The 1114091-nt window shown below is 45.3% G+C and overlaps 6 protein-coding genes across 10 annotated transcripts; 2 read left to right on the top strand and 4 right to left on the bottom strand.

The window, feature by feature from the left end:
- Nucleotides 1-321235: 321235 nt before the first annotated feature.
- On the bottom strand, nucleotides 321236-411893 carry MAP2K4 (mitogen-activated protein kinase kinase 4). 2 transcript variants are annotated; one of them, XM_031467599.2, is made up of 11 exons: nucleotides 411778-411893; nucleotides 382834-382936; nucleotides 362125-362299; nucleotides 349355-349474; nucleotides 341608-341727; nucleotides 339178-339229; nucleotides 336131-336258; nucleotides 331583-331660; nucleotides 328834-328982; nucleotides 324930-324975; nucleotides 321236-323780 (listed from the first exon to the last, which is right to left on the bottom strand). In XM_031467599.2, exons 1-11 carry the CDS (start codon nucleotides 411884-411886, stop codon nucleotides 323667-323669), a joined length of 1194 nt encoding a protein of 397 aa, XP_031323459.2. In that variant the 5' UTR covers nucleotides 411887-411893; the 3' UTR covers nucleotides 321236-323666. The 2 variants fall into 2 exon arrangements, with proteins under 2 accessions (XP_031323459.2, XP_031323461.1); XM_031467601.2 differs by lacking the exon at nucleotides 411778-411893 and adding an exon at nucleotides 371814-372006 and having other exon boundaries at nucleotides 382834-382922.
- Nucleotides 411894-426190: 14297 nt separating this feature from the next.
- Nucleotides 426191-463484, top strand: ZNF18 (zinc finger protein 18). Of its 3 annotated transcripts, none has more exons than XM_064495272.1 (6): nucleotides 426191-430672; nucleotides 431697-431883; nucleotides 432293-432384; nucleotides 437554-437635; nucleotides 438311-438418; nucleotides 463084-463484. In XM_064495272.1, exons 1-6 carry the CDS (start codon nucleotides 430286-430288, stop codon nucleotides 463092-463094), a joined length of 867 nt encoding a protein of 288 aa, XP_064351342.1. In that variant the 5' UTR covers nucleotides 426191-430285; the 3' UTR covers nucleotides 463095-463484. The 3 variants fall into 3 exon arrangements, with proteins under 3 accessions (XP_064351342.1, XP_010986401.1, XP_010986400.1); XM_010988099.3 differs by lacking the exon at nucleotides 463084-463484 and adding an exon at nucleotides 442004-443607 and having other exon boundaries at nucleotides 426199-430672; nucleotides 432296-432384; XM_010988098.3 differs by lacking the exon at nucleotides 463084-463484 and adding an exon at nucleotides 442004-443607 and having other exon boundaries at nucleotides 426199-430672.
- DNAH9 (dynein axonemal heavy chain 9) lies at nucleotides 445040-718554 on the bottom strand. Its single transcript, XM_064495271.1, has 69 exons — nucleotides 718132-718554; nucleotides 712332-712528; nucleotides 710222-710380; nucleotides 709038-709168; nucleotides 704897-705108; nucleotides 703090-703323; nucleotides 689899-690066; nucleotides 688092-688208; nucleotides 685418-685568; nucleotides 682718-682832; nucleotides 679527-679595; nucleotides 677732-677858; nucleotides 676169-676424; nucleotides 675009-675250; nucleotides 669863-669998; nucleotides 666246-666442; nucleotides 665727-666151; nucleotides 654705-654927; nucleotides 653915-654081; nucleotides 646042-646912; nucleotides 643447-643577; nucleotides 642979-643105; nucleotides 638456-638608; nucleotides 637132-637257; nucleotides 634661-634900; nucleotides 634158-634318; nucleotides 621198-621354; nucleotides 614915-615019; nucleotides 605817-605974; nucleotides 603190-603328; nucleotides 600717-601004; nucleotides 592998-593208; nucleotides 588519-588646; nucleotides 587211-587319; nucleotides 586346-586493; nucleotides 582223-582397; nucleotides 579142-579315; nucleotides 578460-578667; nucleotides 569550-569715; nucleotides 567805-567907; nucleotides 567007-567246; nucleotides 561037-561198; nucleotides 557309-557505; nucleotides 551929-552091; nucleotides 549981-550104; nucleotides 538140-538282; nucleotides 537609-537770; nucleotides 537198-537431; nucleotides 528524-528784; nucleotides 518941-519366; nucleotides 512598-512717; nucleotides 510410-510598; nucleotides 499566-499801; nucleotides 497873-497995; nucleotides 496694-496898; nucleotides 494671-494835; nucleotides 493311-493451; nucleotides 491301-491471; nucleotides 489504-489626; nucleotides 482486-482679; nucleotides 480221-480369; nucleotides 468386-468513; nucleotides 465730-465957; nucleotides 461603-461794; nucleotides 460233-460424; nucleotides 458187-458357; nucleotides 453846-454028; nucleotides 447480-447869; nucleotides 445040-445486 (listed from the first exon to the last, which is right to left on the bottom strand). Exons 1-69 carry the CDS (start codon nucleotides 718546-718548, stop codon nucleotides 445259-445261), a joined length of 13461 nt encoding a protein of 4486 aa, XP_064351341.1. The 5' UTR covers nucleotides 718549-718554; the 3' UTR covers nucleotides 445040-445258.
- On the top strand, nucleotides 448834-450858 carry LOC105095887 (voltage-dependent anion-selective channel protein 1-like). The gene has a single exon (XM_064495273.1). The coding sequence runs from the start codon at nucleotides 449430-449432 to the stop codon at nucleotides 450021-450023; it is 594 nt and encodes a 197-aa protein (XP_064351343.1). The 5' UTR covers nucleotides 448834-449429; the 3' UTR covers nucleotides 450024-450858.
- Nucleotides 512820-513205, bottom strand: LOC105095888 (large ribosomal subunit protein eL33-like). The gene has a single exon (XM_064495274.1). The coding sequence runs from the start codon at nucleotides 513203-513205 to the stop codon at nucleotides 512876-512878; it is 330 nt and encodes a 109-aa protein (XP_064351344.1). The 3' UTR covers nucleotides 512820-512875.
- A 19059-nt stretch (nucleotides 718555-737613) lies between the features above and the next one.
- On the bottom strand, nucleotides 737614-969349 carry SHISA6 (shisa family member 6). 2 transcript variants are annotated; one of them, XM_031467604.2, is made up of 6 exons: nucleotides 968709-969349; nucleotides 946978-947138; nucleotides 854793-854888; nucleotides 749006-749062; nucleotides 745038-745190; nucleotides 737614-743330 (listed from the first exon to the last, which is right to left on the bottom strand). In XM_031467604.2, the coding sequence occupies exons 1-6, from the start codon at nucleotides 969347-969349 to the stop codon at nucleotides 742780-742782; spliced, it is 1659 nt and encodes a 552-aa protein (XP_031323464.2). In that variant the 3' UTR covers nucleotides 737614-742779. The 2 variants fall into 2 exon arrangements, with proteins under 2 accessions (XP_031323464.2, XP_064351340.1); XM_064495270.1 differs by lacking the exon at nucleotides 749006-749062.
- Nucleotides 969350-1114091: the final 144742 nt, after the last annotated feature.

The raw sequence follows: 1114091 nt of genomic DNA, 5'->3' as shown, positions 1-1114091 counted from the left end.
GACCGACCTGACTCAGGGTGTCTGAAGATCCAGCCAGGACACAGTGCTCTCCCTCCGAGGGAAGATACAAGAGTTGGAAGCCCTTTGGGGCCCTCAGTAGGGTGGGACTCAAGGAGGGAGGGGTCTCTGGAGCAGAGGGATGTCAGAGCTGGTGTTGGGCTCAGCACGGAAAGGCTTAAAGGCTTTTTCCACGAGTGAGTCCCTTCTTACTTAGAGGAGAATCCATTCTGAAACCAACACCGAGTGACTGCGCATCCGGCAGGTGCCAGGTGTTACGGGCTCATCGACAAATGAAACAGACCTGCTCTCAAGAAGCTTGCTCAATCTTTGGCGGCACAGAAAATTAAAACCAAACTATATAGGTACATTGTGTTGGGCTGAATTTATTTGCAACCATCTATGCACGCGGGCCTCCAGGCATCATCTCTCACATCCATGCCTGCTTAGGTCTGAGAGTGCTAAACCCTTAAAAGATCAGTCTGTGACAGATGAAGACCTGATATGACAATAGCTCATGGGACTAACTTCTAATGCTCTGAGTTCCGGCCTGGCACAAATCCTGCAATCCTTGTGTTCTCTCTGGATCTGACGTGTCATTCATGTAAACGAGGTCTTCCAGGACAGACTGTTTGACTCCTGATGTGTCAGAAGGGAGGCAAAGCAATTCCACCCATGTTCCTCTTGGGGATGGAGTCCTGTCCCTGGATGTCTGTTCACAAGAGGGTGAGATGTACATTATCTCAGTCATTACATAACCTGCTCCTGTAGAAGGCATTTCTCTCCTAGTCCTGCTGGAGTAAATGACCACAACTTCAATGGTTTGGAACAACACAAATGTATCGCCTTGCAGCTCTGGAGGTTGGAGGTCTGAAGTGGGTCTCACTCGGCTAACATCACTGTATTATCAAGGCTGCCTTCCCTTGGGGAGGATTTAGGGGAGGGTGGTTCCTTGCTTCTTGAGGGGGCCCACATTTTTGGTTTCATGGCCCCTTCCTTTCAAAGCCAGCATGACGGGGCAAATTCTTATCATGTGACATAGCTCTGCCCTCTCCCCTCTGTCTCCCTCTCCCACATTTAAGGGCCCTTGTGATGATACTGGGTCCACCTGGATAAACCCTGTTGCAAGGTCAGCTGATTTTCAACATTAATTCCACCTGCATCTTTACCTCCTCTTTGCCATGTAACACACAGATTCCTGGGGTAAAATGTGAATGAACATAGGGAGAAGGGGCATCATGTTACCTGTGACACAGAGGGACCCCTTTTTCTACCAGCATGTTTTTGTCCTCTGCCCAGCCCCAGGCTCCTGACCTTCGATGACAAGAGGTCATGTGAAGGGAGGTTTCGGAATAGAGATGCCCAGGATGCTGGAAGAGCCCAGCCGAGCGTTAAAATGCCTGCGGCAGGGAGGTACTCTTCAGGGAAGAGACTGGTGGGATAAGAAATATTGCTCAATTATCTGAGTAGAGAAAAAATGATTCTGATCCACATTAGCAAAAAAAAGAAAAAAAGAAAGCCAAACAGATTTTTATCCTGAGGGCTGTGGAGCTGAGAAGTGTTACAGGGCAACTTGCCGGAGGATTCTTTCAGTGAAAGTTGTGATGAGAACAGCTGAAGCCAGCATTGACCGTAAGGGTCTGCATGACCCAGATGAGTTGGAAGAGAGTGGATTGTTTTCCCTCTGCGGGCCTGCAAGCTTGTGCGTGTGCGTGTGCATGTGTGTGTGTGTGTGTAGGAGCATAGTTTCCTTTTTGAGTGAGTTTGGGAAATGCTGGTAACCATAAGCCCGCCTCAGTTTTCCCATGGGAGAGTGACTACCCTTGGGGACGTATACCCCCTATGGAGTGGAATATCTATGGATAGAAGTATGCTCCTATAGAAGCTCATCCTTTTCACTCTCTATGCAAGCATTTGTTGTGAAAAAAAAAATTTTTTTGTTGGTGGAATTTGGAGAGGATGTTCCCGAGGGAAACAGATCTCCCAAGCGGCTGTACTTTGGAAGCAGTCTGCTAACGGAGCAACGGCTGGCCACCAGGCTCTGTCCTGCAATTCGATCACGTGGGCAGCACTTCTAGGCCTCCCTACCCTATGACCTTCTCTCCCGAGTCGAGAGTGAGCCCAGGATATGACGTGATGCAGGGGAGAGACATGGGCTTCCAGCATCAGGAAATCTTCCTTTGAATCTAAGCTACCCCTGCGACCGGGAGTGAGTGATTACAGTCCTTGGAGACACTCAGCATCTTCATGTAAAATGGAGTTGGAACTGCTCACTTTCCAGACGTGCTGGAGTGTTTAAGCGAAATAATACACTTGGAGTGCCCAGAAACAAAACAAGTCTTCCTGTGTGTTTTAGGTCCCTCTTTACCCTCCCCCAGCCTCCAGCGATCCTTTTTTTTTTTTTTTTTTTTCGGAAGTATAGTTGATGTACAATGTTGTGTTAGTTTCTGGCGTGTAGCACAGTGAATCAGTTATACATGTATATATTTTCTTTTTCATTGTAGACTATTACAAGGTACTGAATACAGTTCCCTGTGCTCTACAGTAGGACCTTGTTGTTTATCTATTTTATATACATTAGTGTGTATCTGCTAATCCCAAACTCCTGATTTATCCCTCCCCCACCTTCCCCTTTGGTAACCAGAAGTTTGTTTTCTATGTCTGCGATGTTTCTGTTTTGTAAATAAGTTCATTTGTATGATTTTTTAAACTCCACATAGAAGTGATATCATATAATATTTGACCACCCCGTTTTGCAACCTCCCACCATGAAATCTGTGCTCTGACCTCAAGGGGGCTCCATCCCAGGAGGGAGGTGCAACCTGGACCACTCAGTTACCTGTTTAAGGAACGCAGCCTCAACCTATCCAGTGGTTACAATTCCAGAAATATTTATCAAGCACGAATTGTGTTCTAGCACCGTAGGGTTTATAGAGATAAAGCAGATATCCTGGACCTCTAGGGGACAGGAATACAGTGGCAGGGCAGCCACAAACTCCCAATAAACCAGCAATCCAGTGACCCTATTACACTAGTGATGTAATGAAATCTCAGATGGAACGCATGTGAGACACCCTATTAATATAGCCTGTTTTCTTTCATGAAAGCGAGCACGAAAGGACTTTGCCTCACGTAAACAAAGACTTTCAGTTAAACAAATGTAAAGAAAGGCGTTTCAGTTGAAAGGATCTGTCCCAGCTCCTGCTTCCCCTGTTTGCCAGCAGTGCTTTGCACCTGTCTCCTCCTTCTCTCTTTTCCCTCCCTATCCTAGCTCCTGCCCAGGAAAAGGAATCCGATTGGATGATTCAGATGTAGCGCCACTGGGCTGGGCCACGTTTCCTGGGGGACAGGGACACCGTGTTAAGAAGTCAGGCATCTGCACAGTGCCACTTTTTCCTTGCTGCTCTAGCTTTAAGAGGGTGGGGAGGGAGTGTGTTTCCCCCAAAAAGATGAGCAATCTGACAGTGTTTGAATCAATCTACACCAGTCGCCCCAGCTCCATGATAAGTATTGCTTAAGCTGGTTTGCACTGAATTTATGCAATGATGGTGACTTTGGGGCCCAGGGTGTATCCAAGAGCCTGTCACACCGCTGTGACTTGCTTGCCATGGAGAACACGGAGGATGGAGGTGCGTGTCACACACAGCTGGACTCATGGTTGGCACTGAGTATTGGATTGGTGCCGTGTGCAAGGCAAAAATTCTTCAACCCTTCTTTGTTTCTTCTGTTCTGTGAGGGAACGAAGATGACAAATAATTACTTCCTTGTCCAAGAGACACTTGTCAGTGTTTGCCTTCCAGATCCTCTCCAGGGTTGGGCATCGTTAGTCCTTTCTCATATATCCAAACGCCTTCTCCCCTAGGGCTTCCCCAAAGCTCTTCGAAAACAGCAGGTACGAAACCTAACTCACACGTCCTCCCGCTGTTTCCCTACAAACCTACTCCTTTCCCTGCATCTCCTGCTGAGTTAGTGGGAAGGCATCCCCCATGTTTCTGGCATGGGAGATGGCCCACCACCTGCACCCCTGCATTCTCCCACCCCCAGCCTGGCGCCACGCCTTCTCCGTTCTCCTCCTAAACACCTCTTGAGCCTACCCCCTAATCTGCTCGTAATGCCTCTTCCTTATTTCAAGTCCCACCTTGGTTTTTTCCTGGTTTATTACAAGTGTCTCTTGAACGATCTCGCTCCTCCTAGTCTTTCCCTGCCCCAATCCATGTTGCCATTGAAGGGATAGTTCTAAATCAAAGCAGGATCTTTCTGCTTCCTGCCTACAACCTTCTTTGGCTCCCTAGTGCCGAAGGATAAAGTCCACACTCCTAAGTTTGACACAGAAAGCCCTGTGTAGTTCAGTCCCATTTACTCCTACTTTATTCCCTGCTTGTCTTCCCCATTCATTCTCTGTGTGCTAGCAATAACAAAGGGTCTTTAAAAACACTACAGTTTCTCTTTCTTCCTATGCTGGTTCTTTTACCTAGAATGCCTTCTTCCTTTCTCTGTCTAGAGACTTCCTACTTATATGTCAAAGCCCAATTCAGACTTTACCTTCTTCAGAAAACCTTCTTTGACAGCCCCAGGCAGAGTTAATTACACCCTCCTTGCCTTGCTGCTTTCATATCTTGCATAGGCTTCTGTTTTTGCATTGTCAAGGAATATTATCAATTACTTTTTAACGAGAAAGTCCTTCCACTACTTTCTAGGCTACTAGGGGACAGAAATGCCATTTTCATTTATCTGTAACTCAGGATCTATTTTTCCTTTAGTTCTTTTTCACGAATTTCCTTTATTAACTCATCTCATAATAAACTGCCCTTTGGCATAATTTGTATTTGAATTATGGTATACAAAATAGTGGTTCTGGTTTTTGATCTCTTCTGCAAATACATTCTAAATTTCTTGATGACTTTGACTACATCCTATATTCTTTATATCTACCAAGGCATCTTAAATGGTGGTTTTGTAAACAGTGGGTTGGTTGGATGACACCTGGGGTGTAGGGACGATTTTGTTCTGGTTCACTCCATTCAGGGCCCTATACAACTTTATACACTTTCCAGAGATGATGAAACCACTTCTGGTTCATAAAGTGTGATCTGATGTGGGAGTTTGCTTTTTCTTCCAAAACTTTTTTTTTTTTTTTTTTTTTTTTACAACTGGTCACATTCTGTTTCCTAACTCTTCCCTTTGCTTCACTCACTGGCTACCTCCCCCGCTCTCCCCAGAAAACAGAATGGAGGCCCATAAATCCCTGACCTGCCTCAGGTGACCTTACAAATCATGCATGCCTAGTCTCATTAACCCAGGACATCTATTATGACTAAGGAATGGTGGAGCGCCGCCCCAGGAGGGAGGGGTGGGGGAGAGCCAGCAGAGCTACTCTGTGGACCACAATCCAAACCCCATCTTTATCTCTCCCCGAGTTTCCAGGGCTGTGAGTCAGGGAGGACAGCGTTCAGTTCTAGGGCACATGGTCTAGGAAGGCTACACCTCTCCCCTTGGAAACACCATGGCCCACTCAAGGAGTTAGAAGAGATTAACTAAAACTGACATCTGACTATTATGTTGGTACATTCCAAGTGGGAATGTCTGAAAAGGGAAAATTCCAAGTGCTGTTAAAACCAGCTATGATAACAGTAAAGAAAATTCACGGCAGGAGGCTTGTTAACCAACAATAACCTCACCTCGTCTCAGGAATCCAGTTAAAGGAAACTTAAAAAAAAAAATCACTCAATTCAGCAAATAGCCAAGGGACATTCAAATCCATTAAATTCTTCTACAGCAAAATTCCTCTTTGTGAATATGATTTGAACAGATATGCTAGCTTTGTAGAAATGGACTCCTGCAAACTCTCCAACTGAAGCCTACATGATCAGGCAGGGGTTGCAACCCTTAGTCTACCTGTTTTTGTAAGATTTGTTTTTACTAAGACTTCATTTTTTTAAGAGTAGTTTTAGGTTGAGAATCGAGAGGAAGACACAGAGGTTTCCCATACACCCCCTGCCCTCACGCGTGCACAGCCTCCCATATTAGCAGCATCCCACCGGAGTGCTACGTTTGATGAACCTGTACTAACACATCACAATCACCCAAGGTCCACAGTTCACATTACAGCTCACTCTTGGTGTTCTACATTCTATGGGTTTGAAAAAAATGTATCATGACATGGGTCCACCATTACCATATTATACAGAGTAGTCTCATTGCCCTAAAAAAATCCTCCGTGGGCCACCTCCTCACCCCTCCTCTAAGATTTTCTGGCCTTATAATTGCAGTTTTCATGCTGCTTTTCCCCAGCATCACATGCACTTTTAACTTTTTAAAACCCTTGAATGTGTATTCTCCCTTGTAGCAGTTCTGTGTGTTGAGACCCTTTTTGACAGCTGAAGTAATTGACGCAGGAGAGAGGACCCCTGACTCATCGGAAGTTGTCCCTCTAGGTAGAGACAAGACCAGGTCTTGGGTCTCAAGGCTTCTATGGGGCTATTCTTTTCAGGAGCTCAAGCAGCCTCTAATTTGACAGGTGACTCAGAAGCCTGATCCAGTTTCCCTCTCTGGGTATATTTGTGCCCAGCCTCCAACAGGTGTTTTCTTTAGTCCCTGGGTGGTCAGTATTCGTGTCAGGGAAAATTTAAACATCTCTTCGTTGCTTCCTGGCTCATGCAGTGTTTTCTTATGGTGTGTTGCCAATTTCTGTTTTTCTTCTGGAAAATTCTTTATTACGAACTGACCTTGGTACTGACCCATTCCACAAAATAAAAAAAAAAAAAAAACCATAAAACCCAGGATTTTGTTACATTATCGTTGAAAGCTAAACGGTAACTGTGTGTCGAAGCCTTTCAAGACATGAAGCTGGGGTATCTTCCAGTGTGTTTGAAAGAAAAGTTATTAAAAATGACCAAAGAAGAATCCTAGAAAATCCAGTACAATTTTCATGTCTGCAGAGGGTTGGGTTTGGAGTGGTTACTGAGACACGGAGCCGTTGGTGGTGTAACTCCTCCTCCTGTTTTCAGGGGTGTTAGTGGCAGGGGGGCTAGTTATGGCAAAAAATGTGGGTTCTGAAGCCAGATGCCTGAGTGTAATTTTTTGACCCCATCTTTTACTACCTGTGTGACCTTGGGCAAATTCCTTAAGCTCTTTGTTCTCTGTGCCTTGGTTTCCTCATCTCTAAGATGGGGAGATCTAGTCCAAAAAAGTCATGGAGAGGATCCAGTAGGTAAATAGATACATATAAAGCACTCAGGACAGAGCCTGGCACATGAGAAATCCCCCAGAAAGGAGAGCCAGGATGATGGCTATGATGAGGTGGTGATGCTGACAATCACATCGATCCCTGGACCAACCTATTTACAGGCAAAACTAAGTTGCAGAGAAGCACCTCATATGCTTTCAAATGCTCTACAAATGCTACATTTTGGAGTCTGTGAATGATGATCATTTGGGAAGTAACTGTTTTCAATGGTGGAAATAGCCAGAGCCATTCCAAAGCAGGGAGAAAGTTAGCATCCTTTAAACATCCTCCAGGTTCCTCAGGCCAGGCTGTCCCTGCATGAAGTCAGTGCCTCGTGGCTGGATGTGGCCCTACAGGTCACTGGGGACAGGTGGGCCATTGCCAGGGACGCCGCAGTCAGACCTCTGAGTTGCAGGTTTCTATTGGCTGGCATCTGAGGTTTTCCTAAAGATTCCACTGGAAATATAAACATGGAATGATCTATGCTTAAATGAATTATAATAATAAAAACAATATTCAGTTTTGAGGCATTTAGACTGTGGGAGTTTTATTCTTGTTTTATTTGAAAAGATAAAACCCGTGCAAACTAATATCTGCTTGAGTAGAAATCCGTGAAGCTAAAACTAATAATTCTGAAGGTTTCATGTCCTTTTTTGTTGTTGCTGTTGCTCTATCTGGGTTTGCTGATTTGTAATTTGAAGCAAGACCCACCACTACACCTGCCAGAGAACAGAGCCAAGTATTCAATGCCGACAGACATCTGTCATCAAAAATCATTTTGAGTCTGGGCTACAACATACTTATGTGTAAGTACACGCTTATATGTCCATACACACGTATGCAGCATCAGCCAATATGCAGTCAATGCTTATTCTGTGCTAGGGATCCGAATGGCTTCAGTATCTTAATACTCACAATAGCCTTAGGAAGTAGGTACATTTTAATTCCCATCTTACTGATAGGCAAATTGGGGTTCAGTGGGAGTACCATCCTTCAACCAGGGGCTTTACCCCAGATGCCACATCTCAGGGATGTCCCTGTGCTTTGGATTGCCTCCCTTGAAATTTTCTAAGTCTTCCGGAAAGTGTGGAGGCCAGCAGTGCCATCTGGGCTAGGTCCTCTGAACTCAAGTCAGACAGGGTGGGCCCCACTCCCTGTATCTGTTTCTACCCTTTGGAGTATTCTCTAACCCTCTAGCCTGGGGTAGGGTTGACCAGGTGCCTAGTGACCCCAGCATGGCAGCCTAATGGGTTATCCCAGAGCCTGCTGACCAGCACTGGTCCCCGGAGGGCAGCCTGGTGAGCCGACAACGTCCTCTAACTTACGTGTTATTAGGCAGCCGGTATGGTGCTGACATGCTGATTTTGAGTTACTCAAATTGTTTATATAGACAGGAGCCCTGCAAACAATATTTTCCCCAAGGCCCCCACTCTAAGCAGCCTTGCTTAGAGAAGTGAAGTAATTTGACCAAGGTCGCCCAGCTGGTTAGCGGCAGGGCTGTGACTTGACCTCAAGTATGTCTGAAGTGCTCACCTATTTGTTCTTTATTTTTAATGATACTGGGAGTTGTGATCCTTCTACATAAATTTTGCAAAAAAGATGAATTCCCTCAACTATACTAAGTCATTTATTTGCAGAATGATCGGGAAAAAAAAAAAAAACAAAACCTGTCCATAGTTTTCTTTGATCTGTGACCACCTTCCGGGCTAGGCCTACCTTATGAATTTAATAGCCTACCCAGGTTCATTTATGAGACATCAGAACTTCCCAACAGTGAATAATGGTTTGGGATTGATATTATGACACCAGCCTTAAAGCTGCTCATCACTAGTGTACCCTGATCCTTGAAGAGATGTTGATGGGTTTTTAGAAACAGCCTTACAAGTCTTTAGTTGGAAATGACACTACATCTGGGAACACAGCAAAAGCATTTCTGATATCTGACAGAAGTATCACCAAAGAGAGAGAGAGAGAGAGAAAACCCTACAAACATTCATGACTCTGGAATTTAAAAATTACTGACGTTATTTGTTTGGTAAAGATTATAACTCACTTCAGCATCACAGAGAATGGAACCCCTTTAACCGGTTAATAAGCACAGCCTGTTCTTCATGATAATGCCAACGATAAAACTAGCAGACTTTACTGTTTGTTATTTATCGGGCCAACTGGACAAATCATTTTTCTACGTGCCAGGCTGGGAAAATTCTTATTTTCTCTCTCCTTTTCTCTCTCCTTTTTACTTTATAAGTAAAGATAGCGTTGAGCTGACGAATTTATCCCAATGCACGCTGCACGGTGAGAGCAGCCTTAGCTGGCACAGGGGTCCCAGAGTCTGCAGCTCTGAGGGTGGACAGATGTTCTTATTCCCCACTGGGCTTGGAGAGGGTCTCTTAGCTCATGACAAGGGCAGAATGTGCTTTTTAGAATTTTTTCCAGCATATTTCCTAAATCCACTTATTTTTCTTTATTTGCAGCCACCGTGCTAGACCACCCCAACATGCACTTTTTATTTAGATGGTGTAATAACCTCCTAAATATTCTCCTGCCTTCCAGTCTTGGCCCCCAAAAGCCCATTCTCTACGCAGAAGCCAGATGGATCTTTTTAACGTAAATCAGGTTAAAGAATCCCTTTTGCTTAAATCCCCCAGCGGCTTCCCAACACCCTCAGAGTTAAACCACCCACCTACCACGGCCAATCTGGGTATCTTCTGATAGCTATTTCTTTTTATCTCTGGGTCTTCCTCCGTCTCCCTCCATCCTACCCTCCACTCTGGGGTGGGGGCAGTGATGGGGAGGTTGACCAATATGGCCAGCATAAGTAGCCCCCTTTGCCCTCTGACTTCAAGGTGTGTACAGCCAATGGGGAGCTCTGGTGTGGATGAGAGAGTGAGGTCAGGGTGTTTGTTTCCCAGGGTCCCCGGCCCTCTGCAACATCCTTGTGCAGACCGCAGCTCTCACCAGGCAGTCGCATCCACTCAGCTGCCTCCCTGCGGGCTGTGCTGACTTGCCCTCCTCCTCCATCAGCAGTGGGAGTGGCAAGGTGTCCTGCAGTCCCTAGCCCTGGGGGTACTGTACTGCGCATCTGTGATTGCTTTACCTCACCCACATATTTGTAAAGATTCCTTTTATTAAAATCTCCTCAATTGGCCCAATTTTCATGCCTTAAGAGTTTGGATACTTGGAAAAAGCCACACCAGTCCCGGAGAGGAACTGGGGAAAATCAAGACCTGAGAGACCTTGGAGGCAGTCAGCCTGTCGGCACCACACACAGCGATGATAATAGTTATCATACGAATAGTTACTGACAGCTACGCAATTGATAAGCACTCGCTCTGGACCAAACATAGTATAAGGCACTTTACATAGCATCCATATAAGTTCTTATATAATCCTCGTAGCAATCCAACGACCCACGTATCATCTTCTTATTTTAGGGATAGGAGCTGAAGTTCAAGGAGGTTAGGAGACAGCCTAAGGCTACTGGGAGGGCAGCGTCAACGCCAACACAAGTCGTGCTCACCCTAAATCCTGCCCACTACCTCCTCCAAAGCTAATGAGACTCCTGGGAAGTCAGTCCAAGGAGCTGCACGTGCCCCAGCCTTCGAAGAGAGGGGTGAGACAGAAGGAAGGCCTTGATTGGAAGTTCAGCCAGAGCTCGGGAAAATCAGACATGATGGAGGAAGGAGGCCCAAGGAGTGGAGAGCACACGGAGAAGACGTAAGGCTAGGCGCAGAAATTAGATCTCGAGCTCTAAGTTAGAGACTGGAGTCCAAGGCTCATCAGAGAGATGGTGCTTTCTGGGCCTTTGACATTCTGATGACTTTTTTGCCTCTTGAAGGGTATTCTTTGGAAAAGACACGGGGTAAAAAAACCCACTGATGTTCAAAAGGAGGGTCCTTTTTGCTGAGTCAGCAGTAAGATGAGACAGTGGCTGGACTCTCTCTGGGGTGGAGACAAGCTGCCCCTGAAACATGGCGACTAGCTTTGAGGCCTCATAAAGCAGCAACAAGGACAGAGTTAGGGAGAAGTATTCAGAAGTTGGGAGCGTCTGACAAAAAAGGAGGAGGTCTGGCTGAAGGCAGCGTGGCCTTCCACTGCCAAACAGAAGACTTCAGACCGGCAAGTGTTGACTCTTACTTGCAGCCCAAGGTCCAGTATTAAATGTATCTCCTTGGCAGCAGTCACCTGCAAATGCCCACTCTCTACCCGAGAAGAGTTTCTCTCCATTTCAAAACAGGAGTGAATGGACAGAAAGAATGGTGAGGCTGTTCTACCAAAGAGGCCAAAGGGAGTTAGAGGCAGTGTGTTACCATGAACTAGACATCTCTATGCTCCAAGCATGCCAAAGAAATTTCCTAATTTATTACCATGCAAGGGCTGTTGTGCAATTGACACTAACAAAAAATACTTCTGCACTTTCCTAAGTCGACTTTTCAGCTGCCTAATGTTTTCATCCTAATATTTACTTCTGGGTAAATATGCTAAATTCTCCGATTCTGATACAAAACAGAAAGATCAGAGAATGAAAATAAATAGATGACATAGCTGTTTAAAGATAACGTAAAATGTTTTCTAGCAGCATAAATATTTGATTGTAAAACTTTCAATATGTTGTGTCTATTAACTAGTAATGTACAATATTTAAATAATTCAGCCAGCCAAAGTAGGCTGGGGTCACGCAGGAGGACAGAGTGGAAGCCCCAACATGGCAAGATGCCAACTAGCAGTCATAACACAGCCCCAGGACTGGCCCTGGACACTATCCATCCCATCTGGAGCAATCTGGTCAGGACCAAGCCACCGACAAGAGCAGAGGGTTGAATGAAACACTCAGGGACACTGACAATTTCCCTGTCACTTTCCATTGCTAATTCAGTTTGCACAGAAGCTTCTGTGTGTCATTTATATTTGGGGCTTCGAGGGTTCAATTCAGTTAGTACTCTTTGGCATGATCCTTTGATTTTTGTGCTTGGAGGTCCAGGACGGGGGTGATGTTTCTAGAACACCAGAAATACCTCATTGTATGTGCTTCACCCTCTAACACTGAACTAGCACACTGTCAGTCTCTTTACACGTCTGTAGATGGAGTGAGTGAGCACTGTGGGCAGCCGCCGTCGTCCTCTCCTCGCTCAGTTCTGCAAGGAGTGTCCTCAGTCAGAGAGCATGAACTTCCAAGAATGAGGAGCCCCAGCCTATCAAGATTACATGGGCCCTTGGTGTTCTCAAGGGATACATCCTACGATCTTGAGAATCCTCAGATTCCTGAGTAGAGTTGAAGAGGAGAGGACAAAGCTGCTGTGAGATGCTGAGATGCTGGGTGGCTGCCTGCGCTCACTCCTGTCTGGGCAACTCTCTGATGCATATCAACCTCCCAGGTGATTGAATTCCCAGAAAAAAGGCAAAGTTCTAGACATCATGGACTCTAGGGTGGCTCACAAATGGTAAAACCCGGAAATCTCAAATCAACAAATGACAAAGATCTGCTGATTTGTTATTTTAAAGAATTAGGAAGAAAGTAATTTCCTAAAGCAATGTGAATACGGCATCAGTTCTAAATCTCTGTGTCCTTTGCTTCCGTCAGAGAATCCCTGAGTCGGCCTTCGGGCACATCAACATAACAGGACTTCTTTGTCCGTCCCACACACCTCAAAACTTTCCCCCTGACTTATGAAGTCATGTAAAGGCCACATTGAGAGGCCTATAATGCAACTAGTTTAGCAGTATCTTGTGTGTGAATTTAAAACAGACTTTATTATACTGTGCATACTTTTTTATTCATTACCTCACACTAAATATTTAGAGTGCCAACTATGTGCCAAGCCATGTGAAGCACTACCTGCTGGGGAAGTGAAGTACAAGATGTTAATTTCTACCTTTGAAGACCTTACTGTCCTACGGGGGGGGGGGGGGGCAGTAAAAGGCGTGTGTACAACAGAGTCTAAGCTTGAACGTGGGTGTCTGTCGACACCTTCTCTATGTAGCCCTCAGCATTTGGTAGGTAATCAGTAAATATTTATTGAATAAGTGAATGTACCTGTGTATGAATCACCTGCTATATTTTACTGAATCCAAGATGCAAGTTTTTCTCTTTTCCTATCATCAAGAAGTAATGCCTCTTAAAAATCAATTTGTCACACTGTACTTGCAAGTTTTTTCTCTTCTTTAGTAGTACATACAATATTTTATCTTACAATCAACACTTTCAAATTTGATGCTCTAGGGTAAATAATGGTACAAGGGAGGAGTTCTTTAATTATAGAATACAGCACCCAATTCCTTGGACATCATAAGAGGAAAGTTTCTTTGTAGTAGAACTAGACTATATTTAAAGAGGAGAAAGGAAGATATAATTGGGGCTGGGGTAGGACCAGGGCAGGCTGATGAGGAAGATTGCAAGTGTAAACAAAGAAAGACACACAGAGAGAAGTGATTAAAATATGTTTCAGGGCTACGGAGAAGGTAGACATTCCTGGAACAGAGAGTTCATGCAGAGACGTGGGACAGCATAAGCTTGTAAATAAAGGTAGGATCATGGCAGATTTTAAAGGGCTTTGAATAACAAGCTGGAAAGTTTGGATTTTTATCTTGTATATAAATTTTGAGCCAAAGAGTGATATACTAAAAATAGTGTTCTAACAGGATTAATCTGTGCAGGGTGGATTGAAGTTTGTAAAATTGGAGGCAGGGAGAGCAGTTAGGGGATTATCTTTGTAATCCAGCAGAAATGTACAGAGAGACTTGCTAGGGTCATAGAAATGAGAATGGAGAACAAAGGTGAGAGATGAGAGAAACTTCAAAGGAATTGGTCAATGATGTCTCCTAAGGTTTACATAATCATCTTTTATTTAATTCTGTGTGCCAGGCAGCATTGTGCTAAGTACTTTTCAGCATCATCTCACTTAATATGCAACCAGAACATATTACTTTCTCCATTATTTTCTTATTATCACTTACTATTTTCTCTATTTTTATAGCAGAGGAAACTGTAACTGGTGCATAGCTTTGTGTCATGAAATGCTTCTTGCCTTGAATTCTTTGTTTAATGGTAGTATTACTACGTCTGCATTTTTTCTTTTCCTCTGCAATTTACATTCTTCCACATATTTTTATTTTAATTTTTAAATGTCATTTTAGTTTAGGCATTTCTTAATAAAGAAAGCACAATCTGAATTTTCAGTGTGATTCAGTTTCAGAGTCTCTGTCTTTCAATAGGGGAGAGGTTTAATCCATTAACATTTATTGTGAAAAATTATTTATTAACATTACTTCTTTCATCTTGTTTTATGTTTTCTGCTTGCCATGTTTCCATCACAGTTCTTAATTTTCTCTTTCTATTTTTCTTTACTATAGTGATTTTCAAGTTCTATATCTTATTCTTAGTCTCTTATTATTAACTTATCTCTTTAAAAAACATTTGAACGTATGTTTTTCTATGAATGCCCTGTGCTTTTATTTACATGTTCCCTCTGTTAGCAAGCATATTTCCTTTCTTATCACCTAGGCATTCTCCAGACATTAGTTAAGTGGCACTTCATCTGGGAACCCCTCTGATTCTTTCAAACTAGAGTATAATTTAACCACTGTTACTTTCAGTAATAACTCTCAATAAATAATCAACAATATTAAATCTAGAGGAAAACAATCAGACTTCAATAATTTTTTTCATTATACAATATTTTTGGCAAGAATTGGTCTTACTTTTGAATACAGTTTCAAAATCACTTAAACAAAAAAATGTAAAATTTAACTCCAATCTAAATATTACTGTTCTTATTACTTTCCACCATTTATTTGTACTTCTCTGTCTTCAATCTAGCATTATAACATTGGACTTTATTTACTTACTTGTTTTTGTCAAATCACTTTCTCTGATTTATTTTACAGGAGTGGGTGTACTGGTATAGTTTTAAGATGTGCACGTCAAAGAATATTTCCCTTTGTCACAATATTTTCTGAAATCTGTAGGGTGGACTTCAGATTTTTAATGTTGCAAAGGAGAAGCTTTATGCAAAGATACTGACGTCTCCCTTCCCCTCTGCCTTCCTACACTTGCCCCTAGAGTTTCTGTCTACCTAGAGAGTCAGCCAGGGAGTGAACAGAACAGAGAGAAGCATCACATGCAGGTGAGGATGCAATCAAAGGTCAAGGGTGATGGGTTCAAAGATGCTGAAGGACAGAGTTATCTCAACGTAAGAAACAAAGAACTTAAAAATTTTTTTTCTTTCAAAATACACTGTCTTAGAGAACTACGAACTGGTGGACTTAGGACTATTCATAGTTGAAATCCTGAAATTGGCATCTTTAATTCCACTGATGTGCCCAGTTGACTCAGCTCCTTATCTTATTTCCCACTAAATTTGTGTCACTAAGCAAAAAAGACCTTTGGGTGATGCTATTTCAATGTCTCAAAGAATTACAATTCAGGCCTCTTGCTTATATTTAGAAAGTGGGAAAACAATTGAATTTTTAAATGATTGATGAGTTATGATTATATAAAAACATTTGCAGTAAAAGACTCTTTGACATGGCTAAATGAATATTTGTTTCATTAACTTAGATTTGGTTCACTTTGTGATCTCGGGGATTTTCTGGAGTCACATAATGTTTGGGCTGACAAGGCATGGTGATTCCTAACCCTGAACTTCTTCAAATATATGCATAGTAGCATAATATGTAGGAAAGTCGTATTTTCAATAAATCCTTACCAAAGAAGCTCTGTTGTCTGCTAGGCACCAAGGACATAAAGGTGAATGAGATACAGCTTCTGTCCTCAGGTAGTTACAAGGCATATGAACACACCCTCTAAATACAATAGGTTGGAATAGAAGCACTATTCTTACATGCTATGTGTGCTTGGAAAAACCATATAATTTCCCTGAGTCCCAATTTTCTTATCTATAAAACAGGGTTATTGAATCCTGTTTGACCATTCCTGAGTTATTCTTGAGTATCAGCTAAGATCAAGTAAGTGAGAATTAAAGACTGTGTTAATGGTAAACTCCAGGCCTTGTCAGGTCTCATCTTAAAGACAGAAACATGGGTGCCCATTGGTTTGGCTCCTCCAGCCAGAATGGTCCTCCTGTGTGCACTGGACAATTTCAGTTAACCTTGGTCTGCTGGAGCCTATTCTCTCAGAAGTGGATGGTCTAGGGTTGCTTCATTTTCTGTCTCTTACCCTTCCTATGTTCCCTGCCCAGCTATGTCATAACTTCTGCCCTTAACGTCTAACTGTGGGACAGAAGAGCGTGGGTTTTGAGTCCTAAGGGCAGGGAAGATAGATCTTGCTTCCTTTGCACGGTGATTTATTAATTTCTCTTTCATCAACAGATATGCTATCGGAAGAAAGAAAAGAGACCCACCAGTAAATCACAAGATCAATAACTTTAACAATAAACCATCCAACAGAAGCCAGAGTCACCCATAAGGACTACAGCAGGAGGATCCTTCACCCTCAACAAGATCACTCATTGGCTTTAATCAAGTCTTTTCCTTATGCAGGGTGCCCCTGTGTGTTTCTACCATAATTGAACTTTTCACTTAAGGAAAAGCCAAGAGAGGTTCAATAAGATGTTTCAAATCATACGGATCTGCCTGACTCCAAGCTTCAGCTCCATCCACTTGACTCAAATTGCCTCAAATTGCCATAAGCTCCTCATGAATTTTCAGAAATAGAGGAAGCCCAGGTTCTGGATCTAAATAGAACACTGCTCACCCATCATTTTCTGTCCCTCATATTTGGGGTCCATTCTTTGAGTCATATGCAAATATCTCTTTATCTCAATTCCTGGCTATTCCTGACTCTGGAGTCCAAACTTGGAATCAGCCAGGGGAGGGTTACTGTTGAAAAGAGATGACGACTGATTCCAGTTCTCTGCCGACTTGCCTTGGGACCGTGACTAAGATACTTCCTAATCAGATCTTACTTTCCTAAGAAATGTGTCTGTGAAATGAGAAAGGTTGAATTGGGTTTCAAGTTCAGAAGTGGCAGAGACTCAGCCTGAGCCCAGATGACCCACCACCACCCTGTACCCTTTCGCTGACAGCTCTGTATTCTGTACACAGTCCTTCTGCTGGTGGGCAGGAGAAAGGTCAGGCTGGCACACTTCTTAGTTCCCTCCTGCCCGTCAGCTGGCAAATCCTCATAGAATAAAAACGCCTTTTCGTGTAACTCTAATCAAAACACACTTTGAAAGGGGTGTCCATTGCCAAAAATTTATATTTATCCCAAGAAAAGTTAGAAACTATTTTTGGATTATCTGCACATGACTCGCCTGCCTTACTGCAGATAAACAGGAATTACTTGCATGCAAACCCCTGTGCTGCTCAGAACATGTGTCACACTCCTTCCCAGGATTCTGCCCTTGGAAACGGAGTTTCTGGGCTCCTGCTCCTCCCGGGCAGCTCCAAGCTGCAATACAAGGAAGGGTGTGGGGCACACAGACTTAGGTCTGAATTCTGGCCTGGATACTTCCCCACTCTGTAGCTTCGGACAAGTTATTTAACCTTTCTGGGCCTTTAGTTTGCTCATATATAAAATGGGGATCAGTAACACCTACTTTCAAGGTGGTTGTGGGGATTAAATGTAATAAAACCTTGATCTATGGTGGGTACTTAGTAATGATTTTGTCCCTTTGAGTCAGGAGGAAAGGGGACAGGATATAACCATTAAAAGAAAGACACAGCAATTGAGGATAAGACATAAACTGGCTGGAATCAACTCAGCCCAAGATGGCAGAAGACTTGACTTCCAATAGATCCTCATTATACACTGATTGTAATACATTAGCTGCTAAACGACACATCCCCAGGTGCCATGACAGTTCCCAGGCTGACTATAAAAGGCCAAAAGGTGGATGGGGCCCAATTTCTGGAAATTCCCACCCCTTCCCCCCAAATAGAGTATTCCTCCCACTTGTTAGCATATGAAATTACCCAGCCCATAAAAACTAACAACCCTCACACCCCAGGGCCTCTAGCCTTTTGAGAATACCCGCATTCTGCCTATGGAGTGTGTATCTAGAATTCTTTCCTGCATCAAGCCAAGGACCCTCACTTGGCAGGGCGTGTCCCAGGGACTCACCCGAGACCTGGGACACGACCATCCTCTAGTGCCCCATTTTCCTGCAATACCTCCTCTTCCCAGATCTGAATTTAGTCTTGAAAGAAGAGATCTTAACCTACATCTAAGGAGATGGCTGAGAAACTAGGGAAGATACACATTTACCTTAATTCTCCCTGTGTTTTGGCTAGGAAGACCTAACTCTAGAGAGAGAAGCAACTAGGGACAGGCTGCTTCAGAGCAGGAGACAAACTCCTATGGCCTTAGGAGGCAGGCATGTACCATGGATGCAGAGAGCAGAGAGGAAGTGATGGAAAATGCAGCTCAGCCGGGATGCACACGCAAACCACAGGCGTTCAGAATGCACAATTTCACAACGCGACGCCAGCTCTGGAAACACGTGGGTGGGCTGAATGTGGCCCTTTGAGCCCCAGTGTCTGACTCCTACTCCAGAGGAACACGTTGTTCCATTCCTTCAAAATCTGTTGTACAACCACTCCCGCCCCCTCTGAAGCCTGCTCTCCCTTGAATTGTGGCTCTTGGCCTTTTCTAGCACAGCCATGCACTTGTTAGCATTTACTGGGCACCTGTTTTGCACAAAATGTTGTAGAAGAGATCAAAAAAAAAAAAAAACCCACAACAGTGGATACAATCATCCAAATTTAGAGCAAAGCATCTAAAGTGAGAATTGTATTTCACATGCTATTACATGTATGCTACTGTGTAAGTTAACATGCTACGGTAATAGCACTGCAATATGCCATGAAAATAGAGAGTAAAGAAACCACTTCTGTCCTGGGTGGGTGAGGGGACCGGCGCAGGAGAGAGGAACGCTTAATGGTGGAGGTGTCACGTGAACCCTAATGGGTTTTGACAGCATGCAGGGAGGTGGCACTTCCATCATAAGTCCGTGGTCATGGGTTTTGCTTGTCTCCCACGGGCATGTTTATTCCCTCTTCCCTGTTGGAATGTTGGAAGCTCCTTCAAGGAGGGGATTGTATCCCCTATGTGGTTTCCCCAATTTCCTTGAAATCCTATAATCCCTATCTTAGTGTCTTGCTATTGAAGAATCTTACTGAAGAGTCACTGAGAAAAGGAGATGCTGGATTCCTCTATCAGGGAAGCAAACAGCCTGAGGCATCCGGAGGGCACAGATAAAGCTGGCGAGACTGGTGCTGGGTCTGAACGAGCCTCGGATTCCTGAGCCTGGGGCTGACAGACGATGTCTCACCCCTGATAATGACGCATCAGGGCTTCCTCCTCAGCTGAAGGGAGAAGAAAGGCAGGCACACTAGTCCCTAACTGTCCCCACTCACAGACGTTTAGAGACAACCAAGAGGGAAGACCTCCCACATTTCTGATCTGACCCGGAAGCGGTGGGTCGTGCTATCAGCAGCCAAAGGACAGAGTGCTGATTTGGCTGCAGGGGGATGGACCAGGCTGACCCGGCAAAACCAGTGACACAGGGCCTCAGCCCTCTGTCCGAGGCACCCAGTCTTGTGACACACACCACTTCAGCCTCTTTCAGGGCTTCAGGAAGGACGGAGACGAAACAGGGAGGAATAAGAACATCCCCAACACCTGTGTTTCGCTAGACTGCACTCTTTCCCCACGTTAGCTCATCTACCCTTCACAGTGACCCACGATTAAATCAGTGATGGGCTTGTGGTTCTTACTTCACTCTGGAGGAAAACGGAGCTGCAGGGGGGCTTGACTTTCCCAGGATCACGCTTTGAGAGAGTTACGGGGTTGAGCTTCGGTCTCAAGTTTGCCCACCGTGTAAGCTTTCTGTGCTGCCCAGCTGTCCCTGTGTCCTGGGTCAGGATCCCCAGGAAACAGACTCCGACAGCGTTAGGTTTGGGCATAAGAGGCTTACTGGGACTAATTTCTACAGGAGAGTGAGGAAAGCAGGCAGCCTGAGCAAGGGAAAAATTAAAAACTGTGATGGAAGCCTCCATAGGACCCTGTAGAGTGGGGACCAGGGCGAAGCAAGCCTTGCCTTGGGGCAGAATTCAAGGGGTGCTGAGAAACGCAGTAGTCATGATACATAACGTTTTAATTCAACATTAAAAAAATTAAAGTTAAAAAACATCCATCATGAACATAATATCCAAATTTCAAATAAAGTCAAAATCCAACCCTGCTCTTGTGTGACTTACATTACTCTCCTCACCCCTGTTAAGGTCAGTCTTTGTTTAAAAATTGGATATTTCTCCTGTCTTGTTTACTGAGACTTGGGGTGTCCCTCACATTTTGCACCTGAGCTGAGCGCCTCCTCACCCCATCCCCATCCCCATCCCGGCTCTGAATCCCGGGAGCTCTGGGGCTGGGATGGTCATTCAGAGTCTTTCTGTCTGGAGGCAATGAGGCTGGGCTCCCATCCCCATCTCTGTGGACCAGTCATTGGGTGTATGTGCTTCCAGGAAAGGATATAACCTCGGGTAAGAGCAGCTCCCTAAGTGGGATTCAGCAGAGAGCCATCATCCCCCAACACTCCGTGCAGCTGGGGACTCTGGGTATCCCATCACTGTATCCACCACACCCTCAGAGCAACTTATCTCAAATCCAGGGCTTTCCCTACGGTGTTCTCTGAACTAGAGGCAAAGCTTGTGATTAGAACTCATAGGGAAGGAAAGTTATTTGGAGTGCATTGTCTACAAAATAAAATTTTCCAATATAGGATGGTCTTGTCAAAGAAGATGTTCAGGGTTGGAAATATTTACACATCTATTCAAGGAGTTCTTGTGTGCTGCTGTTGCCAACTGCAAAGATCACCACTGCTGAGGCTAGAACACCCCACAGTTTACTGGCTTAACTGAAGCTTCTTCAGCGGTGATGAGATCAGGAGTATCTGACGCTATTTGGCATCCACCTTCAACCCCACCATACACATCCCCACTGATAACTAACCCAGTTTCACTAGATTTTCTCCACATTCTCTCTCAAAGGTAGGTTTCTGTTGGACTCCTGGGTGTTGAACTCAAAGTTCAGACACGCTCATTTTGCTACACCCTTTCTGGGACTCCATCAGCTTAGAACAAACATGTGGAGATAAGCTGGTCAGTAACCGGTCAGGTGTGCTCAGAGCAGGAGGCGTGGTCAGTAGAATGGAGAACTCCTTGGCTGGGTCACAGAGATTGTCTCATCACGGAGTCAGACCCCGTGGGGACAGGACGCAAGGTCACAGAGGTCAGGGGTTTCAGGCAGGGCTCCTGGCTGGGTGAGCGGTGACTGGCTGAGCTGGGCATTCAGAAATGCTTTATCAATAGCCCACGGTGTGAGCAGAGGTGTGGAAAGTACAGATCAGGGACGCGGGCACCTGGACTCTGAACAGAATGTGGGACAGGAGTTGTTGCATGGTGTCTGTTCATGCGCACGGCTGTAACAGGATGCCACAGGCTGGGTGGCTTATAAGCAACAGAAATGTATTTCTCCCAGTTCTGGAGACTGGGAGGTCCAAGAGGAAGTTGCCAGCAGATCTGATGTTTGGCCCTCTTTCTGGTTCATGAACAACTGTCCTCACATGGGGGATGGGGTGAAGGAGCTCCCTGGGGTCTCTTTTATAAGGGCACTAACCCCGTTCCTGAGGGCCCTGTCCTCACAGCCTAATCTCCTCCCCAAGGCCCGGCCTCCAAATAGCATCGCACTGGGGGAGAGGTGTCCACACATGAATTTCAAGGGAACGTAAACAGTCAGCCTATAGCAAGGGGTCAGGAGAGCTCAGCTTCCCAACTCCGCCGCTGCACTTACAGTCACATTGTCCTGCAGGCGCAGACCCTGCCCTCTGACTCCTCTGGTTCAAGTCCCACTTCCTCTACCTTCCAGCTGTGTTGACTGAGCAAGTTCCTCAACCTCTCTGCGCATCGCTTCTGCAGAGAGGATAACAACACGGGCCTTGTGGGTTTACAATGCTTAAGACACTCGCTATGAGTGAGGCAGGTAAAGCAGGACCTGGCACAGAAGAAGTGCTGATTAGTTTTCCCCAGACACCTGTTCTCTCTCCTTCATTCTCACTCCTCTGTTTACCACCTTCCCTTTCTGTCTTTCCTTCCTTCTCTTTCCCTTACCTGATTCTCATGTGAAGCTGACATAAATGTGTTTTGACTTATTATTCAAAACATGGTATTCTTCATGCTCAGTTTAAAATCAGGTAAGGGAAAGATCCCATGTTCTTCTCCTCTCATTGTTTCTTTTTGGTCCTCAGTTGAGATTTTCCCATGGCCATGTGGCTCCAAATAGAAAACCTGTTTGCCACCCTTGACCTCTGTCCTCATTCCCTCATCATTAAGCCTCTATTAGCTTTTCCTGGACCCCAACATTGCTTAGATTAGACTTAGTGTGGCACAGCCAAGTACACATGGAGCCACTCGGGCCATGATAAAGGTTTCTCCGTTTCATGAGAAATCCTGAGTTCATTTTGAGATGACTTCAGGAGGGGACAGAGATGTTCTTTTTATAAAAAGTTATTTTTGCCTATGGGACACACCATTTCCGCAAATAAGGAGCCTCATCGAGACACCACGCTGGACAGGCAGACTCACAGCCTGTGAGACGGTAACTCTTTCCTCTCCCAGTCCTGCACCCTGTCACGGCTTACTGACATGGGAGAGAACGCCCATCAGCTCTTGGGAGTAAGCTTACAGATAAGCACGGCTAAAACATGCAAGCCAGCATCTCAAAGTCTAAAAATGAATAAAACTTCAGGAAGGAGCCAAGCGGGCAGTTTTAAACATCTGGTTACTGTTGAGAGTGGGGATTGGCAATTGACAGAGAGCCGAGTAAGGTCACTGAGGCAAAAATAACGTGTGAAAAATGGTGTTAGGTTCAGATAAGCCTGAGGCTGGAAGTTGTTTTCTTTCTCCAAAAAGGCAGAAGCATGAAACAGCCCCCATCAACGGGAAGACACCATCTTGTTGTTCAGGAACCAAATGAGGCCCATTTACAGAACATAGCGGCAGCTCTAGAATTCGTCCAGAACAAACAGAAATGAATGGATCAAAGTTCGTTTCATCAGGATTGTACATTTGAAAGCCTAAATGTTCAGCAGTGTTAGGCACCACAGTTAGTATTAGCCCTGGGTTAAGGAAATGACGAATCTGTTAGGGAACAGCAGTGGATCTGTGGATAATGCAAAATAGACAGTGAAAGGAGAAGCCCCATCCATCCATCCGTCCATCCGTCCATCTGCCCTCCCATTCATCCAGCCAGCCAGCCACCCACCTACCCAGCCACTAGGAACTCACCGGAACACGCTCGTTGTGGTATTAGCTTATACATACGTGAAAAGTCAATCCAAGCCTCAGAGAATTCACAGACAAGTGAAAGAAAAACAGACAAAAACAATTATAACCAGATATGATGAAGTCAGGTGTCGGCAGCACAACATGGGCAAAGAAAGCCTGCGTCTGCGTAGAGGCCTCAGAAAGTTTCACAGAGAAGACAGGTTTTGTTCTGGAATATCGAGGCTGAGCAAATGCTTGCCAGGCAGCCGATGCGGCTCCCTCTAGCTGGGGCGCCTCTCTCCTTGCCCCCCGCACACTGCAAGGCAGGAGCAGCCTTGTGTGCGTGGCCTTGGGGGGGTCTGCATTGCTGAAGTATAAAATATGCTAAGTGAAGCAAGTCAGGCAGAGAAAGACCTATACTGTATGATACTTCTGATATGTGGAATCTACAAAATACAATAAACTAATGAATATAACAAAATAGAAGCAGATTTACAGATAGAGACAACAGACTAGTGGTTACCAGTGGGAAGGCGGGGGGGGGCACGCAGGGGTAGGGGAGTGAGAGGCACACACACTACTGGGTGTGAGGTAGGCTACAAGGACAGATTGTGCAACACGGGAATATAGCCAATATTTTGTAATGACTGTAAGTGGAGTTACACTATATACATTAAAATATACATTAAATATACATTAAAATTGTATAAAAATTAAAAAAATAAAATTATAATAAAAATAGGACCAGAGACCTCTTTGAGAATCTGATGTGTATCCTGCTCCCAATGCAAATACCCAAATACACGCAACTGGACATGCACTTTTGGGGGTACCTGAGCCTATCTGCGTGTATCAGGCTGTGGGCCTCTAGGCACAGGGGTGAAGAGAAGGCAGAAAGGGCAAGATGGAGACACTTTCCTGTCAATTACATCAATAATTTGCCTACTGAAGTGAGTGTGGTATTTGTGGACCCTAAAAACAAACATAAAACAAAAAACTTGAACTCCGAAACAGAGAATAGAAAAGTGGTTGCCAGGGGCTGGCGGGTGGGGAAACAGGAGAGGCTGGTAAAAAGGAACAAATTTTCAGTTATAAGATGAATAAGGTCTGAGGATCTAATGTATTACATGGTGACTACAGTTGATAGCACTGTACTGTATAATTGAAATTTGCTAGGAGACTAAAACTGCAATGTATTCCACCCTCCACAAAAAAAGATAAATATGTAAGATGAGGGATGTGTTAATTAATTCAGTGCCGGTGAGGGTGGGGGAAGGGGGTGGTTCCGCTCACAATATACACGAATATTAAATTACCACATTGTACACGTTGAGGTGTTTTGTCAGTTACACCTCAACAAAGCTGGGAAACTACCTTTTAAAAATCCCGTGTCATTGGAGTTTGTTGTAGACAATGGTTTCAGTCAATGGTTTCATGACCAACATGTTTTTTTTTCCATCGTGTAAAAATAATGGACACAGTTATTCTCAAATAAGTCCTTAATTTTCGTCATTATGTATTTTGATGTGTAGGAACCCTTGCAAGTATCATGTGTTAAAAAGGAAAGGAATAGTTAAAGCCAAAAGACCCACTGAGTATTTTCAGTCAAGGTCTGAGAACCCAGAGCAGGTATCCAGGGAAGCAGTCCCCATGGAAAGGTGTCTGAATACAACCTGAACATGCCTGCTGTGTAGACATCTGTTGTGTAGGAACACTGAGAAAGCTTCCAACACAGGACTGCCTCCCGTGGCAAAGTTGCCTCATCCTGGGAGTGGGGATGACAAAACTTGCAATTGACAGATTTTGAACAAATTATGGGCATCATGCTTGCTATGGAAATGAACCTTCAAGATGAGTTTTACCACCTCCATGTCCCTCTTAACTGCCACCCTTCTGACTAGAAGGCACCACTTAAGCCCTCCTGAGTAGAATTATGGAGACCCGGGGACCTGGGTGTGAACACTACCAACACGGGAGGGTAGGTTCTCTAGAAGCTAATGGTCTTATCTTCCTTCAAGAGCAAATCTAGGACATCTTTATTAGACTAAACCATGGGCCATCTTTTCATATTCATTTCTGGAGAAAGCCCAGGAGATACTCTTATCTACTATTTAAAGGATTAAACATTTACCATTTATCATAGATCATGGAAAACAGCATTCTTTTCAAATTTCTGGAATATTTTTTATGTCCAATGATAAACCAACATTCATAAAGGCTTTTGTACTCTAAAATGCTGAGTGTAGGCAAGTTGGTGCCTCTGGAAGACATGAAAAGACTCACTGCAGTCTCTGTTTGTGGAAGAGACTTCTGGGTACCGTTCCAAGATAGAAACTCTCAGGTTGCTTTGTGCCTAGTAATCACCATCTGACCAAACTGGCCAATGAGATATAATGGAAGGGTCATGCGGGATTCCTGGGACATCTCCTAAAAGAGGGGCCCGCGCTTTTCCCCCTTTCCTCTCTTCTCCTACTTGGAATGCAGTCAAGATGGATAGGGACTTGGCAGCTATCTGGAACCATGAGGTAACCTGGAGAATAGAAGCCATGTGTTCAAGGTGGCAGAGGAAACAGTAAAGAGCCTGGGACCCTGATGACACTGTGGTCTCACCATATTAGCCCTAAACCTCCTCTACGACTCTTTTTATGATTAGGCTACTATTATGAAGGTTTTTTAGTTTTGGCAGCAAAACCCAATTTTCACCGATATGCCATTCATCTCGCTCTGCCAGCAGAGGTCTGCTTCCACACTGAAGAGAACAATCATCTCAACTCTGTTTTGTTGAAGTAATCATCCACGGCTTATCTGCCTGATTGGCAGCTGCCCAAGCGTATCAAGCATTCCATCAGGCCACAGCATCAGAAGATCGTGGGTCATCAGCCTGATGGAAAGTTACAGTTGGCATAGATCTGTGATGGTTCTGACGCCGTTCCTGTAAGATCTAAGAGAATCTCCAAAGCTCTGCCTTTGATCCACCATTTGTCAAAATCTTCTCTTTCTACCTGGCCTATTGATTAATGGGCCCAGATGGGCTTGACTCCTCCCTCTGTTGTAAATATTCTAGACACGAGAAGAACAACCATTTTTCTTTCAATTATTATCTGACTCATAAGACTATTCAACTTTTCTGCATCAAAAACCAAACACAGAACATTAGAATGAAGCCAGGTCTGCCACAGATGCAAGGAAAGAAAAAATCCTTCTCTTACCCTGAATGTTTTCCTAGTGACTCCTTTTGGAATGTTATTTTGAACTTACAAAGGTTCCTTTAAAAAAAAAAAAAACTTTGTATATTTCTTTTAAGCATCCCTTGAGAAAGTCAGATTTAAACTTAGCCAACGCGTTGGCTTTTTAAAAGCACTTTCTTAAAATAGTCCATGTAAATCTTGGTGGGAAATCTTTAGGTGCCCCAAATGGACGGAAATAGAAATGTTAATGGAAATGCCATTTGTGAAGACACTGGTGACAGCTCCATTCAGATGGACCCAATCAGAACAGACTGGAGTTTTGCGAACTATTCCAGTGTGAGTTGGAGTCTGACTTTTGGAGCCCAGGGAGGGAGTGTGGGGGGGATAGGAAGACAGGGGAAGAAATAAGGGCGGGGGCCGTTATAAAACTGTTTGCACGGGAGGGACTCGACATGGTTATTTTCTAACTCTCTTATGAAGCAATCGCATCTTTCAAAGATTACAAATATTATTAAATGAATCACCTTGGTAGGTCTGCAGGGCTCGCATAACATCAGCTATTTTGCTATAGGTCCAGAGGAGAGTGAAGTCACAGAGGGCCAAGCCAGATGGAAACGGGGGGCAAAGACCTCTGTGCTGGGCTTCACAGATGCGGACCTGAGGTTGGGATGTTTACATTCTACACTGCCTGGAACCTCCTTCCTATTCTAATCCCAGAAGTGCCTTCAGGGTCTCATTTTCTAAAACCTTATGCTCCTCCCTGAGACACACGTTTCCTGTTTTCTGTATTTTTTCTCCTGTCCTGTAGTTTGGGCAATGACTTCTCACATGATACTGGCCCTTCAATATTCAACACATATTTTCTGAGTGTCCCTTCTGTGTGAGGTTTTGTGGCTACTTGGTGAACCAGACAGACACACTCCCACCCTCATGGGGTTTTAATTCAGGGGAGGGGCTGGAGTTGAGCCTGGGTAAATCATCTTTTGGTCCATCCTCATCACCGCTGACAGAGCTGAAGGACCGGACAGGACTAACCTTAAATAAAAAATAACAAGATTTTTTGTTTTGCAACTTTTCCCCCCAAGCTTACTGAGATATAACTGATGAGGAACATTGTGTTAGTTTAAGGTATACAATGTATCAATTTGATAGTTACATGTTGCAAAATGATTACCCATGGAGCATTACCTAACACCTCCCTTGTGTCATGTGGTTGCCATTGCTTTTTTGTGGTGAGAACATTTAAGATCTATTCTCTCAGCAACTTTCAAGTATGTAACACAGAATTATTTACTATATTCATCATGCTGCACATTAGATCCCCAGAACTTACTACTCTTGTAACAGAAGTTTGCACCTTTTATCCAGCATCTCTTTTCCCCATCTTCCTCAGCCCCAGGCAACCACCACTTTACTCTCTGTTTCTACAAGTTTGTTTTTTTTTACCTGATTCTATGTATAAGAGACATCATACAGTATTTGTCTTTTTCAGTCTAACTTATTTTACTTAGCAGAATACTCTCCAGGTCCATCCGTGTTGTTGCAAATGGCAGGATTTCCTTCTTCTTATGGCTGAATAATATTTCACTGTGTGTAGTGTACCACTTTTTCTTTATCCGCTTATCCATTAATAGACACTTAGGTTGTTTCCATGTCTTGGCTATTGTGAATAACATTGCAATAAACATGGGACTGCAGATATCTCTTTGAGATAGTGACTTTATCTCCTTTGGATATATGCCCAGAGGTGGGATTGGGGATCATATCTCATTTGGTTTTGATTTTCAGTTCCCTGATGATTAGTGGCATTGAGCATGTTTTCACTGGTTTTCAACTTTTAATTAATGCTAATTGTTAAAGACAATTTTGATAAAAGAAAAAAAAAAAGCTTTCAACCAATCACCCTAACAAAATCTGTTTGGTATCTTGAACCCTTCCATCTTTCCAGTTCATTTCAGCAATACTGTGCATACACTTAAATATTTTGCTTTTTGCACAGGGAAAGCAAAGTGTGCACAGAGAAAAAAATGTGGTCCCCAACTTCTCTCCTACATTCCATGTGCTCCCTGCCCTGGAGCTCAGGGGCCACTTGAGAGGTCTTTCAGCTCTTGGTTTTTTGGTTCCTCTAGACTTTTTGTCCCTGGTTGAGATTATTCAGCAGCTTACACACCTCTGTCTAACTTGCCAGAGAAAAAGCAAAGATAAGGAGAGCTTTAATCCATTCGCTGCGATCTGAGTGGACTGTGGATAGTGCTGTTTGGAAACCTACTTCTGATATCGCTGTCAAAGGTGTCAGCTGTCCAGAAAACTGCCGAGAGAAAATAACACTGAGATTAGCTAAATGCAGGCGGCCGCCATGAACCCTTCTCAAGGACAGAGGTGAGCTGAGAGCAAGCAGCCCCTCGTTGCCAGGTGTGATCCAGAAATATTGTTCTTTGAATTTCTCTCTCGTTTTGCACTCCACAAAGCCAGAGGGAGACATCTGACTCAGTCCTGAGACCAGACCCAGAGCCTCAAACACCTTTCACTTCTTTCTCATGATGCAGGCGAAGCTCATGTTTTGTTCTAATGAACAGCAGAAAGGGGGAAGCAATGCGTATGTGAGGCACTTTGTGCTCTCAACCCCAAAGAGATATTGTACCATGACAGCATCCTTAGAACAAGTAGATAGACTCCCAAGGTCATGTCTTTGGAGGTTATACTTGCATTCGGATTTACAATCTCATTTTCAATTTCAATTTTTACTCGTCTCTTCCTGGAATGCTGTTCTCTCTCATCTTGGCAGACTCCATCTCTCCTTCCGTTCATCTCTCTGCTCGAGTGTCATCTCCGCACAAGATCTTCCTGATTTCTTTGTCTGAAATGGCCCCCACGTCCACCCCATAACTCCTTCTGCTTTCCTGTCTCACGTGTTAGTCACCAGCCACACATGGCCACTGAGCACTTGGTATGCGGCTAGTGAAACTGAATTCTGATTTGTCTTGAACTTACTTCTAAAAACTGATGGAGTGTGAAAGACTTTTCTGTTAAACTACTTTATTGTTTGATAGGACTAATTTCACTTTAACCATTGGAATTTTAGGATCCAAACTGACACGTGCTGAAAGAGAAGCATATACTTGAGTTCTGAAGACTTTTTAAGATGGATTTTAGAGATTTAGTATAAAAAACAATAATGTAAAATATCTCAGTGTTTATTACCTGCGGACCATATTTTGGGTATATTTGGTTTTATAAAATATATTATTAAAATTAACTTCACCACTTTCTTTTTACTTTTTAAGGGTGGCTAGTAGAGATGAAAAACTTCTGTTGGACAGCACTGCTTTGTATCTTTACCTTTTTAATACCTGACATTATATATTTTAATAAATTTAATAAAATTAATCAACAATAACAACTCTATTATATAACATGTATTAGGCATTATTTGTTTACTGTCTGTTTTCTTTCCTAGAAGCCTTACTAGGGTCTTATATCTTCTTAAGTACCAACATTGGAATGCCTTCCTGAGACGATGTAGGAGAAAGACAGTGCTTCTTAGAAGCCCAAGTGGGTAACACTGGATTTGGTCCCAAGTAGTGAACAAACGATGACGGGAATTGGGCATCAGTGTGGGTGAGTGATAGGTAATAAGAAGTTTAGAAGGAACCAGAAAATTCCGTGAACGTTTTGTCCAAATCTTTCATTTTATGTAGGGCGATCTGAGGTCAAGTATTTGACTTTCTTCAGAACCCAACCCTTGGGAGGATGTTTCTTTCCCAAATTAAAATTACAGAAGCACAGTGAAATTCCTGGTAGGTTGTAACAGAGAGGAATTGCTCCTAAAAGAAATGGCAGTGGCCCTGCAGTTACCCAAAGTCAAGTGCAGCTGTGTGTGTGCAAACCTGACCTTGTATTTCATAGGAAATGGTCTGGTCTTGTTTTATCTCTAGACTGACACATATCATGTTTTAAAAATATTTGGAATGATCACTTAGCTAAAAGTGAGAGCAAAGATACCATAATCTATCAATGGAGGCTGTTCTGAAGACTGGCTGGAGAGAGGCTGTGCGGTCCACTTGCTCAGTGCTCACCATGATATACTGCACCCTGGGAACGGCCAGTGTCTTGGGTATGAGCACAGTTACAGGACGCACAAAAATCAGTGCCACACTTTCATCCCACCCATTTGTTTAGTAGTTGTATTCTGAGTGCCTTCCATCACAAGGCAGTGTTCCATCCACTGGGAATACTACAGTGACAAAGCAAGAGCGTCATCCACTGACCCCCCACCCCCACCCCGTGACTACAAGCCAAAGACAGACACCGAGGGAGAGTAGGTGACAGCCATCCTTTTAGCATCAGAGCCCTGGATTTTGGTCCTTCCAGAGACAGACTCTGCCCAGAAGTCTTTGCACCTGGCTTCCACGAGCCTCGGTGGATTAGGGTCTGAGTGTCTGTTACTTGCCTATAAAAGAGTGTTGACAAATACATGAGGAAGGATCACCTATCTTACAAGTTTATGGAAAGGATTAAATAAAAGAATGAATTTGAAGCAACTAGCACAAGGACATCCCAACAAAGGCTCTCCAGAAATGGTAATGCGCACGATGGCTCAAACATCTCTCTGGATTCTCCAAATCTTTCTCAGTCTAAAGACCCTAAAACACACAGCTCTGTGCAAAAATATATGGCTGGTGCTAAGCACCTCAGAGGAACCCATGTTGATTTGGGCTGCAAAAGAGCCTGGTTTCTCTAAGAAAACAGAATGAAACATTCTGAAGAAGTGTGAGTCTCCCACCTGAAGGTAGCCAGGTTCATAAGAACAACAACCGTCAGGTCTGTCCATCAGGCCCGTCCATCAGGCCCGCCTGTGCCTGCATCATAAAATGTGTCCCAGAAGCTTGGTTTGTTCAGTTTTTTTTCCTAAGAAGCAGATTTTTTTTTTTTTTAACCATTGCAAAATCTTTGGCAAAACCTCAGTTGTAAAGCAGATAAAAGAGGTGTGGCTCCATGCTGTGGGGTCTTTCGGTTTTCCCTGCCCCTCCCATTCCTGGGAAGTCTCAGAGGAGCTCTAGGACCACTCAGGATGCTTTTGGAGACCTCTGACAGGAGAGACTGACACAGAGGCTTTAGCTTGGCCACAGTGACATGAATTAGCATCAGAGGGCTGGAGGGCAGGCGGAGGCATCGCGGTGGAGACTGGTGGGGACGCAGTAGGACATTAGCCCCTGCACTTGACCTGCTCTGAACTCTCAGAGACTAAGCTGGGGTGGAGGGGGTAGAGCCCTTCCAAGCTAGTTTATTAATGGGATAAACAAGAGCGAAGGTTAGACACTGAGCTTTATTATACTGAAACGGCAGAACGTAGTCTTGTATTTAGATGTCTCTTGTCTTCCCCTTTTCACTTCCTAAAATGACGTGGAAGTTTCTAGATTACCTTACAATTTATAAAGCCCACACTCACTCACTACCTTTCGCTTTTGCAGATTTGTATATATTAACTTTACTTGGCCCTGGATCATTTATACTTAACGTGAAATTCAATTCATTCTACTTCTAAATAATTATATTTCTTTATGTAATACACTCAATGATTTTTTAATGCCCAGAGAAAAGCTACACTTGGGTCTCTGCTTTGCTATCCTCTCTCTTGCTCTTTCTTTTAAAAATAAAACCTTTTGGTTATGGGAAATTTCAAATATATACAAAAGCTGAGAGCATACTGCAATGAACCCTAATATTCCCATCACACACCTTCTGCAAGTTACTCACGGCCAACCCGTTTCATTTAAATTCCTACTTCCAGTCCTCTAGATGGTTTGGGGGCAAATTTCAGACACACATCACTTCATCTGTGTTGACAGCTGATTCTTGTTATTCATGCTAGGGATGGTCTTTAAAGTCTCATGAACACTGAAATAGCAAATACTGAAACATCACCCTTGGAAATCTACAGGGTTAGGTTCCCGAGAGCCTCTGGTCACAAATTTTTGTCAACCAGTTAATACATACCCTTGTTTTATGTGTATGTGTGTTTAAAGACACCTTTTTAATATATATTGTGGATTCATTAACATTGAACTCATGGCCAACAGTGCTGTAACTCATGCCTGAACGAAGTTGTCTAACATACACTGCACCTAGGCTGGGGCAGGGACAATGGACCACTTTTCTTGGAGTGACACTCTGGTCTCACCAGTGGGGTGCTGGGTAGAGGAGGTACCCTTTGGTCTTACCAGCTTGTCTCTTCCTGCATGGAAACTCTACCCTATAAGTGAGCTGGGCAAGAAAATTGGTGCCCATGGATTCTTGGATGGTCATACTCAGCACAGAAATTCTGCCTAGTCGGGGACTGCATGGGGAAAGAGGTCCCCATGCCTCTCAACTCCACCATCTTGGAATTTAGTCTTTGATACATGAAACAGCACTTTTTTTTTTTTTTTTCTGTAAGGCACATCATAGACTCCCTGTGCTTCGGAGCATCAGCATATGCTTGGGGACCCCTTTTAAACAATAAAGTCACCAGCAAAAGGCATGCAAATGCAAAACCTGTGGCACTATATGAACTGCGAAAAGGACACCTGTTTGCAGTATGAGCTGAGACAAAAGGACAGGGTGTCCGTTGCCTTGTTGACCTCAGGTGGGAACATGCGTGTTGAGTGACTCAGTTTTCACCCCTCTGCATGTGTCCTTCGATAATAGCAAAAGCACCAAAATACTGATTTAAAGGACACAAATACATTTCAGCCAGCAGGTGAATTTGCAAAGATGGAATCCACAGACCATGTGGATCAACTCTATTTCAGGATGTGTGTGTCTCTGAAAAATATAAACTCTTTCTGAAAAGCAAAGTCCCATTATTATACCTAAATATTTTAACAGGAATTGCTTGAAATCATTCACTATCCAGTCTGTGTTCAAATTTCCCTGACTGTCTCATAATTTTTTTTTTCTCATGGAGAGTGCATTTATTTGAACTGCCTTTTAAAGACACTGTCAGCTTTGTCAACTGGCCTCAACCTACCCACTTATCCCAGCATTTACTGCCCTTCACACACTGGTTCACCGAACCCTTGACCCTGGGTGTGGGTCATCTCAGGGATGCTTTTCCCATTACTGCTCAGGTGGGGGCTGAACTGAAGGTCTGAAATGGTGGGTGGGTCCACTGAACTTCTTCTATCTGCACCACAGAAATCCCCCAGAGTTTTCTTTCCATGCAGATTATGTCCTTTCCTATTTTGCAAAGCAGGTGCAGATTTTTTGCTAATTTTCCTTTGTGGGAGAATGGCTATTCTATGCAGTTCTATGGACAGTTGGAGGGGGGGATTAAAAACACATGCTTAACCAGTTATCCTAACTGAAAATATTTTGTTTTAAAAGACCTACAGTGCTCTTCATTTTACAACCAGTAAATAGGCTCATACATTAAAAACACACAGAAGATGCAGCCACCGTACAGAGGACTGTTCAGTTCCCTCATTTCCCAGATGCAACTGAGAATTCATTCATTAAAAAATTTTTTTTTTCTATAAAGATTTCTTGAGCATCTACCATGTGCCAGGCTCTATGATAGATGCCAGAATTATAAAAAGGAATAGGCATAGTCCCTGTCCTCGGGCTCCTCACTGTCCTCACAGCAGGAGAGCCACACCCATGGCTTGTGAGGGACAGTGAGGTCCAGGCTGGGCCAACCACGGGAGCAGAGCATTCTGGGACCAGAGGAAGGGGATTCTTTCTGCCCGGGGCTCCTGTGTTTGGAAAACCTCACAAACAAGTGTGTATTGAGGGTAAATGAATGGACGGTAGGAAGAAGGTAAATGATGTGCTTGGCCATTAGTGGGTAACCTGGTGCTTCTGGATCATAAAGACATGAGACTGAAAAGTAAGATGGTGAGAGGCAATGAAAGTCTTTAATGTGAAGAGTTTGGGCTTTCTCTCTTAGGCAGCAGAAATCTGTGGATATTCCTTTAAAAAAACTAAAAACAGTAACCATAAGGTCCAGCAATCCTACTCCTGGGCATATATCCAGAGGAAACTCTAATTCAGGAAGATACATGAACCCCAATGTTAACAGCAGCTCTATGTACAATAGCCAAGACATGGAAGCAACCTGAGTGCCCATCGACAGATAAATGCATAAAGAAGATGTGGTGTACACACACACACACTGGAATATTACTCAGCCATAAAAAAGAATGAATTAATGCCGTTTGCTGCAACATGGATGGACCTAGAGATTTTCATACTAAGTGAAGTAAATCAGAGACTGACTTACAAATATCATATGATGTCACTTATATGTGGAATCTAAGGAAAATGATACAAATGAACTTATTTACAAACCAGAAACAGACTCACAGACATAGAGAACAAACTCATGGTTACAAAGGGGAAAGAGGGAAGGGATAAATTGGGAGTTTGGAATTAGCAGATACAAACTACTATATATAAAATAGATAAACAGCAAGGTCCTACTGTACAGCACAGGGAACTATATTTAATATCTTGTAATAGCCTATAACAAAAAAGAGGATGAAAAAGAATATATATATTCACTCTACCCCTGAGTTACACCCTTCCCCCTCTGTACTTTAAATAAGGTCATTATCTGTAAGGTTCATCCATCCTGGGAAGGCGGCCTGGAATTAAAGCCATGCTTAACACAGGAAACAGGGAAAATGGTTGCTCTGTAGCTGATGATTTTGTCCGCAGTTCTAGGAGGAAAGGGTATTGTGGTGTCGCTCCATCTTTGGGGTGTTATAGGAAAAGTCAACTTGCTAATGTGTGGCTTGGGCCAACAGCATCACCTGGAAGTATAAAATCGGGGGCCCACTTCAGACCTTCTGAATCAGAATCTGCATGTTAACAACGCCCTCCCTGCCGACAGCCTGTGTGCACGTTGCAGTTGAGAAGCACAAGCCTGCCGGCTGAAGAGTTGTAGAAGAATCTTGCTATGAACGGGCTTCTGATGGTCAGCCTTGCCCCAGCTCCATAGCTGATTCGTAGGAACTGCATGCAGAATCTTGGTTCGCTCAATAAAGTCTCCTGGCTGCTTTTCAGACAGCTTATCTGCACGTGACAGTGTGGTGAGAAAAGAGAGCAGGTGCATGCTGAGTGTTGCACATCCATCTACGTAGACTGTGTTTTTGAGCATTAATTTTACCTTGTGGATTTTTTGTCTCCCTGTAGACTGGGTAGAGTTGTGCCATCTCTCACATCACCAAAGACTTCTGTGCCTGAGCTAATTTCTCATTTGTGCTGAAACTGTACTGAACACAAACAAAACAGTAAAAGGACTTGAAATGGCCCCTCTGGCTTTATAATCAAATCTGATCAGAGCTGGGAGAAATCACTTCCAACCTCTTCTCCCATTCGAGTCCAGCCTCTCCTTTGGTGTCACCTTCCCTTCACCAGGACATGGTTGGATGACTAATTATGGATTTCCCCCTGCTTCCAGACTGGATTTTACAACTTGCTTAAGGATTGCTGACTTCTTGGTCATGGCTGACTAGTTCCCTTTCCTTCTGCCAAAGGACTAAAGCTTCCTGCTTTCCTATAATCTCTTGCATATGAATTTTTTGCTCTTGATGGAATTACTAAGCTGAACAAACTGTCATCTTAAGTCAAACATCAACATAAATGATTATTTCGTGATACAAGTATTCTTTTCCAAAAAGCAGACAATCTTACCCCAGGTTCCCAGAAGGATTTGAATACATGTTTACTTATCTCTTGTTGCCCAAATGTTTCTGGACCTCACCCGCCTGGGGTTGGGAATACGGTTTCCTTTCTATCTGGGCCCAAATTCTGATACTTTGAGCTTAAGCAAGAACAAAGCTTCCTCTTCTTTGTCCATCAGTTACTTTCAGGTGGTCCCAAAGAGGTCCCACCCCGGCATGTCCAAACCAGGCAGTCAGCTGTGGTTGCCATGTGGCCTCTCTGTCCTAGCCTGTCCTGTTGCAAAGCTTAATTACTGACCCCATCTTCCCTGACAACTAGACAAAAGAATTCAAGCTGATTAATAAATTAAAGAAAGATATTTGGGGAACATGTGGTAGCTAGCACTACTTCAGCTCAGATAATGCCAAATGTAGAGCATCATTCTTGGTGACATTACGGTCAGTACTCGATTTTGTGTGACAGCTGGGGGGAGGGGCAGTGCATCTTTTCCAGATCCACTTGTATTCTTTCTTCCCCTCTTACTTTTTTTTAATTGAAGTATCATCGAGTGACAACGTTGTGTAAGTTTCTGGTGTACAGTGTAGTGATTCAGTTATACATATTTATTGGGGGGGTAGGTAATTAGGGTTATTTATTTATGTATGTTTTTAATGGAGCTACTGGGGATTGAATCGAGGACCTCGTGCATGCTGACCTAAGCATGTGCTCTACCATTGAGCTGTACCCTCCCCCCTCCAGTTATACATATTTATATATATCTATTCTTTTTCAGATTCTTTTCCATTACAGTTTATTACAAGATACTGAATACAGTTCCCTCTGCTGCACAGTAGGACCTTGCTGTCTATCAGTCTTCATGTATTCTTGAAGCGAGTTCAGCCATGCATTCAGCAAAGGCAGCCTCGCTCTTCTGTGCTGTCACTGGAAGGACAAGTCCAGGGGCCCCTGCAACTGGCCAAGCAGCCAGATTGTTCTGAGAATGGGGAGCAATATGACGGAGTCTGCTGACCCCGGAAGCTTAGGCACGCAGTGTTTGCTGAGGGAGTAAGGAAATCCACGCGCGTGCTCTCTGGACCCAGGGCGCCCTGGAGCCTCAAGGAGATGCAGGCAAGGAGGTGAGTGGCTGCGCCTGGAACCGGGGGTGGCAGAAGAGGGGGAGGAAATGAGTGCCACCGCTCCTCTCACTTTGCTGCCTCCTTCCTGTAATGAGCCTCCGACTTAGGAGTTTGGATGATCAAAACCGTGCTTATTTTTACTTCTCTTGGGCTGTTTTCTTTCTTTGCACATCATTCCTTTTGTTCTTTCCAACCACCGTGGTTTAAAAGAGTGGGCTTTCTGTCTGCTGTGAGAGTCCATATCTTCATACGTCTGATTCCCTATTGAAAATCTCCACTTGCACAACCTTCGTTTCATTCCTCAAACTGGAAGCGAAAACAGACTGAACCATCCTCTCCTACCCAGCTCGTCCTCCTCGGTTTCTTATGTTGTTGGCAGCACCCTCTGGTGTCCCCCGCCCCGTTTCCCGAGATGGGAAACAGCTTTATCCTTTTCTTCATCTCTTTCACTAGGGGCATCCAACCAATCTTCAAAAATCACTGAGTCTAGTTTCTAAGTCTGTCTCAAATCTGCCCACTTCTTTCCAATTCCTTTACCTGTTCACTGTCATCCTCCTCGTAGAGGTGTGTGGTTGCGAAGCGTGATCCTACAACCTGTGGACACATGCTGTCAGCTGTTTAAAGGTGCCCCTCCTGGTGGGCTAAGCTCAGCTGGCACCGACGCAGCAGTGCCTCCATTCATCCCTTCCGTCCATCAGTCAGAGTGACTTTTCAGAAACATGGGTCTAAGCATCCCCCTCCGCCCTGCTTAAAACACTTCATCGCCGTGAGTGTGAGTTTCCTTGGCTGTCACAACCAAGCACCACAGAGCAGGGGGCTTCAAAAACAGAAATCCACTTTCTCACAGTTCTGGAGGCTGGAAGTCCAAGGTCAAGGTGTCAGCGGGTTCAGTTTCCCCTGAGAAATCTCTCTTTGGCTGGTGGATGGCTGTCTTCATCTGTGTCTTCACGTGGTCTTCCTGCTGTGTGCCTTCATCTCCTTTTATAAGGATGGTGGACATACTGGATTAGGGTCCACCCTAACAACTTCAATTTAACTTAAGTACCTCTTTAGGGACCCTATCTCTCCTTAGAAACTAAAAACAGACTTATCCTATGATCCATCAATCCCACTTCTGGGCATGGAGGAAACTCTAATTTGAAAAGACATATGCACCCAGTGTTCATAACAGCATTATTTACAACAGCCAAGACATGGAAGCAACCTAAACGTCCATCGACAGATGACTGGTTAAAGAAGATGTAAGATAGATAGATAGATAAATCAATCAATCAATCTATCTATCTATCTATCTATCTGTAATGGAATACTACTCAGCCATAAAAAGAATAAGATAATGCCATTCGCGGCCTCTTAATGGACCTGAAGATTATCATACTAAGTGAATTAAGCCAGAAAGAGAAAGAAAAGACCATATGATATCACTTAAATGTGGAATTTAAAAAAATAATTTACACAAATGAACTTATTTATAAAACAGAAACAGATTCACAGACATAGAAAACAAACTAAGGGTAACTAGGGGGAAAAGGGGTGAGAAGGAGTAAATTGGGAGTCTGAAGTTTGCAGATACTAATTACTATACATAAAATAGATAAATGACAAGGTCCTACTGTAGAGCACAGGGAACTATATTCAATACCTTGTAATAGCCTATAATGAAAAAGAATAGGAAAAGGAATGTGTGTATGTGTGTATATATATATATATATTATATATATATATAAAATATATATATATATATAAAACTGAATCACTATACTGTACCCCAGAAATTAACACATTGTAAACCAACTATACTGCAATAAAAAAAACATAAAAAAGAAATGAAATTAAAACATAACAAAATGGAAAAATAAAAACACCCTGTCTCCAAACACAGCCACAATTTGAGGTACTGGAGATTAGGGCTTCAATATATGAATTTGGGGGAGGCGGGCAGGGACACAGCTCAGCCCCAAACACCCCTGGGATAAAATCCAATCTCTTCAATGTTGTTTTCAAGGCCCCTCATGACAGGACCACTCCTCCCTGGCTGGCCCCAGCTCTCACCCCTCCCTCTAGCCCCCTCTTCTCCGGTGCTCTGTGCCCACCGCCCGCGGGTCCCCGTGCCCTCCCCCATCTCCTGCCTGGCTTGTACAGGTGCAGCTACCTCTGCCGGGGACACTGATCTCCCCATTCCCTGAGAAATAGCTAGTCATCCTTCAAGCCTTAGATGCAGCACTTACGTTGGCAAGCCTCATGTGCCCAGGTATCTAGGTTCCAAGGTGCCGCCTCTTTGACTTCCTGTGAAATCTTGTATTTTCACCAATTACAGCACAGTATGCACTCTTCTATAACTACCAGTTGACTTGTCTGTGAGCAGGCACAAGTCATGGTGTTTGTGAGGAAGGCCCTCAAAAGCCGTAAAATCTCTGAGACTCACAGAAATGAATTTTGAAATACGGCCCATGAGAGTGGGAGGCCCGTGGGGGTAGGGATGTGGGGAGATGGCTCTCCAGGGCTTCTGAACACACTTTCATCTGCTGTTGCTTGATTTCCTTGAGCTTAAAAGCTACTGGGAACTCAATTATCGTGTGGTATTTACATTCTTATAAATCCAAATTACAGCTTGGAAATCATCCAGCAAATTCATTTCTTGGTAAGACAAGCATATGAAGATTGCATTATGCGGATACATGTCCAAAATACTATAATAAATATCAGTCACATTTGCATTCAAATGTGAGGCTATTTATTCCAAATAAGGCAGTGCTGTGATTATGTGATAAACACGAAATAGGCAAAATGGTTATTTACATTTTGTCTTCAGTTTTCCAATAACACTGTTTAAGTTTAGTGACCTTGTTTTTTTTTTCTCTCATTCAGCCGGCTGTCATTTTCTCTGAAAATCAGATAAATAACCAACCCAGCAGGAAATAATGTCTAATGCTGTTAAATTATTCTCTCTCTCCTTTTTTTAACTGAAGTATAGTCAGTTACAATGTGTCAATTTCTGGTATACAGCATAATGTCCCAGTCATGCATATATATATACATACATATATTCATTAAAGGTTATTGCAAGATATTGTATATAGTTCCCTGTGCTATGCAGAAGAAATTTGTTTTTTATTTATTTTTATATATAGTGGTTAACTTTTGCAAATTTCAAACTCCCAAATTTATCCCTTCCTGCCCTCTTTCCCCCAGTTACTATGTCTGCGAGTCAGTTTTGGTTTTGTAGATGAGTTCAATTAATGTCCTCTTTTTTCCTTTTTTTTTTTCCATATATGAGTGATATCATATAGTATTTTTTTTTAATCTTTCTGGCTTACTACACTTAGAATGACTATCTCTGGGTCCATCCACATTGCTGCGAGTGGCGTTATTTTATCCTTTTTATGGCTGAGTAGTATTCCATTGAATAAATATACCACAACTTCTTTACCCAGTCATCTGTTGATGAACGTTTAGGTTGTTTCCACGTCTTGGCCACTGTATATAGTGGTGCAATGAAAACTGGGGTGTGAGTATCTTTTCGAATTAGAGTTCCCCCCCAATTTATGCCAAGGAGTGGGATTGCTGGATCATATGGTAAGTCTATTTTTAATTGTTTGAGGAATCGCCATACTATTTTCCATAATGGCTGCACCAAACTACATTCCTACCAGCAGTGTAGGAAGGTATCCTTTTCTTCACACCCTTTCCAGCATTTATCATTTGTGGACTTTTTAATGATGGTCATTCTAACTGGTGTGACGTGATTCCTCATTATAGTTTTGATTTGCATTTCTCTGATAACTAGTGATATTGAGCATTTTTTCATGTACCTATTGGCTGTTTGTATGTATTCGCTGGAGAATTGCTTGTTTAGGTCTTCTGCCCATTGTTGGACTGGCTTTTGTTTTGTTTTGTTTTGTTTTGTTTTGTTATTAAGTTATATGAGCTGTTTACATATTCTGGAAATTAAGCCTTTGTCAGTTGCATCATTTGCAAATATTTTCTCCCATTCTGTATGTTGTCTTTCTTTTTATTTATATCAAGACTCTCATCTTTACCTTTCTGTCTTGAAGGGACTGACTTAAGCAAAGACAGGATATGTTGGCTCACAATTAGAGTAAAGGAATATATATTTAAATCTATCACAGAAGAAAGGGACAAACTTTCTGTGGCCCCAGAGTTTCAAAGGTGAGGCACAAGACCAGGAAACTCCTGATTCCAACTCATGAGACCAGAGATTTGAGAACTGCTCCTACCCCATGATCACCTTCAAATTCATTGATTTATCTGAAGAATTAAATCTACCTCGCTGATAATAACTATCTAGAGACCAGTCATTGTACTAAAAACTTTTAAATTGCACCCAATTCTAAGGAGTGGGTGCCATTATTGTCTGCCATTTTACAGGTGAGAAATGGAGGCACAGAGAGGTTAAGTACCTTGCTGAATGTCACACAGCTATAAGTGGTGGAGGAAGAATTCCAGCTTCATCACAGCCTATGCTGACAGCCATCACCTTCATCCAAACCTGAAGGTTGATAAGTTCCCATGGTAGCAACGTAGGGTTCCCTGTATGACCTCTGATTCCCAGACTGAGAGATTTTAGTAACTACCAGGGACAACTTCCTGATCATTGCGATTTGTTTCAATTTGGGGGATATGTGTGTGTGTTTTTTTTTTTTTCTTTAGTTTGTGAAATGAAAACTGCAAGGACTCCAAGTCTAAAGTTGGAGTGTGGGCTTAATATTGCATCGCTCAGCCATTTCTTCAATCACACAGAAATAAGTCGATGGAGTTTTATTCTTCTGAAGCTTTATGTCTGCTCTGTTTCCCCAGTGGATTGTACCATGGACCGTGAATAGTGGCAACCAACCCAGAGCCAACGACTCCTCACATCTCTGTTTCTCCAGATCTCTCTGCGTTCCCTCCTGTCCACTCAGAGTGAGAGGTTTAGTGTGATTCATTACCTTTGTGGTTATTCATTTTCAGAAGACATCAGTTATAACAGGATATAGCCATCTTGTGCTCAAAGTGCTTAAGCGGCCTCTTCCGTACACCCCCTGATCTTACAGACTGGGAGACTGAAGTTGCTCAGAGTAACTCATGTGTACAAGGGCCCACAGCTGTTTAGTAGCTGAGTGTGATGGAACCCCCGGATCTCCTGACCCCCAGACTTTACTCTTTGTCCAACAGCTTGCTGCCTTCAGTTGAATGACCAATCTGGCTTTTTGATGGGTTTTTCTTTCTTTTTTTTGCAGTAACTGGATGGTTGACTCAGGTTTCATGTAACCAAACCCAGCTTGAAAGCCCTCTTCCCTGTCGCATACAACAAAGTGCCCGTGGAAGAGTTTATGAGGGAGATACGTCTGCCCGACATTAACCTTCTAATCTTTTCCTAGCATAAAGACATGCAATATATAGTGTCACACACTTGCCACGGAGGGATCAGAGCCTAGAGAGGTTGTTAGTACATCTCCTCACTCCTTTTAATGGTCAGATGTCACAAATGCTCTCTCCAGGGCCTGCAAAACACAGTCCTTGCATTTTTGGTTGTCACTACGTGCAATCAGTGCACTCCACAAAATATGCTTTTAATTTTCTACATAAAAATACTATGTGAAAACTGGTTTACTTGGCACCCACTCCTAGCCCTGTCTTTCTTGCCATCCTTTGCTCTGGAGTCTGGAAAATTGAATGCTTATTGAATACTCGGCTCCCTTTGTTGGCCATGTGAGATGTAAGCAAGTCTGTTCAAGGGGTTTCTGGGAAACAGTTCTGATGAGAAGGAGGCAGAGACACAGATGGTAGGTCCTCTTCCTTCTTCTTTCTATTGGGAGTGTTAGTGTGATGTCCATAGGTACCACTGCCATCTTGTAACTATGAAGCAACAAGCATAAAAATAAAAGCCAAAATGTTAAGGAAGGCAGAGTGAACAGCTAAAAAGGGCTTGCATCTCAGATGACATCACTAAGCATCTCAAAGAAACAGAGATCCCTAACCTACATTTATTATTTTATTTTAAATATAAACGTATGCTTTTAAACCTGTATTTCTATATACCTAATGTTGAAGTGCAGATTTTTTCTTAATATGCCATTTCTCTGAACATTTTTAACCTATTAAAATAGCATTAGCGTCTAAACTGCTTTGTAACCTGCTGTTTTGAGTTTTATTTAGTGGTGAATTATGAGCATTTCCCCATAGTATTAAATATTCTTATACAATATGGTTTGTAATAGCCCCTGGTATTCTAGTCTGTGAAATGCCAGTATTTATTTAACCAATCCTTCATTATTGGGCTCTTTAGTTTTTTAACTACTTTTAGTTTTTTTTTTTAATTTTTAAATTTTGTTTTTGATGGGGGGGTGGGTAGTAATTAGGTTTATTTGTTTGTCTGTCTGTTTTAATGGAGGTACTGGGGATTGAACCCAGGATGTTGTGAATGCTAAGCTCACACTCTACGACTGAGCTATACCTTCCCCCTTTACTACTTTTTTCCATTATTAACATTTACATTATAAGCGCTCTTGTCCATGAATCTTTGTGTTAATCTTCTTTTCCTTAGGATCAATTCCCCAAATTGGAATCATTTGACACCTATAGGGAAAATTTCTGCCAAAATGTGTATTAATGTGGTTCCTACCACAACTATAAGTTAGAACATAGCTCAGAACACACTAACATCTCAAGTTTTGTCACTTTTCTTTTATTTAAAGGGCTAATTACTAGGGTTCCCATTTCTCCACATCCTCTCCAACATTTGTTATTTGTATACTTTTTGATGCTAGCCATTCTGACCAGTGTGAGGTGATGCCTCATTGTGGTTTTGATTTGCATTTCTCTAATAGTTAGCAATGCTGAACATATTTTCATGTGCCTGTTGGTCATCTGTATGTCTTTTTTGGAAAAATGTCTATTCATGTCTTCTGCCCAGTTTTTGACTGGGTTGTTTGTGGTTTTTTTGATATTGTGTTATACTAACTATTTGTGTATTTTGGATATTAGCTCCTTGTTGGTTGCGTCATTTGCAAATATTTTCTCCCATTCAGTAGGCTGTCTTTTTGTTTTGTTGACAGTTTCTTTTGCTGTGCAAAACTTTTAAGTTTAATTCGGTCACATTTGTTTATTTTTACTTTTATTTCTTTTGGCTTAGGCAACTGATCCAAGAAAACTTGCTGCAATTTATATCAAAGAGTATTCCACCTGTGTTCTCTTCAAGGAGTTTTAAGCTTTCAGGTCTTACACTTGTATCATTAATCCATTTGGAGTTTATTTTTATATATGGTGTGAGGGAATGGTCTCATCTCATTGATGTACAAGTAGCTGCCCAGCGTTCCCAGCACCACTTATTGAAGAGACTGTCTTTTCTCCATTGTATGTTCTTGCCTCCTTTGTCATAGATTAATTGACCATAGGTGCCTGCATTTATTTCTAAGCCTTTTATTCTGTTCCATTGATCTGTGTGTCTGTTTTCATGCCAGTATCATTCTGTTTTGATTACTGTAGCTTTGTAGTATAGTATGAAGATGAGGAAGGTTATACCTCCAGTTTTGTTCTCTTTTCTCAGGAGTGCTTTGGCAATTTTGAGTCTTTTGTGGTTCCATATAAATGTTAGGATTATTTGTTCTAGTTCTGTGAAAAATGTAGTTAGTATTTTGATAGGGATTGCATTAAATCTGCAGATTGCTTTGGGTAGTATGGCCATTTTAATAATATTAATTCTTCCAAACCTAGAGAATGGGATATCTGGTGGGAATATAAATTGGTGCAGTCACTATGGAAAACAGTATGGAGGATACTCAAAAAACTAAAAATAGAGCTACTATATGATCCAGCAATCCTACTCCTAGGTATATGTCCAGAAAAAACAAAAGCATTAATTCAAAAAGACACATGCAGCCCATATTCATAGCAGCACTATTTACAATAGCCAAGACATGGAAGCAACTCATCTATCCACCAACAGGTGATTGGATTAAGAAGATGTGGTATATATAGACAATGGAATAATATTCAGCAATAAAAAAGAATGAAATATTGCCATTTGCAGCAATGTGGATGGATCTAGACAATATTATATTTAGCAAAGTAAGTCAGAAAAAGACAAATACTGTATGATATCACTTATATGTGGATCTAAAAAATAATACAAATGAATATATATGCAAAATAGAAAGAGATTCAAGGATATAGAAAACAAACTTTAGGTTCTCAAAGGGGAGAGGGAAGAAGAGAGGGACAAATTAGGGGTATGGGATTAACAGATACAAACTACTATACATAAAAGAGATAAGCAAAAAGGATATACTGTACAGCACAGAGAATTATAGCACTACCTTGTAATAACCTAAAGTAGAATATAATCTACAAAAACACTGAATCACTATGCTCTACACCTGAAACTAACAAAATATTATAAATCAACTATACTTCAATTAAAAAATATTTTAAAAACATACCTAGAGATTTGAAGAGTTTGAATTCCAAATCCTTCTTTGATTTTGGGAATGTTGCCAATAAGAAAAATCAATGATAAAACAAAAAAAAAAAAAGTAAAGGGCTAATTAATAGGCCAAAAAGGAAACAATTCAAACCAAAACCCAAAAGAATGATTTGTCTAATTTTCATTTCCCTTATTACTTGAAGGGAAGCATTTTTTCCTATTTGTTAGCTACTTGTATTCTTTATGCAAATAACCTCCTTGGGTCCTCTCCTATTTATTTTTCACTTATAGTACTCATATTTCTCTTAATGATCTATAATAACTCCTTATATTTTTTAAGACAGCCACCATTTGTGTATAGAATATTACAAGCTTATTCCTATTCTGATTATATATATAACATACTTACTCTCTTTTATATATACATGGTTTTGCTTTTTAAATTAATTAATTAATTATATAATCAATCTATCTGGAGTTAGTCTTGGAGTATTCCACGAGCAGAGGGCTAATTCTGCTTTTTCCAATTAGCTAAGTAATTTCTCAACATTTGTTGAAGAATCCTTGCTGATTTCTTAAGGTGGCTTTTCTTTATTTGACTGTCCGTTCCTATTGCAACATTTAACACTTCACATTTTACACTTTTAAATGGTTAAAGCCTGACATCTGTTTTCCGGAAGATGAAGTTGACATGCATTTTCCTGTTCTTCCTGCTGAGTACAACTAAAAGTCCTGGATATTCTATACAAAAGAAACATAAGAAGATTCTCAAAGATGGACAGAAAGTGGACTGGCTAGTGACCTCAAGGCTCAAAGAAGGACATGGTGGTGAATCCTCTGGGTTTTCTTTTTCCCTCATATATCCCACACTTGGAACTGAAAAAAACCAGTCAGCCAGAAACACCAACAGCTACAGACCAAAAAGACCCCAACAGAAGCCTGTTCTCTCCAGCCAAGGACCAGGAAAGAGGCCATCTTGCAAGGCAGAAAACTTTCAGACCAAAATGGCTCAATCTAGCCAAACACCACAGAAAAAACTGTGGCTACTTCTGGTACTTTCCAGTAAAGACCAAGTAGAGAGGCCAGACTTCCATCATTACCAGGTTATAACAAGATGCCCTGATACCCCTGCCAGGTGGAGTCAGAAGAGGCCTGGTGAAGAGTCAGGACTTTATCACCACTTGGTGGTAACAAGCCACCCACCCCCTCCCACGGCATCAGCCATATGGGGAGCAGTCATGAAGCACTCTAGCCCCTTTTTGCTGGGATAGTGTTGGGAGGTCTAATAAGAGCCTTATCTCCCACCTCCACTGAGAGGTAACAAGAAGTCCCTCCCGTGCCCACCCCTACCAGGTGTCCACAGAGGCTGCGTGGAGAAGCCACTTCTAAGCCCACCATCCGGAAGAAATGAGGTGCCTCCTTCACTCACCAGGATGGTGTCGCAGAAGGGTTTAAGTAAGACCCAGTGGTACAGCCTGATACTCAGAATGTCCTGGTTTCAATTAAAAACTCACTCATCATATCAACAACATAGAAAGTTCCAACAAACAATAGGCTACTTCAGCAAATAAATATAAGATATAAAGGAGAACCAAATGGAAATTTTAGAACTAAAATATGCAACAGCCGAAACAGAAACTAAACAGATGGGCTGGACAGCAGAACTGAGAGGAAAGAAGAAAGAACTGGAGAACCTGAAGAAGAAAATAGAACTTATCCAGTCTGAATAGCGAGAAAATAGACTCTGAAAAAAGACACAGCCTCAGGGACATATAGGACTATAATAATAGATGTAAGTCTCAGGAGGAGAGGACGAAGGTGGAGCTGAAAAGTGTCTGAAGATATAATGGCTGAAAATGTCCCTAATCAGTAAACAAAACAAACAAACAAAAAGAATAAATGTGTAGATGTAAGAAATCTATAAGACAAATCATAGTCAAACTTCTGGAAACTAAAGACAAAGAAAACTTCTTAAAAGCAGCCAGAAAGAAATGACACATTAGCTATAGGGGAAAAACAATTTGGATGACAATAGATTTCTCATCAGAAACCACTGTGGTCAGAAGGAAGTGCCACGTATTTCTGAAGTCTTGAAAGAAAAAGGGAAAAAAACCTGTCAACCCAGAATTCTACATCCAGAAAAAATATCCTTCAGGAATAAACAAACAAACAAACAAAAAATCAAGATATTACGAGATGAAGGAGAACTAAGATTTTTCACCAGCCGATTTATCCTAAAATACTGACTCAAGAAAGTTGTCTAAACAGAAAGGAATAAATAAAAGGACTCTGAGCACATTAGAAAGGAAGAAAGAATACAAGGGCAAGAATAAAGGTAAGGTTCTCCTCTTAAGTCTTCTAAATTATGTTTGACAGTGGAAGCCAAAAGCTATAACACTGTTTAAAGTGGTTCTCCATGTATGTAGAGGAAATATTCAAGATAATTATATTATAAATGGTGGAGAATAAAGGGCGGTAGAGAGAGGTAAGGTTTCCACACTTCACTAGAACTGGTAAAGACAATACAGTAAGCTACATAAGTTATCTATATCTTATTTAATATCCAGAGAAACCACTATAAAAGCAGTATTAAAAGATACATTTAAAAATGCTATAGATAGCACAGGGAAATATATACAAGATCTTATGGTAGCTCACAGAGAAAAAAATGTGACAATGAATATACGTATGTTCAGGTATAACTGAAAAATTGTGCTCTACACTGGAATTTGATACAACATTGTAAAATGATTATAAATCAATAAAAAATGTTAAAAAAATAATAAAGAGAAAAAAATGCTATAGATAAATCAAGATGAAATTCTGAAAAAATTATTCAAGTACCCCATAGGAAAGCAGGAAAAAGAAAACCAAAAAATGAAAAAAACATAAGCAGAAGACAAAATAAAAATAAAATAGGTTTATTTTATTTACTTTATTACTGAAGCCTTAATGTATTTATAATTAAATTTATATTAAATATAAATGATCTAAATACACAATTAAAGGCAGAGCAGATTAGAAACAAAACAAAAACCAAAACAAAAAACACGACCCAACTCTATGCTGTCTACAAGAAATCATTTCAAATCTAGTGATATGTACAGGTTGAAAGTAAAAGGATGGGAAAAGATGCCTCATGCAACATTAATCTTAAAAAGCAAGAGTAGCTTTGTTAATATCAGATGAAGTAGACTTCAGAGCGAGCAAAATTTACAGAAAGGACAGAATTATATAACGATAAAAGGGGCAATCTAGGAAGAAGGTAGAGCAATCCTAAATGTGGAGGCGGCAAACACTAGAAACGGAAAATAAGTGAAGCAAAAACTGAGAAATGAAAGAAGAAAGAAATGAACACACATACACACTTTAATATCTTTCTACCAAAAATTGAACAATAGGCAGAATATCAACAAGGATATGGAAGAACTTAACTACACTATCTACCAGCAGGATCTAGCTAAGTTTACAGAACACTTAACAACAGCAGAAAACACATTCTTTCCAAGTGCCCACAGAACATATAACAAGGCAGCCTATTTCCTGGGCAATAATACAAATCTCAACAAGTTGAAAACTGAAAATTGAAATTATTCAGAATCTCTTCACCAACTACAATGAGTTCAAATTAGAAGCCAATGATAGAAAGAGAACAGGAGAACCTCCAAACCCTTGGAGCCTAACCAACACATTTCTAACTAATCCTTGGGTCAAAGAAGTCATCTCAGGGACAACAAAAAACTGCACTGAACTAAACCAAAATACATTATATCAGAATTGTGGGACACAGCTCACGCAGTGCCAAGAGAGAAACTTACAGCACTAAATGCACAGAAAAGAGGAAAAGTCTCAAATCAGTAACAGACACTTGCATTTAAAGAACCTAGAAAAAGAAAAGCAAAATAAACCCGAGGTTACCAGAAAGAAGAAAATAAAAGAGCGAAAGTCAGTGGTTTTGAAAACAGAAAAACAATAGAGAAACAAAAACTAGTTCTTCGAAAAGATCAATAAAATTGAAAAACTTCTACAAAGACTGAAAAAAGAAAAAAACAGAGAAGACACAAATTACTGGTATCAGGAATGAAAGGGGATATTGCCACAGAGGCAGACGTGAGAAGGATAACCAGGTACCACTATGAACAACTCTGCACACCTAAATGAAATGCACCAATTCCTTGAAAAATACAAGCTACCACAACTCACCCAACATAAAAACAGATAATTTAAAAAGCCCTGTAACTATTAAGGAAATTGAATTTGTAATTTAAAACTTCCTGAAAAATAAATCTCCAGTCAGAAGGCTCAGTTGAAAATTCTACCATTTAAAGAAGAATTAACACAGATTCTACCCAATCTTTTTCAGAGAAGAGAACAGAAGGGAACCCTTCCCAACTCATTATATAAAGTCAGTATTACTGTGATACCAAAACCAAAACCAGTACAAAAAAAAAAATGCACATGAATATCCCTCATAAGTATAGATATAAACGTTCTCAATGAAATAGTAAAAATAGAATTCAGCAATATGTGAAAACAACTGTACACAATGACCAAGTAGAGACTGTCCCATGGATGCAAGGCTGACTCATACTCAAAAACCAGTCAAGGAGACCCACCATATTAATAGTCTGAAGAAGCAATATGACAACATCCATTAATACAGTAAAAACATTTGACAAAATCCAAGCCCATTCATGACAAAAACTCTCAGAAAATTAGTAATATAGAGGAACTTTCTCAATATGAAAATTAATATCAATTTTTAAAAAACCCTATACCTAACATCAAACTTTGTGATTTAAGGCTGAATACCTCCCCCTGAGACTGTGAACAAGACAAGGATGTCTACTCTCACTGCTGCTGCTGAATAGAGCAAAAAATGGAAATTTCTGCCAATCTAACAAGTCAAGAAAATAAAAGACATACAGATTGGAAAGGAATAAAATATGGCTGTACCTATTTTTAGATGTCACAATGATCTATGTAGAAAATTCTAAGAAATTTTAAAAAAAACCTCTTAGAACTAACGAGTTCAACAAGGTTAAATGACAGAAGGCCAACATACTAAATATAGAGTTATTATATATAAATATATAATACATATAAATAATATATATACATAAATAATACATAGATATATAAACATACATTAATAGAAATATATAAACAAAAAATATATATATATATATATAAAATAAAGGCATAGAAACTAAAACTAAAAATACAATTTGTAATAATAAAAACTACTTGGTGGTAAACCTAGTAAAACACACACAGGACTTGTATGCTGAGAACAACAAAATGCTGATAAAATAACTTTTAAAACCTCTAAACCAACGAAGGGATCGTTTGTGTTCACAGATTGGAAGACTCAACATAGCAAAGATGGCAATTTTCCCCAAATTTATATACAGTTCTAATGTAATTCCTATCAAAATCCCAGTAAATATTTGCACAGATAGAGAAAAATATTCTAAAATTTATATGTAAAGGCAAAGGATTTAGAGTGCTAAAATAATTCTGAAAAAGGTTAAACGAGGAGAAGTCACATCAGCCACTTAAATTTTGGAGGCTTTTTCTTTTTTCTTGCATCTTTCAGTAGCTACGCTATACCAATAGTGCTTACACTAAAATTTTAAACTTGCTACTGAAAATCTAGCATCTTTATTCTTCACCTTTTTTACATAATCAGGATTTTCTTACATGTTATTTGAGAACAATCAGATGTTTATTAAAACTGTTTTAATAGCTCATCTTTGTTTATGTTTAGGAACTTAGACCCCACCTTGGCTATTTTCTATTTCTCTTTGAAGGAGTTTCATCTGTATCTTGCAGTTGTATAATTAGAGAGGAGTTTTTGTTTGTTTGTTTGTTTTTTACTCCTCTTGTATGTTAAATAGATTCTTTTTGAATTCTGCAATTCAGGAGCCTGAGGCGGTGTGGAGGGGGCTGTAGGTCAGGAGCCTTGATCTGCCCCATTTCTCATCTGCTGTGTGAGCAGCTGTCATGGTCCTCGCTCACTCCTTCCCGAAACCCTTTCTTCCCTTGGTTTCTGGACTCACACTCCCCTGATTGCCTTCTATCTTCATGCCTATTTTTCTCCATGTTGCTCTTCCTCTATCCAAGTTGTCTTCCTCAAGAATCTCTCGTAGTGTTCCTTTTATTCACATGCTCGCTCTCATCAGGGGACCAGCTGTCACAGTTTGTCCAGACCTGAGGAGGTTCCCACGACATGGGACTTTCGGCGCTAAAATTGAGAATATCCCAATGTGGGATGAGTTGCTGACTCTGCTCTGCAAATCTTGTCTGTTCCTCTAGTTACAGGTACCATCTAGACGTCAATGACATCTCTGGCTGTTTCCTCCTCCTCCAATCAGTATCTTCCATGTTCATAGCTTGGGATGTGTCACCACCATCTACCCGTCACCCTTTCCATTATACAGGATTGATCCCTGATATTTTTCCCTCTCTCTCAGCCCCCACATCCAGTTAACCGACACGTTTTAGTAAATCTAATTTAAAATACATTTTTAACTGCTCATCCATTTGTTGTTGCATCAAGGTTGTTGTTGCATCTTTTTTGTTGTTGTTGAAGTATAGCTGATTTACATTGTTGCATTAGTTTCTGGTGTACAGCGTAGTGATTCAGTTATACATATATATATTCTTTTTCATTACAGGTTATTACAAGCTACTGAATAAAATCCCTGTGCTATACAATAGGACCTTGGCATTTATCTATTTTGTATATAGTAGTTTGTCTCTGCTAATCTCAAACTCCTAATTTATCTTTCCTCCCCACCCCTTTGGTACATAAGTTCATTTTCTATGTCTGTGAGTCTGTTTCCGTCTTGTAAGTAAGTTCATTTGTATCATTTTTCTAGATTCCATGGATAAGTGATGTCATATGATATTGTCTTTCTCTGTCTGACTTACTTCACTAAGTGTGATCATCTCTAGTTCCATCTATGTTGCTGCAAATGGCATCATTTCATTCTTTTTTATGGCCAAGTAATATTCCATTGTGTGTGTGTGTGTGTCCAGTCATCTGTTGATGGACATTTAGGTTGTTTCCATGTCTTGGCTACTGTAAATAGTGCTGCTATGAACTGTTGCATCTTCTTTTTTTAATTTATTTTTTATATTTATATTTTTATATAATTTATTATGTTAATATTTATATTATTTTTTATATTATATTCAGTTTACACTGTATCAATTTCTGGTATAAAGCATAATGTTTCAGTCATCTACATACATTCATATATTCCTTTTCATATACTTTTTCATCAAAGCTGTTTTTATAAAACAATGATCTGTCATCAAAACATGTGTATACACATGCTCATTTATGAGGTTTTCATAAACAGATCTTTGGATGTAAGCTTTCTCTGAAATGCTACAAAATACGCCCCTAAAAACAGACAAGTCTACCTGGCACAGCAATCTGTGTGCCTTATTGATTCTGAATCACATACAAACTAGAATCTTTGTGCATTTTTTTTTTGCCAGAGTTAAAGTTAGTATTATTTATAAACTTACTTCCATCTACTTATATAGCTAAAGACTTAATTTTTAAAAATAAGAAATATGTCATATTCTGTTCAAAGGGCTCTGGTTTCTGGAACACTTTCCCACCAGGAAAAACAAGGATGCCCCCAACCCACCAATTTGAGACTGGAAGCACACAAAGGAGGATCAGGGCAAGCAAAAAGAAGGTGGAGTCATCATCCATAAATTCGATGTCTGATCTGGAGCTGTGATATTTATAATCTACAGGATTAACCTCCTGGAGACTTCTGAAATTCCCAACCTGTCCCTGTGTGGTCAGCATCAATGGCCTTCACCAGACAGAGAGGCCCCATCTCTCCGGCAGGCAGCCAGACAGGGGGAGATGCCGATCATGGCTGGTGATGATGCTGAGGTCCTCATCTTCCTCAACACATCCACAGGCTTCAAGGACCCGGGCCATGTCCGAAGGAGATGGGACAAAGCACAGCCACAGCCACCAGCCTGCCCAGCTCGCAGTCATGGGGCAGCTGCAGGGTCCTGAGGATGAGGAATGTGAGAGCCTTGGGAGAACAGGGCTCTCCGTTTGCTGGTGGAGAGTCTGGGTGCTTGGGTCACTTCCTCCTGGCAGGATATGCCTGTGCTTAAAGCTCTCCTTCTTGCTTTTTCCCCTCTTTCTTCATTTAACTCATTGGTTCTTCCACCAAACCTGGTGCCTGGGCTGCCACATCTGCCCCACTAGTCACCCATTTCTTTGTAGGGGTGCCATCTGCCTCCTGTGTTCTCTGGAGAAGACGATTCCCACTGCGGTGCCTGAAGGGTTCAGTGGAGACCAGTGGGCTGATGGGGTGGCTGCATCTTGGATCCCCAGAGCCTGGGAAGTCCCGGTACCAGATATTAGAACAGGTCCCACGGTGTGGTCCATCCATCCTCCTGTGTCAAAGCAGCCGTGATCAGCACTGAAGAAGGCTTGAAATCCTGACACAGGGAGAGTCCCTGGCTGCCTCTACTTGGGCTCTGAGGTACCCCTGTGCATCTATTTTTGGTGCATCTAATTTTGTAGGGATCTAAGGCAGATTTAGACCTTACACAGGGATGCAAACAGTTCTAAGTTAGGAAGGAGGAAAAGAGGGAAAAGGATCATCACAGGGCTCAGAAGAGAGGAGAGGGAAAGGCAAGAGGGAGAGAGAAGGAGGGAGAGAGAGATACGAAGGAAACGGAAGTGGGTCAGAGTCAGAGGTGGGGAAGAGGGGAGACGGCGGGGGTAGAGGTGAGCATGGGGGGAGCCGTGGAGCAAAGGCAGGAGGGAAAGAACGCAGGGACCGCTCAGTGGTCGGGAGCAGCTGCTCCCGTGTGGTGAAGAAGTTGTCAGGTTTCATCGTGGCTCTGGGAAAGCTATCACCTCCGGAGCCATTTTGAACAATTTTCTGTTTTGAGAAACAGTAAGTGTGCTTTTCCAACCTTGGAGTAGAAATTTTGAAGTGCCAGTTTATTTTCTCAAGAAAGTTCGAAGGTCTGACCATCCAAGGAAGAACAGAGAGGGTTTTTTGTTTTGTTTTGTTTTCTGTTTTTTGGGTTTTGTGGGGGGACCTCAACGTTGACAGTTATTATACAAACTGCAGTCAAAAAAAATTCCCTTGACTCTCAAGAGCTGTCAAGGTGCCTCACATTTATTCTTTGCGAGGGGGGGTCTGACTCATCCTGTAATGCCTGCAGGCTACCTTCATAATTTAGCATTTTATTTTAGGTGTTCAAGCCCTTTAGATACAAATTACATTCAAAATTTGGGAAACAACTAGGTCTCCATTGCATGAAAACATTGGAGGTGGGCAGAGCAGTAAGGAGACTTTGGGGCATAAACCTGTTGATAGCACATGCCCTTAATTCTCAGAAGCCCCCTGAGCGGCGCAGGGGCTACTAGGAGCCCAGAGGTGCCACCTGTCCCACGGGTGGGGGCATGAATTCTCACAGTGAACCACCAAGTCAGCCTTTTCAAATCATGTACAGAATTATCGCTCAGAAAGAAAGAAATCCTAGCACTTGAGAGCACTTTTTCCTCTATGCAAGAAATGCAGGTGCTGGGGTGGAAACTCGTGGAGTTGGGAAAATCTGCTTTGTTTTTCTCTCAGGTTGTAGGGCATCTCCGTGTGCAAAACAGGAATAAATATAGCAGAGAACGCTTTCTGCTAATTCCATTCAACTCTTGGAAGTATCTTGACAACACTGACATTTGTCAAACGTGAGGATAGTTTTTGGTTTTAGAAGCCAATGCTCAGTTTTAATTAAATCTTTCCTTTCTAGATATGCAATGATGTAATTGCCATAAATAACATCATATTTCTTCTCAAATGCAATTGTTGGTTTTGGTTTTTTTATTTGAAGAGAGTCTGCCTGTTTTTAAAAATAAAACAAATGGGGGCTTGGCATCTGTAGCCCAGCCTTGGTAAAGTACAACTGATAACACTGATGTGGGTCAGGTACTAGTTAGCATTTACTGTTTCTATATGTATTGTTAAAACACAACTGTATTCCTAAGGTTGGAAAGAAACATGGAAACAAAGCAAAAGAATCTGCAAGAGCCTGAAATCAAATTGAAAAGACTGGATAAAGCAGTAATTAATGAATTGGTTAATGAATCAATTCTTTTATTTATTCTTCACATGTTTACTGCCAGACCCTGTGTTAAACAAGGCAGATATTAGAAGGAGTCTACTGTCTCAAAGAATTGGCTAATCCTGGGAGCAGCAGTCCATCCAGTTAGCAAGACCCCAGATGTCAAAGCATCAAAACTACAGAAAATAAAAGGAGATGTTTTTGGTTGTTACACCTGGAATACTATTCAGCCATGAAAAGGAATGAAATAATGCCATTGGCAGCAACATGGATGGACCTAGAGATGATCAAACTAAGTGAAGTAAGTCTTAAAAGACAACATGTCTCAACTGAAATTACTCAGGATGGCTAAAAGTAAAGTCAATAGTTGAAAATTTAATCATAACTGACAAAGAAAGATGAGTGCAAATATTTATATTGAAGTAAAATGAAAGATGTAATATTCACACACAAAAAAGGGAATCCATGTATTATGTCATATAATGTTTCAAAAGATACACTCCACCATGACAAACACAACTGAAAACATCACATCAAAGTACACAAAGAATACTAACTAAAAATACCAGGAGAAAGGAACAGAAATAAGATAATATACTTTAATATATGATTCTTGGTTGTTGATAGATATAGGAAGTCACAATTAAGGTTATAATGAATTTAAGTATGAAAGCTAAAAATATAATATACATATGCCAAATCTGAGCCCTGAAAATGGAATCCTCTTTATTTTAAAATGTCCATGACACATTAATCCAAAGCAATCAAATGTTTATTTACAAAGTCAACCTCAATATGTCTATTCTCTAAAGCAGAAATTTTACAACAGCATAATCCGAACATACTATGGTATAAAAAAAAAAGCCCTATAAATTACTAATGCCAGTTTAAATAAAACAAACTCAATCTCACAAAATTAAGATAAAATACTACATAAATAGCTTTTGTACCTTTGAGGGGAAAAACTATAATTCTCAACTACAATCAGAACTACAGTTTACACAGCATATGAACTCCTACTTCATCCCTTGGTATCCATGGGGGACTGGATCCAAGGTCCTCTGTGGATACCAAAATCCACGGATGCTCAGGTCCCCTAATCAGCCCTTGGTATCTGAATCCATTGTTCACAGCCCTGGATTCAGCCAACTGTGGACCATGTAGAACTGCAGTATTTACTGACTGTGTAAGTGGAATCATGCAGCTCACACTTGGGTTTGTTCAAGGGTCAACTGTACTCTGAAAATATTGACGGGGAGGCTGCCAAGGAAGAACTACGAAATGCTGCCCCAGTTACATTCGGGGAACAACTGCACAGTGGAATATTTTCAGTGTTATCAAGAAAAGATGAAAACAAAACAATGAGGCATTCAACAACGTACGTAAAAGGAACAGCTTTAGGAAATAAGCTCTAGGAAAGCAGAAAGGAGAAAACAATGAGGAAAGAAGCAGACGTTCATTAGGAAAGAGGACAAAATTAGAATTTATTTTATTTTTGCAGGGGAGGAAATTAGGTTTATTTATTTATTTAATTAATCAATGGAGGTGCTAGGGATTGAACTCAGGACCTCATGCATGCTGGGCATTCACTCTACCACTGAGCTATACCCTCCCTACTAGAATTTATTTTGAAAGCCTGATATTTAGACCTTATTAGTATTGTAACTGAATGATAATATAAACAAACTCTACGCATCGAATTAAAAAAAAGAGAGAAAACGTGAATGTACAAAATTAGTTACAAAGGAATGATGCTGTGGACAAGAGAGAGTTGAAAAGCATCATAAGAGAATACTATGTAATGCTCTATGCTAATCGGTTTGAAAATCTCAATGAAATGGATGACTTTTCTAGGAAAATACAAATGACCATAGTGGACTGAGGATGAAACAGACAACCTAAATATACAAAATAACGAAGGAAGAAATTAAAAGTGTTGTCAAAGGCTTACCTCCAAAAAAAGGCTCCGACTCAAATGTTTTTATGAACAATTTTTTCCATCTTTTAAGAACAGATAATTCTTGTGCTCTGTAAACTGTTTGAAAGGACAGAAGAAGATCCAAAGATTCCTAATGAGTTTTATAAAGCTATCTTCACCCTGGTTCTAAAACTTGACAACTGCAGCACAAGAGAAGAAAAATAAAAACTAGGTTCCCATTGTACAGAGAGAAAATATTAGGAATTTGAATCTGATATTACATCAAAAACATTATGTTTCGTGGCCAAGTTGCATTTTTTCTAAAGAATGAAAGGATGTGTTAATATTAGGAAAGATACTATTAAAAATATATTACGTAAGTAAGCCAGAGGGGTAAAAACTCATCTGAGCATCTTAAGAAAAAAATGTATTAGATAAAATCAAATACCGATATTAGCAAATAAAAAAAAAGATAACTTTTGACATAAGAGAAAAGGACATATTTTAAGCCAGTGATGATGACATGCAGTGATGAAACACCAGAGGAGTTTTCACTGGAATCTGGAACACATCTACTGTCACCACAATTATACAATATTTTTTTGAAGTTCTATCCAAAGCAATAAAACAAATGACTGAAACAAGAGAGACAGCTAATAGCAGTGAGGCCAAATTGTCACTTTCAGGTGATGAGTGATTTTTCTTCTCAGAAAATCAAGAGAACCTACTAAAAATCTATTCAAATTATTAAGTTCCAAAGAACATCAGCTAAGACAAAATGAATAATTACTGACTACCACTATAGCAAAAGCCCCAACGACTCTTTTGGGCATTTCAAAAAGCCAAAAAGCGTTTAAAATAAAATAGATTTATTCAAACAAATAAAAAAATCAGAGTCTATGTAAAAAAACTGAAAATTTTATCAAGATGTATTAAAAAAAGGAAAAAAGTGAAATAAATGTTATTCCTAGAATGAAAGATATTATTTTATAAATGTAGTTCTTCCCCCAATAATGGGTAAGTTTAAAGTATTTCCAATAAAGGTCACAATGGTATTATTTTGTAACATGAAAAATTAATTCTGAAGATTATCCAAAAACATAAAGGAATGGGGACAATTTTTTTTTAAAGAGGAGCAACACAGAGACATTGCTAACTGTTTATAAAAGTACAATAATCAGAACAACATGGTAATGTCATAGCACAGATAAAGAGAGCTGTGGAAGAGAACAGAACGTAACAAAAGCATGTATGATACATGCGTGACTGGGACATGATGCTACGCACCAGAAATTGACACATTATAACTGACTCTACTTCAATAACAACAACAAAAACAAAGCCCTGTATGATAGAAGTAACTTTTCAAGTAACCGGAGAAATGATGAGTTAACTAGTAAACATTACTGGGAAACGTGGTTATTAGTTTTCAAAATCAGTTATGTCTCTAATAGCAAAATAACGCTAATCAAAAATTCCAGATGGATCAGATATTTGAATAAAAAGTAAAGTCCTAACAGAGATAAAAGCAAATGTGAATATTTAAGACAGAAGCAATTCTTAAGGAAAAATATTGAAAGTAAGGAACAATAAAAAAATTAATTTAGGTATATAAAAATTAAAGACATCCAAACCACTATAAAAGTAAATGGCAACACTACACTGGGAATACAATATTTACAACAGGCAAAGGGTTAATAGTCTTAACATATACATCCCTCCTCTCTCCATATATATATACACACACCCCTCTATATATATATATTCCTGTGGAGGAAGGGAGAGAGAGAGAAATACATACATACACACACATATATGGGTACTTATATATATATATAGGCATATAAGGAGGGAGGGAAAGAGAAAGAAACATATATACACACACATATTTATACACACTTACATACAGCAAACAGTAAAAGACAATCACCCTAAACACAAAAATTATCAGTTCACTAAAGAGAAAAAAGTACATCTTTAATAAATATGGAAAATTTTTATTATGAAAAATTTCAATAAATATGAAAAATATTCAGCCTACATAGCGATCAAAAGTACAAATGAAACAACCTGTCAGTTATCACAATATCAAAGATAAACATGTAACATTTCTCTGTGTCTCCCAACATGAGAGATGAGAATTCCAAAGCTACCAGTGGAAAACTGGTGGAACAGCCGTGAGGAGCAGTTAGACAGCTGGGCTGGAGACTGTCCAGGTTGTCACAAATCCCCTCTCCTTCCCTTTCTAGGTGTGAAGCCTTGCCCTGTAGCTTTTCTGTGCTACAGTGTCCTCCTCTGAAACACGAGGGAAACGACTGCAGTGACCTTTCATACTATGGGGATAAAATATTTAGCACATCTTAAGTGCTTAGAGTAGTTAGGACGTATCATAAGTATTGAATAAACAGAAATACTTTAAAAGATAACTTCTTTATGTGTATAATTTTACTCCAATGCCCTGAGGAAATAATCAGAGACGTGTATATAGGTTTGAATGATGGAATGATTGTAACAGCTTTATTTATAATACCAAAGAAGTAAAAAAAAAAAAAAAAACTTAAATTTTGAACGTTTAGAGATTAAAGTAATACATTATGGCCCATTCAAAGGTTGGTAAATTGGAATTATGCACTCAAAGGATGTTTAAGGACATGAGATAATGCTCACAATAAAATAATTTCATAAAGCTGGATAAAGTATTATATATGAAGTATAATACAGGTTTTATTGTCTCCATATACATACATACTTGTATATGTATATGCTTATCAGAAAAACTATGAGTGTAGAATCAAATACTAAGAGTGGTTGTCTCTGGGTTGTGAGGTTATGAATGAATTCAAACAATATTTTTCAGTATTTTTTTCAATTTTCAAATGCCCATAAACGATTTTTACAATCTGGGGAAAACACCCCATCAGTAATGCTGTCACACTGTCACTTAACCACGGAGTCTATCACGGGCTTCCCCCCACACCTCTGCTCTGACAACTCGCAGATTCCACTTTGCTGCTGTTACTGATTTCTTTCCAACCCGGGAGGCCTCGCTGAGAACAGCCAGGAGCAGCCCCCTTGGGCTGCATTTGCTGCAGATTCTTTGCAGTCTTTTTTTAGCCACCTTTCCCATCAGTTACTTTACTAAAAATGCCACCTATCATTTAATCATTGAACCCAACTCAGTGTATACTGTTCAGGTACTACTGCCCATCTGCTGGGCACGGGGGACCGTGGAGTCACAATTCAGCAAGACACAGCTGCTGCCTCCAGTCATGGAAAACACGTGGGAAGGACTGGCTAAAGTTCTGCTCAACCTTACATCACTGTTTACAAAGCTCACCCATATCATCTACCTCTGAACTGATACCCTCAACGTCCACAGCAACAGGGTGGCCAGATTTAGCAACTGAAAAAAATACCACAGGAGACACATTGTTGCATGGGGGCACACTTAAACAATTATTCACATTTATTTGAAATTCAAGTTGAACTGGGCGTCCTGCATTTTTATCTGGCAACTTGCTCTCTTCTCCTATCTAATCAGCAGAGTCTAAATTCGAACCTAATCTCTTGCTTTCAGTCTAATGGCCCTCAGACACAGCCTCCTATGGGGAAGTCTCCTTTGCTTTTGCATTTGCGTGTGTCTGAATATTTTAACGAGCTTGATGTGGTTGAGTTCTTGTTTTGCTTCTGGAGTGGTGCCAGGTGTCACCTCTGGTTAATGGTCCTCCAGGAACTGGTTGAGTAACAGTAGAGGCTGAGAGCTTTCAGATGTGGATGCAGGTCAGAGGGAGCTCTGCGCAGACTTGGGCCCCAGGTAGACGGAGCCCGCCTTCCTGCTTCTCCTGCAAGAACTCTTCCCCCTCTGTGGCCACACTGTGAGCCCCATGGAATGCTGTGCATCACCTGCAAAGACGCCTTTCAGTCTACGTCCAACTCAACCGTGGGCTGCCTGGAGAGACGCTCGGGGCTGCCACGAGCCGCACCGCCCCACTGTGTGCACACCACCTGCTCCAGAGCTTGTGGGTGGAATGAATAAATAATGCTTCCCACTGAGTCGGTGACTGGTTCCTGCAACAGGAATCCTGCAGCGCTCCTGGTTGGCCTGTGGCAGAGGGGAGACCCTTCTCCCTGTGTTCTAGGACGAACCTCTTTGGGATGGAAGGGCCTGAGATGCCGTGGGGGTACCCATCTTCCAGGAAGCCCCCATCGGAGCTGCATATTCAATTCTAAGGACTGGCAATTCAGGCCTTGGTTGAGTTCACACTGCTTGGTAGATACCAGTCCAGCTTGCCGGGATGCAGAGTAAGACACACACACACAGCTCTGCCCTCACTCAGCCTATGGCCAGCAGGAACGTCATCGAGAACAATTAGATTTAACTGGTCCCAGGGTATTGGCAGAAATTACCCTTCCTTCACATTGTTCAGGGAGCATGAGGTCCCTTACGCAGCAGAAGACCTCAATATTCATAGAGGTCTGGAGATAGTGGAGGAAAAGCCACACCTCTTGCATCACTTTGGCTCTGTGCCTAGAACATGGATACGCAGGGCACTGAGGTGGCGGGAGCCATTTCATCACTCCTTGCGTGTTTCTCATCATCCGTCCTGTACACTGAAATCTGCCAGAGAGGAGATGTCACCTCCTGCCCTACTCTTCTCCACAATCCTGGGGTTGGGCACAGACACACGGATACAGGTGTGTCTGATCCAGGTGGGAGGCGGATGGTCTTTGTTGCACCTTTTCAGGTCCTCTGCCAGTGACAGCCTTGGTATCTGTTTGCCAGCCAGGAAAGCTGCATTTCAGGGTCACCCGAGGGGGCTGTGGGTAGAGGTGGTGGACTGGTGCCAAGCTGGCGTGTGGGTTCAGTGCCTGGCCACCCGCCCTCCAGTCTCCCCGGCCCTGCCCACTCCTTCCTGCAGGGGAGGGCGTGTTCAAGTGTCCACTGCACTTTGGGAGATGGGGGATGGGGTTCTCCAGGCTCTGTTCTGCCTCAGCTGCTGTCATCACCTCTGCATTCAAGTCCTATCAGGCAGGGACTGTGCCTTTGAGACTTGCGTGTTATTTCCAGGGAGCGGGCGCTGGTCCAGGACACCTCTGCTGCTGGAATACAAAGCAAGTGAGGCTCCTGGTCAGCACAGTCCCACCTGTCTGTCTGTCTGTCTGTCTGAGGTAGGCATTGGCGAGCAGCAAGATGAAGGGGTGTCCAGGCTGAGGAGGGCGGTAGATGGAGTCTTGCTAAATTTCATAATATGAGCTTTGAGAGATTCAGAAAACAGCTGAGTACAACCCCTGAATCTGTGGAGCACTCTGTGTTCATTAAAAGAGGGTTGATCTGCTCCTACAAAAACAAACAGCTCCTCCAAGTTGGGGCTCTTTTGGGTTACTGTTAAGCGCCAGGATACCGTGACTCTTTCTGGGAGAAGAATTATTTTAAGACCAGCCCAAGGAGGTGTGGCTGACTTCAGCTGCAGGCATAAATTTAAAATGACAGAGACCTTAGAAGATTTATTGTTTGGCTTTTTACAGTTCTTTCAGCTGCTGCGTGTAACAAGTAATAGGGTCAGATCAGAGGTGTATGTACCTCAAAGCTAAGTTCACTGACCTGACTTGATCTCATAGGAAACAAACAGTAACACCTTTTCATTCGTGTGGCTCAAAAAAAAAAAGTTCATGTCTTGGAGGTTAACACCTATTAAGTCATTGCTCTCACTCTCTCACTCATTCTACGATTTTATGAGCATCTTCCGTGCATTGTATTAGGCACTGGGATACAAAGAGAAAGAACTCATGCTACCCATCAGTCCCAGCGAAGCTTGAGAAGGGAGACTCACAAACTACTGTGAGGAGGGAAGAATTAAAACTCCGAGGCTGAACCACATCTGGGGAACAGTGGCACCTCTCGTGACTTAGTGCTCCAGACAGATATGAAGGCCTTTTAATATAAGCAATAGAATGATGCATAAAATATTTTTTAAATGTTAATACATAGAAAAACTGATAAGAAAGAAAAAGAAAACAAAGAAAAAAATTAAAATCCAAGTGGTAATAGTAACCGGAAATCCCAGGTCCACATGGAGACCTTAGGGGCCAGGGACTGAATGCCCAGCTGGGAAAAGGGGACACAGCTGCCCACACAGAGGCGGCCAGAGAGGCAGAACTGGAGCCCTGAAGGAAGTGCAGAGCCTCTGGGCGCTCCCTGTGGGACAGGTTGTGCTCGCCAGCCCAGGCCGGCGGGGAGTGGGCTTGCCTTCTGTGGGATGCCCTGGTTGGAAAAACTAGTTTCTCCTCTAAGAAACTGGATGCCCTGCCCCACACACTAGTATAGGTGCCATGCTCAAATTTACAAAACGTGTGCAGAAAATAAAAAAGATAAAACCTGCAACCTGAAAACTGAATGCAGAAACTGCTTCAGTACCCGTGAATGACTTAGGAGCTGTTGCCTGAGGAGGGAAATGAGGGCAAAGGGTTAGTAATAAGATGATTTAGTCATTAGGAAGGTTCCTCTGGGTGGAGTGAGAAAGCATGGAGAGAGGAATTAGGGAGACCGTTAAGGAGTCTGAAGTAAAGGCAGGCGATAGCTCAGCTGGACACTTGAAAGGACCAGCACGGTCTCCTGCTCTTGGCTTCCATCTTCTCTTGAGCATCAGACATCCTCACGTCTACTTGCAAACTGCTGCAGTTCAGATAAATATGACTGGGGGATTACACTGCTGCCAGCAATTGAAGCCAGACCCGGGCAGGTACTTTGTGTAGACTCATGTATACATACATGTATATACATGATATGTACTTTGTATATAATGTCTGTGTATCAGTTTCCTGTGGCTGCTATAACAAATTGCCACAAATGTGGTGGCTTAAAACAGAAATTTATTCTCTTCCAGTTCTGGAAGCCCAAAGTCTGAAGTTAGTATCTCTGATCTGAAATGAAGGTGTCAGCCGGGCCACTGTCCCTCCAGAGGCTCCCAAGATGACTGTTCCTTGCCCCTCCTAGAGTCTAGCAGCTGCCGATACTCCTTGGCTTGTGGCTGCATCCTTCCAGCATCTGCCTGTCTTCACATTGCCATCTCATCTGCTGTGGTGTAGACCTCCCTCTGCCCTCCACTCATAGGGACACACGTGAAGACGTGTAGGGTCCAACTAGATAATCCAGGATCCCTTCCCATCTGAAAATCCTTAAGTCAATCACAACTTCAGAGTCCTTTTTTTGCCACATAAGGAAACATTCTCAGATTCCAGGGATTAGGACGTGGAAATCTTTGGCAGGAGCCATTATTCAGCCTACTGCTCCCTATCATGGGAAATATTTCAAGATACTGAAACCAAAGTCCACTTAAACATAGGTAACTTGTCCCAAGTCATACAAACTACTCTTAGCACAATAGGATTCCAAAACCTAACTCCATTTTCTACACACACAAAAGCATCAAGTCACAAGGAAAAACTTAAATAATGGAATAAATGCTGCTGTTGTTTTTATTTTGCCATCACTCTTTATGTTTGTTACAAATATTTCAGTTGCCTTGAAAAATAAATGAAGGGTTTCATGTGAGGCACATTCAGAAATGCCTTCAGCAGCCTGCACACACAGGCCTGGCCCTCTTGTCAAACGAAGTGGCCACTCCCCAGATGAGTTATAGTAAATCTGAATTATCAAAGGAAACATCAAATTGCTGGAAGTACTTACACCATAAAATTTCCCTTTAAGGTTTAATAAATTATGAGATCAATGTCATGCAGACTTAAAAAGATGGGAAGAGGAGGGAAGAATTTCATTTTTCCTGGTAGGAAGGTTTTTAGCATACACTACAATTGTCAAAGTGAAGTACTTTTGTTTCTCTCGTCTTTAAAATTACCAGGTAGGAGTATCAATTTTGTAAGTGATTTCTGCCTCCCACTCGGTGGACACGTGTCTCTGTAGTTGTTAATGAACTGCAGCTACGGGGGTCTTCAGAAGCCTCTACTGGAAACATACAAGCAAACTGTGCTCTGATGATGACGATGATACAGCTTATTTGAATGCTCAGTATGTACCACGGATTGTTCCACGTGTTTTATAACCATTTAACCATGAGTAGCTATCATTATTTCCATTTTGTGATTAAGAAAACCGATGAGAGGTCAAGTAACTCACCCAAGGTCACACAACTGGCAAGTGACAGAGTTGATTTTTCATTCAAGACTGTCTGACTCCAGGGAACTCTCTGTTCACTATACACTGTCGAATGTAGCATACAACACAGCATACTATAAAGCATGATGCGTACATTGTGACAGGTAATTATTAGTCTCATTTGTCCAAGAGTCTGATGGCTACAGCTGTCCATATGCCAGCAGGTCTACACAGGTAGAAAGCTTCCAACTTCTTTGATGAAGTTAGGTGAGGAAAAGGAAATGACACCCGACCACATCTTTACAGATCATGAGCTCTCTTTCACCCCATTTTCCTTTTCTCACTTCCTAAGCCGTGATACTCAGCTGAGCAGTAGATGCGTCACAGCTTACTGGGGTCTCCATTCCTCCGTCAGTGACTCCCTTCAGACAGCTGTGTCTATGTCTTCCCACACTCGTGTAGCTCAAAGCACCCCTCACCCGAGACCTTGGCAGACGTCGGTGGAGAAACTGGCCTCAGAAGGTGGCACAGCTTTATAATAAGAACTATTTTTGTTGGAAGGCCCTTGACTAGTACTCAGACCTCTTGCTTAGATGCTTAATCCAAGTTGTTAGGCATTTTGGCTGGGGTTCCAATCTGACCTTCCGGGCTTTGCCCTCTAGACTGGAAGTCACTTCCAACACCAGCCTCCTCTTGGGGTAACCAGCTTCAGTTTGTCTCCCCCCTCTTCATGAACAACTCTACTGATTGTCCGTGTTCAATATTCGATACTTGTTGATTATAACAATTTTCTCTACAAGGGGAATTCTAACGTGATATAGAATCTAAATCCAAATGCCTTGGTTTCAAGCTGGCGTTTCTCTGTTGGCTACGGATGCTAAACATCTTTTCATGTGCTTATTTCTCTTATTATATCCACTTTGGTGAAGTGTCTATTCAAATATTTTGACCATTTTTTTACTTGGCTTGTAGGTTTTCTTACTACAGAGTACTGAGTGTTCTTTACATAGTGGGACACAAATTTTGTCAGAATATGTTTTAAAATCCCAGCCTATAGTGCATTTTTAAAATTCTTTTCAACAGTTTCTTTCTCAGAGCAAAAGTTTAAATTTTGATATATTTTAATATATATTTTTTGTTTGTTTTATGGATTATGGTTTTGGTGTCACATCTAAGAGCTCTTCGCCTAACCAAAGGTCATAAAGATTTTTAATACATTTTCATCTAAAATTGTAATAGTTTTACATTTAAATTTAGCATACATTTCAGTTAATTTTTTCTAAGGTGTGAATTTAGAAAGGAGTTGATAGTCTTGTATGTGAGTGCCAAATTATTTCAATACCATTTGTTGAAAAGACCATAGATCACCCGAAATCACTCAAAATGTAACAGAAAACTTGAATAGCCTCCTAACTTTTACGGAAATCAAATTTGTATTTAAAAAATTTTTTTCTAAGAAAATTCTCCTGGCCCAGATGATTTCACTGGAAAATTTTATCAAACATGTTTAAAAGGAATAACAGCAATTCTACAATATCTATTCCCAAAGCAGCAGAGGAAGAAGCACTTTCTGACTCAATTTATGAGGCCGTCATTACTGATTCTAACACCAGACAGAAAAAGCACAAAAAGAAAGAAGGAAAAAACTGGAGACTAAAATTCCTCATGAACATAGATGCAAAATTCTAAATACATTTTTTAAAAAGCACATTGTATCCAATAATGTATAAAAAGAAGAATGTATCACAACTGTGTGGAGTTTATCTTGGGAATGCATATGTCTAGTTCAATATTCAAAAATCAATCAGCACAATCCACCAAATTAGCAGTCTACAGTAGCGATCACATCAATTCACGCAGGAAAAACTTCCAACATAACTCAACGTCCATTCATGAGCTACACTCCCAGCAAACCAGGAATAGAAGAAAATTTCCTCAATCTGGTAAAGAGCATGTAAACAAAACCCCTGCAACTACAATCATAATTAATGATGAAACACTGGGTGCTTTCTCCCAGATTTGGAGGAATGCAAGTGATGTCTTTGTCACTGCGATTTAACATCACACTGCAGGTCTCAGCCAGTGCAAGAGAAAACAGCAAACAGGAAACACGGAAGCTTTACATCTCAAATGACAGACATATAATGAAAGTCAAAGTAACTGGCACTTTGGAGGAAATGATTCCAAATGGAAAGGACAAATAACAAGGATTCCTAAGGTATACCAATGTGCTCTGGTTATCTTTTTCTTGTGAAAGGAAACAGTATCCCATATTTAAGAGGATATTGATGGAAATGAAGGAAGTAAATCATTTTCTGAGATTTTCAGAAATGCAACATGGTAAGTTTCCACACGGGAAAAGGAAGTCTGAAGCTCAAAGGGATTAAAAAGTATCACTGGGAAAAAAAGTATCATTGATGAGAATGCGAATACACAGTTCCTGTTTCCAATTAGTGCGAAGTTCAGAAGGGAAGGGTTAAGATCTCTCGTCGTTCAGATGAATGGAAAAGGTGCTCATTTGTATCTAACAACTTGTATTTTTATATCTTTGCTTTAAATCTTTTAAAATGTGATGCCATGGTAACAGTAGTGTCGTGTTTTGCTGTTTAAATAAACTGAAAAGTTCTATTTTTGATAGAAAAAAACAACTATTGAGTACAAAACCATGCGCATCTGCGCTTCTCACTCAAAGACCCTTTGGGGATGTGCAGCTCTTGGCCCCAGAGCTGTTGGCCATGGTGGTTAACACTGTGCTTGTCTTGGTGGGAATTCTGGCTCCAGTCGCAGTTGGGCAAACTTGGCCAAGCTACATAACCTCTTTGTTTCAGTTTCCAAAACTGTAAAATGCAGAAAATAATAATAAGACATGCTGCACAAGTCGTTGGAGGACCTAAGAGGTGACAGTCGTAAGATGCTTAGAGCGGTGCTGGACACGGAGTAAGGAGAGATGTCAGGTGTCACTCACTTCCACCCTTATCTACCACCTGGTGGTAAATTATCTGAATCGAAGACACTCTCCCTGGCGGAGAAACAGTAACAAAATTAAAATTCATACCTTGAAAACCCATCTTTTTCATGTGACAGTAACTATGCCATGGGTAATATATTTTTTTCTGCTTCTAGGAACTGTGCCTGAGGAGCTCAGGGGAGACAGATTTAGAAATAGGGAGAAATTTGGATGAGAATACAGAGTTTGAGGGACACAGGCATTGTCTGCTAGTTGAATTCAGAACTTTCCCTGCCTCATACCCACAACCTCCAAGTTCTGTTTCTCTTCTTCTCAGTTGGAAACCTGAGCTAAGAATGCAGACCCAGGACACTGATGGACCACCTTTCCTGGGAACTAGCAGCCCAGGGCTTTCCTGAAATAGCCTTCTTTGCCCCCACCCACCTTTTCTTCCCACTGTCCTTGGCTGCCTAAAGGGGTTAGACCAGCTAAGCCGCGAGGTTTTGAGGACAGGTGCTTGCTCTCTGTACGGAGACTGACTAGGGGTTTACCTTTTCTCTCTCCTGGGCACACAGCTAGCTGACTTGCTCATAATTAAGGATTGCCCAGTGGCTAGGTATTTGAACGTGGGCCCAAGGGATCTATACTCTTCTTAAAACTAAAAACTGCCCCATGATATCTCTTCTCATCCATCAAGGGGAGAACTCAGGAGCCCTGGAAGAGGGAGAAGCCATCAGATGGGAGAATTCTAGGTCCCTGAGCACCTGTGTGGAGCAAACCAGCCCTCCCCAGTCAACTTACTTCATTTTAACTGTGTTCAGCCACTGAGATAGCAAAGGTCTTTTTAGAGAGTTGCTCTATCCTGTCTAACAGATACTCTTCTTCTCTGCCTTTCTGAGCACGTTAGTGCCACAGAATGTAATTTTCTAGAGTATGAGTCCTGACACCCAGGATTGTGTTCTGGGGACAAGAGGTATGGGAACTGAGGATGGGTAAGCCTTCTAGAAGGTCCAGCTCAACTTCTGGAAACTATACACTGACCCTTTGGGCCAGAGATCCAGCTAAAAACAGTGACTTGGGTTTTCCTTGCCACTCTTACCTACACATCCTTTCCCTCTGAGAGATGCACCTCTGGGATTTAGTTATTTCAAGGACCCCTGGAGTAGGTGCCATCTTAAAGGACTAGGTGCCCTTAGAGCAATTTTATTATTATTATTATTATTGTTGTTGTTGTTGTTGTTGTTATATTATTATTATTAATATTTTAACAATGAGCATGTAGAGAAGTAGACAAGGAATAGTCAAATGACTAGACAGGTATCTTCAAAAGAGAGGACTTTAAATTAAGACACTTTGTAACTAAATACAACTGGTTTATCAATCTTCTCACAGATACATTAGTAAGAAGTGTTTCTATGTTAGACACTGAAGTAGGTACAATGAATGATGTGATTTGATTTCCTTGCCCTAAGGGTTAATTGTAGGGATTGGGAAAAGTCACAAAAATTACACAGGAAACAGGAAATACATAAATCATAAACAGGAAATAATTAAAATATGTGTTACTGACTGTAAGGAGTTTGAGAACCATTAAAATAATCAAACACAGAGAAGAGCTGATGAAAGGCTATGCCGTTGGACGTCCAAGAATGGAAAAATGGTGGTGCGAAGCGTTAGCAGGGCACAAGTCCCTACTGGACAATGAGATTCGTTTCCACTGTCCCTTTAATGTCACAACCCCCTGACTCTTTCCTTCTTTGGGGTGCCCCAGTCAGAACGTGGTGATTAGCATTTTGTAGAAGCTTTCTGGTTTCTCATCCCCAGGGGAATCACAGAAATGACTCACGGGTTAGATTTACAGCCATTGAGTTTATTGAGTGAAATTCAAGTGCTTGTTCTAAGTTAAAGTCTTTCCCACCTAAAAGAGTGTAAAATGGAAATAATGGCTACAAGCTGGGAGTGGTTTGGATTTGGTCACAAGCCTACCAGTCCCACAAACAGTGAGACCATCTCCTTGTCAGATCACAGACCAGACACCTAGCCTCAGCTCTACCACAGAGTCTGCTGACTCGGTCCCCTGACATTATCTTCAAGCAGAATGCTCCGTTGTGTGAATTCATTTTGGACAGCGTAAGTTGCTTCTCCTATGTGAGACATCTCCATATTCTATAAAAGATACGCTTTATAAACTCAAGAAATCGTAACGTTAAAGGTCAGTTAACATTTCTGTTATTTAAGACAGAGATTTTGTTTTTGTTTTTGTTTTTTCAAACATTGAACAGAGCTTGGTGGAAGCCATTCAAGGGCCAACAGGCGAGTTTGGTGGGAAGAAGAAGATACGCAGCTGATCATGGGCCAAAACGGCTTTTTCATCTGTTGACACAGTGGTCCTCTACGTGAGGTCAAATTGGGGAGAAGAGCTTAGGTAATTATTTTTCCAAGTCTTTTTTTTTTTCTAATGTATTTGAACCATTGCTTAAAAGGAAGGAAAATCTTCCAAGATTAAGGACCAGCTGTGTGGCAGCTACTTTATACCCCTTATTTTAGATAACCATTACCACACCCCTTACCAGTGGCAACGACCTGTTCTACAGATGAGGAAACTGAGGCTTGGCGATGAAATATTTTGCCGAACAGAACGCTTTTATCAGGCAGAGCCTGAATCAGAATCCGTGATTTATGTATTCTTGACTCCAAAACCACTGAGGGTTAAGTTTATTAATGCTTTTGTGTATGTTTAATAAAGATAAGCTTGTTTGTTTAAAAGAATTTGCCATGATTATGATGATAAAAATGGTGTAATACAAATAACTACTCTTTGTTGAACTTTTAGTAGTGTTTCCTGAATCTCCCTGGAAGTAAGAAATTCTGTGCTTGGTAAATACATAGATTCTCAGGCACCCATATTGCATGTCCATGCTGTCAAAATTCTCAGGGGATAAATGTGGGGAGTTTGGGAACCAGGGCTATTATTTAGCCCGTCATGCAGATGAGATGCCTAAGACAAGGAGACGTTAAGAGAATTGCTCGTGCTGAGAGCTGGGAACGGGGTTATCTCAGGTGCATCCACTAGAATTCCAGGTCTGGTGTTGTACCCCAAATAGAACGGGCTATCTGGTTTCCGAGGAGGCTGAGATGAAATTCCCCACTGCACAGTGTCTGGTGCAGAAGAGACCACTCCCACTTGGCCCTCTTCCCAGTCCTTCCTGGTTCCTGAAGGATCCCCTCTCAGTCTCTCCTCCCTCGCTAGCATCTCAAGTTGCCCTCTTTCCACTGGCTTCTTCCTCTCCATCTTGAGTTGTAAGGCCAAGACTTCAAAGAGCTCGCCCTTGAGGAGGGGAGAAAGGACTTGTAAATATGGAAGACTGTCATGGGTGGCACGGAACGCTGGGAGAGAGACGTAAGGGTGAGGCCTGCTGTGGAATATTCGAGAAGGGGTGACATGGGCTCATTCCCACAGGCTGGTTGTGGGAGTCTGCTAGGTTTTCCACTGGCAGGGGTTGGGTGAGGTCACCAAGGAAACATTTTGCCCCTTCTCTCTACTCTGAAGACTGGGTTTGTGTAACTTAGACCAAGTAGGGGAAAATAAATCTTTGCCCTAGTGATGGGTTAGCCGTCTATGTCATCTGTTTCAAAATAGGACAGAATTACAACCAGCTGGTGGTGAGTCTCAAATCCTGACCTCTGCAGAAGGGGGTGAAAATTTATCCAAAAGTCCATTGCTTGTCCAGGGCACCAGCCTGCATGTCCCTCTTGGGGGGACGTGGCTGCTATGGGCTTTTTGCCTTTATTTTTAATTTCATTAGTAACCACAAGCCTCATTGTTCCGGTATTTTGAATCCAGCATTTCTAAGTTGAAAATAGAAGGAGAGTACAGAATGTGCAACATTTTCTAGTTCACTGTTCCATGTCCATAAAAAAAACCACTCTAAAAAGGAAGATTCTGTGTTCTCCAAGGTAGCAGCTGTAACAGTACTGTTCTCTCTGATTTGCAATACAGGGTGAAAATTAAGCTTCTTAGGCACCTTGTCTCTGACACACCCCAGGGCAGCCCTGACTGTACTCACCATGGCTAACATTTCACAGTTCTTAGATATGAATGGGCCACCATGTGCTGTCTGCCACCTGTTGTGCAGTGACATGTGTCCCCCCAAAAGATATGTTGAACTCCTAACCCCTGGTACCCAAGAACATGAGCTTCTTTGGAAAGAGGGTCTTTGCAGATCTGATCAAGTGAAGATGAGGTTATTCAAGTAAGCCCTAATCCAACAGGAAAACAGCTGTGTGAAGACCAGGACACAGGAGAATGCCATGTGGAGATGGAGGCAGAGATGAAAGTCATGTATCTACAAGTCAAAGAGAACCAAGGATTACCAGCCATCACCAGAAGCCAGGAGAAAGGCCTGGACCAGATTCTTCCCCAAGACCCCTCAAAAGGAATCAGCGTGGCCAACATTCTAATTTTGGACTACTGGCCCCCAGAACTCTGAGAGAATAAATTTCTATTGTTTAAGCCACCCACCCTAGGGAAGGAACACACCATCTCTATGAGACCCGCCCACAAAAGAACTCTGTGTAATATAACACTTAAAATTTAACAAGAACACTGAATGTGACAACTGTTATCAATAAGAAAAAGATTACCACCTAAAAGGTAGTATGAGATCTTACAGGGTGGGTGGCTCAGCTACCTTGATGGAGAAAATTAAGGTTTATCAGAGAGAAGTTTGGTTCATCTTCAGAAGAAATGTAAGAGACGGTCTCATCCACGGAGAGGATGCTATGGCCCTCGGGCCAAAACCAGCCCACGGCCTATCACTGTACAGAATGGTTTGCATATTTTTAAATCGCTCTGGAATGTGGGCTCATCTCTCTTTCCCTTCCATCCAGAGGAGGCCTCCAGATGGTCGGAAAAGCCACCAGATGGAAGGATTCTTGGTCCCTAAAAGACTTTCTGGTGTAGACTTCCCAACCCCCAACTCACATTTTACTGAGATGTGAGAAATAAATCTTACCTGTGATCAGCCACTGAGATGTTATGGTTAACAGTTCTGTGTCGTGACTGTTACCCCATCGCAACAAATGCTCTTATTCTCCATCTGAGCCTGACCCTAGTTCTAACCCTAACCCTAACTCTAATAAAAGAATATGCAATGGAGGTCACACAGATGGCCTGCAAAGTTTCAGACACTTACTGTCTGGCCCTTTCCAGAAAAAGTCTGCCAACCCTTGGTCTAGTACAGTGATTTATAACATTATTTTTTAGGGTGGATCATTTATATTTATTAAAAAAGAACATAAAACAGATAGAAAAACAAAGATGCTATGGACGAGGCAAGACTGGATTCTCCCACCCCTGAGCTGACAGGCTCCACTCCCCAGGGCTCCAGGGAATAATCCCTGGAGTGCTGGGAGCAACAATTAACCAAATCTTCGCAGCGTTTCAGCAGCACGGAACCTGACATTCCACGTACCCTCTTGAATTTAATCCTCAAAATAATCACAGAAGAAGTGTTCTATTAGTAGCTCCATTTTTATACAGGAGGGAAATGGAGCTTAGAAAGATTAAACAAGTGAACTGCCCTATATTTACATCTAGTAAACAGTGAAGTCGGGGGTTACAGGGATGTCTCTCTGGCTCCAGAACGCACACTTCTAACTATGCCCCATCGTTCTTCCCAAATGAAGCTGCCTTTATTTGCTCTCACCTCCTCATGGGAGGCTGAGGTCCAGGGAGGTGAAGGGGTGTGTCCGAGGCCACAGGCTAACTGGTCATATGATTGGATCTCGAGTCCAGGTCTCCTGACTCCTGATGGGATGTTCTCTCCACCAGCCCTGCAGGCTTCTTGTCCTGCCTGAGTGTGGGTTGACAGCGACCTTGATAAGACTGGCTCTGGGACAGAAGGGGTGGGCAGGTGGAAGGGTCGAGGTCCCCACATTCTCATTGTCACACGCAGCAATGGGATGCGCTGCAGAATGAGATTCGCATAGATGGTGACTGGTGGACCACTGTCTCTCCCTCAGTCTCCCCATCTGGTCCCTGCTCACAGAAGCAGCACCTCCTTCAGCAAAAGCCCATGGGATGTACTGGGTGTGTTGATGGCACTGACACACGATCACCAGTGTCTTTAGAGACAGAAGTTTGTCGTCGTCGTAATAACAATAAGAACGTAATTAAATCACTGAGCACGTTACATACACAGGATCCTGGGAGGCAGGTACTATTATAATCTCCGTTTTGTAGGTGTGGAGACTGAGGCGCAGAAAGGTTCGGTAACTTGTTCACGGACACAGAGCCAGGAAGCCGTAGAGTCAGACACTGAACTTCTGCAGCCTGGCTACCGAGCCTGTGTTCGTAATCACTTCTCCAATCTACCTCCAATCTAGAGATGGTGGTCATCTTTGCTGACTGCCTGCTGTATGCCAGGTCTTCCTCTTGGTGCTTTACAACTAGGGTGGGAAATTACTGGGAGATACTTGCCCACAGGTGGTCCATGGTACTCCCTGCGTTTTCTCCCCATTCGGCAGCTGGGCTGTCTCTCTTTAGTGCTTTGGGAAAGGGAAAACCAGCACCATGGAGGTAACACAGGAGTCATATTTTTCACACTTTTGAGGTTCACATCCCAGGCTCCAGGCATCAACCAAAGATTTGGGAGATTAGATGTAAAGCTGGGAAACTCTTTCTCCAGACCTGATAAGACTATTCACAACTGGGGAGGAGGGGAGCTGGGAAATCCGAGAAAGCTGATCTGATGGCAGCGTTCCTGGGAAGGAGCCCTGAGCACTTCCCACCTGCCCTGCAGCCGCAAGTCCCCCTGGAATGGGGGGGGGGGCAATGATGCAGCCACCAGACGCCTGGAGATGGAAGATCCCTCAGATGCAGAAGAAGGCAGCCTGATCTGACTGAGACTATGTCTCCATAACTAAGAAGTATCAGGGCTCAGAAGAGAAATTAAGCAGATTTGTAGAAAAATAAGGACAACTGCACTTCTTACACAGCCGAACCTGGGTCCACAGGGACCACCGCACATTCATGATCTCGCTCTGCTCAGTGATAATACAGAGTCCCTTTGTATAATCCCCAGAGTAAAGCACTTGTTTCCAGACTAGAAAAGTTACTTCTCGGGAGACACAGCTAACAAACGGAGGAAAAAGTACAGCAGGGGAAAAGCGGAAAACAAACACCGAAGGAAAAAGAAAATCAAAGAAACAGTGAGGGGCAGGTAGAGTCCGCCTAGCAGAGCCCTTGAGTTACAACCCTCCCGGAAATAACACTTCCCTTTCCCCCCCAGTCAAACAGAGCATTTTGTCAAGATACACTTACATTGTATTTGGCGGACTTGCCATTTCCTTGATCCTTTTTCCCCGAAGCTCTAGCTTGGGGCCGGACATTGTGAAAATGCAAGCCAGCCTCCATGAAGGGGTTATTTCAAATGTGTCGTGGCTGGGAAAAAGTTGCATATGGATCAGAGCTCTATCTTGGAAATTATGCTTCATGACAAATACGTTATGAATGACTACTCATAAAGCCGTGCCAGTGTGTATGCTATCACCACGTTCAATTATTTTAACCTGCTGTGAACTCGCCTGTGATAAATCATGGGAAACTAAAGAGAACTATCTTCAGTCACTGCGCTGTTTCACTCGCTCAAGTCATTCACGGCTCTAAAAATACAATTTATATCATCGGATTCCTAAAATTCCTTCAGTGCTTACATTCTGATTTAAGTGGCATTAGAACAAGGGCGATTAAGCTGAGAAGTCCAAGGCTACCCACCAGTGTCCCCTGACTGGGGTATTAGCCGTCTATCGGATTGAGCACAGTGTTTAGCTGACTTGCAGCAAAGCGTGCAGTCAGAGCGTGGCCTCAGGGTTTGGGAAAAGGTTTGGGACTCTCAGCCTGAAAAATGATCTTTCAGTGAAAGCATGGACAGGACTTTGGGGAGACTCATCTAGAATAGGGTGATCAGATCATGTAATGTCTAATTTGGAATATTTTTTAAAGTGATGGGGGGGGTGGCTATTAATATTTAGGCCCAGACTCAGGCATAATCGATGGCTGCTTTCTTCAAACAGGCAAGGATTCTAATAACAACTAATAATGGAGAATGAGGTTGCATCTACACCATGTTTAAGACTCCCTTCTCCACGCATCATCTAGAGAAGTAAGTGGGTCCTTTTTTCCTGTGGTCCTGACACTCCCACCCTGATTCTGTGGCCCCACTGTCCCTTGCAGAATTCTGGGGCACATGTGAGTGCCTGCTGCTGATTTAATTTACAGCACATCTATTTGTGTGTAAGGAAAGAGGGGAGTGGGATAGGTTTGGCAGCATTACTTTCATAAATGAAGGGTTATGAAATGTGGAGCATGAAGTTCAGTACTGCTGTAGTGAGTGAATGCCTTGCTGGAAAAGAACCGCCAAGGTACTGTGAATCCCTTGGTTTGGAGAGTAACCTCTCTGGGCTCAATTTCCTCGACCAGTAAAATTAGGTAGCTGGATTAGATCTGCAGTTCTCAACCCAAACTACATATTAGAATCACCTGGAGAACTTTAAAAGCATATCAATGTCCTTGTCCACCCCAAGATTTTATTTCATTAGTCTGGGGTGGGGGTCCCCAAGAGAGTCTCATGAGCCTGAACTGAGAGCTGTGGTACTAGAACAGGTCTGAGGTCTCCACCAACTTTTACACAGCAGTCTCTGTGATGACCTGAGCTTTGGGGGAAAAGGAACAAGAGTAAATCATGACCCTTGGCACTGGCCTATGACAGTTGGGTTTCTGATACAGTGTTTCCTAGGATGCTTTGTGGACGTTTTCTACCCTCTTGACACATGGCTTGGGGCAAACCTAGTAAAATACATGATTTTGACTCATTCCTTTCTGGGAATGGCTCAGGATAAGGCAGGGGTTGAGTCTTGGGCACTCATCTGCCTAGCTGATGTCCCCAGTGCTGTGATGTGGTTATTTTACACATCTATTTTGTTCTATACATACATACATAGAAAGCGCTTCCTAGGGCTCCACTTTAATGTCCTGCATTGACCATGGCCAGATCGTGAAGTGGGTATGAGCCTTTCTGGGTCAAAAACTCACTCCACTATGGTTCCACATCTCACATGATGCTTTGGGGTACTGTCTGCGGCAGAAGTGTCTTGAGAAACAACTGCGGATATAAAAACACTATTAATGAGAAAAATCCTTCCCACCAGCCATGCTCCAGGGATTTCTGGATTTGATTGCCCACTTTTCAAAGCTTGACAATTTGACTGGTATTTAACGTTTTCTCATTTTTCCTGATAGGGGCCGCTAAGCACGTTACGTTCTTTCTCCCAGTTGGCAACACCACAAAGGCCAGCAATAAAAACCCCCACTTGTGTAATAAACCGTTGTACAACCTACTGCTCATGAGCAAGGTCCCTGAGAGTGTCCAACCTTTCTGCACGTTAAACACAAAACAGATCGAGGGTTCAAAATAACTTTCCTCTTCAGGGGAGGGGAAAGTCGAAGAAGAGAGGGCAATATTCAGAGTCAGAGACCTAAGTTACTAAACCGGAGGCTGAACTCTGTTCCAGGCTGTCAGGGGTAGGTGCATTCTTTCTGTGATGCTACAGACCTCGGGGACCTGCCAGCTGGGGGAGTGGGTGCTCGGGCTCCAGGGAAATGGTGTGTTTGGAGGTGGCGAGGCAAGCAGGCCCACCGGCCACTTGCTAGCTGGGCAACCTAGGCAAGTCACTGATTCTTCAGAGCTTGTTTTATAAACCTCACGGCTAAAGTGATGACCTTGAACCCTATTCCCTAAGCACACCAGAAAATGGAGTAGCTGGAAATAGAAATACTCTTGTTTTGTTGTTATGGCTGTTTTTAATTGGCTTTTATTTGTTGGTTTTGTATGTGTCTCTATACACACAATGATAATAATTAATATACATTTATATGTATTATATGAAATTTGTGAGAGAGAAGTGATGAGTCAAGAACTTATAAATGACTTATGTACATATGCATCATGTTTGTATTAGTCTGTATTCATTTTCCTTTACTCTGCCATGTTTTAGGGGTAAGAGTGGCAGTTTATAATACACAGTTATCACCTACTGCTTCATAGTGTATGATTTTATTTGTGGAAGAGACTGAGATTGGGTTATAAGTAGAGCTGAAACTTCACTTCAGAGTAATAAAATAGCCACCTTCCATTTGTACCCTGCCCCCCCCCCCCGGAGGCAGAAAACACGCTTACCCTGTGGGAAAGTGTGGGGTCCAAATATAAGGCATTTAAAGTGTTTTATAAAATGAACTGAAATTCAAAGGTTTTCCTTAGAAGATAGACTCCTTCGAAGTGCTGATGAGGCATCTTCTAAAGGAATGAGATTTGGGGGAAGAGTGGACTTGCAACCAGTTTTATCGGTCAGGACCCGGCCAGTAAAAGAGAGACCAGGCTAGGAATTGCACGCAGGTGGGACTGAATACAGAAATCGATAACTCAGGTGAAGAGGCAGCCGTGACACCTGAGCTGAGGCAACCACAGGAAAAGAAGCAAAAGGCCGAGGAAAAGATGCTCAGGTCTCTGGGGAAGGGGCACAGCCCAGGCTGACAGACTGTGAAGAGGCAGAGGGTGGTTCTGCCCAAGCCACGCTGACCAGGGAAAGCCGGAAGCTCCCGTCTCTCCTTCTGCAACCTTCCTCTCTCTAGCGCCACCTGTCGGCAGCATCGGCAAGAGGCCCGTTCCCCAGGAAAGTGGATCGAGGGAGGAGCGGTTTGGAGGTTAGTTAGGGATTCCCATGAAAGGTGGGCAAAATCTACGAAAAATGACTGACAGGAGGAAAAAGGAGAGAATTCAGCTCTGTGGCCAGATGCCCCCAGCAGAGAGAAAAGAGCCAGCAAGAAGCCAGACTGAATCCAGAAAATCAGATCATGTCCATTCCCAGGGAGATCTCATTCTCGTCCGATTCTTGACAGTCCTTCAGTAAGTGGGAGAGAATTTTTCTTCTCTGCTGCTCTTAGCTGCCCCACATGGAGCCGTCAGAGTCCCAGAGCCAGCAAGCGGACTTCGTATGTGTATTAAACATGTGCTATTTCCCCCATGAAGTTATCAGTTTTATTTAATCCTCCTGGAACCCAGTGGGGGAAAACCAGACCATTTTTATTTGTTTGTTGATTTATCTTATTGAAGTATAGTTGCTGTGCGATATTCTGTAAGTTGCAGGTGTACAATATAGTGACTCACAATTTTAAAGGTTATGCTCCATTTGTAGTTATGTTTTATAAAATATGGTTCTCTTCCCTGTGTTGTACAACATATCCTTGCAGCTTACTTTATACTTGGTAGTTTGTACCTCTTACTTCCCGACCCCTATATTTCCCTTCCTTCCTTCCTTCCCCAAAGCCCACAATCCCTGTCTAACTGTGGAAAAAGAAAAACCAGACAAGCCCAAGTAGGGGAAGATCTTACAAATTACCTGACCGATACTCCTTAAAACTATCTCGGTCACTGAAAAAAACAAGAAAAGACTAAGAAACTTTCAGAGGCAAGAGGACATCGAGGCGACACCATGACTAAATGAAATGTGGCATCTTAGAGCAGAAAAAGGCATTAATGGAAAATGAATGAAATCTACATAAAGTCTGGAGTTCAGTTCCCAGTAATGTCCCAATATTGGTTTCTTGGTTGTCACAAATGTACACTGGCGATGTAAGATGTTAACAATAAGGAAAACCAGGTGAGGGGTACATGGGAACTCTCTGCATCCTCCTTATGACTTTCCTGTAAATCTAAGACCATCCTGAGTAAAAGAATGTATTAGACTATTTACAAAATATCCCAACACGTAGAATGTCTAGAGATAAATTTAACAAAAGATGCGTTAGATCTCCACCTGGAAAACTATAAAAGATTGCTAAGAGGTTTTAAAAATAATCTAAATAACCAGAAAGATATTATGTGCTTAGATTGAAAGCTTCAATATTGTTAACATGGAAATCTCCCCAAACCTGATTGATAGATCTGAAAAGGCTTTTTTTTTTTTTTGGAGGAGGCTAGAAATTGAGGAGATAATTCTAAAATGTATATGGGCACAGGTAGACCCACAAATATATAGTCAAATAATTTTTTACAAAAATGCTAAAGCAATTCAATGAGAAAAAGAAAGTCTCTTCAACAAATGGGGCTGGAACAACTACAATTTTATAGGGTGAAAAAGAACCTCAATCCCTACCTTACATCACAAATTAACAGGAGATTAATCAGAGATCTAAATGTAAAAACTGAAACTCGAGAGCTTCTAGAAAGAAAAAAAAAACAAGGAAAAACAATCTTCTCAACCTAGAGATAGAAAGATTTCTTAGAGGGAACACAGAAAACACTAACCATTAAAAAAATGATGAATTGGACTTCATCAAAATTTAAAGCTTCAACTCATCAAAGAAACCATTAAGAAAATTAACGAACAAGCCACAGATTGCAAAAAACATATTCACAACACATATATTTCATGAAGGGCCTGTGTCCACAATATATAAAAACTTTTACAACTCAAATAATAAAAGACAAATGACCTAATAAAAATGGGAAAAATATCTGAGCAGATACTGAACAAAAGAAGACATCGCATGGAAAAAAAGTACACGAAAAAGTTCTCTCATTACCTTTAGCGATCTGGAAAAGGCAAATTAAAACCACAGCAAGATAATACTACACACCCACTAGAATGACTAACATGAAAATGATCACACCACACACTGGGGAGGGTGTGGATCAACTGGAATTCTCATACGTTGCTGGTGGGAGAGTAAAATTGTACAATCACTGAAAACCGTTCAGAAGTTTTGTAAAAAACATACCTCCATCTTAGGACCTGGAAATCTCATTTCTAGATATTTACCATAAGAAATGAAAAGATACATCCATGAAAAGGCTTGTACAAGGATATTCAAAGCAACTTTATTCACAGGAGCCCGAGACTAAAGATGCGTCTCCATCATCAGCCAAAGAATGGCTACATCCTTACTCACTAGTTACTCACCAGTTACTCACTAGTTACTCAGCAGTAAGGAACAAACCATTGACAATATGTGTGACAATCTGTATGAATCTTAGAAACATTACGCTGAGTGAAAAGCCAGATAAGTCATTGTTTCCTGGGAAGAATGACTGGGAAGCAGTACTAGGGATTTTCTGGAATAAAATAAACAAACAATACCTTGATAAGAGAAACGGTCACTCAGCTGTATACATTTGTCAAAAGAGATTGAACTTATACGCCCTTTCCTGTATGTGAATTATACTTCATTTTTTAAAAAAATTGACACAAATTATAGGCGCCCTAGAAGAATGCAAGGAGAACATAAATTTGATGACATAACATAAAAGAGGACAGAGTGAAAAAAAAGAATAAAATGAAAAAAGGAATTTCTGGGGATACACTGAGTGCCAAAACAGCACAAATACAAAAACAACACATTCAGTAGAAAGAGCTGAAATTGACACATCCAAATATTTAATCACTAACACAGAGGAAAGGACTGAAATAATGACTATGAAAGCAGAGAGGGGAAAGGCAAAGATAATAAAGCAATTAGCAAGATAATGATATGTATGAATTCACATACCCCAGCAGCCCATAAACTAGACTTTGTCACCAATAACTACAAACCTTCCTTACTCCAATCTGTCTTTTCAGGGCAACTGATATCCTGACCTCTACAATTTTTCAGCCTCACGAGGACCTCCACTTCATGTTTCTCATCCCTTTGATGTTCTGCTTCCTTCTTGCCCAGCTGAAATTCCGTGGTGAATAATTATCATTATCCCTTTGTACACACCTTCCATTCCCTTGCCCTTCTTTATCTACCATTCTCATTTAGCAAAAGCAGAACCTTAGTGAAATTCAGCATTCTCTCCTGCTGCTGCACACCAGCTGAATACAGGTGGGAAGATGGATACCAACACGCTGGCCTCAGTTTAAATTCATGATCATTGCGGACCTCAGTGCTGCCTGCAGTCACATACACCTCCCTAGACGATTCTCGTCTGGCGTCCTGGATGACGTTCACACCTTATCCTCTCTACTCTGGCCTTCAGCACCTCCTGACCCATCCTTATTCTTGGCAAGTTAGAGCCCTTGCTTCATACTTCAGTGAGATCATCAAAGAGATTGAAAGAGAACCCCCGTCGGTCCCCACCACAACTTCTACTCACCTACCAGCGCCTGCACCCACAGGCCCTGCTTTCCCGTCTGGTCCTGCACGACATCCCTGCGCGCTCCCATCTAAAGCCAATGGCTGTACTTAGGCACTCGGGTCACATTCCCTCTTGCCCATCAGGGAACCTCATTCCAGCAGTTCACGCTTCTCTTGTCTTCAGCCCTGTGCTCCACCATTGCTATCAGTGTGTGAATATGCTGCTATTTCTTAAAAAGAAAAAACAAAACCAGAAAAGCATTTTCCCTTGACCCCACTTCACCCATCAGCTGCGGCCCGATTTTCTTGTTCCCACGTGCAGCAAACTCTTAAAAAGCTGTATATTCCCTGGGTCTGCAGTGTGTCTCCTCCTGTTTGCTCCGAACCCATTCTCGTCAGACTTTGCTCCATCAAGGTCACCCAGGAGCTCCCACTGCGAAAACCAACGGTCGATGATCAGCTTTCGTATTTTTGCCATATCAACAATATTTTCAACTATCGGCTGCTCCCTCCTTCTTTGACACATTTTCTTCACTTGGTTGCCAAGACACTACACCAAGTTTTCCTTTCATCTCACTGATCGTTTGTCCTCAGTGTCCCTTGAAGCTCTAACTCTTCTGCCTCCCCTTTAAATTTCAGCACATCCCTGGGCTCAATTCATGCTCCTCTTCTCTACTTGATGACCAGGTCTTGATCTGCAGGCAGATCACTTTCCAGAAGGGCACACTTGCCTATCCAGCTATCTATTCACTGACTTCATGGGAATTCCTGATAAACAGCTCACATCTGATACGTACAAAATTCCTATTCGCTCCACTCTCCTGGTTGCTCAAGCTGAAAGCCTCTCATCATCCTTGACTCTCCTGTTTCTCTCCAATTCTGTGTACAGTCCAGTGCTACCTCTACTTTCAAAATATGTTCAGAAGCTGGCTCACCATATTCCTGGCTGTCATCCTTGTCTGAACACCAGCTTTTGCCTGGAATACTTTAATAGCCTCCTAACAGATTTTTATCTTCAACTTTGGCCTTGTACCCTCCCTTGCCCTCAAATGTATTCAAAAAACAATAGCCAACATGAATTGTCTACAATTAAAGCTCAGATCTGGTTTCTCTTCTGTGCAATCCCAGCAGTGGCTTCCCACTTCAGAGTAAAAGCCAAAGTCTGAAAAAAAGCCTTCAAAGCCCCACATGTTCGGGCCCCTTTCACTTCTCTGATCCCACCTCCTCATGCTCTCTCCCTTCCTCACTCTGGTCCAGCCACTACAGCATCTGTGCTGTTTCTGGAACACACTGGCGCATTCTGCATGAACACCTTGCTCTGTGCCTTCCCTCTGCCTGTGTGTCTCCTGCCTCCACATTCACCTGGCTGCGTCCTGCACGTTTTTAGGGTCTGTGTTCCAGTTCTCTGTTCACTGTGAAGCAGGCGGTGAGTCTGACCTCACCAGAAACGACCACTGCACATGTGCCTACGATCAGGGGAGGAGCCAGGCAAAGGGAGACGAGACCCCAGAAGCATCGGCTACATTCCCAAAACTTTTCATTTGAGGATCTGTAGTTCTTTTAACTTCTATTGCCATCACTCTATTAAAACAAAGGGCATGTAGAAGTCATAATATAATACCATTTACAATTTCATACCAATACATTTTGAAAACTTAGGAGAAACTCAAAATTTTCAAATATAAATGATCAAAATCAGCCCAAGAATGAGTAAAAAAAAAAAAATTAAATAGGCCAAACTCACAGATAAGGAAAAAATATACAAATATAGTAAAAAACAAAATCTATCCTTTAAATAGGTCTTGGGCTTAGGTAATCTTGTAGGGAGGTTTTACCAAAACTTCAAGGGCCAGATAATCCCAATGTTACATAAACCATTCTTGAACAACAACAAAATGTTGAAAAGTGACTTAGCTTATTTTACAAAGCTGACATAACTAAAAGTAGGCATGGAAACTACAAGAAAAACATAGACTAATATCTCTTATGAACATGGTTGTAAAAATCCTAAAGAAATGAGAGCAAGTAGACACCAACAGAATATTGAAAATAATATAGCATGGCCAAGTAATATTCTTCCCCGGAATGCAGGAGCATTCCCACAAGGAAAATCTAGTCATATAACTTAGAATATTAACTGATAAAAGGAGAAAAATCATTTGATTATCTCAAAAGATGCTTAAAAAAAGAATGTGATAAAATTTGACACCAATTCACAGTTTTATAAAAACTCTTAGAAAAATAAAGAAAAAAGAAAATTTTCTTGATTAGATTATGAATTTACTAAAAATCTATAGCAACATATTTCTTATGGTGCAAAATTGAAGCCAAGTTAGAATTCATTAGCTTACACATGTTGTTATTATTTAGAATTTTATTGAAGACCCTAGTTGATGCAATAAGAAAAGAAAAATAAATCAGAACTATAAATATTGGAATGAAAGACACAAGCAGTTTTAATTGGAGATCACTTCCTCCCAAAAGTTGTAATTTCAGAACAAATGAAAGTCTTCAGCAAGTTTACAAGATACAAGATCAACATTCAAAAAGCAACAGGCTTTCTAAACCCTGGGATTAACTCATTAGAAGATGTAATAGAAAGTAAACAAAAATAAAAGTGTGAAAACCATATGCAAAAAGCTCTCACAGTTCCCTAATTAAGCTGTGTGTGAGGGCTCTATTTAGTCATCCTGCTCAAAGTTGAGCTTAATTCTCTGCCCACGAGGGCAAGGTAGCTGGGCTAGTGGACAGTGTGAAGACTTTAGAAAAATTAAAACAAAACAAAACAAAACAGTTTCTAACAGGCTCTATCACAAGTCTAATGTCTGACTTCAGACAATTCATTTATACTCATTTTGTCTGTATTTCTGTATTTTAAAGTGCTAACGAAGAATTTGTTCCCTAACCACAGTGCTTATAGTCTTAAAAATTTGGTGGTAACAGAATTCAGAGTTTTCTTATGGCAAAAAAAAAAAAAAGGGTATCAAGGATTGAAGTGATTCTCTGTAAACCCATATAGATATTTTTTTATACTGATGAACAAACAAATAAAGCAAATGTTAAATAAGAGAATAACTGACATTTCACAGATTTCAAGTTAATGACAATGATGATTATAAACTGAGTTCAGTTCATCCTTTGCTTCATACTACAAAAAATTTCCACCCACACAATTTTAACAAAACCATATGAATAATTTTTCTCCTTTGTTTCAGATGACATAGCTACCTAAAGGCATTTTATTGTCTCCTTCGAGACCTCTATCTAAATGTTCTGTATCTTTGTGGTTTCATGATTCATTAATGGCTCCGTCCTGATTCTCAACCCCATGTTTGTCCCACAGCAAAACAAACTGGCCGCTGTGAAGGTAAATTGTAGGTGACCTCTGTGTACGCACCTCAGCGGGCTACAGCCGAGTATGTTTCTTTCAAAGTATCTCCTTCTCCTGCCCTGTTCCACCTCCGGTTCCACTCCCAGGCTACACAGCTTTAGAGCTGAAGAATTTTAGGGTATGACAAACCTTTTGCAGCTTTAGAAATAGATGAGTGAAAGTTCAAATGATTTGACTCCAAAGTTGTTGCTGCTGCCACGTGTACCAGACCCAGGGTGCGGTCTCAGAGTCCTGTTTCTTTTTCTCCGTCTCCTTCCTCTCCCTCACGGCTACAAATGCGATCCAGCTTTCATATCCGCTTCACCTCCCTGCTCTCTTCCCTGACTCTCTCCCCTTCTTCCTGTATTATCCTCAGCGAATGAGACTTAACATTCAGGTCCACGCGCACCAAGACTGACAGGGTGGGAAGCTAGACGGATGAAAGCAGGGGTTCAGGGGAAGGAGTGACTGTGAGTACAGAGTGATGGGGGCAATGCCAACAGGGGAGATGAGTCTTGGAAGTGAAGTCGAATTTCAAAAGGTCGAGAGAAGGTGGCATTTCAGGAAGAGGAAACGGCTTGAACCCAGGCAGTAGGAACCCAGCAATAAAAAGTACGAGATGTGGGGGGAGGGATAAATTAGGAGGTTGGGATTAACATATACACACTGATGTATATAAAATAAGCAGCTGTAGAGGACAGGGAACTATATTCAATATCCTGTAATAACCTATAATGGAAAAGAATCTGAGAAAGAATATATGTATACGTACAATTGACTCACTTTGCTGCACACCTGAAACTAATGCAACATTGTAAATCAACTATACTTCAACTTAAAAAAAAAAAGGACAAGATGTATTACAGACAAAGCAAGTAGACTGATCCAGCAACCACCGTTGCACTTAGTAATAATAATCCTCCTAATCACGACTGCAACCGATTAAACGCTCGTAGTCCACCTGGCACAGTGTCCAACGTCGCTTTCCACATGGCTCGCCAGCTACTCTCTCTCCTCCTCCCTCCCTTTCTCTCTCTCTCTTTCACTCTGATCTCAGACATCTAGCCTCCAGCACTGGGAGAAATCTCTGTTGTGTCTGTAAGGTACCTGGTCTGGGGTATGCTGTTACAGCAGCCTGAATGGACTGAGACACTTGGACGAGCCATTGCATCTTTCACCTTCAGTGGAGGACGGCTTGCTTGCACATCTCACAGGGTTGTATTGGGTATCAACTGAGATAGTGGCTGTAAACACTCATTAGAACTAGTAAAAGTTCTACTCAAGTATAATTCAACAAATCTCCACAGCCAGTTTACCTTGGCGAATAAACACTCTTCATCCTAGCCTGGTAAAATTTCTTTGCGGCATGCTTGAGTCTTAACAAATGCTTAAGGAGGGAGAGACCATAAATTAATGTATTAACCCCATGTGGAGAAACAGAAAGTGGCATTGCTCTGCCTCTGCCCTGTCACACCAAAAGGGGGTTTAATTTCTTGCTCAATTTCTTCCCTCTTACTAACATACTTTAACAATGCATTAGTTATTGGTTTTTTTTTAATTGAAGTATAGTCAGTTTACAATGTTGTATCAATTTCTAGTGTACAGCACAATATTTCTGTCATACAGGTATGTACATATATTACTTTTCATACTCTTTTTCATTATAGTTACTATAAGATATTGAATATACTTCCCTGTGCTCCAAAGAAGAAACTTGTGGTTTATCTATTTTATCTAGTATTTAGTATCTGCAAATCCTGAACTCCCAATGTATCACTTTCTACCCTCTTTCCCCCCTGGTAACCATAAGTTTGTTTTCTGTGTCTGTGAGTCTGTTTCTGTTCTGTAAATAAGTTTATTTGTTTCTTTCTTTTTTAGATTCCACATATGAGTGATACCATATGATATCTGTCTTTCTCTGTCTGACTTACTTCACTTAGTATGATCATCTCTAAGTTCATCTATGTTGCTGCAAATGGCATTATTTTATTCCTTTTTATGGCTGAGTAGTATTCCATTGTATAAATATACCACAACTTCTTTATCCAGTCATCTGTCAGTGGACATTTAGGTTGCTTTCATGCCTTGACTATTGTAAATAGTGCTGCTGTGAACATTGGGGTGCATGTATCTTTTCAAATTAGAATTCCCTCCAGATATATGCCCAGGAGTAGGACTGGATCATATGGTAAATCTGTTTTTAGTTTTTTGGGGAATCTCTGTAACACTGCATTAGTTTTTCTTTTCTGCAAAGCACATCGCCACTCAGGGGCTTCAAATAACACATGTTTATTTCATGGTGTCTGTGCAGCATGAATCTGGGCACAGTCTCGCTATGCCCTTGGCTCAGGTGCACAAGGCAGTAATCAGAGTGTTGGTTGGGCTAATTCTCATCTCATCTCATCTTGTCTAGCAGCTTAACTAGGGAAGAATCTGTTTCCAAACTCACTGTAGATGTGGCAGATTTCATTTTCTGTGACCATACGACTGAGGACCACGGCTTTTTGCTGGCTGGTGACTGGAGGTGTTACTTTTAGGTTCTCGAGGCTGAATGCAGTTCCTAGAGTCTTACCTACATTTTCCAGCCAAAAAAGGTCTCTCTAATTTGGCCACTGACTTCCTGAAGTCTTCAAGGAGAGGCTTTAGTTTCAACCCGTAAAGACAGAGTTTTCTAGAAAGTAATGCAAATGCAGCGATGGCCACGATGACATCTTAGCACTTTTGTCATCTAATACAACCTAATCATGAGCACGGCATCCCATGACCTTTGTTGTGTTGGTCGGAAGCAAGTCACAGGTCTTGCCTGCACTCAAGGGGAGAGGATTGTATAGGGGTCTGGACACTGAGAGGCAGGGATCAGACGGTTATGCTGAAGTTCCATCCATCACAAGCAGCAACCATATATTTTACAGAAAATCAAGGACTTGATGAGTCAGAGTGAAGGGCTGGACTTCTATGTACTTCATATAAGAATGGTGATTTTCCCAAAAGAAAGGTTTTCCTGGGTCACACTCCCTTCTTCCCATGTATTTATAAAGGTATCTTTTTTCCTATAAGAGTAGCTTTTGAATTAGGCCAGCAAATTGAGGTACTTTAACCTTAAACAAGGTAGAAACGAGAGGTAGCCAATGAACAGTCCTTTACAAATCAAAATGACTATGACCTACTGTCCAGGCATAACCACATCTTTTTTGGGAAGTAAAAATTGGCAAAACAAAACAAAAAAGTCTACTGGATGTTGAGGGGGTGACCACTCATCTTTAAGATCTTTAATACATCTTTAATGTATTAAATGGAATACGTTCCATTTATTGAAAAATCTACATAGCTTTTCTTCTTTATCCATTTCTTCTTATAATCCCCATTTTAAAATTGGGGAAACTGGACCTTAAAAAAAGTAACTGACAGACTTGCAGATGTAGTAAACAATCTTACGGTTATCGGGGGAAAGGGGGTGGGAAGGGATAAATTTGGGAACTCAAGATTTGCAAATATTTACTATATATAAAAATAGATTAAAAAACAAATTTCTTCTGTATACCACAGAGAACTATATTCAATATCTTATTGAATATAGATATTGATATAGATATTTCATATCCTTTAAGGAAAAAGGATACAAAAACGAATATATGTACATATATGTATGACGGGGATATTATGCTGCACACCAGAAATTGACACATTGTAACTGACTATACTTCAATTAAAAAAAATGTAATTGGCCTAAGGTTACATAGGATGGTAAAGCTGGAGTTTGTCTCAAATGATAAATCACCTCCCAGCTTTTTCTACTCCGTGTGTTCCATATATAGTAAGTACTTAACTGAAATGGATTAAATGGTGAAACAAATGTCTCCCCTCTTCCTCAAGACTCCAATCTTTCCTGGGTGTGAAGGAGAGAATTAAGCCACTATCTCTCTTCTTTTCCTCCCAACTACTCTTCCACCTCTACAGACAATAGTGTTAAGGGCCAGAAGATGGAGTGAAAACGTGTCGAGACTCTGGGAAATCCATTAAGAGCAAGTACTTGCTTATTAAGGAGAAGCATTTGCGTAAGACATCCAACGGAATGAGCAAGAGCACGAGCACCACACAACAGGATTTGGGGGAGAAATTTTACACTTATATTAGCATTTTGCAGCTATTTCTCCCCACATGTGCACCTCTGTCCTCTTTTTTTGTTTGTTTATTTGTTTTTCTTCTGATTTAATTACGTGAGCATCTGCCTCAGCCTTAGGTGTAAACAATTCCACTGGGAGAGCCCAGCTACCAGTTAGGATGCCCTGCACTGGGGATAGATGATTAAAAATGATGGGTCTGGTCCCAGAGATATGCAGGTATGCAGACAAGGACCCAACCCCCATCGTTTGTAACTTCCAGGAATCCCCTCCCTTCTTCCGGCAGGGCCCCAGAGCAGGCCAGTGAGCTGTTCTAAGGATTGCACCAAATCCCACGGCTGGAAAGGAAACCACAAATATCAGAGCTGCACTCTTCAAATAGATGCCTCTCCATCACATTTTGATCCCGGGATCCTGACACTGCCGGCCTTCCTGCCAGAGCCCCGGCGTCTGGCCTTAGGAACACTCCCCTCCTCCCCCCGGGGCCTCTGAATGACAACATTTTTGTTACAGTACTTTCATGCTCCAACAAATTCCTTAGTTGCGGTTAGTACCCCAGACTATTTAGACATAGTCCACAAACTGTTTGGACTGCAGGGGGAGGTGCTGGCGTTCGCCTTTTCAACTGGCTTCAGATGGTTTCAGACGGGAGGGGACCTGACGTCCGCAGGAAGATCTGGAAATGGGCTTCACTGATAAAACATCACCCACAAAGGGGACTGCAAAACTGAGACACTCACACTGCACGGACGGCGCTAGTCCACTGGGTGGTTTTCAAGTAAAATTATATTGTCTGATTTTGCCACGGGGTGGGGGTCGGCGCGGTGGACTGACTCGTGGGAGATTTGCTGTGGCAGCAAAGGGATTGAGGAATTGATATGAAAAGTTGCAGGGAATCAGTACACTCTGTTGATCCCAGGCCCTAGGGGGACATCACTGTTCATACATTTGTTTTATTTGGTTAAGAGGATTTTGGAAGATGCTTCAAAGACTGTCCAGGCCTGTATGAGGCTATTCGAGTACTTGAAATGTGGCTGGTAGAGAATGAAGAGTTTAATTTAAAAATTTAATTCAATGTTGATTAATTTAAATGTAAAAAACTATACTCAATTCAGCTCCTGGAAAACTCTTAAGTCTGTTTTGATATAACGTGGGTATGCGCGTCTAGTTTTCCAACTGCGAATTTTGTGAAGTACAAGTCAGTTATTTCTAGTGAAATCTAGCAGTCAGGATGAGATATGTGATAAATGTATGATACACACTGGATTTTGAAGACAGTAGGAAAAATGTCAAATATTTCATCAAAATGTCTCTATATTAACTCCAGGTTGAAATGACAATATTTTGGATAAACTGAGTTGAATGAAATATGTAATTAAAATTGACTCTAATCATCTGTCAATGATTAGATAAAGAAGTTGTGGAATATACATACACACACACACACATACATATACACACAACGGAATACTACTGAGCCATAAAAAAGGATGGAGTAATGCCATTTGCAGCAACATGGATGAACCTGGAGATCATCATACTAAGTGAAGTATGATATTACTTATATGTGGAATCTAAAAGAATGACACAAATGAACTTATTTACAAAACAAAAACAGATTTGCAGACATAGAAAACAAACTTGTGGTTACCAGCTGGGAGAAAGAGGATGGAAGAATAAATTGGGAGTTTGGGATTTGCAGATACTACTATATATAAAACAGATAAACAACAAAGTCCTAAGGTACAGCACAGGGAACTATATTCAATACCTTGTAATAGCCTATAATGAAGAATAATATAAAAAGGAATATATATATATTATATATATAATATATATATATATATTATATATATATAATTGAATCACTATGCTGTACACCAGAAACTAACACAGCATTTTAAACTGACTAGACTTCAATAAAAAATTTTGATTCCATTTCTTTTTCACTTTTAAATGCGGCTACTAGAAAATTTTAAATTCTATATAAGGCTCACATTATATTTTGTCCGACCACACCGAGCTAAACCACATGGCTACTTCCACTGGATTAAAGGGACAGGCAATGTGTACAGCACCATTTCTGGAATCAGATACCTAGAGGTATCTTAGATCCTTTAAGCTGGGTCCTCTCATACTCTTGACAACTTCAGGCCTGCTGTCTAGAGTGATATGAAGGAGCTCATGGCAAACTGAATTAAACTGACATTAACTCTGTTATACTAAAAGTTCAGCCCTGAATCAGGTACTCTAAGGGACTAGAGGTAATTCCCAAGAGTTCACAGTCTTGTAAAGCAAGACATATGGCATACAACGGAGAGTGAGGAATTTAAAGGCAGTGCAATAAGACACCAAAATAAAGTGTGGTGTGGTTACTAGATAAAATACAGGAAGCCCAGTTAAGTGTGAATTTCAGATACATGACAAATAGTGTTTTAGTATAAGTATGCTCTATACAGTAAAAGGGTGTTCTGTGCTTTTATCTGCTAACCCTGGCAATTCTAAGCAGCAACGCTGTAGAGTATCAGAGAGGAGAGAAATACCTTCTCTCGGAAGAATGCAGCGCAGTCCCACAAGAATCTGAGGATGTGCACAGAACTGTCTATTTTCCCCAGTAGATAAACAATACGTGTCTTGCCTTTGTACTGCTGTCTCTACTCCTGGATAAGATCTGAGTTCTGCTCAGTCCCTGTGCAGTTTGGAGATGAAAGGGAATCGAGGAGGCAGTCCAGCTTCTACCTCCGCAATTCTGACTCTCCTCTTAGACCCCAGGCTGTCCTGGATAGATGGCATGTCTCACCAAGCAAATGAGTTTTTAGTAGCGGCCAGTCTGTAGGATCTGGTGGATCATACCCACAGGCAGACCCAAACTCTCAAAGAACCTATTCTGAAATGAGGAGGAAAAGAAATTCACAAGTACTGAAAAATACCCTGCTCCTCTCCTGACCAAGGCCAGCAGATCTGGACCGACCCACCCCCACCCTGTGCTCTGGGCAGCCCTCAACTTCAGTGATGCCTGGGAAGGAGACGGGTGTGAAATCCAGAACTGAGTGATTTATACTGAAAGGGGTTTTTCTGAGAATTGACTAAGTTCTGTTTCCTGCCAGCAAAAGAGATGGAGTATTGAGATGGAAGCTATGTTAAATTACAGAAAAAATTAAGTTGCACATCTCCAGTTGAGTTTCGGGAATGTGCAGTTTTTTCCCAGCTTCAGAAGCAGCTCAGGATGGAAGGGACTTCGCATGTCACCAAGTTCCACTCCACCATCACAAAGACTAGAAATCTAAGGCATGTGGACTCCGCGAGAAGCACTGATGGACCAGTCCAAGGTCACTGCTGTGTTAGGATAAGGACCCTCCTTTGAGAAACACACTCTGGGGTCGTGGTTCTGTAAGTGTGGCTTCAGAACTGTGCTCCTTGAAGACTCAAGCCTTCCCTCCACGTCTTTGTTGACTTTGCCCTGATTTCTGCTCAGGAAATACTTGTTAAGTTTTCCTCCATAATTGTCATTGTGCCTTTCTAATTACTTTTTCAGTTCACAATTTTCATAGCTACTTTCTCATTTTCTTCCCAAAGAAATTTAGGTTCCCCCTAAATCTCATTCCTTTTTTTTTTTTTGAAACTGCATTGAATTTATAGGTTATTGAAGAAAGAACTGATGTCTTCCCACTTTTAGGACCTACTGTCCTCCAAGTGGGATCTGCTTCTCCATGTACTTAAATCTCGTTCTAAACTCTTCCATGAACTTTTATGATTTTTCTTCATCTGCACTTTTATTTTGAGGCCTATTCCCAGGCAGTTTATATTTGCAGACTGTTTTCGTGATTAGGATCTTTTCCCACTGTATTTTCTAAATGCTTCTTGGTGGTAAATTGGGAAAGCTGTTGCCCTTTTTTTTCTGTATTTATTTTATTTCTGTGTTTTGAAACTTGAGATTTTATTTGTGGCTTAATATAAAATACATTTAAAAAGCTCCCTGTACCCTGGAAAAGGGCATACTCTCTGTAGGATTTGGATCTCGAAATGTACCCTTGAAATACAACTTTTTTATTAATATTTTTTCTAAATCATTGCTCATTCTTTAGTAACTTTGAGATAGGCATGTTTCTACGAATTTCTCCTTGTATTTTTAAGAGGGTCAGCTTTACATATATTTCACCAACTGATTTTGGAACATAAAGGTTAATTGGTGCTCTCTCACCTTTTGGCTTTTACAATAAACATGGTGGTCTTTGTCTCACAGTCTCATTTGATACTATCTTAAATTCTAAAGAGCTTGCTATTAATACCACAACTCATTTTGTTCTTTTTGCTTTCATGTGCCTGGTGTACTTTTTATATGGATTAGTTTTAGGTATGTCTTTAGGCAACAGAAACTCACTGGACTTTGCTTCATTACGCATCAGCCTGAGGACATCTTCTTTAGGAAGTGGGCTGATCTCATTTACAGTCACTCTTACAAGCGCTGTACTTGGTCTACATCTACATTCCTCTGTTTTCACTTCGTGAATTCTCCTTTTCCTCTCTTTTCCTCCTAACCAGACCACTCTTTTCTTTTTTCCACTTTGCTTTTCTCTGGTGGATTACCTTTGAGTTTTTCAAATATTTTCTTTAACCTACATTTTGAAATGACTAGAATTGAAAAACATGTAACTTTTCAGTCACTCCAATTTAAAAAAATGTTTAACACATTTGCGTTTCCTTTCCCCTATTCAGATTATGGCCTTTGCTACTGAACATGGCTTGATAGATCTACATTATTCATATCACTTTGCATTAAGATATTTTGTGCAGGGCAATTCTCGTGACACTTTCACCACAGGTTTACAGTTATTCGGGTCCCTCTTAATTTTGTTCCTGTGCACATTCTCAATGTTTTTAAAAATTACTTTCCCAGCTTCAGACATTTAATTTTGACTCTTCATTGGTTGTAACACTTCAAGGAACATTTTCCATGAAGCAGACGTGGCTAGTATTTCCTAAGACCTTCCATTAGAGGATGCATTTGCGTTACCTTCACACATATAAGGCAGTCTGGCAAGGCAGAAAATTCCTAGATCTCAACCTTTTCTCTCAAAATTGCTTTGAGGTCTTCATTGCTGTCTGGCATTTAGGGTTAAAGGAAGTTAGACGCTGATCTAATTCTTCTTTATTCAAGGATTACTTTGTACCTATTATTTCCTTAGACAGAAGCTGGTACATTCTCTTCATCTGTGGAGTTGAAGAGTTTTCTAGACTATGTCTCAATGTGAATTTGAGTGAAATACAGTAAGAGCCTTAGTCTGTACAGACAACTCTTTTTCGGACTTAAGAAATGTCCTTCTATAATAGTTTTAATTTGAACTTTCATACCATTTTCTGTGTCTTTTGGCTGCAGAATAGATAATGACAAACACAAAAAGCAACATCTTTGTTTTCCTGGAGCGAGTTATTAGTCTTGTGAAGAAGGCAGTTATTTCAGGAGGAAACATCTACCAGTCCAGTCCCAGGGCGATGGCCACCTCATGTGTATGGAACACTTACTACCTACTGGGATCTGTGTTAAGCTCTTCAGATTTAATTCTCATATAATTTGCATGACAGCAATGGAAAGAAGATTCTGTTATTAATCAGATTTACAGATGAGGAGACCGAGTCTCTAAGAGGCCCAGTCAATTGCCTGGGATCTGAAGATGGCCAAGTGATGAGTAGGGAAGGATGCTGTCTGGCCAGAAGAAACAGCTGGCTCTGGGAAAGGGAGGAGGTAGGTGGATTTGAGGAAAACCTGTGACCAAAGAAGTGAGGGATGAGTGGTAAAAAGTAGGCATAAAGAGAAAGGTAGGCATCCAAGCATGTCCTTTCTGGGAAATTCACAAACTTGGCTGCCCTGTCCTTGTTTTGCTCTTGACTGCCTTTGAGGCTAATTTTAATTCCACCACTACGTCTTTAATTTCTTGCAGACCTTCTGTATCCCAGCTTCTACATCTTGAAAGCAATTCCATCTTCTCTTTCTTGAATTTCATGGCTCAAACTCAAGTCCCCTTTTATCTCAGCCTCTCCTCTCTTTATGATACTTTGTAGAGATTATGGCATCTTTAAGCAAGTTAAGAAATCCAAACAGTTGTCGGCATTTTTCACATGGATTCTACATGAGCTAATTTTCAGACTTCTCCCCCGAGTCATCCGAACGCTGTCCTTGTATACTGTCCCGGAGTATTTTGTAAATCCACCCTATTTTCAGACTTCTGGAGGAGGTATTTCTCCCTTCATATCCTTGAACGAGATGACACCTGTCCAGACTCAATTCTCACCTGAAGATGAGGGGAGCGTACGGAGCTAGGTCTCCTCTCACTGTGTAATGGGAAACCCACTTCCAAGCCCTGGAGCGTGCAGTGTATTTTGATGCTCTAGTCTCATCCTACTTCCAGAAGTGTTCACCCATTTTTTTTTTCCTGTCCTTCACAAGGGGCGTCTTTTTCCATTCCTGATGGTTCTGGGATTTTTTAAACTGATGCAGGACTTGCAAACAACGGCTCCCCAAAAGTGCAGTCCTTGAGCCTCCTTCTGGTTTCACTCCGACTTGGAACCCTTTCCTTTACAAGATGGCACCTCTCTACAGGCCACAACGTACAGCGTGGATGAACAACACAGCCCTACTGTATAGCACGGGGAACTGTATTCACTATCTTGTAATGACCTATAATGAAAAGGAATATATGCATATGTATAACTGAATCACTGTAAATCAAACAGATTTCAATTAAAATTAAAAAGATGGTACCCAAGTGTTTTGGAGGGTCATGCATAACTTCTAATTCTTTGTATTATTAAAAGGAGAGACGAAGGAAGCAAGCAAGAAAGGAAGGGAGGGAGGGAGGGAGGAGCCTTTACAGTGCAAGTTAAACTCTCATCAGTGCAACCTGGCGTGGCAGCCTGTCTTGACTGTTACCTGGTCAAAGGCAGCATCAACAGAGTATTCTGTCAGCCTAAATTTGTCAATTGGTGGAGAAAATGTAGACATATGATTTCTTAATTTTTACAAATGTGATTTATTCCTCCATTTGTTAGTGCTTATCTTCCTGATTCAAGTAGTCAATTTGGGGTGACCCCCTCACCCTAACTCTCTGTGGCCAGTGGTGATCTCTAATGATGTCTGAATCTCTTATTTTATGTGTAACATTTCATAACATTTTGTAGGTAAACTGCCTTTCCTGTACCTGCAGTTTTCTGCCTTAACTTTCCTTTTTTACCCACCCCACCCTGGCTCCCTGGTGTAGTTGCTTTCTCGATCCTGAACGTCCATTTTGCAACTCCCAACTTTCTCCAAGACTTTTCAGTTGAAATCTGAAAGACTTAAGCAAGTGAGTCAGAAATCACTTCTTGTCAAACAGACTGCCAGAAAATAAGCAGTTTTGTGCTCAGTGGGAAAGCATTTACCCTTTCTTCACTTTTCGCAACTTGAAAGGAAATCCATCTCTCTCTCCTCTTTGAATTTAATTCCCCAATCTCCATTCCAAAACAGAAAAAGATCGGGAAGAACATACAAATGTTGGCCCTCCAACCTCAGCAACATATCATATTTATCACCTTTAATGTCCCTTCATGTCTTGGTGTCTTGTCTTTCTGACTGAGCTATGACTCCACTAGTAAAAATTACATGACTCATGTCCAGTTCCACATTTAGCAAAATTTCTAAAGCTTTGTGAGTGTGCAAAGCAATGAATATGAAATGAGGTCTGCATTCTTTATTTGGATTAAGTTTAAAGCTTTTCAAATAACACCATCCGAAAATGTCATAGCATGACAGAGCCGCCATCCTTTACGGGAGGGAACAAACCCAGGGAGCTCAGGACCGAGGGGAGAGATACACTGTTTACCCAGCTATCCTGGAACCCTTGTCCACCCCCAGGAACATGCATCTGTCCCCTGCACTTTTATATGTGAATAAGGCTAAAAAAATAAAGATCCAGGGGAATTTTCAGGTGGAAAACAATCTAGAAAAGGCTAAAATGTGGTGATAAATGTGAGATAGTGTGGGTCAAGTTCAAGAAACTACTGCCCAAGGGACAAATCTGGCCTCTTTGTGTAAATAAAGTTTTATTGGAACAAAGCCACACCCATTCATTTACATCCTGTCTACGGCTGCCTTCCTATTACAATGGCAGGGTTGAGAAGCCATGTCAGAGACCTTACACCCCAGGGAGTTTCAAGTATTTACTCTCTGTCTCTTTACAGAAAGTTTGCCAACTCCTGAGTAGGTGGTTGTTGGCTTCTACCCAGAATCCATTCCTCTCTTTCTCCTTCCTAACAGGCTTTTGATTTGCCTACATTCCTACCCCTCCCCCCAACAGCTCAGGCATTCCAAGGGATGCTCACTGCCCCCCATCTCTGACCGGTCTAAAGGTGGCCACATCCAGCTCGCCACAACCATGGGTACAGGAGCCCAGGTCTATGCCAGTCAGTACGTGGAACTCCCTAAGCACAGAGATTGTTTCAAAAGCGGGTATAGAATCCAGTTGGAACCACCTGAGGAAAAGTCAGTGTTGTCCTGGATGGTATGTGGTACTGCAGCCATTTTGCCACCAGGAGGAGAGCCAGGAGGAAACAGAGCCAGTACAGAGAAAGGGGGTGGGGGGGCAGCTAAGAGAAATGCAGAGAAATAGAGCTGGCATCCACAGACAGACAGATAATTTTAGAGACTGCCTTATTTCTGGGCTTCCAGTTACTTGAGCCAATTAATTTAATTATTTTTAAGTCAATCTGAGTACTATGTTTTCTGTTATCTGCAACATGGAGACTTCTAACCAGTAGAAATATTCCATTTATCTGTAAAGAGTGTCATAGGATTTCATGCTAATCTTATTTCTTTGCAGGCCTAAAAATGTCTCTCCATCCGGACAGGACCTCCTCCACCTCTTTCTATCAGTATTTCTTGGGAGCTGCCTCTGAGTCACTGCCCAGCAACTTGTTTAAAGAAGACTACCCTGCCCCAGCCCTTCGAACCTCAGGGCCTAAGGTGGTCACACTCTTTGGGACACCCTTGGTATCACAGTTTTTGTCATGACGGCTCCTTGACTAGAGATCAGGAGATCTGTGCGTGAGCTCCACTGGTTTCCTAGTCTTTGCCTCAGAAAAGTCCAATATTCTCAATATGGTTTACAAGTTCCTCTGTGTTCTGTTCTCCGTCCACCTCCCCAGCCTCCCTGAACCATTTCCCGAACCCACTCTACTTTCTAGTCACACTCTTTTTCTGTTACTTCCTCTAAGGAGCCACACTCTTGAGTCTCCAAACATTTCAGTAATACTGTTCTATTTGCTTGAGTTCCTCTTTCCAGTTTTCACCCACACCACTCCTGTTCATCCTTCAAATTTCAGCCCAGTGGTTGCTTCCTTCAAGATGACTTACCTGACCCCATGACCAGTTATAACAGGCTCCCATCCACCTCTTCCTTTTCCATAGCATTTCTCTTACCTGTAGCTACTAACTCAAACCCTACATTCCCAAGGACACCGGAAGCTCCAGGAAGGCTCAGTCCCAGTCTCTTTTGCTCACTCCCAGATCTCTAGTCTACAGCACAGTTTCAGGCACAGAGCTGGCCCTCAATGTGTGTGGCTCATGACTATATTAGTAGTTTCGGCAGTTTTTAAAATTGAAGTTATGGATGCTACCCATGTTTAAATGCAGAGTACATTTTCAATGACTCACATCTAGTGACTTACAGTGAATGCTGTGTAAACACTGCTAAATTCTTATTCTCTGACTCTGTTTTCTAGAAAACAAGCAGAACATCAGCCCAGGACAACCATTTATATCTTATATCAGGCGCCCAACGAGGCCCGCAGCACGCACTGTCTCCAACTTCTCAAGTTCTTCAAAGTGCATTTTATTAATCTCACTCTTAACTTGCTAGATAGGTGTGAGTTGGTCCACCCCCAACAGACTGCCATGTTGATTTTTAAACCTAGAAAACAACTTCCCTTGAGTCGACAAGAGTGAAGAGTCTGTGGTTACCTGGATTACCCTGACTCCAGATCTGGACTCGTGTGTGTGTGTGTGTGTGTGGACTGAATCGTGCCCTTTCACAATTCCTATAGGGAAACCCTGCATCTCAGTGTGATGGCATGTGGAGGTGGGGCTTTGTGAGGTAATAAGGTTTAGATGAGGTCACGAGGATCGGACCCTCATGATAGGATTAATGTCCTTATGAGAAGAAACCAGAGAGCTTGTCTGCCTGCCTGCCTGCCTGTCTCTGTCTGCCGCGTGAGGACACAGGGAGAAAGTAGCCATCTGTAAGCCGGGCAGAGAGCTCTTCCCGGAGCTCTGACCACACTGCCACCCTGATTTTGGAACTTCCGGTCTCCAGAACTATGAGAAGACAAATGCCAGTTCTTGAAGCCACCCAGTCTACGGCACTCTGTGCTGGCAGCTGAACTAAGACACGTGCACACAGGAAGTCTACTTCAAGTCACCAGAATAGCTCTGAAATTTCTTAGGTCTTTCCTCCACTTCCACTGTCACCACTCTTGCCAAGCTTTCGTCACCGGTCTCAGACAACAGCAGATGCCTTCTAACTGACCACTCCCCACCCTCCCTGCCCTTCACCTGTCTCCTCTCCTGTCTCACACAGCAGCTAGAGAGATCATTACAAATTATCAATCTGATATTGTCAACCCCATGCCTAAAACATTTCAAAGACTTCCTACCACTTTCAGGAAAAAAAAAATCCTGAGATCTCACCCAATAAAATGATCAAATATCTATACTAAAATTCTGGAATGAACTTAAATCCTCAAACTTTAAAAAATGGTTCAATGCATTCAGAAAATAGAAAATCATTCACCTTTATGTCAGCATAATTTCATAATATGTTTGAATTGAAAATTCACAGAGTTTAAAAGTTTCATTGATCCAATGGTCCAGCGACTGCCTCAGCTTCAGCCTCAGCTTTATGGACTCCCAAGGTTCACATGTGTTAGAACATTCTCTCATGGGTCAACCAGATGTCAATTTGCCTGAGGAAAAAGAGGAGCCCCTTCAGTGAGGGTTTATTCTAAGGAAAAGAAAATCTAGAGAAATGGGTTCCTTTGAATAAGTCTGGTAAATGTCCAAGTCATTCTTGGAGAAGGACCATTCTGAGTCTGGCAGAATCTCTTATTCTGTCAAACCAAGGGTACCATTAGTCCCATGTCTGAGTCCTTTGTTAAAGAGAAAACAATAAATGAAAACAGAATCAACCAGTCCAATAAAACCTTTTAAGAGAATGGGGCGCACATGGTACTAGGTCGGGTCTTTTCCAGCAGACTACGATACATAGTCTACTTCATTACACACCCTGGGAGGTGCTGGCACCTGGAAGACGGAGAAAGTGTTGCTTGGCAGGAGATGCCTGTGCATGGTGCTAGGGCGGGGACTGGTTGTACTCAGCAGACAGCGACACTCAGCAGATGACAGGCCATAAGATGGTGGAACCCAACAGGAGACAGAAGTACCTGGTAGCCGGGACAGGCAGAGATGGGGCTGGGAAGGAGAATGGGAGGGAAAGGCAAGCTGCAGTGGTGCCTAGCAAGATGGTTGGCTAATTGATGAAAACATGTGAGAGACACCACCGTAACATACTTGGGCTGGGTTTTCTGGGATCTGTAGTCTGTGTGGATAAAAGGATGGCAGTAAGGAAGAGCTGAATAGGAGTTAGCCCTAAAAGTCCATCAGCAGATGAATGGATAAAGATGTGAGATATATATGTAATACATACAACAGAATGCTACTCAGCCATGAAAAAGAATAAAATAATGCCATTTGCAGCAACGTGGATGGACACAGAGGTGATCATACTAAGTGAAGTAAGTCAGACAAAGAAAGACAAACTTCATATGGTATCACTTATATGTGGCATCTAAAAAATGATACAAATGAACTTCTTTATAGAGCAGAGACTCACAGACATAGAAAAAAAAACACTTATGGTTACCACAGAGGAAAGGGGGAGAGATAAATCAGGAGTTAAGGTTTAGCAGATACACACTACTATGTATAAAATAGATAAAAAACACGGTCCTACTGTATAGCAGGGAGCTATATTCAATATCTTGTAACAGCCTATAATGAAAAAGAATGTGAAAAACAGTATTTATCTATATGTACAACTGAATCACTATGCTATACAACAGACACTAACACAACAATATAAATCAACTACAGTTAAAAACAAAAACAAGAGAGGGACTCAAAGAAAGAAAAAGAAAGGTCCTTCCTGCTAGTCAGGACACTGAAGGAGTGGTTGGGGGGAGGGGGGTCATGGGTAGAGGTCCAAAAAAGGTAGAGCCGGAGCACTGGAAAACTTCTTAACTGCCTTTAAATTAGAATACTGCCACCCTTATTGTGCAGTGTCTTAGTAAAATAATTTTAATGATATAATTGATTTTTAAATAAAATAGCTCAGAGAATCCAGGGACTTGGGACTGGTAATTGGAGCAAGGGGAGAGGGAAATCAGTACAGTCAGAAGGATGGACCTGAGGCGATCTCACCACATCCCGAGGGAAGCAGGGAGAATCTGGGTTTCCAGGGAGAAGCCCGGGAGAGCAGCCCACAAACGGAAGTAGAGGGGTGGATGGTGCCTGCTCTGGACTGAAACTCAAGATATCAAATGCAACCAACGTGGAACAGGTCCACCCTCCTTTCGGAGGGTTTCTGAGAAAGGAGTTTTTACAGCGACGTCCAATATTGTCCGGTGGCCTACACAGTCTACGAAGTATTAGTCACGCTGAACTCTGTTCAACATTCCTGGACAATTTTCATTCACATAATAAAAAGACAAGCTGCCACACGGGAGATATGACAACCCAGGGAAGCCCATTGGCTCGGGGAGCCTAGACCTCCTTCGGGCAGAGTATAATCTTTGAAAAATGAGTCAGGGATTTGGTGATGCACAAATTCAACCCAAGTGACAGATTTATGTGGCTTATAATGATTCTGGTTTTGAAACGTAGCATGAAATGCCAGACAGTGAGTGTGCAGAGACCACCAGCATCGGGGAAGCCACTCGACCAGGCGGCCGCCTTATTTATGTTCAGCCCGCTTTGCACACTGAGCCGTTTTAGTTTTCAGAGTGAAGACCAGGGTCCTGGATTCCTCAACAGGGATGCTACGCTGACCTCAGAGACATTTGCTTTCCCGACACACCCGGCCGTCAGTGTTTCTGTGGTTGAATTTGGGCAGGAGACACACCACACACTGTTTGCTTGTAATTGTTTGACTCTGTTTTATTTACAAATCATAAGCACTGTTGGGCCGCTGAGCACATCTCTCACTAAGGCTCTTGCCAGCCCAGAGCAGATGGAGACATAAATCAGGCCCCAATTCTCCCCTCCTCTGCACAGTCACATGAGAGGGTTTTGTGTCCTGTAGAGTGACTCTCTCCCCATCTGTCCACAGGGCCTCCCCAGCATCCTCCGACTTTGGGGCTGGAAACAGTGCAAGTCATGGCCACAAAGGAATTTATGCCAGACGTACCGCAGGTTACCTTCCTCTCAGCTCCTTAACGACTTCCAGAACAGCAGGTCATTTTTGTTTTCGGGTCATTTCCAGTTGTACCCCTTGATATTTGTCCTCACTTTTCTTGGGAGGTTTAAGTATATTTTCCTCTTCGTGGAGATGCCAGGACTTTGAGTTGTTTTAACTACATCATCCAGAATAGAAAATCTTACATGGTGGCTTTTACTTATGTCTTATTTTTTTAACATCTACTCAATCAGGGTGCCATTTACATGCAAGAAAATGTACACATTGATAGTTAACAGTCTGATGAATTTTGACCAATGTATGTACCCATGAGACTGCTACCACAATCAATATAAGGAACATTTCCATCACCCCCAGAAAGTTCCCTTTATCTCTTTGTGGGTAACCACTGGTCTCTTTGTTGTCACTTACAGAGGACATTTATTTTTCTAGAGTGTCTTATAGACAGAATTTACCACGTTTAATCCTTATGTCTAGCTTCTTTCACTGAACATAGTGTTTTTGAGATTATCCCATGTTGGTGTATTTGTGACTAATTCTTTTTTATCACCAAGTAGTATTCCATTGGATAAATACTGCATCATTTGTTTTTTTTAACCAGTGGATGGATGTTCAGATTACTTCCAGTTTTTGATGATTATGGGCAAAGCTGTTAAGGATATCCGTGTGCAAGTTTTTAAATGGACCTTTTCCGTCCTTCAGGTAAACTCCTAGGAGTGGAATTGCTGGGTCATAAGGTGATTGTATATTTAACTTGTAAGAAACTGCCAAGCAGAGCTCCAAAGCGTTCATGTCGTTCTGCACTCCCTCCAGCCAGAGCTCCATGTGCTCACCAACATCTCCTGTTTAGTAGGTTTGAGGCAAGATACTTGGAGATGCCAAAACTAGGATATCAATTAATGCCCCCTCTTTCATGTCTAATTGCCATCCATTTCTACCCCTACATTTGCTCTTAATAAATATTGTGGCTACATTTAAAAACGTAAGTGCCTTGGTAACCGTGTTTGGTACATCCTCAATCTTCTCCTGTTACTGGAAGATCCCTAAAGTACACATGCACACTCGTCTCGGAAACTTCTAGCTGTGGTCTGCTGAGGGCCTTGGAGCAGCCTCACTTGTTCTCTGGTGCAGCCACATGCCTGGGGAACAGTGGCTGGAACGTGGTAGGCTCTCAGTAATATTTTGTTAAATAAGTAAATGACTGAATCTTCTGTAGATTTAGACTTTGAACTGTGTCACACTGTTGTCATGCACAAGAATGATATAACAGTTATCTGAAATGCCCTGTCTGATGAGTTCAACTATTTGGAACATAGCTAAGAACAAGTATAAATAAACAGACAAAAAAAGACCCAGAAATTTTTTAAAAAGTTGAAAACAGCATCAGACACAGGGAGGAGGGGAGGGGGAGGAGGAAGAAGGAAGGGGGGAGGAGGAGAAATGGAAGGAGGGGTTGGGGGAAAAATACATATGTTGACATAAAGGTGATTATAAGATGGTTTAGCCGCTTTGGCAGTTTGTCAGTTCCTTCGAAACTGAAATATAGAACTGCCATATGACCTAGCAACTCCACTCCTAGGTACATGTAGCCCCAAACTAAAAACAGGCCCTCAAAAAAATATATACATATGTACTATTCACAATATCTGAAATGTGGCAACAACTCAAATGTTCAGCAGTGGATGAATGGATACCTTTTGGTGCACAAATAGAAAGGAGTATTATTCACTCATAAAAAAGGAATTAAGTACTGACACCTGGTACAATGTGGAAGAACCCTGAAAACACACTAAGGAAAAGAAGCCAGTCACAAAAAGAAGCCAGCCATTTTATGATACTATTTATAGGAAATATTCAGAATAGCTATATTCATGGAAACAAAAAGCCAGTTAGTGGTGGCTGGAGACTCTGAGGAGGGGGAATTGGGAGAAACTGTTTAATGGATACCAGGTTTGATTTTAAACTTTTCTTAAAAATTGAAGTATAGTTAGTTTACAATGTTGTGTTCCAAGGTTTGATTTTGATGATGTAATGTTTTGGAATAAGAAAGAGGTGGTGGTTGCAAGACACTGGACATGTGCTAAATGTCACTTATTCATTTTTAAATAGTAAATTTTATGTTATGTGAACTTCATCTCAAAAATTTTTTTTAAATCATTGAGATTGCCAACACTGCAGATGGAGGAAAATCTGTCCATAACTATAGCCTGTATCTGCTTTTCTGTGTCCTGTAGTGAAAGACAAAAAAAGCAAAATGCTTCACAGGACACTGAACTGTTCTCCTTCAACTGGAGAGAGGAGGAGAGAGGCAGGGAAAGAGGGAAGGAGGACCAGGGGAGGGAGGGTTGGGCAGGAGGAGGGGGGGAGATGGCTCACGTCAGCAAGTGTTCATTTCAAGGTGGTTAAAGTTACACAGATGGCTCTAATTTAAATAAAATTACACCTTTCTTAATGAGTACTCAGAAACAGGTGTGCGTAACTATGGTGATGTGGTCAAACAGAGCTAGAACTCTTGTCGCTAGAACGCATGTAGTCTGAGATTTTAGCTCAGCATTTCTCCTGCACCACAGGATTTCCCAAACTCAGCCAAAGTGAAGTCTGGAACCTTCATTGAAGTTCCCAGTTACATGACCTGTTCTTTTTCAGATATTTAAAGCACAGAAGTGAAACACTCACTCGTTATTTGACGTCTGTCCCGATCTGCCAAGATACATGGCATCTATTTTTAAAAAGACTGGGCAAGTTTGCTGGGGAGCCCTTGATGGTTTGTGATGGAGAGCCAAAAGATTAAATATTTATCTTCCAAAAGGTTCCGACTTCAGGTATTGGTTAAACAATGAGATTCCTGAACTGGAAAGCTGGTGACGAGGTTTTGCATTATGGAAAATCCATTCACTTCCACCTGGTAAAAGCTGCCAGGCTGGTGGTGGCATCTGTGTGAATAGGTCCAGATACTGGTTTCCAATAAACAGGGACACCGTCCATAGAACACTAGGCACACAGCCATAGCAGAGGGGCTATGAGGGACGGTCTGGGGCTGTGCCTCCCCGCCAGGGGCTTAGAGGAAACTTTCACATAAATTCTGTGTATTGGGTCTATGGGGGATGTTTATTAAAAGAAGCTGCATGTTGTCAACCACTTGGAAAAGTGATTTCTGAAGATGCCATGAGGATGAGGACTGAGACTAATATTTCATAATTTCTCAAGCTTTAAACTGAAATGTGAATAAAACTGTGATTTAACCAGCCTTGTTTCTTGAATCTGAACACACTGTGAAACAGAATTAATGAATTTATTACAGTATCTCTAATCATGGGATTATCAAATTACCAGGGTAATTTCAAATTATTGACACAGAAACCCGGGTTTACTCATAAAGGCAGTTACAGAAAGGACTGTCGCACAGCGCAGGTGTATGCGCCGTGTTGGTGAGAAGCGACGCTCAGATGAGCCTGAACCCCCGCCGACCACACTGACCAGTGAGGATGTTACAGTGCTTGGCTGAGAAGCGCAGTGACTGCCCTGAGCCTTTATTTCATGCTGTGCCCCAAGGAATCCTCACTTGGGACACTTTAGCTGCCTAACCTTTCTGATGTAACTGGGACAGCTTCACACGTAACACAATTCACTGTAAACAGTTTTAGAGAAGCACAGTGCTTCATTTTATTCTCATTTTTCTTCGGTGACCTCTTCTCCATCATTTTTCACAGAATCACCCAAGAGTCCTATTGCTGGATTGCCCAGTAAATGCACGTTAGATTTTTAGAAATGGCGAACTGATTTTCAGATTGGTTGGGCCATGTTGCATTCCTACCAGCAACGTGCTGTTAATGATTGTACTGTGATCGTCAGCGCCACCCGCGATACTCGCTTTACTCCACGTGACACACGGCATAGTCCGCGATACCATTTCCAGGTGGTAGAGCTGCACTTGGCCCTGCTGATCAAGCTGCTGTTTTTCTTCTTTTTAATATTTTTTGTCATGTAAGCATTTTCTGAAAGTTGAATCCACAGATATGTCAAAGCGCGGTTTTGTATTCCTTCTTTCTCAGATACTTAGGTCTTACAGTCAGATTGCAGCAGGACCCACCCTAAGGGCCTCATTTTAACTTAACTACCTATTTAAAGACCCTTCCTCCAATTACAGTCACATTCGGAGGTGCTAGGGGTCAGAGCTTCAATTTTTCAGTTTTGTAGAGGGACACAATTCAACCCAAACAATGCCTTTATCTTATTTTCTAATTCAATTGTTTGTTTTACTGTTGAGTTCTTTATCTATTTGAGGTAAAAGTCCTTTCTTGGCCTGAGTGTGCAAATATCTTCTCCTAGCCTTTCACTTACCTACTCACTTTCTTATCAGGGTCTTTCTCAGAGCAAAAAGTTTTAATTTTGATGAAGTCCAGTTTATCAAATTTTTCCTTTAAGAATTGCGCTTTTGGTGTGATGTCTAAGAACTCTTTGACTTAGGGTTAGCTTTATTATTACATACTTTATTATTCCAAAAACTGCTACAAGAAATAGATATAATTCAGTTATTTTCTATATTTGTTGTTAAAAAAAATCCTGTAGCTGCATTGCCTGCTGTATCACTCAGGATCTCTTATATGAAATCCCAAGTGAAGGATGTCTTTTAGAACAAGGCTCCTCAAATTTTAATGTACACACGAATCGCCTGGGATCTTGTTAGAATGTAAATTCTGCTCTAGTAGGTCCGGAGGTGATTTGATTTTTCTATTTCTAGCAATCTTCCCTTTGACGCTATTGCTGGTGGTCCAAGGATCACATTTTGAGCAACAGAGTTTTAAGATTTAATGTTTTTCTGATATCCAATAATAGAAACTAGGTAACAAATTGTGTTTTTTAAAAAAAGAAACAGGGAAAAGAATACCTAAATTCAAAATGTACCTATAACACATGGGTTAACTTACGTTTGGTATTTTTGTGTCCCTATTTCCATGGTTCTAATTTTCTATTTTTATTTCTCGTCTTTATTTCCGTACATGTATTCTTGTAAATTTTCTCAAAACCTTTCTAGAACAAGGTGAACTATAAATAAAAATAAATGAGTAAATGTTAAAGAGAGATTTTCCTTGCACTGTGTACCCAGGAATGAATTCTGTCCATTTCCCCCCTCTTTTGAAATCAAACGTTCCCTACGATATATGGTAAATGAAGAAATGCAATATTTTGTACAACATTAGGACTTTTGACTACAAATGGTCTCTTTTTCCTAAATTAACTGTGACTTTCATACTGAGAATTACTTTCTCCTTGTTAAAAATTGGGTTCTGTCAACTAGTGGTTACCAGTGGGGGAAAAGGGAAGGGGAGAGGGGCAACATAGGGGTAGCGGGTAAAAAAAAAGGGTTATTATGAGATTATATGAAATCATGTATGTGAAGCTTCTGAAAATTGTAAAGCACTAAAGAATGTAAAGAATCTTGCATTCAATAAAAATAAATAGGTTCTGGGTGCTAGGCTATACTTGGGACAGATTCTGAAATGTGATATTGTTTAATAAAGATTTATTTACTGAATTACTTTTTATGAATTTCATATCCTTATTGTCAGCTACACAGTTCGAAATGTACTAGGTTGGAGCCCTTGTGCACGGTTGCGAGAAATATAAAACGGCACAGCCACTGTGGAAAACATTGTGCAGGTTTCTCAAATAATTAAAAATAGATTCACCATATGACCCAGAAATTCCACTTCTAGATATACACTCAAAAGAACTGAAAGCAGGTTCTCAAAGAGACATTTACACACCCATGTTCACAGCAGCATCATTCATAGTAGCTAAAACATGGAAACCACCCAAGTGTCCATTGACAGATAAATGGATAAACAGATGTGGTTTATACATGCAATGGAGTATTATTCAGCCTCAAAAAGGAAAGACATTCTGACACAGGCTACCACATGGATGAACCCTGCGGACATTATGCTACGTGAAATAAGCCAGCCACAAAAAGAAAAATACTGTATTATTCCACTTGTATACGAAACAGACTGTTCAAATTCATAGAGAACATAGAATGGTGGATCCCCAGAGTTTGGGGAGTGGGGAAGGAATGGAATTACTGTTTAACGGGTTCAGAATTTCAGTTTTGCAAGATGAAAGGCATTCTGGAGCTGGATGGTAGTGATGGCTGCACAAAAATAGAAATCTATTTAATACCACTGAAGTGTACACTTGAAAATGGCTAAGATGGTAAATTTTATGTTCTGCATTCTTTACCACAATAAAAAAAAAGGGAAAAATGTATTAGGTATTCAGCTTTTTGACTAAATACAATGTTCATCAGTTGCGCAGAGGTGCCTCCCTCGTGATGATACTCTGTGCCCATTTTGCAAATTGTGTTTCCATCGCCTTGATCTGGCCACACAATTCGCGGTATATTTCAACAATGATTTTATTGCTCTCTTTATTCTTTTGCCATATGACTTCCCATTAGAAAGCTCAACTTATGTGAATCTCTTCCATTTGATTTTGAGTTGTTTAGGGGCAAAAGCCAATGTTTTCTCGTATGTTAATCCCAGCATTTGGCAGAGTGAGAAGATCTTGGTTGCTGCTTAGTATTTTTTTTAAAGAAGCAAAGGAATGAGGATGCCTTTTAAAACCATAGAATGTAGCTCATTTTGCCCTTCTGTTTGATCTGATTCTTATAAAAAGCATTATACTTTTTTCAGTATTTTTTTAATTATTTATTTTTTATTGTAGTCAGTTCATAATGTTGTGTTAATTTCTGGTGTACAGCACAATGTTTCAGTCATACATATAAATATATATATATTCCTTTTCATAATCTTTTTCATTATGGGTTACTACAGGATATTGAACGTAGTTCCCTGTGCTATACAGTAGGACCTTGTTGTTTATTTATTTTATATATATTAGTTTGTATCTGCAAGTCTCGAACTCCCGATTAACCCCTTCCCATCCTCTTTACTCACTGGTAACCATAAGTTTGTTTTCTATGTCTGTGAGTCGGTTTCTGTTTTGTAAATAAGTTCATTTGTGTCTTTTTAAAAAATGTCCACAAATAAGTGATATCATATGGTATTTTTATTTCTCTTACTGGCTTACTTCATGTGGCCGTAAATTTTTTAATTTATTCTTTTAAATTGAAGTATAGTCTGTTTACAATTTTTTTTCCCAAATAAATTTTATTACAAGTTTATACACACACACATACACAAAAGCCATGAGGATTCCAGCTTTGATATTAATTTCCAATTGGTTGTATTGAGAAAGGCAGATATTTATTTTTTTTTATTGAAGTATAACCAGTTTACAATGTGTCAGTTTCTGGTGTACAGCATAATGCTTCAGTCATACATACACATACGTATATTTGTTTTCAGATTCTTTTTCATTATAGGTTACTACAAGATATTGAATATAGTTCTCTGTGCTATACAGAAGAAACCTGTTGTTTATCTATTTTATATATAGTAGGTAGTATCTGCAAATCTCAACTCCCAATTTATCCCTTCCCACCCCCTTTTCCCACTGGTAACCATAAGTTTGTTTTCTATGTTTATGAGTCTGTTTCTATTTTATAAGTAAGTTCATTTGTCTTTTTTTTTTTTTTAGATTCATATGGTATTCTTTCTCTTTCTGGCTTACTTTACTTACAGTGACGATCTCCAGGTCCATCCATGTTGCTGCAAATAGCATTATTTTATTACTTTTAATGGCTGAGTAGTATTCCATTATATATATATATATATACTACAACTTCTTTATCAAGTCATCTGTCAACGGACATTTAGGTTGTTTCTATATCTTGGCTATTGTAAACAGTGCTGCTGTAAACATTGGGGTGCATATATCTTTTTGAATTAAAGTTCCCTTTGGATATATGCCCAGGAGTGGGATTGCTGGATTATATGGTAAGTCTAAATTTTTAATAGCCCTTTTTTTTTTTAACATTTTTTATTGATTTATAATCATTTTACAATGTTGTGTCAAATTCCAGTGTTCAGCACAATTTTTCAGTCATTCATGGACATATACACACTCATTGGCACATTTTTTTCTCTGTGAGTTATCATAACATTTTGTGTATATTTCCGTGTGCTATACAGTGTAATCTTGTTTATCTATTCTACAATTTTGAAATCCCAGTCTATCCCTTCCCACCCTCCACCCCCCTGGTAACCACAAGTCTGTATTCTCTGTCTGTGAGTCTATTTCTGTCCTATATTTACGCTTTGTTTTTGTTTGTTTGTTTTTGTTTTTGTTTTTTAGATTCCACATATGAGCGATCTCATATGGTATTTTTCTTTCTCTTTCTGGCTTACTTCACTTAGAATGACATTCTCCAGGAGCATCCATGTTGCTGCAAATGGCATTATGTTGTCGGTTTTTATGGCTGAGTAGTATTCCATTGTATAAATATACCACCTCTTCTTTATCCAGTCACCTGTTGATGGACATTTAGGCTGTTTCCATGTTTTGGCTATTGTAAACAGTGCTGCTATGAACACTGGGGTGCAGGTGTCATCCTGAAGTAGATTTCCTTCTGGATACAAGCCCAGGAGTGGGATTCCTGGGTCATATGGTAAGTCTATTCCTAGTCTTTTGAGGAATCTCCACACTGTTTTCCATAGTGGCTGCACCAAACTGCATTCCCACCAGCAGTGTAGGAGGGTTCCCCTTTCCCCACAGCCTCTCCAGCATTTGTCATTTGTGGATTTTTGAATGACGGCCATTCTGACTGGTGTGAGGTGATACCTCATTGTAGTTTTGATTTGCATTTCTCTGATAATTAGTGATATTGAGCATTTTTTCATGTGCTTTTTGATCATTTGTATGTCTTCCTTGGAGAATTGCTTGTTTAGGTCTTCTGCCCATTTTTGGATTGGGTTGTTTATTTTTTTCTTATTGAGTCGTATGAGCTGCTTATATATTCTGGAGATCAAGCCTTTGTTGGTTTCACTTGCAAAAATTTTCTCCCATTCCGTAGGTTTTCTTCTTGTTTTACTTCTGGTTTCCTTTGCTGTGCAGAAGCTTGTAAGTTTCATTAGGTCCCATTTGTTTATTCTTGCTTTTATTTCTTCTAGGAGAAAATTTTTGAAATGTATGTCAGATAATGTTTTGCCTATGTTTTCCTCTAGGAGGTTTATTGTATCTTGTCTTATGTTTAAGTCTTTAATCCATTTTGAGTTGATTTTTGTATATGGTGTAAGGGAGTGTTCTAGCTTCACTGATTTACATGCAGCTGTCCAGTTTTCCCAACACCATTTGCTGAAGAGACTGTCTTTATTCCATTGTATATTCTTGCCTCCTTTGTCAAAGATGAGTTGACCAAAAGTTTGTGGGTTCATTTCTGGGCTCTCTATTCTGTTCCATTGGTTTATATGTCTGTTTTGGTACCAATACCATGCTGTCTTGATGACTGTGGCTCTATAGTATTGTCTGAATTCTGGGAGAGTTATTCCTCCAGCCTCTTTCTTTCTCTTCAGTAATGCTTTGGCAATTCTAGGTCTTTGATGGTTCCATATAAATTTTATTATGATTTGTTCTAGTTCTGTGAAATATGCCCTGGGTAATTGGATAGGGATTGCATTAAATCTGTAGATTGCCTTGGGCAGTGTGACCATTTTAACAATATTGATTCTTCCAATCCAAGAGCATGGAATATCTTTCCATTTTTTAAAGTCTTCTTTAATTTCCTTCATCAGTGGTTTATAGTCTCCTGTGTATAATTCTTTCACCTCCTTGGTTAGATTTATTCCCAGATATTTTATTACTTTGGGTGCTATTTTAAAGGGGATTGTTTCTTTACTTTCTTTTTCTGTTGATTTATCATTAGTGTAAAGAAATGCAACTGATTTTTGAACGTTAATTTTGTAACCTGCTACCTTGCTGAATTCTTCAATCAGCTCTAGTAGCTTTTGTGTGGACCTTTTAGGGTTTTCTATATATAGTAACATGTCATCAGCATATAATGACATATAGTAACATGTCATCAGCATATAATGACACTTCTTCTTTTCCAATTTGGATCCCTTTTATTTCTTTCTCTTGCCTGACTGTTTACAATTTTTTTAACTGAAGTATAGTCAGTTTACAATGCATTATACTTTTAAATGAAATGAATCTTACCATGTATTTTTAAATGTCTTTCGGATTGCAAATATATGCCTGTGACATACTTCTGAGTCTGCTGCAATTATGGTGCTTTCACACGCTGGACGCCTTAAGAGAGAGAGAGATGGGAGCCCACAGGTACCACCCCCGGTACACTGACATGCGGCACGCTGTGCACACTGCCACCCTAAGTTACTGACTCCATGTTTTTACAGAAGCGCTTTTACTTCTTTTTTTATAAGAAAGCTCAGTCTTGAGTGATTTAGAAAGTGGTCTGTGAATAAGCCTTTTGAGATACTGTGAATGTTGGCAAAGACTGCTCTTTGCTTTTACTTAGACTACTTTACAGCTTCTAAATATCCAAGGCCTTTAGTGGCAAGTCACTTCTTCGTATTGGAAGTGTCACCTGTGCACAGATGACCTTTCATTCTTCTACCTTGAGGTTCATCATAACAAGAAACATCTTTCAGGTTCCTTTTAGACATGGCATTGGTTCATTTACCTCCGACTCTGCAGCTGCAACCAAGGGACAGGTGAGTCCTGGAATGTGCCGTTCTTCTTGCCGGCTGAGAGATACGGGCCCCTTCTCACCCTGCCCAGAGGGTTCATACACAGCTCTCTCTCAACAGGAGTCTGATCCACCACAACTGTTCCCTCAGGTACTGGACCAAGGTTCCATTTTTCTGCATGTGACCCAGAGAGCATGCAGTGCTATCTGGCCATCACAGGTCCTGGAGCTGCAGAGAATAGCAAAGTCCTTGATGTATCGCATAGCTTCAAGGACGTGGAGTTCCTTTTCACATGTCCCAAGCCAGCTTCTGTAGATTCGTGCCCTTGCATGAATGCAGGTACATTTCTTTTATTCCAGGTACTTTCACTTTCATAGCAAGTAGGTGGCATCTAACTCTGCCGATCTTCAGTGATTATGACAAAAAGTACTTCCTCACAATAGCTGCCACATTTCCCCAGAGTCCCACTTACCTTGAAGCTCTAAATGGGCAATAGATTTTATGACACTCCCCTCTTCTGATAGCCCTAAACTGAATTAACTGAGGTCTCTTGGTAGCAAAGGGCACTGAGAGTCTCACTGATGACCAAGGGTGTCTCATTCTATTCTAGCATGAAGCTCCTATGGAACCAGACACCTTGGTAATGACATCAGGGCATTGGGAACAAAGACTGGATTGTACACAATAAATTAAAAGAAACTATAACCTTGGGAACTTACACAAGGGGGGGGAAACATTTCAGCTGGCATAGGAATATAAACCAGTAAGCTATCATTCCAAAGGGGACAGAGATCCTTCAAATTATGCAGAACCAGTTTCCAATGTAGTTTCCCTAGTAGGATGAAAAGCAATTATAGACAACAATCGTCAGGAAGTTCTAGAATTCTCTACTCTTCTTGTTTGGGAGCAGAAGTTACTCCTTTGAACAGAGGTTCTCGGACACTTCAAACATAAAGGAGAAGCCTCAAAGGGGATTCTCAGGAATGGGTGAAATTCTTAAGTTCAGGTTGTCATGCATTAATTTTGTCTCAGCACCCTGTTCAAATGGATTACAAAAGACTGAAATTTCAAGCTCCCCCAAAAATGCACTTGTACATATGGATCAAGTTGATGAGTTAATCATACAGGTAATGGTGAATATTGTAAATTTTATATTAAGACAGTTTACAAACAGTGTTCTATAAATAACATTCATGCTAAGTAAGCATCAGTATAATAAGAAAAACCCTCAACGGTTTTCAGTTCCAGGGTAGTTTCTTTGTGAGGAGCTCAGTCCAAGGTCGCGGTACCAGGAAGGTCAAAATCAATGTAGGTGATTCTAGACGGATTCCAACTACCCACACTTATCTCTAAGCACTGACTCAACTGGAAAAAAGAAAAAACTTATGTATGGAAGTAAATTATACTAAAGTGGCAATTCTTGAATACAGGTTGGTAGAGCAGAGGGCAGAGGGCATATGAGAAGTGGCCAAGGGGATTTCTTCCAAAAGAGACACATATTTCAGAATGTTCTGGTATAGTTTTCAGGTAGTTGTAACAGAAACAACTCAAAGCAACCTCAGAAATAAAAACAGATGAAGATAAAGAAAGAGAGAGAAAGATATAGACGGCACAAGTACGGATATAATCTCTTGTGCCTGGGAAGGGATTTCTCATTATTCATAAATCAGAGGAAAGTCTGAGGGACCAGCGACTGGATACTGCAACTCTGGGCTCTAAACAGGCAGAAAAGAGAAGCACTGATAAAGTGTACAGATCCTGGGGCCAGAGTAGCTGGTCCTGTTACTTATTAACTGTGACCTCGGGCAGTGACCTCACCTTCCTGTGCCCAGTTTCCTCACCTTTAAAATGAAGATGAGTAACAAGAGGAGTTACCTCAAGGGCTACTAAGAGAACTAACTGTATGCCCGACATGGAATTGTCATATTATTAACAGCATCTCTGCTTCTCACTTCTGCTTTGTTTTTGCTGCAGGTTGACCTCGTTCTCTCCTGCAGACATGGCTTCTCCACATGGCAGATTCCTGAGGAGCTCCAGTTCAGAATTTCCAAAAGGGAAAGGTCATCTTTCACTCACAGTTAATATGTAGGTCCAAGAGGGCGCGGATTGGCTCTGCTTGAGTCATGTGCTCACCTCTTGAGCCAATCATGGCCACGAGAAGGATGGGATATGGACTAGGTCACATGGCACAGGTCGGGAGAGACTACGATTAGAAGGAAAGCGATGGCAAAGCTTCCTGGACACACAAAGCAATAGCTACCCCACGTCTTTGAAGGTCCCTTCAGGGACGTGCACTCCTCCCCACCCCTAAGTGAGAATGACCACTGTGTGGCCAATTACCCAATGCAATGGGCTATTTACCAGATGCTTACAGCATCACTGGGAAGGAAATAGTCACACTTAACTCATGCAAAAGCCAAAGCATGAAGAGTTTAAAAACTGTATGAGTTTCTATTTAACGGCCCACCTTCCCTATAGAATTTCAGATCTACAGTAAGCAGGGACTTTGTTTTGCACACCTCTGAATCTGCAGCGGCTAGGACAGAGACTCAGATTTAGTTCACACTCAGAAATCCGCTGCAGAGTCAATGAACGGCCAGATGCAGCTGCCCAGGGTCCCAGAGCTGGTGAGGGGTGGAGGCACTGGAGTGGCACCTGCAGTCCTCAGTCCCTGGGTCAGGCCTTAAACCATGATTCAACGTTGGACTGCTCAGGGGAACTGAGATCAATAAATGATTCCGTTTGTTTTCTATGGAAAGTCACTGTTAGCAGACACACCTCCCCAGGACGGTGGCGCCCTGAGAACCTCAACAAGCCACTGTCCTCTCCGCACAGCACAAGCCCATCTCTGAATGAAGATCATCCCAGTGAAGAGACAGGACACAGAACAGAGAGGCTGAGATGGGGAGGTTGGGGGTGGTGTATCAGGGTGGGAAGGGTTCTTAGAAAAGACTGGTAAATTCTTCAACACAGAGAGGAGTCTGCTGAGAGGTCAGGAGAGGGGAGGGAGGACAGGAGGAGGAAGGACCCTGAAAAGCTGGAAGGAAGGGTGAAGGTGGGAAGCGGGGAAAGGCAGGTACCCCCAGCTCAGCGGTCACTCCTCACACAGCCGGGGCCCCAGCACCTCCCTCTCCGCCTGTAACAGTGCTGAAAGGACTAGATGATCTTGTTGGGCGGCACATTTTGAGGGCAGTTTAGCTGGAAGGAGGCATCTGTTTTATGCCAAGTAACACATTCTCTTGGCTTAGAGGAGTCGTTAGTGTCAGGGTGCCTCGGGGGAGGGGTGCGTGCGTCTTCCTGGCAGCTTCTCTGTGGTGGGTTAAGGGTCCTGGGAGGAGGGTGCAGAGACGCAGGCAGATGGTAAGGTAGAAAGCAGGTGGACTGTCCCCCAGAGAACCACCCTAACCTTTCTCACCCATGCAAGAAATATGAATCCTGGAGTCACAACCAAAGTTGTGATGAAGTCGAGCTGGGTTTAAATGAACAGATATATACATTTCCCCTTAATCAGAGGAAAAATGTATATATCTCTCATTATATACAATAAGAATGTATATATTCTTTTTTTTTTAGTTATCAATCTCTACTTTGTTTTATTCACAGAGCCAAAAAAGAAATATTGCCTTTTCTGCACAGTTATTCAGCTTAGAATGGATTAGTCTAAGGGGCGGGAGATCGTATGCCAAAGGGAAGAACTACAGAAGAGGTAAAATTCAAATGATAACTGACTTAGGGCAGTTCACAGGGGTGAATCGTTAGCACGTCGTTCCTGAGTGGTTGACCGTTACCTCTGTATTACTGTGTCCGTGTACACACACACGCACGCTATGTCTACCTGTTCTCCTGCATACACACGTGTTCTCTCTGTATATACACATATGCGTGCATATTAGAATGTACATACCTATTTTCATTATAGATAATGAAAATGTATATATATTCCTCCTACATGAGGTTTCTAATAATAAATAATACATCCCTCATTTATAAATACTGTATCATACTACATAATAGTTCATGATACATTTAATATTTATTATTTATTAAATCAGTGTATCTGTGCATTTATTCTATTATCTAAACACTGTATCTAGACACACAAACACACACGCACACAGATTCATCTCTGGACTCTCTCCGAGTCACTCCCAGGAGACCTTTCTGCCGCTCCTTGAACATTCCAGATGTGTTCTTCCTTCTGCTTTGTGCTGGAGGTTCCCTCTACCTGGAGCCCTTCTTCCCGAGGTCAATCCATGGCTTGTTGCCTTAATTGATGGTGATCTCGATTCTCAGGCCTCCTCAAGAAGATTCCCTTTCTGCTCCATCTAAAACACCCGTGGCCTTCATCCCCCTCACTACGGCTCTCCACTGTCAGACTCTTCTTTCCTTTGCTTTATGGCAGCTGTCACCACCTGACATCTTACTACCAAATGTCATTAGCTCCAAAACATCATTAAATGGGAGGCACCATTAATTTACATACCACTAATAAACATTTTTAAAATCCACAGGCAGTAAAATGATGGCTTTTCCTCTCTCTGTGGGAGTCACGAAGTACATAAGACTCCATTATACCAGCCTCACATTGCCTGTAAATTGTTCATCTGTATTGGAGGATTTGGCAATTTCTCCTGCATTCAGTTGCATTGTTTGGCTTACGACAGACATCCTCTACTTGTGGACGTGTTCTTTCCTTAGTTTCCTTAAGGCCTGACTGTTGTCTTGCAAGAAAAGATGGAATCCATTTCTCCAACAACAAATGTTTGCTTCTCTCATACCAAACTTGTGCCCTGCCACCATGCCTTTGGGTCTATAAAATAATTTTCAGTTTCAAAGCCAGATCATAGTGTAGTCTTTCTAAAGATGTTTTAAAAGATAATTACATTTGACGTGCAGAGCATTGGCAAACACTTACTGATAACTCGTAACTCAACTGAACAGTTGACAGCATAGTAGTTTTGGCCAAGTTGGTGCACATGTAGGCTGTGAGGGCTGCATCGTGACTGCCGCCTGCCTGACAACAGTTATATGATGTCATCTATGGTAAAGTACATTCCAATTTCAGAGATGCTATAAAATGTGAAGATATCTTAGAATGAACAAATACAATAAACACTTATTGCTTATCTGTTGTCTCTTTCCTCCATGTGTGAAAGGCAATGACTTGTATTTTCCCTCTATTTTATATCTGCATCCTGAGCATCTTAATTTACCTAGGCCAGAGGCTGGTGCATAGTAGGTGCTCAATTAAAGCTTGTCCGATGAATGAAGAACGAGTCAGTGAATGAGCATGGGAATCCAAGGAAATTTCAATGCATGCCAGAAACTTGGAGGAAGTGCCATCAGAAGGTTGAGGAGTCTCTCTTGAAACAAAAGCCAATCTGACATATAAACTCCAGCTGCATTTGTGAAGGAAAAGGGGAGAGACCATAGTAGAGCTGCTGAAAGCATCATGTCTCGGAGGGAGTGTGCTGAAGGTGAGGGTACCTGGGGTAAACCAAGGACACATCCAGGATACATCGCCGGGTCCTTGCGGCTGAAGATGGCCCTGAATAGGAATGATGCTACTTGTTCTCTCCTTACTCTTAACCCCACTGACATGCAGGAAAGACAAAGAGGACCCCTGCACCGTCAGGCTCCCCGTGAGAGACTCTGCCTAGCAAAGATGAGGGTCTATCCTTGGTGACCGCTAACGCCCGCAGCAAACACAGCACAGCAACTCCTTGGATGAGAGCTGAAGTTTCCTGGGAAGCTTCCTCCAGCGTCAGCAACCTTCATTTTCTTCTCCGGGTTTCTAGGTCTCTGAATTTGTCAACTCAAATCTATTGTAACCCCAAACTGTCATAAACTTAAACTCTTCCTTTCTTTTTCTAGCTGGACCACAACTGTTTCACCGGAATTCACACCCATCTCTGGAAGGATCCATTTTGAAGTCCAATATGGGATAAACATGCATTCCTTTCCAGCTCTGAGGCTTCAACAGGTGGACAAGAAAGAAATCCACCAGACATAGGAAAAGGATACCAACATCAAATTAAAAGAACAAATCTATCAGAACACATGTCTTCCTATGAGCCACTGTTACAGCCAGACACAGGACACAATGTTGGAAGATGTCTGTACATGTTCCATCTAAGGGTTGAGCTTGTTGAAACTTCCGGTTTCAAAGGTATCTAAGTCACATCCTCCTGTGAGTTATTTATCAGCCTCTTGCATTAAAATTGCAGCAAGACTCAAACAAGAGAAAACTTCACAGTACTACTGACAAATAAAACAACTAGGGAATTTAATGCCAAGATACAGGAAGAACTGGGTTTATTGTAAGACAGATGGAACTAGTTTGAGAAAAACTGGTGCAGGCTGTACTGGATGGTATAGCTTAGCTTTGCTTTAGAAAGTTAAGTCTACTCAAACAGGATATCAGACTCTCGGACATCCCATAAAATATGGCCCCTGACTCAGAGATGGAAGAACTCAACCGGCTAGACAGGAGCGGGGCTAGATTTTCTCGGGACTGGAACTTGTATAATGTTCGGAGCCTCTTTGGGTAAAATAAGACAAAGCCAGATACAAACAGGATTTTGTTTAGAATGAGAAAATAAATCACAAGTTACAAAACTTAAAAACCAAGACACACAATAAACATCACAAAAATCCAAAGTTGGCATGGTATGCTAACAATTAATGGCCTAATGTGATTCTGTAGTACTTGTCTATATTTTCTTTGATCACCTCTCCAAATAATGACAGTTGGAAGTTCCTTTTAGCTTCCTGGGGACATTTGGGAATTTCATGTAAACTGTTAGGTTTATTGTGAATGTGGAAAATCTATGTGTTTTTCCCCCCACATTGTAAGACTTAGAACTACCATAGACCAAGCTTTGGTTCTAAATGTTAAAATCTTCAGGTTCTAGGTGACATGTCGAGGTATGAAGTGATCTCTGGCACTGAGCCCCACTGTCTGAATCAAGGGCAGGTTGGCCCAGGGGCCAACAGGAGTTTCCCTAGAAGCCACTCTGACACCTGGACCCTAGCAGTGACTTAACTCACAGAGAGGCACCCAACACATAAATACACGCTGTGAAGTTAAAATTACATGAACTCCGTTTAGAACTATATTCAGTATCTCATAGGAACCTATAATGACAAAGAACATGAAAAAGAATGTATGTATGTATATGTATGAATGAAACATGCTGTCCACCAGAAAGTGACACACCGCAATTGACTATACTTCAATTAAAAAAAAAAAAAACTCCCTTTAGACAGATCTCCAGAGTCCTGTGGCTACACCTTGTCACCCTACATGAGGTGACGTATGATGGAAAAGTCAGAGTGGAAAGAGATACTGAGTCTTAGCTACTGTCATCAAAATACCATACTCATGCGAATTTTATAAAAACATGTGAGAATGGGAAACATTATTCCAGGGTGGCAGGAAGGGCCCCCACAAGTGAGGGCCTGGGAGCCTAAGCTCCCTAAGGTAAATCTGTCTCTGCGGCTGGAAAACTGGACAGCCTTTCTGCAGCCCCAGGTCAGGAGGCCAGTGAGGCAGGAAGAAGGTTGATCCGTCCACCACCAACATTCCAACCTCCCAGCTCAACAGACAACAAGGAAAACTGGCTTCTACGTAGGGGTCAAGGTCAACAGTCAGAAGGAGAAAATAGAGTGAGGTGAAAATATAAAAACAAGAGACGAGAAACAATATGCATAATTAAAGAGGGGCTGTACAAAAAGCAGATAGAAGAAGAAAAAAAGACACAACCAAGAAGACCAAATTAAAATCCATCCGCTCAACTACACCCTCCCATTTTCAGCTGAGGCCCTGAGCAGGAAACGCAGGAAAGCACGGATGGGTCTAGTGATCAGCGTGTGAGGGGATTTAATCATGACCAGGTCACCCACAGGTATCAAGGAAGCAGGCAAGTCAAAGAAGCATGTCTCATCTCTGAAGCCGTCCAAGTGGCCTTTTCTGTTCCAAGGCTGAGGACAGGCTTGATGTCTCTGATTTGTATTTCTCACTCCCATTCACTGCTTGATATCTGATAGTCAAGACCCCAGGGCCAGACAGCAGGCCCCCTGGGCAGTGGACCTGGGTGGCGGGGAGATGGCCTCGGAGCAGAAACCCCGCCTCCCACGTTCACACCTCACCTTCCTGACTTGGAAAACACCTCCAGTTAATGAGCAAATCTGGCGTCTGTCAGCTTTTTGTAAGCAAGCATTTCACAAGGTTTACAGAAAAGTAAAGTAAACAGAGTTCTGAGTAACAAAAGAGTGGCGTTTATGCATTCTTTGATTCACTTTAAAGGATGGTATAAACTGACTTTTTAACCAAGCATTAGGCAAGACCTGGGCCCAAGCCATTCTATAATAAACAGTGACATGGCTATATTAAAATATTTACTTAGTGTGTTAAAGTGACTTATAGGAAGAGAGGCTACTACATAGAAGTCCTGAGTATTAAGGCGTCAGGTGCCACGGGCGGCATAAATATTCCATGTGCACTTGTTTATAGGAAAACCCCATCTGGATTTGGCTAAAACAGCAGGCACCCTGGTGACCCCAGTTTTGCTATTGGAAAATATAACACAAGTGTTCACTCATCTAGAGTAACTACAGTGCTAAGTGCCAAATGACAGATGGGAGGGGATTGGCTTTTCTCAATAAAATCCAGGCACTCCATTGTGAAGGGCTTCATTGTGAGGGCTCCCCGGCATTTATAGGCTCTCAGAGCAGATAACGTGGCAGCTCGACGAGGCAAGGTGCTGGGTCAGATTGACCACAGCCTGCCTGTCCGGGATCGCGGCGCCTGCGGACATCCGTGCAAGCTGGACGGGCTTCAGAAGACTTGGCCTGGGATAGTCCGTGAGCATCAGTGTCACCACTCCCTGCCCCACTCCCACTCTCCCTTCAACTCAGCCATGTTGAATAGTGCTCAGGCATACTGGGTACCAAGCCTGAGGGGATGAAAAGAACACAGTAAAGAGAGAAAATCTGGATTCGGCCCACTGCTCTTCCACTTACTGGAGAATAATCCTTTGGGCGAAAATGGGGGAGAGAGAATGCAATGCACATTGACAGGTGTCATACTGGATGGTGTCTCTGTCATCTCACTGATGTCCTCATGTTCATACTATGGCGCATGGATTTCTTTCCCATTTTACAGATTCACTTAAAGCTGAGAATGATTTCAGAGGATGAAGGATCTGCCTGGGCCAGGCCTTGGTCATCCCTTCAGATGAACACATCAACCCTTCCCTGAAGGTTGACTCAAGGGTAGTGGGAGTGATAAAAACAGTAAGAGTAGAGCTATCCTCTGGGATGGATAATATGATGGGGGAGAAAATGCCTCTGTCCGACAGTATGCCTGTCCAACAGCACAGAGCTCAAAAATACAACCTCTCAAATGGAAACTAAACTGCTACCTGAAAACTGAACTCTCTACATGACCAGATGAAGCAGCCCCCTTCTCCTGCCCTTCCACGCTACTGCAAGCCTCCCCCAGCTGAGTCTGACTAACAGATTTCTTTCACTTATCTGCTCAGTCAGCAGCCTTGCGATGGGTACCTATCACGCCCAGAGGCCTTTCTACACAGTGAAGACACAGTGACAAGCAAACTCCCTGCTTCTGTGGAGCTGGCCTCCTAGCGGAAGAACAGATAAATGTACGATTGCATAAACATTTAATATAATTTCACGTAGTGATAAGGAAAGAAACATTAAGTAGGACACAGAAATAAGGAATGACCAGGATTGCCATTTTATGTAGGGTGATCAGGTTAACCGAAGGTATTAGTTTAAAAGGTGTAGGAATTGTGGGGGGAAGATCAATCTAATTAACCATCTTTGGCGTCACAGCTCAAAGTTTAAACTATTTAATCACATGTAACGTGTAGGAAACCACACTGAGAATTACTTAAGGCTCTTCCAAGCTTTAACGCTAACTTGTTTTGTAGTCCTAAGAAAGCTGTATCATTTCACAGATAGGGAAACCAAGACCCAGAGAGGTAATATAACACGCTCAAGGCAGCACAGTTGGTGTGAGCCTCTACAGTTCCTTTCACTCCATATTTCGAGAATTGCGCTGTCCAATATGGAAGCCACTAGCCACAGATGAGTATTTACGTTCAAACAAATTCAACTTAACCAACAATTCAAGTTCAGTTCCTCAGCCACACTAGCCAAACTTTGAGTGCTCAGTCACTGCAAGAGGCTGGTGGCTGCCACGCTGGACAGAGCAGACAATAAACCTTTCCTCCACTCTAGAAAGTTCTACTGGGGATCCCTGCCCTGGAGTTCTATGGATTCTGTTAGCTCTTGAGGAGAAAAAAAACAACAACTGTTTGCTTAATACGTTTTCTATTCCTACCAGATGATTTGGCAACTAAGAGACCAATTATGTTGGGTAGTTCTAACCCAAGACTTTGATGCCCAGTCAAGGTGTCTTTTATGCGTGGAAACAAGAAAATGCTTAAGAAACAATACCAGTTATAAAATCTTCTTGGGAAAAAAAGAATCGAAGACATCATCTAACTGCTTAAATGACAAAGACATTAAAGAACCCAAGAGTGGTAAATCATAAATCAGAGTTCAAAAAATTGTATGGCATGCACCAAAAGCAATTAATTCAAAGATTCATCTAAAGAAATGTGATTGCAAATTAAATACAACCTCCTCTAGAAAACTCAAAACATATAAAAATGATTTAACATAGAGTCTGGATTTTAAAATAAAACAAATTAATGAAGGTGTCTGATGGTACTCTAGGTTGACCTTGACAGTGAAGGGATTCCACTAACACAGTCACGGTGAGGGTGGAAATAGGTGCAACTCTTCAATATGTATTAGTAACCTCAAAATTATTAAACTCCTCCCACCTGTTATTTCACTTAAAGGAAGCAACCCTAAGAACCTCATAAATAGTATCACCAAAGAAATATTTGTCTATTAAGATTTTCATTGTGGCATAAATTACAGAACTCAAAACACTGAAAATATATTCAATAAGAGCAGAATAATCAAATGCTACTATATCCATAAAATACAAGTTCATGCAGCCATTAAAATCACGAATGCGAAAAAATGTACTAACATGGACAAGTGTTCATGATGTGAGGGAGACAGCTAATGAGAGCTAGCAGTTATTCAGTGTTTAGTAAGCATCGGGCGCTTCTCTCAAGGTCTTAGGTCTTTGTATCATTTACCCCTCAAAGTACCTAAAAACAGTCAGTGCGAATACTGTCCCCAATGTACTAATGAGAAAACAGAGCCTTATAGCTCATTTGCCCTATGCCCCACCAATCGCGAAGTGACAAGGCCAGGTCGTGACTGCAAGCCCAGCTGACGCAAAGTCTGTGCTCCTGACAGCTTCCTCCCCAAGAGACTCTCCAAGCTGCATGCTCTTAGTGGTGTTAAAAACAAGTATAAGTATATTTAGAAAAAAAATCCTGGCTAGAAATACGCCAAAACCTTAACAGTGATTGCCTCTGAATGATGGGGTTATAGACCACTTTCATTTTCTTCTTCAAATCAGTCTTTATTTTTAAATCACGCTGGCAAGTGAACATTATTCAAGAATCAAGAAGAAAAATTTTAATGAAAAAGAGAGGCCATCTCCCTGCACAGATTTGTACACCCAAGGGAAAAAAATAATAATTCAAGAGGCAAAGCTAAAAATGGAATTCCAAAGTGTTGCCTGGAAATTAGTGGGAGTTCAAAGGAGTTAAATGAAAGATGGAAAATTGGAGAAGGGCCATTGCTAAATCTTTAAGCTCTTCCAAAAGGTTTCTGTTTGCGGTTGTTGGTTTCTATCGCTCAGCCCTCAACTTAACTGATGGGCGTTTACACAGTTCCTGAGAAGTTAGAGCCACTCAGAGGCTCCAGACTTATGAGCCTGCTCGTTGCTGTTGTTAGTTTGTTTTAATGGATTTGTTTATTGGCCTGACTAATTTACTATCAGCAGGCTCTTTTTCCCTCTTTCAGTTTTATTATTATAATTTTTTTTTTAATCAGGCAACACTTTGTTGAGCAAACCTGAACTTGAAGAATGCTTGCTGGCACACTGTCCAAGAAGTCTAGCAGAAGTGGGTATGATTATCTTTATGAGTGAGGACAGTTTAGTCTAGTTCCTTTTTGTGTTGAATAACACCGTCACACACAGTCCCCCAACAAATAGGAGAGTTGGTCTTACCTTTGACTGGGTGTTCACCAGCGCTCACAGTGCAGAGAGGTCACAGACAATAACTTACCACAGCGCAGAAAAGCCACCGTCAAGTTACATGCGTATTTGTCAAGCTCATTATCATACTTCAGGTTTGCCAGTAGTTTCTCCGCAGTATCTGGAGGTCTGTTCCACCACTGTCATCCATGCTTGGCATTCAGTCCCAGGGAGGCAAATTCTAGTATCACAACAGTGCCCTGGCAAGTGAATATTAATTATTCAAATGTTAAGGAATTAATTTCTCTGGGGCCTAAGATCTAAATTTCCATTTCAGGCTCTTCACTTCTTAGACCTGACCCAACAACTCGTGGGGGAGGAGGGATGGGATAACGCAAAAAGTTCAGGAATCAGAGTCACCCAGACTTGGGTTTGAATCCTGCTCCATCATTTAGTAGATAAAACCTTTAACAAGGGTTTAAACGCTTTGAGGCTCATTTTCCTACGAGTTGGAGCACTAGGATTAAGATTCAAGAGCTAACACATATACATATATACACACGCATCCATGCACGTGTGTGTGTGTGTGTGTGTGTGTGTGTGTGTGTGTATAAATGCCTAGTATGATGCCTGCCATAGAACAAGTGCTTAATAAATCTGCTCTCTTCCCATCCTCATTATTCTCAGAAATGCACCTGCCCAACAATGAACTTCTTGGGACCTGAAGCACAGGAAGGGTGGTTTCAGGCCACTCTCTGTTTTTACTTAATCAGGCTTGAGAGAGCCTCTCTGAGATGAAAAACATTCCATTCTAAAGATGGAAGAAAGTAGAACTTCCACTAACCTTTCTTCTCGGCTCGTTCATTTCCGCGCTATGTCATGCCCTCAACAATTAGACTGTCAACCTCACATGGAAATAAGCGTTATCCATATCCTGAGACGGCTCACCACCACTGCCCGGAGACAGTACCCCCAGAGGACGCTGGTCCCACTCCTCTCCCTTTTGCTCCTCATCCTGTGTCAAGAGTGGGAGATGCTGCAGATCCTCAGTCTTCTTGGTCAGGCCAAGATGGGCCACCTTGGGAACTCAGTCTCACTCCCTCCTTTCACAGTATGTGATGTGTTCTGAAGTTATCATCATACCTTTCTGATCTTTGTAGCTGACTGGTTGGTTGGGTTATGCTGCGGTAAGAAACATCCTGAAATTCTCAGTGGCCTAAAGTAACAAAAGTTGACTTCTTGGTCATGTGATGTATCCACTGAACATGAGCCAGAGTCTCTGTTCCAAGATCTTGCTCACTCCAGGACCCAGGCTAATGCAGCACCCACTCTACCAACAATGCCAGCACCTGTAACAAAGAGAAAACAGAATTCAGGTTGGTCCTGGACAGTTATACCTGGAAGGCAACATATTCTATTTTAGTAACTAAAATAAGACATATAGTCATGGTAGAATTTGAGAGGGCAGAAACACCAACCACTACCACATGCCTTAAAGAAGACGACACTTTTCTTTTTTATACCCATCGCACACCTACAAGACACATGGATCAGTAACACTAGCCCCAACTTAAAAAAATAAATATATGTCCCTGAAAGAAAGAATTGGTAAGCTGGACTTCATTAAAATTAAAAATTTCAGCTCTGCAAAAGACACTGTCAAGAGGATGAAAAGACAAACCACAGACTAAGAGATAATATTTGCAAAAGACATCTGTACCACAGTTGTTTATCCATTCACCTACTGAAGGACATCATAGTTGATGTCTATGGGCTGTGACCCAAAATATAAAAAGAACTCTTAAAACTCACCAATAAGAAAACAAACATGATTTAAAAATGGGCCAAAGACCTTCAAAGACATCTCACCAAAGAAGATATACAGATGGCAAAAAAGCATATGAAAAGATGCTCGTCGTCAAGTGTCATTAGGGAAATGCAAGTTAAAGCATGCAATGCCACTGCACACCTATTAGAATGGCCAAAATCCAAAACGCTGACAACACCAAATGCTGATGAGGGTGTGGAGCACAGGAACTCTCATTCCTTGCTACTGGGAACACAAAATGAAACCGCTGCTTTGGAAGACAGTTTCGCAGCTTTTTAAAATAAAACTAAACATACTCTTAATATACAATCCAGCAGTCACACTCCTTGGTGTCTACCCAAATGAGCTGAAAACATGTTGACACAAAAACCTGCACGTGGATGTTTATAGCAGCTTTACTGATATTTTCCAAAACTTGGAAGCAACTATGATGTCCTTCAGTGGGTGAATGGATAAACAAACTGTGGTCCTTCCAGACACTGGAATGTTATTCAGCATTAAAAAGAAATGAACTATCAAGCCATGAAAAGACATGAAGGAACCTTAAGTATCTATTACTAAGTGAAAGAAGTCAGTATGAAAAGGTTCATATTGTACGATTCCAACTATATGACATCCTAGAAAGATAAGACGGAGCATAGAGAATTTTTAGGGCAGTGAAACTATTCTGTGTGACACTATAATGATGGACACATGTCATTATAAATTCTTCCAAAGCCATAGAATGTATAACACGATGAGTGAACCCTAAGGTACACTATAGGCTTTGGGTGATAATGGCGTATCAGTGTCGGTTCATCGACTGTAACAAATACATCACTCTGAAGGGGGACCCTGATAAGGGGGGGGTCTGTGCATGTGTGAGGGCAATGGGTGTATGGAAAATCTCTGTCTTCCACTGATTTTTGCTTTGGAAGATGCTGTGAACCGAAAACTGCTCTAAGAAACCAAGTCTATTTTTAAAAAAGTGAATGCACGTCATAAAGGTTAAGTGGCTTGAGTAAGGTCGTGCAAAAGAGTGCCTCGCACACGGTAGATAATAAATATTTGTTGAACGAGTGAGTGAAGGCATATGTGAACTAATAAAAAAGTAAAATGATGGAAGCCAGGGTGCAGATACGGGTGACCTGGTTCTTGATACACGGTTCTTTCTGTTTACAGCTTACTACCACCCACCTCCTCTCCCACCTCCCGCCCCACTCAGGCCATTGGCAATTAAGTTCCACCTCAGGAAGCTTTCTGGGTTTGACTTTTCTGTGTTTGTATAATAACTGGGATTCCTGAGTTCGAGAATGGCAAATAGTAAACAATGACCATCGTAATAAAACACGAGCATGTGGACATACACTCACAGACACACAAAAACACTCCGCTTATAATTAGAACAGCCAGGGCATAGAATAAAGGAAATATTAATCCACACAATTCAGACTAAAACCTGCTACCCACTAGCAATGTCTGAGTCTACAGACTCATTATTTCTAATTTCGCTCCACTTTGGCAGTGACACCAAGTTTCCAGAGGTGGTACTCTCCTGGAGAGATAACTGTAGTGTCAGGGTTAAACTTAGGAACCTGAAGACTAAAGAAATGAGAAAAGAGACAGAGTATTTAAGTGAAAACGCCTCTAGGACCAGGCGGGACAGAGAGAATAAAAAATTCCTCATCCATGAGAATCAAGAGCTGCACGTGAGCCAAATACATCTGCTGAATGTTGAAAGTGACGAAACGCAGCTCAGAGAGAGAATGTACTGAATCATTAAAAAAAATTCCTAAGAAACTTCATGAGTACATCGAGACACTGCTGAAGTATGCGCTTTGATGGCTCATGGAAATATCCCGGGGAAATGACTCAAACGGTTTGGAAGATGCAGCCTCCTCGCTTGGGTGATTCACGAATCGAGGTGACAAGAGAAAGTCAACGTAACCGTAATTGGGAGTTTCATGGGATCAGGTAGAATCCTGTGAGTGGTGCCTCACAAAGGCATCCAGACATTTAGGAATGGTGTGCAACGGGGATGGATGGAAGAAGAAAAGGTGGATTATTTCCTTCTAGTCTTTTTATTTTGGATAGATAAAACAGTTATGATTCAAACATTCCAGAGTACAAAGCAGGACACAGTGAAAAGTCCCCCCACCCCAACTCCCCTCCCAGCCACTCAATTCTCCTGCTCAGAATCAATGACCATTTCCTAGTATCTTCTTCCACACACATTATTATGCAAATCCAGACAAATCAATGTTCTAAATTGTCCTTTTCATTCAAATACTAACCTATTGTTCAAACTATCAGGCACCTAAAATAGAGCTTAGAGGCAAATCTTAAAGTTAAACACATAGAGAGAGAAAGAAAAAAAAGAAGGAATTCACGAACATATGAACCCAGTATAGTCTGACTCTACACCCTTAGGGAGATGTATTTTAAGAATAAAAGGAATTCTGAAGAAATCTGAATGTTACTTATTTATTTGTTGTTTGGTAGTGATGTAGGGGAGTTATTCTGAAACTATTTTGAGCATATGGTAGAAAAGAGAAAAACAAACAAATTGATGTAATTGGGGAGGGTGGGTTCTCACATGAGAGAGGGAGATAGAAATATGAAAAAAGACCCCTGTGTGGCTAGATTAAAATGATCTCATGAACTGTGTCTCCCCTACCCCCAAAATTATATATTGAAGCCCTGACACTCAATGAGATGGTATTTGGGGATGGGGTCTTTGGGAGGTAACTGGGTTTAAATGAGGTCACGAGAGTGGGGCCTTCATGATGAGGTTAGTGTCCTCATAAGAAGAGGAAGAAAGAACAGAGCTTTCTCTTCCTCCACCCTGTGAAGACGCATGAGAAGATGGAACCCTTGCTGGGGTGCTGGGGAACTGAACGGGCCAGCACCTTGATCTTGGACTTTCCACCCTTCAGAACTGTGCAAAATAAACGTCTGCAGTTTAAGCCAGCAGGCTATGGTATTTTGTTATGGCAGCCTGGGCAGACTCAGACAGATGAGAACTATTAATACCAACTAGTTCCAATCACTGAAAAGGTCTAAAACCGTGGTCATTCCACAAGCAAGGAGTACATCTTGTAAGTGCCCAGATCTCAGTTTCTAAATTCTGTTTCCCATTAGGAAACAAAACAGAACAAAACAAAACCTCAGGGAGTCTTGGGAAGTGGCTCTTTCTGGGTCAAAAGCAAAGAAAATACAAAGTGGCCCTGGAATATTTTACCACTGTGTCAGAAAGTGAGGACTTGCTCAAAGACTGATCCAGACATGTCAACGAACCAGGAGCCGGTGCGAGGGGGCTTCCAATGGTCAGGTTTGGAGTAGTTTGAGCATTAAAAAAAAATAATGATAGTGGATGATAACACTGAATTTAAAAAAATCAGTTAATGTACAATATAGTAAAAAGGAGAAGGAGGAGGGGAAGTGGGGGGAAGAGGAGGGTGAGGGGGGAAGAGGAGGGGAAGTGGGGGGAAGAGGAGGGTGAGGGGGGAAGAGGAGGGTGAGGGGGGAAGAGGAGGGTGAGGGGGGAAGAGGAGGGTGAGGGGGGAAGAGGAGGGACCCTTCTTTTCAAAGAACACAGACAATAAAATAAGATCAGTGGATTCAGAAAATAACTGTTTTGCCACCTCCAATGTACTAATTGGTTCAGACAAGACTCCACAGAGACTGGAGCCAATAAAGTCTAAAGGCTTGTCCAAATCTAAGATTATATAACTCAAGTAAGTTTGACAAGTCTCCGTGAAGGAGTCATCAGACTCCGTGGAGTGAAGTTCTGTCCGCACACCCACGGGATCTCACAGCACCGCCCCTCGGACACTGAACCGGTCTGCTCTGTGGCCGTAACTGGGTACCACAGGCTGGGCGGCTTTAACAACTCAAATGTATTTTCTCATAGTTCCGGGGGCTGGAATTCCATGATCCAGGTGCCAGCAGATTCGGTTTTTCGTGAAGCCTCTCTCCCTGGCTTGCAGATAGCGGCCCCTCCTGCTGCCCCTTCACGTGGGCTCCCCTGTGTGCCCATAGGCCCCCGATGTCTCTGAATGTGTTCAGATTTCCTCTTCTTACCAGGATACCAGTCATGTTGGATTAGAGGTCTCCAGACAACCTCATTTAACTTTAGTCACCTTTTAAAACCCTATCCATAAATACACTCACATTCTCAGGTGCTGGGGTTTGGGGCTTCAGCATACGAATTTGAGGAGAACACAGTTCAGCCCATCTCAGACATGCTGTGGACAACATACCATGTGCGACAGGAGTTACCGTGGAGCAATCAGGCAGCCGCCACCTTCACCCAATGAGCAAACTCCACATCATCAAGAGCATCGCTCTAATATTCTTGGCAAAAATGTTTCGCTCGAACCTCATTGTGAGGAAACAACCAGATAAATCCAGATTATGAAAATTTTTACCAGACAGCTGGCTGGTTTTCTCCAAAAAGATCATCATGAATTACAGAAAGCAGATAGATGAGAGGAACAGAAGCTGGAGAGACCTGACAACCAAATTCTAAACACTATACCTTCAAAAACAAAATCTATAAAATCTTTTTGTGATAACCAAGAAGATGTGAATAGTGTGTTAGATGACACTGTTGTCTCAGTGCTAAATTTCTTAGGAGTGTGGGGGTGTGACTTTGTACTTAGGTATGAATGTTATGGTTTCTACAGTTTATTTTCAAATGGTTTCCCCCAAAATACCTGCAATTAACAATTAGTGAGTTTACCTGAAAATCACATATTTATCCTAATATTCTTACAACTCTTCTATAAAAATTTTCAAGATGTAAAGTTAGAGGGAGTAAGAGATGGACAGATAATATCTACATCTTTTGGAGTTAACTCCCTATCACAGATAAAGAATATACTGGTTCTGTGTCACATCCATATATTTTCCACATGTATCATTATTTAACCAGTTCTCTATTACTGAATATTATCTTTAATATTTTTAAATTAAAAACAATAGTGCAAAAATAATCCTGTGCATACATGTTTTTGGACATGTGCAAGTGTATCTTTAGGATAAACTCCTAGAAGAGGAACTGCTAGCTTCAAGTTTTTTCTTGATGACCATAAGCAGGCACTGAATTTCCAGGCAAACAGTTATTTTGTTCAGGTCGCTGGAGTTCTGAACCAAAGTACAACCAGCCAGTCTCAAAAGCAAGCCTCTTCAATTCATGGTGAAGAACTGATTTCTTTACCTTAATGGTTTAATTTAAGGCTTGAATTATTCAACTTTAAATGCAAAACATCTAACACAGTGTGTTGTACATGGGCATTCATCAAATGTGTTTGAATGAATGAGTGAATGAATGAATGGAAGCTTCTAGACACCAGAAGCATTAACTGTGGAATTATAAAATAAACACGTCCTCCCTCCCCACATTCCAAAGAGGCTGGGAGAATCTTAATGGCATCTCACTGTAACACACTCACAAATTAGATGTCAAGGCACATCTCCTGTGGACGTCATCCAAGTCACCAAAATGACTTCCTTATAATGGCCTCCCAAGACAGAATTACAGTGTAGCCGCTGGGAATTTAAAGTTTATAAAACACTGTGAATTCTCTAGGTCCTTGCGCACTCCCTGCGGCTGCTGTTTTTATCTCTGCTGGTCTGGTTCCTCCATCGCTTTGCTCCATATCAGGGCTATTTAGATCTCACCAGGGCCCAAGCCCATGGAGGAGACAGGATTAAGGGACCTCGAGCCAAGTCACTTTATCCCTCAAGGGTTCTATTTTATCATGTATAAAATAAAGGTGTTGAAGCACTAAGATTTCTTCCCACATTCTACAGTTCTTTGAAGAAATCATGGTTATCAATCCACAACATGAGTGGTAATAATATCAACCACATATGACAAGGGAACAAAATTTGCATTAAAATATCGACCAGCACAGTGTAGCAGGATTATTCTACACATCAGAGGAAGAAGGTTTTCATAAATCGGTTTCCCAAATGAGCTTCTCCTTGGCCAGCTTTATTCATTTGGGTTCTTGGAGGTAAGTAAGTAGCATCAAAGTCTTGAGTATAAACCTGCTTCCACACTCAGAGGTCCAGTATCTATCGCAACATGCCACCAATAGCTTGTACAAATCATTCACTGCTGAGGACATGCTATCTACAGAGTACTCGAAGTGCAGATGCAGACTAGAAAACTTTCTGAGTTCCACCTCCAACCATTAGCACATGATCCTCTCCCAGTGAGCCAGCTATAAAATAAAAGCTAATGATGCTTTGCCCACATGTTCCTCAAAGTTCATTCCCTTCGTAAGAACCATTTACTATCCAGCAACTCGTAGACAGGTATTCCTAACTCTGAAGTTACCCTCTCAGGCCAAGACAGGTTCTCTCAAGGAATCACACGATTGCTTTCCTATTTTAAAAGAAAAGTTACATATGGTTTCTAGCACAGAAGAACCAACATGATAAAGAGGATGGAAAGCCATCTCTTTGCAGGAATATTTCAAGGTAATGGCACCCTCTGGAGAGCAAAATTTCAAGAGGTGGAATTTTCAGAGTGGCAGATCTTGGCTCAGTTTGATGGAGACCTCAAAAAGTAGAGGTATCCAATAATGGAATACATTTTCTGTGACTTTTTGAGTTCTGAAGAATGTGAAGAATTCAAGAAAATGTAATTCTCAGGTATGGCATGGGGTGAGATATAGAAGCCAGTCAATTATAAGGACTGGCCCATACATAAAATCCTATAATACAAGTAATATTACAAGACAAAGCTCTTTCATGAAATAATAATCAGACTTCAGTAATATTTTCCATCTTCACAAAAGGGAGAATAAGAAATAGAATTTATTATAAGATTGTTCAGATTATGAAAAAAGAAAGCAGAAGGCAGTGATCCAAGTAGAGAATTAAAAGTAATAAAATATGACAACAAAATTTATGGCCATACAGAAGCATAAAACTGAAGACAAAGTGGAAGGGTACATCAAAGACTACAAAGATCCAGTGCTTGCAAAAACTATATATAAATCTTGCATGGTCAACTGCAAAATTATGACTCACTGAAAACTGAAGGGTAGTTTTCCATGAATTAGAAGTACAAATTTTACTATAAAAGAATTAAAATGAATGCAAATCACAAAACAACATAAACAAAATTAAAAGGAAAGTATTAATGCAATAAGATAAGGAAATAAGATGTACACAGATTGGAAAGGAAGAAACAAAACTGTCTTTGTTCACTGATAACATAATTTGCTATGCAGAAAATCCAAAAGAACTGACAAAAAGCCTTCTGGAACTAACAAGTAACTATAGCGAAGTTGTAGAATCAAGTTTAATATATAAAAGTCAATCACTTTTCTGTATACCAGCAATAAATACATGGAATTTGAAATTCAAAACACAATACCATTTACATTAGCACCCTCCAAAGTGAAATACTCAGTCATAAATCTAACGATATGTATATAAGATCTGTATGAGGAACACTACAAATCTCAGATGAAAAAAATCAAAGAAGAAATGAACAAATGGACAAATGTCCCATGTTCATGGATAGGACAGTTATGTTAATATGACAGTTCTGCACAACTTGATCTATTGATTCAACACAACCTCAATTAAAACCCAGAAAGTTATTTTGTGGATATCAACAAGCTAATTCTAAAATGTACATGGAGACACAAAAGACCCAGAATAACCAACACAGCATGGAAGGAAAAGAACAAAGTCAGAGGACTAACATCAATCTGATTTCAAGACTTACTATGGAGCAACGTATTGAGGACAGATGAGTACTGGCAAGAGTAGAGACAAATAGATCAATGGAACATAATAGGGAGCCTAGAAATAGACCCATATAAATACAATTGACAGATCTTTGACAAAGAAATAAAGGCAATACAATGATGAAAAGATAATCTTTTCAACAAATTGTGCTGAAACAACTAGACATATACAGGCAAAAATATATGTGTCTAGATACAGACCTTATACCTTTCATAAAAATAAATTCAAAATGGAGCACAGACTTAAATGTAAAATGCAAAACTATAAAACTCCCAGAAGATAACACAGGGCAAAATCTAGATGAGCTTGAGTTTGGTGATGACTTTTTAGATACGACACCAAAGGGACCCATGAGACAAACAATTGATTAGCTGGATTTAATTAAAATTAAAAATTTCTACTCTGTGGCAATGTCAAGAGAATGAAAAGTCAAGTCTCAGACTGGAAGGAAATATTTGCAAAAGACATATCTGAAATAGGACTATTTATACAAAATATACAAACACCTGTTGAATATAAAGCTCAACAATAAGAAAATGAGCAACATGACTAGAAAATGGTGCAAAGAAGATACACAGATGGAAAACTGGTACGTGAAAAAATAGACAGCAATACAGTAATAGTAAAGGGCTTTAATACTCCACTTACATCAACGGATAGATAGATCATCCAGACAGAAAATCAATAAGGAAACACTGGCCCTAAATCACATGTTAGAGCAGATAGACTTAACACTTGTATATAGAACATTCTACCCAAAAGCAACAGAAAGTACATTCTTCTCAAGTGAACATGGAACATTCTCCAAAAAAGATCATATATCAGGCCACAAAACAAGATGCAATAAATTTTAAAAGATTGAAATTATATCCAACATCTTTTCTAACCACAATGGTACGACACTAGAAATAAATTACAGGAAGAAAACTGGAAAAGTCACAAATATGTAGAGATTAAACAACATGCTACTGAACAACCAATGGGTCAAAACACCTTGAGACAAATGAAAATGTTAATATATCACATCAAAAGTTATGGGATGCGGCAAATGCAGTTCTAAGAGAAAAGTTCACAGTTGAGAATGCCTACATCAAGAAACAAAACAAGACAAAATCTCAAATCAGCAATCCAACTTTACACCTCAAGGAACTAGAAAAGGCAGAACAATAGGAGCCCAAAGATAGAAGAAAGGAAATAATAAAGATCAGAGTGGAAATGAATGGGAGACTAAAATGAAAACAACATGGCTAGACCGAGAGAATATTATGCTTAGTGAAATGTCAGACAGAGAAAGTTTCACAAATACTGTATGATATCACTTATATGTGTAATCTAAAAACAACACAAGCAAATGTATGTGCAAAACAGAAACAGACTCACATATATAGAAAACAAACTTGTGGTTATTAAAGTGGAGAAGGGAGGAGGGAATAACAAATTAGGGGTATGGGATTAACAGATACAGACTACTATACATGAAATAGGTAAGCAACAACAATACACTGTATAGCACAGGGAATTAAATAATTCTCTTGTAATAACCTATACTGAAGTATAATCTGCCAAAATACTGAATCACTATGCTGTACATCTGAAACTAACATAACTTTAATTAGAAAAAAATTTTAAATAAGTAAATAAGTAACAATTAAAAATTTTAAGACAATAGAAAAGATCAATGAAACTAAGAGCTGCTTCTTCGAAAAGATTAACAAAATTGATAAACCTCCAGCTAGACTTACCAAGAAAGAAGAGAGGACCCAAATAAATAAAATCAGAAAAGAAAGAGGAAATATTGCAACTAATATCACAGAAATACAAAAAATCATGAGAATATTATAAAACAATTACACACAAAAAAATTGAGCAGCCTAGAAGAAATGGATAAATTTCTAGAAACATATATCCCACCAAGGTTGAATCATGAAGAAACAGAAAATCTGGACAGACAGATTACTAGTAAGGAGATTGAATCTGTAACAACAATTAAAAAAAAAAAAAAAACTCTCAACAAACGAAAGTCCAGGATGAGAGAGCTTCACTGGTGAATTCTACCAAACATTAAAAAAAATTTTTTTTTGAAGTACAGTCAGTTTACAATGTTGTGTCAGTTTCTAGTGTACAGCATAATGTTTCAGTCATACATGAACATACACATGTAACAACTTGCTCTTATTTCCTCTCCCTGGTTATGGGAATGTCCCACGTCCACCAGTGATACCCTTATGTCTGGGAATTTTGCTCCAATTTGGAAATTGCCCTCAAGCCTTCACCTCTGATAGAAAAAGTTCTAACCACATCCTCTCCCAGTCCACCACCTCTTCTCAAAACCAAAGCCACTTCCACTCCCCTGCCAGCTCAATGGCAGAGAATATGGGTGAATTGTTCTGATGCTGACCTGTAACATCAATCAACAGTTTAACTCACAGGAGACTGTATGTCTTTTCCCACATACACCCACTCTTTTTGTGATGCTTGAATTTTCTCTTGTCTTTCCATTCTTGTAACCAAGCAGGACCCTATGGGGTCTTCCCAGGACAGACCCACCCTTCCCCATATCCTCTGCTATAGGCTCCTCTCCGGAGTACTCAGATAATAGTATCTGATGCGCATTTCCTGAGTTGTTCTACAGATGCTAAAACCCCCACCAAAGGCAAGAAATGAACTCCTTGATGATCATGAGCACTTCTGGTGCTAAAATTGATAATGTTAACCCCTGTGACACCTTCCTGTTACCTCATTATCAACCAATCGGAGAATTGTGCATGAGCTGATCACAGACCCTGCAACATCACTCCCTTACCCAGCCTTCAAAAACGCTTTGCTGAAACCCTTCAGAGAGTTTGGAGTTCTAGAGCATAAGCCACCAGTTCTCCGGACATTGGCACCTTTACAGTAAACGTTGCACTTTCTTTCACCACAACCCAGCGTCAGTAGATTGGCTGAACTGTGCGTGGGTGAGCTGACCCAAGTCTGCTTCCATAACATTCTGATAGATTTCAGTTTATTGCTAGAGATCATTAGCTCTTGGGAAATTTGCTTGCTCTGCTCCCATCCAGGTACACACAGCTCAGTAAATTCTAGCAGTTTGATTTCTTTCATCTCTCTTGAGTCACAGTTTAGCCATACTGGTTGGGAAGAACTTCCATTCTGAAGAGACTTCTGTTTTTGCTGTTTTGTGTTAAGTTAACCGAATTATTTTTTTTCACCTAGATCACCTCTTCACTCTTCCTCCTCCACTTCCCTGGTTTTGGGTAGAACAGTGAGATGTTTCTGTAATTTTTTCTATTATTTTCTCTCCTCTGTGTGGCTTCTGCTGTGGTTAAGGTACTTATGTCATGTGTTAATTTCTATAGTAATCCATTTTTCTGTTTCTAGATGACACGTTCCAAGATTATGGATATGAGACTGTATCCATGCTTTGATTTGAATGCTATTGGGATATTTAAAAAAATATTTTCAAAAATTGGGGGTTCAAAATTTGCACCTCTTGGGGAGTGATAGACTTGTTAGGTATCTTCATTGTGGTGGTGGTTTCCTAGGTGTACACACCTATCAAAATCCATTAAATTGTACATCTGAAATATGTGTAGTTTACTGTACAGAAATTACGACACAATAAAGTTGTTTTAAAAATGTACATTTTGCTTTCTGTTGGATTGGAAAAATTTGCAAACACTTTATAAGCAGCCACCTTTTCCAAGTAGTTCTCAGAATTCGTTTAAATAAAGCAGCTTAAAGGACTTTTACCCACTGACTTACATCATTTCCAATAAATAGATGACTTCTTAGAAACTCACTCAATCAGACTAAGTAATGTGATGAATATGTGTTAACTAATTTAATGGTGAAAAAATAGTTTCATGGAGAAGTATTGTGAGACTCAAGGACCATTGAAAAAATTAAACCAGAAGCTTCCAAAGAAAGCCACCCTTGGTGAATCACTGATAGGAAAGAAAATAGTGTTTAAGAGAGCAAAAATGAAGGCCAGGAAAATTTGCTGGCCTCAAAGATGATATGCAAATTAGTACTTCAATGATTCCAACCCTGTGTGATGCTGGGAAAGTCCCTTACCATCACTAAGCCTCAGCTTTCTCATCTAAAGGGTGGAGATTTAAAAAAAAAGCCTGCCTACACCATAGCCTTTTTCAGGGTCGAATGAGACAGTATACGCAGGTTTACCATGGTGCCCGGCACAGACAGAGCCCAACAGAGGTCAGCTAATTAGCACTGTCATTCCAATTACGGTTTTGAAAAATCAAAAGGAAGAGACCAGAGCCACCAACTGTGACACCTCTGTTCTTCTATCCTGCAATATTTGCTCAGGCTCTCCAGTTGTGTACAGTATTCCTGTGTCAATCGGATTTTAAGTTTGTACCTTAACCCTCTGGTTTGGCTAATACACAAAGGACACACCTTGATTTCACCTACTGAGTCAATAAACAAATGGGTTTAGGATCACAAGACACAGAAGAGGAGACATTTATCCAGGACTTAATGGAGAAAACTGATTTGACACCCTGATTTCTGCATTAATTCTGAGACCAGAGAGAAATGACCCTTCCCTTGGGCTCTAAGAGGAGAGAGATTTAGGGCACTTGAAATAGTTCAACAATTTAGATGTGAACAGCAGCCCCGATGTCAGACCTCCCTCGGGGCAAATGGACTGCTGAGACCCACATGCAGAAGTTTACAAACAGTCCCCATAAAATGGGGAGTCCTAATACCATGTCCAGACTTGGCATTCAAGATATACAGACACTAACTACTACATAAATAGGTAAACAATAAGGTCCTCCTGTGTAGCATAGTATCTTATAGTAACCTACAATGAAAAAGAAGATGAAAAGAAATATACACATATATATGTATAACTGAAACATTATGCTGCACACTAGAAATTGACACAACATTGTAAACTGACTATACGTCAATTTTTTAAAACAAACTGAAAAAAATAAGTTAGTCTGGAAGCAGGAAAAAGAAAAAAATGATAAAATACTGTTTCCTTTCCCCATCAACAGGTAATAAGAAACAATATGCAAAAAAAAAATGCTTAAAAGATGGAAAGAAATTATCTTATTCTTTTTGTTCCTAATGATATGAGCTTACCTCATTCACCCTCCACACAGTCAATATAGTATTATGCAGCAAATTAAGATGAGACACAGAAGCTCTGGACCAGGAGCTAAAGGGTAAGAGGCCACAGTGCATAGACCCAGGGTCCCTACAGGAAACAGTGGGGTCCACTGGCAGGATTAAGGGAATGAGAGGGTGAGTTACCCAGTGGTCAGTGACAGAGGGAAGCTGTTAGCCTTTACATTGGCCAAAAAAGGACAGTAGGAGGGAGCTGTGTGGGAGCGCCTGGAGGGAGCTGGAGGCGTGGAAGGGGAGCCGCTCTGGGGATTAGTACCTGACCTCTCTCTCCCCCTGCCCTCCCATCTCCTGCGTTGGCTCCCATTGGCCAAATCCACCTGAGAGTCAAAGGTAAGAGGAGCCCAGGTAACAGAGTCCACTGGGGTCAGTCTTCAAGGGCGCAGAGCAAAGCAGAGTAGGACCGAGAATGAACTGGGGGCAGAGGTGAGGGGTGAGTGGGAAGCAGTCAGCACAGCCTGACACATAGACCCAGAAGACGTGGCTGACGTCCTAAGCCGAGTCTCATTACTCTTCTCAAACCAGGTAAGAACAGCAGCCCAAGGGCTGCACTTGGGTGGCCAATCGGATACCTGAAAAGAACGTGTGGTTTTTTTTTCAATTTTCCAAAGAAATTAAGCTATTTCCATCATCTTCCCCAAGGCTGTGATGTCAGACTGTTTTCGTCTCAGCTAAGCTACTTCAAACACTGTCATGTATTTCTATAAACTTGAGCTATGGGGTTCTGCTTTCACGGTTTCAATATACAATCTAGAGGCAAAGACTCTGTCGCTGTGTCAGGGATGTTCTGGTCACAAGACACATGGCCCCACAGCACGGAAGACAAGCCAACTGGCCCTGCTAGACCCAGCCGACCTCTGTCTGCAATGCTGGCTTGGGGGATTTTATTTTAAAACCTGAGTATTTGTACAGTTTGCATTCTTGGGGAGGTGACAGAGTCTATTAACCTCCAAGCACTCTCATTTGCTTTATCTTTTTGCTAAGAGAAGCCAGGCGGCCTGGCTGAGAGGACCTATCTGCCTTGGCTTAGTTGAGACCTACCTGTTGTTATTAAACACAGAGCAGAATTATTTTTAAGTTCCATTTTTACATTAAACATAATAATTTTGCTGTGTTTGGATTCCCGAGGGCTCTCTGGACACTGTAATTTACTTCATTGTTCTGACGCTGCCCCTTCTCCCACTCCTGTGAATTCCACACTCTACGTGAAGGGAGTGGTGGGGAAGGGGTGAGGGAGGGGACAGGATGAGAAGAAGACATGAGAACAGTCACCAAGACTCCTGGCCCTCCCTGGAGGGGCTGGAGTTGCAGGGGATTGGCCTGACCAGTTTGTAGAATCCAGAGAGTCAGATTCAGGAAAATGAGAGGTTATCCTTCTTTCCAGTCTCCTTCCATGGATAATTCATTGGACATCCAGTAGCTTTGGCATAATTCCTTTCACAGCCTTTTTTCCAGTTTCTGTAGGTGAACCAGAGGTGCTGGAGTTATCCTGACCTGAAGGAGACTTTGAGATTTGACTGGCTGTGTGACCACAGGCAGGTTGCTTACCTCCTCTGACCATCGTGCACACAGCTTCTTGCTCAAAGGAGAGTGCAGAATGAAGAAACCCCTGGTCTTCCCCTGGAGAAAGTCTGAGAACTGAGGGCCAGCAGGGTGAGATCTCCACCTCTCAGACACTGTACAGGATACAAGGCTGCAGAGCCCGGCGTCTGGTAGGGGCTCACGAAATAGCAGTTCCTTCCATTCTTCTGTCCTGAAGAAGACTTACAGGACCTTACAGTCAATACTTGAGACCCACGAACCCTGACCTCGCTCCAAGAGAAAACACAGGGCAGAGTGTTGCCAGAATGCCGTGTTAGAAGACTTTGTTGGGGAGGAAAGATGTGCCTGTGAATCCTTGTCCCCAAACTTAACTGAGAACACAGTGGGGTCCAGAGAAGCAGCTCTCTCACCTCTCCATCCAGGAGGAGCCCCCCCACGGGAGCTACAGACAACATTAGTTTCAAATCAAGCTTCAGTTTATATGACGTGGTCATTTCCAAGGGGCTGAGAATTTTTCCCAACTGACTCCTGGATTCTCACTGTAGGTAGTTCATTCATTCACCTTGAAGAAGCCCTTCCAGGCCGTCTTTAAAAAAGGGACTGCCTAGCAGAGAGGAAACAAGGGCTCAGAGGGGCCACCGAAGCCCTCTTACCACAACAGTGGCCCTCGCATGTATTTTTTTTTTAAGATTTTACTGTTTTAGAGCAATTGTAGGTGCACAGCAAAATTGTGTGGAAGGTACAGAGATATCCTGTAACCCCCAAGCCACACACATACATAGAATCATACAGAGCTTTGGGATTTTCTTACCTTGGGCTCCGACATAGCTCCGTTTCAAGATGTCAGAGCTACAGGCAAATGGCCTATCTAATGCAGCACAAAGTATCCCCCAGATCGTGCCTAACCCTGTGCAGAGAATAAAACATTTAAATCCTATGACAAATCTTCTGGCGAAGGGTAAGCTCGTTTTCTTTTTTAAACATTTTTTTATTGAGTTATAGTCATTTTACTAATGTTGTATCAACTTCCAGTGTAGAGCACAATTTTTCAGTTATACATGAACATACATATATTCTTTGTCACATTTTTTTCTCTGTGAGCTACCACAAGATCTTGTATATATTTCCCTGTGCTATACAGTATAATCTTGTTTATCTAGTCTACATTTTGAAATCTTGAACGTGTTGGGTTCGCTGGTGTATCAGAACTGCCTCACACATACGGCACAGCAAGCATTAAGACAGAAAGGACCTGTCCTGTACAGCACAGGGAACTATATTCAGTACTCTGTAATAGCCTATCATGAAAAAGAATATGAAAAGGAACATACATATATATATATATATATATACACATATATAACTGAATCACTATGCTCTACACCAGAAATTGACACCACATTGTAAATCAGCTCTACTTCAATAAAAAAATAAAAATAGGAAAGTTAGTATTGGACTAAACAATAAGATGATTAAAAAAAAGATATTATAGGGACCATTGTCAAAACCTGAATGGAGGCTGAGGCTTAGATGGTAGTAATGCATCAATTTTAATTTCCTGATTTGGATGGCTGTCCCATGACAATCCAGGAGACACCCCTATGGACAGGAAATACGAAAGCATTTGGAAGTGATCAGACATCAAGTCTGCAACTTCTTCTCAAATGGTTCAGAAAATAAATAGTTCTTTATACAATTAAAAAAAAAAAGACAGAAAGGACCTGGAAATTTTTGGAAAGCTGTAAAGTTCATGAGGCCCTGGCCAGTGTATTTGTTAAAGCTGCTTTCCAATGACTGCTTGTGTACACCACTTCAGAGGGGAATAAATGAGCATGAAATTGAATTATACAGGCACCCGCTTAACCCTCTCAACCAGAATTGTGTCCCTAATCTTTGATTTTGAAGATAAAGTGAAAATCTAAAGCTACCCTCCCGAGCGTGGCATTTTATTCCCTTTGTGACTCAGCCAAGAGAATCCCCTCCAATCTACAGCTCTCGACTTCAAAGTCAGCGTTCCCTGTAGCTGCTGTCCTGCTTTTGAACCTTAATTTATGTTTTCTGTACACAGAGAGAAGTGGGCCCGGGCTAACCCACCCATAGGATCTCGGGGGCACGGCCCCAGGGAGGGATGAGCTGCTGGCAGACGCCAGGCTGAGACTTGCAGAGGGGATGCACCTTGTGCTCTGAGTGGGCATCCACCAGGCTGGGAAGGGCAGTGATCATCTCATGTCCTCGGCTCTGGGAGGCCCTGGCCCTTGGCCTTGACATACGCTAGCCAACGCTGAGCGCTGTGGTTCAGAGCATCCTGGAAAGGCACTGCTCCCAGGACCCTGGGTGGCCTCCTTTCAAAGCCTTCTGTCCCACCGCTGCCACGTGCCATTCTACACACCAAAGTACCTCCATGGGACTCACATTTCACATCACCTGCCCTGCATGGGACCATGTCTCATTTGGTCAGCACCAAGCTTGAGGTCTGGCCCCAGAGCAATGCCGTTAAAGGTTTGCACAGCAAAGCTTCTAGAACAGCACCTGTGCTGTTAGGACTCAGGTTCTGAAGCTTTAAAACACAGTATCTAGGGAAGTGATGTTTGCTCAAAAAAGCCTCTTGTTTGTCCTCCTTTTCCCACCATTTCCCACTGAGATGAGAACCCCGAGAAGCTTCCCTAACCCAAACCCAAACCCAAACCTAGAGCCACCCACGTGCCTAAAGCAGAACCCTTCACTCCTTCCCCAGGATTTCTTAGCATGCTTCAATGAAAACATGATATCAAAAACAGAAGCATCACTGTTTTTCACTCTCATAGTCTTTTTTCAGATGGAAAGATGTATAAAGGATGATGAGAAAAGTTTACAGCGAGCGTCTCTGCTGAATGGCGGGTAAAGCTGGGCTGAAGCTGACAGCTGAGCCTTCAGGTCAGATGTCAGGAACCTCCTGATGGCTGGAGGTCACCCAAGAGCCCCCTCCAGAGAAGTTTATGAGTTCATTCAAAAAAAGGTTAAGTCCAAATGTGGTCTTTCCAGAGCCAAAGGGATGGAGGACCTTCCTTCCTCACCCCATGTGTCCATCTGTCAAAACCCTTCCCACCCTGTGGGGCAGTCTCAGCCGCCCATAGAATGTTATTCTCCCCCGTCTCCACCTTGTGTGGTACATCGGATTCATCAACACTTACTCGCTGACACCTACTTTGTCTAGATACTGTCCCAGGTTTCTGGGAGTGGGAGTGGGGACGGGTAACACAGAAATGGTCTTGAAAGACCAGGTCCCAGCTGTCACAAAGCCCAGATTGCTGGTGGGTGGGAGGAGTATCAGATAATAAACAAGGGTAAGATACACAAAGCACTTTGGACTAGTTTTTGGTGGCACAGAAAAGTAACACCAGTTCAGTAACTGAGAGTCGCTGGGAGTCTTCCTAGAGAGGACTTTCCACAGGGAAGTGGGAGAGGCACCTGGGAGCTGAGAAAGCCAGCAAGTCTAGACGTGGGTGGCCGGGTGACCCTAGGAGTGGGGAAGAGCAGGGGCACCTTTTCCAGAGGCGGACACAAGTCATGCGAGTGGCTCTGAAGTGGAAGGAGGTGCCTGCTGCCAGCGGTCTCTCCCAGGGAACCGTGTGGTTCTCTTCCCCTTGTGTACGGAAGGGTCTTGAGGGACCAGGCTCTCCCCACAGGCTCGTGTTATGGATGAAATGTCTGTGCTCCAAACATCGTATACTGAAACCATAACCCTCACTACGGTAGAATTTGGAGATGGACCTTTGGGAGGTAATTAGGGTTAGATGAGGTCATGAGGGTGGGGCCCTGGCCTGATGGGATCAGTGCCCTTGTAAGAAGAGACACCAGAGGGCTTGCTTGCTCTAACTCTCCCCACCCCACCCCCAACATGCACAAGAGGTCGTGTGAACACACAGTAAGATGACAGCTGCCTACAGACAAGAGAAGAGGTCTCAGGATGAAACCTACTGTGCCGGCACCCGGAGCTTGGACCTCCCAGCCTTCCAAAGTGTGAGAAGTAAATTTGTGACCGTTGTCACAGTATTGTGTGTGGCAGCCTAAGCCAAGACAGGTCCACTGGCATGCATGGCACTCGATGAAGAGTCAGGAAATATCTCTGATCAATGAGTAACGGGGTCATCACCCAGGCCCCCTCAGTCCTCACGCCCGACCCTGCAGAAGAGGGGCCGACAATCCTCTACTCAAGCTTAACCAGGTATTTCAGGAGATCCCAAGGGAGTCTCAGAGCGACCCAAAACATGTCATCACATATCTTCCATCCCAGACTCCCCGCCTGGCCAGTCAAGTCCCTTTCAAAGCTGTGCCTCACCACTGTCCCTGTAGCTAGGACACAGGTGTTCATGCTTAGGGTGACAGTCACTCTCTTTTCCCAAAGCTACAAGCCCCCAAGTACCAATACGAAGAGGCTGTGCTCCCTGCAGCCTCCACTGAGGTGTGGGGCAGGGCCGAGGAACAACACGTGTTCTGTGCCTTTCTCACCCAGGGCCTCATGAACTTCTCTGTGGGCCTCAGTGCTCCCTGAGTCCTCTAGGGAAACAGGTGTTTCAGCTTCTGCCTGCAGCCTGGTCTCCACTGACATCTCCAGACCACATCTGCTGTATCCTCTGGCCCATGGGATGTGTCTCGGGTAAGCAGACATCTGTAGGTAGCTAGTCACCCCAATGCCAACTTCGCATCCATGTTCCGTGTGACCAAGTCCCAAGATCAAACGATAGGTTGAATAAAAGACCCAACAGCCCTGGATTCTTGGACTCTGTTCACATCGAGCATGAACTACAGGCGGCTTTCTGGTATCTGGAAAGAGTAGGCTGAAAGGGAAGAGCTAACCATCTCTTATTGCAGAGTAAGGTGTGTGTGTGCGTATGTGTGCCGTAGCTCTCCAGGACTAGACTCAAGATATACATCCTCATTGTGTTCTTGCCAGTAGACGTTTGACTCGCACCCTATGCATGACATTTGTTTGTTCAAATGTCACACAATTCATGGTCCGAGGGGGAGCGCGGCGGTGCTGTGACACTGAGCAGCTGAGGACTCTCGCGCTTGGCAGCCTCCTGGGCGTGCTGCACTGTGGCCGGCAGCCAGGGCTTGCACAGCCAAGTGCATGGATCTTGTATGTGCATACACACATATGTGCTCTGCACACGTGCAGGTGCACATATGCGCAGGGTGAGAGCACACTGTCCCCTGGGGATGCTTCGTTTCTCTTATGCAGTTTATACCCCCCAAACTGTGCCCTGCAGTCTTGTCCAGGGGACTTGATTTCTTTCATGTGGTTCTCTGTGCTAACAAGATTAAATCAGTTCCAATAGGTACTGGTTTAATGGCGATGATAAACTTTTATTGAACTTGAGCGCATTAAAATGAAATGTAAGCAGTAGGTGATTTTGGCATTCTCCTGGGGTCTCTTCCAATTCGACTGAAGCCAGCATGCTTCTCTGGAAAATAACAGCTCCTAGCCTAGCTCACTTTATATGCTTAATTAAAAAGCTACTTTTTGTGGTATAAAAAGGAGCTAAGCAATGTTATGTCCCTTCTCTTCCGTGCAAGTCTAAAGAAACCATGTTTCCAACGGTGGAAAAAGAGGCGGACGAGACCTTTCTTAAAAACAGCTCTTTATACATTTCACACCAAGAGCAGGTAACGGCACTGTTTTACAGCGGCCTGTCTGCTAATCTGTGATCTGTTTTGTCTGTGAATGGGATTATCGTGGTGGTTTATTGAAAAAGAGCCAAAAACGATGTTAAGTAAACTGTTTACACAAAGCCACCAGGCTGGAAAATCCAAACTCAGACTCATTGTAGGTTTTAACCAAAATAAACTGTATTGTACGTTTCAGCCGGGCAGTTAAAGCTTTCGGGGTCTGTGCTGCACGTGCAGAGCCCGAGAGCCCGGCTCCCCGCAGAAATGATCAAACTGCAAATTGCGTGGTTAACCTCTGAAGGCTGCCTTTCCTTGCGGCGCTCCGCTAGGCTCTCCCTCGGGCTGGGATTTCAGCCGGGCTCCTCAGCCAGGCTCCTGTCATGGTCTCTGCCAGTCCCGTAAGTCAAGAGATGGAGGGCTGGCGCTCCGGCACTGCAGCGGGGAGAGGTGGAGCTGTCAGTAATCCTTAGCCGGACTCCTCACGGGAGACAACTTTATGTCTCGGGGGGGGGGGGGGGGGCTGGCAGAGATACCCCTGGCCTTTTGTGACCCTCGTGGTGGCCCCCCCAGTTCAAAAGGGTCAAAATGATTGTTTTCTTTTTTATTAATGTCCACTCTTGACCTTAGTGCATCTTAAATTCTAATCCAGGGCCAAAACATTTCATGAGACATGCTTTGATCTGCTTGCAAACAGACAAAAGACCCAAAAAGAAGAGAAACATCCCCGAACGAAGCTCAGGTTCAACACGCTGCTGTGTCTCCCCACAGGGTGTGCCACAGGAAGCCAGACTGAGCCCCTGTCCACGGGCACCAGACCCACGGAAGTAACGTGACAGGCCACGTCTCCAGGTCTTTTAGCTTACTGTTCAGGAAACTAGGGCTCACGAGAATGTTCCCAGACCATTATGTATTTTTTGTCCTGAGCCTAAGTTTTTCCCAAAATTGTCTTCCAGAGCCCCCTGGACTACGAAGAGGCTGTGTCCCTTTGACTTCGTGCCAATCAACTCCTAACCTCATTCATTCATTCATTTGAAGGATCCAGTGTTTGCCAGACACTGAGTTAGAAGTGGGTGATACAAAGTAAGATGTGGCCGCTGACCGCAGGAGCTCCCAGGCCCGCTGAGTGACAGGTGGACCTACAGGTCGTTGTGATAAGGAACGGTACACTGTTAAACAAAGGGACTAAGTGTTGCAGGAAGACAGGTGTGGCTTGGTCCCCACCTTGGCTCCTTCTCTTCCCCTGACCTCTAAAGCCCTTCAGAGTCAGTCCCAAGATTTCTTCCCTCTTTATCTACACTCTTGCCCTAGGTGGGCTCATCCAATTTCAGAGCTTTGAGGACATTCCATGTTGATGAATATTTTCTGTCTCCAGCCCTGACCTCTCCCTGGAGCTCTGCATTCTTGCTGTCCTCTGCTGGTTTGACCAGCTTCCCCTGAATGACTGAAGAGGCGTCTGAAGCTTGTGTACAAGGAGCAACCCTTGACCTCTGCCTTCCCTTAACCCTGCCATGGCTTTCCCTGTCTGCAGTTGTTCCCAGAAAAAACTCAGGAGGCAGCCTTGACTCTACCTTTTCCTCTCTGCTCCATATCCAAGTCCTGTGGATCCCACCTCCAAAGGCAGCTGGACCGTTCCCTGTCTCCAGGTTCCCTGCGGAAGTCTAGCTTCACCTGCCATCACACCTTGCCAGCTTTCCCGCCGTAGCTCATCTGCTCTCCCACTTCCCATCTGCATCCCACACTGCAGCCTGTATAACGCTTTTAAACTTCAGCTGATAAAATACCACACCTCTTCTTAAAATCCTTCAAAGGAATTAGACTTCTGGTTCTGGTAGAGATGGAGTAACAGGGACCAGATTTATCCTCCCACGTGAGATAACTAAAAAATAATACAAAATACGTGAAACAAGGGTTTTCAAAACATTAGATGTCAGGCAACAAAGGAGAGTGATTGTTGAGAGACAGGAAGCAAAGTGAAGCCTTCTGACTGCCCCAGTTTACTGCCTGGTGAGAACTTCCAGGTCATGGAGCAAGGACAGGGAAGCAAAAGGCCTGGTGATCTTGCAGGGTTGAGGAGACAGAACTAGGAGGCCAAGAGGCCAAGGAAGGTAGAGTTCTTGGGAGGGCGCTGGAGAACAGAGTTAGAGAGAGAGAGGTGAAGAGGGTCCTCCTTGAGCCGAGTACTGCTCCCTGCGTATCTGTAAGAGAACTAACTCCCCTAAGGCAGGGGAGTCCAAGTGAAAGGATTAGAGAGAACAATTCTCCAGTGGTCACACAAGACTGGGAATAACTTCTCTCCCCAGCAGCCAGAGAGAAGAACACCTGAAGGTGGGTCTCCTGTCACTGACGTAGCCTCCTTAAAAACAACCAACCCCTGCCCTACAAAACAAACCTTAGGAAAAATAAAGTTAAACTAAAAAAAATAGAATAAAGAAATACTAAAATAAGAGCAAAAAGCAATTAACTATAAAATGGAAAACACAGGACAAAAAATGGATGAGTTCAAAAGCTGGTGATTTGGGAACATCAATAAACTTGGTAAACCAGACTCACAGCAGGTGGGGTGATATTAACAACATCAGGGATGAAGGTGAGACATTACTACAGAGTCTACAGATATTAAAAGGATTGTATCTTATGGACAACTTTATGCTGATACATTTGACAACTTGGAAGAAATGAATACATTCCTTAAAAAGCTTAAGACCAACACTTGCTCAAAAAGAAACAGATAACTCTGTATTTTTTTAACTGAAGTAGTTTAAAACCTTCTAACAAAGGAAACTCCAGGTACAGATCCTGGTACGTATCTACTGGTACTACTGGAACAGAATACGCTAGTAAATTCTACCAAACATTAGGAAGAAACAACTCTGACTCTAACAAACTCAAAGAAAGCTGAAGAGAGGCAATACTTCCCAAAGCATTCTCTAAGGCCAGCATTGCTCTAATACCAAATCCAAAAAAAGACATTACAAGAAAAGAAAATTACGTAGGTGCAAATTTCCTAAACACCATCTTAGCAAATGTAATCCAACAATATGCAAAAAGGATAATAAATCATGGTAAAGTAGGGATTATTCCAGGAATGAAACTTTGGCTTAACATGTAAAACAATCAATTAACAGTGCTAAAAAACAAAAAAGATCGTCTCAAAAGATTGAGAATAAACATTTGACAAAATGCAGCACCCAATTCCTGATAAAAACTCTCAGAAAAACTCTCAGTAAAGTAGGAAGAGACTTTCTTAACCTGATAAAAGACACCTGTGAAAACCTACAAGCCACCCACACAGAAGTACATACCTTAGAGCCCCAAGTAATTGATTCTATTTACATAAAATACTAGAAATGCAAACTAATTTATAGTAACAGAAAGGAAATCAGTAGGTTGTCTGAGGTGGTGGTCAGGGAAGGTTCTGAGAGGGGGATTACAAAGGACCATAAGGAAATGTTGGGAGATGATGGATGTGTTTATTGTCTTGAGCATGACAATAATGTTGGGGGGGTATATGTGTGTCAAAACTTATATAATAGTGCACTTCATATATGTTCGGTTTATTGCATGTTACTTGTGCCTCAATGAAGCCATTTTAAAAATCTTTCAACAGTTTTACATTGTTTTTAGAATAAAAGCCAAAGTGACCTCGCAGTTTGACATGATCTGTACCAATCCATCTTTTCAACTTTATCTTTTACCACTTTGACAGAAGTACCCCCCCAAGCAATTTCCAGCCCCAGGACCTTTGCACTTACTTCTCCCGGTGTTTGGAGTGCTCATTCTCTAGCACTTTCCTTATTCAGCTCCGAGTCATAGTTCAAATATCGCCTCCTCATGGAGGCCTTTCCTAATACTCTGTATTTTAAGTAGGCTCCTCCCAGATACTGTCACCTGCTAGTACCTTGTTTATCACTTCTACAGTGCTTACCACACTGTTTAATTGTGTATTATCCATCTCCCCATGAGAATGTCAGCTCCTTGAGGGCAAGAATATGTTCATCTTATTCCTGCCCCTGGACCTCTCATAGGGACTGGCAGAAAGTACATTCTCAATAAATACTCATAAATAAAAATGCACATGAATAAGGGAATGAGAGCAATGAACTATGAAAATAGTCAAAGATTTCATGAAAAAGTGACATGTGAGCTCAGCTATGGAGAACTGATTCTTATTACATGATTTCAGACAAGATTATTTAAACCATCTATCTTCTTATATATAAAATAAGGTTGCAAATAAGTATTTTAAGGACTATTGAGAGATATGAATGATACACACACACACACATGCATGCACGCAAGCAAGCACACACACACACAGGCATTTAGCATAGTGCCCAGAAGACAGCAGCAGCTCAACAAATGAGTTCCTTTCCCCTTCCTAATTCCAGCCATGGGAAGGGAACTGCATGGAGGAAAAATATGTTCCCATGAAGGGAAATAGCATATCTGGGAGATGATGACAAAATGGAAAATTTTAGGAGCATCATAGGGAGAAATGAAAGTCCAAACTGGAAATGACTTTGGCAACAGGCTGTACAGGAACTTAGTGATACACCCATTGTGGACTTCCATCTGTGAGTAACAGGGAGCTGCAAAGGCACTAGGGGTGGGTGGGGGAAATCAGGCTGGGGACATTTGGAATTGACAAGAGTGACTCCAGTAACTGTGTGAACAGAGAAGTAAAAGAAGGTAAAGTCTAGGGAAGATGGGAAGCAGAGAGAAGGATTAGAATTCTTTTTCAATTGTGTAGATTTCAGAAGAAGAGAGTTATAAATTCTAACTAATATCCCAGATCTTCACCTCCAAATATGTGTTCTGTCTCCACCATCACCACCTATCTCTCTTATGAGATCCTCAGAAAAAACTCACAGCATCAAAGCTGAAGACCATGAATTAGAACAAAGGGAGCTCTTTACCATTGGCTGAAGACAAAATCCTAGTAGGAGATCAGAAAGACATTTGAATGGTCATGAACTTTTGACATCATTTTTCAAACCAGAGGTTACTGACGAGAACCATGGAGAACTTCAATTCTTTGATTAAGGAGAAAGAGAAAGGGGTGAAATGTTTAAAATCCCCAAGGCTACCAAGACACAAAACAAGAGAATTGGCAGCAGAGACCCAAGAAGTCAAGCCTAGTAAAGAACAAGTGGATAAACTGAGTAATAAGGGACTTAGCGTTGGAACAGTGAAACTGTGGGGTTGAAGGTTATGACTCAGGCTTTCCTAGCAACACTGGGACGTTCCATAACAACAGACTCAACAGCGAGCCAACTGGTAAACCTGGAGGTGGTTTCCCTCTTTGGGAGCAGAAAAAACTAACGTAAGAGAAACTCTCGTGAAAAATAAATAAAAATAACATTTTGCTGGGATTTATTCCCAATGGAACTGCAGGGGAGATGATGCTTTCTAAGTTTGAATTTACAAGATGTGCACACCAAGGGCTGTTTACATCCTTGGAGGTAGCACTGGCGTCTCTGGCTACTACCAGGAGCCCTGGGAACCTAGTTACGCAAGAGAATTGCGGGTGAAGCTTGATAAAAATGCTGATGGCCTGCAGACTCTGACTTAGTACATCTGGCATAGATCCTGACGTTGGAATTTTAAATAAGACCCTCAGGTTATACTGACGTGCCACCGGGTTTGAGAATCACTAATCTGGGTCACAGTCTCATCCAGAGAGACTTTGCACAGGCGTCGCAAACTCAATGTTAGGAAGTGTAGCCTGCGTTTCCTTTACAACACGTTGGTAAGAAGAAACAATACCCATCTAGTCTGCATACATAATTCTAAATTTATATAGTAATGTAATTTAAAGGAAGATCATTAAAATTATACGTAAATTAAAAGCATTGAGGAATTCTCACTTTTCTCTGTGATGTGAGAATGGAAGTTTCGATTACGAGATTTGGAGGGATAAAGGGTTCAGAGGAAAGTTTGAGGGAGAGCCTTCCCAAAGCTCCGTTCCAGAGAGAAGGGAGAAGGTTTCCAGGGAGAGAGAGGCTACTGGGTTGAATTCCACTGCCCACTCATGGGGCAGGGGTAGGTGGTGCTTCTCTTAAATCCAAGCCTGGAGAGAGGGACTGAAATGAGCCCATTCAGGGCACTGGAGATGCGTTCCCCACAGTTGGGAAGAACAATGTGGACAGGTAAGCAGCCCGTACGTCTGGGAAGCGCCTGTGCTCCTCTCCAATGGAAGGGGATCAGATAAAAGTCTTAAAAAGGAATGGTGTCTTCAAGCTACTCTAAATCATGCCCAAAAGGACGGCTTGAAAGTGCAATGGAATCCAAACGAGAAAGTTCTGTGCAGACATCTTGGGGCCGAGAGTGGAGAAACAGCCAAAAGAGAGGCCCAGGATCTGAAGTCAGAGGGCCCGCAGCAGCAGGGACTCTGGGGAGCTCACAGAGCACCTTCTGGGGGAAGAGACAGCTTTCATCTTTGTCAAGTACAAAAAGAGCAAAGCCATCCTGCGACGACATCAGTCAAAGGAGAAATGGAGTATTCATTTTCTCCTTCTCTCTTCCTGTGCTCCAGCCCAGCAAGGTATGTCTGCTGAAGGTAGTCAGATGAGGGTTGAGATGAACCAGAAATAAAGAAACAAGCTGACTGCACCTCTCTCTCCTGGGCAGCAGGCAGCTTGTCCTAGCAGGGGGAGCAAAAAAGATACAACACTAAGTCACGGCTGGAATGTGGGCTACCGCACGGAATGGGTCCTTTCACTAACAGTGCTCAGACTGACATGAGTTCAAGTGCCCAACCTTGGGTCTTGCCACTCTTATCCAATGGTAAGGACAATTTTAAAGGGACTGAGGGAGATAAAACAAAGATGCTTTTTATCTTATCTCACAGGTTGAGCATTTGAGGGACGTCAGGGCATCAGCAGAAGATAAAAAGGTATGGTCAGTACAACTGAAAACAACGTATAACAGCAGCAACTACTGCGACAAGTCAAGGAAGCTGAGTCCCACAAAACAGGCACTGATTTTCCAGCCGAGCAGCCGCTGTGAAGACTCTTAGGAAGCGGTGTGGGCAGGGCGGTCAGGGCAAAGGGACAAAGGAGAGAGCTGTCAGTCAAGAAACAGCCTCAGCTAGTGCAGTGTGCTCTGCACACACAGACACAGAAAGGAAAGCAAGCAAGCAGCAGGGCTGCAGTAAGATGGGAGATAAGAGAAAAGCTAGCGTGTTTTGTTAATTTGTTTTTGTTTTAGTGGACAGGAGATATAAATATGCTTGTAGGCAGGAGAGGAGAAACCAGGACGGAAAGAGACAGCTCCAGGAGGCTGGCCTGAATTTCTGAGGGACTTGCACCAGCCTTGATTTCTAACAGTGTGGAAGTGGACATCGGGGCTGCCGGTGAGAGATGTGCTCACCCACCCCCACGCTGCTGTCAGCTGTGCGAGTGGAGACTGGAGTCAGCTGGCCCGGAGGCCAGGCAGTGACACTGCATAAAGCACAGCAGGCTTCCTCGAGGGCTCTTATCAGGGGACTGTCCTCCTCGTCAGTGTCTGGTCTCCTACATTCCGGGTACAGAAGACGCAATAGATTAGACGAAAGAGCTAGATGTTCCTCTGATGTGGGAAGGGTGCCTTGGTGCCTTGATCCATTTGTTCCATGTTGAGAGTCTGTTTATGGAGGTCAAGCCTTTAGAAACCACACAAAAATCCATCAGCCTTTGTGTAGAGGAATGATGGCATACTGGCAAGACCACACTGGTTTCATTAGGGGAGACTTCTTCAAGAATACCAGCTCTAACAGCCTGACATCTCAGGTGGCAGGGCCTAACATTTGTCCTCGTAGCCACCTCGTGATTGATACGTACACCCTGCCTCCCCACCAGAGTATTTCCACTCTAGTATACCTTGTTACGAAAATATAAAATCACCACTCAACAGATAGAGTAATTCATCAGTTACAGGTGAAGTGAAGTGTTACCTGCTTGTTCAATCACCCATCCTATAAAGATCACTGTCTCCCTTTCATCAAGAAACCACACCAACCTGGCAGAGAAAGATAGTAAGAAATTTTCTTTTGAATATGGGTTTTTTATGGACGGGGGCAAGAAATAGCAACTTTACTCAGAAAGCCAGAAACAGAAGATGGTGAACTAGTGTCCCAAAGAACCATCTTCTGAATGTTTTTAAAATTCACTGATCCATCTCCAGTAGTATGTGACTTAAGTCTCTGTGAGCATGCCAACTCCAGGACCTCTAGAGGAGAAGTCTGTGATGCAGAGTTCTGTGTGATTTGTAAGAAGGACTGGAACACAGATGAACGTGAGGGTAAACTTGGGATTCAGGTACTGACGGAACTGGACGGGGAAATCAGGCCAGAGACACCCTCCCTGGGGGGCTTCCTGAGAGACAGGGAAGTGTGGGAAGCAATGTGGCAAATGGGCTTTATGAGCTTAACTTCTAAGGCTGAGTTCCCCACCACCCCCGGCTGGGGCATGCCTCTGGGGCTGGCGTACCCGGAGTGGGAGAGGAGAGGATGGCCGGAGGGGGCCCAGACAGCCCGCAGAGGGGTTTCTCTATTTGCCACTAGTAACTGGTGACAGCCTGGCCTCATGTCCCATTAGCCCCCTGCCTGTCTGGCATGTGGGGGACAAGAATGCAGAGAGAGAGAGGCCCACACTTACTGCCTACTGCTTACTGCTGCAGCTGCCTGGGAGGAGGAAGTAACACACACACACACACGCCTACACACACATGGATGGAAACACACATACCCATGCACACACACACATATGCGTATGCACACACAAACACAGGTGCACATGTACGCACACCGTCACCTGCAAATGGAGCCTTTTCACACACGGCTCACCAGTCAACGTGGCCCCTAACACCTGCACCCTGACATAGCCGGCTTCAGACCGCCCTCCCCTCGGAGGAGCCAGAAGGAAGGAGTGTTTCCCTCCTTCACTCCATCAGAACCGGGACCACAAGCCAGAACCTCTGACTCAGATCCTGGACTTTTTCCCCAAGGAAGACAAAAACAAGTACAAGGCAGGACCTCTGCCATCATCTTAATGATCCAGAGAGGAAACAATCCAATCCAAAGGGAGCCTGGCAGAAGAGGTGTAACACAAACACATGGTTTAGGCGGAGGAACGTGCACGGGGGCTGGGTCTCGGCAGGAGGCCCCCCTGGAAGAGGTGGGGCTCAGCTCAGCCTCAAACCCTTGGTTTCCACTGACCTGTAAGGACCCCATCTTCATCAAGAGCGGGAGCGGCCGCCAAGGCTGGGGTCACGTTCTGCCCATTGCCTCCTGGCCAGAGCCTTTCTCAGGGAGCCCGAGTGTGCACAGCAAGAAAATCTGAAGCTGGAAGGAACTCTCCTCCTGGCGAACACTAACCATGACAGAGTCTGGCACAGAGAAGGGCTGGCGCTCCAGACAGCCACTGCCCGCATCATCGGCAGGCTTTTCGGGAGCCGGTCCTGGGCCCTGGACGGGTCTCAGGAAATAAACAGGGAGAGAATCGCTCTCCGCCCCCGGGCCCCCTCAGCTGCCTTCAATCTGCCCTGACTGATCGTATTAGTGGGTGTTGGGTCAGGGTCAGCAAGGGGGCTGACTCAGGTCACTTAACTTGCTTTGCTTACACTGCTAATTTTATCACTGCTTGGAAGGCTAATGGTATTATTTATACTTTAAATATGAGAAATGTCCAGTTACAGCAGGGTTGGGGCAAGTGAAAAACCAAGGCAACAAGTCCAGAACTTCTTAATACAGGAAATATGAATATTTCTGAGCTCCCTGAGCTTCCCGGAATCTTGTACTGGAGGTAGGGAAGTGGTGCTTCAAGCCCAGTGCTCTTCATGGCCCTTCTGTTGCCAAACGCAGGTTCATGTGCTGACGCACAGAGAGGCCAACCAAACCGAAACGACTGAGTTCAGAGCAGAGAAAGGTTTACTGCTGGGCTGAGCAAGAAGAACGGGTGGCTGATGCCCAAAAAGCCCCCCAAACTCCTTGAAGTGTTTCAGCTGAGCCTTTTAAAGGCCAGCTGAGGGAGGGACACCCCAGGGTCTGTGATAAGCTGTGCACAGTTCTCTGATGGGTTAATGGTGAGCAATCCTAGGCACCAAAGGTCCAGGGGCTATGTGCTCATGATCATCAAGTCGTTCATTTCTTCCATTTGAAGGTGGTTTTTAGCATCTGAGAAACTCAGGGCATATGCATGAGGTACTCTTACCTGGGTGCTACCGCAGAGGATACGGGAAAGATGGCCTAGAGGGTCCAGCTGGGTTACACCTCCACCTGTTTCCTCCCCAGCTTGCTTCCGCTGGCCCTCAGGGACCATTCCCTTTGTCATCCATGGCCTCACCCAGCCCTTGGCCAATCCTGCTTTTCTTGGATATTGTTTGTAAAGCAGGATGGCACAACAAAGACTGCAAACCCCTCAGGAACAGAAACCACATCTTAAGAGTTTTGTACTATCAGCTCCTAGTCCCGTTGAGTAAATTGGGCAGTAATGAAGAAGGCGTCGCTGAAGGATCTGGAGAACTATCTCCAGCACTCTAACAATGAGTGTGGTGTCACATGAACTGAGAAAAGACAAAGAACAAAAATCCACCTCTGAAACAGGAGAAGATGAATCAAAGTGGGAGGAGACGATGTAGTGGTGGAGGGGGTGCGTGAAATTCACCGGAGCCTGTTCCTAAGGGTGCATTGCCCTCTGCACCCACACTCACATGGATTGGCAGGTACTGCTCTGGCCTTGGGGTAGTTATACTAAAAATTCCACCCTTCTTTCTGGACTAACGAGCTCTGGAACCCCTGGTACAGGACCAAACTCTGGGGTAGAATAGTGTTTCCAGTTTCCGCTAGAGGAGGAAGAAGTGGCCGAATGAGGATTCCCAGGAAGCAGCTGCCATCTGGCAGTGGCTCATGTCACGGGTTTTTTTAGAACACAGATCCCTCGGAACTGACATCCATCCCAGGCTTTCTCGGAGATGTGTTGTGTCTAATTGCATGTCCTTCTGCTGCTGCCCTGAATGCCAGACTAGTGGTGGAGAAGGCTGTTTGCTCTGGCCTCTTGGGAGGTCCCTCATGCCTCCTTGGTGACCTAATCACGAGAATCCTCACGGACTTAATTTATATGAGTCACCATTTGGGCAGAAGAAGAGGTCTCTCCAAAATATAGAAGCAAACCCACTAACAATACAAATTAAACATGGCAAACGGATTTGTTCATTCGTGTTCAGTAGGAAACGAAATGCATTACAAACAAGAGAACTCTTTGAGAGCAGATACTCCCCTTGGTTGAAAATCATGGGAAATATTTTGAGCAAGTTCTTTTGTAGAACTCAAAGTGCAGAAGTAAATCCCACAGAAAAATTATAAAGGCAGCATCGGACTGCCACATCCTTCATATCTACCATAATCAGATTATGCCAACCCTACTCTAATCTGAAATCTCCATCTTTCTATTTATTCAAGTATTTTTTTCTGTCCCTCAGGACATCAGGGCACCTTGTAACCCTTTTGCTTTTTGGTGACTCGTGTGAATGAGATCTTTTATCCCTGTTACATTTTTCAAATATGACTGTTAATAATGGTGCTGCAATTTAATATTTTTATTTTATCATCAACCATATTACTACAGTTTCTTATCAAGTATAGTTTTTTTCTAAGTGTATCTATGATTCCTTACATTTTTATAGTCAGGTATATTTACTGTTATTACTTTAATTTTATTTCAAATTGAGGTTCAGAGAGATTATTTTTCCAATATACAACTAGAAAGTGACAGATTGTGGAACAGATTCTACATTATGAGGTTATCTGTCCCTTGGAAGTTTGCAAGAATTCACCTGTAAAAGTGCCTGGAACTGACACATTTATTGTTGGTAATATCTTGACTTTTAAAAATTTCTCTCTTGATTAAATATTTATTTCAGATTTCTACTTCAGTAAACTTTTCTAATTTATACATTTCTAAAGTTTCCAAGTTCATTAGCTTTGGACTATTAGTATTTACTCTCATAGTATTTTATCTACTTGATGTCTGGTTATGTATATTTTCTCATGCTTAAAGTTATGTTTTGGATTGTCTCTTACTTGTTATTAGACAAACTGAATTTTTTGACCATTTATTGTATTGTGTATAAATTCTAACTCACTGATTTGTTTCTATGTTATATATTTTAATTTTCCGTTTCATTTTCCCTATATTTCCTGTTTATTTTTTCTCCTTTCTGTTTCTTGTTTATTTCTCTTTTCCTAAGCCCTAATGAGTAGTTCATTCTGTTTTCATTTCAGGAACTAACGTATTTATGATTATGAATTTTTATTTGAACAGCGATCTGCTGGCCATTTCCCGTAAGTTTTAATTTGAAGTGTTCACATTGTCACTGCTTTCTAAATATACTTTAACTGAAGACTGACGTTTTCCCCTTTCTTCCAAGAGCTACTTAGGGAAGTGTCTTAAAATAATCTCAGTCATCTGGAAATTTTATTATTGTGCTTTGGTTATTTATTTCTGGTTTTATAGATTCATAATCATAATGCATGGTCCATACAATTTCTGTTGACTAGATAGCATGCCTATTAAAACCACCTTTTTAATTGTATTGTTTAAATTCTCTCTCCATTTCTCCTATTTGATTTAACAATGACCAAAAGAGGTATGCTGATGCCCTAAAAGTTGCTGCGTTTCTGACAGTGGTTCTACAACTTAAAATGGTCTTTACGTATCTATTTTAATGGTGTTTGGGAGGCACAAATATTCATGATTTTATATTTTCCTGGTGGACTGTGAGCTTCAATAAAAAAAAAAATTTGTCCCATATGATAATTTTTTTCCTTAAATTCTACTTTTATATTAACACCATGATGCTTTTACTTGGCTTCTATTTGCATGATTTATTTTACTGTCTTGTTCATTTTTAGAGGCTTAAACAAAATATTCTATTCCAATAATTTAAAAAGTCAAATGGTGCTAAAAGGGGGAGGAGCGTATAGCTCAGTTGGTAGAGTGCGTGCTTAGCATGCACGAGGTCCTGAGTTCAATTCCCAGTACCTCCATTACAATAAATAAATAAATAAGCCTAGTTACCTCCCCAACCCCCGCCAAAATAGTGCTAAAAGGCTTACAGCCAAAAAAAAAAAAAAAAAAAAGCAGATACGGAAGAACTGCATACCCAGAGGGCTAAGTTATACACAGATTTCATTGTATACCTGCAATTTCTCTAATCTTACATACATCAACTATACTTCAATTAAAAAAGAGGTTATACTCAGATTTCCAACTGCATGGAGGGTTGGCACCCCTCACCCCCGCATTGGTCAAGGGTCAGCTGTGCATATGTGTGTGTGTATGCATATATACATACATACACACACACACACACACACATACTGTGTGTGTGTGTGTGTGTGTATGTAAAAGTAGAGAGTTGTGGACTGGATATGCAGCAAATTCCTGACAATGTTCCTCTGAGGAAGAAGGAAAGATGAACATTGCTATTTAGTAATTCAGGCATGACGAGGGCCACTAATTAGCCTGAGCAGGAATAAACAGGTGTATATATGTGTATGGACTATTTGGAAGGACTCATAGGACATGATCATGCTTCATACAAGAAATAAAAAAAGCAGCATTTCTAGCCCAGAGATTGAGAGAGGTTATCACGATGCCTTTTACTGATACGAGAAATTTGGGAACGGGACCCAATTTTAGGAAAATGATCAAATGTTTAAATTTGAATTACACAACTCAGTCCATCAACAAGTCTTCACTGAGCACTAATGTATACTCAGGGCATAGCACAGTGCCATGCCCACATAAACTTTTCAGAAATTATTAACTAATGGTCAAGGGTACAAGGTCCTGGGCTGGTGGCAGAGTGAAGAGAAGTGAACCAGGCAGTGTGGGGCTGTCCTCACAGAACTTTGGAGACAGAGGATAAAACTACATAGTTTTTAAAATAATGGATCTTCAAGGTTGCTGTAGAGGCCAGTAACAGGGGGAGGTGACCTAGCCTGGAGAGGTGCAAGGAAGGCTTCGGTTTGGAAGAATCCTTTAAGGAGGGGTGAAGGAGACAGTCCTCCCCACCTCGGGCAGAGGCTCTGTGGGAGAGATTGAGATCACAGAGCAGCTGAAGCAGGTGGAGAAATGGCCACCAGATAGAAGGAACACCTCCAGGGAGACCCTGAGGCCAAGACAGCAGGCGGCTTCTGGGACCTGAGAAGTGAGGGTAGGGCTGGAATAGACAAGAGGCTGAGCACGGGGACAGAACGAGCTTTCTCTTCCTTCTTGACCAAGGCTTTGCCCCGCATGCACCAGACGGGGCTGAGCGGAGGGTCCTCGCCAAATGCAGCAGCACTTGAACGTCTGGGTGATGATATATGGGGGAGAACTCTGCCTCCTGAGGTCAGAGTCCCCGTGAGTAACACACTGTTTGTCCCGCTGTGCGAACACCGCCCTTGACGTGTTCTGATGCTGTCAGCACCTCGTCAAGAAGATGGGAGACGGAGGGGCCGAGGAGGAGAAACAGCTGGGTTCAGTTACACTTAAGATACATATAGTTTAGAAATAAATTATCTGTCAAAGCCTGTTTTGTTTCTTGCTTATTCCAACATGTTTGAAAAGGTTTGAATTGTTTGGTTGAGGCCAGAATTCTCTAAGGATCAGGCTTCCCCTTTGCGTTGTGGGCCTCTTAACCCTTAGGGTCCTTTTCTGCTTAGCCTCACATTATCTGAATCAAATAAAGTGACTAACCTAACAGGTAACTTGATGAAGCCCTACATCTCCAAGATAAACTGTCACAAAACTGTCATGTATCCAACAGCAAATACTGGCGGCTCTACCTTCAGAGATAATCCGGAATCCTACACTTTCACATCGCTTTCCTGCTACCAGTAGGGTCCAGGCCACACCATTAACTCTTGTTTGGGTTATTACAACATCTTCCTAAGTTGTCTTCTTGCTCTCGCCTTTGACCCTTCTGTGGTCTAAACTCAGTACAGCAACCAGAGATTTATTTAAAGAGTGAATCAGACTTATCCTTTCTCTGTTTCTTCTCCTATATTAGGGTTCTTTGGAGAAACTGAACCAATAGGGCATGCACAGAAAGAAAGATTTAAGGGACTGGCCCATGAGTTTACAGAGGCTGACAAGGCCAAAATCTGCAGGGTGGGCCAGCAGGCTAGAGACTCGGGGAGAGAGAGGGTTGCAGTTAAAAGTCCAAAAGTCATCTGCCAACAGAATCCCCTCTTGCTTCAGAGAGAGATCAGTTTTTTGGTCTTTGCAGGCCTTCAACTGATTGGGCCAGGCCCACCAACATTATGGAGAGCAATCTGCTTTACTCAAAGTCCACCCATTTAAATGTAAACCTCACTCCCCCAAAACATTCACAGAAACATCCAGAACAATGTGCAGCCACATATCTGGGCACTGTGGTCCAGCCAAGCAGACAGGCATAATTAACCATCACATCTCCAAACAATGAATGGTCCACAGGCTCCTCATTGCTGGTGCTCAGCCATGGCTGCACAATGAAATCACCTGGAGGACTTTAGAAACCACTGACCATGGGGTCTCAACCCCAAAGAATCAGATCTGGAGCATGAGCTGGGCATTATGATTTTTAAAAAGCTCTCAGGTGGCTTTAATGTACAGCAGAGTTTGAGAACAACTGCCCTACATAACTGGTCCCTCCCACCACTATGACCTCCCACTCTCTTCCTCATTGGATGCTCTGTAGCCAGGCCGGGCATTCTTCCAACCTTCAAAATACACACATCCATACGAACACCTACCACACGCACTGCGCCAGGGGTGCAGGTGCTCCTTCAGAGCCCTCCTCCAATGCCATCTCACCTGTGAAACCTTTCTTCACCACCCCATACAACTTCCTACACTGGCTTATTTTGCTCCATTACACCATCACCCGCTGAAACACTATTATGTTTACTTATTCATTGTTCTTGTCTCTTTCTTCCACTAGAATATAAGTTCCTTGAGGGTACCACCTATGTTTGCTCTCTCACTGCTGGATCCCCATGGCTCAGAACAATGCCTGGTATCCAACAGGGGCTTAGTAAATATTTGTTGAATGAACAAATGAGTGATGGATGATGTGATTTTTTTTCCCTCCAACAATTCAACTTTCATACACCCTGGAATACCTCACTGTTATGCGTTTGAGCCCATTTCTGCCATCCCACAGCTAGGGGTTCTCACACAGGGTCAGATTCGAACATGGAGGTGCTTTGGACAAGCCAACTCTTTGGTGCTATAGCCAGGCAAGAAGATGCCATGTCTTCACAGAGAGGTCAACAGAGACAAGATGGAGTGGGGAAGGGGGAGGAGTTTTCCTAAGTGTAGAAAGTCTCAGTTATGCAAGAAGTAGTCGTTCTGGAGATCTAACACGCAGCATGGTGACCACAGTTAACAATACTGCACTGGATACCTGACATTTGCTAAGAGGGTAGATCTTAAGTGTTCTTACCACGAAAGAAAGAGAAAAAGGAAAGGAGGGAGGGAGGGAGGAAGGGAGGGGTATTATGTTAAGATGATGGTGTTTATTAGATTCCTTGTAGTGATCATTTCATGATGTATACGTATATCAAAACATTGAGCTGTGCACCTCAACTGCATACAAGTCCTACTTGTCAACTGTACCTCGATAAAACGGAAAAAAGAAAAGAAAAAGAGAAAAAAAGATGCGTGCTTTCAAACTGGAATCTTGGGGCTATTTTGCCGACACTTACTTTAGCAGAGGCCGGGGCTGGATCAGGGAGAAGTGAATTTTTTATTTCTGTTCTAGAGTGCTGTCTTCTTCAGCCCAACAGGGACACATTTCCATGATGTAAAACCATCACACGTGAAAACCTGAATAACTAGCAATGTATTTCCATTTAACTCCAGTGATGGCTGGCACCCTGATCGGCTGGGCGGGGCTGCTGCGCTGACTCGAGAATCCAGCTTGTATCAGAGATGGGGCATCTCCCAGAAGGAGGATCCTCTGGTTCTGCATCTTTATCTCCCTGCTGTTAGCCTGGAAGGCTCTCACTGGGCATCAGTTAAATTTATATGTTATACTATTTACTTCTTTCAAATGCCTTTAGGAATGCTTTTGAAGGAACTAATCTAAGGCCACTAGTAGTTAAAGCCAAAACGAGACCCTGGACAGAAGGCTCCTGACTCTGTCAGGTTCTCTCTTTGCTTCTTCACAACACAAAGGAAACTTCTGAGCTCAGAGAATCCCAGAATCCTCCCCCTTCACATTTCAGTTTATCCTGGGTGCATGTTCTTAATAAAAGACTTGTACAGAATCTTTGACTCAGGTCTTCCAGGGAACCAAACCTAAGACATCTACTGCCAAACACAAAACAGTTACTCGGAAAAAACATTCTATATGAATGAACAGATGAACTGATGATTCTTTTTCCTTAAAATGAATCTCAGTGTCACCTTGTAATTAAAATTCCTCTATTGGAACAAGTGGAATATGTGATAACACACATGTAATTGAGGAGGGGATACTTTTTTCACAAGCTGCACATGATTAGATGCAATTTTCTTGGACATTAAGCTTCTCTTTCTACCCTTGTTCTTTCTTTTGATTCATTGGTCAGGTCCTGCTAGGGCTAGCAAATTGCCTATTTGCATGAGAGAATTATCCATTTTGAACACAAGAAACATAGTATCTTCTGGAAAGCCGGATCCAGGGGAAGGGATAGGATGCTGTGCATTGAAGATACCTGCTTTCACATGCTTGCCCCACACCCCTGCTTCTCTGATCCCACTTGGTTCTAAGCCTTAAGGGAACCATCTGGTACCTCTCTCCCACTCTTGACTCAATGTCTTTAGCAGTAGCACCCTGGCTCATCAAGTCAGACAAACCTAGGAAGGATCCTGCGTCTATCCCTGTGTGAATGCGTGTCCATGTAGGGGCGACACAAAGGTGTTAATAGCGCACAGGGGAAGACAGCTGAACTTCCAGAGTCCATGTGATGGAAGAGTAGGGAGAAAGAGAAGTGAGTTTAGGACTGGAGTCTTGAAAAGGAAAATGTGGATAAATACAAAAATGAGAGGGAGATGATTCTCAAAGCTAGCAGCCATCTGAGCAAGGATTTGGGGTGTGTAAGTGTGACAGGGAATTCTGGCTGGCGTAGAAGATGAAACAGCCAGAATTATCCCACAGGTTCATTTCTCCTCCAGCATTTCCCTATGCCCCTTCCCCGTATCCACATCAACTCCGCAGCTCCATCTTCCATTTTTACCTCCCTACCTCCAATTAAGGTAATGTGTATTGATACACATTTTAGAAATCACATGAGGCGGCCCAGATCACACTTGCCTAATCCTGGGTACAAACCAGGGACAAGATACAGGACCAAACCCTCACAGTGAGAGGAGACAGGGGAGTCTCATGAAGGGAAGGAGGGACCAACCAGAAGTCTGTAGGGCCAGACATCCAGCAGAGAGCTAGGAAAGTGAGGCAGGAAGTGAAAATGTTGGCACCCGAGAATGTCCAAGATCTTGCAGTTATGAGGAATAATCATCTGGGGAAAGGACAAGATGATGTGACCGCCCCCCCCCAATGCAAACTTGCTTAGGATGGGGAAGATTAGGAGGGACTGCAAGGGAGAGAGAAGTGGGATTGCTGCATTCACGTGTCCGGAGGCAGGAACTGTCCAGAGAGAAACAGTGACAGGGAGGAAGCAGTACAGCCCATGGCAGGAGACGGCCATGCCTCTGAAATGAGGGCATCAAATGCCTGGACCTTGGAGCCGGATCTGCTGCAGGACAGAGTGATGCAAAACTCGGTGGCTACAAACTACAATCTGTCTGTTTATTCGCTAGTGATTCTGCAACGAGAGCACAGCTCAATGTGGACGGTCTGTAATGGACTTACTGTGCCCCTCTCAAAAGATGGGGTGAAGCCCTAACACCCAGTACCAATGAATGCAACTTCATTTGGAAATTGGGTCTTTGCAGATGCAACAAAGTTAAGATGAACTCATTAGGGTGGGCTCAAATCCAATGACTAGTTACCTTAGAAGACGACAGAACTCTGGGCACAGATGCAGAGGGAAGATGGCCCCATGAAGATGGAGGCAGAGATTGGGGGGATCCTGCCAAAAACCAAGGAATCCTCAGGCTACCAGAAGCTGGACGAGGCAGAGAAGGCTCCTCCCCCAGGGACCTCAGAGGGAACACAGCGCCCTTGATTTCAGACTTCCAGTCTCCAGAACTACCATAGAATAAGTTTCTGTTGTTTTAAGTCACTTAGTTTGTGGTTCCTTGTTCCAGCTATCCTAGGAAACTAACATACAGGTCATCTGCGCTCCACGTGGCATCAGCTAAGGATACTTAAGTGGGGCGGCAGGGTCCACATCCAAAATGACCCTACTCACACAGCTGAGTAGCTGGCGCCGGCTACCAGCTGTCAAAGCACTGAATCTGCTGATGGGAGGCTCAATTCTCCTCCATGAACACTCTTGGCGTGGAAGGCATGGGCTCCCACAGCATTCCAGTCTTAGGGCATGAGGACTTCTTACATGGTGAATGGTGTCCCCAGACACAAAAGTAGAAGCTTCTGGGCTTTTTGAAGATACAGGTGGAGAACTGGATCAACACCACCTCCACCACCTGCTGTAGAAAGAAGCAGTCGCAGGGCAGCCCAATTCAACTAGAACTTGAATGCCAGGAGCAGAGTCCACTGGGGCCCACCAAAGTCACATTCCAGGATGCTCAGGATTCAAAATCTTAGAGGGATAAGTGGTAGAAATAGAGGATGTAGTAAGAAATAACTGAAGGAGGGAAGAGGATGCAGCCAATGGGGCAGATAGATCATTATTATTCCTCCTATGCGTGTTGTATTTTCACAGCTTACAAAAAAGATCATCTGAGTAAATTCAAGTCCTCCACCCCAAGTTCTCCCACCTCGCTCACAGGTAAATACAGTGAGTAGGTGGGCTGTTAGTGACCATTTTTCAACTGACTTGACTTTGAAGGCACCTGCCCGGAATGTCCTCCCTTCCATCTTCCTCCTTCTACGCCACATGGACTCAAGTTTACTCCAGCACACCATGCACAAGTCTGCCTGTGCCCGCCTCCCACACTCCTCCACAGATGGAGTTGCCTTTAATAATCCTGCCCTTCCTCTTCAACTTCCGAGAGAGCCTCCCCATCACTTTCCGGTCACAGTCCACTTCTGAACCCCTCCTAACATCCTGAAAGTGTGTAACCCATGCTAAGCCCCAAGATGATGGCAGCTTCGATGTGTATAGACTCTCAGAGCGCGGGCCTCCCAAATTTGAGCAAGCAGGAGGGGAGTGCTTCTCTCCTGCTGGGGGTCAAGCTGTTACTCACAGCTCTAGTTTACACTGATTCAGCAACACAGTAGGTTCACTACAGACATACTCACGGACAAGAGTAACACAGGCAGCCACGAGCCCCCAGTGGAAGACGACAATGATGCTGACTACTGATGTCTAGGGGCCCCTTCACTTCATCACTTAGGGGGCTAACTCCACTGCTCAAAGGCACGGGGCCAGAGACGAGTGGTGCCAAGATGGGGGCCCTGGTCTGTCTGACTCCGAAGCTCATGTTTTTGACATCCTGATGCCTCTTCGTAAACGGAAGCCCACCCCCATCAAATATGATGATGTTTGCCTTTAGTACATTATTGCTGGTCCTCACGATAGTTTCCACGTGAGAAAGCTCAGAGATCTCAGGTACTTCAAGTTAAATCAGATGAGCGTGCCCAAGCCTTGAAACGAAGTGATCAATATTCTCTTGGCTAAGCATCCTTGCCTTTGGAGGACAGGATTCTATCCCCTCCAACTTGATAATTACACTAGATTAATGGAGTCTAGAAAAGACCCCAAGAATTTCTTCCAAGTCAGAACTGTGGATGGTTTTTTGAACTATGTTCACACTCCCCCCTCCACCCCCACCCCACCGTGAATCTACATCATACAAACTACACCACTGAGGGAAGAGCACTTAACTTCTCTCAACTTCAGCTTTCTCTTCTGTTAATGAAGTGACATCTACCTTAGAGGCATCATTAAGTGACTTAAAAGCTTTGAAAATAGCCACGCACACTTTTTGGATGATTGTGGTATTTCCAGAACGTTTGTTTATTTGTGGTCTCAGGGTAAAACCATTTGTTTTGCGTCTCCCTCAGCACTTTGAGGAGAAGTGCATGTTCGAGCAGGTATAAAAGAATTCACATGTGTAATATGAATGCAAACTATCATTATTATTACTTTCCTAGATTATAAATGGAAAAATGGACAAGGCCAACCAGAGATGTTTCATTTAGCCAATGAAGAGGAAAAGAAGTCTCTCCCGTGCTGAGAGTTTTTGAAAAGATGCCAAGTGACACAGTTTGGAACAGGGGACGAGAATCCATGGGACGTTTATCAGATACTGGGCCCTGTATCTCCAGTGAAGAATTCCAGTGCTTGGTGTAGTACCTCATTCGTTGTGCTGAGGCAACAGTTCCCCAACAGAGATGAGGCATCCTCTCAACAGCCCCTCCCTGCACCCCACACTACAGCCCAAGCAAACTGTCCCCGTCCCTTACACAGACGCTCCCTGTCCCTTGTTCCAGCATGGCTTCTGAATCCCTTTCAATTTCAAATGGGCAACAGTCTCTTTCTGAAATTCCCAGAATGCCAAAGGAAAAGTTTTAAAAGGTTTCAGTCCATTAAATTCAAGAAACATCTGCGACCACTGACTTGGTGTCGGACACTGGTACATTACCCTTGGCCAAAATAAATACCTAAGTTGCGTCCGTCGTAGCACCCAGCAGCCACAGAGAGAAAAAGTCCATAAAACACACTCTTTCCTACAGGGCGAGCGCCTTCCTCCACGTGCCCATAAAAAACCATTTAACATATTATATGTTAATGTTCCACACGGCTCACTTACAAGTAAATGTTTGGCAGAAGTCAGGGTTTGCCTGTGCTAAGAAGAGGTCGAGCCAGGCATCTCAGAGGGCCCCCGCCTCTCCTTCCAGCTCAGCAGAACGGCCAGAAGTCCCAGAAACGTCTGTTCTTTCAGATTCTGACAACCAAGTGCAGTGTGTTCCCAAAACACAGTACAAACCCAGGAGACGGTTTTTCAGAGGCACACGGACAAACGTTTTCTATTCTGGTGGTGATGTACTTATTTTAATATGTATCTAAAAATTATCACCAGTAAATTAAGTCCATTTTATCTTCCACATTACTACTTAGAATCAGGAAAAGAAAGAGTTTATGTTTCTCCAAAGAGTCTATTTAAGGGAAAAACAATGGAGGAAGTAATTGAACAGATTGGCCCAGATGTAAAAAAAATCACGAAGGTGGCACATCGATGCTGGAAGTTCCATCCATGTGATAATTTTGTCAGAAGTTGCAGCATCCTGTCAGCCTCTCTCAAGTGGTCTCTTGAGCCATAGGAAATATCAACATTTTTGGTGGTTGTATACATCACAGTTTTTAATGTCTTGATTTCAAATATTCTGTGTAATATCCCCATAAATCACTGAAGTGTCTTGGAAATGTAGACATTTCAGCATCTAAACTTCAGTTCTGAGACAGACAGGCCAAACAGAACGTGCCTCCTTAAAAGACCCTGTGCCTTGAGTCTTGGAAATGTAAACACGTCCAGTGAAGTCTTGAAATATTTGCTGGAATGAGGAGTGGAGTTCAAGCTCATTTGAGCTGGGATCATGGCAAAGCTCCACCTCCCCACGGGGGTTTCCCATTCCTCTTATGCTGAAGATTAAAGACGTTTTAATACACTTTTCTTCAAATTAAAATCATTGTCTGCTTTATCCCATTACAGAAGCCAACTATGCTCAGTATATAAAAATTTGATAACTGATATGAACAGAAAGAAAAAAATTTAAACCACCTCTAATTCTCATTACCAGTGAATGACTTTAAAGATCTCAGTGATTATTCTTTAAGATTTCTTACGACACATGTGTTTCATACACACATATTCAGATAGATCATTTGAATATGGTCCTCCTGAACCTACTTTGTAACCAGCATTTTTCACTCAGCAAAATATTGTGAAAATCTTTCCATGGCTTCAAATTACATCGATGGCAGATTGATGCCTCTACCTACGGATAAGACCGTTTTTAATTTGCACAATCTTTCCTATTGATGTCATTTCAATTTCACCATATTATAAACAATATATCAGCACAATCTTTGCACACTTATTTCCTCTGGATAAATTCCTATTGATATAGTTTCTGAATCAAAGGGCTCCTAGGTTGGATTCCCTGGGAAATAAATAAGCAAAGAGTGTGACTGAGTGTAGGAAGATTGTTGGGATGGGTGTTGAGGACAGAAGGCCGTAGGACTGGAAAGAGGGAGTTGTTGGGCTGTGATGCAGCCACAAAGGCTTCAGCAGATCTTTCAAGGGAGCTCTGGACCTACAACAGTCCTTCAGAATTATCCCACCTTGAGGCAAGGAGGGTGAGTCTTTATACTGACTCCACATGGACCAGTCAGTGGATGCAGGCTGTTCCCAACTGGGTGGCTCTCCAGATGAGGGCAGTTCCCAAAGAGCATCTCAGCTGAGAGGCAGCACACTGAGAATCTGGGGCCAGGAGTGCCTGAGTCCTGCAGAGGGTCCCAGGGGAGGGTGCTGAGCTGTGCACCACAGTATTATGGGATGTAGAGATGTAGGTAGTTTACATTCTGATGCTATCAGACTGCCCACCCAGATGGTTTTATCAATTCTCATTGCCAATAATTCAGGTATGAGAATGTCCTTTCCCCTGCTCTTATAAAATTTGGTGGGTGAGGACAGAAACATCCCCTGGGAGCAGGGGGCTGGAGTCCTAACCTACCAGCAGCATGGAACTCACTCCTCTGTTATTCTTCAGTGGCTGTTTTGTGGGTCTCTGTTGCTAAAATGAATATATGACAATGAACCTGAAATGGACACTTAACGCTGGTTCCAGGCAATCATACAGTACTTCACGAGTTCTATATTCTCTCCCTCACTCTCTTCGGTAAATACTTTACACTCCTCTCTCTTCCCAGCTTCCAATGCCATGACCATGTGTCCTACTTCCCTGAGAAATCTGAAGCATCCAGGAAAAACTCCCAAAAACTCCACCAAAGTATCTCCACACCTACAGAATATAGAACCTATGTCTCTTTGGTTAAAAATGATGAACTGTATCTGTTCTTATCTGAGGATGAAATGCCCCTGGAGATCAATGCCCTTTCCCTCTTGATCGCCGTGGGCAGGGCACTGGCGTAGCAACTCTCTCTCCCAGATCTTCCATTTACCCTCCCTATCAGCTCATTCCCATCAGCAGACACACTGCTGTTATTCCTCCCAAGGAAAGGAAAAAGACACCCCTTTCTTACTCCACTTCCCACCTATTACCCCATTTGTCAACTCTCCTTTGCAGCAAAATGGCTCAAAGGAGTTGTTTCTACTCCTTGTCCCCAGTGACTCACCTCCAATTCCCTCTTAAGCCCAATCCAATCTGACTTTGCAGACATGACTTTCTCTTGGCTTTCCTCCTGCTCTGGCTAGATTTTCTCCCTCCCACCTGTTGGCTTCCTCTTCTCCCAGACTTATAAATGTTCGCAGGCCCCCAGGCTCAGCCCTTGGAGCGATTCTCTTCCCTTTGCACCCCTCCTCTAGGGCTCTCACTCAGTTCTCATAGCTATCAAGCAAATCCGTGTGCTGAAAATTCCCTCAGTTACACCCCCAACTCCAGGCTTAGGTCCCACTTCCTATGTAGCATCTCTTATTTTACATCTCACGTTCACATTAAACTATAAACATCCGAACCTGAACCCCTGATCATCCTCATCAGATGGGTCCCTTCTACTGCCCTGCCCTCTTACTTCATGGCAGCGCTTCTATTCTAGTTGCTGAGGCCGGAACACTCACAACCCTCACCATCTCTTACTCTCCGTATGCACCTCAGTCTTCCAGGAAATCCTCTGGGCTCCATCTCCAAAGCATATCCAGAAGCTATCCACGTCACACGAACACTTCCACTGTCATCGCTCAGGTGCCAACCATCCTTGTCATCCCTCTTACTCAGCTGACTCTCAACTCAGCAACCACAGTGATGTGTTTAGGTCTAAGTTACATCGCTCTTCCGCTTAACACCCTCCAGGGGTTCACCGTTTCTCATGCAAGAGCAAAAGCCCTTACAGTAATCCACCAGCCCTGTGGGATCTGCTCCCCTGCTCCCCTGGACCTCATCCTTCCTTGCTCTCACCTATGCTCACCCTGCTCCAGGTGTCCTCAGTAACCTTGGCCCAGGCCAGATATCTTCCATCCTCCCCCGCAAGACCTTGGATGCCCTTTCTCTCTAGATCACCACTCAACCTCCTTCGAGTCTCTGTTGAAACATCACTTACACAACGCGGCCCATGGTGACCTCCCACTTTAAGCGGCAGCCCTACAGCGGACACTTAGGACGCACTATGCCAATGCTTGCAGCCCACTTGAACTCAGCATACTTTGGAAACATTTCCAGTGTCCCGCGCCAAGCACGTGCACTGGCACCCCTCTGTGTGTCTGCCCTAAAGCCACAGAAGGCCTCTCCTTCTCTATGGGCACAACCTGAAAGTTCTGAGGAGCCGAGTTTCCCGGGAGCAGCCCTTCATCCAAGCAGGATCAGGCCCCAAGCTCCCCTCATGTTGCCGCAGGATAGGGCTGGGTCTGTTCCACAGGGCTCCTTTACTTCTGGTCCAGAGACTCAGCTGGGTGAACCAGTCCTTTCACGTGTCCTGCACTGGCCTTTCCTCTGACCGTTGGTGACTTTCCCCACTCTCTCATTTTGATTCCTGGGATCACCACCCCCCTCCCCTCAAAAAACTACCCACTTCCAAGCCCTTGCTTCAGGCTCTGCTCGGGGGATCCCAAACTGAAATAAATCCTCCCACAACGTTCCTGAATTCCACGTCCAGCCCTGCGTCCTCCCCACAGCACTCATCAACTCCCCCCACCACACAACTTCGGCATCTGTTCTTCACCGTCATTCCCCGGCACTAGAACGGCAGCTCCGCAAGGACAGGGAATTCCGTCTGCTTCGTCCACCAGTCTCTCCTCAGCACCTGGAACACCTCCCAGCACACGGCAGTTCCTCTGTACATGTTTGCTGCCTAGTAAACTGTCTTACCTGCCCTTAAAGAGCAAAGACACCACCTTCTAACACAGCGTTCGACAGACGTCAATCTAAATCTAAGATCTACCACTCAGCGGCTTGGGTGACCTTAAGCAAACTAACTTCTCTGAGACAGTTTCTTGGTTAGTAAAGGGGTGGGGGGCCAATGTTTATTTTGCCTTCATCCGAAGGAAGCATCCAGGAAAGTTCTGGCCCAGTGATGCAAAATCCTTCTCCTCCTCCCATACCTCCTCCCTGTGATCATTGAATTGTGGCTTAAGGGAGCTAAACCCGTGACTCAGCACCTTCTCTGTCTGGGAACCTTGACTCTGGGAAGATTCTTCCAGAACCTCTTCTTAACGCCCAGCGGAGGTCAGGAAGCCAGGCTTCCTTCAATCCCCCAGTGAAATGCCAATTAGAAGGACATTACCAGCAGGAAGAGCTACTGGAGAAAACCACACACTTGTTCCAAAACAGAGATCACTGTGCATGTCATAAAAGCTCAGAAATGTCTTCCAGATGTTGCACACTGGGTCTGCACAGATGTTTCCGATGTCAAGCCATCAATGCTGGAAACATAAAACACTTGTGCCCCACAGATGTAGAGATTTAATTATACAGGGCGTGTGATAAATCTCTGGGTAATAAAAAAGATCACAAACTTTTTTTTTAATCTGATCTTCCCCCCCATGTTGGAGTTTTACTGGGATAATTCAAGGATTCTGTTTGTGTATTTCAATGTGACTGGGCAATTCACAGGGAAAAGTTGGATTCACATGAAAATACATATTAACAACAGTTCTAGATCCTTCTGGTTTGATGTCTTCACAGCCTTGAACAGCTAGGAAATGACATCATGACTGACACTGGGTTGCCTCATGGCTTCCCCACTTAAGTCAAGGTCCCTCCGTGGGAGTGAGGCGTTCTGTCCAATGACTGTCTAACTGGACTCTCTTGGTGCACTGGGGAAAGATTCCACCACAAACTCAACACTGCCATTCACAATTCCATGTCAAAGCAACTCTGTTCCTGACACCTGAAATATCAGACCTTTCATCACTTTCAAGTAAACAAATATGTGTGTGTACCTTGAAGAAATAAAGCACAGAAATGCCTATGTGGGGGTCTGCATGTACACACACACATACACACTTACTTCACACAGAGACAAAATAGCTAGAGAAATACTACCCAACAGATACACAGGCGGGTAAGGTAGGAAGGTAACAGTTGTTACCATGAGATCTACCGTATTTCCTCACTTCCCTTCCTTTATTCCAACACACTCTTCTCCCTTGACAAATTAACATGGCTAAAACATTGAAATTATTCTTCCCTAATTTTTGTTCAAAAATATGTATTATATTAGTAGTAGAAAAAGATACCAACATTTATAAGACCCTCATCTGCCCTCACAAAGATTAAACTATTGAGCTTAATAACTAAAATATACAAGAACTCATACAATTCAATGAACAACAACAACAAAAAAACCAACCTGATTGATGGGCAGAAGATCTGAATAGACATGATTCCAAAGAAGACAAACAGATGGCCAACAGGCACATGAAAAGATGCTCAGCATCATAATCATCAGGGAAATGCAAATCAAAACCACAGTGAGACATCACCTCACACCTGTCAGAATGGCTGTTGTCAAAAAGATGACAAATAACAAGTGTTGATGAGGATGTGGAGAAAAGAGAACCCTCCTACACTGTTGGTGGGAATATAAACTGGTGCAGCCACTATGGGAAACAGTATGGAGATTCCTTCAAAAATTAAAAATAGAACTACCATATGATCAGCAGTTCCACTCCTGACTATTTATTCAAAGAAAACAAAAACACTAATTAGAAAAAAATATATGCACCATTATGTTCATTGTAGCATTATTTAAAATAGCCAAGATATGGAAGGAACTTAAGTGCTTATCAATAGATGAATGGATAAAGAAGATGTGATACACACACACACACACACATATACACACAATGGAATATTACTCAGCCATAAAAAAGAATGCAATCTTGCCATCTATGAAAAAATGGATGGATCTCAAGGGCATTATGCTAAGTGAAATAAGTCTGTCAGAGATATGTGATTTCACTTATATGTGGAATCTGAAAAAAACAAGTGAACAAACATAACAAAATAGAATCAGAGTCATAGATACAGAGAACCAATAGGTAGTTCCCAGGAGGGAAGGGGGTGGGAGGAGGAAAGAAATAAGTGAGGGAGATTAAGAGGTACAGACTTACAGCTGCAAAATAAATGAGTCACCAGTACGAAATGTTCAGCATGGGGAATAGAGTCAGTAATAATGCAGTGTCTTCGTATGGTGATGTATTGTAACTAGACTGAAATATCGAGTCACTATGTTGTGTAACAGGAACTAACATGGTGTTATAGGTCAATTATACTTCAAAAACAAACAACTCAGACTCACAGACATAAAAAACAAACTTTTGGTTACCGGTGGGGGAAGGAGGTGGGGAGGGATAAATTGGGAGCTCAAGATTTGCAGATACTAACTAATACATATAAAATAGATAAACAACAAGTTCATACTGTATAGTACACAGAACTATATTCAATATCTGGCAGTAACTTACGGTGAAAAAGAATATGAAAACGAATATATGTATGTTCATGTATGACTGAGGCATTATGCTGTACACCAGAAACTGACCCAACGTTGTAAACTGACTAGACTTCAATAAAAATACATATATACAAACAAACAAACTCAGAAAAAGAGACTGGATTTGTGGTTATCAGAGGTGGGGGGAGGGGGGAGTTGGATAAAGGTGGTCAAAACGTACAAGCTTCCAGTTGTAACATAAAGAAGTACTAGGGATGTCATGTACAAAAGGGTAAATATAATTAGCACTGCTGTGTGTTACATATGAAAGTTGGTAAGAGTTCTGACCACACACACAGTTTTTTTCCTGTTTCTTTAATTTTGTATCTATAGGAGACAAGGGATGTTCACTAAACTCTGAGTGACATTCCTGAGAAAATTCCTTAGCATTTCTTAACCATCAGTGTCATGAAAGTATCACATTCCCCTGGGACTGTGACTTTCACCAAGGTCCTTACTGTCTCTCATTCCCGCTGCCAACAATAACCTCCCGCCCACTATTCACCGCACGTATTAGTCACTTAGTAAATATTTACTGAGCAAATAAAATACTATCTGTTAACCTCTTCTGACATCCCTTTCGGTAGTTGTTGAACAGATTCTGCCAACTCCTCCTTCACTGTGCCTCAGCTTGGATCCTTTCTTATGTTTCCCAAGTAACGGCATCCCTGTTTCAGTAAGACGCAGTCTAAGCAGAAAGCACTTACAAGCTGTCAAAATGGTAAGCCCCCAGGGGCTCTCTGTTAGCCAGTAATCCAAAGAACACAATTTGGCAACAATAAAATTCTTGACCTAGTAGTCATTGTTTCCTTCTTGGTTTGGTTGTGGCTGGGAAAGATCAACCAAACACATCTCAATAAAACAAAACCCGGCACAGATACAATCATTTAATGGGACTGTCAGCTAGACAGAACATTCCCTGTATTCCTGAACCACTGCCTCTTCCCAGCACCAGTCCACACACCTCACGTTAACCATTCACAGCCTTAAATATACACATCAGAAAACAATAAAGGCTAAAAATAAATTAGCGATTCATCACAAAAAGCTAGAAAAAGAATAACTGAATTCAAAGAAAATGGAAGACTAGAAGTAGTTGAGATAAAAGTAGAAGATGATAAAGAGGTTAAAAATATGACACAAAAATGATATGAAAACTTTATGCCAATACATATGAAATTTTAGATAAAAGGATGGTGATTGGAAGGGCTAAATAAGGCTTCTCTGGTGCTGGGGATAGTCTGTTTCTTGATATGGGAGACAGGGAGGTAGGCATTTTTCACTTTGTGACAATTCATTAAGCTGCACATTGAGAATGGGTGTATTTTTCTGAATGTATGGTGCACTATAATTCATATGTTCATCAGAAAAACTAAGTGCAACATGAGTCCTATCAATGTTAGTTTCTATTCTGCATGAAGGCACTTTTTGAGATGAGGTTTCCCGTGTTTCTATCTCCTGTTGAAACACAGATGGCTAGCCATCAACCAGACCTATGTTTCCCCTCTATGGTACACCAATAAAGCAAAGACATGACTGCCAGCTACAGACCACGTTTCTCTAGCCTCTCTTGCAGATCTTACTGACCACAGCTGGTTTTCACCAGTAATTCCAGAAATGGCTATATAATGATTCTTGAAAAAGAAGAGACAGTCGGAGAAAATCTAATACTGATGTGAAATTAAAGTTCAGAACTCTGTCTTAAACACAGGAGTTGGACACCCTGGGGGAGGAGGTGGGTATAGATATTCTAATTAGTGTTGGGGAGGATGTTCAGTAATAGAATATCTCATCTGGGCCCATTCAAGCTGCTATAACAAAGTAGCAAACACCGGGGGGCTCAAACAACAAACACTTATTTCTTGTAGTTCTGGAGACCAGGAAACCCAAGATCAAGGAACCAGCAGATGCGGGGGCTGGTGAAAGCCCTCTTCCCAGCTCACAGGCGGCCAGCTCCTCCTTGTGGCCTCGCGTGGCGGAAGTGGCTGAGGTCTTGGGGGCAAGTCTTTTAGAAGGGCACTAACCCCATTCCTGAGGGCTCCACCCTCATGACCCAATTAATTCTCAAAGATTTCACCTGTTAATCCCATCACATTAGGGGTCAGGAGTTCAAAATATGAATTTGGGTAGGGGGAAAACACAGGTATTTCATCGTTTGCATTCTACCTTGGGCCCCGCAAGATTCATATCCTTCTCAGATGCAAAACACACTCACTTCATCCCAATAGTCTCCAAAGTCTTAACTCATTTCAGTATCTGCCCTACAGTCCAAAGTCTCATCCAAACAATACCAACTAAATCAGATATTGGTGAGACTGAAGGTGTATTTCACCCAGAGCTGCAAAATTCCTCTGCAGCTGTGAGCCTGTGAAACCAAAAAAGTTACGTGCTTCCAAAATATAATGGGACAGCCACAGGATAGACCTTCTTATTCTGAAAGAAGAAAGGGGAGACAGGTCTGAAGGAAATCCAAAATCTAGCCAGGCAAGCCCCATGAGACCTTAAACTCAAGACTAAACCTCTTTGGTTTGACATTCTGCCTTCCAAACGCACTGGCGTGGCAACATCACTCCCACAGCTCGGTGGGGTGCTGCCCCGACTCCAGGTCTCTTCGGGAGCCCCACCCACGCCAAGGCACTCAATGGTGGCCCCGTCCCTGCTGTGGTCTCTGTTAGGGTGAAGGCTGTGTCCCCTGGGCTCCACCAGATGGCCCTCAGCCCAGGGCTCCTCAGGGTGTTGGTCTCACCCTTCGAAATTGAGGTGGTGGAAGGGACCATCTGTGTCCCCAGGGTCCGTGCCCTCTGAGACTCTGGTGAGAGTGGAAGCTCTCATGAGCTCTGAATCTTTGAATCTCTGGGGTTCTTCTTCCCTTGACTTGAAGAATAGCACATATTCACAGCCAAACAGTTCTATGGTCCAGTCTTGTAGGATCTAAGAAGTCCCACAAGTCTTCCTTCATTTTGTCTTGTTTTTTTCTCTGTTTCCTCTGGTCTCAGCTGGCAATGTTTCTGCTGGTATGATTCCATCTCTATTCCTGGCTGGCTTTGAGATGGTTGATTAAGTCAATGGTTCACAGCCACACTAATCTCTTTATCAAATGGTCAGTCGGCCACAGCCCAAGTGATCTCTTCCAAATATACTTTCTCATGTTTTTGTAATACGGACAGACTGAGAGTTTTCCTAAATCTTTAAGTTCTGCTTGCTTTCTGCTTAGTAATTCTACCTTTAAGCCAATTCTCTCTTTTCACAGTTGTCTATACACAGTCAGGAGGAGTCAATCTGAATCTTTCTAAGACGTAACTTAGAAATCTCTTCGCTGAATATCCAATTTGATGTTCACAAGTTCTGTCTTCCACAAAACACTCCACATGAACACAGTTCAGCCACGTTCTGTGCCACCTTGTAATAAGGGTGGTCTTTTCTCTGTCGTCCAGTTGCATGTCCCTCATCTCCCTCCGGGACCAAATCAGAAATGTCTTCACCACCCACACTCCTGCCCGCTCTGCTCATGAAGATTCCTGTCCTGGGAAGATGGGAGCTTCCGTTCACAGCTCTCCTCTCTTCTCTCCAGGTAATCACCAGACTTGCCTTTAATGCTCCATTCACAGCCACGTAAGCTGTTTCTAGCAGGTTTCTCAAAGCTCGTCTAGCCTCTACCGACATTCCCAGTTCCAAAACTATGTCCACACTCTTAGGTATTTGTTACAACGACATGCTCCACCTCAGGACCAATTTTCTGTCTTGGTTCAAACTGTTATTTCTAAGTATCATAGACTAGGCTGTTTAGACAACAAGTATTTATTTCTCATAGTTCTGGAGGCTGGTAAATCCAAGATCAAGGCACCAGCATATTTGGTGTTTGCTGAGAGCCTACATCCTGGTTCATCCTATATCACGGTTCATATATGGCCAGCTTCTCATTTTATCCTCATGTGGCAGAAAGATGGCAAGAGAGCTCTCTGGGTCCCTTCTATTAGGGCATTAATCCCATTCATGAGGGCTCCATGCTCATGACCTAATTATTTTCCTACGGCCCCATCTTCTAATACTACCCCACCAGGGGTTAGGATTTCAACATGTGAAATTTAGGTATTTTTTCTTTGGAGTGGGGAGGTAATTCGATTTATTTATTTATTTTTACAGGAGGCACTGGGGATTAAACCCAGGACCCTGTGCATGCTAAGCATTCACTCTACCACTTGAGCTATACCCTCCACCATCAACATGTGGAATTTAGATGGGCACAGTCAATCCACTGTCCATCTTAACAGGGAAAAAAATCAGAATTTCTTAGGTCCCCAAATAGTGGAAAATGTACGTTTGCATATGAGAGTCAAAAGATGGAAGTTAATCACTAGCAGGATGGTAAAATACAGTAGAAATTTTAAAGGGATAAGAAAAAACTGAATGCAAGGTAAATAAAATCAGCTACAAAATCCAAATAAAGGAGAATCACAAAGTAAAATAAATAATCAACGTAAAGATGGGTTTAATGAAATTAAGTACCACATGTTGAACTGACTGTGAACAGGATGAATTATCCCATTAAATGGCTGAGATGTCATATTGGGGTGAAAAACAAAACCCAGATATATGCTGTTTATAAGGAATACTTTTAAAAATGGAAAAGAAACGTTGAAAATCAAGGGATAAGCAGAGATGTCAAGCAAACGCAAACAAAAAGAAAGCAGGGATGGCAATATTAATATCAGACGGGGTGGAACTCGAGGTTAAAAGCATCAAACAAATCAAGGAGGAACACTGTGTAATACTAAAAGACAATTTAAGAAAAGGAAATAATGCTCATAAACCTGCATGTTCTATAAAAACACAGCACCTAAATATATAATATTAATGATCGGGGATTCCAAGAAACTTTGATTAAAAGAAAAAAACAACTACTATCCTAGAAATGTTTAATGTGTATCTTCAAAAATCAGACAGTTCTAGAGTATAGAAAACAAGATTTTTTGACACAAAATAATTGAATAATACATAACTATATATATATACACATACATATACATATATATGTGTGTGTGTGTGTGTGTGTATATATATATATATATATATTTCCCTTATAGGCATGGACCCTTTACAGAAATCAATTACATACTTGGCCACAAAGAAAGCATAACAAATTCAAAGAAGCAGAAAGTTTTCAGGCTGCAGTCTCTGATCAGAATCCAATAAAATTAGAAATAAAAAATATGACTGAAAAACCTTTACTACTTGGAAATGAAGAAACATACTCCTGAATAACTCTTGGATCAAAGAAATAGGAAGTCAAAATTGCAATTACAAGCTAACTAGAGAAAAGAGAAAACACATCATAGCAAAATATGTACAGCAGTGGAAGCTATAATCAAAGGAAAATGAATACCCTTACCCTTAAATGCTTTTATTACTGCAGATAAACATTAAAATTTATTTTAAAGTAGAAATAGAAGAAAAGTAATAAATAAATCAACAAGTTTAAGCTTGGAGGAATATAAACACTAAAATAGGCAAATTTCCAACAAGTTTAACCAGGAAAAAGGACGAAAGACTAAAGAAAATGAAATTAGAAGCAAGAAATGGAACACAGCAAGAAATACAGAGTGTAGGTAAATACCATATTCCAATCAATCTGTTAGATTTGTAAATCTGATGAAACTTGTAATAAAATGGAAAAAGTAAAATTAGTAAAGGACCCCCACCCCAAACTCTGAAAATCTAAAGACTGAAAGGAATTGAAAAAGTTCTCAAGATTTACCCTCTAACAATCCCCCAGGCTGAAAATGTGCCAAGGTTTTAAGAGTCAACGTATCAAGGACCCAAAACTTGCAAGACTGTATAAATTCTTTGAGGTCCTGATCCATTGTCTGGGGAAAAATACTGTAGCAGGAAAAAGAAAAAGTATAGGCCAATATTATGTATAAGACAAAATTATAAATGAAACAAAAAATTCAATAAAATACTCAGAGAAAGAATTCTCCAGAATATTAAAACAGCCTTCCTCAACTAAGCCGATTTACCTACCAGAGGCAAAATAATTGAGTGAGAAGAAATCTAACAATTAAAAAGCACCTTTTCCAGCAATAGTAAGACCATTGTTGAAATTAACATTCACAACTAACAAGAATAGGGGAAAAATATGAAAGAAAAGGATCCTTTCTTCATGTGACAAACAGCAAAAGAGCTCTACAAGGATGACTGCCTTCACGTTACTTAGCAGAATTCTCTGCATATGTGGTGGGGACCCAGTAAATTTTCACTCAAGGGACTGAATGCTTAACACCAAATGATGGTCCAGCAGTCAGCAGGGCACGGTTGCAGAGGAGGGAGGCTCACAAAAGTCGGCACTGCTTAGGGGTGAGGGAGTTGTCAGATCGAAGACATTTACAAAGGAAAGAGGAGGGCATTTCACAAAGAGGAATGTTAAGAGCTCAGAATTCAGGGGAGCTGGATGCAGGAACAGTTAGGAGAATGTTCTTTCTCCTGCGGGCGCCAAGAGCCATTGAAAGACATCGGTCAGGGGTGTGAGATGTACAGCATTACAAGTCTGGGACATTCATCTGGAAGAAGAGACTGGAAACACAGAACCTGCAACTAGATGAGCAAATAACAGTCTGTATTTATTAGCCCAGGTGGAGGGCCACAGTCTGAAGGATACGGATTAGGAGGGGTGGGGCAGGGCGGGGCGGGGGGAGGCAAGAGCAGACCTGAGTAGGTCCTGCTCTGCGGACCGGCTGCAGCCTTGCCTTCACACCTTCCCCGAGGTCAGTTCAGACATGTCCCTCACCCCAGTTCTGAGAGCCCATCCATCACCAAGGCTTCCGGATTTTACATCCGAAACCTCTCCAATTGTGGGCCACTTCTCTTTGACACCATCACCTACACCCTCTCCACCTGGATAACTTCCCAAATGCTTTTCCACATCTGCTCCAGCCCCTACAAAATCAGTTCTTCAAGTCCAGCTTGCACCCCCTTTAACTGAACAGATAAGGTTTTCTCTGTCCCATTGTCTGTCTGTCTCTGCCTCTGTCTCTCTCTCTCTCACTCATACACAAACACACACGCTTCACAAATACTTATTGAGTTCCTCATCTGTTCCAGGCACATCTCTACACACGGGAAAGAGCAATTTCCATTTTTCTTTCCTCACAGAGGTTACAGCTACTATAGCAGGCAACAAATAAATCACCAGAAGCTCCGTCAGCAATACTTAACTAGAAAGTGGGGCCAGCAAGCGGGACAGGGGCCAGAGTGGGATGAAGGTCATTATTTCTAACTGGGGAGCCAGCAGGGGAGGCTTCCATGAGGAGGTGTCCCTGACCATGTGCCAGTTAAACACTTCCTGACACTGTAGGCAGAGATGGAAAGAAAAGGGAGACAGAAGTCTATGGAACCTCCATCTTCTGAGAACCTGTGGTTTCTCAAGGGATTTACCTGATTTTTGGAAAAATTTTTAAACCTGTGGCTTGATCTCAGTCACTAACTCCATTTATGCTCAAAGCCCTGGGAAGATCATAAAATTCTTCTTGGGATCAAGTGATCAGGTTTGCCTTGCTAAGTTTAGAATGTTCAAAAATGTTGGACCACAAGAAAAGGAACTATATTGGAAACTACGTTCTCAAGTGGACCCTTTTTTAGGTAAATAAAAGTCACTTGGCTCTTACTGACTGTATTACACATAGTTTCCTCAGATTTTTCTAGCACTGAACCCTTGGAAATATATATATATAACTGGCTTAGAAAAATAAAATGTGGCCCTCTTTCTGTCTATCCCTTTGTTGTTGTTGGTTTTTCCACTTCTGGAAGCTTTTATCAACAATTCTCAAGGCAATTTAAATTAGGTGGAAAGAGACTCCAGCCTTTAGACTGACCTCAGCTGCCAGCTTAAGTCTAGGAAACTTGTCACCATCTGGAGGAGAAAATTAACCACAGGGATTCCTTGTTCTCCATTAAAACCAATTTTTGCCTAAAGGTGTATAAAGGAAATACGAACATTTAATGTGTGAATGTCTTTGGAGCTTTCAAAAAAATTAATCTATTGTACAAAAGGGGGGGCTTTTCTCTGAGTTGGCATTCTGAAGTGTAGATAACTTTGCCATAATATTCAATGTCCTATTTTTACAGGCTAGCCCCAAAAAGATCCTTCATGAAGGTTGTTCTAGGTCAAAGAGAGAAACTATAGTAAAATGAGGGGTTTGATAAGAAGAAAAATGGGATGGCTGTGTTAAAACTCATTAATATCAATGAATATAAAGAAATCTGGAGGCTGCTGCAATCTATTGTCATGAAACAAACACTAAAAATGCCAACAACTTGAATTAACCACTGAAACGAAGTCTAAAGGAAAAAGATGTTTAGCAAATGAAAATGCAAACACTGACAACAGGAAAGGCTCCTGCGGTGGTTTCTCATAAATCTGCAGCCTTGCATAGAATGAATTTTGCTTAAAAATCATGTGTGTGTTTCTCATGGTGTGTGGAGAAGAGTGGCAATTTTTTTGTTTTAGAAGCAGGTCATTTTCCTGACTTAAATTTAGATTTTTCTATTCGTGTGTTATCAGTAGAACAGTTACGCCAAAAATAATTTGAAGAATTCATCGTAAAAGACTCCAGAGCCAAGACGAAATGGCTGTTTTGGGGTGGTTCTATTTTTTTTTTTTTTTTAGGATATCAAATAAGCCTGCTTTGGGGGGGGGGTGATGAATGTGTTCTAAAATTGAATGTGGTGATGGTTGCACAGTTCTGGAAATATCGTAAAAGCAAATGAATTATACGCTTTAAGTGGGTAAATTGTAGGGAGTGTGATTTGTATTTAAATAAAGCTGATATATACATCTATCTATCTATCTATCTATCTCCCTCTCTCTCTCTATCTAGAGAGAGAGAGAGAGAGAGAGAGATGGAGAGAGAGAGAGAGAGAGACAGACAGACAGACAGACAGACAGACAGATTGATTGAATTTTTTTTCCCAACTTAAGGGTCAAAAGCAAAGGCCTGGCTGTGAAAGTTTCAAAGAAGCCAGGGATGGATGCTGGGCAAGCCTCTGGGTAGAGCAGATGTTAAGACCAGCCAAGTGGGATACACGAGCTGAATGGGCCTCTGTGTCTCACACACTTTCTCTGCGTCTTGTCTGCTTCTTCCCTGAGTGTCTCTTCTCCACAGCCCACCATTCCTTTCTGCAATTTCTCTCCCTAAGATGCCAGTGTTGTCCCGATTGATCGTCTATCTCTTACTTGTTCACCATATGGAATTATGGATGCACTCCCTATTACGTATTTTTTAAATTATTGATTCCCTAGCTAAACTTGAAAATCTTTAATGAATTTGCTTTTTGTTATTGTAATTTTAAAACAAAAACAAACTATGTGGGCTTTTTTCTTCTGGGCAACAGGACACCTAGAGACAGAGAGACAGAGAGAGAGTATGTGTGTGTTCCAGGAAACCTCAATTCAGAATGATGCCATATGAAACATCTCAGAGTTTGATTTTTTTTTTTTTTTAAATCCACAAGCAGGTTTTGTCATTTGAGGAGTTCAATGAGGAAAACTGAAACAGACAGGTCATTTTCTTGATTTAAAAGATGTCAGAATTATTTCAGAGTCTCAGATACTTGTAAGGAACCATGAATATTTGAGCTTGGGCCACATGAAACTCACTTCACATCATACTCAACTCCTCAGACACTATTCCTCCTTAAATAGGACTATTCTTTCAAAACCCAGAGTGCAAACTTAGAAAACAATTTCCATCAGAGGGAGAATACTTGCAAGGTCAAAGGACTCAGTGTCATAGACATCTATGGTAGTGAACTTGGGTCATAAATCTTGCCCATGTCAATGAAGTCACTGAGCTTACTGGAAAATGTAGCTTAAACTCCCTATTTTATAAGATTGTGGTAGGTTTGTTGGAAGGGGAATGAGAGGCTGTCCCCTTTCTCCCCTCCCCCTCGCATCCACAACAAACTGGCTGAGGCCCTCCCCAAAGGTCCATCATTTCATTAAGACCTTTTTTTTTCTCTTTTTCAGGCATGAGCTCATCGCTTTCAGTTAAATAGTAATAAATGATTTGTAAGGAGCAACTTACATCAGTGCCTTATAAATAACCACCATCTGACTTCCTTGAAATGTTGACTCAGACCCTGGATGCGCACACGGGGACCAGCTCTGCAACCTCTCAGTCCCTTAATGCCAGACACGTTGGACTAAGCCCACGGAGCCTGCCAGTGGGGCGGGTGGCACGGCGTTTCACAGACGCAGAGCCACTTCAGGCAGTGTCACTCTGCCCCAGTAGGAACCACAGAAGCAGAAAGCAGAGTGGACTGTGTTTCTGGGATCATGCAGTCCCCGTAGATTTTTCCTAGTGACTCTGCTGTGAACAAGGGAACGAGAAACCCCTTTCCTACAAGCAGAGCCCTTTTCATATGGTGGCCGTCACAGGCTACTCTCCAGAGTCCCCAAGAAAGGGCAGAGTTTGCCACTGTCAATTGCGCAGGTGACAGTGCTTAGCCCTCCCACACTGAGCAGGGAAGAGTGCCTCTCCCCTCTGCTGCCTGTGTGTGAGGAAGAGTGGCTGCACTCCTTTGAACGCAGGTCTAGAGTGGAAGGTATGGGAGGGCAGAATATGGCTTCTCCACTTAATCCTTCCATCCAACAACTCCCAAACTTTCATCAAAAAGAATTATTTTTTAGGGAACATAAAAGATGGAGGCTTTGAGTCAAAAGACCTGAGCTTGAGGACTGTCTACTCTTCATTTGCCAAGGCTCAGAGCAGGGTTGACTCCAATTTGGTCAAGACGTGCAAACTCTTGACAGTTTCCTCAGCTGTCACCCGGGATTGCCTGATGCACTCTGACTCCCCTCGCAGGCTCGTTGTAGGAATGAAATGAGGGTGCAAGCATGCTTTGAAAACATAATGCGCTGTGCGAATGTTAGGTAGACAGACCACAAACCCACCTAGAGCCTGAAGCCACCCCAACACATGGGTATAGCATCCCTGGTCCTGGAATTCTGTCTTCTAGCCTGTGGGAAGGCAAGTGGCTGAATTCCTAAAAAGCAACTTCCTCCAGGTTCTCTGATCCATAGCAAGCCCACAGCTAATGATCATGGTTATGTAACTGTTGAAATCATGCCTTGAATGTCTAGGACATAACTTGAAGTGTTCGTGACCTATGCAGAGAAACAGTAGGTTACCAGACAACATGACCCCATCTGGGGGAACTGTCTGCATCTGCACACACAGCAGAGACACAGGACCATCGAGAGTGGTTATGACGCGGAGCTCTAAAAGCACGTCTCATTTGGTTTCTTCTTTGCACGTCATCCAATTTTTCAATTTCAACAAAAATTAGGTATTTCTACTATTGAGGGGAAAACAAGGCATCTTAAAGAGTCACAGCTTAATTTTTTGCTCTTTTCTTCCCCAAGAGCCCCCAGAGGCAGGACGCTTCCTGTTCATCTGCTGGACCAGGTCTCCTTCAACCTCAGGGCTCCACTTTCCTCAGCCTCCCCTGAGTGCTTCCTGTGCTCTTGAGCCACAGCCAGGCAGGGCTCAGAGTCGAGGCTCCCTTGCTGGGATTTTGAGGGGATCGCTTACAGGAGGGGAAGGACTACAAAGATGGGGCAGATGGGGTGTGCTCAAGGAATGGAGAAGCCATTGTCAAGGGATGAAGCCAGAACCTTTGTATTCTAAGGGGCGTGTGTGTGCAGAAGATTAGTTCAGAGTCACAGAAAATTGTCAACATCGGCTTTGTTTCTGGGTTACTGGACCCCAAACAAAGAGGAGAAAAATCTGTAAAGGCTCAGCTTCACCGTGTAAAGCAACACAAACTGCAGGCATTTATGGGACCTGGTCACCGTTCACCCCTGAAGCTTCCCAGTGCCGCAACAGTTCTCCATATTGCTAACGAGGCAGATGTTGCCAGATTAACTCTGCTGCAAATTTTAATTAACTGCAAAACAGAACCATTGGCAGGGGCTCAGTCATCACAGGCGGGCCGTCGCTGAAGCACTATCATCTGCTCCCAACTTTGAGAAACTTTCAAGGACGCTGGCCATGATGGCAGGACTGGTCCAAGTACTTAAGCATGCTTAATTGCTTCTTGTGTGATTATCACCATGGTATGAATCTAATAAATTTCCCCAAGTTTAAATAACAAAGTTGTATTGATTCTTAAAAAAGGCTAAAACGCAATTTCTTACTGTTTTTGACATGTCTCTCAATTCCTTATTGTTCACCAGTTTGCGCCCACATACCAACCAGATGGCTTATATTCATCTTATTTACACTATTTTTTTTTCAGGCAAACAGTATTAATCCAATCGTATAAACTGATCCATGTAAACTTCTTGCTGCCCCAGACCTACAGCAGCCTCTTCTCTCCCTCCTCGCCCTGGCTGGGTCACCTTGTGGTCCTCCACCCATCTGTCCACACTCTCCATCCTCTGAACGTTTCATCCCTCTCCAGTGCCTCCGCTCCTTTCCCTTGGAGCCTCACTGGGTGGTCTTCAGAGTCTGGGCTTGGCACCATCTTTCAGAACATTTCCTTGTCCTGATGTGGCTGTGTTTGCTGAAATTACAATCACCCACAAGTAGAGATGTCCTGACCCAGCAGATGGAGAGTACCGGAACGTAAAAGGTTTCTCGGTCCTTCTTTATGCGTTTACTACCCCAGTACTGTCTGGCTTAATCAGTGAATCAGTGCATATTGACTGAGAGGCCTGGGGATGCCTAGTATTTTGCTTGGGCTCTAGGGAGTCCTAAAAAGCCCAGCCCCCACACTAGAGAACCAGAGATCCACGTATTTAGTGGGGAAAGGGGAAGTGGGGGTGGGGTGGAGATTAACCCACAAGAAACAAGGAGAAAAGAATCACACACACACACACACACACACACCCTCAGTCAGGCTGACTGTGTGAGATGCAGAGAAGTAAGATAAGGTGATGGCAGAGAAGCAGAGAGAGAAAGATGGATCTGACTGGACCCTGAAAGGTGGGTAAGATGTAGATGTGAACCTGAAAGGAGCTGGATCTTGGGAAAGGTGGGAAAGCCCACTACAGGATCTCTGGTGGAGGAGAGCCGTGTGGCACGCGGAAGTTCCGTCCCAGGGAGATTCTCTGGCAGTTCTCCGCACATAACAGTGAAAGTAGGGGTCGTGGGGGAAACGCACCCACGAGAAAACCTCCAAGAGCCTCTCACCGCCCACCTAGTCCAACTCTGTCTCCAAGCATTCAAGTCTGATAGAAAGGGTGCTTGGTTTTTACAACTGAGATTAAAGCAATTAGATCTGGGTTTTTACAAAACCTCATTAGACCACAGAGCTTTGACGTTTAAAAAGACTATGACCAACTAACTTATTCTTCTCATTTTACAGGTGAAAATAGTGATATGCAAAGTTAAGAAATAAGCCCAAAGCATCTTGAGGCCTCAGGGCCCCGTACTCTGCATCCTCAATGTTCCAGAAGTTAACATGTGAATGAGCCTCGGGTTCGGAAGGGAAATACATTTGCAAGGAAGGTTCCTTATGTGACTTTTCCTTATATGAATTCTTTTGTGAATTTTCTTAATCAAAGAAATATCAAGAATTCCCCAGTGAAATTATCAGAAATGCAAACCAAAACTACAATGAGGTATCACCTCACACCAGTTAGAAAGGCCATCATTAAGAAGTCCACAAATGACAAATGCTAGAGAGGGTGTGGAGGAAAGGAAACCCTCCTGCACTGATGATGGGAATGCAGTTTGGTGCAGCCGTTATGGAAAACAGTATGGAGATTCCTCAAAAGACTAAAAATAGACTTACCGTATGATCCAGCAGTCCCACTCCTGGGCATATATTCAGAGGGAACCTTAATTCAAAAAGACACATGCACCCCAATGTTCATAGCAGCACTATTTACAGTAGCCAAGACATAGAAACAACCTAAATGTCTGTCAACAGATGAATGGATAAAGAAGTTGCAGTATATTTATACAATGGAATACTACTCAGCCATATAAAAAGAATAAAATGATGCCATTTGCAACAACATGGATGCACCTAGAGACTGTCATTCTAAGTGAAGTAAGCCAGAAAGAGAAAGAAAAATACCATATGATATCACTTATATGTGGAATCTTAAAAAAAGACAAACAAACTCACAAAACAGAAACAGACTCACAGACAGAAAACAAACTTATGGTTACCGCGGTGGAGAGGGGGTGAAAAGGGATAAATTGAGAGTTCAAGATTTGCAGATACTAACTAATATATATAAATGAGATAAACAACAAGTTCATACTGTACAACACAGGGAACTATATTCAATACTTTATAGTAACTTACAGTGAAAATAGAATATGAAAACGAATATATGAACATTCATGTATGACTGAAGCATTATTCTGTATACCAGAAATTGACACAACATTGTAAACTGCCTATAGTTCAATAAAAATATATATATACAAGATAGCTGTCCACTCTAGAACGCCCTAGAGTCTAGGCCCAAGTCCAGCCTTCTCAGGAAGTTATCCCAGTCTGCCGCCCCAGCCAGCGCTGGTTAAAGTCATCCTGCAATTCTGTGTTCTTCCTTGGGCTATACGTGCCCATCTTTCCAGCTCAGCTTATAAGCTCTTTTGAGGCAGGAAGAGCAAAGAACACGTTTTCCAGATACCTCCGGGTGAGCCTTCTAATTCACGTCAGTGCCAGGCCTGGCACTCAAGGCATCACCTAGTAGGTACTCTGTAAACAGAAAGAAGTGAAACTTGAACAGTCTTTAACTTGTTGATTTTCCAAATCTTGCGCCCAGCCTATTGCAAAACAAATAATTCAACTAGCCCCTTGGTTAAACCTGCTTTCAATCTATGTAACTACATTTAGCTCCTTGTTTTGGACTCACAGAGAAGTAGCCAAATTATGATGTTCTCTCTTCCCTCTGCAAGAAAGGCAGCTGCAGATGGTACTTATTGAGGGCTGAGAGGAAACCCCTTTCCCTAAATATCTACTCCGGCGGTGAATAGGAAGGATGACAGAGAACTTGACAACAAGTGGAGGAACACATGGCCGTGAGACATCCCGAGACTCGGGGCGCTGCAAGGACACTAAGACTGACCGCTCAGAGGTCGCCTAGAGAACGCGTGGGAAGTGGATCAGACACCAAGCACTTGCCCAGCCTGTTTGCCAGGGCCTAGAGAGGCTTGATAAAAAAGGGCGAGTCAAGAGGGAGAGGAGCCTTATGTCAATATTTAGACTACCCCAGAGAGACAGAGGAAACCTGGAAGGGGGGCAGATTTGTGGTCCAGAAGGAACGAGCTAAGCCACCCAGCAGGGCCCAGCAGGAGAGGAAGGGAGCTCACGGGTCCGGGGCTGACACAAGGCCGGAGCATGGGAGCTCCACACGAATGGATGCCCTAAGCTGCCCTAAGTGGGTTCAAGGACTAAGACTGCGGGGTGAGTCTGTCCCTCGCAGGTGTCCCCCAACTCCACCTCCGTCTTTGGCCTCATATACCATTCAGCTCCATCTCCCTGAAGAAGACTCTTGGATGCACAACTGAAGATACTGCATCTGGGGTTTCCCTGAAGCTGTTTTCCCCTCAGGGGAGCAGGTCGCAGCAGCTGTCTGTCCACGCTCATGCGGTACGCTCAGAATCATTCTGGATGATGGCGTTAGCAGCAGGCAGGGCTGGGGCTGCTCAGCGCAGCACTGCTGGGGCGTCCTGGGCCAGGCTGGCGGCTGTCCGAGGAGGGCCAGGCCTGAGGGCCGGCCACACGGCAGGCCTTGGCAGCTCCGGCTGGCCACCCGGGGCAGAGTCCTGCCGGGATGCGCCTGTGATGAAACCCCCATCCATCTCTGTTTAAAAATCCTTGTTCGCTTTTGTGTTTTGTTTTGTTTTGTTTAAATGTTGTTTAAACATCTTGGTTCTGGAAGGGAGGCGAGCTCTGAGTTCCCCAGTTCTAAGCAACTCCTTGCCTGAGGCCGAGCGTGTCTGATGAAGTATTAGAATCTTGATAAGGAAAACATTAAACAGAAACTAAGTGTTTAACGTAAAAACCTGGCAGCTGTGCGTTCGTTTTACTTGGTATCTACCTGTCGAGAGATGGAGGTTTTCCTTTTGTTTTGGTTGGAAAATTCCTCTCTTTTGATTGGAAAAACACTGTCACTGGGGTTCTCTCTTTTTTTCTTTTTTCCAGTAGAGAGATACAGCTCCCTGAATGTTGTGGGTCCTATTTGTACAGCTCAGGGAAAATGCACAGGCCACCTCGAGGAACACAGGAGCATAACTGAAGGCCAGTGAATACCTGCTCTGACTTATTTTTAACAGTCTAATGGGGAAATGGCCCCCTGGTTAAGGGGAAGACAAATACAGAGGCAGCTATCAGGATAAAATCAAACAGTGCAAAACTCTTGATGCCAACTTGACCTTGAAGGCCAAGAGTCACAAGTCAGTGCCTAAAACAGTGTCTGGTATACAGCAGGTGCTCAGTGGATCCTTGTTGAATAAAGGACAGGTTGCAGCCTGAGAGTAAAATATGTGATGTTATATATATTAAGCCACGACTGATGCCAGGAAAGGATACAGAGAATTGTTATCTAATCATGAGATTAGAAATGTGCGAGGTTTTCTTCAGTGAAGTCAGCCAGAAAAAGAAAGAAAAATACCATATGCTATCACTTACATGGGGAATCTAAAAACATGACACAAATGAACTTGTTTACCAAGCAGAAACAAACTCATAGACATAGAAAACAAACTTACAGTTACCAGAGGGGAAAAGAGGGTGGGAAGGGATAGATTAGGAGTTTGAGATTTACAGATACTAGCAACTATATATATCATAGATAAACAAAAGGTCCTACTGTGTAGTGCAGGGAACTATATTTAATACTCTGTAATAGGCTATAATGAAAAAGAATATGAAAAGGAATATATGCATGTTCATGTATGACTGAAACACTATGCTGTACACAAGAAATGGACACATTGTAAATCGACTCTACTTCAATAAAAACAAACACAACAAAAACCAGAAAGAAAAAAGAAAGAAATGTGCCAGGTTTTTAGAAAGAACTATAGGGATATCTTCACATAAAGAAACTCTTCCCAGGTAACTGCACACTGGGTTCGGGCAGATCTAATTCACGCGGACAAAGGCACCTCCTCCAGGAGCTGCCGCCAACACTGGGCCCCACCTATCCCTCCACAATACCCTGGCCAGCATCTGTCACCTCTTTGGGGGACACCACTGTGGGCTTCCACGTCTCTGCTTTTAATGTTTGCAGTGGTTCTTTTTTAAGGATGTGAATTCTGGTATCCCAGTGCCTGGAGCCTCACCACCACATAACGAGGGCTTCTCCTAATGGCAGGCAGTGTATCTCAGAGGAAATGAACTCTCTGGACACTAAATCTAAAAAGGGAATCGCCCCAGAATTATTTTAAAATTCCCCTCCACCCCATTTGCTGCCCGTAACATTTTTACTGAGAAGAACCTGACGCTGTTTCTGCCTGTGACTTTCGAAATCATCTGAGTCTGAGTTTCGGGGTTGGGGGCTCAGGCCATGATCTGTTCATGCCCAGGTCAGCATCAGCTGTGAGCGAGATGCTGACCAGGCACCAGTTTCTCCTCCTCCCCCAGGCACACAGCCAGTGCTCATCTCCCTGCAGTTTTCCTGCAGTTAATGCGGCCCTGAGACGGGGTTCTCACCAATGCAAAGGGGCTGATAACATGTGATTGCCTTAGTGTCAAAAATATTTAAGAAGTAGATGCCCCCCACTCTGGGCTCCTTCCCTTACAGAGGGCTGGACCAACATGGCAGGAGGGAAAGAGCCTGGGGCCCTGAATCACCACCTGGAGGAAAGCTGCCCACCAACGAGGAGCAGGCACCATGAATTATCATGGGAGGGAAAAATGAACTTCTACTGTCTTTGAGCCATGGAACAACTTGGGGTCTGTGGATTATAGTGGCTAGTATTCCCCTAATACAGCTCCAGGGGTCTGCATAAAATACAAAGCCATGAGTCTGCAGAGAGCCCCAGTCTCAAGCCACTTTAAGTAACTCACAGCTCCCAAGGTCTCTCACATAATAACACTTCAGCTATTTCACAGCATGTCCTGGACCCAAGAGCCTACTGACCAGACCGGCCCCAAAGGCTGAACGCCACAGCTGCCCCTCAGTTACCTGGACCAGAGCAGAACTCCCAGCTTCTGGGTCCAGGGACTGAAAGCTCTACACCAGGCCCATTCAAATGAGTGGAATCTCCCATCTGCTTTATTGGCTGACACCATAAAATGTCCTGACCTCAAATGAATTTTATGTATTTCTACAAACATAACATTTCTTGCCATTGTTTAATTTGAGATGTCTTGGGGATTTATTAATAGTTTCATAAAGATATTTTCTGTTTTATCTGACTGAAGTATTTGCCTAGGATAAAAAATATTCTTTTTTCCATGCATTTTTTATACTCTCTTTGCTCTGGGCATAGATGAGACATTAACCCCACACACGACAGGAGCCCCAGGTAGAACTCTTGTTCCTAGGGAGGAAACGCAAGCAGCTCAGACCTCCCAGAAGAAAGGAAATGAACATGGAGAGACTGTTGTTTTTCATGGAATCATGGTGAAAATGATAATCATTTAAAACCAACCTGAAAAGAGGTGTCAGAATTGTCTAAACTCCCTCTATTCAAAGCAGGCGGACATCACACAGGATGCTAGTTAGAAATGCAGGCTCTCAGGCCTTACCCCAGACCTCCTGAGTCAGAATCCACATTTTAACAAAGTCCCCACGTGATGTGTGTGGACATTCTAGTGTGAGAAGCACTGGGTCAAGTGTCACGAAGATCTGGTGCTGTAATTCTGCCCTTGAAATCCTTTCTTGTCTGGTGTCTTTCATCTGCCTTTTTTGAAAACATCAAGGCCAGCTCTCTATGTTAATTTGACTAGTTTTACTGAAGGCTGACTATTTTCTGGATGCTCAGAACCTAATCAACTTCCCAAAAGTATCTTCGATCCTGCATCTGTGCCTTAAAATTACTTTCACTTAAAAACTCAAAACAACTGCGTAAAAGCTGGAGGAATCACTGATTTCCCATCTTTCTGTTGTCCATATGAGCTTGAGGATCAGAGTTGGTGGCTGGGGGGGTGGCGACAGAAACTACTCTTGGGGGCAGGAGAGGAGAGGGGGAAGGAAGGAAACATTGTAAGCATGGCATGGTGGTATACGTCTTTTCAGTATTTTTTTTCATATGTATTCTTTAATGGCAAGAGTTGTACATAGTGTTTAAATTATTTTTTTCCTTAACAATATAAAACTAAAAATTCCCCAAATAAGCAAATACAACATTTTTTAAGGGCTGTTAAAATTAAAAAAAATTAAAAGGGCAGATTTTCTATGATCTCTTAATCCACATCATGAGACTGGAGCTAGGTGCTAATTTTTCATTCAATCTAAAAATGCCCCACGGACCATCCTTGCAGATAAATTTTGGTCCACATTTCTGATTTCTTCTAAGATAAATGCTTGGAATTGTTTACACTGAAACTTTAAGTCCTCGAGAAATTTACCTTGTTTTGATATGAAATATTAATCAAATTATTTTTAATAGTTGCTCTAAAACCTTTATTAGACAATTATGACACAATTACATACTAAAGCTCTAATTCTCTTCCTACTAACCCCAAGCCATTTCCATTAAGTTTTACTCACTATAAATCTGTTATACATTTTCATTTCTGATAGCAAAGTTTCATTTTTTTAGGAAGGTTCATTTCAAATAGGATTAAGACACTTTTCTTTCTCTCTTTTTTTTCTTTTTCTTTTCTTATTTTGTCTTTTACATTTTGCCATCCTTGATTTTGGTTTAAAAAATATGGTTAATAAATGGGATAGGGCATGGGTTAGTTGTTGTGTTTGTTTCTCAAATTTCGGTATTAGGATTTGGGGTAGGGAAGAGAGCCATTTTTTTTATAAGCTTTGGAGCCACCACATTCATGGGGAAATTTTTCACTCAGACTACTTGAAAGAACTTGTTCAAATGTCACTGGTTCAGACCTTTGACCACGTGTTAAAATTTCATTAACGGCTTTAGCCCAGTTACTTCCAACCTCAACTTAAACTGATACAAGTAGATTCTAATTTTCAAATCTGAACAACCTCTGTTTTCCATTTCTCACTGTAAGCACATGCACTTTCATTTCCCCCACCTGTAGTTTCCTCCCTTCCATTGCGGTATCCTGTCTGTTGTTTTTCTCTCCCTTTCCCCTTCTCTTAATTCTCTGCTCCTTCCCTTCCCAGGCGACTTCTCCAGCTCTTTCCTTTTTCCTTAGCTGACCGTCCGTTTGTGACATTTAGCAAGGAGTTTTATGTCTTCTATTGAAAACAGACCCTGGTCACTAATTCCAAAGTGAAGGTCGGGGTACAGGGGGACTCCTACACCACCAAGCAATTCTCAGACACCAGCTGGGTGTCGTACAATCCAACTCAGTTCTGACACTACCCACCTGGAGAGAGTGTCACATTCCGCAGGTGAGGGGCTCAGTCCCACAGGACTGTCCCCGCTTCAGAGGCCAGTCACAAGTCCAGGGTGTCCTGGTCCCCAGAAAGCAGTCCCTGGGCATGTGCATCATGCTCCCTAACATCCTTTGTGGCATTTAAATAACTGCCTCTGCTCTAACTGTTCAGCTCAGAGCAGCCTTCCTGTATCTCAAAGTCAACAGGTCCAAAACATCTCAGCAGAGGCTCTTCTCAGTCGATACGTTTCCGCAGCAAGACAAAGCCCACCTCGAGAACATCAGCAGAGGGAATGGACCATAGAGAATAGGCTGAAAGGTGACGGAGGTGAACCAACCAGGAGATCAACCATGGGGGAGGCGGAGAGGCTGGGGCCACCTGAGCTAGAGGGACAAAGAAGGTGGTGAGGGGTCCAGGGGCAGAGGGACCTGAGGCAGCCGGACCCTGGAGGGCCTGCCTGTCCAGTGAGAGCACGAGCCTGGAGCCAAGGAGGAGGTGCAGCCCGAGGGGTCAGCCACTCCGTGGGGTGGAGAGAGCGGGCCAAGGACTAGGAGTGGATCCAAGGGCAGGCAGACCTCGTCCTGGCACAGGGCCTTCGTGGCAACAGACTGCTTTGTGCTTTTGGCTTTCAAGACTTAAGGAAGGGATACACTGGATACTAAATCAATTTCCAGTCTGTGGTGCCTTCAAGTCAATCTTGCAGTTAAGTACTCAGTTCCAGATTGCATTGTCCCAGATCAAAATAGATTCTCCCGGAAGCCCAAGTTTAGGGAGCATCACCTGCATAGGTGCCTTCCACATCCTCGCAGGACTTGAACCATGTGTGGACGCAGTCACTGTTTTGTAAAAAGGTGAACTCAGTTGGCTGTGACTACTATCTTTTCACTCCAACTTCCCTGCTATCATACTGACTCCGGTGTTGGGTCACACGGGGGTGACATCTTATAAATTAGACTGAAAGAAGTTTCATTAGGGATACACTTCATTTTTATTTAGTGGGCCATCTTCACAGGGTCCACAGTCACTTCCATAAATGGCTAAATCATCACCTGCCACTCCGGCAAAGGGAAGAAGAGCTTTCAGGAGGGGTACTCCTACCATCTGCTGTGTTGACTCACCCAGCATCATGAAATCAAAGTGAGGGGCCAGAGGCTGTATCACAGTCTGTGTGTCCTCCAACATTTGACACTAGAGATACACAAGTCGAGAAGGAAAATAAGAACTGAAAGGCCAGCGCACCATCCCTGCCAACCGTCCTCCGGGCAAGATTGTGAGGACGCATGTATGTTGGACACTTGGTCCCAGATGAAGTCCTCCCTCATCAGAAATACATTTAATATATTAACTTATTTGATGGGAACAGTGTCAAGTATCACTTGTCAGGATTCCTGTGTGGATAGGCGACAGGCTTGTAGAAGAATAGAGTGCAAGCAGTCAAGACAGGAGAGTGCTCGAGTAATTTTACCGGCTGGGGACAAAGAGGTCGCAGTAAGTGACAGAGGTGGCAACTCAGCTACCGGGAGTGGAGGAGCAGTTGGGAGATACAGGTTGTTAAGAAACTGTAGGCATCAAGAGAAGGTGAGAAACCCTGCGGCGATTAGAAATTGAAGTGGGTGTAGGGTCAAGGGGTAAGTGTTTTTTTAATAGGGTAAGAGTGACTTAAGCGTATCTGCGTATGGTAGTTAAGAGCAAGCAGAGATGGAAAGGTTGGGGAAACAGGTGAGAAATGAGATCTCAGTGGGACTGGGAGGTCACCTCTCTCTCTGAGCAGATCTGTAAACAGGGGCCATGTTAGCAGTCTCATCATCTTCTCAACATTGTAGTGAAAATAAATGGTGTATTTTAAGAGTACATGCATTGTAAGTGACAAAATACCTTCTGATTGCTAGCAGATGTGGGTTGGGTGAGACCTCCTCAGCTGATGGTTCTCAGAGTTCAACCCTAAACACTAAGGCATCAAACCATCTCCCAGACCATAGCTCTCATGACCTGGTTGAGTTGAGCAGAAAATCAGGATAGGAGAGTGTCAAATTTTGGCAGTCCCCACCCCAAACTTATCTTCTTGAAAGGATGCCCTGACTCAGGAACTCAACTTAAGCCAGAATTTTGGACAAGAATTTCTCTCTCATACAGATAGACGCATCACAGCTGCCTTATGTTGCTTTCATTAAATTCTCAAGTAACTGCCCACACTCAAGGTAGCCACTGGCTGTAATCTCGCTTCCCCTGAAATTCCACATAAGAAGAAAGCACATGCTAATAACCACGTCAATATGAGATGTTCTCATCCATGGACAGTCATCACCCGCTATGACCTGCCATCACCATGCACTGTTGTACGCACTAGTTCAGTAAACACTGTACAACTCTGGGGGCATCAGTTGTAACACATAATCCGCTGGAACACAACTACAACGGCAGGAAATGCTGACCATAATCAAAGTTTGAATCTTCTTCGTTGCACATACTCAGAATACATTTTCAAGCCTCCTTTGCGATTAGGTGTGAGTTCTAACTAGGAGAGTGCAAGTGAAGTGCTGACTTTTCAGGTTTCGCTCATGGTACTTTCTTCACTTCTCATCCTCTGGATGAGGACAATTTTCAAGACGACCTTGAACACCACGTCTGAAGTTAAAAGCACCATTGTTTTCCTGCATCTCTGAATGACTCCATGGAGCAGAGTAGCAGAGTCTTTGCCTGCCCTTCATTTGTTGCATGAGCAAAAATAAATTTCTACTGTCTTTTGGGCCGTTAATGCCCTATATCCTCATAGAAATAGCATCTTGAGCAGTTAAGCCAAGACCTAAGTGATGAGAAGGAACCCACTGTGCAAAAAGTCCTGGGCAGGAGGGAGCATGGGCCAGTGTGTCTGGCAGACATCTCTGCATATGGCCAAAGTGAGGGTGACCTACTGTCTCTCATTGAAATCTACGGATGCCACCCTAGTTTCATCTGTTGATTTCAAAAAGTTCTATTAATATGAGTCACCCTCTAAGTAAGATCATGAAGTATATGGACCAAAAGAGGATTCTGAGGCCAGATTCTAGAGCATGATGTGTCAATCACTTAGATAAATCCAACTTTGTGAGGCCATTGGCTAGACTGCCAGCATCTCACTGGGTCCTGTATTTGATCCTCTGTTGTCATGTTATTGCACTAAAGCTGTCAGGATCAGGAATGCAGACATGCTCTGGGCTGCACTGATGCCTACAAACTCCTCTGGGTCTCCTGAGCTCTCCACCCTCGATGGGAATTGGTGAGTCATCTTTTTTTGTTGTTGTTCTCAACCAGGTTTCACTGAGTCTCTATGCTCTCACCCAGGTTGTTGCAAGCCTCCATCGATTTCACATGGTCTGACGATCTCAGAGCCATAGTTCATTTGCGTGTGTGTGTGTGTCTATGTGTAATAGGTATTAAATTGTTTTAATAATGGAGAAGTTAACATATGATTGAACAAATACAAATAACTTTTACATTGCAATATATAAGTGGATCTCAGTAATGGTCCTATAAATCTGAAATATATAGGGGTAAATTTTGTTAGGAATTTAATAATTCTAATTTCCTAAAATATAAATTTATATGGATTTGTAAAAGGGAAATTACCACTTTATCTGCCACTTTGGAATCTTGTCTGTGCCTTTGATCAAAGGTTAATTACTCCTTGAAAATGAAATATTCTTTGTATTCTCTAGAATGAGATACTTCCCTGTTGCATATATATATATACACTTTATTACTCTCTGCTTTTTCTCTTTTTTCACATTTTTGAGTTACAGTCATTTTACAATGTTGTGTCAAATTCCAGTGTAGAGCACAATTTTTCAGTTATACATGAACATACATACATTCATTGTCACATTTTTTTTGCTGTGAGCTACCACAAGATCTTATATATATTTCCCTGTGCTACACAGTACAATCTTGTTTATCTATTCTGCATATGCCTGTCAGTGTCTACAAATTTTGAAATCTCAGTCTGTCCCTTCCCACCCCCAACCCCGCTTGGCAACCACAAGTTTGTATTCTATGTCTATGAGTCTGTTTCTGTTTTGTACTTATGTTCTTCTCCTTCTCCTCCTCCTTTTTTTTTTTTTTTTTTTTTAGATTCCACATATGAGTGATCTCATATGGTATTTTTCTTTCTCTTTCTGGCTTACTTCACTTAGAATGACATTCTCCAGGGACATCCATGTTGCTGCAAATGGCATTATGTTGTCTTTTTTATGGCTGAATAGTATTCCATTGTATAAATATACCACATCTTCTTTATCCAGTCATCTGTCAATGGACATTTAGGCTGTTTTCATGTCTTGGCTATTGTAAATAGTGCTGCTATGAACATTGGGGCACAGGTGTCTTTTTGAAGTAGGGTTCCTTATGGATATATGCCCAGGAGCAGGATTACTGGGTCATATGGTAAGTCCAATCCTAGTCTTTTGAGGAATCTCCATACTGTTTTTCACAGTGGCTGCACCAAACTGCATTCCCACCAGAAGTGTAGGAGGGTTCCCTTTTCTCCACAGCCTCTCCAGCATTTGAATGATGGCCATTCTGACTGGTAAGGCTTGATCTCCAGAATATATAAGTAGCTCATACAACATAATAACAACAACAACAAAAAGACCCAATCCAAAAATGGGCAGAAGACCTAAACAAGCAATTCTCCAAGGAAGAAATACAAATGATCAATAGGCACATGAAAAAGTGCTCAATGTCACTAATTATCAGAGAAATGCAAATCAAAACTATGACGAGGTATCACCTCACACCAGAGCCATAGTTCTTAATCCAAAAAGGCATGGCCATGCAAGAGGAGCACACGCTGATACAATTTTTCCCACGTGGCCATAATCAGCCTTTTCTACTGCACCAGAAAGTCCATGCGCACATGAGGGCCCATAGGCAAAGCCAAGATTTTTGCATATAATCTCTTTGGAGATCTCATCGGGCTCATCATTTGAAGCATTTCAAGGAGAATTTTCCCAGTTTTGTATCTCCCTTGTCCTTGCCTCTTTGCAAAGATAAATCTGATGGAAATCACACCCAGACCACAAGCTGTGCTCCCAGGAATGACAGCACAGAGCCAACCACACTCAGACCGCAGGCAAGTTGTTTGGGCCAATGCTCCCTGGAGAAGAGGGGGCTCCCGGGGAGTGGGCAGATCGCCAAGCCCATAAGGGTGGCCTGAGCCAGGGTTCAGAGCTGCCCATCACACAGTCTCCTCTTTTAAGTTTTTACTATAAAATATAAGCCAGCATGGACAGACCACCAGCCTTATGGTCTCCTGGGATCCTGCTGTTCAACAAAGCTAAATTCAAATATTTCCTCCATGAGGCTTTCCTGAATTCTGTCTGTTGGAATCAACCTCTTCTTCTCTTTTGATTTTCTACCTATTATTTAGGTTTACAGCATTTAATGGTCTTACATATGTCATCAGTGGTTGTTTTCCTACACTGGCTCAGGAGTTTCTTGAGGATAGGAACTGTATTCTGTAGCTCCTAGGCCTGGTAGAGCTCATTTTTTATAGTGGGCATTCTAAAAAAATTTATTCAATGAAATTGCAATAATTTTTAAAAAATTGGTCCTAGGGAACTATTTAGTCCATTCAAAGTTAGCAATTCTTAACCAACTTAAATACCAAAACAAAGTCACATCCTAATTACTGGTCAAAATCTCCTGTAATTTGGATATCTCTGTTCTCAAATTTTTGCTTTTGTATACAGTGCCACAAAGAGTAACCATGTAGTTTTATCTCTGTGAACAAACTTAATTATTTCTACAATTGAAATACCAGGATTAAAGGGTATTCAAAATGCCTAGGCTTTAAATTTATGTAGCCACATTGCCTCCAGGAAAGTTGTAGTAATATACAGCACCATTAAAAATTATTAAGATTATGTGTTTTCTGGCAATGACACTGAATTATTACTTTTGGTCAAGACTTTGTCAATTTCACAGGCAAGAAAATAGTATCCTTTGGTTTAATTTGCACTTCTCGATTAACAATGAGGTTAGTTTTTCTTTCTTGTGTACTAGCTTTCTGTACCACTTCTTTTGGGAACTTCTTGGCCATGCCCTTTGCCTATATCTCTACTGCTACATGAAGTGGCTAGCAGCTGTCTGACTTGAGGTTACTAGGAGAATCAGAAGACTTCTAATTCATCTAACTATCTGGCTTTGGTTGTATCCTAAAATGTCCAGTAGTAAAGAATGAAGAACTATCAGTTACAATTATTTTGATAGCAAAAGTCAGAAAACCAATTCAAACTACTCAGAACAGAAAGCACAAAAAGGGAATTCACTGGTCTTATGACAGATATGCCCAGGAGTTCTTCTAGCTTCAGGCATGGGTTGATCAAGAGTCTCAAACAGTATCCTAAGACTCCATAGTTCTCTCGCCTTGGCTCTGCCTTCTGCAGACTCCATATGAGAAGTCATGACAACATCCACTCTAAAGAGCTGCGAATCTCCCCCAATAGTCCAATTATAGTTCTCATTGCATCTCATTGTCTCTGATTTACTTGTACCCATCTCTGGGCCAACCACTGTGACCAGGGGACTGTGATATTTTGTGTGGTTATGTTTAAGTGTGATGTCCACCCCTACAGCTGAGATGGAGTCAACTCCACTGCATAGCACGCTGGCCTGAGAGTTTCCCAAACCAAAGTACAGTGAATGAGTGCCGGGCCTTCAAACCCCAGCAAATGTCCATTACAGAGGCTGCTGCAAGTGAGCTGTGGAGGCTCCAGCTCAGGGATTAGTAAAGAAGAAGTAAAAAGTGATATTAAGGGAAAGAAATTCAACACACCAGCAGAAAGAGCATTATACACTGACTTACCAAGGAAAGAAAGCATATTAATCCAGACAGGGTGTGTTGAACTAAGAACATCAGGCAAAACTGGGGGACAAGGGCAAAAATTATCATGAGAAGAGTGAGCAGTTTACTTGGCTTCAACAGGGGGATGAGGCTGTGGTGATCAGAAAAATTATGAACAGTGTCTACATTTTCACACCTAGAAGTTCTATATCAAGAATAATGACCAACATAGTATCAGAAGTTCCCGAAAAAGATGGTACAAAAGAAGACTAAGTCAGGGCTTGAACTCAGTGAGGAAAGTTACTCTGACTTTAGAGGAAGCACCACAAAGGATGCTAATGGAGTCACTTGAATGTATGACAGATTTCCAAAGAGCCAGAACTTTGAGGAGTTATGGTAGCACATTGTTTTGAAAAACATCAGGAGCAAAATTTAAGAAGACAGCTTTTCTCTCTGCCCCAGGAATGGAATCTATGGAATGGAATGGAATGATGAGCTGGAATTCACAAGAAAAATGAAGAGAACTAGAAACTGTAAATAAAGTTAATAAAACAAATACAATCTTGCTCTTTTTTCCTCCACTTCTTTTAAAAGACATGAAGTTTTATAAAGTAACAATTACAATGATGTATTGATGGGTTTGCAACACAGATATCATCAATGAAGACACTAAAAAGGAGAGGAGGAAGAAATGGAGATTATATAGTAGTAAAGTTTCTGTGTCTCACTAGAATTAAGCTAGTGTAAATCTCAAGTAGATTCTGATGACTTAAGATGTATACTGGGAACCCTAGAGAAGCCATTAAGAAAATAACTCAAAATATAGAGTTGAAAAAGCATTAAAGGAATTAGAATGCTACACTAGAAAACAGCAACTAGAGGACAGCCAGAGTGGCTGCACTACTGTCAGACAGAAGAGAGCTTAAAATAAAAAATGGTACTAGAGAGAAGGAGGGATATTTTGCAGTCATCAAAGAGTTAATCTGTTAGGCAAATGCAACAGTTATAAGCATATATGTACCACACAATAGAACCAAAAAAGAAAAACTACAGTAAGCAAAAACTGACTGAATTGTAGGGAGAAATATACAATGTAACAATAATAGTTGGAGACTTCAATATTCCCCTTACAACAGTACATAGAACAACTAGACAAGGGATCAAGAAGCATATAGACAAATTGAACTCTATAAACCAACGAGACCTAACAGACAACCATAGGACACCCCACACATCAGCAGCAGGAAACAGTATATTCTCAAGAGTACATGGAACATCCTCCTGGATAGACCATATGCTAGACCATAAAACAAACCTCAATACATTTGAAAGGGTTGAAATTACATAAGTATGTTTTCTGACCACAGTGGAATTAGGAGGGAAATGGAACTCAGTTCAATTCAGGGTTCCCGTAAAAGAGGACTGCATGAGGAGTGGTGTGGGCCACAAAGAAAAAAAGCAATTCAGTCAAACGAGGGGATGGAAGCAGCTCTGGTGTTAAGAGGTAAAGCACATGTAGCAGGGTCCCCTCAGCTGTGATCCTTGGGTGAGTTCCAGGAGTATTAACCTAAAATTGCATATGTTCACAGTACAGGTCCCACTCCAGAGGTTTTTCAAACGGACCTATTACCCAAAAAAGGTTAAAAATCTTTGATGTGCTTCCACAAGACCCAACAGAAGCCCCTAGACTGGGAGGGAGATGGGAGACTAAGCTGGATAAGGAATCAGCCTCAGGGTGGGGAGCAGAGGGAGGCTGTGCTAGAGGCTGGGTGTAAATCACAGGATCGGGGGCAGCAGGGAAGGGAGAGCGAAACACAGGAAGATTTTTGAGTGAGAAAAATCCTCACACCACTAAATCCTATGACCACCGAACAAACATTCATACACATCTTTGTTGTGAGCTTTGGAAAACACTGCTGTCTCCCGTGCCCAGGGACCGCCACTTACTGTCTTCAGTGGGTCATCAGGTCCAGTCAAGGAAGAGGCACTGCCTACAACCCAAGCTATTATCTACAACGTCCTTCTTTTATCTTGACATATAGAAGGTGAAGAAAGGTTTAAAATATTTACAAAATGTCAGTAGTAATATCTGAAGCACAGAAATGAGGACATAGAAATTATTTCCAGCCCTTTCATCTTTGAGCCAAATTTATTTTTTAAACATTCAAATATATAAAACTTGGAAGTCCGTTAACATCTTGGAGTCGTGAAATCTGTAGGACTGTGCAGGCCCTCCATGTAAACATGTGTCCAACAAATCACAGAGCCCAATTTTCCAACCCTTCGATCCAAGAAAAGGCTTACAGCAGCTTGGGGCCTGTAGCTCTCTGAAGGGTGCTGGGCTCTGGGGAGAGAAGCATTGTCAAGGCGTCTCCCAAAACTATGGCCCAAAATTTTGGCTCTTTCTTTATCAGGAGGGTTTCTCAATCAGTAGCTAACTGGGAAACAGAACCACATGAATAGTGAAAACAGAGGGGCTTTCATGCAGGAAATGGTTTCCCAGGTGACTGATGAGCTGAGGGGATAGTATGGTTGGTGATGTAATTCCAGGATTAGCAAAAGCAAGAAATTCCTGCTGCCTTGAGCTGGAGGGTCTGGGGAGGCAGCCACTAGGGTTACCTACAGAAGCCAGAAGCACGGTGGGCCTGTCTGATGGCAAATGGAGCCACGGGAAATGTTCAGAAACAGTGAGAAGGGGAGGCATAGCCCAGCCTATCCCTCCTTCCCTCGCCCTTAGCCTCCCCGGGGGAGGCAGTCACTGAATGACCCTGGCCAGAAGTCAGCCCAGCTGGGAGCCTGGAAGCACTAAGGACGAGACTAGCTCTCATGACAAGGAAGGGGCCTGAGGTTGGACAGAGGGTTTTGGCAACACACGCAGCTTTAGGGCCCAGATGTAGTGACTCTGAGTTCAAATCATTCTCCCCTTTGTCAGGCCCCACGCTGCCAGGCTTCTGGTTTGGATGGAGGGGTTAGAACATCTGCTCACTCTGGCCATCCTGTCCCTGAACTGTCTCCTCTCTGCCTCAGGAAGCTCACATGAGACTATGAAGCTCTTCATTTCCGGTCACATGCATTCCCTAAAGAACAAACCTGCACCCCATCCCCCTTTTTATCTACTGAGCTTCTTAAAGCTTGGATGAACTGAATGGAGACCTACAGGTCCGAGTCAGCCGGCTGGGCTGTGGTCAGGGAGTAGTGATGGTCGGGAGGCACCCATCGTCCCTCCCATGTCCCTGGAGGGACAAGCTGAGCATCTATATAAGGCAGACTCTGAAGCGCCCTCAAGGCTGTGGCTCTCCTGAAAAAGCAGATGGTCCCACCGCTTGTGCCAGCCAAGCTCCTCAGAGGCTGTGCCCCGGTTATCCCTCGAAAGACGGCTGTCCTCCACCAGCCCTTTGTCATTTTGATTTGAGGTGTTGCTGCTCTTAATTCCTCCATTAAGATCTCCTTGTAAAAGGTCTGCCTTCTCTGCGTCTGCAAGACAATGATGCAAATGAATGGACTGCACCAACTGCCGGATCCACACAAAGACAAGGCGTCCTTTTTAAAGTCACTGGTGTTATTCTCTGAGCTGAATTCAAGGGAACGCACCGGACTCTGGTTCTCCGCACAGCCCTGGGAGTAAGGGGCGGGGCTGGGCAACTGGAAAGCCCAGAGAGGAGGGAAGACGGGAGGGAGGAAACCAGCTGAGGATGCAGACCCCTGCACCTGGGCTTCTCCTCCATCCCCCCTTCTTTGCGAGAATATTCGGTTCACGTTAAAGGTGTGAACCCCCTTTGCACCCCCTTGGTGTGAATCTTCCAGATCCTACCCCCTCCCTGACCACAGCCCAACCAGGCTGACGCCAAACTGCAGGGCTCCTCACATCAGAGCCCGCCCAAGCCTTAAGAGGGCCGGGTCCCTTACACATGTCCAGTTTAAGCTATATCCTATTGCCAGCCTTGAGGGAGAAACAGCCCAAGGTAGCAGCTACAGGCCCTGTGATGGGCGCAAGGGAGGCAAGCTCAGGGTGTGAGGAGGAGTCGGGGCCGAGAGAGGATGGGGAGGCCCAGCCCCCCACTGGCCCAGCACCCCAACTCAGGCCCCCCGCTCCCACTGCTTCTCCCACAGCCCCAGCTCCCATCCACACATTCAAGGATTTGACGGCGTCCATATCTCAGAGATTGCAAGCTGGCCTCCCTGGATGGACCGGAGATCATGCAGGAACTGCTCCTCGGAAGGAGGAAGTCAGTCAATTCCAAGAAGGCAAAGAACACAATCCCTGACCTGGAGGAGATTCTAAGTGAGAGGCGGCAACACAGCAGTTGCCCCCAAACCTGAGACCCCTCCATATAAGATGCAGAACCTTCTGCTTGTGATTCTAGATACGAGAAGAAACTCAGAGTAAGGGGCAGATGACTGTGGGGTCGAACTGAGCACAGAGGACAGGAAATCCAAAGTGAGCCTTGTAAGGGGCCGAACTGTGTCCCCCTCAGCACAAAGGCATATTGGGGTCCTCACCCCAAGTGCCTCTGAGTGGTACCCTAGGGAGACTGGGTCTTCACAGAGGCAAGAAAGTTAAAATCAGGTAATTTCGTGGGCCCTCATCCAGTACGGCAGGTGTCCTCATGAAAAGCGGAAATCTGGATTCAGAGACAGACATGCTCAGAGGGGAGATGATGTGAGGACACAGGGAGACCACATCAGGAGGAAGGATGGTCCAGGTCTTATGCCAATGAGGCTGGCCCTGTGTGAAGGACAGGTCCACCAGCCCTAGATCAGATTCTCTCATGCTCTGCAAATCTTTTGTGATTTTATTTGGCATTAATGCCTTTCTCAGTCTGGAGTTTCTTTGGTATGTGCTTTGAGATGTAGATCAATTTTTTTTTTTCCTGAAAGGGTAAGTGTTCTGACATTCCTCCCTACAGATGTGAAATGCCCCGCTGACCACTCTTTTTCTTGTCCGGCAATTCCTGGACCAGTCCCATGACTATTTTTATTGTACCTCTAGAAACTACTTTAAAGTTTGGCAAGGTATGTGCCCCATCATTTTTTTTTTTCCTGCATTTTCTTGGTCAGGCTTGCCTTTTATTGTCCCTGTCAAACTTTAAAACCACTTTGTCAGGTTAGAAAAAATAAATCCTTTCTCTTTTAACTAGCATTGCATTAACTCTGACAATTAATCCAGGAAGAATAAACATCTTTACAGTTGTCTGAGGGTCATTTACTTTCAAAGAACACTCATTAAAATTGCCTTAAGGGGTGGGAAGGGATAAATTGGGAATCTGAGATTTGCAAATATTAAATAGTATGTATAAAATAGATAAACAAGTTTCTTCTGTACAGCACAGGGAACTATATTCAGTATCTTATAAAAACCTACAATGAAAGAGAATATGAAAAGGAATATATGTATGTATATGGATGACAGAAACATGGTGCTGCACACCAGAAACTGACACGTTGTAACTGACTATACTTAAACTGAAAAAAAAAAAAAAAGCCTTAAGCAATAGTCTATCAAGAGTAAGTTTACAAATAGAAATAAAGAAATAAAAATTTATCTGGAACCCAGACAGCACTCATGCCAGACTCCATGGAAAGTGAAATGTCATTTGGGCTTCAGAAGAGGCTTCCGGACCCAGAGAGATTCCGTGAGTTGTCATCCATCGTGTATGCCCTGCTGTTGAGGTGACTCCATTCCTATAAAATTCTGCTTCTACCATGCCCGCCAGGCATTCTGTACCAATGACCTCACTGAGCATGCACAGCCCATGAGGGTCTTCACTTCTCCGGGTTTCTCATTCCCCATCTTCTCTGCTCAGTTTTTGCTTCTGCTCACTCTTGGCTCATTCCTGGCCCTTGCAGTTTTATGGCTCAGAATTTAATAACACTTTTATATCCATGATACTTCTTCTTAAGGTGACCTTCTATTTATGGCCAGTGATAATACGAGTCTTCCATTTATGGCAATAAAGTTTCCTTTGAAATCAGCATATTTCAGTTTAAAACATGATGGATTTAAACAGAAATACTACATAAACCAAAGCATGGGTTTACACAGTTTTTTTAAAAAGAATTATGAAAGTAGATAATGAATGACTGTAGTTTGGAAATCACTGTCTAATCTAGTAGAAATCTAGGGAATGAGAATTAAGAAATTTCTAGAAGCTTTCCTGACTTTACTGCCAACAAGCTATGCAACTCCCCACAAATCATTTAAGCTTTTCTTCTACCTTCTTTTCCCTCACCATCCAGCCAAGGTGGGTTGATTATACTGCCTGGCCTACCTTCCTGCTGGAGAGGATTCAACGAGCTAGAAACGACCGGGAGCACTTTGGAAAGCCCAGAACACCAGGGGGGAACGGCGGGGTGGGAGGAGGGTGTTGGCATGGCAATGGAATGGCTCCTTATCCAGGAAGCTCAAAGGCTGCATGTAGCATTGGGCCTGTCCCCTCCCTGCCCTCCACAGGCAGAAAAATTATCCCCAGGAGAGTAGTTTTTTTTTTTAAATGAAAACAATGCAGAGCCATATAACGTCCTTTATAAATTAGTAAAGTGAAATCGAGAATTTGCATAATTATCTCTGGGAAATGACTGTGGAATAAGGTTAAGCTGAAAAGTACCAGTTGATCCTGCACTGGACTCGACGCAGCCTGTCTAACAGGTCAGCCGCGTGACCCCTGCTCTAAGGGGGGGTCTAAATCAGTAAAGAAGAGAAAGTATGCATTTTACACTGTCCTGTAGGAAAAACGCGGCATGACATGATGAAGGAACAGGTGAAGAGCTGGAGGAAGTTAGGAGAGGAAGACGATGTTTCTGGATGAGGAGAGTACCATTTCAGCTACATCATGAAGGCTGAGGAGCTTTTATTCTAAAGAGAATAGGGAAAAGTATTTTTGTGAGTGCTACTAAAGGCAAGTTCCTGTGCCCGACGCATAGTGAGGCCAAACAATCCCAAAATGTCAGGAGTCTGGAGCAGAGAAAGGTTTATTGCTGGGCCGAGCAAGGAGGACAATTGGTTCACGCCCCCTAACTCCCCAACTCTTTGAAGGGTGTCAGCTGAGCGTCTTTAAAGGCCGGCTGAGGGAGGGGCAGCCCAGGGTCTGTGATCAGCTGTGCACAGTCCTCTGATGCGTTAATGGTGAGCAATCCTAGGCACCAGAAGGTCTGGGGGCCACATGCTAATAATGATCATCAAGTCGTTCATTTCTTCCATTTGGAGGTGGTTTTTTAGCATCTGAAAAACTCAGGAAATCTGCATGAGATACTATCATATGGGAACTTCAAAGAGGAGCTACAGCAGAGGACATGGGGGAGGGGTCTGCCCCAGGAAGACCCCAGAGGGTCCTGCTGGGTTACATGAAGGGGAGCACTGAACACAAGGGTACAGAGAAAAGGAATCCCTGAGCATAAACAGCAGAGTTCAGTCTCTCAGTGGTACCGTGCACTGAAGCCAGAGAGGAAGTGGACCCCCACTGAAAAAGGCCTTGGACACAGGCTGCAAAGATACTGATCACCCAGCTTGAAGTGTTTGATTTGAATGGTATCATGATCCAATCATTTGCTACAGAAAGATGAATGGTACCAGAACATAGGATGAACGATGGCGTGAAGGTATAAATTAATCCAAGCGTTAATGAGACAGTTTCGGAAGTGATGCTGGTGATGACAGTGATTAGGATGATAACAATGGTGATGGTTGGCAGATGGGAGAGGGAAGGAGAAACTCGGTATCGTAGGGTTATTTACTTTTCAAAGTTAATTTTCATGACTTTTGGAGTAGGCCCTCTCCTACCTGTGTTTTGCATCAAAGGAAAAAGCAACTCTATCACAAAGAGGGTTAAACTTCTGCAAAAATCACGCCACCACTTGGTGGTAGGACTGAAAACTAGTTTCTACTGACTACAGCTTACCCCCATGTCTAATTTATCATCTCGCTTTCCAAAATTGAGCCAAAACATCATCGAAGGAGCCGTAGTTTTATGTTGTTTACCCCAGAGACAGTGTATCTGCATTCCCATTGCTGCCATATACATTATCAAAACCATAAGGCAAACTTCTCCACAAGGATATCCATCGTCCAAATCCCCCTCCTTTACTAAGGTGGTGATGCGATTTGCACAACAGCAATTGGTTCTACGCAAGTGCACCAGCAACCACCCTGAACCCTCCCGGAGGGAGCCTGGCTTTGATTATTTGGGGACAAAAATAATCTCAGCTTGAAGAGAGATCCCAATCACAACTTTCTAAATAACAGACGCCAAAATATCCAATACTTGAAATAAATGGACTCAACCCCTTCTCCTCCTGCAAGGGGCGATGGATGAACGTCAGAGTGAGTTGTGGTGCCAAGAACGAGTTATGCTTCCCAGATGCACAGATTGACACACTAAGCAAGCTATTTATGAAACCTCTCTGGAAGAGTCAAGGAAAACAACAGCCTGCCCCCTCCCTGCCCCCACCATCACCACCGAAGTTAATTGGAGCAGTTCTGCTCGGAGTGACGGGGATGCCTGACTCCAGGGCTATGGGCAAGTTTGGTGCAATGGGATTTGCTGTTTTTTATCTGTGATTTCTCTCCCCAGAACTCCAAGTTTTTCCCTTTATTCCAATTCGTCTTAAATAGGTGGCTATGTCATTGCTTCAAACTGGATGCAAGATCCCCTCTGACCTCCTCCTCTACCACCACCACCAACAGCCACAAGGAGCTGTTATTCTGTGCAAGACCTAAATCTGGGGTCATACCTCCCCCAGCCTACACACACACACACACACACACACACACACACACACACACACACACACACCACACCACACCAATGATAAGCATTTAGTAACTCACAGAGGTTGTGATCTCACAAGAAAGAGAAGACTTACTCAAATAGTATTTTAATAGAGACTGACTGATTACCTAAGTAAGGAACCACTATGTCTCTTGCCCCCAGGCTGACTCATGATAACTTTTTTTCCTCCAATTGCTGCTCTTGAGTAAGGGAATGAGCGTGATGTGGTGTGATTTGTCCTTGAAACTCATCCTCTGGGGGCAGGTTTGTCTGGTCTCAGGGTATCCCAAGATCATCCTAAGCCCCACAATGGGAAACCAAGCTATCAGGTGAATTCAAGATTGGAGGGTATCTCTTATCAAGTAAAGGGATTTCCAGGGGGGCTGCTGCCAACGCTGCCTTCTTTCCATCACCTACACTTAACTCCCTTGGGAAGGGAGGAGCTTCAAGCATCCTGTTTGGCCAGTTGCTTAGTTTTTATAGAAACTTTCTTGCCAAGGGCTTAAAGTCCGTACCCAAAATCTCCCTGCGCAAACAAGAAGCATGTCTTACCATGACAACAGTGAAAATGCACATGAGAGAAAAGAAAAGGAATTTAGCATCTCATCTGGGGCTGTCTCAGCACTTCCTCACGCCCACTCTCCCAAACAGCACCATCAACACTGTGACTTAGGAAAAAAAATTTTAAGTGTAAATTTCCTTTGAACCTAGTAAGAAAGTTAAGGATAGACAGAGTTCGGATTCATTTGAGAAATGCTGCCTTCTAATAATCACTCTGTCCTGTCTTGGAGAATCACAATGTCTATTATACAGACACAAACTTCTCTGAGAAGTAACCCAGTAAATAAACGTGGTTAGCGCTGTCACTTCCTCCAGGAAGCCTTCCCTCCCCTAGCGCCCCACGCTCCGCAGCCCTGCTATTTAACACACTGCGCATGTTAACCATACAGAGAGCATCTATGAAATACTTTGGGAAACAAGGCTCTAATCATTTTGAACTAATGATCCAAAGTTCATCACTATTTAGAGAACTTCAATCTTAATCCTCATTCTGCATAAAAACAGCAGGTCCCTTTTAGCCACCAGGATGGTGAGACGTGCATTGGGTTAGCTCTGAAGAGCCTACAGAAGTGTTATCTTTAACTTCTAAACTTGTCAACTAATGATTACAACCCTATACGAAGAGAATTCATTTTTATAGACAGACTCATGTAAAGATTGTGGAATCTAATATAGTCCACATACACGCACAACAAACCAAACTCAAGTTCAAACCCAAACAGGACATGACCAAGTTTCAGTCCAAGGTCCAGTTTCAGAAACACCTTCTCTCTTCTCCACTAACCTGTCATTTCCCCCTTCATGGAGTGCTGAGGAAGCGGTTACTTGTCTCCATTAACCCACAAGATTCACATCTATAATATAAAACGTTAAAACTACAGAGAAGTTTGCTAAATGTAGATAATTCTTTGCTATTGTGGAAGATTGGAAAGCATATTCCTTAAAGAATTCAGTGTTTGGAGAATTTTCCAGCAGGAGTATTTCAAAAATTATTTCTGTGACATCCCCCGGCCCCAAAAGATGACCAATGCACTGCTCAAGAAAAGGGAGTAAGTGTGCTCTTATCTCCTGTAGGTAACCTTCAGAGTCTTCTAGCGCAAGGGAAGAGGCCTAATTGCACTAGGCTCATGGTTCCTGGAACCTAAAATGTTCAGAAAAAGTGTTTGAAAACTCAAGGATGAAAACTTTTAGAAATATTGATGCTTCTGGCTATGACAAGTTAGCTTGTGTCTTCCATTGACAATTAGAACAGCTAAGTTTAAAAAAACATAGGCCATCTGCTTAAAGGAATCTAACAGCTAACGAGGTAGCCAGGAAATGAGGCAAGATCACAGAGAGAGGAGAGGAGACACTTGCTACTTTTTAAGCATCACTGGGCTCTAAAGCTTAAGAAGCTAGCTGGTCGAGGAAAAGGTCCTAGATCCTATATAATTCCTAAGATCCTATATAATTTTTCATACACAATGTCCATCCATAAGTCAAAAAGTATCGAGCATACAAGGACATAGGACCAAAGACCAAAAACCAAGAGCAAAAAAAGAGAACATGTGATACTAGAATGATTAGCTATCACTTCTACAATAACAATATATTCAGTAAAATATATGGAAGATGGAGAATTTCAGTAGAAAACTGAAACCTGTGAGAGAGAATCAAATGTGAAATCAAGAATTGAAAACATCAGCACCCAAAGTTAATAATTCAATAAGTGGGCTTAACAAAAAGTTAAGCACAGTTGAGGAATGGACACAGCTGTGTTTCTGCACAGAAACACAAGAAAAACCAACAGAAAGTGCAGAGAGGAGTCTGAGAGACACTTGGGTCATGGTGGAAAATGCACATGTGGAGTTGATACCCCAGAAAGAAAGAGGAGAGAAAATGGAGCAGAAATATTATTTTAAAAGTTAATAAAAGAAAATGTTCCCAAACTGAAAAGAGGTATCAAGCCACAATTCAAGAAATACCCTCATATCCAAGTAGAATTATAACAAAGAAAGTCACACCCTGCTATATGTGGCCAAAACCGACAAGAGGAAAGAGGCAACCTGTCCTTCAAAGGCTCAATAAAACCTACAAATGACTCTTTAAACAATATTTTATTTACTTATTATTGTATTAGTTATCTTACTTTGGCGGGAGGTGGGAAGGTAATTAGCTTTATTTTTAGAGGAGGTACTGAGGACTGAACCCAGGACCTCGTGCATGCTAAGCACATGCTCTATCACTGAGCTATACCCTTCCCCAACAAATAACTTTTCCACAGAAAAGACAGAAGTCAGAAGACAATGGACTCTTGTGGTACAGAGTCAGTGTACCAGTTATCAATCCCAAGGGAATGGAGCACCCGGCACCAGTTGCCAAGAGAAGGTTCCAAACACTTCTGCCCACTGCATCTTGGTATCAGAGTCTCCAAGGAGAAACAATGCAGTCAAGTACTGGACTGAATAGCACTTTTCTTATGGAGAAAGGACAAAGAGCAAGATCAGCTTCAGTAGTGGGCACTGACTCCCCATGGCCAGCAGGTCTCTCCCAACAGGTAACACAGGACAATTTGCCTACATGCCCACCTCTCCTGCCACAGTGGAAGGAACCCTGTCCCCTCCCAGGAGAGAACAGATATACAGTAGGATTGGCCAGGTGCCATACGACACACATGTTTTAAGCAGGGCTAAGAGAGCATTCACTGAGCATGAAACAGGGAAAAATATTCCCACACAAGGTGATAAGCCCAGCGCAGGCTGGGTGGGCTCCTGACCTCGGGGTTAGGAAGGGTTCCAAACTCAAGGCCCATTCTTATACAGCTCATTGGAGGAAGAAAGACTGCATTCACAAGACCACCTTTCCCAACAAATATCATCCTTTAAATCCCGAAAGAAAATCATTGTCAACCCAACTGTCTACCCTATGAAAATATTCTTTAACCAAAATACAAAGGTGAGATGAATGCTGAAATAATCTGTCATCAACAGAACTGTTTAACAAAAAAAGGACGTTATTCAGAAAAATAGGGAAATAATCTCATAGGATAGACCTGAACACAGGAAGGAATGAAGACCGATAAAAAGTATATGTATGTAAGTAAATCTAAATGAATGTTTGCAGTAAAAACAATGCCTCATGGAGTTTAAAATATGTGTAAATTAAAATACATAAAAGTAACACAAAAAAGGAGAAGAACCTTGTAAAGAAAACAGTAAGTACCAATTTCTTTATACACTTACATAAGTCAAGGAAGTATGCTTGTGTCACTAAAAGAAAACACTGAAGAGTAAAAAAATGCATAATTAACAATTGATAAAGGAGAAAAATGGAATACAAAATGCTGATACACCACAGAAAGCAAGAAAATAAAAGAAAGAAAACAAATCTAAAATCAAAATGGGATGTTTAGATACACTTCTTTCAGTAACTGATAAAACAGACAAAAATAGTTAAAATGTAGAAAATCTGAACTTGACCTGACTGACATATATTAAATACTGAACTCAGCAACTGCAGAATACATATTTCAAGTTCACGTGGAGCATTATAAAGTTAATCCATATACTATACATACTAACTTATAAAGTAAGTTTCAAAATTCTAAAAATCCAAAGCCATGCAGAATATGTTCTCTGAGTTCAGACAAATTACACTAGAAATCAATATACAAGATCCAAAATCTCCTCAAATGTTTGGAAATTAAGCAACACTCTTATAACTAACTAATGGGTCCAAAAAGAAACAGGAATGGAAATTACAAAATAAGTTTAATAGATAATTGTGAAAATATGGCATATCAAAACTTAGGCTACTACTAAAGCAGGACTCACAGGGAAATTATAGCTTTAGATACATGCACTAGAAGAGAAAAAGACTGAAAACCAGTGATGTAGGTGTCCATCTCAAGAGCATAGGGATACAAAGCATATTAAACCCAAGAAAGTAGAAAGAAAAACATTATGATTAGAAAGCAAATGTAAAATCAGCAAAGTCAAAAGTTGTTCCCTTTAAAAGGCTGAAACACCAAACAAAAAAGTAATGTAACAAATAAAATTGATCAAGAAGAGAGAAGATACAAATTTCCAATATCGGACCTCAAAAGGGAGGTATTACTACAGATCCTACAGATAATCAAGAAACTTACAGTAAGAGTGTATTTTTTGAACAACTTTATGCAAATAATTTGAAATTTCAGACAAAATACATTCCTAAAAAAATGCAATTTATAAACTGGCACAATCTAAATAATCCTGTATCTATTGAAGAAACTGAATCCATAATTTAAAACCTCTCCACAAGGAAAACCCCCATCTACACTGTCAAGGTCCACTGAATCTGTAAGGGAGAAACCACAAGTTTAAACAAAACTTCTAGGGAGTAGAAAAAAGAAAAGGGAACACTTCCCAACTGATTTTACGAGGCCAATATAATCTTATTACCAAAACTTGGCAAGGAAATTACAAGTAAGGAAATTATAGGCCAAGAACTCTCATGAGCAAAACTGCAAAAGTTCTAAACAAAGGGTAGCAAGTCAAATTCAGCAATACAAAAATAATACGTCCCAGTGAAGTTGGGCTCATTCCAGTAACACAGAGTTGCTTTAACATTTTCAAAATTCAATCAACAGAATTTTCAGAATCATTTGATCACCCAAAGAGATACAAAAAAAGCATGTAATAAACCTCAATATGATAAAATGCAGTAAACTAGGAATAGAGGTAATTTTCATAGTCTGCCAAAGGTATCTACAGAAGGATCTACACTGAACATAATACTTCGTAACAAAATACTTAAAGCTTTTCCCCTTGTATTTGGAACAAAACAGTGATGTCCACACTCACCATTTCTAGTCAACATTATACTAAAGATCCTAGTCAGTAAAATAAAACAAAACAAAAGAAATAAATTATCAAGAATGAGTGGAAAGAAATCTTGTCAGTGTTCACAGACTGCAGGATCATGTGTATAGAAAACCCAAAAGAATCCATCGCTGTGTCATTAGAATCCGTGAGTGAACTTAGCAAAGTCACTAGATACAAACTCAATATACAAAATTACACTGTATTTCTATTCATTTGCAATAAAAATGAGAAAATTAAATTTGAAAAATGTTAACCCGACAGCACCGAAAATAAAGCAAACATCTGGGAATAAATCAAATAAAAGCTGTAAAAAGCTAAATTATTAATTTAGAAAATTATAAAACATTGAGAGAAATTAAAGGCAGTCTATATAGTAAAACAGCTACCCCATGATTTAAAGGCTCAATATTGTTTATTAAATATGTATATTCTCTCCAGACTAAGCTAGAGATTCAACAGTCTCTTCTTTGTGTGGAAATGAAGAAGGCGGTTCTAAGGGTAAAGGCCATGACGGTCTTGAAGAAGAACAGGGCTGGAGGAGTCACACTCCCAGAGGTCATGTGTGTTACGGCATTGGCCCAAAGACAGACAATACAACGGAATGAAAGAAATATACACCTCACTCACAGACAAAGCCTCTTGATTTATGACAAAAGTATCATGTCACTTCACAGCAATGGAGAAAGACTGATCTTTTCACAAAACGAGTATCGGGGTCAACGGGATATCAGTATGGGGGAAAAACAAGTCATTAATCTCTCTCTCTTATCATGCACAAAAATATGTCCAAGGCAGAGATAGGTCCAAATAGGAACAGCATAACAATAACTGTTAGAAATTTAAACCAGAAATAAAAAGCCACTAATTCAAAGGGAAAACAATGATAAAGTGGATTACATTAAGGATTTCTGTTTATGGTTAGATACTGTAAGAGACTAAAAAGGCACCCAGAGAGTAGGAGAAGGTATTTGTATGCATTTATTCCATAAAAGATTTGTGTCCAGAACATGTACTTTTAAAAAGCCTTCAAATCAATAAGAAAAACAAACTCCAAAAATGGGCAAAAGATTTAAACAGGTATTTAACAAAGCAGGGTACTTAAATGGCCAATAAACATCTGAAAAGGCCCACAATTCACTCATCATCAGAGAAAATCAAAGTGCATCACAGAGAGGAATCACAACACACCATTAGAGCAGTGAAATTTAAAGAGACTGACATTGCGGAGCAAACGGAAGTCTCCTATGCTGCTGATGCAAGTAGAAGTTCACGCAAGCACTGAGGAAAACTGTTTTGCATTATCTTCTGAAGTTGGATACATGCAAATCCTCTTACCCAGCAATTCTGCTCCTGGGATACAGGTGCTTATGTGCAAAAGAAGAATAAAATGTATTAAAAAGTTCATAGTAGCACCATCAGTCAGTGTCAAAACCTGAGAGGAAAATGTCCCTCTATAGTAAGCGATATAAATAAACCATGAATTATGGTCTATTCATAGAGTAGACAAACAGCACTGAAAATGAAAGAAACACAACCATGTGGAGCAAAGTGGGTGACACCTATAAATGTCATGTAGGTAAAAGTAGTAGACATTAAATACATGCATAAATATATGGTTCCAGCCATATAAACTTCAAAAATAGGCAAAAACTAATCAATGGTGACAGAAGTCAGGATAATGGTTTGCTGTCTTTTGGGTAGGAAATGGTAAGAGGGATAGAAAACGAAGCCAAAGAGAGGAAAGCAGGGTCAACAGGTGGAGAAAGGCTGGGTCCTGATGATCCAGTAGGAGCCCTTTCTTCAAGCGCATCTGAAATGAACTTCCCTCAGCCCCTCACCTTGTCATTTCCAGGAGTCTCTAGTGTCAAATGAATTTTCTGACATTTGCATCAAAGTCCTGACCTTTGCTTGGAAGCTACTTCCTATTGACAAATGAATCCTGATAAGATGATTTCTCTCCATTTATAAAGGAGAGAATAGAGTGAACTACAAGTCACTCGTACGTGGCAGTTTTAAAAGTCCAGCTGTATAAAGCCTGTTTCCCAGGCCTGAATTTCCACATCTCTGAAAGTGGGAGTTTGGATAAGGATGAATCTCATGTGTGATGTGGACTGGATTCTGTATGACTGTGGCAAGTTAATTTTTTCTCCATCAATGCCTCCAAACCTGCTCCATTGTATCTCCCCTCCTTTGCCTTGAATAGCAAACTTAGGCACAACCAACAGTTTCTCCCAGTCTCTTTCAGGTACTACAGAAAAGTCTCATTTTTTAGTAAACAGTCCAATCCAAACTATTTTATCAAGATGTCTACCATGCAGCGACATCAAAGCATCTCTCCTTGTGTAACGTACTGAATTGTGTTCCCCCAAAAAGAGGTACATTGAAGTCCTAACCCTCAAAATCTCAGAATGTGACATTATCTGGGAATAGGGTCACTGTAGATGTGATCAGTTAAGATGACGTCACACTGGAGTAGGGTGGGCCCTTAATCCGATGTGCCTGGCATCCTTATAAGATGATGCTGTGAAGACATGGGGAGAGAAGGCCATGTGAAAACAGAGGCAGAGATTGAAGGGAAGCGCCTACAAGCCACAGATGCTGGCAACACCAGAAACCAAGAGAACGGCAGGGAACAGATCCTCCCCAGGGCCTTTGAGAGAGCACCGCCCTGCTGACATCTTGACTTCAGACTTCGGATCTCCAGAACTGTGAAAAGATACATTTTTGTTATTTTAAGCAACCCATTTCCTGGCACCTGTTAAGGCTGTCAGAGGAAATCAAAGCACCTTCCCACTGCTTGGGCCCAGGTGGAGGGGAACGGACATTTAGAAATGACAGTGGTAACCTCTGATGCCCAAGTTTTTGCCGTTGAGTCTTCACAGTCCACTGCGTGTGTGTCTGTTTACTCCCGCCTCCTGCTCAGAGAGCCAGACCCCTGGGTGCCCCACCAGGAACAGCTGGGCAAAGAGCCCAGAGACCTCGACCAGAATCACAGAGTAACTGGCAGACCTTGGTGGGGGTCGGGGAGCGAGGAGGGGGTGCTGGCGGTCAGGGAAGGGGGAGGGGGCGGGGGGGGTGGTCACACACTATCTTCGTTCTCCTGGCAGTTCTCTGGCTACTGAATGAAAAGGTAAGTCCCAAAGCACAGCCAGCATCAGAGGGTCATAAAAAGAGACAAGAGGGTGACTGTCCCACCTCCATGGCATGACACGAACTCAAAAGCTCTTCTTCCAATCCCCACCCTTTTATCCAGGGCTTGACATGTCACCACTGGCCACTCCTCTAGGTTAAAAAGCTACAGGCCCTGGATATAACAGGGGGAAAGCAGGTCATCAGATGATCCAAGTGAGAGCCTGCCTGGTCAGTGCCTCATTTCTCAGTGGGTGGGACTCCTACCCCAGAAGACAGAGGAGAAGGGACAGCTGTGAGTGGTGGGCAGCACTGGGGGTGAGAAGAATGATTTGCAAAAGGAATGTAGAGAATCAAAATCCTGGCAGGGGTCTAGCAGCAGATGAAGCTGGAGAACTTGACTTCTAGGTGAAAGAAAGGAGCACTGAGGCTTGTTTTTCTGGAATTTGCCAAATATGCTCAGGGTGGGAGGGAAAGGGGCTTCAGTTTAACTCAAAACACATTTCTCAAGCTCCTATTAAGCCCAGGATGCTATCCTGAGGTTTAGCTACTCAAGGACGATATTAATGGATGAGCAGAGAGAGCCCCTGCCCTTGAGATGACCCTCTCCAGCTAGTCAGGAGCATAAGTCACGTTTCTAACTCAGGATAGGAGGCACAGTGAGAGGCACTACCGCAGAGGGACAGACAAGAGCTGTTTAGAATGAGTGCTCACCACGTACCAGGCGTGAGCCCAAGCAGTGTATGTCTATTCATTCCTTTGCTGCTTACTGCAGTTGTGACCCTCATTTTACAACTGAGACCAGAGAAGTCACGTTACCTGGCCAAAGAGCACAGCCAGCAGGTGGCCTGGCAGAGATCTGAGCATCTGTAGCCTGTCTCCTGAGCTGATGTGCTAAACCTTGAGCAAATGCTTGCAGAATATTGCTTCTGGCTGGCAGGGGTGGGGGAGATGGGACAGTTCCAATGGCAGAGAACATCCTTTGAGAGGCACTTTGAGGAAAAGGTAGGTAACACAGGCACCCCCTCCCCACAAACCACGCATGAGGGAGGGACCCCTCTCTATGGCTGGGATCCTATGTAGTCACGTGGCATCGGAACACAGAGTTTGCCTTAAGGGAAATCATGTATGAATGATCAGTTTCCAAAGTTCCTTCTATCTCCAGGATGATGCATCTGGACAAGGACCTCCAGTAGAGCACAGGGAACTATAAGCAATTTCTTGTAATGACATATAATGGAAAAGAACATATATACGTGTATGTATATGAATAACTGAATTGCCCTGCTATACAGCTGAAACTAACATTGTAAATCAACTACACTTCAATAAAAAATAAAATTAAAAAAATAAAGACCATGCATCTGTGAAGCCTGGAATGCAAAAGCCATCGGGCCATAGGGAGTCTGTGGTTCCCTCTTCCAAGAGGCAGACAGTTGAGAGGTTAACATGCACACTGCGGATTCTGGGCTGGTGAAGTCTGCTGTATGGATGAGTTTGAAGAACAAGTCATCCAAGCTGTCAAACTGACACTGACTTCAAGCACCCCTGTCAGTGTCAGAAAATGCCCCTTTCTATCCACTCCGGCCATTTGTTCAATGTTTTCCTTTCCAGGTAAGTGTCCTATCGATAAATTTTTTATCTCCCAGGATCCTGTTGGGCGTGTGACAGAAACAAACACAACGCCTGATCTTAAAAGCAAGGGTCTGACTTGGTGACCAAATGCATCAGTTGGTACCGTCTGAGGATAAACAGCTTACCAGGAGGAAACAGGAAACCAGAGGGTGTGAGTCCCCTCCAGCGCCATTTAGTCTAAGACCAACGCTGGTTTGGGGAGGGGCAGGGAACCGTGAGTTCCTAATTCTCCTCCTGGGTAGAGGGCCCAGCACCACCGCGGGGGTGACATTCGCTCTAGTTCTTTATTTAGTAAAACGAAAACTCCATGAACATTCTGGCACGAGGAGGCATGAGCTGGCTCCTTCGAATGAGACCTCTGCTATTTAGGGACTCCACAAAACAGAAAAATGTGTATTACCAAATAACTATTTAGAGAAAATATTGAAAAAAAAGATCTAGAGAGAACTGTTTGTTTTAATATGGTCTGTTTACAATGCATTATTACTGGACTGCAGAGTGTGCGCTAAGGAAAGAAAAATGCATTTGCATTTTTTCAGGGTCAAAATAGCCATGTTCAGACAGCACACAGCCATCTCTCTTACAGTTATTTTTCTTCTCTCTCTTTTTCTGGCATTTGATAGATTCTCGAAGTTCGTCTGACTTTGACCTTTGGCTAAACTGCCGTGATTGCTATGAAAATATATTCTCCCTCTAACCAGGCCTCTTTCTCATAAGGAGTCAGTTTCTCTAAGCCAGTGGTTCTCAAACTTTAATCTGCACCAAAACTCCCAGAGGGTTTGTGAAAAGGACACGCGGGGCCCCAGCGCTAGGTTTTCGGCTTTAGTAGGACTGGGGTGGGGGGCCCAGGATTCTTCTTCCCTACAAGTTCCCAGATGATGCTGATGGGTCCAGGACCACACTTGGAGACCTGCCATTCTACGCACAGGGCAGGAAGCATGTAGCCATGGATACGCCGAGATGGTTTGGAGAGAAGACAGTAAGAGGGCCATCTGAGGATCCTGGGGCTTGGATAGACACTGACTGATCTGAACTGACCAGGGTGCCATGCCTCTGGAGCCAGTGGGATTGGTGAGGAGAGGCGACGTGACCCTACTCAGTTCCATGAAACGGGCTCTAAGCTTTTGCTTCACTGTTGGGAGAGAAAGCTCTTTCTTTGCCTCCCAGATATCAAGCTCCAAGACTGTGCTAACAGGATAGGAGACAACTCTCTTGCTCTCTTGTGCCCGTGAAAGGAAAACCTGGGGGGAAACGAACCACTAAAACAAAGGAAAATGGACCAAGTTAGAGACAAAGAGACTCTGGTTCTCCTGGCAACATTAGCACCTCTGCATTGGCCTCTTCAATTATGTGAGTCAATGAACCAGCTTTACTGCTCAAGTAGTTTGGGTTGGGTTATCTGTCATTTGCAAGAGAAGAATCCTGGCTCAGTCACCTGCTCTGAACTTTCATAGCACAGGGTCCTTCTGCTTCCTTAGTTCTCCTGTCACTCATTGCCGAGGGAGGACCCCAGAGCACTTGCCCAGAATCCATCGTGAATAACTCACACTCCCCAGTCTACCATCTGCTTACCTTCTTTTTTCAGCAATTAACCCAGCTCGGGAACTTCCACCACACACGCTCACGCTGCCCAATTCTGAACTTCACATTTCTGGCTCTAGGGATAGACACAATTGTATATGCATCTGCTTCATGCCCTGGGATCCTCACACTCCAAAGAACACCATCACGCAAACACCAAAACAAGAACACTGCACATCACCCTATTCCAATCAAGCGGAAGGGTTCTGACCACTATACTTTGAATTCTTGATTCAACTGACTTGGTCAAAAGCACTAGAAAAGTTAGCTTTTGAGTATCCCTGAGGTTTCTATAACAGCAAGGTTTCGGGATTGATCCAGAGACTCCAGGACATCTTGCACATTTTAGGGCTGGGATGATTGTCCTAGTGAGCATGCCACATGAGGAGTTGTCCACGCAGGGGCTATGCTGCGTCCTGGAGAGACTCAATACATGTGGAAGTTGATTGACTTACATTTAATCATTACTACCAAGGCACGTCGTTAGTGACCACAAAATACATGGAATTCCAAATCCACAGTAGCACAAAAAATATCGCCCTTATCTTAAGGACAAATGCAAGTTAATAAGAAAGGTAAGAACAAAAGCGTAACTAAACCTTTGGAAAGTGAATAAAAGCCACTATTACTATTTCTTTAACAAAGTGCCAGGGCACATAGGACCAAATCAACGCATTCTTCAAATACTCTGAAGAGGCTGCCACTGTTAACCCTGCCATTCTCTGCTGGAACTGTCTTCACAGACAGCCTCCCACCACTCGTATTTGTGGCAGACACAGACGGTGGCCTACCCCTTCCACATTCCATCCCTGCCATCAGAACCTTTGTTTTGTTTTGGAAACCGGTGTGCTCCTAGCCAGGCACGGATCGTGATGGTCTATGCCAATCATGACAAGCCTGCTTTCCCAGGGCCCTTGCTGGTGGATGGCAGTGCCAGTGAGTTCTGACTCACGACACTGGAGCAATTACTGGTTTTACTGAAAAGTGAGGAAGATCCTGGCATGCTCCTTGCTCTCGACCTTTCTTCTGGCCTTGCACATAGAAATAGGGCCTGAAGTCACACCAGCCACCTGGTGACCCTGGAGTCATGAGTGAAAGACCAAAAGAACCACAGCAGTGCCACCCCTGGCATCATGGAACCACTGAAACCCAGGCCGGCAGCCTCGGGCTTCTTCATACATCAGAAACATCAGTTCACTGGTTTCAGCCACCATACTGGCTTTTTATATGACTTGAAGCTAAACACAACATTGTTCAAGTGATACAACATCCTAGTCTCATTTTTTAAAATTAATCCAGCAGATCCAGCAAACATATTCCCCAAATTTTAATCCAAATTTCTTTAAGCTGTTGCCCAAACGTATTCTCTATCCTCAAAGTACGCTGAGATCCTATAAAAGGAATATATTGTCAGCCTTGAGGATAATTTCACAAGACAACTTGAGAGATATTTTAAACTATGGTAATTTTATGACAGTAAGTGGCAGTGTTAAATGAAACAACCCTCATTTGGCTGTAATATTTGGACAAAAAAAGACTCACTGACTTTGGGTCCATCTTATTTCTAAGTAAAACCAAATGCTGATTAAAGCCATAGTAGAAAGATCTGTGAGTATATTCAAGTATAATCACTAATTAGTTTATCAGTTTTAGTTCAGTTGTCAAGAAAAATATTTTAATTAGCTTAAAACCATATGTGAGGGTTGCTGGGCTGAATCTGGACTCTCGTTTATTTTCATTCTATCTCACAGCAAGTGTTGAAAATAATTTTTGGGTGAATTTCCAAAATATAACCTGTGTTTTAAATTTTCAGCAGGGAATTTTGAAATTCCATCAGATGAATCTAGTTTAATGTTTTCTTTCATTTGTCCTACAGTTTTGTCCTAACCTGGTGGTTCTTTATTTTTATTAGTGCAGAAATAGAATTGTTTAGTCATAGATGGTTTGGAAAATACAAAATAAGGAAAAATCAAGGCTATCTCAGCTCCACATTTCCCATCAGAGCTACCACCAAGAAATCATTTTTCAAATACCAAAACATAATAGAAAATTAAGAGCTCTAATGACAAAGAGCACCCTTAAATAAATTCCAGAAGAGGTAGAATCATATGTCAACCTTAAAATAATCAGAAAAAATATCAGCGTATTCATCTGATCTCAAGTAGGGGAAGACTGGGCACAAAATTAAAGGAAGAAACTTTGCTGGAAATTAATAAACATGACATCATTACAAAACTATTTACACTTCATGTTATCACAAATTACAAAAAATAAAAGTAACAAACTAGGAAAATAATTTGTAACAGATAGATGGGAAAAAAACAGGGTATTGTTTTATAATCAAAAGAAAGAACTCGGCAAGGCTATTAGTATGAATTTCAGCTGGGAAGAAATACAAGTCACAAACATTTGGTTAACAAATACCACATATTGGGACAAGCCATGAATGTGGAGCTCCACCACTTGTAGGTGACAAAAACAATTAAGGTATAGGAAGCATATTTAAATTGCACAGGAAGCAAAATAAAAAATAAAAGGAATTTTCTTTAAAAAAAGGTGGGGGTAACAATATAGCTCAAGTGGTGGAGCTCATGCTTAGCACACACAGGGTCCTGGGTTCAATCCCCAGCACCTCCAAACAAATAAGCAACAAATAAGTAAAATAAATAAGTAAACCCATTTACTCCCCCCCCCAAATTTTTTTTAAATAAATGAATTAAATTGTACAGGAAGAGCTAAGAAAAATATTATAATCAGCTATGATCGAGTGTGAGAAAAAAAATGAAAGGAAAACAGGATGAAGTGAAAACATTATCACTATTGTGAACAAGAGTCAAAAGTTATCATCTAAAGAAATAATGAAATATATAAAGTTATAGTTCCAAAAACAAGCACTAGAAAAACAGCAAAGAAGTAAATTCAAATTATCAGAAGGAACACATACGAACACATGTGAAAAATTTTATAAGACAAGAAAACTTTCCCCTCTCTTTCTCTGTTATGGAAACTCATCACTGTTCCTCTCCCATTTTACACCTCTTTGTCTATCAATCGACTAGAACATATCAAGTATAATATAATGGCCTCCTGTCCCTTCACTTCATAACCGTAATGTCCACCATCAGGCACAGATCAGCCATCGATCTGAGGTATTAGTACACGCCTGAATCAGACCTTTCAGTTAATGCAAGAAATTGTTTTGGCTGCCTAGCCTGTCAGCTAGGCACATGGAGAAACCTGTGAAAGACCTCCTTCATAGCCCACATATAGTGTTCATTTGCAAAAAGTTTAATTGTGAGCATTGTGGTCCTCTTTCTAGAAAACTGAAGAGGAAAGTTAAAAATTAAATGAAATCAGTTGGGTAAAGACAAATCTTTAAGATCTGCTCCAATCACGTTGGCTACATATGTGTGTATATGAACGTGTGTATGGACGTTTGCTCCTTCAGAACTTATGTTCAATGTAGCCTTAAATGATATACATTCTGTAGTTAAAATACAATAGAGATTTGGGAGAGTTATCCAGATTTGCACTAAAAATTAGTTTTTGAAGGAAACAATATTTTGACTTCAGTTCTCCAATTAAGCAGGAGAAAAAAGCAATAAAAATAAAGCTACAATAATTAAAAACAAGTATCACATAAATAAATGTAAGGAAAAAGTCCACATCAATAAAAAGACAGATTTGAGCAAAGAGTAAATCTCAATCATATTCTCCCCTATATACAAAGGTCAGACCTAAAACAAAGTGATTAAGAATGGTTGAAAATAAAAGGTAGGTAAATGCTATCAAGCAATTATACAAAATAATTCTTAAATCAAGTAAGCTTGAATTCAGGGCAAAAGCTATTAAAAAAGACAAATAAGACCACATTGTATTTATAAAATATAACTCCACAATAAGCTCTTCCCATAATTAACAACTATGCATCAAATAAGAGAGCATCAGAATCCTACGGCAGAACTTACTGAGAATAAAAGGAAAAACACACTGGGAAAAGATTTTAATTTACCTCCTTCAGTTCAGGACGTATTAGGTGGACAAAAAATTACTAAGTATATGGATAATATAACAATAGCAATAAAAAGCTAAGATACATCTAATTTCTATATATCCAATTCCATACCCTGGAAACAGAAACTGTATATTTGGAAGTTCTCACAAAAACTGACCAGAGAAGAGCCCACATCGAAATGAAAGCTGAGTATCTCAAGCCCCTTCACAGAATGGCCGCGTATTTGCATAGAAGTCACACACCTCCTCCCATACTCTTTAAATCATCTCTATGTTACTTACAATACCTAATATAATGTAAATGGTATGCAAACAGTTGCCAGCTTCAGGCAAATGCAAATTTTGCTCTCTGGAACTTTCTGGAATTTTCTTTTTCTGAATATTTTCAATTCCTATGTTGTTAAATCTGCAAATGCAAAACCCAGGAAATGGAGGGCCTACTGTATTACCAAACCCGCCTGTGTTTTGTCTGGGGGTTTCCAGAGTCTCCTCTCAGAGCCTGAGAAGAGGACTTGGATGCTTGTAGTTTATTTGGGAGAAAAATGAGACAAATGTGAGGAAGAAGGGAAGTGCAATGGGGCAGAAAGAAAACCCCCAGAATAGTGTTATTTTGGAGGGAGTTACTGGACTTCAGTTTTGCTGGGGACCCTCTGAATGCACCTCAGAATTCTCCTATTGAGGGAGAAGGAAGATGGAGGATTTATTGACTGACTCTTGTCCCCTATAAGCAGAAGGCAGTTCCAGAGAACATTCTCTCTGGCATTTCCCACTGTCCTTGGTGCTCTAAGGCACTGGAGAAATACCTTAGAGAAGACAAAAGTCATCACAGGCACCAGAGATGAAAAGTTGACAACATGGACAACCATCCCAAGGCAAACTCGGAGGAAGGCTGGGGGAATGTGGGCACACTGGGGGTCCTATGGTGGCCCCCAATGATTCCAGCCCTTGAATAACTCCCTCCCCTTTGAGAGAGTGGAACCAGAGGCCACTTCTAATCAATAGTACATGGCAAAGGGGTGGGATGCCACCTCCATGTCTAGGTGTGATCAGGTTCCACCATATGGAAGAGGGGAAGAAATTTTGCAGGTATCATTCAAGTCCCTTTGGGATTTAACAAAATAGTAGATTCTTAGGTGAGCCTGACTTAATAAGGTGAAAAACTCTCAAAAGAGTGACGGGGCCAGAAAAGATATGTGCATCACAATGTTCATGGCAGCACTATTTATAATAGGCAGGACATGGAAACAACCGAAACGTCTGTCGACAGATGACTGGATAAAGAAGTTGTGGTATATTTATACAATAGAATACCACTCAGCCATAAAAAAAGAATGAAATAACACCACTTGCAGCAACATGGATGGACCTAGAGATCGTCATTCTAAGGGAAGTCAGCCAGAAAGAGAAAGAAAAATATATGATACCACTCACATGTGGAACCTAAAGAGAAAAAAAAGAGGACACTAATGAACTCATCTGCAAAACAGAGCTCTCAATGCGCTGGCTGTTTACTGCGCCTGGTTTCGCAGAATGACCAAGGTGGACAGAGAGGCTGCCTGGGGTCCTCATCTACTTCTAAAACCCACAGGTTTGCCTTCTTCCCCCAAGACCAGCCCCTTTTCTACTTCTGAGGCTTCTTTTGGCAATGTCATTAAGACCCTGCCAGTCCTAGCCGTTTCTAAGGAGCCCTTCACAACCATCAGATAAATCACTGTTATGAATTGTGTTTGTATCCCCCCAAACTCATGCTGAGGCTCCAATCCTCAGCATGATGGCATCTGGAGATGGGAATTGGGGAGGTAACTAGAGTTAGGTGGGCCCCTCATGATGAGATTAGTACCCTTTAACCAGAGCTTCCTCTCTCCACCCCCACCCCCTGCACCTCCACAAAGAGGAGGTCATGTGACTCTACCATGTGATGACAGCACCTTCAAGCCAAGAGAAGAGAACTCAGAATGAAACTGACCTTACTAGTACATGATCTTGGACTTCCCAGCCTCCAGAAGGGTGAGAAATGCATTTCTGTTGTTTAAGCCAGCCAGTCTATGGTACTGTGTTATGTCAGCCCCTGAATGGAGAAATACAATCCTTTCCCCCAATTTGGCCACCTAGATGTCGCAGGGGCCAAGTCATAGTCAACTCTGGAGATGGATGGTGGTGATAATTGCACAATAATGTGAATTAAGTTAATACCACTGAACTGTACTTTTAACAATAGTTAAAATGGTAAATGTTAAGTATTTTCTTTACCACAATTAAAAAAGGAAAGCCAACTCACTTTCTCATTTTAAGCTCAATTACCCTACTCCCTTCCCCATCTGCCCAAAAGACAGAAATGTCTACAGCCAATCCATGGAACAGGATACTATAGGCAAGATGCTCATCACATAGTTATTTAATGTCCAAAAATAGAACCTTGAAAAAAATGTGTAGGCACAGGGGTTGCAGGGTAAATAAACGGTCACACTGTAAGTTAAGAACCCCCGGGAATCCTGGAGGCTATTTTAAAACATTGTACTAAGAAGCTGGAAGAATTTGCGATGGAGATTGAAAATACTAGACTCTCGGAAAACAAAATGCCCAGCTTGCTAGCTATCAAAGGCAGAGAAGTTAGACTAGCAGGCTTCAGAGACGTAAGGAGAGAGAGGCACAGGGAATGGCAGAAACTGGATGAGCAGACAGGGGTGTAAGATGAAAAGCCTTGGGAAACATGTCTCCTGGAGCCTTACAGCACCAGTCAGTGTGATACTAGCTTGCTAGGGTCCACCTGAAATCAACTAGCCTTTGACTAGACGTCTTGGTCTTTCAGGTGAATTACTGCATCAGTTCCTATTTTTACTGTGTGTGTTTTCCTGCATTTTATAGCATTCATATGGCTCCTCTGGGACAGGATGTCAGTAGACCCCAGCTCCTGGTGAACATTTCTGTTCAGCAGTGAATCCTGTTTCAGTCCTTCAGTGAGGTCGAATGGAGAAGCATGGGATTCAGAGATGGAAGCTGGACAAATGCTTGGCCTTTGGTCCCTGGCAGGCTGGGGCCCATGTGTAATTTGCACTGGGGAAAATCATAGTACAAGTAAACACTGGCACTGTTATACCTGGCAGGGCACCCAGCTTCCCCCAAACTCAGCATCCTCAGCTGTGAAAAGTGTCTAATACTGGGTATTGTGGCAGGGAGGAGGTGGGGGGTCAACTGGAAACAGCTTTGTAAAAATGTACTTTGTTTAAAATGCAGAAAGAAACATTTTGGAATGCAAGCCCTTTAACTTAGCACCAATTAAAATTGGTGCCAAAGGCCGCCAAGTTTGTAGTACCAGAAGACGGAGAAAAGTGGAGCTACCGGAACAAGGCTTTGAAAATCTAACGTACCAAGCCATTTTATCTTGTTATGTGGATGATGGTCGGCTAGAAGACATTTGCGAGACGTTTACCCTGAACTTAACGAAGAATTTAAACATTTGGCCAGTTCCCTGGAAGGTTCTTTTCTTGCCTTCTTTATAGTTATTCTGTGTCTTGTCATCATAAAATTCAGTAGTTTGTTTACAAAAAGCTGTCCTGTGAAACTCGACTTTTAACTGCAGTGGTTACTTGTTACATTTGTATTACCCCTTAATATTTATTTACCTGTTTCAGGATAGAAAAATTACACTGAATCATTCAATGAGTTACAATTAATTCAGCCAGTATTGAGAAAAAGAACTGATCAGATCCTCTGGAGACTGTGGGGGATGAGGATCTACTGCTATAAAATTTATAAAAATCGAAATTCTATTTTAATTATAATGGAAGTATTTTTAAACACAATTAGAATCTTGATATTTTCATCAATACATGGTGTAAATACTATTTATCTTAAAGTCAGTAAATTATCCATAATATATTTAATGAAAATTTCATGAGTGAAGTCCATCTAGGGTACTTTTCATCAGCATGAGACTTTACTGTTTAGAAAGCACATAGAAAAACGTCATATATGAGCTAAGTTTTGACCCAATACTTAAGGAAGGCGAGGGGTCAAAGAACAGGCTGAGAAAGGAATCAGCAAATTGTGGGCAAAGAATGGAGGAGATGGGTGAAGAAAACCATCTAAGCTAGTCTGGTGTTCAGGTGACATCAGACCCTTGTTATAAAGTCTAGTGTTTGGAGACGGACAAGATGATCTTTCCACTCCCTTGATGAGAACCTCGCTACCAGTTCTAATCAGGTCTTAGACCAGCTTCCAGAAGTTTATTCGCAAGCAGGCGTAAATGGCAGTGCAAACTGGAGCTGGGGACAGGCAGCCGCAGGTGCCTCCACCAGCCCCTTGTAGGACATGCTCCCTCACAGGGGGATGGAGGGATTTCCATATGTACTGTGGGCAGTCGAGGCAGCCAGACCCCCTGGGAAGAGGAGAGGGGAGGCTCAGCACTGACTTCAAGGTTGGTTGGTTTCTTCAACCTTTTTCATGCAAGGTTGGTAGAATGTGACACTATTTCCCATTAATCACGTAGCTTAAACACCACTCATTTCATCAATCTAAAATTACCTCTGACTATTCTTTATATTAATGAGACAAACCTAGTATTGCTTCTGACTAGAATACTGCACAGACTGATTAACTACACCTTGGGGGTTGAATCCAAATAACTTGCTCTTACACATGACAAGAGTCAAGCTCGTCTTTTGGTATGATAATTCTGATAATAAAGCCATTGTTTTAGACTGACTGGAGGGGTAAGGAGCCACAATAATAATTAAAAAGCTAACATTTATTAAACACTACCCATGTGCTAAGTATTATGCTACAGGTCAGCTTTGTCTCATTTAATAACTGCAACGACCCTGTAAACTGTGTAAGATTATGCCCATTTTACAAATGAGAAACCTGAGTCTTAAAGGGATTAAGTTACTCAAAGTCACTTAATTAACTAGTATTAGAGGCACAATTCAAATCTAGGCTTGCTTAACACCAGAACACAAACTATTCAGGAAAGGAAAGGCATTTCAAATGTTAAACTGAGTAATGTGAATTTAGACCCTTGACCAAACTGTCTACAGAAGAAACAAATTTTTCATCCCAAGTAAAGAAATGCACAGAAATCTGCTCCAGCATTTCAGGAACAAAAAGTTGAGAACAATTAAAAGAGTGATTCAAAAATACAAACTTCCAGAGTTAAAAGTTCCCTCAATCTACAGGAAACTGAGGAAATGGAAACACGAACGATGGAGGAGAAACTGGCGAAGCTTCATGACGACCAACCAGATAAACGCATGTGTTTTCAGCCTGCTGTGTTTCCAGCTGCATCTGGCAACACGATGCTGATGACAGCCTAGTATCTGGGTAAACATTCCTCTCCCCTGTCCACTGAGGATGGAGGTGAAGCCTGGTTCTTGGTTCTACGGCCCCAAGACAAACACCAGGAACCAGACAAACCAATAAATGCCGAATAAATGACTGCATTTATTTAATTAAACGCTAAGTAGCATTTAGTGCAGTGAGATGGTGAGGGAATTTACTGTCTACACTGCAGTGTATTAAGTGCCCTGACAGATGCAAGCACCCAGCATGTGGAAGGGCACAGGAGAGGCACTTAGCAGTCTGAGACAAGGCAAGCAGCTGGGGAGAGATGACTCTGGAGTGATCCTTGAAGAAGATGCAGGAATTACACAGGGGGAGAGGGAGGGGGAGCCAGGTGGAGGAAACTCCACCTGTGAATGAAACAGAGTACAAGATCTGGGAGGAGACAGTGGCCAACACACAGACTGGCCTAGATGATGACATGCCTAAGTTCAAATGTAAGGAATCTGTGTAAGCTTCGGGGGTGAGGGAGGGTGGTTTGGGGGTCTGGTCCGCGAGAGACCCTACACTCACAGACTCAGCACTTCTGTAAGCCAAGATCTCTCAGAAGCAACAAGTTCTGCCCTGTGGTTTAAGGGAAACTGGGTGTTGACAATTGACCCCCACTGAGAACCTCTCTCGAGGGTCCTGGAGGAATTGAGGGTATCAGGAAAGGGGGGAGCTTTCGAGTTGTCTGCTGCGTTGATACCTGGACCAAATACTTGTGTGTCTCCAGGGGTATTTAGTTTACAACCTCCTACATAAAGCAGGAATCTTTCAGAGTTGGGTGCTCCTGCCAGGAGAGACCATGGCACTTTTTCTACACGTGGATCATAATCCACGGAGGTCAGGGGTCATTTCTCTGCATCCCGCCCACCCATGCACCTGGCTCCCAGCCCCGTGTAGCCTGCGGTCCGGCACAGACACGCTGTCAAGGATGACTGCCATGCCGTCTGATGGAAGCTCCAAGCTGCCAGTCAGTAAACCTATTTGCATTAAAATCTAAGATTTCTTTTTTGTTTTCTGTCCTCTGACCACTGCCCACAGGAACAGATGCTGCTCTTCTGAGCCTGGCAAGTTATTGGAGTGATTTCATTGCATCTTCCATTGCCAGGTCATTGTGTTTAGGGTTTGAAGGCCCTGCACTGTTTCCTTTTCTTCTTTTGATTTAAACGATGTGCCGCAAACCCCATAGAAATCAGGTCGTGAGCCTTCCAAGACAGTCTTTGCAGGAGCAAAGACGCTTCTCCGAAGAACATGGTTTGCTCTGCTGGGTGCAACTTGGCTCCCAGGGTCTAACTGGCAGTGACGGGGGCTCACAAGAGCCAGGAGGGAGAGGACATCGCTCTGCATCAGACTGGAAGTCCAGACCCCAGCACTGGGACGCCAGGTGTTGTTGGCAGTAGAGCCTCTGTTTGCAGATGGAACAAATATCCCTCACTTGGTGCCTCTCAGTTTAATCTCTGCCATTTTTCTGGAAACATGCAGCTCCCTCAGTCCATCCTTTGCATTCCCGCTTTTGATAAAGATGTAGGCAGTGTATTTTTCTACCAAAATAATAAATAAATAAACTATGCTTGCACAATGATGATTGGCCACTGACACCTCACCTGGATGGGTGACTTTAGGGAGTGGCAGGGACCGTGGTGAATTGGAGAGGGCACTTCCTGTCTGAAGGGGCCACTGCTCCCCTCGCTCTAGCCAATCCTGGCTTCACGGAACTGACAGGTAGACACAATCTGAACAAATCTTTCTATTGCTTTTTGAGAGAAGTTAAAAAATCCAGGTTTTTTGGAAAAATGCTGGTTTTTAAATGTTGTGAAGTGTTTAAATAAGGATGGCTATGGCGTGGATTTCACATGGTGGTCCCCCAGTATTTTAGATATGACCTAGGTCCACTCACCATTTTGCAGGTGAGAAAACTGAGGTCTTAGGAGGTGAGCTGATCACTCAGAGTCCTAGAGTGAACATGAAGCAAAGGCACGACCAGGACCCTGGTCAGGTCCTGTGTCTCAGTCCCATCTTTCCCCAGCTCCTGCTGTCAAACAGCTTTTCACACACGGCTTGCTTCTCACTGTATTAGAGCCTAAGAATATTCTGACCGTGAATTCTAACACGTGTGTTTGGGAAGGGCACGGGAGGCAGGGTTGAATGCAATTTAACAGAGCAACTGTATACACTACTGTCCATGAACACCATGGAATATTACACAACCGCTGGAAAAAAAATTGAGTAATTCAGTCAACTCGGAGGGAGTTCCGTAAGGCATAAACAAGAGGAAATTCAGGATGGAGAGAAGTGTGTGTAACAGTATCCCAATTTAAATCTCCAACCCCCCAACATATGCACATGTATGTTTATTTGTACATGTGTAATCTGCTTGAATTCCATGTGCACAGAGGAAAGTACAAAACACACACATTAACTAAGTTACAGGCTACCTTGTTGTGGGCAACTCCTGGGGGGAAGGGGTAACCATGCCAAAAAGTAAAAAATGACTTCTTTTTCCAGAAACAGAGGAAGAAAGGGGGCAGGGGCTTCAAAAGTAAAGTAAGACAAGTTGCAAACCATAAAACTTAGCCTGTTCTTGCTGTGCATCTGAATGGGTTGCACACTCTGACTCCGCTCTACTTCGAATTTTCATGTAACAAACAACATCATTCTGCGTCATATCACAGACTCAGTGAGGCGGTCACGCAGATAAAGGGCCTTTCTGGTAGGATTCTGTTACATACATGTCACTTTTCCAGTCATGCTCTACTGTGTCCAAGAGCTGCAGAATATGCTAGTTGCTTAAAAAAGAAAACAGTTAATTTAACACTTGTTTAGCTCACTCTGTAGGATTACATGGCAAGTTCCATCCACGATATATTTTCATGTCAAGGCATATCAGTCCAGAACCCACTGACCCAGTTTAGATTCCGTCTTATACACATGCCAGCCCCTCCCCCGCCCAGAGTCCCCTCCCCCACCTCGCAGGTACACTTTGCAGCCTGACTGTCCTTTATCTTCACTCCTTCCTCCATCCTTCCCAAGACCGCAGTGCAGAAACTTTACTCTGTCCCATCATTCACTGTGTCCTTTTCTTTCTACTTCTCAGTCTCCACTCTTTCTTAGGAACGAGTCAGAATCCTCATGTCACTGAAACAGCCCTGACTTCCCCAAACTTGTGGGAAGAATTGAGGTCTCCTTTTATTTACTCAGCTCAACGTCCATGCTCTAGCTCTCCATATGTTCGACTCCATCTTCGCTGGGAGTGAGCCTCCCCCCATATTGCCTGTGCTCCCCAGGGATGCCCAGCTCACTCTGGACAGGAGTCCTGGCTCTCCTTGACTGCCCACCAGGAAGCAGGAATCCCAGGGGCCTCGTTGCTGTGTCTGCAACCTGGAGCATGGAGTTACGCCCAGAGAGCCCCCGACGACAACAGGGCAGCGCATGCTGGTGCTGCAGCACCCACAGGGTCTCTCCAGACGTTCGTTCCTCCCTCTACTCACACTCAGCCAAGGGCCCCCACGGTAAAGGGTCTGCCCCCCAAGGCATCTTGGTCTGCTCACTCTCACAGAGCCATGTCTCCAGATGGGAGAAAACAGCATGGACGTAAAATGAAGCCCTGCCCGCCTGGCCCTCTATCCACGATTCTGATCACCAGCCCCAGGGTGTACGCCAAGCAGCTCCTTCCCCACAGCAAGCAGTTCTTCAGCACCAGATGGGTGTCTTAGTTCAACTCAATGCTGATACTCTCTACCTGGAGATCACATCAGATCCCACAGACAGAGGGCTCAGTCCCACGAGACCGCCCCCACGTCCGATGCCAACCGCGAGTCCAGGTGGTCACTTGTGCTTCTGATTAGCTGGCTTAAATCAGAGCTTCCTGTGAGCCTTTCCTTGGGTTCAATTAACTTGCTGCTCTAGCTCACAGAACTCAGGAACTGGTTTACTCCCCAGACTACTGGTTTATTATGGGGGGACAGAACTCAGGAACAGCCCGATGGAAGACAGCAGGGTATGGGGAAAGGGCTCAAGAGTCTCCACGCCCTCTGAGAGCCTCATTCTCCCCAAAGCACCACCCTGCAGGTTCTCCAGTCCCCCATGGAGGCTTCGTTACACTGGCATGAATAATTAAATCACTGGCTGCCCGTGACTGATTCAACCTCCAGCCCCTCTCCCAGAGGTCAGGGGTGGGACTGAAGCTTCCAACCCTCTAATCACGTGGTTGGCTCCTCTGGCCACCAGCCCTCATCTTCAGACATCCAAAAGTTACCCCATTCACATAACAAAAGACACCTGTGTAGCTCCATCACTTTGGGAATTCCGAGGATTCAGGACCTCCATGCGAGGGACAGGGACAAAAACCAAAATATCTATTTCTTGTTATAAATCACCATATCACAACTTCTTTGTCTGTCTTTAACATAAAATAGAATGATACCACGTGTTACATAAAAACACAGAGCACGGCCGGTACTCCACAGAGGACACACGGTACTAATCGGACGTGCAGGAAGAAGGACTCAGCGTCATGCATTGTAATTGCTGTTGTTTTGCTGCATTGGGACGATGAGAGAGGAGAGATTCTGCAGCACTAATGGACCAGCAGTACCTTTTGCTGCCAAGCCTTCTACTTAGATCCCCCTGCCTTCCCATTAGCTGCCTTACAGGGGATCAGGTGTTTTCCCCGGCATTTGGTCTCGTCTGGGCCCAGTTCAGTCTGCCAGAGAGCATTATGCCCACAAGACTCAGTGGGGTCAGTGTCCAGTCCCTGTACTCCCAGGTGAAATCCTCAGTCCCTGTGCAGATCGACAGCCAGCTCAGTTGGATGGGAGGATGGAGAGCCAGGAGGACACACAAGAGACCCACTCCCCTCCCCAGGAGTGTCCTGCCCCCGTTCCCACTCAGCGAAAACACCCCATCACCCACCTCCACGCAAAACTCTCAAGTGTAAGTAAAAGTCCTCCAGAAGTTGATTTTTAGATTTTTAGAAATTTGAGCAAGAAGGCCATGTTTGGGGCAAGTTTTTATATAATCTGTAGAGACCTAATAAGATGAGGGAGGGCAGATTGAGGGAAGATGACACTCAGGATACGAAAAGTCTCAACTTTTACGTGGCAGCATCTTATACGCCCCAGGACGTAATAATAATATAAATGCCACCCCATGACGTTCCACGCTCAGACACTTGGCCTGGTGAGCAATTCACACACTTGGACCTTTGACTTCAAATATTGTGACCCTGCTGTTCACGAAAGGCCCTGACATCATCGTAAGTTATGCTGGAATAGAAGAACAAAGAGATTAAAACTAGGCAGTATAGGAGTCCCCAGAGTTATTAATATGCCCAAAGAAGAACATTATACAACAAAAGTAAAGTAAGATCATAAATAAGGAATATTTCTGCAGTGCCGGGCACAGCTGAGCCGGAAGAGTCGCAAGGCACACAACACCCCAGGCCTGTGAAGATTGTTCCTCAGGGATTTCTAATCTACTTTTTTTGGCCCCTCTACTCTTTTGTGCACCCTTCGAACCGCACCTGAGGGTCCAAAGTTCTCAGAGTTTCGAGAGTGCTTCATGAACAACCAGAAAACCCCCTGAGAAGCAACCTGTGTGGTAACTGATCGATAAAACTGGGAAAAGGAAGAACGCACGCTAAACAAGATTCAAATTTCAAGACGCCATATCCACCCCACCCCCACCCCTCGGCTACCCAGGAAGAGGGAGGAAAGTGAAAGGCGAATGGAATTCTCAGTTGTGCCACTTGGGCCAAAGCATCCATTCTATAAACTGTTAACCTCAGAAGATAAGAGAGTTATGAGCAATAAAGAAGGCTGGGGAAACCCCGAGGAAAGCATTTGCTAGGTATCTCAGGGAATCGTAAAATTAGCCCATGTGCAGGATCTAAAGGGGCAATTTAGACATGACCAAGGCTCATGATGTTTGCTGAGAGTGGAAAGTGGCCTCCCTGAATGTGGCCAGGAGAATTCTCGGCCAGCACAAGGATGCCCAGGGAAGTCCCTGGGGTTGGGGGACACTTGAACTTGGGGGACATAGGTAGATTTGTTGTGCCTTACGGCATCAGCCACACCTTCACAATAGCATTTTTAGATTTCCCCATCCCAGTCAGCACAGGTTGGCCAACTTTATCCTTATGGGGAGGCAGATGGTAAATATTTAAGGCTTTCTGGGCCAAGGGACCACACACCCTCTCTGTTGCAGCTGCTCAACTCTGCAGCTGGAGGGTGAAGGCAGCCCCAGACAAGTTGTGGATCTGACCAGTGGGCTGGAGTTTGTGGACCCATGGACTATAGACAGGACCTTAGCTTGGCATTGAAGACTCCCCACTCTCAGGCCCCCACCTGCTTTCACAGTCTTAGAGACCAGCATTCCTTTTGACACAGAGTCACCAAGTCCCTGTTTGTTGCAGACAAGGTGCCCAGCAGTGGGGGTGGCCAGGGAACATGCCAAAATCCCTGCATTTAGAGGCTTCCATTTCTTTCTGGATCAAAAATTAAAAGTTACTCTATGATCCAGCAATCCCACTCCTGGGTGTATATCTGAAAAGATGAAAACTCTAACTTGAAAAGATACATGCACCTAAATGTTCACAGCAGCACTACTCACAACAGCCAAGTCATGGAAGCAACTTAAATGCCCAACAGGATTATGCCAACTGGATAAAGAAGTTGTGATGTATATACAATGGAATACTACTCAGCCATAAAAAAGAATGAAATGCCATTTGCAGCAATACTGATGGACCTAGAGATTATCATACTAAGTGAAGTAAGTCAGACAAATATCATATGATATGACTTACATGTGGAATCTAAAAAAATGATACAAGTGAATTTATTTACAAAACTGAAAGGGACTCACAGACATAGAAAATGAACTATGGTTACCAAAGGGGAAAAGAGGGAAGGCATAAATTAGGAGTTTGGGATTAGCAGATACAAACTACTGTATATTAAATAGATAAACAACAAGGACCTATATTCAACAGCTTCTAACAACCTGGTGGAAAGACTCTGAGGAATATATGTGTATATATAACTGAATCACTTTGCTGCACACCTGAAACTGACAACATCGTAAATCAACTAGACTTCAATGAAAAAGATTCAGAACACCTTGTATGATACCATAAGAGTGATACATATCACTATGTGTTCGTTTACACTCACAGAACGTGCGACACCAGGGGAGTGAACCCTGACGTGAACAAGGGACCCTGCGTGATGATGTGTAAGGGCAGATTCATCAGCTGTAGCCAACGTACCACCATGGTGGGGGTGCTGTTTCACGAGTGGGGCAGGGATGTTGGGGGGAATCGCTGCTCTCTGCTTAGTTTTCCTGCGCACCTAAAACTTCTTTAAAAGTAAAGTCTATTAAGAAATTAAGGATACCGGTTGTTCACGCATTTCCATGATCGCAACTGCTGTGAAGAAGACATGCACTGGGTTACCTCTTCATGTCTGTCTACCTGTTCAAAGCACCACCTCCACTGCTGTGTATTCAGTTCTTACCCCTTCTTCAAATCTCAGCACAAGTCCCATTTCCTACCCCAAGTTCTTCCTCTTTTGTTCCCAAATCCGGCTCAGGCACCTGCATTAAATGCTGCAGACAGCAATAAACAAGACAGACCAGCTCCCTGTCCTCATGGGGCTTCCTGTCCAGGCTGAAGAATTCTTCTCCCTTCACCTGCCTTACCACCTCCTGTATCACTAGGTACTGGGCACACAGCATCAACCAACATCTATTAGATGCCAACGTCCTCTCTTCCCAAATAAATTGTAAAGGACAGTCTCTCCTACATCTGTACCTATTCCTCAGTGCCAGAAAGAGAAAGCAAAATGTCAGGGAACAGTGATCAGGAGCTTTGATTAATCAAAAGCAGTAATCCCAGACCCATGTTAAAAAATTAAAATAGATGACAAAAATCGGTATAGTCAAAACAGATGGAGGGCAAGTGAATTTTAAAAGTGGGTAAAGGGAGATACAGGTATCCAGACCAGGCGCTGGGGAACTTTTCCTGTAAAGGGTTGGATAGTAAACAGTTGAGACAGTAGAGGCCACATGTGGATCTCTTCTTCTTTTTCGCAACCCTTTAAAAATGTAAAAAACCGTTCTTAGACCAGCAAGGGCAGGACGGGAGCAGCATTTTTTCGGCCCCTGGTCTCCCTAGATGGGAAGTCACAGACAGTCAATATAATGGAAAGCTGTTGGTTATTCCCGTATGTTTAATCTAGGAAGGCTCCTGGGAGGAGGTGGTGGTATTTTGAGATCTGGAGAGAGAGCCGAGAGCTGGCCTGACCGCGAGGTAACAGGGGAACAGGATGACCTCATGGAAAGGAGCTGGACGCAGAGTCAGCCGACCTGAACCAGAGCCCTGGCTCTACTGCTATCTGTGTGGCTTTCGCCAAGTCGCCCCTGTGCCTCCAGCAACTTCTGTGAGTTATCGCCATGAAAAATGAGCAGAAAAGTGACCTATTGTGAGAATAAGATGAGATCATATCAGGGCACTTTGGAAACTGACAAGCATCCCAGTAAGACCCCTGATAAAATTAGTAAAAGCCAAAAATGTAAGCTAAACTTGAAGATTCCAAATTTGAAATGTCACTTTACTTCGCCAGCGGGAGAGGAGGCGAAATGTGAGAGTCAAATATGATTATTGTGCGACTTTGGCCAAAAGAGCTGTTTTATAAGCTGCAAGCCTTCAGAAGATAATAGAGCTGTGAGCAGGAGAGACAGCTGGGGATCCCTGAAGAAGCTACACAGAGCCCATCGGTATGATGCCATGTGTGTACAGAAAAGCTCTAAACCCACAGACAGTCTCCCACAAAAGTCTCTGCCTTCGTGCTCCATGTGACTGGTGCTCTCCCTAGCTGTCCTCTGCCTCCTCTAAAGCCCCAAGGCAGAGGCGCTGTCAGAGGTGTGGTCCCCAGTGACCACCTGCTCATCTTTGGATGAGGAAGAAGGACAAGGAATAAAAATAGAACCTGGACACAGCACGGTGTCTAGTTTACAACTTTTGGCTTCTAACTTAGCAGAGTCTGATACAGCCCCTCTCCCCTTTCCAGAAAAATACTGTTAAAAAAAAATATTGAAGCCCCAAATTCCCTCAAAACTTACTAGTAGGAAGAATAGAAGAGTCCGTCAACAGAATTTGATAAAACAACCAAGACGGCTGATGGAGCGGATGGAGAAAGACCGCTGGGGGCTACCCACTTGTGTCTGTTGCGTGATACAGACAGCCTTCGGACCACAGGACAGCAGGGCAGCCCTCCCGGCTTTATTCCATTGGCAGCCTCACTCAGTGTTATGGGTTGAATTGCTGTTTCCCCAAAAGGACATGCCGACGTCCTAACCCCCAGGACCTTGAAATGTGACCTGACTTGGAAATAGAGCCTTTAGAGAGGTCACCAAGTTAAAGTCGGTCGTTAGGATGGGCCCTAGTTCACTGTGACTGGTGTCCCTATACAAGGGGGGAGTTTGGACACAGAGGCAGACTTACAGAAGGAAGAGGAGGTGAAGAGACAAGAGGAGGTCGTGGGAAGTTGGAGGGATGCACCGATGAGCCACAGAAGACGGGCAAATCAACCAAAAGCTAGGACAGAGGCCCGGCCTGGACTCTCCCCTGCAGCCCTGTGGAGGAACCGAGCCTGCCGAAGCCTGCACTTCAGACTTCTGGCCTTCAGAGCCGTGAGACAATCCATTTCTGTTGCTTGAGCCCCCAGTTCACAGTACTTTGTATGGCAGCCCTGGGGAACTAAAACACGCAGGTACTGAAGGCTGCTACAGTGGCCGTGATCCACTGGGCCACAAACACCTACCTTTTTGAGCCAGAGTCCTCCTGTCCCAGCTCCGCTCATGAACAGCAAGAGAACTATTGAACACATACCAACCTCGGCCAACTGGACTGCTTGCAACTGTCTGTGTCTTTTTGGTGGATATCAGCAAGTTCCAACCACTGAAGCTGTGAGGACCTGAGGTCTGTCCCCAACCAACCTCACTTCCCGACTACATTACAGTGAAAGCAGAAGTCTCAAAGCAAATTCCAGCACATGAGAAAATACGTACCTAAGGAGCAGAAACAAAAAGATACAGGACTGGGTGAAGACCCAGCTCTCTGCCCTCAGACATTTCATCAGGACAGTGAAGATCAATAAAGGAAACCTCAGCTAAAATTGGGGGTCAGAAAGCCTGCAGAGGGAGCACTCAGACTCTTTGTCATTGGTTACCCTAAACAGGAAGGGGGTGCCTTTCTTGCCTCCCTAACAAGCAGGTTCCTCTGAGCTACTATCCTAGCAGGACGAAGGGATGTTTTCCTGCCCAGCAAGTGGGAAACATGGAAGTTCAGTGAATGAGGAGCTGTCACCACCCTGAACTCTTACTTTCCTCCTAGGGACTTCTTTTGGACAGCACCTCACCCTTTCCTCTATAAAAGCAGGCGCCTTTCCTTGGCTGGGTGCTGGTACATCATAGCTTGCATTTCCTGAATTGCAATAACTCTGCTTATTCCCCAGTAAACTCATTTTGCTGGTAAGGTAACTAGCAGTTTTTTTGTTTTTGTTTTTGTTTTACTGTTTTATTTATTTATTTTTTAAACATTTTTTTATTGAGTAACTGGCAGTTTTAAAGTTGACAGTACTTAGCATTAAATTTTCACTCAGAGCAAATTCTACGATTCTGGCAGCAGAATTCAGCCAACAAGCTCGTCCGACCAGGTAACAGAATCATCCATCAAGTGATGGACTCAGATCTGAACCACATCCTTGTCCAAAGGGGCCACTGCAGAGTTGACTTAAGAAGTACAAAACCTGATCTGAAAAATAAGCCCATCAAAGCAATTGAGGAAGTTGCTAACGTATTACCTCCTACAGAGAAGCTCTCCCAGACAGTTTTATTATCAAGTCAGTTCAAACTTTCAAGGAACAGATAATCCCCATGCAATATAAACTGTTCCTGAATAGTAAAAATAAAATAAAATAGAATAAAATAATAAAAATTAAAATGTCTATTACAAGTAAGAATCATCTTGACACCAAATCTTCGCAAAGATAGCACCCATGAAAAACAACTATAAAACAAACCAATTATGAACACTATACAACAAACTAATTATGAACATTCACGTTATTTAACAGCAGCCTTAAATGAAAGTGTATATTAAAAGATCATCCATTGTAATCAACCAGGGTTCTCGAGGAATGCTACAGAATTTTAATATTAGGAAACCAATTAACAGACAACCTCACTAATAGATGTGCAATCAAATCAGTAGACACTAAAATGGCACTTGTGAAAATGCAACATGTATTCAGAATAAAAACCTGAAGAGAAGTAGAAACAAAACCATCTTCTCAACATGGCAAAGATCATTTGATAACGTAAGTCATACCTTAAGAGTCAAATGCTGGACACATTCCTATTAGAAATAAAGGCAAAAATGCTTACTATTATCATTATGACATAACATTTTTATGAAAATCTGGCCAATTAAAATAAGCTTTTTCTTAAGCATTTTTTATTGAGTTATAGTCATTTTACAATGTTGTGTCAAATTCCAGTGTAGAGCTAAAATAAGCTTTAAAAAAGAAAAGTAGCTATCATCATTGCAAAGAAGCAAAATTATTATTAGATGATTATTATGATTACAGACCTAGAAAATCCAATGAATAACTATATAAGCCTTTGAATGTGAAAGCATAATGAAGTGCTCAGATAAAACATATGGGTACAGAAATCTGTAGATTTCCCCTACACCAGCCACACGTGCAAGTAATGGAAAAGGTTACAGCCACAATAGCAAAAAATGCAAGACATTTTGGAAAAGCCTCACAAGAAATGTACAGATTCTATTTGCAGAAAACTACAAAATATTAATGAGACCTACATAAACAGTGGTTATCAGCACTTCCTACAGACAACTGCAGCTGTCCAAGAAGTTGAAAAGGAGGAGTGTCCAAGAGAAGGAAGGAGCCTTGCCTGTTTCAGGTCTCAGTTAGACCCTGAAGGGATAAAACTGGGCCTGCATGGTACAAGTACACATTAGTCTGCTGTCACTAATTCTGCTGCATTAACAAATAATGCTGAAGTCTCAGAGGCTCCAAAGGTGTGTCGCCCACTCACGTAACACGTCTTGACAGTTGGCTGGGATACTCCACGGTGACCCCATTCAGGGACTCCGGCTAAGGAGTAGCCCCTATCTGCCCATGCCCTTCAGACAGCAGTGGAAAGAACAAGGTCAGGTTAAGCGGTGACCCTTAAAGTCGAGTCCTTGGATAGGGCATCTGTCACTTCTGAGCACATTCATTGGCCAAAGCAAGTCACGTGGCACCACCTGACTTCTTTGAGGTAGGAAAGAAGAATCCTCTTGCAGGGAGGGGTACATATAGTTTTAAATGGCTTTTCAGTGAATACATTTTCAGTGTTCCATGGAGTTCTAAGGAGGAAGTCTGAGCAGACATATACTAAAGAATTAAATAAAGGAAGAAGCAAAAATACAGGAAAGTAAGAAAACTCATGTAACAATGACAACCAGGATTGAACTAGTGTTGGAATAGGGTCTAAATTTCCCCTAACAGAACACCAATCAAACCAGTTAGTAAAGTTAAGCAATGCTTTGTTTTGTAACATACTTGTCCTTTGCAAGATCATAGAGAATACAACTAAAGAAATGTTTGGGGACACTTCACTGATTTCACTGGTGAAATAGAGCAAAACAGCTGGAAACCCAAGAAGAAGCTGACAAAACTGCAGATACAGGGGGAGTCATTAATATATGCCTTCAGACTTTGTCAGTTCAAGTAGACCAGATACATATACACACACGGAGGAAAAGAAGAAACTATGTTACATTCAAATATTTGATTTAATAGTTACACACACACTTCAGAAATATTCAGAAAATATATATTCTTTTCAAATGGCATAGAACTTTAACAAAAATTGATCATACATTAGGCCACAAAGAAAACCCTGCTAGTTTTCAAAAAGTAGAAATAACACAGACCTCATTCTCACATTCTCTAACCACAGTGTAATAAACCCAGAAATTCATAACAGAAGAATTTTTTTAAAAAAAAACACTAGAAATGTTAGACTCTCTTAAATAACTCGAGACAAAGAAAAAACCAAAACTAAAAGTACAGACTATTTTTCAAATGATGACAATAAGAACACAGCATGTAAAATGTCGGGGCTGTGGCCAAAGATATACTAAGGAAAATTAATAGGATTATTATGAAACAAGATCGACTGAGAGAATGTGAACTAAGCATCCAATTCATTAATCTGAAAGAGACCAAGAAAATCAGGTAGAAGAAACAGACAAACATAAAAATTTTTAAATGTATTTAGAAAACTAAAAAGCATTTAAATTGATAAAGAACCTTGTTTCTTTAAAAAACAAAAAAGACTAGAACCAGTTCTAGACAAGGTTAATGCACAAAGAGAAAATCATCAAAGCCCCCCTACCAAACAGGCACAGATGGCTTCTAGATCAGAAATAAGGAGCAGAGGTTTAAAAAAGAGCAAAAGCACAAATATGAAGCATCAGGAGTATAAAAAGCAATGTAAGCACAGTTATGAAAAAGACATAAGAAACCTTATTAATTGAGTGCATGCTACTAGATTTGAAAAGAGAATTTCTCAAAAAATTTTCCGTATTAAAAATTTCCCAGTAAGACGCTAAAAACTTAGACCAGTAAAGACGAGAGAGTTGTGTGTGTGCACGTGTGTGTGACAACTATCCTCCAAGTGACACCAGGTACAAATAGGTTTTATGGGTGAAGGTTTTCAAACTTTCAAGGATCAAGTGTTCTATACAGGCTACACTTTGCCAAAATAGCAAATAATAAAACATGGTATGCCTCAAATTTCTCTTAGTGGAGTTGGCATAGCCAGGACACCACATCTGAAGAGTTGAAGAAATCACAGATGTGGACACACCCACAGAGTCCTGGGCAGCAGAGAGCAGCATAGCAGTGGGACGGTGTCCTAAACACAGAGGGCGTAGTTTAAAAACAGGACGAGGTCTGTAAAATAACAACAATACACACCATATGACCATAACATACACTGTCAACGGACCTGGCCACATAAACAAACGCACATTTAAAATGTTAAAATAGTTGTGTATGTGGGGAGGGGAGGGGCAGGAATAACAATATGGGGATAAATGGGAATGAATAAACAAACAGATAAATAAGTACATAGTGGTGTCTGGCACAGACCAAGGACCAAAATGTGCTATAAAAATAGAGTCTGAGTAACTCAACCCTTTACACTGGAGATTTTTTTTTTTTTAAGGAGAAAAGAAAATGAAAAACTGAGCAAAGTATACACTAAATCTCTCTTATGAACAAAGATGCAGAATTTTAAACATTGACAAATCTAATACACAAAAGCAAAGTCAAGTTTAAATAGAAATTAAAGTAGGGCTAAATGGTAAAAAAATCACTTTATCAAGAAAAACAGAGAAACCACAGTATGTCATTGATGGGTGCCAATGAAGATTAAATAACTTTTCAATATTTAATCCTGATTAAAACTCTTGGAAAAACGAATGTATTTCCTTAAAGTGATAAAACTCGCCAGCCTCTGACCAACATCATATGGAATGGTTAAACACCAGAAGCACTTTTGTTACAGTCAGACAACATTGCTAATGCATTTAGTATCAAATCAGTGCACATGGCAAACTAGGAGGGAAGCAAGTGGATAACTATTAGAATAATAACATCAAAAATCAAGTTATCAAAACATTTAACATTGTACATATGTAAGTTCTTTCAAATTCATTGGAATTTTTTTAAGTTACTTTTTTGGGGGAGGAGGTCATTAGGTTTACTTATTTGTTTATTTTTTTAGAGGAGGTACTGGGGATTGAACCCAGGACCTTGTGTGTACTAAGCATGCGCTCTACCACTTGAGCTATTCCCTTCTCCCTCAAATTTATTGGAATTTAACTACAAATTTAATGCAAGTCTTTGAAGGACATAATGGGATGGGGAGGGAAACTCATTCTGAAAATCACAGAGAAAAACAAATGGACAAGATTAAATTTAAAAAATTAAAAAGTACCAGATACCAAAAGAAATTTTACTGTCAAAATAATGTACACCAAAATAGATCAGTGCAAGAAGACAGAAAGCCCAGAACCAGCTAAGTAAGTTATGACAATTTGGTACCATATTTCTTGATTGAAGTATTTCTGGTATCAGGATGTGACTCAAGAATGTCAAACTGCTATTCTTTCTAAACCAGAGGTGAATCTTACAGCCAATGGCATCTGAGGATCAAGGAAATAAATTATTTGATATTCCAAACCAGTTGAGAAAGAATGGACAGTGAACAAATGATTCTGGTACAATAGGTTAAACTTTTAGGAAAAAAAAATTTTAAGGTTAAATTTCTTCCTCAGACCGTTCATCAAAATCAATTCCATATAGTCCAAGGAAATAAACTGGAAAAGATAAAAAAAAAAAAAAAAGGAGACAGACAGAAACAAATGTCCTTATCCTCATGAAACTAAATTACTTACCTGAAGCACCTAAATATTTGGCATTTTTCAGCTACCTAGTTACTAAACACCCCTCCTGTTAGGACACTGCCGTTAGGTGATACTTTAGAAGCAGAGTCCCTCTTCCCACTGCAGACCCCGAAAAGCACCCAGTAATACTGAAATTGTGAAATAAACTCGTGGTGTGCCCATAAAGTGAACTGTTGTACACGATTTCAAATCAGGTTTTAGAAAAAGAGCTAAATATGTAAGAAAATGCTCAAAATTTAACATCTGGCTGAAAAATAAAATAGGATGTGATGAAATTCTTAAAATAGATATTCACATATGCACACTGTGTATGTGCACCTATCACATAAAAATGACTGAAAGAAAAAATCATGAAAACGTGACCCATGTTTATTACTGAGCAGCAGGATCTGGGGTGATTTTTACCATCTTCAATATGATTTTCTAAATGTTACCTGAAACCCATCATCCCCCCACACACCTGAATAGGTTAGAGAAGGAACTAACCCCACTGTTTAGCAGTTAAAGGCAGAGCCTGTGTGCAAAGCTGGGCTTGCAGAAGGAGAGTTACGAGCTGAATACATCAGTGTCTCTCTCTGAGCAGTCTGAACTAGAAGATGTCACACAAATGGGATGTGGCAAGCGAGGAGATGAGGTAGACGGGGGCCACATGTGAGTCACAGCAAGTCAAAGGGATAAGAATGAGAAGCTACATACGAGAAGAAGCTGGAAGGTAGAGACACTCTTAGGTTGGGAATTAGTTGTGGGAAGAAAAGCAGGAAGACAGGACAGGGGAGAACACGTGGAGAATGAAGATCCCTGAATCTCAGCCCCAAAATCCTACAAATTCTTTGGATGTCCCACCCATCCTGGAGACCTAGCAGAACCATAGCTGTTGGTCTTAGGTGCTAATAAAACATCTTTTTCTCATTTTGACCTTTGCACTTCGAAACTGAAAGAAGCCATGCCCAACAGGTGAAAATCACATATTTTGTACAAAAAAATAATCTATCAACCCACTTTAAAAAAAAGACAAGAAATGCACAAATGTTAATGTTAACATTGGTTATCTCTAACTAGTGGAACTATGTGATTTATTTTTTCTTCTTTCTACTTTTGGCATTTTTCAAGTTTTCCACCACAAACGTATAGTACTTTTGTAATCACTTATAAAACAAATAAACGCTATTTTAAATGGCATGTGTGTGAATGTGTTCTGTTGACCTCACACTGATAAAAAACCTTCATAAATTTCACCACTAGTTTCCCTGCTGAACGAAGACCAAGACCTTTGCTGATAGACATCTATTTCCCACATTTTTTACAACTAAACCAAATAACCAAGTGTAATTGTTCTGGGCCAAAGTTTGGATCCAAGGTCAATAGATTTCCCCCTGCAGTGACTGCGTGGGTCCAACATACTTAGAATGGTCATCCATTGACTCATCTAATAAAAATTAGTGTTTTGGAACAGGAAATAAGTATCTATCTGAGCAATGAAGCATCTGTTTACACAGTAATCAGCTCACCCTAAGAATCTTTGTTCACTAAGGTTGCAGAAACAGAGCTTCACATTAGAGAATCCCGCCCTCCCCACATGACACCCTTCTGATGAAAGGCTTCAAAAGCCTGTTCCTTCAGTCCCTCTTCCCAGGAGAAGAGACAACCCCAGACAAATAACCTAAACAAGACAGAAACTCAACATGGAAGTAAGTGCTCAGCCCCTTCATGCACCCTCCAAAAACTGCCACCACCAACCCTCCCAGACCCAACCCCAAGTCCCCGTGGTATGACCTGGACTCCCAGCAAATACTCTCCTCCTTGGAGCAAAAGACGTGGTGGAGTCTTGGAGAAGTTCTGGAACTAAAGCATGTGAAATCTTGATGAGATATCGCACCTTTTGGAGCTTCCATTTTATCTTGAAAACGAAGGTGGCTGAACCAGTCAGGAGGTGATCTGGAACGTCCCAGCAGTTCAGGGATCTACGCGTAAGAAGCTATAACAAAGCAGCAGGGCCTACCAGGGAGGACACACGCCGGGATGTTTCCCAGGCCTGCTGTCTCTGCGAATATTTGAGGCAACCCGGATGACACTCCCGTAAACACATATACCCCTCCTCCACCACTCCATCAAGCTGGTCCCTGTGTCCTTTCACTGTCCTTGGCATATGGATTTGCTGTTGAAAATACACTCCCAGGAGTTGGGAGTTGGCTACGTTCAGACAACTCTCCAAACTCCGAGTTTTGATCTTATGAAAATTTCTGATACGTGTTTTCAAGACACAGCTAGCAAAATAACTATCTGGTTCTAAAAGTCCTGCACTTTAAAAGGCTTCTCAAGTACCAACTCATGCTCCAAAGATAAATTTGAAAGGAGTGGAGTTGAAATGAATCATAAACATGTGGATTAAATTTCCCACAAGTACCCAACCTTTTGAAAACTGAGAGAAATATGCCTGGGGGGAAAAAATCTTAATTCTACAAAACTCAAAACCATCTCTAAAAGAATGAGACATTTGCCAAATGCTTGAGTTTAAGGGGGCAACACGTCAATTTAATCTCCTTTGATCTGATGTGCAGATAATCCAAATGGCTATCTGCTGTGTTTTGCAGATCCTTGTGAGTGCCTGCCAACATCAGGCACAACCTCGGGGTCCCCAACAATGGGGGGAGCTCAGAACTGGGAGCCCACCCTGAGGCATGGCCTGCCAATCTGCTCGTCAACCCAAGAGCTCCCCTCAACTTGGGGCAATTCTCAGCACTGTAACAGTCAGATTAGGTCAAGATTTCTAAGTCCAAAATTCTTAGTGATGACATAAGAAGATGAAATAGCACCTTCAGGTTTTTGGATTTTTAGGAAATGCTTGCCCTACCAGTAATGGGGACCAAAAAAAGAACACCATTCAGACTCGCAGCACCCACACTCAGTCAGGGTTCCAGCCAGCCCCGAATCCTGGCTTCTTCACAACCAAGTCTTTCCTCTTTCCCTAAGATTTTCCCTGCAGACTTTATCCCCCACAAAACTACCTCCACATCTTTATTTTTCCCTCACTAGCAAACTACTCATGAGAACACCCCATAGGCAGCCTCTATGTGCTCATCAACTGCTCACTGGTGAACCCCCGCCAAAATCAAGCTCCTGCCCCAAATTTCTCCATCATTCTCTTTGCCTCTTGGAAGCACTGGACACCGTCAACTACTGGCCATTTTGGCATCTTTTCTCCCTTGCTTCTGGGAGAGGACGGGCTCCTGGTCACCCTCTTGTTCTTCTTTCTGCTCTTGTTTTTCCAATCTCATCCGTCTCCCATCCTGGGAAAAGCCATGGATGGCCAGCCCGGCCTCGAGCCAAGTCCCATTGCTCACTCCATCCTTCAGGGGACTCTGTCATCTTGCCCTAACTCACCCCACTCTGCAACTTTACCTCCCATTCTTTCCCTACTGCCGTTTCTTCTTAGGCTCAACTGGACTTCCTACTGTTTCTTTTTCATGCCAGGGGTCGCCCGTTACAGTAGGTTTATTCTTAACTACCAGGCGAAAATCCCAACCCACCCAGATTGCCCTTAAATGCCAAGGACTTCACGATAATCACCAGTCTGCACTCCCCTCAACCAACAAAGAGCTAATTTCCTTCAGATACCCAAACCCCAGCACAATGCCTTTTGTCTTTTCCTTTCATTTTATGGCTTTTATCATAACACATATTAGTTATTTGTATCCTGGTTTTATCTTCGTTATTATATTTGCTCCCCAAGGACAAGAACACTGCCCCATGTATTTCTGAATCCCACCAAGGGCCAAGCATCAGGTTTTGTTGAAAGAGCGGTCATCTCTGGGCATCGCTGTCCTCATCTGTTGGAAGAGGCAGGTTCAGCAGAACCTGCTTTAAAAGCACTACCAGCACAAGAGTTCTAGGGATCAGATCCATCCCAGCCTCCACCAGAAGCTGGAACACCCAGTGGGAATCTTTAAAAACTTGAAATGGTGCAGTGGGGTAGGAAAAAGGCATGGGGCTTTGAGATCCACTGATAAATATTTCATAAAGTTCCCTTTGTCCTTTCACAGTGGCCCAATAAAGCAGGCCTCCCTGCCTCTTAAGAGTGTGAGAAGCGTAAAATTAATCGTCCTGTTTTGCTGAATGAACCACACACCCCAATGGGCCAGGGCAAGAGGAGGTGAGAAGGATCCCGTTCCCTGCAAAAGCGACTTCTGTAAATAGCCTCAAATCGATTTTCAAAGAATTAACCTATAAAAGTTGTTTTTTAAGCCTTCCAGATAGACCCAGTCTATTTTATAAACACTGCCTCAGATTTATGTCTGGCCTATAAAAACCAGGCTAGGCCTTTGGTTGAGGGCAGGGAGAATCATGTTTGGCTCCGATATCCTGGAACGTGGACTCTTAACGCTATTTGCTAAGCCAACGCTGGGGGCCTTCCTCCTAGGTGAAACTTCCTTATAAGGAGGTCTTTTTTTTATACTTCAGTAACTATCCCCACTTTGGAGAGCATCCAAGAGGGACTGTCTATGTACCTAGCTCTATAGCCAAGAGAGATACAGTGAGGTCCCAGTTTATTTAGACAAAGCTTTGATAACCAGAGTCAACTATTCTTTCCCAGCCCAAGGCTTAACAGTGCAGCCAAAAGTCTGCAAGGAGCAAATGCACTTGTAAAACATCACATGGGCGAGCCCTTAGGGAAACTGTCACCTGTAAAACTGCACAGGCACATCCTGCCTGAGTCATCCGAGTTATAGGAATGAACTTTTGAACAAAGACAGTGGCTCTGGCAGGTGTAAGGATTCCTGATGAGGCCACAGTGAACACATGTAGGTCTTAAGGGAAAAGAAGCCTGTTCCTGCTGGTCTCTGTGGGGACTGAGCGCCGTGGACATTTTAGGGGGAGACGGGATGAGTAATGAAGAGAATGGCAAATGTAGCATCATGGAACTCCTTTCATTTAGTGATCTTTTCTTATATTCTGTTCTGCCTTGTGGTTCATTTTAGAAAGCTTTTATCAATAACTGTGAACCCCAGAAAGACTTGTCTTTCGAAGTAGCTAAGCAGAGAGGAGAACCTGAAATCCATCATCAGTGAAAGATAAAGTCAAAACAGAAACTCTGTCTCTAGATCTGAGTAGCATGCTGGCCTCACACTGCAACCTTTTCCATCTGCCCCTAAGCCTGGAGTCAGCAGAAGAAAATAAAATCATTCATAATTATACTAAAACCAAGAGGTGCCCGCAGTAGACCAGAAATCAGTAGAAAACAGAGAGAGACAGAGAGAGAGACATGGATAATTAGATGGCAGAAAAGGACAGGTGCCTCCTGGTCCCCCACCCCTCCCCCATCAGCCCCCTCAGCATCTTAAGTTTTAAGACCATAACTTAAGCTGACTACTCACCAGCTCTCTACAAGACCACACATCAGCAATGATCACTCCATGTCCCCCTTCTCCAAGGGTCACAGTCCCCTCCAGGTGCCCAAGCTAAAATAATCCATTGTCACTGGGCTTCTTTGCCCAGTCCACCACAAACCCCCTTGTTCTGTAACCTTCTCAACATCACCTCTAGAATTCTTGATTTTTGATCCGGAAGCTCTCCAACATCCGCGATCTTTTCTCCGAAAGCCCTTGCCTCTTCCTTACCCAATGGAAATGCCGATGATATTAACATGATCAGAATTCACTCAAGAAGTTGGTTTTTCCCTCCTAAATCCACACGCACCAAGACCCAAAAATACAGTGGAAGGCTTCCTTTCACCCCACTGCCACTTCTAAGCCATTTTTTCCTGCTTTCAAACCCTGAGCTTTCTGTCTGGAAAGGCACAGCAGTTCTCTCTGGCCATCATTGTCACGGTGCCAGCACCAGTCCCATCTCTCCATATAAAACCTAAAGGATATTCACCAAAATATTAACAGAGAGCATTTCTGCATCATGAGATGTATGGGTGATTTTGATTTTCTTTGTGTTGCTCTGTTTTACTGGAATGCATTGCTTTTGTCCACCTTTATATTTTTTGTTGTGAATTTATTTCTTCTTCATATAATTTCTTCTCTCTTTTGGTTTTCTCTTTTGCTAACTTTATGAGCTGAATGATTAATTCACTCATTTTTCAATCTTTCATTTTTTTTCTGTTATATAAATCAGATTCTCTCATGTTTTGGCGTACAATTATGAGATTCTGATTATTTCAGGATTCGCAATACAATTTTGTCTTTAACCACTTCTTGTACATATATTTATTTTGTTTCCAAAGAATGGGGGATTTTTATTTTTACTTTTAAAAAAAATATGCATTGTGGTCAAGGAATATATTCTTTATGATATCAATTATGTGGTGTTTTTAGTCAGTAAATATAAAGGTTCCATGTGCTCTGAAAAAAGAGTAAGGGGAGGTTATATCCAGGAATAGGTATTTTGACATTAAGTCATCTTTGTTAATCATGACTTAAGCATTGAGTCATCTTTGTTAATCACGTTGTTCATATCTAGGATAGCCTAATATTTTGTCTTCTCTTTCATTAGTTTGATAGAGATATGTTAACATCTCATCATTGGGAATTTAACTTTTCTTTGTAGTTCTGTCCATTTTTCCTTATAGATCTGAGTCCAGGTCATTAGACTAGCATTGCTGTATCTTACCCATGGATTTTTTTCACTTACCACTCAGGATAATCTTCTTTACCTGCATCATTTCATTTTGCCCTCAAATTAATTTTGTCTGATAAGAATAGCACTAATTGAATTTTCTTTGTTTAGTTCTTTCCTGCTACATGTTTTTTCCTTCTCCTCCTCTTAATTTTCAAATTTTTTTCTCTTCTCCTGATTTTATTAAATGGGTTACATTTTGTTCATTCCCCCTTCCCCAGATGGAGTGTTATACATTGTCTTTCATTCCTTCAGATACTTAAAAGGCACACTTGACATTAAAAGAAAAAAACCCATAGAAAACAGTATGGAGATTTCTCAAAAGACTAAAAACAGAGTTACCATAAGATCTAACAATCCCACTCCTGGGCATATATCCAGAGGAAACCTTAATTCAAAAAGATACATGCACCCCAGTGTTCATAGCAGCACTATTTACAATAGCCAAGACATAGAAACAACTTGAATGTCCATTGTCAGATGACTGGATAAAAAAAGTTGTGCTATATTTATACAATGGAATACTACTCAGCCATGAAAAAGAATAAAAAGATGCCATTTGCACCAACATGGATGGACCTGGAGATTGTCATTCTAAGTGATGTAAACCAGAAAGAGAAAGAAAAATACCATATGATATCACTTATACGTGGAATCTTAAAAAAAAAAAAAAAAAAAAAGACAAATGAACTTATTTACAAAACAGAAACAGACTCCCAAACAGAAAACAAACTTATGATTACCAGGGTATGAAGGGATAAATTGGGAGTTTGAGATTTGCAGATACTAACTGCTATATATAAAATAAACAACAAATTCATACTGTATAGCACAGGGAACTATGTCAAATATCTTGTAGTAACTTATGGTGAAAAAGAATATGAAACTAAATATATGCATGTTCATGTATGACTGAAGCATTATGCTGTACACCAGAAATTGATACAACATTGTAAACTAACTATATTTCAATAGAAATGTTTATACAAAAATAAATTAAAATTTTCTATTAGAAATATGATTTACCAAAAAAAAAAAAAAGAGAGAGAAAGAAAAGAAAATAACCCCAAGCCAATCAAAATCTCTGTTCTCCAGATCTTAGAACCATCCCATTCTGATGCCCCTCCTCCCTTCTGCCATCTTATTTAGTATTTTAATTTCTCCCTATTTTTAACCAGTTCCTCCAAAGGAGCCCTTTGTTTATCAGTCACTGTTTCAAGTCATCAGAAGTTCACCAATTTGTTTCATAGCACTATAAACCCAACTCCTCTCCAATCCTACCTTCAGTTTTCTCCTTACTGATGTACACACTTGAGTAGTTCTTTCAGCACAGGTCAGTGAGGGTTCTTTTGAAAATGTTCTTATTTGCCCCACACTCTTGAATAATACTTTGAGCTAGGTATTGAATTCTAGGATGATGGTTGTTTCCATTAGCTGACTGAAGGCATAACTACATTGTATCCTGTCACTTTACCTATGAAGGGTCTGCTGTTAGTCTCATAGTTGTTGTTTGGAGAATATTCTTTTACTCTCTTACATGTTTAGGATTTTTCATTTTTCCTTTCCCAATGGTTTACAATTTTACCTCAATAGGTCTAGGCATAATTTTTAATCCTGCTTGGGACTCTGTATTATTTTAATATATAGATTATGTTTTGCTTTGTTTCAAATCTGGAAAATATTTATACTTGCCAAGATATGGAAGCATCCTAAATGCACATCAATGGATGAATGGATAAAGAAGATGCAGCATATATATGTAATGAAATGCAACTTACCCATAAAAAAGGATATTTTGCCATTTGTGGCCCTTCATTCATTTTTTTTCCACTTTAAAAACCAGCATTTTATAATTGGCATAAACATTTCTACTGCATCAAAAACAACAAAATACCTAGAAATAAACCTAACCAAGGAGGTTACCTATACTCCGAAAACTGTAAAACAGTGATGAAGGAAACCAAAGATGACAAACAAATGGGAAAATATCTTGTGTTCTTGGGTTGGAAGAATCAACTATAGTATTTACCTTTACCAAAAATACTCAAGTGCCTACAGGCAGACCTCAGAGATATTGTGGGTTCAGTTCCACTGTAATAAAGCAAATATTGCAATAAAGTGAGTCACATGATTTTTTTGGTTTCCCAGTACATATAAAAGTGACATTTACACTGCGTGTGGTCTTTTAAGTGTGCAATAGCATTATATGTGAAAAATGTATGTAACTTAATTTTAAAATATTGCTAAAAATGCTAACCATCATCTTCAGCGAGCCTTAGTGGCAACGTCAATGATCACTGATCACAGATCACCATAACAAATATAATGAAAAAGTGTGAAATATTGTGAGAATTACCAAAATGTCACACAGAGACACAAAGTGTGCAAATGCTGTTGAAACAATAGCACCGAACCGACAGAGTTGCTCGATGCAACATGGATGGACTTGGAGGGCATCATGCTGAGTGAGGTAAGTTAGACAGAGAAAGATAAAAACTGTAGGATATCACTAATATGTGGAATCTAAAAAATACAAACTCGTGAATATCACATAAAAGAAGGAGACTCACAGATACCGAGAACAAACTAGTGGTTACCAGTGGGGAAGGGGGAGGGGCAAAAAAGGGGTGGAGGACTGGGGGGTACAAACTATTGGGTTCAAGATAGGCTTAGGGATATATTGCACAATATAGGGAATACAGCCAATGTTTTGTAATAATTCTAAATGGAAAGTAACCTTCAAAATTGTATGAAAGTTTTTTTTTATTTTAATTATCTTCTTGTAATCCCTTCCCTTTGCTAGTTTGGAATTAAGCAGTGATTCTCTCTCCAGAGCCATTTTAAAGGGGGGGGGGCCTAGAAGAGATATTCCCTTTTCCAACCTTTCTATGGAACAGTCTCTGGTTCTTTTGCTTTTTCTATTCAAGTCACATATGTGTTGAAATTTCTTTCATAAACTATATTTACTTACCCAAAACTCTACCTTTTTTAATTGCTATAAATGGTAAGAACCAAAGCTACTTCTATCAAAGATTTGAAGACAAAACATGATGAATCGCAGTTTAACCTTTTTTCTTTTTTGGCTGAGAAAACATTCTTTTTATCATTAGGGAGAAATGAGATTTTACCTTCAAATCATGACACAAAATTGTGAATCTATTTGGATAATTAGAATCTATTTAAAGAACAAAACAGAAATCTCAGAGCCGGTTTACAGAGAGCACTAACTGAACATCAGTGCCTGCCAGCTACCTCCCCATCTAGCCAACTGTCACCTTTGAACAAACCATCTCATTTTAAACCAACTTCCAAAAAGAAGGCTCCCCTCCCCTCGGAGGCTGCGCCATGTCCTGTCTGCAGCATCCCGGGATGTGCTGGCCACCTCCTTCCATGGCCCTAACGCAGCCAGCAGCAGACAGGAAGGAGGGTCCCAGACTTCAGGCTGTAGCATCACCCCCATTCCAGGCTGCAAAGCACCAGAAGCAGAGTCAAGATGCTTTTTTCTTCTTCTATGCTTCGGTCATCTGCAGACTTCTGGAAGACTCCCCTTCGCTCCTTAGAGATTTAGTTCTTAATTCCACCCAACAATATCCCTGTGCACTTCTTGGCTACGATACTGCCCATGTGGGTGATCCTTCTAGGACCCTGGCCTCTCGTACCCTTATCCTGTTTGCCTCTAATTGTTCTGTCCGCTGTCTCTCCTCAGCCACTCACGTTATGGTTGTGCCCTAGACCCGGTTATCACCTCTGACTGCACCACGACTCCTCCATCCTAAATGTATCTGTCTAATGTCTCTCATCTACCTTCCCTCTCATTCTTCTGAGCTGTCCAGACTCCCACAGCCCTGCAACTCCACCAGGACCTCAGGCCACTCATCTAGCAAGCTCCCTCCACCCCTCATCCTTCTCTCACCCTCCCTGCCCCTCTCACCTCGCTGAGACTCCACAGCCCCTCATCTCCCTGCACATCATCTCCCCTCCTCTCCTTCTTCCTTACTGCCCTCTTCCCCTTCTTAGCCCAGACCTGCGCCTCTGACCAGGGCTGGGGAAAAGTACCCCATCTACATGACCAGAGTCATTTTGAATGAATGGCGCCCCATCTCAGGTGGGTGCTTGGTGACCCTAATCCCATCACCATCCCCACCCCGTGCACCCAGGGGACTCTTCCACATCCTCTCCGCTGCCTTCAAACCTCAAACACCCTCCTCCATCCTCTGCCAGTTCCCTTGCTTCTATTTCTTCTGACAACATGGAAGCAACAACCACCAAAGTAAATAAACAGAAAACCCTTCCAAGCGTCATTACCACCCCACATACCAAGCTAATGTGTGTGTCTGTGCCAGTAACCCTCCTTCCCCCTGCTGGCCTTCCCGTTTCTATGGATGAGCTGTCTGTCCTCTGGGATTAAACCAGTCCTCCCATCTGACACTGACCCACAGCGTCTCACCTCTCAGAGCCGTCACTTCAACAGCTCCCCCGTCTCTCACCATCATTAGCTTTTCCCCCTCTCCTACGTCGTCTCCATTGGGAATATAAAATGCTGTATTACTTTCCATTTAAAAAAAAGAATCCCTCCCTTGACCCTACATTCACTTTCAGTCACATAATTTTTCTGCTTCCCCTGAAGGTGAGTTCTTGAGGGTGTTGGGGACAATTGCTCCCCCAGAGCCTCCTGTCACCGCTATAAGCTGGTTTTTAACCCATTTACTCTCCCAAAGTGCTCCCATGAAGGCCACCAGCGACTTCCACGATGCCCCACCCTGCAGTCAGTTCCCAGTGCCTGCCACACTTGACGCCGGTTCCCCACCCTGCCCTCACCTCTTCCCGTAACTGCAGGGAATCCACTCTGCTGGTCCCCCGATCCCGCTGGTCATACACCTTTTATCTCTTCTTCTCGTTCTGCTCCACCCCCAACCTCACCCCCAGCTCCTAAATGCAGAAGGACCCAGAGGTCGGTCCTGAAAACTCTTCTCCAGGTCTCTTCATTCCCCAGCTGATTAAATCCCAACCACAGCTTTCTACACGATCCATAGCTGACAATTGCCTGAACTCTGGATTCCTCTCTCTAAACACCTACCATCTCCACTTGGAAGCTGAAATCCTCTCAAACTTATCTGAAATCAAACCTTGTTTCTACCTCAGCAAAACTTATTCCCTCCACTTCAACAAATGGCAAATCCGTCCTTCCAGCTGCAGAAGCCAAAAGCCTGAGCCGCATCCTTCCGTCTCCACTTGCTCTCACACCCGTATCCAGTCTATCCGCAGTCTCGTTGGCTCTTTCTGAAGTCACATCCCGCATGGGACCACCGCTCACTCCTCCTCCATCACTCAAGCTCTAGTTCAGGCCACCATCAGTTCTCCCCTGCGGTGACCTTCTTGCTTCCAAACTTGCCCTTTTCAGTCTATTAGCAAAGGAGCTGTTGGAAGGATCCTTTCAAGATGCACATCGATTATGACACACTGCTCCTCAAATCCACCCATGGCTATTCATTTTACTTACAGGAAAGACCCCATCATCTCTCAGGCCCCATCTTTGGCATCCGTCTCTCTCTCTCTCTCCCCTGGCTTCCGTCACATGGGCCTCCTCCTGGAACATGAGGAATGTTCTCCGTTTCTGGCCTCTCCCCAGAAAGCAGATATCTGCATGGTTTCCTCCCTCAACTCCATAGTCAAATGTCCCCTAATCAGGCCTCACCTGACCATCCACATAAAACAGTAGCTGACCAACTTCTTAACCTTTGCAATGGGTTGAATCCTATCTCCTCAAGAGATGTTAAAGTCCTTACCGCCTGTGAACATGACCTTATTTGGAAATAGGGTCTTTGCAGATGATGTGGTTAATATGAGGGCACGGGGGTAGGCCCTCATCCAGTAATGTCCATCCTTGTAAAGAGGGGAAGTCTGGCCTCAGAGACAGAGACCCAGGGAGGCTGCCATGTGGCGGCTGGGGTTATGATGCCACAAAGCCAGGGACTAACAGAGCTAGGAGAGAGGCCTGGAGCAGATCCTCCCCCAGCACTGCTCAGGGGAGCATGGCTCTGCCAACCCCTTGATCCTGGACCGCTGGCCTCCAGAACTGTGAGACAATACATTTCTGTTGTTTAAGCCACTCGGTTTGCAGTACTTTGTGACAACGGTCTCAAAGGAAACTCATACAATCCTCCCTCCCAAATTGATTTCTGTCCTCTAGACCACACACAGGCCTGATACTTTACTTTATTGTTGTTGTTGTTGTTGTTCATTGACTGCCTTCATCAAGAATTATTTCTTTAAAGAAGAGTCTATAGCCCTTGAAATATACATACATTATATTCACTGCTGTGTCCCCAGAGCCTGGAAAATTGCCTCCTACTTAGGACAGGCTCAATACTATTTGTGGAATGAATAAATAAGAGAATGATTAAATTCCTTCAACAGAGTTTGACTGCCTACCTCATGTGAAGAGCTGAGCTGAGACTGTGACTTCACTGTGAGTAAGACAAGAGAAATGTGGTTGGGGACAGAGACACGTTCTCTCCTGTACTTTGTCACCCACTCCAGCCTTGGCCTTCTTTCTTCTGAACTCCTTGTCATCAACCTGAGACTCTTCCCCATGCAGTCATGCCTCAACTGTTCTGGCTTCCAGACTAGGCCAACCATTTCCTCGTTATACGAAAGTGAACACGGCCCAAGAGTTCTCTTATTCTTCTCTTATTTTAATTTTGTCCCAGGTCATCCTGCGAGCAAACTCCTCTCAGCTGACTTCCTTTCCATTTCCATTCCATCTTTACCTGTCCAGTCCCCAAACTGCCAGCCTTCCCACACACACCGTGTGTGTTTTAAAGTGTTCCTCTCACTCCTGACCTCCTTTTCATAAAAGTTTTGCTTCACTTGAAAACTCTGCAGTTACATCTTCGCTCGAGCACCATCCCATAGTTTCTTAAATTCCCTTCAGATTATAGGATTTAGATTCAAAGATGGGAATCTGGTGAAAAGAAAATACTTTGATATAAACCTGATGAAGAAAAGGAGAAACGTGCAAGCCTTTTTCCATAACTGTTTCTTCTCAACTGTCCTGCAGGTTTGCAACTCTGAAAATTCATGGAAAATCAAACCTTTAAACTAAAAGGACTCAAAGTCTCAAATTTTCAAGTCAAGATAATGAATGTCAACTATCATACCTTGGTTGCACCAAGTTAGTTTGTTCAGTCAAATGCTGTCATTCTTTTCTTTTTCTAGCTGAGAAATCAGAGTCTTTAATGAGGAAATAGACCAGCACAGACTCTGAGAAAGGCATTCTTTGGAATCCAACTGAACAATATCCCCTTCTCCAAGCAGCTCTCCTAGATTGCATCTGAGATAAAGACTTTCCCCTCCACCTTCAACCAAGATCACTGAATTGGACCACCTTGGACTCAACCCCTTCTGCTTTAGTCACCTTTTTCCTCTACAGCCATCACGCACTTTCTAAATAATGGAAGCTGTCAGGTATGAAGTCACCACACTTTTAAATACCCTTCACAATGCCTTTTGCAGGACACAATAGGCTCCCTGTAAAGATCTGATAGGTGAACACAAGGACAGAGAAGTTAAGGCTGAAGGACGCAGATCACCTAACCATCTCAGAAAAGCCAAACACATTCTGAATTTGGAATTCCCCGGGAGAGGGTGTTCTTCCCATGGAGCCACCACCTGTCCTTTCCTCAGAACCCACTCCATTCCTGCTCCACATAGCTCATCACAAAAGTTCAATTCCACCACCACGAATTCCAGAGAATTCTCCACATGGATTGCTTGTAATTTTGTCCCAAATGACTACGTCACTTGGGCTCAGGGCTTGGCTTTGTCACTTAGTTGCCTATTAGTCTCTCTGGGATCCACTGCTTCATCCACCAAGTGAAGATTTACATAAAAACTCGTGATGATCGAATGAGACAGTAAATGGAAAGTGCTTGTATTCAACAATGACTACACATTAGCTCTTAACTTCTATTCTATTGGTGCCTGCACATGGAATAAATGTCATTGTAGACTCTGCCAAGAGAATCTCAAATAGGTAAGTGTCTATGACCCAGGCAGGTAGATTGAATCAAGACACTGATCAATGGAACACCCTCCTGGCTCCAGAGTGGTGGACATCATTCTTTACTATGGTTCTGGTGATATCATGTGTAACGTCCAAACATGGGAGCCAACTGAACTCTCCATTACATCAGAAAGCAGTCAAACAGGCCCTCAGTGCTGCCCAGCTCCAGGGGGCAGCATTCTCAGAACAGAGCACGCTCTGCAGGGGGCTATGTGAATGACATCTACTGGACTTGTGCAGTGAGGCGGCTGGACTACAAAATCTTTGCTCACTTCCTTTTGTGGCACATTTGTCCTCCAAAGGCTGACTGCCGTAGGGAAATCAAGGTGGATCAGACACCGGGATTTGAGTCCTAGCTCTACAACCGACTAGCTGTCTGAACTTAACAGAGTTATTGAACTTCTGAGCCTTGAATTATTTATCTTTACAACAGAGACTGTCACCATTGTCACATGCAGGTGTTGGAAGGATTAAGTGAAATGACTATGAAATATGACCCCCTATGAGTCTAATAATAACACCAGCGGTTCCCCAAGAGTAGCAGTGTGTGTTGTTTGTTATTTCATTTCTCAATGCAAGATGCATTAGCCAGAAGGCTTCAAACACCAAACAAAGCCAAACTCAAAGCCGGTCTTGTAAGGCAGTGCATCAGTCTTAGTAAGCATTTTCCTTACAAGAGCTCATCTTTCTCCACACGAAGATAGCCTCTTAATTATAAATAAAATAAAAATATAGCATATATAATATATGTATTTAAACCATAATGTATAAAATTACAAGTAAATCTTACTCATAGATAAAGCTATCCAGAGTGTTTCTTGCAATCAAGTTCTTTCTCTACTAAGCAAAGAAGTAAGGTCCCCGGTAACCTTGTACAACTTAAATAGCCACCACTCCCAGTGCCTCCACTGCTTTCAGACTTCCCACTTACCCTGCCTCAGAAATTAGCTTTGGGTAGGAGGAGTACAGCTCAGTGGTAGAGCGTGTGCTCAGCATGCATGATGTTTTGGGTTCAGTTCCCAGTACCACCATTTTTTTTTAATTAAAAAAACAGAAATTAACTTTGCAGTTAAAGGTGCCATGAGGCAGCCCTGTGTACCTCTGCAGTAGCAAGTGTCTCCCATGAAAGGGGACACCCAGATTTATGCACTCTACCCAGGGCCCAGCTCATCCTCTCTATCCACTTCAGTCTCCAGTTCCCTGGTCTTGCTGCTGCTCCTCTGAGTATCTTCCAACACTCCCTCCAAAGGCAAGACACAGCTTCATCTTTGCTGATTACAATCCTAGTTACACGACTAAGGGAGTGTGTACAAGGATCAACACACGTGTTTAGAAAATGTGACAAGCTTCCAAAAGCACCTCTTTTTCTCCCACATCCAAGGAAACCAGCCCTGCAGACGACACTCCCAGCTGATGTGTCCTAGGTCTGTGGGTTTAGATTTTCCCGGAGATAGAAGGGCCCCTGGTTCCTTTCAGAATTGTATTTGAATTACTTTCTGAGCAAATAGGGAATTTTATTTTACATAGAACTCTTCCTAATGTACAGATTTTAATAAGTCACAGTGAGGTGTTAAATCTGTCTGGTCATATATGAACACCTTACCTTAACATCAAAACATTCTTAATAAAACGTCTAACTTTTGCAATAAAAAAAAATGCTGCTAGTCAATGTTCTTACTTTTCTACCCATGATATTTGCAGCCCTTTTCTCCAGCCATAAGGAAAATTAAAACACATTCATCAGGGGAATAGTGACATACCCACAGAGGGGGACTTTAGAAAGTATTTAAGTATCCAGTACTGTTCTAGGACCTCAGTCACTAAAACAATTTAGATATGGGTTGTAACTGACTGTCGCTTCATAACTTCTGGTTTGTAATTCTTAGCCCTTACAGTCTGGTATTCTCCTCAACAAGGTCTTGTAATTGGGGTACACTGCCACCAAGTGGTGGTAAATGCCACACTCACATTAAAAATAAACCTAGTCTGGGCCTGAGATTAATGGACCAGCTAGTCAACAAATATATAAACCAGGGATTGTCGGCTTTCAAATGGCAAAAATGCGAGTCTTTATCAAAATAGCTTAAGATTATAAATTTTTTCCAAGATAATATAAAGCAATTTCAGAAAGAGGAGTGTGTGAAAACCACTATCATTTAATTCCAGCAGCCAGACAATAGTCTGAGCTCAAAGCTGCCTCAAGTCGAATTCCTCAGAATTGATTTCTGAAAGATAATAAACCCTGAACACACAATAGCACACTTGAAAGTACTTCTTTAAATGAATTTCAGGACAGGTTTCAGTGGCCACGATTGAAAAATGGCGGCCAATGTGTCATCACAAAGCTGACAGCTTAGAAAAGTGGAGAATGACTGTTCTCACTGGGGTTAGGGTGACCCATGTGCTCCCAGCACAGGCCTGCTGCAGACAAATGGGCCTGCTCCCTGGGCGGAGACGGAATGCCCTCAGCGGCGAGGACGGAGCCTCGGGCGCAAAGACGCCAGCAGTAGGTATCTGGAGGACTCCCATGTGCAGTAGGCCCTACCATCAGAGGCTCTGGCCAAAGCCAGAAAAGTCCCTCTTTTTTCCTGGGAGTCTCCAACAGTTTCAAAGGACCCTTCTCACACCTCCAACTGCATCACCTCACAGTGGGTGAGACCAGCTGAACCCTAGCAGGATGGATCCAGGCCGGAGGCCCAGCCACATGGAGCATCGGTCCTGCGCCATTGTGATTGTGGTCATTGTAACCATGTCCTGTGAACTCAAGGCCTCCCAGCAGAGGAGGAAGCATCAGGAGGCACAGCTCTATGGAGGCGATCCGGGGAGGTGGGGCCCCCGCGAGACAGGACCATCAGGAGTCACCGTCCTGAGCTCGGATCTGCTGGCCCCTGTGAGCTCGGCACGTCCCTTAGCGTTGCTTAGCCACAGCTGCCTCACTGGTGAGGCTGAGGGGATTAGCGGAGCTGCCAAGACCAAAGCCCCCACTGGGGACTAATGACCCTTAAGTGGCACCACTGTGAAGGGGGCTGGGGTCTGGAAGCCTCACTTGCACAGTTTGGCTGCCCTCTGAGGGACAAACTGTGAAGAAACCACCAGGCTGGGGGTGGATTTTTGTTTCACATGATCAATTTTTGCATAAACTATACCCAGCCCTGGTGTGTGTGTCAGGGGGAGGACATGGCAGTGGAATGTGTCACTTGCAGTAACATCTCAGATTCCGCTGCTCTGACCTGCTTCTGTCTATCAGGGTCCCACAGGGGGTGTGCAGGGCCTTTGTACCTCACCTTCCCCAAGTACTTCTGGGAGTCCCCCAAGTCCAGTCAGCTGACACCTGCCCGGGCCACCTTCTCTCTCCCCTCCCAGTGAGGGGACGCTGCCTGCAGGGTCCCCATCTCCAACACCCCCACCCCGTGTGGCATGCAGGCCAGCTGCCTCACCAGGGCACTGGCCACACTAGACAAGCAAGCCACTGCTTTCCCCGGGGCCCCTGAGACACAGGCTACCCTGCTCTCCCCCATTGTGGCAGGTTAAAGATGGCCATAGACCCTGTAGCTCTCCTACCTGGGGGTGGGCCTACCCCCTATCCCCTCGAATCAGGCTGGCCTGTGACTGCTTTGCCCAGGAAACCAGGAGAAAGCAATGCCGCCCCAGCCTGTAACTGACCACAGCCCCTGCCTTGGTCTCCTGGAGCCCCGAGCCGCCAGGGTGAGGTGTGACTACCCTGCTGGAGAGACCACGCATGGGAGCAGAGACCAGGCTGACCCCAATCAGCCAGCCCTCCTGTCAACGTGCCAGGGATGCCCAGAAACCATCCTGGACCAGAGCATCATCAGATCAACATCCTCAAGTGACCCAAGAAACGCATGCCACTCAGAGCACAACCAAAGCCCAGCCAAGTCCTGCCCATCTTCTGACCCACAAAACCATAAAAAAACAGTTAAGCCACTCAATGGAGGAACAGACCGTCAGGTGGCAACGGATCACCAACCTCTCTCCCCGCTGCCCTGGCTTCATTGCTCTGTTTCATCCCAGCAGGGAAGCAGTGTCATTCACGTCCTGCCTGAAGACTCTAGGTCACTGACATTTATTTCTCAAGCATAACCTCATTAGAAATCCACAAATCCCAACCACAGAGAGATGGGGTGGGAGATGGGGTGGGAGATGGGGAGGGAGATGGGGTGGGAGATGGGGGGGAGGTGGAGAGGGAGATGGGGGGAGGTGGAGAGGGAGATGGGGGGAGATGGAGGGGGAGATAGGGGAGATGGGGGAGATGCAGAGGGAGATGGAGGGGGAGATGGGGAGATGCAGAGGGAGATGGGGGAGATGGGGAGGGAGATAGGGGAGATGGGGAGGGAGATGAGGAAATGGGGGGAGATGGAGGGGGAGATGGGGGGAGACGGGGAGGGAGATGGAGGGGGAGATGGGGAGATGGAGGGGGAGATGGGGTGGGAGATGGGAGACGGGGTGGGAGATGGGAGATGGGGAGGGAGATGGAGGGGGAGATGGAGAGGGAGATGGGGGGGGAGATTAATGTAAGTCCCGTGCTCTGTCTCAGAACTACCCCCTCCCTCCAACAACTGGGAATCTATTCCAGGCGACAGAGTGCATCTGACCCTTGTACTCTCTCTGAATCAACGTTCTCATCAGGGGCTCTTAGACTCTCATGCAAAGGCTCCCACCAGACAAGATGGCCTCCCTGCTGAGGATGCAGCCTGAGGTGAAGCTGGAAACTCACTAAACATACTCTTCTGTCCGTGGGCAAAGGCAAATGTTCTCAAGATGCCCAAGGCCGTCTCCAGATCCCGGGAGGGTCCACTCCCCCCACCCCCACGTCTCCTGCAAGACAAACGAGGCAGATCTTTCGCCTCTTTCCTCCCAGGATAGTCCTGGATTTCAAGGACTGGAGAGGGTGTGGCTGGCACGGTCCAGGCCATGGGTCTGCGATAGGTTCTGGCTCATCAGCTGAACGTGCTGGAAACACTGTCAACACAGTTTCTGGAGCCACTCAGCACTGTGCAGGGGGCAACACCAGGTCAGGTGAGATCTGTCTGGCCAGCATTCTGCACGCAGAGAAGCATCAGGTCCTCTTGACTCAATTCCTGTCCATTTCAAGACAAACAGAGGATCTGGGTAAACGAGGTCCTTTACAGTGACGTAGGCTCAGGGATGCAGATACTGACAACCACAGGCATATGTATATGCATATGCATATGTATATGTACACACACACACACACACACACACACACGCAGATTCACTCCACTTGGGGCTTAGGGCCTCAGCATTTATTAGATTAGAACATGCTGACATGCCCACGCGACTTTTAAAGATTTTATGCTCTACTAGCAAGTCGGTGTGTGTATTCCTAAAGAGGCCCGCCCTCAGTACAGTGAGAAAGACGCCCACCATCTACAGGCCAGCGGCGACGGAGGAACAGAAGGAATGACAGAGTTTGCACTAATGCAGTAAGAACGGAACAGTGGTTTGTCATATCTCAACAACACTTTTAGGGACTCACTGCAGCGATGTGTAAGGCGGCTATCATTACCCGCTCTATTGCAGGTGAAAAAATATGAGCCCACAGAAACTGTGACCAAAATCATCAGGGGCAGAGATGGAGTTCAAATACAGCTTCTTTTGAAGCCAGATCTGCACCTGTCACGTTCACCCGTCTATCTGTAGAGAACACGTTTTGTTTTCACCCACGCAGAAATCACACCCGCTTCTTTTAAAAGCGGCACTCCTGCAAACCCCCCTTTGCTTCCGGCGTGGTCTTCAGGAGATGTCGAAGGCTCCCCACCCCCAACCTCTAGCTGAGGATTCCCTTCGCTGGAATCTGACTCCCGTAGAAAACGCTGGTGCAGATCTGTGCCCTTTCAGAAGCCTGGCAGCAGCTCTTTCTTCCCCATGAGCTACTCTGTTTCCATTCTACAGACTGTTTCTATCAGCGACTCGGTACTATTGCTTGCAACCAAGGAATCCAGACATGGAGCCCCAGTCAAAAGTGGCCAGGTCAGCATACGCTAATGTCCGACCCTTTCCTTTCTAATATGAATGTTAGATAGCATGAAATACTACATTTTTGGCTGATGATTCTATAGCAGGATGTTAGACGGGATATTTCCTGCTGTTGTCTCAGAATCGACAGCCAGGATCCAAAACTGAGGTCCAAGAGATATGAAGTAACACACATTCTAAAAAGGACCAGAAATAACCAGAACCCTCCCTCAGAGCTTATGATGAGACAGTCACAGGAGCTGTGATAACCATATCCTTTATTTTCTATATCCCGATGCTTTGACGGCCTGGAGCTTTGCTGACCTTGGAGGGTATTCACTGAGGGGCCGGGGAGGGAGGCAGAGGGAGGGGAAGGCAGGAAGGGAGAACAACTCAGCCCTGAGAACACCATTCAAATGCAAACCAACCAATCCAGGGGCCACCCTCCCAACTGCTTCCTCTTTCACCGGCTCACACTCTGGGCCACTGTCCATCTGCCCTCATCATCCCAGGGCTGGGTACCAGACAGCCAGGGACAACCCCCATGCTCCAGGACCCACTGAGAGTATCCAATCCTCAACTTGCTTAGCCTGCCTTTCCTGTTCCCTCCCACAGAAACCACCAAGGAAGGCTCTTGTGCACGGGACCCCTCCCCCCTTCCTCACGCACACCCTGGTGCCCCCCGAGGGGCCCTGGGGCTGTAATCCTGTCTTCCGGATCTGTGAGTATCAGAAACTTTCTTCCTGATTTCTTCCTTCATTTCTGTGTCTGCGTGTCTCACTGTATGTGATTAAAACAAATCCAGGTACCTTTAAAAACCTGGCCTTGCTCCCCAGACACCCCCCAACACTGTGTCCCTTTAAAGGGGAAGTGAGGAGAGGGCAGAGCTGCAGGTACAGGCTGTCATCAGCCTCATGAGAAACAGTGGATCAGTGGGTCTCTTCTCCAAAGTCAAGTGAGGGGAGAGAGTCCAGACGATCCCTCACAGTGAGGATGGGCACCTGCAGGAACGGGGAACTGGCCTGTGTCTACCTGGGCAGGAGAGTGGAGAACTGAAGGCACGTGTAGGAGGGGGGCCGCGGAGCAGCCTTCAGTCCACCACTGGGCACGGCCAGGACGCCTAAGTTTCCCATGGGCCGCGTGGACACTGGAATGCAGCTGGGCTCCAGCCATTTTTCCGGTACCCCACCAGGAGGGCTGCCTGCCAGGCAAGCCGACTTTAATAACGGAGCTGACAGAGAACGGACATTAGTCCAGAGCCAGGACGCCGATGTCAGGGAATTGGGCAGTGGGGAGGCCCCACAGGGTGTTCCAAAGAATTCAAGCAGCACCCCAGAGAGAGCCAGGGTTTGGATATCTGCCACAGCACACGGAGCTCGCAACTGGCTGGTCAGTGTCAACCAGAGAAGCAGCAGCAGCCTACAGAGGGGACTGTAAGTGTGCCCAGCTAAGGCAACTGGGGGTCAAGTGGGGAGGGGCGTTGGAGGGGCTTAATGACTGGGGGCAGCAAAAAAAAAAAGGGGGGAACTTCTGGAAGCGTCTATTACTTCTTGATCTGGTTTACTCTAGTGTGATAGTGAAAACTCAATGAACACATTATGATTGGGGCACATGTCTTTATGATGTGATATTCCAATTAAAAATCTACTTTCAGAAACAAACACAGGGAAACCCACTTCCTCTCCAATGTCCTGCTGATGCTCCAGACCCTGGGTCTTTCTGCTCCTCCTTTAGTATCTCTAACCACCACCACCACCCCTGCCAACAGGTCAAACACAGGCACCGTGTCCTCTAATCCTTTGGGGTGGTTCTTTCCCCAGCTTCGGGAGGGATCGACCCTTCTTCACATACGTAAGCTGCTCAGCCCTCACCTAAGACTCAGGGGACCCCCCTGCAGATCTCTGGAAACCTCTCTGTGTAGCTCTGTCCTCTCACGCACATGCCCCATGATACGCAGCTGCCTGGGTGTTCCCACACTCCCATCTCTGACTCCTCAACTCCGGGAGATGGAGACCCTGCCGGGTTCCCCTCCCCGCACTGCAGCCTGCAGACACCCTCCAGCCACTCATTGGGGCAGTCATAGGGTTCACCTCCTGTTTCCCTTGCATGATCCCTATTCTCTGCTACCTGATTTCCAATGTTCAGAAACCACTGGTTTTTCCTCTTTCATCTTGATTTCAATTTAGTGGTTTCTGGTGGAAGGGTAAACCTAATACTCATTACTCCACTGATCACAGCAGAAGTCCCCCGATTTATGGTTACCTAATTCAACAGCATTTTTAAGTGAATTTATCAAATTCTTTACAGAGATTCTAATATGGGTTTCATGGCATCATAACCCTTCTTGTTCAAAGTTCATTATTTTACATGTTAAGTACCAGTGACATAGGCAAGCATGAGAGTGAGCATCGCTGACCTTTGGGAGCAGCCCCACCGGCACGGGCAGAGGTGTGCAGGGGGCACCTAAGCTCACTGCGTCCTGCTGGCTTTGTCATTGTGACTTCCAGAGATAACAGGGCACACCTGTCCATCCCAGGAGTCTCCTGTAGTGAGATCATCTGGGGGAATATTCTGTTTGAATCACCTGAGGAATGTCTAGAGGGAGATGTCCAGTTTTATATTCAAGAAAGATATCTGGGCTGAAGACATTACCTTGGACAGTCTGAAGCATATAGGAGACAGCTGACACTGAGTATGGGGGCAACAGAGATCGCAGTGAGAGTGGAGCAGAAGGGAAACAGCACCAAGGTAGAGTTCTTGGAGCCTTGACATTTAAAGAGACAGAAAGAGATGGAGCAGAACAATCACTGGTAATGGCTCCTATGTCCGAGTTATCACCACTAAGAGGGTGGGCGAGCCTTGGGGCAGTCAAGGAAAGGTCGGTATTAATCAGCTCCTCTGATGAAACGAGCAGGAAGTGGAAACACCCTGACCCCACAATTTACAGTGACCACAAAGAGTCACCATAATAAAAGCAGGGGGCGCTGTCGAGCTGGCTCCCAATATCAGGACTGAAGGTTTAAACCAGCACTCCACATTTGTTAAAGTCCATCTTCTCTCTTCACTCTGCACTTTGGACAAGCACAAAGTTCCCACCAGCAGAATGAACAAAGAACAATTCCTAAATATAACAAAAATATCTAGCAACTCAAAATAGGGAAAATGATAAGTTAAAAGCATGTGTTATTTCAGGAAAGAAAAGAAAACTCCAGAAAAGTCTCTAGTTGGTCATCAGTGAGATTCAAGAACCCATTGCATGAATGAAACTAGAGGAGAAATGGAAAAATAAAAATCTACAATCAGGAAAAAATACTTGGAGATAAAAAATATAAACCTCAAGTTTTAAAACACAGTGGTAGTAATGAGCAACATGTTACATGATGAAAAAAAATTAATCAAGAAATTAAAACAGTTCAAGAAGCTGTCCTAGGATTTAAAGAAAAGGACAAAGTTCTAGTCAATGTACTAAAAAAAAAGCATAAATACTGGAAAGAGGAGTAAAAATTACCATGACTGTTTATATAACTGTTTTCCAGAATATCTAAAAGCAACTAAAAAATGATTTAAGTAATAAGATAACTCAATAAGCTGGCTATTTACCAAGTGGTTTAAAAAACTTAAAGACTGTAAAACATAAAAGATAATTTAAAACCCATAAAAGTTAAATTAACAGTAAACATCAAAAAATATGTATCACCATTACTTATCAAAATAATGATACAGTATTTATTATTTAGCAAGTTAGCAAAAAATTAAATAATTTACCCAGTTGTCATCAAGTATAAAGGGAAAGTAGCCTCCTCACAGACTGGAGGTGGGAAGGTAAATCCACGAGACTTGTAGACAATTAGGCAACATGGTTATTATGTGTTTTAGAGTTTTTGCTTGTATTTTCATCCAGCAACCCTACTTTCAGGAATTTATCTTAATAATCATAATCATGCACAAATGTATAGTTACAATGACTGTACATCATGGTATTGTGGTACTCCTAGTGACAGTAAATTACTGGAAACAACCTAAGTTTCCAACAATAGGGTTATAAATGTTATAGTTTATCTATATATGGAATGATATTTACCCATTAAGATATTATAGTAACAAAAGAAAAAGTTTATAATAAAGTATGTAAAAGTGACTTTAAAAAGAAAGGCTATTTTAAATTATTCCATTTTTTACACACACACACACCCAGGAATTGTTACAAGTCCTGAAGTCTATACGGTGGGATCACAGGTGACTTAATGCTTTAACTTCTCGCTTCTGTGTTTTCTACAGAATTCCGAAGTTAATATTAAGTAACTTTTGATCCTTTTTAAAAAAACTATCTTAATACGCTTCTCTGAAGCCTCTCTCACAGGTGCATTTTAAACAGGGATTGCAGCTGCAACAGGATCCTGAACACAGGATAAGGATCTAGTTCACCTCTAATTTGGAAGACTACACACATTTGAATCTTATGCCCAGAGTCATGACAAGATCAAGGAATCTGGAAGACGACAGCATGAAAATCCACATCTCTGGGCAGACTTGGACTTACAGACTTAAGGGAAACACGAAACATGACTGCCGATAAGAGGTTATCAGAGTCAGAAAAAAAAGATGTATCACCTTGAGTTTTTCTTCTGTTTAAAACACTGGTTGAATAAGTAAGCCGCCCCGGGAAAGTCCCCGAGTATGGAAATTTCCCGTACTTTGACAGCAGATGAAAACATCCTCAGAGCTCGGCTGAATCTAGGCACTTTTCTGCCTTTTTCTGTGTTCCCTACCCACCCTGCTCCATCCTCACACTCATTTCTTCTGGAAGCCGCAGAAATCAGATTATCTAGTACACACAGCCACTGGGCATAGGAGGGATGGCATCAGCTTGTCTGGTCCAGCTGGTCTGAACTGCACCAGGGGTCTGCCAGGAGGAGCGTCTGCTTAGCCTTGTACCTTTCTCTGTCCTCACCAGAGCTTGCACACATGTCACTAAAGGACCTGGATATTCTTCATGCGCTACAGCCTCTGCCCAGCATCCCTCGCTCACCTGGGGCTAGGCAGCCCACCTCCTCAGCTGTCTTCCCAGGGTGGAGGGAGGATGAAAGGATGTCATTTCCAGAAGTCAGCAAGGAATCGCCGGGAATGGATTTTACAGAGAACATTCTCACAGAGTTGCAACTTTTTACCTTTGCCTGTTTCCTTTGGGTCTGCATCTGCAGTAACTGGATGCTTCCGCTCAAAGGCCGTTAGTTTGTCTACCCTGTGACCAGATGCTTACGATGATTCCACATGGACCATCAGAAATCAAGGCTGTTTGTGCTGGATGGAAAACCCAGATCTGGTTTGGGCTTCATGCCAGGAGCCCAGAATCTGGGGTCTAAAACCTGTCGCCCCAGCACATGATTCCACAAGCCCCTGGGTCCTTGAGGTCGAGAAAAATAGATCATCTTCCCTTCTGTAAATCCTCACCATCCCCTAACAGCTCAGCATAACTTTAATTTGCTTCTGTGTTTCCCATAATAAGTCTTCCTGTGAGGAGTGAATTCACACGGGCATCGCACGTACCCACCGGACCCACTGACAGTTTGTACGCACCCTGCACACACTGGAGGAAAGGGACCTTCTGAGCCAGGAGTCAGCCTACTGTACTCCATCAGTGTCTGAGACGGAGCCAAACAGACCCTCAAATGTTTGGCTTCTGCCCCGTTCGAGCCTGTTGTCCAGGAGTGTAGACAGACACAAGCCGCGAGGTCCTGGATCCAAGAGCAGCCCTTTTCCCCGATGTCAAACACGTATCACAGCTGACCTGCCAAGAATGTGGATCCTGCTTCAAGATACACAGTCTGAGACAGCACACAGCAGCCAGAAGAGGGAATCTCCGTGTAGCCTGAATCTGGTCTATCCCCTGCAGATGGACAGTGTGTATACGGATTGGCAAGGATCCCAGCCCTTGGTCCCAAACGGAAAGTTCAGGATTACTTCAGAAGTAGATTGAAGAGATAAGCAACGCCTCCAAATATGCCTTTGTTTTCCACGGGGATTTGTAAAGTGCAGTTGAGAGAGAGTGTCTTCAGTCAATCTATCGATGAGCGGTTTACCAGGATGGGTCCACGACAACCTATGTCCACAGTAAAGAGTGCAGACACACCTGGCTGTGTAAACCTCCCTGGATTTAGCCTGGTTCAGCTTTTCTCTATCTGAATGGCCTCTAGGTCCACTTGATCCCAAGCAGGGACAGGGCGGTGTACCAGAGGAGAGCTCCACCAAGGGTGAGGAAACTTGGATTCAAAGTCCCAGGGTCATCATTGATTTTCTGCCTGCTTGGAAATGCATCTTGCCTTGCTTAACCCTGTTTTCACAGCCTTCAAAAATGAGGGGAGGGGGAGGCAGCTTGGGCCCAGAGGTCCCACACAGACTTGACGTTCTGATTCCTCCTGCCCCAAATACCCCAAAAATGCCTACCCCCATCAGTGTCGTAGAGCAAAAAGGCATTAGCCTCAAGCTGATGGGAAGCCTTTTGTGGATGGCATAACCAGATCTTGGGTGATACTCAGCAGAAAACAGTTGGGGTGATGGAAGTGGGGGTGGAAGGTTCTGCTCTCTCCCCACAAGTGTCTGTTCCTTCTCACCCTCAAACTAGAATATCTGCCAAAAAGAGCTTCTAAGAGAAGTGAGGATAAACTTAGTCTTGAGTGCTCATGACTCGCCATCATCTAGACCTGTTCTAAGTATCCAAGGATCTGCCCCTGGGCTCCAATAACGTCTCTAGCTCACTGTTTCAAGAGAGAAATTTTGCTATTTTGCCATTTCTGGCCTTTCATGCAGTAGGCTTTACAAATCTGAAGTGCCCTACTGTTTCCTTCAGACATGAAACATAAACAGCATGCCTACTCATAAAAAGAAAATGCACATCTGGGTTAGAAATCAGAAAAAAAAAAAGGTATTGAGTATACAAGAATAGAAAATGCTAGACAAAACACTAGTAAATTTCAAGGTCGCAATGAAATGGAACATTTTACTGTTTAATTACCAAAAACTTCTGAAATTAGAAGACGTAAGAGACCAGTAATCAGGGACATCTTTGAAAAAGTGTTTTCTTTAAAATTTATCTCCAAGAAGACTTTAGGCCCAGAAAGTTTTATGAGTGGATTATTTTAGAACTTTCACGGAAAAAAGAAAAAAGAATTATCAAACCCATTCCAGAGAAGGGAGATAGAAATTACAAATCCCTCAGTGATTTAATTCCAAAGAATGGAGAAGTAAAGGGGAAAGTAGCAACTCAGCAGTGGGGGAAACTGTCAAACACACAGGCCAGGGCACCTGTATGGTTTTCTTTCAAAAACTCTGTAAACCCAACCAATCAAATCACGAGAAAACCATCCAGACAAACCCTGACTGGGAGAAATTCTATGGACACTCAGCCAGTACTCATCAAAACTGGCAAGGTCATTAAAAACAAGGAATGGCAAACCAGAACTGTCATAGACCAGAGGAGCCTAACAACTAAATGCAACATGGTACCCTGAATTGGATCCTAGAATAGAAAGAGAACGTTACCAGAAAAATAGCTGAATCCAAATAAAGTCTAGAGTTTAGTTAAGAGTATTATTTCTTAGTTTTAACCAATTTACCATGGTAACACAAGAAACTGGGTGAGGGGCACAGAGAAACCCTCTATACTATCCATACAGCTGATATGCAAATCTAAAATTATTCCAAAATTGAAAGTGTAAATAAAAAGTTAAAGGGGAAGGCATTTACGATTTTACCACTAGACAGGTGAAACTTAGAGCAAAAATGTGTAGGCTGTGGCTTAACTGGTCATGAAATCTCTGAGGTGTGGCTGTGCCCTAAGAAACTCTGATCCAGGACTTACTTAAAAGGTAGCAAGTAAAGATGGAGGTGAAGCTTCAGACGCCTCGTGAGGACTAAGATGATGACAGCGGCATTTAAAGAGTGGAAACGTAGGGAAATCAGACCAAAATCAGGCTCCAATTTAGGAACCCAACACCTAACTATTTCTAAAGAGGGTTTTCTTCTTTGCCTTCTTTGCCTTCCTCTGCAAATTTTCATCAAGACAAATCCTAAATGGTTTGTTCTGTGGAAGTGTCGGATTTCTGGCATTCCCCCATCAAAACTGACACCTCACTTGGCCCCGGGTCCAGGACAACAGCCCTCTTACCCCTCCACTGACCCCAGAAGCACCCCTTACACGATTCCTTAGGTGTAACGGCTAATAACCCCTCTGCCCCCACCCACACAGCTGGTAGCAGAAGCCCTCCTTCACCTGATCCACCTTATCCTCTCTGCTGGCTATCTGAGCTCATTCATTATAGCCGACTCATTTTCCACCACTATCATCAGTCATCAAGAATTACCTGGTTGCTCAGTTTCTGCCTGAAGCTCCCCGTTTGACTCAGCCTACATATTCAGCCATTAGGAAAAATTGTAAAAGGCGTAGAAATAAGACAAAAAAGTTTTCTGAATTTTGTCTTTTCCATCAGACACTAAGTCCGCCCTCCGGGTTACTTGATTCTGCAAGGATCCATGCCTTTCACCTTCACTGAGCCATTTATTTTACCTCTCCACAAGTTGTGGGAAATGGACAGTAATGCGAATGGATTTTGTCTCCTGAAGATACACTTGATTATTGCCCTGTGGATAATACCAGTTTTGTATCTATTAGAAAATTTATCTTAGTATTTCTGATCGCTTACATATGTATATGTTCCTTGAATTCTCCTTTGAACTGATTTTTTCCTCTTACTGGTTACTTCATTAATTAGTTAAATAAAATCTTGGGGTCGGGGGAAGGGCTTCAAGCCAGCAGAATAGGACATGGAGCTCACCTTCTGCCACAAATGCATCAAAAATACATTTACATGTGGAACAATTCTCACAGGAAACCTACTGAACTTTGGCAGAAGATCTTGTACAATTGCAACTACAAGGAAAATCTTCACAAAACCAGGTACACAAGGCCCTGCTATACAGCACAGGGAACTATCTATATTCAGTATTTTGTAATGGCTCATAATGAAAAAGAAAATGCAAAGGAGTGTGTATGTGTATAGCTGAGTCATCATTCTGTACACCAGAAATTAACACAACATTGTAAATCAACTAGACTTCAATAAAAATGAAATCTTTGATACATACTCATTTTATGCTAGTTGTGAATTTTTCCCTTTTTAAAAATGTTTTCTTTTAACACAGCATATTAGCCTCAGACCAGTGATCAGAGGCAGGACACAAGCTGGGTATCTGAAGGGAGCCCACTTTGCTATAAAGTACTGAGTCGTACAGTCTGGGGAACTGAACTGTACACACTAAAGTGTCAGTTTCGGCATTTTCTTAAGCCCAGGAAGCACGTAAAACTATCAAACATCAAGCAGCCAGGTAAGTTTCAATGAGAAGCACCTCAAAAACAGCAAAAGTGGATCGAAGTCCAGAGAGATCTTGCCCACCCTATGCTCTGTGCAAGGCCCCCAGAAGCTCTAGAAGGCCCTGAGGTCACTGTGGCGGAGATGAGGGAGGCAAGGGGACCTCAGTTCTGTCCCAGATGGAATTTCTCGCCAAATTGTCATCTGAGTCCATGGAACAGTCTTCATCTGCTCCACTGGCCCTTGGGAAGAAAATGGAGAAGACTCACGCTACTGGTGACATGTACGGATTTTGAACATGCTCCCCCGTTAAAGGGTTGGGCTCTTTTCAGTCTGACTTTAAGTTGGAAGCCCCAACCCCACCCTGCTCTGTCCTCCTGACCACGGAACTATACTCTGGATAGTCTTTCCATCCAGTTTTTCTTTCTCAAGGGGTAACAACAGAATCTGTACACAGCCTTACGGGTGTCGATTTTAGGTGAAGCTGCTTGTTTTATTAACAGAACTCTTCACAATCTTCTGTTGACTCTGCCCACATTAACAATGGGTCACAAGCTGGGGTCCAGGGAACGCCTTCAGGGTCCATTAAAGGACAGGTCACTTGATCACGTCCTTCCTCGAAGGCGTGTGATTTGTTATTTAACCCTAAAAGAATCACAGTGTGTTCATCCATGTTGAAACTGATGGGTTTTTCTGCTACAATTTATTCTCATTTAGTCTGCACTGATCTACCTGAAAGAGCTGTGCTCTGTATCAGAGCGGATCTCTGCGTTTTCCTGTCACGGAATATCCCAGCGCACCAGAAGCCGCGCATCAGCATCAAGCCCACAAGGGCCCCGCAAGGAACAGCAGTCACCCCTTCCCTCCGCATCTACAACCCCTTTCTGTATCTCTCGTAGAACAATCCCCTGTTGACTCTAAAGATTTCAAGGATTATTTGAGTGTCAAGTTAGATATTCTTAACAGTACTTTGAGAGGTAATTGACATTCACATGCAAAAAGCTTACGCGTCAACAGAGACCTTCGCAGGCCTTTTTATTGTTTGAGAAATGGCTCCTAAGTGTTGCACAATGTCCCTTTTGGCTTTGTGCCTTCCCCTCAGTTGTTTGTTTAAGGGAAGTTACACGGGTTTTCATTACAGGCTCTTCAGCCTGAGTCTGGCGGGGATGCACTCATCCCACAAGGCCCCCAGGTCACTTCTCATCAAACTCAAAGCTGAAATCCAGCACAGTCCCAGTAATAACAGGAGGAAGAGGATGGACATTCTTCTATGTCGTGTTCCATTTAATCTCTGGGCAACGTCCAGACTTTGAAGTGGCTGTCACATGCCCTGGAGGCTTAGTCAGACTCTTCGGCCATGTCACTTAAAAAATGAGCAGCAGCCCAGTGTGGTGAAGATCCCAGATTCTGTGGCATGGATTCAAATGACACCCTTGCCATTTAACGGCCCTGCAATACTTACCTAACCTGTGATCCCTAACCTCTCTAAGCCTCGGCATCCTCATCTGTAAAATGGGGTAAGACTAGTATCAACCTCAGAGAATTAGATGAGTTAATATACGTAAAGGTCTAAATTGGGGTCTGACACCTACTTAACTCTTTAATAAAGATTTATAGGCTCTCATACTTACTGCTGTACTAAATAATGCCTCTTACCCTTCCATCTGAGCCGATTTTCTCTTAATAGAGACAGGTCAGCTCATTAAGGAGAAATTTTCTCATACATCTTGTCTCTAAGACATGGAAACCACTTCCCGGTTGAGTGAGAAAAGTGAATTGTGTAGCTAAGACCTGACCTGAGGGAGGTTTACACTTTTCTGTCAGTTGCTGCCAGCAGAAACTTGTTGAGTTCTATCAGCAAGGCTGTTAGAAGACAGCAAACCAGAGCCCCAAAATGACCAGTCAGATACCAGTGTCTACAACTCACTCTCAGTGGCCGAAAACTTTTAGAAGATTCTCCTTTTTTTTTTCCAGGATTGCAAATCTTGGGACTGTTTTTCTTGATTCTTTAGTCAGTACTACTCCCACACCTGCCAAAAGAACCTTCCACCATCGACCCCTTCTTGCTTCAGGAACTTGGGTGTCTTCCTGATCTACCAGGCACACCAGTTCTGAGCTCTCTGCTCGCCCACAAAGCTGTGGCTCCATCAGCCTCTCCACCCTCTCCTGACTCATCTCCCAGCCTCGCCTCCTCCACCCCCTCCAGACTCATCTCCCAACCTTGCCTCTTCCACCCTCTCCAGACTTATCTCCCGTCCTCGCCTCCTCTCCACCAACTTCTTTGCTCACATCTGCCTCTGGGAAGCTTTTCGTGATGTCTTCAACCCTCAGCCTGTCCCCTTCCTCTCTACCAATCGCTTTGTCCTCCATCTTCAACCCAAGTCAACACAGGCAGCTCTCCCAATAGGGACCATGGGCTGGAGGAGGTAAAAGGAAAAGTTGCTAAAACACAGTAACAAAACTGATGTTTTTTTCCTCTTCTCACAACACTGGACAGCAAATGCATGGAGGGGGGCAGTTCCCCACACCAAACCATTCTCTTCCTCTCCAGACACAAAGTGGTCATCCTACAAAATTCAACTCCAACACTAACTACCCAGCGTTAGCACAAGAGCCCACGGGTGAAGAGCTCGGTCCCCCAGGACCGCTCCCACTGCAGATGCCAGTTCAAGTCCCAGGTTGCCATGTGTACTTATGACCAACTAACTAGAAATCAGGGTTCCCATGACCCCTCTCTTAGGTTTGATAATTCATTAGACTAGTTCAGAGAACTTGGGGAAACACTTAGCTTTAAACAGATGTACAGCCAGATGGAAATGTATATAGGGTGAGGTCTGGAAGGGTCCCAAGTGCAGGAGCTTCCATCCCCAGGGAGTTGAGGTGAAGCACATGAATGTGTTCACTAACCCGGAAGCTCTCTGGACCCCATCGTTCAGGGACTTTCTAGGGAGGCTTCATCTTATAGGTGTGATGGATTATTACCTCAATCTCCAGCCCCTCTTCCCTAGCCTGAGGATGAGAGATGGCGCTGCAAGTTCCAAGTTTCTAATCATGACTTGGTCTTTCTGGGGACCATCCCCATCCTGAAGCCATCCCCAGACCCACCAGGAGTTTCCTCATTGGTGGCTCCCAGGAAATTCCAAGGGACTCAGGAGCTCTGTACCAGGAACCAGGGTCAAAGGCAAAATTATTAGGACACAAGATGCTCCTCATCACCTTATCACTCAGGAGGCTACAGGAACTGGGGGAAGAAATCAGTTTAAAGCTCTTGCTGTATCTCAGACTGCTTCAGCCCTGAGCTGGGAAGTACGAAGATTATGGTAGCATTGTCTGCTATCATGGTGGAGACTCTCCTTTCTCTAGAAAGGTGTTCTGAGAACCAGGTGATGCTGACAAGTCCAGGCATTGAGGTCAAGAATCCACCTTACAGAGGCAGAGCTATTGTCATCATCCAATAAGACACCCCCATCAGCCCCTAACTCTTCCTTCTCTGCATACACAAAGCACTTGGCTAGTTCATTTTGTTGTACGTTGTATTTTCCCCCTTCATTTGACTATGATTTCTTTCAAGAAAGAGATGACATTTTTGTTTATGTGGCTGTATCACAGAAAAATCCATGTAGCTACAAGTCATGGAAAATGTGATTACAGTGGCTTATAAAAAGATGTTAATTTTTCTCATTTAATAGGAAGTACGGAGGCAGGAGATCCACTGGAGTTACTTGAATATGCCCTTAGAGACCTGGGTTCTATCTTTTTCTGTCACCCTTAGCATGTTGGTCTTTGTCTTCCTGCTATAACCTCAGGGTCACAAAATGGCTGCTGTATCTCCAAGCATCATAATCAGATTCCAGGCTGAAAGGTTTTTCGTTTTGGTTTTGCTTTAAACCAGGAAAATAGAAGATTTTCCAGAAGCCTCAGCAAGAAGGTATCCATTTGTATCTCATTGTCGAGAACTCTGGATCGGGGCCATTCCTAGACCAATTGCTAACCAAGAGAAATGAGGCGATCATGACTAGTCTTGAGACCCAGGACAAGGCTCCCTGGTTCTGACTCAGAACCAGTTTTGTCAAACAATTATTCTGAATTTTACCTTTGGGGACAGGAGCCTGCCCTTTCCGAGATCAAAGCTTCCTCACAGTTATGAATTCACCATACTAGCTAACGTTTATTAAGTACTTACTAAGTGTCAGGCATCATTCTTAAGAGGTTGCATGAATTCTCCTTTAATCCTCACAACAACCTTACGTTATTAATCCTCTTCTACAGAAGAAATGGAGGTGCAGAGAAACAAAGGAACTTTCCACAGTTACACAACTAACAAGCAATAGAGCCAAGAACAGGACCCAGAGAGACCGACCACGGAGGTGACGTCTCCAGCTTCTGTGCCCCACTGCTGCTCCTCCCACCCCTGTGCCATCCAGAAGCAGTCAAGTTGGTTGAATGAATGAATAATTGAATCAATGAATGCCTTTTCCCAGAAGGAGCCCTAACCTGCAAGGGGCTTGCAGTGCTGTTTGAAATGAGTGTCCTCATCCATCTTCTTAACAGGGTCAGACTGTTGTTACATGTATAGGATTTATGTCAGTTCATTGTGCTCTGAGGGAGAACAACAAAAAAAATCCGATTTTCTTGCTGGGTTTTCTACATAATAGAAGCCAAGTAAAAGAAGCCCGTAGAAGTCTGAGCTTTATCTGCAGGCTGAAATAAAACAACTGTACGCACATGGGGGTCTTGGGCCAAAAAAATGAACGAAATGCAAAGCACGCCCAGACTCCAGCCGAATCCTTGAAGATTCTAGTAGCATGTCCTGGGCCCCACTGGGAGAGGAGGGGAGAAGGGGCACAGGGTCCTCACAGATCAGAGAACTGAGGGGTAGATTCTGTCCCAGCAGGGCCAAGCTCAAAAGCCATGGACGTAAGACACCAGACTTCCAAGGACAGCTGAGCAATTCTGCCAAGCATCTCAATATTTTGTCTACCCGGTACAAACATCTAGACTGAAGGAGTGATTGAATTGTTCTGGTTTCCTATCGAGATTTGGCACCACTACAGATGTAGCGACGGTCCTAAGAACTCCAGAAAGTACTCAGACTCTGCCTGGAAGTGGAGATCCCAGGACAAGCCTACGCAGCCCTAATTCAGTCTGATTAGTATTTTCAATGTGAATTTCTTTTGTAGGGTGGCCAGACTTAGCCAACGTTGACAGAGGATGTGCAGTCTGATTTGAATTTCAGATAAGCGATAAATGCTTAGCCTGACTATATCCCAAACACATTTGGAATGTATTTATACCAAACGTTTATTCCTCAATTATCTGAAATGCAGATTGATTGGGGCATCCTGCCCTTTATCTGGCAGCCCTAATCTCTGGGACACACAAACCCCAACACGTTTATATCACTGTGCTCTACTTCAGCTGTCAAGGTGGGACAGACACGCCTCTCCCTGTGTTCTCCGCCAAATACGAAAGAAAAGCACTCTGAGTGGCCAGCGAGGTCCAGGGCCTCTGTCCCAGCCCTGTTGTTCTGAGCGTGGACAAGGGGCTCCAGCCCCTTGCTGGTAAAGTGGAGGCTGACATTCTGGAAGCGCACGACTCTTCTTTCCAGTTTCTCTGAGCCATGTTCGGGGCTAACCGTCGACAGCACAGCCCCGGTTAACCATCAGGCCAGCCCCAGCGCTGGCCACACCTTTGACAGGCGAGGGTCCTGAAAGGTCACGGAGCTCTCAGGGTGCAGCCCCTGTTAACAGCAATGCTATCGTTTGCCCTTTTTCCCTCTGGACCCAGAAATCCAGATGCATCCAGCAAAGACAGCTGCACTTCCACATCAGGGCAAGTCATTTTCTACAGGAAGAAGAGACGAAGGCGACAAGGCGAGGGGCCGGTTTCCCTCTTGGAGCCCTGGGAACCCGTCAGGCAGCCCGGCTCTGGGTGGCAAGCTGAGAGGCCAGGGAGGAGCCCCGGGGCTGGGGGCGAGACCACACAGCAGGCCCAGACTGGAGACGCTTGAGGCATCTGCAAGGTCTCTGTCACCCCCTCCCTATCCCCTCTCACCAGCTCAGGCCTGTGCTTCTGCAGGTTCTCCCTTCCCAGCTGCTTGCAGCTGCTAGAACAAAGTGTTAGGAACATTCTCTCACCGGCTCCCTGGTCACCAGAAACACCTAGCATCCAGAGAGCACTTCGAGTCTGCACGACTGAGATTCTTATTCTCCAGGTGGTCTCAGGGCAGTCGGGAGGTTGGCCGGTCCTCTCTCCACGTCCAAGATGCGGGAGGGGTAGAGGCAGAAAGTGGTGACGCCACAACCCCCAGCCAGCTGTTCAGAGCCCACTGCCCAGATCTCTGCCACCTCCCCACGCTCGGAGGTGACCCACTCAGTAAGAAGCCAGCAAACCCAGGTAGCACCTGGACACCTGGAACACACACCAGCAGCAGAGCCAGGGGACAGTGCCCTGGAGGTGGCTGATCAGGACGTCTGAGGAGCGGAGGGGACTGTGGGTTGATTGCTTCCACATTCAAAGTGAGAACCAGCCACAGCGAACTGTTAGGATGACACTTATCAGGGCAACTGCCCTTCTAAAAATCATTCATTTTTTACAGTCCAACTGGAGGCAGGAAAACAATCGATTATCCATTCATGTCCCACAATTTTTGCTGGGACAGAGGGTGTAGTCAGAGTCCCTCACTCCTGGAAGCAGAAGGCAAAACTCAGCAACAGAACCCATTTGTGTGTTAAATGAAAAACGGACACTGGCATCACCCTCCTCAGACTCTCCAGTTCGAAATGTACCTCCTCTTTCAGGGAAGGAGTCACTGGGGTTGGTCAGCAGCGCGGAGAAACACCCATCCCCTGATCAGGAGGTGCTGAGAGTGGGGCTGGTGGGTCGCAGAGGGTAAGCAGGGAGAAGCTGGCTATTCTGGGAGTCAGACCGTGACAGTGACAGTATTTTCCGTTTTCTTTCAGGATGGGCAGAAGCCAGTCCTTGGGGTTTGAAAGTCACTGTTACACACTGTTTATTGCTCAATTATGTTTTATTAAGACTTTCTTGTTCAAAACCCAGCTGGGGATGGGAGAGCATCTTCTCTCCTGGGGACGAGAGGAACCAGCCTTCACTGAGCAGCTGCTGTGTGTCAGATGCGGGGAGTCAGGCTCGCCTACTTTATATTGTTTCATCCTCACATCCTCCTGAAGGTCAAGGGTAAGGGCTGAAGGACCCAAACTGAAGCACAGTCCTTGCTCCTCTTGAGGGAAAGAGGGGATGTGGGCTTCTCCCAGCACCAGGAAAGGCAAGATAGAGACACTGCTGCATGTCCCACTTGGACCCCTGGACTGTGATCCCAGCAGAGCCGAGAAACGGGAAAGTGTGAGGGGACCAGAGGAACCAGCTTGCATGCCCAACTGTCACAGGATGCAGAGATGTGCTCTTGGCTGGGGGGCAGGATGCCTGCTGTCAACTTAAGCAAGTCACTGCTGTGAAAGCCCCTGGCCTTCTCCCAGACGGCCCGTGCCCTAAAGATATTCTATCCATCTTCTTCCTTCTCCAGCTTAGTTTTCTGCACCTCATTTATTCCTCCAGCCACAGTGGCCTTGTTTTCTGCTTCTGAAATACACCAAATAGGTTGTCTGGAGACAACTGGACTTCTAGTTACCTTGACCTTGAACACTGCCCCAGATAGTTCGTGATGGTTACCTCCAGTCCTTTACACATCAGCTCTATGGCTGCCTCCTCAGTGAGCCTTCCAGAAGCAGCTATACTAAGTCAGCAACACACCCTCAGTCTCTCTCCATCACATCCCCCACTTTTGTCTGCAGCCTGTTTCGCTGTCGGCAATTACTCTATTTTTATTGCTCACTTACTGTCTGTCCTCACCGCTCAATCAGAATGCAGCCTCCACTAGGGCAGGCGATGGGTTTGTCTTTTTCATCACTGTGTCCTCAGCCTGCGAACAGGATAGGACACAAAAATGGTGCTCAAGAAAGAGTCATTAATCAACACTGAATTAACTGAATGCAGATACCCAGCTCCCTCCCTCTTCCCCCCAAAAAGGAGGGAAACTGATTTATTTGTAATGAAATGGAGCCGAGTAGAAATTTTTTAAGTTTTAAAATTTAATTTTTAAGCCAGGGCTGAGAAGCCCTGTTCTGAGGCACATGGAACCAACTTAAGCCTCTCTGTGAAGGAAGGGCTATGGTAGAGTCTCACCCACTTGTGCAAAAGAAATGAAGCCAATTGCTCCCCATTCCTATAAAATCAGGCGTCAACACAAGCACCCATGAGGACAGATGAGTTAGGTCATCTAGCTGTCTTTCTGGGACGCAAAGAGCAGCCTTTCCCCATAAGACCACGATGGTGGACAGGTAAGGGGTGACTGGGGTTACAGGAACCAGACCTCTTTGGAACATGGAGGGCCAACTTGGGAGGCTGGGGCCACCAATGGAATTGGGGTAAAGGAAGAAGACAGCCCGAAAAATAGCAATCATGGGGATTAGGAGGGACACGGGCCCCACGGACTGAAGAGCTGGTTCCTGAGGCACAAGTCCAAGTGGAAAGTAAGAGCAAGAAGGGGCAGGCATGAAGGGAGAGCTGCAGCTTGAAAACTGAAGCCAAGACCCAGATTTGTGCCATGTCCCAGATCTGCCAATGACTCCTCGCTCCCTATTCTCCAACCCCAGCCAAACAGGACCTGCTGCTCTGGGCTCTGAAGAAGCAGGTTAAGTGTGGGTTAAATGCACTTTTCTGTTTTTTATGGAGCAGGAGCCTAGAAACCATTAAAAGGGAAGAGGGCCACTGTGATCAGCAATGCCATTTTTGCTGTATAATTGCATCCTGCCCCAGACAGCACTCTAAGGCTCCCTCTGACCAAGCCCAGTCACTGTTTACCTGATTTATATCCCCACAGCCCATCCAGCACAGAAAACCCCACGAAAACATTACCCCTGGTGGGGTTATTTTTTTTTCAGGGATTCTATCTTTAATTTTATTCCTATTTTTGTCATAAGGGAAGCATTTAAATGTGTTAAAAAGGAAAAAGAAAGTATAGGAAATTGTCAGTGAGGAAAAGTTTTTCAGAACCTCAAAAAGACACCCCATGAGCTAAACTTGGTATTGGTCTGGGTTGCAAGGTGTTGTGCTGCAGGAGCGAATTAAGCTCAAACATCAGTGGTGCCACCCCACAAGGATTTCTTCTGCCTTCATGCTGCACATGCAAAGCTGGCTGATGACAGCCTTGGGTTCACATACTCGCAGGGATGCAGTCAGCAGAGGCTCCGCCACCATCTTGTGATCTGAGGTCTCAATTCCTGGCTTTCAGGGCCACTGCGTCAGGGGAAGAGAAAGCACAGAGACCTCATCCCCACCCACCTGCCTTTCAGCCTCACTTTCACCTCAGCCCACTGGCCAGAATTAGTCACCTGATCCTCACTCCCACCCACTGGCCAGAATTAGTCACCTGATCCTCACTCCAGCCCACTGGCCAGAATTAGTCACCTGATCCTCACTCCCACCCACTGGCCAGAATTAGTCACCTGATCCTCACTCCAGCCCACTGGCCAGAATTAGTCACCTGATCCTCACTCCAGCCCACTGGCCAGAATTAGTCACCTGATCCTCACTCCAGCCCACTGGCCAGAATTAGTCACCTGATCCTCACTCCCACCCACTGGCCAGAATTAGTCACCTGATCTTCACTCCAGCCCACTGGCCAGAATTAGTCACGTGATCCCAAGGAAACTGCAAGGAGACTGGAGGTAGTCTTCCCTGGTACCCAACAAAAGGAAAATAAAAAGCGAACACAGTACTGTCCCTGCTCCAAGATCAGGCTGCTGTGAAATGTGAGAGACTTTAGTCTAGAGCTGCTCTTGAAATTGTGCATAAGAATTTGTCAAATCTGTTTCACCCGCCTTCACTCAAGGTCATTTTAAAACTTGCACATCCTCCAAGCAGCACGTAGCATCAACAGTAAGAGGTTCACCTGAGTCGTTTTCTAGGCACTTGAAGTCAGCTGCATCTAGTCTGAGATGAGCTGGTTAAGACTGGATAGGACCGTCCACCCTCCCCAGTGACCTCTTGCCGTGGGAGGGCTGTCTCCAACCCCAGCACATGCAGGCGTTCTAGCCTTATCACAGCTGCTCAGAAGGATGATTACAGCACCTTTTCCCAATCATGGCACCCCACACCCCTCAGGAGCCCTGACTCTGCTCACCTGGCTAGTTCTCCAGCTCACCAGGAGAATGCAAGTAATACCAACATTTCCCTGCCTACAGATGCTGGTCCTCATACTAATAATGCCAGAAGGACACAGAGGGTTTGGAGCAAGATCTTTATTGCCCTGTAGTTAACGTGCCCACATCCACCAGGGGACGTTCTCACTCATGGGCATACAGCAAAAAATGCCAAGAGATCACAGGAGCAAAATTAGTGAAAAGACCCTATCCAGAACAAATGTCGCTGAATTGGGAGCAAAAGTCACAATTACAACTCACTCTCCTATCCCTTCCAGATGGTGCCCATCACAGACCATTGAGAATGGTTGTTAAGAGGAAAGGAGTGAGTGGATGAACTGGGATGAAATTATTAAGACCACCACCATGAATAGATTAAAAAAAAACACACACACATTTCTTCTGTACAGTACAGAGAACTACATTCAATACCTTGTAATAACCTTTAATAAAAAAAGAATATGAAAACGAATATACGTGTGTGTATGCATGACTGGGACGTTGTGCTGTACACCAGAAGCTGACACACTAACTGACTGGACTTTAATAAAAAGAAATAAGTAAAAATGCTGTTAGGTTGAATCATTTTAATGGATTCCTCGAAATTTTCTATATAAAACATTATGTCATGCAGAAATAAAGTTTTACTTCTTCTTTTATAAATACATACATACATACATACATACGACCGCCACTGTGGCGAGAAGAGGCAAGGCACACAAACGGGCTCGACGGGTCTGAATTTGAGGCCTCACTAGGAAAATTCCCGTTACGCCGGGGAGCACGTGAGGCCAACAGCTTTCCTTCAAAGCCTGCACCTTGCGCCCTGTTCTCTCAAGTCACATAAGCAGCCCAGGAAGGATACAGCCGGGAGGAGACAGGGCAGGTCCCGCGTTCTGACGATGGCGGGAACACTGAGCAGTTACAACCCCAGACCCCAGCATCAGCACGCTGGCTGCCAACCAAACACCTGGGGAAAACCAGACATTAGAAAAGTTTACTTTGGGGGTCTACCTACCTCCTTGGGTGAACCTCTCTTTTTCCTCTGGATTCCTCTCTCGCACTCTGTAGTCTCCTCGTCCCTGTGACCAGTTCAGGGGAGACTTTCCCCTAAATAGCCTTGGTTCTTCACGCAGCACTCAGGTTCTCCGGGCAGACGTCCATCTGACTGTCCAAGGAAAGTCACTGTCACCAACGTGCACTGCCTGTTGGAGGGGCTGCTAGTTAACACAAATGAGTCTCAGGAGCAGAGGAGCGTGCAGAGTCTGTGCACAGGCCAGAACCTCTCTGGCCCTCACGGGCCCTCTCGCCCGCCTGCCACCACTGCCCGCCTGCCCTGGTCAGGGCTCTGTGTGGGCGTCATTTTGAAACAGCACCAGCTTCAACGAGTTCTCCTACAGAGACAGCACTGCAGTTGTGCAAGACGGGAACCCACGTCCCCAGGATGACGCCAAACCAAGAATTTTCAGTCTCCAGAGCTGAGAACAGCAATACTGCCCGCAAGCCTTTGACAAACCGAGAAGTCCTTCAGTGAGGCCACTCTAGCTTCCGGTAGCGCTGGGGGCTGATACGGACTGCCTGGAGCCTAGCCCACCGGCTTCTGACACCAAGCCAGGTTCGCTGGCCCGACGCGCAGCCAGCGCAATGCGGGGACACCCCGTCTGCAGTGAGCAGAGATTATTCGCCAAGCAGCGAAGACTCAGGAGACCGGAGCTCACGTCCGCTTCCCGGAGAACAAGGGGCTCAAAAGACCTCAGCCCTGCCGTCAAGGCGTGGGGGGCGCGAGGGGCGTGAGGGTCGTGGAGAGAGTGGGGAGCGTGAGGGACGTGTGGGACGTGGAGGGCGAGGGGAGCGTGAGGGGCGTGAGGGACTTGAGGGACTTGAGGGACTTGAAGGATGTGTGGCACGTGGAGGGCGTGGGGAGCGTGAGGGGCGTGGGGAGCGTGAGGGGCGTGGGGAGCGTGAGGGGAGCGTGAGGACGTGAGGAGCATGGGGGAAGGTGATTGGCAAAAGGGGCGGGAATCCACGTTCTGCGCAGCCGTAATGAGCTACCGGTTGCTGCGTGGACACTCGCGCATGCCCAGTTGGAGGATCGGAGGTGCTGTCCAGTCTTAACCAGTTCAGTTCCAACTCCACGCAGCTGACTCCAAGTTACTAGGAAATAGCTCAGGGGCCAACATCTTACTGTTAGGCCACACGCCGTTGGAGGATGTGTAAGTCTTAAACGACGTAGGTAGTGATGGCTGGTGAGATGGATTTGACCCACGGTTTCAACTTCCCGGTTTGAAATTTCCCCTAAGCCGTAAATTTCATCCCAAACCCAGGATCCAGAGACAGACTTGAGCCCTGCCTCCTGTCTCCTTGCCAGTCGACCTCACGATAAAGCTCTTTCTTTTCTCAGTAGCTGGTGCCATAGTATTGCCTTCTCTATGCCTCGGGCAGCTGGGTACCAACCCCAGTAACACCCCTCAGTTCGTCCCTCACTCTCAGATTCACTGCTTAGGCATGCCCTCTGTCTCAGGCTCTGCTTCCCGGGGAGTGCTGGCTGAGATAACTAGGAGGGAAGTGTTCTGGTTGCCCTTGGGCACGTCACCCTCTCCCTTCCCGCACCGCTCCACCCCACTGTGCCCCTGGGTGTCCAGCACTCAGCAGCCTCCAACACCCACCTCCCCTTCACAAGCCCCGCTCCTTGTTCCCTGTTCCATTTATCTTGCTTCTTTTCTTTAGAGACACCCCCACCCCGCATCCATCTGTTCTGCCTTCTTTGTGTTAGTTTCCTATGGCTGCTATAAAAAATTACTACAAACTTAGTGGCTTAAAACAACCAAAATGTATTATCTCATGGTTCTGGAGTACGGACGTCCAGAATAGGTTTTCCTGAGGTAAAAGAAGGGTGAGGGGTCACGCTGCCTCCAGCAGCTCTAGGAGAGAATGTTTCCTTGCCTTTGCCAGGGTCTCGAGGACGCCTGAATTCCAGCAATCGCATTGCTCCAACTTCTGTTTCCATGGTCACATCTTTTTTGACCCTCCTGCCTCCCTCTTCTGTCTTTTAAGGACCCTTGAGATTACACTGGGTCCATCTGAGTCACCCAGGATAAATTCATCTGAGATTCCTTAACTTACTCACATCTGCAAAATCTCTTTAGCTATGTAAAATATTCACCTGTCTCTGGAATTAGGACTTGGACATCTTGAGGGTCAGTGAATTCCCTACCACACTCTTTAAACTTAGAGCATTGTTTTAATAAAAAAAAAAAACAAAAACAAAAACCTAATTCCTCAAAATCTTCCTCTCTGCCCATTTCAGCATCCTAAATCCCATTTTCTCAGCTGGGAGGGCACCTCTCCTTTAAGACGGATTCACAGCTACAGCGGTAAACATGCACAGCAAACATGTTTAGAAGTCGTCCTCTCAGACCTCCCTATTAGTATGCAAGGACTTCGGACACGGCAGTTAACATTTTACTATATTAACCCACATATATTTCAAGTTCACATTTTTAGGGAGTGGATTCTTGGGATTATTCCATCCTGGAAACATAATGAAGTATTATTCCCTTTACATATTTACAAGAGTTGGGATTTTATAAACTCCATTGTTTTCTCCTATGGTCAAAACAATTGTCAAGGTCAAGAAATTTCGCCTCAAATCTCATATTTTCTTTTGTTGCAATGGAAAACCACCACCACCTTGTGCATAAATATCTTTAAGGCATGTGAAAATGATGCCCAGAATCACAGAATTTAGGTCTAAAGGAGCTGCATGGAGTTTGTCCACTTCATTTCCCAAATAAGCAAACGGGACCAGAAAGAGATAAGGTCTTCAAATCCAGCTACTATGGGAGTTGTCTTCAGGAGAAATAGTCCCAATTCTTTTCATATTTCTCCCACCATTCTCGCCTTCATCCATCACTTTTTTTCTAGGTTTCCTTGAACTTCTGGCAAGGGCCAAGCCTTCCACATGGTATAACACCAGTTGAGGCCTGGTCATCAGAGCATCACCCCCCGCCCCCCCAAACCCCACACACAGCTGTGGAAATTCATCCATCCAGACCACATTCCTTGGCAAGCCCAGGAGCCAGGGAAACTGGAAGGTGAACGTGTCTTTCTCCCTCTCAGGCACGCAGTCTGAGGGCGAATCAGGAAGCATTTATTTCTTTTGGTCATATGCCCCTCTGTAGTAAACTGCAAAAGCCAAAACATTTGGTCCACGGAAGTGAGCAAGACACTGCACAGGGTCTGTGGTATCTGAGGCCAGGCAGGTCCATGGGTCACAATGCAAGAAACTGACATGTGATGCATCCAATCACATGCATCAGCTGGAACTCTGCTGCAAAGACATATGGGAAATTCCCTCATCGTTGTGAAATGCCTCTGGCTTAGTTCCAAGCCTCTTTGGTGGGCTTGTGACACAGGCTTCCCTGCCTATCCAATCAGAGGTGGGTTCCACCTCTTGGTCCCCACCCATCGCATGACCCTGTTCCATTTCTTTACAGTTGCATGTATTTGTTTATGTTTCCTATCTGCTCCTCCCTATTTCCTCTTTCCCCACAAGATTCCCTGCATTTGCTCATTTTTTTCCTTCATTTTTGTCCATATCAAGTTTATCCTCAGGTGTGGCTGCTGGGAAGCAGATGGGGTTGGCTGTTGTTCTGGATGAACATGGATGTGTATTTCATGTCCATTTCTCTCCTTTAAGCTTCCGAATTTGCAGCCATCTGTTCCTTTGGGAAGCCTCCCACCTGCATCGTGTGGCTGCCCTGGGGCTGAGCCCTGAGTGGAGGAAGCCAGCCCAGAAAATCGCATCTCTCTTGAATCAGCCAATCAGCTCATGTCTTTCCTGTGTCCCCAGGGGCTGGTACTGAGGTCTCAGGAGGCATGAAAATCAGCCCTTCTGTGGGACTTGGCTCTCTGTGTATGTGAATGAGGAAGCCCAAAGCCCCTGTTTCTGCTGCCAGCAGCCACTTTACCATTAAGAGGGAAGCGCCTTTCAAAGTAGAATTTTGTAACAATATTTTCAGTCCTTCACAGAAATCTCTCATAAAATCAGTTCTTTGTTTGAAACAAATTGTACTCTGTAAGATACATTACATGTGTGCATAGACTTATAATTTGGCGGGAAACTTGTGGCTGGTGTGAGATTTAGGGGTGAAGTCCTATCCCTATGTACCTACAGTTGTGCAGAATCTTCAGTGAGCTTTTCCCAAATTTTAAACCAGTACTTCATGAGGGCAAATGAGAAGAAAAACCTCATGTCTGAATGGTTTTTTGCAGCATCCATCCAAACACGTTGCTTTCCACTTTGAATTATTAAAAAAAAGTTGGTTTTGATTCAGAGAATTGTTTTATAGGGAGGGAGGAAGACACTTTTGGCTGCATTCCTTCCAGAGAGGGATGGGTCAAGATATATCTGGACAGTGTGTTCAGATGAAAAAAAATTCAAAAGTGGCTCGTGTTTAGGAGGAGAGAAACGAAAATGTGTATTTTGTAAAGTTTGAGGGTTTTAGGTTTTCCAGATTTCCACAGTTTTTAAAAAATGTTTCTGTAACTAACTTGTAGACTTATTTCTCCCCTAGTTTTGGGCAGAGTAAGTATTATTACAGAAATTAAAAAGTCATTGGATTTTTCTCTGGCAACAAAAGTGTTTAAGTATTGAATTGGGATATAGGTTTTTAATAGGTTCAATGTGTTAATGCACTTTAAAAATTTGTTATCAATTTCTTTTTTATTATCAAAATGTTAGGGCTAAACAGATTTTGTTGGCTGGCTCATCTTTTGGTTTTACAGATAACAAAATGGAAATCAAGAAGGGTGATAAGTCTTGTCTCAATTCTCCAACATTTGGCCCCAAACTCTCACTAAACTGTTATATGGTTTTCCTCTTCCCAGAAGCATCTTCTCAGGGAAACACCATCTTACATAAGCTGATCGGTGCTCCTGGCTTCACCTGAGCTAAAAACCTGACACCACCCCCACTCCAGCTGACATTCTAGGCGTATATTTTACTAGTGAATTTGTAGAAACACCAAGAATTTGATCAGGCAGGAAGTTTGAACTCTGGTCCTCAATTGAAGTTTCTTCACTCCACACAGGTTTTCTAACATTAAGTATTTATCCAGCTCTGTCTTCCCCCTTTATAAGCCCCCGAGCCTGCACTCTGATAAATGTATAGCACACCACACTAGCCCTAAAGGGAAAATACTGACTACCGCAAGGTCCAGTGAGGGCTTTCTCACCGCAGCTGTTTACTCCAGGTTTCTAAGCTCTGAGACATGGAAACAGTCCTCAAGCAGGTGGCCAGGACTCAGCGTCCAGCAGATGGTTTCATCAGGGAGGGCAGGCAGGAAGGGGACTTGAGGGCAAGCCTTCTGGACTTGTGAGGCTCATCGTGTGCTGAGAACAAAAGGAAAGATATGTGCACAGTCAAGAGTGGAAGGAGGGTCAGGGCTGAGCTAGGAAAGTGAGCAGAACTGGTCAGGGAGACCAGGGGCACGGCATAGAGGTGAGGAAGTGGAAGGCAGTCTTCAGCGATGGGGCACAAAGTCAGGTAGGAGGAGGTTTGAGGAGTTAGGTAGGAGTTTCTGAAGGAGAAAGTTTGTACCAAAACTCTGTTGGGATAGCAGGGACCTAGACCAACCAAGGAGAGCAGAAGTAAGGGGTATAGGAAGCAGCATTTGAGATGAATTTCTCATCCTTTTCACGACTCCACCCCCTTCACTTTTTCTCCCTATGTTATGGGTTGCATTGTGTCCCCCCAAAAAGGTATGTTGAAGCCTTAAACCCCAGCACTGCAGGTGACCTTATGTGGAAATAGGGTTGTTGCCAATGTAATTAGTTAAGATGAGATCACACTGGAGTAGGGTGGGCCCTTAATCCGATGTGACTGGGTTCCTTATAAGAGAAGGGAAATTCGGACACAGACACCCAGAGAGGGGAGAAAGACATGAAGACAGAGGCGGAGACTGGAGTCACGCTGCTCCAAGCCAAGGAACATCTGGGTCCACAAGAAGATGGAAGAAATGAAGAAAATGAAAGAGGCTTGGAAATAAAAGAAAACAAAAGAAGAGGCTTCAGAGAGACCATGACCCTGCTGACACCTTGAATTTGGACCTCCAGCCTCCAGAACTACGAAACAATGAATTTCTGAGGTTGTAAGGCACCCAGTTTGTTGTACTTTTCTGATGGAAATCCTAGAAAATGAACATAGTACTTTGATGATTTTCAATCTCAGCCAGTTAAAGGAGAGAGAAAGATATTTTAAACTCATATTTGGATTAATTAGCCAAAATCTACCCAGACAGCCACTGTCCCCATGGGCAGGCTGTGGGTGCCCCCCATGGATTTTGATGCAGGACCCTCGTTGGGGTGGAGAGAGGATGCCCTCAATATTGATTTCTTTAAAGAGATCTTTCTCGCCAAAATCTTTTCTCGCCAGCCCTCGTTATCCTTTTATATTCTCAAAGGGGTTGAAAGAATCTAAGTGTGGCAGAGCAAGTCCTCGGAAATTCCTGATGAATATCTGCATGCGGTGATTTGTCACCTCTGTTTGAAAGTTCACATCTGTTGGATCTTGGTGCTTAGACAGGACTTCATTCCAACACATGTTGAAAGATTGTAAGACAACAGAGGCTTGCAAACACGATCAAGGAATGAGAATCTATTTTTTTAAAAAAGGAGAGATTTGAAAAAAGAACCAGATACAATTTCCAGACATGCAATGGGTAAGGCTCGACTGCCACAGGAAGGGACCTGACAATAATTCAGTCGGTTAAAGAAAATGCTGGTTTATTTGTCTTATGTAATAGACTGAGGTGAGCATTCTGGGTTGGCGGGCAGCTCTGCTCCACGTGGTCATTCCGTCTTGTTTCTCAGTCATCCCTTAGGACATTAACCTCATCTGGTCACATGTACTGGTGACAGAACAGTTTTTTTTTTCCCCTGATCCTTTTTGAACTATTACTTTTATAAAATACAAAAAAAAAAATTCTTGCAAAATGATTACATGCTTAGGTACAGTGACCATGTTGAATTGCTATAAAGAAGCAATGAAGTCAAAATGGTTTTCTCTCCATTTTTTAACGAATCCCCTTGTAAACCATGATATTGTATGGACCTTTGAGTAGTACTTTTTCATCTCACAAGAGGGAGACAAGGTATGGAAGAGACATACCCAATGCACACACCACTCCCATGCGCGTCAGCTGAAGGCTTCGTCACATGGCCACGTCCAACTGCAAAGTTGTCTGGGAAATGCCAGGTAGCTGAGCAGTCTTGTGTCCAACTATAATTGTATTAATACAGAAGAAGGAGAGGATGCATTATTGTGTACAGTTAGTTGTCTCCATCACAGATGGGTTACAGAGCATATTGGGCAGAGTGCATCAGAACATCAATGAAACGAAGGATAGAACCAAAGAGATGATCCAGAAGACCCTCCAGAGGCAAATGGAAATATAAAAGATATGAATCTTGGAAAAGGCACAACAGGATGGGGAAGAGATAATACTTAAAGCAATATAGGCCAAGAATTTTCTAGAACTGTTGGGAGATGCCAACACTCAGATTCACGAAGCACTATGAGTCCCACACTGGGCACTGTTATAAAGGCTTTATGTATTAACACATTTGATGCGCACAGCAACTCCATGGGGAAAGTAGTGTTATCATCACCATTTTACAGAGAAGAAATTCAAGGCTCAGAGAGGTCAAGCGACTTGCCCAATGCCACACAGCTAGCAAGGAATAGAGGTAGGTTTCCACAGTCTCTTACCACAATACTCTATTAACCCTCAAAAGGTCTGTACTGTTTTAATGAATGGGTACAGAAGACGTGGTGTATATATACAATGGAATACTACTCAGCCATGAAAAGAATGGAATAATGCCACTTGCAGTAACATGAATGGACCTAGAGATGATCATACTAAGTGAAGTAAGTCAGAGAAAGACAAATATCATATGATATCACTTACATGTGGAATCTGAAAAAAATGACACAAATGAACTTACTTACAAAGCAGAGAGACTCACAGACATGAAACTTATGGTTCCATGAAAAACAAACATATGGTTACCAAAGGGGAAAGGGGGTGGTGGGGATAAATGAGGAGTTTGGGATTAGCAGATACAAACTACTATATATAAAATAGATAAACAACAAAATTCTACTGTATGGCACAGGAAACTATATTCAATATCTAATAATAATCTATAATGAAAAAGAATATGAAAAGGCATATGTGTGTATAACTGAATCACTTTTCTATACATTGGAAACTAATATAACACAGTAAATCAACTATACTTCAATTAAAAATAATTTTTTAAAATCTGTACTGCTTTAATAAGAACAAAGCTTATGCTTTAAAAATTATACTGAGTATTTTTATTTATGTCTAATTATTCACCTAAAAACTTTCTCTAGGTCAGTAGACCATATATGACTTTACCCTAAATATTAAATTCACACTACTGGGAAATTAGTAAAATTGGTGTACATTTCCATAAGTTCGTCCCAGAAACTCACCTCCCAAAATAAAAATAAACCAAAATCAGAGAAGAGAACCTCATTTACAGTGGAATTCAGAAACGGCTGCAGCCTGGACACCACACCCTGAAGCCTCTGCTGCAGGCACTGCCTGTGCTCATCCAGTTACTAGAGAGACCTTGGAGCCAGGGTCACTGCACCAGTTCTCAGTGACCACACGGAGTTGCCATCTTCTGTGGCCTGAGAGGCAGCTCAAGAGACCGTCTTGCTCTGCCTCCCAGAGGGACAGAAGCATACGGCCCCCTTCCTCCTTCCCAGGGCTCCTCTCTCCACCCCAAGCCATGCAATAGGGAGCGAGCATGCCTCCTAATCGCAGCTCCCTTACTAAGATGCTGTGCAACCCCCTGCAAACCACTCTACCTCTCTGGACTTCTGTGTCCTCACCAAAACTGAGAGGTCTGATTTGTATCAGCTGTTTTCAGATTTTCCCAAAACGCCACTCTTTCTCTCCTCCCAAAACATGAGCCAGAAATTGCATATGTGCAAGGGAAAGAAAATCACACCACGCAGCTGAATCAGAGAGGGAGGGGTGCAGGCCCTGCCCACCAGGCCTCATCCCATCCCGTGGACTGGGAACAAGAACCCTTCAGACTCCTCAGAGCAGTTCTGTGATTTCTGGACATCCTTTCCAGCTGTAATAGCTGATAATTCTCTCAGGAGCCAGACAACTAAAGATTGGTCTCTGCTCACTTTGGAAAAGAACCATAAAGAGGAGGGGGAGGTAGGGGGAAGGGGAGATGGAAGGGGGGAAGGGGAGAAAGAAAAACCAAAAAGCACATTCAAACAAGAGTTCCAAGTTACAATGTCTCTGCTTAGTGAATAATTAACATGAAGTAACTAAATAAGACATTTACTAACAAGAATTATGTAGCCATATTCCTTTATGCCCCATCCCATTAAAATGTCCTGCAGAGAGAGCACCATTCATAGGCCACGGGTCTCACCTGGGGACCAGGCGGAGGAGGGAAGCCAAGATGCCAGTCCCTGGAGGCCCAGGCAGGTGGCTGGCGACGACTCTGGCTTAAACCAGACAAACATGTCAGCATCTCATTCCTCCACCTGAAAATGACATCGGCCCTCGGTGTAAGCAAGCCTGAAGAACACTAGCAATCTGGAAACAGGGAGCAGGAACAAAAATACTCCTCTGTCTCGAGGGCAACAAAATAAAAAGGGCTTCTTTTTATTCGGGCCGTAAGAAAAGAATTACTCACTTTAAGCGCTCAAGCTGACATTTTCATGAGAAAACAAATTTGGACGATTTCACTTACTGCTCGCAGATGCTGAATGACCTGGAGAGAGAACTCAGCAGCACCCCCACCGCCGTCTCCCCCGCCTCCCGGACACAGCTATTACTGCACACTCGGCTCTTTCTCCTCCCTATAGCTCCCTCGGGGTGCCTATAACACTCTTCCACTTATTTATTTGGGAGTAATTTGGAGACATGAGTATTGTGTCTATCTGCCATGTGTTTTTTCTCAACATCAGTAGCAAAGTAATTCTTACACTTACGCTGCACTGAGGCTGCTACTGTGACAGTGCGTTGATGCTGCAGAAAATAACCCATTAGTTCCATCTCGGAGGGGCTGTCCCTTCCCAGAGTGACCTCTGCTTCTGCTGGACCGCTCCACCCCTGTCCTCATAAACCTGGTGCCTCTCACTATTTGTCCCTGTCCCCTGGTCCTGATCTTCTCTCAGACCTTCAAACTCACTTTATTGCATCAAACCCAAGATCTCACCATTTCCAAAATGCTCCACTGTATTCTATCACTTTAGGAAATAAAAATTCCTGCTGGTGAAACTTTGACACTATGCTATCTCAACATTCACAGAATGGTTATACTCATCATAAAGGGTTCTCTTAGGCTTAGTTAGACATAGGACGGAGCTGTCTATGGCTCTTGTGCCCACTTAAAAATGAAAATACATGCCCAATGAATTGATGATGGTCTTTCTAAAATCTCTCCCCATCGGGAAGCCGGCACTTATGAGTTGCTTTTCAACTCTGAGTCTTCAGTGTCTGTGCACGTCCATGTTTCTTCATCCTGCACCCTCCAGAGTGTTGGTGACACTGGGTTTCTTAAGATGGGTCCTCTGTTGCCTCCAAGATTTTCCTCCAGTCCTAGATGTGCATCCTGGACATTTTGAAGCTGGCACTTCCTTGGTCTAATGGGAGACGTCCATGCAAGTTTTCAGAAGACAACTGAGACTCAAATTCCTTCCTCAGAATAGCTCTTAAATTGCCCCATCACACCACCCTAAACACCAGTGGAATTCTCTTGTGTGCAGGCAATGACAAAACATCACAACTTCCACCTGACCAAAGTGAGGGTGAGAGGCCATCAATGCTAAATCACCCCAAATCCAGAAATGTGAATGTGTCTTAACCCTGAGAGGCTCCGGGGTGTATCAAAAGATGACTGGATAAAGGTGTGTGTGTGTGTGTGTGTGTGTGTGTGTGTGTGTGTGTGTATACACACAGGCACCAAGTGGAATACTACTCAGCCATAAAAAAGAATGAAATAATGTCATTTGCATCAACACAGGTGGACCTAGAGATTATCATATTAAGTGAAGTCAGACAGAGAAAGACAAATATCATATGATATTACTTATATGCAGAATCCCCCCCCCCCAAATGATACAAATCTTATTTACAAACCAAAAATAAACTCACGGACATAGAAAACAAACTATGGTTACCAAAGGGGAAAGGGTAGGAGGAGGGATAAATTAGAAATTTGAGATTAGCAGATACACATTACTATGTAGAAAATAGACAAACAAGACCTACTGTAGAGCACAGGCAAGTAGATTCAATTTCTTGTAATAAAATACAATGGAAGAGAATATATATATACATGTACGAGTAAGTATAACTGAATCGCTTTGCTGTAGACCCGAAACTAACACTGTAAGTCAACGACACTTCAATAAAAAACAAAGTTAAAAGAAAAAAATTAAAAAACAGCTTTAGATAAGGCTCCTGTAAGACTTCTCTGGGTAGGTGATATTTGAAACGACCCCTAAATGAAGACAGAGGGAGTCACAAGAGGACCTGATGGACGCACTTCCCAGGACGAGTATGGGTGCCACCCAGAGATGGATGGATTCGGTGTATCTGAAGGACAGCAGGGGGCTGGTAGGACAGCATCGTCCTGGACATGGAGAGCAGTCCTAAGGGCGTGAGCGAGGTCGCCAGAGGACAGGTCCAGGGGCCTTGAAAGCAACTTGAAAAACACTTTGGACCAGTTAAACCGTCAGCTGTCCCGGTGGGTGTCAAAAGCCCTTTAACTCAACGGTCCTGGTTTCCTTGGGATTTGAGGGGTGGCGTCCCAAGCAGTACGCTGAGTGAGCCTCCTGCCTCTCCTGCCCACCCAGTCATCACTCACCTGAATCCCCACCTACTCCGAGCTCCTCCGGGCAAGCAGATGTGTGCCTTGAGGCACCTTCTCGCTAATCAACATTGAGCAGGAGGGACAGTGGGACACTATGCTTACAAAGAAGTCCTTTTCTTTGTCCCTTTTTCCCAGTCGATCATGCCCGGGGGGACTCCAGGCCCTGTATGAAACTCCAAGGATAAGCGTCAGGAGCTCCTTCTCCATCTGGATGGGAAAAGTGGATGAGACACCATGTCAGAGGGCCTGGGGGCCCTAAGGACGCTGTGGGCGTCTTTGAAGTCAGTCAGCCAACAGGCCGTGGAGTAAACCCCTGGGAACGTATCACTAAATCTAGAAGAGAAGTCTATTTCCAGCCCAAATGACTTCAGAATTCTGCTCAGACTTTCAAACATGGAGACCTGCCTAATGTTTCCACGGAGAAGCCAAAAGCCGGGCCCGGCGGGTGCAGGGCAGACCCCCGTCCAAGGTGACAAAGGGGACAACCAGACTACTCCAGCCTTTGGAGAATGCTACCAGGCTTGCACGCTGGCTTATGTGTTCTTTCAGTTTTCAAATGATTCTAAACAAACCCAAATTTATATTTCTATATTTAGCAGCGCCCAGTTTGATTCTGATCCTGTCTGGAGACTGCCTGGCCTCCAGCCAGTGATTAAATTCGTCTGTGGGATATCTATCGCTCTGAGCTGACCAGTCATGTGATATTTTTAGCAACTGTAATATAACGTTGGTAGAATGGTGCATTTTTGGGACTTCGTAAAGTAATCTCTAATACAGTTGAAAAGCCGTGTCCCTTATTAACCCCATCAAGGCTACAGATTTCTGCAAGCCAAGAGAAATCGATTTCTTGATTACCGAGACAGGTGAGACCAGAGTACCTCCGTGGCAGGATCCCTCCAACGAAACATATCCTCAGGGCGGGTCCAGCAAAGGGCATCTTTTTCACCTCATCGGAAAGGAGATGAGGAAGAAGTCGGGAAAGTGGGGACGAGCCCTTTCTATTTTTTTTAAATCGCATTTGTTAATATCACGACTGATCCTACCGGAAAAATCTTTAAGCATCGAACACCTGTCAAGCTCATTAAAAGCCCCTTCTAAAACAGCCAGTTTTGTGAACCCTAACAGACCCGCTTGCTGCATGAAAAGCCTTCCCCAGTGCCCCCCGCACCCGCCGCTGCCGGGCTCGCCGCCGCGCCCTGAGCTCCCCCGGCACAGGCCTGCCTCCCCGGCTCTCCGCACGAATCTCTTCCGCCGCGAAGAAGTCCTCACCCTGCCTGCCAAGGCCCAGCTCAGCGCTGCGCTGCCCACCAAGCCTCCTCGCACCATCCGAGGCAGAAGCAGCTATCCCTGGTCCTCCTGTAATTTCTTAGACACACACACACACGCAACGTTGCCAGCCTGATATTTAATCACTACCGAGGAGCAGTGAAACCTGCTGAAAACGAGAGGCACAGACGGTCACCACCAACCACACCTTCCTCAGGAGAACGCAGGAAACCCCAGAGCCCAGTGACCAGGCCATTCCGGGGGGGGGGGGGGGGGGGGCAGACTCTCCTTGTCCGCTCTGATCCCAAGACCAGATCTACCCAAATAGGTGGGGAAAAAAATTTCGCACAAAGACCTAAAATATGGGTGAAACTCTATGAATGGTGTTTGAGATCATCTTGAACAGAGAATAAAATGTCATCTGATGCAGAAAAAAAAAAAGGTATGACCCTCCGGGGAAAGTAATGTGCATATGCTGACATCCACTCGGGCGAAGCGTCCACGCGCCCCCGACGAGCAGCTGCTCTCCGCGACTCAACCCCTAAGTCCCAGGCGCGGCAGGAGTGGGAGCCGGGAGCAAGGGGCTCGGCTGCCGCACTGTTTACAGAGGTGCAGGCGGGGACACGGCTGGCCACCCGCGCACAGGGCAGCGGCTGGCTACCTGCGGCAGAGACGTGCTGCGAGGCCCCGCCGCAGTCGGGGGAAGGAGCAGCCCTGTCACCAGAAGGAGGTGCCTGACGCCTTGTTAGGTAAGAAAAGCAAGTCGTGGGGGGTGGGGGTGGGGAGTAAGGAAGCCGAGACGGGGCGCGGCTGGTTAACGAGTATGAGGTGTCCTTCCAGGGTGAGGAGAATGTTCCGGAATTAGACAGTGATGATGGTGGTACAACATGGTAAATGTACTAAAAGCCACTGGTAAAAAAATGAAATAACAGAAAGTGAAGTTCACTGAATGGTGGTTAAAGTGGTGAATTTTATGTTATGTGTATTTTACTTCAATTTTTTAAAGTCATCACGAATGAATCCTGCACACGTGTGCACTTTCAAAGAGACGCTCTAAGAACTCCTTGGTGAAGACGACCCTCCGCACTGACGAGTGTGCTGCAGGAGAAGTGGGCTGCGTGGAGCCCGAGGTTTCTGTGGAGGGAAAGACATCTCTCCAGGAGGGAAAGGAAGGGGCGGGGCAGGGCACCGAGTTGGGGAGACTGGGTGGGGACAGGCCTCACGCCTGCGGCCGGAGGAGAGACTGAGGATGGATCTGTCAAATGGAAATACTTGGGGGAAATTCTAAGTGCTGGGAATGTCATCCCTCCACCATGACTTCACAACCATCAAGAAAGCATCAAGCATGCTGGCAGATGCTTGGCTGTTGCATCCTTACTGTGTCTTAGCTGTGGTTGGAAGGCAAAGGGATGGTTCTGGGAACCTCTCCGGGTAGAGACTTGAGAGGAACCGGCCACTCCTCGGATGGGAGGAGCTGGGCACCTGGAGGAGTCAAGGAGGGAGGGCAACTTCTTGGAGCCTGGGCAATAGGGAACTGCACACTGCAACAACCTAGGTATGAAGCAGAGAAGGAGGCAGAATTGGGAAGGAAAGTAATGAGCTTAGTTTCGGACGTTCTGAGTCTGGGGTGCTACTGGCAGGGCCTTCTTAAGAAGATGTCCAAGAAGCAGCTGGAAATTCTGGTGGTGGAACTCCAGAGAGGTCAGGGCTGGCAGAAGGCAGGCCTCTCCCTCCAGACCCGTTTCCCCTTCCAGGGGGCAAGTCCAGCCTGAGTATTCAGCCACCCTTGGAAAATTCTCCCAATTAGTTCTCAGCCCATCTCAGAGGTACAGGGAAAAAGTGGATCACCTTTTAATGTTTTCATTACGTTCATTCTAAAATTATACTCTCCTGATTTCCAAGGACTTGCAGTGCCTGGTGTTGATATATGACCACATAACTTCACCCTCTGTATATAATGCTGAATTACTTACGCCTCGTCCGGGGCTCACTCCTGACACGGGATGTCAAACAGAAATAGAACATGCATCTCCCGCATCTGGGGCTGAAACCTTACAGAGAATTCTATGGGCGGCAATAAATAATCCCCGATGTTCCTGGAAAGGAGCTCTGTGCACCGACAGGGCAGGGTCACTGCAGACGGATGACTGCATCTGCCAGGCAGCAGGCTCCTCCCAGCCCAGGTGGGAGGTCCAGGGAGCTGTGCTACGAGGGGACAGCTGGGCCCAGGGGCTGCGGCGCTGGGCACCTCAGGAGCCCTGTGACAGATGCTTCCCTTTGCTAGCTTTTTTTTTTTTTAAACAGCAACTTTCACTGCCAGAAAAAGAACCTGAGGTTTATGGAAATCTGGGTGTGTTTTCTGACAGTCTGACACCAGCAACGCTGAGACAGACTTGTACTCTTGTGAATAAAACGTCTCCTGGCTACACCGCACAGAGGCTGGCCTTAGGTGAGCGGTGCCCTCCCTTCCCGGGGCTGGGGGGAGATTCCTCCCCATCCCAGCTCCTTGTTCATGTTTCTTCATCTCCCACGCCCTCAGCTTCCCTTCTGTCTCCCTCCCACCTCCATCACTTTCCTATGAAAACCAGCTTCTCATGTGTAGACTGGGGTCCATTACCTCTCAAGCCCTTTATTTTCTCACCTGCAAGACGAAGGTGGCAGACCAAGTGCTTCTCGAAGTTGAAGGTGCAGATGATTCCTCTGAGGACGTTGTTAAAACACAGACTCTGATTTGGTATCAGAGTACTGGGATGGGTGCCCACGAGGCTGCAGGTCTAACAAACCCACAGGTGATTTCAATGCCGTTAATCCACAAACCTCACCTTAAGTAGGAAAAGCAATCATGGGTAGCAAAGGATCCCCACCTGCGGGGCTGTCTTCAGTGATGCTTATGCTCCACTGGTTAAGGCCTCTGGGAGCTCTGGGGATGCAGCCAGCTGCAGCAGGGAAAGGTAAGTGTGGTCAAATGCATTCAAAATAAACACACCAAAGCGGGGGAGGGTATAGCTCAAGTGGCAGAGCGCATGCCTAGCATGCACAAGGTCCTGGGCTCAGCCCTCAGTACTTCCTCCAACAGTAAACAAATAAGCAAACCCAGCAACCTCCCCTCCCAAAACACAAAACAAAATAAGCACACTAAATGCTTGCCTTCAACAGAATACCCTCTAAGCACCCTTACGATTCATAAAGGGTCAAGAAAACATAGGACCAAAAAAATGATCAGTGGTTAACACAGCAAATATTGGTTCACAGAAACGACAGAATTTTGGAGAGAGGTTAAAAACAAACAAACAAACAAACAAAAAACAGAGAAGATCCAAATAAAATAGAAAAGGAGAAAATTACAGATAAAAACTGTTTTAATAAGTTTAAAGGCATATTGGAAACCAGCAAACATCAACAAATTTCAAAACCCAGAAGCAATGGCTGAGTTGCTTAAAAAGTATGAAATGTAAAAAGTTTAATAGGAGAAAAGGGAAAATTTATTTAGGCCAATAATGCTTAATAAATTGCAACAGTAATTAAAAGCCTTGTCTCCAAACTCACACCCAGATGCAAAAGACAGACACAGAGGATGAGAGCTACTAAACCTTCGAGTAACAATTCTTAAATCATTTGCCCCTCAAAACAAAAATTTCAAAAGAGGGAAAGCATTCTCACTCAGATGAAAAAAGTATAACCTTGGTATCCAAACCAAACAGGGACAATACCAGGAAAGAAAATTATAGGCCAGTTTCACTTATGAATATAAATGAAAGTCCTAAATAAAATATTGACTAACAAAATCCAACATATATTTTAACATATTTTGTTATATTCAGTTTATCTCATATATTAGAAGACAGTTCAACATTAGAACATCTATCAATTTAATTCACAAAAATTAGCACAGAAAACTCATGATTATTTTAATAATGGAAAAGCATTTTATGTACATCAACATATTCTTATTAAAAACTTGCAGAAAGCAGCAATAGAAAGGAGGCTCTGAGATTAATAAAGTTTACCTACCAAAAACCTACAGCAAACAAAATACACAGTGGAGACACTTTAGAAGTTAAAGAATGAAGCAGATGTATGTGCTTTAACCAACACTGTTTGCCACGGTTTGAACATCTAATTCACTGAAGTAAAAAAGAAGCAGAAGATTGAAAAAAAGTAGAAAATTTTGCAATTATTTGAAGAGGCTGTTTTTTTTTTAAAAAAGAGAGATTAAGACATTCCAAAATAAACAAAAATGGAGAATTCATTGCTAGCAGACCCACTTTGGAAGAAATGATAGAGGAAGTTCTTCAGACTGAGAGCAGATGATACCACACGGGAATTCCAATTCACGAGAGAAAACAGAGCTCTGCTAAAGGTAATTACATAGGTCATTATAAAATACAGTCTAAGTGCACATGTGTTTTCCTTGCTTCTCTTAACTGACTCAAAACAATTGCAGAACACGATACATACACATATACCTAAACATGTATAAGTGTATTATATATAATTAAGCATACCTACTATATGCTGTGTATCTAGACATACAACCACAGGTAACATACAGGTCACATATATGTGTGTATTGGACCTATTGCAGATAGAAACACGTATGTTTCAATACAAAAAAATTTACTGTTAGACCTATAATGCACAGAGATGGACTATATTTGACAATAACAGCTGTATTGGAGTGAGAGGATAAACCAAATAGTAACTTGAACCCACAGGGAGAGATGAAGAGAACCAGAAATGGTGAATAAGGAGCTCAATACAACAAATTCTATAAACATATCCTTGCTCTTCTCTGTGCTTTCAGCTTCTCTGAAAAAATAAAATTATAGAAATTATAAAAACGCATCACGGATTTGTAGCGTTCTACACATGTGTAAAAAGCAGCACAAAAAACAGTGAGTAGAGAGAAACTGTACCTGTAAGTGCCTATTTAATAAAAAAGAAGGGTCTCGAATCGATACCCTAATCCTTCACATTAAGGGAAAGCTAAACCCAAGCACGCAGAAAGGATAGAATCAGGATCAGAGGAGAAATAAACGGAAGAGAGGAGAGAAACAACGGAGGACATCGATGAAACCCAAGGTTGGTCCTTTGAGATCAAATTCAGCAAAATCGGCAAATCTTTAGCTAGACTGACCGGGTATGAAGGAGAAAAGGCTGCAATCAAAATCAGGAATAAACGAAGCAACGTCACTAATGACATCACCAAAATAAAACGGATTGTAAGTGACAGTCATGAGCAATCATATGCCAAAAAATGACATCATTTAGATGAAATAGGAAAATTCCTAGAAAAATACAAGCTGTACAAAGCTGACAGAAGAAACAGTAAATATATAAGCCTATCCAATTAGAGTGACTGAATTAGCAATCAAAGAATTCCCACAAAGAAAAGCCCAGAGATAATGGTGGAAGGAACACAAAATGGATAAGGCTGAATTCACTGCTATGGGCCCCTCAGGCAGAGAGTCTGGACTTGACGTTGTAGCTCAAGAGGCAAGAAAGGGTCTGTACAGGTTTTTTTTTGGTGGCTGGTGGCTAAAACATGGACAAAAAGGCGGTAAACACTACATGAAGGCAAAAAATCAGAACTGCCTTGGCATACCGCAGAGGAAGGTATCCAAAGGCATGGGGAGAGTTAAATGTTTGAGCAGATTACCACGTAAGACGTGCCCACCCACGTCAAGAGGGCCCAGAGCACACGCCTGTCACCACAACTGTGAGAAATAAGTTTACGAGGGGAGTCCAGGGCCCTTGAGTAGCTCTGTGCTTGCTCTTCTCTGCAGGTGAGAAATTACAGTGGAAACTGGGTCAGCCACTGAGCTGGGATCCTTCCACACGTGGACCTCGGATCTTGGAGTGAAAGGGACCAAAACTTGGCCCTTAACTGCTGAAGACAACGTGGGTGTCATTACCACCATGGGCAGTGGAGCCAAGTACGCAATCAGAACAGTTTGGTTCGCGGAGACCCGCGGCCTGGCAGGCAGACGGTGGTGTCCCTAGACCAGAGAGGAGTGGGAAGTCTGCCAAGTTCTTACTTGATCCGTCTAGGCAGAGGAGTTCCAGGTTGAGTGAACGGAAGTCTAAGCTGAATCACCAAAACAAAGAGGCATGGCTCCTTAATCAACTCCCCAGCTTGAGCCAGTTTATGGAATCAGAACCCCTTGAATGAATCAGAGCCGTATCCCCCTGGGGGCAGACCCCCGGTACACAGCCAAAAACTTATACTGTTCGTACTTTTCCCCCAAGGCACCTACAGCCTTTCACCAAGGTGACTGTGCAATAGGGAAAGGGAACAATCAGACTTTGGGGAAATGACTGGACACTGGCTCTGAATGACACTGTTTCCAGGAGACCCAAAAATGTCACGTGGCACACCCACCAGAGAAGGGGCTTATAGAAGTCAGGTGATCAATGGAGTTTTAGTTCAGGTGCATCTCAGTGGGTCCAGTGCATCTCTGAACCCGTCCCGTGGTTATCTCAACCTAGCGTGATTTTACCGTGGATTTTACACAGGATACAAAGGAAGCAAGAACAGGAGAGCAGTGAGGGGCAATGAAAAGATGGTAAGATCATAGATTGAAGGTCCCATGGGATCCGAGAGCGTTTGGTACCAGGCTTTGCTCCCGGCCAATAACTGCACTGTCGCCATCATGCACACATCAGATTCCCCTCCTTTCCCCACTAAAGAGGAAAACACAAACAAATAGTCAAACAATAAATAAGATGACTTCACATTGTGATCAATGCAGCAGGGTAAGGGCACCGAGAGTCATGGTGGAGATGGGGGCCACTGAAGCTTGTTGGCCATGGAAGTCGTCGGCACAGGCCCACCCTCTGCAGTCACTGTCCTGTGCCTGGCTCCCCCCGCCCCACCACCCTGGGAGGCCTCGATCCAACTTCTGCCCCTTATCCCATTCTTGCAGGATAACTGTGCCTCCTTCTCCATGGGGAAGCGTCACCCAGCAACGTGCTCCTTCACATTTCCTTATCTCACCTCCGAACCTTTTCCCTTTCTCCAGCCCACCCCATTCCCTTCCATCTCAGCAAAGAAGACACTTCTCTCCCTCTCCATTTTGCTCCTCACCCAGCATCTTTGACCTTCTCACGGTCCTGCTGTCTTCCCTCCTGCCTCCAGATGGTCACAGGCCTTCCCACGTGGAGAAGAACATTCTCTTGAATTTTGGTGCTGTGCTTGGGAGCACCCCGGAAAGGACCTCAACCGGGAGTCTCTTCACTTCTGAAATACGAAGAGTCCGTGCTGTGGATCGATGTTGTGTCTGCCCAAAATCCAGACGTGGAAACCCTAATCCCCAGTGGGACAGAGTTTGGAGGTAGGCCTTGGGGAAGCCATGAAAGTTAGATGAGATCATGAGATGGGGGTCCCCATGATAGGATTAGTGGAAGAGGGAGACACACAACATCTCTCTGCCCCGTGAGGACACACCAGATCTGCTGGCAGCTTGATCTTGAATTATTTCTCACCCCAAGAACGGTGAGAAATAAATGTTGCTGAAGTCCCCCAGTCTAGGGTATTTTTGTTACAGCAGCCCGAACTCACTAAGACAGTCCAGGAACCTCCCATCTTCCTCCACAATTTAGCTTCCTCTCTTGCCTTCCTTTTGTTCTTTGTCTGTACACCTAAGTGACTTTTCTCTTTTCCTTTTCCTTAATTTCCAGCTTTTTGGTTCCAGGTCTTCCTCCGGTTTTCCCTTCACAATGTATCTCAAATCTGTTCTTCCAATTCCAGTCCTCTTGTCCCTCATGGGAGTCCACACCCTTGTGATCCAGGGCTCGGAAACTTTTCACTGGCCCCTGACTCCAGAATCACCTCCCTCTAACCATCCTGGAGGTTCTGGAGTCGAGGACTGAGTGGCTTTGCTGAGATTTCTTGCAGCATCACTCTGCCACTCTTCAGAGAGCAAGCTGCAGAAGGGCAGAGGGATCGAGGTCGTTACCCCAGGTAACGGCCAGGGACGGGATGATGGTGGCTTGGACCATGCTGGGAGCTGTGGAGGTGGTAAGACGTGGCGAGAGTCTGGATTTCTCCTGAAGATCACAACCAACGTGTTTGGTGACGACTTCAATGTGGAGCAGGAGAGAAAGGGTTTAAAGGTAAGTGAAAGGTTTTGGCTGAGCAAGTGGAAGGACCGGGTTGCCCTGAACTGAACTAGGAACGTCTGCTGGAGGAACAGTCTGGGGGAAGATAAGGAGCTCAGTGTTAAACAAGAAGAATATGCGATGTCTCACTGGCTTCCAAGTGGAACAGTTGTGCAAGAAGTTAGATAAATGAGTCTGAAGTCCAGGGGGGAAAATCCAGGTGGAAATATAAATTTGAGAATTATTCACTTACAGGGAATATTTCAGGCTTTGAAACTGTATGATATCACCAAGGGAGGACGTGTGTGTGTGTGTGTGTGTGTGTGTGTGTGTGTGTGTGTGTCCCCTTATGCTCTTGTACCAGCAAGTCTCTTGAAAGTGATGCCTGTTGCCTGGATTTTATAAGAACTGTGTATATGTCAGGGCTGATAATGTATTAAACAATATGTGTTCATACACTCTTTCTTCAGCACAGATCTCAACGAGATAGAAAGTACAACACAAATTCACCAGCCGAGAACTTGAGAAGGGTAGGATTATTTTAAACTCTGCACCGACATACAAGGAGGCGCAGTAAATTTAGCCATGCCTGGAACCCAGCAGGCTTGTAACTAAGGTTCATTTTTATCAAGTGATTCATTAGTGAATTGGAAAATAGCCTCTCGTCTTCAGATTACCAGTTACTTGCATGACGGTGAGCAAATAATTACTCCTCTCTGAGCCTCTGTTTCCCCAAATGCAAAAAAAAAAAAAAAAGAAAAGAAAAGAAAAGAAAAAGAAAAAGAAAAAGAAAAAGAAAGAAAGAGGGAAGGGAACTTGATGAATCTTAACTCTCCCTCCCAGAGAATAGAATCTGTACTTAACTTGCGGGGAACTTGTTTGTTCTTCAGCTATATGGCTCCCCCAAGTGGTCAATGGAATGACTGCAACGTGGTGATTATTAACAATGGCGCTCCATAGGTCAGACACTGTGGTGACAGAGGGAGTTTTTATATATTCTGGATGCCCCAAGTTATTAAGAGATTATTTTCTACTATCTTCTAGTTTTAAAATTCTGAAATTCACATTTGTATTTTATATCCATCTGGAGTTGATATTTGTGTACAACATAAAATTAGGTGTCTAACTTCACTTTTTTTTTTTATCCCAAAGACCTACTGTCTCCGAACCACAAATCTTACCTTTCTCCAAAGAAAATGCCCGCTCTGCCGAAACTCGAGTTTCTGCAATATGATTGAGCTTGGTTCTGAGGTCTCTCCTCGGTTCCTCAAAAGTTGAGTTTCCACATGTCTCCTTTTACTCTGGGTAAAGTCTGGAATTATCTGTTCCCTAAGTGTTTGGGAAAACTACCACTGAAACCAGGCATATAGTGTTTCTGGAGACTTTTAAACTATGTTTCATTGACTTTAATGGATACAGAATTAGTCGTGTATTTTGTTTTTTCTTGAATCAGCTTTGGAAAGCTGTGTCTTCTATTTGCATTTTTCCATTCCCTCTAAGCTGGCTAGTTCATCAGCATACACTTTTTCACATCTCCTATTCCATCTTCATGTAATTTTCACCTTGTCTTTCTTTATATAAAAATCTTGTCAAGGGTCTATCCTTTCATTGCCTTTCTCAGAGAAAAACAAATTAATATCTCTCCATTAAATTTTGTCTTTGGATTCTCCCACATTAATTTCGGCTCTGATCTCATTTTTTCTTTCTTTTTTTTTCTTTGGATTTACTCTGTTAGTAAACAAAAAGGAGGAAAATATAAAAGATCTGAACAACAAGGGGAATACGCTTGATCTAATACACCTGGAGAATTCTGCATCTAACAGAGAATATATGTTTTTCTCAAGCACTAAACGTAACTTAAAAAAATGATCACTACTGGCTCTAAAAAAATTAAGTTTTAAATAAATTCCATATATATTATCATCTCTAACTACAATGTAATTAAAAGTTAATAGCAAAAAGATATTTGGAAATTTTAAAATATGCTGTTAAATAACTCCTTGAGCAAAAAACGTTTTAGAACTTTAAAGAAAGCGTAAAGCAGAACAATAATGAAACCGCTGTATATCAAGTTATGGGATAGGCCCACAACTGGTCTTGGAGACACAGGTATAGCCTTACACTCTTACATTTAAAAAGAACCAGGTCTCAACATTACTGAGTCTAATGTTCGTGTTAAGAAGTTAGACAAATAACATTACAGACCTAAAGAAAGTAGACGAAGTAATAAAAATAAGAGCAGAAATGAATGAAATAGAAAAGAAAGCCAAAAGGTGATTTTCAAAACTTCACTAACTCAGTAGACAAACCTCTGGCAGGACTGATCAAGGATAAAAAGAGCACTGAGAATAACATCACTAATGGAAAGAGGAACAAATAAACCAGAGATGAAAAAGAAAATAATATCAATAATCATATGCCGACAAATTTAACACCACAGATGACACAGGGAAACTAACTTCAGAGAACTGACACGAAAAGAACTTTCAAAATACATGCAGCATCTCATTGCATTAATGCAGTGATTGAAACTTTTCTCACAATGAAAACATCAAGCTGAGACAGTTTTACAGAGAAGTTCTAAAAAGCCTTCAAGGAATAGTTTACCCCAACTTTATACATAGTCTTCTGGACAAGAGAAAAGGGGGGGGGGTGAATTCCCCAGTTCATACTGTCAGGGAAATCAGATTTTTCAAAAAAAGGGAAGAAAAAAAAAAAAAAAAACAGTCTCAGAGGAAAGAAAAACCACAGCCCATATCACTCAGGATTATGGCTGTGAAAATTTTAAACACAACCAAGCTGTGGTTATTCTAGTAAAGAATGGTTTAGGGCGGAGGGCATGTCTCAGTGCTAAGAGTGTATGCTTAGCATGCACAAAGTCCTGGGTTCCATCCCCAGCACCTCCATTAAATAAACAAATAAACAAACAAATCTAATTACCCTCCCCCCTCCCCAAAAATCTTAAAAAAAAAAAGGGTTTAAAAGATGGTTGAATATTCTAAAAATCCATTAAGTAATTCACCACATTAACAGATTAAATAAGAAAAGTCATATACTGACCTCAGCAGATGTAAACAAATCATCTAGATAATAAAATTTAACCCTCTTCATTAAAAGCAAAACAAACTCTTCATAGTTTAAGATAAAATGAAACTTCCTCACTCGGTGAAAGAGTATCTACTAAAACAAAACAAACAAAACAAGACAAGCATCATTCTAAGTGGGGAAAGGTTAGACACACTCTCACTAAAATAAGGACTGAGGCACACACGCCTGTTACCCCCCTTCTACTTACTGTGGTATTAGAGCTCATAGCCAGGATATTAAGGTAATAAGAACAAAATTGAGGCTTAAGGAAAAAAGAAGGAAATGAGATATCTGTTACTTGCAGATGATATAGACACTTAAATAGAAAACCCAAAACAAACTGTAGGCCAACTGTCAGAGAAAAAAAGGGTTTAGCAATGTGATGGATGTATCAAAATTCAATTAATTTCTATGTACAAGTGAAAACATAAATAGAGATCATATTATAATACCAGATATCAATTACCTAGTAATAATCTTACAAAGACGTGCTAGACCTCTATAGAAAACAGTGTGTTTTTTAAGATAGTAAAGATTTAGATAAATGGCAAGATAGATCATGTTTTTGATAGGAGGACATAATATTGTAAATACGTCAATTCTTCCCAAACTGATCTACAGCAGTGGTTCTCGAAGTGTGGTTCATGGAACAGCAGCACCTGGGAACTTGTTAAAAATTCTTTTCAAAGAATTTAATTAAATTCTTATTAATTCTAATTAATGTAATTAAATTCCTAGCCCCCATCCAAAACCTACAAACCAGAATCTGTAGGGGTGAGGGCCAGCGATTCGTGTTTAAACAGCCCCTCCAGGTGGTTCTGATAAAGGCTCAAGTTTGAGAGCTACTGATCTATAGATTCACTGCGATGCCAATAAAAATTAAAATAGAGTTTTCACGTTTTTATCGCTAAGAGGAAGAAAAGGAGAAGAGGTTCTGGGTGTGCGGGGCGGGGAAGGTGGAACCAGCCGTCTCCACAGTGCCACTCGCTGTGTTCTCTCAGTCTCTATACTGTTCAATCCTGGACGTTTCAGTTGGTCCTTTTCACTTCTTACTACACTTGAGTCTCTTATTCCTGGCTTCTATTTTCAAGCCTCCCACTTGACTTCTTTAACATATTAAGTATTTATTTTATATTCTTTATCTGATGACTCAAGTAACTGTTACTGCTTGTGGTCTCTGCTGGTTCTCATTCAGCACCTTGTTTCTCTGTGTGTTTGTGATTTTTGACTGTGAGCTGTTCATTTTTCTTTGAGCCTTACCTGTGGAAATTCTTTGAGCCTGAGTTGAAGGAAGAGTTCCTCCAAAGATGACTTTGACTTCCCTCCTCTAATCGCCTGGGGACAGTACTAATGGAGGTCCCTTTAAACTCTCTGCTTGGGGTTTTTGGACCTCAAGGAGTAGTATGAATTCAGACCATGAACCTATATAGAAGTTGACTTGTGGTTATAGATGCGTGGAGATCTTAAAAATTTCCCTCCAACCAGTGCCAAGATGAAGGCAAGCATGTTTCAATTCCATCTCTCACCAACTGGCAGGCTTTTCTTTTTCCACCTTACACTCTGTATGTAGCCCTTCCAGGTTCCAGTTTTACTGGAGGATTTCCTAGGAGATAACCCACATCAGGCAGGCTCCACATCATATTTCCTGAGCCCTGAACGCTGCATAATTTTAAATACAAAAGCTTAAGTTTTCCAAGGTTCAGCAGAAAGTCTCAGCCCAAAAGTTAATTTGTTGGCACTTGGTTAGGTAACTTTCAAAGAAGAGGCCTCACATCTTCAAGAACAAAAGGTGCTCCCAGCAAGTTCTAACACTTTTTTTTTTTTGTCCTCAATTGAAGAAATTCTTCATGCTTTGAAAATGGATTTGCTTTCTAGAAACAGAAAAAAAAAAAAAAAGGTTGGGATCAAGTGATCAAGTGGGATCAAGAGTTTCTGATTCTGTTTGTGTCAGGGCTTGGCAGATTCCTGACTTTTGTGCCAACTCAGGAGAGCATTTTGAAGTAAATAATTTTATTTTGCAATTGCTATTGTAGCTACTCCAATCATGAGTATTGTTAGGGGAATCTCATCCAACATCCTGTTGGAGACGGAAGCCTCTAGTGCTTTCTTAACGACAGTCAGCTACTTGCTTACATGGCACCTGAAATCTGGTTGCTAAGTCTTGACTGTGTGGTAGGACAGCCCCAACTACGGTCCGTGTTCACGTCTTTGCTTTTAGTAGAAGTACGCCATGGATATGCACATCCAATTTGCTTTGCGTTGTTCTGGGGAAGAAAGCATCTAGGCTCACCAGGATGAAATGCTATCTTCAAGTGTGAAAAAAATCAGGCTTGTATGCCCTTTTTAACCAAAAAGCACTGTCGCTGGATGACAGCTAAGCTGACTATACCACGGGGCCAGCAAGATGTGGAAGACTCACTTACAGACAAGTAAGGAAGGAGACAAGTAAGTAAGCATGATCAAATGCTGCACAGAGATTATATTAAAAAAAAAATTAGAGCTCAGAGGACAGAATTGGGAAAGGCTTCCCAGAAGATGTGACATTTAACCCAGGTCTTAAAGAATAAGCAAGTGCTTTCAAAAGACAAGTGAAGAACAGAATTCTAGACAGAAGGAACCAGCTGAGGCACCAAGAAAGCACAACAGAGCAGAGCAGGGCTGGTAAATCAGGAAAGGTTGTGAAAGGCACATACATTCTGTAAAGCAACCTGCATCACTCAAGCCGGAAAACAACTTTCTTCCAGGACCCCCACCCTTTTCTTACTCCAGCCAGTCAGCTAATTCCACCCCCCAACTTGTCCCTTAAATCCCCTCCTCTCCAGCCTCCATTTCACTACTTTACCTTCCCCAACTTTTGCCTAGAATATTCCATGTTTCTTAACTGGTCTTCGAATCTCCCCACTTTGAGTCCAGCCTACATAGTCACTGAAACGATTTTTCCAGAGTACAAATCAGATCAAACTACTTCCTTGCTTAGAAAGCTCATGTGGTTCTCTAGCCCTTAAGAGGTAAAGTCCGTCCTTGGCATGGTGTACAATTCCGTATATGATTCCGGCGGTCTACCGTAAGCAAATTACCTAATTATTTAAGACTGGTCCCCCGTGAGCAGGACTGAGGCAACAGTACCCTTTCTACCTCAGAGAGCCATGTTCACATTAAATCTGTGTGTAAGTGCTATGAAAAACAAGAAGTCCTATTTCTTCAGCAGCAAAACTTACTATGTTGATAAAATTTTCAAATGCAGATAGGAATTTGACTCATTATACGTTGTGATTACTCAGTTGTGACTTTACACTGTGCTATATATGGATAGACAATTTTAAAAGGCAGAATCACATTTTACATTTAAGGAACATAATATACTCTGGCATATCATTAGAAAAAAACTGTTACAGCAGACACTGAACTACTGACCCATATAATGATTTCAAGGCTTGAAATTAGAATTCCTGGATATTCATTTATCTGAAAGCTGGGGAAGATCAAAAAATGCATCACTTCAGCCTGCAGTGGATTCCCAGAAGCCATGTTTCACATGCTAAAGGCATTCCTCACACCACAGAGTCTAATACCAACTGCCCACGACACCGGGTCTCACAGTGGAATCTGAGAAGGGGGTCACCATGGCCAATCGGACTTTCCCTCAAACCACTTAATGTGAGGTATTTAAAGGAGCCCACACGTTCCAGACCAACAGTTTTTAAGCTCTCTGCCCCTCACATCTCGAGGGACAAGCACGGATGCTGTGGAAGTGACGGGAGCACACAGCCCTGGCCAGGAGCTGGGGACACTAACCACCTCTGGAGCTGAGACGGGCAGCCAGCAGCCGGGGCACTTCCAAGACCTCTTGTGTCCCTTGTCCGTCCTCCTGCAGCTAAGACAGATGGACAGAATCAAGAAGTGAAAGGGCGTTTTTATACTAAAGGAGCCACCGCAAGTCCTCCTCCTGCCTGATCTCCATTTTCCGTGACTGCCCAAAATGTTGCCGTGCCAATGGGGACATCGAGGCTTCTACACTGAATTCTCAGGTGTTACACTTAGGAATTAGGACCCGGAGTTCTCTGGTTAGTTCTAAGTAACCGCAGTGCCTTTGTATCTGCCACCAAGCCCCACTGTGGCCCCGAAACTACTAGCCTCAGTTCATTTCCAGACAGCAAAGCAGGCCTCGCTGAGGTCTGTAAGCAGAGCGTCCCTCCCCACAGTCCATCCTCCCAAGGCTCAGTTCCACAACACGCCCATCGTGGGGGTTCTTTACTTAAGGTACTTTCTCACGGTAGGCATTACAGCCGAGGATCTGGATCTCAGCTCCCCTCCCTCCCGTTAGCAGAGCCAGGACTTCACTTCTCTGAGCCTTGTTTTTTTCCTAATACCTAAAAAGGGCCTCCACAGCCTGACTTTGGAAGGCTACGGTCAGGATGCAATGAGATTAGCAAACACAGGTAGTGTCCCACGGCACACAGAGCGTGTGGCCCACCTGTGACACTCCGTCCTGCACACAGCGGGTGCCCAGCTGGGATCTGGAAACTCTGTGGCTGTCCTTTCCCCTAGTAGCTAGGCTTAGCTGGAGGGGCCAGGATTTCTCCAGCACACCCTTCCTTGGACAGGGCTTGGTACTTACCCCATGTGGTTCTGGAATGGCACCTCCTGCACTTCAGATCAGCAGAGAAGCAGGCACAGGAAAAGGTCTGAGTTGGTCTATGTTCAGTGAGTTGGCATGTGATCAACGATCGACAGGCGAACTCAGTGCCGGAGCTCCGAGTTCTTCTCTCCGTAATTCCCAGGCTCCCATGGCGTTCTGCTCAATTCACTGTCCTCCCATTATAAGCCTCCCAGGTCTGACCTCCACAGGGTTTCCACCCACAAATCTCCTCCCGCCCCCACTCTCAGGCAGCAGCGAGTGACTATGACCTGAGCCGACATCTGATGCCCACCTGGCAGCCACCGCCCCAGGAGCAGAGGGCACGGCTGGCGGCCAGACGTTGGGCCAAGGCGGACCGGGTTCTTACACGTCATCTCTCTCCACCAGGGGCCAGGCAAGTGACCAACAAAGAAACAAACCCAACTGCATCGTGCCTGCTCAAACAGAAAGCAAAGCCACCTCCTAAGAAGGGTAAGACCACAGGAAGGGAGGAGAAAAAGAAAGAAGCCATAAGCACTTCTGGAAGAAGAGAAGTCTTCCCAGTGTGAAACGCAGATAATTTAATGGCATTTACTTGACTTTCCCCTCTCAGGGTCTGGCTTCAGAAAATCAAATTACAAAGTCATCATCACATCCTAGATTTATTACAACTGACCTGCAGGCAAAAGGATAGAACTATTACATAAACACTTCGATTCCATGTATATATCTTAAATAGAGGAAGAATTCAAACAAGAATACAGGATAAAATATTCCAAAGCTCCAAGAAGCAGTTATGTTGCTGAGCTCCGTTTTTACAGACAAATAAGGCAATATCCCTGCACATCAGCTTTTTGATAACTTTTATACATTTTTCTATGGTACAAGAGGAAAACAACCAGCGCTCACAATGTACAGTTCTTACACTATCTTCACAGTTTGTGAACACTATACACCCTTTTGTTTTAATAAAGATACATTGTAATAAACTCCTTGCCCTTAAGTTTATAGTTTATAATAATCTATGATTAATACACTAAAATTGCCTTTTTATGTGGTCATCCACACAACAGAACGGTCAGATCAGCTCCTGGACAGTCAGAACTGCTTTTATCTCCACTTGTATATGGCAAAGTGACCCTACGTGGAGCCAGACGGAGGGCTGACAGCAGAGAAACAGGCCCCTCCTGAGTCCCGGGAGCAGTGGAGGACGATGGCTTGGCGTGGTCAGAGGAAGACAGCAGTGCTTCCTTTCAGAACACTGGGAAGTCTGGGGTTTAGATGCCGTTGGGGAGAAAAAAGGAAAATCAGGCAAGTGGACCAAAGCGACAAACCACTCGTGAATTCCGAAATTTACAGGGATGTAACTTTAAACAGCACCATTCTCCCTTGGTTGTTGAGCAGTGTTTGTGACTGTCACTCTGGGAGGAGACACAGCAACGCCCACCGGCAGTCGGGTCTGTCACGGCACCACCTGCACCTCAGACCAGGGCTGTTTCCTGCTCCAGCGTGCTCGGACGACTCACGGTGCTGCCTGCCTGACGGCCACGCGGACTCTCCGTGCCAGGGAGGCCGGGAGGCACCCAGGAGACCCGGCTCGGGGGCAAGCGAGAGGGGCAGCAGGAGATGGCAGACTGAAACGGCTTCTTGTAGCTATTCTGGGTCGGTTTGGGGTTTTTCAGGTTTTGTTTTTTTTGTAGAATTCCAATTCCAAGAAATGATGGTGACTTGCTAGAGATTCTTGCAGGTGATGCGCTTAGCCAGCCCTGCCTTCTAGAGCCATTCCAGATCCTCACCTGTCAAACATGTCTCTAGAAAGGATGTTCCCACGTCACCGCCCCACACTTCTCAGCCTTTTAACCACAAGAGCCTCTGAGAGATTTGCAGCTAAAAAATCCTCGGCAAGGAACATCCCTGGTAATCATAAAGGTTTTTGATAATGGGGGGAAAAAGGCAAAATATGGATTAAGCAAAAACCATAGAGCGGCAACAGACCACACACATAGGGAAAGAGATTAAGAAGCTGAGGACCTGGACCAGTGATGTCAAACAACTGAGATTTGGTCTTTTGCTGCCTACAAGACATCTTTAATCAATCAAGGCACATTGCTACTAGCTACTTCTCCCTGTTAGTGAGTTGTGATGGCTGAAGCATCCAGCTTGGGACCAAGGGGAAATATATAGCTGCTACGAGTTGTTCCAGATAAGAGACCAGAATTAAAAGCATCTGTAAACTTTGCCCTCCTACTTTCTTCTTCTTTCAGTCCTGGTGGTTTGTGGCAGGTGGAACATCAAGTTGGCAGCACACTGAATTCTGAGGATGAAAATCCTTAGGCTGAGCACCTTCTCTGACAGTGGCAGACTCCTGAGTCTTCCTGACAAAGAGCAGAAGGACTGGTGGAGGAGAAAAGAACACATTCTGTCCTGTCTCAATATTGTCATGTTCACCCCTCTGAACGCAACATGGTTTTTGGTAAAGATAAATTCTAATTTAACATGATATTTCAAACAGGAAATTTGGCTGAGCACATCGATACCCAAACATCGACAGTGGCTGTGAAGCAACAGAATATCACGTCAGTAAATCTATTGCACTTGGTGAAGAAAGAAACCACCCCCCCTGCCCCCAGCCCCAGGAGCAGCGTGCCTCGGCGGCGGTGCACGCCCTTCTCACCCCGGCACGTCCATCACCGTGCGCTTCCAGTCTCTGGAAGTCTGACAAAACACCACTCCAGTAGCTGCGTCTCCAGGTTTCGAGTCTAGAAATGAATTTAAGATGTGATCTAATCACAGTCACCAAACTGATCGTACGAACTTCCACATTTCATGAGTATGTTCTTCACGAAAGAGCAGGATGCGGTCTCTCTAACCAGCACTGACACTGTGTGACCGACCGAGCGTTACGGGGATGCATGTCGAGGTGACGGGAGTCTACAGACATGATGGGAACGAACACCAGTCTTACTGCACGTGGTGTCTGGGCGAGCAATAAAAACACTGTGATGCGGGATGAAGGTTCTTCACGTCTTGCTTCCTCTCAGCCCTTTTCTCTAGAGTCTGACGTGGCGGCGGCCTCAGTCCACATACATGGGGGAGCTGGGGGTAGCGGGCATCTGATCCAGGATCTTGCAGACATAGCATGCGACCTCCACAGCTCGCTCCTCGTACATCAGGATAAAAGGGTGTTTCTGCAATAATATTGAAAAAACAGAAGAAACAAAAGAAAAATGATCAAGATTTGCATTAGAGCTCACGCTGCACTCTTCCCAGGGGCGGTACAGCACAGAACGGAAGGCTCCAACCAGTACAGCCCTAACTCCCCAGCACAGCAGAGAGACACGAGTGGCCTGGACTGGATGCAGCTGTGTTATTAGCGGGGGCACGCGCCCAGATGGGACCCGCTCTGGGTGAGCCGCCCTGGCAGTGAGGTCTGGAAGCCTCTCCGTATCCCAGGGCGTGTACGCTCCTCAGCATGAAATACAGCTGGAGCCTCTGCCGCTGTCTGGGAGCCGAGAAGAACCACGCGCACACCAGCTGCTGCTCTTGGGGCACGGGCAGAAACTCCAACCTCCCCTATCTCCACAGACTGGGCAGACAAACCTTCCAGAAACGTTTCAGTTCCAACCTTCTGACCCCCTCTGCAGAAGAGGCTCAGCAGAGAGTCTCCTATGAGCGTGTGCCCCGCACTCTCCAAAGCCCGCAACTACAAGCCCAGTTTCTCATCCTCTGTCTCTACCGACAGTGTCTTTCATGGCTTCTCTAAGCAGTGACTGAATAGCTTCAGTCATCGCTGGGGCTGCCCAGAAGTTTTACTGAGCTTCCTTGGAGAGCTAGAAGCCAAGGGTGACAGGGGAGTCTTTTATTAAAATACTCCCACATTATTAGGCCATAGTACCTTCTTCGCTGCTGAGAACAATGCCCCACCCAGTAGACTGAGTAAAAAGTCCAAGCCCCATGGAAGGGCGAGAGCTCTCCCAGAGATGGCCGTATGATGTAAATGCGCATGAGGGCCTTCAATAAAGGCAGAGTAAGCACAGTAAGTTCTCACGGGCGCGTTACGTACACACAGACCGCGCGGCGGAAAACGGCTCCTTAGAGTGGATGTGAAAGTTCTTGATGGGAACTTTTATAACATGTCAAGGCCAAAATTTTCCATGAAAATCTAGTTGGGGAATTAGTAAGAAAATCAGACCTACAAATGTTCTCTTTCCAAATATCTTTGTTTCAAAACATTTAAAAAATTGCTCAGTAAGGCCGCGCTGTCCGTGCCAGAGAGAAGCAGCATGCTGGCAGATGCAGGGGAGGAACAGCGGGAATGCCCAAAGTCTCAGACTCACCAGAAGTTCCTTATACTTTGGCCTTTTGGATTCATCCTTCGTAAGGCTAAAATAACATAAAAATCAACATCATTAAAATGGAGACACATTTACGCAAGTATTTTGCTTTTCACAAGCAAAATATTACCAACAAACAACTAGTTTTTTTCCTTTGGAGACAAAGTAACAAAGCAGACAACCTGCCAAATATGAAATGCACACAAAAAATTAGTCTACAATCTAACAATTTATCCTTAAGATATTCAGTGTAGGAGCGTTAGTGAACAATTAGAAACAAGATAATTGTTGAAAACTGGATAAATTACGGCACAGCTACGTGTCAGAACACCATGTAGTGGAACGTATGACTACAAGTATGAAGTTGTAACTGTATGTGTCTGTGTGTGGGTGTGCGTCTAGAAATCTAGCATACATTTATAAAGGTATCACCTAAGAGAAACCAGTAACCCAGCAAGTCCAGGAGGTAAACTATATATGAGTTTTATAAACTTATCCTTGGAATTAAAACCTTTCGCACTCTGTATCGTAATCCTGTGCGCTTTGGTCCAAAAGTTTACGAGAGTACAATTCACTATGGACACACTGACACATTAAAGCCCCTGCCCTGCTGGTATCTTCCCCTTGAATTCCACCCTGTCTAATCAGTGTTGCCAGAAGTATTTTCATTTTGTTTGTTTTCACCTGCTCTGTCTTAGTCCGTATCTTACTCGCCACTCTCCTCCAACCTCAATTAAATTCATTTCTTACCATCAGAAGTTAATCCTGATGGCACAGTTCCACTCTGTCTAAACTCAGTGCTGTTCTTCGTGTCTTGCACCTTTTGCAGTGGCCACGTGCTACACAGAAGCCCTCTTTGGGAATGAAGGCCTTACTTCTCCACTGCTGGGAGTCCTGCCAGCAGACAAGCCTCAGATGTCATCTCTAAGGGATGACAGCTGCAGAGAGCCACCGAAGCCTTCCTGGGGCAGCCTGTATCTAATGCCTGATCCACAAAGGCACAAAGAAATCCAGGACCCTCCTCCACGTCCAGCCAACCTTGGAGGGCCATCCCAGCTTCAGAGCTTCCCACAGGGCGGGTGGAGGCCTTTGCTGAGACCGCAGTGCAGCCCAGCTCTCCTTCTCCTGGTCCCCTTTCTGCCGAATCCCTTCGCTAATTGTTGCCCCAAACATCACTGCCATTCAGCAAACTCCCTGTACGATCATCACTGTCCCCAAAGCCTGCTTTCCAGGGAACCAACCTGCAATACTCTTCTTCTGGGCTTACTTTTCTTCTTGGTCAAATACATCTTTTCAAAACAATCTATGAATGATAACCTCTTAGGCTTTCCATTCCTGGGGGGAAAAAATCTAGTTTTCTACTTATTTTGAATGATAATTGAGTGCCCAGGTACAAAACTTCAGGATGAGGCTGACAATTACTTCCCAGCACTCTGGAGCTACAACTCCACTGTTTTCTGGCAATCATTGCTCTTGGTAACAAGTCTGCTGTCAGTCTAATTACTTAACTCTTCACAGATACTCTAAAGTTCTCCTCCTGTTGACTTTTACTTCACTATTGCTCTGCAATTTCGCTTCAGTGCATTTGGGTATAAATTTACCATTGTTTATTGTACGTGATACAAAGACTGTAATTTCAATCTGAGCACCTATCCTAAATCAATTCTCAAATGTTTTCTACTATTATCTCCTTAAACACTGATTCTCCACTTTCAGAGTTGTCTTCTGTCATTACCATTGTATACATCTTTGAATTACTCATTCTGTTCTCCCTGATTCTCAACTGTTCTTCCACACATTTTAGTCTATATCATGCTGGGGAAACCCTTGAAACCTTTTCTCCAGTTTCCCAACTCTGTCTTCAAGTGTTTCCAATCCAGAGTACATCAAATGTGTTATATTTTTTTATCAATAGCTCTGTTTTTTTTCATTTCCACATCTAACCATTTCAATTTGTTTACTTCTTCCTCAGTCTTAACTGAATTTACACCTTTATTTCCTTGGGCATCTTAAATATACTTATTTTTGAAGTGTTTTTTAGACTATTCCATAAACTTGTCTTGATTAAAATTAATATTCTAGTCTGTTGCTTTTCTTAACATTAGACTTCATGCTTCTTGATCTTTTTTCATTACTGCCCTTCCTGCCTGTGGAGTTTAAATACTGCATATCTACTACAAATCATTATACTATCCGAGATTTTCTATCTCTCCAGGATGGATTTTTGCCCCTTTGGGGGTGATAGCACGCCATTAAGAATGCATGTTCTAGACAGTTTTCAACTTAAAAATAATGATCAGATATGCATTATAAAAATACATTTAAAAAATACAACTCTGACAAAAAGAAGGAAAATGGCTTGGAACAAGGTGATACTGGATTATGAGGAAACCAAGCAGGAATCCAAATGATCCAGGTTAGAGGTAAGAGGAATGCCCAGGGCTAGCAGAAGGGACACTGGACCGTTGTGGAGAGCTGAGATAAGCATATCACAAAAACAGACAAAGCTCAGCTGCAGGCCCTAATGGTTCAGAAAGCGGTGGAACTACACACCTACTTGGGGAAAACAATGTGATACTGATGGCTATAACCAGTGTTCATGGGAGAGAATTTGCACCAAGGGACACAGAAATAAAAAATATACAAATATATACAAACCCAAAACCAATAAGGAGATCAGGAATTAGAGAGCAGCCCTGGCACTGTTCTCCAGGCGGCCGTTTTAGACGCCACACTCTATGACCCACTCAGACTCCTTTACCCAGGTATTCCGTTACAGTGGGATGTGTAAAATGACCACGTTTGCAATTATATACTGTGCATATGTGTGCAAAGTGGTAAAACTAGACGGTTTTTAAAAAGGAAGCAGCACCCAATCTGAGTCATCCTTATGGCCTTCTCCTGTCTAGAAAATCTTGAGGGGTTCCTCACCCCTCTGAAAACCAACACAAAAGTAGAATTTGGTTAGAAAAGATGAAAGGGACTTGAAAACTGGAGTCAAACAAATATTTTCTCAATTTTCAAAAAGAGGGCAATGCTAGACTATGAAACCTAAGTCTTAGTCTCATAGGACCTAAAAGAGTGGAGAGAGAATCAGCATTCCTGGAAAGAAAAAATTATGAGGAAAAGAAAAGCATTTTCAAGAATGAAAAGAAGAATACACAAAATGCTCTGGCTTTTTGCACATAAATATATTTAACTTTTAAATCATGCTGGATAAACAGAATAATGAAAAAATATTCAAATGATAACTAAACAGGTTTTATTTAAAATATAGATTGAAACAAGCACAAGGTGTGACTGTATTGTTGCCATATCAGTATATATTTATTCTTACACGCTACACACACACACACACACACACACACACACACTCTTGTTAAAAGGTGAACATTAGACGTGGGGTTCATACCTTCCTTGGAACAAGATCGCAGTGAGCCATTGTATTATTCTACCAGTTGAGCGCTGAGCCCGACTCCATACACCCAACTGTGTCCCGTGTTGTGTCAGAGCAGAGAGCCACCCCTGAGAGCCTGCTCTGGTAGGGCTGTGACTTAGTAAAAGCTTCCAAGTGACTGTGGTACAACTGCACTGTTAGAACCACAGCAGAACAGGGCGACCAGTCTCACCTAGGCTGTACTGCCTGCACATGGTACTAGAAGTCTGGAGGCAGCAGCCTCTCCACCACCCACATCTGGTTTTCATCAGCACCTGAGCAGTAGGTAAGAGTGTGCTGCCCCTCTAGGCTAGCTGGAACCTTCCATGTGACCCAGAGTCCAGCTCAGAAGACACGGGGGTATGAAGGAGGCCCCCTTCTCAGGATAAAGTTGCAAAGGTGCTAATATTAAGTCATTACCTCACTGTTCTCTCACCAGATGTTGCTGAGTACCGTAAGCCAGATACTCACCACAAGTTAACAAAGTTGATGAAACTTGGGGAGAATTCCCTTTCCTCAGAGTTACTCAGCTGTGGAGGATCTCCTTTCACGACTTGTGTTAGCTGATCAAATACACTATTCCACTTTGGATAAGGAAACCGGCCTGTAGCCAACTCGTACTGAAGAGAACATAGAGAAAAAAGCAAAATACACTGAGCATTAATTAATAACTCTTCACTGGAAAGGCTGCATTGCAAATCCAAACGCCAAGCAAAACTCTTGTAAAAGCCTTGAATTGAACCAAGATCAGGTTGAGGTGGAATCTTTAGAATTACTAAGGACAAGTGGAAGTGATATTTAGAAATCAAGATAGTACAGAGAATTCTGTATCAGCCAACCTGCAGGACCTGGGCCAAGGGAGAACATCCAACATTAGCCCAGACGCTGTCCCCATAAAGCCTCGGGCTGCTTCTTCCCCGTAAGGGATTCTGAAAGGCTGGTTTTACAACCTTTTTAGTACAAAGTCTGCACAATTTGTACCCATGTGAATGGAAAGCCATGTCCAGACAGTGGTCAAGTTCATTTCGAAGGTAAAACATTCAACAAACAAAACCGCAATCTGAGCTCAAAGGAAACTGTACAAATCCTGCCCCACAGCCATGCTGTAGTGACTACAGTTCCACCCACCAGCAGACACTACTCTGACTGAAGAAACCAAGTCAGCACCAGACCCTTCACATCCTGAGCCCCAGGAACGATGCTCAGCACAGTATCTCTAAACCAAACCAGCTCTGAACAATCTCGCAGGCCTATGTCCCAATCTGTTACGGGTCAAAGACATTTATGAACTGTATTTTCATCTTTCTCCCCCTCTGTTTTGAGGATAACAGAAACCTAGAAATTGTGCTTTTTCCAAGAAGTAGGACTGAATCTGAAGCGTGGTCTAAGGAATCCCAGTCCACGTGCACTGACAGGTGGCTGACATGTGAGGAAGACTCCAACAGCGTGGGACAGAGAGCACTACCTGGGCAGACTGTTTCAGAGCTCCTTCAGCTGGGGACATCTGATTTTGTCCATTTAGTCAACCATTAAAGTACTAGTTTATACAATGAAAAGCAGGCAATCAAGCAAATATAAAGCCACCTTCGACAGAAAGCCAGCATGGCCTTCCTCCCCAAAAGATGGCCTCTTCCAGCTCAGCGCTGCCTCCACGCGCACACATCTGTGGGAGAGCAGGCAGGCAGGCACATGCAGACCCCACTCCTTTGGCTAAGGTTTCTTTTGGATAAAAATAGAAATGCTTGGGAAGAAGTATACCTTACTATTATTCACAGCAATAGGAAAGGAAATGGCTTTAAAAATTTGTGTTAAAACTTTTCACAGAACAAAATTTTCTTTTAATAATAAACTAAAAACTTGCTTTTTAAACAGAACCGGTTTGGACATAGATAGGTGCTTCTGAATCGTGAATATCCCTCATATGCAAACAGCTGCCTCAGTTGGAAGCTATAGGTCTTGCTGCAGTTTTTGGAGCAGTCACCAGACCTAGAGATTCCCAAGCTCCATGTTCCTTCCTGACTAAAGGGCAAAAGATCCCTTCCCCTTTAGTCAGAAGACTCCATGAGGTACCTCCCATACTTGGTCACAAGGGAAACTAGATGGAGTCTCCTGCAGAGGTGAGCTACCAGCCTTCCCAGCTCTCTATGGAGAATTCAGCAGGCGTGGTGGCATGACTCACCAAGGACAGCTCACAAAGGTACGTGATCCTCAGGAAGAGATTTCAGGACCATATAATAACAAGGAACGAATGAAGATTATTTAATAAGCTACAGAAAAAGCTCAGTGCTCTGAACCTGCTAACTCCAGGCTCTGGGTCTTACTGAAGATGGGAAGAAAATGGAAGGAAAAGTTGAGGGCTGCCTACCAAACAGGACACAGCCCCACCTAGTGATGGAAAATTCACAGTGTAGAAGAAGCTATAGGAGCTCTCCCACATCAGAAAAGCGCCGCTGAGCCCTGGTGAACAGCCAGTGCAAGAAAAATCAATCTAAAACTTCAAAACACAATTCGGTAATAAGGAAATCAGCAAATAAATCTATTTTTAAAATACAACTAAAGTTTCAACAGAGTCTGTAAGTGAGGTTTATTTAATCGTGCTTGTTAGTTACAAATTAAGTGGCCTTCTTACTTTTCTTTCTCGGTGTTGTTCTAAGGGAGACACTCCATCTGACTGTCCCCTAGGTGGTTATCCGCCCTCAACAACGGAGTTACCTTCAGCTCATTCATTTGTGCCTTTTCTATTCAGGAGGAGAGGATTTCAAGCCGAAACTATCTTCATACACACAGACGTGTACCTGACACATACACTGTCCTCACTATTCCTGCTGGAGATGGGAGGGGCCGGGGTGCCTGGGGGCGGAGAGCTGACCTCCCTGGCCCTGTTCTCCGCGTAGCTCTGACTCCCAGCATCTGCCGCCAAGGGACGCAGAGCGACAGCGTGAGAGCCCTGGGCACTTAACAAAGCCTTGAGGGAGATACCCAGCGCCAGTTTGATTTTTAAGGAAAAAAACTTGTTTTTCAACAATTAGAAAATATAGCCTCTACGATTACAGCCATGGGGTGGGGGCGGGGGCGGGGGCGGGGAGAACTAGGCATATAAATTGAAGACCGGAAGAGAAAAGAGGTGTTCTTATGAGTGGCGGAGGCCTGGTTAAGCCTTCTTTCACTTTGAAATTTCTTGCCACGCTACTGTGACAAGGCTGAGTCGACGAGAACATACCAGTGTGATCCCCAAACTCCAGACATCAGAGCGGACGTCATATCCTTGTCGTGACGCACTCGGGTCTATTCTCTCGGGCTGGAACACAAAGAGAAGTCACGGTCACTCCGCCCGCACACCCTCCGGAGCAGGGCGAGGGAGCCGGCCGCAGCTGCGCGGGCGCACGCCCGGAGGGCCCGCGGCCAGGCGCACTGCCACCGACCGGAAGCCCGGGCTCCAGGGAAAGCGAACAAGGTCGGAGCCGGCTCCACGGCTTCCTGCGTGAAGGGAAAACACGCCACTCTTCTGGCTCTTCCCCCTAAGGACTCACAAGGTTTACAAAGCTGAAGCTGACAACAGGCCAAGGGAGAAAAAGGAGGAACAAGGGAAAATAAAGAATTACAGGGCCGGATTAGTAGCAAGTAATGCTAAAAAATTAAGGGGGAAAAAAAGAAAAAGAGATTAGGTCTTCTGATCTTTGCTTCAGTGAGTAAGGCCATATACCACAATACGTGAGACACAAAAGCAAACGTGAAAAAAACCAGAAAATACTTTGAGATGAATGAAAATATCAAACACCAACATTTAAGGGATTCAGAGAAAGTACTGTTCAGAGGGAAATGTACAACTGTAAACACTTATATTAAAATGAAGAAACATCTCAAGTAACATAACTTTATTCAGTAACTAGAAAAAGAGGAACTAAAATCAAAGATAGAAGAAAGGAAATAATAAAGATTAAAGTAGAGATCAATGAAACAGAATTAAAAAACTAAAGAGAGAAATCAAAGAAATCAAAAGTTTGTTCTTGAAAAAGATAACAAAATTGACAAACCCTCTAGACTATAAAAAAGCGAGATGAAAATAACTAAAATCAAAAATCCAAGTGGAGACATTACTACCTACTTCATAGAAATAAAAAGAATTATAAGAGAAAAAAATTATAAGAGAATACTAAGAACAACTGTATGCCAACAACAAGATAAACTAGATGGAATGGAAAAATTCCTAGAAACACACAAATTACCAAAACTGACTCAGAAGAGTTAAAAAATCTGACCTGTAACAAGCAGAGACTGAATCAGTAATAAAAAGCCTCTTAACAAAAATAAACCTTACAGGAACTGCTAAATAATTTCTTTACCAGACATTCTGAAAACCTGAATGGTCATACAAAGGGAAAAAAGTGAGTATGATGTTTTAGTCTTGTTAACAAGTAGAAAAGGAATATATCCTGAAGAATAGTTCTTTTGAAACCAAAGTGACTGAGTGAATCAGTGTTATCAAATTTGTTAAACACATCAAAGGAAAATACAGCAACAATTTCTTAATGTTGATGAGATATATAACTTAACTAGATTTCATGCCTAATAGGCTGCATATAATTCAAGAGAAGATTATATTAGGATTTGAGAAATACCCAAGATAAAAAATAAATTGGCATATTTCAGTAAGTATTGCTATGAGATCTTCTTTCTGTTGCTAATTAAAACTATCTTACACACTAACATGGAAGGGCTTCTATAGTAAAAGGAAAAGAGGTATGAGAGGAAATGATATAAAAGAGAAACTAAGGTGACTTTTTAGAAGTCTCTTCACGTTGGAAGGTAGCAGAAGGGAAGGGTAAGCGGGTACTGGGTGAAGGAATCCTTTGAAAATGAAAAATAATATCAATTATGCATTTGGGGGAGGAGAACAAAAGAAAAAATTTGAGGAAATTAGTTTCTATTTTGCGAATGTTTCAACTGCTTAAAAGGGAAAAGGCATGTCTGTAAGCATTACAGTTGGTGAGATAACCTAAGGCGACTGGCACTGTAACGTGACGCAATACAAGGCGCACACCGTCTACGGAGCACCTGTGCCCAGCATGACGACCTGACACTATGCATGCCGGGGTAGTCAGACAGGCCCAGAGTGAAGGATGTTCCAAACAGCCCCCCAGAAAGTCAAAGCCGTGGGGTGGGGTGGGGTAGGGAATGGTCTAGACCAATTTAGATTAAGATTAAAAAGTGTAACTACTAAAAGCAATGTATAACATTGATGTGATCCTCAACTGACATCGAAAAATTACATTTATTTTGGACAAGTGGGAAATCTGAGTATAAACTACGTATCAGATGATATTATAAAATCCTTGTTAATGTCTCCAGGTTTATGTCTTAGGTGTGGTAATGGTATCATGGTAATGCAGAAGAATGCTCCTTTTCTCAGGACATGTGCACTCAAGTGTTCAGAATGAAATTCATGATATCTGCAGCTGACTTCCAAATGGTCCAGAATATATATATATATATATTTTTTTTTCTGGTGTGTCTGTACACACACACATACATATATTAGTACACACATATATGTGTGTATATATAAATGTGTGTGTGTGTGTATATATATATATAGAGAGAGAGAGAGATGAGGAGGTGGCAAAATGTTAACAACCGGTTTATGGAAAACTTATGTTTAAAGTCTACGTTTTATACACTTTTTACATTAAATAATCTGTTAGGAAATCACAATTCCGAAGACTAAAGACAAACGGCAAATCTTAAAGAGACAAGATACATTTCCAGTATCTCCTGTCAAGCAAGGTATATGAAAGAAGAGTCAAGACACTTGGAGGCTTTTAAAATGAATGCTGACTGCACTCCTGTCCATCTGAAACAGGCCTAGGAGACAGCCAAGGACAGAGGCTTTTCTCTTGGGCCGGGAGAGAGGAGAGGCAGAGAGTTTCTTTTCAGCCCGCTTATTCCAAAGCTGCAGGTGGTTAGCAGGAAAAAAAAGCCCTGCACCTTCCTGGGCCTGTGGACCTTATTTCTACACAAAAACTCAAAGTCTACTTCTTTCTTAAAAGTTACCTGAATTCAAATATTCAGCTCTATTGGAGGTGCAATTGCATTTTTTAAATCTGCATTAATTAAATATAATTCTTAGGCAATGTTACATAGCAAAAACACTTGTCAGCCTTAGTACTGAGAAAAGCCCTAGAAGTGTAGTTAATAGCTTCAGGGCATCATTACTTAATGTGCAAATTATATGAATTCTCAATGCCCCATGTTTCTTCTTTTTTATTTCATACTTTTGAACTTATTGCCCCATTTATTCTTAATTACAATGAATGCAAGGTCTTCCATATTTTCTGAAGACTGCCTGGCCAATAGACATCCACAAAGCCGCGACTTTAAATGAAGGTCTCTTTTTGTATTCACACACACACACACACACACACACACACACACCCCTCTTTCATTTTCATTTGTAGAGAGGGTGACATGAAAAGATATAACAAAACAAAAACAGGGCATTGAAAGTTGCAACAATTCTAAAATATTGTCAATAACCAAAAATGTTCAAATATAATGTCTTTCAAATACAATGACCAGAGTATATAAACAGGCCACAGAACATGTACAAAAAATATCTGTAATAAACATAATGCTGGGCCTCACATTATTTACAGATGGGGAGATAAAGGAAAAGAATTGATGCAAAATTTACTTTCAGATGATGATGAAAATAAAATGTGTTCAAGTTTTTGAAGTAAGTGTGAAATCTAGGGTAGCTAGCCCACCCAGCCATAAACAAGGTAAAAAGCTGTAATATGCAGCCTGTGATTTTTCTTAATTTTCTACTGCTTATAGCACTGGGTATAGAAGTATATAAATCAAGAAAGAAAGTAACAAATAAGAGAAGAGAAAAAATTTGTTCAATTCAAAGCTAATCTTTAGTTTAAAAGAGTCTACGAAGATTAAAACAAAAACTGCTGACAGGAATGCCTCGATAAGTGACTGCAAACCTATGTGTATCATTCAGAGCACCGTGCTGGTCTCCAAAGAACATGCCACAGCAAAGAGACACCAACACCTAGGGGGAAATGTTTAAAATACAGACACTAAATTTCTGCTCAAAAATAGATCGAAGCCCAGGCTGTAGCAAAGTGCAGCAAACACCTTGGGACAGTGAGTGTGACGTGCATCGAAGGATGGTAGAGGTCAGTCTCCTCGAAGAGAAAGAGGACCCAGGCTGGGAACCGGCTAAGCCCTACCCTCACGCGGGTCAGCATGTGTTTCATCCACCTCTAAAGAAGGAACCGGTAATATTCAAGACAGAGCCGCAGACCCCATGACACATACTGCAGGCTATGAGGAACTCACGTCTTCCCGGAATTCTCTAACCGGAAATAGCATCACTTCTCACATCAATGTGTCCACTAAATACCATCTCCTACAGTCAAGACAGAATACGGGGTCGAGAAATACAGAGAGGCCGTCTAAGAACTATCCATTTGGTTGATTAATAGAGTAGCATATAATGAAAAAATGGTAATCAGAGAAGACCATGATGCTTAGGGCCAGACAAGAGAAAGAGAGTAAGACCATATAAGGGAGTTCACTGGGATAATTTCACCAAGTTTCACAGAGAAGCTAGAACTCAGCTTGGCTTTAGGGAAGAGGAAAATATTCTAGCACGGTGAAACTGCACGACCAGAGGCAGACTCCTCAGAAGTACAGCACCAAAGGGCACACGCTCTCTGAGCAACGATATCGAGCAAGAAGGTCTGGCCTCTGCACTTACTGCCATGTATGGCCTGCACCCAGCATCTCTTGTCTTGGCAATGGAGTCCACAAGCTGTCCACTGATGCCGAAGTCACAGAGTTTAATATTTCCACTTCTGTCCAGAAGAATATTGGAAGGTTTGATATCTGCAAGACATAGACATCATTCAACGTACAAGTAAATTGATCAAATGAGCTACGTTCTAACACTGTAAAGTACTTCAGGCAAAAATACTAAATTAAAAATCTTAGAAAACATTAAGTGATCAAATCTTTAAAATTCAGATACATAAGATGAAAAATTGAAAAAGCCACTTTCTGAATGCTGATGCTTAAATACCCATTATCAAAAAAATGCTTCAAAATAAATTTAGGCATTCTATAAAGTTATCTTTGTTTTTATCAAGTGACATATTCATTTACTTGTTTCAAATTCATTACAACAAAACGTGATGAATGAATTTAATCTGTAAGAGTATTTTAAGCTACTTTATGTGTCCAAGACTATAAAACTAAATGCAAAGTATACAAATTATAAACCCACAATTTAGTCAAAGTAGAGCTTTATCTAACTTGAGAAAGTACCCAATCCAGTACATCTGAAAGCCCACAAGCTTTAGGGTTAGAAAAGCCAAGTTTCAGGATCTGGGTCTGATGTGCACAACGCAACCTGGGGCGAGCCACTCACCTTTCACTCAGCAACCACAATTTCCTCATCTATGGAATCACAGCAATAATTCCTAATTTATACGGTTGTGGAAGTTGAAACACCTACCACAGTATTCATACTCATTTAGTGCACCCCCTTAGTAACTGTTTCTCCTTGAGAGATGTTTCTGATCTCAGACGGCTTCTTCACGTTTCTCGTAGCCAAGCCTTTTTAAGGTCTCCCTGGAGAGAGCAGATGCACTTCTGCCACTCTCGGAGTGTGTGTGCCTGTCTGTACACCTGAGAGAGCTGAACCCCTTCCATTTAGTTCTTCAGGCTTTGTATTACACAGTCTTGCCACACTGGCCCTTAGGTTATCCCCTCTTCCTCACTGATCATCAACTCACTGCCAGAATGTGCAAATCACCTACCTTACCAATTCTCCCCTCTTGCTCATTAAATTCTCTGTCCCTATCTCAATCCTTCAATCCATTTCCTTGTCACTGTCATGGATCAGTGAATAAAAAGTAAGGATAAAAATAAACAAAGGATATAAAAAAATGTCTATAACTCAGAAGGTAACTGACAAATAAACCCATAAAAGAGCTCTTACCACCATGGACACAGCTGACTGGCTATCAAGCATCCACTCCTAACCACGCCACCCCTTCTAACAGAACTTCCATTTTACTGAGGTATCCATCCTCCTCTGTGTAGATCTATCCACATGTGCAAAGACTGGGTCCTGATCGGTCTAAGCTTGTCAGGGCAGCCTCGTGCTCCTTGCTGAGGACTAGTTTAGGTGAAAGACACGAGGCAATTCTGATGAGACGAAGTATCAGAAATATGTAAGGAAGATTTTCTTGGTCCTAAGACAGCCACACAGGAAGAAAGAGCTTCTTCTTCAAAAGGCTGTCAAGTCTAGAAGTGAGATGGGACCCGCTTTAGTTGTTGTTACCCTGAGGATGGAGCCGGCATATTACGGAGGGCAGAGCCAGAAGAAGGGAGTGTGAGCCCTAATCACATGGTGCTTGGAGCCACCCCACCTGTAGACTCACTATGACAGGTAATGGGTTCCTTGAAGTTTAAGCCAGTTAACAAGATTTTCTATTACTTGCAATCAAAAGCACTCTAACTGCAGCAAAAAAGCTAACTGATCCAAACTGGTAAAAAAAGACTGCTATAAACTCATCATTTTACTTAGTAATAGGAAAACCTGTTATTTTCAGAAATAACCAAAGTTATTTCTGAAGCCTTTCCCTTTTATTCGACCTCAGGCACTGTCTTAGTGCTTCACTGTGACCACCGAGTATGCCTACGGTGACTGTCAAATGTCCTAAAGGTAATACTCTCATAACTACAAAACACAGCAAAAAAGGGAGAGAAAAATCCAAAACAAGAACAATATGTACAGAAGAGCAAAATAATTTTGTTTAGGGACCTAACCTTACATGATTTTAGGCCAAAAGAGAAAATAAGAAGGCCACCCAATATTATTTTTAACAAACATTAAGCCAAGAAAAATTCAGTGAAGTATTCTGATGTTCAAGATTACAGTGGTCCAGGGTCAACCCCAAATTAAAATTACTTAAGTAAATGCCCTAATTTCTTTAATCACAATCTTAGAATTCTTTACCCTTCAGACTTGAGGTTTTCCTTTCTCTGAACATGGCCTTTTACTTTCTGTCGCATTTATTGTCGGGCTGGACTACACACTGTCATGTGTTGTCTGAGGCTCATCCATTACGAACTTACTGAGGACTCTTCAAAGCCACCACCTCACAACCCTGAGTCTGTCAGAGTAATAAACAGTGCAACTACTTAACCTATTTGCTGAATTAAACTCAGGATTCCCACTGTCTTCCAGCAGATATACATCAGATGTTTGAATTTGGACCTGTGTCTAAAAAGGCCAAGATCACTGTTTTCACAAATACAAATGCTTTGGAGGAATTTCAGTGTATAATACTAATTCAAGAATCTTTCTCAATTTACAAAAATATCCTCTAAAGTAGAGAAGAAACACTTGACAGGGACAATAACGTGCCTTGGAAACGCTCGAGGGTACTATCCTGCAGGTTCTTCTCTGATGGTCCACCTCCTGCCTTATTTGTACAGACAGAGAAACATCCATTACCTATCAGGCAAGTGAATCATTATTTTTCAACTATGGGTAATAAGAACTTGAGGCAAGGTCTACTTCAATTTCTAGAGCCAACATTCTAATAAGTTAGACAGAAATTTATAGAATCCCAAAGGAAAAAAATCCTAAATTAAAGTTTAAGGGTACATATAGTATGTTTTGCTAAAAATACAAATATTTCAGGAAAACTTATACAATGCACTGTAATTTCAAATTATTTTTCTTATTAAGGAAAAATATTAATTTCTAGTCTATAAAAAACAATTCATACTCACCTCTGTGAATAATTTTCAAGTTTTCTTTTAAGTGGTTTAGTGCTTTCACAGTCTGTGGATAAAAAGCAGAGCTGGGATAAGCAATCAGTTTCCTTCTGATTGGCAGCACGGCGCGTGCGGTAATGGCTCAGGCAGTTCTCCGCATCTGTTAAGCGGGACATTTCAACCTCCTGGCCACTTTTTATCTTAACTGAAGATTCTGAATGATGATTTTAGACCTGAAAACTTAGTTGCCTTTACACACCTTTCCCTGACAGCTAAAAAAAAAAAAAAAAAAAAAATCCTAACTCATATTTTAAAAAATAACTCATTAAAAAGTTTCATAATCTTTCTCATAGCTTCAAACTTTTCAAGAATAGATATACTTGGTAGGAAAAGGTCCAACAGTCTGGTCCCATTATCAACCCTAGTTTAATAAGTTTTCCCAAATTTGCAGTTTCTCACAATCGTTCACCCTCATTGGGTGTTAGGCCTGCAATAATTTTGGCTGAACTAGAATGTATCATTCTGCTTGATCACGGCTCATGATCATAAAATTGAAGATTTCTTCAGGATGGAGGAAACAGAGACCTGAATTAAAATTTCTACGAACTAAAAGAGAAGAGAAGCACAGGCCGACCGTTTGAAAGGTCAGGTCCCGCTGCCCTCGGGCTGCTGGTGTCAGCAATGCAGAACACAAGCCTGCAGCATTTCCAACAGCCAGGGCTGTGTGTTCACCGGGTTATTCATGAGCAAGGAGAGATTTAACACAAATTTTAAATGTTGTGCTTAAGGTGAAGGATGATCACCTAGTCTAGAAATAAAGGCAAATATATAATAAATGAGTTATTAGTGTACGTATATTGCAGTATATGATAAAATAACTGTATTTATGTTTTACAGCTTCGTGACCATCCTGTCGTGGAGTGGTTAACAGCAGGATTCCAGGATCAGGCTGCATGGGCTTCAATTATTTACCACTTACAAATGTATGTATTTCAAAGCAAATTAATTACTTAACCTCTTCATGCTTCAGATTTGTCATCTGTAAAAAGGGGGTTACACTATTTACCATTGAGAGTTGCTATGAACATAAATGTCATAATATCCTGGCCTGATAATCAGCAAATAAATGCTCAATCACCATTAGCCAGTACCATTATTGTACTACTGTCCCATTATAATTATTATGAATAGTAACAAGTTCCAAGATAATATCTGGTTTGGCATACTGGCAAGAGATGACTAAATTGATCAACATAAAGTTTCATATACCTGTCTGAATAATGAATACGTTTCTAGTATAACCTTGTTTAAAATAGACAGTTTCCTTTTATAAAATTACATAAAAGGGTATGTATCTTAACATTTAGCTCATAAAAACAGTTAAATTATTTAGCTGAATTAATGCTTAAACTTAAAATAGTAACATGAGACCTATGAATCTTAAGATTATAATGATTAGAGTTTAATCTGACTTTAAAAATTCCATTTTTTTTACATCGCTTACAACTAAAATACAGTTCAGAAACTGTCTACATGTTATAATATTAATCCTTAGTGATTAAACAATAAATTGACAACTAACAGGGAGACCATATTGGTTGTGGAGAAGGCAGGGAAGATAGGAAATTACATGCAACTGGAATATGTCTCTTACAACTTCCTATAAATGCAGTTTACATATCCACTAACCCAGGTCATGTCAGTTCAGATTCTCAGGGGTTTCTAAGAAACTAATTAATTTTACTCTATCAAAATAATGTTTTTCCTTTTTGTGAAAAAATTGTAAATGACCTTTCTTAGCTAAAAGAACAAGAAAAAAATGATCATGAATTCACTTTTAAAACTCAAAAGCAAACAATAACTCTTTTCTTTTTGGTACTGTGGTAAAAGTGATTTGACGAAATTAGTAATGCTGGTTACTGAAATTAGTGGTCAACAATTTAAGTAGTTTAAACAGAATAGTCCAAATCTTAAACCACAGGGAACATACTTTGTCTAAGAGTTTCAATTAAGGGACTTCAAAGAGATTGCTGTAATTCTGATTAATTTAGGAATAACTGTGATAATATAACTTATTTTAAAATAGTTCAAGTAACAAGGGAAAGAGGAACAGGAAACTGCTTTTTCTAGCATTATTTATAGCACAATTATTACGGGTCACTGTGATTTTAATGAAAATACTGTAGTATTTATTATCAAAATGTATGATTCCAATATGTACTTTTCAATAATGACAATTATCAATGTAGTACTTTGAAAACTGTTCTTATGACTTGTGTTAATTACCCCCACAGAAGAGATTTTGTCTCTTTTCCTGTTATAAATGATTTTCCAGGAAGGTCTGTAACATTCTGTGAAGGGCATTCAGATGTGTGCATTCAAAACTCCAACAGCATCTTTGTATAAGTATATATAGAATGAACAATTTGAAAACCAGGTACTTACTGCTAAAGTGATTTTGCCTAAAATTTCTTCTGGAATAACATCATCTAATACACTATATACATATTTGTAAAACTTATCAAACGAGGTAGACATGAGTTCCATACAGATCCAACAGTCACCCTATAAAATAACAAATATCTGTTATTCTTATATATCTTAATATTAAGCATCACCTTTCCTTTACTTAAAATAGAAACACAATTAGAGAAGAAGCAATCTTTTTTTTTTAATCTTGAATTAGTGGTAATTTTTGTTCCTTATTAAAGCCCTGGACTGAATATTCTCATGTTTAAATGCAAACTTATTTTCCCAATTTTCCCCACTCGTAATTGTAAGGACGGGTACAGTATTACATAAAAAAAAAACAAACTGTGGATTTCTGTAAAATTTTCAAACTCTGTCATAATTAAATACAAAAATAGAAAATATGTGGGAAACTGTTCAATCTCACTAACAAAGGAAATAGATTACACTCATCTTGAGAGACTATATAAAGTTCTTAAATTAGTAAAAACGGAAGGAAAAAAATACGTAAAGCAAACCCAGTGCCTACAGACCTTGCTCAAATGCCGCCTTCTCAGTGGCTAACACTTAAAATGCCTGACTGAAAACACAAGCCACCCCTCCTCAGCATCCCCTTACTGCTCTACTCTGTGTAGCCCACATCATCTTCTAATACAAGATACAATTTACTTATTTATTATGCTTTTCACCAATCTTCCCTATAGAATATACACTCCACCAGGACAGCGGCTCAATAAACAGTCCCTACATGAACGAATGCTGCAGTCACTAAACCAAATCACTCAAAAACTACTGGCAGCATTACAGGGTGTCTTAAACCAGTTTGAAGGCACTCTCACAATAAAACAAGAGAAATAAACGTGTAGTTTATGCCCTTTGGTAGAGCCATCCCATTACTGGGAATCTAACTTGGACAGTTAAATTACAAAAGAAAAGACAGAAACAAAACAAAACTAGAAACCACTGAACTATCTCACAAGAAGAAATGGTACATTATTAAAAGGATTACCTAAAATGAAATTATTTTGAAATTTATACAGTTCAGGAGGTACGCACGAAGAAAGAGACAGTAAGCAGATTCCACGCGTGCAATGCTGTGAAGCTACGTGCACGTATGAACGAGGACTACGAAGGACCTTATGGCAGTGAAAAGAGCTATCAGGATGATGACAAAACTTATCTTTAAATAATTTTGTACGTGGTAACTAATTCACAGATCCAGCTGTACCCTTGGAGATTTTCTACCACTAACTTGCTACCCCTACTCCTGATCTGACTGATTGTATAAGAGATCAGTGTCTGCTGAAATAAATTGGCTTGCTCAGAACAGCGCTGCTCATTAGTGACAGAGCCATGAACAGAATCCAGTTTATTTAACTCTCTCCTGTCAACACCTACAAGGCCAGGACACCTAACTTCCAGGCAGAGAAAGCATGTGCTGTGCAGAGTGCTGGGGGGAGGAACAGCACTCTTGCCGTAGGCCCGCCTCACAGCACTCATGCAGCTACGGGGCTTCCCAGGGTGCTCACCTGTAAAGCACATCTGACAGGGGAGCTTACACTTACTCAGATCTTTCTTCTTTAGGTCTCTTTTCCTTTTGAGTGCTCTTGCAGAGTAACTCTCACGAAAGACTGAGTAATGCTATTAACCCAAAACACACGCTTGAATTTCTTTTAATCTAAAGACACCACCTCAGTAGATTTACTAGAATTTTTTTATTAGAGAAAAAGATAGCGTATTTAATTCATCTTCTTAGAAAAGCAGTAAGGAAGGAGCATCACTTCAGTAATACAGTGAAGTGGAAAAATCACTTAAGAGTATGAAGCCCTGACTTACCCCTCCAGCTCCCCCTTTCTGCTCGTACAAGCTTGGGCCCCTCATCTATGAAGTGGGACCCCTCATCTATGAAATCTACAAAAATCCAGCAGAATTCACAAGCAAGTTTAACAAGGTTGCAGTACACAAGATAAACAAAAATCAACTATATTTCTATACATTAGTCACCAAACAAGAGGAAACAAAATCTTATAAAATATTATTAAAGCATCAAAATATTAAATACTTAAAGAATAAATTTATCAAAAAATGTGAAAGATTTGTACAGTGAAAACTACAAAACACTGCTAAGAAAAATTAAAGATGTAAATAAATGAAGGGAACTACCATGTTAATAGGTCATTAGACTTAATATTATTAAAAAAAAAACACTTCCCCAATTGACCTGTAAGTTCAGTGTACTCCCAATAATAAGCCCTGGAGATTTTATTTGTACAAAGTGACAGATCCCAGAACCCATATATAAATGGAAAGGACCTGAAAGAGCCAAAACAACTAAAAAACAAGTTAACAGAGCTGCACTACCTGATCTTAAGACTCTCTGTGATGCTAGAGTAATCAAGACAGTGTGGAACTGGCGAAAATACATATATATACACAAAACAGAACAACGGAAAAGACTAGATAGTTGAGAAGTAGACTTGCACACATGGACAACCGATTTGTGACAAAGGTGCAGAAGATATCCATATGCAAAAAAGTGAGCACAAACCCATACCTCTCACCATAGTAAGCTAGCTCCAAATAAGTGATAAATATCAATGTGATATCTAACACCAAAAACTCTAAAAGAAAACATAAGAGAAAATCTAAGTGACTGAGTTAAGATTCCTCAGATACAACACTAACATAGAAGAAAAAACTGATAAATTGGCCTACATCAACATTAAAAATTTTACTTTCAAAAAAACCCTGTTAAGTGTTTAAGAGAAAAGCCACAGACGGAGGGTGGCAAACACCTGCAACCACGTATCTGATAACCAACCTACATCCAGAATACATTCTAAAAAAATTCCCAAAACTCAGTAAGAAAAAAAAATGTATTTTAATTTTTAACAGACAAAAGACTTAAACAGAAACTTCATCAAAGAATACATATGGTTTGCAAATAAGCATAATAAATTGTTCAGCATCATTAGTCATCAGAGAAGTGCAAATTTAAACAACACAATGAGATTCCACTATACATCTAGTAGAATGGTTAAAAATTACAATTTAAGACAGATCATACCAAGTGTTAGAAAAGCTGTGGAAGAAACAGAACTCTCACACACTACTGGAAGATGAAAATGGTACAACTACTTTGGAAAACAGTTTGCCCATTTTTTTTTAAAAAATTAACATATATCTACCATATGATCCAGCCAATCCACTCCCAAGTGTTTAAAATGAAAGCACATGTCCACTCAAAGACTTGTACACAAATGCTCCTCCCAGCTTTACTTATAACAGACAAAACTGGATACAAATGTCCATCAGCAGGTGACTGAGTTAACTAACTGCGGTGTATGCACACAGTGGAATACTATTAACAATGGGCCACAAAGTGTAACAGACTGCTGACACACGCCACAACGTGAACTGCAAAATAATTACGCCCAGGAAAAGACAACAAAACGGGGGTGTATACTGTAGGATTCCATTTACGTAAAATTCTAGAAAATGCAAATTCATCTGTAGTGGCAGAAAGCAGATCTGCGATTGCCTGAGGACGAAGGCGGCAGAGGGGGGTGTGTACTAGTGTGTGTCACCTACAGGGCACAAGGAAACCTGTGAGAGATGGGTATGTTCATTCTCCTGATGACGGTGATAACTCCGCAGGTGTACACGTTTGTTCAAACACAACAAATCGTACACTCGAATACGTGCAGTTCATCCATCCAGCTATACTTCAGACTTGCAGGGGTTGAGAAAGGGGCAGGACAGCATGAGCAGAAGTGGGGGTAGAAGGGAGGAGGGGCTAAATTCAGCCACTGTCACTGCCTTTTATAGAACCTGATGAACGTCTATGATCACAGAACGCTCAGAATAGGATATTCTACACCAGAACTTCCTCAACCTCAAAAGATATTTGAAGTAAGGGTTTCCTGCTATTAAATTCTGAAAATGTATATATTACAATACATTTTTAAAGTGATTCTAGGTTTCAGAACTGATAAGATAAATGGTAGGTCTGGCCTTTCTGTAAGCTACAGGCTAAAAGTCACGTTCATTATTCAGTGCCGTCAAGCTGTTTTTTTCTGCTTGCAAAGTCTGGAAATGAATTGAGAAATGTGTGCAGTTAGGTGTCTTAACAAATTATCTAAATAAAATACAAGCTGTACTTTGGACTTTTTACTTGAGTTGAGTCTCATCCTAGAAAGAAGCATATATGTGGCTGGAGGCAACGGCAACAAGTAAGTTAGCACCTTCAGTGTTAAACGTTACTTATTCCCTGCTCCACGTACAGCTGTGGCACTTTCAGAGGCTCCATGTTACCCAGTGGCAAGATTAATCTCTACATAGTTGCTACAAGAAGAAAAAGCTTGATTGTTGGCTGATGGAACCAGACCAAGAGCTGATGTCTTGTGGTCATATAAATTATGTGAAATAAAATACCCTGGAGGCATTTCTCACAGGGACAGGAACCACAAGCATTTGTCTCTCACAACAGTGGACAGGTGAAAAGTCCTGAATGCATGCATTCACTTCCAGGCTTTCCTTTCATAAAGCCAGAATTCTGTGTCTATTATTGAAACCGGAGGTCGTGTCTCACACCCACCCACACACACACACACACACACAAACCCTTTCTTTTAAGTTATCAATCTCAAAAATGTTTCTCTAAACCCTTGTTAAATGTTTATTATTTTTAACCTTCAGGAAACACACTCTGACTATGCATATGCCCTCTTTAAAGGTGAGCCTTCTGCTTCCAAAGCTTCATTTGATTATTTAGAAAGCAACTCTTACTTCTTTCAGTCTCAGATTTCAGGGGTTGGGGGTGTGGCTTCGTGTTCAGTCTATCAGGCATTTTGTGTCTTCACACAACTCAACATACAGTCCCAGAGCTTTCATCTTACCATACTCAAAAACTGTCATGTTTAAAAAGCAGGTTATTTCTTAACTGAAGCTTAAGTTCTTCATCCCTGAACCACTTGTCGTCCAGCAGAAAGAACAGTAAGATTTTTGTCTCTGAAGTCCCAGTCCCGTCTCTGCCACTTACTGGCTGTGGGACTTCTGTCAAATTAGTACTCAAATCTCAGTCCCCTCCCTCCTGACCCCCTGAGACTGTTACGAAAACAATAAATGTGGAAACTACAGAGCATTCAATAGATGTCAGTGCTTAGAGCTGCAAATCTAAATTCCTTCAACCTTCCTTAGATGTAAAACTGAGTTTTACCCAGCAATTCATAAGAAATCATAAGGATACTGTTCAGATACTATTCCAAGCTTTTTGTTTTGTTTTCAGTAACTTTTCAATCATGGATATCACTTACTCTGCCTTCTTTTCATAAAATCAGACATCAGTCTGTCTAGCCTGAGACTGTATATGTAAATGCTGCTTACATGAATTATCAAATGAATGAACATAAGAAGTGAACTGGCATATCTGAGCACTACGGAGGTGAGCGAGGGTGAAGACAGAGCCAGCAAGAGTCTACAAGACAGCGAACACAGCACTGGAGAGGCTGGCTGCGGAATCTAGTCAGGAGGGAAAATCTAGTCCGATCCAAATTATGTACTGTTCTCCATTAAGATCTGATGAGGACTGTGGCCAGAGGATTTACTGATTATGAAGAACAAATTCATGGTTTGGGGGAAGAAGGGAGGAGGAGATGGCAAGATTCTTGTGCAACATGAAGAAAGTTCCAGATTCATGATCTTACAAATGGAATAACACTATCTAATACTTAGGTCCAGGAAATACTTACATGTCTGAGTACACGCCTGTGTGCTGATGCGTAGTAGTACTGATGTGAAATGGGGAAGGAAGTTACAAATTCATCACATCAGGTCGTAAAAATGAATGCTTGTCACAGCAAGTACAAGGACAGGAGTGGAAAGATGACACATAAGTGTAGCACTAGCAGTGATTAGTTAGTGATTCAACAAAGAAATGGGCTCCATCATGAAGGAGAACGCTTCCCATTACTAGAGTCATTTATTAACAGCACAGAAAAATAAATCAATAAAAATGTCAGGATTACATGAGAATTAATTGACTAACTTCTAAGGTCTTCTCCAATTAGAAGATTTCATCTATTTCTATTTGGTGTAATATTCAGTTGGTAACGATAATAAAAACCCCAAAGACTGCAACCTCTGTGACCCAAACTCAGAAAGAAGAGAAGGGCAGGATGCATAACAAACCTACCAGCATCAGCTCATCCTAACACTTTCAAAATGAGAATGGTATTTTTTACGTATTTTAAATGGTATTTTTTAAGAGTACTTCAAATGCTTCAGAGTTCAGTTCAAGTCCTATTCACCTAATGAACATCACCAGTGTATAATAACTGTCCAGAACACCATAAAGTACTTGATTTACTTACAGCTGCAGCGGTACCTCCTGACCCTGGCCCACCTCCCTGCTGGAGGCAGTGGGATGACTGGAAATGAGCAAGTGGATTGACAGCTGAAGGCGGAAGTGACAGTCTACATCAGGACACAAAATAATCCGAAGCCAAAAGAGAAACATGGTCCTGAGACCAAGAAATCAGAGTTCTAGTTCCCACACAAAAATCTGGACAACAGAATTAGAGAAAAGAATTTCTACTATACTTGCTAATTTCCACATCTGATGGATTTTACTGAAGATTATGGGTGGGCACGAACAAATGCTTAAGTTAAATGCAGGTACCTTTGATGACAGCAATGAACACAAGTTTAAAAAGGGGTCAGGGAATAATTCAAAAAGATGCCAGCACCCCAATGTTCATAGCAGCACTATTTACAATAGCCAAGTCATGGAAACAGCCTAAATGTCCATCAACAGATGACTGGATAAAGAAGTTGTGGTATATTTATACAATGGAATACTACTCAGCCATAAAAAAGACAACATAATGCCATTTGCACCAACATGGATGTCCCTGGAGAATGTCATTCTAAGTGAAGCCAGAATGAGAAAGAAAAATACCATATGATATCACTTATATGTGCAATCTAAAAAAGAAGAAGAAGACAAACGAACTTAAATATAAAATAGAAACAGACTCATAGACATAGAATACAAACTCGTAGTTGCCAGCGGGGAGGGGAGTGGGAAGGGACACACTGGGAGTCTGAAATTTGCAGATACTGACAGGTATATATAGAATAGATAAACAAGTTTATACTGTATAGCACAGGGAAATATATACAAGATCTTGTGGTAGCTCATGGTGAAAAAGAATGTGAAAATGAATATATGTATGTTCATGTATAAGTGAAAAATTGTGCTCTATACCAGAAATTGACACAACATTGTAAACTGATTATAACTCAATTAAAAAAAAAAAAAAAAAAAGAGGGGTTTGGGAGGGCTAAGGGAGCTGAAGGACAAAGGAGATAGATCTAAATAAACCTACGTTCATACGGTTAGAAGTCAGCTGATTTGTCAGGGTCTTAAGAAATACAAAGTATTTATAAGTGAAGAAGGAAATAGGGGATTCACAAATGACAGCCATGAAATAATTAATTAACTAACTAATTAATTAAAGTATGAAATTCACTCCGTAACCAAAGGAACATGAGTGGTAGAAATTAATGTGCCCATTGTCATGGCAATATACTAAAATACTGAGGAGTTAACGTGTCACTGACGCAGGGCATGTAACTGAAGACGAGAATCAAGCACTGCCATCGTCACTTATTCCCGCTAGATCTCGGCTCGTCAGCTAAGATCCGAACGGTTTGTTCCTACCTCTCTGAAGAGTGCACCATAAAACTGAACAATGTACGGGCAGTCACTACTCCGCATCACTACATCCAAATCCATAAGGAGTTGTTTTTGTTCTTTTTCATCCACCGTTGACCGAATTCTCTGGAAAAGAATGACAAAAGATGTCATAAAGACATAAAACAGCTTTAGAACCCCGAGAAATCACTACCACAAGGCTGAAAATTGCCAAGCAAACTTCACAAATACTAACCAGACATAAAAATTATCATCTTCCTTATACTTCAAGAACAATCTTATCATAGAAAAACAAAATAGCAATTAAAAAAAATACTTAACAAAATAGCACATACAAACTCTTTCAGGGACACAGGGCTTTTTAACCACAAGCATTTGCTGGTGATGTTGGAAGTAATGCAACAAAGTTCCTGAATGGTGAAAATTCACCCCACATGCACATGTAGAGAAAATTCTAATTAGCTATATACTTTATACAGTTTACACTGAATAATTATAAGTAGTTTCATGTATACTTCCAGCCACCACTTCAGAACTGTATGGAATCTGGGCATTCAGTGCAAGACCAGCCCTCTGCACTCCCTGGCATCCCAGCGCCTCAGCACCCTCATTCTTTACAGGGAGGACAGTCCAGAACAGGTGACCGTGAGAACTGGTGTCAGAGCAGCACACAGGCTACAACCCAAGTCTCCCAAATCCTGTACTGCCGTTCTCCCTGTCACCACACCATCTGTATGTTAAAAACAGAACGTCCTACATGACTCTCCAACCCATGAGTCAGAATGCAGGGCAGAAACATGTAGAAGAAAATCTAAAATTGAGGAAACAGAGGGCTGTGTCTACTCCTAGGACGATGGGGTCCTCCTTGGTACACAGCAGAGCTGGAGTCTATCCCTAACCCACCTGGACAACAACTTCTCTGCACAATTCTACAAGGCTGCCACAGAAGACCAGCACCCCCGCCGCCCGCCGCCCGCCCAGGAACTGTGCAGAACATGGAGATGTTCAGGGGGACAGTTCCCAGGACACTAGAGAGAGAGGGGAAAGAATCAAGTTCAGAAACTGTAAAACATTAACGATGAAGTTATAGTTTAATGTCAAGGCATGCAAACAACTCCTGTTCTCATAAAAAAAAAAGTTCACAATGTCACACCATGCCACTGTGCACAATACATAGCACATACTTACAAGGCAAGTTAGTATCAAAAAATACATAAGGTGGCATTTTATCTTCCAAAGACTTCAAGGTTAACTGTCTTCAATTTTCTTGAAAGGGTAGAAGGCAGTCAATTAAATTCTTGAGCCCATTTTACAGAAGAGAAGCCAGAGGCACCAGGAGATACAAAAGATGTGTTCCATGTGACATGCCAATAAGCAGTTGTATAAGAAGCAGAAGTAGGTTCTCTCATTTCACTTTTCCACACTAAATGAGGAATTCCATACATTCCAAATCCAAACACATTTTAAGTTTGCAACTTAAAATTTTTAGCCTGCTAGCTATAGACTTTATAACTTCATACCAAATAAAATTTACTAACTGCCATCTATCTTGTATATACTGATTTATTGTAAACTTTTACCCTGAATATCCTGCCCAGATAAATGAGAAGAAAATAAGAATGAAAAGCAAAAACAAAGTAATTCAAAATTAAGAAAGTTTCCCCCCTCTCTCATTTCTGTATTTTCATAGTTTGGAGGTTAATGATCTTACTTTTAAATCAACATTGGCATAATGTTTGCTCAAAAGTAATATTATTTAAAAAGTCAAATTAGCCCAGAGATGTAATATGTTTTTGTTCAAAAAATGACATTGATAATTTTTGTAGACATTTTAATTACATTAACTTCTCCTTTAAAAACACAACTTTAAAAGTGTAGCTGTGAAAACACTAATTTGGGGAGTCAATTATTTTTAATAAGACAATAATCTTATTATCTAAATTTCAAAGACAAGGAACTGGTAATTAGAGACTAACAAGGAAGAAAAAGCAAATGGCCCTCTGATTGGGGATGATTTCTACTTACTAAAGAACTGGCTGTTAACAGATTTTAAATTTTTATTCTATTTTTACTATTTGTGTATATTTACAAGTGTAAATAATACCAACACACACACTTAGAAAACACTATTTTAAAAGATGCCCCCTTTGCTAGTTTATTTTTTGTTTCCCTAAACTGGTCACATGGTTTTCTAAATTTACAATAAACCTCAATGGTTATCATCAAAAAATGACTCTTGGGGACCAATTTTTAAAAACACTGCTGTTGCTACAGAGAGGATGCATGCTACTACCTGAACTAGAGGCGTGACTGAAGTCCCGGCCTAGACTGATACCTCAGTCCCTGACAGCGTGATTATCAACCAGACTGGACAGAGAGTTCCTGGCACAGCTGTAATCGTTGAGATGATCAGCAAATCTATCCTCCAGTAAAGTATTCTTTAATGTCACTCCTAGCACAAAACTGAACACAGGGCCACTGGAGGGCCTGCTGGTCTGACATGAAATAGATTCTGGTCCTGGACGCTTGTCGACACCTCCTCAGGCTTTCCGAACACCTCGTCCAAGTGCCGGGCGGGGAGGAGGAGCTGCTGGTCCTGCATCTCCCTGTCTGAGACTGAGCAAGTGCAGCCAGCCCTCAACCATTCTGAAGTTTTAGGGTCGTACTGCAACAGACGTTACACGAGAGCAATTAATAAAAAATTAACTCAAAAGACCTAAAGGGCTCAAAGAGGGGACTGACTTATAAGCACACATCTCCTGCAATAGCTGTAGCTTCAAATTAATGATTTTAACTGAATAGTTCCATAAATTATTCACGTTAGAGATACTTAAATAATCAATGATTACTAAGTATTTTCTCAATTGAATCAAAGTCACTACCAAGAAAATTGCTCTAATTAGACATCAAAACAATGTGTACAGAAAAGATTTCCTCCATTTGGAATAAGTAAAGCTCAGACTCTCTAACAAAGGGAACGCAACCTCCCAGAACAGAACACATCACTGAGAAGACTCCCCCGCCCCTTGTAAACTGTCCTTACTCGAGGGCCCTGGAAAACAGAAGCACCAAGGCGAAGCCAATCATACCATTTGAAATTCTTTTGTAATTTAAATGTTCAGAAATCAGTGTGTTGATGAATGCCTTGAATTACAAGAAATTTTCATTTACTGATATCATGAATTTAAAAGTTAGATAAGGCTAATGTTTATTTGGGCTCAGCAAACTCTTTTTTCTCTCATTAAGAGTGAGGATGAAAAGCCCACACAAGACCACAAATATTTAAGAAAATCATCTCAAGGACCTTAAGTTTTAAAAAAAGTTTTACTTTCACCCAAGTGTCATTAAAATCATTCTTGTTTCTTCATTATGGAGCCACGGGGCTCTTTTACTTGTCACTGTTTTATTGACCCAGCTTAAGTTAGTGCATGCTCTCAGGACAAATTAAACTGTACTTTTTAAAAATCAATCCACATCATTTCCCTAGTAATGAAGTATTTTCATATTATTCCAAGTTTTACTTTATTTGGAACCTAACGTAGAAAAAACCACTTAAAATCAAAACAAGAATTACTACCCTACATATATAAGCATTTTTCCACAGTGAAGAAACTGACACACTCGAAGCTAAAAAAAAATTTTTTAAATTGTTGTCCAAATCTGTATTCAAGGTTGTTTTCTACTTCTGAAAAAAAGCTTTAAAAGCAGGTAAATGCCAATAAAAACAGCATGCAGCCACAGATCAGCAACACCAAATGGACTCAATTAAGACACTTACTGGAGACACAAGGAAAAAAGGATAAATTAAATTCTCAGTTTTCTTCTTTATGACTATTAGTGTTATACATGGTTCTTGCTCAATTAAAAAAAAAATCCCAAAGAGCTTCACTTTCCTAAATCAGCCAACCCAACTCATGCCACTGGCTAGGGCAGCCACAAATTCAGTTACTAGAACTCTGTATGGATTAGGCTGCAGTGATTAGAAAGTTAACAAGTTCCACAGGCTAAAAAATTTAAGTTAGGAACTGCCCTCCTGTCCTCTCCCACCTCATGCACAAAACCCAGCAATGCCCGCTGTGAGAACAGTCCCAGTCACACAGAAACACCAAGAAGTTGCTGCAAGTCAGCCTCCCTTCTTTCTCTACAACGCGGCATCTTGAAGCCACTGGTAAATTTAAATGCTGACTGCTTCTACTCGGCTTCATTTGGAATGCCTCAATTTTTAAGAACTTGAATTTAAGGTGTAACTGCTCCTTTACTGAAACGAACAACTACCTGAGTGTGGCACCACTTTACACTGGGATCTTCACGCCCAGGACTCTCCGGCCTCGTCCAGAACCCTGCCAACCTGGCCTCCCACACACCACCTGCTGGCGCTCAGCCAGGACGAGGGGCGGGGGACAGAGCGGACGTCTGGAAGAAGGCAGCACTTTCAAGCTGACTGAGACACACTGTTATGATGGAAAGGGATGGGGAGCTACTAAAGCTAAATTCACTGAAGGACCGGGACAAAAAGGGCAGAGAGAAAGAAGCCGAGAGGACGTGGAAACAGACAGTGCACGCTCTCAGGAAAACTGACTTCACTCCTTCTTACTAAGATACTACAGCTGCATTAGTGCCATTTTTTGGTTTCTCTTCCTCCTGAATTTATTTTCAGAGCTCAGGAGAGACACGGAGAAGGGATAAAGGGAAAGAGTATGACAGTGACCAGCTGCTCTTACGCAGTAAGGCCAGGATGGCGCCACCGTGGTAAAGAGAAGAGCAAGAAAGGCCCACAGGCTGGGTCCCCAGAAGCAGGTCTCCAAGCAGCGTTCTGCCTGGGCGCTGGATGAGCAGCCGGCTGACTCCGGCAGTGGTCCCTGCACCCACTCTGGCTCAGAGACAACCCTTATGCCTCTGTGTTCTCAGAGACAGTTCAGCTGCTCAAGAGGCCAGACGTACAGCAAAGCACTGGGGCCTGCCTTGGAATGACCGCAGTCTGTGGCTGCCTGCGTCCTCACGTGAGAACCCCTGGCCCTCACCAGACACCCAGGGTTGTTCCACCTGTCAACTCAAGCTGGCAGAAAAGGTTAGGCAGACGACAAGCTCTATCTCTGGAAAAGGCGTGTGTGTGGAGAAGGGTCTGTGGGTTACCTGTTATCCCATTCCTGTTTAGAGAAGAGGAAAACAGGTCATTATATACTCAAGACTCGGAGTCAAGAAAGACAGATGATAAGTCATATATGCTCCTGATTGAACACAGCAGTCCCACGGTGTGTATGACAGGGGTTTCCAGGATCAGAGCATTCCAGGCAAAACATACAAGCCACCTGCAAACATGTCAGGAATCAAGATCTGAGGAGTCCAGGAAGTGACTTCAGACAGACTCGAAGATAGCAACACAGTCAAAAACACTTACAGAGAGCCTATCAGTTCTGATACTCTTTCTGTGTCTTTGTTTTGAAATGGAGACAATATATGGGGAAAGAGATGTGGGGAACAGAATAAATGGGAAAAGTAATGTGAAAGGGCATGACCACTAGTCCTGGCAGGTAAGGTCTCCAAACCCTCACGTGACAAATTTCTGCCAGGTCTTTGCAGGGCTCAGCTGAGGGTCTAGAGGGCAGTGTCACAAGGCGGTAAAAGTGAGGAAGGTGACTCGTAGCCCCTACGGCTCACGTTCACCTTCAGCTGCTCAGGGTAGGTTAGCAGTGAGGTATGATGTTCAGAAGTAAAAGAGGGGTGGCTTCCTGGATCCGAAATTTGAGCACAGACACAATGATACTCAGCAAGGTGATGCATCCAGTAACTATAGAGAAATCAGTGCATGACTTTAAAGATTATTCTAGGCACTGATTAAAACAACTTCACATGGGATAAAGTGCTGCAAGCTATTAGTATTCGGGCCGTTAGCGAGGCAAAATATTACGCTCACTCTATAGCCGGCCAAAATCAGAACCCCAGAAGGTATTTACCCTTCGGCAGAGCCGCCTGGGATCTGGATCACTCGCACCTCAGTGACTGTGGCTCCTTCCTCTATAGAAGCACCTTCCATCTGAGGCTACCAAGAGAATTTACATTCTATACTTCAAGTAACTGCCAAATGTCTGGCCAAAATGGTATGAAAGCTTGAACCACTCACAGAACAAGAATGAAATCACAAGCTCCCTGTGTCGACCTTCAGCGCCAAGTGGACACTGATAAATCACCCAGCAGAAATCAGACACAGCACAGGGGATCTCAGGTGGAACTCCTCTCTGCAGAGAACAGTGATACAGTGAAGGTTCAACAGTATTTCATTTAAAATCAAATGATGAAGAGAACAAGGACTTTTTAATTGATACAGTTGTAATAAAGACATTTTTAAGTACCCAGTTTCTAGGATCGACAAACACCACTGCTGCTGTGGCGCATGCGGGACTTTGCTCAGGACGCATTCCTTGCTAAGGACTCCCGCTAAGGTCAGCATCTGTAAGTAAAATATGAAGGGGAGTCCACGCCCGCCAGTGGTTTATTTTAGATCAACCTAACTCAGTGACAGCAATGATCACACTCAGATCCCCAAGTGTCCTCTTGGATTCTCATAAACAGTCAATCCTTACAAACAATTATGCTGCTTTCCTAGCAGACATGTCCAGAATTCAGTTCTAATACAAAGTCAGAAAACCCCAGAAACCACTGCAGCACATCAGCGTGCCATCACCCTCCTCTGAGCCGCAGGAAATCTTAGGCATTCTTATCTTCCCAATTTCCAAACAAAGATTCTATATCCCACAGATGCAGCAAGACTCTTGATCTTAGCTGCTAAAGAGTCTTCTAAACACATCACATACAAAAACGTCCATGATCTCTCACAATATTATCACTAATAAGGTCAAAGCAGATGGCAACATGAGCCAAAACAGTAAAAAAAAAAAAAAAAAAAAAAAAGGCAAAGTGTTTGGAATGCTGATCACAGATGCAAAACTGTTTTTCATGTCAAAGAGTAACAAATTGTATCTGTTAAATCAATTGCTTTAAATTATGGAAGCACGTGCTTTTACTAGGACAGGAAGAAAGGATACTAATTCTTAATTGCAAAATCATCCAAGTCTTCAGAATCAACTTAATGATCGTATCTTAGTCCAATATTAACAGTAGTATCTCCCATTCTTCTCACTGAGGCCCAATTAACGCCTTTTCTATGTCTTCTACTATGCACCATCAGAACTTGAGAGATCACTTGCAAACACATATGTGATATTACGTCATGGGAAGAGCTGCCTGAGGACAAAGTTACTATGACAAGTCTGATGTGTCTTGACAGGGGTGGTTCCATCTTCCCTTAATCACATCATCCACATGTAAAAAGCACAGTGTTAACCTTGGCACTCAAACACTGAAGCACCTAAAGGTCATAGATGTCAGATCACTACTCTGGTACCCACGACAATAAAGTGAGGTAAGAGTAGAAGTCTGATGTGTAACCAGTTTCAGAGGCATGGCTATAAGACAACAAGGAATGACAGATAATGTGCAGGAGGGAAATCAGATATTGTTCCAGATGACCCTCATTTAGAGTGAGGTGTGACAGGATAGGGTTTTCTCCAAACAACTCCATAAGGTGGGACACAGTCCTATGTCACAGTTCAGCAGGTCGACCAAGTGAAAGTAGAGGGTTTCAGAAACTAGGTATCCAGAATGTTCAGGAACACATAATGGTTGACAGAGAGCAACCATTTCCAACTGTCCCAGTTGGACCCCAAAGGCTTGCTCAGAGCTCATGTCCTAAGGGCTTCCAATATGGGTAGGCACCTCCCACCCATCACATCAGGTGGAACAGTGCTGTCTACTTCACATACTGGGGTCTCCTTACAATTCTACTAACAGAAAGAATCCACAGTCGGCAAACCACTAGGTATAACACCGAAAGAAACACACGTGGACTGGGAGTTCCAACCCCAAACACACAGGGATGCGAGTTCAAATCCAGGGCTGACTGGAGGGCAGCCCTGCCACATCCTCGGGGTCTGCCCAGTCCTGGAAGTGCTCCACCTCCACGTTTCATCTGCAGCACCACCATGACCCTTAAGCAACATTAGAAAGCATAAAATATTATGGGTTAATCAAGTGTGGATTTCTTAATAAGCCACATGATCCTGCCAATCAAATGAGAGTCTGAGACTCTGGAATCCAGTCTCAATTCAAAACAAGACAGCCATGACTTCTGTACCCCACAAGTGATCTGGATAATCAAACACCAGCACCGTGGAATCTTGAAACAACAAAATTGCCTGACAAAGCACTCTACACCATTGGAAAGGAGCCATTCACATTTAAGGCCACTCCTGTCAAACATCATCCTTGTGCTTTCAGAACAATGTGCAAGACCAATGTTTAAGACTAAAAGGAACCTCCTCCAATAATGCTCACAGTCCCCACCATAATTACTCAGTAATGGAACTTGTGACAGAGACGGTCAGGTCCCCGCAGTGGCGGGGAAACAAGCCCGGCCACGTGTGGCTCACCCCCTCCTTCCTGTACGTGCAGCACCCTCTGCACCGGGAGGCCGACCCAGGGAGCAGACGGAAGCCCCGCACAGCCCAGGGGAGGGCTGAGCTGCGGGCTGCTGATGGGTGGAGGGCACCGGTCCTTCCTACCAGGCATCAGGGTTAACCCAGGTCTCAATTCCAGCTCAAGGACACTGACGTCAAGATCCAAATACCCAAGAGGGGCAAGAATGCACAAATCGAGATCAGGTTACCAGCCCAGGATCAGGAAAACGAAATCAATGCAACAGGAGAGGTAGAGGTGCAGAGCAAACACGCTGAGGGTGGGGGAGGAAGGCGTGCGGCAGATCGCCAAGAAAGGGAGGGCACCGAGACCCTTCCACAAGGCCACGTCGCTAACTCAGTCTGGCCTCAGCACCAAACCTCAGACAGCCAATCCCTTTTTCTGATTAACTCAGATAACTTCTCAATCAGAAGACAGAAAGCTCATCACAGCGATCAACAGTGACAACCTTCCTCCCCGCCCCCGGGGGCCGGAGGCGAGTTCCACTCTCCAGTGAACTCCAGCCTCAGCCCTCCCAATGACAGGGTCCCCGCATCTCCCTTCAGGGACAGCAACTGCACTTCCTTTTATTCCCTCTTGTTTTCATTCTTGCCTACTCTCCCCTGCTTTTCTCTCACAGCCTACCGATAGGAACAGGGCAGGTACCCTCAAGGGGTCACGGTGGACACGACTCTGTCAGAGGACAGCGGGGAAGGGGTGGTGGAGGCCTGCAGGAGGTCGGTCCCGAGGCTGGGCCACCCCTCTTCTTAGCCTCTGCGTGGCCCAGCCACACAGCCCGCAGCTTCAGCAGCTCCTCCTGACTCTCCACTCCCGGCTCCCTGGATTAGCTTTGCCCTGACTCTGATCATCTGCAGACTAACTCTGCTGGTGCTTCTCCAGGTCTGAATTTCTCTAAGTCTTGCTCAGAAACCTAATCCTGATTGCTTCTTCATTTGGTCTGAATCCTGGGCTTTTCCCCATTACTGCCAGCCCTGCTAGAGAGCGAAGCAGACGCAACTTCAGTCTTAGAGGGCGGTGACCACGCGCATCTGATCTTTTCACTCAGTGGTTATTTCACTGTCACGCAAAATGGGGCATGAAATACATGTTATTTGCAGAGGATGCAGGCCCAGCCTGAAGTACCAGCCAGCGTCAAAGGACATCCTTCCGGAGCTTTAAAGGACCCTGTGGCAGCAATGCTTTGCCCTCGGCGGCCCTGTGGCTCCGTAGCATTACTCCCACCCACAGGAGAGGAAGACCTGCTTCCCCAAGCACGTGGAGTTAAAAACGAGAGAGTAAAACTGCCCAGCTAAGGGCTAACACAGAACCTCACTGCAGCTTGGGGAACTGTCCTCAGGCCACAGGTCAAGAAACCGTTGTCAGTATAACTCTTGCACACACTGTGTGTTATCTTGCTGAATCTGATTTATTTTGTCTCAGCTGCTTTTCAGATTAAGTCTTGGAGGTAACTTTTTCCAGTACCTAAGAAGTTATCTTTTCAACATTTCTATGCGGCAGAATAAACTTGGGGAAAGGCTCTCTCAAAGCCAAATAGGAGGAATAAATAATAATTTTTAAAAATCAGGCGAATACTGCCATTCATTTTGGTACAGATACTGCAAGTAAATCTTAGGAAAATTTTCAGGATAAGCTTAATATCTAAACAAGGACTCTGTCTATATTCCCAAAGTGCATATTCAAACACTTAGTCTAGAGCCACCTCACGTAGGTTTCTCATTTCACCAACACCAAGGAAAACTTACAGGAGTGTGACCACCGTCTCACTGTTCCTGTAAACCTCCACAGTCCTTATCTCAGAGCCAAACAGGGCGGGGCTCACTAACAGAGCTGTCTGCATGTGAAAGGTCAGCTCTGCGCCTTCACCACACACACCCCTGTGTATCTGTACTTGTCAAGCTGGTCTGTGTGCCTAAGTGAAGGAGAAACACACTCTTTCAGATGTGAAAGGCTAAGGGTTTTCAAAGAGACCAACAATAACACGTGTTAAAATTTGTAGTAGATGGCATACATCAGTCCTTAAATTGGTATCAAATTTTAATGTACATGAATGCAAAAACACTTACTCTTCCAGTTCTGTATGAACTCATGGAATCCAACGGTTACACCCATTGGTTACACCAATCAATACATTGATTGGTGTGTCATACTACAAAGTTTAGCGAGAGTGTGGTCATATCTCATCTTTTCCCTTTTCTTTTTAAATTGCCCCCCATCCCTCCCCATGCTAAACTATCATGCTTGCTCAAGGATTCAAGGTGATAAACAAAGGTAGACAGTATCACCTGGTGGGTACAGACGTGACAAGTCACCAGTCTGTAGGTTCCATGACCACCCTGGAAGTTTTTCTTAAAAGCTGAGATTTTTAATAGCATTCCAACAGGGGATCTCAAAATAAGGTCCAATCAAAAGTGACAGACAACAATTTCCTATTTTCACTCTTAAATTCCTTCAGAACTTGAGTAAGCATTATACAGTTCCAGATGCTATCAAATTCAGAAAAACGTTAACATCAAAATGAAGGAACTTCTTTATTCACTAACCATGACTATTACTAAAACAGATTATGGTGCTGATCAACTTGGTAAAGCACACATAGCAGAGACTGAAAAAAGCGGGACACGATTATTTAAAAGCACCTTCCCTAGCATCTGAGAAAAAAGTTTAGGACTTCAGTTAAACAAGACAGCTTTCCCTTCGGACCCAGCTAAGTCAGAGCGGGCGTCATGCAGACAGTACATAAGGGCGATGCAACACTCATGCGGAGAAGTCGAAGGAAAACGGCCTTTCCACTTACACTACAGCAGCACAGCGTAACAACAGAGGAATCATTTCACATTCCAAGAAAAACAGCAGTTTGTTTCAACAGATAATCCAAAGCAGAGGTCTTAGCCTGTGCACCTTTAGAGGTCTGTGGTTTTATGCAAAATTTTGGATATGTATGCATCTTCCCAAGAAAAAAAGTCTATAGTTCTCACCACATTGTAAAAGAAACATGACCAAAAACAGGTTAAGAAGCCATAGAGAGAATCCTAAAACCCCTCGCACCATTAATGTTTCATTAGTTTTATATAATCCAGCAAAGAGAAATGCTCAGTGGTGAAGGAGGCTGGAAGAGTCAGAGTACCGTTTTGCTCACAGTAAACTTCATCACAGGTAGCATTTTACATTAAGACGACACCAATCCACTCCTAAGGCAAGTGAGAAACAGGCTACTCCTCTCATCAAGCCATTTCGATAAATTCTCTCTCATTTTTGATAAAACAAGGGATTGACAGGAAGATGATTAGCTCAGACTGTCTGCAAACCCACTCTCAGTTCTTGCAAACTGGAAAATTATTTACTCCCGTAAGAATTTTAAGTTTGATGAGAGTGTGGCCGTATCTTGTTTTTCTCTTTTTCTTGTTCTTCTTATATTGCCCACCCACTCCCCTGCCCTTGTCAATTTTCCTGTGGTATCTTACACAGAGCAAATATTCATTAAACATCTGAACAACACAGGAACAAATTACAATGACATGGGCCTACTCAGAGTCAGATGGAAACCATCATGAGCATCAACACAAGCCTGCCAGGTACAGTCTATGGGCCAATCTCCATTTCTGGCCATTTTTGATTTTTTTTTTTTAAATGAACATATTCAGTGGCATGACACTCACAATAATAAGGACAGAATGTGACAGCAGTCTCACAAAGTATGCATTTCAGTACAACTTCCAAACCAGGGAACAGGGCAGTACTGAGTGGAGATGAAATAAACAACAGAAGCCGAGCCGGTCAGGACCGAGTAAGGTTGAGGTTAGTGGCAACAGCATGTGCGTGGTTTCCAGGAAACCTTCAGTGAGACTGCTGTTAGCCCTAGCCCCGCACCTTGCCCAGCCCAGTGCGCTGCGTCTTCTTCCAGCTCCCCGCCTGGCTCAGCGCAGCACTGCCCTGCTCCCAGGGGTGCAGCCGCCCGACCTGAACTCACCTTGGCAGTGGAAGCGCCTGAAGTTTAAAACACGTTAATGCATCATGCCGAAAGTGCAGCGAACATGCACACTCCACAACTCATGTTCCCAGAGAGGGGGAAGACATGCCGCCAGTAAGACAGCCCCTGCACAAGACACCCTCAGAGACCCTGGAGAGACAGTTGTATAAATACCCGTATTTGCACACAGGGAAGAAGAGAACACGAGTGGTATTACTGCACCAAGAAATGCACCTGATGGGTTAAAGCACCAAAAATAATTATGGGCATCACCTACTTTAACTGCCATTATTTGCCCACTTGGTTTGTGGACCATTTTGTTGACAGAACCATAAGCTCCTCGTCCAATTTCTCCGAGGTCTTTCAAGTCCTCTGCAGTGAAATCCCAGTGTTGCTCAGGGGAGATCTTCAGTTTTCCTGACGATTCAATGCTGTGTGTTCTCAGTCTCTCTCTGTTAAAATATTGGGAAGCAATTTTTCCACATTTTAAATAGGTTTTGACTTTTTTCTTTCAGCTAGCACTGATTAATGCGTGGGAAAATTTGTTTTCTCATCAGTTACCAAAATAGTCTGAGCTCCAGGCTCCTGGAGGTTTTTTCTGTTTGTGTCATCTTGGTTTTTTACACACTGAGTTAATTGAGAAAGGCCTAAATTTAGGTAGTCAATAAACATAGCTTTAATGGGATTCATAAACCCAAATGTCCATTTACTAAAGAAACTAATACTGCAGACCTGTTTCATTTCCAAATATACGATCCAAACTTTGCAAAACTGCATCATCAAATGCAGGATCCCAAGTGCTATAAACCTCACTTCCAAAAATCTCTTATCCTACCTTTCCCAACACTAATTGCTGCAGGTCCTCAACCCCTAGCACAGCTGTTCACAAACTTTGCTGCACATCAGCCTCACCGGAGAGTTTTAAAATCCCAATGCCCAGGTATCATCCTATAGCCATTAAATCAGAATTATCTGGAGACAGGAGTTAGAAAACAGCATTTTTAAAGATCCCCAGATGATTCAAGCAAAGTTTGGGAACGAGCACGCCAGTATACTGCCCTGTCCATGATAAAGCCATGCTGAGGTGGGAGAGCCGTGACACAGCCAGCCGGCCGGCTCTAAGAGGAGAACTGTCATGTGCTATTCAAAATTGGGCCTTTCAGCTCCTATTCAACAGATAGAGCAATAAGTGAAAAAAGAATGATCATGGACAGAAGAGCTCACTTGTTACAGATTTCCGTTATATTAAAAAAAAAAAACAAAAACTCATCTCCAAAATTCCAACCTGGAGATCAAAGTATTAACTTCCAACTGTACTTTGTAAAAAAAGCAAATCCGATGAAAAATGTAAAATCAATCTCATTTGTCTGTCGCTGTCTCTCTCTCTCACACACCCCTCCCCACTGATGTGTAGGAATGAACTGGACCAGGCCAGAGAAAGCAACAAACAAAAAGGAAAAGATTCTGACTATCATCTATATTTTTTCAACTTCATATTAAATGACCAGAATCTCTTTAAAAATCTGATCTAGTAATACCAACAAGAGAAGTTCATATGCTTGGTTATCTATTTCTTCTTCCAAAATTTCGGGACTGTTTCCTCACATTAGTAGAACTGTTTTTTTGCAGTTACTTTTAAGGTTCTCGAAATTTAGAATTTTAAAATCACTCCCCAAAACTATCATTTATACTAGTATTAATAATAACAATAATCAAGGTTATAGTTAAAAAGTTAATATGCTTTGTCTAAATAACAACTTAGTGAACCAGCACTCCAAATGCCAGGTTCTCAAATCATAATTCTAATGTCATAGTCCCAGCTTTCCATCATACAGGTTCTCGTCAGTTTACAAGATGCCTTCACCAACATTGTTTATACCCCAGCATCTGAAGTCACAGGAAGCCCAAAAGTCAATGGTATAAGTTACCACTCAGTTTGGAGGTAAAGCCTGAACATCTTCTTTCTAAGAAGGAACTCAGATCTAGGCAAATAGATGACGCCCAGGGACTAATTTTCTCAGTAATCACTTTCATGAAGTAGAAGGACTAAGCCAGGAAGTATTCTAATATTAAAAAGTTCCATGTATAATGATTACTGTTCTGTGATCACTGGCAAGTAAACACCATCTCTGTGGCTCAATTTAATCACTGGTGAAATATACAGCACTAGCCTACTGCTGAGAGTAGCTGAAAAAAGCTAATTAAAACTACATATAAGTTGGAAGCAACACTGTTAAGTGTTCACCAGTTTAAGGGCTGTGGCAGACAGGCGCTAAGGGGGGCCCCGATCCCCACCCTCCTGGAGCTCGTCTCTGTGGGGCTCCTCTCCATGAACACACATGGGGCCTGAGACTTACTTCTCAGGATTACACTGTGTTATGTAACATTTGTTACTAGCATTCCTGAGAAATTAAATGAATGATATTTCATTATTATATAAAGTCACAGAAAAACAAGTTACAATATTATTAAAGGTCGAATTTTAGAAATATGGAATATCTCTGCTAACAGTTCAGCTTACTATAGACCTACTGTGTGCTTTCTGGACAAGATCCTTTTTTCTTTTTGAAAGTGAACAGACTGACAGCTAAGGGAGGGAGGTTACCTGCTTCTGCTAATGAAAATATTCAGAAATGGAGTAAGGCGGCAGATGCACAATTCTGAACACAATAAAACAACAGAATTATACAGTTTAAATGGGTGAATTGTATGGTGTATGAATGACATCTTAATAAAGCTGCTAAAAAAAAAAAGATGAATGGGAGAATGTGATTACTACTCAGAGTTCCATTTTCTCACTTGGATAGGAAGAGTAAAAACCACAGGAAAACACGCTACAGGTATGACGTCTCCAAGGCATGTTCAGTCTTCATTCACACTGGGCTGACAATCCTTCCAGGAACACTGAATCAGTTTCACAGCTCCTGCCAGAAGAGTTAGCCCAACCATGACTGCTTCCAAAGAAGTGTCTGTAGACCAAGTGCACTGCAGTAACTAGACCTGAACCGTGACCACGGACTCTAGCAGTCAATCACGGAGGCAACTGCAAAATCCTAGTTATAGTTTTTTAACTTCAGACAAATTTGTCGAACAAGATTTAAGTGTTACTTCTACTAGACAGTATCAGAAATTCCCAGTCATTTCATTATTAATCTCTTACCTGAAAATCAGTTCAACTCAACTGCACAAACCTATGTCATCTTCGATGCATCTGCCCTAACAGTAAACAAGTTATTTACTTATATTCCTTCTAAAATATTTTAAGTGCTCCACATGGGCCCTACTAGACCAGGACATCCTGCCACTGTCTTTGTTGGGTCCACTCAAGAAACAAGCAAAGGATGTGGTTCCAAGTCTCAAATTAATCCAAGACCCAGACATGAATACAATCCCAGCCCCCTATCTAACCCTCTACATGGAAAAGTCCAATAGAAAAGGGTCCATAGAAAAATCAGTAACGTTCTCCTCTGGATTTAGAGGTCTTTAAGTATGAAAAACAGTTTTAATAGTCTTTGTTAAACTAGGACTTATAATTAGATGATCAAATGACACATATTCCAGGTAAAAAAAATCAACTACACTTAGATTCTTCAATGCCTTACAGATCACGAATCTGAATTAAATACACAGTGTACCTCTTGAATACAGTATTTTAAACAGTATGCATTTTTGGATAGATACTGACAGCTCCAGGGGAGCTATTTAGACACAGACTAATGTTACCATTCATTTATTTTCTCCTATACAAAGGTAAGTAGAATTTTACTGGCAATAATAAACTTTGGTGAAATCTGCAGGCAACAACACAAAGGATTAAAACCAAAAAAAAAAAAAAAAAAAAGTCAATCAACCTTATTGATTTGAATCAAATTTGAAAACTCAATTCATGAACACACATCTTACCACCAGATTTTCAATGACTAATATAAACAGACTGGGTGTGTGTCCCACGTAGTTGTTATCTTCCTGTTCCTTTTCAAAAGACTGTATTTCCTGGCTTTATAAAAGGATGCCATACGAATGACTGGAAAATATCAAAGATGTCAGGGCTTACCTCTCCTAACTGTTTGAGGGGACACTTATTCCTCCCACGCCTCATTTTTCCAGGCAGTGGGATCTGGTCTCTCACCTGAGCCCTGACTGACTCACCGGTGAATACAGAGAAGAAACTAAACACACTCAGTTCAGTTCCTCTTTCGAAGCTAACCTGCCCACAGGGAGGGTACGTGTGCTCTGGCCGTGTCTCTCTCGTACCTTCTATTGGCTGCACTCACAGGGTGGGTGAGTCTAATTATTCGAGGGCAAGGGTAGTCAGCAAACTACTCCGCCTCAAATATAAAGCTATGTTTCCAATTTTATCGAGAATGAGATGAACCTTATAATCAATCTCCATCTCTCAGGCTCCTGCGTTTCTCTCAACTGGTTCCAAACACAAATGGAAATGAGGCATTTTCATTTTTTAACTAGACTTGCATATAACAAAGATTCATAATTTTCAAAACTTTTAACTTTGAAGTATTGGACAGTAATAAAACTAAATGCAACTATGCAACTCCTAGGGTTCAAAGAGAATAAAACAATTTCAAAGTGACCTAAGATCTTCCAGGCTCCAAGAGTTTCAGAGCTAAGTAACTGGTTGACCCTAAAACCTAAACCAATTCCCTTTAGTCCCCTTGGAGAAGTGTGCAGAGGTATACAAGACAAACATTTTTGGTGAAACTGAGTTATACCCATAGCTTCTAAGTCCTGGTTTACTCCACTCTGGAAGAAGTTTACCAGGAGTCTCAAGGGATCATGTGCAGTCTGCTAATTGTAATTTCTATCCTAAGATATAATTCCTGACCAAAAATAAACAGGTCTAGGAAAAAGAGAATAAGAATAGTAGAAAACACGATGCCTGAGAAGGCTGGGAGAAGCAAACAGCAGCAGCACTGTAAAGATGCCCTTACATGTTGATATCCGCATGCCCGGCATTACACCCGTAAACAGAAGCTAGGTTCCCTGGCGTCTCTTTGGGAAACCACTCTCTTGAGAACAAGGGCAGTGTTTTTATCAAAAATAATCCCTAAATATCCCCATTTTTCCTTTTATAATTTTCTATGCTTAACAGCATACAGATCATCCTTAGCTGCCTTCAGTGAACACTGCACAGGGTTCCAACTCCAAGACCCTGATTATCAACCTGGGAGACTCAGCCAAGAGCCCCCATGGCAATTACACAAGTAAAAGGTCTATTAGAAAAGTCAATCATAATCCAGAGAAAAGCACTATTAACCATTCAGTATAGACCCTCTGCGTCTTCCTGTACTATGTGTATAGGTTACAAAATGACCTGCCATACCTACTGCTTCACAGACTTCATTCAAAACCCCTCTGACACAGCAGCCTCGCAAGGCCCACGTGGGTGCGTACGCCGCCTGGAGTCTGCACTGCCGGGAGCACCCGCAGGGGGGCCCCGGGCCCGGTGGTGCCCGGCCCACAGCGCGCTGTCCCTCATGCCAACCTGGAAGGGGATCCAGGCTAGATCCCTCTTTCAAGTGGCATCTTGATGTATTACTCTCAGAGTGGGAGGTTCTTAGCTACGTGGTAAACTAGTGTTCTTCTTAGGTTAACAGCCTGAGAGAACGTTCCCAGAAGCTGTTTATTTTCGTGTTGCTGCTTCTGCTAAAAAGTTATCTATCTATTAACATACCCATCAGCCCTTTGTCCTGCGTTGTTAATGCTTCTCCAGGGTGTTGTTTACCTTCAACTGTATTTGTGAAATTATATACGTAAAAAAATGTGGTTATCTGAATGCCTGCAAATCAATGACTCCCATTGCTTCCTTCCTTCTGCCATCATACAGTGCATCACTCAGGTTCACTTCCGCATACAACACGGATTTCATCTCACTGCATTTTCAGTTTCCTAGCAATGTTTTTTTTTTCTTATCACCCTTTTCAGTAATCTTGTTACTGATTTACCCAAATGTGTTCTCTTCTCAATATATTCCAATCCTTTTAAAATAAAGGCCATGATTTCCTCTACTTTAAGAAAAAATGCTAATCATTCTTACAAAAAATGATCTGAATGCTGCAAAATGTCATATTCAGAGACGCTCCTTCTCAAAGCATTGAAGACATTGTTCTCTGATTCCATATTTCTCCTCCTATCTCACAGGAGTATCTGTGGCCCTTGTGCTTGGGGCACTCTGGAGCATCAGGAGACAGACTGAGGTGATCCCTGAAACAACTAAAGAAACAAGACGAAATATATGAGAGGATCTTGAAGACCCTAGACAACTAAGCCTGTATCAATCACCCTGCCCTTGAAGAGTCAGTTTAACATCCTCTCCAGCAAGACAACACATCTACTGCAAAGTATATGGCTCATAGGTTTCCAAAGGAAACTTGCCAGAACTAGCTACTCTTAACACAATGTGGTCTAAGAAGCCAAAATCCAGCTCTTCAATACCATATGCAGTGGGCTGACCTGTGACCCCAACCAAAGACGTGTCCATTTGGAACTGCAGAAGGTGACCCTATCTTTACAGATATCACTAAGAAAAGACCACCCTGGATTAGGGTGGGCCCTAAATACAATGATGAGTGTCCTTACAAGAGTCAGAAAAGGGGAAAACACACACACAGAGACACAAGGAGGTGAAGACAGAACCAGCAACTGGAATGGGTCCTCCGCTCAGGCCTTTGGAAGCAGCATGGCCCTGCAAACACCTTGACTTAACAGATTTCTGGCCTCCTGAACCTGAGAGAATAAATTTCTGTTGTTTTAAGCCACCAAGTCTCTGGTAATTTGTTACAGCAGCCCCAGGAATCCAATACACCATCTAAATCACGAGTCTCCAAACTTTTTCTGTAAAGAGACAGACAGTAAGTATTTTAGGTTTTGCCAGCCATACAGGTCTCTGTGGTAACTATGTAGCCAAATGGGTGTGGCTATGTTCCAATAAAACTTTATTTTCAAAACCTAGCAGCAGGCCACATTGGCTCACAAGCTGTACTCTGCTTACTACATAAACTAAACGTTATCAGTCATCTAAATGATACCTATCACTTCAACGGTCTAAATCCCATCTACTCATTTTTCGTATCATTTCTCTTTCAAATTTACAATGATGCTCTGGAGGATAAGAAACTCCAATTACCTACCCAAGTCCTACAGTTTTTTATTTCCAGAATTTAATCTTGAGATACTTTTCAGGCGTTTTCTTAAAAATCCACCACAAATCCACGGGGAGTGGGACTGAGGGTCTGATACCCCTTCCCCGATTCTCCCATCTCTTAGGTGAGAAAGGACACAAGGCAGCAGCAAACCTCGGGAGCACCTGGAGCAGCTTCCCCAGCTCCGAGTCTTCCAGCAAGTAACAGGGCAGTATGGCCACAGCGTTCCCGTGTACGTGAGGACCTGATTCCCCAAACCTGCCGATGCCTCCTATTCTCCTTTGATAAACAAACGCCTTGCGTCTAGAGCCACCACCCGTAAGACCTCTTTATTATCTAACCCAGCTGATGTGTTTTCTCCTCTCACTTCATGAGCACAGCCTTCTACTCCATTTATCCTGATTGCCTCCCAATGCTACCAAACATTGTCTTTCTTCCCAAATTATTTCTTCCTTCTTTCCCCACAAAGCATCCTTGACTTTATCAAGCCAGCATATATTAAAATGCCTCGAGCTGTTCTACTCTCTCCTCAGCATAAAGAACTCGTACTCCTCCTTAGTCAGGAAAACAAGCAGAACACATACCCTGCACACCACTGCAACTGTCCTTCTGTGTCCACACTGTTAGGATCTCTAGATGAATACTGCTTTATGCCTCCTTCTGCAATGCAGTTCTGTTAATTCCGGAAATTTCCACAGTAAACGCAATCTGTCAGTTGCCATGGAAACTGCCTGCTTCCTGGCACTACTAACAAAGTGAGTATCTTTGCTAAGCTCTAAGATGAGGCAAAAGGAAAAACTGAAAAAAGAAAGGTATCTAGAAGAAGTGCTCAAACACTCCAAAGACAAATATTCAAATTCTGATGTCCATATTACAGTGAACAGAAGGGATTAATTGCACAAATCTGCAGTGTTTTGAAGGAGTGCTGACTTACGAAGCAGAAAGCACTTTTATCACTGAGGAAGCTGTGACAGAGTGAACACGAGAAACACTCCTGTTTACCTGGCACTGCATGTTCCTTAAGGCTGACCATCTGTCAGCTGTCCTCACAGCTGACACCGGAATGGCCTTCCTGGGTTGGGCTTCTCACAGAAAAGGTTAGGAAAGCTGCCCGAAACCAACAGGTTACAAGTTTCCACAAGATCTTTTCCCTATCTGGGCTCCAGTCTCGCTGGTGGCTAAAACCTCATCCCCTCAAGTATTGTAAGAAATCAGAGTAGTTAAAAGGGTATCTCAGGAGTCGTCACCAACAAAGCAGCCGTTCTCGCCCTCTCAGAATCCGAGCCCCAGCCACCCCCCGACCTGCCCTGTGAACCAGGGCCTGGTCCCTCTGCCTGCTTCCCACCTCTCTTTCCTGTCTCTGCCTGTGGCTCCTCTGAATGCAACTCTGAGTGTCAGATTTCTCAGGATCCAGCCCTGGACCCAATTCTCTCATCAAGATACACTCTCTGCGTAGACAATGTTTTCATCTCTATGCTGACAACTTTCAACTTTTTATCTCCAACCCACACCCTTTCCTCTCAGCACCAGACTGCTTTTTTCAACAGCAGAGCATGCATTACATTTACCTCCTTGATATCCCTCACACCTATTTCACAGGCACCGCACACCTCACACACCTGAAGCCAAGCTCCTGCTCCCCTGTGCTCCCTCATCCACCGAAGCTCCGTGCTCCACACCCAAGGGTCCCCATCACAGTCATGACAACTGAACCCAACATTCAAGCCAGAATTCTGGAAGTCACTACGAACACCTTCCCTTCTTCACTACCCACATTCAAATTATTACCAATTTTTGTGAGTTACTATATTGTATACCTGTAACATATAATATTGTACATCAACCATACTTCAATTTAAGAAATATATTGTAAAATAAATGCATAAATAAAAGAAAAATTACCAATTTTTGTTAATACTGCTTTGAAAACTCTTTGGGATCTGTCCATTTCCCTGTACCTCCACTGTCATCAACCTAACATTGTTACCACCCACTCTATTCAGCTCCACTGCCACAGAATCAGGTCCCCCTGATTCTGTTCTTGCCTGTCACCAACACACACCGCACACAACAGGCAGAATCACTTGGGGCTGTAAGTCAGATCATGTCACTCACCTGCGTATAAGCCTTCCCTCGCTGCCCACTGCACTTCAGATGTCATCCCAACTCCACCTGCAAGGCCCTTCTTTATCTGGCCCATGACAATCTCTCTGCCCTTATTTTAAACTTTTCCTTCCTCATTCAGTCATTCTCCATTCAAACTGGCATTCTCTCTGTTCCATAAGAAGCTGAATCTTCCCCACCTTGACACCCTGCAACTTCAAATGCAGGCTGCTCCCTCCACCTGGAACACTCTCATCAGTCCCCTCCCCCACACAGCTCAGAGGCTTTCCATGGCCATCTCTTCACCAACTCCACTCCAGGACAGGCCCCTCTTTCATTCTTTCATGCCATCTGGTTCTTTTCCTTCAACAGCACGCATACTACTTACAATTTCATTCATTCGTTCACTCATTCATTTGCTGAATGTCTGTGTCTACCTCTAAACCTTAAGCTTCATGAAGTAGCACTGACACCTCTTTGTCAATGTGAAATGCCCCGTGCCCACCGCAGTACTCAGTAGATGGCAGGCATTCAACAGACTTGCCAAGTGGCTGACAGACACATACTGGGCTGCTTTGGTTTCTGACAGGTATCAGAGGCTCACAGAGCTCTGGACCCCAGGAAATGGCTCTATATCCATTCCCTACGCTTTTGCAACCAATCAAACCCCAAGGTAAGGAGGAACACGCCTGCTGTATCCGACCTCTGCGTCTCCTCGATCAGGAGAGGCCAACGGTAAGCAGCTGGGGGAACCTGCAGCGCACTCTGCATCCGTGGTCCTCAACCAGGGGCAATTCTGCCCTCCATGGGTCTGGAGACATTTCTGGTTGTTACATCTGAGGGAGGCGGGGGCTATGGCATCAAGTGAGTAGAGTCCAGAGGTGCTGCCAAACATCCTGTAATACAAAGAACAGCCCCCGACAACAAAGAATTATCCAGCCTACAATGTCCACAGTGCCGAGGCCGAGAAGACACCGCCACTTCCGAGTCTCCTAAGGCAGGACAAAGGCCCAAAACTGCCAATCTACAGAGGATTAAACATTTTGCAATTACAAGAAAATATGACATTTCACTAATACAAAGTTGCTCTTAAAACACTGTTTTTACTTTAAAAATGAAAATAATCTAAATGGCTATACAGTGCAATGAAAGGTGTAAAACTGACTGAAAAACAGGGAATGTGCTAATATAGAAATATCTTCAAGATGTACTTTGTGAAAGAAAAAGTCACAAAGCAGCGTAAAATAGAACTGCTTTTTGTATAGATATTTTCATGGTTTGATCTAAGTTAATTACATATGCTGACACTTGAGCAAGCTCTTCTGCAAGGACGTACTATACCTCACAGGGCTGTACCTTCAGAGAGAGACACTGAGGACGTGGGGCCTTTAGTTTTATAATTTTCTGTACCAACTGAATTGCCTGACCAGAAGCACATGTTACTTATTATTCACAGGGTAACATGAACTATCCAGATGGTAAGATCATGGCCATTTTAGTTTTCTTCTTTATAGTTTTCTGTATTCAAAAACAGAAGAGAAGGAAGGAAGGAAGGAAAGGAGGGAGGGAAGTAAAAACCACTAGTAAATGTGCTTTTAAAAGCACAACAAAGACAACATGTCCCCACACGTTTTCTAGGAGAATCCAACTACTTAGGGCCACACCGCCCCTCATGTGACTTGATGGATGCTCTAGATTAACCCTCAAAAGATACCTGATAAGCTACTTTTAATTTTCACTGTTTCTTTCAAACATCATGACAAGGGAAACCAAATGGGCAGAAATGAAATTTGTCCCAATGTTGTTCTATAAACATAAAAGCTATATTCAATAAAAACACAGTGGTCCAATACTTATCAACTGACTGATGAAACAGAGGTGTTTTGAGAACAAGAACAGAAAACCTCAAGTACTGTTCGGTGAAAGCAAACATAATTTTTATCATTCGCATTCTGCTTTTTTTGTATCTGAAGTATCATTTTCATACAGTGAAAAGTGCATTGAGTTTGATGAGTTAACAAAAACGTACAAACACATACACCCTTACATTCCACAACCCTGACAAGATCCAGGATATCCCATCACCCCAGGAAGTTCTCTTCAGCCATTCTTGTCACTCCCCTCCAGAGACACACGCTCTGATTTCAGCCACCACAGATTAGTTTTGCCGACTTCAGAACTTCAGAGAGACACAATCAGTGTGTTTTCTCGCCTCTTCTGCTCAGCATTTTTGGAGATCCACCAATGTGACTGTGGGCATCAGTGCTTTATTCTTTTTTACTGTTGAGGAGTATTTCATTGAATTTTATACCACAATCTGTTTATTCGTTCTTCCATCATTAGACATGGGTTGTTTCTAGTTTGAGGGCAATTACAAATAAAGTTTTCATGAGCATTCGTATGCAAGTCTTCCTAAGGATGTTTTCATTTTGGTCAAATAACAAGGAGTAGAACTTCTGAGTCATGGGGTAGACGTATGTTTAACTTTATAAGAAACTATTAAAGAGTTTTCTACCATTTCTACTCCCCAAATGACACATGAGAATTCCAACTACACCCTATACTTGTCAATATACTGTACGGTCTTTTAAATTGTACGCTTTCTGGTGGTGTGTAATGGCATTTCCTGGTGGTTTTAACTTGCATTCTCCTAATTACTGATGTTGTTAAGCATGTTTTTCATCTACTTATTATCCATTCCCATACCTCTTTTGTGAAATGTCTATCAAGTCTTTAACCCATATTTTTAATTGAGTTCTTTGTTTTGTGTTGTAATTCATTATATTTACTGAAGTCCTTTGTCAGGTATATTAACTGTGAAAATTTTCTCCCAGTATGTAGCTTGCTTATTTATTTTCTTAAGAAGCTTTTGATGAACAGAAATTTTAAATTTTGGTAAAATCCAATTTATCACTTTTCAGTAGTTATTTATTTCTTTGTCCTGTCAAGGAAATCTTTCCCTAAGCCAGATCACAAACTTATTTGGATATTTCCTTTTAGAAGCTTTATAGAATTTTTGCTTTTAGGTCTATGATCCCTCTCAAACTAAGTTTTGCATATGATATGAAGCAGGAATCAAGATTTCTTCTGTTCCCTTCCTTTTTCCAGTTGTTACATCACCATGAAGAGTGTCTCTTTGTCTCCACTGAACTGTACAGTCAATCTGATCAAAAATCAATTTTTAGGTACATTTGTCTATTGGACTTGATATTCTGTTCCACTGATCTATCTTTCTGTCCTTAATGTTCTTCCACAAAGCCCTAATTACTGTAGCTTTATATCAAACGTCGAAGTTTAAGTCCTCCAACTCATTCTTTTATAAAATTACTTTCGGCTACTTTGGATCCTTTGCATTTCCATATAAATTTTAGAATCAATGTCACATTACACACACACACACACACACACACACACATAAAGTTTGATAGAGTTTCATTGGGATTACATGAATCAACAGATCAATGTGGGAAGAACACACACCCCATTAATTAATATTGTACCTTCCAATCCATGAAAATAGCATCCTAATCCATGTATTTAGGTATTTAATTTCTTCCAGTAATATTCTGTAGTTTTGTAGTTTTAGTATAGAAGTCTTATGTATTGTTCACTAAGTTTATCCCTAAGTATTTTATACTTTTTCATGTTCCTACAATGATTTTTTCAATTTCATTTTTAAGTGCTCCTTTACTAGTATTTTTAAATTGATTTTGGAATAATGATTATGTATTTCTGTGACCCTGCTAAGGTCACTTGATAATTCTAATAATGTTTTGTAAAATAACTAGGATTTTCTACATATATGTCATATCATCTGCCCTCCCCTCCTCCAAAAAAAGACTAGTTTGCTTCTTTCTTTCCAATGTTTATGACTTTTAATCCTTCCTGCCCTATGGCATTGGCTAAGACCACCAATGTAATACTGCATAGAATTGGTGAGTACAGATATTCTTGTCTTATCACCAGTTGAAGAGAAAATATTAAGTCCTTTGTCATTAAGTATGGTGTTAGCTGCAGGTTTTTCATAGATGTCCTCTGAACAGCTGAGGAAGTCCCCCTTCTTATCCTAGTTTAATGAGAAAGTCTATAATGAATAGATATTGAATGTTGTCAAGTGCTTTTTCTACATCTACTGAAATGATTATGCCATGTTCCTCCTTATTTTGTTAATGCAATGAATTATACTGACAATTTTCAAATGCCACATGAAGATGAAGCCCGCCTGGCTGTGACGCGTTGTCCTTTCTACATGTTCTGGGTTCAGTTTGCTAATACTTTGTTGAGAATTTTCAAGTGTGTGTTCACAAGGGACAGTGGTCTGCAGTGTTCTTTTTTTATAATGTCCTTGCCTAGTTTTACATCAGGGTTATGCTGACCTCATAAAAATGAGTTGGGAAATGCTCTCTACTCTTCTATTGCTGAAAAAAATTGTGGAAATTTATTTCTTCCTTTAATGTTTGATAAAACTGACAAGGAAAACCATCTGGGGCCCAAAGTTTCCTTTGAGAGTAAAAGTTTTCTCATTACAAATTCAGTTTTTAACAGATATAGGGATATACAGGTTTTCCATTTCTTCTTGGGTTAATTTTGATTATTTATGTCTTTCAAGGAATCTGTCTATACCATTCAGGTTATTGAATTTATCAGCATTAAGTTATTTATTATATTTCCTTATTATGCTTTTACTGTCTGTGGGATCTGCAGTGATACCCCCTCTTTCATTCCTGACAGTGATAACTTGGGCTTCTTTTTTACTTTGATATATTTTGTTAGGGGTTAATTACTTTTACTGATCTTTCCAAGAAACAACTTTTGAATTTGTGACCTTCTCTAATATTTGTCCATTTTCTATTTCATTAATTTCTGCTCTTATCTTTATTATTTCCTTTCTTCTACTTACTTTGGATTTAATATGCTCTTGCTTTTCCTAGCTCCTTAAAGTTATTCATTACTCTTTCTAGTGATTCTGTGTATGTGCCCTGACTAGGCATTTAAATTTTTAGAAACAGTATTATAACACTTTCTCTTTCTTTCTGACTCATTCAGATTCTATAATTATTCTCTCAACTGAGTTAATTCATGCCTATTTCTTTTCTTTTAAAAAAATCCCTAAATTAAGAACAAATATTTAAATGGTCAGATATAAAAGAAGCATATTTTTCTTATTATGTCAAGAAGCTTAATTTTTAAAGTTCACTTAGTGAAGAGATTTCCAGATAGATATGTATTAGTATCCCCTCCCTCCTGAAACACCATAAAACAGCAGAAAAGGATTTTTTAAATATACAAACTCACAATGTAAAAAAGACTGGGAGAGACCACCCTAGAGGAGAAACAGCAATAAATTTTTGGAAGATCAAAAGTAAATCAACAAGCAATAACAGATTTAGCAAGGCAGGGAAAGGTAAAACTAAAAACTGCCTGCAACAGGGGGTGCCAAAAAAGTAAACTGACCCGTATTACAGAAGCCCAGAAAAGCTCAAGAACAAGAAGCATCTATTAAGGATTGGGGGTTGTGGGGGAGGGGTTAACTCCCGAGGCAATATTAAAGTCTACCTAGGGGACAATTAGGTCCCTAGATCCTCGCAATCAGATGATAACCCCTCCTCTAGCTCAGCAGGTGGCCTATGGCTGTATACTCCTGTGAAACTGTACAAAAGGCGCCAGACAGAGGAGAAACGTAGCTGGATTAAGCAAAAGCCTGTACAGTAGAGACTCACCTAGTCTCCTTTGCCTAGACTCACAGCAGAACTGAAACAGCCCGATACACAGATCTCTCTCAGCAACCCAGTTCAACCCCCTCCTCATCCTTAAGGGAGATGCTTTTTTTAACACTCTGGGTGTGTGAGGGGGGGAAATTTGCCCAAAAGCAAGAGGAAAAGACCTCCAAATACCAACATTTGGGAATCCTCCAAAGGAAAAAAACCAGGCACCTCTCCTCCACCTCACTGGGCAGTCAAATCACAAAGCTTCCAATCACCTTTTCATTGGCGAGAAGGAAGACATGATGTTGAGTGAAATAAGCCAGACACAAAAGAGCGAGTACTGTACAATTCCACTCATATGAGGTACCCAGAGTAATCAACTTCACGGAGACAGAAAGTAGAACTGTGGCCGCCAGGAGCCGGAGGAAAGGGGAATGGGGAGTTAGTGTTTCATGGACACAGAGATTCAGTTTGAGAAAATGAAGGCGTTCTGGAGAGGAATGGTAGTGATGGATACGCAACAACATGAGTGTACTTAACACCACTAAGCTGTACACTTAGAAATGGTTAAGAAGGTAAATTTTATGTTATGCGTATTTTGCTACAGTAAGAGAAAAGAAAGTCTGCAGCAGTAAATCTAAACCAGCCAAAAGTAAATAGATTATCTCACAGAATTTGCCACATTTGGCATTTTTAAATTTGGGGTACTAATTTGTACCTATAAGTGTTTCTACCATAAACATTACTGCCGTTTTGTGAAAGTGTTCCACCATAGAAATGCAGAGATTCCAAATCATTATGATTACATCAAAAATTCAAAGATGGGCAAAAAACCTCTTAGGCTCATCCATACTAACGGTTTTCACACTTAGGAACTGACCAGAGATGTCCTGGGACCACTGTGGTGGATTGGGGGAGACAAGATTACGGGGCCCTCTCCCACCTCCACACTTAGCCTGTCAGCCTGTGCGTAAGATGGTTTTTGAAGAAAAGTAGCACAAAATTGGCTTGACTCGTATTCATTCATATATGTATTCTCTCTCCCTCCGCCCCCTCCCCTAATTCACCGTATAAAATAATGAAAGTCACTGTTCTAAGTCAGCACCTGAATTGAGACCAAAGAGTTAAGAGACACACTGAAGGTCACGGAGATAGTGATGACTCTGCGATAGAAATGAGGTCTCCAACATTAACGAAATGGTTAATCCAAGACAGTCAGCTTAAAAGATAAAGCTTCCACAATGCAACCAGCATTAAGTGCCGAGATCATTTGTAATTACTGTTCTACGTTTTAACATAAAGCTACTCGTTATGGAATTAAGAATACTAGTGATTAACTGGGGACGTCACAACTTCTTTTAAAACTACTTCTGAGATGTTCTATAGCACAACTGAGTCTTTTTCTGCTCAAATGTAATAAAGATAAATGAGATCCCAGAGATCCTTTTGGCCACCACAAATGAGAGCCCCATAAGTTTACAACATACGGTCCCAAAATGTTTAGCTTAAGCCCCAAAATGTATCCTTACTCACCATTATTTATTTCCAGTGTTAGCTTTTAAGCGAGTGTTTCTTCTTGTACACTCCTGAGTTGCTGTGAAGATAAAAGAGCTGTTCTCTCAGAACCCCAAGGGTATTCAGCGTGTTCTAAATGACTCAGGACACAGAGAGCACCCACACGTCACTCAGCATGACGAAAGCACAGAATACAGCAGAAGGATATCCACTTCTGCTCATGTCAAATTTTAGATACAGAACAGGTTCTGGCGCAAGCCTGCCACATTTAGAAGATTACCTTTGGGGTATCAGAAAGACTTACAGTGCCTAGTATAATCTAATCCTGGTGGAAATGCAAAAGGTAGCCACACACCGTTCCTTTAGTTTTTCCTCGCACTCTTTAGTTTTACAGCTTAATCTTTCATTTAAAGGGCCACATGTCAAAATGTTAACATCTGCTACATCCAGGTAGTAGGTATGAAAGTCTGTATTATAACACTCGTTTTTTATGTATTGGGAATACTTATGATTCTAACCAATGATAATTAAAAATCAAGGTGCCTATTCAGGTTGTCTCCTCACTCTTAGGGACTCACATGGAAAGACTTATTTTTTTAAAGGAAATAAACAATAAAGAAACAGATTTAGACAAATTTCTGAATATTTGAAAGCAGACAAAAATATGTAGACAAAGTAAAACTAACAAATTCGAAGAGAAGGGACTCTGTAATTTCAAAAACTTATCAGCCAGCTAACTGCAGTGCAAACTTTGTTTAGCTTCTGCTTCAAACTATTAAAAAAAGTGATAAAGTAATCTATTTATTTGACATAGTGAAGAATTACTTATTCTACTAGATGTAATAATAGTATTATTATTGTGTTTTAAGAAGGAGTCTCTGTCTTTTAGAAACACATCCTGAAATATTTATAGATGGAATAATATGTCTGAGGTTTGGTTAAAGCTGAGGAGGGTGGGGGAAGAGATAAAAATAATACCAGCCATATCAACTGCTGAAGCTGGTGGATAAATACACAGATTCACCTACCACGCTCCAGTCTGGGATATACTTGCAATTTTCCATAATAAGGGGTTTAAAAAAAAAAAACAGAACTAGAGAAGACCACCACCCATAAAACATGGTGGGTGGGGAGCACACAGCAGAGACGAGAGACAGAACCTTGGAGAGGGTCCACAGTGCGAAGGTGTGAAGGCCTGGGAACAGAAGAGTCAACTAAAATTCCTTCTAAAAGAAAGGTTTACTCAGAGCCTCCTCTCCTCTCCACTCTCCCCTCAAAATGAAGACAGCATGTCTCTAAAGAAAATAAACATACTATCAGGAAAGAGCAAGGCGTCCTAGGGTGAATGCTGGCCTCCTCATTATGGCACCTAGAATGTGTCTGGCCCAAGAACCTGCACTCGAACCATTCACAGAAAAGTCAGGTCTGCCTTCCAGGTGACCACCTACAACCAGAGCTGCCAATAAGCCTTCTAATTTCTTCATCCTCAACTATCAATGGACGACCAAGAATTGCTAGACATGTGGGGGGGAGAAAAACTAACACAAAGGAGAAAGACAAAGATAAAAGAAAAAGTGATCCTTGAGGAAACAGATTACCTAGAGGATAGAAAAGAACTTCCAATTTCCAGATTCTACATCCATAAATTAAGAATAGGACACTAAGAAAAAGCCAGAACTCTTAGAAATTAAAATCAATTGCCAAAACAGAATATTCCATAGAAGGGTCAGAAAATAATGGAAATCTCCTAGGATATAAAACAAGAAGACAAAGAGATGGCCAAGAAATAAGAAATCTGTAAGTAACATCCCTGCCACGATTAAACAGATCTAAACACAGCCCCCAAAACCTACCCTGCACCCACACTCACCGGAATGCCACCCCCCTCCACCTGTCCTTCTCTACCTGCCTTTCAAAACCCAGTTCAAACCTGTTCCCTTGTGAAACTTTTCCCCAAGCTGTTTATCTAAAGTGATCTTACCCCCTGCTGCACCATTCATCTGACATTTGATCTGTATTACTTTGTGCCTTACTTCTTGAATTGCTGTCATTTCTGGAAATTTATTTTAAACTGCTATTTCTCAGAAAATAAGGACACTGTCTTAATTTTTTTTTAATCTTCCACAGAATCCTGTACCCAGGAGACATTAAATGCTAGATGGATCTGAAACTAGTCCTTGGGATATATCTGAACTTCATTACTTGCTTATATTTCATCTTATCTTTTCTTGAGTTCATTTTTAAAGTTTTATATTTATATCCGTAACTAAAGCTCAAGGAAAAAAGCGAAATTCAAGGAAGTTTTAGAAGAAGTAAACGCATAAAAATGGCATAGAGGTATCTTTTTCAAAGCCCCAACTTACTACAAGTTGTATTTTCTAATTGCAAACTTCTTACCCTAAACAGCGACTGGCAGTGGTGTTCAGCGCCTGACAGTGCACAGAACACGTGAAGAGGGCAGGGAGGCTGGGGAGAGGTGCTGCCCTGAGCAGTGAAACACAGTCTCTGACAGTGCCAGCCCGAGTCATCGCCCATTCCCGACCCAGTTGACAGCCCAGTGCAGTAATAAACTTGAAGTCTGGGTCTAAAACGTCCACATACCAGAATCAAATTCCAAAGATTCTATCACAAAGTAAAAATGCCTATTACTGTGTCCTCTCAAACCTATAACACCTGCTGGAGAGACAAGTAAGAAACCTAGCAAGTTACAGGATTATTATGATTTAGGGGGAGGGGAGGGGAGGGAATGGAGTAGGGGAGAGAGAGAGAGAGAGAGGGAGGGAGGGAGGGAGGAAAAGAAAGGAAAGAAGGAAAAAGAAAACCTGGTTGACTCAACTTTTGGAATAAAGCTTTTTTTCACCTTGCTTACTGTTTAAAAAAAAAAAATTTTTTTTTGTCTGTGAACTCCCTATACATGAAGAAAGTCCTGAGGAAAAAGGATGCAAATCTGTGAGTGTTTTTTCAGTTCTAAATGCAAGTCAGGCTGACTTTCTCTGTGTCCAAGGGAGAAAGAGAGAAAGAAAGAGAAAGAAAGAGAGGAAGGAAGGAAGGAAGGAAGGAAGGAAGATTTCTTAAGTTTGGCAATAACTACATATCCTTTCTTTCTCAGACTTCAAACATGCGTCCAGCCAGCAACCAAGGTACCAGAAATGGACTATGTTCAATAATCAGCTCTGCGCTAGCTTTCACTAGGAATTCTAGGAAACGAGGAAGGAGGTTCTTTTAAGAGTGCTTCCTTGCTGCTGGAGCTTTGACTAATTAAGAAGTACTGAGTTTCCTTCCTCAACACGTTTCAGAGAAGGTAAAAAGGTTGAGCTCTGACGAGAAATCTCGTTAAGAACATCAGTCTAACAACGCTGACAGACACCACTCCCAGCCCAGTGACCTGCTCCTCCAGTTTTTCACTGAAAGCATCTTTCATCCCCTTGAAGGTGATCAGTGGAAGCATAAGGGCGTCCAGACACGCACACACTGCCTCCTCGCACGCACTGCTGTGGTAAAACTGACATGTTTCCAGCATTTCTATTGCAAGACACTACCTCCCACCAACGTGTTACTGTTTGCAATCACAATGTATGCCAAACATCAAAAGAAAATAGCAATGAATGTGCCTCTTTGGGAAGAATAAATAGATTTGTAGTCTAATAAGGTTTGAATACAAATTGTTGAGGAATTAGTAAAAGCTATAAAATAATGGGTTCTGACAACTTTTTAACCATACCTTCCCCACTTGCTTTAGAGTTCTCAATACCAGAAATGGGTAAAAATTACTTTTCTGGATGTGAGTATAAATGTGAACCCGCTGGCATTGACCTGTCATGTTCTCACCAGGTCTGGGGGCTGAGAAGCCACTGTTATTTAACGCCTTACTTCACTTCAGTTCAAAGGGTTCTGTAAAATATTACTGCGATGAGATTACTTTAAATGTATGAACATACATCTAATACTATTCAGTGAAATGCAACAATATCATTTCTATTTTTTAATTTAAAAATACTAAGGGAACAAATTTTTTAAAATCACTGACACCTGTACACTGACTTGTATGTAATCTTTCAATTTACTATCACATGGCTGGAAATCTTACAGGAATTTATTAAGAAAGGGAACCTATTTCATTACCTGGTAAGTGAGGATAATTTGTGCAGGTCAACAGGAGACAGTTACGTTTTCTAAATACTACTTACAGCCCAACGGGAAATCCAGGAGAGGCAGAAACAATACTCTCAGAGTTCAGTAAGAGAGACACTGAAATGATACAAAGGAATCTGGATCTTCAATTCTTTTTTACCTTCAAGTAAACTTTAAAAAGGAAAATTGTGTTTCCCTACTTTAGACTACAGAATCAATAGCTTTCTATTTAAGTAAAAACAGAAATATTTCAAATGGCCTGTAAGATAAAAGAAATATCAACTCCTTGACTTGAAAAAATTCATGAAATACAAGTAACTTTAAAATCTTTGCTTGAGTTGAGCCTTTTATTTGATCATCAGGAATACTCACATGTGTGGGTTTTGAACTCCTGCAGGATTGGGATTCAGAGTAAACCTTGCTGTAGATTTGAAAGGTGGATTTGCAAAATTCAACTTCAGTGCTTTGCGTTTACCTAAGAAATAACAAATAAAAAGTAAAAGTTTCAAGTACCATAAAACAGGTAGAATTCTGAGGGCATAAGAAATTCACACCAAAAGGCAGAAAATTTTGCTTTAACATACAGCTAATAAAATATTTTGAAAGGTGGCAAAGAATTTTTCAGAATTAAGAAAAAGTAAACAAAAATGACTTAAAGTTGTTACTAACCGCAAATCATCTCCAACACAACAGAAAACAATGCTCAGAGCTTCTAGTTTGTACTGTTCAGAAATGCTAATGCTTTTGCAAGTAAAAATACCACTATAAAAATCTTTCACCTCTGCAGATATTTTGGGAAAAAAACTAAAATATTATTAGCACCTTTCCAGCATTACATTTTAATTCCTTAGTTTAATAAAAATCATTTTCCCTCCAATGTAATACAGACAACTGAGTGTAGAACATGAAGCGTTCCACAACCACAAAGGGCTGAAAGCATCGTGGCACAATCAACTTCAAGTGAGTAACACAGGTACTGCCAATAAGCACTGCTTCAGGGCAGCTTCTTCAGGATGGGGAGGGGGAAGGTATCGGCGTGTTATATTATACCAAAAAGAGTCCTTTACAGAAAAGCTAGAAAATTCAGGAAAGACAAAGGTAACACAAATACATAAAATATTATATATACCTATAAAATACATGGGGTTTAAAAAACTGAATAGAAGTCCAATTATTTCAAAATAATCATTTGCCTACTGCAGACTATTTCCTATACATAGATGTAACCATTATTTTCTTCTCTACAATTAAAATCAGGCCACAATACTGTTTCATAACATGCTTTACTCACTAACCATATGTTCTTCTATGTCAATAAATCTTACAAAACCATTAATACAGGAGTCTACGGAAATTCTGTAACAGAGCTGAGCTTTTCAGCATTTTAGGAACATCCTGGTTTCAGGTACATATGCAGGATACTTCTTCCAGCCCTCACTCTTCACAGTTTATCATACATAAATCCACCTAGTCAAACAACGTCTCTGCAATCCAAACACCCTCCCACCTCAGCGGGCTCAGAAGACATATTTTCGGGCTCAACCTGCTCAGCCCGGTGCTTCCACGCGCTGGGGAGGTCTGAGGGCCCCTTGGCCGACAAGACCGCAGGACAAGAGCAGAGGGCCCCCGCGGCTCCTGGATCGGCTTGCAGGGTGCCCAAGCAGCCCAGACATACCACTGCCCGAAATAAGCACAGTACTGATTGAACTGTCCACATAATCTGCCCTTCTGGGTTCCAATATTTATTTTGAAATCATTTTTATTTGACAACAAGGCGAGAAAGGACATTCAAACTACACATGCAAAAAGTACTCTACAAAAAATGGCAGATTTGACTGTGTTAGAAAAGCAAACTGTATTTACCCAAAAAGCTTTTAAAAATTAAATAAAATCTTGGGAAAATTCTTGTAATCAAAAACTCTAAATATATAAAAACATCACAGAAATCAAGGGAAAGAATAGAAAAATAGGCAAGGGTAGGAACAGTTAAACAAAACAGAAAGCATGATGAAAGGCACTCAGTAACACCAGAAACAGTTAACATTTTTGTTCGCGTGAAACTGAGAATGTTTAGAGGTTTTATTTCATAGACATACCTGTATTTTTAAAACGATAACACGCTGATCCGAGCGACCAGGTAAAAGAATCACCAGCACAATACACTGCTGGTAGGAGAGTAGGTTGTATAACTTTCTGGTGAGAGGTTCAGCAATACACAAGAAGAAGTTTTAAATGAGTATGTTTTCACTTCTTGGAAATTTGTCTTTAAGAAATATTTAAAGGCAGAGGATTAGTCACTGGCCCTGCTAGATTTTGAAATTCTTGGGCCTGCTTACTCACTCCTTTCTGCCTTCAGTGTTCTCCCTTTCTGAAGGGGAATCTCCATAACTGTCATCCAATGCCAGACCCCCCACTGCGGTTTGGAAGCAGGTAACTAGTCACCGATGGAAAAGAATCTTGTGTCACAATGGGTCGTACTCAGGAGTCTCCCCTAGGCATGATTCAGACGATTCTGATGAGATGCGGGGCTGCTGAGCTGACGATGTACTGAGTTAAGACTTGGGGGATGTTGGAGGAGGGTGAATGAATTTTGCATGTGGGGCAGATGCGACTATATGGGGGCCAGAAGGCAGACTGCAGTGGACTGAAATGGTGGCCCCCAAAATACCAGAACCTATGAATGTTACTTCATATGGCAAAGTTTCTGGAGACAAAATTAAGGACCTCAGGCGATCATAAATCTAAATGAGCTCAACACTTACAAACTCCCCAAATCAAAAGCTGAATACTGCCTGTCACGTGTGTGTATTTAAAACTACCTGGTACGTCACTCACGCTCTCCACATGATGAAAAAGCGATGGAAGACTACGATCAAATGCTGAGGACAATAACAGAACATAGAATCATTGCGAAAACTAACCAAAGGAAAACGCCGAAACTGGCCCTCTCCTCAGGAGGCCCATTTGATGGGACAGCAGCTAACCTCTGCAGGCCAATAAAATACAGCACTGCAGTTAAAACTTACTCAAATTGTTCTTTTGAAAATAAATATCTCTATATAATACACACACACACACACACACACACACACACACACGGAATGCTTTTCCAGCACTGCATTCATATTGAAACAAAAATAAACTGGGGTCTTTAAAGGACATTTACTGCATAAATGAACAAGCACACAAGTAATACAATGTGACATGACTCACATAAATTAGATTTAAACACACTCTACATTTCAGAAACATCTGCAACTATCTTGAGAACTGCACAAGTATATATTCAGATCTTTTACTAACAAAATATACTGAGGAATTCTACAAAAGTTCAAAGCATCTATAAGTAGTGTTAGATCAAGTTACACAGCCTGTTCTCAGTTTTGCACCCCAACTGTGCAAAAGACCATCAGTTTAGGAAGAACTTTTGAGGCAGTCTAGAGGAGGAGAAAGAATGCCCCAGAAAGTCAATCAAAGGTGAGATTCTGGGAAAGGTAGAGAGAGGCAGCTTTTACAACACTCTAGAGGCTATTTCTGAACATCTGTAGGCATGGGCTTGTTTGTCTGTCTAAGCATCTCTTCCTCTCCCATTCACTTTCTCTAAGTAAGAGTCTCTATCAGTTCTGGTCTTTCTCATCTTTACTTCTCTTTCTCAAGGGCCCCCCAAAAAACTAAATACTAAAGGCAACCTGTTACCATATATTCAGATATTTATTAATGACAAAACTACAAACAGGACATTAGATCTATGTGGACTTTTTTCAAAAGCCTGCAACAACTTCCACAGGCAGAAAGGGATGTAAGGAAGTGATACTATGAATGGCCAGCAGAGATTTTTAGGAGCTAACAGGGATTAAAATATTTATACAATTTAAAGTAATTATCAATAAAGACTATAAATTTGTGATTACAGCTCCCCCTTTGGTGAGACTGTCACCAAATAATCAATTCCAAACCAGTCAACAGAGATTAAAGAGACCCTCCCCTTTATCTACAATTGGACAGAAACGTGGCACGTCAAACATCTCAAGTTATTTACGTGGAAGGAGTGTCCCATGGAGAAGACTGTCTTTGTATACTTAAAACTCAAGTTCAGAGCCTGACATAGAAAATACTTTCAAAGGTTTATTGATCTGGGAATAAATTTGACAGGGACAGATGCAGACAACTGAAGTATGGGTAAAATTAGCTAGAATTAAGTTTCTGTTGTTTGCAACCAAGAACCCTGCCTGATAAGGAAAGCAGTTATCTGTCCTCATCCGATCACATTTCCAAAAGCACTGCTGTGTCCTTTAGGGCAATACTGCCTAACCTGTCTTCATGCCACAGCTCATATAGAAAATGAGGACATTTGTTCAACACACTGGGAAAATCAGAATCAGAGCTGACCGAGGTGGCAACACTCAGCCACTCCAAGGACTGAAGGGTCAATTCTTCTGCACTACCCTCGAAATTCAGGTTTCAAAGCCCTTCCTTAAGAGAACACCAGTAATGTTCACACGACTTTTCCCACATCAGCAGTATACAATTTCTCCCTCACAGTCCTCATGAGAAGCATTCCTAAGCATGAGATCTTCAAGAATATCCAGAACTAAGGTTATGAAGAGTGAGGATTTATCCAAGCATATTCTCACTGACTACGGCCCAGGAATATCTATCTGACCACAGAGCAACTCACAGAATATTGAAGTTCAAAGGAAGACTTCTTCTAGCTATCAGATCACTCTGGGTTGTGTGGCTGACTGTTACAGAAATAGCCACCAATGAACCACAGCCCCTGTGTCCACACCTCTTCGCCATGTAACTGTGCGGCCCTTCCATCACTAGGTGGCGTCTGCTTCCCTCCCTCTCAAACCTGGGCTGCCGCAGGACCTGCTCTGGCCAGGGGAACACAGCAGAAGGGATGTTGTATGACTTCCAGAGCTAAGCCTTATGAGGCCTTGCGGCTTCCGCTTGTACCTTCTTGGTACAAAGCTACTGAGTCTGAACGTAAAGCAGGTCAGTCAAGCTTCCATGATGATGAAAGGCCACGTGGAGCGGGAGGCCTGGAAGACTGCGCCAGGAGCGCGACTAGCCAAATACAGGCACGTGAGTCAGCTCAGGTGACCAGCAGAACCACCACCCAACTAACAAACAGAATCATGAAAACTCGAACAGCTGCTCTTTTAAGCAACTACTTACATGCCAAAAGAGCTGGGCAGGAATAAGGAAAAAGTAATCAGAATCAGTCCCTCTTAAGGAACTCCCACTGCCACCACAGGGGACTGATTCCCCAGAACCAAGCGCAGGAAAAAGTGGGAACTTAACTACAATGTGGAAGTCCCTCATCTCATACCTTCAAGAATACCGGTGATTGACATACAAGGATTCAGAGCACCCCACCAGGGGCTGGGCGGACAGGACTACCTTAAATTCGCATTTCTCCCTTGGCTCTAATTCTGAAATAACTCATTTTCAAAACAGAAAGAGCATCCAGAATAACTTCTTAAATTACCTGTAATCACTGGAACAGTGGAAGACACAATTCCAAGCACACAACTTGATAGTCAAACAATTTCAGAAATTAGGAAATAAAGTAATAGACAAAAACTTAACTTTCATTCCCTTTTCTGTCTAAATTACTACCATGATGAGAGCCTAACTTCATTCATAAGCTCAAGAGAATAGGAGAGGAAGGATGTTAGACTTGGAATTGGAAGAAATTGGCAGCTTGGTCCGTTCTGGACGTGTACTCTCAGGTATTCCAAGTATTAAACGAGCTGCTCTGCTACCAGCTAATGTTATATTGCCCCTCTCCTCCAGCCTTTGGTATGAAATTTCCAAAACTTCATACAATCTCACTTAGAACTCTGTATTCTCATCAGTAAAATAAAACACTGTTATTCATCCATGCAGCTAAGTGTTTTGGAAGCTAGACCATGCTGAGTTTGTTTAAAACACCAACAGCCCTTTTAGCACATTTTAATATAAAAGTGTGTAAGGCAAATTTGGGGGAAATCCAATCTAATAAGTTACACAGCCCTATGTGCAGAAATATCATAATTATACAGAAGCTATTTTACCAGGCAGTGGAGACAAAAACATAGACGAGGTGATTGACCTGTTCACAAAAGACTATTTTGGTCGGCATCCTGCCAAAACTGGAAAGGAACACGGTGGGAGGAAGTTAAAGGGAAGGAATAGGGAGGACACGTACTTTTGCTAGATGCTAAATGATCACCACTGAAATACTGATAAAGATAAAAACAATGATATTTCTGTGGTCTAGTAATTCACATATCTGTAAAAAACAAAACAAAACAAAACAAAACAAAACAGTCCCTTATTTGGCAGAACTGCCATGGTAAGGAGTAATATACCTTAAAAATGGAATGGCTAGTAAACAGTGGCTATGAAAAAATGGTAACTACTATGATACTAATTACAAGTATTAAAACTTAGTGGAACCAGAAATTAACACAACATTGTAAATCAACTATACTTCAATTTAACAAACAAATAAATCCTAATGGTAAAGTTAATTAAATTATTAAATTTTCTAAAAAAGAAAAAAACTGGAAAAAGTTTGATACCTTTTAAGCCTACAAAATACACGAAAAACAAAGAAAGCAAGCCTGCTTTATAGATTCATTTAAACTAATATCCCATAAAAATCCCCATTCCTATCCAAATCCAGTATCCCAGCAGAAACTAGAAAAACCAATACAGAGTGAAAGAGCTAGTCAATCTAGTCTTGAAACTCAGCTGTACACTCTGGGCAAGTGACTTCACTTCTCTGCCTCAGCCCCATTCTTGCCAAACAGGATTAGTCTCACCTTTCCCAGAGGAGTGCTAGGGGGAGCAAGGGTGTTACTATGTATAACAGTGTCAGCCACATCGCTACCCAATCCTCCACAACTTTTACTATCAACTATGTCTAGGGTTATGATGGTGATGTCCTTTTTCTCTCTCTTTTTTTTTTAATTTAAGTATAGTCAGTTTACAGTGTGTCAGTTTCTGGTGTGCAGCATAATGTTTCAGCCATACATATACACACATGTATTTCTTTTCATATTCTTTTTCATTATAGGTTACAATATATTGAACATAGTTTCCTGTGCTATACAGTAGAAAATTGTTTACCTATTTTATTATATACAGTAGTTTGTATTTATAAACCTCAAACTCCCAATTTATCCCTTCCCACCCTCTTCCCCCCCAGTAACCAAAAGTTTGTTTTTTATGTCTGTGAGTCTGTTTCTGTTTTGTAAATAGGTTCATTTGTGTCTTTTTTCTTTTGTTTTTAAGATTCCACATATAAGTAATATCATATGGTATTTTTCTTTCTCTTTCTGGCTTACTTTACTTAGAATGACGATCTCCAGGTCCATCCATGTTGCTGTAAATGGCATTTTATTCTTTTTTATGGCTTAGTAGTATTCCATTGTGTGTATATGTATATATATACACCACAACTTCTTTATCCAGTCATCTGTCGATGGACACTTAGGCTTTTCCAATGATGGTGATGTCCTCAACTAGGGTGGTAGATCACTAAAACCAATGCTTCCTAAATGTTAAGCACCTTCCTCATCTGATAAGCCTGGGTCTCGGAGGCTCCACTGACAAAGAACTGAATTAATTCACTCTCAGCATTCCAAACCTCTGGAAGATACAGTCTTAGTCCTCTCCTTGGACAGAAAGTTTTTTTTTTAAACCTGGAATATCAAGGATTCTGTTATTCCTCTTTCAGTTCCTGAAGGGTACTGCTTTGACACAAAGGCGTAACAGCTTCTAGTAGATTCTCGTGGACTCCCAGACAAAGACAAAAGAGGCATTTTGCCTGTTGCAGACTACACTTTACTATGAAGCCCTTGTCTGGTTAACAAAAGTCTTTAGGGAGAGTTTGAAGGCTAAAAAGCCCTAAGCTTGCTCCCAAGTTGATCATTCAACAAGGTAAAAAAAATTTTTTTAACTCATTTCTATCATGGTAAAATGGGGAGTTTACGAAGTTTCATGGGATGATGCTAACAATATGCCCTAAAATCCTTCCACATCTAATAGCAGCAACTCATAATTGATTTTTCATGCTCTGATTCAGCTAACCACTGACTCTGACACTGATTATGTGGGTCTCTATGATCACAGTAATTCTATCTTAATTATGCACAATGTCATTATTAGTCCATAGGTAGCCACACCTGTGAGTTAGCAATTAATTAAAGCCAACAAACAGCACGGCTTTTGATGGGACTCTGAGCCAGATGTCTATTATCAGCAAAAGGTATAATTCCTCAGACTAAACTGGCCAAATTCTGATTAGTCCAAACTTCTCAAAAATTCCCAGGGAGCCAGCTAATTCAGGAAGATCTTCCTGGGATTACTAATGTAGCACAAATGTCAAGGCTTTATTGAAATAAACAGGACTTGAGATGCTTTTCCACAGTCATGGAGACAGAAACAGATTCTATTGAGCAGAATCTTGGCTTTGGGTCTCCATGGTCCCAGGTTCCCCTGTGAGGTCCCCGGGTTCACTGCGGGGCAAAGCTGAAGTCATTACCTTCTCAAATGACAAACTGGGAAAATATAAGAGCCTTACTGATCAATATGACAGAAAATATTCCAATGAGAAAATTAATAAAGAATAGGAACAGGTAATTAACAAAAGAAAGCATATAAATAGAATAGAAAAAAAGTATTAACATGAAAAAAATTATCAAATTCTTCTAGTTACTTCCAAAATTAACATTCAATTTTTGCCTTTAATACCACACATAAATAAAAAGAATCCCAATATCAACATTAACAAGGGTTATGAGAGGCAGGCAGCCCCTTCAGAACTTTTCACGGCTACACTTTTACACCTATTTGTGGTTAGCTGATGTCTACCCTGCTCCCCACACCTTAAGTTCCAGGAGTGCAGAAACTATTTCTCATGTGCCTCAAAGCCTAGAATCATGCCTGACACGTACATCTTTAACCTTTCTTCAGTAAACAAATGAACAGAGACAAATGAATGAACAGACAAATCACTGCTGTGAATATAAACTGCTCCACTTTCTGAGGACAATACCTAGCAAACATCTCGTGATGTCCTTATGGCTAACCCACAAACTCCATTCCTAATTTACCCTTCAGGAAGTTAAAGGCTATGCAAAGAAAGTCATTCAAAGCAGAGATATTTGTGCTAGATTAGTTACCAAAGTTATGGCACACCCATAATTGGAATACTATACTACCACCAAGAAGACACACGATAAAAACCTAGTGACATTAAAACTAATGTTAATAATAAGGCATTTTTTGAATCAGGCAACAAGTAACGTGTCTATTACAGTGTCATTTTAGTATAGTATATGTGCATATGATAATTTATAATATACACATGGGCAATTCTCCAGAATATCACTGGTGATTAATTCAAAGCACTAGAATTACAGGTGATTTTTTTCTTTTTCTGCTTTTCTGTGTTGCAGTTTTTCTACACAAAGCACTTGTTTCTGTTTTAATTACAATCTCCTTGCTACTCACACTGGAAATTTCTAAAAAGGACCAATCTATTCTCTAAAGCTAATCTTACTGAGGCCTGGAGAACAAGTCCTACCATCTTTACTACGTAACAACCCCCTCTTCTTCAGGAACACAGTCCACACTTGAACACCAGCATTCTCACGTTCAGAACCTAGACACTCATCTGGGCAACTTCTGACCACCGGGAATTAGATTGCCCAGCCCAGTGACTCAGGGCTCTTCATAACAGCACGAGGCACATTACAGGAATACAAATGTTTTTGAATAAATGAATAATCCAAGTTCAAGTTTTTGATTTAACACCTTTAAGACAAATAGTTTCGGTCAGGTATCTCAATGGGGGTTTTATCTGTACTTCCTGATAGATCTAATTTGTTGCTTCTTTTGTTCTCCTTAATTGAAACATGTGTAAATAGAAGTTAAGCAGGTTCTCTGAAAAAATTAGCCAGAAGCTTTAACTATAAATGCTCCTAACTGACAGAATTTCATGACACATGGATCAGATGGCCACTCTCTGGCTTTAAAAAAGAGAGCTGGCATTTTTAACTGCCTAGGGTTGCACGACTATTATACACTGACTTTTCCCATTTCAGTGCTGCATTACCCTATACATCTTTTTAAAGAAATTTTAAGTAATAATTCACAATCCAAATTTAAATTCAAATCCAACTGTGTTACTACCAAAGCAAGTAACCGAGATGGAAAATGAGTAAGCGTCTTCTACACAGGGCTAACACTGTATATTACAGGCAATAATCACAGCACTAGGACACTCCTCCCACCAACATCCAAATAGCTTCTTTGTACCCTGCAGAAGAATGCTTCCCAATTAAAAAAAAAAAAAAAGACACGACTAACACTCACTCCTTAGTGGACACAATTAAGTACTCTCCATTGCCCATAAATGTATTCTATAAATTAAGGGTTTTAAAGGTTAGAATAAAGTAAGATTAATCACGAGCATAAATGGCACTCAAAGAGGATATGCTGCACCGTATCAACTTCCTGCACCCTATCCTGACTGAAACGTCTCTTGATCTGTTATGCTGCACCATATCAACTTCCTGCACCCTATCCTGACTGAAACGTCTCTTGATCTGTTACTTACAAAGCGTGCAAGGTCAAATCAGTGTTAGAACATCACAAAGGGGCAACTTTGATAACGTATGTAGTTACAAGACGGGTGACCGAACAGGAATAGTGAAAAGGGAGAGGTGCTTAAGAAACTGCTACTCCTGAAAGGTGAACGATGACACCTGTTGGACAAGAAAATACCAGTGACTGAGAAGGTCACTGACAACTGAAAAGCAGGTAGTTCACCAGGTTTTATTGTATCTTGGATGAGAACCCTTATTTACTTCTGTTATCACCAAACTCCCTCTCAATGACTAATTCTGGTTCCCAAGTCCTGGGAAGGTATTGCCTGACAGATCTGAGCATTCTAAGCACTGAATATAGATTAATAAGCAAAGCTGGAATCCAGTTTGGGATTGATCTTAATTTGGCAGAACTGGTCTTTCATATTCACTTGTTCTTCAACTTCACCAAAAAAAGTCAAGAATTATTATTTGACATGGTTTTTGATAATCTTCAGAGATCGAGAGATTTTTAAAAGTTCAGATTGAATAGATCAACTCATGTTCTGGGGTATGAAGAATAGACAGACGTCCAGTTGTAATCGCCCAAGAGTACAGAAAAGTCTACTTGTGCACATACACACATACTTCATACCCATCAGCACTGGTGCACTTACGTCATAGATGATCGATGCAATGATCTGCCTTCGACAGTATGCCCCAAACACAAACTTTGTTTCTTGGCTGACAACAGCTACTAATTTCAGAGCTCACAAATGTTTAGAAACACAAGTTAACCAGACCCTAATGAAATAATTAACTTAGACAAAAATCACTCACAGTAGCCCATCAGGTGAAAGGCTGGTGGGGAGCTTTATTCCGTATGAATCACACTGACAGCACCAAAACCCACTGACCAATCTTAACAAGAGCCATAAGCAGAAATCATATGCCTCCTGATGTGTTGCAACAAAAAATATGCAGTCCCACCTAACAAGTGTTCCTGCCAAAAATCTGAATCTCTATGTGATCAAGCCTCTATATCTATCCATCAATTAACAGGAAATACAGGGTAACAAAGAACATGTGAAACACTAACTAAAAGAATGTAATCAGACAAATACAAAATGTGCAAAATGATACCAAATACCTAATCCAATTTTTAAATGAATAAATGGCAAGAAAAAAGAAGAGGGATCTACTACAGATTTAAAGAATTTAAAACATATCAACTGAACACAGTATGTCTGGACCGTGTTGAGATCTCAACTTGAAAAAAATCAACTGTAGATAAGGCATCTGTAGGGCATGTGAGGACATCTGAACACTGAGTGGCGACCTGTTAATATTGTTTTGTTTATTTAACAGTGTGCTAATGGTACTGAAGTTACGTATTTGAGAGTCCTTACCACTTAGAAGACGTGTGACTGGCACATTTGTGGATAAAATAATGACAATCAGAACTAGCTTTAAGATACTTGAGCAGAGATAGAGGGAGGAAGAACAAATGAAATAAAATTGGCTGCATGTTGGTAACTGTTGCTGCTATGTAATGGGTCCATGGGGTTCGTTACACTGTTTAATTTTTCTGTGAGTTGGAAAACTTTTATCATTCAGAGTTTTTTAAAAATTAAATAATGTCCTTTCTTCCACCCCTAATTCCAAGACAGTAGGAGGGAAATAAATCTTCTGTTAAAAGCATCAACTCATCTTGAAGAGTCTATATACAAACCCGCCCTCACGAAGCACATGGCTACGCTACCTTGCTCGCTGGCTCCCAAGCCTCCTGACCCATTCACCTTGGCCAGCTGTTCGCCCAGACACACACATCATTTGAGAATCCCAAAGCAGTTCATTCTCTGCATCTGTCTAGGCCAGCATAACTCTGATTTTTTAATTAAGACATTTCCCCTGGTGGTAGAACCCCTATGTTCCTAGCTTCAAAGCCACAAGAAGGAACCTTTTCACTTAATGTTCAGTCAGGCTTATTAGATCACATTATGAAACCCTCCAGAGCCAGAGAATCAAAAATGATATAATGCAAGTCCAGATCTCGTGACCATTTGCAAGTGAAGACCCCTCAAAAGCCACTTGGTTTAGAAAATAATTCTCATGAGTGTTCATTGCTTTCTTTCAAAAAAAATCAATAAAACATAGGAGGAGAGGGTACAGCTCAGGGGCAGAGTATGTGCTTAGCATGCACGAGGTCCTGAGTTCAATCTTCAGTACCTCCATTAATAAACAAACAAACAAACAAACTTCATTCACCCCCTCCCCAAAACAAAACAAACAAACCCAAAAAGCAAGAAAAATCAGTTTGTAGCAAGTAACCTGTGACCAAACCAAGGTCACACAGTCTGATACTCACTAGCTATGTGGCTTTGCAAAACGCCCTTAAACTTCCTGTACTTCTGCTTCTTCATCTGTAATAACTGTTATACCTACTTCATAAGGTTGTTAGGAGAAATAAAGAGTTGATAAATTACTTAGATAACTTACGTAAAGTGATAGATAAGATCACAAGATAACCGAAGTGCTTTTAGAACCGGGGTTGGCACACAGTAAATGAGAGTTATCTATCATCCTTATTTCTACCGTGTAGTCTATCTCTACGTGCTCAGTCTCTCAAAGAACACGAACTTCCTCAGAGTAGGCTCTCAGTTTAATCCATCTTTACATGTACATGCCTCTCACCATTAGTTCTATAAATATGTGTGTGATACGTTACAGTTGTGCCTCTGTTAATTTAACCTGTTCAGAGGTTCTCTAACAGGGAGTAAATATGCTTGTATACACTTGATCTTCATTTCTGATTAATGTTCACTGAATTCGACCTAATGAGAAGATGAACACCAACATGGGAGTTGCAAGTTTCTTAGAACATCTTTTCATCTAAACACTCACGTCTAGATTTTGAAAGCACTCATAAAATCATGTAGTTTGAATTCATTTACCATATTTGTTTGAAAACCATCACCCTAAATTTATCTGCCACATGGAAAACCACTCTGCTTAACTGGAGAGTTAGTTGGGAATACCTTCTGGAAACTTCTCAGATCATTTCTGCCCTGGATCTGTTTGACCACGAAGTTTTGTCAAACATTCTTTCATTGCTCGTAGTAAAGTTCAACTGACAGATGAAGGGAAACTTTCTGCAATGTGGCAGAATCACTAAATTTTTTCTCATTGAAAAATATCACACGGTAAGCTTCTCCAAATGATTTTTAAGGTGCAACAGATATTTGAAACCTTCTTTCTTCTAGCAACAAAATCACTTTTTAGGAGGAAGTAATGCTCCCACCACTTCAAGATCAAAGATATTTAGGTAACATTCCCCTCGGAATGGAGAATGGTATAAAGGAAACACAAGAACCGTGACTCTGCCTATATGACAATTCTCAGGCTTTAATTAGTACAAAAGCTATTTCCAAGTAGAAGGGCTTTCCAATGGCAGTTTATCATGGTCCACAAAGACAGAGATGAATATACTGGATGCTTAGTCTTATGGGCTTATGGCAAACCCTAGAAAAGTCTCATTATTCAACTACCTTCAGTATGTATATAAATTTGTTTTATCATATTTACATATTTACAGTATGTAAATCCTGTTAACCTCCAAGAGTAGCAAGCGTGGTCACTGTGTTTCTCAGAATTGCTAAAAAACTTAGCTGAGTTTAATAAATTCCAAACGATAAAATTTTAGTCTTTGGGTATAGATTTTTGGCACATAAAATGGGAAATTAGAAATTGAATCAGCTGAATGTTCTAAGTACTTGGCTTTAAATGCAGGACAGCATGACCCTCCCTCCAATCCTTACTTCCCCAGGATTTTCTACACTCCACCTCCAGTAAAGTCACATACTCCCTTGAGTGAAACACCACCTTTAACAGAACTTCTATTAGGTCAATAAGCTTATTAGTGACTTCCTCAAACTTCTGGAAAGATTCTCAGAACATCCTTCTTCCTCTTTATTGTTTTATTTTTATTATGTTTTATTTTTATTATTACCAATTTAAAAACAATTTGGGGTACTTACTTAAGAAGGATAGTTTCACAGTGAAATGAAAGTCATTAGGATACCTTCATTTTTCCCCCAAATTCTGTGATGTGCAGTGTTACCAAAAGCAATCACTACCTGTAATCTAATTTCTGTTAGTGACTTCAAGGATAACAGCAGCTCTAGAACATACACTCGTCTAAATAAAGATCCTATTGTTATGCAAACATTCTCAAGTAAAACAATTTTTTAAAGCCACTAAGTCTTTATAAAGCTGCCAAAAATATAAAAGGCAAAGGTAGAGAAATTAAGCACTACCAAAATTCGTCTTTGGTACTGACTCTACAGCTTTGGGCTGAAAACACATTGCAGTACAGGCGGGAGAAGAAAAGGCTAAAAGTGCCCTTGAACGAAAACTAAATTATTATTAAACAGAGTAGTTGCCAAACTCCTAACTACTCTCACTTTGATCAGCCCAGGATTCTACTGGGCATTTTCTGAGGAAAATCCCTGTGCCCTGGGACCTTTAGTGGATCACAACTTTCATCCAAACAACAACAAAATCAGAATGCTGATACACTAAGGTAAATTTGACATTTATGAAACCATATCTCAAAAACTTTGTTTCTAGGCAAATCTCCTGCTCTTCTCCAAAATAATTGGTTTTATAAAGCAAAGCAAAGCATATTCTACAGAACTATGTTCTCAAGTTAGCTTATTAAAGCCACTGACATATGATCATTCAAACTTGATATAAATCACATAAACATATTTACAAGTACAAAATCATTCTCTCTAAATTATAAATGACGAACTAATCAACCCTCTAAATGTAAGAGTTCTACATCGGAAAAAATACTTTCCCCTGATGTAGTCTTACATTCAGACTTCAGAAAAATTCAATAATCCAACAGTGTTGAAAGAAATATAACATTGTTGTCTCAAATACCAACTTTATCTTAAATATATATTATCTTATATATATTTAGAAAACCAAAAAGCAAATAAATACACAAACTATAATTGATAAAAAAGATCATGAGGTGCAAAGTGGATTTTTATTGAATTTCTACAAAAATCTGATTCCAAAATTAAATATGCAATCTCACACTATTTGTGTGTGTGTTAAAAACCTACACACACATCTCCAATAAAACTCTACTAACTTATAGCAGGCAATTATAATAAACTGATTGGAATAGTGCTATAGCATTATAAAAAACAAAGAATATGTGAAAGTCAAACAACTGGAAAAAAATTAATCCTTCAGAGCTTCCATTAGTCATCAGAATCATCTTACAACAGGTCTCTGACCAGTGACGGAGAGCTGACTGCTGAAGCGATACTCGGCGCAGGGGACTTCTAACAATACGCAGTTCTGTGCTCTTTGCACTCCATCCCCTCCTGCAACTATTGTATGATATACAATTATTTTTAATGAATTAAATAGCAGTTTTTCTGATCATTTTGAAACAGCCTTAGAATAACACTGGAGATTCTGGCACTAGAATATGGGTAAGAAAATATTGCTTTGGTGATTTCAAGCCCTTTATTTTTAAAGAAATGTGTGGCTACTTTTAACACAGCTAGTGGCTATATTCCAGAGCAAACCAGAAGACCGACTGTCTGCCAACATTATAAAATTGCACTTTTATTTTTTTAAGTCATGCAAATCACAGGACCAGTCTTGGAAAAAAAAAAAAGTGTTAACATATGTAAGCAAGTGAAAACTTACCATAAAATATAGGTACTAAAAGTACAGAAATAAATGTTGTCCACTTAGAGCTGGCCATCCCTGCCGTCATCCCAGCTCCAGCCCTCCCTGATACATGCTCCCTTTCCACAAGGCTCCCGCTGAGGCCCGAGCAGCCCACACAGCTCTGCTTAACTCCAAAGCAGGACAGGCCATGGATGGATCTCTGTGCCAGGCTCTCCAATCAGGAAAGCAGTTACCCTGAGACCCCACAGCACCCCTCATGCTTGTTCTCTCTCATGACAGAAGAGCAGGAGCACAGATGCCCAGTACACATCCGCTCCTGCACCGCCTCCTCACCCTGGGTTCCGACACTGCTCAGTCTGTAGCATCAGAAGTCAAACATTTACAAGCAACTCTAGCAGGAGCAGCTTTAGTCCCCTCCACTACGAGCCTGCTAAGGGCAGAGACCTATTCATTTCTGCCCCAATCATCTCCCTCACTTTATGGTCCCTTGGTGTCCAACATGTGCTTTGTGAATCAATGTGTAAAACTGTGTTGTATCCCAAAAGCTGGAAAATTAAAAGGAGGACCTCCCAAAGACAGAAAGAAATAAAAAGGGAGACATGAGAAAGCAGTCACAGTATGAAGAGGTAGTCAAGGCAACCAAAGGTGAGCATCAGGTAGGACTAGGGACGCTTCCCCGTGAGCCTCTGCCGCATACACTGAAGCAGGCAGCACTGCACACCTCTCGTGTCTATCAGAAAGCCAAGGGACAGCACCATTTACGTAGTCTAAAGGCATTTTAAGTCTGTCTACAGAGCTATTTGCAGTCATCATGCATACAATTTTAAACTTAATAAAAATCAATGTTTCTCTAGTTTTAGGTCCACAATAGGATTCAGAGAAAAGAGCAACAAAGTTTTAAATTTTAAAAATGTCTGCAATTTTCTTAATTAGATTTTATGTCAATATGTAAATAAAAACTAAAAATATTAAACAGAAACATTTTATAGTAAAATATAAATGAAAGCTAAAAACTGTCATAGTATATGTGTTAAAGTTATAATATAGCATAAAATAGAACCTGTAACTTCATTACAGGTAGATAGACATACATCATATATGTAGGCTCACTATGGGCAGGAAATCAGAAACTATTTTAGTTTAAGGCAAGAGAAGGATGACGATAATGGACCAATTAAAAAACTGTTTATCCTAGAGTCTAACTGTCCCACTGTACCATTCATTATACATCATGGGTGAACCATTCAAGAAATAAATTTTTGCTAACTACGTTTCAAAGGAAGTCACAATGTTCAACCAATGGAAATCAAGCATTTTGATTCCATCAGAAAGTTTTAAAATAGCAGAAATGTCTTCTCCAGGTTTAAATTTTATTTCACTTGAACTAACTTACTTAAGAATGATACATATCAAAGGATCTAAAATGCACAGCATGGTGACTATAGTTAACAATACTGTATTGTATACTTGAAAGTTGCTAAGAGAGTAAATCTTAAAAGTTCTTACTACAAAAAAATATTAATCATGTGGGGTGACGGAGGTATAACCTAACCCCACTGTGGTAATCATTTTGCAATATATAAATGCATCAAACCATCACACTGTACAACTTAAACTTACACAATCTCATACATCAATTGTATCTCATAAAGCTGGGGGAGAAAAGAGAACATACACACCAGAAAGCAGTAGTTATTCTGCCCCACTCTATGAATCAATAAGCAGAAGATAAATGTACGTATTTTGGGATATATTTATGTTAACTGGAGAACAGTCTGCTCGAGCTGGGATTTTTAAACTGTATTTTATAAAATGATATTTAAGTTTAAAATGCACTTGTTTTAGCTTTATAAACTCTGCTTTCTTATAGAAAACCTATTGCATATTCTATAAGACTGGGGTCCTAATATACAATCCTAGTTTATATTGGGAGGCCAGGAAGGGGGTGCAGGAGGAAGAAACAAGCTTTGTTTTAAAGAAAAAAAATTAAAATGCACTAAATGTTTCTTTAAAATATAACCATTTTAAAGCATGAGGTCCCCAAGTACAGTTATACTGTATACTTTCTGCATTCCAGTCTTAAAAGTGAACTTTCCTCAACTTGTGATTTAAATGATGGCTAAGTCCAAACACCTACATACGTCTTTCTATATAACTATACACATATGACTATACCTAATACGTATACGTGCCTTTCTATACTTGTAGACAGCTTTCCAAATCTAGTTCATCTGCCTATACTTATACACATTTGAACACCTACATATGTTTCTCCAATTTCAACTGCAAATGAAAGAAGAATTTAGAATCAAGAATATAACTACACAATTTTTTTTTTTTTTGGAAAAAGAATGAAAAATGGAAGCTCTTTTAAAGTAAAATTTCCATGGTTGGTTAGTTGAAACAATAGTGGACACATTCCCAGTACCAAGATGGATATGAAAAAACAAGCAGCAGAACATCATAAAATTCATGGCTTACTTTGTGCCTTTTCACAGAAGTTTATCTGAAAGCCTAAAGTAAAAGAGATAAGTTCCAGTTCATTGACTGTAAATCAAACAAACCAACATTAGAACATGACATTGCATTTTTATGTTACATTTTGAACAAAACTAATTCAAGAACAGTTCAAATCACATAACCCCCACCATCACAGATGTGCCTACAACACATGGGTTTCCTTTAAAAATTCATCTCTTTCTGATGTAGACGTGCTTCATTACATGGAACTGAAATTCAGTTTAAATTACAACAGTTACACCATCTTTACCTTTATTTTTCACATCTATTCGATAAAAAGTATAACTATCAGCTCTTGGAAGTTAATAGCAACTTTTAGGACAGTTTTGCTCATTTTTTCAGTCTACAAATTCAGAACATATTACAAACTTTTTTATTAACTCAAATTACTGACTTGGAACTACTCATGGTTAGTTACTATCCCTGATTTGAAAGCTTTGTTAGTTCATAAACTGTGAAAACTGAACACACATAGCACCATTCTATCCATTAGCTACCCTCAAATGATAAGACAGTGCACTACTAGAGAGATGCTGAAATTCCTGTAAAATTGGCCAGAAAAAAGACCTTGTGCCTAGGAATGGCACTAGACTAGAGACTAGTCTAGGACTAGAGAAGTTATAGAAAGAAAACCAGTGAATTCTCCCTAGAAAGATGAACATATTTTTCAAATTCAAATGGATCTGGTTATACGTTACGCACGCATTTATACAGATGCAGTTTTCTAAAAACGCACCCAGTAAAATAAGCTGTTTGAAAAAAAAGCCTTCCCAAAATAGTCTTTCGCCCCGAGTCTACTGGGTGAATTTCTGGTTTTCTTAGTGGTTATCTATGCTTGTGTGTATTATTGCCTTGGGGAACAAAATGGGGAAAAGTCAATTTAGAATGAGTACCATTCAAGTCATATTTATATAAATCTAATCAAAATTTGTAGGAAAAAACCAGGACTGAAAAAATTATGTTCAAATAGTCTTTTCCCTCCAGCTATCAAAATTCTTAGGATTTTAAGAAAATAAAGCTGGTACCTATAACGCCCCAAATCTGAAAAATGGCTCATGGAGCTACTCTGACAACGGAAGTACCTCTGGGGCACAAAAGTAACCCACTGCTTACTGCTTGATGGCAACGCAGGAGGAAGTGGGGAGGGAGGCTTCTCAGACAGAAGTCCTGGGGCAAACCTGGAGGCAGTGCGCTGACACTCGCCCCTCTACTGTACAGGCTCCAAGGCTGCCCCCAGATGTGCAGCAGGAACAGAATTCAGAAGGAAAAAGACGGCTTCCGGGGGTCTTACAAGCCCAAGCAACAAAAACCAGCCAGCCTCCTACCAGGCAGGACCAGCTGGGCGCAAGTCCGGAGGAAAGGGAGCTGGCTTTCTTCAGGCAGCAGAGGATGGAGCACACAGAGGGGCCCAACTCAGAAGCCTGTCTCCCACCCTGCCCTCCGGCTGGAAGAGCAAAGGGAAAATTCACCTGGAAACTGGAAAGGAAGCTGGTGAAACTGAAACAATTTTAAGGCGATCATTACTCTTCTCTTCTTAGCTCTAAACACATCAGCAGTTGCTATTAGCAAAAATAAAAGGTGAAAGAAGAGGTGAACAAAAACAGCAATACGAATGGGGAAAGGAACAAGAAAACTAAACTTGAAAGATGTATAAAAGAGAATAATCCAGATCTGTACAGTTGTGTAAAAGTAAGTTACAGGATGAAGCATAATAAACAGAAAAAAAAAGTTAAGGTATATGTACCTGGGAATGTTAGAATGTCAGCAATGATTGCTCTAACACAGTAGAAGTTTAGCCCATTTTTAAGTGCTAAAAAATTCTCAAAATTTGAAGTTCTGTAATTAGTACAGAATCAATGCACGTAGCTAATAGGGAGGGGGGTGAAAGTCTCAAAGCATAACCACAGACTTGTTCTTTTTACCTAATTATGGATGAATTGACCAGGTCAGGGGCCTCAGACCTACATCCATCCCTGCATCACTTCTCACTCAGAAAAGACTTGCTAACTGACTGAGAGTTCACGGACAAGCACAGGCTACACCACCTGGAACAGAACCGCTCATCTTATCCTTGGAATTCCATGCAATCTTATCAATTAAATCAGATAAAAATTAGCTAAATCTTTCTAGAACTCTAAAAGACTACAGAGAGAGAGGACGCGCGTGCGACTCTCTCTATAGAGATTATACATAAGAAAAAGAACCCACAAAGATCAGAGAGTTGGCGCTTACAGTACAAAGATGGGAAAATACCAAACAGCTCCCCAAGCTCACTACACTCAAAGGGCAGGGTGGGGCCCTGGGGGGGCACCAGCAATCTTGTACAAGAAGAGAAAGATGGTGAGAAAGAAATGGTGAGGAAAACTTACAATATGCTCAACTTTACAAAAAGCAAGGTTGTGGCTGTTACAATCAGTCCATCAATACTCAGTCACATATATCAATTTTTGAGGTCTCACTTGTCTCAAAAATTCTGTCTTTCCATTCACATATTTGAAGTCCTGCACCTGGGAGCACTAGATTATTAGCTGAATCCACTGCCAGCAATCAGATAATTTTTCAAGTCTTAAATGCCTCTTTTATCTTGGTACCTGGGCTTTAACATTGCATGATCTTCTGTTTCAAATTTTAGTCACTGTCATTTTACCTGGCCCCAGGCAAGTTTATTTTCATTCAGTCTCAGACCCCCAAGCATGAACATCGAGATGCACAAGGCAGGGTGCTGGCAGGTCTATGAATGCAAGCCAGCTCTGCGGGGCTCTTCCCCTCCTCCTCTCACCAGGCCTCTCCCAGCCTCCTCCTCATCCCTAACCTCAGTCCTGAGAGCCCCTCACAGGCCGTTAACTGGAAACCTATCATTTAATGTATTCATCAAATAAAGTGACCTTGTCCGTATCAGTTTAAAAGCGTGTTTAGGATGAGTGTAAGTGTATATTAAAACAAAAGGCAAACTGTATTTGAGAAAGCAGAAAACAAAATGAAGACTGCCAGACCAGGGTTTTAGTTCCAACTATGAAACTCAAATGAGTCATTTCACTCGAGCCCCAGTTTCCTCATTTATATATAAAATTAAGAATAATATCAAGGAATCTCAGAATAGGAAACAGCATGTCCACATGTAATTCTGCTTGTGAAACGGTCCTCCTGGGGCCCAGCAAACATCCCCACTCCCTTCTGGGCTGGTGGAACAGTCAGGGGAGGTACAGGACAGTGGCAAAGATGAGCCCCACTTCCTCAGTAGGGCCGTATAGTTGCCTGGACCTCCTGGATTCTGGTAATGATGAAAATGGACTATGAACCACAGCGGGAAGCCACACTAATATAAAGAGAATCACAGCTGCCTTCCTTCCTGGGCCAGGCCCACAGACCAAGCTCCCAAATCTTCCTTCTGACCCAAGCCTGAAGAGGCCAGTAGTTTGCCACCTTCCAATTTGAACCTCAAAATTTTGGCATCTGCCTTCAAATGTAAAGTTACTCTTAGTATATCATTATGGCTCTAACAGCTAAGATTTATTTAAGCTTACCCAAAATCTGTGTTTTCACTGTACTTAGACTGAGTTCCACAAAGCTTTCCTGCTGTGTTACTTCCTTTAGCTTTCCTCACTTCACCTTTCTCTAACTTAAAAGGGATCCACCTTAATTTCATAATTCCAGGTTATTTGCATCATCCAGAACCATCCATGATTTTATGAATACTAATCCTCCCCACACCTTTTAAAGCTCAGGCTCTCGTCAGTCCTCACACGCCAGCTCCTCTCCTCCCTGTGCCTGACGACTACCTTACTCACTCTCGGGCCAAGTAACCAAGGGCGGTCCTGTCGTCTAGAGCCCGCTCGGGGCAGCTGAGTACACCTGGAGAGAACACCTTACTATGTGACTGTGGGCAAGTGGCTAACCTCCACGAGCCTCAATTTTCTCATCTGTAAAACAGAGTAATACCCAAAAGTATTCTGCGATGATTAAACAAGGTAATAAAACTGAAGTGTCCAACACAGAGACCGAGACAGAAGAGGCTAATATCACAGTCATCATTATTCCTGGTCTCTCCCTCAGGTGAGCAATGACTGTGGCACGTTCCCTATCAGAACAGTCTAACCCTCATAAAACCAGTCCCTTTCCTTTCAATCCCAGTGACCGTGAGAGGTAAAAGGAAAGGATTCCAGATGGTCTGGGGACCCCCATCCCACTCGCTACATCTCTGCTACAGCCCTTCCCAGACACAGCCTGGTGTCCTGAGGACTTGAAAAACTCCGAGGTGGGTATTGTCCCCGGCAGGAACCTAACCCAGGCCTCAGGGATAAAGGCAAATGCATCAGGGGAGCCATGTAATGTCACTTATTTCTCAGCAAAGTCAGGCATGAAGAGACACAGGCACGCCAGATACATAATAGAGATATCTCTGGTAACAATTTTTGAGTTTCCCCCTTTTGAGAACTGTGTTGTTAGTAAGATGAGATATAATCAGGCTTGAAAAAGCTGCTGTGGTGTCCATCTCCCTCATCCTTCCCTGTAGTGGGGAACAGCGCGCTGATCTTCGAGAATCCAGCTGTGCACGGTGGGAGTGCTAGCTCAGGAAAGGCCCATCGTTTTGTTGCTGTTGTTGTTACATTAAAATTTTTTCATTCTATTTCTTTTGAAAGATAAGACATTCACAAGGTTCAAAATAGTCCATAGTGAAGTCTCCCTCTATTCTTGTCCCTCAGCCACCCAGTTCCCCTCCCTGGAAGCAACAAATGTCACAGTGTCATGACTTTATTCTGTATCCTATCAGATTTTACAAATATAGAAGCACCAAAATGGCGTGCTTTTTCACATAACCAGCAGTATTCTAGACACACTGTTTTGCATCCTGTGTCTTCTGGAAAGGCTCATCTTGAGCTGTGTTAACTACTGGCCAAAGCTCCCTTTCATTGCATAGCCAGAAGCCAGGCCCATCTCATCTCTCCTCGCCCTTGACCCTGCAAGTTCACATCAGTTCTCAACCTCGCCAACAGTGTGAAGAGACACGAAGACTTTCTGGAGTTGGGCGAAAGGGCTAGAAGCTAACCCATGCCCATCAGCAGGGACAATAAGTTGCCCAGATGACAAATTTAGCCAGCATGGCAACATATGTTATTAACTCTTATGCTACATGGGTGCTTTTCTGCATTATGTATAGTTTTGAAAGAGTTCTGTCACTTTTCAAATCTATACTGGCCTCCTGAGCCAACACCTAATTAAAGGCTTCTACTTACCTGTAGATTCCCAATCACAATGCCCCCAAAGTCAAAATGCCAGGGTAAATACCCCACAAGTTTAGAACTCTGCAACATAAAGGAGCATCAGGAAGCACCAAGGCTCGGAAATCAACCCAAACCCAGCTGGATGCTTCCAGCTTCCAGCCCCGACTGAAACCTAAAATAATCTCTTCCTTCTGTTCCTGAATCTGCATCACTTCTGGCAAAGATTCTCCTCTCAGACCTGAATGGCTGTAATGGCTTCGAAAGAGCTCGGAGTAGCCATGTGAACCTGGGCAGCTGAGCAGTAAGAGGAGCACCTGTTACGCAGGTGGATTAAAACACATTCCAACTAGGGCAATTCCCTAATTTAAATGTCAGCTCCCTAACCTGTGAAAGGGGGTTCTGCCCACCTACCCTGAAAGAGGGCTTATGAGCATCAAATTAGGTAAAGACAATAAAAAAGGGCTGTGCTAACTATTAGTTCCCCTTCTTAATGTTAAATCTGAATTAACTTCCTCAGGTGGTCTCACATGGGCCATCTCTACCTCCCAGAGACGGAGAATGACCTGAATTATATGTGATGGAGTTGATTTTGATCTCCAGACCCCTAAAAATAAGAAAAACTCTATGGGTTCAAATCGACCCAGCTTCTCAAATTAGGTAACAGAAATGGAAAGGAAAAAGAGAAATTTACGAAAAAAAAAAAAAAAAGACGATTCGAAATACAGGGTTCACTAATATCGCATCCTAAACAAGCTTCAGCATCCATTCACTCTGATAAGGGACAGTAAAAGGAAAATGTGAGAAAATAATATCCTGAAAGCACTACCTTTCTCTGCTTCTTACATTTTAATACTAGGCTTGCTCTCCTTTCTACGGGAACACAGAGAAATACAGTCTGCGCTTCTGGGGAGGACTAACCTGCTGAGCTGAATTTAATCCATTAGGTTATGTCAAATAAGCGGTGAAAGCAGCAGTATGCAACACACTGGGAAAGGCAGGCAATGCTAGAGTTTGGGACTGTATCCATCGTCTGAACAATTCAGTTCTTTAAATTAGGTTCTTGAAAACCATAGACTAACTGGTAAAAATAGACAGTCAAATATAACCACAAGTAGGGCATTTCATACATATTTTGTATGTTCAAATACTACTGGGAGAAAAAAGTACACTGATTTTAAATCTTCAATTTTTCTTAACAGATATGTTTCATTACACTTGAAAGTTATGTGTGTGTGTGTTTTATTCTGTCAAGTTTTTATTGAGGTATAATTGACATACATTATACTGGTTTCAGGGGTACAGCTTGATTCAATATTTGCATATATTGCTAAGAACCACCACACAGTAAGTCTAGTTAACATCTGTCACCGTACATAGTTAAACAATTTTTTCTTGTGGTGAGAACTTTTAAGATCTACTCTCAGCAACCTTCAAATATGCAATACAGTAGTATTAACTATAGTTGCTATGCTGTACATTATTTTGTATCTTTTAAAAAAGTAGAATCAAGCTATCATCTTTTTACTTAAATTGACATTTATGAAATGTTCAGCTGCAAGTAATTGGGTAAGGACTGGACTACTCCATAAGCCTTCTGTTATACATCTAGATTTGAAACCAAAAAAAAAAAAAAAAAAAAAAAAAAAAACTGCCTAGAGCAGCACACTAGGAGTATGAGAAGCACCTACAACATACACTTTATAACTACTTCCTGTTACAAGTACCTCTGTGTTTTTCAGACTCAATGATAGATTCTAACTATTCTGATCATTTTTAAAAAACTGACATTTCTCACCTACCCAAGTAAAGCTTAAGGAAACATTTTATTTTTCCCTGCTTTAAGTCTTCTATAATAAATTTTAACTTCTTGTGTTTACGAGAGTTTTTTGACATCTACTACACGTCAAGGGACTAGTAACTAAAGCATTTAAATAACCATGCCTACTTGCAATCCTTACGTACTTACAGATATTTTATAATTTTCAAAGCACTTCCATGTGCATTAATCTAATAATGTGATCCTCACAACAGCCCTGTAAGGTAGGTGTTATCCCTATTTTGACTCAGATGGGAAACTCAGAGCTCAGAAAAGGCAGGCAATGCCCCCCAAGGTCACAGAGCTGGAACACTGCGGAGCAGCTACCTGAGCCCAGGCAGAATACAGACTCTTCAGGAATATTCTGAAAGGAAATGCTCAGAAATGAAAAACAGAAACAAACAGGTTAGAGAAAAGGGTAAGACCCAGTAGCAATGAAGTTAAAGAAACTGTGGTGGATCAGGAGTTAGGGACTCACCTGCTGATGAGAGAGACAGTTAATCAGACCGTTACAAATAAGAGTACTGTTGCTTTTAACAGGATGATGGCTAACATGTATCAATCATAACCTCCCTGTATGTCAGGCCCACGCTTTACATGCATTCTCAAAATACCTGTAAGGTAAGCATTATTCCTACTTTCCAATTGAGAAACTGAGGCTTGGAGAGCCTCAAGGCTCCACTAAAGTCACAAAAATCTTAAATCCTGATGAGGACATTCAAATTCAGGACTCTGGAGCTCTGGCTTAACTCAAGCATTATGATATTAAAAAACAACAACAACAACAAAATCGAGTATTTCTTAACTGAGACCACTCTTGGGCCACAACCTCAAGCCATGAAAAGTGCGCAGGGTGATGCCAGCACAGTGCTTATCACACAGAACCACCACCAATGTCTATTAGAGGCAATGCGTTCCACACAGCCCACAACTGAATCCTGCTAATGGAAAGAGGGTGGTCATTAACCACTCCTAGAGAGATAGTGTTTTGGGGTGGCAAGTGACCGTGTCTGGGGAGGGGAAGTGGCATTTACCAAACATCTTCTAAGGATCTGAAGTCTGATCTGAAGCCCAAAGTCTGGTAGATGACGTAAGGGAGGTTAGGCTTTAACCCTACAAAACAAAAAAGGTTCTACATTGCTGCTTAAGCTCATGCTTTGCAACCTGGATGGTGCTAGAGAACATCCTGAGAATTTCAAATGCTTCTCTTCACTCTGAGTCATTAAAAGGGGGTTCAAGAAGATGTAACTAACAGGTTGCTGAATCAATCACGGCTAGACATGGTACAGATAAAAGAAAATTCATCAATAATTCAAAGAGAAGTCTTATGTCCCCCCTCTCCCTTTTAAAATGGGTTCTGCTTATTAGAAAGTTCAGTTTACTGGGTATCGAAACACAGGAGTTGGGGAGGAGAATGGAGAACATCAAAATAACCCCTAACCACAATGGCTTTCTTTGAGTTCCTAGAACACTCCAAGCTCTTTCCCACTTTGGAATCTTCACACACACTGCTCCCTCTGCCTAGAACCCTCTTCTTTATCCTAAGAGTGTCATCTTTCCAGACAGGTCTTCTGTGACCAACTTATCAAAGCAGACCGCTCTCTCCCCTGTTCTCTTCTATCAGAAAACCCAGCTTGTTACCTTCATAACTCTGCTCTCACTTAGTAATTTTTCTTATTTATCTGCATATGGCTTCCCTCCCCCATCCTACCAGGAGGGTAAGCTCCATCAGGAATGAGACCATCCAATTCATTCTTTTCTAGATACCTGGCACTAGAGGGCTATGCCTGGCACTAGGCAGATGCTCAATAAGTATTTTTTGAACAAAAATAAATAAATGTGTACAGCTTTTTCAAACTGTCAGCCTCCCAACCCTCCCCCACCCCCCCAAAACTTGCATTTTTATAAGCTTTATAAGTCACTCGTTTGGGATATACAATACAATCCTAAATTGTCATTTTGCTGTTTCATTTCACCAAGCAACAACTAGACTATAAAGCTGGAAGATCAGGAAACCTATCTTTACTTCATCTGTATACTGTGCAACACAGTGGCACCCAATAACTAATTCAATCTGGATTAATTATCTGAGGGCCTGCACAGAAGGTGTCCTCTGAGCTCTGACATCATCCTGTCTATATATCTGTCACTGTTCCTTACGTATATTAAATTACCTCACGGAGAGGGCGACAGAGATACAAAAATGAATAAAATCCTGCCTCTGCTTCCTGAATCACACACTCTAGTAAGCACGAAATATTCGATAAACGTCAAGCCCAAAGAGACACACGGTTAAGACAGACCTAGGAGCCCTTCAGGAAGATTTTAATCAGAGAGTAACCATGGTCACACTGACCACGAAGGATACCCTGACTGATGCTGCTAATAACTTAACGTAAGCAGTCTGCGGAAGCTGTCAAGAGCTTTCTGAGATTCTCTGTTTCAAAAATAACATGACTACTCAAAATCCCCCGGTAAGCTCAAGGAAATGGTCCCTAATGGATTGGGGCCCGGTATTTTCACGACACCCCCGCCCCGGCCCCCGTCAAGAGCCATTCAGAGCTAAGGAGCATTCCCAGTGGGCAAAGACATTAATTAGGAGGGCTGCTTCAGACGCCCAGCCGCTACACTGAACCACTTTGACCCCTGCCTTTCGATTTCCCGGATCTCTCCATTTAAACCGAATTCCCTCTTATTTATTTATTTTTCCTGCATGCAACGCCAGCACAGAAATCCCCGGCCCGAAACAAACTGCGTCTCCCAGGCCAGTGGCTGTGTAATTACCTCACAGGTGGCCAGGCCTGAGCAACCCCCCGGCCCTCCCAGCGCGCACAAACCCTGCAGAAGTTTGGAAACTGAGGGTCCAGGAGGATCGCGGAGCCCAGAGGTCAGCGCGGCAGCCCGGCCCGGCTGCGCCTGCAGGGAACCAAGATGGCCCACTGCGGCGGCGGCGGGGAGCCGGGGCGCCGGGCCTTGGGGCGCGGGGCCGTACGCCGCCGCCGCCGCCGCCGCCTACCTGAGCGGCCGACACCCGCGGGCCAGGCCCCGGGCGCCTCCCGCAGCCGCCGCCGCCGCCACCCCCGCCGCCCGGCCGGCCGTTCCCGGAAACGCGGGCGGGGCGCGCCAGGTAAGCGGCGGCGGCGGCGGCGGCGGCGGCGGCGGGGGCGGGCCCGGGCCAGGTGGGCCCCGCGGCCGGAGGGGGGCCGGCGGGACCGAGGGCCGAGCGCAGGCGGAGGCCGCGGCCCGGGCCTGCGCGCGCCCCTGCCCGGAGCCAGGCCGAGCCGGGGCGGCCGGCCCCGGGGCGGGAAGCCGGCGGGAGAGAGGCAGGCCAGCGCGGGCGGCTCGGTGGCTTCCTCAGCCGGGTCCGGGGGCGTCCGAGGCCGCGGGGACAGGCCGCGACGACGCCGACGGCCGCGCCGGGGGGCCGGGGACTCGGCGCCGCCGCCTTCCTTACCCTGCATGCTGCTGACGGCCGGGTGGCCCGGCGCCGGGGACCCCACGGGGCCCGGGGTGCCGCTGCCGCCCCCGGAGCCGCCGCCGCCGCTCGGGCTCGGAGCCGCCATTGTTGGGAGTGAGGAGCCGAGCGGCGCCGGGGCGGCTGCAATGCAGCAAGCTCGGCCTCTCGCACGGCCGAGGGGCGTGGCCGGCGCCCGCCTTGGGCCCGCCTCCGACACGCCCCGGCCACGCCCCCGCCCGCGCCTGACGCGGGGCCGCACCAGATGCTGAGCTGCAGAACCGCCCAGGTCGTGGGTGCCCGACCCGAAAGGCCGGCAGAAGTCGTGCTCCAGGGCTGCGGGCCCGCAGTGGGGCCTAAAGCGGTTTGCAGAATTTGGAGTGTGTGCCCTTGAGGGATAAGAAGGTACATAGCTTTCATCATTCCTACAGAGGTCTGTGACCCCCAAAAGTTTAAGAAGCCCCTTGCTGGAATCTAAGAACCCAAAACCAGAATAATAAAACCGGAAGGGATCCCAGAGGTCGTGCTTCTTGTCCAGTCGCTGACACGGCGCTTCCAGGGAAACATGGTTCTAGCTATGCTTCCATCTGGAGCTCCTGTTAGGCCCTGCCTAACACCCTAACACCCTACACTGCCCCACGAGATCCTAAAGGATTCTACTGAAAGTATTGTCAGTGGACCCATCGCAAAACTCCTGAAGCAGAATCTACATTTTAATAATATCCCCCAGGTAGTCTGTATCCCCATTAAATTTGAAAAACAGCATCTTAAGCACCCAAGCTCCCTGGCCTCCCAGAATACACGATACATCACCATCTTCTCCTAAATACACACTGGATTCTCTCCCCCACCTCCTCTACCCCTTACAAGACTGGCCATAGTCATTATTGTGAATTATATAAAGTGCAACCCCAAAGAACAAGATAAAGTTTCTTCCAGTTCTTCGCACAGAGACTGATTTTAGGAAGGCGGTGACTAAAAGAAAAAAAAAAGTCCTCTGTTAGGCTAAGGGTTTGTGCACCAACAGAAATGTAATTACAGTGGTAAGTTAGGGGTCTCTGGGCAGAGGTGTGTCTCACCCATAGATAGAATGACCAACTATACAATATGCCAAGTAGTCTAAACCATGGAGCTGGGTGTTTCCTGCCCTTTGGAAGCACTGCACAACCCATACCAGGACATCCTTCCACCCAGCTCTTATCTGTGCTAGAACTTCCTCACAACATGTTCAAAAGGTGTCTTCCATCAACAGAACCCTGCCTTCTTGCTCCAACCCAACCTCAGCCATCATCTTGATTGCTCAGATGCTAACAGTGGCTAGAGGCAGGGCTTCTAGAAAACTGGGGAGGCAGTAAAGGCAAATTGAAGGGGAGAGCAGGTAGATGTACTTAAGTGGAGAACCCCATATTTTAGTCTGCCAGAATTCTTCTCTGAGGGCCTGGCTGATGGAGTGGTATCTCCAGTTCCAGGTCATTATAAACATTGCCAAATTCCCATCTAGGAATCAGTATCCCATTTTGCTCGTGTTGGTCCTTGGTAAGGAAATACTATCAGAACCTGGAAGGAAAGTTTCCCATCCTGGCTGTTCAGCCCAGAGCACAGGCTAAGCACCCCATCTACATCTTCTGCATGGGACTGATGGGAAGAGAAACAACAAATACCAGAGAAAAGGAGAAGCCCCCTAAATTCTCTTCTTTTGAGATACAGATTGGAAGACAGCTTTCTTTTCTTTGGGGTTTATATTTTAGTGCCTGGAGGGGTTAGTATAAAAAATCAAATGAAATTCTACTCTCAAAACATCAATACAACCTGCCAATGATTAGCAAAGATTGATGAAAAAAAAAATAGGAACCCTCTCTCCCAGCCCCCAAGGAATAGTTTTGCATTTCCATTGGCTTGTCCACTTTAACACACTGGGAAAAAGCATCAGCAGCCCCAAGGTTTTCTGGCAAACAAACCCAATGTCATCATCAGGCTCCAGATGCAGGACTTCCAGACACCAAATAGTTCTATTTGAGCAATTTTCTGACACTTTATTCCAGTACCTGCCAGTAGGTTTCACAACTAGTTCCCGTTGCCTAAATGTCACTGTTGTGTATGTCATCTCATTTCTCACTTCCAGTTCCTTGGGTTTTGGAGTGGTACCAAGAAATGGCCTGGAGGGCTTCTAGTCTCCCCACCCCCACAAGTACCGTGAGCATCTCTCTTCTACCGTTTGATGTGGACAATGGATATACTTACAGTCTGATGCAAAGTGCTACTAGTCTCCTTTCCCAATTATGCATATTGCTTTAATAGAAACTTATTATTTAATAGAAATCCTAGAGGCAATACTAGAGATTACGCAGCTACTAGGAAAAAAAATATTTTAAATCATGTAGGTTTCCAATATTGTTTTAGATTACATAGATTACTTTTAAGATTGCTCAAAAGAGAGTTTAATCAAGTAAGAAAAACATTGACCTGAGACAGTTAAACAAACTTAAATGAGAAAAATATATGTAACAAATAAACCTAAAGGAAAACATTCAACCCAGGAAATTCATTCAGAAAGCTGAATTGAGAGAGGAATATATAACTAATTGGATTTTTTGTTTAATGATGCCTAATGCTGGGTTTGTAATCAAACTGACAGTATATTTGGATTGCGGTTAGCATTGTGTTATATGTTGTGCGTGTGGCATATGTTGAAGTCCTAACCCACAGAACCTCAGAATGTGACTGTATTTGGAGATAAGGCTTTAAAGAGGTAATTAAGGTAAACTGAGGTCTTACTGGGCCCTAATCCAATATGCCTGGTGTCCTTACAAGGCGAATAGGACACAAACACACAGAGACAGAAGACTGTGTGAAGACACAGGGAGAAGACGGCCGTCAGTAATCAAGGAGGGAGGCCTCAGAAGAAAGCAACCCTGCCAACACCTTGACCTGGATTTCCATCCTCCAGGACAGGGAAAAGCACATTTCTCCTGGGTAAACCTCCCAGACTGGGGCACTTCATTATGACAGCAGTAAAACTCATCCATGGTTCAAAATAATGAATTACTTAAAAGAAGTACAGCCTTTTTAGTCGTATAATCACAGCTGGCCTAATCGCTGTGGGGAGGAAAAGGCAGTTATGCAATATGTTCCAATAACCAACAAATGCACGTTTCTAAGAGCTCCTTGAGAAAACCCCCACATGGGCCTGAAGTCCTTGGCTCTGCCATGTAACGACTCTTTCTTCCTACTGGTGAGGACGAGAAAGGAGTAAGACCATGGCTCTGAGCAATGTCCCGGGAGAAAAGCGTGCCCCGTCCTGAAAGCGGCTGCAGAGAGAGGAGTGACATCTATAGACCCCCTGCGCAGAGCACCTTTGTTTAGAGATGTAGCCTGCTTGCCCTTTTTCACACACGTCTCAATGGTTAGATTAAGAGGACAGTTTTCACTTCACATTCCAAATAAAGCAAAGTTGCAATTGGATTTCACCTTTAGGACCCCAATCTCAGCCTCTGAGAAAGAAGGGTGAGGGACCTCTGTTCAGCTGTAACAGTCACCAGATGATGCCTACAAGCGCTCAGCAGTTGGCTTTGAGCAAACCCATCTCCTGCCCATCCCCAAATCACTAAGGGTTCAGGACCAGGCTATCCAATGACCAATGGTGCCTCTGTGCAGGTACCTGGATACCGGCTGAACACTGCACTTAATTGGAAATGAAGGGAATGTGAGAAGCTTTGATGAGTTCATGCTATCAAAAGAACCAAAGTTCAGCCTGGTTTTGATAAAGGGAAATATTACTAATTTGACTATTAATAACCATACATGCATATAAAGATTTTTAGGCAAATGTTCATCACAACATTATTTATAAGAGTTGAAAAAAATAGAAATGCCTCACTCTAAGTCATTTTCCACCGTGAGGGGTAATACTAATAGTATTGACAATGGTCTGACCAGATACAAACATATTCTAGATACATTTCTCATCTGCCAGGACTACACCAAGAACCTGTCCTCATCTGTATTCTGTTGATCTATCCTATTTTTAAAAAAAACAAAATGAAACTCAAATGGGAAAAAAAAAAAAAAAAAGAGAGAGAGAGAGAGAACAGTGGGCACTTTTGTCAGAAAGAAGAGGGAATTCAGCATGATTGGCTGGGAAGAGGCCAGAAGAAATTTTCTAAGGTAATGGTCATGTTCTAGCCCTGAGAGCAGTTTGGGTTACATGAATATATGCAGGAAATGTATGCTCAAGATTTGTGCATTGCAATGTATGCAAATTACATATCAAAAGGAGAAACTATAAACAAACATTGAATTCAGGCTAATGATATGAATGCTAAAGTATTCAAGAGGACAGGGACTGATGCCTGCAATTTACTTTGAAAGGTGTCAGGAAAAAAGATGGGTGAAGGGAAGGCTAGAGGGATGGGTGGATAGGTAGGTATGTGCTAAAACAACCGTAATAAAATCTTAATGCTAAAATCCAGGTAGTGGGTAGACTGAGGTTAGCTACAAAGTTTTTTGACTGTCTGTTTGAATTTTTCATAATAAGATATTAGGGAAAAGTGAAACACAATAAAACAACAACAACAACAACAACAACAACAAAAACACACAAAAATTAAACATACTGCTAAATTATATTGCCCTAGAGCGAAATTACAAACCAAGTAAACTAAGTATACATGTCTAAATAATTTAATCTAGCTGAGTAGGTATCTTATAAAAACCAGGCAGAACTTACTGAAACCTCTCATCTAAAAGAAAGGAATCACCTGGGGTAAAGTCATGCAGGGTCCTCGTGTGCGGGGACATGTGGATTTCCATGACACCACAACAGGCATCTCTGGCTAACTCAAGAATGTAGAATTTAACAATCACTGAGGGGAGGACATCGTGGTTTTTTGTTTCATTTTTGTTTTTGTTTCTTTTAGATTAAGTAACAATATCTCATCTGAATTTAATAACATTGTTTTTGTTTCATTGTATGGTCTTGGTGGTGGTAACAGCTTTACCGAGCTATAATTCACATGTTATACAGTTTGCCCATTGAAAATGTACGTTCAGTGGGTTTTGGTATTTAGTTATGCAGCCATAACAATAATCAAATTTAGATCATTTTCACCACCTCCAAAAGAAACTCCACACATCTGCAGTCCCTTTCAATTGGCTCCAACCACCCCTACCTCCACCTCCAGGCAACCACTAATCTACTTTCTGTCCTCATAGATTCGCCTATTCTAGACGGTCATATAACACATGGCCTTTCACATCCTTCTGCTTCGACCCAGCATCATGTTTTTAAGGTTCATTCATGTCACAGCATGTATTAGTGCTCGATTCCTTTTCATGGCTGGATAATATGCCACTGTGTGGATGTACCACATTTTGTTTATTCATTTGTCAGTTGATGGAAATCTTGGGTTGTTTCCACTTTTTGTCTATTATGACTGATGCTGCTGTGAGCGTCTGTGTGCTATTTTTACTTAAAAGTCTTCATTGGTTCTCCTTAAGCCTGAAAATAAAGTTTCGTTAAGCTACCCTCCCCATTTCTCTCTGCCTATTCTAATCTACTCTTGACAAGTGCCACACGAATGCTTTCACGTACTTTTGGTCTATTATGCCTTATTAAATCCAGGCCACACATGCAGTCAAATAAAAAGTGATAATCCTTTAGTCGTTTCTAAACTCTCTCCTGATGTTACATATAGAAGTCATATTTTAGCAGGTTTTTTTTTTTTTCTCCTACCATCTCACGAGTCTGTGTGTTAGAATTCAGGAACATATTTTTAGACAGTTTGGTGTCATTCAGTGGTTTTCAGGAAGCAAAGCGAAGGGAATTCTGGCTTCTTTTCCCAGCCAGGAGCAAGGCCATGTGATCTTAAAAGCTCAGGAATGTCCAATGACACAGAGATGGATAGACTCTGGTCACAGAAGACCACAGGACACGGCAGGGACCTCAGGGGGATTCGCATCATTTCATGAGGTCCAAATCACGTGATTTGGAGTGAAAGAATGTGGTTGCCCTGAGCACAAGGCTGTCCTCTGGCTTCCATGGGTGGTGTGGGTGGTTCTAGGTGTGGCCCTGGAGGGGCCCGCAGGCTCTCAGAGGAGCTGTCTACACCAGGCCATGTCTCTGAATATGTACGTTTTCAGGTGCATGGAGGAAATCCAAGATCATTCAGTGGAGTCTTCACAGAGAAAGGAGTCCAGATCCCAGTTCATAAGAGAGTGTATCCATCCATGAAAATTTGTCTCCCTCTCTCAGATAAGGCTTGAGATTCTAACTTCTTCTTCCCCCTGACCCCCCACCCTGCCCAGCCCCTTGGTGGACACTGGTTGAGTTCTACACAGCTCTGGTGCTCATAAGTCATGAATCTTTCAGGACAGCCACAATTTCAAATACTGTGTTCCCAATTTTGGACCTTGAGATAAATTTTGGTTCTGGAAATACACCTAGGCTAAATTTCTGCCTGTTGATCTTGACCAATTTCTTTGTATGTCTCTCTTGAGAGCTCCCTGAATAATGGGGATCTCAGGGAAGAACAGTTCCTAGACGCCTGGTGTCTGGTGGAGGCAATAGACTGATAAGCCAGCACCGTGGAAGAAGGGCTCTGACCAGAGCAGTGCCCTGCCCAGTCTGCAGTCACCAGCCTTGACTCTTCCCTGAAGACCCCCAGACTTGCTGGCCAGCCAAGCCTCAAAGCATCCCCAATGAGCTCTAAAACCCAGAATCTGAGGTAGGCATCATTCAACTATCATGACCTCTCACTTCTGGAGAATATTACTGAGCAATCCCGTTCAAACATCTTCAGAGACCAGGTTAAAGTCCTGGAAAACATAGAGACTTGATTTAAAGGGATGGTCAGATTTAGGGTGGACAGGAAACATCATACACCATAAAAGGTGTTCACATTCAAAGTAAGAATTTTAGAAATTGTGCTTGTCCAATGAAGTACATGCTGTCAGTTTCCAGCTCCTGTCGGAGGGTCCACAGCACCATCAGAGACAAGAAGCGATCTTGGGTAAAATTCTGCAAGCTTTAATGAATACACTCTATACCTAATTCTTGGTAAACCAGCTTCTTCCAAAATGAGGCTTCTGTTTTGTGCCTTTGGCTACGGTGCTGTTTCGTCTGCACATCTCCAAGGGCAACCTGAGTTTCTCTGCAGTGGCCCTCTCCAAGACTTCCTAAAACAGACTACCGCTGCTGAACTTAATTTTCTCTCTGTTCTCCTAGCACCATATAATGAGTAGGCTACATTCTGGAAATTGGTTGTTTTTTTTTTTTTTAACCCTGGTGTCTGGTTAACCCTAATCCTTTTCTCACTGTGTGTTCCCCAATGTTCTGACCTTTTTTTCACTAATTAGCAGTGACAGATGAGTCACCCATCTTGCTGGCTCCCCAGAGGAAGAAAAAGCTTGCTTCTTTCATTGATCTGGGAGACCTTCAAGAGTCACCACATGCTCCTGGAAGCTTCTGTCAGAGGGAGGAAGGATCAATCTGAAAACCCAGGGCAGACAGAAGCTCCACTTGGGCAGCTGTCCAGCCATCCCCCACATCCGACGGCAGGGACAGATGGGCCTCCCACAGCTTGGTGCTGAGGGGCTTTCAGGAGTCCTGGCCATGGAGGCAGTAAATGTCACAGGTTCAGCAAGGGCAGGGGCTGGCCATCCAGCACTGGCAAGGTCATCAGCTCAGCAAGGGATCAAGCAGCTTAAAGTCAAGGTGGCCCATGGGTGGCAACCAATGACCATGCTTAAAGCAGAAGTCAGTAACAACGGGTCAAGATGAGGCATCTAGGGGGCCAGAGCAGGAGAATCCTGGGTGATGCAATGTCAAAGGGAGTCTGAGGCCTCTCACTCCAGCCCTCTAAACCTGTTCACCAAATAGAACTCCACAGGCGTTAAAGGACCTCAGGTCAGTTAACGGGATAAAGAATCATCTACAGAGTTCAGAAGGTTTCCAGATCTGTACCTGAAGGCAGAAGCTCTTTTTCCAGCACAAACAAAACAGGGATCAACATTTAGAGAATCTTTTTTTTTCATATATATATATTATTTTTTTTATATGCATATTATTTATATATACATATTTTATTATTGAAGTATAGTCAGTTTACAATGTTGTGTCAATTTCTGGTGTACAGCATGATGGTTCAGTCACACATATACATACATATGTTCATTTTCATATTCTTTTTCATTATAGGTTACTACAAGCTATTGAATAGCTCCCATATATAGTCGTATCTGCAAATTTTGAACTCCCAGTTTATCCCTTCCCACTCCCTTCCCCCCAGTAATAAGTTTGTTTTCTATATCTGTGAGTGTTTCTGATTTGTAAATAAGTTCATTTATCTTTTTTTTAGATTCCACATATAAGAGATATCATATGGTATTTTTCTTTTTCTTTCTGGCTTACTTCACTTAGAATGACAATCTTCAGGTCCATTCATGTTGCTGCATTATTTTATTCTTTTTAATGGCTGAGTAGTATTCCACTGTATAAATATACCACAACTTCTTTATCCAGTCCTCTATTGATGGACATTTAGGTTGATTCCATGTCTTGGCTATTGTAAATAGTGCTGCTATGAACACTGGGGTGTACGTGTCTTTTTGAATTAAAGTCCCCTCTGGACATATGCCCAGGAGTGGGATTGCTGGATCATATGGTAAGTCTATTTTTAGTCTTTTGAGGAATCTCCATACTGTTTTTCATAATGGCTGCACCAAACTACATTCCCACTAACAGTGTAGGAGGGCTCCCTTTTCTCCACACCCTCTCCAGCATTTATCATTCATGGACTTTTTAATAATGGCCATTCTGACCGGTGTAAAGTGATACCTCACTGTAGTTTTGATTTGCGTTTCTCTGATAATTAGCGATATAGAGCATTTTTTCATGTGCCTATTGGCCATTTGTGTGTTTTCATTTGAGAATTCCTTGTTTAGGTCTTCTGCCCATGTTTGGATTGGAAGAGAGTCTTGATGAGGTGAGGTCCCAGGATTTGGTACAATTTAGGCTCTGTCCCTGAAACCCTAGTGCCCTTCTTAATGGGGGAAATGGGAAGCTTGATATCTACAAGGACAGAGATTAAGCTCAGAGGCACAGGCAGCAACTGAACAGACAGAAAGAAGATACAGATTGGCCTGTAACAGAAAAGTACATGGGGTCGATAGGTATCATTGTGAGACAATATCCATAGTTTTCCTTTGGGTTTACTTTTAATCTTCAAAATACATATCACCATTATTACACTATTGCAGAATGTGTCACATTTTACACAACTAAATTCATTTCATTGAGATGTTTATCATATTTCTAATTGTTACGATTCATTTTTTTTCCTTCCTAGATATCTAGACATGGTGTTGACACACTGTGGCAAAACCAATGTGGTAAAAACAATGTGTATGCTCAGATATAATAATTTTTTAATAATCATTCTCCCCCAGAATCTTCTATCCTAAAATGGATGGTATATAAACATTACGGTATTGATACTTGTGAAATTTTACTATGTGCTGGGCACTCATTCAAGATATTTTACATATATTATCTCACTGGATTCTTGTCCTAAGAAGCTGGGGGCACTGTATCTCTCACTTTACTGATGAGGCCCAGAAATGTGGTTGAGTGCTTATACTAAAGGGATTTCTATGCTAAGAGTTCAGAGATAAAAGTGAGCCCTGGAAAGCTTGTTCTGTTTTTGCTTCTTCCAAAGGCATCCCGGTTACCTGTCCAGTGTGTTGCTCTTGCGATGTGTGATCATCATTCCCGCCCATGAAAGTCTGGAAGCTCACTAGTTCCGTCAGTCTCTTGAAGTGTGAGTCAAGAGAAAATTATTTATTATTAACTGTGCATTGTAATGCATCTCCTCAGATCAGTGCCAAAAGCATCACTTTGGAACTTTGTTAAAAAAAAAAATCATATTTCCAGGCCCCACTTCTCAGAGAATCTGATGGGAGAAGGAGGCAAGAAATCTGGACTGGACACACCCTCTGTGTGAGCCTGATGTGCAGCTACGTCCAAGAAGCCCTGATTCATAGCAGTGGGTGCTGGGCATCTGTGCTCAAGCACTGTTTTCCAGTAAAAATATTTTGAGGCAAGATAGCCACTATTTGTATACATATCTATGAATAAATGTATTATTTTGCCTACGTATTCTATATTATAAAACATATGTGAAAATAAAAGTTAAGAAAGACTGAGGTAAGAATGAAAAAATAATATTTAGAAATACCTATTTTACTTATTGAATAAAGCTCCCACTTAAAATGAGATTGAATAGGGATAAACTAGGAGTTTGGGATTAGCAGACACACACTACTATACAGAAAATAGATAAACAACAAGGCCCCACTGTACAGCCCAGGGAACTGTATTCAATATCATGTAACAACCTGTGATGGAAAAGAATCTGAAAAAGAATATATGTATATGTATGTACAACTGAATCACTTCGCTGTACATCTTACACTAATACAATATCGTAAATCAACTAGATTTCAATAAATATTTTTTTAAAATGAAATATTTCATACCACCTTAGACAAGATACAGGTTAAAAAATGAGATTGAACAGGCCTCACTATTTGAGCAAATCTTGGTTTAATACACTTGTTATACAGAGATTTTTCTGGTCTGGTTCTAACTTCAGCTTATTTTCGACACTTAGTTTTAATGGTGGTCATAAATGAAACAAGAAAACTCACAACATCTCCAAATGGAAAAAGTACATCATTAGCAGAACATATTCATTTTCCAATACCATCTGCTAATTAAGCAATAATTTTTTAATAAAACATGGCTACTAAGAAATTCCATATAGTACCTGATAAGATACTGTATGACCTGAAACATCACTGAAAATTATCTTTGTGTTCAGGATGTGTAGATATATATCCTATATAATCTACATATATTTATAATTTGAATGTATTTATTCTCTTTAATTTTTTGATTGTCTCCTAAGTCTTTAGGCATCCTAAAACTTCTACCTCATTGTTTATTTTAAAAGAACTAAAAAGTAAACTCAAAGTTCTACATTTAAGTATAACCATAAAATGTCTATTTTTCTTTGCAAGAGTTGTGTTAGGTACAATGGAGGCTACAAATATGAAAAACCACTTGATCTTATTCTTTATAAATTTACATTTATGTAGGGACAATATGATGAGAATACCAATAGCTAACGCTGAGGTAGCAGAAGAGAAGTATAAACAAAGTGTCATGAAAAATTGAAGGAGGGACCAGAAATCTTCCTCAATCATTGAAAATGATTTTTCCCTCCTGCAATTTTACATATAATTTGCATATATTTAATACTCTGTGTGTATGTGTACTATATATACACTGTTCCATACACACATATATTTATACTAGTATACATACTTCTATACACGAGTGTAAATATACACATATACACACACATGTACATATATTTACACACGGCATTTATATATAAAGTATATATACATATGTTTACATACAGTAAGTATATTTACCATATATAAATATACACATACATTTTTTGTTGCGGCCTGTGATTTTTGTCTCTAAGCTCCTTCTCAGGGCAGAATGTTTCCCATGGGTGCCCCAAGAGCCTAGACTTAGAAGTACCCTTGAGCCTTGTTATTCAAAGACCAACCTCTCCTCTGCTCAAGGATACTGTTTCATAGTTGTGCCTTCCCTCCCGGACAATGCAAGTTTTTTCCTCCCCAATGGATCATTCCAATCAGCATGTGAACATGCTATAAAATCTCCTAATTTGAATCATTTTGATTTTTTTCTTTATAGCAAAACTTTTTGAACAACCTGTCTGTCTGTTGCCCCGATCCTTCTCCTCCCACTCCACTGAACTCATTCCATTCAGGCTTTCTCCACTCCCAATACTCTTGACAAGGTCACCCATGATTCCCTGGTTACTAAAGCCAGTGGTCCATTCTCAAGCTGCACCACAGACTTGATCACTAGCATTTGATCCAGTTGACGACATCTTCCTTGTTCTTCTTTGAGTGCTTTGTGCAGTTGGCTCCCAGGACCTCCCTCTCTGCTGTCCTCCTGCCTCAATACTCCTTCATCTCTTTCTCCTTCAATGGACCCTCTTTATCTCCTTGACCCTACATGTTAGTGTGTCCCATGGCTTACTCCTCATACCTCTTCTCTTCTTTATTTTCTCTCATTGTCTCAGGGTTTGGACATTTGTTATCTCTTCTGCCTGGAAAGCTCCCCCAGATATAGACAATCCTTGTTCCTTCACTCGGGTCTGGGTTCAGGGTTGTTTTATCAGGGAGCCCTTCCCCGATCATAATTACACTCTGTCTCTAACACTGCCTATCCCCTCCTCACCTTGATTTAATTTTCTCCACAACGCTATCATTACTCAACAGACTTAGTATTTCTTGTGCATTTCTTTATTGTCCAGCTCCCTCACATAATGCAGGTCCTGTGAGAGCAGGGAGTTTATCTGTTTATGACTGTATATCCAGCTGTGGGAACAATACTGGGCACAGAGGAGGCACCTGATAAATACTTATTGAATGAGTGGTTAAATAAATAAACGGAAATAGATAACATCAGTCCATTATTTCTTAAGCTGAGGCGATGTCTCCCAACTTTTAAAATTTCTTTTTCGGTTGTTCAGTCTGTTCAGAAAGAAGGGAAGTTTCTTTTTTGCCTCAAGTTGCCAGTTTATACAGAAACTATGAAATGGCCAAGTGTCATTTCTATATCAAGAACCATCTGCCAGAGGTAGAGTTCTGAACCTGAGGTTCATGGGTTCCAAGGATGGACCTCAGGGCTCTCTGAGCTCCCTGAATTTGTGAGCAAAATTTTGTATGTAGATGTACATTTTCCTTGTGAAAAGATTTTTAGCTCCCATCAGATTCATGGAGGACTCTGTGGCCCAGTTAAAGCTTTCAAGTTACTGTTATCTTCCTTGGATGTTGATCAGCTAAAAGCTAACATGTTGAAGGTCAAAAGCCAAACCAGCTCACCTTTTGACTTTCTTAGAGGCAAAGCAACTTGGTGTTGGAAGTAACACCCTCTGCAAGTGTCTCTCTAAATGTTTCTAACAAATTATTACCCATGCTCTGCTCAGGAACTCATAAAACAGCATCGTCATACAAGTCACCTTTAGAAGCTTTCACCTGGGTTCAGCTGAAATAGTAGTTTTCACACAGTGGGTCTTGCTCAGGCGCTGGGACCTAGGAAAACACGCCGAATCCCTTTTCCACTGGCCAGTTTGTCAGATATGTGAAGACATCCTGACCCACCTGTCCCATCTTCCCCTTCCCACTCTGCCCAAAGTTTTATTTCTCCAGAGGTGTCTCCAATTCCTCCTACCACTGGGCAGGGTACTTCACCATCCTGGTGACTCATTTTCTAAATGGTCTACATTTTGCCAGTTGCCCAAAACTGAACACACCTATGACGCACACACACATACCTCCAGTCTCCCAGATTTGGATCTGATGCTTCTGCAAACACAGCTTGGTCCCACAAGATGTGTGGTCGAGTGCAGAGTGGCCTGGAAATGGCCAAGACTGCAAGTTCGGAAACTGGTGAGGGCTTCAGCCGTTATCCTGGTTAGAAATGACGTGGAAGGAGGTAGGGCTAGAGGGGAGGTGTCCCAGAGATGGATACAGCTGTAAAATCACTGGACGTGGCCATCGTTGGCATGTGGGAAAGGCAAGAAGGAGAGGAAGGAGGCAAGGAAGAAGTCCGTGTTGAAGGAGTGAGTAAGGAGGCGGGGAGAGAGGGTGGAGGGAGACAGACAAGGTACAAGGTGGGAAGAGAGGATGGCGCCCCACTGAACACCAACACCGAAAGGGGAGAAGCGGAAGGAGGGCGCCCAGGAAATGCAGAATAGGTAAGAGCTGGAGAAGAGAGACAGAGCAAGGTCGGGTCAAATGCCCCTGGCAGGCCAAGTGAGGTAAGAAGCGCCAGGATGAGAGAGACCCCGGGTAAGAACCGGGGTAAGGGCCGAGGGCTTCAGCTTTGGGTGTGAGACCCGGCAGAAGGGTCTGGGAAAGACAAGGGAATGACCTCTGCAGCCCTCGCAGTGCTTGGCCTATGCCTGGCCCAAACCAGGGGCTCATTAAACGTCTGTCTGGTGAGACATCAACGAACACACGCACGAAGCTGCAGCCAACTGCGGAACCGGACGCTGCAGGAGACGCAAAACGGCCTCGGCCCCGCGGAGGCGCGGGGAGCGGGGCGACGCGGCTCTGGTGGCCAACCGGAGCCTGCGCCTCAGCCCCGCCCCCGCCCCGCCCCGAGCCCCGCCCCGCCGGCCGCCAGAGGCGCGCGTAGCCGCGCGTCTCCCGGAAGTGCGCCCGGAGCCGGCGCCGCGGGCCGAGGTGAGCGCGCGCGGGCTGGACAGGCCTGGCCGCGGCCGCCCGGGGTCGGCCGTGGCGCCGCCCGCGTCCATGCCAGACTCGGCCGGGCCTCGGGGAGCGGCGGTCGGGCCGGCGGACGCACGCCCGAGGGCCTGGGAGCGCGTGCGGGACGCGGCGAGTGCGGGGGAGGGGCGGCAGGGCTGTGAGTGGACTTTAGGGTCGTGGAGACTCGGTACCCTGGACCCAGCTCTGCGTCCCTGAGCCTCTGGGTCCCGCCGGACTCCTTGGCCACGTCTCTGGACTGGGCCCGAAAAGGGCCCCTCCCTCCTGCCTTCCCGCACAGGCTGGAAATGAGCCTGGGCCAGAGGGAACCCGGATGGGCTGATGCCCGGGTCCGTCTCTCCCAGGGTGCTCTCGGCCGCGTGGGCGGAGGGCGGAGAAGAGCGTGGGCAGCCCCGCGCGGCGCCTGGCAGGGCTTGGTCCCCTCCCTGGCCTCTGCGGTGCTAAATGCCTGTAGCTCCTCCTCCCCTCCAGGCGTTTGTGACAGCCCCCAAATCCGTCCCCACAAATTGTCAAACGCTTGCAGCTCTCTTCCCCAAAGTAAAGACGTGGAGAGCTTCCTGGGTTTGAATTTGGCTGCCACCAAGAGCTTCAGAGGTTTCCCACCTGTAAATTGTAATACAGGGTAATTGTGAGGGTTAGAAATGACTTGAACTGGGCCCAATATGGAGCCGATGCAGTCAGTGTTAAAAAGTTTAGACACTCGTTTAAAACGGTGAGGCAGACATTATTCAAAGGGACTACTATAGGGTTTTGAGGTATTGGAAAGAGATTGAATACAACAAGGACAAGTGGGGATTTATAGCCAAGGTAGGGGCGGGTGTCAGTGGATGGGAAACTACTAAGAGGAAACATCTGGGTTGAGGGGGGATTCTGGGTAAGCCAACTTGACAGGAGTTTTGTTGAAGGCAGGCCAGGGTGATAAGGAATTTGATCAAATACCAAGGGTAGTCACATACCAAGGGATGTTGACTTTGATCAGATATTAAAGGTAGGGGATTTTCCCTGAACTGGACTCGGCAAGTTTCTTGCTAAACGGGACTGGAAGGGCCAAGGACAGAGTCCAAGGGCCAGTCCTAGTCAAAAAGATGACGCAGGAGCTTGACTAAGGTTTGATTAAGGAGACATCTTTTCAGTAGTAGGTGCTCTGCAAATGGTTACTTATATACGAGTGTATAGTAAGTATCCTTACCTAGATGTTATTTTAAAATTCATTCTAATTTGTTACAGCTTTAATAACAACTATACCTTTGGGATAACTAAATTTTTTTGATAACTGCAGCAGATTCTTATGAAGTCATTGAGATATCAACCTACAAACCATCTATAAAGTAATTTAATTATGAATAATTGAGGCATTTTTCCTATAATTATGTGAGAGTTTAATTGCTGGAATCGGATTTAAATATTTTATAAGATCTATAGTTTTCCCTAAAAGTACTTTCCCTAAGGGTTATCTGAACTGCTTCCTGCCTTAATTCAGGAAACAAGTAAATCTGAGGAAGTCTTTTGCTATCTGAAATCTTGCTACCTGTTATTTGAAACTTAGGAGCCAAATAGATCTAGATAGTGAAGGATACATGTATCTTTATTAAAATTTTTAACATTTATTTAAAGCAATACATTTCTCTCTAAGCAGTGCTTTAGCAGTTGCCTACAAGTTTTGCTGTGTTTTCATTATCACTCAATACGTAAATATATTTTAATTTCCTCTGTGGTTTTTATTTGTTTGTCTGTTTGAGCGTAGGTTATTTAATATTGTTACTTAACAATTTCCATATATTGGGATTTTTCTAGGTATCGTACTGTTGATTGATTTCCAATGTAATTTCACTGTGGTCAGAGAATCTATACTTTAAGATTCCACTGGTTAGGAACTTAATTATGCATATGGCTTGTTTTGGTGAATGTGTCATATGTACTTGAATGTGTATTCAGCAATTGGTGGGTCTAAACGTCAATTAGATCAAATTGGTTGATAGTGTCATTCAGATTTTCTATATCCTTACTGATTTTTTGTGTGTGTGTGTGTCTATTTTTTCTATCAGTTACTGAGAGAAAGGTGTTAAAATCTACAACTGTGATCGAAGATTTGTCCCTTCAGATCTGCTATTAGGGCCTTACACATTTAGTGTTATTTTGTGTTCTAGATGATTTGACCCATTTATTATAATGAAATGTCCCTCTTTTTCTCCCTGTCTTGAAGTCTCTTGATGAGATACTAAAAAAGCCATACCAGCTTTCACGTGTTTGCTATTTGCATGGAATGTCTTTTTCCTACCATTTTATTTCCAGACTATCTGTGTCTTTGTATATAAAATGTCTCTTGTAGACGGCATATGGTTGGGTCTTTTTTAAATCTGACAATCTCTAACGTATAGTTCAAGTGTTTAGTCCACTTACATTTAATGTATTTATTGATATGGTTGAATACTAGTCTACCATATTGTCTTTTTTCCCATATTGATCTTTCTTGTTTTCATTCTTCTCTTGATCCTTTCTTATCATATTACAGACTGTTTTTTAGTATTCCCTTTTTTGGCTTTTTGCTGTACCTCTCTGTATAATATTTTTATAGCTAGCAGTATGCATCCTTAAATTATCAAAGTTTAACTTATCAGAGTATACTTTAATATACCACATTATAATTCACAATTCATATTTCTCATTTCCTGCCCCTCACTTAGCACCTTTACATTTCCTACTTGTCACTTCACCTGACACTGCTTCTCACTTCCCATTTTCTTTTTCTCAATTAGCGGTTCATAAATGTAATGACCTAACAACAGATTAATTCCATTTACTCCCTCCTGTGTGCTATTTTTTTACCTTTTACTTCTACTTATGTTCTGCTCACATATTGCTATTTTTGCTTTCACAGTCAGTTGCCTTGTAAGGAAGTTAGAATAAATAAAAACATAATATTATATTTATTCACTCTATGTTTACCTTTTTTGGAGATCTTCATTCCTTTCTGTCGATCTGAGTTTCCCTTCAACTGGAAGAATGTCCTTCAGCAATTTTTGTAGTACAAAAGTCACTGGTGAAAATTTCTCTTAGCTTATTTTCTGAAAAATGTCATTATTTCTTTGAAAGGTTTTTTTGTTGGATGTGGAATTGGGTTGATTGTTCTTTCTCTAGAATTTGCATTTGGTTCTTTTTATAATTTCTGTTTCTTTATGGAAAGTCACTATCTCTTGTCATTAAAGCTATATTATTTTTAGGTTCTCAGGCCATCTGGGGTTTCTCTTGACTGCTTTGTTCCTTGATTTTGAGTCACATTTTCCTGTTTCTTTGTATGTCTCATATTTTTGGATTATATCCTGGATATTGTGGATGGCACGTTGTAGATGCTAAGAATTCTGTTGTCTTCCTCTGAAGAGTGTTGATTTTTGTTCTAGCAGGCAGTTCAGTTACTGCCTGATTACCTCTGACTTGTGTTGGCTCAGTTTTAGGGCAGATCTTTGGAAAGCCCAGGGTGTTTCCCCAATTCTAACTGGCTCAGAATAGCCCAGTAGACTGGGTCTCCTCTGTGGATCTTGTTGAAGCCTGGCTTTAGGTTTATTTAGGGCAGGTTTAGAGTAGGTCTTACTCTAGAGTGTGGTCTTTACTCCTAACATGTGGCCTTTCTGGTATCTCAGGATGCCTTGAATGTTCATAAAGTCTCTCTACTGTCAGTGGTCAAAACCGCAGATGTCCCTCGTCCCTGATTGGCCTTTTGTATCTCTCTTTTGCTCTTAACCTGGTAGCAGCTGCTCTCTGTTAAACCTTGGACGTTTCATCCTGCTGAGGTGCGTTTGCGGTCCAGTCCTTGGCCAAGGACTCACGGGTGATGGTGACAGTTTAGACGTGGTGTTAGCAATTTGCTTTGTGGCTTCAAGTTTCCCATCTGTCAAAACAGAATAGTGTGTCCACTGATTTCAGAAGACCCACGGTTGGCTCCCAGGCGTCCCAAGTGGGGCCCGTGAGTGTTGTCTGAAAGTGTCCGTCTCCTCTGGCCAGCAGTCACGCTTACTCCCTCTTGTGTCCCCGTGAGAGGCTCTGTGAAGACCTGGTTCTCCCAGGGACGACTCTATCCCAGAAGCACGACACCTGAAAGGACTTGCCAAGCCAGACGATGCCCGTCGAGCTGGGGCAGGCCCGACTCCTGCTGCCACCACCCGCAAAGGCCGAGGACGCCCTGTTCTCTGGAACAGACGCCACCCCTCAAGGGGAGGCCTCCAGCCCTGAGACTGCACGCCAGCTGTTCAGGCAGTTTCCTTACCAGGTGATGTCTGGGCCCCAGGAAACCCTGAGGCAGCTGCGGAAGCTCTGTTTCCAGTGGCTGCAGCCGGAGGTTCACACTAAGGAGCAGATCCTGGAGATCCTGATGTTGGAGCAGTTCCTGACCATCCTGCCTGCCGAGATCCAGACGTGGGTGCGGAAGCAGCATCCCGGCAGCGGGGAGGAGGCGGTGACCCTTGTGGAGAGCCTGAGGGGAGACCCCCAGAGGCTGTGGCAGTGGGTAAGTAGAGCGCGCGATGATCTGCGAGCGGAGCACAGGGCTCCTCTGGGGTCTTAGCAGGGGTGCTGCCTTTGTCTGGCACCAAGTATGTGGGGTTTTCCACATCAACCACCAACTCTCCAATTCTCTGATCCCAAGCTGGTGTCCGACGATTCGGTTCAGTTATGACACTGACTCTAGCTGGCTCCCAGGTCCTCTTCTGGGCACCCCGTCCTCCTGGCACTTCTGTGATTCACCAGCTCTGAAGCTCCCCAAACCCCACAATTTAGGAGTTATTATGGAGGCTTCATTACTTAGGCATGATTGATTAATCATTGGCCATTAGTGACTGAAAATCTCCAGCCCCTCTCTCTTCCCCAGAGGTCAAGGGCTGTGGCTGAAAGTTCCAGCCTTTTGATCACCTGATTAGTTCCTCTGGTGACCAGCCTCCATCCTGAGACTGTCCAGGGCCACCAAGAGCCACGTCATCAGCATAAACTCAGGTCTGGCTGAAACGGGCTTATTATGAATAACAGAGATCGCCCCGTCGCTCCTGGGCTTCAGGAAATTGCAAGGGTCTGAGGCGCTCTGGGCCAGGAATGCAGGACAAAGACCAAATATGAATTCCTTATTGTACCACCTCAGTGTGTCCCCACACGTCACCTAATTCTGAGACTCTCTGTGACCCTCAACACTTTTTAGCCATTAGGGATTGAAAATCAAGTCTCCTAGCCCATTCCATTTTTAGACTAGAATGTTTGAGAAGTTGTTCCAAAGACGTCTGCACTTTAATTGGTGGAGACCGTCCAGTAGACAGCGTTAGTTGCTGGTCTCTCGAAGGTCTCCCAGGCCCGGTTCAGGCCTTGGCTCTGGATGTGTCCCTCACTGGTTCCTGCTGGGCCAGAAGTAAACACGTGGCTTTCCTTTCCCTGCTCCCCGTCCCTGAGCACTGCCTTGTGACAGGTTCCGGAAGTTGGGCTGTGGGTCTTTCAGAAGCGCTCACTCTGGACCTTTCAGTGAGTAATTCGTACGGTATGGTCTCCAGATCCGCATCCAGGTCCTGGGACAGGAGAGCCTAGCAGAGAAGGTGGAGTCTGCCGGCTGCCCGGTGCGGGCAGTGGACCCCCACCTCGAGGTGCCTCAGGAGCTGGGCCTTCAGAACGCACCCTCCGGGCCCAGGGAGCCGCTGAGCTGCATTGTGAAAGAGGAGAGCGATGCGGAGCAGGAACTAGGTGCGGGCCGGTTATCCGTGGGGGCGTGTGCGGTGCTGTCTTGGAGAAGCTGGGGGATGGTGGCTGGGAGGCCTGAGCGGGAACTGAGGTGATAGTCCACGCAGGTGGGGGTATCTCTGGAAAGTTCAGAAACAGGGTAGACCTTCAGGAATCACTCTGATTGAGAGATTCAAAGTCTGCAAATACCACCACATTATGAAAGGGCCAGACCTTTTGGATTTTGGTTCTGAGAAAGGAGGTGGGAGGAAATGTGGGTGAGGCTGTTTGGGAGGTTGGAGGGAGCTGCAGCTCGTTAGGTAAACACACGTGTTGAAGTCGTGGTTCTCATGTGGGCAGGGCTGTGTCTGTGCCCTCTGGGGAGTGGCTGGGGGACATCTAGGTTCTTCAGGCTTCCTGTTCCTCCCCTCAGCAGCGCCTGCATCCCCGCCTCTGGCCCCCCCCAAGGAAAGGCTCCTGGGAGACCAGGACTTCGGAGCCTCCCTCCTCCAAACAGCACCTCAGGTGAGCTGGTTCCCCACTTCTCTCAGGCCAGAACCGCGCTTTGCCGGTGTCAGCGGTTGGGGGGTTGAAGGGGGAAGCGTTCTCCGAGGTGGAGGAGACAGGAAGGATCAGGGATACGTGTGGAGTGAACCCTGAGATTCGATTAGGCAGAATGTTTCCTAATTGTCACCTTGAATAATAGAATCTGGGCCCTCGAAGAAGTTTCTGGATGAAGCAGTCTTGTCTCTTTTATTATCTCTGGGTTGTGCTAAGGAAAGACTGCTAGTTCACCTCCCAGTCTAGGCCTCTCAGGTCGGAGTTAACATCTGACGTGAGGCAGGTCCTCTTCCCCCAACTGACTTCCGGGGGTGGGGCTGGCAGACGGTCAACTGCGCGTGGTTGAGGGTGCAGTTTGGCCAGTTTGGGGACATGATACGTACACACACGTGAAGCCGTGACCACAGCCACAATGATGAGCGTGTCCGCCACCCGCAAAGGCTTCCTTTTGCCGTTCTGTTGCCCCCCGGCTGTCCCGCAACTCCCCCCAGTCCTGGGGCAGCTCTGCGCCTGCTTTCTGTCACCTTACAGAAGTTTGTATTTCCTAGAATTCGACTCAAACCAGAATCATGCTGTCTGTACCCCGTCTTTGCTCTTTTGCAAATGCTGTATTTTTCTTGCTTGCTTTTAGTGCTTTCTCACTGACGGAACATTTTGACTGTGATGAGCCTTGGAGTCATTTTCTTCATGTTTCTTGTTCTTGGGGTCCACTGAACTTCTTGGATCTGTCGGATTACAGTTTTCATCAAATTTGGAAAAGTTTTGGCCCTAATGTCTTCAACTGCTTTTCCTGCCTCCCCGCCTTCTCTGCTTCCTTGGCAGCTGTGAGAACCACACACGTGTGGGGCGTGGGCGTCCTCATGTGTCTGTACGTGTCAGGGCCCCTCAGGTTGTCCCACAGCTTCCTGATGCTCTGTTTTAGTCTGTTTTATTTTGTACAGTCTCTTTTCTTAGTCTGTTTTATTTTGTACAGTCTCTTTTTTCATGTCTTCAAGTTCACTCATCTTTTCTTCTAAAGTGTTTTATCTGCTGTGAGCCCCGTCTAGGGTATTTTCCACCTCAGGTGTATTTTTTATCTCTAGACGTTTGGATTTGGGCTTTATCATATCTCTCATGTCTGTACTTAACAAGTTCAGTCTTTCCTCCAGCTCCTTGACATGTGAAATAGGTTTATAGCATCTGCATTCACGTCCTTGTGTACTAATTTATCACCTGTGTCGCTTCTGAGTCAGTTTCCGAGGATGGTTGATCTCATTGTGAGAGGTGCTCTCCCGTTTCTTCGCGTGCCTGGTCACCCTGACTCGTGTCGGGAACTGTGAACTGCACTTTGCTGTGGACTGCTTGTTTCCCCGTTCCTGTGAGTGTCCTTGAGCTCTGCTCTGGGGTGCAGTTAAGTCACTTGGACACTGTTCTGTGGCACCAGAGAAGCCTTTAGTCTAGGGCTAACTTTTCCCCTGTACTGAGGAAATCCTCTACCTGATACTTCTTGATGTACAATGTTTTCCACTCTGGCTACTGGAAATGTGAAGTATTTCCAGTACCGTGTGAGCCCTGGGGACCATACCTTCTGCTTCTCCGGGGGAGATCTTTCCTTGACTTGAGGAGGACCCTCCACACATCCCGAAACTCGCTCTCGGTGTATCTCCCTGACTTCGGTCTTCTGCCTACTGACTCTAGCCCCGTGGCCTCCCCAGACCCTGGGTCCTGCTCAGCTCAGCTCAGCGCAGGGGGGCTGCCCCTCCGTGCTGCTCTGGGTGCCCTGTCCAGGCAGTAAGTCTGGGCAGCCGTAGGGCTCACAGGGATCTCTGCCTGCTCTGCCTGACGTGATGTCTGCAAACCTTCGTTTCGTATATTTTGTCCCCGTTTTCAGTTGCTTTAGCAGGAAGGTAAATCCAGTCCCTGTTAATCCATCTTGGCTGCAAACAGAAGTCTCAGGAACAGGTTTATCTTGATTATGAAGTGAACAGCTCTGACGAGTTGCATTTGACAAAGCAGGTTTTCAGGCACCTGGACACCTTAAACATTGTTCCAAACTTCCGGGGAACTCTGCTTGGTACCTTCCTCATCAGGTACTTTAGGGTGAAGGTGAGGGCAGGGGGCTGGTGTAGGTGTGCTGCATGCGGTGTGAAGCCAGGCCCAGCTTCAGCTTTCCAGCCTCAGACATTTAGGGGCCAGAGGGCAGCTTCGCAGTTTCCCCCCAGCCCGGGGCACAGGGTGGGGAGGGGAGGGGAGGGAGAGGCCTCTTCAGTGACTCAAGGGGGTCCTCCTTCCTGCTTTCGAGGTCCTCAGAAACCAAGCGGTTAGGCAGGAGGTTACCTGGTGGAAAAGACTTAGGTATTCTGTCAAATATTTCAAGCCGACATGGAGGGTTATTGTTACTTCTGTAGTAAATACAGGGTATCCCTGTGACAGGTATGTATGATTTCTCAACGTAGTTTAGCCAGCAGGGTTAGACATTACCTGTGCGTCCTGTAACGCCGTCGACTGGGACCTGCTCTGGGAAGCTTCACGTCAGAAGAGTCCAGATGCGCGCGCGTGCTCTCTGTCTCTCTCTCTGTCTCCCTCTCACACACACACACACACACACACGCACGTATGTATACATGTATGTAATATATAAATCAGTTCCCTGTATATTGCCGATAACTGATTAATAGTCACTCAACCCAAACAAACAAAAACCATCCGCACTCAGTGCCCATAACCCTCCCCAAACCTACCAACCACTATTTGCATCAGAAGGACCTTGGTGTTTGATGGAGCCTTGTGTGAGTGAAGGGGATTTTTGAATACACAGAATCATGTCCTAAGTCAGGCAGCCGGCGGACGGCACAGGGCGTGAGGGCCCAGGGCGCTCGTGCTCCCGCGACGGAGCCGGAGACTCTCCCCAGACTCCTGCTCCCCTTCCTGTGTTTTCAGACCTTGGGAAAGGAACCCAGTGGTGGCAGTGTCCCCAACGCCCACAAGATGGTGCTGTTTCCACATAAAATTGAGATGATTTCCCCATCCAGCCTCCTAGTTGTCCTTCCAGAATAGGAATTTAGATTTTTTTCCTCCTGTGAGAAACACGAGAGAAAGGGATGCTGGCTGTAGCTGGTGTCCTGCCTTTTAGGTAAAGGGTTTCAGTCACACACCCCGGCTTCTTGGCAGCTCCAGGAGTGAGTGTGCGTGGCTTCTAGCTGGCAGCACGCTGTCCAGAGACTCATTGTTTGTGGTGGTTGAAAGGGCTGATCGTGTCCCCAGGGGGCTGTGGTGGCTCTGCTCGTTCCTGCCTTGGGGCGTAGTAGGTGGCTGGTATTTTGGTGCTCGTGGCCTTGGCCCTGCATCCAGCCGCCAGGCCGCTGGGCAGGCATCATGGCGCTTGGCTCACCCAGTCTTTCTCTGCTGGCGCTGAAGCGAGGGCCGGGCGATCTGACCCGGAGGGCTGAGGCTGCCTGGGGTCAGAAATGTCTGCTCAAGCTGGTTGTTTCCAGGAGGTTGTTGAGGTAGCTTCATTCACTGAAGACTAACAAAATAAGCTGCTAAAAATTCCTACTTTAAAAATATATTTCAAAATTAAAATCTGTATTAACAATGTGGTTATAATTAGTAAGTAAACATATAAAAGTCACTTTCCACCTTTTCACTTTTTTCACCCTGAAAAATTTAACTCCTCCTTTTCTTCTTCTTCTTCTTTTTTTTTTTTTTAGCTTAGTATCTGGTAATTGAAGACCTTGGTGTCTCCCTTCTCATTCAGGCCCCCACCCCACCCTGCCCTTTGATGTACCATGTGCAGATCCGTATAGGATGGGCCTGGCTCCCGTGGTGCCCTGGTGGTGACAGGACGATGTCTCGTCCCTTCCTCCCCCCATTCCTGCTCCCTGTGGCCTGGCTGCCCGTTCATGACGTAATGGATGGCTGTCAGCTTTGGGGTTCCTGCAGGGTCCCTTAACTCTCTCCGTGAGCCCGTGGGGCGGGATGGGAGACTGAGATCCCACAGACTGCACGTGGCACCCACGGCAGTTACAGCCAGAGTCACAGCGAGGCCATGTGCCACCTACTGGTGACGTATTAGCTAAGGGCTTTATGTCAGCCCGACGACATGTATGAGTGCCTGCTCTGTCCTGGGCAGGGCCCTGGGACTGAGGAAGAGCAGTGGAGAGTCCTTTCCTCCTGGTGCTCAGGTGCCAGTGGAGGCAGCTCTTCATTACATCCCTGTGTATGTGTGTGTGTGTGTGTACATACAGAAATACTGAGTGAACTGTGAGGAATGCTACGAGTGAAAAGTACAGGGTGCTGTGAAGACAGATGAATTGCGTTATTTCTGTTGAACCTCCTGACAGGTTCTTGAGTTCAGTAGTATCATCAGGTGAGGGCGGAGGCCCGGGAAGGTTAAGTAACTTGCTCAGGATCACGTGGCTGGACAGTGGCAGAGCGGGGACTTGAATCCCGGTGTGTCTGACTCCGGGGACAGTGCTGGTGGTCAGTCTGCTGTACACACCCAGGTTCTGGCAGTTGGTGCCCTGGTGGTGAGGGAGGCTGAGATTTGAATTCACCAAAGTTGACCCAAGTCAGACGGCCTTCCCAGTTTTGTCTCCAGCCTCACTTCCATGGCGTAGGAAGGGCACGTTTTGGGCGTAACTGAGGGACACCCTGCTGTGGAGACGCCATCACGTTCCTGCCCACTGGGAGGAAAACCGATCTGCTGTTAGACCGAAAACTCAGAGCTGTCGGGAGGCTCTGAGCACGTGCGGCCGCAGCCTCTCTGCCCCGAGTCCGCTGGTCCTCGTTCTGACTTCATTCTGGCTCCTACTGCCAGAGACCTCTCCTCTAAGCACTGGAAGTTAGACAGAAGGATGGACAGTGGAGAGTGGGCTCCTGCCTTCTCTCTGTTCTCTACTCTCAAAACACAACTGAAAAAAAAAAAAAACAATTGGAGCTTAAAACCTAAATGTTTTCTGACCGCGGCAAGAAATGCTGAGGTCGGGACTGCAGCTTTCTCCTTGGCTTCTCCCCTTGAGCCACTTCCCCTGGTTTCTCAGGTCATCTGGTGACCAGGGTCCAAGGCCCATTCCTTTCTTCTCAGCCTCCTACAGGCAGGGGAGGGGGGTTCCAAAACCTTCACTAGACTCACGACATTGTATCTTTTTCTAGGAGCAGTGGAGACACCTGGATTCCACTCAGAAGGAGCAATACTGGGATCTCATGCTGGAGACCTACGGGAAAATGGTCTCAGGTGAGGGTGTGGGCCAGCCCGATGGAAGGGGTGGGAAGACGGTGGAACGCCTTCTGCGTGCTCTCAGAGACAGCCGCCCTCCTTGACGTCCCCTGGGTGAAGGACATCACTAGCGGCAGGGTTGGGAGTAGGGGCGAGTTGGAGACAGCAGAGTTACAGTGAGAACTCCCTTGTGCTGTAAGTATTCTGTGCGCCCGAAGGTGCTATGGCTCCTTACACACAGTAACTCCTTTAACCTGTGGGCTCGGTAATGGTCTTCCAATTTTTTTAAGATGATTAAAGTGAGCATCAGATCCGGTCCCCTGCTCATAAGTGCTGAATTTCAGTGAACTCAGTTACCATGGGTGATCTGACCGAGTGCACACTCTTTTCTGCTAACCCAGTCCCTGCTGACCGTTGGCGAGGTCCCAGTTCACGACCCTGGCACCAGCCTGCCGGGTGGTCTGACTCCAGCTGCCCAGAGTCTCCGTTCTGTGGCCTTCACTTCATCTCCTGGTCACCTTGTGGGCACCGGCGTCTTAGAAGCGCCACACACCCCTGTGAGATGAGCTGCCTGCGTGGTCTCCAGAGCGTTCATATCTCCCCGATGCTCAGGGCACTCCTTTGAAAAACCCAGCGTGGTCCCCAGTCCTCCCATTCATCCAGGCGCACGTATTCTCTCTCTCTCTCTCCCAGGCATTTCCAGTTGTGAGCCTGACCTGACTCCTCCAACCGCCTACGGGGAAGAGCTGGCAGGACCGCACCTGCGTGTCGGCGAGAAGATCCCAAGACCCACCTGCACAGGTGAGTGACCCCCTGTGGGTCCAGAGCCGCTCCTGACCTCCCGTCGTTGGACTGCAGGTGGCAGGGGAGATACTGGGACTTGGTTTCTGTGACATCGGTTATAACGAGCCATGGTCTGGCCAGTCCAGTCTGAGTACCGAGGTTGGGTCTCCTTGTCGCTGGCTGTCAGGCTGTTGACACGTGTACTCAGTCATGGAAGAAAGCCCCCACATCGGATCTGCTGCCTTCACTCCTGCCTGCTGTGACGGCCCTCCTTCTCAGCGGGAATTAAGATTAGTACGACTGAGACCCATACAGATACGGCTCGAGTCCCATTATAAAAAAAGATGGTCTAACAGGGCTGTCGTCCCTCCTGACAAGAAGGTTCACGGTAACTAGACTTTCCTTTCTCTGGTTATGGTGAACGGGAACCAGCCCACCCTCAACAGAATAAACAAGACCGACAGGAAAGCACTTTTTAGCTCATCTCCATGCACCTAACTTTCCTTACACAGCAGCAACAACAGATACTTCATACAAATCGCGTATTTGAAGACTGGTGCTAAGAGCTAGGAAAGTTGTTCTGTTGTAAAATAGCAGGCGCCCTTTGCCTTCTGCACTCTTCCAAAAACATCGCAGCCATGTGAAATCAGCCGTCACCCCTGCCTCCTTGCACACCCAGACACACACACACGCACTTTCACGTCTACAGAGGACCCCAGCGCCACGGAGGAGGAGAAGACCGAGGGTGGGAGCTGTGCGACAAGCCACTCTTTCTCCCCAGTGGGGTCTGAGGGGATTAATTATTTTTCTTTGCTCATATACACAGAGCAAGCATCAATTTTAAGCAATATATTTATCATAATACTATTTCACAAGGGTGCCTCTGGAGCGGTATTTTTCAAACTGCATTTCATGACCAATTAGCAGGTTGTGAAAATATTTTACAGGGTTTCAACCAGCATTTTAAAAAGCAAAATGATAATATTGAACAGAAAATATCAGAATGCAAATATCAACTATCAGCTGTCAAGGTGGGTAGCATTTCAGGAAATTTTTATTCTGTATCTGTGCGTCTGCACTGCATTCCAGTATAAAATTATTTCTTACCATGTGTAGCAGACAAAAAAAGTTTGAAAATGCTGCTTTAGAGGTTGTTGCCATAAGCTTTTTGTTTTAATGGGGTTTATTTTTTGGAGCAGTGTTAGGCTCACAGCAGGAGTGAGAGGAAGGTAAGGGATTCCCGCGCAGCAGGGGGTTATTTGTGTGTCCAGCTCACTGACTCTCCCTGTGACCACTCATTCTTATTTTTCCCCTTTTTTTCTTTTTCTTTTCCTTCATTCCCTGCTGCTGACCATGGTCCCATCAGATCTTACCTTGAGCCAGACTGTGGAGAGTGTATGAAGCCAGCCCGCCTTGATAAAGCAAAAAATGCCGCTCTAGGTTCCTGAGAGAGGATCTGAGGGACAGGCCGAGGAAGTGGCAGGCGTGGGACGCTTGGGAGCGACCCTGGGGGAGGCGGGTGCAGGAGTCCAGGTGTGCAGGGACGGGGCGTAGTAACAAGATGGGGAGGGACCGGTCTGGTCTGGAAGGCGCACACAGTAGCCCTCTGCCGGATCTGGGCTCAGACCAGGGGCGGCAGTCCCAGGAGAGAGTGGACATGCTGTTTTGTTTGACCATATGGAAGAATAGCTCATAGTCAGAGCAGGTCAGCAGGGCAGTGAGCCTCCAGAAGCCTTACACCCGTACTTCTAATCAGAATCCTGAAGGACTGAACAAGTGTACACAGTTGGCCCTTGAACAGTGTGTTTAAAAAGAAAAGGGCAGACGGGATTTCAAAACTGTAGAATAAACAAGACTATACTGTGCAGCACAGGGAAATACACACAGGATCTTGTGGTAGCTCAGAGAAAAAAATGTGGCAATGAATATATATATGTTCATGTATAACTGAAAAATTGTGCTCTACGCTGGAATTTGGCACAACATTGTAAAATGATTATAAATCAATAAAAAATGTTAAAAAAAAAAAAAAGAAAGGAACCACAGCTTCTATACATAAAAACAACCCCAAACAAAATTAAAGTAGCAACTAAACGGTGAAAAACTCTTTTTATGAACACGACAGATAAATGATTATTTTTCTTAATAGAGAAGGAGTTAATGCAAGTTGGTAAGAGAAAAGTGACTTTCCCAGTAAAATAAAACGGACAGCAGTCTTGGAGTTAAGAAAAATAACTCATAAAGGTGAAAAAATACTTGATTAATAACTGAAGAATTAAAATTTATACCCATGGAACACCGTCATTCACCAGTCTCAGTGGCAGATACCTGCGCCACCGAGTACTAAGTCCCGGCCACGCGCCCGCCCTCTGCTCAGCCTCCCACGCCAGAGGGTGGCGCAGTCATTCCGGAAATCAATTTGCCAGCAGGTGTCAACAGCCTTAGTAACACCGTTCCTGCCTGCTGGCACAGTAATTCTACTCTGAGGAACCTCCTTTAAGGTACTGATCAAAAACGTGGGAAGAATTTGTGAAGAAAAATGCTTATCACATCATTATCTACAATAGCAAAATAAACAACTTAGATTCCCACAGTAGGAGAACTCTTAAATAAATTATGCATTTACAAATATTATTGTGTTCATGGCGACATCTCCACGATGGGCCATTATTCAGCTCTTTAAAATGATATTTATAAAAGCTTCTTTAAGACAAGAGGAAGTACCTTTGCCATTTGAGAAGAACATGTTCTAAGGCTCGGGGAATGGTTCTCTAGCAGATTCCTGGGGCTGCAGCTGATAATGTGAAAGACACTAATATAGGAGAAAGGCAAACAGCTTCTTTAGAGCTACAGGAATAATGTATTTTATAAAAGCTGAAGATAAATTCTGCCACTAAAATGAAAATCTTTACTACATGCATCATTAAGTAGTAATAAGCAAACAACCTAAGTTATGAGGAGAAAAACAACATCTAACTGTTACGTGAGTTAATGAGGCACAAGTGAACGCCAGGTTCAAGTGCAGACTGAGGGCTTCACTTCGGCCCTGCGGCCTCGCCGTGCTTCACAGCCACAGTAAAGTGACACATTAGTGCATTTCAGGAATTGTGGGAGGGAGAATCCATGTGACATTGATGAATCGCATAGACAGACACACGTACAAAGGAAAGACTGGAAGGAAACGCATATTCGGAGCTGTCGGTATGACTGAGGTCGATCTGGTTTTCTTTCGCATACTTTTCAGATCGTTTTTGGTGGTCATACTTCTCTTTTCTGTGTGAACAGATGAAAACCAGCACTTTTTTAGCGCAGCCCTCTCACATCCCGCGCGTCCCCTGGGCCTTCAGCAGCGCTTGCCGCGCACCGCGGGGCCTCCGCGGGCGCTAACTGCCGGTGCTCGCTGCCCTTGGCTCCAGAGCTGAGTCACAGCCTGGACGCCACGAGCTGGGTGCCCGGGGCTCAGCCTGGATGGTGTTTTCCTTCTTTGCTCACTGATGCCTTCTTGGGAAACAGTGTTTTATGATGACCCTTTCTTTGACATACGAGCTAGAAAATAGGGCACAGCCCTGACTGAGCTGTTCCACATCTTCCTCCTCCTTTCAGGGGACAGGCAGGAGAATGACAAAGAGAACGTAAACTCGGAGAACCACAAGGACCAGGCGCTTCAAGCCTCGGGAGAGCCACCCTTCCAGGCTGCCCTGAGCGGCCTCTTCAGTGAGGATGAGTCGAAATGCTTTGGAGAAGGTGAGAATCTCCCCGAGGCCCAGGAGAACCTTCAGGGCGAGGGAACCAGGGGCCAGCTCTCCCCTCAAGACAGGAATCCTGGGAAGCAGCTGGGTCCGCGCCTGCCGCGTCCTCACCCCGGAGAGCCGTCTGTGCCCTGGCCTGAGCAGAGGAGGGAGGCCTCCCCGCGTGTGCAGCCGAGAGCCCCCATGGCCCAGAGACTCCCCACCTGCCGGGAGTGTGGGAAGACTTTCTACAGGAATTCGCAGCTTGTTTTTCACCAGAGGACCCACACCGGAGAGACGTACTTTCAGTGCCCCACCTGCAAAAAAGCCTTTCTGCGGAGTTCCAACTTTGTGAAGCACCAGCGAGTCCACACGGGAGAGAAGCCCTGTAAATGTGACTACTGTGGGAAGGGCTTCAGTGACTTCTCGGGGCTGCGCCACCATGAGAAGATCCACACGGGAGAGAAGCCCTATAAATGTCTCATCTGCGAGAAGAGTTTTATTCAAAGGTCCAACTTTAATAGACATCAGAGGGTTCACACAGGCGAGAAACCCTATAAATGTTCCCGCTGCGGGAAGAGTTTCAGCTGGAGCTCCAGCCTGGACAAACATCAAAGATCCCACTTGGGAAAGAAGCCCTTTCCGTAGCCAGGCTCTCTCGGCCCATTTCTGTCTCCTGGTCCACTTAGAAATGCTTGACTCCATCTGGAGAAACTGCCTCTCTCAGAAGACACCCCTGTTCTCTCGCTTTCTCGTGGACTGGACAGGAGAGACTGGAACTCTGTTTTAGACTCGGAGGCACCTCGGCCTCTGCACTGGACTTCACGCAGGTTTACTGTCTTGCTTCTCCATCAGGAGAAAGAAAAGTCTTCATTTTTCAGCGCCTCTCTTCCCTTGGGCCCTTGGGGGGTCCCGTTTTAGTTAGGAGCGCTCTCTGGGAGGAGTCTGCCGCTCCTGGGAAGGACCTCGATCAGCCCTGTGGAACCGGGGCTCTAGAGCAGGTCTCCTGTCACAGGGAGGGGCACAGAGGCCGGGGAGCTCGCGCGTGATCGCTGTACGGGTGCCAAGCTAGCGTCAGGTGTCCCTTGTTTCCGGTAACCTTGGTAGCCACCCCCTGCCTCATTTGTGCCTGACTAACCCCAGGTGTGTGTTCTCGCAGGCGCCCCGAAGTGGCCGTTGGGCCCGTCGGAACCTGCACGCTTACCCGTCGGCTGAGCTGTGTGGGGGAAGCGCCGACCCGGTGCCAGGGCCGGGCGCTCCTGGGTCCTCTGCCCATGCCCGCCCCCCGCTTGCTCTGGGGCCTCCAGTTGCCCCCCTTTCTCCTGGTGTCCCACTTACACCATCATTTTTGCCAAAGTGTCCGGTGTTGTAAAGTTATCTTCCTTATCTCATTTGGTCTGTGCGTGCAAGGAAGAAGTCAGTAGTATTGATCCAATTTGTAGTGTGTCTGGAGGTTTATTAACACATCTATCTAACCTGTCCACTTGTCCTTGTCTTCAAAAGTTCCGTGACCCAGAGTGCCCTGCTCTCGTACAGTGAGACTTCCACCCTCCCTCCATCTTGGTCCTCCTCTGGCCACTCCTCACTGTTTTCCGTGAGGACCAGGAAGGATGATGCCAACAAGGAGGCAGAGCCATCTCCCTGGAAACGCAGGAACTGTAGGCAAGAAACTGCAAGTTGTTGGCTGTCAATGGGAAGGGCATTGCTGCTTGATGAGAGGAGAGACAGAACTCAAGCTGGAATTCCTGGATTCCAGAGGAATTTGTTAACTCCCTTATAGGCATCCAGATGAGGAATAAGGCCCTTCTTCCTGGGGTGCAGGACCCACAGGGTAGACAGCAGGAAAATCATGGTGAAATTGGCATTAGATTCTGTATTCTTGTAGCAGAGGTTTTTAGGATGGTGGGATTTTCTGTTTTAAACCTGGACCCACAGCATCGGCAGTTTCTTAAGACTTACTGACTCATGTATCCTGAAGGGTAGGGTCCAGCCATCTTTGTTTTAACAAGTCCTCGAGGGGTTTCTGATGCCTGCTCAAGATTAAGAACCACTGTTCTACACAGTAACCAACCCAGAAATAGTCCAAGGATACGTGGGAATAACGATCCTGAAAGGAATGCTGAGCCCTCCCAGATGACTTAACAGACAGCCCCCCCCCCCAGAGCCCTTTAAAACTCATTGAACCTGTAGAATTCTTTGGGCATCCAGTGAAAATCTGTTCCACAGAGGAAAATCGAGAAGCTTTTAGGTTAAAAGGCTTTAGGTGGAAGGTTTCTCCGTGGGCCCCTCTTAAATGATCTGAAGGCTGATAGAAATACAAGGAAACAGCCTACCTTGTTCGCAGTCTTGTCCTCAGTCACCAGTAGACGTTAGATGAGCGTTTGTTGAGTGGATGTGTGAATTAATGAAGGTCAAATGTTGCATGTGAACTTCCCCTTATCCTCTGGCGCAGTGATCAGCAAATATGGCCCACCGCCTGTTGTAGTAAGTGAAATCTTACTGCAACGTGACCACACCCGTTTGTTTATGTTTTGTCTGTGGCCCTTGGGGGCCACAGCAGCAGAGCTGAGCAGGCACAACAGAAACAATACTCCCTGCAAAGCCCACAATGCTTACCGTCTGACTCTTCACAGAGAAATTTGGTGACCCCCCGATCCAGAGTAACGTTTCTCAAACCACAGCGTGCCTACAGACCACCTGGGGAGCCTGTTAGAATGCAGACTGACTCATGGGTGATGCGGTGCTGCTGGGCCCCGGACCAGCCGGAACCAGAGCGCTGGGCGGAGGGCCTGCAGTGACGCCAGGGCAGGGCTCCCACGTCTGTGGCTCATCTCCCTCGGGCGCCTCATGACCGATTTTGACTCTGCAACACAAAGCCTGGACCAGACACGGTGGAGGAACAAACCACTTTATTAGGAGAGTTTCAGTGTCGTGAAATTCTCCGATTCCTAGGTCCACGCTCCTCGAGCTCAGCCTCATGATAGGTACTTCTCTCCGAGGTCCACCCCCAAATTCTTCAGAGCTATGAGTGCGCTTGATTTCTGACCCTTCTCTGTGTCTGTGCTCAGCCCTCCCCGACTCGTGGAGCCCAGCTCCAGCCCCGCTGCTTCCTCGGTGGCTCTGCAGGAAGCTAAATCTGGAGAAGCAAGGCCACGCCCGCCAGAACCCACTTAGATGGCTTCTCCTTTGTCTTGAGGTGGAAAGTCCACACGTAGGTGGGTCCCCGCTGAGGGGTCTTGTACACGGGGCAGGGATACACACCGCGGCTGTCCTGCTTGTCTGCGGGGACGGCCCTGAGGAGCATCACGGGCATGGGGGGCGCCAGCTCCTTCAGCTTTCCCTCTGCGATGATCCCGGCCTGGGGACAAGGACATGAGGACAGCTGGGGTCAGACCCGCGGCCCGGCCGGCCCCACGCCACGCTGTCCCCTTCCGCGGCTGCCCGGCTGCTGCTTTTGTTGTGCCTGTGGCCTGTTGATTTTCAAGGCAGCCACAGAGTCGAGGAGGAGAGGATGGGAACAGAGTTAAAAGGCCACCAGACTTGCTCGTCTTACTGAGATCAGCCATTTTCCTTCACCAAACACTGCTTGAACGGCTGAGGGCCTTCAGTTAATTTCGAGAGTTCTGGAAAGGTTGATTCTGATCACTTGTGCTTTTGCCAGTGTTCTTGTTTTAAGGAAGAGAGGAATTTTGGACACCTATGGCCTTCCATTTTTGCCAAAATCTTTCTAGAATAGAACCTTTGAGAATAAGAACCCTTGGTGGGCAGGTGTTCATTTGGGGGAAGTTTTAAATTATTACTTAGAAACAACATGATGGGGAAAAAAATGGGAGGTGGTTGGAATCAGTACCCTCCCCCCATGGTGCCAGTGCTCCTCCTGCCGAGCTCCTTCCCTGCTTCCCTTTTTGCGTTTCTCTCGTTTTGGTGTTTTTGGTGTCCTAGCTCTGGCTCGTCCTAGGCTGCCCTGCACCTAACAGTCCATGTGTGATCACCACTGACAGAATCTTGTGCAAATGCCCAGCAGGGGAGAGGGAAGGAGGCTTCCTTCTCGGGTTCAGGCTGCATGAATGCTGTCCCACTTTCCTGGCCTTTCTGTTGGCTCTTCATTGGTTCCCGAGGACCGTCATAACCAAAGCACCACAAACTCAGTGGCTTAAAACAACAGACAATTTTATTCACAGCCCTGGAGGCCAGAAGTCTTAAAAGGTAGGTAGGGCTGGTTCCTTCTGGAGGCTCCGAGGCAGAAGCGCCCTGTGCCTCTCTCCCAGTGTCTGGAGGCCGCGGCAGCCCTTGGCGTCCTGGGCTGGTAGAGGCATCATTCCAGTCTCTGCCTCCATCTCCATTCTCTTCTGTCTCCAACATGGCCTTGTTATAAGGACACCAAGCACTGGATTTAGGGCCTGTTCTACTCCAGTATGACCTCATCTTAATTACTTACATTTGTAAAGACCCCTTGTCAAATAAGGTCACATCTGGGGTTCTGTATTTTTGAGGGGACACCAACCTGTACAGGTCTCTATGCATATTGATGTGGCCTTGTAGGATCTTCTAGATCTTCTAAAAGCTCCCCCCGTTCCTTTGCATTGACCGCTAGGAATAGTTCAGTGTTACCTGCCTAATGGGATATTTGACTGAGCAGTCCTTCCAGATCACGTGTGTTACGAATGTGCACTTGCTCCAGAGTTACCCATCCTCGTTCATGTCACTTATCGCAGCCATGTGTGCTTGTTTGCTAGTTCCCTATTGTTGACAAAACATCTTTTCTGATCTCATGCTGACTCAAGTGTTTATTGCCTTCACTCAGGAATCCATTCAAAGTGTCACTGTAAATGGTATCTGCTGGCTTCCCTTTGCTGACAGGTAGCAACGTCAAAAGCAGAAAGGACTCCTGGCTTCCAGGAGCTCCTGAGCAAGGGAGGCGGGCCAGGGCGGGGAGGTGATGGCCCAGGGCTCACAGCGCGGGGAGAGCGGACCCCAGCACTTTCTGAGCACCCCTTGCGCTCTAGGCACTGTTCTCAGCGGCTTGCCTATTAACTCATTTCATCCTCGCAGGAACTGTCTTTCCCCATTTAACAGTTGAGCAAACTGAGGTTTTCACAGGGTTAGTAAATGGCAGTGCTGGGCTTCAGATCCAGCCAGTCTGGCTCCAGAGCTGCTGCTTCTAACTATTCACTTAACTCTGCTCTCTGCACCACCTAGGGCTGCAGAGAGGATCTGACAGCCCTGAGGAAGGGTCTCGAGGTTGGAAGACTCCAGGGCATCCCTTAGCAATCACCCTTCATGGGGGGGGGGGCAGAAACGCAGACGCAGTCAGCCCACGAGGGCGCCCTGCAGCTCATCCCAGGACTCACCTGCGCGTCCCAGCGTGCGCCTTCCATGAAGAGGCCGTGGACGTAGGCCCCTTCCCGAGGGGGGCTCCTGAGCTCCTCTCTGTTCCTCTTTGTCACGTCACACTGCAGGGCCACCTGGTCCAGGGGCCACCCGTTCTTGCGGGCCGTGGACTGCATGATGGCGGTCAGGAAGGACTGAGGGTTGAAGAAGCCCGTCAACCACACGGTGGAGGGCATCGCAAAGTCGCCTGTCCAGGCCTCCAGCTCCTTGACTCGGTTGAGCAGGTCCAAAAACCAGGCTGCCAGGCCTGCCGTGGAAGGGTAGGCCCGCCTGGCCCAGGGCTCTGGCACTGTGTCTAGGTACAGGGCGCTCTGTAGGGTCTCCATGTCGCTGGTCATGGTCAGCTCCCCCTGAAGACAGAGGGGGCAAAGAGTGAGGGGCAGCAAGTCCCTGGAAACAACTGGCCTCAGGGATCTTTGGGTCTGTGGAAGGACAGGAGATAACTGCAGGGTGGGTGACATGGTGACTGTCCCTGTCTCATGCTTGATTTGCAAGGTGTGACTCGTAGAGGCTGGGGCTTCCATGCTCTCCCCGCTCCAGTGATACCAGAGCCTGCACCTCCCTACTGAGCAGGTACTTTAGGTCCACTGTGGGCCTCAAGCCACCGGTGGGCCCCCTACAATTCCACCCTGCCCTAAGGCCTGAGCTCCCCGGCCCTCCTCCAGCCTGTGCAGCCGCCCTGCGGGCTCTGCGGGCGGCTCAGAAACACAAGACGCCAAAGCCACGCTAAGTGAAGTCAGTCAGTCAGAGAAGGACGAGTGTCCTGTGGTATCACTCACATGTGGAATCTGAAACATGAGACAAATGAACTTGTTTAGGAAACAGAAACAGACTCAGAGACATAGAAAACAAGCTTATGGTTACTAAAGGGGAAAGCGGTGGGGGAAGGGTAAATGAGGAATTTGGGATTAGCAGATACAGGATATTTTACATAAAATAGATAAACAAGGTCCTACTGTACAGCACAGGGACTATATTCAATATCTTTTAATAACCTATAATGGAAGAGGAATCTGAAAAAGAATAGATGTGTAACTGAATCACTCTGCTGTACACCACAAACTAACACAACATTGTAAATCAACTACACTTCTATTTAAAAAAAAAAGTTCCCATCCCCAGATTCTGGGCTAGCCAGACTCCATCTAAGAGAGCACTGCCCAAGTAAAATATAATGCAAGTTGCAAGTGGGAGCCATGCATATAATTTAAAATTTTCTGGCAGCCACATTAAAAAAAGTAAAAAACAAAGATGAATTTAATTTTCATAATGTATTATTTAACTTAATGGATTTAAAATGTTAAATATCACTTCAATATGTAATCAATATAAAAATTATTAGTAGGATATGTTCCCTTTTTTGTCTTGTATCTTTGAAATCTATGTTTACTTTACACTAACAGCACATCTCTGTTTGGACTAGTCACATTTCAAGTGCTAACCTGTCATTGGTGGCTACCACGCTGGACAGTGTATAAGAATTTAGCTTCTCACGTAGTTTCTTTACATCAGCAGAGAATTTTCTGGGCAAGCTGCCATCAGTATATGGCCCCTTGAAAGTTACATCTAGCTGTAAAGGATTATAAAGGAATAAACTGGCATTTGAGAGTTTGGTACATCAGGCTTTTGTGCATTTGGTTAGTGGGAGTCAGCACCTCTGACCAGTCAGCTGTGGGATACTCGCAGGACCTGGTTCTTCACTGTGTAAGGCTGAGAGCTAGATGCCTCACCCTCTACTGAACTCCTCTCTGTGGGATTATGCTGTGGCCAGCAGACCTCTCCCAGGCGGCCACCTGGCCTTCCCCTCCCATTTCTCTGAGCTGTGAGCTCCCTCAGTCCTCAGGGGCTTGACGTTGGGTAGCAATACGGTTTCTCATCCAGCCAGTTATGAAAAAAATTCCTTATCGAAAATGTTAAGAGGCCCCGCCCTCGGCCCAGCCACTCACTCCGTTCCTCACGCTGCAGCCCCCGCCGTAGCTGCCGCGGAGCCCACTGCCACCGCTTCTGAGCAGAAGATGGCTGTGCCTCCCACATACGCTGATCTTGGCAAATCTGCCAGGGACGTCTTCACCAAGGGCTATGGATTTGGCTTAATAAAGCTTGATTTGAAAACAAAATCTGAGAATGGACTGGAATTTACAAGCTCAGGTTCAGCCAACACGGAGACCACCAAAGTGACAGGCAGTCTGGAAACCAAGTACAGATGGACCGAATATGGTCTGACGTTTATGGAGAAATGGAACACTGACAACACACTAGGCACGGAAATTACTGTGGAAGATCAGCTTGCACGTGGACTGAAGCTGACCTTCGATTCATCCTTCTCACCAAACACTGGGAAAAAAAATGCTAAAATCAAGACAGGGTACAAACGGGAGCACATCAACCTGGGCTGCGACGTGGATTTCGACATTGCTGGGCCCTCCATCCGGGGTGCTCTGGTGCTGGGCTATGAGGGCTGGCTGGCTGGCTACCAGATGAACTTTGAGACCGCGAAGTCTTGAGTGACCCAGAGCAACTTTGTGGTTGGCTACAAGACCGATGAGTTCCAGCTTCACACTAATGTAAATGATGGGACAGAGTTTGGTGGCTCCATTTATCAGAAGGTGAACAAGAAGTTGGAGACTGCTGTTAACCTCGCCTGGACAGCAGGAAACAGTAACACTCGCTTCGGAATAGCAGCCAAGTACCAGATCGACCCTGATGCCTGCTTCTCGGCTAAAGTGAACAACTCCAGCCTGATAGGTTTAGGATACACTCAGACCCTAAAGCCAGGAATCAAACTGACGCTGTCAGCTCTGCTGGATGGCAAGAATGTCAACGCTGGTGGACACAAGCTTGGTCTAGGACTGGAGTTTCAAGCATAAATGAATACTGTACAATCGTTTAATTTTAAACTATTTTGCAGCATAGCTACCTTCAGAATTTAGTGTACCTTTTAATGTTGTATGTCTGGGATGCAAGTATTGCTAAATATCATGTTAGACTCCCAGGGTAAAGATGATTCAGCTTTAGGGTGTTGCCCTTTCAAAGGTACAGAAGAAACGCAATTCTAAAAAAGGTCCTTTCAGCTGTAGACTTGGGGGGAACTTGCTGGCCCCTCTAGAGATGCCAGGTTTCTTTTTACCTAGAAATGGCTGCAAGTGGAAGCTGATAATTTGTAGGCACTTTGTAAATCCATATTGAGTAAATGAATGAAATTGTGACTTCCTGAGAATTGAACCTTGGTTTCCTACCCTAATTGAGGAGAGGCTCGTTGTTTGATGGTGTGTACAAACTAATCTGAAAGGGACTTTTTTAGACAGATCTTCATGGCCTGTTTCCACCCAGTCCATCACCTCTTTTACACCAAAAGTAGTCTGCAGGATGTGGTAGCTGTTTCTTTTGTGCCATTTTGGGGTGGAGAAGGTGGATGTGATGAAGCCAATAATTCAGGACTTAATTCCCTCTCATGTTGTGGTTTTTTTGCCATTGCACCAGAGTATGAAATAGCTTCTAAGAGTTCCAGCTGCAAGCTGGGAAGAGTCTCTGTGACTGTAATCACATGGTGACAGCACTCAAAATCTAAATCAGACTTCTGTTGTATTCTTGCCACTCAGTTTATTTTTTAGCAGTTTAATGGGTACATTTTAGAGTCTTCCATTTTGTGTGGAATTAGATCTTTCCCCTCAAATCTGTAATTAACATCACTTAAAACTTGAATAAAATATTGAAAAAAAAATGTTAAGAGTATTGACTTTATGACTTAAAAAAAGTTAGACATTGTCTAATATGGCACCCAGTCAGTGTGGGCAGAGCCTTTGGGTTTGCTTGTTCGATGTGCTGGGTAGTGTGAGATGCCCCGGGACCCCTGTGCACCACCTAAAAGAGTCCTAGAAACTTCAAGTGACTGTTGAAGAGAAAGAAAGAATCAGAAGGGAAGCCTCGCTCAGCATTTCCTCTCCTCCCAGGATGCCCATCTCCCTGCCGCGTTCCGCTGGGAGCTGGGAAGGGAGCGCCTCACCACTGCGGGTGTCAGACGCGGTCCAGGGAGGCCCTCAAGTCTCCCGCATGTGCCAGGCCATCCTGTGAGCCCCCCCTGTTCAAGTCACTCCCTGCAGCCATTTCGTCTCCAACTCTCCTCTCCTGCCTGCCCAGCTTAACCTGCTTAACCTCTTCCCCAGACTTAGAAGCGCCCACTCCTCTGACCTCTGCCGCCACCCCTGCACCTTCGCTGTTCCCGGGATACCCCAGTGCATCTTTCCTTCTACCCGCCTGCCTTAATGCTGCTTCACAAACTCGTCTCACTGCAGGAACTACCTGGCTGCTGGTTAAAAATACAGGTTTCCAGACCCAGCACCAGAGGTGGGTGGAGCTGGAGGAAGGAGACAGGAGAAAGCCCCCGGGGGAAACTGATGACCAGGCCAGTTTGGGGACCTGTCCTAATGAGACTAGGTTTTCAGGACAGCGTTTTTAAGTGGAGATCGCTCTGTCTGTCCCCTAGCTCACGGCAGGGCTAGGAGGAAAAGGCAACGTACGGTTGTCCTGACTGCTTCTGGGTCAATGTTGTCAGCACAAGTCACCTTTTGAAGTTCACCACATCAGTCTTACTCTCTTAAGTTGACCTCTGCTCCAGCCAAAGCAAGTGAAAACCCTCAGAACAGGCTTAGGGTTCCTCTGCTTGGAACTTCTAAAACATTCTTCTTATCACTCAGCTGTCATAACCCTACCCTTCCTCTAAAGGCCCCTCGATGCCACTTCTCTGGGGCCATCCCTGACCCCACATACTTGTTTCTCCTGTCTTCTCCCACCTCTGTCTATGTGGCACGTAATCAACCCTGCCTTGTGTTACGATCTGTCTGTGTGCTGGTCTTCCTGCCAGGCTGTCAGTCCGGAAGGACAGTCTCCGTGGCATCCTTCGGCACCCAGCGCCGAGACTTGCCCAGCTTCCTCGTCAGTCAACACTGCCTGAGCGAGACTGCAAGCCAAGAGCAAGTCCCTGCCCACCCCCTTCGTCTTCGCCCAGGCCCGTTCTGGGTGTGTGGACATCCAACCGCAGCGAAGGCTCTTGGAAGAAAAGTGAGTAAATGAATCAGAAGTTGAATGGGTAGAGACTGCACCGAACAGCATGGATTGAGTGAGCTAAGACGGCAGCAGAGCAAGTCAAGGCCATCATTAATCCACACCTCGAACTTCAGGAACGGAGCTGCGGAAACTGACAGGCCAGGGCCTTGCTTGCATCTGAGATTGTTCTACCGAACTCTGTACTTCATTGGATTCCAAGCTGGTGCGTAATTCAGAAACATTACCAAACACCGTGAGTCTTCAGCATCCCTTCCTGTCTCTCCTTCCTCCTCATTTGCGACTGCCAGATAACGCGCTCACAGCTGTCTCTCCTCCGCCCGCGTGACCGCGGCCACAGAGCTCCAAGGCCAGACACGAGGGCGGCAGGGCCACAGCCCCGGACATCTGTCTACGACAAAACTGGGTTCTCACTTTCTCTCTGCCTGGGCCTGCAGCTCTTTTACCGCTGGTGTCAACTGTCAACAGTTACCATCCTCAGCTTCCAACAGCCACAGGACCTCCCACTTACCTGTCATCCAGGTGAACGGTTATTTAACTGCACTTGTCTGTTAGACTCTGCTGGAAACTTGGAGGAATTATCTTACGGTGAATCAAGTGGATGTGTTTACATAATTGGCGGTAAAAATAATAGACACTTCCACTGCTCATGAGAAACGTCAGAGCTTGTGCAGTGTCCTGGGTCTTTCAGATAAATGAGAGATTGTAAGACTAGAATTCTTTCCTCTGATGGGCAGAAATAATAGTGCTGGGGTACTTGCCACGTGCCAGGCATTGTCCTAAACGTTCTGTGCAAATCGCTTTCTTTAATCCTTCCCAAAGCCCTGTGAAGAGGACCAGTCTCCCTGTTTCACAGGTGACAAAAATGAGACTCAGAGAGACTTGAGTCACCCAAGGCCGCACAGCGGGGGCATGGTAGAGCTGGGAGGTGGTCCCATAAAGGCCTAGGACCTCTCCGCAGCAGCACACACTTCTGCCTCCCGTGAAAGCGACTGCACTCGCGTCAGTGGACGACACAGGTATCAGACTCGCCTTCTGCTGGCGCTCAGCGCGCAGGCTCCCGGGCGGCTGCCAGCCGGAGCTCGCTGGGCCTGTGCAGACGCAGGCTTCCGGGCTGTGCCTGACACTCCCTGCAGCCCGGCTGGACTCCGCTGCCTGGGACTGACACCTTCCCGGGCAGTGAGACTGCAGCAGGAGCACCACTGCCCTCCCACGAGGGAGTCGGCTGGCTGTGCCCTCCCTCCCCCTGCCCCGCCCCCACCCACCTTTAATCCGAGGTCCAGCTCCCTCAGTGAGCGCTGCATCTCCCTGGTGAGGACGTTCATCCGCTCACACTCCTGCAGGGTAACCACCACGTAGGGGGTGCGCTCCTCCACTCTGGCAATCAGCTCTGGGATGTTAAACTCGTCTGTCACCCGCTCCAGTATTTCTTCCAGGAGGGCCTTGACCTGCCCCACAATAGGAAACAGAGGGTTAAGAAGGGGCTCGACTTCTCCAGAAGGACTCCATTCCCCTGCGATCTGGCACTGAAGACGCCAGTCATCCAGGCCCTGGGCACACTGGCCTGCCTGCTGAGGTCAGCTGGGTCAGAGGCTGAGGCCCAGCCACAGCATGGCCTCCCCAGAGGCTGGCCAGCTCCCTGTGACTTGTTTGACCAGCTTAAAAAGATAAACACGGAAGCCTTTCCAAGAATTGGGAGTTGAAAACCACAGAGACTGACCCTGTTAGCTGTGGAAAACAAGCTAGCAAGGCACAGGACGGACTTGGGCCTGGGTGGTCATTTTGGGCCGTAGGAAGCTGCAGGGCTGGGCAGCAGCGCTGAACATATATATAAATATTCCATTCTGAGTTTCCGTGAGGCTGCACTGAGGTTCCTGTCCTTGGTCCTGGAAGACGTGTCCCCATCGATCATGTAAACCTGCCCCCCAACTCCAGGAACCCCTTCACCACACACACTCAGCTAATCAGACCAGGGGAACGGGAGCCATCCGGGTCTCTTTCCTGGAAAATTGGAATTGAGGCACCGAGATACTGGGCTGTTTTGGGGACAAGCACCAGGAGGCTGAGTCTGCTGTTGAGGAATAAATGAGTAAGCCCAGGAGGTCTGTCGGCAGAGAGAGAAAAATGAGGACGTGCAGACTTCAGAGAACACGTGGCCAGCAGAGAGGGATGGAGCGGGGGAGAGGGAGCCAGTGAGCCAGCGCCAGGCCCTCCTGGCATTGGGAGAGCTGCTGGACGCGGGGGGTGGACGCTATTAATTTTGTCCGTTAAACTCACCCCCCTTCTTCTCATAGCAGGCCCCATCTCCTTGTGTGAAATCACCTCTTCCCACCGTTCTGGGGCACAGCCACCGTGCCCCGCCCTCCCACGGCTCAGACAGGCCAATCAGATGACCTCTCCCAGGAGCCTGAAAACTGAGCCTCAAGCCCAGGATTCAGGCGGGGTGGTGGCAGGAAGGGCCCTAAAAGGATGGTTTACTCTTTCTCCTTGGGACGCCTGAGCCATTGTGCTTTCCACCCTTTCTTAGGTGGATTCCTTTGATCTAGTGAGCTACTTCTTGCCCATTTCAGCTAAATTGGTCTCTGCTGCTTGCAACCAAAGGACACTGACTGAGTTGATACAGCTCTGTTATGTATTACCTGTGTGAATTTAAGCAAATCATTTAGGCCTCCATTTTCTCGTCTCTAAATATTTCTGAGGGTGCCTCTCTCCACGGCCCCCTCCCCCGCCAACCCCCAGGACTGGTGAGAAGATCAAATCAGAAGAGGTGATGAGTGTGGCAGCATCTGAGAGCCAGAAAGAACTCTATAAATGTGCAGGATTATTAATATTCACTTTGCCCTGCATTGTTAACAGACAATACATTCTCTAGGAAAAGAGCTGATATTAGAAAAAAGAAAGTAAAAACTCATCACCCTGCCACAAATGGGTCTCCGGTGCTGTCAAAGCGAAAACTGGAATGGAATTTTAATGGTACCTGGAAGTCGCTGCTGGAGCAGAAGGACAAATGGCTAAAATTGTATGGCACTTCTGTCTGGAGCTGAGTTTGGAGAAACAGCCCTGTATCAGTAAGCTGCCGTGGGGACATGACTCACAAAGAGGTGAGAAGACAGTCTGGGGGTGTGACCGTGGGGAACCAGTTCTAGTCTGTCACTGATCAGGCTGTAGAGGGTTAGAAGCAGATCCACAGACATAAAGAGGACCCTTCCGATGGGAGGAACAGGTCCCAAGGGAGGTGGACTACTCTGTTTCCACAAGCAAACACCTCTGCCTTTTTTTCCTTTTTGGAAAAGTAATAAATACTTATCATAAAAATGTAAATACTACAGATTTCTCTGATTTCAGAAGCAAAATCCTCTCACAATGTTGCCTCTTCCCTTAAAGGGGGAGAAAGCCCGACTGTCAGTTATTTGGTTTATAATTTCTGCAGGTGCCCTTCAATGCATATAACCCCATCCACCCATCCATCCTCGTATTTACCGTGTCTGCCGTGTCTTCCTTCCTACCCCCTCCCTCCACACCCCCTTGTCTTGCTTTCTGTCACTGATGGAATCATACTGCACATAGCTTTTTCACCTAGTGATAGATCTTGGACGCAGTCCCTTGTTAGTACATACGGATTTACCTTTTTAACAGTATGTGTTATCTCACTGTTTCAGTATACCATAATTTACTGAGTCACTGCTGTATTGATGGGTATTTGGTCTGCTTATCATTTCTACTGCTACAAACAATCCTGAAATAAAGAAATGTATCATAAAATCTGTGCCCTTTTGAGTGTTTCCACTGGCTGAATTCCTAGGAATAGACTTATGAGTAAAATATACGAACATTTTAAATTTTAGTAGCTATTGTCAAATTGTTCTATAATTTAAGACTCTACTAACAGAGATGAGTGTGTTTTCTTATGCCTTCACCGCTGGATATCACCACACTTAAAACTTTTTACCCTTGTGTGAAAAATAGTATTTCTTGTAACTTCATTTAGTTATGAGTGACATTGAGAATGTTTTACTATTTTTATCAGCCATTTGTATTATTACCTGGGTTTCTTTTGTGTCTTTCTTCTCTTTCGTCTTGTCTCCCCTTTTTCCACATGTAAGAACTCTGTATATTAGCAAAACCTGACCACTTCCTGGTATCTGTGTTGCAAATAGGTTCTCCTAGTTTGGCAAGTGATCACAGTTCATTCGTCTCTGACACACGCACGCACACACACACACACACACACAAAATTTTTTGAATTAGTTGGAAGAAGAAGATAAGGAAATTACAAGAGCTAGAAGCTTCTTTGAATGTTGCCTAAAGAATCCTAAGTCTGTTACTTATACAGTCCCAGCCTCTTTGTTTCTAAGCTAGGAACATTTTTCATACCAGGTGGTTTGGATTCTGGGCAACATAAAATTTCTTCTCTTCCTTTTGTTCTCAATTTACATCCTATGCGTCAAATAGTAAAACAGCCTTAGCAGGACTGAGAGCCAGCTTCTCAAAATAGGCTCACCTGCATCATCGCTGGACTGCAAGTCCCTGGGCCTAACCCCGGACCCCAGAATCGAAGTTTCATGCTCCCTAGTCCATTTTGAGGCATATTAAAAATTGAAAATTATTTTAATGACACCACTCCATACCTTTAAACAAACGCTCAGCCCCTTAACTACCAGTCTGTTTGTTTTCCTAAAATCAATCTCTGGAGCCTGAAAGTTGGGTATCTCCCCAGGTTTCCTAACCTTTAGTCTTCCAAGGATGTTTCCTCTTAATTATGAGGAATCTCTAACCAAACAAATCCGGGCAGTAAGTACTGAAGAAGGCACATCTGTTGGAAGTCCAACTGGCTTGTTTAAGGAAGGGCTTCACAGGGAGGTTCCACTGTTTTTTGAGGGGAGGGTAGGCACTGGGGATTGAACCCAGGACCTGGAGCATGCTAAGCACACCATCTACCACTGAGCCATACCCTCCCCCCTTGAACACATTCCTTTCCTGCCCTCTGGTCACCCTAAACCCGTACCTCACCCTCCGCTGCCTTTCTACTCCACAGACCCCCTTCACCTTCCTCAAGTTTCAGGAAGTTCCTGTGTTCAGTAGCACCTGACGTGTGTGTCAGTAGACTCTCGGACTAAATGTCATTCACACAAAGAGACAGCATTTTTGTCTTAAAGAGTAACAGGTTCATTCATAGGAGCACCTAGTTGGTGGAATGAAGGTGGGGGGTGGGGGGTTGGGGGTTTTTAGGAACAGCTCCCCACGCATCATTACTTACTTTGCTAAGGAATCCTGAGGTCAGTTTCACGGTTCCCAAACCATGATTTTTCAGCCCTGCCCTTTCTTCATGTTGGCAGACAAGTGGAGTAAAACCTGCCTTAGAGCGGACGAGCAAAGCACTGACCCACCCGGCCGCGGGGACGCCCCACGGTGTAACCCGAAGGTCCGCGCGGTCACATGACAGGCGTGAGGCCCTCGTGGGTGAAGGCTCAGCGCATCGGGGCTGGACCAGCTGTGCGCCAGGGAAGATGCGCGCCCTGCATTCTGCGCTATGTACCCTATCCCGGCCGGCGGGAGGAGGGGTGCCCTCTGCCCCCCAGAACATCTTGGACAGCCCCTCCATCTACCTTTTCTTCTCTGGTGGCCCCGGCTCCGTCTCCGGCCTGGCTGTCCCGGGGCTGCAGCTCCAGCACCGTGCGAAAGAGCTTCTCCGACGTCTGGGTCAGGAAGCCGACCTCTGCATTTGGGTGCAGGCCATAGAGATACGGCGACTCCGGGGGCAGCTGCGCATCGATGTACTGAAAGTCAAGGACACGCTCCCTGACAAGTCCGCTGGAAGGAGCGCCCGTCTCCCCCCTGGCTGGTCCTCTGCAGGGGCTCAGAGCGGGCTTCGGCACCAGGGCCCCTTGGGCCCTGCAGGTGGACTCGGCTCCCCAGGGCTGGACCACAACAGCACACGCTCAGCCTATCAGTGCGTATCTCACGATGTCCATTTTTGTATCCCGGATCCGTTTTCCACAAGTTCCACATTCGAGAGACCATTTTTTTTTCTGGAAACTTAGCTGACTTTATATCTATCTCCCATTGCACCTCCTCTCTGAGCTCCCTGAAGTATACCTGCCCCTCCACACAGAGGGGGACTTCTAGGAGTCTGTCAGAAATACTTATCCTGCCTGGAAATTTCACCCAGCCCTCCCCACTTAAGTCGCTTTTCTCTCCCCTCTGTTTCTCTAAGTCAGGGATGATAAACCCAAACGCGAACACAGGAGCATGTATGCAGAATAAATGTGCGAATCCTGCTGTAGGATGAGGTGAGCTTTGCTTCAAGTTCCCTTACCTGACAGAAAGCATTTGAATTAAAAAAAAAAAAAGTAAAACAGTGTGGCACAGAAATAACACATCTCTGTGGTCAGTTACAGGGGGCTGCCTCTGCCATCCCTAAAAAACCCTGCCCACTGTCTAAGGTTCACTTCCTTCTCCGAATGTCCACTGAGTCCTCTTACCATTCTCTCCATTACAGCGAGAAAACACCCCACAATTTTAGCTCCTAATTTGACTCTGATGATTTCCTGGTGTTAGTAACATCTGGTCTAAGTCAAAGATGCATCCTTCCTTAAAGGCAAATTTGGTGTTTATTTTTGCATTTCTTCCAGTGCCCAGAACACTCCCGGACTCTTGGCAGGGGCCCTATACGCGGCTACTGACTCGCGGGTTAAAGAGAGGTGTGAAGGAAAGGGAAAGCTACCTCAGTTGTTTGGACGTTGGTAAACCATGTTACTGTCACCCGGCACCCGCTCCAGCCTCTTGTCAAACTGCTCCACAGACAGTAGGGGGCGCTCTTGCACAATTTTCCTGGCCAAAGCTCCAAAGTGTTTATTTTAAAAATTCTTTTTGTTTCAAGAGTCTTATTTTTAATTTCTTCTCATAGGCCGTTTTTCTGGATCGAATGACTTTTAAGACTTACCTTCTTAAATTTTAGAAATTAAAAAAAATTTTTAAAGCTTGTAGTTAATGTTCCTATGACCAGTACTCCCCTTAAGTTTGGTATTCCAAGAGTTCTATTCAAGGCATGTTCAAAAGTCAAGCAACAAAAAAGCTTTCTTTTTAAACTGTCTCTTAATACATTTCCATTTCAGGCTAACTAGGCATAGCTGAAGTAACAAATGAAAACCCAAAGTGGTAATATGAGAAAGCTCCCTACGAGTGTTTGCTTGGCGCGTGTACATGCATCTGTGTTCACAGCAACCAAGCGAGAACAGGAGGGGCGAGCGACCTGTCCCCAAGGCCACGAACCTCTGGAGATATTCAGATTCACTGATACACACTTTACCAAAAGTTGGCTAAGTTCTTACCTGAAGTTTTGCTCCTAATGGTTTTATCAATATCCTGAATGAAAACAATCAAATAGATGCCCCAGACATTGTAGAAAAGAGCGACAATTATTGAACCGAACATCAAGAATATAAAAAAAGATCTCAAAAGTTCAATTTTGTCATTAATTTGAGGCTAGAAATCCTATAGCTCTCAAACTGAACAGGCTGAGAGCCACACTCGATGTGAGCTCAGCTCTTTAAGCTGCTCTTCCCTGGCCCTGTGTGAGCATCTCCCGTCCTGCGGGGCAGCATGGAAGGAAGACCCAGGTCCCGCGTGATGAGGGAAGCGCGGAGCCCTACCTGATGGTAACCACTGTAGTCCATGTTGCCTGGCAGTGGGAACCCTGGGGCCAGAGACAGCTCTCCTCCCAGCATTTCTGGTTTAATGAATTCCTCCAGGTAGGCTCTGCAGAGCCTCCTGTCCCAGTCGTCAGTGATGTGGCCTCCGTACATGATCTCTCCAAACAGGTAGCGCAAGTCATCATAGGGCACCTGAAGAGACGGGGAAGGAGAGGTCTCCACACCGGCCCCAGGGCCGGCCCGATATGCAGGCAGAGCGGACGCCGAGGGATGGGATGGTTCCTGAGATGAGGAGCAAGGCCTTATTCACCTGCGTACCCCTGGGCCCCAGCAGGGTCAGGCCCGTGTAGGAGCTCAAGAACTGCTTGAGGAATTACATCAAAGAGCCAGAAGAGGGAAGGCACCAAGGCTCTCGCACACAAGCCTTTCCTCTTTCATGGTCACTAACTGTGGCGATGAAGTCAGGCTCGACCTGCGAGTCCTTTAAATCCGCCAGTGTCAAATGGAGGGCAGCGGGAACAGGGTACTTTTCTAATTCCTTGCCGTTAATTAGCATATTAATTAATAGTCTCTTTGGAAAGTTCAAAGTGAATGAAATACAGCACACAAGCTTATGCGTGTTGAAGTGAGAGAGGGAAGCCACCGGGACAAGGCCATGTGGCCGCGCAGCAGGTGAAGGGACGATGTGTTGCGTGTGGGCTCCCCGGGACCCTGGAGCTGGAGGCAGAGGCATCACTCCTGGTCGGTTCATTTTCCCCAAAAGGAAGAGAGAGTGGCCTTGCAGATGCTGTGTTTGGTCCACGAACCGGAAAGGCTTAATGGTGTGAACATTCCCTTAAATGGAGGAGCACGGATTGTTAGTGTAAGGGTTATTTTTGTTTTGTTTTGTTTTTTAATGGAGAGAACAGAGAATAATGGAGGCCAGGTGCAGCAGGAGTTTGGTTTCTTTAACTTTGGCAAGACCATACTGACGTGAGGAGCCACATACACCACCAGAAGGTGTGGATCCTTGCAGAATTAAACCGGGAACCTGTACCAGTGAGTGTGGGTCTCTTCCTGCCAGCACAGCCCCCTGCGATGGTGGGAGCGCGCGGGGTGGCTGGGGGGCCTTAGGAGGACGCCACTTGGAAGAGCTCACACGGGACTGAGTCACTAGTTTGGTGTCCTGAGCTTCCCTGGGCCTCCCCTCACCGCGGTACTCACTTCTCAGCCTCACGCTGGTCCTGGGGTTGGCCACCAGGCTAAATTCGCGCTTCCTCTCTCCATCTGGGGAGGGTGGAGACCTTCCCCAGTGAACTGCCCCTTTCTCCCTGTGCTGACGCCGCGTCATCCCCCTCAGAGGTGCCCTCTTGACCTGCTGGACACTTTACCTTTGCGTTGGCCTCCAGGAGGTTGTAAAGCACGTTCACGGAGATGGTGAGGTCCCCAGTGCTGAAGGGGTAGGAACGATTCCACCCCTGGGGCCCAAACTTTCGTCTTTCTGCCACCACAGCGTGAAAGTAACAAAGTGCAAAGAGGATGCTCTTAAACTCCGTCTCCCGGGAACACATCTCCAGGGTGTCCTGAAAGGAAGTGTCGCCTCGATGTTAGAACAGAGCTGCTGTGACGCAGGGCAGGCCAGGGCGTGGGTTAGGATGGCGCGGTTGCTTTGTCCTGGTGGGGTTTGAGCTCCAGCTGCACTGGGGGTTCTGTTGTGGGTAGGCATGGAGTCAGGTCTGAGGAGACCTTACAGAGGGGCTGGGGGTTAGTTTGGAATCAGAGCTGAGGTTTAGATTCAGCTTATAAAGGGGTTTGGTCTTCAGTTAAAGTTCGCACATATGGACGTGCTAATTAGGCTCCTGAGCACAGCTAATGGGAAGCAGGGGAGTGGGCCCCGGGAGTGGTGTGTTGGTCATGTTAACGTCACTCTGCGTGGGGTGTAGGTGGGGTTCCCATCGCATGGGCTCTGACTTCTCTCCTTCCCACCATGTTTTTCCTGCCCATCGCTCAAACTTTGTAGCTGTAGTCACTGCCCATGTGATGGAAGACTCCCCACTCATCTGCGGGGGAGCTGTGAAAAGCAGGGGTAAGGTGGGGATCAGAGAGACGCTGAGCCCTTTGCATCCTAAGTGCCCACTGGCCCTGAGCAGGGTGATCGGACACGTGGCTGCAGAAGCAAGAGCTTTGAGGGGTCCAGGCTGCAGCACATAAGGTGGGGGAAACGGCGTGGCTCATGAAGAGAGGACACAGCTGGACCGGGTTTAGTCCTGCTTTTCTTCCAAGAAGTGGTCCTTAGACTTGGCTTATGTGGGGAGGAGGAGCAGAGGAGACAGGAGAGATTAAGCTTCTGGTAGGTCTGACTTTTCCATGGAGAACCCGTGACAGTCTCTGTCTGGATATGTGGGGGTCACTCTGGAGCCTTGGCTGGGTATCATGTTTGCCAGGAAGGCACGGATGTGAAAGGTCAGAGGTGGTACAGAGGACAAAGTCACTGCCTTGTGCAAGCAAGAACTTTGTAACTGCTATCTGGACAGAGCTGCTCTCTGCAGGTATTTTCACCTACGACACATTTGAAAAAAAAGTAGAGTCCAGCTGAAAAGTGCCTTTAAGCACAAAGACAAGAAGTCACACTTGCTGAAACTGGTTGACAGTGGCACACGCAAATGAACGTCAGAATGAAGTAATCGATCAGGGCAGCAGGGATAGGAAGGGCTCAGTTCTGCCGTTTGCCCCTTCTGTGGGTAAGACGGGGCTCTGAAGGAACAGTGGGAACCACAGGGGTATTCACCAGAGCACTTGTGGAAGCGGATGGAACAGTTCAAACGCTTGTGAACACTGAACCTACTCATAAATCTCTCCCTCTTTCCCACAGTGAGTTACTGAAGACGGCTAAATGTGGCCAAAACAGCACCTGCGGAAGGGACAGCAGCACTTGGGCTACATTCCCCAGGCGCCTGATAACCGAAACTGCACAACGGGCTTGCGGGGGGATGAGCCCAAGGACAGGGGCCCATGGGGAGACTGAGAAAATGGAGCCAAGAATGGCTACAGATGATGATTATCCTACTGGGCTTAATTTTATAGTATCAATTATTAGGAGATAGGACACGTGAAGAGTCTGCTGCCCCCTTCCTGGCTCTGCCCAAGACCCTCAAGGCAGAAGCGCTGGGGATGCTCTGCGCCTGTATCCTTCAATACAGCTAGCTAACTGCATCCTGATGTCTTCCCCCTCCCCAGCTTTTAATTTAAAACAACGTTGGTAAAACACACATATCATTAAAGTTTCTATCTTGACCACTCCCTAAGCGCACAGGTCAGTGGCATCTCACGCACCGACATGGCTGTGCTACCAGTGTTTTTTCATTCTTGTTTCTGGTGAGCAGCAGTTGAAAAGATTCTTCAACTGAATTGTACTGAGATACAATCCACACACCACGCATTTTACTTCGTTGATGTGTACACCCCCATGGTTTTAGCGTATCGGCAGAGTTGTGTGACCGCCACCACAATCTAATTTTAGACTGTTTCCTCACCCCTAAAAGAAACCGCATCACATTAGTCGTGCTCCCCACTCCCCCACTTTCCCAGCCTTGGGTACCCTCTGATCTGCTTTCTGTCTCTGCAGATCTGCCTAGTCTGGACATCTCACATAGATGGGAGTCCTGCAATACGAGAACTTCTGTGTCTGGCTGCTTTCACTTGGCAGTGTTTTCAAGGATTACCCATGTTACAGCACGTATCGGTGCTTTGCTTTTATTGCCAAATACCGTCCCAGCGAGTGGATATGCGGTATTTTGTTTATCCATCCATCAGTTGAGATATGGTCCCAATGCCTTTTCAGGGCAAAAATGTCTTTGCCTGGAACCAGCTACAACCTCCTCTAAAGAAGTCTGTAGATTTCAAAGTTAAGAAAGTATATCTTCCCTACGTGGAATATAAGATCGAGAACATTTAGAACTTTTGACCTCTGGTACAGAGTACCTAGAAGTCAAGACCTATTTAGAAAAAAGTAAAAAAGGAAGAAAAGGAGATGCCCTGGACAAGAAAGCACCTTGCCTTCTGCGGCATGTTGCAATGGGCAGGTATTCTGTAACAAAATTGGCAAGCTAAAATATGCTGAATCTGCAGGTAGTGTTCCCCCAGTCTCTGTTCCAGATGATGTGGGGCCTTGGAGTTGGGTTGGGAAGGTGAAGGAAAAAGGAGGAGACTGGAGAAGTTTCGCTTCTTGAATCTTGTGGAAACTTCCCTCCGGGCTGGGCTGCTTGACTTCTTTTACAGGGGTTTCAAGCACTGGGTGAAACCTTCTGAGACTCTGCTGCCAAGTGGTCTTCATCTCATTTTAAGCTAAACCAGGCCCCAGAGGGCTGCTGTCATGGCGGTGTATGTTGGGCTGGCTGGCACGGCTGTCCTGCTGGACAGCCCGTCTCAGGTTACCTACATGAGCCGCCTGGGACTTGGGAGTTTTCGCTTGGGTTCCGTGAAGCCAGAGACCCACTGGTGTTACGGCACGGTGATGTCAGAGGACAGACCCTAGAACCCTGCCCTTCGACTCCACCAAGGCCCAGTGTGGCAGATGGACTTTAGCTGGCTCCTGTGGCCCCCGCCCTCCTAGTATTCACACCTTTGTGTATTCTCTTTCCCAGGAAGGTGCAACTCCCCAAAGAACAAGAAAGGATACCTTCTTGAGAAGATGCAAGAGGCCTGAGCTGCAGGCTTGGCAGGTGTTACTTATCTATGGAGTCGGAGACCCAGGGGCCTGGCCTTGGATTTAAATAAATACTCTACAACGCGAGTCCTGGAATTCCCAGTAACAGAGGTTCCAGTCATATAGTAGCCTACATTTGAACCTTACACCTTGATCTTCGGAGTCTCACAGTGTTCTCAAAGCTGACTGTGTGCTAGAATCCACTGGAGGGCTTGTTAGAACCCAGATCCCTGGGTGCTGGATTCAGTGCGTCCAGGGTGGGGCCTGACGCTCTGCATTTCTAACAAGTTCCCAGTCGCTGCTGCTGCGGGTCTGGGGGCCACACTTTGAGAGTCTAACGCACCCCAAGGCCAGATCCCCACGCTCTGACCCCTGGGTTATCTGAACCCCTGGTACTCATGATGCATGTAGATGTCAGCTGCTGCCATCTAGACAAGAACACCCTCCCCCTGCTGGAGAATGGTACGTTTACCCAATACGTGTGTGGCCAGGATACCGCATCAGTTAGACTTACAGCAATATGTCCTTCTCCATCCTGGAATGTTTAGTTAGCACGCAGCTGTGCAGAAAGTTCTCTTACCAAACAAAGACCCTAAGCATGGCCTCCCTCGGTGAATCTGGGAACTGAGAGCTGCCCTCAGTGGGCACTGGGTGGAGGTCACTTGCAAAGGGAACACATTTCGCCCACATCGGTCACTGCTCCACAGCCCCGTCGGCCCGCGCCCCCACCCCAGCTGCACGCTCCTCTCCCCGGGGGTGAATCAGCTCTTTGTGGGGCGGGGTCCCCTCCTGCCCTCCCTCCCAGGGCCACACCTGAGTGAAGTTGTCCAGGGCCTTGTGCAGGCTGGCGTGCATGCCGGCAGGAGGCTCGCTGGTGATCTTGATGGAGCGCTCCAGGATGCCCTGGGGGATGAGGTGGCCCTCGGGGGATGGGGCGGGCTCCGCACTGATGAAGACCCTGAAGTCCGGGTGGCTGCTCTCACTGTGCTCCTCCAGCTTCTTCTCCAGGCTGCTGAGCCACTTGGCCACCAGGTGGATGTTCTGGTGGGAAGGAAGGACCCACTCACCCCAGGCAGGCAAAAACAGTTATCAGGAAGGGAGCCTGAGGCAGGACCTGGCCTCAGCTCCAAACAAATCACATCCCAGCATGAATCTTGGGATTCCAAGTGATGGGGGCTCCTCAGACCCTGCCATTGACTTCTATGCCCTGATATCCTATCTGTCTAGCAGAATGCTCTCAAGCTTGACCCAGCACAGGAATCCCCTGGAGGCTTGTTGAGACAAAGATTCTTGGGCCCCACTCCAGAGTGGCTGATTCAGCGGGTCTGGGGTGGGGCCTGAGAATCTGCGTTTCCAAGGAGCTGTCAGGAGATGCTGCAGCCGCTGGTCTGGAGGCCACACTCTAAGTGTCTAACCGTGGTTGCATTCCAAGTCCAGAGCCGCATATCGACAGCTTGATGTTTTAAACCTTTGATACGCAAAAGTGGGGCCCACGGACCAGTGCTGTTGGCATTACCTGGACGCTGGTTAGAAACGCAGACTCAGACTTCCTGATTCAGTGCATTCCAATAAGATTCTCCAGTGATTCGTGTGCACGTTCAGATTTGAAAAGCACTGATTTACTCCCCTAGCTGGCTCTCCTCCCTCTCCCCGTCTCCAAACCGTTCTGCTAGTTGTTGCCAAACTTATCTCCCTAAAACACACTGAGACACTGCTGCCCCCGCACAGGGAAGGCCCCTTCTCCAAGCCCACGCTGCGCATCTGGGCTTTGAGGCCTCCTCCCCCGACGTGATTCCTGTCTGTCTGTCTAGCTAAAACTACATTTATGTCTTAGCGCTACCTTGTAGAATGCACCGTTCCCTTTAGTAAGGACAGTCACTTTGCTTCACTGCAGTATGTTTCATTATGATGGGCAGATAAAAGCACCTCGATAAAGATTTGAGGAAGCCTGCCTGCGGAGCCTTAATGCACAGAGCGCAGTGCCTGGGCCCCAGCAGTCTGGGCTCTGAGTGCTACTTCCTCTTCTGTGAAAAGAGAAATAACAATGATACTTGCCACGCTTATTTCACAGGGAAATAACCAAAGGTGGCGGGTTTGAAAGGGCTTTGAAGACTGGGAATTGCTATGCAAGGGTTAGTAGTGGTTGCTGAAATGAAAATTTATTAAATGACAGGATTCACCTATAATTGCTCTGATGGAGCAGAGAGTTCGGTGGGTGCCCGGGGCCAGGCAGCGCTGCCACCCACCGGCCAGTGACTCCGCTGCTGCTCCAGGAATCCCGACCTCTGAGTTTACTCTTGGAGACTCTCAGAAGCCACATGGGGAGGAGATGTGGGGGAGCTGGCAGGTGCTGGGGGAGGAAACACTCTCTGTTCACTGCCTGGGTGGCTGGGTGCCCAGACACGGGTCTCTATGGCATGCGGGAGGGGCTGGGAATCCCCACTGTCACTCCCTTTTCTCCTTTGAGTCCCATTGTTCCTGGAAAAGAAGTCCCAGGGAACAGCGGATCCCTGTGCTGCTGGCTCCAAATAAATAATTGGGCGATTAAGGATGAAGACCTGACAGTGAGAAGTGGTGCCGTGAGCAGTCTGGAGACGGAGCGGGTGCTTGGTGATCAAAGCCAGAGGGGAGGGCAGGGCCTGGCTTTTTCAGTCACCCTCTCCCTTCACTGACTTCCTCACTGATTCCTCCAGCCCACAGGCTTCTGCTGAGTGTCCACTGTGCCCACGGAGGTGCACAGGGTGCCAAAAGGTAAATAAGGAATGTCTCCTCCCCCAAGAAAATCTGAAGGACACAGCAGATAGTAAGTCCTTTCTGCACAGCCACGGATGCTCGCATAGTGGTGGTTGTACGGTGTCACAGGAGCAGGGAGGAGCCGGCCACTCGCTCTGCCACAGCCCAGCATCTGTGCGAGATGCACGAGACAGGGGTAGGAGGGCAGGCCTCAACGTCCTCTGAGTGTTTAGTGAAACTCAGCAGGGGGTGTTCCAGACTCCAGACACCAGCGTGAACTCTCGAGGAAAGGGCCAGCTTCCAGCCACATGTGTGATGTTCAAGGCATGCGTGTCATGAAGAACATGTAATACGAAAGGGAGAGCAGAGGAAAGGTCCATGGAAGGCGTGGGAGGAGATCAGGGGCCTGGAAAATCCGGCTGCGTGGCCTCCAGCCGAATGCTGACTTCCTGAGCATGCGTCACAGTAGGGGCGGGCTTCCCTGTAAGCAGAGCTGGTTAGAGCGGAGAAGGGGCAGGAGCAGCGGGGGGTCGGGGGGAAGGAGAGTCACCCGGGGCGGGGAGAGGAGCAGAACAGAGCGGGAGAAGCAGACAGAGAGGACCAGGAAGTCAGGGGACGCAGGCGTGGAAAAACAGGTGGCTGAGCAGGGAAGAGGGCAGAGAAGCCCAGAGATTTGTGGATGTCCAGACAGGCATGGGGTCAAGAAGGACCCCCAGCAGGGCAGAGGGGACCGTACCTGCAGGACAACCCAGTGGCCTCTCTTGGCAGCGAGGTCCAGCGTGGCCTCGGCCACCGCTTCCTGTCCTTGCCCCAGAGACATGTTGTGGAAGTTTCGGTTGTTGAAAGTGTAGCCGAGTTTTTTACCTACAATGAGCACGGAGTTGTCATTGTTGCTTCCCACGTGGGATGGCCTGTGTTGTTTCGTGTCCACAAGGAAACGCCTGCCTCCACATCCCTCCCCCATCTCAGGCTGCCTGAACCCGTGTCCCCCGACCTCATGCAATCACCCTTTTCCTTCCCGAGGTGGGTCCTGCTGCATCTTCCTGCTTTCTGTTCCCCAACAGAAGGGAGCACCTGTCTAGACACAATCGCTTCCCCCTCCCTCCTCACTTAATCCTCAAAAGAGGGCAGGCGTGCCGATGCTCTTCTGTGAGGCTCACACCGAACGCCAGGCACGGGTCCCCTGTGCTCGAGAGTGCAGAGGCTCAGAGTAGCAAGCATGTGGGCGCGGCTGGGGCTAACTTACTTTGTCCCCTGAATATATATTTTCCCTGGAACTTCCCGGGAGGTGTGGCCAATAGGGTCAGGATTCAGGTAGTTCTGGCTTCCTGTCTGTTGCGCCGTGTACACCTCCCCTGCTCCCCTATTGTTCCTACCACATAGACATTTACTCTTGCCATTTTGCAGGAATTAGAGAGGAGAGAGGCAAAAGGAAGACAAGAGGGGCTTGCTTGAGGAGGTGCGAAAGTTCTGTATCTCAGTATCGGTTGCTGGTGTTGGGAGGGAGGAAGGGATGGGCTACACGAACGCATTAATATCACAGCCGTGTCCCTGGAGCAAGGCCAAGGCTCGAGAGTCGCTCTGCAAGCCCAGGAAAAACTTTACACAGAGAAATAACCTTAATACAGGGACAGGGCTGCCTGGACATCAGCTATTAGCTTGATCCAATAAAGCTCAGAGAGATTATATAATATTCTTTAGACAAAAGGATCATAAAAACATGTAATACCATGAAGGAATCATTGAGCAATTTTTCTAGGATGGTGAGGGACACAAAAGAAAAGAGGAGAAACTGAAAAGAGAAGAAAAAGTCTGTACTTAAAAGGTTTAGTTTCAAGGGAACTAAAACTGCAGACGCAATCTGATGCTTGCTCAGGGAAACTGAAAGAAAACTGTCATACTGGGTGTGTCTTTTAAATACTGAAGAGACGTACAGTGTCTTCTTTAACCATGTGAGGCAAAACCAGACGGTGCCTTTTTGAAGTGAGGAATAGTTGATACAAAGTCAACGCAGAGGAACCCAAGAAATGCCCTTATTAAACGCTATAAATCCAGCTGGCAAGAGGTCTGACGTCAGCTTTAGAACCAAGAATATAACAACTTATTCCGGAGAAAACACCAGGATGAGGCTGCTGGGACTATTAGACAGCCTCGGTGACTTTTCTGCTCACAGAAGAGCCTGTTTCTTTTCTGTATTCGCAAACGTAAGATATAAGAAAAGAGGGGTTTAAGCGAAGATTAGCGTGAATGCTACGCGCAGTGGCTGCCAACCACCCCCCACACCGCCCCTGCCGCTGCCTTGAACGCAGCTTTCCTGATCTTCCTTCCAGCTCTCCTTGTGGCTGTGTGGCCTGGAGCCGTGCCCCACTGTGAACCTCTTTTAGCATCTTGGCAGCTGGACTTCCTCCAACTCCAGTCTCTTTGATGATCCGTGGTCCTCTCCCTAGTTCCACACCCCCCTGGGGCTGGGAGGAAGGGGAACATTTTTAGAGACTTCTCTTACTACTTGCAGGCTCTTTCTTCTCCACTCTGTATAATGCCATTGGCTATATTATCTACTAACTTCTACGGTTTCTGCCTTCTACCAACTTCCCGGCGAGACTCACTTTCATTAGGGGCTTTGGAACTTGGTTTAAAATCTTCCGTGTTTTCTGTTTCATCATTATCTTGGTAAACTTTAATGTCACTCTGGATGACTCAGCCAACATCCAGCCTCACGCTTCCTCATTTTCAGAGAACTTAACTCCATTCCGTGTCTGCTGCTCATTCCCAGCGGCTGCACAGAGGCCTTTATTATCACTGAGAACTAGCCCACATCTGACGCATTGTTCTTCCACAGTTATTCACAACGATCACTTCCTACTGCCAAGACTGTTCGCTCTCTTACCCGCTCCTCACATATTATTTCTACCTCAGCAAACTGTCCAGTCCATTGGCTCCTCTGTGTTTTCTCATCTTCATCTTTACCTCCCTCTTATTTGAATATGGACCCAATAATCCTTAATTTGAGCCATGATCTTCTAAAATGTTTCTCTCCATTATCCATCCTACTTCTGTATCACCTAGCTTCTGTAAAACCTCAACCCTGGACAAATCTAAGCACTAATAAAATAGAGAAATAATATACTTGGTGAATTGGGGCCAGAACAAGTTGATCATTCTCCATCACATGGGAGTGTTTGGTGATCTTTCCACGTGTCCAGAGGTTGGCCACACTGACCACTCCCCACTCCCTTTAAACTTCCGAATGGGCCCCACCCTGCGCACTCCCAGCACTTTGCTTCACTCTCTACTGCTCCCCCTGTCCGAGAAAATGCACAGCACCAGGGAGGACAGCTTCAGCCGACCGCCATGTGCTCTGCACATCACTGTTACGGTTCTGTTCCCGCACAGCCCGTCTCAGTGGAGGAGGTGTCCTCCCTGCTCCCTGGCACACGAACAGGTGAGTCTCCCTTTGCGCAGAGACAACACTCTGCCAATCTGTTCGACACTGAAGGAAAACAGGGTGGAGTCAGGAGCAAGGAAAAAGAGACTCTAAGCAAAGTGTTGATAATCTGCTGGCAAAGACACTAAGGTGAAGACTGTTTCTCTGAACACACCTGGCAGCAGGCTGACAAAAATCTAAATGAGCTCAATGGCCTGACCAGCACGTTGGAAAGAGAAAAAGGAGGCAAGAAAGGCAGAGGTGGTAGATAAATAGAAATAATGGAATTCATTGTGTCACAGCCAGGTAATTGGACAAAGGAGGATGGAGACCAAGCAAGATCATGCTAGAGTCAAGTAAAAGAAGAACCAGAGAAGACGCCTCATAAGGGCAGGAAGGGGAGGTCCTCTGTGGGGAGGGCCAAAGATGATGCCATGCTTTGAAAGGATGTGACAAAAGGATGGAAAGGAAGGACCAAACCGTGAGCTGCCTCAAAGAACAGACAAGCCATCATCATTATTGTAATGCTGTACAGTGCTACTGTATGTTTAATGTTTCAAAGCCTTTTCACATCTGATACTTTTTTTTAATCCTCATAGTAACCCTAGGAGGAAGGTCTTGCGGGTGACTGGAAACAACGGGTGATTGCTTTTAGACGAAGCGAAAGCAAAAATAAATGTGCAAATATGGAAGTGTGACTCATTTGGGAAGAAGGTGATGAGGAGAGAGAAGGAGGGTAAATTAAAGCAGTGGTAGAGGATTAACCTGAGATCGCAAGAAGGAATGCAATGAGGGTGGGTGGGGGTAGGTTCAGGTTAAATCAGAGGCCAAGAAAAGTGCATGGAATTTCCTCTTCCTCTTCCTTCCAAATTGTTGAGGAAGGGAAATCCTGGAGGAGACTAAGAGGCACAAAGTGCCAGAAAAGCACAGATGCTTAACCAAGGGCTAAAGGATGAGCTTCAGAAGCTTAGAGAACCCCCAAAATCATATACAGAATTTTGTACACAGGTTCATGCATTTCGGGAGAAGGGGTGGCATGAGGATGGGGGAGCAAATTCTTCCATCTGACTCTCAGGGTTTTAAACCCTGCCCGCTATGAAGAGCTGCCGTGATGAAACAAAGGGACAGAGAAATGAAGGAGTTAAGAGCATAAGCCACACACTCAAAGATGGGAAAGGATGCCAAGCACTGGAAGAGTCTACGTGGAGCAGAACAGTGAACTGTCTGAGCACAGACTCTGCCCAAGCACAGAGACAGTAAGTTCCCTTAATAAGCGGGGGTTAGGGGAAATCGGGGAAAGCGTTCGAGTCAATCATGTGGATTCCAAACTTAAGAACAGGAGTCCATCAGGCAAAATGATTAGATCCAAGATATGGAAAACATGATGTCACCACAGTGTATGTCCTAAATAGGTGCCTGAGAAAGTGACTCGAACCATCAAGGAGGCAGGGAGGGAGGGAGCGAGCGAGAAAGTAACCGCTAGCTGATGTACAGCAGGATCGCCTCTGGTAAGGAAATGCACGTTAAGATTAAGCCAAGGGCAGGGTTAGGATAATGCATTCAGAGACAAATAACCAATATGGTTCAGGGACAGGTCAGCTCGCCTGGAATGACAAGAAAGCTTCAAACTACATGATGGAATAGTTGGAGGTCAACTGGCAGAGAACAGTAGGAAATTGCTCATAAACAGGGTATATAAAAGCTTCCAAAAGGGAAAATATTGGATAAAAATAAGGAGACTAGAGTTGTCAATATGAAAGGAATAAAACCTCCAGGGGACAGAAGGGATACTGAACTCTATAAAAGGGTGAAATTCGGGAATAACTTAGCGATGATAACAGTTCTTATGTTATTCATTCATTTGTTTGTTAATTCATTCAACCGATATTTACTGAGCACCTCTCTGTACTAGGTATGAATTTAGACACTGGTAACGAAATGATGGACAAGATGACATGGTCCTGGACCTCAGGGATCTTAGTGACAAAAAGGGAAACATAAGTTAAAACGATAAAAGAAGGATTTAATTAGAATTGTATTAAATGCTCTGAAGCAAATATGTGTATCCTCGGGAACCAAATGGTCTTGCGGGGGGAGAAGGTCAGGGAAGCGGACCTGTGCAGGATGAGCAGGCACTGGACTGGAGAGTTGGGGAGAAGTGTTTCAGATAAAGGGAGATGCTTGTGCAAATGCCCTGGGTCAGGAAGGCACATGATGGAGGCTCTAAAAGAGCTACGTGGCAGGAGTAGAGTGAGTTTTGGGGAAGGTAAGATGCAAGGCTGAACGGAAAGGCCAGGCCACACAGGTCACAGAGACCATGTTAATAGTATTGTACCTTTGCCTTAAGAACAATGGGGAGCCACCAGAGAGACTTAAGCAGGAGAGTGATGCAATCAGATTTGAGATTTGTAAGATGAGTTTGGCTGCAGAGAGGTCAAAGACTGCAGGTAGGGGAGAAGGACAGGGGTGAGTTAGGAGGCTACTGTGATAGTCCAAGTGAGAGAGAGTGTGTTGACTCAGGCGAGGCAGGCACGATGGAGACACAGACATTAGACCGATTTTAAACACACCAGGAGGCAGAACCAGCAGGACTGAGTGTGGTGGTGGTGGAGGAGGAGTCTAGGGTGACTGATCCCCAGGTTTCAGGCATGAGCAACTTGATCAATGGTGGTCATGTTTACCAAAAATGACAGAGCAAAATTTCCAGAGATAAAGAGAAGTCTGACTCTTCCACTTGAAATGGCATGCTGAGTGCCGAGCAGGTGAATGAAAAAGACCCACAGCTAACACAGCTCATGGAATTTCAGAACACAAGGTAGAGAGATGATCCTAAAGCTTCCAGGGAAGAAAAACAGGGCACCAACAAAGAAACAAGGGATGAATAGCACCCTACTAGCATACGACCTCCTGTGAATGAAAGTGAATTCTAGAGGAGAGCTGAGCAGCGTGGACACATTCTGAGTAAAAATCATTCTGGACCTAGCAGAACTAGCAAACTAACACATGGGCAAAACTGAAGTCTTTGTAGACAACCAAGGATTCAGAAATTTTATATCCCGTGGTTTTTTTCTGGCGACTCATGCTAGCAAAACTAGGGCGAAAATCGAAAAGACAAGACATAAGGTACAAAGACAGCAGGACTAAATAAGAAGATAAAGAAAACAAGTACCTGAATGACAGGCTCCTGGGAGGCTAAAGTGCAATTTATCTTTTTTAGAACAAGATGTAGGTGGGCTTTAGGTAGAGCATTTTCAAGAAGAATAAGGTGGATTCCATTCACGTATGCAGCGAGTAAGAAGTGTGAGACAGCAGTAATACTGGTAGAGCCGGCAGGTATTTCTTCTCTTTAGAACAAGGAAAAGGCCTATAGACACTCCAGGAAGAACTAAACGCTACCCAAGAAGATCATCTAAATGTGAATCAAACTACAATTTGGTATGACCTTGAACCTCTATGCTGATAACGTTCTTATTTGAGAGACCCCTAGAGATTACTGGATCCAGAAAAAAGGGAATGTAATCCTACAACATTTACTTGCCTCTTCAGTGAATAATATATACATTATTTATGATATAAGTCATTTTCAAGTATTAAAATTAACCCACAGACTAAACTAGAGTAAAATTAATGATGATAACAGAGTAGAATATATATTCATCCCTGACTATGTAAAAATAAAAGCATAGCTGATGTAAGTTGGAATATGGATGCCTCAGCTTACACAGAGGGAAGTCAAGAGAAATTATCTAAAATTCATGGAATAAAAAATTGCTTTACTAATAGTATTTAAGTGAACATAGTAAATAGAGGAACCAAACATTTTAATATAGACATAAAAGTTTGGGAGGTATTTGCCAACAATTTAGATAATTTAGATGAAATAGACAAATTCCTAAAAAGAAACAAATGACTAAAACTGACTCAGGAGAAATAGAAAATCTGAGTAGATCTGTAACAAGTGAAGTGACTGAACTAGTAATTTAAAAAATTCCCACTAAGAAAAGCTCAGGCTCAGGTGGCTTCACCACTGAATTCCAGCAAACATTCATGAAGAATTAATACCAATCTCTGACAAAATATAAAAAAAAAAAAATAGAAGAGGAAGGAATACTTCCCAACTCACTCTGATGTATAGATTACTAGACTTACCCTGATACCCAAATCCGATAAAGACATTACAAGGAGAGAAAACAGGTAAATATCCCTTAGGAATATAGTTGTAAAAACCCTCAGCTATGCATCGCCAAGTTGAATCCAGCAACATACAAAAAGGATTATATACCAGGACCAAGTGGGATCCCAGGAGTGCAAGGTAGGTTTAACTTACAAAAATCAATTAATGTAATATACTATATTAATAGAATAAAGGACAAGATAATATTATCATATCAGTGGATGCAATAAAAGCACTTGAGAAAATCCAACACCATTTCATGACAAAAAAGAAAAAAATTCAACAAACTGGGAAGAGAAGGCAACTTCCTCAATCTGATAAAGGGCATCTACAAAAAACCCACAGCTGACATCATACTTAACAGTGAATATGGAATGATTTTCCCCTAAGATCAGAAATAAGACAAAGATGTCTAAACTTGGCGTTTGTAGTTAATATTATACTGGAAATGTTAGCCAGGGCAATTAGGCAAGAAAAAGAAAGAAAAGGGCATCCAGATTGGAAAGGAAGAAGTAAAACTATCTCTCTTCAGAGATGACATAATCTTGTATCTAGAAAATCCTAAGAAAATCACTAAAAATTATTAGAACCAATAAACAATTTCAGCAAGGTTGCAGGATAGATGATCAATATATAAAAGCACACAAAAATCACTAGCAGTGACCATTCCAAAAATGAAATCAAAGAAACAATTTTCTTTATAACAGAATCAAAAAAGAATAAAATACTTAGGAATAAATTTTTTTAAATGCAAGACTTGTACAAAAACTACAAAATACTGTTAAAAGAAATTAAAGAGTGCCTAAATAAATAGAAAGACATTCTGTGTTGATGGATCAGAAGACTTAATAATGTTAAGACAGTTATACTCAGATTGATCAACATTATTCAATTTGATCCCTATTAAAATCCCAGTAATTTAAAAGAAAAAAACAGAAATTCTAAATCCTAACTTAAATGGAAATGCAAGAGAGCCACACTAGTCCAAACAATCTTGAAAAAGAACAAATTTCATGGACTCACACTTCCTGATTTCATAAATTAATACAAAGCTACAGTAATCAAGACTGTTACCAACGTACAAATAGATGTGAAGATCAATGGGATAGAATTAAGGGCCAGAAATAAACTCTTACATTTATGGTCAATTGATTTTCAACAGGGGGGCAGGGAAATTCAGTCAGAGAAGAATGCTCTTTTCAACTAATGATGCCAACAACTGGATATGCACATGTGAAAGGATGAGGTTGGACCCGTTCTTGTACCGCACACAGAAATTAACCTAAAGTGGATCGTGGACCTTAATGGAATAGCCAAACTATGAAACTCTTGGAAGAATGCATAGGAGAGTAAATTTTTGTGATCTTAGTTTGACAGTGGTTTTTTTTTTAGATACAATATCAAAGCACAAGTAACTAAAAAAAAAAAACAGTTGGACTTAAAAAATTTAAAAGTTTTGTACTTCAGAGGACACCGTTAAAAAAGTGAAAAGACAATGCTCAGCGTGGAATAAAATATTTACAAATCTAGTATCTGATAAGGAGCTTGTATCCAGAATATATAAAAAAACACAACTGAACAATAAAACACGACTGAATGATAAAACGATGACCCAATTTTTGAAAAATAGGCAAAGAATTTGAGTAGACATTTTTCTAAAGAAGACACACTGACAGCCAATAAGCTCATGAAAAGCTGTTAAAATCATTTCAGAAATACAAATTCAGACCTCAACGAGCCCCTGCTTCCTACCAACTATGGCAGCCGTACAGCTGACCTTTGAAACACACAGGTTTGAACTGCACTTATATGAGGATTATTTTCAAAAAATACACAGTTGTCCTCCATATTCACGGGCTTTATAAGCATGGTTATGGAGGGCCGACTGTATTCACTGTACCACACCACTTTATATAAGGGACTTGGGCAACCACAGATTTTGGTATATGTGGGGGTTCGTGGAGCCAACCCCCTGCGGATACTGAGTGATGACTAGTTAAAAGCAGACAATAAAGGTGTTGATGAGGATAGGGAGAAATAAGAACCCTCATACACTGTGAGTGGGAATGTAAAATGGTGCAGCTGTTTTCAAAAACTGGCAATTTCTCAGAAAGTTAAATATAGAGTTATCATGTGACCCAGAAATTTTATTCGTAGGTAAATATTCAAGAGAATTAAAAACATGTCCACGTGAAAACTTGTACAGTGATGTTCAAAGCAGCATTATTCTCAATTGTCAGAAGAGATGAGCCCAAATATCCATCAAGTGATGAATGAATACATACAACGTGGGGTAGCCACACAATGAAATATTATCTAGCCATGAAAAGGAATGAAGTTTTGACATGTGCTACAACGTGGATGAACCCTGAACACGTGCTAAGTGAAAGAAGTCAGCCACAAAAGACCACATGATTTCATTTATAGGAAATGTCCAAAATAGGCAAATCTTTAGAGACAGGAAGTAAACTGGTGGTGACTTGGGCTGAGGAGGTGATGGGATGGAATAGGGAGTGATTGCTAATAGATACAGCGTTATTTTTTGGGGAGACAAACTTTTTCTAAAATTAGATTGTGGTGATAGTTGCACAGCTGTGTGAAAATATTAACAAATTTTAATTGTATACTTTAAATGGGCAAATTGTATGGTATGTGAATTATATCTCAGCAAAGCTGTTAAAAATTTAGGAGAAAACAGAAAGTCCTGGTTGGCGGTAATGGGAGCTAAATTCTTATTTTTCTTATCAGGGAATAAATAGATACTGAAAACTGATAAATTCAGAAATCGTGATATAAATTATTAGTAACAAATAGAGAAGTAACTATCAGAAGGAATAAATCCAGAAATGGGCAAAAGCACAGTGTCCGGGCGGGGGGACCGGGTATGGGAAGGGCTGGCGCTTGGAACTGCTGCTTTTCATTTTAAATTAGTTATTATTGGTATTTAAAAAAAATGCTATTTGAACTTTTTAAGAGATTGCAAAAACGTACATTAAATTAGTTAATAAGATAATTCTCTTCCTTATACAGATCCTACTCTTTACAGCCACACACCAGGCATATGGTGCACATTCCTCTCACTGCATATAGAATAACAGACTGCTTGTGGTGGTGTATTACGTGGTCTGGATTCTTACCTATAAGGATCTGGCTCGATAAAAACTCATTGAGTCTTTTTTTTTCACTTTTTGTTAAACAGATGAAGTAATTTTTTAAAAAGAGTTTTAAAAATTGATGTAGTTGATTTACAATGTTGTGTTAGTTTCTGATGTACAGCATAGTGATTCAGTTACACACATACATATTCTTTTTCATTATAGGCTATTACAAGATATTGAATAGAGTTCCCTGTGCTGTACAGTGGGACCTTGTTTTTTCATCTGTGTTATATAAAGTAGTGTGTATCTGCTAATCCCAAATTCCTCATTTGTCTTTCCCTTACTACTTTCCCTTTTGGTAACCATAAGCTTGTTTTCTATGTATGGGAGTCTGTTTCTGTTCTGTAAATTTCATTTGTCTCATTTTTCTTCAGATTCCACATAGAAGTGATATCATACGGTATTTGTCTTTCTCTGTCTGACCTACTTAACTTAGTATGATAATCTTGGTATGATAATCTCTAGGTCCATCCATATTGCTGCAAATGGCATTCTTTCATTCTTTTTTATGGCTGAGTAGTGTTCCATTGCATATATCTATACCACATCTTCTTTATTCAGTCATCTGTGGATGGACATTTAGGTTGCTCCCATGTCTTGGCTACTGTAAATAGTGCTGCTATAAACATTGGGGTGCGTGTGTCTTTTTGAATTAGAGTTTTCCCATTGAGTCTTTACTTAACTTTGTAACATGCTATAGTTTTGCTAGTTTTACAGTTTTGATGAGTCATTCATCTGCTCACTCCTTCATTTAACTTTTGCTTACAGAGTGCCTACAACATGGACAGCACAGTGCCTGAGACTGGGGGCACAGTGGTGGAAAGGACAGCTATTCCCAAGGAGCTCTCACACTCACGTGAAGACACCACAGTCACTAGACAATTACAGTGTGATACACAGATAGAAGGACGCTCTGGGAGCACATGGGAGGGAAACCTAGTACCCTGGAAGTCAAGGAGGGGTTCCTGGAGGAGGTGGCATGGAAATTCACGTCTGAAGGACGAGTAGAAGGTAGTCTGGTGAAGGCGATGCCAGAGGACAAACTGAGTGCTTGGGAGAATGTAATGGCTTCCACATAGAGAGAGAAAGAAGGAGTAGGGAAATGCAGGCAGAATAACGAGCTCCCAAGGATGTCCGTGTATGAATTCCCAGAATCTGTGAATACATGTGAGTGCACACAGCAAAATGAACCCTACAAGGTGCGATTAAATTAAAGACCCCGTGCTGGGGGGATTATCCTGGGTTACATGAATGGGCCTGATATAATCATGGGGTCCTTATAGGAAAAAGAGGGAGACAATAAGGCCCTTTGTGACCTCTGACCTCCAGAACTGTAAAATAATCACGAGGGCTGTTTGAAGCCTCTGAGTTTGTGATAGTTTGCTCCAGCAGCAACAGGAAACTAATAATGTTGAGGAGGCTGCAGAAGAAGGGAGGGGCTGGAGGGCGAAGCTCCCTGTAAGGCACGCTGAGGAGTCTGGACTTTATCGTGAAGGCAAGAGGAGCCTGTGAAAGATCGGACTTTTACTTTAGAACCACTGCTCCAGCTATGGTAGGGGAAAGGTGGGTGAGTGCGTGGTGGGACAAGGTCTCCTCATGCACCATCTGCTGTGGATTCCATCTTATAGCCCAGAGCAGACCTCCCTCTGGCCATGATCCCCTGGTGCTGGGTCAGCAATGACTCTGATTTCTGTATGGTTAGCAAATATCGAGCATCGTAAAATGAGCCTTGAATCAGGGAAAGAGAAACCGCCAGACGCAGGTGACAGTGCATGGGGCTGGCGCAGGCTTGGCTCCGGGATGAGGTTTTCTCACCTTGATTTTCCACATCCTTCAGTGGGTCCACCCCCGGAGACAGGATAAAAAACATGGGAGTGGCTGGTCCCGATTCTTCGAAAGATGTTGCAAAGTCTAGTGCTCTTCCCACCACGTATTTGCTTCCTAACGTCTCCTCAATAAAATCTCTGCCAGAAAAACAAAGGCACGTGTCTGTACATCAGTCACAGAATAAGAACATTTGAGAAACAGAGGTTCCTGTCACCGAAGGATGTACTCAAGGTCACGGGCTTGGTAGCCAGCCTCAGCACGAGGACCAACACCACACACCACTCACTGATGAAGTGAACACCTAAGACCTGTGTTTAGTTGTGCACCTGCTCCCCCAGATCAGGGCTCCTTCTGCATCCCTCCATCCAGGCCACCTCCAACTCCTCCGTGAAGCCTGGATGTCCTGTTACATCACCACCCTCCCTCAGAAGACTGCAAGGAGCAATGCTTCCGAAAGCTTGCAGGCAGCTAAGAACCACTCACTTCGTCGCCCAATGACCCTCTGTCCCCATCCACGATTTAAGGTCCCCAGGCACCTCTCCCCTTACGCTCTCTCCTGCTCTGTGCTTCCTTTCATTTCACGCCACTTACCAACGCTCCTTTTCCGTGTCCATTTCACGCTGCGCAGAACCTTCCAGCTGCAACCACTTACTGACCTTGTGGCCCGCCTCTTGGCCGTCACTCTCCTCCAAGGACACTTTTTCCCTGTAGCTGCCTCAGCTGGGCTCATCCTCCTACACTTGCCACGTCTCAGGACTGGGTGGTGGATCACGGTCCTGCTCACAGGTGACAATGACTTCTAAATCTTTACGTCCCCGCTCCTGTGGCTCCACTGAGGCTCATGTGCCCTGGCTGTGTCCCCCACGACCCCTGCACATCAGTGTCATCTACGACTCCTTTGGTCACCGTACTCATTCACTGATCACGTGGACTCTTGGCTCAGGGACTGTCACTCCACCAGCCTGAGTGACACCAGCATCACGTGGACAATCCAGATTCTCAACAATCTTCATTTCGTCCCCACATCAACCACCTGATTCCTTGGCCAAACCCTCAACCTTGTCTTTACTTGGAAACCTTTTCTATGTCTGAAACCATAAATGGAAACACCCCACCAAAACCTTCTCTCCTTACGGTTCTTTTTAGTCATCTACCCTTACTTCACTTATTCTTTGCCTTTATTGATGCCACAAATGCAGGATTTTCAGTATCTTGGCCTCCCTGTTTTTTTTTAAACAATCCCCTTTTTCTTGTCACTACAAGTCTTATTCAATCCAGCATATACTCGATGGCCTGTAACTTCTTTTTTAAAAAGAACTTTCTTGAGATACAATTGACGTATCATAAAATTCACTCATTTTAATATACTATTTAATACTTTTTAATAAGTTCACAGAATTGTATGCTCTTCATCATAATCCAGTTTTAGAACATTTAAATCCTGCCAATAAGACTTCTCACGCCTATTTAGGTAATTCCTGTTCCTACCCTCCAGCCCCAGACTAATCACTGTCTCTCCAGACTGCCTGGCCTATGACTTCGAATCATTCTCTTGCCAATACCTCAGACCTCCCTAACTCTTATTCCAACACACCAACTTGGAACGACCCATGCTCCAGATCAGCTTAACTCTGAATCTACCCCAGGGCTGTTGGATGTGCTGCAGAAGACCATTCAATGGTGCGGACTGTGCCATACAAACACAGGGTCTTAACAGGTGGGCCCTCAGTGCCACTGGGAACCCTTTGAGTTCCCCTGGTCAGCCTTCTTCCATTTTTCACAGGTCCTATTTCATGCCTTCTGCACTCTCCTCAAATCTTCAACCCTGCCACTTCCCCTGTCACACAAACGCAACGATAGTCTTGCTTCCTATTTCTCAGAGCAAACAGAAGTCATCAGACAAAATCCTCAACTACAGCCACACCCATCTCTCTCTCTCTCTTCTTTGTGATGAAAAGGATGTTCTTCCTGCCAAGAATAAGCCTTCCCTCTGTTCTCTGGGTCCCACCGTCTCCTGCCACCTTGGATGGATCAGTATCCTTCCCGATGCTGGTACTGATGAGTACCTGTTTCCAAACGGTTCGCTTAGTTATGAAGAAAATACGTGGAGGAGACAGAGCAATGGGCCTCATGGGATTCTGGACGTTGGTACAAAGGCCCCCATTACTATAAACGCGTGGCCCGTGCACGCAGACTGGGGAGCGTGGCCACGCGGAGACCGGCCCGCCCGCCCGCCCCCACGTCCGCGCCTACCGCAGGGCGTAGGTCATCCGGTCGGGCCGCAGGGCTCTCAGCACGCAGAGGCGCTGCAGGGCTGTCTTGCTCTTCCACTCCTGGGGGAGCTTCTCCTTCTCAGGACATTCTGATTCCACAAACTTCTTCCAGGTCTTGGCAGATCCCTCAATGTCCCGATCCAGATTACAGAATTCTTCCATTGAGGAAAGTGCCTGAAAATTTTCAAGAATTTTGCTCTGACATGCAATTTCTCCAGAAAGCTGTCATTTACATAGGGTAGGGGGGCAAGATGGTGTTACAGACATAACTCTGTCTTATTTATATCTTTCCTGGAGACCTGTGTCTTCCCCCAGGTGAATGCAAGGAAGAGCAAGGCTTTTGATCAGCTCGCCTTCAGTAAACTGCCCCCTTAGTACGCAAGGTTAGCAAATAAGGTGCCTGGCATACAATCAGCAGGAGAGCCTGGGCAGCCGCTGCCCGGAGGGCCCCGCAGGGAGAGAGGGACAGAGGGGATGCATGACTGTCCTGGTTATGGAGCCGGGACCCCGGTGTCTCTGGCTCCTCCCTTTCCTTCCTGTACTCATGCTGCCAGCAACGCCTGTCAGTTTCTCTCTCAAAGTGTCTCTAGGATCATTTGTCTTTGTGATAATGCCAACTCTAAAATTTCCATGTGTCGCCTGCTTCCATAAGGATTAAGTCCAAATGCATAGCCTGTGAATTAAATCTCCTCATTTCGGGCTTCCCCCCAATCCGCCCGGTCAGCCAGGTGGCCTCCTGCCGTCCTACTCTGTCCTCGTGGGCCTGCCCTCGGCCCTGGAAGAGTGCCCACCCCAGTGCCTCATTCACACCACTGTCACCGTGAGAGGTCCTGTTTTCTTCTCCACCAGCTTCCACTCCTTTCTTTCCTTGTGCTGGTCATGATTGTGTGTTAAGGTTCCATAAGCTGTTAAAGTCCTGTCCAAAGTCAGTGAACGCCCCCACGTCCGTCATCTCCAACCCAGAACCCACAGCCCTCCCAACCCTTCCTTTGTGGACCATTCAGAACTGCTCACTGAGTTGGCTGATGTCTTTAATAAAGAGACGGACTCACTTTTTGGCTGTTTGACTGCTGATCGCTTTTCAGCGCACCCCTCCCCCTCCCTCTTCAGCTCCACATCGGGGGCAAGCTGACAGGGAGGCCTGGCTCCTCCCCGCTTTGGTGCTGGGGAGAGGTTGTGCCACGCCAGCCCCTGCCTCCCCTCCCCCAACTCCCATACAAGCCCCGGGCTTCCTGGCTCTCTCAAGCCATTTTCAGACTGCTTGGAGCTCCCCTGCTCCGCCCAGAAAGTCTCACAATGTGAGTAACAGACTTTCTCTACCCTCCAGGTACATGCGAGGCTTCATCAGTCTGGACAGCGGCGCCGCATTTTGGGCGGGGGTCCGTCCTGTTTCTTCAGAGGGCTCCATAATCACCACTCAACTCAGACACCCGGTCACCTGCAGCCGTTCCAGGACTGCCCAGCTCTGCCTGTGTGTCTGTTCTCTCCAACGAGATTAAAAGACTGTGTCCAAAGCACCCACCACAGTGCCATGAATTTTAAGGAACTTGTACATTCTAGTTATTTGAGATCATTCATTCATTCATTCATTTGATATTTACTGGATGCTGACGACATGCCAGGTACTTGGGAATACAAAGATGAACAGAAACACACGGGTTTTCGAGGAGCTTACCATCCCAAGTTCAAGAGAAAGCGATGAGGGAGGACTTAGTAGGCATGTAGAATTCTGCCCGGCAGAGAGAGAGGCAGAGAGGAGGGAAGGGCATTTTACCGGGAAAGACCTACAGGAGCCAAAGTCCGGAGTAGGGAGAGCGTGGGGCCTGATGCGTCAGGGTGACTGCGTGGAGGAGTCTGAAGCGCGACAAGGAGAAGGTCGGGCTGGAGAAGGACACAGACACATGACCTGGGCTCGTCCTGGCTCTTCTCCCACGTGGACAACACGTCCTGTCTTTATGTGCCTCTTCAGGTGGGCTCCGTGGCCTGCAGTCTTCACCCTGACCGCGAAGAGCAGGGAACACACCTGCCACTCTGGTGAGAAGCCGCGCGGAGTGGTGTGTGGGCGGCGGAGGGGGCGCCAGGGGGCGCCAGGGGGCGAGAGTGGCTTGGAGTCCGTTTTCAAACCCTTGTGGGCTTTGATTTTCTCATTTGGAAAATGAGGCTGAGTCATCATTGTCCACGTGGTCCACGCTCTAACGCAGATGCGAGCGCTCTGCCGACTGCCGAGCCCCTCCCGGTGCTTTCCGGAAGCTCTTCTAGCTACCGAATTGCAGTCGCTGGTGTGCTAGTCTGTCACTCCCGCAAGACTGAGAGTTCCCTGTGGGCAAGAGCTTTCTGAGCCATCTTTGTGTGCCTTGGGCCTAGGGGCGGCCAGCACTTCCGAAACGCTCCATTAATAAAGTTTGACAGCTGGGCAGCCAGCAGGAGGACCCTTGACAGGCTAAGCAATGCTGCAGCCGCGGTAATTATTTCTCTCTGTGCCGAGGAATGAACCCTCATCTTCTTTTCAGAGGCATTTTAGCCCCTCTTCCCAGCTTGTGTCGCCATTAACCCTCCTGCAGTCCCATTACCCCCTCTGGTGTCACCACAAAACTGCGGAAATTACACCATGATCAGGGCTCCCAGCTGCCATGGCTGCATCTGAAACCCGCTTTCTTGAGGCTCTGGGTTGAACACAATTGCAACATTTAATCTTCCAAATGAGGGAAAGGGATTTCTAGCCTTCTAATAAGCTAAATGGAAATGACTAATTAACCTAATTACATCGGATGGTGCAGCAAAGTACAGCTGTGCTAAATGGGCATCCGGAGGAGGAGTGAGGGCCCTTTCCAAAGGCTAACAGCGCCGTGCACTGCTGATGAGATTTTCCAGTGAAGGACAGAACATGCCCATCACCTTAAACTTCAACATTTGATGAGACTTTATAAATCCTTACAGAGGCTACCAATAAAAGCAGTGTTTTATTACAGAGTTCATTCATTACCTGCTCATTAGTTCTTCTGGGGAGACAAGACAATCAATCTTCCTCATCAGACTGGATGTTTTTAAAATATTTTGTTTTATCATGTCCCATTCAATTGTACTTTTGTTTCTTTAGGCAAAAATCCAACCGAACACTTAAAAAGAGTACTTGTCAAAGGCACAGCACCAGGCACGCACTCTGCGTGGTGTGGCACCTGCTCACGGCCCGGATGCGCCTGGTTTGATGGGGCTGGACTGTGCGGCTCCACATAACAAAACTCAGAGAGAGAGAAATAGAGCTTCACTTGTTCGCAAAAGCCTTTGAACAGCCAGATGAGCTTTGCCCACAAAACAAAGCAGAAAAGCAGAGTGAAGCAAAGCAAAGCAAACAATCCATTTTGTGAGAAGAGGAAAGAAACCAAATTGCACAGTAGCTTTTGAATTGAGCTCCGTAAATTGAAAGCAGTAAAGAGCGCTTTTGAATCACTTCCTCTCTATGGCTTTTGCTGCAGAGGGCTTTAGGGGACAAGGCAGAGAAAGACAACTGGACGCGGCCCAACTGGGCGACTCACAGTTCCTCAAAGTTCTTCCTTCCTTGGGCAGACTCCATCAGGCACGACCCTGTCAGCCGCAGTGTATGTACACCTTACAGGTGGGAAATTAATAATCATAACTGTGGGAAGCGGATCGTGTCCCCCCAGAAGGTATGTTAAAGAGCTAACCTCCCAGATTTGCGAAGGGGACCTTATTTGGAAGCAGGCTCTTTGCAGATGTGATCAAGTCAAGATGAGGTCAGTAGGGTGGGCCCTGATCCAAGATGACTGATGTTCTTATGAGAAGAGAAGAGACGCAGAGACACACAGAGGGAGGGTGACCGTGAAAGGACCATGGAGACGGAGGCAGAGGGTGGGGGGAGGCTGCCACAAATCAAGGAATGTCTGGAGATACCAGAGGCTGGAAGAGGCAAGAAAGGATCTTCTTGAGGTTTTAGGGGGGAGCATAACCTGCTAACACCTTAATTTCAGACGTCTAGCCTCCAAGACTCTGAGGGGATAAATGTCTGTTTTAAGCCACCCGGCTCGTGGCGCTTTGTTAAGGCAGTGCTGGGAGACAGATACAGCGGCCACAACCACGACCACAATCAGCTTCCACTGACTGGGCGTTGATGTGTCCACAGAGCCCTGTGAGGAAGGTGTGGGGGGAGCCATCCTGCAAATAAGGAAACAATGTCTCAGACCACATGTCACAGACCACACACACTCAAACTTGAACTTACACCCAGGGATGTCTGACTCCAGAGCCTGTGTTCACTAGTTCCTGTCCATTGCTGCTCCAGTTCTGCAAATGGGCTCATTCAGAAGTGCTTTCCAGAATTTATCTCCCATAAGGGCGTCAGACTGTGAGTCATTATCCTCACACTCTGGGGCTGTACGGTCCAGCAAGGCAGCACCGACCACTGTGAGTACTGAGCTAATGAAACATGGCCAGTGTGACTGCAACACAGGATTTTTATTTGTATTTACTTTTAATTATTTTAAAATTTAAGTTTAGAAACTGGAATTTGCTTTAGTAATTTGAGAACCATTAAATAAGCTTGAAACAATTTGGGTATATGAATCAACTCTTTTAACTCTAAATTTTATAAAATCTAAATTCAAATCAAGTATTTCTGATGAAGATTTAGTATCTGAATTGAGATGTGCTGTAAGGGAATACACATCAGAATTCAGATTTATTACAAAAATGTGAAATATCTCATTAATGATTTTTGTAGCAACTACATATTAAAATGGTAATATTTTGGCCATATTAGGTTAAAGAAAATACATTATTAAAATTTCTTTCATTCATTTAATTTTATATTTTTTTCATTTTGCATTTTTAATGTGGCTAATAGAAAAATTTAAATGACGTGTGACATGCATTACATTTCTTTTGGACAGTGCTGATCTAGAGTGTGTCTCTTCATTCATGTCTTGTCTTATGTAGCCTTGAAAGGCCGATGGTTTTCCACACAGATGGTCTGCACTTACTGTAATCAGTCTTAGGCATTTTGTAACTTTGTGGTTTTGACTGGTGTCATGAATGGTGCGCCCCCTAGTTTCTTTCTCAACATGTTACTCCCCTTCTCATCTGCCGGATGGGCTTCACAATGATAGATGAAGTTAATATATAAAATTCAAGTCACACCTTTATTATTAAGATTGGCGATTAGCAAACTGCAGCTTTCAGGGACAATCTGGCCCACCACCTGCGTTTGTAAATAAAGTTTTATTGGAACTCAGCCATTTCCACGTGCTTACCTACTGTGTGCAACCCTGGAAGAGCTGAATTGTTGTGATGGAGTCTGGCCCTCAAAGCCTAAACACTTTCTTTGTGGCCCTGTACAGAAAAAGTTTGGTGACTCTTGATTTAGATAATAGCCCTAAAGATGATTAAAAGAAGAGCTACAGACTCTGAAAAAAAAAAAAAGTTAGAAAAACATTTTGGGCAATGGTAGCATGAATGAAATTAGCCTCAAATTTCCCAGGATGACTCCTTTGAAGAGGACAGCATGCATTTAAATGATTAAGTGCTGGGCTTTTGTTATGAAGTAAATCAACTAGAATGGATCTCAAGGGAGTTACCCTGAGTGATGCAGCCAGTCCCCAAAGTTACATACAGTGTAATTCCATTTATATAACATCTTTGAAATGAGAAAATTATACAAATGGAGAACAGATTCGTGGTGGCCAGGCATTAGGGATCGGAGCAGGGAGGCTGTTATGGCTATAACGGGGCGACATATACACCAGATGGAGTTTTCTGGATCTGGACTGTGGTGGTGATTACACAAATCTTCACATGATAAAACTAAACACACACACACACACACATATGCATGAAACACAGGTGAAATGAGAAGACAGTAGCGAACTGTATCAATGTCAACTTCCTGGATGTGATATTATGCAACGGAAATGTTAGACGGGACTCTGGGGGAAATGAGGTACAAAGGATAATCTCTTATTTCTTATAATCATTATCTCAAAAAAAATCAGTAAAAAATAGAATTATGAGAGACAGAGCCAATCATATTACTCCAGACTCAGACTTCTTCCTGGTACCAAACACGTATAAAAGACAACAAACGCAAGATCATAAATGAGATTCGTTTTGTGCCAATGCTGGTCCTCACACCTGCCGGGGGCTCATCTCGGTGGGGACTGGGCAGCTGCTCACCTGGGGAGCAAGTCTGGACTCTGGTGCTGGTGTTCACCCAGTGCACGCTTACTGCTCAGCACCACGTCAGGCCCTGTGAATGCAGGCACGGTCCCTGATGAAAGGGCCCACAGTGGTGATCTAGTCAATGTTCACAGAATCCAACTAAACTAAGCTGAATAACAAGGCGGAAAAAAAAAACCCTGGCTTTACCACCAGACAGACCAGAACTCAACTCCCGGATGTGCTACTTAAAAGAGGCATGACCTCAGTTTCCTGATACGTTAAATGGGAACAAATAATACCTGTTGCCCAGGTGACCATGAGAATACAGTAAGGTAATGCACTTCTAAGGTGTTCAATAAATGTGAGCCCTTATTAACGGCTGAGAATCCCAGGCTGGAGTGAGTCCCCTGCCTTGAGGCTGTCACGATTCCCATGGAGACGGATGCCTGGGCAGAGCCCTGGCATCTGCCCGTTTCGTGGAAGTGCCAGTGCAGCCTCTGCACCCAGCCCAGGGCCCCGCAGAGGAGCCCGCGCCCCAGCCCCGTGCGTGGCAGCCGAGTCAGAGACACCCACAGGATGCTGCTGTTCCCTTGCATCCCGGAGGCAGAGCCCTCAGATGAGCACGCACCTTCTCCTCCTCTGCCAGGCCTTCCCAGGAGGCCCGGGAAGGGGAGCTCTGCTGTAGGGGTGCAGGCCGAGGGGCGCACTGATGTTAACATAGCTCATGGTGAGCCCCCACAAGAGTCCTGCTGACTTCCTGGGACAAGTGCCAGGAGAGAACTCCAGGAGAGGAGGACTTGACTTTTTGTTCCCTAGGGACTGGCACTGACCTTGATGCCACCCCAGGCCTGACGGGAGAGGAACTCCACGGGACTGGGGATGCCTGTCTGCACTGGAGAGCGAAGCAGAAAATCCAGCTCTGCTGCACCGACTTCCTGGTTCATGAGGAGAATCTGCAATGTGGAAAGACAGCACTGATTTCTTTAGCTGGTGGCGGTCACAGGGTCCTGGAGACCTTCAGGGTTGTCACTCAGCATCATGATGGCTCCTTCTAACACTAGAGCTTGCCCATCAGTTTTGGTTTTTGAAAGAGAGGGGAGTGGGACAAAGTGCGTATCTGTGCAGATCGCCTCTGGGTGCCTCTGTCTGCACCCCAGGTATCAGCGTGACCTAAATGCACCCAGTGAATCTTGGTAAGCAAGGGCTTTATGGATCAATCATAAATGCCATGAAGCATATGCCTGCAATCTAACTGAAGAGATGACACACACAGATGAATGTATAGAAGTGCGCATGTGAATCAGCCCCGCTGGCGGGTTTCAGAATAGGGAGTGGCCAGCAAACAGGGGTGGGGGTAGGTCTGACTCAACTTTCTGTAAGGGGTTTTGAATTGGGTTTTGGAGAAGCCAAGAGATGGCAGATTTAGACAGGCTTCCTTGGGGGGGAGGCAGTGGAAAGTGCAGAGGCCCAGGTGGGAGTTATTAAGGGGCGTGCAGGGGAGGTGAAGCATGTGGCTTGGTTAGAGCTAGTAATTCCTGCTGAGAGGTGCTCAGGAGATTGTTCTTCCCCCTGCATAAGGTGTTCTCTGCTGAGAAGTTACAGGTGGGAATACTCACTAAGAAAAAATAATTTGGTTAGTTTGAGGAAAAGTCTTTACGGAGAAAGGCTAGAAATAGCAGATGAGGTGAAGGGGTCCTTGTAAAATGAGGCTGGGATGTTTATGAGGGTAGAGTGAAAGCCAGGGGTGGAAGTATCTTGGGGTTTAGGGGAAATGAGTGACAGGAGGGAAATTCGTCCACGCTGGGGCTCAAGTCCTTTTGGTGATGGCTGAGCTGCCATCTGGGCTGGAGAGGGGTGTACACAGGGTGAGAGGGATGAGCCACGCTAACACTCCTCCGTGAATTTAGGCTTTGAAACAGTCAGCGCAGAAGTGATCGTAGACTACTGGACTGTCAGAATGGGAAGAGGCCTGCAGGATAGTCTAGTCTGTGCTTCTAATTTATATACGGGAAAAAATTCCAATCCTCAATGATTAGAAAGATAATTGTAAGGAAATAAATTTTCATGGTTTTTTGATGGCGAGAATAAGCAGAAGACAAGGGTTTCTCATTAACCGGCAGCCGTGATGCACCCAAGCCCTTGAGAATCAGAGTTCTTAAGGACTTTTCTCAGGCCACGGCTGCTATGGCTATAGAAAGAAATCTGCAATTCCTTATTCGGGGGAAGGTTGGGACACTAACCTTGAAGGTAAATAATGAGGGTTACTCTAACAAAGCTCTTACTGCTTCTCAAAAAGTATCGAGTTATTGGTAGGACCGTCCAGTTTCATCCTCAGTGGTAGTTTGGGTTGAGAGGTAGAGGCTGCTTAAGGGCTACACTGAGGAAGAGCCTAGATCATCCAGGATCCCCAAGTAAAAGCACGATTGATTAAGCGTGTCTGCCACAAGTGGGACAGCGGTGAGGGCAGTGGGTTTGACAGCGGACCTTCTTGTCTGACGCCTCTGCTTAGAGCTCAAGTCTTCACAGACTATGGGAACTGACCTCAAAAAAAGAAAGTTTCTGTACACCTGCTGTTTGGGCACTATAAAATGGCCTGTTTCCTGGGAATTTCTTCAACCCACTCTTACCTGAAAGGTGAGCTGGGCAAGATAGGTCAGCTTATCACACTCGAAGAGCCCGCGGGCGGTGTGCTGGTACACAGAGAAGGTGATGCTGTCTGTTAGGTTGGCCACTCGTTCCCTGAGGCTCTCGTTGGCAGCAGCCTTCTCCACAGCCTTCCGGAAGACGACACTGAAGGCCTGGGGGCAAGAGGCAGGACACTGGGAGTTCACACAGCTCTCTGCACATGGCGAGTAGTCTTACCTGTGACAGATAGTACAATCTGCCCGTCACAGAAACGTCTTCCCAGCAGAACCTGCCAAGAAGGGACAGTGGCAACAAGAAAACTCTTGTCTTAGTTTGCTCATATAAATGATCACAGTGTCCCAAAGTGGGCAAAGCTATGGGGCACAGAGAGAAGAGCCTACAGTTTTGGTCAGTGAAAAATAAATGTCCAGTGGCCAAAATAATTACATTAAATCCAACAAGTTTTGTTGGAAACAATAACCAGTTATGACTGATGGTTCTCCCCACTAGATTATAAAATTCTTGGTGGCAGAAATCAGTATCTCGTACAACTTTGCTGATTATAAGAGACCCTTATACATAACAGGCACTCGGAATATTTTAAATCACTTTTCCTTTTGGAAATGATCAGGATATCAGCTGTTGTTTGTTTTTGTTTCTAGTAACTCTGCAGACATTTGATGAGTCCACTTACATGTCCTTTCTCTCTCGTGGACCCTTCCTGTAATGGTGGGAGCATAATCTGATTTAGTTACATTGTATGAACTACACATTCAGTTTTTCATTGTTTTAAACTTAGATATAGACTAATTATAAAGATTAATACTAGGAATGCTGCATTTTGAATGTGACATGAATAGAATGAATCATTAAAGAAAATAAAAATCAAGACATGATCAGAACTTCTTAGTTTTCGGCTGTGCAGACTTCCAGTTTTCCCTCTGTTTTGCTGAACACACATTTCCATGGGCTTCATCTACTTTCCATTTTTCAGGACTAGTCACTGCGGGAGAGTCCAGCTACTCTCAGGACTAGGGACGTGAGCCTGTAGTTACTAGGCTTACGGTGCTAACTTTTATACTATTGTTCCATATTTTATAGTTCTTTCATATGCTGCTTTGACCTGACTAGAATGCCAAGTATTGGATTTCTTTTAAAAACACAAAATATTACAAACGCAGTTCATTTAATCTGCAGAGACTCTGAGTTGTGGGATGGGGTTTGGCTCCAGCTGAATGTGTTCCAGGTCCTGGAGGCCCTCTGATTTCTCAGCCCTACACCTTGGCCTCCAGACAGCAGCTGAGCTTCACAGATGAGGTGTGTGCTGTGTTGTGTGTGTGTGTGTGTGTGTCCTCTCTGTTTGTCAGGCTAAACCACAGAAGTTGTTCAGAAATTCTCCCCCACCCCAACGCCTCTCCAGTTCTGGTCTTTAGGAGAAAGCCTTATCACACTCTCAGAGACGTACTTAAAATATATAGGTCTTCATTTTTTCATGACCTAGATAAGTTTGGTGAGTACTTACAATTTGTTAACGTCTTTGATTTTAGAAATATTTCAGCAACTGTGAAGCAGTTGCTTTGAGGATATTAGGGAAATCAGGAAAGTACCTTAAAGTTGGACCATTACTATGGCCTGCTTTGGTTTTAACTGATACAAATGACACGCACATTTGATCACCCCTTTGATATTTTAAGCTCTTTGGGGGCAGGGGTCACTTCTGGTATTTCTTGGTGTCCTCTTCCACATGTGCAGCAAGCGGTGTGCCTGCTCTATGTCACGTGCACTGACTGAGCAACAGAGGCCAACACCTGCTGTGGCATCGCCTTCAGCTCCGGCCAGATCACTGAGCCCCAAGCACTGAGTCATATTAGATAGGGCAGTGTAGCTGTTCTCCTGAGTCTGATCTTAAGGATCTAACGAAGTACATGGACAGGCTCTCATGGAGGGAGAGCCATGCTGGCTGTGCTATGCTGCTTTATTGGGATTATGCAAAATCTCCAGGTGTGAGTCACCTTGAGCGAAAACTGGTACATTGGGTGGATCCTGCTGAGGTCACTCATGACGAAGTAGAGCAGAGAGGCTCGGGCGGCGGCTGGCCGATAGTGCTCCCGGGCCTCGTTGAGCTCCACTTCGGTCACCTTGGCCTCCTGCACCTGTTAGAAAAATAAGCAGCGGTCCATTACTCAACAAAGGGCTTCATACAATGCCTGGCACACAGCAGACACTCAGTAATTGTTCTTCGATGTGAAAGAGAAGGGTAAAGAAAGAAGACAGGAGGAAGCAGGGAGAAGAGACAGACACGGTCGATTCCGTCTCTGACCTTCGCCTCTGTGTGCATTGGGGTCTGTTTCCCCATCTCTCCTGCCCAAGGCAGTGGAACTTCTGCTGTGAGTGTTTCACAGACTCCGCACGCCCCTCTCTAGAGACACGGAGGCGATGAGAACCCGCAGTAAAGCCTGGTGGTCACACAGCAGTCGTGGAGACAAGGCTGCACCTTCCTCCTTTCAGCTGCTCACTCCAACCTTAGCTGTCTGTTATCCCAGCATGGGTATGACCTGGTTTACCTGCCTTCCCATCATTCCTTTTCATTTTCCCTAACTTGTCCCCACCTGGAACAAACCCTTTTTTCTCATATTTGGAGAAATCCCGGTATCTGGACAATAAAGGTATTCCTTCAAAGGTGTATTGCTCCCGGGCACTGTTAACAGACAAGCAGACCCTGCTCAGAACCAGCATCTGAGTTACTCCCCTGGTCCGAGCACAGGCCTGATAACCTGAAAGGGCCTGCGCCGGTTCCACAGTCTGCTGGGGAGCGTGAGGGGCGGGCCTGGCTCCCAGCCCCACAGTGGGGAGGAAAGGTCTCCCAACAGCTGTGAAATGAAGGAGGGGACTATATACTAAGCCGTTTTGCAGGGTGATGCCGTTTTTTGAGAGCTGAGATTCCTGGGAGTCACTGAAGTTTTCTCATTAGAACCAGACCTGTGGGATCTCTGTAGGCTGTGGGTTTTCTCAGGCCTGCGCCTGTCAAGTTGTACAACAGTGTGATTCCTCAGCTTCAGGGCGATTCCACAGACTCTCAGATCCATTTGGCTCGGGTGAGCACCCCTGTACGGAACATGAGGCCCCGCACAGACGTTAAGTGCTCGTCAACCACTGGTGGAGTCGAACTGCCCAGGGCATCTCCCAGGAGGTGGGGGCTCCGCCATGCAGGATGAGGCAGGCACTTCAGGAATCCTCCTAGCTGGATTTTCCAGAAGAAACTTAGGAAGATGGCAGAGCCACATGTTGCACTGATTTCTTTTTTTCCTTGCAGTTGGACTCAGGGACCAGGAGGAGGGCCTCTGCCTCCCAGCCCTGGCTGCCAGGACTTACCTTTTTCTCAATTTCTGCAGCAGTCTGCTTGGTGACCTCAAGGCTCTCCACCAAGGCCGTTTCTCCCAGGAAGTTCCCGGAGGCTGAGGAGAGGCGGGAGAGCAGGTTGTCTTCTAACGTTTTGAGGGTGATTTTGAACCCATTCTGCTGCTTCGTGAGATCTGACTGCAAGTATCAAAGAAGGGAGAGTCAGGTATAGGAGCCCAGAGCATCCTGTTCTTGGGGTCAGCTGAATACATAAAGGATTATGGGGCTGGCGTCCCTTCCCTTAGGGATAGCAAACTGGAGGGAGGAGATCAGAGTGCCTGGGACGGCGAGCAGGTGAGTTCAGCAGATGAACTGAATCCCAGTGGCGCCAATTACCAGTCACATGACCCTGGGCTGTGTTTCCCCTTAATACTTCAGTAACCTCAGCTGGGTTAACCCTGTCCCTGTGCATGTGGGTGCTCTGCAGTGCATGACACAGTGCTGGTACACGGTCAGGTCACTAAATGGAACTTATTTCTGGGACTAGTTAGAGGGTAGGGTCAAGTTTGAGCTCTCTGAAGGGTTCTCTCCACCACCACTTAACTGCCCCTAAAGGGAAGAGCTCTCCTACAGATGGCCTTAAAAAGACAACTAGAAACTGTTCTACACGGTTTGGACAAGAGCATCCCTGGACTGGGGCATTGGTATCCAAGCAAAGCTTGAATATTTTTGTGGCGGGTGTAATTAGGTTTACTTATTTATTTTTAATGGAGGTGCTGGGGATTGAACCCTGGACCCTAGGCATGCTAAGCATGAGCTCTGCCACTGAGCTCTACCCTGCCCTCCTCAAGCAGCTCCTGCCTCATCTCCCCTTTCTGATGGTTAGACTCCTTACCCTAAAGCACTGGGCGCTCTCGCTCTCTTTTTGGGGTGGGGGTGGGGGGCCCACATGTAACTTTGGGCAGCCGTGGTTTCTTTGCTCTTGTACAGCCTGGGATTATTGCTTTTGGGTTTGTGGCAAGAACAATTTTCCTCTCGGAGGCTCCAGTCACAACCACCCCGGCCTATCTTCTGTCTCCTAAGAACACGTGACTCCATCCTCCCCGACAGCCAGGACACACTCTTCTCTCTGCAGGAGCGCTCTGTGCTGGAAGCTCTCAGATTGTTTAGGAATCAGCTCATGTCACCTCCTCATAGAACCTTGTTTTGATCTCCCAAGTCTAAGCCCCCTGGCTCTCTAACATCGCCCTGCTTTTATAATCTAATCATGTCTAAGGAGAGGGTGACAAAGGATACAGCTTGCTGTGGACAAAACTGTGCCCCCACAAATTCCTATGTTGGAGCCCTAACCCCCCATGCGACTGTGCTGGAGGTGGGGCCTCTAAGGTTAAATGAGGTCATGAGGATGGGGTCCTCGTGGTGGGATTCGTGTGCTTATAAGCAGAGGTACCAGAGAGCGTGCTCTCTCTGCACACAAGGAAGAGGTCTGAGAGCACATGGTGAGACAGCAGCCGCCTACAAGCCAGGAAGAGGGGTCTCAGCAGAAACCAACCACGCCGGCCTCCAATCTCCAACTTTCAGCTTCTGGACTGAGAGAGAAGTGTCTGTTGTTCAAGCCACTTGGTCTACAGTACTTTGTGGCGGCAGCCCAAGCTGACTAAGATTCTATCTATCCTAATGTGGGTGAAGCTGTTTCTGCTGCCCTGGTAGAACTGACCCCACTTAGCTGTGGACTTAGACACGTGAACCTGTGTGACGAGAGTCCCTCACATTGGCCCCAGCATGTCCCCAGACGGCCACGCCTGGCCTGCTCCCGGGTGAGCGTGTGGGTTCCCCTGCTGCCCTGTACCTCCTGTTTCGTGACCTGCTCCATCCTGCGTTCCTACCATGGGGCTCCAGGTGGCTAGATGGTGGTGACACTCCTCCAAGCTCTGGCAGAACCCACGCTGCTCAGCTTCTGAAAAAGCAGCCCCCAGCCCTCCCAGAGTGGGGCGCATGGCAGGGGCTGGTGACAGAGCGTCTTCTTCCTCCCCTCCTTGGTGGGTACCCGACGCACCTTAAGCTGCTCCAGGTCTGGCCTCTCCATGCTGACCACGGCGGCCAGCAGCTGGTCCTCCAGGCCGGCCCTGGTCACGGTGAAGTTGATGAGGGTGGCCTGAGCCTGCACCTCGGGTTGGTAGTGAGGGCTGGCCAGCTTGGTGTGAAGGATGAGCCGGAACTCAGGATTGTACTCACACTCTTTGTCTCCGATTTTAATGAACCTGGAACACAAAGGCTCATGTGAAGGTGCGGTGCCTTGCTTGGAGGTCTGGTCAGGGACAGACCATAGATTTTTCTTTTTTTTTGCAAGATCATAGCAAACGTCATCGTATTCAGATGGGCTCCTCCCAAGCGTGTACAGACTGAGCCCTAGGATCCCCGTTTGCCCTCATGTGGGGAGCAGGGGTGGAGGGTGACAGACTTTCTCCCACAGTCACCACGTTTGATTTTGTAGGCACGGCTGGAGGGAGAGCCGGTCACTCTGCGGCCGCATAGATTAGCACATCATGAAACAGTTCCAGCAGATGGCGGTAAAGCGTTTGCAGGGAAGGGCACCTTTCTTGCACAAAGGCGACTTACGGGGTAGCAGTAGGGCCTACATTTTCTCTTGGCTGATGAAGCATCGCTTCTATGGGTGGAAATGGCTAATTAAGTGAATAAGCACACCCGAAGGATATGCGAAGGTGAGCGACGGCCTGGGCGGTGGGTGAGGCTCCCGAGTCCACGCAGCCCTTCCTGACAGCTGTCCCTCCCTTCCCCCCCCTCCTCCCCCTCCTCCTCCTGGCAGACCCTTGCTGAGCCCTGGTCAGCGACCAGCACCCAAAGCAACACAGGCTCATCCAATCGACACAGTTGAGTTCTCAGAACTCAGATGACTGGTGTCAATAAAACGCTCACGGTTAGAAGTCAGCCTGCTTTTTGACCGCTTTCCCTCTAAAGCTCCTCCAGCTGGTGCACTGTGGCCATTTTGAAGCGAGCTAATGAGTTGGCTGTTGGAAGCTGTTCCAGAAAACTTTCCCTCGGACACCAGGGCAGCTTAATATTCTGCTTCTGGAAGACTGAAAGGTGTGCTTCGGGGGAGCTCTTTGAGGCGAACTGAGGAGAGGACGTTCTCGGAAGAGCAGGTCTGTCCAGGCTCCACCAGGGGCCGTGAACCGGCTCCTCGGAGAGGACCGGCAGTGCAGCTGACTCTCACCGTCCTTTCTTAATGACTTCTCTCCCCAGCAGCGGTCCCAGCACAGGGTCGATGGACTCTTCCAGGTTTTCAATCAGCACCACATCTCCGTCTTCCAGGGCACGCTCTACGGTTTGAAGGTAGCTGAGGAGAAAGTGGGGCAGGTGAGCCTGTGGCAAAGCACAGACTCAGAGGCAATTTAATAAGACAGCCGTGCCTCTGCAGCACAAGGGTAAACTTGGAGACACAGCCCTCTGGGATGACTTCAGTGGCACATTTTTCTCTACTTAAAATGGTATTTAAGTGATCTGATGTATCTTTTAGAAATAGGGACAAACTACAAAATGCAATTTTATTTATTTATTTACTTATTTATTGAGGTACCCTTTTTTTTTACTATGATAGACTACTTTGAGACAATAAATGTTACTAAATATAAAACTAAACAATTAAAGGCTGGTATAGTATTATATAAATACAAAAGAGTAAAGACTCTAATAACATAATTTAATATAGAGTAAAATGTAATCTCTAATTAATCGGAGAAAAGATGGAGAATTTAATAAATGGTATTGGAACACAGGCTAACTGCTTGAAAAATGAAAATTAGGTCTGTACGTTATAGAGTACCCTAAAATATATTTCAGGTGATTGTATTTCAGTGTAAAAAGAAAACCATAAAAAACCTTAAAAATCTAGGTGAATATTTATATAATTTCTGGAGAGAAAAAAGACTTTTCGAAGCACTGATTTATAGAGGAAATGTGTAACAAACCTTGCCCCCCAAAAAGTGTAGTATGTCAAACCGCACAAAATTTAAACGCCAACGACACACTTGGACACATATTCATTCATTCAAGGGAGACTATACTTAACAGTCTTAGCACGTGTTATACACAATGTAATACCCATATTCAAATACTACACAACAAATCTAGAAGACTGCTCAACAGAAAGGTAGTCAGTGGACTTGAACAGAGAAATAATTACTAGGTGTCAGGCACTATTTTCAGCACTAGAGATGTAAGAATGAGCAAAAAGAACAAACTTCTGCCTAGCACGCAGTTATTGGTCAGTTAGAAAGGAGTATTTTAATCACAGTTTGAAGGGAAGGCGAGGATTAGATGACTGTGGCGGATGACACACTCCGTCATTCCCGTCCCTCGACGTGTGCAGTAACGCCCCACATGGACTCGTGGCTGGACAAAGGGCTCTGAAGGTCTCCTAACTACCTCAGCTGCTAAGCAGCCCTCTGCCAATGTCTGGTGGCCCCTCAGGAGAGAGAGTTTAGGCCTCTTCCATGCGGCTCCGGGGCAGAGGTCGGAGCAACAGTTAGAAGAGAGCTGAGGGAGGCAGCTTTCGGCTGAGTGTGAGAGAGACCTCAAAACACAGCGATGCCTGACAGTGGGAGAGGCTGGGAGGCAGGAAGTATTCCAGGAGAGGCAGGTGGATGAATGCCCCGGGCTGGCGGAGAAAGGACTTGGGGATGGGGTGAGAAGTGATGCATATGATTTCTAACGGGGAAGAAGAGCAGAGACTCAGTACCCAAGCATCTCTCCTTGAGATGGTTCCTGAAATGAGAGGACAAACTCGAGAAGATTCATGGGGGGATCAGGAGCGTAGAAACAATCCACTGGGGTTTAAAACCCACTCATAACATTTTTTTTCCTCAACCTAAGTGGCAAAGTGGGAAGTTTTATGTGCAGCCACCTACCTCTTCTGACCAATCTGGGTGACCCGGAGGGCTGCGCCGTACTTGTTCTTGATCCATTTGATGCCTTGCAGCTGAGGGTCCACCAGGAGCGGCCAGCGCTCGCAGTGGAGGAGGATGGTGGCATTCTCCGTGGACATGCGGTCCGCGGGGAGGCCCTCATTCTGCCAGGCAGCCACGTCGGCATCATCTGTCAGCATCTTCAGGGGATCCAGCATGGGGGTCACTGGGATGGGCACCTGGCGGTGAAGAAATGCCACATGTGCTCAGAGTGGAAGCATGCGCCCTTGGCTGGGATGGACTCCACAGGGGCTCACTCCAAGGATGGACACAACTCCAACAAATGCAAGACCCAAATCCCCCTGAGGAGCGCTTTTCTGTCTGTGTGCTTATTTCTGGAAGCAGGCTTTCCTAAAGTCCTGATAGTCTTTTTATTTATTTTTTCTTGATGGAAGAACAGCAGCAGAAATTCCACCCCTGCGATCCTCTGTTTTTCAGTATGTTCACCTAAACCAAATTTCTGCCACCAATTATTTGTATTTCAGTCAGTAGCCTCCATACTCCTTCACTCACGTTAATAGGTCCCCGCTTGCTGCACTTCTGTGCGTCCCCAACCGGGCCCCACGCCAGCCCCACTGAGCACCTTCTCCTCTCCTCTCATCACTGTCACCACTTGTGGACCAATGCCCAGCTTGCAAAGGACTGCAGGTGCCCACCTTTCCCCTGCTGCCAACCACCCCCACTTCCCGCCTGCCTGCTGGTGCCCTGGGAGGCCTGGGAGCAAGCCCTCGGCCCTGTCCCCCTGGGAGCCTGTGCCCACCAAACCCTCCCTCTTCTGTCTCTGTTGGCCTCTCTCAGCTCATTTAATTCTTCTACAAGTAATCTTTTTCACTGCAAGCACATATACCTTTGTTGTTGTTGTTGTTAGCGGAGGCACTGGGGATTGAACCCAGGACCCCGTGCATCCTAAGCCCGCATTCTGCCACTGAGCTATATCCCCCCACACCCACTTTTTTAAAATTGGAGTAAAAGTCACATAACTTAACCATTTGAGAGCACACAAGTCAATGGCACAGTCCATTCCCAGTGCTGTGCAACCATCAACTCTGTCTCGTTCCAAAACACTTTCTTCACCCCAAAAGGAAGCCCCGTGTCCATTAGCAGTCCCTCCCCATTCCCTGCTTCCTGCAGTTCCCAGCAACCGCCTGTCTGCTTTCCGTGCCTGTGGATTCACCTATCCTGGACGTTTCACACACACGCTATCATGCGGTGCGTGACCTTTTGTGTCTGCCGCTTTCACTGAGCAGAATGTTTTCGGGGTTCACACGGATGCCCTTGTAACCACACCATCCCTCTCTTCTCTGCAGTGTGTCTTCCCAGTCGCCTGAGGAAACCTCTCCAGGCCATCTCCTTTCCCTATACTCAGATCTGTGAAGGCACCCATGGCCAGTGTTAGACCTTCAAGCAAACCTCAAAAGGGAAAGCAGCCACTGGAGGTTCTCATCCTGGGATCAGAGATGTATTTCAATAGAACTGTTTCCCTTGTGATTGTATGCATTCTACTTCATGCGCTCAGAAACACCACTGTGGGAGGAACCCAGAGTTTTCCCAGACTGCCACAGGGACCCGTGGCACAGAGGTGCTCCAGGACCCCAGACCAGCCGGGACAGTCCTGCTCGCGGCCACTGGGATGCTCACCTTCCTTCACGCCGCTAATGATCTCTTCTCAACAATTTCCTTTTTCACAAGTGTTCAAGATGAATAAGAAACAGCCTTATTTTTTGTTTATTTCCCAGTACTGTAACAGCTTTAAAAACACTCTTCGGCAAAGCATCAGGTGAGTCAGATTTTATGAGCTGAGCTGTGAAGCCAACTGCCACCAGACAGCGGGGGTTTTGTGTTCTAAGGACACACCTACAAGTGGGTTTCGGGGTCCAACCCTTACTGCACGTGGGGACTTCGTGTGCCGACACTCTTGCAGCTGCTGCTCTGACTCCCAGCTTCTGTCGGGCCGTGGACCCGGTCTTGAGGCTCTCCTCTAGCTCCTGCAAGCGGGGTGGTGGGGAGTGCAGGCTGAGGACTGGGTGAGAACTGAGGGCTGTGAGGGATGTGGAAGTGTCATGATGCACACAGACACCCAGAAACCCTGGATAGAGATCCAGTCAGGAACTAGCGTGAGGGCCAGGGAGTACAATCCACCTACTTACACCAGGAGCGGAGCACACAGGGCCAGGAGGAGAGGAGCACACAGGGCCAAGGAGGTGAGGAGCACACAGGACCAGGAGGAGAGGAGCACACAGGGCCAGGAGGAGAGGAGCACACAGGGCCAGGAGGAGAGGAGCACACAGGGCCAGGAGGAGAGGAGCACACAGGACCAAGGAGGAGAGGAGCACACAGGGCCAGGAGGAGAGGAGCACACAGGACCAAGGAGGTGAGGAGCACACAAGACCAAGGAGGTGAGGAGCACACAGGGCCAGGAGGAGAGGAGCACACAGGACCAAGGAGGTGAGGAGCACACAAGACCAAGGAGGTGAGGAGCACACAGGGCCAGGAGGAGAGGAGCACACAGGGCCAGGAGGAGAGGAGCACACAGGACCAGGAGGAGAGGAGCACACAAGACCAAGGAGGTGAGGAGCACACAGGGCCAGGAGGAGAGGAGCACACAGGACCAAGGAGGAGAGGAGCACACAGGGCCAGGAGGAGAGGAGCACACAGGGCCAAGGAGGTGAGGAGCACACAAGACCAAGGAGGTGAGGAGCACACAGGGCCAGGAGGTGAGGAGCACACAGGGCCAGGAGGAGAGGAGCACACAGGGCCAGGAGGAGAGGAGCACACAGGGCCAGGAGGAGAGGAGCACACAGGACCAAGGAGGTGAGGAGCACACAGGACCAAGGAGGTGAGGAGCACACAAGACCAAGGAGGTGAGGAGCACACAGGGCCAGGAGGAGAGGAGCACACAGGACCAAGGAGGTGAGGAGCACACAGGGCCAGGAGGAGAGGAGCACACAGGACCAAGGAGGTGAGGAGCACACAGGACCAAGGAGGTGAGGAGCACACAAGACCAAGGAGGTGAGGAGCACACAGGGCCAGGAGGAGAGGAGCACACAGGGCCAGGAGGAGAGGAGCACACAGGGCCAGGAGGAGAGGAGCACACAGGGCCAGGAGGAGAGGAGCACACAGGACCAAGGAGGAGAGGAGCACACAGGGCCAGGAGGAGAGGAGCACACAGGACCAAGGAGGTGAGGAGCACACAAGACCAAGGAGGTGAGGAGCACACAGGGCCAAGAGGAGAGGAGCACACAGGGCCAGGAGGAGAGGAGCACACAGGGCCAGGAGGAGAGGAGCACACAGGACCAAGGAGGAGAGGAGCACACAGGGCCAGGAGGAGAGGAGCACACAGGGCCAGGAGGAGAGGAGCACACAGGACCAGGAGGAGAGGAGCACACAGGGCCAGGAGGAGAGGAGCACACAGGGCCAGGAGGTGAGGAGCACACAGGGCCAGGAGGAGAGGAGCACACAGGGCCAGGAGGAGAGGAGCACACAGGGCCAGGAGGAGAGGAGCACACAGGGCCAGGAGGAGTGGAGCACACAGGGCCAGGAGGAGAGGAGCACACAGGGCCAGGAGGAGAGGAGCACACAGGGCCAGGAGGTGAGGAGCACACAGGGCCAGGAGGAGAGGAGCACACAGGGCCAGGAGGAGAGGAGCACACAGGGCCAGGAGGTGAGGAGCACACAGGGCCAGGAGGAGAGGAGCACACAGGGCCAGGAGGAGAGGAGCACACAGGACCAGGAGGAGAGGAGCACACAGGGCCAGGAGGTGAGGAGCACACAGGGCCAGGAGGAGAGGAGCACACAGGGCCAGGAGGAGAGGAGCACACAGGGCCAGGAGGAGAGGAGCACACAGGGCCAGGAGGAGAGGAGCACACAGGACCAAGGAGGTGAGGAGCACACAGGACCAAGGAGGTGAGGAGCACACAAGACCAAGGAGGTGAGGAGCACACAGGGCCAGGAGGAGAGGAGCACACAGGACCAAGGAGGTGAGGAGCACACAGGGCCAGGAGGAGAGGAGCACACAGGGCCAGGAGGAGAGGAGCACACAGGACCAAGGAGGTGAGGAGCACACAGGACCAAGGAGGTGAGGAGCACACAAGACCAAGGAGGTGAGGAGCACACAGGGCCAGGAGGAGAGGAGCACACAGGGCCAGGAGGAGAGGAGCACACAGGGCCAGGAGGAGAGGAGCACACAGGGCCAGGAGGAGAGGAGCACACAGGGCCAGGAGGAGAGGAGCACACAGGGCCAGGAGGAGAGGAGCACACAGGGCCAGGAGGAGAGGAGCACACAGGACCAGGAGGAGAGGAGCACACAGGGCCAAGGAGGTGAGAAGCACACAAGACCAAGGAGGTGAGGAGCACACAGGGCCAGGAGGAGAGGAGCACACAGGACCAGGAGGAGAGGAGCACACAGGACCAAGGAGGAGAGGAGCACACAGGGCCAGGAGGAGAGGAGCACACAGGGCCAAGGAGGTGAGGAGCACACAAGACCAAGGAGGTGAGGAGCACACAGGGCCAGGAGGAGAGGAGCACACAGGGCCAGGAGGAGAGGAGCACACAGGACCAGGAGGAGAGGAGCACACAGGACCAGGAGGAGAGGAGCACACAGGACCAGGAGGAGAGGAGCACACAGGGCCAGGAGGTGAGGAGCACACAGGGCCAGGAGGAGAGGAGCACACAGGGCCAGGAGGAGAGGAGCACACAGGGCCAGGAGGAGAGGAGCACACAGGGCCAGGAGGAGAGGAGCACACAGGACCAAGGAGGTGAGGAGCACACAGGACCAAGGAGGTGAGGAGCACACAAGACCAAGGAGGTGAGGAGCACACAGGGCCAGGAGGAGAGGAGCACACAGGACCAAGGAGGTGAGGAGCACACAGGGCCAGGAGGAGAGGAGCACACAGGGCCAGGAGGAGAGGAGCACACAGGACCAAGGAGGTGAGGAGCACACAGGACCAAGGAGGTGAGGAGCACACAAGACCAAGGAGGTGAGGAGCACACAGGGCCAGGAGGAGAGGAGCACACAGGGCCAGGAGGAGAGGAGCACACAGGGCCAGGAGGAGAGGAGCACACAGGACCAGGAGGTGAGGAGCACACAGGGCCAGGAGGAGAGGAGCACACAGGACCAGGAGGTGAGGAGCACACAGGGCCAGGAGGAGAGGAGCACACAGGGCCAGGAGGAGAGGAGCACACAGGACCAGGAGGTGAGGAGCACACAGGGCCAGGAGGAGAGGAGCACACAGGGCCAGGAGGAGAGGAGCACACAGGGCCAGGAGGAGAGGAGCACACAGGACCAGGAGGTGAGGAGCACACAAGACCAAGGAGGTGAGGAGCACACAGGGCCAGGAGGAGAGGAGCACACAGGACCAGGAGGAGAGGAGCACACAGGACCAAGGAGGAGAGGAGCACACAGGGCCAGGAGGAGAGGAGCACACAGGGCCAGGAGGAGAGGAGCACACAGGGCCAGGAGGTGAGGAGCACACAGGGCCAGGAGGAGAGGAGCACACAGGGCCTGGAGGAGAGGAGCACACAGGACCAGGAGGAGAGGAGCACACAGGACCAGGAGGTGAGGAGCACACAGGGCCAGGAGGAGAGGAGCACACAGGGCCAGGAGGAGAGGAGCACACAGGGCCAGGAGGAGAGGAGCACACAGGGCCAGGAGGAGAGGAGCACACAGGGCCAGGAGGAGAGGAGCACACAGGGCCAGGAGGAGAGGAGCACACAGGGCCAGGAGGAGAGGAGCACACAGGGCCAGGAGGAGAGGAGCACACAGGACCAGGAGGAGAGGAGCACACAGGGCCAAGGAGGTGAGAAGCACACAAGACCAAGGAGGTGAGGAGCACACAGGGCCAGGAGGAGAGGAGCACACAGGACCAGGAGGAGAGGAGCACACAGGACCAAGGAGGAGAGGAGCACACAGGGCCAGGAGGAGAGGAGCACACAGGGCCAGGAGGAGAGGAGCACACAGGACCAAGGAGGAGAGGAGCACACAGGGCCAGGAGGAGAGGAGCACACAGGGCCAGGAGGAGAGGAGCACACAGGACCAGGAGGTGAGGAGCACACAAGACCAAGGAGGTGAGGAGCACACAGGGCCAGGAGGAGAGGAGCACACAGGACCAGGAGGAGAGGAGCACACAGGACCAAGGAGGAGAGGAGCACACAGGGCCAGGAGGAGAGGAGCACACAGGGCCAGGAGGAGAGGAGCACACAGGGCCAGGAGGTGAGGAGCACACAGGGCCAGGAGGAGAGGAGCACACAGGGCCTGGAGGAGAGGAGCACACAGGACCAGGAGGAGAGGAGCACACAGGACCAGGAGGTGAGGAGCACACAGGGCCAGGAGGAGAGGAGCACACAGGGCCAGGAGGAGAGGAGCACACAGGGCCAGGAGGAGAGGAGCACACAGGGCCAGGAGGAGAGGAGCACACAGGACCAAGGAGGTGAGGAGCACACAGGACCAAGGAGGTGAGGAGCACACAAGACCAAGGAGGTGAGGAGCACACAGGGCCAGGAGGAGAGGAGCACACAGGACCAAGGAGGTGAGGAGCACACAGGGCCAGGAGGAGAGGAGCACACAGGGCCAGGAGGAGAGGAGCACACAGGACCAAGGAGGTGAGGAGCACACAGGACCAAGGAGGTGAGGAGCACACAAGACCAAGGAGGTGAGGAGCACACAGGGCCAGGAGGAGAGGAGCACACAGGACCAAGGAGGTGAGGAGCACACAGGACCAAGGAGGTGAGGAGCACACAGGGCCAGGAGGAGAGGAGCACACAGGGCCAGGAGGAGAGGAGCACACAGGGCCAGGAGGAGAGGAGCACACAGGGCCAGGAGGAGAGGAGCACACAGGACCAGGAGGAGAGGAGCACACAGGACCAAGGAGGTGAGGAGCACACAGGGCCAGGAGGAGAGGAGCACACAGGGCCAGGAGGAGAGGAGCACACAGGGCCAGGAGGAGAGGAGCACACAGGGCCAGGAGGAGAGGAGCACACAGGACCAGGAGGAGAGGAGCACACAGGGCCAAGGAGGTGAGAAGCACACAAGACCAAGGAGGTGAGGAGCACACAGGGCCAGGAGGAGAGGAGCACACAGGACCAGGAGGAGAGGAGCACACAGGACCAAGGAGGAGAGGAGCACACAGGGCCAGGAGGAGAGGAGCACACAGGGCCAAGGAGGTGAGGAGCACACAAGACCAAGGAGGTGAGGAGCACACAGGGCCAGGAGGAGAGGAGCACACAGGGCCAGGAGGAGAGGAGCACACAGGACCAGGAGGAGAGGAGCACACAGGACCAAGGAGGAGAGGAGCACACAGGGCCAGGAGGAGAGGAGCACACAGGACCAAGGAGGTGAGGAGCACACAGGGCCAGGAGGAGAGGAGCACACAGGACCAAGGAGGTGAGGAGCACACAGGACCAAGGAGGTGAGGAGCACACAAGACCAAGGAGGTGAGGAGCACACAGGGCCAGGAGGAGAGGAGCACACAGGGCCAGGAGGAGAGGAGCACACAGGGCCAGGAGGAGAGGAGCACACAGGGCCAGGAGGAGAGGAGCACACAGGGCCAAGGAGGAGAGGAGCACACAGGGCCAGGAGGAGAGGAGCACACAGGGCCAGGAGGAGAGGAGCACACAGGACCAGGAGGAGAGGAGCACACAGGGCCAGGAGGAGAGGAGCACACAGGGCCAGGAGGTGAGGAGCACACAGGGCCAGGAGGAGAGGAGCACACAGGGCCAGGAGGAGAGGAGCACACAGGACCAAGGAGGAGAGGAGCACACAGGGCCAGGAGGAGAGGAGCACACAGGGCCAGGAGGAGAGGAGCACACAGGACCAGGAGGAGAGGAGCACACAGGACCAAGGAGGAGAGGAGCACACAGGGCCAGGAGGAGAGGAGCACACAGGACCAAGGAGGTGAGGAGCACACAGGGCCAGGAGGAGAGGAGCACACAGGACCAAGGAGGTGAGGAGCACACAGGACCAAGGAGGTGAGGAGCACACAGGGCCAGGAGGAGAGGAGCACACAGGGCCAGGAGGAGAGGAGCACACAGGACCAAGGAGGAGAGGAGCACACAGGGCCAGGAGGAGAGGAGCACACAGGACCAAGGAGGAGAGGAGCACACAGGGCCAGGAGGAGAGGAGCACACAGGACCAAGGAGGTGAGGAGCACACAGGGCCAGGAGGAGAGGAGCACACAGGGCCAGGAGGAGAGGAGCACACAGGACCAAGGAGGAGAGGAGCACACAGGGCCAGGAGGAGAGGAGCACACAAGACCAAGGAGGTGAGGAGCACACAGGACCAAGGAGGTGAGGAGCACACAGGGCCAGGAGGAGAGGAGCACACAGGGCCAGGAGGAGAGGAGCACACAGGACCAAGGAGGAGAGGAGCACACAGGGCCAGGAGGAGAGGAGCACACAGGGCCAGGAGGAGAGGAGCACACAGGACCAAGGAGGAGAGGAGCACACAGGGCCAGGAGGAGAGGAGCACACAGGGCCAGGAGGAGAGGAGCACACAGGACCAGGAGGAGAGGAGCACACAGGACCAAGGAGGAGAGGAGCACACAGGGCCAGGAGGAGAGGAGCACACAGGACCAAGGAGGTGAGGAGCACACAGGGCCAGGAGGAGAGGAGCACACAGGACCAGGAGGAGAGGAGCACACAGGGCCAGGAGGAGAGGAGCACACAGGGCCAGGAGGTGAGGAGCACACAGGGCCAGGAGGAGAGGAGCACACAGGGCCAGGAGGAGAGGAGCACACAGGACCAAGGAGGAGAGGAGCACACAGGGCCAGGAGGAGAGGAGCACACAGGGCCAGGAGGAGAGGAGCACACAGGACCAGGAGGAGAGGAGCACACAGGACCAAGGAGGAGAGGAGCACACAGGGCCAGGAGGAGAGGAGCACACAGGACCAAGGAGGTGAGGAGCACACAGGGCCAGGAGGAGAGGAGCACACAGGACCAAGGAGGTGAGGAGCACACAAGACCAAGGAGGTGAGGAGCACACAGGGCCAGGAGGAGAGGAGCACACAGGGCCAGGAGGAGAGGAGCACACAGGGCCAGGAGGAGAGGAGCACACAGGGCCAGGAGGAGAGGAGCACACAGGACCAAGGAGGAGAGGAGCACACAGGGCCAGGAGGAGAGGAGCACACAGGGCCAGGAGGAGAGGAGCACACAGGACCAGGAGGAGAGGAGCACACAGGGCCAGGAGGAGAGGAGCACACAGGGCCAGGAGGTGAGGAGCACACAGGGCCAGGAGGAGAGGAGCACACAGGGCCAGGAGGAGAGGAGCACACAGGACCAAGGAGGAGAGGAGCACACAGGGCCAGGAGGAGAGGAGCACACAGGGCCAGGAGGAGAGGAGCACACAGGGCCAGGAGGAGAGGAGCACACAGGACCAGGAGGAGAGGAGCACACAGGGCCAGGAGGAGAGGAGCACACAGGGCCAAGGAGGTGAGGAGCACACAAGACCAAGGAGGTGAGGAGCACACAGGGCCAGGAGGAGAGGAGCACACAGGACCAGGAGGAGAGGAGCACACAGGGCCAGGAGGAGAGGAGCACACAGGGCCAAGGAGGTGAGGAGCACACAAGACCAAGGAGGTGAGGAGCACACAGGACCAAGGAGGAGAGGAGCACACAGGGCCTGGAGGAGAGGAGCACACAGGGCCAGGAGGAGAGGAGCACACAGGACCAGGAGGAGAGGAGCACACAGGGCCAGGAGGAGAGGAGCACACAGGGCCAGGAGGTGAGGAGCACACAGGGCCAGGAGGAGAGGAGCACACAGGGCCAGGAGGAGAGGAGCACACAGGACCAAGGAGGAGAGGAGCACACAGGGCCAGGAGGAGAGGAGCACACAGGGCCAGGAGGAGAGGAGCACACAGGACCAGGAGGAGAGGAGCACACAGGGCCAGGAGGTGAGGAGCACACAGGGCCAGGAGGTGAGGAGCACACAGGGCCAGGAGGAGAGGAGCACACAGGGCCAGGAGGAGAGGAGCACACAGGGCCAGGAGGAGAGGAGCACACAGGGCCAGGAGGAGAGGAGCACACAGGACCAGGAGGAGAGGAGCACACAGGGCCAGGAGGAGAGGAGCACACAAGACCAAGGAGGTGAGGAGCACACAGGGCCAGGAGGAGAGGAGCACACAGGGCCAGGAGGAGAGGAGCACACAGGGCCAGGAGGAGAGGAGCACACAGGGCCAGGAGGAGAGGAGCACACAGGACCAGGAGGAGAGGAGCACACAGGGCCAGGAGGTGAGGAGCACACAAGACCAAGGAGGTGAGGAGCACACAGGGCCAGGAGGTGAGGAGCACACAGGGCCAGGAGGAGAGGAGCACACAGGACCAGGAGGAGAGGAGCACACAGGGCCAGGAGGTGAGGAGCACACAGGGCCAGGAAGTGAGGCTGCTTTCATAAGGGTGTCTGTGGGTCACGGATGGGCCATGCAGCTTTGGGGCCCAGTAACGAGGTGCAGCGCAGCATCTGGGGAAGGAGGCCCCCGGGCTCCATTGCTACTATGCAGTTTGGCACAAAAGCAGGAAGGTTGGAGGGAAACACAGGGGCTTTTGCTGCCCCTCGTGTTTTATAGTTTTGAGGAGTGTCCAAAGACAGCCTGGGGGCAGCGGGTGGCCGGGTAGGGACGTGTGGAAAGACACCAGTGCATGTGTCTCCCTCCTGGATCCCAGAGGTCACTGGGGGATGCTCAGGTGGTGGTGGGAGAAGGTCTGCAAGAAGGGACTAGAAGACTGGGGTTATGATTGTCACCTGAGCTCACTGGTCCCCCCAGGCTGGTGTGCTCAGGAGAAAGGTAGGCTGTACGTACCTGCAGCTGGCTCAGGTAGGGTCGCCAGGTCCCGTCCATGAGGCTCTGCCGGTACTTCTTCGTAAAGAAGCCAAGGTACGAAATAAAAGCCGTAGAAAGTAAAACGTCTCCACACAGTTTCCTTTCCTGTTGCTTGAAGTCCTGCACAGCTTCTGCCCACCTCACGTTTTCAGAGGCAAGTCCTCCCACCTACCATTTCAAAGGGCAGACGGGGGAAGGCACGTCATCCCGCCGGCCCCAGAGACATGACTCAGCCTCGGAGAAGGCACAGCGCGCACCTCGTGGCAGGAGACGCACAACACGGTTTACGTGGCCCTTTGATCAACGGGGGTTTGTACCCGTTGCAGCAAACACTGCAGGAAACGAGCCCTGTTCTCTGCTCTGCATTCCTCGGGCTGTGGAGAGAGGACAGGTCTGAAGGCAGGCTTCCAGGCTCTGCCCAGGGGCGGAGACCAATACGCCCGCCTCAAAGGACTGTGGAGAGGATTTAGTATGACTCTGTGTGTCCGTCACTTGTACCCTGTCTGGTCTGCAAAGTTAATAGAAAATTATGCACCTCCCTCTTTTCCTCTCCAAATGCTGGGGGTATGAAAATAAGTAAAACTAACTGCACTAGAAACAACTCACAGTGGGTGGGGAGATGGACATGGTAATTAAGACCCAGAGCCAGAAGCACTGACACACGGACGTGGACAAAGTAACAAGGCTGCAGAAGGCGTCCTGACTGCACGGCCCAAGTCAGCGGGGCGCCCCTCCCCCCCCCCCCCCCCGTAGGCATCCTCTCCCGGAGGGGACAGCTTCTTTCTGCGGGGGACTGTTGGGTACTGTTGGGTGAAGCTCGCTTCTGTGCTATGACTTACCCTTTGTTTCCCCTTGAAAGACGGCATCCTACGACGTCAGAGCTGGGAGAGACCCGAGGGACTGGCCCTCCTGCCCAACCCCACCCCATTCTTAGATCACACGGTAAAGACCAGGATGTCCGAGTATCTCATCAGAACCTGCAGGCCGGCAGAGGCAGGGGCGGCTTCAGAGCCCACCCCTCCTGAGCCCTAGAGCAGAACATCCCACTGCCTCCTGCGAGGACCAACTCAGGAAAGGCTCCAGCTGGGCAGAGAAGGCCATGCTCAATTCTGGAAACAAGACAGGGAACTGAACAGAAGACAGGCCAGCGGGGAGGTCCTTACTACTTCCTGCATGTCTGCGGAGGAGCTGTCTCTAAACCAAAAGCTCAGTGAAAGCGAGCACAGCAAAGCTCTGCAGCAGCAGGTGCCACAGGCAGCGGCCTGGACACACACCTGAGGCACAGCATCTTCCCCGAGCACAGCCCGGTCCCACGACTGTCACGGCTCATTTCCCCCAGACCAGAGAACCTGGCTTTGCTATGAACACAAATGGTTCTACTTCCTTTCATTGGTGAGGAAGGTGCTGTAAAGGCTCTTGGTCGAGGAGAAATCACAACCAGTGGACCAGCTTTGCAGCCTCTTAGCTGATTTACGATGAGAAATGTGAGCCACAGGGGACTGGAAAAGGCTGCAAATCCTGACTCGCCTCTCGTCAGGAGCCGTGTCTCCGCACCTTCTCCCGGGCCTGCGGCTGCCGGGACCAACAGCACACAGCGGGAGGAGGCCGCGCTGGCTTTGGGTCCTGGGCCTTAAGAGAGTGGGACCTTCTGCTACCTCGGAGCACTTGCTCTGGGAGGCCTGAGTCGCCATGTGAGACATCTGACTACCCTGCTGGGGAGACCGAGCTCATGGTCAGAAACGCTCAGGGTCAGCCATCTGCCTCTTCTGCTCCGTCTCAGCTCCGAGTCCTGCCCACACCCTTACCGCCACACATCGCACAGGTGAGCGCTTCAGAGCCTGCCTATCGAGTGCTAGCTTTGGCCTTCAAGGCTTCTTCTGGCCATGCACATCCATGTAAGCAACTCTCAGAAGAGGCCTGACTGATAGAGCGACGCTCCTCACCGCCCCATGCCCACCCCATCCCTGCAGGAGAGTCTTTGACTAGACCAGGGTGTGTATTCACGCTCTTCTCAGGACTCGGTCCCTGCATCCCAGCACACTGCAATTCCCCCCGACCCCCGTCAAAGCAGCACTCGGCTCTTTCCGTGCATCTGTTTTGCACCTTCTGGGCCACCTGACAAGCTCAGCTCCTGTAATTAAAGATCTGCCGTGAGGCTCACACTCACCAGGCGGTTCGCAAGGGAGATGGTGCCTGCGGTCACTTCTGCTTCTTGCTGACATTTGAGTTTGTCCGCTGTTGCTTTCTCAAACTTGGACGTGAGTTTGGCCAGGTTTTCATTAAGGTGCTGTTTAGGAAGGAACACAAGGTCTGTCGGTAATTCTAGCCCAAGTCACTTCCAGTACTTCTGAAATAGGGTTCATGTGCAGGTGGGTTTTTTTTTTGTTTGTTTGTTTTTTTTAAGCAAGAGAACAAATCCACACTTTTATTTACTTTTCAATAAATTTAAATCCTTGAGGGGTACAGCATCACATGGATTCTGTGTCCAATGGCCTTAGCAGGAAGATTGCTTTGGAACTCGGCACAAACTACGCTGCTGTTTCCACGAACGTGAGTTACCTTTCCCCAGATTACTCTGGTTTTGTTCTGTTTTCCACTGGGAGTTACTGTGTTGGTCTTTGCTTTGGAAACACAAGCACGACTCTTGCCTAGATAGAATTCAGTTTCATCCTGAGCATAAACACTTTCAATTTTAAGACCTGTGTACTCCCTCTGGATCTGGAGACCCTGCTTATAACCAGCAAAAATGGCCTTGGACCACAGCCTTCCAGACATTTATCGTTTTAGAAGGCCTGTTCCCAGCAGCCCTCCACAGGCTCCAAGATTGCTAAGAGAGCCATGGAGGTGATTTTTAAGGAAGGCTCCAACTGTGGGGAGCCATGAGGGACCGGGGAAGGCAAGTCAGGGGCGTTCTCACACAGAAGCCAGTGCAATTCCAGAGGGTCCTCCCCCAAGTGAAAGAACTGAGTTTTCTTTTTCAGCTCCTTGGTCACTGGTTCAGTGGTCACTGGTCACTTCCCAAGACTAGTCCATCAAAAGCGTTGATGGCCAAGGAGGGAAACGCTTAAATTCTGTCTCTCCCTGTACTGGGTACCAGAAGCCTGACAAAAAAGGACAAGTGCTGCTGTTAGAAGCAAGAGCTCACCGATGCCTGGGGAGGCCTGAAAACGGCCAGAAGGGTCCTGGGGTTGCTGCTGCAGCCGGTCTGTGGGTTGGGGTCGGGCTGTCTGCAACTGGGTCCTCCCCTTGCCTTAAGGTCCTAGGAGGGCAAGAAAACTTCTCCTTGACCTCATCTGTTCTCTTCAATTATCCCAAAGTACAGGAACTTTTTTTTAAAGACCTGTTTTTTCTAAATTTATTAAGCATACAACTTTCGCTGCCCCTACAACCCACATTTGCACAGAGACACGTGGATATGCAGTAGACGCCTCCAGGCGTGTCTCGTGTCTGTGCGATAATGGGCTCCAGGCTGCCTTGTCAGTCACTACCAGGTCACAGGAGGGGCTGAGCTGCTACCGCCAGGCAGCGTACAGGGCAGGCGGTGAGCCGCCCTGTGAACAATGGCAGGCTGGCCACGCTCATCTACCTCCTCTTCTTCAGAGACTTCTCTAAAATGATTATGAAGCAATTCAAAGAGTCATGACACCAAGGAACAGTTGAGGGCCCCTCAGCTGTGAGGGATTCCCACAGACTGATGGAAGACCACATGGACAGGGCAGCAGAGACTGCCAGAGCGGTGCAGAGGATGCTGCAGCTTAGAGCTGGCCTCCGTTCACCAAGCGGGGAGCTGATCAGCTCTGCAGAGCCCCGCACACGCTGGTGACTGGAAACGTCAGTGCAACGGGGGGGATGCTGAAGATGACAGGGATGCCTGGAAGCCTGCTGACCCCTGCCCCACGTGTCCACCCCCATGCCCGGTGTGCAACGCCCCAGGCCTCGGTGTCACCAGCAGGAAAGTCGACGGTGGCAGAGAAAGAACACCGGCACTTAGGATGCATGCACCAAAACTCATCTGATCTAGGAAGCAGATTCTTCCAGTCAGCCAGGTTGCCCTTGCCTGCAGAGCTGTAAGCAGCTTTTGATCACTACTCTCGTAAACATGAAAGGACAAGATGGCATTTGATGAAAGCTGAGATTAAAGGTGAACGAGAGGGAGGAAAGTGACCTGGGAAAAAGAGAACTTCAGTTACAACAAGGGCAGCTGAGCAGGAAGCCCTTCATAATTAGTTTCTCAGGGAGATTCAAGATGTTTCATCCATAAAACAAGAGGAGGAGCCTAGGAAAAGGAACACAGAACAAAACCGACTTGTGGAAGTAATCACTATTGATAATGTGAAAAGTAATGCTTCAAGGGAAGGGTTAAAAGATGAATCTGAGGGACTCTGACAGTGTAAGAAAACATACAGTGACAAAAAGAGGGAGGGAAATAGAGGACCCACCAGAAGGTCCAGTATCCAACCAGTATGCATTCCAGAAAAGAAGAGTGAAAATGAGGCAGAAGGGAGATACAAAATCATCTTCTGGAACCGAAGGAAATCAGCCTCTACATGCCAAGCACAATGAATAAAGAAAGAGCGGCCGTTAAGCACATCCATGTAAAGTTTCAGACACCAAGAATAAGGAAAATGTGGTAAGAGTTCCAGGAAGTCAGAAGCACAGTGCACCAACAAAGGAATGGGACCCAAAGGAATGGGACCCAAAGGAATGGGACCCATAAAGTAGTGTTCTGAGGGGAAAAAATTAGCACCAGAATTTAATACTCAGCAAAATTGTCGATTCAGTTCAAAAATAAAAAGATATTTCCAGGATGGAACATTAGAAAATTTACCTCTTACAATAACATTTCTGAGAAAGTTACTTAAGAATGAGCTGTTGCAAAACAAGAGACGAAATCAAGAAAGAAGGCATGGGATCTAGATATCACTGGAAAGAACCCAAGGAAGCAGAGAATGTGATTACTCCCTGACACTGATTGGAGCTTTGAGCTGGGGACATGAGAGAATGAGCAAAGGGGACTCAGTAGAACACTGGACTAGACGGAGTGTTTAAAAAATTGAGGCCAGGCAAAAGGAATTAATCAAAGAGAGAGGGGAGAGAGGAAGAAAGTAAAAACTTCAGAGGGGGAAAAGTTTGTATAAACAAAGGAAATGTAACTGTACTCAGATCTACTATGAACAATATAGGCAGGTTCATAGACTATAGATGGAATTTACTGATTTTTCAACTTTTTGAATCAGTCAGTGGACAGAGCATGGGATAATTAATGTTGGTTACAGAACAGAATGTAGATATTTTCAGTCTTGGTGATGCAAAAGCAAAAGTAACGGTAATAATGAGAACAGAAGTCGGAGGTAGGAGGGAGGGGGAAGAGCTGAAGGAAAGGGTAATGGTTTCGTCTTGAAAACCGAGGGCTCCAAGGAAGCGGTGTCTATGTGATGGAGCACGAAATGAAGGTGACATCAGCTAAACACAGTTGCTGTAACGATGCCAGGAAGACACGGGGATAAGAATCTTAGAGCCTCATCCGGCAGAAAGTCGACTGCCTGAATACGATACAACCAGAATAAGGATGCCAGCACAGCACACAGACAGGGGATGGAAATTCCAATGAGCAGAGGCCAGGAAGACAATGTGAACTAGTCAGATGAGTCTAATGTTAAAAAAAAAAAAAAAAAAAAATAGGAGCTGGTGGGGACTATGAAAAAAATGCCTGCTTGAGTGGGAAGCCACTACTTAACTCCAGGGTCAGTTAGTGATATTCAGGAATCTTTTGATTATTAAGAGACTGGTGGCAGGGAGGGTGTAGCTCAAGTGGTAGGGCACATGCTTAGCATGCATGGAGTCCTGGGTTCAATCCCCAGTACCTCCTCTAAAAATAAATAAATTAACCTACCCTCCACCAAAAAAGAAAGAAAGAAAGGGAAAAAAAGACTGGCCAGAAATCAGATTTTTTTGTTTCAAATATTGGCAATTAATGGAATCATTTTCAAACACTATGTGCAGGCTAAATACAGCACATGTCAGCCACTGGGTAGCAAGCTCTGAGTGGCATCAACAATCAGTTGATTCACACAAAAAAGGAAAAGGGCAGGAGACTGTTGTTTCTCATTCCAAGCTCTTCTCTCTGATCTGATATTTGACTTACGTGTGAGCAAACACTCAATGCAAATGCCTTGCTTGTTTGTATTACTATTATTTTTATAAGTTATAATAATCATATGCATTTATGATAGAAAAAAGAGAAAATACAGACAAATAATCAAAAACCATCCAGAATCTACCACCCAGAGATCACCACCACTATTTATACTTGTATATATTTTAATTATATATATATATATATAAAATCAAATTGAAATTACCTTGTATAATCTGTTTTGAAAGATGCTTTTTTCCCCTTTATGGATCTTGAATATAGAATTATTTGGTTGGAATTATCCTAAAATCCTAAAAATAAAGCTTGGGGGGTTTGCCACTGGAGGAGGCCGGCAATGACCTCAGGGACACAGAGGGAGGCACTTTCCTGGCCTGGGTGGGCCTCCAATTTGGGATAGGTGTTGGCCTGTCCCTTCTGTTCATACTGGGCAAGTGTCTGCACTCTTGGGATATCGACAGACATGAGGATATAAGCAAAGGATGGAGAGGAGGTTGTTAAGAGTGAGAATGAATTTTTTTCAAAAAATATTTTGGCAGAAAAGAAGTGCTTTCTTAAGGTAGCCAAGTATTTTTAAAATATTCTGCTTGCTTTCACAGGTTGAATGGGCCCATCGCGTGCATGTTGGCTACTGAAAAGGTATAAACATTTTGAAAACACTGCCTTTGCACCAAATGTTCCTTTGGTTAAAATAACTTGAGTAAGACTTCTTTGAAAATGCAGTTCCTGTAACACTTTTCTGGGAGAGACTGAAGAACATGAAAATTATCAGAAGATCTTTCTCTCCACCAACAGTCAAGGGGGTGTTACAGTGTTTTGCCCTTGGTGTTCTTTCAAGAGGGCCACTGTGGGGGTGATTATCACATTTTCAGTAAACCAGCCCATGAACATCTGGATTTATAAAGCAAACATATGGAGAGACTAGTTGCTTTGCCAAAGCATCTCTTCTTTATAGAGAGACTGGTTGCAAGGATCTCTGAACTAGAGCCTTCAGCCATAGAATTTAATCTATCAGTAAACCCACGAGACATGCCACATGTCTGCAGTCCTCCTTTTCACAACCTGTAAAGCCCCTTTTTAGCGTCAGGAGAAATTTGCAGCGAGAATCCTATTGGCCTGGAAGGCACGTGTAGAAATGAAAGATCCAGGGACTGTTTTGGACTGAACTTGATGACAGCAGTGACTGATTACCGGGGCTTGTGCATGCACGCGACGGCACGTGCAGGAGGCGGGGTGGAGGAACGCTCGGCATCCATGGCCGAGAGACTCCTGCGTTCCCACAGCTGGGCTCTGGGCTTGTGCTTCCGTGCCTTCTCTCCTTTCGTCCTCACAGCAGACTCAGGAAGCAGGGATGATTACTGTGTTCGTTTAACTACAGGAAACTGAAATTTGGGCACTTTAAAGGCCTTTCTAAAGGTCCCCCACAGTGGACTGGTAGGTCTGCTGATGGAATTTCAGCTGCTATGCTGTCCTGCAGGGTTCTGATTTCTACCTCTCATTTTGGTAACATCCATTTTAATGGCAAAGATGAAGTTCAAGGGTAAATCTCTCCCAAACAGGTGTGAATCCAAGATCACCTCCATCCCCCAATCCTGGATGAGGGACACATCGAAATATCGACAAACAGGAGGGAGGGTGTAGCTCAGCAGTAGAGCACGTGCTTAGCACGCACAAGGTCCTGTGTTCAATCCCCAGTACCTCCATTAAAAAAATTAATAAGTAAACCTAATTACTCCCCCCACCAAAATATCAACAAAGAGGTTAGTAATTTTATATTTATGGCCAAGGGACCACCCCGCAAACTACAATATGCTATGTGCTTTTTTAAAAGCTTCTATAAAATGATGCAGGTAGCATCAAACACGCACAGCAGGCCCAGATGTCCACACCACTAAGAGTGAGAGGGGCGGACAGCTGGCCAGCATGGAAGGTAATGGTGCACAAGGTGAGGAAATGTGACCAAAACCTACATTTCAAAGAGGAAAAAGAATCTCCAGCTTTTGACCTTTTGTTCTTAACTATCAGATGTGCAAAAAATACTGAATGCATTTGTGGCTAATATGATATCCACTGGTTCAGTGGATAACACTGTTCATCTATTATCTGTATCCATCTGTCATCTCTTCTTTCCTTGGAGGAAAAGGAGGAAATCCTTCAGGACCAAAGCGTAAGCCCATGGTCCAGTGGATCTGTCTTGTTTGGATGATACAGTAGTTTAGAAAGACATTTATGAAGTTTCCTCTGTTGAAAAGTCAGGGGAGTTTGCGAAAGAATTTGGTTTTCTTTAAAAATCAGGCCTCTGGGCCCTGGGGCCTGGTGGAGAGTGTGGTCTGTCTCAGGATTGGGGGTCACTCACCGCGATCTTGGCTCTCACGGCAGCCAGCCTCTCCTGGGCAGCAGCGAGGTCCGAGGTGGCCTTGCTCAGTGCCTGGCGCTTGGGCTCCACGTCACAGAACACCTCGTAGAACCTCACAATGTTTATGACCCAAGAGCAGAGGCCTGCGGCTGCAGACGACTTGGTGGCCACGAACTCGGGATTGAACTCGGGGTCCTGCAGGTACGGCCTGATGGCCTTGAGGGAGTTCTCGTGAATGTTCTCCTTGTCAAAGTGGACGAGGGAGTCCAGGAAGCTGTCCACTTTGGCCATGGTGACCTTGGCGGCCTTCCAGCTGCGGTCCTTGGGCACCTTGCCCCCAGGGGCCACAAGCGCCATCACCGCCGCAGTGACGTTGCTGACAGCCGGGGGCGGGGAACCAAAGGACTTCAGCTCCGTCAGGTTGGTCTGGAAGAGAGAGGCAGGTCGTTAGATGAAAACGGATGGGCCCTCTCTGTCCTCTGCCACCATGGCACTGGGCTCTGGGTGATGGACCTGAGAGGGCCCTGGGAAGCCTGCAGCAGCCCTCGGAATTCTAAATCTCATGGCTCATGGAAAGGGAGCCAAGGCGACTCCCCAGTGGCTCCAGAGTCCCCTGAATGGTTAGCTGAGACTCAGCTGTGTTCTCTCCGCGCTTTGACTCGCAGCCCATCAGGAACACACAATTATTTCATGTGCAGCTGAAAAACATAAGGATGCCAACATACCCTGAAATATGCAGCATGCCATGAATAAAAGATAAGGTTATTATAAATTAATTTCCATCTTAGACTGAAGAGAATAGCACTATAACCCAACTAATTTTTTTTCTTTAATTAAACTGCTTTGTTCCATGAGCTTGTTCTAACTACACTTGACTGTCCTGATAGCAAAGTTGCATTTCCTGCCAAGAAATAATTCAGACAGAAAGCTGGGCACTGCCTGTGCAGTCACTGCCTCTGTCTAGACGTCAGTTTGTCCTTTGCTCCAAGTTTCACTTGTTCTGGAAAGATATGGCTGAAAGTGTTGACCTTGGCAAGTCCCTTCAAGTTTCCAGGCCTCAGTGTTTTCATCCGTAAGTTGGAAGCAATAAATCTGTAAGTGAAATTTTGTCAGAAATGCATATAACTTTGATTTAAGGTTTGTGGGGACTGTCGGTGAGAAATCGATGACCTCAAAAGCACTTATTTTGAGGGCTTATTTTGTAAGTGGGGGGAAGATCTTGATTTCAAAGATGAGATTCTTGTGCCAAATTAATTTGGGGGTGCATATGGGCCTGGAAATCAACACGCAAGGGGGATTATTTCTAGCACCTAATGGAAGCACCTAGGAAGATTCTCTGTTTTTCCTTACAACTGTTTTCACTTTTGGTCATGACAAGTTTGTCAGGCACAGGGCCGAAGGCAGCACCGGTGTGGGAGGTGTGCTTGCATACCTGTCAAAGCAGCCTCTCCCGGGCAGAAGAGGACACAGTGAAAAAATACGATCAGAAACCAAAACCCCACAATTTTAAAACAGTTTAAGTTAAGCATGTATGATGTACTGAATTAAGAAAATACAAAATGTATAAAGATGAAATTGAATTCTATAACTCAGATACATCACTGTTAATATTTCAATGTAATTCCTCCCAGTTTTTTTAATATTCATATATACCTATAAATTAATCACACCTCTTCTGGTTTTAGAGACAGAAAACCCAGCTGAAGGACAAAGGGGAATTTTCTCGCTCACATATCTGGGGAGGATGGGCTGGATGCCGTTTGTAAGGACCAGGGGAACTGCGTTTTGGATGTCAGCAGGAGTCTCCAGACCTTCTCTTGTTTCTGCTTCTCCCTGTGCATGAGTTCCTTTTTTGCAAGCCAGTTTCTTTGTGTTGCAAGCCACACAACTTACCTCTCTGACCTCAACCTGGGCCGCTTTCTCAGCTGCCCGCTAAGCTCTGCCACGGGCAACTCCTCCTAGCGTACTATCTGCCAAGCTCATTCCCACCTCAGGACCTCTGCCTGGAACAATTCTTCTAAGATATTTGCGTGGCTGAGCCCTTCCCATCCATCAAGATCTCCATTCAAGAGCCCCACCTCTCAGACAGACTCTCCGGCCAACCTCCCTTTCCTAGTCATTTCCTACACGGGCTCATTCCTGCTCGTCCTCACAGAGCTCGGGGCAATCGGAAATGATGACCACTTTTTCCTTCTGGAATTACAGTGTTCCTCTGGGACCAGGGACCTCACCTCTTTGGTTAACCACGGCAGTCCCAGTGCCTAGAACAGTAACTGGCACACACTAGGTGCTCATCAACAAGTGTGTTGAACGACTGAATGAGATGAACGGTGCCGGGAGCTCCAGGCTCACATCCATCACTTTGCAATCAGGAAGGAAGAAGATTTTTTTTTTGTCCACTGTAAGTCAAAGTAAAAAAGTCCTGGGAAAAGATCTTGTTCAGTTAGGTGAGGCTCCTGGAGCCCATCCCCATGGGGCAGGTGAGGTGGCACTGCCAATAGGCACACAGGATGGAACAGACATTCCTCAGAAGAAGGCAGACGCGGTTCTGAGCCAGCCAGCACCAGGCAGGCTCCCCTTCCTGCCTCGAGACTCTTGTTCTAGCTGCTACCTTGGCTTTGACTGCTCTTCCCAGGCGTCTGACTGATGAATTTGCTCTTCTCCAAGTTTGTACTCAAATTTCTCCTTCTCAAGGAGGTTCACACTTTCTTTCATGCTGCAACCTCCTGCCTCCTCCACCCTCCTCCCCAGCGGCCCCGGGCCCAGAGCTCCCCCTGAATCTGCTCTATGGTTTTCTTTTCTCAGCAGCATCTGTCATGTTCTGACGCATTGTAAACATTGCTTTCTCGTGATGCTTCTTGTCTCTCACCGCTCAGCTGTGCTAGAAATTATCTTCATAGAGGCAGGGTCTTCGTTCGTGGATGCATCACGTGTACCCAGAGCAGCACCTGGCCCAAAGGGCAGTCGGGGAGTTTTTGCTGAGTGCATGAGTGTGTTTGCACAGTCATTCATTTGGCACATGGAAACAGAGCGGTAAATAAGAAACGGAAAGTCCTTTTGCTTATTTAGGTCAGGGAGGTGGGTAAAAAAAGAAGCCAACCTTTGATACACTGGAAACTGAGAGGTGCTTTGAGAAGAAAGAGGGCTAATGGAATAGTGGATTCTTGGGGAGCGATGACGCCACTGTCACTCGGGGGGAGCTCTGGGAAGGCCACTGGGACTGCATGCCATGCCAGCTGGGATGTAAGCGACAGGAAGGAGGCAGTGCTACAGAGGTCCGCAGGGGGCTGCTGCAGGCACGTGGACCTGCGAGCGCTCGGTCCGGCTGTGGAAGCAGCTTGGCCGCTGTGCAGGCGTGATGGCCAGGAGTGGCAGGGCGGAGAGGCAGGCCGGCCAGACTGCGAGGGGGCCCAGAGCCACTGGACAGTTTGATTTTCTTCTACTTTCAGCGGGAAGGCAGTGGAGGGGTGTGGGCAGGGGCTGCAATGACAGGGTTTGCTTTGAGAGGGGGTTGCCGTGAGGAACCCCGTGGCGGGGCAGGCCTGCACGTGGAGGATGAGTACGGGAGGCTGCGGCCGCTGGGCTAAGGCTTTTCCTGGTGTGACGGTGAGAAGGGGCTGGATTTGGGACATATTTCGGAGCTAGTACAAGCAGAACTTACTGATCATTTTAAAAAGAGGTCTGACGGAAAGTCACCGGTTGTTCCTCTTCAACAGGATTTCTGGAGACAGTATACCATCAGAGGGATGAGGCATAAATCAAGTTTCAATGTTTGGAAACCTAGGTCATTTCCACAAATTTACCATATGGATAATGCTTTGCTGGGCATTCCATATAAATCTTTGTGAAAATCTTAGATAAGTTCTTTAGGATAACATTCCTAGAAGTGGATTTGTTAGGTCAAAGGATAAGAACGTTTTTAATGTTCTTTGTACACATTACCAGATTATTTTCCAGGAATTTCAATACTAGTCATCAGTGTTTGAGAGGATCTGTATACACTCTCATTCTTTTCAACATCTGGTAACACTATTACATTTTTTTTTTCAATGTGAGGTTGAAAATGGTATCATAACATTGGCCATAATTTATTTAGCCAACTCCATATTGTTGGGCACTTAGGTTATTAAATTTTTAATAGCTGGCTAAATGATACGACCTTTTAATGATATTAGACATAAATAAGCCAAAAATCAAACTGGAGTTAAATTAGACTTACATTTAAATTATAAATTATTTGAGGAGTAGTGACATCCTTATAATATTAAATCTTCCCTGACCAAACTTGGTACACCTATCTGCCTATTCATATTTTATACTACTCAAAAAAGATACGTAGTTGTCATTACATAGTTTTAACACATTTATCTATGCTTATTTTTACTGTGTGTTTTGGTTGCTATTTTGAAAATAAATTTTCTAACTGGCTACTGCTGATATCAGGAAAGCTATTAAATTCTGTAATGGGCCCTTAACCCTTCCCTTTTATTTGTTTTATTATATTTTTATGACATCCATGAATAACAATACATTTGTCTAGTATTTTACAACATTTACATGATTACCATTTTTCATTTATTATTGCATTGGCTAGAAATTCTAGGACAATTGTTTTATAATAGTAGTGAAGTGGTCATTACTGCGCTTTTTCTATGTTAATGGGAATTTCGCTAATGCTCTACCACTAGACAGGATGTTTTGTTCCTGGACTGGGATTGCTGTGTGTTAGTAAAATATCCAAATAGCCTTTTATTCCTACTTTAATAAGAGTTTTAATAGGAATGGATGCTGGGTTGTGTTAAGGGCCATTCTGACATCTCTCAGGATGACAACAGAGCTTTTCCCTTTGACCACGGTTGGGTATGTTCATAGGTGTAGGATTACATACGGAAAACTTACCAGTTGGTACATGTTACTGTTTGAATAAATTGCTGGATTTCATTTACTAGCATTTCATATGGATGTCTTATACCACTATTCATAAATTCGATTAATCTGAGGTTTTATTTTTCTGTGCTCTCTCTGTCACTTTTAGTATCAAGCTTATCACATAACAAAGGCCTCAAAAAGTCCTGTAGGAAAGAAATCTGTTAAACTCTGTAACCCTAGAATTCTCAAAATCATTCGATTATGAAATCTACTTTTTATATAACTTGTTAAAAGTCAAATAATAGGAGAAAATATTTACAACATATATACCAAGACATAATAGTGAAAATTTATTTTAAAAAACTGTAAATAAGAAAAAGGGAAATTATCTCATGAGAAAATGGACAAAGAATCTGAAAAAATAACAGACAAAAGAAGAATCTAAATATTTTAAAAAGTACCTAGTCTCATTAGAATCAAACTATTTAAAAAATTTTTTAATAAAAATTTTTTGTTTTCTTATTGAGAAAAATTACAATGGCAAGGATGTGGGGAAAGCAGTATGTAGAACTATAAGCAAGAACAGCTATTTTGGACAGAAACTGGGCATTATTTATTAAAAAAGAGCATACTGTTTACGTGAGTTTCCTATTGCTTCTGTAACAAATTACCACAAACTCAGTGACTTAAAACACATTCATGTATTACCTCACAGTTCTGGAGGTCAGGATTCCTAAACTGAAGACGTGGGCAGGGCTCCTCCTGAAGGCTGAAGGGAAGACCCTGTTCCTTCCGTTCCCAGATTACAGAGTTGGCTGATTCCCTGGCTCATGACCGCACATCACACTAGCTTTTCCACCCTCTCTGCTCCTGTCATCACTTCACTCTCTTCTTCCTTTGACCTCTTTGTCCCTCTTCTGTGGACCCTTGTGATGGCATTTAGCGGCCACCTGGATAACCCAGGATAAGCTCCCTATCGCAAGATCCTTAACATCACCCACCTACAAAGACACTTTCACCATATGCAGTAAAACACAGATCCCAGGGATCAGGACGTGACCAGCTTTGGGGGTGGAGGAGGCATTATTCAGCCTGCCATGTTGTTCTTCCAAACCACTGTATTTCTTACTTGGCTCAAAGAAATATTTGCATGTATACAGTGCAGATGTATGCACGAGGATATATGTATTGGAAACAAAGAGAGAAACAAAATATACAACAATAGAAAAATAGCCAAATAAAGTGAAGTACAATGATCGCATGGAATACTACAAAGCACTAAATAAGGTTTCAAAGTACGTACTGGCATGAAACAGTCTTGTTTTGCGAGGAAAAGTAAGCTGCCGTAACCCAGTTGTACTTAAATGTGATAGATTTTACATGTGCCTTTGCACAAATATAAATACACAGAAAAACTGCTGGACTAGGTACAGCTCCGATTATCCCAGGAGTCCTCTTTTGGAAGAGGACTGGGGCTGGAGTGCAAAGGAGGGCAACTTTATATTTTACCCTATACATTCTATGCGACTTGAATTAGTTTTACTGGTAAAAGTGCCATTGTATGTTATTTGTATAATAAAAAAAATAAGCTTACTCTACGAAATACATAGGAAATAAACAGAAAATGCCAAGTAACTTTGTTGGGAGAAAAAAAGAAGCCATGAAATTGCAAGCAAAACCATTCTTCAACTAAAGGCAGGAAAAATTATCCTGGATTTATTTCAGTTGAGCTATAAAAGTGAAATAAAACTGCCAAAGCAGAGACTTAAAATGTGCAGAGACTCACTGCCACACTCTGATTTACAGGTATTCTTTATGTATTAACTAAAGATTTATTGTTAACTTTGAAAATGATGAGAAAATAGGGAAGTGGTCCTTAAATACCATAGTCCTGTGAATGTAGAAAAATTTGAGACAGCACTGGAACGAGGATGTAAACAAGGAGCCAACTGAGAGGCTACTGTAATAGTCCAATGAAGAGGTGATGGTGGCTGGGACCAGGGTGGTCACAGGAGAGACGGTACAAAGCACCTGAATTCTGGATATATTCTGAAGGTGGAATGGACACAATTTGCTAAGAGACTGGATGGGAGTGTGAGATAAAGAGCCCATTAATTCTTATTTGCCCCTTTCTGTGTAACACAGAAGAGAAAGTGAGGGGCCAAGAACTCCATGACTTGTGCCAGGCTACACAGCCGGTCAGAAGACAGCACGCATCACACTGTCCAGTACGACGTAGGCACTCGTGAAAAATGAGTTTCACTTCCTCTGTGGCAGAGGCAGCTAGACGTCAAGTCCAGTGCTGTTTTCAGAATCCTTTCCCATCATTTCCATGAGTTTCATCTCTAAGCGTTTATTTCTACTAATAATGATCAGGTAACTAGCCAGCGAACTAATCAAGCGTACTTACGGGCTCTCGCTGTTTCCAGCCTTGTGGAAGCAAATGGAAGAGATGTCACTGGTCATAACGACACCATCACCGACAACAAACGCTTACTGACTGGCTGCCAACTCTCAGCTGCTTTTCGTTCGTTATCTCCTTTAATCCTTGTACCAACCTAGTGGGGACTATTACCTCCATTTTACAGATGAGGAAATGGAGGCTCAGAGAAGACAAAACCATCCCTAGAGCCACACAGAGTGAATAGTTTAGCCAGTACGGGGACTCAGCTCATCTTAGAAAATATAATCCTGTGTCAAAAGATCTTATGAAAGACATTCATCTTCTCGGCAAGAAATGATCACTGAATACTCCATGAGGGTGCATAAATAAAGTGGTCTCTTTTTTGTGCTCTGGAAATCAAAAAAAAAAAGGGAGAGATTGATCTTGAATGTAAGTTTGATTTTGAAATATGGGCAGTATTTAGACAGAACGAGATGAAAGGAGAGGGACTCCTAGATGGTGGCAGTGCAGCACCATCTGATGAGAGGCCCAGTGGTTGAAACGGATGCTGCTGTGAGGGGTCAGGGAGAGGCTGGCCTGGCTGGATTAAAAGGTCCAGACTGAGAAGTGGTGGCATAAGTGGGCTATACCTCCACTTCCCAGTCTGCCTGACGATAACCACAGATTTCTTGGAGAAATCTTGTGTTCCCTATTGATGGAGGGTAGAGGCCCATTTAAGGCTTTTATAGGTACTCACTTTTAGGGAACTCTCATCCCACATCATAAAAAAAATACTAAAATGCACTCATATCTCACATTAAATGCAATTTATATGTAACTATACACTTTACAATGTCCCCAATTTAGTCTCAGATTCACTGGGCCCTAAGCCAAGAGATGCTACCTTCCAAAGGGAGGTATGAGATGGCTGCATAGAACTAATGAAAGCAGTGCTTTGACTCAAACCTTTCCCCTGCAATGAGGGTATCTAAGAGTCAGGACACCGAAGACGAAGAGAGAATTTTTAGTGAGAATTGCTGGTGAGTCCCGCCCACTGTGCCTTTAAGGGAGGAAGTGGGGCATCGGCCCCTTCCACATCAGGTCTAGAGAGAGAGCTTCACAGAGACTACTCAGCTTAAATGTTTCCCCCGCAATTTGAGTGACACAGTGGACTGGGGTCCAGCTTACACCCCACAAATCGACATGCTGAGAACAGCTGGCTAGTCCCCCGATGGTGAACGAGGGGCAGCTCACCGAGTGGGTGGCCAGCGCTCTCAGCGCCTGTCTGGAGAAGGGAGGCACAGATGTCTCCTGTGGAGCGGAGGGGAGCTGCGCGCACGACGCATCTAGCATAGGTCGTCTTAGTCCCTGACCAACAAGTGGTCCATGTGAAAGGCGAACAGCTAGACTCTCAGGAGAAGGAGGAGAAAGCATCCTGCAGGGGAGAGACCCAGTGACTGGCGGGAGGTCTCCAAAGAGCCTGTGTGCACATCCCGATAAACGGTCAGCTTTCCAGTCCTTCTCTGATGACACGAGTCTGTCTGCCCCCTTTACTGCCTTTCTTGCTTAGCCTCTCAGCCACGGTCACCCAAATGGGAAAGAAGGTTAGTTGTCAAAACTCTAAAAGGAAGAAGTAGTAACCACATGCTCCCCCAACACACAGAATAAACTTAAAGGAAACAAACAAACAAACCCCTGCCCTAAATACATATTGAGTCATGGTTGTGCCCTGAACGGTCATGTATATACGCTGAGTTTAACTGACACACAGTTACATGGTGTTGACAACCGGATACTTGCCAAGTCTGATTTTGTAGATTTTTTCTTATATCTTGGAGACCACGTCTTATTTTAGTCTCATATCTTAAACATTTTCATAGGGCTTTAAAAGGCTGGTGCATCCTTTGGTACATAATGGGTGAAATGACCATCGGGTGCACAGCTGGAAGATCTCTGGGCTTGGATTTGGAAGAGGTGAGTTCAAGTCTGGCTCTAATATTGAGGCCTGTGACTCTGGGTAAGTCAGTTCTCCTCTGGGCCCTGGCTTTCTCACCTGTGAAGCGGGGAAGCTGGACCGGTTGGCCTCTCCTGTCCTGATCGGTTCTCAGACTCACCTCTCTGGGATTTCATTGGTAGCTCGTGGACCCTGACATAATCAGCTTAAATAAATGTTTGTTTGCTTAATGACTAAACCAGTGACAGCTGGATCCCAGCCAAGCCCTCCCGACTTGGCCCTGTATCTCTTTGGAACACCAAGGTCCTGGGATGCCTCCGGGTCAGGGGAGACTGCTCCTCCCCAGGGGCGAGCAGGTGCCCAGATGTTCCTCCTACCTTGTTGAGGGTGTTGAGGGCTGCCTGGGCTGCTGTGAGCGCCGGCTCTGCCTTGGCCAGGTCTTCCTCACAGTCCTTCTGCTTCTGCTTCACCTCCAGCATGATGAGGGCCACCTTCCGCTCTTCCTCGTTTGCCACGGCTTTCTCTCTGCTCACCTTGTCAGTCTCTACACCCACCACCTGAATCAGCTTGTCTGCATCTTCATTCTTCTGCTTCAGCTCCACTTGCTGTGTGGCCAGCTTGGCTTTCAGATCATCCACCTGCAGCAGAGAAGCAGCGGGTTTACTGAGGGTAGAGGGACTTCAGACGTGACCGTGGGGATCTGACCCTGCAGAGCAGAGAAAAATGCCAACTCCTGATGTGAAGGCGCAAAGCTGAGCTCTCAGCTGGGACCAAGCTCCCTGACCCGGGGAAGGAAAGGAACGCTGGACTCCCTCTTCCTCTCCCCTCTGCAGTCAATGTGCTGGAACAGTTTAAGCAGCATCTGCCCCATCTTTCTTTCTCCTTGCTGCCCACATGACTTAGACTGCTTCTTACTGAGTTGGGTGCCTATGTTTTATAAAACTTCATATGCCTAGCATAATACTCTGCACACAGTAGGTCCTTAATAAAAATCATTCATTCTTTAATTGAAATTGGCCAGTGTAGAATGTACCAAGGATTTAGCAAGCTACAAAAAGGGAGTGTTTACTGTGCATCCTGAAAGATGGAATATATGAACAGGCAGTGGCCAGACCATATATCCAGGCAGAACTCTGACCCACAACCTGCAGCAGCCTGCCCTGGGAACTAGCTCAGGAAGCCCGCCTGCTGCAAGTCATGCTTGTAGGCTGTTACTGTCTAGATAACAGTCAAGGAAGACAAGCAAGAACCTCTGTAACAATCAGCCCCAAAATGGCCAGGACTTGATTAATAACTGACAATTTTCTTAATTTCGTCCCTGCTTCCAACTTAGGACCAATGAGACAAAGTCAAATACACACCCTCCATCTGGGAACAGTCTTTCTTCACACCATAAGGCCCTCCCACTCCTCTGCCTGCTTTCTGTCTCTGCTAAAGCGTGAAGCATGGTGGCGGACTCCCTTGTGACAGCAAGCTCTGAGTAAGCTTATGCTAGTTCTCACTTGGTTGGTCCTGGTCTATTTCCACCGTCCTTTCGGGAAGCAGGTGGCCAGGCTGAAGTGGGACAGCAGGGGTTCCAGTAATCCGGGCCAGTGGGGCTCCCCCTCGCCTCCATATTTCCGTGCATTTGGAGGCAGTAATGGAGCCATGGGAGTACAACCTTCTACTCCCTGATCGGCTGAGGAGAGACCAGCAGTTTTCTGTGTGTTCAGTACAGGGTGGTGGTTCTCAGAGTGGGGTCCCTGGACCAGCAGCACTGGCATCACCTGGGTACTTGTTAGAGACGCAAATTCTCAGGCCCAGTCTGGACCTACTGAATCAGAAGTTCTGGAGGTGGGGACCTGCAATCTCTGTTTTAACAGGCCCTCTGGGTAACTCTGATGCCTGCCGAGCTTGGAGAATTGCTGGCCTAGTGTCGTGGCCCTTTCACGTGCAAAGAGGACACTCAGGTCTATTTATTTCTGGAAAGTAAAAAAAGCCAATTGTGTTTGCAATGTGGCCCATAAACTTTACATTCCAGAATGACCTCTTGTCTCTCATTTTTCTGAAGTCTATTTCACGTAACAGCTGAAGATTCAGAGCTCCTGGAACACGTCAAACAGATTCAAGCGCTTTATGATGCAAAATGCGCAAGGGGAAAAATAAAGCGGAGGCTTAGATGCTGCTGGTAATTCCCTTTTCATGGCAGATCAAAAGAAAAGAAAATGAAGGCGGAAAAAAAAAAAAGAATGCTCTTTAATTTTGTGTATTCATAGAAACTGGAGACTTTGCATTAACCTCAAATGGAGGCCTGCTCCCTAGAACGCATCTTATATGCCCATGTTGGAAGGTTAATCCATTTCCATCTCCCGTTGTTCAGCTGCAGAGAGTTATTTCTACAAGGACAAAGATGCAATTGTAAATCAAAATGATTGAACCACATAATCACTCCAGTCAGCAAACACACCAGTAACTTTTTGTTCCTTTTTAAATCTTGAGAGATTTGAGAAAATTGAAGTGGGGTTTTTTCCTTTTGGTTGTTGTTATTGTCGTTTGTTTTATCGATTGTGGATATGGCATGACCTCAGGCCCAAGGTGAATAATCACCAGCTCTGTGAATGGGGCTTTATAGCTCTTAAGCGGTGACATGGAGTGACATGAGGGTCCTGCCCGCCAGACGCAGGCTACAGAGAAGCCACAGCTCAGGTTCATTTTATGGCTTTTCTGCAATAGAACAGGAAACTGAAATAGGTCACTTTAAATTCTTCTCTCCTCTTTTCTCCTTATTCAAAGCATTCAAGCCACCCTCTGTGTCTCTTCTTGTTTAGACACTCCCACACCTGGGTAGGAGGAGTGAAAGGGCAAGTTCCACAGCACTGCAGAGGCCCTTTCCCTCGGCCTTGCTGGCCCCATGAACACTGACCAGGGGAGGATGCTGACTGGGTGGGTGGGTGGAGGATGTTAGGATGGTGATGGGTAACCCTCCCTCCTTCAATGCCCAGGCACGTGATGCTACAGAGAGAGGCCAAGCTTCCCAGGACCTTCCACCCAGGGCTCCAGAAGGATGAGAAGGAATCCGGGATAATCAATAGCCCAAAAAGTACTGCACTGAGGGCTGGAGGCCTAGAGACAGCCTCCTTCTTGACTCGGAATCCATATAGTTGCCCAGCACTCTCTGATATGAATTTGGACTTCAAGCAGGCTTTCCTCTTAGACATAGATGTTTTCCATCTATAGTAAATGTGTCATGTTTTCCTGCCTGGTAACAGCAACAAAAACAAACCATGTTCTGGCACTCTGGTTTGCTTCTTCTTTGGAGGCCTCCCCTTCCCAAGTCTTTGTATACCAGGCAGGCTGCCTGGTGGTGGTTATGGACCCTGGCTTGGCCAAGGGGAGTGTCCGCGTCATGGAGATTGGTTCAGCTCCGGGCAAACCGATGACCCAAGGAGGCCGATCAGGGCCAGCCCCGGAACTTGGCTGAAAACCCCAGGAAGGAAGCGCTCCTTTTACACTGGAGTTACAAAGCAGACGGAACACTAGCCTGAGATTTCAGGGCCATGGGGCTGCCTGCCTGAGCAGGGACATCTAGTGAGTATCAAACTCCAGCCCTGTCCAAATTAAACGTAACCCGCACTTTTCAATTACATGAATCAATTCATTTCTTTTTATTTTGTTTTGTCTAAACCAACTTTAGCTGGATTTTGGTTAGTTGTCATCAAAAAAATGCTGATAAGTATATAATGTAATCTCAAAATTTTCTCTCCCCTTCTCCACCCTTCTCCTTCTCTCCCTTCCTGTCCATTTCATCTTTTCATTTTTTCCCCTTTTTGTTGCGTGAATTTGAGTTAGTTTTTTTTTTTTCACTTGCAGCCAAAAGGGTCCTGACAAATACAACATCATAAATTATTAACTGCCAACTTCAGGTAAGTCTGGTGGTCTGAGGGTGTTTTAAACCTCAAGATAAACTGGATTTAAAAGTTTCCAGATTGAGAGATTTGTGGATTAAATCCTACATGCAGAGAGTTGGCAGTGGCCTATAGGCCTTCTACGAATATTTCTTCAATCCAACAGCCCCCCTCTGCATGAACACACCTGAGTTACATACAGAGGTGTGGACGTCAGTGAGAGCTGAAGACAGACCCCAGTCAGTGTGGGGCTCTGACCACGTCAAGAGAGAGAACTGACTGCCCTCCAGAGACCTGCGGTTTTAACCTGAAGTGATCAAGTCAACCTGAAACGTAAGACTAAGAGCTTTCTACTTTTTTTTTTTAAACATTTTTTATAGATTTATAATCATTTTACAATGTTGTTTCATTTAAGAGTAGAAAGCTCTTCCAGTTTCTACTCTTAAATGAAAAAAGATGGAGCCACAGCTAAGTTAAATTCAGTTACAGAAAAACAGTTACATTCCTGACCATCTGAGTCAAAGCATGAAATTATAAGTCTAAAATTTATTAAACGTTAGATTATCATACAATTGTTAACTTATTGCCATTATTGTACTTCTCACACTACTGTCATTGCTAGAGAAGTGCGGGGTCTGTCGGAGCCTGCATCCGGAGACTCATCTAGCCTCAGCTGCCACATTGGGTTGAAGGATACTGACCATATAATTCATGTCATCACCCTTATACCAAGATGACGGTGACGTACTTGAGTCCTCGTCTACCAAAGGAATAATTCCCCAGACGAAGGGTGTGTATCAAAGCTGGGCACCCCAGATACCATTTTTACCAGAACAATCGTCATTATAACCATGAATAAGTTTGGCATATACATCATGGAACAGTATTTGCAAAAGACCCATTCTCCACCCCTCTCTGAGCTTGTAGGTGATTTTAGAACTTGTTCATTTGTTTACTTGCCTATCCAGCGATCATCCACCCATCTATCGGTTTATAGAACACCTACTATGTGCCAGTAAATCCTGACTTCTGCCCTTGAGGGACTGGTTAACGGTCTGGCACAATATACGCAAGAGAAGAAACACAGTCCGAGGATGGAAGCCTAGAGAAGGGAATGCGTAACTGCCCAGAGCTTAGCAAGGGCTTCTGGGCAGGAGCAGCACATTTTTCTCGGCCAGGACAGTGACAAGCTGACAAGGTGGGGGCACATGTAAAGACACAGGATGTAAGCAAGCTGTGGAGTTTAGGGGAACTTCTAATGGTTAGTACTGACGGACTTCAGGGGCCAGTGCGGAAGGAAAGAGGGGGCAATGGAGCTATGTGCAGGCACACAGTTTAGAAGGTTCAGAGGGCCGGAAGTGTAGCATCTAGATCACTGAGGAGAGCCCTCGGACTCGTGGTTTGAGCAAGACCACTCGCTCTAAGAGCAGGAGAGAGGTCCGTCTGGAGATGCGCTGCCTCGCTTAGTAGTCACAAGCCACACGTGGTTAATGAGCGCTTAAAAGGTGGCTTAAAATTCTACTTTGTCCCCGACTGTATCCTGGCAGTATCTAGACTGCAAGCGCTTACAGCGTGGCCTATCCCAGCTGAGGTGTGTTGTGAGTGTAATCATACACACGAGTTTTTGAAGCCTTGCAGAAAAAACGGTAAATATAAAATCATATTTATATTTAAAGTATATCGGTATATAAAGGTAAATATAAAAGTTATTAATAGCTTTTTTACATCAATTACATGTTCACATGATAATATTTTAGATAGACTGGGTTAAATAACATATATTTTTAAAAAATATATGATAAAATTATATACTCTTAAAATACATAATTAAAATAAAATTGATCTATTTCACTTTTTTGAATGCAGCTACTAGAAACCATTTTTAAATCTGCATCTATGACTTGCAGGATTTTTGATTGGCTAGTGCTGGTCTGGATGCTGCCAAAATATAGTCAGGGAGACTAAGCAGAATGCTATTCATTCATTCATTTCTTCAGCAAATACTTAATGAGTGTCTGCTCTGTCCAGGCACTGTTTCCAGCATTTGGGAAACGTCAGCAAACAAAACAGATAAGGGCTCCTTCTCTTACAAAGCTTGTATCCGATAGAAGAGTACAGGCAGCAAAGATAAACATATCAGTGAATTATATGTTAGGTGGGGATGCTATGGGAAAAGATACAGGAGAGCAGAACAGGGCATCGGGAGTGGTACAGGGTTGCGATTTAATACAGGGCCATCAGGGCAGGATTCATTGAGAAGGTGACATTTGAACAAAAAATTGAAGGAGAAGAGGAGTTTAAGCCCTGGGGATAGTAGGGAAGAGCATCTCAGGGAGAGGGAACAGCTGAGGTGAAGGCCCAGTGTGCTTATGGAAAGAGCAAGAAGCAGTGGGGTTACGAGAGCAGCATCACAGGGCAGGGGCCGTAGGAGATGAGGTCTGAGAGTTAGCAGGACAGGGCTGGGAGGAGCCTTAGAAGTCAATGTTATGAGGGAAAGAGGGGCCATCTCAGGGTTTTGAGCAAACAAGTGACATGATGTGTGTTTTAAGCTGATCACTCTGGCTGTGCAGTTGATGACAGACCACAGAAGGCAGAAGCAGAGGTGGACAAACCAGTCAGGAGGGCACCGAGGCTGCCTGGGTAGAAGATGTCAGTGGCTCAGATTAAGGTGTAGGGGTGCAAGGCACCAGGATTCTGGGCATGTTGGAAGGTAGAGCCAACAGTGATTTTCTGGTAGATCAGGTGCAGGCTGTGAGAGGAAGAGAGGAAGGAAAGGAGTCCAGGATGACCTCAAGGAAGTGGGCTGATGGGTCATGCAAGAGGTTGTGGGTGAAGTGGGCCTGGGGTGGGGGAGACACTTGAGAGTTCAATTTATTGACAAAATCCAGGTAAGAAGTATCTAAAATGGGGGACACAGCAAGAGGAGTACATTTGAGAGATACCTGGAGAACACACAGAATGTGGGAGTGAGGGAGGGACAGGAGTCAGGAGTCTGAGATAATGCTGCAGTTTCCAGGCTGGGTACCTGGGTGGATAGAAGTATTACTCACTGAAGCAGAGAAAACAAAAGAAGAAATGGAAACTGATGCCAGGACTTGGGATGATTCTCTGCTGACCATGTGCAGACAGAGCTGGATTCACCTATTGGTACAACCAGGCTTCTCCTGGTTAAGCAGAGACTGCCTGGAAAAGGAAAACACGCTGTCTTCATTGTCTGCTACAGACTCAGGGTCTGTACAAGAGGGGATCCTGGTGCTGCTCTGGGTGTCAAGAACTGCATGCTCCCCAGCAATGGTCTTCTACACAGACTGGTCATTGATTCCTAGAGGATAAAGGGGTAGGAGGTAGAGCAGGGGCTGGTGGGGATACAGAATGTTCTGAGGGCACTGCAGGTGGGGGAGACCAGAAGAGGAAGAGGTGAGAGGTGTTAACAAATCTGTAATGCTGCATTCTCGGATTCTTAATGCTGGTTTTAGAAGTCCAGAGACTGAGAGAACAAGAAGGGGGCTGGGGCAAGAAGATGCTACCTTTCTCTAGCCAAAGTGTACACCGGGTAAGCTGCTAGGACCTGGACTGGGATCTGTGACCCTCCACCTGTCCTGACTGTGGCTCTAAGAAGGGCTGGCCATGACTCTGCTGGGAAGAGGGGAGCATCACGGACAGCTGTCACGTGCCACTTGCTGACGAGCATCGAGTGTGAACAGACCTCACCATGCCTGGAGGTAAAGACAAAAAAAGTCTTCACAGAAATACAGAACAAGGAAAGGAATCGCATCTAGAAGACAGAGAAGAACAACACGGCTCTGAAAATGCCCCATTCCTGGATCTAGAAAAAATGTCGAGAAAGCTGTTTGGCACCATCAGTAGACTGGTTTCTGTGATACAACTGCAGAAAAACAGGCTGAAATAAAAAAGCAATGTTGGAAAGGGAGAACGATGAGATGAGGAGGGCTGTCGGGGTATTAAAAATGCAGCAGCATAATTAAAGTCTTCATTGGAGGCATACGAAGCAGAAGTAGCATTGCACACGATGAGATTAGTATTGTTGAGAATAAACCTGAAAAGCTCCCCTAGAATGCAGAGAAAAAGGCCAGAGGGATGAAAGCCATGAGTAGACGATAACAGATGTGGGGCACAAGGAAGCCATCCAGCCCACCATTTCTCCTGGAGGAAGTGCCCGACCAAATGAACAAAACCTGACAGAAGAAAGACTTCACAAGCAGGAGAAATTCTATGTGTACAGACTGCAAGGGCTCACTGCATCCCACTGAGCCATGTGAAATCCTTTAGCTATATGATATCTACGAATCTAGAAACAGAAGTGGGGAGAAAGGACTGGTCAGGAGGAGGAAGTTCAACAGAGCTGCTCCAAAGGCAGGGTTCTGAGAAGGTGACAGTAAATGAGAGGCTTAGAAATCTAAGGGACGTGTGACATCCAATTTTAGTTTGTGCAAATGCATGAAATTTCACTACCTTAATAAGAGGCTGGCTCTGCTGCTGGTAAACAGAGCACCAGAAGGGGCCATCCAGGGACCAGCAGTATTTGATGGGCAGGGGCAGGGGCAGAGAAGGTGCTAGACTTGTCCCCAGTTCTCAAGGAAGCATAGTAAGGTGGACTCAACTCATGTGGAAGAGTAAGTAGAAAAGCACAACAAGGGCAGGATGACAGGCCTTCTGCTGATGGCCAGCCACTTAGGAACACAGGAGGAAGCAAGTGGGAGGAGACAGATTTGGTTAAGAAATTAGGCTCCAGTGGCTCTCTGACAGATAACATCCATGGTAAGACACAAGAAACAAAAGAAAATTGGGATAACCTTGCAATCGTCTCTCCCAACCATTCACCTCTTAGGGCTCCAAAGATGAAAGGACTCAGGGTTGGAGAGAAGAGAAGGAAAGGAGAGAAGAGGGAAGAGACGATGAAGAGGAGAAGAGAAGGCAGACGGATGTCACGGGGTCCCTGCGTGGGTGAGAGGGAGCCGCCGCACTGGAGCTGAGGGTGTGCCCTTTGGCTCCCGAGTTCAGCCCATCCCTGGTCCATGGCACCGGGGCCTCTGGAGGAGCGCGCTGCGCTCGGAGTGGCTGTGACCCCGCCGTCCCCAGGCCGTGACCCCGCGGTCCCATGGCCGTGACCCCGCGGTCCCGGGCGGAGGCCCGTGGGCCCGCTCACCTGGGCGGCGGTGCCGTGGAGCTTGCGCAGCCCGCTCTCCAGCCGCTGGGTTCTGCTCTCGAGTTGCCGCCGCTTCCCGCACAGGAGGCTCTGGTAAAGTCTGATGAACTCCAGGAACGACTTGGGGGTCGTGTAGTTGTAGCGCTGCTCATTGCTCAGGTAGGACTGGGAGGTCTGGTTGACGCTTGTGTGCACAAAAGCCATGAACTTGCTAATGGACGGCTTGACGGTGGGCTAAGAGCGAAGAGCAGAGAATGAGGAGGTCACCCCTCCGTGCAGACTGGAGGTGACAACCACCCAGCTCGCCCTCACCACGCGGAAAGCTGTGCTCCCATGATCCCGAAGTGCCGGGTGTGGGGACCCCCATACCCCGAGGCAGAGGGGGTCCTGAGGGCGCCTCCTCCCTCTCACCTCAATGCCCTCCGAGCTCTGCAGGAAGCGGAGGCTGACCGACTCCAGCGCCTGCTGCGGCCACTCGTGGAACCAGTCGATGGCCGTGCAGTTCACGATGGCGGGGAACTTCCTGCTGCGGACCCTCAGTGTGTTCCCCACAGGGGAGAAGCAGAGAGTCACCTGAGAAGACAGCAGGGTGGGGAGCGCCAAGAAGGTATCAAAGAAGTACTTACAGAGACACAGGCATGGCTTTGGATTCCTTATTTACCAGAAAATTGGGAAGCACATCATTGGAGACAAAAATCTGTAAATGCTAGCTGGCCTCTCTAGCCAGGAGAGCAGGGATGCTGGGACTGTGGGAAGGGAGAGGGAGCCCATGAAGCATGGGAGAAGGGCATCCCTGTACAGGGGCTCAGGCTGAGAAGGGCACTGCGCCCTTGCCACCCACGCCCCAGACAATCGATACAGATGGCTGTAGCCAGATTACCCAGAGAGGCCCCCATGTGCCACCTCCGGCCCTGCCTCCCCTGGCGGCAAGTCCTCCTGTACCTTCAGCTGTCGTCGGACCCGATCTATAAAGAACTTCCAGCAGTTCTCTGTGTTGTCAACCAGCCCTCGGCTCTTGACTTCGTTCCTCACGTTGCTTATGATGTTTTCCACTTCATCATCAGAGTAGAGCTCTGGGATCTCTCCTGCGGAGAAACAGAGCATGGACGGGCAGCTGTGGCATCCCTGCAGGGTGCTGTTGGGCCCGAGAGGTCACCTAAACTTGGCACACAGGGCCTTTGGTTTTTAGGCTGTGTTCCACCACTCTTGCTGCTGGAACTGGACAGACACCATATCTACTCCAAACCCCGGGCAGGGCAATGAGACGGGGTGAACGGAACAGGGTGGATGGCGCCCTATTGTCCTGGGCCAGCAGCTGTAGCACAAGTGCTTTCACCTGTCTTTGGCTTAAAGAATTTATTTATTAACTACTTTAGCAGAAATTGTGCTCCTGAGGAGCTTAACATTTAGCAGGAGAAATAAGTTAGATATAAAATGGCTACAAGGGCATGGGTGAAAGGGCCATGAGAAAAATACAGGGAAGTCCACATATTTAAGAAGAACAAGCCTCACTTTCTTTTCGAGAAGGAAGGGAGATAGCAGGGATGGCTTCACTGGATTTAGTGTAAGTGTGACATTTTAAATCGGTGGGGAAGAGGAACTAGTCAATACATGGTATTAGGGAAGCGAGGATCTGAATAAAAATTATGGTTGGATCCTTATATTCTCTGTACACTAGGATAAATTACAAATGGATCAGTGATTTAACTATAAAAAAATAAAAACCTAAAAATGGCAAAAATGAGGGAAATACTTTTATAACCGCTGAGTGGGGAAGTACTCTCTAACTATAACTCAAAACAGGTATCTTTTAAAGACAGGTAAATTTGACCTGTATAAATTGATAAATCATGTATAAAAATATAAATATATATTTTACATAAAAATAAAAAATTGCATGGTGAAAACACCATAGGCAAAATATAACAACAACAGTGAAACCCAAAGAACCAGTTAAGAAAATATGAGGATGTGGAGGAGAGGGAGGCCTCGTACACTGCTGGTAGGAATGTAAACTGGTACAGCCACCATGGAAGACAGTATGGAGGTTCCTCAAGAAGTTAAAAGCAGAACTACCATATGATCCCACAACCCCACTTCTGGGTATATACCTGAAGTAAACAAAACTATTATCTTGAGACACCTGCACTCCCATGTTCACTGCAGCATTATTCTCAACAGCCAAGGCTTGAAAACAACCTAAGTGTCAACTGATGGATGAGTGAATCAAAAAAAATATGGAATATGATCCAGCCTTAAAAAAGAAGACTATCCTGTCATTTGCAATAGCACGGATGAACCTGGAGAGTACTATGCCAAGTGAAATAAACCAGACAGAGAATGACAAACACTGCGCAGTGTCACCCGTATGTGGAATCTAAAAGAAAGTCAAACTCATAGAAACGGAGAGCTGAGGTTGGTAAAAGGGTTCAAACTTGTAAGCTGAATAAGGTCTGAGGATCTAATGTGTAACATGTGACTATAAAGGGAGTAGAACTAAAATATTCTCATCAAAAAAAAAAAAAACAACAACAAAGGGAGGGGGAGGCAGGAAGAAAATATATGTTTAACAGATTATAGTTAAATAGTTAATCTCCTAAATATGTAAAGAAACTTTGCAAAAAAGAAGAAGGGCAATAATTCAGTAGTAAATGGGGTGAAGGATACAAAAAGGTCGTTCACAGTATAGAAAATACAACTGTCTCTTAAACATAAGAGCAAATGCTTTAAAACCTCACTTGCAATATCAGAAATGTACATCAAAACTATGTCTAGCTAATTTTTTGTTTGTACAAATCAAATTGGCAAACATTAGTACAGACACTCAACCTCACTCATAGTAATAGAAGTGTACTTTGAAACTATGCCTAATTATTTTTTACCAGATGACAAAATTCTGAAAGCTAGATAAACTAGTATATTAATTAGGCAGTATATAATGGATACAGTTTTTAAAACTCTGAGCTAAATATATAAAAATAAATATATGATGACCAATTAGGGTTTATCCTGGAAGTGTAAGGGTGGTTAAATATTAGAAAAATCTATGAAAACAATTCACTGCATTAAGGGATTAAAGAAGTAAAACAATATGACCCTCAAAACCGATGTGCAAAATTCCTGAAAATTTAGTTTGCCAGCAAACTAGAAATAAATAAGATTTCTCTTAACCTGATAATAGATATCTATCACAGACCCAGAGCAAGCGTCATATCTACTGGCGAAACACTAAAATATTCTCTTTCAAAGCAGGAGAAAGACAAGCATGACTACTGTTAACGTTTTTTATTCAGGAGTACACTGAGGTCCTAGACTATGCTAAAAGTCGGGAACAGAAGTAAAATGTATAGGATAGTTAAGGAAATAATAAAGCTATTATTACCAAAGTCTAATTTCCTACATAGAAAAATCTAAGAGAATATACACATAAACAATCAGAACTCATAAGTGTGTTCAGCAACAAGCTTGCTGGATAGAAAAGCAATACTAGAAATTAAATGGCATTTCTGCACTTCAGCAGAAAGTGTTATTTTAAAAGTTATTTAGAATACCAACAAAAACTGTAAGGCAGGCTTTTAATATAAATATATAAAAATATATAAAAGATGTGCAAGATTTTGATGTAAAAACTGTACCATACTATATTGAAGGGCATAAATGAAACCCAAAGCGAATGGAGAGAAACACTGTGTTCATGGGTGGATGACTCAGTATTAACAGTGTCACAAAGATGCCATTCCAAGAAGGAAAAAGTCAAATTGGGTTTCTTTTTCAGTCCTGACAATCGTATTCTAAAATTTATATGGAAGAGCAAAGGGTAAAGAGTGGCCATGATGCTTGTAAAGAACAGGAAGGGGTTTTGCTCTCTTAGATATCAAGTCTCCTTATAAAGTTATGTTAGTTAAAACAATGTGAAATTGGCACGTGGGTAAATAAATGGAAAAGTGAGTGAAATGCTGAGAAACAGACCCAGATATAAACAGAAAATTCATACTAAAAATCAGTGCGCAGACAAGGAATGAGCAAGTCAGTAAGTGATGTTAGGTAATTCAATTCTAATATCAAAAAAATAAAATTAGAACGCAATACAAAAACATATTCCAAGTGGATTAAAGACATGAATATGAAACAGTAATATTCTAAAGATAAAATACAAAAGATTATTTGTATGGCGCTGGATAGGACAAAATTTATGAAATACAAAAATCACAAAACATAAGAAGACTAAGTTTTACAACATTTAGACTAAAGCAGCACGGCAAAAATCAGATACAGACTTCAAAAAACATTTACAGCCCATGTAATGAGCAAAGGGTTAGTATCCAGAATAGACAAAGAACTCTTACAAATCCATAAGAAAAAGACAAAAAACCCAAGAGCCAAAGCGCAAACTATATACAAAGGCAACTAACAGAAGATGCATGGCGAATAAACACGTAAAAGATGCTCCAGTGTCACAAGTAAGAAGGGAAAGGACAACGGTGAGATTCTATTTCATATTCGTTGGCAAACACGGGGATGCCAGATAAACTAAGTGTTGGTGAGGTCAGGAGGAAACAGGTATTCATGCAGAGAGTAAATCTGTACAACCACTCTGGAAGGGCGACTTGGCACTTCGTAGTAAAGTTGAAATGCACATACCAGACAATTTAATAATCTATGTTTTGGGCACCTGTCATAAAGAAGCCCTGGCATGTACACACCAGAAGTTTCTATTTTGCAGCATTGTTCTTCATTGCCTGGGTGTTTGTTTTATTGCTTTCTGTATCCCAGAATATTTTGTAAGGAAATATAGGAAAACATAAAAGGGAGAAAGTAAACATGGGCAGTGAGAGTGTAAAACCCGTGAGGGAGAGTCAGAAATTAAAAGAAGGAACAGACTAGAGCAAAATCCTGAATTAAGAACCAGGCGGTGGGCCCCTAGCTCACATGGAAGAGTTGGCCTTGGAAAAGAGGAACAGTAAGTTAGAGGAAAAGAGAAAACTGCAAAGAAATGGAGACAGACTGGGTGGTATAAAGGTAGTTGTGAGGCTGATACTGAATGACATAAGTTTTCTCAGTGAGAGAGAGGAGACTGAGGGAGGTAAGAATGAAGGAGGCATGGGTACAGCTAAAATCTTGGAAACACTGGATGAAGATCTTTACAGAGGTGAAGCTGAATGTGGCTCACTCTTGGATACCCTATGGCTCTCAGAAAAGCACTCTTCTACTTCCAGAACAAGGCTTTCGGGAGGTATTGAAGCTCTGTGGACCCGAAATCATATGCAAGCTCCCCTTTGAAGTTCTCCACACCCACATGGTTATACTTTCTCCATAACCAACACAGAAATGTTAGCATCATAGAAATCTGAGAGACGGACGAAACCACCGGGGCCACCATGACCCATGCTACTCCTCGCGGACTTGGGTGAGGTCCTCCCAGACGCGGGGTTTGGCAAATGGTCTGTAATTAATCACAGGGATGGGAATTACGATTCTGTTCACCACCGAAGCTGCTGCACTTCCTTGAACTACTGTATCTGGAGGAGACTCATGCCAACTTTCCAACAAATTTCTGGTCTTCATAGTCTGACAACACTAATCAGGCCAGGAGTTGGGTTAAGAGTTTTATACTAATTAAACTGAATTGTTTGAATGATCAAAATGAAAAAAAAAAAGAATTATCATGAAAATGATCATTTGCTTTCTTCCCTTAATTGGACAAACTTGATTTAATTTCCATTCATTAAGATAGTTCACAGCATGCATATAAAATGCCCCACGTTACAACTTGTCAAAATCAAGGTCTTACTGATGGGATAACCCATTTCAGCCTTACTGAATAAAAACAGGGGTCAGAGAAAACTGCTGGAAAACGAAGCGGTATTTAGCCTGTTCAGAAGCTCGGGGACGTTTAAAAAAGAGAAATACTCAGATGGAACTGATGTGAGCCATAGTCATACTCATGGGACTGACGGCCTGTAGTGGTCTGATTTCTTTTCTCCTTTGTTCTCTGATAATCTGCATTTTCTTGTCTATAAATAAATAAATACATTGGAGCCCTCCAGTGAGAACTTGAACTCCCTTTGGTCTTAGAACATTTGTACTGACAGAGTCTGCATTCTTTACCTTTCTGTTATTTGAAACGTGTAGGATTTATATCCTTTGGTGTTTTATGTATAACATGCTGGATATTGAGGAGACAAACTATGATCTCTAGGCTAAACCTGGCCCTCAGTCTCTGCCTGCCAGCTTTTTACAACTTTTAATGGTTGGGAAAATTAAAATAATAATATTTAACGACATGTGCAAATTATGACATTCAAATTTTACTGTCCATAAATAAAGTGTTATTGGTCACAGCCACACTTACTCATTCAGATATCGTCTATGGCTTTTTTCCCAATACAGTGACAGAGCTGAGTAGTTGTGACAGGAACTGTGTGGTCATCAAAGCTGGAAATATTTGCTTTCTGACCGTTTATAGAAAAAGTGTGCTGAGTCTGGCTTATGTGATCCCTTTAAGTGCCAAGATATTGAAAACACCCAGGTCACTTAAAGCCTTTTCCCATGTTCTTACAATGGTGGATTTGTTACAAGACTCCCAGGAACCCTTAAGGAGAAGATCACCAGATGGAACTGAGCACCTCTGAACTGGGAGCAAAGCCTGCATTTTCAGGTTTGTTCCTCCAATTTCTCCTGACAACATTCCTGTCGCTTACTGTGCAATGCAGGTAGTCACACTGAAAGCAGGAGACTGATCCACCAGAGGGGATTCTGTGATGTGAACAGAGGCAGAGGCTATTTAAATATCTGAAAAGTTTCCTCCTGAGACCCAAAGTTGGAAAACCCTATTTCTACCTCCAGGTGCTGAAAGGCTTCATGTGGTCAATAACTTGTCCTAATAGCTTGCAAGTCAGACTAATCACCATCTTCTCTGTGTAGTCCGGGGCTCTCAGAGGCCATGGCTGCTTGGGGGGAAGAGAGTCTGATAGTTTACAATGGTTCAGTTTGTCGGAGCTTGGTGATAAAATGGGGAAAGCTGAGGGTTATTCTCCATGAAATGTCAGCTTCACACTGGCTTAGGGGATTTGACCCCACCTAGGAGTAAGATTTTTCAAAAACACTTCCCTGGTCTCAAAGGAGAAGAAAGGAGTGTGGTGACTACATCAGTACCCCGCTGCTCTCTGTACACAGCTGGACACTCTCTCAGAGCCCATGTCCAGCAGTGATAGCTAATACGCACGATGGCCCATCATCCTCATTGTATTACACTCCTTAGTCCAACAAATACCTCCTGAAGGCTACTTATGGGCCAGGAGATGTGTTCAGTGCTGACAGTATAAATGACGAACACAACACAGTCCCTACAGAGGGTTATAATTATATCAGTGTCGTTTTATTTCCTAAGCTGGGCGGTAGGTATTGAATCCTTACTTTTTGTACCTCTGGATTATGTCTCAACAAAAAATTAACCAACAGCAGGCAACACAGTCTGTGCCTTTCATAAGCTTACACTGTTGTTTCAACACCATGGTGGTGTGTGCAACCACCGAGTGCTAGGGGAATGCAGATGGATGTTTCTCATTCCTCGAGGTGACGGTGCATTAGCCAAGACCTCCCAGAGAGAGAACACCCAAGGTAAGTCTCGTAATGTGGGTAGAAGTTAATCCAGACAAAGAAAGAGAAGGGCATGAGGTTCAAAGGAGCAGTGGGGGCAGAAAAGATGTCAGAAAACAGCACGGTGTGTTACCTCACAGAGGAGGGGAGCTAGTAAGGAGACAAGGAAAAGGTCACAGGCAGGTTGTTCTTTTGTTTTTCGTTTTTTGTTTTTCCTGTACAAAAGAGCTTATCCTGCAGTCAGTTAGGAACTAATGAAGGAATCCCAGTTTAGACAGACCTTTTTGGAAGCAGTGAGGAGAACGGACTGGAGAGGGAGATTGCCCCTGGGAAGTAGGCAGATGAGTTAAGAAGTGTCTGCATTTGTTGAAGCAAAAGATGAAAAGATCAGTGGGAGCCATGCCAGAGAAGATATGGATTCAGAAATAATTCGGGGTAAAATTGATGGTGACTGATTGTCTGCTGGATATAGGTAGTGAGGGAGAGGTTAGCAGTGTAGGAGAAACACAGAGACAGGCAACCTGTGTGAGAATTTAGCACCACATGAAGAAAAGAAAGGCTGGTTACTCAAGCATCTTTTTACATTACCCTTTGGACATTTCTGCTTGGCAGCTGGAGAGCCAACCATGTGCCAGTTTAAATTTCCACGGTCTATGGTTTGGGGACACATCTGGTGAACAGATCCACTGAGACCACAAAGTATGCTTAGGAGATGTGGTGCATGCTTGATGGCTTCTCTTTTCCCCCCACACGTTGTCTTTTTTTCTTTTCAGGGAAATTGGGCCAGAATACAACTTATGTAAAGCAGAGTTGGCCCATGAGGAAATCCAGTTCCAGGTGCTCATGGGAGAAGAACAATCCAATGCCAAGACCATTACAAGTATTTCCAAACTCCACATGCTCATGTGATATACACAGACCATGAACGTATTAATTCTGTATCTAATCCTAAAGCACCTGGAAGATGAAGTGATCTCTTCATGTTCTACATAAAAAGAGGAGATTTGATCCAAGTATTCAAGGGGACTGCCTGTTTAAAAGATGGAGAGGCAGATGACTCTACCAGGGAGGGGGCTCAATTTGTTATAAATTATTCTAGTAGACCACACAGAGGCTGTAAGAAATTCATATTGAGCACAGCACCTGCCGACTGGAACATAAAAGCTTAATAAATGGTTTTGAGTACACGAATAGATGCAAAGTGATCTAGTCTGGACCAGGGAAGACAAATATTAATTTTGGAATGAATAATTAAGCCTTTTGAAAAGCAAAAGAGAAATCCTAAAATGAGATTCCAGTGTAAAATGAAGTATGAAATCTGGCAAAGCAAGGAGAGGAAAGACACCACATCTGGAGCAGACCAGGTCTTCTAAGCTGGGACTCCAGTAAAACGGGCATTCTGGGATGCTGGAAACCTGGAGGCAGGTGTGCGACACCAAAAAGCCAGAAGAGGGTTCTATTTTCTCCCCATAGGAGAATATATTAGGATGGGGCCTTGCTGAGTTCGGTTCAAGGACCAAAAGAGGACAAATTTTGCAAGAATTTTTTCAATGCCTGGGTTTGATGGCCAAGTGTACGTTGTTCAGGAATTATTACACAGGGCAACAAGGGCATGACAAGAATTGAACTCTTTAAATTCACGGAGCCAACACTTCATAGATAGTTCCACTAGCAGCTTCATGATCCCCATCAAGGACTCTGGCAGCCAAAGACAGTGACTGAAAGATATGCTTCACTGGCTCTGATCTGTGTGGCCACCTTGCTTCTTACACAATTAGGCAGCTTTTGCTAACTGAACCAGGAATTTAATTTAAGCTCTGTGTATAGGATTGCTTACTGTCAACCTCTAACCAACCGGAGATGCAAGTGGTATAATAACGGTTTCTGAAATGTTTGGTTGGTGTCAGAAGTGGGATTCTGACATGCACTGTCTGGTTTTGGAAATGGTGTCAGGAAACCAAGGGACGAAACTGTGAGCTAAAGAAGCGTGGGAGGAAACCAGACAGCCTACGGCATGAGATCATCAGGTCGCTGAGGACTATATTTTTGGGGGAGTGCTGAATAAGTGGGACTCACTCACTGTACCTTACCTCCAACCTAACAGGATTTGTAGGTAACTACAGAGGGATGAGTTAACAGCAAGGTACCCCAACGTATAGTTTCCTAATCTCCACTGTGTGATCCAAGAAGGGAGTGACTGCACAACCTCATAAACTTGAAAACCTAAGGGGATGCGGATGTTCTGAGGAATCTTTACAGCTCTGCCTGGACTGGCAGTCAGTTAATTTCTAGCCAGAAATTATCTGACAGGGAGAATCGGAACTGAGATATGCTCAATTCCCCCTGGTTAAGAAAAAAGGGAAGAAGATTAGAAAAGCATTACTTCCAGTTGTATCTCCATTTTAACATGTATATGTAAATCTTGTTTTTATATGGAAGCCTTAAAAGAGAAATATGAGCTTGAAACTCCATGACTTTGGAGCAGACTGACTGCATTAAGTTTTCAGTGGGCAGGGCTTCAGAAATTCATCTGAACTTGAAAAAAGTTGTCTTCCAAATTAAAAATTAAAAATACTTCATTGAGGAACAAAATTTCAATTGGTGAAATTGTAACATCTTCTGTGTCTCAGACATTATTTTAGGAGAAGGTGACCTGGCTGGACTGGAGTCAGATGAGATGCATGGTGAGGCTGGCAACACGCCTGGCATCTCCAAAGCTTTAAGTCTTTGGAAACACAATTTTACCTTTTTTGATTGTTTTAGAAATTAGACTTCAGGACACAGCTTTGGGGCAAGAGCGAAGCTGAGCCTCTTTCTCATTATTTGGTAAAATACTAAAAGGTGAGGCAGTGTTGTAGGTGAAATACTGCTGTGCAAGGTGGTGGGGTATAAAAAAGATGGTATTTAGGAAAAGGACAATTTACTGGATTGGAGGAGGAAAGGTGTGAGAGTTAGTAGGCAAACTCCTGCACATAAAGCTAACGGAAATAGGGCAGGCTGGGAAAGAATGAGAGTACAGGCTCAGTGTGATGGTTGGAGCCAGCACTGCAACCTGGGACTCTGGTCCTCATCAGAAAGAAGCTAAAGCTTGCTCACAGAGCCTGCTAGTGCATGGTCTGGACCAGGGACCAGCGGTGCTTCACAGATGATAGTAAAATGGCCTGGGGTACATGGGCATGAAATTCGAAGCAGTCAGTGACTCTGAAGCAGTGAAGTTCCTAGGGATTGCATGGGAGGAGCCATCCTGAAATATATTTTACATGACAGGGAACAGACTATGGAGAAGTACATTGTGATCGTGGTCCTTGGACTTTATAAACTAAAGACCATTCAGTCAGAGAGCCAGGAGGTGGACTGTGCAGAAATGGGCTTTCTGAAATGCTGGAAATCTGGAGACAGAAATTTTGTTCAGAACGTTTGTGCACTATTTTATTAACCCAGATGAAGAAGTGGTTATGTAGATGCTAAATATGTTGTCAAGATGGCAGAATAGTAGGACCTTGAGCTCACCTCCTCTCATGAACACAACAAAACCACAACTGACTGCTGAACAACCATTGAACAAAAAAGACTGGAACTTACCAAAAAGACCTTCTACAACTGGAGACAAAAAGAGGGAACCACAGCAGGATGGCAGGAAGGGCACACTAACAATGTAACCAGGCCCTACACTTCCCGGGGTGGGCGACCCACACACTGGAGAATAATCGTATTGCAGAGACCCTCCCACAGGAGTGAGCGCTCTGAGCCCATGTCAGGCTCCCCAGCCTGGCCGTCTGGCATTGGGAGGAGGAACCCCCGGAGCATTTGGCTTTGAAGGCCAGCTTAATTGCAGGAGCCCCACAGGACTGGTGAAACAGAGAATTTACTCTTAAAAACAGCGCACTCAGACTCTCACATGCACCGGGGGAGCGGCAGAGGCAGTGATTTCACAGGAGCCTGGGCCAGGCCTGCCTGCTGGTCTTGGAGGGTCTCCTGCAGAGGTAGGGTTGGCTGTGGCTCATCCTGGGGACAGAAAAGCTGGCAGCAAACATCTGGGGAGTGTTCATCTACATGAGCTTTCCTGGAGGCTGACATCTTGCTTGGGTCATTAGCACCAAGATCTGGCCCCGCCCAACAGCCTGGAGGCTCCGGTGCTGGGATAATTCAGGCCAAACAACTAACCAGGTGGGAACTCAGCCCCAGCCGTCAGCAGGCGGGCTGCCTAAAGACTTCCTGAGCCCACAGCCACCTCCAGACACGCCCCTAGACCAGAGCGCCAGCACCCAGTTCCACTCACCTGTGGGCGGGCACCGGCCCCTCCCACCAGGAAGCCTGCACAAACCTCTAGGCCAGGCTTACCATGGGGCAGACACCAGACGCAAGAAAGCAATAATCCCACAGCCTGTGGAAGGGGTCCACAAACGCAGACCAGACTCTCCCCTGGGACCAGCTGGCCCCTGGCTCCTGGGTGGCAGGTGCACTGCTGGGACGCACAGGACATGTCCTACAGAGAGCTGCTTCTCCGAGGGGGTTCTGTAGATGCTGAACTTGGATTAAGAGTCAGGAAATTATATTCTCCTTACAGTTAATATAAATATATACACACACACCTCAAATTTTTGAAAATGCATAATTTATGCACGATTTTTTCTTATCTTCTTGGGCATATATATTTATACACATCTTGTATATGTTTATATATACACATATGTATATATATATGTATGTATACATAATTTTTTCCCCTAGAATGATTGACATAAGTCCTGAATCCCTAAATAAGTAAGGACAGCAAAGAATCAAGAACTGAACTTTCCACTGAAGTCCTGTCTTGCACTGATAGAGTCACAGGGAAGGTGAGATAGCCCTTGTCAAGTTCTTTATAAACTAAGAAAAACCATTCTACAAATGTTCCTGCTTCTACTTTGCTCCCATAAAGTTCTGAGTCCTTGATTAATTAAACTGGCAACCTAATCTTGACCTATCATGTAAGTGTTGTGTGTACACGTTCTCTGTGTGTGTATCTTGCTGCTAATGCCTCGTCTGCCTGAAATACTGATGGACCAGTTCTCTGCTGCTGTCAGTTTTAGCCCTCATTTCTACTGCTTTGCTCTTCTGACCCTGAGCCGAGTCTCCACTTTGGAATGACTCTGACTCCAGCAGGAATTTATTGGAGACATTCAAGTGCAGAGAGTCTCTTACCAGATGCCAAGAGGTCATTGATGAGCACAAGAAACTTCTCATCAGCCACCTGGGCGTCGGTCATGAGAAACACAGTGCTGACATTCTTCACCCCGGTTTTCAGGCAAAGGCTGGCCAGGTCCGCCTGCAGAAACAACAGCAGAGGTCTCCAAGAAGAGGGCCTTCTTGGTAAGAGATTTCCAACCCCTCTTTAGGAGTGGGACCACTTTCTCGTCGACTTTCATGGAAAATAAAGCCACACGGCAATGGGAGGTAAGGAGGAGTGCTATCTTGTGCTGAAAGGCAGGAAAACATGCCTCATTCCCAGGCCTTGGTCCCAACAGAGGTGGGCAAGTAGAATTAAATGGTGATGGTCTTTAATTCACACAACCACTGTGTTTCCCGAGTTAGCTTCCAGAGCTCCTGCTTTGTGCAAAGAGGTACCCGCTTTCCAAAGGCCAGAGAGGGTCCCCTGTTCGTCTATGTTATTTGTATCTTCATACGAGTGAATGACTTGCCCCAGGAAGCAAGCAGTTGCTCTTGGTCTTGACAGAAGAGTCACGTAGCTGGGCCTGCCGGCCTGGGGATGACTGTATCTTATGTAGCAGAGTCTTGTGTTCTCATGACAAGCTCCAGCAAAAGATTGTGTTGTTAAAAAAAATATACTGGGGAACACACACACCACACACACACATGATCATTTGGGAGGAAATTACATCCATTCGAAACTGTAGGTAGATGAAGTTTGGGGTCAGGATGCCAAGCCTTAAATTTTTCCAGCTTCCTCAGTCTCGGTTCCTTTGATGTATCCCTTTCCCAGAGCTCAGCCATCAGCCCCTCACCTTACTCGTGTCTCCCGCTCACATGACCCAAAGCTCATTCTCTACCAGCCTCATACGTTTCCTTACAGCAGAGCTTCCTTCGTGTCTAAATAATTCCCCTTTGAGGTTAATAAGCCTTCTTTTAGATCAGTGGTTCTCAGCCTATGCACTTAGAAAATTAGCTAAGACAGTGCTTCTCAGTTCTCATAAGAATCACTTGGGGGATACGTCCTGAGGCCCAGGCCACTCCCCAGACTAGTTAAGTCAGGATTTCTGGGAATGGGGTGCAGGCATCAGCATTGTTTGAAGCGGATTCCAGTAGATAGCCAAGGTTGAGACCCACTGTCTTAGATCATTCTGTAAATGCATAATTCTTACAAGCATGATCTGTCTTCTCTTTTATGGAAGCACTAAAGACTGACCTGATGTGAACCTGGAGTATGACCTTAGATCCAGCCAACCACGAGAGGCTGAGCTGTGGCTTCAGACCAGCAGTGAGCACCACTGGCTGAGAGATTATGGAGATGGGTGGGCAGCTCCAGCTCAGGGCTGGCTGGGACTCTTCCAGGGACAGCGAGGGCAGCATACTGATGGAGATTACATCATGACGCCCTCCTGTGCCTCTACTGTGGCCATGGGTCAAAGGGAGGGGGCCGGACAAAGTGACCTCTGAAGGTCTAATGTAATGCCTTTCTCTACCTTCCAGGTGTGCCCTGTGGCTCCTAAGTGCCTGACGTCTGAAACCACATGTCGCTGAAGGTCCCAGCGGCTGGTGGTTACTACACCTGTCTTTTAAAATACCAATTTCTTCTAAAACTTGGGCAGACTGTCAGCCTTCCTCCTGCCTGTCAGGGCTGTGGGGAGAGGTGTCCTGAATGTGATGCGGATGTGGGTGGGAGCTGAGGCAAGGCAGATGCACTAGAGCAGCTGGGGTCTCACAAGTGCAGACCCTGGGAAGGCTGGTGCTCATGGGCAGGGCCTGCAGAGAAAAGTGCCCTCCTGTCACCAGCCCAGGGCCTAAGAAGAAGATGGACAGACAGTGAAGGAAAGGTTCTGGGCGAGGGAACTGAGGAGCTAATGAGGGGTGATGGGGGTGTGGGTAGCTGAAGAGGCAGGGTCTCCTCCCCGAAGCCGCCTGGCTCTCCCACCTTGAAGTCAGGAATCTGGTAGCCTTTCCGCAGCGTGATCTGGAAGACGTCCATGGAGCTGATGAAAGCTGCGAGCCTGGTCAGACTCTGCTTGCCGCTGCCCCCGACACCGACCAGCAGAGCGTTCCCCCGCGGGGCCTCCAAGATGCGGCTGATGTGGCAGCTGGGGGAGGAAGCAGGGGCACAGGGCTTGGACCAGCCTCCCCCGGGAGGAGCACGCCTAATGGTCCCAGTGGGACCTGGAGCCCTCCTTGCAGGCACGTCAGGGCTGAGCTGTGGGAAACTGGGGCTAAACTGTCCTCAGACTTGGCCTCGCCTCTTGCCTGAGAGTGGACTGAAGTTGCCCTGCTTTGATTTAAGGTAAAGCTTCCAGTGGAGTAGTGCTGGGAAGGACTGGAGCGGGCTGGGACGGCAATGGGGAGGGGCCCAGGCTTCCCCTACAGCCCCAGCCAAGCCTGCCTCTGCCACACCTCCCCCACTTCACTGGGCCTCACCTATTTGTGCTTTTAGACAAGAAAGTGGGCACAGGAAAAAGAAAAGTAGAAAGCATACAATTAGAAACAAAAGAATTCAGGGAAGACTAGAGGACAAGCGGGAACAAAATTAAAGTCAGCAGAACAGAGAGCTCCGGTGGAGCTCCCTCGCTCCCTAGACGTTGACGTCCCTGTAATGAGTATTTGTGGGTCCTTTGTGTCAACCTACAAGACACCCACTTTCTTGGCTTCTGGAGTCTTCTCTTTGCAGCTTCTCTAGGACCCATTTTCCTGCCCCGACAAGGGGGAAGTACTCGTAGGCCCTGGCCTTCAACCACGTTCTCCAGAAAAGCCCACTGGTCCTCCCTCTCCAGGCCTTCCTCAAAGGCTCCTCTTCCATGGCACTGTTCACGGCCCCTCCTCCGGGACCGACCGCCAATGCTGCCTTGAATTCTCCACAGCACTATGTAAACAGCCTAGGTAAGGCACCTACATTCTTTATAAAAATAAGTCCTATTCCTTTTCCTTTTCTCATCTTAAAAATAATAGCTAGTCTCTGGACAAAATGCATAAAATACAGAAAAAAACTACAATTCTACTATCTAGCCATAAACACTATTGACATTAGTTATAAGCCCTTTCAGACTTTTTCTAGTTTCTCTCTGTATTTGTATAAGCATATATTTATGTGTATATACATGACTACATCTTAAAATTCAGTATATTTCTATTCTGTATATTTTCAAAATTGGGTCACATGATATACTGAACAGAGTGTTTTGAAACCACCTCGATTCAGCAATATACTGTGATTATTTCCCTGTGCCACTGAGTAATCTGCTAAACTGTGCTTCCAATGATGGGACAATATTCACGGTCTAGAATAAGTTCCTTGTCTGCAGTAGCCTACTGTTGGGTATTTAGGTTGTTTCCAACATTGTCCAGTTATAAATATTGCTATATAGATAATTTGAGTTTTTATCTCTAATTATGTCCATAGAATGAGTTCCTAGAGGTAAACAGTCAGTCAAACAGCAAGACAGTTTTCATGGCTTTTGAAGCTTATTGAAAAACTGCCCCCAAGAAGGGTGGCACTAATTTGAGCTTTTCTTAGGACTGATCCAAAGTGGACTCTCTTACACTGGAGGATGGGGACACGGCAGACTGTGTCAGCTGAATTAGAACATGGAGCCAGTGTGCTGGGGACACATAACACAGGGATAACGTGGAGCCAGTGTGCTGGGGACACATAACACAGGGATAACATGGAGCCAGTGTGCTGGGGACACGTAACAGTGATAAAGCCACTGTGTGGTGCTTCTGAGTCACTCAGTTTACGTAGCTGAATTTTATTCCCCTAAATATTCAGGAGTTATTTACTGACCTACTTTTAATTCTTTTTATGATCTTACCTTTTCATTTATAATTATTTACCTGTGATACTCTGTCTTGGATCAAGCAGGTTTACCCTTCTCTTGCGGCCTTATTACACTGCAGATTCTAGACATCTGAAGAGCATGTATACTCATCTTGTTTTCTCTATAGTGCTAGTGCACTGAAGGTATTTAAGAAATTTTTGTTAAATTTAAATAGAGCACCCAATTCCTTACACTCAGCATCATATCCGGGGTGAGGCAGATGCAAGGAATCATCTACACTGTGTCTACACTAGATGGTGCCTGGCTACAATGACAAAAGGAGAAACTGTGGTGCTGAGATATCCAGGCCCTCTCTTCTGATTCAAAAAAAGAGGGGGCAGGAAAGAGTGAATGGAGGAGAGAGGCAGGCATGGGGCAGGAGAAGCCCAGCTAGGTTCTGTGGGCCGCCCAACACCCTGCTTTACTCCGGAAGGCCTGAACCCAGCTTAGCATGGTCCACGCTATTCAGTCTCTAAATGGGAGATGCACTGTTAGTGTTGAATTTTCCAAAGAAGGATGGTTAAGTCTGCAACTGTCAGCACTGGGCTCCAGCTGGGGATTCATTAACAACCCTTGACGAGGGCAAAGGACTCTGCATTTAAATTACAAAATTTAAAAAGAAGATCAATATTCTGAAGGATTCCTGGGCCAGGAAACCAAGGCAGTCTAAGTTAAGCACATTACTGAGCTTCTGGGAGATTAAAAACAAAAGCTGAAGATGTGCCACAGCACAGCTGGAGGCGGCGGCATACTGCAGACCAGATAAACACACACACACACACACACACACACAGAACAGATGACATATACAAAAGAAGGGACACAAGAGAAGTACATTTGAACTTCCTTTTTTTGTTAATAAATGTGAAGTGATTCTAGGAGAGAAAAGAGGAGGCAAAAAAATATACATGGGAGTGAGAAAAAAAAAAAAGGAAAAAGACAGATGAAGATGATGCCAAAAGCAGGGGAAAAGATTTAGAGGAAAGCTTTCACAAAGAGCAGAATGAGAATCTGCTGAAATGATGAAGGAAGTTGGTACGAGAGCAAATGGTGCTCTCAGGGAGAGCGGACAATGGTGCGAAGACAGGGACTAACATCACAGACTGCTTATTAAGGGCAAAGCTCCTGGCATGTGCGACAACCCTATGGTGCAGGCATTCTTACTATCCACACCGTCCAGAGCAGGAGGCTGAGGCCTGGGGAGGTTAAGTGTCCTTTGCAAAGCACAACAGCCAGGTAGTGGCAGAAGCAGGACCTGAACTTGGGCCTGGCTCTGTCTCCAGAACCTATGCCTGTGACCACTCCACAGCGCTCCGTTACCGGGGTCAGCGTAAAAGAAGCGGCAAGAGAAAGTTGTAGGGGAATCAAACAAAAGAAAACGTTAAGAACTTAGGTGGTGAGAACAACAGGCAGAGGATGAGCAAGCCTTACTGTAAACACACACAGGCTCTTACCTGGCCCTGCGCCAGCCCCGCGGTTCCTGGGGGAAGTGCGGCAGACCCAGCCTCTGTGCTGCCCCACAAGCTGCCCCCGGGGGTCATAGGTGTGAACCCCAGCCCGCTGCCCCAGGCACTGTGTGGGGTGACACCTGTTTCTCACAGGGCTGCTGGGTGTTCTGTGTTCTGGTCTAAGAGAGGCTGCTTCTGCTCTCTGGCTGCTAGAGGAGCCCCAGGGAGGGGAGGTTTAGCTACAGCAGGGTTTTGTCACCTGGATGCAATGACAAGAGAGTCAGGGGAGCTGGTACTGGGGTGATGGAGTCTACGGCGGTTCAGGAAGGTGAAGACATGGTGGAAAGAGAGACAAAGAAGTTTGAGAAAGTAGGTGGTTCCATGAAATGAAATCCTGATGAAGTTTTAAAAATAGCTGGAATATATTTATTTGCCACAAAATGGATGGACTTTGAGGTCATTATGCTAAGTGACGTAAGTCAGACAGAGAAAGATAAATATTGTATTATCTCTTATATGTGGAATCTAATAAAAGCAAACACACAGAGACAGAGCTCAGATTTGTGGTTACCAGAGATGGGGTGTGGAGGGTGAAGGAATCAGGTGCGGGGGTCAAAAAGTACAAATTACAAACTTCCAGTTATAAGGAGAACAGGTTCTGAGGAAGTCACGTGCAACACGATGACTGCAGCTAACGATCCTGTACTGTGTCTTTGAGGACTTCCAAGGGAGCAGACCTCCAAGGTTCTCGTAACGAGGGAAATAACTGTCCCTGGAGGTGATGGCTGTTAACTACCCTTATGGTGGTAATGATTTTGCAATACACACTTATATCGAATCATCATGTTGTACACCTTAAACTGACACAATGCTATGTGTCAATTATATCTCAGTAAAACTGGGAAGTAAGAATAGCTGGAAACTAGAGCAGGTGAGTGGAGGGGGAGGAGGGACGAGTCAGAGAGAGGGACGTTTGAAATTGAGATTTTGGAGGTGGGCTCATTACAATGACAGAAGTTCTGGGGTAGGAACGGGTGAGTGAGTGGCTGAGGTGAGATGGAATAGGAGACTGCTGGAGCTAAGGACACCGAGGAACAGAGAGACCAGGTGATGCACAGATGCCAGGGATGAAGAAAGGTCTGTTCAAGGAGAGAAGGGGACCAAGCACTAAGGTCGCTGGTAAACGACGGGGAGAAACAGGATGTCAGTAGGTGACAGTAATGAGGAGAGGTGATGAGTATGAAAGAACTGGGGTTCGTAAACGATAAAAAAGGAGAAACGGTTTAAATACACCTCTGGGGTGAGGTGGGGAGAAGGCGGGTACATACCTTTCTCTAGGCCCTGGGGGACACGGGACGGGGAAGAAAAAACCGCTTTCCTCAACGCTGGGGTCAGTCAGGTTTTAGTTAGAATCCATCAGGGAAGGAGGTTCAGAGAAGTTGATGATAAAGCGGATTTTGCCGTTGGAGGCCATGCGTCCCAGGGGACAGAGTGGAGACAGCTGAGCAGGCAGGGAGGTGGGGAGCTGGGACTCAGGCTGCGGCATGCAGAGAGCAGTGTCGGGAAAGCAGTGGTGAGTGCTCGCTATCTGGGAGGCTTGGGGACAGCTCTCCGTGATTCCCTCGACAGCAACAACATTTGAAAGGATACTTGGCTTCTGAAACACGTGTGCACTTCAAACCTTCAGTCTAACTATTCAGTCTAAGCTGGCCCTTGCATGAGTCTGGGTCGGGAAGGTGGGCCCCAAGCTGTTCTGATGCCTCATTTATGATCTCACATTTTCCCCTGGTGTCACGTGATGATGCCCAGCACAGTGCAGGGCACATGAGGAATAAACCCATTTCCCCCTGAGCTCTGCCTATGCTGCCCCGAGGCCAGTGGCAGGAGCTGCAGCCGCTGCTCTACAAGCCCTCTACACCTTCAGGGCGGAGGCAGTGGCTGCTTTCCTGGTTGTATCAAAGTGGCCTCCAACACCCAAATGAGACCCCCACAGTGGGGAGAGGAGACAGCCAAGGAAAGGCAGGGAGAGATGCACACTTACACGTGGCGCACGGCGTCCTCGAAGAGAACCAGGTCCATCACCGTGTTGACTTCGTTGTGGTTCTCCAGGGCCTCTGCCAGAGTCTGGGTCAAAAGCTCCCACGACTGCACAGGCATGTACTTGGGCTCACCAACACCATTTGCAAAGTGGCAATACATGTTCAGGCTTCGGGTCCACTCCACGGTCTCGTCCATATCCTGGAGATGAGACACAGGGGCAAGGACTCTCCTTACCGACTCTCAATTCTGGTTCCACACAGAGTAGACACATCTCATTTGTGTTTCTTTCTGAACACGCTCTAAAAATTATCAGTACAGCTTCCAACACCTCCTTTTTCCTGAGAAGCTCTTAAAAATGGATGCTTAACTTTCATTTTGCAGCTCCATGAAGTCACAGATGTTGCTGGTCATTCCTTGTGGGCTGATGATGGGAAATGGGAGGTGGGAGGTCCCCTTCCCACATACACAGCAAGAGCCCTGTCTGCGCAGAGCAGTGGGTGGGGACATATGGGTGAATTTCCATGAGCAGGGGTTCGTTCACCAGTGTCGGGTTTCACCAGTCCGTGGCCCAGAGACCTCACCTCCCCATCCTCACATCCATTCCAACAGGTCCTGCTCCCCAATCCACAGCAGTGTCATAAGACATCCTTTCCTGTTTCCTGTGAGATTGCCAGCCCCGACTTCACACACTCAACCCAGAGCTTGGCTTCTGAAAAATGAGCCGTGAGCCATCCTTAAGTGACTGATTAGTTTATGGGGACAATGATAATATCAAAACATTTACAGCAGGGCCCCTTATTTATAAAACATTTATAACGATTTGGGCTTATTGTGTGTCCACTCTTGCCCACAGGCAAACCTCACCTTGTTTCATACACACCCAGCACAGCTCAACTGACTTGAAAGAGTCGGAGTCTACGTATCGTCACTATCAACCCATCCTTCAAGTATCCAAGAGGCAGCTAACTCTTTTTTAATTTGGAAGGGAACTATTTGCTCATCAAAACCCAAATACCTGAGACTTCAAGAGGTAGAAAGGTTGTAGAGGAAGCAAGTCCAAGAAAGAAAAGGTTTTCTAACGCATAAGCAGGGATTTATACCAGCTTAACTGTCCGCACTTGCCCTTTTTTTCTCCTAAGGGTCAGACTGGAGAATCCACCTGGAAAGGAGGTAATCAGCACGCTGTTCAACAGCAGAGGCATCACCTGGGGCATAAATCACTGTAGGGTTAGCCCCGTGAGCCCACAGGACAAGAGGCATCAAACCTAACAGAGGGAGGGAAAGTGGGGGTGACAGTCACATCTCTAAGAAGCCAGGGTGCTGCTCGGTTATAAGAAGAAAGAAGTGGAAAGAGTTAAACAGCAAAGAGTTATTACATTCTGAAGGTGGTTTCAGGGCCATAGGAAACCTTTTAACGATGCCTGCTTTGCTAGAAAGTAACAATACATGTCCATTTGGACATTTGGATAAGATTTAATGCAAGGCAGGAGAGTCATTCTTGCTAGTTGACGAAAACACATGGGGAAGTGATGTGGGGATACATTTACCCAATTTGAAAATGGGCTAATATACTGGGGAGCAGTCCTGATGGCAGTCAATTCACACCAACGACCTGGCAGGAAAAGAACTAAAGGGCAGTTCCGAAAAGCCTGGTCCACAAAGACTCTGATGAAAAAACAAGCCAGATGTGCAGGAGAGAGAGAGAAAACCAACCCACACAGTGAATCAAAGATTTCTTGATAGTGAGGTTGTATCACGTAAGAGCCACAAGTAAGAGAACTTTAAGCTCTGGATAGTAGAAGCAGGACTGTAGTACTTCCATGGTGGAAATTCGGCAACTTTTCTTCAATGCCAGATTTGGTGTAGCCAGGGTGCTTCAGGTTGGCATTTCAAGTGTTGTTGGGAGAGGATAAAGGCCGTATTAATGATATCTGGGTTAGTCGATGATCAGAGGGCCGCATTCTTGGTATACAGACCTACACAGGGGACTTCTGCTTCAAAGATGAGTGTTGTTCCTCTAAAGCGCTAGCTCAGACCAACTTAAGAGGATGGTTAAGGCTCATGTGCAGAGCTAACAGTAATCACACAAATTGGCAAATTCTGTGATGGTCAGGGAGGGGCAGCTGAGATGTGAGAGGGCTGGACATCAGGCCGTATAAAGATGATAGGAATTTAGGAATTTAGGGTGATTGGACCAGTAAACAGCAGACTGAGAGGTTCCTTTAAATGCTATCCAAACATTCAAAAGGTTGTCCTATAGGTCGGGATGGACTGGAAATGTCTTCAGAGGTAGACCCAGACTCTTACCAGGAAAAAAAATATGGAGCTGAACCTAGCAAGATGAGCACAGGGACAACCTGGTACATTTAAATACAAAGATTTGATTATTTTGAGCACAGGGAACTATATTCAACACCTTGTGCAATATCCTAAAATGAAAAAGAATATGAAAAGGAATATATATATATACGTATAACTGAAGCATTATGTTGTACACCAGAAATTAACACAACACTGTAAATCAACTCTACTCCAATTAAAAAAAAAAGATTTGATTATTTCAAAGTTCAAGAGAAGACAGACAAGCAATAGAATGGAAAATAGAATGGGGCTTTGTTCAACAGAAGGCTCAGTGTTTGTTGTGGGGTAATTCTGACACTAAAGTGTGTTGTGATCTTAGGCTGTGTTCATGTGTCACTGCTTCCCAGGGCATATTCTATGAACCAACAATTCTTCAAATTACTAGTAGGTTGTATAAAGGGAAACGAGTTGGGTCCAACGGGCTGGGGAAATGATATCTGAATCAGACTGATTCAAGATCTTCAGGGCTTTAGTGTGCTGAATGTACTGGGAATTTCCAAGGAAGGGATACAATATGAAGTTCTTTCTCATTTTATTTCATCATGGATACCTTCTTTCCAAGGAGTGTATTATAACACAGCTGTTCAGCAGGACACGTTTTGGGAAACACAGTAACAAAATTACAATACACAAGAAGAGGGGAAGGATGATGTTGATTTTGGTCAGACCTACTCAAGTTGTGTGATCAAAGTCGGGCACCATGATTTCCGAGGGGAGAACTGATGGGAGAGCAGTCAAGTTGATGTCAAATTTCTCTGGGGGTTGGATTTAAGCCTTGTCTGAAATAGCTAAAACAAAACAAAACAAACAAACAAACCAAAAAAAGCCCCAGAGGTTCTCTGGCCTGGAAAAGAGAAGACCCAGGAAGGACATGATAAATGGTCTTAAAATGTTTGGGGGTTTGTTATGGAGACCCAGGATTAGTGGACAAGGAAGTAAATTTTAGATCATGATTTAAATAAATCTCCAGTCTTTAGAAATGTTCCAAAGGGTTCCCATTTCAAAGTTGTTCCAAATTTCATTGGCAGTTCCAAAGCGGCTGCCTTTGGAAAGACAGGACTGTGCGCTTCCAAGGATGCCGGTGTGTCAAGGGGTTGACCAGCCTGGGCCCTGCCACGGGGAGGAGTCAGTAAGGATAAGGGTTTGGATCGGATGATCTCCACAGACCTCAACAGCAGGATCCTGTGATTAATTTGTCTCTTCTTGCCCTGGCATTTTTCACTTTGGCAAATATTGATTAGATTTTCTTTCCTAATCTAATCCTGATTTTCTTCAATTTATGGGCTAGATTTTGATCATCTGGGTGATCATCTGTATAACCGTCATTATTTTTCAGAGGTAAATATGAATTCACAGGGCAGTACTCACATCAAAAATCTTCTTGACCACTTCTGCCTGGATCTTATCAAAAAGATCAAAGTCCTTTTCTTCTACCATCTTGTCCCGATAAACGCGATTTGATTCGTGCAGATAGAGCTTGACTAGGTCCTGTGTGGATTTTATACATTCCACTGAGGAGAAGAGCATACCCTTTAAGAAAAATAAACAGCAACAAAAATTAACATAAATTAACAATTTACAACAGCCACAATTTACTGAAGCCAGGTGTGTGACAGGTACTGAACTAGATGTTTTGCCAGACAAAGCTCATTTAATCACTGTGATGACCCTACAAACTAATTTTTACTATGTTCATTTTGCATAGTGTGAAGATTGGGATTCAGAAAGAAGCATGCCAATGTTTAGAGTAAGTGGCCCTAGTTTAAAACCACACCATTTTGAAGCCACACAGAGAGCCTGGAATTTCAACCACGATATTCCAAATCACCACCGTGAGAGGTGAGGTGGCTTCTCAATCCTATAAGCACCACTCTGAAAACAGATCTGGGTGCTGACTGCTCCTGTAAAATCAGAGTGGTGACAACGGGCTGGAACAATATGGCTAACTTTGCAGGTCAGCAATCCATCCACTCCTCTCTAGTAAGTTCTCCTCCCTGTATTCCTCAGGGACCGTTCCAAATATTTACTGTTCTTTTCAAATTTCTGTCACCTCTCTCTGCTGCTCTTAGCCAATGTTCAAGCCCTCTATTTCATGGAGAAATGGAAACCACTGAGACTGGACCCTCTCAACGACTTCAGGTCCTATAACATCAAACTCATCGACGCCTTGTTTGCTCTCATTGCTCTCCCTCTTGTCTTATAGGAAAGGGGTCCTTCCATTGTTTCCCATTAGCGATGGGATAACACTCAGACTCATCGCATGGTATAAAGCTCTTGTCATAATAGCTACCAGTCTGCTTCCTCATCACTCCTCCCAACACTTCTTGTAAGAGCCAGATTTCGGTCTCACAAATTCGGATTGTTTTCTAGCCCTGAGTAGCCTGCGCCTCCACACCTTTGCTTTGCTTGCTATGCTCACATCTCAGTATCCAGCTCAATTGATAAGTCTTTGCTGAATTCATCCATGACACCTCCTTTCCCATCCAACAACATTCCCTCTGGTGTGCCCTTGATATACAAAACTCTATTTTAGAAGAATTATAAGTTTCTAAAATTAGTTTTCTTTGTACAGGTTTGTTTCTTCCAGGTCACGGTGAGTATCTCTAAATTTTGGAAATAAAGCAAAATGCTCCAAAATACCCCGTTGGTTAAGGAAGGAATCATACGGAAAATTAAGAAATATGTTAAAAAATGTAACATATAAAAGCTTGCATACTGCAGCTAATGGTATAATTAGAGATAAATTTATAGCCTTAAAATATGCATTTTAGAAAAGATGAAAGGCTGACAATTAATGATCTAAGTAGCCATGTCAAGAAGTTAGAAAAATATGAACTAATCCTAACCCCAGAGCAGGCAGGAAGAAAGAGATTATAAATAAAAGGGCAGGGGGGAGGGTACAGCTCAGTGGTAGAGCATGTGCTCAGCATGCATGAGGTCCTGGGTTCTATCCCCAGTCCCTCTATTAAAAATAAATAAGTAAATAAATAAATAAACCTAATAGCTAATTACCTCCCCCAAAATAAATGAGTAAAAGTAAATTGTACAAAAAATGTTTTTAATTTTTAAAAGAAGAAAAGAGCAAATCTTAATAACATAAAAACATATCAAATAGAGACAACCAATAAAGTCAAAAACATGACAGTGATGTAATTTTCTTCTTTTTCAGTTTCTTTTGAAAAGACCAGCACTACCAACAGCTCCCTAGTAGGGCTGGAAGAAGAGAAAAAGAGAAAGGGTGTACACAGTCACTAGCCAGAATAGACAAGAGATCATGACGTCCGCCAGAGCAGACACTTAGAAGGTAACAATGGGCCACTGTAAATAACTTTACGCCAATAAATCAGAAACTGATGACACCAACATCTTTCCACAACTGATGCCTGAAGAAATAGGAAATATGAATCATCTGATATGTACTAAAGAAACTGGATTCATAATTTAAAATCTTTCACAGAGAAAACTCCAGATGGCTTTATCACTAAATTCTTCTGACATTTAAGGAAGGCACAATACAGTGTTTTAAAAAATCTTCCAGGGAGTAGAAAAAGAGAAAACACTTCCCAGTGTATTTTATGAGGACTTCATAACCTTAGAATACCAGAAGAAAGAAAACATTATAGGACAATCTTATTAACATAGATGAAAAATTATACAGAAAAAATAGTGAATGGAATCCAGAAAATAAAATAAATTTGTCATGTAACAACTAAGTTGGATTGATTACAGAAATGCAAGGTTGAGCTAACATTCAAAAATAATCAGTCATTGATCACATTTCCAGAAAAAGGGGAAAATAGATACAATTATTTCAACAGATATAGAAAAGTCATTTGTTAAGTTTCAACGTATGTTCACGACAAAAACTCCTAGTAAACTATAAAGAGAAAGAAATTTTTTTAATCTGGTAAAGAGCATCCACAAAAACCTACAATAAGCTTCATACTTAAAGGCCAACTATTAAAAGCTTTCCCTCTGAAATTAGGAATGCAACACAATGCCACTGTCACCACTTCTCTTCATTGTGGGGGCAGCTGTAGCCAGCACAGTAAGAAAAAGAAAACTGGAAGATTTAGGGTTTAGAAAGAAAGAAATGGTTACTATGATTAATTTTTTACCAACTACATGATTGTACACATAGCTACAAACATAACAGTGAACAAAGATACAAAACGATATTCACCATATGATTCCATTTATATAAAGTCCCAAAATGGGCCAAAATAACTGATGGTGTTAGAAGTCCGGACAGTATTTACTTCTGGGAGGAGAAAAGGGTGAATGAAAAAAAGAAAAAGGAGGCATTTCAGGGATGCTGGCAGTGTTCTGTTTCTCCATCTGAGCTGTGGTTCCACAGCTGCCATGACTTTGTGACCCTTAACCAAACTGTATGCTTATGACCAAACTGTGTGTCTTTTCTACTTGGATGCTATACTGCAGCAAGAGTTTATTTTTTTTAAAAAAGAAAGAAATGTCATTAGGTCCCTTTGGCCCCCCTCTCCTCCTCAGGTCTCCTGGGGATCCGCCCTGTGTGAGTGTGGGGGGTGGAGGGAGCGCAGCCAGGAGTGCTGACTTTGGGGACAGGGCTTTACAGTGAGCTGTGCGACCAGCTGACATTTACAAGCCCCATTACAGCCAAACACTGAGGCTGACCGTCAGGTAAGGGCTGAGAGGATGTGAGCACGTCAAGGGCAAACTTTGCAGCATCTGAGAGAGCTGTGAGGGCACTGACATGCGGACGGTTAATGATTCCTGCTACTCAAGCACCATTACAGTCTGCCCTGATGTCCACGTCCTGGGCAGTGAGTGAAGTGCAGGGAAAGTTCAGATCACTGAGCCTTGGATCAAGCTGGACAGAGGAAGACAGCACGTTCCTTCTCCAGCAGCGCCCATCGCCTAGAGGGCATTCAATCTCCCCTTAAGCTCTCCTGTCAGGCCTTTAGACAAGTGGGCTGGGGCAGCCAAGCCGGGAGGTTGGAACTTGGCTCTGGAGGAGGAGGGCGAGGGTCTGCGTGGTTGGAGGGAGGTGGACCCTCCAGCGGGGATGTACTTTCCTACATGTGGGCAGGGGGCTGACAGCTGGCAGGCTGCAGAGGGGAGGGGCTGTGACACAGAGCCCAGGGGTTGCCATGCAGGCTGCCTGAGTCAGGAAAGAAACAGGCCAGTGGAACCAGAGACTCAGCCCCCACTCCAGTATCTCCCCTCACTGCACTGCTGCCATTAAAACAGGCTGGAATGGGACCCTCCTTCCTCAGGAAGTCCCGGGCCCCGAATTCCCTGCACGGTAGAGCTGATCGCTCTAGTTCTGGGCTTTGGGGCTTCTGCTTCCCAGTTACGCAAACGTGGTCGAAGGACTTCCTGTGTCTGTGGCATGGTTTTGTCATTTCTGAATTGGAAATGATCAGTGTTTTTCCTGGTTGTGAGGATTAAATGACTAGCTAACAGACGTAGAGGGCATAGGACGGGCTGCTGTTACAGACCTTTTCCACGGATCCACGCTGGTCTCAAAACTAACTTCCCGTCCTCCTCCCTCACCGACTCTCCCCGTCACCGTCTGCTCCCACCTGCTCCGTATTCCACTAATACCGTTTACACGTTTCCGCCTCCTCGACCACTCGTGCTGTCGTCTGCTGGCTGGCCACTTCTCCGAGCCTCTGTTAAACTGGGATAATAGTGTGTCCCAAAGGGTGGCTGTGAGTCTGACTTTCAGGTGGGACAGGTGACGAGGTGCTGCCAGGTGGGAGCGGTGCTTGTGCTTCTTGTGAGGGACACTGATGCCTTTGTCTCCTTTGGTTCTGTTACTACCAACAACGTGAATCTGATCGGCTTAACTCCTGTTTGTTCACTTGGAAAACGAAGGGGCTGACACCCCCACCTCAGCCTGCTGCAGTGAGATCTAAGTGAGGGCGTGTGTGACTTTTAAAAAAGTCTTTCTCAATTAATACCCAATAAATGGGAGGTCAGGGTGGGTACACAGGAACTTCGCCACTGTGCAGGTCTGAGGGCCACAGGGCTGTGGGTTTACAGGCTTGGAGCTGAGGGCTCTTGCCGCCTTGACTCTGTCAGGCTGCTCTCTTCACTGGAAGCATGGACAGAGGGACAGAATGCCACGGTGGAAGGGGGTCCAGGCCAGGAACCGGAAGACCTAGATTCAGTGCCAACTCCTTCCCTGGCTGGCTGTGTGCTCTTGGGCAAATCGGTCTAATCTCTATGGGTCTGTTCCCTCATTGGTAACTGAGTGAGTGTTTGGGGGGCACCTGACCCAGGAAGGCTGTCCTGAGCCAGCCTGGATGTGCTCTCAGACCTGCCCTGGGTATGGGGCTCAGAGGCTCCAACCTCCAGGTAAACCTTTATGCAGCATCACTCTTGGATCTTGGAGTAGGTTTCTGCTCCTTATGACCATGAAACATGCAGGCCCATGGCCTCAGGGCTAGTCTGAGGTTCCCCAGAGACCCACCTGTACAGGGCGTGTCCTGGGTAATTAATCCCCAATACCTGTGCTCCCCGTGGAGGGTCACGCCTCACTCCCTGATGGCGCTGACATTTCCCTACAGGTGTGGCCTCTGCTTGGTGTAAAAAGCACCCTCCCGTCAATAATGGCTCAGAACTATCTTGGTGAGGGGTGTCTCTGAAAAGTAGTTTCTGCAGATTCTCGTCCACGATGGGAGAGTTGTGGACCCATCACACGAGGATGTGGTATCCGACCAAGGAGAAGAGAGGGCTGGGGTTGCCACATTGCCCTCTGGAGGTTTCCACAGTGAAAGGCCAAGAGACTGGAAGCGACAGGAATACGCAGGTCATCACTACTCAGATAACCAGATGCAAGAATCTGAAACGGCTCTGACCTGGAAAAGAACCTGGAACCTTTAGGACTGAGGCTTCCCTGGGGCTGGTGGATGCTGTATTAGGAACAGTATGACACGATGTCTTTGGGAAGCAGAGCCGTATCCTGCAATGGTTTGGGGGGCATTATTTTTCATCTCAAGAACGATGGTGTACCACCAGGGCCCACAGAATAGTTTTCTCTTTCTTTCTTCTGTGCCGTTTTCTTTCCTAGGCATGCGGGAACTGTTATATAACATTATCTCCAAAGTGTGAGTCTCCTCCAGCCCAAAGGAACTGACTCAGAAATGCATTCTGCCTCCTGAGAAGTAATTCAGTCAGCGAGCAGAACTCTGCTTTATCGAACAGAACCTCACGGACCCTACAGCACCCTGTTTACTAATTTACGTTCCGAACTGTGTATGAACTGAGCCTTTGCCTAAGAGTCTGGCCAAGAGTGGAGGGAACGGGATCATCTTAAGGCCTTCAAAGGTGCCTCGGAGCGGATGGACTTACCTGGAAAATATTGGCAAAGTCTCTGAGGTTGAAGATGTAGTGGAACTTGATTGCTGTGGGGAGGAACGTGGTGGCAATTTTCTGGTGGAAGGTAAGGGCCAGATTGATCAGCTGGGGGACGGATTTCTGCAGTGATGCTGGGAAGTTTCCAAGCTTCAGGTGCTGAGTCAGGATGGTGCTGTAGATGGAGGACAGGGCGTCCGCTCCCGGGAAGGAGAGGACGAACACACTGAAGTGGCGCTGCACAGGGAAACAGAGCATGGGGAGGAGGCCACGGGTTAGACAGCCACGGTCACAGAACAGAACTCGCTGCTTCTGGATCTGGATAAAGCAGTGAAGAATTCTTGGAAGGACTTTGAAGTCTACATTCTGGTCACAATTCTCACACTAAACCCAAACTCAGATTGACTCTAAAATGAGTAGGGGTGATAATGGGCTGTGGACCTCTGACCATGTGGTGTGTCAGGAAGAGAACAGAACCCAGACTCTGGGCATCTGAGTCCAAATCTGAATGTGATGCTGAGAGCCTACATGACCTCGGGAGGGCCATGCACCTCTCTGAAGTTCTGTCATTCTGAAGACCAAGTTGAATTAGATGAACCCTATTCTAATTTGGCTCCAAAAGCTTCAGAACTCTGGGTATAGAGAGTTTTTTCTCTCCCTGAAACTGCAAGTCAACATCCTGTGGTTACCCCTTGAAGAGGCTGGACGGGGGAAGGGCCGATTACGGCATGCAATTGAGTGACATCAGGTGGTAAGGTGGTGTTTAGGACCCAGGAGCCATAGCTCCTCCCGTACCTGAAGCCGGGGGTTGATGGTGAAGCTGCCCGCGGTGGGGTTCATACAGGACACGTACTGCACATTCATGACCTCCTTCAGGGACAGTCTGTTTCGATCGTACCTGGAACAGTCAGAAACCACAGTGAGAGCTGAGTGACGGCCCAGGTAGGTAAGCATGTTGCCAAGGTTAGGTGGGATGGGCTCTATCATTCACATGTTTGGGGGGAAAAAAAGTCCAGATCCACTGGTAGAAACAGAGAAGAGACAAGAGCTTAGGACAAATTCCTGAGGAATACAATATCTATGCAAGTAGCATAGAAAGAAGAGACCACAAAGATGGTCTAAGAGGCAGGAGGAAAGTCAAGGGTGTGTGAAGAAAGCCGGGGAAGACAGGATTCCCAAAGGAGAGAGCAGTCAAACCACATCAAGGGCTGCAGAGAACATAAAAAAGTGACCCAATGGGGTTTGTTGGATTTCACAATAAAGACACAGTTAGTGGTTGAGTAAGAACAGTTCAGTAGAGGAAACAGAAACCAAGTAACAGTGAACTGGGGAGTGAGTGGGAGATGAGGAACTGGAGACAGAGTAGAGAATTTGGTTATGTAGAGAGAGACAGCACAGTAAGCAGAAAATGATTTTTTTTTTTTTTTTGGTCCAATAGCAGATGACTGGATAAGGAAGTTGTGGTATATTTATACAATGGAATACGACTCAGCCATTAAAAAGAATAAAATAATGCTATTCGCAGCAACATGGATGGACCTGGAGATCATCAGCCTAAGTGAAGTAAGCCAGAAAGAAAACGTCACAGGGGGAGGGAGGAGAAGATGCCTGGGGATGCAAGTAAGTGGCAGAGACATGGAAGCTGGAAATGCAGATGGCATGTTGGAGACAGGAAGCTGGAGGAGAGAGAAGGTACGAAACAGACACTTCTGAGAGCAGAAATGTAAACATAGGAAGGCAGGAGGGTAGAATGTACACGAACTTTCTACTTCCTGTTTAAGGTTTGTGACCAAGAGTCTAAGTAAAACTAATTAGCCTGGCTGGTTTTCCCCAGGAGATTTCAGTTGCTCAGACACTGGTGTGGAGATGGTGGATGGTGGCCCGTGGTCGGTGCCCAACAGAGACCTTAGGAATGAATGAAAGGCAACTCAGGTGACCGCCGTAACTTTAACTCTTCTCTCTGAATTCCCTCTTCGCACGCCCCACGCCTTCTCAGCACCCGTGAAGTCAGCACGAGGAAGATGAGCCCAAGTTGTCTCAAGTCACTGACTTGCTTTTTCCTCTCTGGCAAGTTTAGAACTTTTGCCATTAAAAACTATACTGTTGCAAAAGATACTATCAGAGCCTGTGAGGCGCTGGAAAGAGGAAGACTGCCAAGACCCACAGGCACATGTGTGCTGTACAGTACGTCAGGTGTTCCCAGTGAAGTCCCTGCCCTGTGCGACAGGACCACGGGGGAGGCGACGTGGGGGTGGGGGTGGTTAGTTGTGCTTCTGGAGCTTGGAAAAGGCAACTTTTGTGATGAATATTGAAGAAAAACGTAGACATTTTTCCTTCAACGAGAGCTCAGTACCTTCTCTGGTACGAAGTCCCTGTCTGGGAGGTAGACACTGCAGGGAGCAGAATCCCACGAGGAACGTGGTTTGCTGCTGGGATTCTCCCCCGGCATTAGAGCTGAGCGGAGGCCTGCAGCTCCAGCAGACGAGTGATCGGCCTTGGACCTCTCCCCACGCGGCCCCGCCCTTTCCGTGTGCTCTTACCAGTGGCCGTAGTCCAGATGCTGCCGGATGACCGTGTGGGGCTGCGCAGTCCCGTAGGCGTCCACCTCGGGCATGTTCATGTCATCAATGAAATAGATAAGCTTCTTGTGGCCTGGGGGGCCATAATTTCTGCCGGCTTTCTTTTCCAGAGGCTTCTCCAGGACAGCTGAGGAGAGAGCCAGTTGGTGAGGGAAGGAGGCTGAAACCTCAGAAGCCAGTTCTAAGACGGTACCATGTCGAGGACGAGCCACAGTGCGGCATGTGTGCGTGCAGCGATGACAGCTGCTCCCTGCTGCGGGCAGTGCTGCAGGACCAGAGGTGAAGCTGGCAGTGACTAAGAAGCAATGGTGACAGCAGCGACCAGGCATCGAGCACCTGACAGGGCATGCGATCTCACTGAATCCTGACAACACTGCTGCGAGATTAGTACCATCGTTCCCTTTTACAGACCACGGAACCGAGGCTCAGAAGAACGAATCAACTTTTCTAAGGTCAAGTCAGGATACAGATCCAAACCAGTTAAACTTCAAAGCCCACCTTCCTTCCGCCACACGTGTGGTCCACTGTGTTCTTTCTTTGTAGACTGGACACAGAGGATACCTCCCTAGTCCCAAGGCCTGGTGCTCTAATCGTATAGACACCTGCAAATAACCAGATACTGGGCAGCCCTGCCCTCTCTGCCAGAGACAGCAGAGGAGCCAGAAGGCTGTGGCTCCCACGCCAGGGCTGGGAGGAGGCTCCTGCCACCCCAGGGCTAGAAGAGGGGAGTTACTGGATGTTTTGTTAACAGTGTTCTTAGAGAGTTCACCTCCTGGGGTTTTCCCTGAAGAAGAGTAGAAACAACAGCCTCAGAAAAATTCCCAAAAGCTTCCAGTGTCAGGGACGGCCTCCCCTCTGCCTTCAGGTATCAGAGCAGCTCAGTGCCTTTCTGGAAACTAAGCACAGACTCTTCTCCTAGAGCTGTTTCTTCAATTATCCAGCCAGAGAGAAGGAATCAAACAGCATGGTTTTCCAGCATGACAGGACTTGTTCAGAACAAATTTAAGTAACAGGGTAGAGATGTATATATTTTTTTTCAATAAAGCAATTAGATATTTATGTATTGCAAGAACCAATACTATTACAGCTGGAGGCTCTGAGAACCATCTGATCCCTTTTCTTGAAAAACAAGTTTGTAAACAAGGAGGAAGTGTCAACAGACATATGAAGGTGACAGATAGAAAGACAAGTTCTTTCAGGAAGCTTGAATATTCTAATTTCCTGGTCCTGAGTTAAATTAAGTGTTCCAAGTATGAATTAAATTTAAATTTAATTAGCATCCAATTAACATACACTATCAACCAATTAATCATGCAACACCTCTTCCCCCCTTAAGACATAACAACTATATATCAGATCTGTCAAAATGGACTATAATTAATGGGCTGCCAAGGACATGCAACAGTCCTTCTAACAGGAGCTTCTCTCCTTAGGAAGACTTGTTTCTCCTCCTCCCAGAGCAATGATATTCAAATCAACTCCTGGAGTTAAGCAGACTCTGTAATTTGGGTTGATTAAGCTCTTTATGCTTCTCAAGGATTGCTGAAGAGAAAAGCACGCCAGTTAGTAGGAAGTGGCCTTGGAACACCGGTTATCTCAGGAGGACGATGTTAAGCACTCCAGGGGAAGAGAGGGCTCCCTGGGGAAAGGCACACACAGGCTGGATCCCCTCTGGGCCCATCTAGAATGGAATGGTAGAGAGCTCTTCTGTTTCCAAGGATAACTGGGGGACTAGAAGTGGGTTTACATTTCAGCAAAAGTGTCGATGTTGAAGGCACTGAACAAATGAGTCATATCTGGAGAAGAGGCCATCCCCGGCGCCTTTCTGGGTTCTGCATTGTCATGAACAAGGCCACGCCCAGTGTGCACCTGCGCCTCTCACTGCATTTCTCTGGAGGCAACAGCTAGCTGGGCGGTCAGCCGGTGGCCATGTGGAGCAGCACCAGCTGCCCTGTTTTTATTCACCCTGGTCCTCCTGCCCCGTTTCACCGTCATCCTACATTTGAGGAGCTACTTCATTTTCAAAGTGGGTTCCTGCTGGTTCCCCCATTTCATCGTCTCCGCTGTGCCCACTGCCCGTGCCTGTCCACTCCCACCTGGAACCACGACATCCTCCCGAATGCTCCTCCTGCTTTTGCCTTGGATCCCTGAACTCCATCCTGCAAACAGCAGGCAGGAGTGTGCTTGTAAGATGTAAACCGTATCGTGCTGGCCCCCTGCTGAAAACCCTCGGTGGCATCCCACCTCTCCTGCAGCAGAAGCCAGTCCTGGTGCCTTGGCCAACCCTGCATCTCGGGGTTCTCTTCCGCTGCTCCCCTCCTCACTCCCTGCGCTCCAGCCGTCCTGCCTCTGACACACTAGTCACTCGCCGCTGGGGCCTTTGCTCTGGCTGCTTCCTCTGCCTGCAAGCCTTTTCTCCCAGACTCCAGAAGTCTGCTCCCTGTCTTCCTTCATGCATTTATTTACTCAAATGCCATTTTCTCAGTAAGCTCTTCCTGGGCACTCAAGCCCAAATGAAAACCCTGACTGGCTATTCTCTGCCCCCGGTTCATTTTCCTCCATAACACTTATTATCACTTAATATCCCATATAATTTACTTATTTATCTTCTTTATTATCTCACTCTCTCCACACTATAAACTCCAGGAGGCCAGGAATCTTTGTTTTTTTTTTTTTCATTGTCATAATTCCAGCACTGAGAATATTATCCAGCACAAAATAGGGTGTTCAAAAATTATTAAAGAATGAATGAATGAATTCTACTATTAAAACAAACTCCACGAGTAGGCAAAGAACGATTTATCATTCCCCCCGTAACTAAGGAAACGGCTAAATACCTTGCTGGAGTTAGAATCTGGGTCTGTAGACACTGACTTCAATGCTTCTTTCGTATCACTGGGGAAGAGAGGCCTTGTGAGCCCTCACATCGCAACCCCTCTCCAGGGCTGTCCCTGAGCGCCGCAGTCCCGTGGAGTCCTCTGGTCTCTGAACACCAGGGCAGTGCGTCCACGCATTCGTGGAGCATCATTATCAGGGACCCGGCTCTGTGCAGGGGACTTGACCTGCATTCTGGCACTGACCCTCCTATCTGTCCTGGTATGCATTAGTATCACCTTTAAAAAAATCTTTTGACAAGGGAGAAAACTGAGGTTTAGGGAAATTGAGGAGCTTTATCCAAGGTTATACAGCTGCTGAAGGCAAAGCTGGGATTCTAACCTGGGCCTGCCTGACTGTGGCACCCTACGTAACTACCATGGCAAACCACTTCTTACACAGGACTGTGAGCTGGCTTCTGCCCTTCAGAAATCCCTGGTTTAGTTAACTCATTGCCTGACAATGTTTTTGACAGAGATCATTAAAATCAATCATGTCTTGGCACCGACATGACTTGTGTATCTGTGTTTGAACTATTTTCCTTTCGTATTATCCAATATTTCACATAAGACCTTTCAGTTATATTGTAAGTACTTTTCATTAATTTTTTCAAAAAATAACATACTTTGCATGATTTTAAAACAATACATATTCATTATATAAAGACTGAAGAAGCACAGAAAGTCATAATGATGAAAATGAAAATTGCCCATAATTCTACCACCTAGCAGCAAGCATTACTTGCAGTATTTTGGTGCATTTCATTCTAGTCTATTTGCTGTGTTAGATTTTTCCTTTTTAAAATTAGAATTACACTATATATTCTGCCTGTATGTTTTCTTCATTTCACATATTGTAAACCCCTTTATGTGATAATACATGTAGACTGAAAAAATATGTGCAACCTAGAAGTTGTGAGCTATATTTTATCTGGAGGACTTTCTGAGGACTTGGGCCCAGGAGGCGGACTCTCAGATTGCTCTGAGGGACTGCTCCAAAGAGGCAGGGAAGGAGCCAGGATATATAGGAATTTTGCCACAAAGATCAGGTAGTTGAAACGTCCAAAGATTACTGTTAATTAAAGAAAACCAGATATCTCAAGTTAAGAAATTTAGCACTTTTCTATGCATGGGAAGGTGCAAAAGTCTGGGCTCGCTGAAATCATTCCTCGGATGCGCACCTAGCTGTCTAGGGCCAGTGTCCAGTTCTTTCCCATCCCGAGTTCCCTCAGGGGGCACCGTTCGGGGTGGCAGCAGAGGCCCGACTGCCTGCTTGTCTGCATCCTGAGTTCCCTCTGCCCACTCTCAGGGGCAGCAGTAGCGGCTGATGATTTGACGGCCACAGCATCCTTTGTTTACTAATACAGCTGGCAGTATTTTTCATTCACATACACAACCTTCCAAAACATGATTTCAGTTGATACATTGTGTTCCATAATTTGGAGGCACCAAAATTTACAGAATGGCTTCCCTATTGTCTGAAATGTGTTGTTTTCAATTGCCTTATACTTTGAACCACCCCTCTACCCACGTTTCAAGTAGTGTGTCTTGCCCACTAGATGGTAAGTCTTTTAACGATTTAATTTTGGGTCATCTCCTTTTTGGAAGATATTAAGGCAAGTGAGAGCTGTCTATCTGTGATGATGTAATACTCCTTCGAGGTTGAGAGTTTGATCAGACCTTTCAAAGTCCTGTCTAACCTTAAACTTTTAATGAACAGGTGATGGAGATTTGTTTTATACAAAGACTCAGACACCTGAGCTCCCATCTAATTAGTGTAATTACACACTCAAATATTTGTTGAACTAAAACTTCAAATTGCAGTTGGCTGGCAGGAGAACTCAGGACCGTGATGAGCGTAAGTCTGGCCACCACCCTTCACACTGCAAATATAAGCCCATTGACGCCATGACCAAGGGCTTTACTCCTCCTTTGCTCTTTCTAAACTGCTCTGCCTATGAGTCAGCACAAATTCTTTTAATTTTAAAAATTACTTATATTTTCAAAATGAATGAGAAAAGGCTTAAGGTATTTGAACAAACATAAAACAGAACAATTGAAGACTAAAAAGAGATTCCAAAATACAGAAGACACTTACTGGCACTAGTAATCAGGGACGAAATTGTTACTGTAACCAAATAAAAACTGTCGCATTGTCCTTCGTGAACTGCCTCCTTGAAAGCTCAGAACTAAACCTGTGTTTAATTACAGTAACCACGTCATCCCTGATCTCTGGTACAAACCCATCTCTACTCTTGTATGAAAAAATTTTCCAGGCACTCAATTCTAAAAGGCATGTATCATGGTACTTACAAAAGGTCTATCAGGCTTCAAAATGAGCACTGTCTTCAACTGGGATTTTATAGGAGATATTAAAAAAAAACTTAAAATTATCTTTTATCATCCTAAACTTCAACAACACCCAAGGATGGACCAATGAACTGTAACTCAGTGAAGAGAAAGAAAGCAGTGCAACTGGGTCTGTGGAGTTTAGAGCAGCTGGAGGACCAGAGACCGAGCACGGAGCTCTGCCTCTCTCAGCCAAGATGTCAGTGTTATTAATCTGCGGTTTGTGCAGCTGCTGGCAAGTGGTCAAGTGAAGCCTGAGAGTTTCAGTGACCAAGTGAAGGGCCAGTGTTATTTACTGTCAAAGGGAGAGACATCCATGTGCTCTAGATATCAGATGAACAGAAGCAAAGTTGGCATTCTATTATGGAAATTCAGACGCATGGCTTACAGTCTCATCAAAGTGGACGGGTGCGACAGCACAATGTAAGAGCACAGCTTGGCTATTAACTCATCGTGTGACTTTGAGGGAAGTCACTTAGCTCCTGTAAGCCTCATTTTCTCATCTTGTGAAGACAGAGACTATCATCAGATCGGTGACGGACACTGTACCGTCATGCTAGTCAAGGTGGTTGTTCTCTTGCTCTCTGTACGTCCCCTGCTCGACCAGGATCTGCTTCCCCGACACCCAAACCTCACGGCTGACCTTCCTACACACTTGCCCCAGGCCCCAGCTAGTGACTGTTCTTACCCAAGGGGCGGTGAGGGGCGTGTCCTTCTGCTGGTTTCCCTGGTAACAAATGAGCCAACCTGATGTCAATTCCCTCTATAACTGCCAGCCTCCCCCCGGCCCCGGGGAGCTATGATTGCCACCCTGTCCTGCCTGCCATCCGCCTCACACGGTGAGGTGTCGCTCAGACCTTGCTTCAGATACGTAAGCTCCCACCATCTATTGAACCACTGATGTCTCTGTCACTGACTTCAGTCTTGAAGCGGGGTGAGTACAGGCCTTGTAGGCCTGCGAGGTGCAGCCCAACAGACACCATTTCCAACTCCCCTCTCCTTAGTCACTTTCCAGCTGGCGGGGCCATGTGACAGTTCTGAACAGTGAGACACACACATAAGTCTATGGGGGAGCTGTTATTTCCTGACTCGGACATTAACTCTTCCCTTTATTTTTCTTTCCATTTGGAATGCAGATGTGATGGCTGGAGCAGAAGCCACTCTTCCACCCTGATGGGGCAGCTAAGACAATAATATACATTATAGTCTCAACAGCATTGAACCATTGATTTAGCATCAGCAACAGCCTACCTGAAGACCTCTGTTGCATGAAGGAAAAAAAATCTGTTTATGTCGCTGTCATCAGATTTTCTGCTGCTTGCAGTCAAAAGCATTACTGATAATACAGGGGCTTGGCACAGTATAAACATTAAATAAAGCATGTGCTATCCACGCTGGTGAGCAGTGTGCATACCCATTTGTATTTAAAAGAGTTCTGAATCTGAGTTTACAAAAGTACTCAATGGGGACCCCAGCACTGGATGCAATAAAAGGAGAGATGCAGGGAATATCGAGCAGCTGCCTTCTCTATAAAAGAGCATCTGATTCTGAGAAAAATAAAATTCGATGGACTAGCAGGATGAGGGAGATGCAAAATATGGCCCTGGAGACCTCAATGAATCGACGTGCTGGGTGAAGTTATTGCCCATTGCAAAGCTGGAACATTTCTTCCGAAAACATTATTTTTGTCTTAGCATAATTTATGTTAAACACCTTTTTCAAGCAGAGGGGGTTTACTTGGGTTCCTTTTGTTTTGACAGTGGGGCTTAGAGGTAACTGTATAATATTTATAGATTCTTAAATTTGAGAAGGATTTTAATATTGTTAGAATAACAGCTTCCATTTACTGAGTACTTATCGTATGCTAGGAATCATTCTGAGGGTTTACACATTTTATCTTGCAATTGAGGAATGAAAAGAACAAACTAGTGATATGCTCAACAACAATGGAGAAATCTCAAAAGCATGCTGAATGAAAGGAGCCAGACAAAATAAAGAGGGCCTATTGTGTGACGATCCTATCATACAAAATTCTAGAAAATGCAAACTAATCCCTCGTGGTTGCCTTGGGCACAGGGCAGGGCGGGGGGACCGGAAGACAGGGAGGGTTCACCGCGGGGGGTGAGGGGCTCTCGGAGATGATGGATGAGTCATTACTTTGACTGTAGTCACGGTTTCATGATGGGTAAATATTTCAACAGTTATCAGGTTGTATACTTTAATGTGTGCTATGTATTGTATGTCAATTATAACTCAAAAATGCTTTTTTAAAAGAGAAAATGTTAAAAAAAATTATGCTGCCTTTTAGTAGGAAAATGGAGAAATGAGCTGTGATTTGCTCACAGAAGGGAATTCTATGCAGCAGTGAAAACCAATGAAAAACCTCCACATGTTGATGAAAAAAAGCAAGTTACAAAAGGGAGCTACAGTACGATGTATACTTAAAATTTAAATACACACAACAACACTGTGTATTTTATAGATACTTATCTGTATCAAAAGTGTCAATTTGGAATGATGCCCCTCACCTGCAGTGGTCCTAGTCTGGTGAATGAGGGGCATGAGGAAGGAAGGAAGGGGGATGGTGTGTTGGCTGTACTTAAAATGTTAAGATCCACTGCAAAATGACAAAATGTTAACATCTGTGAAATCTGGGTGGTGGGTGCACGGACATCTGTTATACTATTTTCTGTACTTTTCAGAATGCTTCAAATATTTCACAATTTTTAAAGAAGTTTAAGTAATTCTCCATCCCACTCTCAGCATCGCGTTCCCCTTGCCAGGGGCAACTACTGCTGCCCGTTTCTTGTGCCCTCCTGGAGATGTTCTTAGTACATGTAAGCGCAGATGTACGAGTGTAGATATATAAGCAAATGTTTATATATGTCTTTTTCAAGAAGACGCAATTTGGAGCATACTATATATACTGTTCTGAGTCTTGCTTTTCTCACTCAGCAAAGCTTTTGGAAATAGTTCCAACTCGGTTCATACAGAATTCCTCATTCTTTGCAATACTGCTCAGCCTTCCATCACACGGATAATTACGCTGTTTATCATCTTTTGCCGTGACAGACACATTATAAACACACACTTTGCACTTCTGTCTGGGTGTAATGCCCGCCCTTTAAAGCAGACCGTACCACATCACCTTCAATCCCTCCTTAATTCCAAGGGTCGTGTCCCCTCAGGAGCCCAAGTGTAAACTCCCAGTGGAACGCACGCTCCACGTGGTCAGCAGAGTGGACATTCCATGCCAGCCTTGTCGCTTGATGGTGACCTCGGGCTGCCACGTACCTTTATCTGAGCCTCAGTTCCCCCCTCTAGAGGAGACGAAGGGTGAATGAAGTGATCTCTAGAGACACATATGGGGCCAGAAGTCTATGAGCCCATGGACATCTTCCAGTGGGTTTGTGCATTCTTTGTCATCAAGTGCTGACCTGATCTGTGCCGAGCCCCTCCCTGGAGGAGTCTAGGAGGCCAGGAAGGCAGGTAAGGAGAGAAGATGGGAAAGGAGAGTGTGCTGAAGGTGCTGGAAAGTGGGCAGAGGGGCTGGGGGGAAAATGCACAGTGCCCCCTGGGGGCAGAGGAACAGGGACACTGAGACACACAGACAGCCCCGCCCCCTCCTCCACGGCCTCCGCCCCCTCACCCTGCAGCATCGCAGACGTGGTGTAGTAGTTAAAGGGTACGTTCTTCACCAGGTACTCCTCCGCGTCCAGGCTGGCCAGCTTTGCTCCCACCATCACTGACTTGCCAGTGCCCGCCGTCCCCACCAGCATGACCGGCCGCCTCCGTGCCACAAGCCGCTCCACGAAGTAGCACACTCGGATGGTCTCGCTCGTGTGCACCAGACAGGCCTGGTGTGGGAACATGATGAGAGTGCCCGGGGCGCGTGGGAGAAACAGATGCCCCGCAAGTTGTCCTGGAGCGTTTCCGGAGAGGGAATTCGGCGGGCAGGGTGGAGCTGTCTGCCTTGGGCAGGAGGGCCCCCTCACCCCCATACCCAGGGAGACCCTGCTACTAAATCATGCTCTCGGTAGAGAGCAGACCCTTGCCCCTAGACCAGCACTGTCTGCCTCCCTGTGGCCTAACCTTCTGCCTCTGCCATCTCCCCTTCTCCTCCCAGGATGCCGGTCGGGGGGTCTGGTAACTGGTAACTAGCCTTTCGGGGATCTTGTGACTTCATTGCTCCTATGACGCCCTCTGAAAAGGCGAGTAGCTGCAGATGACTGGTTCCTAGCAAGGTCACACCCTTCACATACAGATAAGGGGATGGAGCCACCGTGGATCCTGGAGGCACTGCCCGTCCTTGGTGGCTCAGCTGCACTCACCTGCAAAGGCATCTCGGGGTCAAATTCAAACTGGGGGATGAGCTTGGACCAAGGCTCAAATTTCTTGGTCTTGGGGTCTATATAATAGTCAAAGATGGTTCCTTGGGAGGGAAACTTGACAGTCTTGAACTGGGTCAGCCACCATTTGCTGAACTCTGCTTGGTGGTCCATAAGCTGCCAAAACAAAGCAGGTCAGGAGTCAAGGCTCTCCGGAACTTCCGGAACTTGAGAAGCCTGGACAGGCTACCCTGCATGGGGCAGAAAGTCAGAGCCAGGAGCAGAGGGCTCCTGCTGGTGCAGCCTTGCCCCATGGCCCAGCTCCTCTGGGAAGAAGGCTGTTCCCCTGAGAATCAGCCTGTCAAGGCCCAGCTAAGCAGGGGCCACCCTTGAGCATGTACGTGCCCCCCGCTTGACCACAGAGCTGGGCCACCCTGGCATCATGAACCTCAGAGCCCTGGCAGGTGGAGGGAGATGTGGGAGCCTGTGGCCACAGGATGGGCAAATGCGCCAAGGATGCATAGAGAGAGAGACCTTTCACTTCACAATGAAAACCAGAGTTTAGGTTTATATGGAGAATCCGAGACAAAGACCATCACTAGAAAGCAGGAGGTTAGGTTAACCTCCTTTTCTCACTCCCAGTTCCATCTTGAGCTCCCTGGTGAGCTTCTCAGCCAAGCCATTAGCTGGGCTGCACCAACATTGTCTGGCGCCTTGCACTCTGGTGCATGACTTCCCCTTCTCCTGTAATTGGACATTAGAAGGACAAGGTCACCTTTCTCAGTTTGACTCTTTGAGTGCCTCTTCAGCAATGACTTCAGTGAAGAGGCCTCTTCTGAAATCCTCATCTCTTTTGGATTCTGACAGTTCTCTGGTCCTTCCTGCCCTTTGAACTTGCCAGCACTCAGACTGTACTGGCCTGCAGTTTGGTCCAGAGTTTGGAACGCGGTATCACCTCGTTGGATCTTCACAATGCTCTAGGTTATCCTGGCTACTGAAAATTATTCCTATTTTATGTAGGAATAAAGCTCAAAGGTTCCACCTCTGGAAGCATTTGGCAGAACTGGGAATTGAACCCAGAGTGTCAAGTCTCCTAGTCGGGTGCTCTCCGACAGATCATTTGCTCCTGAGAGATAATTTCATGTGATTGCTACAAAGTATCTGGCCAGGATCCACCTTGCCCCCCCTTTTTTATTGGAACTTCTACCCAGGTATGGGCTGCATTTTGTATTATATTCTACTTTGCTTTAATAACAGCTTTTTAAATGTAAGCACAATTGATGTTCCTGATGCCAATATTTTGGCCAACTTTGTACATTTCGGTTTACAGCACTATTTTTGGTGTTTGGCTTGAATGCAGGCTGTGCAGGGGTCTTGGACACTCCCTGCTGCTAAAAGCTTTCTCCTGTGCCCTCTCCCCCTGTGCCCGCAGGGCTGCCCACAGCTCCAAGTGCTCCCGAGCCCAGGACACCTGGAGGGATGTTTTCTCCTGGGCTTTTAAAAAGAGTTGAGTGGATTTAAATTTTCTATACAGAGACAGAAAAATTGACCAAGTATCTTTATCCCGATACCCCACTGCTTGCTCGGCACCAGCGTGAGACAGAAGCCCAGCGGTGATTGCTGTCTGACATTTCAGCAGCCGAAAGGTCAGGGGTTACATTTGATGGAAAGCGACAACCCCCAAGTTCTGGATGCCTGCACACTCAGGGAGGTCTCATCCGTCCAGCCGGACTTGCTGGCTCCTTGCCTCAAAGGGGAGATGGAAAGCTCTGAAAGAAGCATGGAGAGGCTCCAAAGGCCGCAGAACGGACTGCCTGGAATTCTCAGATGTCAGACCCCAGTGCAGGCACCCTCCTGCCCTCGGAGGGTCCCCCTTCCCACCAGCATCTAGCTCTGGAGAGGGAGGAGGAGAAAGGCGGATGTTCCAGGAGCTCGTGAGAGCTGCCTTCTGAACCGTGAACACCAGAGAATGCGCAGGGGGTGATGGGAGCCAGGCTGGATGTTACAACCAGAGCCTGTGAAAATGGAAAATAAACTCATCGTTACTTCTTCCAGTTCACCTTTGTTTTGGACTTTTAGAACACAGTTTGCCTTGGAGGGGGCTGAAACTTTTTACCAAGAGTCCATGGCCAACCCAGACCAAAAAGAGTAAATTATAACCCTCCAACAACTGCAGCCTGGTGTGATCCCAGCCCTGTTCTAAGTTGCTCCACACATACTCATGTAGGCAATTCATTTACTCCTTACAGTCATCCTAGGAACTGGGTACCTCTATCATCACTCTCACCTCCTTTGTTAACATGGGGAGAGTAAGGCAGAGAGATGTTAAATTACTCATCCAGGGTCCCCAGACAATAAGTGGCAGAGTTACAATTCAAATCCAGGGTCCCTGTTCTGAGCCTCTCTATGGTACTGCTTGACAGCCAGGATCAGTTGTAAAAGACTGTCTCCATAACCTCAAATACGTTTATTCTGGGCAACATACCTTTTCTGGGGAGGAAACCAACTAAAGAAAACAGCTGGAAATAACAGGAAGGGTTAGCAGATAGGACGCCAAGACACTCCCAAACAGCATGAACCTACAGCAGTCAACACCATGTGATAACTAATACTTCGGTTTCCTACCCTAGGTGTCAACTAACCTTTGGTATAACCTTCTACTGACAGCCCTGCATTTCAGGGGTATGAAGGTGTGACAGTTGGCAGAAAGTGGAAGGTTCTGGAAGGTTCTGAGAAGGCTAAAGGGATTCCTCCCCCTCAAGCTTCTATAGCACAGCATCACCCCACCCATGCAACACATCTCCCCGTGCAAAGTAAGGCCCTTGTACTTCCAGTGTTTCAAACTCAGCTGTCTAAGAAATTAGGGATATGCTCACTAACTCAAAAAGTGACAGCTCAAAACATAGTCTCAATCTCATCTCCCTCGCTACATGAAGCCCTTCTATGGGGACTGATGTCTTCAGCAGAGCAACGGATAGATAACTAACTAGTGTGGTGTTGCTGGGTTAATGCTGACGTTTGGCTGTCCTGTCTTCCAAATCTTTGCCAGTTAAAGCGGGTGTTAGCCTCGGCAAGTCCTCTTACCTGATCTCGGACCATTGCTCCGCCCAAGGCCCAGATGGCAGCAAACACAAAATAAAGCTCATAGGTCTCCTTGGGGCAGTCTGCAGGGACGGCCTCCTCGGCCAGCAGGCACTCCAGAAGGTGGCACAGCGTCTGAACCGTGCTCTGCTCCGGGACTGGGATTGCCTTCTTGAACCTGCGGAGAGAGACCCAGACATGCTCTACGACTTTGGATTTTTCCATCCTAGAGGCGCTGTTGGACAGCTGTGGAACCCTGCTGGTTTCCGCGGACTCATGATTTGTCAAGTCCGTGCTGTTTTGCAGCAGCAAAACCTTTGGTATTATAGAGACCCATGGTTCTACTTAAGCCTTCATTCTCATCAGCTGTGTTGGGTCAGCTCCCTTTGCAAAGAAGGAAGGGCCCGGAGCACTCCTGAGATGCTTCCCTGTCTCCTCTTCCTTTCTTCTGCTGCCCTGCCCACTCCTCCTCCCCTCTCTGAACTGTGAGGACCCCCCAGTCCTTGGGGAACTAGGCAGCTGCCACGAAATGAGTGCATCTGTCACAGTGTCACTCTTCACAGCCTCCTCGACTGGCAAATAACCTAAAGAGTCAAGGTGGGTGTGATTCCTTCAGCTCCAAGGGCTGTCCTCAATTAAAACACATTGAAAATGTTTTCTCTGGGGCCAGAGTGGTCCAGGACAGGTGGTTATTTTATACAATCAGGATTTACTTGATGGAGTTCCTCTTCCAAAAATATGCCTCTGTGACTTTGTCTTGGCCCAGCTTTTGTACTTTTAATCTTGGTTTAGAAGTCTCGATTGAAAGGCAGATATCAAGAGATACACAAAGGTGCACCTACGCCCAAGGGAGCAGGAGCATGTGCCCACGTGCACACACAGACGCACACACCCGGGCACTCTCATCCCACCATGCATACACACAGCACACCACGCACCCACACACTCAACCCCTCCTGCCCACGTCACCACCTCCCGGGGGAGGAAGGGCTCACATGCTGCACAGAGGCAGGGGCCACCATTATAAGACAAACAACTTCATCAAAGGACACCTTAAAAGTCATTTACCAGCACTGGGCCTCGGAGTTCCACGGCGTTCCATTCTCTTCAGTGTTTTGTGCTGCTCTGGTTTTGAATCTGGTTGCAGTCCTTACAACAATGCTATAAACTGGTCTGACCGTCTAGGCATTACGTCCGTGAGTAATGAGGACACTGAGTACTTGGTAGACTTCCCTTCATTGCATCAAGACGTATTTGTGACAACGTCAAAAATGGAACTCTCTCAGGCTCAGTGTGGGATGAGGCCCCGACATAATACAGGCCGACTATGCTTCCAGTTCCAGACTGAGATTCCAGACAGCCTGGGGACAGACTTGCAAAGGGTTTTGCAGCATGGCTTCTGGTCCTCTCAAGGGTTTGTAGGATCAAAGTGGCAGATGCTGGAGGGGCTAGAAATTAGCACACGGGACCTCAGGGAGGGCTCTAGGTGTGCAATGAGTGCCCCGCTCCCACGGGGAAGGCAGGTGCTCGTCCCGAACGGAGAGCCACAGAAAGGGGCTCCCATAGGACCCATGCCTGGGAGCAGACTTGCTAAGCTCACAGTGGAGGGAAGAGGGTGCTTGCTGGAGCAGCCTGTATGTCCTGGAGTCCAGGTGTGAGCTATGAGCGTGTGGGGTTGTCTTAGATGCTGGCAAAGGGGTTGTCCTGGAGGGGTTCGTGTGAGCAGCTATACATGACTGGTGGACGGAGAGGCATTTCCTTGCTTCAAGGAAAGGTATGTAGGGGATCTCCAGTGATGGGAGGGGTCTGAGGGATCCACAAAAGCTTCCAAAGAGAGAGATTTCCAAATCTGCCACAGTTGAGTAATGAGGCCATGCCAGGTCCAGTATTAAGGCCTTTCCTGCCCTCAGTCTCTTCTGAACCCCCTTCCACCCCGAGGGGTCAGAAGCTACAGCTGGCGAGGGGGCAACTCGTGGAGTGAGGAGAGAGGTCAAGGCTGGGTGGGCAGAGGCAAAGAGTCTGGGTTGTTTTTTTTTAATTTTTCACTGTGTCTTTTAAAACTTTTCACATGTGTACACGTGTGCATGTGTGTGAGACTGTGTGAGTAGAAGTGATTGGAAGCCTTCTTATGACTGAAGAAGGACTGGAAAAGTCACGGATGCTGACCTAGACTTCATCCCAGGGCAGAAGGAGAACCAGCCACATAACATGGTTCTGAAGGAACAGTGGGAAACAAAGTAATGTTGTTTATAATCATCCCTTATGAGGTCTGCTTGTTCAATATAAAAACTAGTGCGTTGGCGTCACTTTGACATAACAGGGCCACATGAAGCTGGTGTTACAACATGGTGATGAATAAAACAGAAGCGAGACTTTGCAGCGAATGCCTTGTTACTAAGTGACTGGGGTCCTCGGCCCCGCAGCTACAGGATGGTTGGCCGCCTGGGGAAATCCCTTGAGAATTACATGAAGGGACACCCAGAGCGGGCCCCCTAAACCGCAGCTCTGGGTTTTTCCTTTATAGCCACAGAGACTGGGGGAGATGGCGGGGGAGGTGGGAGTTGTCTCTGGATGGACTTGATGCAGTTGGAGTCTTCAAAGCTTGTTTCACATACTGGCATGCGCACAAGCAAGCGTGTGTACACACACACACACACAGTCACACACTCTCACAAACAGATGGAAGTTTGGCATCTCCTGTTATAAATGCCTAGAATGGCAAATGGCCTCATTTCTTAGTCAAAGGATTTACTGGACAGGTGTCACAGGAAACCACAAAGAACAGGGATGCTGTTTCTGTACAGCCTTCCCATTCCCCTGGTGTTTTAACGCTTTGCAGCCCCGGCCCTTCTGAGACCCTAACCACAACTGCCCGCTTCCAGACTCTCCCTGCTGCCCCGGCTGCTTTATCTCATTAGATCCCAAGGCCACAGAGCCCACAGGCCCCAAGGGCTAAAGTTTCTTTAAGGGCTTATGAAAATGATGAAGTTTGGAAAAATAATATTAACCCCAAAGATAAAAATTACAAAATCAAAATTAATAAATGTGTAATTAAGTATCTGAAAACATACCACAGGTCGACTACCCACCTGCAACTCAGTTTTTAGTTCTATAAAATTCATTCTTAGCAGAGGTGGACTTTGCTAGGGTGAGAGAGGGCACATGAAATAAAGAGCCTCAGACCCTCCTGCAGTGGCAGCTCTTCCTTCACCTCTGCTCCAGGCTTGTGAGAGATTCTCCATCCTGTGCCTCACAGGCCAATGAGTAAGGAGTCAGGGACCATTCTGAGTGATGGACTTAATTTCCGGGAAACATAATCCTGACCCTGACTTGCTGAGCTTTCAGGAACGATGGATCTCTGAGTCGTGCTGCCTTCACAGCACCAGATTCTGATGGTGCAGCTGGGCTGAACAACGGTTGGGTACCTGATTCATAGAATGATGCATCGAATGGCAAAAAAAGACAACACAAAACAAAAGGAGGTTCCAAATGCCGGAATCTCTCTCTGCAGACACATACATACAATATTCTTGCTATAACAGGTTCCTTTTGATTAATTTGGCAATTAATATTTTGTTTATGTGGTAAGTGGTCAGAGATTGCTGCTTTTACTTTTACAAACCTATAGGAGGAAAAGTGAACTCCCAGTGTCCAGAGGGGTGGGGCTGGTCAAACGATGCATTATACCCAATCCATTATTGGGGCTGTGAACACACACAGCCGGAAACAGGAGGTGGGTCCCACGTGCCACTGGCAGGTGTCGATCTGGCCTGTGTAACATGTGTAGGAGGCCAGCTGTGTGCCCTGCCAACTGGAGGATCTCAGGACTGTAGTCTGATATCACAGCCTACAGCCTCCTCTGGAAACACCCACGTGGTGCTCACAAAACACACTTTAAACCTCCCTCCTCTTCACTCACCTCGCTTCTTGCCTAAACTGACAACAGGCATCCTAGGGCCAATCCAAGGTGTGTCCCCCTCTGCCATCTGCCACGCCTGGAGGGGAACGCTCTAGGGACATCATCTGACTTTCGGGACAGGACAGCGCATCCGCGGGATATCAGGTGTGAGCCAACAGGCTCTTTACTGCTGCTTTAACTTGTCGCCTTCCTTACTGCCTGGCTTACCTGGTTCTGAGTGTGTCTAAACAGGTTGGAAGATACTTGTCAAACAGAATGGTTAGGTTGGCTCGCTCTGTCTGGACCTCCCTCCTGTCAATCCAGCTGCTCACTGGAGGGCTCCACCCTAGGTCTGCCGGGTTGATGTACAGGATCCCTGGAGCATAGAGAACACTGTGCAGTGATGTGTCCATAGATCTCAGCATATTCTTCACCCCGGAGAGTTACTTTCTCTGTTTAGAAAATGGACGGAAGACTGGGCTTGAAGGAGAACTGGCCGAGGTCTGAGCGGGCAAAGGGTTTTGTTGTTGGGATCAACTCTGATTGACTGATAACAGCTGATGGAAAGCAGTGTTGAGAAGGATCCTGAGGCCACATCTAGGCTCAGGAGTAAAGAAGGCTGTGAGTGGTAAGTAACATTTGTCACAATGTCAAACAGTGCAGATTGAATGGTATCCCCCCAAAGGATATGGCCCTGCCCTAACTGGAAAAGTCAGGACATAAAGTTGTTACCTTCCCCCAGGATGTAGTGAGAAATCGTGATGCCTGGTCACCTGCATTAACCTGGAGGTTAGAACCAGCCTAGAAGCAGCCTAATTTGAGGCACTTGTGTGCAGAGGGCACTTGTCCAGCTCGAGGCCATTCCCCTTCCTGATAGCGTAACATTTCTGAATTAAGATCACAGGGTCCCGACGGTAGAGCACTGGCCCACCCTCGTGGATGGTAAGAGGGCTGAGAATTAGGCCAGAGCTGAGATGATGAGGTCTGACCCCTGTTCGGAGCTTCCTTCAGAGCCAGCAGCGCCGTGTGTCTCACGAGAGGCGCTCGTTCTCCGGTGAGCGGCTCTGCACTTCCTTCCTGCTGTGGGCCATACCTGCTCTGGAGACCGTGGCCGGCGTGGCCGTGTGCAGGTGGCTGATCTCAAAGAGGAGCCTCATTGTGGGGTTCAGGGGGATCCTCTCGTTGCTCGCCAGCGTCAGCACCTGGAGACGACGGGGAGGGACGGGGCAACAGGCAGTTAGGGCGCTCCGGGGGGGTTGGCTGATTACACCTGGCGGGGATTACGATGCCTATTCTGCTCTTGGCGATTATGAGTATTTTCTAGATTTTCTACAACAATCTTCTCTCTCCTGTAGCCCCTTTACCTCCATCCTGGTGTGTGTTCTGAATTAGGAAATAAGTTACCTAAAAAGTTCAAGTTGATGCCAATGATGTGAATGCACTAGACCATACTGCAAAAACAAGGTGATTAAAGGAGAAGAGCTCAGGTTCCATACAACGACTGTTTCTTTCCAAGTAGTCCCTCTGGAAGAGCACCCGCTTACTCTAACGGTTCTGTAAATGTTGAAACCACTGTAACATCTCTAACCTAGATGTGCTTTCCGAACAAGTTTAGAAACAGCTCCCAGCTTAACAGCCACTTTACTGGCATTCAGTTTGTTTTCACTGTTTATGGAAAATAAAATGTACTCTCCACGGATAAAGATGGGTCACCACTGAGGATGTAGGACAGGCCCAGAATGTTTCTGATCCTGTTTCCTTATTTATAAACAAAGGAAAAAATTTTTTTGAGATTAGAATAAATTATTTAAGAGTCTTTTCAGCTTTAAATATTAATCTATGTGCAGAAGATTCTGAAGGGAATTACAACAATGCTAAGAACGTGTGAGCAATGGCAGCGCCACTGAAGAAAGTGAAAGCTGCCCTATGGGATGAGTCAGTTCTGAGACGTTGATTAACGATACTGGAAAGTGAGGACAGCAGGACCTTGAAGAGACAGCTGCACTGACGCTCACTCGAGAGCTGTTTACGATAGCCAGGACGCAGAAGCAACCTAAGTGTCTGCTGATGGATGAATGGATACAGAAAATGCTATATCTCACACACACACACACACACACACACACACACACACACACACCATGTCAGGTGACAGAGGTGTTAACTGACCGTATTGTAGTAATTATTTTGCAATATTAAGTATTTCAAATCATCACATTGTACACCTTAAACTTACACAATGTTATACGTCAATTATATCTCAATAAAGCTGGAAAAAACTGAAAGATAAAGATATCAGTAGAAATTCCTTGCTCGGGGCCAGCCCTTGTATGGAATGAGCCCAGGGGACTGGTTTCACTGATGGTTAGGGATGAAGTGGGGCTTTCTGCCCCCTTGGTACCTTGTTGTCATCCATGACGGTGTTCAGAGACTCAATCCACATTGGATCAATGTCGCCATCCAGTAAGATCCACTTGGGCCCATCGTGGGTGATGTTGGCAAGCTCCCGCATGATGGAAGAGAACAAGCCTAAAAGGAACCACGGATATCTTATTCTCCAGGTCGCCATCAATCTTCTTCCTCTGAACACAGCCTTTCCGCATAAGCAACAACACTTAGAAGGAGGTGGAAATAGGAAAGGCAGGTCAGAACTGGCTCTGTATCTTACTCTGCCAAAAATCTGACCCTGCCCAAGGCGCCACTCTGTGCTCCGGTCTGACTTTTTATAAGAATAGCAGCAACACGAAACAAGAAGAAAACATGGTACTACCAGCTTTTTAAGTGACAAGGGACCCAGTGAATCATTTCAACCGGCAACTGTGACACGATGGAATTACATAAAACCTTTTTAGGTAAGGTTTTTATCCTCTGAAACTGCAGCCTGGGAAAATCTTGCCAAACGCAGGCTTTGAGAGAAGGCCCAATGTGATTGTGGTTGGCATCACATGAAATTTGCATCTTAATTTGGATAGAATTGATTTTTATAATACTAAGCTTTCCCAAACAATAATATTGTATGTCTTTTCATTTATTCAAATATTGTTTTATGTTCCTTAATAAAATTTTACAACATTTTCAATGTTTCTCTCTGGCTTAAATGTATCCCTAAACATTCCAGTTTTTATTGTTATGGTGAATGGAATTTTTTCCCTGTATTTCCAGTTTTAGTTTGCTACCGCTAGTATAGACAAAAGCTTTCAAATTTTGTGTATTTTATTTTATACTTAGTTACCTTTAACACAGTAGTTAATTTAACCTAGTGATTTTTCAATAGTGTTTCTTGAGTTTTCTAGGTATAAAGTTGTATAATAAGCAAAATAATAATTTTCTCCTTTCGTCCAATTTATATGATGTATTCCATTTTCTTGTCTTACTGCATTCTCCAGAATCCCACCAAGCAAAGCTGAATAATAACGTTGGTAACAGATCTCTTTGGCTTATTCCTGATTTTAATGGAAACGACTTTACTTTCTCATTATTCAGAATGCTCTCTTTTTCCTTTTGGCTTTAGGTAAAGAGTATTTATTATATTTAAGGGATTTCCATTTATTCCTATTTTACTTAGAATTCGAAAAATCAGGAACAGCTACTGAGTCTTTAGCATCTATTTATTGACCAAATTATTTTATCCTTTAATTTGTCAATGCTTTCTGTTACTATTTTTAAAAGTAATCCATCTATCCGTATGTTCTTAGAAGAGATGTTACTTGGTCAGAATTTACTATTCTTTTGAGTGAGGTAATACTGGATTTTATTTACTGATATGAATTCAGAATTTCTGAATCTATAATAATAAGTGAAATTGAGCTATTGTTTTTGGTTCTGCACAAAGGTTGATATCAAGATTATTTGGCTTCATAAAATGAACTGAAATATGTCCTTTTTATGATTTCAGAATTATCTTTTTTTTGTCCCACTATTTCAAAATTTTCCTTTTCTTTATTCCTTTTCTACTTCTTATTGAGTAAATTTTGCTCATATTATATTTTTCTAAGGAATCATCTATTTCTTTTAATTTTTCAAACATGTGTCATCTAATTGTGTCTCTTCTATTTTAATCTTGCCTATATCTACTGTTATATCGTCTTTTTGATTCCTAATCTTTTATACTTTTACTCTTTTTTTCTCCATTAAATGCTCACAATGGACTTACTGGTCTTTACAAAGAACAAATATTTATATTTACTTATCCTTCCTATGATATATATAGGAAGGATATCATATATACACACACACACACACATATGTATTTGTTTTCTTCCGACTAATTTCAGCTTTTATCTTTTTAGTTTCTTCCCAGTTTTCTTCAGGCTTAATGTATTACTCTTTGGATAATTTCTTAGGATGGGTACTGACTTCCTATATTTCTAGCCTACCTTCTGTAATAAGGAGAATTTAGACTTTTTCCTTATTGGCTTTACATGTGTCCCAGAGGTTTTTGTATAAAGTGTTCTTCTTATACTGTTTCCAAGAGGGGCTGCAATTTAATTTTCTCTTTAATCCAGGGACAGGGTATTTCTTGACTGCAAATAGTAGAATTATTTTTGGTCACTTTCTTGCTATTTGTTTCTACTTCTATCACATTATTATCAATGTGGCCTGGAAACTGATACTTTTAACTTCATTACAATTTCTTCTGTGCCCAACTAAACTTTAAATTTTTGGAAATGTTCCATGAACCCACCAAGAAAGGAATATTTTCTAAGATGTAAAGTTCTATAACTGTGTGCTACAGAGAGTTTGATGATGCATTTCCCAATTCTCATATGTTTATACTTATTTTTCTGTCACTGAATTTTATTTTGGAGAAGATATATTAATATAACCCACTATATTTCTACTTTTATCAAGTTCCCCGAAATGTGTTTTAAAAGTTTATACTCCGTCCCAAGTATACTCTATTTACTTGGAAATTTTCTTGTTTAGTGAATACACATTTAGGATTATTATAAATTAAATCTTTGTTAATTTCTCCATATTTAACGTATATATTCAAAAAGCTTCAATTAAAATTCCAATGCCATTTAAAGTTTGAATTATATTATGTGAGCTTAAATTTAACACAGAATAAGGAAGTGCCTGAGGCTAGCCAAGAAATTACAGAAAATATTGAGGAGGGATTTACCTCATCAGACATGAAAATATTATAAAATGATTACAACCCAGATAGAATGACATCAGTATAGGATCAGATAAATAGGTGAGTGGAATAGAAGAGAACAGAAAACCCAGAATCAGATTTCAGTGCAGTTGGCCCTCTATATCTGCAGGTTCTGCATCCGTGGATTCAGCCAATCATGGATCAAAAAATATTTGGAAAAAAAGAATTCTAGAAACTTCCAAAAAACAAAATTTGAACTTGCTGCGCACTGCCAACTATTTACACAGCACTTGCATTGTATTAGGTAAGTATACTGGGGGAAGATGTGCACAGGATAATGCAGACACTACTGCAGTTTATATGAGGTTTTGAGCATCCGTGGATTTTGGTATCCACAGGAGTTCCTGGAACCAATCCCCACTGGATACCAAGGGACCACTGCATGTATAACAAGCCGGAATTTAAGTTCGCAGGGAAAGGATGGTTTACTTAATAAATGGTGCTGTCACATCCAATTATCCATCTGGAAGGAAATAAAGTTGATTCTCTACTTTACCTCACACTAAGCCCCAAAATAAATTCCAGATGGATAAAAAACGTTAACATAAAAAGAATCTTTAGGACCAAATTTATGACACTACATCTATAGCTTAAAATTAGAATGAGTTATAAACTACACAGGGATCCCAGATGCTAAAAAGACTAGACAGACGTAATTTCCTTTTTAAACAGTATGCATGGTAAATTTACCATGAAGTGTCTGTACACAAGTGGTAGACAGTGAAAAACCATTACTGGTACGTGTAACAGATACACGGTTAATGTCTTTGATGTGTAAAAAATTCTTACAAACTGACAAGAACATAGTAAGGAAGAATAAAATTATGAAAGAGCCAATGACTAAGACTTATAAGAAGGAGAAGATGCTAAGCCTCATAAACTGTGAAATAAAAATTAGAAAGGCTGCTCACTGAATCCCATTGTTCTAGGCCTCGGATGGGAGGCCCTAAATTAGAGGACTCCAGGCAGTCTGACCCTGGTGTAGTCGGGCATTTAGGAGGGAGCTGAGATTTCATCCTTCCAGAAGCCACACTGGTTTCAGAGAGAGGTCCTATCAGCTCACAGGGTTTTCTCCATTTTTTTCTCTGCTCTCTCCCAGTTGACAGGAGAGCCTTTCCAACATCTACCAGTGATTTTAATTCCTCAAAGGTGATGCTGAGGTCAGCACTGGGTGAACATGGGGTTGGGACCATGTGAATCGCTGTAGAAGGGACCACGGTTCTAGGATGCTCCTGAGACAAATGACGATGAGTGGCGTCTTCACCCAGGCCTGGCTGCTGGAGCAGCTTGCCCATTTCTCCTGCAGCAGTGCCGACAGGAGAGGTGCCCTCTGTGGGATGCCTGACTGCACGGCTCCTTTGGGAAGAAGCCGTGGGCGTTCCTACCCCAGCCTGTGCCAGGCAGCGTTAGGGACTCCACGACTTGTGCCCCAGCATCGTGAAACTACAGCTGAGAGTGCCTGTGCTGCTTTACCCTCTGTAAGGTGCCCTCTCTCGAGAGGCAGCTGAAGAGTCCCCAAGGAAAGAGCCTCTCCCAAGGGCTGAGGGCCCCCTCCAAAACAAAATTTGTTTCCTTTCTTTGATTCCTTTCACCTCCTTCTCCCACCCAAACAGATCAGCCCCGTGCTCCCTCCTTTGCATCCAACCCCCTGCTTTCACGTCTGCTCAAGGGGCTCTGAGAATACCGAGGGGCTTTCTCCCAGGGGTACTCCGCTCTTACCATCCTTCCATTCTCGTGTGGCCGGACTGATGATGCCAAAGAGTTCATCGTTGGTGACCGCTTTGGGGTTGAGGTCTGTCCAGACGGGGCGGCGTTTCATGATCTGGTACGTCTTGTGCAAGGACCTCAGTACCTGTGACTTGCCAGTTCCCGCGCTGCCCACCACGAACACGGAGTGCCGCACGGCCAGGAGCTCCTCCAGCTGCACCACCTGGGGAGACTCGAACTTCAGCCAGAGGGTCTGGCTTGTCACTCACCCACATCCCATCCACTCTTTTGTGAGCCAGTCTAGGGTCTGAAGTGAGTCCTGAGATCTACACAGGAAGGGTTATTCCCCCCAAGATGCAATGGGGTCCTCAATGGAGGGGCAGCTTGTTTCACTTACTCTTATTTGTCAGTCAGTCCTTTAATTATTAGTCACCAACTAAGTGCTGGAAGAGTGTGCCTGGAGAGGGAGATTCAGAGATGACTCTCCGGCCCTCCGTGATCTCAGTCTGATGGAGAAGCGAGTCACGATGACAAATCAGTATCACATAAGGTGATAATGGCTATAGCTTAATAGTACTTACTAAGGGCCATGGGAACAGATAGGAAGAAACAATTTGTACAGATAAAGGGAACAAGAAAGGCTTTACAGAGGCTTTACAAAGGCCTCAGGGATAAGTAAGAGTTTGCCAAGAAGATGAACAGAAAGGATGTTCCAGGCAGAGGTAACAGCACAAAGGCTTGTGGTGTGGCAGAGCACGACATGGTTGGTCAGATGGTTTGATGAGGCTGGAGTCGAGGAGTTCCTCGGGGACAATGGTCACAATGAAGGTGTCATCCTCTTGTGCTAGTCTGCCTCCAGGCTCTCCTTCCACACCACTGTACACTTACTGGAATGGAAATCTGATCATGTCACTGCCATCGCTCTGTCCCTTCAGCGGTTCTCCATGGTTTTGGTGATGAAATCCCCCGTCCTCACATGGCTTACAAGGGCCCTTTTCAGTCTGGCCCAAACCAGCTTCCAGTTTCCTCGCTCCACCCCCACAACGCGCACATGTCAGACAACTGCTTGGCGCTCCACTGTGACGCTCTTCCCCGGGTCTGTGCCTTTCAGCATGCTGCGCCTTCTGTTCAGAAGGCGTCCTTCCTCCTGCCTTCTTTCGGCCGGCTCCCAGACATCCTTAGTGCGGGGTAGGTGTCCCGTATCGACATCCTACCTCCTAGCACATATCAGTGTTGCAATGGTTACTTTTCTGTCTGCCTATTAGATGATCAGCCCCTTGAAGGCAGGCAGAACTGGGTTTTTATTTCTCTGTTTCTAGTGTCTAGCAGAGAATCTGATACAAATCAAGGGCTGAAGAAATATTTGCTGAAAATATAAAGGATGGCTGGAAAGGCTGGATTAGGAAAAGTCTTGTATGTCATGAGCTAAAACATTTGAACTTCACCGTAGGTCAAGTTTCTTCAAATTTTATACTATAAGACCCTTAATAGCTAAGGAAAGCGATCTGAAGAAGAAGAAATGTACTGAAATGCTGGCAGGGCAGTGGGACAATAGAAAGTTTTTCCCCATACATTTTATTTATTCTACATTTTAAAAAAGCATTAAAAATGATTCCTTTATTTTTAAAAACGTATGTGAACTGAGTGTTAAAGAGAATTCTAGAATTGTGTAGCCAGGGCATAGGAGGAGAGTGGTACCGCTAAGCTCAATATAAAGGTAGCAGAGAAACGGCTGTTTGGGGAGCAAGATGATTGGCTTCCACTGTGGAAGGATCATTTATTGAGATACTGAGCTTTGTTTTCCACAGCACCGATATTTTTCTCTTCCCTATCCCAAGCTGTTGCTGTTCCTCTGATTCAGAACCCAATCACCCAAAAGGGATTCTCTGTCCTGGCTTTTGTTTTCAACTTGCAGGGACTTACTGCAGGAGCCAGATAAAAATGAGGAAAGTGGTCGGGAAGGGTCTCTGAGGAGCTGACAGCTAAGCTAATACACGAATGGAAAAGAGCCAGGAATGTGAAGAGCGGTGGTTGAGTGTTGCTGGTGGAGTGACAGTGAGTGCAGAAGCCCTAAGCTCAGCAGCAAGCTTGGAGGGCTCAAAGAGCAGAAAAGGAAGAGGGAGTGGGGAGCAGGGTAAGGGAGGTAAGCAGGCCGCAGATACGCAGAAACGGATTCTGGAAACTTTATTCTAAGTACAACAGAAAGCATTTGGAAGATTTCAAGCATGAAACTGGCCCGAGGGCACTGCATTAACAAAGAAATGAGGAAGGAGGAGGAGGTAGAGGAAGGGAGGGGCCTAGGAGAGGTGGTGGCGAAGGATGGTACTCTGGCCATTGAATGGACATTGTATTATATTCCTAGATTTTTTTTTTCATGAACAACTAGTGACTGATTCCCTGATACTAGAAAGACTTAAAATTGCTTTCTAGTTCCATCAACTTCTTTTTATTCACTTCAACAGCTGTTGTATTGGGATATAATGCACATACCATAAAATTCACCTTTTCCAGTCGCTTTTAGCATATTCACAGGATTGCACAGCCATCACCACTATCCAATTTTGGAACATTTTCATCACCCCAAAAGGAAAAGCCGTACCCATTAGTAGCCCGTCCCCACCCCCACCTTTCCCTCAGTCCAATGCAACCCCCGATATACATTCTGCCTCTATAAATTTGACTATTCTAGGCATTTCAGAAGAACAGAGTCAAAGAATATGTGGTATTTTGTGAAGGACCTCTTTTATTTACAATGCTTTCAAGGCTTAGCGTGTACCAGGACTTCATTCTTCTTTACATCTGAATAAAATTCCATTGCATAGGTATATCACATTTTGTTTATCCATTTATCAACGGATGAGTGGGTTGTTTCTACTCTGACTGTTATGAATCCATTAATTTTTGACAGTTCCTTTTACCTTTTCTTCTCTTTTCCTCCTCCCATCTTCTGCAAGACGCATTACACTTTTACATTGCCATGTTTGTTAATATTTACATTCTGTTCTGTACTTATATTTAGACCTTCTATATTTTCCATGATTCTACGAGTTGAAGACCAATAGTGGCTTACATGTTTTGTTTTGTTTTTTTTTTTTTTTGATTGTAGATATTTTTCACTACAGAAGAAAGCAGTTGCCTGGAATCCATCATGCTCACTGTGGGCTTGTGTCATGAACTGGCAGAGGGTGTTCTAAGCATCATTCCAAGGTCAAATAGATACTCTCTCCTTATAATCCATATATTGATCAATATCAGGGTCACATTTACTATTTAGAAAAAATTTGGACCATGACTTTTTTCTCTTGGTGTTTTTAATTGCTTTCTTTTTTCTTTGTTAAAAGAAAAAAGACATATGCCTTAGTTCCCATAACTGAGAAGTTCAATAAAACACATAAGAAATTTCATCTTATTTATCTATTCTTCCTTTGAATATGTCTATTTTTGAGGTCTTTTTTCTTAGAGACCATGGACTTCCTGCCTTGATTTGGACTGACTGCTTTCCAGGTCTGCTGACAGCTTAAATTCCAGGACTTCTTTTTTTTGACTCTTGAATTTTTCAATCCCAGGACATTTTTCTTGTTTTTCATCCCTGCTTTGCTGTAGTATGTCCTTAAGTAACTTATTCAAATAGGGTGCATAAGAAGTAAAATTTGTAACTCTTTGAAAATATCTTGAATGATAATTTGGTACAGAACTAGTTTTGAGATCATCTTCCCTCAGGACTTTGAAGGAATGGTTTCCTTGACCTCTTGCATCTGTTATCACTGACGAGAGGCTTGCTGTCATCCTGAATTTCGTTCCTTCCCTGGGTCAACTGTACTACCTCCTCAACCTGTCACCCAACGAGGAAACTCAGATTTTTTTTTTCTCTTGGCCCTTGACTTCTGAAATCTTTGTGTAAGTCCACTTAAATCCACTCTGTTCAGCGCTGACTGAGCCCATCCAATCTGGACACAGCTGTCTCCAGTTCTGTTTCTGCAAGTTCTTTCTTTAATTCCCATTGGTAACACGCTGCTCAACCTAGATCAACCCTCCATGTATAAAAAAAATAAAATATACACATATATATGTATTTTATATACACACATACATATAGTTTCATCTTAAGCAATTTCCTTGACTTTTCCTTCCAGTCCTCTCATTGAATTTTGTGTGTTATCAATGATACAATCTCACATTTCAAAGAGCTCTTTACAATTCTCCAGTAGTCCTTTTAATTTTTTAAAATAGCATCTCATTCTTATTTTAGGATCTCATTTTATTTTCTTTAAGAATATTAATTAAGACTTTCAAAATGTTCTTGTCCTTATTTCCACTGGAGACAGCTGCTGCGTGTATACGCGCATTTGTGTGTGGGTGTCTGTAGGTCTGTCTTAATCGCTTGTATTGTTGGTTTCCTCCAGTATCTGGTGAGCCTTGAGTTTAAATGAAGAGCTGCATTGTGTTTCCTAGGAGGCTGGGATGGGTGCTGTCTGCGGCTGAATATGCAGGTCTCTTTCCAGGGAAGGAGGACTTAGAGGGAGCTCTGTACACGTGGTCAGATCTGGGCCTTTGTTTTGCCCTTCATTGTGGGTGAGTGACCAGGTGCTGGCCTTCAGGCCAAGGGACCCAAATAGAATGGATGGACTCTAAACCCCTAGAGCAGTCACAGTTTTCTCCCAAAGAGCTGATCAAACTCCCTTGGAGTTTTCTTTTTGGCTGCAGGTTAAATGCCTGGCCGTGCACGGCCTGCATTCTTGGGAATCTGGGACGAGAAGGGGGAGCTGGGAGAAGAGTGTGGGGAGCCAACTGGCAACATTACAAGGTAAACAGACGTACTGTTTCCCCTTCTGGCTGTTTTCAGTTCTCGTTCTCCTCCCTGCCCCACTTCACTACCAACTCCAAGCCCGGAGCTTCTCCAGGGCTCTCCTTGGCACTCTCGGCTCCTTTGGCCCTAAAGCCCTTTCTAAGCCAATGGAGGCCTGCAGCCCTCTGCTCTGCTTGATCTGTCAGCCACCCCCATCCTCTTTCCATCTTTCCAGAAGTGTGCTGTGATAGCCCCTTCCCAGTTTTCACACCTCTATGGGCTTATTCCTTTTTCTTGAAAAAGAGTTTGTATTATCGCAGGATACTTTCTTAAAGCAGAGCCTCCCTAGGATTTGGATGAGCTGACTTTCAGAAGTTCAAGCGGACAGTGCAGACGGAAGTGGGAAGGAAGCATCGTCTGTTCCAGGAGCTTTAACAGAGAGCTTCCGTCTCATCAGAGGAGCACAAAGTGGCCATGGGAACAAGGGAAGATAAAGAAGAAAAGAGAACGTGGGCCAACTGACAAGTAAACAGAGAGAAAGGGTGAGTTTCTGAGTGGGAAGAAAAATTCAGAAAATGGGGAAGGAGGGGCATACTGCCTCAGCAGACTCCCAGGGAGTCTGGAAGACGTGGACTGTCCTAATTCTAAGACATCAGCCCCAGTGCACTGCATCATCGGGGCCTCATCGGACCTAACTCACCTCTGGAGTGAGGGTGCCTGGCAGGATCAGACCCTTTAAGAGGAAGCCCCTCAGTCTGGCATCCGAAGCCCTCTATATTCTGGTTCTGAATTATCATTTGAGTCCTACTGCCCTCCTCCTCCCTGACCCCAGCACCTTTTTCTCTAGCGACACTGGACTTCTTGCTGTGGTTTGGACAATCTCTGTATGTGTCCCCATCTACCCCTAGCTGACTCCCTTCCCTCTACCTCGAGGCCCTCCTGCCTATCGCTGCCTCTAAAGAATCTACCCCCTGACTCGAGAGGAAAGAGGCTGGGGTGGGGATGGGCCCATGGGCAAAGCCAATCACAGCTGCAAGGGACCAGCTGATGCTTTGCTCTCTTCCATAAAATGGACTCAAAGGGAAAGCAGACACCAACGTGCAACTCTGCTTATATGGAACCAGGCCTTAATCTCAACCAATGCACGTACCACATGCTAGAAGCACCTCCTGGAATGGAGTAGAAGGAACCAGCCCTCCCCACCCCATCGCCTGTCGTTCCTCAGGGAGGAGCACGTTCTCTCCTGTGAAGCAGCTGAGTGTTGTATCCCGGAGAAGTACCGGCAGGCGGCCCAGTGCCCCCATCTGTAAAGTGCCTCATCGGCCTCAGCCTCAGGGAGGGTGGGGATCAGATGTGATACAGAAAACAAAACTGCTTGTGAACCTTAAGGTGAGGTTCATGGGATTCCTAAGGATACTTCTGCACAGGAAAAAAAATTTTGTCCATGTCCCTGGGCCCCAGGACCCTCTTTTGTGGCACCTGCCACATCCTGTTACAAGGTCGAGTTATTTGTGTGCAGGCCCTTCTACTGTGACAATGTATGTGCACCCTAAAAACGTTACCCTCTGCAAAGCTGCTCAGTAAAAATAAGACTTATGGAAAAACAAGATTGGTGCAGACTGCTCAAAGGTTACGGAACGTTGTACCCAGACCCTAAAAACTCAACGATGCGCCCTGACCCCAGCACAGATGCTAGCGCAGCTGAGTCGCCGGCGAGCTTGCTGTCCGCCTCCTGTGCATCTATCCCGTGAAGCCTTAAACCTGCGGAGGGCTTATGCTTCTTCCAAGAGGAAGATCATGGGTATGTTAATTTCTAATGAAGACCATTTTAATCACAACTGAAGAGCTGATGTATGTAGAGCCTTCTTCATTAATCCACTGTCTTAACACACGAGGAAGTGACTTCACTTACCCTGAGCCTCCCCAGAAAACCAGAACCACCACGGTTCCTATTGCCACAAACTAGATACACTTGCAGGGAAGTCTGAAGGTTTTCTCTTAGAGTCTCTATCTGTTGCTAAATGTATTCATTTTCTATTGCTGCTGTAACAAGTTACTGCAGACTTAACGGCTTAAAACACCACAAATTTATTATCTTACAGTTTAGGTGGGCAGAAGTCCAAAATGGGTCTTACTGGACTCAAATCAAGGCATTGAGGGCTGGTTCCTTCTGAAAGCTTGAGGGTGAGGGGGATTGCTTTTCTTGCCTTTTCTAGCTTCCAGGGGCTGCCCACATTCCCTGGCTCATGGCCCCTCCCTCCATCCTCCAAGCCAGCAGTGGCTGGTTGAGTCTTCCTCCATGGCGTCGCTGTGACACTCTCTTGCCTCCCTCTTTCACTTGGAAAGGGTGTCATGATTCTGCTGGGCCATCTGGATAGACCAGGATCATCTGCCCACATCCCAGTCGCCTGACTAGTCGCCTTAATGCCATTGTGACCTTGCCGTGTAATGTAATACATCCAGGCTGTGGGGATTAGGGTGTGGACATATTTGATGGGGCCTAGGGGAGGCATTATTCTGCCTACCACCCTAAGGCATTTCTTCAATTATAAAAAGCTTGTAAAAAGATCACTTCAGAGCATTCAGCAGCTCAGACGAAGGCGTGTGAGCCCACACGGCTTCCACATTACACCGCTGGCATTCCCGCATAACCGTGAGCGCAGTAACTCACAGGAAAGGAGCGCGTGCTGCAGCAGAGCCCCTGGCCCAGCCTCCCGTTAGTGTTGAACCCCTTGGCCGCAGGGGCCCTGTGCTTCGCTTGCATTCCTCCCTGCCCACCCCACGCTGTGGGAGTCCCAGTAAAGAGCTATGGAAATGCTCTGAGCTATCACAAAGTAGGTGAGTAACTGGGCATCTAAAGTAACGCTGTGAATTAAGAATGAAGTGTAACTCACTGTCCAAGAATTTAGAGACAAGGAAACCTTGGGAGGGAAAACCCCGTTTACCTTGAGCACAAAGTTGTCCTCAGCCTGGAGCTTCAGATCCACTACCGCCTTCCTAACCAGAGCCTCGAAGTTGAGGTCTCTCCTCCGAGGGACATCCAGGGCGGGAAACAGGTCTCCGATCAGGCCCAGGAACACTGGCATGTCGTTGGTCACGATCTTGGGGATGTTGAAGTCTCTCAACGAGCGCATCAGGACCTGGTCCTCGGGCCGGTCAGGGTCTCCTCGCTTCAGGGACCCTGCCACCACCAGCACGGACTTGATGGCTCTCAGGCCCCAGTCATAGTGATCCTGTGGGAAGGCAGCGAGGGTGAGACTGGAGCTGCTGGGACGCAGGACGCCACGGGCTCGGGCCAGTGTCTGCAGAATTAGTGTCCCATCAGCACCAGGTCACTTCTGAGGCCAAGGCAGAGGCAAAGGGAAGGATTCAGCGACACAGGAGCTCATGATCCCGGGACCCTAGCTCCTAGTCTGGCTCAGTTACTTTTCCAGCTGCCATGACAACAAAGCAGACACAGAACATACAGACGGCTCCGGCAGGGTCGGGAGATTACACAGAACCGCTTTCAAACTGACTCTGGCTACTCCTTGATCATTCAGAGGGTGCAAGGGTTATCAAGGAGGGAGACGTGTTAGCTCTCAGAGGCGGCTGAGGCTGACCTTACATGCTCCTCTTCGGAGGTCTTCAAACTCTCCGAGGAAAGGAATTTAAAAAGTAGTTCCTTCAAATTCTTGTCAAAAGTGGAACCCATGGGTCACAAGTGCTGACAGCAGACTCCAGGGGAGAGTGGCCCATACGACTGCACAGCTGAACTCAGGGCTCGGAGCAGTGTGGGGGGCTGGGGGGTGTGGGTGTACAGCTCAGAGCATAGACTCGGAACTCGGACGGCCCTGGGTTCAAGTCCCAGCTCCGCTACTTGCTTCACAGCAGACAGTTACTTAAGAGTTGTGACACATGCTACAAAGGGCAACTCAGTGAGCAGTGAAGACAAGGGACTGGCGGCAACACCGGACACTGTCTCCCCACCCCTGAGCCCGTGGCCATCCTGTTCCTTCTGGCCTTGACTGCACTTCTCTCCCGTCTGCGCTTCACTGACTTCTACTCCCTCAGGTCTTCCTTCATACTGTTCCTTCAGGGAAGTCTGACCCTTAGTCCAGGTACAGCCACCACGTCCCCCGTCTTCAGTGTACACTGAACGTAGGCAGGAGCCCTGTTGGGAGAGGGCTGTGACCTGAAGCTGCGGGAGCGGGCAGGAGACAGAGCCACACACAGTCCTTTGCGGGAGTGACAAGGATGCTGGTCTTTACAGGGAGGAGCATTTTTAAATGACCCCTCCAGCTAGTGGCTAAAAGACAGATTCAAAGGACTAGAGCAGAGGTGGAGAAACCAGTGGGGAGAAGTTCCCAGGGTTTAAGCAAGAGACATGGGTGCTTGGGACAAAAGTGGTAGAAGGAAAATGAGATGTATTTGAGAAACATCCACAGGGTAGAATGAACTGTATTTCATCCATGACTAGACGTGAGGCTGAGGAAGAGGGCGGTGGCAAGGATAACTCCCAGGGTTCCAGAATTGGCGAGTGACTAAACGATCGTTCCGCTGAAGCCCTGACACAGAAGTGGGCCTGGGGTGGGGCTGGCAGGACCACCAGCTTCAGATGCTCAGTTGGAGGTGTGTTTTAGGCAGCCGGGGAGCATGTGGCACAGACCACTGTATATACAGGCTCAGAGTTCAAAAGAGAGGTTTGGGATCGAGTCAGAAGAGTGAGTCACTGGGCCGGAAGCCTACGGTGGTCGAGAGCCTAGAGAGAGGACGCAGCGAGCGGGGGCGTGGGAGGTACGGAGGAAACAGGAGCCGTTGTTGTGTGTGTGTTTTTTAATCCATATTGGACAGACTTCACCTGGCGGAGAGCGCCTGGGTTGCGGTCCACTTGAAAGAACCGCAAAGGAAGAGAAACGCACCGGGAGCAGCCGCCCAGGAGGCTCCACTGGCTGAACTTGACACCAAGAAATTATCCATCTACGGCATAAGCCTCGGGGGTTCATGAGCATCCTGCAGGGTGCTCTTCTGGCTAGGGCGCCTGCCCTGGGCAGGAGCCACATTCAAGGACCAGCAGCCACGAGCAGTGTGGGGCCCCTTAACGCCTAACTCTCTCTTCCCAACCTTCCCCCACCCTATGTTTCCTCAGACAGAGACCACTCCCTCCAAGGACCGTCATTGCCACCGCAATGTTTCTCATGGGACGCCAGTAATCTGTGAGGTGTTGTTACGTATTCTACTAAAAAATGGAGTTTTGTGGCCAAATAGTATTTTTTTTAATGCTGGGTTAAGAAAATGAATACGAATCTTGATACTAGAAGTTTCCAGAACTTCTTTATGAGAAGGTTCTAATGTTTCCCTAACACCTTGGCCCCAGAACGCGTCCCCAGCTGGGTCAATCACGCATGACTGGTCGCCCGGGCTCACTAGGGGGTGCACCTGTTTGGAGAGAAGCTCTTTGCACAACCGGTAAAGGGTGATGAACTTCCTGGCTAATAACCGTGCTTCGATGAATCCTTCTGCCACCAGCATGATTTCACAGATCAACTCGAAGTCTGGAACAACCATCGCACAAGGCCTGCGGGCAGGGAGACAGAGGGCTGAGACAGCCTCCCAGCCACACGGTTGCGGGGGGCTTGTAAGACAAGAGACACTAGCTGAGATCAGGGCCAGAGGCACCTGTGAGGGTAAAAACTGAGACCTCAGCAATTGCTCCACCAAAGACTTTCAGTTTAAAGACCAGTGAACTGAGGATAAAGGGGGGGAGCTCTCTTGCTTAAGATGATGGGGGATGTTAGCAGACAGGGACAGAGTTGGGGCTGTAATTCAAGTCTTGTCACTTGAGTCCAGTGTGCCTGACACAAGAGGCACAGACTCGTAAACCCTTGGCAATGAGTAGATTACAGATTAGTGGTCTTCTATAATAGCCTAGGGGCTAAAGTTGAAGAATTGAGTCTCTCTTGGTATCTACAAGAAAATGAAAATATATTTCTCATCCTCAAAACTTGTCTCCTCCAAGAAGAGACACTCAGCAACTTGGGTACAAATGTACATACCTAATGCTGACGTCTGAAGTAGCCACCTATTAACCCCACCTTGCCACAAAATGCCAAACATGAGACTACAGAAGGGGATTTTTGTCTATAGATAAGGATTTACAGTGACTGGCTCTAGAAACATTTAATTTTAAAAATACTTAATTTTAAGATTAATTCATTAGGGACGTAATAAGAGCCCAACATTGTTACGTCTTTTAAATTGCATTTTCCCTACACTGATATAAAATTTTCAAAAACATATCATTCAAGTAAATTTTTTCCCTTTATATTATTTTACGCTGTATTCAAATTCAAAGGAGCAACCAAATACTTGGATTCTCCAAATTATTTTGCCACCTGAAATAGGGTTAAATATGCACCCACACAACAAAGTGCAACGAAGCCATGAAAAATGATGCTGTAGAAGAAAAACTACTGAGTGACGTGGGAAGACGTTAATTAATGAAGGCGGGGTACTCAACTATACAGAGTCTGATCCCAAGTTTGAAAAAGAACTCTGCCCACACAATATTGGAGGGAAGGTGCCAAAGGGTCGCACTGCCTCCCTCTGGATGACAGCCCTGGGAGGGAGAGGGGCAGAGTCTGGAGTTGGCCTGCCTGAGCTCATCCTCTGGGGTTCACACTCCGGTTCAGCCACTAACTAGCTGGGTTATGAGCCACCCCGAGGACTAGGGTGACTCCCCTGGGCCGTGCGCTGAATCTGCTTTCTCGCAATACCGGGGGTCCTCGTAAGTAGCCACCTCATAAGAGTTTTTGTGAGAGTTAAAGGTAAAAGGAGGTATTTGTACTTATCATTTTTCCAAGTACTTTTCTGTTCCCCTCTCCCCAAACTTTCTTCTATGGATATGTGTTCCCTTTAAGTGGAGGGGAAAAAAACGGAAGGAATCATTCTTATCAGGGTGATAACCCCTGTCCAGTACCGTTCGTGACACAGGGCTTACTGAATGAGCACTACAATATTCTGTGGCACTGGTTCACACGGCCTGCTGACATTTTGACAAGGTCTTGGTTAAGACTCCTCCTGCCTGAAGGAGGAGATAAAACACCACCCCTGGAGCAGGGAAAACGGAGGGGCTGGAAGATGCAGGGAGCTTTCCAGTGGCCTCCTTGGCCTCCATGTCCCCAGACAGAGAGCACTGGGTCTCAGTCCAAAGATGTGACAAACAGCCTTGTCATCTCTCTCTCAGGTAGGCAGGCAATCAGAAGCCATGAAGCATCTTTCAGTTTTCTCTTTGTTGAGCTGACTTCTCTTATTCCGAGGGGGAAAAAAAAAAGAATGGAGACTCTAGCCCCTGCTAGGAGATGCATTTGTGTTTTTTTATCACAATAAAGAAGATTTTAAAACATGGCAATATCTACTGGTGGCAAAAGTAAAATAGAAAAGGTGCGCTCATGCATTGCTCCTGGGAGTGTAACTCGGCACCGCTCTTTGTAGAAAGTAATTTGGCAATGTGCACAAGAGCCTCAAAAACGTTCCTCCCTGTTAACACAGTGATTCCACTCCTGGGAAGCCAGCCAAAGAAAATAATCATGCATACAGGAAAAATACTTACGTATATTATAGCATGATGCATACATTTATTTTAGAAGTTAGAAACAGTCTTAACATTTAACTATGAGTGACTAGTTAATTACATTGTGGACCATGCACTTGATAGAATAAAATGCAGTCATGAAATGAGATTTCTTAAGACTTCTCACAGAAAAAGAAACTATTTATGACTGGGGTATGATAGACTACTAAATGAAAAAGCAAAACAATAAAAAAAACTGTGTGCAGACCACAAACGTAGACTACAAATGCATGACTTTATACGCCTGTAAAGAAGAACAGAGCACAATTAAACAAAAATAATTTTACTAGTGATGGTGTTAAACATGGTTTTCTAAAATCTACTTTTTTATATATCTCACATTTCTTTTAATATATACGTCATACATTTTCAGTGGCAAAAATACAAGAAGCTTCTCTTCGGGGCCCTTGCATGGGGCAGAGTGGACGCTCACCTGAACAGAGCCTTGAGGTTTTCCGGGAGTTCCGTGCGGCCGGCGTAGCCCGGATTCATGGTGATGAAGATGCCCACAGAAGGGTTCAGGCTAATCTCCTCCCCAAGGAAGTTGAACCGCTGCTTCTTATATCGAATCGCATCTTGAATGCTTTTCACCTGGTGAACGAGTCAGGGGAAAATGCACCCACCACGTTTCAGGGGCAGGTGGGAGCGAAAGCTGGGAGCCCACGGTCACACACAATACGCACACTTGCTCCGGGGCCTCTTTCCTGGAGGGACAGGTGTGGGGACGGCGCCCTGGACCCCTTATTGACGGGCACTGGGTGCATGTCCCCATATCTCTGTCGATCACGCAGCGGCTAAGGGGTTGGGGGTGAACAGCCCACAACTCTCTGAGCGCCGGTCCCTCTGCAGTAGTAAGTGAGGTGTACGAGCACTGACCGCTGTCCCGAGCACATTCATGTATTCACTCCTTCTCTCCTCGCTACGATCCTGAGGGGGCACTATGGTACCACCAGCCCTCTTTCTCTAGGAAGAAATGGAAGCACCAGGAGGTGGAGTAGTTTGCTCCTCCCTACACAGCCGCCAAGTGCTCGAGCCTGCATTTGAATCCAACACAGGGATTCTGGAGCCTGAGCTCTTGGCCGCCACGCAAGAGAAAGAACCTACCTGCTGGGCTTGCTCTAAGGAGTAAATGAGATAAAGCTTAGCACACAGAAAACGCTTAAAGAACAGCTAACGTGGAAACTGTTAACGTGACCACCACCGTCGCAGGGCGCTCCTCATCGTGGTTAACCCCTCCGGGCCCCTCCGGGCGGGTCTCCGCCTCCACAGCACCTCCTGCGGGCGTGGGAGTGAAAGCCGCAGCAGCGAGGGGGGCAGGGGCCGGGCCCTCAGGGGCTCTCAGTGCCTTTCTAAAGAGATCAGACTTTTCCTTAAATGTGGTCTGGAGCCAGAGAGGATTTGAGCTGAAGCTTGACCTCCTCGGCTCTAGATTCTACGTCATTCTCACATCAGTGGGAGGAGAGACGGAAATGAAATCCAGCCATTTACTTTCACATCTGCTTTGGGAAAGTGTGTGCAGGCACGCTCAGCAACGGAAGAGGGGAAGACAGAAGGGGCTCACTTGTTCAGCCAGGCCCCAGAATGTCTCTAAACATTTCCAGCCCCTCAGGATTCTCAAGAGCAAAGCTGAAAGCTGGGCCCAGCACGAGGGTTTGAATGCGTCCCATGCGTATTAGCTATGCTCAGGGTGTTCAGAATAGCCCAAGGGTTCCGTGGAGACTGGGCTGCAGGGATGTGTGTGTGAGAGAGAGAGGCACAGAGAAAAGCAGCTGGAGTGCATAAAAGAGAGAGGAACAGCTGACCATAAACAAGAGAGAGAGACAGTGGCCCATGTACCAGACAGAGAGACAGAGACAGAGAGAGAGAGACTGCAGGCAGCTGGACCATCTAGCATTGGTCCAGGCACCCCCCCACCGCCCCCCAGGCCTGGCAGGGCAGTGTCTGCCACAACACGAGACGGTTCCACAATTGGGATTCAGCTCCTTTACCCAAAACGAAGCTCTAATGACAGAAAGCGTTTGAGCTCACAGCAATTAGTTCCAGACTGAAACTTCTTTTCCACACGTGCACAGAATGTCAGTGCATTCTGGCAGAGGTGGCCTGGATCCAGTGCGGGGCATGCCGGCCAGACAGCTCGAGCTCTGCTGGTTCCCGGGGCGCCAAGGCTCTGCCCCTCACCACCCTCGCCAGCCCGCGGGTTCCGTGAGTGGGAAAGGCTGGGCTCCCTCCTTCGGCCCCAGTCCTCCCATCTGTTAAATACAGTGAGCTCTCCCCTTGTTATGGGGTGGGCACGGGAGTTTAATTACCACTTACAAATTGCCCTGATACCTCTGGGCGAGAGCAAAGCCCAGGACCCTTCCTGCTGTTGGTTCTGACTCAGCACTTCCTCCTGCTACACTGAGGCCCAGAAACCTCATGCTCAGCGAGAATTTATGATGCACTGTAGCACTGGTGGCATCTGGGCTTCTGTGTAAAATTCTGTAGGGCGCTCTTGAGGGAGAGTGTTGAACAGACTCAAGAACGCATCAGTGCAGAGCATCAGTGCGGACAGAAGGCTCCGTCAGCCCTGCTTGTACAGGACCGGAGACTATCTGCCTGGCACTTCCTCATTGCCTTACAAGCAGCCGAGGTCCATGGAACAAGCCATTGGACTCCAGCAGTGGTCTGGGTCCAGAGGGCCCTGACAAAGTCCAGAGATCCTTCAGGAGGCCGGGGGTTGGGGGAGAAGCAGGTGGACTGAGATCATCTGGAGTAAACTGCAAGCCCAGCCAGGTGGAGGGGCACACACAGGTAGGAAAGGACAGTATCTAAGGTGCCAGGTACACTCCTCACTCAAGGAGGTCTGTTTCTCCACTAAACAATCATCACTTGGAGATTTTAAAGCCTTGCGGAACAATAATAAAATAATAACTGACATTTACTGAGCACTTATATGTATCAGGTGCTTTTCTGAGAATTTTACGTGAATTATCCCATTCAGTCCTCTCAACAGCTGTGTGAAACTGGTGGGTCCTCATTTTATAGACGAGGAAACGGCAGCAGAAGGTAGTTCAGACGGTACTACAGTAATGGAAGACGCTGACATCAGGGGAGGCTAGTGGAGGGATATATGGGAACACTGCACTATTTCTGCAACTTTTCTATGATTGGTTTTCTGTGATTTCTACAATGCTAAAATAAATTCACAATTAAAAAGTTAAAAGAAAAAGAAAAAGAAAACTTGCCAGATGTCTAATAGTTGGTAAGTGGGGCAACCTGAGTTAAAATCAGGCAATCGGGGGCCAAAGCACAAACTTTTAGCCACTTCCTTTCACAGCCTTCTACCAGTAGGGACCCTGTGCCAGCCACACACAGCTTCTCATCAAACATACACCATTTCTGAGTAACTGTGTGTGTTATAATTTAGAGACATTAAGTTTCCATGAAATAAAAAAGGTGCTTTTCTGGAGCACTATATATCTGGAGAAAACTACAATTTGAAAAGACACCTGCACCCCAGTGTTCATAGCAGCACTATTTACAATAGCCAAGACATGGAAACAACCTAAATGCCCACTGACAGTTGAGTGGATAAAGAAGATGTGGTATATTTATGCAATGAAATATTACTGAGCCATAAAAAAGAATGAAATAATGCCATTTGTAGCAACATGGATGGACACAGAGATTATCATACTAAGTGAAGTTAGACAGAGAAAGACAAATATCAATGATATCACTTCTATGTGGAATCTAAAAAAAAAAAAAACAAATTCTATTTACAAACCAAAAACAGACTTACAGACATAGAAAACAAACTATGGTTACCAAAAGGGAAAGAGCAGGGGAGGGATACATCGGGAATTTGGGATTAATAGATACACACTACCAAATACAAAACAGATAAACAACAAGGACCTACTACTGTACAGCACAGGGAACTATATTCAATTTCTTGTAATAACATACACTGGAAGAGAATCTGAAAAGAAAAGTATATATGCATGTACATGTATAACTGAATCGCTCTGCCATACACCTGAAACTAACATTGTAAATCAACTACACTTCAATAAAAAATTAAGTGTTTTTGCTACCCATTGAAGAAAACAAACAAAAATGGAAAGCTATGTAGAGACCAGTGTTCTCAGCTGTGGGTGGCTTTGCACCTGCCCTCCCCAGGGGGCATCTGGCCAGGCCTGGAGACAGTTTTGTTGTCACAGCCGGGGGCAGGTGGGTTGTTGCTGGCATCTAGTGGGCAGGTGTAGACGCAGGCCAGCTCTGACTTCAGTGAGCGCTGCTGTTACCTGCACAAGCCGTACGTGCTTGTCTGACCACCATGGGCCTTGACTGGATAGCTTAAGTGGCATCTTTCCCTCCAAAGACTGGAAGTTGGTGATCACAGGGGGTTCCACACCACATCCTCCTGCCCAGGCTAGGGCCTCGCATCAGCCACACTGGTGAAGTATCAGAGTCATCCTATTCTCCCTGCAGGTGACACATTTTCAGGAGCTCATCGGCTCGCCCTAAGCTATGTGCCTCGTCGCAGCTTTTTCTCCATACCTTCTACCTTTCCCCTTACATTCTAGGGAAGCGGCCCATTCATTCTGTGGTCCCCTGGGTCATTCTCTCTTCCAGCTTTGCCCCCAAAAGCCATGTGGTGTTACAGTCCTGCCTGGCTCATTCCACGCTTCTCTCTGCAGGGGCAGACTGGAATCTGCTGCCTTCGGGAAGTGCAACCCACTCATCACTTTGTACATTTTAAAAAAATGTATTTCTGTGTTTTTAACTGAGACCTTAAGTTCCTCTATACAGGGTGTTACATGGGAGGTCCCTAGGCTCTGAGACTCAAGCATTTGCTCAGTGCCTTGAGTACTAAGAACACGGCTGTGGTGGGCTCCTGATCCTTGCATGACTGGCTGCTTCCGGCTGCTTCCTGCCTCAGCCCAGCACACTGTCAGGTTCTACCTTTGGAAGGGAGGAAGTGGCAGGGACGCCTGGCCAGGGAGTGTGGACGGGGAGTAGGGGCTGGAGGTACAGAGTGGTGGGGTGTGTCTTGGTGGCCAAAGTCCCTGGGCCCAGATAACCCAAGGCTTAGGGAGCTGATTGCAACAGTAGTGGCAGAAGTCCCCCCAGAAGTTTAGTATCTTACACGTTTTAAAAATAACAGAGTAATTGCTCTTGGAACTGCCATACTTCTCCCAATTCTGCTTGACCAGTGACAGAGACATGAAAATTTCCACCCCCAAGGATACTGAAGCATGCTCACTTTTGTGTAAGTGACTGGGAAGAGGTGCACAGACATGCAAGGAGCGAGCGGTGGGGGCGGGGGCGGGGAGAACGGTCGGCTGGTGCAGCTTGTGAACCAGTTTGCCAGCCTGGTCTGCGGCGTGAATAGCTAAGTGCAATTTTCTCCTTGGATGGGTCTATGATTTTAAGTGGTACTAGCTCTGATTTTGCCCAGGTTGTTGTCAGACCACTTTCTTGAGAATGTCTCCTATGGATGTCTTCCTAGATGAGAGTGTGGAAGCATCAGGGAATTCTGGGTTGAATTTATTTCCTTTACTTCCAGAAGCAAAAGGGAATTGATCTGGAGATCTCACTAACGACTTTGTATTGGGCAGCTTCAAAATCAGGCAAATTCACAGTGTCTGTCTATGATGCACTGGGGACCGTGGTTGCTGGGCTCTGCCTCCTAGTTTAGGACACTGTTCAGCTTGTTAAGACAGCCTGAGCCCAGGCCAGCTGAGAAGAAGCAAAGGGTGCAGAGGAGACTGGTGAGACCAGGTGTAGATCCTTCTTCCCTGTCCTGTGTGTCCCTTCTACTTTCTTTCAACCCATTTCCTGCAGGGTTCAGACAATAATAATAATCACCACCAGCAGCACCATCATCACAGTCATCACCATCATCATCATCATCATCACCATGATCACCACTACCATCATCATCACCTTCATCATGGTCATCACCATCATTATCATCACCACCATCACCATCACCATCGTCATCATCACCATAACAGAGACTAACATTTATTGTGTGCCTACATGTGTAGGGCTCAGTTTTAAGTGCTTTATACATGTTAACTCACTTAATAATGATCACAACTGCATCAAGTAGATGCTATTATTAACCCCCTTTACAGATGTAAACATGACATGGACTCGCCCAAGGTCACACAGCTAGTAAGTGGCAAAATCAGAACTGAATGCTGACAGTGTGGTACCAGAGCCTGCACACATAACCACTGCCCAGCTCCATGTCTGGCTAACTCCACTCTACAAGAATGTGTTCCTTTTAAAATCCCAGTTGTACATGGGACTCGCTCATACAACCTCTGGAGCGCACAACGAGCTCTCTGCGGCCCTTGGTCTGGCTCTCACGGTTTCCCTTTGCTCTTCCCCCATCTCCTTGCGGGACACGTTGAGACAGCCCAGTGGCAGCCCCCAGCACTGAGTGCTGCACTGGGACACCAGAGGTGTGACTACTCGTGATGAACGGCCCTAGGTTCAAGGGAGGGCAGTAACAGCAGGGGACCTAGCTGAAAGAGAAGCACCCTCAGAAAACTGAGGCAAGCAGCCCAGAGACGGTGCAGAAAGTCGTAACAGCAAAGATGAAACACGTGGACAGAAAGGTGGGTAGAAATATCAGAGGACAGTGAGCAAGGGAATGAAAAGATGGAGGAAGACGCTGGCTGCTTAGATAGCTGCAATGGAAGAAGTAAAAGAAAAACTCCAGGCACACGGTAAAACTATGGGTTACTGATCCCAACGGACACCACACCAAGAAGCTGATGCTTCTCTCCTGATTTTCAGAACCCTTCCAGGCCTAGAATCAGTACTTCCAGAAAGGCTTGTCTTCTTTGTTTTACGCCACATCTTACATCACAAAATTCAAACCGTCCTCACAGGGGCATCATTCCTGGTTCCAAGCGGTGCAGTGACTGCTCAGAGGTGAATGCAGGCAGCTGATGTGTTTTATCTGTTCAGCTCAGGTTTTTTGTTTTTTTGTTTTGTTTTGTTTTTTAACTGGATAAATTGTCAACTTTTAGAAATCTCTAAATTTTTAATAAAAATCTGGACTTTCAGCTTCTCCTTAAATTTTAAGAGATTTGGCAACTCAGGTTTTTTGTTTTTTTGTTTTGTTTTGTTTTTTAACTGGATAAATTGTCACCTTTTAGAAATCTCTAAATTTTTAATAAAAATCTGGACTTTCAGCTTCTCCTTAAATTTTAAGAGATTTGGCAACACCGGCACCATATTCTCACAAGGCAGAAGTGTGCCGGTAAACGTGTAACAACCAGCTCTCCAGGAAAACAAAATGCCCCGATTACAGGATTTGTTTGTTTCTGTGTTGGGAATTCAGTTTCAAGCTGTCAACGTGACAGCACAGGCAGCTTTTGGGAACCAAGAGAGTCAAGGGTTTTCAGCCAAGAGAGTACGCAGGCCAGCTATTCGACTTACTTCCTTTACTAGCTCCTGCTGCACTGAACAAACCTAAGGAAGGGGGAAAGCCATACATGGCCTCTGGGAACGAGAGAAGAGCCCTACGTTTTTGCAACTTTCAGGAACTTCACCAAGAAACAGTCCAGACAAGCGTCAGTGAGTTGGAACACCAGCTGGCAGCCAAATGCAAGAGATGGAAAGCCTGACTTTGGGGACGGGAAAACGAAGGGACCCTACGCGGCCCCTGGACCGCCTGTGGCTCCCAGTGGCAAATGAGACCAGGGTGGGCCATGGCATTAGCTGATGGTGCAAGTTCCACCACTGTTCAGCCTTGTGGTGGTGTCAGCACTTGCCCACAGCTCCAGGTCCAGCCTACCTGTGACAGGGACAGCAAGCCTGGACAAGAGGGGAGACGGCAGGTGGGGGTCACGTGGCTGGAGGCCAGCTCCTGCCAGGGAAGGCAGGCTGGCTGGAGGAGGAGGATGAGGCCCCAGCCAGCTCCCCACCCACTCCCCGCTTCCGCTGTGCCTTCCCTCAACCCTGAACGCTTGCCCGAGAAAAACGTCAGTTAAGCTAAACTTTTGTTTCTTTGTCTGGACCTGAAAGAATTAAACAGAGGCCTACAGGGACCAAAGAGGCCCTCACAGCTCTAGTTTTCCTTTTCCGTACTATGAACATACTGCTTCGGAAATAAAAGCAAACAGTAACAGAAAATGGAATCATCTCTGATTGAATGGTATGTGAGTTCAATCAGAACCCACACACCCCTGGGGCCCGCAGGGTTCTGTTTAGGCCTTCAAGCTCCAATCAGGACCCACTGATCCTCCCCCTGCCTGGTCCCTCCTTAAAACTGTGTCCAAGGAGAGGGGTAATTTCCCTTTCAGAGGTCTCCAGGGGTTCCCCGTTGCCCACTGAAGAAGGCACAACACCACGGCATTTAGGTCTGTCTGTATTTGGTTCAAACCTGCCTCCCTGGCCTTATTCTCTTCTCTAGCATTTCACCCCTTGTATCTCGGATCGGTGCCCAGACCTGCACCAACAGGGTGCGTGGGGAGCTGGGGTCAAATCCTAGGGTCCTCACTTGCCAACTGTGTGCCCTCGAGCAAGTTACTTTTCTTCTCTGCTCTGCAGTTTCTCCCTCTGTCTCTCTCTGGATATGTATACACATCTACACGTGCTAACAGTGGCTCCTAGGGCTGCGGGGGGATACAGGAGACACAGGAGACGACAGAAGATGCAGGAGAAGATGCGTGAGAAGCACCTGGTACAGAACAGCCTTTCACCAACGTTCACTCACTTTTCTCTGCCACCCACCTTCTGCTCCCACTGTCTATGGGACCTCTACCCAAATCCAAATCCTCTCCATCTTTTTAAGGCCTCGGCTCAAGATCACGTGTCTGGCAGTCTTGTCCCATACTGTGAGTCAGAAATCAAATGCCTTCCAGAACGCTGGAGAGTGTCTCAAGAACTCAAGGCTTATGAAGTAAGGAATGGTGCCCTTTCAGCTGCGGGCCCTTCACCCTGGCCTTGAGCACAGCACTTACTACGCTGTGGGTGTTCAGTAAGTGTTTTCTGGATGAACTGAAAGACAGTGGCATGCTTTGAGAAAATCCAGCCCCCCAAATGACTTTCTTCATTCAACACTCACATTGTCATCCTCTCTTTGTACATAATTCAGTGAATTAGGCTGAGATTGCTGGGGCCACTGGCCAAGACTCTCAGTGAGGAAATGGAGAAGCAGAATTTTAAGCCCTGGCCTGGCAGTCCTAAAGTCCATGGTGGTATGCCCTTTCCAGGCAGCCGGGCGCCAACGTCTTGTTTGATCCTCTCCTCACCCTGATGAAGCAGGCGGGGTGCCTGTTCTTTCTTTCTGTTTTACAGAGGAAATGGATTCTCATGGCCAGTAATTGGATCCCCCTTGGTGGGGACCTGCATGATACCCACATCCTGCCCCCCGGCCTGAGTTTAGAGGGTGGAGGAACGGCCATGAAATGCAGCTGGGGTGGGGTGGGGGGGATAGGGGAGGATACCAGCCAGTGGATGAGGAGAGCTTAAAAACAAGAGGATGCAGAGGTCCCCAGTGCTTGGCATGGAGACCCCCCATACCTGCACCGCCACCACCGACAAGACCTCCACAGAGATTCGATTAAACTCATCGAAGCAGCCCCAGGCACCGGTCTGAGCGAGTCCCTTGTAGATGTTGCCGCAAGACTGTAACAAAATGTACGAAGATTACATTACTATCTGCGCTGGCTTACCATTACACATCTAAGTAATTTTCCGTTCCCTTTATTATAGATACTTTCAGTTCCCTAAAGACCACTGGTTATAAACTCGTATTAAAATTTCAAGAACAATTAGAATTTTGATGGTTTTGGGTGCCACTGTAAGTCATGGGATCAAACAGAACCTTTTCAAGACACTTGGACCAAAATCCCTTTAAAATGTCATCAGGCTTGCATTACTGTTGATTCTGTAGCTTTCAAAATCCCAGGAAATGAATAAAATATTATATTTCTTGCACCATACAGACAAAAAAAAAAAAAAAAAGCCTTCTGCTCAGCCTTTGGCATGTGCTGAAGGAAAAGTTTATGTCTGTATCTTTAAGTCCATGCCGGATACTCAGGCTTTCCAGAGTGATAGGCAGCTGGAGGTGGGAGTGGGAAGGGATGACCTCTACAGGAAATAAACTACACATAAGTCTTTGTAACAAGAGCAAGGAAAGAATTTCAGAGGGCAGATGGTGTATCTGTCCTAAAAATAAAAACCACTCTGGGCGTTCAACTTGGACTAGTAAACCATGGAACCATATAAAGGGAGAGGTAACTGGGAGACACTCAAGGCCACAGGCAAGGAATCAAAATTCAAGTGCTGGGAACATGTAAAGAGTCCAAAGTCCACTTGTTTACTCAGTGGGCATTTTTGGCCCAAGGCTCCACACATAGCTCATGTGCTAGACCCAGAGGGGGTCAGTCCCTCTAAGACCTTCTAGTTAGGTTGTGGAGATACGGTACACAAATAAAACAGGTAAATCGCTAATGAGCAGTTGTTCCGATGGATAACACAGACTACAAGTGTTATGGCGTTCAGAGAGGGGTGGGTCACAGTGCGCCAGGGAGATCAGTTTTGCCAAAGAGGTGAACTGCAGATGGTTTTACAACAGCACTTGCACGGCACGCCAAAGCTGGGAGGCGCTCCTTGAAGACAAGACTCTTTGGTCAATCAAGTTTGGAAAACACTGCGTTCTATAACTCACTTTTGTCATTTTACAATATATATTAGCATTTTAAGGGCCCTGAGAAGTTTGGTAAAATTAAATTAGTTCAACTTTGTTATATGGCTAGGATTTTTTTTTCCTCATTTGACCCCTGGTTTTCTCAGAATGCACAGGGAACTATATTCAACATCTTGTGATAGCCTGTAATGAAAAAGAACACACATATATATGTATAACTGAATCACTCTGCTATACACTTGGAACTAACACAACATTGTAAAATAACTACACTTCAATAAAAAAAAAAGAATGCACTCTGGCAAACATTAGTGTAGTAGAAGGAACACAAGAAAAGAAGTCAGAAGACCTGGGGTATTGGTATCCCACAGAACTACATGTTACCTTCAGAGCATGCATTTGGATGATGGTTTTAATAGGATAAAGTACCCATGTAGGCATAACAGAAGGGTAAAGGCTTTCCTGGAGGAGGAAGGATTATGGACAAAGCAAGAGCAAAATCATAATATGTACGGAGAAAAATAAGGACATCATTTTCGCTTGAAAGTTGAATTAAGAAAGGGGATCATGATTCTGAAAAGCCTTGAATTATTGTAAGAGATCTTTGGAGGTTTGCAGCAGGGAAAAGTGTTGTTAAATCAGTATTTTAGGAGAACCAGTCTAACATTGCATAAACAAGGTTGGATGCAGAGCAGAATTTGAAAAGGGAGGGAAGAATAAACCCCACCTTTTATTAAGCCTCTTAAATTAGTTGATTTCTCTATTCAGACAGCACATACTTAGTGAGTGTGTACTATGCACCAGGGATCCTCCCAGGTCATGGGCAATCAGTCCTGACAAAGGGAGAGGCGACTCTGTTCTCACGGGGCTTGCATTCTCACAAGGGAAACAGACGACAAGCACAAAAATAAGAAGCTGTCAGCTAGTGAGGCGTCCCACTGGAGTCTTGACTTGAGGGTGGCGTGGCTGTTTTATTGAGCTACAATGGAATGTGGCTATTTCAGATTGCGAGGCCACAGGCAGTCTCTCTGAGGAGGTGACGTAAGGTCCAGGTGTTGTGTCTGTGTGCTCGAACACATCCTACAGGTGGATGTTACTACTAACACATGCATGAGTAACTACTATTATTATATTATTATGTCATACACACATATATATGATAAACTACATATTTCATATTTCATATGTATGTGTGTATAACATATTCCTGACTTCTGCTCAGTGTATGTGATGTTTGACATATATACATGGCAATCTGTCAAATGTCACAGACACACACATTACATGTATATATCACACACATTTTATATATATATATATAAAAATACATATATATTATATATATATGGCAGCCTGTCAAAGGTTACAACCTTTGTTGTTTGTTGAAGTTTTGAGAATCAGAATCCATGCTTTTCCATGGTAACAGTGTTTCGAAAGCTTTTTAAAGCTGTGGATCCCCTTCAACAAACGGAAATCCAACACACAAAAGAGAAGAAAGTAGTTTCCACGGGGGATAACTGTCACCCCACACTGTACCCCCAAGGGCTGAGCATCAGCCAGGACTCCACGCGGCCCCAGTTCTGACCCCTCCCATCAGAGGACAGTGGTACCGTGAGCTGGGCTGTGGCGCTGCCCTGCCAGGAGATGGTGAGTCTCTGGGCTGGGATGAGGGCTACACGAGCAACGTCGGAGCCTGGAAGTGAGACGATGCTGAGGGAAGAATGAGTGTTGCTGACTGACTGGAATGACAGAAGGAAGGACCTGAGACAATTAAGATGTCTGAAGATGCCCACTGTGGCCCACGGGGAAAAATGAGGTTATCAGTACTGATGGGAAGAGGAATCTGGCCGGGAGGAAGACAGAAGGTCAGAGGAGTGTCAACCAAGCATCAGAGAAGGGCATCCAAACGGAGGCCTCTGTCGCCCAGCTAGAGAGATGACTGGGACTTGGGTGAAGCTGGAAAATAGATGCAGGGGTCATTGGTACACAAGGAAAAAGTGCAAGGGCACCAGAAAATGAGAGCAAGGAGGCAGGGTCAGAGGGGAGAGCTGTGGACGCATGAGGTTTCAGAAGCCCGGAGGGGAGGGTTTCTCAAGAAGGAGTGGGCGTTCTACAGTGTGGATGCCGCAGGGAGGTCACAAAGAACTCCACGTACTTACAGGTGCAAAATCATTTGATGCTTCAGCAACAGCCTCTCCAAATTGAGGTGGAGGGGGAAAGTGTTGCTGCTAGCATATAAAGGATGCCATAGCACTAAAATTGCAACCATTTCCAGAGAAAGTGGCTAGTTTTATGGGTTTTACAGCCAGCACTGAGAGTAAAGCGGTGATTTGCCCCTTTCTCCAAATCTCTGCACTGCTCTCATGCCCACCCTGTTACCTGGCGCCTTCTTGTAGAGGCAGAGAGGATTGTGAGGGTCCTGACGACGGCCCAGACTCCCCTCTTTAACTCCTCCCTGTTTCACCCCCACCCCCTTCCCCATGTTCACTAAGTATCAATTAATTTTTTAAAGCCTTTTGTTCTTTCTTATCCATTTCTGCTACCCCATCATCTGGCTTCTCATGCTCTGGTTTGAATGACTGCAGTGTTCTCACCAAAAATGTTCCTTCTTTTCAGTCTCTTCCTCTCTCCCAAGGAGTCTTCCCTAAAGACCGTTCGTTTTCATCACGCTCCTGCTTCTGTCCTACAGCCCGTGGGGTCTCTCGGCAGCCCAGCACCTCAAGGTCAGAGCTGCTCAGTGAGTCCCTCCCGTTGCTCACCCCCATCTCCCATCTCCTGTTCCCCTGTCCACTTGCGCGGACTCCACCATGGCTCCATGTTATGTCTAGCTTGTTCTCTAGAGAGGCTGAAACTGACCGTGTTGCTGCAAGTGACGCCTGGTGAAGGCTCGTTCTGGCCCTCACTCCTTTCCTCTCCTCATCCCAGCCAAGCCCTGTGAAGAGAGCTCAGGCAGAAGTCTGAGAAGAAGCTGGGGAAGGACACTGCATGTAGAACTCAGTCCTGTGCTTAAAGCTGACGTGTTAATGGGTTAAACTGTCACATGCCCTGTTTGGCATTCACCCAAACCTTAAACAACCTCAGGTCTCACCTCCACGATGTCTTTTCTGACCAGCACACTCGGAGCCTCTCTCCCTACTCTGGACTATTCCAGGGATTAGAGTTTGTAGAACGCACATTAGCACTCAGGGTAATGCTGTCTGGTGTCTCCCCAGTTATTTCATGTATCGTTCTTCTCTCTCCAGATGCACTGGGTCATGCTCACCCAGTCTATCTATCATCCATCTATCCATGCATCCATCCATCCATCCGCCATCTGTCTATCATCCATCCATCTATTATCTATCCATCTATCTTTGATATCCTCCCATGATGCCCAACACATGCTGAGCAATGGTGATATCCAATAAATTAGCTTGATTGCTGGAGTGTACTTTGAGACAAAAATAATTCTGAATAGCTGCACAACAAAGGGAAGAGGAGGTCTGCAAACTGCCTAGTGGGGCTCCTACAAAGGCTGCTGCTCTCTAGGAAGGAATCCCCTCTCCTTTGTTTTGTCTCACTATGGCCATACCTATTGTTCTTGCTCTGATCTGTGTCTACGCTAGGTTCACGTGAGCGAAGCTTCCCACAGTTCAAATTAAGGATAGACTCCTCCTCTCATCCTGTACTCTTAGAGGATTTGGTGGGGTCAGGGTTTAGTAATAAGTTTTTTAAAGGATTGGGTAAAGTGACCTTAATGACCCCTGGCCATGGGGCCAACTCATCTCCTCCTGTTTCCTATGTCAGGCACGACATTGAAGAAATCTGGCTGATTTTCTTCAATCAATACCCCAGGTATGTATCTTCCACATATAAATGAGTGTGCCCTCCAGAATGCTCCTCTTGGGAGAGCACAGTTATTTCAGCAATGCTGCCATTGCTTAACTCCAGATGAACCTAGAAAATGAAAACAAGCCTTAAGGCTCAGTTTGTTTCTTTAAAGGTGGGGGCGAATCTTTCTTCTTCCAGCCTGAGTTAAAGAGAAACATTATGTATTCATCAGTAAGAGCAACCATATTAAAGTTTAGTGTGTAGACTATGGGAGGACAGCTATTTTGGGTCTGAATTCTCATTTAGTTTGCTTTCCATGAGAAAACATGGTGCTATAGGATTCTGCAACTCTGCACAGCAGAATTTCACATATAAGAGAAATATTAAAGTTACAGAGCATGAATCTCATTTAACGAGGTCTGTGTGTGGTATCTGCAACTGCTGTCTTGCAGTCTCTGTAACTATTTTTAAATTGAATTTATTTTGCAATCAGTATATCACATGATTTATACCTATAAATATTTAACCTATTTAATGCAATTGTTTTATCTTTCACTTTAAATTTATTTATATGCCGTCTTATTTTCAAAAGGGACTTGAGATAGTTTATAAAAATACATACAATAAATCAAAATAAAAGCAATGAGACTGTGAAACAACCCGTTATCATGCTCTCTTAAAAAAAGTACCTATAGAATGTCTGGTTGTGAGCAGAATGCTGCTAAGAAGTGGCCAAATGGGCCTCTTGTCCTCTTGCCTGCTCTGCAACACAGAGCCTGGGACACACTAACAAATACACAAATGATGATACGATAAAAATGCCTGAATGAAGAGCATTCACCTTGTACTTGTCTTCTGTGCATCTCTGGCTAAGAGTAGAGGTTAATCTAGTCTGTCTTCAGACGTCAAACCTGCCCTAGGAGAATATTTTAACCTCTCAGAAATTCTGGGGAAATGCCCACTTTCAAGGAAAATACATCTGTGACATTTATGTGAAGGTTTTATATCAGCCACTTATGAGCCTTTCTGTGGTTCTGAGTCAAATAATGAATTTAGGCCTTTGGGTATATGTTCAGCTTCTTCATTTTACAGATGACAAAAGGAAGACCCCAAAGGTGAAGTAATCCATCTGTGGTCACAAAGCTCCTCAGTGGAATCAGACTCCCCAGTGCTAAGCTTTACAGGGAGGTAAAGAAACTGTAGGGGTCAAGGGTCCTCAGGACTCCTGTGAAGAAGCAGAGACCTCCTTGGCTGGGCCTCTGAGCCAGACCGGGGGCGTGGATAAACCCGGTCAGTGGTTTGGGCTGCTGCCCAGTCCCTAGTCCCCCAAAGCTGGGCCTGTACCTTGTAGTCCATCTGCTCCGAGCAGTTAAACACATAGACCATGATGCCCAGTGCTCGGCCCAGGTCCTTGGTGGTCTCCGTCTTGCCAGTGCCTGCAGGTCCCGCTGGAGCCCCACTCATGGTCAGGTGCAGAGACTGGGTGAGGGTGATGTAGCACCTGCCAAAACAGGAGGGTGAGGTCATTCTCAGTGCCACAGGTGGCTCCACAAGTAGCTCAGGCCCTGCTGGGTCCTAGTGAGATGGAGCTGAGGTTCAAGGTCATAAGAGGCTTGACATGTTTTCTGTAAAGAGAAGCCCAGAGCCCCCCACTCAGTTCCCCACGGTGCTGTGGGGGGGACTTTCTAAAGGCCGATCGTGATGCTCCCTCCCTGAAGGGTACCAGAGGATCTTCCCTCGGACCTTCCTGATCTTACTCTTCTGGATCATTTCTCGTCATTACCCTCCCCCAGCCTCAGCGCTCGTAAGTCCATCCATGCAGAGCAATTTCACTTGCCCAGGTCTGAACGTTTGTGTCCCCCCCTAAATTCATATGCTGAAATCCCAGCCTCCAAAGACTGTGGCATGAGGAGGTAGGGTCTTCAGGAGGAGATGGGGTCATGGAGGTGGAGCCCTCATGAACGGGCCTAGGGCCCTATTATCACAGGGGCTTTGGAGCGGCCCCTCGCCCCTTCTACCAGGTGGAAACGCAGAGAGGAGGCACCGGCTCTGAGCCAGAAGGGCCTCACAGAGCACGACCATGCTGGCTCTTGACCGTGGACTTCCCAGCCTCCAGAACCGTGAGAAACAAACTTCTGTTGTTTACAAGCCACCCAGTCTTTGGTATTTCATTACAGCTGCCTGCACGGACTGCGATGCCCAGACACAGCACACCGTGCCTGTTTCTCTCTCCATCCCCCACCCAGTCCACCTGGATCATGTTCCTCTTTGGTCTTTGTTGGCTGCTGGCTACTAACCCCTTGGCGCTGAGTTTTGACAGGACTTCACCCGTAAGTATTCCCAGGCCCTTCAACACTGCGGTGAATGAGCAGAGGTCCCTGAGCTGAGCTCCCAGTCCACTGTATTCCACTGTAACCTCTAACAGGATGGCCCACACATCTTCCACATGTATATTCGTAAGATACACGAAGGGGGGACTATGTCTTACTCATTGTTTCATCTCCAGAAACTAGCACAGCTCCAGGAACACACAAAGTCTCTTAATAATTATTCATGAAACAAATTCATGAATGAATGGATCAATCACTCAATCTGTTTAATCCCCCTGTGACTATTTTTACTAATGACAATAAAATAAACTCAGCTTTCAGCTTGTTTCTGATATTTTTTTTAAAAGGCCTTATATTCCTTTTCTATTTTCAAAAAAAAAGGCCTTATATTTCTATTTAGTTTGAAATGTGCCTTTGGGTAATAAGTCCACGAAAAGATGCTCAAAATCATTGGTCATTAGGGAAATGCAAATTAAGTCCACAATCAGATGCCACAACACACCCACTAAGATGGCTATAATAAAAAAGGGAGACAATAACAAGTGTTGGCGAAGATGTGAAAAAATTGGAAATCTCATACATTGCTGGTGGGAATGTTAAATGGCACAGCTACTATGGAAGATAGTTTGACAGTTTCTTAAAAAGTAAACCTTACCATGTGATTCAACAGTTCCCCTTTTAGGAAGTTACCCAAAGGAAATACGAACATATGTTCACACAAAGACTTCTACAGGAATGTTCAAAGCAGCAATATTCACAACACTAAGAAACTGGGAACAAGCTACATGTTCACCAACAGTGAATGGATAAACAAGATGTGATATATCCATTCAATGGAATACCACTGAGCAATGTAATGGAATAAAGTGCTGACACGCTGCAACATGGATGAACCTTAAGAACATTATGCTAAGTGAAAGGAGTCAGACACAAAAGACCCCATGTTGTTTCATTTATGAAATGTCCAGAAAACACAGAGAAAGACAGCAGATCAGCAGCTGCCTAGGAAAGGAGTTGAGAGTGGGGACTGACTGCAAACAGGGGGATGGCAATGTTCAAAAACTAGAACATGGTAATGGCTGCACAACTCCATGAATTTACTAAAATCATTGATTTGTACGTTTGTAATGGGTGAACTTTAAGACATGTAAATTACACGTCAATAAAACTTTTAAAAATATGCCATTGGCCTAACTTTTTAATACCTAGAAAATCAATACAGAGGCTCTTAACTTGCGAGCTGGATGGGGAGTAGCTGTCTGAGGGGGCCTCTGAAATGAATTCTCCTTGGTTCTGAATCTTGATGAGAGTTGACCAGAAACCCTGAGTTAACAAACCTTTCATGCCAGCTGGTGACAGGCTCTCCACTAAAACAAAATTGTTTTGAAAAGACTTGGAGTCCCTGAATTCTTCTTTAAGTTTGAAATTCCCATATCCGCTTCAGCTTTTGAAAATGAAATCCAGGAAGGCAGTTTCCCCAGGCATAGAGGAGTATGCAGAAGTATTATTCTTCATGCAGTGCCCTGTGTAACGGGGTGTGGGGGAGCACAGGCTGGCTGCATTTAACCCCCGGTGGGCTGGGTTCATGCAGCTGCCTCACTTTTCCCTGTGGACTAGGCTCATGTTAAGAGTTGTTGATGTGTTCGGTGGGTCACAAGGTGAGGTGAATTGGGGTTAACGTAAAAGCTAGGTCCCATCTCACCTTGCTGGGTCACTGCTACCACTTGGCAATGCTTTTCTCCGACATGGAAGCTAGAACTTCAGAGCTTCCTGTGCAGCCTTAATCACACCTGCCTTCCTTGGCCGAGTTCTGGCTCCAAATTGGCCCCAAGACCTTCGCCCTCACCCAGCCTCCGGCTTCTCCTGAGCTCAGTGGGCCTGCTGCAGCCCTGTACCCCACAGGAGGAAAGGCAGCTGCCTGGATTGGTGTAACCCTGGCCTCCAGCCAACTCTCCTCCCCAGTCTCCCTCCCGCCCACTTCTGTCCACGGCCACCTCCTCTGCCAGCCAGAGGGCAACCCCAGATCTCTTCTCTCTGCAGCGGCAGGGCGCTCAAGCAATCTGGAGTCCAGAAGCACAAGGTTTCACAGAAACAGAATTTTCACAGAAATCTCAAGAATCTCCTGAAAGAAACCCTCAGAACTGGGTGTCAGTCTCTTTTTGAGCATCTACTGAGCTTCTGATTATCTCCAGAAGAAGCACTTGAGGGGCGATGCCAATATACATATACGTATTTGCCCGTAATAATAGAACTCGAGTTGGAAGGAATTTCTGATATCAACTAATCTAATCAAATCCCCTTAAATTACAGATGGATAGACTGAGGTTCAGGGTGGGAAACCGGACTGTCTAAGGAGTTCTAATAACTAAGGCAGGGACAGTGGGGCTTCTGGTTGGGCCATGAGAAAAACACAAAGAAAGAAAGAGTACCTCCTCTTCTGTGTGGAGGGGGCTGCCGTCATGCAGGGCCACTGAGCCCGCAGGACAGCCCAGTCCTTCGAGACACACTTTCCCCTCCACAGATTCCATCTGCAGTCTTGTTAGATTGTCCACCTCTTTAAACACCTAAGTCCACTCTGCTCCTGCTTCTTAGTGAGGGGGCAGACCACGCTATCATGGTTTACGGCAAGGACTCAGGAGTCAAGACACACTGAGTTCAAATCTTGCCTCTGCTATAGAGTGTTTGTGAAACCCGGCTAGGTTACTAAATCTTGGTGCCTTAAAAAGAAAAAAAAAAAAGCATCCCCAGGGCCACCACACTGTATTTTCTTTGCACAAAAAAATTTAGATAAATCTGCTGCTTCAAAAACAAGTGCAATTGTGAAAATGGCAAGGAATTCTGAAAGAGGAGCTCTCGCCTTAGCCAGCTAACCCCAGCACGGTTATAGACTGATTCAGTTTGACTGTTTACTGGAAAACAGAGAAACTTTAGTGCTGGGAGACCTCAGAGGCTTGGCTTTTTAACCATGCCAGGCTGTCCCCCACCAAACCCTTCAAATCTGATTGTGTAGCCTTTCCTCCCAGCAAGGCATGGCTTATTATTTTGGAAGCCAGCCCCTTCCACTGTGGGTCAGTTCTGTTTGTTTGAAAGGCCTTCCTAATAGCGAGCTGAAGTCAATTGTGCTTTCTTCGGGCAGACAATGCCTACAGGCTTTGCTCTTATCTGACCCACCAGGCTCTTGTGAGGACGAGATGAGACGAGAGATCTGAAAGTGCTCTGGAAGGGAGAGAGCTGATCCACTTTCAAGGTATTATTTAAAAATAAATAAATATATGAAACGTAGCTTTCCTTTTTTTGATATAGTTATTCAATTGGAAGATTAAAGAAACTATCAGAGGTGCTATATCTTGATTTCAGCTATGAACAGACTGGCTATTCCAGAAAAGTGGTCTGGCTAATCCCAGAGCTGGTGAAATCATAGTCGGTTTGTATTCATCTTTTATTGCTACCACACACTAAGTGGCTTAAAACAACACTCATGGATTTCTCATTTCTGTAGGTCAAAGGTCTAGGTGACTCTTCTGAGGGTCTCAGAGGGCCAAAATCAAGGTATCAGTAGGCTGGACCCTTATCTAGACACTGTGGGAAAGAATCTGATTCCAAAAGCTCATTTGAGTTCTTGGACGAATTAAGTTCTACCAGTTGTCAGACTGAGGTCCTCAGTGGGTGCTGCTGGCTGGGGACCTCTCAGCTCCTAGAAGCCACCGTACCGTCCTTGTACATGGCTCCCTCCGGCAACGAAACCAGCACTGGCATGTCATTCAAACCTCTGTGACCTCCCCCTCTGCCCTCAGCCAGGAGAAAGCTCTACTTTTAAGGGCTCATGTGATATTGGGTCACCAGAAAATCTTCCTTCTTGCCATAAAGCAAAATACACTGATGAGAGTGATGTCATCCTATTTATAGTTTCCACCCACACTCAAAGAAGAGGAGATTATACACCGAAAAAGGTCACTGGACATCATTCTTAGAATTCCACCTACCACACGGTTCAATAATCGTAACTGAGAATGAATATGGACGCAACAATATCTACTTGGAGGGACACAGACCCCTGATGTCTTGAATTAAGAAATAATTGGATAGAAGGCAGACCAAAATTCTAAATAATTTTAATAATAAAAAATGATTGGGTAGACCCAATACAGTGAAATTCAGGAAGGACAAGTGCAAATGAATCTTCTGAGCACTTGCATGTACACAGAATGGGGCGCTGCGGTTAGACGGCAGTTCCCAGGAATTCCGGGTCTTTTGATAGGTTCCTGGCTTAATATGAGAAGCAGCATTAAAAGAAGAGGAATGTCCTTAGCCTTAATCTAAAACAAATCTGTCCATTTCATAATTTTTTAATATTTAAATTTTGAAAATTGTCCTCAGCATAAATACCTCCGATTCTAAGACCTATACCTTGTGCTGCTCGGTAATGAGGTCCTTCATCTTTGTTTGCCTGCGCTAGTTGGGAAATGTCTTTCTCAAAACGTGACAGGAAGAACTGAGAGCAATGACTGACATATGATCTCTCTACCAAAAATAGCACACACCTAATAACTAAACTTAAATAGTTTAATTATGGTTCAAATATAATTAGAAATTCTAGAAGTTGGTTAGAAAAAAGGGACTCGAGCAAGATTCTTGAAGGGAGGATACAGTTCAAGTGGCAGAGCACACGCTTAGCATACACAAGGTCCTGGGTTCAATTCCCAGTACCTCCTCCAAAAATAAACAAATAAGTAAACCTAATTACCTCCCCCTTCCCCCAATGCTTTTTTTTTAAAGAGCAAAATTCTTAGAATTTTTAATGCAGGGCAGTAGATAGACAGAAAAGGAGATTTACAAAAATCAATATTCTCCTACATGCAAGTGAAAAGAAAGTTAAAGATACAATGAAATTAAGCAAAGATTTCTTAGTTACAATACCAAAAGCATGTCCCATAAAAGAAAAAACTGACAAAATGGACCTCATCAAAACTAAAAACTTCTGTACTTAGATGCCATTAAGAAAATGAAAAGGTAAACAACAGGCTGGGATAAAATATACCAAACCCATACATGATATATCTAGAATATACAAGGCAGTCTTACAACTCAAAAAGAGGACAGGCCAATCAAACAATAGACAAAAGATGTGAACAGAAATGATGCCAAAGAAGATATACAAATGATTAATGAACACATGCAAACATGCTCAATAACATTATTAGAGAAATGCAGATCAGAACTCGAATGAGATGCTACTTCACATCCACTAGAATAAGAAATAAGACAGATAATAGTAAATGTCAGGGATGTGGAGAAACGGGAACCTTCATACATTGCCAGTGGGGATGTAAAATGATCCATCCACTTTGGAAAATAGTTTGGCAGTTTATCAAAAAGTTAAACATAAAGCTGCCATACCACCCAGCAATTCCCCTCTTAGGTATCCTCCCGAGAGAAATATGTCTACACAAAGACTCGCAAGCAAATGTTCACAGTGCCATTGCTTATAATAGCCCCAAACTGAAAAGTAACAGAAGGTGACTGGATAGACAAAATGTGTCATATCTATAAAATGGAAAATTACTCAGAAATAATAAGTAACAAACTACTGACACATGTTCTATCACAAATGAAAACATACAAAATAAAACAAGCCAGACACAAGAGACTACATGGTTCCATTCATAAGAAATGTCCAGAACAAGCAAATTTATAGGAACAGAAAGTAGATTAGTGGTTGCCTGGGGCTGGCGGTGGGCATGAGGGATCTCACTGAGGTCATAAAATTGTTGCAAAATTGATTTATGGTTATAGTTACACTACTTGGTGAAGTTACTAACAATCATTGAACCGTGCACTTGGAATGGGTAAAATTTTTGACATAAAATAAAGTCCAATAAACTTGTTTTAAAATACATACGCAATGTAGAAACAATCTTACATAGGAACAAAGAATTAAAAACTACTTAGCGATGACAATAAGATACACTCAAAACCTATAGGAAGATACTTACAAACTTTTCTGAGAAACACAATCAAAGATATGAATAAAGAGAAACAAACTACATATTATAAAGATGGCCTGGCCATTCTCTCAAAATTAATTTGAAGGGTTTAAGGCTCACCAGTCAAAACTTTAATCATTTATATTTTGGAACTAGACAAAATGATTAAACTTCATTTGAAAGAAGAAACAGAAGAGCTAAAACAAAAATAAAGGAAAGGAAAATGAAGACAGACGATGCAGACCTTTATATAAAAATATTACAACTCACAACAAAGCTACAATCCTTAAAAAGTATTGCATATGGAAGGACTGATGTATTGATGAAACAGAGTAAGAATGGATACTTTGAGGTAGTTTGATAGGCTCAAAATTTTGAATATGGTTGAGCAAACATCACAAACCAATGAGAGAAAGGACCCATAAATCATGTGTTGGGTCTACTGATCACTTAGACACACAAAAACTGAATTTTATACACACACACACATATGTATATATAGAATATATAATTATATTCCATAACATAGTTTCTGTGAGTCTTCCTTGCCCAGGACTTCATACTTTGGAAGGCCATCTCTCCTTTACATAGTGTATTTCCGCGGGGCTGCCAATCAAAGCATTTCCCACCTTCCCAGGGGTGGGCACAGGCTCAGGCTGGGCAAAATACCCCATTTCATTGGTGCCAGTAACTGGCTCAGAGACACACATATTATCCAAACAAGATCAATCAGAGTCCCTGCAAGGAATCTGACTATGGTGCTGGGAAAGAAAGGGTCTCTCTTCCCCCTGGATCAGGCATGGGCCATTTTTCCAGCCAAAGAAAACCCATGCAAGAAAGAAGTCAACACTCAGAAGGAAGCAGAGCCCCGAGAGGAGAGAGAAAGCCTGGATGTCTCCCTGCTTAGGCCCTACAGCTGGTTACCCTGCAGCAAGCTGGACTCCTTTCCCGGGTATGTGAGATAATAAGTCTTCTTTCTAAGTTAGTTTGGCTTCTATCATTTGTAACCAAAAATGTTTTGATGAAAACACTCACTTTACTCAATAGTCAAAAAGTTTACCCAAGAATTTTAAAAGCTTAAAGGAAAAATTAAATAAACTATAATAAAATATAAGTGAATATTATTAAGCTGCTCTTAAAATGGGCGGGAACTTTCTAAGCATAAAAGTAATAAAATGGGTAGCGACAGTAACAAATAATTCATGGGAGAAGGAAATGTAATAGCCAGTAAACACATGAAATGCTCAAGTGTTTTGAGCTTAATCAGGGTCCAAATGAGATACCATTTAACTTATAAAATGAGTAATATTGTAAACAATAATACTTAATGCGGGCGAGGATATTGTGAGGTGAACATCTCATAAACTGCTAGTGAGACTGGGAACAATACCTTTTTCAAGAATAATTTGGAAGTATCTATCAGCTAATAACCCTGTTTCTTGGAATCTCTCTGCAGAAGTATTGAGAAATACAGTAAAAATTTATATAGAAGTGAGTTCATGGCAGCCTTATTTTTGGTAGTAAAAGCTTAGATGTAATTTAAATATCCCATAATACGGTTACATTACATAAATTTTGGGATACTTGTAAGTAGAAGGGAATCTAGCTCTAAGAGTGTTTTAGAAGAATATTTAGAGAATACATGTTACAATGTTACATTAAAAATCTATGATATTTTATCTACAGCATATGATTGCAATTTCATTTTTTTAAAATCTACATCAGAAGGAAACAGACTGATGCCCAGGTAACTTTTATTTCCTTTGCTTACAGATTACAAAGTTTTTCCATAAAAATATCAGATAAAAATTTGAATTGCTAGATCATATGGTAATTCTATTTTCAATGTTTTGAGGAACCTGCATACCGTCTTCCACAGTGGCTACACACTTACATTCCCACCAACAGTGAATAGGGTTCCCTTTTCTCCACATCCCTGCCAACATTTATTATCTGCTGTCTTTTTGATGACAGGCATTCTAACAAGAGTGAGATAGTCTCTCACTGTGGTTTTGATTTGGATTTCCCTGATGCTTAGTGATGTTGAGCATTTTTTTCATGTGCTTGTTGGCCATCTGTATGTCTTCTTTGGAAAACATGTCTATTCAGGTCTGTTGCCCATTTTAAAATCAGGCTGTCTGTTTTTTGATAAGAGAGTTCTGAGAGCTTTTTTATATATTTTGGATATTAACCCCTTATCAGACATATCATTTGCAAGTATCTTTTCCCATTTAGTAGGCTGTCTTTTTGTTTGGTTGATGGCTTCTTTCATTGTACGAAAGCTTTTAAAAAACTGAAATTTTGCCATTTGCAACAACATGGATGAACATGGAGGCTATTATGCTTAGTGAAGTTAAGTCAGACAGAGAAAGACAAATACTGTATGCTTTCACTTATATGTGGAATCTAAAAAATATAATGAATGAATATAGCAAAACAGAAACAGACTAAGAGACACAGAGAACAAACCAGTGGTTACTAGCAGGAGAGGGTGGGAGAGAGGAACAAGACAAAGCAAGGGGAATAAGAGGTACTAACTACTAGGTATAAATAAACAAACATACAAGGAGGTAATGCACAGGACAGGAATATAACTAATACTTTATAATAACTTTAAGTGGAGTATCGTCTGTAAGAAACAGTGAATCACTATGCTGTATACCTGAAAGTAACGTAACGCTGTAAATCAACTCTACTTTGATAAAACAAAAAACTTAAAAAGAAAGTGTATGACTTTGCTAGTTGCGTCCTATCTAGCAGATCACCCTCAAAGACGCTGGCATCAGTTCTCTCTCACCAACTTGTAATAGTCCCTGAGACATTAAGAGGTACTCAAAATTGATAAGCAAAATTGATAAAACAGTGCTTACAGTAGCAGAAGGGGCGCTTGTGTGCAAAGGTGAGGGAAGGGGAGCAGGGGGAGGAGATCATCCTAAGGTTAAGAAACAGCTTATGAGAATGGCTTTTGTTCAGCCTAAGAAGGCATCTCCATTTAGTTCTTCAACTTAGAATCGTGCCAAAGTCCTGCGACAATGGCTGAGCCATTGTGCCTACTTATATATTCAAGTCCCATCCAGACAGTGGGAAATTCCAAAGAAACAGGCATAATCAGTCGGACGTACTGTGATGCGGTTGTGCTTTTAATGAATGTGCAGAGGTTGTATGGATCAATTGTCCATTTGATTAATTCCTCTGGCAGGAGAGAATTAAATGTACTTAAGCGACACAGCAGCAAAAGCTGAATGTTCTTTAAAATGTGATTTTCTGTGTTGGGGCCAGTTGTTTTTTTTTTTCTTTTCCCTAGGCAAAACATTTCTTGAGATAATAATGGAAGTCAATGAGAAAATGGAATTTGCCATATTACATATTCACTACCTACTGCTTAATCAGAAAAGCATCTAATGTGCAGAACAAGGTCAAGGTCTACACAGTATTCGCCATTCTTCGCAGCTAATCTTCCTTCAAAGTTTCTATTTGCATCATTTCATAGGAGAGGTGATAAATGCCTATTTCAGAAATAATTCATTGTCAAAACTTCACCCCTCCTTCTATAAGGCATTCGGCATTAGCATACCAGAGACCTTTAAATCTAAAAGAGGTCATTATCTTCTTCAACTCCTGGGCAGGTGTGAACACCCAGGGAAAAGAAAAGCCCTGTACTTTTTATCGCTTGGAATGATGCCTGATGTGTCAGTGGGAAGGAAGGAAATATTTTGAGTGGTATAGGAAGCCAGGCACATTATCCTGCGTCTCAGGGATCATTGCACTGCATTCACCCAAGAAGCACTTCTTGAGTGCAGATTACTTGCTGGACACAGTGCTGGGTCCTGGGGCAGAGCAGTGAGCAAATTAAAGTCAACGTTTTCGTGGAACATATAGTCCGGAGTGAAAGACAGACATTAATCAAGTTGCTCAAATATATAATAGCTTCGTTACTCTGTTCCAAGCGATATAAATTCCAAAACCATTAGCTCATAGTCCAAGGCAGGCAGAAAAACTCACTGCAAAGGAGAATGCTGTATCAGATGTCCTTCCTGTTTAGAGTGGGTGTCTTGCTGCGAATCACCATAAAGACAAGATACATGAGAGGGTCCACTCTGAATGAAGCCTGAGGTAGGAAAACTTTTCCTTGAACCCACAGCTAATGAGCCCCTCCAACTGACTGTGCCCCAGGAAAACCCAAGTAAAACCCTTGAGATGCTCAAACCCCCAGAGCTGCTGCTGTCTTTACTGTCCCAGCTGCAGAGAAATTGGCATACCCCCCGAACTGACCTTATCTTCCCTTTGTCCTAAGCTGGGGCAGGGAGGACAGGCAGCACCCAGATAAGAGCAGAAGACAGAGACATGCTCCCTCTTCTCTGGGAGCCAAGGACAGACAGAGTCCTGTGTGGACCCCTCCTCTGAGTCGACTTCCCCTTCCTGATTCAGTCGTTCTTACGATCCAGGTTTTCAATATTCAACAACAATTTACTTATCAACAGATGAACGGATTCAACACGTACTAGGTATTGGTGATAACAGCAACAAACAAGACAGACAGATGTCCCTGAGAACAAGAAGTTCATATTCCAAAGGGAAATGCTGCGAAGAACCAGAAAGGCAAGTTCATTTCAGAATGTGGGAAAAGTCAGGGAGAGGATAAACAGAAGGACACACAGGGTTATTGCTCCGTGTGTGTGTGTGTGTGTAGTTATGTGTGTGGTTGTGGGTGTGTGTATGGCTGCATGTGTGGCTCTGTGTGTGTGTTATATGGGTGTGTGATTGTATGGGTATGTGTGTGTGTGTGTGGCTGGAGTGCAGGGGGCGAGGCGGCAGGGCAGGTGGCAGGATCCACTAGGTTCCACGAGGAATCCAGCTTTTAGTCTAAATGCAGTGGGGAGTGAGTGGAGATAGTGAAGTGACCTCTGCAGGCGCCCACAAAAGAGAGATGCAGGAGTAAGTGGGGAGCAGGCTGAGTGGGACTCTGGATGGAAGATCCCTCCAGCCTGGGCAGAGAAAAGAATTAAAGAAGTGAAAAGCGTGGGGCGAGATGTACCGTGAGGTCTGACTCTATGGATGATGCAGGGACTTCCAACTGCTTTGGACTTGGGACACATTCCTATTCACTCCATGAGCACAGGGATTACAATTTAACAAAATGTCATTTGGAAATATATCTGAGGATTTAGCCAGAACATGGGCGATGACACTTAACACAGGCAGAGAGAAAATTAAGTGAAAGATGGCCCAGCTCCTATTCGGCCATTTCAACCTTCACAATTTACGACAATCTCTTCCTTACCTACAAGTCACTTATGTAGGGTGAGCCTGTCACTCAGATATGCAGCTCTTTCCGGAGAAGAAGAGATTTAGTGTTCAATGGGATTACAAGGGGAAAGGGCATCAGTTTTTAACAGAATTTATAGGCAACTCTGCAGAATTAATATACCATTTCTCATGTGGACCACGACCTTATCTCCCTGTCCTCTCTCTCCTTTGCCCAGGTTCTCAGGAATCTTCATAAAGTAAGTTTTCATTGCTTTACTCCTCTGATGAAAAATTTTAATAGTTTATTACTACTGACTGGATAAAGAATGTAATTTTCAAACTTCACAGTCTGACTCTTAACCCATCTTCCCAGGATTCTTAGTAACTACTTTCCCCAAAGTCAAGGGTCTACTCCCTCTTCCAGGAACAGTTACTACCTCCATTTCACAGATGAAGAAATTAAGAATTAGGTCCTAAGTTTTTCATGGTCAAACAGCTGGTATGTGTCACAGCTGGTAGTAGAATCCCAGGGTGTGGGACTGCCCAGTCATTCCTCAGAAAGTCACAGCTCATGGATTAGCTCTGGGGTGTGTTTTGATAAGGCCTCTGCCCTACACACTCTATTTTATTTCGCATCTGCTGTGTTAAGTCAGGCCTTCAGCCTGCAGCTCCATGGACAAATACAAGTGACAGTGGCCTTGTCCCTAGATGGCCTAGGCATCAGTGGCTGATGCTGTGCTCACCTGTCTGTCAAAGGCGTGATCACTAGGCGAGGTGTATTTCCCAGGTATTCATAGGAATACAGAAACTGGGCGTCACAGATGTTGGCAAAGCAGTGCTTGGCCTCGTCATCCCAGCGATGCCGCAGCTGGGACAGCCAGAGGAAAGCCTGGGCACTGTCCACCTAGAGGGAGACCGGAAGAACAGGTGGGTGAATCACAGGATTCAACAGGTAGCAGGAGGCCCTTGGGCCACAGGATACACAGGGCTCCGGATGACTTGGGTGTTGTGTACCAGTCAAGAGAGCAGCACGCTGCCCACCACAGCACAGAAGGCATGAGCTGATTGGATTACAGTTTTGCTAGAATTTAAAAGGTAGGCACAGCCACCACAATCCTCACCCAGCTCTCTGGTCAGTGCTGAGTCTGGGGGCCCCATGTTCTGGCCACATGTGAGTTGGCCTAACCCAAATTTTCATGGTGCAGCTGCCCACAAAGAGTGACACTCTGGCAAGTTTGGGCCTCACCTTCTGAGCGATCATCTTGGCCACCACATCCCGGGCGTGGACGTCGATGGTACATATGGTCATGATCTTCTGCCTGTCCCCCTTGGAGAGCTGGCCGATCAGCATAGAGATGAGGGTTTTGAGCTGAGCCACTTGCTTCTTGTAATAGTCCTTCATGGCATTCTCATAGCCTTCCTCCAGCCTGGCAAATGCCATGCCCACCTCTGTGGTCCACCAGATCTGAGTGCAGGTCAGGGCCACCTGTGGTATCATGAGTCACTCAGTAAAGCCATCATCAGGACTGTCTCCAAAACCAGTCCACTCATTACTCAGCAGAATGTAACCATGGGGGTGACGTATGCCCCTTCCCTCCCTCTCCCACCAGCACTGATCCACTGGGTCACATGGCTCTAGATCCTTGGGGATGTGAAGTGGGTACACCACCAGTGGGGGAAACATTTTCTGCTCTTGAAAAATGTATCATTTGGTTAAGAACAACCAAAGGCTCGCTCTGGTCAATGTCGCTGCTGCACTGATCTTCCTGTTTTCACTTCCCAAGCGGCAGCACTCTTCCTGTGCCGGGGAGAATACCAGAACGCTGACTGAACATCTCAATGACACACGGTCTTTGCTCTGTTCTCCTGGAACCTGCTGTGGTCAGAGTATTCTAGTTTAATGAGCCACTGCTGACCACGTGTGACATATTTTCTCTTGCCCATAATACTTTCCTTACATTTTTTATTTCTTAGAACCTAGAACTTTGAAAGGCTTACTCTTGAAAGTTGGGGTGAATTACACTGGAATTCAGTGTGGTCAATATGATTTGCACTCTTCAGAGATTCAAAACAAATGAATGGAAAAAGTGATTCAAGTGAACTTTTCTTCTGTTTGCTGAGAAACTTAATACGGCAAATGGATGGCTCTGATTATCCATGGAGCAGGATTTAGAGACACTGGCCATCTGCAGTGTCACTGCTCTGGGTGATGTCTGTCTGTCACAGCAATGAGAGGTAACAAATTTTCTTGCCTCAAAATTCTGAATCAGGTAAACAGGAATCCTGGTGGGGATTATTCCCTTTGTGAAGGAGAGAATTCTGCTGTAGTAAAAAGCACCACTCCCTAATCTACCTGTTTTTGCCTCTGCATTTAGACACACTGGATTTTGTGAAGAAGCTCCTCCTGTGTTGTGGTCTTGTTGGGATGCTCTGGATGTGATGTGCCAATTACACTGTTAAAAAAACACCTCTTCCCCTCTGCAGCACTGGCTTATCTCTCTTCTCACTGTCTGTCGGCACTCGCTCTCAACATCTTCCCACCTTCTTCTCACTTGTCAACCTCCTGCAACGTCGCTCTTCTCTACCACGCCACTGAAGTGGCCTCACCAAGTTCGTGGATATTCCTTGGCCTCTTTATCTTGCTTGATCTCTTAGATGTGTTTGGCACAACTGACCTTTTACCTGCTGTCAACACTTTGTTTCGGTTTCCATGATTACCATTTCCTCGTGCTCCTTCTACCTGAAAAGGTACTGTTTCTCAATTCTGCTTTACTGGCTCCTCCTTGCCTACTCAGCCTTTGAATGATGCTCAAGGGTTTGCTCTACACCCTCATCTTAGTCCACATATTTTCTAAGGACACCCTTATCTACACCCAGGGCTTCAATTGCCACCAAACAGCTGTAACCCAATACACTAACACTTGTACTAGCCATTAACAGGGGAGGGAGGAGTGGTATATTGAAGCAGAGTCATTTAAAAAATCTCATTAGCTTTCCCCTCTCTCTTATTGCCCTTCTGAGAGTCTGGTAAAGGGTTCAGACGTATCTCAGAATCAAATCAGACCCCCTCTCACGGTCTATACCACGGTCTAGTTTCCTCTCCAGGCTCCATCCGCTGCCTCTTGCCCCCTCCTCCCCGTATTCTTGCTTCAGCTGCACTCAGCTCCTCAAAGACTTTATGCTCCCCTTACTTCTCAGCCTTTGCCTGTGCTCTTCCCCATGCTCGATGTTCCTTCCCTCCATCCTTCACTCCTATTTCAGATCTCAGCTTAAACATTACACTCTCAGGAGGGTGATCCCTGGACCCTGATAGCCAGCTACATGCTCCCAGAGGACCCCGACCCTCCTTTATCGTCACACCCGGCCGCCCTGTGAGTGACTGACTCCACACCAGTCTGTAACCCAGCAGGGCAGGGTATGTTGTCCTGCTTCCTGCTGGTCAACAGGAAGAGCTTGGCACAGACAGAGTGGGCTGGGCCAGTGAGCTGAATTATTCATATTCTCTCCCTCCTGTAGCCAAAGTAAAAATGGATAACTCTTCATTCTCCAAGGTCATGGCTGGCAATTCCCCTGCTCCTTCTTGCTGAGCCCTCGCAGACCAGCCTCTCCTGACTGTGACGCACAAGTAAGTCTGGCAACCCCAGGAAGGTGACAGAGGTCACCGAGGAAGAGAGCTAGTAGAGGATGGGGCCCACGAAGTCCCGGTTTGGAGAATACCTGAGCTGGATAGTCAAAGAGCCAGTGTTCCCTGGGCTTTTCTTCACAGGCAGTTACACCCTCTGTCATCTCACGCCTCACAGTGGCCTTCATGTGAGCAAGTACATGGGTCAACCATACTTCCACCTGAAGGAGGAACTCAGGGTTAGACGTTGGGCTCCTAAGAAGACGTGCTCAGTAATGCAGATTTCTTCCAGTCGGCCTGGGGGAGTGAAGAAAATGGAGCCCAGGCGTGATGTCCAACCCTAAATGACTGCCAGAAGGCACAGGGAGACATTTCGTTTGTGTAACGCAGGACAGCGATAGGTGAGAACCAGGCTCAATTAATGACAGGTGGATGTGCCCACTGGGCCCCACAGGAGGGGCAGCAGGTTCAGGGGGTTTGGGGCTGCCACCCAGAGTTCACACAGGGAAACCTTAACCTGGGCTGAGCTGGCGTAAACAAGTCAATGGACTGTCATGACATCGTCCACACTGAGGATGGAGACATAGGCCAGGATTACACTTTCCGACTAAATGCTTTCTGGGTCTACAAAAAGAACACTCAAGGTTTGAGTCAGACCCAAGGGCCCTCTCATGAAACTGAGAGTGTCTGATTATTTTCTGGCACTAGAATTGCCTTCCAAGATACATGGTGATGAAGGTGGTAGAACACTGTAAAAGGTCTTTCTCCAGGTGTTACTCTGGACTAGATTAGAACTGCGGGCACAATGCTTTTTTGGATCATTTAGGACAACGAACAAGGAAGGGATCATACTTTAGTAGTGATAGTGAAAGATGGGAAGGCGTTTTTAGGAGAGAACCATTGCAAGCTTTGTGTTTTGTGAATTGTAGCTGGGAAACGAGGAGCCAGCAGCTCCTGGAGCAGGTGGCAGTTGGTCCTCCATGGAGCACAGCTGTGCAAGATGGATTTGTACAGAGAAGTCACCTCTCAGAAAAATGGTCGATTTCAAAGGGCATTTTTTCCCAGGGAAGATGTCAGTGTCCCAGACCCCCCTGAGGGGTGCTCCAGGGCTAGTCATGTGAACATCTCCTGGTGCTGCTAATCATTCTGAAATCCTCTCAGGTAGTTGTTTATGTGCATTTTATTCCTCTCTGCACAGGTCTTTGGTTAAGGAGATGTATGGATATTGACACATGTCCCTCCTGGAGAGGAAAGCGGGCACTGGAAGCTGCCCCAATGTTGGTTTGAGTCAAGGGAACTGCCCGTCCCAGGGCACAGACAGCAGTTCTGGCCCAACGTCACAAGGGCCATTCTGAAGGCTGATGCCATCTGTATGTGAGCGCAGACACTTGAGAGAAGAAGGACTTCTCCATTACCTACCTGCCCACTGCAGTCACATGGCTCGCTGAAGGCCACATACTCTTCTTCCTTGCTGTACATGCCAAGACTTATCTTGGTTGGTTTCCCACTGGCGTCTAGCTGGAATTGCATCTTGGCCATATTGTCAAAGAGTTTGGAAAGGTGGCGTTGAACCTATGAAGGAAACCAGGCCAAAGGAGTGGAGAGCATGACCAGGAAGTCACTTATTAGCATTGCTTAGAGTCTACCCCCTGGCAACCATCAGGGCGTTGGGTACCAAACACTTAGAAGGAAGCTTGTGGGAATGAAGAGAAGGTGAAGATGGGAGCCAACTGGATTGGGTAAAAGGAAGACAGATCTAGTGGGTATCGCGCACTAGCTGCAAACTAATGAAGCTGCAAAAGTTTGGTTAATTTCTGCTTGATCTACTACAGATGGAAACAGATTGGAACAAAACGTGATGATTAATTCATAAGCTCTCTTCTTAAAGAAACACTGCTGTAGGAGGAGATAGGCAGGGGACAGTCTGCAGAAGAATGCTAACATGCCCAAACCTGGAGGGTCAAGGGCAGTGGTGACGGTGGCCTGTGGAAGAAATGACTCAGTTGTAGGAACCACTTTGGTGTAGATCAACCTCTGGAGGGTCCAAAGCCAGAGTCAGCGTGCCCACACCGAGCAGAAAGCTTGGTCGTGACAGGGCTTTTCTCTAGCATGGCGTCTCGTGACACAGAGGCCCTTTACAGTGATGCCTTGGGCAGTAACTCTAGGAGCGATGCTACATAGAGCTGCACTGTGGTCCTGAGATGAGAGGAACAGCAGGTGAAGAAGAAACAACAAACAGAAAGCTGCCCCTAGCAGAGGTTGTTTTTAATACAACAGTCTGCTGGTACCCTGAGTTGTGGTCCTTAAGTTTACAACAATGAGCTCTCTAGCTTATGAGACGAGAGGAAAAATTCTAAGAGTGCTGAAGTAAACTGTGAAGGTACTAGAGGAGATCCCACCCACAGTGACTCGGGGCAAATACTGGGATGAGACAGACCTTTCTTTATCCAAGAGCAAATAGTGGATTAAAACAAAAACAACAACTAACATGAGAGCTATTAAGTTATCCCACAATTTAAAAGAAGGAGAAAGCAGGACCCAAGAGACAGAGTAAGCACATACATTAGAAGCTTTAATAAAGCAAAAAATAAAGGAAAAAGAAGTAGTTCTTCTTTTAATAAAGGAAAAGAGGTAGTTATGAAAAATATCACATCATTTTGTTTTGAATTAAACAAAAGGAAAACATGAACTCCATAAAATACGAGGTGAAAGGCAAGAAGAGTTGGTAGAGGTAGAGAAATAAGGAAACCAACAAATGACACAGCACAGTTTGGAACATCAGCAATACAAAAGGACCAAATCAACACACACAAATTAAACATGGTGGATGAACTTGAGAAACTACAGAAGAACGCCAAGGAAAAGTACTAAGAGAGAAAAATATGTATGGATATAGGAAAGTAATCATCTCAACTCATGGCAATACGATTAACGTGAGAAAAAAATTATCCAGATGACTGGAATAGAAATATTACATAACAGCATACTGAAAGAAAACTTTTCCAAGACAGTGAAATTCCTAGTGAAAAAACTCATCACGTGTTAGAAAAATTAATAAAATAAAGCAGTATCTTAACATATAGACATTTTCAAAAATTAAAAATTAATTTAAATGTTTATTTCTATAGAGATTTAACTAGAAAGAAATTAGGCTACCTAGAAAGGTTTTAAAAAAAAAAAAAGCAGGCAGGCCTCAGATGAATTCTCTGTAACAAGAAACAGCAGAGCTATGTCTTCAGAGATTTGAAGGGAAATTGCTGTGACTCATGACTTCCAAACCCAGCCAGCCACTCACGTGTGAAAACTACAGAGTTGCAGGCACAGAAGGACTTGGGAACTGTTCTGTCCTTCTTCCTCTCCCGGGGAAGAGGGTGGGGGAGGACTGCTTAAAGATTTACTCAAACTAAGTAAAAGATAAATAAAAATAAACATTTAAGAGTGAGTCTATCATGTATTAAAGCCATGAAAGATCGGGCAGTGATCTTTAACCCCTCCTATACACAGAATTAATGAAAATAAAGTTATGAGACAGAATGTCAATGTAATAAATATTTAAATTCCACCATATCTGGGCTACTTAATAAATACTTCAACCTATAGAGGAAAAGGGGCTTTAATTATCAGAGATAACCTCTTTTTAGTAATTGCTTCTTACCAACAAACAGAAAGCATCATTCCAATTGGTAAGAAAATTAATGACAAAGACAGAAAACTTAGGCATGGGTGCCATCTTTTGGCTCTGCTGGAGAAGCTCTCATCCATGACTGGTGGTGATTTAAGAGGAAGTAACTCCTATGGAGGGCTGGGTGTGGCAGTATCTAATAAGACCACAAACGCATTTACCCTGTGACCCAGCAATGTCGCTTCCAGAAATTTACCGGAAAGACAGACGTCCAACAATACAAAGCCTACAGTTAATTCAATGCCACATTATTTGTAATTATAAAATAGTATAAATAACCTAAGGCCAAACTATGGTATGTTAGACTATGGAGTATGATGCAGGTATTAAAAAAAGCGAGGAAGATACCTCTGAATTGATATGGGTGACATGAAGTAATTCCTAGGACATGCAACTATGAAAAAAAAAAAAAGCAAACTGCCAACAAGTATATACAGTGTGCTGCCTTTGGTGTAAGAAAGAAGGGGAAGGAAGAAGAGGTACATGTACAAATGTAAATGCACATCTGCCTATTTTTTCAGAGATAAACGTAGGAAAGGGAAACCAGAAACTAATGGAATTGGCTGCCTCAGTGGGAGGAGGGGAGGCAGTGATGACCTGGAAGGAATGGGGGAAGGACTGCCATTTCTCACTTATTTTTTTGCATAGCTTTTCAGAATTCTATGTATTTAAACAACTAAATCAATGAGGATGGGAAACCCCTAAAACAGAAAAGTAAAAAGAAAGAGATGAACCCAGCTATACTTCAAATGAGTAAAAAAGTCACACCAAAGGTGGAGAAGAACTCACCCAAGGAACTTCTGCATGCAGTGTTTTGACTGTATACCCTCTGTGTAAAGGGTAATGAGAACCACAAACAAATCTTGAACCTTCTTTGGGTGAGAAGGGAGGGAAGCTAAAGGATCATACCGTAGAGACATCATCCTTCCTTCCTGTTGGTCATTTTGAGACCCAGACTCCATGATCTGTAGCAGAGGTTCTCAAAATGTGGTCTTCAGACCAGCAGCAACACTTCTTCGGAAATTCTTAGAAATGCAGATTCCCCAGCCCCACCCAGACCCGCTGAGTCAGAAACTCTGCGGGTGGCGTCTAGGAATCCGTATTTTAACAAGCCTTCCACGTGATTCTGGGGAACTTTCAAGTTTGAGAACCACTGTCTACAGCTCGAAATACAACAGTGCTTCCATTAGAAAATATATATACATATATATGTAGTTTTACTTTTTTCTTGTTTATTGAAATACAGTTGATTTACAATATTATATTAGTTTCAGGTGTACAACACAGTGGGTTGTACACACCATACAAAGTTATGTAATACTGACTACATTCCTTATGCTGTAGGTTACATCCTTGCGACTTATTTATTCTGTAACTGGTAGTGTGTACCTCTTAATCCCCTTCACCTAGTTCATCTGTCCCTCAACCCCCCTCCCCTCTGGCAACTACTAGTTTGTTCTCTGTATCTGTGTCAGTTTCTGTTTTGTTACATTTATTCATGTTTTGTTTTTGAGATTCCACATATAAATGAAAACAGATGGATGAATAAAAGAAATATGGTGTGTGTGTGTGTGTGTGTGTATATATATATATATATATATATATATATATACACATAAAATAGAATACTAGTCTGCCATAAAAAAGAATGAAATCTTGCCATCTGCAACAACATGGATGGACCTAGAAGGATTAATGCTAATTGAAATGTCAGATAGACTAAGATAGATACTTAAATATTTTTTAAAATGGTAACATGGTAGGCTTCTATTTTAAGATAAGGAAAGTTTTGTCACACGGAAGTGATATACCCAAGACTATATGGTTAATCAGTGGCTAGAACCCCAAATTTTGGGTTCCTCATACACATTCATATAAACCACCTCAATGTCCCATTAATACAACTTCCAAAATTCTCTCTCCGTGGAAATTTTAGCTATTACTTTTGCCTGCTATTTACTGTATCTCTCTTCAGAATCACATCAGAGGCACTCTCTGAAAAGGCTTAGCCCCTTCCGCCTTTGCCATCGTCAAAGCTTCTCTGACTCTAGGGAGTAACAGCCAAGGCTGGGCTGGAGGGGAACCCTGAGAAGCCGCAATAGTGGGAAGGGAGAAAGCTCTGAGGTTCGGAACAATGCGATGGCAACGCAGGTCTGAAATACGCACTCTGCCAGGTAGGAGGCATAACGGGGAACTGAAATTCTCCTGCTAGAGCCCCCTGGTCCTTCTGGATGTTTCTGTAAGTACTTCCCCAACTTACCTGTTGCGGGGCTGTGCCATTGGAGAGGATGTCCAACAGGTCGGAAGAGGAGAGAAAGTAAAACCTAGGGAAGGCCAGCCTTTTGGTATCCAGGTACTCTGTCAGGGCCTTCTCACACAGGTGCAATCTGAGGGCACAAAGAATGTCCTAATTAAGTTGGCCCAAATGTACCCAGGTATAGTACATAGACATCACCTAAAGGCAAACAAGGGCGACGTGGATTACACACAGAAATCAGCGCGTCGAACACATATGAGTGGGTGCGAACATCCACCCTGGTACATTTTCATCAGAATAAACACCTGTAATAATGCCCCAGATTACCCGAGCACACCGGCAAATCAAGGCACACACCAGACACATGCACTCTCTCAGAGGCAGTTAAATAAGGCAAGGACCTTAGAGACAGAGAGGGGAAAGGGGACGCCGCCTCCTCCATTACACAAGAGACTGCAAGCTGACCATCACCTGCTCTGAATATCTTCCAGTTTCTCATAAAGACCTGACTTGTTGGTGGCTTCCACTACGTTTGGAGTTTTCTGAGCATCGTAAGCTAGCTCTTTAAAGTCAATGTCGATGCCTTCAAATCTTTTAGAATCCTGCAAATAAAAATGTGGAAAAGGTTAGCCATCACTCCCCTCCATGCCAAGGAGCTACCCTCAAGTCTGCTTCTGAAACCTGGTCCTACATTGTCTACTACAGATTAGTCTTAAAGAAGGGAACGCCTTTAGCTGGAAACAGTGGTTCTCAAACATTTTGGTCTTAAAACCCCTTTATGTTTTTAAAAATTACTGAGGTGTGAAAAGAGACTTTGTTTATGTAGGTAATATTATATCTATCGATGTATCTCCTACATTAAAAGCTAGTCGATAAATTTTTAAAGACAACAATAATAATTCTATGTTACTTTTAGATCAAAATTATGTTAACATAATACCATGTTTTTATCTAAAACAGTTATATTTTCCGAAACAATGTAACTTAGAGGAAAAAGTGGCATCATTTCACTTTTTGGTGGTGGGGGGGACAAATCCCTTTAATGTCTGACTTAGAGGATGGACAGATTCTCTCCTCTGCTTCTGCATCCAATCTGTCATGACTTCACGTTAAGTAGCCTTTGGAAAACTCCACTGTATGCTCAGAGCAAAAGAGGCAAATACCATTTTAGTAGTGTTATTGAGATGGTTTTGACCTTGAGGATCTCCTGGAAAGGTCTCAGGGACTTCTCCGCCCCCAGCAGGGTTGCAGACCACACAAGATACATAACTCCTAAGTCAGGGAGAAAATGGACCCAGTGTTGTTTCTGGGTCCGTGCAAAAGTTTACATAACCAAAGTCAAGTTTTCCCACAGCAAACGTGCTGGCACGATGTCCAAGTTAATTAGGTATCATTTCCCCTAAACACACAAGCCCTCACAGTGTTGTTGAAATGACTGAGACAATAAAAAATGCAAAGCACTTTAGGCCAACACCTGGCACCTGGTGAGCACTTGTGTTGTTATTATTACATAACAATCATAATGGTATGTGCTCTGTGCCCGATTTTAATTAAATTCCTGAAGTAGTTACCAGTATTAGTCCCAATTTACATATGAGAAAATCAAGGCACTGAAAGGTTAAGTAACTTCCCTAAGGCCCTGCAGCTGCAAGTGGGAGAGTCAGAACCCAAGCCTCGCCAGTGGCCCCGGCCTGCTGGGGCCTCTGTGACCCACGCCTTTCTCCTAAGATACAAAAACAAGAGGGTGGGCTGAAGTGAATTATGACTCCACAATGAGATATTTTACACCAATTAAAAACAAAAAAGTGTCGAGGTTACAGAAGTATCGGAAATGTCCAACATAAATGTTCGAATGAAAAGAGCTGAATAGAAAATTGTAATTACATTGAGAGCAATTATGTAAAAACACGTGTAGATGTGAACAAAAGTTGGGAAATATTCATAATGAATGAAAATATTTACTAGTTACGGTGTAAGATTATGACTGATTTTATTGTATTTTGGAATTGTCTTTGTTACCATATTGTTAATACAAAGAAAATAAGTGTATTTACATGTTTTACACACAAACCACAGACATCAGTGATGTGAATTCTTTACTATGTTTAATTGAAAGTTCTCAAACGTCTCCTTTAAACCATCTACAAAAGTCTGCACCTACGTCCTCGTCCTCGCCCCTTCTCATTAACCCTGTGCTTCCTTATTCACTAGCACTGGAGATAGATAAAATCTGGCTTATTAGCTTCACTTAATTACAACAGAGAGCAGAATTGTTTCTTTTTTTTTTCATTGCAAATGTACAACCTTTAATCTGCCTTATTACATTAAATACGCTTTTGTGGCATGAGCTGGAAAAATACCATGTTTTGATAGAATGTGCTTTAACTTTCAAACAAGGTCTGCACAACATGTGACATTTTGGAATCAAACTGACTTGCAAGCAAAGAGCTTGCTATGCTGAGAGATACAGAAAAAGTCTGCAAAAAAATTTTTTTTCCTAATGAATTAGAGTCCACTGAGAGGAGGTTAATTAATGGCACATGAATTAGGACAAATTAGAAGGGGCAAACCACTACAGGAAAGGTAGTAATGAGAAGAATGCATATTTTAGAGAAATTCCTCATTTAGCATTTGGCTGAAGACCGCTGCTTAGCAAGTGGGTACAGACCGGAGGTTTACAGAACAGCTCGCTGCAGAGAAGGAACTTGAGTTTGCCTAGAAGGATGCTCACTTCCAGTCGACACCTGCACTGTAATGATCTGTGGGGCAACCCAAGAGCAGTTCGTATTTTTGAAATTTCTCTTGTACAATTTTGTTTGTTTTTAAAGCCAGGTTCTCCTTGCTTCTTCCTACCCATTTAAGAACAAACTGATGGGCACGCATATCACTTTCTCTCTTTTCTCCCACCTGACTTTTGGCTTGTAAGGTCAACGCTTGTTGGAGGTACCCTGGAGTGAAGCCAAGGCAGGAGGCAGAGGAGGAAAGGTCTAGAGGACGCAGGAACTGGGGGGCGGTCCCTCGACTCGGGGGAGGAAACTGAGGGAGCAGGATTTCCTTAGCGGGTACCTGGGGCAGCTGAGCCCGGATATCTTCAGATCCAATGAATATACTTTCCAGGTGAGACCACGTGCGCTGCACATCAAACCAGATGGAGATGACAGCGTCAGCGGTGGACAGCTTCTTCTGCCAGCCCGACACTTCCTCCAGGAAGAAAGCAATGTACTTGGACATCATCAGGTTCTGAAGTTGGACCTGGTTGTCCTCCAGAACCTCGATGAGGTCCTCGTCACACCGCAGCAGGGGCATGCCGGTCCGTGGGTGGGGCTCGTACTGGAATTCCATGCCCACCCAGGTGGTCTGCAGCTCCTTCAAGATCTTCTCCATGCCCATCTCCTTCACAGCTTTGTCCACAATGCCCTGGACCTCGTCCTCAAAGTGGTGCAGCTGGAGCTGCAGGAGGTGAGCCAGGGTGGTGCCCTCATCCACAGTGAAGCTCACGCCTGTGGCCTGCATCAGCTGCCTCCAGTGCCGCTCCCGGATGGCTGGGTTCTGCAGCTCGGCCACGGCCCTCAGGGAGGTCAGCGTGTTCAGCACGGTGGTTTCCAGGCCTGTGAAGGCCTCCCAGGCCCTGACCTCCTTGTCCAGGGCCCGGATAAGCCTGACAAACTGTTTGCACTCCAGCTCCATGGCCTCCACGTTGATATTCCTCCATGGGGTGGCCTCCCAGGCGTGGATGCTGGAGGTCACCATCCCAATCATGTCCCAGAGCTCCTTCAGCTGGCATATCTCCCTCCTACACTGCCTCAGCTGCTTGTAGTCTGGCACACTGACCTCGAACAAGCTGGCGGACTTGGAAATGGAGGCCACGGTGGATTCCATCTGCTGGATCTCAATGTGCCTGGCATCCAGCATTTGATGAGGGTCAGTACTATCAAACCTACAAAACACAATGTTTTCCCTTTATCAGTAGGGCACACAGGGGCCATTTCTTAGAGTTACCCGAGTGATACCAGCTCAAATCTTTAAATGCTTAGTATTTTAGCAAAGAGCAGTGACTTTCACCAAAGCCTGGGAAGAAGACATTCAGGGTGGGTTGGGTGGGTTGGAGCGGGATGAGCATAACCAGTTGGAGGAAGGACAATTCCAGAGGAGCGCCATGTTTGGATCTGTTCTTCACCTCTGAGACGGTAATAAAAATACTCCTCCCATCCCCCACCGCCCCCACCGCCCCCACCCAGGGGTAGTGGGGGACACCCCTTTGTTCACGCCCTGTCTAGACTCTGCTTCCACTTGGTGGCCTCTGGACCACTCGACACAAAAGAGCGTTGTCATGTTACTGCAAACACTGTCAAGGCAAAGCTCCTGCCAGGAGCTGCTCGTGCTGGGTGGTCTGTAAGTGAGGTCACTGGCACTTGGACGTCCAACCCTGACCAGCTCTGGCATGGCTCCCTGTAGGGCAGTGGCTCTCAGTCTTGGCTGCATGTTAGAATCTCCTGGAAGCTTTAAATGGTTCCATGCCCAGGCTGCTCCCTGGACTAATTTAGGATCTTTGGGGATGGGACCCAGGTGACAGAATTTTTCAAACTCCCCAGGTGATTCTGATGTGCCAGGTTGGTGCACTTCTCTGTGGGGAAACTCACGCTAATGACCAGAATCACCTTCAGGGAACAGCGCCTCCAGGTTTGAGAACCACTGAGAGGGTCCTTGAAATCTGAGCATAGGGCCCTCACTGCGTCCTGTACCTTCCCTCCCTGTGTGCCTCCCGTAGGGCTCCTCACCTCCTAGGAGCGTCCATCAAGTTGCCCCTCATCTCCTCCTGCCGCCTGGGGCAGCCTTTGGTTCTGCACTTGACTCCTGTAAGCACTGCATCGAGCTTCACAGTTTTAGTGCATGTCTCCTTACCCACCCTCTTTTCCCCGGTGCTCACAGCACCCACTGCTGCTCCTGAGCCTCACCGGCATTAACCTACTTTACACTGCTACCCCTCCATCGTGCATTCCTGGCAGAGCATGAGAACTGTACACACAGAGGGACCCACGTGGGCAGGTAAGGTTCTGGGGTCAGGAGCACCCAGAGCCTGAGTTTTCCTCCCCTGGCCTCCCTTTATCCTTTCCTCCCATCACAGTCTCAGGTCCCCTGGTTGCTGTGTGCTGGGAGGGCTAGATATTGGGCATACCATGACTTAAGTGTGAATACCATGTTTCTCTAAAATCAGAATAAGCACCACGGGGCTCATCATAAAGGAACTGTTGAGAGGAAAGAAGCGACTAGAGAACTGTTCTCAAACAAGCACGCGTGTGCGTGCGAGCGCGTTTGTGTGTGTGTCGGTGGGGTACGGGGGAGAGAAAAGGGAAGAGGATGGCACACAAATGCCTTCTCTCAGTTGTCTTTGGAAACATTTGACTTGACGGATGGAAAGTAATCCTAATTAAAGTCGTTTACCTGAGCTGCTCGCCACAAGCCTAATTACCATGCAACACAACAACAGTTACGCATGCCGTTAAGTCAGTGTCAGATCAACCGTGACGCTTGCTACGTTTCATTCCGGCTTGTTCCATCTACATAGTTCTGGCTCCTGTGCTCTGGCTGTGGATTTTCATCTTAAGAGGATGAGAATGAACATCATCCCGCGTCTCACCGCTGTCCAGCTCCCAAGTGCTTCGGAACAGGCTGGAGTCCTCAGAGCTGAAGAGGGCCCTTTGTCTACATAGGCAAGGAGCTTTCTCCCTTGTGAGAGCCGTGGAGAAAGCACTAGAAGGAAAGAAACTAATACCCTCACGGCAAGTGGGCCAGCAGGAAAGACTACCGAGCACGAATGGTCCTTCTGCCCACCCTTCGTTTCCAAAGACTTGTTGTTGGAGTATGTTGGTTCTACTTTCCATCTTGACTAGAGTGAACCTGGCAAGTGAACTTAGCTTCTTGGTGTTAGTATGAGATCAGACAAATTCCAAGAGCCCACGTTCTGTCCAACTTATTAACAGAGTATCACTCAGGAACATTAGGGAAGATAGGAGCTATGAGGGTCCGGCAGGGTACGCACAGAGGATAATAAATGATCTTTCTAACTCTTCTTTCCCCAGCACATATGAACATCCTTGAATCAATATCGGTTCCTCAAATATTTGTAAGAGGTGATCATTTGTCAAACCTATTCCAAACTTTATTTGCCCTGTGGCATGATTTTTGTTTATAGTTTAAATTTGTGGACAGTCATTTCCTGTTGCTGAGCACACATGAAAGTTAATTTGACCTAAGCAGTGAAAGGAAACCTCTAGACGGGAGAGCAGGTAACCCTCTTCCCATTTCAAAGCTCTAGTGCAAACTGTCAGGATATACACAGACCTGATTAATGTGCCTAATAAACTTGAAGCAGTTCTCCAGAGCCTGGGGGAGCAATACGGCATGAGAACAAGAAAGTAGCGGGAGGGGAAAGGGAGTAGTTAGTCTTTGAAATTGAAATCATAATGCAAAAGTATTTTAATCTAAAAGAGAAATGCCTGGAAAGTCTGGATGAATAAAGCTATAATTAAGAGAAATGGAAATACTCATGTGTGCGAACTTGGAAAAAGCGTTGATTCAGGCCCGACCTAGACCTGGGCATAGAGAGAGAGAGAGAGGAATAAGTGACTTAAACGAATCCCTGGGAAGCCGGCAGCTGGTAAATGCCAACCTCAGCACCACACCTGTACGCACAAGGAACAGCGCCACACCTCTGCTCAACACCCCAGAGGTATCACAGACCTCGACGTGCCCACTTGGGGCTGGTGAACTCTCAGTCCTCCCCATCCTGTGGCCCCATCTCAGGAGCAGTGGGACACACCGCCTTCCACTTTCTTGTCTAGATGGAAGATGGAGAGCCATGCACAACTCTCTCATATTCCATCAGTCCTGCTGGTTCTCCTCCTCCATCTCCCTCACATCCACCCTGCTCTCTCCCCATGCTCACTGCCACTGCTTCAGCTCAGGGCCCCCGCTTCTCACCCCGGCTGCTGTAATCACCCTCCCGTGGAGCCCCAGCCTTGAGTATGTCCCGCTTCGTTCTGTTCTCTGCAGCCACGATAGAGTGGTGTCTACAGGACATGTGTTGTTCTCATGCTTGGACAACTCAATGCTCATCTGTGCTCAGAGCCTGGTCACTGGGACCCTCTATCCTCATCTCCCGCTGCCTGCATCCGAGCCACACACACACGCAGTTCTCCACCTGTTTGTTCTGTTTCATCCTCCCGTGTCTCTGTATGTTCTGCTTCCTTTGCCTGGAATATCCTCGCTTTCCACTCGTCTTTTTGTTCCAAATAGCTAATTCTCATTTGCCCACTGGCTCAAGCTCCGTCTCCTGCAAGGGGTATGAACTGCCTCCTCAGGGAGCATTAAAGTTGGCACTCAATGAAAATGTCTAGTTACTCATTTTTGAAATTGACCCTGAGGCTGTACGTCCTTGAGGTCAGGGGAAGTGTATTACCTGAAAACCCCAGTATTTACACATTTTTTGCCAACTCTGCTCTTGAGATCACAACCTCTTGTGCTCCGTGGAAGCCTGAATCATGTGAGTGAATCAGATTAACTGCAAGAACAGGGTCACGCAGAACCGATGACATGTCTGAGGGTGCTGATGTGTGCCTGGGAGAGCTGAAGACCAATACCGCTCTTTTCTCCAGCTTTTGGAGAGACAACAGACCCTGCACAAGTAAGACGAAGGCCCTTCTTCCCTCACGTTTGCTGCCCTGGGCTGTCTGGAAAGCCTGGCTTCCTCTGGCTGTCATGCAGAACAGCACCCAGTGGGCGGCTGTCTTCACGAAGGTTCTCCCAACCGTTCACTGACTCTGGCCGCTGGCCAGCTGGAAACAATGATGGTCTCTCATAGGGAACAAATGCTTTGGCTGAGAAACCCCTGGATCACCTTGATCCTGATGTGGTAAGAAGACTGGCTGACATGGCATCATTCCTTAAGGCCAGGCCTGTGCTCAGGGGCAGGAAGACTGAGGAAGAGAAAACCACTGCAAGTGTGGAGCATCCCTTCCACTCAACGGGGAGAATGAGTCCCCAATTTTAAGAGTTGTGGCAAGTCCTTGAACCCGGGTGCGGTGATTCAGCCAATTACGTTACATGAGAGAGCTCCGCTGGGAATGTGCTGAGACAGCCTCGAGTTAAGAACAGGAGGTAGAAAAACTCAACTTGCACATGAAGAAAGGACCTCACCCCAAGCCGCCTGCCTTCACCCTGCACCTGTCAGACCGAGAGCCTTTCGAGACACACACTTTCCTTTTCCTCCCAAAGAAGAGATCAATGTGAGCATCACCTGTCATCTAATCAGCAAGAGAAACTCGCATTCACAGAGGACACCCCAGGTTCTGCATTTTAGAAATTCGTGAGTGATCTAAAAGTGAAGGAGCCAGAACAGAACTCATTTGCCGCACACAGTATCTAAACATTTTAAACACACACATTCATGCACACTAAACTAAGAAACAAACCCATGAGCTGACAACCACCAAGATTTCCTTCAGCAATAAATCCATGATTCTGCTCTAGTTTTGATCGTTTTCTTGACTAGAAGAGAAATACATCAAAATTGCAGTAATGTTTGGCTTTGCACACTGCTGTGAGCAGTTCTTTTCAAAGTATTCTCTTGCAAAGATTCATCTGCATGTTAAAGTAACAGATGTGAATTTGGAAAACCCAGCAAAGGGTAGCAATATCCTCACAGCCACCAGATACACGTGCAAGAAAGAAAAACCAACGCAGCTATCAAATTAACAAACAAGACCTGATCAACACACACACATTATGTGACCACGAACGGGGGGTACCAGATTTCCATCAGACACACAGAAACACACCAGCAAACGAGCACTGTTCCCTTTCAGGCAGTCTCAGAAGTCTGTTCGGGAAAATATTTCACCAAACATCTCTGGAATTCCTCTTTTGAACTTTTTTGACAAGACAGATGATGTAAAGATATCAGTGTCACCATCTTCACGGCTGTTGCCTTTGGTGTGGGTGTTGTGAACACTAAGCAGTAGTGCCAGCTTGGTCACGCACCTCCTTCTTCAGCTTTGGCCCTGTGTGATCAGTGCTGAACTTCAGACGTTCAAATGCAGCCCCAAAGGAGAGTCCAGAGAACAGGCTTCAGACTCTGAAAGAACAGTCCCACAAGGAGTTCCACAAATGTTCTGAGCAGCAGATGTTTCTCTGGAACAGGGCACAGCTCCTAGGCCACTGTTCTGAAGGCGCACAGTCTCATTTGGAGTTTCATGCCCTGGCATGACTGCTTAAAAGGGGAGCAGTTACTCCCCCTTAGGCCAGCAGCCTCTCACTTGGCTGTACACTGTCATCACCTGGGGAGCACTACAAACTACTGATGCCCCGTCTCACCCCCAGAGAGTCCGATTTAGTGAGTGTGTGGGACAGAAGGAACAATGCAAGTTTTAAAATCTCCCCAGGTGATCTTACTGTGCAGCCAAAATGGTGGCCCCTGCTTTAGAGCCCTGTGATGCATGTTCATCTTAAGCACAGTTTCTGTGTCTGTCCTTCCCTGCCTCTTAGCGTACCGTCTTGTTCTCTCTAGCCTCAAGTACAGTGTGTGGGAGATGGCAGGTGCTTAATAAATGTCTGATGAATGAATAATAACAGGTAGGCCATCACTGTGTGCCAGGCGGGGTGACCAACAGCCTCAGTTTGCCTGAAACAGAGGGGCTTCCCTGGATGTGGGACTTCCAGTGCTAAAACCAGAAGAGTCCCAGGTAAACCAGGGACTGGCTGGTTACCTGAGTGCCACGTCCTATACTAAAAAGTCAGGAAGATTCGTTACTTAATCCTATCACCAACACTCTGCGGCAGATACCATTACCAGCCTCATTTTGCAGATGAGGAAACGAGAAGCACAGAGATGTCACGTGACTGCCCTGCCTTGGGCCGTGAGCAGTAGACCTGAGAGTAGACGCTGGGCTCGCCAACTCCAGAGTCCATGTACTTAGTCATTATGTTGCATTTCCTTCCAATAAAGCTGTAATTTTTTTTCCGGTTTCATTTGTTGCTTTAACATGCATCTCCCAATGTAAACTTTCTGTGAGTAAGTTACTCTTGAAAATGAAGTTTCCTTGTTCCTCACACAGGGCATTTTTCAGTCTGGAGTCTTCCAAGTCTATCTAACCGAAACTACAGACGAGACCCCAAAGGAAGTCCAGCTAGGAGAACAGAAAGCAAGTCCTGGAGCTGGGCTGAGGGGGGGCACACACCGCAGCTGGCACGCCACGACACAGAGCCACCAGAACCGGCTGGGCCTCCTGGCTGGAACCCCAGCCCTGAGCAGCAGGCCAGGAGCCACCCCGCAGAGCCCTCCCCCAAGGGAGGGAGCCTCCGAGGAAGGAACCCGTGTGCGCGCACGCAGGCACCCGTGACCGGCGCTGCCCGTCCCAGCTGCTTTGTTTGCGGAAAGGGCCCTAACCACAAGTGGGGAGGTGGCTGAGCGGTACTAAGCGGAGAAAGCACACCTTGAAGTACATCCTTCACCTCGCCTCCTGCCGTGAGGCCACTAGAACGTCTTCCAAAATTGTTTTAAGACTCTACCAGCTGCTTTTTCAAAACAAAATAACTGGTCTGTGAGAACTTAGAATATGAACACTATAGTAAAAAATTGTCATTTGATTATATACAATCCCTTTATGGACCTGGAGACACAGAAGCCCCTACACTTTTTTTTTTTTAAGGCCAAGCATTTGCACAGCCTTCGTCATCTTGGAGGGGCCACGATCGGACTGTGGACGTCAGCACCATGTTCCAACCAGTGGGCCTGAACGGGAGGGAGGACTACTAACCAGTCTCCACCTGTTCTAGGGACACACGCGCTCAACAGAGAGCTCATCTGTGACTGGAGGGGGCCGTGCTGAAGGGATGGGAGACGGGGTGGCGCCCTGGGCCCACACCTGCAGGGGGGCTGTACCTGAAGGGCGCCTCGCGGCGGAGCCGCTCCCAGAGCTGCTGCTGCTCCAGCTCCAAGGCTGTGCACCTCTGGCGGAGGACACCCACTTCATTCGCCTGCAGCGGGGCCACCTGCTGCCTCACGGTAATGGCCATCTTTTTCATGGTGTTCCATTTCTCAGGCAGCTCCTGCAAAGGAGACCTCAGTGTGGTCAGACCCACACTGTGCTCCCCTCCCCAGGAGTCCTGAAGCTGGGCGTGCCCGGACGTCTTCACCTCTGCCGCGATGCCCGGCTACGCTGTTGTGATATATTGCTTGCCGTTTCCTGACAACTGTCCCTTCCCTGACTTGGCTCCCCGGTTGCCCTCTCCCCCGCCTGTCACCTAATTCTGACTTAATACTATCCTTTTTGCCCTCAACTTCCAACCCAGTAACCCTTGCCCTTTTCTGTATTTTCTAAGGGTGCTTGGTTATTTTCTTGTATGCCCTTCTTAGAGCAACGTGACATTCCCCAGACCTGCTTTTCTTCCTCTGAGTCAAAAAGTTGGTTTTCTCTAATTCTGAAAAAAAAACAAACAAAAAAAAAACCAAACACTTCATCCACATCTGTTCTCCCATATATCTCCAGCATTACGGTGTTTCATATTTACTGAGTTTCAAGACTGCGGTACACATTATACACCTAATTCCAAAACCCTGAGTTATCACCAAGTCCTGTTTCTCTCTTACTTCAGCCTACCTCATCCCACTCTGAAATCCCCAAACTTCCCCTCTGTTTCTTTCATTAGGAAAACATAAACTTTGCACTGACCTCCAGCTGCTTGAACACTGTCTCCGGCAATTCCTGTTCATAGGTCCTCAGCAGTTCAATAGTTTGCTTCAGAGGCTCAAACATCTCATCGGTGCTGCTCTGCCGTTCTTTAACAGCCACAAGGTGTCCCATAATCTCAACCAACCCTTTGAAATCGCCTTTTTCGACTTTCTTGAGCAAGCCATTCTCGCTATTTTTTATAAATGCTTCAAGGTCGGCCAAGCTGAGTAAAACAAACAGGACGTGAGGAGCCATCCTCTTCCCACTCCTGGGAAGGAAGAGTTATTTATTTCCCCGACACCAGCAGCTATCACTATGGAAAACGCTCCATGTGCCCACACTCTGTGGAGGCTACATCCTGACCACGAGACACGGCCCTCTTCAGAAATGTCAAAGTCTCGAAGGACAAAAACTGAGCCCTCCATGATGGAGGAGACTCAGGAGACAGGGCGCGTTATTGGGACAACTGGTGACACGTGAGTCAGTCCGTGGATGAGTTCCTACTTCTGCACCACTGTTAACATCCTTGTGTCGATAATGGCGTCACAGTCCCACGAGATGTTAGGATTTGGGAAAGCTGGGTGAAGGTGAAGCAGAACTCTTTGTACTATTTTTACAGCTTTTTAAAACAACTAATTTCAAAGTATAATAATTTCAAAGTGAATATATGATGCGTTGTTTTGTGAATCTGAAATTATTTTTTAAAAAACTGAAAACAGTCTGGTCTCTATGGTTATACACACTTGGGTCTAGTTTTGATGCTCACTAGATGTGTAACCATGGCCAAGTCATTTAACATCTCCGAGCCTCTGCTTCCTCACCTATGAGACTGAAAAAAATCACTTGTCTCACCAGTGCTTATGAGAGTTAAGTGAGATTCATTCTTTAATTCAAAATGTTTATCGAGCATCTATACTAAGCCCCAGCATGCTTCTAGGTTCTGAGGACAGGACGACAAGTAAGAGAAACAAAGCCTCTGTTCTTATGAAGCTCATGTCCTAGTGGGAAAAATAAACAGGAAACGGGGGGAGGGCGTAGCTCAGTGGTAAAGCGCATGCCTCGCATGCAGGAGGTCCTGGGTTCAGTCCCCAGTGTCTCTGCTGAAACACCAAATAAATACATAAATAAACCTAATTACCCCCCCAAAATAAACATATAAATACATAAACAGGAAACAGATCGATGAAGCGCATGAGTACACTCAGCGATGCATGCGATGAGATGAGGGCCTAGAGGCTGAGGACAGGACTTTACACGGAGCGGTCAGTGGGGCCTTTCTACTGAGACGACGTCCTAGCAGCAATGTAAACAGCATGAAGGAGGGGGCACCGGGAAGAAACAGGAAAAGAGCTTCCCAGGCTCGGGAGCTGCGTGCAGAAAGGCACTGAGGCTGGATTCAGTCTGATTTGTTTGAGGGAGAGGGGTAGCAGAAGCATGAAGAGGACAGGAGGAAGCATGGAGGGAGAAGCGGGCAGATAAGGGGCAGACGCTGTACGGCCCTACTGGCTGTGGGAAGAGGTTCAGATTTTGTTCTAAGTATGAGAACGCCGAGTACAAGAATGGCATAACTTGATTTATTTTCAGAAAGAGCTGTATATGGAGGAGAGAGGACTTCACTGGAAGTGGTGCTGGTGCTGGTGGCATGGATCAGGGAGACAAGAACAGAAGCCAAGGGGGCATTTAGGGACTATAATGATTGTTTGGGTGACAGAAGAGACTGGCTTTGACCTGGATGGTGGACATGAGGAGCGGTCAGATTCAAGGCAGTTTTTTGGTATGTAGAGCCAGGAAGACCCACTGATGGGTTGGGGGAGAGGTGTGAGGGAATGAGAGAATTCAATAAGGACTCCTGGCAATGCAGTAAATGATGATGCCATTTAAAGAGATGGGGAAGACGGGTTTTTGTTTTTTGTTTTTTTTTTTTGAGGGAGAACTGGGAGAGGAGTTTTTTTGTTTGTTTATGTTTTTTGGGGAGAGGAGTAATTAGGTTTGTTTATTTTTTTAATTCATTCATTTATTTAATGGAGGCACTGGGGACTGAACCCAGGACCTCATGCATGCTAAGTAATCACTGTGCCACTGAGCTATGCCCCCCCCTGCTGCCTCAGGAATAAGTCTTAAACACGTTAGGTCTGAGGTGCCTCACAGACACTAGACACCAAAGGGGAGGTATTTATTACACAGTTGAATGTAAGTCTAGAATTCCTAACAGGTGGGGCTAAAGATGTAAATTTGGTAGTTACCAGCACACAGATGTATTCAAAATGTTAGGTTAAATACCACCTGGAATATGACTGTGGATAGAACTGAAATTCCGGGATTGAGGTATCGGAAATTCTAGTATTTTAAGTCCTAGAAGAGGAGGTGTGTCAGCCAAGGAGACCATGAAGGCATAACCTGTGCGACAGGAAGAAATAAGAGAGTGAGGTATCCCGAAGAAACAGTCTGGGAAGGAGGGAGTGATCGGCTGGGCCAAGCACTGCTGAGAGGTGCAAGTGAGAAGATGACCGGTCATCAGCCCCGGATGTGGCCCTCTGAAGCAGAAGGGGGAGTTTGACAAGAACGATTTCAGTGGAGCAGTCTAATGAAAGCCTGACTGGAGGGTGGGTTGGAGAATGGTGGACCTTTGCTTCTAGTTGTATGACGTACACGGTAATATGAATGACTCTTCTGCTAAAACAACAACAATGCATACGTGGCTATTTCAGAATCATTTAAAAATGTATCACTGAGGTGGCATGAAATTAAGAAATCTCCAGAGGCTGAAAATGCAGTGAAAGCAGAAACCCTGGGAGGAAAGCAAGGTTCAAAGCTGTCCTGCACAGGGTAGTTTCTACTGAACCCTGGGACCCCGAGCTGCTGCTCTGAGGCTTTATGAGCTGTGGGGAGGAGACGACTAAGCCCAGGGACCACACAAGGTGAGGAAGCTAATGGGAGGCTGCATGGGAAGTTTCAACACCACAAAGGTTAGCAAGCAGCAAACGCACTGCACGGTAGGGCGCGGCACGGAAACGTGCCCGTACTGGCCTTGGCACTAGGTGGACTATTCTAAGTTGACGTTCAAGTGGTCTGGGGTTGGAAGAGTCCCTTGAAGACTGGCAGAAACAAATGAAAATCATTCCTGGAGCAATGCAACAAGAATCCAACCCTCAAAGGATGAGACTCCAAGGAACATGATTTCATAATCCAAAGTCACAAAATAGGCAAGGAAAGAAGTCACCATGAGTGGGAGCCAGCAGAAACAGCAAAATCAAACCTGTGAAGATTTCAGATATTGGAATTCAGATGCAGAATATAAAACAGTAATATTCAGTAAGTCAAAGGACAAAAAGAATTCTTGTTTAGGGGCCTTGCTTTTTTGTTTGTGACCCACACGGTGAGAGCAAGTGCCTTCCCTACAGTTTCCCAGACGTCTACTGGAGGCTGGCTAAGAAAAGCAATTTCATCCTTTTAGGCACGATATATCAGTTTCTACAGAAAGGCTGTCTTTAGGAATCGCCCATCAGAAGCCTAGATAAGCTCTCACCTTCTCAATAATAGGTCACCACCCCTGCCCCTGCCCCAACTTGCCTTTAAGATCTATCTCAGAGTCAGGAATGAAGGTGATTTCAGAAGTTCTTGAAATACAGTCAGGATCTGTGATAGTGTGGACCTTTGTATTGAATAATGGATTCAAAAAAGTGACAAAACCTATTGAAGTGGGTAACATGAAAACTATGGCCTGTGATGGCATTACTATGCGAAAGGAAGCTTTTAATATGTGTTCTAGCAATGCGAAAATGATCATACTGTGTTATGTTAGTGGACAATTCCAGGAGAAAGAAGCTAATAATTTTCTGTAGGCCTTTATGTTACCTTTGATCTACGGCATGAAGAAACAAACCATTTTTAAGCTGAGAAATCAAAAGTTATCTTGAGATCATCCTCTAGTAAATGTATTCTAAAACTTAAAAAGTGAAAAAATAAAAGAGAATGAACTTGGCAAAGAACAAGAGGGTATAGAAATGAATAAACAAAACTGTAAAATAACCAAATACAAGATCTAAAAATGCAAATTATAATGAAAATTCAAAGCTCACTGAATGAATTAAACAGGCAATTTAGACAAAACTGAGAGAATCTGACTACTGTATGATAAAAGTGGAGAAACTATTCTACTGCAGTGCAGAAATACAATAAACTGCAAACTATGAAAACTGTTCAAAGACATAGGGGATACTGAAAAATGTATACGTGTAATAAGAGCTCTAGAAGGAGGTGATACAGAGAATGGGCAAGAAGCAATCTTTGAGGAGATCGTGGCTGAGAATTTTCTTGAATTAATGAAAGACACCAAGTATTAGATCAAGGAATCCCAACAAATTCAAGGTAGAATTAATATAAAGAAACCCTCACACAGGTACTTCAATATGAAACCAAAAATTTTTAAAAATCTTAAAATTAGCTGCAGAGTAAAGATACATTTCTATTAAAAAAAACAAAAAACAAAACTAAACAGATGGCTGACCATGCAACAGCAAAAATGAAGCCAGGACACAACAGAATAATATTTTCAACGGACTCACAGATAGTATCTCTGATCCTGGGATTCTCTCTTCCACAAACAAGTTTTTTCAAGAATGAGGGCAAAATATATAAATTTCCAGACAAAGAAAGAAGGAGAGTTCCACCAACAGGAACTTACTAAAGGACTTTCTAATGGCTATACCTCTGGTAGCAAGTCTGTAATGTAGAAAGATGGAACGAGTGAAGATATTGGTAAATATGCAGGTAAACTTAAGTAAACATTGAATGTACAGAAATAAAGTGTAATTTGCAGAGTTTAGATAAATAATAGAGAAGAATTGAAGTTACTGGGAATGATAGAATATAATTTGGGTTAAATGGTTGAGATCAAACTATTCTAAAGTCGTACTGGTTGTGAAAAGAGTAACAGTACTATTAAGTTTATTTCTTTTAAGAATGTTTTTAAAACTGGCTATGGTTAACCATTAGGACAGTAGATTTAGTACAACGTCCAAATAAGCAGAAAGGAAAAAATGGAAAAAGAAAAGAGAAAATATCAAAAAATTCAACCCCAAAGCAGGCAAGACATTAAAAAGAAAAAGAAAAGAAGAACAAACAGAAACTACACAATAAAATGGTACAAATGAATTCAAATATAGTACAACAGACATTAATGAACAAAACCCCCCAGTTAAAAGAAAGATATTAAGGTAGATAAAACACTCAGCTCCATGCCAATAATAAAGATCTCTTGTAATACAAAGGCACAGAGAGACTGAAAGCCAAAGGATAAAATGAGAGACATTGGGCAAACATCATACAAAGGACCCAGTTAATTATATTAATATAAGACAAAACACACTTTAACCCAAGAAATAAAGCTAATGATAAAAGATTTTTAATGTGTGGCAAAAAGAGTCCATTATCCAGGAAGATATAAAAAAAGCTCTGCATGCCCATATAACAGAACTTAAAATACATGGAAATGAAAAGTGACAGAACTGAAAAATCAACAGTCTACCACCCAAGTGGGAGATTTTTTAACACAATTATCTCAGTAATTGACAAATTAAACAGACAAAGAAAATAGCAGTGAGGTTATGGTGGATTTGAAGAAAACAAGTTTGAGCAAATGGGCATGCATAGAACATTACGCCCAGCAGTGATAGAATACACATTCAAATGTGCACAGAACATTAACAAAAACTGACCGTACTGTAGTGCATAAAGCAAATCTCAACAAATTTCAGAAGCTTGTTATTATATATGTCACATCCTCCAACCAGATGCAATTGTTAAATTAATATTAGGAACATAACCAGAAGAACCCCATGTTTTAAGATTTTAAAATATAAATATAAATAGATCATAATGAATACTAAAATATTTAGGACTAAATTATAATGACAATATTGCATACTAAGACACGTGAGATGTAGGTAAAATTGTACTTAGAAGGGAATTTATAACTTTAAATGTTACATTAAAAAAGATGGAGGGCTCAAAATGAATAAGCAAAGCACACATCTTAAGTTAGCCAAAGGACAGAAAATAAACCCAAAGAAAGTAGAAGGAAATAATAAACATAAAAGAATAAATTATTGAAATAGAAATCAAATTATAATAAAGAGGATCAAAGGGCTCATAAGATAGTTCTTTGTAAATGTCTGGTAAGATTAATTAAGTGAAGAAGTCAGAAAGCACAATAAAAATGAATAGAAATGTAAAGAGGGACATAATCATAGATTCTGTAGAGATTAAACAGGTAAGAGAATAATATAAATTTCATGACAATAATTTGAAGATTTACATGAAATGGCTACATCCCTAGAAAAATACGACTTACGAAGGAAGGAAAAAACCTTAATATTCCTATAAACATTAGAGAAATTACAGGTAAAATCTTGCACAAAGAAAATGCCAAGCCAGATGGTTCGATAAGAGATTTAAAGCAAATTTTCAAGGATCAGAAAATTTCAATCTTATATCGCTCTTATGGAAAATAAACAGGAAGGATTACTTCCCGACCCATTTTATGAAGCTAGCAGAACCACAGAGCAAGATCAGGCAAAGCCAGTACAGAAAGGAAAAACTGAAGGCCAGTCTCAGCAAACACAGACACAACAGCCCAAGTGAAACATGCGCAACAAAGTCAACCAATGAATATACTGAAAAGGATAATATTTCATACTGGCTCATCTCAGTAATGCTAGGTTGGCTTAATATTAGAAACCAAATAACATATTCACAACTTTAACACATTGAGGGGAAAAAAAAAACAGTTACCTTAATGGAGTTAGGGAAAACCTTCGATAAAATGTTATATCCATTTATGTTAAATCCTCTTAACAAATTAGGAATAGAAGGGAACTTGTTTAATCAGATAAAGAGAATCCATAAGAAAATCACAGAATATTATACTACTTGCTGAAATGTTGAAAGTATCCTCTTTAAGATCAGGGACAAGACAAGGATACTTATCACCACTTTATCCAATGTTATATCAAAGTCCTAGTCAGTGTAGTCAGATAGGAAATAGTGATAAAATGCATTAAAAGATGACTGAGAGGAAGAAATAAAATTATCATAAATTTATACATGATGACTAAGTACATAGCAAACAAAGAGTACATAAGTAAATTATTAGAGTTAACAAGTTAATTTAGTTGAGTTGCTTGATACAAAATCAATATACAAAAATCGATTTTATTTCCAAATACACACGGAAAATATGATTTAAAAATATCACTTATGCCTGGAAACAAAAAATAAAATACTAAGAAATAAATCTTAACAAGACATGAAAATTATTTTAAAAGTAACAATTATAAAATTTCACTGAAAGACACTGAAGAATGTAAATGGAGAGAAAACATGGTCTTAGACAGGAATACTCAGTAAAAAGATGACAATTACCCTCAAATTGATCTATAGTCACTGCAAACATAAGCAAAATCCCAATGGACTTCTTCTTCTACAAACTGATTGCGAAATTTATGTAAAACAGTCTAAGGCCAACAATTGTTGAGACACTTTTAATGGAAATGAATAAGGTGGGGAATCGCCTGCCAGATATCAAGATTTATTACAAAGTTATAGTGACTAGGACTGTGTCATATTAACGCAGTGACAGGCAAAGAGCTACTTAACATACAAGACGAAACCGTAACTATAACTAAAACTTTTAGGAAAGGACAGAAGAGAATATCATTAGAATCATTAGGACAAGAAAGGATTTATTTAAGAGAATAGAAGGTCACACAAGGGAAAAGATGGGCACATTTGGCTACATAAAATTGAACTGTTCATAAATATACCATAAACACAGTGGGAACACAGGCCACAAAATGGGAGACTGTATTTGTAACATATACAACTAGTAAAGGATTAGATACAGAATATATAAGTAACTTCTAATTACGGAAAAGGAAAAGGTAAGGTCCAATAAAAAATGGGCAAGAGCTATGAACAAGCACTGAAGAGGAAACATAATGGCTCACCTCAAACACAGAAAGACCAGCCACTTCATTCACAATCAGAGTGATGTAAAATATTTACCACAATGAGACGTCACTAAACGCTCATCAGAACAGGCAGCATTAAACAGTCTGTCAGTAACAAGAGGAGCTAGGCTGTGGGGCTACAGGAACTTTCACACACAGCTGCTCCCTGGAGACCGCTGGCGTGATCTGCACTGGCCCAGCAGTTCCGCTCTTATGTGTACACCTGGGGGTGCCTGCTCGTGTATCCCGCGGCACCTGTACACGAGAACACACAGCAGTCTTGTCGATATTAGTGAATCCCCTCTGACACAACCCACGTCCTCGTTAACTATAGGATGGACAGGTTAACTGTAGCATATTTGGACGGGGTACTCTACAGCAGCTAAAATGAATGAACCAGTGCTGCATTCTCAACATGCATGGATCTCAGAATGCTGAGTGAGAGAATCAAGACACAGAAAGATAGGTGGTATGCGATACTGCTTCATTTTTACAGTTTTAAAATGCAGATGTGTATGTGTGTGTGTGTGCGCATGTGTACTGAGCCATGAAGAAAAGCACAGACAGGATTATGTCACATTTAGGGCAGGGGGCACATCTGGCAGGGAGGAAGAGGGATTTGATCAGGGAAAAATGCATAAGGGAATTTTAAAATATAGTTAATGTTCTCTTTCTTAGCTGGATAAGGCAAATGGAAGTGTTCATTTTAATACTTTTTTCTAAATTGTATGTATGCTACATTTTATAATGAAACTTCTTGTAGAGGGAATGGAAGATGGAGAAGTAAAGGGACCAAGAACAGACACAACTTGTGAGGAATTTTGCTGTGAAGAGGAGCACACAGAAATGGTGCTGGAGCTGGAAGGACTGTGGGGCTGTGTTCCTTTCTTTTTTTTTTTTTTTCAGATGGCAGACATGACAATATATTTGCATGCCAATGAGAATGTATGAAGGGAAAAAATAGATGGTGTTGTTGATAGGAAATATTTAAGGAGGCAAGTCTTCAGGTAGGTGAGAGCAAAGAGGCTGGACTTAGAAAAGCAGCTTATGCACTGTAACAGGAGGTAGGTGAATGTATGGCTTCAAGTGTAGGTAGGCTGGTAGATTTATTGGTAAAAAGGTGCATTTGTTCTCTTGCGACTGGTTCTAATTTTTCAGTGAAATGAGAGGGAAGGTTATAAGGGAAGAAAGGATATTTGAGGTTTAAGGAGAAAGAGTTGGGGGAGCTGGAAAGCATCTCTGAAAATGTTCAGGGCCTGCTTGAATTTTACGTTCATAGCTTTAATACGAGATTGGTCAGGAGAATGGTTTGTTCTTCCTTCATCAAGGACGACCTGCTCAGGCGCAGGTGTGGAGTGCTGAGTTTAGAGAGTCAGAGTTTTACTGCATGGGAACAGGAATGGGGAGTAAGGGTGATAAATGCTGAGAAAGTGTCAGGGCCAATGGGCTGGAAATCCTGATGGGGCTGATGAACTTGGCATGGCAGGGAGGCCAATCTGTGACCTGGAAAGATACCAGGTGGTGGTCAGTCAACAGAATGCTTAAACCTGAGACTGTGAAGGGGAGCAAGTACTTCCACATCTTACCCTCCACTCCACTGAGAGCGCAGCAGGGAATCAGGGAGCAGAGGTGTGGCGGCGGGCAAGGGCACAGGAGACAGAGGCCAAGACAGTAGAAGGCAGGTGTAATGAAGCTTTGTGTGGATGCTGAGCCCCTCAGCAGGATGATCAGCAGCTGGACGGGAGAGGGAGGCTGAGCCGGACAAGATCTGATGAAGAGGAGGAAGGACTAAGGGCTTGGTAGGTGTCCACAGCAAGGACAAGGGGCAGTTGGTACTGGAAGAATTCACTCCAGTGGAGCTGGGGATTTTGAGGACAATGGTGGTGAAATGGTCTGGGACCAAGAGTATCTTATCTACCTCTAGGCCCAGCGGGAAGAGCAACACAGGAGAAAAACCAGCCCCTACTTGGCAGGGCTGCAGGGAGGCAGTACCCTCAGGAGAGAGCAGGGTTTCGGAGCAAAAAGCATATAAAAGAATATGAAGAAGGGACAGCAGACTTTTGCTGATGAACGATCCTGAGGTCTAGGGAAGGGGCACAGGGGAGGGCTTGGCAAGGGCAAGGGTAGAGGTGGAGTCAGATTAGGGCATAAAGAGCTGAATGGGGATGAGAGTTGAGATGATATTATGGACTAAATGTGTTTCCCACAAACTCCTATGTTGAAGCCCATATCCCCAGTGAGGACGTATTTGGAGCTGGGATCTCTGGGGAGGTAATTAGGGTTAGATGAGGTCAGCAGAGGGTGCCTCATAAGGAATTAGTGGCCTTATAAGAAGAGGAACAGGGAGACCAGTGCACAGGCATTAAGGAAAGGCCATGTGAGATTCAGACCTTGGACAGATCTTTGGGGACAAGGCTAAGGTAAAGTGACTGGGAGACTGTTAACCAACTTGATCATTTCTCCAGAGGCTGATGCTCTGGCTTAGAGAGCCTGGTGCTGGCCTGGGTGGTCTGGATCCACTGTGAAACACAGAGTTTCAGATCCAATCTGTCACATGGCTAGTGGCGCTGACAGGCACTGGGGTGTGGGGATTTAGTGACTTCCGCACTGCACAGCTGGATAACCTGAGACAAGGAGTTAGTGGGAGAAATAAAAACTAAGAGGCCCATTAGACCCCCTCTGCTTCTCAGGCTTAAAAAGATTTCACAGCCAGAGTTGTGAAGGGAGGTTAGATCTGCTGTTACTGTATCGAACGTTATTTACCACTCACTGCGTGACTTTCACACACTGGGCACCAAATGGAAAACAAAACAAAAAGAGGCCAGGAGTGAGGAACAAAGGAGAAGGGCAGGACTAAAGCTACTACTGGTGTCCACACGCCTGGAACCTCCAACGAGCTGTTTTAATTTTTAATTTAACCAACGAACCCAAGGGGAAAAGTGTGAAAAAGATGAAAAACATGGTGTTCCCGCCAGCCCGGGAAGCTGGAAGAAAGCTAGAACGCCCTGGTTACCTGTGAGTGACGTAGTCCACAAGATGCTGTTTGAACATGAGGCTCCACTTCTTAATTGTATTCAACAGAGATGCTTTAAAGGGTCGGACATCGATCTTCATCCAGCCATCAAACACCTTGATGGTCTCCAGCCTGCACACATCTTCATGGAGCTTTTCATAGGAGTCGATCTGTGCTTTGAACTGTTGGAGGAGGGGCGGGTTCTCCGGGATGCCGTCCTCAGCATGGGTTTCGACCTCCTCGGGTGTGAGGACGCGCCCGTACAAGAGAAACTGCCCCAGAACCTCCCTCCGGTCCTCCACGTAGAGGTAGGAGTATTGGCTGAAGGTGTCCCGGTAGCGGCAGCAGAGGCCCATCACGCTCCGTACCCTCTCCATGAGCTCGCCCCGCATGCCCGCCAGATCGGCCATGGCCTCCAGGTCAACCTGCGGGAGCAAGACCACAGCGGGCGGGTTACAGCAGCACTTCGCCGGGAGCTCCAGATCAGGCTGGCGGGCAGGACGGCTGCAGATCCAGTACCTGATAGTGGGGAGAGTCGTTCTGAGGGGAAAGCCTCGGCACCAGGGACGGTATCTTAAAAATGCTGGTGACAAGACCCTCAACAATGTCATAGAAGCCACCCTTCACTCCAGACTCCAGAGACGGACAGAAGACCAAGTCTGGGATGGCTAAGCTCAGCTGTGCTTCAAATATCGGGGGGACGCCTGCCTTACATTCTGAAAAACAAGGAAAACAAACAAAACAAAGGAGAATGGGTAAAAGAGACAAACTACAACACTGTTTCAAAAGCACTCAGAACATTTCTTTCCTTTAGATGGGCTGTCTGGGTATAAGGAAGTGGAATGTAAAACTTGCTAACACTCCACAAAAGGCAAGGGTGATGGTCTTGCAGTGTCTATCACAGGGGAACCACTGACACTTCAAAGTGGCTAATTCTTGCGCAGAGCTGTCCTGGGTGTTGCAGGACATTTTCTCTCCTTGTCCTCAGAGAGCAGGTGCCAGTGACTGACCACGCAGGCCAGTCCCCTTCCGCACTCCCAATGCCTCCTGGGGGACAGCACAGCCTCTGGCTGAGAAGAGGTTGATTTTGCAAAGCCAATTTCTTGGAAGCAGCTGACTTCCTTTTGGGCACAAACCAGGCAATTCCATGGGCAGCCACTAGGGGAAGAAGGGTGTGCTTGTCCAAAGTTGTGTAGTTATGGGGGAAAAAAAAAAAGACACAATCCTGCCTGTTCCTGCCTGTTTTGCTCCTTCTCTATAAAAACAGAACTTACTTTAATTCTGTAGTCCTATAGTGATAAAAATTTAAGAAACAGTATAAATAATTAACAGATCCCTGATTACTTGCTAGACTAACTTGCCTTGCTAAATTTAAATCAAAATATATAATATGGAACAAAATGTTCCAAGTATAAGATAAATGCTTGGATTCATATTAATAACCACTTATTTTCATTTTTTTTTTATTGTAAAAATACTTAGGAGGCTGTTATGTGGTAAATATCACGGGTGGTGGAGACTACCCATATTACTCCATTACCCCTTCTTCCCAGAACCAGAGGGACTCCCTCACCACTGGAACATGGGAGGACACACCACTTCTGGGCTGGGGTCCATGAGACAGCAGGTGAGCCTCCTCTGTGCTCTCTCTTCTTCCCTCCCACAGGTGAGACTGGGATGTGGCAGTGACCAACTCAACTACGGAAATGAAAACCAGGCCCCAGCAAGTGGTGGAACCACAGCATGGAAGGACCTTGCCACTAACCTGGAGTGCTCACTTTTGACTAGTACTTGGAGGACAGATGTCTTTGTCCTTTAAGCCACATCACTGATGGAGTTTTGTTAACACTGCATAGCCATTCTCCCCAACTAAAAAACTGTGGGATCCTCAAAGATACGTAAGACTAGGGTCTGGCCTTCAGAACAGTAGGGATGATAAATTTGCATTACTGGACTCAGGAGTGTCCCAGCAAATGACTGTTTAACTTAAGGCAATGCAAGTTTACTAGTATCATAGTAACTATACCACTATTACAGTTTTTTTAAAACAAATCTGCAGAATTATGCCTTGCATATGTACTCATGATATAGTCTGCATTACTACATGCATCCAATACTTGTAACTTAATAGATCGGGTTGTATATAATTTAAAGGATTTAAAAGACTTTCAAGAGCATGCTGACTACATGAGATTTTGCCCTATGTGCCAACATGAGAAGCCAATCCCTATGTTAGATGCAATGTCAACATAATTACCGTACAAGCCAGATGGTCTTAGTGGTTCCACACCCTTGGCACAAGTAGATCACTTTAAGAGTTGAGAAAGGGAAGGGTGTTTCTGGATAGAGTGGGTGGCATTTAACACAGGCAGGGTTTGGATTCTGAGAGATGGCTGGGAGGTCAGCCCAAGCCACGGGAATGGTATCTGACCGAACACGAGAAGTAGAAGTAGCAGGGTGGACCAGGGAAATAAAGCAGTCCAGCTGGGCTAGGGCAAAGGGTCACAGAGACTTTCCACTTAGAGGCCACTCTCTTCAGGCTCCTTCACCTCCTCTTGATAACCAGTGCCTTTTCATTTTATCTATAGCTCCTCAGCTCAGGCAGCTACTAAGCCAGCTCATGCCCATCCTATATTGTGAAGAAAATGTGTTTCCCTCCCCTCTTATTTCCACGGAGGGAAGGTAACTTGGCTACCATCCCCCACCCCCATCCTCCTGCTCCCACGCTCTCCTTCCCATGCGAGGAGGGCAAGTGACACATGGGACAGCCCCCATCAGGAGAGCTGGATAGCCACTGGCCTAGGGTGAGTCCCTACATTTAGGGGCCATCTCTTGTGCGGTGCCTGCACACAAGTGTGTCTGGGGCATCTTCCTAGATCTCGAGAGGAGGGCCAAGTGATGAGGACACTCAACCTCCAATATCAGAGGAGGATGGTCAGTTCACTAAGATGAGCACCTTTGGCACTGGTCCCTTGGAACCAGCTCTCCAATCTTGGTGTCTGTGTTCCCCCTGTAACCAGCTGTACTGATTACCTGCCCCCAGGTTCTAGAAGGTGACTTCCCAACCTGTTGGTTATGCTGTTTCCTGCTGCTGTATCTCCTTGATTTGGAGCACCCTGCATTGTGAAAGCAAAGACCTTGCCTCTGACCTGAGTCACTTCACCTATCAAGACCATGGGGTGGAGGTGGGGGCAGCCCAACTGAGCTCCACTCAGGGCTGGCCTTGCTCCTCTCTGCATTCTCAGCCTGGGTGTCTGCATGCGTCCTCCGGCATGGCCTGGATGTCTGGACACTGGTCTCAACCTACCTGTTTTAACTCTGCATTTGATTTCTTTCTTAGGTCGGACTCGACATCTCAGACTCTCATCTCACCTTCATCCTCACCTTATCCTTCACTCTTGCTAAGCTTCTTAGAATCTATCAGCATATGAAAGGTTTAATTCAACTTCATTCCTGAACTCTTCTGCCTTTTCATCCCATCACTTACTAACTGAGGTTGGCCCCTACTGTAAAATCTTTGACTCTGCACCGGAACCCAGTGTTATCAACCATAAATGCTAAAACCTTAGCTATCTTTCAACAGATTCCAAGAATGCCCGTTACCTCTGTAACAGTCCTTTTCCTTCTGAAAGCCCCCTCACCCCCAGCTTCTCATCTGACTCTTTTTAGACAGAAAAACTCCTGTTTCTTCCACTTAAGCTGGCTACTAAAAGCTCCCTGTGTTTTCAAAAGGCTACAGAGCTAGAGCACATTAGGCTTGGAGGCACAAACCGCCCCCTCCCACTGCCATGAGTCAAGCCCAGATGAAGCTGCCATCACCGGCGGTGCCTCCCGCTGCTCCAGCTTAGTCACTCCTCCTCGCTGAAGCTTGATTTAGACTGAATTAGCTTTTACGTGTTTGCTTCTGCTATGGGCTTCGCTATCTTAGAGCCTGGTTTATCACCTGAGTTTAGGAGAAAGAGAAGTCTTTTATCTTTGAACAGTTGAGAAACTCAATACATTTGCTATTTTACTGTGTACAGTTCACAGCATTTTGGGAAGAGGCACAGAGCACTCAACTGCACTTCACTGCAACGTGACAGGTGCTATTACTGCTATCTTCCCAGTAATAACCACATCCATAAGCCAGTAAATACCAGTGTTTTCCAGGAGGTACTTGAGGGAGCACTCAACGGCAAGGAAGAATCCATCCAGTAACATATCATCGATGTAGTTAACGTAAGTCTTCCAGATACTGGAGGTCGGGTCTGCTGAAAAAAGACCCAGATTTTGCTGCAAGATAAAGAAGAACGGATATAAACCATGTTTAATAAAAAGGGAGGATTGGTCTTATCATCATTAATGGGAATGAAAACAACACATGGATAAAAACTGCACTGTTATGAAGAATGTTCTATTACAGACGCACCTGGGAGATAGTGTGGATTTGGTTCCGGACCACCACAAGAAAGTGAATATACAATAAAGTCAGTCACACAAAGGTTTTGGTTTCCCAGGGCAAATATAAGTTATATTTACACTGTACTGTAGTCTATTAAGTGTGCAATGGTTTTATGTCTAAAAAAAGAATGTTTATCCCTTAATTGAAAAATATTTTATTGCTAAAAAAATGTTGACTATCACCTCAGCCTTTGGCAACTCATAATCTTTTCACAATAGTAACAAAGATTACCAATCACAGATCACCATAAAAAGGATAAAACTAATTTAAAAGCTTGAAATACTGTGAGAATTACCAAAATGTGACACAGAGCTATGAAGTGAGCAGATGTAGTTGGAAAAATGGCCTTGATGAACTTGCCCAACACAGGGTTGCCATAAACCTTCAATTGAAAAAAAAAAAACAGCACGATATCTGTGAAGCACAATAAAGAACATGAAAATGAAGTACACCTCCACGCATTTATCAGACCCATCCAGTCCAACGGGCACAGGCCTTGCTTGAAAGGAACACACAGTTAACCACTGAGGGGAATGTGGTGTCTCATCCTCTCCCAGAGAAAGGAGGATGGATCAGGCCACCTTCCCAGGAGGCATGCTGATGGATGCAGTGTGGGCTTCATGGATGCTGGCCGGTGGCTGGAGGGAGCTGCATCAGAGCAGAAGTGAAGGCGGGCAGAGGAAGGAACACCAAGGGCAGAGGGTATTATAATTCAAAATGTGTAAGAAATCTGGTGTCCCAGCAAGTAAAGCATTTCCTGGATAATCCTTAGAAATGAGCTGGAGTTTCTTGTTGTTGGCATTTAATATTATTAACTAGAAACCTTTCTCATACTGATTGACTTAGAAACGCACACACAGAAATTAATGCACGGGCCTTTTCTCCCTCCCTGTCACGTGATACAGTCCCTGACCTAGTGGTGCAGCAGGTACAGACGTCCCATTTACTCATCATTATTTTCATCATTCAGCCTTCTTACAGCAACTTTCCATTTATCTTAAGTCTTCAAAGAAAGCAGTTATTACTCTGCAAAAGTAAATTTTCCAGGTGATTCACACTTAGTCCTTTAGGAAATACCACCATATGATAAATCCGCCTAAGTTAAAAAAAACAACTCATGATTCTGCTTTTAAACAACAACACTCTAAAATTTTAAAAATGCATTACCTACACCTTTCCTTCCTAAGTAGATTAAAGATTTAATGAAAGTCCACCATCATGCAAGTCATCACAGTGACAATACAGAGCTGCTCTCGGGTGTTACTAACCTGTGTACGTCTGCTTGCTTCCATAGTTAAAAACTTTGAGTCTTTATGACTGCCTTGTAGAATTGTTCTCTCTCTTTCCTACTGACACCCTATCAATACAGCTATCTATACCTTTCACCTCTCTACCGCAAATCTACTAAAGAACAAGGAGCAAACACATAGGAGTTTTCTGTAAACTAAAAAGAAATAGCTCAAGTTTCCGGTTTTAGCCGAGACAGGAATGAGATCGGACTTTCCCTTCTGCTACAAACAACTATAGAACTGGATACAAGAAATAATTATTTTGGGTAACTGGATAACAGCACGGGATGCGATCCTTAAAAGAAGGGGAATACTCCAGGTGCGTTCACAACCACCTGGCTTTCTTCCTAGAGGCACCTTCCAGAAGCCATGGCACAGGGAAGTGGGCCTAAATCAGGGCATCCTTCCTGCTGGGAAGAAAAGACAGAAACTGGGGCTTTGGACTGCTCAGGCTGCTGAGTCCCCTAGAGTCCCTGACTGAGCATTAAGCCGCACATATTTGGGACAAGACTCTCCAAGACCAGGCAGAGAACAGTTACTGGGGGCTCGAAGCTGAATGGAGACTGTGAAGGTCACACAGTGCTGGAAGATGTCAGTGTTCTGTCAAGACCTCACAGATAACCTAGGATTTCAGCTGAGAACCTGAAATGCTTTAGGGTTAGAGCTCTATTCCAGAGTAAGGTCTCTTCAGACTTTCCCTAACAAAGCTTAAAACAAAGCTTGGGATCGAGCTGACCCACCAGTGACTTAACTGCCTGCCAAAACAAAATCACAACTCTTTAAGGGAAATAACAGCCAGATTTTAAAGTGGCATCCAACATGCCTACAACATAATAAAAAATTACTAGATGTGCAAAGAAGCAGGAAAATGTGACATTTTACCAAGAGAGAAAATAATCACTAAGGACAGACTGAGAAACTAACTGTCACACCAATCCTGGAATGTCTATTCCTTAGATTTATTTTATGTGTGAAAAACATAAACTTACTTCACATTAAAAAAAACTCAGGAAATAATATAGATGTTGGAATTACCAGACAAGAATGTCATAATTTTATTTAAAATTCCCCAAATTTGGCAAAAAACAGATTCAAGAACTCACAAACTCCAAGCAGGCTGAATATAAAGAAAACTTATTTAGGCACATCATGGTCAAATGGAAAAAAATACAAAGAATTTATTTAAAAGGAATCTATTAAAAGCAGCCTGACAAAAACAGTACATTATATAGAGAGGAACAAAGATACACATTACGGCTGGCTTCTCATCAGAAACCTTGGAGGATAGAAGACAATAAAATGACTTCTGAAAGAAAAATAAAACTGTCGACACAGAATGTTATATTCAATGAAACGCTCCAAAAACAAAGGCGAAATAAGGACATTTTCAGATAAACAAGAACTGAGAGAATGTGTCATCAGCAGACCTGAAATGCAAGAAATACTAAAGGACATTCTCCTGGCTGAGGAGAAACGACCACAGATGGTAGCTCAGTTCTACAGAAAGGAAAAACAAGTTTGAAACTAATAAACATATCAGTAAAGACAAAACACTATAAATATTTTTCTAAACACACACACACACACACCCAACACTACAAAAGATGGCCGAGCAGTTTGAATTGCTGCTAGGTTCCTATACTTCATGGAGAAATTCTAAGTAGAAGGTGATTAGTTCAAGAGACCTACTGAAACCTAGAACAACCGCTGCAGATGTAATGCAACAAGGTAAAGCTGAAATTCCGATCGAGAAACTAAAATAGAATACTAGAAAATATACAATTGATAACAAGAACAGGGGACAAAAAGAGTAGAGGAGCAAAAAAGAAATGAAGCAAAAAGAAAACAAATGGCAAAGTAGTGGCGCTAAATCCAATAATCCAATGCTTACATTAAGTGTAATAGTCTAATCATTCCAATTACCAGGCAGAATTGTTAGAGGTAGAAAAGTAAGTTCTTACTATATGCTGTCTATTTAAGAGAAGAAATTTGAGTCCAAAGAAATAAATAGGATGGATGTAAGATGCTGGAAAGAGATGGATGATGCAAGAAGTAGGAATAGTGAATCTGGAAGGAAAGGCAATAATGTCCTCAGAATAAAATAGACTTTTAAGACAAGGGAAATAAACATAATTTCATAGTGATAAAGTGGCCAATTCATCAGGAAGTTAGAGTAATTATACACGTGTTTGTACCTATTAACAGAGCTTCAAATACCTGATGAAAAATCTGACAGAACTAAAGGATTAAATAGAAAAATCCAAAATCATAGGTGGAGATTTTAACATTCTGCCTTTAGTAATTGGTAGAATAAACAGACAAAAAAACTGAGACATCATATAGGTGATATGCACAATATTATCAACCACTTTGAACAAACTGGTATTTATAGAACACCACGTCCAACAATGGAAGAATAAATACATTGTCAATTGCACAAAGAACATCCAATAAGACAGACCATACTCTAGGTCATACAACAAGACGAATTCCAAACATATAGAGTATCTTCTCTGCCCACAATGGAATTAAATTAGGTATCAATTTCATTAGACTACCCTGAGAAGCCACAAATATGTGGAAATTAAACAATATACTGAACAAATCACAAGAGAAAAAATTTAAAACTGAATAATAATGAAGATGAGGTAGATCAAATTTGTGGAATGCAACTAAAGCACTGCTAAGAGGGAAATTTATATCATCAAATGTTTGAATTAAAAGGGAAGAAAGGCTTAAAATCAATACCCTAAGCTTCTACCCTTATAGGCTAGGGAAAAAAGGTGAGCAAATTAATCCCAAATTAACTAGAAAGAAAGAATGAAGAATAGAAACTAACGAACTAGACAACAGATAAAGGAAATAAAAAGGTCAAAAGCACAACATTTTATTGTGCTTCAAATCACAGATAACCTAAAGACAATGACTGTGATTCATTACTGACTGCACATGAGATCAATCCATCAGAACTGCCCTATGGCCACTTCAGAAGGGCTGGAGCTGGTGGCCACTGAGAGCTCTTTTCCCTTGTTCAGTCTTGGATGATGGGACATGAGGTTGCCCTGATCACAGTGCAGGGCAGAGCCTTACCATGTGAAGCACCCTGCATTTTCTCCTCTCTTTATCAAACGTAGTCAGGGATACCACAGTCCTCTTGCATCACCACAGGCTCTAAAGAGCTAGGCTGTGAAGATGATACCGGAGGTCCACATTAGTTTGTGTGGGCAAAGTAGATAATTTAGGATCTTGTCCTTGGCATCTCCTTCTACCCCCTTGGGGTGTGGTCTGGGAGTGAAGTTATGTGAAAACTGAGTAGTGTCACCATTAGTGACTACGTAGTATTAATTTTCACACACTGATTCCAGAACGTGACTTTGCACTCCCTCTGTCAGTTTTAGTTCTTTTGCTGTAAGTATCAACTTCTATCCCTGACTGTAGAAGACACAGCATTTATTGACTGTTTTAATTTCCAAATCACTTCTTGCACCCAATCATGCTTCTTGGTGCCTTCCCTGTACTTGTGGTGTTTGTGTTTGAGAGGCTGGTTATTACCTGCACAAGGGCATGAATCTTAAGGCCAGATTCTTTGATCAGACTGTAGTATTTTTCCATTCGATCATGCTGATCTTCCATAGAAAGAAGGCATTCCTTTTTCCCATCTTTTCTCTTAAATATTGGTGTCACCCATGTTTTCATGATGTTCTGAATCTCTTCCACATTGTCTTTAATTTTCTGAATTCTTTGTTCAAGATCACGAATACTGTTGGTGATTTCAATGACATAATCCCAAATGCCTGCTCCCCAGAAGAAACAGAATTAATTGAAATAGCTTACAGTAGTATAGCTAAGGGTCCAGTTGCTATGAGAGATAAGGATTTAATACTTGTGGGTTTTATAAGACTTGTCTGCACAGGTTAGTTTGCAATCATCAGAGCCTTTTCCTTCCTAACTGTAACAAAAAGCCACCCCTTACCATGCCCCTGGTCGCGAGTTCTTTGAGAGTTGGGCCATGTTCCCCTAGCCCTCATATCTCATAATTTCCCCATAGTCCCACACATGATACCCTGCACATGTTAATCAATCAACGAAAGTTTACTGAATTAAACTGGAGGACACAAGAAAAGTAAATGCATGGTTCCCTCATTTAAGATGTTTACAGTGCAATATAAAATAGATAAACAACAAGGTCCTACTGTGTAGCATAGGGAACTATATTCAATACCTTGTAATGGCCTATAATGAAAAAGAATATGAAAAGGAATATGTGTGTGTGTGTGTGTGTGCGTGTGTACGTATAAATGAATCACTATGCTATACACCAGAAATCAACACAACACTGCAAACTGACTACAATTCAGTTAAAAAAAGATGTTTACAGTCCAGTTGAAAAAAGTAAGTAATGATGATAACACAGTAAAAATCCTCGTTCATGGAGTGCCTGACATATGCTGGAGACTGGGACAGCTCATGCATACTCTGAGCCTCCTCAGTGTGTGGCAGCAAAGATTTCCGAATCTCCCAACCACAGAAACAGGAGGCAGAAGAGGAACAAAAGCCCTCCTTGTCTTCTCTACTTAGGACACATGTCTGAGAGGATGGACTCGTGCTCAAACCCAAATCAGATTAACAGGGGAGTAAAGTGAGGTTCTACCAACTTTATTAGAACCTCGACTCCCAACCTTTTCCCCAGACTCCAGGTGGTGCCCTGTTACCTTCTGTTTTCCAGCTCAGAGTCTCCTCCGCAGCTCTCAGGCGGAGATCAATATCTTGCAGCTCTTCCTCCACTAATGGAAATTCCACCTCTAGCAGAGTTTTCGTAACCTTGTTGTACCAATCTGCCATCAACTCCAAATTGGCCACAAGCTGCCGATAAAAGTCCCTGGAGGAGAACATGGCGGCTGCTGTCTCAGGGATGTGCTTCATCTGCCTGGGCTGAAGATAACTCATTTCTTTCAGCACTGAGGTCAGCTGGAGGAAAGAATCGACAAAAGTGGCCCGAGTTCAGTGGCAAGGAGGAGCAGCAGTGTCGGTCAGGACTGGAAAACCCCAGAGCCCAAAGGCCTCCTGGGTCCCTTCTTAACTTCTGCTCCTACTGGTCCCTTAAATCTACTCTCTGAGAAGGGAAATTGAGTATCAGGCAAAAGGAAGACGATCAGAAAGCACCAGTGTTTACCGAATCTGTGAATCACAAACAAAGAGCAAGAGGAGGAAAACCTGAGAAAGAAGAGACCAGTGACAGCAGGGGAGGGCTCTGCCTTGATGCTTTGGGCACGTGGCTGTGAAACCAAAAGGCTCCTGCTGCCTGAGCCAGGTCTGTGGAGGGTGGGGGTGGGAAGGACGAGGATCATCTTGTCAAAGCGAAGAAATGAGTCTTCCAACTCTCTTTATTGGCTTTTATTCCACGGGGACTTGATGCTCTACTTAAACTGGAATTTTCTCAAAAAAACCCAATATGCTATCAGCTTAGTTTTCAGCTCTTTCTACGCTGCATTCCTACAGGACATGCCATCAAGATAGAACCAGGAGACTGCTTTTAGCTCAGTGTGGCCAACATCTCGTGTTAAATTTTTAAGCTGAATGATGTACATCCGTATACGGACTAACTTTTGGTTATAGTTTTCTCTAACACTAAGCTTTCCATGGTGGCCACAGCCCACACTGGTCTTCTACCCTTCTGATATTTAAAGCAGGGTTTCTCAACCTCAACACCATTGACATTTTTGGACAAAACACTCTTCGTTGTAGGGCACGATCCTGTCCGTTGTAGGAAGGTTAGCAGAGCATCCCTGGTACCTACCCACTGTGTGCTGCTGGCACCCCCTCCATGCGTGACAACCAAAAGTGTCTCCAGAGGGACAACACTGCCTTGGTGGAGAACCACTAATCTAGTAGCTTTCTTCCAAAGCTACTCTTTGCAGATTTATCATATGCTACCTAATGAAGACAGATTTTTACATGCTGAGGTTCTGGCTTCCAACTAGTGTGTGGGCTCCTGGAGGTCAGGAACCAGGTCTTACTCTTGGTGGACCCCCAGCATCCAGTCACTGGCCTGCACCTGTGGTGGGTATTCAAGGTAGGCCCTGTTGACTCTGGTACTAAGTGGCCAATGATACTTTGCAATGTTTTCTGTTGCGTGGAATCAAAGGAAATCCAAGGTGCAAGTTCTTCTGAGCAGCTTTTGTATATTTTTATCAAAAGCCTTTTTGCCTTCAAAATCAGCAGAGTCAAATGAAACTCCTCAGAAGCCAAAAGGACATTACTACTGTCTGACTCACCTGTGGGCTGAAGTTGACAGAGATCTGCTTTGTCTCTGGGTCACGTTTCAGAAGCGGCCGGGAAAGGCTGTACTGTGACTTCTCTGATACTGTTTGACACCAGTCCTCATAAAGTCTCGTTTCGTACCTGTGAAGATCAGTCAATAGTCACCTTATAAGCACCCACCCTGCTTCCCAAAACCTGGCAGTGATTAACTGAAGATATCTCTCTCTATATATGAACATATACATAAAACATATACATACATATATAATAACATCTCTATATCTAACTGCCTACCTTTAATATGTATATCTCATGAACTGAAGAGATGCTATTAGTAAAATACCTGAACACATCCTTAAGTGAGAGTCTTTGACTCAGCCAGGCATGGGAGCTCCTGCAGGCGGTCCCTCATTTCTAAAGGTGGCACAGCTTAAATCAGAGGAGTGCAGAAAGAGAGGCATCATGCAGTCTTTCGGGGGGATAAGGGAAGTGGTGGTTAGTCTCGGTAAACGCTTATTAGAAGTTATCAGGTGAGATTCGCTCTCACACTAGTCTTCACGTAGCTCCCAGACACTCACTGTTCAGTCATTACACACCAACCGAACACCTATTATATGCTGTGCTCGGGAGCGTAAACAATGAATAAACACCATGTGATAAATGCAGCTAATGGTGGAACCACAGGTCAGCAGAGAACGCTGTAGTACAATCCTAGGGAGATGTACAGGGCATTGGGCTTTGAATGGCAGCAGTAGGCGGGTGGGTGGGGGTGGTGAGGAGGGCGCCAGGGAAGGTTTCCTGGAGGAGGGGCTGAAGTGATGCTTCACTGAATCTCAGAGGATAAGCAGAGGTTCAGCACTAAAAGGGGACAAAGGGTGGAGGCTGTGTCCTGGGAAAGGTGAGTAGACGGTGCACCTGAGGGAGCAGAGGGCAAAGGCTGAGGCTGGAGAGGGAGGCAAAGGCCACATCAAGAAGCATTTTTCATGTTACATTAAGAAGCTGATGGGAGGCACTGAGCGGCTTCCCAGACAGGGGATGCGGTGACGGTACTGGATTGGGCAACGGTGTGGGCACTGAGGCACAAAGGTCCAGAGAAGGGAGACGGTTAGGAGGCCAGGGCAGCAGTTCAGGCCTCAGAGGCTCCCGTCTCCAGTGAAGATGTGGGTGGTGGGGACAGAGAGGAGAGACAGACTTGAGGGAGCAGAAGGGATAGAACTCGCGTTACCTGGCAGGTGAAGGTGCCACCAACTAGTCAGTCTACATGGTGCTCAGTGCAATCACACCTATAATGACCACAGTCCTACTCTCCTGAATCAGGACAAAGAGCACACGCCAGAGGCAGCAGGCAAGAAATGGGCTGTTTCTGGGCCGTGCACCCCAAAGACTTACTGCAGCTTTGAAGAAGGAACAACTGAGAGCCTACGTAAAGTTTGCATCCTTATGCTCTCTCTGTAAAGGGGCAGGAAGCAGTTTTTAAAACTCATGTTTCTTTGTGCAGCACAAACTGTCACTTTGGGGAGCAGCGGCTCTGACCTTGGGGTGCCACAGGGAGTGCCCCACTTCTTCTAGCTCTGCCAAGTTCACGCTCCCAACAAAACTAAACTGGAAAAGTGCCCGTTTCTAGAATAGAGCTTCACTCCCCAGAGGCCCAGTGACCCAGAAGCACTGTGCTCACAGATACCGTGGTTTTAACATAAAACAGAGCGTCAGTTCACTGCCACCAGGGAACCTGCACAAACTGGGAAACGTGAAGGGCACTGCAGGGGGCTAAGCAAGGTGCAGAGCCATCCAGCCCCAGAAGCTGCTTACTTTTCCAGCAACGAGAACACATCTTCATATTTTTGTGCCATGCGCTTTCCTTCGGCAGATTCCATGCACCTACCCACATGAAAGAGAGGGGGGAAATGACATTGAATTAGAAGAAGTCCAAAATAATGATCTGAGTAACAAACTGCAGCCTGTAAAGAAGAGATGGACTATTTCAAAATTGTAGAATAGATAAACAAGATTATACTGTATAGCACAGGGAAATATACACAAGATCTTATGGTAGCTCACAGAGAAAAAAATGTGACAATGAATATATATATGTTCATGTATAACTGAAAAACTGTGCTCTACACTGGAATTTGACACAACATTGTAAAATGATTATAAATCAATAAAAAATGTTTTAAAAAAAAGAAGAGATGGACTAGCTTCCTGGGCTTGTTTCCCAAGGCCTGCTCTCTTCCTCCTGAACATCCTCCAAGGACCACTAGAGGGCACCTGCACTGCCTGAGATACAGGCCGCGCACAGGTGAAGAGGACAGAACCTTCCCCGCGGGGGATCCCCGAACCCGCCAACCTGGCCGAGCCAGTCAGGCCGAGCCAGTCAGGCATGGGTAAATGAAGTCTCTCAAAAACCTGAAGGGAAACTGAGACATGAAAGAAAAATTCTACCTGCTGCAATTTTCTGAATTTAGGAACAAAACTGTATATAACATTATACATTATAACAAAACTATATAACATTATATATGTATATAACAATGCATATATCAAGTAACAATAAACATACATTCCCCACACACATATATAAGTATTGTTACATGCAAAGCTTTATATATATATATATATATTTTTTTTTTCCCCTTCTCTGAAATCCATCCAGGACATATGATGAGAAACTGCCTCGCTGCTCACTGACATGTTTATCTGAGGTTCCCTCCCACCTCCTGCATCCCAAGATGTGAGCATACACAATGCACATACATGCACACGCAGACACACATGCACACACACTCATGCTCACACACACAGACACACAGCCAGAGGCTTCCCAGTACCACTGAGGACCCCGGAGTCATTGTTACCCACACTTGCTCCCCCCGTTTTGACACTTCTTTGCAACACAAAATGGGAGTCCAGCTCCTGGGAAAGTTGGTGAAATATCTGTAATTTTCAGAAACCTTCACACTAACTGTGTTGGAGGGTCTGTTTGATTTGTTCTTCTAGCAAAATGAGGCAGCTTATTGCAAAGACTCTTAAAGCCCATTTGCTATTTAAACCAGCACAGGTTTCTTCACACGGTCCCCTGAGCCTCTAGCTTCGACGTAAGCCCTCATGCCTGCAGAGAAAGCACTGGATTTCCTGGCATTTTCCCCAGTTGCTTGTTCCCCTTCCCTGGTGGAGGAGCGTAGTGTCTGCAGGGCAGCGAGGGTTGGTGGAAAGGGCCTCAGGGCCTCAGACCAGGTGGGCGGGCTCAGACCAGCCCTCCCCTCACAAACCCTGGGGTCTCCTAACCCCAGATCTCAGTTTCTCTCCAGAAAACAACGAGGAGAGAGGAGAGAGCGGCCTCTCACACCTCAGCCCCTGGCAGTTGCCAAGAAGGCTTGAGAAGACCCAGGAATAAGTGCATCAAACTCCCCATAGATTCCCCTTCACCTCGTGGCGAGGAATCGAAAACGTTTTTAATAACCCTTTCACACACACATATTATAGAGTATACACACAAGTGTGAATTCATTTTTAAAGCAAGCGGGAATTTCCATGGGCACTGTGGAGGATGTGGTGGGGGGCCGTTCAGATGCCCTCTCGGGACCGCACCTCCAATCTCCCTCCACCAGGAAGAGGCATGCTCCCTGCTGATGAGACACAGCTGCATCACCCTCTGAGAACAGCCTCAGCCAAACGGAGAGACCGCCTCCCCGCCCAAAGCCATGCCTCTCACTCCTCCACCCACCGCCCCCGACAGCACACTTCGAATGACCAGCTGACGTGGGGGTACAAAGGCTGGGCAATCCTAAAGGGCCAGACTTCCCCACAGATGGGCTCAGGTCTATGTGCAACTGTGCTGCAGCTCAACGTCCCCCTCTGCCGGATCCCATTCCCCCCCTCACAGGGGCTGTTCCCAAGAGCACCCCTGTGAATCCCTGCCTGCGTGCCTCCAAGCCTGCCACCGCAGTCCACATTCCTCAGAGCGGCCCGGCCACCTCCCCACCCATTCACATGTCTTCTCCCTCCCACCTTGGGGGGCATGTTGAGGAGATGGAGGCTCAGTTGGACTCAGGGCTAAGCTTCCTATGGCTAGGGGATCCCCGGGAAGAGCTGTGAGGTAGGCCAGTGGTTTCCAAACCTGGTCACAGTCAGAGTCATGGGGAGAGCTTGCCAAGGAATAGCCTCACGGGCACCATCCTGCTGAGATTTGGATTTAGCAGGTAAGGGGCGAGGCCTGGGGATCTGCATCATTAGCAAGCAACCAGGGTGTTCTGTTATACAAGGTCCTCACACCATGCTGCAGGAAACACTGAGCTCCATTATCTTCCAGCAGCTTCAGCAGCAAAGAGCCGTCGTGTTAGAGGAGCTGTGCGGAGGAACCCGAAGAGCTTGAAAACCCTGACTCATCTTCCTCCAGAAACGAGCACTCCCGTGGAGGAGCAGGAGCCAGCCTGTGGTCCAGCAAGCCTCACTCCACACCAGCGGACCCACCATCAGTCCAAACGCATCCGTCTCACTGCTGCTTGGCCAACAGGTGCCTGCTTGCTATGGACTGAATGTCTGTGTCCTTCCCAAATTCACATAATGAGCTCTAAGGCAGGGCCTCTGGGAGGTGATTAGGTCATGAGGGTGAAGTCCTCATGAATGGGTAACAGCCAGTACACAAGAGACCCCAGACAGCTCTCCATCCCCTCTGCCGTGTCTGAGGACCAGTGAGAAGACAGCCATCTGTGAATCAGGGAGCAGGTCCTCCCCAACAGACGCCAAACCTGCCGGCACCTTGATCTTGGACTTCCCAGCCTCCAGAACTGGGAGAGAGAAATTTCTGATACTTCTGATATAAGCCACCCCATCCATGATATTCCGTTATGGCAGCCTGAACGGGCTAAGACACAGGATGACTGCTGGAAATGGAAAGCAATGAAGATGATTTTCAAGCCTCAGTGAGTGACTTACATTGCTACCATGCTCAAAATCCAGAGCAGAAGCAGAAGCCTAGGACGAACTTAGGAGATACTCACGGGTGTGTCATGCGTCTGAAGTTGTCAAAGGGCTCCTGGATGCGCTGCCTCAGCTCCTGCGCCCAGCGGAGCCCCCCGGCCACCACGGGCATGTTCTTGTGCACAGAGGAGAACCCTGGGGATGCAGCACAGCCAGACTGACGTGAGCCTCCAGCCCTGAGACCCGCTCCAACCCCTGAACACCTCCTGCCACTTTCTCCTCTTCTGCCTCTCCTACCTCCACCTGCTGCAGTCAGCCAAGGCCCACACTGAGATGGGAGTTCCTACGACATCGCCGTGTCCTGCCAAGGGGTAAGGAAGAGTGACTGCACACCAGTGACTTTCAACCCGACTGCACTTCAGCATCACTTGGGGCTTTTTTAAAAATACTGATGCTTGCTCCCTCCTCCCCCGGCCCACAAGCCATTCCGATCTGACTGGTCTGCATGGGGCCTGGTCATCAGTATCTTCAAAAGTACTCAAGGTGATTTTATTGTACAGTCAGGGATAAGACACACTGCCTAAAAGAGACAACTTAATCTCTCAGGGCCTCAGTGTTTCATCTATAAAATGGGAGTAGTATCGTTCCTGCTTAACTTCCAGGGTTTCTTTGACAATTCTGTAAGGTTATGTATGAAACAGGCCATGTGGGTTTCAAAGCACTTGACCAGAGTTAGCACAGCCTGGATAGTCCTTCTTCAGTTCACACAGTGGGTTTGTTTGCTTATAATTAGTTGTCAAAATTTAACAATTGTGAGAATTCATTTTTAGGAAAAAATCTATTTCTAGCTTCTCTGATAAAATGGGAAGATCTGGCAGCCATCAGCCACCATTTCTAACTAACAACTGGCACTGAATAGTGGTCTTCCCTTTAGCTGACTGTGGACCCCACCACTCCCTGATGTCTCACACTCAGCCTGGGCCCAATACTGTCATTTTCTACTTGGCTTCTATGGTAGGCAAAATTCTGAGATGATACCCGAAGACCCTCACCCTTGCATGATCCCCTCCTCTTTAAGTGTGGGTGGAAACAGAATATGATGTGATGTCTCTCCTGTGATGATGTTACGTTATGTGGCAAAGGGGAGATGACCCTGAGTGGGCCTGACATAACCAGGCGAGCCCTTTAAAAGCAGAGTTTTCTCTGGTTGTTGGCAGAAGGGGAAGTCAGAGATTTCAAGCCGGAGTAGGATTCAGTGTGCCATTACTGGCTTGAAGATGGAGGTGGCTATGTGGTAGGAATGGGAGGACTTCTAATCTCTGAGAGCAGCCCCTGGCTGACAGCCAACCAGGGAATGGGGACCTCAGGCCTACAGTCACAAGCAACTGGATTCTATCAACAGAAATGAGCTTAGATGTGAATTCCCTCCCCCACCCCACCCCCAGAGACCCCAGATAAGAACTCGGCCCAGTTGACTGATTGCAGCCTTGAGATACTCCGAGTGGAGACCCAGGCACACCAAACTGGGCTGCTGACCTACAGAACTGTGAGCAAAAAGACAGGTGTTGTTCGAAGCCACTAAGGTTGTGGTCATCTGTTATGCAGCAATAGAAAATCAGTATAATTCTGAAGACACTTTTCAAACTCTGCATCTGAAAGTGAGAATGGATGAGGATGGTCCCACGTAGAGCGAGGCCAACAGAATTTCTGGGATGACTCCCAAGGTGAAAGGAATTCTTCATGACCTCACTATGAAACCAGTTTATTGAAATAGTGGTCCTGCCACTCCATTGCTTAAAAACTTTTGAAAATTTCCTATTGCCTGGAAAATGAACTCCAAATTCCTTAATATGGTGCTCAGAGCACTTCACAACCTGGCCCCAAACTGCACAGCTGAGCTGATCTCCCTCTATATACCTTGTTTGGTCACAGGCAGGTCCAACTGGTCACCTTCCACATCCTTCCTGCCTTTGCTTTGAAAGCTGTTGCCTCTTCTCCCTGGCTGTCTGTCTCCCCATTTTTCAGGGTCCAGTTGAAGGCTACCTTCTCCATAAACTCTACCTCCAACCTCCCAGCCAAATTCATCTTGTTTTGTTACAGTTCTTTATAACTCAAATAGAGCACGACTTACATCCTGCTGTGTGTTACTGTTAACTCTGTTCATGCCAGTCATGCTCCTCGAAGAACCGCCTTTTAAGATTAATTTTTCTAGCCCTTACCCTGGCCTGCCTCTACATATGGTGCCCACAAACGCACCCTGCATATTGCAAGGACTCAAGAAATGTTGGCAAAGCTGAACTGACTTTCAAACAGACGAGACAGGGCAACTAAGAACTGCGATAAAGATGGAGACGTCACACCTCGATGTGCTACTGCTCTTTGTTGGGCTCCTGCTGGTTCCTCCTTCTAAAAGCATGGTTGCTGCGGCATTGGAAGGAATGAGAAACCTTCCTCAGGCATGTAAAAATCTACTGTGGAATTGAGGTACATTGATGAGTAATCAGTGTGGCGACACTAATCAAGGGTCAGCGCGTACATCATGCTGAGGTCTCAACTGACCAGAGGCAGTGGTCAGGACTTCACTGCTATGGGCCAGCCTGCCCATCTCAGCCGCAGACACAGAGAAAGGCACAGTTCAGTGAACTCTACAATCATCCAAGACAGTCTGGAATTTCAAGCAAGAAGGCTGTACTTTTGGAGAATGTCCTAGATCCACAGGGGACATGTAACAAAAACAGAGGAGATGTTCCCCTACCCAAATCCCCAGACAACAAGCCTACCAAGTTCTGCCTCCTCCTGGACACGCTGACTGTAGATTACCCTCACGGCATCCAGGTCTTCGCTGAACATGCGAATGAGCACCAGGTATTTGTCGGACACATCCTGTGCTACCAGCGGTCTTTCCAGGAGGTTTCCTGCTATGTCTAGCAGCTGCAGAGGAGGCAGAGGGAGAAGAGAAAAAGTCACAGATTCAACCTTTCCAAGGTTACATGTATCTTGTATCCTGGTTTTTCCTTCATATGTCTGTCCACCAATGTAAGAGGGTCAAAAGTCGTTATGTGCAACTGGATCAATAATTATTACTCGGCAGACATTCATGGTCTATCCCTCTCACCTTTGTTTCTTAAGGAGGGGTTCCTGTGTGTCGAATCACCTACCAGACCCTCTCATGTTGTAGGAACCTGGAAGGGGGTGAAACAAAGTGGTGATGAGGGAGAAGAAAGAAGCTAAATGGGCTGCGTGCTGGGGAGAATGGGGAGGGCTAAAATTTGAGAGTGGGGGCAAGAAAAAGGTTTCTGAGAAGGTGGTGATTGAGAGGAGACTTCGGAGCTGTCTCCTGTGCATCACAACTGCCCTAATCCCCTGGTGAGAGCAGTGGGATCAAGATGTGAAGTGCTTTTAATCACCTCTTGGTTGCTAGGTCATGTTTCTCTTGATTGCGATGCTGCCTTGACACAAGGTCATGGAAGACTCCGGCTGCACTTAGGATGCACCAATGCCTGACTTCTAGGACCACTCTGACCTCCATCAAAAATTACCCAATCTCTGCAGGCAACAGAAAGCAGCTCTCTCTCCAGGGAGGTGTAAGAGAGCAGGTCTCCACCGAGTTCTGGCTCAAATGTCTTGCTGGGAGGTACAGAGATGTGAGCCAAGAGACCACGGCAGCCAGGCTGCACCCGTTCCCTGACCTGGACGTACCCTCTGTGGCCATGTCCACTGAGGCACACCTAGTGGTCGGATGGTCTTACAGCAGTAACGGGGTGTCTGGACTCAGGGGCTCTCTCCAGCCCCTACTCCCCAACCCTGAAAAGGCACTTCTTTGCATGAAGTTCTATGCACTGGAGCTTTTGTTTTGGCTGAAAGAGGAGGGAAGGGCTTTGGTTTTCCTGTTGGTGAAATGACCAAAAAGAGAAAAACCAAGCAGGCAGAGGGGACTGAGTGGCTGTGGTTTTCCTATCAGGTCCCATGGGCGGGGGGGGAACCCTTTGAGAAGAGGAGTCGTGGCCTGGAGATAAAGGGTCTGTTTCTGTGAGAGCCTTGCAACTCTGGGTATGAGCAGTGCTGCCTTCAGGACCTGGCAGCAAAGGGTGTGCAAAGTTGGAAATCTCTTTCTACTTCTGCCCAGAATCCTACTCTGCCATGAAAATCAAGGACTGGAGTCTTTGGAACCCAGAGGGATATGCCCTTGGCATAACATAGATGCTTTCATGGTGGGGATCATCGGAAGACCTATAGTAAGACTCCCACAGCACCTCCCTGGGCAAGCGACATTATTAAGGGAGCCTGCAGACAGGTAGCAAAGACACAATGATTTCAAAGACAGAACAGAAGGTACATGTGAGATCCCCTGAAGACTCCACAGCACACAAGGATCTGAGGCAGGGATAGGGCTGAACATCCTCAAGGTGGAAATGGAGTTCCAGCTTCACCAGTTGTCTGGGTGGTAACATCCCAATTAGCCATGACAGTTAACATGGCAAGTGGGGTTATTTATAGACACATATAAGCCATTTTCTTGCAACTATTTCAAATGATTTGAGAGAGAAATTCTAAAAGCCTTCCCATATGAGTTATGGAATGGCAGGTATTTATTAATAATATGTATAGTCTTGAATAAATGAAAAAATATATATAAATATATTCACTCAATGGCAGGCGAAGCCCATCTGGGTTACCCAGTGTTCCAGAAGAGCGAGGATCCACCCATCGTCTTCTGCAAGTGTCCCACCCGTCACCCGGTCTGTGTTTGGACATGTTCAGTGACTGGAAACTTAATTACTTCTCAAGGAAGTCTATTCCATCTCTAAATAGCTTTAACAGAAACCTCTTTCCTCTACTGAGCCAAAAATCTGCCTCCTTGTAACTTCTGCTGATTAGTCTCAGTTCGGATCCTTAAGGCTTTACAGAGTAAGTCTCTTCATAGTTCGTGGAAGATCTGTCATGTTCCACTAGTCTTCATGTCTCAGGGCCCAGCTTTCTCACTTATGTAGTCACTTATCTACTCATCCTCCTAAGCCTTCCCCCTCCACATTCTTGTACCACCTGATCTGGCCAACCCAGGGCGCACGTCTTCTCACTCTAGTTACTTATTCTCGAGTGGTTTGCCCCAGCCTGAATCAAGCTGACGGCAGTGGATAAATACCCAACAGAGCCACGGCTTCAGGGTGGTGACCCTTGGCTTTTAATGGATACCCTGCAGATAAGGCCCACAGAGAGCATTCCTGAAGAAACTGAAAGCATTTTTACATCGTCATGTTTTCAGAAACACGTCCGCCATCAACCTGGGAAGCCCAGCACTGCAGCCCCTCGGCAGGACTCCCAGGATGGGGCTCTACTAGACTAGGGGGCGGGATGGTTCCTCTCTGCAGGAACAGAACGTTGGAAGAGTGTGCCCGCCCTCCTCTGGGAGGGTGGGGAGAGTGGAGCACAGAGGCAGCCCCCTGCTGTACAAACCTTGAAGGCATGCTCCAAACCAGGTGCCTCAGCAAATGCTTGAATAAAGATGGTCCCCAGTCTTCGGTCAAGATCTTCTACTCTCTTATTAAACTCAGAGACGTCATTTTCAAATTTCTGAAAAGATATCGTATGAGCATTAAAATACATGATTTTCTGAAGACCAGTCCCACTATGCTCTTTACTAGTAACCTGTGTACTTCAACTGGTTGTACCAAGGATTTAATTTTCTACAATTAGCCAGGGCATGACTTAGTTCTTTCCCAATGTAGACAGCGACCCTATTACTGCAGCATTTTCCCCCTAGACACCAGGCAAAACGTAACGAGACGTGAGGCTGACACCCTGTCACCTCCCTCCTGTGCCCCATCTTCCACCTCCTGAAGCCCCTTCTCTCTCACCCGCAGCGCCAGCTCCTGCCACCCGAAAGCCACCTCAGCAACCAACGGCCCCAGCAATAGGGCTGCTCCAACATTACCACCTCCTTCCCTTCTTCCTCCAAGTGAAAATCCATTTTTTTTTTCAGTGTAAACAAACTGATCTGGACATGAAGAGGAGAGTAAGCTAATTAAACTAGTATACACTATTTCTTCTAACTATACTTTAATTGCTTAAGACAGCAGCTAGCCATTGTTCCTAAGATTGCCAAATTTAGCAAAAATACAGGACACTCAGTTCACTTTAAATTTCAGATCAACAATGAAATTTTTTTTTTTTTGGTATAAGCATGCCCCAACTATTGTATTTTCCCCGGCAACCCAAAGCGTGTTCTCTTTCTTCAAATGTAGCAATTTTCAGAGAAACTGTTAACTCAAATGTCCAAGTTGTGGAATGCTTATTTCCTATTATTGCTTTACAATAGTAATGCGTATACTTGTGAAAAGACAAAGAAAAGTTGGAAAACATAGTATTTTTCTAGTTTCCAAAAGCAACCACATTGACCTTGCAGGATGTTTCCCTGCATGCAGGATTCCGTTTTGCTCTGTTATTACACGGCAGCAAGCACAAGGTATATGTCCTGCTTTGTACTTCACCTTTTTTTCTTTTTTCTACTTTAGACTAATGGAATTTTTAGAAAGTGACATTTCCTGGGTTTGGCCAACTAACACCTCCCCGCGCCCCTAAGACATGACATCTGAAGATGCTCAGAGCAGATTCTTGCTCTAATTTCCTTCTCCTTTCCCCTCAAATACTCTTAAAAATCCCTTCTCCTGGAATTCAGCCATTCCATTCTCAGGGAGCTCCATCCCCTGTTTCTGTACTGTTTTGCTTCTTTTTGTTTCCTGTAGGCTTGGACACTCAGGTCTTAGCTCTCCTGGGTAGCAGGAGATGTGGGCTCCTCTGTCCCAATCCTGGAAAATGCAACTCTGGCCCTTTCCTCATACTGAGTACTCCCCTGGGAACCCGGGCCTGACCAGAAAAACTAGGCTGCTGCTTCACTTACCCCTACGCCTCCCCAGGCCGCAAATGAATTCTGCCCAGGTGTGCCTGCCTTCACATAGCTCAAAGCTTACAGCTTTGGGAGCAGCAGGGTGACCACAGCCTCCACCATCATCACATGCCCATCTCAGCATCTCTGAAACCCTGGGTATCATCAGTCCAGAGCAGTCAGCATTTGGAAAAGGCCCTCCCCTGATCTCTCTTCTGACACAAAGAATAATTAAGAGCGGTCTCTGCTGATAAAACCACAGGGACCACAGAGCCAAAGAAAGTGCACAGGGAAAATGCAAGTGAACACCCAGCGCCTACAGGCTGCAGATATGTGAGAAAGAGACAAAGCTTGCAAATTGGCCCTTCCAAGCCCTACCATGCTTTGGGGGTCCAAGTAGTCATAGGAAGACTCTGAGAAGACCCTGTATATCTCTTCAAACTCGCTGTACATTTGCTGGGCCTGCTGGCTCAGGGCATTCCCTCTGATGCCACTGAACTCAAGCTTTACCAATTTGTGGAAATCCAAAGTTGTCTTCAGAAGCCCCTATAAAGACAATTTGCAACAGAGTTAAAATAATAATAATGATGATGATGACAACAGCTGATTGACGCTCAAATTCGTATGGGAAGGGATGGAAATCATATGGGGGTGGTGGTTGCTTAGGAAAATGTGAAGCTTGATTGGTTTTGTAACCTTATTATTAGTTTGGGTTGGTAGAGATAACTCTTGGTTAAACTTGGTATCAAAGAGAAGATTCCAATAAGTAAAATTCACCCCCACACACATAAATCAAATTTGTTTCAGCCTCTTTCTGTGTTCTCTACTGAGCAATAAAATATAATAGTAAAAACATTATTTACATGGTTGGTGGCCCTATACCCATTTAAAACATCAATTTCAAATGGACCGTGTTACGTGGTCCTGGAGTGACAGCTGTCTCAGAGGATATGGACAGGAAAGTGGACCCTTCAGTCCCGAGGACAAGCCCAGAGGGCGGCACCAACATTCTCAGCAACGACTTTTGCCAGGAAAGAAATCTGCAGGGTGCCCTCGCCAAGCGTACACAGTGCGGGAGACCATGTGGCCCGCTGGGTGACTGTGGGCAACCACCTGACATCCATGTGTTGGGCGTCTGCATCTGTGACGGGAAAGTAACAGTGAGAGTGAACCAAGTCAGTGGGGGCTTGGGATTTTGGCCGGTGCCGGGCACAGAACAAACACGCAGTGAGAGCCCATTACTGTCACTGTAGAGGTGGCGGTGTCCCAGCTGTGCTCAGGATTAAGTGAGGGGGGACAGCACAACCTAGAGCCTTGGGGAGGAGCCCCTCCAGAGTCACGGGAGCTGCTTCACCTTTGACAGGACAGGAGCCTCAGAACATGTCGGTGTGACAGCCTGTAATTCTCTCTCATGAATACCCATCTGAAATCACAAACTTCCAGACCAAGACATCCTCCCTTTTATAAATTCCAATCGGTGTGCATACCTCTGCAGTAGAAAAGAGGGAGATAATGGTCCCTTTGTGTCACTTTGGCAAACATGTGGTGTGACACCTGGGAGGCAGTCCTCTACCCTGAAGAAGTTTAAAGGGCGAGAAGAGGGAACATGGACATGATGTTGAAAACCCAGCAGACCCTGGTATCATTCTAGCAAATTCCCCCTGCCACTGGCCACACTACCAGTTGACCCCAGGCTAGCAGAGGGCTGCCAGAACACCACATCCAGCAGCAGTGACAGAGGTGCTGAGCAGTGGTGACAACTGGCTGACTTTCCCTGCGTTGCCAGGTGGATGTGATGCAGCCTCGGGCAGCCATCTAAGGACACTCTTTTGTTTTGCTATGTTCAGGCATGGCTGTCAGCAGGTAGATGAAGTGGGAGGGGAGAGGAGGAAGAGCCAGTCAAGAGAAGGAATATGTACAGCCAAACCAGGAGGTCTTGCCAACGATGGGGAAATGGGGCAGTCTTTATCTTAAAACACGTTCAACTTTGTATACAGGGAGAAAAATAGCAGTCAATTCCATTTAAAGGAAATTGACTTAAATAGTAATTCAAGTCATTCAAAAAGTGCTTCATTGTAATCAGCATGATAGGAGAAACATATTTGTGCTGTGGAACGTAACCCATTTTTCGTGATTATGTGGATATCAATTTTAATTTTGAGGAAATACCCTCCAGCCATTTTAAAAGATAGTTGCATCTTGATGTGTCTGATTACATCAGAAAACTAGATAATAGTTTTGCTATACTATTTTATTTCTCAAGAACTTGAAGCAATGTCTGGGGTGGGCATTGAAAGGTGTTTCATCTCCAATCTAACAGGCAAATTATTAGAGGAATACTTAACATAATCATTCTATTTGTGGAGAAACGCTGGTCACCAAAAACGATGGATATTTATGTTGCTGCTTTACTTAATAAGCACATGATTGACAATACGTTTATTCAAGGTTCATTTCAAGGTCTTAAACCTTTCCTTACTTGGTGCCACATTAAAAGAACCTCCCACTCCACTTTTCTCCTGCACTCTGTCCCCTTCCCCTGTTTAAGCTTTCTTTAGAACTCTTACCACACTCTGGCATTATAATATAATATTTAAGATTATATTATTTGTTTATTTCCTATCTATCTTTCTCAGTAGGTTGTAATCACCCCAGAGGTCCCACTGTATCTTCAGTCCCTGGAGGAGTCCCATATGCTGAAGAAATACTTGTTGAATGAATGAATACATGATCTTTGACCTTTGACTTAGCTACAGCATTTCCAGGAGAGGGTAGTAGAGTATCTGGGAACATCGGACTCAGAAAAATTGGAGAAAATATGGAAAATTAGACAAGAGAAGAGAATTAGAAAGCAAGGCCAAACTGTGCCTTTAAATGTTTGAAGGGCTTTGGTCAAGTCCAGGAAGAACCTTGCAGGGTCATACTATGAGGGCGGAACAAAGGCAAACGAGTGAACAGGACAGAGGAGCAGATGTGGTGTCAACTTGCAGGTTGAATTTATAAATTTCTTATATTTGACCATTTTGACCTACAAGAAGTGGCAATTTCATATGGTTCCAATTAATAAAGCAGAACCGTCTCACAACTAGAAATGCTCAACGACAGAGTGGGCTGCTAAGAGGGAGGTAGTGAGCTCTCCATCTCTGGGCAGATTTTAGGAGAAGTTTCTTGTCATTGAGGTACCATAGAGGAGATTCCTGAACTAAGTGGGAAGGTGTCTTGCAACTTTAGAAACAGACTTATCATAATCATGGTGACTCTATCTTTGATTCTTAAAATATTCAAATGTAAGCTCTTTTCACTGTTTATTCAGAAGTCCTCACAAGACAGATAAAAGGTCATTTAAACCAATAAGAGGTTTAAATTATATTTTAAAGATATCCACTTTTATCCATCACAGTTGTAAATGCACGAAATTCATTCCACTATATGCAGGCTGAGTGTCCAGTTCAGGGATAGGACACACGGCATCCTGCAGGACAGGGCACATCCCTGGGCTCACACAGCCCACAACCCTGGTCTGCCATTTACCAGTTACGTGGCTTAGTGAGACTCTAAATTTTTCTAAGTCTCCCTTTCCTAACCTGCAAATGGGTTACAGAGTTACAGGGGAAGTGCCTTTGTATGACTTCAATAAATGGTGGCCACTGTAGCTCGCTGTCATTACCCAGGTGTCATCAGATCAGGTTGGTGGCTAAGAGATGTACAATGGCCCATATGCAGGCGCTTCTTTCCAGACGGACGCAACAAAGAGCACGGGGTCCCAGGCAGCTGACTGGGTGGATTGGGTCCTATTCTTATGAAAAACCGTGCAACCTTTAACAGGGTGGTGAGGGAGCGCTCTGTGTGCTGTGGCCCCACAAACAGCAAGCCTGTTCTCAGGAGAGGACCCACATCTTAAAAGAAATGTCTTCAGAATTCATTAAGGGCGAGCACAAAGCAGACATCCATAGATGAAAATCTCAAAAGGTCACTGGGAGAAAGACTGTTTTCTTTACCTTCCGACGATGGCCGACCTTATGCGGCTAATGGTCTCCTACGTGACCACATGCCCAGGCCGGGCTGAAAGGGATGCGGCCCAATTAGGCCTGAATGAAAGGAGGCAGCGGAGGGGCTGGGGCTGGAGCTGGAACCGGAGCCGGGAGCAAAGGAAACGCACTGAGATGAGGTCAGCTTATTACCTATCTGCCTGCTAATCACTGTGCGTGAAGCCTCAGCAGGAAATCATCTTGTCTCCAAGTGAATCACAGCTTTACAGCAATTTTATAATGAAAGAAATGGGGGTTCTCTCTGAGCTGCTTACTTACTGTGCTGTTTGAGGGAAGAGGCAGCGGGCAGAAACATAAATAGGGCGTCTGCAGAATCCACAATATTAAGGCACAAAAATATTGTGGCACTCTGTATGTGTACGTGGGTGGGTGTGGTCGTGTGTGCATATGTGCTGTGTGTGTGTGTGTGTGTTGTGGGGTCCACAGATATCTGACAGATTCCTGCTCCAAGGCCTCTCAGGTGCCCAGCTGCTGCCCTTCAAAGATAACAAAGAACATCCTCTCCTAACACATTCTTGCCTTAGCTGAGATAACGACCATCTATATAATTAATGCCCAGAAGCCTGACCACCAGGATTGGTCACAGCCTCTACCAGAGTCCTGTAGCCCCACCTTCTCACGACCCCCTCCCTTCCCTATTATCTCAACAGCAACAGTCAGAGACTTGTGCACAAGCTGATATGGCACCTTGTGACCCCTCGGTACCTGGTGTGACCCTCCCTTATAAAAGATGCCAACCACCGACCCTCGGGGCTCACACAGGCACCTCGCGTCTGTGTGGCCCACTGTTGTCTATGGCAGCGTAACCAAGTAAACTCCTTCTCTATTTTCATTCTTTGTCTTTAGTAAATTCTTCTACCGTCCATGCACTGGCCTGCCAAACCCCCCAACGTAAGTGTGGTGTGTAAGTGTGCGTGTGTATGTGAAGTGTTGTGTGCATATGCGCAGTGAGTGTGGTGTATGTGTCATGTGTAAAATGTGCAGGTATGTATGTAGGAGTGTGATGTGCAGTATGTGTGTGTATGTCTGTGTGTGTACTTGTGCAGTAGCAGGAAGGCAGGGTGAGGGAAGGAGTCAAGAGGCAGCTGAAGACTTTTCCCCCTTCAACTTTTGAATGTTTCTTCAAATTGCAAAGATTTTATATACTTTTAGAATTTCCTTAATAAGGCCCTTTTATGGAATAGGAATTATAATTTTACCCAAATGACTTATTTAGAAAAAAAGACCTAGAAATAATATAAAAAGAGTGTGCAAAGGCAGAATAGAGTGTGTCAGGGCAGAAGAAAACCACAGAACCAGTGGGGGACCCTCAAAAAGGGAGGGAGGGACAGGAGCAGACCTTTAGAATCTCTGGGAGATGTCGTAGTCGGTGGAAAGACAGTGCTTGGAACCATACGCCCCTGGGTACCAATCGCAGCTAAACCTCCCTGAGCCTGTGACTCTGTGCAAGCTAATGTACGTGTCAGACTTAATGGTGCACATTTGTTAAAGGAAGAACACTGACACCAGCTCTTACAAAGGAGGTAGGGATGCAGCTCTGGCACGAGACAGGCTCTTGAAACACGTTGGTCCTTTCTGGGTCTATCCCTCCTTTCACTCCCAAGGGCTGGCTAAGAGATCAGCTGTGTCGTGGCGACGGGAGGAGGAAGGGGAGGAGGAGGGAGGTTTGCTGAGAATGCAGTTACTCCGAGTGCTGCTGCAGACCTGCTGAACTCTGCCAGGGGTACAGAGCCTCCAGCCAAGCAGTCCACACCTCCACCTTTATTTAGCAGGTGCCCAGAGGGGAAGAGTCATCTGCACAATAGAACTTTCTTGTGGCAAAGAGCAAGAGCGAAAGAGCAAAAAAGGCTACACAAATCAGAGGGAAAAAATCGAAGAGAACTATGGAGATTAAAAACCAGCCCTTAACAACCTAACCCTGGACGTGAGCAGGCAGAGGGGTAAACGCGCTGATGTCATTTTATTAACTTGGCTTCACGTATTTATCAATTGCAGCTGCTCACATCTCAGGGCCCATAAAGTGTACAAAGAGCAAGATGAATAAGGCTGCGTTCATGCTAATTCATGGTGGAGGGAAGCAGATTAATCCCATTTCAAACAGGCATCGATCACAGAGATACACAGAATGTTAACTAAAGGGAAATATGCATGAAATATGCCTGGCGTGGATCGATAGTCTGTGTCCCGCTGCACTGAGCTGAGCTGGGAAGAGGTGGGGAGCACAGGATGAGGGGTGAGTCTGAGCAAATGTTTGGAAGACAAAAGGTGAAAAGGCGAGAAATACCAGGACAGGGGTGGGGGGTAAGGAGCAGCCACTGGAAAAGGGAGAATCATGGACATGCAGGGTCAACAAAGAGATGAGAGAACCTAAAAGAGAGACAGGAAAACAGAGACCAGGAAGGGGGACCAGCAGAAAGGGAAGGAAGAGGGAAAAGGCAGGGAGAGGGAAATTGAGCAAAGAAAAGAAGTGGTGGAGTCTGGCTAAACAGCAGAGAAGTGAACCAAAGAAGAGGGGGAGAAGCAGGAAGACAGAGTCTGGTGACATTCAACTCATCTTCTAATTAAATGGGGGCAACTGCTTTTTATGCATCTGTGCCCTTGATTCAGAGAGAAAACGCAGCCTGAGATCAGACTATTGTGAGGGTAATGACTCCGGGGAGACTGGTGGCCGTCACCGCTTGTATTTACTGAATAAACCCAGCAGATGAGGCACCCTGACGTTAGAATAGCTGTCTATATGCAAAGTCACATCATTAGCATGTGTGCTCCGGCCTGAGGCCCCAGCCCAATAGCCTTCAGAGCTGAGCGCTGCTTCCATTGCGAGGCCAAGTGTCCGCGCAGGGCTGGAGAGCCTGCGCGCGGTGGTGGTGGCCGATATCCCGGCTGTGGTCACCCAGGCCGGGGACAGGCTGCAGATTAGAGGGATGGAGTGGAGGGGGTGTGGAGGAGAGGCCTTGTGTTAAGAGCCATGATGGAAAAGGCTGCTGGAAAAAGGAGGCGTTTAGGGTAAAGCTGGGTATCAGTTATGTATACTCTCTGTGATCCCCGGGAAGGATCTGAGGTGTGCCTCCCATAAGCTCTAGCTTCCGGCTTTCTCACTAATGTTTTCTTCGTCGCTTGTCCCTTCCCCATCTTCATTCCCTGGCAAATCACTACTCCAGTTTCAAAATGTATTCCTTCTTGTGCGCCCTACTTTTTCAGGGCCCCTCTGCGTTAGGGACCCCTCCCTCTTTCTCCCAATAACATGTCAGTTTTGCTTTGATGGAATTTAATACACCTCAATGAAGCTTCCTGATTCTGTGCCGTTCCATTCCTGCATCTCCTCTGTTGGTCTCTACCTTCTCCTGTGCCATGGCTCCTGGTCCATGGGCTTCTTATAGGTAAGACTGTACTGCAGCCGCTGGCGTACCTCCAGGACTAGTTCAGTGCCTGGTGCCTGGCAGTGCTGGACTGAAATGAACAGATTTATCTCATTCTCTCTTATCCTCACAACCCCATAGTTTGTGCCACTTATCACAGCCTCCTCCCAACATAGTCCCCTCTTCATCCAAAATCTCTGCTGATCATAGACCCAAAAATGATTCTAATTCCTTCTTGGTCCCCTTGGCTATTGTCCTAATCTTGAACTTGGCCCTGAATTTCCCGAAGAGTTTTAGGATAAGTAATGTATTTCATTTTCTTATGCTCGCTACTGTCCCTGCAAAGTTCAATCAGCAAATACAGAGCTGGAAAGTGTGAAAACACCTGTTAACCACATTAAACTCTGAGGATGAAAACAATCAAAAGAGAAAGCTTTGTGTTCTCTCACTCTGGTCCTTAAACATGCACCTTAAGTTTTCAAAAACTAAGGGAGAGGAGTCACAATTTTGAGCAAAAATCGTATTTCTTTTGCACAGGGATTTATGCTAATCTTATAGTTTTCAGAGCCACCTTGAGAGTGGGAGAGTGTTCAAAGCAGCGGCTTTGTGGGAATGGCCAGCTGCATCCAGATGTGCTGTCATTCTGCATGCAATTTCTAGCAAGAGTTTGTAACCCAGCAGGACCCTATGGGGTCTTCCCCTCCCCCATATCCTCTGCTGTAGCTCTTCCCTGAAATAGACAGTAGTACAGTATCTCAGATAACAGTATCTCATGCAGATTTCCAGAGTTTGTCAGATGCTAAACCCACCACCAAATGGAAGAAATTAACTACTTGATGATCATGAGTATGTAGCCCCCAGACCTTCGGCTGCCTAAGGATTGCTCACCATCAACCAGGCAGAGGACTGTGCACAGCTGATCACAGACCCTGGGCTGCCCCCTTCCCAGCTGGCCTTTAAAAACGCTCAGCTGAAACCCTTCGGGGAGTTCAAGGGTTTTTTGAGCATGAGCTACTTCTTCTCCTTGCTCAGCCCAACAATAAATCTTTCTCTGCTACAAACTCCGACATTGTGGTAATTTTTGGCCTCACTGTGCATCAGTCACATGATCTTATGTTAGGTAACAATTTTGGTGAAGCCAGCTGAGGAGTCTGTGCCCCTGGCAGGTTGACCCTGACCAGCGGCAGTTCCTTCCGGGTCCCAGCAGCTGCTGGAGCTCGCTTCACTCCAGGAGCCTGGTGGGGGCGGGTACTCTCCCTGACAGGCGCTGGCTGCCCCAGGGCATGAGGCTTTTTGGAGTGGAGAAACATCCAGAGCTACGGACCACATTTGGTGTCACTTGAGGGTGAGTTGCTCTAGTTTGCATGCGCTGGAGGTTCTCTCCACTCTCTCTGGGCTCATTCCCTTGCAAGGAGTGAGCTGCTCCTGGCTCACTGTGAGCCACCCTGGGTCTGTTCTCTTTTAAGAGCTGGGCCAATCAGTTTGGAGGCCTCCATCTGGGAGTGGAGGTAGAATTTTTAGATTAAACCTTCTCTGATTTTCTATCTGTGTGATTGTAGCTTGTTTGTGTTTTAGGGTACATCATTTTAGGTGACTAACTCCAGCTTGCACAGGATGGGAAAATTCCACCCGCTCCACCTGGGCGCCTTCTCTTCCGGAAAGTAAGCCCATTCATTCTAGGCTGACTGGAAGCCACTCTTGGTCCATTGTCTTTCCGGAGCCAGGTCACTACGGGAACCTCCGTCTGGGAGTAGAAGTGGAATTTTGGGGCTACACCTCAACTGCGTGCGTGTGTGCGCGTGTGTGTCAGTATCAGTACTTGCACTGGCCTTGGACATTCATTCATTTTTATCTCTGACAGGGCACTGGTTGGGGTTCTCGCCTTTTGGACTGATGGAGCATTGACTGGGTGTCACCCTTTTTGGGACTAGGGAACTGTCACCCTGAGAGAACTTCTGAATTGTTGTTTGCTTGATATCTGATAACACTGGCTGTGAATAATTAAGTATGGATGATCAGAGTTCTGTTCCATCTTATAGTCCCCCTATTTTTGCAAAACTCAAAGATCTTCAGCTATGCTCTCATAAATGAAAGAATTGGTATTTTTTACTGCAACACTGTGTGGGCTCAGCACTCCCTGAGATCTGGAGAACAATGGCCCCTAATGGCTCTGTTATTACATCAAAGGAGGCCTTCTGCAATTGCTTCAGCTTTTATCTTGGGGGAGGCGGGTGTATGAGTCTCAGTACCTGAGTCCAAATCCTGTTCTTTCTTCCTTGTTTTGCCAAAAGTGAGGTATGTGAGTGAATGATATATTATAGTCTATTACTGTTATTTCTCTAAACTGAAGTGGATATTTGGGAGCTGGAAAAAAAAATCCCTGAAAATGGTCAAGATGGTTGGGTTTTGTAAAAGCAGTTAGAGGAGGAATTTTTATTCGTCTTCCTGTACCTTTGAGATTTCAATGATCTACCTGGGCTTGCAAGGAAATAAAAAAAAGTTCTGTTTTTTTAAAAACTCAATCTGAAAAACTGTGAGATCTCTGGTTTTGTCTTTAGTAAAAAGTTAACTTGTAAATGAGCTCCATTTAATTGACTTAAAAGTAAGTGCTTATAAATTAAATACTTCTAAGTATAAAAGAAGCTAGACAGAACAGATTTCAGGTTCATATGCACTAGGAAATATTCAATACTGAATTGCTATCTGATATTAAATCTAGCTTAAGCTTGCTGGTATAATCAAAACAGACAGGTGTTCTACTGCACCTAGGGTTACTGAAGATCAGAAAGTTCATGTTTCTGTTGCAGAGTTCGTCAGCAGAAAGAAAAAAATTAACTTGGTATGATGAAATTCTTGTAAGTGAATTAAATGCAGACGAAAGAAGAGCTTTTGGGTGAACTCTTTAGAAATAACTATGTTTTAGGACTATCTACTTTAAAATGACCTCTCCAGATACTGGTAACTTGAAATTTTAGAGTTGTGCTAAATTAAGTTAAATGATGGAAGTTTATTGAACAGTTATGGCATTCCCAAACAAAATAAGATACAGAAACATTCACTAGAAATTAAGATTTTTAAAAATTGAGGGTTCTAATTTAATTATGTAATTGAAACTACTAAAAATAATAGGGGAAACATTTCACTATACAGTAGAAAAGTAGGATGTATATTTTGAGTTAAAAAAATATATATGAGAAATGAAATTGCAGTTTGTTAAGGGAGAAGAAAGTGACTTGGTCCTAGAGCCAGTTGTTTCTAGATGGGGAAAAAAATAAGGGACAAACTAATATGGATACAGAAAGTTGTGGAATGTGTGTAGAAAGGGAGCCCTAAAAAGAATTACGTACATGATTGGGCTAAGATTAGAGTAAAGTTAACTAGGCAAGTGGATTTTATTAAAAGTATGCTGGTGCAAGACTAGATCTGGTTCCTCTCTGTTAAGAGAACAAGTTTACTTAGAATGCTTCTGGTAACAAACTGCGTGGAACTTTTTGATATTTTTAACAAACTTCCTATCAAATTATAATTAGAGTTCTTCTGACTTCCGCTAACTTTGGGATGTTTCAGAGTGCCTCTGAGGTATCTCAGAGAAAAATATTAGGACTGGTTGGTTTGTTGAATTGCGTAGGAACCAATGTCAAATGAGTGCTAAGCCTTCTCAGATTATAGGGTATGGGTAAATGTTGCTAATATGGACATCCTAGAAATTCTGTAAGATTTCTGAAATTTAGATAATGTCCTGGTATAATGCTATTACTCATAATTCTCATTGTTTTCTTAAAATGTTGTATGGCACAGCAACTTGATTAAGCTTCTTTGTCAAACACACTGTAATCCAGTCTTCTAGTTTGCCTTTTTGGGTCTTCTGTCATTCATAGACAGTCACGCTGATGCTTTATAGAACTGCTTCATCTTCAAGAAAATGCATAAAGGGAACTTTCTGACAAGTACAGGTTTCTTTTAAATCAGACTGCTGAGATGCGTAAGACACTAAAAAGGTCTAATGAAAATTTTGATTTCGTAACACTGTTAGTAAAAGGGACTGATTGCATAGGGCTGAATGAACTGATGAATATGGTTTTAATTTTTTTTGTCTAAAGTATTGTAGTATTGCTGACTTTTAATCTATGTTTTCTAATTGAACCATTTACCAAATGTTTGTCTCATTATCAATATCGCCCCCAATGTTTAGGATAGAAAGAGAATTCTCTAATGGAGTTGTCACAGAGGATAACCATTCATGATGTGTAACAATGCTTGCTTTAAGTCTAATGCTTAAAGCACACATACAATGCTTGTTTAACAACTGGGTATAAGTGATAAACTGTCTAGCCTGTAAACTGTCTTCCCATTTTACATACCATTGAGCATGTTCACATCTGATTAGTTTTTCCCCAACATGAATAACTAGGTAAATATAAAGAAGGCCTAGCACTGAGGAATATCACCTACACTGGGGCAGGAGCTACCACCCAGCATCAAGGGACAGACAATTTGATCATCAGTTCTTCCTGCTGAAAGATTTGTAATCAAAGGTGGAAATGATGGGGAAAACCTACATCAACTGAGGTATAGGGAAGTCGTTCTGGCTTACGCATGGTTTGACTTAAACTTTACTGACCAAAGCAGCCTGTTTCATGGCCTTTTGGATACACATTGTGCATCTACTTTGGCCTTGAGGAGGGGGAATGCGTGTGAAAGTCTAAATGGAGTAGCTGTAGTTCAGACATTCAAGGTAAAACTAGGTGGCCACTGTGGACCTGATTTCAAACACATTCCTGTATTATTGGGAGCTTGAATTTTCAGAGCTGTGTCATACTCAGAATGCCACCAGCCATTCTCAAAGCAGTGTCTGCTGGCAGATGGCAGCTGCAACCTTATGAGCTCAAGGTCTCCTCGTGTAATTTAAATTTTTAGACAGTAAAACTTTTAGATCAGATGTTAGCAAAGAAAAGGAGACGTGTAGTGGCTAATAGCTCTTGTGACTTATGTATGTTAATCCCACGTCAAAAGTTAAAACCTACTCAGATGACAGTAAACAACTGGCTACCTGGCTACAAGTCTCCCCCAAAGTGCCAGGTCCAGACTGGTTTTCAGACTTACTCTCCTGAATTCATCAGAGAATGAGACCTTAATAATACAAGACTTGAAGCCAGGACTTAGAACTTGGAAATATTTCCAACTCAGTGTCCATTCCTTAAATCAAGGTAGGACTATGCCCCATTTCAGCAGGAAGTGTCCAGAGCAGTTGAAGCCCCATTCACTGAAAGATGTGGGGAGAGATGAAACAGGATTGGAGACTGAAACTGAGTTCCCTGCTGAGGTTGTAATTAACCTCTATCCAAAATATTATTCTACTTTTTGTCCAATACCTGTTCTCCTCAAGATTGAGGAGATCAAAGAAAAGGGGGGAATTGTAACCCAGCAGGAACCTCTGGGGTCTTCCCAGGACAGACCCCTCCCCCATATCCTCTGCTGTAGCTCCTCTCTGAAGCACCCAGATAATAAAATCTCATGCAGATTTCCAGAGTTTTTCAGATGCTAAAAACCACCTCCAAATGGAAAAAATTAACTACTTGATGATCACGAGCAGGAGCCCCCAGAACTTCTGGCCCCTAAGGATTGCTCACCATCAACCAGCCAAAGGACTGTCCTCAGCTGATCACATCCCCTGGGGCACCCCTCCCTCAGCTGGCCTTTAAAAATCCTCAGCTGAAACCCTTTGGTGAGTTTAGGGGTGTTTTTTGGGCATCAGCCACCGGTTCTCCTTGCTCAGCCCAACAATAAACATTTCTTTGCTCCAAACTCTGACATTTTGGTATTTTTTTGCCCTCACTGTGTGTGGGGCACACAAACCTGCATTCAGCAACAAGTTTATTTGAAACAAAGTTTGAAGATTATGGGTAATTTTTACCAACTGAATTTGTGGACTGATTCCTTGGGCATTCTTCCGAAATGAATCCATGATCAGAATTACCTAAACTTCTAGAACTATCATTACATGATGACCAATCCAAATTATTTATTGACAATTATGTGTTCTTCCAATCAGTGGAGGGCTGGCCACCATGTTGCCTCAGGCCTTTTCTTATTCTGTCTGGATCCCTGGATTTCTCACTTCTGCGCAGAGCCAGGGCCCTGATGTGAGTAAGAACACTCACCTGCACCATGTGCAGTCGCCCCAGGAAGCCATCCAATCGCATGAAGACCAAAGAGGACTGGAAATCCCACTCCCGGACTTCCTGGTTCTCTTTGAAGTAAGACTGGAGATTCTCCCTTCTGTCCTGAAACACCTGCTTGAAGAATTTCAAGGTGTCCACAACCACCTGCAGTTTTCTCTGACTTTCTTCTACTTCGCTTCTCAAGAGGTCTTCTGGGCTGAGATAACGAGAGGCCTGGAATGCAAACAGGTTAGTGTCACCAAGCCTGGCCGCAGGTGCAGGACGCCCCATGACTCTGAAGTGAGTAACTGCCCAAGCAACATTTTTCAGAAGCATAATATAGGAAACATCAGACCCCATCCTCAGTTCCACAGGTGGGCTGGGACCCAGGTTCAAGCCAAACTGTCAGTGATTGGCTCAAGGATGACAAGATACCAACAAGAGATGACAAGTGACCAGCCAGAGATAAGGAAACACAGCGAGACTTTTGTTGGCGCAGCTGGGGCTGGCTGGGCAGGTATTCTCCCGAGGTATTTTTTGTGACTTATCGGCTTTCTACAGTAAAATTATTTGAGTGCAAGAATTCTTCATCCAGAACTATTTCCCTGTCTATGAGAGACTGGAACCTGGAAAGCTGTGTGTCTGAAGCCACTGGACAGCCATCTTTACCACACAGGGAAGGGCTGAAATAACTGGATCCTGGCGACCTTACCAAGGCCTTACTGTGGACTTTTGAAGTACATGAGCCAATAAGTTATCTTTCTGTTGATGCTAGTTCTGGTTGGGTTTTCTTACACTTCCAGTCATAGGAGTCCTGGCTGACAAACATGCAGTGATGGAACAATGCTGGCCTAGGAGTCAAATAATTAGCTTCTGGTCCTGGGTTGGGTGACCTTTGGTGACTCAGTTAACCTCCCTGAGCATAAGCCCACATCTTTAAATAATAATAGTAAATTAATAAGGCTCTGCCTGCCCACTTAGCAAGGTTCACCTGAGAATGACCAAGATCATGAATGTCACAGCACTTTGCAGCCTGCAACGTGCGCCACAGATGTGAGTGATTTTGTTACTCTCTAAACACGCTCACTGTTTTCTCAAAGTCGTGCTCCCTGGAGGTAAAAGAAGTGAGTTTGAGGGGTGGATCACCCAAACGTTGTAAGGCCTCTGTTTACAGACGCACTCCGTGAGGTTTACACTGGGGGTCCCTAAGGAAGGAGAGACAGACTGTGGGATCCAAGAAGCTGCTTCTGGGTGCCTGGAGGCACAGGCGGACTTCTCAGCACAGGGAGGCACGATGGGAGCCTTGCTGTTCAGGACTGTGTTGGGGCCTCACAACCACCCAGCAACTCTCCAAGGTAGGTCCTCTTCTTTCCACGACTGCGTGGAGGGAAAGGGAGGCCCAGGGCAGGTGAGTGACGTGCCCAGGCACACACAGCTAACAAGCAGTGATGCGGCTGTGGCAGAGGGACACCTGACTCCACAGGCAGCATTCTTAACTGCTGGGCTTTGCTGCTGACCTAATACCAGGCCGTTAAGCTCATTAAGGAGGTTAGAATTCACCACTCCTACCCTCTGCTCGAGCTGGGCCTTGGGCAGAGGGGAAAGGAGACTGGTCTCGCCAAGTATCCCAGCAGGACTGAGAAGACCTTTGTGAGTTACCAGCTGTGATAATAAAAAAAATTCAAGTGTGAGAACTTTTTGGACCCAAATTACATCCCTGCCCTGAAAAAAATGCACTCTTCCTCTTCCTTGTGACTTGGTGCCATCCAGCCCCCAGGGAGAGGTTGTGGGGAATCCGGGCACCAACCTGCTGGACCAGAAGGTTGCAGATCTCCTGCAGCAGCACCGTGAGCCGCCCAGGGCAGCGGTAGGACTCGCACGTGGCCCAGATCAGGCAGACCACATGGAGCAGAGGCTGCAGTCGTGGCTTCACCTCGGGAAACTCCAGGCTCTCGAGGGTTTCCAGGTGGCGCTGCAGCGGCACCAGGTGTGCATGGATGTCCTGTGCCTCTGTCAGAGCTGGAAGGAATTGGAGACGGTCACCTTCCTGGCTTGGGGTTCACACCCGCCAAGCAGAGCCCTGGGGCCTGGAAGTGAAGGGTCTGCAAAGCAATGGCTACAATCTCTTCCTTAGCTGAGGGAGTGGAAAAGGCTGGTCCCTGAAAACTTTCTAGCTCTTATGAGGAAACACTGAAATCAGAACCCTGGATCACTGGGATAGTGGTCTGAGGAGTCTCTCTCACAAAATTCCTGTATCTGGACTTCCTCCTGGCCCGTCAGCCCCAGCCTGGTGCTCTGTGTGTACAAGATGCTCAGTGGCTGTCTGCTGCTCTCTTTGTTGCTGGTATCTCCGAGGCAATACAAAACAGATGACAGAGGACAGGCGTCAGAGTCAGAAAGATCTGCCTTCAAAGGCTGGTACATCAAATGTATGACCTTGGACATGTGGAACCTCTCCAGACCTCAATAACGGGCTGAACAGTAACTAAAGAGTTCTTGTGAAGGGCTGAAGGTAGCACACAGAATCTTTATATCCAAGCAGGCATTCCATAAATGGTAATGTCCCTGATAAATATTTGCTAATAAAGAATCTCAGAGCTCTTCTGGAGGAGAAATAACAGGGAATAGAGAAAGAGCACAGACTGATAATGGCAAGGTTCTGCTGGTTTTCAAAGCCAGGAAAATCTACCAATTCCTTTGAATACAGCCAAAGAAAGAGTGCCTTCCACCAGCCCTCCTGTGGTGACTGAGAGGGGAAAGTGGGAAAACCAGTAGCTCTGGAAACTAACTCTGTGGAGTCACTTAGAGGGAATGCAAAACTACCTCTGTGAGGTAGCTCTATAAGTAAAGAAATCAAGACCTAAATAACTGGCTTGGAGTCTTCCTGTGAATCGAATCAGCCAGCCCTGCCCAGCTGAGCAAAAGCAAGAGTACCCCCAGTTTATTAGTCGAACCCCTAGCTTGGTGGTGTGGGGCTCACTGCACACAGGAGTTTGGGGTGTGTACATCTGTACTTTATATCCCAAATGGAGTTGTGGGGCATACCACATGAATCCAATTTTTGAAAGTCAGATGTCATGGTAAATTGATTAGAGCAGTGATTCTTGAACGGGGGAGCTCAAGGGATTATCAAAACCCTTATGGGGTAGGGTATAGAATCCAACAGCCAGTCCAATGAGCATGGGCTCCAGCTTTCAGATGTGCCACAAGGTAAGAGAAACTGAGGCCATCACGCCAAAGGAGATTTCTTTTTATGTTACCTTTTTTTTTAATAAGCCAAATCTCCTTTAATCATACAAACAAGCACTCCCCTGATTTTGAAGAGCTCAGCATTGGCTCACCCAGTGCAGGGTACAATCACCTTGGCTCACAAGGCAAATGAAAAAAGAGATGGACAAGTTAGGCTCACACTTTTTTTTTTTTTAAATGCAAATATAAACTCCGGTTGCACAGGGATATCTGTTTTTCCAGCAAATCGTTAACAACAGGCCCTTCTGGGACAAAAGTCTTCATCCCAAAAGCCTTTGGCATTGGCCAGTTTCTGTGGTGTAAATACTCCCCATCTTCCCACCGTGCCCGATTTCAAGCTACAACGGGACTTCACTGAGTGTTGGGGAGGGGGCTTTGAAAAGAGTTGCATACAGTGGGCTTTAGTGAGAAACTGCAGGCCAGTCCAAGCTGGCTCCAGTGCACCCCTGGACTTTACTTCTCTTCCACACACATCCACCTACAAATACCCTGGACTGGCAACCCGGCAGCACTGTGCCAACCCTGCCCCCTACTGGTGAGAGATGAGAACTCCCTACTTAGAATTCACTGCCTTGGTCTTTCCCCTCCAGGGTACGTTACTGCGTTTCCAAGGTTCTTTACTGCCCAACAGATTCCATTTCAGACAACGCTTGTTTCCGCACATTTTTCCTACATCCTTTTCACCGCCTTCTTCTCACTGTTTTCCAGTTTGTGCCCACTAACCCCGGACTGTTTCTTTTCCTCTCCCTCTCTTCAGCCCATCTGTGAGCCAAAGAATTACCCTGATCATGACCAGTAAGAACAGTGCACGTAGTACATCTGTACAGGATAAAGACAGATGCTCTGAAATTATGTGAGAAATGAGAAAACAAGTTGACAGCCTCTAAAATATTTTTATTCTCTGAAGAGCCCGCCAACATTTCTGACCAAGTCTGTACCTATTAACTCTACTCAAAATTTCTTTTCTTCCATCAGACTGAGGTATATATTTCAAGGATTTCTATTTTTACAGTGGTGTTTATCTGGGACTGTTACAGTGATATTGCTTTTTCTAACTTCTTTTCATTGCCAAAATACTCTACTGCGAAGGACTTTTAGAAGCTGGTCTGGGGAACCAAATCTTGTATAACTATTAATCAATGTGAATGACTGCAGTCTATTAATCTATTAATGTGAAAGATGTATTTGAGGCTCCAAATATATAACCAATTCATCAATGTACTTTCACTGCATGTTTTATTTCAGAGCCTCAAATTTCAGTTGTTTGCATACCTCCTTTATGGTATCGGTCATGACTGCCTGTAAGCTGTAGCATTACTTCATTCTTTTCTCTAAATTGACTCTCATTTTAACCTCAATAAAACCATATAAAATGAAAACTGTGTATCATTACCATAAATGGAAAACTTGTAATCACTTGCCCCCAAAAAAGCTACGCTTTAGCACCTTTTAAGATATACCTGTCCACACATCTCCCACAATCCTCTCTCACACACACAGTGGTACACATATCACTTTTGGTGACTCTGTCTCATTTGAATTGGAGTATAAATTGGAAACAACAGTTGATTCCTCAGATTCACAAAAATCTATCAGAGAATCAATAATAAACTGGGGCCACAACAGGGACCCCATTCCAAGCCAGCTGTCAGTGCTGGCAGAGTAGCCTCTGGGATGAGATTTTAGGGCCCAGAAGGGCCTCAAAGACTGGCTACTTAAGCACAATTCTTCTCTGTTATACAGCACATGCCAGAAACTCCAGCACTGGAACTTTTTTCCTTTAGCTGAGTGGTTTCCAAATCCCATTCCACGAGGAGAAGGTGGGACAAGGAATCCACCGATGGGCTCTGGACATCTGGACACAGGATGATCCCTCTTTAGCAGAACAAATATACCTCAGTAAATTTAAAATTTTGGACTTGCAAAGGAGATTGAATTTAAAAAAAGAGATGAATTTAAAGAAAGAGTTCTGATAGAGAAAAACTGTTCGAAAATCACTGCTTGGATTAAGCTTAAATCATATGAAACTGCAAACACGTTTAAAAGCACATGGTGACCTACAATACTGAAGAGCTGTGAGGAGGGACGTTTGACAGGAAAAAGGAAAGAAACAAAGTGCACTGATGAAAGGAGGGGGATCCCTGAAAATATTTACCTACTTCTAATCATAGATTCTGCTGGATTAGCAATTTTGACAAGGGCCAATCTTGTCTGGTGCTCAGATGGCCAAGAAACTGCAGTCCCATCTGACAGTAGGAAGAGAAAAAGCAGAGTGGAGCTACAAATGGAAGAGAGACTTCTCAAGGAGCCAGGGGCATGAGGACCTGAATTCCAGAGGTAAGAGACTACAGCATGCATTGGCACAGTGTGGGACAGTCAGTAAGGTACTTCCACCTACGCCACCTCACAACAGCCCAGGGAAGTAGACGGGAAGTGTGTGCACTATAACCACGGTACACACTAAAGCTCAGAGAGGTTAGGTGACTTTGCCAAAGTCACAAAGTACTGGAAATGCAAACAGAGCATGGGACAGCTGCTTTCCTGCTTCTAAATTTGGTATTCTTGCCACCGTGCTAGACTGTGTCAGGTTGGAAGGTTATAAGGACTGGACGCCGCTGAAATCAAAGAGAAACGATAATTCAGCACTAAATAAGAAATCTGAATCAAATGTATTTATGGAAATACTTGCGGGTCCTCACCTGCTACAACATCTCTGAACATGGCTTGGAAAGCTGGGAAGTAGCTGCTCTGAAGCTTGTCTAGAAGCCCAGCTATGCCCTTGACCTTTATCGTTCTCAGTTGATTATAAATGTATTCCAGATCCTCAGACCTGCAACACAGTGGAGAAGAGCGAGTCCAGGTGAACACTGGGAAACACAGGTCACACCGTGACGACCCACCCTCAGATGGACACAGAGAGAAGGCCTGCCTCAGGATGGCGTCCGCAGAGGCCACGCTCCAGCCGAAAGAGCAGGGGCATCTGTTCCCAAAACAGTGAGGGCAAAAGTCTGAGCCTGGAACACAGGTTCAAAGGGGCAGCTCCAGGAGGTAACAGTAGGGACCACTGCTGTGACCATCTGGTGGCTCAAAATCTTGGCAGCTGGAGGTCACTAGCTCTTGCAGTGAGGTCTGGGGTCAGGGTGAGAGAGGTGCTGTCAGAGCAAGGCTGCTAGAGAAGGGCCCCAGAGCAGGTCAGAGCGGTATGGTAAGAGGATGGGGCATCTCAGCGTGGGGCGCACATGCGGCAGGAGCCCTACAGGCATACCTGGTCATGTGACATGTGAGGACAGGGACATTTGGCTCAAACATGTCTGTCTCCTTCTGAGGAAAAGATTAATCAGCACCATGATAAATAGGAGCAAGTTAACGGAGAGGATGAGGGGGATGACAGGAGGTATAATTAGGTCTTTCTGGAAACCGTGTGGCTGGGACACAGTGGGTGATGGACTTTCAGCCCTATCAATGAACACCTGGAACCTAGGAGAGGCTGTTCAGCAGTGAACTGCCAACCCCCCTCTCCTTCTCAAGATCCTTACCCAAACTGTGTGCACACTGACTGTCCAAGGAGAAGGGAATAGACTAGCAGAAGAAAATATGAAACAGAGTTCAGTAATTTTTCATGTAGTTGAAAGAGCCTTTGAAGAAATGTCAGAAGACACACTGACTGAAGCCCAAGAAATGAGGCATGACTACTGAACCTTAGGGAAAGTGTCATCTCCCAGGGCACAGAAAAATCACGTTGCCTGAAATGACACTGAGCTGTTTGCGCTAGGGGTGGTGAGAAACACCAGGAGGTGGGACCAGACGCAATGGGCGCCTCCCCCCCCCCAGGCCAGCATCCTCAGTGAGACATCTGATCCCCACAGCTCAAGCACGTGCACACCTGTTCTTCCAGAACTCCAGCTCCACCTCAGGGGTGGGATTCTCCCCCTGTTGGAGTGGCTGGGAAGACTCTCTCTTGAGCACCACCTGGACTTGGCGGCTCCACTGGATTACTGCTGACTCAATGGCATAGATGACCGACTTATCTGTAGACTCCAAGCTGCAAAAGACACAAATCTCCTGGGACACTGGAAAGAGCTTAACACTGGGTGTCCCCTCAGATAGAATCCCAAATCTTTTAAAAATAGGTGAGATATTCAATTTAGTCCAGGCATTCTTAACTTGGCTGGATAACAGACTCTGACAAGTAGTCAATGAGAAGTACAGATCCTCACCCCAGACAAGCTCTTATGCACGTGCATATGCACAGTTACTCAAAATTCGCACCCCCCCCCAATACTGTGAAGGCTAGATTAAGAACTCTGAATCCTATCAAGTCTTTCTGTCAGTGCAGGAACACACTGGACAGAAAACAGCCAGATGACCATCCAGCTCCTGCTTGAGTCCCACTGATGCCAGCTGGCTCCCTACTTGACCAGGTAGCACACTCCTCACGTCAGCTCTCCCCAGGAGTTTGTCTCTACACTGAACCCCGTCTGCCTCCCTGCCATTCCCTGACTTGCTCTCTGTTCTGACCTCTGCAGCAAGAGGGACTAGGTAACTCCCTCCTCCACAAGGCCAGCTATCAGACACCCGCACATCACTATGCTTTGTCCTCACGTTTCCAGTGAAGAATGGAATCCCCACACATTTCCCCTCATACACCTTTCAAATTAACTAAATAACTATCTAGGGAAGTTTGGAGGGGATTAAAAATCAGAAATACATTTTGGTTGCCTTTTCATAAAGTCTGAACTGACAGTTGTTCATGCCAAGAACCCAGGACACAAGTGACAAAGAAAGAGAATCTATCATTTGCACTTTTGAGCCAGAAACCCACCTTCACATCATTTAATTAAATTCATATTTGCTGAGCAATGATACGGCACAAGTGATTATGGACTGTATTAAAGGGAGAAGATACTCACCTCCCTGAAATATGATCCAACCTTTTGGGAAATTATCAAATTTGAACAAAGGCAGACAAATTCAGCAATGATTATATATACACACACACTGAATGTTATTATGTCAAAAAAAGCAGTGGGAAAAGGCAATTAGAATTTATTTATTTTGAAAATTGTGTATTTTTATTAAACCACGGTGAGTTTTCTAGTTACCTGGAAAATTGCTTCAAATTATATATGTAGCAAATTACTTTCAATAGCAAAACCTCACTATAAAGCACACTGCTAGCCCATGCATTACTTATTCTTCAGATCAAACCAGGGGCCCTGGATATGCACAGAATACATTCAGAAACTCCCAGCAATATGGCAGACTGAGCTCATGTAGGAAGATGGCCTATTGCCACAAACATAAAGAAATGCTGGATAGAAGACGACTGAAAAGTATCATTTAGATACACAGCCTGGCTTGAAAGAAAAAGAAAAATATCCCCACAGGACAGAAACAAAGATGGCTCATCACTGGAATGGTAAGTGGAAGCTGATGGCAGGTATCGTTCATACAAGAAGAGGCTGGGGCTTTAATGCCTACCCAGGCACAGGAGGCATAGACCGCAAGCCTCAACAAAGCCAGATTTGTTTCTATTTGGAAAAAAAAAAACCCCAGGACCTGAAAAAAGTCTCCAGCTGCCAGGGGAGGAGGGTCTGGAACTGTGACATTATGTGCTGGGTAAATGCTGGGAAGAGGCGTGCTGTCTCCCAGACTGGACCTGGGTCTTTGCCAATGATGAGACACTGTCCTGATAAGCAAAATACTGAAATCAGTGTGGCTGCTCTCAGCCCTAAAATAATTCTAAGCAGAAAAAAAGGCCATGTTGCCATGATAGCCTTAAAAGACTTCAGGCAGAGGAACTGGGGCAAGGGTAGTAATCAGCACAAAACATAACAGTCCGAGGATGTTGGCAAACAGAGCAGACAGTGGGCTTGTGTGCAGAACAAGGAGATGTGCAGAGTCAGGAACAGAAAAGTCATAAGGAAAACATTCAGATAAACAAGCATCTCTCATATCTCAGAGGCCCATATGGCCAGGCTGGCGGTACTTACATGGTCTCACTTTCAGAATCCACAAACTCCACTTTTTCTGAGTCTACTGGAAGAGGCAGCAAAGTTTTCCCCTTTGCTTGCTCAAGGATAACTAGGAGGTCACACTGGAGGCTGTGGGCGTGTCGCCGGACATCCTGACATACCACGTGAGGCCAGTTGAGGTGATTCTTCTCATTGGCCAAGACTGGGATGACAACCTGGAACAGATGTGCACAGAAAAGAGAAGTGGGCATTCTACTTCTGAGTCCTTAAGGAAAGACTATTCTGCGAAGAAAGGAGCAGAAAGCTATATACACAACCTTTTGCAGGTCCCTGTTCTGTGAGGCCTAATTATTAATCACCAACATTATGTACTGCCTCGACAACTGGTAGGGCCATGAGTAGCCTACCCACAGGGTTCCCACCCACTCTGCTCCTGCAGATAAAGTCCCTAGTCAAACAGCCGTCTTAACAAGGGAACCAGGCACAGCTGCTGCTTAACCCTGAGTAGTGGGCTTCAGTTCCTTGCCAGCCAGTGGAATATTCAAACAAGTCAATCCCATCCTTCTGCAGGAACCAGTGGGCACCACAGCCTCTCGATACTACAAAGCTTGCCTCCCACAGCCCCTGCTGGTTCACTGTTTCCAAGCACAGCTCCCGTGTGGTCCTGCCTGGCACAGTGTTCTCCTCTGGGCTGTGAGTGTATGTGCCAACAATCTGCTGTCAGTCTCATCTGTCCCGTGTCGTGTGTACAGCCATGTCCAGAACCCTAGGACAGGAATCCTTCCCTCATCAACAGGGTGAACAGAAGGTGATCAAAACTGTCGCAAAGGCCAAGAGGGAAAAAACAGGACACATGCAGGTAAGCATGGCCCTCTGTATACAGGTGGTATGAGGGGGCATTTTACAGAAATAAGTCTAGCTGAGGGTCTTGAATCTTTCTGTGGGGTGGACCTTAGTTGGTGTTGGCCACCCAACATAGTCCCTCTTTTCTTAGTACTCATCTCCAGACCTAGGTGTGAACACGTGAACAAACTGGAGCCAGTGAGTCAGACCAAAGTCTCTTATCTGGACTTTATGAGGAAGAGGAGCTTTCTCTGCCTTTGAGTCAGAACAACTGGTGGCCCCTGTACTACCATCTGGAGCCTTAGAATTGAGTTGACATGCAGAAAGGAGAGTTCATAGATGGAGAAAAACCAAGTCCTATAACATCATTTGAGCTCCTGAACCAAGCTGCTCTTGAACTTTCTGAGCTGATTTACATTGAGGTTTCTACTACAAGCCACTTTAAAAGTCGTAATTCGTGCCTCTGATGGGGAACCTCTGCCTGTCAAAAGCTTACAGCTTTTGGCAGAAGGGGTAGTATAAGCATTTGCAGAAATTTTATTCTATTATTTCCTTTTTTTTAAATCAAGTAAGAAGCAAAAGCACTGCAGATTGAGGTTGATCGAAAAGATTTTGGACATTTGAGGGGAAAAAAAAAGAAAGTGTGCAACAGTGACCTCAAAGAGTAAGGGAATCACTGGAATAGGATGTATGGGATGCCAGCTGGGAAGCAATAAAAGGCCTGATAATAAAATTAGAGGTTCGGGGTCATGAATGTGGAGCCAGTTGGTCTTTCTCTAGCCTCATTCAGCTTCATGAGGGCAGGAAGGGGTGGTTAAGACAGGAAGGGGGACAAGATCACCAGAGGAGGAAGGTTCAAGGAGCCCAGAGGCTGGGTTAATGGAAGGATCATTTATTTGTCTCTTGAAACAGCCACTTGCTAAGACAATGTTGGAGAGAGTCACAGTGAGCAGGAGCCCAATCATGGGGAAATGAGGGCAGTGCAATGAGGAGAGAGGTGGCTTTGTCTAATGGCATGAGATTCAAACTGGATGTTTTTCAGCATGAATCTAGAAGCAGCAAGCAGCAAGGATACCTGTCCCACTTCCAAGCTCAGAGGTAGAAGGGCTGTAGGGAGACAGCTGAGTCTTTGGGGAGAAGTGGGTTGGGGTTAGAGCAAAGTGACAAGGATGGGTCAGAGAAGTGAGGAAGCCTTTAAGTGGGATGCAGAGTGACAATAATCCTTGTCCTTTAGGAAATACCTACAACTAATGTAACAGAAGAACAAACCTGACTCCATATTGGATCTATTCCTTTGGCTCTAACCTTTGTGCTTCATTGCCTGTCTCAGTCAAGCTGGCTCTAAGCCTTTGTAAAAGAAGGTTGCCTGAAGCCTCAAATACACATGACACCCCCTTCTCCAGGTTCTGCCTCCCAAGCTTGACCTTTAAGGGTATAATAAAAAATTGCACTATATACAAAAGCCAAGACATGGAAGCAACCCAAATATCCACTGACAGATGACTGGGTAAAGAAGTTTGGTATATGTATCAATGGAATACTACTAAGCCATAAAAAAGAATAAAATAATGCCATTTTCAGCAACATGGATGGACTCAGAAATCGTCATTCTAAGCAAAGTAAGCCAGAAAGATAAAGAAAAATACCATATGATATCATTCACATGTGGAATCTAAAAAGAAAAAAAAAAAAGAACACTATGAACTCATCTACAAAAGAGAAACAGACTCACAGACATAGTAAACAATCTTATGGTTACCAGGGAAAGGAGGTGGGAATGGATAAATCTGGGAGTCTGAGATTTACAAATGTTAGCCACTATATATAAAAATAGATTTTTAAAAAGTTTCTGCTATATAGCACAGAGAATTACGTTCAATATCTTATAACAACCTTTAATGAAAAAGAATATGAAAACAAATATAGGTATGTATATGCATGACTGAGACATTATGCTGTATAGCAGAAATGGACACATTATAACCTCAACTAAAAAATACAAACAGAAAATAACAATTATCTTGTTACAGGATTATAGGAACAGTGGGACCAGACCTCCGTAAACAGCAGTAGGAACGAGGGATTCTGGCAACAAGAAGTTTGCAACAACCAGCCACACCCGCTCCCCTTGGCTTTCGGAATGAAGCGGCTACTACTGGCCCCAACATCCTCTCTCCATTCACTGGCCTGTGGTGTGGGGTGGGGGTGGGAGGGTGTAGTAGGAGCTTGGACTCCGTAACACTAACAAACTCTGTACGTATTAGGTGTTCTGATAAGTTATTTTAAATTTTCATGACAAGCCTGCCAGGTGCTTCCATCCTGACAGAGGTGAACTAGCCTGCTCCCACCACACTGATGAACTTGACAGAACCGACTGGAAGGCGGCTCCGCCAGACTCCAAAGCCCACGCTCCTGGCACTGGAAAACGGACCTACGCCTTTACAGAAAACCAACCTACACCCTCCCTTTTCCTCCCCTCAACAACCCATGCTTACACCCACAGCTCTACTTGCTCAGCAGGAACTAAGGCAGAAAGCTGAAGAAACGGCCAGGAAGCAAAACTAGCAGAACCAGCAGGAACCAGAAAGTTCCAAAGTGGCTACACGGAATCTCGCACGAACCCAAAGGCCGCGCCCAGAGGCGTGGGCCACGCGGAGGGCTCTGCGCAAGCGTACTTCTTGGCCCCGCCCCTGCCCTTGACGTCACCGCGCCCGGTGTAAGGCTCCGCTCTGGCTGCCCGGGGAGAAGGTGGTGTTTTTACAGCATGAGTTCTCCCTTCTCCATTCCCTCATCAAAAAAGTAAAGTTTCTGTGCTGCTTTGCTGAACCTGTCTTTGTTCAGTTGGCACCAGCGGCACTGGGCAAAGGAAGGACCCAGCTGGGGGTCCACCTGGCAGGAAAGGTGACAGTCTCACTCCAAAACAACTTCAGAACAGCATTCAAGTTCCAGCGCTCTAGGAAAAGTAACCTGGCGCAATGAATAAAGGGACTGGGAGGAGGAAGAAAGGGAGCAGAAGGACTGATTCCTAAATTCTATCAATTCTTCCTTGGAAACATTTTCCTGCGTGCATCTGTTTTTCACCTTGTACTAGTGCAATGGGATAAAAACAAAGATCTATAGCTTCACCCCCTCATTAACACCACTCACCTCCCCACAAGGAAGAGTTCTCTCAGCCAGGTGGGATTTTTGGCTTTAGCGCTGCTCTGTAGAGAGGGGAGCACTAAGCCAGGGACTGATCCACAAGTGGAGATGAGAGTGGGCAGGACACAAGGGAGGCAGCGATTCAGGGAGGTGATCGGGTCCTGAAGTGGCCCTGGATCAGCTTCAGGGTGTGCAAAAGAAGCGGATGGGAGAGGAGTGCTTATGTGGCCCAAGGACTGCTGTTAGAGGTTTTAAGAAATGCAAATGAAGGCCTGGAGGTATTTTTTAGGTAATTTTATTTAGATTTTTTAAATAGATAACACATTTATGTGGTGCAAAATTTTAAAGTACAAAAGCTTTACAGGAGAAAGTAAGTCTTCTACCTACCCCTTTACCTCCCTCAGTCACCCAGTTCCTTTGGCCTGTGGATTACTCTGTTCATGAATGTCCTTCCTTCATTCCTTCATCCTTCCCTCCCTCCCTTCCTCCTTCTTTATAGCAGACATAGTAGTATACTATACATACTACACCTTTTAAAAATTATCTTAAATTGCAGCATTATCCATAATAACCAAGGAATAAAAGAAACCTAAATGTCCATCCACGAGTGAATGGGATAAAGAAAATGTGGTCTATACATACCATGGAATACTATTTAGCCTTAAAAAGGAAAAAATCTGTCATGTGTTACCTTGAGAATGAACTGTCTTGAGGACATTCTGCTGAGTACAATAAGTCCTCTGTCACCCCAGACCTTCTCCAGAATCCCCCCTCCCCATACCTTCCTAAGAAAGCAACCAAAGGCCTAACACCTGACATAGCAGGGAGCCTCCAGGCCCCAGTTCCAGCACGGGGCCAGCGTTAGGTAAGCTCTGTCCCCACTGCAGTCACATATAGTTTTAAGTATATACGTGATGAATTCCATGGGTGGGATCTTGTCTTTATTTCTTTGGTGGCTCCCCACAGCACCTATCACACGAAACATCATAAAGCCAGTACCCAATAAATACTTATTCCACAACCTTCAGAATCCAGGGCATCAGGCTTCCAGAAGCACACACACGCAGGTTACAGGGAGGAGACTGCCAGAAAGGTCTAAATGTCCCAAGCATCTCTCCTGAGCCCACCTGCACTCTGGAGGCTTCTGCTGTGGTGCCACCAAAACACTCCATAATGCACATCCCGGGAGGTCTTCCTCCCTGTGCTCCAGGCAAACCCCTCCAAACACTTGTTGGACATTTCCAACTGGATGCCCCAACTTCTGATCTGGGCACAAGGTTGACCTCTCGTTCAAGAATGAGATAAAAATCAAAATCAAACCACTTCTTTTTAACTCTTCTCCATCAGTAAACACTGTTTAGAGCCTTTCACCTCCTTCGTTCACCTCACTGACCCACTGGAAACGCCCCTTGGGCCACCGCTCCCTGTCCTTTGCAGTGCCAGTGGACAGGAGGGATTCAGACACAGCCTCGAAAAAAGGTCAAGACCCAGGCCCTCTTCAGACCAGCCTCTCCCTGACTTGGCATGAAACTAACCCAGGACTGAAGCAAGTCCTAGCCCCATAACGACCTGGCTCTGACCCGACCCCTACTCAGATTTCCCCCAGCTCTCATTTCACAGCTCGCCACCGAGTCTCAGCGGTCAGCCCGGGATCCCAGTTTCCTGCCAGCTCCGCCCCTCTAACCTCGCGGTGCCGCCTTCGCACATTAATCGCAACTCCTCAGACTCAGCTCCATTCTCCTCTCCCTGGCCCCGCCCTCCCTCTGGCCCCGCCTCCTCCCCACCCCCACCCCAGCAGCAGCCGGCGCGGGGCCACCGAACGACCCACCCTCACCTCGGAGAAGAGCGCGGCCAGGTGCTCCAGCGGCGCGGCTGGCAGGTCCCCGCAGAGTACTGCTCCGCGGAGGCTGTCAGGCCCCGGAGGCTCGGGCTGGGTGCGCAGGAAAAACAGCCCCTTAGCGCGAGGCGGGCCGGCCTCGGGTCCCGCGTCCAGCCCCGGGCGCACCGCCAGGCCCCCGGGCCCGGGCCGCACCACCAGCAGCGGCCGCGGCCCCTCCGCGGCCCCACGGCCCAGGAAGGCATGAAGCAGCTGCCTCGCCTCGGCCGAGCCCGCGCAGCGCTCCCAGGCGCCCGCAGCCGGCCGCAGGCTCCGAGCCACGTAGGCCCCCAGGAGTCGCAGCCGCTGGTCGCCGCCGGGCTCCGGGTCCGCGTTCTCCTCAGCCCGCGCTGCTGGCTCCTCAGCGCTCGGCATCGCGCGCAAACTCGGCGGCAGCGGTTTCCCGGGCGACGGGGACGCGGCCAGGACTCCCTCCTCCGTTCCTCTCCTATTGGACACTGGATTCCGGGTCCCGCCCCCTCTAGTCCAATAAGGTAGGAGCAGCCCGGCCTGGGAAGGGGCGGGGTCGCGTCGCTGTTGCTAGGAAACCGGGTGAGGCTCGAGTTTCCTGTCTAATCTCACGGATTGAAGGTGCTCGTGGGTGACTGTCCAGGGCAATGACTTATTGATGAGGTGCGTGGAGGGGAGGTCAGGGCTATAAATGCTGTTAAGGAGCCTGCTGGCGAAGGTCAGATTAAATTCTTTAGAGGTCGCCAGACACTGAAAGTATCATGGTTCTCCCACCTACTCCCCAAATGTGTAATTCAAAGTTAGAAACAATGTCAGATAATAAAATAGATGTAAGGGAATTCAGTCAAGTTTTTATTTCTTTTTCATGATATCAAATATTTTGTAACGGTGCTCACGTGTCTACTGAGCATTTAGAATGTGCTTGTGTGACTGGGGCCCTGGATTTTTCATTTTATTTAGTTTTAATTAATTTATAATTAAATAGTCACTTGTGGCTAGTAGCAGTCATATTACACAGCTTAGCTTCAGAATTTCAATATCAATTATATAAAATAAAATAGTCCTGCTTTGTCCCTGCCTTAAGTGTGGTTATTCTGATAAATGGGGACTCAAACTCTGAGACCACTTTGATTTCCATGAGTATGGTCACAGTCACTTCTTAAATGTAGCAAAATATACAGGATATTCAGAGCCTCCCCATCCTGCCCTACGTCTTGATCTTGTCTTCACAAAGGGAAAATGTGAAGCACCTTTCCTGACCTCACAAATTAGCATTTGTCACCTGCTGAGTCCTTCTCCTTGATCAGAATATAAATAGCCTGGCCCTTTGCATGCATGTAAAGTGAGAATGGGACAAGCAAAAGGACAACCTGGACGGCATGAGGCCTGCAGATCTAAAATGAGCTCATTTCTGCCTTCCCACCCTGATTTTAGTGACCCATCAGAGACTGCAGCGTTTCTGGGTAACAAGAACATTTATAGTGGGTTTCAAAGGAATATTAAGAATAAGCACTTATTAAAGGCAGCTTGGCTAACAAGAGACCTTCAGGAAAAGCCAGTCTCTGGAAGGCAAAATGATTTAATAATAACTGGGGCACAGAGGGGTGCTGTGATGAAGTATGTTCATCTTAGAACATGAATCTCTGTTTAGAGAGTGTTTTATCATCGCTGGATTAAACAGTGGGCAGACCAACTGTGAGTAAAGGGACAAAGCAGAGACACTAAAACAATTTTGAAGATGGATTTGACAATTGACGTTTCAAAAGAAGCATCAGGGAAAAATAGAAACGTCGGGGGCTTCTTTACCCATATCATAGTTTTGTAGAGTTTTTATTTTGCAAATAGAAAGGTATCATTATTGTTTTCGTGCTTGGGGACTCCAGATGTGTCAATCCTGCTCCTGTTTTATACAGAGAGTGAATTCAGGGCCATTCAGTGACTGTAAATGCTTCAAATAAATTTTCTGCCACCCCTACTATGACCTATTTTGCTCTTATATCCTCTTTGTCCCTTGGCCCCAATATACAAAAAAGAAAGAAAGAAAGAAAGAAAGAAAGAAAGAAAGAAAGAAAGAAAGGCAGGAAGGAAGGGAGAAAGAAAGAAAGAAAGACAGGAGACTGTAGAGATGACTTGAAGGTGTCTGAGAATGAGGTGTCTTGAAGTGTCCAGAACACTGGCAATATCAACTTTTGCTCGTTTTTCTCCAACACCACACCTTATTCTCCATTTTAAAAAGAGATTTTGGTGGGGGGCATCTATATGGGGCTTACTGAAAACAATTGCCATTGTCTTTGTATTGTATAATTATGGTATGAAAAATAAAAGTTACGAGTGTATTAGTAATCCATTGCTGTGTAACAAATTACCCCAAAACATAGCAGCTTAAAATAGCAATAGACACTTATTAGCTCACATAGTTTATAGTGGGTCAGGAATATGGGAGCAGTTTACCAAGTTCTGGCTCAGGATCTCTCATAATGTTTCAGACAAGCTACATCTTGTGAAGGCTTGACTGAGGCTGGAGGAACCACTTCCAAGATGGCGCATTCACATGGGTTGGGAGTCAGTGCTTCAGTCTCTCAGCTCTCTGTTGGGTGCTTGAATGTCTTCATGACACCGTGGCTGTCTTCTGAGAGCAAGACAAAAGCCCCAATGTCTCTTATGACCTAGCCTTGGAAGTCACACTGTAATTTTTGCACTAATCCCATTAATTACAGAGGTTCACCCTATTCAGTGTGAAAAAGAACTACACCAGGAAGTACATACCAGGAAACAAGAATCTCTGGGTGCTATCTGAGAGGCTGGCTACTACAAAAGGTGCTAAGGAAGATGTTGAATTTGTGTAATTGTTCAGATGAAATAATTGCCTTTTTTTAAATTAGAAATTTGAACTTGCTTCCATGGGCATGATGTTTTACATATCAGATTTTTTGCTTGAAATGGCTAGGCACAACTGCTGTTCAACACTTTTTAATAATGGTGTCTTTAAATTCTGGATAGTCATCATTGACAACAAATTTGTTCACAGAAGCAAGTAATGCAAAATTTAAAGCCTTTTACAATCATTCAAAAACAGTTGACATTGTATTTACAGAATCTAACAGCTCTTCCTTTTCTGCTTTGGTAAATGTTGTGTTGCAATTTCTTGTGATGCTGCTAATGGATATTGAATCTAAATCAACTTTCTCGTATCAAATACATGAAAATAATGATGAAGTTTTAATTCAAAGGACACGCATGCCTATTAGAATAGTCTCCTCCCAGCCACTAAGTGAAGACATCAGACACTCACAGGCAGATGTATTAGATACATGTACAGAAGGAGAATCTAGGCTACTTGGGGAGATGTGTAAGAATATTAATTGTGGCATTGTGCATAATAGCAAAATCATGGGAAACAAACCAAGTGTTCATCAGGGATAGAACGGATAAATAAGTTGTGGTGTAAGCTCTTCGTACAATAAAATACTGTACAGCAGTGAAAATGAATGGACCTTGGCTGCATGCTTCAACCGGATGGATTTCAGAAGCATGATGTTGAACAAAAAAGGCAGCTAACAGATCCATTATTAGAAGTTTCAAACCAAACAAAATTTACAATATTTTATCAGACAGATATACATATGTAATCATCTAAAGAAAATGAAGGGGATGATTATCACAAAATTCAGATTTTGATCCCATTTTGTTGGAGACAGAGAGACACGGGATGGTGAGGTGCACACTGGAGCTTTTCTGTTCCTGGTATTGTTTTATTTCTCAACCTGACTTACACGTTTTCATTTTCTCATTCTTCTTAAACTGTACCAGTATATTCTGGACTTCTTTGTATGTATGAAATACTTCACAATTCAAAAACACAAAAAAGGATGTGCCCTTTCTTATACGCTGAATGTTGTGGGGCAGTTCATTTCACTTACTGGGAATAAATGCTAATAATTCATGAGATTTATAAAACTACACATCAAATATTTTTTAAATGTTAATTGATCAATTTTACACATTTTATAATTAGATCTATTACTGGTGACTTCTTTCTCCTCAGCCTTTGTCTTACTTCTTGGCTTTTTCAACCCAAGAGATTCCAGATTCACTAGTTTCTTAATTTTCATGACAAGCATCCTCCTCTTGGCCACGTCCTCTCATTGTCTGACTCCTGTATTTTTGCCTTTCCCTTCAATATAGGTGTTGCTCAGGCATCTCTCAGAGCTTCTGGTCCTCTCACTTTAAAATCTATCCTTGTGTGAATTTACTCATCCAAGGCAACAATTTTTCCCTTTATGCTAATGGCTCCCAAATCCACAATTCCAGCCCAGAACTAGGGAGGTATCACATTTTAGGGTAATGCCTATTTTTTTCTTAAATCTCCATAGAAATTGTTCCACTGCTTTCTGAAACTCTGTGTTGAAGAGAAGTCTGAAGCCAGCTTGATTTTTGTTCCTTTGTAGGTAACACTTTGAAACTACATGATTGTTTACGGAATTTTTCACTCCCTTTGTAGTTTCGTGATTAAGAAAAACTGTTTTGGGATATAGGTAACATCCCATTGAATTGATTTTTGCCTGAAATTACGAGGGCCCATTTGGTTCTCATAATGATGTGTTTCTTCACAGAAGGACAGATTGTTCTCTGGAATCTTTGACTATTATTTATTCTCCATTTGTGCTCTCCAGTCTGGTTTTCTGGTAATGTAAACGGATAGAGCACGCTGACAGTTACAAGCAGGGGATGCATTTTGAAATACTAATTGAAGTTTTCTATTCCTTTATGTTTGGATGTTGTCCTGTGGCTCTTTACTCAGTGGGTCAGTGGCATTTAATGCCTCGGAGATTGCAGATATCGCCTAAAACAGTTGATTGAATTTCTCAATAGTTTTTAAACACATACCAGAGACAATAGCTGTGAAATCCATGCTAGTTCTTTTCTTTTCCTGTGAAAGCCAAGCACTTTGGAGGGAAAAAAGGGTTTGTGCTGTGTTCCTTGTTTGATTTAATTCCAGCAGCTTGGCTTTAAATATACAGGGCACAGCCTGAAAGACTGAGAGGTTAGCATGTAAATGCTGAGCTGTAGACAGATCGGAGTGCATGGCAGTTTGACGAGCAGATTTCCTTAAAAGGATGGACAAGAAGTCTTCCTAGGATGGGGAAGAAGAGGCTGGGGAGGCAAAGCAGAGGACAACTTGGATATGATTGTAGAATTCTTGACCCTTTGAGGAGAGTTCAGGGAATAGGATGACATGACAGCTACTACAGACGTGACATTCTGGGGCATCCAGGAGAAGAGGACACTTGAGACACATGGGAGACTGCAGACATCTGGAGAAGCCTTTATTTTATCTGGTGCCCAGAGTTGGAGCAGCAGTGGGAAAAGGCAGGATTTCAGGAGAGGAACCAGAAGGCAGCCTTTCAATGCCTTGACCCAACATTGTTCAGTGATAAGGACTGACAGATTCCAAGATCTTTGTAGAAAGGTTGGGAGGAGGAGAACAGAAGTGCTTAGAGGACCAGCGTGGGGTCAGGTGGAGGAAGAAAACAAAATAGTGTCCTGTATCCTGTAGAGGCCTTGGTGGATGACTGTGTGTGGTTACAGGGACTATACAAGATGGTTTCCATCTCAGTGAGGACAAAGGACAGATGTAGACCCTTTCCTGATGGCTGTAAGATACATAGACCCCCAGGAACTTACAACCCTCCAGAGACCAGTGAAAGGAAAGAAACCTGAAACCTAAACACAGACATCAGAAGTGATTGCCTTGAAATGGCAAGACATGTTTTCTTTTGCTGACTGAATATAGGGGTGGATCAATCTGGACTTGGTCAGAGCCACTTAACTATTGTGGAAATAAGGGGTTGAATATAGAAATTAGAGCTTCCGTGACTGGGGGAAGAGCTGTGCGGAAGGCTGTAGCTGGAGGGTCAGAGAAACTGTCATCAGCAGCGTGCAGCACTGGAGTGAGTGGAGTAGCCTGAGTTCACGGAAGTGTGCGAAACTGTAGCACCCAGGCGTCAGAACTGCAAAGCAGGGGCCAGTGGAGAGATCTTCAAAGGTATCTGTCTGCAGAACCACGAAAGGGAAGTTCTTGGAGGGTCTGCTGAGGCACCAAGCCTGACCACCATGTCCTCCAGGATAAATGAGATTGCTAGACAAAATACAGGATGCCGGTTAAATTTGAACTTCAGATAGATCATGAATAAGCTGTTAGTGTAAGTACCCAAAGACCTCATATAAGACTGCATGGGGAAATGGGACGTACTTATACCAAGAAATTATTTATCTGAAGTTCAGATTTAACTGGGTGTCTCGTGTTTTTATTTGTGAATTCCGGCAACTCTACCCACGCACAGCAGCATCCCTTTCATCTCCTTCTTCCAAATCTCATGTGAATTCCATTCCAAAGCAAACTCGAACAAAGAAACGTGGATAGTAAAGCAGATTCTGACAAATGCAGTTTCCTGCCTTGTAAAGGAGGGTGGTGCCACATTGGTAACAGATGAATCGGAGTAAGACATCTTGAGGCAATTTTAACTTAGATTTTAAAAAACAACAGCACCTCCTGCGGCAGAAAGGTTGTTTAATGGACGTTGGTTTTGTTTGTTTATTTGTTTGTGTTTTTACCCCGGTTTCCATTCACCCTTCTAGGAATCGGTCAGTCCTTTTCCTTCAGGGAACTCCTCCCACGCCCTGAGCCACCTTCTACCCTGCTACCCTCAGTCCAGGTACCTCTGGTAGGGCTCAGTTCTTGGCTCTAGGACTGAAGTGTGCGACGTAGCCTAAGCTAAACGGATGATTCCACGTCCCATGTGCAGTCATCAGTGTGGCAATGGGCATGCGATTCCATCAGAACAGTAGAGTCAGACCCAAGGTTTTGGTTAGACTATTGGGGTAAATAAGGACTTCCTATTTTCTCTTGGCTTGAACCTAGGAGGATGTAGGGCAGGACTAATGGGGCCACCATGAGGGGAAGGGCATCTGAAAATGAAGCCAAAATGACGGAAATAGAGCTAGAAATGGAGAAGAGAACGCAGTTCCTGATGACACACTGGGCTCTTCATTGATGTGAGCAAAGGCTTCCCCTCCCAGGAAGCCAGTTTGAGTTGTGTTTTCTGTCCCTCTTAAATATGAGTCATAACGGATGCAACTGGCAGGGAAGGAAACGTTTCTTCAAGAAAGAGGCAAGATGGAGATGTATGTTGGTGAGGGAGAAGAAATCCATCAAGGAGACACTCCAGGAGAGAAAACGCAACAGGGATACTTCCTTCAACAATGTCTGTAGGACATGTGAAGGGTGAACCTTCAGTTGCTTCGTTTGTCACAGAACTACTCCAGATCACAGACTTAGCCCTTGATTTTCACCCTGCATTTGAATTAAGGCAGCGGACTGGAAGTTACATGGGCACACTTCCCTGTGTTTAGTCACCATTCGATGTTTAATTCCCGGAAGGGTGAAAGAAATACTTGCTTAATTAAACGTGCTAAACAATTGCCATCCTCACTTGCTTTTCACATATACTTGTCTTACAGCACACGCTGTGAAGAGTTGATGAAGCTATTTTTGAAAAAACGAATTCCACACACCACTTAATTATAATAATCTATGGACCGTAACTGTACATTTTCCACCCTAGGATATGGGTGGGCAGAACAAGGAAAGCTGCAGAAAACACACCTTCTCAGCTTTCTTTTGGTGATTTGGGAATTCTTGGTGCTTGGCATTCACTTTAATTCTCAGATTTGGAGGAAAATCGCACATCTAGGGTGCTGACCCTTCTCGTGGGGCTGGGCTACAAAATTTCCAAACAGAGATTCAGTCGTGACTGCATGATTGAATGAAGCAGTACATGTATTATCAAACATCTGAAAAATGGTGTTCACCGCTGAGCTGGTCATGTGGGTGCGTGTAGGACAAGGAAGAGGCTGGGAAAGAGTTGTGATTAAAAAAATGAACACTGTTCTTCACGGTACCTGGAATTGAGGAGAAAAGATCCATGATTCTCTAATTGTTATGTTTCTCTCATATTCAAAGATAACTTTCCTGGTTTATCTTGTTTGCCTCCAGGAAAAAGGAAGATCTCAGTTCCTTTTCATTCTCTTACTCTTCTCTAAATAACAACCCCTTCCTAACAGGAGACCCAGAACGAGAAAGACTAAATCACTTCTAGGACCTAATGGACAGAGTCCACCAAGAGGACTTTTCTAAGAGGTCAGAGATGAGTGTATCTGTGGTGCTCGCTATGCCAGTGGTTACATTATAGTCACTGGGATATTTAAAACTACCAACATCCACCCCAGGGTAGTATGTGGGGAAGCAGTATCTGAGGATGTCTGAAGTGCTAAGGTGTCTAGATGGTAGTGATGGCTCCAGAGCCAAAGTCCTTATCACCCTCCTGTGCTGCCTCTTGTCCTTTGTGGGGACATGTCTCCCCAGTGAGTTCTGTGTTCACAAGGATAGATAACATTGATAACCTGTATGTGTTGACTGGTACCCTGGCAAATATGAAAACAGGAAGATTTTGTCTTTTTCGGTGGGACCAAAGTTCATCATGTGAAACCTCATGGGGCGGCAACACATCTGAGGATTTTGAATTGCAGGCGCTTCTTTATTTGGGTTAGACTGTTTTCTGGTGCGTACGGTGCAGCCCTGTCTGAGATGCTTATTGAGAGTTAGAGCTCAGCTTACCGTCTGTGGAGAAGCAGAAGAGAGAATGATGGTTGGCCTGGTGTGGTAGGGAAACCTAATTTTCACTCTGTGGGCTTGACCTCTTTTAATCAGATTCTAAAAGAAAAATCAAAGACAATCACAAATGGTTGTAAGGGGTGAACTGCTCACCTCACTGGTCCTCATGGGGATCGGAAGCCATCTGATAGGCCTGGCAAGGCAGCCCATGAAGGTGTAGACAGACCTGATTTCTCTCCTCCCAAGGAAAGGGCAGCAGTGCCCACAACAAGACCAAAGGCTTGAGCTGAGCCCCGAAGTTAACAGGAAGGCAGGAGAATGGTCTCCAGGGGAGCGGACACTCACAGCAACCCTCTAGACTACCTCTCTTCCTCCATGCCCACCCCACATCCAAAGAGGAGGACTTCTGGTCTGGACTGACCAGATTCCCATTTGGTCCGAGTCCAGAGTGAACCCCAGGGACTCTCTCCCTCTCTTATTCTTCCTGCAACTCTTAACTAGAGACAAGAGAGTCTTCCATCAGTTCCAGCTGAGTCCACTAAGATTCTGCATGGCCCTGGACAAGCATAAATGCTTCTTTGCTCTCTTCTCATTGCATATATTTCTAAGATTTTGTAGTGAGAAGTGACAGTTTGAGGGAGAGATTTAGATGCTTGGGATTTGGTATTTCGTCTTTCTCTTTCTGCTGAATTTTGACATGATTTCAATTTACTGCTACACTGACTTTCTCTTGGTGATATGGGTTCCCAGGGGGCTCAGAGCTACACTGTGAGAACAAAGACCAAGTCTAGCTTAGAATCTGTGGAAGCTTTACTGGCATCTGAGAATAGCATTATGGAAATAAGCAAAATGATGTTTCAAGGCCAGCTCTGGGAAGTCAGCTTTGTCAGATGTTTATATAAATTTTTCGTATTGTTCAGTAAGCCCTTATGTAGCCAACACCTCTTACTATAAAAACCTACATCCCATGACCTACCAGGAAGAGAGATTCCATCCCCAGTTTTCAATTTCCTCGAGAGATGTTTATATCCAGGAGTTCCTGTCCATGATCCCGTGGGTTCTTGAAATGCCCTGGTCCAAGGCATTGCTTGTTTACTGGTGCCAAGACAATCTTTCAGAATTCAGGTTCCATCCTTAATACTCAGTATCAGTGGTTAAGAGCTGCTGTGGATGGAGGAGAGTAAGGAATCACAGCTCTGACTATTTGACCTGGAGTTTATGTATTTGCAGTTGACCATCCAAACCATGGCTCACAGACATATTGTGTTTAGCCAGAACTCATTAGCCCAGAGAGTGTTTTCATGTTAAATGAATTGCCATACTTAGAAGTCAGTGTAGTTTCATCCTTTCACATGTTAAACTGGGCCATTCTGGGCTGGCATTTCCATATGGCAATGGCCAGCTGGAGGCGAGAGGTGTAGTCCCCTTTTGATGGGGCTTATGCTCTCAGGTTTGATACTCCTCACTGCCTCCTCATGGAACAAATGCATCTATACTACGCACCATTGAAGATAGCCTAGAGATTGCGTCTCCTCAAAGGCAGTGTTAATTGTCTTGTAAGGGATATAACAGGGGGTGAGGGGGACTGGGAAGACCCGAGAGAGTGTGCCCTTTCCAAGGAGGACCAATGCTACTCACTTCATCCCCCCAGCTCCCAATGCAACCCCCAATTTACCAATTCCCCGATTACCAGTGGGACTAATGCCCTCTTTGCCTATTAGAGAGCCATTAAAGCACTGTCCAGGAAGAGAAGGAAAAAGAGGGTAAAGGTCAGAGCAGGTGATGGTTAGAAATCCTCCCATTTGTACTGGAATCCACCACAGTTAAGTCAACCTCTGAATGAATAATGAGGCTCCTTTATGGAGGGGGTTCTGCTGGAGGATGGTTGCATCTGCTGCTTTGTTTTCAGGAATGTGTGGCATCCTTGTTGGAACAGAGTCCTCCAGCCCCACTTCTTTTAAAAATTAAAAGAATAAATTTTATTTTTTCCATTAAAAAAGGAATGCATGCTTGTTCTAGAAAATTGGGAAAATGCATAAAAGTAAAAAGAAATTTAAAGGGTACCTAGATTCACTACCACTGTTAATAATTTGGGGTAACTTTCTTCCAGTCATTTTGTCACATACACACTCACTAAACACACAACATATATATTTATATATAAAGTGATCTTATGATACTTATAACATTGCCTATGCTGATTATGTTCTGAATATAAAAGTAATATATGTTCTTTATAGAAAATTAGAAATTATCAAAAATTTAAAGAAATGTAAAGAAATAACCATAAATCAAAGAGAGTCCCACCACTTAGCGATAACATAATTGATTTGTTGCTATCGTTTGCTTACTATTTTGTCTACACACTTTATACACGATTCAGATTTTTTAAAGCATAGTGTAAGCAGAATTATCCCAGTGCTAGGTGTAAGAGAAAGAGAAAGGGGGACTTGTGACAAATACTGTCTACTGCCAAGTTGTTTATTAGTCTACACACTTTTTAAAAAACATTAATGATGTGGATTATTCAATATGGTTTTTTAATAACCATAAAATAACTCAGAGCCCTCAAGTGACTACTATGTTGCTCTATGCAATTGGGATTTTAAGGATGGGGCAAAAGTTCTGATTTGGTAGATCTTCGGGCCCAGTATCACCCGTCTTCTCATGGTCTGCCCACTTTCAACATGAATTTCACCAATCCATTCCACGCAGTAGAGTTCTAGGGAAGTTTAACCTTGATCTTGCCGCTGGGCTTCCTAAGCGCCCTCACTGCCTTCTCTTTATTGGGATAAGGCCAAACTTCTTAACAATGGGGCTCAGTAGTCCCTGCTCTGGGAGAGAGAGTGTGAGACTCCAATGAGTTAATGCCTGCAAAGTGCTTTAGAACAGTGCCTGGTGCACCGTAAGCCTTGAGTTAACGGCAGCTGTCAGTTTTATTCTTTTCTACTGCCTGCCTTCTTTCCCCAGATTGTGTGGGGTCAAGGCTACTGGGACAAGCCCCAGATTCATATCATTAAGGTCCATCCCTTGAGAAAGAGAGAATTTCCTCTCTTTAGGTCTCAGTTTAGAAATTCAAGAAACAGACTTTCATTGGTCTGGCCTGTGTCATGTGCCTACATGGTGGCTGGCGCAGGGTGGAGTCTGTTACCCAGAGGTGCGTGGGATGTAGGCATGGTGGCCAGGATGATGTAGGACAAAGATTCAGAGGTCCAAGCATCATCAGCTTTCCCCCTTTCCATCCTCTCTCTCCTGAGGATTTTCTGCTTCTGATATATTAAAGTCTTGTCTTCTTGTCGCCTATGAAGGATGTCATTTTCTCATTACTACGATTTTGTGATTCTCTTTTGAATCTTTAGCAGGAATATTTCCTTTTCATTAATCTTGGCATTGTGCAAAGGTCCCACACAAGATGTGCTTATCTATATAATCACTCTATAGTCTATATAATGTCAAGCAGGTAAGTCCTACCGTGTCATCAGTAAACAGCTTTATCCCTTCCTCCCATCCCCTGCTTTCCAGGTTATTCTTAGAAAATAAGAAAGTCATTTGGTAATATCTCAGCTTAATAATTGACATGCCCAGTTCGTTATAATATTAACAATTCCAAATTGCTGTGAAGCTAAACTTCTTCCTGGCCTAAGCTCAGGTTTTCTGGGGTTTGTCAGTGTCCCTGTGATAAGGGAAGGCTGACCAGCGGAGGTGGAAAAGGGGGGCTTTTCCCCGATTCCTCTGTAGCTGCTGCTCCTCTCCCCACCCTGAGGGGGAGGTGGACAAAGTGTGACACTGCAACAGACTAACCGTAGAAGCACGTATCAAAGTCTAGTCATCTTCCAATTAGCCAGACACGAAAGAAATTTGCACAAGAGTGAAATAATTCCACTCTTCTTACAATATTTTTGGGAAAGAAGTCTTATTTCTCATAAAAATATGTTCTTCGTGTTGACACATCATGGGCTTATTGTTTTTTATTTTAAAATGGTTTGGTACATAAACTATTAATGGTCTCCGTTTTTATGTATAGTATAGTAAATGTATACAGATGTCCCACCCAAGCAAAAGCTCTTTCGGGTCCTCAGTAGTTTTTAAGAGTGTGAAGACGTACTAGGACTAAAAAGCTTGGAACCGCTCTTAAAAGACGTTGGGTCTCAGATACGGGTGCACCAGCCATAAAATTTACGGTTGTAACACAAATACGCAGATATCGCTTGTCTTCCTTTCTCTGTAATGGTGGTCCTCTATGGTTCTGAGCCCTGAGATTTCCAATCTTCAGAGATATCCGTCAGATTCCTAGCCAGGGCACTCATTGTCACCTGAGTATCTCTTAGGGGCTGGGAGCCTGGCGGTCAAGGTCGGGGAAGGGCTTGCCCTGCGGAGATCTGTCTCGTTACCATTTCCATGCTGCTGTACCTGCCATATGTTGGCATGGAACATTCATCAGGAATTTCCCTCTTAGAGTCCTAGGCAGGAAGCTGAGCAGAAGTCCATTCTGCCCTCAGGTCCTCTAATCTATCTGGGGGGTTCTGTTGTCCTCCTCCTCTCCTTCTCCATCATTTCGAGCCCAATCTGTGGTGATGATCAGGGCCAGGACTCTCTCAAAAATACATATGTCTTACTCTCTTGTTTCTTCTCTGATTCTCCCTGAATTTCTCCTCTCAGCACAGGAGGGTATTTCTCTCGGTCCTGCATAGCAGGGAGGCACTCTTCCACCACCTTCTATATGCAGTCCACTCTGGTTTCTTATCAAGCTTGGCTCATTGATAGTCAAAGGTCAGCTTTCAATATCCTTGAAAACACTTTCTCTTTCCACTCTGTGGCTCTTGCAATGACATGACAATTTTTGCTACTGTGAGCCTGACAGAAGTGAATTTTGAAAGTCAAAGTGGAACGAAGATTTCTTCCTCTGGTCTCTATTGTTTGCTAGGGTCAGAGAGATGGAGGGTTACTGTTGTTCGGACTGGTGGGGGAAAGAGTCGAGGTCGAAGGAAAGGGGGAGAAAACCACCAGTTTAAAATCATCACTCTATGGTCAGGAAATACTTCAATGCAATTTCACAGAATCCACTGTTATCCTGTCCTGTTCACTGTCTTCTCTGGAGTCCTGAGGTTGGAACTAAACAGCAGATGCTTTGTTCATGGGATGCTTTCTCAGTACTTCAGGGATGTCCCACTGTAAAGACACTGATCAATGTATGGGCTCATCCTACACTTCATTCTCAGAAAATTGCCTACAACTCCAGGGATAGAAGATGGCAGCTATTTGGAATATGTGGTCCAAGGTTACCTGACTGCAGCTGCGGGACCAGGGATAGACCCTTGACCCAAAGAGCGGCGGATTGCAAAGATGGCCATAGCAGCATCTTCCATCAACATGCTTTCCTTACAATGAAACCTTGCTACACTCGCTTCAGACAGTGGAGTCCATGCCCCTCCTCTTGAACCTGGACAGAACTTCAAGACTCAGAGAGTGGACTGTGTGACTTCTAAGGCTACTTCACGTGAGATGATACAGCTTTACCTGGCTCACTCTCTCAACCTCTCCCCTTTGCCCACTCCCTTTCTTCCTATCTCCAGATACCAGCTGCCATGTGGTAAGGAAGGCCCAGCCACATGGAGAGGATGCATCTAAGAGTTCCAGTCAATAGCCCCTGTTGAGGTCCCAGCCAACAACTAGCATAACAGCCAGACATGTGAGTGAGGAAACCTTGGAGATGACTCCGGTCCCAGCCACCATCTGGCTGCAACCGCATGAGGGACCCTGAGTGAGAAGGATGAGCTCAGACAACCCTCAGAATCATGAGAGGTTACAGCAGTAAATAATTGTTCTTGTTTGTGCTATTAAATTTGGGGTGATTTATCATGCAGAAATAGATAACTGATACGCAAGGGGAGCATTATAGAGATTTTCAAATTTCCTCCCAGGAATTTTGGAATTGAGGCACAGAGAGACCGTGTCAGCTAGCCATAGGGGTTAGGCCTGGCAGATGATGCAGACTCAATTGCTAAAGGTGTCATTTTAGTCAGGTTCAACCATGTGTGAAAGGAACCACACACAAGAGGAACAGAGCTTTGTAGAGAGAAGGAAATGAGATAGGGAGAGAGTATTTTCATGGTTTTGGATGACTTTCAGCTTCTTCACTTTGGAGAGGCCCGGTTATACATTCAGGACTTAGATCCTGTGTGATGCTTTTATGTCAAATAATGATGATGGTAATAATGATATCTATTATTATATTTAATTATTCATTTAATGATAATCATTTTTATTATTAATAGTATTCTCATTTTTTGCCTCAACTAATTTCAGCGCATTTTTCTTTCTTGTTACCATATGACTTCTGATTAAGACATCTACTCACCAATCTGAGATGGATATGGACATCACTGGCTCTGTAGAGAATAAACTGACTGCAGAAAAGTTTCACCTGCTTTATTAAATGAGAACATTTTGATGGTTTTGCTACAGTGAGAGGGGAGGGGCCATTTGCCTCTGTGAATTCCCAGTCTGTGGCCCTCAGCACAGCATGACAGCTGCGGTGGTCACGGTGCTACTCCCTGGTTGGTTCCCGCTCCTCATCCAAGTGGAACATCATAGAATCACACTTCCTGGCTCCCCTCGGGTGGGATGGGACTGTGTAGCCAGCTCTGGTCAAGAAGATGAGAGCAGAAGGGATATGTGTCACCTCTAGCTGCTACTAAATTGTCCTGGCCAGACCCTCTAGAGTTGTCTTTTTCCTCTGCCGTGGTGGGAGTCAATGTGACAGATCTTGGGGCTTCAGCTGTCTCTGAGCCCTTGGGTAAGGATGGGAAGTGCAACAGAGGCCCCAACTGATCCACAACAGAGGGGAGTGAAAAATAATCCTTTGACGCTTTAAGGAGATTGGAGAGTTGTTTATCACCATAGCAGAATCCAGCCTATCCTGCCTGACGCAGTGACTCTGCATCACCCATTACCAAGAAGACTGAGACCTTCCAGGGGAACGTCCCTGAGCAGCCCCTCTCCTTATTTCACAATGGCCGCCATCTTGCTTTCCCTCGAAGTTTCAGAGAGGTGGCTCTTCGTCCCCCTGTGCTCCTCCCACACCCAAGGGAATGGATCTTGTTCTGGGTCCCCATCCTTGCCTGATTCTCCTTTCTCTTCAGATGTTAACACACTCAGGTTTGTGCTTTAAAATTTAAAAATTCTTATCCAACCTTGTGATGCCTTCTAATAATCACATATTTTCTCTCCTATTAAACTTTCCTACAGATAGTTTATACACCCTGCCTCAGCTTTCTCATTTCCTAAATACTTAATTCTCTGTAAAATAATTTTTAAAAATCTAATTATAGTTAATGTACAATATTGTGTTAGTTTCAGATATACAGCAAAGTGATTCAGTTATATATATATATATATATATATATATATATATATATATTTCAGATTATTTTCCATCATAGGTTATTATAAGATACTGAATACAGTTCCCTGTGCTATACAGTAAATCCTTGTGAAACTCATTTTTGTTCTAACCTCCTCACTGAAGCTGGTTGCCTAAACTTGTTTGGCTACATAGATCAAGGCTCCTCTGATCCTCTGAATTGCAGATCTTTATTATCGTAGGATTATAGGCTTTCAAAACTGAAAGTAAAATGCAGAATGATGTGCTTTTCAAACTTTAATGTATATAGAGTCACCTAGGGATCTTGTTAAAAGACAAATTCTGGGGTCCCACCCCCAGAGTCGCTGATTCAGTTAAATCTAGGGTAGGGACTGGAAATATGCATTGCAGTGAGCTGCCACGGGTACTGATGTTGCTGCTTTGTGGGCACACTGGGTTAGACGACAGTATTTTGTTTTCTCCAAGTCTGAAGTGAAGACCAATGTATAGAGTAATATCCTTTGAGTAGCAGGGCAGGTCTTCTCCATGGTTGCCAGGATGAACCACCAGAAGTAGCTCTTATAAATGGTCTAAGAAAGCATGATTAGGGTACACATAATTGGGAATGAGAGCAATGGTCCCAATATTCTACACTTGACACATGGACTTAGAGTTGAGATTGAAGCTGGAGGCAAAACAACATCTCTTCTCTTCGTGGAGAGCACCCTGGTCCTGAAACACACATTTGAGCTCTATATCTACAGGCAAACACAGAGAAATAATGAACTGTTGAGAACTTTCTGTGAAAATGCCTTCTGTGGAATTTTTTTTTAACAGACAAGTTATTGATTTTGGGAAATCACAAAAATTTAAGTTAAACAGAACAGGCAGTTTTCTAAGGACCACATTCTTCCTCTATAACCATCTTGTTGACACAGGGTAGCCATGCTTATAACTGGGAAAATGCTACCTTATAAGCAACGGCCTCCTGCCAAGGGGTCTCCCCTGTCCTCCCATCACTCTACCCTCCCACTCTACCATTCTGCCAGGACCAGAACTAGCTGAACTTATCAACTCCCTGCAAAGGTCTTGACAAAGTCACAGAAGCAGAGACTAAAAAAGATGAGAAGCATTTTAGAGATTTAAAGTGGCCTGGCCCACTCTTTTGTTTCAAATGAGAACACTGAGATTTGAAGAGGAGAAATATGTCTTTCAAGGTCATCTGCCAACAAGATGCTGGCAGAGCCGGTACAATGAACAAGATCTTCTGTTACCCAGTCCAATACTCTTTGACTGCATCCTAGTCTCATGGGATGGGGAAGTTGAGATGGGCAAGGCCGAGGGTGAGTTATTCACAAGTTCATTCTGCTACCTAGAAGCCCAAATAAGATTTGAGTATTGTGTTGTGATAATTCAGTGATAAGCTATATCAGACATGGGTTTTGTTTTGTTTTTTCATCTAATATCCCAGCTTTCACAGATGAGGACACCAAGACCCAGAGGTGACACTGGCCAACACATTCCTGTATAAAAGTTACTGATTCACTCATCCTGGAACTTTCAAAGCATTCATTTCAACCTCTGCTCTTTCTGATCTTCCCTCTTGACTCATTTACAGCCTAGACACTAAGTGTCCTTGGTCTTCTTCTTAGACTCTTGAAGAAAAATCTTTCTTACTCTTCCCTAGAGGCTTTCTGCTTCCTTCATGCTCAGCCAGAGAGGAGAAAAATCAGCGTCCAGAGTGACATTGAAGGGAAAAAGCTGTCTGAGACCCTTGGTATCTCAATGCTTCCAACAAGAGTTTTCTCTAACCTTGGCTTGTCAATGATGCTATACTAAGACCTCATTTTTATAGACCTCAGCAATTTGGAATTAGTGACAACTGTGACAGGAGCTAAACTGAGGTTTACCTTTGAGAAGCAAAGAGGAAAAAGCTGAACAAATTGTTAGAGTTAATGATATTTAAAGGTGGATGTTTAGCCTATTTAAGAGAAGAATCCTTGAAACATCATTTTAAGCATGTTCAGAACTCTCTGACTCATGCCCCTTGACCATTTTTATATTAATTACATGTGATTTTTTTTCCTATCAATAAGGAAGATCACCTGTGATTTTTCTTTTAAAGAACATGTTTCTAGTCTAATTTAGCCATTATATGTATAAGCCTTGTAATTAAATTGCATTTCTTTTTAAAAAAATTTGCCAGTTCAGAATTTTGTCTTCCCTTGAGCTTTTTTCCAATGATGAACATAGATTAACAAAGCTTTGCTGTACTCATAATGTGTGTGTATTTGCTGTGAGTCATCATGGGTTAGAACCACTATGACTTAGAAGCACCTCACTGTAGTAATGGTGGTTGTAGTGAGCAGAACACATTTCAGACTACGCGTGGTTATGTGTCATTGTGTATTAGAACAATAAACAAGTCTGTAACTTTGCCCTAGGTTAAGAATACTCTTGGTAGGTGATAATTAAAGGATTTTGAATACAAGCTCAACACATCCAATGAGAAGGGCTTTAATCACAAGAGAGTTGGTCAGTTGGTAAGAGAGTGTAACTGCCTGTGGGTGCTGTCAGCGCTGGCAGTGAGAAGTGAGCAGAAGACCGGGTCCTGTTGGCTGCACTTTGTTCGCTGAAGCAGAGCCCACCGGTATCTAGGTTGTGGTGAAAACTCAGAAACACAGAACAGCAGATGACCTTAGCAACAAAAGGGAATACGAGCCAAAGAAAATAACATATAACAGATGAATCCAGAGAAAGAGGGTCTTGTGCAAGACTCCAAATCTAAATCAGTTTTCACAGTGCAACCTGATTCCCTGGTTAGAATGGCAGGTTAAAATTAACCACCTGTGCTCTAGTCACCCACGGCAACTGCAGGCGCTAACTCTAAGACCAGACTGAGTCCTAATGCCCAAGAGTAATGGTACTCGATTAGACGAGTGTGGATGCAAGGTTGTAACTTGTGATTCTGCTGAGTTGCTCCATCTTACCCGCTGGCACTTGCTCTAAGCCTACCTTCCTACATTCCTTTTGTTCACCGTTTTTAAAGCATTATTAAGGTCTAATTTGCATATCATACAATTCACCCATTATAGTATACATTTTGACGACTTTTAGTAAATTTGTACAGTTGTGGGCATCACCATAATCCAGTTTTGCAACACTTCCATCACCCTAAAATTTCCCTCATTCCCATTTGCAGTCCATCCCTGTTTCTCCTCCCATCTCCAGTGATCTACTACACCCTTTATCGTGATTTTTAATTACCTTCAGTTTTTGCCTGTAGTGTTTGTAGGAGTAAGCACGTGGCTGTTTTAAGAGACATAGGTTATGTTGAAACGGGTTTATTTTTTTTTTAATCCATAAATATCTGTTACTGACAAAAGTGGAAAAATCCTTAAGACTAAATCTTACTAAAGTGATATTGGTTTACAGTACATATAGAATGTGCTTTGACAGGTAAGTAGAACAATGAGATTTGTACAGAAGCAGCAGTTCCGGGGGTGCTGCTCATCACGAAGCTTACTTATGAGAGATGAAGAAACTGTGCAAAGGAACCAATAGAAAGGTACTTTTCATCAGTACTACCATATATAATAAACATGGAATCCATAAATTGGGCTAATGCATAAAAATGTTCATTAATCCCCCCCTTAGGAAATTGTGTCCCCAAACTAAAAATCTTACAGTAAGAATTGCTTTTTTTTATTAGAGAATTTCAAGAATTCTTTACTACAAAATGTCTAGTTGAGTTATAGAACTAGAGGAATATTTGCCACTACGAAGCAAGTGAATGAGTCCTCCCATGGAGTGGCATTCAAGGGTCACAGCAGGAGTGGGCAGCAAGGTTGAGCAGGGGTCTTCCTCTCCCAAAGGAGGAAGGGTGCTAAGGGAACATATGACATCATTTCTCTGCCTGATGGATGGCGGGTGTGGTTGCCGATTTATCAGATGTGTTCAATGATACTGACTTGGACTCTCAATTCCGGCTTCAGAAGCTTTCACCGGGAGGATGGTAGTGTCACAAGGAGGGGCTGGAAAGGTACTAGGATGGGGTGGGAGCCCACCTCTTAGCAGCCCAGGGGGTGATGCCTGCCCCTCCTCCAGGTGGAGGCCAGTGTCCAGACACAGGTTCTGGAGGGGGATATAACATCTGTTGCCCCGCAGAGCCTCTACCGTGCCTTCTCTGTGGCTTGGAATGCATCTCCAAGCTGCTCTAAAATACAAACTTCATGCTGTTGTGGGCCAACCTCTGGACCTTTCTCCTCCAGCCTGTCCCCTCTCTGAAATCAGAACCACCTCCCTCCAGCTTTAAGGACCACATCAAGATGAAAACGTCAGAATTCCCCAATGATACAGACACCCAAGATGATTTAGATGTCTTTATGAGAGGGCTTCCATGACACATGGTTGGTCACCTTACTGAATGGGTAGGCCCTTACACCTTCAAACAGGAGAACATCCCTGGGTGGCCGTGACCATGGGGTCCACCCCTAGGCTCTGGGGAGGAGTTTGGCGGCTGCCTACAGCATCTGAGGATATCGCCATGGGGCAGATGTAAATGGGATGTGTGTAGCCCAGTTGAGGTGGGGAGGAACAGAGAGGAGGGAGTGCCAATGGGGAATGGAAGCCCTATGTATAAGAGCTGAATGAAACTTCAGAACTGATCTGGTCAAAGCCCTTCATGTTACAGGTGGGAAACGGAGGTGCTGAGCGAGAACGTGGCTTGTCCTCGGTCACATGGCAAGACGGAGATATAGCCGGGGCCGAAGCCGCGTCTCCAAGAGCCTCAGGCCTGTGCTTTTTTCCCCTCCTGTAGTATGCTTCCTTCTGAAATCAAATATAGAGCCCAGGAAGACATAGCTTTCATATCAAATCTGTCACTAAAATGCTGCATTTATAAAAATAATAATAATAACATAGGAACCCTGAAAAATACTTCATTAAAACACAATGAGCTTCCTTGAAAATACTCCAGAGCAAAGTTTCCCAGGTTTGGGGAGGGTAGGGGAGGAAGGTACATGGGAGGAACAGAGCAGATGCTTTCCAGGGGCCAGGTCATTGTCAGGCCTTGCAGATGAACTTGGGTCAAGTCCACAGTTGCCTGTGGATGGAATCTGAGGACAGAAGGCAGGTGGCAGGCAAGGAATCTCTGAAGAAAATGGATTGTTTGGTGGTGGGGTTATTGGAATGGATACTTCTTCGTGCTTGGAGGGTCTTGAGGCTCTCTAGTCTTTGGGGATAAGGGAGGATCTGTGACACACACAAGCAGGACAGGCGTGAGGGAGGTGGAACAGGTGGCCAAGAGCCCTCAAGGATATGAATCTTTGGCCAGAGCAGGAGCCTCTGGGCTGGTGGCAGGCTGGGGCAGGGGCTTTAGGGACGGGCCAGCTGCAGGAACCAAAGCTGATCTTTGACCCACCATGCCCCTGTTATCTCATAGGGTCAGGAGAGACCGGAGAATGTCTCGTTCTCGGATTGTTTGCATTGAGGGCTCTACGTTTTAGAACTAGAGAGTAGAGCAGGACCAGGGAAAAGAAATTAGGGATGGAGGGAGGTAAATGGAAGGAAAGGGCAGGGCCAGGGAGATGAGAGGGAAGAAGATTGAGGTCAATTTCAGGGTGTGAGATTGGAAAGAGGGGAGGAGACATTTGAATTAAGGGAAGGGCTGAAACTTTCTAGAAGGCAGACCCATCACCCAGGACGCTGGGGAGCCCTGAGAGCACAAGCCCGGTTAGGGAGCTAAAGGAAATCTTGGGAAAGACTTGGTGGTTTATGAACTCACGGAACCAGGAGTTAACTGGAGGAAGCAAGACGGGAAAGGGGGAGGGCGTGAGAGACTGTGAGAACCTCACTGCATCTGAGGCCAAGCAAACCGGCAAGAACCAGGTTGGTCAGCTGAGAACCTGTGCGGACCCCAGTGCATTCCCAGTAGAGCAACGGAGACTCACACTAAGAGTCAAATAAGCAGAGGGAAACTTTGGGCTTTGGGGAGGGGGACTTCCTTCGTGGGGGAAGGGCTGGCCCTTCCAAGTGTGATAGTGGCCACCAGCTTGGTGGGGCTGGAAATCAGGACATCTGGGTTCCAGCCCCAGAGCACTGTCTTATCTGCTACAAGAACTTGTCCGGTAATGCGGCCTTGCTTAGTCTGCAAACATGGATGAGATACTGCTGTGTCCCAGTTAAGGAGTTTTAAACTGGACAGCAGGAACGGTGGGGTGAGAAATGTTTTAGAATCGAGCCTATCAAACAACCCCTGAGACAGACAGACAGGGCTGGGGAGAAGCGTTGTCCTGAGGGACCTGGTGCTGAGATGATGCTTCAGACACGGAATGAGATCAGGTTTCTGGTTTGGGTGTATGTGTCTGTAGACATGTGAGGGGGGGATTCTCACCCACCCATATCCTTTTCTTTCCTCACCAGCAGGCAGCCTTAGAAGGAATTGGCGGGGACTGGATTAGTGGGCAGTGGGTGGGAGGGACCAGCTGTGAGAGACACACCCTTGTTTCCAGGAGTAGTTGATTTCCTCCAGCTCAATCCTCTCAGCATCACCTTCTGGATCAAACTCTCATAAACCCTTAGGGACCAGCCCTTGAGAAGGTTTATGTGTTTGTAAGGAGAAAGAGCAGAGAATTACCCCTGTCCTCACAGCCTCACAGTCCCAGTAACACCACCACTGGGGGCCTGAGGGCTCTGTTCATCACCCTGTCATGATTCGTGTGACGGTAAGCCTTGCGGGGAGGAGCGGGGGAACAAGAGCTTTGGAATTCTTGAGTAAGTTAGAGGAATCAGTCAATTGATTTCTCTGTGGATTAGATTAAAAATTCCCAGGGCTGATACTGGGGAGTTCTCCCAGCCTCCCCCAACCTTTTAAATCTAAAATCCCAGTTTAAAGTCATTGCTTTTGGAGCCTGACTGGCGACAGTCACATTTTTAGTGCCACACCTTCACCCAGTGGTCTGAAACTGATTCCCCCAGGTCCAGCCCAGGGAGGTACCCTGGCCCTGAGAACAGGGGAGCCCCCGTTCTCCCCCCAGGCTTTGGTCTCGGGGGAGCGGATGCTGCTTAGTTCACTGTCTACTCTCCAGGAGGCTGTCACACCCTGCTCAACCCCTAGGTTGGAGGCAGAGAAGAGGCTGAAATGGGCTGGCAGGGGCAGCCCCCCGATAGAGCTGAGGGCATGGATCTCCATGATGCCCCAGTGCCCCCTGCAGGGGAGCAACTGGGGACCTTCCCAGTTACCCACCAGACCAGTAGCCTGGAGTACCATTATTTGCATCTGCTAATGCGTCTCTGTCCCTTTGATCCAAAGGAGGCACTGGTCTGAAGAAACAGCAGCCCGGAAAGACGGATGGAACTACGGGAGGATGGGAGGTGAGGGCAGGGGAAACAGGCAGAGATAGCCAGTTCTGAACAGAGAAGGGGCCAAGCAGGGGGGCAGTGACTGGGAGAGAGGAGTGCACGAGGTGCAGGACAGCTGCCTCGGGTCCTCCTTGATTGGGGGCTGAGCTGCCCCTCTCCAGAAGCCAGTGCCTCAGTCCTGCCTGATGTGCGTGGTGGGAGACAGGTGGAGCCCTGGGCGATGGGAATGGCGAGCCCCTGAGACCCAGGGCATCACAGTGGCCCTCCCCACCCACTGCTCTCTGGCCATTGGCAGACGCCTCTTGGGAGAAGAGCAGACCAGGGGAAGGCAGGCCCAAGTGGCAGGTCAGAGTCAGACGCAGTGGCCTGGAGGAAGTGTGGAGATCATCAGGTTGCTGGGGAGGGCACCCCAAACGTCCCTGCACCCCATTGCTACTCTCTTCTGGGAGGGCTAGAGCAAAGCCCCAGAGAACTCAGGGATGAAATCTAGGACTGGGGGAGGGGCAAAGTCTTGTGGGTGGGGCAGCCATCCCCGACTGGAGGGGGCGGTCCCAACGGTGGAGAGGCAGCTGAAGGAAGGGAACCCCTCTCTACCCCGGGGCCTGGGGAGGGACACAGGGCCAGGGTTGGGGGCCGAGGGGGTCAGCGGAGGAAGGGCCACTCAGTGGGGACCAGAGAGTTCCAGCAGGCAGAAGAGAATCATTATTGTGCTTATGGACACAGCAGCTCCCTGGCTCTGAGAGAGCGAGCAGGCAGTTTATAGGCACTAGAAGATTTCTGTGATGCGGTTGTGGGTAAATGAATGAGACCGAGTAGCCTATTCAGTCAGCCCATCGACTGCACCCACTTGCCACTTCCAGCCCAGGCAGCTTCAGGCCAGGGTCAGGCCAGGGTCTCCTGGCTGACAGAAACTGCGGCTGAGCCCCCGGGATGCAGAGAGGGGATATGGGACTGAAAGGGAGTCAGTGATGGTGGCAGGGTGAGTCTGGGGCCTAGCCCCTCTCCTTGCTCCCCTTTGACTCTCCTGGAAGAGTGAGGGTGATCGCTCTGGATCTGGGTCTGAGCGTGCTGTGCCAGGCCACTGGCCGAGTCCCAGGAGTATGGCTTTCTGGCACAGCCTACCCCCACCTCCTACAGAGGGGACAAGGGAAAGAGAGCCAACCAGGGCTGGAAGCTCCGCTCCAGGCCCCTTCTGATCCCTGCCCTGCCTGCCCGGCGGCCCAGCCTGCCCTGCCGGTCACACGGTCACTTCTGTCTTGCTGGCTGTGTAGCAGGTGTGGTGGCCAGGGATGTAGTGCAGCTGTTCCACTGTGTTGTGTCTGCGCGAGGCAAAGGCCTGGCGCTTGGCCGCCGTCTGGCTCTTGCCCAGGGTGGCGTAGGAGTTATTGGAGGCACTGGGATGGGAGTGCATCTTGGTCATGCGGTAGCGGTCCAGCACGGGTGTAGACACAAAGACATCCGTGTGCGAGATGGCCCGCGACAGGGTCTGCTCAGGGAAGGCCGTCCGCTCCGGGGACAGCAGTGGGTCCTGGGAATGCAGGCGTTCTGTGGAGAGCAGCTGCTCATCTGACAGGATGCGGTCGTAGGGCATGCCGAACTCATCTGGCAGGCCCCGACGCGGGGACAGGACCCTGTCCTGTGACATGGCCCGGAGGGGCCGGCGGGGTCGCTCTCGTGGCAAGGGCTTCTGTTGGGCCATCTGGATGACGTTGAGGGGGAGGGTGCCACGGGCAGCCAGGTCAGGCAGGTGCCGCCTCCTCATGTAATACTCATCAGCCTCCTTGTCGGCTGCAGGGGAGGAGAGACCAAGAGTGAGAGAGGAAGAGAGAGGTCAGCTGGGGCGACACCAAGTCTGCACTAGGACCCTGCAGCCCAGACCGGTAGAGGCAGTGCTTCTGGTGCAAATCAGTCCCAGGGGTCTTTTTAAATGTAGATTCTGATTGTGACCTGGGTCTGGCGGTGAGTCTGAGAGTCTACATTTCTAATGAACTCCCAGGCAATGCTGATGCCCCTGGTCCTTGGACCACCATGAGTATCCTGGGGTTAAGGGACTTCCTCAAGGTCCCCAGGGAGTTCATGGCAGAGTCAATGGCAAGTCTATGCCCCTGAACCACACCATGGTCCTGAAGCAGAATGGCTCCCTGGGTCTTGCTGAAACACCCAAGGTGTAGCTGAGGCTTCCTGATAAAGTTCAGAACTTCTCTCCCAGGAAGCTGGGTTGCAGAACCAGACTCTTGCTAGAATAAAGTAAGATGCTTCATTCAGAAGGCACTTGTGAACATGCCTACTGGTAACGTAGGAACCTAGTAACACCTCTGGAGTAACAGCTTCTGCACAGGAAGCCAACACACAGGCATCCAGCCCCCACACAAGCACAGAATCAAGTCTACACACACTTCATCTGTGCCCACGACACGAGCAGGCCAGGACAGCCCCATATGTGCACCTCATTCAGATGCTCCACCCTCTTCTCCACCCATAAGGCCCTCCGAGTTCACCCTTGAGGCCCACTGCACCCTTGAACTCACCCAGGACACACCCAAGCCTGCTTTGTGCCAAATTTCAGGAATGAGGCTTCCCTGCAGACAGCCTGCTAGATCTCTGCAGAATGTGGGAATGCTGACTGCTCCTCAGGTTTCCCATGGGGGTCACTGACGGGTAGATTCTGACTCCTGAGCCACATCCCCTCATCCCAGGCATGCATCTGATTCCTCAGATCATCAGGGATTCCCACCTTTAGCATAGAAACTCACTGTCCCACCTTGGAGGTGGCTGATGTGGACTTGGGCTGAACTTCTATTGCGGTAGGTCACCCTGTAGATGCAAGTGCATGCTCCACTCTGCAGTTTGGGGGTCATCAAAACAGACTCATCGGGAAATGGGGGCCAAAGCTCCAAGGGTTGGAAAGCCTCTCCTGCTATGTACATTCTTGACATTGTAATGTCTTAAACTCATCAGTCCCCAGAGCCTCCCCAGACTTGAATGGCAGAGCTAGGATCATAGGATGGATTGGGCTCAACTCATGAAATGGGGTGTGTGCATGGAGTGGGGAGTCAGGTTCTCAAGACAGCTTTGACAGGTGAGGGAGGGAGCTGGATTATGGGCCCTTCCACAGCCAGGTCTCCGGGAAGAGTGTCAGAGAAAACTGTGGCATTGATAGCCTCTACTCCAACACAGAAAGAGAGCGAGGAAGGCCCAGGGTTTGAAGAAGGCAGGTGTGGGGCAAGGCTGGGGAAAGGCCTTCTCTTGCAGTTAAACTGGTGCGTGAATTGAAGCAGTGCCTCCTGTGGGGATGTGGATCTGAGGATTCCATGGCCTCCACTCTACCGAGGGGAAGAACGGACTGAGGCTGTAAAGAACAGGAACAACAGGCTTGTCTGCTCTCTTCTCCCACGCTACACCTTGCTGTCTGTCCTCAGGACTCAGATGCAGGGCAAGGGAGTGAGACACAGGAAGATGCAGGCAGACTCCAGCCCCAGGGGAAACGCCACTTACTTAGTCTCTTCAGAGATGAGTACTTGCTGGGGTGGGCCTTCACCGCAGACTCGTAGGACGGGGGCAGGTGGGCCAAGTTCTGGAAGGAGCGGGAGAAGGAGAGGTCATAGGGCTCAGTGGCCGATGTCAGGATGTTGTTCATCCGAGGCTTCTCTGCAAAAGAAGGGAGGGGTCATCGTGTTAGTGAGGACAAAGACTGGGGCAGGCGGGAGGGAAGAAGCATCCGAGTTCCAGCTCTCGTCCCCATCCTGTTCCCTGGCCCCCTGTGCTAGGACACAGGTGGTGCTGGTGACTCAGTTTCTTTCATGCTCAGCTCCATTGGCCAGCAAGCCTGGGGGCAGGTGCTATTTAGCTGCACTGGCCATGATGGGCCATGAGACCCTTCCTTGATGGCAAACTCTTTCTTCCAGTACATCACTGAGCTGTCTGGTGAAAATGAAAGCCTGATGGAGCTGAGGGAGGGTCATAAAATCATCTATTTCAGGTTGAAAGTTCTATCCCTTCCCTAATTGCTTTAGGCAGACTAGCTCTCAGGCTCAGAAAAATCTGAGTTAGAAGGAGAGGAGTAACCAATCTTGTCTACCTAGCCATAGGATTGGGTCCAAGACCCAGCTACACTGAGACTCCAACCCACACTGTCCGTAAGGTTATTTCACCTCTCATACCACCCCTTCAACCTTTGGCTTCTCCAAGCCCTGCACCTGACAAGCCACTGTGAGCTACAAAGTCATTTCCTCTTATTCCAACTCCTTCCTCTGAAGTCCCCTTAGCCATCTCTGTGCTGCTGGAGGGAAGAATGTAGGCAGAATGCCTAGCACATCATCCCCTTTTCTCCCTCCATCCCTCGAGATAGAGTCTTGAGATAAGAAAGTCTGAAGAGAAAGAAAGGATAGTTGTTCAACGCCAGACCTGGGGAGAAGAAGTAAGGAAGACGTGGAAGAAAAGACCAAAGAGAGACGAGGTGAATGATTAATGAGGTGAATGAGCTGGGCTGGGCTCTGGGGGCCAGATTAAGAAGGGAGTTGGGGCTGAGGGAGAGGAGATGCAGGTATGGGTGAGGGAGTGGCCGTGATGATGGGGGACATAAAGGAATGAAGATCCACGGCAGGAAGACAAGCATGCCTTGGTGCTTGGCTGACCTGAGGCACAGCAAGAAGCCAACAGATATTGCTGAGGAAACAATGGTACCATTCCCAGAAATGGGGCAGCTGAGTGGCTCTCCCATCGTCCCTCCATCCTCTTAGTTTGGGACACCCAAAAAAGGGCAGGCTCTAGCTTTAGACAAATGTATCAGAGGACTGTGGCTCCCCATGCCTCTTGGCCAAAAGAGTGCTGTGAACTATGAGACAAGGAGAAGCACTCCTAGGCTTAGTCCAAGGGCAACCTCAATACAGGGAATGCCTTGCTTCTCTATCCATTCCTGCCTTCACTGGTCCCCCACCACCACTGGGGATGGAGCCAGGGGAGCCCAGCCAGTGAGCTGGTGTTCATGCCAGCTCGGTACATATGTGAGGGGGTGGGGGACACTCTACCTCCGTGAGCCATCAGAACATGCTGTACAGAAAAGCCTGTCTGGCATGGATGGGGACAGATGCCAGGAAGTAAAGTAGGCAGGAAGTTGGGAGCACTGCTACCCAGAGCTGGGTCAGAGCCGCAGCCCTGTAGCTCTTGTTTCCACACTTTGGGCCATGCTGGGGAAGAGTGAACGTCCCTCTGCTTGTTGGCATCAGACTCCCACTGAGGGCAGCACTCAGCTCACCCCCTTCCAAAGGCAACATTTCTGGATGTTCTTACTTCTCACTGTTCTCCAAAACATACCACTGAGCCAAGGCTGGCTTCCTGTCTCCACCACATCTGCCCCTGCCCCCTTGCTCATGCTCTCTCTCCTATTGCAATGCCCTTTCTTACTCTTCCTCTGTCCAGATTCTCCTTTCCCTCAAGACTCGTTGCTGTGACAGTGTCACATCTCTTCAGCCTGGAGTGCTATCTGGTCCTCAAGCCCCTGTTGCTCTGCTAGTCAGTACCACCCCGTTTAGTGTCTATGTGGCCTCTCGTCATTTGACCGGAGCTGGTCTTGTTGATCTCCAAAGATGGCAATCTCCTTAAGACCACAAGTCTTGCTTCCCAGTTTTTCTGATGCCTTCATAGTGCTTGACCCCAAGTAAGGATCCAATTAATGTTCGTTGGCTAATCAAGTAGACACAGGCCACCTCCTCTCTTGATAGTCGTTCTGCCAGCTCCTGGGAAAAGTGAAACATCCAAGGAAGGAATACAGAGGAAACCCTGCTTCCACTAGGCTGTGAGCTGTTCACGGGCAGGGACCCAGTCTCAGCTTCCCTCATCTCTCCACACCAGGTGGAAAAGAAAATAGGAAGAGGAGGAGGGAAGAATGGTTCCTCCTTTTGTATTCAGGAGGCTGTGCTTGTGTTGGCTTCTCCCGGGGAAACCAGCTCATAGTTGTTCTTTCAGAATGTTCCTGAGTGAGCGCAGTGCTCCTCGCTTGCCTTTTCTGGCTTCTCTTCCTGCTGCTGCTTCATCACCACGGGCTTCCCCCAGGCTCTCTGCTTCTGCCTTCTGCTTTTCTCTTTCAGCCTTCTTGCACAGATTGCCCTTACTCCCAGGGCTTCTGTTACTGCTCCCAAAGCATAACTTACATCTTCAGCTGCCATCTCCCTCCAGACTTCATGTCTGCATTTCTAACTGCCTGTTGAGTGATTTTTCTTGCAAATCCTTTTGTTATATGTGACTCTAGGTGACCAGATCCAAACTCACCATCAACAGCTCCATCCCCAGGACACTGGCTGCTTTCCTGATTTCTTAGAGTGTGCTAATAAGACCCTTCATTCTTCTAATGGATCATGGCTCTCCATCTTACTCATAATCGACTCTTATCAGCCATATTCAGTTAGTAACTGAGTCCTCCCAATTCTTTCTCCAAAATGGTTCATATCTGAACCCCTCTCTCTATGCTCACTGTCAGCATCACCACTTCTATCAGTTTCTTTTAACTCATCTCTGATTTCTCCCAGTTCTAATTCTTCTTAGACCTCTCAGCCTGAAATGTCTTATTAAACTGTTGCCTTCATCTCATATTTCTACCAGGAGCCTAGCACTGGAGGGGAACATCAAAATAGTCCACTTTTTTTCTCTGAATTATAATGCTGAAGCAGAGCGTAATCTGATGTGAGCGTGGTGGGTCTCTCTGCCAGATGAACTGCAGAATTTATCTTTGTTTTGAGCTTCTCTCTCACTAAACTTTAATGACGTTTCCACTCTTTCACAGCAAAGAGAGAAGAATGACTGATGGTTCACAATTTACATGACTGTCTAATGTGCTATCACGTTTTGAGCATGTACCAAAAATATTTTCCCACTGCAGTTCCAAATGTTAAGTTACGATCGGGGTGGGGAGGCTGTAAAAACCTAAGGGAAGATCGTGGTTTTGTAACACTTTGGCACTATTCTGACATAACTGTCGTCTGCAACTTTCAGTTTCTGCCCCTGCTTAGAGGCTAACGCACAAATTATTCAGTTTGGTTTTGAGTTTTATCACATCGTAATTAGTTTGGGGAAGACTGATACAGTTTTCTACATCTCATATCATTCCTAAATGGTACCGCAAGTAGCCTTGGGAGAAGGAGAGTGTTCACTCTTTGCTGTGGACATGGAATTTATGGCTGCAAGAAGTGATCTAGCTTGCAGGTGAAATGGGTTAGGAAAGGGGCTTACTCTTCCCCTTTCATGGTGGAAGATCACTCTGTAATCAAAGACAGACACTCAGGGGACAATGGTCTACAAGTGAGAGTGAGGCATGGTGGCCCTGGAGTGGGGAGGCACCTGGCTCCTTACATCTCCTTTGCTTCAGTGAGCCAGTGCCCAGATGTTTGATGCCCTGATAGGCATCAGTAGTTAGGGTAGAGCCACTTTGAATGAGGATGGAATGCAGAACACTCTCAGTCATCTCTCACCATGTGTAGGGGTCTGGGTGGCGCTGCTTAAAATCGGATGGTTATACTGATGATCACCTGAAAATCACAGAAAAGAAATTTTTAAAGAAGAGTTCAGAAATTCCATGGTCTCTCCAACACAGCAGCACCTCTCTTGACCTCTGCTGTGCTTCTCCGAGGCAAAGGAAACACTTCTAAAATGCCTGGGTCTTTGGATGCCCTAGAAACATGAAGGGCAGGACCCTTCCTCTGCTGTTTGTGTCTCTCTCCTTCTGCATCAGAGCTTCCTCCATTACCATGGTGACCCACCCACATCCGTGGATCTGGCTGACCAGCAGTAGAGGCTTTTTGGGGGTAGAGGTGGGTGGAGGAGAAAAGGATGGAGAGTAGGGGGCCTTTGGCAAATATACATACGTAGGGTAGAGGATTGAGCAAAAGAATGAGATCTTTTGTTGGGGAAGGGGGTTAGCCAGGAAGAGGATGCTCTAACTTAAGGTGCTTACACCTTATGGAGCTCTGATTTGTCCCGGGTCTTTATACACAGGTGTCTGGGTGCATCCTGCGATGTGACAAGCTGTCTTGAACTGTCTACTACCTGGGATCTGGAGTCCTGGGTTCTAGGCTCTGTCCTGCCTATAAGTGACACAACCCAATATTTCCAAACCATTTGTTTTAATTAACAATGCAAAAAGTCCACCTAGATTGAACAAGCCACAAAATTAATAGTCATACTTGCTAAAGCCAGGAGTTCAAGGCATTCTAAGGGCTTCTAAAACTGAATGAAGATTTGGCTTACCACTAAAGCACAGTTCAACATTGTATTATTGCTTCAATTCAACGTGTTTTTTTTTTGTTGTTTTTTTTTTTGGTGCATGCATCTAATTTCAACTAAAGCAAGGGAAAGAGGAGGCAAGAGGTCTTAGCTTTAACTTATCTAAACCATGGGTCACAGCCCTGCCATCCTCTCAGGGCTAGATCTGCTTTCATTCCCTACCCTTGGCACTATACATGTTGGCTACTCATTCTCGAGCTCCTTCACTAGATCCCCTTTTCTATTCTATTCTCTGAATACCACTGCTCCATAAGGCTTAGGTGTCTTCACAAAGACTTGGGCCTTACCTTCTTGCCCAAATTGATAAGTCTCAAGTCTATACCCCTAGCATGAGGTCCGTCTCATCCGCAGGGTTAGACTTTAAACTGCTTATGGATATCCCGGTGAAATGCCTGCTCTTAGTCCAAACCATTAAGTCCCAAAGTGAGCTCATCATTTTATTCACCAGTGCTCAAGCGCTGTCCATGGTGCTAATGTTCCGTGGGCTCACCATTTCCCTCCCTTCATCCTCCATATCCAGTGAGTCCCCAAATCCTGTTCCTGTGACCATCCCCTAAATCTAGGCCCATAGTATATCTTTTTGTCCAGGTTTCTCTTAGCTCGAGTCTCAGGCCATTTCCAAGACAAATCATCCCGTGTACTCACTCTAACCAGACAAAATTTCCCATACCAATGGAATTATTATATCATTCTTTTGATTTAAACCAGGGTCTTTCAATAGTCATGGACACTATCCAGTGAGATGTGGGTTTGGGTAGTAAGCCAGCATTTCTCACATGAAGATATTCTCCCTTCCCAAAACAGAATATTAAGTTATATCCAGGGAAAAACCATTTGCCAAACACTGAATCAGTTCAACCCCAGACTGTATTTAAGCCAGAAGAGGGAATCCAGAAAGAGAGGTAAAGGGAAGATAGATTTGTTCTGCCTGTCTTCCAGAGACAAGGAGAAAACCAGTTTCATTGCTTTTGGTTGTTTTTGTTATTTTTTTGGTTTATTTGTTTTTAAGCAATATGGCGGCGTCAAATAAACAGTTGCAGGAAATGGGAGAACCCAGGTTAAATGGTGGAGAGTGGCAATTAGAGATAAAGACTTCTCATCTTCCATTTCAGAATCTAGGTGTCACCAGGAAAGGGAGATGACTCCGGTTCACTTAATAATTCTTGGTAACCAGTTGTGCTCCAGGCTCTGTGCTAAACACATTCACATACATTTTTTAAACTAATCCTCACAATGATTTTCATGTGAATAATATATATTATTGGCCTACCAGTTTCCAGAGACTGTAAAAAAAAAAATCTTCAATATCTCATTTGAAGCAGTTCTTTTTTTTTTTTTTCCAGGTGACTTTACAAACAGGATAAATGTCTTGAATTTAGTTATTTTGTTTACAAGTGCAGTGCTTTTCCTTTTGTTTGAATCTCACTTCAGATGTTTTGCTAACGTTTGATTTTTTCCTACATTGGCATTAAGGGAAAAAATGTAAAGTAGAGAAATGGAAATTAAAAGTCCTAAAATAACCATTGTGACACTTTGCTATTTTCTTTGTCTCCCTCCCCCATAAATTACTACGTATATGTTTACATACACACACACACATGCACATGTGATATTGCAGTGAATAACCATTTGTATTTCTCATTTTGCACGAGTGAGACTCAGAGTACAATACTTAACATGGAGAAAAATATGGTAATTTGATCCTCACACTTGCACAAAATAACAAATGCATGAGAAACAACCTAAATTTTCATACATATATGCACATATACACACAGATAAATATGTGTAGTTTCCACATATGTAAGTAAGCATATACTGCTTTTAATCTGTTTCCTTTATACTTAATGGATGATGCATCTTGAATATATTTTCATGTTTTAAAATAGTCTTTTATATGATTTCAGAGTCCTTTCTATAGAATAGTCTATTGTATGCTTCCAAATATAGTTTAAGCATAATGTTTATTTATGTATATAAACATTCCCCTATTAACCTATTAATGTGTATTTAGATTGTTTAAAAATTCAATGAATTTACACCAAACAACCTTGAACAAACTTTTTCTCCATGTCTTATTTCTTTAGGCAAATAACTAAAAGCAGCGTTTCTTGGTCAGTACACTGCCAGTTGCCAGGTGATGTGATGAATTGGATTAATGGATTTCCTCATACTGAACTATTCATCTATCCCTAGGAAGTATCTTATTTGATTTTTGTGTCTTATTCTTTCATTACAACACTGGATTCCATTTGCATACATTTTATTTGATTCCTATGTATTCAGAAAGAAAATTTGCATTTTTGTGTGCTAACATGTCAGGATTTTGTATCAAGATAAGGATGTTGTATAAGTGCCTAGGGTTCACTTTTCTGGATGCCTTGAAACTATTAACAGAGCACCTGAGATATCTGTTCTTTGGAAGTTTAAAGGAAGGCAATGATAAAAATGCCTGGTATCTTTTGGGGAGTCCTTCTGTTTGTGCTGTGGTAGAGGCTTGGCTCGTTATTTCGCTGCCTGCACAACAGCTTGGGGAGATGGATGCTGTTATCCTCAGCAGTTTAGCGTCAAGGAAACTGAGGTTTGAAGAGGTTGAGTAATTTGCCCAACAGGGGAAGCTGGGATGCAAATCCAGGCAGGCTGGCACTAGAACCCACATCCGTAACCGTTCTGTACACGGCCTCTTGTGCTTGGCAGCATTTCCCTTGCATACTGATTCATTCACATTTTCTGATTCTAAATTCAGTTCGTAATTTCTATTTTTCTTAAATCCATTGAACATTGAAAACTTTATTAGCTTAAAACTGTAGCATTTCCTAAAAAAAAAACAAAACCCTCTCTATATGAAATTATATTCCTTTGCTCATTCTTAATGTTCTGGGTTAATATTTTCTGGATTAGCAATTTATTCACATTATTTTTCTTTTTCAAAGAACTACCTCTTTTCCCCTAGATGTTTTGTATTTACATTTAAGTCCATGATCCATTTAGAGTTCCTTTCTACATAAGGTGTGAGGCTTGCGTTGAGGGTTTGTTGTTATTTGGTTTTTGTTTGCAGATCAGATGTTCAATTGCTTCAGCATCATATTTGGAAAAGGTTCTCTTTACATACCAGTTCTTTTTTTCCCCTTCAAATCATTATTTTATGCTTTTGGATTTGCTAAATGCTGCCTCCTAGTTTTCTCTGGTTTGGTTTGTTATCGTTTGCTGATTTTTGAGCTGGAATCTTTAGTCCACTTCTTTTTACTCTTTTCTGTCAATAACATAAGGTCTTAAGCTCTGCATTTGTCTCTGGCGCTATCCCACGAGTGTGATATGCAATATTCTTATTGCTGTTAAGTCCTAAATGATCTGTAATTACAGCCTTGATTTCCTCTCTGACCCAAGATTTCTTTAGCAGAGTGTTGTTAAATTTCAAAGTGTTTGGGTTTGTTGGTTTGAACTTTCGCCATTAATTTTCTGTTTTATTGTATTGTGGTCAGGGAACAGGGCCTGTACAATTTCTGCTTTTTGGAATTTATTGAGATTTCCTTTGTGGGCTAACATAGGATCAATTTTTGTGAATGTTTCATGAGTATGTAGAGAAAAGGTATATTTTCTTCTTGTAGAGTATGACATTGGCATATATCTATTAAATTAGACATATGAAATGCATTATTCAGTTCCTCTCTACCCTAATTCATTCTTTGCCTACTTAATCTGTCAGAGACTGAGGGAGGTGGATCCAGGTCTCCCGCTACTGTTGGGTTCCTGTCATTTTCTCTTTCTATTTGTTATAGAATTGGTTTTATATATTTCATAGTTACCTTATTCAGCATAAAAACCTCATGGTGCTTATGTTTTCTTTGTGGCTTGTATCCTTTATCAACATCAAATAACCCTTTCTGTCTTATTTAATGCCTTTTTTTTTTGCCTTTAAGTCCTCTTGATCTGATATTTATATTGCCAACCCAGCTTTCTCTTTGTTTGCATTTGCCTGATAAGCTTCACCTATCCTTTTATATCTAAACTTTCTGTGCCATGTTGTTTTATGCTTGTCTCTTGACAAGAACATAACAATTTTAAGAACATTTACCTATGTAATTCGGCACATCCTGGGTTGCCTTGATAGCTAACAGTTGCCTCCTGCTCAGAAGACTGTCCTGCCTCCTACGGTATAGGAAACTGTCCTCCTATCTCCCTGTTACAGTTGTGTGTATGTGATATGACCCCACTCCCCTCTACCCAGCTCAAATTCCAGCTCATGGTTGGCTTGACCAGGTGTGACTACCTCACTGGTCAAATACCTGGGCCAACTAGAGCTCCTTCTCCAGAAATTAGGAGCCATTAAAAGAGAGAGATTTGGTCTCTCTGCATGGCTGGCCCCATGACATGTAAACTAGGTAGCCATGGCTAGTCTTGTAGACTTGTAAGAGAGAAGGTCAGTCTTTAGGGACTGTGGCACATTATATCTTACCACATGTTCTCCCCAAATCTTCCCATTTCCCCTATTAGATAGAATATCTTCTCCTTAAAACTGGAGGGCCTTTGTGACTGCCTCAGTGAGCACCGTGCCACAGAAGTAATACTGTGTGCCTTCCACAGCTAGGTTGCCAAAGGTCATAAGGGGTTCACCTGGTTCTCTCTCTTTCAGCACACTCAAACTTGAATCCCAGCCACCATACCATAAGGAAGCCCAGGCCACATGCAAAGGCTGCGTCTAAGGGCTGACAGCTCCAGCTAAGGTAACCATAAACCACCAGCATCAACTGCTAGACACGTGAGTGAGCAAGACTTCAGATGATTCCAGCCCCCAGGCTTGTAGCTGCCCAAGTTAACACAGGTGGATCGGAGACAAGCTATACCCACTGAGCCTTGCCCAGATTGGAGATTTATAAGCAAAATAAATGTTGCCATTATTGGATGGTTTTCAAAAATAAAAATTTTTGGTTTGAGATCATTGTAGACTCACATGCAACTATAAGAAACCATACAGGTATCTTGTAGCCATAGCCAGTTTCCCGAGTGGTAACATTTTGCAAAACTACAGTACTGTATCAAAACCGGAATACTGACATTGATACAGTCAAGGTACAGAACATCTCCATCACTAGGCCGATTCCTCACATTGCCCTTTTAAAGCCACACCCACTTCCTTTCGGCATTCCCCCCACATTAACCCCTGGCAACCCTTAACCTGTCCATCATTTCTATAATTTTGTCATTTCAGAAGTATTATATGAATGGACTCATACAGTATGTAACCTTTGGGATTGGATTTTTTCTTCATCAAGCATAGTTCTCTGGAGACTCATCCAGGAATTCATCAATAGTTGATTCTTTTGTTTTTTAATTTCAGAGTAGTAAATATTCTGTGGTATGGATGCACCACCATTTAACTATTCATCTGTTGAAGGACATCTGGCTTGTTTTCGGTTTTGTGATATTATGAATAAAGCTGCTATAAACATTCATGTGAAGGCTTATGTGTCCAAATAAATCCTTATTTATCTGGGATAGATGCTTAGGAGTGCAGTTGCTGGACTGTATAGTAACTACGTTTTGTTTTTTAAGAAGCTGCCAGACTGTTTTCCAGAGTGCTAGACCATTTTACATTCCCACCAGCAATTAATGAGTGATCCAGTTTCTCCACATCCTTGCCAGCATTTGGCGTTGTTGCCATTTTTTTATTTTAGCCATTTTCAGCCATGATAGCTATGTGGTGATATCTCATTGTGGCTTTGATTTGCATTCCCCTAATGGCTAATGATGTTTTCATATGCGTATTTTTCATCTGTATATCTTCTTCAGTGACATATTGATTGCTTTTGCTCACTTTCGAATCAGACTGTTTGCATTTTCCTGTTAAATTTGGGGGATTCTTTTTATATACCAGATAATAGTTATTTGCAAAGGATATATGGTTTGTAAATATTTTCTCCTAATCTATAGCTTATCATGTCATCCTTTTAACAGGGTCTTTTGCAGAATAAAACTTTAAATTTTAATGAAGTCCAATTTATCTTGTTTTTTCTTTTATAGATTGTGCTTTGGTTTTGGGTCTAAAAACTCTTTTCCTTGCCCTAGGTCCCAAAGATTTTCTCCTTTTTCCCCTAGATGTTTTATATTTACATTGAAGTCATGATCCATTTAGAGTTAATTTCTACATAAGGTATAAGATTTACATTGAGGGTTTCTTGTTGTTGTTGTTTGTTTTTGGCTTGCAGATCAGATATTCAATTGCTTCAGCATCATATTTTGAAAAGGCTCTCTTTCCTCCACTTAATTGCTTTTGTTCATTTGTCAAAAAATCAGGTGGACACATTTGTGTGGGTCTGTTTCTGGGTTTTCTGTTCTGTTCCATTGATCTACATGTCTATTCCTCTGCCAATACCAGCCAGTCTTGATTATTGTGACTACCTGATATTTCTTGAAATTGGGTACACTGATCCCCTCCGCTTTGTTTTTCCTTTTAAAAATTATTTTAACTATTCTAGCTTTTTTGCCTTTCCATATAAATTTTAGAATAATATTGTCTGTATCTAAAAAAGCAATCTTGTGAAGGTGTTGATAGGAATTGTGTTAAATCTGCATATTATTTGGAGAGAATTGTCATGTTTGCTCTGTTGAATCTTTCAACTCATGAGCATGACAGGTCTCTATTTATATTGTACCATTTTAATTCCTTTGACATTTTTACTGTATTTTAAAAGTTATTTTCTCAGTAGTTGCTCTAGGGATTATAGTATGCATCTTCGCTCTTTAGTACACAACCACGCATCTTTTTAATCTTTAGAACTAACTTATTTCCAGTAGCACATGGAAACTTTCCCCAATACTGCTCCAATGAACCTGCCCATATTTTACTATCATTGTCATATATTATCTGTCTATCTACTTACCTACCTATCTGCTTATCATCTATTCTCTTTTTTTGACACTTCAAACTGGATTTATTGCACATGCAGCAGAAACCAGGGGAACAAAAATGGATGTACAACTGGTATCCTCTATTCTGATGTCTGTATACATGTTATACCCAATGACACAGCATTAAAATTATTTATAAAATTGTATGTCTTCAAAAAGTTGAGAGAAGACAAGAGAAAAGTGTTTGTGTTGTCTCTCACATTAACCACATATTTATCATTTCTGATGTTTTACATTTCTTCCCGTGAATTTGAATTACTCCCTGTTTACTTTCAGCCCATGAAGTTTCTTTAGTATTTCTTGCAAGTCAAGTCTGCTATCAAAGACCTTTCTCAGTCTTTGTTCATCTGAGAATGTCTTCATTTCACCTTCACTTTTGAAGGTTAATTTTGCTGAATATAGAATTCTTGGTTGATAGTTTTTCTTTTAGGTCTCTCCTAAGTTGGAAAGACTTCAAATAGTTCTTCCCAAGTGCCTCTGGCCTCCATCACTTCAGATGAGAAGTCAGCATTAATCATGTTGCTGCTCCTCTGTACGTGGTGAGTCCCCGCTGACCTAGCATAGCCCAGCTGCCGGTGCTCATAGCCTACCCCTCTGTGATGAGTGATCTGGGGGGAGGCTGGGAGGGGTTCAGGGCAGCAATGTCACATACTCCTCAGCAGTTTTCCACACATAAACCCTTCTCAGAGTGTTGTATGCTTTTTGGTCAATTTCCAGAGCACTGAAATGGCTGTTTGTATCAACTCTGTTCAGCTTTGTAGTTGTTTTATGGGGAGAGGATTTGCTCACCTTCTCACCGGGCTGTGGCTAGCCTCATCCAGGTTTTGCGATACTTTCTCTGATCACACCCCTGCTCCCTGTTTCTCTTCCAGGCTTATGGAGTCTTCCTAGTAGCCTGGAGACCTCAGCGCTCAGCAAAACAGATGCTGGAGGGAGGTCGGGAAGAAAGGGGAGCTTTGGCTCAAGGGGGCTTAACGGTGTCTTCAAACCTTTTGATAAAACCCCAAATACATTTGGGGCTGAACATTTTGTACCTCGGGAGAATGAGATCGTGTCCAGATTTCAGATTCATTCACACATTTTAATAGTTAGAATATTGGCTGGGAAAGTCATTTGGTATTGAAGACACTTCCTAGAAGGGTGTAATAGGCTCCCACATTCCTTTACCCTGAGATAAAGGGGATTCCTTGTTGCTTAAAAGCTGACATATTTTCAGAAATAAAGAGAAAAATTCTACACGAGGCATTTTGTGGGCTTTGCCAGAAGTGCAAGGCTCAGTGGTCCCTTTATCTCTTCTGGAGGGGAGGAGGCAACACCAATTCCGGTAAAAACCACCTGGTGCCCAATCAAAGCAGGCACATATGGGGGGCCCCTCTAGAACAATGTTTCCAAAACTAGCTCCAAGAAATCTCATGGGTTCCTTGGACTAGCCTCCAGGGCTACTGTATGAGAGATAGGGTCTGGTGGGTGAAGTTTCAGCAGTGTCGCCCTGACCCTAACCTCACCCAGAGCAGCTTAGTTTCCATCTGTCTTCTGTATTGGGCTTCTACCAAAGATTTCATCTGGAGAAACAGTTCCAGGGTCCACAAGTTTAAAATCTGCTGATCAAGCTCAGTGTCTCGTTTTACAGATGAGAAAAGAGGCCAGGACAAGTCAAGTGACCTGCCCAAGATCGCAAGGTTGGTGGCAGACAAAGGGCTAGGTCTTAGCTTACGTTCTTTCATGGTGCTTCATTGTCTGAGAGCTTGTGTGCTGTTTACAGAGACTCCCTTGTGTTCTCCAGCAGAGGTCCCAAAGAGCTGTGTGTTCTCTGGTGGCGCTGCCCCTCTTTGCTAGATGTATGTACTTGGCTGTCAGTGTACATCTGGCTTTCCTGAAGTGCTTACTCTGAACTCTAGGGATGGGAGGAAAATGGAGAGCAGTACTGGGTCAGATAAGCTTTGGATTCTACACACTGTATGCTTCCTCTTGGATATTCACTATGCGTGTTAAAAGCTCCGAGAACTCTAGCCATAAATAACCCACTGCGTTAGTCATTCTGACGATTATTTTTCACCTCACAGTCAGGCTGCAGACAGGACAGATCCACATCCAACTGGGTATTTTAAAGACACTTTAGTAAAGGAATCATTTTCAAAGGTGTAAGCAGGACATAAGAAACCCATGAGGGGAAAGTACAGAGCCCTGGATCTAGTAAGAGTGGGGGACTTTATCCAAACGTGGCCTGACTGGTGTGAACAAAGGGAGTGGCTTCTGCAGCACAAGGTGGGAGGGAGCTGTGTAGAGAGGCCCCCTGACCTTTGGTTGAGGGACAGAGCCAGTCCCCCATGAATGTACTAGAAGGTAGCCTGGGAAATAAGTATCCCAACTTCTCTCCTCCATCCCTTTGCTCTCTTTCCAGGATTTCCCGTTTACCAAACCCAACTAACATCCTTGGAACAAAATATCCCACTGAAGCAATCCATAAAGGTCAGCCCCCAGGAGACTGAGTTGGGTGAGGAGTCAACATAGAGGGTCAAACTGTCCAGCACAGACTTACCAACTCCTTCTGATAAACGCCACCCTACTACATTCTGAAGATGGTCTGGGGGCGTTTGGGCAGATGGTGATCTAGGTGAGGGATGGAGTTTTGGGGTGTGTGGGCAGCTCGGTGTTGATGTGGAAGAGTCAAGAGCAGAATCTGAGATGTGCAAAGAGTGGGAGGATGAGGATTCCACGAATTTGCCTGGAGCTCCTCTCTAGACTGATGTGTAGACAGTCTGTTGGATTTGGCATCCTGTCTCTCCTTGGACTTATCAACGGATCGCATCTCCACTCCCTCAATTACCAGTCTCCCCCTCCCCCTGCTCCTTCAGGGACTCTGGGGCCTTGGCACCGTGCCCAGTCAGGGCCGTCCACCTCCTGATGGATTGAGCTGGATAACATAACAATTAATTAGCGCTCAGGACTCAGGGATCGATATGCTGACAAGACTATAAAGCGACAAAACAATTTCCATTGGAGTTCCAAGGCTGCTTGAAGGAAGCAGAGAAGCAAAGGGGGGGCCCTCAGCCCGCCGAGAGCATGTGGACCATCAGCGGTGTACAGGTCTCTTAGAATCTGAGTGTCCTCCCCCACCTCTGCAGCTGCGGAAGCTGCTGGAGCTGACACTGGGTTTCCTCACACGGATGTCTGGTTCCACAGCAAAGGGAAGTGGCTAGTTTTGTCTGTGGAGCAGATAAACTGCGTGCTTGCATGTGTATGCGTCCGTTGCTGCATCTGTGTGTTCGCTTATGTGCATATTTGAAGGGTGGTGGGTGGAAGAGAAGAGGACTGATTTGGTTGGTGTTGAACATTTCTGGTGTGAACTCAGTGATAGATGTAGCAAAAGCAATTTCCAGTTAGTGACTCACAGGAAGGTTGCAGGGTGCAAATAATATCCAAAGTCATAAACAATGACTAGATCCACAGGATCTTGAGAGTACAAAACAAAGATGTAATGTGCATACGGTTTATAGATTCTCAAGTCTCAGGGCTCATCACCACACCCTGGAAATTAATGCTACAGTAGCCTCTTGATTTCCACTCTGCCTCCAGTCTTTGCCCATTTGGGTTCACCTTGTGCACTTTGCTAGAATAGTCTGTCTTTTAAATTTTTAAAAAAATTTTATACAGTTTTTAAAGGTTACTTTCCATTTACAATTATTACAAAATATTGGCTATGTTCCCCGTGTTGTACAATGCATCCTTTTAGCCTATCTTGAACCCAGTAGTTTGTACCTCCCCCTCCCTCACCCCTATATTGCCCCTCCCCCCTTCCCCACTGGTAACCACTAGTTTGTTCTCCGCATCTGTGAGTCTGCCTCTTTCATGTCAACCAACACTAGTTGGTTGTATTTTTTAGATTCCACAGATAGGCGATATCATGCAGTATTTATCTTCCTCTGACTTATCTCACTGAGCATCATGCCGTCCAAGTCCATCCCTGTTGCTGCAAAGGGCAAAATCTCATTCTTTTTTATGGCTGAGTAGTATATTAATAGTCTTTCTTAAATGCTAATTTCATCCTGGCCTTTAGCCTTTAATTATTACAAACTACCACTAGGTGAAAGCTTAAATGCCTAACACCAAAGACTTTTGAACTATTATACCCAAGCATCTCCTGAGAAACTAATTTTTTAAAAAATTCTGAGCCCTTCCCCATCCCACGAATTATAATTTAGAGGATGCGAGACTGGCCCCAGGAATTAGCGTTTTTAAAAGCATCCTACGTCTGCAGCTGGAATCTGGAGCGAACTTCGAGAAATGATGCAGAGGTCACTGCATTTTCCAAGCTGCCCGTGGTCGAGGCCCATTTCATCCCACCCAACACACCAGTGTCTTACATTGACTGGGTTTCCCTCCGCTGTTCCCAACCCCCGTCACCGCCTCAGTGCTTTGCTCAGAAGCACCTTCCACCTAGATCTCTCTTTCCCTCCTTACTTCCTCCAAACGCTTCCAGTCTTTGAGGACAGAACTCCAGTTGCATCTCCGTAAAGTCATCGTCGGGTCCTGCAGGGCACAGTGATGTTCCTTGCCCTTCTGATACCCAGAACCTTCGTTACTGCCACCATTTGCTTTTGGTGCCTAATTGTATATTATTTCACTGGTTTACTTCTCTGTCTCAGTCATTCTCTCTTTGATTAAATACTTCTGTATGTAAGGCACTTCTCCCCAGCTCTGAAAACACTGAACATGGCTGGAGGTGGTGAATGATCATTCTTCTTCTTTTGTGTTTACTTTAACACACTGCTCCCTGAGCAGGCTCCCTGAGGCCCTCGTGCAATTTTTCGAATGATAAATGAATGAGTAAATGATGGAGAATGGGCATGAGGCCATGGCGATGATACCCGATTGCCTATCCTGCTTTCTTCTTGTTTTCTCCCTCTTCTTCAGCTCAGAGACGCAGGTTTTCTGGGCCCAGAGCCAAGTCTGTGGGTTGTAATATTTACATGCGTGTGTGGAGCAGTCAGGCACCCCTCCTTCCCCACCGCTCTCGCACTACTTCTTGAGGATTCATTGCCATTCTAATGTGTCCGGCACAATCCTCTTCATCATGGTGGCATGGAAAGGTGGACGCAGAGAGGCAGGCCTGTGAATCATGGTGTCGGAAGGTGGGATTTCTCCCAAGATGACTGGTTGGTGGCCAGTGACATTGTGAGGTCATCCATCCCTGTGCTCCTGGCCATTCTCCCTTCTCTGCCTCAGGTGTCTCCTCCTCAGAGGCTTCCACTCAGGGTCCTCTGGGTCCCACCCCTGAGAGCCTGGCTCTGTGTGAGCCCCTTCCCGGTGGGCCTGCCCCACTTCCCCACTTCTGGCAAGGATTTTCACTTCCAATGCTGCCTGAAAAAAATACCAGCGTCACATGGGTTGTCACGCCCATACAGGAAAACAATGTGCTTCTGCCAGATTCGCTTCAAAAGACAGACTCAGGTCTCCCTGGGAGAGCTGCCTGCCACCTGCCAGGATTCATTCTCCAGGAGTGCTCGGCCTCCTCTGGGCCCAGAGGCCTCGAGCGGTGTTTGTTCTGCTAGCGGTTACTGTCATCACCACAAAAGAGTATTTACTGTCCCCTCCACTCCAGGGGACTAATCGTCCCCCTGGCAGTATAGATCTGAGCATATTCTGGAGAGCTATTTAAATCTCACTCATGGAAAGTCAACCTTGGGCTGCCCTGGAATGACTTGGAGCAGGATGGGGTGTGGGTACCAGGTGTGGGATGAGGGGGCTCTGGGAGAGGGCAGGAGGGTGGCATGGTCTTGGCCTCTGATACGGGGCCAAGCTGGCATGTCAGGTGGGCTCCCTGAGGAGGTTTAAGGCCTATGATGGCCCCTCAGAAGTGGGATTGTTGCGAGACTCTCTGGCAAATTCCAGACCCTTCTCGCCCCCACCCATTGGCACCCCATCCTACAATTTCCTGAGCTTGATCTGGGTGCTCAACCCATCTACTGGGTGACACCAAGTGGCTCAATATTACAAAAGGTGACTCCAGTTGAAATAACTAGAACAGAGCGATGATTAATATTTAGAGGGCATGTAGTCTTTGGGGAAACCCCAAAATATCCCAAATAAAAAGTGGGTCACCAGAGGATCTCCATTTATCCCATAACTGCTATGAGCTCTGAGTGTGCCTGACATAGCATTATATTTCCCTTTAAGAAGTGAAAAATTTTTTTGTGATCTGGGCCCATTTTTAATCTTCACATGTGTTCTTCACATTACAATACCAACTGGAGGTCATTCAAAGCCTCATGCCTGGCCCAAGAAACCACGAGCATTGTTACAATTCCCAGCATACGTGGAGTTTTACTGTGTTTGCACAAAGACAATCCCCTTTTTTCCTGTTAGTTACCATTTGTTGGGTCAGGCACTTACTGTGCTAAGTGACTTACAAGTATCATGTCACTGAAACCTCACAATAATTCTGTGAGGTCGTTCACATTTTATCGATGACATTGAGTTGCCCAAGATCACATAGCATATAAGTGGCTGAACCTGGATTCAAACTCACATCAAAAGAATCCAGTCACAGTGCCCTTGAACTCCACAGTGTGCTGCTCTTTTGCTAGAATGTGCAAATAGAGACTCAACTACAGAGCTGGACTGAGTTTCTAGGGGGATCTAGGTTCTCTTCTTTGCAAACTGGTGATAAATGGCGGATACTTGGAGACCATCTCATATAATTTCTAACCCACATGACCCGTTCTAGCACCCACCCCACCCAGCCCTACGAAGGCTGCCCCCGACTCAACCCAGAGCAGGCAGCTCTTCCTCGTCCTGTACCTCCTCATTGACGACAATCTTCTGGCTTCTCATTGCAGCCTTTCTGTTCCTTCACCTACAAAGCATCATCCAATCAGTGCACGCAGCTTAGCAGAAGCCAGCCAGGCTGCCAGGGACATAGGAGGCCAGGAATTCAGGCAGTGAGTGCTCTTCTTCTGGGGACCATTATGCGGAGCTTTGGAACGGTGAGGGTCCCCTGCCCTCCCATGCCTGCTTTCCTGCAAGTGACCCCCTTAGAATGGTCCCAGCACACAGCATCTTGCTGGCCTCTCCACCGAGTTCCATCTACACGCGATGGAGCAATTTCCTGCATTCCTGGAACGTCTCTATCCCCTTGGCTCAATTGTTATCCATCCTTCAAAGTCAGCAAAAAAAAAACTACCTCTTCCCCCGCCGCGTTCCCCAGTCCCTTCAGCTGCGGGTGCTGTCTCCTCACTGTGAACCCCCTTGTGCTTTATCATTTCTGGGGGCACTTGCCACTTTCTACTTGTGTTATAATTCCGTGTATGTGTACCTTGTGTCTTCTGTCGCGTTGTAAGTGTCTCGATGTTGAATGATAGAGGACTCACTATCTCCCAGGTTGTTTAACATGGTGCTTTCACTCAGGCAGCATCTATTGGATGAACAGATGAGTCCCTCATGCTGGGCACTTGGGGAGACATGGGGGTGGATCTGACACAATCCTACTTGCGCACAGTAGGTGTTCAGTAGATATTTTGATATTTTTGAATGAAATAGTAAATATATGTATATATAATTGCAGAGGGTCCACAAAATATTTTGAAAATTTTTATAGAGTCTAATTAAGGAAGGCTTCATAAAGAAGGTCAACCTTGAACAAGGCTACAAAAGAGACTCGATTTTGGACCGGGAGATGGGAAATCAGAGGAAGGCACTTATTTCATGTAAAGGAAAGCCAGGAATAAAGAGTGAGGGTGGAACTTGCAGGACAGAGGGTTAGAAGGTGTGGGCTGGGGAAGGGAGCAAGAAAGGTGGTAGAAGAAAGCTAGATGGAGACTCTGGCTTTACCAGAGTCAGAGTGTTTGTTCCCAGACATGAAGGTGATATGACAAAGGCCTGATCACTGAGAATGACTAGAATGGGGAAGGGAAATCAGTTTGCAGGTGTTATGGGCTGAGTGTTTGCACCCTCAAAATGCACATGTTAAAATCTAACCCCCAACGGGATAGCATTTGGAGGTGGGGCCTTTGGAAGGTAATTAGGTCACGAGGGGGGGGCCCTCATAGATGGGATTAGTGTCCTTATCAAAGAGACCCCACAGAGCTCTCCAGCACTTTTTCTGCCTGACGAGGGCACCACAAGAAGTTGACAGCCTGCAACCCACAAGAGGGCTCTCACTGGAACCCAATCATGCTGTCACCCTGTCTGCCAGACTCCCAGCTTCCAGAACTGCGGGAAATCAATCTCTGCTGTTTATAAGCCACTCAATCAATGGTAATTTGTTAGAGTGAAGGGACTCAGACAGGAGGCTACTGTAGAAATGCAGACGAGAGGTGATGGGCGCTGAATCAGCCTGAGATTACTTCCAGACAGAGGTCTCTATGATGTATGGTCTTTATGCTTAATGAGCAAAGGGCAGGTGGAAGGTGTAAAGGGGGCTGATGATAAATACTCCATTGCATTTCTTCATTGGAGGACTTGTTCCTGCTGGTTGTTGGCTTCAGTGCTTGTCTCACTGACGGACTGGCAGGCAGAGCTCACAACCCAAGCCGCTATCCACACCAGCGTCTCTTAGATCCCCGAGGAAGTCTCTGTTTGAGGCTTTAAGTAAAATGTGAGGATGGGGAGAGGTGGAAAGATGCTGTGTCCTGTTCCCCACCTCCACCAGGAAGGGTACCTTCACCCGCAACAATATTCCCATTTTCAGTTATCCGTGTGCCCAGTGGAGAAGGATGTGGAGCTCCCTTGGATGATACTCAGGGGAGATCCTGGAAATCATTCTGTGCTGAGAATTAGGATATGTGTGGTGGGAAGCTTCCAGGGGCTGGAATAAAGTGAAAAAAGAAAAAAGCCGTGGTCGGACGGAGAAGGGCACGGATGCCTGGAGCCACTGATTGGTGCCAATGTTATGAATGTAAAAGACTCAGTAAACTGTAGGCATTGTCTAGGTTCTGTACATGTATTACTCTATTCTATCTTTACACCAACTCCTGGGAGGTGGGAGCTAGTCTTATCCCCATTTTGCAGATGAGAAAACTGAGGCACAGAGCAGTAACTCGCCCAGGTCACATGGCTATTGGTGAGGGCACCGGCTGGTGACCCAGCCAGTGGGCTGCAGAGGCACCCTCCTGACCCTCGCTGACCAGACCTGAGCTGCTGCTTTTTTCTCTGATACCGCACAGTCGGTCTTGTCAGGGGCGCTTCCTACTCAGACCAGTTACTAAGACAACTGAGAAGATTCTACTGGTCTCCTGGGAATCCTGGCCCTATGAATATTACAGGAAGATAACAAACATTCACTGTCTCGCTAGGAAATATTTCCTCACTTTGTTTGTGGGAAACGCACACACTGCTTCTTTCCCTTATGAGTATGGACAGCCTTCGGCAAGGGAGAACATCTTAAATAAGCGACTGGCCTTGACAACAGGCACACCAGTGATGCCGCTAGAACTTGATACCATGGCGTTCTGAGACCTTCCTTCACGTGTGATACAGTACGAGGGACTCAGAGGAAACATCCCACTTCTGTGCCCCTTGCCTGAGCTCCTGGAAGACCTGGAGAGTGTCTCTGTCTCCCCTGTGAAAACAACTCCAGCTGTTACTGGCTTTAATTAAAAAAAAAAAAAACTATGTAATTAACACGTGTCTTTGTTGAAAAACTAGAAAATAAAAATGAACTGAAAAAAAGACATCTGTCTGGTCCCAGCTGTGGTTCCCATCACTCTGCCAGCATCCCCTGGGTTAACCTGTCTCATGTATGCTCACATCACCAAAAAGAGAGGCAATAAAAGGGCTCTATTTGGGTCACTTTTGGTAATCATATAAAAATAGTAGACAAACTGCTTAGTGGTTGGGACGTTTTCAGTTTCCAACATCAGTAATTTTTTTTTATTCTGTTTGCAAGGTAAAGTGTTTGTCATTGTTTCTTTAAAAAACAATAATGCACCCTATGTATAGGCCCTAAAGTGCTTCTTCTGTGTATAAGGTAGAAAATTCTGAGTAACACTTTTGAAAAAAAAGATGTCTTATTTCTCTCCACCCAAAACATGGGATAATGCTGAACAAACCGTTTTGTGATGGGACTTTTCGGTGATGAAATACTGTGGGTATTTTTCAAAGTCAGTAATGAACTATTCCACCATGACTGTAAGTAGTTGCTCAGGATTGAGCCATGTGGACCAGGGTCATAATCGGTGGCGGTGGGCCTTTCTGTTTTTCACCAGGGCCCTATTGTTAGATATTGAAGTTGTTTCGATCCCAATGGCATTATAAACAATATTTTAGAACCTCTGCACAGTTCTGTGCAAGTCTTAATTGTTTTTCCCTAGGAATGATCTCTAGAATCAGAATTTCTAGAGTAGAGGGAATGTCATTTTGAAGGTTTTGGTTTAATTTCTTGTCAGAAATGTTGCGCGGATGGCTCTGTCTTTCGACTGTCCATTTCCCCCTCGGTCTGTCTTGCGTGGGTATTATCTTTTTCCTTTTAGGGCGGAGTAGTCTTTGCCAAGTTGAAAACTTGGATTTCATTGATTACCAGTGAGATCAGTCATTTTTTAAATTTCTCCTATGTTTGACAGCAAAATATCTGTGATATATATTTGACCGTGTTTGATAGTTTCTTTTGCTCATTTCTCCCCCATTGGTGTGATCATCTTTTTAATGTTTTTTTTTTTTAATGAAGGGGAAGTAATTAGTTTTATTTATTTATATTTGGAGGAGGTACTGGGGACTGAACCCAGGACTTCGTGCATGCTAAGTATGCGCTCTTCCGCTTGAGCTATACCCTCTCCCCATGATGATCTTTTTTAGCTTCTAAAATTTTTTAAAAGAATTCTACATATATATAGGACACTGCTTCCACACCTATTACACGTTACATTTCCCCCAATTTTTAAAAATCATTTGTCTTTTGATTTTTTGACTCACAAATATCTTAAATTTAAATGCAGTCAAACTTATCTGTATTTTCCTTATGTTTTGCTTCTTTAGCAATCTGCTAATTTATAATTCGAAAGGCAATTCTGGAGCACAGACCCTGGGCCTGGTGTTGGGATATGTTCAGAGATCATTCCTGCTCCCAGATGGCACAAATATTGATTTCCTATTCTTTATGGTTTCACTTTTGGTGTTTTAATCTTCTGTATACATGGAATGCATTGTGTTATGTCATGAGATAAGAATTTAATTTGTTTTAAAGTAGTTAACTATTGAGTCCAACGCAGCCTTTCCTCACTGTTATGCAAATCCATCTTAATCCTGTACCAAATAATTATCCATCGAGGAAGCGGGCGTATTTGTCCGGCTAAGCACACAGGCTGTTCAGAGTAACGACAGAAAGAGGGGGTTGCCCAGTGAGAGGTCTGCAGGGTGAACTGTCTGCGAGCTTCCATCCAGAAATGGTTCAGTAGCTTTGAGGATATTTTGATAGGAGAGGAGAAACTAGGGGAAATCAAGATTTTGACTAGGAATCTATGTTATAAAATATTAAGCAGCAGTTGAATATAAAAGAAAACAGACAACTAAGCTAGACCGTGAGGTGAAGCTGGCCTCATGCCTACTGCATGTTCTTTATTATTAAGTGAGCACTTATTTCCTCCAAATGTCTGTGTCTCAGTCCTTCTTCCGTGGCACCCACAATTCATCACCCATGAAATACCATTCTGTCTTTTTGCTACCACTCTCACACTGTTCTGATCCTTAAATTTTAACTTTACCTTTAAATATATGAATATCTAGCAGTGCAAATGTCCATCTGTGTTTTTACATGTCTTCCGGTTCTCTGAGGAACTCTACACAGAAAATTAAGAGATTCCGTATGGATTTGATGGGCACAGGGGCAGGAACCGGGTAAGGGTTACTCAGCAGGTGGCCACATAGATCATTGGTTTGGATGGAAATATAAAAACCGCACTGTGATATTGCTGCAGGAGCTGGTGGCACTCTCTGGCTGAGTAAATTGGTTTCAATTCCGTTGTGTTTCTTACTGCTGTGGGTCTACTGTTGGATGACTTGTTCGCAGGCATTTTTACTCATGTTGAGACGATAAGGATAGTCATTCTTTTTAAACTGAATGAATTTTTTTTGACATTGTTTATTAGATTATTAAATTAGGAATAACCTGATGAGAAAATTGGTCTTTCTGAGTAATCACTGCCAGAAAGAATGGCATAGATCCAAGGTTGGCAAACTGTGGTTTGTGGAACAAATCTGAACTCCCACCAACATTGGAAACAAAAGTTGGATTGGAACCCAGCTACACCGCTCATTTACGTATTGTCTATGACTCCTTCAGGTGTGTGAGTAGTTAAGAGAGAGACCCGTACATTCTGTAAAGCCTAAAATATTTACTCTCTGACCCTTCACAAAAAAAAAAAAAAAAAAAAAAAAAAATGTCAACCCTGGCATAGGTCACCTTCTAGACACCTGAAGTTATTATTTTTGGTAGGTAGTCCCTAACTTTTTTCCATTTTGCACAAAATCTCACACAAGTTACCTTATCCATTTTGCGTGTTGTTTATCCTCGAAGGTACCATGATGTGGCAGTGTTCAAACTAGAAAGTCTGTGTTGACAGTTAGTTTTATTTGCCTGGGGTGGGCATGTGGCCAGACATGCTCCAAAAGCCAAAATGATTTTGTCCCTGCTCTGGGAGCTACAGGTGTGATGCCCCGGTCGCCCACCTGTACCCACGTGGAGCAGGTGGAAAACAGTGGTGTCCGTGGGGGTAGTCTGGGCACATCTTTGACTCAGGTCTTCCTGATAGTGAGGCAGACATTCTCGCCAGGCTTCTTGGTTTTCACAAGCAGATGTGAACCACTCTCAGATTCACTGTCTATTGCACAGTGCAGAGTATTTGCTCTGCCAGGAGCACGGTCTCCAGCTCGACCATGCAATATTTATCAATAGTTTGGTTGAAAGAGACAACAGCCAGGGAGAATGGTAGGAAGGAAATAGAGCCACTGACTCGTCCTGATATTTGAACCATATCTGGGCCAATCATATCAGCAAAGAGCAGGGAGCCTAATGTTGTCGCCATTTTTGTTGACTGACTTTCACTCTGAAGCCTACTGAAGGTCAGTGTGTGGACCAGCCTTAGAAACCTCATATTCAGGATAACCCGGTTGGCTCCATCGCAGTGTCTCCTTCAAGAAAACCACTGAGACAAAGAGGCCTGATCCTCGTACCTAGACGTAGACATCTGGTGGCAGATGAGCTGTTTCCTTCTTCTGGACACTGTGAATTGTACACCCCAGAAGAGTCCATTTCTCTGGCTGCTAGAACGGCCGTATCGAATCTGCAGGCGAGTAAATGATTATACTGTACAGTTTAGCTTAATTCCTGCTTTACTTTGTCTCCACCTTTGTGTTACTTTCTCTCCTTTGAAAGCCCTCTTTTGCCTTGGTAAGGCCCCTTTAATTCCTTCTGAGACAAGGGGAAAGATATGAACCATAAAAATCAAATAAAACAGCAGCAACCAAACCCTGCTTGGTCCTGCCTGTGTTAGACACGAGGGAATCCTCCGACCCCGTTCCGGGGTTTTGGAATGTGTAGGAGTTACTTTTCAGGATGGTGACCTAAAAGCCATTGAGCCAAACCATTTCTAAACTCTCTTCTTTGAAAAAAGGAGATTAAAAAAAATTCAGATTACAGCAGTAATTGATGTTATTGCAAAATGTCAGAAATGATAGAACAACAGCTAAACTAAAATCTACCTATAAGCTCATTACCCAGAGAATTATCTTTAATCCAGGGTCCAGCCAGCGTCCCCCAAGACACTTTCTTTATAATTCTGGACCAGATTAATCTATAGAGGGGGAAAAATGATTTGTTTTTCTAGAATACTTATTTTTCTGCCCCACTTTGCCACAAGTTGCTATCAGATGATTTTAATGGTGGCCGTTTCATAACCCAGGAGGTAGGGTCCTATCACTTTCTCAGGAGTTTGGAGGCGCTGTGACCAGATGGCACAAATGTGACTTCATTTATGGTTCAAGCTGAAACGTATGCATATTCTTTTCAAAGACTTCGAGATTGTAGCTCTTTACCGCTCTGCACCCAGTAAATAACTGCACGGAGAATAAGGAGAAGCACATTCTAGGTGAATATCAAAGCTTTCCACTTTCAAAGCAGACACATACACCACGGTAGACCATCCGGTTGGCATAATTAGCTAGCGTCAGCCTGGCGCTTAGTCGGTGGCCAAGCCCCAGGTTACACCTGTGACGTCTTGTCAAGCATTGAGCAAAAGCCCTCTTTCCTCTTTCAGGCATATCTATCTCCCTGGCTCACAAGAGAGACATCTGCCTGCTTCTGCAGTGATCTTTCAGCATTTTTATTCAGCTCCACTTTTCGGCATTTTGTCAGACTCCGTTTGCAGACTCGAATCCTCCCACAGACAACAGGAGGAATAAATTGTCAGGAATGAAACCGGGTGAAGCAGCCGCCCTGAAGCAGTGGCAGCAAGTCCGGCCAGAGCAAACAGGATGCTCTCCTATCCTTTCTTTCTTCGCCTTGTTTAATCGTCCGACTTCTCTGCTCGGCTCTAGAACGTGACCGCACGCACCATCCGGTCGGGCTGGTTCACCTACACGCTTGGCTGGTGGTGGCTCCTAGAAAACTTACCGTCGGGTTGTTTGGTTTTTTTTAGAGAGACTCAGGGAGTGCTCAGCGCCAGTATCTGAGATGGAACCAGTATAAACATCTGCCGAGAGACTGTTGAAACGTTGGTAAAAATATTCTTTGAAAAATTCTGTTCAAGCAAAGGATACACGTTTTGGAAAACAGCTCCGGAAACAGGGAATCTGAGGCAATCTGTGATCTCAAGGCGTGTCTGGGAGCTTGATAAGGGAAAGAAGCTTCTGGAAGCCCACGTGTAAAGTATGATTGCATGAGACTCAGTGGAAAGCAGCCCTTGTTGCAAATACTTCGCGGGAGTGGGGAACACAAACACAGCCCAAATAATGTGAACTGTGTCATTCGCTAATGAGACAGATCTTGGTTATGATCCTTGGGCTTACTTTAAACACTGGATGTAAAAAGTACACCTCTGTCTAAGTGGGTTTTCTCTCTTCGCTCTTCCTTTTCTGTCTTGTCAAAGAGAGAAGAGAGAAGCTGGGGGAGAAAAGCTAAGGTCTAGCTGTTTTCCGCATAACTACTTTTTGAAAGGCAGCCCTTGCATGAAAAAGCCTCTAAAAGTTCGTAGCCAGAAACTCTCAAATGAGCTGCAAATGTTATTGAAGTCGGGCTGATCTGAAGCCTCAAGTCCCAAGAGGGTTTTGCCTGAAGCTAAGAATGAGGATGAGTTGATATTAGGGATTTCTGAAAAGGATACCAAATAAATACTCATTTTTTAATAAAAATCTTGCTCTAAGTGCGAAACATATTTAATTAGTCTCCTCAAAAACTTGCTTTGAAAAGTAATATAATCCACTGATTAACACTGGTTGAGATCAGCTGTCTTCATAAAGCATTAAAGTTTTGTGGGTAAATAAATGGGGAAAATGCAGGATTATAAATTTCTGGAACATGACCAGAAAAGTCTACCTTAATCTGAACCCAAGCTTTAAACATAAGGCATCGTGTGCCATGATGACCCTGTATCATAATCTGTCGAACAAGGATTTACCAAATGTACCATGAGCGTCCCAGAAGGACGCTATCGGACAGCCTCTAGAAACACAGTGGGGCATCAGACACAGAGCCTGCGCTCACAGAGTCCAGGATTTATTGGCAGAGACAGGTAATAAACATACACAATTGCTAATGGTGAGAAAGTCTAGGAAGGTAACAACTAGACATAAGGGATGGATTGGTAATGCAACGTGGTGCCTACTGAGTGAGCGTGACCAAGAAAGGCGTGCTTCTCTGGGGAACTGACATCTGTGCAGAGATCTTAAGGATGAGAAGGACCTGCCATGCCAGTGGACACGGGGTGAGGATGAGGGAGGAGAGCAAGAGAAGGCAGTGTGTGCAAGGCGCTGGGTAGGAAAGAGTTAAGCTGAGTTGATCGTAAGCATGGTGGAGAAACTGAAGTCACCGGTGTGGCTGAGGGCAAGGAGCAGAGAGGCCTGAGATGTGGTTGAAGGAGAATCAGTCAGGACTCTGGACCAGAAAGGAAGCCACTGCAATGGTCCAGCCGAGAAGAGAGGGTGACTGGGGCTAACGAGGCGGTGGGCACATGGAGAAGTGGGCAGATCCCAGACATCTGAATGCAGAACCACCAGGAGTTGTGAGTGCACTAGACATGGGAGATGATGAGATGAAGGGAATGAGGGATGCCACTCATACGTGAAGAGCTCGATCTTTGCTGAGATGGGAGAGAACGTCGGCTGCACAGTTTGAGGGAAGGAGGTAGAGTGAAAAGTTCCATTTCGAACATGTTAAGTTCAAGGTACCCATGAAACACCAAAATGGTGTGTCAAGCAGACAGTGGAGTTTATGAGTCTGTATGGAGTTCAGAGAAACAACTGGGGCTGGAGCTATAACTGCAAGAATCTCCAATGTGTTTAAACATATTTAAAATGTTGAGAGGAGACAAGTTCTCCAGAACAGGTTGCAGAGAGAAGGGCCAGGAGAGCACTGAGGAAACCCTTCATCCTACAACCTAAGCCCAGGGCTTAGAGAATGGTGCGGGATGGGGGTAGGCAGCTAGGAGGAGAAAACGAGAGAGCGTGGTGTCATGGAAACCAGGAGAGCGGAGCATCTCAGGAAGAGAGCTGGGTGCTTCAGTGAGGTTAAGTGAAGGGAGGAAGGGAAGGTGTTTACTGGATTTGTGAACATTCATGTCAAGGTGACCTTGGCCAGAGCAGGACTGGTGGAGTGGGGAAGCAGAACCCAGAGCGGCTGTGGGTTGAAGAACAAATGGGAGATTAGAATGAGGACAGCCAGTGCATACAGCTGGGATTATTATTTTTTAAATTGTGGTAAATACGCACGATGTAAATTTTGCCATCTGAACCACTTTTAAGTGTACAGTTTGGTGGCATTGAGGACATTCACCGTGTTGTGCAACCATCACCACCATCCATGCAGTCTTTTCATCTTCCCAAACTGAAATCCTGTACCAATTAAACCATTCCTCTCCATTCCTTCCTCCACGCAGCCCCAGGCAATCATCTTTCTACTTTCTGATGCTGTGAGTTGGCGTGGACTCACACAGTATTTGGCCTCTTGTGACTGGCTCATTTCACTTGGCATCATGCCCTCAAAGTTTCATCCGTGTCGTAACCCATGTCAAACGAGCATGTGTCAAAATTGCACATTTTCTTTATCCATCCTTCCCTCGATGGGCACTTGAGTTGTTTCCACCCTTTGGCTACTGTGAATCATGCTCTGTGAACGTGGGCGCCCACAGACGGCTCTCTGGATGGAGTCACGGGGGTGAGAGCTGGAGCAGTTGCAGAGCCAAGGAGAGAGCTCGTTTTTGATTGTGTGTTGCTTTTCCCCAAGCCGAGAGAAGCCAGAGGACGTTATATGTCTTTGGCAGTGATTCTGTGCAGAAGGAGAGGCAAATGCTGAGCTGAAAGGGAGACGACTGAAGGAGCAAGAGGGAAAGAGGTCAGACTCTGTAACAGCACGAGGGGCAGCTGGACCCCTTCCTCTGTTGAGAAGGGCGAAGACTTGGCTTCACAGGCAGGTAGCTTTGGCCATGGGGGGATAAGGACGTCTCCTGCAAATGGTTTTAATATTCTCCATGAAGTAGGAAGCAAGTTTATCAGCTGCGAGTTGAAAGGAGAAGGGAGGGTGGGAAGTTTAGAGGAGAGAAGGAATGAAATGATCGCCTTCAAGGAATGTTTCTCCATCTCAGCTACACCTTAGAATCACCTGCAGAGCTTTCCAATTATTCTCACCCTGCACCCTCTCCCCAATTCTGATCGTGATTTAATTGCTCTTGGGTCGATCCTGGGCATCTGTAGTTTTAACTACAGCTTAGGTCAAAGTGATATAGTTTTAAATGATACTTTAGTTTAAAGTTAGTTATGGTGGAAACTCCCTCGATGGTTCTCATGAGTCCCATGGGTTGAGAATGACTGTTTCAGAGAAAAATAATAGAATCGCTGGGAATGTCGGACCCTAATTTGAGATTTGTAATCATAAATTTCAAGTGAAATTTACAGAGTATAGATGTATGTGTGCATGTGTGTGTGTGTGTGTGTGTTTCCTGGCTCAACATGTGAAAACTCCAGCAAATCTCTGTCATCAGCCCTTTTTCTTTTTAACCACACATGTTTAAGAGTCCATTGATTCCTCATCACTGATTTCTATTAATAATAGGAACAGCTAATGTCACCATGTGCCAAGTGCAGCTCTTAGCATCTTGCATCTGTTAATTCCTTCAGTCCTCACATCTCCATTTTACAAAGAAGCAAATGAGGCCCAAAGGACAAAAGTATTCATGTAGTTCATGTGATAACGGTAGGACCCAGACCAGGAAGTGAGACCGAGGGTCTGTGGCCTCGGCCACGGCGGCACACCACCTGTGCGCGCGATCTAAAATAGGCAGCTGCAGCCCTGCCCCCTCCTACCACATGAAACAGACGGCGGGGTTGACGAGAAGGCAGTCGTTGGGGGACACTTCACAGGGTTGGAAGAAATACTTTGATAAACCCACTGGTGAGGAGGTGAGCAGCAGAATTGTAAATGTAACCTAGTGTCTTAAACTGAATGTCTGAAGATGGTGTGGAATTAGATCCTGAACTTTCATCACAAGGAGTTGTTTTGACATCTGCTGCCAACTCCCGGGCTGGCTGGGCGGGTTCCGCCTGAGTTTTCTGTCACAGATGCTTACAGCAGAGGTTGGGGTGGCACTTCTGAGGCAATGAGATACTGGAGGAAGAGCTCTAGTGTTCGGCTTACAAAACAATTCCCAACTATCCGTGTGCAGCCCTGGAGGGAATGCCGGAGACTGGGGAGCGTCTGCATGCTAATGACATTAGCTTGGGATGAGGTCATAGCACTTAAAAATCTGTATTTTAAGAGAATCGCCAGCACTTCAGAGAGAGAGAGAGAGAGACCTAAAGATTAAACAGAGAGCTCTAGGCGAAGGAAGTTTCAGAGCACGTGGCCGGAGCACAGGTCTCTGCATCAGGAAGAATTTGATGGCACCTCACTCAGGGAAATGTGGTGGATGCTGCTGACATCCCACTCATGTCCCTCTGTTGAGCTGGTGCCTCTGCCCCCAACTCCTGGGAGAATTTCCCAGGTCAGAGTCTGAGCCACTGTACTAGGTCCCAGGGAAGTGTTGGGCTGGGCGCAGCCTTCAGCCAGCGTCTGAACCACAGAGTCCACGGGCCGGTCCTTTTGCCTCAAGGTGTGATCCACACTTTGGGCTTCGTGCTCCAGGGCTCTCCATGGGGCCAGGTTCCAGCTGAGCCCACCTCCGTGCTTAACTTTCTTCCCCTGCCCTCTCCTGCTTCCCTCACCCCTCTTCTCCTGGGAGAATTCCCTCAATAAAATGCTTACCCAAGAATCGCAGCCCAGGCTCATCATCTAAAGAACCCAATCTGAGATGGGAAATCCTATTCTGGGCATCCAAGACATACACAAAGTCTTCATGGTTATTTGGAGCCTCTTCTGAGGGTTCTCCTAGCGATGTCACTCCCCCTCCCCATGACGCACTGGTAGGAGGATGGAGGGAATTCTGGGTCTTCCTGGCAGAATGTCATCACCTGCTGTGGTCTCTAAAGGAGGTCCACAGAGCTCTGTGTGCCACATCTGCAGCTCCCTGTGCTCCTGGTAAGACTAGCTCTCCCAGGCTCCATGATACCCCCTTAAAAGCACAGGCAGAGACAAGGATATTGCTGTCCACTTGGAGGATGACCTCTGGAATGGAGGTAAGGAAGGAAAACGAGCCTTACATTAGAGGGCATGAGATTGAGGCCACTGCTGTGTGCAGTAAGACATGTGCTACGTGCAGGGGCCTCCTGAGAAATCTGCCTCCTGGCATTGCCTCCCCCCAGGGAAGGCAGCTGGAGCATGTTGTGGGGTCTCCCATCCCACACTGGCTGAAAGTTAGCCTCGGGCATGTTAACTCACTTGTGTTTCCAGGCTTCTGCTGCCTTGGACAAGGCTTTTGAGTACAAAGCACAAAGATGCACATAAGATGGGATGCTGTCCTTGTGAGGAAGTCTGAGGTCCCCTGGAACTGTCCCCTGCAGCTGAGGCTGAAGGCAGAGATGGGCCGAGGTAGCAGACAGGTCTGCTGCAGCCGCCCATCCCATCACTTCAAAATGTCTTAAAAGCACTTTCCAAAAGGAGGACAGCATTAGAGCTGGTTATTCATGTTCCCTTAAAAAGCTGAAGACGAACACCATCACGCCTCACTCCTCTGTATCTCAGGCACCATCAGAAGCCCAAGTCTTATGCCTGGAGCCTTGAAACACAGTACATTCTCAATAGGCATGTAATGAATGCAGAGGAAATAAAACCAAATGTGAAATGAAAGCAGGACGTTCAGCATGGGTCGAATCGTTTAAAAAAGACACGTGCTGATGGGACGGCAAGCTGTGCCCAAGCTGTGGTCACAGCTAAGGCAGGACGGGGCTGGCCACAGGGACATCAGGGTGCTGTCAGGCCCAAAGCACAGAGCCCACACCAGTTGTGCCCACCCAGGCGCTGTCCAGGGAGAAGGTGGGACACGCGGACATCAGAGCCTGAAGCTCGCCAACTTGCAAATCCTGTAACCTACTCTCCTGAATCTCCTTTACTGCCCGGGAGGTGGCCTTGTGAGCTGTGCACCTGCTGCTGAGCCCGCCCAAGGGAGAAATTGTCCCGGAGAACCCCACAGCTGTCCAGTCTGCCTGACAGTCCTATTTCTCATCACAAATAAAGAAGCAAGCTCTCTCGTTTATGCACTCCGGTCTCCCGTGAGTTTGGTCGCAATGAGTCAGCTTGCTGGGGGTCAGCTCTGGGGCACAAATGAGATGGAGCTCCTAGATGTGGAAGATAGACTCTCAGCCCTGCAGCGGAGGGAATTCACTGACGTAGACTCCACACCATGAGGGCCCTACTGGCCCGCTAGCCAGCCTCCTCGCAGAAACCTCTCCTTCCCCTTTCTGTACTTATTTACTGAAAAGGCAGGAGAGAAGCAGGCCAGGCTGGGGCGGGGGGTGGTGTGGTGCTCAGTGATGAGGTCTCAGGCATATCATCTCCATGGAAGATGGCAGAGAATCTACCTAAACAGGGTGGTACCCGGAGATACGGTACAGGTGGGAGAGGAAGAGATTTAAGAAGCAATTGCCCCCTTAAAAGTTGTATCTACCTTAACAGGGAATGCACAAGAGAAATACTAGGAAAGTGCTTGGCATGTAGAAGGTGCTTAATAAATGTCTATTGAATGAACGAATTATAATAGATCAATGAACATCTAGTAAAATAGCCAGCCTCAGTTATCAAAGAAATGCCTGTGAAACTAGCTACCATTTCCCTCCTCTCAGATTAAAAAGATTTAAAAAACAATGGAATCTAAATACAATAACACATATTTCTTAGGAAAGGGAAAGGAATTAGGTGCTCTTCTATAATTTCTGGAAATAAATCCAGTGATATGCATCAAAAATCTTAAAAATATATAGACCATTTCACCCAGCCATTTCATTAATAAGAATAGATCCTAAGAAAATAATTGAGCCAGTTCACTGCAAAATTATTCAGGACAGCAAAAAAGTGGAAACAAACTTCAGTATCTAACAATAGTAGATTTGTTAAATAAAATATACAACTCCGAGCAATGGAATACCACTCAGCCTTTACAACCCATAATGTAGAGAATTAACAAATTTATACATGTGAAGTGAAAGAAATGCAGATTGGAAACAGTGTAACGCACTATGATTCTGTTTTAATTATATGAATTAGAATTAGCTGCATGTGAAGTAAACAGTCTAGAAGGACAGATAATAAACGGTTATCTTTGGTAAGATTGCTGGCATCTTTATTTGCTTTTTTGACTGATTCATATTTTCTAATTTGTCTGCAATCTACTTATATTGTTGTGATCATTAAAAAGTTACTTATACTTAAAAAATTTAAGTGAATTAAATTCTGTCAGTTTCCAAATGGACTTGATTCAATTTACAGGGTGTAAACATATGGTTACAAAGTTATACATACAATGTTAACAAAGAATAGCATTCACCACAGGAGGTGGAAGAATGAGCCAAGACTGGGTGTATGAGGTGAGCTGATTCCCACAACTGGGTGCTGCATTTACCTATGAGCATCCTGGTAGCAAGGGCAAAAAAGAACCAAGACGGTAAGGCCGTTTCTATTTGCCTGAGAGGGAAGGCAAACAGATTCACCTGAAGTGTATGATCCCCCAGGTACAAAGATGAGACAGGACGTATTATGTGTGAAAGACACAGATGATACAGTGCTTCTTTTATTATGTAGACCATCAAAACCTCATTCAAGAAGGTGATTTTTGAGTAGAACTTTCTTTAAAACACAGTGTAGCATTAAATTGTACTTTGAAATCACTGAGTGTTCAAACTGAATGGGAGTGACCTTGGGGAAACAAACTCTTTTACAGATGAAGAAACTGAGGGTCAGAGTGGTGCAATAATTTGCTTAATGAGCAGAAGTGGGACTAGAATTCATCTCTCTTGATTCCTAGCTCAGGACTCTTTGGACCGCATCCTAAAGTCTCCCTCCCCCTTGCCTCTGTGCTCTCAGGACTGGATGGGCTGTTACCAGCCACGTGTCAGTGTTTGATGGTGCTTGACCCACCCTTCTCTAATCAGGCAGAAATCTCTTCTGGCCCAGCCTTCATAGGGCTCTGCACAGAGAGGGCCCCGGGACGGGCTTTCTGATTTGCAATCAAGGAGGGGATCGTGCACAAGATGAGAGAGTTATAATATGATAATGTTGCTTTTTTCTAACCTCATTTTACATTGCTTGGACAGTTGAGGTTGGTAATAACAATCATGGCAGAACAAACAGAACATTTCCTGAGTTCTCGCCAAGCACCAGGCGTGCTTCTAAGCCCTGTTCATACGTCCTCTCATTTCACAGTCACAGCCCTGAGGGGGGGGTGCTCTTCCTGCCCCCATCTGACAGGTGAGAACACTGAGGCACCGAGCAGGAGATTAACTTGTCAGAGGCGACACATCTAGAAGATGACAGAACTGGGGCGTGAACCCAGGCAGAATATTCTAGAGTCCCCAGCAATAACAAGAAAGATAGTGCCTGTCATCTGGCGGGGCATGTTCACGGCCGGGCACTGCGCTGGGTTAATTCGAATGTGCGGCTGGTGAGACGGTGCTGTCTGCACTGGCTTCCGAGACTGATTGAGTTATTTACCCCAATCCAAGACAGCTGGCAAGCAGTGAAACTTGGATGGAAACTCTCATCTGTTAAATGTCTGCGCAGTTTTCTACTATGTCCCACACAGCAAAGAAAGGCCCCCCATAGGACACATTCTGAACCTTTGCATACGAACCGGGCTGAACAGGGATTTTCTCACCTCGAGGATGGGTCCCGGGATTTGTGGCTCAAGCACTGCTAAGACAGCCACAGGTATGGGAATGCCTGCCTCCCTGTGGGCCGACCCCGTCACTAGGCAGGGTCGACTGGGTGGCTGTTCCTGCATTTCGAGGCTTGAGAAAATTGTTGTCCAACCCGGGAAGGCCTTCAATTGAAGCAAGAATAGAAACCTCTGTGCTCCTCTTCTAACCTGGCACCCACTGAGCACTGGGCACCAGGCACTCAGTCCAGCAGATGGATGGGCTGCTCTGCAGTGTCAGTAGGGGACCTGGGACACTTTGGAGGTGGGTAGGCATTAGGGAGGGCTTCTTGGAGAAGGTGACGTCTAATCTGTGATATAAAAATCAGAGGAGTGAGCTTTGGGGAGGGGGCAGTGAGTGATGTGACTGAGGGACAGGGCTCCCCAGGCTGGGATGAAGCCAAGTCACCGGTGTCCCCGGAGGGCTCAGCTCTGCGCAAAGCTGCCGGCAGGAAGGGTGTGCTTCCCTCCCCAGTTTCCCCTGTCTTTTGCTCCTCCCATGTCCCCCTTCTCTCCCCCCATCTCCCACCTCAAATCTGTCACTTCCTTCACGGACCCTTGCTTTTAAAGCTTCTCTCCCCAGGGTGTAAGTGATCAGTAAGAGCCCACGCTTTCCTGCACCCAGGGCAGCGCACGCGGAGCTTCCCTCCCGCCGTGAAGAGCGTCAGGAAGCCGTGCATCCTCACTTCATCCTGCCGCCTGTCCTCCGCCGCCTTAGCCTTTCTCTTCTCCCCCCCTGGGTGGGACTCCCCTGATCCACTCACCCGGTGACATCTGGGGAAAGTCAGGCCTTGTGCTCCTCACTGTAGGCTTTCGTGCACTTGCTCTGGTCTCTCTTGGAGTTTGGATGACCTTAAGGGAAGGGGGTTTCCACACCGGGCACAGCTGCCGAGGGTGACATTGAGGACCTCTCTGCTCGCCAGTGAACAGCTCGCCACAGTTCACGGAAGGCACTGGTTTTGGCTACACCCCCAGGAAGTGAGAGACCCTCAGGCATTTCCACCAACCCTCTGAGGCTCCATTTTCCTGCCTGCCTGCCTCCCTCCTGGGGTTTGTGGAGCCTCCCATGAAATGACGACGGAGGTTGAAAGTGCTCAGCAGCTGGTAAAGCCCTGGCAGGTACGGGCTGTGTGCCATGCTTGGTTGACTGGGTGTGTGCTTTTAGAGTGAACCCCCTCGGGCAGAGTTCCCCATGCCAGGATCTCATGATAATGTCTGAGCAAGTTCTGCCCATGGCCGGGCTCTGTACAAACCTCCAGCTGGAGAATCGGGCTTCCATGCCCAACTTCGATCTAGATTATCTGAGCGACTAAGGTTGTGCAGGCATGGGGTCTGAACTCCCTCTGCCTGCCCATCCTCTGAGAGTCAGTCAGTGCTTTACGCAGGCAAATCTTCATGGGAGGATTTTAAGATGGTGTTATGATCCCATCCAGGTACACAAGCTGGTCCCCAAAGCTCATTATTCCTATAAATGAGGATGATTGATTTAGCCGCTTTTAATGTAATACCCAGACAAATGAGTGCCTGGTTGAAACTTAATATGATCACCTGGGAAGGAAGTTCCCTCCTGAGAGGCACGGAGCCAGACAGACTGCAGGAGAGGTATACTTTGAAAGGCCTGTGGGAAAGGCTACAGTTTCTCCCTCCGCCCCCTTCCTCTCCCTCTCCCCCCTCCCTCCCTCCTTCCTTCCTCCCTTCCCTCCCACTTCGGGGTGTGTGAGAGGTGGGGAGAGGACAGCAAGGGACAGAAGGATGGAGGGGGCACGTGGTGCCTGCAGTGCTCTGAGTTAGGGAGGAAGAAGTGTGGATTAAGAGCCTCCACTTCTCATCCAGTTGCCTAGATCAAAACCCTGGAGTCATCCTAGATTCTTCTCCTTCCTCCACACCTCACATCCAGTTTTTCAAAGAAAGTGTTGGCTCTAAGTGTAAAACATGGCCCATTTGGGGAGGGTCGGCATCCTTCAGTGGCTTCACCTTGTGCTCAGAACGGCACCTGTCCTCTGCCACGGCTTACAGCATCCCGTCTCTCTGGGCCTCTGTTTCCCTTCTGAACCCGGCTCCTTCCATTCTCTTTCAAACAGGTCTCCAGCCCAACAAGCCCCATTTTTGTCCTTCAAGCCCCACAAGTTCATCCCGACCTCAGAGCGTTTGTCCATGGTGTTCCTCTGCCCGGCGTTCTCCAGGCTGAGTCTTCCCTGTCATTCTAAACGTGGGTGTGTCTTCCCTGGGGAGTTTCTCCGACCGCCCCCTCCCCCCATCTAAAGCGTGTGCCATGTCACTCATCTGTGTCCTATTGCCCTGTGACCCTTATCACGGCTTGCAACTGTCTTATTTACGTGCGTGGTCGTTGGCTGTCTCCCCTGCTGGAAGATAAGCCTTTTGAGGGAAGGGACTGTCTCCGTCTTGTTCGTGCTTGTATCACTAGCACCTAAAAGTGTCTGGTGAACTCAATAAATATTTGCTGGAGGAATAAAAAGGAAGCCATGAGAGCGCTCAGCCAAGGAGGAAGCAGGGGAGGAACTCTCTCCCCAGCGGCTGTGCTCCCACCTCGAATGTGACACCCATATGTGAGCACACCTGTGGGGAAGTGACTGAGGGACAGTGGCAGGGTGCATATAGGGATGCCCAGTGGGGCTGGCTCAACCCCAGTGGACCAAAGCCAAGGATGCTGGCTTTATGCCTTAACAATAGGACCGCATCCAAACCTTGGGACAAGTCTCCTAAATGGATCAAGTTCCCGGGGCTTCTGTGATCAGTGCCAAGAGGGCAGGGGAGGGGGGAAGAGCAGCCCCCTCATAACCAAAGGGCATTGCTCAAGGTGAAACTTTGCAGAGTGGTTTAAAAATTTTACCCCAGACTGGGGGCCAGGGAGCTTCCCCAGATACCAGGAACCTCAGTCTACTAACAGCTGCCTCATCTTGCTCTGCACTCTGAGATTTCATGCAGAGCCCTCTGAATTGGAGTGATCCCCCTGCAAGGCTTGTGAGGTCAGCCTTCCCTCTTCCTCCTCACCTGCCGACCTTCGACAGAGGGCTAAGAGGCTCACGGAGCCTTCCAAGGTCAATGAGAAGTTTTATCCACCCCACTGCCTTTCGGTAATAGCTCATGCATCCGTCCCAGATAAGTGAGCATCTCCCCTAGGTTTAAAAATCGCCAGAAGGCGTTGTGTTCTTTTGGTTCTGTTTTTATTACATTGTGAACATTATTACAAGGTTAAATACACACAGAGACAGACATCAGAAGGCTGCAGAGAGGGTACACATGAACATACTTGTACATAGAGAAGGGGTACAGAAAGACTGACAAAGAACACACATACACGAGGAGTACAGACACCAGCCACTGAAACGCTGGCTACATCGGGTGTACACTACACAAAGCAGAGTGTGGGATACAGAGAGCAGATGTCAGCTGATAAACATCATCAATTAAAATCCAGCCATTTGTGTTACAGTTGACAACGACAACAGTATACAAAGCCTTACTACATCTCCAAGGGCGAAAGGTCTACGGAACCTCAGAGAGCTTTTCAGAATCATCTCAGGGGCCGGGCTCTGAGGGGAGGAAAGAAGCCGGGGGTGACCACAGAGACAATGAAGGGAGGAAAATGGACTGTCAGGCTGAGGAGTGGGAGCAGGCGGGGAAGTCAGCCGGGACAATGGGGCCCCATTCTTCAAGAACCTCGGTGACATCAAGAAGACCAAAGGCCCTTCTCTGTCTAGACCCTCGGTCCCAGCCCCACCTCCACTCTCCAGCCCTGCTGGAAAAGTCCAGGCATTGACAATGACCCACAGGAGCCTGTTTCTGCTTTGTTGGACTGATACTTGGTGACTAAGTTTCCAGCTGGAAACCAGCCAAAGGACATCAGCTCTACGTGGTAAAAACTGATATCGAAACCGCCATCTGTCAGCTTTGGGTTTCTCGCCCTGGCTCTGCAACCAACTAGCTGAGCGATCTGGACAAGTCACTTAACCTCTCTGAGTCTCAGTTTCTTCATCTATATGAGGGTCCTGGCGAGATGACCTCTAGACCCCTTCCAGCTCTTATAGAGGGAATTTCAGGAGAGTTTTAATAGCACCGTTTTCTGAAGAAATAAAACAGAAAGGGAATGGTGGAACAAAGGTGATCCAGCTTACAGGCTACCCGGCTACCCACACCCCAGGCACTCCCTGAGACTAGACCCCGAAGCCAGCTAGCAGACAACTTGAGACCTCGTTTTGTGCCCAAACCCATCCCAAGAAGTTGAGGGCAGACTTCTCAGGATTAGGAGTAACTAGTGCATGCTCCTCAAAGGTAGAGGTGACATAGTCTTTGCTTTGTAAACCCCAATCCCCCAGCCCAGTGCCCGGCAAATAGGAGATGCTTTTAACCTCAGCCTTCTACAACTTCACATGTCGGAGTGCTTGGACTGAATTTCTGCAGAGTTTGAGTTCCAAACATTTCAGCCTCTCCCTTTGTCCCTGAGGCTCAGGTTGAGGGACCTCGGAAACACCAAAGTGGATATAGGGAAAAACAGAGTGATTGGGTAGCAAGGAATTGCCCACTTCCTGGGAAAGCAACAGCGGGGGCAGGGCAATTCCTCCACCATTTCTGTTGTCTTTCCCTCTCTTTTCCCTCCTTTTCCACCATTAGGAGAGGGAACAAGAGCGCTTATGTTCTCGACCCCTGTCTGAAGGCACCGCGGAGACAATGAAAGGTGTGAAACTGGAGGTCTGTTCTCTGAGAGTCTCTAGTCGGCAGTCATTGTCCCTCTGGTTTCTCCATGGCTCAGTGCTGAGGAGGCACCCCCTTGTGACCACCTGAATTCCCTCTGCTCCATGTCTTTTCTCTTCTCTAGCCTCTAGCACCCCGGAGGGCTACTGCCTGCATGGCCGCCTCCCCTTCCTGGAGACCGGGATTGCCTCACCCCTTGGTCTTCTCTTCCAGGGCCAGCCGAGCTCCTTCATTCCTGCAGTGGGTGCTGAGCCCTTTTCCTGTCTTTGCCATCTAGCAAGTAGCACCTGTTTGCTGGCCTTTGGTCTCTCTCCTTTTCTATCCTCTAGAAACAGTAGAGATTAGTAAGTAAGTACCTGGCCTCTGAAGTCGAAGAGACTTGAGTCAGAGTCGTGGCTCATCATTTACAAGCTGTGTGATCAAGGCAAGCTACTTATTTTTGTTGAGTAAGAAGGGATTTCCGAGAGCAACTCCATCACAGCACTTGTGAAGACTGAACGAGGCCAGGCATCCCAAGTGCTTACCACAGTGTTCGGCCCACCAGACACCTTAAAAAAAAAACAAACCCACAATTCTTTCTGCCTTGCCTCTCAGTCTCCCTGTAGACCCCAGTATAATCTATAGTCCACCCATTAGAACTTTCTGAGATCACGGAAATTCCAATATGGTAGCCACGAGCCACATGTAGCTACCAAACACTTAAAACGTGGCTGGTGCAACTCAGAAAATGAAATTTTAATTGTATTCCATTGGAATTAGTTTAAACTTAAATTGCCATGTATATTTAGTTGCTACCATATTGGACACATCCAATGGATATATGTATATATAGGCATATCTAGGCCAGTGGCTACCTGTGGATGTATCTTTGCTGTGCATGAGGGAAGGGCTAGCTGGTCTTTTGAGTAAACCAGGGAAAGTGTGGTATAAAATGTGTCCTGGGCTGGGGGTCCCCACTTGACACTACCAGGGAACCTTGGGAAGGTTATTTCACCTTTGTGCCTCAGTTTCCTCACCTATTAAGTTGGGTTGTTGATCAATGTTCCAAGACCCCTTCCATCCAGGGCTGCCGTACATGAGCACGTGGGCTGTGCACAGCACTAGTGCAGACAGGCAGTGCCATTCACACGGGAAACAATGCAAATGCAAAGGGTGCCCCCTGGAGTTGTGCAGCCTCACAGTCTTGCTTCCATCCCTAAATATGCTGGGACTTGACAAGGCTGGTTTTCTAAACTTCCTTTTCTGAGACCTCCTGCACATCAGGAGGGGTTTCCAGGCCACTGCAGAATGCAGTCTGTGAGGCAGGTGGGGATGGAGGGGAAGGGTACGTGCATATGGCACCTGGTCAGATTCCCTCTGTCAGTACTGCCTGGGCCAACTCTCTGCCTCAGCCTCAGAGTCTGCAGACATGTTGCAAATATTTGTTGCCACTATTTTTTTTTCTTTTCTTTATATTGAAGTATAGCCAATTTACAATGTTGTGTTAATTTCCGGTGTACAGCAGATGATTCAGTTATACATATATATATGTACACATATATTCCTTTTCATATTCTTTTTTTATTATAAGACATTATAAAGTATCAAATATAGTTCCCTGTGCTATGCAGTAGGACCTGGTTGTTTATCTATTTTATATACAGTAGTTTGTATCTACAATCTCAAACTCCCAATTTATCCCCCCCATCCCCTCCCTGCCCCCGTAACCATAAGTTTGTTTTCTATGTCTGTGAGTGTCTCTATTTTGTCTGATTTGTAAATAATTTCATTTGTGTCCATTTTTTTTTTAAGATTCCACATATCAGTGATATCATATAGTGTTTTTCTTTCTCTTTCTGGCTTCCTTCACTTAGTGTGATCATCCCCAGGTCCATCCATGTTATGGCAGAGGGCATTATTTTATTCTTTTCTGTGTGTAGCCATTATTTAATAGGAACTAATGTAAGGCATTGCTGGTGGACATGCGGTCTTGGTAGATATTAACACCACAGCATAAATGAACCGATTCTAAAGTGCTAACCAGCTGAGAGCTGTTTTGCTGAGGCAGAGAGCTATCTGGGAGGTTGGGGGTGGACCTAGGCAGGACGTGGTGAGGGAGTGAAGCTGAAATTTGTGTTTGTGTGTATGTGTGGTTGTGGGGCTATAGGCAGAAGTGCGTTAGAGGGGACGAAAGGTCCTGAGAGCGGGGACTCCTCGCCCACTTCCCGGGCAGCCCCTTTCTGCCGGTGCTGGCTCCACCCGGGGACTGGTGAAGCTCTCCTTGGACAGCAGTGCTGCCCCTACCACCTCCTCTTAGGGTCCTGCCGTCTCTCCCAGTTCAGTGATGCAATGAATTCTGGGCCCTGTGAGCCTCCTGCTCCAGGGTGGACCCGGGGGTTGGCATCCCTACCCTTCTTTTCAGAAGAGAAGCCTTAGTTGGCTGGATGTTAATTACACACCCTTAGGAAGCCAGCCATGTGTCGCTGCTAAGGGGTGCAGCTGTTGCCAGGCAAACCCCCGGAGGCCTACAGGACACGCTTGTGACGGCAGGATAGTGTGACTGCAGCCTCCGTCCTCCTCCCCCTTTCCGCTCTTAGTAGTAATGCTAATGACAGTGAAGTGCAACTAACAAGCATTTATTGAGTGCAGATGCCAGGCTGTGTGCTGAGCACTTCAGACCCAGCACTTTACCGAATCCTCAAGCCAACCTTTTACAAATGCAGGGGTTCAGGCTCAGAGAGGTCAAGTAACTCCTCCAAGTTCACATATTTTATTACGCAGTTAAGCTAGAATTCCAACCCAAGTCTGTCTGGCCCCACAATGCAGGCTCCTCCCTTCTCCACCTCCCTTCCTCCTTCTTATTTTTCTTTTTCTTTCCCTTATTTATTGCTCCTGCCCTCTCTCCTCTCCCTGGTGGAAGACACCCTCAAGCCTGCCCCCAGGGAGACAGACACTCACACAGATGGTTCTAGTGGAGAATGAGAAAGGGTGGGATGTGGGTCTCTCAGGGGTCTGTCGGGGACAGGGGATGGGGGGCCGGCTCAGGGAAGGAAGAGCCATCAGGGAAGGCTCTCTGGGAAGATGCGCCCCTCGGGCTGAGCTATGATCCTGGAAGACACTGCCCTGTCTAGTGGGGAGCTCCCAGCTTTAGCGGAGACATCCCACCGTGTTGGAGAGAAGCAGGAGAAGGAGGGCAGTGGGGCGCCGGGCTGGGATGAGTTAGAGGCCCCCACCCCTCGCCCCACTCCCTCGTTCTCTTCCTTCTACAAGCACTGTTTATTAAGCACATTACTGGGAGCTGAGGGATGAATATATACAGGAATAAAGTCCAGTACCTGCTCCCAAGGTCTCGGAGTCCAGGTTGGAAGTAGACCACTTATACTGTGGTCTAAGTCAGCAAGAGAGGAATGGGGTTTGACAATAGTCAGATGTGTGCTACGTGGACCTACAGGGCAGGAGGTGTCTGAGCCCCGTTCTGAGGGGTGGATACGGGAAGAAGTGCGAGCAGGGGTGGGGGATGCTGAGGGGGGCCTTACAGAAAGAAGGAAATAGAAAATAAGTTGACTACTGGGAAGATCTTCAGTGATATGAGAAGTCTGATGTGCTGGAGAGTTCAAGGTCATGTAGAACAAGACTGGTGACAATTTGTGGCCAGCTTTGGGGTCAAGGGAGAGATTTAGGACAAACGTTTGATAAGGTGTGATGCGTTCCTGAAGTGGCATTTTCCTGGTGGTTTGACAAAACCTGCTGCTGTATTTAAGGCCAGCAGCCCGGCGAGCCTGGGGAAGCCTTCCCCGTCCACACGTGGTCCCAGCCTCCTTGGCTGATACACTAGCCCCAGCTATCAGCTAGTGCTTGGACTCCTGCAGTAGCCCATCCAGCAGTCGTCCTGTCTCACCTGGACCCTGGCTCAGCCCTCCTCTCTCCTCACAGGGTGCAGCCAGGGTGATTGTTTCAAGCTATAAATCATATCACGTCCCTCCTGCCTATCCAGGCTTGATGAAAAGCAGGACACTGGAAAATGCCAGTCGAGACACAAGAATTTCTAGGAGCACCTCACAATGTGAGCCAGCTGGTCTCCTATGACGGCAGGTTTCCCCCTCTTCATCCATTTCATCTGAACTTCTCTTCTCCTGTGCCCAGGTCAAGGCCTCGGGGCATCGTCTGTCAGAGTTGGTCCTGAAGAAGGAATCTCAAGGGGCCTGGCCTAGGACAGGGGTCCTGGAACTCCTCCCTGTTAGTGTGTGTCTCAGTGTCCATACTTATGGGAGGAGATGTGCAAGCCGAATCTGGCCTCCTTAAGTATTTATTTGGTCTGCATTGTTTAAAAATTAGGAAATTATATACAAAATATTGACTCCTGAGCGCTCTTGAAAAATGAGAGCATATAGTCACACAGGAGCTGCATTCCCACATGGAGATGACTGGAGAAAGCTCAATAATTAGCTGGATCCTTTAAATAAGACTATGCTTTCCAGTTTGCCACCATCCCCACCATTCCGTATTGTGTTCCCCACCCCACTGCATCTCATTCTATGCTTAGCTCTTGTAGGCATTTGCGTTTACAGCCCCCTGGACTAGGGCAATTCCTTGGTAATTTTACTCTCTAGGGAATCCAAAACAAGATAGTAACTCTTGGAGAGCATGGTTTAAGTCTCCCCTGTGATGGATTGAAGGGTATTAAAGGAATTTCAGGTAGCAGAAAACAGTGGTAAGAGAAGGGGCACCCTCCTGTGGACCAGGAAATCTCACTGGATTGGACACTCTTGTTTGGGAAGTGGGGAGGCCTACTGGGTTCCCAAGAGATTACCGCTGAGGAATCTTAAATTTTGTTACAAGTAGACTGTGAGCACCAGGACAGCAGACACCAGATCCTTTCTGGTGCATAGTAGTCATCAATAAATAGTTGTGGGATGGATGGATGAATGGCTGGATGGATGGCTGGGTGGATAGATAGATGGATGGATGGACAGATGAATGGATGGACAGATAGAGTGATAGATGGACAGATGGATGCATGGATGGATGGGTGGATGAATGGAAGGATGGATGGATGGGTAAACAGACAGAGGTAGACAGATGGATGGACAGATGAATGAATGGGTGGATTTTCAGTCTCAGCTTCAGGCCTTGTCCTGGTTGAGTGGGGGCACAGGCCAAACATGAAAGCGGTGCCCTGGGAGAGGTCTCAGAGGATCCTCCATATGCAGCCTCCCTTAATAATTGACACTTCTTCCCCTCGGTTTCTAACTGTGTGATTTAAAACCTGGCCTGCAGTCCAAACACCACAACTGTTACACATTTCATAGATCAATCAACCCCCCTCCCGCAATAGCTCAAAACTAAAGAGACTGAAAGAGTGTGAACCCAAAACATAAGTGAGCCAACATACCCACTTCACTCTTGGAGGGATGGTTGGTGACCATGCCCACGCCAGGAACAGCGAAGGACAGCTCAGAGTCCTTGCAGTCTGGCAGTCTTCATACTGCATGGCCGGGCCAGGGGTGTAGCCAGGGCACAGAGAAGTAGCCACTGCCCCAGGAGGAGCCCTGAGGGAAGAGCCTGGACACAGGACTTCTCTTAGCTGAATTCTGCCGACCAGCATGGGAAGGACCTGAAGAAGTGCATGTGGGTTTGGGCAGGTACCCAGGCCACCCTGTTCCTCTGCCGCTCCCTGCCCCTCCCCCAGCCCTAATCTGCTCTGCCAACCTGTCCGGAGTCCCCAGTTCTCTGGGCCTCTGGAACGTGTCCCCCCAGGTGTGGAGAACACAGCCCACCCAGTGCAGCTCAATCTCTGACCTGCAGGGAAGCTGGGAGAGAAGTCAGCCCCCCAAGGTCACAAGGCTCATAAGTGGTGGAACTCCAAGGCTCTCGCTGTGTGCTTAACACGTGGAACAGCCTCGACAGTAGCCCAGACACCTCCACCTGGGGTTTGGGTTTCCCACAGGATATGCTCTGCAAAGTTGCTGCAGGCAGAGTGAGCCACCTGTCCCGCTTGTCCAGAACTTTCCTGGTTTTAGCCCTCAATTTCTCATGCCCAGGGAACCCCTCATTCCTGGGAAAACTCAGAATAGTTGGTTACCCTAGTCAGAAGGTAGATCATCCTCAGCCCCGTGGTCCTCGATTTGGCTGCAGATTGGATGCTTTGAACAATGTTAATGTCTGGCTCCCAACTCCAGACACTGATTTAATTGGGCTAGACTTCAGCCTGAGAACCAAGAGTTTTAAAAGCTCCCCAGGTGATTCCAGTGCACAACTGTGGCTGAGAACCACCAGCTTAGCCTGAGGAATCTGGCCTGAGACTGTTGCCAGGTTAACCCATGATCTGCTCAGCTTTGTGCCTGTCCCTCTGTGATGCTGTGATTTGTAATAAAAAATATACATTTAACCATTGTCCTCATCTCTGGGGGAAAAAACCCCTTGGAATTGCTAAGTGAGGAGAGCAATCAGGATGTCTTTTGTTATGCTAATGAGCTGGTTAATGATCCCCCCCACCCACCCAGAGCTGGGGGCTGGTTACCAGGGAACCCACCTCTGTTCTTAGAGGGTTGGAACTTTCAGTCCCACTCCCTGACCCCCAGGCTGGGGAAAAGGGCCAGAAGGTGAACCAGCCACCAATGGTCCAAATTTAATCAATCATGTCTACGTGATGAAGACTATAAAAACCCAAAAGGTTGGGATTTGGAGAGCTTCTGGGTTCTGCATGTTCTGTGAACATGTGGAGGTACCAGGGAAGTGACACACTCACAGAGTGTGGAAGCTCTGCCCTCCTTCCCACACACCTCGCCCTGAGCATCTCTTCCATCCGGCTGTTCCTGAGTTATATCCTTTTATAATAAATAAACTAATAATCCAGTAAGTGAAATGTTTCTCTGAGTACTCTGAGCCCCTATAGCAAATTAATTGAACTCAAGGAGGAGGTCATAGGAACCTCCAATCGGTAGCACATGTGACAACCTGGTCTTGTGAGTAGGTCTGAAGTGCGGAGGGGAGGGGCAAGTCTTATGGGACTGGGCCCTTAATATGTGGGATCTGACACTAGCCACTGTCTCTGGACAGATGGTGTCAGAACTGAGTTGAGTTGTAGGACACCCAACTGGTGTCAGAGAATTGCTTGGTGTGGAGAAAAAACCTGCAATGGGAATTGGGTGTCAGATGTTACTCTCCAACAAGTCCCCATTTCCTGACTCTCCAGCCTGGCGTCTAAGAGCTTCCCCCTCGTGGTTCCCACCTAATTTTCTAGCCCTACCTTTCATCAGCACTCTGAGGTTTTCACTTTATTCTAGCTAAGCACCCTGTTATCTTAAGCAATTACCCGAGGGAATCCTGATGCAAGTGTCCCATAGACCTCAGACACTCGGAGAAACTCCATTTTCACCGTCACCTTCTGAAGCCCCCTGTTAACTGGACGTTCTGCGTGGGTGCAGTGGTGGTGCATTTATGCCTACGTGCACCCTAGCTGATAAGTAACTAGTCACTTAGGGGATTGAGGGGCAGGTCTGGCGAGCCGTGGTGGCGGGGGTCCAGGCAAGAGTGCTGAGTAACAGACGGGCAAGGCAGAGAAGGGGATGCGGGTCTGGGCTGGCAGGGACTTTCAGGCACAGATTCTGATGACACAGGAAGAGTGAGGGCCGAGGGAGCTAGCTAATGGGGGGGGGGGGTGCGGTGTGGGGAGAGAAAGCTTTTGCTCCTGCCCCCTACCCCTGCTCTGCAGCCCTCATTTGTTCAGCACATGGATGTGATCCTGTGAAGGGGAGGGGACAGGAGCCCCTGGCTGAGCGCCAGTCTCCAGTAAAGACGTGAGCGAAGTCTGCAGCCTGACTTAATTGGTATTTCTCCTAATTATCAGATTTAATCACCACCTCTCAGGTGAAATGATTTTTGACTCAAATGAGAAATTCGTATATTAAAAAAAAAAAAAGAACAAGTAGAAAAAATACAAGGGAGACCAGAATTCAGTACAGAAAACATTTTAAAGTGACTTTTTTTGTGTGTAGTGAAACATTGCCTGTTCATTGCTGCCTAGCTTGCAGGAGCCCCAAGGCCAGGGTCTCGGAGGGGCTCCTGTACTTGAGTTGTCTCGGGCAGGGGCAGGAGACCAGGGGCCCCGAGGCTGGTGAGGCTGGGAATCTGGAACCCTAACGCGGCTCTCCTGCTTTGGCCCCTCTCTGTACAGCACCACGGCTGGTCAGCGCAGCAGTGGTCGTTATGGGCAGTGTCAGGCCATTGAACTTGAGACAGTACCGGTGGACCAAGGCTGAACAGTAAGCGAAACATTTTGGAGCCGGTACCCCAAACTTCTGTGGACGTTTAGCCCCTGCGCTTTCTCAGGGCTCTTTGATGGGGTGTTCTTGGGAAGCTCCGAGAAGATCATGAAGATCCAGGCAGGACCCCCGCCCCCAAATCTCCCATCCAGGCCTCTACTCATACCACATTGCACTTCCCCCAAACTGTCAGTAGTTTCCTTTCAACTGCACAGAACTGGACAGCAATTCTCAAGTTGCCATTTAAGTCCCTGCACAGATGGGCTCCTGGGCCCCCTGCTGTTACTCCCCCCGCCCTCCCATCATAGGGGACCCCTCCCTCACCAGGCCCAGCTCCTCCTGGCAGAATTCCCACTTAAGGCCATTGTTTCCATGGCAGCTTTCCTGGTTCACTCTGCTGACAGTGGTCTGTCCCTCTGGGTCACTCAGCTAGAGCAGCCCTAGCCCCACCACCCTGGGCCCTCGCATAGTCTTCTCCTGGAGAATCTTGATGCAGGGGAGGCTGTTCCCTCACGAGACAGTGGCCCTGGGCCCAAGAGCCTCCCAAGGAACCCATTTCTGGAGGATCTCCATCCCCCATCTGTGGTCAGAAAGGCCGGGATCTGGTGTGAGACCTGAGTTTGAGCCCTAGATATTTGCTCATCCTACTGCTCCGGGGAGGCCCAGACAAGGTCACAAAGCCACTGGCGAGGCCATAAGGTGGCTAGATGGGAGTATCGAGCTGGAAATGCTCCCGTGGGCGGTCACGTCTCCCTGGGCTTCTCCGTCCCACCCAAATTCATCAACAGACACCCCTCTGGGGCTCCCCGACCACCACCTCTCACGCTGGAGGAACCGAGACAGGGAACATCAAGGAAGGCCTCTGGCCCCCGCAACGGCTGGGATCCTGGGAGCCCTGCCTCCCTCTGCAGTGATCCGGACCCAGAGCCATCACCAGCTGAACCTCTCCAGAGGGTGGTAGAGCGTGTGGGCTCAGAAACTGCTGGAGTGGAGCGTGAATAATGGAAACTGCTTCTGACTTAATTAGACTCACATTAAAATCTCACTCCCTGAAGCTGGCAGAGGCAGCAGGGAGGCCCCATTCCTCCCTCCTCCGTGACCTGGGATGCTGGTGTCTCCTTCCACCCAAGTCCAAGCATCCAGACATCCTTCCCACTCTCTGCTTCCCCGGCATCCTTCCCGGGCTCTTCCCCACTCAGCGTCTGCTCCACGGTGACCATGACTCACCATCCACCCTTCCCCTCCCTCTCCCTCCCTCCATTCTCTCGGGTGCCCCATGGCCATCCACTCAGCCTCTCTGCTCAGTAACTAAGAGCACAGGACAAAGCCTCAGGACGCGCTGGTTGTGTGAAAACCAGGGCGGATGGCAGGAAGAGGTGTCCTTCAGCCCAGCTCCCTATACCCAGGCCTGCGTATTTCCCACCCACTTCTGATAAAAAGGAAGTAACAGCCATGCCTGATTTCGTCTGCATGTGGCTGAGAACAGAAGGGAGAGCCCTTGGGACCTCTGAATGGAAACCCTTGTCTTTGGAGACTCCTAAGCTGGGGTTTCTAAACCTCGGCGATATTCACATTTGGGAGCCAGATCATTCTTTGTCGTGTGTGTGTGTGTGTTGTGGGGGGAGAGGGGTCTGGGGATGGGAGGGTGGTCCTGTGCATTACAGGAGATTTAGCAGCATCTCTGGTTCTTCCTCGATAGATGCGAAATCTGGCAGTCCTCAGGGATTAAAACTGTCCTGGTTTGTGAACCGCTGTCTAAGCCTGGCTTCTCATCTAGGCATCTGTGGCCTTGCTGTCTGTGTCCTGGATCTGCCACTTCCCAGCTCCCACCCTGCCTCCTTGTATCTACCCTTGAGCATAATGGAGCTCTCGGAGTCATTTAGTTTTTTTGTTCTTTGGTTTTTTTTTCATTTGACAAATGGGGCCACTGCCTACTTTGCAGATTAATGTGAAGAACAAATGAGATACAACCAAAAAGAGCCACATCACATTACAGAAAATATATTTAAGCACTCCACTCTGTTATTACTATATGCAAATAAAACTAAGTCTATATACTCAAGGGAGAGTTAATTTTAAGTGATGATGGATAAGGGCCCTCCAGAAACTCAGTCTGATTAGATCGGGAGGTTTGCGAAAATAGTTTAAAGGGAGGAAGGGACTCAGCAGTCAGGGCGAGGGAAAGAGAAAAACATGGGAGCAGATGTGAACAGAAAGATTTCCATAAAAACCCTGAGAAGCACAGCAGTCAAGAGGTAACAGTTAGTCTGGAGTAAACAGAGAGAATGATTTGGTGAATCAATGAAGGGATGTGCAGCTCAGGGTTGAAGGGAACATGTGGTTATGCTGCGGTGAGGGGAAGACCCAGAGAGGATTTAGAGACCTCACAGCCAGCCAAGGAGAGTGAGCAAGGAAGAGAGGCTGCATGAGAAGGATCCAGAGTGGGAGGACCGACACACCCCTCCAAGGTGGAAAGTAAGGCAGCTTCAGAGGCAGACCCAGAAGGGAGCAGCATGGACACCTGCTAACTGTGCTCCCCAGCATCTCCCATCCCTTCCTCCGGGAGCACTGCCCTGAGTTTTCTTTGGGGAACCACTCATTTCCTATCTCTGTCCATGTGGCTTCAGGAGTGGCCATGCATATCACATCTCCCAAAATGCACCAACAGGGTTACAGATGGGCAAACCATCAAGTAAGGCTGGTTGAGGCCAATGTGCACCAGCGTACATTGCTGGAAAGGACGCACTCTCTTTCTGCTGAGGTTGCTAACCTGGAAGGATGTAAAGGATCCCGCCCGAGGAGGAAGCCAACACAGAGCAAAGCAGAACATAGAGACAGACAGATATAGGTTACCGATGGCACCTTCTATACACCTGGATCCAGCCATGCCTGAACTCCAGCACCCCGGGCATTTTTCAGTAAAATGAAGGATCTTTCCCACTAGTAAATGTGATGATTCTGACCAGTCAACTACCAATAATCACTGCCTATGAGCAGGGGGTACCACAACTTCCTCAGGGCCAGTTACTGGACACTGTTTAGTTATTCTGTGCAGCTTCTAGTTATCCATTTGTCCAGACAGCTGAGAGCTCACAGGACTGACCTTGGACAAAGCTGTAAGCCAGGAATGTTAACCCTCCTCCTCCAGTATTACAACAATCTAGGTTCTTTAGTCCCAGTGCCTCCCACCAAAACAAAAACTGACCTGATGATAAGATTTTGTTTGCCCTTTACTCTGAATGAGATTTGAACAAGTTTTTGCCATTTAAAGCATCTTGAGCAAATGTTTGGTTGGGGTTCTAATCATCTTTGCTGGGAGGCCCTTTATGGCCCTTGGGGCAGCTGGCCTGAAGGAGAGTTGTCACAAGTGACTTGCTATCAAGAAGGGTCACATCCCTAAGACTAGACTCCAGGTTCTCAGGAGGGGGCGGTACAAGCTAATTTCATTCCAAGCTGGAATTCAAAGAGACAGGCAGACCAGAGAGGATATTTACAAAAGGGTCCTGGCATTAGCAAATTGCTAAATTGAAATGTTTCCAGTCTTAGAGTCAGGGGCATTAGGACACTCTGGCTGAGGCTAATCCTATTATCTGGAACTCTGTCAGCATGGGCTTCTGGCCGGATCCTAATCTCGGGGGTGGATTACAGCAAGGGGCTGCTTTTCCTTCCTGTTCTCTAGGCTTTAATGACATTTCTTGGGTACATGGCTGGATTAGGACAAGACTGCAGCTGGCCCTTCCTTCATCCCCATCCTCCTCCCAACCAAATCCCCCAATATTCCCTGGGGACACTGTTTATGGTTAGTAGCGATAAGCTAGTAGGAAAGTTGATTTTGCAAACAGTGAAAAACAACAAAAGAAATCTACTCTCTGCCTTAACTTTCAGGCATTCACAGGCACAGTGAGTGTCATATCTTCTGAATGCCCAAGAGAGGAAGAGAGAACTTGGCTGAAACTGGGAGCTTCATTCATTCGTTCATTCGCTTGTTCATTCATTCACTACCGTTGCTCTTGGTGCCTTGAGATGGCAGGCGTGGTAGTGACCCACCAGTGCTCACACAAGCCCAGGCCTGCTCAAGAACGGGGCTGCCTATGTTTTCCTGAAATCAGGGGTCAGTAAACTTTCTGTGAAGAGCTGGACAGTCACTATTTTCATCTGTGTAGGTTGTGTGTTCTCTGTCACATCTCTCCCACTTGGCCATCGTGGCTTGAAAGCAACCGTAGACAATAGGTTACAAATGGCGTGGTTCTGTTCTAGTAAACCTTTATTTTGTGAAAGCAGATGGCCCTGGATGTAGCATGCAGGCCTAGGTGGCTGACCCCTGGGCTAGCGACCAACTGCACTAGAGACTTGGTTTCCTAGTGTGGAGTCGGTAACGGCAGTCTGCCTATTTCTCTGCACGCCGTCTGTGGTGGGTGTTGGATAGCTGTCTTCCTGGGCGGCTGAGGAAGGCCAGCAGGGTAGACGAGATGGCCCTTTGAGATTCCTCCTAGTGCCCAGATGTCAGGGTTCAAGGTGGATAAAGAATTAGGGAACGTCTCCATGTGCCTATTTATGGTCCGACCTTGGGTGGTGTCTCCACTGGCCCGGGAAGGGTGCTCAGAGATAACGGGGCATAGTGCCCACCGGAGCTGGGGTCCCTGCTGCCAGCTTACTGATTCTGCATGTTGGGCCACTTTGTAGTGTATTTTCATTCTTTCACCTCCTTGTTCTCTTTGGCAGTACTTCGTGGAGATGTCTCATAATTATTTGTTGAGTATCTGCCAACTACACTTCAGGCCTTGGGCGAGGCATTTGGGTTCAGAGGGCAAAGACATGGTCCCCGGCCCTGGGGAGCTCATGGAGTCGCAGGGAAAAAGAAAAATAACTAAGTACAGTCCTATGTGCTCAGTGCGGTGAGAGCAGGACACAAGCCGCGGTGTGGCAGGACCAGCAGGTTCCAGCGCTGTCTCAGACCAGGGAGGGGGTCCGCCCTGGCTCACTCTGGGACAGAATTCCAGGGCACAGAGAGCCGCATGGAGGGACCAACGCACCTCTCGGGGAGACCCCCCCCCCCGAGGACCACCACGTCCTTCACTTGCTTAGAATCACGTGTGGGGCGGCAGAGAATGAAGGCAGGAATGAAGAGCAGCCCATTCAAGGAAAAAACACTCCCCCTGTTTGCTTCTTACAGCAGTTTCTGTTTATCTCATTATCTCCCAACCTGAAGAACAGGACCATCTGGCATGCGGGCATGTTAACAAGATCATAAATTAGGAGGAGAAATGAAGCCAGATTTCCATAATGGTCGCAAGACAGAAATCAACCGCACTGGGAAGGAATTTGCTGGGAAGGTAGGGTGGGAGGGAGATGGGGCCGAATGCAAACGCCTCGCACAGCCAGCCTGAGTGAGAAACACGGAGCCAGAGTCGTTTTGGAGGAGTGTTTTTTAAAAAGCGCTGGCGAAGCAAAGCAGCTCCCCTCTCTGTCTCTCTCCCCCTTCTCTCCCTCTTCCTGTCTTCTGGGTCTTGCCTTCGGAATGGGGCCAGCTTGAACCTCCTCGTTCGCACAGGTCGTTATTACAATGACTCTAATAATGATGTGCCGACTCCCTCTGCTCACTTCACAGAGGGATGTCTCACCCAGTGCACAAGCGCTCCCAGCCACCAGCATTTCTGTAGACTCTTAGTACTTCCTGGAAGCCTGTGCCTTGGGGTCTGCAAAGGCAGCAACTGGGGGTAATTGAGGAGAGAGGGCTTTGCCCACCCAGGGCCTGGATGCTGAGAGTGCTCGGTGCACGTGCACACACAGAGCCTTCTCCAGTGTCACTGCCCATCAGATTGCTCTTGGCTTCTCAGCAGAGAGGCCCCTCCCCATTTTCCAAGTGTTAAGTAAGCGTACAGGCAGACCTCCGAGATTGCGGGTTGGGTTCCAGGCCACTGCCATAAAGTCACACGAAATTTTGGTTTCCCAGTGTCTGTAACAGTTACGTTTACACTCTACTTTAGTCTATGAGTGTGCAATAGCACTATGTCTAAAATGCAATGTACGTGTCTTAATTTAAAAATACTCTTGGTAAAAAACGCTACCCGTCATCTGAGCCTTCAGTGAGTTGCAGTCTTTCTGCAATAGTAACATCGAAGATCACTGATCACAGAGCACCCTAACATATCTAATAATAATGGAAAAGTTTGAAATATTGTGAGGATTATCAACACATGTAATAATAATGTGAGGATTATCAAAATGTGACACAGACAGGAAGCGAGTAAATGCTGTTGGAAAAGTGGCACCGGTAGACTTGCAGGGTGACCACAAAACTTCAATTTGTCAAAAATGCAATATCTGCAAAGTGCAATAAAACGCTACCTGTATTAAGTGCCCCCATGTGCGGAGGCTCTGAACCCCTTGCCTTCTTCTGCCCCAGCTTCTCCAGTCCTGCCTCTTCCTCTTTGTGAAAGCTGGTCTCCTCCCCAGGTCATCTTTCCCTTCTTGCGAACCTATCCTAGTAATAAAAAAACTATTTCTGTTTTTTAAATATGGAGAGTGGGTGATAATTGTATTACATCAATTGTACTTACTGATTGGACATCAGGAAAAAGTCTGCCCTTTTTAAAAATTAAGAGCATATTCAATCAAGTGAGGTATGCTAATTTTTAAGAGGAGGCTGATACTGTGGGAGTAAAATAATACACTTTTTTTTTTTAATCGGAGAAGTAACATCATCATGGATTCACCTCTGTGATGTTATGTAGCGCAAGGCTCTGATACTGCCTGCAAATTTCTCTCTGCTCAGTTTCTTTTCAAGGGCCAAAGGGGCAGTTCAATTTCTTCCATGATTTTTCACCTCTTCAGGGTTCTAAACTTTTTGAAAGATCGATTTTCATAATTTGGATTTTCCTAGAAAATTGTTCTTTTTGTGAATATTAAAAAACCCTATTTTCTGTTTCTTTGGTTTCTTACCCTATCTTGGTCCTTAGTTTGTGTCTTCATATCTCTCTCTCTAGCTCTTTCTTACTACTGGACACTTTCTTTGTGTATTTTATTTGTATTTTGTTTAAGCCACAATTCTTGGATCAACTAATCAATTTTGCTTTGTCATTTATTAACTTCCGCTTTTTTCTTTATCAATTATGACCTGCAAGTTTCCAAGGATTTATTTAATTGTATCTTTATATATTCTGAGATGAATAGGTAATTCATTTGTTTTCATTCATTTTTATTCAGTAAATCCGCTGACCTTTTCTTTACAGCCCAATATGTGTTCACATTTTGTAAATGTCCCTTGGTCACTAGAAAAGAAAATATTTTGACTTCTTCATAGATTAGTGATGTAAATATTTAATTACTGAATATTTATGCAGATAACAATGGCCTTGTTTATTTTTTGAATTCTGAATTTCTCGAAACATTCCACTTTGTTATTATTTCTGTCAGTTTTTTATTTCCAATTCTGTTTGGACCTCATGTATTTTGATGTAATGTTATTATGTACATGAAGAGATAGGTCTGTTAGATCTTCATTATGGATTATTTACTTCATCAGTAAAAAATGAATGTCCTATAAATGATTTATCACTTGAGATCTATTTACTTCTGTTTTTCTTCCCATCATCTTATATTTTCCTGTCCAGCTCTTAACTTTAAAATGTTTGGAGTCATTATGCTTCAGGTATATTTCTTGTAAGGAACACAAAACTAAGCTTTACTTCCCAAAACATTCTGAAAGTCTGCAATTTAACATAGGAGTTGAATACATTGATTTTTTTTTTGCACATTTGTTCTTATTTCTCCTTACTATTGTTATTATTTTGGTTTTTTGCTTTTTATGTTTCATTGATGCTTATTTCATACCATTAGCTTTATGGAAACGTTGTATTTTGGTTTTTCCCCTAATAATGTTATTTTTAGTCCTACTTGTTACTTTCAATTTTATAAATATTGTCAAACCTGTATTTTTTTATATCATCAAAATCAATAGTGAAACAGTACCTAATGATATATATATATATATATATATATATAGTAGAAAAATATATCACATATTTACCTCTTTTTCTCTCTTCCTCCCAGATTTACCTGTTATGCTATCAATTTAGGGCCCTATTTAATACTGATAAATGATTATCCTTACGTTCTGCTGCATATATTTTTTTTTCTTTCAGGAATCATGGTATCTGTGCTGTTTTATAACTGTGTTGCCAACAATTTTTTAGGCCTATTTAGGTGATCTCCATGGTCACCAGTAGCAACATGGTCTTCTCTCGTAAACTCTTTGGCTCAGCTTCCGGCTGTTCGGTTCACATCTTAGCACACTTTCTTTTTAGGATAAAACTCTGCATAGCATATTTGTGGAAGTTTCACATCTCTGAGAAAGCCTCTGTATTGCCTGGAAAAGTAAACAACACCTTGGTTGGCTGGTGTGTTCTTGTTTTTGGATCAAAACCTTTCCCTCCCCTGAGCAGCCAGTCTCTCTCTCTCTTTCAGTATCTTTTTTTTTTTTTTTTTGCTTTCCATCTGCTTTCTTGCGTCTCCCTATGTTATAGAGACCTCTGCAGCAAATCTAACTTGTGCTCCTTTGTTGATAGCTTTTTTTCTTTTTTAATTCATTGTTTGGACATTTGTTGAATTCTTTATCCTTGAAATTAAAAAGAAAAATCATCAATGTGTGTGTTAGTTACTTTCAATTCACAGTACCGTGAAGAGTTTATTCCAGCTACCCATTCAAGTGTTTCTAAATTCAGGAAAGCTTTCTTCAACTCTGTCCTATTTTATCCTCTCTATTGATTTGACTCCTTTTTAAAAAATGAATCCCTCTTTTTCTCCTTTAAGAACTCCCTATATCTCTGTGTTGGTTTTTACTCTCTGAGCTCAGACTCCCAGGTCTTCCCTCTGGTCCCTTCCATCTCTTCTGGAGAATATCCCTCGTCCTCCATGATCTCTGTTGATGTTTCTTATGGACTCTGTTTTGCTCCTTGGCATTTCCAGTGCCATCACTTTCTTCCTGGTATTATTCCCTGAACCTCCCATCCCTTTAAAAACACCTTCAGGCCATCACCTTATATTACCTCCTATTTCATCTCCTATTTTATAAAGTGTATGGCCTCTTCTATTTTACTGAAAATAAATGCCATTTAATCTTTCCATATGTCTCTCAATATTTTTAAATGATTTTTTATCTCTCATTCTTGAATGCTACATTTATCTTTTCATGTACTCCATATTTTTAATATACTTCATTCCTTCCTTCAACTACCTCTAAATGAGATCTCAGTTGGGAATAGCCCCAGATGTAGTAGTCTCCTTGGGGTGATGTCAGTGTAGATGTGGAATTCTCCCTGGCAACCCTGTGTGTCGTCCCCTGGGTGCTGCACCCAGCTCCTAAGGTGGTATCAGTTTACACACAGCAGTGAACAGGGCCTCACAGAGCCAGGGGACAGGCTGGTAGGTGGGGCCCCGTGACTTTGGGGTGAACCCGGTCACGCTCTGCTTTTCCTGGCAGCTGTCTGGTGTGGGAGGCACATCCTCTGGACCGCTTCTCCTCATTCTTTCAATTTCCTTTCACTCACTCATTCGTTCATTCATTCATTCATTCAACATGTTCATTTCTTGATCCAATCGACAAGTGACTGAGAGAGAATTCGTGCCAGTGCTGGGGATTAAGAGAGGAAACAAGGTCCCTCACCAGGCTTTCATTTCCGGGGATCAGACAGATTCCCTAGTCCCAGTCTAGAGACACACGGCACAGGGGTAAACAACCAGCCAACAAGCTGGTGACAGACTGTGGGAGATGCTGCAGAGGGTATCACAAGGGTTGACTGCCGTTACTTTAGAGCCAGAGGTCGGTGAAAACTTCCTCCGAGGAGATGACACTTGAGCCGCGGCATGGGCGGTGAGAGGGAGCCTGGCATACTGGAGAACAGAAGGAAGGCCGGCGCATCAGAGCAGATCAAGCATGCTGGTGTCTCCTGTGAGCGCTCCAGTCGACTCTCAGAGTCTCCGCTCTGTGCGCCCCAAATCCCCTGATCCTCTCATTTCCAGCTGGGCTTGCTCAGTGGGCATCACCAGCAGGAGACTGGAGGGTGAGTGGATGGGGGAGTTAGCTGGGGCCTGTATTCCCCCAGCACGTGCCCACATGGGTCACTGTGGTTTGCCTCCAGCTCCTGTCCGTGGCCTTTCCAGACCTTCTCTGGGTTCTGGAACCCACTTCCCCTCCTTGCCCCCTTGAAGTCAGGGATTGCAACAGCTCCCCACTATTGTCAGCCCCCAGGGACCTCACTGTCCCTTGTTCACTCCCCAGCTATGCACACCCTTTCTTCAAGAACCCAGTTCAGAGGTACAGAATCCAGAAGAGAGTGGCGTGAGACGCCACTGCACATTTGTCAGGGCAAATAGAACTCCTCTCCCCCTCCACTCCACATTCCTCAAATGCTGAGTGGAGTCGTGACTTCAGGGCTGACTGAATCGAATCACTGTCTCCCTCGTGTCTGCCTTGTTATTCATTTTAATCTTGTTTCACCTGATCTTGGGGGCGACTCATCTGGAAGGCTGGATCCTGACTGTTCCTAAGGAGTGTGTCCCATCATCCTTGTGAAAAAGAATCCAAACTGGGTGGGGGTGACTTTTGAGTCCCTGTAAGGGGGACACTCTTCCTAGGTAAGAGAAGGGTGGGGAGCATCAGCAGTTTTGTGCGTATGCCTCTGGGACTGAGATCTGTAAGGAGCTCCCCCTAGAGACCCTCGCCGACCTCCTTCATACTGTGTGCTCATGATCTGCCATCGGAGATGGAGAAACTGTGAGCAGAAAACAGAATTGCTCTGAGGTGGTCCAGCAGTCAGAGATAGCAACTTGACCGTCCCAGGATGAGGAAAGCTGGAGCTGGAAGGTCTGTGGGTGAGGCCAGGCGGCAGCCCCAAGAAGAAGGAACCACTCTCTCATGATGCAGTTCAGTCAGGAGGGAGGAGGAGGGAGGCAGGCGCTGGAGTGAGGGACCCGGGAGGATGAGGCTGAGGAACCTCCCGTGAGGCCTGTTGATGGGCCAGACCCAAGGACGGCAGCGCAGGCTCAACATCTCCCGTTTTCTTCTTTCTTAGGGGATTATTAGCTTCCTACCGCTGCTGTAACAACTGACCACAAAAGCAGACGTCTGAAATGGGTCTTATCAGGTTGAAATCAAGGTGTTATGGGGCTGGGTTCCTTCTGAGGCTCTAGGGGAGAATCTGTTCTCTTGCCCTAGAAGCTGCCTGCAGTCTCGGCTGGTGGCCCCTTCCTCCATCTTCCAAGCCAGCAGTGTGGCGTCTTCCGATCTCTCTCCCTCTCTGACATGAACTCTCCTGCCTCCCTGTGTAAGGACCCTTGTGATTACGTTAAACCCGCCCAGATAATCCAGGATAATCTTCCAATCCTAAATCCCCTCCGCAGTGTAAATTCCACGCGCACAGGCCCCGGGGACTGGGATGAGGACATCTTTGGGATCGTCATCCTGCTGACCTCGGGGGCTCATTCTGCTTGTGCCAGCAGCCTCCTTCTCTCCTAGGGCACTGGGGCCCAAAGAGTTATCTTCAGAGAAAATGGTAGAAGCCATGATGTCTAAATTAAGACAGGGTGCTGGTTGGGGCCTCTTCAGGGACAGCCTTTCCCGCTCAGGTGGGTTTGGGAAGGAAGGAAATACTGGCCTGATTAATGTGGACCAGCCTCAGCCCCCGATTCTAGGCGGGTTGGCTCCCCACAGTCAGATGCACTCTTGGGCCTACAATCAAGAAAACTCAGGGTGGGATCCTGGGGCTGCCCTAGTGGACCTGTGCAGAAAAGCGAGGTCCTTTGTGGTGGGCCCAGAGAAGCCCCCACCCCTTCCCAAGACACCGACCTGCACCGGAGACCTGAGCCTGGGGGACGGTGTCAGGCAGTCTGTGCCTGCAGCTCCTGGCACCATGTAGCCCCTTTTTCTTTAAGGAACCATGGACTTCTGGCTTCTTCTTTTGGGAATCAGGCGTGGCCCGGCCTGTGTGCTGACCAATCTAGACACTGTTGTGTAATCCCTCCCTCTGGGAATAACCTGGGGGTAACAAGGCTCCCTGTCTCCTAAGGGGAGTCTTCAGATGAAAATGGACCTCCAGCCCTCCCGAGTTCTCACTGCACCAACAGACTCAGGCACAGTAACCCACTTCCCCGCAAGCCTTCACATGCAGGCTGCGCCCGGGGCATGCCCCTGGCAGATTCCACCCCTGACGTATGAAACCTGGGCTGGTCTGTGTGCGGCCCGTCCCTGCATACCCCAGCTAAGGCTCCCGAAGCAGACAGTAGCTCAGCTGCACTCGAACCATGGACGGAGGAGAGAATCCACAGCTCCCGTGTGGATGGAGTTGCAGGGACGAGAGAGGCAACAGAGAACAGGCTTCGGGACCAGAGCTGCCCTGGGGGCGGGGGCGGGGGCGGGGGCGGGTGGTGGGTGGCAAGGGCAGTGAGTGGATCGTGAGCGGAAGATCCGGGAGCAGAGAGGAACTGAGGGCATAAACTCATCTCCTCCCAGGCCGTTGAACTGGGAAAATTAAAAATATAAATTAAATAATGCATCTGTTCTCCAAGGTCCCTTCCAGCTTTAAAATTTTATGCTTCCCAAAGCTTTCGGGGAAAAGAATAAACCAAGCACTAATATCGAGGAGATTTTGAAAGCTTTAAAGGTTTTAGACACTGAATGGAACGGGGATGAGGGTGCTTGCCGCACACACTGACGGTCTAGAGGGAAGAGGGCGGACTTGGTGGTCCATTATGTGGATGGAGGCTTTTCCAGAGCAAAGCCAGCCTTCACACACTCACACTGCATCCAGTCCACTGAACTAAGCTCTTGGAACTTGGGTACTGTTTTCCTCTTAAACCAGCAGAAGCTGTAGGAAGAGGCCCTCGAACCCATTCCCTCTCCCCAAAGAGGTGAATAAACACCGGGGAAGACAGAGAGCAGAGGGGCCCTTCTTCGATGCCCTGAGAAGGGCTCGTCGGAGGTGCTGAACCGCATGACATTTGGCTGTGAGGACCACAGGGGCGGGTCCCCCTCCTGCCCCACCTCCCTTAACTTTTTTCCATTTGTGCAGAGAGGCGGGCACCTGGCATGCCTTTTTGGCATCTCAAACATAACAGAAGAGACTGAGGAGTCTTTGAGATCGTGATCATAATGTGGTCAAGGTGATTAAAATTAGAGGTGAGCTTTATAATTCATAAATTGAGGGACAGCCATATTTCCTCTTTCTCCCACACCGACACCAGCGCCCCCACTTCCTGGAGGCTGAGAAGACTGAGTGATGTGATTTGAGGAAGCCTACCAGCCCTTACCTCCTCTGCACGAGACAGAAAGCCAGTCAGCTGGTTCTGATGTGGGGAAACCAGAAAATACGCCTCGAAAAATTAACAATGTCACTGTCAGTCATGGTCTTAACTTAGATGTTTTAAAAGATGCATGAAGTGTCTATTATGCACAGGGGACAGCAGACAGTACGAGATGCTTTGTGTGGCTCGACCCCTGTCCTCCAGGACTCGCTCATCTCCATCTCATGCAGGGCATCAGCCATATACTATATGCCAAGAGGAGCAGCGCAAGGCTGAACTGGAGCGGCATCATGAAAATTAAGATAATTTAAAAAGCAGACACGGTTGTTATAGCCAAGGCTTCCTGGGGTGGTGGCCTCTGGATTAAGTCCCGAACGCCCTGAGGGCTGGAGATGGGAAGGCGGAGGGAGCAGGAAGGGACAGGGCATGCTGAGAAGATGGGGAGTGAATGGCTGGACCAGATTCAGGAGGAGGTGAAGCTGGCTCAGTTGGAGGAGGTCAGGTGGTTGAGGACTTTGGGTGCTGCTCTGAAGAGCTGGCTCTTTTGGTGAGTAATGGGGGTGCAGGAGGCAGCTGACAGTGTGTGAGAAAAGTAAAGACATGGCCATAAAGTGGTGACTTTTGATTCCTCCAACAAACAGCCTGAGCCTGGTGCTTATACACGGCGGTTTCCTTGTTTGGCTTGTTTACTTTCCCGGGGGTAGGATGTGGGTCTTCCTCAACTCTGGGACTCTGAGCTTTCTGGCTCCCTTCTCCAGGGAACACAACATATTTATTTCAAGGAAGTGAGCATGTGGTGGGAGCCTGACTGCCAAGGAAAGTAGTTACCAGCTGGAGGTGGCCAGTTTTACCTCCTCCCATGCCCTTCCTAAGGTGGTACGACTTGAAAATTACTCAGACAAGATGGAAAATGGAGTCTCCTGTCCCCTATCGCCCCAAATCTATGAATATGAAACATATTCTCCTTTGAGTGATGGGGTAGAGTCCAGGTGGACCTGGGGATTGAGCTAATTATGACGTTAACAACTACAGTCCATACAAATAGGAGGAATACCCCACAACCTATTGATCGTTTGGCTTCAGGTGTGATGTAAATTTAAACAAAACCCTCTGAACAATCTTCAATTCAACAGCTCATTCCCAAATGCCTTATTATAGGTGCTTGGCGTGTATTTACAAAATGTATAAGCAAAAGATTTTCCCCATCATATCACACTTGAGATCTATGAGGGTTACAACCTCAACGCCCATCAACAGGTGGCTGGCTAAATAAATGAAGGCATATTCATATTGTGAAGTACCACGTGGCTATGAAAACGAGAACATGATAGAGCAGAATGAGCTCCCCAGGGACATTCTCCATGACCTACCGCCCAATGAAACGTTCCAGACAAATATGGATTTCACTGTCATGTAAAACCTGTGTGTACGTGCACACAGACATGCAATAAAGCGTCGCAAAATGTTGCAAAAGATTCTGCTCGAGGCGTTTGAGTAACGGAGGGTGGGACTGCAGGAGAGGCTGCAATCTCCACTTCATGCTTTAATTGTTGTAAATGGTGGGACTTGAGGCAACTTTTATTTTCTTCCTGTTCTTCTGAATTTTTTTTTAAATGAAAACCTCTTAAAAGATTCATGAAGGCTGTTTGCTGTTTAAAGGAGTCATTTGGTAAAGTGAAGACTACTAGCAGCCATTATTTGTCGAGTGGTGGCTGTGCGCCAAGACTTGTGTCAACAGCTTTACAAATATTATCTCGTCGATTCAATGGAAGGAGAATCCGTTATTATCTCCACTTGGTGGATGAAGAAACAGGCTCCTAGAGGTTAAAAGACTTTTTGGGGATCCAACCTCAGCACGTGACGGAACCAGCATTTCATTTGTGGTGTGGTGGCCGCCTGGGCTCCTTTTGACTGGTACCCTGCTTCTGAATGAACAATCCCTCGAAAAGGCAGTAATTCTGTCTTATCTTTAAGTTTTTCATAAAGTTTTCCTCTCCTTCCTTCCTACTTTCCTTTCTTCCTTCCCATCCATCCATTCACCATCCCATGCATTCATCCATCCTTCCATCATTCCATCTATCCATCAATTTAGCAAACATTTTATGGAACGCCTGCAAGGGAATCTTTTAGGAACTGCTAACAAACATAAGTAATACTAAACGGTATCAGGCAGTTCTCAAGGAACTTACAGACTAGCCCTTCGTCACTGTGACGTGGCTCTTGGAATGGATTGCTTGAAAATCACCATTAGGAAGTGGAGGAAGTCAATGCCCTTAGGGGACTAAGCCTGGGAGCCTCCACACGGAACCTCTGAGATGTGGGCCTGAAATGCCCAACAAGGTGTATCTGGGGAGGAGAGCGTGTTTGTGTCTCTTGCATCAAGGTTAGGGCACCTTGGGAATGGGGGTTATGCCTGCTTTTGATCTTACTGGAAAGTGACCCAGGCTTTCATAAGCATTTTAAAGCTTTACTAAGCTGCCTTGTTCAGCAGCAAGGTTGCTATCTTTCAGCGAGGGGGAGACTTGGGCTTTGTGGGGAAGACTCAGCTGAGAGGACTGGCTCGTTTGCTGGTGGGGGTCCTGGTGGTGGTGGTGAGGTGGTGGCTGGGTAGTGAGGGGCAGTGGCCAAAGGCTGTCTCCAGTAAGGTCTTCTAGGGGGATCGTGGGACCCTCATTGTGAGTTTCTACTGGCCTGGGCCTGAGGGACAAGTTGGAAGCACAGGAGAGTGTAATTGGTGGTATGGGAGGGGGTCACAGCTCCTGCCTTTTCTCCCTCTGAAGCTGGGGCATCCTTGGACAGAGATGCTCTTCTGATTTGTGCCACGGTCTCCAGTGAAGGCAACTGTGATGCAAGGGAAGAGCAGAGTCTGGCATCAAAAGCCTCAGTTCAAACTCTGACTCCACTGCTTACAATGACCTCACCGTTGTAGACATGAATTTAAGCCTCTAGAAGTCTCAGCTTCCTTCGATGTAGAATGGGTGGTCCTGGGGATTTGATGAGAAGATCAGGGGGGAAAACCTGGCGCGGATGCTGTGCGTTTATTTGATGCGTGTTTTTGCAGCTGAGTGAGGCTGTCTCCCAGCCCCGGACTGTTGTTTGCCCACAAGCTGCAGGACATGCCCTGATTCAAGAGACAGGCAGACCAGATAACCCCCCATGCTGCTAGCTGGTAGCCTGTCCCTCCCAGATGAAGTTTTTACACCATCTTCTCAGTTCCTGTGCTCCAGACCCATCCTTCTAGTGGCTCCCAAGCAGGACCTGTTTTGTCCCTTAGGGAATACTTACAATATCTGGAGACATTTATTATTGTCATAACGTGGGGGAGAGGGCAAAGGCCAGGGATGCTGCTAACCAGCCGGCAATGCATGTGACAGCCCCACGCAAAACAAAGAGTTATCTAGTCCCAAATGTCAATAGTGTGGAAGTGGAGAAACTCTACTCTTTTTTTTTAAATTGAAGTACAGTTGATTTACAATGCTGTGTTAATTTCTGGTGTATAGCATAGTGATTCAGTTGTACATATATATACAAATTCTTTTTCTTTATTGGTTATTACAAGATATTAAATACAGTTGCCTGTGCTATACCATAGGACCTTGTTGTTTATCTCTTTTATATATAGTAGTTTGTACCTGCTAATCCCAAATTCCTAATTTATCCCTCCCCCACCTTTCCCCTTTGGCAACTGTAAGTTTGTTCTCTGTGTCTGTGAGCCTGTTTCTGTTTTGTAAATAAGTTCATTTGTGTCATTTTTTTTATTCCACATATAAGCGATATTATGTGATATCTGTCTTTGTCTGACTTACTTTACTTAGTATGATCATCTCTAGGTTCATCCATGCTGCTGCAAATAGCATTACTTCATTCTTTTTTATGGCTGAGTAGTATTCCATTGTATAAATATATCACAACTTCTTTATTCAGTCATCTGTTGATGGACATTTAGGTTGCTTCCATGTCTTGGCTATTGTAAACAGAAAAACTCAGCTCTTGAGTCAAAGATGGGAACACTAATGCTCAGGTAGGGAAAGTGTGATGTATTCAGACCAAATTGAGTGTTGATACTAACAGCACTCTTTCTGAGAGTGAGTTGGGGCCGAGCATAATTAACAATAATTATGATTATGATTCTAATGATAATATCAAAGCAGCAATTTACTCCCAAGGGTCTTCTCCATTTCAAAAATGGCACCAGCAACCTGTGTCCAAAGCCAGAAGCCTGCATGTTAGCCTAGATTCTTCTTCCCCACCCTCCTCCTCCATGATCCTATTCAACTCTTGTTTCCTGCACCCGCAGTCCACCCTGAATCCATCTGCTGCCCCAGGTGCCTTCTGTCTCAGCTGCACCACTCAACAGCCCCCCAGCTGACTGTTCTGCTCCCCATCTCCCTCCCTGAAATTCAGTCTCCATAGAGCTGCCAAAGTGATCTTTGAAAAAAACTTGAACTGAATCACATCATGCCCCTGCTTCAAATCCTCCCACTGCCCTTGGAATAAAATCCGAATTCCTTGACATTCATTGGAGTTCAGTCCCTAGAACAAGTCACATTCTTCCCTCTTTGGGGCCTTTGTGCTTCAGTCCCATCTGTGCACAGAGCACTTCCTCTGCCTTGCACGGGCTGGCTTCCTCTCAGCTTCCCAACCTCGACTTAAATGACTCCCCTCAGAAAGGCCAAACCTGATCTCTACAAACAGGCCTATCTCATTATTCTCCTCCACACATCCCTGTTGATTTCTGTCACTGCATTTACACAACGTGTCATTAACTAAACGAATTATTTTGTTTACTTATCATCTCTCTCCCTCTACTAAACAAGGGCACGACTGGTGTTCCTCAAGTTCATTGCTGTGTCCCCAGCACCTCGCACAATGCCTAGATCTAGCAGGTGTTCAGCAAATTTAATGTCAAATGAGTAAGCTGGCTCTGAAAATGACATAGGGTGTTGGCGTTGACAAAACACTGCCAGCCACATTTATTATCTCTAGAAGAGGGAAGTCAAAGGGATCACTCGTGGAGGGTTGTTTGTCGGCAGTGATGTTGGTGGAGGCTCCAGAGATCCTGCTGATAACATCACCCATCAGCAGCCACAGAGCTCTCCATCCTGGGTCCAGCTGGGGGAGGTTCAGTGGCTGTCTGATCCACTCCCAGCGGCTACACCGACTTGGTAGACAGCTGGGTTAACACTAGGGTCTGTGATCTTGGAACACCTCTTGGCTCATGGTGGGGAGAAGTTCTTCTTGGTGGCACCCTTAGCTGGCACACATCCTCACTGGATAAGCCATTTGGCCTCCAGGGCATGCTTTACAGATCACAGATTCTGGGTGACTTTGCCCTCTCCCCTAAGCAGAAAGCAGAAAGGAAAAGGGGAGGTGAGGGGTGGGCTTTAATCCCTCTCCTCTGGCCCCTTGTCCCATTTCTACTTGCTGGCCTGTTTTTCCCTTTTGTGTGGCTTTGCCTGAAACATTTTTTCATCTCTCTAAGGTTCACTCATTTCCAGTTGCCCGTCAACATCAACACAACTGTGAAATGTGTCTGTATGCACACTTTCGGATGTAGAGTTGTATGAACTCTATTTTCTTATTTTCTGTATTCTTGATGCTTGTATCTGGGGCCTCACTGACCAGGGGGAGGTACTGCCCCTCCCTGGGTATGCTAGTTCCTAGAGCTAGTGAGTGACTGGCCTATGAGGTGCATTTCATATGCAGACTAGTAGGTCGAGAGCCCGCTCCCCACTCCCTTGTCTCCTCTGTGATCTCTTACACTCTGGAGTGCTGGCCACCTGCCTCAGTCACTGCAGGGCCATGTACCAGACAACGAGGAACAGCTCCTATGCCTCAAAGCCCATTGAAATGATTGAAACCAGCCAGTCCTAAACCTGCTTACCCTGCCCCACCTCACCTTTCCTGCAGATATCGCAATAAAGGCTCTTAACATTGCTTCCCCTTCACTCCCTCTGGCTCCCAGCAACCCTGGTGCTTCCTCTTGTGGCCCTGCTTGCTATGCTTTCTGACCCTAGTGATCTGAGAAAACAAAAGCTTCTTCCTTCATGATAGCCATTTCCACGTCTATGTGTCTTACTGTACCTTCCTATAAAACACATTCTAAGAAAATTTAAAAATAAGAGTGTTTTCTATTGAGCTTTGCATCAAAAGGTGCTTTTTATATCTATTATAAATGTTTTTTGACTTGTCACCTCTCTGCAGGCTCACCCGTGCCCCAGGGACAGGGGCAGGACCCTTCTCAGGGGATGGACTTTGCCTAGTCAAACCCTAGATGTCTGGACCCTCTTCCCCTCACACCCCATCTGGTGGATTACCCCGGAGTCTTGGATCTGCTTGGAAGGGATTGACCTCAAAAGCTCATTGCTCTCTGTTTTGTTTTTCATCCCCGGATGCAACAGTTGTTGGATTTCTCTGCTAGACTTGGGCCCATTATTTCTACCAAGAAAATCAGATTACAAGGCTGCTGCTGGGAGGCTGTCCCGGTGCCCAGCTGTGGCAAGTGCCTGGCGGTGGCAAGTCCCCCCTTCCCAGGTCTGGACAAGCCCCACGCGCCAGTCCGTGCCCTTCTCCTGTTCTGCCCTCACCGTGCTGGGCGTCGCCATCCTTCTTGTAGAAAATTTCCACAGACTTGCACATTGTTATTTGTTCTGCTCCTCAATAAATCAAGCAGATAGCTTCATCCTTTCCTCACAGGTCCTATTTGCCGGCCTTTAATCATGTTTGCTGCTGAACGCGGGCCGATCCGCCGGGCAGCCGTTTGTCTGAGACCTCTGCGGCCGAGGCCGTCCGCGGTCCCTCCTGAACTCATTTGGGTTCTGGGGCTTGTTGAGCAATCACTCCTATCAGCGGGCCGGATATGAAACAGCTGGGGCTCTTTGCAGCCATTTCAGGGACTTGCCCAGAAGACAAGGAAGCAATTTCAGAGACAAGAAGCAATTGCTTCGAAGACTCTGTTTAGTCCCCTCAAAGTGTTCAGCGGCTGCACGCAGGACGCTGATGCAGGGAAGGGCTGGGCTCTGTGTTTCACGCACAGACCCTCTGCTCCTCCTATCATCCCCCAACTCACACCACCAGCTCGCCTGACCGGGGCCCCCGAGTGGGGACCTTAATACCCATCTCCTTCTCCCACCTCCAGACACTGAATAGCGTAAAAGATAAGTCCAGACAAAAAAAGGGCCTTCATTTCTCATTCATTAGACATGTATTGAGCATTTATCATGTGCCAGACATTGTGCTGCACACGATGGTGAAAGTAGAGATGAAAGATGGATAAGCTCCGGGTCCTGCCCGCCTGCCCCCATCGGGACTGTGGTCCAGTAGACAGACAGATACAAGCAAACCACTCCTGACCCTCCGGGGCCGGCTGTGAGAGCTGCTATCGCGGGGCACCGTGTGAATACTCAGGAGGCAGTCCAGAGGAGATTCTTCCCGGGAGGAGGGTGGGGAAGGCTTTGTGATGGATGGAGCGTATGGAATTAGTTTTGTATTCACAGTGTCTTTCATCCAAGACTCCATTTAGTTTTCACAACAACCCAATGACATGGGTGGGGATGATGCCCATTTGTCAAGGGGGATATCAGGGTTCAGAGAGGTTAGGTGACCAACTGAAGGCCACCCAGAGGGAGGCTGCAGATCTGCGGGGAGCCTGTCTAAACCTAGAAGCGTGGTGCCGTCTTGCTTCTCAGGAGGGTAGGGTAGCCCAGGAAACAGTCATGGCACTCTGGTGGCTGGTTCTGCAGTGGCTGTCCAACTGGTACAAGGGCACGAGGTGGTTTTAACACTCAATAAGGGGTCCTGGGCCAGCCTACGAGTTCGCAGAGGGGCTCCTCATCCCGGCCGTCCTGCCTGTCTGCCTCCATGGTGCGTCTCCCCTGGGATCACAGAGCCTTCCCGGCACACGGTGTCATTACTCGTGGCTGACCATGTTCAACAGGGCAGCCTTGGAAACGACGGTTCCTCCCTCAGTGCCCGTCTCTACAGGGTTCAGTGCTCACCCCATGGCTCACTTAACCTTGACCAGGGATGGCTGTGAACAGGTGATGTGGGCGGAGGAGGAGGAGCTGCTGTCAGTGCCCACCCACCAGCCCTACACACTCATCTCCCTTCTTCATTTCCTCCACGTCATGTCACAATGGGCGGGCACTTCCTCCATCTTGCAGATGAGGAAAGGGAAGCTGAGAAAGTTCTGTTACTACAAAGGAGATACTCACTGGTTTGACTTAAGAAAGAAAAGCCTCATGGAGAATTTACGACAATTCTTACTTGACCCATGGTGAGCGCTCCATAAAGGCTAGCTGTTTTGCAGATGACGTAGTGTTTGTGAAGCGTTGGTATCTCATCTATCTTTATGGAAGGCAGTGGGTAACCGGGATCTCCTGGTGCAGAAATTAGCCTCATGAAGTTCACGGGAAGCTTCTTATTCTGTAAGGTGGGGGACAGGGTGGGGGTCAGGGTAGGGGGCAGTTTAACCTGTGTTGTAACCATGGTCTTTGGGGGTGGGAGGGTAATTCAGAAAAGGCTTCTCTGGAAGACTTGAGGCGGGCTAAGGCATCAGGGAGTGATGCGTTGGGATTAAGAGCAATGAGGAAGAGGGCTGGCAGGGAGATGAGTGGCAGGGGTGGCACTGGGTGGGGGGGGGGGCGAGGGAAGGGGACATGGGCCACAGCCCAGGGAAGGCTACATGCATTAGAAAGACTGCATGTGGATAGGGGAGAAGACAGGGCGCTGTGGGGGTTTTCTGGTATAATAAATATTCAGTTGGCCATCATGAATATTCAACTGGGCAGAGATCGCAGGGATAGGCCCTTGCGGGAACTGGAACAGACAGGGGGACTGACTTTTGTTAAGAATCTCCCAGTGTTGAGGGGACCTGCGCCATAGCAGAGGACTGGGCAGGATCACAGATGGAGGCAGAGAGCTAGAAGCTTCAGTGAAGAGAGGCAGGCCGGTAACAGCTGGCAGGAGCTGAAGGCCTGCTAGAAAGACTTAAGAGTCTCGTGCAGTTGAATGGCCAGGCCACACAGCGCGATTGTGGGTCGTCTTATTTCCATTTGTGTGCAACTCTCTGCAATCTCTAAGGGCTATCTTCCTGCTTGGCAGGTTCTTATAAAATTGCAGGAACAAAGCTCTTAAGAGAAAGCTAAAGGCAGACATGGATTCCTCAGGTCCTTAACCACGTCAGTGTATGGAGGGGCCTGGTGGGGCCACGGTGGGGACCTCTAAAAGGGCGTCCTCAAGGGTGTTCACTTTATTTACTGGCCCCTGAGGACAATTTCATCAGAGGATGTGGCTCTGCAGCTACAAAATAAAATTTGTGAGGAACAGCTCTCACATCCTCACGTATCTTTTTACGGAGGTGGATGGGCCAGGAGCCAGGGAAGGGGAGGGTCTTGTTTCAGTGACAGAATCCAGGCTGAGACGCGGTTCTGCTCACTCCCAGTCCAGGGTCGGCTCTTTTCTGTCTGTAAAGGAGGACGTTCGTGGAGCCGCCACCAGCTCATGTGGTGCCTCTGAGTGAATTAGAAAAAGGTGGTCACAGCCGCAGCCAGTAAACAGCCTCTATGCCAGGGCCTCCACGCCGAGCACAGCTGGTAGGACCCTGTGTGATGAGAAGTCAGAAGAGGGTCGGGCGGGGGCCAGAGTGCCAGACGTGGCTCCTTCCTCCCTCCAGCCTCCTATCTCCCACTCACTCACTTTTTAAAGATGAGCACACACGGTGCGCCTGCACGCACGGTGACACCTTCCTGACTCGCCCGGTCCGGAACATCACCAGAAAGGTAAAGGGATGGGTTTAAATGGACAACGGGCTTTTCCGACCGTGACAACTTTAAATTGCTGAGACAAGAGTAAACGACTGGGAGAGACTAGGATACTCAGAGGAGGTGAGTGAGGGGTGCAGGTGCTTGTAAGACAACAGAGACCCCTCTCTCCTTGGCTTTCGACTGTCAAGCTGCAGCGCTGCGTGCTCAGTGGGAGAAAGGGCGTCACCTCTGAACAACGGCGACTCGGAGAATATCTCAAAACGATGTTTACTGTTTTGGGTGCAGGGAGACTCCTCAGAACTTTCTGATGACTAGAAGGGTCTGTGAGGGGTACCTCATCACAGATGCAAACAGCACCCGATGCGGTGCCCTGAGGAGGGGAGGGGTACACCCTTCAAAAACAGAATGCAACCCGCCGCCCCGGTTTCTGTGGAAGGCAGGGATGTCAGGGAGAGAGGACTCTACAGAGGGGTGACAACCGACATTTCTGTTGTGGGGAGAAACTATGAAAGTCTGCGTGCGGTTCTCATGAAGAACGCCTTTGGGGGCAATGCTTACGCTTGTTCCCGTGACTTCCTTTCACGCAGACTCAGTAAACATTTGTGGAAGGAAGGGAGAGATTTGTTCTCCTAAGATGGACACAACTCCCCGTCTCTCACAAATTTGCTTGGGCCACCACTGTTTTTTTAGCTCATGCTATGTCATGTTCACTGCCTGGGAGGCACTGCTACAGGGGTTTTACGTGGATTGACTCATTTGATCCTAATCCTAAGAGGTTAGCGCTGTTGTCCTGTATCAGACATCCACAGACTCCCTCTGCTTAAATTTGTTAATAAGCACAGGTTGTCAACCTTGCATTCATTCATTCATTCATTCATCCACTGAATAGCCTTAAAACACCTACTATGTACCGGGAACTGTCCCAGGTACTAGAGACAAGCCTGGATGAGACCCCTGCCTTGAAGGTGCTCTGGCTTTAGCTGGAAAGACATATATAGTAAATGGGCCGATAAATTGAATGTGGGAAGTTACGGAAAAAGTGATAAAGATTGATTTCTAGGTTTTGACTTTAAACACTGAATGGATGATAACCACCTGAGAAGGTTGTCTGGCTTACTGGTTTATAGAAGCCAATAGAAGTTATTGGATTAACTTACAAAATTAAACATAAGTACACCAGATGACCCAGAAATCCCACTCCTAGGCATTTACCCGAGAGAAATGAAAGCTCACGTACAGACCAAAGCATGAGCCCTAGATGTCCTTCGGAGGGTAAATCGATAAACACATCATGGTCCCTCCTAACCCCCAATCCCTGGCAACCGCCCATCTGTTCTCTGTCCCTACAGTTCGGCCTTTTCCAGAATGTCACTCTAATAGAATCCTAAGTATGTAACCTTCTGAGGCTGGCTTCTCTCTCCCAGCACAGTGCCTCTGAGACTCGCTCAGGCTGCGGTGGGCATCACTAGTCCTTTTCTGTTTATTGTTGAATAGTTTTCCAGGAATCTTCCCACCAAAATGAGTTTTCATGTATGTAGGTTTGAAAATAAATTTTAAAAATGTTTTGAAACACATTAGAAAAGGAAAAAGCAAGGGGCAGAGTGAAAAAGAAATTTCGTGGGTGGTTGTACTAGTCTGAGTTGGGGCAGACAGAGGAAGAGACAGAGTGGTGGGCAGAGGAGGGACACGACACCGGCAGGAGACGGGCAGCTGCACCTCCAAGTTTGCAGTTTGTTAGGCTTGATTAGCTGTGGTGAGAGGTTGGGTTGAGTTGCAAGTAAGCACCGTCCCTCTGAGAGGCTGTGGGAGGCCAGGAGGGTAACTGCCTGAAGGAGAAGTATTGGGCGAGGTGGGATGGGGAGAAGTGGGGGTCCAGCTTTCCTGAATCTGCTGGGCTGCCTGGACCCCAGGCTCTTCTTCACCTCGTGTCTGTTCGGTGGCCAGCACTGTCCGCACAGTCAGCCTGTCAAACAACCTTTTTCCATCCACATCTGATCATCCCTGCCATCCTGTGCAGATCTCTCTATTTGGAGCTGACCCTCCAAGCCTTTTCCAAAGTCATTAGCCTAGATTAACAAGTCTATACCAGAGGGAGAGAAGGGCTGAAAGGAAGTGAATGCTGATGCCTGTGTGTGTTCTGGTCCCCGGGAAGCTGCAGAAGTGTTTCCCATAGACCTGGATCCAGACTGAGGACAGGGAAGAAGTGGTGAAGGACAGGGAGGAGGAGGGGAGAGATGATGGCTCCACAAGACTGTTTTAGCCTCAGGCCTCGGTGTGTGTGGTCTACCTAATCAAAAGCTGGTGCTGGAAGCAAGACTCTGGGCACAGATTCCTCCCACTTCCCATCCCATTTTCAACAGGGGGAAAAGTGGATGAATCACGTGTCTGTTTTTGAAATGTTTCTGCATCAGAAGGCTAGAAAGGAAGATACTCAATTGTGAACAGTGATTTCCTTTAGGCAGTGTGATTATGGGTGACTTTGGGGAAAAAAACCTATCGTAAAAAGGACACACGTCAAGAACCTTAAGCCATGGGGTCTGCACAGAAACAGGGACAGTGTAAGTCACAGAACCACCGGGAAGCTGTGGTATTTTCTTTCTCTTTCCAAAGAGACCGTAAACTCCTTAGTAGAAGGAATTGTGTGTGTGTGTGTGTGTGTGTGTGTTTTGATATTTGTATGGTGTCCCCCAAAGCAAAAAACCTAGTGGGGCACAACATAGAAACATAAGTCACAGAATTCAGGATGGTCATAAGACAACGAGTGTGTGGTTCTCCAGCATGATCTGTGTTGAGTGCAGCTCCAGGGAGGCACTGGCTTGGCATTGAGACGACTTGACTCTTGGGAACCTTCCTTTCTTAATCTTTTTAAGACAACGATCCAAGAGTACTTTTGAGAACTAAGTAAAACAAGGTTGCAAAGTTCCCAGTGCGTAGGAGATGGTCCACGGATGCCAGCTCTCCCTTTTGCTGCCCTTTGTTTCCCTTCCTCTCCCAGAGAGGTGATAGATGAGGCAGTTATTACATGTCCATCGTGCGCCCGAACACACCAAGTCCCGGGGGATGCACATCAGAGAGTCCAAAGTGTCCTTGGAAAGCAAAAAGCACCACTGTCAGGGTGCCTAGGCCCACGGCCCACTTCTGATTTTCAGTTGGTTAAGCCTTCTACTGGCTTATCAGTCTTCCATCTTCCTAAGATGCCCCCTCGCATACGACGGCGGGGAGTTCCATCAGCCACAGAACACGCCAGCCTTGGGACACTTGGGTTTGGAGTGGAAGGAAGTGGGAAGAAGAACAATTAGTTCATCGAGGAGAGGACACCAGAGCGTACGATCAGGCCTTGACAAGGCCGCTCTTGCGGAATCCATCACAGAGGACCAAGGAGAAACCTGTCAAATCAGCGAGGGTACTGTAGAGGGAGAACTATGAAATGCCTGCCTTCTCGCTGGAAAGGTTTAGTTGGAAAAAAAAAAAAAAAATCCTGCAGAGGCTGGAGTGGGACGACAGCTAATGAGTCTGGCATTAAGAGATTTGTGTTAACCGGAGGGAGGTGGCCCCGCTCCCAGGTTTGATTCAGCCTGTTGCGGGGAGCTGCGGGGAGCTGTGGGGAGGGGGTCTGCTCTGAGGTCAGCACAGCTAAGTGAAAATATTCAACTGCTCATTATTTCCCCAGATTACATCACTCTCCTCAGATATTTTAGGAAGGAGACAAGAGCCCCTCACTGGGTGAGGCTGTCCAGCCCGAAATTCCTGAGGATTCTGTCCTTCCCTCAGAGACCCTTCCTCCTCCTTAATGTCCTTCCTATCTTCCTTTCCCAGAAAGATGAATACTCTAGGTTTCCTTGGCTCTGACCATCATCTCCACACCACTTCTGGTACTTAAACGTGTACTGCTTGTCACGCCTGTGGCTTCATTTACATCAGAAAATAGTTCACGGTTGTTGAGGCAAAGGCCGTGGTTTCTCTGCTTCCTTTGGAAGGAGCGAGATCACAGGGTGAAGGCTTTTAATGAGGCAAATGTGGGGGATGAGACTGTGCCTGCTCCTTCAGGTGCTCAGACTGAAAGGGGCAGAAGGTTCTGGAAGCCACATCTCCCTGTCTTCTCTCACACCTGTGGGAGATGGGGAGCAAGCACGTTTACTCTTGTTTTCAGACAAGGAAACTGCAGCTCAGAATTTAAGTGTCTGGCACAAGACCACAGAGGCAAACAAAGATGAAAATCTCCAGGGACTCCACGCGTGGAAGCGGGATCAGGAAAATCTGGATCAGGGCTGATTGGAGATGTCAGGGGAGAACGCTGACCTGTGCCCGAGGCTGGACACAGCAGGAAGCCACCCGGACTCCCACCTCTGCCCGCGTGTGGGTTTCATCGCTCCCCGCCTGCTGCGGTTTCTTTCCACGCGTTACGTGCCTAGGAGGGTATTGCTGACAGCTGCCTTTCTCGGGCAGGTGTTGAGGAATTGGATTAGGAACATTACGTTCGAAAGGGCAGAGTCACAGTAATTAGCACAACAAGCCTGAACGGCGGCCGCCGTGAGCAGCAGCGACAGAGAGCTGCTAAGTCTCCGTAGTGCCTCAGGCTCTGTGCCTGTCTTTGAGGAAGGCCCCTCCCCACCGTAGACGAAAGCTCAGTGAACGTGTGTGTGTTTAGGTCTATGCATTTTTATCGCGCATAGGTTCACGTGATCACCATCACAGTCAAGAGACGTACAGTTCCATCCAAGGACACTGCTTTGGTCCATGCTGTAAGTTCCCTCTGCACACGACATCCTCCCTCAACCACTATTCCTCACTTTGACCAACTCCTGCCAACTTTTCAAGACTCAGCCCACAGGTCATCTCCTCTAAAAAGCTTTCTCTGTAAATAAGTTCATTTGTATCTTTTTTTTTAAAAGTCCACATAGAAGTGATAGCATATGATACTTGTCTTTCTCTGTCTGGCTTACGTCACTGAGTATGATCATCTCTAGGTCCATCCATGTTGCTGCAAATGGCATTACTTCATTCTTTTTTATGGCTGAGTAGTATTCCACTGTATAAATATACCACATCTTCTTTATCCAGTCATCTGTTGATGGACATTTAGGTTGCTTCCATGTCTTGGCTACTGTACATAGTGCTGCTATGAAAAAGTGTATATGTATACACTGAGTCACTATGCTGTACAGCAGAAACTAACACAACATGGTAAATCAATTATACGTCAACAAAAAAAGAAAATACTGTTGGCTGGCCAGGGTTCACATACCATCCCTGTGACCTCGAGTCTGAGGCTCCATTTCTTTAGCTATAAAATAGGGCCAACAATACTGAAACATAATAGGCTTCTAAGCTTCAGATACCAAAATACCACAAAGCATGGTTCCAGGGTTGTGAGGATGATGCTGGCCGTGAAGAAGGCACTATGTCACCAGAAAGAAGATGACAGAGCAAGGAAGGGCTCCACAAGAGGGAGAAGGGGATGGTGTTAGTGTTTTCTGCTTGGCATTGCCCCTGGTCTGCTCTGAGGAGCTGCTCAGGGCATGTACTGTTAGGAACAGTAAGCCTGCAGCATTCTCTCATTTAGCAAAGGTGAGATGTCTGCAGAGCTGCTCTCTGCTCACAAAGGGCTCCCTTGGAGGTTTCTAATACGTGATTCCTGAGCCCTGAGTCGGCGGCGTTCATTCTGGGACCAGGCATAGCTCACAGTCCACCCATAAGAAGTTCGTGTGAAAAAGTGGCAGGATGCTGGATAAATGTCAACTTGATGTAGGTGAAAATGTCTACCGCTACGAGATGCATAGTGGGATGAATGTATCTTGGGTTTGAATCTTGAATCCATGACGACACTTTCCTCCCCACCATATACATACTAGTAACACAGAACATTTTGGAGAGCAACTCTCTTTTTTTTTTCCTTAACTATTCATGGATGCTCAAATCAGAGGTAACTCTTAGAAAATCTTTATGCAATTCCTCATGAGAATCTCACTAAACTTATGCTCTAGTGTGTCTGCTGATGAGCGTTTCACTCCTGTGGCTTCGATGGCTTCACACCATCCTCATGCCAAAGAATCCAGATACGTTCCTGTCCCTGATGGCTCTAGATGGGCCATTTTGTTAGAATATAGAATTTCTCATCCAAATGAAAGACCCTCACGTGTCTGTCCCCATAGACTTGTCTTCTCAACCCTTCCCCACAGGGGTAGTTTGAAATCTCTTCTGTTTATTCTCCTGAATTCACCTTAAGTTGGTTTTTTGACTCAGGCAGCCTTGGGGAGGCCCTGTCAGTGCCTCCACCCTGGCTTCCTGACAGCAGAGGAACTGGGAAGGGTCCACGATGTGTCTGGGGTTGGACTTGCTGAGGGAGGAAGCTCCTTCATTCATCAGAAGAGGCTGAAGCTTTGTGGGTAGACGGCGGTGAGGGACTCCATCTCTTCTTCTCTGCTGCTCCCTCTTGTCTCATTCTCCACTTTATCAAGTCTGTCCCTCCTCTCCCTTCTTCCTGACTGCCCATTTCTCTGCATACTCATGCCCTATGCATCCCGCTCTCCCTTTCCTCCTGCTCCACAGAGCTATAGACAACCATGCCTGGGAGCATCTGGGGTGGGAAAGGACCAAACCCAAACCTCTGGTCACGAGCTGCATTTGAGTATTGGATGCAGCCAGGAGCAGTAGAGGCAGCCAGGAGCCAGTAGTGGTGGTGGTGTGGCAGCAAGAGGAGCAAAAGAACCTTTTGTTACTATATTTTAGGCACTTGCTGTATGTACATCATCTCTAATTCTTACACACAATGTAGATGTGAGCAAACTGATGCTTAGCAAAACCATGGCTCTAAGTTTCTCTAATCATTCTCTGAGTGAATGTTCTGGGTGTCTAGTCACCTGTCCCACACCCACTGACTCTGAGTAGAGGTCCTCCCTAACCTGTGTCCCAGGAGAAACACTCACAGCCAACGGCAGAACCCATCCTCTGCAGAAGTGTGATATCACGGAACCCAGTTTTGTTTTTCATTCTGTTAACTTCTTCTCAATAAGCCATTCCTCCACCATCACCTCAAGCCCTCTACTTCCCAAAACTTCCACCATCCATTCTTATGGAAGAACTTCATGTGGACTGTTTGAAGTTCAGTACGAATCTGCATCTCTGTTCTTTCTTCTAAGCAGATTTGCTTTTAGGATTCTAGAGTACCTGGAAGGCACCCTATTAGTGGCAGGAGGTGCTTGAACTCCGTCTGTTACATGTATAAAGTGAGGGGCAGGGCTGGTTGGACAGGTCAGTCATGTTTCAACTTGATTTAACAACAGATACAATTCTTCAAATGCTATCACCAGCGGAAACGGAAAACACAGATGAGACCAAGGAAGAACTATTCTGCATTTGTTTTTGTTTGGTTTTCACTTATAGTCCCTAAACCTACTTTGGAAGATGGTGTCCCACACCCAGGGAACGGATAGCTCTTGGGTTTCTGAAAGGCGGGTACAAATTCACATGATGGAAGCTTGAGGAAGGAATCTAGGGGGAAAGTCTTGGACTTGAAGACAAAGAAGCAGAATTCGGAGCTGGGGATGTCCATGACATACCCCCTCAGGAAGGGTGCTTTTTTCCCTTAGACCCTGGGAAAAAGTAGATTTCATATGCAGTTGAAAATGATCCTTCTTTGACACAGTTGGTGTACCCTGCTCTCTGAGCAAAGTCTGATGCAGCCACACCATGTGCGGTGGAGCAGGGTGTGGAGTAATTGGACAGAGTCCTAACTGGGGGAGCATCTCTGCTATTACCTGTATAGAGGGGGGATACAAACGCCTCCAAGGGGACTGCATCCGCCCAGGAGTCGTGCATGGCGAGCAGCTGCCAGACAGTGCGTTCCTCAGTGGCACGAGCCGGAGGAACGAGCTGCCCGGCCGACGCCTCGGGCGGCAGTGGGGAGAGAATTACCTTCCCCATGGAAGGATGTGCGAGATGCTGATGCTTGGGACACACGATAATCGATGCTTCAGTCCCTGCCCAGCTTGTCCCAGATTTGGACACCCCAGCCCGATGTGCACCAGCCCCCAGCCCAGCGGAAGGGAGCCTCCGTTAGCAAATGCCCATCCGGCTCCACGGCTCTGCAGCGACCAGCCGCCGTGACGTGCGGGTGCCGCTCCGCTTAAGCCTCCTGCTAAAGCCTCTCGCTGCGCCGCGTGTGTCGGAACGGGCTCGGGAAGGGTAACACGCCCCCGCTCTGTGTGTGCTCTTTGCTGCTGAAAAGCCGGGGGAGTTCCGAGTGAAGGAGGCGGCGGGGTTCCCAGGCTGCCCGGGAGTAATGCTGTCGGCCCCCTGGTCCCTGTGCTGTCCAGTTGCGTCCAGAAAGAGGAGCCGGTCAGTAGGCAGGCAGCACGGAACGCAGGCATCCGAGGTGGAGGGGTGTGCCTGCCCTGCCCTCCTGCCGGCCCTAAGACAGTTAGGGTCCTCCTGGGGCGGCCTCCACCCCCCTTTCCCTGCTCCTCCATCTCCTCTGTAGTGGCAGGTTAGTCAGGAGAGTTAGAATCTCCCCCTCTAAACCCTGGGTGACTGCAAACAACAGAAGTTTATTTCTTGTCCAGGCCGCGTGCCCACTATGGGCTAGTGTGGGGTGGAATGAGAGGGTCTGTTCACTGCTGTCACTCAAGGACCCAAAAATTTACTAGCGTGTGGCAAAGGGGATAAGGCCTCTGAAGGGCCTTGCAATTAAATGCTTGGGCCTGGAAGTAAGACTCTTCCTTTCTTCTCAATACACGGCCCAGAACTAGTCTCCTGGCCCCACTCAATCAGGAGAAGGCCAGAAAGTGCTGTCACCTTATGAAACCAGAGCCTGCAGAACTGGCCTATGGGATACGTAGCCCTGATGACTGAGACACGGGGAAGGCATGTACTTTTAGGGTCAGGAAAACCCGAAATGCAGTCCTAACCCCACCCTTCCTGGCTGTGTGACCTTAAGCAAGTTCTTTAAGTTCGGGAGCTTCAGCGTTCTCATCTGGAGAGTGAGGAGGTGACAGCTTCCTTGGGATATCCGCTAGGGTTCAGCACGTGAAATCTGGCTCTGACAAATTGACTTAATGGCTTACAGAACTGATGGGTGTCACTTCTGAGGTTAGGTGCCAAGGCTGTGACTTTGTTTTCCTTGTGTTCTCTTGCCCTGGCCCGCTCTATTCACTGATGAAGCAAGCTGCCCTACTGGAAAGGCCCTTGGGGCAAGGAACCAAGGGTGACATCCAGGCAACAGCCAGCAAGTCACTGAGACTCTGAGTCCAATAGCCCACAAGGAACTGGACCCTGACCACATACATAGAGTGGACTTGGAAGTGGCTCCTCCCCAAGTAAGACTGGAGATGACTGTAGTTCAGCCAACCCCGTGACTTCAACCTCATGGGAAACCTTTAGCCTGAGGCACACAAGTCAGCCATGCCTGGATTCCTGACCCCCAGAAACTATAAGAAAATAAATCTTAAGGCACCAAGTTTTGGAATAATTTGTTACACAGCAATAAATAACTGATACAAACACTAGCTATATGCCAAGGATTCAGAAACCACAGGCAGGTAGAATATCTCCTTTCCCCTAAAAAGATGATCTTGCTGCCAGCACCCTGTCTGTACACTTAGCCTCTCTCCTTTAAGCAGGGACAGCACTCACATTATATCCAGCCTGGCCATGCTCAGAGTGGGCTGTTTCAGGATACACACAGCCTCCATAGGCCTCAAACTTCCTCATGCTTGATTAAGTCCACCTGAGCTGTTTTAAAGACTAAGTGTCTCCATTTCCCACCCGTATTCCAGTTCTTTTATCAGAAGACAGTTTGGTGCAAGGGTTAAAATCAGATTCTGGAGCCAGATGACCTGGGAGTCAGGCTTGGTCCCACCACATACTGTGCGCCTCTGGGAGTGTTATTTCATCTTTCCGTGCTTCCATCTTCTTACGTGTAAATGGGGGATGAAATAACACTTGGGGTTGTCAGAGGGTAAAATGAAGTATTACACATAAAGAGCATAGCCATTCAATATCCGTTCTTTTTGTAAAATTGAAGTATAGTTAATTTACAATGTTGTGTTAGTTTCTGGCATACAGCAAAGTTATTCATATATATATATATATATATTCATTCTTTTTCATATTCTTTTTCATTATATATACAAGATAGTAAATATAGTTCCCTGTGCTATACAGTAGGTCCTGTTATTTAGCTATCTTATATACAGTAGTTTGCATCTGCAAATCCCAAACTCTTAATTTATCCCTCTCTCTGGTAACCAATCCTGATTTCTCTCTGGGAAATGACACCCTCCTCCCCTCTTAGTCTACATGGCTGAGGTGAAGCAGTGCCCATCCCATTGTGGGAGCGTGTTCAAAGTTCAAGTTGATCAGCACATGGGTCTCCCTGTCTATAATGACTCGCTCAGTGCTGGGTTTAGAACTACATCAGAGCTAATGAGACACAATGAGTGTTTCCGTGGGACTTCAGGAGAAGAGATTTTGCTTTTCCTGCAGTACAGAAAACTCAGAGGATTTAAGGGCTGGCTCTGCCTTCACCATCTGGCTACAACCACCATCTGGTCTATCACGTGATGGCTGTAAAGGAAGCCAGTGTAACTAAAGACACACTACAGGAGATGAAAAAAAATACATGGGGCACATGATAGTATTTTTGAGCCCCAAATCTAGCTTTGCCTCAGGCTAAACCTAGCCCTGAGTTTTTTACCTTATATGAACCAATACTTTTCCACTTTCCTTCAGCTAATTTGGGCTGAATTCCCTGTCACTTGAAACTAAAGGAGTCTTTTACTAATATATTTGCATATGTAAAAAGCCCTTTTTATGCCTGAAAATGTGGCCATCTGAAAAATCAAACGGAGCAGAGCAAGAGTGCTAGAAATGGAAACAATCTTGTCAATTAACCAGCTCCAACCCCGTTAATTAAAAGATGGGGAAACTGAGAGTCAGGGAGGGGAAGTCTGTGCATGTGCTCAGCCGCAGAAGTAGGAACACGACCTGGACTTGACATCCAGTCGTCTCACCTGCTCACTCAGACTGGGATGGACTCTCACTTTCTACAAGCCTGACTGTCCTTTCCAGTCTGTCTCCAATCACTTCAAGAGCTGACCACGATGGGACCCCCTCTTCCTTCTCTCTCCTCGTTGATGCGTATTTATTTCTTAAAAATTTTTTATTTTGAAATATTTTACACAAACAGAAAGTACAGAAGTAAAATAGACACTGTGCCCATCCATCTAGATGTAACAGATGTTAGTATTTTGCCAGTTTTCCTGCAGATTTTTCTTTTATTAAAAAAGATATAAGACATTACAGTTATAGCCAAAGTCCTACCACCGTCTCCATGCCTTCTGACTCCCTTCCACCCTACCCAGTAGTAACTAATATCTTCCTGGTTGTATTTTTCTCAATATTGCTTTGTGCTTCAGATGAAGAACTGCAAACACTTCAGTGCTGGCCTTTATATTTCATGTGAATAGTATTGTATACAACCTACTGGAGCTTGCTTGCTTTCTTACTCAGCATTGTGTTTGAGATTTATGTATGCTGATAGAGGTAGATTTCTTAGCCTTTATTTATGCAAAAATGTATTTATTTTGTCTTACTTCCTGAATGGTAGTTTAGCTGATTATAGACCCTTAAGCTGATAGTGATTTTGCTTCATCTGTAGATGCTGAGAAAACATCTGCTGGTTCAAATTTGTTCCTGAGTAAGGAACCTGTCATCAATTTCTGTCTGCTTTATAATGTTACCTGTGATTTTTTTGGATTTTGATGATTTTAACTGCTTGAAGGTCACTGTGTTTCTTGAAAGCATGGATTCAGATCATTCATCAATGTTGGGAAAACACCTTTCCATTATCTATTCAGATACTGTTTCTCCCATATTCTTTGTATGTCTTTTCCTTTGGAACATATACCATATTTGTTATATGTGGGAATCTACACATTTGAAACTATTTAACCTAATTCTTCCTTTTTACACTTTCTCTCTGCTTGGCATTCTGTCTAATTTCTTCAAAATCATTTCCAACCTACTAATTCCCTCTCTCGTGGTGTTTAATCTATTATTTAGCCTCTCCACTCGGTTTAAACTTTTCCTTGCTACTTTTCTCCCTATTTAAAAGTTGTATGTGGTTCTTTTTCAGTTTCCCATTCTTTTTTTTTTTTTCATAAGATCTTCATCTTTTATTGGTGGGATAAAGCCTTTTCTTTATATTTTCAATCATTTTAAGTATGCTTTTTATGTTCTTTTCCAGATAGTTCTGTTCAAGTTCAGGAAGTCTAATTATCAGAGAGTGTGTGTGGCTGTGAGGTGAGCTGATCTTTTGCAAGATGTTCTTTCTACCTTGAGAAACCCTGTGGTTTGCCTTTCCACTGTATTTCTGTTCGTGCTTCTACTGAGTACCCGAGAAGTATCACTGTCCCTGGGATCGATTTTTGTGTTTTATGATATATTTGCACTTTGATGGTTCCCTGTGCCTTTTCAGCAACATAAAATCAGACCTCAAGCCTCTAAGAAATGTAGTCCTGGCTTTGAGTTTTCAGAAGAAACTTTTTTTGCTCAACTAGCTGCAGGCAGTGAGAGAAAAGCTCCCTTCTCGTTGCCTCGAGCTGGTGAGAATATATGTTTCTAGCTGTTCTAGCGATGAGGTCTTTTGAGAGTCCTGAACCTGTGCTTCTCACTTTGCTCAGGCTTGACTAAGGTTTTGTGTCCTTTCTCCGTGTGGGAGAAAAAAAAATCTAATCCCATAGGTTATCGGTATCAAAAACCAAATTTTTCCACCCTCTAAGAGTAGCAACGAAACCAGTCCATATATTTACTAATTTTTTAAAATTTCCTCTTTTTTTTGAAGGGCCAAGAAGGTTCTCCTTTGCTTTTAAGTCCTGCTATGTGCTTTAATTTATTTATGTTCTATCCAGCAAATTTCAATGTGTGTAGTCGAAGGGTTTTCATGTCTTAGTGTCTGTAACCCAGTTTATTTACCTCTGTGGACATCCTTGGCCATGTTTTTCTGTTGATGGTACTGGTGGGCTTCCATGCAGAGGTGGTACTGATGAAGCCCCCAGGGCCCAGATGCATCCTTGTAGATTCAGAGGGCGTGTTCCATCTCTGTGCCCTTTCATGGTGTTTCACTCACTTAGTTGGCTGGAGTTTCCACGGTGGCTGCTCTAGGTCACTCAGGTCACTCACAGGCACGCCTGGTTCCTCAATGTGCGTGCCTCTCGCCCCTTGTTTCTGGGCTTTTCTGTTGCTACTGAGACATGAGACACTGTGGGCCACTGGGACACATACAGTGTCCTGCCCAGCGAGGCTGCAGGTGGAGAGATGGGGAGCGTCACTGGCTCGCTTCCATCGCAGGCAGGTCAGCCTGCGTACTGTGGCTCGTGCCAGGGACGCTGCCAGGGCCTAAGAGGTAAACCCACAAGGGCAGGAGAGTTGATGTCACATGGAACGACTTACACCAAAGAGAGACAAGAGCTAGCATAAAAATTGTTCTGTCTTTCTCTTCCAAGATGGACTACTAAAACATGCAAGGTGGGGAGTTTGGAATTAGCAGATACGAACTACTATATATCAAACAGACAAACAAGGTCCTGCTGTACAGCACAGGAAACTGTATTCAATATCTTGTAATAAACTATAATGGAAAAGAATCTTAAAAGATATATAGATAGATCTATAATCTGAATCACTGTGCTGTACACCAGAAGCTAACACAACACTGTAAATCAACTAGACTTCAATTAAGAACAAAATTTTTTTTAAACCATGCAGTAGTTTCAGGCGACCTCTCCAAATACGTCCTGAGAGACTGAGCTTTCAGCTGTGTTTGTTATAAAAGCCGTAATGTAATCCCTTAAATTTGCTCTCCTGCCTCATTCCTGTTTTTGCCACAATCCATTTTTCGCCCCCTGGAGTTGTATTTCCCCAAAGACGAACACCTAAGAATTTGCCTTAAACTCCATCGTCTAGGAAACTCCAGGTAAGATACTTACTTGCCGCCATCTTACTGGAATCTGCGGCCCCATCTTTATTTCTAATCCAGGCAACAACTGGGGGAAGGCAGAAAGCCTCTCGAGAAAAAGGTACACTCCTTCCATTGTTTGTTTTTGATTTTTGTATGGATATCCGCCTTGAACTGACTCTCCAAGTTCCCATTCTTTCTAGCCCAGGGGCCTCCTGCCTCTTGGTGCCGGCTTACAGGCAAAGTGGAGGCAGCTGGCAGTGTAGGATGTAGGCATTGCGGAAGCCAGCCAACTTCTAGATTCATGTTCATGGGCTGTAAGTCCTTGACTTGGACGACCTCCTTTTTGATTTATATAATAAAGTTGAACAGTGGACATTGATGGGGCCTGAGAAATCCCCCTGGTGCTGTAATTTCCTCTTTCTTTTTGTTGAGCAAATTATCTTTTCCAGCCATGCCTCTCTGCTGAATCTGCGGGGTACTCCTGATAGTAATCTTCATTTTAAATTTGAGGCTTTCTAAAATTTCATCATGAAAACAATGTTCTTAACACAGTGCTTTATCACCAGGAAAATGCTACATGGAAATATTCAATCATAAAATCTCAAAATAGGAGAGCTGGAGAAACCCCACCACTGTGCATCGTCGGTTGGAGAGACTGAATTTTTGTTAAAAGACTGAACAGAGTTATATGAGGAAAATATAAAATGGCAAAAAGGTCTGAGGAGAGATGAGATTCAGTCCTGTCAGCAATAATCTGTGGCCCTTGAGAATAGGTCGTTAAACCCAAAGGGGCCCAAAATTGACTTCGGAACAGCCTTCCTACGTGGTGAGAAATCTCAGAACAGGTAAGAGACAGAATCTTGCCTCCCAGTATGGAAGCTGAGGAGTGTTCAATGTTCTATCTCTCAGCATCCTGATAACCAGAGCGCAAGGAGATAATCGAATCCAAGCCAGTCAACTGGCCCCATCCACGACTTTGAATCTAGAGCTACCAGGCAAGTGACAATTTAGAATTCATCTGGGTGGCGGCGGCATCAACCCCTTCTGTGGTGGCAGCAATGAGGCCAGCTGTGGGGACACTCTTCATGTGTCACAGCTATGTTTCTGTCTCCCTACCTCTTCTTGATTCCTGGAGAGCTTCTCTGTCTGGACCTTCAGCTTCCCTAATGAGTCTGTGAACTGGTGCTGCTGCTCCAATACGTTCCTCTCCTGCTTCACGTACAGAGTTAGTTTCTGTCGCTTCCTACCGACACCCTGCTAGTGGAAGTTATAAAAGTCTTCCCTTAAAAAAAATAAATAAATAAAAGTTTTCCCTTGCTCCTAAAATCCCACAAACTTCTGTGTGATTCTTTGGATTCTGCAAAGCAATTTTATACACAGGGTTTTCCTTCATCCTCAGAACAAGCCTATGGGAATAAGCTTTATTACTCAGATGAGACGTCTGGGAACAAATGAAGATTACAAGGGCCATGGTTTGCTCAAAGTTACATCATCAGTCCTGCGGGGGAGGACTTGCGCCCAGGTGAATTCCACGTGCTTGTTTTATGTCACCGGCGGAACCATGGCCAAGTTCAAATGAGAGGATGAGCACGAAGGTGTATTCTAACCTGAAGAGCGCTGTACAGTTATTATTTCTGATGAATTACCTGGGGAGGAGGTGGTGGGGAAGGGATGTAAAGGCAGACCTGAGCTCGAGCCCAGTGCTACCTTCACTTCTCTCCCTTCAAAGGCGTGCTATTGTGTAACTGCTTTTATAGATGCCTCTTTCGGAGTGCTTATTTTTACAGGTGGTTTTGGCATAGAAATAAGAAATCTCTCGGCTATCTTCAAAGAATTCAAAAAATCTTTGCATGGTGTTTTCAAAAGCCACGTGAAAATGATCTCCACCCCACCTGAATCCCAAATGGTTTTCATGCAAGGCCATCTAACTGTAACAGTGATTTAATCACACCTCTTAAGTGAATTTATGGTAACAGTGGAGGATCAGCTCTGGAGTTATCCCAATGCCTTCCAAATTGTCCTGGCAGTATTAACCCTTTCTCGGCTCCCATCTCTCCTACCCACTCTTCTGTTTAAGCCTTGTGGCTTAATCATACCCGCTGACACTCTGGGCAGCCTCACATCTCCTGGTAGGGAGGAAGGAAGCCAGGAAGCAGAGGACTGGAAGGGCAGGCAGCACCACACACAGTAGTATCCGCTGAACCTGTGGAAACGGAGTAGAAATGAACTGCCTCCCTGGACCAGAGAAACGAGACTCGAGTCACTGGGAGGGAAAAGAACAAATCCATCCTAGACCAAAAATGCGACGGTGATACTGGGTGGGTGAGTGGGGTGGGGGAAGAGGTGCTCCCGTCCCCATCAGCCTTGCAATAAGCCGAACGACTGACAGCCCCAGCCAGGACACGCTTAGGCTCTAGTGGAGAAGGTGGGGGCAATAATCATATTTAGGTTTCACTTTACAGTGTGCAAAGTGAGGTGAGCAGGGCAGTTATTACCTCTCTTGTATATATGAGGAAATAGCCTCCGAGATGTTAAGAGACTTGCCGAGCATCACAGAGCCATTAGGTGGAGGAGCCAGAAAGCAAGCCAAAGTGTGTGTGTGTGTGTGTGTGTGTTAGAAGAGGGAGGAAATGAAAAAGAACAAAGAAATAAGAGTAAACGGTTGGAAGGGCAGGTGGGAGAAAATATGGAATAGAGAGGTCTCTCCCACACCAAGATGGAACTAAGATGAATGCGCGTGATAAAACAGCCACCGTGATAAAATGCCTTACCCTGTATGGAGCGGGAGAAAAATCCCAGCCAGGTAGCAAAGTGGAGATAGTACACGTGGGGTACCATCATTACTGGGACACCAAGATATTAACAGATTTTTAAAAAGTTGTCTATCAATAATGACTTAAAAGAAAAAAATGTGTACTGTCACAGAGCATAAAGAACCATGACTGACATTTCACATTTTTTTTGGTGATACTTTGGACATATCTGGCCCTATTTTTAACATTCAGAAGGCATTTTGAAGTTTTGAAGTTTGAGGGTTTAGGAGGGGCACATGTGGCCTGTATTCCATGTGTACCCCTGCTCACAAGAGAGGCTAATGTATGTTTCTCGAATATATTTCCTTAAAACTGACCAAGCTAATTCCTAGACCTCTTCCCTGATAACAGAGGCTGAATTTATTCCGATGGAAACATACATCCTGATCTCTGATCCGTTCAGCACTTTGCTTCTTAAAGGCCCAGACTCTAGCTCAAATTCCAGAAGCTCTGTTCCTACCATGACCAAAATGCCGGCGGCAGTGACTTGACTTAGAAGAGGATCTGAAGCATCTTAGCTAAGCCCTAATAGGAATGACTGTTACTCTCCCAACTGAGCCCCCAGTCTACAAAACACCAAAGCTGCCCCAGAGACACTCAACGGTTTTTGTCAACATCCCAAGATGAATCTACAAGGTGCCATTTCACTGAACAGACTGTCTGGTCTGGTATCTGGCGGTACCCAACGGCAGGTTTTGAGTGAGCATCATTGTCTTACATAACCTTGCAATCAAAAGTTCCAAACCCAGATTACTCAGTAACGTATCCATTTACTTCTTCAATATATCCGTGTTCTTAGAACAAGGCATCTGTTGGTGGCAATATAGCTAATAATTTTACTACCTATTTTGTGAATTAGTAGTTTGACCTTTCTGAAAATACCCCCTGTCAAGCTTCAAGGACTGTTCTCTAATTTTCAAATCTAGCGAGCAGACTAGATTAGTTTCTTAGTCACTCTTCATAACAGATACTGTCCATACCTCCTGGTGGCCTGTTCTGTTACATGGAGGTAATACAACTGCTGTGTCACCATTCTTATTAGTTTGCCAATCAGATCTGTTTTCAAATGGTAGCTTTTCTGTCCTTTTATTTTAATTCTCCTTTTGGTTTGTTTTTCATAATAAATAGAAACTAAATTTTAGAGTTAGAGAGATTTGGATCCACACCCTAACTCTTTGGCGTGTTACCTGTGTAAACTTAGATAGTTTGATGTATGTGAGAGGCAAGCTTTACTTTTGTAACCTGAGGACTCAAATACCTTCCTCAGAGGACTTTGAACCAGAAATTGACACAACATTGTAAACTGACTATACGACAACAATAAATAAAGATAAATAAATGAATAAATAAATAGGGAGTTTGAGATTTGCAGATAATAATGACTATATATAAAATGGATAAACAACAAGTTTCTACTGTATAGCACAGAGAACTATATTCAGTACCTTGTAGTAACCTATAATGAAAAAGAATATGAAAAGGAATATGTGTACATATATGTATGATGGAACTATTATGCTGCACACCAGAAATGGACACTACATTGTAAACTGACTATACTTCAATTTTTTTCAAAAGTAAATACAAAGGACTTTGAAAAGATGAAGTCAGACATAAAAGTGACTTGCACAAGATAAACACTCTAAAAATGGTAGTTTCCTCCCTCAATTCAGTTTTCTTCTGTCTTTGCTGAACTTGGCACCAGAAATATAAAGTCTTATCCAAGGGAGGCTGCATCGTGTGTCTGTATGTAATTGCCAGACCTAAAGAGCAGCATGAATATTCTCTGATGTTTCAAAGCCAACACGGACCTTACATTTTTATTTGCCTTTAGTTAATAAACATGGAAAGTCCTAAATCTTTAAAAGCAAAGTAATTTTCATTCAAAATGAAAATACTTTTTACGAAAATAGAAAGCAAATAACTTAAAAACACATGCTCTATTATGACATTCATGAGTGGACCTGGGGCTCTATACACTTGTGCTGGCATCTGTGAACCCTGACCAACCACAATGAGATCATGTCAACCAGCAATTAAATAGGATTTCTCATCATCCAGGAAGTAAGTCCGACAAAGCATACTGTACTGCCATCAGAGAGGTCCACAATTTGCAGATTACAACATGCCAAAGGCTCTGATAAGTCCTGCAGTAAACAAACAAACTAAATGTTAATGAATCCTACAGTTTACAAATGTATTTGACCACAGGACCCTTTTGGTTCATGGGACCCCTATGGACACATTAACAGAGCTAATATTCTGTGGAATGTGGTTTGGGAAACACTAATCTGTTGGGTCATAGCAAAATTCTGTAGCACACAAAAAACACCAAAAACAAAAAATAAACAACAATAGCAAAACCCACAACAAACTCCAAGCCTATAAGTGTAGTTTAACATCCATAAATGACAGAGCTAGCGAACAACTTCATTAATAAAGACCTTGTTTACACCTTTTAAAATTATCAATAATCATCTGGCTTACATAATATATTCTACTTGATTAAACGACACCACGGTCATTAGAGCCCGTGAGTAACTGCACATTCATTTGAGTTTTAATCATTTTGGCTCTCACACAGGGCTCCGGCTCAGTCAGTCAGGACTGTCAGCTGAAACTTATAAGGCATAAATTATTATCTAGGCTTACTCATAATTACTTTTTTTGCCATAGATTATAAATAAATAGAACGCAGAGTGTTCTAATGGTCAGGAGCCAGGGCTTGAGGTCAGACAGAGGTGAATGTGAATCCTGATTCTTCCATCCTGATCTCGGAGAAGACACCTCAACTCTCTGTACCTCAGTTTCGTCACATGTCCAATGGGGCTATTCCCTGCTTCCTTAGATTGTTTGAGGGCCAAATGAGATTATTCAGCATGCTTTTGCACGCTCCCAGGCACATAGTAAGTGCTCAAGAAATGCTCACTATTATTTTACAAACTTCAGATCCTGGTTTTATTCATTTTTTTCTCTTTTGTGAATAACCTTCTTTATCCTTGGGATATATGTGTGTACATATAGTCACTGAAACACCAATGTAGTCAGTGAGTTTCTGCATCCAGACTGATGTTTAGCTACATGACATTTACAAATCATTGGGCTTCCAAATACAAATCCTTAGGGAGCATTATTACTGTAAGCAGGTACTTGAAGGTTTCCTTTTACACTGTCTCCAAGAGTATGTTTCTGAGCTCAGAGAACAGCCAGGAATCAGGGTGGCCCTTCTGTCCTCAGTGCCTTTGCAGGAGATATTGCTGAGTGACATTTCGACTGCAGGGAGGGGCAGGGAAAGAAAAGAGATACATTTTCTGGATCACTCACCCTCCTTCAACACCTCAGCAGGAATCCAACACCATTTTGAGGGCTGCCTGGGTGGAAACGAGTGCTTCTGGGGATAGGCCAATAAGGGTGCCCTGGGGCTGAGGTTCCTGACAGTCTAGTAAGAGGTGCTGGTCCAAGAACTTCATTAGCAGAGTCAAGGATGAGGGTTAAATGACACGGGGGTGGGAGCTGCTGCAAAGTGAGTTATCCCGACACCCTTTCCCAGCAGACTTTTCCCTGGCCTGTCTTTTCTATAGGGTCTGGCAAAGCTTACAGGAAAAGAAAGGGAAGGAGGAGGAGGAAGAGGGAGGAAGGAAGGAAACCGGGACCACACTATGCCAGTTTCAGTTCGGCTACTGAGTCTGCACGAGACAGACGGCCTCCGTTCTCCGGCCCTCCCCATGTGCACTAACTACCCTTTTCACTGTGACTTTGCAAATGCTCAAAGCTGGTAAAGTGGGAATTATATTTAAACCCAGTTTGGTGGCTCTCCAAAAACTCATCTTTTCCACTATAAACTTTCCATTAATAAGCAACAGCCTCACATATTCAGAGGCAACCTTTTTCTTATCTTCTTCAAATATCCTTGGGGGAACAGGAAACTAAAAGAAAAATCACATTCCCATTCCATAAGAAGCCGTCAAATGGTAGGCATTCATTAATGAGGGAAAACAGGAGGAAGAAGCAGAGTTCTTTTTTTTGTATGTTTTGGTTTTTTTTAAGTCACTGTATCCCAGAAAGCCGGGGGACCATTCGAATACACCCGTTGGAATCCTGGGTGCATGTGTGGGGTGAACAAAACCCCAGGTACCTAGGAGAAAATCCTAACCACCTGGCAAGATGCACAAACAGGTGCTGCAGCCCAAGACGGAGAGGCTTGAGGGGGTCTACGATATCCTTAGTGAATAAGAAGTGATTTTGGCAAAGCAAAAGCTAACATGAGGAGCTTCAAAGCTAATCTAAGAAAATTTTAAAATACACGAAAGACAGAAAATTAGTGAGGGAACAAACGGGAGAGACCAAACAGACCAAATTTAGTCTTAGTTTCTCTGTTTAGTCTGTATGAAGGGGTATGTTAGACCAGTGGTTCTCAGACCTTGCTTGATGCACCTGGAGGTGTTAAACCTCAGACTGTTTGGCCCCAGCCCAAGGGTTTCTGGTTCAGTAGTTCTGGGCAGAGTCTGATACTCTGCATTTCTAACCTATTCGTAGGTGGCCTTAATGCTGCATGTCCAGGGGCTACACTTTGACAACCACTCCCTCCTAAACGAGTCCTGGCGCCAACCAGACTGGAGTAGTGGGCGAACGGGGCGTCCTGGAGCTAGAGGTGGACAGGGAAGACTGCAAAACTTCCACACTATCTATCACTCAGCCAGGTTACTGGCGGGCAGTTTACTGGGGTGACCCACTTTTGTACAAGGGCCAGCGGGGAAGTTGGACTTGAGAGGCAGACCTTACTAACCTAACTCTGAGCTCAAACACTAGCTCTGGCACAACAGCTGAGCAAAGCTGGGCAAAGCGCTTAATCTCCTCATGCTTCTGTTTCCTCAACTGCACCAGGGAAATTGCAGTACCTAACTTGTAGAATTGTTACGAGAACAAAAGGAGACACAGGTGAAGGGCCTGCGGGCACAAAGTGAGGTCAAGAATTGACATTGCTGCAGGGAACTGGATCAACTCCTCCAACTGCCTCTGCGGTTTGTTGATCTGAGGTTGTTGATCAGATCAAAGATGAGGTTTGAGCCACCTTGAGTTCCTCCTCCTGACAGAGCCTGGCCCTACGAACTGCACCTTCAGGGCATCAAGGCTGATTTAAAGAGGGGTCTGAGAATCAGGGATAGTCCTGAGACTCCTGGAAGACTGAAAGGCATCTGGGTCTTAATCCACAGCTTGTGTCTCCTGCCAGTAGAAGGGCTGATGGAGAGCTGAACTCTTCCACCAACACAAAGAATTGTGTGAACCTCATGAACCTTTACCACTCTGCCTCCAGTGCCATAGAAACCTTCCATCCTGGCACCTCTGGACCCAGGGAGAGGAAAATGACCAAAGCTTATGTGTATCAGAAGCAACACGTTAGATCACACCAATGGTCTATTCCGGTAAATTGTGGTGGTGTCACCCAAGGGGGCCGTGGAACTCTGAGCCTTTATCATGTTGGGAGGATATCCCCCAAACTCCCAACTTTCTCAAAGAGACACATGACACGCCAGTTACTTATGAAGACAATGCTGGACAACAGCCCCATGAACCCATGAACGGTGGATCCCACTGAGTCTGAGGACCTAATATTCCATCTTTAATCTTGCATGTGAACCCATGTCCAGTTAGTTTCTTTCTTTCTTCCTTCCTTCCTTCCTTCCTTTCTTTCTTTCTTTTTCTTTTTCTTCCTTCCTTCCTTCCTTTCTTCCTTCTTTCCTTCCTTCCTTTCTTTCGAGGGTAATTATAAGTAGTATTCTCCACAGAACTGTATCAGAAAGGCAAGTTAGTGAGTGTCTGACCTAATTAGGTATGTAGCTTTGAGAATCTGTACTGGCTCCTTCAAAAAGAAAAGCTAAAGTTATTTTGGACACTGCAGCTATAATGACACAATGATACATGGGTCTAATAAGTAATTTTATCAAATTAATTATTTCTGAAAGGATAAATTTTACGCTCAGAAAAAATCACTCCAGATTTTTCTTATGTTTTGCTCTTTATAACTAATTTTAAAGACCACACTGTGCCCATTTCATTGGCTCTGCGAGTCTCGCCTTGGCCCCAGTCAAAAGCAATAACATCCGAATTTGACCGAAGCCCCAGTCTTTATGATTTCTCAGTGCGTCCTATCACCCTGGGTGATTAAAGTCAGTTGGTTGAATTAGCTTTCAGAAATTTCACAGTTTTAATATCACAGCTTCAATAAGGCAGCTGTGAGCAAGGAAGAGAGCTCAGCTCTTCCAAGTAAGAACAATCTGAATTAATCATCAGCCTCCAAGCACGCCCCACCTGCCTTGATCAATGGGCAAATAATACTTTGTTCACTGGGGAGTGATTTTTCTGGGGTCAGCAATGAATGAATGGCTTCAATTTCCCAGCAGTTAATGTCTCGCCCGTTACAGTTCGACTGCCGCTTGATGCCTGGTACAGAACTCCCCTTCTCGGTATCTCATCGGCTGAGATATCCGTTGAGGACGTGACACTTAAATGATGTATTCTTTGCATCCATCTAACTTGGGTGAGGTCATATATTAAGAAGCATGTTTTAATGATACACATCTTAATTCTTTATGACAGTGGTCCTCAAACTTGAGTATGCATCAGAATTACCCGAGGGCTTATTGGAACACGCAGTGTTGATACCCACTCCCCAGACCTTCTCATTCGGTGAGTCTAGGGCAGAATCCAAGAACTGGCATTTCTCACCAGCGTCCAGGTGCTCCTCCTGCAGCTGGTATGGGGGCCACACTTGGAGAACCACTATTTTAGAGATACTAATCTGCTTTAATTAAAAAAAAAATTAAGTTCTAATGGTTTCCCATATGGCCCATTCCATGAGAATATGGACTATTGTGGGGTCCTTTCCTTGATGAATATTTTCTTGGACAGAATAAGAGTCTACCATGGAGAACTTTGTTAAAGACATCAGCTCCCCGATTCTCCCACCGGCCTCAGAGACCGGGGGAGGCAGCACGTCTACCTGGTCCGGGCACAGCCTGCCGTGTTTGTCTGTATCTGCCAGGGAGACTGCGTCTTGAAAGAAATGACCACGCAGGAATATTGATTCCAAATCTTAGTTTTTCAAATGTGAGGTCACCAATGAAATGGTTCACACAAAAGGTGAAAAACTCAGGAATGACGACAGATGCGTGTCACAAGAAGGCCCTTGAAAAACCCCACACTCTTTTCTCCTCCTGGAGGAGGGGGATGGGGCACACCCCAGAGAGGACAGGAGAAGGCGTAGGCTCCTGGGTGACCCCAACAAAGCCATCAAGTGAGGACGAAGCGTGGTATCATTAACAGGAGTGCTACCATCAGCCAAACTCCTGATGCTATCACCCCAGTCTTACATCCAAAAGCAAATAAAATTCTAGGGGACCAGCAGCCCTCTTCTCATTCTGAATAACTTTGTTTTGAATTTATAGATGAGTTGTCCACTGGAGGTTCGTAAGTCTCTCCTGGGAGATGGGTCTGTCTGTATATGTGTGTGCGTGTATTTGGAAGAGAAAAAAAATAAACTGGATGTTCCTAAATCTTGAGGACTGCTACTCTGATAAGACGGGGCACTCTCATGGTCTGTTCTGCTTCCGGGGGCAAGTGAGATCTCTTACGTACTAACACATGTGCGGTGGGGAATGCTAGCAGAGTCATACTGAGAAATCTGACTCATGCTGTGTCTTAGGGAAAATCCTGAAGAGTCCAGCCCTGAAGCTGCTCTACGTGGTCTCTACCGAGACTCCACCACGTACTAGCTGTATCATCTTGGCGGAGCTTCCTAACCTCCCTCTGCCTCAACTTCCTCACCTATAAAATTGAGGTGCTAACAGTACTTCTCTCATAGCGCTGTTATGCTAAGTAAATGAATTAATATATGTAAACTAGTTAGCCGAGTGCCTGGCACATAGGAAAATGCCATGTAAGTGCTGTTATTATTTATGTCCCAATACTGTGCCACCCCTCTCCTTTTGTTCTATGCAAATTCCTCATGCTAATGCTATTTAGACTGGCTAACATCCAAAATTTAGACTTCTGCCGTAATTATCTACATATGGCAGCAGGATCATTCCAGAACCACCCTAATGACTCTGATTAGAACCAATCACCTGTGCCTATTTACACAGCAGAATGATTGGCAGGATTTTGGAAGGACTGGGTGGGCCAATCAGACTCTCGTAGGGTACGGACCAGTTTGAGCAAAGATGCCAGAATCGTGCTAAAACAGATCTGTGTCTATACATTTTATACAACCCGACAGAGAAACCGGAAAGAACAGACAGAAGGAGGAAGGGAGGAGAGGAACCACTGATTCATTCAATAAACGTTGCTGGAGCTCCTGCGATGTTCTCAGCACCGTGCGAGATGCTGTGCATCGAGAGGGGGGCACGTTCTCAAGGCGCTCGCCGTCGGGTGGGAGAAAGAGATTAGAGAATCAACTAATGCTGCCCAAGAGACTGAGGATGCTGGGAGACACTCCCATGGGCCACTGGAGGAGCACAGAGGAGTCGCTTAGAATGGCAGTGCCTGCCTTGGTCTGGGGGGTGAGGTCCTTCCAAAAACAACAAAAAAAGAGCTGAAAGCCAAGTGGCAGCCAGTCACGCCAGCAAGGCGGGGAGGGCATTCTGTGCAGCGCTGTGCACACAAGCCCGGGGGTACAGGCGACACTGAAGAAGGTGGAAGAGGTCGGGAAGCAAGACACTAATTCCTTAGGGTTCTTAGGGAAGGGTGGGAGGCAGTGCAAAGTGACAGGGAGTCAAAGATGCAGGGACAAGGAGAGGTCGGGCCCGTCTGTGCGGTGTCTCTGCACCGCATGCCTATGTGGTCATGTGAACGGACAACACAGTTGGCTCCAGGAGAGGGAGGGAAGCCAAGGAACTGTTAGCCAACAATTGAGAGTGAATTTTCTGTGCAAAGGGAAGGTACTGGACGTACGGGCTTTGCTAATGTTGCTCTGGTTATCTTAGAAAGGGACGTGTTTCAGCCAGCACTCCTGTGATGATAACACGTACTGCCCAGCTGTCAGGGAGAGGGCACGCGGAGGTGGCCGGCCGCACGGAAAGAGATAAAAATCTGAGTCGATCACAGGCATTTTCTCTTCTCTTTCTCCACTGACTGGGAGTGGGGGAGCAATCTGGGGTCTGGGCCAGCGGGGCATCGGGACACAGAGGCACAGAGCCTCTGGACCACTCCCTCCCCCATGCTGGTTTTCTGTGGGCCAGATCGGGGCCCTGCTCCCAGCCCCTGATGCCATCCCCTGCCTGGCGAGATTCCTGCCAGGAGATTCTCCAGGGTCTAGCACAGGGTCAAGTGCACAGAATGAATGAATGAGTGAGTGGATGAATACATGAGTGAAGAAAGAGTACGCTGTCCCTGATGCAACTATTCTTGTTGTTCAAAAGGACAAAGGAGAGAGTCTCAGAATCCTCTTTGCCAGGAGCCTTTGCTGAGTCTGGCTCTGATCTCCCTCGGAGCTTCTGCTTTCTCTTCCTTCTGACGGAACACCTTGCTTCTTCGGCTGATGTGTATGATTTCTCACCGAGCTCTTGAGTGGAGCCTCAGCGCTCACGTGCAGGAGGGGAGAAGCAGGTGGGAGAGCCTCCTGTGCCCAGGGGTGTGGCACGCCCCTCGCTGTCCCTGCCTGGTGACTTCCGGGCCACTGTGCCCCTGCGTGGCCCCAGTGGGACCTGCCTGGGACTGACTGATGAGAGGCCTCTGGGAATAACACCAGCCCTCCTTTCTCTCTGCCTCCTGTTACCCAGGGAGGGGAGCGGATCTGAGAACATATTTAGAAAACATGTTCATTGTTGCTTTTAAAAATCTCCTCTGTAATTAGGTACTCCGGGGGTAGTCAACCACGAAAAAGCCACCACCAGCGCTGTCAAGTTCCATAAAACAAAAGAGAAACCAATTAATCAAAGCGAAGACAAGGCTGGCTGAGGCTCAGTACCTGTCTGAGCTGCTCCACGCCTCCACCCGCCCAAATGGTGGCCTCGACCCTCAGGCAAGCCCCCCTCTGCCAGGGCATCCCCAGAGCGCCTGCTGACAGGAGGTCACAGAGTCTTTGACCTCTCTCCCAAGAGTACATCTCATAATAGTGGGGCCAGCAGTTTTGTTCTGCTCCCCTAGTAAAACTTCCAGAATGGGCCCTTGAACCTATCAGTTCCAAAAAAAAGAAAAGAAAAATGAAACAAATAAACAATCAGATTCTTAGTACTTTTTGCATCATCGTGGGTCCTAGGAAGCATTTGCATCCATGGGAAGAGATCCAGGGTGCAAAGACCTGCTCAGACTCCATCCTGTTCCCTGATGGCTTTCGAACTTGCTCCAATCCAAACTGAGTCTTGGGAGTGACAGCTCTCTAGCAAACTGAGTGGTTCCACTGAGTGCGAGTTTTAGGCAAGGTACAAGCCTCAGTTGTATCAGCATAACCACTAAGAAGCATGGTCTCTGGGAGGCACTGAATCTCTGGGCTCTCAAGCCACTTGGGACGAGTTCTCTTTCAGCCCTTCCTCTTCACCAGGGAGATGCGGCAGGGTGCCAATGTCAAAGGATAGGAGGCTGTGAGGCAGCCAATCCAGAAACCTCCAGGCAGAGGACCACGGTTCTCTCCACAGGGTGCAGTTACCAGCACCAAGTATTTGTCTGACCCTGACCCAAAGAAAGGCCCAAAGGCACCTTCCAAACACCACCGCTCCTCATTGCCTCACTAGGGGCCTGTCTCACTGCCCAGCCTGCAGTTTCCACCCGGAAGGGACACATCCCACACTGTCTGGTTGGCTCTCCTTCCCTCCTAGTGCAAGAAGAAAACATTTCTTTGCTCTCTTGAAGTTTGGCACGTCTGTGTGACTCGCTCTGGCCAATGACACAAGTGGCAGTCACAGTGCATCACACAGGCACGGGGACATCTAAGAGCTGGTGGGCTGCTTGTCCCCTCCCACGTTAGCTGAGGAGGTGAGTATTTTAACTGTATAAAGTGTAGGAAGTCCCAGAACATCAGGACTAGGAGGCATCCTGCAGAAAGGTTTACAGGTAGGGAGGCGCGGGCTCAGAGAGGCAAAGCAATCTGCCCGAGACCACGTTCACCTGCAACAATGTCTCAGGTCTCTACACTCCCAGTTTACTGTTGTTTCAATTCATTCATTCATCCATTCCTTCAATCATGGGCAAACACCCACCAACCATCACATGCCGTGCCCTGTGCTAAGCCCCGTGGAAGGCAGTGGCAGACATCCCCAGGCGTGGTCCGAGCTCACAGAGTGAGCGGCAAAGACAGGCATTAGGCAAGAAATTACAAGAGTTAAAAACAGTTTTTTGAAGACCATGGGAAAAGAAATATCAAGGGTACAATTAGGAAATACAAGTGTTAAGAGATTTGACATGTGCCTAAACTTCCCAACAATTCGGACAAACAAACAAAAGAGATAAAAATATTTTTAAAAAAGGAAGAAGAAAATATAATGGAAGCTCTAATTTCCATTTGAAAGCCAAGGAAGATTTACTTAGAGAAGGGAAATTCAGGTATGAACTATGAACAGTCTGCTGTTAACCCAGGAAAATCCGCCTCTCTCCAGCATTTATCCAGAGGGTCTTATTAACCCTCAATGCTCTGATTTGGACAAAGAAGCTGAGGCTGGACACACTGAAACCGTCAACACTGCAAGTCAGAAAATCCACGCTGGGGCCACGGCTGAGTCTCCACGGAGCCCTGAATCCAAGCCCCACGTGACTCCTTTCAGCAGTGCTGTCTGACTCACCAGGAGTCACGCAGGAGAGGAGGCTCCTGGGGGCGTGAACAGAGCCCAGGGAGCTGACCATACGTTTGCTACGTCCATGTCTGCCTGGGGAGTCACCTCACACAGAGGCCTGCTTTTTGTGTGTTTCTTTTGCTTCTGAGTTTTATTCTTAAAGACAGAAGAGGAGAAAGGAGGAGGAGGAGGTGGGTAGTGATCATCAACTCGAATTTTGACCTCAGCCTGTGTCGTGTGCCTGGGAGGATTCAGGACACTGCCTCCAACCCACCTTTCTAGCTTCCTGTATCCCCTACAGGTGTGCCATGGCCCCATCACCTTCCTGCACCCCACTGTGGGTGTCTTACGCCATCTGCCTTTGTTCCAGAGGCACCAATGCCCCAGGTGCACCCCCTGCCCCACTCTGGGCTCCCGTTCTTCCTGCCCCGCAAGGACCAGCTCTACTCCAGCCTCCCACGGGAGGCCTTTTAGGACTCCACCATTCAGAGGTGGTGTTTTCCCCTTTCAAACCCCCTCCGCTCTTCTCAGGACCTGCTTCACGGCACTGCTCATTTGCTTGGCAGGAATCTCACTGCCGGGTTCTTGAAGGCAGGTGATGTTTCACTTATCTTTGCTCAATTAATACTTAAGTTTCATGGAAGGAGATAAATCCCCGTGACTCCGGCATCTGGGCCAGGCCACTGGAGTCTTGGGAGGCCCCTGTGCCTCACCCCTTAGAGTTCAGGTATTCGCCCTCGAATTCCCTCCCTCCCCAGCTGCGGGACAACCTGGCCGCGAGCATGCCGGGTATCAAGTAAGACTTCATGGCAACTGAATCTCGGAAATAGAAGTGACCTTGAAGACCACCGAGGGGCCCACGACTTAAAGCAAAAATTCTTCTACAGCAGTGCTTCTGAAACTTGACCATGCGTATGAATCAGCTGGAGATCTTGCTAAAAGGTAGATTCTGGTTCCACAGTTCAGGGGGTGGGGACCCAAGAGTCTGCATTTCTAAGCAGCCCCCAGGGAGCCCCTGCTGCTGGCCTGAGCATTAGCCCTTGAGCTGCATCACCTACAGCACCCACACCACAGACAACACGACCTCAACCATCACCTGAGTGCTTGGTGCTCTGTGTGTATCCTGTTACCTTGTACAACTGCCACAACAGCCCCTGGGGCAGGTGGCACTGTCACCTTATTTATAGATGGAAGTCACAGAGGTCAAGGTGACACAGCCAGCAAGTGGTAGAGCCGGGAGTGAACCAGCACGTCTAACCCCGGTGATCCACTGTTTCTCACCATTTTTCTTCTTCCGCAACCATCTGATGAGGGATGTTTACATCACTGTTTGGAGGGCGTAAGACTGGGGCTGAGGCCATGGCTCCAGGCAGGAAGGGCTGGGATTCCTTGGTTCTGCCAAATGCATCATCTGCATAAAAGCAGAGTCACAGAGGTACGTGGTGATGCTCCAAAGAGCGGAGCGCTGAGAACCCGAGAGCACCCATTGTCTGTCCCACTTCCAGGCCACCGCGACATCCTGGCAACTGTCGATCGAGATGCCATCTTCTCCCTGCCACTGATTCCTGTTGGCAGAAATGACATTCCCGCCAGCTTTCCGGGACTTGACCGCCTCACAGCTTCACTGTCAGGATTTGTGAGACTCTTGGCGTGAGCAGCTGAGAATGAGGGACGCCAACGCCAAGGGCTGGCTCCTGGGAAGGAGAGACTCCTGACTTGGATGACCGGTCAGTGCCAAGACGAAACTGTACTGGCCGCAGACCTGCCCCTGGGGCCGACTTGAGCAGTGGGTCACGGCAAGAGAAAAGCTAGGACCTGGCACCAGCAAGAGACTGAAAAATAAGAACGCAGCCGGGAGTTGCTAGACCTCCACCTGGGCAAGCCAGCCTTTGTGAAAACAGAAGAACCTGATCCTCTACCTTCTCCCAATGAGGATTTAAAGAGACATGGAGATTCAGGGCGCTAAAGGCATCTTGTATACCTCCTCCTCCTGCTTGAGCAGAAAAGGAGGTCAGGCTGGCAGGAGCTGGGGAGAGGGATATTTCCCTGAACCCAGTGTACCAAAGAGACTTCTCTCTTGCCCCCCTGGTGGAGCCTATAGGAGATCTATGCACCCGCATTACTTCTCCTGTGACAAGAACATATATGCACCCTCCAGGTGAGAGTAGACACCTCCCAAGGCACGGAGACTTACAGTGCGTCCTGACCCTTCTCCTTTACCCTGTACCATCTCTCCTCTCCTTACACCAGCCCAGAAGACTGTCCCTGTGGACTCGCCTGGCATCCTATGTGAGCCAATGGTAGCAGGCCCACAAACCAACATTCAACAGGGACATGTGTGGTCCAGGACTCAGCAAATGGCCTGATGGATGGGAATTTTTCTCTGTGCCACCATTTACCAAGGTGATTTCAGTTGGGTGACACTTTCGACCCAAGCACTGCTCTTAAAATGAAGTGAGCCAAAGAAGGATGGAAAACCTGTGGACTGACTTCTTGGTGCCTTGACTGAGTCTGCCAGCGGCTCCCAGTGACACTGGGTGGTCCTGCGTTAGAGGTGGACTTGGGCATCTCAGGAAGTGAGCCCAGGGCACCATGCTCCTCAGATCGAGCGGCAAGGTTTTGACTACTGCCAGCAATAATCTAGGTGGATAGACAGCCTGGGCCAGACTAGGAGGAACATAGCACCCTTACTGCTTCCTGGAGGGTCAGGGGTGGGCTTGTTGGCAAGACCAACATGGGAAAGAGAGCTTTGTAGAAAAGCTGCCTTTGGGCAAAATGGCTGAGTTGGCAAGTGGAAGTGCCCAACTGAGAAACTCACAAAGGTATCACACTGGGTTTTGCTTTGCCTTATTTCCTTTTATCTTGCTGGAACAGCAGTTACACTGAGAAATGGATTCACTGGGTGAGCACTGAATTCAACATTCATCTTTGCTTCTGATGCAGTCGATTTTAACCAATTAGCCACCATGTGAGTTTGACTCAATTCTAACAAAATACGGTCTCACACTGATGCCACACATTTTCCTAAGTGCGGGGCTTAGCCTGTGTGTGCTGGCCTCGAGCATGTGAAGTCCCTTTGAGTAAATTCGAGTGCACTGAGTCAGTGCCCGTTTCTCGGTATTCAGCTATGAATCAGGAGTGAGTGGACCCCGTGTGTAGATCAGAACAATCAGTAGGCAGCTTAGAGTTTCGGTGCTCTCAGCCCAGAACCCAGAGTTCCTCCAGCCCCCTCCCACTCCTTCCCAGGCCCCCGGCCTACAGAGAGACACAGGAAAGAATGCTCCCAGGTGGTACTGGCTTCCCAGAGGCCAATCTCAGGCGAGCCAGGCCCAGCCTTCCTTCTCTTTGCTGTATCTCCCAGCTCACGGTTGCCATGGAGACCAGACGCCTTCTGAGCTCTGTGCTTTATCTGGAGTCCAGCCTTCGAACACCTTGGCTTAGTCAAGCCCACTCGCTCCCCTGGCTCCCCTGACTGAAAATATCCAAGCTGGATTTCTTTAGTCAGATGGCCCGCTGGTCTCCTGGCCACAAGCCACAGGGTGCTCTGAAAGTTCTCGCTCAGATCCTGGTGTGGGGGTGGCGGCCTGCGGTTCCCTAGACCCGTACTGTCTTTTCTAGAAGAGCAGATCGACTTTCAAAACCTGCATCACAGGTGGCCATGGCGGTGCCCAGACAAATCAGCTGGTGGGAGGGGTGAGCGCGGGCCCACGGGTGCAGGGGGCTCAGGCAAGCAGTGGGGCTCGGGCAAGGGGCTCGGGAGGACAGCCGAGAAGGACGGTTCTGAGGGGCGCCACCAAGCCCACGTGGAACCGGGAGGACTGAAGCAGGTCCCTGACTCGGTTCTGACTGAACTCTGCCTTCGCTCGGCCAGTCCCTCTTGCGGTCATCCCCCTTGGACTCCGCCATCGCGAAAGCTTTATCCCCTCCTGCACTCTGTCTCCCACCCACTGCGCTGACCAGAAGGCTCCGCCCCTGCTCTCCGCACCCTGACACCTTCCTCCTGGCGGGCGTTTTGCTCATCACTGGCTAACACCTGTGCGTTTCTGAGTGTCAGAACCGTCTTCGGCTTCGTCCCCTTCCCAGGGAGCAGGTACCAGTGGCCCAGACTCCAGGAGTCCCCCAGCCCCTCCCTCTGGACCATGGCTGCTCCTCCCCACTTTGGGTTTGGGGGTGCCACCTCTGCCACTCTCCTCCTTGCTGACACCCCTACACCGGCATCAGGATGATCACTTTTCCAGCTTTCATCTCAGCAGCTGCTCCAACACCCCCACGCCCTTCGCAGCATTTAGGAGCCCGGAGTCTGCTGGGCAGTGGGAGTGGCCACACCCAGCCTAGGCTCGGGGAGCATTGTCTAGACGGAATGAAGCCATCTGTCCAGGTCTCTCTGCGGGGTCTGGGGTGGCCCCCACAGGGCAGCAGGTGCCAGCACCCAGGCCCTGTCTCCATCTCAGGAAGTCCCCTGGCCTCTGAGTGCCTGGAGGCTGCGCGGGCGCCAGCTCCAGGCCTCAGCATCCTCAGTCCACACCTCTGGGATGGAGATACGGGTGCGGAATATGCTCTGAAACCAGGCAGGCTGAGCCTGCTCACACATCCTCACGAGGGTGACTAACTCTCCCCAAATGCCTGGGACTGAGGGCTTGTTCAGGATGCAGGCCTTTCTGCTAAAACTGGAACAGTCCTGGGCAAACTGGGGTGGTTGGTCACCCTAACCCTCACTCACCATGGATGACCTTGCCTCCCAAGCCACACATGCCACCTGCGGGCACCTGTGGCCTTTACCTTGCCTCCCACCTGCAACACTGGCTGGATTCTGCTCCGAGCTAAGGCCAGGCCTTCCATCTGGGTGGTGGATCCCACCTGCTCTTGCCTTTTCTCGTCCTGAAATGCTCTCCCCCAACTCCTGCATAATCGATTCTCCCTTCTTTACTGGGTACTCTTATCAGCATACAAATGCACTGTGACTTCTCCCATCTTAAAAAACAATTTCTGATCATATGGTAAATCTGTTTTTATTTTTTTGATGAATCTCCACACTGTTTTCCACAATGGCTTCACCAAACTAGATTCCCACCCCCAGTGTAGGAGGGTTCCCTTTTCTCCACACCCTCTCCAGCATTTATCATTTGTGGACTTTTTACTGACAGCCATTCTGACCAGCGTGAGGTGATACCTCATTGTAGTTTTAATTTGCATTTCTCTGATATTTAGTGAAGGAAGCCAGAAAGAGAAAGAAAAATACCATGTGATATCACTCATATGTGGAATCTTAAAAAAAAAAAAAAAGACAAATGAACTTATATATAAAACAGAAACAGACTCACAGACATAGAAAACAAACTTATGGTTACCGGGGGGGAAGGGGGTGGGAAGGGATAAACTGGGAGTTCAAGATTTGCAGACACTAACTGGTATATATAAAACAGATAAACAAGTTCATACTGTACAGCACAGGGAGCTATATTCGATATCTTGTAGTAGCTCGTGGTGAAAAAGAATATGAAAACAAATATAAGTATATTCATGGATGACTGAAGCATTGTGCTGTACACCAGAAACTGACAACACTGTAAACTGACTAGACTTCAATTAAAAAAGTAATTAAGTTAAATTAAAAAAATACCAAACCAAACCAAAACAACTCCCTTTCCAGCTACTGTCCTCATTTACTGCTCTCCTTCCCTTTAAAACTCCAAAGAGTTGTCTGTACCTGCAGTCTCCTATCTCTTCCTCCACTCTCTGATTTTAACAAACTTTTTATAACTTTTCATTATGGAACTTTTCAAACACAGCCCCAGACAGAGAGGAGAGCCTCACGTAGATGCACATCCCAGACGACGTTCAGTCCCTCTTGCGTCCATCGGACGGACGTGCTCCCTGCCGCCCCCGCCCTGCCCCTCCCGGGCTCACAAGGACTTCCACATCACGGGCCACGCTGCGGTCACGGCTCAGGCTTCACCTCCTCTGACCTCTCTACAGCTTTTAACAGCGGATGGCTCCCTCCCGGAAACACTGATTTTTTTTTTCCATTTGATTTCCAAGACATCACATTGCCTTGGTTTTCTTGTCACCTGGTTGCCTGCTCCTGACTGGTCTCCTCTGTAGGTCCCTCCTCACCTCCCCAACCTCACCTCCTCCTCTGGAGCCTCTGCTCACCTGGGGGGACACACTCACTGCCCACCCCTCCGCCCACGGCTGATCTCATCCAGTGTCCGGCTTCATGTACCCGAAACCCCGACGTTTCCATCCCCAGCCAGGACAGCCTGGGTTCCTGCGGGGGAATCTGGGGGCCCCTGTCTAGTCTACAGAGAGAAGGCTTTAGGGGGATTTGGTCTCAACTCACTGCCTCTCTGCTCAGTATCCTCCTTAGTCTTGACTCCCATTTCCCCTAAGGGGTGAGCCAGCAGGAAGTCAAAGAAGAAATCGGAGCAGGGAGACATGCAGAAGTAGTTGCTCGGGAGAAGGAGGAAATAAAAGGAAAAGTAAGTTATAGGAAAAGGCCAGAGCACACCATTCAGTTAGAAAGTCTTGAAAAGGGGCGTCAGTATGAATCTGGTGCCCGCGAGCCTCAGGCAGTGCTGTACCACCTAGGAAGCTGGCCGATGACTGCGGGACTCCCTAGGCGAACATGCAGGGTCTCCCAATAGGAGAGGGACCGAGCAGGGGGCATTAGTGGTTCTGAGGCCCCTAGAGTCAAATCTATTCCTTCTAACATCTCACCCTCTCCAGCCTATTAACCAAAGAATATCCCCTTCGTTAGGCTTCATCTGAGAGGATTTAACTACCCATGCACCTGCAGGTCTTGAAAAGCAGGCAGATGTATATGCATCCTCACCCCCCCAACTCTGAATTTGGGGGAGTCCCCCATTGAAGCCGGGGTGTACCCTAGGATGCCTCTGGGCCCCAGAAAATGGAGCCCAAGACTAGGGGCATCCCAGCTTCCCTCGAAGGTTCTCAATGCCATTTAGAACAAACCCCATCTGTGTTTGGTTCTGGGACAATCAGAGTCTGATGGGTTCAGTTCAGCGACGAGGTCGGTAGGGCAGGGTCACCTTCTAAAACACGTGTTAGCGACCCCACTCGTACTGAGAGTCACAGTGGGGCCACACGATGCCAAGGTGCCCCCAGGAGGCAGGAGACACGTGTAGGAAACAGGGAAGAAAGGAATAGAGGAAGAGGGACCAGAAAGAAAATGACTGGAGTTGAAGCAAAAATGAATAGATAAAAGGAAGAGACTGAAACACACACGACAGGGAACGGCCCCTGGTTAGATGGCTCCCCGACCATGAGGCCTTTACACGGGACGGGTTTACTTCTAGGCACCGCTCAGAGCTGAGCTTGGTTAGCTCTGCAGGAGGGGAGGGTGGAGCATGGCCCTTTTCCAGGGAGCTATGCTGTGCAGGGATAAAGGCCCTGATACTGGACAGCCAGCCCCTCTTCCAAAGCCCCACCCCTACCCCAGTCTCTTTGCTAATGAAACTTTAGTTATTATCCAAGTAGGAAAATACACACAGGTACGTTCCTGGAAAGAGGAGGTTTCAGAGGCCCTGGATGGACAGGAGTGGAGAAGAGGACCTGGTGAGGGTGAGGGTGAGGGACCGGGGCACAGGCCGTGCATGCACAGCACAAGTAAAGACGGGGAAGTAATAAGCAGAGGCCTCAGCAAAGCCTCCACACACACAGAGTCTCCTAGAAGCTTAGGTGACGGTGACCAAAAGGATAGACAGGGCTAGGGGATGACCTGTGCGTTGCTCTGACGAAGGTCTAGTTCATCAGAAAGCAGCCTTACAGTCACCACCTGATAAATCTACGATCAGGGTCCCCTGTGGCTCTGATCCCACCTCCTTCTCCTCATCCTCCTCTAGCCTGCTTCACACATGGGCCTCGTTCCTATTTCTTGGCCTACAAGAAGCCTTCTAAGGCTGGGCCTTCCTGGTGCCCCCGCCTGGGATGCAGGTCTCTGCTCAATCGCCCCCTTATCTGAGAGGTCCTCCTTGACAAGAGGGCTTCCTGCCCCAGAGCTCCCCGTGCCCTCACCTGCTTTAGGCCTTCTCCCTGCACACTTATCATCAAGGATTCATTTTCTCTGCTTCACCTGATTGCAACATGAGTTCCACAACTTCTTGTTTACTTCTGAATATCGCTTAGCACATAGCGGGTCTCATGAAATATTTGTTGAATGAATGTGTGAGCCAAAATCCACAATAACATTTATAATATATTTATAAAGAGTTTTATTGATTGAACTGTTGGGTGTTTCAGGTTGGACCAGCTACCAGGGGCAAGGGGTAAGGGTGGAAAAGCTCTTCAGTTGAGAAGCCTATGTTCTGTTGGAAAGATCTTGATTTATAGCTCTGCCCCACGGGGTCTGGGGCTGCGGTGGCCAGCCTCCAAAGTGGCCCTCAATGATCCTAGGCACTTGACATCCACACCCTTGTGTGGTCCCCTCTCTCCCATCCTGAACCTGACTGCCTTGTGTCACTGATAAAAACTTGTGACAAGGACTGTGTGTAACTCATGGGCTTGGTCATAGAAGACATTGTGGCATCTGTCTTTTTCTTTCTTGGATCACTCATTCTGAGGAAGCCCAGCCACCGTGCTGTGAGGACACTCAAGCAGCCATGGAGGGAACGACACAGGGAGGAACTGAGGCCTCCTGCCAACAGCCAGCACCATGTGGGTGCGCCATCTTGGAAGCAAGTCCTCCAGCCCCAGTCAAGCCTTCAGATGATGCAGCCCCAGCTGACACCTTGAATGTAACCTCTTGAGAGACCCCCAAACCAGAAGCACCAGCCCAGCTGCTCCAGGATTCCAGCCCCACAAAAACTATGTGAGATAATAAATGTTTATTATTGATTGAAAATGCTGCATTTTAGAGTAATTCGTTTCACAGTGATAGGCAATTATCACGAAGGGGATGACATGGGGTTCGTATAGCTCAGGCTTGAGTTGATATGAGTATGTCTAGAATTGTGTCTTTCACGGGTTGACTGTGTGGCCCGTCTCCCCTTTCAGAGCCCTCTGGTCCCAGTTTGATTCTGCAGTTCTTAGTCGCCACAAATGCCACCTGTATCCTCAATAAACTTTATTTAGACACAAATAGACACAACAGAAAATACATACACAGATACAGTTTTTTTTTTCTCTATAGGATGAACAAACATCACATAGGGAATTTAAAAATTGGGTGCAGGGAATGTAAGAAAAAAATCGCAAAGTTCCTTGTTCACTCACACTTAAAACAGACACATAGTTTGGAGGAAGACAGGGAAATACCATCCCTACAACAGAATTCACAGTTGGTCTGTAACAGTACACAGGTGTTAGGAAGGTAATCCAAGGGGCTAGGGAGCCGGGTACTCTTGATAGGACAGAAGGCTCACAACACTAGTAGAACTTTGTTTGAACAAAAGACAGAATTGAGGCGTCCACACCCCCTGCACAGATGCTCTGCAAGCTGTCGGCTAGGTCATAAAGCAGCTCAGCAGAAATGCCACATTAGCTTTCATCCCGTGGCTCGAAGGTCTGCATAACCTCTCCCTTCGTGTCCCCAGCACGGAGAGTTTACGTAGACACACTTAGGACGCTGAAACTCTCGACATGCAAGCTGGCTTCGAAACCCACAGAGCAAGAACATTGACATCGGTTTATAAAACGTGGCTTTAAAACGGAAAAGGAATAATAGCCAAGAGGAGAACGAACACTCTGGAAACACTGCCACATCTGCCGGCAGTGTTTCTCAGCACGCGCCCGTGGTCCCCTCCCACGGGGAGCCACCGGCCTCCATGTCCTGCTCCACGCACGCACGGGCGTGGCAGGATGCATGCCTCTTGGAAGTCTATTATTGCCTTCTAAAGTCACACCTGTGACCTCCTGGTCACTCCTGACAGAAGCCACGCATGTCACCAGGATAGGCCGTCATGGAACCACCCCACTTATCCTGTCCCGGACCAGCCTCTGGTCCACACCATCTTCGCATTTCAGATCGGGGTTCCCTAGGCAACCTCTGTATTTTAGTAAAAAATGGTTTCCACTGTACCCTTCGTGTGTCCTCTTCCTAACGTGACAAATCCAGAGGAGATGAAGTTATGGAGATCAGGTCCTCCACTTCGGTAAGCATCCTTCCCATAATGTCCTGCAAGAAGATGGGCAGAATTACCTGGCACGGCCACGACACCAACAAGAAGACCAACGCTGCAGCTCCAGCTCACCCAGCAACGGCGGTGAGCTTAATCGCAAACCAGCAGCTAGGTCAGAAGGTGGAAGCAATCAAGGAAAAAAATATATATAATATTTTATAAATTTATATATTATATATTATACATATATAAAGTATGTATATAAAGTATGTAATATATATTCTATGTATTATATATACTTTATATGTTACCATTTATATACATACACACATATGTGTATATATACATATATATACACACATACACATACACACACATATATTACTGTGCAACGAAGAAAGTTCTGGGAAGGTTATGTTGAAAGCAGGGGGGCGGGTAGGGGGCTTGACTTTGGCATTTCTGACTGATAACATCAGAACGTCTATTTGTCTGACAGTCCTTTCCTTTGTCTCAGCTTCCTTCTTTTCCTTGCCTTATTGTCTTCTTTCTTCCCCAGGTGTAGAAGTGAGGGTTTTCTGCTCTATACATGGGTATGTTTATGAATCATACCTCATCCCGTGGGACTGTATAGCCTTGGTTTTTTGGGGGGGGTAATTAAATTTATTTTTAAAAAATTTTTAAAGGAGGTACTGGGACTTGAACCCAGGACCTTGTGCATGCTGAGCACGCCCTCTACCACGGAGCTCCCCCCGCCCCCCAGGACTGTGTTGCCTTGAGGCTTAGGAGAACTCCAACATCCGCTGGGGCTGTCAGGTAGAGTGGTGGCTACAAAACACTGGGCAAATATTTACAAGCTTTCTTCTCTCGACTTTCTGCAATAAGATCGTACCCCTTGTCAGCCTAGTCTCGCTGTCTACTTGTGGGGCTGGGATGAGGAAAAGTCCAAGGACAGATTAGGACCCTGGGACAAGACGTTCAAAGAGAAAGAGAGTTAACGTTCTGCTTTTGATGTTTGAAGTAGGATTTCCCAAGCCACCTGAAATGCAGGCATTGCAAAGAAAGCAAAGGCCTCTCTACGTGCCATCTCGAAGTCTGCACGTGGGAAAAATGGAGAAAAGCCGTATTTTTGTCATGTTGCCGAAAAAGCATATTGAAAGCTATATTTACAATTATAACATCGTGCAGCGCTACCTAAGACGTAATGCTAAGTAAAAAAGTAGGCAGAAAATGCTATATTGAATATGATCACAATGCTGTAAAATAATTCAAACCACTGCACTAAAAAAAACAAAAAAACAAAACGGAAAGAAGACACACCTGCTGCTGAGTACCGACTGCCCTTGGATAGATGCAACATAAGGCTTATTTTTTCTCTCCTTTCAATTTTACTGCCTTTTCCAAGTATTTTTTTCCTATAATGAGTCTGTAATTTTTATAACATAAATAGGTAAAATACACGTCTAATGCAAAATGTAGGGTAAATGTAAAGACGACCTGAATCACATATTTTTTTCTTAGCGGGTCACTCTCTGCATTAGTAGGTGGAGAAACTGCGTGAGTGTCAGAATCATCTGGAAGCTTTTAAAACTACAGATGCCCAGGCACTACTCCCGGGATTCTGATTCAGTTGGTCAGGGGATGTTCAGGAGGTCCCTCTAGCTGGTTCTAATGTGCCGCCGGCAAGGAGAGCCACTGCCCCAGAGTAAACGGGTAAACGACTGAGTCCAGTTGGTTCCAGTGGGTGCAATGGATGTTTGCCAGGCGTTCAGCATCCCCCACTGTTTAAGTTCTGGGCTCCAGCGTTCCTCCTCTGAAGGGTGGAGTCTGGCTGGCCCCATTCCTTCCGTCCTTCAGAGATCAGAGGTTCTCAAACCTGAGCGCGCATCAGGAAAAACCAGGCAGGCGGGTTAAAACCTAGACCGCTGGGCCCCACCCCCCAGAGTTTCTGAGCCAGTAGATCTGGATGAGGCTCCAGATTCTGCATGTCTGCCAGGTTGCCTGGTGATGCTGACGCTGCCAAGCCCAGGGACCAGGCTCTGAGAACTGTGATCCCAGTGCATCGGGGACAGAAGAGAACTTCCTCGCTGCTTCCCTCCTGCCCTCCACTCTGGGATAAACACCTCATACCTCAGGGCATGCAACTTTCCACGAGAAAACTCTCCTGCTGTAAACTACTGTAGTCAAAACCCAGAATTTTATAGAATAGAATTATTGGAGCTGAACTAAGAGGCTTCTGCTCATATCCCATGCCATGACCCAGCTCCAGAAACTGAACTCTTGGACCTGGGAAAATGCAGCTTCATCGGGGGATGAAGGAGTGAGGGACAATAGGTGTGTGGAGGGGTGCACTTCTAGCCCCAGGGACCGGGGACCCCTATCCTGTAACGTGGTCACTTCCCCCATCACTCCTCCCAACAATAGAAGAGTAAGAAAAAGAAGTCACAATTCAGAGCCCTCATAAATTTGAACCTCATTAATTCAGAACCTCTGATACATCCTGCAGGATTTGGGTTGGTTTATTTCCGGGCTCCTTATAAATAAAATTTCGATACACAAATCAATACTGAGAAAGATGGAACATAAAACAGTGCCTGTGCTACTTCAGATCACTCATATCTGTCAGCGGGAACAAGGTCCCTCAGGGCTGAGTGCTGACCTAGTGCTCTGGGGCTCTGCTTGACTGACAGCCAACTGAATCACCTGATCACCCACTACGCGCCAGGCAGAGGGACAGGGCCTCTGAAAACATGGCTTAATTTGTCTGATGTAACAGCGAACATTCTGTAGTATTATGCAGTTTACAGAGATCATTCATATAAACTAACATTTTCATCACTACTGCATAGTAATTATGTTATTATTACTTCCCCATTTTATTGATGTTAAAACTGAGGCCAAGGGTGTGAAGTTGGAAGCCGGCACCAGCCTCCTGGTCTTCTGACTCCAAACCTCACGTCCATGCTGTCCTGCACACGTGGCTTCGTTTACTCCTCATAAGAGCCCTGTGAGAAAGGGTCACTTCCCCAAGTTGACGGAGCTAGTCCCAGAGCTAGTCAGTGGTAGACTCTGGATCCCAGGCAGGTTGACCTGCCTCTCAATCCACCATCTTTCTCCATCTCTCACCCTCGCCAGTTTAGTTGTGACTGAGCTGAAACTTTATCCAGGACCACAGGGAAACATTAAGCCAGGAGAAGTCCCACCTGTGATTCACATGTTCACAGACGTTGGATCTCAGATGGGTGGAGCTTCACATACTGAGGTTCTGAGGTGGGAAAAGGAAAGACAGGTGGAGGGACAATGAGGCGGGACCAGGAGCATGTGACAGGCATCAGGAATGCTATAGTCCAACTGTTCTGGAAAACACTGAGTTCAATGAAATGAAAAGTAAACATGAAAAGCAAATCTAGAGACCTGTCAGTGGGCACCCAGCTCTCCAAGAGGCCTTTAGACTATTCAGAGGCACCTCACGAGACAGCTGGAGAAGGCATGGTGGGAGTTTCGGCTTTTGTCTGAGCCGCGGTCCTCAAGCCTGAGTTCATCAGACTCCCCTGGGCGGCGTACGGATGGCCCGGCCCCAGCCCCAGGACTCAGTAGGCCAGAGGTGAGGCCTGGTCATTCCCGTTTCTAACAAGTTCCCAGGTGATGCTAATGGTGGCCACAAGTCCAGGGGCCAGACTTCGTGATCACTGTGTCTGAGAGAACTATGGACACGTCAGTCTTCAATTAGATCCAGGCCAGCACTAGGAGGTCAAGGTCTAGAATGATTTGCATTCTCTGTACCCTCCGAAGGATCAACCAGTGCCTTCAAGGGCAGCATAAAGGAATGGTTGGTTAATGGAGGCCCTAAGCAAGCGGATGATCAGACGGGAGAGAAGCAATGCCCCTTCCTTGCCTGGGGGACGCGCAGATAAGAATGGTAGGAATGGCTCTCACAGAATTCTTCAGCCACAGCGCAAAGAACCACCCCCTTCTCTTTTCCGCAGCTGTGACCCCAAGTCTGTGCCCTTCTGCTGGCCATCGAGGCAGGAGGCCAAATTTTGCCCAAATTGCAGCTCCAGAGAAATGGCCATATATCCAGCAGAGCTCCAGGCAGAGGAAGGTGGGAGCTGTGGGCACGCTTGTTAACTACCATGAACACACTCGTGTGTCAACACTACAGCCACACAGCTCCTGATCAGGAACAAGGGCAGTGTCAGGCTGCAGAGCATCCCCTCCCCCGATCCCTTGCTAAACAGAACCATGCAGAGCAGCATCTGGATGACTTGGCTACCTCCAGTCCTGCCGTCAGGAGTCATGGGGACAGCACTGAGGGACACTGAGGGACAAGAGCCCCCAGAGAGAAGGCAGATTAAAGCTAAAGAGAGCTCTGAGGCTGGGTTCCTGGAGTTGTGCAATGCTGGTGGCTCTGATAGGGAAGCGACCTTGAGTAAATAGAAAGTTTCTCTGTAAAAGAGATTTGCGGCAAGAAATAGGAGGGGAAAAAAATGAGGTAATATCTGAACGGTGATCTCAATAAGATTTAAGAGAATTTTGCATCTGTGCAATTCAATCAGCGGCCATGGGAGAGAAACTAACCATTCAGGACAGGTTGCCTGAGTTGCAAATATGGACAAAAGAGTGGAGACTGAAGTCACTGGTGGGGTAAACACCAAGGAGAGAGACGCACTGGAGACTCAGGGAGGCAGGACAAAGAGGAAAAGGCTGGGAGGAAAGAAGGGACAGAAAGGACAACTCTAGAAGTTACTCTCCATTTGAAATAAGGTTCCCAAGAGACAGACAGAAGAGCTAATTCAGAAGCCATAATGAAAGGTTAATAGATTTTTTTTTGAGCAGATAGAAGTAGTCTTTAGTCAAATATCAGACTATATATTAGAAGGGCTGATATCTGGATGGATGCTGATGAAATGCTATTTAGAAAAAAAGGGGGGAAGCAAAAGCCAATTTCATAAAACACTAAACCTATAGAAAGTGAAGCAACCTTTTAAAGAATTTTGAGACTTTTATTTCAGTAGAGGGGAGGGGTCGGGGAGAAGCAAAATGGGTGAAGGGGACTGAGAAGTGCAACCTTCCAGTTATAAAATAAATAAGCTGTGGGGATGTCAAGTTCAGCGCGGGGAATACAGTCAGTAACAATGTGTTAACTTCACGTCGTGACAGACGGTCCCCAGACTTACTGTGATGAGCATTTTGCAATGTATACAAATGTCAAATACTAATATAATATTGTATGTCAACTATACCCCAATTTAAAAAAAAAAGAAATCCCAAAAGTGTTTTTTCTTGTTTTGTTTACTTTGATTTGGTTTGTTTGTCTCTGTTTTGGTAAAAGCACCTTCGAAAAGCAAAAGTGCAGTTCTTTTTGTCAAACTTTGAAAATTTGAGGCTTCTATCCTAACCGGTAATGAAAACAAAGGCTGTGCTCATTAATAAACCAGAAATTTAAACTGTGTTACGTCAAAAGCAATCATGAAACTACAAGTCCATGAGTAGAAGCGTATATTTATATGAATATCCAGAACACATAAATAACTTCAAATTACTGAGTAAAACAGCCTGATAGAAAATGATCAGCTGAAGAGATGGACAGGCACAACATAGAAGAGAAAACCCAGGGGGCCTGCGCTCCTAAAGTGGCGTTCAGTCTCACAAGTAATCGGGGAAATTCAAATTAAAACCATAATGAGATACCATTTCACATCCAGCAGACTGGCAAAAATGAAAGTGTCTGAGGCTACCGACTCGGAGAAGCAGAAACAAGGACCCTTGCACACTTCTGGTGGGAGTGTAAGTTGGTACAAGTGCTTTGGAAGGAGCTCTGGCGATGGCCTGTGAAGACAGATGTGCCATAGAACCAGCAATGCCACCGTCAGGTCTCTGCCCGAGGCAGACCTTCACACACGCACAGAAGGGGAGACATGAGCATCTTCCCAGGCAATACTGTTCCTAATGAAGACAAACTGGGGCGGGGAGACCCCTATATTCCTACCAGGAGAAAAGTGGTAGACGGAGGTGGATTCATACAGTGTAATCCTATACAACGGCACAGGTGAAATGAACCAGGGCTCTGGGTACCCATCCACACAGACGATCTCAGTTATCATACTGGGGACCACACTACACGAGCTGAAGGCAAACAGGATGACATCGCCAAGAGAGAGTTTTAAAACAGGCAACACATCACTATATTGTTTACGTGCATATGTAGTGTTATACAAATATAAAGAACTTCATGGAAGTGATTAAATACTGATTTCAGGAAAACAGATACTTCCAGAGGTAGGGAGGGAAATGTCATGGAGGAGGGGTCTAGGAGGGGCTTCTGCGTTATATTTCCTATGCTGGGTAGTTGAGGACATGTCTGACTCCTGAATAATTATTTCATCTTGTTTGTAAGATAGCTCTAGATAGATACACAGACAGATGATGGATGAATAGACAGATTAAATATAAGCTGATGGAAAGAGACACAGATGGAACTGTTACCAATAAAAGTATTTTATTCACTGCCAAATTATCCTCCAACAATAAAGGAAACAAAGGTTTTCCAGTTTTTAAGAACTCAGAGATTAAAATATCCCCAAGTTTTCGTTGAGAAAAGAAAAAGCTGCCTGGTGATGAAATCTGTCAAGCAAAAAACAAAACGATAGAATTTCTAAAATCACGGGTGTATCTGTAATCTTCAAGCAGGTCACAAATCCAAAAATTCATTAAGAAAAGACCAGTAAATTAGATTATATGTAACACTGAACAAATTGTCTTTATTGATAGAAATAAAGTAAAGTGAGACCGGAGTTGCCCTGGAAAATATGGGATGCAAACAGGGCCATAAAAATACATTATTGTGATGCAATAAAACCAGAAGTAGCTTCTGTGACAAGGAGCAACGCCCCGCCTTTAGAGCCTGCTTGCAGTGCGCTGGGCGCAGACGGGAGCTGGAATCCGGGAGGCCAGCAGGGAGCTGGCATGGTAGCGGCCGCGGCCCCGCCCTGCAGCCGCTTCGCTGCTGAGCTTCTCCACCGAGAAACATCGAAACACATGGCAAACCCCGGGGTTTAATGCGTGAGAGAGGGGTTTCCCTCTGTTTACAAAGGCTCAGTCATATCAGTAATAATAATCAATAATCACAGTGACAATAATCATGATAATGATACACTAGAAAATATGTGCAAGGAAAATGAATAGGTAATTGTCCCCCCCCCCAAAAAAAATGAGAAAGAAAAAAATTTTTAAAGGCTCATGGAGATATAAAAATGTGATCAATCTTAACTCGTAATTAAGAAAATGCAAATCGAAAGGTATCTTTTCGAGGGGAAGTAATTAGGTTTATTTACTTATTTTATTTATTTTAGTGGAGGTACTGGGAACTGAACCTAGGACCTCGTGCATGTGAAGCACACACTCTACCCTTGAGCTATACCCTCGGCCCCCTATTTTTTAAAAAAATGAATTGATTTGGCAAGACTTAAGCATCTGATGAGACCCCAGTGCCAGGGGGATGGGCTTTCTCATTGCTGCTGGTGGGAGGGTGAATTAGTGGCGCCTATTTGCAGGACAGGCTGTTGACTTAGTATCTCACTGCAAGGAATTCCCCCTACATGTATGCTCACAAGTTTTTCCATAATATGTGAACCAGGATAGACAGTGCAACATTCATTGCAATAGTTTCTGTTAATGGGGGGCTAAGTCAATGAGAATCCATCCAAATGATGGAATACTATGCAGCTGTTAAAAAGAACGAGGCAGGGCTGTATGTGCCGATGTGGGAAGACCTCTAAGGTAGAGAAAAAGAAAAAAAAAAGAGCAAGGTGTAGGGCAGTGTTTCAGATTATTCCTTTTATAAAAATAAGAATGAAAATAATACATACAGAGAGCCTATACAGGGACCCAGTACAGGTAGGATGGTTTATAGAAAACTATTTTTTTTCTGGAAATAATCATGCATACAAAGTATTAAAGCTTTCTTTCCTTTGGGGAGAGGGTCTGGAAGGCAGGGACGTGTTTACTTTGAGTTTTATTACTTTCTTTACCGTCTGAATTTCCTAAACATGTGCATGGGCTATTTTTATTTTGGTACTGTTGACAGAGTTGATCTGGGATTAGGGCGAGGGATCACGGGCCATTCTTTGTTTTCCTCTTTGTACTTCCTTAGATGGAAAAAACTCTAATAAATGTCATTTTATAAAAAGAAGTACAAGGGCCAGGAAGTGAGGGGGCCATTCTTCCTTGTGTAAATGACAAGGCGTTTATCTAACGCAGACACTAATACCCACCCGGCAGGAGGGTGGTGAGGATTAAATGAGAACCTGTGTATAAATCGTTTTGTCCAATGCTCGGCACCGATAAGCCTTTCAGTGCATGGGAGCTGCTTTTCACACCGAGACCAGTCTTTCCCCCTTCCCGTGCGGGTAGCTCCCTGGGGTCCTCTGACTCTGCGTGTGCCCCAAGCTGGCCTCAGGCCAGGGAGAGTCAAGAGCGGGAGTTGTAGGGACCTCGGGCTTCTGCTTTCTGGCCTGAGGGCTCTTCCCCCAAGAAATGCTAGGGCTTCTTCTGGTCCCCAAGAGCTGACACACATGGTCCCACAAGGGGTGCAGGACTGGGACCCAGGATGCCTGTGTTCCTCCGTGCAGTCACCTTTGGCTGAGTGAATACGGTAGCTCTGAGCTCCCTCTACCAAGGGGAACTGGGCGCAGGCCAGGTCTAACTGCAGATCGCACTGACAAAGACTATTTGCTAGTGAGAATCTCTGGAGAGCAGCTACTGAGAACGCTCTGTTTTATGTGGCACCTCCAGTGCTTGCTCACTCAGGCTCACGGGGACCCTCTCCTCCAGAGCCTGTGCAGTAACAGAGCTGTTGGTGAAAACCCCGGGCAACCTGCAAAAACCTCCCCTCTGGAGTTTCACCTCTGCTGATTCTGTAGCCGGGAGACCTGGGGATGGCGGCCAGGTGTGCAGCCCACCGGGCGGAGGCCGTGTGTTCCATGGTTGCCGGGGCTCAGGTAAGCAACCCCAGCTTGCCAGAACAGGATGGGAGCCACCTTGCCCGATCCTCTCATTTGACAAAGGAGGAAAAACCAACCCAGAGAGGGGAGGAGAGGCACTGTCAAGGTCACACTGGTAGACAGTTTTGGAGACCAACCCCTCGACCTTGACTTTGTTTGGTGCTTTTTCATCCTATGGTTGTGCGCTAGGAAAGCAGGGATTCTCATCAGATACAGGAGAATGAGGATCCCAAGCAGGGTGGGAGGAGGGCAGAAGCTAGAATACAACTTGGTAAGCATCCTACGGGGGAGGGGCAAATCCTCCAGAAAGTCATTCATAAATGAACCCCTTTCAATTCAAAAGAGTGTCCTCTTAATCACCCATTTTGTCGGTTTGGATTTAAGAAAACTGGAACTTTGTGCCTGAAACCAAAACAAACAAGCAAACCAAAACAAACAAGCAAACCAAAACATCAATGTGTTCTCTACGGACGTCCCCAGCTGTGGCCAAGGGCAAACTCCGGGTCAACTTCATCCACCTCCAAAGAAGGGCTCTGCTGTGATCTCTTGTATATTATATACGCTTTGGGGAAAGATTTTTTTCTTTTAAGAAAGCATTACCTAGCTCAAAAATAAAAGTTTGAAAACTACATCTCTAGTGCGTTATTCACCACGGGGACGAGAGAGCGCCTTACTTGGTGGTGGCGTTAATCTTCAGGGATTTTGGGAGGACTGAGCTTTCTCCTTCCCCCCAGCCACTGAGAGAATCAGAGAATGCTACAACTGAAGGAGCATTCAAGGTCACTTTTTCTAGCCTCGATATTTACAGATGAGGAAACTGGGGCTGGGGAGGGCGATCGGACAGTCCAAGGTCATGGAGGTGTTGACTGCTGGCTGCGACCCAAATCTGCACCAGATCAGAGTTCTCCCCAAGGCACCCGCAGCCCACAGCCTCCTCTGCACCGGAGGAAGCACTGTAGAGGCTGATTTCTATTTCAGGGGACCCCAGCGTGCCATTCGTCTTCTCTTTGGATGTGCTGGCTGCAATCCCCTTGGAAAGATGCCAGAATCTAACCAAATTCCGGTCTCTGACTAGGACACCATTTGAGTTCTGTCTCACTGAGAGCAGGACCCTGGCCAAGAGAAGTCCTGAAGAAGGCTTGGGTGGAAGGGGCAGAAGATGCCGCCTCTCTCTGCAGGGAAGGAGGATGCTTTCCTTGCCCCAGATGTTTTAGGAGATTTGGGTAAATGCAGGGGTCAATCAGGAAATCTGTGACTTGCTCAAACCCTCTGTTGTCATCACAGTGCAGACTTACAGGGAGTGGCTCAGCCGGGGGGGTGACTGCAACCTGCTTTCCTCCCTTGATCTTTGACCTTCTCATACTCTGCAAAAATACTGAGCCTCCTCAGAGTGCATCCAAATGAGGGCATCAATGCAACGATCCCGAAAACCTCTATCATCTTACAGAGTTTCACCAGGGGCCTCCACATGGAGATGCTGGCAATGAATGCCTTTTTATTATCTAGAGGAAGATTTTTTCAGGAAAATATTAATATTATCTCTATTTTGCAGGTGAGTAAACAGTCTCTGAGAGGTTAGTTACACAACGTCCGGGCGTGACTGACCTGTGATTTAGGCCAGAATTTAAATCCTCTGTTACTACACAGACTTGGGGTTCAGTTCATTCCGTCACACTTCCAGGAAGGCCATGGTCCCAGACACCGCGAAAGGGACCCCTCCGCCTTCCAAAACACCTAAGGGAGACCCTCCTGACTGAGACAGAGCAGAATAGGCAATTGAAGAGCAGAGATTTGAGGGGGAGCAGCTATAATTTTTTCAGACTCTCTCTCTCAGTGGGAAGGCAATTTAATCTGTGGACTATTACATGCATCTGAGGAGTTAGCGATGAGAGAAGGCTGCTATTCAAATTCAGGGCATTTTTACATTGATTTGGGTTAAGTGTTTGCTGTCATGTTAAATAATGCAGCTTGACAAAATCTGAGATGAGAAACAAAATCCAGAGAGTGGGTTTTGGTGCAGCCTTCGAGTTTACGGAGTTAATGTCACGTGCGACTCTGGTCAGATGTCTCCTTCCAGGGACAAGGCAAGAGTGCCCACCCTCGGTCCCAGGAAAGGAGGCAAGGGCACCATGATTGTTACGGGTGGGGCTAGGAAAGGGGAGTGGTGGTCTTATTGGGAGAATGAGATACTCTGACCGGCCTCCAGTCTCCTCTCCTGCCAGGTTTGGGGGTTAAGAGAACAGCAAGCTGGAGAGGAGCAGATATGGGAAACCATCCACAGGAACTTCCCCCAACATAGCACCCTTCAGGGGCTGAGCTCCTGCCATTGTCTCCATCTTCAAACCCACCACTCCCAAGGGCGGGGGGGGTTGGTGCATCTGGTAGGGGAGCTGTTGGACACTTCCTCTATTTTTCCATCTTTCTCTATTCGGTATGGTGAATTGATGGGTGTGTATGTGTGCCCCAGCCTCTTGGTCCGCTCACAAGGGAAGCACATTTGGCCCCTCCATCCCTCTCCTGCTGAGCGCACATCCCCGTTTGTCCGAGGCAGGTCCAGGGCCCCTCCTACACTGTGCTCGCAGACACGTGGTCATCTTCACGCAGGGGGGTGAGAGGCAGAGTATGACCTTCCTCAAGTCATGACACTGAGGGCCCTGCTCCTCCCACGTGGGCCCCCAAGGCTGGATGCTGACGGGGGAGGTGGCAGTCTCCATTTGACCTCCGCGAACTGCATCACTGGACTCTCGACCTGCAGTGAGTCTGGTCAGGGGGCGGCACCAGCAGGAGAGAGGAGGGCGGGAGGAGGGTGAGTTTACACCCCAGGTCCGGCCATGGCTGGGCTGGAGGGGGTCTCTCCTTACAGCAGGCCTTTCCTACTCCACCCCCACCCCTGCCCCCTGCTCCCCATCCCGGAGTGGCCTGGCTGTGCTGTTATTTGCCCAAAACACCACACCACTCTTCATCATTTCCTTAAACCTACCTACTTTGTTTTTTTAAGTAGAGTTGATTTACAATTTACAATGTTGTGCTAGTCTCTGGTGTACAGCATAGTGATTCAGTTATATATATATATATTCTTTTTCATTATAGGTTATTACAAGCTATTGAATATAGTTCCCTGTGCTGTACAGGAGGACACTGTTGTTTATCTGTTTACTATATGGTAGTTTGTATCTGCTAGTCCCACACTCCTAACTTCTCTCTCCACCCCCTCTTTCCCCTCTGATAAACATGAGTTTGTTTTCTGACTGTGAGTTTCTGGTTTTTAAGTAAGTACATTTGTCTCTCTCTCTCTTTTTTTTTTTTTAAGATTCCACTAAGAAGTGATGTCATGTGGTACCTGTTTTTCTCTGTCTGCCTTCCTTCACCTGGTGTGATCCTCGCTAGGCCTTCCCCTCATGCTCTGTTCTCAGTTCCTTTCTGTCCAGCTCATATGTCCACAGTCAGACCTGTGCAAGAATGCTCACTGCAGCTTTATTTAAAAGAGTTTTTAAAAATGGAAATGAACAGAATGCCCATCCAGTGGAGATCGAACAGATAACACTATGTAATCGTCACGAAATGAAATACTGTAAAAAGTGTGAACTGTTGGCACGTGTTACACCACAGACGGTGCTCACGAATATCATGTGAAGTGAAAAATCCAGGCAGAAGACAGTTTACACCGTATGATTCCACCTCTCTGAAGACCAACATCAAGTTCTTCTGAAAGAGATTCCACAAGAACAGGCGAAACTCTGAGAATTACAGACCTCAGAACGGTGCTTACCTCCTGGGGCTAAACAGAGACTGGGAAGGGGCCTAAGGGAATCCTAGACAGTGATGGAGACGTTCTCTATTTTTATCTAGGTACTGGGTAGGCATGGGGACGGATGGGCAGATAAGCAGCTGGGCAGACAGACAGGTGAGAGAGAAAGAGGGTAGATAAATACGTAAAAAAAAAACCCACTGCCTTCTGCACTGAAGATTAGTACACATTCCATATTTTGGGATTTATGTTCTATCTCAATTTTAGAAATTCATGCTTTTAACCCTTGCACCAAATTCACTCCCCCTGGTACCCAAATTATAAAAACACCAAGAGGAAGACAACTATTTTCAGTATTCTAGTTCCTTAAATGCCTGTATTTAATTAAGTTTACAATCCAAAGACCATCAGAGGCGCAAGGGAGCTCTGAGGCTCCCCCTCCCTCCATCAGAAAAAAAGGGGGAGCAGCCCTGGGAGGAGAAAGTGCCCACGAAGGGCAGGTTCCTCACGGAGACCTATCTCCTGCCTCCGAGGGGACTGAACGCTCTGCCTCTCCCCAGCACTGCTCAGAAGGATGGTCTCTGCCATTCTTCTGCAGGCAGGACTATTCACAGAGATTTGGGATGTCACTCTGGGAGGGAGAGCGGACCCCAGGGTAATGAACAGCCCAGTGGGCTTCCTTCAAAGGAAAAGTGTGTGCCCTGGAGCTGACCAGGAGGGGATGGAGAAGGAGATCGGTGTAAAGACGGTCAAGCAAAAAGGCTTCCGAGCCGAGGCTTCAGATCTGCTTATAATGAAGCTGTCTCGTCCGCGTCTGCTCAGGCAGGGTGAGCAATGAGGGAAGGAGGCTCCGAAAGGCAGTGGCCCCGCACAGGCCGGGAAGCAGGGAGTATTCATCGCAGCAGCGGCCCGAAGCTATCTATCCCACTAATGAACTCAGCGCAAGAGCTGACAAGGCGTTCAAGGCCCAGAACTCCTTCCAAAGTAGCGATTTAAGTAAAAAGAATTATTTTCGCTGAAAGGTGAAGTCAGGCTAACCCCAAAGAAGCGGATAAATCTTTAAGTTTAGGAGACCTCGGATCCAAAACAGGGAAGGCTGACCGTTAATAAAATGGTCACCGCTTCTAAGGTGGTACCTGACTACATGCTTTAGACAGAATCTCACTGAATGGAATCTTGGAAACAGCCTCACAAAGGATGTATTCATTATCCCCACAGAGCACAGAAGCAACGTAAAATCTCCCTCGTTTTAAATAATTTATCCCAAACTGCATGGCCGGTAATGTAAGTAGGGCTGGATCTGAGCACACTGTCATTTTGCCCCAGGCCTCTGGTCTTTCTGCAGCCCCCAGCTGCCAGGAGAAATAAAGATACATTAACCTGCAGGACAGGGTAATTTGTGAAAGAATCAGAGAGCAGGTCAGCAGAGGTGGTGTTCAAAAAACAGGGAGGGCGTGGGGCAGAGCTCAGAGGTAGAGCGCATGCTTAGCGTGCACGAAGTCCTGAGTTCAGTCCCCAGTGCCTCCATTAACAACAACAACAACAACAGAACTGGGATCAAGGATTTCAGCTCAATGGCGAGAAGTGGAAAAAAATATTGTGTTCAATATTTTGGGCTCAAGCAACCATTTGGCAAACCCCCCAGGTAATAATCAGATATGGCGTGTCGTCTGTTCTCCCCCTGAAATGGCAAAGGGAAGGGTCCCCTGAACCCAGGAGGCCTGATCCCATGTCTGGCACCTACAGCACTTGCCGGGGTCCTTAGCTCTGTTACTGTTTTGGTGAGAATGTCCCACACCACTTGCCGCCCAGCAAAGGCCAAGTGCCCCCTTCATGGCCACCCTGCAGCCAGCACAGTGCCGGAAATGTGGCCGCTGCTCATTAATTACCAGCTGAACTAATTAATGGACTGACTCAGTTTGTGTTCACTTTCTAATCATTCGAAGTTCTGGGTCATGGGAAGTCGTGCTTCATCTGCACGTAGGGAAGTGGTTATCAAACAGTCGCAGGGACCCCTCAACGGGGTCTAGAAACACCCCCAACCTGCTCTTGCCTCCAAGGAGATGCCTCCCCCTCCGTTATCCACACAATCATCACAGCTTCTGAACCCCCTCGGCCCTGGACTTAAACACAGCAGTCATTTCTTCATCCGCTCACTGGGAGGCTGGGTGAGATTAACTTTGCACTTCCTATCTTTGGTGACGAGGTGGATCTCGTCTTCAGGTGCCGTGACACCTTAAAACAAAAAAAAAAAGCCTCTATTAAATTAAATTGAAAATTTTTATTTAAAAATAAGTGGAAATAGTGTGTACATTAGATAGTGTGAAAATGTAAATTCTCCTCAAACTAATTTATTTGTGGTTTAAAAATAATTCTAATGAGAACCGTGCGTATGTGAACTAAGAAGCTGACAGGTTGAGTCTGACGTCTATGTTGGAAACATTTATGTGAGAGAAGAGCCAAGACACTCTGAAAAAAAAGATGGAATGAAAGAGAACTAAAAACATATTATACTGGAGGAAACTCTAATTAAAAAAGACACATGCACTCCAATATTCATAACAGCGCTATTTGCAATAGCCAAGACATGGAAGCAACCTAAATGTCCATCGACAGATGACTGGATAAATAAGATGAAGTGTACACACACACACACACACACGCACACGCACACACACACACACACACAGTGGAATACTACTCAGTCATACAAAAGAATGAACCAATGCCATTTGCATCAACATGGATGGACCTGCAGATTGTCATACTAAGTGAAGTAAGTCAGACAGAGAAAGACAAATATCCTATGATATCATTTATATGTGGACTCTAAAACAACGAGACAAATGAACTTATTTACAAAACGGAAACAGACTCACAGACACAGAAAACAAACTTGTGGTTACCATAGGGGAAAGGGTCAGGGTGGAGGGATAAATTGGGAGTTTGGGATTTGCAGATACTAATCATTATATATAAAATAGATAAACAACAAGGTACTACTGTACAGCACAGGGAACTATATTCAATACTTTGTAAAAGCCTATAGTGAAAAAGAATAGGAAAAGGAATATATATATATATACGTACAACCGAATCACTGTGCTGTGCACCAGAAATTAACACAGCCCTGTAAACCGACTATACTTTAATGAAAAAGCAGATATTCTATATTATGACATATACATTATTAAATCATTAGAACAGCAGGGTACCAACGTAAGTGTAGGTAAGTGAAACCAAGTGGAGAACCCATGAGAAAGATCTAGTAAATTTAAGGAACGAGTATTTGATAAAGTTGGCTTCCAAATCAGTGGAGAAAAGAAAGAACAAAAGGTATTGGTTACCTGTGTGGGAAGAACCAGAGTGACGCCTGTAGTTTCTCCCAACACAGGCGTATCACAGTGCCCGCCCAGACACACATCCATCCATCTGGAAGACCCACCCTCATTTCCTGATAGAGGGGGTGGGCCTGGAAGCCTAGGGGGTTTGTACCACGTGACCTTCTCCTCTTTCCAGCCAGAGTATTTGGATATCTAAAGTCTTACAGTGCTGGTGCTGGGAACTCTGTGAAGACACCCCAAAACCTCATGCTTTTGCACTCCCGACCCACGCGGAAGCGGAAAGACCTGGTCCAGAGAGAGGAGCATTGTTGCAGAGGCAAGATCCAGAGAGAGACTCTAGGCCCCAATCCCGGGAGGCCCAGGGACTTCTGCAGCCCCGAGACACCTCTGTGTTGCTGAATAAACTTCCTTTTATTTGAGGTATTTTGAGTGGGTTTGTGTTTCTTGCAAACAAACATATTCTGAGCAGAACATAAGCCCTTCATCAAAATATGTTCTAGTGATAGTCTAGGATTGAACAAGAGAAAATGAGTTAATAAAAAAAAAGAGCAGAAACTATTCATGAAGATTTTCCTGACCTTGGCTGAGCACGACTTGTCTACACAGGAGAGCAAAGAGGGAGCACAGTAAAAAGGAAAGATTAATAGGGCAGATTTTATAAAATGTTTAGAGCTGCGTATGTGGAAAATCACCATGGAAGTACACCTGTGTTCATCACAGTGTTATTCACAGCGGTCAGGAGGTAGAAACAACCCAGGAATGAATGCATAGGCAAAATGCGGTCCGTGCATACAATGGGGTATTACTCAGCCTTAGAAAGAAGGAGAACCTGACGCCTGCTACGACATGGATGAACCCTGACGACACGATGCTGGAGGAGATAAGCTGGTCACTAAAAGACAAGTACAGGAGGTGTCTGGAGGGGTCAAATCCACACAGACACAAAGCAGAATGGGGGGTGCCAGGGGCTGGGGAAGGGGCAGGAATGGGGAGGTGTTTCTTGGAGACAGAGTTTCCATTTTGCAGAATGAATGAGTTCTGCAGATGGATAGTGGTGACAGTTTGCATAACAATGTCAGTATACTTAATTAACATTTCTGAGCTGTGCACTTAAGAATGGTTAAGAAGGTAACTTTTTTTTTTATCCAAGTCTAGTTGATGGACAATGTTGTGTTAGTTTCTGGTGTACAGCATAGTGATTCAGTTACACATACAAATATATTCTTGTTCCTATTCTCCTTCATTATAGGTTATTATAAGCTATTGAATATAGTTCCCCGTGCTGTACAGCAGGGCCTTGTTTATCTGTTTTATACATAGTAGTTTGTATCTGCTAATCCCCAACTCCTAATTTATCTCTCCAAGATGGTAGCTTTTAAAGTGTGTATTTGCCCATAATTAACGATGAAAAAACAGTAGTTTTAGCGTATATAAAAAAAGCTTCTACAAATAAAGAAGAGATGACCTTCCTCTGGGGGAAAAAAAAAAACAGGTCGTGGACATGAACAGGCATTTAGAAAAAAAAGAAAGAAAATGGGACAGTATCTCTTTAGGGCAATTAGTGATGGAGAATAAAAGCCTTAAAACAGACACCTCTTTTGGCTGAGTAATTCCACGCGCAGCAATCCATCTGAGGGAAATAATTACAGACGTAGCACAGACTTATGTATAATGATGATCATCACGGCATCATTTATAATAGTGTAAAACAAGAACCAAGCTAAGTGCGATCAGCAGGGGGCGGGCTGAATAAATCATGCTACCTCCCAAGCCGGAAGCCACGCAGTCCCCCTACGTGATCTTTCAAAGAATATTTTAATGCCGTGGAAGGTTCTCACGAAATAACATTACGTGAACCAAAGATTTATAATCAACATATAATGTTGACTATATCTTATCACACAGGGGCAGGGGACTCACCAGTTGTTCTTCAAGGGTTTACTGGGATGTGTGAGTAATTTTCTAGTCTCTTCGGGGTTTCCCAAACGTTCTTTAACGGACAGGTATTCCTTGTATAATCAGAAATATTCTGTGTTAGAAATAGAGTGTGTTTGGATGGGAGGGGGTTACTAAGGAATGGAGCAAAAAAAGTCACAAGGCAGGAAAGATGGGGTCGCCCACAGCCTCGTGTCACCACCCCAGGTCTCTGAATCCCGACTCTGTGCAACCTCCCTGTTTCTGGCTCTCTTCCCTTCTCGCGGCACAGCACAGCAGCAGGACCAAAACCCCACCCCAGCCAGGTCTCCCTCTGGCCCTCACATCCCTAAGCTCAAAAAGACAGGAAGGCCCTACTTTCCCCACCACAAGACTGCTTCCCTCGAGGGGCGTTTAGAGGGACAGAAGGCTACTGACATCAGCCCCACCCTCGCCCAGCAGGGACTTTCTTCTCTGTGCACCTTCAGGGGGCCATCACGGGAGGCTTGGGGACAGGAGGCAGCAGCTGGCGAGCGGCTCTCCTTGAATGCACAGGAGAGATGCTGTGCAGTTGGCAGCTCGCCTGCGGTGGTCCTCCACCCAGAGGCAGCATCAGGGCCGGCAGAGGCCAGACAGATGGACACAGAGCCCACAGCCATCAGCCACGGGGAAGAGGCCTCCTGATTTTCTGCTCATTTAGGGGCGATTAGCCATCAACACCCTCGTCTCCTCGGGTGTGAACTTTAAATAAGACGTTCCGGCTGAAGCGGGTGGGGGAAGCTATTTTGCTGGGCCTGGGAAGAGAATCGTTGTGCAGGATGTTTGCATCTGCCTAACGGCAGCCCTGGGAGCCGGCTTCATGTGAGTGAGAGACCGAGGAGGAGGGTCTGGAGGGGACCGGCTGGAGGCAGCTGCCGTCTCACCGGCTGGCGGAGCCAGGCTTGGGCACCCTGGGCACGCTGCTTCCAGCCCACGTGATGCGGGCTGCCCGGACCGGTGCCCAAGTCGCCAAAAATCCGGAGGGTGGAGTTTACACCAACAGAAAAAAAGTGGAGAATCGGCGCGGGTCTGCTCGTGAAGCCAGTCCTGTAGTGCGTAAACCCCGCTGGGCTGAGCCTGCCCCTTCCCAGCCCCAACCCAGTCACAGCCCAGAATGGAACGTGGTATTTGAACTCCCCGCCCTGGCCGTGAATGGCTGGAGTTTGGGGGAAATGCTCGGTCAACAGAAATGGATTCAGCGCCTCCTCAGAGCTCCTTGTTCAGAGGTGCGGGGGTGATGGGGGGTGGGGGAGAGGTTCTCCCGATGGGCTTCTCTGGGAGTCATTCTGCCTAAAGAAAAGTCAGGGAAAAGACAGAGCTGAGGAAGGGTTAGAGTTACGGGTGGGAGGGTAACTATGGCCAATTTAGCTCCCCTAAATCTCACCAGACTGAAATCCTTCTGGGTGGGGTCCATGCCTGGCAAACTGGCACTCAGCAAACAAGAATCCCCTCCCCGCTGACCCCTACCCCTTCCCCACTGCCCACAGCAACCCTGAAAGGGAAGCATCATCACACCCACCGGACCAGGGACTAACCGGATTCAGAGAGGGTAAGCACATCACCCAAGGGCACCCAGCTATTGGAGAACAATGCTGCAGATCCATGACCTGAACACCCATTCAGGGCCTGGTCGTGGTGACGAGTTTGCTCAGGAACTTAAAGGCCACGCAGGGAGAAAGCGCAGGCGGGAGGCGCCCTTCGCGAGCCTTGGGCAGAGACGCAGGCACGAGGCTGTGTCAAATGTGCCCGCCCAGGGGTCGGGCAAAGCAGTGGTGTGGGTACTTGCTCAGGGGCTCCCTGTGGCTTAGGAAGACCAACAAGGGAACAGTGCAGGGGATGTTACCAGCCTCCTTCTCAATGTTGGGAAAAAATGGGTCTATTTTGGAATAAAAATAGCGTACACCAGCAGAGAGAAGTCCACCCTGGGTTTACAGCTTAGCAGGACCTTGATTTGGAGGAAGGACTTCTCAGTGCCTTCGGGGATTGGAAACAGATGGATTTGCAAAGGGTCCTCGGGCTCCACCTCTTCCTAAACTGTGGGTGCAGGGGCCTGGAATAACGGCTCCAACCAGCAGCTATGCAATTATTTTTTCTTCTCCCTCTCTTTTTAAATTTAAGTATAGTCAGTTTACAATGTTGTGTCAGTTTCTGGCGCGCAACATAAGGTTTCAGTCGTACACACACATCCGTATATTCCTTTTGATATTCTTGTGTTAACGGTTAAGTGCTTAAGACACAATACCCCCTGTAATAATTTGCATTTAATGGAAAAAAATGCCTTGGCTGGGATCCCTTTTTAGGACGTAGGTGGAAGTGGGGGTAAGGTGTTTTTCCCTTTTGCTCCAAATCACGACCCTACTTGGCTCCCAAATAAAACCAACCACTAGGACTTTTAAAGAAAGTTCCGTGATTAAACACATTCACATCTGAAGGCTCAGTGTGGCACACAGCCTGGAAAGAAAGACAGGCTTTAGTGGTATTTCATTTAAAAATGGCTATTCTGTTTCCGGAGGGAAGGGACAAATGCGGAAATCACTGTGTGAGTGCTGGGGAGGCACGTGCCCGCAAACAAGGCACAGACCATCTGGTCCCATTAGCTGCTGTGGCCTCTGAACGGCACCCCGTGGACTGAGCCACAGCTGCCCTGGCGGATGTGTGAGCAGCTCTGGGCCTCTCCAATCGCTCTGTGCCCAAGGCTTCCGGTGGGACATCGGAGGCATAACAATGCACTTGGGATGTGCCCCTCGTTAATTCATGCCTGTCGGCCCCGAGTCCCTCCAACTGAGAATGTGGAGAACGGGGCACAGAGAAGGGGCACCCTGCTTGGCGGACGTCCTTGCTGAAAGAAGAAGGGGAGGTCCTGGGAGGACCCCTGCGTCCACCCAGGCGCCACCCTGTGTGGTGGGAGGGTGTGTAGGAGAAAAGCCGGGCAGCGTGAAGACCTTGCCGCTCAGAGCGAGGTCCTCGGAGCATCACCTGGGTGTTTGTCAGAAATGCAGAATCTCCACTCCAGACCTACTGAGGCAGAATCTGCATTTGAACCAGGTCCCCAGGTGATCCTTATGCACCTTAAAATTTGAGAAGCATTAGTGTAAACCAGTGGTTCTATACAGCGAGTGATTTTGCCCCTACAGGTGATATTTGTCAATTTCTAGAGGCACCTGTCAATGTCTGGAGACATTCTTAGTCATCACAACCAAGGTTGGGATGCCCTGGGTAGAAGTCAGAGATACTGACAAATATCTGGCAATGGACAAGAACAGCCCCCCAACAACAAAGAATTATCTGGTCCAAAATGTCAGCAGTGCTGGGTTGAGAAATCCGTAGGTTAGAGAGTTTCCTTAGGAACAGGAAAAATACACTGGGATCTGTCTTTCTCTGTCTTCCTCACAGTTCACGTGAAATTGATATTTAAACATGAATTTATACAACGCGCCCAGGACAGCTCCATAACCAGATGTCTCCTTCCAGCTCTCCATCCCAGAAGGCAGGGATGCTGCTTTCCATTTCAAACCAACATTAAAATCTAAATTATGAACAGATAAATTATCTTCCTTCCATTCCTCAAAGCATCTGTCTTTTCCTTGTGTTTATCTCAGTGTCCTCTGAGTACACCCATGACTCTGGGAGGGCCCCTGTGGCTGTGGGCAGACCTATTGCATGGTTTTTCCTAGAGCTGGAGGCAGACAGTATTGAACTCAGTTTGTATATCACCTCAATCCGGGCACATGCCTTACTGGTTGGATGGAGTCACCAACAATGGCTCAAGCCATGAAGCTAGTTTCCTGTTACAGGTGGTGAGGATTCTTCTCAAGGTCAGATTCTGGAGGAACCAAACCAAGATTCTCACCAGATGTCTAATCAGTCATCAAGTCTTATTGATTCTTCCTTCTTACATCTCAATCCTATGCCCTCCTCCCTAGGCCACTGTCAGTCCATTCTTATTGTACCATTAAAATATTGTGCTTAGGGTTTGTCCTCCCTTTAGTCGTACCCCTCTCCTTATTTGATCATTATAGAGCAATCTTTCTAGCATATAAATCTGGTCATATCATTCCCTTGCTCAAAATGCCTTAATGGTTTCCCACTGAGCAAAGGATAAATGCCAAACTCCTTAGCCAAACATACAATATCACTTTGCCTCATCCCTTGCTGGGCTTATCTTTGCATAGCCGCATGCCAAAGCCATGCAGACTTCTCTGAAAACAATTATCATCGGTGTCTCTACATATGGTTCCATGGTTTTTTCTTTTTCCTGGGATATCTGCTCCTCAAAGTGCCTATGCGGTAAAATTCTACTCATCCTTCATGTTTCAATGGGAGCATCACCTCCTCTGTGAAAACTACTCTAATCCTTCCAGCAGATACAGTTCTGCCTCCTTTATCATTTCTTAATCGTGTCCTACACCCACGTCCACTGTTGCAAGCAGAATGGTTTTTTCTTAAAGAATAATTCTCATCAAGCTTCCTTCTCCCAACCAGCACCAACTATTTTCAGGGACAATAAATTCCATGGGTCTGTTATCAGTTAGTGAAGTTATATTTCCTTTTTTTTTTTTGATAAACACTCACATGTAGAGAAGAAAGAGTTCTTAGCTACTTGATCCACACTCATGATTTCCAAATTCTGATTGTGCTCTGCCCTAATCCTGTCTTACCCGCGCTGAAGGGCACTAACTTCATGTTTCTGTCTCCATATGGCAGCCCTCAACTTCCATTCCACCAATTATTTTCATATTCTTCCTTCTTAATTGGTGGTACTAGAGTCACGTAGAACTTCTCAGCTGCCGGTGAGTCATAGTCATAAAAAAAAAATACATGGTTTTCCATGGTTTTCAATAAGTCATTCATTACCATGTTGGGGAGCAAAGGAAATGTCAAAAACATTTCATTAGATAAGCAAAGTATGTTTTGATACTCTCCTTTTGGCCCATTTTGGGTCCTGCAGGGCTCCATTCATATCTGTTGAGAGAAGGCCCAGTGCAGAGAGTTTTAACCCTGGGTCCTTACATCTCCCATGCCTGCTCAGACTGACTTTCTACATGCTTCATTTTCACTTGCTTTAAATCTACTGACTTGAAACTTTTACTTTGAATAATCACTTTTTTTTTTTAACCTTATCTCATTACTTCTTTCCCGTCAGTTATCAGACTCAGCAGACACTTGAAGCTGACTGGCAGGCAGAATCTGGGAAGCACTGGGCCTTTGTAAACAAAGGTGCTGCCTTTAGCATTAAGACCTGAACATCCCATGCTGCTCAGCTGCGGGACTCAAGCCCAGGGAAGCACAGTCACTGGCATTACAGTTTCCTCCCAAAGCGTTGCCTGATAAACTCCATACCAGAAATGGCTTGTATTGTTATCATGGAGGTGGGTGACAAAAGCCCTACTCAAAGGACTTTGTGCCAACCAAGCACAGAAAGCAATGCCAAATAATTCCACACCCATTTGGAGTGTATTTACTCCAAAACAAGGAACCTGAGAAGTGTTAACCTGAGTGGCAAACAGGTCTACACCTCCTGACTCAATTTGAGCTGCAACACAAACCAAATAATGCGGAGGGTGCTCAGCTTAGGCACGGTTCCGCTGATGATCCAGGATGGAGAGAGGTGACTGGGGCCCGCATGGTACAAGTCTGGGGTGGCGCTGCGAGCAAAATGATCACGGCTGGCCAAGGCTTCATATTCTTCTGCAAAGCGCAAACAAGACGCAGGCACCTAGCAGACAGTGCGTTTATCCAGTGGCATGAAATTTAACCAAAGGACCCCGGGCCGTACACGGCCTTCAGGCTCATCTCGTGTCGCGGTCCAGAGCCCCTTTCTCTGTAACATCTCACAGCCTGTAGGAGCTGCTCTGGGGACCAGCACACGTGCACCTGCCCCGAGACCCCCTGCTAATGGAAACAGAGGCAGGTGAGCAGGAGGAGCACAAACAGCAGGGTCTAGTTCCATGATTTCACTCCTGATACTCACCCCTCTGTCTGCTCAACTCGCTTCATCAGTGTGAAGAATAAGTTTCTCACAAGATAATTATGTGGTTTGAAAATGAGCACTCTTGATACAAACATGAAATATATATTCAATTTTACTACTTAGGCTCTTGAGTGTTCAAATATACAGATTGAGTAGACTGCTAAACATAGGTCCAGAAGGAGCCGTTTCTTTAAAAGGGAAAAAGCAAAACAAAAATTGGGGAAAAAAAGCTTGATCAGACATGGCTAAGCCCCAACAGAAGAAAACTTCACTCACTAATTCAGACCCACAGTGAAGTGGCCTGTTGGGGATCACGGACTATGTGAAAAGAAACTATATGATTATAAATGTATTCAATTAAATAATTGTATTAATTATTTAATTGTGTTTAACACAGAAGGTGAGAAGTGTCATTAACTAACCAAGAATTATCAAGAAGGTCTTTGGGGCCTCTTTTAATAATAGGAAAAGCAATATTTACTGTTGGCATCTCTATGATCTTGTAGGTCCACGGTTATTATTAAGTTCCAAAGAATTGTTTATAGTCTCTTTTTTTTTTAATTGAAGTATAGTCAGTTAACAATGTTGTGCTAATTTCTGGTGTACAGCATAGGAATTCAGTTACATGTATATATATTCCTTTTCATATTCTTTTTCATTACAGGCTATTATGAGGTATTGAATATAGTTCCCTGTGCTGTTTACAGTAGGACCTTGTTGTTTATCTATTTTATGCATAGTAGTCATATTCTCTAAAGGAGTTATAATATCCCATCCTTGTTTATATAAACAAATAACTTCACAAATTCTTTTCTGTTCCCACTAATAGAGCAAAGCTAAGCTTCAGCCTAGCTCTTGTCCAGACCTTCATAAATGTCAAAGCGATGGGGCCCAATTAAATTAAATGCTGTCTCACCAACTCAACGTGTCCCGGAAAGACTGGTTAATTCAGCTAGGACACACTTCTTATGGTGCCATTATGCTCTACAGAGCCACTGTATTCTGCAAACAAAATAGAATTTACATCGTGTTATGGATCACCAGTTAACTCTGCCAGCCTGAGGACAATCGTGTTTACTCTCAGAACTTAGATCCATATTTTGTTTTATGCGACCTCCAAGTATCTCTCCTTCTAGGTCAAGTAAGTTCATGAAAGAGGGGCAGAGGGGGTGATAAGTCCTGAGCATCAGTTTAGATGTGGCCTTGAGTGCCCTCTGCTGCCACCCAATCAGGGCTTTCAAGGGAAGGGTCCACGTCCACCCCTGGGCACAGCTTTCTCTTCTCTGTATCCACTTCCATCTTTGCCGAGGGGTTCTGGACCTCTCCCGCATGCACCCACATGGGTTTGGTTTTCTTTATTACCTGCCTTCTTCTTTAAAATCAGATAGGGTTTGAATTCCAGCTTATAATTTACTTTCTTTTTCACTCTAGGGAAGTTTACTCAAGATTTCTGAGCTACTGTTAGCTCGTCTATGAAACAGACACAATCAGATCTAGTTGATAAAGTCCTCGTGAGTATCAGGAAGATAATACTTGTGGACTGTGTTAGGTCCTGGCACCTGTTAGGTTCTCCATCGGAGGTAGAGCCGGACATGCCTTCTCTAAAGTTACCAAGTGACTTCCTAGGTTGTAAGTTGGAAGGTCTATCCTCAGCCACTTACCCCCTCCCATTGTTTCGCTCTGTTGACCATTCTGGCTTTTCTCTGCCCTCCTGCTGCTTCTGCCTTTGCCTGCCCCTACTTTCCCTCCTGTGCGGTTTCCTCCTGCTTTCCTCTTGCCAACGTGGATATCACTCAAGGCTCCCAGCCTCACTCCTGGGCTGCTATCCCATTTCTTCCCCACAAAAGATGACATTTAATCTTTTATTCCAGCCCTGACCTCTATCCTCAGTTAAGCTTCCACCTGCCTCCTCTCCCTGTGACTATATATACAGATGGAGGATGTATCCCACCATCTCAAACTCAGTGTGTTCACATACGTGAACTTGACAGCTACAGTGTCATTTAAGTTACACATTCACCTTTACAGCCATGCAATGCACTGACCTATCACCTCCATGGAATGGAAGGATGCCATTGTCCCTTGAAGAATAACTCATTACATCAACTGAGATATATCACAAGAGTATTCATGAGACTATCATCTTCGTACTGACTGCAGCATGAGTATATTATTGAATATTAATGAGTGTATCAATTCATTACATCTAATGATATACATCAAGATCAGTATATTGAGTATGTCCCTGAGACTCAGGTAAACATGCCTACTCATATCAAATGATAAGCTCTTAGGGCAAAAGTGACAATCATTTCATCATAACAAAAGTATCATCCTAGACTACAAAAGACAAGAACAGAATGGTAGGTTATTCGGGAAAATTATTTTCAGTCTCCTCAAGCTTCGGAAATACTGATTTGCTGGGTCACCTCAGATGACTCCATCTCAGGACGGCTTGACAGTTTACTAGTTTAGAATTTACAATCCTCTCAAACAAACCCGCACTTCTGAAGTAAAACTAATTCTTCAAGTAATCAACTAGCTTTGAATCTCTGAGAGCTCATGTTAAATGGTTCTCTGGATCTTAAAATGATTTCAGAGAGGCAAAGCTTCTTGGGTACTTCTGGAAATAGACGTAAAAATCCTTAATAAAATAAAGTAGAATAAAAATCCTAGTAAACCAAATCCAGCAACATGTAAAAAGGATTTACACACAACGACCAAGTGGGATTTATCCCAGAAATGCAAGGTTGGTGTAACATCTGAAAATCAATCCATGAAATACGCCACGTCAAAAGAGGAAAAAGGCCCCCCTCAAAAGGAACCCACCCACACGATCATCTCAATAGATACAGAGAAAACATTTGACAAAACCCAACCCCTTTCATGATAAAAACCTTCCACAAACTAGGGATAGATGGAAACACACTCACCTGAGGAACATTTTTAAAAAACTCACAGCTAACGTTATACTTACTGGTAAAAGACTAAATGCTCCCCACACCCCAGGGTCAGAAAAGGATACAATGTGCGCTCATAACTTCTATTGTACTGGAGGTTCTTCCTATGACAATTAGACAAGAGAAAGACAAATCGATAAGGAAGAAATTAAGCTATCTCTATTTCCAGATGATATGATCTTGTGTATATAAAATCCTAAGTAATCCACCAAAAAAAAAAAAAAAAAAACCGACTAGAACTGATAAATGAGTTCAGGGAGGAGGCAGGATGTTAAGAGCAACATACAAAAATCAATTGTATTTCTACACACTAACAACTTTGACCTTTGGGAAAGCAGCTTAACATTTCTGAGCCACGGTTTCCTTAAACAATCCGAAAATGAAATTAAAAAATCAATTCTGTTTACAATAACATCAAAAATAATAAATTCAGCAAAGAAACGCAAGACTTTTACCCTGAAAACTATAAACACTGCAGAAAGAAATTAAAGAAGACATAAATAAGTTTCCCAAATTGATTTACAGCTTCAATTTAATTCCTATCAAAGTTCCAACTACCTTTTTTTTTAAGTTGACAACCTGATTCATTAAGATGCATATGAAAATGCAAGTAATCCAGAATAGTCAAGCCAATCCTGAAATAAATAAAAACAAAGTTGGAGGACTTAGATTCTTGATTTCAAAAGTTATTATAGAAATACAGTAAATAAGACAGTATGATACTGGAAAAGAGTCCAGAAAGAAACCTTTACATTTATGGCCAACTGATTTTCAACAAGGTGTTAAGAAAATTATATGAGGGGAAAAAATAGACTTTTCAACAAATGGTGCTGTTACCACTGGATGTCCACGTACAAGAGAATGAGGTTGGCTCAGAAATCTAAATACAAGAGCTACAAATATAAAAATCTTAGAAGAAAATATAGGAGCACATGTTAATGAGCATGGATTAGGCAAAGCCTTCCGAGGTACAAGCCCAAAAGCACAAGTGACAAAAGGAAAGACAGATAAAATATATTCCTTCATGTTTAGAAACGTTTGTATTTCAAAAGACAGCTTCAGAAAAAGTCAAAAGACAACCCACAGAATGGGAGAAAATATTTGCAAATCCTACATCTGATAAGGCACTTGTATCCGGTTACATCAAAACCCTTTCAACTCAGAAATCTAATGACAAATAACCCAATTAAAAAAGTAGACAAAGGATTTAAATAGATGTGTTTCCAAATAAGATACACAAATGGCTAATAAGCACATGCAGAGAATGTGCCGTGTCATAAGTCACCGGGAAAATGCAAATTGAAACCAAAATGAGATACTGTTTCCACCCACTAGGAGACTATGGTCAAAAAGACAGATTCATAGCAAGTATCAGTGAGGAAGTGAAGAAATTGGGACTCTCACTCACTGCTGGTGATGCAGCCACCTTGGAGAGCAGTCTAGCTATTCCCAAAAAATGTCAACCACAGAGTCACCGTATGACCCAGCAATTCCACTCCCACTTATATACATACAAGAACTGGAAACATATGTTCATACAAACTGGTACCAAATGTTCCTAACAGCATTATTCATACTAGCCCCAAAGTAGAAACGACTCAAATGTCCATCAGTTGATGAATAAATAAAGAGTGATGTATTCATACAATGGAATGTTTCTTGGATGAACTTTGAAAACATTATGCAAAGTGAAAGTAGCCACTCACAAGAGACTCCGTATTGCTAGAATCCAGTCATATGAAGTGTCCAGAATGGGCAAATCTGTAAAGAAAATCCTAGGGCTAGGGGTGGAAGAGGCTGGGGGGAATGGAGAGAGATTGCTTGCTAATGGGAAAGGGGTTTCTTTTGGGGCTAATGGAAATGTTCTAAAGTCGATTGTAGTGAGAGTTGCGCCATTCTGAATATATTAAAAACCACTGAATTATACACTTTCAATTAGTGAATTGTATGACATGTAAACTGTATCTTGATAAAGCTATTTTTAAAAGAGGATTAGATACCCTATTTACCTGTCACATCAAATCTGCAGGGTCAAATTAAGCGTCCATTGCCAAACAGATGCAGTGGAGGATGCTGGTTTAGTTTGGGACACTAACTGGTGGCACTGTGGCTAGGGCTGCTAAAATCCTTCCCCCCTCCCACACACCTTCCCTCCGTCTCCATTTGAGTGAGGTTCACAATGGGCAATGGCACATGGAGAAAAGGCACTGCTTTAACAAACTGAGTTTATATGCCAGGTACCCCATTTCAGAACTCTCCACTAGGCGGGGCTGAGATTTACCCCTCATCCCAGTGGCTCCCCACAGTGGTTCTTAGACCAGCGACACCAGCATCACCTGGGAAGTCGTTAGACGTGCAAATTCTCAGGCCCACCAAGACCTAAGGAATGAGAAATTCTGGGATGGAGCCCAGTAAGTCATGTCTTAACATGCCCTCCAGGGGTTTCTGGTGCAGCTCAAGTTTGAGAACCACTGCTTTGGCCTAAAGCCTAGGGGACCCAGGTCTCAGGATCTCACAAACGCTGGCCAGGTCCCCGCTCCAGGAGGGCAAAGATAACGAAAGCAATGCTTTCATCTTTACACTTGAGCGTATCAACCATTTCTAATGCCCCATCTCACACCCTCTTGTCCTTCATTTTCGCTCTGGCCCTGGTGATAGCAGCTGGCTGGCTGCACACAGGTGTGCCCAGAGAGCCCCTCCCTGCAGCTGCACCCGGTCCCTCCTGCTTTCTGTCCCAGGGCTTTTCTAGCTGCTGCGGGAGCCTGCTCAGCCATTCTGTCACATGTGCAAATCTGGGCTGAGGGGATTTCACTGCCTCTGGGCATGGGATTCAGGAGATAAATGCAACCCAGTTCAGCATCTCCGTCAGGCAATTTCAGGGTCCTTTCCCATGTTCTCAGCAGGACTGAGTTCTCATTATCCACAGTTATAACCAGTTCATTAACTCTTGGATTAGCTTTCTATCCTTCCTTGTCTGCTTTCTCAGTCCTTCTTCCCTTGGGCTCATGCCCCCAGATAAACTACCCTACAGAAGACGTGTTTCGGGCCGTGATTTCTGGGGGACCCAAGCCAAGTCACGGATCCTTGTGAGTACGGGATAAAAGTGCCCAGCATTCGAACCAACCGTATCAGCTTCCCGCCTGCTAGAGAAGATCAAGGAAACTGACTGGGAGGCTGATCCTGGCTTGAGAAGACAAGGGAGACGCTACACTGGGATGACGCACGATTTGCAGTTACTATCCTAGATAAATTATTAATTTATCTTCAAGCTAAAATCACAGACAAGATCCTGGGATGGGGGTGGTGGGAAGAAGGGAATAGGAATAAGAGCCAGGAGTTCCAGCTGCTTCTGGAAAGATGTGCAATTCACACAGCTTGAAAAATACGTCGGAAGTGGGGAAAGGTGTATCCTCAAAGCCCACCTCCGATGGGGGCTTGCTCTGCCTCCCCCCTGCCCCTAACGCTGAACATTCCAGAACCAGGACCTTGCCTGCGGCATTCACAGCCCTTATGCATGGCTCACTCCCACCCAGAATAGCCCTTACAGGAATATTTGTGCAATGAATGTCTCTTTCCATGAGAAAAACTAATTTAACAAAACCCCTATCAGAACACAGGTCTGTCTCTTACTCTAGGAGGTGTAGGGGTTGGCTGTTTCTTCGAGGGTGACCTCAGGACCTGCAGTCACTAATACAAAGGTGTTACCGCTCTGCTGATGGGAGACCAGGTTCTGAAAAACCCCCTGTGCCTTTGGGACCATCTCTCTCCTCTGCCTTCACCACCAGTTATAACTCCCTGGACAATGACGTCCGACTCCAAGTCCTTCTTTCTCTCGGCGCCTCCACCGTCCCCGCCAGCCCTTCACGTTGGCTGCGAGCTGCCCAGGCCTGGGACATCCCCTCCTGCCTCCCTCCCTCTGCCCCTCTGCCCTCCTCCTCCCCCAGGTCTCCATGTCTTTGTGATGGATTGGTTCCCCGCTCCCCTCTTCCCCACCGGCACCCCCGTCTCAGAGACTGCCCCTCCCAGGGGATTTGGGCTTTTTAGTGATTTAATATTTATGTGGCTTTAGGGATGCAGCTCTGTGGATCCTGCTTTCCTGATGGACACCACAGCCTCTCAGGGCCCTGGAGGGGCGGCAGGACCTCTGGAGGCTCCGGGCTTGGCAAGGAAAGAACAAAGGAAGTGGGAGGGGGGCCTCTCCCCATCACCCCCCCCCCCCAAGCAGTGACATCAGCAGGAAGGTCACCCAGGAGGCTGCATGAAAATTAGCGAGAGAGACAGGACAGCCTGGTGATGCTCGCTGGCCTCTTGGGGGGCTCTGGGGAGGATGGGAGAGGGGACAAAGGTGGGCTGCAAGAGGCTCCCACCTCTGGGCCGCACTCCCCCCACCCCCGCCTCTTCCCCAGCTGCTCAGGCTGGCTCAGGACGCCCCGATCTCTTCTCTAAGGCCAGGCCGGGCAGCTGGGGAGGCAGCAGAGCCGCTCTGCGTGGTGTGCACTGCCTGCCCTCCCGGAACACCGCACCTGGGGCGATGCGGGCGGCTGGCAGGGCGGGGCGACCGTGGAGGTTGCCTCACCCACCCCCATGGCTTCAGGGCCCAGCCAGGCTAGCAGACAAAACGCAGTCAGTTGGTTTGTCCTCAGGTGTGAATCCGCCATCTCCCCTGGTAACCTGCATTCGGATCCTACACTTCGCACTTCCTGATGGTCAGTTCAGGGGTTCAGCATGCTGTTGCCCTCAAATCCATTTCCTTTTAATCTAGACTCAATAGAGAGACCCAATCAACCACCCCCAGGGGATGCACCGAATTCATTCTGGAAGGAGGCCACGTATAATCAATCAACAGCTGCAGAGCTGGTCCTCCTCATGAGAGTCTGCTGTAAATGACATTGCCAAGCGCACTCCGCCGGCAAAGGCACTGGGGTCACAGGACAGGGGAGACTAAGAGCTTGGCTGTCGGGGTTAAAAGTGCAGCTCCATCCTGGGCAGGTTGCTTAGCTTCTCTGTGCCTCTGTTTTCTCATTTGTAAAATGGCCTAATAGCATCATCTTCTTTATAGGGTTGTTTTGAGGATGCCAGGAGTCAGTACCTAGGAGGCCTGCCAGTGTTCGCTGCCCTCACCACCACCGTCATCATTGTAATTGTGGGGTGCTGGGGCCACGGGCCGTGAGACAAACTCAGACCTTGGTCCCCAGAAGACTTCCCCACCCCTGTTTCCAGCCTCTGTGAGTGAGCGCACCTCAGCCAGAGGCCTGACCCACCCCTCTCTCCTTCAGCAGGCGGGCAGGGCTGCTGCCTCTCACCGGTTCTCAGCCACAGGAGAGACTGCCCGGCCGGGAGCCGCCCGGGACCAGCACGGCCGACCAGCTGTGCTCCAGGATCCCAGCCTTCATAATGCCACCTCCCTCCTCTTTTTCCTTTTGGTCCCCCGTGGACTAGTTGCGACAGATGGTCACAGGCTTCTCCTTCCACGGATCGCTGCACGTCCGCTATGTAGTTGAGCGCCCTGAGAACGCGCTGTGACCCCAGCCTTGTTGGGGGCCCTCCGTGTAACTGGGTGTCACCTCTTCAGAGTGGAGGTGACCCTGGAGACTTCTGCACTAGACTGTCTGCACAGATGATCGCCCACCAGTCCTCCCACTCCCGTGCACACAGTGTCAGCCCCCTCAGGAGGCAGCATCTGATTTCCCTCCCCCCGAATCCGGGCTGGCCTTGTAACTTGCTTTGACCAACACCATGAAGCAGAAGCAATGCTCTGCTGGGTCTGGGTCTAAGCCTCGGCCTTCAGTGGCTTGGAAGCTTCTGCTTTAGCCTTCTGAGAACTCTTCAGCCACGGTGTAAGGATGCTCAACCAGGGAATTATGGAATCACAGGAGGGGGAAGCCCAGCCTTCCGGGCTAGATGAGTCCAGCCCCCAACCACCCCACCAGCTCACCACAGAGGTGAGCTCAGGCAAAACCCACCCAGCCAACCCTCAGAACAGCAAGGAATAATAACGCATTGTTGTCTTAATTCACTAAGTGTTGGGATACTTTGTTATGCGGCAATAGATAACATATACACTTCACAAATTCCCCAAACCATCACCCATCCCCAGTCGGTTTGTGCTCAAGCTTACGTCCTCAGGCTCATACAGTCACTGAGAACTCACGTGCTCTCAAGGTTTAAAATGGTAAAGGGAACAACGCCAGGCAGGCAAAACACAGGTACCTAGTTTCATCACTTAATTAGCTTGACACAATTAGAATAGTAATTAGCTTCTAACTGGGTGCCTCTTTGTTTCTCTCCTGGGCCCTCTCTACTAGCGAAACTTGAACTCTTCTGACTTTTATGAGAAGTCCTTACCTTACTTCTGCCCGAGCTCCAGTTGGAACGTCTCTCTCCACTTTAACGTGCAAGGGTCTTTGAATTCAGTCCCAGGTCCACACCCCCACGTCAAAACTGCTCCCCATCTATGGCCACCAAATGCCAACAGGGAAGTCTTCCCTGGGCTCCCACTGGCCAAATCTTTGGGCCTCACCTCACTTCTACCTGCACCCTTGATCCCTGCAGCCACACTCTCCTGCAACACAAGAGGGCAAAGGGCTGAAGGGGGGCCATTGCAAAAAATCTTTCTAGATGTGGCAGGTGGAGCAGCTGCTAGATTTTTTAATCTTATTGCAGGGGGAGCAAAACATAACTCAATCACCCTGTGTAAACATTGAGAGGGTTGCTAATTTTCACAGTCACCCCCCTAAACTTTTTTATTATTAAAATACATGCAAATAAAACATATTTTTGTAAAAAAAAAACAAAAAACACAGACCCCCTCAAAAGGGGTGAATCACTTACAATGCTATTGAAATAACTCTAGTAAACATTTGGAGATGATTATTCCAGATCTTTTCACCCACATTTAAATAATCAGAGTGAAAACAATTTGATCATGGTATGTGTACTAATGCTTAATTTGCTCATTTCCTTCAGCATGTTATGAACAGACCTTCATGGCAACACACACACACAGGCAACAGATTGAATGACATGGGGGGGGGGGGTGACTTAAGGTCTCACTATTTTCTACTGTCTGGATGGACCATCCACATCTGGGGGTTTTGTTTTGTTCTGTTTATTCGTTTTTAGTAAATCCTCTATTGTTGGGTACCTCTATTGCCCCTCTTTAAAAAAATATTTTAAGCAACATTGTAGGTAACACACATGGAAGTTTTTAGCTTGATGTACATCATCCAATTAGTTTACTAATCCCTGTCATTGAACATTTAGGTTATTCCCAGTTTTTCAATAATCTAATCAGCACAGCATCTTTTTCATGTGTCTCTGCAGTTTCCGTAGTAATCTGTAAGGGAACAGGATTGGCATTATCTGTTAAAACTCAAAGTCACCTTGAACCACGAATCACAGGACAGCCAATTAAAAAGTCAGATAAACCTTTCATTACAAGCCTGCTGGAATTAAGGGGGCTTGCTGAGTGGCCATGGCTCTCGGATACAGACTCAAGGTTGCTTTCCCACCAGTAGTTGCTTCCTGGCCCATCACTTTGGGGCCAGAGGCTCAGAGTATTATGAAGCTGGAAGGAAGGGGGGCATGGTGGTACCCCAATGTCATCAACATCAGATCGACGCCACATCCCTATAAAGCCTGTGTGCAGCTGCTGAAGAAATACAAAGACCATGTTTCTGTGTGCTCCACCCACCACTAAACCCCTTACCCAAGTCAGGTGCTGAGTCCAGGAGACGGTCCCTTGACAGTGCGTCTTTCTACATCGCTGCTACCTGCACCCTGGTGCCAGCGCTCAATCACTCCTTTCTGGGTCATTGCGGTGGTCCCTGATTGACACCTGTGCTCTCCATCACTTCTCTTCCAAGGCTCCCTAAAGCTGAGACCTTGCTACGCCCTCTGCTCAATCGATGGTAATGAGGAAAAGCACTTTCCTTAGTGGGCATGGTTGGATGCACAAATGAATAAACAGATACCCAACAATTATTATAGGTCAGCTAGCTTTTGCCAGGGGCTCAGGCAACACAGGTGAAGCGGTGGTGGCTCCCTGTCCTCTAGAAACCCACGTGCAAGACAGACAGGCAAACCAGCAGCAGGAGAGCAGGGGACACAACTGTCCTGGAGCCAGGAAGGAATGTTGCGAGAAGGCGTTCAGAGACGCCTCACTGCGCCTGACCAGCCGTGGCCAACCTGAAGCCTGTAACCCATGAGCTGGTTCTCAAAGGAAAAGGGAGAGTCTGCCAGAAGGACAAAGGGAGGCCCTGTCCCTGCCTCTCGGTGCTTGGTTAGAGATGCTGCATTTCCCAGGCAAAACTCTGACTGTCGCTGATGCTTCTCACCCACCACCCATCTCCGGGCCCCTGGTCTCAGTGCCGCTGTGATGGACAGTTCTCTGCGAGTTGCTAGCCTCCCACATCAAGTGTGCCCCGTGTCTCTCCGCCTTACTGCCTCCGGGTCTTGCCCAGTCCCCTGCAGGTGCAACCCAGAAGTGCCGGGAACTAACGCAGCAGGTGTGGGGAACAGGTGGCCAAGTGGCCCCCTCCCCCCCTCCCAGGGGAGCAGTCCTGGGGCACACTCCACGTGGTGCCACGAAGGAACCCGGCGGGGGCTGGATTACAGTTGCCCGCAGGACCACCAGCTCACCCCTGCATCTCGTGGCCCGCTTTTCCTCTGACCAGCTGCACTGTGCCCACTCCTCACTTCTGCCCCCGGGACCCCCTCCCAAATAAACTACCTGCAGCCAAGTTCCGGTCTCAGACTCTGCTCCGGGGAAAACCTAAACTAAGACACTCTCATCCTCTCTGCAATCTGGGGGTCTGTCAGGAGATCCGGGGCTCAATCTTAGGTGGAGGGAGCCACGGAGGAAACGAAAACGAGTCCACGTGGGATTTAAGTCCGGCGTACCCTCGCCTGACTCCACGCTCCGCTCACCTGGCCTCAGACAGCCGCCTAGAGGAGCCCCAGCGCGTCCTGACCACCTCTGCGCCGCCTGCCCTGGAGGAAGTCTGCAGACGCTGGAGCAGCTCCCACGCAGGTATGTTTAATGACTTTCTGGAAGAAGGCAGAGGTGACACGAGCACCGTGGAGTACCACAGTGTGCCAGCTCCGAATCCCTGCGCCCCGGGCGACTGGAGGAGGACAGGACAGATGGCACCTGCCAGGCCCTCAATGGCAGGACGCTCCTCGGAGGTGGTCAGGGAAAGGCTTGATTGTGGCTCGGTTCCCGTCTCATCCCCGACAGGATGGAAGGAAGAAGGCGGCTTCTCCCTACACCCTCCCCCTCGGCCTTCCTAAGCCCCGGGGTGGGGGGCATGGAGAAGCTACGTCACGGGGTCAGAGTGAGCACGGACATCGGGGTGGCAGCTGCAGGACATGCCCCACGAGCTCAGTACTGGGGTCTCTGGGGGAACCCACCCTCTCCCCTCTCTCTCTCCTCCAATGGCTCTCTTAGCTGCCCCTTAAGTTCCCCATGCCCACATTAAGGCTATTTAGGCAAAAAAAAAGGCATGTAAGGACCACAGCCATAAGACAGAGAAACCTACGGGGTAGCTGACACCGCACAGCGCTCGGCAGTTCTGCAAGGCGCGCTTCGCCCGTCTCACGTGAACCCCCCACAACGCTGCATCCTAAACACCATGGGCCTCCATTCTACAGGCGAGGACAAGGAAGCTCGGGGAGGCTCCCTGAGCTACTCAAAGTCACCCGGCCAACGAGGAGTGGCTGGGAAGGAACCAGGTCTGCCCGCTTTGCTCACGGGAACCGCAGGCACCAGATCGCTCCAGGGGTAGATCCCGTTTTCCTTGGGTGGGAAGTTTGTTGAGACACTGGGTCTCCACCACAAGAACCTTTTCTCCAGAGTCAGCTCGGGAGCCGAGGGAGGAAGGAGCTGTGAATTTGGTGCCCCCAGGGTCTCGTGCCTCACCCGCCTGCTGGCCCCACGGCACCAGGGTCCCCGCGCCGCTGCCCACGTGTCCCCGCAGTCACGGAGCAGCATTTCCACACCCTTCCTCATCTGTTCACTTGCTCACTCATCACCCGTCTGTCAGCGTCCCTCTGCGGCTGGCACTTTGCGAGGCTCTGGCGTAGAGACCCGAGGGAGAGCAAGTGTCCAAACAGAGACCGGCCACGAGGATGGGTGCTCGGCCACACAAGGACCAGCCTGCCAGACCAGCAGAGAACCAGGCTCTGTGACCGAGGAGGAAGCCCTGCACTCGCACCTGCGTCCCCTGGTTACAAAGCCGTCACTGTTTCCAAGAAGCACAGACCACACTCTCCCCGCAGCCCGGGAGAAGATCTTAAAGAGCTGCCGTCGCATCCACTGAAGGCTTAAAGATCCTACAGACAGTCCTGCCCAGGCCAGGATTCCATCTGCGTCGGTCCAGAGCACCGAGCTCTGAAACGATCCCGTCTGACCTGAGGGCTGGGCTTTCGCAAAGCCTCTTAGAGCTCCCTGACAGGGGACAGTGGCACCGTGCAAGCCCTCCCCCGGCCCCCACCCTTGGACAGGGCCCCCAGACCCACAGGGAGAGCCAGCTCTGGCTGGGACTCCAGCTCAGCTCCAGTATCAAACCTAGACCTGCAGGTCCAGTGCTGTCCCGGGGAACGGAGGCGGACAAGCTGTGCTCCGGCCACCAGGATCCTGTTGGGGGACACTGCTCCCCGGAAGGCCACCTTGTGGGTCTGATGCAGACGATGATTTTTAGGCCCCAGGAGCTGATTCTCACGTCCCCTCAACGAGCTGTTTCTACTCAAAACACTTCCACCACCAAATGTGTGGGTTTTCCACACCAAGCAAGTCTCCCGTTGTCTGTGGACACCAACTCGGTGTCCTGCAATTCAATTCTGTTCTGATGCCCTCCACCTGGAGTCCGTGTGAGACCCCATACGTTCAGGGCTCAGTCCCACCAGACTGCCCCACTGCAGACCCCAACGCAAGTCCTGGACCTCCCATTCTTCTGACCAACTGGCTTTCAACCCAGGGTTCCCACAATTCCTTCTCAGTTTGATAATTTGCTAGAGCAGCTCACGGAACTCAGAAATGTGCTTTAGTTATCGTACTGGTTTATTATAAAGGATGCAGCTCAGGAACAGCCCAAGAGGAGAAGGCCTGTGCAGGTCAAGGTCCAGAAAGGCAGGAGTGCCCAGGACTCCGTGCCCTCCCTGGGCGCACCCACCCCAGTGTGTTCACCAGCCCAGAAGCTCTCTGAACCCCGCTGTTTACAGGTTTCATGACACAGGAAAGATTCATGAAATCACCGGTGACTCAACTCAGTCACCTGCCTTTCTCCCTTCCCTGGAGGGCAGGGCAGGGGGTGGTGTGGGGTCAGCAAAAGTTCCAAGCTTCTAAAAATGGCTTGGTCTTTCTGGTGACCAGTCCCCTAGTCTAAGCTATCGAGAGGCCTGCCAAGAGTCTTTCCATTAAAATAAAAGATGTTCCTATCACACTTAACACTTAGGAAATTACAGAAGTTTTAGGAGCTCTGTCTCGGGAACTGGGGACGGACCAAACCCATAGCTCGTTATCAGGCCGCTCTCTCCAACTCTTTGGCTCTCAGAGGTCCCCTCTCTGTGGGGACCAGAGGAACCCACCCAGCCTACAACCTTGAGCATCACGGGGTGGCACGTAAACATTCCCTACCAAGCAAAGCCTGTCCAAGTCTTCAAGCAGCACCGCGAGGGAGCCATTACTGGTGTCGCGTGGTGGGCCATCAAATCCCCCCACTAATTTATTCACAATTTTCCCCCAAAGCAACGAAAGTGCCTTCACCACTGATGTTATAGCGTCACAAAGGCCCACGTGGACGTCATTTGTCTGCTTTGGTTTAAAGCACTCTAAACCCCGAGGAGGCAGCTCCCTGCGGAATTCCATGAAGCCTGGTCTGTAGGAAAGGGGAAAATTACCAAAGGCCACGAGAAGCAAGCGTGACACGTGAGCTGGAGGGAGCGAGACAGGCCAGGGCTCGCCCCGTCCATCAAACATGGCCCGCGTCCATCCTGCATCATGGGAGGCGGGGGGAGACAGAGCCGTGTTTAGTTTATAAATGACAAGGAAGAAAGGAGCCTTTTCAAAGTTTTTGGGTCCATGGACTTGAGCCCAGCTGTGATCACAGTGCAGGTTTATTCCTAAGTGTCCAGATAAAGAATTCATCATCTCATCCAGAGGGATGGGCAAAAAGCAAGTCATCCGCAGTCTGTGGTGCCCAGAGCGGCAGAGAGCTGGTGTAAAACCAAAGCCCACGGATGACTCATCCAGCTGGAGGAAGGTAAACACGTTATTGTCTTCCCTTTTTTTTTTTTTACTCCCAACCCTGGCGTGTGTGTCTGCTGGTGCCAATGAGACGGGTAACGTTTTAATTAGGATGCTCACTTGAAAGAGAAGGGGGAGAGGACTGTGGTGTTTGGATAATTGAATCCATAACTCCTGCAGTTGTGAGTGTATACAACTCATCAAGGAAAGTGTGTGTGCATCCAAGAGAGAGGGGGTGGGGGAGAGAGGGAGGGAGGCCAGTGAGATGGGTGGGAACCCAGGGGTGACGAGAAGAAAGGGGATGACGGAGCTGGCCTGGCAGCGCGTGTTTCTGGATGAAAGAGACACAGAGAGGGAGAAGCGGCTGCTGAAGGCTCGTGTTTGTGTGCGGAGCCCGGAGGGTCAGAGGAAGGGGGCAGGGAGATGACCGTGAGACCGGAGGTCTGTGGGAGTGAGAAACAGCTGGATGGAGAGAAAGAGGGAAATAAGGAAGTGACCAAAGTCTGTGTGTGTGTAAAAGAGAGAGGATGAACTGTGGGCATGTGAGCTGTGTAGGAGAAAAGCAGAGGCAGGAAGAAAAGGAATAAAGAAAACTTGGGGGGAGAGCTAGAGCTCAGTGGTAGCGTGTGTGCCTAGCACGCACGAGGTCCTGGATCCAATCCCCAGGACCTCCATTAAAGACAGATAAACAAACAAACAAACTTAACCCCCCCAACAAAAAATAAATAAAACCTTAAATTTTTTTTTAAAACAAGCAAGCTTGTACAGGAAGGAGAGAGCAGGCGGGTCTGTTGCACTTCCGTGTGAGTGTCATGTATGGGCGCGCGCTTCGATCCTTGCATCTGGTTTCATGCTTGCTGACTTTTCTGTTTTAAGTGTCTATTGTTTATTCGCACTTAGAAAGTAACACAGGGTCATCAGGAATAGGAAAACGTATATAGGGGACGGAAGGGAGGAAGAAATCCTCCACAGACCCACTTCTCCAGAACAAAAGCAGCAGGCTTTGCATTTTTCCTCTCAAGTGTCACTGTAAATCCTGTTTAATTGGGCTTCTGAATTCACTGGTGAAATTTACCTGAAATAACTTACGGTAAGCATTTTGCAAAAGGGCCCAACTGAGAGTAAGCACGTGATACACGCTGTGCTGAGTTTCAGCGGTCTGTTTTGGCCTGTGCTTCTCGGAGGAAGAAGCTTTTCTAAGGGCATTTCCGACGTTCCGTGACAGAGCCGACCCAATCAAGAAGGGTAATGATACATGCAGAAATTCCGCCCGTTGACGTTTCATGCAGATGCCACCGTGACCGACAGCCCGAGTCCCTGCACCCCCGGGAGTGGCCCACTCAGCGCAGGTGAGGGGGACTGCGCAGGTGTCTCCCCTCTGGACCTCTGCGTGGGGCACTGTCACCCTCACCACGAGGACTGCCAGCCTCTTCTTAAAATCGGGACATCCGCCTGTGTTCCCGGCTTCAGTGGTCTCTCGGCTGGCTAGAACTTCAGATCTATTGTTCCCCAAGACCGTGCACATCCAAGAATGACTTCATGTTGCCTCTGGAGGTGAGAGATGTTTTGTCTCGGTATGAAATTCCTGGCGCACAGACTCAGAGCGATGGGACGCCTTCCCTTTGCCTTCTGGCCCTTGATATCAGACAGAAGGCAAAAGCCAGCCTGAGCTTTATTACTCTGAATGTACAATCATTTTAACATCATATTAAATAACCTGGAATGCTTACTAATTTTGAAGCTTGTTCGCAGACTCCAGTTACCAGGCAAGGTGCTCTGGGCAGGGGTCTTTGCCCTCTGTTTTTACCTGTAATGAGGAGCATTCTTTTAACGTGGACCCCCAGGGAAGCTCGGGGGAGTGATCTGTTTGCACCTTCCGTTTTTACGTCTCCAAAATTGTTGTGGAGTTTCCTTAAGAACAGCTCTAATGTTAATCATTTTTTCTGACTGTTCTGTCTATAATCTCTCTCTCTCTTTCTCATCTCTAGCAATACCTTCAAAATATCTGGATAAATTCTCCATTTGCCATCCTCACTACTAACTAGGTTCTTCTTGATGACAGTTCTGCTGTAACTTGAGTGGCATCATCTCACACAGACGGAACGGGTGTGAGCTTCTCAACAGCCTAGAGCCCCTAACTCTAGGGACCCCCATCCGCCTCTTTCCACAGCATCTCCCCATAGTCTAGGAGGCTCAGATGGGTGGTTCCTCTTCCCCTAGGTCCCTGAGTGACAACCACATGACCAATCAGAGGACCCCTTCCCCCTGAAATTGCTCTAAAGATGGGTCAATCCAAGACAGGTCAACAAGGATTTTTAACCAGAATCTGAGAATTTTTGCTGGAAATATAAAGAAAGGCCTCACTTTGCTGAGATGCAAGGCTGTAAGGATTAGGCCAGTTTGGAGTTTCTGGGGCCATATTCGCCTGATATGGCAATAGCTTGCCCAAGAATGAAGTCAGAAAAGTTGGAGGGGGAGAGAGAGAAAGAGAATTTGAGAACTGAAAACATCATTTCAGCACCTTGATCCAGCTGTGCCTGACACAGTACAATGAGCCAACACATTCCTATTTTAGGTTGGTTTTCTCTGCTGGACCAGTGTGGGATTTTCTCCTGCACCCACTGACTGGTTCTCGAAGCCTTCCTTAATGAAAACAGCATAAGAAAGGCTGCAACAGCCAGCACATTTGTTTCCAAGGCTCTTCCTAACTCTGCCTCCAACTAAAATTTTTCACTCATGCGGACACTATCGCCTCCAAGATGTGTTGCCCCATCACTTATCTCTTTGCCCCCTTTCCTGTTCTCTGGAGTCTGCCTGGAAGAGTCAGGAAGGGAAGGGCCAAACACTTGTCACTGGGAGAGAAGATGGATGCCCACTTTGTCTGGAAACTGTGATTTCTCCATCAGTGGGCAGTCACTGAAATTACACTGAAATTAGTGAATGCTAACGTCCATTAATTCTGCAGATTTGATGCCAATTTACATGTTTAATCTGGTCCCAACAACTCTGTGATTCGTGGAAATTCCTCCGAGATTCTGATGGCCAGCTGACTCTCGGTCTCTGCGTTCAGCCGTCCGTGCTTGGCCATACCTCCCTGTGACTTCGAAGGTCTCTTGATGCCAAGCTGGGAGAGGCGGCACCAGCGGCCATGAGCCCGACCACGTTTCCAGCTGGAAGCCCTGCCATCCTCATTGCCTCTTTGAGGACAGTCAACTGCAATTTTAAAGCACATGCTGGCGATAATCACTTGGAGGCTCAGAGGGGCACATGGGCTGAGATGTGAACCGAACATCCGCTGAAGACGAGCTATGAGAGCACCGTTTTCTGTATCTTTATGACCATTACTACCACTGGTGTTATCAGCAGCAGAATCACATCTCAGCATCAGGACCTGTGGGTTTACTGCTCTCTCCCTGGGCCCCACCTGGCCTCAGGCGGCCTTCCTCACTCCATGCGGCTCTCCATTGAAAAAGTCACCTCCTTTGGGATGACAATCTGATAGTCACCCCTTCTCCATCAGTCTCCGTCACCCCTTCCTCTGCCCCACATTACTCAGCTCCATGATACCTGTCTCCCCTTGACCGACGGCACGCAGACCTCGGAGACGCTGCGGGCTGGGTTCCAGATCACTGCCATTCAGCGAATAATAGAATAAAGCAAGTCCCGTGAATGTTGTGGCCTCCCAGTGCACATAAAAGTTATGTTTACACTATTCTGCTATCTATTAAATAAAGTGTGCAACAGCATTATGTCTAAAAAAAGTACATACCTTAATTTTAAAATCTTTTATTGCTAAAAAAAAAGGTTAACCATCATCTGAGCCTTCAGCAAGTCATGAATCTTTTTGCAATAGCAATGTCAGAGATGATCACACCAAGTGAAGGACGGCAGACACAGAAAGACAAACACCATGATGTCGCTTACATGTGGAATCTTAAAAAAATGATACAAACGCACTTGTTTACAAAACAGACTCTCAGACATAGAAGACAAACTTACAGTTACCAAAGGGGAAAGAATGGGAGGGATAAATTAGGAGTTTGGGGTTAACAGATACAACAAACTACCATATATAAAACAGATTTATAACAAGGTCCTATTGTATAGCACAGGGAATTATAGTCAATGTATTGTAATAGCCTATAATAAAAAATACATATACATATGTATAACTGAATCACCGTGCTGTACACCAGAAACTAACACAATATTGTAAATCAACTGAATTTCAATAAAAAACTTTTTTTAGAAGATCACTGATCCCAGATCACCCTAACACATACAACAATAATGAAAACGTTTGAAATATTACGAGAATTACCAAAACGTGACACAGAGACATGAAGGGAGCAAACGCTGTCGGGAAGTGATGCTGACAGACTTACGCGATGCAGGACTGCCATAAAGCTTTCATTTGCTAAGAAAAAAAGGGAAGCACAATACAGCCAGGCATGCCTGTGTGTGCTCATTTATGTCTGCAGTGTCTCTCTCTCCTCTAGGATATAAGCTCCATGAGAGAAAGCTTGTTTCATTGCTTGAGACTTTTAAGTCGATTTCTTTTTTGGGGGGGAGGTAATTAGGTTGGTTTGTTCGTTTGTTTATTTGTCTTTTTAATGGAGGTACTGAGGATCGAACCCAGGAGCTAAGCACGTGCTCTGCCACTAAGCTATACCCTCTCCCTCAGCTTGTAATTTTCGTTGAAATGTTTGTTAAACTCCTCATCGACTGTCTTCTACTTTACAAAACACACACAATTTATTCACTGTTACCTAAGTACCAGGTGCTGTTCCAGCACTTTGCATGTATTAACTCAATTCATCTTCCAAAAAGCCTGTAAGGTGGTTACCACAATCACTGCCATTTTCAGATGGAGAAACCAAGGCACAGAAAGGTTCGTTCAGCTGGCTGAGGCGGTGCAGGCAGGCGACGGCAGAACAAGGCTCTGAAGTCTTGCAAGCCTAGCTCCAGAGCTGTGCTCGGAACAGCCTGACCGCAGGCAGAGCGATCCTCTGGGGTCTACTATGATTTTCTGTTATTACCGCTGTTTGCCCAGGTGAGACCCGAGCCCACAGCGGAGAGGGCGCTGCCCTCGGGTCACTCTGCGGAGAATCTGCGCTCCCCCCGGGCCGCCCAGGACCTAATTTCCTGACCAAGCTACTGTACTTTTTGTACTTCATTTGCTGACCCCATCAACCCCTTGACACAGTTTTCATCATCTCCGCTTGATAGACGATGAAATGGAGGCTTAGAGCTGTTAAAAGACCGTGTCAAGGTTGCAGATCCAGTCACTGACAAAGTGCTTTTCAAATAAACTGTAAGTCTCACCAGGAAAAATGAAAGTGTTTTTCACTTACTAAGAAAGATGCTTTCAAAATGTACCAAAAACATGTGTGTGTGCACGCGTCTGTGGAATGCTGCTGGAGTAAGTCTGGACGGAAAAGCTTCAACTCTTCATTGTCCTTTGTCACACGTTTATACCCCTTGACTTCAGCGTCAGTGGACTCAGACTGGATTTACTGCTGCCACCGCTGACAAAGACCTCACCAATAAGTAGACAGAGCTCCTCTCTCCTCCTCTTGGGGTCCTGGAGCCCCTCCGAGCTAGAGCACCGGGGAATAACCGGTCCCACCCTCTCATTTCTCTGATGGGGAAACTGATCCTCAGGGCGGGGAAATGACTGGCCCAAGGCCATCAGCTCGAGAGCAGCAGAGACCCAATTCATGGAGCTCTTTCCACATCACATGAGCTCAGAACACCATCAGGCGGTCCTGATTGGTGGGTGTTCACGGTGCACAGTCCAAGAACCACCCCTTTATCCTGGGTGAATCTGGAAACGAGATCACAGTTCCTCTGGTCTCTGACCCTGCCCTCCAGGTTCAAACACATGGTGTTTAGACTCATCTGTCCTCACCATTACACTCTGTGGGTGCCCCTCCTGGACAGACGATGCTCTTACACTTGACAGGCTCGTTCTAACTCAACGGCTCCTTTCACTCCGATCCAGAGGGTTAACACAGCCACAGAGCTCCAGGGCAAGGACACAGTTGGACATCGGTGCTAACAGGTGGACATTTTAGGGCGAGAAGTAAAGAATTAAAGTTGGTACTTTTATGGGAAGCTGGCCTTTGTGCTCTCTAGTTTGCTGATTCATGGTCTCATGGTCTTGGATGGTTTCCTGAAGTCCTCCCTTGCTGCGGATGAGATGAGATCAGCCCAGGGTTTGTGTCCTACCTGAGGAGGCTCCGGACTCTGGGATGTTGGGAGGGGAGGTGTGGCCCAAGGGGAAAGACCTCTAAAGTCTGCCTATATTAGCATAAGCAGTTGAACAAACTCATGGGTGGAAGAGACTGTCTCTTAGGACAGGGGGACTTCACACGGAGGTTTGGGGTCAAAGACTTCTTGTCACACTTGATGAATGTTTGCTGACATGTGCTCTGAGCACAAAGCCCTCTGGAACCAACCAAGAAAGACAGGCCGATGGTCTAGGATTTGGAAGGTTGGGTGCTGGCCAAATATGGCAGCACGCTATGAAAGAATGAGTAGATGAGCTGGGTCTCCACCCCACGACCGCCCTGTTGGTGATCAGTTCCGGGACTCACGGGCTGCGCTTCTCGTTTACATCACTAGGAGTTCAGAATCCCAACGCCACACTACACGTGAACACATGCGCCCTGGACACGGGGTGCCCTGGATGTAGGCACGAACTGGACAGAGCATATATTTCAAGTGAGAGGTAGAGAAGGCAGCTGACCCAGTCATCTTCTTGTCCTTGCTTAGGTCCCTCTGCTGGGGGCTCCCACACTGCTTTGTGGGGTCCTCCTCTCACCAGATGGCCAAGCCTTTCAGGTGGGGAAGGGGCTTTTTACCAGCAGCTGCCCCCTTACTGTTTCCTGGCGTTGTTAACTGGAGCTAACGCACATCACAGACTTTCAGGACAGGAAAGACCCCTGGAGATCAGCTGAGCCAACCCCTTCCTCGTGCCCCTGGAAAAGCGAGGTCCTGGGAGGAAGTAACGCTTCCCAGTTTAGCAACTCAGATCAATCTCTTGACATCAAGCCTTTTCTCTTCCCCCCCAACATGGCACACTTTCCTATAATTATTTTTGCCTCCCCAGACTACAAAACATAAAAGTTGATGGGGAAGATTTATTGTTACTTCACTTCCTCATTCTGTCTCACTTTCCGACGGTCAGGCAGCCTCTTTCCCTCGCTGTTTGGGAGGCGCTTCCTGCAACAAGAATGGGCTTCGTCCCCGCTGGTGTCGTGAAGCTCGTTTCCACCTAAAGAGCCTGTCTTGTCGGTGCCCCGGAATTAGGGGCTAGAATTCCAGATGGAGCCGGACAAGGAGATGACCATTTCTGGGTCACCCAGCTGTCCAATGCCCTCGGGTGGCCGCAGCAGCAGGGAGGGTAACCTAGTTTGCTCAGGAAGTATTGCAGATGTCCCAGTTTATCTGATGCAGTCCCAGAAAAGTACTGGCCCTGTCCTGTTTCTACAGCTCGTGCAGCTCAACCTGGCAAAGGCCCGCCGCCCCTTCCCCTGATCAGCCGGGCACAGGGCCCTGCGCCCCTGGACCGGCCCACCTTCCAGGCGGCCCTGACTTGCCCCTGTGTCTTCATTTCAGCTTCAGGGGGTGATCCTAACCTGGACCAAGGGGAGCCTGACGTGTCAAGGATGCCATCTGAGAATGAGGGCACATTGCTCAGAAGTATTTTCCATGACATTCAGACCTTACTGGGTGAGGGCTGCAGAACCAGCAGCCAGGACTTCAGGGCTTGTGGTGGTTGGTCAGTCCGCTGGGCTGTGCACAGGAAAACTGGTGGGAGAGGGGAGAGCTGGGGCAGGACCCGGGGGGGTGGGGCCCAGCACCTGGGATCAGAGAGGCAGGGGACTGGAGCTCCTGTTCTGGCTGGGCCACGGCTAGCCACGGCGCTTCGGGCAACTCCCGCCATACCTGTGCGTTTCAACTTCCTCGTCTGTGAACGGAGGAGCCTCCCGTCCCTCGTCCCCCACCTGCGACCCAAGGGCATTTACGGATTCCAAGTAAACAGGGCACTGCTCACCGCAAGGCTGGACGCCTGACTCCCTGGGCGCCCCGTGAGGGCAGAGCTTCACTCTGTGCTGACTCCCTGCATCTCCCCCGGGCCCAGCACAGGCTGCACCTCACAGGCGGCGCCCTGCAACAAGCTCACTGCTTGAGCACATTAACGCGAGCTCCTGCTTTTCCTTCTGATGCCAAAGACAACTCGGATAATTTTCCAACTAAGTGCTGTGTTACAGGGGAGAGGAAGGGGGTCACAGACAGAAAAGGAGTCCTGAAAGCAGACTGCGAAGTCCTCCTTTGTCTGTAGGCATCAGGCTCAACAGCCTCCGTGTGCCAGTCTGACACACTTACACGAATCTTCGATAAGATGAAAAACCCAGCACCAAAGCTGAGAAGAGCTGCAGATGGGTGGGGAAAGAGGTCCAAGAGATCTGGAGCCAGAAACTTAGAGATGTGGGTCTTCCGGGTTGTCATTTGCAGGAAATAGGAATGCACCTGCCTCTGGGGCTCCACCCTGAGTGTCAAGGCCCCCTCAGCTGTCTTACTTTCCTGTCCATTTCTTCTGGGGTCTGAGATCCAGATTTCAGGCGGTGATAAAGGGTAAACGAAAAGCGGGTGCAATGTCTAGTATGTGAATTCTACCTCAGTAAAGCTGTTTAAAAACTTAGGTGAAGGGGAGGGTATAGCTCAGTGGTAGAGTGTGTGCTTAGCATGCATGAGGTCCTGGGTTCCATCCCCAGTCCCTCCACTAGAAAAACCAACCAACAAACAAATAAATAGACCTACCACCCCCTCAAAAACTTAAAAAAAAAAAATGTAGGTGAAGCCGAGATAAAGCCAGGACTGTGGATTAGCAAGCCAAAATTCATGATGGGGTCTCTGTGGAGTTTAAGGAAAGGAAAGATTGAAGGAAAGAGATGTTCGGTGTCTGTAGTCCATGACGCCCCTCCAGGGGAGGGGCAAAGACCACAGGTTCGAGTCCCAGCTCAGCTACTAGTGAGCACGGTGACCTTGAATAATCCTTTCTGAAGTCTCGGGTTCCTCAGTAGTAAAATAAAGGCGGTAAGATGTGGTGAGCGCCAGTTTTCCATTGTTCTTTGGGTTGGGAATTATTTTAAGACAAGCCAATGAAGTTTAGATAAAATTAGAACTCTGTGAGTTTTAAAGAACTCACCCTGTTCTCGGTGACAGATTAATGAACAGAATGGAATTCCAAGTTCCTCTGGTGAACCTTCTTGATCAAGGACTTGGGGAGCATTGCTCCTGTGGTGGGCATACGGTGGGGAAGACTGGGTAACCTGACCTGAAAATATGTTTTCAAAAACAATAATGTCAGTGAGTCATTCCCCTCTTCTGGTGTAACTCTCCCTCAAATCTCCAAACGTTCCCTCAGAAATCTAAAGAGAAACTTCAACGTTAATTTCTGCAATCAGTAGCCTACTGATACCATGCCCCCCCGCCCCGCTCTGTCTTTTAAAAAATGGATGTAATTCCACACTTTTATTAAGAGGCTGAAAATCTTTAGGTAAAATACTTGACAGAAACCTGGCATTTTACATTTGAATCAGCCCACTTACAAATACAGTAAACTCTCCCCAGGTGGATCAAGTATACTGGATTAGTATCTCCAAGAAAAGAATGACTCACTGCTGATCAATCAGTGTAAGTTGGATTTTGGATTCTAGCATAACTAAAAAGGAACTGTATTCCAGGGTCTTAAGTCCTGAGCTCCAGCTCCCACGTGGCTTGTACTAGACTGCTATAGAATTCTGGGCAAAAATAGAAAAAAAATTAAAATAAACCTAACTATTTTGAAGGTAGCAAAGAAAGATGAAAGGCAGGCGGACACGAAAGATGACTTGACCCTTGAAAGAAGAGGAGCACGTCTGGCGTGCTGTGTGTTTACACCGCTTCTGTCCTGCAAGAACTTCCCAGCCCACGTGGCAGAAAACATTTGTAATTCAAGTAGGACACGAACGCATCACTGGCCTGAGTCAGAGGACAGAGTCTGGGACTGCCAGAGGGGCTGAAAATTAAAAACGGGGAGGTCCTGGAAATGAGGAAGCTACAGAAGGCTTCCTAGACCCCTAGAATCTGCACATAAAGCCCCCTCAGGTCTTTGCCCGGCCCTGACTGCGCCGGTGCAGACGGGACCGCAAAGGGGCCGAAGGGGAAAAGGAGACCCGCGAAGCCCCGGGGCTGAGCAGACCGGGGCAGCTGCCCACCTCGGGGCAGGCCAGACTCAGGGTCAGAGTCCCACTGCAACACAGAAACCTGGTAAACATCTTGTACTATTTAATGTGATCCCAGAAAGGCCGCGCTTCGGAGGTAAAGACTGCACCCCAGGGCTCAGGGAACACCTGCTCACGGGGCGCTGGGTCTCTAGGCAGCGAGGGGCCTCGCGCTCACAGACGCTGCTCCCACACGGGACCCCCCCCACAGGGCCACACGGAAAGCAGCTGCCAGCCGCTGGGAGCTCGCAGGTGCGAAGACGATGTGTGAGAACGTGGAGAAAGTCTCTCCTCACTTTTCCTGCATTTTTCTGCCTCTTGAAAGGCTTGGTCACGTCAGACAAGGGGACAGGGGACAGGGGACAGGGAGGGGCTTTTAGCCAAAGTGCAAATAAAAGTGGACCCTCTTCACAGATGCTCCTCTACCTTCTCCTCCTCCTCCCCCTGCCCCTCTACCCCCTTTTCCCCGCCATCCCCATCTTCACGAACAAACACTAGGGAATTACACACTGGGGACTTAAGACCTATTACTTTGTCAAAGTCCCTGAAACTGTGTATTTCTCACTTTCTTGTCAAGCGTCAAGGATGTCTACAATCCACCCTAACGAGAGCCAAGGTATAACTAATGTTTAGACTCCTTTCCGCCACCACATCCACATAAATAATTGAAAATATCTATTTATGAAGAAGCCTTCGATTCAGCCCTACATTAATTCTCTCCATTCTCTGAGCGTCCACTCATGCATTAAAAAGGTACCGAGTATTTACTGTGCTCCAGACACTGGGGACGCAAAGAGGAAAAAGCCACTTACTTTCCCTTTCAAATGCTTTAGAACCTTTCCAAGTTCTTATCTTCTACTTTTCTTTGCAGGCTCCCATCACCACGACTGCCTTAATACTGCAGTGTTGTAAGCGACCTGTTAGCGTGTATGTCTCCCCTTGCTTAGCTCAACTGATAAGGGGAAGAACACAAATCTATCCCATTTCTGTCTCCAGTGCCTGGAAATGTAGTACATGCTCAATTAACGTTAGTTAAGCACTTTAATGAACTGATGGATGCACTGAAAGAATCCTTGTGTCTGCAAGCCTGGAGAAAGAGAATAGTGTGAAAAATCATACAGCTACTATGCCATTCACTTTCCTTCAATTTGTGAAAGGGAATAAGCCAGATACGTTTTACTCAGAGTATTAATTGTAGAAGTGAGGCAACCCATAATTTCCAACCCTTCAAGGAAAGCAGTAACACGAAAACGAAGTGGCAGATGGAACTGAAGAAGAGCAGAGTTAATTCAAGAAACAGAAAACAACTCTAAAAAAGTAAAATTAGCTCCCTTAGAGATATTTAAGAGATCTTCCCATGTATAAAATAAGAATCCACTGCCACAAAAGAAGCAAAGTTCTCAGACCGTAAAACATAATAAAAACAAAGACTCACAAAAAGCTGAATCCCAGTCCTGGAAAAGCTAATATCCACCCCCCCCCCACCTTTTTTTTGTAAACGCTGCGGAAAAGGGTGACCAACTAAAATTATGAGAAAGGAGTTAAAAGCCATTGTAGATCATTTGCGTCAAATCTGATACCCACCTAATGAGAACTCCAGGAACAGGGAGGCACTAAGATGGAACGAAAAAAATCCAAAAATAAAATATCCAGATGATAAAGGCCCAATGAGTCCCTGACGGAGATACACGCCATTCATTCACTCATTCAAGCGATGCAAACATTCAAGTGTTTGTGAGCAGCTACCGGGTGTACAACACTACGCCAGGTGCTGTCTGCACAGTGAGGAGCAAAGACAGAGACAGTGCCCGCCCTCACGGAGCTTATCTGGTGGAATAGTAGGGAAAATTGGCCTTATACCACCCCCTGAAAACCCCACATTAGATGTACAGTTACAGTTCTGATAAGAGGGTAAAGGACAAGAGGATGGTATTACAGCTCCCAAAATAAAAAACAAAAGAAAGAAGGAAGGAAGGGGGGTATATTAGCAAATATACCAGTAAAAATAAAGGAAAATCTAAGTAATTGCTTGTATTGTAGCCATGAAATTCATTCAATTATTTTTTTAAGGATTTCTAAGATGTAAAAACAAATCACACACACACACCCTCCATATATTCTATTGAAAAATGACATAGAAAGGTAGAAAATAAAGGACTGAACAAAGATAAACAATACACTTATTAACAAGGAATCAGGACTGGAAATATTGTATCAGATAACAGATAATACAAAGCAAAAAAAAAAAAAAAAAGCAGCAAAAAGATTAAAAAGAAATATTATGTTTTGGTTAAAGCTATAGACCAAAGAAATAAAAGCAAGCATGATTTCTCTTTGAATAAAAGAAAATACAGTAGAGAGATATTTAAAGCAAAATTCAAAGAAATAAAAGTTTGACAAAACCAAAATCACAGTGAAAGATACAACTACTTCACTAGGTTTTTAAAATATAAGGCAGAAAAAAAGTACACTGGATATATACATTATATACAACAAGACTTACTAATATGGATGGATAGCCAAACAAACACAAAATACATTTTTCCCAACCCATAAAATATTCAGAAAATCCAGTCAGTAAGCCACAAAAAAAAAAAAAGCTTGATAAACCTCTCAAAGTAAAAAAATCACAAAAGAGGCTTATCCTCAAATCAGAATTATGTATTAATAAATGAGCAATGACCAAAACTGTAACTATCCGGAATATTTTTAAATGCAAAGGTAAAACTCTTCTAAACAATTTTTGTGTCAAAAAGGAAATTCAGGCAAAAAGTATACATTCTTTAGAAAATAACTTTTAAAACTGTGGTATTTCAAAAAATATCTGATGTGGCCAAAGTCTTACTCCAAGGAAGAATGCTACCCTTAAATGCATTTGTAAGAAGACAAGAATGAACAACACTGAACAAGCCTAAAGAAAAACGAAGGCTGGAATTAATACCAACACAAGGAGAAACTAACTGAATACAAAAAATCAGACCTGAGCAACCCAAACTTAGCTTTCCGAAAAGCCCAACAAACAGAGTATTCCCAGATATGGTCCTATCTGGAGAGAGGAAATCCACGCAAATCCAGACAACATCAAAAAGGCCAAAGGAAAAGTCATGAGAGCTACTGCGGAAACTTTACAATTGATTTTTAAGCATACTATGTTCAACTCTATACCAATAAGTTTGAAAAATTATATTAAATAGGCAACTTTTGCTCAGAATGTAATAAAAACTAACTTGTTGATAACCACAGAAGGCAATGAACAGATAGCCAGAGACACTTTGTCCCGATCATTTGATGACCAAGTTTGGTCAAACTTTTAAATAAGATATAATTTCCTTGTTATTTAAACCACATCAGAGCAGAGAAAGAGATTAAATTTTTTTTTCCGTCATTGTTTGTGTCTAAATGATAAATGCCTTGTAATAAATACCAGAGAAGTGCCAGATGCTGTTTGGTTTCTCACAGCAAAACCAAATATAGAGATTAGGAAAAATGAAAGTTCTAAACCAATCTCATTTATAAATTTTGATGCAAAAAATTGAAATAAAATGTTAACAAACTAAAGCTCAGTGTAATAATAGTAGTATAATAAAGCATCATGGCCAAGATGAATTTATTCCAAGAATAAAGGAAAAGTTCAAGTGTAAAACCAAAATAAGTTATAAGATTCCCGAGATTATAAGAGAAAACCTCTATGATTGTCACCCTAAGTGCAGAAAAAGTCATTTTTTAAAAATTTGTTTTCTAAAAGTCATTTTTTGTAACCTGAGAAGCAAAGGTTTACTTCATGATAGATCCCAAAAAACATTTCTATAAGGAGTAACTATTACCACTATATATTTATCTTTTTTAAGAGGTCATCATAATGTACTAAGGGGAAATAGGTAAGGAAAACAAATATTGAATTAGAAGAGGTATAACTGTCATTATTTGTAAATGATATAATTGTTTACTTACAAAATATAAAGCAATTAACTACACCACTATTAAAATGAGTGAGAAAATTCAACACAGTGACCAGATAGAAGAAAAACATACAAAAATAAATAACTCCAATACAATGGCCAAATCCAATGAAAATGAACTTCATTTACTTAACAATAAAAATGATAAGATGCATTGTAATAAACACAAGAGAACTATCAGAACTCTATGATAAAAACTGAAAACTCTGCAAAAGGAAATAAAAGAAGAAAAGTCTGAATAACTAAAAGGAAATACTGTATTACTAGATAGGAAAACTTAAATCATATAAAAATATTAGTTCTCCCCAAATTAAAACATTAATTCTATTCAAGCCTAAAATCTCATTCTTTAAAAACAGAACCTGACAAGAGGATTCTAGAAGTCATACAGATAAGTGAATGATACAAACAGCCAGTAGCATTCTATACAAGAATATGAGACCATATTTGCACCTCCAGACATCAAAATGTACTATAGAACTCCAATTCAAAAAGCAGCATGGAATGATATAATGGTACAGAGAGAAAATATACATAATAAAAATTTCCTACCATATTTATATACCAAACTAATTACCAGATTTATTTTATTTATCTATTTTTAATTGAAGTATAGTCAGTTATAATGTGTCAATTTCTGGTGTATGGCATAATGTCCCATCATGCATATATATACATACATATATTTGTTTTCATATTCTGTTTCATTAAAGGTTATTATCAGATATTGAATATAGTTCCCTGTGCTATACAGAATAAATTTGTTTTTTATCTATTTTTATATATAGTGGTTACCCTTTGCAAATCTCAAACTCCCAAATTTATCCCTTCCTACTCCCTTTCCCCCAGTAACCATAAAATTGTTTACTATGTCTGAGTCTGTTTCTGTTTTGTAGATGAGTTCATTAGTGTCCTTTTTTTAAAATCTATGCCTTTTTATTTCCAATCTAAATATTGAAAGAAAACATGAAAGCACGCTTTGTAAATTTGCAAAAGGAAAGGTCTTCCTAAAAGCAACAAGGAAACTCTGAAGCAATAAAGGAAAAGATCAACAAATCTGACTTCATAAAAATTTAAAACTGTGATACTTTGAATCATGAAGTAGGTTATTACCAACTGTGAAAAAATATCTGCAACATATATAGTAACTAAAGTGTATCTATTATTTAAAAGATAGCTAAAGATCAATAAGGGGCAGTTGATCATTTCCAATCACGGGGCTGTCAGGTACAGCAGAGCACAGAATGTAGTTTGAACAGCACCCCCTATAGTTGTTCAGCATGACGACCCTGATCTAGAATATTGCTAATTTTCTCCCATTTCATCTCCTTCGCCTCTTCTCCTTCATCACTTGGTTCCAGCTTCTTGGCTCTTCTTCCCACCTCTCCCCGAGTTCTCAGGGATTTTGCACACGCTTCTGCTGCAGTTCATCAACGCCACCTCCAACCTCCATCCTTAACTCACACTGGTTGCCTGGCTGGCTCATTCACACCCTTAGGTCTCAGTATAAATGCTATCAACCCAGAGAGCCTTCCCCAAATGTCCTGTCTAAGGTGATACTTCTTCCATTTTCTAGCTTGGCTCCCAGGTTGTTAATTGCATAGCCTGTTTTCAATTTGCAATAATTGTACCTGTTTCGTTCCCTAGAACATAAACTTGGCTAGTGCAGAGAACAGAGTCTACCTTGTTCACTGTTGTGTCCCTAGCAGCTGGAGGAATGCACAGTACTGAGAAGGTGCTCAACTAAAATGTTTTTGAATGAAAAAAAAAAAAGGTAAATAATATGAATAGGCAATTCACAGAAGAAATAAAAGCGGTATTTAACACATGAAAAGAAATGCAAATGAAACAAGACGAAAGGCAATTTTTTAATCAGGTTGGGAAAAAAAGGAAGATTCTTAATATTCAGGGTTATTAAAATTATAGAAAGAAGAATCATACACTGTACGACTGTGAATTAACCCCAAAATTTTGGAGGCAATTTGGTTTTTCCTGGTAGTATGCTGGAACCAGTTTGAACTGGCTTATACCAGCTCACAAATATTCCAGACTTTTTTTGGAAAACAGTTGCCAGCTTGAAATCGGCCATGGTGGTGGTATTTCCACCACAGAAATCAGCATATGCTATAAATCAGATAGGTTTTTTGTTGGCTTGTTTGGTTTTTCAATAGCCAGTTTATGAGCATACCAATGCCTTTATATATAAAAAGGGGAAATGGGCATAATTTTGATCTAGAACTCCTACAGAAATTATTGCACAAATGCTCAAGGAAAAAATAAATTTAAAAATCAGACAGTCTAAACACTTACATGCCTCTTCGTAAGGGAATGATTAAATACATTTATTCTATATGATACAATAGCCATTTTAAAAGAATGAGATAGATACAGGTAACTGCCATAGTTTATGGTTGACTAAATAAATGAATTTGGAGGACATGTACAATACTATTTCATTTCAACAAAGTGTATATGCTCACAGTGTATCATTTTACACATGTCTGGGTGCATGCCAGAATTGTCCAAAGAAGTTATCCCTCAGGACTGCTACAGGGGTGGGAAAGGAGGTTGGGGCGGATTTTGCTTTTTAATTTATCCATTTATAAATTGTATGCACTTTCAAAACAGCAGCAGACATTATTTTCAGAAAAAAATAGTCTTAAATAACTTTTAGATTAAAGAGGCAATCAAACTGTAATTACAGACTATTTAAAAATCATGACAATGAAAATAATACATAGCAAACATTATGGAATGTGGCAAACGCTGTAATAACAAGGAACTTCATAGCTTTATATAATTTCATCATTAAACAAAAAGTTAATAAATTATGGTCTCTACCTACTATGTTAGAAAATAAAATTCAGGGAAATCAAGAGAAAAAGATTCACAGAACAAAAGCAGCAATGAATGAATTTAGAAATTGTAAAAAGTATAAATAATAAATAAGTCCTAGACACTCAGTCGATGAAAAAAGAATCAGTAAACTGGCACATTTCACTAACAAGAGAAATATATGCACAAACCAGTGAGAAAGAGGATATAACTAAACATGTGAAGATTAAAATTCACGAGTAGTGATATGCTTGAAAATTGAGAGGCAATAAAATGGATGTGCTATTTAACGTTTTTTAATTTTAATTTAAAAAAGAAAATTTTAATTTAAAAAACACAACTCAAACAGGCTATTGACTAATGAAAGAAATCTTCCAACTTTGTTTCTCCTAAAATGAGATTTTGAAACTTCAACGAAGGCATCATACTTATGCTACTTAAATTACCCTCACAAGAAAACAAAGAGGTGAGCATCTCAGTGCCTCTGACTAGAATTGTGTGACAACGGCTTTGGAATACAACGCGTTAAGATGCATTTTACTAGGATAGCCATGAGTCCAAAACCCGACAGTACCACATACCAAGAGGAAAACTAGAGACCAAATCCCAGACACAGAAATGCAGAGATTCCAAAGAAAACACTTTTTAGTTGCATCTCCACATAGCAGCCAGAAGGCATCCTTTTAAAGCACAAATAAGACCACGTCTGTCCTTTGCTCCTGACCCTCCAAGAGCTCCCCCTCTTCCTCAGGATAAACTCCAGAGCCTTTCGCTGGCCCAAAAGGCTCTCCACGAAGGGCTCTAGTGGCCCCTCTGAGCCCATGTTCCTCCCCGTGTTCCAGCCATCTGGGACTCCTTGATATTCCCCGAAGCCAACTGCAAGCCATTCCCAGGCCTCCTCAAGTCAAGGTGAACGTCACGAGGGCACACACATCTCGTGTGATGCAGACTGCTAACTGTCCATCACAACCCATTTCCCCATCTTTCCTGGGAGGAGACCTGCAGTCCGACACACAGGTGGGAAGATGCACTCTGCTCCCCAGCCTCGCTTGCCGTTAGGTGTGGCCATGCACCCACGATCTCGCCTAAGGAAAGTGACCAGATGACCGTGTGCCACTTCTGGTCTGAAGCCTGAAACATGGTGGGCCTGCCTCCTCCCTCTTACTACCCCTTCCCACCAGCTGGACCACTGCTGCCGAAGCCCAGCTTTGGCCATGCAGACGAGGACAATGCCTCAATAAGTCTGAGTGAACGAATGAACGAATCCCTTTTCCTGACATTTCTACTCCAGATTTGGAAATGGGGAAGAGAAACGCAAAACCAAGGTAAACCGCAAGCACCTCTCTGCACGGGGAGAACGGTAGAAGAGAAAGGAGCACTGTGTGTAAAGTGAATTCAGGAAGTCATCACATAAATCCAGGACAGAGCAAACACTTGCGTGGGGCAAATCTACACCCCTGATTTAATGACGAACTAAAGTTATTGACAAACCACTCTGTAAATTATTGACGATGCTTCAGAGCGTGGCCACTTAACAGAAGCCAGTCATCACTCACAAGAGGGTAAAAATCTAACATCGGAAGTTATCACATCAAGGCATCATAGGGAGAGAACCAAAACAAAAACCGAAGATCAGGGACACTAGGGAAGGACTTCCCCCACCGCCCCGGGCACACAGGTGTCCTCCTGCCTCCAAAGAAGAAACACAGCAGACAGATCACTTATAAATGGGATCCAGGCAGAACAGATACAGGATCAGGGAGAGAAACAATCCCATGAATCAATTCAAGTTATTGTAGAAACCAACCGGCAATCGGATGCAGCTAGCATCTTATTCTCCCTAAAGGATGAGAGCTGGTAATGTATTGTCTCCATGATCAAATGCTGGCTTCAAGGATGCCCATGTGGACGGTTTCTGCTTCACCACAGTGACCAACCTCTGGAAGTTCAGCATCCAGTCAAAGTAGGAATCGGGCATCCTACATGTTTACTCATTTGTCACAGTGCCATCGGGCCCCACTCTGAAAGGCTGTCTGCTCTCCCCTTTACGTAACAAACATTCTCTTTGCAGCTGTCGCCTGCGACGCAGCCACCAGGCGGGGAGAGGACTCCCCAGGGGGATACTTACCAAACAGAACTCGAGTACTGGCTGCAGCCTGAGCCCTGGGCAAAGATCAGCTGTGAGATCACAGAGTTTCTTTATTAAAGAACAAATCACGCTGGACAAACTTGATTGCTTTTTGGATCAGCTTGTGAAATGAATGGGCTTAGCAAACACGGGCATGCACAGTAGCTGGGGTGTTTAGTGAGTTATTTCACGAAACACTCTGGAAATTAGACTTGGGGAGCCTGAGATGTCTGGCCTGAGGTGAAAGGGAAAGGCAGAGAGTGCCCACGGTGCCCTTGGGTGTAGAAAGCCGAGAAGCCTGCTTCTGTCATTTTCAGGAAACGTCACTTGGCTGCAATGAGTGCGCATGTGAAGTGGGAGTATGTGTTGGGCAGAGGCAGGGGTCTGTGTGTTTTGGGGCGGGGGGGTCACACTGCTGGAATTCCAGCAGACCTGCCCCACTAGCCGCGCCTTCAGCAGCCGCATCCCTGCCCTCTGCGTGGCCGTCCTCTCGTACGGAACCGGGGAAAAGCCACGACGCTGGGTGAAATTCAGGGCAGACCCTTCCTCCGCCTGGACTTGAGGCTTCTTCTCTGTAACGAGGTGGGACGGGCTTTCCGAGAGTCCCCTAACCCCTTCTCCTATGATAAAACTTTCAAAACCCGAGCGTCCAGCATCCAGTGCCCATGTCCTTCCCCCACCCCAAGCTGGACTGTCAAGATGACAGCTGGGATGTTAACTCTGTTGGATTATTGGAATGCACCAGAAAAAAAAAAAAAACTGCCCCTTTTCAAGGACACTCCTTTCATTTGCTCATTGATACTAAAAAATGTATAGTTATTTTACCTTTTTCTCATCTGTTGAAGGAGGGACAGAGTAGGTTTCTAAGGGTCCTCTAACGCTAAGTAACAATTTGGGCCAATCCTTACCCCTTCCCCACATTATTTTTCTTCAGAGCATGTACCATAATGTCAAGTTATATTGAGAATCTGAATATTTATTCACCTCCTCAAGTCAAGGTAAACTTCACAAGGGCACACACATCTCGCAAGTAGTCTGCACGATGCAGACTGCTAACTGTCCATCATACTCCATTCTCCCCATCTTCCCCGGGAGGAGGCCTGCAGCCCAACACACAGTGGGAAGATGCACTCTGCTCCCCAGCCTCCTTTGTGGTTATGGGTGGCCATGCACCCAAGATCGCACCTAAGGAAGGTGACCAGATGACCATGTGCCACTTCTGGTCTGAAGCCTGAAACATGGTGGGCCTGCCTCCTCCCTCTTACTACCCCTTCCCACCAGCTGGACCACTGCTGCCGAAGCCTAGCTTTGGCCATGCAGCCGAAGACAGAGACTTAATGAAAGCAGAGAAACAATATGGAAGGAACCTGGGTTACAATTAGACTCTGGTACAGAAACTGGGATGCTAAATACAACGGCACTGTCCTGATGGTGATTTTGCAAACAGATAATAAACATTTTCTAGAAAGGGGTGAGGGGGCGTCCTGCCTAGGGCTGGAAAAGCCATCTGCTTCTATACCCTGAACATTAGGAAACAGACAGATTGATTTTTTCAAAGTTTCTTTCAAAGACTTATTAAGACTTCACAGTCAAACTAAGGCATCCGTCCTTTTGGCAAAGATCAACTTAAGAACGCAGCGCGCCCATTCCACTAACCTCTATGGCTTCAGGTGGCCTTAAGACAGCCACAGCCACCACTGCGTTGAAGGAGATGGTATAGGTGCAAAGAAGCAAAGACGTAAAGCAGACTTAAAAACAACGGCTGGGAACGAAGACTGAGTGTGATTACTGGAACGTGGAATGAACTGGGAGAAAGTAGACCAGAATCCTACTCCATTTTTTTGTGGGAATTGCATGGCCAAAGAAACACTGGATCTAGGCTGAGAAAACCTGACTGTTCTTTGCTGAAAACCACCACCACAGCCCTGACTGTGTACGAGAAGGAAGCCAGCGGTGATGCTCTCAGTCCCCCAGGAAGCCGTGCTCCCCAGCGCCCAGTCAGGGGCCAACGCGGAGGAGGATGGATAAGGAAGACCCCCGTAGGGCAGGGGGTGGGGGTACGTACAGCGGTCACAGAGGCCCTGGATAAGGGAGTTCTTCCCAGAGGGCCGGACCAGGGTCTCAGCCAGAAGCTTCCTCTCCTCTAGTTCAGCGGGCCGTCCCAGTTCCAGCCAATGCCGCTCACTGCGCGTGAGTCTGGAGAGGGACCTAGACATCGCAACCTGGCCCGGGACTTCCTAACCCCACAACAAGGGCTCCTGGCCCGAGCTGCTTTTGGTTTTAGGCTCATTTAGCTTTGCTCTTCCTCTTCCTACTGATCTTGGAAATTTATCGAAACTCACTGAGTCTTGGTTTCCTCACCTGGAATTCTGCTGGTCAGCATGGCACGTGGTACTTGGATGAATCTGAATTTATGGTTAGCAGGGTTGCAGAGATTCTTAAAATAGCCAGTTTTATTGAACAGTGGTCCTGTGCGAAGTGCTCGAAGGATGCCTGTGTCTGCAATGCAAACAATCTACCCCCAGGCAGGTGCCTCTTTGGAACTCCATTTTTCACAGGAGGAAACTGAGGCACAAAAGATATTAACGGACGCACTCCAGGATACACCCCTGGCCAAGAGCTTTGCTCGTCCAGGGATGAGATGCGACATCTGTGGAGGCACCTCGAAAGCCCCAGCAGCACAGGCCAAGGTGAGGCCCCCCCTTAGCTGAGGAAGACGCTCTGACGCCCGCAGAATCTGAACAGCAAGGCTGTCCGGAAGCACGTGGTCAGAGGACACTCCCCCTGGGCAACTCTTCCTGGTTCCCTTTGGTCTTCGACCAGCGGTCACCCAGCGGCAAGTCACTTGTTGTCACAGCCGAGGGCTGTGACACCAGCTTGGCCCTGCCCTGTCCCCTGTCCCCTGCCAGGAGCAGGTGTCTCAGGTCCCAGGACTGAGTCCCTCTGTACTCAGCCCTGAGTGTCCTGGAAGGTTCCCAGAGTTACCCTGAGTTCTTGTCTCCTCCGTCCACGTGTCATGGGCACTCCGTCCTCCCATTACCACGGAAGCACAGCCCTGGAGGGCAGAACTGACCGTGGGCTACGTCCCAGCTTTGGGCCTTACTCACCTCCTCCTCTGACACCCCATTCCCCTGCCCTCCAGCATCCGCTACTCACTTCCTCTCCAGTCAGCTCAAAAAGGCAGTGAAAATGCCCTCTTCATTCATCCTAGCACGTGCATGCCCCCTGCCTCCCTGCTGGCTTCCCATGTGTGTCATTCATACCCACCTCCCAAACCCCACAGTGGAGGCCCCAGCGGGGGCTGACGACCCTTCTACCGACGGCAGGTGTTAGGGTCTAAACTGAAGGAGGAATAGTAGGTCTTGAAATGCTCTGAGGCTTTTCACTCCGTCCTCCTCTCCGTCATCAGTGTGCTCACATCTCCTTCCCGTTGCCATGACGTCACCTGCCTCCCCTCCACCAGCCCCGTCCTGTCCCCGTAGCTTTCATCCAGCTCCCGCACTTCCATCTCCCGAGGCCCTACCCTTGGGCAAATCCTCTACCCTGCAGAGCAAGCTGGGCAAATCCCCAGGAAGCTGAAACCTGGAGCTGTCACCAGCTGCTCCATCAGCACCCATCTCCCCCAGGAAAAAGCAAACTACCCGTAGGGTTCCCAGGGGAGGGTGCCATCCCCAGGGGGCATCTGACTCCTGAATGCTTTCCCTTCTCCCTTCTCCTTTCTAGAAACAAGGAGGTCTGAGGAATTCACTCATCCAGTCACTGACAGGCAGCTGGGGGCTCGTCTATGATGCAGTGTCCTGCCCTCCTGCCTCCGGTGTCCACTTCCCTCTGCCTGAAACCCGACTGAATGCAACAGACAGATGGGAGAGCCTGTCACCCTCACACTTCCTGTCCCCACTTCTGTCCCCGAGTCTCCGGGGCCTGACCCAGCCAGCTCCTCTGAGGAGGGCCCCACCAACGCCCTGTCTCCGCCCTTCAGCTCTGCAGGTGTCTGTGGGGAGAGGAGGGTCGACTTGGGGAGATGGGAGGTCAACATGGATTAGGGGTCCTCAAGGACCAGACCCCGACCCCCACTGTCCTCTGATCCGGGAGATGAAGCCCCCAGGCCCAGTTTCGGGGTACGGCCTTTCCCTGTGTGGGGCTCCCCTAGAGGGAGTTTTCCCACTTCCTCCTGGTGGGATGAGAGCACACTCTCACACACACACAACCATACACAGTCACACATAGTTAACACATGCACATACACCTGCACACACAATCACGTGCACAATAACACAGTTACACATGATTACAGACAATACAATCACACGCAATAACACACTCACACACAGTAACACATTCACATGCACCTACAGCTGCACACACAATTATGTGCACACACAGCACGATTATAACCACAAAACACACTCACAATCACACACAATAATACACACACACACAAACACGGAGGCAGATCAGTGCCATACTGGGACGGGGACTTGCTCACGGCCTTGGAGTTGTCGCACTCCTCACCCAAACGTTCCTTCCCCGGATGCCCCTCCACCCATGAAAACCCACGGCTGCAGCCCACCTCGCTGGGGAATGACAGTCTCCAGCCTTCCACTAAACTCCAGCAGAGCCAGGGGAAATTTCCAGTTTCCATCAAGAAGTCCCTAATGTCAACCCTCCCCCTCTACTCTCCCTGGATCCATCTCTGCTTCTCCCCTCCCCTCACGTTGTTTCTATGGTAACCTCCAGCCCCAGGGATGGCTGCTGCTGCCACCGGGTGCTCTGACCCCCGGGGGCTACCTTCTGTCGATCAAAATGCTGGTTACGAGCCTCGAATCTACACTCTAGGACCCGAGTGTTGCCATGAATGTTGGAAGCCAAAGCAGGTTTGGACCAGCCCAGATGTTCTAGAGGCCACCAGCCCACTTGGCGAGCACCTCAGCGTCTGCCTCTCTCCCTCTCTCCTTTCCAAAGAATCTGCCTGGCAAGGAAACGCCGTTCCAGCACTTCTGTGCACAGAGGCAGATGCATCGGTGCCCATGTGGAGACGTGAGCGGAGCAAAGATCTGGGCATCTTGGGAAGTGGATTCTTGCCACGGGTCTGCCACTTGCTGGCTGTTGGCCAGGGGGCAAATCCCTCATCTGTAAAATTAGGGGTTTACACTGGATGAACTTGTGCCTTCCAGCCCAGCGCTCTGTGATCTGTTTCACTCTCTGCAACTTCTTAAATTTTGCTGACAGAAAACTGAGCCGGACAAAATTGGGAATTCTTTCAGAAAACTGCAAGCACAGGCCTCAGGTTCAGCTCGAGGCTCCCAAAGCCAGGTGCTTACAAAGTGGGGGGGACCCCCTACGGCTCAGAGCCTTCCTTCCCTTATGGGACATCTTTCCTTGAAAATGTCACACCTGCATCCCCATCCTTTCTACATGTGTGACCTTGACCTGGGGACCCACAAGGATGCATTGAGACTGCAGAAACCTTCATGGGGGTCATGAAGGTTAGATGTCCCTCACTAGGAGGGCCCCAGTCCCGTGAAGACACAGCATATGTGGAATGTTTCTGGAAGCTGCCTGTGGCTGGAAGAGGCAGGAAGGAGGGGAACAGTAAGAGCAGGCTAAGAGGAGAAAGCATAATTCATGCATTCATGCCTAGTGTGACCTGAGGGTGGCAAGCCGCCTCCGCAGTCCCCTGGCCAGTACCCCTGCAAAGGAGTGAATTCAGATGCTGGCCCAGGTGCTGTGACTGTGTGGGTTAGCACAAAGGCTGCAGGAAAGCCTGGGGCCCCCAAAGAAATGGGGAATGGAAAGACAAATAAAGGTCAATGCAGCATCCCGTCTTATTGAGATGGGGTATTTCTACCTATCTGGGGAATCTGATGCTCTGGGCAATGTGTGCTTAATGGTCCCGGAAGTTACAGGACACCCCAGGGATGGACCGTTCAGCGCCCATTTCAGAGTCCAGTGTTCGGAGCCCGATCCCAGCACCCACCAGACGTTACAGGCTGCAGGAGAGCCCTGGGGAGAGTCCCCCATGCATTTTGGGGGTCTGATGTGAGATACTTAGAGGGGCTCTGACACTCAGAAACAGGAGCGACCAAGCTGAGGCTGAGGACGGAGCTTCAGGAAGATCTGCTGGGGGCCTCTTTTGGCTTCAGGCCTTGCAAATACCCTTTAAAAGTGTTTCCTCTTCCCGATACTGAAGGCTGTTTGTTTTCTCTTCTGGGTGAACACGCTGTGATTTTTCTCTGTCCTCCTCAGGCAGGGCTCAGCAATTCCAGCATGTTCTCAAAGCAGGGCAGATGGGCCGGGAGGCTGGAGCCGTGTTCTCCCCGTGGCCTACACCTCCCTCCCCCGCGGCCCAAACTCTGCAACTATCAGCTAACATTTCAGGGAGAGCTGTGATTCCCGGCCCCCATGCCAGGGGATCTGAACAAGCAGACGGCTTTTCCTACAACCATCTCCTCTTTAGAAGTTCATGTTTACGCCCACGGCGGATGAGTTACAACAAACGGCCTTTGAAATGGCAGAAAAAGGAATTCTCTCCCAAGAAGGGCTCACAGTCTTGCTACAAGTAACTCTCTGGCTCTCACTAGAACCACAGAAGTCTCCTATGCTGGATCCACATGGGACTTCAGAGATCAAAGCTGAGAGTAGTCTAGACGGGGGAGGGTACAGCTCAATGGTAGAGCGCATGATTAGCACGCACAAGGTCCTGGGTTCTAGTCCCAGTACCTCCATTAAAAAATAACCATTAAAAAAATAATAAATGAAACCTAATTATCCTCCCCTCCCCTCCCCCTACCCCTACCCCCCCCCCCAAAATGAAAAAAAATGGCCTAGACGTTTGATGGTGCGTGACAATTCAGATGAATTGATGGGCTGCCTGGAAGACAGTGTTGAGAAGGATTCTGAAGATGCATCTGGATTCTGAGGGAGAGAAAGCTGCAGTCAAGGGCTGATGCTCCACGGCCTCAAGAACAGGAGTGGTGGCTCACGTGCCAACACCCTTCCATCTTCAAAGTGTCTCCCTCTCATTTCTGCTTCTGCCATCCCGTCGCCTTCTCTCTGACTCCGGCCCTGCTGCCTCCCTTCTTTGAGGACCCTGTGATCACACTGGGCCCACCCAGATAGCCCAGGATAATCTCCCCTGGCTCAGCGACAGGATGGTGCCCAGGGCCAGGACCACGCTGGTTAGAATCCCTTTCCCTGGGCTTGCGTTGCAGACAGACTACTGGCCCCGAGGATATCCCCTTCCAGACCCCCAACCCTGTGAATATGTCCCCTAACGGGGAAAGGAACTTTGCGATGGGATTAAGTTAAGGATCTTGAGATGGGGAGATTATTACGGGCTATCTGGGTGGGCCCAACGTGATCACAGGGGGATAAATTAGCAGTTTGAGGTTAACAGGTACAAGCCACTATATATAAAATACATAAACTACAAGGTCCTACAGGATAGTACAAGGAACTATATTCAGTATCTTGTAATAAGCGATAATGGAAAAGAACCTGAAAATACATATATATACCAGAAACTAATACAACACTGTAATTCAACTATACTTCACATAAAAAAAGAAATAAATTAGAACGATGGGAACTATCTTGTCCTGCAGCCACCAGATTCACAAACACTCCAGCACCAACACCCACTTTCTCTCTCTTCCTGCTGACGAGAAGGAACTGTGCTCTTTTGCTGAAGGCCAATCCCTCCTCTTTACCTGGAGGTTCCGCCTATTTGACTGAAACAGAAACTGCTAGGGATTCCAGACTTTGCCAGAGGCAGACTCCTAGCAGCTGCCCCTTCCTTCTTCGATGGTAAGGAAAAAACTTAAATTTGCAGCTGACTACATGGATACTGAGGGAAAACACTCTATCTTCTAGTCTCCTTTGTAGCTAGGCATGGCCATGGGACCTGCTTCCACCTTGATGCTTGGAACGCAGATAGAGTGGTGGGTTAATCTGGACCCTGAAAACAAAGATGGTGGAACAAGAGCGTCAAGGAGCTGGATCCTTGAACAATCCATGTAACAAAACCATTATTCCAGCCCGAGAGAGCTTATCTTGGGGTATGTGAAAAGGAAATAACCTCATACCTTATTTAAGCTACCATCATTCAAAGCTCCCATACACACAGCCAAACCCACATACTAATTAATATGCTCAACTCCTCTTGGATTTCACTCATCCATTGGTCGATTCTCCATCTTTAAACTCCCATTTTCTACTGGATCAAGCACTCTGGCATTCATACATGTTCTGGTATCTGCACAATCCCCTCCTGCACCATTTCTTCAATCTCCTTCCAAGCAAAACTTCCTGAAAGCGTCCTCTATGTGGTTTCTACTTCCACTCATCTACCACTTTTACTGAATCAACACAAACTGGCTCAAGCCCCACTGAGATTACTCTTTCCAAGGATGCCCACAACTTCCAAGTCACACTCCAATGGGTGTCTTTCTGTTTTCACCTTCCTTGACTTTTCACGGCTTTGGACAGGGTGGAAACACCCACCTCCCTGGCTTCCAGAACACCATGCTCTCTGGGTTTGCCTTCTGCCTCCTTCACGTGATTCTACCCATGGTTTTTCCTTTGTAACCAAGCTCGATGTGTTAGGGTGCCTCAATGCTAAGTCGTCAGTCCTCCTCTGTACTAGTTCAACATTCCCTTCCTAGAAGACTCTACCCCATCATTTCCATTACTCCCCAGGTGCAGATAACGATCTCAGTGTGGATGCTGTCTGCTGGGACAGGCTGTCATGGGCTGAATTATGTCCTGTGCAAATTCATATGTTGAAACCCTTAATGCTCTGAACCTCAGAATGTGACTATGTTGAGAGGTAAGGTTGTTAAAGACGCGAGTAAGTTAAGACGAGGTCCTTAGGCCCTCATCCAATATGGCCGGTGTCCTTCTGAGAAGAGGAGCATCAGACACCAGACAAGCATGCACACAGAGGGAATGCCATGGGAAGGCCCGGGGTGGGGGTGGGGGGTGACCTTCTGCAAGCCAAGGAGAAAGGCCTCAGAACAAACCAACCCTGCTGATGCCTGATCTCTGACTTCCAGCTGCTGGGACTGTGAGAAAAGTAACTTCTGTTGCTGAAGCCACCTGGACGGTGCCATTTTGTCATGGCAGCCCCAGAAGACTCAAACAGAGGCCCCTCTTGGGCTCCCAGCCTAGGAGGCCACTAGTAACTTTAGCAACTTTCTACCACATCACTCTAGTCACCTGCACAGGCGTCACTCTAATCACTCCAGCTTGCGTATTTAGTATCCCTCCGCTCATTAAACTGTAACTCGGTAAGAGCAGGGAGCTGCTCACCACTGACTCGCACGGCCTCCTGTGATGCACAACACGCCAAGTCCCCTAATAAACACCTACTGGATGAATGAATACATGACTCTACACTCTCGTTTTTTCTAGTTTATTCTAAATAAAGCTGCAGAAGGAAGAGGAAGTGAAGGGGAGGCGCCAGCAGAATGAAAATACAAGCTGGATCTCTTCCAATTCACTGGAGAATAAAAGAGGCAAAAATAGGAAAATAACTGAAGGGAAACAGTGGGGAGGTTTTCTTTTTTTTAATGGAAAGCAAACAAATGAAATAAAAAATAGAAGAGCTAAGTATATTGGTTATCAAATAAATGTGCATAGGCTTAACACCTCTGTTAGAATAAAAGCTCTCACAGGGAGACACAAAACAAAATCTTAAGATAAGCTGCGTAAAAGAGATGTACCTAAAATTATACAAAAAGATTAAGAGGGCTGAGCAAATATACAGAAGGAAATCACGAACAAGCAGAGCCAGGGCTGACAGTAGAAACGTTACAGAGCATGGAATCCAGGGCAAGGAGCATCAGAGATAAGAGAGGGCATGGCCCACAGTAGATACAGGAGTCCAATGAACCCTCATGGACCAAACATAAAACATAGATACATATGTATATTTAAAATATTATAAGTATAGGTTAAACCATAGAAAATTGTCAATATTTAATTGTCCTGATGTATTAAAGCTAGAAATTTCATGATACAAGAAGAAATAAAACACAGTCACAGTAGAAGAAGTTAACATAATCTACCAACTCTGATCAAGTGAATAGGAATAAGTAAGGGTAGAAGATTTTAACAACATGATTAATAGATTTTAATTATTATATTATGTATTATAAACAGATATTCTTATAAATGCCCACACAATAGTAGCAAAAATTGATCACATCATATACCACATACATACAAAAAAATAGAAAATTTCAAGATTGGGAAAATGTTGATCACACGTTCTATCTAAAATGAGATAAAATTAGATATTAATAACAAACTATGAACAAGCGAAAAGGCAAACCAATTGAAATTTAAGAAACAAAGTCTTTACAAAGTCTTAACCTTTAAAATCTTAAAGATTACCCTTTGGGTAAAAGTATAATTCAAAATAGCAAGCACAAAGTGGGGAAGGAATAAATTAGGAGTTTGGAATTAGCAGACATAAACTACTATATATAAAATAGATAAACAGCAAGGACCTACTGCATAGCACAGAGAAGTATATTCAGTATCTTGTAATAATCTATAATGAAAAAGAACCTAAAAAAGAATACATGTATTTATGTGTAACTGAATCACTATGCTGCACACCAGAAACTAACACAACATTGTACATCAACTACACGTCAACTGAAAAAAAAAAAAAAACCACCACAGATATTTAGAACATACCAGTAACAAAAATATAAAAAGGATTCAGTTATAGCTACCCTTACAGAAGAACTTATAGATTTAAGTCCTCTTATATTTAAGAGGAAACAATAAAACTTAAAGAATTAGGAAGTCAACTCTAATATGTGCATTAACTTGTTCTAAAAAACAGCAACTTAAATCTCTGGCAACCCCAGTCAGAAGTGACAGAGCACAAGTGCCCAGGGATATAAAAGGAAAAAGATACGCAATTGCCGATCCAGAAGAGCTATTTTTAACTAATAAAAGGCTGTTTGCAGCTCTATACCAATAAACTCAAGAAAATCAGTCATTTTCTTTGAAAGCATAAATTGCCAGTATTAACTTAAGAACAAGTAGAAAAACTAAGAGTTGCAAGAGTCATGAAAGAAATGGAAAATATTGTTTAAAATATATAATTTATGTATGTGTATATTTTTTTAAGGTTCTTGCCCAGGGCAGTTTCACAGGTAAGCTCCTTCAGACTTTCCCAGAACAGACTTGAGGGGTGGGGAAGAAAGATAGAAAGCAAAATTCCCAATTCATTTTGCAAAGCTAGCATAACCTTCATCTCCAACCTGGACAAAGATACCTCTGAAAAATAATGACAGCTTAACTCATGAAATTAAATGCGTATACTCCAAATAAAGAATTAGAAACTAGAATCCAGCATTTTTTAAAAAGAATAACATACTTCTGATCAAATTGGTTTTATACGCCAAGAAAGAGGAATATATCAAAGCTAATACATCCTTATATTAACAAATTAGAGAAAAATATAAGTAACTATTTAAGTAAATACCCCTTATGATGCAACAGATAAAATTCAACATCCATTCTTAATTTTAAAATCAATCTTAATGAAAGGAAATTAAAATGTACCTCTTTTCATGGTAAAAATATAGTAACAAAAACCTCTGTTTTGTGTTGACTATTTGAAAGGTTCTATGTTAAATGTTTTACAATATTTTTTAAAATCCTCAGTTGAGATCAGTTAGAAGCCAACAGCCACCATCAAGCAGAAATTAACCAGAAACAAACCCATTTCCACTTAAATTAGAAATGAAATGCTGATGCCACTCCCCTTGCCATCATTTAGCCTTATTTTGGAGTGCTCGCCAGTGCAATTACACAAGAAAAAGAAATAAAAGGTTAAGAATATTTCAAAGAAAGAGTCAAAATACTAGATGATAGAAACACAGATCTAGAAAATTCAAGAAAATCAACTGGAAAAAAACTCAGTGAAACTAGTAAGAAATTTCAGTAACGTTGACAATAACAGAATAAAAAACATACAGTATTTATTCCGTAATTTATAGCAGCAATACTTAGTTGGGGCATTGGGGAGAAACACAGAAGGAGAAAAGAAAATAGTAGCCTATCCACAATTACGGAAAATTATATAAAATACATAGTCTTTTAAAAGAAGTGTGGGGAATGCACATGAACAAAACATACTCTATTTCCTGAAGGATGTAAAATGCTTGTTCTTGGACAGGAATTTTCAGTATTATAATACAAATTAATCTATAAATAATATAAGAGTGCAGTCAAAAATAAAAACTAGATCTATCGTATTTTTATTTTGACAAAATAATTCTTACGTTTATATAGAAGAATAAATAAGACTGCAAGAATAATCAGACCTGTACTGTACTCCTCATGAATTGTGTAAATGAGTATAACCAACTGGAAGGAAATTGGGCACTTTGGGATAAAAGTCTTTAAAAATCCACACAGCCTTTGACTCCGCAATGCCATTTTTAGCAGTTTATCCTAAGAGAATAGACAGGTATGCAAACATTTTTGTCAGAGTTATTCGCTGCACTGATTTGAAATAGTGACAAACAAAGATACTATCTTCTATGGCCAACACCAGGGTACCAGATGGATAAGTGATGCTGCAGCTCTATGAAAAGGGCCTATGCAGCTACAAAAGGCGATTCGTAACTGGCTGCGTGTCTGGTGATATTAAGGAGGCACTGTTAATTTCCTTACGTGAGGGAATGGTATTGTGGATGTGGGTGTGTTTTTAAGAGTCCTTTCTTTCAGAGACTCAGTCTTAAATATGCATAGATGAACGAATGTCATATCTGGAATTTGCTTCATAGTAATCTGGGTAACAGTGGTTTTGTGTGTGTGTGTGTGTTTGTGTGTGTGTGGTGTGTGTGTGATGGGGTGGAGGGCATGGAGATGCTATGCGTGAATGGGACTGGCTGTCAGCTGACAATTTGGGGAGTTGGTGATGGTACATGCGGGTTCATTATATACACTATTTTCTCTACAGTCAGACTTCTATATCCATGGGTACTGAATCCGTGGAGTCAACCAACTGCACATTGAAAAAAATTTATGTTTTTTTAATTTCCAGAAAGTTCCAAAGAGCAAAACTTAAATTTGCTATGTGCCAGCAACTATTTATATAGCATCTACATTGCATTAGGTATTATAAGTAACGTAGAGATGACTTTTTTTATTGAAGTATAATTGATTTACAATGTTGTGTTAGTTTCTGGTGTACAGCACAGTGATTCAGTTACACAATTATATATATTATTTTTCATCACAGGTTATTACAAGATATTGAGTATAGTTTCCTGTGCTGTACAATAGGGCCTTGTTGTTTATCTATTTTATATACAGTAGTTTTAAAGTGTACAAGAGGATGTGTGTGGGTTATATGCATGTACTGTGCTATTTTATATACGGGGATTTGAGCATCTTTAGATTTTGGTATCCGCAGGGATCCTGGAACCAATTCCCAGTGGATACCGAGGGACAATCATATTTTTACATATGCTTAAAATTTTCCATAGCAAAAAAAAAAGGGCTGTTAAAAATGATGTTCTACATGTGTACTTATCAATATGTAAAGATATTTATGATATACGGTGAAGCGAAAAGAATAGGCTTTGAAACACTGCGTGGTCTCATTTTAAAAATTCAGATATATATGCAAATAAAGACCAAAATGTCAACCGGTGGTTATGAGTAAGATTATTTTTCTCTTATTCACTGCATTTTCACATTTTTCTGTAATGAAAATGTTTTACTCGAGTAACAAAAACTATTAAAGTAACAGAAAGGGGAAAGCATTCAATAGGCACATATATCCTGCGAGAGCACAGAATAGTCACATCTGAGTTGGGATGCTTCCTTCCCTGTATCAGTAAACTTCAGCCACAATATTTATATGAGGCATGCAGGGTATCACCTCTTCTTTTCCATCATTCTAATAAACACTTTGAAGTTCTTCCTCCCGAATCCTGCGCAGTGTTCTACATCTGAGAGTTTCCCAATTCATGTCACTTAATTAGGTACACAAATTATGAAATTCTGGACGCAATGTCCTTGGGTTCTATGAGATCTGAACAGACATTTCACCTAATGAAAGAGCTTGCCCTGAGACTGGGTTCTGGTTCCTTTGAAGGGAAATGGATGTTAGTTCTCACTTCCATGGGAGAAAGTCCTTGTCTGCCTCATCAGCAACATTTCTTTCCCAGTGACAGATATGACTCTCCTTGGATATATTCTAGCAACATCCAGACACATGGCCTTGATAAAGGGCAGGGCGATGGGAGTGCTAACTAGAAGTACAAGGCAAAAACTACAGAGGGGTAGGAGGGGATCATGTGGATGTGGAGGAAGGGAGGAGGTGTATCCTGGAGGGCTTCCCAGGGGAAGTGGCATTTCTACTAAGGCTTAGAGGATGACAAGGATTCCCTAGGTGGTCAGGTGGGAGAAGGGAATTCCTAGCACAGAGAACAGGAAAAACAAAGGCACAGGGTTGTGTAAGCTCAGGATGCAGAGATGTGTGCCCTGTATACCTGTTCCTGAATCTTCCGTAGAGAAGGACGCCCTTGTCAGTGACAAGGCCTGGTCTGTGGGGTATGAGGTGCGTAGGCCATGAGGGGTGGACCTCCCTTGTTTGAGGCACATTTGCTCCTGCTGACGCCATGGGTAGCACAGCTCAAGTTCAAGGATGCATGTCCCACCTGGGGCCTCACCTCAACCTGACAGTCACTGTGTACCACCCTCCCTCCCACTCCGACTGTTGTCACCATAGCCGCCAGCTTCTACCAAGTGCCAAAGGGCCACTTCTCAGCCATTCTAATCTCCATCTTGGCCACGATTTTTTTAAATAGTAAAGATAGACCCACTGGGCACATGAACTACACACGCCCCACAAATGGAAAGGGCGGGTCCTTAATGTTGCTCAAGTAAGTTTTCATTAAATGTGTATTTGCCAAACTGAATTAACTCCCCCGCTGAAGGCCCCCACGCTGCCTGCTGGATTCATTTCTGGAGAGGCGTCCGCATCATGATTTCAGACAGAGAAATGATCCCCCTCTCTCCTTGTTAAGACGTGTGCTTTCCCAACTGCCAGGGAGGATCTGCCCTTCTCAGGGCACAGAAGGTGGCGGGATATATAAAGCATCACCCCCTCGTCCCCCAGGAGTGTCACTTGCAACAAACAGGCTGAAGGGAAGGAGGAAAACGGCAGCCACTGGCACAAACATCGCGCGCTGCCTCCCAGCCGCAGGAGGAGGAATCTGCCCGGCTGTCTGACACACCACATGGCATGTGCAAACCTTATCCCAGCTCAGACTCCTAACCACGCGTCTGAAGCTCCTCAGATCAAGCAGGAACGAGCAGATGCCCCAATCGCAGAGCCTTATCTGCGAAGATTTATCGCTAAGGTGCATGTGTGTACGTGACTGTGTGCATCAGTGAAACCTGAAACCTGGTGAATATTTTCCAGGATATTTTTCCAGGTTGATTTCACATCAGCAAAATGCCACATGAGTTTGCAAAACGACACCAGGTTCAGCATCCTGGGCTGAGCGGCAGGCCACAGGGTCAGACGAGTCACCATGGGGCAGCACCTGCTCGGAGCCGCATCAACTCTGGATCAGAGAAGCAGAGGTGGTGCATTGGGCAGAGCCCTGGACAGGGAGGACCAGGGCGGAACACATCACTAAACTTCTAGGGTCTCAGTTTCCTCCCTTGAAGGATGGAGGTGATTAACACTCTACCTCATGACTGCTGTCGAGTTTAAAGGGGACCAGGTCAGTGAAAATGTAAAATACTATAGAAGTATAACATAGCATTAATGGAGTCATTAAAAAAAAAAAAAAACAGAATGAATTCCAAGGGACATCAAAAATCACTTTATTATAGAGAGATTTGCTAAAGGGAGCACATAAACAGAAGCCCTTTTGAGCCCATGAGAAGATGGAAGAAAGTAAATTCAACAGACCGGGCAAACACTGGGAGTTATCCACTCAGCGTCTCTCTCCTTCCTTGTAACAAAACATACATTATTTAGGGCAGCAATATGTACAGCTAAATAAAGGTCTCTGGCACTGCCCTTCCCCATTCCTGGAATGTAAATATAAAGCCTGGAGCTGTGGCAGCCATCTTGCAACCTTGAGGTCATAAGCATAAGGTGAAGAGAGAAGATGGGAAGGAAAGGATGGGAAAAGTCTGATTCTCAGGAGGTACTGCTGAGCAGCTGAACCAACTCCAGAAGTGGCCTACCTTTGGACTTCTGACTAGATGAAAAAAATCAGCCTTTATTTTTTTCAGCCACAGTTGGTCAGTTTTCTGTTATGTGAAATTGAACATAATCCCACATGATAGAAACCACTTCTCCCATTCTTCACTAGGTAAGGGTGAGTGTGGGTGTATATGGCGTTTTGAGGTGCTGATACAGGAGTCAGCGTTTTCTAATGGAGTTTTTCTGCGCAGAAGTACAAGAACTTCTGAGTGAGGAAAGTTTAGGAGAACAAAAGAGGAACTGGGGAACAATCACCCACCAAAAAACCCATCAAGCCTAAAGTGCAAACTTCACGTAAAGCTCAGGCTAAAGAATTCTAGGCTATTTTCCACTATGCTTCCCTAAGAGCAATAGAAATATGCTCCCTCCCAACAGTGCAGGACAAAATTGGAATTTGCTTATTAGCCACTAGAGTTTTATGTTCTTGAAATCCAAACCCACACCTTACTGCCAGTATATGCTCCTTCCCTGTTTCAGCAAAATATGGGTGTGGAGTCTCTGCATTATCACATGGTATCTTCGTACGCAACCAAGAGCTCCCGAGTTCCCCAAGCACGGTGCCAGGGCTATGTGGTTTGTGCAGTGTCTGCCGACACCATTTTAAAGTGACAGGCTTAATTCAGATTGGAAAGGACAGAAAAGTAAGCACATGCCTGAGTTTATCCGGCATGAAGCTTCAGACTGACTTGATTTTGATATCGTGGCAGACAAACATGTGGTTGAGCCGTAATCAGGGCAGAAAGGAGAAGTAGAAGGAAAAACAGACCTTGAATCAGAAGACGTGAGTTCAAGTTTGGGTTTTAATACCTGCAGGCTGTATGATGATGGATATATTAATTAAACCTTCCGGATCTCCAGACAGAACCACCTGTTAAATGAAAATAAGTACTTCTTCCTCCAGTGATGTGACAATTAACTCACTTACGCACACATGTACATACATATGTTTGCTTTTGTGAAATGCTATATGAATGCAATGAATTTTATTATGTATATGGTCTAAACGGACAGTATGTAACAGTTAATATTTTTGTGAACTATTACAGAGCTCAAAAACTCTGAGAAGTAGAAAGTTTTATCTTCACTCATCAAATGAAAAATCTGAAGATTTGGTCGGAAAAAAAACAAAAACAAAAAACCCTCCAGATCTTCTGCTCCAAGTTCAATGATTTTTCCCCTCCGCTAGATCAATTAAACTGCCCTGGAGCCAATCACATACAAACAGCAGGACTGTTTTTTAATGAAAACCTGTGTTGAGTTCTCCACTCTATAAGCCTGAATGTGGAATGTGGCTTTTGGGAAAATCAAAGTGAATACCTCCATCTAAATTCCAATTTGCAGACTCAGAGTCTCAGCGAGGTGGCCTCTCCTGGCACCTGGTGCTTGACCGGTGCCTCTCAGGCTGGGGGGTGGGGAGGAGGCTCGTTCAGTTGTGTCTCTAGGTTACAATGGTGAGCACGCGGTGCGACTGCAAATAAACGAGTCTGTTTCACCCAGACCATGTGCCCTCCTGCCCCTCACCCGAGTCTACTTTCTCCCACAGTGAGTCAGCTCCAGACTCTACTCTAATGTTCACAGTCTCGGTAGGAGGGAAACAAGAGTATTCCAAAGAGCAAGACAGTGTAAGTCAATTTACAGAGTCAGGACAGGGAAGACCTGTAGAGACCGGGGGTGAGTTTCAGGGAGCTCTGTGGGCAAAGCGAGGGTCTGGGGAAGCGGCTCCTGTGGCTATGTGAGGGGCTGAGAGTGAGGAAGATGAGGAAAGGTTTTTAAAATTTTTTAAATTGTTTTAATGTTTAAATTACTTTCATTGCTTAAATTTGCTGTATACCACGAATGTTTCATAGGTCCCTTTGTTTGTTGGTTTGTTTTCCTTCCTAAAGAACAAGTAAAGATTCAAAGGGCTTTTTAGTTGTGTTTGGGTATTTGACTATTGCTTCTTTGAATATAACACCGTGTCAAGGCAGCTGGCCGGTCACTGGCTTTTTTTGAGTTATATTTTGAGAATGCTCTGGGATCAGAGACTTCAGCAAAGTTTTGAAGTGTTTTTTCAGTCATGCCTGGTTGTTTCAAAAAAGAAATCATCTGAATAGCCTTCTATCTATTAAAGAAACTGAACTTCTAGTTTGAAAATCTTCCTATAAAAAATAAACAAAGCTCCAGGCTCAGAAGACCTCACTAGTGAATTCTGCAAAAATTCTTCCACAGAATTCAAGGAGGGAAAACTTCCTGATACATTCCATGAGATCAGAATTCACACTGACACCAAGCCAACATGACGAGAAAATAGAACTACAGACCAATATCTTTCATGAGCAATGACACAAAAAGTTCTTAACCAAATTTTAGGAAATCAAATCCAATAATATATAAAAATGATAAGAAATCATGACCAAGTAAGACTCATGCCAGGAATGCAAGGTTTTTGAATATCTGAAAACCAACCAATGTAATTCACTAAATTAGGCTAAAAAGAAAAGCCACATGATCATCTCAATAGATACAGAAGACGGTACAGAAATAGACACAATCCAATATCCACCCCTGATAAAAACTCCCCACAAACTAGCAACAAAAGGAAAGCTTCTCAGCTTGATAAGGGGCATCTCTGAGTGTAGATGCAGCATACACCGCAATGTAAAGGGCTCAATGTTCTCTTCTCAAGACCAGGAACAAAGTTTCACCACTCTGACTCAATACTGTAAAGGAGGTCTTAGCCAGTGCAATACGGCAAGAAAAAGAAATGAAATGCATCCACTAAAAAAGGAAGAAGTAAAATATTACAGATGACATAACCACCTACATAGAAAACCCTAAGGAGTCTATGAAAAAGCTAATAAAACTAATAGGGGAATTTGCAAATTTGCAGGATACAAGGTCATTATATAAAAATCAATCATGCGGGGAAGATACAGCTCAAGTGGTAGAGTGCATCCCTGGTGTACATGAGGTCCTGGGTTCAATCCCTACCACCTCCTCTAAGAATAAATAAACACTAAATAAACCTAATTATCTCTCCTCATAAATAACTAAATATCAATTGTATTTTTATACACTAGCTACAAATAATGGTCATCTGTGTTAGAACGTGGGTATCAACGTAATTGTGGACACCACTATCACTACGGTGTTCCCTTCAGACATTCCCCTCGAGCAAATCCTAGCATTCAAGGCCTCCACATTCTGTTTCCAATCCTCTTCTCTAACCTGCTCTCCTGCTATTCACCTCGCACCCCACCATGAGCATGTTACTTCAAAAGCACAGGCTTAATCTCTGTCCTGTGATGCCCACTCTTTTTAACCCAATGGGTTACCTTAATCTATCCCATTCCTACCTTGGCCAATCCCTCCCGAGCTTTCTGACCATCCAACTCTTTATCTACCCTTCAAGGACATATTCAGTATCCACCAGCTTCAAGGTGCCTCCTTCGGCCATTTCAGTCTTTGACACAGTGCCTGGAATGCAGCAGGCACTCCCCGAAGCCTAAGTGAATGAATGAGCTTTGCAGATGCTTCTGTTTCTATGAAAGTCCGGACACGACTCATGTGCACCCCTCCACTCACATGGCTGCATATGCTGTATTTCAATCTCCCTCGCCACTGGCCTAAGGGCAGCACCCTATTCCTATGGATGGTAAGTGAACAATTCTTTAATCATAGTTTCGTGCAGATTTCTAACTCTCACACTGCTATGTCACTCTTCAAGAGTCTACGTCTTATTTACTCAGACTGTGAGTTCTCCCTGGGCTTGGAACGCCATCATTCATTCCACAGCGCCTGCAGCAGGGTCAGGACTCCATTAATAATAGATGAATAAGTAGATTAATGAATCTGCATATACCTGGAGGACATTTCAGTCACAGCAATCGTACATCCCAGAGGAAGCTTCACAGAAAGAGCTGTAAGGTGCTTAAGCAAACCTTTATGCAGCAACGACATAAACATAAATGCTATCAATGCCTGTTTCTTCAGTGGCTCCTGTTTAAGAATGTTTATATAGGCAAACCCCTCGCTCCTTCTTAGAGAACCACAAGGCTCAGCGTGCCCACTCAGCCCTTCTGACCCACACGAGCCCACGGGCTGGAGGCTGCTGGCCAGCTCCAGCCAAACCCTCAGGGCTCTGAAAGTCACCGAGAGCTTCCTTTACAGGAAAATCTAAGGAGCCAGGTGTTTGCCCAGCAGCCCTGAGAGCGTGAGTCTGCTAATGAAAACTGAAAATACAGGTCACTGCCCTGCCTCGTCTCTCTCTCTCTCCCTCTGTTCTCTGATGTTCTTGGTCTCCATGACCTTATGGCTGTGAATGAAAACTACTAGGAGGGCTGGAAGCAATGTTCCACCGCGAGGGTTGGGCAAGCCTGTCTTTACCAGCTCTTGGCACCACTCCTGGCACTGCACGGCCACGTACAAGCTGTGTGACCTTGAGGAAGTTAGTCAGCCTTTCTGAACTTCAGTCCTGTCATCTGCAGGTGACAATTAGGATACTCAAAGGATTCCTATCCTATTGCCTCTTAAGATAGTGAGTTCATATGGGCCCATGGAAACTACAGAGTTGCCTGTCCTGAAGGCCATGGAAGGAAACATCTACGATGATTGTGCAACACTGATTCAGACTCTGTAATAATCAGGCCAGTGCGCACCATTTACTGCTCATCTATCATGGGCCCGGACGTGCTAATTGCTTTAAATTCATCTCCACTTACCTCCCCAAGGATCCTACCAGTAGACATTAGCATTCTCATGGAGAGAAAAGCAAACAGAGGTCCAGAGAGGTTAAGTCTTTGCTCAAGGTCACACAGCTCACTCACTTCCCACTACAGGGGTGCTTCTCCAGTTGTCCTGGAGCTGAGACCGTGGCCTGGTAGAGTCCTGTAGCCCCTGACCTCACACCCACGTCCTTTCCAAAGGGCTACAGGCAAAGCGTCTTTGCAGCTGCACCTGAAGGAGGAGTCAACTTGGGGACCCAAACTGCTCACTCAAGGAAGGATTCCACAGCAAGCCTCAGACTTCGCTGTTCTAGCTTCTTTCCATGGGAAACACAGGGCTCTTCCTCTGCCACAGGGATGCCCTATCACCTCCTTGTAAAATGACCCCAAACTGCACCCCAGCAGTCCCCCTCCTGGAGCCGTTTGGCAGGCAGTGTCGTCTCACGGCCCCGGCCACCCAGCTCCACCTGCCTGCCCTGCCTGGCCTCCTCTGAGGCCCCATTTCCTTTAATTTAATTCTTACGGGGAAAGAAAGGCCACATTTATTAAAGTGCAGGCTTATCTATTTCATCGCAGATCTAAGCTGCAGTGATAAATCCCTAAGCTAAACACACACAAAGGGAAATATAAAGCTTGACTACAGATCAGAATCGAGAAGCAGAGGGCGGGGTAAGTGAGGGCTCTCGGCCAGCTGCTGGCTGTCTCCCTCTCCCACTCAGGGGTCTTTATCCAGAAGAGGCTGTTCCTGCCTCCATGCAGGGGTAGGTGGTTGGGCTGAGGCAATGGCCACATTGACATGCTTTCTAGATAGTTCTGGCAAAACCTCCACAAATGTTCTATTTAGGAAAAATTGGCTTTGCTGCATCTTGTAAAACTCCTGAATCATCTAAATTGATTGCCATTTCTTCATTCATTCAGCAGGCATGGGCTAGGATACAGGGTGCGGGAGAGCCCAGAGTTCCCGGCAGCGAAGGATGTGGGGACCCAAAGGTGAATAGGACATGGTCTCGGATTCTAAGGAGCTCACACAGCCAGGGACCCAGAGCTGGGACTCGCCACAGAGGTTTCCCAAAATGTGTTGGCTTTGCAATTGTGGCAAAGTTCTCTACCTTCTTCATCAGAATCCAAAACGGAAACACAGCTCCTTCAGAGCTTTCAGACACTCCTGCAGGGGTGCCCCAGTGGCCTTGCCCATCCTGTGCATCTACAGTCCACTTTTGGACGCAACTAATTGTTAGTGCTGTGGGAAGCACAGATGGTAGCCACAGTGATTCATCACCCAGGATGGCTTTTTACACTGATGCTTTGTGGCAGAAAGCATTGCCCAGGCCCAGCCCCCTTCCAGGTCACACAGTGATGCTGATCATTAATTGCCCCCCATGAGCCATTCTTCTCTAGTAAAAGAATGCCCATATTTTAACTGGTCATGTGGCCACACAAAAGAAAGATGACACTGGCTAATGTGATGTAAGTGGAAGCAGTGTGGCAATAGCTACTGGAGAACTGGGAAGCCCAGCTCAGCTCACCTGCCAACACTCAGACCCTTCCTCATTTCTCTGGGGTAAGAGCTCTCACTATTCATTCCAGGTCCTTGCACTGGCCTCGCCATGCCATCAACCATTTGCTCCAGCCAAAATCTTTGAAGTCATCTGTGACTCCTATCTTCCCCTCATACCCTCCATATAATCCATTAGCAAGTGCTGCCATTTCTACTTTCAGATAAACCCTGTGCTCTTTATCAGGTACTAGTATTGTAACAAAGATGAATTTCATAAATCTAGTCATCGTTGCATGGTTATGTAGGAGAACATTCTTGAATTTAGAAGATGCACAATAGAGTACTTAGGAATGAAGAACCGTGTGTCATGATATCTGCATGAGATCTTACTCTCACATGGTTCAGATATGATGATGATGGTGGTGGTGGTGATGATGGTGGTGATGGTGGTGATGGCGGTGATGATGGTGGTGATGGTGGTGACGGCGGTGATGATGGTGGTGATGTGATGATGGTGATGATGTTGGTGATGGTGATGATGGTAGTGATGCTGGTGATGGTGGTGGTGATGGTGATGATGGTGATGATGGTGGTGATGGTGATGACGGCGGTGATGATGGTGGTGATGGTGGTGACGGCGGTGATGATGGTGGTGATGTGATGATGGTGATGATGTTGGTGATGGTGATGATGGTAGTGATGGTGGTGATGGTGGTGGTGATGGTGATGACGGTGATGATGGTGATGACGGTGATGATGGTGGTGATGGTGATGACGGCGGTGATGGTGGTGATGGCGGTGGTGATGGTGGTGATGGTGATGATGATGGTGGTGATGGTGGTGATGAGAAGGAAGAAGACGAGAGAGGGAGAGGCAAGTGTTAACAACTGGTGAAAGGCATACAGGTATTCACTGCATCATTCAATCACTTAAAAATTTTTCACTGATTTAAAATGATTTAAGATGTTAAGAATAAATAAATGTGCCCTGAAGCTGAGTCTTTCTTATGTCTTTGGTTACTACCATCCAAGCCTCGATCTTCCCATCTCCTGGGTGGTGCAATAGCTCCCACCTCTCCCACACCTCCTTACCTCCATCTTCGCCCTTCCAGGGTCTATTCTGATGATGTTAACTATAGTGATCATATAAAATCCAAGTCAAATCACAACACTTCTCTGCTGCAAACCCCACGATGGCTCCCATCACACCCAGAATGAAACCCAAGACCCTAGTAACGTCCCATTTCTTTGACTTCATCCACTACCATGTCTCTACCCTGGCTCTCTCCACTCCAGCCCTTCTGGTCTTCCTGTTCCCCAAACACCCGGGACGGCTCCCATCTCTGCCCAGTATATACACAGTCACATGTGGCTTGTTCTCCGTCATTCAGGTCGCTGCTTTAGTAATTTGATCAGTAATCAGGGTACTATCTTCAAGCCAGGCTGCGTCCTCCCAACACCCATCACCCTCTCCTCCCCCTTCCTGCCCTACTTCTCTCGAAGCTCTTGCCAGTACCTGATTTTATGCCGTATGTTTATGAATTTCTTTTCTGCCTCTTCCAACTGCATGCAAGTGCTGTTTCTGGGGACTCGGCTTTGTTCCCTCCCACATCCTCGGTGCCCGATATCCAGTGAAAGGCCAAATTGTTTTTGTGTGAACCAAGGAGTCAGTGTGCCTTGAATCCCACCCTGACCTCCCTCTTTCCTTCCTCGTAAGGAGCTGCCAAAAGGCTGTGGGCCTCGTGCCTCTGCCCCTGGGCACCTCTCACCTGAGGCCCACACAAGTCCCCTTGCAGGGTCCAACCTCGCCCCACCCCCGCCCCATCATTAGCCCAACTGAGCCAGATGGTACCTCCCCAGCAAGCACCCCTTCTTCCCACATACTTCCTGCCCTCCGGGGACACAACCCTTATGTTTAGAGAAGGGAAAAGAAAAGTCTCCTGCTCAGAGCAGCCTCTTCCAACAGGACAAAGACTTCCAGTTCCTTCTGGCCTTTCCGTCGGCTCTTTAATCACTACTGCCTGTTTACAGAAAAGCTACAACCAACTCTTCCAAAGGAATTGGTCGCTGCTCTGCTTTGCAAACTGCTGGTCCCTTAAGCATCCCTGCCTTCAAGGTTCTTGGTGTCCCCAGCTCACCAGCCAGAAGCACTCTGTGCCATCTCCCTGGCCCATGTAATCCGGCCATCCTTCAAGGCACTCGGTGACTCCTGCCTTAACCAGACACCCTTCCCTGTGAACCTGCCGAGCACGTGGCTAATTCTGATGAGGCACCTGTGTGGCTGGTTATCTTTCTATTATGTGGTCTAGTCTTTCTGCTCCTGGATTTAAGCTCCTGAGGCTGGGACTGCATCTTATCCATCGCCTGGTTCAGCACATAGTGGGTGCTTCACATCTAGCAAAGGGTGGCTCGATGCCACCTCCTCCTCCATCCTTGGTTCCTAAATATGCTTTACTGTGTAGGTGATGGACTTGGAGCCCCTGGGAATGAAGACCCCTGATGCCCAGTTGGATAGGGGCTGGGATCCCCTCACCCACGGAGCTCTCACCATTCGCCACCCTGTGGGCCGGGCCATGCACCCCGCTGCCCCCAGCCCTTGACAATTTGTCCTGCCTGCCCAGAGCCCTCTCGCTCTTGTCCTCACTGCACTGTGTTCTATCGGCCCTCGGTTTTGCCGACTCACCGAGGTCATTGTGAATTCTAACCCCGTCCGCAGCGCTCCGGCTTTCCCTCTCCCCCGCATCTCACTTTGGTAACAGCCAGAACGTACTCTAAATCCTCCTGCTTCCTGGGTGCGGTGAGTAATTAGAGGGCCGGCTCAGCGGCGCTCCCCGCTCCCCGGCCATATGGTGAGATCGGGCTCCGTCTGCCCCCCGCACGGGCTGCCTCCCCAGCCGGGCTGACCAAGCCCTGGCAGCTCCCCGGCAGGACGAGGTCCTGGGTTTGGAAGGATGCGTCGGGCACAACTGGCCTGGCCAGGGCAGGGGCAGCTCCTGGGGCTTCGGGAGGCTCCGCGTGGGGCGCACCCCTTCTCGAGGCAACCCTGGGCAGGGAAAAGCCGTTCACCCACCCCCCACACAGGACTGGAACAAGCTCAGGACTCACTTCCCAAACGGCATCAAGTGGTGAAGCGGGAAGGAGCCCTTCCACTCAAGACAAGCCTGGCACCGAGGATGGGATGGCGATTTGGCCCAAGCTGGGCTCTGCCCCCGGGGCTCACAGAATCTCAAGAGGACACCGAGCTGGTGTGGCCTCCAGGGGCGTGAGCTCAGGATCAGGCTGCCTGGGCCAGACCCACCTCCGCCACTGACAAGCCCCCCCCCCCCCACTGCCACCATACAGGCTGCCCCACCGGCCGGCCCCTGCAGCCCCCTCTCTGCTGGGGCAGTGAGAGCACCCGCAGGAGCAAGCTCTGAGCAGTCAGCCCTCAAAGGCTAGCTACTCGTCCTACTACACTCTCAGAAAGGGAGAACCAGCGAGGCCAGCCCGCAGCCCAGCTGAAAATGCCCCCTGGCTCCCCCAGCCCCCTGCTTAAATGCATCCTGGGCCAGTGCCCCGTTTGTGGCAAGGTGGTCAGTCCTGGAGCTGAGGGGCTCACTTTGTCGTGAGAATATCTGCCCTCGGGCTGAGCAAACACTGGCCTCCTCTGGTGTCCTCCCTGCAGGCCCAGGTCCTACACCAGGCAGCCGGGGCGGGCGTGGACCCACGGCCGGGGGACAGGCTTCACAGAGCTGCAGCGGCTCCCGGAGCACTGTCTGCACCTCTGGTCAGTATGACCTCAGGGCGTGGGCTCTGGGGTCAGACTGCCTGCCTTCAGGGCCCAGACCAGCCCCCTGGGCCTCAGTCTCCTCATCTGCAAAGTGGGCCTGATCGTAGGGCTGCCTCATCAGGTTACTACAAAATTTAAACAAGTCACCGCATGGAAAGTACTTTAAAGCAAAGTCCATTGTTAATATCACTTAAAGACCAGGTTCTCTGGCTTCCCAGTGGCCAGTCCCTCCCCTGGGACGCCCCGGGCATGGGTGTCTACAGCAGGACACATTAATCATGAGAAGAGCAGGCGGCTCACCTCCCTGGATCCAGATCCGGATCCAAGGTCCTTTCAATGCAATCTTCTGTTTCCAGAGCTACTGACCACCGGCTCTGTGCACTCACACCAGACAGTCAGCTACATCCTACAACTCTCACACAGCCCGCTGTTCCCCACGTGGGCCTTACTGGTTTTTCTGACCCAACACAGGATTTTTATGCGCTGTTCACATCAAGGCTCGAGTGTGCCAGGCCCTGAGCTGGGCTGACAGCAGACATGCTGTAGGGAGACTGGATAGGACAGGTTACTTACTGACACATTTGATCCTCTTTATGACACACAGGGGAGAGATTACGATCCTGGTTTACAGACCAGGAAGCAGAGGCCCGGGGAGGCTATGCCGCTTGGTCAGGGTCCCACGCCAGGAAGAGGCACAGCTGGGTTCCAAGCTGGGGTGTCACCCTGCACCCACTCCCTGGACTCTGCAGGGCCGGGCACCCAGGGGAGGGGCCGAGCCAGCCAGAGGTCAGGGGAGGTAAGCCAAGCCCTGGGAGAGGAGGAGGAACAGGGAGGCTGAGAGAGAGTGGGCAGAAAGAATATTCTAGACAAACCGAAGAGCAGAGGAGCCTGGGAGGCCAGGGAGAACTTGCTCCCCGGCAACTGAGTGGGCCTGGGTGGCCGGAGCGTTGGCTTCGGTGAAGAGGGGTGGGAGGCCCAGTCCAGCCGCAGATCCCCGCGGAGCCTGCGCCCTGGCCCCCGGGACTGTGTGAAGGGGGCCAGGGAGCTGCGGGAAGGGGATGGGAGCCAGCGTGAAGGTGGGGGCAGGTGGAAGGAGAGGAAGTAGAGGCAGCAGGTGTGGATGAGTGTTTTGCAAAGCTCTCGACTGTCAAGGAGAGAAAAAGCAGGAGGAGGGTGTGAAATGGAGGGAGGGCTCTCCTCCTGTGTAAGGTGGGGGGGGCACATTTACACCTGAAGGAACAGAGCTGGTAGGCATGGGGGCGGGGCGAGGAGCAAGGGAGCCAGGCGGCTGAGGACCAGCAGTCAACGGGATCCGAGATACAAGTCGAAGGAGGAGCTTCAAACAGCAGATGGAACCTTGGGGTGTCCACGCCCCTGGAGACCTCTGGAACCCTGAGCCTGTCATCATCGGGGGCTGCTGGCCACCCCTCCTGGTGACACATCACCTGTGATGGAATAAGCATGCTTTTGACATCATCACCCCGGTGGTGGAAAAAATGCCAAGGTGAGGCTGAGGACCCAGGTCTCGGCCGTGACGTGATAACCCATCGACCCGCCTGCTGTGAAACCGGGATCCCAGCAGCATCCTGGCCCGAGTCACAGGAGAGGGAGGAGGGACATGGGGCCTGACTTTACGGAGCCCCCCCCCCCCCGGGTCACGGCCCTGCACTGACCATGAATTCCCCCGCAGTGTCCTGGTGAGGGATGTGTCCCTGGTCACCTGTCATGTGGAAGCAAAGGTCACTGTGGAAGGTGCCGTGGAAGGCTTTTGAGAGCGAGGTGAAGAACGGGGATGGACAAACTGCAGCCATGGGCCTAACCCTGCCCACCGTCTCTTCTTGTAAACAGCATTTTACGGGAACGCAGCGGGGCCCATCATTTAGAGTTACTGTGACACAGTCCTGCAGCTGCAATGGAGATCTTATGGCCACAGAGTCTAAAATATTTACAATCTGGCTCTTTTCAGAAAAAAGTCTGCCAATCCCTGTTGAAGAGCCCTGGACTAAGGCCTGTCAGGATTTGGGCCTCGATTCTGAAACCCACAGGGCGTCGCTGCTCAGGCCTTCGTTATGGGAAGGGTGTCTTCTCGTGGAGCAGGAAGTCAGAGGAAGCTCCCTCATTAACCCACCTTTCTATCAGAAATGTTAGCTGGTTGTCCTGCTTCTCCACAGAGCCCACTGCCAGCTAGGCTGTCTGGTTAAAGCAGAAACCAGATCATCTCAGTGAAATAAAATCCACATTCCTTACTGTGCCCTCCAAACCCTGGGTGACCGGCCCGTATCTACCTCTCTGTTCTCATCACGCTGCTTCTTCATTTACGACCCTCCAGACCCGTGTCTGCTTTCTGTTCTTTGAACACACCAGCTTTGCTTGTGCCTCAGGGCCTTTGCATCTGCCAGTCCCTCTGTCTAAAATATTCTTCCTGCAGCTCTCCCTGTGGCTGGCTCCTCCTCGTCAGTCGGGTACCAGGTCAAACACTGCCTCCTCGGACCACACTCTCAAAAGCAGCTCCCTCTCCCCAGTGTTCCTCTAACCTGCCTGAGCGTGTCTGAGCATTTGGCACTCTCTGAAATCATTTACTCATTCACTTTGTGTCTCCCCCATTACAATGGGAGCTCCCGAGATGGAGGGGATTTCTGTTCGTGACTGACACTTGAACTCAGTAGACACTCGATACCACTGACACTTAAATCAGCTGTTCAGTGTAAACGGGATGCAAGTCAAAGATGTGACCCACATATGTAATTTCACATTTCTTAGCAGTCATGTTAAAAAAAAGTGAAAAGAAACAGATGAAATTAATCTTACTAATAGATTCTATTTAACCCAAGATATCCAAAATACTATCATTTCAAATGTAATCAATATAAAAAATTTTGGAGATATTTTACATTCTTTTTTTTCACGCAAACTCTTTGAAATCTTGTGAGCTCTGAAACACGCTTCAAGCACTTAACAGCCACGTGTGGCCTGGTGAGCAACACATGAGACAGTGCAGACTTCCAACAGCGTGTCCCTCTGTCAGAGGCTGCTCGGATCGCTTTACGTTAAAGCTCATTTCATCTCATGCTTTCCCACAGCCGCCCTAGGGGGCAAACGCTATTATTATTAACCCCATTTTACGGAGTGTCTTTGTTACTCATGGTGGGTACCCAGACAGTTCCAGGATGGGGATCGGCCAAGCCAGAAGACCAAACGGGTGACTGAAGGTTTGGGCCTTTGAGCCATGTGTTGTAGGGGGAGAGACATGGAATTCAATCATGTGGACAATGATGCAAACGATGATTCAATCAATCGTGCCTGCATAATGAAAACTCTGGAAGAGCTTCCTGGCTGGTGACATACACTGACGTGCAGGGAGGGGACAAGTTAGGTTCTCTGGGAGTGAGTCAGGCCAGGTGAACACACATGGTCCCCACCCTTCCCCATCCACGAAGGTCATGCGAGCCCACCGCAAGCCTGTGAGATCCCGGGCTCAGGGGACCCGCAACTCTGGGTGTGGGGCATTTCCTGACGCTTGGCTCTGCCTGGCCCTCTGATCAGTTCTGACACAGCCGGCCCCTGGTATCCAAGGGATTGATTCCAGGACGGCCACAGACACCAAACTCTGAGGATGCTCAAGTCCCACGGCCGGCCCTCTGCATCTGCGGGTTCCACATCTGCGGATTCAACCAACCACTGATGGTAACTATAGCAAAGGATCCGAGGTGGGCTGAATCCATGGATGCAAACCCCGCAGACATGGAGGGCCGGCTGTATCACTGCTTGCGCCTGCTTTTGCCCAGGTGTCCCATTCACAGCTGCAGACCGACCCCAGCCCTCTTCTCAAAAGAGCCTGAGTCCTCCGCTGCCCCCGCCCCCTGCCGTGGAGAGGCTGTGTCCCTGCGGCCCACTAAGAAGGACCACCGGGGCTTGATCTTGTGTGTCTTGATGTGAACTCAAACTCCACAGCCCTCCAGGGTGCTGTTCTTATTTGACCATCTCCCTCTGGCTCCGGGTCTCAGTTTGCTGAACAATGGAACCCTGGGGGAAGTTTCTGAAACATTCTAACACCCAGGTTCTACCCTAGACCAATTAAACCAGAATCTCTGGGGGAAGGGCCAGGCATTAGTATTTTCAGCATTGCCCACACCGTCCCCATGTGCAGTCAGGGCTGAGGATCGCTGTGCTAAAGGGATCTTCTTCAGCTCCAGTGTGTGTACAAATCGCCTGAAGCCCCTGTTAAATGCAGGTTCTGAGTTCTCACGAGCTCCCAGGGGATGCAGTCATGACTGGTCTGTGGACCACACTTTGAGGAGTGAGGGTCTAGAGGCAGCAAGATCTGAGGGGTGGGAGATGGAAATGGGCTTCACTGATTCTCTGTGTCCAAAGTAACTGTCCAACATTGAAGCCCCTTTTAAACCTGGAAAGGGATTTCTAGAAGAGTTAAGAAAAAAGGGTCTTACAGGAGAGAAAAGGAATTTTCTGCTGATGTGGGAATAGGAGCTCCTATACCTAAGAAATGCTACAGAATCCACTCTCTATTATAAATCCAGTACCTAACAGACTACCCAGCACAGAGTAGGTACTCAGCACTCAAGGTATCATTGTTTTTATTCTTATTAAGGCAGGACCCTCACTTTACTCCCTAAGCCAAATGAGCATGTGTTTTTGACATGCAAGGCCCTGAGCCCCACGAAACCCTGCAAAGCCCCTTCATCCTCGGAGGACGTGCCTCAGGCAGGAGCCAAGCACAGAAGGCTCGGGGCCAGGGACTTTCCTCCCTGACACCACCCCACGGACCCTGCCTGGTCTAAGGACAGGATATGAAAATGCAGGTTCCCAGCTAGCAGGTGAGATGGGGCCTGCGATTCCCAGGTGATGCTGATGCGGCTGGTCCAGGGACAGTATTTTGAGTAGTAAAACAACTCAATGCTATGATGCCTCCTGGGATTTCCAGAAATCTTCCTTAAGATCCCCCTCCAAGACTCTTGCAACCATATTCCCGTGATTGGTGATTTGCTGATCTGACCAATAGCAAAAATCGCAATAAATCTCCACTTGGAACACTTACACAAAGTTGTGTTTAAACTTCTGCTCAGTGGTTCGTGGCAAAGGATACCAGCTATTCGGGAAAGCGGTCGTGTCCATTATAGCTGTAGACGCTGCAGATTGCTATGAAATTGCTTTCAAATTTAAGTATCACCATTGAGAATGTTTTCTGGGCCAGGGAACAATTCCCACCTCTAAAAGCCAAGAGAAGAGTTCCAATTTAAGAAATGCAGGGACAGATTTCTCAAAACATAGGGGTGAATCATGTAACTATAAGCATCTCTTTTCAGATCAACAGAGGAGAGGACGCACACAGAAACCAGAAGAAATGACAAACCTTCCCGCCCAGTCAGGCATTTAAGGACAAATCAAGACTGTCCACTTAATCGGTCTGGACTCAATGGCTGGAACTAGCTGGTTTGTGTATGAGACAGAGAAAATCGGAACAGAGAGGGGTGCAGGTAAACTAGACCTGAAGTTCCAGAATCACAGACAAGGTTCTGGGGAACCTTGACTTCAAACCCCCGTGAGTCTTGGGAGAAACAGAAATGCCTCGCTCAAAGATGGTCATAACACCCAGGTTAGATTACACGGGGAACAACGTTAATAAGGGTTCGTTAGAATGGCACCTTTCTGCAATTTCCACAGCCCAGCGATTCTTGAACTCCCATATTAAAACCACCTTGTATTAGAAACATGCCCCCACCTCATGTGCAGGTCACACCCTCACATCAATTAAATTATAATCTCGGGGGGGCGGGGCCCAGGCACCCTTAATAGTTACAGCTCCCCAGGTGAGTCCAATGAGCAGCAAGTTTGAGAATCGCTGGCATAGCCCGTCGGTGTCCTCATTCATAAAGTAAAGGGCTCCCTCTGGACGAGTGGCTCTTGATTCTGTTTGCATGTTAGAATCACTTTCAAGAGATTTTAGAAAATACTGCTGCCAGCAGCACCCCAAAAAATTCTGGTTCATTTATGGGGCCCAGGCACCAGCTTTTTCAAGAGCTCCTTGGTGATTCTAATACGCTGCTGGGGAGATAACCAATGGTCTAGATGTTTTTGCCCATTCGTTCTGCTTACTTTATAAACATCTATGATATTAAGGTTAAAAAATGTATCTTAGACTTGTTTTGCAAAGGTGGATCTCTCATCTTTACTTTTAAATCAGGTCTATAAATCCCCTTAAATCCTATGCAAAGTATTGGGTGGGTATATGTATATGTATATATTTTGGAAGAGGAAGATGTCCTTAACTTTTATCAGATTCTCAAAAGATTTAACTCTATTACCTTAAAGGCAAGTATGTGATTTCCGATTTAACATATTTTTTAAGATTAAAGAATAAACAGAGAGCAAATTTGGTCTCAACAGCATGTCTGCTACAGTCTGAATCTGGAACGCACCCATTACCACCTAGTGGTGACATACCTTTATTGCAGGTTTAGTTCAGAACATACAGCCCATCCTTTGAAAAGCTATCGAATGAAAGATGTGGTGATTCCAAATCCAAGTCCCAAAGCGGAAGCTGTGCCTGAGACTGGGGTCAGCAGGAGGCTGCCTGGTAGCGCTCGCGATGAGAACCAGCTTCCCCGGCTGCACTGGGAAGGACACTGTCCGCTCAGACACTTTGCATTCACTTCGCATACTGGACTAGGAGACGAGAGTTTTCTAGACCTGACTGTTGGTCCCCACATGCCTCACTTTGAATCCGGGCTTGCTTTCTTACCAACCATATATCCTTGGGAAAAGCACTGAACCTTTCTGTCCCTCATCTAAAACAGGGATAATAGAAGCACTTTTAAGACTGCTGTGAAAAAAACAAGAAAGAAAATACGTGTCAAATGCTCAGCAAAACACCTGGCACAAAGCAAGATCCCCAGGAATGTAGGGTTATACTGTTGATCCTAATTTCCTCGCTTCGTTTATTGTTCCGTGCGGATTATAGTCGTGACCACGTAAGAGTCAAACGTATATTGCTCCTATGTGGAAATGCATCCCACATCCCGAGAACTGACGGAGCACAGGAAACGGTCACCTACAATACAGGCAGAAGCCCTGCCCTCGGGCAGTGCCGTCTGAGGTTCCGACACTTGAGCAGTCTCTACATTTGACTGCAGCCACTTCTTGTCACGTATCTAGCGTCCTAGGCAGCCTCAATCTTCCCACCACGTGCGTGGGCAAGAGGGTGACCATACTCCACCCAGGCTGCTGCAAGCTCCCTCTCGGGAAAGAGAATTAGGCCGATGCTCACTAAATCACAGATCGTCAGCTCGCCTCCAGCCCGGACACTCCACTCAGCGGCGGCAATCTCGCACACCCAGCTCTCTCCAGGGGGGCCAGTCCCCGGACTCTTCCACGAGCCCACCGGCCCATTACAGCCTCTCACAGCTCAGGGCTCCATGATTGGCCAGCACCACCGAAACCTCTCACAGCCTCGGCAAAGACTCAAGGTGACCGGCTCTCACTTACCTGGAGTCGGCTTAGCTGTGCGCACGGGGGTGTAGTGGTTTTTGGAGGACGACCTGACCGGCGTGTTCTCTTTGGGAGAGCTGTCGATAGCCGAGACAGTTTCTCTTTCACAGTGTGCTATGGGGATTGGTCCCTGTTGCCTTAAGATGTCGGCCAGAGCCCTGAAAGGGAAAGAGATCACACAGTGAGATTCACCGGGCAGCTGAGCGCAACTGCCAAGGAAGCTGGACCACTTCCATCGGCTCTTCTGATGGACGGAGGCCCAGCGTTCAGTTCTGAACAGTTCCAGCATCAGCTGGTGCCGGTCTCGGTGGGAACACGGGGTAGAGGTTGCCATGCCCAGGGGTCCAGGCGCTAAAAGGCTGTAATCACGGTTTCTTTCTTTCACTCATTTCACACCAATGAACTGTAAGCCCTTTCAAAATCCTAGCTCCCCAGATCACCCCCTGTGCCAGGCAGACTCCTACAGCAGCTGGCTTTCGGAACGCTGCTACAGTAAAGGGCTGCCACCACTGGCCTCAAGTTCAGGGTCGGGTTACTAATGTCAGGGGGACCAACTTCCCCACTGAAGGACACACACCGAGGAGCATGTACTCTATACGGGTGGCCCAAATAACTACAAAACACAGCTCTGGTTGTCAAAGAAAGGTGTGATTCAGCCACAAAGGCAGGACGTACTGATAAAATGATAAATGTCTGAACACAAGGACGGTGCAGACGGTGAACACAGCTGGGGTTCAGAGGAGGAAGCTATCACAAACCCCGGGGGGAAAACACACACAGGAGGAAAGAGAGATGCAGGGGACGCCGCTGTAGCTGGGGAGGCCAGGCACCCCAAGAGCAGCCTTTATTCACTCAGCACCTCTCTTGGGTAACAAAGCATGTGTTTGTTGAGGACTGGGCGTGCACCTGTCACTACAGAGCGGAGGTAAAGAGAACATAATTCCTGCCATTGCGGGGCTCACCACTTAGGGGCAATCACTCCCCAGCCTGGTCTCCAGCAGGACCCCCTCCGTGGGTATGATATATGAAACCATCATCAATAGGAAACAGACATGCAGGGATGTTCTGAGCCACAAGGGACCACCACCCGGATATTGTCATTTCAGGGCCAGGTCCCTGGTTCTCAGTGCATGACACTGGGGGGTCCCTGAGGGGCAGGCAGGCACCATGCCTCCAGGCCCCTCCCAGCCAGCCTGCCCCCCTCCGAAGATTGGCCATGCCCAGCCCACCCCAAGGCTCCACTCACACCGGGATTCTAGCTCCCAGCCACTCTGCCCCATTGGAAAGTGACAAACACAGCAGTTTAAAAACGTGTCTGAGAGTGAATTGTTTCCTCTCATCGTGCCGCCTCTGACATGCTGAACCTTCCTGGGAGAAGAGCATCAAGCTGGCAATCTTATCATTTAGTGGCATTTATATAGCAATTTCAGATTTTCCAAGTGCTTTGCCACGACTGGCTTTCTTCTTTCTCAGGCTCCAAGGGAAGGAAGAGACACACGCAACTCTCTACATTCACTTCCACGGACCAAGAAGTGATGGAGGACACAGACCCTCACTCACACAGTAAAGGAAGCTCGGGCAGACCTGGGGTCTGGGTCAAGAGACCTGAGATGTGGGGCCTGGGAATAGAAAAAAAAAAAAAAAAAAAACATTGCCCTAGAATGTCAAGAGATTTGGGTTCTAATCCCAGCCCTGCCTCGGATAAACTGTGAATCGGGGCAGATCTGTTACCCTCTGAAATCGAAACTTAATCTTTGTAGTCCCCACCAACAAAACAAAGCATTTGAACTAACATGACCTCTAAGATCCCTTCTAATTCCAGAATGTGAAAACTATTTTCTATACTTTACAATCACATATCCATGCAAGTTACCTTGATTCCTTCACCTTTCTATTTATCAAAGGCACTTGCCATCTTTCCATGATAAGGAAATAGTGAGTTAAAAATCATAACAGAAATACAATGGAGTAGAATTGAAGAGTCCAGAAATAAACCCACACATCTGTGTTCAACTGATTTTCGACAAGGGCGCCAGGATCGTTCAATGGAGAAAGAAGTTTCTTCAACAAATGATGCTGGGACAACTGGATATCCACACGCAAAAGGATGAGACTGGATCCTTACCTTACACCACATACAAAAATTAACTCAAAATGGATTATAGACCTAAATATCAGAGCTAAGACTATAAATTCTCAGAAGAAAATAGAGAAGTAAATCTTGTGACCTAGGATTTGGCAGTGGTTTCTTAGAAGTTACATCAAAAGCACAAGCAACAAAAGAAAACAAGGGGTAAACTAGACTTCACCAAAATCAAAAACACCAGAGGATAACATGAAGAAAAGGAAAAACAACCCACAGAATGGGAGAAAATGTTTGCAAGTCATCTCTCTGATAAGAGATTTGCATCCAGAATATATAAAGAACCCTTACAATTCAACAATAAAAAACAAACCACCCAATTCAAAAATGGACAAAGGATATGATTAGGCATTTCTCCAAAGAAAGTATATATGAAAAGCAGCTCAAATCACTAGTCATCAGGAAAGTGTAAATCGAAAACACAGTGAGATACCCCTTGACGCCCACCACGACATCTACAACCAGAAAGACACTACCAAGTGTTCGCAAGGGTGTGGAGAAATTGGTAAGCAGCCTGGCAGTTCCTCAAAATATTAAACACAGAGTTACCATATGGCCCAGCGATTAGAATACTCCTAGGTATGGGCCCAACAGAAAGGAAAACATACGCCTGCACAAAACTTGTATCTGAAAGTTCACAGCAGCATTACTAATAATAGCCAAAAGGTGGAAATAACCCAATTGTCCATCAACTGATGAACGGATAAACAAAATGTAGTGTGTTCACACAGTGGATTACTATTCAGCCTTAGAAAGCACCAAAGCGCTGACACATCCTGCAACATGAATGAACCTTGAAGATAACATGCTAAGTGAAAGACGCCAGTCACAAGAGGCCACGTGCTATGACTCAATGTGTATAAAACATCCAGATTAGGCAGATCCATAGGGGCAGAAAGTAACTGTGAAGTGACCAGGGGCTGAGGGAGGGGCAGATGGAGAATGACTGCTAATAGGTATGGGGTATTTTTGGCAGGGGGGGGATAATGAAAATGTTCTAGAATTAGATAGCCAGGATCTCTGGACAACTCTATGAATGTATAAAAAAATCACCGAACTGCACACTTTTAAATTTAAGGATGAATTTTAATGGTAGATGAATTATATCTCAATAAAGCTTCTATTACAAAAAAAAAGAGTTATATTCCTTTTCTTTTTCTTACCTCCCAAGTTCTTATAAAGACGCCTGCCTCTCAGGTATCTCTGAAGGGAAACGGAGCCACGTGGTTAAGACCATGCTTTCGGAAGGCCAGGGCTAAATCTACATCAGTGTCGGTGATTTTTGCCCTTCAGCTGGCAATGTTTGGAGACAATTTTTGTTGTCACAGAACTGGGGATGGAAGTGCCTTTGGCATCTGGTGGGGAGAGGCCAGGGGGGCTGCTAAACAGCCTACCACGTACCAGACAACCCCAGCCCTGCCAACAGCAAGGAATAACCCCACCCCAGGCGTCAGCAGTGGTGAGGCTGAGGACTCTGGTCCACATCCACGTAGCACTAATGAAGCGGGTCTTTGATTTAACGCAGTCGAGCTCCACAGATACCCTGAGCAGCCTGCACCGAGCCTGGACGCTGGCTGGGCTCGGGGACAAGTGGCGCTGGGGACGCTGAAATGAACGTCTGGAAGGAGGGGGATCTTGACTGTCTGGGCCATTAACGTTTCCTCAGGTCTTGGCACACTGCTCGGCTGTCACTCAAACAGAGAAAGGAAAGAAGAGCACCCCTGCCTCAGCCTCTGTCGGGCGTTCAGCCCCACGTCCCTTTCGTCCATAAGGACAGCGTAAACGGCAAACGCACGGCAGATTCGCTCCAGGCTTACTGGCCATGGAGGATCCAGAAGAGGAGAGACCTTCAAACTGAGATCAGCACTCCCAGCATGAGGGGGGACTCCTGGTGCCCACCTCCCAAGAGGCCCCGCAGGACGTAGGCACTGAGACCACAGGCCCCTCAGAGCACCCCTGCTTGTGTCTGGCGTCCTGATAGAGAGTGAATTCTAAGTGGGTTACAGTCACGCTGTCTCCTCCTGACTATAATGACTCGCACTGTACCCTCGCCAGGTGCCCTGTTAGGACTGAGCAGGGCAGCACCCCCGAAGGGGAGGACCATGCACCTAGGGGCAGGGACCCTGCTATGTGTGGTCCCAACGAGGAGCCTGGCAGCCAGGCAGTGGTCCTGGTCACCTCCACTGTGAGCTTCCCTGGCCCCTGAACACTGTTCTCCGAGAGCCCGCTTTCCTAGGACCCTCTGGCAGCTAGAAAGGTGGCCCTCATCCCCGACAGTGCCGGCTCTGCCTCCAACCACGCTCCCTTCCCCGAGCTCCTGGGCTCGCCGACCTCTCTCCTTGCTCCCGTTCCTCTCCGTCTCCCATCCCCTTCTCTCCAGGGTGCTGGGTAAATATTATTCTAATTGTGAAACGTGCGCTCCCAGCCTCACCTAATTAATTTGGACGCGCCAGAGGAAATGGGTTAAGGCCTGAGCTACTTCCTCACTGCAGGAAAGAAAATTGGTCACCGAGGAAGAGGAAGGGGATTCTGTGAAAGAGGAGAGCAGCTCTCAGGGTCTGAGAGAGGGGCGGAGACTTGGACGGAGGGGAGAGACAGGGACACACAAGGCAAACACAGAGAGACTCGAGGACCTGGGTTCAAGCCCCACTACCTCCATTTAAAATAACAAATAAAAAAACAAAAAGAAAGGAAGAGAGGGAAAGGAAATGGGCAGAGAGAGATGGACAGAAACGGAGCCAAACAGATGGGAAGAGACGGAGTCAGAGACTCAGAGCCAGAGAGAGGCAGAGGGAGAGATTCAGGGATGAGGGAGGAAAGAAAGAGACAGAGATGCTGAGAGAGAGGGTGGTGGGAGGGCGGGGGGAGACAGAATCAAAGGGTCAGAGACAGGCAGGCAGACAGAGCCAGGAAGAAAATGGGGAAGACAGTCAAAGACAAATTCAGAGAAAGTGATTCAGAAGGTGAGAGATGGGAGAGTGGGGGGCTCCGAGAGAGACCTTCCAAGGGAAAGAACATCAGGGGGAGACGGAGACGGGTGAGTGAGGCGTGAGGCTGGTACTCAGCTGAGGGCGACCGTCCCCCACCCTCACCCCCACCCCGACCAGGCCAACTACAGATGCCTAATTTAAGAATCTGAACAATCCTGCTCTTTGCCCTGCTCGCGCCCATCTCCCCCACCCCCAGAGCCACTTCTGAGGTATATGGATGTGTGAGACAAACGAATGCTTTTTGCCTGAATTATCTAGGTAATTGCCTTGGTTCGCCACACATGGATTCCTTGGCTTTCGCGGATGTGCGGCAAGCAGGGGAGAGTTAATTAATTGGGCAGCAAATCTGAGCAGGGAAAACAGTCATTCTGATCATTCAGGCCAGGACATTTTCGGCTTCTTCAGTACTTGTTGTTTGTGTATTAACCATCTGTTTAACTGGGACCAAACGTCTTACGTTTGGATGGCACTGAACAGGTTCTAAGTGTGCTCGCCTAAGTGTGTCAACCTGAGACCTTTGCAGCTATGGTGACCCCAATTTTAAACAAGAAACTGAGGCTCAGACTAATCCCAGGACTAGACCACGATGGAACAGAAATTTAAACCCACGGCTTCTGGCTTCAGTCCTCTGCCCTTCTGCTCAGGGGGGCCGACTCTCAGTACATCTCATTTTCCTATGAGGTGTCAGCTCGAAGGAGCCCCCCTGGTCCCTCCAGCTGGGTCTGCCAATTTAGCAAGTGTCAGTTAATACTGGGGCATGGGGAAACAACTAGTCAGTGAGTGGTTCCGGTCAAGATCAATTATTACTCACTTAAGACTTTGGTTACTGTTGTCAGTGATCCCAAGGAATGAAAGTGCGTCTGAATTTCCTTGAGTGTTGAGTTATCTCAACACCCGTAGGGACCAAGTCCGGTCAACAATTTGATGTGTTGCCAACCACATTCAAGACATGAAATCTTTTGTAAAAAGGCAGTAGAAAGATAAACACAACCTTGTTTGTAACAACAAAACCTTTTATAACATTGCTTCATAGTCTTGCCAGCTTGGGAAATCAAAGGCTATAATTTACGGAGCTGGTACTATGGGCCAGACAGAGTGCTAAACTCTGTCATGCGTTATCTTATACAATCCTCAAAACGACCTCATACAGTAGGTGCTATCAGTAACCACATCGTACTGATGAGAAAACTAAGTCTTTGAGAGGTTAGATATCTTGCCTGAGGCCACACAGCTAGTAAGTGGTAAATCCAGATATCAAACATAAGTAGGTTAAACTACAGAGACTGACTTTATATCACTGAATTATCCATTCCCCCGTTTGTCTGCATATCCATCCATCCATCCATCCTATACACCGTCCATCCACCCAAATATCAATCCATCCAATCCTCCATCCATCTTTCCTTCCAATCCTCCATCCACTTACTTACTTTTATTTTTTCACCTGCTATGTTCCTGCAACGGTCTCTGAACACAAAATTGTACAGTATGTTCAATCTTTACCAGAAAAACCTCCCCAGACAGAACTCAGCGGCCACCCAACTGCCCATCTCTATTCACCTTAGTGAGTCACCAACAACACGGCTGTGAAAGCTTTCACACTGTTTTAGCAAACTTCCATCAAGTGAAATTCTGAGTAGAACACCAATAAACTTCATTAGCACCCCCGCTCTGCACGAGGCCAGAGTAAGAGCCAGAGCCCCGCTCTCCCGAGCTCCTGCCCTCTCTCTCCATCCAGCAGCCCCTGGACTTCACGGAGTTTCCAAGTTTGAAAACAAATGTGGCCAGACAGTGCCAGATAAAAAACCTGGAATTGTTTTGTCCCCATCTTCACTCATTGAGCAGAGAGTAAAACTTAGGTTCCCCTCAAATTAGGTGGGGAACCTAGAAACCCTTAGCTGATAAGTCTTTTCGATCTCAATAACAAGGCTCTCCATAAAGACCCCGTGGACATCTCTGCTCATTAATGTGGAACAAGTGGAAACCAGCCTTCACCACACACATGCCGCGGGAGGGGGAAAATAAGTCAAGCTGGTGTTCGGTGAGTTTTTCTGTGCCAAGAACAAGGCAAGCTGGAGAGCTAAAAGCCCTAATCAGGACCCTTCTCTTTGCGGGAGGAGCAGGGAGAAATGCATGCTGGCGAGTAGGTATGATAAAAGGCCAAACAGATGAACTCTTCCATGAATAAGCTGTTCTGCTTAATGTTTTTATTCCTAAGGACTAATGAGAACACTTTAGGTCTTGAAGAATTCTCTAACAGCATTCCTGCCTAATGAAGTAGAGTATACTGAATACGATTACTTTTTTTTTTTTTTAAGAGTGCAAGGTTCTTCCATGAGAGGGCCACCAATCCCATCTTCAGTTCTCCTCCCAGAAAAAAACTAAGTGAAATGTAGATAATCTAGGAAAGGGAACTTCTACAAAAACTGCAGAACCAACCATGGAGATTCTGATAGCTACTTCTTTGGCATTTCTCCTAAAACCAGAGTTGGACTACACCCCAGCTGAATGAACAGCCCCCTGTCAAATGCCGGATGCCAGTTATTTGAGTCCCGGATGACCGAGCTCTCCGTTGACACTGACTCTCTGGGAACAGCTGGCGTCCTCTCTAACCTCGTCCTCCTGCCGACCCACTGGGCAGTCGGGGCGCTTTTTTTCTCTGTGACATGCACTCCCGGACAATGGAAGTAAACATATTTTTAATAGACACAGACCAAGGAGAATGGCTTAATTTAGTCCTCCTTTTCCCCGGTTCTCTCACAGTCCACTTGAAAAACACAGCTGCCGGCTTTGTGCGCACACAAGACCGCTCTCCTCAAACAGAGAGGCTCCGAATGGATGTGGAGATCTCCTTTGTTGTGATAACAATGTTCGTGCATCTGCACAGAGCCGTTCTGCAGGTCCGAGTTGTCCCCGGCACAATCAGAATTCATCACGGCCAGTACACACGGCCGAACTCGGCCAGGGAGGGCTGGGCCTGCCGGCTGCATTACCCGGGCAGGCGGGGCTGGTCCCTGCCTCCTGACAGGCGCCTGCCCCTCGATGACTCCCCACGAGCTAGACAGAGCCAGTATGCATTCCCGGGGGCCCCAGTGCATCCCTAACAGCATCTTCTCCACATGCGCCATTCCTTGCCAGACGCATCCTGTGAAACTCTACCCAGGCCTGGGAAATTCGGGAGCATCCACACCAAGGCTAGCCTTCTCAGAAATATTTGGATTGTCTGTCTGAGGACGAATCGAAGCTCCGGACGTGCCTAGGGCAGCTACCGTCCGGGACTGGGGAAACAGAAGTGCTCCCGGGACCCGCCAGCAGGCCCGCCAGGGCAGCCAGGTGGCGGATGAGTGAACAGATGCGCCTGCTGCCACTGGTGCTGTTGGTGCCGCTTCCTGACGTGCTTCAGGCACCGACCTACGTCTAAGTGGAGGCAGGATGAAGGCGGCAGAGCCTCCTGGCTCAGCATGGAGGTTCCAGACCCAGGGTACCTGGGTTGGAATTCTGGTCGCCTAGGAAATTGGTGATCACTAGCTAGCTACTCAAGTGCCCTGTGGTTCTGTGTCCTTATTGGAAAAATAAGGTCAAAATAATAAGGCCAAAAATGATGTCTACCTCTTTGGGTTGCTATGAAGATTAAATGAGTTCATGAGCGTAGAGCACTTAGAACAGAACCTGGCACCTTGTAATCACTACATAAATATCTGATTGATAAATCAATCCAAATGCAACCTCCCAGTGCCAGCCGGCAGGACCACAACAGAAGGACGCGCCCACAGAGGGAAGAGGGGGTCCTGGAGGGCGGGCTCAGCGCCGGACGGCAAAGCGCCTGGTGTGCGGAGCGAGCCACGCGGCACAGCCGTGGCTGTGGGTCGCCCCAGAAGGGACCGCCTACATCCCACAGCTCCCACCCAGGCCTAAGGACATAACTGCATCTGCTCACACGCTGAACCCTCAACTTGGACTTTGAGAGCCAAGTGCAAAGAGAGTGTCTGTTTGCTCCTTTCTGCAAGGTCACCACAAACCACGCAAGGAAGCTTTGAGATAAAAAGCAAAGAGAGTCACAACATGAGCAAAACTGATCGGGATTCTTACAGGGCATCACAAGGCAAATGGGTCAAATGGGCCCGGGCAGCATTTTCTGCAAAGGATTCAGGTTTTTTTTTTTTTCCTTCATTCTTCCTACCACCCTTCTTCTTTCTTTTCTTTCTTCTTTTTCTTTTTCTTCCTTCTTTCCTTCCTCTCTTCTTTTCTCTCTCTCTCTCCCCTCCAATCCCTCTCTCTATATATATATTTATTGAAGTATGGTCAGTTCACAACATTGTGTCAATTTCTGGTGTACTTGCCCTCCTTCTTTAAAAAAAAATGATAAACATTATTGTCATTTCCCAGCTCAAGTACCTTCACATCAATGCAACTACTGAAAGAGTGGGGGACACCAAAGAAACACCCCCACCACTTTAATTAATTGTCATTCATTCATTCAACTGTATTTACTGAACACCTGCTTCTTGCCAGGCACTGCTCTAGGCACTGGAATAGAGGTGTGAACAAAACAGACAAACAGGTATGTCCTCTTGACGTCACGGTGGGGGAGATGGATTGGTGCCTAGGGCTGGAGACCCAAAAAACAAAACAAAAAATTCTTTAGATGTTTGAACTGTGTCTGAATGACTGAAACCTGCCTGTGGCTCTTGGCAACATCACTTGTCGTTCTGCTATAGAATTACAACCCCGTTTCCACGTGGACAACCTTTACACGGGTATGAAGCCTTGACACCATGTCTCGTGAGAAACCAACTTGTAACCACGGGTGTTAATCCAGGAGAAAGGAAGACTGAAGGTGGCCTTGAGTGCCACCTTCAAGGAGATGTTCTTCTGTCTCACAGAAGAAAGGACACACTCCCTCTGGGTTGCTCTGGTGGGCAGACCTCATGCCAGGGAAGGCAATATTGAGACTTAACTGGAATTGTAACTAAAGGACAGAACGGACCACCCACAGTGGGAGGAGGAGCCCCAGATCTAGGTGCACATGGGAGAGAGGAGGGGGATCTGGCACCCCGAGAGAGAGGCACTAAAACACCCCCGAGTCCCTTTCAACCAAGAGAGTCTCTGAGTTGAAGATGACAGAGACCAGCATTCCCATGAGGCCGTTTGCAGAGAGAACTCTTATATGAATGGAGTATGTAAGGAAAGCGTGCCCCAGGGCTTTTGCACTTGAAAGGACAGATGTAGACTCTGGTTTCCCGAGCCTCCCAGGTGTGCTGAGATCAGAATGGGCCAGAGAAGAACACGCATCTACAACTTGGTAACCCCTAGCCCACAGCAGGGCCAACAGACCAGAGAGGGGCCAAGGACTCACCCAAGGTCATGGGCACAGAAACGGACAGAAGTTCTGAGAAGCCCGCCTCCTATCTCAGATAATGCTCTAAGGCAGGGGACGACGGATGACGGCCTCCAAGAGTGAGAGAAAGGGGGCTTCTCTAGGGGTCCCTGGAGAGCCACAGAAGCAGGTAAAGAGAGGGAGGTCACTGTCCCTGTCTGTGATGTGTCTAAGTGCCTCCTGTCCCATCCCTCACTGCGTGCGATGCCGTCTCGCCCATCCAATCAGTGGTGTTGGGGACCGTGATGCGGGGAACAGGCAACAGAGAAAGAACAGAGGGAGCAAAGAAAGAGATCTGTGTCCTCTGCTCTCCCAGAGGCAGGGCCAGCCATCCTAACTCTGCCCCAGGTTCCCAAGCTCGTGTGCCCAGCCGGTCATCCCGTGGTAAGATGGAACGAGGCGAGTCCTGGGCACTGGCATCGTCCATCACAGAATTCTCAAGGCCGCAAGTGAGAGAGTTTCTGGATTCTAAAAACTCGGGGAAATACAAAAGAAAAGAAACAAAGAAGAGGGGAAATGAGCAGGAGCCCCAGAGGGAATTAAAAAGGGAATTTCGAAGCAGCCTACAGTCAAGCATCACCAATTCGGCAGAAATGGGGCCGGCTAATCCCAATAAATAAAGCAGACGTGGAAATTATAAAACATTTTAAAGGAAACGCATTTTTACTGCTTCCTGGGCCATTGCAGGATTACAAACTAGGCTAAAAAAAAAAAAAAAAAACCCTGATCTTTGGGAAGCTACTTTATTGAATAGACAAGAGTGATTTGTCATTAGCATGCCAATTGTCCACGGAGGAGCCTGCTTGAAAACAGTCTGCCTTTCCCCACGGTGTATGCGCCCCACACCGTCCCCGCAGTCTTGTCTGAGCTATTAATCTGTTCATCACAGCTTTTTATCAGGCAGAGAAAAGGAAGGCAACTTCGCTGAGGTCCAATTTGGATAAATTTTGAATTAGCAGAACCGGAATCGATGCAGCTTAATGAAGTTACAGCGGGACAAATTCAAGAAGGAGAGCCAGAGGGGAGTTGAAGGAAGGGGAACTAACTCAACAGACGTGACGAGGAATCAAAAGAAAGACAGATGGAGAGAGAAGCACCCGTGGACAAAGACACCGAATGGAACAAGAAGGAACATTTTAATGATGTGACTTAAAAGAGAGACAGAGAGGCGACAGTTCTTCCGCGAGAAGCTGGGTTCCCTTCGCGCATGCTCGGGGTGGGGAGGAGGCGCTGGCACAGAGGTGGGTAAGAAGCTGGCTGCTGTCGCTCCGACAACAGAGAAACAGAAGAGCTGCATTTTCTGTGACGTCCCAGAGCGGGAACAGCCCCTGAGCCTACGGGATAGCACCCCTGGGAAACTTCAGGCAAATTTCTCAGGATGTTGTAAGAAGTCCAAAAGGGAGGCTGGAATCCAGATTCTTCCGAAAGTTCTGGAGCAATCTCAGTTCTCAGACTGGGCTTCCTGCCCTCTCACTTGGGGAGGTGGGTTAACACGAGCCCGCCCTCAGACACAGCTGCCCAGACGTGGGCGTCACCGAGGCCAGAGTTCCCTACAGATGGGACCTGAGGCTGATCCTAGGATAGGGGGAGAGAAGCTCTCCTGGCAACAGCTTCTTTGTTATGATGGGGTTCGGCCCCCTTCCTGCCCGAGCCCTGGGAGTGGCGGTGGGGATCTGTGTTCCCTGGACCTGAGAAGGGAGGGGACGGATGGGCTCTGGACATACTCCTGCTCCTCCCCGCACCAGCACACCCTCTCAGCGCTCAAACCCCTCCTCGCTGGAGCAGCAGGACGGAAGGAGGAGAGGAGAATTGACTGTCTGGGTGGGAAGCATCCTTCCCAGAAGAGGACATTTGGCTAAGGGAACCACAACTGTGTCCAGAGGACAGATGTCCCAAGTAATGAGACTTTAATGCCGGAGCTAATGGGAACAGTACACGAGACCAAGTGCCAAAAAAGCGAGGAATAACGACAGTGTTTGTGAAGCCGGCGGAAAGCAGCGGCTTCTCTCCCGGACGCTGGGGAACAGGGCCAAGCCTGTAGCCACCCAGAGCCTGGCTGCAACTCAGTCTCCAGGCGTCTCGGGATGGGGACAGTGGCTCTGGGCAGGGAGGATCGAGGGCTTTCCTGCCCCTCTGACCAGGATGGGGGCTGGAAACAGGGCTCAGGACCTGCATGTCCGCACACCCACATCCCTCAGATGCTCAGAGACCTCTGCACTGGAGCTGCAGACCAGGGAGTGTGAGCCCCGCCACGGACCCCCACCATGGCCGTGAGCATCACCACCACCGGCTGCAAAGGCCGGAACTTGAGAGCAAGTCCCAGGGCTCCTTCCTTTTCGTGTGCTTTTCAGGATAGGGAGTTTGAGGGCACAAGAAGCAGAGGAACGCGGGGAAAGAGCAAGGAATGAGGAGGCAGGGCTCAGAGAATCAAGACACAAAGAACAGAAGCAGAGCAGGGAAGCAGAGGCGAGATGGCCAAAACCCTGGGTCCGGTGTGCACCGTGCGGACATTATAAATGGGGCAGGGACGGGCGCTGTGATACACAGAGCTGTGCCAGTAATTCAAGCTGAGAAGGGCCCAACATCCGTCCCCTCGTCCCCAAGTTGCTTCTTTTCTCTAGCGTCCGGTGACTCTCGGGAGCTAGGACTCGGTGCAGAACTGCCCTGAGGTCCTTTCAATACTGTTTGCTGGGGGAGGTGGTTTTTTCAATTAAAATCAGGGTGCTCTTGTTTGTTTGTCTTTATTTCACACTTTCCTTGTATTGCCTTCACTATCCTCCGCCAATATACTCCATCCTTGAAGAGGAGCCCTTCCGCTGCCCTGGGTGCCTTCGTGCCCCGTATGCAGTACAACCGAGGCCTCCAGCCAGGCTCCAAGGTACGCTGGTCCGAAGGTCACTCATCCTCCTGTCCCTTATAGTGACAGCACTTCCCGGGGCACAGGCAGGTGGGTCTTCGCTTTCTCCAGTGATCCAGTACCACTGACCTGTTTACATTTGGGGAAGTGAGAACCAGCTGCCTTTTTGGCCCCCAAAGGAGATGGAGACCGGCAATGGACTAGCTGTGTCACCCTGAGCAAGTTACTAAGCCTCTTTGAGTGGATTTTGTCATCTGCTAAGCGGGCAGAAGACTCGGGGTGGCGGAAGGATGCAGTGAGATGCTGGGTGCAGCACAGGCCCCGGAGAAGGAGCTCCTTCGAGTGTTTCCCTATCACCCTCCCTGCTTCACCCATGTGACCTTGAGTCCACATCTGACTGAGCTCAGAGGTTCTCCTCAACACTGGCTTCCCAGAGTGACAGGTGATGGGGCTGTGCAAACTCCTGGGAGACAGGGTTCCCCCTTCCTGACATCTGCGCAGAGGGAGGGGGCTGCTCAGCCCCAGAGCAGGTCCGACTCCTCCCAGAGTGTTCGAGAGTGACCTTCAGGGGGCAGCAGGGCCAGAGGCTCTGCCCCGGCCCAGCCCCTCACCACCCACAGCTGCACAGCCCGCCGTTCCCCAGCACCAAAGAGGAGCAAGAATTGGCCACAACTGTTGCACCTGGTGGCCCCTTGTCACCTGCCCTTAAACTCGGCCTGCCCCACCCTCGCTCCATGTCTGTGATCAACCCGTTGAATGAATGCACTTTTGGGGGGGGGGGGGAGTCTGGGGAGGCACAGCCAATGTGAGTGAGGAGTCTACCGGCAATTCTCAGAGGCCATGGCATTCAGCTGGAGAGGAGGGAGGGCACCTGGCCGTATGCATCCCAAACACATCAGGTCCCTTTACCCTCAGAATCAGATGCGGAATCTCAGTTGAGCTGTCTGCTACTAGCTCATTCAGAAACGTAGGACATTCTTTTTTTTTTTTTTTTTTTTTAACACTTTCTGGGCCGTTATGTGGGCCATTTTCTGCATATTGAACCCCTTCTTTTCCCTTCTCTCCCGGCTCCTCCACTGTCTGCCGGACACACTGCTAGAGCATGAAGCTGATTTTCCTAAGGCCGGTAATTATCCTTCCACGTGGCAGGGACCCCTTCCTAGCAGTCATACGGAGTGCAGGACTCTGAGCTGCAGGGCCCTCATCCAGAAGTGGGACGCCGCTTCTGTGCACCTGCCTTTGGAGGCAGCCGCTGCCGCTCCTGGGACGGAGGTCCCCTTCCTGGAAGCACTTCCCTTCTGATGAATAACCAGCCGAGCACCTACTTCATTCATCGGCCTCAGCCCCACGGCAGAGCTGCTTACAAGACTCACATCTACCCTGGGGTATAAAAAAGCACTACCGGAAAGTCTAAACGACACACACAGGCTCTGAAAGCACCTCCAGGAGAGGAACAGCAGCAACACTTTCTGGGGAAGAATCAGTGTGTGGCCTCCCGAGGTGACTGCTCAGAAGGACGACACATTAGGACACATACATCCTGGTTCTTTCAAAGGAGGAATTGGGCACCGTGCAGGCAAAAGCCCCAGACAGCATGCCACAGAGGTTAACTTCACGTAATGATGGGACCCAACCTTCCAGATTCATTAGCCATCCTCCATAAAGCTTCTCTTGACCCCTCATCTGGCATCCACCTTGACCCTGTGGTACCTCAGCCCAGAGCGGGGAAAGGGCAGGACGGGCACCAGTAAACACGCTTCTGTGGGTTACAGCGCTGTCATACGCAGGGGCCAGACTGCAGGACAAACCTGGAATCACCTACACTCGGAGCCACAGGATGCTGGAGAGCTCCAGTATCTGGAAAAGCTGAAACCCATAGACCTGGTTGGTTTCAGCATCCCCACCCATCTCTGGGGGAAGAGACGGAGCATTCACTGTCCATATTGGTTTTTTTTTTTGAAGCATAGTCAGTTTACAATGTTGTGTGTCAATTTCTGGTGTACAGCACAATACTGTCCATATATCTAATTACAGATCTCTGCCCATAGTTTTGTCCAGTGACCCATTGCCTGGTTCACAACTCTTTGGCTTGTGTCATTTTCCTTCTTCAAACAGTCTGTGTTCCTCAGCTCTTATGAAAGGATAATGATAATAATAACCTTAGATCAGGAATTTCCAAAGGAATGCGGAGAAACTGCAAAGGACTGGGGGAGGGTCAACGGAAATCATCTTAGTGGATGGAAAAGCTGAGTGAGAAAGGGCTGGAAAAATGCAGGGGAGCAGGGGAAGGGAGAAGACTGTCACTCATGTCTCTAAACATCTGAAAGTCATTTGGCAATGACTGGGAAACATGTAGGTAAAGCAAAGCAGAATGGATTTCCATCGGGCAAGAGGACGAGGCTGAGTGGTACTGTGAAGAGAGTGCTGGCCCAGGACTCTGGCTTCCAGTCCAGGACCACTCACCCCCTTGCTGGGGACCCTGGCAGCGTCCTCCGGCCTCCCTGGGAGTTCAGTTAAATGACTTGCCTGCGATACAAATTCTATGGTTCTCTAATGGACCACAGATAGATAATAGAAAGTCCTCTTCTGTCTGTTCAGAACATTTTGGTTTTACTTCTAGAAATTAAAAAAAAAAAAAAAGATAATGGAAGAGTATCTGAAAAAAATATATATTAATATATTTAATTATATATATGTATGTATATAGATAACTGAAATACTTTGCTGTACACCTGAAACCAACGTTGTATATCAATTACTTTTCAATTAAAAAAAACAAAACTAATAAATAAATAAATCAACACGCAAGGTTAGCAATCTGTCCTGAATGGGATGAAATAAGCCTGCTCAAGGTCTGCAAAGGGACTGAGACCCTCTGAGGGGTCGCTGGTAAACCCCCCCCCCCACCAAGCCCTCTTCCTGGTTGGCAACATCTGACAAAAAAGATGCTGGAAATGTGGAGTCATAAATGGGACTCAGGGAAAATAATGGGTAGGAGTTTCCTAAGATAGAGCAAAGAGTGGGGAGAAAAATCACAGCAGAGGGTTCTTTAAAAATGAATTTAACCTAGGCTGTAATACAATCAGTCAGAGCCCCCTCCCCGATCACCAGTCTGAGGCATTCTAGACACTAGCATATTCGAGCCACAACTTCATGGCTCCACAGGGTACAGATTGTCAAGGGAATATAACCAGCATTGGAAGACAAAATGCACTTGAATTCACCCTAATTTCAAAAATAGATTGTGCAGGACTTGGAATGGCGGGGAGAGGGCAGAGATGGCAGAAGGGGATCCCCAGCGGCCGGCCGGGAGCTGGGTGCTCGTTCCAACAAGCAGTGGGGATTCTCACTGACTGCAGAGGAGTCAGGACGTTAAGATCTCACCGTGACCCTGCCAGGCCCTGGAGAATCAGGCAGTGGAACTGGGAGGATGAAGCCTCTTTCCCTGTTTTCCCTTCCCTTCCAGTCCCAGGGCATGACTGTCTGGGACTAGCCAATCAACCTCCTTCAGTCGGCTCACTTTTTCAGCTGTCTTAACCACTGTTTCCTGCACAGCCGATCTGAATCGACTGCACAGTCACTCCGATCTCTCATTAAAACAGGCTGAAAACAATGCACCAGACCTTCTCCTCCTGTGTCTTGTCAGCCTAGAACTGGGGCTAAACTCTTAGCATCTCAGCAGCAGATTCCTCCAAAGGACTGTGCTCTGAGCCTGGGGCAGGGCTGGAGGCAGGAAAAGGGGACAGATGTGCATGCCTTCTAGGGCTGGGGTCAGGTGCAAGAGGCCAGGAAGACAGTAAGCAATATTCTGAGGAGAATGGTCCAAGTACAGGGACTGTTGCATGGCTGACCTGCTAAATCAATAACCCATAATGAAAAAGAGTATGAAAAGGAATATGTGTATGTATACATATATATACGTAAGGTATGACTGAATCACTCTGCTGTACACCAGAAACGAACACAGTATTGTAAAGCAACTAGACTTCAATAATTTAAAAAAAAAAGAAGAATGAACTCTGCTTAGCCTCAGGTCAAAGGTAACATACACTTGATAGGCTGTTTTACAGTTTGAAAGGTTCCTTGCCCACAGCAGGCAGGCAGGGTTCATCTGCTGAATGAATGTTTATGCCTGTAGCTAAAGGATCTGGGCAATGCCGTCCACTTTGTTCCTTTTACTACTTTGGCTTCTTTCTGTCTTCCTGGTGTCCTCCCCAGCTCCTTCCTCCACAAGCCTTCTTAAATTCTTCCACAATTTCATCGCTTTCCCTCCATGCATTTTTTTTCTCACTCAAAGAAAATGGAAAACATGCAAGCTTAAGACCTTCAGTCCAAGGCAAGATGCTTTTTTTTCTTTCTTTCTTTCCAATTGCTATATTTGAAGTAAAAAAAACAAGTTGACTCTCTGTTTACATCAACTCATTACATGGAGCCCACGGTGCTTCAAAAATGGAGTGTTTGGTGTGGTCTGACAACTCACTGCCCAGGAACCTAGGAGGAGAACTCACTAAATCAGCCGGCAAAGTGGTCCTGCTACCGTGGTGGTGCGGTCTCTGAGGACAAAACAGAGCTCTCTGGGTCCGTATTTAATTTCTGGAGGGAGGAAAGGTAGAACAAAGTGCTCCCTTGATGTTTCTAGAAATAAGCAGAGGAACCCAAAGATGAAGGCCCCTTTTGACGGCTATCAGGGGCGCCTTCTTAATGCTCTGCCTTTTCCCTAATAACGTCAGCTTGAGTTTTTCTTCCCACAGGCCTCTGTCCACCCCTATCCCAGCCCTGAATTCCTCCATCCATCCATCCCTGTGCAAGCAGTGGGAGGACCCCGGGCACCTCTGGCCTCACCAACTGCATCTACAGCATCCTAATAGCTTCCTGGCCCATCTGTTAATTAGCCGTTTTAAAAAAAGCCACACGGTTCCTCCCTCGGAATGATTCTCATCTCCAAGACGCTAATGAATCAACACAGGGTGAGGAGGGAGGAACAGGTCTGAATGTGAGATGGCTGGGATGGAACTGAGTGTTGACAGGAAGCCCGTCTCAGAGGCCATGTCCTGAGCAGGGCCCCGGCCCTTGGAGGACCGGGCAGCCCCTCCCTGAACAAACAGCCCCAGGGAAGCACTGCAGAAGCTGGTCAGGAAACACTGAAATCGGTGGACGCCTGTGGTCCAGCCTCCCCTGGGGCAAGTGAAAAGAAGGGCCATGGGAGGTAGAGATCCTGGTGGGAAATGGGGTTCCGGTTGGAAAGGTGGGCACCGGACGTCCAGGGCTCTCCAGATCCAGAGCCTGGCTTTGCCTTTGGTCCCTCTGGCCCCCTCCTTCCCCTCCCTGGGGTCCAGCTGAGCGTCTGGGCTCCTGGGCTCTGATGTGAGAGTCCTAAAGGGCTGAGAGTTCCCCCCACAGACACTGACTCCTCACACAGTAACGGGTGGCAAGGTCTCCTCAGTTCAGGAAAAGACTAACAAATCTGTTCTTTGCTGCAGGGGCTCGAGAGGTTAGAGGAAGCCCTGCCCCAAGGGGTGAGTACAGGGTAGGTGGAGGGCTGGCCAGGCTCAGATGGATGCCAGAGAAGGCAGGCAGCTCGTTCTGGGGCGGCAATCTTCCTCTCACCCTTCTAACCCTTCCCAGCTCTCCCTCTCCGTGAGTCCTCCCTCCCACTCAGCCCGTTTGCCCAGCTACCGTCCTCACAGAGGATCACACGCTGGAATGAGCTCTTTGCCTTTGCTGAACTGTCTCAGAATATGTAACCGAGTGCACGTCTGTTGACCTCGGAAGAGTGTACCTTCCTCCTCCTCCACTTTCCCTGGGGAGAACTCGTTAAGGTGTGACTGTTTATCTCCTCCTCCATCGCTCTCTCTTTTTCCCTACCCCAGTTCTCCAACAGGACAATTTGTACCAAAAACTCCCTGGAACAGCAAGCAGCGACCTCTGAGGCGTGGGCAAAGTGAGAGAGGGGTGGCACCACAGACACCTGGTGCGGGGTGTTGGGGCAGCTCCTGCAATGCACACACATTCACCCCAACATGCCTCGGAAGGGAGAGGTCGAGGGGGGGTACCGCTGTGCCTGAGTTACCCAAGATCGGAAAGGAAGTTTCCCTGACCTGCCCAAGGTCACTCGGGGAGTGTCCTAGGTCAATGTCTCAGCCTCTGTCCCCTCCCCCACGCCCCAAACACAGAGACAGGCTTTGTCCCCTACCTAACAAGCATCAATATGATGGTTTCCAAAGCACTGATCAGGCGAGACTGCAGCTGCTGGGAGAGGTGCTGTGAACTGAATAAAATCAGGAGGTGAATTCTAGGGAGAAACATCCCATATTTACATAATGATCTGAGGGCTGAAACTCATTGCCCTTCCTGTGGTTACCTCTCTGTTCCAGCCTCAGAGAGAAAGCACCCCCGTGGCATCACCACTGAGCCGCACACCCTTATACACATTCGTCACCCTAGTTTGGGGTTGACCAGGAGGGTCAGTGACATCTCCAAGGTCACAGTGCATAGAATACAGGCCAGCGCCAGCACCTGGAGACCATCAACATCCTCCCAGGGGATGATGAATAAACTCAGTAGGAAGCGGAGGGCAGGGCAGGCGGGCAGGTCTCACTAAGAGTGCAGAAAAGGGCTAGGAGAAGAGAGAAACCCAAAGAAAGGTTCCTGGGAATCAACCAGCAGGAGGTCATGGCCAGAATGAACGGGGTGAGGAGAGGCCGGAGTGGCAGAAGGTGAAGGTGGACAACCCTGGGGACCTGGCGGCAGGGGCAGAGGGTAAGCACCCACAGGCACTTCCTTCTCTGCTCTCCAAGGTGAGGCAAGAGAGGGTGCCCCGCCAGGACCCGAAGGAAGGGGTGTCCTGTCCTTAGTTTGCTCTCCCTCCCACCTACCCTTTGCTTTTAAGAGCCAGGCCTGATCACAGATCACCGCCCCGATTCCTCCATCAGCTCCCGGCACCAACCGGCCCCAGACTTACTCCCTGAGAGATAAGATGGGGCTGGAGCGGAGGCAATGGCACTCTGGGGTTATTAAGCGAGGATTATAAAGCCATCTCTTTGGGGAAGCACCCAATTCCAGCACCGGAGTTGGTCAATATTCAAGTAGCCACACTCTGTGGACTTGACTCAAAATCCACCAGACTTATTATGTTTTCTCAACACCCACAAGTATCCAGGGAGGAAAAAAAAATCATGCCCAGAAATTTCTATCTGCCTTTCTGTCTCTTCATCAAGGTACAGGTGATTAATGTCCACAGTAGCGAGGGAAGAAGGTTTTCAGGCCAAAAGGATACCAAGCAGAGTGCAGAGATGAGCTAAAGCTGTAAGGCTCGGGGTGGGGGTCTGCTGGGCAAACTCTGAACAGGTGTGTCTGGGGGGTGGTCCCGGGTAATAGGGCAGCACACACATCATGAGCTAGAAATGGAGGCATGTCCTAGGGCAAGGTTTGTTCCTTGAAAGACTTGGCTGAACCACATCCAGGCATTCATCAGCACGAGGGGACTGGGAACAGAGCTGAGTTTGCATCCCTTGGGTGCACCGTTCCCAGAGTTGTAAAGAAAGGCTGGCTTCCTGTTCCCCCGGCTTTGACTCCCTAAGGGGCACACCAGGAGCTAGAGGCAGTCAGGGTGGGAGGCAGTCAGGGTGGAACCACGGGCTACCGTATTTTGAGCCCTGGGCGTAAGTTTTGGTAGGAGGCAGCACTCCCTGCCTCCCTAGTGTAAGCAGTGAAAGATGCCCACCGGGTTTAACACAGCAAGAAGTGTTAACTCAGAGTTCTGCCTGCAGGGTTTAAAAGAACAAGTCCTCCAGCCTCAGCAGGGACGATAAGCGTCCCACTCGGCAGGATGCAACAAAGAGACACCATCTGCCCTTGGTCAAGATGCAATGGGTAAATCTTCATTCCCTCGTACCCCGGAAGACATCCTTTCCTCATCACCCCCTTCTCCAACACAAGGGAACATCCGGTTAAGGCTCTTTTCAGTAAGGTTCCCACATTGTTCAGTTTCCTATGTTGAACCTGACACTCTGGTTTGACTCGGAAAAACCACATAAATAAGAGCTGACACCAAAGTGCCCACATGCCATGAAAACTACACCCCGGACCCCCACCCAGGATTACAGAATTCATAAAATTCTTATACTCAAAACTCATGGACTCCACCACTCTTTACTTTGCCTTGTAAATCGCCCTACCCACCAAAGCGTGTCTTCCCGGGAAAATGGAGAAGAGGGTGCAGAAGGCGCTGGAGTGTTGCCTGTCAAAGAAGGGGGTGGAGGAAGTGAATTACGAGAGCCCAGAGAGAGGGGGTGATGCCCAGAGCGGAGAGGACCGGGAAGCACGTGAAGAGGGCCGAGGCCGCCGGGAGGCCGCTCTCACCTGTGGATGTTCATCTCCCGCGGAGGGCGGTGGGCCTTGTCGTAGGAGACCTTAGCGAAGACGCCGGCCACGATGACGAAGGCGATCACCCCGCAGGTGATGTAGACGGTGAAGTTGGTCTTGTCCTTCTCCGGGTCGTACTTGTTCTCGGGCCCCGGCGACACCACCTTGGTGCTGGGCGTCTGGACCCACACCGGGCTCTGGTAGTTGGTGCACTGGCGCTGGTCCAGCTTCTCGTGGCGCTTCTTGCAGCAGAAGCGATAGTAGCAGGTGCCGCAGCAGTACAGGTAGCCGCTCTCGCTGTTGTTACACTCGAACTCCTTGTCGTACTGGCCGCTCACGTCGTAGTAGCCCCAGCACGTCTCGTAGGTGACGGCCGTGCTGGCCGCCGCCACCGCCGCCGCGGGCTGCCCTCGCCGGCTCCCCGCCTCCGGGACGCCGGGCGCCCGGACGGTGCCGTTCAGCTCGCGGCCGCCCCGGGCCAGGGCGCCCCCGGGCCGCCGGCCCCCGACGGCCGCGGAGCCGGCGCTCAGGGTCCGGTTGGCGGCGCGGCCGCGGGCGCCCTGGGCGCCGGGCAGCAGGTCCAGGGACTCGAGCGAGAGTAGCAGCAGCAGCAGCAGCAGGAGGCGCCGCAGCGCCATGGCGGGGCCGGGCGGGAGGGCGCGGGGAGGCTTCGGCGGCAGGCCGCTCCTCCGGCCGGCCGGGCTCCGAGGGGGCCGCGCGGGCCGGGCTGGCAGCGCGGGGCGGTCAGCGGCGCTGGAGCGATGGCGCCATCGGGGCGCGGGCGGCGGCGGCGGCGGCGGAGCGCGGTGCGCACGGACCTGCCCGGCGCGGGCGGCTCGGGCTCAGGCTGCGCGCCGGCTCCGCGCTCCCCCTGCGGGCTCGGCGCGCCTCCCGGGCAGCCCCATCCCCCGCCGGCGGCGGCGGCGGCGGCGGACCCGCGCGCGGCTCGGCTCAGGCGGGACCCGAAGCGCGGCTCCGGGCGGCGGCGGCGGCGGCGGCAGCGGTGTGGTCCCGTCCGGGCGGGTCCTGCGGGACGAGACGGGGAGCCGGTCACGGGGTGGGGCGACGGGCGCTCCCGGAGCGGGAGGCGGGAGGCGAGCGGCGGGCGGGGAGGGAGCGCGCAGCCCTCGAGGAGCGAGGCTCGGGGCCGGGAGGGGCGAGGAGCCGGCTCCCGAGACGGGGCCCGCCCCCCCCTCCCCCGGGGGCACGGGCCGCCTGCCCCCCGGCCTCCGGCCCCGCAGCGCGCTCCCGCCGCCGCCGCCGCCGGCTCCCCGGGACGGAGCGGGCCGCGGCCGGGGTCCGGCGGCGAGCCGGGGGAACGCGCGGCGCCCGACCTCACTCACTCACCATGCCCGGCTGCGACTGCAGAGGCGGCGGCGCGGCGGCCAGGCGGGAGTGCAGCGGCCGGAGCGAGCGAGCGAGCCGGGAGCCGGCGGCTCGCCGCCTCACTAGTGCCGGAGCGTGTGAGAGAGGAAGCGAGGGAGACACACGCACTCACACCCGCACACGCGGGAGCGCCGCGAGGGGAGGGGACGGCAGGGACGGCGGGGGAGGGAGGGGGAGCGCAGGGGGGCAGCCGCGCCCCGCCGCCCACGTCTACACGCCGGGGCGCCCGGGGGAGGTGGGGCTCCTCTTCGCCGCTCCCCCCTCGCAGCGCGCGAAGCTCCGCGTCACCAAAGCCCAGGACACGGGCTCATCAAAGCGGCAAAGAGGGGGGCCCGGGAGCAAGGCGGGAGTGTCCCCTCTGGAGCTGGCCCGCAGCACGGCCAGATGCCCCCCTGCCGTGGCCGGTGCCACCCCACCCCGATCCCGAGCGGTGCGCGGCTGGAGCGGGAGTTGGGGTATCCGCGAACCTTTGCCTCTCCCTAGTGGCGATGCTTGCAGCGGCGGAGAGCGGTCGGGCCCATTGCTACAGGTTCCTAAACTGAGACCAGGGGTCAAGTGGCTCCTCTGAGGTGACTGGGCTACGGGCGAGTGGGGCCTACGCTCTCCTCCCCTTGGACACTTTGCTCCCCACCCGGCCTCCCACGCGCACACAGGCACAAGACAGTCCCAGCGCTGGAGAGCGCCTCGTTTCCTCCGTCCTTTTCCCAGAGCGTTGGAGACTGAGTGAAAGAAGCTGAGCCTCCGAGATTCAGCTTTGAAATCCCTCCGCAGTAGCTGAAGGGGTGCGGGGCGGGTAGGTGCGTGCAGGGAAGGGGGTTGCCTGCGTGGTTGCCAGTTGGGTCTGAGGAAGGGAGCCCTGGGTCTAACTTTCACAGCCATGAGGCCCCCCGAGGGGGAATTATAATCATGACTTTTGACACGTGTGTGTGTGTGTGTGTGTGTGTGTGTGTGTGTGTGTGTGTGTGTGTGTGTGTGTGTGTTGGGGGGGAAGAGGGGTGGGGTAGAGGGAGTGAGACGGGAAAATGAGAAAAAAAGCAAAGTCCAAAATTCTGCCTCCCATCTTGGCCTTGTGAGCAAGTGCCCAAGGGCTTAGGTTGAAGGCAGGGGATGGGTTGTCAGTGTGTGGGCAGGCTGTCCATTCAGTCCCACCTGTGACCCAAATCAGGGATCCCCTAGGCAGGAGAGTCACAGCGCCTCTTAGAATTCAGGAATGGATAATTTGGAGCTGAAACCCAGATTCTTAAGGCACAAGAGGGAGATCTCTATCCTGGGATGGGAGCGTCACAGACTTCCCTGGCAGCTCCCCACTGGCTACTGTCTCTCCATCCCTGCCTCTCCATCCCTCCCTCCTCCTCTGCACTTCCGCCCACTCCCCAAACTCTCCCTACTCAGTTGCCACCCTCTTCTTAATGAGTCTGTTCGACAAACATTTATTTAGTTAGTGCCTACTCTCCACCAGGCACGGTGCTAAGTGCTAAGATAAAAGATGAATAAGATAGTCCTTTCCCTCAAGGAGGGGGAGTTTGTAGACCATGGGGGAGACACATAAAGGATTACCTTAGCCATGGTGACGGCCCATGATAAAGCTGGGCACAGAGTGCCCCCAGAGGCACTCAGATGGACAAGCACCTGGCCTAAGCCTGGAGGGAAAAGGTGGGATCAAAGGCAGATCTCTCAGTGAGGTAAGGAGCGGATTCCTGAAGAATGATTGAGAGTTAATACAGCAAATAAGAGGGGAAGGACACTCTGGCAGAGGGAATATCATTAACAAAACCCGGAAGACAGGAAGGAAGTAGTGAGCAGGGGATACGGCAGCTGAGCATAAACTCGGGAGGGAGTCTTCCGAATAAAGCTGGCAGGAGGGTGTTGTATCCCAGGCCAAAGAACTTGAATTTATTCTGCAGTTGATGGGGAACTATTGGTGGGTTTTACAGAAAGGGAAGACCATCAGATTTATGTGTTCACTTGATCTCTAAGTCAACTGGAGCAAGCAAGGAACACTGAATGGGAGAAGAGCAGTGTGGAAGCTTTTCGGATAATCCAGGTAAAAGCTGATGAAGGGATGAAGTAGGTTACTGGCAGTTGGTGCCCAGGGTGGTCAAAGGGCAGGTCCAGGACAGCGTTAGTGATGGTCACGTTGAAGTGCCTTTAAGAGCTCTCAGGGGAGCTGTGCAGCACAAGGGTTTCAAGCTCAGGAGAGAAGATTTAAAAAGTATATACGTTTGGGTATCATAAGAGTATATTCTTTACCTTCATACTATGCAGTTATAAAGCCAGTCCCTTCCTTTCCTCTTCCCTGAGCTTTCACCTCTCCTTCATTATTGCACACTTGCCTTTTCCATATCTGGGGGCCTCCTAGCCATGGACAGAAACCTGCCTTCCTCACATGGGACTCCAGGGTTCCATCAATAGCCCTGAATAAGGGACACTGCTTTGGTTCCTCAGAAATTTCTTTTTGAACGTGCTCAGAACCCCTCATACATGGCAGCACCAACCAACTCAGAAAATAATACATCTCAGCATTGAGTAAGGATCTTACGGGTTCTCTACTGCACCCCCTACCGCGCTAGCTGTGATACTGAGAGACCAGGGGTCTCTCTGACGCTTCTGCCCTCCCCGCCTGCCCTCCGCAGCCGATCAGGCCGGTTGCCTCCCACCTCCGTTTTCCCGCTTTCTCCTTCTAGTTTCCGCACCGGAACTGTTGACAGTATGGAAGTGTCTTTCCTTTGTGGATTTGACTTATTTAAAAGTACCATAGAAGAATCATCTTTTTCAACACCTATACCAACTTGAAACAGCTCAAAGGCTCTGGAGACAGTGATCCAATCCCTGGCTCTAGAAGACAGATCCTTACTGGGCCAACCATAGTAGTCCCACTCCCCTCACCAGATCAGCTAAGCGTGGATATGTGATCCAGTTCTGGCCAGTACGAGGTGAGGGAACTGTTGGGGAATTCTGGGGAAAGTGTCCTGGCTCTTAAAAATAGTAGTAATTCCTCTACTTTTTTGAGTTTTATTTCTGTGGATATTATGACCATGTGGAGGTGAGGGAGTGGGGCAGGGGGGACAGAAACCAGTCATTAGTTGAAATTGTTTTTTTGTGGTTTTGTTTGTTTGTTTAGGGGGGAAGGCAATCAGATTTAATTAATTAATTTAATGGAAGTACTGGGGCGTGAACCCAGGACCCTGTGTATGCTAAGCACACACTCTACCAGTGAGCTACACCTCCCCCCCCCATTAGTTGAATTGATATTCAGTTTGATAGGCATCAGTGCTGCTTGCAGAGGTTAGAATTGCAACTCCTGGTCCATTAGTGAGGGGGAGGGGAAAGTAGTCAAAAATTGTGAGCAAAAATGATGCAAGTTATTTCTGAACCGGAGCATCCAGTCACCACTTCAAGACACTGTAGAGCTCTCGTTTTTCCTGGCATGGTGGTCAGCAACGCTCTAGGTGGGAGTGCGTTTGTCAGCCTGTAAGTGATGTCAGTGAGGAGAGCCCCACAGTTAGTCAAAACAGTGCCCCACCCTGGACATGTGGCGTGAGTGAAAATACACTCTTTCTTCTTAGAGCCACTAGAATTGGGTCTGTTATTGCAGCATATCTTATCCCATCCTGACTGATACACTGAGGAAGAGAGCTGGAAAGATGGAAGGAACATCTGAAGCACTGGGGATGAGGATTTCAGCCTATGAACCTACGAGGTGGGGGAGGGGAGGCACAATTCAACCCATACACCTGCCAAAAGAACGGGTGATGAGCTCTGTACAAAACATGATGAAAACCTGTGTGCAGATGAAGAAGAAAGGAAAAGAGGTCACATTTGCCTCTGTCTTTGATTAGAGATGGTCGAGAATGGCAGTTTAGGTTGCGCTGGAAACGAGTGCTCCCTTTCTCACCATTTTCAAGACTGAAAGCAATTTCTCTGATGAAGGAAGAGAGATTCCAAATAGGAAGTCTTCCTCTGGCACTTCCTACCCAGAGAGGAAAGTCAGGAAGTTTGCATCACAAATAACTGGAACTCTGGAATTGTGGCATTTCAGAATTTGCAAGAATTGATATCCCCTACACACTTTGTTCTCAACCGGTATCTTGTTGGCCAGACATGTGAGGATAAGAATGACCTCAAATTATCCCCGTGACTAGCCTGGCCAAGGATTAACTCATCTCTTCATTTATTTATTCATTCTTTATCATTTATCTTACCCATGAGCTCTTCAACAAATATTTAACTAGCTCCTACTATGTGCTAGTCCATAATACAAATAAATACACTATGCTTTCTGACTTGACATCTGGAATCCTACATAGGGCCTCATAGAACTGCCTTTCCTCTATCACATATCAGATGTTATCAATTAAATGTTGGTGTCCCCCCAAAATTCATATGTTGAAGCTCTAACACCACCCTCCAAGTGCTGGTATGTGGAGGTGGGACCTTTGGGAGGTAATGAGGTTTAGATGAGGTCGTAAGCATGTCCCCATGATGGAATTAGTACACTTACAGGAAAAGGAAGAGGCCAGAATTCTCTCTGCTGTTCGAGGACACAGCAGGAGGGCAGCCGTCTGCAACCCAGGGGAGAGCCCTCACCAGCTGCCAGCTCTGCTGGCACCCAGATCTTGCATCTCGCTTCTCCAGTACTGTGAGAGATAAACCCCCATTGCTTAAGCCACCCTGTTTTTGGTATTTTGTCATAGCAGCTGGAGCTGACTAAGACACCAGAGATTGAGAGGAAAAAGTAAAAAGCTTCGAGAGGACTTCAGAAATGTTTTTCCCCTGAGCTGAGTGTCCTGCAACTCCCCAGGACAGAGATGCTTTCGGTTAGATCTTGAGCTATAATAGCAGGAGGATGTCTTAGCAGATTCAGAGCGGGAGACATTCTAGAAACACAAGTGAAGAGTCTAATGTGTGGGCCGCATGCGAGCTCAGTGTCTTAACAGCTTCCCAAGAAACGTCTCTCCTTAAGGGGTAGCTTTCCTACTGTGATCACCAAGGACTGTCACATGTGGTTTTCTCCATGTTTTTTGCAACATTATTAGCAATGATAGGTGAACGTGCATGCCTTTCATCCTTTCAAGTCCAAGGTGTAGATCCCTACTGTTCGAATTGGTCTGGCTATTGTGACTGTCTTAAGAATAAGGTCAGAGTACAGCACCAAATGACTGAAAGTCATCTGGGGTTTTTCCCTCCTTTTAATGTATGTAAAGCCAGTCTGTATCCCCAAACATGTATTGAGTCACAAGGTAGCCCGTTTTAGTAATATGTTTCTTGGGTAAAGTTGTTCTGAACTGTTTTCGAAGGATACATTTACTTGGATCTGTGGCTTGTGACTTTTTTACCTAGCATTGCCTCGGGTCACTGCTCATGGTAGAACAGGCTACAACAATGTTGCTATGACGCCCTCCTCCTGGCCCACGGCAGACATCACTAATCAATTATGGAACCCTTTCCTGCTGAGACCAGGCATAGCCTCAGAAAGCCCTTCCACCCACAAAGTTCCAAATAGCCAGCAGGGATTAACTATAGTTGGAATTAGTACAAGAAATAAATCCTATTTGCCTAAGAGCTGTGAGAGGAGACAGTCCGAGTGGTTCAAGCACAGATCTATTACTTTATGTAGACGTGGTTTCAGAATTCTGTTTCAATGATACAGTTTTATTGCCCCAAACTGAAACACTTATGCAAGGACACCAGCATCATCAGTCATTATGCACTTTTTACCCAAAGACGTCACTCATTTACAGCCAGAAGAAACGCCCTCCGGGGTTAACACTTCCCCAAAAAAGTGATAATGAGGAATTTGCCAAATGAATAACACAGATAACCATCACACAGCCACTCCCAGACATGCCCATGTGGATTCTGTGCACCACTATTCCATTTTCTCTTTGGTTGCAATTTATTGATATTCTATTCAAAACCACCCTGAATTAACCCACAAAAATATATTTCCCTATTAAAACTAGGAGGCCTGTTACGAACACATCATACACGGAGGTGGTACTTTCTTGGCATAGGGTTCATACCAGCCTGTGTTCTGTATCAGTATAAACTGCTTTTCATGCTTCTGTGTCCTACCTGTAGACCATGCCTTTTGTGTCTGTTGTCACGTGGGTCACCTTGAATCCTGTTTCTGACTTCCAGGAGGTTAAACATGCCATAGACAGTGGTATCTTCAGCAGAATAGGTACATGTGATTAAAAAAAAAAAAACCCACTGAAAATGGTTGGTGTGGCTTTCCTTTTTCCTTTAAAGGAAAAAAAAAATCGAATTAACTAATTGGATCTAACCCACTGATCTAATCCAATTGACTGGGCACAAATTGGTCATTAATACAGCCAAATGAATAAACAGCAATTCTGGACTCTGTGTCAGGATGTAGACGCTATCTGGATGGACCATCTGCTGGTGGAGTGCCAAGCTAAGGGTGAATCACTGAACAGACAAATGCTATCATTAAAATAACTGAGGTAACTGGGCTGAAAGGACCGATTTTGGTATTGTGACTCCCATCAATTTTCAGAATTACTAACAGGATCCTGGAATTACTTCAGTAAACAGAGACCCATTCTGACACCCTCAGTGTTGATCAGGACATCGCATAACCCCATCTGCAGACATAACCAGCCCGGAGGTAGGGTCTGCAGGAGCCAGGTAGCAACTAAAGGAGGCAGGGCTGGCCCGAAGATGCTTGGCAGGGGAGTTTCTGGAGATAGCTGGCCAGAGAACCCCTATTTTTCAACTTTTGCTTGAGGGTCTGGTTTTCTCATTTATTTTTCAAATCCTAGCTCCGTACCTGGTAGCACCTGCTCCTTTTACCAGCCCCCAGCCCCAGCTCCATCTCGTAAGAAGCCCAAGCTTGGGGAGTAGAGATGAACTCCCTGCAAATCCTTCTATTGGAGGAGTCACCGGGGGCTGACGGACAAGGTCGCGGTGGAGCCGGTGTGGTGATGGAGGCCACTACTGGGTTGTAGACAGTACAGATCAGAGAGGAACTGGGGCCAGGGTAATCCTGAGACATAACACTGGAGGTGTTTTAGGGACAAACTCAGCGAAATCAAGCGTGGAGCGTGAAGTTGAGGATTCATTTAGAACCATGTAGTCGGCCCAGAGAAGTTACACTGGAGAAGGAGGCTGAGGCTGGGTGGATGAATTCAAGCCGGCAGACCTGGAAGACCTCAGAGCAGGAAAGGTGATGGGTCAGGGTCCATCTAGCAGCTGGGAATAAGGGTGTCTGTGAGAACCGACAGGCAAGGCAAGGCATTGTCACTGGGTCCAGTCACAGTGACGGGGACCCTGGCCAAGAAGTGGCTTACAAGCTGTCAGCACAAGCAGATATGGACTCCAATGACTGGGCTCTCCCAGGCTGGCAGGGGGGAATAGCGAGAGGTGCAGCCGATGTGTGGGATCGGCACCCCCAGGCCAAGTGTGCTGAGAGTCTGCGCCCACTTGGCCTCCATTAGCCCCGTAGCGTTGACAGCACTCAGCTCCCTCCACATCACTGCAGACTTTATAAATATGCACAGTATGCTGCTGGCGCAATGATCGTGAATGAAAATGTCCAATTGGCCATTATTCTTACTCCCTTTCATTTTACCCTGCATATATCCCCCCAGAGTTTTGTTTTTGTTTTTGTTTTTGGCACATTTAATTTCAGGATCTGCCATTCCCTCTGAGAGATCATATATTCCAGGAGAAAAAAGAAAATTTGGCAAAAGAGCTTAGGAATTTGGTCTTGATTCTCACCTTCAAACTGCCTGTTGTCCAATCTCAGCATTTCCTGGTTTTCGGCTCTGCCTCCTTTACAGAGATTACACAGTGTTGGGTACTGGTTCTCAACTTGGGGATGGTGGGGAACCTCTAGAAATTATAGCAAAATTGTCAGTGTGTGTGTGTGCTATTTTTAGGAGACATTTCCTGAGACAATGAAATGAATTCAGACCCCAGAAGGAAAAATAAAAAATTAGTAAAGGGAGGGTATAGCTCAGCGATAGAGTGTGTGCTTAGCACGCACGAGGTCCTGGACTCAATCCCCAGCACCTCCACTAAAAGATTAATTAATTACTTAATTAACTACCCCCCCCCAAATTAGTAAAGAATGAAAACCCTAAGAACTAAGTTCAAAAGACCTGAATTCCATACCTCAGGCTACTTCTTACTAGTTCATCGACTCGTATGTGACCTCCTGGGGCACAGTTTCTTCAGCTGTGAAATAGAGAAGGTAATTCTGGCCTTTCATACAACACAGGGTTGTGAGGATCAAATTAGATCATGGGTTAAGCATTGGAAGCTCAAAAGTTCAATGAAAGTGTTCATTTCTCTTACGCTGCCAAATCTCTCAGTTTTGCAAAAACCATAAGGGCTGGATCAAAAGTCAAACCAAACCAGTTCCAGCAGCAAGGGACGTGCTGTTTTTAAAGCGCTCATGTCCTCTAATGATACTGAAGTTTTTCCCGAATTTCTCACCAGCTTTGTGTACGGATGCACAGGGAACAGAAGCATCGTGGCAGTTTTCCAGTTTATTCCATCAATTATCTGGCTTTTGAAAGAGTGTGATTTATATTCTCGCTTTACTATTTCTTTATGGCCCCTACTCTCCCTTTTGGTGGCTAAAGGTTCCCGAGAGCAGAGCCCTGGCGTGGGCAGCTGCCCTTCAAGAACACCTGTCCTGAACTTAGCTCTGCGTGGCACTGCCGGTGTTACCGGCTCCGGCGACAGCCAGCGAGGGATAAAGGATGGAAGGGTTCAATATTTTCCCTCCAACAGAGAAGGGCTGAGACCTAAGTGGAGCCGTCGATGATTTTGGCGTCTGAGAGCAGTGTGGTCCCAGCTAACAAATTAAACAAGGAGCCAGATCAAAAGAGGCCAAAGTGAGGGCCCAGAGGGACCAGGTTGCACTTTATCACCGGGAGAGTAACACCTTTTCATTGCTTAACACAACAAATAAAGAGGCGGCAGAGCTAGCTTGCTTCTGATTTGCTCACGCGCCACATGGGTTTGAGAAAACAAAATCCTTTCCTCTCTTAATTTAGACGTTGTGATTTTGATTAGGAAACAAAAGGCCACGCAGGAGACAAAATGTGAAACAGAAGGAGGCTGCAACTGAGAAGGACCGAATTTGTGGGGAAGTCCCCTTAAACACAGGCAGAGTAAAACGAAAATAACTTTATTCGTTCAACACGAAGAGAAGAAGAAAAAAAAATTTTGGTAGGACACATGGACTGTTTACGAGGACTGTTTCGTTTTGAATAATACATTTGTCAACGTCATGGGTCCATCCCCAAATTTGCTTCATTCCTTCTATGGCTCGGTCATCCCGCTCTGTCAGCGAGCCTAGAACAAATAAATTGGAATGCTGAAAATACTGCTTTCACTTCCAAAGGAGACTACCTGAAATTACAAGCATTTAGAACAACATTAAATTTAAAAACCACAGCTCTCCAGCACCGTAATTTTTTACAATGTAAGCATGGCTGTGCAGGCGGCCGTGAGGCTCCGGGGCCCAGATGGCAATGGTAAAGGTTGTCTTTTCAGTCTGAACCCAGTTTCACATGGTAGTTGACTTTTATGGTTCCAGGGAATGATAATGATACATTATTATTAACTGAAGTCCAAACTTTATTCCGATTTCCTTAGTTTTTCTCCAGTGTCCTTTCTCTGTCCCAGGATACCCATCCAGGGCATCACGCGACATTTAGTTGGCTTGTCCCCTTAGGCTCGTGGGAACTGTGACACTTTCTCAGATGTTCCTTGCTTCTGACGACCTTGGTGGGTTTGAGGAGTGTGGCTCAGGTGTTTTGCAGAATGCTCTTCCACTTGGGTGTGTCTGGTGACTTCCTAGCAGTTAGACTGGTGTTATGGGTTTGGGGGGGACAGCCACCCAGATGAAGCGTCACTCTTAGCATCTCAAGGATGTGTGTGATTAGCAGGATTTAACCATAAGGATATCGACCTTGGTCACCTCCACTGAGGGAGTGTTTGTCCGACTTCTCTGCTATGAAGTTATTCTTTTTTCTCTCTATTCAAACCATACCCTTTGGAAGGAAGTCACTACACGTGAGTCACCCATACTCTCTGCCTCCTTGAGTACGCCCCTTGGGGGCGCGTACATACATCATTTGGAATTCTTCTGCACAAGAGATGTCTTTTCTCCTCCACTAATTCATATATCCAATCATTTATTTACATCAGGATGGACTCACGGATATTTATACTTTGGGCTATAATCCAATACTCCATTATTTATTGTCTTGCTCAAATTGTCCCAGCTTTGTCCACTGGGCGCTCTTTTAGTTGGCCTTTGTGTCCATGTGACACACCTCCATTGGGGTTTTGAGTTATTTTGTTTTTGAACACTTCCTTACTTTTCAGCAGCATAGGACTGTCTTGTAAAGTTACATATTTCCTGCCTCAGCCCCCAATGCAGCCATTTCTCCATGAAGAAATGGTCCCTTTTCCTGAAGAATGGTCTTACTTCTCTTGATTTTTTTTTTTAAAGTATTTATCTCCCTTCCCCACAACCCTCCAATGGTCACTCTAATTTTAGGAATCCGATTATTTCCCCGATTTTTTTTTTTAATGATTCTCTTTAGTGCCTTCAAACTCTACCTTACGGATGCCTGTCAGATGGAAGATTTCCATCACCTTCTGAGCCCCTCCTCTGAAATCTCTCATGGTTCTCCTGAACATCACGTCCCCCCTCCCCAGCACCTATGAGTGTCCGCCCGGAGGAGGACAAAGGGAAGGAGTGAGCTCAGCCTCCCTCCTGGGAGGCGTATTACTTTTAACTAATGCCACTGCCATCGCCTTGCTTTCCCAGCCAAATTAATGCAACAAGAATTGTGTTGGCATCTGCAGCAGCAAATGGAGAGGAACAGCAGTTTAAAAAGGAGGGGGTGACCGCCCCCCACCCCCAATCTGGATACACTCGGGAGCGAGGCGCAGCTCACACGCAGTCTGCCAGAACTCGGCGAGTCTGTGGGTTGGAACCCGGTGGCTCCGGGAACACGTTTTCTCCGTGATGGCAACGATGCCTGCTCTCCATCAGCAGAGACTTCGAAGAAGACTTTCTCGATGTGTTCCTGGCCGCCGCACGTAGAGCCAGCTTAGGGGAGCCCCGGGGCGGGAAATGAGCACCCCAACACCTTGCCCTTCAGGTCCGCAAAGCAGAGGGATCCCAGAGAGAGTGCAGTCCTCTGTCTTCACTTCCACTCAGTTGTTCCTTCTTTGCTCGCCGCCCTTCAGGTCACCACCCCTGAGTAAGCTTATGAGTTCCTTTACGTGCGGCTCAGCAAACCGTTCTTGCGGGCCAAGAGCGCGTCCTCATCCGTGGTTCACACTAGAGATGCAAAGGCGTGCAGGGTGCGGTGCATGGGCCAGACAAGGTGGGTCTCCACCAGCATTCATCAGCCAGGTTATCTACAGAGATGCTGCGTCTTTGGTCAATTTTTTATTTTTCAAAAAATTATGAAACTTCTTGTTTATCATCTTTAAATTTCCCAAGTAACATGTGAATACGTTCTTCTTTTTTAAAAAACTAAAACATGACAGGTGAAGCTAAAAGTCTCTGGAACAAGTATACCATCCCCTCCCCAAACCCACCTAGACCGCTTTCTTCCCAAATCCTGAGGCAGCTGCCGTTTGGGGCTTGTTACCTATCTTTCCAAAGAAAAGTAGGTTTGTTTGGTTTTTTTTTTAAAGATACTGAAATTCAGGACTGTCTTACTCGAAACAGGACAGCCGCAGATCCCCGCCCCATCTCTCCCCACTCTCTCCATTCTTTTCCGCCTGTCACTTGGCCTGGGTTGGTGATAAAATTCCAGGCAGCACTTGGAATGTGGATGAGCCAAGCTGGCTCTTGTCAAAACGGAATAATCAGAATTGAAGGGTGAGGCTGGGCCTGGGGAAAGCACGCGGATGTCTTCGCTGATGAATCCAGGCTGGGCCAGGTTGAGGGGGCCGGACCAGGGAGATGAGCAAGGGACAGACATCACCGAGAGCAGCAGGAGGGGAGGAGAGCGCCAACGTGCGGGAAGGACCCAAGCTGGGGTGCAGGCCTGGAGAAGGGTGACCATGGTCCTCAGGCCCAGGACGGGCTGGAGAAGCAGGGCCCTGCAGGTGAAGCCACGGTCTCTGAGTGGACCATGGTGACAGGCGCCAGGCAACATGGTCCCCAAAGGAGAGGTCTGCCTTGTCCAAGTCCTCCTGCCGTGGATATCCTTTTATACTTTTTATTAACAGTACCCAGATCAGAAACACGATATCACCAGGAGCACAGACAACCCCTTCCCTTTCCCCATTGAAGGATGTGAGGCTTTCCTTGGCATCCCTGTCTGAGGGTTTTTTTTTCTCCTGGTCTATAACAGCCCCAAAGGGGTCAGCAGGACAGAGAAAGGGGAGTTGTTTGTGTGTATGTATGTGTGTGTGTGTATGTGTTAGAGAGTCTCCTTTTCTTGTGTGATAGGGACAAGATTTTTAAAACATTAATGTGTTTTTCTCCTCTGTCTGTTTGTGTCCAAGTCCTGCTCCCTAATAGGCTCAAGGTGTGAACCCGCCTCGGGGAGGACTGGTTTGATGGGCAGGGAACGCATAAGGATGGCTTGAGAAGGGAGGCAAAGAGGAAGATGTTCACAGTAGTGAGCCGTGCAAGTCAACAGCAGGGTTGAGAGCGGGCATTTCTGGGACAGGGCGGATGTTCTAAACTCCCTAGCTCCCAGTTAACACCCTGAGCCAATCAGCTCCTAGAGCTTTCCGTGCAGGAAGTCTGAGCAGGTAGGAGAGAAGTCAAAGAAAAACTCACTCTCTCTGACCTGAATCATGGTGAGGAACTGAAGCAGAGAGAAAAGAGACGCAGGATGGGGACAGAGACTAGAGACTATTAAACAAGCAACCCTATTTCCCCTTCCAGACAGTCTCTGTCTATGTGGTTATAATTGACAGAATTAAGGCATCGTGGGGCATCACTGCCCAGCTGGGAAGGTGGAAGCATTGGTTGGGCTGCTGGCAGGTCTGGCTTGTTTCCCCGAGCTGCCCTTGCACCCCCTGGTGTATGGACTCGGCCCCAGGCGCCATGAGGCCCGCTGGGAGGAAGCTGAGGTACCCACATGGCAGAGGGTGAGAGGTGGACAGCCTCGGCCAGGGCCCAGATGGAGGAAACAACAAAGACGCAGGGAGGAATGCAGCATCGGCGAGAGAGGAGAGGAGGCCAAGGCAGCAGTGATGGGCCTGGGTCCCAGCTCAGCCAAGAAAGAAGACGCCTGAGCTTCAGCCAGAGCATCAGCATCAAACACCTGCAGGGCATCTGGTGATGCGGTCACACCCAGGATGTGCTGGGGCTCCTTGGGGCAAATGACGTGCCTCCCCCTCGTGGACCCTTCCCTCCATCACGGAAGTGCGGAGGGATGATTGCTGATCTTCTTTTGTGTTTCCTGAGCCACAGATCATGGCAGCCTTGCGAGGTGAGCTGAGCACATCCTCCTCTGTCCCCTTGTGCTGCCGAGACCTCTGGCTCCTCCTCCGAGTGTTCTGTCCAAGTGCCTTCCCTGGGACAGGGGTTCTGGACCACTCAGTCTTCTCTGGCCTCTTCCCGGGCTGAGGGTTCTTGGTCTGGGCAACCCTGCTCAACAGGACAGCTCTGCCAGCAACCCAGGCCCTCAAAGTCTCACCATGGTATTGTAGGCCCAGGAAAGAGAGAGCATCTCTGCTTCTTAACAAGGCTCCTGCAGAGCTGTTCCTGACACTGGAGCGGAAACAAGCCTGAGATGGCTCACCAGGGAACGCTGCCGCCCTCCCAGCCTTCCTTTCAGGATTTTCCGAGTAGGCAGGATGTTTCTGCCTGAGCTAACTTGAAAATCACAGGGCATGACGAGGGAGAACTCTGCTCTGAGAGGTGCCTTCCTCCAGGGCCTTCCAAGATACCGGGCACGGAGAAGGGGCAGCCAAGGCTCAGCTTCTTCCCAAAGAAAGAACCGACGCAGGCCAGTCTAGAAATGAGTTGGGCACTGCTGGCTTGGATTGCAGGTGCCCACTTTTTCTGGAGAATAGCAGGCAGGCTCAGATCTCAGGCTGGGGGCGCTAGTCAGCTTGAGGGGTCCAAGACCACCTTGATTCCATATAATAATCTCTCTTCAATAAAAGCCCTTCTCTCAACATATAATCAAATCCCACTGCATGTTAATATCTCTGTAAGGCTTTGCATCTTTTCAAAATTCCATGTGCTCAATTTCTGGATCTTGAAACATGGTCCCTTTCTATAGCCAAGGCTGCAAGGCTGGGATAGGTCGGCTGGGCTGCCTTCAGGGTCCCTTCTTACTTATCATATCACATCATAAATACCTTCAATGGGAGAATGTTAAGTGTTTTTTTCTTTAAAAAGGCAGGTGGAAAGTGATGTGTGAGTTAAAAGGAAGGAAAGATGCCACTGATTTGGGGAACTGGGAAGGTTCACATGGCTTCTAAATGGTAAAAACAACCTGCAGAATTATATTGTGATGGATTATACCATGTTGCCTAACTACACACAGAAATTTGTTCACTGTGGGGTCAGGAAGAGGTCCTTGAACTAAAAACAAAGGCAAAGTACAGAATCCTTAATCTGTAAAATGGGAAGACAATTCTAGTCTAGCATTTATAGTTCTCAATTTCTATTGACACTTTCCTACAGAATGTGTTAAAAGGGTACATTTTCCAAACATCCCATTGGAGTGGTATACATATTTCTTGATTTTTTGTTCTAATTTTTTTTAAAACTTATCATAAAAATTAACTCCTGCTCTGTGAAAGTCACTGTTAAGAGAATGAAATGACCAGCTAAAGACTGGAAGAAAATATATGCAAAGCACAGTCTGACAAAGAATACGTTGAATATATAGAGAAACTCAAAACTCAACAGCAAAAAGCAAAAATCTCCAATTTGAAAATGGGCAAAATATGTGAACAGGCGCTTCACTGAACAGAACACACAGAAGGCAAATACATTAAAAGACGTCCAGCATCATTAGCCACTAGGGAAACACATGTTTGTCTGCAAGGGGGAAATATTTACTCAGCAAAATCAAAGACATGTGACAACCTGAAAAAACATTTGTGATTCAATCACAGGTGATTAGCTAATTTTCTCAACATGTAAAGAGTTCTTCCCATTCAATAAGAAAAAACCAATAACTTAGTAGAGAAATGAACAAAAGGCATGAACAGATTGTTTATAGAAATGGATAAGATGCTCTTCAAATACCTGGAAATTATGAACCTCAATTATAATAACATAAATGAGAATTAAAACCATACTGTCATGACTTGTTTTTTTAAACCACTCAGATTGGCAGTGACCAAAAAGTTTGATAACATCGTGCTACTGAATGTGTAGGGAGAGAGGCACTCTTGTCGACTACTGGTTGAAATGCAAGTGGTGTAACCTCTATGGAAGGCAATTAGAAATCTCTCAAAATTACAAATGTGCATTCCCTTTGACTCAGCAATTCCACTTCTGGGAATTTAGTCCTTTTCTAAACATATCCATGTACAAAATGATACACAGACAAGGTCATCTACTGCAGCACTTGTTTGAACATCAAAATAATGGAAACAACCTACATGCCCATCCACTGGGGATTCGTTAAAGAAATTATAGTACATTCATATCATGGAATACTATTCAGCCACGAAAAAGTATAAGGAAGTGCTTTAGATACTCACAGGAAATTATTTCCATGAATAGGAAGTGAAAAAACAATTCAGAAGAATGTGTATAATACATTACCATTTCTGTAACACTGGAACTATGTATATGCTTGTCACCAACTGTAAATGCTTAAAATTCCACAGCGAGAATATAGAAAAGATGAATAACTTTAGTTTGCTTCTGGAAGGGGAAGGTTTTTGCTGAGGATAAAGGGTGGAAGAGAGATTTTTTTTTTTCTAGGTGCATCATTTCGTAACTTGGAGGTTAAACCATGGGCATTAAGTGTATATTCAAAAGTACACTAATTAAAATATTTTCTTAAAAAGGGAAGCTCCAAAAAAAAAATCTTTTCTAAATATAAATGATGACCAGAGTCTCTTAAGTCTCAAGGGGCCTCCACACCTCCTGCAGAGCTCTTCCTACCCCTGCATGGCTTCCTAAGAGACGGGCACTACAGCTGCCCTGTCTGCACTGGAAAAAGAGAAACGAGCCTTCGTGGGAGGCAGGGGCCAGTGGGGAGGGGAGGAGGGGTGAGTTGGTGACGGTGGCATCGGGGGAGCTGCATTTGAAAGAGCAGAAAAATCTCTTCACCTAAAGCAAAGCCGTTAGGACTCCTGGCATCCAGTGATGGGGGCTCCCTCATCAGACCTGCTCCATGTTGACAAGGAGAGAAAAGAATTAAGTGCCCCTGCCTGACTTTTTTCCTCCTGTTTCATTTTTAACACTGAAATTACTCCTACCCAAGATGACTGCAAGAAGTGCAATTGTTGGTTTGCAATCTCAGGAGATCCCCCTGTTGAAATCCCAAACTACTTCTGTATGCAGAGCACAAGGAGAGACCCAGGAAAGAGACAGAGCACTCCAGATTGGTTAACGGCAGGTTTAGTAAACCAAGGAACTTACATACAAGGCTTATCTTGGACCTGTGGCCACGAGACGAGTAGACCTCTGCAGCTGCCCACCAGAATCTTAAAAGTTTATGTAGAGGCTTTAACTGGGCTCTGCCGTGTACGCAGTCCAGGTGGTTTTAGCCACACATCACCCTCTCAAGGCTGCATCCTTGAAAACAGCTCCCACTGTGGGAACAGTGGGCAGAATGTACATTCAAGGACGGGGCACGGTGAGGTGCCTCTGATTGCCCCCAGTCCAGCTTGCAGGTCCACCGGGGGTCATGTCCTCTCAACGGCTCCATCAACAATGTTTATGAGACATCTGTTCATTTCTCTTTTACCATTGAAGTGTCTAAACAACCAAGGGCAGCTCCAAGAGGAGCCCTCAAATTTCCAGGGCTGCTATGTCCTTCCTGCAGGGCTAGCTCACTTCCACGGGGGACTCTGGGGCTCTTAGGTGGCTGGATGCAAGAGGCATTAGAGTCCGAACCCTCGCCCAGCATCTAGGGTCTAGACCGTGACATCCAGACATGGCCAACTGCATTACTAAGGTGATCAAAGGCGATGCCATACCAGCAGTTTACTGTTGCAGACTCCATCCGTTCCTCTCCTGGATGCCTTCCTCTGAAGCTACTCATCCAGGAGAAGTCTGTCTTTAGTTACTCCCCCTTGAACTGTCTTCAGGGAGCTTGCTACATTTTCTTTTCTGATCTGCAAGGGGAATTCCTAAGGGTGTATTAGTGCAAAGGTGACTGCACTCACTTCCGGTGCTGCCTAGAAAGCTCGCTGGGTACTCTTCTCTGCAACCCCCTCACACGTGTAAATCTGTGATTCAATTTCATTATCCTGTTTTAGCCCTTGAGCAGCTCTGCTGTTACTGCGGCGGAAACAAGAAGCTACAATATTCACTGATGTATTTACAGAAGACGTAATAAAATCTGGCCCCAGAGGTCAGAGGGTTCCTATCCCATGGAAAGTAGTACGTGCTTAGGCATCGGGATTAAATACACACATCATACTAGGGTTTCAGCTCATTTGCCTAATATATTTGAAAATGACTCAATTTACTGCAAACTAAGATTTAGGAAGATCAGGTTTACAGGTTGACAAATTAGCATTTGTCTGCACATATTTCACTATTTTGCATAATTAATTCCTCCCCACAGTACACAGGCATTTTCCTCTACAACAAAACCAGCCTATTTCTCATTCCCTTCCTGTTAGCATCATGTAAATGGTATTGATTCAGAAGATGCATATTCTTTCCCAAAGCACCCCTTGGAACATGACTGAGAGTTTCATCCCAATCATTATCAGCTGTTTATTATCCAGCTTCCCAAATCTCATTCACAAAAGAAAATTAGAAAAGGAAAAGTTGAGTCATAAAAAACAAAGATGGTGCTGATGAAATGGGTTCTCCTGATTCAGATGAACTAAGTGTATCAGCTAGCGTTACAAGGACCAGAGAAGAAAGAAGCTAATTAAAACTGTCTCTAACGATAGAGAAGATACACCGATTCATTTGCCTGAAAAATGCATAGGTACAGCAGCTGAATAATGTCACCAGGGGCTTTGTTTTTTTATCTCTCACGACATTTTCTTCTCTGAATTGTCTTCTCCTAAGGCTGGCTCTCCTCTTCATCCTAGGATAGCGTTCACAAGCCACACCGTTGCAGCAAGACAGAGGTGCCATAAAGATGGTATCAACAAAAGTCCCAAGTACTGCTCTGAGTGGATGGCTAAGGTCACGTGCCCACCACTGAGCCAATCACTGCAGCCAGGCAGAACAAATGCCCTGACTGGTTACATGCTTTTTCTCTGGAACTGGGGTGAAACCAGCTTCCCTAGGCCAACGTGCATCCCCAACCAAAACTGGGAGCCGTCAGAAAGAAAGCAGTGTTGCGGGGTGGGGAGACACACAAGGAAGCTACTAAAAAAAAATTTTACTAAAGCAGAGAAAGGTAACCCTGAACTGCAGAAAAATCTGCATTTCTTTTATTCTGCAGTTTCTTCCCAGAGTAAGTCAAATTAGGCCAACCAAGTGTTGACAGGCACGCTCTTGAATGAATAGACATGGTTGATTGGCAATTAGCCTCTCAATTGTATATAAGCACACCAATCTTTTTTTTTGTTTTTTAAGTAGGTACTTAAATAGCGTTTGCTCTTTGAAGGCAGGCACACCCAGTCATTTTATGAAGTACAGCTCATTTTTGTGTGTTTGAAATCTTGAGATCGCTGGGGCAGGAGTGGCAATGGTTGGCAATTGAGGCCTTGAGTGGAACAAGAAAGAAGCACCACCGCTTCCTGCCCTTCCTTCTCTCTTGTAAAACTGGGCAAAGCAAAGGGTGTGGAAGACTCAGCTAAGAAAGTGTGCAATGGAGGCTGCACAGGGACAACAGGTCTGAATTTCCACCGGATCAGGGAAGCACCTGAGATGTTCCAGCACGGCAGCCGTCTTGAGGAGTGTAAACATAATACCACAACGTGTTTAAATGATTGTTCACGTGGAAAACCTCTCCCTGATTGGAAATAGCAGGGAAGAGATGGTACCTGCCAGGAATGACTGAGTCTTTCTACTGCAGTGGAACTTGGATAACTTCACAATCACTGCTAAGCAGCATCTGCAAGGATGCATCTGATTCTTTCTCCTTGCCCATGTCAGACATAACTAATCAATCAACACACACATTTCTGCTAAGCCTGGAAATGACTTCGCAATCTCTCTTGATAAAGTGCTCCGGGGAGCCACTACCAATTGATCAGGCTTGGAGGTAGAGATAAAACCTGCTTGATGTAACAAATTTTGCCTGATCCTTTCCCATTTTCATTTTCTGTGATGTTTCTCCTAAGGACAGAATCCCTCTGGGGGGCTCATTTATTCCCTGGGCTGATCTGAGGAACAGATGAATCCTCTTCTTCCTGAAGTTCACCATCTCTTTTCATGGTTCTCAGGTGCCTCCTACAGGAACATTTCTTCTAGGATTATTTTTAAGCATACCCAGTTATCCCCAAGTCTCTCCTTTTTTGTAATATGTAACTGCCAGCGATTGATTGATCGATTTGCCCTTTCTTTTTTGTTAACTACCATTCACGCCTCTCTTTGGGGTTTGTCCCTCTATACTCCATTGCAGGAAAGGATGTAGCCACACAATGCTCCTTTTTTAAAAATCCCCTCTTCATCTTCAGTAAACGCACCCAGGTTTCCAGGTCAAGTAAGATTCATTTTGTATCATCTGGACCTGTTATTTCTTAGTGCGAAATCAGTGCTCTCCCTGCATCAGAATTTGCTAGGGTGGGGTTCTTATCAGAAATAGAACTTCTGAGCCTCATTCCAAAGCCAACAAAGCAGAATTTCTAGGGATCTGATTTTCCTAGCCAACTCTCAAGGTGATTCTTAGGCCCACTAAAGTTTGAAAATAACTGTTACAGGAAGCAGGGAGTTGGGGGGAAATTGTGGTAAGCCTGCCCAGACAGAAAGAGTCTTAAAAGGTTTTAACATTGGTATATCCTGAGCACTATTGACTTTTAGGTGGAGCTCTGTCTGATCCTTCTTAAGTTTTCACTGACTCACTTCTGAAAGTCAGACTAGAACACAGCCAGATTAAGAGACAGGCCAATGGAACATTTATATGGGACACGTGTCTAAGAGTACCACCAAAATATCACCGAAAATAAAACAGAGTGGAGAATAATGGACTTACTAGAATGTTCTTAGGAAGAGCTGTGAGTTGGAAGGAACATTCTGATGAGTTCTTAGGGAGTAAACATCCAAGAAGCTTGTCCAGATAATAATAATACAAATAACACTGCTGGAGACAGTCCATGGCCTTCTAAGAAGATTGCGTGCGGTCGAGTGTAAGGCTGCACGGAAGGATCGAGGTTCGGGCCAGAACTGAAAGGTCTGGATGAGAGAACAGGCTGGGGCTGCCTGCGGCCCTCCACCACTGCTTCACTGACTACACGATCCATCACGCTTAAAACTCAATGTACCAACGAACACTCTAAGAGGCACCCCCCTTTGTAACCCTCCCAAGAAACCTGTCTATTTCAGGGTGACCCACCAGAGCTGTCCAATTCTTTCATTTTCCGTGTTCATCCTTAAGAATCAACCCCCCGGGACCCTGCCCCCTTCTGTCCAAAGTCAGCCCCACAGACTTGAGAGACCACAGGATTCTTGCATTAAACACAGAAACGGAAGCCAATGAAGACTCTAAAATCTCAATGAAGAGCTGTCTGCATCCCTGAAGAAGCTTCTGACAAGCATGACAGGCCTCCAGAGCTAGTGGAAGTCTTCCCGCGCCGCCCAGAAGCCATCCCAGGCGCTGGTTCCCTGGCACACGTCCCGCTCCTCACGGAGGGCTTCGACCTGGACCACACGAGCCAGGTGGCCTTGCCTCATGGTGCTCTGCTTTGAAAGAGTTACTGCGTCCCCTCCACTGAGTCAAGCAAAAAGTTGGTATTTTCTGCTGCTCTGCTCTCCCCACCAAAGGGTCTGCAACATAAAAGACCGATACTTTAGATTCACAAAAATATTGAGGACTTAACGCCATGGTTTTCATGCCGGCCATAAAATCTCGTGTCATTTTTTCTCTACCCTCTGATCCAGCCCTTTATGCTGCTCCAGTGTGTGTGTGAGAGAGGTGAGCCAGCCCGTGGCAACACAGGGAAACATACTCCTCTCCCTTGGGAGCATTCGTTTAAGTGGGCTTTTGCATAAATTTCCCCAGATAATTGCTTTTATGGGGCATTAGCAGGTGGTACACTCTTCACTTGCCCAGTACTGCTAAGCTCTCTAAAATACAAGATGAGCCCTTTTATTGCTGATTCCTTCTGTTTAGGAATTTACTAAGTTTCCAGTTCAAGATGGCGGCCTGAGCACCTGTTGCTACTTCCATAGTCTTCCAGGTTTACAATGAAATTGCACACATGCGTGCATGTGCGCACGCGCACACGCACCATGTAACAGAGCGGGGGAAAAGAAATAGATACCATCAGTAACTCTTAAATTTTGAAGTCTGGAGGATACAATATAGCCTTTATCTGATTGACAGAAAAACCAGAAGAAACCACAGTCCAAGGCTCTATTGTTAAACATCGGTCACCTCGGAGGAGACCAGAGAAGGTCCACATTAGAGTTCCCAAATGCAAGAATGGGCCACAGATCATCTTCAAGGTTTTTATTGAAGAGCTGCACTTCAAAGACTATTTCAGTGGGTCTTTTCCCCCTAAAACAGAGTGGCTGGGAGCCACGGCTTTTATCTTCAGGCCAATGCTTGAAAACTGCTTTCTAGAGAAAGTAGTTGATCTGCTACTACGAGAAATGGGTGATCTATTACTATTATTGCTTGGCAACAAGCCACTCTGAAATTTAATGATTACAAACAATTATGTGTCATCATCTCTCATCTTTCTGCGGGTTGACTGGGCTCAGTTTTATGACCTGTCTCTTACGTAGGTGCAGGGATTTGGGGTACGGGGCTGGTGGAGTCACCTGAAGCTTTCCTCCTTCATGTGTCCAGTGCCTGGGCACAAGCCACCCAAATGGCTTGGATATCTGGGGCCAGGTCAGGCCTCTGTCTCTCCCTACAGCCTCTCCATGTGCCTAGCGTTGGCTTCCTCACAGCATGGTGGTCTCCAGGGAATTGGACTTCTTACACGCTGCATCTGACTTTCCCTGGAGCTAGCGTTCTAAGAGACAGGAGGTGAGAGCTGGTCCGGGCCCAGATCTGACTGTGCCACTTCCACTATATTCTATGGATCAGAATAATCAGAGACAGACTCAAGGAAAGTGGGGGTCAAGCTCCACCTTTCAGTAGGAGAAATAAACAAATGACTTACATCTATCCTGCCCTAGGAGAACTCCTGGCGAGGGTGTTGAGGACTGCAAGGAAAATAGCAAAACTGGAGCGGTCAAGGCCTCCATTCTCAGGAAGCGTTGCACTGACAGTTGAGGGGGCCCCAGCCTGCTTTCTTATTCTTGGTCCCCAAACATTAAAAGGGAGCCTGCCTATAATTATGCTTGCTGACTGAAAGCTCACATTTGGTCCTTCTGTTTAAGGAAAAGGCCTGTTACGAAGGAGATGTACACAACTGCTGAGGGAATGCACACCAATTATCTACACACAGCAAAGTAGCTCATCATAGAAAAATATAAAGCACTTGTGAACAAGGACTGCAAGTGTTTTAAAAACTCAGAAGCATGAAAGAGGAAGAGGAGGATCAGTAAACACAAACTAAATAATCCCGGGGGGGGGGGGCGGGGGGAATAGAATTTGGGGAGAAGATGAGGATTGTTTAAAACCATTCTGATTTTTGTCTGTGGGTCTGGGTAGATACTGTAACTACAAATTGAGAGCAGTTTCTTTTGAAAAGGTACCAGTCAGAGAATAAGAAAGGATTTTTCAAAATCAAGGTATTACTGCAAGAATAAAGATTTCACTAGAAAGGCTGAATAATCAATCGTACAGAGATGAAGATTAGGTTTTTAATCTGGGAAATAAAATCAAAGAAATCGCTCAGAACTTGGAGCAAAAAGATAAATAAAATGTAAGGGAAAAGTTAGGAAACACAAATGTCCAATCTAGGAAAACTGACAGCAATCTAAAAGACTTCTAGAAGGAGAAGGCAGACGCATAAGAAGATAAAGCATAATTACAGGCATTAAAGAAAAAAATAAAGCTCCCTGAGCTAAGAGTAGACCTGACTCTTAAGACCGAACATCTACTGAATATGGAGAAGGATAAATGAGGAAAAAAAGTCCCATATCCTGCTGAGACTTCCTCACTCAAAACATAAAGTGAATGTGCTTAAAGCTTCCAGAGAGAAAAGAGAGGTTGCTCACAGGGAAAGATGAGCATATTAATGTGTACTTCTGGTCAGCAACACTGAGTTATGGCAGAGGAGCAAAATATTTAAACTTCTAAGGAGCAACTACTTTGGATCTGAAATTCTATACCCAGCTCAGCTATCAGTAGAATGAAGAGACAAAAAAAAAAAAAAAAAAAAAAAAAAAAGGAAGAAGAAGAAGTGTTTATGGGCAAACAAGTATCCAGCAAGTGTATCAGCTCTATTTCTAATATGTGAAGAGACTGCTTACTAAAGTCCGACCACAAAATGCAGAGGAACCGTTGGGGCGGGGAGGCTGGCATGAACCATACCTTGTAGATGCAGCTGAGCATCATTCAGAAGCAGGGGAAGCGAGAGAGACATTAACAGAGAATACACGGGACTGGAGTGCTTGGGAAAAAAAAAAAAAAGATTGACAAATATGATTACCCAAACTTTCAGAAGTTTACAACAACAAAAATAAGTTTGAAATATAAGTAGCAAACCAGAAACGTATTTGTGCCATATATGACCATTAGCCGAGGGAGGGGAGACAAAGGAGGCCCCTTTTAGAGGAAGAAAACATACAATGGATATTAACCCAAAGGTGTGGTGGAGGTGGAGTCGAGAGATGCTGCTGCTCTGAGACCCTGGGGAGGAAGGACCTCTGTTCCTTAAGGCCCAGAATATTGGGGAGGAGGAGGGACTGCTCAACCCAGAGTCCTAAAGCTCCTTTTGTTAGAGGGGGGAAGGGTAATTAGGTTTGTTTATTTATTTGTATATTTATTTTAATGGAGGTACTGGGGACTGAACCAGGGACCTCTTGCATGCTAAGCATGTGCTCTACCACTGAGCTGTCCCCGCCCCTCAAATATCCTGGTGTAAATTCATAATCAGCTTTGGTTTCTCATCGTGGCGTAGTAGGAAGGGGGCTATTCTTTCACTCCGCCCTTGCAGAGCAGGATGGGGCCGTGGTCTCCCTCTGGGTTCTCTCCTCCCACCACAGTTCCAGGCTTCCTTCCTCTAGGAGGCCAGAGAGGAATGAGGGGGTCATTGGAGATGACATGCACCCAACTGTAAAGCATCCTGGTCTCACTAGGGCCACCTTGTTCTATCCAGGGTTTGTTTTCGTCTTCGTTTTTTCGGTCGCCTGCATCGCTGCAGGTGCAGGCAAGGCTGTCCCGGGGTGAAGTGCGGCTTCGCTGTGGCCTCTTTCATTGCTGCCCTCTTCCTTGTTTCCTTTTGCATCTGCCAGTGGACCACACCCTCGACCTTGCTCCTGTTGGGTATCACCGAGCTTGCCTGGCTGAGCCCTGGGCACGTCCTCAGCACTTGCCTCCTCTTCTAACTTTGGCAGCCCTCCGTGCGATGCCCTGGGATGACTGAGTGCCTCGTCCTGCTCCTGAAGGGCCCTGGGGTTCTGGGGGACGCGGCCCCTCCACCCTCTGTCAGGCACTCTGAACCACAGTCCCCACTGCCCCTCTGCTGAGGGCTTCTCCTGCAAGCTTCCTGCCTTTAGAAACCTCGGGAGAAGGGGGTGTCTGTCATCGAGCTCTTATCACTCCCAGGGACATGGTCACAGTCTCCCAGGGATCTTCTCAAGGTGCCCTGCTCCGAGTGGACGCTTGCCCCTCCTCCCTGCTTGGACTGGCCTTCCCCCCAAGTGATGCTCTTGGAGCCCTCTTCCCCGCCTCCCACGGAGAAGGAGGAGTAACCACGCCCCACAGACACGACTTCAAGCCTCTAACTATTCTCCTGTCCATCCCTTTTTGCTAACCTCACTCTCATACCCTTCCAGAGTCCACCAGAGAGCTTCCCTCTTTGCCCAATGAATCTCCAAACCACAGAACATCACCCAGCTCCCAGGCCAGACCCCACCTGCCAGTCCCACCTCATAGCTACCCACCGGTTCTGCCAGGGATTCCTAAGGCCGGCTGTGGTGCTGTGGAAGGGAAAAGCCACACCCGCCTCTGAAATGTCGGAAGACTGTCTTGACTGCGGCCATTCAGATACTGAAAATGGTTTCATTCAGATTCCGTTTTCGCCTCTCTTTACATGTGAAAAGACAAGAGCATTAGTTAACATACGACTCGATGTGAAAAAAAACATAAATAGAAATCGTAACAAAAGTCTAACCTTTAAAGGGTTCAAATTTAAAATCTCTGAGAAAGCAAGTGATTATTTCATTGATGTGGTTTCTCTACCCACTCTCAAAACCTGCAGGTGTTAAATGAGCTGCACAAGGATTTCTCTCTGCTTCCGAGTCTGCAGTAGAAACATGCTAATGAGAATTAGAGGAAATTAATGGGAGAGGGTCCAGGAGGCCACAGGAGAAGTTCGGCACCCTTCCTGCGTGGTAAATTCACAGAAAAGCTGCTTTAATTTACCACGACCCAGGAGCTTATAAGTAAAAACAAAAAACAAAAAAATGTGCAAAGCTACACCCTTAACCATTCCTTTCTCCTAACACACAATTCTAAAAAATGCCAAAGGTAATGTCAGTTTCAAAAGAGCTGTTGGCCGAAACCTGTGTTCTCGCAACTGCTCAAAAGAAGAGCCCGCTCTATGTTCATGTTGATGGTGATGTGATTATTGTATAAGGCTGACTTCAGCAGGAAAGGCGGGGCTCTTTAGCAAGCAAAAGGTTTATTTGGTCCAAGTGGCTCACTTTACAGATTAAGAAACCTGAGGTCCAAGAGATTTAGATGGTACCTAAAGTCTGTGTCAGTGTTGGGACTTGAATTCATGCCTAGATGTCGAACCTACTCTGTTCCAGTGATGGTGACACAGGTTTTGACAGGGATGGTAATACTAGCTCTGATCCCAGGCCACTGATGCCAATGACCAAAAGGGTGGTGTAAAAAACGAATTATCACAAACTGCAATTACATAGAGCTGGGGGGCCGGAAGGGGGAGCTCTCAAGCCCCGAGATGATAGCAGAGCCCAATGGGAACAAGACAGACTCCCTGGCAACGACTCAGCCAACGAAAAGCCGTGGACTCTCTGCTTATTAGCACCCTCGCCACTCCCTTTTCCCTTCTAAAAACCATTCTCCTCCCCTTGCTGTCCAGGGACTTACACATAACTTGCCAGGGTTGCAGACCCCGGAATTGTGACTTTCTGCTGATTCTGAATAAACCCACCTTGGCTGGGGAGATACCCAGCAGTCTGTTCGTTTCGGGTCAACAGTGGTGACTGCTGAGCTTAACCTGAAGGCCAGCACTCAGTTCATTACCAGCATTCCGCCAAATTCGGTCTGGCAAACGTTTACTGAATACCAGCTGTCCTGGGCACTGGCACTGAGCTCAGAGAATTCATGGTCTTAGCCAGAGAGGCGAGTGACCGGTGTCCACACGAGTACATTCAAGCCACGATGATACAGGCTAAGCGAAGTGCGAAGGGGAACAAAGACAAAGAAGCGATTCATTCCACGTCAGGCCAAGGAGGGTGGGGAGGCTTTCAAGAAAGAACAGAGGAAAGTAGGGAGTTTTTTTTAGCAGAGATGAGGACCAAACTGGCTCCGAAAAGATAAGGTGTTCATCAAGAGAAAAGTGGGAAGACTGGGAAAGCATGAACAAAAATAGTCCTGAAAGGACGCAGCAAGTCTGGATAATGGGAGGTGAGTCCAATTTGCAGAAAGGCTGGAAACTCAGCCGGAGCTAAGCTGGGTTTGTATGACCTTCTGCCCCACGCTGGTGATTTTGTTCTTTATCTTGCAAATGATGGAGAGGCAATGGAGGATTTTTTTTTTTTAAAGAATGAGAGATAGGATTTCTGTTTTAGAAAATGATTCTGTTGGCATGTCAAAGGATGGATGGGATGGTAGACAGTCTAAAAGTGGGAAGATCAAGAACCAGCAACTGAAATCATAGCAGAGAGAAGTAAATGCTCAACCAAAGCCATGTTGGTGGGGATGGAGAGGAGGACTGGGTTCTGAGCGACGTGTCCAAAGTAGAATCGGCAAGAGGATGTGGCATCCGATCACTCCTGGTGAGGGTACTGCTGATGCGATGTTTAAAGGAACGTTCGCAGAGATGGTGGAGCTGAGTCCGAGCCCGCCTTCCTCCCTGCATGGCGTGGACTGCCCGTCTGGCTCCTGAACATCGAACTTGGTTCTGCTCCTGTTTTGCCCTCTGCCTGGCACGCTCAGCTCCAGATTTTTGTATAACGGGATCCCCATCCTTCAGGTCCTGTTGAAGGTTTGGATTGTGTCCTCCCCAAATTCATACGTTGAAGTCCTAACACCTAGTGCCTTGGAATGTACCACGCTGGGAAGTAGGGCCATTGCAGATGCAGTTAATTAAATTAGCATGTGGGTCTCTAATGCAATGTGGGTGGTGTCCTTATAAAAAAGGGAAACTGCACCACCTTTTCTGCCCCAGCCCTGGAAGTCAGACAGTGTCTACTTCTCTCTACTCTCTTGGTCACAGCAGCCATAAGCCCATCCAACTGAAGGAGGGAGGGGGTCCCGGACCCCACCTCTTGAAGGGACGGAGGTAAGATCATACCGCATAAGAGGATACGGGATGAGAGAGATTTTGCGGTAGTTATCTTTGGAAAACGGAGTTTGCCACAGATTCCTATTCAACATCTGATTTTTGGGTTTTGCTCCAAGATATTCTGATTTCTGGGTCTCAGTCCAAGATTGGAAGACCTTTGGGGGTTCCTGAGGATGCATATTTTAAACAAGCATTTCAGATGTTTTTGATGCTGAGGTCCACAGCCCCCTGTCCAACAACCCTCCTTCAGGCCTGGTTAACCTCTTGGCAGCTGCATTTAACTGCACAAGCCAGGTCACTGAATGGAAGATGGAGAGCTACAAGAAGCCAAAATGCCAGGGCTCCTAAATCTATAAAAATGAGCTTTTAATGTAACAATAAATATTGAGATTAAACATGACTATACTGACATACAAATTTCAAAATAGTATTGGAGAAATATTGCCGAAATGAAAAAACTGAAACCAAATTTGATACTCTTAATAATACAGCTGTTCTCAGTTTCTGCCTAATGACATCCTCCCAGGCCTAAATTGTCAATTTACTGTAAATCCCTTTCCAATATCGGAGAGTTTCTCAAGGTGCACTTGTGCTCTCTGTAATCACTGTGGCTGCTTTAAAAACCCCTCAGCTTGACATTTTTTTAGAGCAGCTACCCCAGTACTCACCTGACCTTTCAGGTTAATACTAGTTTTTTTGTTTTTTTTTTTTTTTCTCACATTCTCTGATTCACACACACCCCGGTCCTTCAGACAAGTCAAGACCCCACAAATCAATATAACCTCATCAACTTCAGTTCCTAGGATGACCTTACTCTGCATTTGGTGTTTTTTGGCAACAGGTTACAAACCAATCCTAAGTCCCTCGCAGGCTTTTGTGAGAAATCACAATGGCTCACATCACTTAAAATTTTTTTAATGCTGTTAATTTCCTGAAAAAACTTGAACCTGATTTCTTTCCAGAAATTGTCCTTGAATTGATTACTTATTCCCCACCCCCACACACAACCATTCTTAATCTTGTGAAGATAATCTGAATATAGCCGTGAAGTCCTTAAGATTTAGAGTGGATTCCTCTCAGTTTGGTAAGAGCAGGGTGCTCTGGGCCGTGTATGAACAATTCCTGGAAACTGGCCGTTAGGAGACTGGGAGGCAGATCCGAGGAGCTCTGAAGATAAAGCTGAGGTGGGGAAGGGGCCAGGTCAGTTCCGAGGCAAGGGGATACAGGATCGGAGACCAGCACACATCCCGGGGGCTAGGAGAGGCAGCTGCTGAGCTGAGCATGGCTGTAAGGAGCGCGAAAGCAAAGCCAGGTAGACTGAGAACAGAACCAGGTAGCCAGGAAGGTCACAAGTGGCCCCTCTGTGGACAAGAAGCCTTTGGCATATGGCCCACCTCTCTCTGGGAAGTGGCTGGCAGTCCCTCAGTGGCACAGAGTGGCTAGCACCCTGATGCTGGTGGTGCCTGCTCGGAGCACGTGGGTGTCGGGACCCGATCTCTACAGGGCCACCTCAGCCCGGTGTCCAGGGGACTGCCGGGGGTGACTCAAGGCCAGGCGGCCAGACTCACAGCCCCAGTGCTTCCCTTGCCCTCCCCTTTGGCTTCCAGAACTATGACCTCAGGAGGGAAGGATGCTCATGGGTTCTGGAGACGGGGGCGTCGGGAGGGAGAGCATCCCTGAGTCAACTGCGGGATGCTGCCCTTTAGGAAGTTAATTAGGACTTGGGTTTTCTATGATAACGATTGTCATCATCATTCCTGCCGAGATTCCTTACTGCTCCGCGAGGAATTCTGCCAGCAAACCTGTGTTGTCTTCCTGTTTATTGTGCCAGCCTTCCTCATTTTCCCTCTCTTCCTTTCCTCACCCACCTGCTTTCCCCCTCCTCCTCCTTTTCTCCCATTTCCTCCTTTTCTCCACCCATCCCCGTTTACAATAACTGAGTCATAGAGCATAGAGACGAAGGGCAGTCAAACCAAGACTGCCTTGTCTAACCTCGACCCTTTACGCCTGATTACCCTGCATTCAGAGAGGGGGTGACAGCTGTGGCCACGCGGCTGGCTTGGGACAGATCCGAGCAGAATACCCAGCACTCCGGAGGCATCCGATGTTCTCTTTGTTGCTCCAAGCAGCTGCATCCCCCTGTCTTCCTTTTTTCTCACCTCCTGCCTGCCTTCCTCCTTCTGAGTCTAGGAAAGATGGGCAGGCTCCTGAGGACTCCCAGAACAAGAAAAGCTGTGTGTTTGTGGTGTGAACAGCTTGTAAGCGGCAAGAACCACAGGCCAGACACCGCCTCTGGAAGCCCCCATGGGCTCCATGCCCAAATGTGTCCCAACAAAGACCCACACCTCCCCTCCCTCAGGCACGGAGCACTGGAGGGGTCATTTCTGACTCACAAAGCGAAAATTGGTTGTTTGGTGATGGCTCCGGCCAGGAGCCACTGAATCCCAGCCATCAAGTTACTGACTTTATTGCAAATAGCAACTTTTCTGCTGCAAATGAAGCTGCTGATGAAACGCTGGTTTCCAGCTGGGTGCCTCCAACCGCGTGCGAATTGTTTGTAGGCAGGCACGCTGCAATGTGGGCCCCTTCTTGGTCATTTATTTTTCCTGTCTTTGCAGAGGTTGTGGGTGCTGGGAAGCACCCCAGAACTCACCCCTGCAGACCAAGGTCTCAGAAATCCCAGCATCTGCTGTTCCTTCTCTGCATGGTGCACAGTGATCGAATCCTAAAATGCCTGAATTAAAGGGGATCCCAGAAATCACCTCATGCCCTATTCTTTTATTTTATAGCTGATGAATTTGAGCCCTAGATAAATTAGAGTCTGGCATTTAGTAAAGTTCAGAAGCAATGCAACTTAGGAAGGAGGGGAAGGGTGGAAAGGTGGACTAATATTTGTTGACCTCCTACTATGTGTCAGGCGTAAAACTGTAATCTCCCTTCATTTTCTGCGGCCCAGCCGACTTGCCAGTACTTAGAAATGAAGGAGAAAGATCTTCCCCAAGTATGACATGACCTCTGTCCCCAGCCCTGCCCAGAAACTGCTTCTGCTCTCTTGGCCTGAATTCTCCTTCACATACACAGCCCACGAAGGTGTATTTACTGCAAGCATCATACAGACTGTTGGACACATATTAAAAATATCCTTAAGGAGAGAATGGACTACATGAAAAGACAGCAGGGTAAAATGAAAAAGGAGATGGTGAAATACAGCAACGAAACCAATACTTTAACAGCAATTGAAGAAAAAAAGTAAACTGATTCTGTAGGAAAAAAATCATGTAAGTGACATAGATCAATGGAGAAGTTCTCCAGGAATATAGAGGCAATGGGGAGAGAATTCCAATTAGCAAGATAATAGATAAACAGAACAGAGAATATAAAATCAGCATACAGGTAACTACTATTCTTAAATCAGAAAACAGTACAATTAAACTGGAAGCAATAATCAAAGATAGAGTAGAAGAAACTCTTTCCAAGATGAAGAGAGACCTGTGTGTACACAGAGCGGAAGCGTCACTGCGCAGTAACAATGTATATGCCTTGTTTTAAACACTTAGAAAGAAGAGTTCAAAAATAATTGCATGTCGTTCATCTTCTTAGGCGGAACCACTGCTCACATTTTGGTGTACCTACTGGCCTTTGTCTTTTTCATAGCTTATTTGGCTATATTAGTATTTTGAAAGAATTTTTGAAAATTCTATTTTGTGGAAGGGATAAAAATAGGGACCACCATGGGAGTGGAGGTGGCTGCCGGAATTAGAGCGACAGATACTTGAAAAATGAGGGGCCTCAGGGCTGGGACCCTTGGTCAACTACCCCTCCTCTCTTCAGGTGTTCCCTGCCAAAGGAAACTTAGACATTTTGAATTTTGTTCTGGAAAGTACCGACCCACAACCGTGGATCAGTTTTGTTTGTAAAAGGGAAGAAAAACACAGCGTAGTGGGTTAGTCGCCCCGTTGCAGGGTTGAACCACTTGTTCTTGTTTGTGGGCGTGTCAGTGTCCAGGTTGGGGGTCTCTTTGGCTATCTTTAGGAAAAGCACGGACAACTCTGTGCGGAGTGGGTCGGAAACCTACCTGCCTTAAGGTAGGGGGCGGGACGGAGTGAACCCTGAAGACCCCTTTCTGTTCTGTTGGCTTGTGTCTCCGTGGTGCCATTGGACCCACTTCCAGGCGTTCACCGTAGTGTTACATCGCTGTGATTCACACGCTGTGTGGGAACAATGAGCAGGTAGGAAATCAGGGGGGAGGGAGCTCAGGTCCTAACGAGCACATCAGTTACAATAACGATAAACTCTCTGTCTTTCCCGCCACTGATCTTCACATTGCTCGGCTGTCGATTTTGCAAACAAGCAGAAGGAAGGAAAAATCTGCTGTAATCCCCCCGCCCGTTTAATTACCAGTAACTTGCAGGTGTATGTCCTTTGAAGCTTTACCCTGTCCATATGTTCAACATGATTTTGATCATATGCTATAGTTTAAATTGTAGAGAACTCTTATTTGAAATTCCATCTATTTTTCAGATATGAAAAGTAGATGCTCACTGTAGACAATTTTCCAGAGTACAAAAATATAATGAAGAAAATTTTTAAAACCATCCGAATGTCCACCACTTAGACACAATATTGTTAGCATTGGGTGTATATCCTACAATAAAACCATTGTCTTTCCTGATTGTAGCAGGCTTATAAACCAATTGTAGCAATTCAGACAGCACAAAAATATGAAAAGTAGAGTGAAGTCCCTTGCCTTACACCCTTCCCAAAATGGGCACTGGTAAGTTTTCTGTCTATTCTTCCAGAATTTTTCCTAAGCATAGACATATGTGTATATGTACGTGCATGCCTGTTTCTTTATTAATTTTTTACAAATTTGGATAACAGTGTATATTCACTTTTCCCATCCTCTTTTTGTATTTAGCACCAAGATGTGGCAACACTATTATTTATTTTACAGACGTTCCCCCTGATTCATATTTAGGTTTATTCCTTTATTTTTATTACAAACAAACTTGCAAGGAATATCCTTTTACATGTGGCTTCTCACACTTGCATAAATATCTTTGTAGGAACCATAGTGTCAAAAGGCTCACAATTTTAAAATGTTGATAAAATGTACATTCAAGGGGAGTGTTCCAGTCCCACCTCCACCGCCAATGTATGGTATTACCTGTTGGCACAATATAGGATCCTTAAAATATTTTTAATATTTGAAAATATGATCACTGAAGAATCGCAGGATTATTTTAATTTCTATTCATTTCATGACGGGTGGCACAGTGTATCTTATGTTTATAGCCATTTTCACTTGTTCTGTAAATTGCCATTCTTACTTTTTCCCACTTCCTTCTGGACTGTTTTCCTGTTGTCTTACTTACATGGAGAAACACTCTATACATTATAGCTATCGACCTCCATTGAAGTTTTAAATAAACATAAAATTTCCACTCAAGTTCCTGGACAATGAAAATATCAGCATATTGCTTTGTGGATAGTTTTTTTTTGGTAGCGAAAAATGGAGATTTTTGATTTAGCAGTTCTGGTGTGCTGTGCAAATTGTGTACATAATTTAACTAACAAATGACATAACAAAACTATGCAAGATACCATTTTAAGTGCTCAACAAACTTAGCAAGAACTGTGAGGTGGTCAATATGGCACGAGAAAACATACTTTCTGGGAAAAATACATTTCTAAGCGTGAACATCCTTTCTGAAGGAAGCACGACAGAACCAAGTTCTCCCCAGTGGGATTCAGAATCCACCTGAACACAGAATGAACTGAATTCCTAGCTTAGGAACCAGGCTGAGTAAGGAAATTCTTTCAAGCCCCCTTTGTATTGTAATAAGATTAGCAAGGAGAGGAAAGGACAGACCCTCACCCCCTACATACACAGGCGCGCTCGCGCACACACACACACACACACACACACACATCCCCACACTGAGGCAAGAACCAGAAGTCAGTGTTCCCTTAGATGCAGACTTTGAGTTTCTAATCCAGAGTGAAGTTATTGAAGAAGGCAGAAATGTGTTTCTACCTATTTTCAAGTAGACAGACTGACCCCTGGCATCACACAGGTGGTCTGCCAAGATTACTTTCAATCCTTTATGAGCCGCCTTGAGACACAGGGAAGATTTCCTCCCATGCTGGCAATAGGTTTGACTGCCAAGCTTGGAGTGCTTCTTTGCTAACTTCATAGGCATTTCAGCGAGGAAGTTAGAGTGATTGTTCAGGGCTGCCATCCAGAGCCATTTAATTTTGTGAGAGGCAGGAGGAATGAAGCAGGTGTATGAGTCCCTGTGTCTGTGCAGGGAGGTGTCCGTGTGAACTTGCAATTAAAGTGTAATATACGTTCAGGAACGCCCACAGCTATACAACTCAATTCATTTTCACAAATGGCACCCAGCAATGTAACCAGCACCCGAATCAAGAAACAGAGTGCCCCCAGCACCCCAGAATTCCCCCAAGGTCTCGCTTTCCTGACCTTTCACACCACGTGCTGGTTTTGCCTGTTTTTGACTTTTACAGAAATACTCGGCATTTCCATAACCTGTATTACCATTGGCCTCCTGGAGATGAATTAAGGCGGTAAACACACAAAGCATCGCACTACTTCGAGTCACCTTGTGAAAAGTTATAACCCTCTAGCTCCCCTCCAGCCTTCTCAGGACACCAGGAGAACATCTCAGGGGAAGGCCCGCCTATGTCTTTAATGCATCTCAAATGACTGCTACTCCCATTTTATTTTTTAACAAAGTGGCCACAGATCCAGCCTCAGAGCCTGCACCAGGAAACAATGTCTCAGTGTATCTAATACTATTACCTTGTATATGGGCAGTACCTTTGTTTTACATGTGCTACTAGTTTTCATTTAAAGTAGCAAAGATTTATTCCTTTATTTAAGCCAAATACGTGAGCTGATTTAAATAAACTTATCAAGCGTAGTGCAATTTGGCCAAAAATTATGCGAGTGTGGAACAGACTGCCTTAACCTGAAGAATTACGTCTTTAGTGGGGACGCATTAGCCTCCAAGGCCGACCAGTGGAGAATTTCTTCTCCTGAAGAAGCAGCTGTACCCCTTAGGAGAAACGAGAACTTGGGTTTAAGAATTAAATGGACTTGGGTTTGAGTGGTTTCTCCATTTGCTTGCTATTCAATCTTGAACAAACTGCTAACCTATTTAACTTCAGCTTTATCATCTGCTAATCGAGACTAACTCATCCTTTCTGATTAAATTAGATAAGGCATGTACAACGTGTAATTTAATGTCTTCCAGCATTCAGTAAATGCAGTCATTTTATTCGAACATCTCAGAGTGAGGGCGACCCCCTTCCCTGCTGACTGGTTCCCATTCTTCAAATCCTCATCTCAGTTTCCAGAGACCTTGTGCCTGGTTCCAGCACAGCCAAGAGCACATAGCACAGCACTCACCCAGCAGATACGAGGTGCTCAGGAAGGATGTCTTAACTGATCGGTGGGTTAACCCATTAGGGGACCTCAGGCAGAATGGTGGTTGAAATCCCAAATGGACTCATATTGGCACATCTCTTTGCTAGTCTACTCCGGAGAAGTCTTTAAAGTTGGTGTGATATTCCATCTGGTTAAACTCCTGTTTTGTTTTGTTTTGTTTTTTTCTCTCCATCGCTTGGAATGGGGTGGTTTCAAGGTGGTGGTGGAACTTAAGCCTATGAGATGAAAATAGGAGATCTGGTCGACTTTGGGAGGGTCCCTCAGTTTTGCCCTTTTTGAACCTCCCAGGAAAAACTGACCACTCTTCCATGTGGAACCGCAGACCCCATGGTGCTTCTAACATAATCACTGCACTCTGTTGCCGAACATGAGGGAGGGGTGGTACCTATTTCCACTGTTCATGTTTCCACAGAGGAGAGAATTTCTACTCCATTACACAATGATAAAAAGCACAGGACCGCTGGGGCCCAGGGAAAGCTATTCCAAAATATGCCAAAGTAACATATTGATTATTTTGAGTTAAAGTTACTTAAGAACACAGCTGGTACAAAAGAGACTATTTGAAATAAGTCTCCCACGTGAAAGGTGCCCTCCCCGCCCCAGGAGGTGGAGAGACTCCCCTATCACCAGAGATGGGGAGTTCAGGACTGGGCAGGCTGTGTAGACCAACCTTGTTACTTCTGTATGATTTTACTACCTGAAGCCCAAACTCTGCTTAGATTCTTCCCTAACTAAGCACCCAAGCCTAAGTTTCCTTGTCATGTGAATTCCTATTGGAACAAACAAAAGAACCTAGAAGGGAAGGAGGAAGTTCTCCCCTCCCTGACGGGATGGCTACGTACAGAATTTCTCCATCTTTCCAGTCTTTGTCATGAGAGGAGAAGGCATGACTGTCTGATTGGTGAGTTTGGAAGAAGAACCCCCGTGTGCTTAGCTCAGCCCCTTCTCTCTTCCTTTTGGAGAGTAGACTGTCTCACCAGAAGCACACATTCTCCACATTTCCACGCTTTAGGCTTAAGAGAGAGTCCCCTGCGGGGGAGGTCTAAAATCGGTGCCCGTGACTGGGAGTGCTTGTATCTCACAAGGCGGGGGAATATTAAGACGATCACTGAGACAAACAGAAGCATTTCCCTCCAGCCCAGGCGACGAGACTTGGGGCACCCTTATCTTAAAAGGAGGGTTGTCAAAGCAGAAAGAGAACAACGGAACCGAATTTCCAACTTCTGGATTTGTAAAGCTAGGATTCAGGAATAAGACCAACAATTTTAAAAGAACATGCAACACCGCTTTTCCCACGCCCAGACTTGATGAACATACCATGCGCTGGGACCAAATGGGTAGGAGCTGAGCCACTCATAAGGGACTGTCCATCTGATGCCCGAGTGGGCTCCATCTGTCCCCAGTACCAGAGTGGCGTGTGGGAGCTGAGTCACCACCTGAAGGTCTTCCCTTCCCATTCAAGTGAGAACTGAACGCCCCGTACGCCGCGGAGCTGCGAGAGTCTCCATCTCTCGGCCATCCTGTGAGTAATTTTCAGACGGCTGGCAGAACATTGCCTGCTGATTAGGAGTGATGTCCAGCTGCATTTTGACAGTCTGCACAGCCCTCCTCCACCTTGTCGTGTGGACAGTCCTGCTAGAGTGACCCAGGACTCTTGGAAGCCCTTTAAGATGGAGATAACGGTGGTTCGGACAAATAAGAAGGAATGATGGTGGTTTAGGAGTCAGACATGGTATTCTTAGTTAAAGCTCCAAATTGAGACGGATGTTGGACCAATCTAATATTCACCCCTTCTCATCCCAGGAATAAAACCCCATCACACATTGTTACACTTCTTCCTATCCCTTGAACCATCCAATGCAAAGGAATCGTGGATTTAAGAGACCCTCGATAGAACACATCTTTGTTGGGCTTAATAGCAGATGCTTGAAATTTAATGATGCTCTGCTTGTGGGCCGCACATCTTTACTGATCGTTCTCCGATACTTAGTTCCTAAATCAACTCTGGCCAAGGCTGGACGCAAAGCTGTCTCCGTATCTTTGGTTTCACGTGCTGAGGTTTCCATGTTAGGAAACATAATTACTTTGTTAAAAGAAGAAATCAAGCTTTAGACATCCTCCCCGAACACAGCAGGTATGTTGCTAGGTAGTGATATGTGCCTTCGACACCCAAATGAGGGCGTATTTGGAGAGGCTGGAAGTCATGGACATGTCAACACAGCCCATAGTTAAGGTATTAAGAACTCTGACTTTGTAATTTGACACTTGCTGTCTATAAGACCTTGAATAATTGATTAACTTCTCTGCCCCTCAGTTTGTCATTTGTGCAAGGGGAATAGTAAAATTTCTATAACAAAGAGTTGCTCTGAAGTTCAGTGAGGTGGTGTCTGTAAAGGGCTTAGGAAAGTCTCTGTCACAGAAGAAGTAACCAGTATGTGGTGGGTACAATTTTATAGAGTTAAGCCACACTGTCACTTTCTAAACACAAACCACCAATACTTAGTCCACTGAAGTGGTGACGGTTAGCTTGCTAGGAAGCTAGAACTGTAAACCACTAGACCACACGGCTTCCTTTCAGAGGCTAGGCAAAAAGAGGGTGTGGTGAGCAGCTGGAAGACCATCCTATGAATCAGGACCTCAAAGTGCAAGTCCAGGCTCCCCGCATTAGGGGCACAGCAAGTCTGGGCCACGCCCGAGTGGCTCCGGACCAGAGCGGCGACCACTGGGCGGGGGCCACCGCCATCTTGGAAAGCCCACCCCAGGGGCCGACGTCGCCCACTGAGCAACCTGGCACTTCGCTGGGAAGAGATCAGTGACCTGCAACCAGCAGTGAGCGTCTGGCAGGCAGCAGACTGCAGAAATAGCTTGAGTCATTTCAGGCTCATTAACGCCATCTGCTCTGGCCATCTCGGCTTGGTCAGCTGGAGAGGACTCGTAGGTTACTGGCACCACGGGGACCTTTTAGAAAGTTATTTTCCTGCTGTTCAGCGATCACCACTCTATGGAAAGGACGTCCATGAAGCGACACCCATTGTCTGCCTGGGTTAGGAGTAGGCAGTCATTTACCGGCTGCAGTTCGGAGTGAACCACAAGGATCCACTCCACCAACACCCGCAGCTTCCCATGACTCCTCACCACCCGGCCACTGGACCTGCTCCTCCTCGTCCTGTATTTCCGACAACTCGGTCGTGGCTTTGAGTGAAAGAATGAAAACAGGATATAGTTCTCAGAGGTCACAGTTAAACAAATATCCTGAGTATTTCTTTATCCAGGAGTAGTGCGCCTCTAGGCTTCTTTCTTTACACACTCCCTGCCAAGCTCATGGCCATTTAGTCGTTCAAAATACATTTTCTGAGTGTATCCTATATGCTAGATGCTGGTGATGCAGTCATGACCAAGACAGACGGGGCCCTGCTCTCATGGACCGTTTATTCTAGAGCGAGGCGTCTGAAACATGTAAATGCATGAATGAGATCAGCCTGGATGGTGAGAGAGGCAGTGCGGAGAGGCAGTATTAGCTGGGTCTCTAGGCTACGACGGCCCAGGTTCAAGTCCTGGCAACTTTACACGTTGGTCGGGGTGACCTTGGGTAAGCTACTTGACTGCTACAGCATGTTCCTGGTCTGTGAACTGGGATTCTAGTAGGATCCCTCCCCTATGAAGCACTGTGGCTGAGACTTAAATGCCCACGAGGAGGTAGCCACGGGAAGAATGTGGGGAACCACTTAACCAGAGAGAACAGGAAGTGCAAATGTCCTGTGGTGGAAACAAGCTTCAGGGATTCTCGTTACTGAAGGAAGGCTCGTGTGTCTGGCATGTACCAACAAAGGGTAAACGTGATCAAAGATAGGCCTGGATGAGGGCGCAGGCACCAGATCACGGTGATTTATAGGCATGCTGAGAACTCTGGATTTTATTCTAATTAATTAGGTTTCGTCCTCTGCCTGGAGTGATTTCTCCTCACCTGGCCCCACATGTTCGAAAAAGAATGTACTCATCAAATACTCTGCTCTAATGTCATGTTTTCTATGAAGCCTTTGTTCCCATACCCACCAGAAAAATCAGTTTCTGCCTCCCTGGTGTTTTAGTCATTCCACTCGCTGTATATGTGTTTGCCTCCTGTATTCACTGTGGGTGCTCAAGGTCGGGGATTGAGTCCCATTTGCTTCAGAATCACCTATCAAAGTGTGTGGCACACATAAAGATTCTTTGGAAAACTGAGTGGATGAATAAATGCAGGAATGCATATGCGAGTGAGTGAATGATACCAGCTGGGGTCTTTTAGTCAGACCTGCTAATTGAAAATCTGGACCCAAAGTGAATGATCTACAGCCCAGGTAGATTTCACCTGGCAAAGAGAGAGAGAGAGAGACCCTGGAAGCAGCAGGAAGAATGAGCAGACACAGAAGGGAAGAGGGTTGGAATGGGACTCGGTGTCCTCCTCATTTCTAACCCCAGCTCTTAGGATGCGAGCTTGGGAAATGACTCAACAAAAATGACTCAACGAAAATCATAATGCTTCACTCATCCAGAAGCTAGACTTCTGACAACCCCAGTCTCTTTCACTGGGACAAAACAAAACATGACAAAAACCCCAAATGAAAATGAAGCCAAAGAAACCCCAAACTCAAAAGAACCAGAAGGTAAAGGAAAACAATCTTAGCCCAGAGTAGTAATCACAAAGCCCATGACCTCAGAGCAATAGTGACTTCAGGGAATAGCTTATTTATTTCCTTCTCTTCCTTCTTTCTTCTCTTCCCTTCCTTCCTTCCTTCCTCTCACCTTCTTCACATACTTACAGAGCACGTACCACCTGTCAAATATGGAGCGGCTGCTGGGGCGAAAGCAACAAATGGGACAGATGTGTCCCTGTTCTCAGGGAATTTCTTTCTCTTTCCTTCCTGTCTCCCTGCCTCCCTGCCCTCCTCCTAACCTGCCTCCCTCCCTTGCATGCTTCCCTTATTTATTGCAGTAAGAAAAGGCAACGGATTCTGAACCTAAAGTTTCAGGGTTCAAATCCTGTCTGTGCTAATTAGTAACTCCTCCCTTCCCCAAGTTTTGAACGCTCTCAGTCAAACCCTGCCCCTGGTATGAGAAGTCATTAGGAAAGCATAAAAGAAGAGGACGTCGGAGGACTGGAGACCTGGGATGAAGTCTAGGCTCTGGCATCCAGACCTTGGGCAGGTCACGTGACTTCTCCGGCCCTCCGTCTCTCCACCTCTAAGGGGCCACCATTGTTCTTTTCAACACTCTCTGGCTCTGGGAGGTACCTTTCAAAGTGTTAAGTCGGCTAATATCCCGGCCTCAGATGCTGTGGTATTTGATACAACTAACGGATGCCCCATCTGCCAGCCTGCTACAGCACCTCCAGGGAAGGGGCTTTAAAGATTTTAACAAAAAACAGGTCTTTTTCATTTCTCTGATGAAGAGACTGACTTTAAAGCCAGGAAGAGGGAACTATGTGCAATTTGATGGGATTCAGAACATCAAAGGCAGTTGAGTTGGTGTTTGGAACAATCTCTCAGGTCAAATCTAATTTTATCTGAGCTGATGTTTCCAAGCTGCGGTAATTGCTCGCAGCATAACCGCTAATTCCTTGTTCTAAGGCTGTAAGCACCGTGGCTGCAGGGCCTCCAGCAGAGGGTCCAGCTGATGGCTTTTGTCTTTGTGGCTCTTGGGGCTGGGGAAATGCAATAGATTTAAATCTTGGGAGCAATAGGCGGACATAGCAGAAAGGACACTGGAATTGGAGTCAGGACCTCTGTCCTCAAATCCTGACTCTACCACAGAGCCTCGGAGATGCTTCTTTCTAAGGGCTTTTCCTGCTGCAGGGGACACTTTTATGCACTGGTTTCCAGAAGACTTGGTGATGGAAGAGGGATGGAGGGGAGTTTGGCGGTGTGGAGAGTGAGGCGCTACTTAGGGAGGGCAGAGCTGACAGATAGAGGCACCAATGGTACAGTGACTGCACACAGCCATTCCCCTGACTTAGACGGAAGGTGTGAGCCTAAATGTTAGGGGTCACTGAGAATCGTAGGAGGCTCCCGGTGTTGGGGAGAATGGACATGCGATGGTTACTTCAGTGTGTTAACTTGACCAGCTATTTGGTCAAACTTTATTCTGGGTGTCTCTGTGAGGATGTTTTGGAAATGAACATTGAAATAAGTAGAGTGAATGAAGCAGACTGTCCTCCTTAATGTGGGTGGGCCTCACCCAATCAGTTGAAAGTCCACACAGAACAAAAGGCTGACCCTTCCCCGAGTGAGAGAGAATTCTCCCGCTCGACACTTCTAAACTGGGTCATCTGCTCTTCTTGGTCCTACAGCAGTCTGATGGCCTTTGGACTTGAACTGGGACATCGGCTCTGCAGATTCTGGACTTGTCCACCTCCATAAATGTGATTATTTTTGTAATTCCTTATCATAAATCTTAAAAAATAATTTCCTATGGATTTTGATTCTCTGGAGAACTCGACTAACACAGGGCACTGTATCTGCAGCAGATTCTCTTATGTTCAACAAGGGAAGTTGGAAGAGAAGTTTGCATTTGGAGTCCAAGGCCATCCCTCACTTGATAATCTGTTCTGAGCCTGGCAGACTCTATCCCCCAGCCTCTTGCCAGACATAGAAGGCAGCAGGCCTACTGTTAGCCAAGGCAGCAGAGACCCCCTAATCCTCATCCACTTCTTCCTGCCCTATCTGGGTAAGGAGGGCTTTTGTTTTCCCATCATCGGCATTCCCAGCCCATCGTCCAAGCTCCGAAGCAGCACGGCAGAAGCAGACAACTTCCCTAGCTCTCCCCGTCCCGTGCACGTCCCAGATTCCACCTGAGACACTCTGTGACTCTCACCTGGTCCCTGGTTTTCTGAGTGAAACATACACACAGTATGTGGGGCTGCCAAGGGGCCGTTTCCGGGCCATGCCCTCTACTGGCTCTGGGCTAAAGGCAGAAGGTGTGAGCAGAAGTAATTTTATTTGCAGGGGGTAATATTTTGATATTAACGTGTGTGATTTAGTCTGATTTCTCTTACCCTCTACCTTTCCCTTCATCACTGATGAATAAGCTTTCCACATCCAATGCGCGTAGGGTACCAATGGTGCGACATGAGCAAAGTAGTCAAATCCAGGGCTTTGGAACTTCGAATTAATCTACAGCAGGTATAGTAAGCTTGGGTATCATGTCTCCTTATTTCAAGACCGAGTGCTTCAGAAGAAAAACAGATGTTTTGAATTCTAGAAAGATTAGTTAAAAGGCAAGAGGTAAAACCTGGAGAAAAAGGGCAAATTTTATAAACAAGAGATAACAAAGAGGAATTTGGAGAAGAGCTAAATCCTGCCCAAAACTGAGCTGTAGGAGAGAAAGCAGACGTTTCAAAGCATCCTAGCTCCAGAAGAGTCTGCACAGCAGAACAAGCCTTGGGGAGGAGTGGTAACCACCCAGCAGATACTGCGGTGAGTCCTGGAGGGTCAGGGACAGACGTCCAGGACTTGGGAACGCCAGCCTCACCTCAGTCACCTCTACGGTGGGCCTCTGCTCACTCCAGGTGGGTACACACCCTGATCTCCATCCCCTCCATCCTCTCAAATGAAATCACCCTCGTGTCTGGAATGATGAGGAGGGATGAGCAATGACCCTAACATTAAGAGAGCATTTATATAAGTGAGATTAAATTTTAAACAGCAGTGAATGAATTGCCTTGAATCAGTAAGATTACGTTTTCTACTATCAGTGGGGATGGGAGTTTGAGATGAAAACCAATTCATTTTATAGATAAAGTTTTGTCTTTTGATCCCTCATTTTTTTTAACTACAATATTTATTCCTGTCTTGAATCTGTTGATGGGAAAAGTCAGATTCTGCTGGGCTGTGAGGTCTTGTAAATCACAGCTCTCCAAGGCTGGGATCATCTTCCAGAGGGAAGCTGGTTGAAGAGATCGGACAGACTCCAGGCTGTCCTTCGGAAGCCCACATTGTACGTCCACCATTTCCCCACCTATGATTGCTCTTGTTCATGATAACATTATTATTATCACTAGTTACTATTATTTATTGAGAATGCACCATTTCCCAGTCACTGTGCTAAGTGCTGTACTTAGATGCTTTGACACATTGGTTTGGGCTGCATCATACTTGGTTGAAGTGGATGTTCCCATCTCTAGTCTATGAATGAATAAACTGACAAACATGCAGATTAAGTGGCAGTGTTTTGGATTCCACAACTAGGGGCTGGCAAATGTGGGATCGGAATTCAAGTATCTCTGACTCTAAATCCCTTGCTCAAAGATGACTCAGTTATATGGAATTGAATTGAACTGAATTGAACTGAATTGAATGACATGTATACTGGCCAGAACCATCTGAAGGATTCTCTCCCAAATCATTCTAATCTTTAGAAATGTAATGAATAATGTCATTAGTTTTGGCTGCCCATTGTCTACATCTCTTTCTATGCTTGAGAGATTTCCCACTGTTGGGTCTTGGTGGGAGAACTATTTGCAATAGCTTTTAGCCCACAGTGCAGGCTGAAATTCAAAGGCAAAAGCATCGGCAGCTCCGTAGGTCTCCCATTCTCCCATCATCCTAAGAGCAGCGCTGAATCAGGAAGGTCACATTTTCTACCATCTATGGGGATGGGTGTTTGAGATGAAAACTGAGTTATTTTATAGACAAAGTTTTGTCTTCCCCTCCCTGATTTTGGGTGCACTGTGGGGTTATGCACCAGGAAAGGGACCTCACCTTCTGTTTGTCTTTTTACAGGGGAGGCATGAGGGTGCTTTTGCAGGCAACGAATAAACATGATGGACTTGGGAACCAAATCTGAGTTTAAATGGCAAACAGAGAGAATGCTCTTGTGTTCAGAGGAGGAGACACTCTCTGAGGCTTGGGGTATCCAGGTATGGCCTCCCCAAAATACGGAACTAGAGATGTAGCTTGAAGAATGACTCAATTTTGTTAAGGAGATGTTAAGTGGATTACAGAACATCAACTCCATGGGATATTATGTGGTCGTTAAAATCATAATTAGGAAAACTGTATAATAACTTGAAAGAAATGGTACACTATTAAGTGAAAATGGCAGAATAAAACCGTCTCCACTATGATTATGACTATATAAATGCCATGCTTTATGAAGGCAGGGTGGAAAGAAGGCTGGAAAATAAAAACAAAGGGACTGTGTCTCTGTGGTACAATTCTGGGTGAATTTTCTTTTCAATTTCTACTTTCTTTTGGATTTGTTGTTGTTGTTGTTGTTGTTGTCGTCACAATATCATTTTAAAAGCCATCGGGGCTGGGAAGGAGACGTGTTCCTAGCCAGAAAAACCACCTCGTCACAGAGTTAAGAACGTGAAGATAGTTTGTTTGTGTGCTCCCGTTTCTGCAGCTGAGTCTTTGCCTGTTAAATAGCTGTGCACAGACAGCACCGCTAAACCAGAAACCAGGACTGTTTTGACGGCATGTGCCAGACAGGCACCAGCTTAGGCCAGCAGCCCGCTCCCTGACTTAGAGAAGGAGACACCAGAGTCTTGGCAAGTCCTGTCTACCTGGGCGGGGCAGAAGGAAGGGGGACTTTGGCCTCGAGGGGAAGGTGTTTGGCGGGTGAGGCTTAGTGTTAGGGGGCTGGTGGGGCTGAGGGGATGTGACCAGAGTCAACTGTCTTTGCTCTGTTGGTTTAGCAACAGTAATACCCTTTGTTCAGCAACACCTGCCCGACACCATTTTTCCAGAAAAATCGAGGGGTGAGGAGCTGTCTATCCAGCAGCCAACAAAGCTGTTTTCATTTTACATTAACTGGCCCCAAACTGGCCAAAATGGCCGTGGAGATGCCCCCTCTTCCCGCATCCCGTGCCACCCACCATCCACGCGGTCCAGGAGAGCATCCCACATTCCCGCAGCTCAAACGGGGCGCCCAGCTGCCATTCAGAGCCAAGAGAGAAGCCACTTGTGTGCAAATGAATTATGGGCCAGCGCGGGCTGTGAGGCACCTCATTTTTCTTATGGAGAGCAAACTTAGAAAGTGTCCTGGGTGAGGGGGAAGGAGATGGAAATTCAAGGGGTCTCCAGCACTGGGGCTGCCTTTGCTTTCCTGGCTCACACGTCTGACAAGAACTTGAAAGGGAGAATTGCCAGGGGCAACCCAAGTCCTTGCTTCTGTCCCCATGCGTCCCAACCTGGGCTTATAAATGTGGTTGCCTTCGTGTGAACTGGACACCCCGAGTCCCCAAGCAGCTGGCTCCTGCTCTCTCTCTGCTCCCTGAAACAACCCCGAACCCCACTGTCGGTGCCTGGGTCCCCGGGGTGATTGCACACAGGGCCACATGGGGAGGCACTAGGATTGATCAGGAGGCAGAAAGGGCAAAGATGCAGGGTCTTTGACATCACATGGTTGAGTGAGACATACTAGATTACTTTCCAGCTCTACAACTCACTGCCTGAGTGCCTTTGGTATTGAGTAACCTCTCTGCACCTCTGTTTCTTAAGCTGTAAAATGGGAATAACATTGCTGTTGTAGGGTCGTTATGAGAAGTCACTAAGATAGAACACAAGTGCCTGGCACAGAGCCTAACGTGTGCAGAGGCCCAACAAAGTTGATTTCTTTTCCTTGATTTTGACAAGGCAGTGAAGGTGTTACAAACTTAATTAAACAGTGAAACGTATAGCACACAGGAAAATATGTGCAAAAAGAAAAGATGGACAGCTCAAAATTCCACCACAAATCACAAAGCACAGCGAAATAGATACACGATCTTGTGGTAACTCACAGCGAAAAAAAATCGTGACAATGACTATATATATGTTCATGTATAACAGAAAAATTGTGCTCTACACTGGAATTTGGCACAACATTGTAAAATGACTATAACTCAATAAAAAATGCTAAAAAAAATTCTATCACAAATCAATATCCAAACACCTCTGGACCCAACACCCAGGTCAGGACAAAACACATCATTAGCACCTGAGAAGCTCCACTCCTGCCTAAGCCCAAGCAGTGCCCAGCCCTCCCTCCGAAGGGAGCCATTCTGATTTCCACGGCTATCCTGTGCGTGTGTGTTATGTATACACATGAGATGTGTATTTAAGTATGCATGTGTGACGGGAGACAGACATATATCTCAGACACACGTGCATGTCTAAAGTCTACATTTTAGTTTTAGCCATTTCTTAAACTTTGTATAAATGAATTACACAGTATGCACGTTTGTTGTCACTGTGTCTGCCTTTTTTCACTCAACAGTATGTCGTCAGACAGCTTTAAACGTGTTTTCACTGTGAGATTCGTGTCGCTGGGGCTTCGTTTTCGTTTCGCTGCTGAGTGGCGTTTCAATCAATGGATATGCTGCAAGCGGTGCGCCCACTGTCGTGGCTGGTGCACGGGCGGTTGCACCAGATGGTGGAGCTGTGAACGTTCCCGTTACGTGACTGCTTATGCCTGTGTGTGCGCATTCCTGTTCAGTATAGAGTTAAACATGGAATTGCTGAGTTACAGGGAATGCAAATCCTCAGTTTTAGCAGAAACGCCAGTTTCCAGAAGTGGTTGCATCAATTTATACCTTATAAATTTATAAACCATTTGCTCCCTGTCCTCACCTATTTGGAAAAGTCAGCCTTTCAAATTTTAGCCACAGTTCTCATGGGTATGCAGCGGCTTTGCACTGTAGTTTTAATTCACATTTCTGTGATTTCTCACGAGGTTGAGCATTTTTTCATGTTTATTGGCTATTTGGAGACCTTTTGTACCTGTTTAAGAGCGTGTTCAAGAATCTCGCCCATTTTTCTGTTAGACTGTCCGCCTTTTCTTATGGACGTAAAACAGGTTTTTTGTATTTTTTTTTTAATATTCTGTGTGGAAGCCCTTTTTTGACCTTATGCAGCAAATATAGTCTTTCAGTCTTAGGGTTGCCTTTTTATTCGTTTTCTTAATGGTAACTTTTTATGAGCAGAAGTTCTTAATTTTTTAAGATGGTCAAGTTAACCTTTCCTTTGTGGTTAGCAGTGTGTGTGTGTGTGTGTGTGTGTGATATTTAAAAGTTACCCACCCTAAGATTATGAAGATATTATCCTTTAGATGTTTCATTGTTTTACTTTGAACACCTAAGATATTCACATATTCTAAATCCAACTGGAATTGGTTTGGAGCATGGTACTTGTGGTAACCACCAAAAGTTTCTTTTTCTGTCCTTTATTTTTGTATATGAATATTCAGTTGTTTCAGCACAGTTTGCTGAAAAGCCCGCCCTTGCTTCCTTCTCTGCGGTGCCACATCTGTCATCTGTCCAAACACACACGATTCTATTTCTAGGCTCTTTTTTATTCCATCGACCTATTTTGTCTATCCTTGTCTTAATTAATCACTTATAAGAATTCTTAATATCAAGAGTAGAGTCAGCCTTCCACCCTCCATCTCTGAAAATGTCTTAAGTTTCTTTGCAATTTGCTTTTCCAGATAAAGTTTAGGACCAGTTCCTAATTTTTCGCAAAAAAAAACAAAACAAACAAACAAAAAACCCTAATATTGTATTGAATCTATCAATTGATCTCGTAAGAATTGACATCTTAAAAATACTGAGTTTCAAACTTTCATGGAACATCGCTTCATTTATTTGGGTCTTTCTAAATGTCTCTTTGTACATTTCCTGCAGTGAAGTCCTACACAGCTTTTGTTACATTGATTCCTTGGTATTTGATATTTTTGGTGCTAATGTAAGGTGCATATTTAATTTTTTTTTCATTTTTATGGCAAGTATTATTTCTAATCTCAGAGGGGAAACACTCAATATTTTACCATTAAATAGAAATATATTTATATAATATAAATAAAAAAGATTATATACCTTTTATTAGCTTATATGTCTTTTATTAGCTTAAGGAATTTCCTTTCCATTCTTAGCTTGCTAAGGTTTTTGCTTTTTGTTGGTTTGTTTTTGTTTTTGTTTGGGGGGGTAATTTATTTGTTTTTTAATTGAGGTACCAGGGATTGAACCCGGGACCTTGTGCAGGCTAGGCATGCACTCTACCACTGAGCTAAACCTCCCCAGGTTTTTGCTTTTAAATTTAATGAACAGATGTTTAAATTTGCCAGATAACTATTCTGCATCTATTATGTTTCTCTTTATTTTGTTAATGTGGTATATTACATTGATTTCCAAATGTTTAATTAAACCATGCATTCCTGAAATAAACTCAAATACCTAATGATAAATATAACTCTTTAGATATATATATATATCTAGATATATAATGGATATATCTGGATAAAGAGTTATTACACATATATTATATATACAGTGCTGGCTTCAGCTTGCTAACATTTTCTTTTGGATTTCTGCCTCTTTGCTCACAAATGAGTATCTTCCTTTCTCGTACTGACCTTGTCGGGTATTTGGGTTAAGGTATTCAGACCTCTTGAAACAAACTGGGGAGCAGCCTCTCTTAACCTTTGTGTAAGACGGCCCTCTACCAGTGAAGCCATTTGCTTCTACAACTGCATTTGTGGAACGTTTCAAATTATGGTTTCACAATTTTTTATGGTTTCTTTAAGAGTTATTAGACTATTCGGATTTTCTATTTCTTCTTGTGTCATTTTTAACAAATTACACGTTTCTGCATTCATCTCCTCTAGAATTAAAATTTGTTGACATAAAGCTGTTCGTAATTCTCTCTGACTTCCTTTCGAGTGTCTGCATGTTCTTGGCGGTGTGCCCCGGTTTGTCCCTGACGTGTTTGTGTCTTCCTCCGTTTTCTCTTGGGTCAGTTTTATTAGGCTCCCCTTTCTGCCCCGAGTAGAGCTTTACTGATCTCGTCTGTAGGCTAGTTCTATTTCATCAATTTCTGCTTTTATGTTTTTTTCCCCCACTTTTCTTTAACATTTAATTTGTTAAGCTTATAACCTATTCTTTTCTTCAAGTTTCTTGAAGTGTATATGCATCCCACTAGACTTTTGTTTTCTGTGGTAAAATACATATAACCTAAAATTCACCTTTCATGACATTCACAATGCTACACAATCATCATCACTGTCCAGTTCCAGAATGTTTGCATCACCCCGGAAGGAAGCCCCGTACCTAGCAAGCAATCACTTCCTACCCCCTCTCCTCCCCGCCCCCAGGAGCCACTAACCTGCTCGCTGTCTGTACGGGTTTGCCTATTTTGGATATTTAATACAAATGGAGTCATGCAGTAAGAGGGGACTTAAACTTCAATAGCATAAAACGTAGGTTAATGGAAATCAGTGTTTTCCAGTCCATCTGTATTGCCACAACGCGTATTGTCATACACTGCACAGTACAATAGCCTCAAATGATTAAGGCTTTCGCCCATGATTGTATCCTTCCTCCAATAAAAAGTAAGAAAGTTAGTCACCCCTGCTTCCAAGTGGGGGCTGGCCGGAGGACAAGACCCCCAAACACCAATCACATGTTTTCCAAGTTCATGTCAGTGTCAAGTGTGTTATTTTAGGACACACACACACACACACACACACAGAGACAGAGCTTGAATTACAATCCAAGAATTACTGCATTTGTAGTTGCAGAACATACTGTCTTCTCTAGCTACTTTAAGCAGGGAGGAATTTATTAAAGGGTATTTAGTCACTTAGAAAAATCTTTGAAAAAGCTGATACAACACGTTGCATATCCAGGAACAATTATGGGCGAGAAGCAGGGAGCAGAGCTAGTTACCTCTGCCATGTAAAGGAAGCCGTTGCCCTTACCTTTCTCTGTAAAATGCATGGCACACACCTGCCTCTTAACTCCGTCTCAAATCCAAGTGTCACCTGGGCGCATCTGACTGGTGGAAACTCACTTAAGTTGCTTGCTGTTATTGTGGTTGACTTTAAGTTATTGCCCCTTTAAACCCAGCACATTCTTGTCGGCTGCCTGGGGAAGGACACACAAGGCCATCACAGAAGCCTGCACTTGCCTCTGGAGCTGCCCTGGGCCCAGGGATGACGCCAGGCTTCTAACTGACCGTACCTTTCTCCTGTTGGCCCCCGTCATGGCTGCTCTCAGTGATTTCGGATGCTGACTCTGCCCCTGAGACCAGCTCTGTTGGAATCGGTGACCTCATTTTAACCTGCCTAGTTGAGTCTTAGGACAGTTTCCAATGACTGCGGCTCAGTTCCCTGCACTGGAGCCCTGGGAAAGTCTCCTCCATTACCTGGGACACCCCCAGGACTCGGAAGGACATCTCCAAACAGCCCCACACTATCATCAGCCCCTCTGGCAGAGGGAGGAGGGGGCCTGGCACTATTATTATTATCTCTAGTGAGAGAGAGCGTGCTAGCAAAGGAAAGCTCCCAAATAAACTGAATGGTGCCCCCCTGGATTTGTGCAACACGGCGGTGCTGGCGCAGTGGCCGCTGGTGGGAGAGAGAAAAGGAACTGGAAAGGAAGCCGACGGATGCGAAAGAAAGAAGCGGAATGAAGCTGCGATCAGACTCCGAGAGCAACACAGGAGCTTTAAGAGCTTTGAGGCCCCTGACACACTTGTCTTGCAGGCAGCAAGATAGAGTCCGTAATCCGTGCCCCTGCTCGCACGCCGCGGCCGTTTCAGCGAATGTCTGGGTGGGGTGGGAGGCGGGAGGGCGCTCGTCAGACCCCGCGTTCTCGCTGTTGTACCTGGAAGCGCCTTGCTTCTTTTGATCATTTTCTATTTCATGTCCTGTTTAGCACTGCCACATTTATGCTTATGCCTGTGATCTTTTGAAGATCTAAGCTCACGAATCTCTGTAAAGGTCAAAGAAACCTCATTTAAAGTTATCTCCAAAAGGTGAGTGAGTCTCTTTTCTTTTTCACTTGATAATAGTGTGTTTTTAAAAATAAGACAAGGTGTCTTTGATTTCCTAACTTTGAGAATCCACGTCAAATACATTTTCACGTGTGCACGTGTATTAATATATGTCAGACTGTGTGACTATGACGTGTTTCTTCTTTGTGGATCTGGAGGTGTGCCTTCATGCACGCGCGTGTGTGTGTATACATACGTGTATACTATGAACTCTTCTTATGAAGTAATGATATTGGCTTTTGTAACATGAACGATGGAATGACAAAAGGAGCGAACGGCTAGGGAGCGACCTTGCTGCCTGGGGGGCATTAGCGATGTCTGCAGACCTCCGTGGCTGCCTCGGCTGGAGGTGGGGTGCTACTGGCATCTGGAACGCAGCGGCCAGGGCTGCTTCCAAATGCCCTGCAGGGCACAGGACGGCCCCCGCCGCAAGGAGGCGTTCGTCCCAAAGTGTCGACAGTGCCGAGGCTGAGAGACTCAGTTCTACGGGTAGAGACAGGAGTATTACTGGACAAATGCTTGCTGGGCACCTATGATAGGCAAGACTACTTTAACCGTGGGTCCAGAATGAGCACCGTTCAAACATCGTTGGTACGTGCTCCCTTTATTTAGTAAGGGCGTGTGTCAGGCAGGGTCCCAGCTGGAAGCACTGGGTGGGCAAACGGAAGAACTACGTAGAAAGGAATGGACGGGGGAGCACAGGGAGCTAAGGGAGAGCATTGGCTAGTAGCAGCCAAGGCGTCATACCTGCCTACAGAGCTCAGGCGTGCAGAGGACCCTGGGGCCTGGAAGGGGATGGAGTCTCCGAGTACAACCACCTTGAGGGGAGTGACCTTCAGTGACCTCTAACCACCTTGACTGAGGTGACCGCCAAGGGAAAGAACTCGGGGACCAAATATCCCGACTCCCTCCCACCTGCTGAAAAGGCCCCCCGCGGGCCTAGGGAAGCTGGAGAGCACGCAGCTCAGCAGGATGGAGAGGGGTGGGAGGTGGAGGGGGCGCCAGCGGGCGTGAAGGCAAACTGAAGGGGCCCGGGCAATGAGGAGTTACTTTACCAGCGACTCTCACTGAAAGCAGCCATTGGTAAAAGCCCGAAGGGAGGCCCAAGTCAGGGGCTCTTAGCTTTTGGAGGCGAGAGGGACTCTCAAGGAAGGCTCAGCGAAGGATGCGGCATTTGAAAGACAGCCTTGGGGAGTGAAGAGAGTAACCAACACGTCAGCCTTTTCCCACTTTGAAAGGTCACCTTCTTCTCATACACGCAGGGAGGGAGGAGGGCTCGGTCCGCAGGCCTCCCTGCCTCCCCATCCTGCCCCCCCTTCCCGCAGCGCCCAGCTCCACTCCTGCTCTTGGACATTTTCCTGGAAGGCACTTCCCATCGGGGATGCTTCCCCCTGGGCTCAGCCACGCACCGAAGTGAACTGGGCAGGCCCTGTCCGCCTTCGTTAGTCTGTTCCTTTGTCCTTCCTAACACCGCGCTTTTACATACATAGAATGTATATGTGTGTGTGCGGTATACGTTCATATATATATAGTGCGTGTATATATATCTCAGCCGTTATGTAGGATTACAGCAACCAAAGGACATTTATGTAATAGAGGAGAACAGATATTTAAAACCTTAATATGATTTTCACACTAGTACAAGGGAAAAAAGCTCACAAAGTCAAACTCACACAGGGGACGCCCTCGTGGGCACCCCCAGCTCCCAGCGGTGCCCCCCGGTCTGAGGGTCTGGCCTCACTGTGAGCGCCCTTCTTCTCCTCTCCGTCCCGGGACTCTCTCCCGATGTTTCAGGAGGCCTGTCTGTCTCCCTGTGGAGACTGATCTCTACGGAGCAGCCACCTCCCTCTGTGCCGACAGGACACTCGCCCGGCGCTGAGTGGTTCCGTTTAAGACAACATCCCCGGAGAATCACGGCGGCCTCTGGCGCAAGTCCAGGCTGTGATGCCACCGCTCCCATCCCAGCCCCCAGGGGACTGAGTGCCTTAGTGAGCTGCAGACCAACCTCCTTGTTCTGTCCATAGCTCATTGGGAAGCCGTGGGGTTTCTTTCCAATTCTGCCTCCCCCATGCACACATACACACTTCCCAAGGATAAATATTAATTATCAGTGATATTACAGTCTAAACCCATTAGGTGGAAGAGAAGTATGTTCCTCCCATCCCCACAGCTTTCAAAGCCTCCTCTCTACATGTAATTAACACCTTATATAATTCACTTTTGAGCAGTGTAGGTGCCCCCACCCTTCCACAATGTGACCCCCTAGGGCCTGTTGGAAATAAGAAACGGGCCCATTTTCCAGCTTTACGCCTCTTAAGAATGGCTCTCGTGACTACACAAGGACCTAACAGGGGGTCGTAATTACTTCCTGAGAGAGCTAGATTAAATTTCTAGCCAAGGGCGTTCTCTTCCCTAGACTCTGAAGGGAGAGAAAAAAGGGTAGTTTTTTGAGTAACAGAAGATTTTATGTTGAGAGAAAGGAGTTGGAGCATGAGGACTGATATTCCAGGTGCAGAGAACAATGAGGGCTTAAGCACAGCGGCTGGAAATATGGGGCATAAACTACTGCATTAAATTAACATTGTTTAAAAATGTGAAAGTAATTAATTATGGGTGTGTGTGTGTGTATATATATATATATATATATATATATAAAGCAGGTACGAAATTACAGGTGATGTTTAATTATTTCCTTTAAGGATCAATTTTGTGTTTTTAAAAATTATATGTAGCTGATTTAGAGAAGGATATTAACTCACCGGAATAGAAACACAAAATCAATTTGTTTTCCCAGTTTCTGCTATTACTCGGGTTGCAGCCGACTCCTTTTCCCCCTTCACTCGATGGTGGCTTCCCTTCACGACATCCCAGGTGAATTCCATAACTTTTCGGCCCCTTTGGGTGATTCTATCAGTCTGGTTTCCTTTTTCAGACTCGATATTGTTTCTTTTAAAATCGATAATTTCAGCAATCATTCCAAAGTCCTCCTCGCCCACCCCCAGCTCTTCCCCCCACTACCGCGGGGCCAGCCTCGAAGCTAGGGGCGTGGAACAGAGAGGGCGGTCCACACCAAGCTGATGCTGGGGCCCCGGGGAGGGAGAGGGCTGCCCAGCGGAAAAGCTGGCTGCTGTCTCCCCTCTAACACTGGGTAGCCAGTAGCCACTGAGTCTCCCTGTGTGTCACGTTTCCAGAAGAATGTTGGTGATTTCACGGAGATCTGTCAGTGTTTCAGAGACCCCTAGGTGGCCCTGCCCTTGCCCGTTACCCTGGATTCATCTCCCAGTTGCGATGTCTTCCTCCTCCTCTTCCCAGGACCCACTCCAGGCTGTCTACCGTCCCATCTCGTTTATGGGTCCCCCACACCACGCGAGCAGCCCCGTAGGCTGAAGTAGCTTCAAGCTGTCTAGAGTTTTCTACTTCCTGCCTGCTCGGGAAACATACATCTTCACCACGTGGCTCCCCCACTGACACACCCTGTCTCAGTCATCTCCTCTGTCCTCCATCACCTCTGGCGCTAGGCTTCTTCTGGTCACCTTTGGGACAAGATGATCTCCAGTCCCCAACTGAGTGGAGGGAGAGAGGGTTCAGGCACTTTCCTTGATTCTCTTGGTTACGACGGATGCTCTTGGTTGCTCTCTCTCTCGGGTTTGAAAAGGCAAGAGCTACTTTTCACAAGCATGACACTCCTTGAAAATGCCACCTGCCCTCCCCCTCGCCTTCCTTTTATGTTACAGTTGTGTGTGAGGAGTGGGTGGGTGGTACTATCTTTACTGAAAGGCATCATTCCACATGCCCTGAAGGAAGGGGGCTGACTGCACAGTTGGCGATCCTCTCAGCTGAGAAGGTGGGCTACTCAGCAACACTTGTTTTCAGTCTGGAGCCAAGGAGCCCATTCCGATATTTGGCCACTGACAACATGGTGTTACTCTTATGACCATCCTTCAAAGATACGTGAACCCCCTTCCCAGGATGTCAAAACTGATGATGCTGACACAGGAGGGAAGGGGGCAGGGCACAACCATTAAAAGAATGACACAGAAATTGGGGATGGAACATAAACGTGTTAGAACCAACTTGGCCCAAGATGGCAGGAGACTTGACGTCCCGTAGACCTTGAGCCTCATTACATGCTCATTGTAATATATCAGCTGCTAAATGACACACCCACAGGCACACAGGTCCCATGCTGAACATAAAAGGCCAAAAAGTGGGTGGGGGCCCAATTCCTGGAAAACCCTGCCCTTTCCCCAAAATAGTTGGAATAACCCTCCCACTCATTAGCATATGAAATTGCCCAGCCCATAAAAACTAACAACCCTGCACCCTGGAGCTGCCTCTCCTGCCGCCTGAGACAGCCCACGCTCTGTCTGTGGAGTGTTGTCTCTCCCTGAATACATCCACTCTCACTCCACTATGGCCCGCTTTTGAAGTCTTCCCTTGGTGAGACAAGAACCTATTCTCCGGCAACAATGCTGCACATTCACCGGGAAGGTATGAAAAGGTTTATGACTTACAGAATTGAGGTCTCTGGGGAGAGAGCAGGGCAAGCCTCTCAAGTAGGTGGAAGATAACTTGAGAGGTGGAGGAAGGGAGCCCGGCCTGGGCTTCTAGGGCAGATAAGGAAAGGGGCCAGGGTGAGAGCTCCCAGGAAGATGCAGGCACTAGCAGGGTTTCACTCTCCTGCTGGTGCCAAGGAGCTTTCTTATCAGTCTCCACAGAGGTGCAATACAAGGGGTGGAGGGCGGGGTGAGGCTTAAAAGTAGTCAGTCAAACATGAAAAACAGGGGGCCAGATTCCTTATCAAAGTTACACAGACATCAGAGAAAACTCAGAGGATGCTGTTCTTTGAAGTGATCACTGGAAAGCTGGGTCTGGTCCTCCAAGGAGCAGAAACCAAGACGGGATGAACTGGGCAAGGGTTTTTTAGGAAAAATGCCTGTGTGTGGCAGGGGGAATAGGGAGCAGGCCAGACAAGCTGGGAGTGAGGTCATCAGATTGTGACACAAATCTGACAGTGAGTGAAGGACAGGGAAAGGCAGAGTTTGATGGAAATACCTTAAACTGCCACGTAGTCTATCAAAGGTTCAGTAAAGTCCGGGGATGTTTTTGTGCTGAAGTTGGCCATCACAGGGGGCCCCGCCAGGCAGGCAGGGGTCTGCCTTGTGTTCCCGCTGCACACGGGTCTGGGCTGGGAGCAGCCTGTGGGCAGCCTGGCCTCCTTGTGCACAAGTGGTTTCCCCAGCTCTGCAGCTGGGCCCCTGTCTGCGTCCCTCCTACGGTGGGAGGGCTGTGACGCAGAGTCTCATGGTTACCCCACACCGAAACCTAGTCCAGTGACTGCTTCATTGCTAAAAACATCTTGGAGTTCCTTCTCAGGGAAACATCATTCCCGGAGAGTACAGAAGCGACAAAAGGGCAGAAGAGTTTGATCGCTTTTAAAAAGACCCTTTCCTCTTGACCAAAACCAGCATCAGCCTGCTAGCGTATCCAGCTTAGTACTTGTCTGTGTGGACTTGGCTACTGCACATACACACACACACACATACACACGCTGCTAAGTGACAGAAGTCATTACTAATGATGTTCCAAGGAATGTGCCACAAGGCAATTAAAAGGAACAATTCCAGAAACATTTTAAACCATGGGAACATCAAAAGAATGATTGTACAGCCTGCCAACGTGACGTCACTGAAGTGAACCATTCTCAGTCTAGATCGGATTTCAGGGATAATAGTGAAAATTAAAAATAGCCCTGCTTCATTCCTTCATTCCCTCTCTGCGTGTGCACAGGCAGAGGGGTATGTGCGTGTGAGAATTCTTCACCGTGAAGCTGAGGAAGGGGCCGCTTCCAAAGCTCTGTGCTTAACTTTGTATCTGTGCTTTTGCGTTCTTTTTTTTTCAAAGGGAGATCCCCGAATTTCATAACTTGTAGGACCCGCACTGCCCTCATCCCCCCTCCACGCCCAGCGGTGTGCACTTGAGGAGGCACATCCCGGTGTGTCTGTGTGCATCTCGAGGGCTTCCTTCCCCCCACCCCCGCACGTGTTGTGTACACGTGGCTCTCCGTGTGGGGTAACACTCTCCTTCACGCGTGTTTTTAAAAGTCTTTGGATTGCTTAACAAAAAGAAGTTAAAGGGTAAAAGAGGAAAAAACCTGGTTGGACAAATCTCTGAAACAAAGTGAGGGACGAGAGGAGGGACACTTTTCTTTCCCTCCCAGGGGCTCAAGCTTCAGGTTTCCAGGGCAGCCAGCTTTGGGAAAAGGATGTCTCTCTTCAGACCACTAGAGGGCATCAGCGTGCAGACAATTGTCAGACTGGGGCCGGGTGCCGAGCTCCGGGGAGTCAGAGGGAAGGGGACTCTCACATTCCTGTGACCACCAAGTCCCTTTTCCTTTTCAAAATGCCTCTTCCTCCTCTTGGGGCGTTTCTTTCTGGTTCTGAATCATTCTAGTATTTCCTCCCCATCTTCCCCTCCAATAAGGACACACACACCCCTCCTCCAGATCCTCTGTGGTCGTGACTGTCATCTCTGTGAACGAAGGTTAAAGGACCCTCAGAAGCATAGACCCGGGAGACATATGGGCCCTGGAAAGAACCCTGAACTTTTTATCAGGAGACCTGGACTCAAGCCCCAGATCTATTATTGGCTGTGTGATCATGAGAAAATCACTTTACCTCTCTGAACCTCCAGGTGCTTATCTGCAAAATGGAAGGGAGAGTCCTCTAAAGTTCACTGTGTCTGTAGGGAAGAGACTGGAACTAGCTAAGCAAATCCTCCTTTGAAGGCAAAGGCCTCATTCTTTCCTGACATCCCTAAAAGCTCTCCTTCTAAAATTCTAAAACCAGTTTCCTTAATATTGTTTGTCAACTTCTGATGAATACAATTCCAAATCAAGGACTTTGGGTTTCCAGGTCCAAATGTTAGGAACTTGGAAGTCATGCCTCCCATCCACACAACAGGAGCAAAGATGAACAGACTGAAAGTCAACAGCGCTTCTTAGATTCATCAGAATACTGACATCATAGGGCAAACCTTGGCCCCCAAAATGGAAGAGACAGACAGGTAGACAGAAGATCGCACTCCACTGGAGTTGAAGGTCAGGAGAAAACTCTGCAGGAACCAGTACCGGGTTCCTTTAATCTAATGTATCACATCAAACTTGCAACAACAACAACAAAATGACAAGGCATATTAAAAGGCAAAAAACAGAACAAAACAAAACAAAACAAAACAAAACAAAAATCCCACAGATTGAGGAGCCAGGGCAAACATCAGAACCAAATTCAAATACGGCAGAGATGCTGGAATTGGCAGACTGGGACTTTAAAACTACTATGATTAGCATTCTAAAGGCGCTAATGGAAAAAGTAGACAACATGCAAGAACAGATTGGCAGACTGGTCGTGTAAGCAGTGAGATGGAAACTCTAAGAATCAAAAGTGAAGGCTAGAGATCAAAACACCATAACGGAAATGAAGACTGCCTTTGACGGACTCCTCGGCAAACTGGACTCAGCCAAGGAAAGAATCAAGGAGCTTGAGGACATCGATAGAAACTTCAAAAACTGCAATTCAAAGAGGAAAAAGAAAGAAAAAGATAGAACAAAACACCCAAGGACCATAGGACAATAACGAGTATTGGGAATACCAAATTCAAGGCTTCCTCTCTCCTGTGCTCATGTGCTGCTCAGCTGCCGCGTCCATGACCACATCGCTCTACCCTGCAAAACCCGGCTGAGCTAGGAAGCCACGTTTCTGCTTGTAACTCCTAACACTGCCATACCTTATTAAACTGTCTCTGTTTAAAAGATGGAAGACTTCACAATGGGTGGGTGAAGATTTGAGGCAGGGAGAAGGGGGCTTACCTAGTTCCTCTGTAACCTCGTTGGCCTCAGGAAGTTGGGCTTGAAGTGACTTCTACCTTCTCCCAACTTCTTCTGCCTGAATCTCCTGCACCTCAAAAGACGGCTCATCCAAGCCATTGGGCTGTGACCAGTGAGACCTCAGAACTGGTATTTCTTCATGGTATAAACTGGAAAGTCTTATTTCACTTCCAATGGAGCTTTGCCTGGAGCTGGAGAGAAAAGTGGACCAGAGAGTTTGGAGCAGCACATGGAGCGGTAACCTCCCTGCTGTCCCTCCAAGGTCACGGTCTCGAGGTCTCCTGACTATACCCATTTGTCCTGTCCCATCACTTCCTCTTTATTTTAATCACCTTCATTATAAAGTATCCTCAAAGAAGGTCTGCCACCTTCTCTCCTCATTCCTCCCACCCCCACCCTGCATCCCATTTGCATCCTGCTTAGGATTCTTGGGTAGCATCCTTCTTGAGAGTGACATTCACGGCCATCTGTGACCAAGTGAGTGGATCTCTCACTGCACCATTCTGACCCTTTCCTTTCTCACTGGCCACCACGTTTATGCAACACTGAGCTGTTTAGTTACCACAACCCAAGGCATCTTCTTACTTCCTTTTCTCTATATGTATGCTGCTCCTTCTGCTGGAAAGATCTCTCCCCAGTCCTGGACTCAGTAATCAACATCATGCTCTAAGATTCAGCTCAAGTGTCGCCTCCTCCAGGAAGTCTTCCCTGAGAAGCCAGTCCAGGTTGCATGCCTCTCCTAGTTTCTCCTCCATGGCACTGGCATACATCTGCTACGCCACTTCCCTGGCCCACCACCGCTTCCTTAGTAGCTTTCAAGTGCCTAGAGGGCAAGAGCTGTGTCCCTTTCTCCAAACTTCTTGTCTAGTGCAGTATATGGAACAAGGTTTGTTATATGAATAAAAGTATGAATGAGTTGACAGAAGGTAACATCTCAAAAATAAGTTGTGAAGAACAGGTGACTGTGAATCATAAGAGAGAAGAGAAGAAGATAAAAAGCAGAAAAGTTCTATGTTCTATTTTAAACATAGTAATTGGGATGGATTAATGTTTTGGTCCAGATTCAGACTACTAAGGAAATGCAGTTTAAGACATGCCCTTTGAAATGCACTTTTGAAAAACCTTAAAGATAAGAATCAGTTACGGCTTTAAACAGAATACGTCTCTCCAAATGCTAAATCCATTTATCACGCCAGAAAGCAAAGAAAGCATTAAACGGTGGAAAGCACAGAAAAAGATGACAGAAAAAAGATCAAACCTAGGAGTTGTATCAATAAAAGCAAATGGATCAAGCTTTCCTATTAAAAGACAAGACAGACGGGGTCAAAACCCCAAACCCGAGTATGTACTGTCTACAGTCTACACACCTAAAATAAAATGATCCAAACAGACTCAGGTAACAGCATGGGAGAAGACATGGCTGAAATATTAAAAAGGGGAAAATATGGAAAGTGGATGTTCCCATATTACTAGAAGACAAAAGACATTCTGTGAAACGGTTTTTGCTTTACTTTTTAATTAACTTAAAATTTTAATTAAAAAAAGTTAAACATGGGCACAGTGTACATTTTTTTTTTAATTCTAAAAGTATGTAACAAATATATCAGCTCATTACCCCTCACTCCCATCCAATACTCTAAAGGCAACATTTTTCACCTTTTTTGGCTGTTTCTTGTATGTAGCTCCATTCTAAAATTAACGGATGTAAACCGACCTCACTTGGTCAATAATATTGACTTCTTATAATGCCAGCAAAGGGCTTTTTGACACCTATCTTACCCTGCTCTCATTCTTCTGATGGAGTCACAGCACAGTGTGGACGTCTGTCCACATCCAGGACTGTGTCCGTTAGGAACGTGCTTGGCTTGCCTGCAAGTAACAGAAAATACACCTAACTGGCTTTCAGGCAGTTGAGAGCTGATGTGATGGTTTTATGATGTTCTTAGGGGCCCAGGCTCTTTTTTTTTTTTTTTTTCTTTCCTTCTGTTCTCCCATTTTTGGCTTGTGTTTTTTTTGTCCTCATGGTCACAAGGTAGCTGCTGCACCTCCAACGTTGTACCTATGCTTCAGGTAGGAGGAAAAAAGAAGGAAGAAGGGAAACCAGAGCGGAGAAGAAAAGGAAAAATTTCCTAGAAACCCTTAGCTCATGTCCCAGTAGCAGGCTCTGTGTCATACAACCAACTCCAGCTGCAAGGCGACCTAGCATACAAGGATTTTTAGATAGGCACATTGCTGCCTGGACAAAATTGAGGTTTGGATATAAGGAAGAAAGGAGTGTAGACATCAGCAAGATAACCGACAGTGCCTGTCACAGGTGTTTTTATTACTGTCTCTGTGTAAACAGTGCTAACAGCTTAACCAGCAAATGAGCATTTTCTTTCTTGTGCATCTTTTTGTTTTGCCTGGAGTCAAAGCTTGTCTCATTACTTTTAATTGCTTATTTTTTTTTTCCTCTTGAACTTGTGGCTAACGTTTCCCATAAATATCAAAAGCTCTGTAAGATATTTTGAAATCCAGTGCCGTTCTGACTACTGATCTTTGTGCCCTGTTTCCCACCCCGCCTTCCATGTTTTTAGGCTATTCTCTTTATCCCAGTATTCTGCAATTTCACAATGGCATGAATTGACATATGTTATCACCCCTTGTGCTGAGCATCTGAGAGGAAGTGATCTGGGAGCCCCTATCCTTCAGTTCTGGAAAGGTTCATTGTGTTGTTCCTTTGGTAATACCTTCCCCTACACTTTCGTGACAAAATTAAGAATTGGATTCTTTGCTCTTATCTATTTCTTTATCATTTTGTTGCAATTTCTTGAAGACTCTTCAACTTTCCGAACTCTTTACTGAACTTTTCACTGTGGTTATCACATTTTCCATTTTCCAAAGACTGTTTCTAGTTCTCTGACTGCTGCCCTCTGTCCCCTTTATAAACAACATCCTATACTTGTTTCACAGATGCGCCGTATTTTATTATTTCCGAGGATGCTAATTACAATTTCTCTAAAATTTAAGAAATTAAACTTTAAAACTCCTTGTATTATTTTTAGTTCCTGCTGATTTTCTTTTTTTGTTTTTCTTTATTTTCTTCTTGTATCAGGAGTCTTCTTCAAGGTCTGGTGATTCTCTCCTGTTCATATTTAAGAGTGAAGCACTAAATAACTAATTAACATCGACATCAATGGAAACTATTGACTTCATTGTATGGTAAACAAGTGGCCACCTACCTTTACCTTTGGGAACCAAATGTCCGCGGGAGTAGGTCTTTTCCCTGGCCATGCAGAAGGATTTAGTTTCTGCAGCCTAGATCCCAGAATTCTGAGGCTGGTAGAAGATGTTCTCATCATTCTATGAACAGACTTTTTACCTAATTCTCCTGTGTTCGGTTCTCCATCTCTCCTGGCCCTACTCTACCGTCAATGAGTCTGAGTTTAAAGGCTGTCAGTTTCAATTGTTAAAAAGTATTTGTCCCTTGCTTTATATTGGGGATAACTGCTGACTCTGTAGGATAGTGTGGATAGGGTAGAGGATGTTGGATCTAATTGCTTCTCATAAAACTTTCAAATAATCCTCCAGTTGTCAGCCCTACCTCAGCCCTGGCTTCTTAGGTATCTGCTTCCTCTAATTCCCAAGGCTTCCCGGCGCTCAGCCAGGCAGTGCCGCCTGCTTCTCATCGGCTTCCTGTCTGCTGTAAGTAGGATGGACCTTCTCTCATCACTAAGTTGTGCGTGGACCTTTCTCTCATTACTAACTTATTTAGCAGCCATCCATTCATGCTCCCTCTTCTCGTAAGCAGTATTGCTTGGGGTTGTAGAAGTCTTCTGGTTTCATCAAAGATGCAATTTAAGGTTTCAGTTTCTCTTGGTTGTTTGGAATGATTTTGAAAAGAAATGGAAACCAAACCACCTTGTGCCTATGATTTTAAAACTGGAAATCTCATTTTGTTTTGACAAAAGTTACAATTCACAGTGACTATGTCGCTAATACAAACTTTTATCTGGGCAATAATGTTGCATCAGAATATATAAAAGCAAAATATTTGATATTCGTGCAGAAATGGACAGAATTAGAATGGCGGTGAGGAAGTTACCAAGTTTCTTTACATCGTTGACAGATCAACAGGCAAAATAGGGAGGATGAAGATCTGAATAATGTAACTGATTCGTTTGATTTAAAAGATACGTTTCAAACTCTGCACTTTCCAGAGAATCTAAGGAACAAAGTACAGACCTCAGCAGTGGATCCAAGACCATATGAGAATGTGTTTCATGATGAAGCTGGCATTTCAGATCAGTAAGTAAGGGGTAGATTATTCAACAAATGGTGTTGGGAAAACTGGGAAATGATCTGGAAATAAAGAGAAAGAGACTAATGATTTCTGTCTTTTAGTTATTGCTGCCAAGTCTTGGAAGGCAGTCTGAGTACAGGGGCTTTTCCCATTGAGTCCTCGTTCCCTGGTCTTTTTCATGCCACCACAGGGTACTTTCTAGGCACTCCAAAGAATGATCAGAATTAAGCCATTTGGCTTCATCTGGTGATTTAAATGACTGCATTATTTTGAAAGCCTAAAGGCCTCTCCTACTTGGCCCCTCTCGGTTCACTGCCCTGCATGCACTTGATATCAAGGAACTGCACACTGCATTCTTCCACCAAGGGAGCTCGGAGGGGGGCAGCATACGGGCTGAGAAGGTCGGGAGCCCCCCGTGACTGAGCGAGGCCGCTTTCTATCGTCAAGCCCTCACAGCGCCGTCTAATGCAGTCCGAGGACTCTGGTGGGGCTCCTCCAGCTGTCCCACTGCCTTCTGAATGCTCCCAGCTCTGAAAGGGCCTGCCAGGGACTCTGCCTGCTTTCTGCATGCCCTCTCTTCCCATCCAGGAGGGATGTTCACAGTCTTTATCAACGGTTAGGACATTGTGTCATTGCCACCGACCAATCGGAATGATGCAGTACCAGTCAGTCTAGAAACCAGCTGGCCCCGTGCCGAGCAGGTGGACATCAGCTCCTCTGCTGGAGACAGTCCTACAGTTCTGCCAAAAGCGTCTCCCCAAACTTCTTTTTGTTGGAGGCGCTATATTCTTTTTTAACTTTTACCTCCTTTATCCCTTTGAACATATCCTGTGGTCGTCCTTTCCTTCTCTGACATGTTGTCTTCCTGGCAATAATTTTCCTGGTTGGATTTACTATGAAAGTCCCTTGAGTAGCACATTTCTGGAGTGGGGGTGAGGGGCCACAGAGGCACCCACTGGCAGACTAGACCGAGGTGGGGCCAAGCACGCCTTCAACGGCTTTCCGCATTTGGGGAGCGGCTCTCCCTTGCTTTCCATAAGGCAGAGCTCTCTGTGAACAAACAGGGCTTTCTCTCTTCCCAGCTACTCTAAATCCTCTCTCCCTTTGATTATACCATCATCTCTTTAGGCTGAGAACGCATCCAGATGTTCTGTGTCATGATGGCCAAAGACCAAAGAGGGTGACAGTGGAGGACCCCACAGGAGATGTAGAGCCAAGCCCGGACGTGGCCAGTATTCTCTCTGCCCACACGTCACTGGCCAGAACAACATAGCACGTCCTCTTCCCACCTGTCAGGAAGGCTGGGAAATGTAATTCAACTTAGTGACAGAAGGAAGCAGTGGGTTTGTGACCATCTATCTCACCAGTCTCTGCCTCACTATTACCTCCATCCTGCAGCGGGTGGTGCACATTCTAAATTGGAGACCCATCTGTGATCTTTCCTCTTTCTTTTTTATGCAAAAGAGCATTTTCACTGGGACAGCCATGTTTTTCTTTTAGGGTGGTTGTCCTTAAACCTTGATAAATCCTTGGAATTGCCGGGAGAGGCTTGTTAAAATATAGATTCCTGGGGCCACCTCCAGGAATTCCCTTTGTACATAAAAGTCTGGAAATACGGCAGTCGGAAGGTTACAAACATTTTCCGAGGTTGCACTGGCCGCAACGTGAATGACGGTGGTCTTTGGATTCTGTGTGATTTTCTTTCTCTTTGTACTTTCTAAGTTGTCTGACATGAGCACGTGTTACCTGTAGAAGCAGGAAGAGCATGCGCTGATCTGTTCAAGGTAACAGACGGAAGGTACAACCGTTCTCGCCAAGGCACTGATCCCCTTCATGCCCGCTTCTCAGTCTCCTCATCAGGTCTCCCAGTCGCAGTTAGTACGCAGTACTCTCAAAAAAAAAATCTTTAAAAAAAGTAGCAGCTTTACTGAGGTATGATTTGCACACCACAGAATACACCCACTGTAAGTGAGAAAGTCAACTTTGGTAAATGTATAGAGTTGTGGGACCATCACATCCATAATTCAGATGTCCAACAGCTCCGTCACCCGAGGAACTTCCTGCCTGCCCACCTCGGCCCAGGCAGTCGTCCATCTTCAGGCTACACAGCTTTGCCTTCTCTGGGTTTCATATAAATGGAATCATGCAATAGTCTGACATCTTTCAGGTTCAACCATGTTGTAACCTGCATCCACAGTTTGTCCCTCTTAATTGCCAAATAGCATTCCAGTGTATGAATATATGATACTGCGTTTCTCCATGCACCAGCTGACGGACATTTGGATTGCTCCTACTTTGGGCTTTTAGGAATAATGCGCCTACAAACCCAGGCCTGTGATATCCTCTTATTGGTGGCCCAGCTGCTCTTCCCCTGTCTTGTCCGTGAGGTCAGTTCTCCACGCACAGAAGCCAGAGCCATCCTCCGGGAACATCAGCCAACCACGTCCCTCCTTGCTCTCAGTCCTCCAGTGGCTTCCCTTGACCCAACAGCATCCGAAATCCTTACCACGGCCCTCCAGGCCGACGGGACCTCAGCTCCAGCTGTGTCTCTGGTCTTGTTTGTCACTGTTCCTGCTCGTGGCCTGTGGCCACGCTGGCCTCCTTGTCCTTCCCTGAACATCTCAAGGCCTTGGCCCCCGCTGTTCCCTTTCCCAGCACGCTACTTCCCTGAATATTTGTATGGCCTCCTCCATCAGTGCAGTCGGGTCTTTGAACCCACTTCATTTCCTGCAAGAGGCTCTTCCTGATTATTCCTTATAAACAGTCTCTCTGGCCCTCCTTACTTCGTACTTACTTACTTACCACTTACTTACCATCATTTCACTTCTGCTCTATTTTCCATCCCATCTCTCATCATTAACTGACCCAACATCGTATAATTATTTGTCTGTTTTCTCCCAGTCCTGCCCTATGACAGCACAGACTCATCTTTTTTTGTCTTTCGTAGTTCTTTTCAAAAAAGATTTCGTCTTGTTTACTTTTCTGCTCCCTGGCACGTAGAACAGTACTTGGCCCCTGAAGGTTTTATACTAACTTAAAAAAAAAAAAAAAACACTAAATTTTTGAGGCTCCCAAATGATTTATTCTACAAACCAGTAGTCCTTATTATATATGAATACAAGAGTTCCCTCTTTACTTGCTGGTTACATAGTCAATAATAATCAAATAAAATGTCAGTCTGAACCCTGTGTCCTGTTCTAATCTCCTTTCTCTGTTGATATTTGAAAAGCTCTCTGAACGCATCTCTTCGCTCCGGCCTTCCCACTCGAAGGCATCGACAGGACAGCCCTGGTCTCCAAGCCTCTGCCGCGATCTGCTCTCAGGCAGTGCACCTGCGCGCTGCAGCGAGGGGGAGAAATCCCAGGAGTGCTGCTAAATCAGGAGATGAGCGTCATTACTCTGCATCCGCGCTGAAGCCTAGGCATGACTTACGAGACTCCTTTTAGGATGATTAAAAGAAAGAAAGAAGCTAATGAGAAGACCACACACTTCATTTGCAGCAAACATTTCAGGCAGCTTTCTTCCAAGATGTTTATACAAGAAACCCAGGGGAATGAAATGGGGTCTCTCCATCGTGATACCCAAGTCAGAAAGTTCAAGAGGCCGTATATTCTTTGGGAAGGAGGCGGGATGGCCAGTAGGGTTGAAACATAGAAATAAATGGTGTGTGGTGGTGGGTATGTGTGTGGTGAGGGGAGAGCTGACTCAGGAAATGTTGAGTGAGAATGAGGGTGGGTGGTGGCCCAGTGCTAGGGCAGCTGCTAGAATCTTCAATGGTCAACTATTGACAGGTTTTAAGCAAGGACGTGCTTTAATGAAACGTGCATTTTGGGAAGATCTCTCCAGTTGCAGCTTGGAGAAGGAGACAGAGGACCACACCAGAGACATCAAAACCAGCGACAAGGCCACGGTAGTAGTTCAGGAGGGACATAAAGGTAGCAATAAGGACAGAAAGAGACCTATTAAAGTGGCAGGAATGAGTTCATGTCCTGGGATTTGAACGACATTCTAAAGGATTCTAGCTTCCCAATAGGAGCACCTTGTCCTCCCTGGGAGAGATACACAGAAGATGGGGAATTGTGGCTTTAGATTTTTAGTTAGCCCTGCAAACCTGAAGAACTGTCTCAGGGCACTGAGGTCTACTCTCTGCAGATAAAATGAGTTTCTCCTTTTCCGCAGGTTCCAACGGTGTGGACATGCCTGGGTGGCCCCATCAGGACCATGACTTCTTAACATGACCTCTTACTCTGAGTTTTCCAAACCTACTCAGAGTAAACCCTGCTCTCACCACCTTCCTCAACCGTAGTGATGAGCCCCTTCAGCCAGGGATAGAGACACGCCAGGAGAATCCTCCATGACCCTGACAGGCAGGGCAGGGGACCCACCGGAAGTGACCAAAAGTTAGATGCAGACAGGTCACACGTGATACCAGAAGCCTGGCTGCAAACCTCGGGCGGCCTCTCCTCCGGAAGCACCACCCAGGCCCATCTTCTCCAGGGTCAGACCCGGGACCTTGCATGGATCTCCTTCTGGGCTGTGATTTCCTGCCTAGCACGTGCCTGCTGGAATAATCTGTCCTAAACCCACACAGTGACAGTTACTGAATTTTTTTCCTCTTTTGGAAGCAGAGCTTCATACCAGACAGCAGCTCCATGTGATGACTCTCCATCTGCCTGCTCTTCTCCACCGATTTCCAGCAGATTCCTTCTCCATCTTCCCCTGCCCTGCTCTGTGTCCCACGTCGCCCCAGAATCTCCTTCCATATGGTTTCTGTTGGGGTTCAATGGATGGGAAATAGGGGCAGGAGACTGAAAAATGGAGGAAAGAGAGGTCAGGATATGGCCTCCCGTCTTCCTCCCATCTTAGGCACTTAGTCTTTGACTTGCCCCCATGACCAGAGCTCCCTCCAGGGGGCCCCTCCTCTGCTGTTCCAACTCCCAGGGACTCTGCAAACATCATTCCTCCAAAAAGATATCTCTTGTTAATAGGGTGACTTTTAAAAAGTCTCTGGGTAACCTAAGGATGGAGGCTGGTTGTCAAGGTAACAAAACGTGTGATTAGAGGGTAGGAACTTTCAGTCCCACCCCTAGAAGGGCTGATGATTAAGTTCGATCAACAATGGTCAATGATTTAATCATTAATTCCTACGTAATGGAACCTTCATGAAAACCCCAAAAGGACAGGGTTCAGAGAGCTTCCAGGTCAGTGAAAACACAGAGACTTGGGGAGAATGGTGCACCCAGAGGGGGCGTGGAGGCCCTGAGCCCGTTCCCCACACCGTGTTCTATGCGTCTCTTCCACCTGGCTCTTCCTAAGTTACATCTTTTTGTAATAAACCAGCAATCTAGTGAGTAAAATGTTTCTCAGTTCTGTGAGCTGCTCTTGGCCGGTTACACTAACCGGAGGAAGGGCCTTTGGAAGCTCCAGCCTAGAGCTGAGTAGTCATAAGCTGAAGTGACAACCTGGACTTGTGAATGGCATCTAAAACTGGGATTAGAGGGTGGGGGGCAGTCTTGTAGGACTGAACTGTGGGACCTGGTGCTTTCTCCAGGTAGACAGTGGCAAAATTGAGTTGAACGGTAGGACACACAACTGGTGGTGCTGGAAAATTGTTTGCGCTGTAGGCTCTCCCTCACCCCCAGCACACACGGGTGACCAGAATCCTCACCAGCCTTGAGGGCTGCCTCAGGCGTTGTTTCCAGGAATCTGATGATGCCACTTACAACTTGCAAGATCCACGGTTAACTGGAAGATCTGCTGAGACAAAGGAAGAAAAAGGTGGTCTTAATGATTTGTGAAGGTATGCAAAATGTGGATTAGCATCACTGCTTAACTCTACTAACCAAGTATGTTAAGTATGTTTTGAAGACAGACTTCTATATGGCAGCTTCCTGAATATGAGATGTGCAGGTGGTCTAATTTTGCAAAGGCATGCAGCATGAAAAACACATTTAAAAAATAAGGAGACAAGATTGTGTGGGATACTTACAGATACTTTAGCGTTTCTGTAAAGTTTTATTTTTAAAACATCCAAAGCAAATGGCAAAATGTTAACATTTGTCAAACAGCAGCAGCGAATACATGGATGGGTGTTATATTATTTTCTGCACTCCTCTCTGGGTTTGAAATATTCTATAATAAATGATTTTTAAAGATAAAAAAAAAAATGTGCCCTATGGAGTTGGTCTTGGCAGCTGAAATCAGCAGGATCAGGTAATGACCACAGATGGAGACCACCTCCTCCCTCCTATTCAGAGTTTTAAATCTTTATTGTACCAGCTGTCAGAAAATGAACCATGGAACTTTCTTTGCAAAGAATTAGTATAAATTGGCAAGCCTTATCTTTGTCAGCCCTGGGGGGCGCTTGGTTGGTATGACACAGTTTGTCTTGTTTGGGTCTGCTCCAATTTAATTCTTTACAAGTAGGATCTGACTTATCTATGCGTATGTTTTCTTGCCTATGCAAATTTGGTATGGCTGGATATGTCATCTCATCTCATGACCATTTAAACTTTATGTACTCTAGTTATTCTGTGGAAGGACTGATCATCTGTTTGGAATCGACTGTTACGTTATGCAGCACGCCTGAGGATTCTGCCTGTGGTATCACTAGAGTGACTGCTTCCCTCTACGGTAAGCACGATGCAGCTTATACAGGAAATGTCTTAACAAATGCATATATCAAACATAGAACTTCTGAAGGAAACTTCTTATTGAAAAAAGAAAACAAACAACAGTCTTGAGGAAGAACTGAGCCCAGCTTTTAGAACTGTTGAAGTCAAAATCTGCCTTGAAGTTCCTTGAGGCATGGATCCGGTAAGGTTAAGGGGATGCTCTAAGCTAGGTGTGGCTTTGGCTGCAAGTAACAGGATGCTTGGTTTGCAGAGGCTGATTCCTAAAGACACTTGGTTATCTCACAGAGTCTGCAGGTGAAAAGCCCAGGACTGGTGCAGCTGCTCGACCATCTCGACACGGCCCAGGCTCTTTCCATCTTCCTACTCTGCCAACCCCAGCATGTGGCGTGTCATTTTTATGGCGGTAAGATGGTCAATGCAGCTGTGGGCAGCTTGACAGCTTTCAAAGGCAGGAGGCGGTGGCTGGGAGAAACGGAGAAATCTAGGGTGGAAGAAACAAACAAACAAACTCCTTTCCTCTGATGGCTCTTCTTTTACCAACAAAGGAATAACTTTTACAAAACCTTCCAATCAGACTTGATCCATGATGTGCCTGGGCTTGGTAAATTACTGAAACAGCCCACATTTTCTTGGAGCTGTAATTTACCAAGCCCAGGATTCATAGCTTCAACTGATCTTTCTTAACCTTTGAGGCTATAGACGGGACCCAGTTTTGCATTCTTGGCGAGTCTCGACTACATTTCCCAGCATCCCTTTCCTGTGCATTTCTGGTTTCCCTTCCTAGGGCCCTGGTGACATTCACAGGGAACCTGAATTGCAACCTGCCAAGGGCATCAGAGCTGAACCACTCCTTTCAGGAATACTTATTAAATGCCTGTTATGTGCCCAGATCTGTGCTGGTTGTGAAAAGTCCTCTGAAGTACACTTGGAGACTTCCAAAGTGTAAATCAGGGATAAATTTGGTTCTTTTTTTAAAAATGTTTTTTCTGTTTGATCTGTGGGATGTATATATGGTGGGATACTATTCAGCCATAAAAAATGAATAAAATAATGCCATTTGCAGCAATGTGGATGGACCTGGAGATTGTCATACTAAGTGAAGTAAGCCAAACAGAGAAAGAAAAATACCACATGATACCATATCATTGCTCAAAGATAGATGTCCTGGTTATGTTTTGCTGAGGTTTCCTTTAGCAAAGAAGAATGTCTGATTTGTCCTTCCTTAAATATCCTTGATTCAACTCTTTCACTTTGTGCCTCTTTCTTTTTGTATTCGCTTTAGAATTTATTCTATGTTGTATTTTATGTGTCTTTTCAGGCTGCCTTAAATCCTCCTTAGTATCAGCTGGGCACACAGCACATAAATAGTCAGATATGTGTTCCCCAGGGATGGGCTCACGAGGCATTATCCTGGGTAGCACTGACACTCGATGTCGGTAAAATAATGAGAGAAAATTAAATTCTCGGCATTAAGAAGCCAGAGGGGTGGCCATTAAAAGTGATGATCTCAGAGGCTGTAAAACTGCAAAGATGCTGATAGTATAAGACGAGGAGGAAAGCTGGGAGCAAAGCTTCATAGTCAGTACCGGTGAGAACATTCTAAACAGAAGCCTGGAAGGAAATACAAATGTACTCTATTTTGTGCAGATCTGAAGGATGCAGATTCGAAATAGTGTGATAGACAATTGTAATATCTCACTTTATGAAGTCAGACTTCATGACTACTCCGTTTTAAACTCTTTACTATGGAGAAGCTAAAACATACACAACACAGCAGAATAAGGTCATAAACCCCCATTCACCCATCACTCAGCTTCAACAACCCTGTCGGTCTGTTTCATCCCTACCCCGCTACTCTGCACTTTTCTTGAACATTTACTCGTTAAGTTTACATATATTGAAATGCATAATGCATGATTTTGACATCCATGGAAGCCATTCCTATGATTCCAGAAAGTTCTCTAGCATCCCCTTCCAGTTACTGCTACCACTGCTTCGAAGTTTGCCACAACAAATTCATTTTAATTGTTCTATAACGTCATCAAAATGAAGTCATAAAACCACACTTTGTAGTGTCTCCCTTTTTTTGCTCCTTTGTTGCCTCCATGTAGCTCATCCCTCCTTTCCGAAACAGGTTGTGTAAATTCGGTCTTATTTTTTCCTCAAATATTTGATGAAATTCCCCAGTGAAACCACTGGGGACTGAAGTTTTCTCTGTGCTGAGGTTTTTGATAATCAGTTTAGGTTGTTTGGTAGATAGAAAGCTATTTTGTGCCGGTTTGGGTGATTTGAGTTTTTCAAGAAACTGGCTCATTTCCTCGACATTGTCGCTTTCGTTGACATAGCCTCACGCATAGCATTTCCTTTCACTCATTTTGGTAATTACACAATCTGCAGCGATAAGCCCGCTTTCATTCTTGATATCGATCAATTGTGCTTGTTCCCTTTTTTTCCTTAATCAGTCTTGCTTGGGATTTATTAGTTTTATTAGTCTTTTGATCAAAAGAACTAACTTTCGCTTTCGTTAATTCTTTTCCAATTAAATTGTTTTCTGCTCTTATCTCAATTTTTTCTTTCTACTTATTTTCGGTCTATTTTCCAAGTCTTTAAAAATTTCTGAAAGTAGACATTTAGACAATTGATTTTAGACCTTTCTTTATGCCTAACATTAGCATTTAAAGCAATAAATTTCCCTCCAGAAAGACCAATAATGAGGGAGAGAGAAAGAAAAGCCAAAACAGCAAATTCCTCGGGTGAGCAAAAGGGAATGGCACTCAGAACAGCACTGGAAGCATTAGATCTGGGCTATTAGTGAAATGCTTTCCCTTCCCAAAAGGAAGGGAAAAGGAGAGATGGGTAAAAATGAAGACTTCCAGACTCGCTGCTGGGAAGGTGAGTGCATTTTCGGCTGATGGCTCACATGTTCCCAGTAAGCACGAGGGGAGATCAGCACCTGAGCGTGTGGGAGAGGAGAGAGTGGGGAAAGTGTGAGCAAAAAGGAAACTATGAAGCAGCCATCTCGCAGTGTGGAGAAGGGAATTTCACCAGGCAGAATGGAGGGCTCACGTGGGAATACTGGCTGTGATTTTTAAAGCGAAGAACTTATCCTGGATCTGTGACTTTCTACACGAAGTTTAGCTGCTCGTGAGATGGCATGGAGAAGGGCAGATATGTGGGTTCTGCCACGGCTGGAACTTACTAAGTGAGCAGGACAGTGAGATGGGGCAGGGGTTGGGGCGCCCGGCGGCGGTCAAGTTCTGAGAATATTTGCAGGAAAGTGATTATTAAACTCATGAACCATGGATTTGTAGCTGAGCAATTAAGAAAGTGAGGATAAGGTTTGGAAATCCCCATGAAATCAAAGGATTGTAGCACAGGGGGACACCAGAGTAAAAGACCTAGAAATGGTGATCATGAGGCCGAACTCAAAGTTAGGGCTTTGGGGGAGGTGTGGTTACTGAGGGGTGACAAGGAAGAGGAGTGACCATGAAGACAGCAGACGATGTAGAGCTGGCAAATATCCTTGCAGGTGAAAACCAAGGGACTGAGAGACCAGGGTGCTGTCTGGGTCACTGCCCTGGATGTTCCTGTCATCAAGAACGAGCTGGGAAGCCAAGAGCAGCGACGGTGGAGGTCACCGTGACCTTAGGGGCAGGGACCACAGAAGGAGACGCTGGCAGAGCTCAGAAACTGAGGCCACAGTGGGGGCCATGCAGTAGGAGCCGAGGGGGAAAGGGTGGGAGGGGCCTGGCCCATGACCTTACCCAGAGATCTAAATTAGGGCTACAGAGAGCAAAAGAAAAACCCTTCCTGCAGAGCCCCGGGAACTGATCTGTTCCAGCTTAAGTGTGGCTTGGGCAATCCCCATTCATTCCCCTCTCTTGGAACCATCAACTCGGAAACATTTAGAGCAGACACCAAGGGAACATCTCCTCCCACGTACAGTCTGTGCTCAGTTCTGCACAGGAGACGTCCTTAGAGCCTGAACACACGCCGGAATCCTCCTGTGGCCCCGAGTGTGTGCTGGGGCTTCCCGGGGAGAGGCCCTTTCCGCGTGTGGAGGAGGCCGGCAGGTGGTCAGTGAGATGCAGCCCGTGGAACAAACCCGAGCAACGGGAAAGAGGCAGATCTTGAGGATGTGCGTGGGGAGCTCCGGTGACTGTCTCGCTGGTGTTCTTAAATGTGTTTCAGGAAGATCATTCCTCCCCGAAGAGCTTTGCTGTGTTTCATGAGAAAAGTGCCTCCTTGTGTCATTGTGATGAGTCACAATCAGAGGCTAAAAGAATTTACCAGAGACAAAGGGAAGCAGAAGGAAACATTTATTAGGTTACCCGGCCACAGAGAGCAGCGGGCCGCACAGACGGGAGGTGCCCGTGGGAGCCCCGAGGGTCGCTGGCTGAGGTCTTTTATGGGGAAGGGGTTGGAATACAGTGGGTTGGGGGCTGCGAGCAGGAACAATTCTCTGATTGGTTGTAGGTGAGGTAAGAAGTTTAGGGTCAGTGAAGGGGCAGTGGGGTTTATGACTCTGATGGGGTGGGCTGAAACACGCCAGCCTGAGCCGTTGTGAGATTAGGCATTCCCTAGGGCTGTCAGTTTGTTAGAGCGAACACACCCAGTAAGGAATGTACTTTATCTTTTGAGAGATGGCAGGTAGACATCTGACAGCCCAGGAATGGGGGTCGCCGAACTTTGAAGGACACCAGCTGGCCCCACATTGGCTACATGGTGTCTTTCGCAGAGGCGCATGTTGGTAAACAGGAATGGCGCTTGGAGAAATGAAGGCATTGGCGTTTGGAATGCTCGGTGAACCTCCAGGCATGATCCAGTCCAGACAGGTGCAGGAGATCAGAATAAGGGAAGAGGTGGGCCGCGTGGGTATTCGACACACACACGTGTGAGAAAACCCTGGGTGCAGCCTGGGGATACCCTTCCCACACGTGGCCATCTCGGATGCTGTGTGACTGATAATGAGAAAGGGACATCTTAGTCGTCATCCAGAGTTCCCAGCACACAGCTCCGAACAATACCCTCAGAATTTCCTAAGTGGTAAGAGCCATACAGGTGCCTTTTGTTATTTATAACAAGCCCCGTTTCAGCCAAACCAGAGTTTCTGTCAATGAGCTGACTTTTGGGAAGCCCCTAGGGATGGAGCTGGTTGCTAGGGGAACCAACCACGTGATCAGAGGGTGGGAACTTTCAGCTTCCTGTTCCTCCCCTCCCCTGACCTCCAGGGAGAGGAAAGGGGCTGGAGACTGAGTCACCAAATAGCCGATGGTTTCATCCATCATCCCTGTGTAACGAAGCCTCCATAAAAATCCGAACTGAGGCTGTGAAGAGCTTCCAGGTTGGTGAACACGTGGAGATTCGGGGAGGGTGAGAGCCCGGACCTGGCGCTGAAGCTCCGGGCCCCTCCCACACACCTTGCTCTGTGTGTCTCTTCCATCTGGCTGTTCCTGACAGATCCTTTGAAACAAATCAGTAATCTGTTTTCCTGAGTCCCATGAGCCATTCTAGCAAAGAATTGTACTTGAGGAGGGGACTGAGGCTGAAGGCGTCCAAAGCAGGAGCCGTCTTTTGGGACTGAGCCCTTAACCCGTGGGGTCTGTGCTAACTCCAGACAGACAGCTTCTGAACTGAGTTAAACTGGTGTCAGAGAATTGCTTAGTGTAGGAAAAACCTAGACGCATTTGGTAACCAGAGGTTTTGAGAGTCTTCTGTGAGTAGACAGAATACACAGGCGTTTATTTTTTGTTTTCTGGGTGGTTTTCATTTTGTTTTGTTTTGGTTTGGTTTTGGTTTGTTTTTTCTGTACATCTCCCAAGATCAAACAGGAGGGAAGATTTAGTGATCAACCTTTGGCAGGAGACTGGGGCAGCGTCTTGAGATTAACAGGCAGATAATGGAACATTTGCTTTGGCCCGTGTTTTTAGAGCTCTACATTTCTGAACATAATCTCCTCTATACTATGACCTGTTATGAAAGTACTTTCTTCCACTCAAAAAATCCTGGAATTAACTTTGTCCTTAAGAGAACACAGAGGAATTCCTTGATCAGTATTTCATTTCTTTAAATCCCATCCACTTTGCTTCTTGGGTAGGCCCACCACGGGTCCTGCCTCTTCCCTGCGATGAGCATCTGGCTGTCAGTGCACTCTGAGGGTCTGAGTTTCTCGCACTTGGTGCTAGACGCACGCCACTCTTTGCTTCCTGCAGCCAGACCACCCCACAGCACCCTGGGCCTCCCCTGCCACACAGTAGAGACTGAAGGCTGAGCTCAGACTCCTGATGGACGGGACCTGTAGCTTTTCCGTATTCCCCATGCCCCACTCTTTGACATTGATCTCCCAGGCTGAGACCTACATTTTCCCTCATGTCACTGCAGTTGTATGCGTGGCGTCAATGAAAAAGCAATCAGTTCATCTGAGAAAGGAGTGGAAAATTCTATTCGAGCCAGGTTTGAGGATTACAATCCAGGAAAAGCACCGCAGAAGGCCCTGAAACTGTTCCACCTGTTAGACGTCAACAGTTACATAGACTAGAAGTCGCAGTTATAGCAGTTTTGAGACAGAGGGCTGTATAGCAAATGATGTATTATTGACAGCTTACGTAATCCAGATCTAAGTGTCAGCCCGGCCTCCTAGGAGATCAAGAGGAATGTTATCTCTAAGGAATGGCCTTGTTGATGCTGGGAGAACGTTGCCCTTTCTGGCTGAGCAGGTGCTTCTGCCAATGCGGGAGGCTGGGTCAGTGATGCAGATACACGATGCACAGTGTGGGACAGGAGGCCAAAGGGCAGAGAATTTTTTTGTTTAAATTTTTCTTCTCTTGCCATAAAATAATGCATTTTATTTCCCGCTGGCCTCTGGACTTGCCACCTCCATGTTTGTTAGGAAGACATAACAGATACATTAGAGCTACAGTTTGGGAGGTAACAGTTACTGGGGTACCCAGTAACTTCAGGGTCCGCACGCGTGCTGGCGTGCCCGCGTCTCTGCCAGCTGAAAGGCATTGTGTCCTTTCCGTGTGGGGATCCCTGCTGCCAGGGGGATGGCTGGGGTGGTCCCAGAAAGAACAGAAGTAGCTCAGTGACCAGGCAGCTGGTGAACTGCGCAGAAACTCGAGTCGGGAGCAGCACACATGCTTTTGGGTGGGTGAGTCCCCGTGTGCGGTTTTTCAGTAACGTTAAGTGAGGTGGCAGGTTGGCAGGCCGCACGTGGAAACTGGGGAGGAGAGGGAATCCCTACCAGCTGCACAAATAACATCGTGGTCCAAGAACTGGAGGACGTGGCATTGCCCCCGAACTGTTCTGTTGAAGATGTTGGCTGCATCCGCCGACCTCACAGAGCTGTGGTGAGAGAGCAGGCGCCTGGCACAGAGGGAATGCTCAGCAGAAGGACGGTAGTAATGATGTGGTGATCGTCATCAGCTCAGGGTCCTGCCCCCTGTTCCGGCCCTTTCAGAGGATGAAGGTGGAAACTGCAGCATAGTAACAATAATAATTATTTTTATTTTGAGTGTCTCTGTAAGAACTTTCTGGTCTCTCTAGGTGATGCTAGCTTTTCCCAGGTTTGGGGGAACTGAGCCAAGTATGTTAGGTTTCAGATGAACCCTAGGCCCTCCTCTGGGAATATTGCTTGGATCCATCACTCTTGCATAATTACATTTGTTTAAAAATTGGAAACTAAGGTGGGAGCTGTGGGTTAGAGGGTTGGAGACCACCGGGTTCAGAGCCTGAATGAGACTTGGAATGTGCCGGGAGTGGGAGGGATTTGGGGCAGACGGAGGGGAGGTAACACATGGGGTTGATAACGTAAGGCAAGCTGTGCTGGGCGGGGCTGCAGGAGAAGGGGAACCTTTCACAGCCCTAGAGCTCAGAGACTTCAAGTCAGGGGTCGCTATTTAAGCACTGGCTAAGGGCAACACCTTCATGATGTTTTCTTGAAGCCCCTGCTGGAAGCAAGCACTCCTTCCTGAAAATGTTCAGAGCACTTTTTCCTTTTGTCAAGTGACGTTTTGCATTGCAGCCGTCTGCACGTCGCCCCTGTGGGAGGGAAAGCGCTAATGGCATCATTCTCAGTATCACTGATCTTCAAATCCCTGGAGAACCTAGCCTGGTGCTTGAACCAGTCACACAGCGGTTTCCTGTTTGGCCGGCATGGACTCCATCCCCAGTCCCCATTCTCGTTGGTTTTTGTTGTAAGCAGGGAGAAGTGACCAGGTGAGCTTCTCTTTTCGGTTGTGAGCACCTTACACTCAGATGTTCCAGTTTTCCTTCCTCTCTGTGTCCCCAGCTGTCACACCATCCTGGCCCAGACGCAGTGCTCTGGAACTGGTTCTTGAAACAATGTGTCTCCCTGGTGCACTGACCCGCCGATGTCTGGTACCCCCACAGTCCCCATCTGCCAGAGGAAAGCAGCTGTATCTCCCCGGAGCCAGAATCCCACCATTTCTCAAAATTTGGCTTTGCTTTGTGGGCCAGCCAGCACCAATTATTAAAAACCACTTTTCAGCAAAATCTAGAGCCATGATGTTCCCAGTCCACCGGCAGGGTTCCCTCACAACACAGCTTCCTTCCTATTGGCAGGGGAGAGAAAATGAGAAACATGGAAATTTAATATCTTCGCATTATGCTGATCTGATTTAATCAGAGATGAGGGTGAAGTGCAATAAAAAAAACTATAGTTTCATTAAGTTTATGACTTTCACACTGTTACGTCAATTACTCTGTTTCCATGGCCACCAGTGGAGCCTCCGCTTGAGATCATTTCCCCCGCAGAGATGGGAACAGGAGGAAGTGGTAAGAGACAGGACTGAATTCCCCATTTACAACCTTTTCCTGTGTTGGAGGTTTCTGGAAAGGAGTAAATCAGGTTGCAAGAGCCTTGACTGTTCCTTCTCAGAGGAAAACCAGGCAGGGAATGGGAAGGCAGGAGAGAGGCCATGTCTGTCTTCTGGTTTTCCTTTGCCCCAAGAAAACTCTTACAGGCTCTTCCTGGAGCAGTGCAGCCCGGGAGTATTGCCACGTGTCGAGCAGTCAAGTAGCAGAAGCGAGCAATAGCTTGGCGGCTGGCGTGCCGCGATGGGCCATCCTGTCTATACCCGTGTCCTTCTCAAGGATTCCAATTTGAAGTTAAATTTGGGGGAGGGGGTGGATGGCAGTTGCTTGAATGGTGGAGTAGAGGGCTGTCACTCCTTCCACACACTCCACGGGGCACCAGGGCGCAGGAATCACCGAAGCTGACAGGCTGCTAATGGGAAGTCTGGCTGGAGGCTCCCAGTGTTGCATGATGCGTGGCTGTTTGGGGGGAAGGGGGAGCTCTACGCAGGGGAGGGGGGACAGTGGCTACTTTGTCAGACGTGGCACCGAGCAGGCTTTTCTAGGCGCCTGCCTGGTACCCGCTCCCCTTCCTCCTTACAGGCTGCTCTCCTCCCAGACTCTCCTGCTAAGACTGCTCGCTCGGTGGCGCTCCAGTTGAAGCTTTTCTCTTGTCTGCTTCAGCCTGATTTTGAACTTCAGCTCTGGTATCTGCTGCCAGCCTTCTCTCAATCGCAGACTCCTGCGACCTTGGCTTCTTTCTTCCCCTCACACAACTGACCCCCATTCATACTCGCTCATTCATCTCACACAGGCTCCACGTCCGTAAAGACAGTTTTGATTTCCCTTCTGAGACTCTGGGCAAATCACAGAACTTCTCTCAGTACCGTCATTATGTTTGATGGGGGAAATGATGCAGATAATTTTGTATAATGCCTGAGACATAGTAGACACTCAATACGTTGTAGTTTTTCTTATTTTATCATTGCTTACTCTTTCATGACTATCCAGGTATCTTAAACACATCAGGGAGCATTTTTTTAGGAAGGCAATACTATAGAGTGGTCAAAAGTACAGCTTTGCAGAAAGCACATCCCAGGCTCAAATCCAAATTCCGCCAGTCTCCCAGAGGTCCCCCAGTGATTCTCTCCTCCTGTCATAGGAGTGTCCTCCCCCGGATCACGGCAGGCGTGTGTGTCTGACAGCAGATGGCAGAGGTGCCAGTGTGTGACTTCTGGGACTAGGTTATAAAGACACTGAACTTCCTACCTTGGCTCTCTCTTCAATTATTCACTCTGGAGACAGCCAGATGCATTGTTGCCAAAACAGTGGAGCAGCCCCTGGAGAAGACCCCAGAGTGAAAAACTAAGGCCTCTCTTCAAAAGTCAGCACTGGCTTGCCATTAATATCAGTGCGCCGTCTCAGACACAGGTCCGCCAGCCTCAGTCAAGCCTTCAGATGACTGTAGCCCCGACTGACATCCTGACTGTAACCTCATGAGAAGTCCTGAGCCTGAAGCACCCACCAAGCTACTCATGAACTCCTGACCTAGGAACTACGTCGGATGATAAATGTTTATTATTATTTTATGCCTCTAAGCTTTGGGATGGTTTGTTTTGGAACAATTGACAGTTGATATATTACTTATGTTGGTAGTGTGGGGGAGTTGCTTATAAGCCTTAATTTCCTTATTTGCAAAATGAGAATAACAGTGCCACTCACTCCAGTGGGTTTTGCATGTACCACACGCACAGCAGTTCTAAATGCGTTGCACAAGGGAGTGCTCAGTAAGCAGTCGTATCGACATAAATATTGTTATTTATGTTATTTCTTACTGTTATTGATATAAATATACCCTGATCCTATTGTGCACGTAATACTGGCTCCTGAAGCACATTAAGAAGCTGACCTCCTGTTTATAGCAAATTCTGTCCACAACAGAAGGGACATTCATCACAAAAGACATGCTACTAGCTGATTCAGGAATAATCCGGGCTCCAAGGATCCTGGACCAAGGAACTCTGAGAAGCTGTAACATAAGAGGCAAAATGCTCAACTGCACTCTGACTTGTTAACACACCTGTATAATGGGTCACTATTTAGATAGCAGATGTGGTTGAAGCCCGGTGGTGGGAGATTAATCCCCTAAGCATTAAGGGTCTTTGGCAGCCCAGGAGTTAAATTTTCTTTAGGCTTTAAGAACTGTAGACAGCAGAAATATCCCACAGTCTTCACTCACTTTTAATAAAAAGGACAGCCTTTTGGTTTAATAATGGGCACAGCTAAAATTTAACCCTAGGTTTTTATACAGAGCAAACTGTAAAGCAGAAAAACATTTCACTCGCATTCATTTGGAACTCCTCTTTACAGGGTAGTCTGTAATTTAGCTGATTAGGACGAAGTGTTTGAAGAGCCCCCTCTGTCAGCTTAGCTCCTGCAGATACCCAGCTGGCTCCTAGGTGCAGCTCGTCTGTGACTGCCCTTCAGAAGTGCAGTGCTAATTATTTCATTAGCTCCTACCCTTGGAATTTCTTGATACTTTAAGAGCTCTTCAGATGTCTTTGGCTGTTGGGAGCTCCCACCTCACCTACTCTGTGTGGGTGAGTGCTACAAAGTGGGTACCTGGCCTTTTCACCTTCGACTCTATTACAAACTGAGCAATTGAGGACCCCTTCCTTACTGCTCAAATGCACCCGTCATAAAATTTTAACTCATTAAGATACACACACAATTTGAACACACCTGGTTTTATGAAGATGTTGTTGTAATACATGTCATCATACACATTCATAAGTAGTTCCTCCCAGAACTGAAGATCAGAGACTTCTGCTCACCGTTGACTAGTTGTCGCTGAGGACAGGAGGGGTGGAAGAGATTAAGTGAAGTCCAAAGGTTCTTGGGTCGCAGAGGGGACAGCTCATTGCAGGCCAGGAGCTTGGCCTTCCTTCAAGAAGAATAACACAGTAAAATACTTAGGAATAAAATAAAATAGGCCAAGGAGGCAAAAGACTTATATGCTGAGAACTATAAAATGTGGATAAAGGAAATTAAAGATGATTTTTAAAAATGGAAAGATACCTATGCTCTTGAATTGGAAGAATTAATATTGTTACAATGGCCATATTACCCAAAGCAATCTATAGATTTAATGTGATTCCTATCAAATTACCCAGGACATGTTTTACAGAACTAGAACAAATAATCCTAAAATCTACATGGAATCACAAAAGATCCAGAATTGCCAAAGCAATACGTAGGAAAAAGAACAAACCTGGAGGCATATCCCTCCCAGACTTCAAACAGTACTACAGAGCCATAGTAATCAAAACGTTTGATATTGGCACAAAAACAGACATATGGATCAATGGAACAGAACAGAGAGCGCAGGAATAAACCCACACACCTGCAGCCAGTTAATCTTCGACAAAGGAGGCAAGAATATACAATAGAGAAAAGACAGTCTCTTCAGCAAGTGGTGTTGGGAAAACTGGACAGTCTCATGTAAACCAATGAAATTAGAATATTCCCTCATACCAGACACAAAAATAAACTCAAAATGGCTTAAAGACTTAAGCATAGCACAGGACACCATAAAACTCCTAGAAGACAAGATAGGCAAAACATTCTCTGACATAAATCATAGCAGTGCTTTCCTAGGTCTCACAAGGCAACAGAAACAAAAGCAGAAATAAACCAATGGGACCTAATCAAACTTGTAAAGTTTTGCACAGCAAAGGGAACCATAAACAAAATGAAAAGATAACCTACGGACTGGGAGAAAACGTTTGTAAATGATGTGACTGGCAAGGGCTTAATTTCCAGAATATAAAAAGCTCATACAACTCAATAACAAAAAAAAATGAATAACCCAATCAAAAAATGGGCAGAAAGTAACCAATCAAAAACGGGCAGAAGACCTAAAACAGATAATTCTCCAATGAAGACATACAAATGGCCAACAGGAACATGAAGAGATGCTCAATATTGCTAATTATCAGAGAAATGTAAATCAAAACTACAGTGAGTATCACCTCACACCAGTCAAGATGGCCACCATTAAAAAAATCTGTAAATGATAAATGCTGGAGAGGGTGTGGAGAAAAGGGATCCCTCCTACACTGTTGGTGGGAATGCAGTTTGGTGCAGCCACTGCGGAAAACAGTGTGAGTATTTCTTTTAAAACTAAAAATAGAGTTACCATATGATCCAGCAATCCCACTCCTGGGCATATATCTGGAAAAGATAAGAACTTTCCTTTGAAAAAGATACATGCACCCCAATATTCACAACAGCACTACATACAACAGCCAAGACATGGAAGCAACCTAAATGTCCACTGACAGATGATTGGATAAAGAAGATGAGGTGTACACACACACACACACATACACACACACACACACACGAATACTACTCAGCCATAAAAAAGAATGGAATAATGCCATTTGCAGCAACATGGATAGACCTAGAGATTATCACACTAAGTGAAGTAAGTCAGACAGAGAAAGAAAAATACCAGATGATATCACTTATATGTGGAATCTAAAACAAATGATACAAATGAACTTATTTACAAACCAGAAAGAGACTCACAGACATAGAAAACAAACTTATTATTACCAAAAAGAAAGGGGAGGGAGGGATAAATTAGGAGTTTGGGATTAGCAGATACAAACTATTGTATATTAAATAGATAAATGACAAGATCCTTTTGCATAGCTCAGGGAACTACATTCAATATCTTGCAATAACCTATAATGAAAAAGAATATGAAAAAGAATATATATATGTATAACTGAATCACTATGTTGTACACCAGAAACTAACACAACATTGTAAATCAACTATGCTTCAATAAAAAGGAAAAAAGGAAGCAGAAGACAGCCTGTGCTCTGGGGCTCTGTGAACCACCTGCTCTCTGTACCACCTCTTACTGCCCCGTCACAACACAGGGAAAACTGGAGATAATAAAATGTCTCTTTGCTTGTAGGAACTGCACAAGGAGCATCCACCATGTCATCTCCTGGCATCAATCATGTCATCCGGTGTCAGGGGATCTGTGCACTCATCTCGCCTCTGCCTCTAACCAGCCCATCATTTACCTCTGCAGTTTTGTTAGTGTTTTATGTAGAAAAGATGGAGACCTCTACCTGGTGCAGTTTCTCAGCTTCGGGCATGAGTCAGAGGAAGGAGAAAAGCACTCGTATTTAAATGCCACTACATGTCAGGCTTTTCATAGACAACAATTTCATGTCATCTGTATGCAATCTGTGAGATGAGTGGTTTGCCACTATTTCATAGATGAGAGTCAGGTTCAGAGTCCAGACCCCAGACTCGTGCCCTCTCTCCAGACAGCATTCTCCCAGCCTCTCCTCTGACCCTCTGGGACCAGATGCCTGCCACTCTGCAGGTGCCTAATCGGGGCTTTGCAGAGTCTGCTACTTTGATGCTTTCGTCACACCTATGCTTACTCTGTCATTACACCACAATATTTCATAATATTCTGGTTGAATACATGTGTCTCCCACTCCTTCGGGGCAGAAGCTCTTATTTACCTTTGCATGACCAGGGTTCATGGGACACGTTCAGTAAACATTTTAAAGTAATATTTGTTAGGTTATATGTGTTTCTTTAAACCTAGAAAATAGGAAGAAAATTTTAATGATTCTTAATCCCATCACTCAGATTCTACCACTGGTAACCTTAAAATAACAATAAAGGCATTACCTCTACATTAATTTTTAAAATCCAGATAGCACCAAAAATGAAAAATAAAAGTTTCTCTTCCTCCATCTACCCCAATTCCTTTGCCTAAAAGTATCAAACTAAAAAGTTTCTTTTCCTGGGTACCTTTCTAAAAAATGCATGGACATACACACATACATACACTTAGTAGTGTGTGTATGTGTATTGTTAGTATATGTATGGTCTAGAAAAAATCACATCTATAGACATACATTTTGCACATGAAATATATTGATCTGTACTTTGCTTTTTCACTTAATAGTACAATTTGGAATTCTCATATCTGGAAAGAGAGAGCTACATAAGATTTTTAACCCATGCAGAGCAAAGTATTTCATGAGATGGATATTCCATAATTCATTTAACCAGCTCTCAACTATTGAGTGATTAGGTTCTTTGCAGCTTTACCTCCCCCACCCACTGCTCCAGCTATTTCTACAATAACCATCCTTCTCCGAGCATCTTGATACCCTTTTGTAGCCTTATCCATGTCTTGACATTGGCAATGTTGATGACGTTTAAACTATGCCCTGAAAAAACACTGACAATCATTTGCCTAAAAGCTTATTCTGGAAACTGAAAAACAACCAAATGCACTTAACAGTATTATGATTGTGCAAGTCTTATTTACTGCAGAGCCAGACAGTGGTCTAGGATTACAATTCTTTCTTACACAGTACAATGGTCTGAGGTGTCAACTTGGTTAGGCTACAGTCCCAGTTAGTCAAGCAAACACAAATCTAGGTGTTGTTGTGAAGACATTTTGTAGATGTGATTAAAGTTCATAATCAGTTGACTTTAAGTAGAGAGTGTCCTGGATAACTTGGGTGGGCCTGAATCAATCAGTTGAAGGGCTTTAAGAGCAGAGCTAAGGCTTTCCTGAAGAAGATGAACTTCCCCCAGGGACAGAAGCTTCATTTCACACCCAAGAGTTCCAGATGCCTCTTCTGATGGCTTGCTCTTTGGATTTTGGACTCGCCTAGCCAGCCCCCCATATTTTCATAACCCCAACCATTGCAATAAATTTCTTAATATATCTCTCTTACTGGTTTTGTTTCCCTGGTTGAGCCCTGACAGATACACAGGTCCAAAGTCACAAATCTTGTAGCACTCAACATAGACTTATTTCAAGCATCCAGATCAAGTGGATTATCTTTTCTTATATTTCATCAATAGCTTAAAACTATGTTTCATTTTCTCTTACTTCCTATCTGGATTGTGATTTTTTTTTTAATATGTTTGCTTTTCCTAAAGTCTCTAATTGACTTTTTTTTTCTCTTACTGAGAAAAGAAATATATACTTTCTTTACCATGTTGTTATAATCATCCAGCCACTAAATTATTCTATTGTTTGATTCATTTCCTTTTTTTTTCATGAAGACATTCTTTTTGAAATTTTGGGGGTATTTCTGTTTAATTTTGGCCTGCTGCACAGCTGTCATCCTGAAATTCCTGTTATTTAGGTTTCTCCATTTCTTGTTATTTACATCTTCTTTTTTGGCTTCTACTCATGTTTTTCTAGAGTAAATACCCAACCTCCTCAGAAAGGGACCATAAGAGGTAAATTTTAAGTTTAAGCAATTCAGAAAGCCATTTCCTCTCCATCTCCACTTGACTGATAGTGTAACTGACAGTAGAATTTCGGTTCAAAATAATTTCCCCCCAAAATTTGCCTTCTAACATTGAGTGTTGCCAATAAAAAGTCTGTTACCTGGCTAACTTTGGTTTCTATCTATGACTCCTCTTTTTCTTTGAAATCTTTGAGGATTATCTCTTTACCCTTGGTATTCTGGAATTTCATGATATGCATTGATGTGGATCTTTCTGGAAACTTAACATGCTGTGTGTCAGTGTGGATCCTTCTGGAACTTTACATGATCTGTGTCAGCTTAGATCTTTCTTCATTTATGCTAGTCTGCACTAGCAAGTTCCCTTAGAATCCCCAAACTCATCTCATCAGCCTTGGAAATGCTGTTACTTCTGTGTATGACTGCCTTGTTTCTCTCCTCTCTCTTTTCTGTAGGCACTTTCTGGGACTTGACTTGGAAGGTGTGTCTTGTGAATCTTTTGTTCCCATGCTCCTTGTCCTTTCACTCAGATTTCCCACATCTTTGATTTCTTGCTCTGCAGCTTGGGAGGTATTAATGTTTCCTTCTAGCCTTTATTGCATTTTCAATTTCAGTGACCATGTGTTTACCTTCCAAGAGCTTTCATATTTTTAAAATCACTATTTTTATAACACACTTTTGTTGTTTTTTTCATTAAAGTATCTTCCCAAAATGATATAAGGTTACTAATTGGATCTTCTTTATCTTTGTTTTGACACTGATTACTCTGTTTGTTCATCCTTGATGTTTCTCTTTGGTGCCACAGTTTTTATCATATGTTTAGTAAATGAGGGACTGGGTTGATTTTTCTCAAGAGCTGTCTATTGCTGTTATTTATAGTGATCAATTTTCCACTGGGTCTGTGCCATGAATGGGAAGGCTAACTGGGCATATATAATGGGAGAGGCTTGTAGGTGAGCAGGTTACTATATGGTGAGCAGGTGAGAAACCATATTTTTCCAGTCCATCCATTTTCTACCATCTCTTAGATGACGATTTCAAACATTTTCCTCTCTTCTCAAACCTCTAAGACCGCCTTTCCCATCCTGCTGTTGGCCGCTGATCTCATTCCCTATTTCTTTGGGAAAAGAGCAGCCCTCAGTAGAACGTTCGTATGCGTTCACCACCACTACTTCTGTATACCCAAGGGTTCCCGTGCTCTTCGCTTAATTCTTTCCTCCAGTTATTATGGATGAGCTGTCTATTCATCAGCTAAGGCCAACCCTTCCACTTGTGAAAATCCTGTTGGTGCTAATGTCACTGTATATTTAGAGTCTGACTGTTTCTCACCACCCCCATGGCTACCGTCCTGGTCTAAGCCACCGTAATGGTTTATTTCAAGAGCCCCCTTTTTAGTTCGTGGTTTCTTCCTTATCACTGAGAGCCTATTCTCCATGCAGCAGACAACATGAGGCTGTCAAAAGTCAATTATAGCATGGCATTCGTCCATCAAAAAGCCCCCAGGGGCTTGCCATGTCACAGTAAAACCCCGAATCTTCTGTATGTATGTATGTATGATGTGTGACAATTTAACTCTCCATCACCTCTCCAAGATCATCATCTCCCACTGTCTCCCCCTCATTTACTCCAGTGCAGCAACAGTGGCCTCCAGGCTACTTCTGGAACACACCTGCCGATGTCCTGCCTCAGAGTCGCGACGCTTGATTTTTCTCCACGTGTACAAATGGCTTTTGCTCCTTCACTTCTATTAGAGCTTCATTGAAAATTCACTTTTTAAAGATGAGTTTTTTGCACAGTGTTAGGGTTCTGGATCCCCACCATCTAAATTTTTTTTTTTAATTTTAGTACGTAAATTTATACCATTAGCTTTATAAAAAATTAAAAAAAAAAGTTTTCTCTAAATTATCTTCATTTTACCAAATAGAGTCAAATTAAGACTGATTCGTTTGCAAAATAAGCCTGGTTTCAATACACTTGGCCTGATTATTTACATAAATATAATTAATCATATGGGCTCTTTTAAATTTGGCTTTGCTGGAACTTTTCATAAGGCATCTCAAATTGAATTTTTAAAAAGTTTGGGGGGATGTAATTAGGTTTTAGTTATTTATTTATTTTCAGAGGAGGCACTGGGGATTGAACCCAGGACCTTGTGCATGCTAAGCATGTGCCCTACCACTGAGCTATACCCTCTTCCCATTAGCTTTTATTTATATAAAAGATTTATATGATCTTAACTCTATATTATCGTGTTATTTTTTCCCCTTAAAGTCTTCCCTTTATTTCTATTGTGCAATATAGGTCCTGTTTTCTTTGTTTTTTTTTTTTGTTGTTGTTGTTGTTGTTGTTTTTGCAGTGGGTGGGGGGAGACAGGTGTCATCCTTCTGGTTGTGGACGGTTTATAGTTGGCCCTTCTACGGTCTCTGCTTAAACCTTTGTTCCTTTACGTCTTCCAGTTTTCTCAGAGGATCTTGGCTTATGTATTTTCTCTTACATATTCGCCTCCTGTTTTTACAAGTCCTTGTTCACTCCTGGGGATAATTAGCTCCCAGCGATTAGAATCATTCACTGTTCCCATCTTCCTTCTGGTCTCTGGTGGGACGGAGGTGGTGGGGGGGAGTCTCGTCCCTCCAGCCTCATGCACCTACATCCTGGAATGACTGCATAGCTCTCCATCTGCCTCTCCCCACACTGGGGGCAGTGAGTGGATTTTGTAGGATTGTCTCGTGTGTCCTTCGTTTTACCCCCTCCAACCTTGGGCAGTATTTCTGGGAAAAAGGACATGAGTGGAGGGGGTTCCAATCCTGTCATAATGCACCCAGCTGTGCAGAGTATTGGGAGCTTCCATTTTCTTTCCCTGACTGGCACTTTTCAAAGGTTATGGCTTGAAGTTTACTTTTATTGCTGATGGGAAGGCTTTTTAAATTTTTATCTGTTGTATTGTTTGGTGGAGGTAGAATTTATAATTTCCCCATAATGTTGCTCTTTTATCCTGGAAGAAAATCAATGTCCTTCGGCAGAAACAGTGGGGTGAAGTTGATGGGTGTGTCCTAGGTCTGTTTGCTCTGTTGGCATCAGATCTTTGACAATGGTGGGTGCCACCAGGGGCTCACAGTATCCATTTAGGTGACTTACGGTTGGTTTCTTTTGAGCAAGGAGAACTTTTTTTCCTATAAAGATAATTCTTTGTTAAGTCAATCTGTTTTAAACATGAAAATGCTTCCCATTGGTGCTTAAAACATACAAAACTAAGAAAAGTTAAGAGCAAAGCCAAAGAAATAGAAACAGAACTTGAGTGGATTCAAGATGGCAATTGTGTTTTGGCAACTCCCAGTATTTGAAAACTTTTACTTGATTGAAACCTGGCTGTCAAGTCCAGGGAGACAGCTGAGTTTTCCTGGCACCTTCTCCAGGTTTAGGTCCTGGCCTGCACATGGCATCTGAAATCCAAGGTCATTGTAGCTTTGCACGGATAGCGTCCATCCTGAGTTTTCCCAGAGTCTATGAGCGTTTAGTGTGGCACAGCTTGCAGAGTGAAACTGTCACTCCCCAGGAGACAACTTCCTAGTCTGGGATAAAGTTTCAAATCTTCAGCTTTCACTTTTCAACTCACAGTTTTTCCTCTTCAATAAAATGATGTGGTTTTTTTTTTTCCCCTAAAATTCTTTACATCCCACATAATTTACCTGGATAAACAATTCAGAGGGAGCTGATCCTTACCACAAATATTATTTCAGCAAAGGTTTGGTAAATGAGGGAGCCATTGAGTCCGATCATAATCTGACCCATAAAAGTTGAGGACCTACCTCTTCCTTTCTTTTTTTCTATACCATATTATTTGAATTTAACAAAAGCTTACATTTGGCCATTTAAAAATGGTATTCAATAATGCTAGCTGTATGCACTAAGAGTTTGTGTCTCCCCCAAATTCACATGTTGAAGCCTTAACCCCCAGCGTGATGGTATCAGGAGGTGGGGCCTTTGGGAGATGGTTAGGTTTAGATGAAGTCGTGGAGGTGGGACCCGCACGATGGGATTCATGCTCTCATAAAAAGAGAAAGATCTCCCTCTCTCCCTCCTTCTCTCCCCCCACCCCAGGTGCAGGCACCGAGGACAGGCCATGTGAGTGAGCACTGGCACAGTGAGAAGGCAGCCTCTGCAAACCAGGAAAGAGCTCTCCCCTCCCCCTGCTGGCACTGATCTCAACACTCCAGAAGTGTGAGAAGAAAATAAATGCCTGCTGTTCTACCGCCCAGCCTGTGGTATTTTGTTATAGCAGCCGGAGCAGGCTGAGACACTGACTCACATGGTCCTTATCACCAGAACTCCCAAATGTCCAGCCACAGAACTTCCTCTTCTTATGTCTGCACTGATTTTTTTAAAAACCAAAATGTGAGGATTTATATTAATCTCTTTATACGTTTCATAGTCTTATTTAATCTTTCTATTTATCTAAATCTTAAATCTTTTTATTATAAGTTTTTCATTGTTCCCAAGGGGAGCCTTGTCAGTTAGAGAGCTGAGGGAGGGGCCTGAGTTCCCGGGTCACCCCCATTGCCTGAACAAAGTGCAGTCTTAGATCGGGCTTGAAAACGAAAATCTGCCTAACCCGTCCCTACATGTAGGTTGAAATGCAGCCTGGATAAGACAGAAATAGACGAAGCTAAGCCAAGTTCATTGAGAGATGGGTGTGCTTCTAAGTTCCTGGTTCTGCCTATCCTTCACCTGCTGAAATTCCATCACAAAGCATTCAAGTCACATGCAGCCGAAACAGCTGACTTGCCCAACTGACTATCTGGTCTCTGCTGTGGTAAAGGAGAGGGTAAAATGTGGTCCACGCTGCATGAAGGGGTCAGAGAAAGGACACACCTAGCACACCCAGATTCTCACCTCAGCCCTGCTGTGTGACCTTATGCAAGTTAAACAACATCTCTGAGCATGGATTATTTGGAGCTGTACAGTGCAGGCGTTTGCTCTGAAGCCCCTTCCAGCCCTCAGCTTCTAGATTTCTGGTGTATAAATGTTCTTTAGAGAGATGGGATAGGAGATGCCAGCATGTCCCCTGGTGTCCTAGAGTTTGACCCAAAGGGAGCCAGGCAAAGGTGTACAGAGTAGCCTCCTCCCCTCCCCCTTTTCCATGCACAGATAAGAACTAGGAAAGGACTGGGTGATTCCGCCGCAAACAGCCCCACCTGCTCTCCACCCTGAGCCACCTGAGTCAGTTCCTGTCGCTGCCAACACATCCCAGCAGGTCCCCCGAATTTGTGGGGGGCGTAAAAGAGACGTGCACACATCCCAGCCCCTTTCTGCTGACTCTGGGCTTGCACAGCAAGCTGCAGCCATTATTTTTATTGCTGATGCCACTTCCTATCGAAACAATTTGGTGCTAATAAGCCCCTATAATAGTAAGCAATGGTTTGGCTAAATAATTGTCACTAAATACCATTCAAGGCTTTGTTGCTTCTTGGGCATATTGCTAATTATTCTGCATCTGAAATAACACCCAGAGGCCCACTGAATGCTAGTAAATAGGGTTTCTTCATGCTCCTGAAGCCCGAGGCTGGGTGTGATTAGGAATGCCAAGGCTCTAATCCAGTAAACAATGGCTGCCTCACAGTCCCAACTTCTACAAAATCACAGCCTTGTGCAATTTGTACCGGAGCTCAGACAAATCAAGGCATCCGTCTTGTGCCGGAACTGGTGGAGAAGAGTGGTGTGGGTGAGGGCCTCCTCGGGGCTACGAAGGAGGGCTTCTGGGGTGAGCAGAGAGGGGGTGTCTGTAGAGGGGTTGGAGTGAATTCACAGGGTGCGGCTGGCCCACCTCACAGCTGGACTGATGGTCTAGCCCTGGCTGGGGAAAGCGAGGCTGGTAATAGGATAGGGGTAATAAAGCTGGGGGGTGGGCAGGGTGGAGGTGGGGAGAGACTGTCCACACCCAGGGCAGTCTGTGCAGACTGTGTTTTCACCCGGTCAAGCAGGTGATTGTGCCTTCCGTCGCCTGATACGGTGCCACCCCGCACCCTCAGTCTCCCCGGGGCACAGGGAGTGTGGTGCCCACTCCTCTTCATTCTCAAGGTGCTTCCATTGGCCAGAACCCATGCCAGGACTCACAGGGATCTGATCGTGCCGGGAGTCCCAGGGTCCCATGGAGGAGCACGGGGTCACGGCACCCAGGTCCACTGCTACACGCACAGAACTCACAGCTCAGGAAAGGTCCAAAGGAAAGAAGTTAATGGTGGTTCCTTCTCAAGTCCCCAAAACTTAGGAGACTTGGAAACAGAGATGGAAGGCAGGCATACTGTTCTCTCTACATCCTTTCGTGCAGTTTAAAACTACAAAGCAATACAGGCATGGTAAAAGTGATGTTTGAAAATGTTACAGTGTGTGCAGGACCCTGGCTTAGTTGCACGACTGACACTTGTGGACCTGGCGGGGGAAGCACCCCCCGGGCACTGGAGCTTCTCATTTATCTGCAAAATTTCTACTCCATACATCCATGCATCCACCCAAAGTTTTTCAATCAAGTTTTTATTGAGTACCTGTTCTTCCAGGCCAATTCTAGGCCCCATGATTATAAATTATTCTTATAAGAAAGGCTTTTATCCTCAAGGAATTAAAAACTTAGTAAAAGAAAGAGAAGTTTGTGAATAATTATAATGAAATTTGATACATCCACCCATTCAGGTATGCACACAGGATCCTAGTGGTCCAGATAAGAGAGGACACAGAGGCAGACTTCCTGGAGGAGGTGAGGGGTAATGGAGGGGGTCAGGATAGGCTGCTGAATGGTGGCACAACTTAGAACTTTGCTTCTCTGGAGCACTTAAAAGGCTCCTATGATTAGAAGAGACACCACTCAATTTCAAAATGTAACTGGAAGGAAACTGGTAAAAATTGAGGAAAATGACCATACGCCTTAATTGCTCTTATTTGCTGTTGGGATAGAGAAGAGAGCTGCTTCTCTGAGGTCTCACGTCAGGTATACAATCTGACTCCAATGATGTGGAAGGCAAAGATCTCCTGGACACGGCAGAAAATGCTAGACAATCAGGGAATGGGGGGTCGAGGAGTCAGCTGCAGGAAGGGCCCCCTGGAGTAAACAGGGCCAGCTGCTTCCTCGCTTTGTAGGCAGCAAACACAGCAGGGGGCTGCTGGGGCATCAGGAAGAAGGTGCAGGAGGGAGTGAGGTGGAAAGTCAGCCAGAACAACCATAAGATGAGGGAGGTGACACTATCGGGCAGGGCCCTGCATGCCCTACATTTAAAAGGGAGTTAGCACTCAGCTTCTCCAATGAATATGCTGGATGCATCCTAAGAACCAGGGATAAAGCAAGAAGAGGTTTTTCAAACAGCGACAGCTGAGACACGTTCTTATTCAGATGGCTTTCTTGTTCTTCTGTGGCCATGAGAATTAGATTTCATGGCACACCAGTCAAACCTCATCCACCTATTCTGCTTGGGGGCGGAGGAGGGAGAGTGGAGAAGGGGAGTATGTGTGCATTTGGACTGAACTGGGGTCTGACATCCGGATTTAGGTTGGGTGCATTTTGCTTTTGAAGCAAAGGGTCTTTTTCTGGAGAGAAGTGCTGGAGCTGAAACCGTCCCCAAACCCTTCCCGTTGAGGTTCAAGTCACTGAGACACATCGGATGGTCTAGGGTACAAATGAGCACTCTACTCGGCCCTTGCAGTGTGAAAGCAGCCTCGGACAGCACGAGGCCCTCAGGGTCTAAGTTCTAGGGATTTGCTGTGCATCGTGCCTATAGTTAGCAACATGGTACTATGCACATGGAAAGTTCTTAAGAAGTTAGATCTCATGTTAAGTGTTCTTACCACACACACATACCTAAAAACAAAACAAAGGGACAAGGAAACTTTTGGAGGTGATGGAAATGTATATTGCCATGATTGTGGTGATGGTATCATGGCTGTAGGCATTTATCCAAATTAATCAAATTGTGTACATTAAATCTGTGCAGTTTTTTGTATATGAGTTACAACCTAATAAAGCTATGAAAAGAAGAACTAGAAAAATATGCACAGAAATGTGCAAAGATGTACTTAGAAGATTATTTTTTTGCAGGATTTTCTACAAAGAGGAGAAATGGGAAACAGTCTACGTCATGCTGTAGAACCACATTTACTAAGATTCTCGTGCATCCTCTGCTTGGACAGAGTAATAGGTGGAAGAGGATGGACACGCTGACGCAACAGCTCTGGTGCTTGAAAAGCACGGGCACAGTAGGAATTATAAGGGTTACAGAGATGAGTGTTGTTACTGCCATAGAAGCTCTACAGGAAGGAAATAACAGAATCAGGTCAACCAATTACCAACTGAGGGCAAGGCGAGAATGCCAGAAATTATCCATGCTAATATTTAAAGGGACTCTCATCTCCTGCAGGCAGAGGGCAGACTGTGCTGAAAATCAGGCCCAAGACTTCATTGTAAGAGTGGCAGAATTATAAAGAGGCTGAATGCACAACCCAGTATGTCTCCTATGCTGACTATTGAGAACTTTGAACCATTACATTCCTCTGAACTCTATGGGTCAACAGAAGTGGCTTTCTCCTCTTGCTAGAGGAGACCAACCTTGTTGCCTGGAGATCAGAGTAGAAAGTTTCTTGGTATAAGTATATTCTCCAATGACTGTGGACTTAACATTCTGGTGAGGATACTTAGAGCTGGGAGAAAGTATCTTGTTGGAATGGCTTCTTCTTGAAGCTTGGAAACAATGCAATGAGACAGAGATGTTAGAATTGCCTTGGCAGAGTTCTTGGGAAGATGTCAACAGACTTAGAGGCACACAGGCTAGAACAGATCTTAATGGAAGACCAGACAGCTCACCAGCCCACTGTGTTTCCTGGGAGGGTCCAAAGAAAAGTACTCCCAGTAAAGAAATAAGGAATGTGCTAGTGTAGAGGACCCCGGCCTTGCTAGCTTCCTCTATAGCCCAGGGTTGAGAGTTGGAGACACTGCAGCAGAACTAGGCTCCCTAAGTATCCATGAAAATGACAGAATGAATGCACCACCCAGTATGTCTCTCACGCTGAAGAGCAGGTGCAAGGTGGTGGCTTGTAACCACCAGAGGCGTGGTGGATTTAATGATCATAATGGACAGCAAAGCTGGAATAGCAACTAGGAGGATGCAAACTGCAGGGCCGCTCTGTGGCAAAGACCAACAGGCCATGGCATTATTGTTAGGGACCCAGCAAGGGCACTGCTTGGCTTATACAACCAAACTAGACCAAGGGCAGATGATCAGAATGCTGAAGTTGGCTGCCCAATGGCTATAATGATCCTTCATCCAGTTTCCAGCTCCAAGCCAGTTCTCAGATCCAGAGTCCTGTAATTGAGGGAGAGATACTAGATTCTCTTGCAGACAGTTCTACAAAGACTCAGGAAAAATATCTAGTACTAATTGCCCCAATCCTTCTCCAAAGGGACCTACGTGGTGGGGAGAGAAATACCCACACAGTGTACACTGCGCCGTGCGCTGCAGAAAGGGAAGTAGCCACGTATTTCAAGAGCCGCTGGATCCAGGGTTTGAGCCGACACCATAGCAGAGAAACCAAAGCACCATCATGATGACCTTGTTAGACTGGGTGAATGAAAACTAGGTGATAAATGGAGTCTTGGCCCAAGTCCATTTCATAAATGCCCAACAAGTCTGCCACCCCACACTGCGACAATTTCCGTGGTTTCTGAGTGCTTAATTGGGTTGGATATACTTAGCAGCTGGAAGAACCCTCCCATTGGTTCCTGACCTGCAGGGTGAGAGCTATTATAGTGGAAAGAGCCAAGTGGAAGCCCCTGAAACTGCTCACCACTCCAGCCAAGATAGCAAATTAGAAACAATAACTCATTCCAGCTGCAATGGCAGAAACTAGGGCAACACTGGAAGACTGAAAGGTTGCAAAGGTGGTTGTCCCCCAATCTCCAATTAATTCACCGATATGGCTTTTGTAAAACACCAGACGGATGGTAAAGGATGTTGGTAAGCCAGTGTAAATATAGCCCATTAATCCAATTACAGCTGCTCTGTTAGGTGTCCCGGTATCTATGTCGGAACAGACCTACACAAGGGTAGGCTCTTGGTATGTAGCTATTATATTGTATTTCATCAAGGGAATGGCTCAACATGTCGGTTTGGATAGAAATTAGAGTTGACACACTGAACCCAAGATAGGGGAGGTTCTAAAGCAGTGGTAGGGGTCTTCTCAGGGCATAGAGCAGTACCCCAGGCCATCAGAGAGAAGCGGCCTGAGATAAGGAGAGACACAGATTCCCTGGTGGTGGCAAATGTCCAGCTGGATATAAAAAGAATAGCTTTAGAACACAAGAAACAAATGCTTAGGAATTAATTTTTAAAAACACCATTGACTATGAAATACTTTGGAACAAATTTAAGAAGACACTTACATTTTAAAATGTAAGAAATCTTAACAAAAAACCATAAAACAAGATCTAAGCATAAGGAAATAACCAGAAAAAAAAAATAATGACAACAGCAAGCACTAATACAGCACTTACACGGCAGGTGTTAGAGTAAATGCCTTGCTCATCGCGGTTTGGGTGGGAATACTTAATGTCACCCGATGTCCATTGTCTCTAAATTAATGTTTGAACTGACTGTAATCAAATTAGGACCCCCATGGCATTTTTAAATTGTATAGACTACTTTAAATTTTCATTTGGCTGAATAAATTCCCGAGAACTGACAAGAAACAAGCAAAAGAAGCCTGATGCGGAGAGTTGTCTCAACAGCCAATGTAATCAGGGCAATATTGATTTTTATAGAAACATACAAGTAAAATGAAACAGAATTGAGAAGAATTAGTTAGACAGAGAGAGAGAGAGATAAGGTAGATAGGTAGACAGGTAGGTAGGTAGGTAGATTAGATAGATAGATTAGATAGATAGATAGCTAGATAGATAGATAGGGTAGATAGGTAGGTAGGTAGACAGATTAAATAGATTAGATAGGTAGATAGATAGATAGATAAGATAGATAAGAGATAGGTAGGTAGGTAGATAGATTAGATAGATAGATGATAGATAGATAGATAGATAGATAGATAGATAGATAGATACGGTAGATAGGTAGGTAGATAGGTAGGTAGGTAGATAGATAGATAAGGTAGATAGATAAGGTAGATAGGTAGGTAGGTAGATAGATACATAGATAGATAGATAGATAGATAGATAGATAGGTAGGTAGATAGGTAGATTAGGTAGATAGATAGATAGATAGATAGATAGATAGATAGATAGATAGATAGATAGATAGATAGATAGATAGATAGATAGACAGACAGACAGACAGACAGACAGACAGACAGATAGATAGATAGATAGATAGATAGACGTAGTATTTAATTTACTGGGGGAGGGGAATCATGGTTTACTTAATAAGGATGCTTTATGAAGTCTACCTAGACACGTCTACCTAGACACGTCTGCCCCAGGAAGGCAGGTCCCACAGCAGTTTGTTATCCAACAGAGAGAGGGAGTAGGGAGAGCATGACCATGAGGGCATGAAGAATTTTAACCCAGTGACCATCCCCACTAATATCTGTGGACCCAAAGGTGTCTCCCGATACTTTTCAACTAGCTTAGGGACTCTACCTTTTCTGTGCGAGGAAAGGTCTGGGGGAGGTAGAGGAGAAAAGCAAGAAGGGGATTATCAGGAGGGTAAGCACGAAGGGAATGGTAAAGTCTTGCCTTCTCCAGGAGAAGAGGAGGAAGGCTCAGCAGAGGGTCAACACCATCACCTCAAACAGCCGAGTGATGGGGGAGGGACAGACAGTCAGAAAGAGAGAGAGAACTGGAATCTCTGGAGCCATTCCAGCCTGAAGCGAGATCCACCTCCAGATGCCCCCAGTTACGTGGACCCGTTACCTTCCTTTTATTGCTTAAACTGGTTGAGTGGGTTTCTGACTCTTTTAACTCAGAGTTTTGAATAGTCCAGTCAATGAGACATGCATGGCTTGTACAGTGGAAGACAACCCCTTTCCATCACTCACACGGTGTAGACCAGGTCTAACTGCTGCAAGAAGAGCATCTCCTAGGTACAAGTGGTGGTGCCCTGCGGCTAGCATGGAGGGAGCCTGCGTTATCTGGGATGGGGAGGGGTGGGGTGGTGAGCAGAGAAGGCAGGAAAGAAAGGATGGAGGAAGCTTGGTTTCTACTTTGCCAGGAGTCAGTCTGTGAACTTAAACCTGGCTGGCAGTATTCTGCTAAGAAGTTAAATGTGCTGCCGTGAGCTTCTCCTGAAACTTTGAGAAACCCCAAACTTCCCCAGCCTGATATGCTACTTTTCTAGCTTCCTAAACCCGAGCCTTTAGAGACACAGGGACTTCTGCAGGCTCTTCCCTGACATTTGTCTTTCTTAAGGTTGCTGATCCTTCCAGCCTTAGTGAATTCACTAGTCCAGTAACAGGACCCATGTCCCTTTCTTTCATCCTTTTTCTTGACTTCTTGATCTCCCCTTAGAAACACAGAGCCCCTCATCTATGATGGAGAGAATTACAGGCCAGTGAGTCCTGAGCATACAATCTGTGCCACTAAAACGTGTAGTTTGAAAAGACCCTTCCCTGCGCTTCTGGTCAAGTGAGAACGTAGTCTCTGCCAAATGCTCTCTGATGTGGAGGAGCAAAGCCACCCCTCTCTTCACCCCAGGAAGCATCTCTGTCCTGGGCCCAAACCAGGAGCCTGCTATTTCAGTGTGAGGTCCAGACACGCCTCCGCTGGCCCCAGTCATCCCTCTCTCTTGATTAATCCCACCACTGGTGCCGCTGCCACAGCCAAAGCCTAGCCGGAGCTGGCTCCCAGAACTGGGCCCAGAGCCTGATCTCCTCAAGTTGTGTTTTGGCACCAAATACTCATATTTATGCATTTACCAACTTGGCTCCAGATCAGGCACTAATGTGTTATCAAGTCAGTGCAGGTTTTTGTTAGTGTGATATTATTATATCCAAGGCCCATAAATGCCCAGGTATTACCGAGGGACCTGTACATTAGGAACCACGGAAGAATTACAATTAATCATTACTTAGTAGATGGCAAGCACCTGATATGCCCACTGGCATTTTCTGGATTTTCTGGCAAAACTGAATAGGAAATGTGGCCTCCTCCCTCTACTGGATTTAATATGATCAAGCTTTCAAAGCTGGTCTCAAACTATTCACCCAACTGCAGGTATGGAGGAAGTAGATAAGAGAGATTTTTATCAGCTTGCCTTGCCCTGTCTGCTTGCCGCATACCAGAAGAGACAGCTCATGAATGCTCAGCCTCCACTCATACTAATTCTTCCTGATAATAAGCCTGGCCTAATATTTTTATTTGTTTATCAATTATTTACTAAGCACTTAATATATGTCAGGCACTGCTCTGGGCAATGAGGACACAACAGGACAGAAAAAATTACTATCCTCATCAAGCTTACATTACCAGGGGAGAAACAGACCACAATCAAATAAATAAAGCCAATAAAAATAATTAAAACGTGGAAGCTGATTTAAGAGTAATTAACATGGCACTATGCTGCTGAGTAATTGACAAGGGTGCTGGAGTAGCTTGGGTTGTTTTTGAAGGCATTTCAGAGGAGATATTTGATGTGAATCTGATGAGTGAGAAGGCATCTGTTGTGCAAGGAGCCAGGAGAGGTTCATTAGAGTAGAAGTATCATGTGCAAAGGTCCAGAGGTCAGGAAGACTTTAGCACATTCTCAGAATAGCCAGTAGGGCTGCAGCACAGAGGTTGAGAAGAAGGGGTCTATGAGTGAGGTTGGAGGAGGGGTTAGAGCCAGACCACGTGGGGCTGGCAAGGCCATTATGCATGTGGTTAAGACGTCGGTGTTTATTCTAAGAGCATTGGGAAACCAGTGGGGAGTAATAAGCAAGAAAGAGAGAGAAAATCTGATGTATCTTTTAGGAGGATTTCTCTTGCTGCCATGTGGATATTAGACTACAGGAAAGCAATGAGGACACATGTTAGAAAACTAGCAGAAGTCCAGTTAGTTCCGGACTCTGAGCAACTGAATCAGCAATTTTTCCTCCCTTGAAGGTGAAGAGGATGGAAAAATTGGTTGCCAAAGAGGAAAGCATGGAGAAAACCCTAAAGGCTACACACACACACACACACACACACACACCCTGTTATAACTAATAAACGAATAAAGTTGCAGGATAGAAACTCAACATATAAAAATCAGTTGATAATTCCAATGAGTTATCCAGAAAGAAAATTAAGAAAACAATCTCATTTGCAAAAACATCAAAAAGAATAAAATAAATAAGGAATAAACTTAGCAATAAACTTAACCAAAGAGGCATAAACTTTACTAAGGAGGCAATAGACACGTACCCTGAAAACTACATAACATGGATGCAAGAAATTACAGACAACACAGACAAGTGGAGAGACATTGTGTGTTCATGGAGTGGAAGGCTTACCATTGGTAAAATGTTTAGCCTGAGCTAATATATCACCGGGGTGGATACTATCAGAGGACAGAGTATGATCTTACCAAATTTGTGTTGATCAGCTTTCGTTTCACTTCCAGGTCAATTCATGCTGATTTCCCTGTAGGAGTGTCTTTCCCTTGCTCTCTCTCCTCCTTTCCTATTCTCTCTGGGGCTTTAGGGCTCCCATTTCCCTGTGGCTACTTGACATAAGGAATTCCCGAGCAGCCGTGACTTTCATTTTCGCTTATTGACCTATTTTCTTATTGAAGTGTAGTCGGTTTGCAATGTTGTGTTAGTTTCTGGTGTACAGCATAGTGATTCAGTTACACGTATATAGATATATATTCTTTTCATATTCTTTTTCATTATAGGCTATTATAAGATACTGAACATAGTTCCCTGTGCTCTACGGTAGGGCCTTGTTGTTTATTTGTTTTCTATATAATAGTTTGTATCTGCTAATCCTGAGCTCCCAACTTATCCCTTCTCACTCCCTTTTCCCCCCCGTAACCATAAGTTTGTTTTCTATGTCTGTGAGGCTGTTTCTGTTTTATAAGTATTCGTGTCATTTTTTTTTTAGATTCCACATATAAGTGATATCATGTGATACCTGTCTTTCTCTGTCTGACTTCACTTAGTGTGATAATCTCAAGATCCATCCATGTTGCTGCAAATGGCATTATTTCATTCTTTTTTATGGCTAAGTACTATTCCATTGTATAAATACACCACACCTTCTTTACCCAGTCCTCTGTCAATGGACACTTGGGTGGCTTCCATGTCTTGGCTACTGTCAGTAGTGCTGAGCAGCAGTAACTTCTAGATGTCCTCAGAGGAGCAGAAGCTCAGGGAAGTCAGCAAGAGCAAAGCCCCACCTCGGGCCCCTCATGGCATCTCCCAAAGAACTCACTCCCCACCCCCTCCTCTCCCTGGCCCAGGGGAGAACCACCAGGAGCCATCAAGACAGCTGAGGGACAGCTGGGCAGCAGCAACTACTTGACAAAGTGTGCTTCCGCCCCCTCCCTCCCTGCACGCACATCTCAACGTGCCAGGGGAGGAGGAGGAGGAGGAGAGAAGAGAATAGTTTTACTCTCCCCACACCAAGACCTCAGCCAAGCCCCGACCAGCTCCAGGGGAGAGAGGAGGTGAGCACAGACTGGGGTGAGACTGGAGCCCTGCTGTTGAGAACACTGCAGGGACCCGCTGAGACTCACTATTCAGAGGCTGTGTTCTTCCCTACAAGTGCCACCCCCCAGCAGATGTGTGTGGTGGCAGGAGGGAGGGCTCAGGGGGTGGCAGGTATATGGTGAAGCTCAAGTCCAGGGCCATTGGAAGCTCTGGCTTGAAGAGCCTCACCATTTTATCCCTGGTGCTACCATAGCATTATTTCTCTGGCACCCACAGGTGAAAAAGGGACAGCAAGCATCGCGACAGAGAAAAGTCAGGAGCTGAACTAACCAATGACTATGCATCTTCTCCAGAACAGGGTTTCCACGTGCGGGCACAGCGCTGGGAGGATCATGTGCGTCATCTCTTTTGACCCTCCCAACAACCCGAGGAGGAAGAGACTAGAGCAATAAAAATTTGGTTCAGAGAGGTTAAGTAGTTTGCCCATGGCACGTGTGTTTTGTGTCCAAGTCTTAATTTATAAAGGTGACTGGGTGATGAGACAGAGATCAATGTCATTGGAAGTAAAATGGAATGTGACTCACTGTCCCTCTAGACACAGGAGGCAAGGCTCACCACGCAGGGCCACAGAAGGAACGGGTGGTTTTGATCAGGAAGCAGAAGCAGGAGAGAGGGGAAGGTTTAGGCCACTGTCCTTACTGGTTGTCTATGGGAAAAGCAAGTAGGGCGAGTGAACAACTTAGAATCGGCTGGTTTGAATCATTTTAGTGTGCTTTGGGCTACGGGGGCGGTCCCTAGCTGCCTGGCACTGGCCGCTGCATGATTAAGACAGAGCAATGTTGCTTCCTGGGTACACAGGCCAGACAGAGGAGGTAAGGCTCCAGGCTGGTCACCCGGTGCATCCAGGCCACCTGCGGCACGAGTCCTTCCGCACGTCTAAAAGCTGCTAGCCCAGGCTTCTCCTCAGCCAGAAAGGCATTTTTTAAGATGTCAAAACCTCATAATATACAGGACATAAAACATGATTAAGACACCGTGAAGCTAGAGAGAGCGGAGCTGGGATTCAAACCCAGGTCTTCGCACGCTAACTTCCCTACGCCGTGAGGTTGTCCGCGTCGGCATCAGGACCGAGGTTCGCGGCCCGCTGTCTGGAGCTGACTTCTGCTGAGGCTCGGGGGAGCCCGGGTGGGCCTGAGGGGCAGGAGGTTGAGCTGGCCAGGACCCGGCACCACCACTGCTGGCACACCAACAACTAGGGCAGCAAGAAGCTCCATTCACGCTTGTCAGTCCGAGCAAATCCCCCACGGGGCCGATGGGGCGCAAGTATCCAGGACTCGCTGAAGCTCCCTTTACCTGGTGTCTGGGCGTTTCTGTGGGTTACATGGAACTCATGAGAGTCCCCGGGGAGGGCTTGTGAATCTGCAGCAGCTTCGGGGGGAGCCAAAAGTGACATCGTCCAGGAGGCGAAGGCGGGAAAGGCAAATTAAGCCGCTTGTGAAGACCTCCACAGGCTCGGGTGCTGGGATCGTCCTCTTCTATGTTCTGACTCTAATGAGGATGGAAGCGGGCAGTCACACAGCAGAGGAGAGTCAGTCAGAACCCACGGGCATCTCCTCCACAGGCAGAGGACCTGAGAGTAGTCCTCGTTAGAGAAAGACTAAACTGAGTTTCAAGGGAGCCATTAGCACATGCTGTCCGGCATGAGTGGCAGATAATGAAGGGCCTTTAAGTTTTCTTTTGTGATTTTAGACTCGAGTGGAAGAGGTCTGGACAGCCCGAAAACATTAATTTAAAGGTGCACACACTCACATGCACACACACACACAGCTTACACACGGTGACACCACCATCTTACCACCCAGATCTGCCAGTTACCAGGCAGGGCCAGTCAAGGTGAGACCCACACTGTTTGGACCAATTTAACTTCACAGGCAGCTGGAGAATAATATGGATTTCCATCACTCTTCTTTCTTTTTATCTTCTTTTAAGTATTTCTCTTTGACACTCACTCTTGCCTTGCACAGACGGCTCCTGTTGGCTCTTTCCTCTATTCGTTGCTCATTCATTTATTCATTCACTTATTCTAGACTCCAAATGAGTTTCTTTCTCTGTTCCAGGACTCATGCTGGAGCTGAAAAGACAAACAGGAGGCAGCTTCCCTCTGTGGTTGGGACATGGTGTTTAGCTCCAGGAGTGCTCTGCTCTCTGCCATGCAAGCATGGCTCTAATTGGTAGATGCTGTGTTGTTTGCCACCCAAATGTGATTTTACTTTGAACAGGATTTAAAATTGATGACTGAACTAATTTTTTAAATCATAAAAGCATTACACACACACACACACAACTATGTTTTCTTCAATCCCAAACACAGGCATTCTGCCAAGCACTGATGGGGATGGCCATTCTCCTTTGAAATTAATTATAACACTCATAATTAAATAAACTTGATTTAGAGCCATGCTTTTTATAATGCCAGTATTAACTGTCATGGTTTGGCTTCTCCTCCATTCCTTTCATTTCAGCATTTATGCTTGGAGGTTCTGAAGTGACAGAAAACCCAGAATATCGATGGCCAATATTTAAGAAGCTCCTCATTTTCGGCCAGGCCCTGCCCTAAACGCTTTTCATGCATTGCTTCATCTAATCCTTACTTTATACCTAGCAGCTATACACTGTCTTACTCTGTTTAACGGATGAGGAAACTGAGGCACAGAGAGGTTAAGCAGTCATGCAGCTAGTAATTTGGCAGAGCTGAGATTCAAACCCATGCTGCCTGGCCCCAAGAGCCCACTTCTTGGCCACTATGCTACACCAAATCACAAAGCAAAAGTAAACACTGCCAGTGCAAAGACTGTAGGGTAAATTAGCCCCCAGACAGGCAGGATTGAAAAATCTCTCCATAGCTCAAGCAGAAAACTGAAATTATAATAATTTGACAGATAGATCTGAAGCTTAGTGGGAAGTTATTTTTTCTTGTCAAAAGAAAGTGCTTCCCCTCCCCCGCTCCCCTGCCCACACGAATGCTTACTGCCATCACTACACAAACCTACCTATAAACTCTCCGTGTTTATGGGCCTTCTACAACCATAGCATTTAGAAATCAAATAAGAACAAAATATAGAATTAATCTCAAATTACTAACATAAATGTCGTGGGTTAGGTGACGCTTTGCTGAAACTAAATTGCTATATCCAGTGCGACCACGGTCCCAACTGCCACAGGAAGGGCCTTTTGAACACACGCATCTAGGCTGCCTGGTGCTATATGACCAGTCTGTCCTCCAAGCCATTCTCTCCACTAGGGCTTTGGCCCTTTTTTCACATAGAGAGCCAGGGCACCACGTGGCCTCGCTGGCTGGGAAGGCCTCCATGCTGCACGGAAGCACACTGTCCTTCTTGTAACCTACACAATGAAAGAAACACTGCTTATGGGGGCGTGGAAATTGCATTGTTCCTGAGAAAGGGAAAACCAATGCAACAAAATGAACTTTGCTCAGGTTCTCATCAGGGCTCATTTGATCCTGTTTGGCAGAGTTTTAATAAACTTAGTTATCTGGTTTCTCAATAGAGCAAAATGGAGGCAGCAAACTAAAAGAAGGGAGAGAGACCGCTGTAGGCAAGAGGACTGAAAATAGTAAGAAATGCCAGCTGAAAGCAAGAAAGAATAGAGTGGAGCCCGACAGGGCGGAGCCAAGAGGGGGCGGAGTCGGAAAAAGAAAGAAAGGAAAAACAATACCCATCACGGGCCGCTGAGGGACAGCCCAAATTGCTCCAAATACACCTGGTCCCATTATAGAAAAATACAATAACTACGCTCCCCGTGATGACTGAGTCATAAAGGAAAGTTTAGATGGTTCCCTTCACTCTATGTAAGATGTCAGAAAACGTAAAATGCACTTGTCAAAGATGTGCAATGAAAATGATGAAAGAAAGAAAGGGTTTCTGCACTTAAAGGGCAAGCTGCCTAAATTTGCCCCTTCGGAACAGACGAGCTCCTGAGACATCGTAATTGTGGAGAATTGTTACAATTATAATGTCTCATCTGCATGTATTCTCTCATGTTAGAACGTAAGGAACTTTAGAACAGCGTCTGCGAATTTATTCCTGGCTCCTGTAGTACCTAAAATAGACTGTCGTTCAGAGTGGGAACCACATGTTGTCATCATTGTGATCACTGCACACTGTCCCAGGCTCCGCACTCATGACTCCTCCTAACATGCCTGCAGAGTGGTCCTGTCCTTAGCCCCACGTGGTGGCTCTGTGAGCGCCCACCGGGCTAGGATGGACTACATTTCCCAGAATCCCCTTTGCTGGGCACTTCCGGTGGGGATGGGCCACCGGGGATCTTTTTCGCGCCAGAGTTTTGAGGGCGGAAGTGAGGAGGTGGCTGCCGTCTTGTTTTTACTCTCTTGCATCACTGATGAGCGGACTCACCACGTTGCCCTGGGGCAGCCTTTAGACTTGCAACTGCTCCACCTATCCCTGGGCCCGCCTTCAGCTTTGCCATTTCCTGGGGTCAGATGTGCATTTAGCTGTGTGATAAAAGAGGTACAGCTTCTCTTGCAGGACGTCCACTTCACTGAAGTTGGAGGCAGTGTGAACTTACGTGGATTCGGGTTGGTTCTTGTGGGTTCCTGTTAGTGTCTGTGGCTTCCAACTTGTCCTTGTTCTTCTCTGCTTACAGCTGCCTGCCTGCTCTGCAGATCTCAAGTACCAGCATCAGAGAGGAAGGCAAGAGCTTTGCAGAAACTGTTTAACTGGCTCCCACAGTTGAATAACACCGAATCCTTAATAGACAGATCTCCTGGTGTGGTTCTGCTTCTCTGAATCCTGACTGATAGGCCCCATTTCACAGATGAGGAAAGTGAGGCTCAGGGAGCATGAGTAACTTGTGTGAGGCCACAGAGCAAGTGAAGGGGTAGAGCCAGACTTAGAATTCAGTCTGTCCAGCACTTGTGTTCTTACTTATTAGGCTGTGTGGCCTTACTGATAAAAATTCACTAAATGAGTAGATTCAGATAAATAAAACATTGGAAATGGTAGGAGTTTCAAAGTCAGGAAGACATTTCATTTTCTTGAATACCTACTCGGTTCCCAGAGAGGCTGGTCCTGGAACTAGGCATACCAGTGGCTCTAGAATCTAGTTTATGAACTATCACCATGGGCCCTTTCAATCCTGTTTATGATTAAACAACCACCAGTCAAATCTGGCTAGAGCTGTAAGCATAGCTTTCTCCTCCTTTGAAAACACTTTTAGAAGCATCCTCACAGACACAACTGTCTAGTAGAATGTGAAGGCAAAGATAAACATGCATACATTAGTGTCAGAAAGGGCTCTAGGGCAGTGATTTTATTTTCCATTCAGCGTGCTTCAGTTAGTGAAATACATGACTAGTCACTTCTACTTAAAGTGACAATAGAGAAGATTAATCCAGACACACCGTATCTTCTGAATATAGGCATGCAATTTGCATACACCAATGTTGCTAAACTCTAAAAAGCAACTTGACATTTACTTTTATTTAGGATTTTTAGGGGGAGATGTACCTCACTTATCCTACTATGGAAATTTCTAATGTCAGGGAAGAGCTCTGACCTGGAAATCATAAGATCTCAGGTCTAATCCTGGATGTACCATTCAAAGCTGTGCAACTCTGGGCAAAGCACTTCCCTTCTCTTCCGTGGGTTGGCACATCTATGAAAGGAGAGTCCCTAAATCACATCCACGGGCCTTTGTGATGCTTTGTAACATCTTCCCAACTTGACTGATCATTAGTATTTGCCATCCAGTTATAGGATAATCAAATGAGAACTTAAAGTTTTATAACATATGTTCCTTCCAGAAAGCATATTAAAAATCAAATGAAAACAATTTCGTTGTATGCAAATCTAATTCCACAGTGATAAGAGCACTCACGTCACATGAACCTCAGTCTTCTAAGGACTGCTCCTCCACTAGGAGATCCTGCGAGATCTTTTTTTCTAGGAAACTGAGTAAAATCCTATCTGATTAATTCTTGAACTTGAAGGAAAGCCCAGGAAGGGCAAGAAATAAAAGAGATGTCTGTCTGTGTAATTTGAAGATGGGATTTCAAGTCTTTTGAGATGGTCCAACACCTGGAATTACATCAACATGTGGTTTCTTCTTGCTCATCTAATATGTGCCAGAACAGTAGTTCCTGTAATTAACTAAAACAAATATGAGGCGTGGTTTCTATCTGCAAGGAGCTTGTGGAATTTGTATTGATGAAACAGGATCTTAGAATTAGAACGGGCCTTAGAGAAATGGTCTAATTCAGTGGTCCTCGAACTTCAGCCTGCATCAGAATCACCGGGACGTCCTGCTAAAACAGATTTCTGTGCCCTACCCTTGAGTTTCTGGTTAAGTAGATTTGCAGAAGCACAAGAATTTTCATTTCTAACAAATTCACACATGATTGTTGATACTGTTGGTTCGGGGGTCATACTTTAAGAACCAGCAGGCTTGGAGGCTCCCCATCTGTACTCAAGGGCTTCTAATGAGGATTGTGAACAGTCCACCTGCTACTCCAGCTTTCACAATCTGGCCTTAAACTCTTAGAAAGTTTATAAGAAACCACCCATTGGGACACCAATAATAAAGAATAATTTTTACTAGCAAATTTCCTACAAAGGGTTTCCATGGTTTGGTTCCTAAAATTTCCTATTGAGTTGAGTCAAAATTGACAAGGTTTCTAGATTGCTTTAAACACTGTCTTGTTCATTTTAAGGGTCAGCTTCAGTTAGGATTGAACCACTGTCTCTTCTACCCTTAAATATTTTGAATCTGATTCAGACCAAGTCATTTTCTGCCATGCTTAAGCAGTGAGGGAGAGTCCACAGTCCATTCTGTGGTTGAATAGCTTTTTCCAAAGTGAACCCTAAACCCACCTCCCCATTGGTGCTGGTTCTCCCCTTTGGAGCATCACAGACCAAGTCTTTACCTTCTGCTACTTAGAAATTGTTTCAATATCCAAAGGGAGCTGTCAGCACCCCACTGTCCCCCAGACACATCAATCTATCTCTCTCCTGTCTAGAAGTATCACCTCTGGTTATGTCTTTATCTCAGTTGTGACTGTATGACTTCACCTCAGCTGTTCCTGAGCTCATAGGGGCTTGGGGTAAACTCAAACTAAGGCTAGGTTTATTTTTATCAATCCAAAAATACTTACCGAGGACTTCCTACATGCCAAGCACCATGGAAGATTCAGTTAGAGATGAGGAAAAAACATTCTCTGCCTCAGTCTTCATGGGGTTCACATTCTCGTGGGGAAAAAATGAGTCTGTTGTATACTGACCTTCTTGACCTTCTATTCTCTCTTGCAGAACGTGTTGAATTTTTCTATACCTTTACCATCTTAAAATTAAATTTCTCCCCACATTTGAGCCTTATTTTACCTGGATGTTGAAGGCTGTGTAACGTGAGCTCCCTCATTTACCTATTCAACATTGCGTATTGAGCTACACTGAGATTCACTCAGGAGTATAGTGAAATAGAAGATCGCTGGAGGAATCCTTCAGGAACTTCAGAGCATGGTAGTCGAGGTGAACTACAAAACTGTGATGGTTTTAAAACATGACCCCAAAATTCTTTGACATTCCCACCAGCAAGAGTTGGGCTGGGGGGTCTGTGTCCCCTCCCCTTGACCCTTGATAGGCGTGTGATGCTTCGACCAAAAGAGTACAGCGGGAGACAAAACTGTGTCATAAAAAGCAATGCAGTTTTCACCTTGTTCACTGGAGCATTCATGCTGGAAACTACAAGTCCCATATGAGAAGCCTGACTACCCTGCGGCTGCCATATTGTGAGCAAGTCCAGGCTACGTGTTAAATACCTGTGAGGGCATATCAGCTGAGGTTGTCCCAGCTGAGATCCTAGTTTGTGGTCAGCATCAGCTGCCAGTCATGTAAGTGAAGACAGCTCCAGATTATTCCAGCCCCCAGGGAACAGAGCCTTCCCAGCTGAGTCCCCAGACAACTTGGAACAAAGACAGATCATTCCCACAGAATCTAAGTTGTTTCATTGCACTAAGTTTTGGATAGTCTATTATGCAACAATAGTAACCAAAACAGAGACACATAACCGGGTCTGTACTCGCTGGTTCTCGTCCTTGTAAATTAGGATCAGAGCTTTTCCACATCTTTTCTGAATCTCTGTCCCCACTCCTTTTCTGTTTCTGTATCTGCTACCCTGTAATCAACCTACCCCTCTCTCTTACTCTCTCCCCACCAGCCATCTTCATCTTCAAATACACCTAGTTCTCCCCGAAATTTGTCAGACCCCATTGCCTCTTTCAGCCTTTGCCAGAGGAGGTGGTGAATGTCACAGGAACAGAACACAGAGTAAAACATGTTATAATTACGCACCTATAAGAGCCTACCCACTGCAAAAAGATGTCCAAGTCCCATTGGATGACCTGCTTGTCTCAAACAGCATTTGTAAAGCCATTTTTACAGTTCCATGGAGAAATGACTCGGTCCTATTCATCAAACAAATGATCATGAGGTAATTTAGAGACCCTATGATTCTTACTTAACTTCCAATATTCTGTCTGGGAAAACTGAAATGAATAGCCCCTTGTGAGGCCGGGAATCTGAGTGACAACTCTGTGTTCTGAGTCAGGACACTTTCAATCCTGTACTCAGATTAAATCTCTGCAGTAACCATAATGTCATCCAAACCACCATTTTTTTCCTTTTGCTTTCTGAGCATACAACACTAATGACCTTAGTACTCAACAGAAGATGAGAAAGCTTATATTAAAACAAGATCCCCTCTGGAAACTTGCTGGCATGCTAGCTGAAACCTGGGCACCCTACAGTTACCACTGGCCAGTCAGTGAAGAAATTGTGATTCAGAAGAAGGCAGAATTCATTGTCAGGAAGCCGTGGGAGTGATTCAGCAAGAGAGAAGCAGTGCTAGAGATACTTGCATTCACACGGTTGGAGTCCTGGTCAGAACGTGAGAGAAGGGACCCCAGCGAAGCCTCTGGAAGGCTTTGCTGCCCAGAGAACTGTAATTCCACGAGAAGGGCAGGACCACAGTGGATGAGCTCCCCCTCCCCCAACATACAACACGAGTGGCTGCCGACTAACCTGCATCGGTTTCAAGAGGAAACAAAAATCATGCCAATATTGGTAGTTTTAGTAACAAAGGAAAGCCTGAGAAGAGCTTAAAGACCAGGTGGCAAACAAAGAAGCAAACAAACAAACAAAAAACCAATGTCTGCAACAGGCAGAAAAGGACCAAATTTATCAGCTCTCATGGATGTAGAAGCCTGACCCCTGGTGGTGTGCAAACCCGCAAGGTTCGTGCAGATCTATGCGCGTTGTCTTGATCATGGTTGTGGTTTCACCAGTGTATGTGTAACTCAAAATTGGTCGAATTGTACACTATAAATATGTGCAGCTTTTCATGTAACAAACATACCTCAATAAAGTCACGAAAAAGAAAAAAACACAGATCTGAACAACAACAAAAAAGAACTTGTTTATTGAAGTGCCTTTCTGCATCTCAAGATCTAAATGCACACAGTCCCTATCTCTTGATGGCTCCTGAGGGTACCACTCAGTCCTAGGGAAAGGTGGAATAAAATTAGCACCCGGCCCATCTCAATCTTTCCTCCAAAGCCATTAGACAGGATTTTTCTTAAAGGAAAGAGATTCTTTGTCTCTTTGACATTTGGTTGAAATATTGAAAATAAAGTATACGTAGCAGAGAGTGCCTGGCATATTCAATTCTCCATGTCTGTCAGGAAAGAAAGACAGGTGCCTCACTGTAGAGTGTGATTTATGGCAACAAGAACATGAGAAAGTGTGTTTCTTGTTGAAGTCAAAGGTGTCTTCCAATTATCGGAAAACAGGGCTTGTTTTTGAAGAGTTGGGAACAGGATGTGATGGTAGCAAACACCATGTACCTGTGAGGAGCGGAAGACAGTGTTTTGGGAGCGGTGGCTGCTCTGTAGTTTCACAAACCAGAAGGACTGTCACAGACAAGTCGCAGCACAGAAAAGAGAGCATGAGAGCATTGCAGTTCCCACCTTCGGTCCAGACTAAGCGTCCAAGCAGACCACCATGCTTTTCCTTAAACCAAAGCTAAAGCACCTTAGGGTTGAACAAAGCTATTTTTTCATGTGCAAATCTCCTCACTCAGTTAGTTCATTTATAAGCACTTGCTGAACTGTCTGGCAGGTGTCAAGGACACAGGCGAGATAATGGAGACAAACAGAACACATCCTTGACAACTCAGAACTCAGGTCTCACTGGGGAGACAGGAGAATCAGCAGTTACAAGACGACTTACCAGTGGTGAAGCAGAGATATGTGCAAGGCTCACTAGGAGAAATGACTCTCGCTGGAGAAATCCAAAAGTGCTTGGCACGAAAGAGGACCATTGACCATTGACTCAAGGATGAGTCAGAACTGGAAGAACAAAGCAGACATACTGATATGTTCTTGGCAGAGGATAGAGCACTGGGTGAACATATGTATTATGTTAGAAGCTTATGTGTGGGTTATGTGTTTGTGGATTAACACAAAACAAGGGAAAATGTGACGAACACCAGGGAGTTCTGTCCATCGAGGATAACCCAGGTGGGAGCAGCTTTGGTGAGTGAGAAGTTCCCTTTCGATGGGGAGGGGAGCAGTACCTAAAAGGGCAATGGAGAGCTGCAAGAGCAACCACACAGGGAGGCCAGGGCGTGGGCAGCTGCACCGGTTGATGGGCTGCAGACGGCAGCCCACACTCCGTTGTCCTGTGGACCAATATGGCTCACACAGATGTGGTGAGCCCTGGCATGGGACCACTTAGCAACAAATGCCCAGCTCAGTGGCTTTATCCAGAAAAGACACTTCCCATTCATTAAATAGCTCTTCTGCTGCTGTCCATAGCTGGAGGTCTCAAGTCCTCAGGCTACCCTCCAGCTTAAGACCTCAGTGAGATGACTGCAGAAGAATCTACTTATCCAGTTTGGGCGAACAAATTCTAGACACAGATAGAAGCTTTATTGTTCAAAGATGAAAAAATAGAAACAAAATAATATGGGACCTCTGAAAAGATCCTAAACACAGATGGATAGTATAATACTTACAAAGCAATAGAAGAACATTTTTTTGGGGAAGATTTACTGCAGGAAACAGACATAAATTTTAGACACTTGTCTTGTATTGTCAACAATATTAAAACAAAAGACAACACAGTGAGATCAAAAGGCAGCTGCTAAGAGAGAGTTATAAAAAGGGAACTCAATGAGATAAGCAGAGAACATTACTTTCAAATATGTGAAAAGAGATTTTTTTAAGGCATAAAAAAAAAGAATCAACAGTGCAAAAAAAATCACATTAGTAAGGTGGAGGACAGTTCTGAAGAACTCACTCAGAATCAAGAGGAAAAGGAAAAATAAAAATATAAAAAGGGACAATGCCACAAATAGGTAGCCAAAAAGAGATCCAAAATACGGATTCATGGTATATTTGATGGAAGAAATAAGACAAATAGAGTGGAAGCAAATACCAATGATTAAATAAAAGAAAGAATCTTAAACTGAAGACCTGAGCTGCAGGTCAAAAGATCAACGGATATTAGAGGTCCCACCAGATACAGATATGTCGTAAACTTAAGGGTGAAATAAGACAGATTTAACAGGTGACCTACCCTCCTATTTTCTAAAATCAGACCAACTTCTAAATTTTCCACTGAAACATTAATGCCAGCAGTTATCAGCAAAGTTATGGTGGAGAAGAGGGAAACCAAAATATTCTTGATGTACTTGTTTTAGTTAAGATGCTTCTTATTAAGAGACAAAAGCCCTGAGGAGGAGGAGCAAAGTGCTACGATCGGCAGTCTCAGCACCATCTCACAGAACAGGAGGGAAGCTCCCCGAAGGACTAGGGACGAAGGAGATGGGAAGTCAGGCCAGAAAGCCCACCCCCATACCCACTGCGTTCCACTGTGTTCTACCCTGTGACCTCACACTCAAGTGCCCTTCTCCTTTGTGCGCACCTCCCCCAGATGCTCCTAACATGATGCTACAATCCCAGATAAAATCAATTCACCCACACGCCTTTTCTCCACAGGAAGACAACTCAGCATCTCCCCTGGCTACTGCATCCGTCTGCAAGTCCAGCATCTCTGGAAGATGTGCATTTCTCTCTATGAAGGCCATATGTGCATCCTCCAAAATTCTGCAGCCTCAGGCTAAAACGACAGATTTTGTCACTCCTAACAAGCTTAATGTTACAGTGATGGAGAGAAGGTAGGATTTACGCAGTAGTAACTAACGTAGAAAAGGGAAGGAGGGAAATTGACCTCCGTGGTCACTGGGCCGTGACAGCACCGGCTGGTGAGAAACGCAGAGGTCTCGAGCCCAGTAGTGGCACGAACAGGCTTCTCCGTCAGTAAATTGGATGGCCCGCTTTCTGCCCGCTTCGGCATCATCTTCACACCACAGCTGAGATGGGTACAAAGGAGGATTGGCGACAACACCCACTGAGCAGACCTCTGCCCCTCGGGCAGATAACACAGGCTGGGAGTTTTATAGGGGCTGAACAAACACAGGTCCCACTTAGCCAGGCTTGGCGTTTCTCTCATTATCATTCCCTTGAAACCTAGTTAAAAGAATTATATGATAAATGTCATTTCTGAAACTCTGTATAACTAACACTCATCTTAGTGAATGCTGTGGTCTCTGAATGCAGACCCTACCCATGGTGTTTCTGGCACTTAGGAACAGACCCATGTCATCATCCCACAAAGACTTGGAGCCGGACCTTGCAGACTCATGGCTGCTGCCTCTGACCATCACCCAACTGCCAAGCAAGAGCTAATGTGCTTTTGTTCCACGTGTAAAGAGAAGGTTTTAACTCTGACAAAGAATACACAGCAGAAGGCATTTGGGAGGGACTTGGTGGACCTTCAAGTGTTATGATCTTACATCTCGATGAGTTTCCGTGCAGGCAGCTTCTCATATGGGCCCTGACGGTCACAATTTCCTGGTATTCACGCCCGTCCACTGAGCCTGGCCTGAACTTCCTGAGTGGCATCTAAGAGATCAGGTGATAAAGGACTGTGTCGTCTGCTTTGGGCACTTCCTCTCTTGCTCTCACCCTGGGGGAAGCCGGCTGCCATGTTTTGACGCAACCCAGTAGAGAGGTCTATGTTGCTTGCCAATCACATGAGACGGCTTGGAAGCAAATGGCCCCTCGACCACAAGTCAAGCCTTCAGATGAGACCACGGCCCCAGCCAACACCTTCACTGTAGCCTTGTGAAAGCCTCTTAAGTCAGAGGCACCGAGCTATGCTGCCCTGGAATTATTACCTCACAGGAAAGGAGAGAGAATAAATGTGCGTTGTTTTAAGCTGCTAACTTTTGGGGTGATTCATTATGCAATAATAGGTAATTAAAACAATCTCTCACCCTCCTGCCCTGCCCTGCATTAACTTGAGTTGGGTGCAAAGAATTTGTCAGGGAGTCTGAAGATGTAAATGGCCACTGTCTTAAATAGCTGACCACCGCAGACGGGGCCTTTCCTGCTTACGGGTAGGTACTTGGGACTAAAACTTGATCCTTTGTTAAGAAAATGTACTAGTCTACCGAAAACAAACCCAAAACCCAAAGCCAGCCTATTCCAACATTCTGACATCCTTCTAAAGCTCCAATCACAATAGGCACTTGGACCAAATCCTCAAACAGAAAGAGCTTCGGCTCCACAGGTAACAGTTTAACCAGTTGTTACACTGCTGCATAAGAAATACTGCCAAATTCCCAGCCAGGACTGGGGGTATCTTCACCATCTTAGAAACCACATCAGCGTAGCCAGTTCCCCATCGGGGTTCTGTACCACACTTAGACCAGCCTGAAAAAAAAGAAAGAGAGAGAATGTGTCCACTGAGATAAGTGGGAAATGCTGTGCATAAATCTCTGAGCACAGTTAAATTCAGAGGCTTCAGGGATCACATCAGACATCAGAATTCTCTATCCATCTCTCACCTTGACTCCACTTGCTTTTAACAGAGTCTCACCACATAGCAGTCACAGCGTCTCCTGGCTGCCCCAACTAACACGCTTCTCAGTATAACAATCTCGGGGGAAACAGAATTTCACTCCTTCAGTAACCCCCTAGCAGTCCCTGTGGTCAAGGATGGGATTCTCATAAAGACATAACAAGAGATATTCCCTTGACAGAGGGAGTTGTAAAGCCTGGCAGGCAGGCAGAAATGGCACACTCCACTTCTCTCTTACTGCCCGAGTGTGCTTCCCAGACCAGCAGCGTTGGAAATGGAAATGCAGCCCCGCAGCCTCCCCCCAGACCTTCTCGAGCAGCCTCTGCATTTAACAGGTTCCCCAGGTGATTTGCATGCACCCCACAGTCCAGAAGCGCTGCATTAGTAACACCCAAGTGGCCCCCCAGGCGAGAATGCAGTGGAAAACGTTTAAATGTCAGGACTTAGAAAGTATAATACCATCTATCTGCCCTGAAAGGTGGCGTTCAAAGACGTCCAGCCCTCTGAGAGAGACACAGTGAACCCAAGGATGGAGATGCTGAGATTTAAAAGGGCAAACCACGAGCATTCAAACTATTTTAAACAGAATTATGAGTAACAGGGTATCTGGGCTGAGCTGCAGGTCTGCTCTCTGAGCCTCAATTTCCTCATTTCTAAAAGAAGATGTTTCTTCAGAGGTGCTCAGCCCCAGCTGCACATTAGAATCAGCTGGGAAGGCTGACAAATACCACTGCCAGGCTCCATCCAAACCAGCTGAACCAGGATCTCCAGTGAGGAGGCCCGGACTGCCTTCGTTTAGGACTTTCAGGTGGTTCTAATAAGGATTCAGGTTTTCATCAAAGTCACATCCAGGGCGAAGTCCCAGAAAAGGCTAACATCTAGCTCATGCATGGCCTTTGCGAAAGCATGCTGGGTTTCATCCCTATGTTACAGCTGGTGTTTACGACTGCGTGGAAGGGTGGGATCTTTTCCCCTTTCGAATCCTTCATGTTCTTCAAGGAGCTGATGTCACACCGAAGGTCCGAGCTTTTCCCCTCAGGCTCTCAGTGGGCTTCTGCACGCACATTTCGGGGTGGAAGCTGAGCCCTTCCTCTAGTCTGAGAGTTCGGTGGCATCAAGGTGGCAAAGGAAAGAGGAAGGTGCTCCAGATAAAAAGGAAGAATTGGCAGTTCTCTGGAGGTGAGGATGGAGAGACAATCCAGAGAGGAGTAGAGGTAAGAACAGAAATGAGGGAAAGCAAAGATAGTAAAGCAATCCATGAGGTGACTGCTCTACAGAAGCCCACATTTTATTACAATATACAACGTGGCTGGTGTGAGTGGATATTCTGTGGAGACCAAAAAGGGGCTGACATTTATGAAGATGAGGATTTCAATCCAGCAGAGGTAGCATCTACAGATAACATTATTGAACTTTGAGGAGCCTAAGCCAGGACCTGCAGAAGCACTTTGGGAGGAGAGCAAAACTAATGGATGTCCATGGTAATTGCACCCAGATCTCCAAGGGCAGTGGCTCTCCAAGTGACAACTGCTTGTATCTTGCTTCCTCTCTGAATAAACTCATCTTGGCTCTACATAGCTCCCTTTATACTGTCATTCCTTCTTTCATGTGGGAGCCACTGATATGAGCTGGGGACACAGTGGAAAGAAAATAGACAGGTCACGGGGATTAATGTCCAGTGTGGAGGATAGTTATTAATTAAGTTTATCATTGTAAATTGAGGTCAGAGCTATGAAGGGAAGAAATGTGGCTCTATGAGAACAGATAAGAAAGGAATTCATGATGGAAAAGGTGGTCGGAGAAGGTCTTCATGAAAGAAAGATGTTTGAGTTGAGATCAGAGTAAGGGGGGGAGGGTGCATCCACGCCACAGAGTTCGGTCTTCAGCACAAGATCAACAGGAAGCTATTGAACATTTCCAGGCAGAGGGTGAAAAAAATCACTGTGCGGTGTGGAGAAAAGGGTGAGAGGCTCCGAGCAGATGTGGCAAGACTAATCACAAGGCTCTTCCCATAGTCCAGCCAGAGTGATGACTTGAATCCCAGCAACAGCAGTAGGGATGGAAAGATGTTACCTGCAGATTTAGCAGGTCAAATTGGCAGGACTTGGTGCTGGATTCAGAGTGAGGAGTGAAAGAGAACGAGGTTTCCTGAGTGTCTGGCTAGTGCCCCAGGGTGGATGGCACTGCAACTCAGAGGCAGAGTAGGAACCTAACATCAGATTATTCCCCTCTCCTGTTGTGCTGTTTCCATTTAGAGGTTCCAAATAAGCAAGCCAGCTAGTAAGAAGGCCAGCAGGTCCGATGGAGGAAGGAAACTCTTATGAGCTACATTTTGCCCCGTGGCTGCACATCCCACCTCTCAGGTAGCTCCTGACCTACACCCCCCAACTCCTGTCGTCTGAGATAAGGACGATGATACTCTTCCTGAGGGATTCCCTCGGAAACTCTTCAGAATTTCTAGGTGACCAAAGAGAGGCCCTCATTCTGTTCAGCCACAGCTTAGGCTGTGATGGTTTGAAGGCCAGGTCCATACCCTCTGGGAGGTACAAGTACTTGTTTATGGGATAAACCTTCTAGCCTGTTAACTACATAATTGTCCTCTTGCCTTCTGAAATATGGTCCAGCAGAGAAGGAGAAACCAGTATGCCAGCCTCTCCATCTCACTTTTAAGGGCATTAAAGTCCCACTCGGGCCACCATGTGAAAGCAGAATCTTACTCGCTGTCTTCCCTAATATTCCTACCACGGACCCTCCCAGGACCCTCCTCCACTTGGTGATGCAGATGAGAAGATCTGTGGTGTTCTAAGGTGCAGAAGGCTTGGCCCCATTAGTCATGTCCTCCTTCCTGAAATATTTCTCTCACTTGGCTTCTGGGAGCCATTTCTTTGCTGATTTTCCTCCCATATCACAGGCTACCTCTAAATCTTCTCTGCTGGTTACCACTTTTCTTCTTAACCTTTAAAATTTGCAGTTCCCTAAGGCTAAGTCCTTGGACTGCCTTTTTTTCCCTCCTCATTTATTCCCACTCTCTGGTGTTCCCTTCCGGTCCTGTGGCTTTAAACATTATTTATAACCCGATGATCCCCTGGTCCTGATGATCCCCTGGCCTCAATATCCCTTAGTTATCCGGTTGCTTTCTTCCCATATCTCCATTTTTATATGAAGCCTAACATATTTAAACCTGAATTTTGATTTCCTGCCACCCCTAAGCATTTTCCCTTCACTGGTCTCCCCACCTCGGTTCATGATAACGCCGTTCATCCAGTTTTACTGACACCAGAAACACCCTCATCATCTAAGTGTAGTCTGTGCACAATTGCTGTCAGCTCTGCCTTCAAGGTTAATCCTGGATCCAATCACTTCTCTCGAGACCTCCACCAGGACCATCCTGTCCAGGGGACCATTATCTTTCTTGGACTCCTGCCCTGACCTCCCAAATGAACTCTCTGTTTCCATTTCTGCATATCCTCAAATCTTCACCTGGAAGTCAGAGCCATCCATCTACAATGTGAATCAGACTGTTGCTCCCTGCCCTTCACTGTCCAGTGAGTCTCGACCCACTTCCGTCAACTCGAATCTGACTGTGACCTAAGAGGCCCTCAGCCCACCTGTCCGGCCTCACCTCCCGCCCCTCTCCCCACCGCTCCTCAGGCTCAGCCACACGGGCCTCTTCGGTGTTCCTTGAACATCCCAAACACCTCCCACCTTCTGGCTTTCTTCTTCCTCCTGTAGGGAGGGCCCAGCTGCGTCTGCTGCCCCTTCAGGTCTCTGCTCCAACCTCACTGCCTCAAAGAGGCCTCTTTAAGCATTAAAAAAGAAACACTGAGCCCCCATTACTCTTTATAACCTTACTCTGCTTTATTTTCCTTCAGAGCACGTGCCACTTTCTGACATGATGATTTTCAGTTATTTACGTCTTTGTGAGTCTCTCCTACAAAAGCATGAAGCCGTGAGGACAGAGAATGTGCCTGCTTCACCCACCGCTGTGTCCCCAGTGCCTGGCACAGGGTCTAGCGCATCGCAGGTGCTCCAGAAACACTTCTGAGCAGATGAAGGAATGAATGAATGCCTAGTTCTATTTAAAGAAGGCTGAGGAAAGAAAAACCTATGGGACTCAAAGAGAGTACACAGGAAGATGCTCGCTCTTTGACGATGGTCCATGGGTTTTGGAACAAGTTGAGAAATATTAGGGGGCGGGCAGGCTGAGGAGAAAAAAGCAAGCTGTAATTTAAAAAAAAAAAAAAAGATAGGGTTTACCTTGTCTTGTTGAAAGGAAAAGAAGGTAAAACCAGAGCAAAGAATGAGGATATCGGGCCAGAATACTTCCTGAGAGCGCGAACCCTCAGGTCGGAATGCAGACAATAAAATCAGGAGAAGGACTTTCTAAGAGAGTAAAACACATTATGAAAAAGCAGAGAGAGAAAGAGGAGACGGAAGAGAAGAAAACTACGACTCCATTGTATTTACAAAAAGCTGGGATGTCCTTAACTGAATGTTTGTGTGAATGGCTTTGGTTTTCCTGGCGGTGGGAGACGAGTTCCAATACTGTGTGAACACTATGGAAATTCATTTTGCAATTTTTTAAATGCCTGTGAGAAGCGAATGCAATAATAGATGTGCAAGTAGAAAGGGTTCTGCAGATGAAAGGTATTGTCCTGAAAAGAATAAAAAGCAACACTGCTAGGACGTGAGAGTTAACTTTGGGGAGCTTGCTCAGAAGCCCAAGCAGCCCAGGACCCAGGGCCGTGAGCAAGGCCAGCTCTCCTGTAGCTGGTGAGCGAGGCAGCCAGTGACGACCTGCCGATGCAGCTGCTGCTCGTGGGAGGTGGACAAGGAAGAGAAGACGCACACCTCCTGGGGACCCTTGGCCCTTCAGAATGCTCAGAGCTAATCTTGCCTAAAGTATCAATATATTTTCCATGCCATCTCACCTATCCAGAAGGCCCCCCTTTGGCCATAACGGTTGTGAACCAGGCAGGTGAACAGATGCAGACAGGTGGAGTCAGGGAGCTGACTCAGAAAGCGCCTAAACAGGGACACTGTTCCTGAACAACCAGCAGATGACAATGACACCTCCTGCCTGAAGGACGGCTTCTGTCCTAGATGACAGGAGAACACTGTCCTCCCTGCCTTCTCTGTCAAATTTTGGCATTGAACTCTGAAAGGCACAGCCTGCAGCCCTGCTGGAAATGTAGCCGGAGAGTTTTACAGCAGCGGTGAAGGCACTTTGCAAAAGGGCTCTTTGATGCCAGCTCTGACATCCCACAATGCCAAAGTCAAAGCTCCATCCCCTCGTCCATCCTGTGCATCTTTAGAGTGATCTGGAGGCAGAGCTGAGCTAGCAGCACCAGTCCTGATGCTCTCCATCCTGGAGGGAAGGAGCCATATTTTACCCAACAAAGGACAGTCCCCACCAAGGACCAGGGTCGGAACAACCAGAGAAGGCCCAGCCTCTGCCATTTGTTGGCACTTTCCTTTGCCTTGTGTCTTGGAGGCAGTGTCTTGGGCAGCCTCTCTTGCTCAGACATGGGGTGATGCCTGCCTCCTCAGTGTCCCCTCCCAAATCCCAGATGCCCACGCCTGCCTCCCTCCTGCAGCTCGAGCAGGTTCAGCCTCCCAACTGTCAGCAGAGGCTAGGACTTGGAGACTGAAGCTGCTTACTGGAGTAACACTGGGTGACCTTATGTCCTCAATCAAACTCTCTGGGCCAATGCTACAGGCACAGCCCTGCTACCAAGTCACTTTCCCAAGCCTGACACCTTTTCTGGACACATTTCCAGGATGAGCAAATAAAATAGCATTCACCCTGCTACTTGGGTCCTGAGACAACACTGACAACTTCCACCCCAAGAGCAGAAGCTTTCCCCAGCACTCTCTGCTTGGGAATGAAAACTGATGAACCTAGTATGATAATCTCTAGGTCCATCCATGTTGCTGCAAATGGCAGTATTTCATTCTTTTTTGTGGCTGAGTAGTATTCCATTGTATAAATACACCACATCTTCTTCATCCATTCATCTGTGGATGGACATTTAGATTGCTTCCATGTCTTGGCTATTGTAAATAGTGCTGCTGTGAACATTGGGGTGCATGTATCTTTCTGAATTAGAGTTTTATCTGGATATACGCCCAGGAGTGGGATTGCTGGATCACATGGTAACTCTGTTCTTAGTTCCACTATGCTGTACACCAGAAACTAACACAACATTGTAAATCAACTATACCTCAATAAAGATAAAATAAATAGTACACTGAGAAAAAAAAACCCTGATGGACCCAGGAAGATGCTTTCTTTCTCTGTGTGCTAGGACTCTTCTGGAGACAAACCAGGTATCTCTCCAGTGCGACAAAACAGCCATTCTTAGACTAAAAGGGAAGTTTTTGTTCCTGCTGCAAAGTTTATACAGTTCTTTTAGATGCCTGGGGCAGATGAGAAGAAGGATCAGGTTGGTATCTGCTTCTTTCTCTCAAATATCTTAGCAATGTGGAGCCTATATCAGTCAGAATAGGTTAGGTTATGCTGCTGTAACAAAAAGCACCTCAAATTTCATTAGGTTCAAGCAAGAAAAATGCATTTCTTGTTCATGTTGCACATCGCCTGAAGAGGGCTCAGCTCATTGGAGTCACTGAGGAACCCAGCCTAATGGAGGAGTCACTATATTAAACATTCTAGGTTATCATATCAGAAGGAAAAGAGATCTGGAGAGGCTCTTGTGAGAGCAATTAAATGCTCCAGTCTACAAGTGACACATGGCACTTCTGTTCACAGAGTATTGGTCAGAACTGTTAAATTAGATGCATCCAATCACAAGGGGTCAGGTGGTAAAATCATATCCTGCTCTAGAAATAAAGAGAACCAGAAACGTTTGGCAAACAGCACTAATGGTGACCACAAAGAACATGGGGTTAGGAAGCCAGCTCCTGGGTGCCAGTGCTCTAGGAAAAAGTTCACCCTTTGCTCCAAGCAGGCCCTCATCTTTTGCTATTCAGTTTCAAGCCAGGAGAGGCCCTGTGATGACCCTAATGGGAGGGTTGAGAGAGGAAGTGGTGGCCAGAGGGTCTTCCGTGGGAGAGATTTCGTTACCCTCTGGTGACATTTATTGAATGGCATTTACTATGATGGATGACTCGTGGAAGCATTGCATTTAAATGTTTATCGATCCCATAGTACACTGGACAGGACCCAGGAGATGCTCAGAACTGGGCACAGAGCCAGGCCAGCCAGCTGCACTGTATCACCTGGGGCTGACAGATGCCAGCATCCAGCCCACTAAGGGCACAGCATCTTCCTCAGCCCCGCAGGACACATGTGAAACCTTAAAGTTCAGTTCTCCCCGTGTAAAGGCGGGGCTGCATCGGCCCAGAAGGATGAGGCCTGTGACGAGATCTTGTTTGTCTTCAGATTCACACCAAGGGTTTCTTTTCTTTTCACTTTTCAGTTGTGCAATGAATGTCAGCGGTAACAGGTACAATGCCTTCTAGCCAATCCCTCCTCGGACACGTTCCCACAGCCTGGGAGCACATGCCACCTCCAGTCTCCCTCCAGGCTCCTCCGGAGCCTCCCAGGAACCAGAACGTCATGCCTAGTGAAAGCTCTCTATGGACCCTCTCTTCTAAGTGACGCCAAGGACCAAAGGACGCCAAAACGTAGAGTGGTGCCCTTTGTGCTGCTGCCAAGTGGGAGCAGTGATGCTGGAGACTCCAGGCAGCCCAGATGCAGCCACGCCATCCCTGGACTCAGAGAAATGCCTGAGAGGCAAGCAGCTCGGAGGTCACTGCTCAAGTTCTCGAGGATTCTGAAGGAAAAGGCTGCAGGTGCCTCGGCAGGGGAGGGGCAAAAATAAAATGCAAGTTACTCCTTCCACAAGATTAATCCTACCTTGCTTTATCATTCAGACTCTCGAGGGAGCTTCAATTGAAAGGGGGTTTTACTGCTTGTCTGTGGTTGACAATAAATAGTTAAGTCCCAGTTTTTGACCTTGAAAACCTTTTCCTGTGATAATATTTGTAAGGACTCTTTGAGTTGTGACACACAGAACTTGAATGGGATTAAGAGGGAGAGAAGTGAATTAGTGGCCAAATAACTGAAAAGTCAACATATAGCTAGATCAGGGTGTCAACTCAACTGCTCATCAGGAATCTCTCTTCTTTCTGTCTGTCTCTCTCTCTGTCTCCACCTCCGTCTGTCATCTCCATCTGTCATCTCCATCTCATCTCCATCTCTATCTCTCTCAATCTCTCCCTCTCTCTCCTCTGCTTTCCTTTGTTTTTCCTTCATTCTCATGAAGCTAACTCTTCTCATGAACCAGCAACACAACAGGACAGGATACTCATTCTTAGAACCGAGCACCACCAGCAGAAAGAGAGCTGCCCTTATCCCCCTAGTCCCAGAAAACGTCCCATGAGTGCCTCCTCTCAGCCCAGCCCCAGTCCTTTGTCCATCCCAAGCCAGCAACGGGAGTCAGACAAGGCAGTACAGCTGACCAGCAACCTGAATCCAGAGCTGGGTGTTGAGGGCTCAGCCCCCTGGTGTGGCAGGGACTGATTCCTGCATGCTCCCGGGGGGAGAACAGATGGGTAAGCAGGCAGAAACACCTGCTAACCGCCACGGAAGTGCTGAGCCGCATCTCGCTCCCTCTCCGAGCAGCCATTAGTCACCGTTAAATGGCTCTTCCGTTTAATTCAGTAAGTTTACTGTTGGGCCTGAAGATGTTGAGCCCAAACAAAACACTGGCTGCCCCTCCCTAGCTCCTCTTCTGGGCTTCACGGTGGTCAAAAGACAAAAAAGTGAGTTGCTCTCTACGGGGATCCAAGCGTCTGCTCCCTGAGAGTGGGACTCTAGAAACTTTAGAAGGATATGCAGGACCGATGCTAACTACCAACCACAGGACTGGGCTGAGGTTTTTAAAAGCTTCCAGTTGTTTGTAAAATACAGTTGCTTTGTCCAAATTTGCTACATTCAAATTAAAATCTCTGCTTACCTAACTGTTTACAGAAACCCTCACAAATGAGATTAATAATTAAAAAAAAAAAGACAAGACAACAAGATAATTAAGTCTGATTTGCTCCAGAGCAGGTTGGTGACAGCCCTGGAAACGTGCCAACACTAATTGACTGGCGATATTTCCCATACAGTTAATTGCAAAGGGTCATTGAAAGCCCTGAAACCCTCCCAGGCGCCCTCAGCTGAAGTGTGGAGAAGGGATTTAGAAGTGTGAAGGGGACCGTGGCGGGGAAGGGGGCCCCCGGGGACATCTGGTCCTTCCTCTCCTGGAGCGCTGTTGCCATCGGTGCTGTCAGATCCCGTCACCTCTCTGGCCTTTGGTCTTCTGGACGGTAACATGGTCATGGGCACTGAGGGAGGAGAGGCCAGGCCAGAGAGGGGCGACCAGCCCTTCTCTGTTCTCCCCCAGCTTTGATTAACCTGTGACCATGTGCAAGTCCTGTGCTGGAAATAGCAAGGACACAAAGATGTGCCTGCAGGTCACTTGAGCAGCAATGGGTAACTTTTAAAATGGCAAGAAAATGATACAAATGAACTTATTTATAAAACAGAAACAGACTCACAGACATAGAAAACAAATTTATGGTTACCAAAGGTAGGCGGGGGCGGATAAATTAGGAGTTTGGGACTAGCAGATACAAACTACTATACACAGAATAGATGAACAACAAGGTCCTATCGTACAGCACAGGGAACTAAATTCAATAGCTTGTAATAACGTATAATGAAAAAGAATATGAAAAGATATGTATATATACATATAACTGAATCACTGTGCTGTACATCAGAAACTAACACATTGTATAGCAATTATACGTCAATAAAAAAATAAAAATAAAAATGTATGTTTGGGAAAAAAATGGCAGAACAAATTCAGTGGGCTACCAGTAACAGGACACTGGCGCTGAGGAAGAGATGGATTAACCAGCAGGGAGAAAAGAGCAGGAGAATCAAGGAAGACTTAGTTGGGAAGATTCCCTTTCAGTGAGGCCTTGAAGAATCAGACTTAGGTGCTTGGAGGAAGGGAGGGGAGGGGAGACCTGCCTGAACAGGGAAACAGTAGGGTGTTAAGGAAAGACTGAACATGTGAGTGAGGCTGGAGTGTTCTGGCCACTGAAAGGGTGTCCTACTCTTTGGGGCCAAGACCCTCCAACCCTGTCTATCGGCAGAACTCACATGGGACCAGGAATCTCACAGGAACCTGGGATGCCCTAGCCCGGGAGGCAGACATGTTTCAGGGTACGAAGCTGTTAGTGGCCAGGTTTCCTTGCTGCCCCCTCAGTGGGGATGTTCTTGGATCTCCGCCTTAGTGCTTGGTGTTAATTAACTCAGCTCTCCTCTGCCTCTGGATCCCCTCCCTGTGGCGATGAGCCTCGCTGACTGCCTGTCACCCTCACAATTTCAGCGCATCCATGGCTTCTGCCTCGTGAAAGCTGTGTATTGTCCTTTCTCTCTGCATTTTTTTTTCACTTTGGCTCCTTGCAGCAATGAATGATTTCCTACCTACACGTCCAGCTGAAATCCTCACAAAGGGGAACCTCATTAGTCTTGATGACAGATGACAGATACCCGATTTTGATCATGTCTGGTATTAGTTAAATCAGACACGTGGGACGGAATGTGGACGCCTGCCAGTAATTTGCTGGGGCCCTTTGTCTCAGCCTGGTGCTGTGGGAAAGGACTTCTCAGGAGGGGTTTAGTGTGTTAGGGTGATTGGCTTGTCTGTTGCAAAAAGATATAGGAAAGCTGTCTTAGAATGGGTGCCTGGATGAACCTGAATTCTAGACCAAAGATTCTCAAGCTGGAACGTGTACCAGCACCACCTGGAGGCGGCCCCCAGTTTCTGACACCGTAGGTCTGGGCTGGCCCAAGAAACCGCGTTTCCGACAGGTTCCCAGGCAGTGCTGATGCTGCCTGTCCCAGGACCATGCTTGCAAAACACTGACCTGGACTGATTCAGACTCCTTTCCTTGGGCCAGTCTGGTCTGCTGCCTGTGTGTGCATTGCCTGTGAATGAAGAACGGTTTTCACATTTGTAAATTGTTGGAGAAAAGCAAACAAAAAATACTTTGTGACATGACTGTTATATGAAATTCACACTTCAGGATCCATAGATAAAGTTTTATTGGAATACAGCCATGCTCATTCGCTTACACAATGTCTACGGCTGCTTTTATGACACGATGGCAGAATTGAGACGTGGCAACGGAGACCGCAGGACCCAGAAAATATTTGCTATGTGGATTTTTATTGATGATGTTAGCCAATTCCTGTTTTAGACTAAGGGGTCTGATATTATTCTAAATGTGTTGAGATTTATCTGAAGAGGAGAGAGATACACCTAGTCCTAGACATTCCCTTGAGGAAGTCTTTGACTCACTAAATGATCCGGTCCTCAAGTTTCTGCTTCCTGGGCTCAAGATCGAGTGACCACCTCCCCCAGGACTGTCTCTGGGCAAACCATCTGAGCCCCCAGGTGAGGATCTACCTCTTGGAAGCTGGGTCAGGGAACTGAATTTCTGACTTGTCAGCAGAGCTGATTCCTCCCCCAGAGCACAGCTGCCCTTCATACTGGCTGGTTCAATAGATCATCATCTATTTCCTGCTTAAAATAATTAGTGGGACTGTGGCCTGCTCCCCAGGCCAACCCCAAGGGAGGGGATAGATGTGAGCTCCGTGCTTCCTGGCCATCTGGGAGTTGTTACCCGGCATTCCCAGAGCAAACTTCTTGGAACCTTCTGGCTTTTACACGCCGACAATCTATGATCCGTGAACTAACTTAAGAGATGTACAGGGATTCGTGGCTTTCTATTCCTTCCTCTCCATCCTCTCCCACATTTGCAACGCTGATTCCCCACCTCCTCCTCCCCATCCTCTTCACTCTTTCCCCCCTTAGCTTGTTAAATTAAGACCAATAATAATAATAACTAACCCTTAGTGAATGCTTATTTTGTGGGGCTGTTCTCAGCCTTGAGTGTAGATACCATTATTAGTCCTCAAGAAAACCACGAGATTTGCAGCATGGATGGAGCTAGAGATTATCCTACTAAGTGAAGTAAGTCAGTCAGAGAAAGGCAAATACCATATGATATCACTTCTATGTGACATCTAAAAAAAAAATGACACAAATGAACCTATTTACAAAACAGAGAGACTCACAGATGGAGAAAACAAATTTATGGTTACTAAAGGGGAAAGGTAGGGAGGGACAAATTAGGAGTTTGGGATTAGCAGATACACACTACGTTATATAAAACAGATAAACAATAAGGCCCTACTATATAACACAGGGAACTATATTCAATAACTTGTAATGACCTATAATGAAAAAGAATGCACGTATGTATAACTGAATCACTATGCTGTACTGTGTATATGTATTACGTATATATACATATGTATATATGTACACGTTTCTGTACACCAGAAACTGACACAACATTGTAAATCAACTATACTTCAATTAAACAAAAAAAAAAAAAGAAAACCATGAGAAAGGTGGAATTATTACCCCTAAAAAAATGAGGCACAGAGAGGTTAAGCAACTGTCTAACGTCAAACAGCTGCAATTGGGAGACCCAGGCAGGCTGATTTCCAGTCCCTGCTCCTACCCTTATGGGTCTCGCCCCTCGGCCATGCTATAGATTCACTGGTCCTGAGAAGAATTCTGTCTGGAAGATGAAAAGACGCTTACCTCAGTCTCTGTTTGAAATGTGAAAGATGAAAAATTCATCAAGCTTTTCAAGGCAAACATCTTTGTGACCTTGAGTAGACGAAGATTTCTTAAACAGAACATGAAAGAGCTAACCATAAAGGAAAAAAAAAAAAGATAAATTAGTGAACGTTTAAGTTAAGAACTTCTATTTATCAAAAGGCACCATTAAGAGATTGAAAAGATAACCCTTTTCTTCCCTCCCTACAGGCAAAATATCTGTTAGACTCTTCATAGAAAAGAATATCCAAATGGCCATTTAATATACCAGAAAGTGCTCTACTCTATTAGATATTGGGAAAATGCAAATTAAAACAGCAATGTGATACACTCCACCTCCCCCAAATGAAAAACAAAACTACACGTTTGTCTTTCAACAACCAAGTGTCGGCAAGGCTGTGGAGCAGCCGGCTGGTGGGAATGTAAACTGATACAATCCCTGTGGACAACCAGAGGCATTTACTGATGCTTAACACAGCCACACCCGGTGACCTAGCCCTTCTAGTCTAGGTGTGTATCCTGGAGAAATGTGTGCATAGGGTCATCAAAAGAAATGTACCAAACATCTCATAGCAGCACCATTTGTAATAACTCCCAAGTGGGAAATACCCAAATGTACACCAATAGTAGAATGGATAAGTAGGGTTATACACACACAGTGGAATACTATACAGCCATGACACACCAGCAGCACAAGTACAGTATGGATTAATTACTCTTACAGGGTTGAGCAAAGGAAGCCAGACACAGTCTGCATACAAAGAAAGACAGTCTATGCTGTTGGGGGCGGATGGTGGTCACCCTGGTGGGATTGGGGTGAGGGAGGTGGCAGTAACTGGAAAAGGGGGCTTAAGGAGCCCCTGGAGTGATGGTCTTGTTCTTTCTTGACTTGGGGACTGGTTATACAGGTATCCTCAGTTTGTGTTCACTTTCCTGTATGTATGTTGATAAAACACTGATAAAATATTGCTGTTGGACACACAGGTATATTTCAGCTTGCACCTGATCCAACTGTCCTACGGTCATGACACGTTCAGATTTCCTAGCCTAGAGTGTATGTAGATATGAGAACCCGTTTATGGGTTTTTCATTAAGTGAGCAGTTATGCTCAGAAAAATTCCCAGTCACCTGCCTTGGAGTCACAAAGATACCCAGCCTGAAGGCAACTTCCAAGCATATTCCAAGCTGAGTCAAATCTCTCAGACATCTTACCCTATTCTGGTGACGCAGAGAGAGACTTCTGGAGTCTGATCCATTGCCCACATCCTAACTGTCAGCAAGCTTCCCTTCTTTATTCCAGGAAGACACTCTCTTTCTGACTCAGCTAACAGGGAGACTATTTCCTGAGCCTTGGCTCTGCGTTGTGACATCCAAACAGACATGCGAACCAGAACCACCATTCAGTCCCTGAGTCTCGTGAAGGTGAGAGGCTGGAAACGAGCAGGTGTATCTGCCTTAGCAGCTTGGCTTGTTGGCCCCCACGGCTACCCTATTTTAAATGGGAATTAGTTGCCAATACTTAAAAATCAGATTTCGCCTAACATTCTAGGTTTTTGGCTTTTCTGGAAAAATCAAGTGCCATCCATCTCCCTGAGGCCTGTAATCAGCCCTCTCCCCTTGGCCACCTTCCGGCCTGGGCCCTGCAGATGAGGGGCTGCCACGAGCAACGTAGAAAGTTGAAAAACAGCAGCCAAACAAAACAGCATCCCTGTTCAGACGGCCTTTGTAAGAAATGACCTGGACGTTTCGCCAATTGGGTCAAACAGTATTGATGATCCAGGCCCTGTGTTAGGTGTTAAGCCAGTTATTTAAGCATTTTGGCCTTAGTTTCATCATCTTTAAAGCAGGAGATGGAACTAGAGATTTTCTGCAGTCCCCTCCAGCTTTAGATTTTTATCCATCTGTGACTTCAGTTAACCCCGGAGAAGCGGGACGGATAGGCCGGTCATTCCGAAACAGCACGCGTGAGTGTGTGCGTGCGCAACCAGCCCCTGTCACGGTCACTGGGGTCCAGCGCTGAAGATTTGGGTCTAGGAGTCTCTTAGCAGCCCTAGGAGAAGGGATCGTGTAAGAAAACCTTCAACCTCCAGACTTCTATTTAAAGATGGTACTGGATGCTCTTATTCTAGAAGCCTCACCAAGTCTCCCCAGTTTTCACACCAGTCTCTGGAAATCCCCAACCACCTCCACTCCAGACCTACTGAATCCAAGTCTGAATTTTAACAAGATCCTTGGGTGACTTAGATGACATTCATGTCCCAGACATGCTGTTTCAGAAGATCTCCTTGGTTCTAGCTGTGGGTTCCTTAAGAATCCAGGACATCCCACCTTCATCGTCATCCCAGCCAACAATCAGGAGGCAAGGAGGACAGTCCGTGGTCCTGGTCTCAGTCTTCCTTCACCGATAACAGACGTCCCAAATGACGTTCACACTCACTTCCCCAGGGTGGGTTAGCCCAGCTCCCCGGGGCTCCATCCTTTTCTCTCCTACTCAGGACAGCATCTTAGAATTTCAGCGAGAAGAAATGACTGCCTCAACTTATTGTAAATTTTCAAAAAGGCCATCAGGCGCATGCGTTCCTTCCACCACGACCATCAAATGACAAATGACTGTGACCCTCTTCACAACTGCTCATGACACACCAGTGGAGAGAGACACACAGCAGAGAAGGGCTGGAGTGTGGCCTGGGGAGGAGAGACAGCTCGGGGAGGGCAGGGCAGGGCTGCCTGGTCCCCTTCCAGGCAGATGCTAATGAGCCTCCCCAGCCCTAACCTCCCTGCCAGAGAAGCCAGCCAGTAATGTGATGAGCTGTCGCTGTTCATTATGGGGACAGCCGAAAGGGTCAGAGGTATCCATAGGCATAAGAAGAGGGCTGTGCTGGGGGCAGAGGGCCTGGAGAAGGGGGGCAGGGGACAAAGAGAGCCCACGCCCAGGTCAGCTTCTGCCCTGCGTGTCTGCTGGGCAGCTCTTCCTCACATAGGCTCTGAGGAAAGGATGCTCGGCAAGAGGGGTTGCTTCCTGCACGCTGCTGGCTGGCATGGCCAGGGCCTGCGCACTGGCCAACCAGGAGAATCACTCTGGGAGTCACTCCCACTACCCCAGCAGATCCAGGACAGGGACTGCTGGAGAGAAGAGAAAACAGAATGAGAGTGTGGATGGGGAGAGGGAACCAAGCTTTCCTGCTAGTCCTCAGAGGATTCCTCTTTCCTCCAGGTAAGTCAGAGCCCCCACCCCAGTGAGTCACTGGGTCCTGGATCTGAGGGCAAGATGCAGCCACAAGATGTGATCTGTTCCAGATCCCCGTCATCAGAAATAGAGTCAGTATCCTTTGTCACAGACGAGGACCCTGAGGCCCCAGGTGGAATGTATACATATGCGTCGGAGAGGAGAGCCTGATGGGAACAGGTTTTGTTTGTGAAGAAACAGAATACAACGTTCAGGATGGAAAGTCCTCAACCATCCAGAGGCTGAGAGCGCTTCGTCAGAAATGAAGTCAGAAAAACTTCTTTCTCTGCCCTGATTTCCTTACATAGCTTTGGAATGGACTTACCTGGACAGAGTACACAGGAATGCTGGCTAAAGACTAATTTTCCCAAAGCACTCTGGTTGACAGAGTAGAAGGAAAAGAGTTTGGCTAGATTAGAGCAAAGATAAATGAGCAGAAATTATGTGTTGGTAGTTTATCAGTTGGAGCGGGAGAATTAATCCACGGCGATACGTGTGTCTCTGGATGTGCGTGGATGTATAATTCAGAAATGGCAGTGAGGCAGCATTAAGGTTGAGAAATGGTGCAATTAAAAGAGTCAAGAACCACCTCTGTGAAGGCTCCTGCATCATCATTAATTCAGCCACATTACCTTCCACAAACATCGCACGATGTCCTGTTTGCGGCTTCCAATGACTCACAGAGGAGGACCAGCTGCCGCTGGCGTCTCCAAGGCTCCTTGGGGAAATTAGTGATTTTCCTACTTGACCAGCCTCGAAGTTAACCAAGTCCTGCCCAGCACAGCTGCAACTGTTTATATAGTATAACCCTGAGCGAGCTGGCAGGAGGGAAAGATGAGAGGGCGTAGCTACCCAGTGGTGGCCGAGGTTTCTAGGTCTGGGGTACGGTCTGAGATTCTGCAATTTTAACCAGGTCCCAGGTGGTGCTGACACTGCTGGTCCCGGGACCGCCTCTGAGGGGCGAGGGTCTGGAGGCTCTGGATCTCAAGCCCCACCCCAGACCTCCTGAGGCAGGGTCTGCATTCGCCCGAGATTCCCATGCTCATTCATGCTCAGGAAGTGCTGTTTTAGAGGATCTCCTTGGTCTCCTTAGAAAATCTGCGCATCCCCGAGATGAGGCGCAAAGCTGCGCGTGTGCACGTGTGAGCGTTCAGGACACAGACGGCATTCCCATCCTGAACCCTGCCGCTCATTTCCCCTTGCTGCTGGGTTCTCAACTGAAGGAGACCTCGTCGAGGGAAAACAGCGAAACGGGGAACTCAGTACAGGAAAGGAAAGACTAAACCAGGACCTGTGAGCCAGCATGCGACGCCCGCCCCGGGGCAGAGCTCTTCTGATAACACAGGCTGGTGCACAAGCCCCGAGAGCCCAGAAGGATTTCCTCGTCTTATAGAAATGCCAGGGTCTGTGGGGCACATCAAGCTCTCGGGCCCCTTCAGCCACTTGAGCAAGGACTGCCAGCCGCCTCACACTCCCAGGTCCAGCTGGGGATGCTGGAACCAACATGCAGGGTCTGGCCAGCCAGCCCAGAAAGGCAGGGAGCCCTTCTGCCTGACTCACAGGGACAAGGGGTTGGGGAGTGGAATCCGCCTTGCTGGGCACCAGAAGTAAAAGAAGAAAATGATCTCGGCTCCTGTCAGTACGGCCACTAAGGACCCCTGGAGCACAGGGGACAGCCAGGTTGCACCTCCTTTTGCCTTTGTGAGAAGTCTGCAGGTGGGGCTGGCAGGCAGATGCCGTGCCCTCACCCAGCGCTAGCCCAGGTGGAAGAGGGAGCAGAAGTCTCCGTTCCCACTGGGCTGGAGAAGAAACACTGGGAGGGAAGTTACCGCTGTAAAAATGCGGAAAGAGTCTATATTCTCACAGGGATCCACACAGGAGAAAAGCTTAAGATAATCTGATCCGGAGCCTTCCTTGGCTACCTACCATGTGGAGCCTACCATGATGGGGCAGCAACCTTGAAAGACGCCCTCCACCAGCTGAGGCTGCCGGCAGGCCCCCAGACGCCTGAGCAGAGATGCCCTATTTGATATGTGATCAGCTGTGGGCTGGCAGCTCTACCACAGCCTCCTCCCTGCAGCCCAAGGATGTTCCCAAGGTGAGGGGACAGGTCATTAGCCCTCATGACATGCCCTCTTCCCCGCACCCCACTGTCAGTCACCCCTGCTGGCGCCTGTCCCCTCCTCCTCCCCGCAGTGGATATCCCATGAAGTTAACGAAGCTTGAGTTCCAGGGTCCCCTCTCTGGCAGAGGCCCCATAATGCTGGGAGACTCTGAGGGGCGCAGAGTGTTCCAGAGAGTGGGGACACCAGCTTGTAATCAGGAAGCGTTTTGTTTAAGCTGGTTGGGCTTTTGTTTTCGTATTTGTAAACTGCTTAAAGAGGTTTTAAAAGAAAGGTAGCTAAGTTCCCAAGGCTCTAGAAATTTGTTTTGACTGTCTTCTCCTTCTAAATGAATATTGGTTCTTCTACCATTTTTTTTCTTTTTCTTAAAGAGCGCCCCCCACCCCCAGTTATATAAACTGCAGGTCCTCACTCCTGTACCTGTACCTTCCCATGCTGCAGTCAAGAAAAATAAAGAGTGGCCTCTCTCCACCAAAAGCTGAGAAGGTCAGCTCCAGATCCTCCTCCCCTCCTTTAAAAAAGAACGAGTTTTTTCAGAAGCATCTTCACTTCTTAGCCATGACAAGAAGGATGGAAGTCAACAGTGTCCCTAAAGGGCTCCTGGCAGGTGGGCTGATACTCAGATTCTTCAAGAAGAATGCAGGTTCCCTCCACCCCCTTGAAAAATGTCTAATTAAAACAAATTAGAAGAAAAAACGGGCACCGTTCCCTTCATGGTGCTTGTGCTTTGAACGCCTTGTGTTTGTTTTCTGCTCTTTAAAACTCAAGCATGCAGCCTGCTCCCACCCGCATCAAAGTCACCTTAAGTCTGCTCTCCCCCGCCACTTTCTAAAGACCCATCTTCCAGTCTTCAAATCACACTGTTCTGTCCAGGAAGTGGTAGAAAACAGGCCAGGACTCCCTCGGGGCAGTGAGTAGGGGCAGTAAGCCTGTGACCCCATGATGAGCTGCCCAGATCTGGGAGGGAGGGAGAAACTGCCTTGGGTGGCTGTTTAGGGGCCCTTGGACGCCCCAGACTAGAGGTCTATTAGTCATCAGTGCCACCTGGGATCGGGTAACGCACAAAACTTAAGCATAAAACCTGCATTAAGCCCTAGCTGTTTACAATTTTTTCATTGTCTTTTTTTTGAGGGGGGTAATTAGGTTTATCCATTTATTCATTTTTAGAGGAGGTGCTGGGGATTGAACCCAGGACCTTGTGTATGCTAAGCATGTGCTCTGCCACTTGAGCTGTATCCTCCCCGTTTACTACTTATCTATCTGTCTGTCTGTCTGTCTATCTATCCGTCTGTCTATCTATCATCTATCTATATTAACTGTAACTAATTCACAGCACTGATGTGAATATTAAGGAAGATTACGCAAACAGAGGCTTTATAAACTCCAATGGTCTTATATTTTTAGGTGCAGCATTCCTCACAATTTTAGACCTTCCTCAATGACAAAGCAATCATGGTAGAAAGACTCCAATGTGTGATTTTGATCTGTTTTTTTTTTTTCTCATACTTAATTTCAGCATTCGGTCAGCTAGACATTCTACATAGTTGTCTCAGGAGACTAACCAAGTGGTTGTCCTGGTTTTGAGATGTGGAATGTGAGGTCTCAGGAGGAAGCAGGGAACGGTGGGATTCCAGGGACATTCTGCTGAGAAGACGCATAAGATGAGGGTTGTTCCTCCGTCTTCTGCTGAACTGCAGGCTCACGGAGGGCCAAGCTTTTGCTGCTGCATCATGCTGTGCCCAAAGCAGTGCCATCCCTGCCCCTGTTGTGATAAGGAGCACCAGGGAGGCAGAGGACAAAGTACAAATCGCCCTACCTGGGAAACGTGAGACACGGGTCCCAGCCCCTGCTGACGACACTGGCTGCCTTTGATGGAGAATCCACTCCATGCTTGGCACTGTGCTAGGAACATACCAAAGTGTACCCCGTGCAGTACTCACACCAACTCTACGTGGAACTTGATTATGTGCATTCTGCAGATTTCCCCAAGTCAGGGAGCTGGTCAACGCTAGAGACTGGGGTGGCCAGTGTGCCTTACAGTGTGGCGGTTAAGAAGGTAGGCTTTGGACTTAGAGAGACCTGCCTTTGATTCCTGGTGCTGCTGTTGGCTGACAACATAGCCTCATCTTTCTGGATCTCAGTTTCCTTACTTGCAAAATGACCAAATTGGATTAGGAAAGTCCCCGTCATCCTTTGACTGTAGGTTTGTTCTTTGAGGGCGCAGTGCAGGAGAGGTGAGTTTCTGGGGACTCCAGCCCATGCCCAGCAATTAGCCAGGACCCAGAGGTGTATCTTGTCTGTCTCGAAACTGTCACCAAATTGTCTTGTCAAAGTGTGCTCAAGGACAAGTGGCCCGTTGTTGCTGACACCACTCCTGGGACCAAGGGACTGAGTGCAGCCTCACGGTTGTCGCCCACCCAGTGGATGCCAGACAGCGTGTAAGCTGACGGTGTGGTGAGGGGTGGACTCCACCCTGCTGACCTAATGCAGAACTGGAGGGAGTGGCTGGAGGGGCAGCTATCAAGAGTTGTCTCCCCTTTTCTGGAAAGACTCAGAGATAAATTTCTTGGGAATAATGGGCAAGAACTCTTACTCTATATTTTAAGGGAACGCAGCGATGTTTATTCTGGAGTCAAAGGAGAAAAGGAGGGGGATGCACAGTGCTGCCTTCTGCAGATAACCATCTCTCACAATTGCCCGTGGGGCCTCGTGGTGCCTCCGGTTCACTGAAGGACATCATGCACGTTCTCTCTAAGGGAAAGGGCTGCGAAACAGAAGGGAATTCATTCCCTATGGCCCCAGAGACTGAATGAGGACCAATGAGTAGAAGTCACAGGGGAGGTTAGTTTCAGCTTTGCATAAGAGACGGAACAGCAGAGTAGCTATGTGCACAAGCTTTGGGGTCAACCAGCTGTAGGACATCAGGCCTGTAATGAGATTCACTGTACCCCAAATTTCTCTCCTATAAAATGGGGATAAAGTATTTAGCATTGTGTTAGAATGTATCACCTTTCGTTTCATTAGGATTAGAAAGAGCAATTTAACAGCGTGCTCTGACAGCTGGCAAGGTGGCCAGGTCAGGGGTTGACCTCTGAGTCTGGAAAGGTTTGGGTAAGTGATCATCAGGCAAGGAAGAAAGAACTCAGAACAGAGATGGGCCCTGTCTAAGCTCAGACCGGGCAATGCTTCTCTGTACAGGTCACCAACCGCGGGTCCCCTCTGGCTTTTGTTTCCAAAACAGAGGTCTTGTTTTCTTCTGCTTTGCTTTGTTTCCCAAAAAAGGGCAAGAGGGCAGGAAAATGAACCAGAAGTATAGAAATTCTTTCACAAGGATCCTCAGGGTAGCAGTTTCTGAGGTGTGTAAATGGGGAAAGAAAAGAGAAGAGCACCCGTCTCCAGCAGCATGTCTGCCTTCGGCTGGGCCAGGCGGGGCAGCCTGGTACAGCTGCCCACAGTGCTGAGTATCTAACGACTGTCTCTATGGCAACCCTGGCCAAGAGGTCCTGGCTGCAGACCGCAGCCGGGCACAGCGAACCTCGCCCTCACGGATGCCAGAAGACCCAGGCACCCCAACAGACATAAACCCTTGGTCTCCACTCCTTCTGAACTGAAGTCTCTGATGAGATGCTACAGCCTGTCAAAATAATTTTTTGAGGCAAAAATTGGTGTATCAGTTTCAGGTGTACGACATAATAATTGGATATTTATATATGCTACAAAGTGATCACCACAATCCGTCTAGTTACCTTCATCACCATAAATTGACCTCCTTCATCCATTTCTACCCCCGACCCTCTTCCCCTCTGTCGGCCCATCAAACAGCCCACTCTGCTGGGCACAAGACAGAGCAACAGAGCAAGAGCAACTGTTTGTTAAAAATTGCACTTCCATCTTTATAAAAAGTAATCTTACTATTCAACAAATTGTTTATAATATCTAAAAATTATAATACACAATAATTATATAATATATAAATAATATATGTATATATTTTGATAATTTGTATATTAAATGTATATTAAAAAAAACCCACCCAAATCTCAATGGCTTAACCCAACAGAAGCCTATTTATTGTTCATGCTCAAGCCTCCCTAGTTTAGCCAGGGCTCTGCTGCGCGTAACCACTCCACACCATCTCGTATGCCTCTATCTTAGTATAATGTTTCAGATTTTCTCTGCTAGAAGAAGAAAGGGATGGAAGGTTGACCCCTGGCAATTAAATTCTTTCACTTTTGTGGAAGGCACACTGGCTGACATTTCATAGGCTGAAGGCAGTCACATGATCAGCCCTAACATCAAGAGGGCAGGGAAACAAAAGGCCTCCTTGCACCTAGCAGGGAAGGGGCACCAGTCACTGGTGAATAACCAGCCATGCAGCGTCCCAACATGTGAATGTGCCATATTCGATCTAGGAACTCCCCTGCCCTTGAAAAAGCTGACCACAGAGTTGACAATCTGGGCCAAACCTTAGGACAGATACTATGCTACATGCCAACTTCAGTCAGAAATGCCAGAGTTGCGACCAGGGTCCATAACTGAGGATGTTACCGGAGTACCAGAGTTCTGAGCTACACCCACAATGATCAGAAAGCTGTGCAGGGACAGCGTATTCCCAGGAAGGAACTCTTTGCACCATCAGATGACCATGAACTCACACAGAGTCTAGAGATGGTTCAGAACATACTTTTCTATTGAGCCTTGTATCAGTCCCTAGTGTCTTCATTGGAAGGACATCAGGTGTCCCTTCCCCCTCTGATCTCACCCAGCCCCGTTTTCTTTCCTCCCCCCATGATCCCTTTATTTTTTCTGCACCTCTGCCTTACCCCTCCTTCCCCACCAGTGTGCCAGCTCCATCCTGGAGAAACACTACGAGCTTCTCAAGCCCTAGCATTTCCCCTGGTGCAGCCCTGAACTGTCAGGGGCTGTTCTTATGGCATGCAACCCACCATAGACGGGTTTTGATATTTTTGATTCTTTAAAGTGGAGCATCTGCACCCTTTCTCTTCCTGATTTTGCCCACCTGTGAGGATGCATACAGGGCATATTAAGTGGTGCCTGACAATGGAAACTGCCAGCCTCCTGGGATCCAAATCAGAACATGGATGTTGAGTGTGGAAGAGTCAATTTAAAAACCGGATTCCTTGGATGTGTGATCAGTGGTTAAAGAATTAAAGTCACATTTGAAAGGAAGGTGGCCGCCCTACCCTTTGCTAATATGATTGGCCAGAGGGCAAGCCATTAACCAAGCCATATTTATACATGGTCATCCATGTATACATGACCATATAAATGACCATATACACCAGCCAACCAATTTGAAAAGGATAAGCAATGATCCATTGGTAACCAATCTTTCCCCCTTCCCGCCTCCCATGTGGTAGGATTGATGAGTGAACGCAGAGCCTGCCTGAGACTGACAACGTCTCTCCTCCCTCCCACACTCCTCAATGCACTCATCCTTGCCATGTCGAGAGGGGACAAGACCCCAGGACTTGGATGTTGGCTCTAGGAGTAGATGAAAGCACGATGTGAGTTTCTGCTCTTTTGGAGAGCTCTGCTTGGAGTGTTGGGTACACAGGGGTTCTCTGTTCCCCACGTAGCTTCCCTTTGTGTGTACCCCTTGTGGGGAAAAGGTGATGGATCAGATCAGAATTTAGGCAGAGCAGAGACTCTTGCCCAGAACAACAGCAGAAGCTACTCTGGACTTGACAATATGCTGTTCAGAGGTGGGTGAAGGCATCACGGAAGAGGTGGCATTGGAGCTGAGTCTTGAAGGATGGGTAGAAATTTGGCAGACAGATGAGGGTATTTATTCCTCAGGCTCCCTGAGAGGCAGGGAGGGGAGCACATGGGGCAAGGTTGCCCAGGAGCTTTCCTACAGCTACAAACGCGAGCTCTGCTTCTTTGATGTTCTCACCATCTAATTTGAGTTGTCTAAGTGATGGATGGGATGGGAGGGCTGATTCTCAGTGGGTAAGGGATTCTGAGTCTGCTGGGTCGGCATGTTTTTGGCAGGCTGTCTGTCTTGATTTGTTGCTTTGAAGGGTCATTGCTCAGAAAGCCTTTGTTATCAGCAGAGCAGGGGGCTGCCGGGTCATGCCCGTTTCTGTGCTCTTTGCAGGCACGCCACGCCAGGCTCACAGCGTCGTTATCTTTATTATTCAGCCTATAGGAACTCCATGCCTGGAGGAAGGATAGATCCAGCCGATCACCGGGCAACTCTGTCCATTCAGTGTTTGGCAGGCTGGGAATTCTGAGATGGGTTGGACTCTTTGGGTTCAGTGCTGGGGACTTGTTGAGTAGCCTGTGCACTCAGGTGGAAAGTCAGACACGTGACAGAGATAACAGTAACAGCATGCGGGATTGCCGTGCAGTGTACTACATCCACGCATCCAATCGCTCACGCAGCAAGCATCTACCCAACTTCTATTCCGTTTCAGATCCTGGGCACAGGTAAGACATGGTGTCTGTTTTCCCCAGGAACAAACCAGTGAACATAGCGTGTGAACATGTCATGCTGGAGGGAAGCTCAGGGGCCCTCTGGAGCATGGAGGAGGGTTTCTGCCTTAGCCTAAGGTGGGGCGTGGTGACGGGGTCAAGGAAGACTCAGCCTCCAGCACCCAGCACACCCGACAGGACTGTCATGAGGACCCAATGACTGTTTCAAGGATGCATAAACATTGTGTGGAGGTAAAGCAAAAGGGAAGAACAGATTTACTTTTACTGCTGCTCTGGCTAGGCAGCACGACAGAATCCTCAGACAAGTGTGATGGCTGCACACGTGGTTCAGTTGCCTGTGCCTCCTAACCCCAGTTGTGGGCACTTTCCCACGTGGTTTCACCTTTCCCAGATGCTTTTCTCTCACCCTTCTTCCTTACCAACCCTCAAATCACATTTTTCTCAACAGTAGCCTTGATCAAACTTCATATGGAAGTCTTTTCTGAGCATCCTGAGAGCAAGGTCTCCTTCCCTCCTCCCATATCGGACTCCAAGTGACCCCACCTTCCTGCTGGGAGGGGTGGCAGGATCTGCTCTCATTTTTTCTGGCCTCAAGTTCACATGCCTGCCACAGCTAACATGACTTTCCAACGTTCTTAATGTTGCCCTCAGTTTGTTTTTGTTCTTGTTTTAAGCACACCTAGTTTTTTTTTTTGAAGTGTAGTTGGTTTATATAGCTAGTTTCATGTGTACATGAAAAAAATTTGAGGAGGGGAGGTCATTAGGTTCACTCATCTCTTATGGAGGTGCTGGGGATTGAACCCAGGACCTCCACCATGCTAGGCGTGTGCTCTACCACTGAGCTATACCCTCCATAACCTGTTTTATGAATGGAAATCTTACCTTCCCCACTCTATCACTGTCTACCTATTCAAGGGCAGGACCAATGCCCTTGGTTGCTTTTCTTTGCTCTGCACTGGCTGGCATTGTGAGAAGCTCTCAGTGTTTGTCGTCACTTTATCAGCACGGCTGATAAAAATGAGGCTGTTAATTCCATCTTTGGGACTTCATTTGCAATTAAATGGATGGTGATGCCTTGGTTATGGCTTAATTAATAAATTCAATAAACATGAATTAAGGATCTCCGATGAGTCAGACTCTGTGCTAAGCACTGGCTCCACAGAGATGAATGGCAGGTCTCTGCTCTCAAGAAGTTCATAGTCTAGTAAGAGACGAACACATGCAAACAGATATTTATAATGCCGAGGGTAATTGCTAGAGAATAGGTTTGTTTAAAGGACTGTGAAAACCCAGAGGAGGGAACAAAAAACTGCGCTTGCTGACATGATGGATTATCTCGGTTTTGACGGATGCAAACAAAACTTCCAAAAAGGCAGAGGAAAGCATCCAGGCAAAATAACAGGGGGTGCACAGACACAGAAGCCCGGTGAGGCAGGAAGCCTTCTATGAACAATCTGAGCATCTCAGCGTGTCTAGAACATGGGCTATGTGATGGGGAATGAGGCCAGACTGTGAAAGCCCTTTTATACCAGCTCAGGAACTGAGACTTTCTGCGATACTGACAGAGAGCCAAAGGGGGTTTTTAACACAGGGGAGTGCCACGATCCTGTTTGCCTTTTAAGAAGATACCCTTTGGTCTCCTTCTGCCTAGCGGGCCAGGAAGGGCTGCCCAGAGGCCAAGAGAGGCTTGAGGATCGAATGGAGTGAGGAAGAGAAGCTGATGGCAGAGACCAGTTTAAGAAGAAGTTCTAGTTATACTGGGACTGCTCTGGCAGTGGAGAGAACCCAGCAACTGAAAGAGGAGGAGGCATGGACGAAACGGGGAACCATTAACAAAGAAAGAGGGAAGCTTACACCGGCTTTTTAAAAAGGCCTTTCCTATAAAAACTATATACATTAGCTAAACACAAATATCAGTCAGCTTGGTTACAGACACAAGCAAAACAAATTGAGAGAGTAAATGGCTGAGGACAACTTAGTCCCTTTTTCATTCACGTGTGACTATAATGGGTCACTGCATCGTTCGCCCTGGTTTCCGCCTAGTCACGTGTAGAATTAACCCATATCAAAACTTCCTTTACCAGAACCTGAAGGCTTGTCCACAGCTGTCCAGTTGCGTCCCAAGTTTTACTAGGCAGCTTCCCGGCCACCTTGGATATTCTTTCACAGCCTTCCTGACAAAAAGCCCTCTGGTTCTCCACTGTTGGTGGAGATGAGACAGATGGTAGAAAGCGTGCCAACAGGCTTCACAGGGTGGCGGTACCTCATCTGGGTCACCAGAATCCAAATTCCCATCCTCAGTTTTGCACCCCCCAACCCAATCTCCTCAGTGTTCCAAAGTTAATTGAGTTCAGAATGGCCGAGCTAACAATTTTGCCAGTTCATTAATTTACCAAGAGAAAACTAACGCCAGACTTACTCTGTTCTGACATTTCCACAAGAAGCCAAATTACAACTCAAAAGTTGAGTGGTGAGCAAGGAATCCCAGTAACAGGAGATGGATGTGTGCTCAAACAATTGATGCCACTGGGGAGAGTTGTCCGATGCCACCACGTCCCTCAAAGGAATGTCCCTACCTAGACACCCAAGCAGCACCCGTCTCCTGGTGGCAGTGTACCTGAGTTGTAGACAAAGCTTTGGGGAACGATATTCTCTGAGATGCTCATATTACTGACTGTGGAAGCTGAAAAGTAGTGGCCAATACCAAGCCTCAGAATTAAATCTGATTAATTCGATCTGTAGTCGCCACAGAAAGAGCCAGCCTGTGTCTGGCGTGTTCTAAGTGCCAGCCATCATGCTACAGCAATAAACAAGACAGGAAATCTGCTATCAGGAGTCTTAGAATCCAGTAGGAAGCAGACATGTTGGAGTAAGTTGTGACTCAAGGTCACGTTGGCAGGAATGAAAGCTTGTTCTAGAGGTGGTGGGCGCCAGGATGAAGGGCCCTAACCCTCCTAGGGGTCAAGGAAGTCTGCACAGAGGCCAGGAAGCTTAAGCCAATCCTACTTCAGTATCTGATTTCCACAATTAAAGAAAATGCATTTTTTATGACCATGTGTCATCAATAATACAATCGTATAGGAAACTGCTGTTATCCTTGTGCTGTGTTTCTTTTTAATTTTATACATTAAGATTTGTTCGTATAAATTTGGAATCATTCAGTGTCACACTGCTTTCGCTTAGCATGATAACATGAGTCGCTCCCACGCAAGGTAATAAAAACGCACTTAAAAAATTACTGCTTAATATTCCATCATCTTGTTGAACACTTAGGTTATTTTCAATTATTTGATATTATAAATAAAACTGTAACTGAGAGGCCCCTGGAGATTATGTAGCAGAATCCTCTCTCTTTGCAAAGGAGGGAATTGGGTTGCAGAGCATTTAAGTGATTTGCCCCAAATCACATAGCAAGCTAATTTAGGAGCTGGTTTACACTCCTGAGGTAACACATCTGGGGAAGGAGGGAGGGAGGTGGGTTATCTGAGGGTTGATAAAAATGAAAGTTCCTGGAAAAAATGCCATGGGCAGGGAGACCGAGGACCCCAAAGTGGAGAGGAGCAGGGGATGTCGGGGTTTTGCAGATGCCAGTGAAGTCACGTGAAACACTGCCCATTCAGGATGCTGACACCAGCCTCTCAGCACACGGGACTGTGAGCAGGGTGGCCCTTCTCAAGAACCTTGAGAACACCCTGAACAGCATGGCCCAGCAGGTCTGCTGCCAGGAGTCTGTCCAAGGGAGTTGGCACACACATGGGTAGTCATTGAAACACTGTTTATAA

Source organism: Camelus dromedarius, chromosome 16 (genome assembly GCF_036321535.1).
Source record: "Camelus dromedarius isolate mCamDro1 chromosome 16, mCamDro1.pat, whole genome shotgun sequence".
NCBI classification, from domain to species: Eukaryota; Metazoa; Chordata; class Mammalia; order Artiodactyla; family Camelidae; genus Camelus; species Camelus dromedarius.
This window is presented reverse-complemented; position numbering and strand designations above follow the sequence as displayed.

Excerpts from the sequence above, each read along its gene's own strand:
- LOC105095887 (XM_064495273.1), top strand. The coding sequence starts at position 449,430 with ATGTTAAGAGGCCCCGCCCTCGGCCCAGCCACTCACTCCGTTCCTCAC.
- SHISA6 (XM_031467604.2), bottom strand. The coding sequence starts at position 969,349 with ATGGCGCTGCGGCGCCTCCTGCTGCTGCTGCTGCTGCTACTCTCGCTC. Across the intron at positions 749,063-854,792 it reads AGGAAGAGGACACACGAAGG|GTGATCATCAGTATAACCAT; the intron begins GTACAGTGGAAA and ends TGTGATTTTCAG. Across the intron at positions 743,331-745,037 it reads CTCATCTCTGAAGAGACTAA|CCGACAAGGAGGCTGATGAG; the intron begins GTAAGTGGCGTT and ends CCTCCCCTGCAG.
- LOC105095888 (XM_064495274.1), bottom strand. The coding sequence starts at position 513,205 with ATGTCTGGAAGGCTGTGGTCCAAGGCCATTTTTGCTGGTTATAAGCAG.
- ZNF18 (XM_010988098.3), top strand. The coding sequence starts at position 430,286 with ATGCCCGTCGAGCTGGGGCAGGCCCGACTCCTGCTGCCACCACCCGCA. Across the intron at positions 432,385-437,553 it reads TCCTCCAAACAGCACCTCAG|GAGCAGTGGAGACACCTGGA; the intron begins GTGAGCTGGTTC and ends ATCTTTTTCTAG. Across the intron at positions 438,419-442,003 it reads CCCAAGACCCACCTGCACAG|GGGACAGGCAGGAGAATGAC; the intron begins GTGAGTGACCCC and ends TCCTCCTTTCAG.
- MAP2K4 (XM_031467599.2), bottom strand. The coding sequence starts at position 411,886 with ATGGCGGCTCCGAGCCCGAGCGGCGGCGGCGGCTCCGGGGGCGGCAGC. Across the intron at positions 341,728-349,354 it reads ATGGTGCACTCTTCAGAGAG|GGTGACTGTTGGATCTGTAT; the intron begins GTAGGAACAAAC and ends GTTATTTTATAG. Across the intron at positions 324,976-328,833 it reads ATCAACTTTGTTAACTTGTG|CCTTACGAAGGATGAATCCA; the intron begins GTGAGTATCTGG and ends ATGTTATTTTAG.
- DNAH9 (XM_064495271.1), bottom strand. The coding sequence starts at position 718,548 with ATGCCGAGCGCTGAGGAGCCAGCAGCGCGGGCTGAGGAGAACGCGGAC. Across the intron at positions 666,443-669,862 it reads GTACCTCCTGGAAAACACTG|AATGTAAGGCAGGCGTCCCC; the intron begins GTATTTACTGGC and ends CTTGTTTTTCAG. Across the intron at positions 654,928-665,726 it reads GTGGACTACGTCACTCACAG|CTTGGCCGACCTTGAAGCAT; the intron begins GTAACCAGGGCG and ends TGTTTTACTCAG.